This window comes from Scyliorhinus torazame, chromosome 9 (genome assembly GCF_047496885.1).
Source record: "Scyliorhinus torazame isolate Kashiwa2021f chromosome 9, sScyTor2.1, whole genome shotgun sequence".
Taxonomy (NCBI): Eukaryota; Metazoa; Chordata; class Chondrichthyes; order Carcharhiniformes; family Scyliorhinidae; genus Scyliorhinus; species Scyliorhinus torazame.
The window spans coordinates 1,760,477-2,759,986 of NC_092715.1; the positions used below are offsets into that span (position 1 = coordinate 1,760,477).

General features: G+C 49.6%; 2 protein-coding genes across 5 annotated transcripts; one reads left to right on the forward strand and one right to left on the reverse strand.

Annotated features, from left to right (window-relative positions):
- The first annotated feature begins 157,805 nt into the window (after positions 1-157,805).
- On the forward strand, positions 157,806-974,923 carry LOC140429045 (nipped-B-like protein). Of its 4 annotated transcripts, XM_072515574.1 has the most exons (49): positions 157,806-158,049; positions 246,872-247,017; positions 324,327-324,492; positions 363,635-363,765; positions 365,854-365,971; positions 374,004-374,158; positions 375,824-375,949; positions 386,127-386,284; positions 443,009-443,102; positions 476,800-477,414; positions 493,428-494,873; positions 523,210-523,389; positions 530,715-530,906; positions 537,744-537,815; positions 565,606-565,695; positions 572,726-572,829; positions 573,464-573,550; positions 579,742-579,976; positions 594,280-594,318; positions 605,143-605,291; positions 621,619-621,699; positions 630,011-630,111; positions 631,310-631,451; positions 668,758-668,840; positions 670,289-670,421; positions 696,593-696,736; positions 699,509-699,598; positions 701,093-701,313; positions 707,723-707,825; positions 722,163-722,261; positions 733,919-734,065; positions 749,709-749,843; positions 762,669-762,767; positions 771,574-771,627; positions 779,187-779,295; positions 783,652-783,788; positions 791,828-791,968; positions 826,551-826,644; positions 842,076-842,230; positions 885,495-885,585; positions 891,298-891,471; positions 900,284-900,474; positions 901,875-901,982; positions 914,190-914,390; positions 922,495-922,641; positions 931,580-931,857; positions 943,643-943,817; positions 950,869-951,054; positions 973,916-974,923. In XM_072515574.1, the coding sequence occupies exons 2-49, from the start codon at positions 246,954-246,956 to the stop codon at positions 974,279-974,281; spliced, it is 8,406 nt and encodes a 2,801-aa protein (XP_072371675.1). In that variant the 5' UTR covers positions 157,806-158,049; positions 246,872-246,953; the 3' UTR covers positions 974,282-974,923. The 4 variants fall into 4 exon arrangements, with proteins under 4 accessions (XP_072371675.1, XP_072371677.1, XP_072371676.1 ...); XM_072515576.1 differs by lacking the exon at positions 476,800-477,414 and having other exon boundaries at positions 157,807-158,049; XM_072515575.1 differs by lacking the exon at positions 375,824-375,949 and having other exon boundaries at positions 157,807-158,049.
- Positions 974,924-976,065: 1,142 nt separating this feature from the next.
- lmbrd2b (LMBR1 domain containing 2b) lies at positions 976,066-978,873 on the reverse strand. The gene is made up of 7 exons (XM_072515578.1): positions 978,761-978,873; positions 978,526-978,623; positions 977,476-977,579; positions 977,276-977,322; positions 977,027-977,123; positions 976,723-976,855; positions 976,066-976,591 (listed from the first exon to the last, which is right to left on the reverse strand). Exons 1-7 carry the CDS (start codon positions 978,809-978,811, stop codon positions 976,531-976,533), a joined length of 591 nt encoding a protein of 196 aa, XP_072371679.1. The 5' UTR covers positions 978,812-978,873; the 3' UTR covers positions 976,066-976,530.
- Positions 978,874-999,510: the final 20,637 nt, after the last annotated feature.

The window sequence follows — 999,510 nt, forward strand, 5'->3', positions numbered from 1 at the left end:
CTCACTTTCCATTTCTACGTGCTCCATCTCACTGCAACCTTTCCATCTCTGCGTGCTCCAGCTCACTGCAACCTTTCCATCTCTGCGTGCTCCATCTCACTGCAACCTTTCCATCTCTGCGTGCTCCATCTCACTGCAACCTTTCCATCTCTGCGTTCTCCATCTCACTGCATGCTTTCCATCTATGCGTGCTCCATCTCACTGCAACCGTTCCATCTCTGCGTGCTCCATCTCACTGCAACCTTTTCATCTCTGCGTGCTCCATCTCACTGCGATCCCACTTTCAACCTCTGCGAGCTCCATCTCACTGCAACCTTTCCACCTCTGCGTGCTCCATCTCACTGCGATCCCTCTTTCCACCTCTGCGAGCTCCATCTCACTGCAATGTTTCCATCTCTGCGTGCTCCATCTCACTGCAACCGTTCCATCTCTGCGTGCTCCATCTCACTGCAACCTTTCCCTCTCTGCGTGCTCCATCTCACTGCAACCTTTCCATCTCTGCGTGCTCCATCTCACTGCGATCCCACTTTCCACCTCTGCGAGCTCCATCTCACTGCAATGTTTCCATCTCTGCGTGCTCCATCTCACTGCAACCGTTCCATCTCTGCGTGCTCCATCTCACTGCGATCTCACTTTCCATCTCTGCGTGCTCCATCTCACTGCAACCGTTCTATCTCTGCGTCCTCCATCTCACTGCGATCTCACTTTCCATCTCTGCGTGCTCCATCTCACTGCGATCTCACTTTCCATCTCTGCGTGCTCCATCTCACTGCAACCTTTCCATCTCTGCGTGCATCTCATTGTGATCTCACTTTCCATCTCTGCGTGCTCCATCTCACTGCAACCTTTCCATCTCTGCGTGCTCCATCACACTGCATCCTTTCCATCTCTGCGAGCTCCATCTCACTGCGATCTCACTTTCCATCTCTGCGTGCTCCATCTCACTTCGATCTCACTTTCCATCTCTACGTGCTCCATTCATTCGATCTCACTTTCCATCTCTGTGTGCTCCATCTCACTGCAACATTTCCATCTCTGCGTGCTCCATCTCACTGCGATCTCACTTTCCATTTCTACGTGCTCCCTCTCACTGCAACCTTTCCATCTCTGCGTGCTCCCTCTCACTGCGATCTCACTTTCCATCTCTGCGTGCTCCATCTCAATTCGATCTCACTTTGCAACTCTGCGTGCTCCATCTCACTTCGTTCTCACTTTCCATCTCTCCGTGCTCCATCTCACTTCGATCTCACTTTCCATCTCTGCGTGCTCCATCTCACTGCAACCTTTCCACCTCTGTGTGCTCCATCTCACTGCGATCCCACGTTCCATCTCTGCATGCTCCATCTCCTGCAACATTTCCATCTCTGCGTGCTCCATCTCACTGCAACCTTTCCATCTCTGCGTCCTCCATCTCTGCGTGCTCCATCTCACTGCAACCTTTCCATCTCTGCGTGCTCCATCTCACTGCAACCTTTCCATCTCTGCGTCCTCCATCTCTGCATGCTCCATCTCACTGCAACCTTTCCATCTCTGTGTGCTCCATCTCACTGCGATCTCACTTTCCGTCTCTGCGTGCTGCATCTCACTGCAACCTTTCCATCTCTGTCTGTTCCATCTCACTGCAACCTTTCCATCTCTGCGTGCTCCATCTCACTGCAGCCTTTCAATCTCTGCGAGCTCCATCTCACTGCAACCTTTCCATCTCTGCGTGCTCCATCTCACTGCGATCTCACTTTCCATTTCTGCGTGCTCCATCTCACTGCAACCTTTCTATCTCTGTCTGTTCCATCTCACTGCAGCCTTTCCATCTCTGCGTGCTCCATCTCACTGCAACCTTTCCATCTCTGTCTGCTCCATCTCACTGCATCCTTTCCATTTCTGCATGCTCCATCTCACTGCAACCTTTCCATCTCTGCGTGCTCCATCTCACTGCAACCTTTCCATCTCTGCGTTCTCCATCTCACTGCAACCTTTCCATCTCTGTGTGCTCCATCTCACTGCAATCTCACTTTCCATCTCTGCGTGTTCCATCTCACTGCGATCTCACTTTCCATGTCTGCGTGCTCCATCTCACTGCAACCTTTCCATCTCTGTCTGCTCCATCTCACTGCAACCTTTCCATCTCTGCATGCTCCCTCTCACTGTGATCTCACTTTCCACCTCTGCATGCTCCATCTCACTGCAACCTTTCCATCTCTGCGTGCTCCATCTCACTGCGATCCCACTTTACATCTCTGCGTGCTCCATCTCACTGCAATGTTTCCATCTCTGCGTGCTCCATCTCACTGCAACCTTTCCATCTCTGCGTGCTCCATCTCACTGCGATCCCACGTTCCATCTCTGCATGCTCTATCTCCTGCAACCTTTCCATCTCTGCGTGCTCCATCTCACTGCAACCTTTCCATCTCTGCGTCCTCCATCTCTGCGTGCTCCATCTCACTGCGATCTCACATTCCATCTCTGTGTGCGCCATCTCACTGCGATCTCACTTTCCGTCTCTGCGTGCTCCATCTCACTGCAACCTTTCAATCTCTGCGTGCTCCATCTCATTGTGATCTCACTTTCCATCTCTGCGTGCACCATCTCTCTGCAACCTTTCCATCTCTGCGTGCTCCATCTCACTGCAACCTTTCCATCTCTGCGTGCTCCATCTCACTTCGTTCTCACTTTCCATCTCTCCGTGCTCCATCTCACTTCGATCTCACTTTCCATCTCTGCGTGCTCCATCTCACTGCAACCTTTCCACCTCTGTGTGCTCCATCTCACTGCGATCCCACGTTCCATCTCTGCATGCTCCATCTCCTGCAACCTTTCCATCTCTGCGTGCTCCATCTCACTGCAACCTTTCCATCTCTGCGTCCTCCATCTCTGCGTGCTCCATCTCACTGCAACCTTTCCATCTCTGTGTGCTCCATCTCACTGCGATCTCACTTTCCGTCTCTGCGTGCTCCATCTCACTGCAACCTTTCAATCTCTGCGAGCTCCATCTCACTGCAACCTTTCCATCTCTGCCTGCTCCATCTCACTGCAACCTTTCTATCTCTGTCTGTTCCATCTCACTGCAGCCTTTCCATCTCTGCGTGCTCCATCTCACTGCAACCTTTCCATCTCTATCTGCTCCATCTCACTGCAACCTTTCCATCTCTGTCTGCTCCATCTCACTGCATCCTTTCCATTTCTGCCTGCTCCATCTCACTGCGATATCACTTTCCCTCTCTGCGTGCTCCATCTCACTGCAACCGTTCCATCTCTGCCTGCTCCATCTCACTGCGATATCACTTTCCATCTCTGCGTGCTCCATCTCACTGCAACCTTTCCATCTCTGCGTTCTCCATCTCACTGCAACCTTTCCATCTCTGTGTGCTCCATCTCACTGCAATCTCACTTTCCATCTCTGCGTGTTCCATCTCACTGCGATCTCACTTTCAATGTCTGCGTGCTCCATCTCACTGCACACTTTCAATCTCTGCGTGCTCCCGCTCACTGCAACCTTTCCATCTCTGCGTTCTCCATCTCACTGCAACCTTTCCATCTCTGCATGCTCCCTCTCACTGTGATCTCACTTTCCACCTCTGCATGCTCCATCTCACTGCAACCTTTCCATCTCTGCGTGCTCCATCTCACTGCGATCCCACTTTACATCTCTGCGTACTCCATCTCACTGCAATGTTTCCATCTCTGCGTGCTCCATCTCACTGCAACCTTTCCATCTCTGCGTGCTCCATCTCACTGCGATCCCACGTTCCATCTCTGCATGCTCTATCTCCTGCAACCTTTCCATCTCTGCGTGCTCCATCTCACTGCAACCTTTCCATCTCTGCGTCCTCCATCTCTGCGTGCTGCATCTCACTGCGATCTCACATTCCATCTCTGTGTGCGCCATCTCACTGCGATCTCACTTTCCGTCTCTGCGTGCTCCATCTCACTGCAACCTTTCAATCTCTGCGTGCTCCATCTCATTGTGATCTCACTTTCCATCTCTGCGTGCACCATCTCTCTGCAACCTTTCCATCTCTGCGTCCTCCATCTCTGCGTGCTCCATCTCACTGCAACCTTTCCATCTCTGCGTGCTCCATCTCACTGCAACCTTTCCATCTCTGCGTGCTCCATCTCACTGCGATCTCACTTTCCATCTCTGCGTGCTCCATCTCACTGCAACCTTTCCATCTCTGCGTGCATCTCACTGCGATCTCACTTTCCATCTCTGCGTGCTCCATCTCACTGCGATCTCACTTTCCATCTCTGCGTGCTCCATCTCACTGCGATCTCACTTTCCATCTCTGCGTGCTCCATCTCACTTCGATCTCACTTTCCATCTCTACGTGCTCCATTCATTCGATCTCACTTTCCATCTCTGCGTGCTCCATCTCATTGCAACGTTTCCATCTCTGCGTGCTCCATCTCACTGCAACCTTTCCATCTCTGCGTGCTCCATCTCACTGCAACCTTTCCATCTCTGCGTGCTCCATCTCACTGCAACCTTTCCATCTCTGCGTGCTCCATCTCACTGCGATATCACTTTCCATCTCTGCGTGCTCCATCTCACTGCGATCTCACTTTCCATCTCTGCGTGCTCCATCTCACTGCAACCTTTCCATCTCTGCGTGCTCCATCTCACTGCAACCTTTCCATCTCTGTGTGCTCCATCTCACTGCGATCTCACTTTCCATCTCAGTGTGCTCCATCTCACTGCAACCTTTCCATCTCTGCGTGCTCCATCTCACTGCAACATTTCCATCTCTGCGTGCTCCATCTCACTGCGATCTCACTTTCCATCTCTGCGTGCTCCATCTCACTGCGATCTCACTTTCCATTTCTACGTGCTCCATCTCACTGCAACCTTTCCATCTCTGCGTGCTCCCTCTCACTGCAACATTTCCATCTCTGCGTGCTCCATCTCACTGCGATCTCACTTTCCATCTCTGCGTGCTCCATCTCACTGCAACATTTCCATCTCTGTGTGCTCCATCTCACTGTGATCTCACTTTCCATCTCTGTGTGCTCCATCTCACTGCAACCTTTCCATCTCTGCGTGCTCCATCTCACTGCAACATTTCCATCTCTGCGTGCTCCATCTCACTGCGATCTCACTTTCCATCTCTGCGTGCTCCATCTCACGGCGATCTCACTTTCCACCTCTGCGTGCTCCATCTCACTGCAACTTTTCAATCTCTGCGTGCTCCATCTCACTGCGATCTCACTTTCCATCTCTACGTGCTCCATCTCACTGCAACCTTTCCATCTCTGCGTGCTCCCTCTCACTGCAACATTTCCATCTCTGCGTGCTCCATCTCACTTCGTTCTCACTTTCCATCTCTGTGTGCGCAATCTCACTGCAACCTTTCCATCTCTGCGTGCATCTCACTGTGATCTCACTTTCCATCTCTGCGTCCTCCATCTCACTGCGATCTCACTTTCCATCTCTGCGTACGCAATCTCACTTCAGCCTTTCCATCTCTGCGTGCATCTCACTGTGATCTCACATTCCATCTCTGCGTCCTCCATCTCTCTGCAACCTTTCCATCTCTGCGTGCTCCATCTCACTGCAACCTTTCCATCTCTATCTGCTCCATCTCACTGCAACCTTTCCATCTCTGTCTGCTCCATCTCACTGCAACCTTTCCATCTCTGCGTGCTCCATCTCACTGCAACCTTTCCATCTCTGCGTGCTCCATCTCACTGCAACCTTTCCATCTCTGCCTGCTCCATCTCACTGCGATCTCACTTTCCATCTCTGCGTGCTCCATCTCACTGCAAACTTTCCATCTCTGCGTGCTCCATCTCACAGCGATCTCACTTTCCATCTCTGCGTGCTCAATCTCACTGCAACCTTTCCATCTCTGCGTGCTCCATCTCACTGCAACCTTTCCATCTCTGCATGCTCCATCTCACTGCACCCTTTCCATCTCTGCCTGCTCCATCTCACTGCAACCTTTCCATCTCTGCGTTCTCCATCTCACTGCATGCTTTCCATCTCTGCGTTCTCCATCTCACTGCAACCTTTCCATCTCTGCGTGCTCTATCTCACTGCAACCTTTCCATCTCTGCGTGCTCCCTCTCACTGTGATCTCACTTTCCATCTCTGCGTGCTCCATCTCACTGCAACCGTTCCATCTCTGCGTGCTCCATCTCACTGCAATGTTTCCATTTCTGCGTGCTCCATCTCACTGCAACCGTTCCATCTCTGCGTGCTCCATCTCACTGCAAACTTTCCATCTCTGCGTGCTCCATCTCACTGCGATCCCACTTTCCGCCTCTGCGAGCTCGATCTCACTGCAACCTTTCCATCTCTGCGTGCTCCATCTCACTGCGATCCCACTTTCCACCTCTGCGAGCTCCATCTCACTGCAATGTTTCCATCTCTGCGTGCTCCATCTCACTGCAACCTTTCCATCTCTGCGTGCTCCATTTCACTGCGATCTCACTTTCCATCTCTGCGTGCTCCATCTCACTGCAACCTTTCCATTTCTGCGTGCTCCATCTCACTGCAACCTTTCCATCTCTGCGTGCTCCCTATCACTGTGATCTCACTTTCCATCTCTGCGTGCTCCATCTCACTGCAACCTTTTCATCTCTGCATGCTCCATCTCACTGCGATCTCACTTTCCATCTCTGCATGCTCCATCTCACTGCATCCTTTCCATCCCTGCGTGCTCCATCTCACTGCGATCTCACTTTCCATCTCTGCGTGCTCCATCTCACTGCAACCTTTCCATCTCTGCGTGCATCTCACTGCGATCTCACTTTCCATCTCTGCGTGCTCCATCTCACTGCAACCTTTCCATCTCTGCGTGCATCTCACTGCGATCTCACTTTCCATCTCTGCGTGCTCCATCTCACTGCGATCTCACTTTCCATCTCTGCGTGCTCAATCTCACTGCGATCTCACTTTCCATCTCTGCGTGCTCCATCTCACTTCGATCTCACTTTCCATCTCTACGTGCTCCATTCATTCGATCTCACTTTCCATCTCTGCGTGCTCCATCTCATTGCAACGTTTCCATCTCTGCGTGCTCCATCTCACTGCAACCTTTCCATCTCTGCGTGCTCCATCTCACTGCAACCTTTCCATCTCTGCGTGCTCCATCTCACTGCAGCCTTTCCATCTCTGCGTGCATCTCACTGCGATATCACTTTCCATCTCCGCATGCTCCATCTCACTGCATCCTTTCCGTCTCTGTGTGCTCCATCTCACTGCGATCTCACTTTCCATCTCTGCATGCTCCATCTCACTGCGATTTCACTTTCCATCTCTGCGTGCTCCATCTCACTGCAACCTTTCCATCTCTGCGTGCTCCATCTCACTGCAACATTTCCATCTCTGTGTGCTCCATCTCACTGCGATCTCACTTTCCATCTCTGTGTGCTCCATCTCACTGCAACCTTTCCATCTCTGCGTGCTCCATCTCACTGCAACATTTCCATCACTGCGTGCTCCATCTCACTGCGATCTCACTTTCCATCTCTGCGTGCTCCATCTCACTGCGATCTCACTTTCCATTTCTACGTGCTCCATCTCACTGCAACCTTTCCATCTCTGCGTGCTCCCTCTCACTGCAACATTTCCATCTCTGCGTGCTCCATCTCACTGCAACATTTCCATCTCTGTGTGCTCCATCTCACTGTGATCTCACTTTCCATCTCTGTGTGCTCCATCTCACTGCAACCTTTCCATCTCTGCGTGCTCCATCTCACTGCAACATTTCCATCTCTGCGTGCTCCATCTCACTGCGATCTCACTTTCCATCTCTGCGTGCTCCATCTCACGGCGATCTCACTTTCCATCTCTGCGTGCTCCATCTCACTGCAACTTTTCAATCTCTGCGTGCTCCATCTCACTGCGATCTCACTTTCCATCTCTACGTGCTCCATCTCACTGCAACCTTTCCATCTCTGCGTGCTCCCTCTCACTGCAACATTTCCATCTCTGCGTGCTCCATCTCACTTCGTTCTCACTTTCCATCTCTGTGTGCGCAATCTCACTGCAACCTATCCATCTCTGCGTGCTCCATCTCACTGCAACCTTTCCATCTCTGCGTCCTCCATCTCACTGCGATCTCACTTTCCATCTCTGCGTGCTCCATCTCACTTCGATCTCACTTTCCATCTCTACGTGCTCCATTCATTCGATCTCACTTTCCATCTCTGTGTGCTCCATCTCACTGCAACATTTCCATCTCTGCGTGCTCCATCTCACTGCGATCTCACTTTCCATCTCTGCGTGCTCCATCTCACTGCGATCTCACTTTCCATTTCTACGTGCTCCCTCTCACTGCAACTTTTCCATCTCTGCGTGCTCCCTCTCACTGCGATCTCACTTTCCATCTCTGCGTGCTCCATCTCAATTCGATCTCACTTTGCAAATCTGTGTGCTCCATCTCACTTCGTTCTCACTTTCCATCTCTCCGTGCTCCATCTCACTTCGATCTCACTTTCCATCTCTGCGTGCTCCATCTCACTGCAACCTTTCCACCTCTGTGTGCTCCATCTCACTTCGATCTCACTTTCCATCTCTGCGTGCTCCATCTCCTGCAACCTTTCCATCTCTGCGTGCTCCATCTCACTGCAACCTTTCCATCTCTGCGTCCTCCATCTCTGCGTGCTCCATCTCACTGCAACCTTTCCATCTCTGTGTGCTCCATCTCACTGCGATCTCACTTTCCGTCTCTGCGTGCTGCATCTCACTGCAACCTTTCCATCTCTGCGTGCTCCATCTCACTGCAGCCTTTCAATCTCTGCGAGCTCCATCTCACTGCAGCCTTTCAATCTCTGCGAGCTCCATCTCACTGCAACCTTTCCATCTCTGCGTGCTCCATCTCACTGCGATCTCACTTTCCATCTCTGCGAGCTCCATCTCACTGCAGCCTTTCCATCTCTGCGTGCTCCATCTCACTGCAACCTTTCCATCTCTGTCTGTTCCATCTCACTGCAGCCTTTCCATCTCTGCGTGCTCCATCTCACTGCAACCTTTCCATCTCTGCGTGCTCCATCTCACTGCAGCCTTTCCATCTCTGCGTGCTCCATCTCACTGCAACCTTTCCATCTCTGTCTGTTCCATCTCACTGCAACCTTTCCATCTCTGCGTGCTCCATCTCACTGCAGCCTTTCAATCTCTGCGAGCTCCATCTCACTGCAACCTTTCCATCTCTGCGTGCTCCATCTCACTGCGATCTCACTTTCCATCTCTGCGAGCTCCATCTCACTGCAGCCTTTCCATCTCTGCGTGCTCCATCTCACTGCAACCTTTCCATCTCTGTCTGTTCCATCTCACTGCAGCCTTTCCATCTCTGCGTGCTCCATCTCACTGCAACCTTTCCATCTCTATCTGCTCCATCTCACTGCAACCTTTCCATCTCTGTCTGCTCCATCTCACTGCATCCTTTCCATTTCTGCCTGCTCCATCTCACTGCGATATCACTTTCCCTCTCTGCGTGCTCCATCTCACTGCAACCGTTCCATCTCTGCCTGCTCCATCTCACTGCGATATCACTTTCCATCTCTGCGTGCTCCATCTCACTGCAACCTTTCCATCTCTGCGTGCTCCATCTCACTGCAACCTTTCCATCTCTGCGTTCTCCATCTCACTGCAACCTTTCCATCTCTGTGTGCTCCATCTCACTGCAATCTCACTTTCCATCTCTGCGTGCTCCATCACACTGCGATCTCACTTTCCATGTCTGCGTGCTCCATCTCACTGCACACTTTCCATCTCTGCGTGCTCCATCTCACTGCAACCTTTCCATCTCTGCATGCTCCCTCTCACTGTGATCTCACTTTCCACCTCTGCATGCTCCATCTCACTGCAACCTTTCCATCTCTGCGTGCTCCATCTCACTGCGATCCCACTTTACATCTCTGCGTGCTCCATCTCACTGCAATGTTTCCATCTCTGCGTGCTCCATCTCACTGCAACCTTTCCATCTCTGCGTGCTCCATCTCACTGCAACCTTTCCATCTCTGCGTCCTCCATCTCTGCGTGCTCCATCTCACTGCGATCTCACTTTCCGTCTCTGCGTGCTCCATCTCACTGCAACCTTTCAATCTCTGCGTGCTCCATCTCATTGTGATCTCACTTTCCATCTCTGCGTGCACCATCTCTCTGCAACCTTTCCATCTCTGCGTCCACCATCTCTGCGTGCTCCATCTCACTGCAACCTTTCCATCTCTGCGTGCTCCATCTCACTGCAACCTTTCCATCTCTGCGTGCTCCATCTCACTGCAACCTTTGCATCTCTGCCTGCTCCATCTCACTGCGATCTCACTTTCCATCTCTGCGTGCACCATCTCTCTGCAACCTTTCCATCTCTGCGTGCTCCATCTCACTGCAACCTTTGCATCTCTGCCTGCTCCATCTCACTGTGATCTCACTTTCCATCTCTGCGTGCTCCATCTCACTGCAACCTTTCCATCTCTGTGTGCTCCATCTCATTGCGATCTCACTTTCCATTTCTGCGTGTTCCATCTCACTGCGATCTCACTTTCCATGTCTGCGTGCTCCATCTCACTGCAACCTTTCCATCTCTGTGTGCTCCATCTCAGTGCGATCTCACTTTCCATTTCTGCGTGTTCCATCTCACTGCGATCTCACTTTCCATGTCTGCGTGCTCCAGCTCACTGCAGCCTTTCCACCTCTGCGTGCTCCATCTCACTGCAACCTTTCAATCTCTGCGTGCTCCATCTCACTGCAACCTTTCCATCTCTGTGTGCTCCATCTCACTGCGATCTCACTTTCCATCTCTGCGTGCTCCATCTCACTGCGAACTCACTTTCCATCTCTGCGTGCTCCATCTCACTGCAACCTTTCCATCTCTGCATGCTCCATCTCACCGCAACCTTTCCATCACTGCATGCACCATTTCACTGCGATCCCACTTTCCTTCCCTGCGTGCTCCATCTCACTGAACCTTTCCATCTCTGCGTGCTCCATCTCACTGCAACCTTTCCATCTCTGTGTGCTCCATCTCACTGCAACCTTTCCTTCTCTGCGTGCTCCATCTCACTGAACCTTTCCATCTCTGCGTGCTCCATCTCACTGCAACCTTTCCATCTCTGCATGCTCCATCTCACTGAACCTTTCCATCTCTGTGTGCTCCATCTCACTGCGATCTCACTTTCCATCCCTGCGTTCTCCATCTCACTGCAGCCTTTCCATCTCTGCGTGCTCCATCTCACTGCGATCTCACTTTCCATCTCTGCGTGCTCCATCTCACTGCAACTTTTCCATCTCTGCGTGCTCCATCTCACTGCGATCTCACCTTCCATCTCTGCGTGCGTCATCTCACTGCAATCACACTTTCCATCTCTGCGTGCTCCATCTCACTGCGATCTCACTTTCCATCTCTGCGTGCTCCAACTCACTGCGAACTCACTCTCCATCTCTGCGTGCTCCATCTCACTGCAACCTTTCCATCTCTGCATGCTCCATCACACTGCAACCTTTCCATCTCTGCGTGCTCCATCTCACTGCGATCTCACTTTCCATCTCTGCGTGCTCCATCTCACTGCGATCTCACTTTCCATCTCTGTGTGCTCCATCTCACTGCGATCTCACTTTCCATCTCTGCGTGCTCTATCTCACTGCGATCTCACTTTCTATCTCTGCCTGCTCCATCTCATTGCAACCTTTCCATCTCTGCGTGCTCCATCTCACTGCAACCTTTCTATCTATGACCACCTCTGCCTCCCGAATGATCCGAAGTTCATCCAGCTCCAGCTCCAGTTCCCTAACGCGGTTTCTGAGGAGCTGGAGAATCCTAGGATAAATCCCATCCAGCCCGGGGGACTTATCTATTTTCACACTTTCCAGAATTGCTAACACCTCCTCCTTATGAACCTGAAGCCCTTCTAGTCTAGTAGCCTGAATCTCAGTATTCTCCTCGACAACATTGTCCTTTTTCCTGTGTTACTGACGAAAAATATTCATTTCGCACCTCTCCTATCTCCTCGGACTCCAAGCACAACTTCCCACTACTGTCCTTGACTGGCCCCACTCTTACCCTAGTCATTCATTTATTCCTGACATATCTATAGAAAGCTTTAGGGTTATCCTTGATCCTACCTGCCAAAGACTTCTCATGTCCCCTCCTGGCTCTTCTTAGCTCTCTCTTTAGGTCCTTCCTAGCTAACTTGTAACTCTTGAGCGCCCTAACTGAACCTTCATGTCTCATCTTTACATAAGCCTCCTTCTTCCTCTTGACAAGTGTTTCGACTGCCTTAGTAAACCACGGTTCCCTCGCTCGACCACTTCCTCCCTGCCTGACAGGTACATACTTATCAAGGACACGCAGTAGCTGTTCCTTGAACAAGCTCCACATTTCCATTGTGCCCATCCCCTGCAGTTTTCCTCTCCATCCGATACATTCTAAGTCTTGCCTCATCGCATCATAATTGTCTTTCCCCCAGACATAACTTTTGCCCTGCGGTATATACCTATCCCTTTCCATCACTAAAGTAAACGTAATCGAATCGTGGTCACTGTCACCAAAGTGTTCACCTACCTCCAAATCTAACACCAGTCCTGGTTCATTACCCAGTACCAAATCCAATATAGCCTTGCCTCTCGTTGGCCTATCTACATACTGTGTCAGGAAACCCTCCTGTACACATTGGACAAAATCGGACCCATCTAAAGTACTCGAACAATAGCGTTTCCAGTCAATATTTGGAAAGTTAAAGTCCCCCATAACAACTGCCCTGTTGCTTTCGCTCCTATCCAGAATCATCTTTGTAATCCTTTCCTCTACATCTCTGGAACTTTTCGGAGGCCTATAGAAAACCCCTAACAGGGTGATCTCTCCTTTCCTGTTTCTAACCTCAGCCCAAACTACCTCAGTAGACGAGTCCTCATCAAACGTCCTTTCTGCCACCGTAATACTGTCCTTGACTAACAGTGCCACCCCTCCCCCTCTTTTACCACCTACCCGATGCAAAGTACTCATTAATGATCTCACGATCTCACCCACTTCCTCTCACTCCACACAACTTCCCTCCTGTGTCCTTGAGTGGACCTCCTTGCTCCTTATATAAATGGCCATGGGATTTTCCTTGTCCCTGCTTGTCAATGACATTTCATGGCCGCTTTTCCCCTCGAAACTTCCCATTTGATTTGCTCCTACTTTCTCTATATTCTTCAAAAGCTTTGTCTGGTTTTAGTTGCCTTGGCCGTGTGTATGCTTCCTTTCTCTTTTTGACGAGTCTCAGAATTTCCCCTGTCATTCTGTAGCCCTAGTCCTGTATTTCTGTCCTTCATTTTCACAGGGACACGCCTGTCCTGCACTCTAATCAACTGGTCTTTAAAAGACTCCCACATATCAAATGTTGATTTACCCTCAAACAGCCGCTCCCAATCCACATTCCCCAGCTCGTGCTGAATTCTTTTGTAGCGAGCTTTGCCCCAATTTCGCATCCCTCACTCGAGGACCACTATTGTCCTTATCCATGAGAATTTGAAAACTTACAGAATTATGATCGCTATTCGTAAAATGTTCTCCTACTGAAACTTTGGTCATCTGGCCGGGCTCATTCTCCAATCCTAGGACCAGTTAGGCCCCTGGTTGGACTATCAACATACTGTTTCAAAGAACAAAGAAAAATACATCACAGCATCTCCTGTAAACTTTGCCCCATGGACCTTAAACCTGTGTCCCCTGGTGACTGACCCCTCCACCCTGGGAAAGAGTGCCTGCCCACCCACTCTATCCATGCTCCTCGTAATCTTGTCAACCTCTCTCAGGTCACCCCTCAACCTCCGTCTTTCTAATGAAAACAGTCCGAGTCTATTCAGCCTCTCCACATAGCTAACACTCTCCAGACCAGGCAACATCCTGGTAAACCTCCTCTGCACCCTCTCCAAAGCCTCCAAATCCTTCTGGTAGTGTGGCGACTATAATTGTGCGCAATATTCCAAGTGCGGCCTTACCAAGATTCTATACAACTGCAGCATGACTTGCCAGTTTTTATACTCGATGCCCCGTCCAATGAAGACAAGCATTCCGTATGCTTTCTTGACTACCTTGTCCACTTGTGTTGCCACCTTCAAAGATCTGTGGACCTGCACGCCCAGATCTCTCTGACTTTCTATATTCCGAAGAGTTTTGCCATTTACGGTATATTTCCTCTCTATGTTAGATCTACCAAAATGCATTCCCTCACATTTGTCCAGATTAAACTCCATTTGCCATTTCTTTGCCCAAGTCTCCAACCTATCTATCTCTGTATCTTCTGACAATCCTCAACACTGTCAGCCACGAACTTACTAATCTGACCAGCTACATTTCCTCCCAACCTTTTTTTGGTCACCAAGGGCAATTTATCATGGCCAATCCACCTAACCCCTTGGGAGGGGTTGTTGGGTTGCGGGGATAGGGTGGAAGTGAAGGTTTAAGTGGGCCGGTGCAGATTTGATGGGCCGAATGGCCTCCTTCTGCACTGTATGTTCTATGTAAGATGGATACAGAACTGGCTCGGTCACAGAAGGCACGTCTTTGGACTGTGGGAGGAAATTGGAGCACCCGGAGGAAACCCACGCAGACACGGGGAGAACATGCAGACTCTGCACAGACAGTGACCCAACGGGGAATCGAACCTGGGACCCTGGCACTGTGAAGCCACAGTGCTATTCACTTGTGCTACCGTGCTGCGTGTTACCTCTGATCCCATGTGACGAAGGTAAATATTGGTCCTTTAGAGGATGAGAAGGGAGATTTAATAATGGGAGATGAGGAAATGGCTGAGGAACTGAACAGGTTTTTTGGGTCGGACTTCACAGTGGAAGACACAAATAACATGCCAGTGACTGCAGGATGTTTGAGGTGAGGGATGCAGTTAGTGTCCCTGCTGATTTTACCTGCAGGAAGTGCTGCCATCTCCAGCTCCTCCAAGACCGAGTTAGGGAACTGGAATTGGAAGAACTTCGGATCATTCGGGAGGCAGAAGGGGTCATAGATAGCAGCTTCAGGGAATTAGTTACACCAAAGATTGGAGATAGGTGGGTAACTGTAAGAGGGACTGGGAAAAAGCAGTCAGTGCAGGGATCCCCTGCGGTCGTTCCCCTGAGAAACAAGTATACCGCTTTGGATACTTGTGGGGGGGGGACTTACCAGGGGTAAGCCATGGGGTACGGGCCTCTGGCACGGAGTCTGTCCCTGTTGCTCAGAAGGGAAGGGGGGAGAGGAGCAGAGCATTAGTAATTGGGGACTCTATAGTCAGGGGCACAGATAGGAGATTTTGTGGGAGCGTGACAGACTCACGTTTGGTATATTGCCTCCCAGGTGCAAGGGTACGTGATGTCTCGGATCGTGATTTCCGGGTCCTTAGGGGGGAGGGGGAGCAGCCCCAAGTCGTGGTCTACATTGGCACTAACGACATAGGTAGGAAAGGGGACAAGGATGTCAGGCAGGCTTTCAGGGAGCTAGGATGGAAGCTCAGAACTAGAACAAACAGAGTTGTTATCTCTGGGTTGTTGCCCGTGCCACGTGATAGTGAGATGAGGAATAGGGAGAGAGAGCATTTAAACACGTGGCTACAGGGATGGTGCAGGCGGGAGGGATTCAGATTTCTGGATAACTGGGGCTCTTTCTGGGGAAGGTGGGACCTCTACAGACAGGATGGTCTACATCTGAACCTGAGGGGCACAAATATCCTGGGGGGGGAGATTTGTTAGTGCTCTTTGGGGGGGTTTAAACTAATGCAGCAGGGGCTTGGGATCCTGGATTGTAGTTTTAGGGTAAGGGAGAATGAGAGTAAAGAGGTCAGGAGCACAGATTTGACGTCGTAGGAGGGGGCCAGTGTTCAGGTAGGTGGTTTGAAGTGTGTCTACTTCAATGCCAGGAGTATACGAAACAAGGTAGGGGAACTGGCAGCATGGGTTGGTACCTGGGACTTCGATGTTGTGGCCATTTCGGAGACATGGATAGAGCAGGGACAGGAATGGATGTTGCAGGTTCCGGGGTTTAGGTGTTTTAGTAAGCTCAGAGAAGGAGGCAAAAGAGGGGGAGGTGTGGCGCTGCTAGTCAAGAGCAGTATTACGGTGGCGGAGAGGATGCTAGATGGGGACTCTTCTTCCGAGGTAGTATGGGCTGAAGTTAGAAACAGGAAAGGAGAGGTCACCCTGTTGGGAGTTTTTTATAGGCCTCCTAATAGTTCTAGGGATGTAGAGGAAAGGATGGCGAAGATGATTCTGGATATGAGCGAAAGTAACAGGGTAGTTATTATGGGAGACTTTAACTTTCCAAATATGGACTGGAAAAGATATAGTTCGAGTACAATAGATGGGTCGTTTTTTGTACAGTGTGTGCAGGAGGGTTTCCTGAAACAATATGTTGACAGGCCAACAAGAGGCGAGGCCACGTTGGATTTGGTTTTGGGTAATGAACCAGGCCAGGTGTTGGATTTGGAGGTAGGAGAGCACTTTGGGGACAGTGACCACAATTCGGTGACGTTTACGTTAATGGTGGAAAGGGATAAGTATACACCGCAGGGCAAGAGTTATAGCTGGGGGAAGGGCAATTATGATGCCATTAGACGTGACTTGGGGGGGATAAGGTGGAGAAGTAGGCTGCAAGTGTTGGGCACACTGGATAAGTGGGGCTTGTTCAAGGATCAGCTACTGCGTGTTCTTGATAAGTATGTACCGGTCAGGCAGGGAGGAAGGCGTCGAGCGAGGGAACCGTGGTTTACCAAGGAAGTGGAATCTCTTGTTAAGAGGAAGAAGGAGGCCTATGTGAAGATGAAGTGTGAAGTTTCGGTTGGGGCGTTGGATAGTTACAAGGTAGCGAGGAAGGATCTAAAGAGAGAGCTAAGACGAGCAAGGAGGGGACATGAGAAGTATTTGGCAGGAAGGATCAAGGAAAACCCAAAAGCTTTCTATAGGTATGTCAGGAATAAGCGAATGACTAGGGAAAGAGTAGGACCAGTCAAGGATAGGGATGGGAAATTGTGTGTGGAGTCTGAAGAGATAGGTGAGATACTAAATGAATATTTTTCGTCAGTATTCACTCAGGAAAAAGATAATGTTGTGGAGGAGAATGCTGAGCCCCAGGCTAATAGAATAGATGGCATTGAGGTACGTAGGGAAGAGGTGTTGGCAATTCTGGACAGGCTGAAAATAGATAAGTCCCCGGGACCTGATGGGATTTATCCTAGGATTCTCTGGGAGGCCAGGGAAGAGATTGCTGGACCTTTGGCTTTGATTTTTATGTCATCATTGGCTACAGGAATAGTGCCAGAGGACTGGAGGACAGCAAATGTGGTCCCTTTGTTCAAAAAGGGGAGCAGAGACAACCCCGGCAACTATAGACCGGTGAGCCTCACGTCTGTAGTGGGTAAAGTCTTGGAGGGGATTATAAGAGACAAGATTTATAATCATCTAGATAGGAATAATATGATCAGGGATAGTCAGCATGGCTTTGTGAAGGGTAGGTCATGCCTCACAAACCTTATTGAGTTCTTTGAGAAGGTGACTGAACAGGTAGACGAGGGTAGAGCAGATGATGTGGTGTATATGGATTTCAGCAAAGCGTTTGATAAGGTTCCCCACGGTAGGCTATTGCAGAAAATACGGAGGCTGGGGATTGAGGGTGATTTAGAGATGTGGATCAGAAATTGGCTAGCTGAAAGAAGACAGAGGGTGGTGGTTGATGGGAAATGTTCAGAATGGAGTTCAGTCACAAGTGGAGTACCACAAGGATCTGTTCTGGGGCCGTTGCTGTTTGTCATTTTTATCAATGACCTAGAGGAAGGCGCAGAAGGGTGGGTGAGTAAATTTGCAGACGATACTAAAGTCGGTGGTGTTGTCGATAGTGTGGAAGGATGTAGCAGGTTACAGAGGGATATAGATAAGCTGCAGAGCTGGGCTGAGAGGTGGCAAATGGAGTTTAATGTAGAGAAGTGTGAGGTGATTCACTTTGGAAGGAATAACAGGAATGCGGAATATTTGGCTAATGGTAAAGTTCTTGAAAGTGTGGATGAGCAGAGGGATCTAGGTGTCCATGTACATAGATCCCTGAAAGTTGCCACCCAGGTTGATAGGGTTGTGAAGAAGGCCTATGGAGTGTTGGCCTTTATTGGTAGAGGGATAGAGCTCCGGAGTCGGGAGGTCATGTTGCAGCTGTACAGAACTCTGGTACGGCCGCATTTGGAGTATTGCGTACAGTTCTGGTCACCGCATTATAGGGAGGACGTGGAGGCTTTGGAGCGGGTGCAGAGGAGATTTACCAGGATGTTGCCTGGTATGGAGGGAAAATCTTATGAGGAAAGGCTGACGGACTTGAGGTTGTTTTCATTGGAGAGAAGAAGGTTAAGAGGAGACTTAATAGAGGCATACAAAATGATCAGGGGGTTGGATAGGGTGGACAGTGAGAGCCTTCTCCCGCGGATGGATATGGCTGGCACGAGGGGACATAACTTTAAACTGAGGGGTAATAGATATAGGACAGAGGTCAGAGGTAGGTTCTTTACGCAAAGAGTAGTGAGGCCGTGGAATGCCCTGCCTGCTACAGTAGTGAACTCGCCAACATTGAGGGCATTTAAAAGTTTATTGGATAAACATATGGATGATAATGGCATAGTGTAGGTTAGATGGCTTTTGTTTGGGTGCAACATCGTGGGCCGAAGGGCCTGTACTGCGCTGTATTGTTCTATGTTCTATGTTCTATGTTCTATGACTGATGGAAATGAGGCTATGACCTTGAGAGGATTGTTATCACCAAGGAGGTAGTGATGGGCAAGCTAATGGGGCTAAAGGTAGACAAGTCTCCTGGCCCTGATGGAATGCATCCCAGAGTGCTAAAAGAGATGACTAGGGAAATTGCAAATGCCCTAGTGATAATTTACCAAAATTCACTAGACTCTGGGGTGGTCCCGGTGGATTGGAAATTAGCAAACGTGACACCACTGTTTAAAAAAGGAGGTAGGCAGAAAGTGGGTAATTATAGGCCAGTGAGCTTAACTTCGGTAGTAGGGAAGATGCTGGAATCTATCATCAAGGAAGAAATAACGAGGCATCTGGATGGAAATTGTCCCATTGGGCAGGCGCAGCATGGGTTCATAAAGGGCAGGTCATGCCTAACTAATTTAGTGGAATTTTTTGAGGACATTTACAGTGCGGTAGATAACGGGGAGCCAATGGATGTGGTATACCTGGATTTCCAGAAAGCCTTTGACAAGGTGCCACACAAAAGGTTGTTGCATAAGATAAAGATGCATGGCATTAAGGGGAAAGTAGTAGCATGGATAGAGGATTGGTTAATTAATAGAAAGCAAAGAGTGGGGATTAATGGGTGTTTCTCTGGTTGGGAATCAGTAGCTAGTGGTGTCCCTCAGGGATCAGTGTTGGGCCCACAACTGTTCACAATTTACATAGATGATTTGGAGTTGGGGACCAAGGGCAATGTGTCCAAGTTTGCAGACGACACTAAGATAAGTCTGCCGCGAGACTGATGGGGTCCATTTTGGTGGTGGTGCAGAAATTGAGCCCTCTGCTGAGGACTTCGATTTCGTCTGGTTGAAGGGTGTAGTCTGACAAGTCGACAATAGATTTCCCTGTATTGTTTTCTACTGTGACACCGGGGGTGGCTTGGTTGCTGCCGGTGGTGATGCCAAGTTTCTCAAGCTTTCTGTTCTTGGTATGCATATAGGTGGCATAGTATTGTTGTCTCATCTGTTTGGCGGTGTTCCGCAGCTGGTCTGCTGCGCCCTGAGCGCAAGTTGAGAATATGGCCTCTATCTTGGTTTCCAGGTTGCGGCGTCTGCTGTAGAGCTGGTGTACGAGGTGGTTGAGGAGTGTGAGAGAGGTGCGACGGCAGAGTCTCTCAGCGAAGTCTGTGTTGTAGGTCGACTTGAGTGGGTTTGTGATCTGGAGCCCTTTCGGGATCTTGTCTGCTTTCTTGCATCTTTGTAGAAACTTAATGTCAGTGTCTATATGCGCGATCTTCCTGGAGATCCTCCCACTTTGAGCCGGCAGTTTGCGGTGTCGATGGTAGCCATGATGTGGAGATGCCGGCGTTGGCTTAATTTCTGCACCACCACCAAAATGGACCCCATTAGTCTCGCGGCAGACACGGAGGAATTCATCAGGCGAATGAGGCTCCGGGAATTCTTCCACAGACCCCAAGAGGCCAACAGCGAACCCAAGCAGACTATCAATGAACCGGAACAGCAGACCGAGAGATCTGCGGTGCGGCAACCGAAGAGGAAAGAGTCGAATTGGACCCCTCCAGAAGGCCGCTGCCTTAGACTCGACATGTATGCTCAAGCCGTCAGGAGTCGCGTCAATGCCAGATTCATCAGTCGCATTCACAAGACAGCCCCGAACGTCACCCAAGCACAACGCAATGCCATCCGCGCTCTCAAGACCAACCGCAGCATCGTCATCAAACCAGCAGACAAAGGGGGGGCCACTGTCGTACTGAACAGAACGGACTACTGCAAAGAAGTATACCGACAACTGAACAACCAAGAACACTACAGGCAGTTACCCGCTGATCCGACCAAGGAACACATCCGCCAACTTAACAGACTGATCAAGACCTTGGATCCAGATCTTCAGAGCACCCTACGTGCTCTCATCCCACGTACTCCCCGCATTGGAGATCTCTACTGCCTCCCGAAAATACATAAGGCCAACACACCAGGCCGCCCTATCGTTTCAGGCAATGGGACCCTGTGTGAGAACCTCTCTGGCTACATTGAGGGCATCTTGAAACCCATCGTACGAGGTACACCCAGCTTCTGTCGCGACACGACGGACTTCCTACAGAAACTCAGCACCCATGGACCAGTTGAACCAGGAACATTCCTCGTCACAATGGACGTCTCGGCACTCTACACCAGCATCCCCCATGACGACGGCATTGCTGCAACAGCCTCAGTACTCAACACCGACAACTGCCAATCTCCAGATGCAATTTTGCAACTCATCCGCTTCATTCTGGATCACAACGTCTTCACCTTCGACAACAAGTTCTTCATCCAGACGCACGGAACAGCCATGGGGACCAAATTCGCACCCCAATACGCCAACGTCTTCATGCACAAGTTTGAACAGGACCTACTCACCGCACAGGACCTTCAACCGACGTTATACACCAGATACATCGATGACATTTTTTTCCTTTGGACCCACTGCGAAGAATCACTGAAACGACTACACGATGACATTAATAAGTTCCATCCAACCATCAGACTCACCATGGACTACTCTCCAAAATCAGTTGCATTCTTGGACACACTCGTCTCCATCAAGGACGGTCACCTCAGCACTTCGCTTTACCGCAAACCCACGGATAACCTCATGATGCTCCACTTCTCCAGCTTCCACCCTAAACACATTAAAGAAGCCATCCCCTATGGACAAGCGCTCCGTATACACAGGATCTGCTCAGACGAGGAGGAGCGTAACAGACATCTACAGACGTTGAAAGATGCCCTCGTACGAACGGGATATGGCACTCGACTCATCGATCGACAGTTCCAACGCGTCACAGCGAAAAACCGGACCGACCTCCTCAGAAGACAAACATGGGACACAACCGACAGAATACCCTTCGTCGTCCAGTACTTCCCCGGAGCGGAGAAACTACGTCATCTTCTTCACCGCCTTCAACACGTCATTGATGACGATGAACATCTTGCCAAGGTCATCCCCACACCCCCACTACTTGCCTTCAAACAACCGCGCAACCTCAAACGAACCATTGTTTGCAGCAAACTACCCAGTCTTCAGAACAGTGACCACGACACCACACAACCCTGCCATGACAATCTCTGCAAGACGTGCCAGATCATCGACATGGATACCACTATTACACGTGAGAACACCACCCACCAGGTACGCGGTACATACTCGTGCGACTCGGCCAACGTTGTCTACCTCATACGCTGCAGGAAAGGATGTCCCGAAGCGTGGTACATTGGCGAGACCATGCAGACGCTGCGACAACGAATGAACGGACATCGCGCAACAATCACCAGGCAGGAATGTTCCCTTCCAGTCAGGGAACACTTCAGCAGTCAAGGGCATTCAGCCTCTGATCTCCGGGTAAGCGTTCTCCAAGGCGGCCTTCAGGACCCGCGACAACGCAGAATCGCCGAGCAGAAACTTATAGCCAAGTTCCGCACACATGAGTGCGGCCTCAACCGGGACCTGGGATTCATGTCGCATTACATTCATCCCCCACCATCTGGCCTGCGAAATCCTACCAACTGTCCTGGCTTGGTACAATTCACACCTCTTTAACCTGGGGTTACCCCATCTCTGGATCTGTAAAGATTTAATCACCTGCTAATGCTCGCATTCCAAGCATTGTTTGGCAGCTTTGAATTTGTCTATATATGTGTTTCTGGAACATACCTCTTCATTCACCTGAGGAAGGAGCAGCGCTCCGAAAGCTAGTGACATCGAAACAAACCTGTTGGACTTTAACCTGGTGTTGTAAGACTTCGTACTGTGCTCACCCCAGTCCAACGCCGGCATCTCCTCATTAAAGAAGATTGATTGTCAAGTTGGGCCTGAAGATCCCTTCAACCAACCAGAAGGATCCAGAAGCAAGATCTTTTTACTTTCTGTAAAGAAAGTATTTGCAGCTTTTAAACGAAAAATATAATAATAAAATAACTTATTTTAACCTGAAATAGTGGTTATTCCAAAGTCTACTTTACTTACTGAGCAACGCGGGACCCAGGATCGATGCTACTAAGTGGTAAGTAGATGAAATCTTCGGTGACGGTATGGGTTATACCGGGGGATAACTTGAAAACATAGTTTGACCTGAATAGCACCCACTGAAGCTTGCATCGGAGTCGGGGAGTGAGAATTCCTGATCACCATTTAGAATGTCAGCCCTTTTTGGTATAGGGGGCTTCTAAGAATAGTGGTGAGTTTTCAAAAACAGAGGGCGTCTGAGTGGGGTGAGTGGGGCAGCACGATCAGGAGAGTGGGGCAGTTGGGACACTTTACGCAAAGAGTAGTGAGGCCGTGGAATGCCCTACCTGCTACAGTAGTGAACTCGCCAACATTGAGGGCATTTAAAAGTTTATTGGATAAACATATGGATGATAATGGCATCGTGTAGGTTGGATGGCTTTTGTTTCGGTGCAACATCGTGGGCCGAAGGGCCTGTACTGCGCTGTATTGTTCTATGTTCTATGTTCTATGTTTTGTTTACCATTAAAGTCTTGTCCGGGATCTACAACATTAATCGGCGAATTTGGGCTACAGTGTAAAGTAGAGACACCGTGGGCAGGATTCTCCGAGCCCACGCTGGGCCAGAGAATCGTCGGGAACGGGGGAAATTCCCACCACGCCACTCCAACGTGATTCACTGACTCGGCCAGAACCGCGCCAACGCGGCGTGCGCCACGCGGGCCAGAGAATCGGCAGAAATAGAACATAGAACAATACAGCGCAGTACAGGCCCTTCGGCCCACGATGTTGCACCAAAACAAAAGCCATCTAACCTACACTATGCCATTATCATCCATATGTTTATTCAATAAACTTTTAAATGCCCTCAATGTTGACGAGTTCACTACTGTAGCAGGTAGATCATTCCATGGCCTCACCACTCTTTGCGTAAAGAACCTACCTCTGACCTCTGTCCTATATCTATTACCCCTCAGTTTAAAGCTATGTCCCCTCGTGCCAGCCATTTCCATCCGCGGGAGAAGGCTCTCACTGTCCACCCTATCCAGCCCCCTGATCATTTTGTATGCCTCTATTAAGTCTCCTCTTAACCTTCTTCTCTCCAACAAAAACAACCTCGAGTCCATCAGCCTTTCCTCATAAGATTTTCCCTCCATACCAGGCAACATCCTGGTAAATCTCCTCTGCACCCGCTCCAAAGCCTCCACATCCTTCCTATAATGCGGTGACCAGAACTGTACGCAATACTCCAAATGCAGCCGTACCAGAGTTCTGTACAGCTGCAACATGACCTCCTGACTCCGGAACTCAATCCCTCTACCAATAAAGGCCAACACTCCATAGGCCTTCTTCACCACCCTATCAACCTGGGTGGCAACTTTCAGGGATCTATGTACATGGACACCTAGATCCCTCTGCTCATCCACACTTTCAAGAACTTTTCCATTAGCCAAATATTCCACATTCCTGTTATTCCTTCCAAAGTGAATCACCTCACACTTCTCTACATTAAACTCCATCTGCCACCTCTCAGCCCAGCTCTGCAGCTTATCTATATCCCTCTGTAACCTGCTACATCCTTCCACACTATCGACAACCCCACCGACTTTAGTATCGTCTGCAAATTTACTCACCCACCCTTCTGCGCCTTCCTCTAGGTCATTGATAAAAATGACAAACAGCAACGGCCCCAGAACAGATCCTTGTGGTACTCCACTTGTGACTGAACTCCATTCTGAACATTTCCCATCAACCACCACCCTCTGTCTTCTTTCAGCTAGCCAATTTCTGATCCACATCTCTAAATCACCCTCAATCCCCAGCCTCCGTATTTTCTGCAATAGCCTACCGTGGGGAACCTTATCAAACGCTTTGCTGAAATCCATATACACCACATCAACTGCTCTACCCTCTAATGGTGCGGTACCCCAGGCCTGTTGTGAATCTCTGGGCCAGATGGGCCGAAGACCCGACGACGTCCACGCAGGTCACGCCAGCATGGATCAAACATCCTTTTGAACAGCGTCATCCAGTCGTGCTGGCTGACGGGGGGGAGTGAGGGGGTCAGGGGGGCAGTGGGGAGGTGTTGGGATAAGTGTCAGAGGGGCGGGTGGGGTAGGGGGAGTTGGGGGGCAGTGTCGGGCAGGGCGTGGGGAAGGGTGTCAGGGGGAGTGTCGGGGGGAGTGGGGGGAGTGTCTGGTGGGGGAGGGTGTGTGTCGGGGGGGCTGGGGGACGGGGTGTGTGTCGGGGGGCAGGGGAGTGTCGGGGGGGAGTGTCGTGCGGGGCGGGGGGAGGGTGTCAGGGGTGTGTCGGGAGGGGGGTCGGGGATCAGGAGTGGGGGAGGCGTCGGGGTAGGGGAGGAGATGAGGGTGATGGGAGGGGGTGGCGGTGGTGCAAGGGGGAGGGGGTGGGGGTGGTTCGAGTGGTAGGGGAAGGGGACGGGGCTGGTGGGAGGGGGTGGGGGAGGTGCGAGGGGGAATGGGACGAGATGAGGGTGATGGAAGGAGGTGGGGGTGGTGCGAGGGGGAGGGGAAGGCGGTGGGGTGGTTCGAGGGGGAGGGGGTGGGGCTGGTGGGAGGGGGTGGGGAGGTTCGCGGGGGAGGGGGTGGGGCTGGTGGGAGGGGGTGGGGGAGGTGCGAGGGGAGGGAGAGGGGGTGGGGGTGGTTCAAGGGGGAGGGGGAGGGGGTGGGACTGGTGGGAGGGGGTGGGGGAGGTGCGAGGGGGAGGGGGAGGAGAAAAGGGTGATGGAAGGAGGTGGGGGGGTGCGAGGGGGAGGGGAAGGGAGTGGGGCTGGTGGGGGGATTGGGGGGGTGGGAGGGAGTGGGGGGCGTCGGGGTAGGGGAGGAGATGAGGGTGATGGGAGGGGGTGGGACAGGTGTGAGGGGGAGGGGGTGTAGGAAGGGGTGGGGGGATGAGATGCAGGTGGGAGGGGGTGGGGGCCAGGCTGGGAGGGTCTCACTTGGTGGCGCGCCCCCGATCTCGGATTGGGCAAGCTCCCGGTTCTCAAGCCCACCTGCAATGTCCAGTGCCCTCTGCACGGTGAGGGGGCGCAATTCAGGTGGACCCCCTCCGATCCTGGCCCGCTCCCGGTTACGGGCGCACTTCTTCTGGGTGGGGCAGTGTTAGGCGGACAGATTCTTGCAGCCCAGTGGTTGGGTGTCTGTTGTCGATGGTTCACGGGCCGTGTTGCCGATGGTTCACAGGCCGTGATGCCGATGGTTCACAGGCCGAGTTGCCGATGGTTCACAGGCCGTGTTGCCGATGGTTCACAAGCCGTGTTGCCGATGGTTCACAAGCCGTGTTGCCGATGGTTCACAGGCCGTGTTGCCGATGGTTCACAGGCCGTGATGCCGATGGTTCACAGGCCGTGTTGCCGATGGTTCACAGGCCGTGTTGCCGATGGTTCACAGGCCGTGTTGCCGATGGTTCACAGGCCGTGATGCCGATGGTTCACAGGCCGTGTTGCCGATGGTTCACAGGCCGTGTTGCCGATGGTTCACAGGCCGTGATGCCGATGGTTCACAGGCCGTGTTGCCGATGGTTCACAGGCCGTGTTGCCGATGGTTCACAGGCCGTGTTGCCGATGGTTCACAGGCCGTGTTGCCGATGGTTCACAGGCCGTGTTGCCGATGGTTCACAAGCCGTGTTGCCGATGGTTCACAAGCCGTGTTGCCGATGGTTCACAAGCCGTGTTGCCGATGGTTCATAGGCCAGGTTGCCGATGGTTCACAGGCCGTGTTGCCGATGGTTCACAGGCCGTGATGCCGATGGTTCACAGGCCGTGTTGCCGATGGTTCACAGGCCGTGTTGCCGATGGTTCACAGGCCGTGTTGCCGATGGTTCACAGGCCGTGTTGCCGATGGTTCACAAGCCGTGTTGCCGATGGTTCACAAGCCGTGTTGCCGATGGTTCACAGGCCAGGTTGCCGATGGTTCACAGGCCGTGTTGCCGATGGTTCACAGGCCGTGATGCCGATGGTTCACAAGCCGTGTTGCCGATGGTTCACAAGCCGTGTTGCCGATGGTTCACAGGCCAGGTTGCCGATGGTTCGCTGGCCGTGTTGCCGATGGTTCACATGCCGTGTTGCCGATGGTTCACAGGCCGTGATGCCGATGGTTCACAGGCCAGGTTGCCGATGGTTCACAGGCCGTGTTGCCGACGGTTCACAGGCCGTGTTGCCGATGGTTCACAGGCCGTGATGCCGATGGTTCACAGGCCGTGCTGCCGATGGTTCACAGGCCGTGTTGCCGATGGTTCACAGGCCGTGTTGCCGATGGTTCACAGGCCGTGTTGCCGATGGTTCACAGGCCGTGTTGCCGATGGTTCACAGGCCAGGTTGCCGATGGTTCACAGGCCGTGATGCCGATGGTTCACAGGCCGTGTTGACGGTGGTTCACAGGCCGTGATGCCGATGGTTCACAGGCCGTGATGCCGATGGTTCACAGGCCGTGTTGCCGATGGTTCACAGGCCAGGTTGCCGATGGTTCACAGGCCGTGATGCCGATGGTTCACAGGCCGTGATGCCGATGGTTCACAGGCCGTGTTGCCGATGGTTCACAGGCCGTGTTGCCGATGGTTCACAGGCCGTGATGCCGATGGTTCACAGGCCGTGTTCCCGATGGTTCACAGGCCGTGTTGCCGATGGTTCACAGGCCGTGATGCCGTTGGTTCACAGGCCGTGTTGCCGACGGTTCACAAGCCGTGTTGCCGACGGTTCACAGGCCGTGTTGCCGATGGTTCACAGGCCGTGTTGCAGATGGTTCACAGGCCGTGTTGCCGATGGTTCACGGGCCGTGTTGCCGATGGTTCACAGGCCGTGATGCCGATGGTTCACAGGCCGTGATGCCGATGGTTCACAGGCCGTGTTGCCGATGGTTCACGGGCCGTGTTGCCGATGGTTCACGGGCCGTGTTGCCGATGGTTCACAGGCCGTGATGCCGATGGTTCACAGGCCGTGATGCCGATGGTTCACAGGCCGTGATGCCGATGGTTCACAGGCCGTGATGCCGATGGTTCACAGGCCGTGTTGCCGATGGTTCACAGGCCAGGTTGCCGATGGTTCTCAGGCCGTGTTGCCGATGGTTCACAGGCCGTGTTGCCGATGGTTCACAGGCCGTGTTGCCGATGGTTCACAGGCCGTGTTGCCGTTGGTTCACAGGCCAGGTTGCCGATGGTTCACAGGCCGTGATGCCGATGGTTCACAGGCCGTGATGCCGATGGTTCACAGGCCGTGTTGCCGATGGTTCACAGGCCGTGTTGCCGATGGTTCATAGGCCGTGATGCCGATGGTTCACAGGCCGTGTTCCCGATGGTTCACAGGCCGTGTTGCCGATGGTTCACAGGCCGTGTTGCCGATGGTTCACAGGCCGTGATGCCGATGGTTCACAGGCCGTGTTGCAGATGGTTCACAGTCCGTGATGCCGTTGGTTCACAGGCCGTGTTGCCGATGGTTCACAGGCCGTGTTGCCGATGGTTCACAGGCCGTGTTGCCGATGGTTCACAGGCCGTGATGCCGATGGTTCACAGGCCGTGTTGCCGATGGTTCACAGGCCGTGTTGCCGATGGTTCACAGGCCGTGTTGCAGATGGTTCACAGGCCGTGTTGCCGATGGTTCACAGGCCGTGTTGCCGATGGTTCACAGTCCGTGTTGCCGTTGGTTCACAGGCCGTGTTGCCGATGGTTCACAGGCCGTGTTGCCGATGGTTCACAGGCCGTGTTGCAGATGGTTCACAGGCCGTGTTGCCGATGGTTCACGGGCCGTGTTGCCGATGGTTCACAGGCCGTGATGCCGATGGTTCACAGGCCGTGATGCCGATGGTTCACAGGCCGTGTTGCCGATGGTTCACAGGCCGTGTTGCCGATGGTTCACAGGCCGTGATGCCGATGGTTCACATGCCGTGTTGCCGACGGTTCACAGGCCGTGTTGCCGATGGTTCACAAGCCGTGTTGCCGATGGTTCACAGGCCGTGATGCCGATGGTTCACAGGCCGTGATGCCGATGGTTCACAGGCCGTGATGCCGATGGTTCACAGGCCGTGATGCCGATGGTTCACAGGCCGTGATGCCGATGGTTCACAAGCCGTGTTGCCGATGGTTCACAGGCCGTGATGCCGATGGTTCACAGGCCGTGATGCCGATGGTTCACAGGCCGTGATGCCGATGGTTCACAGGCCGTGATGCCGATGGTTCACAGGCCGTGATGCCGATGGTTCACAGGCCGTGATGCGGATGGTTCACAGGCCAGGTTGCCGATGGTTCACGGGCCGTGTTGCCGATGGTTCACGGGCCGTGATCCCGATGGTTCACAGGCCGTGTTGCCGATGGTTCACAGGCCGTGTTGCCGATGGTTCACAGGCCGTGATCCCGATGGTTCACAGGCCGTGTTTCCGATGGTTCACAGACCGTGATGCCGATGGTTCACAGGCCGTGTTCCCGATGGTTCACGGGCCGTGTTGCCGATGGTTCACGGGCCGTGATCCCGATGGTTCACGGGCCGTGTTGCCGATGGTTCACAGGCCGTGTTGCCGATGGTTCACAGGCCGTGTTGCCGATGGTTCACAGGCCGTGTTGCCGATGGTTCACAAGCCGTGTTGCCGACGGTTCACAGGCGGTGTTGCCGATGGTTCACAGGCCGTGATGCCGATGGTTCACAGGCCGTGATGCCGATGGTTCACAGGCCGTGATGCCGATGGTTCACAGGCCGTGTTGCCGATGGTTCACAGGCCGTGATGCCGATGGTTCACAGGCCGTGTTGCCGATGGTTCACAGGCCGTGTTGCCGATGGTTCACAGGCCGTGATGCTGATGGTTCACAGGCCGTGTTGCTGATGGTTCACAGGCCGTGATGCCGATGGTTCACAGACCGTGTTGCCGAAGGTTCACAGGCGGTGTTGCCGATGGTTCACAAGCCGTGTTGCCGAAGGTTCACAGGCCGTGTTGCCGATGGTTCACAAGCCGTGTTGCCGATGGTTCACAGGCCGTGATGCCGATGGTTCACAAGCCGTGTTGCCGATGGTACACAGGCCGTGATGCCGATGGTTCACAAGCCGTGTTGCCGATGGTTCACAGGCCGTGATGCCGACGGTTCACAGGCCGTGTTGCTGATGGTTCACTGGCCGTGTTGCCGATGGTTCACAGGCCGTGTTGCCGATGGTTCACAGGCCGTGTTGCCGATGGTTCACAGGCCGTGATGCCGATGGTTCGCAGGCCGTGTTGCCGATGGTTCGCAAGCCGTGTTCCCGACGGTTCACAGGCCGTGATGCCGATGGTTCACAGGCCGTGTTGCCGATGGTTCACAAGCCGTGTTGCCGATGGTTCACAGGCAGTGATGCCGATGGTTCACAGGCCGTGATGCCGAAGGTTCACAGGCCGTGTTGCCGACGGTTCACAGGCCGTGTTGCCGATGGTTCACAGGCCGTGTTGCCGATGGTTCACAGGCCGTGTTGCCGATGGTTCACAGGCCGTGATGCCGATGGTTCGCAGGCCGTGTTGCCGATGGTTCAGAGGCCGTGTTGCCGATGGTTCACAGGCCGTGTTGCCGATGGTTCACAGGCCGTGTTGCCGATGGTTCACAGGCCGTGATGCCGATGGTTCGCAGGCCGTGTTGCCGATGGTTCGCAGGCCGTGTTGCCGATGGTTCACAGGCCGTGTTGCCGATGGTTCACAGGCCGTGATGCCGATGGTTCGCAGGCCGTGTTGCCGATGGTTCGCAGGCCGTGTTGCCGATGGTTCACAGGCCGTGTTGCCGATGGTTCACAGGCCAGGTTGCCGATGGTTCACAGGCCGTGTTGCTGATGGTTCACAGGCCGTGATGCCGATGGTTCACAGGCCGTGTTGCCGATGGTTCACAGGCCGTGTTGCCGATGGTTCACAGGCCGTGTTGCCGATGGTTCACAGGCCGTGTTGCCGATGGTTCACAGGCCGTGTTGCCGATGGTTCACAAGCCGTGATGCCGATGGTTCACAGGCCGTGATGCCGATGGTTCACAGGCCGTGTTGCCGATGGTTCACAAGCCGTGATGCCGATGGTTCACAGGCCGTGATGCCGATGGTTCACAGGCCGTGTTGCCGATGGTTCACAGGCCGTGTTGCCGATGGTTCACAAGCCGTGTTGCCGATGGTTCACAGGCCGTGTTGCCGATGGTTCACAGGCCGTGTTGCCGATGGTTCACAGGCCGTGATGCCGATGGTTCACAGGCCGTGATGCCGATGGTTCACAGGCCGTGATGCCGATGGTTCACAGGCCGTGATGCCGATGGTTCACAGGCCGTGTTGCCGAAGGTTCACAGGCCGTGTTGCCGATGGTTCACAGGCCGTGTTGCCGATGGTTCACAGGCCGTGTTGCCGATGGTTCACAGGCCGTGTTGCCGATGGTTCACAGGCCGTGTTGCCGATGGTTCACAAGCCGTGATGCCGATGGTTCACAGGCCGTGATGCCGATGGTTCACAGGCCGTGTTGCCGATGGTTCACAAGCCGTGATGCCGATGGTTCACAGGCCGTGATGCCGATGGTTCACAGGCCGTGTTGCCGATGGTTCACAGGCCGTGTTGCCGATGGTTCACAAGCCGTGTTGCCGATGGTTCACAGGCCGTGTTGCCGATGGTTCACAGGCCGTGTTGCCGATGGTTCACAGGCCGTGATGCCGATGGTTCACAGGCCGTGATGCCGATGGTTCACAGGCCGTGATGCCGATGGTTCACAGGCCGTGATGCCGATGGTTCACAGGCCGTGTTGCCGAAGGTTCACAGGCTGTGTTGCCGATGGTTCACAAGCCGTGATGCCGATGGTTCACAGGCCGTGATGCCGATGGTTCACAGGCCGTGTTGCCGATGGTTCACAGGCCGTGTTGCCGATGGTTCACAAGCCGTGTTGCCGATGGTTCACAGGCCGTGTTGCCGATGGTTCACAGGCCGTGATGCCGATGGTTCACAGGCCGTGATGCCGATGGTTCACAGGCCGTGATGCCGATGGTTCACAGGCCGTGTTGCCGATGGTTCACAGGCCGTGATGCCGATGGTTCACAGGCCGTGTTGCCGATGGTTCACAGGCCGTGTTGCCGATGGTTCACAGGCCGTGATGCTGATGGTTCACAGGCCGTGTTGTAGATGGTTCACAGGCCGTGATGCCGATGGTTCACAGACCGTGTTGCCGAAGGTTCACAGGCGGTGTTGCCGATGGTTCACAAGCCGTGTTGCCGAAGGTTCACAGGCCGTGTTGCCGATGGTTCACAAGCCGTGTTGCCGATGGTTCACAGGCCGTGATGCCGATGGTTCACAGGCCGTGTTGCCGATGGTTCACAGGCCAGGTTGCCGATGGTTCACAGGCCGTGTTGCTGATGGTTCACAGGCCGTGATGCCGATGGTTCACAGGCCGTGTTGCCGATGGTTCACAGGCCGTGTTGCCGATGGTTCACAGGCCGTGTTGCCGATGGTTCACAGGCCGTGTTGCCGATGGTTCACAGGCCGTGTTGCCGATGGTTCACAAGCCGTGATGCCGATGGTTCACAGGCCGTGATGCCGATGGTTCACAGGCCGTGTTGCCGATGGTTCACAAGCCGTGATGCCGATGGTTCACAGGCCGTGATGCCGATGGTTCACAGGCCGTGTTGCCGATGGTTCACAGGCCGTGTTGCCGATGGTTCACAAGCCGTGTTGCCGATGGTTCACAGGCCGTGTTGCCGATGGTTCACAGGCCGTGTTGCCGATGGTTCACAGGCCGTGATGCCGATGGTTCACAGGCCGTGATGCCGATGGTTCACAGGCCGTGATGCCGATGGTTCACAGGCCGTGATGCCGATGGTTCACAGGCCGTGTTGCCGAAGGTTCACAGGCCGTGTTGCCGATGGTTCACAAGCCGTGATGCCGATGGTTCACAGGCCGTGATGCCGATGGTTCACAGGCCGTGTTGCCGATGGTTCACAGGCCGTGTTGCCGATGGTTCACAAGCCGTGTTGCCGATGGTTCACAGGCCGTGTTGCCGATGGTTCACAGGCCGTGATGCCGATGGTTCACAGGCCGTGATGCCGATGGTTCACAGGCCGTGATGCCGATGGTTCACAGGCCGTGTTGCCGATGGTTCACAGGCCGTGATGCCGATGGTTCACAGGCCGTGTTGCCGATGGTTCACAGGCCGTGTTGCCGATGGTTCACAGGCCGTGATGCTGATGGTTCACAGGCCGTGTTGCTGATGGTTCACAGGCCGTGATGCCGATGGTTCACAGACCGTGTTGCCGAAGGTTCACAGGCGGTGTTGCCGATGGTTCACAAGCCGTGTTGCCGAAGGTTCACAGGCCGTGTTGCCGATGGTTCACAAGCCGTGTTGCCGATTGTTCACAGGCCGTGATGCCGATGGTTCACAAGCCGTGTTGCCGATGGTACACAGGCCGTGATGCCGATGGTTCACAAGCCGTGTTGCCGATGGTTCACAGGCCGTGATGCCGACGGTTCACAGGCCGTGTTGCCGATGGTTCACTGGCCGTGTTGCCGATGGTTCACAGGCCGTGTTGCCGATGGTTCACAGGCCGTGTTGCCGATGGTTCACAGGCCGTGATGCCGATGGTTCGCAGGCCGTGTTGCCGAAGGTTCGCAAGCCGTGTTCCCGACGGTTCACAGGCCGTGATGCCGATGGTTCACAGGCCGTGTTGCCGATGGTTCACAAGCCGTGTTGCCGATGGTTCACGGGCCGTGTTGCCGATGGTTCACAGGCCGTGATGCCGATGGTTCACAGGCCGGGATGCCGATGGTTCACAGGCCGTGTTGCCGACGGTTCACAGGCCGTGTTGCCGATGGTTCACAGGCCGTGTTGCCGATGGTTCACAGGCCGTGTTGCCGATGGTTCACAGGCCGTGTTGCCGATGGTTCACAGGCCGTGATGCCGATGGTTCACAGGCCGTGTTGCCGATGGTTCACAGGCCGTGTTGCCGATGGTTCACAAGCCGTGTTGCCGATGGTTCACAGGCCGTGTTGCCGATGGTTCACAGGCCGTGATGCCGATGGTTCACAGGCCGTGATGCCGATGGTTCACAGGCCGTGATGCCGATGGTTCACAGGCCGTGTTGCCGATGGTTCACAGGCCGTGATGCCGATGGTTCACAGGCCGTGTTGCCGATGGTTCACAGGCCGTGTTGCCGATGGTTCACAGGCCGTGATGCTGATGGTTCACAGGCCGTGTTGCTAATGGTTCACAGGCCGTGATGCCGATGGTTCACAGACCGTGTTGCCGAAGGTTCACAGGCGGTGTTGCCGATGGTTCACAAGCCGTGTTGCCGAAGGTTCACAGGCCGTGTTGCCGATGGTTCACAAGCCGTGTTGCCGATTGTTCACAGGCCGTGATGCCGATGGTTCACAAGCCGTGTTGCCGATGGTACACAGGCCGTGATGCCGATGGTTCACAAGCCGTGTTGCCGATGGTTCACAGGCCGTGATGCCGACGGTTCACAGGCCGTGTTGCCGATGGTTCACTGGCCGTGTTGCCGATGGTTCACAGGCCGTGTTGCCGATGGTTCACAGGCCGTGTTGCCGATGGTTCACAGGCCGTGATGCCGATGGTTCGCAGGCCGTGTTGCCGATGGTTCGCAAGCCGTGTTCCCGACGGTTCACAGGCCGTGATGCCGATGGTTCACAGGCCGTGTTGCCGATGGTTCACAAGCCGTGTTGCCGATGGTTCACGGGCCGTGTTGCCGATGGTTCACGGGCCGTGATGCCGATGGTTCACAGGCCGTGATGCCGATGGTTCACAGGCTGTGTTGCCGACGGTTCACAGGCCGTGTTGCCGATGGTTCACAGGCCGTGTTGCCGATGGTTCACAGGCCGTGTTGCCGATGGTTCACAGGCCGTGTTGCCGATGGTTCACAGGCCGTGATGCCGATGGTTCACAGGCCGTGTTGCCGATGGTTCACAGGCCGTGATGCCGATGGTTCACAGGCCGGGTTGCGGATGGTTCACAGGCCGTGTTGCCGATGGTTCACAGGCCGTGTTGCCGATGGTTCACAGGCCGTGTTGCCGATGGTTCACAGGCCAGGTTGCCGATGGTTCACAGGCCGTGTTGCCGATGGTTCACAGGCCGGGTTGCCGATGGTTCACAGGCCTGGTTGCCGATGGTTCACACGCCGTGATCCCGATGGTTCACAGGCCGTGATCCCGATGGTTCACAGGCCGTGATGCCGATGGTTCACAGGCCGTGTTGCCGATGGTTCACATGCCGTGTTGCCGATGGGTCACAGGCCAGGTTGCCGATGGTTCACATGCCGTGTTGCCGATGGTTCACAGGCCGTGTTGCCGATGGTTCACATGCCGTGTTGCCGATGGTTCACAGGCCAGGTTGCCGATGGTTCACATGCCGTGTTGCCGACGGTTCACAGGCCGTGTTGCCGATGGTTCACAGGCCGTGTTGCCGATGGTTCACAGGCCAGGTTGCCGATGGTTCACATGCTGTGTTGCCGATGGTTCACAGGCCAGGTTGCCGATGGTTCACAGGCCGTGTTGCTGATGGTTCACAGGCCGGGTTGCCGATGGTTCACAGGCTTGGTTGCCGATGGTTCACACGCCGTGATCCCGATGGTTCACAGGCCGTGTTGCCGATGGTTCACAGACCGTGATGCCGATGGTTCACAGGCCGTGTTCCCGATGGTTCACGGGCCGTGTTGCCGACGGTTCACAGGCCGTGTTGCCGATGGTTCACTGGCCGTGTTGCCGATGGTTCACTGGCCGTGTTGCCGATGGTTCACAGGCCGTGTTGCCGATGGTTCACAGGCCGTGTTGCCGATGGTTCACAGGCCGTGTTGCCGATGGTTCACAGGCCGTGTTGCCGATGGTTCACAGGCCGTGTTGCCGATGGTTCACAGGCCGTGTTGCCGATGGTTCACAGGCCGTGATGCCGATGGTTCACAGGCCGTGTTGCCGATGGTTCACAGGCCGTGTTGCCGATGGTTCACAGGCCGTGTTGCCGATGGTTCACAGGCCGTGTTGCAGATGGTTCACAGGCCGTGTTGCCGATGGTTCACAGGCCGTGTTGCCGATGGTTCACAGGCCATGATGCCGATGGTTCACAGGCCGTGTTGCCGATGGTTCACAGGCCGTGTTGCCGATGGTTCACAGGCCGTGTTGCCGATGGTTCACAGGCCGTGTTGCCGATGGTTCACAGGCCGTGTTGCCGATGGTTCACAGGCCGTGTTGCAGATGGTTCACAGGCCGTGTTGCTGATGGTTCACAGGCCAGGTTGCCGATGGTTCACAGGCCGTGTTGCTGATGGTTCACAGGCAGTGTTGCCGATGGTTCACAGGCCGTGTTGCCGATGGTTCACAGGCCGTGTTGCCGATGGTTCACAGGCCGTGTTGCCGATGGTTCACAGGCCGTGTTGCCGATGGTTCACAGGCCGTGATGCCGATGGTTCACAGGCCGTGTTGCCGATGGTTCACAGGCCGTGATGCCGATGGTTCAAACGCCGTGTTGCTGATGGTTCACAGGCCAGGTTGCCGATGGTTCACAGGCCGTGATGCCGATGGTTCAAACGCCGTGTTGCCGATGGTTCACAGGCCGTGATGCCGATGGTTCAAACGCCGTGTTGCCGATGGTTCACAGGCCGTGTTGCCGATGGTTCACAGGCCGTGATGCCGATGGTTCACAGGCCGTGTTGCCGATGGTTCACAGGCCGTGATCCCGATGGTTCACAGGCCGTGTTGCCGATGGTTCACAGGCCGTGTTGCCGATGGTTCACAGGCAGTGTTGCCGATGGTTCACAGGCCGTGTTGCCGATGGTTCACAGGCCGTGTTGCCGATGGTTCACAGGCCGTGATGCCGATGGTTCACAGGCCGTGTTGCCGATGGTTCACAGGCCGTGATGCCGATGGTTCACAGGCCGTGTTGCCGATGGTTCACAGGCCGTGTTGCCGATGGTTCACAGGCCGTGTTGCCGATGGTTCACAGGCCGTGTTGCCGATGGTTCACAGGCCGTGTTGCCGATGGTTCACAGGCCGTGTTGCCGATGGTTCACAGGCCGTGTTGCAGATGGTTCACAGGCCGTGTTGCCGATGGTTCACAGGCCGTGTTGCTGATGGTTCACAGGCCGTGTTGCCGATGGTTCACAGGCCAGGTTGCCGATGGTTCACAGGCCGTGTTGCTGATGGTTCACAGGCCGTGATGCCGATGGTTCACAGGCAGTGTTGCCGATGGTTCACAGGCCGTGTTGCCGATGGTTCACAGGCCGTGTTGCCGATGGTTCACAGGCCGTGTTGCCGATGGTTCACAGGCCGTGATGCCGATGGTTCACAGGCCGTGTTGCCGATGGTTCACAGGCCGTGATGCCGATGGTTCACAAGCCGTGTTGCCGATGGTACACAGGCCGTGATGCCGATGGTTCACAAGCCGTGTTGCCGATGGTTCACAGGCCGTGATGCCGACGGTTCACAGGCCGTGTTGCCGATGGTTCACTGGCCGTGTTGCCGATGGTTCACAGGCCGTGTTGCCGATGGTTCACAGGCCGTGTTGCCGATGGTTCACAGGCCGTGATGCCGATGGTTCGCAGGCCGTGTTGCCGATGGTTCGCAAGCCGTGTTCCCGACGGTTCACAGGCCGTGATGCCGATGGTTCACAGGCCGTGTTGCCAATGGTTCACAAGCCGTGTTGCCGATGGTTCACGGGCCGTGTTGCCGATGGTTCACAGGCCGTGATGCCGATGGTTCACAGGCCGTGATGCCGATGGTTCACAGGCTGTGTTGCCGACGGTTCACAGGCCGTGTTGCCGATGGTTCACAGGCCGTGTTGCCGATGGTTCACAGGCCGTGTTGCCGATGGTTCACAGGCCGTGTTGCCGATGGTTCACAGGCCGTGATGCCGATGGTTCACAGGCCGTGTTGCCGATGGTTCACAGGCCGTGATGCCGATGGTTCACAGGCCGGGTTGCGGATGGTTCACAGGCCGTGTTGCCGATGGTTCACAGGCCGTGTTGCCGATGGTTCACAGGCAGTTTTGCCGATGGTTCACAGGCCAGGTTGCCGATGGTTCACAGGCCGTGTTGCCGATGGTTCACAGGCCGGGTTGCCGATGGTTCACAGGCCTGGTTGCCGATGGTTCACACGCCGTGATCCCGATGGTTCACAGGCCGTGATCCCGATGGTTCACAGGCCGTGATGCCGATGGTTCACAGGCCGTGTTGCCGATGGTTCACATGCCGTGTTGCCGATGGGTCACAGGCCAGGTTGCCGATGGTTCACATGCCGTGTTGCCGATGGTTCACAGGCCGTGTTGCCGATGGTTCACATGCCGTGTTGCCGATGGTTCACAGGCCAGGTTGCCGATGGTTCACATGCCGTGTTGCCGACGGTTCACAGGCCGTGTTGCCGATGGTTCACAGGCCGTGTTGCCGATGGTTCACAGGCCAGGTTGCCGATGGTTCACATGCTGTGTTGCCGATGGTTCACAGGCCAGGTTGCCGATGGTTCACAGGCCGTGTTGCTGATGGTTCACAGGCCGGGTTGCCGATGGTTCACAGGCTTGGTTGCCGATGGTTCACACGCCGTGATCCCGATGGTTCACAGGCCGTGTTGCCGATGGTTCACAGACCGTGATGCCGATGGTTCACAGGCCGTGTTCCCGATGGTTCACGGGCCGTGTTGCCGACGGTTCACAGGCCGTGTTGCCGATGGTTCACTGGCCGTGTTGCCGATGGTTCACTGGCCGTGTTGCCGATGGTTCACAGGCCGTGTTGCCGATGGTTCACAGGCCGTGTTGCCGATGGTTCACAGGCCGTGTTGCCGATGGTTCACAGGCCGTGTTGCCGATGGTTCACAGGCCGTGTTGCCGATGGTTCACAGGCCGTGTTGCCGATGGTTCACAGGCCGTGATGCCGATGGTTCACAGGCCGTGTTGCCGATGGTTCACAGGCCGTGTTGCCGTTGGTTCACAGGCCGTGTTGCCGATGGTTCACAGGCCGTGTTGCAGATGGTTCACAGGCCGTGTTGCCGATGGTTCACAGGCCGTGTTGCCGATGGTTCACAGGCCATGATGCCGATGGTTCACAGGCCGTGTTGCCGATGGTTCACAGGCCGTGTTGCCGATGGTTCACAGGCCGTGTTGCCGATGGTTCACAGGCCGTGTTGCCGATGGTTCACAGGCCGTGTTGCCGATGGTTCACAGGCCGTGTTGCAGATGGTTCACAGGCCGTGTTGCTGATGGTTCACAGGCCAGGTTGCCGATGGTTCACAGGCCGTGTTGCTGATGGTTCACAGGCAGTGTTGCCGATGGTTCACAGGCCGTGTTGCCGATGGTTCACAGGCCGTGTTGCCGATGGTTCACAGGCCGTGTTGCCGATGGTTCACAGGCCGTGTTGCCGATGGTTCACAGGCCGTGATGCCGATGGTTCACAGGCCGTGTTGCCGATGGTTCACAGGCCGTGATGCCGATGGTTCAAACGCCGTGTTGCTGATGGTTCACAGGCCAGGTTGCCGATGGTTCACAGGCCGTGATGCCGATGGTTCAAACGCCGTGTTGCCGATGGTTCACAGGCCGTGATGCCGATGGTTCAAACGCCGTGTTGCCGATGGTTCACAGGCCGTGTTGCCGATGGTTCACAGGCCGTGATGCCGATGGTTCACAGGCCGTGTTGCCGATGGTTCACAGGCCGTGATCCCGATGGTTCACAGGCCGTGTTGCCGATGGTTCACAGGCCGTGTTGCCGATGGTTCACAGGCAGTGTTGCCGATGGTTCACAGGCCGTGTTGCCGATGGTTCACAGGCCGTGTTGCCGATGGTTCACAGGCCGTGATGCCGATGGTTCACAGGCCGTGTTGCCGATGGTTCACAGGCCGTGATGCCGATGGTTCACAGGCCGTGTTGCCGATGGTTCACAGGCCGTGTTGCCGATGGTTCACAGGCCGTGTTGCCGATGGTTCACAGGCCGTGTTGCCGATGGTTCACAGGCCGTGTTGCCGATGGTTCACAGGCCGTGTTGCCGATGGTTCACAGGCCGTGTTGCAGATGGTTCACAGGCCGTGTTGCCGATGGTTCACAGGCCGTGTTGCTGATGGTTCACAGGCCGTGTTGCCGATGGTTCACAGGCCAGGTTGCCGATGGTTCACAGGCCGTGTTGCTGATGGTTCACAGGCCGTGATGCCGATGGTTCACAGGCAGTGTTGCCGATGGTTCACAGGCCGTGTTGCCGATGGTTCACAGGCCGTGTTGCCGATGGTTCACAGGCCGTGTTGCCGATGGTTCACAGGCCGTGATGCCGATGGTTCACAGGCCGTGTTGCCGATGGTTCACAGGCCGTGATGCCGATGGTTCACAGGCCGTGATGCCGATGGTTCACAGGCCGTGTTGCCGATGGTTCACAAGCCGTGATGCCGATGGTTCACAGGCCGTGATGCCGATGGTTCACAGGCCGTGTTGCCGATGGTTCACAGGCCGTGATCCCGATGGTTCACAGGCCGTGTTGCCGATGGTTCACAGGCCGTGATGCCGATGGTTCACAGGCCGTGTTGCCGATGGTTCACAGGCCGTGTTGCCGATGGTTCACATGCCGTGTTGCCGACGGTTCACAGGCCGTGTTGCCGATGGTTCACAGGCTGTGTTGCCGATGGTTCACAGGCCAGGTTGCCGATGGTTCACATGCTGTGTTGCCGATGGTTCACAGGCCAGGTTGCCGATGGTTCACAGGCCGTGTTGCTGATGGTTCACAGGCCGGGTTGCCGATGGTTCACAGGCTTGGTTGCCGATGGTTCACACGCCGTGATCCCGATGGTTCACAGGCCGTGTTGCCGATGGTTCACAGACCGTGATGCCGATGGTTCACAGGCCGTGTTCCCGATGGTTCACGGGCCGTGTTGCCGACGGTTCACAGGCCGTGTTGCCGATGGTTCACTGGCCGTGTTGCCGATGGTTCACTGGCCGTGTTGCCGATGGTTCACAGGCCGTGTTGCCGATGGTTCACAGGCCGTGTTGCCGATGGTTCACAGGCCGTGTTGCCGATGGTTCACAGGCCGTGTTGCCGATGGTTCACAGGCCGTGTTGCCGATGGTTCACAGGCCGTGTTGCCGATGGTTCACAGGCCGTGATGCCGATGGTTCACAGGCCGTGTTGCCGATGGTTCACAGGCCGTGTTGCCGTTGGTTCACAGGCCGTGTTGCCGATGGTTCACAGGCCGTGTTGCAGATGGTTCACAGGCCGTGTTGCCGATGGTTCACAGGCCGTGTTGCCGATGGTTCACAGGCCATGATGCCGATGGTTCACAGGCCGTGTTGCCGATGGTTCACAGGCCGTGTTGCCGATGGTTCACAGGCCGTGTTGCCGATGGTTCACAGGCCGTGTTGCCGATGGTTCACAGGCCGTGTTGCCGATGGTTCACAGGCCGTGTTGCAGATGGTTCACAGGCCGTGTTGCTGATGGTTCACAGGCCAGGTTGCCGATGGTTCACAGGCCGTGTTGCTGATGGTTCACAGGCAGTGTTGCCGATGGTTCACAGGCCGTGTTGCCGATGGTTCACAGGCCGTGTTGCCGATGGTTCACAGGCCGTGTTGCCGATGGTTCACAGGCCGTGTTGCCGATGGTTCACAGGCCGTGATGCCGATGGTTCACAGGCCGTGTTGCCGATGGTTCACAGGCCGTGATGCCGATGGTTCAAACGCCGTGTTGCTGATGGTTCACAGGCCAGGTTGCCGATGGTTCACAGGCCGTGATGCCGATGGTTCAAACGCCGTGTTGCCGATGGTTCACAGGCCGTGATGCCGATGGTTCAAACGCCGTGTTGCCGATGGTTCACAGGCCGTGTTGCCGATGGTTCACAGGCCGTGATGCCGATGGTTCACAGGCCGTGTTGCCGATGGTTCACAGGCCGTGATCCCGATGGTTCACAGGCCGTGTTGCCGATGGTTCACAGGCCGTGTTGCCGATGGTTCACAGGCAGTGTTGCCGATGGTTCACAGGCCGTGTTGCCGATGGTTCACAGGCCGTGTTGCCGATGGTTCACAGGCCGTGATGCCGATGGTTCACAGGCCGTGTTGCCGATGGTTCACAGGCCGTGATGCCGATGGTTCACAGGCCGTGTTGCCGATGGTTCACAGGCCGTGTTGCCGATGGTTCACAGGCCGTGTTGCCGATGGTTCACAGGCCGTGTTGCCGATGGTTCACAGGCCGTGTTGCCGATGGTTCACAGGCCGTGTTGCCGATGGTTCACAGGCCATGTTGCAGATGGTTCACAGGCCGTGTTGCCGATGGTTCACAGGCCGTGTTGCTGATGGTTCACAGGCCGTGTTGCCGATGGTTCACAGGCCAGGTTGCCGATGGTTCACAGGCCGTGTTGCTGATGGTTCACAGGCCGTGATGCCGATGGTTCACAGGCAGTGTTGCCGATGGTTCACATGCCGTGTTGCCGACGGTTCACAGGCCGTGTTGCCGATGGTTCACAGGCCGTGTTGCCGATGGTTCACAGGCCAGGTTGCCGATGGTTCACATGCTGTGTTGCCGATGGTTCACAGGCCAGGTTGCCGATGGTTCACAGGCCGTGTTGCTGATGGTTCACAGGCCGGGTTGCCGATGGTTCACAGGCTTGGTTGCCGATGGTTCACACGCCGTGATCCCGATGGTTCACAGGCCGTGTTGCCGATGGTTCACAGACCGTGATGCCGATGGTTCACAGGCCGTGTTCCCGACGGTTCACGGGCCGTGTTGCCGACGGTTCACAGGCCGTGTTGCCGATGGTTCACTGGCCGTGTTGCCGATGGTTCACTGGCCGTGTTGCCGATGGTTCACAGGCCGTGTTGCCGATGGTTCACAGGCCGTGTTGCCGATGGTTCACAGGCCGTGTTGCCGATGGTTCACAGGCCGTGTTGCCGATGGTTCACAGGCCGTGTTGCCGATGGTTCACAGGCCGTGTTGCCGATGGTTCACAGGCCGTGATGCCGATGGTTCACAGGCCGTGTTGCCGATGGTTCACAGGCCGTGTTGCCGATGGTTCACAGGCCGTGTTGCCGATGGTTCACAGGCCGTGTTGCAGATGGTTCACAGGCCGTGTTGCCGATGGTTCACAGGCCGTGTTGCCGATGGTTCACAGGCCGTGATGCCGATGGTTCACAGGCCGTGTTGCCGATGGTTCACAGGCCGTGTTGCCGATGGTTCACAGGCCGTGTTGCCGATGGTTCACAGGCCGTGTTGCCGATGGTTCACAGGCCGTGTTGCCGATGGTTCACAGGCCGTGTTGCAGATGGTTCACAGGCCGTGTTGCTGATGGTTCACAGGCCAGGTTGCCGATGGTTCACAGGCCGTGTTGCTGATGGTTCACAGGCAGTGTTGCCGATGGTTCACAGGCCGTGTTGCCGATGGTTCACAGGCCGTGTTGCCGATGGTTCACAGGCCGTGTTGCCGATGGTTCACAGGCCGTGTTGCCGATGGTTCACAGGCCGTGATGCCGATGGTTCACAGGCCGTGTTGCCGATGGTTCACAGGCCGTGATGCCGATGGTTCAAACGCCGTGTTGCTGATGGTTCACAGGCCAGGTTGCCGATGGTTCACAGGCCGTGATGCCGATGGTTCAAACGCCGTGTTGCCGATGGTTCACAGGCCGTGATGCCGATGGTTCAAACGCCGTGTTGCCGATGGTTCACAGGCCGTGTTGCCGATGGTTCACAGGCCGTGATGCCGATGGTTCACAGGCCGTGTTGCCGATGGTTCACAGGCCGTGATCCCGATGGTTCACAGGCCGTGTTGCCGATGGTTCACAGGCCGTGTTGCCGATGGTTCACAGGCAGTGTTGCCGATGGTTCACAGGCCGTGTTGCCGATGGTTCACAGGCCGTGTTGCCGATGGTTCACAGGCCGTGATGCCGATGGTTCACAGGCCGTGTTGCCGATGGTTCACAGGCCGTGATGCCGATGGTTCACAGGCCGTGTTGCGGATGGTTCACAGGCCGTGTTGCCGATGGTTCACAGGCCGTGTTGCCGATGGTTCACAGGCCGTGTTGCCGATGGTTCACAGGCCAGGTTGCCGATGGTTCACAGGCCGTGTTGCCGATGGTTCACAGGCCGTGTTGCCGATGGTTCACAGGCCTGGTTGCCGATGGTTCACACGCCGTGATCCCGATGGTTCACAGGCCGTGATCCCGATGGTTCACAGGCCGTGATGCCGATGGTTCACAGGCCGTGTTGCCGATGGTTCACATGCCGTGTTGCCGATGGTTCACAGGCCAGGTTGCCGATGGTTCACATGCCGTGTTGCCGACGGTTCACAGGCCGTGTTGCCGATGGTTCACAGGCCAGGTTGCCGATGGTTCACAGGCCGGGTTGCCGATGGTTCACAGGCTTGGTTGCCGATGGTTCACACGCCGTGATCCCGATGGTTCACAGGCCGTGATGCCGATGGTTCACAGGCCGTGTTGCCGATGGTTCACAGGCCGTGATGCCGATGGTTCACAGGCCGTGTTCCCGATGGTTCACGGGCCGTGTTGCCGATGGTTCACGGGCCGTGATCCCGATGGTTCACGGGCCGTGTTGCCCATGGTTCACAGGCCGTGTTGCCGATGGTTCACAGGCCGTGATCCCGATGGTTCACAGGCCGTGATGCCGATGGTTCACAGGCCGTGATGCCGATGGTTCACAGGCCGTGATGCCGATGGTTCACAGGCCGTGATGCCGATGGTTCACAGGCCGTGTTGCCGATGGTTCACAGGCCGTGTTGCCGATGGTTCACAGGCCGTGTTGCCGATGGATCACAGGCCGTGATCCCGATGGTTCACAGGCCGTGTTGCCGATGGTTCACAAGCCGTGATGCCGATGGTTCACAGGCCGTGATGCCGATGATTCACAGGCCGTGATGCCGATGGTTCACAGGCCGTGTTGCCGATGGTTCACAGGCCGTGTTGCCGATGGTTCACAAGCCGTGTTGCCGATGGTTCACAGGCCGTGTTGCCGATGGTTCACAGGCCGTGTTGCCGATGGTTCACAGGCCGTGATGCCGATGGTTTACAGGCCGTGATGCCGATGGTTCACAGGCCGTGTTGCCGATGGTTCACAGGCCGTGATGCCGATGGTTCACAGGCCGTGTTGCCGAAGGTTCACAGGCCGTGTTGCCGATGGTTCACAGGCCGTGTTGCCGAAGGTTCACAGGCCGTGTTGCCGATGGTTCACAGGCCGTGTTGCAGATGGTTCACAGGCCGTGATGCCGATGGTTCACAGGCCGTGTTGCCGAAGGTTCACAGGCCGTGTTGCCGATGGTTCACAAGCCGTGTTGCCGATGGTTCACAGGCCGTGTTGCCGATGGTTCACAAGCCGTGTTGCCGATGGTTCACAGGCCGTGATGCCGATGGTTCACAAGCCGTGTTGCCGATGGTACACAGGCCGTGATGCCGATGGTTCACAAGCCGTGTTGCCGATGGTTCACAGGCCGTGATGCCGACGGTTCACAGGCCGTGTTGCTGATGGTTCACTGGCCGTGTTGCCGATGGTTCACAGGCCGTGTTGCCGATGGTTCACAGGCCGTGTTGCCGATGGTTCACAGGCCGTGATGCCGATGGTTCACAAGCCGTGTTGCCGATGGTTCACAGGCCGTGTTGCCGATGGTTCACAGGCCGTGTTGCCGATGGTTCACAGGCCGTGATGCCGATGGTTCACAGGCCGTGTTGCCGATGGTTCACAGGCCGTGATGCCGATGGTTCACAGGCCGTGTTGCCGATGGTTCAGAGGCCGTGATGCCGATGGTTCACAGGCCGTGTTGCCGACGGTTCACAGGCCGTGTTGCCGATGGTTCACAGGCCGTGATGCCGATGGTTCACAAGCCGTGATGCCGATGGTTCGCAGGCCGTTTTGCCGATGGTTCACAGGCCGTGTTGCCGATGGTTCACAGGCCGTGATGCCGATGGTTCGCAGGCCGTGTTGCCGATGGTTCACAGGCCGTGTTGCCGATGGTTCACAGGCCGTGATGCCGATGGTTCACAGGCCGTGATGCCGATAGTTCACAGGCCGTGATGCCTATGGTTCACAGGCCGTGTTGCCGATGGTTCACAGGCCGTGTTGCCGACGGTTCACAGGCCGTGTTGCCGATGGTTCACAGGCCGTGATGCCTATAGTTCACAGGCCGTGTTGCCGATGGTTCACAGGCTGTGTTGCCGACGATTCACAGGCCGTGTTGCTGATGGTTCACTGGCCGTGTTGCCGATGGTTCACAGGCCGTGATGCCGATGGTTCACAGGCCGTGTTGCTGATGGTTCACAGGCCGTGTTGCTGATGGTTCACAGGCCGTGTTGCCGATGGTTCACAGGCCGTGTTGCCGATGGTTCACAGGCCGTGTTGCCGATGGTTCACAGGCCGTGTTGCCGATGGTTCACAGGCCGTGATGCCGATGGTTCACAGGCCGTGTTGCCGATGGTTCACAGGTCGTGTTGCCGATGGTTCACAGGCCGTGTTGCCGATGGTTCACAGGCCGTGTTGCAGATGGTTCACAGGCCGTGTTGCCGATGGTTCACAGGCCGTGTTGCCGATGGTTCACAGGCCGTGATGCCGATGGTTCACAGGCCGTGTTGCCGATGGTTCACAGGCCGTGTTGCCGAAGGTTCACAGGCCGTGTTGCCGATGGTTCACAAGCCGTGTTGCCGATGGTTCACAGGCCGTGTTGCCGATGGTTCACAAGCCGTGTTGCCGATGGTTCACAGGCCGTGATGCCGATGGTTCACAAGCCGTGTTGCCGATGGTACACAGGCCGTGATGCCGATGGTTCACAAGCCGTGTTGCCGATGGTTCACAGGCCGTGATGCCGACGGTTCACAGGCCGTGTTGCTGATGGTTCACTGGCCGTGTTGCCGATGGTTCACAGGCCGTGTTGCCGATGGTTCACAGGCCGTGTTGCTGATGGTTCACAGGCCGTGATGCCGATGGTTCACAAGCCGTGTTGCCGATGGTTCACAGGCCGTGTTGCCGATGGTTCACAGGCCGTGTTGCCGATGGTTCACAGGCCGTGATGCCGATGGTTCACAGGCCGTGTTGCCGATGGTTCACAGGCCGTGATGCCGATGGTTCACAGGCTGTGTTGCCGATGGTTCAGAGGCCGTGATGCCGACGGTTCACAGGCCGTGTTGCCGACGGTTCACAGGCCGTGTTGCCGATGGTTCACAGGCCGTGATGCCGATGGTTCACAAGCCGTGATGCCGATGGTTCGCAGGCCGTGTTGCCGATGGTTCACAGGCCGTGTTGCCGATGGTTCACAGGCCGTGTTGCTGATGGTTCACAGGCCGTGATGCCGATGGTTCACAAGCCGTGATGCCGATAGTTCACAGGCCGTGATGCCGATGGTTCACAGGCCGTGATGCCGATAGTTCACAGGCCGTGATGCCGATGGTTCACAGGCCGTGATGCCGATGGTTCACAGGCCGTGATGCCGATGGTTCACAGGCCGTGATGCCGATAGTTCACAGGCCGTGATGCCTATGGTTCACAGGCCGTGTTGCCGATGGTTCACAGGCCGTGTTGCCGACGGTTCACAGGCCGTGTTGCCGATGGTTCACAGGCCGTGATGCCTATGGTTCACAGGCCGTGTTGCCGATGGTTCACAGGCTGTGTTGCCGACGATTCACAGGCCGTGTTGCTGATGGTTCACTGGCCGTGTTGCCGATGGTTCACAGGCCGTGATGCCGATGGTTCACAGGCCGTGTTGCTGATGGTTCACAGGCCGTGTTGCTGATGGTTCACAGGCCGTGTTGCCGATGGTTCACAGGCCGTGTTGCCGATGGTTCACAGGCCGTGTTGCCGATGGTTCACAGGCCGTGTTGCCGATGGTTCACAGGCCGTGATGCCGATGGTTCACAGGCCGTGTTGCCGATGGTTCACAGGCCGTGTTGCCGATGGTTCACAGGCCGTGTTGCCGATGGTTCACAGGCCGTGTTGCAGATGGTTCACAGGCCGTGTTGCCGATGGTTCACAGGCCGTGTTGCCGATGGTTCACAGGCCGTGATGCCGATGGTTCACAGGCCGTGTTGCCGATGGTTCACAGGCCGTGTTGCCGATGGTTCACAGGCCGTGTTGCCGATGGTTCACAGGCCGTGTTGCCGATGTTTCACAGGCCGTGTTGCCGATGGTTCACAGGCCGTGTTGCAGATGGTTCACAGGCCGTGTTGCCGATGGTTCACAGGCCGGGTTGCCGATGGTTCACAGGCCGTGTTGCTGATGGTTCACAGGCAGTGTTGACGATGGTTCACAGGCCGTGTTGCCGATGGTTCACAGGCCGTGTTGCCGATGGTTCACAGGCCGTGTTGCCGATGGTTCACAGGCCGTGTTGCCGATGGTTCACAGGCCGTGATGCCGATGGTTCACAGGCCGTGTTGCCGATGGTTCACAGGCCGTGATGCCGATGGTTCAAACGCCGTGTTGCTGATGGTTCACAGGCCAGGTTGCCGATGGTTCACAGGCCGTGATGCCGATGGTTCAAACGCCGTGTTGCCGATGGTTCACAGGCCGTGATGCCGATGGTTCAAACGCCGTGTTGCCGATGGTTCACAGGCCGTGTTGCCGATGGTTCACAGGCCGTGATGCCGATGGTTCACAGGCCGTGTTGCCGATGGTTCACAGGCCGTGTTGCCGATGGTTCACAGGCCGTGTTGCAGATGGTTCACAGGCCGTGTTGCCGATGGTTCACAGGCCGTGTTGCCGATGGTTCACAGGCCGTGATGCCGATGGTTCACAGGCCGTGTTGCCGATGGTTCACAGGCCGTGTTGCCGATGGTTCACAGGCCGTGTTGCCGATGGTTCACAGGCCGTGTTGCCGATGGTTCACAGGCCGTGTTGCCGATGGTTCACAGGCCGTGTTGCAGATGGTTCACAGGCCGTGTTGCCGATGGTTCACAGGCCAGGTTGCCGATGGTTCACAGGCCGTGTTGCTGATGGTTCACAGGCAGTGTTGCCGATGGTTCACAGGCCGTGTTGCCGATGGTTCACAGGCCGTGTTGCCGATGGTTCACAGGCCGTGTTGCCGATGGTTCACAGGCCGTGTTGCCGATGGTTCACAGGCCGTGATGCCGATGGTTCACAGGCCGTGTTGCCGATGGTTCACAGGCCGTGATGCCGATGGTTCAAACGCCGTGTTGCTGATGGTTCACAGGCCAGGTTGCCGATGGTTCACAGGCCGTGATGCCGATGGTTCAAACGCCGTGTTGCCGATGGTTCACAGGCCGTGATGCCGATGGTTCAAACGCCGTGTTGCCGATGGTTCACAGGCCGTGTTGCCGATGGTTCACAGGCCGTGATGCCGATGGTTCACAGGCCGTGTTGCCGATGGTTCACAGGCCGTGATCCCGATGGTTCACAGGCCGTGTTGCCGATGGTTCACAGGCCGTGTTGCCGATGGTTCACAGGCAGTGTTGCCGATGGTTCACAGGCCGTGTTGCCGATGGTTCACAGGCCGTGTTGCCGATGGTTCACAGGCCGTGATGCCGATGGTTCACAGGCCGTGTTGCCGATGGTTCACAGGCCGTGATGCCGATGGTTCACAGGCCGTGTTGCGGATGGTTCACAGGCCGTGTTGCCGATGGTTCACAGGCCGTGTTGCCGATGGTTCACAGGCCGTGTTGCCGATGGTTCACAGGCCAGGTTGCCGATGGTTCACAGGCCGTGTTGCCGATGGTTCACAGGCCGTGTTGCCGATGGTTCACAGGCCTGGTTGCCGATGGTTCACACGCCGTGATCCCGATGGTTCACAGGCCGTGATCCCGATGGTTCACAGGCCGTGATGCCGATGGTTCACAGGCCGTGTTGCCGATGGTTCACATGCCGTGTTGCCGATGGTTCACAGGCCAGGTTGCCGATGGTTCACATGCCGTGTTGCCGACGGTTCACAGGCCGTGTTGCCGATGGTTCACAGGCCAGGTTGCCGATGGTTCACAGGCCGGGTTGCCGATGGTTCACAGGCTTGGTTGCCGATGGTTCACACGCCGTGATCCCGATGGTTCACAGGCCGTGATGCCGATGGTTCACAGGCCGTGATGCCGATGGTTCACAGGCCGTGTTCCCGATGGTTCACGGGCCGTGTTGCCGATGGTTCACGGGCCGTGATCCCGATGGTTCACGGGCCGTGTTGCCGATGGTTCACAGGCCGTGTTGCCGATGGTTCACAGGCCGTGATCCCGATGGTTCACAGGCCGTGATGCCGATGGTTCACAGGCCGTGATGCCGATGGTTCACAGGCCGTGATGCCGATGGTTCACAGGCCGTGATGCCGATGGTTCACAGGCCGTGTTGCCGATGGTTCACAGGCCGTGTTGCCGATGGTTCACAGGCCGTGTTGCCGATGGTTCACAGGCCGTGATCCCGATGGTTCACAGGCCGTGTTGCCGATGGTTCACAAGCCGTGATGCCGATGGTTCACAGGCCGTGATGCCGATGATTCACAGGCCGTGATGCCGATGGTTCACAGGCCGTGTTGCCGATGGTTCACAGGCCGTGTTGCCGATGGTTCACAGGCCGTGTTGCCGATGGTTCACAGGCCGTGTTGCCGATGGTTCACAGGCCGTGTTGCCGATGGTTCACAGGCCGTGATGCCGATGGTTCACAGGCCGTGATGCCGATGGTTCACAGGCCGTGTTGCCGATGGTTCACAGGCCGTGATGCCGATGGTTCACAGGCCGTGTTGCCGAAGGTTCACAGGCCGTGTTGCCGATGGTTCACAGGCCGTGTTGCCGAAGGTTCACAGGCCGTGTTGCCGATGGTTCACAGGCCGTGTTGCTGATGGTTCACAGGCCGTGATGCCGATGGTTCACAGGCCGTGTTGCCGAAGGTTCACAGGCCGTGTTGCCGATGGTTCACAAGCCGTGTTGCCGATGGTTCACAGGCCGTGTTGCCGATGGTTCACAAGCCGTGTTGCCGATGGTTCACAGGCCGTGATGCCGATGGTTCACAAGCCGTGTTGCCGATGGTACACAGGCCGTGATGCCGATGGTTCACAAGCCGTGTTGCCGATGGTTCACAGGCCGTGATGCCGACGGTTCACAGGCCGTGTTGCTGATGGTTCACTGGCCGTGTTGCCGATGGTTCACAGGCCGTGTTGCCGATGGTTCACAGGCCGTGTTGCCGATGGTTCACAGGCCGTGATGCCGATGGTTCACAAGCCGTGTTGCCGATGGTTCACAGGCCGTGTTGCCGATGGTTCACAGGCCGTGTTGCCGATGGTTCACAGGCCGTGATGCCGATGGTTCACAGGCCGTGTTGCCGATGGTTCACAGGCCGTGATGCCGATGGTTCACAGGCCGTGTTGCCGATGGTTCACAGGCCGTGATGCCGACGGTTCACAGGCCGTGTTGCCGACGGTTCACAGGCCGTGTTGCCGACGGTTCACAGGCCGTGATGCCGATGGTTCACAAGCAGTGATGCCGATGGTTCGCAGGCCGTGTTGCCGATGGTTCACAGGCCGTGATGCCGATGGTTCGCAGGCCGTGTTGCCGATGGTTCACAGGCCGTGTTGCCGATGGTTCACAGGCCGTGATGCCGATGGTTCACAGGCCGTGATGCCGATGGTTCACAGGCCGTGATGCCGATAGTTCACAGGCCGTGATGCCTATGGTTCACAGGCCGTGTTGCCGATGGTTCACAGGCCGTGTTGCCGACGGTTCACAGGCCGTGTTGCCGATGGTTCACAGGCCGTGTTGCCGATGGTTCACAGGCCGTGATGCCGATGGTTCGCAGGCCGTGTTGCCGATGGTTCACAGGCCGTGTTGCCGATGGTTCACAGGCCAGGTTGCCGATGGTTCACAGGCCGTGTTGCTGATGGTTCACAGGCCGTGTTGCCGATGGTTCACAGGCAGTGTTGCCGATGGTTCACAGGCCGTGTTGCCGATGGTTCACAGGCCGTGTTGCCGATGGTTCACAGGCCGTGATGCCGATGGTTCACAGGCCGTGTTGCCGACGGTTCACAGGCCGTGATGCCGATGGTTCACAGGCCGTGTTGCCGATGGTTCACAGGCCGTGATGCCGATGGTTCGCAGGCCGTGTTGCCGATGGTTCACAGGCCGTGTTGCCGATGGTTCGCAGGCCGTGTTGCCGATGGTTCTCAGGCCAGGTTGCCGATGGTTCACAGGCCGTGATGCCGATGGTTCACAGGCCGTGTTGCCGATGGTTCACAGGCCGTGATGCCGATGGTTCACAGGCCGTGTTGCCGATGGTTCACAGGCCGTGATGCCGATGGTTCACAGGCCGTGTTGCCGACGGTTCACAGGCCGTGTTGCCGATGGTTCACAGGCCGTGATGCCGATGGTTCACAAGCCGTGATGCCGATGGTTCGCAGGCCGTGTTGCCGATGGTTCACAGGCCGTGTTGCCGATGGTTCACAGGCCGTGATGCCGATGGTTCGCAGGCCGTGTTGCCGATGGTTCACAGGCCGTGTTGCCGATGGTTCACAGGCCGTGATGCCGATGGTTCACAGGCCGTGATGCCGATAGTTCACAGGCCGTGATGCCTATGGTTCACAGGCCGTGTTGCCGACGGTTCACAGGCCGTGTTGCCGACGGTTCACAGGCCGTGTTGCCGATGGTTCACAGGCCGTGATGCCTATGGTTCACAGGCCGTGTTGCCGATGGTTCACAGGCTGTGTTGCCGACGATTCACAGGCCGTGTTGCTGATGGTTCACTGGCCGTGTTGCCGATGGTTCACAGGCCGTGATGCCGATGGTTCACAGGCCGTGTTGCTGATGGTTCACAGGCCGTGTTGCTGATGGTTCACAGGCCGTGTTGCCGATGGTTCACAGGCCGTGTTGCCGATGGTTCACAGGCCGTGTTGCCGATGGTTCACAGGCCGTGTTGCCGATGGTTCACAGGCCGTGTTGCCGATGGTTCACAGGCCGTGATGCCGATGGTTCACAGGCCGTGTTGCCGATGGTTCACAGGCCGTGTTGCCGATGGTTCACAGGCCGTGTTGCCGATGGTTCACAGGCCGTGATGCCGATGGTTCACAGGCCGTGATGCCGATGGTTCACAGGCCGTGATGCCGATGGTTCGCAGGCCGTGTTGCCGATGGTTCGCAGGCCGTGTTGCCGATGGTTCACAGGCCGTGATGCCGATGGTTCGCAGGCCGTGTTGCCGATGGTTCGCAGGCCGTGTTGCCGATGGTTCACAGGCCGTGATGCCGATGGTTCACAGGCCGTGTTGCCGATGGTTCACAGGCCGTGTTGCCGATGGTTCACAGGCCGTGATGCCGATGGTTCGCAGGCCGTGTTGCCGATGGTTCACAGGCCGTGTTGCCGATGGTTCACAGGACAGGTTGCCGATGGTTCACAGGCCGTGTTGCCGATGGTTCACAGGCCAGGTTGCCGATGGTTCACAGGCCAGGTTGCCGATGGTTCACAGGCCGTGTTGCCGATGGTTCACAGGCCGTGATCCCGATGGTTCACAGGCCGTGTTGCCGATGGTTCACAGGCCAGGTTGCCGATGGTTCACAGGCCAGGTTGCCGACGGTTCACATGCCGTGTTGCCGACGGTTCACAGGCTGTGTTGCCGACGGTTCACAGGCCGTGATGCCGATGGTTCACAGGCCGTGTTGCCGATGGTTCACAAGCCGTGTTGCCGATGGTTCACAGGCCGTGATGCCGATGGTTCACAGGCCATGTTGCCGATGGTTCACAGGCCGTGATGCCGATGGTTCACAAGCCGTGTTGCCGATGGTACACAGGCCGTGATGCCGATGGTTCACAAGCCAAGTTGCCGATGGTTCACAGGCCAGGTTGCCGATGGTTCACATGCCGTGTTGCCGACGGTTCACAGGCCGTGTTGCCGATGGTTCACAGGCCAGGTTGCCGATGGTTCACAGGCCAGGTTGCCGATGGTTCACAGGCCGTGTTGCCGATGGTTCACAGGCCGTGATCCCGATGGTTCACAGGCCGTGTTGCCGATGGTTCACAGGCCAGGTTGCCGATGGTTCACAGGCCAGGTTGCCGATGGTTCACATGCCGTGTTGCCGACGGTTCACAGGATGTGTTGCTGATGGTTCACAGGCCGTGATGCCGATGGTTCCCAGGCCGTGTTGCCGATGGTTCACAAGCCGTGTTGCCGATGGTTCACAGGCCGTGATGCCGATGGTTCACAGGCAGTGTTGCCGATGGTTCACAGGCCGTGTTGCCGCTGGTTCACAGGCCGTGTTGCCGATGGTTCACAGGCCGTTTTGCCGATGGTTCACAGGCCGTGATGCCGATGGTTCACAGGCCGTGTTGCCGATGGTTCACAGGCCGTGATGCCGATGGTTCACAGGCCGTGATGCCGATGGCTCACAGGCCGTGTTGCCGATGGTTCACAAGCCGTGATGCCGATGGTTCACAGGCCAGGTTGCCGATGGTTCACATGCCGTGTTGCCGACGGTTCACAGGCTGTGTTGCCGACGGTTCACAGGCCGTGATGCCGATGGTTCACAGGCCAGGTTGCCGATGGTTCACAGGCCGTGATGCCGATGGTTCACAGGCCAGGTTGCCGATGGTTCACAGGCCGTGATGCCGATGGTTCACAGGCCAGGTTGCCGATGGTTCACAGGCCGTGATGCCGATGGTTCACGGGCCGTGTTGCCGACGGTTCACTGGCCGTGTTGCTGATGGTTCACTGGCCGTGTTGCCGATGGTTCACAGGCCGTGATGCCGATGGTTCACGGGCCGTGTTGCCGACGGTTCACAGGCCGCGTTGCCGATGGTTCACAGGCCGTGTTGCTGACGGTTCACAGGCCGTGTTGCCGACGGTTCACTGGCCGTGTTGCTGATGGTTCACTGGCCGTGTTGCTGATGGTTCACAGGCCGTGTTGCCGATGGTTCACAGGCCGTGATGCCGATGGTTCACAGGCCGTGTTGCCGATCGTTCACAGGCCGTGATGCCGATGGTTCACAGGCCGTGTTGCCGACGGTTCACAGGCCGTGTTGCCGACGGTTCACAGGCCGTGTTGCTGATGGTTCACAGGCCGTGTTGCCGATGGTTCACAGGCCGTGTTGCCGACGGTTCACAGGCCGTGTTGCCGATGGTTCACAGGCCGTGTTGCCGATGGTTCACAAGCCGTGTTGCCGATGGTTCACAGGCCGTGATGCCGATGGTTCACAGGCCGTGATGCCGATGGTTCACAGGCCGTGTTGCCGATGGTTCACAGGCCGTGTTGCCGATGGTTCACAGGCCGTGTTGCCGACGGTTCACAGGCCGTGTTGCTGATGGTTCACTGGCCGTGTTGCCGACGGTTCACAGGCCGTGATGCCGATATTTCACAGGCCGTGATGCCGATGGTTCACAGGCCGTGATGCCGATATTTCACAGGCCGTGTTGCCGATGGTTCACAGGCCGTGATGCCGATATTTCACAGGCCGTGTTGCTGATGGTTCACAGGCCGTGTTGCCGATGGTTCACAGGCCGTGTTGCCGATGGTTCACAGGCCGTGATGCCGATGTTTCACAGGCCGTGATGCCGATGGTTCACAGGCCAGGTTGCTGATGGTTCACAGGCCGTGTTGCCGATGGTTCACAGGCCGTGATGCCGATGTTTCACAGGCCGTGATGCCGATGGTTCACAGGCCAGGTTGCTGATGGTTCACAGGCCGTGTTGCCGATGGTTCACAGGCCGTGATGCCGTTGGTTCACAGGCCGTGTTGCCGATGGTTCACAGGCCGTGATGCCGATATTTCACAGGCCGTGTTGCCGATGGTTCACAGGCTGTGTTGCTGATGGTTCACAGGCCGTGATGCCGTTGGTTCACAGGCTGTGTTGCTGATGGTTCACAGGCCGTGTTGCCGAAGGTTCACAGGCCGTGTTGCCGATGGTTCACAGGCCGTGTTGCTGATGGTTCACAGGCCGTGATGCCGATGGTTCACAGGCCGTGTTGCCGAAGGTTCACAGGCCGTGTTGCCGATGGTTCACAAGCCGTGTTGCCGATGGTTCACAGGCCGTGTTGCCGATGGTTCACAAGCCGTGTTGCCGATGGTTCACAGGCCGTGATGCCGATGGTTCACAAGCCGTGTTGCCGATGGTACACAGGCCGTGATGCCGATGGTTCACAAGCCGTGTTGCCGATGGTTCACAGGCCGTGATGCCGACGGTTCACAGGCCGTGTTGCTGATGGTTCACTGGCCGTGTTGCCGATGGTTCACAGGCCGTGTTGCCGATGGTTCACAGGCCGTGTTGCCGATGGTTCACAGGCCGTGATGCCGATGGTTCACAAGCCGTGTTGCCGATGGTTCACAGGCCGTGTTGCCGATGGTTCACAGGCCGTGTTGCCGATGGTTCACAGGCCGTGATGCCGATGGTTCACAGGCCGTGTTGCCGATGGTTCACAGGCCGTGATGCCGATGGTTCACAGGCCGTGTTGCCGATGGTTCACAGGCCGTGATGCCGACGGTTCACAGGCCGTGTTGCCGACGGTTCACAGGCCGTGTTGCCGACGGTTCACAGGCCGTGATGCCGATGGTTCACAAGCCGTGATGCCGATGGTTCGCAGGCCGTGTTGCCGATGGTTCACAGGCCGTGATGCCGATGGTTCGCAGGCCGTGTTGCCGATGGTTCACAGGCCGTGTTGCCGATGGTTCACAGGCCGTGATGCCGATGGTTCACAGGCCGTGATGCCTATGGTTCACAGGCCGTGTTGCCGATGGTTCACAGGCCGTGTTGCCGACGGTTCACAGGCCGTGTTGCCGATGGTTCACAGGCCGTGTTGCCGATGGTTCACAGGCCGTGATGCCGATGGTTCACAGGCCGTGTTGCCGATGGTTCACAGGCCAGGTTGCCGATGGTTCACAGGCCGTGTTGCCGACGGTTCACAGGCCAGGTTGCCGATGGTTCACAGGCCAGGTTGCCGATGGTTCACAGGCCGTGTTGCCGATGGTTCACAGGCCGTGATCCCGATGGTTCACAGGCCGTGTTGCCGATGGTTCACAGGCCAGGTTGCCGATGGTTCACAGGCCAGGTTGCCGACGGTTCACATGCCGTGTTGCCGACGGTTCACAGGCTGTGTTGCCGACGGTTCACAGGCCGTGATGCCGATGGTTCACAGGCCGTGTTGCCGATGGTTCACAAGCCGTGTTGCCGATGGTTCACAGGCCGTGATGCCGATGGTTCACAGGCCATGTTGCCGATGGTTCACAGGCCGTGATGCCGATGGTTCACAAGCCGTGTTGCCGATGGTACACAGGCCGTGATGCCGATGGTTCACAAGCCAAGTTGCCGATGGTTCACAGGCCAGGTTGCCGATGGTTCACATGCCGTGTTGCCGACGGTTCACAGGCCGTGTTGCCGATGGTTCACAGGCCAGGTTGCCGATGGTTCACAGGCCAGGTTGCCGATGGTTCACAGGCCGTGTTGCCGATGGTTCACAGGCCGTGATCCCGATGGTTCACAGGCCGTGTTGCCGATGGTTCACAGGCCAGGTTGCCGATGGTTCACAGGCCAGGTTGCCGATGGTTCACATGCCGTGTTGCCGACGGTTCACAGGCTGTGTTGCTGATGGTTCACAGGCCGTGATGCCGATGGTTCCCAGGCCGTGTTGCCGATGGTTCACAAGCCGTGTTGCCGATGGTTCACAGGCCGTGATGCCGATGGTTCACAGGCAGTGTTGCCGATGGTTCACAGGCCGTGTTGCCGCTGGTTCACAGGCCGTGTTGCCGATGGTTCACAGGCCGTTTTGCCGATGGTTCACAGGCCGTGATGCCGATGGTTCACAGGCCGTGTTGCCGATGGTTCACAGGCCGTGATGCCGATGGTTCACAGGCCGTGATGCCGATGGCTCACAGGCCGTGTTGCCGATGGTTCACAAGCCGTGATGCCGATGGTTCACAGGCCAGGTTGCCGATGGTTCACATGCCGTGTTGCCGACGGTTCACAGGCTGTGTTGCCGACGGTTCACAGGCCGTGATGCCGATGGTTCACAGGCCAGGTTGCCGATGGTTCACAGGCCGTGATGCCGATGGTTCACAGGCCAGGTTGCCGATGGTTCACAGGCCGTGATGCCGATGGTTCACAGGCCAGGTTGCCGATGGTTCACAGGCCGTGATGCCGATGGTTCACGGGCCGTGTTGCCGACGGTTCACTGGCCGTGTTGCTGATGGTTCACTGGCCGTGTTGCCGATGGTTCACAGGCCGTGTTGCTGATGGTTCACTGGCCGTGTTGACGGTGGTTCACAGTCCGTGTTGCTGACGGTTCACAGGCCGTGTTGCCGATGGTTCACAGGCCGTGTTGCTGACGGTTCACAGGCCGTGTTGCCGACGGTTCACTGGCCGTGTTGCTGATGGTTCACTGGCCGTGTTGCTGATGGTTCACAGGCCGTGTTGCCGATGGTTCACAGGCCGTGATGCCGATGGTTCACAGGCCGTGTTGCCGATGGTTCACAGGCCGTGATGCCGATGGTTCACAGGCCGTGTTGCCGACGGTTCACAGGCCGTGTTGCCGACGGTTCACAGGCCGTGTTGCTGATGGTTCACAGGCCGTGTTGCCGATGGTTCACAGGCCGTGTTGCCGACGGTTCACAGGCCGTGTTGCCGATGGTTCACAGGCCGTGTTGCCGATGGTTCACAAGCCGTGTTGCCGATGGTTCACAGGCCGTGATGCCGATGGTTCACAGGCCGTGATGCCGATGGTTCACAGGCCGTGTTGCCGATGGTTCACAGGCCGTGTTGCCGATGGTTCACAGGCCGTGTTGCCGATGGTTCACAGGCCGTGTTGCCGACGGTTCACAGGCCGTGTTGCTGATGGTTCACTGGCCGTGTTGCCGACGGTTCACAGGCCGTGATGCCGATATTTCACAGGCCGTGATGCCGATGGTTCACAGGCCGTGATGCCGATATTTCACAGGCCGTGTTGCCGATGGTTCACAGGCCGTGATGCCGATATTTCACAGGCCGTGTTGCTGATGGTTCACAGGCCGTGTTGCCGATGGTTCACAGGCCGTGTTGCCGATGGTTCACAGGCCGTGATGCCGATGTTTCACAGGCCGTGATGCCGATGGTTCACAGGCCAGGTTGCTGATGGTTCACAGGCCGTGTTGCCGATGGTTCACAGGCCGTGATGCCGATGTTTCACAGGCCGTGATGCCGATGGTTCACAGGCCAGGTTGCTGATGGTTCACAGGCCGTGTTGCCGATGGTTCACAGGCCGTGATGCCGTTGGTTCACAGGCCGTGTTGCCGATGGTTCACAGGCCGTGATGCCGATATTTCACAGGCCGTGTTGCCGATGGTTCACAGGCTGTGTTGCTGATGGTTCACAGGCCGTGATGCCGTTGGTTCACAGGCTGTGTTGCTGATGGTTCACAGGCCGTGATGCCGTTGGTTCACAGGCTGTGTTGCTGATGGTTCACAGGCCGTGTTGCTGATGGTTCACAGGCCGTGTTGCCGATGGTTCACAGGCCGTGATGCCGATGGTTCACAGGCCGTGATGCCGATATTTCACAGGCCGTGTTGCCGATGGTTCACAGGCCGTGATGCCGATATTTCACAGGCCGTGTTGCTGATGGTTCACAGGCCGTGATGCCGATGGTTCACAGGCCGTGATGCCGATGGTTCACAGGCCGTGATGCCGATGTTTCACAGGCCGTGTTGCTGATGGTTCACAGGCCGTGTTGCCGATGGTTCACAGGCCGTGTTGCCGATGGTTCACAGGCCATGATGCCGATGGTTCACAGGCCGTGTTGCCGATGGTTCACAGGCCGTGTTGCCGATGGTTCACAGGCAGTGTTGCCGATGGTTCACAAGCCGTGTTGCTGATGGTTCACTGGCCGTGTTGCCGATGGTTCACAGGCCGTGTTGCCGATGGTTCACAGGCCGTGTTGCCGATGGTTCACAGGCCGTGATGCCGATGGTTCACAGGCCGTGATGCCGATATTTCACAGGCCGTGTTGCTGATGGTTCACAGGCCGTGTTGCCGATGGTTCACAGGCCGTGTTGCCGATGGTTCACAGGCCGTGATGCCGATGGTTCACAGGCCGTGATGCCGATGGTTCGCAGGCCGTGTTGCCGATGGTTCACAGGCCGTGTTGCCGATGGTTCACAGGCCGTGATGCCGATGGTTCGCAGGCCGTGTTGCCGATGGTTCACAGGCCGTGTTGCCGATGGTTCACAGGCCGTGATGCCGATGGTTCACAGGCCGTGTTGCCGATGGTTCACAGGCCGTGTTGCCGATGGTTCACAGGCCGTGATGCCGATGGTTCGCAGGCCGTGTTGCCGATGGTTCACAGGCCGTGTTGCCGATGGTTCACAGGCCAGGTTGCCGATGGTTCACAGGCCGTGTTGCCGATGGTTCACAGGCCAGGTTGCCGATGGTTCACAGGCCAGGTTGCCGATGGTTCACAGGCCGTGTTGCCGATGGTTCACAGGCCGTGATCCCGATGGTTCACAGGCCGTGTTGCCGATGGTTCACAGGCCAGGTTGCCGATGGTTCACAGGCCAGGTTGCCGACGGTTCACATGCCGTGTTGCCGACGGTTCACAGGCTGTGTTGCCGACGGTTCACAGGCCGTGATGCCGATGGTTCACAGGCCGTGTTGCCGATGGTTCACAAGCCGTGTTGCCGATGGTTCACAGGCCGTGATGCCGATGGTTCACAGGCCATGTTGCCGATGGTTCACAGGCCGTGATGCCGATGGTTCACAAGCCGTGTTGCCGATGGTACACAGGCCGTGATGCCGATGGTTCACAAGCCGTGTTGCCGATGGTTCACAGGCCAGGTTGCCGATGGTTCACATGCCGTGTTGCCGACGGTTCACAGGCCGTGTTGCCGATGGTTCACAGGCCAGGTTGCCGATGGTTCACAGGCCAGGTTGCCGATGGTTCACAGGCCGTGTTGCCGATGGTTCACAGGCCGTGATCCCGATGGTTCACAGGCCGTGTTGCCGATGGTTCACAGGCCAGGTTGCCGATGGTTCACAGGCCAGGTTGCCGATGGTTCACATGCCGTGTTGCCGACGGTTCACAGGCTGTGTTGCAGATGGTTCACAGGCCGTGATGCCGATGGTTCCCAGGCCGTGTTGCCGATGGTTCACAAGCCGTGTTGCCGATGGTTCACAGGCCGTGATGCCGATGGTTCACAGGCAGTGTTGCCGATGGTTCACAGGCCGTGTTGCCGCTGGTTCACAGGCCGTGTTGCCGATGGTTCACAGGCCGTTTTGCCGATGGTTCACAGGCCGTGATGCCGATGGTTCACAGGCCGTGTTGCCGATGGTTCACAGGCCGTGATGCCGATGGTTCACAGGCCGTGATGCCGATGGCTCACAGGCCGTGTTGCCGATGGTTCACAAGCCGTGATGCCGATGGTTCACAGGCCAGGTTGCCGATGGTTCACATGCCGTGTTGCCGACGGTTCACAGGCTGTGTTGCCGACGGTTCACAGGCCGCGTTGCCGATGGTTCACAGGCCGTGTTGCTGACGGTTCACAGGCCGTGTTGCCGACGGTTCACTGGCCGTGTTGCTGATGGTTCACTGGCCGTGTCGCTGATGGTTCACAGGCCGTGTTGCCGATGGTTCACAGGCCGTGATGCCGATGGTTCACAGGCCGTGTTGCCGATGGTTCACAGGCCGTGATGCCGATGGTTCACAGGCCGTGTTGCCGACGGTTCACAGGCCGTGTTGCCGACGGTTCACAGGCCGTGTTGCTGATGGTTCACAGGCCGTGTTGCCGATGGTTCACAGGCCGTGTTGCCGACGGTTCACAGGCCGTGTTGCCGATGGTTCACAGGCCGTGTTGCCGATGGTTCACAAGCCGTGTTGCCGATGGTTCACAGGCCGTGATGCCGATGGTTCACAGGCCGTGATGCCGATGGTTCACAGGCCGTGTTGCCGATGGTTCACAGGCCGTGTTGCCGATGGTTCACAGGCCGTGTTGCCGATGGTTCACAGGCCGTGTTGCCGACGGTTCACAGGCCGTGTTGCTGATGGTTCACTGGCCGTGTTGCCGACGGTTCACAGGCCGTGATGCCGATATTTCACAGGCCGTGATGCCGATGGTTCACAGGCCGTGATGCCGATATTTCACAGGCCGTGTTGCCGATGGTTCACAGGCCGTGATGCCGATATTTCACAGGCCGTGTTGCTGATGGTTCACAGGCCGTGTTGCCGATGGTTCACAGGCCGTGTTGCCGATGGTTCACAGGCCGTGATGCCGATGTTTCACAGGCCGTGATGCCGATGGTTCACAGGCCAGGTTGCTGATGGTTCACAGGCCGTGTTGCCGATGGTTCACAGGCCGTGATGCCGATGTTTCACAGGCCGTGATGCCGATGGTTCACAGGCCAGGTTGCTGATGGTTCACAGGCCGTGTTGCCGATGGTTCACAGGCCGTGATGCCGTTGGTTCACAGGCCGTGTTGCCGATGGTTCACAGGCCGTGATGCCGATATTTCACAGGCCGTGTTGCCGATGGTTCACAGGCTGTGTTGCTCATGGTTCACAGGCCGTGATGCCGTTGGTTCACAGGCTGTGTTGCTGATGGTTCACAGGCCGTGATGCCGTTGGTTCACAGGCTGTGTTGCTGATGGTTCACAGGCCGTGTTGCTGATGGTTCACAGGCCGTGTTGCCGATGGTTCACAGGCCGTGATGCCGATGGTTCACAGGCCGTGATGCCGATATTTCACAGGCCGTGTTGCCGATGGTTCACAGGCCGTGATGCCGATATTTCACAGGCCGTGTTGCAGATGGTTCACAGGCCGTGATGCCGATGGTTCACAGGCCGTGATGCCGATGGTTCACAGGCCGTGATGCCGATGTTTCACAGGCCGTGTTGCTGATGGTTCACAGGCCGTGTTGCCGATGGTTCACAGGCCGTGTTGCCGATGGTTCACAGGCCAGGTTGCCGATGGTTCACAGGCCGTGTTGCTGATGGTTCACAGGCCGTGCTGCCGATGGTTCACAGGCCGTGTTGCCGATGGTTCACAGGCCAGGTTGCCGATGGTTGACAGGCCGTGTTGCCGATGGTTCACAGGCCGGGTTGCCGATGGTTCACAGGCCGTGTTGCTGATGGTTCACAGGCCAGGTTGCCGATGGTTCACAGGCCGTGTTGCCGATGGTTCACAGGCCACGTTGCCGATGGATCACAGGTCGTGTTGCCGATGGTTCACAGGCCGTGTTGCCGATGGTTCACAGGCCGTGTTGCCGATGGTTCACAGGCCAGATTGCCGATGGTTCACAGGCCGTGTTGCAGATGGTTCACAGGCCGTGTTGCCGATGGTTCACAGGCCGTGTTGCCGATGGTTCACAGGCCGTGATGCCGATGGTTTACATGCCGTGTTGCCGATGGTTCACAGGCCGTGATGCCGATGGTTCACAGGCCGTGTTGCCGATGGTTCACAGGCCGTGTTGCCGATGGTTCACAAGCCGTGATGCCGATGGTTCACAGGCCGTGATGCCGATGGTTCACAGTCCGTGATGCCGATGGCTCACAGGCCGTGATGCCGATGGTTCACAAGCCGTGATGCCGATGGTTCACAGGCCGTGATGCCGATGGTTCACAGTCCGTGATGCCGATGGTTCACAGGCCGTGTTGCCGATGGTTCACAGGCCGTGATGCCGATGGTTCACAGGCCGTGTTGCCGATGGTTCACAGGCAGTGTTGCCGATGGTTCACAGGCCGTGTTGCCGATGGTTCACAGGCCGTGTTGCCGATGGTTCACAGGCCGTGATGCCGATATTTCACAGGCCGTGATGCCGATGGTTCACAGGCCGTGTTGCCGATGGTTCACAAGCCGTGATACCGATGGTTCACAGGCCGTGATGCCGATGGTTCACAGGCCGTGTTGCCGATGGTTCACATGCCGTGTTGCCGATGGTTCACAGGCCAGGTTGCCGACGGTTCACATGCCGTGTTGCCGACGGTTCACAGGCCGTGTTGCCGATGGTTCACAGGCCAGGTTGCCGATGGTTCACAGGCCGTGTTGCCGATGGTTCACAGGCCAGGTTGCCGATGGTTCACAGGCCAGGTTGCCGATGGTTCACACGCCGTGTTGCCGATGGTTCACAGGCCAGGTTGCCGATGGTTCACAGGCCGTGTTGCCGATGGTTCACAGGCCAGGTTGCCGATGGTTCACAGGCCAGGTTGCCGATGGTTCACAGGCCCTGTTGCCGATGGTTCACAGGCCGTGATCCCGATGGTTCACAGGCCGTGTTGCCGATGGTTCACAGGCCAGGTTTCCGACGGTTCACAGGCCAGGGTGCCGACAGTTCACATGCCGTGTTGCCGACGGTTCACAGGCCGTGTTGCCGATGGTTCACAAGCCGTGTTGCCGATGGTTCACAGGCCGTGATGCCGATGGTTCACAAGCCGTGTTGCCGATGGTTCACAGGCCGTGATGCCGATGGTTCACAAGCCGTGTTGCCGATGGTTCACAGGCCGTGATGCCGATGGTTCACAGGCTGTGTTGCCGACGGTTCACAGGCCGTGTTGCTGATGGTTCACTGGCCGTGTTGCCGATGGTTCACAGGCCGTGTTGCCGATGGTTCACAGGCCGTGTTGCCGATGGTTCACAGGCCGTGTTGCCGATGGTTCACAGGCCAGGTTGCCGATGGTTCACAGGCCGTGTTGCCGATGGTTCACAGGCCGTGTTGCCGATGGTTCACAGGCCGTGTTGCTGATGGTTCACAGGCCGTGTTGCCGATGGTTCACAGGCCGTGTTGCCGATGGTTCACAGGCCGTGATGCCGATGGTTCACATGCCGTGTTGCCGATGGTTCACAGGCCGTGATGCCGATGGTTCACAGGCCGTGTTGCCGATGGTTCACAGGCCGTGTTGCCGATGGTTCACAAGCCGTGATGCCGATGGTTCACAGGCCGTGATGCCGATGGTTCACAGTCCGTGATGCCGATGGCTCACAGGCCGTGATGCCGATGGTTCACAAGCCGTGATGCCGATGGTTCACAGGCCGTGATGCCGATGGTTCACAGTCCGTGATGCCGATGGTTCACAGGCCGTGTTGCCGATGGTTCACAGGCCGTGATGCCGATGGTTCACAGGCCGTGTTGCCGATGGTTCACAGGCAGTGTTGCCGATGGTTCACAGGCCGTGTTGCCGATGGTTCACAGGCCGTGTTGCCGATGGTTCACAGGCCGTGATGCCGATATTTCACAGGCCGTGATGCCGATGGTTCACAGGCCGTGTTGCCGATGGTTCACAAGCCGTGATACCGATGGTTCACAGGCCGTGATGCCGATGGTTCACAGGCCGTGTTGCCGATGGTTCACAAGCCGTGTTGCCGATGGTTCACAGGCCGTGATGCCGATGGTTCACAAGCCGTGTTGCCGATGGTTCACAGGCCGTGATGCCGATGGTTCACAAGCCGTGTTGCCGATGGTTCACAGGCCGTGATGCCGATGGTTCACAGGCTGTGTTGCCGACGGTTCACAGGCCGTGTTGCTGATGGTTCACTGGCCGTGTTGCCGATGGTTCACAGGCCGTGTTGCCGATGGTTCACAGGCCGTGTTGCCGATGGTTCACAGGCCGTGTTGCCGATGGTTCACAGGCCAGGTTGCCGATGGTTCACAGGCCGTGTTGCCGATGGTTCACAGGCCGTGTTGCCGATGGTTCACAGGCCGTGTTGCCGATGGTTCACAGGCCGTGTTGCCGGTGGTTCACAGGCCGTGTTGCCGATGGTTCACAGGCCGTGTTGCCGATGGTTCACAGGCCGTGATGCCGATGGTTCGCAGGCCGTGTTGCCGATGGTTCACAGGCCGTGTTGCCGATGGTTCACAGGCCGTGTTGCCGATGGTTCACAGGCCGTGATGCTGATGGTTCACAGGCCGTGATGCCGATGGTTCACAAGCCGTGTTGCCGATGGTTCACAGGCCGTGTTGCCGATGGTTCACAGGCCGTGTTGCCGATGGTTCACTGGCCGTGTTGCCGATGGTTCACAGGCCGTGTTGGCGATGGTTCACAAGCCGTGATGCCGATGGTTCACAGGCCGTGATGCCGATGGTTCACAAGCCGTGTTGCCGATGGTACACAGGCCGTGATGCCGATGGTTCACAGGCCGTGATGCCGATGGTTCACAAGCCGTGTTGCCGATGGTTCACAGGCCAGGTTGCCGATGGTTCACATGCCGTGTTGCCGACGGTTCACAGGCCGTGTTGCCGATGGTTCACAGGCCAGGTTGCCGATGGTTCACAGGCCAGGTTGCCGATGGTTCACAGGCCGTGCTGCCGATGGTTCACAGGCCGTGATCCCGATGGTTCACAGGCCGTGTTGCCGATGGTTCACAGGCCAGGTTGCCGATGGTTCACAGGCCAGGTTGCCGATGGTTCACATGCCGTGTTGCCGACGGTTCACAGGCTGTGTTGCTGATGGTTCACAGGCCGTGATGCCGATGGTTCACAGGCCGTGTTGCCGATGGTTCACAAGCCGTGTTGCCGATGGTTCACAGGCCGTGATGCCGATGGTTCACAGGCAGTGTTGCCGATGGTTCACAGGCCGTGTTGCCGCTGGTTCACAGGCCGTGTTGCCGATGGTTCACAGGCCGTGTTGCCGATGGTTCACAGGCCGTGATGCCGATGGTTCACAGGCCGTGTTGCCGATGGTTCACAGGCCGTGATGCCGATGGTTCACAGGCCGTGATGCCGATGGTTCTCAGGCCGTGTTGCCGATGGTTCACAAGCCGTGATGCCGATGGTTCACAGGCCAGGTTGCCGATGGTTCACATGCCGTGTTGCCGACGGTTCACAGGCTGTGTTGCCGACGGTTCACAGGCCGTGATGCCGATGGTTCACAGGCCGTGTTGCCGATGGTTCACAAGCCGTGTTGCCGATGGTTCACAGGCCGTGATGCCGATGGTTCACAGGCCCTGTTGCCGATGGTTCACAGGCCGTGATGCCGATGGTTCACAAGCCCTGTTGCCGATGGTTCACAGGCCGTGATCCCGATGGTTCACAGGCCGTGTTGCCGATGGTTCACAGGCCGTGATCCCGATGGTTCACAGGCCGTGTTGCCGATGGTTCACAGGCCGTGATGCCGATGGTTCACAGGCCGTGTTGCCGATGGTTCACAGGCCGTTTTGCCGATGGTTCACAGGCCGTGTTGCCGATGGTTCACAGGCCGTGATGCCGATGGTTCACAGGCCGTGATGCCGATGGTTCACAGGCCGTGTTGCCGATGGTTCACATGCCGTGTTGCCGATGGTTCACATGCCGTGTTGCCGATGGTTCACAGGCCAGGTTGCCGATGGTTCACAGGCCGTGTTGCCGATGGTTCACAGGCCAGGTTGCCGATGGTTCACAGGCCAGGTTGCCGATGGTTCACACGCCGTGTTGCCGATGGTTCACAGGCCAGGTTGCCGATGGTTCACAGGCCGTGTTGCCGATGGTTCACAGGCCAGGTTGCCGATGGTTCACAGGCCAGGTTGCCGATGGTTCACAGGCCCTGTTGCCGATGGTTCACAGGCCGTGATCCCGATGGTTCGCAGGCCGTGATGCCGATGGTTCGCAGGCCGTGATGCCGATATTTCACAGGCCGTGTTGCTGATGGTTCACAGGCCGTGTTGCCGATGGTTCACAGGCCGTGTTGCCGCTGGTTCACAGGCCGTGTTGCCGATGGTTCACAGGCCGTGTTGCCGATGGTTCACAGGCCGTGATGCCGATGGTTCACAGGCCGTGTTGCCGATGGTTCACAGGCCGTGATGCCGATGGTTCACAGGCCGTGATGCCGATGGTTCTCAGGCCGTGTTGCCGATGGTTCACAAGCCGTGATGCCGATGGTTCACAGGCCAGGTTGCCGATGGTTCACATGCCGTGTTGCCGACGGTTCACAGGCTGTGTTGCCGACGGTTCACAGGCCGTGATGCCGATGGTTCACAGGCCGTGTTGCCGATGGTTCACAAGCCGTGTTGCCGATGGTTCACAGGCCGTGATGCCGATGGTTCACAGGCCCTGTTGCCGATGGTTCACAGGCCGTGATGCCGATGGTTCACAAGCCGTGTTGCCGATGGTACACAGGCCGTGATGCCGATGGTTCACAAGCCGTGTTGCCGATGGTTCACAGGCCGTGATGCCGATGGTTCACGGGCTGTGTTGCCGACGGTTCACAGGCCGTGATGCTGATGGTTCACAGGCCGTGTTGCCGATGGTTCACAGGCCGTGTTGCCGATGGTTCACAGGCCGTGATGCCGATGGTTCACAGGCCGTGTTGCCGATGGTTCACAGGCCGTGTTGCCGATGGTTCACAGGCCGTGTTGCCGATGGTTCACAGGCCGTGTTGCCGATGGTTCACAGGCCGTGTTGCCGATGGTTCACAGGCCGTGTTGCCGATGTTTCACAGGCCGTGATGCCGATGGTTCACAGGCCGTGTTGCCGATGGTTCACAGGCCGTGTTGCCGATGGTTCACAGGCCGTGTTGCCGATGGTTCACAGGCCGTGTTGCCGATGGTTCACAGGCCGTGTTGCCGATGGTTCACAGGCCGTGTTGCCGATGGTTCACAGGCCGTGATCCCGATGGTTCACAGACCGTGTTGCCGATGGTTCACAGGCCGTGTTGCCGATGGTTCACAGGCCGTGATCCCGATGGTTCACAGGCCGTGTTGCCGATGGTTCACAGGCCGTGATGCCGATGGTTCACAGGCCGTGTTGCCGATGGTTCACAGGCCGTTTTGCCGATGGTTCACAGGCCGTGTTGCCGATGGTTCACAGGCCGTGATGCCGATGGTTCACAGGCCGTGATGCCGATGGTTCACAGGCCGTGTTGCCGATGGTTCACATGCCGTGTTGCCGATGGTTCACAGGCCAGGTTGCCGATGGTTCACAGGCCGTGTTGCCGATGGTTCACAGGCCAGGTTGCCGATGGTTCACAGGCCAGGTTGCCGATGGTTCACACGCCGTGTTGCCGATGGTTCACAGGCCAGGTTGCCGATGGTTCACAGGCCGTGTTGCCGATGGTTCACAGGCCAGGTTGCCGATGGTTCACAGGCCAGGTTGCCGATGGTTCACAGGCCCTGTTGCCGATGGTTCACAGGCCGTGATCCCGATGGTTCACAGGCCGTGTTGCCGATGGTTCACAGGCCAGGTTTCCGACGGTTCACAGGCCAGGGTGCCGACAGTTCACATGCCGTGTTGCCGACGGTTCACAGGCCGTGTTGCCGATGGTTCACAAGCCGTGTTGCCGATGGTTCACAGGCCGTGATGCCGATGGTTCACAAGCCGTGTTGCCGATGGTTCACAGGCCGTGATGCCGATGGTTCACAAGCCGTGTTGCCGATGGTTCACAGGCCGTGATGCCGATGGTTCACAAGCCGTGTTGCCGATGGTTCACAGGCCGTGATGCCGATGGTTCACAAGCTGTGTTGCCGACGGTTCACAGGCCGTGTTGCTGATGGTTCACAGGCCGTGTTGCCGATGGTTCACAGGCCGTGTTGCCGATGGTTCGCAGGCCGTGATGCCGATGGTTCGCAGGCCGTGTTGCCGATGGTTCGCAAGCTGTGTTGCCGATGGTTCACAGGCCGTGATGCCGATGGTTCACAGGCCGTGTTGCCGATGGTTCACAGGCCGTGTTGCCGATGGTTCACAGGCAGTGTTGCCGATGGTTCACAGGCCGTGTTGCCGATGGTTCACAGGCCGTGATGCCGATGGTTCACAGGCAGTGTTGCCGATGGTTCACAGGCCGTGTTGCCGATGGTTCACAGGCCGTGTTGCCGATGGTTCACAGGCCGTGATGCCAATGGTTCACAGGCCGTGTTGCCGATGGTTCACAGGCCGTGTTGCCGATGGTTCACAGGCCGTGATGCCGATGGTTCACAGGCCGTGATGCCGATGGTTCACAGGCCGTGATGCCGATGGTTCACAGGCCGTGATGCCGATGGTTCACAGGCCGTGATGCCGATGGTTCACAAGCCGTTATGCCGATGGTTCACAGGCCGTGTTGCCGATGGTTCACAGGCCGTGTTGCCGATGGTTCACGGGCCGTGATCCCGATGGTTCACGGGCCGTGATCCCGATGGTTCACAGGCCGTGTTGCCGATGGTTCACAGGCCGTGATGCCTATGGTTCATAGGCCGTGTTGCCGATGGTTCACAGGCCGTGTTGCCGATGGTTCACAGGCCGTGATGCCGATGGTTCACAGGCCGTGTTGCCGATGGTTCACAGGCCGTGTTGCCGATGGTTCACAGGCCGTGTTGCCGATGGTTCACAGGCCGTGTTGCCGATGGTTCACAGGCCGTGTTGCCGATGGTTCACGGGCCGTGTTGCCGATGGTTCACAGGCCGTGTTGCCGACGGTTCACAGACCGTGTTGCCGATGGTTCACAGGCCGTGATGCTGATGGTTCACGGGCCGTGTTGCGGATGTTTCACTGGCCGTGATGCCGATGGTTCACGGGCCGTGTTGCGGATGTTTCACTGGCCGTGCTGCCGATGGTTCACAGGCCGTGTTGCCGATGGTTCACAAGCCGTGTTGCCGATGGTTCACAAGCCGTGTTGCCGATGGTTCACAAGCCATGATGCCGATGGTTCACAGGCCGTGATGCCGATGGTTCACAGGCCAGGTTGCCGATGGTTCACAGGCCGTGTTGCCGATGGTTCACAGGCCGTGTTGCCGATGGTTCACAGGCCGTGATGCCGATGGTTCACAGGCCGTGATCCCGGTGGTTCACAGGCCGTGTTGCCGATGGTTCACAGGCCGTGTTGCCGATGGTTCACAGGCCGTGATGCCGATGGTTCACAGGCCGTGATCCCGATGGTTCACAGGCCGTGTTGCCGATGGTTCACAGGCCGTGTTGCCGATGGTTCACAGGCCGTGATGCCGATGGTTCACAGGCCGTGATGCCGATGGATCACAGGCCGTGATGCCGATGGTTCACAGGCCGTGTTGCCGATGGTTCACATGCCGTGTTGCCGATGGTTCACAGGCCAGGTTGCCGATGGTTCACAGGCCGTGTTGCCGATGGTTCACAGGCCAGGTTGCCGATGGTTCACAGGCCAGGTTGCCGATGGTTCACACGCCGTGTTGCCGATGGTTCACAGGCCAGGTTGCCGATGGTTCACAGGCCGTGTTGCCGATGGTTCACAGGCCAGGTTGCCGATGGTTCACAGGCCAGGTTGCCGATGGTTCACAGGCCCTGTTGCCGATGGTTCACAGGCCGTGATCCCGATGGTTCACAGGCCGTGTTGCCGATGGTTCACAGGCCAGGTTTCCGACGGTTCACAGGCCAGGGTGCCGACAGTTCACATGCCGTGTTGCCGACGGTTCACAGGCCGTGTTGCCGATGGTTCACAAGCCGTGTTGCCGATGGTTCACAGGCCGTGATGCCGATGGTTCACAAGCCGTGTTGCCGATGGTTCACAGGCCGTGATGCCGATGGTTCACAAGCCGTGTTGCCGATGGTTCACAGGCCGTGATGCCGATGGTTCACAAGCCGTTTTGCCGATGGTTCACAGGCCGTGATGCCGATGGTTCACAAGCTGTGTTGCCGACGGTTCACAGGCCGTGTTGCTGACGGTTCACTGGCCGTGTTTCCGATGGTTCACAGGCCGTGTTGCCGATGGTTCACAGGCCGTGTTGCCGATGGTTCGCAGGCCGTGATGCCGATGGTTCGCAGGCCGTGTTGCCGATGGTTCGCAGGCCGTGTTGCCGATGGTTCACAGGCCGTGTTGCCGATGGTTCGCAGGCCGTGATGCCGATGGTTCGCAGGCCGTGTTGCCGATGGTTCACAAGCCGTGTTGCCGATGGTTCACAGGCCGTGATGCCGATGGTTCACAGGCCGTGTTGCCGATGGTTCACAGGCCGTGTTGCCGATGGTTCACAGGCAGTGTTGCCGATGGTTCACAGGCCGTGTTGCCGATGGTTCACAGGCCGTGATGCCGATGGTTCACAGGCAGTGTTGCCGATGGTTCACAGGCCGTGTTGCCGATGGTTCACAGGCCGTGTTGCCGATGGTTCACAGGCCGTGATGCCGATGGTTCACAGGCCGTGTTGCCGATGGTTCACAGGCCGTGATGCCGATGGTTCACAGGCCGTGATGCCGATGGTTCACAGGCCGTGATGCCGATGGTTCACAGGCCGTGATGCCGATGGTTCACAGGCCGTGATGCCGATGGTTCACAGGCCGTGATGCCGATGGTTCACAGGCCGTGATGCCGATGGTTCACAGGCCGTGATGCCGATGGTTCACAAGCCGTTATGCCGATGGTTCACAGGCCGTGTTGCCGATGGTTCACAGGCCGTGTTGCCGATGGTTCACGGGCCGTGATCCCGATGGTTCACAGGCCGTGTTGCCGATGGTTCACAGGCCGTGATGCCTATGGTTCACAGGCCGTGTTGCCGATGGTTCACAGGCCGTGTTGCCGATGGTTCACAGGCCGTGATGCCGATGGTTCACAGGCCGTGTTGCCGATGGTTCACAGGCCGTGTTGCCGATGGTTCACAGGCCGTGTTGCCGATGGTTCACAGGCCGTGTTGCCGATGGTTCACAGGCCGTGTTGCCGATGGTTCACGGGCCGTGTTGCCGATGGTTCACGGGCCGTGTTGCCGACGGTTCACAGGCCGTGTTGCCGATGGTTCACAGGCCGTGATGCTGATGGTTCACGGGCCGTGTTGCGGATGTTTCACTGGCCGTGATGCAGATGGTTCACGGGCCGTGTTGCGGATGTTTCACTGGCCGTGCTGCCGATGGTTCACAGGCCGTGTTGCCGATGGTTCACAAGCCGTGTTGCCGATGGTTCACAAGCCATGATGCCGATGGTTCACAGGCCGTGATGCCGATGGTTCACAGGCCAGGTTGCCGATGGTTCACAGGCCGTGTTGCCGATGGTTCACAGGCCGTGTTGCCGATGGTTCACAGGCCGTGATGCCGATGGTTCACAGGCCGTGATCCCGGTGGTTCACAGGCCGTGTTGCCGATGGTTCACAGGCCGTGTTGCCGATGGTTCACAGGCCGTGATGCCGATGGTTCACAGGCCGTGATCCCGATGGTTCACAGGCCGTGTTGCCGATGGTTCACAGGCCGTGATGCCGATGGTTCACAGGCCGTGATCCCGGTGGTTCACAGGCCGTGTTGCCGATGGTTCACAGGCCGTGATGCCGATGGTTCACAGGCCGTGTTGCCGATGGTTCACAGGCCGTGTTGCCGATGGTTCACAGGCCGTGTTGCCGATGGTTCACAGGCCGTGATGCCGATGGTTCACAGGCCGTGATGCCGATGGATCACAGGCCGTGATGCCGATGGTTCACAGGCCGTGTTGCCGATGGTTCACATGCCGTGTTGCCGATGGTTCACAGGCCAGGTTGCCGATGGTTCACAGGCCGTGTTGCCGATGGTTCACAGGCCAGGTTGCCGATGGTTCACAGGCCAGGTTGCCGATGGTTCACACGCCGTGTTGCCGATGGTTCACAGGCCAGGTTGCCGATGGTTCACAGGCCGTGTTGCCGATGGTTCACAGGCCAGGTTGCCGATGGTTCACAGGCCAGGTTGCCGATGGTTCACAGGCCCTGTTGCCGATGGTTCACAGGCCGTGATCCCGATGGTTCACAGGCCGTGTTGCCGATGGTTCACAGGCCAGGTTTCCGACGGTTCACAGGCCAGGGTGCCGACAGTTCACATGCCGTGTTGCTGACGGTTCACAGGCCGTGTTGCCGATGGTTCACAAGCCGTGTTGCCGATGGTTCACAGGCCGTGATGCCGATGGTTCACAAGCCGTGTTGCCGATGGTTCACAGGCCGTGATGCCGATGGTTCACAAGCCGTGTTGCCGATGGTTCACAGGCCGTGATGCCGATGGTTCACAAGCCGTTTTGCCGATGGTTCACAGGCCGTGATGCCGATGGTTCGCAGGCCGTGTTGCCGATGGTTCGCAGGCCGTGTTGCCGATGGTTCGCAGGCCGTGATGCCGATGGTTCGCAGGCCGTGTTGCCGATGGTTCACAAGCTGTGTTGCCGATGGTTCACAGCCCGTGATGCCGATGGTTCACAGGCCGTGTTGCCGATGGTTCACAGGCCGTGTTGCCGATGGTTCACAGGCAGTGCTGCCGATGGTTCACAGGCCGTGTTGCCGATGGTTCACAGGCCGTGATGCCGATGGTTCACAGGCAGTGTTGCCGATGGTTCACAGGCCGTGTTGCCGATGGTTCACAGGCCGTGTTGCCGATGGTTCACAGGCCGTGATGCCGATGGTTCACAGGCCGTGTTGCCGATGGTTCACAGGCCGTGATGCCGATGGTTCACAGGCCGTGATGCCGATGGTTCACAGGCCGTGATGCCGATGGTTCACAGGCCGTGATGCCGATGGTTCACAGGCCGTGATGCCGATGGTTCACAGGCCGTGATGCCGATGGTTCACAGGCCGTGATGCCGATGGTTCACAGGCCGTGATGCCGATGGTTCACAGGCCGTGATGCCGATGGTTCACAAGCCGTTATGCCGATGGTTCACAGGCCGTGTTGCCGATGGTTCACAGGCCGTGTTGCCGATGGTTCACGGGCCGTGATCCCGATGGTTCACAGGCCGTGTTGCCGATGGTTCACAGGCCGTGATGCCTATGGTTCACAGGCCGTGTTGCCGATGGTTCACAGGCCGTGTTGCCGATGGTTCACAGGCCGTGATGCCGATGGTTCACAGGCCGTGTTGCCGATGGTTCACAGGCCGTGTTGCCGATGGTTCACAGGCCGTGTTGCCGATGGTTCACAGGCCGTGTTGCCGATGGTTCACGGGCCGTGTTGCCGATGGTTCACTGGCCGTGTTGCCGACGGTTCACAGGCCGTGTTGCCGATGGTTCACAGGCCGTGATGCTGATGGTTCACGGGCCGTGTTGCGGATGTTTCACTGGCCGTGATGCCGATGGTTCACGGGCCGTGTTGCGGATGTTTCACTGGCCGTGCTGCCGATGGTTCACAGGCCGTGTTGCCGATGGTTCACAAGCCGTGTTGCCGATGGTTCACAAGCCGTGTTGCCGATGGTTCACAAGCCGTGATGCCGATGGTTCACAGGCCGTGATGCCGATGGTTCACAGGCCAGGTTGCCGATGGTTCACAGGCCGTGTTGCCGATGGTTCACAGGCCGTGTTGCCGATGGTTCACAGGCCGTGTTGCCGAAGGTTCACAGGCCGTGATGCCGATGGTTCACAGGCCGTGTTGCCGATGGTTCACAGGCCGTGTTGCCGATGGTTCACAGGCCGTGTTGCCGATGGTTCACAGGCCGTGATGCCGATGGTTCACAGGCCGTGATCCCGATGGTTCACAGGCCGTGTTGCCGATGGTTCACAGGCCGTGTTGCCGATGGTTCACAGGCCGTGATGCCGATGGTTCACAGGCCGTGATGCCGATGGTTCACAGGCCGTGTTGCCGATGGTTCACAGGCCGTGTTGCCGATGGTTCACAGGCCGTGTTGCCGATGGTTCACAGGCCGTGTTGCCGATGGTTCACAGGCCGTGATGCCGATGGTTCACAGGCCGTGTTGCCGATGGTTCACAGGCCGTGTTGCCGATGGTTCACAGGCCGTGTTGCTGATGGTTCACAGGCCGTGTTGCCGATGGTTCACAGGCCGTGTTGCCGATGGTTCACAGGCCGTGATGCCGATTGTTCACAGGCCGTGTTGCCGATGGTTCACAGGCCGTGTTGCCGATGGTTCACAGGCCGTGTTGCCGATGGTTCACAGGCCGTGTTGCCGATGGTTCACAGGCCGTGTTGCCGATGGTTCACAGGCCGTGATGCCGATGGTTCACAGGCCGTGTTGCCGATGGTTCACAGGCCGTGTTGCTGATGGTTCACAGGCCGTGTTGCCGATGGTTCACAGGCCGTGATGCCGATGGTTCACAGGCCGTGTTGCCGATGGTTCACAGGCCGTGTTGCCGATGGTTCACGGGCCGTGTTGCCGATGGTTCACAGGCCGTGATGCTGATGGTTCACAGGCCGTGATGCTGATGGTTCACGGGCTGCGTTGCGGATGTTTCACTGGCCGTGTTGTCGATGGTTCACAGGCCGTGATGCCGATGGTTCAAACGCCGTGTTGCCGATGGTTCACAGGCCGTGATGCTGATGGTTCACAGGCCGTGATCCCGATGGTTCACAGGCCGTGTTGCCGATGGTTCACAGGCCGTGTTGCCGATGGTTCACAGGCCGTGTTGCCGATGGTTCACTGGCCGTGTTGTCGATGGTTCACAGGCCGTGATCCCGATGGTTCACAGGCCGTGTTGCCGATGGTTCACAAGCCGTGTTGTCGATGGTTCACAGGCCGTGATGCTGATGGTTCACAGGCCGTGATCCCGATGGTTCACAGGCCGTGTTGTCGATGGTTCACAGGCCGTGTTGCCGATTGTTCACAGGCCGTGTTGCCGATTGTTCACAGGCCGTGTTGCCGATGGTTCACAAGCCGTGATGCCGATGGTTCACAGGCCGTGTTGTCGATGGTTCACAGGCCGTGTTGCCGATTGTTCACAGGCCGTGTTGCCGATTGTTCACAGGCCGTGTTGCCGATTGTTCACAGGCCGTGTTGCCGATGGTTCACAGGCCGTGATGCCGATGGTTCACAGGCCGTGTTGTCGATGGTTCACAGGCCGTGTTGCCGATGGTTCACACACCGTGATGCCGATGGTTCACAGGCCGTGTTGTCGATGGTTCACAGGCCGTGTTGCCGATGGTTCACAGGCCGTGTTGCCGATGGTTCACAAGCCGTGTTGCCGATGGTTCACAAGCCGTGTTGCCGATGGTTCACAAGCCGTGATGCCGATGGTTCACAGGCCGTGATGCCGATGGTTCACAGGCCAGGTTGCCGATGGTTCACAGGCCGTGTTGCCGATGGTTCACAGGCCGTGTTGCCGATGGTTCACAGGCCGTGATGCCGATGGTTCACAGGCCGTGATCCCGGTGGTTCACAGGCCGTGTTGCCGATGGTTCACAGGCCGTGTTGCCGATGGTTCACAGGCCGTGATGCCGATGGTTCACAGGCCGTGATCCCGATGGTTCACAGGCCGTGTTGCCGATGGTTCACAGGCCGTGTTGCCGATGGTTCACAGGCCGTGATGCCGATGGTTCACAGGCCGTGATGCCGATGGTTCACAGGCCGTGTTGCCGATGGTTCACAGGCCGTGTTGCCGATGGTTCACAGGCCGTGTTGCCGATGGTTCACAGGCCGTGTTGCCGATGGTTCACAGGCCGTGATGCCGATGGTTCACAGGCCGTGTTGCCGATGGTTCACAGGCCGTGTTGCCGATGGTTCACAGGCCGTGTTGCTGATGGTTCACAGGCCGTGTTGCCGATGGTTCACAGGCCGTGTTGCCGATGGTTCACAGGCCGTGATGCCGATTGTTCACAGGCCGTGTTGCCGATGGTTCACAGGCCGTGTTGCCGATGGTTCACAGGCCGTGTTGCCGATGGTTCACAGGCCGTGTTGCCGATGGTTCACAGGCCGTGTTGCCGATGGTTCACAGGCCGTGATGCCGATGGTTCACAGGCCGTGTTGCCGATGGTTCACAGGCCGTGTTGCTGATGGTTCACAGGCCGTGTTGCCGATGGTTCACAGGCCGTGATGCCGATGGTTCACAGGCCGTGTTGCCGATGGTTCACAGGCCGTGTTGCCGATGGTTCACGGGCCGTGTTGCCGATGGTTCACAGGCCGTGATGCTGATGGTTCACAGGCCGTGATGCTGATGGTTCACGGGCCGCGTTGCGGATGTTTCACTGGCCGTGTTGTCGATGGTTCACAGGCCGTGATCCCGATGGTTCACAGGCCGTGATGCTGATGGTTCACAGGCCGTGATCCCGATGGTTCACAGGCCGTGTTGCCGATGGTTCACAGGCCGTGTTGCCGATGGTTCACAGGCCGTGTTGCCGATGGTTCACTGGCCGTGTTGTCGATGGTTCACAGGCCGTGATCCCGATGGTTCACAGGCTGTGTTGCCGATGGTTCACAGGCCGTGTTGTCGATGGTTCACAGGCTGTGTTGCCGATGGTTCACAGGCCGTGTTGCCGATGGTTCACAGGCTGTGTTGCTGATGGTTCACAGGCCGTGTTGCCGATGGTTCACAGGCCGTGATGCCGATGGTTCACAGGCCGTGTTGTCGATGGTTCACAGGCCGTGTTGCTGATGGTTCACAGGCCGTGTTGCCGATGGTTCACAGGCCGTGTTGTCGATGGTTCACAGGCCGTGTTGCTGACGGTTCACAGGCCGTGTTGCCGATGGTTCACAGGCCGTGATGCCGATGGTTCACAGGCCGTGTTGTCGATGGTTCACAGGCCGTGTTGCCGATGGTTCACAGGCCGTGTTGCCGATGGTTCACAGGCCGTGATGCCGATGGTTCACAGGCCGTGTTGTCGATGGTTCACAGGCCGTGTTGCCGATGGTTCACAAGCCGTGATGCTGATGGTTCACAGGCCGTGTTGCCGATGGTTCACAGGCCGTGATGCTGATGGTTCACAGGCCGTGTTGTCGATGGTTCACAGGCCGTGATGCCGATGGTTCACAGGCCGTGTTGCCGATGGTTCACAAGCCGTGTTGCCGATGGTTCACGGGCCGTGATGCCGATGGTTCACAGGCCGTGTTGTCGATGGTTCACAGGCCGTGTTGCCGATTGTTCACAGGCCGTGTTGCCGATTGTTCACAGGCCGTGTTGCCGATGGTTCACAGGCCGTGTTGCCGATTGTTCACAGGCCGTGTTGCCGATTGTTCACAGGCCGTGTTGTCGATGGTTCACAGGCCGTGTTGCCGATGGTTCACAGGCCGTGTTGCCGATTGTTCACAGGCCGTGTTGCCGATGGTTCACAAGCCGTGTTGCCGATGGTTCACGGGCCGTGTTGCCGATGGTTCACGGGCCGTGATGCCGATGGTTCACAGGCCGTGTTGTCGATGGTTCACAGGCCGTGATGCTGATGGTTCACAGGCCGTGTTGCCGATGGTTCACAGGCCGTGATGCCGATGGTTCACGGGCCGTGATGCCGATGGTTCACAGGCCGTGTTGTCGATGGTTCACAGGCCGTGATGCCGATGGTTCACAGGCCGTGATGCCGATGGTTCACAAGCCGTGTTGCCGATGGTTCACGGGCCGTGTTGCCGATGGTTCACGGGCCGTGTTGCCGATGGTTCACAGGCCGTGATGCTGATGGTTCACAGGCCGTGTTGCCGATGGTTCACAGGCCGTGTTGTCGATGGTTCACAGGCCGTGTTGCCGATTGTTCACAGGCCGTGTTGCCGATGGTTCACAGGCCGTGTTGTCGATGGTTCACAGGCCGTGTTGCCGATGGTTCACAGGCCGTGTTGCCGATTGTTCACAGGCCGTGTTGCCGATGGTTCACAGGCCGTGTTGTCGATGGTTCACAGGCCGTGTTGCCGATGGTTCACAGGCCGTGTTGCCGATTGTTCACAGGCCGTGTTGCCGATGGTTCACAGGCCGTGTTGTCGATGGTTCACAGGCCGTGTTGCCGATTGTTCACAGGCCGTGTTGCCGATTGTTCACAGGCCGTGTTGTCGATGGTTCACAGGCCGTGTTGCCGATTGTTCACAGGCCGTGTTGCCGATGGTTCACAGGCCGTGTTGTCGATGGTTCACAGGCCGTGTTGTCGATGGTTCACAGGCCGTGTTGCCGATTGTTCACAGGCCGTGTTGCCGATTGTTCACAGGCCGTGTTGTCGATGGTTCACAGGCCGTGTTGCCGATTGTTCACAGGCCGTGTTGCCGATGGTTCACAGGCCGTGTTGTCGATGGTTCACAGGCCGTGTTGTCGATGGTTCACAAGCCGTGTTGCCGATGGTTCACAGGCCGTGTTGTCGATGGTTCACAGGCCGTGTTGCCGATGGTTCACAAGCCGTGTTGCCGATGGTTAACGGGCCGTGTTGCCGATGGTTCACAGGCCGTGTTGTCGATGGTTCACAGGCCGTGTTGCCGATGGTTCACAGGCCGTGTTGCCGATGGTTCACAAGCCGTGTTGCCGATGGTTAACGGGCCGTGTTGCCGATGGTTCACAGGCCGTGTTGTCGATGGTTCACAGGCCGTGTTGCCGATGGTTCACAGGCCGTGATGCCGATGGTTCACAGGCCGTGTTGCCGATGGTTCACAAGCCGTGTTGCCGATGGTTCACAGGCCGTGATGCCGATGGTTCACAGGCCGTGATGCCGATGGTTCACAGGCCGTGTTGCCGATGGTTCACAAGCCGTGTTGCCGATGGTTCACAGGCCGTGTTGCCGATGGTTCACAGGCCGTGATGCCGATGGTTCACAGGCCGTGTTGTCGATGGTTCACAAGCCGTGATGCCGATGTTTCACAGGCCGTGTTGCCGATGGTTCACAGGCCGTGATGCCGATGGTTCACAGGCCGTGTTGTCGATGGTTCACAGGCCGTGTTGTCGATGGTTCACAGGCCGTGTTGCCGATGGTTCACAGGCCATGTTGCCGATGGTTCACAGGCCGTGTTGTCGATGGTTCACAGGCCGTGTTGTCGATGGTTCACAGGCCGTGATGCCGATGGTTCACAGGCCGTGTTGCCGATGGTTCACAGGCCGTGTTGCCGATGGTTCACAGGCCGTGTTGCCGATGGTTCACAGGCCGTGATGCCGATGGTTCACAGGCCGTGATGCCGATGGTTCACAGGCCGTGTTGCCGATGGTTCACAGGCCGTGTTGCCGATGGTTCACAGGCCGTGTTGTCGATGGTTCACAGGCCGTGTTGTCGATGGTTCACAGGCCGTGATGTCGATGGTTCACAGGCCGTGATGCCGATGGTTCACAGGCCGTGATGCCGATGGTTCACAGGCCGTGTTGCCGAAGGTTCACAGGCCGTGTTGCCGACGGTTCACAGGCCGTGTTGCCGATTGTTCACAGGCCGTGTTGTCGATGGTTCACAGGCCGTGTTGCCGACGGTTCACAGGCCGTGTTGCCGATTGTTCACAGGCCGTGTTGCCGATTGTTCACAGGCCGTGTTGTCGATGGTTCACAGGCCGTGTTGCCGACGGTTCACAGGCCGTGTTGCCGACGATTCACAGGCCGTGTTGCCGACGGTTCACAGGCCGTGTTGCCGATTGTTCACAGGCCGTGTTGCCGATGGTTCACAGGCCGTGTTGCCGATGGTTCACAGGCCGTGATGCCGATGGTTCACAGGCCGTGTTGCCGATTGTTCACAGGCCGTGATGCCGATGGTTCACAGGCCGTGTTGCCGATGGTTCACAGGCCGTGTTGCCGATGGTTCACAGGCCGTGTTGCCGATGGTTCACAGGCCGTGATGCCGATGGTTCACAGGCCGTGTTGCCGAAGGTTCACAGGCCGTGTTGCCGACGGTTCACAGGCCGTGTTGCCGACGATTCACAGGCCGTGTTGCCGACGGTTCACAGGCCGTGTTGCCGATGGTTCACAGGCTGTGTTGCCGATGGTTCACAGGCCGTGTTGCCGATGGTTCACAGGCCGTGTTGCCGACGGTTCACAGGCCGTGTTGCCGATGGTTCACAGGCAGTGTTGCCGATGGTTCACAGGCCGTGTTGCCGATGGTTCACAGGCCGTGTTGCCGATGGTTCACAGGCCGTGATGCCGATGGTTCACAGGCCGTGTTGCCGATGGTTCACAGGCCGTGTTGCCGATGGTTCACAGGCCGTGTTGCCGATGGTTCACAGGCCGTGTTGCCGATGGTTCACAGGCCGTGTTGCCGATGGTTCACAGGCCGTGTTGCCGATGGTTCACAGGCCGTGTTGCCGACGGTTCACAGGCCGTGTTGCCGACGGTTCACAGGCCGTGTTGCCGATGGTTCACAGGCTGTGTTGCCGATGGTTCACAGACTGTGTTGCCGACGGTTCACAGGCCGTGTTGCCGATGGTTCACAGGCCGTGTTGCCGATGGTTCACAGGCCGTGTTGCAGATGGTTCACCAACCGTGTTGCTGATGGTTCACAGGCCAGGTTGCCGATGGTTCACAGGCCGTGTTGCCGATGGTTCAAAGGCCGTGATGCCGATGGTTCACAGGCCGTGATGCCGATGGTTCACAGGCCGTGATGCCGATGGTTCACAGGCCGTGATGCCGATGGTTCACAGGCCGTGATGCCGATGGTTCACAGGCCGTGATGCCGATGGTTCACAGGCCGTGATGCCGATGGTTCACAGGCCGTGATGCCGATGGTTCACAAGCCGTTATGCCAATGGTTCACAGGCCGTGTTGCCGATGGTTCACAGGCCGTGTTGCCGATGGTTCACGGGCCGTGATCCCGATGGTTCACAGGCCGTGTTGCCGATGGTTCACAGGCCGTGATGCCTATGGTTCACAGGCCGTGTTGCCGATGGTTCACAGGCCGTGTTGCCGATGGTTCACAGGCCGTGATGCCGATGGTTCACAGGCCGTGTTGCCGATGGTTCACAGGCCGTGTTGCCGATGGTTCACAGGCCGTGTTGCCGATGGTTCACAGGCCGTGATGCCGATGGTTCACAGGCCGTGATCCCGGTGGTTCACAGGCCGTGTTGCCGATGGTTCACAGGCCGTGTTGCCGATGGTTCACAGGCCGTGATGCCGATGGTTCACAGGCCGTGATCCCGATGGTTCACAGGCCGTGTTGCCGATGGTTCACAGGCCGTGTTGCCGATGGTTCACAGGCCGTGATGCCGATGGTTCACAGGCCGTGATGCCGATGGTTCACAGGCCGTGTTGCCGATGGTTCACAGGCCGTGTTGCCGATGGTTCACAGGCCGTGTTGCCGATGGTTCACAGGCCGTGTTGCCGATGGTTCACAGGCCGTGATGCCGATGGTTCACAGGCCGTGTTGCCGATGGTTCACAGGCCGTGTTGCCGATGGTTCACAGGCCGTGTTGCTGATGGTTCACAGGCCGTGTTGCCGATGGTTCACAGGCCGTGTTGCCGATGGTTCACAGGCCGTGATGCCGATTGTTCACAGGCCGTGTTGCCGATGGTTCACAGGCCGTGTTGCCGATGGTTCACAGGCCGTGTTGCCGATGGTTCACAGGCCGTGTTGCCGATGGTTCACAGGCCGTGTTGCCGATGGTTCACAGGCCGTGATGCCGATGGTTCACAGGCCGTGTTGCCGATGGTTCACAGGCCGTGTTGCTGATGGTTCACAGGCCGTGTTGCCGATGGTTCACAGGCCGTGATGCCGATGGTTCACAGGCCGTGTTGCCGATGGTTCACAGGCCGTGTTGCCGATGGTTCACGGGCCGTGTTGCCGATGGTTCACAGGCCGTGATGCTGATGGTTCACAGGCCGTGATGCTGATGGTTCACGGGCCGTGTTGCGGATGTTTCACTGGCCGTGTTGTCGATGGTTCACAGGCCGTGATCCCGATGGTTCACAGGCCGTGATGCTGATGGTTCACAGGCCGTGATGCTGATGGTTCACGGGCCGTGTTGCGGATGTTTCACAGGCCGTGTTGCCGATGGTTCACAGGCCGTGTTGCAGATGGTTCACGGGCCGTGTTGCGGATGTTTCACAGGCCGTGATGCCGATTGTTCACAGGCCGTGATGCCGATGGTTCACAGGCCGTGTTGCCGATTGTTCACAGGCCGTGTTGCCGATTGTTCACAGGCCGTGATGCCGATGGTTCACAGGCCGTGTTGTCGATGGTTCACAGGCCGTGTTGCCGATTGTTCACAGGCCGTGTTGCCGATTGTTCACAGGCCGTGTTGCCGATTGTTCACAGGCCGTGTTGCCGATTGTTCACAGGCCGTGTTGTCGATGGTTCACAGGCCGTGTTGCCGATGGTTCACAGGCCGTGTTGCCGATTGTTCACAGGCCGTGTTGTCGATGGTTCACAGGCCGTGTTGCCGATGGTTCACAGGCCGTGTTGCCGATGGTTCAGAGGCCGTGTTGTCGATGGTTCACAGGCCGTGTTGCCGATGGTTCACAGGCCGTGTTGCCGATTGTTCACAGGCCGTGTTGCCGATGGTTCACAGGCCGTGTTGCCGATGGTTCACAGGCCGTGTTGCCGATGGTTCACAGGCCGTGTTGCCGATGGTTCACAGGCCGTGTTGCCGATGGTTCACAGGCCGTGTTGCCGAAGGTTCACAGGCCGTGTTGCCGATGGTTCACAGGCCGTGTTGCCGATGGTTCACAGGCCGTGTTGCCGATGGTTCACAGGCCGTGTTGCCGATTGTTCACAGGCCGTGATGCCGATGGTTCACAGGCCGTGTTGCCGAAGGTTCACAGGCCGTGTTGCCGACGGTTCACAGGCCGTGTTGCCGACGGTTCACAGGCCGTGTTGCCGACGGTTCACAGGCCGTGTTGCCGATGGTTCACAGGCTGTGTTGCCGATGGTTCACAGGCCGTGTTGCCGATGGTTCACAGGCCGTGTTGCCGACGGTTCACAGGCCGTGTTGCCGATGGTTCACAGGCCGTGTTGCCGACGGTTCACAGGCCAGGTTGCCGATGGTTCACAGGCCGTGTTGCCGACGGTTCACAGGCCAGGTTGCCGATGGTTCACAGGCCGTGTTGCCGATGGTTCACAGGCTGTGTTGCCGATGGTTCACAGGCCGTGTTGCCGATGGTTCACAGGCAGTGTTGCCGATGGTTCACAGGCCGTGTTGCCGATGGTTCACAGGCCGTGTTGCCGATGGTTCACAGGCCGTGATGCCGATGGTTCACAGGCCGTGTTGCCGATGGTTCACAGGCCGTGTTGCCGATGGTTCACAGGCCGTGTTGCCGATGGTTCACAGGCCGTGTTGCCGATGGTTCACAGGCCGTGTTGCCGATGGTTCACAGGCCGTGTTGCCGATGGTTCACAGGCCGTGTTGCCGACGGTTCACAGGCCGTGTTGCCGACGGTTCACAGGCCGTGTTGCCGATGGTTCACAGGCTGTGTTGCCGATGGTTCACAGACTGTGTTGCCGACGGTTCACAGGCCGTGTTGCCGATGGTTCACAGGCCGTGTTGCCGATGGTTCACAGGCCGTGTTGCAGATGGTTCACCAACCGTGTTGCTGATGGTTCACAGGCCAGGTTGCCGATGGTTCACAGGCCGTGTTGCCGATGGTTCACAGGCCGTGATGCCGATGGTTCACAGGCCGTGATGCCGATGGTTCACAGGCCGTGATGCCGATGGTTCACAGGCCGTGATGCCGATGGTTCACAGGCCGTGATGCCGATGGTTCACAGGCCGTGATGCCGATGGTTCACAGGCCGTGATGCCGATGGTTCACAGGCCGTGATGCCGATGGTTCACAAGCCGTTATGCCGATGGTTCACAGGCCGTGTTGCCGATGGTTCACAGGCCGTGTTGCCGATGGTTCACGGGCCGTGATCCCGATGGTTCACAGGCCGTGTTGCCGATGGTTCACAGGCCGTGATGCCTATGGTTCACAGGCCGTGTTGCCGATGGTTCACAGGCCGTGTTGCCGATGGTTCACAGGCCGTGATGCCGATGGTTCACAGGCCGTGTTGCCGATGGTTCACAGGCCGTGTTGCCGATGGTTCACAGGCCGTGTTGCCGATGGTTCACAGGCCGTGTTGCCGATGGTTCACAGGCCGTGTTGCCGATGGTTCACGGGCCGTGTTGCCGATGGTTCACTGGCCGTGTTGCCGACGGTTCACAGGCCGTGTTGCCGATGGTTCACAGGCCGTGATGCTGATGGTTCACGGGCCGTGTTGCGGATGTTTCACTGGCCGTGATGCCGATGGTTCACGGGCCGTGTTGCGGATGTTTCACTGGCCGTGCTGCCGATGGTTCACAGGCCGTGTTGCCGATGGTTCACAAGCCGTGTTGCCGATGGTTCACAAGCCGTGTTGCCGATGGTTCACAAGCCGTGATGCCGATGGTTCACAGGCCGTGATGCCGATGGTTCACAGGCCAGGTTGCCGATGGTTCACAGGCCGTGTTGCCGATGGTTCACAGGCCGTGTTGCCGATGGTTCACAGGCCGTGATGCCGATGGTTCACAGGCCGTGATCCCGGTGGTTCACAGGCCGTGTTGCCGATGGTTCACAGGCCGTGTTGCCGATGGTTCACAGGCCGTGATGCCGATGGTTCACAGGCCGTGATCCCGATGGTTCACAGGCCGTGTTGCCGATGGTTCACAGGCCGTGTTGCCGATGGTTCACAGGCCGTGATGCCGATGGTTCACAGGCCGTGATGCCGATGGTTCACAGGCCGTGTTGCCGATGGTTCACAGGCCGTGTTGCCGATGGTTCACAGGCCGTGTTGCCGATGGTTCACAGGCCGTGTTGCCGATGGCTCACAGGCCGTGATGCCGATGGTTCACAGGCCGTGTTGCCGATGGTTCACAGGCCGTGTTGCCGATGGTTCACAGGCCGTGTTGCTGATGGTTCACAGGCCGTGTTGCCGATGGTTCACAGGCCGTGTTGCCGATGGTTCACAGGCCGTGATGCCGATTGTTCACAGGCCGTGTTGCCGATGGTTCACAGGCCGTGTTGCCGATGGTTCACAGGCCGTGTTGCCGATGGTTCACAGGCCGTGTTGCCGATGGTTCACAGGCCGTGTTGCCGATGGTTCACAGGCCGTGATGCCGATGGTTCACAGGCCGTGTTGCCGATGGTTCACAGGCCGTGTTGCTGATGGTTCACAGGCCGTGTTGCCGATGGTTCACAGGCCGTGATGCCGATGGTTCACAGGCCGTGTTGCCGATGGTTCACAGGCCGTGTTGCCGATGGTTCACGGGCCGTGTTGCCGATGGTTCACAGGCCGTGATGCTGATGGTTCACGGGCCGTGATGCTGATGGTTCACGGGCCGTGTTGCGGATGTTTCACTGGCCGTGTTGTCGATGGTTCACAGGCCGTGATCCCGATGGTTCACAGGCCGTGTTGCCGATGGTTCACAGGCCGTGATGCTGATGGTTCACGGGCCGTGTTGCGGATGTTTCACAGGCCGTGTTGCCGATGGTTCACAGGCCGTGTTGCAGATGGTTCACGGGCCGTGTTGCGGATGTTTCACAGGCCGTGATGCCGATGGTTCACAGGCCGTGTTGTCGATGGTTCACAGGCCGTGTTGCCGATTGTTCACAGGCCGTGTTGCCGATGGTTCACAAGCCGTGATGCCGATGGTTCACAGGCCGTGATGCCGATGGTTCACAGGCCAGGTTGCCGATGGTTCACAGGCCGTGTTGCCGATGGTTCACAGGCCGTGATGCCGATGGTTCACAGGCCGTGATCCCGGTGGTTCACAGGCCGTGTTGCCGATGGTTCACAGGCCGTGTTGCCGATGGTTCACAGGCCGTGATGCCGATGGTTCACAGGCCGTGTTGCCGATGGTTCACAGGCCGTGTTGCCGATGGTTCACAGGCCGTGTTGCCGATGGTTCACAGGCCGTGATGCCGATGGTTCACAGGCCGTGTTGCCGATGGTTCACAGGCCGTGTTGCTGATGGTTCACAGGCCGTGTTGCCGATGGTTCACAGGCCGTGATGCCGATGGTTCACAGGCCGTGTTGCCGATGGTTCACAGGCCGTGTTGCCGATGGTTCACGGGCCGTGTTGCCGATGGTTCACGGGCCGTGATGCTGATGGTTCACAGGCCGTGATGCTGATGGTTCACGGGCCGTGTTGCGGATGTTTCACTGGCTGTGATGCCGATGGTTCACAGGCCGTGTTGTCGATGGTTCACAGGCCGTGTTGCAGATGGTTCACAGGCCGTGTTGCAGATGGTTCACGGGCCGTGTTGCGGATGTTTCACAGGCCGTGATGCCGATGGTTCACAGGCCGTGTTGTCGATGGTTCACAGGCCGTGTTGCAGATGGTTCACAGGCCGTGTTGCCGATGGTTCACAGGCCGTGTTGCCGATGGTTCACAGGCCGTGTTGCCGATGGTTCACGGGCCGTGTTGCCGATGGTTCACGGGCCGTGTTGCTGATGTTTCACTGGCCGTGATGCCGATGGTTCACAGGCCGTGTTGTCGATGGTTCACGGGCCGTGATGGCGATGGTTCACAGGCCGTGTTGCCGATGGTTCACAGGCCGTGATGCTGATGGTTCACGGGCCGTGTTGCGGATGTTTCACAGGCCGTGATGCCGATGGTTCACAGGCCGTGTTGTCGATGGTTCACAGGCCGTGTTGCCGATGGTTCACAGGCCGTGTTGCCGATTGTTCACAGGCCGTGTTGCCGATGGTTCACAGGCCGTGTTGCTGATGGTTCACAGGCCGTGTTGCCGATGGTTCACAGGCCGTGATGCCGATGGTTCACAGGCCGTGTTGCCGATGGTTCACAGGCCGTGATGCCGATGGTTCACAGGCCGTGTTGCCGATTGTTCACAGGCCGTGTTGCCGATTGTTCACAGGCCGTGTTGCCGATGGTTCACAGGCCGTGTTGTCGATGGTTCACAGGCCGTGATCCCGATGGTTCACAGGCCGTGTTGTCGATGGTTCACAGGCCGTGTTGTCGATGGTTCACAGGCCGTGTTGCCGATGGTTCACAGGCCGTGTTGCCGATGGTTCACAGGCCGTGTTGCCGATGGTTCACAGGCCGTGTTGCCGATTGTTCACAGGCCGTGATGCCGATGGTTCACAGGCCGTGTTGCCGAAGGTTCACAGGCCGTGTTGCCGACGGTTCACAGGCCGTGTTGCCGACGGTTCACAGGCCGTGATGCCGATGGTTCACAGGCCGTGTTGCCGACGGTTCACAGGCCGTGTTGCCGACGGTTCACAGGCCGTGTTGCCGATGGTTCACAGGCTGTGTTGCCGATGGTTCACAGGCCGTGTTGCCGATGGTTCACAGGCAGTGTTGCCGATGGTTCACAGGCCGTGTTGCCGATGGTTCACAGGCCGTGTTGCCGATGGTTCACAGGCCGTGATGCCGATGGTTCACAGGCCGTGTTGCCGATGGTTCACAGGCCGTGTTGCCGATGGTTCACAGGCCGTGTTGCCGATGGTTCACAGGCCGTGTTGCCGATGGTTCACAGGCCGTGTTGCCGATGGTTCACAGGCCGTGTTGCCGACGGTTCACAGGCCGTGTTGCCGACGGTTCACAGGCCGTGTTGCCGATGGTTCACAGGCTGTGTTGCCGATGGTTCACAGGCTGTGTTGCCGACGGTTCACAGGCCGTGTTGCCGATGGTTCACAGGCCGTGTTGCCGATGGTTCACAGGCCGTGTTGCAGATGGTTCACCAACCGTGTTGCTGATGGTTCACAGGCCAGGTTGCCGATGGTTCACAGGCCGTGTTGCCGATGGTTCACAGGCCGTGTTGTGGATGGTTCACAGGCCGTGATGCCGATGGTTCACAGGCCGTGTTGCCGATGGTTCACAGGCCGTGATGCCGATGGTTCACAGGCTGTGTTGCCGATGGTTCACTGGCCGTTTTGCTGATGGTTCACAGGCCGTGATGCCGATGGTTCACAGGCCGTGTTGCCGATGGTTCACAAGCCGTTTTGCCGTTGGTTCACAGGCCGTGTTGCCGATGGTTCACAGGCCGTGATGCCGATGGTTCACAGGCCGTGTTGCCGATGGTTCACAGGCCGTGTTGCCGATGGTTCACAAGCCGTGTTGCCGATGGTTCACGGGCCGTGATGCCTATGGTTCACAGGCCGTGATGCCGATGGTTCACAGGCCGTGATGCCGATGGTTCACAGGCCGTGTTGCAGATGGTTCACGGGCCGTGTTGCGGATGTTTCACAGGCCGTGATGCCGATGGTTCACAGGCCGTGTTGTCGATGGTTCACAGGCCGTGTTGTCGATGGTTCACAGGCCGTGTTGCCGATTGTTCACAGGCCGTGTTGCCGATTGTTCACAGGCCGTGATGCCGATGGTTCACAGGCCGTGTTGTCGATGGTTCACAGGCCGTGTTGCCGATTGTTCACAGGCCGTGTTGCCGATGGTTCACAGGCCGTGTTGCCGACGGTTCACAGGCCGTGTTGCCGACGGTTCACAGGCCGTGTTGCCGACGGTTCACAGGCCGTGTTGCCGATGGTTCACATGCCGTGTTGCCGATGGTTCACAGGCCGTGATGCCGTTGGTTCGCAGGCCGTGTTGCCGATGGTTCGCAGGCCGTGTTGCCGATTGTTCACAGGCCGTGTTGCCGACGGTTCACAGGCCGTGTTGCCGATGGTTCACATGCCGTGTTGTCGATGGTTCACAGGCCGTGATGCCGATGGTTCACAGGCCGTGATGCCGATGGTTCACAGGCCGTGATGCCGATGGTTCACAGGCCGTGATGCCGATGGTTCACAGGCCGTGATGCCGATGGTTCACAGGCCGTGTTGCCGATTGTTCACAGGCCGTGATGCCGATGGTTCACAGGCCGTGTTGTCGATGGTTCACAGGCCGTGTTGCCGATTGTTCACAGGCCGTGTTGCCGATGGTTCACAGGCCGTGTTGTCGATGGTTCACAGGCCGTGTTGCCGATGGTTCACAGGCCGTGTTGCCGATGGTTCACTGGCCGTGTTGCCGATTGTTCACAGGCCGTGATGCCGATGGTTCACAGGCCGTGTTGCCGAAGGTTCACAGGCCGTGTTGCCGACGGTTCACAGGCCGTGTTGCCGACGGTTCACAGGCCGTGTTGCCGACGGTTCACAGGCCGTGTTGCCGATGGTTCACAGGCTGTGTTGCCGATGGTTCACAGGCCGTGTTGCCGATGGTTCACAGGCCGTGTTGCCGACGGTTCACAGGCCGTGTTGCCGATGGTTCACAGGCAGTGTTGCCGATGGTTCACAGGCCGTGTTGCCGATGGTTCACAGGCCGTGTTGCCGATGGTTCACAGGCCGTGATGCCGATGGTTCACAGGCCGTGTTGCCGATGGTTCACAGGCCGTGTTGCCGATGGTTCACAGGCCGTGTTGCCGATGGTTCACAGGCCGTGTTGCCGATGGTTCACAGGCCGTGTTGCCGATGGTTCACAGGCCGTGTTGCCGATGGTTCACAGGCCGTGTTGCCGATGGTTCACAGGCCGTGTTGCCGACGGTTCACAGGCCGTGTTGCCGATGGTTCACAGGCTGTGTTGCCGATGGTTCACAGGCTGTGTTGCCGACGGTTCACAGGCCGTGTTGCCGATGGTTCACAGGCCGTGTTGCCGATGGTTCACAGGCCGTGTTGCAGATGGTTCACCAACCGTGTTGCTGATGGTTCACAGGCCAGGTTGCCGATGGTTCACAGGCCGTGTTGCCGATGGTTCACAGGCCGTGTTGCGGATGGTTCACAGGCCGTGATGCCGATGGTTCACAGGCCGTGTTGCCGATGGTTCACAGGCCGTGATGCCGATGGTTCACAGGCTGTGTTGCCGATGGTTCACTGGCCGTTTTGCTGATGGTTCACAGGCCGTGATGCCGATGGTTCACAGGCCGTGTTGCCGATGGTTCACAAGCCGTTTTGCCGATGGTTCACAGGCCGTGTTGCCGATGGTTCACAGGCCGTGATGCCGATGGTTCACAGGCCGTGTTGCCGATGGTTCACAGGCCGTGTTGCCGATGGTTCACAAGCCGTGTTGCCGATGGTTCACGGGCCGTGATGCCTATGGTTCACAGGCCGTGATGCCGATGGTTCACAGGCCGTGATGCCGATGGTTCACAGGCCGTGATGCCGATGGTTCACAGGCCGTGATGCCGATGGTTCACAGGCCGTGATGCCGATGGTTCACAGGCCGTGATGCCGATGGTTCACAGGCCGTGTTGCCGATGGTTCACAAGCCGTTATGCCGATGGTTCACAGGCCGTGTTGCCGATGGTTCACAGGCCGTGTTGCCGATGGTTCACAGGCCGTGTTGCCGATGGTTCACGGGCCGTGATGCCTATGGTTCACAGGCCGTGTTGCCGATGGTTCACAGGCCGTGTTGCCGATGGTTCACAGGCCGTGATGCCGATGGTTCACAGGCCGTGTTGCCGATGGTTCACAGGCCGTGTTGCCGATGGTTCACAGGCCGTGTTGCCGATGGTTCACAGGCCGTGTTGCCGATGGTTCACAGGCCGTGTTGCCGATGGTTCACGGGCCGTGTTGCCGACGGTTCACTGGCCGTGTTGCCGACGGTTCACAGGCCGTGTTGCCGATGGTTCACAGGCCGTGATGCTGATGGTTCACAGGCCGTGATGCTGATGGTTCACGGGCCGTGTTGCGGATGTTTCACTGGCCGTGATGCCGATGGTTCACGGGCCGTGTTGCGGATGTTTCACAGGCCGTGTTGCCGATGGTTCACAGGCCCTGTTGCGGATGGTTCACAGGCCGTGTTGCCGATGGTTCACAGGCCGTGATGCCGATGGTTCACAGGCCGTGTTGCCGATGGTTCACAGGCCGTGTTGCCGATGGTTCACAGGCCGTGTTGCCGACGGTTCACAGGCCGTGATGCCGATGGTTCACAGGCCGTGTTGCCGATGGTTCACAGGCCGTGTTGCCGATGGTTCACAGGCCGTGATCCCGATGGTTCACAGGCCGTGTTGCCGATGGTTCACAAGCCAGGTTGCCGATGGTTCACAGGCCGTGTTGCTGATGGTTCACAGGCCGTGATCCCGATGGTTCACAGGCCGTGTTGCCGATGGTTCACAAGCCAGGTTGCCGATGGTTCACAGGCCGTGTTGCCGATGGTTCACAGGCCGTGATGCCGATGGTTCACAGGCCGTGTTGCCGATGGTTCACAGGCCGTGTTGCCGATGGTGCACAGGCCGTGTTGCCGATGGTTCACAGGCCGTGTTGCCGATGGTTCACAGGCCACGTTGCCGATGGTTCACAGGCCGTGTTGCCAATGGTTCACAGGCCGTGTTGCCGATGGTTCTTGTATACTGAAAATGGCCCTTCAGGGTGTTTATCGCTGAGAATTTTTGGGACTCTTCATCCAGCTTCAGCTAGAAACATGCGTGGCTCATATCCAGCTTTGAGAATAGGAGTCCTTCAGCCAGCTTTGCAGACAAATCCGGGGAATTGGCTATTTGTTCACTTGTGAGTAATGATTAATCGTTTGTTTGAAATCTCCACAAAGGCGGACCGAGCCGTCCAGCTTAAGGATAGGCACCACGGGTGCCGCCCACTCTGCAAACTGGACCAGTTGTATTATTCCCTCATGCTCCAATCATTTTATTTCCATGTCGACTTTCTGCCTTAATGCGAAGGGTCCTGGTCGAGCCTTGTAGAATTTTGGGACTGCCTCTGGACCTACATGCAATGTCGCCTTTGCTCCCTTTATTGTTCCGAGCCCTTCTCGGAAAACCTCTGGGTATTTGCACAGGAGTTCGCTCAGGCGGCCATTTTCCAGCTGGAAAATGTTTACCCAATCCAGCTGGATCGCTTTAGCCAGTTTTGTCCCAATAAGCTTGGCCCCACACCTTTCACGACCAGTAAAGACAGCCGAACCAGTTGCTCTCCATAAGCCACAGTTACATGCGTTGTGCCCAACACTCTCAGTGGTTCCCCTGTGTCTGTCCTCAGTGTTGCCGAGGTCCTGGTTAGGAATAAGGGTTGGAGTCCAGTGCGTATTTTATTGAATACTGTTTCCCCCATCACTGATACGGCTGCTCCAGTGTCGACTTCCATCAGTGTGGGACGTCCGTTCAACCGTGTGGATAATTTAATGGGTTTTGATTTCACCATCATTACACAATTCAGTTGTTCCTCAGCGGAGGCAGGTGGGACTTCTAGGGTATGCATTCTCCTGTACCCCGGCCTACGTGACCTTGTCCAAGATGATGGATTTGGGCTTCTATTTCTCTTCTCTGGCTCCGATCTCTGGCAACAACGACAATATTTTGCCGGGCGAAAGGCTGCAGGGGCTGCCGTCTGTCTGGACCTAAACCTCCCTTGCTTGGGAGGGCTTCTGCGAGTGGGCCTGGTTAACTTAGTATCCACGTCGTTCCTGAGGGTGGCTATGCAGTTGCCTATCCCCCAGCGGTAGTCCCTTAACTCAGTTTCACTGGTATGGGCGTCTACCTCCATCGGAGTGCCCTGTAACTCATGCGCTCCGCTTGCCGCTTTTTCTAAGGACAAAACCAGCTGCAATGCTCGTTTGAAATCCAGCTCGGCCTCTGCTAACAGACATTTCTGTTTTCCTAGATTATTTATTCCGCGTACCAAACTGTCTCTGAGCATCTCATTGAGCATCAGACCAAATTCACAAGCCTCTGCTAATCACCTTAATCTTGTTAAAAAGTTTGTAACAGACTCCCCAGTGTCTCGGAATGCCGAGTAAAACCGGTCCCATCGCAGGATCAGGGGCGGTTTAGGGCCATAGTGCTCTTTTACTAAGTCCGTCAATTCCTGGGAAGTTTTCGTGTCCGGTGCCTCAGGAAAAGTGAGACTGCGCAGAATGGCAAAGGCTGTGGGCCCCACGCGGTCAGCAGAATGACAAAGGCTGCGGGTCTCACGCGGTCAGCAGACTGGCAAAGGCTGCGGGCCCACGCGGTCAGCAGACTGGCAAAGGCTGCCGGCCCCACGCGGTCAGCAGAATGACAAAGGCTGCGGGTCCCACGCGGTCAGCAGACTGGCAAAGGCTGCCGGCCCCACGCGGTCAGCAGAATGACAAAGGCTGCGGGTCCCACGCGGTCAGAGACTGGCAAAGGCTGCCGGCCCCACGCGGTCAGCAGAATGACAAAGGCTGCGGCCCCACGCGGTCAGCAGAATGGCAAAGGCTGCGGCCCCACGCGGTCAGCAGACTGGCAAAGGCTGTGGGCCCCACGCGGTCAGCAGACTGGCAAAGGCTGTGGGCCCACGCGGTCAGCAGAATGGCAAAGGCTGCGGCCCCACGCGGTCAGCAGACTGGCAAAGGCTGTGGGCCCCACGCGGTCAGCAGACTGGCAAAGGCTGTGGGCCCACGCGGTCAGCAGACTGGCAAAGGCTGCGGGTCCCACGCGGTCAGCAGACTGGCAAAGGCTGTGGGCCCACGCGGTCAGCAGAATGGCAAAGGCTGCGGCCCCACGCGGTCAGCAGACTGGCAAAGGCTGCGGGTCCCACGCGGTCAGCAGAATGACAAAGGCTGCGGGTCCCACGCGGTCAGAGACTGGCAAAGGCTGCGGCCCCACGCGGTCAGCAGACTGGCAAAGGCTGCGGGTCCCACACGGTCAGCAGAATGACAAAGGCTGCCGGCCCCACGCGGTCAGCAGACTGGCAAAGGCTGCTGGTCCCACGCGGTCAGCAGACTGGCAAAGGCTGCGGGTCCCACGCGGTCAGAGACTGGCAAAGGCTGCGGCCCCACGCGGTCAGCAGAATGGCAAAGGCTGCGGGTCCCACGCGGTCAGCAGAATGGCAAAGGCTGCGGGTCCCACGCGGTCAGCAGAATGGCAAAGGCTGCGGCCCCACGCGGTCAGCAGAATGACAAAGGCTGCGGGTCCCACGCGGTCAGCAGAATGGCAAAGGCTGCGGCCCCACGCGGTCAGCAGACTGGCAAAGGCTGCGGGTCCCACGCGGTCAGCAGAATGACAAAGGCTGCGGGTCCCACGCGGTCAGCAGAATGGCAAAGGCTGCGTGCCCCACGCGGTCAGCAGAATGGCAAAGGCTGCGGGTCCCACGCGGTCAGCAGAATGACAAAGGCTGCGGGTCCCACGCGGTCAGAGACTGGCAAAGGCTGCGGCCCCACGCGGTCAGCAGAATGGCAAAGGCTGCGGCCCCACGCGGTCAGCAGAATGGCAAAGGCTGCCGGCCCCACGCGGTCAGCAGAATGACAAAGGCTGCGGGTCCCACGCGGTCAGCAGAATGGCAAAGGCTGCGGGTCCCACGCGGTCAGCAGATTGGCAAAGGCTGCGGGTCCCACGCGGTCAGCAGAATGACAAAGGCTGCGGGTCCACGCGGTCAGCAGAATGGCAAAGGCTGCGGGTCCCACGCGGTCAGCAGAATGACAAAGGCTGCGGGTCCCACGCGGTCAGCAGAATGGCAAAGGCTGCGGGTCCACGCGGTCAGCAGAATGGCAAAGGCTGCGGGTCCCACGCGGTCAGCAGACTGGCAAAGGCTGCGGGCCCCACGCGGTCAGTAGAATGGCAAAGGCTGCGGGTCCCACACGCGGTCAGCAGACTGACAAAGGCTGCCGGCCCCACGCGGTCAGCAGAATGGCAAAGGCTGCGGCCCCACGCGGTCAGCAGAATGGCAAAGGCTGCGGGTCCCACGCGGTCAGCAGACTGGCAAAGGCTGCGGCCCCACGCGGTCAGTAGAATGGCAAAGGCTGCGGGTCCCACACGCGGTCAGCAGACTGGCAAAGGCTGCGGCCCCACGCGGTCAGCAGAATGGCAAAGGCTGCCGGTCCCACGCGGTCAGCAGACTGGCAAAGGCTGCGGCCCCACGCGGTCAGCAGAATGGCAAAGGCTGCCGGTCCCACGCGGTCAGCAGAATGGCAAAGGCTGCCGGTCCCACGCGGTCAGCAGAATGGCAAAGGCTGCGGGTCCCACGCGGTCAGAGACTGGCAAAGGCTGCGGGTCCCACGCGGTCAGTAGACTGGCAAAGGCTGCCGGCCCCACGCGGTCAGCAGAATGACAAAGGCTGCGGCCCCACGCGGTCAGCAGATGGCAAAGGCTGCGGGTCCCACGCGGTCAGCAGAATGACAAAGGCTGCTGGTCCCACGCGGTCAGCAGAATGACAAAGGCTGCAGCCCCACGCGGTCAGCAGAATGGCAAAGGCTGCTGGTCCCACGCGGTCAGCAGAATGGCAAAGGCTGCTGGTCCCACGCGGTCAGCAGAATGACAAAGGCTGCGGCCCCACACGGTCAGCAGAATGACAAAGGCTGCGGCCCCACGCGGTCAGCAGAATGGCAAAGGCTGCTGGTCCCACGCGGTCAGCAGAATGGCAAAGGCTGCTGGTCCCACGCGGTCAGCAGAATGGCAAAGGCTGCGGGTCCCACGCGGTCAGCAGAATGACAAAGGCTGCGGCCCCACGCGGTCAGCAGAATGGCAAAGGCTGCGGCCCCATGCGGTCAGAGACTGGCAAAGGCTGCGGGCCCCACGCGGTCAGCAGAATGACAAAGGCTGCGGGTCCCACGCGGTCAGCAGAATGACAAAGGCTGCGGGCCCACGCGGTCAGAGACTGGCAAAGGCTGCGGGCCCCACGCGGTCAGCAGACTGGCAAAGGCTGTGGGCCCCACGCGGTCAGCAGAATGGCAAAGGCTGCGGGCCCCACGCGGTCAGAGACTGGCAAAGGCTGCGGGTCCCACGCGGTCAGCAGAATGACAAAGGCTGCGGGTCCCACGCGGTCAGCAGACTGGCAAAGGCTGCGGGCCCCACGCGGTCAGCAGAATGGCAAAGGCTGCTGGTCCCACGCGGTCAGCAGAATGGCAAAGGCTGCTGGTCCCACGCGGTCAGCAGAATGGCAAAGGCTGCGGGTCCCACGCGGTCAGCAGAATGACAAAGGCTGCGGCCCCACGCGGTCAGCAGAATGGCAAAGGCTGCGGCCCCATGCGGTCAGAGACTGGCAAAGGCTGCGGGCCCCACGCGGTCAGCAGAATGACAAAGGCTGCGGGTCCCACGCGGTCAGCAGAATGACAAAGGCTGCGGGCCCACGCGGTCAGAGACTGGCAAAGGCTGCGGGCCCCACGCGGTCAGCAGACTGGCAAAGGCTGTGGGCCCCACGCGGTCAGCAGAATGGCAAAGGCTGCGGGCCCCACGCGGTCAGAGACTGGCAAAGGCTGCGGGTCCCACGCGGTCAGCAGAATGGCAAAGGCTGCGGGTCCCACGCGGTCAGCAGAATGGCAAAGGCTGCGTCCCCACGCGGTCAGCAGAATGACAAAGGCTGCGGGTCCCACGCGGTCAGCAGAATGGCAAAGGCTGCGTCCCCACGCGGTCAGCAGAATGGCAAAGGCTGCGGGTCCCACGCGGTCAGCAGAATGACAAAGGCTGCGGTCCCACACGGTCAGCAGAATGGCAAAGGCTGCGGGTCCCACGCGGTCAGCAGAATGGCAAAGGCTGCGGGTCCCACGCGGTCAGCAGAATGGCAAAGGCTGCGTCCCCACGCGGTCAGCAGAATGGCAAAGGCTGCGGGTCCCACGCGGTCAGCAGAATGGCAAAGGCTGCGTCCCCACGCGGTCAGCAGAATGACAAAGGCTGCGGGCCACACGCGGTCAGGGACTGGCAAAGGCTGCGGGTCCCACGCGGTCAGCAGAATGGCAAAGGCTGCGGGCCCCACGCGGTCAGCACAATGACAAAGGCTGCGGCCCCACGCGGTCAGCAGAATGCAAAGGCTGCGGGCCCCACGCGGTCAGCAGAATGGCAAAGGCTACGGGCCCCACGCGGTCAGCAGAATGGCAAAGGCTGCGTCCCCACGCGGTCAGCAGAATGGCAAAGGCTGCGGGTCCCACGCGGTCAGCAGAATGGCAAAGGCTGCGGGTCCCACGCGGTCAGAGACTGGCAAAGGCTGCGGGTCTCACGCGGTCAGCAGACTGGCAAAGGCTGCCGGCCACACGCGGTCAGAGACTGGCAAAGGCTGCGGGTCTCACGCGGTCAGCAGAATGGCAAAGGCTGCCGGCCCCACGCGGTCAGCAGAATGGCAAAGGCTGCGGGTCCGACGCGGTCAGCAGAATGGCAAAGGCTGCGGGCCCCACGCGGTCAGCAGAATGGCAAAGGCTGCGGGTCCCACGCGGTCAGCAGAATGGCAAAGGCTGCGGCCCCACGCGGTCAGCAGAATGGCAAAGGCTGCCGGTCCCACGCGGTCAGCAGACTGGCAAAGGCTGCGTCCCCACGCGGTCAGCAGAATGGCAAAGGCTGCGTCCCCACGCGGTCAGCAGAATGACAAAGGCTGCGGGCCCACGCGGTCAGAGACTGGCAAAGGCTGCGGGCCCCACGCGGTCAGCAGAATGGCAAAGGCTGCCGGCCCCACGCGGTCAGAGACTGGCAAAGGCTGCGGGCCCCACGCGGTCAGCAGAATGGCAAAGGCTGCGGGTCCCACGCGGTCAGCAGAATGACAAAGGCTGCGGGTCCCACGCGGTCAGCAGAATGACAAAGGCTGCGGGCCCCACGCGGTCAGCAGACTGGCAAAGGCTGCGGCCCCACGCGGTCAGAGACTGGCAAAGGCTGCCGGTCCCACGCGGTCAGCAGAATGACAAAGGCTGCGGGTCCCACGCGGTCAGCAGAATGACAAAGGCTGCGGGCCCCACGCGGTCAGCAGAATGACAAAGGCTGCGGGTCCCACGCGGTCAGCAGAATGGCAAAGGCTGCGGCCCCACGCGGTCAGCAGAATGGCAAAGGCTGCGGGTCCCACGCGGTCAGCAGAATGACAAAGGCGGCCGGCCCCACGCGGTCAGCAGAATGGCAAAGGCTGCGGGTCCCACGCGGTCAGCAGAATGGCAAAGGCTGCGGGCCCCACGCGGTCAGCAGACTGGCAAAGGCTGCGGCCCCACGCGGTCAGCAGACTGGCAAAGGCTGCGGCCCCACGCGGTCAGCAGAATGGCAAAGGCTGCGGGCCCACGCGGTCAGCAGAATGGCAAAGGCTGCGGGCCCCACGCGGTCAGCAGACTGGCAAAGGCTGCGGGTCCCACGCGGTCAGCAGAATGGCAAAGGCTGCGGCCCCACGCGGTCAGCAGAATGGCAAAGGCTGCGGGTCCCACGCGGTCAGCAGAATGACAAAGGCTGCGGCCCCACGCGGTCAGCAGAATGACAAAGGCTGCGGGTCCTACGCGGTCAGAGACTGGCAAAGGCTGCGGGTCCCACGCGGTCAGCAGAGTGACAAAGGCTGCGGGTCCCACGCGGTCAGTAGACTGGCAAAGGCTGCGGGTCCCACGCGGTCAGCAGAATGGCAAAGGCTGCGGGTCCCACGCGGTCAGCAGAATGGCAAAGGCTGCGGGCCCCACGCGGTCAGTAGAATGGCAAAGGCTGCGGGTCCCACACGCGGTCAGCAGACTGACAAAGGCTGCGGGTCCCACGCGGTCAGCAGAATGGCAAAGGCTGCGGGTCCCACGCGGTCAGCAGACTGGCAAAGGCTGCGGGTCCCACGCGGTCAGTAGACTGGCAAAGGCTGCGGGTCCCACGCGGTCAGTAAACTGGCAAATGCTGCGGCCCCACGCGGTCAGTAGAATGGCAAAGGCTGCGGGTCCCACGCGGTCAGCAGACTGGCAAAGGCTGCGGGTCCCACGCGGTCAGTAGACTGGCAAAGGCTGCGGGTCCCACGCGGTCAGCAGACTGGCAAAGGCTGCGGGTCCCACGCGGTCAGTAGACTGGCAAAGGCTGCGGGTCCCACGCGGTCAGTAAACTGGCAAATGCTGCGGCCCCACGCGGTCAGTAGAATGGCAAAGGCTGCCGGTCCCACGCGGTCAGCAGACTGGCAAAGGCTGCGGCCCCACGCGGTCAGCAGAATGGCAAAGGCTGCCGGTCCCACGCGGTCAGCAGACTGGCAAAGGCTGCGGCCCCACGCGGTCAGCAGAATGGCAAAGGCTGCCGGTCCCACGCGGTCAGCAGAATGGCAAAGGCTGCGGGTCCCACGCGGTCAGCAGAATGGCAAAGGCTGCGGGTCCCACGCGGTCAGCAGAATGGCAAAGGCTGCGGGTCCCACGCGGTCAGAGACTGGCAAAGGCTGCGGGTCCCACGCGGTCAGTAGACTGGCAAAGGCTGCCGGCCCCACGCGGTCAGCAGAATGACAAAGGCTGCGGCCCCACGCGGTCAGCAGAATGACAAAGGCTGCGGCCCCATGCGGTCAGCAGACTGGCAAAGGCTGCGGCCCCACGCGGTCAGCAGAATGACAAAGGCTGCGGCCCCATGCGGTCAGCAGACTGGCAAAGGCTGCGGCCCCACGCGGTCAGCAGACTGGCAAAGGCTGCCGGCCCCACGCGGTCAGCAGTCTGGCAAAGGCTGCGGGTCCCACGCGGTCAGCAGAATGACAAAGGCTGCGGCCCCACGCGGTCAGCAGACTGGCAAAGGCTGCCGGCCCCACGCGGTCAGCAGAATGACAAAGGCTGCCGGCCCCACGCGGTCAGCAGAATGGCAAAGGCTGCGGGTCCCACGCGGTCAGCAGATTGGCAAAGGCTGCGGCCCCACGCGGTCAGCAGAGTGACAAAGGCTGCGGGTCCCACGCGGTCAGCAGAGTGACAAAGGCTGCGGGTCCCACGCGGTCAGAGACTGGCAAAGGCTGCGGGTCCCACGCGGTCAGCAGAGTGACAAAGGCTGCGGGTCCCACGCGGTCAGCAGAGTGACAAAGGCTGCGGCCCCACGCGGTCAGCAGAATGGCAAAGGCTGCGGGTCCCACGCGGTCAGCAGAGTGACAAAGGCTGCCGGCCCCACGCGGTCAGCAGAATGGCAAAGGCTGCGGCCCCACGCGGTCAGCAGAGTGACAAAGGCTGCGGGTCCCACGCGGTCAGCAGAGTGACAAAGGCTGCGGCCCCACGCGGTCAGCAGAATGACAAAGGCTGCGGCCCCACGCGGTCAGCAGAGTGACAAAGGCTGCGGGTCCCACGCGGTCAGCAGAATGACAAAGGCTGCGGCCCCACGCGGTCAGCAGAATGACAAAGGCTGCGGGCCCCACGCGGTCAGCAGAGTGACAAAGGCTGCGGGTCCCACGCGGTCAGCAGAATGACAAAGGCTGCGGCCCCACGCGGTCAGCAGAATGGCAAAGGCTGCGGGCCCCACGCGGTCAGCAGAATGACAAAGGCTGCGGGTCCCACGCGGTCAGCAGAATGGCAAAGGCTGCGGGTCCCACGCGGTCAGCAGAATGACAAAGGCTGCGGCCCCATGCGGTCAGCAGACTGGCAAAGGCTGCGGGTCCCACGCGGTCAGCAGAATGACAAAGGCTGCGGCCCCATGCGGTCAGCAGACTGGCAAAGGCTGCGGTCCCACTCGGTCAGCAGACTGGCAAAGGCTGCGGGCCCCACGCGGTCAGCAGAATGACAAAGGCTGCGGCCCCACGCGGTCAGCAGAATGGCAAAGGCTGCGGCCCCACGCGGTCAGCAGAATGGCAAAGGCTGCGGGCCCCACGCGGTCAGCAGAATGACAAAGGCTGCGGCCCCACGCGGTCAGCAGACTGGCAAAGGCAGCCGGCCCCACGCGGTCAGCAGAATGGCAAAGGCTGCGGGCCCCACGCGGTCAGCAGAATGACAAAGGCTACGGGCCCCACGCGGTCAGAGACTGGCAAAGGCTGCGGCCCCACGCGGTCAGCAGAATGACAAAGGCTGCGGCCCCACGCGGTCAGCGGAATGGCAAAGTCTGCGGGTCCCACGCGGTCAGCAGAATGACAAAGGCTGCCGGCCCCACGCGGTCAGCAGAATGGCAAAGGCTGCCGGTCCCACGCGGTCAGCAGAATGGCAAAGGCTGCCGGTCCCACGCGGTCAGCGGAATGGCAAAAGCTGCGGGCCCCACGCGGTCAGCAGACTGGCAAAGGCTGCGGCCCCACGCGGTCAGCAGAATGGCAAAGGCTGCGTCCCCACGCGGTCAGCAGAATGGCAAAGGCTGCGGGCCCCATGCGGTCAGCAGAATGGCAAAGGCTGCGGTCCCACGCGGTCAGAGACTGGCAAAGGCTGCGGGCCCCACGCGGTCAGCAGACTGGCAAAGGCTGCGGGCCCCACGCGGTCAGAGACTGGCAAAGGCTGCGGGCCCCACGCGGTCAGAGACTGGCAAAGGCTGCGGGCCCCACGCGGTCAGAGACTGGCAAAGGCTGCGGGCCCCACGCGGTCAGAGACTGGCAAAGGCTGCGGGCCCCACGCGGTCAGCAGAATGGCAAAGGCTGCGGGCCCCATGCGGTCAGCAGAATGGCAAAGGCTGCGGGTCCCACGCGGTCAGCAGACTGGCAAAGGCTGCCGGTCCCACGCGGTCAGCAGACTGGCAAAGGCTGCGGGCCCCACGCGGTCAGCAGACTGGCAAAGGCTGCCGGTCCCACGCGGTCAGCAGACTGGCAAAGGCTGCGTCCCCACGCGGTCAGCAGACTGGCAAAGGCTGCGGGCCCCACGCGGTCAGAGACTGGCAAAGGCTGCGGCCCCACGCGGTCAGCAGATTGGCAAAGGCTGCGGGTCCCACGCGGTCAGCAGAATGACAAAGGCGGCCGGCCCCACGCGGTCAGCAGACTGGCAAAGGCTGCCGGCCCCACGCGGTCAGAGACTGGCAAAGGCTGCGGCCCCACGCGGTCAGCAGATTGGCAAAGGCTGCGGGTCCCACGCGGTCAGCAGAATGACAAAGGCTGCGGGTCCCACGCGGTCAGCAGAATGACAAAGGCTGCGGGTCCCACGTGGTCAGCAGAATGGCAAAGGCTGCCGGCCCCACACGGTCAGCAGACTGGCAAAGGCTGCGGTCCCACGCGGTCAGAGACTGGCAAAGGCTGCGGGTCCCACGCGGTCAGCAGAATGGCAAAGGCTGCTGGTCCCACGCGGTCAGCAGACTGGCAAAGGCTGCGGCCCCACGCGGTCAGCAGAATGACAAAGGCTGCGGCCCCACGCGGTCAGCAGAATGGCAAAGGCTGCGGGTCCCACGCGGTCAGCAGAATGACAAAGGCTGCGGCCCCACGCGGTCAACAGAATGGCAAAGGCTGCTGGTCCCACGCGGTCAGCAGAATGGCAAAGGCTGCTGGTCCCACGCGGTCAGCAGAATGACAAAGGCTGCGGCCCCACGCGGTCAGCAGAATTGCAAAGGCTGCTGGTCCCACGCGGTCAGCAGAATGGCAAAGGCTGCGGGTCCCACGCGGTCAGCAGAATGGCAAAGGCTGCAGCCCCACGCGGTCAACAGACTGGCAAAGGCTGCTGGTCCCACGCGGTCAGCAGAATGGCAAAGGCTGCTGGTCCCACGCGGTCAGCAGAATGGCAAAGGCTGCTGGTCCCACGCGGTCAGCAGAATGACAAAGGCTGCGGCCCCACGCGGTCAGCAGAATTGCAAAGGCTGCTGGTCCCACGCGGTCAGCAGAATGGCAAAGGCTGCGGGTCCCACGCGGTCAGCAGAATGGCAAAGGCTGCGGGTCCCACGCGGTCAGCAGAATGGCAAAGGCTGCGGGTCCCACGCGGTCAGCAGAATGGCAAAGGCTGCGGGTCCCACGCGGTCAGAGACTGGCAAAGGCTGCGGGTCCCACGCGGTCAGCAGACTGGCAAAGGCTGCGGGCCCCACGCGGTCAGCAGAATGGCAAAGGCTGCGGTCCCACGCGGTCAGCAGAATGGCAAAGGCTGCCGGCCCCACGCGATCAGCAGAATGACAAAGGCTGCGGTCCCACGCGGTCAGCAGAATGACAAAGGCTGCGGCCCCACACGGTCAGCAGAATGGCAAAGGCTGCGGCCCCACGCGGTCAGCAGAATGGCAAAGGCTGCGGTCCCACGCGGTCAGCAGAATGACAAAGGCTGCGGCCCCACACGGTCAGCAGAATGGCAAAGGCTGCCGGCCCCACACGGTCAGCAGAATGACAAAGGCTGCCGGCCCCACACGGTCAGCAGAATGGCAAAGGCTGCGGCCCCACGCGATCAGCAGAATGACAAAGGCTGCGGTCCCACGCGGTCAGCAGAATGACAAAGGCTGCGGCCCCACACGGTCAGCAGAATGGCAAAGGCTGCCGGCCCCACACGGTCAGCAGAATGACAAAGGCTGCCGGTCCCACGCGGTCAGCAGAATGGCAAAGGCTGCGGCCCCACGCGGTCAGCAGAATGGCAAAGGCTGCGGCCCCATGCGGTCAGAGACTGGCAAAGGCTGCGGGCCCCACGCGGTCAGCAGAATGACAAAGGCTGCGGCCCCACGCGGTCAGCAGAATGGCAAAGGCTGCGGGTCCCACGCGGTCAGCAGAATGACAAAGGCTGCGGGCCCACGCGGTCAGAGACTGGCAAAGGCTGCGGGCCACACGCGGTCAGCAGACTGGCAAAGGCTGCGGGTCCCACGCGGTCAGCAGAATGGCAAAGGCTGTGGGCCCCACGCGGTCAGCAGAATGTCAAAGGCTGCGGGTCCCACGCGGTCAGCAGAATGGCAAAGGCTGCGTCCCCACGCGGTCAGCAGAATGACAAAGGCTGCGGGCCACACGCGGTCAGAGACTGGCAAAGGCTGCGGGTCCCACGCGGTCAGAGACTGGCAAAGGCTGCGGGTCCCACGCGGTCAGCAGAATGACAAAGGCTGCGGGCCACACGCGGTCAGAGACTGGCAAAGGCTGCGGGCCCCACGCGGTCAGCACAATGACAAAGGCTGCGGCCCCACGCGGTCAGCAGAATGACAAAGGCTGCGGCCCCACGCGGTCAGCAGAATGGCAAAGGCTGCGGGCCCCATGCGGTCAGCAGAATGGCAAAGGCTACGGGCCCCACGCGGTCAGCAGAATGGCAAAGGCTGCGTCCCCACGCGGTCAGCAGAATGGCAAAGGCTGCGGGTCCCACGCGGTCAGCAGAATGGCAAAGGCTGCGGGCCACACGCGGTCAGAGACTGGCAAAGGCTGCGGGTCTCACGCGGTCAGCAGAATGGCAAAGGCTGCCGGCCCCACGCGGTCAGCAGAATGGCAAAGGCTGCGGGTCCGACGCGGTCAGCAGAATGGCAAAGGCTGCGTCCCCACGCGGTCAGCAGAATGGCAAAGGCTGCGGGCCCCACGCGGTCAGCAGAATGACAAAGGCTGCGGGTCCCACGCGGTCAGCAGAATGGCAAAGGCTGCGGGCCCCACGCGGTCAGCAGAATGACAAAGGCTGCGGCCCCACGCGGTCAGCAGAATGGCAAAGGCTGCTGGTCCCACGCGGTCAGCAGAATGGCAAAGGCTGCGGGCCACACGCGGTCAGAGACTGGCAAAGGCTGCGGGTCTCACGCGGTCAGCAGAATGGCAAAGGCTGCCGGCCCCACGCGGTCAGCAGAATGGCAAAGGCTGCGGGTCCGACGCGGTCAGCAGAATGGCAAAGGCTGCGGGCCCCACGCGGTCAGCAGAATGACAAAGGCTGCGGGTCCCACGCGGTCAGCAGAATGGCAAAGGCTGCGGGCCCCACGCGGTCAGCAGAATGACAAAGGCTGCGGCCCCACGCGGTCAGAGACTGGCAAAGGCTGCGGCCCCACGCGGTCAGAGACTGGCAAAGGCTGCGGGCCCCACGCGGTCAGCAGAATGACAAAGGCTGCGGCCCCACGCGGTCAGAGACTGGCAAAGGCTGCGGGTCTCACGCGGTCAGCAGAATGACAAAGGCTGCGGCCCCACGCGGTCAGAGACTGGCAAAGGCTGCCGGCCCCACGCGGTCAGCAGACTGGCAAAGGCTGCCGGCCCCACGCGGTCAGCAGAATGGCAAAGGCTGCGGGTCCGACGCGGTCAGCAGAATGGCAAAGGCTGCGGGCCCCACGCGGTCAGCAGAATGACAAAGGCTGCGGGTCCCACGCGGTCAGCAGAATGGCAAAGGCTGCGGGCCCCACGCGGTCAGCAGAATGACAAAGGCTGCGGCCCCACGCGGTCAGCAGAATGGCAAAGGCTGCGGCCCCACGCGGTCAGCAGAATGACAAAGGCTGCGGGTCCCACGCGGTCAGCAGAATGGCAAAGGCTGCGGGTCCCACGCGGTCAGCAGATTGGCAAAGGCTGCGGGTCCCACGCGGTCAGCAGAATGACAAAGGCTGCGGGTCCCACGCGGTCAGCAGATTGGCAAAGGCTGCGGGTCCCACGCGGTCAGCAGATTGGCAAAGGCTGCGGGTCCCACGCGGTCAGCACAATGGCAAAGGCTGCGGGTCCCACGCGGTCAGCAGAATGGCAAAGGCTGCGGGTCCCACGCGGTCAGCAGAATGGCAAAGGCTGCGGCCCCACGCGGTCAGCAGAATGGCAAAGGCTGCGGGTCCCACGCGGTCAGCAGATTGGCAAAGGCTGCGGGTCCCACGCGGTCAGCAGAATGACAAAGGCTGCGGGTCCCACGCGGTCAGCACAATGGCAAAGGCTGCGGGTCCCACGCGGTCAGCAGAATGGCAAAGGCTGCGGGTCCCACGCGGTCAGCAGAATGGCAAAGGCTGCGGCCCCACGCGGTCAGCAGAATGGCAAAGGCTGCGGCCCCACGCGGTCAGCAGAATGGCAAAGGCTGCGGGTCCACGCGGTCAGCAGAATGGCAAAGGCTGCGGGTCCTACGCGGTCAGAGACTGGCAAAGGCTGCGGGTCCCACGCGGTCAGCAGAGTGACAAAGGCTGCGGGTCCCACGCGGTCAGTAGACTGGCAAAGGCTGCGGGCCCCACGCGGTCAGCAGAATGGCAAAGGCTGCGGGTCCCACGCGGTCAGCAGACTGGCAAAGGCTGCGGGTCCCACGCGGTCAGTAGACTGGCAAAGGCTGCGGGTCCCACGCGGTCAGTAGACTGGCAAATGCTGCGGCCCCACGCGGTCAGTAGAATGGCAAAGGCTGCCGGTCCCACGCGGTCAGCAGACTGGCAAAGGCTGCGGCCCCACGCGGTCAGCAGAATGGCAAAGGCTGCCGGTCCCACGCGGTCAGCAGACTGGCAAAGGCTGCGGGCCCACGCGGTCAGCAGAATGGCAAAGGCTGCCGATCCCACGCGGTCAGCAGAATGGCAAAGGCTGCGGGTCCCACGCGGTCAGCAGAATGGCAAAGGCTGCGGGTCCCACGCGGTCAGCAGACTGGCAAAGGCTGCGGGTCCCACGCGGTCAGCAGAATGGCAAAGGCTGCGGGCCCCACGCGGTCAGGGACTGGCAAAGGCTGCGGGTCCCACGCGGTCAGCAGAATGGCAAAGGCTGCGGGCCCCACGCGGTCAGCAGAATGACAAAGGCTGCGGGTCCCACGCGGTCAGCAGAATGGCAAAGGCTGCGGGCCCCACGCGGTCAGCAGAATGACAAAGGCTGCGGCCCCACACGGTCAGCAGAATGACAAAGGCTGCGGCCCCACGCGGTCAGCAGAATGACAAAGGCTGCGGGCCCCACGCGGTCAGCAGACTGGCAAAGGCTGCGGGTCCCACGCGGTCAGCAGAGTGACAAAGGCTGCGGGTCCCACGCGGTCAGCAGAATGACAAAGGCTGCGGCCCCACGCGGTCAGCAGACTGGCAAAGGCTGCGGCCCCACGCGGTCAGCAGACTGGCAAAGGCAGCCGGCCCCACGCGGTCAGCAGTCTGGCAAAGGCTGCGGGTCCCACGCGGTCAGCAGAATGACAAAGGCTGCGGCCCCACGCGGTCAGCAGAATGACAAAGGCTGCGTCCCCACGCGGTCAGCAGAATGACAAAGGCTGCGGCCCCATGCGGTCAGCAGACTGGCAAAGGCTGCGGCCCCACGCGGTCAGCAGACTGGCAAAGGCTGCGGCCCCACGCGGTCAGAGACTGGCAAAGGCTGCGGGTCCACGCGGTCAGCAGAATGACAAAGGCTGCGGGCCCCACGCGGTCAGCAGAATGACAAAGGCTGCGGCCCCACGCGGTCAGAGACTGGCAAAGGCTGCGGGTCCACGCGGTCAGCAGAATGACAAAGGCTGCGGGCCCCACGCGGTCAGCAGAATGACAAAGGCTGCGGGCCCATGCGGTCAGCAGACTGGCAAAGGCTGCGGCCCCACGCGGTCAGAGACTGGCAAAGGCTGCGGGTCCACGCGGTCAGCAGAATGACAAAGGCTGCGGGCCCCACGCGGTCAGCAGAATGACAAAGGCTGCGGCCCCACGCGGTCAGCAGAATGGCAAAGGCTGCGGGCCCCACGCGGTCAGAGACTGGCAAAGGCTGCGGGCCCCACGCGGTCAGCAGAATGGCAAAGGCTACGGGCCCCACGCGGTCAGCAGAATGACAAAGGCTGCGGCCCCACGCGGTCAGAGACTGGCAAAGGCTGCGGGTCCACGCGGTCAGCAGAATGACAAAGGCTGCGGGCCCCACGCGGTCAGCAGAATGACAAAGGCTGCGGGCCCATGCGGTCAGCAGACTGGCAAAGGCTGCGGCCCCACGCGGTCAGAGACTGGCAAAGGCTGCGGGCCCCACGCGGTCAGCAGAATGACAAAGGCTGCGGGTCCCACGCGGTCAGAGACTGGCAAAGGCTGCGGGTCCCACGCGGTCAGCAGAATGGCAAAGGCTGCGGCCCCACGCGGTCAGAGACTGGCAAAGGCTGCGGGCCCCACGCGGTCAGCAGACTGGCAAAGGCTGCGGGTCCACGCGGTCAGCAGAATGACAAAGGCTGCGGGCCCCACGCGGTCAGAGACTGGCAAAGGCTGCGGCCCCACGCGGTCAGCAGAATGGCAAAGGCTGCTGGTCCCACGCGGTCAGCAGAATGGCAAAGGCTGCGGCCCCACGCGGTCAGCAGAATGACAAAGGCTGCCGGCCCCACGCGGTCAGCAGAATGACAAAGGCTGCGGCCCCACGCGGTCAGCAGACTGACAAAGGCTGCCGGTCCCACGCGGTCAGAGACTGGCAAAGGCTGCGGGCCCCACGCGGTCAGCAGAATGGCAAAGGCTGCGGGTCCCACGCGGTCAGCAGAATGGCAAAGGCTGCCGGTCCCACGCGGTCAGCAGAATGGCAAAGGCTGCGGGCCCCACGCGGTCAGCAGACTGGCAAAGGCTGCGGGTCCCACGCGGTCAGCAGAATGGCAAAGGCTGCGGGCCTCACGCGGTCAGCAGAATGGCAAAGGCTGCGGGTCCAACGCGGTCAGCAGACTGGCAAAGGCTGCGGGTCCCACGCGGTCAGCAGAATGGCAAAGGCTGCGGGTCCCACGCGGTCAGCAGAATGACAAAGGCTACGGGCCCCACGCGGTCAGCAGACTGGCAAAGGCTGCGGCCACACGCGGTCAGAGACTGGCAAAGGCTGCGGGTCCCACGCGGTCAGAGACTGGCAAAGGCTGCGGCCCCACGCGGTCAGCAGAATGACAAAGGCTGCGGGCCACACGCGGTCAGAGACTGGCAAAGGCTGCGGGTCCCACGCGGTCAGAGACTGGCAAAGGCTGCGGGTCCCACGCGGTCAGCAGAATGGCAAAGGCTGCGGGCCCCACGCGGTCAGCAGAATGACAAAGGCTACGGGCCCCACGCGGTCAGCAGAATGACAAAGGCTGCGGGCCACACGCGGTCAGAGACTGGCAAAGGCTGCGGGTCCCACGCGGTCAGAGACTGGCAAAGGCTGCGGGTCCCACGCGGTCAGAGACTGGCAAAGGCTGCGGCCCCACGCGGTCAGCAGAATGACAAAGGTTGCGGCCCCCACGCGGTCAGCAGAATGGCAAAGTCTGCGGGTCCCACGCGGTCAGCAGAATGACAAAGGCTGCCGGCCCCACGCGGTCAGCAGAATGGCAAAGGCTGCCGGTCCCACGCGGTCAGCAGAATGGCAAAGGCTGCCGGTCCCACGCGGTCAGCGGAATGGCAAAAGCTGCGGGCCCCACGCGGTCAGCAGACTGGCAAAGGCTGCGGCCCCACGCGGTCAGCAGAATGGCAAAGGCTGCGTCCCCACGCGGTCAGCAGACTGGCAAAGGCTGCCGGCCCCACGCGGTCAGCAGACTGGCAAAGGCTGCGGGTCCCACGCGGTCAGCAGACTGGCAAAGGCTGCGGGCCCCATGCGGTCAGCAGAATGGCAAAGGCTGCGGGTCCCACGCGGTCAGAGACTGGCAAAGGCTGCGGGCCCCACGCGGTCAGCAGATTGGCAAAGGCTGCGGGTCCCACGCGGTCAGCAGAATGGCAAAGGCTGCCGGTCCCACGCGGTCAGCAGACTGGCAAAGGCTGCGTCCCCACGCGGTCAGCAGACTGGCAAAGGCTGCGGGCCCCACGCGGTCAGAGACTGGCAAAGGCTGCCGGTCCCACGCGGTCAGCAGACTGGCAAAGGCTGCGTCCCCACGCGGTCAGCAGACTGGCAAAGGCTGCGGGCCCCACGCGGTCAGAGACTGGCAAAGGCTGCGGCCCCACGCGGTCAGCAGATTGGCAAAGGCTGCGGGTCCCACGCGGTCAGCAGAATGACAAAGGCGGCCGGCCCCACGCGGTCAGCAGAATGGCAAAGGCTGCGGGCCCCACGCGGTCAGCAGAATGACAAAGGCTGCGGGTCCCACGTGGTCAGCAGAATGGCAAAGGCTGCGGCCCCACGCGGTCAGCAGAATGACAAAGGCTGCGGGTCCCACGCGGTCAGCAGACTGGCAAAGGCTGCGGGTCCCACACGGTCAGAGACTGGCAAAGGCTGCGGCCGCACGCGGTCAGCAGACTGGCAAAGGCTGCGGTCCCACGCGGTCAGCAGTCTGGCAAAGGCTGCGGGTCCCACGCGGTCAGCAGAATGACAAAGGCTGCGGGTCCCACGCGGTCAGCAGAATGACAAAGGCTGCGGCCCCATGCGGTCAGCAGATTGGCAAAGGCTGCGGGTCCCACGCGGTCAGCAGAATGACAAAGGCGGCCGGCCCCACGCGGTCAGCAGACTGGCAAAGGCTGCCGGCCCCACGCGGTCAGAGACTGGCAAAGGCTGCGGCCCCACGCGGTCAGCAGATTGGCAAAGGCTGCGGGTCCCACGCGGTCAGCAGAATGACAAAGGCTGCGGGTCCCACGCGGTCAGCAGAATGACAAAGGCTGCGGGTCCCACGTGGTCAGCAGAATGGCAAAGGCTGCCGGCCCCACACGGTCAGCAGACTGGCAAAGGCTGCGGTCCCACGCGGTCAGAGACTGGCAAAGGCTGCGGGTCCCACGCGGTCAGCAGAATGGCAAAGGCTGCTGGTCCCACGCGGTCAGCAGACTGGCAAAGGCTGCGACCCCACGCGGTCAGCAGAATGACAAAGGCTGCGGCCCCACGCGGTCAGCAGAATGGCAAAGGCTGCGGGTCCCACGCGGTCAGCAGAATGGCAAAGGCTGCGGGTCCCACGCGGTCAGCAGAATGACAAAGGCTGCGGGTCCCACGCGGTCAGCAGAATGGCAAAGGCTGCTGGTCCCACGCGGTCAGCAGAATGGCAAAGGCTGCTGGTCCCACGCGGTCAGCAGAATGACAAAGGCTGCGGCCGCACGCGGTCAGCAGACTGGCAAAGGCTGCGGCCCCACGCGGTCAGCAGAATGACAAAGGCTGCGTCCCCACGCGGTCAGCAGAATGACAAAGGCTGCGGCCCCATGCGGTCAGCAGACTGGCAAAGGCTGCGGCCCCACGCGGTCAGCAGACTGGCAAAGGCTGCGGCCCCACGCGGTCAGCAGACTGGCAAAGGCTGCGGTCCCACGCGGTCAGCAGTCTGGCAAAGGCTGCGGGTCCCACGCGGTCAGCAGAATGACAAAGGCTGCGGGTCCCACGCGGTCAGCAGAATGACAAAGGCTGCGGGTCCCACGCGGTCAGCAGAATGACAAAGGCTGCGGCCCCATGCGGTCAGCAGAATGACAAAGGCTGCGGCCCCACGCGGTCAGCAGAATGGCAAAGGCTGTGGCCCCACACGGTCAGCAGAATGGCAAAGGCTGCGGCCCCACGCGGTCAGCAGAATGACAAAGGCTGCGGCCCCACGCGGTCAGCAGAATGACAAAGGCTGCGGCCCCATGCGGTCAGCAGAATGACAAAGGCTGCGGCCCCATGCGGTCAGCAGAATGACAAAGGCTGCGGCCCCATGCGGTCAGCAGAATGACAAAGGCTGCGGGTCCTACGCGGTCAGAGACTGGCAAAGGCTGCGGGTCCACGCGGTCAGCAGAATGACAAAGGCTGCGGGCCCCACGCGGTCAGCAGAATGACAAAGGCTGCGGGTCCCACGCGGTCAGAGACTGGCAAAGGCTGCGGGCCTACGCGGTCAGAGACTGGCAAAGGCTGCCGGCCCCACGCGGTCAGAGACTGGCAAAGGCTGCGGGTCCCACGCGGTCAGCAGAATGGCAAAGGCTGCGGCCCCACGCGGTCAGAGACTGGCAAAGGCTGCGGGTCCCACGCGGTCAGCAGAATGGCAAAGGCTGCGGCCCCACGCGGTCAGCAGACTGGCAAAGGCTGCGGCCCCACGCGGTCAGCAGAATGGCAAAGGCTGCGGCCCCACGCGGTCAGCAGAATGACAAAGGCTGCGGGTCCCACGCGGTCAGCAGACTGGCAAAGGCTGCGGCCCCACGCGGTCAGCAGACTGACAAAGGCTGCCGGTCCCACGCGGTCAGAGACTGGCAAAGGCTGCGGGCCCCACGCGGTCAGCAGAATGGCAAAGGCTGCGGGTCCCACGCGGTCAGCAGAATGGCAAAGGCTGCCGGTCCCACGCGGTCAGCAGAATGGCAAAGGCTGCGGGCCCCACGCGGTCAGCAGACTGGCAAAGGCTGCGGGTCCCACGCGGTCAGCAGAATGGCAAAGGCTGCGGGCCTCACGCGGTCAGCAGAATGGCAAAGGCTGCGGGTCCCACGCGGTCAGCAGACTGGCAAAGGCTGCGGGTCCCACGCGGTCAGCAGAATGGCAAAGGCTGCGGGTCCCACGCGGTCAGCAGAATGACAAAGGCTACGGGCCCCACGCGGTCAGCAGACTGGCAAAGGCTGCGGCCACACGCGGTCAGAGACTGGCAAAGGCTGCGGGTCCCACGCGGTCAGAGACTGGCAAAGGCTGCGGCCCCACGCGGTCAGCAGAATGACAAAGGCTGCGGGCCACACGCGGTCAGAGACTGGCAAAGGCTGCGGGTCCCACGCGGTCAGAGACTGGCAAAGGCTGCGGGTCCCACGCGGTCAGCAGAATGGCAAAGGCTGCGGGCCCCACGCGGTCAGCAGAATGACAAAGGCTACGGGCCCCACGCGGTCAGAGACTGGCAAAGGCTGCGGCCCCACGCGGTCAGCAGAATGACAAAGGCTGCGGCCCCCACGCGGTCAGCAGAATGGCAAAGTCTGCGGGTCCCACGCGGTCAGCAGAATGACAAAGGCTGCCGGCCCCACGCGGTCAGCAGAATGGCAAAGGCTGCCGGTCCAACGCGGTCAGCAGAATGGCAAAGGCTGCCGGTCCCACGCGGTCAGCGGAATGGCAAAAGCTGCGGGCCCCACGCGGTCAGCAGACTGGCAAAGGCTGCGGCCCCACGCGGTCAGCAGAATGGCAAAGGCTGCGTCCCCACGCGGTCAGCAGAATGGCAAAGGCTGCGGGCCCCATGCGGTCAGCAGAATGGCAAAGGCTGCGGGTCCCACGCGGTCAGAGACTGGCAAAGGCTGCGGGCCCCACGCGGTCAGCAGATTGGCAAAGGCTGCGGGTCCCACGCGGTCAGCAGAATGGCAAAGGCTGCCGGTCCCACGCGGTCAGCAGACTGGCAAAGGCTGCGTCCCCACGCGGTCAGCAGACTGGCAAAGGCTGCGGGCCCCACGCGGTCAGCAGACTGGCAAAGGCTGCGTCCCCACGCGGTCAGCAGACTGGCAAAGGCTGCGGGCCCCACGCGGTCAGAGACTGGCAAAGGCTGCGGCCCCACGCGGTCAGCAGATTGGCAAAGGCTGCGGGTCCCACGCGGTCAGCAGAATGACAAAGGCGGCCGGCCCCACGCGGTCAGCAGACTGGCAAAGGCTGCCGGCCCCACGCGGTCAGAGACTGGCAAAGGCTGCGGCCCCACGCGGTCAGCAGATTGGCAAAGGCTGCGGGTCCCACGCGGTCAGCAGAATGACAAAGGCTGCGGGTCCCACGCGGTCAGCAGAATGACAAAGGCTGCGGGTCCCACGCGGTCAGCAGAATGACAAAGGCTGCGGGTCCCACGTGGTCAGCAGAATGGCAAAGGCTGCCGGCCCCACACGGTCAGCAGACTGGCAAAGGCTGCGGTCCCACGCGGTCAGAGACTGGCAAAGGCTGCGGGTCCCACGCGGTCAGCAGAATGGCAAAGGCTGCTGGTCCCACGCGGTCAGCAGACTGGCAAAGGCTGCGGCCCCACGCGGTCAGCAGAATGACAAAGGCTGCGGCCCCACGCGGTCAGCAGAATGGCAAAGGCTGCTGGTCCCACGCGGTCAGCAGAATGGCAAAGGCTGCTGGTCCCACGCGGTCAGCAGAATGGCAAAGGCTGCGGCCCCACGCGGTCAGCAGAATGGCAAAGGCTGCGGCCCCACGCGGTCAGCAGAATGGCAAAGGCTGTGGGCCCCACGCGGTCAGCAGAATGGCAAAGGCTGCGGCCCCATGCGGTCAGAGAATGGCAAAGGCTGTGGGCCCCACGCGGTCAGCAGAATGGCAAAGGCTGCGGGTCCCACGCGGTCAGCAGAATGGCAAAGGCTGCGGGTCCCACGCGGTCAGCAGACTGGCAAAGGCTGCGGGTCCCACGCGGTCAGCAGAATGGCAAAGGCTGCGGGTCCCACGCGGTCAGCAGAATGACAAAGGCTACGGGCCCCACGCGGTCAGCAGACTGGCAAAGGCTGCGGCCACACGCGGTCAGAGACTGGCAAAGGCTGCGGGTCCCACGCGGTCAGAGACTGGCAAAGGCTGCGGCCCCACGCGGTCAGCAGAATGACAAAGGCTGCGGGCCACACGCGGTCAGAGACTGGCAAAGGCTGCGGGTCCCACGCGGTCAGAGACTGGCAAAGGCTGCGGGTCCCACGCGGTCAGCAGAATGGCAAAGGCTGCGGGCCCCACGCGGTCAGCAGAATGACAAAGGCTACGGGCCCCACGCGGTCAGAGACTGGAAAAGGCTGCGGCCCCACGCGGTCAGCAGAATGACAAAGGCTGCGGCCCCCACGCGGTCAGCAGAATGGCAAAGTCTGCGGGTCCCACGCGGTCAGCAGAATGACAAAGGCTGCCGGCCCCACGCGGTCAGCAGAATGGCAAAGGCTGCCGGTCCAACGCGGTCAGCAGAATGGCAAAGGCTGCCGGTCCCACGCGGTCAGCGGAATGGCAAAAGCTGCGGGCCCCACGCGGTCAGCAGACTGGCAAAGGCTGCGGCCCCACGCGGTCAGCAGAATGGCAAAGGCTGCGTCCCCACGCGGTCAGCAGAATGGCAAAGGCTGCGGGCCCCATGCGGTCAGCAGAATGGCAAAGGCTGCGGGTCCCACGCGGTCAGAGACTGGCAAAGGCTGCGGGCCCCACGCGGTCAGCAGATTGGCAAAGGCTGCGGGTCCCACGCGGTCAGCAGAATGGCAAAGGCTGCCGGTCCCACGCGGTCAGCAGACTGGCAAAGGCTGCGTCCCCACGCGGTCAGCAGACTGGCAAAGGCTGCGGGCCCCACGCGGTCAGCAGACTGGCAAAGGCTGCGTCCCCACGCGGTCAGCAGACTGGCAAAGGCTGCGGGCCCCACGCGGTCAGAGACTGGCAAAGGCTGCGGCCCCACGCGGTCAGCAGATTGGCAAAGGCTGCGGGTCCCACGCGGTCAGCAGAATGACAAAGGCGGCCGGCCCCACGCGGTCAGCAGACTGGCAAAGGCTGCCGGCCCCACGCGGTCAGAGACTGGCAAAGGCTGCGGCCCCACGCGGTCAGCAGATTGGCAAAGGCTGCGGGTCCCACGCGGTCAGCAGAATGACAAAGGCTGCGGGTCCCACGCGGTCAGCAGAATGACAAAGGCTGCGGGTCCCACGCGGTCAGCAGAATGACAAAGGCTGCGGGTCCCACGTGGTCAGCAGAATGGCAAAGGCTGCCGGCCCCACACGGTCAGCAGACTGGCAAAGGCTGCGGTCCCACGCGGTCAGAGACTGGCAAAGGCTGCGGGTCCCACGCGGTCAGCAGAATGGCAAAGGCTGCTGGTCCCACGCGGTCAGCAGACTGGCAAAGGCTGCGGCCCCACGCGGTCAGCAGAATGACAAAGGCTGCGGCCCCACGCGGTCAGCAGAATGGCAAAGGCTGCTGGTCCCACGCGGTCAGCAGAATGGCAAAGGCTGCTGGTCCCACGCGGTCAGCAGAATGGCAAAGGCTGCGGCCCCACGCGGTCAGCAGAATGGCAAAGGCTGCGGCCCCACGCGGTCAGCAGAATGGCAAAGGCTGTGGGCCCCACGCGGTCAGCAGAATGGCAAAGGCTGCGGCCCCATGCGGTCAGAGAATGGCAAAGGCTGTGGGCCCCACGCGGTCAGCAGAATGGCAAAGGCTGCGGGTCCCACGCGGTCAGCAGAATGGCAAAGGCTGCGTCCCCACGCGGTCAGCAGAATGACAAAGGCTGCGGGCCACACGCGGTCAGAGAATGGCAAAGGCTGCGGGTCCCACGCGGTCAGCACAATGACAAAGGCTGCGGCCCCACGCGGTCAGCACAATGACAAAGGCTGCGGCCCCACGCGGTCAGCAGAATGGCAAAGGCTGCGGGCCCCACGCGGTCAGCACAATGACAAAGGCTGCGGCCCCACGCGGTCAGCACAATGACAAAGGCTGCGGCCCCACGCGGTCAGCAGAATGGCAAAGGCTGCGGGTCCCACGCGGTCAGCAGAATGACAAAGGCTGCGGGTCCCACGCGGTCAGCAGAATGGCAAAGGCTGCGGGCCACACGCGGTCAGAGACTGGCAAAGGCTGCGACCCCACGCGGTCAGCAGAATGACAAAGGCTGCGTCCCCACGCGGTCAGCAGAATGTTAAAGGCTGCGGGCCCACGCGGTCAGAGACTGGCAAAGGCTGCGGGTCCCACGCGGTCAGCAGAATGGCAAAGGCTGCCGGCCCCACGCGGTCAGCAGAATGGCAAAGGCTGCCGGTCCCACGCGGTCAGCGGAATGGCAAAGGCTGCGGGTCCCACGCGGTCAGCAGAATGGCAAAGGCTGCCGGTCCCACGCGGTCAGCAGAATGGCAAAGGCTGCGGGCCCCACGCGGTCAGCAGAATGGCAAAGGCTGCGGGCCCCACGCGGTCAGCGGAATGGCAAAGGCTGCGGGCCCCACGCGGTCAGCAGACTGGCAAAGGCTGCGTCCCCACGCGGTCAGCAGACTGGCAAAGGCTGCGGCCCCACGCGGTCAGCAGAATGGCAAAGGCTGCCGGTCCCACGCGGTCAGCAGAATGACAAAGGCTGCGGGCCCCACGCGGTCAGCAGAATGGCAAAGGCTGCGGGCCCCACGCGGTCAGCGGAATGGCAAAGGCTGCGGGCCCCACGCGGTCAGCAGACTGGCAAAGGCTGCGTCCCCACGCGGTCAGCAGACTGGCAAAGGCTGCGGCCCCACGCGGTCAGCAGAATGGCAAAGGCTGCGGGTCCCACGCGGTCAGCAGAATGGCAAAGGCTGCGGGCCCCACGCGGTCAGCAGAATGGCAAAGGCTGCGGTTCCCACGCGGTCAGAGACTGGCAAAGGCTGCGGGTCACACGCGGTCAGCAGAATGGCAAAGGCTGCGGGTCCCACGCGGTCAGCAGAATGGCAAAGGCTGTCGGTCCCACGCGGTCAGCAGACTGGCAAAGGCTGCGGGTCCCACGCGGTCAGCAGACTGGCAAAGGCTGCCGGTCCCACGCGGTCAGCAGAATGGCAAAGGCTGCCGGCCCCACGCGGTCAGCAGACTGGCAAAGGCTGCGTCCCCACGCGGTCAGCAGAATGGCAAAGGCTGCCGGTCCCACGCGGTCAGCAGACTGGCAAAGGCTGCGGGTCCCACGCGGTCAGCAGAATGGCAAAGGCTGCGGGTCCCACGCGGTCAGCAGAATGGCAAAGGCGGCCGGCCCCACGCGGTCAGCAGACTGGCAAAGGCTGCCGGCCCCACGCGGTCAGAGACTGGCAAAGGCTGCGGCCCCACGCGGTCAGCAGATTGGCAAAGGCTGCGGGTCCCACGCGGTCAGCAGAATGACAAAGGCGGCCGGCCCCACGCGGTCAGAGACTGGCAAAGGCTGCGGCCCCACGCGGTCAGCAGAATGACAAAGGCTGCGGGTCCCACGTGGTCAGCAGAATGGCAAAGGCTGCCGGCCCCACGCGGTCAGCAGACTGGCAAAGGCTGCGGTCCCACGCGGTCAGAGACTGGCAAAGGCTGCGGGTCCCACGCGGTCAGCAGAATGGCAAAGGCTGCGGCACCACGCGGTCAGCAGAATGGCAAAGGCTGCGGCCCCACGCGGTCAGCAGAATGGCAAAGGCTGCGGGTCCCACGCGGTCAGCAGAATGACAAAGGCTGCGGCCCCACGCGGTCAGCAGAATGACAAAGGCTGCGGGTCCCACGCGGTTAGCAGAATGGCAAAGGCTGCAGCCCCACGCGGTCAGCAGAATGGCAAAGGCTGCGGGTCCACGCGGTGAGCAGAATGGCAAAGGCTGCGGGTCCACGCGGTGAGCAGAATGGCAAAGGCTGCGGGCCCCACGCGGTCAGCAGAATGACAAAGGCTGCGGCCCCACGCGGTCAGCAGAGTGACAAAGGCTGCGGGTCCCACGCGGTCAGCAGAATGACAAAGGCTGCTGGTCCCACGCGGTCAGCAGAATGACAAAGGCTGCGGCCCCATGCGGTCAGCAGAATGACAAAGGCTGCGTCCCCACGCGGTCAGCAGAATGACAAAGGCTGCGGCCCCATGCGGTCAGCAGACTGGCAAAGGCTGCGGCCCCACGCGGTCAGCAGACTGGCAAAGGCTGCGGCCCCATGCGGTCAGAGACTGGCAAAGGCTGCGGGTCCTACGCGGTCAGCAGACTGGCAAAGGCTGCGGCCCCACGCGGTCAGCAGAATGACAAAGGCTGCGTCCGCACGCGGTCAGCAGGATGACAAAGGCTGCGGGCCCCACGCGGTCAGCAGAATGACAAAGGCTGCGGGCCCCACGCGGTCAGAGACTGGCAAAGGCTGCGGGCCCCACGCGGTCAGCAGACTGGCAAAGGCTGCGGCCCCACGCGGTCAGCAGAATGGCAAAGGCTGCAGCCCCACGCGGTCAGCAGAATGACAAAGGCTGTGGCCCCACGCGGTCAGCAGACTGGCAAAGGCTGCCGGTCCCACGCGGTCAGCAGAATGGCAAAGGCTGCAGCCCCACGCGGTCAGCAGAATGACAAAGGCTGTGGCCCCACGCGGTCAGCAGAATGGCAAAGGCTGCAGCCCCACGCGGTCAGCAGAATGACAAAGGCTGTGGCCCCACGCGGTCAGCAGACTGACAAAGGCTGCCGGTCCCACGCGGTCAGCAGAATGGCAAAGGCTGCCGGTCCCACGCGGTCAGAGACTGGCAAAGGCTGCGGGCCCCACGCGGTCAGCAGAATGGCAAAGGCTGCGGGTCCCAAGCGGTCAGCAGAATGACAAAGGCTGCGGGCCCCACGCGGTCAGCAGAATGGCAAAGGCTGCGGCCCCACGCGGTCAGCAGAATGACAAAGGCTGCGGGCCCCACGCGGTCAGCAGAATGGCAAAGGCTGCGGGCCCCACGCGGTCAGCAGAATGACAAAGGCTGCGGGCCCCACGCGGTCAGCAGAATGACAAAGGCTGCGGCCCCACGCGGTCAGCAGAATGACAAAGGCTGCGGGCCCCACGCGGTCAGAGACTGGCAAAGGCTGCGGGCCCCACGCGGTCAGCAGAATGGCAAAGGCTGCGGGTCCCACGCGGTCAGCAGAATGACAAAGGCTGCGGGTCCCACGCGGTCAGCAGAATGACAAAGGCTGCGGGTCCCACGCGGTCAGCAGAATGGCAAAGGCTGCGGGCCCCACGCGGTCAGCAGAATGGCAAAGGCTGCGGGTCCCACGCGGTCAGCAGAATGACAAAGGCTGCGGGCCCCACGCGGTCAGCAGACTGGCAAAGGCTGCGGGTCCCACGCGGTCAGCAGAATGGCAAAGGCTGCGGGTCCCACGCGGTCAGCAGAATGACAAAGGCTGCGGGTCCCACGCGGTCAGCAGACTGGCAAAGGCTGCGGGTCCCACGCGGTCAGCAGAATGGCAAAGGCTGCGGGTCCCACGCGGTCAGAGACTGGCAAAGGCTGCGGGCCCACGCGGTCAGCAGAATGACAAAGGCTACGGGCCCCACGCGGTCAGCAGACTGGCAAAGGCTGCGGGTCCCACGCGGTCAGCAGAATGGCAAAGGCTGCGGGCCCCACGCGGTCAGCAGAATGGCAAAGGCTGCGGGTCCCACGCGGTCAGCAGACTGGCAAAGGCTGCGGGTCCCACGCGGTCAGCAGAATGGCAAAGGCTGCGGGTCCCACGCGGTCAGAGACTGGCAAAGGCTGCGGGCCCACGCGGTCAGCAGAATGACAAAGGCTACGGGCCCCACGCGGTCAGCAGAATGGCAAAGGCTGCGGCCCCACGCGGTCAGAGACTGGCAAAGGCTGCGGGTCCCACGCGGTCAGCAGACTGGCAAAGGCTGCGGCCACACGCGGTCAGAGACTGGCAAAGGCTGCGGGTCCCACGCGGTCAGAGACTGGCAAAGGCTGCGGCCCCACGCGGTCAGCAGAATGACAAAGGCTGCGGGCCACACGCGGTCAGAGACTGGCAAAGGCTGCGGGTCCCACGCGGTCAGAGACTGGCAAAGGCTGCGGGTCCCACGCGGTCAGCAGAATGGCAAAGGCTACGGGCCACACGCGGTCAGAGACTGGCAAAGGCTGCGGGTCCCACGCGGTCAGAGACTGGCAAAGGCTGCGGGCCCCACGCGGTCAGCAGAATGACAAAGGCTACGGGCCCCACGCGGTCAGAGACTGGCAAAGGCTGCGGCCCCACGCGGTCAGCAGAATGACAAAGGCTGCGGCCCCCACGCGGTCAGCAGAATGGCAAAGTCTGCGGGTCCCACGCGGTCAGCAGAATGACAAAGGCTGCCGGCCCCACGCGGTCAGCAGAATGGCAAAGGCTGCCGGTCCCACGCGGTCAGCAGAATGGCAAAGGCTGCCGGTCCCACGCGGTCAGCGGAATGGCAAAAGCTGCGGGCCCCACGCGGTCAGCAGACTGGCAAAGGCTGCGGCCCCACGCGGTCAGCAGAATGGCAAAGGCTGCGTCCCCACGCGGTCAGCAGAATGGCAAAGGCTGCGGGCCCCATGCGGTCAGCAGAATGGCAAAGGCTGCGGGTCCCACGCGGTCAGCAGAATGACAAAGGCTGCGGCCCCACGCGGTCAGCAGACTGGCAAAGGCTGCGGGCCCCACGCGGTCAGCAGATTGGCAAAGGCTGCGGGTCCCACGCGGTCAGCAGAATGGCAAAGGCTGCCGGTCCCACGCGGTCAGCAGACTGGCAAAGGCTGCGTCCCCACGCGGTCAGCAGACTGGCAAAGGCTGCGGGCCCCACGCGGTCAGAGACTGGCAAAGGCTGCCGGTCCCACGCGGTCAGCAGACTGGCAAAGGCTGCGTCCCCACGCGGTCAGCAGACTGGCAAAGGCTGCGGGCCCCACGCGGTCAGAGACTGGCAAAGGCTGCGGCCCCACGCGGTCAGCAGATTGGCAAAGGCTGCGGGTCCCACGCGGTCAGCAGAATGACAAAGGCGGCCGGCCCCACGCGGTCAGAGACTGGCAAAGGCTGCGGCCCCACGCGGTCAGCAGATTGGCAAAGGCTGCGGGTCCCACGCGGTCAGCAGAATGACAAAGGCTGCGGGTCCCACGCTGTCAGCAGAATGACAAAGGCTGCGGGTCCCACGTGGTCAGCAGAATGGCAAAGGCTGCCGGCCCCACACGGTCAGCAGACTGGCAAAGGCTGCGGTCCCACGCGGTCAGAGACTGGCAAAGGCTGCGGGTCCCACGCGGTCAGCAGAATGGCAAAGGCTGCTGGTCCCACGCGGTCAGCAGACTGGCAAAGGCTGCGGCCCCACGCGGTCAGCAGAATGACAAAGGCTGCGGCCCCACGCGGTCAGCAGATTGGCAAAGGCTGCTGGTCCCACGCGGTCAGCAGAATGGCAAAGGCTGCGGGTCCCACGCGGTCAGCAGAATGACAAAGGCTGCGGCCCCACGCGGTCAGCAGAATGGCAAAGGCTGCGGGTCCCACACGGTCAGCAGAGTGACAAAGGCTGCGGGCCCCACGCGGTCAGAGACTGGCAAAGGCTGCGGGCCCCACGCGGTCAGCAGAATGGCAAAGGCTGCGGGTCCCACGCGGTTAGCAGAGTGACAAAGGCTGCGGTCCCACGCGGTCAGCAGAATGACAAAGGCTGCGGGCCCCACGCGGTCAGCAGACTGACAAAGGCTGCGGGCCCCACGCGGTCAGCAGAATGGCAAAGGCTGCGGGTCCCACGCGGTCAGCAGACTGGCAAAGGCGGCCGGCCCCACGCGGTCAGCAGAATGGCAAAGGCTGCGGGTCCCACGCGGTCAGCAGAATGGCAAAGGCTGCGGGCCCCACGCGGTCAGAGACTGGCAAAGGCTGCGGGCCCCACGCGGTCAGCAGAATGGCAAAGGCTGCGGGCCCCACGCGGTCAGCAGACTGGCAAAGGCTGCGGCCCCACACGGTCAGCAGACTGGCAAAGGCTGCGGTCCCCACGCGGTCAGCAGACTGGCAAAGGTTGCCGGCCCCACGCGGTCAGCAGACTGGCAAAGGCTGCGGGCCCCACGCGGTCAGCATACTGGCAAAGGCTGCGGCCACACACGGTCAGCAGAATGGCAAAGGCTGCGGCCCCACGCGGTCAGCAGAATGGCAAAGGCTGCCGGCCCCACGCGGTCAGCAGAATGACAAAGGCTGCCGGTCCCACGCGGTCAGCAGAATGGCAAAGGCTGCGGGTCCCACGCGGTCAGCAGAATGGCAAAGGCTGCGGGTCCCACGCGGTCAGCAGAATGGCAAAGGCTGCGGCCCCACGCGGTCAGCAGACTGGCAAAGGCTGCGGGTCCCACGCGGTCAGCAGAATGGCAAAGGCTGCGGGTCCCACGCGGTCAGCAGAATGGCAAAGGCTGCGGGTCCCACGCGGTCAGCAGAATGACAAAGGCTGCGGGTCCCACGCGGTCAGCAGAATGACAAAGGCTGCGGGTCCCACGCGGTCAGCAGAATGGCAAAGGCTGCGGGTCCCACGCGGTCAGCAGAATGGCAAAGGCTGCCGGTCCCACGCGGTCAGCAGAGTGACAAAGGCTGCGGGTCCCACGCGGTCAGCAGAATGGCAAAGGCTGCGGGCCCACACGCGGTCAGCAGAATGGCAAAGGCTGCTGGTCCCACGCGGTCAGCAGAATGGCAAAGGCTGCCGGCCCCACGCGGTCAGCAGAATGGCAAAGGCTGCTGGTCCCACGCGGTCAGCAGAATGGCAAAGGCTGCCGGCCCCACGCGATCAGCAGAATGGCAAAGGCTGCCGGCCCCACGCCGTCAGCAGAATGGCAAAGGCTGCCGGCCCCACGCCGTCAGCAGAATGGCAAAGGCTGCGGCCCCACGCGGTCAGCAGACTGGCAAAGGCTGCCGGCCCCACGCGGTCAGCAGAATGACAAAGGCTGCGGGTCCCACGCGGTCAGAGACTGGCAAAGGCTGCGGGCCCCACGCGGTCAGCAGAATGGCAAAGGCTGCGGCCCCACGCGGTCAGCAGACTGGCAAAGGCTGCGGCCTCACGCGGTCAGCAGAATGACAAAGGCTGCTGGTCCCACGCGGTCAGCAGAATGACAAAGGCTGCGGCCCCACGCGGTCAGTAGACTGGCAAAGGCTGCGGGTCCCACGCGGTCAGCAGAATAGCAAATGCTGCCGGTCCCACGCGGTCAGCAGAATGGCAAAGGCTGCGGGCCCCACGCGGTCAGCAGAATGGCAAAGGCTGCCGGCCCCACGCGGTCAGCAGAATGGCAAAGGCTGCGGTCCCACGCGGTCAGCAGAATGGCAAAGGCTGCCGGCCCCACGCGGTCAGCAGAATGGCAAAGGCTGCCGGCCCCACGCGGTCAGAGACTGGCAAAGGCTGCCGGCCCCACGCGGTCAGCAGACTGGCAAAGGCTGCGGTCAGCAGAATGACAAAGGCTGCGGCCCCACGCGGTCAGTAGAAAGGCAAAGGCTGCTGGACCCACGCGGTCAGCAGAATAGCAAATGCTGCCGGTCCCACGCGGTCAGCAGAATGGCAAAGGCTGCGGGCCCCACGCGGTCAGCAGAATGGCAAAGGCTGCGGGCCCCACGCGGTCAGCAGAATGACAAAGGCTGCGGCCCCACGCGGTCAGCAGAATGACAAAGGCTGCCGGCCCCACGCGGTCAGAGACTGGCAAAGGCTGCGGGTCCCACGCGGTCAGCAGAATGACAAAGGCTGCGGCCCCACGCGGTCAGCGGAATGGCAAAGGCTGCGGGCCCCACGCGGTCAGCAGAATGGCAAAGGCTGCAGCCCCACGCGGTCAGCAGAATGACAAAGGCTGCGGGCCCCACGCGGTCAGCGGAATGGCAAAGGCTGCCGGCCCCACGCGGTCAGCAGAATGACAAAGGCTGCGGGTCCCACGCGGTCAGCGGAATGGCAAAGGCTGCGGCCCCACGCGGTCAGCAGAATGACAAAGGCTGCAGCCCCACGCGGTCAGCAGAATGACAAAGGCTGCGGGCCCCACGCGGTCAGCGGAATGGCAAAGGCTGCCGGCCCCACGCGGTCAGCAGAATGACAAAGGCTGCGGGTCCCACGCGGTCAGCAGACTGGCAAAGGCTGCGGGTCCCACGCGGTCAGCAGACTGGCAAAGGCTGCGGGCCCCACGCGGTCAGCAGACTGGCAAAGGCTGCGGGTCCCACGCGGTCAGCAGAATGACAAAGGCTGCGGGTCCCACGCGGTCAGCAGAATGACAAAGGCTCCGGCCCCACGCGGTCAGCAGAATGGCACGCGGTCAGCAGACTGGCAAACGCTGCGGGTCCCACGCGGTCAGCAGAATGACAAAGGCTGCGGGTCCCACGCGGTCAGCAGCATGGCAAAGGCTGCCGGCCCCACGCGGTCAGCAGAATGGCAAAGGCTGCGGGTCCCACGTGGTCAGCAGAATGGCAAAGGCTGCGGCCCCACGCGGTCAGCAGAATGACAAAGGCTGCGGGTCCCACGCGGTCAGCAGACTGGCAAAGGCTGCTGGTCCCACGCGGTCAGAGACTGGCAAAGGCTGCTGGTCCCACGCGGTCAGAGACTGGCAAAGGCTGCCGGCCCCACGCGGTCAGAGACTGGCAAAGGCTGCTGGTCCCACGCGGTCAGCAGAATGACAAAGGCTGCCGGCCCCACGCGGTCAGAGACTGGCAAAGGCTGCTGGTCCCACGCGGTCAGCAGAATGACAAAGGCTGCGGGCCCCACGCGGTCAGCGGAATGGCAACGGCTGCGGGCCCCATGCGGTCAGCAGAATGGCAAAGGCTGCCGGCCCCACGCGGTCAGCAGAGTGGCAAAGGCTGCCGGCCCCACGCGGTCAGCGGAATGGCAACGGCTGCGGGCCCCATGCGGTCAGCAGACTGGCAAAGGCTGCGGTCCCACGCGGTCAGCGGAATGGCAACGGCTGCGGGCCCCATGCGGTCAGCAGAATGGCAAAGGCTGCCGGCCCCACGCGGTCAGCAGAGTGGCAAAGGCTGCCGGCCCCACGCGGTCAGCGGAATGGCAACGGCTGCGGGCCCCATGCGGTCAGCAGAATGGCAAAGGCTGCGGGTCCCACGCGGTCAGCAGAATGGCAAAGGCGGCCGGTCCCACGCGGTCAGCAGAATGGCAAAGGCTGCGGGCCACACGCGGTCAGCAGAATGGCAAAGGCTGCGGGCCACACGCGGTCAGCAGAATGGCAAAGGCTGCGGGTCCGACGCGGTCAGCAGAATGGCAAAGGCTGCTGGTCCCATGCGGTCAGCAGACTGGCAAAGGCTGCGGCCCCACGCGGTCAGCAGAATGGCAAAGGCTGCCGGCCCCACGCGGTCAGCAGAATGACAAAGGCTGCGGGTCCTACGCGGTCAGCAGAATGACAAAGGCTGCGGGTCCCACGCGGTCAGCAGAATGACAAAGGCTGCCGGCCCCACGCGGTCAGCAGAATGGCAAAGGCTGCCGGCCCCACGCGGTCAGCAGAATGACAAAGGCTGCGGGTCCTACGCGGTCAGCAGAATGACAAAGGCTGCGGCCCCACGCGGTCAGCAGAATGACAAAGGCTGCTGGTCCCACGCGGTCAGCAGACTGGCAAAGGCTGCGGCCCCACGCGGTCAGCAGAATGGCAAAGGCTGCCGGCCCCACGTGGTCAGCAGAATGGCAAAGGCTGCCGGCCCCACGCGGTCAGCAGAATGGCAAAGGCTGCCGGCCCCACGCGGTCAGCAGAATGGCAAAGGCTGCGGGTCCCACGCGGTCAGCAGACTGGCAAAGGCTGCGGGTCCCACGCGGTCAGCAGACTGGCAAAGGCTGCGGGCCCCACGCGGTCAGCAGAATGACAAAGGCTGCAGCCCCACGCGGTCAGCAGACTGGCAAAGGCTGCCGGCCCCACGCGGTCAGCAGAATGACAAAGGCTGCAGCCCCACGCGGTCAGCAGACTGGCAAAGGCTGCGGCCCCACGCGGTCAGCAGAATGGCAAAGGCTGCGGGTCCCACGCGGTCAGAGACTGGCAAAGGCTGCGGGTCCCACGCGGTCAGCAGAATGACAAAGGCTGCGGCCCCACGCGGTCAGCAGAATGGCAAAGGCTGCGGGTCCCACGCGGTCAGAGACTGGCAAAGGCTGCGGGTCCCACGCGGTCAGCAGAATGACAAAGGCTGCGGCCCCACGCGGTCAGCAGACTGGCAAAGGCTGCGGGTCGCACGCGGTCAGCAGAATGACAAAGGCTGCGGGTCCCACGCGGTCAGCAGACTGGCAAAGGCTGCGGTCCCCACGCGGTCAGCAGACTGGCAAAGGTTGCCGGCCCCACGCGGTCAGCAGACTGGCAAAGGCTGCGGGCCCCACGCGGTCAGCATACTGGCAAAGGCTGCGGCCACACACGGTCAGCAGAATGGCAAAGGCTGCGGCCCCACGCGGTCAGCAGAATGGCAAAGGCTGCCGGCCCCACGCGGTCAGCAGAATGACAAAGGCTGCGGGTCCCACGCGGTCAGCAGAATGACAAAGGCTGCGGGTCCCACGCGGTCAGCAGAATGGCAAAGGCTGCGGGTCCCACGCGGTCAGCAGAATGGCAAAGGCTGCCGGTCCCACGCGGTCAGCAGAGTGACAAAGGCTGCGGGTCCCACGCGGTCAGCAGAATGGCAAAGGCTGCGGGCCCACACGCGGTCAGCAGAATGGCAAAGGCTGCTGGTCCCACGCGGTCAGCAGAATGGCAAAGGCTGCCGGCCCCACGCGGTCAGCAGAATGGCAAAGGCTGCTGGTCCCACGCGGTCAGCAGAATGGCAAAGGCTGCCGGCCCCACGCGGTCAGCAGAATGGCAAAGGCTGCCGGCCTCACGCGGTCAGCAGAATGGCAAAGGCTGCCGGCCCCACGCGGTCAGCAGAATGGCAAAGGCTGCGGCCCCACGCGGTCAGCAGACTGGCAAAGGCTGCCGGCCCCACGTGGTCAGCAGAATGACAAAGGCTGCGGGTCCCACGCGGTCAGAGACTGGCAAAGGCTGCTGGTCCCACGCGGTCAGCAGAATGACAAAGGCTGCGGCCCCACGCGGTCAGTAGACTGGCAAAGGCTGCTGGTCCCACGCGGTCAGCAGAATAGCAAATGCTGCCGGTCCCACGCGGTCAGCAGAATGGCAAAGGCTGCGGGCCCCACGCGGTCAGCAGAATGGCAAAGGCTGCGGTCCCACGCGGTCAGCAGAATGGCAAAGGCTGCCGGCCCCACGCGGTCAGCAGAATGGCAAAGGCTGCCGGCCCCACGCGGTCAGAGACTGGCAAAGGCTGCGGGCCCCACGCGGTCAGGAGACTGGCAAAGGCTGCGGCCCCACGCGGTCAGCAGAATGACAAAGGCTGCGGGTCCCACGCGGTCAGCAGAATGACAAAGGCTGCGGCCCCACGCGGTCAGCAGAATGACAAAGGCTGCGGCCCCACGCGGTCAGCAGAATGACAAAGGCTGCGGCCCCACGCGGTCAGCAGAATGACAAAGGCTGCGGGCCCCACGCGGTCAGAGACTGGCAAAGGCTGCGGGTCCCACGCGGTCAGCGGAATGGCAAAGGCTGCGGGCCCCACGCGGTCAGCAGAATGACAAAGGCTGCGGGTCCCACGCGGTCAGCAGAATGACAAAGGCTGCGGCCCCACGCGGTCAGCAGAATGACAAAGGCTGCGGCCCCACGCGGTCAGCAGAATGACAAAGGCTGCGGGCCCCACGCGGTCAGCAGAATGGCAAAGGCTGCAGCCCCACGCGGTCAGCAGAATGACAAAGGCTGCGGCCCCACGCGGTCAGCAGAATGGCAAAGGCTGCGGCCCCACGCGGTCAGCAGAATGACAAAGGCTGCGGCCCCACGCGGTCAGCGGAATGGCAAAGGCTGCGGCCCCACGCGGTCAGCAGAATGACAAAGGCTGCGGCCCCACGCGGTCAGCAGAATGACAAAGGCTGCGGCCCCACGCGGTCAGCAGAATGACAAAGGCTGCGGCCCCACGCGGTCAGCGGAATGGCAAAGGCTGCGGGCCCCACGCGGTCAGCAGAATGGCAAAGGCTGCAGCCCCACGCGGTCAGCAGAATGACAAAGGCTGCAGCCCCACGCGGTCAGCGGAATGGCAAAGGCTGCCGGCCCCACGCGGTCAGCAGAATGACAAAGGCTGCGGGTCCCACGCGGTCAGCGGAATGGCAAAGGCTGCGGCCCCACGCGGTCAGCGGAATGGCAAAGGCTGCGGCCCCACGCGGTCAGCAGAATGACAAAGGCTGCAGCCCCACGCGGTCAGCAGAATGACAAAGGCTGCGGGCCCCACGCGGTCAGCGGAATGGCAAAGGCTGCCGGCCCCACGCGGTCAGCAGAATGACAAAGGCTGCGGGTCCCACGCGGTCAGCAGACTGGCAAAGGCTGCGGGTCCCACGCGGTCAGCAGACTGGCAAAGGCTGCGGGCCCCACGCGGTCAGCAGAATGGCAAAGGCTGCGGGCCCCACGCGGTCAGCAGACTGGCAAAGGCTGCGGGTCCCACGCGGTCAGCAGAATGACAAAGGCTGCGGGCCCCACGCGGTCAGCAGACTGGCAAAGGCTGCGGGCCCCACGCGGTCAGCAGAATGGCACGCGGTCAGCAGACTGGCAAACGCTGCGGGTCCCACGCGGTCAGCAGAATGACAAAGGCTGCCGGCCCCACGCGGTCAGCAGAATGGCACGCGGTCAGCAGACTGGCAAACGCTGCGGGTCCCACGCGGTCAGCAGAATGGCAAAGGCTGCCGGCCCCACGCGGTCAGCAGAATGACAAAGGCTGCCGGCCCCACGCGGTCAGCAGAATGACAAAGGCTGCCGGCCCCACGCGGTCAGAGACTGGCAAAGGCTGCTGGTCCCACGCGGTCAGCAGAATGACAAAGGCTGCCGGCCCCACGCGGTCAGAGACTGGCAAAGGCTGCGGCCCCACGCGGTCAGCAGAATGACAAAGGCTGCGGTCCCACGCGGTCAGCAGAATGGCAAAGGCTGCCGGCCCCACGCGGTCAGCGGAATGGCAACGGCTGCGGGCCCCATGCGGTCAGCAGAATGGCAAAGGCTGCGGGTCCCACGCGGTCAGCAGAATGGCAAAGGCGGCCGGTCCCACGCGGTCAGCAGAATGGCAAAGGCTGCGGGCCACACGCGGTCAGCAGAATGGCAAAGGCTGCGGGCCACACGCGGTCAGCAGAATGGCAAAGGCTGCGGGTCCGACGCGGTCAGCAGAATGGCAAAGGCTGCTGGTCCCATGTGGTCAGCAGACTGGCAAAGGCTGCGGCCCCACGCGGTCAGCAGAATGACAAAGGCTGCGGGTCCTACGCGGTCAGCAGAATGACAAAGGCTGCGGGTCCCACGCGGTCAGCAGAATGACAAAGGCTGCGGCCCCACGCGGTCAGCAGAATGACAAAGGCTGCTGGTCCCACGCGGTCAGCAGACTGGCAAAGGCTGCGGCCCCACGCGGTCAGCAGAATGGCAAAGGCTGCGGGTCCCACGCGGTCAGCAGAATGGCAAAGGCTGCCGGCCCCACGTGGTCAGCAGAATGGCAAAGGCTGCCGGCCCCACGCGGTCAGCAGAATGGCAAAGGCTGCCGGCCCCACGCGGTCAGCAGAATGGCAAAGGCTGCCGGCCCCACGCGGTCAGCAGAATGACAAAGGCTGCAGCCCCACGCGGTCAGCAGACTGGCAAAGGCTGCGGGTCCCACGCGGTCAGCAGAATGGCAAAGGCTGCGGGTCCCACGCGGTCAGAGACTGGCAAAGGCTGCGGGTCCCACGCGGTCAGCAGAATGGCAAAGGCTGCGGCCCCACGCGGTCAGCAGAATGGCAAAGGCTGCGGGTCCCACGCGGTCAGAGACTGGCAAAGGCTGCGGGTCCCACGCGGTCAGCAGAATGACAAAGGCTGCGGGTCCCACGCGGTCAGCAGAATGACAAAGGCTGCGGCCCCACGCGGTCAGCAGAATGGCAAAGGCTGCGGGTCCCACGCGGTCAGAGACTGGCAAAGGCTGCGGGTCCCACGCGGTCAGAGACTGGCAAAGGCTGCGGGTCCCACGCGGTCAGCAGAATGACAAAGGCTGCGGCCCCACGCGGTCAGCAGACTGGCAAAGGCTGCGGGTCCCACGCGGTCAGCAGAATGACAAAGGCTGCGGGTCCCACGCGGTCAGCAGACTGGCAAAGGCTGCGGGTCCCACGCGGTCAGTAGAATGACAAAGGCTGCGGCCCCACGCGGTCAGAGACTGGCAAAGGCTGCGGGTCCCACGCGGTCAGCAGAATGGCAAAGGCTGCCGGCCCCACGCGGTCAGCAGAATGGCAAAGGCTGCGGGTCCCACGCGGTCAGCAGAATGGCAAAGGCTGCCGGCCCCACGCGGTCAGCAGAATGGCAAAGGCTGCCGGCCCCACGCGGTCAGCAGAATGGCAAAGGCTGCGGGTTCCACGCGGTCAGCAGAATGGCAAAGGCTGCGGGCCCCACGCGGTCAGCAGAATGACAAAGGCTGCGGGCCCCACGCGGTCAGCAGAATGGCAAAGGCTGCGGCCCCACGCGGTCAGCAGAATGGCAAAGGCTGCGGCCCCACGCGGTGAGCAGAATGACAAAGGCTGCGGGCCCCACGCGGTCAGCAGAATGGCAAAGGCTGCAGGTCCCACGCGGTCAGCAGAATGGCAAAGGCTGCGGCCCCACGCGGTCAGCAGAATGGCAAAGGCTGCGGCCGCACGCGGTCAGCAGAATGGCAAAGGCTGCCGGTCCCACGCGGTCAGCAGAATGGCAAAGGCTGCGGCCCCACGCGGTCAGCAGAATGACAAAGGCTGCAGGTCCCACGCGGTCAGCAGAATGGCAAAGGCTGCGGGCCCCACGTGGTCAGCAGACTGGTAAAGGCTGCGGGTCCCACGCGGTCAGCAGAATGGCAAAGGCTGCAGCCCCATGCGGTCAGCAGACTGGCAAAGGCTGCGGGTCCCACGCGGTCAGCAGAATGGCAAAGGCTGCAGGTCCCACGCGGTCAGAGACTGGCAAAGGCTGCGGGTCCCACGCGGTCAGCAGAATGGCAAAGGCTGCAGCCCCACGCGGTCAGCAGACTGGCAAAGGCTGCGGGCCCCACGCGGTCAGCAGAATGGCAAAGGCTGCGGGTCCCACGCGGTCAGCAGAATGGCAAAGGCTGCCGGCCCCACGCGGTCAGCAGAATGGCAAAGGCTGCGGGTCCCACGCGGTCAGCAGAATGGCAAAGGCTGCGGGTCCCACGCGGTCAGCAGAATGGCAAAGGCTGCGGGCCCCACGCGGTCAGCAGAATGGCAAAGGCTGCGGGCCCCACGCGGTCAGAGACTGGCAAAGGCTGCGGGCCCCACGCGGTCAGCAGAATGGCAAAGGCTGCGGGTCCCACGCGGTCAGCAGAATGGCAAAGGCTGCGGGCCCCACGCGGTCAGCAGAATGGCAAAGGCTGCGGGTCCCACGCGGTCAGCAGAATGGCAAAGGCTGCGGCCGCACGCGGTCAGAGACTGGCAAAGGCTGCGGGTCCCACGCGGTCAGCAGAATGGCAAAGGCTGCGGGCCCCACGCGGTCAGAGACTGGCAAAGGCTGCGGGTCCCACGCGGTCAGCAGAATGGCAAAGGCTGCGGGCCCCACGCGGTCAGAGACTGGCAAAGGCTGCGGCCCCACGCGGTCAGCAGAATGGCAAAGGCTGCGGCCGCACGCGGTCAGAGACTGGCAAAGGCTGCGGGTCCCACGCGGTCAGCAGAATGGCAAAGGCTGCGGGCCCCACGCGGTCAGAGACTGGCAAAGGCTGCGGGTCCCACGCGGTCAGCAGAATGGCAAAGGCTGCCGGTCCCACGCGGTCAGCAGAATGGCAAAGGCTGCGGGTCCCACGCGGTCAGCAGAATGGCAAAGGCTGCCGGTCCCACGCGGTCAGCAGAATGGCAAAGGCTGCGGGTCCCACGCGGTCAGCAGAATGGCAAAGGCTGCGGCCGCACGCGGTCAGCAGAATGGCAAAGGCTGCGGGTCCCACGCGGTCAGCAGAATGGCAAAGGCTGCGGGCCCCACACGGTCAGCAGAATGGCAAAGGCTGCGGGCCCCACGCGGTCAGCAGAATGGCAAAGGCTGCGGGTCCCACGCGGTCAGCAGAATGGCAAAGGCTGCGGGCCCCACGCGGTCAGAGACTGGCAAAGGCTGCGGCCGCACGCGGTCAGCAGAATGGCAAAGGCTGCAGGTCCCACGCGGTCAGCAGACTGGCAAAGGCTGCGTCCCCACGCGGTCAGCAGACTGGCAAAGGCTGCGGGTTCCACGCGGTCAGCAGACTGGCAAAGGCTGCGGGTCCCACGCGGTCAGCAGAATGACAAAGGCTGCGTCCCCACGCGGTCAGCAGAATGGCAAAGGCTGCCGGCCCCACGCGGTCAGCAGAATGGCAAAGGCTGCGGGCCCCACACGGTCAGAGACTGGCAAAGGCTGCGGGTCCCACGCGGTCAGCAGAATGGCAAAGGCTGCGGGCCCCATGCGGTCAGCACAATGACAAAGGCTGCGGGCCCCACGCGGTCAGCACAATGACAAAGGCTGCGGCCCCACGCGGTCAGCAGAATAGCAAAGGCTGCGGGTCCCACACGCGGTCAGCAGAATAGCAAAGGCTGCGGGTCCCACACGCGGTCAGCAGAATGACAAAGGCTGCGGGTCCCACACGCGGTCAGCAGAATGACAAAGGCTGCGGGTCCCACACGCGGTCAGCAGAATGGCAAAGGCTGCGGGCCACACGCGGTCAGCAGACTGGCAAAGGCTGCGGGCCACACGCGGTCAGAAGAATGGCAAAGGCTGCGGGCCCCACGCGGTCAGAGACTGGCAAAGGCTGCGGGTCCCACGCGGTCAGCAGAATGACAAAGGCTGCGGGTCCCACGCGGTCAGCAGACTGGCAAAGGCTGCGGGCCCCACGCGGTCAGCAGAATGACAAAGGCTGCGGGTCCCACGCGGTCAGAGACTGGCAAAGGCTGCCGGTCCCACGCGGTCAGCAGAATGACAAAGGCTGCTGGTCCCACGCGGTCAGAGACTGGCAAAGGCTGCCGGCCCCACGCGGTCAGCAGACTGGCAAAGGCTGCGGCCCCACGCGGTCAGCAGAATGACAAAGGCTGCTGGTCCCACGCGGTCAGAGACTGGCAAAGGCTGCCGGCCCCCACGCGGTCAGAGACTGGCAAAGGCTGCGGGCCCACGCGGTCAGCAGAATGACAAAGGCTGCGGGCCCCACGCGGTCAGCAGAATGACAAAGGCTGCCGGCCCCACGCGGTCAGAGACTGGCAAAGGCTGCCGGTCCCACGCGGTCAGCAGAATGGCAAAGGCTGCGGGCCCCACGCGGTCAGCACAATGACAAAGGCTGCGGCCCCACGCGGTCAGCAGAATAGCAAAGGCTGCGGGTCCCACACGCGGTCAGCAGAATGACAAAGGCTGCGGGTCCCACACGCGGTCAGCAGAATGACAAAGGCTGCGGGTCCCACACGCGGTCAGCAGAATGGCAAAGGCTGCGGGCCACACGCGGTCAGCAGACTGGCAAAGGCTGCGGGCCACACGCGGTCAGAGACTGGCAAAGGCTGCGGGTCCCACGCGGTCAGCAGACTGACCCGTTGCTTTTCATCCGGAATTATATCGTTTGCTCGAAAGAAGTACTTCATCCGCTCGACATATTGGGCCCAGTCTTCCACTGCAGGATAAAAAGTGTCCAACTTTCCGAATAAAGGCATTTTGCCTGTCAGTGGCTGACCCTCAATATGCGGCAGCTGCTGACCAGCAGGTTTCTTCGGGTCGTTCCGTTTTCCTCGTCGCCACTGTAATAGGTCCACGGAGGCAGAAGTCCCGTCACCAGAATTCCTTTTATTTACAAACCCAACAGCTGAAAAACCATGACCATTCAGTCTGAAGAAATCTGCCGTCCTTCCCCGGTCTGGCCTACATGTGACTCCAGACCCACAACAATGTGGTTGACTCTTAACTGCCCTCTCAAGGGCAATTAGGGATGGGCAATAAATGCTGGCACAGCCGCCGACGCCCAAGTCCCATGAACGAATTAAAAAAAAGCTTCCCCACCACTGATGTCAGGCTCAGCGGCCTATAATTTGCTGGATTATTCCTGCTTCCTTTCTTAAACACGGGAACAACATTGGCTATTCTCCAGTCCTCTGGAACCTCGCCTGTGGTCAAAGAGGATGTGAAGATATCTGTTAAGGCCCCAGCTATTTCCCCCCTTGCCTCCCGCAACAACCTAGGTTAGATCCCATCCGGCCCTGGGGACTTGTCCACCGTAATGCAATTTAAGATACTCAACACTTCCTCCTTTGATATATTGACGTTCTCAAGAGCGTTCACACACCTATCCCTGACCTCAACACCCATCATGTCCTTCTCTGGTCAATACCAATACAAAGTTTTTAAAAATGTAACTGTTCTGAGGTATTTGTGAATGGGAATGGCAGAGGTTGTATCCCAGTTCCGGCTGTTTAGCACAGGGCTAAATCGCTGGCTTTGAAAGCAGACCAAGGCAGGCCAGCAGCACGGTTCGATTCCCGTAACAGCCTCCCCGAACAGGAGCCGGAATGTGGCGACTAGGGGCTTTTCACAGTAACTTCATTGAAGCCGACTTGTGACAATAAGTGATTTTCATTCATTTCATTTCATTTTCAGTTCCATTGTATAAAGTGCCGTTGGAGAGTGATTTGGTGTCAGGTACAGTAGTTGCTGGATGTGGTTAAGGAATTCCCAGTGGAACGAGTGGACTTAGTTTTGGGGAATGATTTAGCTGCAGTGACGGTTGTAGCTTCACCCAGGATTACAGTGAATCCAAAGGAAATACTGCAGTTTTGCACCTGAATTCAAAGAATTCCTATAGCGCAGAAGGAGACCATTCAGCCCATTGGGTTTGCACCAATCCTTCAAAGGAGCAGTCTACCCATCCACCCCGTCCTATCCCTGTAACCCCATGACCTAAACTGCATATCCGTGGACACTAAGGGGCAGTTTATCACGGCCAATCCACCTAACCCACGCAGACACGGAGACAACGTGCAGACTCCACACAGTCACCTGAGATCAGAATTGAACCCAGATCCCTGGTGCTGTGAGGCAGCAGTGCTAACCACTGTGCCACCGTGCTGCTCTGGAATTGCCAACATGAGGGCTTAGGGGAGTAGGTCTCCAGGGAGCAGTCTCGGAGGACGGACCATCGGTGCGGTGAGTAACTGACCTCGAGGATTCACGGCCTGGGCTCCAGGGAGCAGTCTCAGAGGATGGAGTATCGGTGCAGTGAGTAACTGACCTCGGGGATTCACGGCCTGGGCTCCAGGGAGTGTCGTGTTGGGTGCTCTGCTACATAGATGAACCAACACGGTGGCGAATGGTACAACTCAGTTTTATTACTAACTATATATACAATGGTTAACTGGTTACTGTGGTTCGTTCATTACCCTTGTATCTGTGGACCTAACCCTAACACTAACTAGGAGAAGCACTCAGCACATGGTGGATGTCTGAGTGGCTTGCTGTGAGCTCTGTGCCCTGAGCTGTCTCCTGCTGGAATGCCCAGGAAGTGTCGTGTTCCCCATTTTATAGTGTGTATGCTCTTGTCTGTGATTGGCTGTGGTGTTGTGTGTATTGATTGGTCCGTGGATCTGTCCGTCAGTATGTATGTGTGTATGTACCATGATGTTTACTTGAATATCATGACATCCTCCCTTTTTTACAAGAACATGTGCCTATGTCGCGATAAATAGAGATATGTACTGAGTGCAGCTGAATGTGTGTGTGCGCAATATGTACAGCATGTACATGAAGCTAAACTATATACATGGGGTGATCCCCCTGTTAATGAAAGCCAACACACCATACGCCTTCTGGCCTGGGCTCCTGGGAGCAGTCTCAGAGGACGGAGTATCGGTACGGTGAGGATAAAGTAACGTACCTCAAGGTGTGTTTGTCCGTAGATCTCTGAAGGCAGACGGGCAGGTTAATAGGGGGGTGAAAAAGGGCATGTGGGACACTCGCCTTTATCAATCGGGGCATAGATTACAAAAGCAGGGAGGTCCTGTTGGAGTTGTGTAGAACATTGGTGAGGCCACAGCTGGAGCACTGTGTGCAATTCTGGTCGCCACATTATAGGACATAGAACATAGAACAGTACAGCACAGTAAAGGCCCTTCAGCCCACAATGTTGTGCCGACCATTCACACTAATCTAAGATCAACCTCACCGACACCCCTTCAATTTACTGCTGTCCATGTGCCTGTCTAAGAGTCGCTTAAATGTCCCGAATGACTCTGACTCCACCACCTCTGCTGGCCGTGCGTTCCACACACCCACCACTCTCTGTGTAAAGAACCTCTGACATCTCCCCGATACCTTCCTCCAATCACCTTAAAATTATGTCCCCTCGTGACAGCCATTTCCACCCTGGGGAAAAGTCTCTGGCTATCCACTCTATCCATGCCTCTCATCACCTTGTACACCTCTATCAAGTCACCTCTCTGCCTTCTTCACCCCAGTGAGAAAAGCCCCAGCTCCCTCAACCTTTCTTCATAAGACATGCCCTCCAGTCCAGGCAGCATCCTGGTAAATCTCCTCTGTACCCTCTCCAAAGCATCCACATCCTTCCTATAAGGAGGCGACCAGAACTGGACACAATATTCCAAGTGTAGTCTAACCAGGGTTTTATAAAACTGCAGCAACACCTTGCGGCTCTTAAACTCAATCCCCCTGTTAATGAAAGCCAACACAACATACGCCTTCTTAACAACCCTATCAACCTGGGTGGCAACTTTGAGGGATCTATGTACGTGGACCCCAAGATCCCTCTGTTCCTCCACACTTCCAAGAATCCTGCCTTTAACCCTGTATTCGGCATTCAAATTCGACCTTCCAAAATGAATCACTTCAAATTTATCACGGTTGAACTCCATCTGCCACTTCTCAGCCCAGCTCTGCATCCTGTCAATGTCCTGTTGTAACCTGCAACAGCCCTCAACACTATCTACAACTCCACCAACCTTTGTGTCATCGGCAAACTTGCTAACCCACCCTTCCACTTCCTCATCCAAGTCATTTATAAAAACCACAAAGAGCAAAGGTCCCAGAACAGATCCCTGCGGGACACCACTGGTCACCGACCTCCAGGCGGAATACTTTCCATCCACTACCACTCGCTGTCTTCTTTCGGCCAGCCAATTCTGTATCCAGACAGCCAGATTTCCCTTTAACCCATGCCCCCTAACTTCTGAATGAGCCTACCATGGGGAACCTTATCAAATGCCTTACTGATATCCATATACACCACATCCACTGCCCGACCTTCATCAATATGTCTCGTCACATCCTCAAAGAATTCAATGAGGCTTGTGAGGCATGACCTGCCCCTCACAAAGCCATGCTGACTATCTTTAATCAAACTATGTTTTTCAAAATAATCATAAATCCTATCTCTCAGAACCCTTGACAATATTTTGCTCAGCACAGACGTAAGACTGATGGGTCTGTAATTCCCAGGGATTTCCCTATTCCCTTTCTTAAACAGGGGAACAACATTTGCCTCCCTCCAATCATCCGCTACTACTCCAGTGGAGTGTGAGGACGCAAAAATCATCGCCAACGGCGCAGCAATCTCCTCCCTCACTTCCCGTAGTAACCTTGGGTACATCCCGTCAGGCCCAGGGGACTTATCTATCCTGATGCTTTTCAAAATTTCCACCACATCCTCCTTCTTAATATCAACCTCTTCGAGTCTATTAACCTGGTTCAGGCTGTTCTCATGAGCAACAAGGTCCCTCTCTCGAGTGAATACTGAAGCAAAATATTCATTTAGGGCCTCCCCCATCTCCTCAGACTCCAGGCACAAGTGCCCTCCACTATCCCTGATCGGCCCGACTCTCACTCTGATCATCCTCTTATTTCTCACATAAGTGTAGAACGCTTTGGGGTTTTCCCTAATCCTTCCCGCCAGGGCTTTTTCATGCCCCCTTCTAGCTCTCCTTAGTCCATTTTTGAGTTCCTTCCTGGCTACCTTGTAACCCTCTAGAGCCGAGTCAGATCCTTGCTTCCTCAACCTTACGTAAGCTTCCTTCTTCCTCGACTAGAAGCTCCACTTCTCTTGTCATCCAAGGCTCCTTCACCTGACCATTCCTTCCTCATCTCAGTGGGACAAAACTATCCAGCACTCGCAGCAAGTGCTCCTTAAACAACCCCCACATTACTGTTGTGCATTTCCCCAAGAACAATTGTTCCCACTTTATGCTCCTCAGCTCCTGTCTAATAGCAGTATAATTTCCCCCTCCCCCCAATTAAATACCTTCCCATACTGTCTGTTCCTATCCCTCTCCATAACTATCATCATAGAACATACAGCGCAGAAGGAGGCCATTCGGCCCATCGAGCTGAATAAACCCTCACATCCACCCAACCCAATAACCCCTCCTAAACTTTTTGGTTTCGAAGGGCAATTTATCATGGCCAATCCACCTAACCTGCACGTCTTTTGACTGTGGAAGGAAACCGGAGCACCCGGAGGAAACCCACGCACACACGGGGAGAACGTGCAGACTCCGCACAGACTGACCCAAGCCGGGGATCGAACCTGGGACCCTGGCGCTGTGAAGCCACAGTGCTATCCACTTGTGCTACCGTGCTGCCCTACTATGGTAAAGGTCAAGGAGTTGTGGTCACTGTAACCGAAATGCTCTCCCACCGAGACATCTGACACCTGGCCTCGTTCGTTGCCGAGCACCAAGTCCAATATGGCCTACCCCGAGTCGGCCTATCTGCATATTGAGTCAGGAATCCTTCCTTAACGCACCTGACAAAATCTGCTCCATCCAAACCATTTGCACAAAGGAGGTTCCAGTCAATATTAGGGAAGTTGATGTCACCCATGACAGCAACTCTGTTACTGAAAAAGCCTTGGGGAAAATTGATGTACAGAGCGATCTGGGTGTTCAGGTCCATTGTACCCTGACGGTGGCTGCGCATGTCGATATAGGGGTCAAGAAGGCATACAGCATGCTTTCCTTCATCGGACGGGGTATTGAGTACAAGAGTCGGCAGGTCATGTTGCAGTTGTGTAGGACTTTGGTTCGGCCACATTTGGAATACTGCGTACAGTTCTGGTCGCCACATTACCAAAAGGGTGTGGATGCTTTGGAGAGGGTGCAGAGGAGGTTCACCAGGATGTTGCCTGGTATGGAGGGTGCTAGCTATGAAGAGAGGTTGAGTAGATTAGGATTATTTTCATTCGAAAGACAAAGGTTGAGGGGGGACCTCATTGAAGTTTACAGAATCATGAGAGGTATAGACAGGGTGGATAGCAAGAAGCTTTTTCCCAGAGTGGGGGACTCAATTACTAAGGGTCACGAGTTCAAGGTGAGAGGGGAAAGGTTTCAGGGAGATATGCGTGGAAAGATCTTTACGCAGAGGGTGCTGGGTGCCTGGAACGCATTGCTGGCGGAGGTGGTAGAGGCGGGCACAATAGCATCATTTAAGATGTATCTAGACAGATATATGAATGGGCGGGGAACAGAGGGATACCGATCCTTAGAAAATAGGCGACAGTTTTAGATAGAGGATCTGGATCGGCGCAGGCTGGGAGGGCCAAAGGGCCTGTTCCTGTGCTGTAATTTTTCTTTGTTTTTTTGTTTTTTGTTCTTTGGATCCTTCTCCCATTTCAGAATCAATGAAATCAAGGCCTGCATCATCGTTGGGGGGAGGACTCCCTCCTCTCTTGCTTCATTAAACTCCCTCACCAGCAGTGAGCTCAATAGCTCCGAAAATCTCTTATAGAATTCCGCCGGGTAGCCATCCGGCCCCGGGGCCTTGCCAGATTGCATGCCCTCCAGCCCCTCCATTGTTCCTTCAATTTCAATTAGGCCTCCCAGCCCTTCCACCAGTTCCTCTTCCACCCTCGGGAACCTCAACTGACCCAAGAACTGCCTCATCCCCTCCACCCCAGCCTGGGGTCCGACTAATGTAATTTACTGTAAAAGTCCTTAAACGCCTCATTCACTCCCACTGAGTCCAGGACCGTATTCCCACCTCTATCTTTTACTCTCCCTATCTCCCTGGCCACCTCCCTTTTTCTGAGCTGGTGCACTAACATTCTGCTTGCCTTTTCCCCGTACTCGTAGAAGGCTCCCCCTGCCTTGTTGGACGTTTTAGTTGCTGTGAAATGAAGAGTCTAAAGTTCTTGTTCCTTTTCACCAAACACCATTTATTTCACTTCCACAGCCTCTGCACAAAACTCTTAACAACACCACCTCACAGAGGCCACCTGAAGCCCCTTTACATATCAGTGTCAATTAATGGATACTTTACATAAATGAGACAACTAATTGCAATGTCTCTTAACCCATTACTTAACAGTCTCCCCTTCCTTGGAGAAAAAAAATAATTAGGTGAAAACAAAATTTCAAGAAACTCAAAAACACACACATGATTCCCCCCCCTTCTTTTTTTTTGTTTGGACGAGAAAGAAAAAAAAACAGTCACAGAAACAAACACCCTTCATTAACAATATTCAAACATTTCTGTGAACTCGCCCCTCTTTTCGTAAAACAGTCTGACAGTTGATAGCTCCTGTCGACCCATTTAATTTTTGTTATTTCCCCTCTGTCCAACATCTGCTTCAAACTTGCGATGTCTATCCGTAACCTCTTTTCATTGACACTTTTTGTAGAGCGCACATTTTCCCACAGGGATTTATTGTCAATGTGACAGTCAATAGGCATATTACCCAAAGACCCTAATCCCAAAATTTCTGTCAATATCATACTTATATAAAAAGCCATATCCACCGCCTCTACAAGGCTTAACGTCTCAGCAGCCAAAGTGCTTTTTACCACTCTCCTTATTTTCTTTGTTTCCCACACAAGTGGGCAACATTTACCATTGTTCCCCAAAAGAAAAATTATAAAACCTCCTGCGCTTGAAACCCCATCACATAAATTTGCGTAGGACGCATCACTATAAACTATATGTCCCGAAGAGTGGTACATTGGCGAGACCATGCAGACGCTGCAACAACGAATGAATGGACATCATGCGACAATCACCAGGCAGGAATGTTCCCTTCCAGTCGGGGAACACTTCAGCAGTCAAGGGCATTCTGCCTCTGATCTCCGGGTAAGCGTTCTCCAAGGCGGCCTTCAGGACGCGCGACAACGCAGAATCGCCGAGCAGAAGCTTATAGCCAGGTTCCGCACACGAGTGCGGCCTCAACCGGGACCTGGGATTCATGTCGCATTACATTCATCCCCCACCATCTGGCCTGCGAAATCCTACCAACTGTCCTGGCTTGACACAATTCACACCTCTTTAACCTGGGGTTACCCCATCTCTGGATCTGTAAAGATTTAATCACCTGCTAATGCTCGCATTCCAATCATTGTCTGGCATCTTTGAATCTGTCTATATATATGTTTCTGGAACATACCTCTTCATTCACCCGAGGAAAGAGCAGCGCTCCGAAAGCTAGTGACATCGAATCAAACCTGTTGGACTTTAACCTGGTGTTGTAAAACTTCTTACTGTGCTCACCCCAGTCCAACGCAGGCATCTCCACATCATATAAACTGTGAGTTTTAAGTGCTTAAGGTCACCTAAAACCGGGAACTTCAAAACACACTCCTGCATTTTTAGTTTGGCCAACGCTTTATTTGCTCTTATTATGTCTTCCACTTTGGGATCATTCATTTTTGTACTCAACTCTAAGACATCAAAACTCACATCCGGTCTAGTCTGTCTACCTAACCAGTTCAGTTGCCCAATTAAACTTCGCAGTTGCTCTTTTTCTATCTTTGAAACCATTGCGTCTTTTTGTGAAACTCGGCCACGACTAATTGCTATTGGGGTGTTGCTTTCCAAATAAGATTGCTGACGTAAAGTTGCCCCTAACTTAGTCTGTCCAATTTCCAGTCCAATATATTTAAATGCACCGGAAGCCTGACTTCCGACCCTGAATTCTTTCCTCAAACCAGAGATTACAATAGCTTCAAAATCACTAGTCCCTCCCCACAAAAAATCATCAACATGCATCATAAAAATGCCAGAAAGATTTCCTTTATAGTGCCAGTAAAACATTGCAGGATCTGCTTTCAACTGGCAACAGCCTAACTTTAACAAAACTGACCTTACCGAAAAATACCAGGCTCGAGATGCATCATTTAAGCCACATACACATTTGTTCAACTTCCAGAGTACCCCTTCTGTGTTAGCTGCTTCTTTAGGAGGACGGAGAAAAATGTCTCTCTGGAGCTGATGCCCCTGCAAAAAGGCAGCTTTTATATCTGTAGATTTGCATTCCCATGCCTTTGTGGCTAATAGAGCCAAGAAGATCTTTAAAATAAACTTTCCTGCCTTAGGTGAATCTACCCTTAAATCCTGATCTTCTAAGTTTTCTTCAAATCCCCTTGCCACGAGCCTGGCCTTTGCCTTATAAGTTCCACCCGGAAGAACCTTTTCCGTGCAAATCCATCAGTGGGATAGAGCTCTTTGTCTCCTAACCGGTACTTCCATGTATACCCCAAATTCACTCCAACTATGCAATCCTTGCTGTTTAGCTTCTTTAATAACTTTTTCATCTAATTTATTTGAAGCCACCAAAATCTCACGTGCATGTGGGCTTCTACTCCTATTAGTATTCGTAGTCTTACTCATCATCCGAGATCTTGACAAACTACGTCCCCTCTCCCGCCTGGTATCTCGTTCTGTACTGCTACTGCTTGATCTTTCCCTTCTGCTGTGGGATGTCCTTTCAATAGTTCTCGACCTTTTCCTGCGGACCTGTTCACTATCCAATGTACTATCTGAACTGGCACTGCGTTTCTGTGCCCTCCATTTTTGAACTTCGTTTTCCCAATCCATTGTCTTGACTCCTTCCCCTGAATGCTGTACATTCAACAAATGTTTATACTTTCCAGTGGCCTTCCCTGCTCTACTAATAACAGTTGCATCCTTCCATTGACTAGACCCTTCAGGCAAGTATGTCACTTTTCTACCAACTTTTGGCAGTTGCCCTTTCGGAAAAATGGCATGTTTTAATTCACCAGAAGTGTTGTGTTCCTCCACAGAAACCCTGTCTATATCAGTTAATTGGTCCTCATAGTTCTGTAACACATGCATACCAGATGACTCTGGTTCCTCGTCATGTCTGTCTGCTCTGTCTAAATTTGAAAATTTGTAATCTGTACCCATTATCCTTGATGAATGGACCCTAACAGTTTGATTACCATGTTGCAAAATAATTGTTTTGCCATCTATGCCTATGATCTTCCCTGGGCCTTTCCATTCATTAGAATTGTCTCTCTCATATTTTACCATGTCTCCTTGCTGAAAAACGGCATCTGACGGCCGTACGTTATGTCTGAAAGCTCTGCGAATTCTTTCAGAGACTTCTGCTTCCAAAAAATCTTTTCTACTGCTATGTAATTTAAATGTTCAGCAAAACCAGAGCTAATTGTAGTCCCCTCCCAAGCTGGAGGCTGGTCATCCAAAATGGACGGAATTTTACGATTTCTACCAAACACTAATTGATAAGGACTATAGCCCCCAACCATCTGCAATGAATTCTTTGCATGTATTGCCCATGCTAAAGCTGAATTTAGCCTGCAATTTGGTCGATCTGCCAAAATTTTCCTAAGCATGTCATCGATGACAGCATGATTTATTTCACAGACACCATTACTAAATGGGCTTTCTGCAGCCGTATTCATAACTCTGATAGTCATGTTTTCACACATATCCTTAAACTCGTCATTAGCAAATTTGCCCCCATTGCCCGTAAGGAATTTTGCCGGTGGACCCATTCCTGTCCCTATCCATTTTTCCACGATTTGATCCAGAATTACTCTCTTTTCTTTACTTCGTACAATCGTTGATTGACTAAATCTGGTTGCTAAATCTACAAAATGCAAAATAAATATATTATTTGCTTTATCCAAGATCTTAAGGTCCATGGTCACAATGTTGTTAAAATCCCTGGCCATAGGTAGGGTTACTATCGGTCGTGCTGGTGTCCTTCTGTACTTCTTACAAACTTCACAGCGGTCACTAACCTGTTCTATCAGTTTAGTATAGTCGTCATCCCTTACCCCTGCATCATTTAATAAATTTTTCAGCCTCCGAGGAGACGGATGTGCAAATTGCCTGTGCAGTTTTAATACCACAAGCTTTTTAATCAGCTAAAGTCCCATTTTCAACTGCCATTATCACATCCTTAACCACTCTACTTGAAATATTATTTGTCAGTAATGGAATATAATAGTGTCCCAACTGTGTAAATTGTAAGTCCACAGTCTTTCCAAAAACTGTTGCCTTATCCTGTTCCATATCCAGTTTCATGTGTGCTTTCTTCATCGACGGTCTGCTCAGAAGCAAAGGTATCTCACTTGATACAACATCCGTGCTAATGAAATGATTCACTCCGGCAATATTGCAAGGGATCACCACTCTTTTCAGCGACTTCAGAGTATTATCATCCCCAAACCTGAAACTTGTGGAACTTTCAAATTCCTTAACCTTGTTACGATTTTCAGCATTCAAAGAGTCCAGGTAACATTTTAACCAGTCAATTCCACACACAGTAGATGTGCAGCCACTGTCCAATACAGCACAGTTGAAGGATTCTGCAACCAACACCCTCATTACCGGCGTAAAACTACTTGTCAATAGGACAATGCCTTCTTTCTGGTCACTATCTTTTCCCCCTTCTGACTCTTCATTGTCATGTGTCGCTTAAAACACTGATAATAACAAGTTGGACAGTTGAAAGCATAATGGTATTGAGAGTCACATCGAAAACATTGATTTATCATGACCCGTGCATTTCTGGGGTTCATCTTCCTATTGTAGGTTCTAACTGGGTTTCTGTCTTCATAATTTCCTTGTCTCGGTCTCCGTCTATAGTCTTGAGTCCTGTTCGTAGCCATACGATTTTGCCATCCTGCTACTAGTGTATCTTCCATATTCTGTCTTATTGCAGGCTGACCTATTTGGGTCATCAGAGCCATCGGAATCGAATGTTCCCCAGAAACTTTTGTAAAGCTTTTGTCATCTGTTCGAATAAGGTATCCTTATCAGTAAACTGAACTCCTGTCAAAACCAGGAGCCTATCCATGTTGCTCACTCTAGCACAGTCAAGTAATTTAAAGGCCAACGCAGACTGTGGAAATTCCAGGTTGTGTTCCTGCAGCCTTTTATATAGTCTGCCACATTCCATTATATAGTCTTCCATGGAGATATCCTCCATTTTCCAGAACTTATCAAAATCCGACCATGCTTCATACGCACTTAACAAGTCACCTTTCTGATAAATCTTACCCATATAATGTAATAAAGTCTCCAGACCTTCTTCTGAGTCTAACTCTTCCAATTCCAGCTCAGAAAGCACTTTGTTTCGGATTTTACTGCCATATGGTAGAGAAAGAGCCAATGCCATACCTTGTTTTCTCTTTCCCAAAGCAGTTACCTTAGTCCACATAACTACTGCACTTCTCCATTGGTCGTACGATTCCCTTTCAGAAAATAAGGGAGGATAGTCATATCCAGCCACCTTTATCCTGGGTTCAGCCATGTATCTTTTTTTTTTTTCCGTCTCACTCATTCCTTGGTTTGATCAGGAAAAGTTGTATCTTTCAAACCTTCACATTTGCACAGCAACCATCCTCTGCTACCATTGTTAGACGTTTTAGTTGCTGTGATATGAAGAGTCTAAAGTTCTTGTTCCTTTTCACCAAACACCATTTATTTCACTTCCACAGCTCTGCACACAACCCTTAACAACACCACCTCACAGAGGCCACCTGAAGCCCCTTTACATATCAGTGTCAATTAATGGATACTTAACATAAAAGAGACAACTAATTGCAATGCCTCTTTCAGGAATGGGTTAAGAGACATTGCAATTAGTTGTCTCTTAACCCATTACTTAACATGCCTTCCTCAGTTGTTCCACTGCCTTCCCTGTGGACAACAGCCCAAACTCCACCTGTAACCTCCGCCGCTCTCTCAGTAGCCTCGCGTCCGGGGCCTCCGATTATCTCCTGTCCACCTGAAGTAACTCCCAAACTAACCCATCGTTCTCTGCTCATTCCCCCTTTTCTCTGTGGGCCCGTGTCGAGATTATTTCCCCTCTGACCACTGCCTTCAAAGCTTCCCAAACCGTTGCTGCAGAGACCTCCCCCGTATCATTTATTTCCAGGTAGTTCTGGGTGGACTTGTTCACCCGCCCACAGACCCCCTCGTCCGCTAACAACCCCACACCCAGCCTCCATAGCGGGCATTGTCCTCTCTCCAAACTAACCCGCAGATCCACCCAATGTGGGGCATAATCCGACACTGCGATTGCTGAGTACTCAGTATCCACCACCCCCGGTAGTAGAGCCCTGCTCAGAACAAAAAACTCGAACCGAGAGTATACCTTGTGGACAGGGGAGAAAAAAGAAAACTCCTTCGCTCTTGGCCGTCCAAACCTCCATGGGTCTACTCCCCCCATCTGCTCCATAAATACCTTCAATTCCCTTGCCACGGCCGGCCTCCGCCCTGTCCTGAATTTTGACCGGTCCAATTCTGGATCAATGACTGTGTTAAAATCTCCCCCCATGACCAAGTTGTGTGACTCTAAGTCTGGGATCTTACCTAACACCCACTTCATAAATTCCACATCATCCCAATTTGGAGCATATACGTTCACGAGTACCACCCGCATCTCCTCCAGCTTCTCACTCACCATTATGTACCAATCATGTGTCTAACATGATTCTCCCTGCCTCAAATGGCACCTGTTTGTTAATCAGGATCGCGACCCCATGGTCTTAGAATCCAGCCCTGAGTGGAATACCTGGCCAACACACCCCTTCCTCAATCTCGTCTGAACTGTAACCTGTGTCTCTTGTAACATTGCCACATCCGCCTTCAGTCGCCTCAAATACGCGAACATGCAAGCCCTCTTGACCGGCCCATTTAGTCCTCTAACGTTCCAAGTAATCAGCCTGGTCAGGGGACTTCACCCCCCTCCCCCCCCTGCCAACACCCTTTTTAGGCCAGCCTCCAGCTCGCGTCTCCCGCCTCCTTGAGCCCGCCCTCGGGCATCCGCCGTCCTCGACCTCCCATTTGTCCCTTAGCAACAGTTCCTCCCCTGTCAGCAAAGCAGCTCCCACCTCCCTCCCCCCTAGTAACAGCACCAAAAACCCAACCCCCCATATCAAGCTTATCACTTGCTAGCCCCCTATTGTGCTTCTGTGAGTCAGCTGACCTAGCTGACCTGCTAGCACCGCCCATGGCGCCAAACATACTATCTCCCCATTGTTCTCCCTCCTCTCCCCCGCTTGGACAAACATATTCAAAACATCACATCTCCCAGTAAACAAACAGTGGAACAAATTCCCTCCACCCAGCTCCCAAAAGAACAAAGTTAACTTTAGAAACAGAAACAGACCCTTATTATACATAACACTACTCATTCAAAACAGTGTAAAAGTGATTTTCATCAAATTGCCACTGCAATGCTCTCCCCGAAATTTCAGTGTCTTTAGTTCACATCATGTCCCAGGAGGGGACATGAGAAGTCTTTGGCAGGTAGGGTCAAGGATAACCCGAAAGCTTTCTATAGATATGTCAGGAATAAAGGAATGACTAGGGTAAGAGTAGGGCCCGTCAAGGACAGTAGTGGGAAGTTGTGCTTGGAGTCCGAGGAGATAGGAGAGGTGCTAAATGAATATTTTTTGTCAGTATTCACACAGGAAAAAGACAATGTTGTCGAGGAGAATACTGAGATTCAGGCTACTAGACTAGAAGGGCTTGAGGTTCATAAGGAGGAGGTGTTAGCAATTCTGGAAAGTGTGAAAATAGATAAGTCCCCTGGGCCAGATGGGATTTATCCTAGGATTCTCTGGGAAGCTAGGGAGGAGATTGCTGAGCCTTTGGCTTTGATCTTTAAGTCATCTTGGTCTACAGGGATAGTGCCAGAAGACTGGAGGATAGCAAATGTTGTCCCCTTGTTCAAGAAGGGGAGTAGAGACAACCCCGGTAACTATAGACCAGTGAGCCTTACTTCTGTGGTGGGAAAAATCTTGGAAAGGTGTATAAGAGATAGGATGTCTCATCACCTGGAAAGGAATAATTTGATTAGAGATAGTCAACACGGTTCTGTGGAGGGTAGGTCGAGCCTCACAAACCTTATTGAGTTCTTTGAGAAGGTGACCAAACAGGTGGATGAGGATAAAGCAGTTGATGTGGTGTATATAGAACAAAGAACAAAGAAATGTACAGCACAGGAACAGGCCCTTCGGCCCTCCAAGCCCGTGCCGACCATGCTGCCCGACTAAACTACAATCTTCTACACTTCCTGGGTCCGTATCCCTCTATTCCCATCCTATTCATGTATTTGTCAAGATGCCCCTTAAATGGCACTATCGTCCCTGCTTCCACCACCTCCTCCGGTAGCGAGTTCCAGGCACCCACTACCCTCTGTGTAAAAAACTTGCCTCGTACATCTACTCTACACCTTGCCCCTCCCACCTTAAACCTATGACCCCTAGTAATTGACCCCTCTACCCTGGAGAAAAGCCTCTGACTATCCACTCTGTCTATGCCCCTCATAATTATGTAGACCTCTATCAGGTCGCCCCTCAACCTCCGTGGTTCCAGTGAGAACAAACCAAGTTTATTCAACCGCTCCTCATAGCTAATGCCCTCCATACCCGGCAACATTCTGGTAAATCTCTTCTGCACCCTCTCTAAAGCCTCCACATCCTTCTGGTAGTGTGACGACCAGAATTGAACACTATACTCCAAGTGTGGCCTAACTAAGGTTCTATACAGCTGCAACATGACTTGCCAATCCTTATACTCAATGCCCCGGCCAATGAAGGCAAGCATGCCGTATGCCTTCTTGACTACCTTCTCCACCTGTGTTGTCCCTTTCAGTGACCTGTGGACCTGTACTCCTAGATCTCTCTGACTTTCAGTACTCTTGAGGGTTCTACCATTCACTATATATTCCCTACCTGCATTAGACCTTCCAAAATGCATTACCTCACATTTGTCCGGATTAAACTCCATCTGCCATCTCTCCGCCCAACTCTCCAAACAATCTAAATCCTGTTGTATCCTCTGACAGTCCTCATCGCTATCTGCAATTCCACCAACCTTTGTGTCGTCTGCAAACTTACTAATCAGACCAGTTACATTTTCCTCCAAATCATTTATATATACTACAAACAGCAAAGGTCCCAGCACTGATCCCTGTGGAACACCACTGGTCACAGCCCTCCAATTAGAAAAGCATCCTTCCATTGCTACTCTCTGCCTTCTATGACCTAGCCAGTTCTGTATCCACCTTGCCAGCTCACCCCTGATCCCGTGTGACTTCACCTTTTGTACTAGTCTACCATGAGGGACCTTGTCAAGGGCCTTACTGAAGTCCATATAGACAACATCCACTGCCCTACCTGTATCAATCATCTTTGTGACCTCCTCGAAAAACTCTATCAAGTTAGTGAGACATGACCTCCCCTTCACAAAACCATGCTGCCTCTCACTAATACGTCCATTTGCTTCCAAATGGGAGTAGATCCCATCTCAAAGAATTCTCTCCAGTAATTTCCCTACCACTGAAGTAAGGCTCACCGGCCTGTAGTTCCCGGGATTATCCTTGCTACCCTTCTTAAACAGAGGAACAACATTGGCTATTCTCCAGTCCTCCGGGACATCACCTGAAGACAGTGAGGATCCAAAGATTTCTGTCAAGGCCTCAACAATTTCCTCTCCAGCCTCCTTCAGTATTCTGGGGTAGATCCCATCAGGCCCTGGGGACTTATCTACATTAATATTGTTTAAGATGCCCAACACCTCGAGTTTTTGGATCTCAATGTGACCCAGGCTATCTACACACCCTTCTCCAGACTCAACATCTACCAATTCCTTCTCTTTGGTGAATACTGATGCAAAGTCTTCATTTAGTACCTCGCCCATTTCCTCTGGCTCCACACATAGATTCCCTTGCCTATCCTTCAGTGGGCCAACCCTTTCCCTGGCTACCCTCTTGCTTTTTATGTACGTGTAAAAAGCCTTGGGATTTTCCTTAACCCTAGTTGCCAATGACTTTTCGTGACCCCTTTTAGCCCTCCTGACTCCTTGCTTAAGTTCCTTCCTACTTTCCTTATATTCCACACAGGCTTCGTCTGTTCCCAGCCTTTTAGCCCTGACAAATGCCTCCTTTTTCTTTTTGACGAGGCCTACAATATCTCTCGCTATCCAAGGTACCCGAAAATTGCCGTATTTATCCTTCTTCCTCACAGGAACATGCCGGTCCTGAATTCCTTTCAACTGACACTTGAAAGCCTCCCACATGTCAGATGTTGATTTGCCCTCAAACATCCGCCCCCAATCTAGGTTCTTCAGTTCCTGCCTAATATTGTTATAATTAGCCTTCCCCCAATTTAGCACATTCATCCTAGGACCACTCTTATCTTTGTCCACCAGCACTTTAAAACTTACTGAATTGTGGTCACTTTTCCCGAAATGCTCTCCTACTGAAACTTCTACCACCTGGCCGGGCTCATTCCCCAATACCAGGTCCAGTACCGCCCCTTCCCTAGTTGGACTGTCTACATATTGTTTTAAGAAGCCCTCCTGGATGCTCCTTACAAACTCTGCCCGTCTAGGCCCCTGGCACTAAGTGAGTCCCAGTCAATATTGGGGAAGTTGAAGTCTCCCATCACCACAACCCTGTTGTTTTTACTCTTTTCCAAAATCTGTCTACCTATCTGCTCCTCTATCTCCCGCTGGCTGTTGGGAGGCCTGTAGTAAACCCCCAACATTGTGACTGCACCCTTCTTATTCATGATCTGTACCCATATAGCCTCACTGCCCTCTGAGGTGTCCTCCCGTAGTACAGCTGTGATATCCTCCCTAATCAGTAGCGCAACTCCGCCACCCCTTTTACATCCCCCTCTATTCCGCCTGAAACAGCTAAATCCTGGCACGTTTAGCTGCCAATCCTGCCCTTCCCTCAACCAGGTCTCTGTAATGGCAACAACATCATAGTTCCAAATACTAATCCAAGCTCTAAGTTCATCTGCCTTACCCGTAATACTTCTTGCATTAAAACATATGCACTTCAGGCCACCAGATCCGCTGTGTTCAGCAACTTCTCCCTGTCTGCTCTGCCTCAGAGCCACACTGTCCCTATTCCCTAGTTCTCCCTCAATGCTCTCACCTTCTGACCTATTGCTCCCATGTCCCCCCCTTGCCATACTAGTTTGAACCCTCCCGTGTGACACGAGCAAACCTCGCTGCCAGGATATTTATGCCTCTCCAGTTTAGATGCAGTCCGTCCTTCTTATATAGGTCACACCTGCCCCAGAAGAGCTCCCAGTGGTCCAGATAACAGAAACCCTCCCTCCTACACCAGCTGTTTAGCCACGTGTTTAGCTGCTCTATCTTCCTATTTCTAGCCTCACTGGCACGTGGCACAGGGAGTAATCCCAAGATTACAACTGTAGAGGTCCTGTCTTTTAACTTTCTGCCATCTCCCTGAACTCCTGCTGCAGGACCTCATGCCCCTTCCTGCCTATGTCTTTAGTACCAATATGTACAACAACCTCTGCCTGTTTTCCCTCCACCTTCAGGATGCCCTCTACCCGTTCGGAGACATCCTGGACCCTGGTTCCAGGGAGGCAACATACCATCCTGGAGTCTCTTTCACATCCACAGAAGCGCCTATCTGTGCCCCTGACTATAGAGTCCCCTATTACTATTGCTCTTCTGCGCTTTGACCCTCCCTTCTGAACATCAGAGCCAGCCGTGGTGCCACTGCTCTGGCTGCTGCTGTTTTCCCCTGATAGGCTATCCCCCCCGACAGTATCCAAAGGGGTATACCTGTTCGAGAGGGGGACAACTACAGGGGATTCCTGCACTGACTGCCTGCCCTTTCTGGTGGTCACCCATTTCTCTGTCTGCACCTTGGGTGTGATCACATTTATATAACTGCGATCTATGACGCTTTCCGCCACCTGCATGCTCCTAAGTGCATCCAATTGCTGCTCCAACCGAACCATGCGGTCTGTGAGGAGTTCCAGTTGGGTGCACTTTCTGCAGATGAAGCCACCCGGGACGCTGGAAGCCTCCTGGACCTGCCACATCTCACAGTCAGAGCACTGCACCCCTCTAACTGACATTGCGTCAATTAATTAGTAAATTAAAATTAAAAGTTAAAAATTAAAAAAAAAAATTACTGTTAACTATCTGTTTCCTAGCACTAGATTTCTACTATAAATGCGAAAGCTAAATATAGTACTCTCCGATCTCTGGCTTAGATACCCCTCTAAATTATAATTAAGTAATTATGTTTAATTAGTTACCAATGCTTAATTTTTTAAATTTAGTGTAGATTCCCAACCAGCCACTCAGGTCACAGCTTTTCTGTGATGTCACTTCAGACCCCCCCCCCCCCCCACCCCACACACACCATTTGAAAAGGTATAAAAGTAAAAATGAGTAAAAATCACTTACTTACCTTCTGAGGGTCTCAGATGTCCTCAGGTTCTCTCCCTGACAGAGACTGCTCCTCCTCCTCCGAACGGCTCCCGAAACTAGGCCGCGATCTTTTTAAATCTCCGCTCTGACTCTCAGCTCCCGCGCTATTTAAATCTCCGCTCCGACTCGCAGCTCCCGCTCTTTGTAAATCTCCGCTCCGACTCGCAGCTCCCGCTCTTTGTAAATCAAAATATAGATTTCAGTAAAGCGTTTGATAAGGTTCCCCACTGTAGGCTACTGCAGAAAATACGGAGGCATGGGATTTAGCAGTTTGGATCAGAAATTGGCTAGCTGGAAGAAGACAAAGGGTGGTGGTTGATGGGAAATGTTCAGACTGGAGTCCAGTTACTAGTGGTGTACCACTGTTTTGGGGCCACTGCAGTTTGTAATTTTTTCAATGACTTGGAGGAGGGTGTAGAAGGATGGGTGAGTAAATTTGCAGATGACACTAAAGTCGGTGGAGTTGTGGACAGTGCGGAAGGATGTTACAAGTTACAGAGGGACATAGATAAGCTGCAGCGCTGGGCTGAGAGGTGGCAAATGGAGTTTAATGCAGAAAAGTGTGAGGTGATTCATTTTGGAAGGAATAACAGGAAGACCAAGTACTGGGCTAATGGTAAGATTCTTGGCAGTGTAGATGAGCAGAGAGATCTCAGTGTCCATGTACATAGATCCCTGAAAGTTGCCACCCAGGTTGAGAGGGTTGTTAAGAAGGCGTACGGTGTTAGCTTTTATTGGTAGAGGGATTGAGTTTAGGAGCCATGAGGTCATGTTGCAGCTGTACTAAACTCTGGTGCGGCCGCATTTGGAGTATTGCGTGCAATTCTGGTCGCCGCATTATAGGAAGGATGTGGAAGCATTGGAAAGGGTGCAGAGGAGATTTACCAGGATGTTGCCTGGTATGGAGGGAAGATCTTATGAGGAAAGGCTGTGCGACTTGAGGCTGTTTTCATTAGAGAGAAGAAGGTTAAGAGGTGATTTAATTGAGTCATACAAGATGATCAGAGGATTGGATAGGGTGGACAGTGAGAGCCTTTTTCCTAGGATGGTGATGTCTAGCACGAGGGGACATAGCTTTAAATTGAGGGGAGATAGATATAGGGCAGATGTCAGAGGTAGGTTCTTTACTCAGAGTAGTAAGGGCTTGGAATGCTCTGCCTGCAACAGTAGTGGACTCGCCAACACTAAGGGCATTCAAATGGTCATTGGATAGACATATGGACAATAAGGGAATAGTGTAGATGGGCTTTAGAGTGGTTTCACAGGTCGGCGCAACATCGAGGGCCGAAGGGCCTGTTCTGCGCTGTAATGTTCTATGTTCTAGTCTTTTGTCCTTGATGAAAGCCAATGCATTGTCTGGTGTGTCAAAGGAAAATTCCAGGTTCTCGAACGTGACCCAAAGACGGGCCGGGTACAGCATCCCGAAGTTCATCGCCTTCTTAAACAGGGCCGATTTTGCCCGATTAAATCCGGCTCATCTCTTGGCCAAACTGCGCCCATCTCTTGATATATGCGCAATTCACAATTCTCCCACCTGCTGCTCCGTACTTTCCAGGCCCATCGCAGAATATGTTCCTTGTCCAGGCACCGGTGCATTCGCACCTCCATCGCCCTCGGCGGCTCGTTCGCTCTGGGCTTCTTCGCGAGGGCTCTATGTGCTCTATCCACTTCCAGGGGCCATGGAAACGCCCCAGCCCCCATCAACTTTTTCAACATACGTGCCACTATTAGGGAGGCCGACGATTCTCAAGTTCTGTTTCCTGGACCTGTTCTCCAAGTCCTCCAGCTTCTCCTGTATTCTTTTCTGGCGGCCACTCATCATCTCCACGTTGGCCTCCAGCACCTCGTGCTCGGACACCTTTTTCTCCACCTCCTAAATCACCCGCCCGTGGGTTTATTGAACCTGCACCACCTGATCAGTCGATGCCTTAATCGGGTCCAACGTGTCTTTCATAAGCTTGGCGAAACATTTCAGCCTCCGTTGCCCCTGGGACCGGGCGTTAAAACCCTAAAATTTCTATTCCCGAGCGGGAGCCCTCCAGTGTGCGGCTGCCTCCCGCCCGCCATCACCGGAAGTCGTACTTATATCTATTGAGCAGCTCACAGAAAAATACTTTTCACTGTACGTCGGCACACGTGAGAATAAACAAATCCAATCCAAACCCCACCATGTGCCCGTCTTGTGTGTGTCTGGGTGGAGGGTGGGATGGGGGTTGGGTAATAATTAGATTTGCAGACTGTTGGTTTATTATTACCAATACATGTTTATCTCTTCTCTTGTTAGAAATAATAATAATAATCTTTATTAGTGTCACAAGTAGGCTTACATTAACACTGCAATGAAGTTGCTGTGAAAAGCCCCTAGTCACCACATTCCGGCACCTGTTCGGGTACACAGAGGGAGAATTCAGAATGACCAATTCACCTAACAGCACGTCTTTCGGGACTTGTGGGAGGAAACCGGAGCACCCGGAGTAAACCCATGCAGACACGGGGAGAGCATGCAACTCCGCACAGACAGTGACCCAAGCCGGGAATCAAATCTAGGACCCTCACGCTAAAACAGCACACATGTTTCAAAGTTTTACTTACAAATCTGGTGCGTATAAGTCATTGGAGCAGTCAATGTGCAAGGATCTCAGGGAAATCATTGGTGAATTCCCTTGTGTTGGGGCTCCGGGGCCTGTGGGACTGGGATTGACCGTGTACTCACCCAGGGTGTCATAGCAATTGGAACAATGTTTTTCTTCCCACTTTAATAAACCCACTGGCTTATCTGGGTTTGCTGGGTCTGTCTTCCTAGAACCTTTCTTAAGCCACTAAAACTGTAACTTCATGTGTCCAATTTTATCTCTCTTATCTCTTCCACAATCTCTCTCCCACAATTGTCAGTTTCCTTTTTAACCTGAGGCAAACTCTCCTTAATGTCTCGAACTTGACCTCCTTTGCCTTGGCTACCTGTGAATTTCTCATTTCCTCAGTTTCTATCCTGCACAGACTGAGATTGATGTTGAAAACCAGACTTTGTTTGTGAACCAATTCAAAATCATTTGCCATTTCGGCTGCCTGTCTAGCAGTTTTAACTCTTTGCTCTTCCACATGAGTTCTGACGACCGCAGGAGGTGACTCTTTAAATTCCTGCAATGTGATTGTTTCCCTAAGGGCGTCATACATTTGGTCTATTTTCAATGCACTTTTCCACCTATCAAATGGCACGGTAGCACAGTGGTTAGCACTGTTGCTTCACAGCCCCAGCGGGTTCGATTCCCGGCTTGGGCCACTGTCTGTGCGGAGTCTGCACGTTCTTCCCGTGTCTGCGTGGGTTTCCTCCGGGTGCTCCGGTTTCCTCCCAGAAGACCCGAAAGACGTGCTGTTAGATAAATTGGACATTCTGAATTCTTCCTTTGTGTACCCGAACAGGTACCGGAATGTGGTGACTAGGATATTTTCACAATAACTTCATTGCAGTTAATGTAAGCCTACTTGTGACGCTAATAAAGATTATTATTATTTTAAATTCTATATTTATCTGACCTGGTTCTATCCTGACATTTCTGTAGGCTTCTGGCACTTGTTCATATGCGCGCAATATGGTTTTCTCATCATAATTGCCAGATACCTCCTCTGACAGTGATGTAAACACTTAGAGTCATAGAGGTTTACAGCATGGAAACGCCCTTTGGCCCAGCTTGCCCAGTTTTTAACCATTAACCTCGTCCCAATTGCCCACATTTGGCCCATATCCCTCTAGACCCATCTTTCCCATATAACTGTCTAAATGCTTTTCAAAAGACAAAATTGTAGCCACCTCTACTACTGCCTCTGGCAGCTCGTTCCAGACATGCAACATCCTCTGTGAAAAGATTGCTCCTTGACACTTTTGTATCTCTCCCTCCTCACCTTAAACCTATGCCCTCTAGTTTTTAACTCCCCTACGTTTGGGAAAAGGTTTTGAGTATCTACCTTATCTACGCCCCTCATTATTTAATAGACCTTCATTAACTCTACCTACCAACTCTGTTTGAACCAACACGACCCCATGATCTTTGGCCAATTCAATTGCTTAGCCACTTTCTCAAATGAGATTGAAAAAAGACTTCCCCATCTCTCCTGTCAAACCTTGTCAGTGCTTTGGACACTCCTGACCTCTGGGTCCTCTTAACTGCCTCAGCTGCAGTCACACCCTTCCTCTGACAGTGATGCAAACTATCAGAGACATAGATGTTTACAGCATGGTGCCCGGGCGGCGAGCCCTGGCGGCAAACCAAGTGGTGTCCAAGCGGCAAACCCAGGCGGTGCCCAGACAGTGCCCAGGTGGCGAGCCCAGGCGGTATCCAGGCGGCGCCCAGGCGGTGCTCAGGCAGTACCCAGCCGGTATCCAGGCGGCGCCCAGGCGGCGAGCCCAGGCGGTATCCAGGCGGCGCCCAGGCGGTGAGCTCAGGCAGTACCCAGCCAGTGCCCAGCCGGTGTCCAGGCGGCGCCCAGGCGGCGAGCCCAGGCGGTATCCAGGCGGCGCCCAGGCGGTGCTCAGGCAGTACCCAGCCGGTATCCAGGCGGCGCCCAGGTGGTGAGCTCAGGCAGTACCCAGCGGTGTCCAGGCGCTGCCCAGGCAGTCCCAAGGCGGTGCTCAGGCAGTGCCATGGCGGTGCCCGGACGGTGTCCAGGTGATGGGCAATGGGTGGGGCTATGGGCAGGAGGCGGGGCTCTGGGCAGGGTTATCAGCAAGGGACAGGTCAGTGGGTGGGGCTCTGGGCAAGGGCGGGGTTAGGTGCAGGGGGCAGGGCTATTGTCAGGGGGCGTGTCTGTGGGCATGGGCCCAGGCTCTGGGCTGGGGGTGGGGCTCTACAGGGGGCGGGGCTCTGGGAAGGGGGCGGGACTAAGGGCAGGGGGTGGGTCTGTGGACAGGGGGCGGTGTTATGGGCAGGCGGGGTCATGGACAGGGGGCAGGGCTATGGTCAGGGGGCGGGGTTACGGGCAGAGGGTGGGGCTGTGGGAAGGGGCGGGGTTATGGGCAGGGGGCGGGGCTCCAGGTAGCGGGCTGGGGGCGGGGCTCCGGGCCACACCCTGACACGGTGCTGGCCGCACGGCAGTTTGGCGGGAGTGCGCGTGCGCGGTGGGGCGAGCGCGAGGGGGCGCTGCAGCCGGAAGTGCCGCCGCTTTGGCGCCTTCTTCCTCCCTCCGCTCGCGCTGCTTTCGTTCACTTCCGGTCGGCATTTTGTCTGCGAGACGGGAGTCGCCTTCGAGGCTGAGCCGGAGTTTCCGCCGCCGAGGCCGCACCGCGCCCAGCCGCCCAGGCCAGCCGCCATCCCCAGCGCTCGGGCCGGCGGGCGGGAGGGAGGGTCCGAGCCGCCACCCGGCCGGCCGCTCGGTGTTGTTGTTGTTCCCGCCGGGGCCCCGGGCCTCTCCCGGCGGCAGCGTCGACAGCGGCTTCTCCCCTCAGGTAAAATCTCAGGCCCACACTACCCAGAGCGGCTGTGGGTTGCGGGCGGTTGCAGCAGGCGAGGCCGCGGATTGGGGCCTGCTCGCTGACTCTGCGCCTGCCTGTGAGTGGCCCGCTCCCCGAGCGGCGGCTCCCAGCCTGCGCCCATGGTCAGTGCGGGGGCCCCGGCGGGAGGGCGGCGGGAGCTGGGCCTCAGGCCTGAGGCCCAGGGGGAGCCCGGGTCTGGATTTGGGCGCGGGGCCGCCGGGCACCGAGCCTGTTCCGCCTCACAGGGCGGTCCCGGCCCGGTGCAGCCGGTACTCCAGCCCGCCCGCCCCGGCTAACAAAGGAGAGCGGGCGGCCCAGGGACAGGCTGTGGATCCCGCTGCGAGCCCGGCCCGCCCGCCGCCTCTTTGTGCTGCCGGAGCCTCAGTGAGTGCGGCCGGGCTGGGGGGGCCGGGCTGGGGGGGCCGCGGCCGGGCTGGGGGGGCCGCGGCCGGGCTGGGGGGGCTCTGGGCCGGGTGTTGGTTTGAAGCTGGGCTGTGCTCCGGCCGGAGCCCAATGCGGGGCTTTGAGTTGATGTTGAAGTTTCGTGTGTTTTCTGTCCATGAATATCCCAATAATACAGGCTGACTGGGGAAGGCAGCGGGTTGGAATAGGCTATCAGCGCTTACTAACTCTGGGCCGAGTGCTGTGCGTTAACCCGCTCTCACTAACTCTGGGTTAACCCGCTCTCACTAACTGTGCATTAACCCGCTCTCACTAACTGTGCGTTAACCCGCTCTCACTAACTGTGCGTTAACCCGCTCTCACTAACTGTGCGTTAACCCGCTCTCACTAACTGTGCGTTAACCCGCTCTCACTAACTCTGGGTTAACCCGCTCTCACTAACTCTGCGTTAACCCGCTCTCACTAACTGTGCGTTAACCCGCTCTCACTAACTCTGCGTTAACCCGCTCTCACTAACTGTGGGTTAACCCGCTCTCACTAACTGTGGGTTAACCCGCTCTCACTAACTCTGCGTTAACCCGCTCTCACTAACTCTGGGTTAGTTGACCCGCTCTCTCTAACTCTGGGTTAACCCGCTCTCTCTAACTCTGGGTTAACCCGCTCTCTCTAACTCTGGGTTAACCCGCTCTCACTAACTGTGGGTTAACCCGCTCTCACTAACTGTGGGTTAACCCGCTCTCACTAACTCTGCGTTAACCCGCTCTCACTAACTCTGCGTTAACCCGCTCTCACTAACTGTGGGTTAACCCGCTCTCACTAACTCTGGGTTAACCCGCTCTCTCTAACTCTGGGTTAACCCGCTCTCACTAACTCCGGGTTAACCCGCTCTCACTAACTCTGGGTTAACCCGTGCTCTCTAACTCTGGGTTAACCCGCTCTCACTAACTCTGGGTTAACCCGCTCTCACTAACTCTGGGTTAACCCGCGCGTAACCCGCTCTCTCTAACTCTGGGTTAGTTGACCCGCTCTCTCTAACTCTGGGTTAGTTGACCCGCTCTCTCTAACTCTGGGTTAGTTGACCCGCTCTCTCTAACTCTGGGTTAGTTGACCCGCTCTATCTAACTCTGGGTTAGTTGACCCGCTCTCGCTAACTCTGGGTTAACCCGCTCTCTCTAACTGCGCGTTGACCCGTTCTCTCTAACTCTGGGTTGACCCGCTCTCTCTAACTCTGCGTTAGTTAACCCGCTCTCTCTAACTGCATTAACCCGCTCTCTCTAACTGTGCGTTAGCCCACTCTCTCTAACTGTGCGTTAGTCCGCTCTCTCTAACTCTGGGTTAACCCGCGCTCTCTAACTCTGGGTTAACCCGCTCTCATCAACGCGCAGTTAGTGAGAGCGGGTTAACGCAGTTAGTGAGAGCGGGTTAACGCAGTTAGTGAGAGCGGGTTAACCCAGAGTTAGAGAGCGCGGGTTAACCCAGAGTTAGAGAGCGCGGGTTAACCCAGAGTTAGAGAGCGCGGGTTAACCCAGACTTAGTGAGAGCGGGTTAACCCGCGCGCTCTAACTCTGGGTTAACCCGCTCTCTCTAACTGCGTTAACCCGCTCTCCCTAACTGTGCGTTAACCCGCTCTCTCTAACTACGTTAACCGGCTTTCACTAACTGCGTTAACCCGCTCTCACTAACTCTGGGTTAACCCGTGCTCTCTAACTCTGGGTTAACCCGCGCTCTCTAACTCTGGGTTAACCCACGCTCTCTAACTCTGGGTTAACCCGCGCGTAACCGGCTCTCTCTAACTGTGCGTTAGCCCGCTCTCTCTAACTCTGTGTGTTAGTTGGCCCGCTCTCTCTAACTCTGTGTTAGTTGACCCGCTCTCACTAACTGTGCATTAACCCGCTCTTGCTAACTCTGGGTTAACCCGCTCTCTCTAACTCTGGGTTAACCCGCTCTCGCTAACTGTGCGTTAACCCGCTCTCACTAACTGTGCGTTAACCCGCTCTCTCTAACTCTGGGTTGACCCGCTCTCTCTAATTCTGCGTTAGTTAGCCCGCTCTCTCTAACTGTGCGTTAACCCGCTCTCTCTAACTCTGTGCGTTAGTTACCCCGCTCTCTCTAACTGCATTAACCCGCGCTCTCTAACTGTGCGTTAACCTGCGCTCTCTATTTCTGGGTTGACCCGCTCTAACTCTGCGTTAGGTAACCCGCTCTCTAACGTTGTGCGTTAACCCGCTCTCACTAACTGTGCGTTAACCTGCTCTCACTAACTGCGTTAACCTGCTCTCACTAACTGCGTTAACCCGCTCTCACTAACTCTGGGTTAAACCTCTCTCTCTAACTGTGCGTTAACCCGCTCTCTCTAACTGTGCGTTAACCCGCTCTCTCTAACTGTGCGTTAACCCGCTCTCTCTAACTGTGCGTTAACCCGCTCTCTCTAACTCTGCGTTAACCCCCTCTCTCTAACTCTGCGTTAACCCCCTCTCACTAACTCCCGGTTCCAGGATTCTTTCCCACTTATTCACATATAGGTCGGCCTGTATACTTTGAACGATGGTTTGTGCAATGTTCGCTCTTACAGCTGTTGAAGTTTATTTTAAAGACAAGATTTGATCATTCAAGTAAAAGTAACGTGCTCTTGTGAGCTGGTGATATTTTTGATAATTGTGTCTGTGGACGCGCTATTGTGCCGAGTGTGCTGATGGCTGGCTGTAACTTCACACACAGATGTGCAGAGCATTGGAGGAAAAAATAAACGCGTTTAAATAAATGTACATTCTCGAAATTTTGGAGTTGCAAATGTTCACATCTGTTGATGGGTGTGTAGCTGGTTCGTGTTCAATGGCCGGGCACTGGTGCGTCATTGCTTTACTTGTGTGGGCGAAACTTATTGTACCAACATCTGACTGACAGTGCACTGCAGTGTAAACAGATGCTGGGCCTCTTTGTTTGCAAACACTGAAGCCTTAGCTCGTTATGTTGTATCTATTCAGGATGGCGATTGTAGCTTCAAATGTATAGGACAATCTACATTTCAACACAACTTCACCGTAAGTGTGATTCAAATGTATAGGACAATCTACATTTCAACAGAACTTCACCGTGTCTCTTGTCCCAAAACTAATATGACCTCAAAATTCAGAGAATTAAAAAAAATTCTTGCCGTTCCTTCAGTAATTGTGGGATATATACGACAATTGAACTGACCACAAATTATTTGATCCCAATACATGTCACTGGTGTGTTTGGCACATGTCAGCATGTATTAAAGCAATATTTGCACAACTAACTCGTAAGGCTTGGTCTTGGAGAAAAGAATGCCTGCTTCCACTTGTAGCCACTACTGCTCACTAAACTACTTTGGGCTATGGTAATGTCGAATGAATGTGATTAAGGTTTTAAGATTAGGAAAAGCTTATGTTCTGGATGCTTAGAAAGCATTGACATTTTTAAGATGCGAATGTCTGGTATTTCAGTTTTTGACAAAGTTCAACTCGTGATTTAAAAGGCAAGATTGGGTCTCAAACAGAAATACATATGTTTGATTTCTTCATCGGCTACCTTAGTAGCTACTAGATTTTCAGGAGGACTTTTCTAATCTCCTTTACCAGACACAACTACTTTGCCCAATATTAGTAACTTGAGATTCTAGATATGTAGCATTTTCTCACTGCTGTCTCACATTGTGGCAGTTGAAAACTCCCAATCACCGTTTTTTAAAAAGTTATATTTGATCAGCCGTGATCACAATGAATGTCGGAGCAGGCTCGATGGGCCGAATAGTGGTGGTCTGCTTCTATTTTCTGTGTATATTTCCCTAGTGATTTTAAAATAAATACAATTGACCATGTGACTGTTTTGTTCAAAACACTGTTTAGAAAGAGGGCTGGTGTTACTTTTGACACATTTCAGCTGGCCTCAAACAAATTTCCAGCTTCAATTTCCATTCAAATGAACAAAAATGAAGGTGAGGCAATTTCTGAAGTTGTGCGTAAAATTAATAATTACACATACTTGTGATTCAATATGCAAATGGTGATGTAAAATTCAGAAAACTGGGCTGAAATGGGGAGGGTATCTCAGTTTATTTTGATATTTTTCTTTGTTGGTAGAATCCTGTACATTCAGTTTATAGAAAGTCAAATACGTGAAATGGAGGCTATCATTGGGGAAACATTTTTAATGTGTGGAAGAATAAACCATGCAATGTGCAATAGATTGCAGCAGCAATATATTGGTCAGGTACCAATGAAATCGGTAATTACGATAAGATCAAATGGTATGAGCATCTGTAGAACCCATGTATTGACTTGTTGCGCTGGCTGCCATGTTTTTGTTAATATAGAGCAATGTATTTGAATTTTCCATTGATAATCAATGGCTGAATGGTAGTTGTGTAATGTGGGGGTACATGGGGAACAAATACAGTAGTGTAAGAGTTGAAGGAGTTTACCATTGCATTTTGATGAATTGATTTTTATCCTTGTAGTGGACTGTGAGGAGATGTTTAACAGCAAAACTATTGTCAGATTATTATGAAATTAGTTAACTAATCTGTCATAGTTTCAAATTGCAATTCAGTCATGAAAAAACAGACTGTAGGAACATCGGACTTGGAAGCCGGAGTTGGCCATTCAGCTCCTTTAGAGCCTGCTCTGCAATTCAATAAGATCATGGCTAATCTGATTGTGGCCTCAACTCCACCTACCTGCTGTAATCCTTGGCCCCTTTGTCTAGCCATGAGTAAATTCAATGACCCAGTCTCTGCTCTTGCGAAGTCTGCAGACTTAACAACCCTTAGAGCTTTTTTCCTCATCTCCATCTTAAAAGGGAGACTTCATTTTTTTTTTTACATTTCGAGTACCAACCCATTTTTTCCAATAAGGGGCAATTTAGTGTGGCCGATCCAGCTACCCTGCACATCTTTTGGGTTGTGGGGGCGAAACCCACGCAAACACAGGGAGAATGTGCAAACTCAACACGGACAGTGACCCAGAGTCGGGATCGAACCTGGGACCTTGGCGCCGTGAGGCAGCAGTGCTATCTACTGCGCCACAATGCTGCCCTGGGAGACTTCTTTTTTTTTTTTTTAACTTTGTCCCCTTGTTCTAGTCTCCCACAAGAGAAAACATCCATAAGACATTGGAGCATAATTAGGCCACGCGGCCCATCGAGTCTGCTATGTCATTCAATCATGGCTGATATTTTTCTCCTCCCCCTGATCCCCTTATTAATAACCTATCTATCTCTGTCTTAATGACACTCTGATTTGGCCTCCACAGCCTTCTGCGGCAAAGAGTTCCACAGATTCACCATCCTCTGGCTGAAGAAATTCCTCTTCGTTCTGTTTTAAAGGATCGTCCCTTTAGTCTGCTTCTAGTTTTTCCGACAAGTGGAAATATCCTCTCCATGTCCGCTCTTTTTAGGCCTCGCAGTATCCTGTAAGTTTCAATAAGATCCCCCCCTCATCCTTCTAAACTCCCAACGAGTACAGACCCAGAGTCCTCAACCGTTCCTCATATGACATGCTGTTCATTCCAGGAATCATTATTGTGAACCTCCTCTGGATCCTTTCCAAGGCCGGCACATCCTTCTTTAGATCCGGGGCCCAAAACTGCTCACAATACTCCAAATGGGGTCTGACCAGAGCCTCAGGAGTACATCCCTGGTTTTGTATTCTAGCCCTTTCGACATGAATGCTAACATTACATTTGCCTTCCTTTTTTAAAATTTAGAGTACCCAATTCAATTTTTCCATTTAAGGGGCAATTTAGCATGGCCAATCCACCTAGCCTGCACATCATTTTGGGTTATGGGGGCGAAACCCACGCAAACACGGGGAGAATGTGCAAACTCCAATTGGACAGTGACCCAGAGCCGGGATTGAACCTAGAACCTCTGCGCCGTGAGGCTGCAGGGCTAACCCACTGCGCCACCGTGCTGCCCTTGCATTTGTCTTCCTAACTGCCGACTGAACCTGCACATTAACCTTAAGAGAATCGTGAACAAGGACTCCCAAGTCCCTTTGTGCTTCTGATGTCCTAAGCATCTCCCCATTTAGAAAATAGTCTTTGCCTAAATTTCTCCTTCCAAAGTGCATAACCTCACACTTTTCCATCTACCACTTCTTTGCCCACTCTCCTAGCCTGTCCAAGTCTTTCTGCAGCCCGCCCGACTGTCCATCTATAGATCGTTGTATCATCTGCAAACTTGGCAGCAGTGCCTTCAGCTCCTTCTTCCAGATCATTAATGTATATTGTGAAAAGGTGTGGTCCCAGACCCCTGAGGCACTCCACTAGTCACCAGCAACCATCCTGAAAAAGACCCCTTTATCCCCACTCTGTCTTCTGCCAGTCAGACAATCCTCTATTCATGCCAGGATCTTACCCTTAACACCATGGACTCTTAACTTATTTACCTTGTCAAAGGCCTTCTGGAAATCCACCCCAGTATCTACTGTCAAGTCTCATCAGACTTTTGTGTTTCAATAAAACCACCTCTCGTTTTTCATAACCCCCAAAGGGTATATTCCAAACCTGTTCAACATTTCCGCATCAGGTAAGCCACTCATCCCATAAGTGAGACCAGGGCCTTCTATCTGCTAATGTAATTCTATCCTTTTAATAATAATTAATCGTTTATTGTCACAAGTAGGCTTCAATGAAGTTACTGTGAAAAGCCCCTAGTCGCCACATACCGGCGCCTGTTCGGGAAGGCCGGTACGGGAATTGAACCCGCGCTGCTGACATTGTTCTGCTTTGCAAGCCAGCTATTTAACCCACTGTGCTAAACCAGCTCCAGACTTATAACTAAGGAGACCAAAACTGTAGACAGTGGATGTGGCCTTGCCAAGTGCAGTAAAACTTGCCTACTTTTATGGTCTATTTCTCTTGCAATAAATTGCAACATTTCATTTGCCTTCCTGATCACCTGCTATATCTGCATATTAACTTTTGTGATTCATGCACTTGGACACCCAGATTCCTCTATATCTAGGTTGTGTAATCTCTCTCCATTTAAATAATATAGAACTTTGTTCAAGTCCACCCACCCCACACATTATACACCACCTGCCAAATGTTTGACAACATACTTAATTTATCTATATCCTTTTGTAGACATACTTCCCCTCGACAGCCTACTATCCTACAGTGCCCAATTTTTTTTTTCCAATTAAGGGACAATTTAGCATGGTCAATCCACCTAACATGCACATATTTGGGTTGTGGGGGTGAAACCCACGGGGAGAATGTGCACTCCACACAGACGGGGCTGGGATCCCACCCGGGTCCTCAGAGCCATAGGCAGCAGTGCTAACCACTGCACCACCCTGTTGCCCCTGTCCCACCTATCTTAATATCATCGACAAATTTAGCCACCGGAGATTTGGTCCCTTCGTCCAAGTCAGTGATACGGATTGTAAATAGTCGTAGCCCAACACTGATCCCTGTAACACTACGTGTGACAGCTTGCAATTGCTGAAGACTCTGCTTCCTGTTAGCCAACCAATCCTTTATCCATGCTGATATGTTAAGTCCTACATCATGAGCTGTCATTTTATATTGCTTAAGTGTGGAGAAGAGGATTTGGTGTCAGCTTTTGTTCTGTTCATTCTGCTCATCTTTATTGAAAGTTTGTGTTCTCCAACCTGCTGCAAATACTTGCAAACATGTCCAAACAAGCACTTATTGTGCATTACTGAGGGGAGTGCTGCACTGTTACTATCATTTCGATGGGATTATCTAGTCATGTAATTTATTGCTGTTTGCTAATTTACTCTGTTCGATGCTGCAATAGTGACTGCACTCAAAGTACTGATTGGTTGTAAAATGCTCAGAACATAAGAAAGGGAAGAACTTGCATTTGTGTCTTTAATTATGCCCTGCCTACTCTGAGAAGGATGGACTTGTCTTGATGCTTACAGTCAGGGAAGAGAAGTTAGTTGCTTCTGATCATTATTCATTGAAATTTGCAAGCACATGGTAGGATTGATGTTATAGATGTTTACAGCATGGAAACAGGCCTTTTGGCCCAGCTTGTCCATGCTGCCCAGTTTCTATCACTATGCTAGTCCCACTTGCCTGCAATTGGCCCATATCCCTCTATACCCATCCTGCCCATGTAACTGTCTAACTTTTTTAAAGGGAAAAAATTTACCCGCCTCTACCACTGCCTCTGGCAGCTCGTTCCAGATGCTCACCACCCTCTGTGAAACAATTTCCCCTCTGGTCTCTTTTGTGTACCTCACCTGAAACCTTTGCCCTCTAGTTCTAGACTCCTCTACCTTTGGGAAAAGATGTCGACTATCTGCCTTATCTATGTTTCTCATTATTTTATAGACCTCTTTAAGATCACCCCTAAGCCTTCTACGCTCCAGGGAAGAAAGTACTATCTATCCAACCTCTCCTTACCAGACCATCAAGTCCTGGTAGCATCCTGGTAAATCTCTTCTGCACTCTTTCTAGTTTAACAATATCTTTCCTATAATAGGGTGACCAGAACGGAACACAGTATTCCATGTGTGATCTTACCAATAGAACAAAGAAATGTACAGCACAGGAACAGGCCCTTCGGCCCTCCAAGCCCGTGCCGACCATGCTGCCGACTAAACTACAATCTTCTACACTTCCTGGGTCCGTATCCCTCTATTCCCATCCTATTCATGTATTTGTCAAGATGCCCCTTAAATGTCACTATCGTAAATGTCTTGTGCAACTTCAACAAGGTGTCCCAACTCCTGTATTCAATATTCTGACCAATAAAACCTAGCATGCTGAATGCCCTCTTCACCACCCTATCCATCTGCGACTCCAGTTTCAAGGAGCTATGAGCCTGTACCCCATGATCTTTGTTCTGTAACTCTCCCCAACTCCCTACCATTAACTGAATCGGTCCTGCCCTGATTTGATGTACCAAAATGCATCATCTCACATTTATCCATCTGCCATTGATCGGCCCAATTGGTCAAGATCCTGTTGCAATCTTGTATAACCTTCTTCACTATCCACAATGCCACCAATCTTGGTGTCATCTGCAAACGTACTAACCATGCCTTCTACCTTCTCATCCAAATAATTAATATATATAACAAATAACAGTGGACCCAGCACCGATTCCTGAGGCACACCGCTGGTCACAGGCTTCCCCATCACAACCACCCTTTGGCTTCGGTCGCCAAGCCAATTTTGTATCCAATTGGCTACCTCTTCCTGGATTCCGAGAGATTTAACCTTTTGCAACAACCTTCCATGTGGTACCTTGTCAAAGGCCTTGCTAAATTCCATGTAGACAACGTCGACTGCACTGCCTTCATCTACCTTCTTGGTTACCCCTTCAAAACACTCCAATCAAATTGGTGAGACATGACTTTCCCCTTACAAGGCCATGCTGACTTTCCCTAATTAGCTCTTATCTGTCCAAATGTCTGTAGATTCTGTCCCTCAGAATATCTTCTGACAATTTACCCACCACAAAAGTAAGACTAACCGGTCTGTAGTTCCCAGGCTTATCCCTACAGCCCTTCATAAACAAGGGCGCAACATTTGCTGCCCTCCAATCTTCAGGCACCTCTCCTGTGGCTGTTGATGATTCAAATGTCTCAGCTAGGGGGCCAGCAATTTCCTCCCTCGCCTCCCACAACGTCCTGGGATACATTTCATCCGGTCCAGGGGATTTATCTATCTTGCCGCGCTTTAATACCTCCAGCATCTCCTCTGTAATATGTACACTCCTCAAGACATCACTTTCCATTTCCCTAACATTCGTGCCTTTCTCAACAGTGCATGCTGATGAGAAATATTCATTTGGGACCTCTCCCATCCCTTGTGGATCTGCACATAGATGACCGTCTTTATCCTTAAGAGGCCCTACCCTCTCCCTAGTCACCCTTTTATCCTTTATGTATCTGTAAAAGCTCTATAGATTTTCCATTGCCTTATCTGCCAAGACAATTTCATGTCCCCTTTTTGCCCTCCCGATTTCTCTCTTAACTCTCCTCTGACAAGCCCTATGCTCTTCAAGGGATCCACTTGATCCCAGCAGCTTATGCTTGTCATATGCCTCCTTCCTTTTGACCTTAGCCTCAATATCCCGAGTCATCCAGGGTTCCCTCCTTCAACCAGGCTTGCCCTTCATTAAAAAAAAAAATTGGAGTACCCAATTATTTTTTCCAAACTTTTTTCACTACCCTCTGAGTGAAGAAATTGCCCCTCTGGGCCCTTCTGAATCTCTCCCCTCTCACCTTAAACCTATGCCCTCTAGTTTTAGACTCCCCTACCTTTGGGAAAAGATGTTGACTATCTACCTTATCTATGCCCCTCATTATTTTATAGACCTCTATAAGATCACCCCTAAGCCTCCTACGCTCCAAGGAAAAAAGTCCCAGTCTATCCAGCCTCCCCTTATAACTCAAACCATCAAGTCCCGGTAACATCCTAGCAAATCTTTTCTGCACTCTTTCTAGTTTAATAATATCCTTTCTATAATAGGGTGACCAGAACTGCAGACAGTATTCCAAGTGTGGCCGTACCAATATCTTGTACAACTTCAACAAGACGTCCCAACTCCTGTTTCGGTAATAGCTGTAATATCCCAGTCCCATGCCCTGAGTTCATCTGCCTTGCCCGTTAGGCCTCTTGCATTGAAGTAAATGCAGTACAATCTGTTTCTCTGCCTTCCACGTTTCTCCTTACAGACTTTTGTTTTTATCCTCTCTTTACTACCCTCTGACTTCCTGCATTGGTTCCCATTCACCTGCCACATTAGTTTAAACCCTTCCCAACAGCGCTAGCAGACAATCCCCCACCCACCAGGTTACAAAGCCTGCTACCACAATCATACCTTGGATAAGTTACCAGGGACTGACATGTGGTTTGGCTGGTGCTGATGGCAATATGAATCTCAGAAATTTTGAGGGCAGAAAGTCTAGGTGATGTACTAAGCGAAATAATATTTCTCTCAGTAGTCATCTGGAATGCACTGTCTGAAGGGGTTATGGAAACAGATTCAATAATAACTTTGAAAAGAAGATTGGATACAGACTAGCAGTGGGGAATATTTGCTGGCCAATGGCTAAATAGTAATGGGTAATTGGTGGCTTTTCAAAGAGCTTATTCAGGTGTGATTGACCAAATTATCACCATGTATATTTCTAGCTTGTTGCACATATCTCGTGGGGAAAGTGTTTCCATGTATGCTTTTATTAATTGCCCTTTAAATTACAATTTTGCCTCAATAGATAATTTGTGGTAAAATATTAAAAATGGGAAAACAACTTTTCAAGCATGCCCCTTTGTTCCCTCACCTTTACTACTTTGATTCAGCAACTTGCAACAAAAAAACATTCAACAGAAAGAAAAGTTGAAATGGCAGCGAAAGGTCCTCATTTTATTCTTCTGAGAATTAGATTTTAAATGCAACCCTTCCATGGCTCTGATATTCCTATAGTGTGTGCCTGGAACTACTTGCAATGTTCTAATTGTGGCCAGACTTGTTGTGGCCTTTGCTACTTGCACTCTAGTTGTTTTTAACAAATCTATGCAGCTGCATTACAGGCATCCATTTTTTTCTAAGCTTAAGAATTGTGCCATTTAGAACATACCATTCCGCATTTCTGTCTACATCTACCTGCCTTTTCCACACAGGTTGTCATGCACTCTCATCTGGTATTCTCCGCAAACTTCAATATAATTATGCTCGTGCCAATGACAAAGTCATTTACATAATGGAAAATGAGAATTTTACGATTAAAAATGTAAAGTAAAAACTGCAAGGGAATTTTTAAAACCTGTTTCTTTAACCTGTTTTTAGCGTGTCTCTGGCAGCACTTTAAAAATATAGCTTGGGCAAAATTGTAATTAATATGAAAAAAAATCAAATGTAATAAACAATGGGGAGGGTAGCAGGCATTAATAAATTAAATGTGCAAAAGTGGCTAATGGGGTTCCACATTTAAGTAATTCACTTTGGATTTAAAACGGATAAGGACTCCAAGTTGAATTAGGAGGAGAGATCGATAACACCATCTAGGTTTGTATAATCTGGAATTTGGAAGGCTAAAGATTTGATAGTTTTAAGATATTAAGGGAAACAGATAGAGAGAAATGATTTCCACTGCTTGGTGACGGGACATAAATTAAAACTTTATAGAGTCAGGCCTTTCAGGAGAGGACGTCACACAATGGAGAGGGGGGGGGGGGGGGGGAAGTTTGGAACTCTTCTCCGCAAACCGGAAGGGCAAGGGCTGCGAATTCAGAGGTCAGTTGATGTACACAAAATCTTTGAAGGTGGTGGGAAAAGATGTGAAGACTTTTGAGGCAAGCAAAACCCTTGGGCTATTCAACGGAGGAATAGTGTAAAACACAAAGTTTTGCTAAACTTTAAAAATTACTTGTTAGGCCTAATCTGGAGTTTTGTATCCAAATCTTGGACCCACACTTTAAGAAGAATGTCATGGTGTTGCGAGCGGATGCAGAGAAGTTGTGTCCTTTGGAGAGGAGGTTAAGCAGGGATATGATGTGTTCAAAATCATTAATTGTTTTGATAGAGTAAATAAGGAGAATCTGCTTCTGGCAAAATGATAAATTACCAGACGATACAGACTTTAGGTTATTGGTAAAAGAGCCAGTGTGCGAGGAGGTGCATTTTTTTCATGATGGTTTGTTTTTTGGAATATGTTGCCCGAAAATGTTGTGAGATTCAGAAGGAAATTGGATAAGTATCTAAAATAAAACATTGCATGCCTATGATCTCGCTCTCATACCCCGTTCTCTCTCTCTTGTGCCCCATTCTCTCTCTCTCTCATATCCAGTTCTCTCTCATACCCCGTTCTATCTCACACCACGCTCTCTCTCACGCCCCATTCTCTCTTTCTCTCACCCCCGTTTTCTCTCTCTCTCTCCACCGCCTTGCCTCTCTACCACGCCCCTCTCTCTCTCTCTACCCAGCCTTCCCTCTCGCTCTCTCTACCTCGCCTCTCCCTCTACCCCGCCTGCCCCCTCTTTCTCTACCCTGCCTCCCCTCTCATTCTCTACCCAGCCTCTCCTCTCTCTACCCACCTCCCCTCTGTCCATCTCTCTCTACCCCCCCTCTCTTGCTCCCTTTCTCTCTCTCTCTCTCTCTCACCTCCTCTCTCTCACCCGCCTCTCTCTCTCTCTCTCTCTCTCTCCTCTCTCTCTCTCTCTCTCTCTCTCTCTCTCTCTCTCTCTCTCTCTCTCTCATTCTACCCAGCCTCCCTCTCTCTCTCCCTCTACCTGCCTCCCCTTTCTCTCTAATCTGCCTCCCCCCTCTCTCAACCCCACCTTCCCTCTCTCTCTCTCTTTCTCTCTACCCCACCTTTCCTCTATCTCTCTCTACCCCGCCTCCCCTCTATCTCTCTCTCGTACCCCATTCAAAGATGTGCAGGTTAGGTGGATTGGCCATGATAAATTGCCCTTAGTGTTGGGTGGGGTTACTGGGTTATGGGGATAGGGTGGAGGTGTTGACCTTTGGTAGGGTGCTCTTTCCAAGAGCCGGTGCAGACTCGATGGGCCGAATGGCCTCCTTCTGCACTGTAAATTCTATGATAATCTATGATGAGGAAATGTCAGGGGAGTGGGACTAATTGAGTAGCTCTTGATCCTTGTGTTGTACTGTTCTACAAATGTGTCCCCCTCCAATTTGTATATCCAGACCTGTTGATTCAAAGATTCCTTTCCCTAAATGTGTACATTTAGTTATAACATGTCCTAACAAACAGTACGCTTGGACAGAGGTAATTTTTGCCTCATCAAGCTGGTTGATTATTTTTTACGCATTTTTATGCATACACTGGTTAGGCCAGCATTATTGTCCTTGAGAAGGTGATGGCGAGCTGCCTGTTTTGAATCATTGCAGTCTTGGTGATGGCACACCTTTAGTGCTGTTACAGAAGGAGTTTCAGGATTTTGACCCAGTGATAGTGAAGAAACAGCAGATGGTGAAATTTGAATTCAGTAAAGAAAATTGTCAAACCATCTTCATTTGCAATGGTAGTTTATAAGATTGCAAATGTGGTTTTGATGGTTCTGTATAATCAGAATAATCAAAAGTAAGTTTGTAGCAGGAGAAAGCGAAAGTGGATCTTTGCTTTGTTTCTGTGTTTCTTCAGAAAGAGATGGTAGAGGTAATGGATGGGTTGAAAATTAATAGGCAGAATGTACTGGAATGGCTGTCATTTAAAGAAAAAAATAGTTTTATTGCAGTTTTTCCATTTGAACAAATAACACAGAACGACAGGAATGGTAGAACCCAGCAAATAAATGTCTCAACATACATATATACAGAGAGGAACAGGAAAACAGCATTGTGGCTGGCCCAACTTGGTGCCTCTATATACACACTACCAGAGAACAAGGAGAGGAGGATAAGGCCATGAATCACAGTAAAATAGTGCACACTTTCCCATGCAGCGATTGCTTGCAATGGCTACAAGAATTCAGGATAAGATCATAGAATCATAGAATTTACAGTGCAGAAGGAGGCCATTCAGCCCATCGAGTCTGCACCGGTCCTTGGAAACAGCACCCTACCTAAGCCCACACCTCCACCCTATCCCAGTAACCCCACCTAACCTTTTTGGACGCTAAAGACAATTTAGCATGGCCAATCCACCTAACCTACACATCTTTGGACTGTGGGAGGAAACCGGAGCACCTGGAGGAAACCCACGCAGACACTGAGAACGTGCCAACTCTACACAGACAGTAACCCAAGCTGGGAATTGAACCTAGGACCCTGGAGCTGTGAAGCAACTGTGCTGCCGTGCCCCCCGCTAAATCTTTGCGCTATGTTCGGGTGTGCATCAGAACATGTCTCCCCAACCCCAGCAACACCAGAGGCGGCAATAACAAACTGGACCAGCAATAGCACGCTGTTCACCCAGATAAAGTGAAGAAACTCCCTGAAGGGGGAATGTCCGAATTAGCCAAAGAACATCGGACACAGACTGGCACTGTACACCGTTGGAAAGAGGTCACTAGGGGACAGCGACAAAAACACAGCATCCCCATGGAAGATCCAACTACAAGGAAGAGAGCACTCGGGGAAACCATATTAGGCCACTTGGGAGAGCGAATAAATCCCACACCCAGCCTACCTCCAAACTGAACAAGGGCTCCAATACCGTTGACCCACAGGATGCTGACTGGCTTCAACAAATCGAGCAAGGATTAACCGACCACGTCCAGGTGCAAATCACCACTCATTTTCCCCTACCCAACAGCTCCAAAGTCGTCGACCACTGGGAAGAACCCAAGCGACCCAGTCCTCTCCAGGATACGTGATGTCTCTGGCCATTCGTAGGACGTGAACATGGATTCCTGCGATTCAAAGTAACAAATACAAATAGCTGTAACTGGGGGCTTTCTTCAATTTGAGTGAGGATTTCTCTAACCCTACCATCCACTGCCACACTAACCATCCACCCCGCCGTGGCTCTACTTATCCTCTCTATGCACTCTCTCCTCAAATGTAAGGATTACAGCACACAAAATAGGGCAAGACTATACACAAACCACAGATCACATTGCCGACTCAATATGGTTTATTGCCAAAATAAGATAACTGATGACCCTCTTCCTTGTGCTCATATATCATACGTCCTTATCAGGAGTAAAGGCAATAATATGAAATCAACAGCATAATCACATGGGAATAAAGTCCAGGATTATTGGAAGAGCTGCAGGATAATAACACCATCCTTGTCACTTGGTAAGGCCAAAGTCATGACGGGAGCAACCCCTCGGGTCCCTCAATTTAAGTGCCTTCACCTCTGCCGGGCTGTCATCCCAACACTCAGCGAGGAATGACTACACATCCAGCCCTTTAAGGCGAGCATAGAGGACAAGACCAATGGTCAAGGCTTGCGACTGTCTCTGGACATTGAAGACCCCCACCCCCCCTGCTCCTCACAGAGACTGGGCTCACAATCGCTCCTTCTCCAGCCCCTACTCTCCAAGTCAGTCAGGATAGACAACCTACCAAATAGCTGGATTTCCAAGGATTGAAGGCAAGCCTCGCTTGGGAAATTGCTCTGGCAAATTATTTTCTTCTGTGCTTTCACTATTCTTTCAAGGAAATGCTGTCTATGCTGAGAGAATAGGTTGTCTTGTCTAGATGGTGGCATTCTCGGTTGTTAAAGGAGGTGGGAGTGGTGATGGTGGAAGGGCTTCCCAACTCTGTCTCGCCCTCGTTTCCAACTCCCTCCCCTCGTACTCGCCCCCAACTCCCGCCTCCCCCTTGTGCTCGCCCCCAACTCCCGCCTCCCCCTTGTGCTCGCCCCCAACTCCTGCCTCCCCCTCGCGCTCGTGGCATTGCATAGGTGCCTGGACAGCTTCTGTATCTGAAGCGTCGTGGATGATACTGAACATTAACATCACGCAATCATCAGGGAACGCCCCCACATCTGACCTTATGTTGTCAAAAGGGTCATTCATGAAGCAGCCGAAAATGATTGGGTCTAGGACACTACCGTATGGAACTCCTACAGTGATGGCCTGGGACTAACAGGGTTGGCCTGCAGCAAGCCTGGAGTTAGTAGTGTGCTGGTATTATCACTGGACCAGTAATCCAGATACCCAGGTAATGCTCCAGAGGATCTAGGTTCGACTCACCACGACAGACGGTGAAATTTGAATTCAGTAAAAACCTGGAATGAAAAATGAAATGATGACCATTGTTGCTTGCCTTAAAGACCCATCTAGTTCAGTAATGTCTTTTGGGGAAGGAAATCTGCTGTACTTGTGTGGCCTTTGTGACTCCAGATCTATAGCACTGTGGTTGATACTTAAATAGACTCCTCATTCGAGGGTGATTAAAATAGGCAATAAATGCTAGCCCAGCCAACAATGCCCATATCCCGTGAATGACTAAAAGGTATGACTCCAATCAGAGTTTTTGCCCTTATTCCCACTGTCTCTGGTTATGCTAGGGCTCCTTGATGCCACACTCGGTCCAATGCTTCCAAGGGTGGCCACCCTTGCCTCTTTGTCCAAATTTGGACTAAGGCTGTAAAGCTTTCCAGAGCTGAGTGACCCTAGAAAGCTAACTGAACATACTGGAGAGGTTATTGTTGCAACAACAAGGATATATATGCATTGGAAGGAATTCGGGGAAGGATCACTAGATTGGTCCCTGGAGTAGGGGGCGCTGTCCTGTGAGAGATTGAGTAAATTTAATGTGTATTCTTTGTAGTTTAGAAGAATGAAAAGTGATCTCATTTGAAACATACAAGATTTTGAAGGGCCTTGACAGGTTAGACAGTTTCCCCAGGCTGGGAAGTCTAGAAAACCTGCACAGTATTACAATCCCAGATCAGACATCAAATTGCGTTTTTTAAATTTATAGAACATTGAGGAAAGGATACTTTGTTCCAGGAGTGATTCAACTCAAAAATAGGGATATGGTATATTAAAACAAACTTCATTAACGCAGTATTAACCTACCTTTAACAGCACAGAAATATATCTTTTAATTACCAGTTAATGTAAACGATGCTTAACAATAAAATGAAACACTAACTCCTAACTGCCATCTTCTTTATCTTCAGTCAAGCAAAGCCTACCACAGGTCAAAACCCACTTTTAAATAGAGTTAGCAAACACTGGATTACTTGCCAATCTTTGGATAGAGAAATTGTTTGAGATTGCTTGAAGAGAGCGAGATCCTGTCAGGAAACCACCTGCAGATTTTTTTCTGTATCAGACTATTGCTTAACCTCTTGACAGCCTTTGCAGAAGCTTCTGTTCAGCTCACTGCCAAAATTAGTTGACTGCTTCAGCACTGCTACAGACCTGCCTCCTCCCATTAATTACATAATTGCACTCAAATCCCATAACCTAATTACTTAAATTTAAACACACTGTTGACAATATTGAATTCTTTACCTGTCAGTCTGGCCTCAATAAAATTCGAGATGGATTTGTAGGTATAGTATTATTTATTTTTAACCAACTTGCAAGGCTGACTCGCTCCACAGAGATTCAGAACACCTAAGCGGTCTCCTAGAGCTCCAGAACCGAGTGAGATCGGAGACAAAGAAATCTTCACAAATCTCATTCAAATGGCATCAAGTTTCACATACAAGATTCTCATAGGTCATCCTATACACCTCCTGACCTGGCCATATATCCTGATTGGCTCATTTTAATACAGAGAACCAACACGTTTGCATTTGTATGGCATTTTTTGATAGAGTAACAGAAATTGATGGAGGGAAAGCAATGGAATTTTGTCTTGGGTAGCACATAAGGGTAACAAAATTGAGGCTCATGGAATAGGAGGGTTAGTGTCCAATTACGTACAAAATTGGCACAAGCACAGTAAGCAGCAAGTTAGGGCAGCACGGTAGTGCTGTGGTTAGCACTGCTGCCTACAACACTGTGGACTCTGGTTCGATCCTGGCCCCAGGTCGCTGTCCGTGTGGAGTTTGCATATTCTCCCTGTATCTGCGTGGGTCTCACCCCCACAACCCAAAGATGTGCAGGTTAGGTGGATTGGCCACATTAAATTGCCCCTTAATTGGAAAAAAATAATTGGGTATTCTAAATTTAGTAAAAAAAAGAAAGCAGCAAGTTCTGCTAAATGGTTCTTCAGGCTGGTAGATACCGGCCAGTTCCTCAAGTGCTTAGACTATTGCATTTCTGATGTAGATAAATGACTCGGATGTTGGCATATAGAATAAAATTTCAATTTGTTGATGATACCAAGCTTGAGGTATGGCAAACTGGGGATCAAACCATTTGGCTACAGCAGAGCATAGGTAGGCTGGCAGAATGGGCAGCTGGAGTTTGTGAATTGCTGCATTTTGGCAGAAGGCACATGGAGAGGTAATATAGTTTTCATGGTACAGTTCCAAAGATTAGCAGGGACGAAGTGATCTGAGTTCAAGTGCATAGATTTTCAAAAGTGACCGGTGTTGAGAGAGTTGTAAGCATATTGGATCTTGGCTTCATAGATAGAGATTGAGTACAAAATCAGGGAAGTTATGCTAGCCTTTGTAAAAGTTTGGTTAAATTGTAACTAAAGTAGTACTTTTGTTTTTGATTGCTATACGTCAGGCAGAAGGTGGTGGTCCTTGAGACGGTGCAGAGGAGACTTACTAAAATAGTTTTTGGATAAGGGATTTTAGCTTCAGGATTTGGCTGGAGTAGCTCAGTTTGTTGTCTTTGGAGCAAAGGAAATTGCGTGAGATTTGATGGAGGTGTTTGAGATTGACAGGTTTAGCTAGGTAGACAAGAAAGGTCTCTTATGAGCTAATGGTACCAGAATTAGGGATTTGGATTTAAAGTTTTGGGCAAGAGGCTGGTTAGGCTGTGTTATTTACCTTAGAATATAAAAGGCGGAAGGGGAACAGATTGAGCTGTACAAAATTTTGAGCGATTTATAGCAGGGGTGGTGGATAGGAAGAAACCTTTCCCCTGAGTGGAGGGGTCACAGTAACATTCCCGTAACAGCCTCCCCGAACAGGCGCCGGAATTTGGCGACGAGGGGCTTTCCACATTGAAGCCTACTTGTGACAATATTTTAATAACCGGGGGCACAAATTTAAGATAATGGGCAGCGTGTTTAGAGGGGATTTGAAGGATAACCTTTTCACCCAAGGGTGTTGGAAATCTGGTGGTAGAGGCGGGATCCCTCAACATTTCACAAGCATTTAGATGAGCACTGAAACACTAGCGTATGAGGCTACAGACCAAACCTGGAAAATAGATTTCGAATGAATAGGTACTTGCTGGCTGGCGCAGACCCAATGGGCTGAAGGGCTTTTCTTGTGCTTTGAAACTCTGGCTCTATTCAGGGAGCAAGTGTAAACAATGAGTGGTAACACCATGGAACTCAATTACAAGGGCAATGGTGACCATTAAACTATGTCGATGGTTGTACAAACCCATCTGCTTTCTGAATGCCCTTTAGGGAAGCAAATCTACTGTGCTTACCTTTTTATGTGCCTCCAGATCCACAGCAATGTTGTTGACTCTGCTCCCCTCCGAAATGGACTAGCAAACCACTCAGTTCAAGGGCAATTAGCGATAGGCAACAAATGCTGGCCTTGCAACATGCAGTGGAAAAAAATGTAGTTTACTGGGATTTGAAAATTAATGCCAAACTTGGAAAGCTTGCTGCTGTATGGCCCATGTCTGCAAACAACTGGCTTGAAACTGCCCAAACTAAATCTACTTATAACCAGCAGACAGAAGAGGCTTTCATCCCATTTATATTGCTTTCAATTTAATGCTTATGAAGCATGCAATTTAGGGAGTGACTGTAACGGACATTATTTCTCCATTTAGGCAGTGTTGGGATTGAGGATGACTTGCTGCCAACCCATCTCAGTAGGCTTATCTGTCAGTTGGCTGATTGATTGATTTATTGTCACATGTACCAAAGTACAGTGAAAAGTATTTTTCTGCAGACAAGGGAACATACACAGTAGACAAAAAGAATAGTCGACAAAGTGATTGGTTACAGTCCGGAACGAGGTCCAAACAAAGCAAATACATGAGCAAAAGCAGCATAGGGCGTTGTGAATAGTTTTAATAATAATAATCGCTTATTGTCACAAGTAGGCTTCAATGAAGTTACTTTGCAAAGCCCCTAGTCGCCACATTCCAGCACCTGTTCGGGGAGGCGTTCGGGAATTGAACGCTCGCTGCTGGTCTTGTTCTGCATTACACTCCAGCTGTTTAGCCCACTGCTAAACCAGCCCTTAAAATGTAAATAATCTTTATTGTCACAAGTGTTACATTAAGGGTTACATTACATGTTACATTAGGGGCTGGTTTAGCACACTGGGCTAAATTGCTGCCTTTTAAAGCAGACCAAGGCAGGCCAGCAGCACTGTTCAATTCCCGTACCAGCCTCCCCGAACAGGCGCCGGAATGTGGGAAATGTTCAGAATGGAGTACAGTCACAAGTGGAGTACCACAAGGATCTGTTCTGGGGCCGTTGCTGTTTGTCATTTTTATCAATGACCTAGAGGAAGGCGCAGAAGGGTGGGTGAGTAAATTTGCAGACGATACTAAAGTCGGTGGTGTTGTCGATAGTGTGGAAGGATGTAGCAGGTTACAGAGGGATATAGATAAGCTGCAGAGCTGGGCTGAGAGGTGGCAAATGGAGTTTAATGTAGAAAAGTGTGAGGTGATTCACTTTGGAAGGAATAACAGGAATGCGGAATATTTGGCTAATGGCAAAGTTCTTGAAAGTGTGGATGAGCAGAGGGATCTAGGTGTCCATGTACATAGATCCCTGAAAGTTGCCACCCAGGTTGATAGGGTTGTGAAGAAGGCCTATGGAGTGTTGGCCTTTATTGGTAGAGGGATTGAGTTCCGGAGTCGGGAGGTCATGTTGCAGCTGTACAGAACTCTGGTACGGCCGCATTTGGAGTATTGCGTACAGTTCTGGTCACCGCATTATAGGAAGGACGTGGAGGCTTTGGAGCGGGTGCAGAGGAGATTTACCAGGATGTTGCCTGGTATGGAGGGAAAATCTTATGAGGAAAGGCTGATGGACTTGAGGTTGTTTTCGTTCGAGAGAAGAAGGTTAAGAGGAGACTTAATAGAGGCATACAAAATGATCAGGGGGTTGGATAGGGTGGACAGTGAGAGCCTTCTCCTGCGGATGGATATGGCTGGCACGAGGGGACATAACTTTAAACTGAGGGGTAATAGATATAGGACGGAGGTCAGAGGTAGGTTCTTTACGCAAAGAGTAGTGAGGCCGTGGAATGCCCTACCTGCTACAGTAGTGAACTCGCCAACATTGAGGGCATTTAAAAGTTTATTGGATAAACATATGGATGATAATGGCATAGTGTAGGTTAGATGGCTTTGTTTCGGTGCAACATCGTGGGCCGAAGGGCCTGTACTGCGCTGTATTGTTCTATGTTCTATTAACACTGCAATGAAGTTACTGTGAAAAGCTAGTCGTCACATTCCGGCGCCTGTTCGGGTATACAGGGAGAATTCCGAATTCTCAGCTGGTACGGGAATTGAACCCACGCTGCTGGCCTTGTTCTGCATCACAAACCAGCTGTCTCGCCCATTGAGCTAAGTGAGGTTTGGAGAAGTGAGGTTTTTACAGGGAACTGATCAGTTCAAGGGATAGTTGTTGAGTTGAGTAGCTGTGGGGAAGGAGCTGTTTCCATGTCTGGATGTGCAGGTCATTAGACTTCTGTACCTTCTGCCTGATGGAATCGCCTGTAAGAGGGCAAAGTCTGGGTGGGAGCGATTTTTGACAATACTGTCTGCCTTCCTGAGGCAGCGGGAGGTGTGGACAGAATCAATGGGAGGGTGGCAAGCTTGTGTGATGCATTGGGCTGAGTTCACCATGCCCAATGGGGCTCTATAAAGGAGCTTAACCCAATTGATAACCCCTACCCCGAACCCAAACCTGCGCAGCACCTCCCAGAGGTACTCCCACTCTATCCACTCTGCCTATGCCCCTCATAATTTTGTAGACCTCTATCAGGTCTCCCCTCAACCTCCTTCGTTCCAGTGAGAACAAACCGAGTTTATTCAACCGCTCCTCATAGCTAATGCCCTCCATACCAGGCAACATTCCGGTAAATCTCTTCTGCACCCTCTCTAAAGCCTCCACATCCTTCTGGTAGTGTGGCGACCAGAATTGAACACTATACTCCAAGTGTGGCCTAACTAAGGTTCTATACAGCTGCAACATGACTTGCCAATTCTTATACTCAATGCCCCGGCCAATGAATGCAAGCATGCTGTATGCCTTCTTGACTACCTTCTCCACCTGTGTTGCCCCTTTCAATGACCTATGGACCTGTACTCCTAGATCTCTTTGACTTTCAATACACTGGAGGGTTCTACCATTCACTGTATATTCCCTACCTGCATTAGACCTTCCAAAATGCATTACCTCACATTTGTCCGGATTAAACTCCATCTGCCATCTCTCCGCCCAAGTCTCCAAACAATCTAAATCCTGCTGTATCCTCCGACAGTCCTCATCGCTATCCGCAATTCCACCAACCTTTGTGTCGTCTGCAAACTTACTAATCAGACCAGTTACATTGTCCTCCAAATCATTTATATATACTACAAACAGCAAAGGTCCCAGCACTGATCCCTGCGGAACACCACTGGTCACAGCCCTCCAATTAGAAAAGCATCCTTCCATTGCTACTCTCTGCCTTCTATGGCCTAGCCAGTTCTGTATCCACCTTGCCAGCTCACCCCTGATCCCGTGTGACTTCACCTTTTGTACTAGTCTACCATGAGGGACCTTGTCAAAGGCCTTGCTGAAGTCCATATAGACAACATCCACTGCCCTACCTGCATCAATCATCTTAGTGACCTCCTCGAAAAACTCTATCAAGTTAGTGAGACACGACCTCCCCTTCACAAAACCGTGCTGCCTCTCACTAATACGTCCATTTGCTTCCAAATGGGAGTAGATCCTGTCTTGAAGAATTCTCTCCAGTAATTTCCCTACCACTGAAGTAAGGCTCACCGGCCTGTCGTTCCCGGGATTATCCTTGCTACCCTTCTTAAACAGAGGAACAACATTGGCTATTCTCCAGTCCTCCGGGACATCCCCTGAAGACAGGGCGGATCCAAAGATTTCTGTCAAGGCCTCAGCAATTTCCACTCCAGCCTCCTTCAGTATTCTGGGGTAGATCCCATCAGGCCCTGGGGACTTATCTACCGTAATATTTTTTAAGACACCCTCGTCTTTTTGGATCTCAATGTGACCCAGGCTATCTACACACCCTTCTCCAGACTCAACATCTACCAATTTCTTCTCTTTGGTGAATACTGATGCAAAGTATTCATTTAGTACCTCGCCCATTTCCTCTGGCTCCACACATAGATTCCCTTGCCTATCCTTCAGTGGGCCAACCCTTTCCCTGGCTACCCTCTTGCTTTTTATGTACGTGTAAAAAGCCTTGGGATTTTCCTTAACCCTATTTGCCAATGACTTTTCGTGACCCCTTCTAGCCCTCCTGACTCCTTGCTTAAGTTCCTTCCTACTTTCCTTATATTCCACGCAGGCTTCGTCTGTTCCCAGCCTTTTAGCCCTGACAAATGCCTCCTTTTTCTTTTTGACGAGGCCTACAATATCTGTCGTCATCCAAGGTTCCCGAAAATTGCCGTATTTATCCTTCTTCCTCACAGGAACATGCCGGTCCTGAATTCCTTTCAACTGCCACTTGAAAGCCTCCCACATGTCAGATGTTGATTTGCCCTCAAACATCCGCCCCCAATCTATGTTCTTCAGTTCCCGCCTAATATTGTTATAATTAGCCTTCCTCAATTTAGCACATTCATCCTAGGACCACTCTTATCCTTGTCCACCAGTACTTTAAAACTTAGTGAATTGTGGTCACTGTTACCTAAATGCTCCCCTACTGAAACATCTACCACCTGGCCGGGCTCATTCCCCAATACCAGGTCCAGTACCGCCCCTTCCCTAGTTGGACTGTCTACATATTGTTTTAAGAAGCCCTCCTGGATGCTCCTTACAAACTCTGCCCCGTCTAAGCCCCTGGCACTAAGTGAGTCCCAGTCAATATTGGGGAAGTTGAAGTCTCCCATCACCACAACCCTGTTGTTTTTACTCTTTTCCAAAATTTGTCTACCTATCTGCTCCTCTATCTCCCGCTGGCTGTTGGGAGGCCTGTAGTAAACCCCCAACATTGTGACTGCACCCTTCTTATTCCTGATCTCTACCCATATAGCCTTACTGCCCTCTGAGGTGTCCTCCCGCAGTACAGCTGTGATATTCTCCCGAACAAGTAGCGCAACTCCGCCTCCCCTTTTACATCCCCCTCTATCCCGCCTGAAACATCTAAATCCTGGAACGTTTAGCTGCCAATCCTGCCCTTCCCTCAACCAGGTCTCTGTAATGGCAACAACATCATAGTTCCAAGTACTAATCCAAGCTCTAAGTTCATCTGCCTTACCCGTAATACTTCTTGCATTAAAACATATGCACTTCAGGCCACCAGACCCGCTGTGTTCAGCAACTTCTCCCTGTCTGCTCTGCCTCAACCACACTGTCCCTATTCCCTAGTTCTCCCTCAATGCTCTCACCTTCTGACCTATTGCTCCCGTGCCCACCCCCCTGCCATACTAGTTTAAACCCTCCCGTGTGACACTAGCAAACCTCGCGGCCAGGATATTTATGCCTCTCCGGTTTAGATGCAACCCGTCCTTCTTATACCGGTCACACCTGCCCCGGAAGAGCTCCCAGTGGTCCAGATAATGGAAACCCTCCCTCCTACACCAGCTGTTTAGCCACGTGTTTAGCTGCTCTATCTTCCTATTTCTAGCCTCACTGGCACGTGGCACAGGGAGTAATCCCGAGATTACAACCCTCGAGGTCCTGTCTTTTAACTTTCTGCCTAGCTCCCTGAACTCCTGCTGCAGGACCTCATGCCCCTTCCTGCCTATGTCGCTAGTACCAATATGTACAATGACCTCTGCCTGTTTGCCCTCCCCCTTCAGGATACCCTCTACCTGTTCGGAGACATCCTGGACCCTGGCACCAGGGAGGCAACATACCATCCTGGAGTCTCTTTCACGTCCACAGAAGCGCCTATCTGTGCCCCTGACTATAGAGTCCCCTATTACTATTACTCTTCTGCGCTTTGACCCTCCCTTCTGAACATCAGAGCCAGCCGTGGTGCCACTGCTCTGGCTGCTGCTGTTTTCCCCTGATAGGCTACCCCCCCCGACAGTATCCAAAGGGGTATATCTGTTCGAGAGGGGGACAACCACAAGGGATTCCTGCACTGACTGCCTGCCCTTTCTGGTGGTCACCCATTTCTCTGCCTGCACCTTGGGTGTGACCACATTTACATAACTGCGATCTATGACGCTTTCCGCCACCTGCATGCTCCTAAGTGCATCCAATTGCTGCTCCAACCGAACCATGCGGTCTGTGAGGAGCTCCAGTTGGGTGCACTTTCTGCAGATGAAGCCATCCGTGACGCTGGAAGCCTCCCGGATCTGCCACATCTCTCAGTCAGAGCACAGCACCCCTCTAACTGACATTGCGTCAATCAATTAAAATTAAAATTAAATTTTTATTTTATTTTTAAAAAATATTTTTTTTAAATTTAAAAGTTACCGTTAACTATCTGTTTCCTAGCACTAGATTTCTAATAGAAATGCCAAAGCTAAATATAGTACTCTCCGATCTCTGGCTTAGATATCCCTCTAAATTATAATTAAGTAATTATGTTTAATTAGTTACCAATGCTTAATTTTTTAATTTAGTGTAGAATCCCAACCAGCCACTCAGGCCACAGCTTTTCTGTGATGTCACTTCAGTTTCCCCCCGACACACACAATTTGAAAAAGGTACAAAAGTAAAAATGAGTAAAAATCACTTACTTACCTTCTTAGTGTTAATAATAAAATATGGTACTTACCTCACACCAATGGGTTTTATTATTAGGTTAGAGGAGGAGGGCGGGTGGGAGACACTACACGTGTAGTGTCTCTGGTTTCCTCTCCACCAGAATTTATTGGTGAGGGTCTTCCCAGAAGTCCGCGGGTCGAACTTCCTGTTCCCGCCTTAAATACTAAAATTTAAAAAAAAAACAGAAAAGAGGGTCCGAAAACGGGGCCAGGTAAGTGTTTTTAAAGGAGAGACTTACCTCCCAGCAATCACTTCCGCACTGCCCCCGCTGAAATTGACTAACCAGCTCTTCTCCCGCTGAAATCGACTGGCCTGCCCCTGCAAAGACAAGTGTTTTTAAAGGAGAGACTTACCTCCCAGCAATCACTTCCGCACTGCCCCCGCTGAAATTGACTAACCAGCTCTTCTCCCGCTGAAATCGCCTGAGTGCCATTACTTTCCAATCCAGCGCTTAAAAGCACAAAAACGTCAGGGGTAAAGGTCCAAAAGTCCGACTGGAGCGGGAGCCACCAAGTGTGTAACTTACTCCCTCATAGCCGCCACTGGAAACCTTCTAGAAACAATTATTTAGAATAGAATTATCAGTCACTGAGGGAAAATCTGGGTTGATTAGTGTTATGGACCAGGGTTTAGAAAACTCCAAAGTATATTCTGGTGTTCAGCTGACCTAAAACTGTTTATTGATTTTGGCTACAATGAGCACAAGAGCCTGTCTTTCAGGTGTTATTCAACAGACTTCTTAGGTGCTTTTCAAAAAAAAAACAAGCTGTATTCTAAGAACTTAGTTAAAATTTGTCTAAACGCACAGCAAAAACTTTTATCAATTACAAACACAGACCCCACAAAGCTACATTAATCTATGTATAACCCTTAATTAATTCCCCCTTAACTGCTCCAATTCAATAACAAGATCCCATCAACCAGCAGCCACTTTTTACCAAAACAGCAGGTAACTATAATCATTGAGTTTCTTCCTTCGAAAAACTCTTTAAAATTGAAAATATAGAGACAGGCCAAAATACCTCTGTCTGTCTGAATGTTAACTGTGACGAGGATAATGTAAAACTCCAAAAGGACATAGACAAGTTGGTGGAGTGGGCTGATAGCTGACAGGTGAAGTTCAGTGCGGAGAAGTGTGAAATGATTCATCTTGGTAGGAAGAACATGGAGACGCAATATAAAAAGGTAAAATTCTTAGAGGGCGAAGGAGCAGAGGGACCTGCATAAATCATTGAATGTGGCAGGACAGGTAGAGAGAGCAGTCAATGAAGTAAATACTATTCTGGCTTTATTCATAGGAGCATCAAGTACAAGAGCAGTGAGGATGTGCTGAATTTAGACAAGCCACTGGAATGTTGTGTACAGTTCAGAGTGCCACACTATAGGAAGGATGTGAATGCATTGGAGGTTTACAAGAATGGTTCCAGGGATAAGAAACTTCAGTTATGAGGGTAGATTGGAGAGGTTGGAACTGTTCTGCTTGGAGCGAGGAAGGCTAAGAGGAGATTTGATAGAGATCTTTAAAATGATGAGGGGCTGGACAGAGTAGATGGAGAGCAAGGAGCAAGCAAAAGACAAAATGGAAAAATAAATAATATGTAACTTGCATAAAGTTTATTTTCAAAGTTCAAAAATGGAAAAAGGAAGATAGGGAAGAAACGGTCTCCCCCTTGTAAAAGGATCAAGAATGAGGAGGTACAGATTAAAAGTGATTTGCAAAAGTGATGTGCGAAAAAACATTTTCATACGAGTTGTCTGGACCTGGAATGCACTGCATGAAAGTGTGGGGAAGCAGGTTCAATCAAGGCATTCAAGAGCATATTAGCTGAATACTTGAATAGAAACTATGTACAGGGCTACGGGGAAAAGGCAGTGGAATGGCACTTGTAATGCCCTTTTAATAATCTTTATTATTGTCACAAGTAGGCTTACATTAACACTGCAATGAAGTTACTGTTGAAGCTTCTAGTCGCCACACTCTGACGCCTGTACGGGTACACTGAGGGAGAATTCAGAATGTCCAATTCACTTAACAACACTTCTTTCAGGACTTGTGGGAGGAAACCAGAGCACCTGAAGGAAACCCACGGGGAGAACGTGCAGACTCCGCTGACCCAAGTGGAATCGAACCTGGGACCCTGGCGCCGTAAAGCAACAGTGCTAACCACTGTGCTACCGTGCTGCCCATTGGAGAGCTGGTGCAGATATGATGTGCTTCCTGCTTCCTGCGCTATAACAATTGAGATTGTTAATGGAACATTTTACTGGATTCAAAACCATTAACCATAACTTTAATAAGCATCACTCTTCATCTTTCAAGTTCTTTTTAGTTGTTGGATAAAGCTATACCTTGCAGGTGTAGTATGCTTCCCACTTGCATTCATAATGTGCTTACCATCAGTTTTATTACTTAAGCTTTCATCCAATTTATTGATTTTGTGATCTTTTTGAAATCTACTCTGGGCTTTTTGAACTTTGAAAGGAAACTTTGCAAGTTACATATTTGCTTTTCCAGTTTGTCTTTTGCTTGCTCCTGGTTCCTTTAGCTAAGTAAGTTTTTAATTTGTAAAGTTCGTGCATCTTTCTTTGCCTCTAGTTTGTCCACAAATTCTGAATGAAAAGGTGATGGAGCTGTTATTTTGTAATATGAACTTGACACCTGCAGTAGTGAGCTGCAGGGATGTTATTTTGCAGACTTCACTTTCCTTTCGAGGGAAAAGAGAAAGTTCCATGCACATCAAAGAATGTGGAGTGCAAAGTGCTGGACAAACTCTGGTCTGGCAGCATCTGTTTCGAGAGAAATGGTTAATGTTTTGAATGCTTTAATCCTATGTCCAATGCTAGCGACATTTTAATGGTAGCAAAGATCTGGCTCCTATTCTAGAACGGACTGTCACCACCTTGCAACTTTTAAAAGAAAATTTTACGGTTCTAAAATTTCAGTTTGCACCCGTTTTGCAATTGTCACTGATACTAAGCTGAAGCAGTGAGACCTCATCTCCTGGTAGTCTGTTATGTAGTGCCCAGACCTAAACTTGAGCTGTTTTGTCTTAGCGGTTCAGAGATGATGCAAAATGTACACTATAACTGACTAGTTGATTGTGCTCATGGTGCATGTGAACTGAAGTGCACTGAACATTTCTGTCAACATTGTAGACTTTACCCTTTTACCAATGGGTTTGAAGAGAGGTTTGGCAGGATCGGTGGAGAGCATGCGTTAACATAGAACATAGAACATAGAAAATACAGCACAGAACAGGCCTTCGGCCCACGATGTTGTGCCGAACCTTTGTCCTAGATTAATCATAGATTATCATTGAATTTACAGTGCAGAAGGAGGCCATTCAGCCCTTTGAGTCTGCACCAGCTCCTGGAAAGAGCACCCCACCCAAACTCAACACCTCCACCCAACACCAAGGGCAATTTTGGACATTAAGGGCAATTTATCATTGGCCAATTCACCTAACCTGCACATCTTTGGACGGTGGGAGGAAACCGGTGCACCCGGAGGAAACCCACGCAGACACGGGGAGGACGCGCAGACTCCGCACAGACAGCGACCCAAGCCGGAATCGAACCTGGGACCCTGGAGCTGTGAAGCATTGTGCTATCCACAATGCCACCGTGCTGCCCTAAAGAACAAATAAATCTACACTATATCATTCTACCGTAATCCATGTACCTATCCAATAGCTGCTTGAAGGTCCCTAATGTTTCCGACTCAACTACTTCCACAGGCAGTGCATTCCATGCCCCCACTACTCTCTGGGTAAAGAACCTACCTCTGATATCCCTCCTATATCTTCCACCTTAAATTTATGTCCCCTTGTAATGGTTTGTTCCACCCGGGGAAAAAGTCTCTGACTGTCTACTCTATCTATTCCCCTGATCATCTTATAAACCTCTATCAAGTCGCCCCTCATCCTTCTCCGTTCTAATGAGAAAAGGCCTAGCACCCTCAACCTTTCCTCGTAAGACCTACTCTCCATTCCAGGCAACATCCTGGTAAATCTTCTTTGCACCTTTTCCAAAGCTTCCACATCCTTCCTAAAATGAGGCGACCAGAACTGTACACAGTACTCCAAATGTGGCCTTACCAAAGTTTTGTACAGCTGCATCATCACCTCACGGCTCTTAAATTCAATCCCTCTGTTAATGAACGCGAGCACACCATAGGCCTTCTTCACAGCTCTATCCACTTGAGTGGCAACTTTCAAAGATGTATGAACATAGACCCCAAGATCTCTCTGCTCCTCCACATTGCCAAGAACTCTACCGTTAACCCTGTATTCCGCATTCATATTTGTCCTTCCAAAATGGACAACCTCACACTTTTCAGGGTTAAACTCCATCTGCCACTTCTCAGCCCAGCTCTGCATCCTATCTATGTCTCTTTGCAGCCGACAACAGCCCTCCTCACTATCCACAACTCCACCAATCTTCGTATCGTCTGCAAATTTACTGACCCACCCTTCAACTCCCTCATCCAAGTCATTAATGAAAATCACAAACAGCAAAGGGCCCAGAACTGATCCCTGCGGTACGCCACTGGTAACTGGGCTCCAGGCTGAATATTTGCCATCCACCACCACTCTGACTTCTATCGGTTAGCCAGTTCGTTATCCAACTGGTCAAATTTCCCACTATCCCATTCCTCCTTACTTTCTGCATAAGCCTACCATGGGGAACTTTATCAAATGCCTTACTAAAATCCATTTACACCACATCCACTGCTTTACCTTCATCCACGTGCTTGGTCACCTCCTCAAAGAATTCAATAAGATTTGTAAGGCAAGACCTACCCCTCACAAATCCGTGCTGACTATCGCTAATTAAGCAGTGTCTTTCCAGATGCTCAGAAATCCTATCCTTCAGTACCCTTTCCATTACTTTGCCTACCACCGAAGTAAGACTAACTGGCCTGTAATTCCCAGGGTTATCCCTAGTCCCTTTTTTGAACAGGGGCACGACATTCTCCACTCTCCAATCCCCTGGTACCACCCCTGTTGACAGTGAGGACGAAAAGATCATTGCCAACGGCTCTGCAATTTCATCTCTTGCTTCCCATAGAATCCTTGGATATATCCCGTCAGGCCCGGGGGACTTGTCTATCCTCAAGTTTTTCAAAATGCCCAACACATCTTCCTTCCTAACAAGTATTTCCTCGAGCTTACCAATCTGTTTCACACTGTCCTCTCCAACAATATCGCCCCTCTCATTTGTAAATACAGAAGAAAAGTACCCGTTCAAGACCTCTCCTATCTCTTCAGACTCAATACACAATCTCCCACTACTGTCCTTGATCGGACCTACCCTCGCTCTAGTCATTCTCATATTTCTCACATATGTGTAAAAGGCCTTGGGGTTTTCCTTGATCCTACCCGCCAAAGATTGTTCATGCCCTCTCTTAGCTCTCCTAATCCCTTTCTTCAGATCCCTCCTGGCTATCTTGTATCCCTCCAATGCCCTGTCTGAACCTTGTTTCCTCAGCCTTACATAAGTCTCCTTTTTCCTCTTAACAAGACATTCAACCTCTCTTGTCAACCATGGTTCCCTCACTCGACCATCTCTTCCCTGCCTGACAGGGACATACATATCAAGGACACGTAGTACCTGTTCCTTGAACAAGTTCCACATTTCACTTGTGTCCTTCTCTGACAGCCTATGTTCCCAACTTATGCACTTCAATTCTTGTCTGACAACATCGTATTTACCCTTCCCCCAATTGTAAATCTTGCCCTGTTGCACGCACCTATCCCTCTCCATTACTAAAGTGAAAGTCACAGAATTGTGGTCACTATCTCCAAAATGCTCCCCCACTAACAAATCTATCACTTGCCCTGGTTCATTACCCAGTACTAAATCCAATATTGCCCCTCCTCTGGTCGGACAATCTACATACTGTGTTAGAAAAGCTTCCTGGACACACTGCACAAACACCACCTCATCGAAACTATTTGATCTAAAGAGTTTCCACTCAATATTTGGGAAGTTAAAGTCGCCCATGACTACTACCCTATGACTTCGGCACCTTTCCAAAATCTGTTTCCCAATCTGTCCCTCCACATCTCTGCTACTATTGGGGGGCCTATAGAAAACTCCTAACAAGGTGACTGCTCCTTTCCTCATAACGTTTTATGAAGTGACCTTTTATCAGAAATTGGACTGCTTTCATAGATACATAGAATTTACAGTGCAGAAGGAGGCCATTTGGCCCATCGAGTCTGCACCGGCTCTTGGAAAGAGCACCCTACCTAAACCCACACCTCCACCCTATCCCCGTAACCCAGTTACCCCACCCAACACGAAGGGCAGTTTAGCATGGCCAATCCACCTAACCTGCACATTTTTGGACTGTGGGAGGAAACCCACGCGCACACTGGGAGAACGTGCAGACCTCCGCATAGACAGTGACCCAGCGGGGAATCGAACCTGGGACACTGGAGCTGTGAAGCAATTGTGCTAACCACAATGCTACCATGCTGCCCATTTCATTTTGGAGTTTCTAATATCTGCAATATTTTGCTTTTGTGCTATTTCCAAATCTTTAGTAGATAGGTGATAGTTGTTGGTTTATTTTGAAGTGATTAATTAAAAGTATTGTTGAAGAGGGATTGTTTAGCTATTTACAGCAATGTGATATATCTAGGGACCTTACTGAAGAGAATCCAAGCCCAGCATCTCAAATAGGGATGCATTAAAATGTGTAACCGGATGATTGAACTTGATTTAGTGAACTGATGAAAGTGTATTTAGTTTCTTCATTAAAATAGGCTATTTCAGGTTTCTGGGTGAGTGAGGCCACATGTCCAGACAAGTACATGTTTTATTTGTCCCTCAAATAAGTATGATGTATTGGATACGTTTGTTTCTACAGAGTGAATAAATTATTATATAATAAATGAGAACAAATGCAGAAAATTGGCTTGTCAAAGATGTGCAGGTCAGGTGGATTGGCCGTGCTAAATTGCCCCTTTGCGTCCAAAAGGGTTGGGTGGGGTTACTGGGACAGGGTGGAGGCATGGGCTAAAATAGGGTTGCTCTTTCCAACAGCCAGTGCAGACTCGATGGGCAGCATGGCCGCCTACTGCACTGTAACTTCAATGATTCTATGAATGCATTCCTTTTCTCGTGAGCTTTCCATGCATATGGAGCATTATGAACCCATTATGTCTAAAGTGTTTCCACAGAAATCCCAGTTCTCTCTCAGTCTCTCTCGCTGTCTCTCTCTCTCTCTCTCTCTCTCTCTCTCTCTCTCTCTCTCTCTCGCTGTCTCTCTCTCTCGCTGTCTCTCTCTCTCTCTCTCTCTCTCTCTCTCTCGCTGTCTCTCTCTCGCTGTCTCGCTCGCTCTCTCTCTCTCTCGCTGTCTCTCTCTCTCGCTGTCTCTCTCTCTCTCGCTCTCTCGCTGTCTCTCTCTCCCTCTCTCTCGCTGTCTCTCTCTCGCTGTCTCTCTCTCGCTGTCTCTCTCTCTCGCTGTCTCTCTCTCTCGCTGTCTCTCTCGCTGTTTCTCTCTCTCTCTCGCTGTCTCTCTCTCTCTCGCTGTCTCTCTTTCTCTCGCTGTCTCTCTCTCTCTCTCTCGCTGTCTCTCTCTCTCTCTGTCTCTCTCTCTGTCTCTCTCTCTGTCTCTCTCTCTGTCTCGCTCTCTGTCTCGCTCTCTGTCTCGCTCTCTGTCTCGCTCTCTGTCTCGCTCTCTGTCTCGCTCTCTGTCTCGCTCTCTGTCTCGCTCTCTGTCTCGCTCTCTGTCTCGCTCTCTGTCTCGCTCTCTGTCTCGCTCTCTGTCTCGCTCTCTGTCTCGCTCTCTGTCTCGCTCTCTGTCTCGCTCTCTGTCTCGCTCTCTGTCTCGCTCTCTGTCTCGCTCTCTGTCTCGCTCTCTGTCTCGCTCTCTGTCTCGCTCTCTGTCTCGCTCTCTGTCTCGCTCTCTGTCTCGCTCTCTGTCTCGCTCTCTGTCTCGCTCTCTGTCTCGCTCTCTGTCTCGCTCTCTGTCTCGCTCTCTGTCTCGCTCTCTGTCTCGCTCTCTGTCTCGCTCTCTGTCTCGCTCTCTGTCTCGCTCTCTGTCTCGCTCTCTGTCTCGCTCTCTGTCTCGCTCTCTGTCTCGCTCTCTGTCTCGCTCTCTGTCTCGCTCTCTGTCTCGCTCTCTGTCTCGCTCTCTGTCTCGCTCTCTGTCTCGCTCTCTGTCTCGCTCTCTGTCTCGCTCTCTGTCTCGCTCTCTGTCTCGCTCTCTGTCTCGCTCTCTGTCTCGCTCTCTGTCTCGCTCTCTGTCTCGCTCTCTGTCTCGCTCTCTGTCTCGCTCTCTGTCTCGCTCTCTGTCTCGCTCTCTGTCTCGCTCTCTGTCTCGCTCTCTGTCTCGCTCTCTGTCTCGCTCTCTGTCTCGCTCTCTGTCTCGCTCTCTGTCTCGCTCTCTGTCTCGCTCTCTGTCTCGCTCTCTGTCTCGCTCTCTGTCTCGCTCTCTGTCTCGCTCTCTGTCTCGCTCTCTGTCTCGCTCTCTGTCTCGCTCTCTGTCTCGCTCTCTGTCTCGCTCTCTGTCTCGCTCTCTGTCTCGCTCTCTGTCTCGCTCTCTGTCTCGCTCTCTGTCTCGCTCTCTGTCTCGCTCTCTGTCTCGCTCTCTGTCTCGCTCTCTGTCTCGCTCTCTGTCTCGCTCTCTGTCTCGCTCTCTTTCCCCCCCCACCCATACATACAGTCCATCTAGTAAAAACAGTGCCATGTGTCTCCAAAGATTAGATTTTCAGTCGGGGAGGACCTAAATGTTCACTTTTCACATGTCAGTGGTGAATGACACACCTGGAAATACCCGTGATCTAATTCCCTTGTTAGTACATAGGAACAGGAGTAGGCCATTTGGCCCCTCGAGCATGTCCTACCATTTAATGAGATCATGGCTGATCTGTGGCCTCACTCCATATCCCTGCCTTTGGCCCATATCTCTTAATATCTTCGCTTAACAAAAATATCTGTCTCCAATTTAAAATTAACTACTGATCTAGCTTCAACTGCTGTTTGTGGGAGAGTTACAATCCTTGATCACCCTTTGAGGGAATTGACACACTCACAGCTCTGCCTCTGAAAGGAGTTATAGAAGTTCCAAAAGTTGTGGGTATTGTAGAGAAAGATGTGAAGAAGTTCTTCCTAACATCTCTGCTGAACAGTCTGGCCCTAATTTTTAGATTCTGCCACCTAGTCTTCGCATCTCCAACCAGTGGTTTATCTTTATCTACCTGGTCTTTGCCTTTTAATATCTTGACTACTTCGATCAGTGCAGGCAGGGAAATGTTGCAAAACACAGCGGGACTGGTGGTCTGAAGTTCTATGGTAGCACAGTGGTTAGCACTGTTGCTTCACAGTGCCAGGGACCCCGATTCGATTCCCGGCTTGGGGCACTGTCTGTGCGGAGTCTGCACGCTCTCCCCGTGTCTGCGTGGGCTTCCTCCGAGGCTCCGGTTTCCTTCCACAAGTCAAGAAAGACGTGCTTGCTAGGTGAATTTGACATACTGAATTCCCCCTCCGTGTACCCGAGCAAGTGACGGAGTGTGGGGACTAGGGGATTTTCACAGTAACTTCATTGCAGTGTTATGTAAGCCTACGTGTGACAATAATAAAGATTATTATTATTATTTGTTTCAATGTGAGATGTCGAGCAGGTAAGGCAGATGAACTTAGAGCTTGGATTAGTACTTGGAACTATGATGTTGTTGCCATTACAGAGACTTGGTTGTGCGAGGGCCAGGATTGGCAGCTAAATGTTCCAGGATTTGGATGTTTCAAGTGGAATAGAGGAGGATGTAAAAGGAATGGAGAAGTTGCACTACCGGGTTAAGGAGACTATCACAGCTGTACTGCAGTGGACACCTCAAGGCTCATACAGCGAGACAATATGTGTAAGAGCTCAGGAATGGGAATGGTGCAGTCACAATGTTGGGGGTTTACTATCGGCCTCCCAACAGCCAGCGGGAGTTTAGAGGAGTAGATATGTAGGCAGATTTTGGAAAGATGCAAAAGCAACAGGTTGTTGTGGGTGATTTTAACTTCCCCTATATTGACTGGGACTCGTTTAGTGCTAGGGGCTTGGATGGGGCAGAGTTTGTTAGCATCCAGGAGGGCTTCTTGAACCAATATGTAGATAGTACAACTGGGGAAGGGCTGCTGGACCTGGTATTGGGGAATGAACCCAACCAGCTATCGCAGTTTCAGTAGGGGAGCATTTCGGGAACAGTGACCGTAATTCAGGAAGTTTTAAGGTACTGTTTGATAAAGATGTGTAGTCCTCAGATGAAGGTGCTGAATTGGGGGAAGGCTAATTATAAAGATATTTGGTAGAAACTGAAGAATCTAGATTGGGGGCAGATGTTTCAAGGTAAATCAACGTCTGGCATGTGGGAAGCTTTCAAATGTCAGCTGATAGGAATTCAGGACCAGCATGTTTCTGTGAGAATTGAAATGAAAATGAAAATCGCTTATTGTCACGAGGCTTCAAATGAAGTTACTGTGAAAAGCCCCTAGTCGCCACATTCCGGCGCCTGTTCGGGGAGGCTGGTATGGGAATTGAACCGTGCTGCTGGCCTGCCTTGGTCTGCTATAAAAGCCAGCGATTTAGCCCTGTGCTAAACCAGCCCCTGGTTAGTATGGCGAGTATGGATATGGTTAGTAAGGATAAGTATGGCAAGTTTTGGGAACCTTGAAGAACGAGGGATATTGAGTCTTGTCCAAAAGAAAAAGGAAGCAGTTGTAAGGGCTAGAAGGCTGGGAAGAGACAAAGCCCGTGAGGAACATAAGGAAAGTAGGAAGGAACTTGAGCAAAGAGTCGGGAGAGGTAAAAGGGGTCGCATGAAGTTATTGGCTAGGATTAAGGAAAATCCCAAGGCTTTTTAAATGTATTCAAAGACCAAGAGGGTAGTCGGGGTGAGCCCATTCCAGGACAGGGGAGGGAATCTATGTGTGGAACCAGAGGAAATGGGTGAGGTACTGAATGAGTACTTTGCATCAGTATTCACCAAAGAGAAGGACTTGGTGGATGATGAGTCTGGGGAAGGGTGTGTGGATAGTCTGGGTCACATTGAGGTAAAAAAAGGAGATGGTGTTGGGCGACTCAAACATTAAAGTAGACCTGTCCCCAGGGCCTGATGGGATATACCCCAGAATACAAAGGGAGGAATTGCTGGGGCCTTGACAGAAATTTTGTATCCGAACTGGCTACAGATAAGGTCCCAGAGGACTGGAGAATAGCTAATGTTCCTTTGTTTAAGAAGAGTAGCAAGGAGAACCCAGGAAATTACAGGCTGGTGAGCCCAATGTCAGTGATAGGGAAATTATTCTAGGGGATTCTTCGCAACATGATTTACTCCAATTTGAACATAGAACATAGAAAATACAGCACAGAACAGGCCCTTCCCTGACAGTCTATGTTCCCAACTTATGCTCTTCAGTTCTTGTCTGACAGCATCGTATCTACACTTCCCCCAATTATAAACCTTGCCCTGTTGCATGCACCTATCCCTCTCCATTAGAACAAAGAACAAAGACTAAAGTGAAAGTCACTCGGTCATAAGAACATAAGAACTAGGAGCAGGAGTAGGCCACCTGGCTCCTCGTGCCTGCTCCGCTATTCAATGAGACCATGGCTGATCTTGTGTGGACTTATCTCCAGTTTCTGGCCCGAATATCATAACCCTTAATTTTTCAAAAAACTACCTATCTATCTTAAAAACATTTAATGAAGGAGCCACTACTGCTTCACTGGGCAAGGAATTCCATAGATTCACAACCTTTTGGGTGAAGAAGTTTCTCCTAAACTCAGTCCTAAATCCACTTCCCCTTTTTTTTGAGGCTATGCCCCCTAGTTCTGCTTTCACCCGCCAGTGGAAACAACCTGCCCGCATCTATCCTATCTATTCCCTTCATAATTTTATATGTTTCTATAAGAGGGCAGCGCGGTAGCATTGTGGTACAATTGCTTCACAGCTCCAGGGTCCCAGGTTCAATTCCGGCTTGGGTCACTGTCTGTGCAGAGTCTGCACATCCTCCCTGTGTGTGCGTGGGTTTCTCCGGGTGCTCCGGTTTCCTCCCACAGTCCAAAGATGTGCAGGTTAGGTAGATTGACCATTATAAATTGCCCTTCGTGTCCAAAATTGCCCTTAGTGTTGGGTGGGGTTATGGGGATAGGGTGGAGGTTTTGACCTGGGTAGGGTGCTCTTTCCAAGAGCCGGTGCAGACTCGATGGGCTGAATGGCCTCCTTCTGCATTGTAAATTCTATGAAAGATCCCCCTCATCCTTCTAAATTCCAACGAGTACAGTCCCAGTCCACTCAACCTCTCGTAATCCAACCCATTCAGCTCTGGGATTAACCTAGTGAACCTCTGCACACCCTCCAGCACCAGTACATCCTTTCTCAGGCAAGGAGACCAAAACTGAATACAATACTCCAGGTGCGGCCTCACTAACAACGTATACAATTGCAGCATTACCTCCCTAGCCTTAAACTCCATCCCTCTAGCAATGAAGGACAAAATTCCATTTGTCTTCTTAATCACCTGTTGCACCTGTAAACCAACTTTTTGTGACTCATGCACTAGCACACCCAGGTCTCTCTGTACAGCAGCATGTTTTAATATTTTATCATTTAAATAATCTCCTTTGCTGTTATTCCTACCAAAATGGATAACCTTCGAGAGTGCTTCGAGAGGTTGATCATTAAGCGCATCACCTCCATACTCCCAGAACGCCTTGATCCACTGCAATTAGCATACCACTGCAACCGGTCCACATCAGGTGCCATTTCCCTGGTTCTACACTCCTCCCTAGAGCATCTCGAAAGCAAGGACTTCTACATCAGACTCCTATTTATTGACTACAGCTCCGCCTTCAACACCGTAATCCCAGCCAAGCTCATATCAAAGCTCCAAAACCTAGGACTTGGCTCCCCACTCTGCAACTCGATCCTCGATTTTCTGACCCACAGACCACAATCAGTAAGAATGAACAACAACACCTCCACAATAGTCCTCAACACCGGGGCCCTGCAAGGCTGCGTACTTAACTCCCTACTCTACTCCCTGTACACACACGACTGCGTGGCAAAACTTGGTCCCAACTCCATCTACAAGTTTGCTGACGATACGACCATAGTGGGCCGGATCTTGAATAACGATGAGTCCGAATACAGAAGGGAGATAGAGAACCTAGTGGAGTGGTGTAGCGACAACAATCTCTCCCTCAATGCCAGCAAAACTAAAGAGCTGGTCATTGACTTCAGGAAGCACCGTACTGTACACACCCCTGTCAGCATCAACGGGGCCGAGGTGGAGATGGTTAGCAGTTTCAAATTCCCAGGGGTGCACATCTCAAAATCTGTCCTGGTCCACCCATGTCGACGCTACCACCAAGAAAGCAAACAGCGCCTATACTTCCTCAGGAAACTAAGGAAATTCAGCATGTCCACATTAACCCGTACCAACTTTTACAGATGCACCATAGAAAGCATCCTATCGGGCTGCATCACAGCCTGGTATGGCAACTGCTCGGCCCAGGACCGCAAGAAACTTCAGAGTCGTGAACACCGCCCAGTCCATCACACAAACCTGCCTCCCATCCATTGACTCCATCTACACCTCCCGCTGCCTGGGGAAAGCGGGCAGCATAATCAAAGATCCCTCCCACCCGGCTTACTCACTCTTCCAACTTCTTCCATTGGGCAGGAGGTACAGAAGTCTGAGAACACGCACGAACAGACTCAAAAACAGCTTCTTCCCCACTGTCACCAGACTCCTAAATGACCCTCTTTATGGACTGACCTCATTAACACTACACCCTGTATGCTTCATCTGATGCCAGTGCTTATGTAGTTACATTGTATATGTTGTGTAGCCCTATCATGTATTTTCTTCCCATGTATTTAATAATCTGTTGAGCTGCTCGCAGAAAAATACTTTTCACTGTACCTCGGTACACATGACAATAAACAAATCCAATCCAACCTCACATTTGTCAATATTGTATTCCATCTGCCAGACCCTAGCCCATTCACTTAACCTATCCAATACCCTCTGCAGACTTCCGGTATCCTCTGCACTTTTTGCTTTACCACTCCTCTTAGTGTCGTCTGCAAACTTGGACACATTGCCCTTGGTCCCCAGCTCCAAATCATCTATGTAAATTGTGAAAAATGAAAATCGCTTATTGTCACAAGTAGGCTTCAAATGAAGTGACTGTGAAAAGCCCCTAGTCGCCACATTCCGGCGCCTGTTCGGGGAGGCGGTTATGGGAATTGAACCGTGCTACTGGCCTGCCTTGGTCTGCTTTAAAAGCCAGTGATTTAGCCCTGTGCTGAACAGCCCCTATTTGGCCAATTGTGGGCCAAACACTGATCCCTGAGGGACACCACTAGCTACTGATTGCCAACCAGCGATACACCCATTAATCTCCACTCTTTGCTTTCTATTAATTAACCAATCCTCTATCCATGCTACTACTGTCCCCTTAATGCCATGCATCTTTATCTTATGCAACAACCTTTTGTGTGGCACCTTGTCAAAGGCTTTCTGGAAATCCAGATATATCACATCCATTGGCTCCCCGTTATCTATCGCACTGGTAATGTCCTCACAAAATTCCACTAAATTAGTTAGGCACGACCTGCCCTTTATGAACTCTCGCTGCGTCTGCCCAATGGGACAATTTCCATCCAGATGCCTCGCTATTTCTTCCTTGGTGATAGATTCCAGCATCTTCCCTACTACCGAAGTTAAGCTCACTGGCCTATAATTACCCGCTTTCTGCCAACCTCTTTTTTTTTTTTTACACAGTGGTGTCACTTTTGCTAATTTCCAATCCGCCGGGACCACCCCTGAGTCTAGTGGATTTTAGTTATCACTAGTGCATTTGCAATTTCCCTAGCCATAGAAGACAAAGGGTAGGTGGAAAGGTGCTTTTCTGCATGGAAACTGGACTAGTGGTGGGGACTGTCAGAGGATACAGCAGGATATAGATTGGTTGGTGACTTGAACGGAGAGATGGCAGATGGAGTTTAATCCAGACATATGTGAGATAATGCATTTTGGATGGTCCAATACAGGTGGGAAATGTACAGTAAATGGCAGAACCTTCGAAGTATAGACCGGCGGAGGGATCTCGTGTACAGGTATACAGGTCACAAAGTGGCAATGCAGTTGGGGAAGGTAGTTGAGGCATATCGAATGCTTGCCTACATCGGCAGGGGCATAGAGTATAAAAATTGGCAAATCATGCTGATGTACAGAACGTTAGTTAGGCCACACTTGGAATAATGTTCAATTCTGGTTGCCACATTACCAGAAGGATCTGGAGGCTTTGGAGAGGGTACAGAAGAGGTTTACCAGGATGTTGCCTGGTATGGAGGGCATTAGCTATGAAGAGAGATTGGATAAACTGTTTGTTCCCACTGGAACGATGGAGGTTGGAGGACGACATGATAGAATTCTGAAGATTAAGGGGCATGGGCAGTCAGAGGCTATTTCCCAGGATGGAAGAGTCTATTACTCGGGGGCACAACTTTAAGGTGTGAGAGACAAAAGTTTAGGAGAGATGTGCGAGGGAAGTTTTTTTTTTTTTTTTACAGAGGGTAGTGGGTGCCTGGAACTTGGAGGTGGAAGCAGGTCTGATGGTGACGTTTAAGGGGCATCTTGACAAATACATGAAAGGGATGGGAATAAAGGGATATGGACCCCGGAAGTGTGGAAGGTTTTGGGTTAGACAGGCAGCATGGTCGGCACAGGCCTGGAGGGTCAAAGGGCTTGTTCCTGTGCTGTGCTACTTTGTTCAGACCACCCCTTAATCATCTAAATTCTAGTGAAAACGGGTCTAATTTGAGTAATCCCTTCCCGTAACTCAATCCCTGTAATCTAGGTATTATTTTTGTAAACCTACCTTGCACTCCCAAGGCCAAAACCACGGTGTGGTGCCCAGAACTGCTCACAGTGACTCCAAGTGGGGTCTGATCAGAGTTTTGTAAAGCTGCAGCATAACCCCAGCGTCTTTACATTCCAATCCTCCAGATATGAAGGCTAGCATTCCATTAGCCTTTTTGATTATTTTTTTGCACTTGTTCCTGGTATTTTAAGGATCGATGCAACTGAACCCCCAAGTCTCTTTCGACATCCACTGTACCTAGCCTCTTTCCATTTAGAAAGTACTCTGCTCTATCCTTTTTTTTTGGTCCAATATGGATAACCTCACACTTAAGGTGCAAGGGGCATGGTTTAGAGGAGATGTACGAGGCAAGTTTTTTACGCAGAGGGTAGTGGGTGCCAGGAACTCTCTGCCGGAGGAGGTGGTGGAAGCAGGGACGATAGTGATTTTTAAGGGGCATCTTGACAAATACATGAATAGGATGGGAATAGAGGGATACGGACCCAGGAAGTGTAGAAGATTTTAGTTTAGTCGGGCAGCATGGTCGGCGCAGGCTTGGAGGGCCGAAGGGCCTGTTCCTGTGCTGTACTTTTCTTTGTTCTATTTTTGTACTTACATTAAATTCCATCTGCCACAATTTTGCCCTTTCATCTAGTCTGTCGATATCTCCGTACAATTTCATGCTATCATCTAGATTGTCTACATGCCACCTAACCTAGTATCATCCGCAAATTTGGCTACATGATTTTCTATGTCCCCATTCATATCATTAATGGATAGTGTGACTAAATGAAGCCCCACCTGTGGTACACCACTAGTCACCACCTGCCGTCTAGAGTAATTACCTGATGCACGATCAATCACTACTGAAGCGAGATTGTAGTCCAATTGACGGCTTTAATGAACAAGTAGTTACCCAGCAGCTCCGCTACAGAATGACTGCTGTGGGTGAAACACACTCTTACGCTCCGCCTGCTGGGTGCAACCAGCAGGCAGGTTTCACCACTGATACTACAGTATAAGGTACATCCCACCTAGGCACCGCGATACCCCCTAATATAGCCTACCACATTACCCATTATCCCCACTCTGTCGCCTGCCACTCAACCAATTTCCTAACCATGTCAATTTTCCCTCATCTCCATGGGTCTCTGCTTTAGTTAACAGTCTCTTATGTGGGACTTGTCTTCTGGAAGTCCATATAAATGACATCCATAGACATTTCCCTGTCCACCCCTTAGTCACCTCTTCAAAAATTCAATAAGATTAGTCAGGCATGTCCTTTCCTTCACAAATCCATGCTGGCTCTCCCTGACTGACCAAAGTTTTTTAAGGTGTTATTTAGCTTTTAGCTTCTTACCCATCCACTGCCTGTATTAATGTTTCAGCTTGCGTACCTCAAATATAGTTTTGCAGTAATACTTCCTAGATAGGTGCTGGTTGCCCACAGACTTGAGGTGAGGGTGCTAGTTTTTCCCGTGGGAGGGCTAGCTAGCGGCACCTGCTGTTTGATTTTGTACATTGTATCAATTGTTACAATTTGCCTTGGGTCATGTGTAGGCAAAGGTGGGTGGAGGGGGTACAGGAAGCAATATCCTAGTAAAAACCTTTGTTATTTATGCTTGAGCCATTGGAAGTTTAAAACGGGCCAATTTAGACAGATGCACTGAGTTGAGAGTGCTCGTGCACATTTGGCTCGCAAGTCAGTGTCAGGAAATAAAATGAGAAACGATCATATTCCGAATTGTTTTCTGTTCACACACAGCTTCAAACAGATTATTGCTACAATGCAGTAATTACCCGGTTCCTTTTTCTATTTCCTGTAACAATCAAAAATTCATATCAAGTATTTCCACATCACCGGTGCTTTAACTATTTAGTGCTAACTTGAAGACATTGCTCTCAGCATATTTTTGTTTCATTTTAAAAATTTTTTTCTATTTTAACAAATAATGCAACAAAACCTCAGGATTGGTACAGCTCAGCAAATATGTCTGTATAGTTAGATGTAGAAGAACAACAATGCAATTGGTTTAGTGCAATCACTAAACTCAACTTGGTGCCTCTGTATCGCGAGAGAACGAGGGAGAGTAGGATAAGACCATGAAAACATGGCAAAATGGTGCACACTTCATGTGGCGATTGCTCGCAATGTGCATGAGAATTCAGGATAAGATCTTCGTGCTGTAAGGGCTCTTCCTGTTGATTCCCTTTTTATTTTTGTTATAGTTTCGATCCATGGATGCTTAATGGACATATACCTTTAAATCGAGCAGGGTAAGTGAGGAATTTGAAAGTTACAAAACAGAACTTTCGGACAGCATAACCCCTGACTTTTCGGCACCCAAGAGATCGGCAGGACTCTGTTTGATTGGTTGGCTGGTGGCCAATGAGTTGACCAGAAGGCCATTTTCTGCCCAGTAACAAGCAGTGATTGGGTCTTGCCAGAGTCAGATGATTTTCAGAGAGCATTGGGAAGCAGTTGGCGCCCTGGGCACTGAGGAAAGAAGCTTCTCTCCCTCATGTTTCGTGCAGAAAAACTGCCTAGCTGTTCACAGACTCTGAATGAATCTATAGTGTAAACCCCAAACTGAAAGCCTGAATTGAAGAAAGGTGTGCTATAAAACAACCATCTGAAACAAAAACTTTTAACCTTTTATGTATTATTTTACACCCTTCTTCTCCCTCGTGTGTTTCTGTCTTGTGTAGAGGGTGGGACGAGGGGGTTGGAGTTGGACAATAGTTAATCCGTTATATTTGCCTCAATTTAATTATAGTTAATAAACTTCATTGTGTTAAATTTGCAAACCTGACGACTGCAGTTATTGGGCAGCCAAGTGTCAAAGACGTTGGGTGTTTTTCTAAGAATTAATTTCAATTGTGTTGTGACTCTGGGACGAGAGGGGCTGGAATGGGCCGTGCACTTGCCCAGGGAATCATCATAGCAGCATGTTCAGGTGTGCACCAAAACTCATCTTCCTCAACTTCAGCTACATCATGATGTCCTCCTTTCCTAGATCAGACCTGTCTGTACCCTTGCAGGAGCCAGTCATGGGTTCTTTAACAATAACAGAAATCAAAAATTTACAGAAAAATCAAAAATCTTAGAGAGCACTAGTTCTAAAAGGATATTTTACATATAGCCACCCGGTGCAACAAAACCCCATACTCTGGAACAGTACCGAATGATCACTCCATATATTTATACCGAAGAACAGCAAATATTCACACAGTTGGTTTGGATTATGGTCTGGGGTTAGCACCTCTCAATGCACCAACTGAGACAGAATAATGGTACGTTTGGGTCACTGTATGGGCAGAGTCTGCATGTTCTCCCCGTGTCTGCATGGGTTTCCTCCCACAAGTCCTGAAAGACATGCTTGTTGGGTGAATTGGACATTCTGAATTCTCCCTCAGTGTACCCGAACAGGCGCCTGAATGTGGCAACAAGGGTATTTTCACAGTGACTTCATTGCAGTGTTAATGTAAGCCCACTTGTGACAATAATACAGATTATTATTAAAAGGAAAACTACCAGGAGCAGAGGGTCTCAGGATAAAAAGCACCAGGACACAGCGATGAGCCATAATTCACCGGTCTCCTTCACCACAAGACGAAGAAGGGAATAAGCGGCTCCTTCAAAACCTCACATAGCCTCTCCGGACATCTCTGCCATGAAGGACTGTGCCAAACATAAGGGGATAATCATATATTATCATAGAATTTACAGTGCAGAAGGAGGCCATTCGGCCCATCGAGTCTGCACTGGCTCTTGGAAAGAGCACCCTACCCAAGGTCAACACCTCCACCCTATCCCCATAACCCAGTAACCCCACCCGACACTAAGGGCAATTTTATCATGGCCAATCCACCTAACCCGCACATCTTTGGAATGTAGGAGGAAACCCACGCACACACTGGGAGGATGTGCAGACTCCGCACAGACAGTGACCCAAGCCGGAATCGAACCTGGGACCCTGGAGCTGTGAAGCAATTGTGCTATCCATAATGCTAGCGTGCTGCCCCTGATAACAGGATACCAACCACCGTACTGGACAGGCCCAGGCCTGTACACACTTGCACAAAGCGACCAAAGGCAGCTGAAACCCAGCAAGGCCCGTATCACCCTTCCAGCCTCACTCCTCCACGACCACCCACAAGGCAACACACCAGCCTTGCCGATTAGAAGAATACCGCCGCCCTCAAACGAGAAGACACTGCCACCAAACCTACAAGAGAGGAATGCCAGCCACAGACCAGCACCACACACCATTATAAAAAGGATACGAGGGAACCGAGCTGTGTAGCCTCATCAGAGACCAATTTCGAAGAGGAGGGCACTGAGGAAGCCACATATAAGATCACATGGAGGAGGGCACCTAACTCCCCATCTAACCAGCCCTCAAACTGAAGAAGGGCTCCAACAACACATCCACAGCATACAGACTCAGTCCAACAGATCAAGCAAAGATTAACAGACCACACCCAGGCTTGCACCATCACACAATTCCCCCTACTCCAACCGCAAAGAAGAATCACAAGGAACCCAATCCTCTCCGGGACACATGATCTGCACAGACTTTCGTAGGAGATGAGCATGTATTCTCTAAACCCAAAGCAACAAAATACAAAATAAAACCTGACACAGATGGCTCTAATTGGGGGGCTTTCCCCACTATAAGTGAGGACTTGCCTAAACTTACCATCCACCACCACGTCAACCCTTCACCCGGCCCTGGCTCTACTCATCCCAATAAATGAGGTGCGGCGGTGTCTAAAATGCGCTCGCTCTTTGTAAATGCAAGGGTTACAACACATGAAAAAAATGACAAGCCGCCTGGAGGCTGCAGCAAGTGGAGATCGGCGGGTGAAGATTCATACGGAAAGCTTGCTTGTGAGGTGAATTGGACATTCTGAATTCTCTCTGTGTACCCTAAGAGACGCTGGAATGTGGCGACTAGGGGATTTTCACAGTATCGTCATTGCAGTGTTAATGTAAACCTACTTGTGACACTAATACAGATTATTATTATGAGCATCAAGGACAAGACAAAAGACCAGTGGTCAGGGTCTCCGACCATCCCCAGGCCTCAAAGACTGTATGGTGTGCTCCCTCAAACCTGAAACGCCTCGCCTTCAAATTGGGATTTTGAAAGCATAGCAAACAATTTTCATTTGGCCGGGAATTGAAACCCCCCCCCCCCCCCCAAAACAAATAGACCGGGTTCACAAACACACTGTCCGGCTCCTACTCCCCGCGTCAGCCAGGATGAGTGCCACACCGTGCAACAGGATCTCCAAGGATTAAAGACGAGCCTTCACCAAGGCGATTCCTCTATCGAATAACCGGATTCTCTTCTCTGCTTCCACTATTCTCTCCAGGATAATTTCTCGGTTCAGTAAAATGAGTACCAAAAACCTGCCCGCAGAGCTGAGCTCATCGTCCAGAATGTAATTTGCAATGGTGACCATCATCTCGATGCTGTTTGCACTGCCGGGGGGGGGGGGGGGGGGGGGGGGACGACGACGACGACCCACTCACCAGCAAAACAGCCATGGCATGCCCACCCCAGCTGCTTCCCACTGCCTCAATCAAACAAATGTTTTTAATTTAACTATGCTCCTCATTGCTAACATCTAGCCAGGATCCTCCCAGGACACAGTACACGACATGCATCCTAAAAGTGAGTAATTAGGGATGTGCGTTAGGATAAAGTAAATTATTAAAAGACAAGCAGAGCCCGAGCTCGCGAAAATGCGGCTGCTCCCGTGCTCACATCACGTGACCCATGATATTTTGTTTTGGTAAAAAAAAGTCCCTGCCCCATGAGAACATGTCATTTAGGGCTCTTATAACCATCAAAATGTATCCTTTGTAGCTGTGATAATGGTAAGCTATTTTTCTCAACTCGTTTGCAGTCTCCTCTAAAGGCTCTCCTGTCATCCGGCTGTGTGTGACTGCCCAGGCCTGATTTCAGTCTTTATGATCCGTTTGTAGCCAGCGAATTGGCTCGACATCCTGTACCGCTACTTTGGGTGTTCTGCCAAGAGGCTATACTTTGGCCCCACCATTCTGTTTCACACCTACATGTGGCTCTTTGATGACAACATTTGAAACTTCAGTTCCATAGGCTGTTTCTTTGTGTCGCAACACTAGAGGGAGTATTTGTTGTACATGGGCAGTGTCAGCTGTTTGATTAAAATGAGCAGATTGTCCAGGCAGACTAACAACACTGTGCGGTCCTTAAACAATTGCAAGTTCATGTATCCACTTTACCCATCAAATGTCCCCTCTGTAAAATGCTTTTGATGATTCAGTGAAGAAATGTAATCATAACTGCCACTGATCTCGGACTTGATTCTTAATTTATTTTGGTAAAAATCAGTAATGATTTTTGAATAAAATACTCTAAAGAAGTTTATTATCTCGGGATTGAAAACAATGTCCCTGGGATTGAGAGTCTGATTGTCATTCCAACTGAACTACCTGGGTTGTGAGGGATTCCCTGAGCAAAGCCATAACAGGCTGGGGGGGGGGGGGGGGGGATAGTCTTTAAATAAATTCATTTATTTTGTTCATTTTCATGGTCTGTTTTTTTTTGTAGATTGCGGCAAGTTAATTGATGTTCTGTGTTTTGGTGCCCGGGGTAGAAGTACTTGCTGATTGATTCCTGTAGCTGCAGCAGTTTCTTTGGCAATTGCTTTGGTTTTAAAAACAAAATTTACAGGATAACAGCAGAATGGGGGATGTGGGTGTCACTAGCTAGATCCGCGTTTATTGCCCATCCTTGATTGCCCTGTAAAGTGGTACTGATTCACTGCCTTGAACCACTGCAGTTCATGTAGTGTAGGCACTCCCACAGTGTTGTTGTGGAGGGGGTTCCAGGATTTTGACCCAGGATGGCGATATATTTCCAAGTCAGGGTGGTGAGTAGCTTGGAGAGGAACTTGCAGGTTGTGTGTGTTCCCATGTGTCTGCTGCCCTTTCCTTCTAGATGGTAGTGGTCATTGGAAGGTGCTCCTAAGGAGCCTTGGTGAGTTTCTGTAGTGCACATTGTAGATGATGCACACGGCTCCCATTGTGTCGGTGCTGGAGAGATTGAAATTATTGAAAATCGCTTATTGTCACGAGTAGGCTTCAATGAAGTTACTGTGAAAAGCCCCTAGCCGTCACATTCCGGCGCCTGTTCGGGGAGGCTGGTACGGGAATTGAACCGTGCTGCTGGCCTGCCTTGGTCTGCTTTAAAAGCCAGCGATTTAGCCCAGTGAGCTAAACCAGCCCCTCGTGAATATTTTAGTTGGGGTGCCAATCAAGCTGGGCTGCTTTGTCCTGGATGGTGTTGAGCTTATTGAGTGTTGTTGGAGCTGCACTCATTCAGGCAAGTGGAGAGTATTCCATTACACTGCTTTAAAAAAAATTTAAAAAAAAAATTTTTTTTTTTTAGAGTACCCAATTATTTATTTCTTCCCAATTAAAGGCAATTTAGCGTGGCCAATCCACCTAACCTGCACATCTTTGGGTTGTGAAGTGTGAAACCCACATGGACATGGGGAGAATGTGCAAACTCCACACGGACAGTGACCCAGGCCCGGGATTTGAACCCGGGTCCTCAGCGCCGCAGTCCAAGTGCTAACCACTGCGCTACGTGCCGTCCTTTCCATCACACTCCTGACTTGTGCCTTGTAGATGGTGGACAGGCATTGCGGGGGGTCAGGAGCTGAGTTACTCACTGCGGGATTCCTAGCCTTTGATTGACCCTGATAGCCACAGTTTTAATATGGCTAGTCCAGTTCAGTTTCTGATCAGTGGTAACCCCCAGGATGTTATCAAAGGTCTACTAATTTCTACTGGTACCTTCCATTTACTTCCCTTCCACACACTTGGACACCTTATTGCTGGAACAATATTCCTCCTTGAATTATTTCATAATCTCTTCCCCCACACCCACCCTGTCTGATGCTAAATAAAAACTTTGCTTACAGTTTGTTCTCCTGTGTTATTTGGCTTCCTTCCAATTTGGTATCTAGCCAGCTATTACCTTGTGTGGAGTCCCCACAGAGGTTGCCACTTGCCAAGTAGTATGATTTCAAACATCCAAATGAACCTGACTGAATAGAAACTGTTATTTCACCTTAAACCCAAAGATCATTAATCATACTGAATCACTCCGGCCTTTTGCTGTATAGCTATATAGGAAAGCACCACAACAGATTGCAATGTATAAGCTGTAATGAGAACGAAATAGCAAAATATTGGTGATAGGCAGATAAGTTACTTTAAGGTGTTGCTCTGTTAGCTGGAGAATGGAACTCCATGGCTCCATTGGTGTAGATGCTGCGAGCTTGTTCTCTTGACTTCATAATGTTGAACCAAGAGTTATAAGAACATGGACCATAAGACATAGGATCAGCATTAGGCCACTCGGCCCATCGAGTCTGCTCCGCCATTCAATCATGGCTGATATTTTCTCATCCCCATTCTCCTGCCGTCTCCCCATAATCCCTAATCCCCTCATTAATCAAGAACCTATCTAACTGTCTTAAAGACACAATGATTTGGTCTCCACAGCCTTCTGTGGTAAAGAGTTCCACAGATTCACCACCCTCTGGCTGAAGAAATTCCCCCTCATCTCAGTTTTAAAGGATCGTTCCTTTAGTCTGAGATGGTGTCCTCTGGTTCCCGTTTTTCCTACAAGTGGAAACATCCTCTCCACGTCCACTCTATCCAGGCCTCGCAGTATCCTGTAAGTTTCAATAAGATCCCCTCTCATCCTTCTAAACTCCAACGAGTACAGGCCTAGAGTCCTGAACCGTTCCTCGTATGGCAAGTTCTTCATTCCAGGGATCATTCTTGTGAACCTCCTCTGGACCCTTTCCAAGGCCAGCATATCCTTCCTTAGATACGGGGCCCAAAACTGCTCACGATACTGCAATTGGGGTCTGACCAGAGCCTTATACAGCCTCCGAAGTACATCCCTGGTCTTGCATTCTAGCCCTCTTGAAATGAATGCTAACATTGCATTTTCCTTCTTAACTGCCAACTGAACCTGCACATCCGTAAGAGAATCGTGAACAAGAACTCCCAAGTCCCTTTGTGCTTCTGATTTCCTAAGCATTTCCCCATTCAGAAAAAAGTCTGCCTAAATTCCTCCTTCCAAAGTGCATAACCTCTCACTTTTCCACATTGTATTTGATTTGTCACTTCATTGCCCACTCTCCTAGCTTGTCCAAATCCTTCTGCAGCCTGCCTGCTTCCTCAATACTACCTGTCCCTCTACAGATCTTTGTATCATCTGCAAACTTAGCAACAGTGCCTTCAGTTCCTTCTTCCAGATCATTAATGTATATTGTGAAAAGTTGTGGTCCCAGCACAGACCCCTGAGGCACACCACTAGTCACCGGCTGCCATCCTGAAAAAGACCCCTTTATCCCCACTCTCTGCCATCTGCTAGTCAGCCAATCCTCTATCCATGCCAGGATCTTGCTCTTAACACCATGGGCTTTTAACTTATTTAACAGTCTCCTATGCGGCACCTTGTCAAAGGCCTTCTAGAAATCTAAATAAATCACGTCCACTGGTTCTCCTTTGTCTAACTTTCCATAGACCAGGGTTCGGCCCTTTTGGACTGAGATGAGGCTGTAAGGCAAAGTCAAGAGTGTGATGGCATACTGTTCACTTGCCTGGATGAGTGCAGCTCCAATAACATGTAAGCGTGATACTATCCAGGACAAAGCAGTTGAGTTTATTGGCACCTCATCCGCCACCTTAAACGTTCACTCCTTCCATCATCAACCTGCAGGGCAACGTGTACACCATCTACAAGATGCACTGCAGCAACTCGCCAAGGCTCCTTAGGCAGCACTTTTCAAATCCACGACCACTACTACCTTAAAAAAAGGTAATCTTTATTATTGTCACAAGTACGCTTACATTAACACTGCAATGAAGTTACTGTGAAAAGCCCCTAGTCTCTACATTCCGGCGCCAGTTCGGGTGCACAGAGGGAGAATTCAGAATGTCCAATTCATCTAACAGCATGTCTTTCGAGACTTGTGGGAGGAAACTGGAGAACCTGGAAGAAACCCACGCAGACATGAGGAGAACGTGTAGACTCCACACAGACAGTGACCCAAGCCGGGAATCGAACCTGGGACCCTGGCGCTGTGAAGCAACAGTGCTATCCACTGTGCTACTGTGCCATTTGAGTAAGAAGTCTTACAGCACCAGGTTAAAGTCCAACAGGAAGGAGCTGTGCTCCAAAAGTTAGTGACTCGAAACAAACCTGTCGGACTTTAACCTTGCGTTGTAAGACTGTGTCCACCCTAGTCCAACACCGGCATCTCCACATGAAAGAAAAATGGCAACCGATGCTTGGGAATGCCACCACCTTCAAATTCCCCTCCAAGCTGCACACCCATGCTGCCTTCAAACTATATTACTACCCTAGAACTCCCTCCCTAACAGCACTGTGGTGTACTTGCACCACATGGACTGCAACGGTTCATGAAGACTGACCACCACCTTCTCGGGCGCAATTAAAGTTCGGTAACAATTGCTGGCCTAGCCAGTGACGACCACATCCCATGAAAGAATAAATAATTTCTTGACTTTGGGTTATGAATCGTCAGAATTAATTATTCCCATGAACTGAATGTTGTGTATATTCAAATAGAGACCAATAGATTTTGAGATACTTGGGGAATCTTGAGGGATTTGGGAATAGGATAGTTAAGTAGAATTGAAGTAGATGATTAGCCATTGTCAGGAAATTTGAGATAGTTCTAAATCCATATTTGTAGGTATTAGAAAGAGGGCAAGTTTAATTTTGTGGCTCTGTATTTGGAGGGGTTAATGATTTTAATTTAAATGCATGTATGGCATTGAGGATTTACAATGCAAAAGTAAACGGTTTAAAAGAAAAACTAGGTGTTGCTTAGCAACTGAGGCCCACCCTAGGGTAGAACGTTTAAGTTAGTTTTATGCCAAACCCAGGAGAAGCTGGATAGGATAAGAGAGCTGCAGGGAGTAGACTTCCTAAAAGAACAAAAGTCCAGAAACCAGAGATATGGGACAAAAGTATAAGACTGCTAAGTTAAAACAACAAAGGACAAGAAGAAAGGTCCTGTTGGGTGAAATTAAAGTAAAAAGCAGAGAAAGTGCTCTGGGTTAAAGAGAGCTGCAATAAACAGATCTAAAGTCAGCTGGTTGAGATGCCAGACATCTGAGGTAAATCAGAAATTAGAGACATCATAATGCAGCACTTGAAGTAGTCCTGTCCCGTTTGTGTGGAAGCTTGAATGCATGTGGCAATCCAAAACAGAGGAACACTAAAAGGAGAGTTTGTAATTCTGGAAGTGGATTCTTGGTGAAGGCATCAGAGAGAAAATGTTTTGGAGAAGATTCCAAGCATGTTTTTTGAGAGTGGAGTGTTCTGAGTTTCAGGGAGAACAGTTGGCTCAGTGTGACCGGCATCTGATGAGAAATCCACAAGTTGCATTGGGTAGCATCTATCATTGCTTTCAGAGTGTGGTGTGTCTGACCACATTTTGCCTATTGACAGCGTACCCAGAGCATTAAAATACAAGATATATTTTGTAACTTGTGTAATCCGCACAAATCTGTGTACGTCGGTAAGGGATAGCTGGATAAATCTGCTTGGACAATCCCTGTACCGGCTGAGTTATTCACAAAGGCCCGCCTTCTCAACCTTGCCCCTGGCCTGTGGTGGTGATCCTTTGGTTAAATTGCTACCAGTCAGCTCTCTTCTCTCTCTCTCTCTGTCTCTCTCTCTCTGTCTCTCTCTCTCTGTCTCTCTCTCTCTGTCTCTCTCTCTCTGTCTCTCTCTCTGTCTCTCTCTCTCTGTCTCTCTCTCTCTCTGTCTCTCTCTCTGTCTCTCTCTCTGTCTCTCTCTCTGTCTGTCTCTCTGTCTCTCTCTCTGTCTGTCTCTCTCTCTCTCTCTCTCTCTCTCTCTCTCCCCCCCCCCCCCCCCCCCCCCCCCCCCGCCCCGCCCCAAGGGGAGCTATGGTCATCTGGGACAACGGCGACTTTATTTATTTTTTTAGAACGGAGGTGAACGAGTAGTGTATTATTCAATAATCTTGTTTAATAAAGGTTTGTTCTTTTGTTAAAGTTAATTGGCCGTCTTGCGACTGTCCATGTCTCTAAACAAAACACAAGTTGTAATTATTGAGGTGGAATTCCACTCTGGCACCTGACTGCCCAGTAGTAACATCAGCTGGGATTGTAACGCCATGTTCTTATTGAGTGCTGGAACCGTTTTGAGGTCTGCTGCTCTCATTCTTATGGTTCTTTGCTAAGAGCTGCTGAATTTTTATGAATGGGTTAAGAAGATCTTGTGAAGTAAAATGGATAGGTCATTCCATTCCCCACTGATTTTTGTTATGTTTATGTAAATTGTTTTCTGTTGAAAACCAAATGTCCACCTTGCTCTCTGCCACAGAGCCACTCACTCACCTACCCTTTTCCAACTGTATTAAATAGCAATTTTAATACTTTACCAAACTTTAGCAATTACTGATCAAGTAACACTAATCTTTGAGCAAACTGAAATGATGATCTAGACTGGAGAATGTCATTACATTAGCCCCTCAGGTTGCTGGTTCATGAAGAGCAAGTGTGCTGTAACCCGAGTCCAGTTCGAGTCACTGAAATTAATTGTTTGCAAAATATTGGGATGTTAATGACATGGTTAGGATTGTATTTTTCAACCGAAATAGGTAGGTGACTACAGTCTTTAAAACTTCTGTGTGGGAGAAGCAGGATTGGTGCAGCATAGTGTTAGATAGGAAGACAGATGTGAGACATCCTTTATGCGTTTTGCGCCTAAAGCTACTTTGACATTGATATTGGAGAGCTTGTGCTGCTGAATGCATGAGAGATTGGCAGGTTTGCGAGGACAGGATGTTGGAAAAACCACCTCTACTGACGGCCTAAAAGAGCAAGCAATTGGAGTGATGTTCGCTCCCGACTTCATGGATTTTGACTGAATGAGTTAGGATGAAGACTGTATTTGCCTTTGCAGGAAAGATATTAGCTTTCAATAAATTGAACTAAGTTGTGTACAGGAGTGGGCCTTCAGCCACTGGATTTCTTGACAAAAGTGAGTGCACAGGAGCACCCTGTTGCGGAATAGTAACTGATCACTTAAAAGTTAAATTGAGCCATGAATGGGGTGGGGGATTCGGCCGGAGTGAGGTGCTGTTTCAGAGGGTTGGTGCAGATTCAATGGGCCGAACGGCTGTCTTCTGCATTTTAGGAATTCTAAATCTGTCATGGCCATAATGTTTCAGTGGTTTAAAACCAATCAAAGACTTGTGAAGTTTAATTAGGGGTGGCAATAAATGCTGGCCCAGTCAGTGACCCCCACATACCATGAACGAATACAAAAAACTATGATGCCAAGCGACGCAGCAGCCAATTTGCGCACAGCAAAATGGCTGAACAGCAATGTGATAATGACCAGATAATCTATTTTTCTGGCAATTGATGGATAAATATTGGGCAGGACTTTGAGAAACTCACTGCAGAGAGTAGCAATAGAAGGCTGCTTTTCTGATTGGAGGGATGTGACTAGTGGTGTTTCGCAGGGATCAGTGCTGGGACCTTTGCTGTTCGTAGTATATATAAAATGATTTGGAGGAAAACCTAACTGGTCTGATTAGTAAGTTTGCAGACGACACAAAGGTTGGTGGAATTGCGGATAGCGATGAGGACTGTCAGAGGATACAGCAGGATTTAGATCGTTTGGAGACTTGGGCGGAGAGATGGCAGATGGAGTTTATTATAGAATAGGCACTGTGTATTATAGAATTTACAGTGCAGCAGGAGGCCATTCGGCCCATCGAGTCTGCACTGGCTCTTGGAAAGAGCACCCTACCCAAGCCCACACTTCCACCCTATCCCCATAACCCAGTAAACCCACCCAACTCTAAGGGCAATTTAGCATGGCCAATCCACCTAACCCGCACATCTTTGGACTGTGGGAGGAAACCGGAGCACCCGGAGGAAACCCACTCACACACTGGGAGAACGTGCAGACTTCGCACAGACAGTGACCCAAGCCGGAAATCGAACCTGGGACCTGGAGCTGTGAAGCAATTGTGCTAACCACTATGCTACCGTGCTGCCGAATCCGGACAAATGTGAGGTACTGCATTTTGGAAGGTCTAATGCAGGTAAGGAATATACAGTGAATGGTAGAACCCTCAAGAGTATTGAAAGTCAGAGAGATCTAGGTGTACAGGTTCACAGGTCACTGAAAGGGCCAACACGGGTGGAGAAGGTAGTCAAGAAGGCATACGGCATGCTTGCCTTCTTTGGCCGGGGCATTGAGTATAAGAATTGGCAAGTCATGTTGCAGCTGTATATAACCTTAGTTAGGCCACACTTGGAGTATAGTGTTCAATTCTGGTCGCCACACTACCAGAAGGATGTGGAGGCTTTAGAGAGGGTGCAGAAGAGATTTACCAGGATGTTGCCTGGTATGGAGGGCATTAGCTGTGAGGAGCGGTTGAATAAACTCGGTTTGTTCTCACTGGAACGACGGAGGTTGAGGGGCGACCTGATAGAGGTATACAAAATTATGAGGGGCATAGACAGAGTAGATAGTCAGAGGCTATTCCCCGGGGTAGAGGGGTCAATTACCCTTTTTCCCAGGGTAGAGGGGCAAGGTTTAGAAATGAAATGAAAATCACTTATTGTCACAAGTAGGCTTCAAATGAAGTTACTGTGAAAAGCCCCTAGTCGCCACATTCCGGCGCCTGTTCGGGGAGGAGATGTACGAGGCATGTTTTTTACACTAGGGTAGTGGGTGCCTGGAACCCGCTGCCGGAGGAGACGGTGAAAGCAGGGACGATAGTGACGTTTAAGGGGCATCTTGACAAATACATGAATAGGATGGGAATAGAGGGATATGGACCCCGGAATGCAGAAGATTTTAGTTTGTGCGGGCAGCATGGTCAGCACAGGCGTAGAGGGCCGAAGGGCCGAATCGAATCCAGATCCCTGGAGCTATGAGGCAGCAGTGTTAATTACTGTGCCACTGTGTCGCTATAAGAGTTCAATATGGGTTCACTGGACTATTCCTTGGCATGAGGTAATTGTCCATGAGGAGAGAATGAGTAGACTCTGCCTATACTCGGGTTTGGAAAAATGAGAGCTGATATCATTAGAACACAATATTCTTAATGAGATTAACAGCGTACATGCTAGGATGTTTCTGCTGAAAGTCTAGAAACCAAGGATCACAGTCAATAAAGGGTCGGCCTTTTAGGAAGTGTTGTGAATCTTTCGAATAGTTTACCTCGAGGCTGTGGGTGCTCAGTTGCTGACTCAACTCATTAGATTGATTTCTTGGATGTGAGGTTTGCCCTATGATAAGTTGAGTAGAATGGACCTATACTGTCTTGTTTACAGAAGAGTAAGAAGTCTTACAACACCAGGTTAAAGTCCAACAGGTCCAACAGACTTGATTAGGGAACTTAAGGTGAAGGAAGCCTTAGGGAGCAGTGACCACAATATGATAGAATTTACCCTGCAGTTTGAGGGAGAGAAGCTGCAATCTGATGTAATGGTATTACAATTAAATAAGGGTAACTACAAAGACATGAGGGAGGAGCTGGTCAGAGTTGATTGGAAAAGGAGTCTAGCAGTTATTGGGGGTTATTCGGGAGGCACAGCAGAAATTCATCCCAGGGAGGAGGAAACATGCGAAGGGGAGGACAAGGCATCCGTGGCTGACGAGGGAAGTCAAAGACAGCATAAACGCTAAAGAAAAAGCATACAAAGTGGCGAGCATTAGTGGGAAGCCAGAGGATTCGGAAGCTTTTAAAAGCGAGCAGTGGACAACTACAAAAGCAATTAGGGAGGAGACAATGAAGGATGAGTGTGAGCTAGCTAGCAATATAAAGGAAGTTAGGAAGAGTTTTAAAAAAAATGTATAAAAGGTAAGAGAGTAGCAAAAATAGACTGGACCACTGGAAAATGTGGCTGGAGAAGTAATAATAGGAAACAAAGAAATGGCAGAGGAACTGAATAGTTACTTTGCATCAGTCTTCACGGTGGAAGACATGTGGGATGCCAGAGCACCAGGAGAATCGGGGGCAGAGGTGAGTGTAGTGACCATCACGAAGGAGAAGGTTCTGGGGAAACTGAAAGGTCTGAAGGTGGATAAATCACCTGGATGGACTACACCCCAGGGTTCTAAAATAAATAGCTGTGGAGATTGTGGAGGCATTGGTGATCTTTCAGGAATCACTGGAAGCAGGAAGGGTCCCAGAGGACTGTAAAGTAGCTAATGTAAGACCCATGTTTAAGAAGAAAGGGAGGGAGGCAGAAGATGGGGAATTATAGGCCGATTAGAACAAACCAAGAACAAAGAAATGTACAGCACAGGAACAGGCCCTTCGGCCCTCCAAGCCCGTGCCGACCATGCTGCCCGACTAAACTACAATTTTCTACACTTCCTGGGTCCGTATACCTCTATTCCCATCCTATTCATGTATTTGTCAAGATGCCCCTTAAATGTCACTATCGTCCCTGCTTCCACCACCACCTCCGGTAGCAAGTTCCAGGCACCCACTACCCTCTGTGTAAAAAAATAAAAATAAAAAAATAAAAAAAAAATAACTTGCCTCGTACATCTACTCTAAACCTTGCCCCTCTCACCTTAAACACATGCCCCCTAGTAATTGACCCCTCTACCCCGGGGAAAAGCCTCTGACTATCCACTCTGTCTATGCCCCTCATAATTTTGTAGACCTCTATCAGGTCGCCCCTCAACCTCCTTCGATCCAGTGAGAACAGACTGAGTTTATTCAACCGCTCCTCATAGCTAATGCCCTCCATACCAGGCAACATTCTGGTAAATCTCTTCTGCACCCTCTCTAAAGCCTCCACATCCTTCTGGTAGTGTGGCGACCAGAATTGAACACTATACTCCAAGTGTGGCCTAACTAAGGTTCTATACAGCTGCAACATGACTTGCCAATTCTTATACTCAATGCCCCGGCCAATGAAGGCAAGCATGCCGTATGCCTTCTTGACTACCTTCTCCAACTGTGTTGCCCCTTTCAGTGACCTGTGGACCTGTACTCATAGATCTCTTTGACTTTCAATACTCTTGAGGGTTCTACCATTCACTGTATATTCCCTACCTGCATTAGACCTTCCAAAATGCATTACCTCACATTTGTCCGGATTAAACTCCATCTGCAATCTCTCCGCCCAAGCCTCCAAACAATCCAAATCCTGCTGTATCCTCTGACAGTCCTCATCGCTATCTGCAATTCCACCAACCTTTGTGTCGTCTGCAAACTTACTAATCAGACCAGTTACATTTTCCTCCAAATCATTTATATATACTACAAACAGCAAAGGTCCCAGCACTGATCCCTGTGGAACACCACTGGTCACAGCCCTCCAATTAGAAAAGCATCCCTCCATTGCTACCCTCTGCCTTCTATGGCCTAGCCAGTTCTGTATCCACCTTGCCAGTTCACCCCTGATCCCGTGTGACTTCACCTTTTGTACTAGTCTACCATGAGGGACCTTGTCAAGGGCCTTACTGAAGTCCATATAGAAGTCCAGTTAAGAAGGCAAATATAATGTTAGCATTCATGTCGAGAGGGCTAGAACACAAGACCCAGGGATGTACTTCTGAGGCTGTATAAGGCTCTGGTCAGACCCCATTCGGAGTATTGTGAGGAGTTCTGGGCCCCGTATCTAAGGAAGAATGTGCTGGCCATGGAAAGGATCCAGAGGAGGTTCACAAGAATGGTCCCTGGAATGAAGAGATTGTCGTATGAGGAACGGGTGAGGACTCTGGGTCTGCACTCGTCTGAGTTTAAATTTAAAATTTAAATCATCTTTATTGTCACAAGTAGGCTTAGATTAACACAGCAATGAAGTTACTGTGAAAAGCCCCGAGTCGCCACACGCCGGCGCCTCGGGTACACTGAGGGAGAATTCAGAATTCTCAGCTGGTACGGGAATTGAATCCACGCTGCTGCCCTTGTTCTGCATCACAAACTAGCTGTCTAGCCCACAGCTAGCTAACCAAGCAGTTTTGAAGGATGAGGGGGGATCTTATTGAAACTTACAGGACACTGTGAGTCCTGGATAGAGTTGATGTGGGGAGGATGTTTCCACTTGTCAGAGAAACTAGAAGCAGAGGACACAATCTCCGACTTGAGGGAAGATCCTCTAAAACAAGAGGTGAGGAGGAATTCCTTCAGCGAGAGTGGTGAATCTGTGTAAATCTTTGCCACAGAAGGCTGTGGAGGCCAAATCACAGAGTCTTTAAGACAGAGATAGATAGGTTCTTGATTAATAAGGGGGTCAAGGGTTAAGGCAGGAGAACGGAGATGAGAAAGATAATAACAATAATCGCTTATTATCACAAGTAGGCCTCAATGAAGTTACTGTGAAAAGCCCCTAGTCGCCACGTTCCGGCGCCTGTTCTGGGAGGCTGGTATGGGAATTGAACCCGCACTGCTGGTCTTGTTCTACATTACAAGCCAGCTGTTTAGCCCACTGTGCTAAACCAGCCCCACATCAGCCATAATTGAGTGGCAGAGCAGACTCGATGGGCTGAAGAGCCTATTTCTGCTCCTAAAACTAGGGTCTTATAAATCTAGTGGATTCTGTTTTTAAATTTAGAATTCCCAATTCATATTTTTCCCAATTATGGGGCAATTTAACGTGGCCAATCCACCTACGCTGCACATCTTTTGGGATGTGGGGGCGAAGCCCACGCAAACATGGGGAGAATGTGCAAACTCCACACAGACAGTGACCCAGAGCCGGGATCGAACCTGAGACATTGGCACCGTGAGGCAGCAGGGCTAACCCACTGCGCCATCGTGCTGCCCCAGTGGATCTTTAGTGTTGGCATAAAGAATAGTTTTTGAATATTTGTATCAAATAATTTGCCCCATCATTTTGCTACATTTAACTCCATTAGGGCAGCACGGTAGCACAATTGTTAGCACAGTTGCTTCACAGCATCAGGGTCCCAGGTTCAATTCCAGCTTGGGTCACTGTCTGTGCGGAGTCTGCATGTTCTCCCCGTGTCAGTGTGGGTTTCTTCCGGGTGCTCCGGTTTTCTCCCACAGTCCAAAGATGTGCAGGTTAGGTGGATTGCCTATAATAAATTGCCCTTCGTGTCCAAAAAGGTTTGGTGTGGTTACTCGGTTACGGGTATAGGGTGAAGGTGTGGGCTTAAGTGGGGTGAACTTTCCTAGGGCTGGTGCGGACACGATGGGCCGAATGGCCTCCTTCTGCATTGTAGATTCTGAGACTCTCTGGCTCTAACTGAACTACCCTTTCTCAGCAACCCCATAAAACCTATGCAACCCCACCCACTCCCTTTGGCATCCGTCGCCCGCCCCTCCCCAATCTCTCCAGCCAGGGTAACCTTGTTGATGTACTCCCCTCACATTATGCTGTCTCCCCCCCCCCCCCAATCAACTTTCTGCAAGTCACCGCTCCCAACTATCCGCCCAATGCAGATCCACCCACCAACTCCTGATCCCTCACATCAATTTAGGTTGTTTGTTGAGCTCCCCTGACAAAATCACCCACTAACTGATAAACACATGTTATAGATATAACAAGGCAATGTTGTAAATTCACTGCTGTAAGAAAAGTAGTGACATCCAATATCTTTCAGCATGTGGAACTTGCAATGCTTCACCATTTAAACAACCCGCAAGATCAGCAGGTCTGACAGCACCTGTAAGGAGAGAAAGCAGAGTTAACATTGAATCCTTTTGATTCTTTGTCAGAACTGAAGAGGGGGCCTGGGAAGGGGCCATACTGGACCTGGTATTGGGGAATGATCCCGGCCAGGTTGTTAAAGTTTAAGTCGGTGATTACTTTGGATAAGGAAAGGTTGATTAGAGTGCAGGACAGACTGTGAAAATGAGGGATATAAATGGCAAGATTAGGGAACCATGGATGATGGGTGGAATTGTGAGACTAGCTAAGATGAAAAAGGAAGCATGCACAAGATCTAGGCGATTTAAATCTGATGAAGCTTTAGAGGAATATCGGGAAAGTAGGACAAATCTCAAACGCGCAATAAAGAGGGCTAAAAGGGGTCATGAAATATCTTTGGCTAACAGGGTTAAGGAAAATCCCAAAGCTTTTATTCGTATGTAAGGAGCAAGAGGGTAACTGGAGAAAGGATTGGCCCACTCAAAGACAAAAGAGGGAATTTATGCGTGAAGTCAGAGGAAATGGGTGAGATTTGCATCGGTATTCACCAAGGAGAGGGACATGACGGATGTTGAGGCTAAGGATGGATGTTTAAATACTCTAGGTCAAGTCGGCATAAGGAAGGCGGAAGCTTTGGGTATTCTAAAAGGCATTAAGGTGGACAAGTCCCCAGGTCCGGATGGGATCTATCCCAGGTTACTGAGGGAAGCGAGGGAAGAAATAGCTGGGGCCTGAACAGATTTCTTTGCAGCATCCTTGAGCACGGGTGAAGTCCCGGAGGACTGGAGAATTGCTAATGTTGTCCCTTTGTTTAAGAAGGGTGGCAGGGATAATCCAGGGAATTGTATGAAATGAAATGAAAATCGCTTATTGTTACAAGTAGGCTTCAAATGAAGTTACTGTGAAAAGCCCCTAGTCGCCACATTATGGCCCCTGTTCAGGGAGGCTGTTACGGGAATTGAACCGTGCAGCAGGCCTGCCTTGGTCTGCTTTCAAAGCCAGCGATTTAGCCCTGTGCTAAACAGCCCCTTATAGACCTGTGAGCTTGACGTCAGTGGTAGGCAAACTGTTGGAGAAGATAGAGGGATAGGATCTATTCACATTTGGAAGAAAATAGACTTATCAGTGATTGGCAGCATGGTTTTGTGCAGGGAAGGTCATGTCTTACAAACCTAATAGAATTCTTTGAGGAAGTGATAACGTTAATTGATGAGGGAAGGGCTGTAGATGTCATATACATGGACTTCAGTAAGGCGTTTGATAAAGTTTCCCATGGCAGGTTGATGGAAAAAGTGAAGTCGTATGGGATTCAGGGTGTACTAGCTAGATGGATAAAGAACTGGCTGGGCAACAGGAGACGGAGTAGTGGTGGAAGGGAGTGTCTCAAAATGGAGAAAGGGGACTAGTGGTGTTCCACAGGGATCCGTGCTCGGACCACTGTTGTTTGTGATATACATAAATGATCTGGACGAAAGGTATAGGTGGTCTGATTAGCAAGTTTGCAGATGATACTAAAATTGGTGGAGTTGCAGATAGCGAGGAGGACTGTCAGAGAATACAGCAAAATATAAATAGATTGGAGAGTTGGACAGAGAAATGGCAGATGGAGTTCAATCCAGGCAAATGCGAGGTGATGCATTTTGGGAGATCTAATTCAAGAGCGAATTATACGGTCAATGGAAGAGTCCTGGGGAAAATTGATGTACAGAGAGATCTGGGAGTTCAGGTCCATTGTATCCTGAAGGTGGCAACGCAGGTCGATAGTGGTCAAGAAGGCATACAGCATGCTTGCCTTCATCGGACGGGGTATTGAGTACAAGAGTCGGCAGGTCATGTTACAGTTGTATAGGACTTTGGTTAGGCCACATTTGGAATACTGCGTGCAGTTCTGGTCGCCACGTTACCAGAAGGATGTGGATGCTTTAGAGAGGGTGCAGAGGAGGTTCACCAGGATGTTGCCTGGTATGGAGGGTGCTAGCTATGAAGAAAGGTTGAGTAGATTAGGATTGTTTTCGTTGGAAAGACGGAGGTTGAGGGGGGACCTGATTGAGGTCTACAAAATTGAGGTATGGACTGGGTGGATAGCAACAAGCTTTTTCCAAGAGTGGGGGTGTCACTTACAGGGGGTCACGATTTCAAGGTGAGAGGGGGAAAGTTTAAGGGAGATGTGCGTGGAAAGTTTTTTTTACGCAGAGGGTGATGGGTGCCTGGAACGCTTTGCCAACGGAGGTGGTAGAGGCGGGCACAATAGCATCATTTAAGATGCATCTAGACAGATATATGAACGGGCGGGGAACAGAGGGAAGTAGATCCTTGGAAAATAGGTGACAGGTTCGGCGCAGGCTGGGAGGGCCGAAGGGCCTGTTCCTGTGCTGTAATTTTCTTTGTTCTTTGTGTGTGCACAACGTGCCCAAATGGAAGTTGAGATGCTGCTCCTCCAGCTTGCCCCAGGTTTCACTGCAGCACTGCTCCCATGTCCACATGTCTGTCCTTGGCCTGCTGTGATGCGCCAGTGACGCCCAGGGCAAGGAGGAGTAGGATGTAAATTTCCTGTTGGGCATGTTGCAGCCCTGAGGACCCGATGAATTTGGCAGCTGTAGATTGTGACCTTTCTCCTCCATAGTAAACCCCTTTTTGAAAATACCCCATACATGTGTTACCTCAATGCAACACTGCCACTCCCACATCAGGCCATCTATCTTTTGCTCTGAACGTTGCTGCATTTTGTTGCAATCTCTCTCCGCTACACTTGAAAATCTAACACATTCTCACTCCCTTCAGTTCTGATGAAGAGCCAAAATGATTCGAAATGTTAACTCTGCTTTCTCTCCTTACACATGCCGAGTTCTGCCAGCATCCTCTGTTCTTATTCCTGATTCTAGCATCCACAGTATTTTGCTTCCTATGAAGAAGTTAGATTTATTCTATTTATCAATGTACTGTAATTTCTAAAAAATCAGCAACGGGTTATGTAGATTAAACATCGATCACCAAAAGTAGGTGCAGATTCCAGCAGTTTAAGTGTATCAAAAAGGCACGAGATCAATGGCGAGGTAATTTGCTTTAGTGGAGTTGATTGATAGAAAAATGTAGTCAGGACTGTGAATGCACATCCCTCCTCTTTGACTGATACTTTTGCATCCACCTGATCAGACAGAGCTTTCATTCATGAATTGGTCAGAATGTTGAGTGTACAGCACTCCCTCAGTGAAGAGTCAGCCTGAATCATGCTCAGTCTCTGGAGTGTTGTTGAACCTATTAATTTATGTCAGAGATACTTAATGCTGACAGTAACAATTACGAGGAATTTTCTGAAGCTGCAAAGAGAGCGAGAGAGATGGAGCCTGTATCTTCAGTGTGTAATGTCTTGGATTTTAGACGTTACATTTTTACTACATTGGCAATATAAAAAATCTAAACTAGATCCAAGTGCTTAGAGGCTACCACGTCAGGTAAAGCATTCAACAACAAAAGCAAAGATTCTTTATTGTAATCATCTTTATTATCACAAGTAGGCTTAAATTAATTGAGGGCAGCACGGTAGCATTGTGGATAGCACAATTGCTTCACAGCTCCAGGGTCCCAGGTTCGATTCCGGCTTGGGTCACTGTCTGTGCGGAGTCTGCAAATCCTCCCTGTGTGTGCGTGGGTTTCCTCCGGGTGCTCCGGTTTCCTCCCACAGTCCAAAGATGTGCAGGTTAGGTGGATTGGCCATGATAAATTGCCCTTAGTGTCCAAAATTGCCCTTAGTGTTGGGTGGGGTTACTGGGTTATGGGGATAGGGTGGAGGTGTTGACCTTGGGTAGGGTGCTCTTTCCAAGAGCCGGTGCAGACTCGATGGGCCGAATGGCCTCCTTCTGCACTGTAAATTCTATGATAATCTATGAACACTGCAATGCAGTTACTGTGAAAACCCCCTAGTCGCCACATTCCGGCGCCTGTTCGGGTACACAGAGGGAGAATTCAGAATGTCTAATTCACCTAACAGCATGTCTTTCGGGACTTGTGGGAGGAAACCGGAGCACCCAGAGGAAACCCACGCAGACGCGGGGAGAAAGTGCGACTCCTCATAGTGACCCAAGCCGAGAATCAAACCCGGGACCCTGCCGTTGAAGTAATTGACACCATTAAAGACGGTTGGGCCGAGGACACTACCTCGAGGAACTCCCCTGTGCGATCTCCTGGAACAAGATGACTGACCTCCAACAACCAAAACCGTCTTACCTGGATTCCTTTATGCAACAGTCAAAATTAAAATCAGCATTGCTCAATGGGCCAGAAAACTTGAAAGGGAAGTGATGTTTAATCAACTTATTGGAGTTATTTGAAGGATTCACATGTGCTGTGGATAAAGGGGGACAATGGGTGTACTTATCTTAAATTTCCAGAAGGCATTTGATAAGGTGCAACATCAAAGGTTATTGCAGAAAATAAAGGCTCATGGCGTAGAGGGTAACATATAGCCATGGATTGAAAATGGCTGGCTGAGAGGAAACCGTTGGCATAGATGGCAGGATGTGAAAGGCATGTGCCACAGGGATAAATGCTGAGGACTCAAATGACTTGGACAAAGGGACTCAAGGGTAGGGTTCCTAAATTTGCTTTCCCAAATAAGTCCCATATGAGAAAGGGGTAAATTCTAGGGTTCCTTCACCTTAAGTTCCCTAATCAAATCTGCCTCATACACATCACCAAATCCAGAATTGCCTGTTCCCTAGTAGGCTGTGTCACAAGCTGCTCCAAAAAACCTTCTCTTAGATATTCCATAAATTCCTTTTCTTGGGATCCACTACCAACTTGATTTTCCCAGTCCACCTGCATATTGAGGTCCCCCATGATTATTGTAATATTGCCATTTTACATGCCTTTTCTATTTCTGATTTATTTTCTGTCCCACATCCTGATTAATGCTAAGGGGCCTGTACATAACTCCCATCAGGGTCATTTTACCTTTGCGGTTCCTCAACTTTCCCACAGAAATTCTATGCTATCCGACCCTATATCGCTCGTTGCTATCGATTTAACTTAATTCCTTACTAACAATGCAACCCCGCCCCCTTTGCCCACTTGCCTGCCCTTTCGAAAGAACACCTATCCTTGGATATTTAGATGTCAGCCCTCATCCCCTTGCAGCCATGTCTCTGATTCCCACAACTTCGTACCAGCCAATTCAATGTGTGCAACAAACTCATTTATCTTGTTCCGTATACTGCGCACATTTAGATACAACCTTCGTTGACCACCCCTCCTACTCCTAGTTGCCCCCTTATCTGCTGTGCCAGAAGTTACATTCCTGCCGCTTTCTATTCTACTCTGTTCTATTAAGTGTTCTGGAAACTTTACTAATCTGAGCCCTCTGCCTCTTTAACTCATTAAAAGTCCTCATCATTAACTTGCACACTCACCTTCTTTAACTTTAGTTTTCTGATTTTCCGTACAACTGAACACCCCCCCCCCCCCCCCCCCCCAACCCACCTCTCTCTCTCTCTCTCTCTCTCACTTTAAAAAAAAAAAAAAAAAATTTTTAGAGTACCCAATTCATTTTTTTCCAATAAAGGGGCAATTTAGCGTGGCCAATCCACCTCCCCTGCACATCTTTGGGTTGTGGGGGGAAATCCATGCGAGCATGGGGAGAATGTGCAAACTCCGCACAGATTGTGACCCAGAGCCGGGATCGAACCTGAGACCTCAGCGCCGTGAGGCAGCAATGCTAACCACTGTGCCACCGTGCTGCCCAACACACACACACACACATGAAAAAGTTTCAGAAAAGAATTTGAAGAATGCATCGGACATTTCTTTAACAGGACAAGTCCATACCCTTGGGTATTGTTACAATGCTATAATTAATCCTAAACAAGGTTTTTTTGCATGAGACAAGATTAATAGTTGTGAAACTATTTGATAGATGCTGAAATTACATGCAGATGGGCAAGGACAGCAGACTTCCCTCCCTCAGATCTTACTGAACTAGTTGGAATATCATACTGATATCAGCTTTTTTTGTCCTGATTTTATTTCGTCAAATTAAATTGAAATTCTCAACTAGCATGTTGAGATTTGAACTCATTCTCTGGATTATTCATTCAGGACTCCTGAATCATTATGCAAGCTAGAAAAATGAAATTTAAAAACAAATTGCCAGAAAATCTCCGCAGAGGAGGCAGTGTTAGGAGATAGAGGAAGGGAAGGCAAACACTTCACATTGATATTGATGCTCGTTTGTTGACACCACAACTGCAGAGGGCGCACTCACTACACCTGCATTCACAGTGCCTGTGGCAACTCTGTCAGCAGGCATTTCCATTCTTAATATTGAGGAGTGTAAAAATATTTTAACAAGTTCAACATTGATGTTTCTCTGATTTGCTGTGATCACACCCTGACAAGCTTTATACTGAGGTATTAGCTTAAGGTAAGAGCACATAATTAAGCAAACTGGGTAAGCAAGAATGTGGGGTTCAAGTTGCAATCAGATCAGCCATGATCTAATTGAATGGGGAGCGGGGCCGAGTGGCCTACTCCTCCTAGTTAGTATGTACCATGGTTCAGGATTGTAAATTTTACGATGTTGATTCCAAAACATGGTCCCCAAGACCTTGGGATTGCATGTAATAAAATTTAAATTTGACCTCTGTACAGGACCTTAGTGAGACCTTATTTGGAATATTGTGTACATTTCTGGTTGCCACACCACCATAAGCACGTGCATGCTTTGGAGATGGTACAGCAATGGTTTACTAGGATGTTGCCTGGTATGGAGCGCATTAGCTACGAAGAGAGGTTAGATAAACTTGGTCTGTTCTCACTGGAACGACCGAGGTTGAGAGGTGACCTGATAGGTCTACAAGATTGAGTGGCATGGACAGAGTGGATAGTCAGATGCTCTTTCCTAGGGTAAGAGAGTCAAGTACTAGGGGACATAGGTTTAAAGTGCAGAAAAGTTTAGAACAGATGTGCGAGGAAGTTATTTTACACAGAGGGTGGTAAATATATGGAACGCACTGCCTGGGGAGGTGATGGGAGCAGGTACGATAGCGGCATTTAAGGGGCATCTAGACAAATATGAATAGGGTGGGAATGGAAGGAGACGAACTCCATAAGTGCGTACGTTTTTAGTTTAGGGAGGCACCATGGTCGGCACAGGCTTGGAGGGCCGAAGGGCCTGTTCCTGTGCAGTATTGTCCTTTGTTCTTTGAAGAAAATCTTGGGTTGTGCACAGGGAGTCTATCCAAAGGTATTGTGGGTACCAGACTGTTTCCTGGGATGGCGGGACTGACATCTCAGGAGAGATTGAATCAGTTCGGATTGCATTCGCTGCCGTTCAAAAGAATGAGGGGGGTATCTCCTAGAAACCTATAAAATTGTCCACATAGTGTACAACAACTCTTACCAATTTATTTTGATGTACCATAGAAAGCATCCTATTTGGCTGCATCACAGTCTGGTATAGCAACTGATCGGCCCAAGACCATAAGAAACTGCAGAGAGTCATGAACACAGCCCTGTGTTGGAAAAGCAGGTAGCATAATCAAAGACCCCTCCCAGCTGGGTTATTTTCTCATCCAACCTCTTCCATCAGGGATAAGACACAAAAGTCTGAGAACACGCACTAACAGATTCAAAAACCGCTTATTTTCTGCTGTTACCAGACTCCCGCCTCATAGGGTCTGAACTGATCTTATGGACTGAAGTAATCTTTCTACGCATCTTCTCTACAGTTGTAGCTGTCTATACCGTGTACTTCACTCTCTGTCTATACCGGGTACTTCACTCGCTGCCTATACCGTGTACGTCACGCGCTGCCTGTACCGTGTACATCACGCGCTGCCTGTACCGTGTACTTCACGCGCTGCCTGTGCCGTGTACTTCACGCGCTGCCTGTGCCGTGTACTTCACGCGCTGCCTGTGCCGTGTACTTCACGCGCTGCCTGTGCCGTGTACTTCACGCGCTGCCTGTGCCGTGTACTTCACGCGCTGCCTGTGCCGTGTACTTCACGCGCTGCCTGTGCCGTGTACTTCACGCGCTGCCTGTGCCGTGTACTTCACGCGCTGCCTGTGCCGTGTACTTCACGCGCTGCCTGTGCCGTGTACTTCACGCGCTGCCTGTGCCGTGTACTTCACGCGCTGCCTGTGCCGTGTACTTCACGCGCTGCCTGTGCCGTGTACTTCACGCGCTGCCTGTGCCGTGTACTTCACGCGCTGCCTGTGCCGTGTACTTCACGCGCTGCCTGTGCCGTGTACTTCACGCGCTGCCTGTGCCGTGTACTTCACGCGCTGCCTGTGCCGTGTACTTCACGCGCTGCCTGTGCCGTGTACTTCACGCGCTGCCTGTGCCGTGTACTTCACGCGCTGCCTGTGCCGTGTACTTCACGCGCTGCCTGTGCCGTGTACTTCACGCGCTGCCTGTGCCGTGTACTTCACGCGCTGCCTGTGCCGTGTACTTCACGCGCTGCCTGTGCCGTGTACTTCACGCGCTGCCTGTGCCGTGTACTTCACGCGCTGCCTGTGCCGTGTACTTCACGCGCTGCCTGTGCCGTGTACTTCACGCGCTGCCTGTGCCGTGTACTTCACGCGCTGCCTGTGCCGTGTACTTCACGCGCTGCCTGTGCCGTGTACTTCACGCGCTGCCTGTGCCGTGTACTTCACGCGCTGCCTGTGCCGTGTACTTCACGCGCTGCCTGCGCCGTGTACTTCACGCGCTGCCTGCGCCGTGTACTTCACGCGCTGCCTGTGCCGTGTACTTCACGCGCTGCCTGTGCCGTGTACTTCACGCGCTGCCTGTGCCGTGTACTTCACGCGCTGCCTGTGCCGTGTACTTCACGCGCTGCCTGTGCCGTGTACTTCACGCGCTGCCTGTGCCGTGTACTTCACGCGCTGCCTGTGCCGTGTACTTCACGCGCTGCCTGTGCCGTGTACTTCACGCGCTGCCTGTGCCGTGTACTTCACGCGCTGCCTGTGCCGTGTACTTCACGCGCTGCCTGTGCCGTGTACTTCACGCGCTGCCTGTGCCGTGTACTTCACGCGCTGCCTGTGCCGTGTACTTCACGCGCTGCCTGTGCCGTGTACTTCACGCGCTGCCTGTGCCGTGTACTTCACGCGCTGCCTGTGCCGTGTACTTCACGCGCTGCCTGTGCCGTGTACTTCACGCGCTGCCTGTGCCGTGTACTTCACGCGCTGCCTGTGCCGTGTACTTCACGCGCTGCCTGTGCCGTGTACTTCACGCGCTGCCTGTGCCGTGTACTTCACGCGCTGCCTGTGCCGTGTACTTCACGCGCTGCCTGTGCCGTGTACTTCACGCGCTGCCTGTGCCGTGTACTTCACGCGCTGCCTGTGCCGTGTACTTCACGCGCTGCCTGTGCCGTGTACTTCACGCGCTGCCTGTGCCGTGTACTTCACGCGCTGCCTGTGCCGTGTACTTCACGCGCTGCCTGTGCCGTGTACTTCACGCGCTGCCTGTGCCGTGTACTTCACGCGCTGCCTGTGCCGTGTACTTCACGCGCTGCCTGTGCCGTGTACTTCACGCGCTGCCTGTGCCGTGTACTTCACGCGCTGCCTGTGCCGTGTACTTCACGCGCTGCCTGTGCCGTGTACTTCACGCGCTGCCTGTGCCGTGTACTTCACGCGCTGCCTGTGCCGTGTACTTCACGCGCTGCCTGTGCCGTGTACTTCACGCGCTGCCTGTGCCGTGTACTTCACGCGCTGCCTGTGCCGTGTACTTCACGCGCTGCCTGTGCCGTGTACTTCACGCGCTGCCTGTGCCGTGTACTTCACGCGCTGCCTGTGCCGTGTACTTCACGCGCTGCCTGTGCCGTGTACTTCACGCGCTGCCTGTGCCGTGTACTTCACGCGCTGCCTGTGCCGTGTACTTCACGCGCTGCCTGTGCCGTGTACTTCACGCGCTGCCTGTGCCGTGTACTTCACGCGCTGCCTGTGCCGTGTACTTCACGCGCTGCCTGTGCCGTGTACTTCACGCGCTGCCTGTGCCGTGTACTTCACGCGCTGCCTGTGCCGTGTACTTCACGCGCTGCCTGTGCCGTGTACTTCACGCGCTGCCTGTGCCGTGTACTTCACGCGCTGCCTGTGCCGTGTACTTCACGCGCTGCCTGTGCCGTGTACTTCACGCGCTGCCTGTGCCGTGTACTTCACGCGCTGCCTGTGCCGTGTACTTCCATTCTGTATCCTCATGAATTTATTGTATGTTCTATGTTTTCATGTTTGGAGCGATCTGCCTGGACTGTATGCAGAATAATACGTTTCACTGTATCTCTGTATACGTGACAAATCTAAATCAATCTAATTCTAACAGGACTAAGCAGGGTAGATACAGGTAGAATGTTCCCAATGGTGGGTGTGTCCAGAACCAGGGGTCACAATCTGTGGATATGAGATAGACTATTTAGGACAGATGAGGAGAAATTCCGTCACTGAGTGGTCAGCCTGTGGAATTCATTACCACATGAAGGAGTTGAGGGCAAAACATTGTATGGTTTCAAGAAGCAGTTCGATATAGCACTTCGGGAGAAGGGGATCAAAGGATCTGGGGGAAAGCAGGATTAGGGTATGTTGCTAACTTTTGGTTGGCTCTTAAATGTTGCTCGTTGTGTCTTTACTTAATTTGCTCTGTTTTATAATCTTTGCTCTAGAGTCGCCAGGTATCTTTATGATACCACCACGAGGTTCAAGTTAAAGTGCTGATCAATAACTCTACACCAGTTAGTAAGATTCAAATCAAAACACATTTATTATACACAGTCAATCACTACTCATGCATAAAACTCTACTTACTAGACTATCTCTAACACTAAAAGGCCTATTCTTAGCTTTGGAACTGGCCCACCAGGTCAGGGGAACAAATGGCCTTTCGTTCGATTCTGAGTCTGCAGGCTTCAAAGCTGGTATCGACTGGTAGCTAGGAGCGCCTATCTCGTAGCATGCGTTGACTGGAGACTTACTTGGTTGGTGCAGCTACTAGGCGGGTCACGGTCAAGGGTTGTTTCGAGCTGCTGAGAGACCCTGCCAAGAAGGACAAATTGAACTTGGGGACTCTATTTTATAGTCCCCAGGGGCTTCACGCCCTTTTCGGCAGACCCCGTACCTGGTTCCAAGTGATTGGACTAAGTTCTGATCACTTGGATTGATTTCTCCAATACTGGAGCTGTTCCCTGATCGCTGGGCGGTTCCTAAGTGTCCGTTGGCCTTCCTTTGTCTTGGCTCCTGCTGGCGCTGAGGAGTCTGGCTTGGCCTTGTTTATCTTAACTGTTTCCAATTGTTCCTGGGGATCGCTCATTAATATGTAGATGGTTGTTAGTTTCAGTGCTGTCTGGGTTCCTGCAAGTTCTGATTACAGGAAACTTTGCACCTGCTTGTTTTTCCTGCGTTGGCTGAATTTCCCTGCATTCTCAGCGGATCTCCATTTTAAAGTCTGGAAGTGGCCAACCTAGGTGGCTACACACCCTCCTTGTGATCCCTAACGCGAAGCATGAAGGCTCACATTACTGCGTCGTCTTCACTCCCTGGCCCAGCGAGCACTCTTCCATGGCCTCTACACTGACCATAACTATGCATGAAAATTTTAACTGACAATTCTTAGTGGCGCTATGTCACAACAGGGACATGCAGTACAACATATAAAAAACGGTATCTCTAACTATCTTCCATAAACTACACTCACTTAAACATCCAATCATACTAACTTCCTAACAATACAAAAGTAATAGCAGCATTCACATTTTCCTCTGGCTTGGCGGTCAAGCACAGAGTTGTACAATCTTTCAGTTGCAAATGAGACATGTTTCTTTATTCACAAATGACGCAAAACGAATGTCCTATTGTAGATCAAGGGGTTCGGGGGCCTGGTGTAAACCGAAAATAGGGGATCTTCTCCTGTATACCTGGGTGCGAGAGCGGTGGGCTCTCCTTCGCCATTTTCTCATGCGGATAGTCTGCACGATGCTGCGGAATATCGCCAATGCTAAAAGGGATTCAATGACATATGAAAGGGAGAACCACGTTATAAACCTATCACACCATGGTGGTGTGTTGTTACTTGTCACTGGGCTCTGGGTGCTATGGGGAAGTGAATCATTGACGGCCGGGGGGTTGGGGTCAGGGGGTTCGCGTTCGCGCGTAACCGAATACAAAAATTATAATGATAACGAAAAACACGTATGATGTCTTCAATGTTCTGTTCGCTTCCTTTTCGTCTCTTCTCTCTTCCTGGAGCTTGAAATGAATGAAAAAAATTTTTTAAACCAAATATTTGGACTAGACATCTAAGGAAATACTGTCGTACTGTGAGCCGTCTCGCAGCCTGTGTGATTTACCACCCCAGTGTTTGAGGATGTAAATAGCATAGGGAATCAATCCTAAGGGTTGCTAAAACCAAACAAAAGAGTTTTTGAATCGAGCCAAAATGGGGTGCATCGCGGTGGGTAAGATTTGGATGGAATCCCCGGGTAGGACGGTGATCAATGCCGTATGTGCTCTACCCGAGCGTAGCTGACCAGAGGGGGGACCTCAGGCAGGGCGGAGACCAATGCCGTTTCTCCACTGCCTGAGCAACCGGCAAGAACGGGTACGAATGTGGTCGTCGTGGGGGCTGTCTCTCGTGATTACCTTCGAATCAGGAGAGTAGTTATGATTGTTGTCTGCCGACAGACTAGTTGCTCTGAACTATTGTCTGGGACAAACTAGATCCTCTAACAGCCATTGGCGTCAAAGGGGGTGGTGACGTGGGGCCGTGAAAAACTTTTGACTTTACACACAACACTTAACGATATCCTTAACGAACAAACATGGTGCAGGTTCCATCAGAATACAGGACATCGTAAATCACATTTGGACTGGGGTGTAACTAGCATATGGAGGCAGTGTAGTGTGACCGAAGAAGAGAGGAAGGAGGAGCGAAACAAAAATGAAGTGGCGTTGCTGAGATATCGCTGCCATGAGAAGTGGTGGGTAAGCGCTCACAGTTTGCATGGGGCAGCTGGGACCTTGTAGCTGCTGTGGGTGGAGTTCTCTTTCATATCTGGGTGCGAGTCTAGCTAGTGGTGGGGTCTCCTGCAATCTCGGGCGAAGTCCCCTGACTGCCGACAGTTGTAACATGACCCCTGGGGCATGTAAGGTGGAGCAGGCTCTCTGGGGTATTGCTCCCTTGGGTATGGTTCCCTGGGTGGGGGGTCGGGGCTGTTGGTGTCGTTGTTGGTTCGGGGGGCATTGGTGGGCTGATTCTGTTGCTGTTTCAGGGGGGCTTGACATTCTCGTGTGTAATGTCCTAACTGTCCACAATTGTAACATTCCTGTGGTTTCTGTGGGGGGCTGTTCATGCCTTCGTTCACCCATGCGGGGCTCTGGTGCGTTTTAACTGCTTGAATATCTGCCTCTGCCTGCTGTTCTTGGGGTTTTCTAATCACTGGTTTGTTGTGGACCGATTGCTCCCAGGAGCGGCACAACCTTTTAAAAACCCACTTTTCGTTGTGCGTTTCTTCCGAGGGGTCATAATTAGTACAAGCTTTTTGTCCTGCCTCTGTGGCATGGGAGATGAGGGTGCAGGTCCAGTTGGCCAAGTTGTCTGGGGACAAATGGGCGTGGTCTAAGTTTCCGAAAACGGCTGTAAAATGGATCCACACGCGTCCAACAAACGCTGTGGGGTGTTCTGTTTTCTTCTGCCTGCACTTATTCAGGCCTTCTACTGGGTCACCTCTGTTATAATCGGTCGTGCCTAGGATCGCCGTGTGCATCTCTGCAAGGGTGCCTCCTCCTACATTCTGTGGGTCGGGAAGGGCTGCTACAACAGAAGGGTCTAAGCTTAAAACTGTGAGCTTCACTTGCTCACGCTCATCCAGGCCGCACATGGTCGGCTGCTGCTTCACTCTAGCAAAGAAGAGGCGGGGGTCTGAGGTGGGGAAGAACGGTGTGATCTTTTCGCACGTGTCCCGTAATTGGGTCACGATTAAGGGGGTGGTGTAAAGGAATTCCGCGTCTCCGTCCGATGTGACTGTGCGGTGGGTAGTTACTGGATTCATGGGTGCCTGATCTATCTGCTCTGTGGGGGGTTGGGGTGCTTTTCTACTTTCGAGCTTTCCTTGCGCACATGTTCCCTGTACATATCTATGCGCGGTTTTGTTTAGTTCTTGCCAATCAGGGCCGCCGCCTTCATCTAATTGGGATCCAAAGGTGCTTTCAAACCCATTTTGCACTGAAAGCAAAGACTGCCGTTCTGCCATCTGCTTCTGGCATTTTGCATGATCCACTGAGCTTTGTCTGTGCTCTGTGGTGGCAGCATTGAGTGCTCTTAACGCTGCTTTTAGATCGCTGCAATGCCTCTACCTGTTTCTCTATCTCTTCTCTTACCAGGACTGCACGTTGTGTGTCCTGATAGGCCTTATCGTATTGGGTTTGGAAGCTGCTCAGATGCGCTAGACAAGACTGGTGTGCCATCTTGGCATCATTCACCTCTCCGTCCTTTGCTGCCAACTTCCTTCTCAATTCTATATTCTCTGTCACGATCTCACTAACATCGACCTTGCTCATTCGATGTCTCTCTTCTATCTCTTTGCGGAGAGTCCGAACGACCTCCTCTGTGCCTTGCAATTGTGCCAGACAGGACACAATTGCCATCGGCTTGTGAGCTTTCCCTAAGCTCTTATGGATGTCGCTCAGGTTCTCCCACCAAGTATGTCCTATACTCCCAGGACTTGTTTCCTCATTTGAACAAAAGTCACTCCAAAGGGGCCATCCCTTCCCTTTGAGGTACCTTCTAATCTCAACTTCCCAAACGGGACACTGACCTACTCTGCTGCTGGTCGCTGCAACCACAAATTCTTGAGGGTCCATGAGGCGTTCCATTGCCTTCATTGCCATTTTCCCTATCTGAATGCTATCTTTTAAAATTTGGAACGATGGGTACGAAGGCGGTGCTGTAAACATGGGTACGGCGTTCGCTATTTTCCGGAATACAAACTCCTGACAGTGTTTCGCAACAAAATCTATCAGTTTTACCTCATAGCCCTGTTAGTTACACATGCATTAACACACTTCCGAATTATGAGGATTGATCAGAACTGCTTGAACACTTGTGAATGTTTCTGTTCCCAATTGGACTCTCAATTCAAATTTTGGGTTCTCAAGAAGTGGTTAGGCCACTCCTAAGTCGGGTGCCGTCAGAGTTCGCCAGTAAATAGAATCATAGAATCATAGAAGTTTACAGCATGGAAACAGGCCCTTCGGCCCAACCAGTCCATGCCGCCCAGTTTTTTACCATTAAGCTAGTCCCAGTTGCCCGCACTTGGCCCATAACCCTCTTACCCATGTAACCATCTAAATGCTTTTTGAAAGACACAATTGTACCCGCTTCTACTACTACCTCTGGCAGCCCATTCCAGACACTCACTACCCTCTGAGTGAAGAAATTGCCCCTCTGGGCCCTTCTGAATCTCTCCCCTCTCACCTTAAACCTATGCCCTCTAGTTTCTGTTGCTAACTTTGGGTTGGCTCTTAAATGTTGCTCGTTGTGTCTTTACTTAATTTGCTCTGTTTTATATTCTTTGCTCTAGAGTCGCCAGGTATCTATGATACCACCACGAGGTTCAAGTTCAAGTGCTGATCAATAACTCAATACACCAGTTAGTACGTTTCAAATCAAAACACATTTATTATACACAATCAATCACTACTCGTGTATAAAACTCTACTTACTAGACTATCTCTAACACTAAAAGGCCTATACTTAGCTTTGGAACTGGCCCACCAGGTCAGGGGAACAAATGGCCTTTCGTTCGATTCTGAGTCTGCAGGCTTCAAAGCTGGTATCGACTGGTAGCTACGAGCGCCTATCTCGTAGCGTGCGTTGACTGGAGACTTGCTTGGTTGGTGCAGCTACTAGGCGGGTCACGGTCAACGGTTGTTTCGAGCTGCTGAGGGACCCTGCCAAGAAGGATGAATTGAACTTGGTGACTCTACTTTATATTCCCCAGGGGCTTCATGCCCTTTTGGGCGGACTCCGTACCTGGTTCCAAGTGATTGGTCTAAGTTCTGATCACTTGGATCGATTTCTCCAATACTGAAGCTGTTCCCTGATCGCTGGGCGGTTCCTAAGTGTCCGTTGGCCTTCCTTTGTCTTGGCTCCTGCTGGCGCCGAGGAGTCTGGCTTGGCCTTGTTTACCGTAACTGTTCCCAGTTGTTCCTGGGGATCGCTCATTAATATGTAGATGGTTGTTAGTTTCAGTGCTGTCTGGGTTCCTGCAAGTTCTGATTACAGGAAACTTTGCACCTGCTTGTTTTTCCTGCGTTGGCTGAATTTCCCTGCATTCTCAGCGGATCTCCATTTTAAAGTCTGGAAGTGGCCAACCCAGGTGGCTACAGGTATTGAGTTGGATGATCAGCCATGATCATAATGAATGGTGGAGCAGGCTTGAAGGGCCGAATGGTCACATCATCCTATTTTCTATGTTTCTATATAATCCATGCAATGCAGCAGGAGTTCAGGGAGCTAGGCAGAAAGTTAAAAGACAGGACCTCGAGGGTTGTAATCTCGGGATTACTCCCTGTGCCACGTGCCAGTGAGGCTAGAAATAGGAAGATAGAGCAGCTAAACACGTGGCTAAACAGCTGGTGTAGGAGGGAGGGTTTCCATTATCTGGACCACTGGGAGCTCTTCCGGGGCAGGTGTGACCTGTATAAGAAGGACGGGTTGCATCTAAACCGGAGAGGCATAAATATCCTGGCCGCGAGGTTTGCTAGTGTCACACGGGAGGGTTTAAACTAGTATGGCAGGGGGGTGGGCACGGGAGCAATAGGTCAGAAGGCGAGAGCATTGAGGGAGAACTAGGGAATAGGGACAGTGTGGCTCTGAGGCAGAGCAGACAGGGAGAAGTTGCTGAACACAGCGGGTCTGGTGGCCTGAAGTGCATATGTTTTAATGCAAGGAGCATTACGGGTAAGGCAGATGAACTTAGAGCTTGGATTACTACTTGGAACTATGATGTTGTTGCCATTAGAGACCTGGTTGAGGGAAGGGCAGGATTGGCAGCTAAACGTTCCAGGATTTAGATGTTTCAGGCGGGATAGAGGGGGATGTAAAAGGGGAGGTGGAGTTGCGCTACTTGTTCGGGAGAATATCACAGCTGTACTGCGAGAGGACACCTCAGAGGGCAGTGAGGCTATATGGGTAGAGATCAGGAATAAGAAGGGTGCAGTCACAATGTTGGGGGTATTACTACAGGCCTCCCAACAGCCAGCGGGAGATAGAGGAGCAGATAGGTAGACAGATTTTGGAAAAGAGTAAAAACAACAGGGTTGTGGTGATGGGAGACTTCAACTTCCCCAATATTGACTGGGACTCACTTAGTGCCAGGGGCTTAGACGGGGTGGAGTTTGTAAGGAGCATCCAGGAGGTCATCTTAAAACAATATGTAGACAGTCCAACTAGGGAAGGGGCGGTACTGGACCTGGTATTGGGGAATGAGCCCGGCCAGGTGGTAGATGTTTCAGTAGGGGAGCATTTCGGTAACAGTGACCACAATTCAGTAAGTTTTAAAGTACTGGTGGACAAGGATAAGAGTGGTCCGAGGATGAATGTGGTAAATTGGGGGAAGGCTAATTATAACAATATTAGGCGGGAACTGAAGAACATAGATTGGGGGCGGATGTTTGAGGGCAAATCAACATCTGACATGTGGGAGGCTTCAAGTGGCAGTTGAAAGGAATACTGGACCGGCATGTTCCTGTGAGGAAGAAAGATAAATACGGCAATTTTCGGGAACCTTGGATGACGAGTGATATTGTAGGCCTCGTCAAAAAGAAAAAGGAGGCATTTGTCAGGGCTAAAAGGCTGGGAACAGACGAAGCCTGCGTGGAATATAAGGAAAGTAGGAAGGAACTTAAGCAAGGACTCAGGAGGGCTAGAAGGGGTCACGAAAAGTCATTGGCAAATAGGGTTAAGGAAAATCCCAAGGCTTTTTACACGTACATAAAAAGCAAGAGGGTAGCCAGGGAAAGGGTTGGCCCACTGAAGGATAGGCAAGGGAATCTATGTGTGGAGCCAGAGGAAATGGGCGAGGTACTAAATGAATACTTTGCATCAGTATTCACCAAAGAGAAGGAATTGGTAGATGTTGAGTCTGGAGAAGGGGGTGTAGATAGCCTGGGTCACATTGTGATCCAAAAAGACGAGGTGTTGGGTGTCTTAAAAAATATTAAGGTAGATAAGTCCCCAGGGCCTGATGGGATCTACCCCAGAATACTGAAGGAGGCTGGAGAGGAAATTGCTGAGGCCTTGACAGAAATCTTTGGATCCTCGCTGTCTTCAGGGGATGTCCCGGAGGACTGGAGAATAGCCAATGTTGTTCCTCTGTTTAAGAAGGGTAGCAAGGATAATCCCGGGAACTACAGGCCGGTGAGCCTTACTTCAGTGGTAGGGAAATTACTGGAGAGAATTCTTCGAGACAGGATCTACTCCCATTTGGAAGCAAATGGACGTATTAGTGAGAGGCAGCACGGTTTTGTGAAGGGGAGGTCGTGTCTCACTAACTTGATAGAGTTTTTCGAGGAGGTCACTAAGATGATTGATGCAGGTAGGGCAGTAGATGTTGTCTATATGGACTTCAGTAAGGCCTTTGACAAGGTCCCTCATGGTAGACTAGTACAAAAGGTGAAGTCACACGGGATCAGGGGTGAGCTGGCAAGGTGGATACAGAACTGGCTAGGCCATAGAAGGCAGAGAGTAGCAATGGAGGGATGCTTTTCTAATTGGAGGGCTGTGACCAGTGGTGTTCCACAGGGATCAGTGCTGGGACCTTTGCTCTTTGTAGTATATATAAATGATTTGGAGGAAAATGTGGCTGGTCTGATTAGTAAGTTTGCAGACGACACAAAGGTTGGTGGAGTTGCGGATGGCGATGGGGACTGTCGGAGGATACAGCAGGATTTAGATTGTCTGGAGACTTGGGCGGAGAGATGGCAGATGGAGTTTAATCCGGACAAATGTGAGGTGATGCATTTTGGAAGGCCTAATGCAGGTAGGGAATATACAGTGAATGGTAGAACCCTCAAGAGTATTGAAAGTCAAAGAGATCTAGGAGTACAGGTCCACAGGTCATTGAAAGGGGCAACACAGGTGGAGAAGGTAGTCAAGAAGGCATACGGCATGCTTGCCTTCATTGGCCGGGGCATTGAGTATAAGAATTGGCAAGTCATGTTGCAGCTGTATAGAACCTTAGTTAGGCCACACTTGGAGTATAGTGTTCAATTCTGGTCGCCACACTACCAGAAGAATGTGGAGGCTTTAGAGAGGGTGCAGAAGAGATTTACCAGAATGTTGCCTGGTATGGAGGGCATTAGCTATGAGGAGCGGTTGAATAAACTCGGTTTGTTCTCACTGGAACGAAGGAGGTTGAGGGGAGACCTGATAGAGGTCTACAAAATTATGAGGGGCATAGACAGAGTGGATAGTCAGAGGCTTTTCCCCAGGGTAGAGGGGTCAATTACTAGGGGGCATAGGTTTAAGGTGAGAGGGGCAAGGTTTAGAGTAGATGTACGAGGCAAGTTTTTTACGCAGAGGGTAGTGGATGCCTGGAACTCGCTACCGGAGGAGGTAGTGGAAGCAGGGACGATAGGGACATTTAAGGGGCACCTTGACAAATATATGAATAGGATGGGAATAGAGGGATACGGACCCAGGAAGTGTAGAAGATTGTAGTTTAGTCGGGCAGCATGGTCGGCACGGGCTTGGAGGGCCGAAGGGCCTGTTCCTGTGCTGTACATTTCTTTGTTCTTTTGTTCTTTTGTTCTTTGATATTTGATCAGGTGGGTTGAATATAATCTAACTCAATTTGAAGCTGAAAGTACAACGTATATATGTGCAGGGTCCTGCCTTTCACATACTGCTTTCACATACTGATTTCAAACAAATGTCCAACTAGTAAGATGCCGCGAGCGTATCTTTAATTTAAAAAAAATAATTTTTATTAAAGTTTTCATAAAAAACCAATAACAAAATGAAAAAAGAACCAACAGGGTTAAGTACAAAACAGTCTAGAAAAGCAACCCTCCATACCCCCCTCCTCCCTGTACATAAATAATAAATTAACATTAACACCCTGACTTAACACAACAGGTATATATATATATATATATATACCCCCTCAGACCCTTCAGTGTAAATAACTAAAACAAAAATAAAGTAACCCCCCCCCCCCCCCCCCCCCCCCCCAGTTGCTGCTGCCATTGACCAATGTCTACCGTTCTGCCAGGAAGTCTTAAGAACGGTTGCCACCGCCTAAAGAACCCTTGTACCGACCCTCTCGAGGCGAATTACACCCTCTCCAATTTAATGAACCCTGCCATATCGCTGATCCAGGATTCCACGCTTTGGGGGGCCTCGCATCCTTCCACAGAAGAAGAATCCTTCACCGAGCTACCAGGGACGCAAAGGCCAGAATACCGGCCTCTTTCGCCTCCTGCACTCCCGGCTCCTCTGCCACCCCAAATATTGCGAGCCCCCAGCCTGGTTTGACCCTGGATCCTACCACCCTCGACACCGTCCTCGCTACGCCCTTCCAAAATTCCTCCAGCGCTGGGCATGCCCAGAACATATGGGTGTGATTTGCTGGGCTCCCTGAGCACCGAACACACCTGTCCTCACCCCAAAAAATCGGCTCATCCTTGTCCCGGTCATGTGTGCCCTGTGCAGCACCTTAAACTGTATGAGGCTGAGCCCCGTGCATGATGAGGAAGAGTTCGCCCTCCCTAGGGCATCTGTCCACGTCCCTTCCTCAATCTCCTCTCCCAACTCCTCCTCCCACTTACCTTTCACCTCCACCACCGAGGCCGCCTCCTCCTCCTGCATCACCTGGTAAGTTTCTGAGATCTTCCCCACTCCCACCCACCCCCCCGAGAGCACCCTGTCCTGTACTGTGTGGCAGTAGCCCCGGGAATTCCACCACCTGCCGTCTGGCAAACTCCCTTACCTGTAAGTACCTGAAGGTGTTCCCCGGGGGGAGCCCGTACTTCTCCAGCTCACCCAGGCTCGCGAACTTCCCGTCCACAAACAGGTCCCCCAACTTTCGTATCCCTGCCCTGTGTCACCCCGAAAACCCTCCACCTGTTCTCCCTGGGGCGAACCGGTGGTTCCCCCATATTGGGGTCCACGCCGAGGCCCCAACTTCCCCTCCCTATGCCGCCTCCACTGCCCTCACATTTTGAGGGCATCCGCCACCACCGGGCTCGTGGTATACCTCCTTGGAGGGAGCAGCAGCGGCGCCGTTGCCAGCGCCCCCAGACTCTTACCCACACAAGACGCCGTCTCCAGCCTCTTCCATGCAGCCCCCTCCCCCTCCATCACCCACTTGCGCACCATCGTCGCATTGGCGGCCCAGTAGTACCCACAGGTTGGCAGCGCCAGTTCCCCCCCCATATCTCTACTCCGCTCCAGGAACACCCTTCTCACCCTCGGAGTCCCTCGCGCCCACACAAACCCCATTATACTCCTGTTAACCCGCCTAATAAAAGCCGTCGGGATGAATACGGGGAGGCACTGGAACAGGAACAAAAACCTTGGGAGCACCGTCATTTTAATTGACAGGACCCTACCCTCCAAGGACAGCGGCAACGCATCCCACCTCTTGAACTCCTCCTCCATTTGCTCCTCCAGCCTTGTAAAATTAAGCCTATGCAGGGCCCCCCACCTCCTGGCCACCTGGACCCCCAAATACCTGAAGCTCCTCTCCGCCCTTTTTAGTGGGAGCTCGCCAATCCCCCTCTCCTGGTCCCCTGGGTGAACCACGAACAGCTCGCTCTTCCCCATGTTGAGCTTGTACCCCCAAAAGTCCCGGAATTCCCTAAGAATCCTCATTACATCCGGCATTCCCCCCACCGGGTCCGCCACATACAGCAGCAGGTCGTCTGCATAGAGCGACACCCTAGGCTCCTCCCCACACCGCACCATCCCCCTCCAGTTCCTTGCCTCCCTCAGTGCCATAGCCAGGGGTTCAATCGCCAGTGCGAAGAGCAGGGGGGACAGGGGACACTCCTGCCTCGTCCCTCGGTGCAACCGAAAGTATTCGGACCTCCTCCTGTTTGTGGCCACACTCTCCATCGGGACCTCATACAACAGCCTAACCCACCTGACAAACCCCTCCCCAAACCCGAACCTCTTCAGCACCTCCCACAGGTATCCCCACTCTACCCTATCGAAGGCTTTCTCAGCGTCCATCGCCACCACTATCTCCGCCAGCCCCTCCCTCGCCAGCATCATGATAACGTTCAAAAGCCTCCGCACATTCGCGCTAACTGCCTCCCCTTCACAAACCCCAACCTGGTCTTCATGGATGATCTGTGTCACACTACCCTCAATCCTCATGGCTAAAACCTTCGCCAGCACCTTGACATCTACATTTAGCAAGAAAATCGGTCTGTAAGACCCACACTGCAGGGGATCCTTGTCCCACTTCAGGATCAAGGAGATCAGTGCCCGGGACATTGTCGGGGGCAAAGCCCCCCCCCCCCCCCCTTGCCTCATTGAAGGTCCTGACTAGCCCAACAGGTCCATATATTTTTTTATAGAATTCGACCGGGACACCGTCCGGCCCCGGTGCCTTCCCCGCCTGCATGCTTCCTATCCCTTTGGTCAGCAGCTCCAGCCCAATCGGGGCCCCCAATCCCGCCACCAGTCCCTCATCCACCTTTGGAAGCCTCAATTGGTCCAGGAAGCGGCCCATCCCTCCCTCCCTCCCGTGGGAGCTCGGATCGGTACAATTCCTCGTAAAAGCCCCTGAAGACCCCATTGATGCCAACCACACTCCCTCCCCTGTCCTTGACTCCCCCGATCTCCCTAGCTGCGTCCCGCTTCCGAAGCTGATGCGCCAGCATCAGGCTTGCCTTTTCCCCACACTCCTAAATCGCCCCTGGGCCGTGCTCCACTGCACCTCCGCCTTCCTGGTGGTCACCAGGTCGAATTCGGCCTGGAGGCTGCGCCTCTTCCTCAACAATCCTTCCTTGGGTACCTCCGCATACCTCCGGTCTACCCTCACCATCTCCCCCACCAGCCTCTCCCTCTCCCCCCGCTCCCTCCGCTCCTTGTGGGCCCTAATGGAGATCAGCTCTCCCCTCACCACCGCCTTCAGCGTCTCCCATACCATCCCCACTCGGACCTCCCCGTTGTCGTTGGTCTCCAAGTACCTCTCTCTACTTCCTCGGACCCACTCGCTCACCTTGTCCGCCAACAGCCCCACCTCCAAGCGCCACAGCGGGCGCTGGTCCCTCTCCTCCCCCATCTCCCAAGTCCACCCAATGCGGGGCGTGGTCCGAAATGGCTATTGCCGAATACTCCGTATCCTCTGCTCTCACTATCAGCGCCCTAATCAAAATGAAAAAGTCGATTCGGGAATAAGCCTTATGGACATGTGAGAAGAATGAAAATTCCCTCGCCCCCAGCCTTGCAAATCTTCAATGGTCCACCCCTCCCATCTGGTCCATAAACCCCCTCAGCACTCTAGCCGCCTCCGGCTTCCTACCCGTCCTAGACCTGGAGCGATCCAGTGCCGGGTCCAGCACCGTATTAAAGTCTCCCCCCATTATCAGGCCCCCCACTTCCAGGTCTGGGATCCGACCCAACATATGCCGCATAAAGCCTGCATCGTCCCTATTCGGGGCATACACATTGACCAGTACCACCCTCTCGTCCTGCAACTTACCACTTAACATTACGCACCTACCGCCATTATCTGCCACAATACTCGACGCCTCGAATGACACCTTCTTTCCCACCAAGATCGCCACCCCTCGATTTTTGGCATCCAGCCCCGAGTGAAACACCTGACCTACCCACCGTTTCCTCAATCTTACCTGGTCTGCCACCTTCAGGTGTGTCTCCTGGAGCATAACCACATCCGCCTTGATCCCCTACAGATGCGCGAACACGCGGGCCCGCTTAACCGGCCCATTCAGTCCCCTTACATTCCAAGTTATCAGCCGGATCAGGGGACTACCTGCCCCCCTCCCCCGCCGACTAGTCATGACCCCTCCTCGGCCAGCCACGCGCCTGCACCCCACACCCGGCTCGTTCCCCACAGTGGCATACCCCTGTCTCGACCCCCCCCCCCCCCCCCCCCCCCACTCGCTCCAGCCCCCCCTTGACCACAGCAGCAACTGGATTCTCTCCTCCCTCCCTCCCTCTCCTCCCCCCCCCCCCCGGGCTAGGACCCATCCTAGCTGATTTGCTCCCCCCATTGCACTTCCGCAAGTCAGCTGACTCCTGCTGACCCAGGCCACTCCCGCCTCTCCTTTGACTCCTCCCATTGTGTGACACCCATTCTAAGCATGGGAAACAACCCTCGCTTCCCCGCCCCCTCCAGTCTTCAGCGTGGGAAAAAGCCTGGCTTTCCACCTACCCGGCCCCGCCACCTCTGACGCAGCTCCTTTTACAGGCCCAGTCCCCTCACCCTCGACTCGGGCCTCCCCCTCCCTCACGGGGCCCCATCTCACCGCCGTCCACCACCCCCGTTCCGTTTACCTACCCCCCTCCAAGAGCCCCCTAGACCAACCCAACCAAAACAGTGCCCAACCCGCCCCAACCACCCTCACCGACCCGAAAGAGAAAAACCGAGAAAAAGAAACCAGGAGCAAAGCAAAGGCCCCCCCCCCCCTCAAAAAAAATAAAAATAACATATCAACCGCAGTCCCCAATCGCCCATCCCGACCCTCGATCTGTGTCCAACTTCTCGGCCTGAACAAAGGCCCATGCCTCCTCCGGAGACTCAAAATAATGGTGCCGGTCCTTGTAGGTGACCCACAGTCGCGCCGGCTGCAACATGCCAAACTTCACCCCCTTCCTGTGCAACACTGCCTTCGCTCGATTATACCCGGCCCTTCTCTTGGCCACCTCCGCACTCCAGTCCTGGTATATTCGAACCTTTGCGTTCTCCCACCTGCTACTCCTCTCCTCCTTGGCCCACCTGAGCGCACACTCCCAATCGACGAACCGATGGAACCTCACCAGCACCGCCCACGGAGGCTCGTTAGCCTTGGACGTCCTCGCCAGCACTCTATGGGCCCCTTCCAGCTCCATGGGGACCCTGGAAGGACCCCGCTCCCATCAGCGAGTTCAACATGGTGACCACATAGGCCCCCACGTCCGGCCCCTCCGGGAGGCCCAGAATCCGCAGATTCTTCCGCCTCGACCGATTCTCCATCCCCTCGAACCGCTCTTGCCATTTCTTGTGGAGCGCCTCGTGCGCCTCCACCTTTACCGCCAGGCCTAAGATCTCGTCCTCGTTGTCGGAGATCTTTTGTCGAGCCTCGCGGATTGCCTGCCCTGGGCCGTCTGTGTCTCCAGCAGCTTACCAATAGAAGCCTTCATCGGCTCTAGCAGGTCCGCTTTAATCTCTGAAGCAGCGCTGGATACCCTCCACTGCATCCACACTGCCTGGTCTCCGCCCAGCGCCTTTTTGTTGTTCTTCCCTCGCACCTTCTTTGGGTCCACCACCACCATTTTAGTCGCCCCGCACCTAGTAGAAGCCATATACTATCGGGGAGCTGTTATCTCCTTCCCACACCGGGAAATGTCGAAAAAGTGCCGTTGGGGGCCCTGAACAGAGCCCAAAAGTCCGTTTTTGCGGTAGCCGCCGAATGTGCGACTTAGCTCCGCATAGCCGCAACCGGAAGTGAGCGTATCTTAAATAAAATTGTATATTTGATTGTTGAACAGTTTAGTGTTGCTTTCTGCGTGTTAGTAAACATTAAAATCATAAACACTTGATGCTCTGTTCTAAGTCTTTAAATTATTTTTTTACAGTATTGATTAGAATTGAAAGTTTGCTTGTAATATTTTGGTCATGATAAATTGTATTTCTAATTAAAATTATGGCTAGTTTTCATGTTGTAAATCTGATACTTTGAGAAATTATTTTGACATTCCAGTTATTTAACTTATTTGATTAGAGCAGAACTGCCCTTTGAAATGTACTCGTTAATCATTAAGTTTGCTTTCGCTTTTGGGTGCTGACTATGGAGTTTTCAGGACTTTGTTTTTCTTTTGCTTAGCATGATCTGGTGAACAGGGAAAATGTGGAATGATTGCTGGTTTAAAATTGCCTCTTGCGGGTGAGAGTTGGGAGAATTTTCTTTACCCCTGGCAGTTATATCATTGCATGCTTTTACTGCTAGTACCTTAAGATAGCACAGACATATCGGACATCAAACCTTGATTCATTCAACAGAAAAACTGATAAACATTTGAAACGGAAAGATGTATGGCAATGCAATTAGTTTTGGATTGCTTTAGAATATTGGTAGCATGAATATAATGGTCAAATAGTTTCCAAGTGAACTGGAATCAATGTAACGGCTGATGGTGATGGACTGACTTTGGTTTTTTTTTTTTGCAGGATCTGGGAGATGTGAAGTGAGGCTGACTGGGACCTAGACTGAAATATCTCTGCATTGACACGATTATTTCTAAACTTCAGGATGAATGGGGATATGCCTCATGTTCCCATCACCACACTTGCTGGGATTGCTAGCCTGACTGATTGTAAGTTTGAGTTTTATTCTTTCCCATTCTGTTACGGGCTTCTAAGTCTAATGTTTCTGTTGCGGTTCTATAGTTTGAATAGAATATATTTGAGGTATGATTGGAACTGAGATTGCATAGCAGTGTTCACTGTGGAAATGAGACTTTGGGACCTGCAAAGTTTGTTAAATGTGATTCAAATAGATTTTCATATGGAACCTTGCAATATGCAAATTATTACTCGGTAATAGATTTTTAACTTGAGTGGATCATTTTTTTTTTTTTTTTGCAGGAACCTTTTTATTCTTTTCCCTTTATTATACAAGTTATATAATGTATCAACATTCAGGGTCATCCAATATCCAAATTTGATATCCGGTTAAAGTCCAACAGATTTGTTTCGAATCACTAGCTTTCGGAGCACTGCTCCTTCCTCGGGTGAATGAACAGGTAGGTTCCAGAAACACACACACAGACAAAAGTCAAAGATGCAAGATGATACTTGGAATGTGAGTCTTTGCAGGTAATTAAGTCTTTACAGGTCCAAATGGAGCAACTGAAGAGAGGGATAATCACAGATTAAAGAGATGTGAATTGTCTCAAGCCAGGACAGTTGGTAGGATTTTGGTAGGAAAAAGCTAGTGATTTGAAACAAACCTGTTGGAGTCTAACCTGGTGTTGTAAGACTTCTTACTGTGTGTTCACCCCAGTCCAATGGCAGCATCTCCACATCAAATTTGATGTATCAGTCCATCAGTTGTGTACTTGTTTAATAGACAACAAATAATCTTTGGTACCTATATGTTGAAGTGACTTCTGTAGTACAGAAATATGGATACATAGAAAATAGGAGCAGGAGTAGGCCATTCGGCCCTTAGAGCCTGCTCTGCCATACATTATGATCATTCAGTAACCTGTTCTGCTTCTGCTCCCCAATATCCTTTGATACCATTAGTCTCAAATGTTACATGTGACTCCTTGTAAACATGTTTTGGCCTCAACTGCGGTAGTGAATTCCACAGGCTCACCACTTTCTGGTGCTGAAATGTCTCCTCATCTCAGTCCGAAATGGTTTGCCCTGTATCCTAAGACCGTGACCCCTGGTTCTGGACACACCCACCATCGGGATCGTCCTTTCTGCATCAACCCTGTCCAGTCCTGTTAGAATTTTATAGGTTTCAATGAGATCGCCTCTCATTCTTCTAAAGTCCAGTGAATCTAATCCTAACCGGCTCAATCTCTCCTCGTAGGCCAGTCCTCCCAGAAATCAGTTTGGTAAACATTGGCTGCATTCCCTCTATAGCAAGATGAGACCAAAACTGTGTACACTATTGCAGGTGTGGTCTCACCAAGGCCCTGTATAATTACAGCAAGACATCTCTTTCCCCCCCCCCCCCCCAAAAAAAAGAAATCTGTACTCCAATCCTCTCGTTATGAACAAGTTTTCTATCTATCTCCATACACAGCCTTAGTCCCATGTGCTTTAATTTTACAAACCTCTTATGTGGGACTTTGTCAAAAGCCTTCTGAAAGTTCAAATAAACTATATCCCCAGGCTCCCCTAATCAACTCTACTAGTTACATCCTTGGAGAATTCCAGTAGATTTGTCAAGCATGATTTCCCGTTTGTAAATCCATGCTAACTCTGTCCTATCTTGCTGCTGTTTTCCAAAGAGCAAAGAAAATTACCACACAGGAACAGGCCCTTCGGCCCTCCAAACCTGCACCGACCATGCTGCCTGTCTGAACTAAAACCCCTACCCTTCCGAGGACCATATCCCTCTATTCCCATCCTATTCATGTATTTGTCAAGACGCCCCTTAAAAATCATTATCGTATCTGCTTCCACTACCTCCCCAAGCAGCAAGTTCCAGGCTCCCACCACCCTCTGTATTAAAATTAAAAAAAAAAAATTGCCTCCTACATCTCCTTTAAACCTTGCCCCTCGCACCGTAAACCTATGTCCCCTAATAATTGACTCTTCCACTCTGGGCAAAAGCTTCTGACTATCCACTCTGTCCATACCACTCATAATTTTGTAGACTTCTATCCGGTTGCCCCTCAACCTCTGTCATTCCAGAAAAGCATAGTTTGATTAAAGATAGTCAGCATGGCTTTGTGAGGGGCAGGTCATGCCTCATAAGCCTCATTGAATTCTTTGAGGATGTGATGAGACACATTGATGAAGGTCGGACAGTGGATGTGGTGTATATGGATTTCGGTAAGGCATTTAATAAGGTTCCCCATGGTAGGCTCATTCAGAAAGTTAGGGGGCATTGAATACAGGGAAATTTGGCTGTCTGGATACAGAATTGGCTGGCCGAAAGAAGACAGCGAGTGGTAGTGAATGGAAAGTATTCTGCCTGGAGATCAGCGATAAGTGGTGTCCTGCAGGGATCTGTTCTGGGACCTCTGCTCTTTGTGGTTTTTATAAATGACTTAGATGAGGAAGTGGGGGTTAGTAAGTTTGCCGATGACACGAAGGTTGGTGGCTTGTAGATAGTGTCGAGGGATGTTGCAGGTTACAACAGGACATTGACAGGATGCAGAGCTGGGCTGAGAAATGGCAGATGGAGTTCAACCTAGGTAAATGTGAAATTATTCATTTTGGGAGGTCGAATTTGAATGCTGAATACAGGGTTAAAGGCAGGATTCTTGGAAGCATGGAGGAACAGAGGGATCTTGGGGTCCATGTACAGAGATCCACGTTGGATTTGGTTTTGGGTAATGAATCAGGCCAGGTGTTGGATTTGGAGGTAGGAGAGCACTTTGGGGACAGTGACCACAATTCGGTGACGTTTACGTTAATGATGGAAAGGGATAAGTATACACCGCAGGGCAAGAGTTATAGCTGGGGGAAGGGCAATTGTGAGGCGATTAGACGTGACTTGGGGGGGATAAGGTGGAGAAGTAGGCTGCAAGTGTTGGGCACACTGGATAAGTGGAGCTTGTTCAAGGATCAGCTACTGCGTGTTCTTGATAAGTATGTACCGGTCAGACAGGGAGGAAGGCGTCGAGCGAGGGAACCGTGGTTTACCAAAGAAGTTGAATCTCTTGTAAGAGGAAGAAGGAGGCCTATGTGAAGATGAGGTGTGAAGTTTCAGTTGGGGCGATGGATAGTTACAAGGTAGCGAGGAAGGATGTAAAGAGAGAGCTAAGACGAGCAAGGAGGGGACAGGAGAAGTATTTGGCAGGTAGGATCAAGGAAAACCCAAAAGCTTTCTATAGGTATGTCAGGAATAAGCGAATGACTAGGGAAAGAGTAGGACCAGTCAAGGACAGGGATGGGAAGTTGTGTGTGGAGTCTGAAGAGATAGGCGAGATACTAAATGAATATTTTTTGTCAGTATTCACTCAGGAAAAAGATAATGTTGTGGAGGAGAATGCTGAGACCCAGGCTAATAGAATAGATGGCATTGAAGTACGTAGGGAAGAGGTGTTGGCAATTCTGGACAGGCTGAAAATAGATAAGTCCCCGGGTCCTGATGGGATTTATCCTAGGGTTCTCTGGGAGGCCAGGGAAGAGATTGCTGGACCTTTGGCTTTGATTTTTATGTCATCATTGGCTACAGGAATAGTGCCAGAGGACTGGAGGATAGCAAATGTGGTCCCTTTGTTCAAAAAGGGGAGCAGAGACAACCCCGGCAACTATAGACCGGTGAGCCTCACGTCTGTAGTGGGTAAAGTCTTGGAGGTGATTATAAGAGACAAGATTTATAATCATCTAGATAGGAATAATATGATCAGGGATAGTCAGCATGGCTTTGTGAAGGGTAGGTCATGCCTCACAAACCTTATCGAGTTCTTTGAGAAGGTGACCGAACAGGTAGACGAGGGTAGAGCAGTTGATGTGGTGTATATGGATTTCAGCAAAGCGATTGATAAGGTTCCCCACGGTAGACTATTGCAGAAAATACGGAGGCTGGGGATTGAGGGTGATTTAGAGATGTGGATCAGAAATTGGCTAGCTGAAAGAAGACAGAGGGTGGTGGTTGATGGGAAATGGAGTTCAGGTACAAGTGGAGTACCACAAGGATCTGTTCTGGGGCCGTTGCTGTATGTCATTTTTATCAATGACCTAGAGGAAGGCGCAGAAGGGTGGGTGAGTAAATTTGCAGACGATACTAAAGTCGGTGGTGTTGTCGATAGTGTGGAAGGATGTAGCAGGTTACAGAGGGATATAGATAAGCTGCAGAGCTGGGCTGAGAGGTGGCAAATGGAGTTTAATGTAGAGAAGTGTGAGGTGATTCACTTTGGAAGGAATAACAGGAATGCGGAATATTTGGCTAATGGTAAAGTTCTTGGAAGTGTGGATGAGCAGAGGGATCTAGGTGTCCATGTATATAGATCCCTGAAAGTTGCCACCCAGGTTGATAGGGTTGTGAAGAAGGCCTATGGAGTGTTGGCCTTTATTGGTAGAGGGATTGAGTTCCGGAGTCAGGAGGTCATGTTGCAGCTGTACAGAACTCTGGTACGGCCGCATTTGGAGTATTGCGTACAGTTCTGGTCACCGCATTATAGGAAGGACGTGGAGGCTTTGGAGAGGGTGCAGAGGAGATTTACCAGGATGTTGCCTGGTATGGAGGGAAAATCTTATGAGGAAAGGCTGATGGACTTGAGGTTGTTTTCGTTAGAGAAGAAGAAGGTTAAGAGGAGACTTAATAGAGGCATACAAAATGATCAGGGGGTTAGATAGGGTGGACAGTGAGAGCCTTCTCCCGCGGATGGAAATGGCTGGCACGAGGGGACATAGCTTTAAACTGAGGGGTAATAGATATAGGACAGAGGTCAGAGGTAGGTTCTTTACGCAAAGAGTAGTGAGGCCGTGGAATGCCCTACTTGCTACAGTAATGAACTCGCCAACATTGAGGGCATTTAAAAGTTTACTGGATAAACATATGGATGATAATGGCATAGTGTAGGTTAGATGGCTTTTGTTTTGGTGCAACATCGTGGGCCGAAGGGCCTGTACTGCGCTGTATCGTTCTATGTTCTATCCCTCAAAGTTGCCACCCCAGGTTGAGAGGGTTGTTAAGAAGGCGTATGGTGTGTTGGCTTTCATTAACAAGTGGATTGAGTTTAAGAAGCACAAAGTTTTTACTGCAGCTTTATAAAACCCTAGTTAAACCACATTTGGAATAGCACAGGGCTAAATCGCTGGCTTTGAAAGCAGACAAAGGCAAGCCAGCAGCACGGTTCAATTCCCGTACCAGCCTCCCCGAACAGGCGCCGGAATGTGGCGACTAGGGGCTTATCACAGTAACTTCTTTTGAAGCCTACTTGTGACAATAAGCGATTTTCATTTCATTTCATTTGCGTTGCCACTTTCAGTGACCTGTGTACCTGTACACCCAGATACCTCTGCCTATCAATACTCTTAAGGGTTCTGGCATTTATTTTATAAACCATCTAAAATGCATTACCTCACATTTGTCCGGATTAAACTCCATCTGCCATCTCTCCGCCCAAGTTTTGAACTGATCTGTATCCTCTGACGGCCCTCATCGCTATCCGCAATTCCACCAACCTTTGTGGCGTCCACAAACTTGCTTATCAAACCGGCATGGTGAGACAGTGGTTAGCACTGCTGTCTCACAGCTCCAGGCGCCCGGGTTAAATTCCAGCCTCGGGTGATTGTCTGTGTGGAGTTTGCACTTTCTCCCTGTGTCTGTGTGGATTTCCTCCGGGTGCTCTGGTTTCTTTCCACAATCCAAAGGCATGCAGGTTGGGTGGATTGGCCAAGCTAAATTGCCCCTTAGTGTCCAAAATGTTAGAACTTGGAGCATAGAACTGTACAGCACAGTACAGGCCTTTCGGCCCACGATGTGCCGAACTAGTCTGAAACTAAGATCAAATCAACCTACTCCCAATCACTCTAGTGCACTCCGTATGCCTATCCAATAACCGCTTGAAAGTTCCTAAAGTGTCCGACACCACTACCATAGCTGGGAGTGCGTTCCACGTCCCAACCACTCTGAGTAAAGAACCTACCTCGGACATCCCTCCTATATCTTCCACCATGAACCTTATAGTTATGCCTCCTTGTAACAGCTACATCCACCCGAGGAAACGTCCACTCTATCTATCCCTGATGTGGAGATGCTGCCGTTGGACTGGGGTGAGCACAGTAAGAAGTCTTGCAACACCAGGTTAAAGTCCAACAGGTTTGTTTCAAACACTAGCTTTCGGAGCACTGCTCCTTCCTCAGAATAAGGGAAGTTAACACGTGGCTGAAAGAGTGGTGTGGGAAAGAGGGGTTCCTTTTCATGGGACACTGGCATCAGTTTTGGGATGGGGGGACCTATACCGTTGGGGATGGTCTCCACCTGAACCGAGCTGGGACCAGTGTTCTGACGAAAAGAGTAAATAGGGTGGTCAATAGGACTTTAAACTAGAGATTGGGGGGAAGGGAAAGTCAGGGAACCAAGAGGTGAAGTAATCAGTGGGAAGCGTAGCTGCTTAGGAATACAAAAAAGCACGAAAAGACAGAACTCAGGAGAGGTTACGATAGTCCCCATCTCACAAAATATGACAGTGTATGGAAAGGCTCAGTAAACCAAGGTCCACCACACTAAGAAAACAAAAAGGGTCGGTCAATAGAGAATTAAAGGTCCGATATTTAAATGTGTGCAGTATACGGAACAAGGTAGATGAGCTTGTGGCCCAGATTGTGACTGGCAGGTATGATGTGGTAGGCATCACCGAGACGTGGTTGCAGGGGGTTCTGGACTGGCATTTAAACATCCAGGGATTCACAACCTATCAAAAAGACAGAGGTGGGCAGAGGGGGCGGGGTTGCCTTGTTAATTAGGAATGAAATTAAATCAATAGAACTAAACGACATAGGGTCAGATGATGTGGAGTCTGTGTGGGTAGAGTTGAGGAACCACAAAGGCAAAAAAACCAGAATGGGAGTTATGTACAGGCCTCCTAACAGTGGTCAGGACCAGGGGCACAAAATGCACCACGAAATAGAAAGTGCATGTCAGAAAGGCAAGGTCACAGTGATCATGGGGGACTTCAATATGCAGGTGGACTGGGTAAATAATGCTGCCAGTGGACCCAAGGAAAGGGAATTCATTGAATGTTTACAGGAGGGCTTTTTGGAACAGCTTGTGATGGAGCCCACGAGGGAACAGGCCATTCTGGGACTTGTGTTATGTAATGAGCCAGACTTGATTAAAGATCTTAAAGTAAGGGAACACTTAGGAGGCAGTGATCATAATATGGTAGAATTCAGTCTGCAATTTGAAAGAAAGAAGGTAGAATCAGATGTAAAGGTGTTACAGTTAAATAAAGGTAGCTACAGGGGCATGAGGGAGGAACTGACGAAAATCGACTGGGATCAGAGCCTAGTGGGAAAGACAGAACAGCAATGGCAGGAGTTTCTGGGAGTAATTGAGGACACAGTACAGAGGTTCATCCCAAAGAAAAGAAAGGTTATCAGAGGAGGGGATTAGGCAGCCATGGCTGACGAAGGAAGTTAGGGAATGCATCAAAGCAAAAGAGAGCCTATAATGTGGCAAAGAGTAGTGGGAAGTCAGAAGATTGGGAAGGCTACAAAAACAAACAGAGGATAACAAAGAGAGAAATAAGGAAAGAGAGGATCAAATATGAAGGTAGGCTAGCCAGTAACATTAGGAATGATAGTAAAAGTTTATTTAAATACATTAAAAACAAACGGGAGGCAAAAGTAGACATTGGGCCGCTCCAAAATGACCCTGGTAATCTAGTGATGGGAGACCAGGAAATAGCTGAGGAACTAAAGAAGTACTTTGCGTCAGTCTTCACAGTAGCAGACATGAGTAATATCCCAACAATTCAGGAGAGTCAGGGGGCAGAGTTGAATATGGTAGCCATCACAAAGAAGAAAGTGCTAGAGAAACTAAGAGGTCTAAAAATTGATAAATCTCCGGGCCCAGGTGGGCTACAACCTAGAGTTCTAAAGGAGATAGCTGAAGAAATAGTGGAGGCGTTAGTTATGATCTTTCAAAAGTCACTGGAGTCAGGGAAAGTCCCAGAGGATTGGAAAATCGCTGATGTAACCCCCCTGTTCAAGAAGGGAACAAGAAAAAATATGGAAAATTATAGGCCAATTAGCCTAACCTCGGTTGTTGGCAAGATTCTAGAATCCATCGTTAAGGATGAGATTTCTAAATTCTTGGAAGTGCAGGGTCGGATTAGGACAAGTCAGCATGGATTTAGTAAGGGGAGGTCGTGCCTGACAAACCTGTTCGGGTTCTTTGAAGAGATAACAAATAGGTTAGACCAAGGAGAGCCAATGGATGTTATCTATCTTGACTTCCAAAAGGCCTTTGATAAGGTGCCTCACGGGAGACTGCTGAGTAAAATAAGGGCCCATGGTATTCGAGGCAAGGTATTAACATGGATTGACGATTGGCTGTCAGGCAGAAGGCAGAGAGTTGGGATAAAAGGTTCTTTTTCGGAATGGCAACCGGTGACCAGTGGTGTCCCGCAGGGTTCAGTGTTGGGGCCACAGCTGTTCTCTTTATATATTAACGAACTAGATGATGGGACTGGGGGCATTCTGGCTAAGTTTGCCGATGATACAAAGATAGGTGGAGGGGCAGGTAGTATGGAGGAGGTGGGAAGGCTGCAGAAAGATTTAGACAGTTTAGGAGAGTGGTCCAAGAAATGGCTGATGAAATTCAACGTGGGCAAGTGCGAGGTCTTGCACTTTGGAAATAAGAATAGAGGCATGGACTATTTTCTAAACGGTGACAAAATTCATAATGCTGAAGTGCAAAGGGACTTGGGAGTCCTAGTCCAGGATTCATTAAAGGTAAACTTGCAGGTTGAGTCCGTAGTTAAGAAAGCAAATGCAATGTTGTCATTTATCACGAGGCTTGGAATATAAAAGCAGGGATGTACTTCTGAAGCTTTATACTGCACTAGTTAGGCCCCATTTAGAATACTGTGAGCAATTTTGGGCCCCACACCTCAGGAAGGACATACTGGCACTGGAGCGGGTCCAGCGGAGATTCACACGGATGATCCCAGGAATGGTAGGCCTAACATACGATGAACGTCTGAGGATCCTGGGATTATATTCATTGGAGTTTAGGAGGTTGAGGGGAGATCTAATAGAAACTTACAAGATAATGAATGGCTTAGATAGGGTGGATGTAGGGAAGTTGTTTCCATTAGCAGGGGAGACTAGGACCCGGGGGCACAGCCTTTGAATAAAAGGGAGTCACTTTAGAACAGAGATGAGGAGAAAATTCTTCAGCCAGAGTGGTGGGTCTGTGGAATTCATTGCCACAGAGGCCGGGACGTTGAGTGTCTTTAAGACAGAAGTTGATAAATTCTTGATTGCTCGAGGAATTAAGGGCTATGGAGAGAGAGCGGGTAAATGGAGTTGAAATCAGCCATGATTGAATGGTGGAGTGGACTCGATGGGCCAAATGGCCTTACTTCCGCTCCTATGTCTTATGGTCTTTTGGTCTTCACACCCCTTACTTCAAAGATAACTCAGAAAATATTGCAACAGTAATTAACTCCTTAAAATGTTCCTTCAAAATTTCAAGAGACTTAACACTTTTAAACAGCATCACATCGGGTTAAAGGATATATATATTTTCTGTAGAATGGCAGAGACATATTAGCTTGGTTGACTTCAGCTCCCGCACCTTGCTTTCTTCCTGCAAACTGCAAAACTAAACTGCAAAATGGCTGACCTAACCTCCGCCCCACCCACTCTCTGACATCACTGTTTTCTTAAAGGTACATTGCTTAAACATCATGTCTTAAAGGTACCCTCACATGACAACCTTCATCTATGTACTTAGTTACCTTCTCAAAGAATACAATCAACTTGAGGCAAGACTTACCCCTCACAAATCCGTGCTGACTATCCTGGATTAAGCTGTGTATTTGCAAATGATCATAAATCCTATCCCTCAGGACCCTTTCCAATAATTTACCTATGACCGAAGTGAGACTAACCGGCCTATAATTCCCAGTGTTATACCTATTCCCTTTCTTGAACAAGGGGACAACATTCGTCTCTCTCCAGTCTTCTTGCACTATTCCTGTAGACAGTGAGGACATAAAGATCAAAGCCAAAGGCTCTGCAATCTCATCCCTCGCCTCCCAAAGAATCCTAGGATATATCCATCAGGCCCAGGGGACTTATCTATCCTCTGGCTTCTCAAAATTTCTAACACATCTTCCTTCCGAATATTTACCTCCTCCAGCCTACCAGTCTGGATCGCACTGTTCTCCTTAACAACATGGCCCCTCTCCTTTGTGAACACTGAAGAAAAGTATTCATTTAGGGTCTCTCCTATATCTTCAACTCCATGCACCCGTTCCCACTACTGTCCTTGACTGGCCCTAACTTCACCTTGGTCATTCTTTTATTCCTCAAGTGTAAAAAGCCTTGGGGATTTTCCTTGATCCTACCCGCTAAGGAACTCGCATGTCCCCTCCTAGCTCTCCTAAGGCCTTTCTTGAGCTCCTTCCTAGCTATCTATCCCTCAAGTGCCCTAACTGAACCTTGTTTTCTTATCCTTACATAAGCCCCCTTCTTCCTCTTGACACGACATTCAACCGCTTTTGTAAATCATGGTTCCCTCACTCGACCATTTCCTCCCTGCCTGACAGGCACATACATATCAAGGAAACGCAGTATTTGCTCCTTGAACAAGCTCCACATCTCAATTGTGCCTATCCCTGACCGTTCCTGTTTTCACCTTATGCTCCACAATTCTTGCCTAATCGCATCTTAATTATTCTTCCCCCTGTTATAAGAACTAGGAGCAGGAGTAGGCCATCTGGCCCCTCGAGCCTGCTCTGCCAATCAATGAGATCATGGCTGATCTTTTGTGGACTCAGCTCCACTTTCCGGCCCGAGCACCATAACCCTTAATCCCTTTATTCTTCAAAAAAGTATCTATCTCTATCTTAAAAACATTAAATGAAGGAACCTCAACTGCTTCACTGGGCAAGGGATTGCATAGGTTCACAACCCTTTGGGTGAAGAAGTTCCTCCTAAACTCAGTCCTAAATCTACTTCCCCTTATTCTGAGGCTATGCCCCGTAGTTCTGCTTTCACCCACCAGTGGAAACAACCTGCCCGCATCTATCCTATCTATTCCCTTCATAATTTTATATGTTTCTATAAGATCCTCCCACTCGTCTGTCTAAATTCCAATGAGTCCAGTCCCAGTCTACTCAACCTCCCCTCGTAATCCAACCCCTTCAGCTCTAGGATTAACCTATTGAATCTCCTCTGCACACCCTCCAGCTCCAGTACGTCCTTTCTCAGGTAAGGAGACCAAAACTGAACACAATACTCTAGGTGTGGCCTCACTAACACCGTATACAATTGCAGCATAACCTCCCTAGTCTTAAACTCCATCCCTCTAGCAATGAAGGACAAAATTCCATTTGCCTTCTGAATCACCTGTAAACCAACTTTTTGCACTAGCACACCCAGGTCTCTGCGCAGCTGCATGTTTTAATATTTTATCATTTAAATAATCCCTTTTGCTGTTGTTCCGACCAAAATGGATAACCTCACATTTGTCAACATTGTATTCCATCTGCCAGACCCTAGCCCACTTACTTAACCTATCCAAATGAAAAATGAAATGAAAAGAAAATCGCTTATTGTCACAAGTAGGCTTCAAAAGAAGTTACTGTGAAAAGCCCCTAGTCGCCACATTCCGGCGCCTGTTCGGGGAGGCTGTTACGGGAATCAAACCTTGCTGCTGGCCTGCTTTGGTCTGCTTTCAAAGCCAGCGATTTACCCCTGTGCTAAACAGCCCCTTTGCAGACTTCCGGTATCCTCTGCACTTTTTGCTTTACCACTCATCTTGGTGACGTCTGCAAACTTGGACACATTACCCTTGGTCCCCAACTCCAATTCATCTATGTAAATTGTGAACAATTGTGGGCCCAACAGTGATCCCTGAGGGACACCACTAGTTACTGATTGCCAACCAGAGAAACACCCATTAATCCCCACTCTTTGCTTTCTGTTCATTAACCAATCCTCTATCCATACTACTACTTTACCCTTAATGCCATGCATCTTTATCTTATGCAGCAACCTTTTGTGTGGCATCTTGTCAAAGGCTTTCTGGAAATCCAGATATACCACATCCATTGGCTCCCCGTTATCTACTGCACTGGTAATGTTCTCTCAAAATTCCACTAATTTGGTTAGGCACGACCTGCCCTTTATGAACCTATGCTGCGTCTGCCCAATGGGACAATTTCCATCCAGATGCCTCGCTATTTCTTCCTCAATGATAGATTCCAGCATCTTCCCTACTACCGAAGTTAAGCTCACTGGCCTATAATTACCCACTTTCTGCCTACCTCCTTTTTTAAACAGTGGTGTCACATTTGCTAATTTCCAATCCACCAGGACCACCCCAGAGTCTAGTCAATTTTGGTAAATTATCACTAGTGCATTTGCAATTTCCCTAGCCATCTCTTTTAGCACTCTGGGATGCATTCCATCAGGGCCAGGAGACTTGTCTACCTTTAGCCCCATTAGCTTGCCCATCACTTATCTCCTTTGTGATAACATTCATCTCAAGGTCCTCACCTGTCATAGCCTCAATTCTATCAGTCACAGGCATGTTATTTGTGTCTTCCACTGTGAAGACTGACCCAAAAAATCTGTTCAGTTCCTCAGCCATTTCCTCATCTCCCATTATTAAATCTCCCTTCTCATCCTCTAAAGGACCAATATTTACCTCAGCCACTCTTTTTTGTTTTATGTATTTGTAGAAACTTTTACTATCTGTTTTTATATTCTGAGCATGTTTACTCTCATAATCTATCTTACTCTTCTTTATAAGAACGTAGGAACATAAGAACTAGGAACAGGAGTAGGCCATCTGGCCCCTCGAGCCTGCTCCACCATTTAATGAGATCATGGCTGATCTTTGTGGACTCAGCTCCACTCTCCGGCCCGTATACCATATACCCGAATCCCTTTATTCTTTAGAAAGGTATCTATCTTTTTCTTAAAAACGTCTAAAGAAGGAGCCTCAACTGCTTCACTGGGCAAGGAATTCCAGAGATTCACAACCCTTTGGGTGAAGAAGTTCCTCCTACACTCCGTCCTAAATCTACTTCCCCTTATTTCGAGGCTATGCCCCCTAGTTCTGCTTTCCCCGACCAGTGGAAACAACCTGCCCGCATCTATCCTATCTATTCCCTTCATAATTTTATATGTTTCTATAAGATCCCCCTGCATCCTTCTAAACTCCAATGAGTACAGTCCCAGTCTACTCAACCTCTCTTCATAATCTAGTCCCCTCAACTCTGGGATCAACCTAGTGAATCTCCTCTGCGCTCCCTCCAGTGCCAATATGTCCTTTCTCAGGTAAGGAGACCAAAACTGAACACACTACTCCAGATGCGGCCTCACCAACACCCTATACAATTGTAGCATTACCTCCCTAGTCTTGAACTCCATCCCTCTAGCAGCGAAAGACAAAACTCGGATTAGCCGCCTTAATCACCTGTTGCACCTGCACACCAACTTTTTGCGACTCGTGCACCAGCACATCCAGGTCCCTCTGCACAGCAGCATGTTTTAACATCTTACCGTTTAAATAATAATCCATTCTGCTGTTATTCCACCCAAAATGGATAGCCTCACACTTGGCAACATTGAATTCCATCTGCCAGACCCTAGCCCATTCACCTAACCTATCCAAATCCTTCTGCAGACTTCCGGTATCCGCTGCACTTTTTGCTTTACCACTCATCTTAGTGTCGTCTGCAAACTTTGACACATTGCACTTGGTCCCCAACTCCAAATCGTCTATGTAAATTGTGAATAACTGCGGGCCCAACACTGATCCTTGAGGGACCCCACTAGTTACAGGTTGCCAACCAGAGAAACACCCATTTATCCCCACTCTCTGCTTTCTGTTAGTTACCCAATCCTCTACCCATGCTACCACTTTACCCTCAATGCCATGCATCTTTAGTTCATGAAGCAACCTTTTGTGTGGCGCCTTGTCAAAAGCTTTCTGGAAATCCAGATATACCACATCCATTGGCTCCCCGTTATCTACTGCACTGGTAACGTCCTCAAAAAATTCTACCAAATTAGTTAGGCACGACCTGCCCTTTATGAACCCATGCTGCGTCTGCCCAATGGGACAATTTCCATCCAGATGCCTCGCTATTTCTTCCTTAATGATAGATTCCACCATTTTCCCTACAACCGAAGTTAAGCTTACTGGCCTATAATTACCCGCTTTCTGCCGACCTCCTCTTTTAAACAGTGGTGTCACGTTTGCCAATATCCAATCCTCTGGGACCACCCCAGAGTCTAGTGAATTTTGGTAAATTATCACTAGTGCGTTTACAATTTCCCTAGCCATCTCTTTTAACACTCTGGGATGCATCCCATCAGGGCCAGGAGACTTGTCTACCTTTAGCCCCATTAGCTTGCCCAATACTGCCTCCTTAGTGATTACAATCATCTCAAGATCCTCACCTATCATATCTTTATTTCCATCAGTCACTGGCATGTTATTTGTGTCCTCCACTGTGAAGACTGACCCAAAAAACCTGTTCAGCTCCTCAGCCATTTCCCCGTCTCCTACTATTAAATCTCCCTTCTCATCTTCCAAAGGACCAATATTTACCTTAGCCACTCTTTTTTTTGTCTGATATATTTGTAGATGCTTTTACTATCTGCTTTTATGTTCTGAGCCAGTTTATTATCATAGTCTACCTTACTATTTATAGCTTTTTTAGTAGCTTTCTGTTGTCCCCTAAAGACTTCCCAGTCCTCTGGTCTCCCACTAATTTTTGCCACTTTGTATGTTTTTTCCTTCAATTTGATACTCTCCCTCACCTCCTTGGATATCCACGGTCGATTTTTCCCCTTTCTACCGTCTTTCTTTTTTGTCGGTATGAACCTTTTCTGAACACTGAAAGATCGCTCGGAAGGTTCTCCACTGCTCCTCAACTGCTTCACCATGAAGTCTTTGCTCCCAGTCTGCCGTAGCTAGTTCTTCTCTCATCCCATTGTAATTGCCTTTGTTTAAGCACAAAACACTAGTGTTTGATTTTACCTTATCCTCCAACTGTATTTTAAATTCCACCATATTGTGGTCGCTCCTTCCAAGAGGATCCCGAACTATGAAATCATTAATCAATCCTGCCTCATTCCACAGGACCAGATCTAGGTCCGCTTGTTCCCTTGTAGGTTCCATTACAAACTGTTCCAGGAAATTATCCCGGGCACATTCTATAAACTCCTCCTCAAGGCTGCCTTTACCAACCTGGTTAAACCAATCGATATGCAGATTAAAATCTCCCATGATAACCGCTGTACCATTTCTACATGCATCCGTTATTTCTTTGCTTATTGCCTGCCCTACCATCCTGTTACTATTTGGTGACCTATAGACTACTCATATCAGTGACCTTTTCGCCTTGCTATTCCTGATTTCCACCCAAATTGATTCAACCTTGTCCTCCATAGCACCAATATCATCCCTTACTATTGCCCGGATAGCTTTTTTAGTAGCTTTCTGTTGCCCCCTAAAGATTTCCCAGTCCTCTAGTCTCCCACTAATCTTTGCCACTTTGTATGCTTTTTCTTTCAATTTGATACTCTCCCTTATTTCCTTAGATATCCACGGTCGATTTTCCCTCTTTCTACCATCCTTTTTGTTGGTATAAACCTTTGCTGAGCACTGTGAAAAATTGCTTGGAAGGTTCTCCACTGTTCCTCAACTGTTTCACCATAAAGTTTTTGCTCCCGGTCTACCTTGGCTAGCTCTTCTCTCATCCCATTGTAATCTCCTTTGTTTAAACACAAAACACTAGTGTTTGATTTTCCTTCTCACGTACATCTGTATTTTAAATTTCACCATATTGTGATCGCTCCTTCCGAGAGGATCCCTAACTATGAGATCCTGAATCAATCCTGTCTCATTACACAGGACCAGATCTAGGACCGCTTGTTCCCTCGTAGGTTCCATTACATACTGTTCTAGGAAACTATCGCGGATACATTCTATAAACTCCTCCTCAAGGCTGCCTTCACCGACCTGGCTAAACCAATCGACATGTAGATTAAAATCCCCCATAACTGCTGTACCATTTCTACATGCATCAGTTATTTCTTTGTTTATTGCCTGCCCCACCATAATGTTACTATTTGGTGGCCTATAGACTACTTCTATCAGTGACTTTTTCACGTTACTATTCCTGATTTCCACCCAAATGGATTCAACCTTGTCCTCCAAAGCACCAATGTCATCCCTTACTATTGCCCGGATGTCATCCTTAAATAACAGAGCTACATCACCTCCCTTACCATCCACTCTGTCCTTCCGAATAGTTTGATACCCTCAGATATTTAACTCCCAGTCGTGGCCATCCTTTAACCATGTTTCAGTAATGGCCACTAAATCATAGTCATTCACGATGATTTGTGCCATCAACTCATTTACCTTATTCCGAATACTACGAGCATTCAGGTAAAGTACACTTATGCTGGCTTTTATACCTCTGTTTTGAATCTTAACACCTCGATCAGTAACCTCTCCTAAGTTATATTTCCTCTTAACTCTTCTAATTTTCCTTGTCGTTGAACCCATATCTTCATGTAGCAACCTGCCGTAACAACATTGCTTACCAATTATGTTTTCACTTCCCGTTTTATTCCTTTTAATATTACTGGGCCTATTCACTGAGCTCCCCTCAGTCACTGTACCTTGTACTGTTGCCCTTTTTGATTTTTTTTACTATGGCTTCTCTGCCTTACACTTTCCCCCTTACTGCCTTTTGTTTCTGTCCCTGTTTTACTACCTTCCGACTTCCTGCAATGGTTCCCATCCCCCTGCCACATTAGTCTAAACCCTCCCCAACAGTTCTAGCAACCCCCCGCCCCCAGGACATCGGTTCCTGTCCTGCCCTGGTGCAAACCATCCGGTTTGTACTGGTCCCACCTCTCCAGAACCGGTTCCAATGCCATATGTTCCTATCCCCCTCCATTGCTATAGTGAAAGTCACCGAATTGTGATCACTATCTCCAAAGTGCTCTCCCACAACCAAATCTAACACTTGGCCCGCTTCTTTACACAGTACCAAATCCAATGTGGCCCCGCCTCTTGTCGGTGTATTGACATATTGTGTGAGGAAACCCTCCTGCACACACAGGATAAAAACAGCCCCATCCAAACTATTCGAATTATACTGGTTCCAATCAATATTTGGATAGTTAAAGTCACCCATGACAACTACCCTGTGACTACCGCACCTATCCAAAATCTGCATTGCAATCTTTTCCTCCACATCTCTGTTACTGTTTGGGGGCCTATAGAAAACTCCTAACAAAGTGACCGCTCCTTTCCTATTTCGAACTTCAGCCCACACTACCTCAGTAGACAGATCCTCCTCAAACTGCCTTTCTGCTGCCATTATACCATCCTTGATTAACAGTGCTACTGCTCCACCTCTTTTACCACCTTCCCTAATCTTACTGAAACATCTAAACCCCGGAACTTCCAACTTGCATTCCTGCCCCCCCCCCCACAGCATCCAAAACGGTTTACCTGTTATTGAGGGGAACCCGCAGGGGATACCTGCACTGACTGCTTCTTCCCCCTCCTTTTAAACGTCACCCAGCTACCTTCATTCTTAGGAGTAACTACATCCCTGTAGCTTCTATCTATAACTGACCCTGCCTCCCGAATGATCCTCAGTTCCTCCAGCTCCAGTTCCCTAACGCGGTCTATGAGGAGCTGGAGATGGGTGCACTTTCCGCAGGTGAACTCAGCAGGGCCACTGACCGTGTCCCTCACCTCGAACATCCTGCAGGCCCCCTCTGCCATCCCTTCCTTAGGTGGGGTTACGGAGATAGGTTAGAGTAGGGTGCTCTTTGCAAGGGCCGGTGAAGACTTGATGCGTCGAATAGCCTCTTGCACTGTAAATTCTATGCAACCAGTTACATTTTTCTTATATAATATATCCTCCATTCAGAAATGCACCCTTTCTCTGCTACCCTTTGTCTTCTGACTGAGCTAGTTCTGTATCCATCATGCCAGCTCACCTCTGATCCCATGTGACTTCACCTTCTGTACCAGTCTGTCATGATGGACCCTGTCAAAGATTTTATTTAAGTCCATGTAGACAACATCTACTGCCCTACCCATATCAATCGTCGCCTTCACTTCCTCGAACAACTCGATCAAGTTAGTGAGACTTACTCCCCTTCACAAAACCATGTTGCATCTCACTAATACGTTCACTTATTTTCAAGTGGAAGTCAATCCTGTCTCGCAGAATCCTCTCCAATAATTTCCCCATCACTGACGTAAGGCTCACTGGCCTGTAAGTACCTGGATCACCTTGCTACCCTTAAACAAAGGACCAACATTGGTTATTCTCCAATCCTCTGGGATCTCCCCTGTACCCATTTGAGGATACAAAATTTCTCTCAAAGGCCTCAGCAATTTCCTCCCTTGCCTCTGTCAGTATTCTGGAGTATATCCCATTAGGCCCTGGGGACTTGTCTACCTTAATGTTTTTCAAGACCCCCAATACCTCCTATTTGATCCAACATGACCCAAACTATCTACACACCGTTCCCTAGACTCATCATTGGATTGGATTTGTTTATTGTCACGGGTACCGAGGTACAGTGAAAAGTATTTTTCTGCGAGCAGCTCAACAGATCATTAAGTACATGAGAAGAAAAGGGAATAAAAGAAAATACATAATAGGGCAACACAACATATACAATATAACTACATAAGCACCGGCATCGGATGACGCATACAGGGTTAATGAGGTCAGTCCATAAGAGGGTCATTTAGGAGTCTGGTGACAGTGGGGAAGAAGCTGTTTTTGAGTCTGTTTGTGCGTGTCCTCGGACTTCTGTATCTCCTGCCCGATGGAAGAAGTTGGAAGCGTGAGTAAGCCGGGTGGGAGGGATCTTTGATTATGCTGCCCGCTTTCCCTAGGCAGCGGGAGGTGTAGATGGAGTCAATGGATGGGAGGCAGGTTTGTGTGATGGACTGGGCGGTGTTCACGACTCTGAAGTTTCTTGCGGTCCTGGGCCGAGCAGTTGCCATAGCAGGCTGTGATGCAGCCCGATAGGATGCTTTCTATGGTGCATCTGTAAAAGTTGGTAAGGGTTAATGTGGACATGCCGAATTTCCTTCGTTTCCACCAAGTCCTTCTCTTTGGCGAATAAAAATGCGAAGTACTCATTCCGTACCTCACCCATTTACTCTGGCTCCATGCATAGATTCCCTCCCCTGTCCTTGAGGGGGCCAATGCTCTCCCTGGCTAATCTTTTGCTCTTTATATATGTATAAAAAGCCGTGGGAATTTTCTTAATCCTGCTGGCCAATGACTTTTCCTGACCCCTTTTCGCCCTCCTGCCCCCTTGCTTAAGTTTCTTTCTACTTTCCTTGTATTCCACACTTGCTTCGTGTGTTCCCAGCCTCCTGGCCATGACAAATGCTTCCCAGTGATTTGCTATTAAATGTTTTATTATGAACTCCAGAATTTTCCCCATTGCTGATGGTCACCCTTACTGGTCTATAATTCCCTGATTTCTCTCCACCTCCCTTTTTTAAATAGTGGAGTTCCATTAGCTACCATTCAATCTGTAGGAACTATTCCAGAGTCTAGAATCCTGGAAGGTGACCATCAATGCATCCACTATTTCAGGAGCCATTTCCTTAAGTATTCTGGGAGGTAGATCAACAGCTGCTGCCGATCTGTTACATTAGCTACCCCTCAATCTGTAGGAATTGATGGATCATAGTGTTTTGCAATCATCCATCAGGGAATATTTTGATAGTACAGATAGTAATTGGCAAGGTGATTAAGGGTCCTTACACCTAACACACTTTTGCAGAACTTTTATGTGCTTAATTTGGACATGTTTTTTGCAGGTTTCATTTGAACAGTTCCTGACTAATGTCCTTGAGGTAATTTGCTAATGCAAAGGAAGGACTTGGACTGTTGTGGTTGATGGGTAGTTAGAGGGGAACATTGGGCAGAACCTCAAGGTGGGCATTCATGGAAGAGAAGTCGGTGGATTAACCAATTCCAAAGCAGAATATTGCAGCTGCTCAATCTGAAATATAAAGTGTGGGAATAGCTCTGCAGGTCACAGCATCTGTGGAGTGAGAAAGAGTTAACTCTTCAAGTCTGGGATTTCTTTCATCAGGACCTATTCAGTAATTTTAGATCCTAACCTCCACCTCATTTTGTTTCCTTTTTTTCCCCTTTACTATGTTGTTTATTTTTGCTCTTTCTCTCATTTCCTTTTCTTTGGTTGGACAGCAGCTATTCATCCTGCCATTCATACCAGACCATAAGGAATAGGCCATTTGGCCCCTCAAGCCTGCTCCAACACTCTCTTATAGATGCATCTTTCTTGTTCTCTGGCCACTTTGGACTTGCACCATGAAACCGTTTGACTCTTAGCCTCTACTGCCCTATACCATATCAATACCATCCCTTTGTTCTTCGCATCCAGTTGCCTTTAACTTGCTTAAAACCTATTGCATTTCTAACTTTTTCCCAGTTCTTATTAAAGTTATATACCTGAAACGTTAATTCTGTTTCTCTGGCAACAGAGGCTGGCAAACCTGCTGAGCACATTTCCAGCATTTTCTGTTTTTATTTCAGATTTTCCGGCGTCTGTAGTATTTTCCTCCTTGGAAGGTGCAGACCGAATGCTCTTACTCTATGGTATACTCTATTGATTCTGCCCCATTCAGTTTCTCATTTTCCTAATTGTAGCTGATTCTAAGTTTTCCTACCAATGTGCATCAACCCTCATTTATTTGTCCAGTATTAATTTGCTGTGTAGCTGCCAAGATTGCAAGTTTTCTAATGTCTTGTTACATCATGGTTAGATGTTCCAGCCCCCCCCCCCCCCCCCCCCCCCCCCCCAATATGCCACCTAGTTTGCTATCATAGTTACTTGCAATTCTTCTCCCTTGCATGAAACCATGTTTGCTTTGTGTGATCACACCATGATTTTCTAAGTGTGTGGCTAAGATTTTGATAGTAACAGATTCCAGTATTTTTTCTGACAACAGATGTCTGGCTAACCAGCCTGTAATTCTGTTTTCTCTGTTCTCCCTTCCTGGTACCGGATTTATATTTACTAACTTTCAATTTCCTGAGACCTTCTAGAAACTATGGAGTTTTGGAAAATCATTCAGTGCATCCACCATCTCCACAGCTATCTCTTTTAGAACCCTGGACTATCTTCAATTTCTGAGGATTTGTCGGCTTTTGGTCCCATAAGTTTCTCCAGTACATTTTTTCTGATATTGATTACTCTGCGTTGCTCTGTTGTTTTTTTGGGCCATGGATTATTATTTATTTCTGGTGTGTAATTTGTGTCTTCTATTGTGAAGATGCACAAAATATTTCAATGCCTGCCCTTTCCTCGTGTCTCATTTCTATTGTCGTTTTCTCTAGGAGCCAAAGTTTACATTAGTTACACTCCTTTTTAACGAAAAAGAAAATGCTGGAAAACCTCAGCAAGTCTGGCAGCATCTGTAAGGAGAGAAAAGAGCTTGGGTTTGAGTCCGATGACTCTTTGTCAAAGCAATGACAAAGAGTCATCGGACTCGAAACGTTAGCTCTTTTCTCCCTACAGATGCTGCCAGACTTGCTGAGATTTTCCAGCATTTTCTCTTTTGTTTCAGATTTACTAACTTGATAGAGTTTTTCGAGGAGGTCACTAAGATGATTGATGCAGGTAGGGCAGTAGATGTTGTCTATATGGACTTCAGTAAGGCCTTTGACAAGGTCCCTCATGGTAGACTAGTACAAAAGGTGAAGTCACACGGGATCAGGGGTGAACTGGCAAGGTGGTACAGAACTGGCTAGGCCATAGAAGGCAGAGGGTAGCAATGGAGGGATGCTTTTCTAATTGGAGGGCTGTGACCAGTGGTGTTCCACAGGGATCAGTGCTGGGACCTTTGCTCTTTGTAGTATATATAAATGATTTGGAGGAAAATGTAGCTGGTCTGATTAGTAAGTTTGCAGACGACACAAAGGTTGGTGGAATTGCGGATAGCGATGAGGACTGTCTGAGGATACAGCAGGATTTAGATTGTCTGGAGACTTGGGCGGAGAGATGGCAGATGGAGTTTAATCCGGACAAATGTGAGGTAATGCATTTTGGAAGGGCTAATGCAGGTAGGGAATATACAGTGAATGGTAGAACCCTCAAGAGTATTGAAAGTCAAAGAGATCTAGGAGTACAGGTCCACAGGTCATTGAAAGGGGCAACACAGGTGGAGAAGGTAGTCAAGAAGGCATACGGCATGCTTGCCTTCATTGGCCGGGGCATTGAGTATAAGAATTGGCAAGTCATGTTGCAGCTGTATAGAACCTTAGTTAGGCCACACTTGGAGTATAGTGTTCAATTCTGGTCGCCACACTACCAGAAAGATGTGGAGGCTTTAGAGAGGGTGCAGAAGAGATTTACCAGAATGTTGCCTGGTATGGAGGGCATAAGCTATGAGGAGCGATTGAATAAACTTGGTTTGTTCTCACTGGAACGAAGGAGGTTGAGGGGAGACCTGATAGAGGTATACAAAATTATGAGGGGCATAGACAGAGTGGATAGTCAGAGGCTTTTCCCCAGGGTAGAGGGGTCAATTACTAGGGGGCATAGGTTTAAGGTGAGAGGGGCAAGGTTTAGAGTAGATGTACGAGGCAAGTTTTTTACGCAGAGGGTAGTGGGTGCCTGGAACTCACTACCGGAGGAGGTAGTGGAAGCAGGGACGATAGGGACATTTAAGGGGCATCTTGACAAATATATGAATAGGATGGGAATAGAAGGATACGGACCCAGGAAGTGTAGAAGATTGTAGTTTAGTCGGGCAGTATGGTCGGCACGGGCTTGGAGGGCCGAAGGGCCTGTTCCTGTGCTGTACATTTCTTTGTTCTTTGTTTGTTCTATTCCAGCATCCGCAGTAATTTGCTTTTACACTCCTTTTTATCTACTTAGTAAAGCTATTACATTTTTTTATATCCCTGTCTATTTTCCTACTATTCTACTTTTTCCTTTTATCAATTTTGTAGTGACCCATTGCTGGCTTCAAATATACTCCAGATCTTCAGAGTTGCTACTATTCCAGTCCACGCTAATGTGCCACACTTGATTCACTATCTTAAATTTGCCAGTTTGGGGGACATACGGCCTACATACCTAGCATCACACTGGCACTGAAATTCATACATCACATTACTCATTTGTATGATAGGTAGAAGGTCTTTTTGGCTTGACAGCTGTATCCTGTTAGTGGCAAATCATAGAATTTACAGTGCAGAAGGAGGCCATTCGGCCCATCGAGTCTGCACCGACTTTTGGAAAGAGCACCCTACCCAAGGTCAACACCGCCACCCTATCCCCATAACCCAGTAACCCCACCCAACACTAAGGGCAATTTTGGACACTAAGGGCAATTTATCATGGCCAATCCACCTAACCTGCACATCTTTAGACTGTGGGAGGAAACCGGAGCACCCGGAGGAAACCCACGCACACACTGGGAGGATGTGCAGACTCCGCACAGACAGTGACCCAAGCTGGAATCGAACCTGGGACCCTGGAGCTGTGAAGCAATTGTGCTATCCACAAGGCTACCGTGCTGCCCGAAATACCACTTGTGTTGCTACTGCATCGTAACAGTGTGAAACACTAGCTGTACCCGTTGCTTAGACTTTTGAAAAGCCTTGTCCTTGCAGGGTGTTACGATCCCAGTTGATGCTTTAACCGGACGGGAAGATCCCAGAATAAAAACCTTACTCAAAAGACTTTTACTTTTCTTTAAGAAAATGTGGAGGAAGAGTCGCAAGGCCGTTAATTAGGTTTAACAAGAAAAAAAGGGGCACACGGTAGCACAGTGGTGCTTCACAGCTCCAGGGTCCTAGGTTCGATTCCCGGCTTGGGTTACTGTCTGTGCGGAGTTTGGACGTTCTCCCCGTGTGTGCGTGGGTTTCCTCCGGGTGTCCCGGTTTCCTCCCACAGTCCAAAGATGTGCAGGTTTGGTGGATTGGCCATGATAAATTGCCTTTAGTGTCCAAAAAGGTTAGGTGGGCTGCAGTGTTAATGTAAGCCTGCTTGTGACAATAGTAAAGATTACTGGGTTACAGAGATGGGGTGGAGGCGTGAGTTTGAGTAGGGTGCTCTTTCCAAGGGCTGATGCAGACCCGATGGGCCGAATGGCTGCCTCCTGCCCTGTAAATTCTATGATTTATTGAACATAAGATGTTGGGTTATGCTACAATACAATATGCTGCAATGTGGGAGGAACTACGTCTCGCAGAGGTGGGCGAATTTATGTTACTCACTGCCCTTAAGGTGGTGGAATCAGAGTCATTAAATGGTTTCAAGAACGAGATAGATATATTTCTGATTTTTTAAAACCAGGTTAAAGGGATATGGGGAACAGGTGGGGAGATGGATTTGAGACCAGGAAGAGATCAGCCATGATCTGATTGAAATGCAGAGCAGGCTCAAAAGGCTGAATTGCCGACTTCAGCTCCTAATTCATATGTTCCCATTTACTCTCTTACTCCCCCACTTCCCCATTAGCTTAAAGCTTAAAAAATACGCACAGATTTTAAGGTTAATACGGATTACAAAGTACATCTTAAGCTACGATGGTTGCCGTAGCACAAAGTTCCTTTAAGTGGTATTGTCACTGGAGTAGTAAACCTGGGACCCAGAGTAATGCTGATGGTGAAATTTGAATTTAAAAAAAAAATCTGGAATTAAAAGTCTAACGATGACCATGAAACCATTGTCGATTGTCGTAAAAAAACATCTGGTTCACTAATGTCCTTTAGGGAAGGAAATTTGCCATCATTGCCTGGCCTACACTGACTCCAGATTCACAGCAATGTGGTTGACTTTTAACTACCCCGTCAAGGTGAATTTGGGTCGGGCAATAAATGCTGGCCCAGCCAGCGACACCCATGAACGAATACATTTTTTAAAGAAGCGCAATTGGCTGTGGTCAATTACACTCTCCACTCTGAACCCAAGTGAATGTCTGTGGATTTCTCCGACCAGATGATTGTCAGATGAGAGTTTCCAAACTCCACTCAAAAAAAATTGCTTCAAAATAGTCTTTCACAACAATGCTTTCCGTCAGTGGTTTGCATTCCGAAATACAATTCAGATTTTCCAAATATTTTAAACAAGGCTTCTACACCACTTTTAACAAAGAATCCAGTATCCCAGATTATCAGGATTGCTTTGTCTTGACTGTTGTACAAACTGCTCAAAGTTGCTTGAATTATCATTTCCCAGACTCTACGGAGGTTGAATCAAACTTTTGATTTACCTCTGAAGTTTGCTTTCCCACTAACTCTGGTTTCAATCACTTTTAATAATTATTGTCAGAAGTAGGCTTACATTAACACTGCAATGAAGTTACTGTGAAAATTCCCTAATCACCACACTCCGGCGCCCATTTGGGTACATGGAGGGAGAATTCAGAATGTCCAATCCACCTAACAGCATTTGGGAACTTTTTCACAGTCACTTTGTTGCAGTGTTAATGTGAGCCTACTTGTGATACTAATAAAGATTATTATTATTACTTTTGTCTGTTTTTCCTTTGAATTCTCTTGAACAATATCTTGGTCTCTGTTCTCTTAACTTCAGTATTCTTTAGACATTCCGTCCAAATGTCTTAATTATCTGGATTGTATCTGTACTTTGGGAAGCCTGCCGCTTTGCAGCTCCTTTGTCACGCCCAACTTCCCTGGCAGAGTCGAGAAATGTCCACTTCTTGGTGCCCTTCAACACAAACAAATTCAGCCAAAAAGTACATTCACACTCCTTTCTACTTTCAAAGACTCACAGTTACTAAGCAGACACTGCTAGTTTTTACATTAATTTTAAGGGACGTGAGCATCGCTGGTTCAGCCAGCATTTATTGCCTGTCCCTTACTGCCTTCCGTTCCAGAGAGCATTTGAGAGTCAACCACTTCTGCCAGCCTCTATTTAATCTTAATGCTGTAACCATCTCTAAGCACAGTCGAACTGAATCAACCCCCACACATGCAAACTTCTTTGTCCAGCATGAATCTAACTATAGGTTTTACCTTTCCTTACACAGAAACATTAAGTTTAAGCCACTCATAACTATACCTTATTTCTAATGTTTATCAAAACAAACATAAATCCCTTAAAACTACCATTGGTTTCCTAACTAGAGTAATCTGAGGTAGACCGGGCAGTTTTCAGGGTGAAAAGTGATGACCTTAGGCATATTCATGAGTTTGTGCAAAAAAACAATGGGCAAAGTGGAGACTGAACCCAACACGTCCATGCGTGCAAAGCTCCAATTGGAGCCAAACATTAGATGTGATTCTGCGATTGGACAACTTTCTCTAAATAATTTTCTGTATGCTAAGAATTACTTGGACAACCAATTTAAGATTGTCAATCGAGCTCGCAGTGTGGCACGTTTGTGTGCGCTGAAAGCCACGTATATGTGCAGGACCCTGCCCTTTTGCGGGCAAAAAGAACGTGCACTAAGTGATCGCCATTCGCTGGTTAATTTCTCAGGACAATGCTTTGATCAGTCAGTGGAGCTGCCTGGTTTAAATTTTCAAACAATGCTGGGCAGTTAACCATCAGGCCACCATTAACTGGATCATTCGTCATGCCAACCTCTCTGGCAATGAGTCCAGTTGCAAACCAGTCGGCACTCTCTTGCATAACATAAAGTTGCTGTTTTCCACTGACATTGGTATCTTGTGGTTTGTCCTGATGAGCTCAACATGGAAAGCTTTGGCAATATGTCTCTTTTTTTTTAACCAGTTCTCAAGTTCTATACCACCAAATGACTATCTGTCTTTTTTCAAACAAAACTTAAGTACAAGTTTCTTGTTTGGGACTGGATTGTGATGCTTTCAAACTTAATATGGAATTGAGTTGCTGTTTTTGCCCCAGTGGATCTTTTATGATGGGATTGCTAACTAAACTTAGCTTATTGCGCATTACTCGATCTAAACTGGCTTTATCACTAATTAGTTCCATGATGCATTGCTCCGGGAAACTGTCGCATAAGCATTTGACAAGCTCATCTTCCAGATTACCATTGCTGATTTGATTTGTCCATTTTATAAGATGATTAAAATCACCATGATTATTCCACAGCCTTGTTACAAGCTCCAATTAATTGCTCTGTCCAATAGTATTTTTATCATTAACTGAACAGGCCAAATCCTGACCCGTTGACTTTGGCCATGTGGAGCAAGACATCCCATGAGGTAGTGGGATCCGTAATGCAGTAGTTGCTTCCTTTTCTTTCCTCCTCTGCTGCTGCTCTGCCATGTTAATTAAAAAAAATAAAAAAATTAAGAGTACCCAATTCATTTTTCTTTTCCAATAAAGGGGCAATTTAGCATGATCAATCCACCTACTCTGCGCATCTTTGTGCTGTGTGGGTGAAACCCACGCGAACACTGGGAGAATCATTGATCACGTTAATTAATCAGTTAATTACAATTTTTAAAAAGTTGTTTTAAAGTGTACCCAATTATTTTTTTTGCTTACAATTAAGGGGCAATTTAGCGTGGCCAATCCACCTAATCTGCACATCTTTGGGTTGTGGAGGTGAGACCCACGCAGACACGGAGAATGTGCAAACTCCACACGGACAGTGACCCAGGGCCGGGATCGAACACGGGTCCTCTGTGCCGTAGGCAGCACTGCTAACCACTGCGCCACCGTGCCGCCAGTTAATTTTTTTCTTGTATAACATTTGCTTGTGCAAATTACTTTAAATTATGCCCCCTCAATCTTGATTCTTTTTTCTTTTTCTATCTGTCCAGCACCCTGTTTTGAACATTTCTATCAAAACTCCTCTTTGTCACCTCTCTTCAAGGAGAACAGTCTCAACCTCTCCGGTCTGTGCTCAACTGAAGTTTCTCATCCTAGAACCATTCTTGTAGATATCTTCTGCTCTACCTCCAGTGCATTCACATCCATCCTATAGTGTGGTGGTCAGAACTCTGCACAATATTCCAACTGAGGCCCAACATCTGTCTTGTCTAAATTCTGCACATCCTCATTGTTCTTGTACTCTCTGCCCCTATGAATAAAGCCAGAATATTATTTGCTTTAAACTGCTCTCTCCACCAGTCCTGCCCTCTTCAATGATCCTCTTCAGTGCAGAGGCTACTGGAAGTCTGCAGAGGGATTTGGATAGGCTAAGTGAATGGGCTAGGGTCTGGCAGATGGAATACAATGTTGACATGTGAGGTTATCCATCCATTTTGGTGGGAATAACAGCAAAAGGGATTATTATTTAAATGACAAAATATTAAAACATGCTGCTGTGCAGAGAGACCTGGGTGTGCTAGTGCATGAGTCGCAAAAAGTTGGTTTACAGGTGCAACAGGTGATTAAGAAGGCAAATGGAATTTTGTCCTTCATTGCTAGAGGGATGGAGTTTAAGACTAAGGAGGTTATGCTGCAGTTGTATAAGGTGTTAGTGAGGCCACACCTGAAGTATTGTGTTCAGTTTTGGTCTCCTTGAGAAAGGACGTGCTGGCACTGGAGGGTGCGCAGAGGAGATTCACTAGGTTAATCCCAGAGCTGAAGGAGTTGGATTACGAGGAGAGGTTGAGTAGACTGGGACTGTACTCGTTGGAATTTAGAAGGATGAGGGGGGGTCTTATAGAAACATATAAAATTATGAAGGGAATAGATAGGATAGATGCGGGCAGGTTGTTTCCACTGGCGGGTGAAAGCAGAACTAGGGGGCATAGCCTCAAAGTAAGGGGAAGTAGATTTAGGACTGAGTTTAGGAGGAACTTCTTCACCCAAAGGGTTGTGAATCTATGGAATTCTTTGCCCAGTGAAGCAGTAGAGGCTCCTTCATTAAATGTTTTTAAGATAAAGATAGATAGTTTTTTGAAGAATAAAGGGATTAAGGGTTACGGTGTTCGGGCCGGAAAGTGGAGCTGAGTCCACAAAAGATCAGCCATGATCTCATTGAATGGTGGAGCAGGCTCGAGGGGCCCGATGGCCTACTCCTGCTTCTAGTTCTTATGTTCTTATCTATATACAAATGCACCCAGGTCCCTCTGCTCCTGCGCCCCCTTTAAGAATTTTACCCGTTATTTTGCATTGTGTCTCCATGTACCAAAATGCATCATCTCGCACTTCTCAGCATTGAACTTCATCTGTCACATATCTGCCCACTCCTCCAACTTGTCTATGCCAATTGAGTTGGCAAAGATCCAACAAATTGAGTATAATGTGGCCAAATATGAAATTGTGCATTTTGACCCTTCATCACAGGGCTAAATCGCTGGCTTTGAAAGCAGACCAAGGCAGGCCAGCAGCATTGCTCAATTCCCGTATCAGCCTCCCCGAACAGGCGCCGGAATGTGGCGACTAGAGGCTTTTCACAGTAACTTCATTTGATGCCTACTTGTGACAATAAGCGATTTTGATTTGATTTCATTTCAAAATGAAACTTAATGGTGCGGGATTGCAGTGTTTTGAGGTGGAGTGATCTGGGTGTCCTGATGCATGAATCACAAAAGGCTAGCATATAGGTACAAGACAGGACCTCTAGGGTTGTAATCTCGGGATTACTCCCTGTGCCACGTGCCAGTGAGGCTAGAAATAGAAAGATAGAGCAGCTAAACATGTGGCTAAACAGCTGGTGTAGGAGGGAGGGTTTCCGTTATCTGGACCACTGGGAGCTCTTCCGGGGCAAATCAACATCTGACATGTGGGAGGCTTTCAAGTGTCAGTTGAAAGGAATTCAGGACCGGCATGTTCCTGTGAGGAAGAAGGATAAATCCGGCAATGTTCGGGAACCTTGGATAGCGAGAGATATTGTAGGCCTCGTCAAAAAGAAAAAGGAGGCATTTGCCAGGGCTAAAAGGCTGGGAACAGACGAAACCTGTGTGGAATATAAGGAAAGTAGGAAGGAACTTAAGCAAGGAGTCAGGAGGGCTAGAAGGGGTCACGAAAAGTCATTGGCAAATAGGGTTAAGGAAAATCCCAAGGCTTTTTACACGGACATAAAAAGCACGAGGGTAGCCAGGGAAAGGGTTGGCCCACTGAAGGACAGGCAAGGGAATCTCTGTGTGGAGCCAGAGGAAATGGGCGGGGTACTAAATGAATACTTTGCATCAGTATTCACCAAAGAGAAGGAATTGGTGGATGTTGAGTCTGGAGAAGGATGTGTAGATAGCCTGGGTCACATTGAGATCCAAAACGACGAGGTGTTGGGCGTCTTAAAAAATATTAAGGTCGATAAGTCCCCAGGGCCTGATGGGATCTACCCCAGAATACTGAAGGAGGCTGGAGAGGAAATTGCTGAGGCCTTGACAGAAATCTTTGGATCCTCACTGTCTTCAGGTGATGTCCCGGAGGACTGGAGAATAGCCAGTGTTGTTCCTCTGTTTAAGAAGGGTAGCACGGATAATCCAGGGAACTACAGGCCGGTGAGCCTTACTTCAGTGGTAGGGAAATTACTGGAGAGAATTCTTCGAGACAGGATCTACTCCCATTTGGAAGCAAATGGACGTATTAGTGAGAGGCAGCATGGTTTTGTGAAGGGGAGGTCGTGTCTCACTAACTTGATAGAGTTTTTCGAGGCGGTCACAAAGATGATTGATGCAGGTAGGGCAGTGGATGTTGTCTATATGGACTTCAGTAAGGCCTTTGACAAGGTCTCTCATGGTAGACTAGTACAAAAGGTGAAGTCACACGGGATCAGGGGTGAGCTGGCATGGTGGATACAGAAAAGTATAGGTCCTAGAAGGTAGAGAGTAGCAATTGTAGGATGCTTTTCTAATTGGAGGGCTGCGACCAGTGGTGTTCCGCAGGGATCAGTGCTGGGACCTTTGCAGTTTGTAGTATATATAAATGATTTGGAGGACAATGTAACTGGTCTGATTAGTAAGTTTGCAGACGACGTAAAGGTTAGTGGAATTGCGGATAGCGATGAGGACTGTCAGGATACAGCAGGATTTAGATTGTTTGGAGACTTGGGCGGAGAGATGGCAGATGGAGTTTAATCCGGACAAATGTGAGGTAATGCATTTTGGAAGGTCTAATGCAGGTAGGGAATATACAGTGAATGGTAGAACCCTCGAGTATTGAAAGTCAGAGAGATCTAGGTGTCCAGGTCCACAGGTCACTGAAAGGGGCAACACAGGTGGCGAAGGTAGTCAAGAAGGCATACGGCATGCTTGCCTTCATTGGCCAGGGCATTGAGTATAAGAATTGGCAAGTCATGTTGCAGCTGTATAGAACCTTAGTTAGGCCACACTTGGAGTATAGTGTTCAATTCTGGTCGCCACACTACCAGAAGGATGTGGAGGCTTTAGAGAGGGTGCAGAAGAGATTTACCATAATGTTGCCTGGTATGGAGGGCATTAGCTATGAGGAGCGGTTGAATAAACTCGGTTTGTTCTCACTGGAACGAAGGAGGTTGAGGGGAGACCTGATAGAGGTATACAAAATTATGAGGGGCATAGACAGAGTGGATAGTCAGAGGCTTTTCCCCAGGGTAGAGGGGTCAATTACTAGGGGGCATAGGTTTAAGGTGAGAGGGGCAAGGTTTAGAGTAGATGTACGAGGCAAGTTTTTTACGCAGAGGGTAGTGGGTGCCTGGAACTCGCTACCGGAGGTGGTGGTGGAAGCAGGGACGATAGTGACATTTAAGGGGCATCTTGACAAATACATGAATAGGATGGGAATAGAGGGATACGGACCCAGGAAGTGTAGTAGATTGTAGTTTAGTCGGGCAGCATGGTCGGCACAGGCTTGGAGGGCCGAAGGGCCTGTTCCTGTGCTGTACATTTCTTTGTTCTTTGTACAGCAGGTAATTAGGAAAACTAATAGAATGTTATAATTTTATTGTGAGGGAAGGTTATACTTCAGGTGTACAGGGCATCGGTACGACCACATCTCCATTTGGAAAAAGTACATTCATGGCCTAGAAACATTGAAAATAGGAGCAGGAGGAGACTCTGCTGCCCTTTGAGCCTGCTCCACCATTCATTATGATCATGGCTGATCATCCAACTCAATAGCCTAAAACGCTTTCCGCCCATATACTTTGATCCCCTTCGCCCCAAGTGCTATATCTAACTAGGTGAATTGGACATTCTGAATTCTCCCTTTGTGTACCCGAACAAGTGCTGGAGTATGGCAACTAGGGACTTTTAACAGTAACTTCATTGCAGTTTTAATGTAAGCCTACTTGTGGCAATAAAGATCATTAAATTATTAGGAGGCCATTCCACCTTTGGGCCTGCATCGACCCTCAAAGAGCATTCTCTAGAGATACACGCCCCTGTCCTATCCCAGTAACCCCACCTAACCTTTTGAACACTAAGGACCAATTTATCATGGCCAGTCGATCAAACCTGCACATCTTTGGAATCACAATCACAGAAAATTACAGTGCAGAAAAATCCTTCAAGTCTTCGCTGCATGAAAGGCACCTGATCTACCCACCTAATCCCATTTCATAGAATTTACAGTGCAGAAGGAGGCCATTCGTCCCATCAAGTCTGCACCGGCTCTTGGAAAGAGCACCCTACCCAAGGTCAACACCTCCATCCTATCCCCACAACCCAGTAACCCCACCCAACACTAAGGGCAATTTTGGACACTAAGGGCAATTTATCATGGCCAATCCACCTAACCTGCACATCTTTGGACTGTGGGAGGAAACCGGAGCACCCGGAGGAAACCCACGCACACACTGGGAGGATGTGCAGACTCCGCACAGACAGTGACCCAAGCTGGAATCGAACCTGGGACCCTGGAGCTGTGAAGCAATTGTGCTATCCACAATGCTACCCTGCTGCCAGCACTTGACCCATAACCTCGATTGTTGATGTGTTCCAAGTGCTCATCCAGGTACTTTTTAAATGATGTGAGGCACCCCTGCCTCTACCACCCTCCCAGGCCATGCGTTCCAGACCGTCACCACCCTCTGGGTAAAAAGATTTTTCCTCAAATCTCCCCTGAACCTCCCGCCCTTCACCTTGAGCTTGTCCCCTGGTAACCGACCCTTCAACTAAGGGCGAACCGCTGCTTACTATCAATCCTGTCCATGCCCCATATAATCGTTTACATCTCAATCAGGTCACCCCTCAGTCTTCCCAGTCTACGGGGCTGGTTTAGCACAGGGCTAAATAGTTGGCTTTTAAAGTAGACCAACGCAGGCCAGCAGTGCGGGTTCAATTCCTGTACCAGCTTCCCTGAACGGGTGCCGGAATGTGGCCACGAGGTGCTTTTCACAATAACTTCATTTGAAGCCTACTTGTGACAAACTATTTTCTTTTCATTTTCATTTCTCTGCTCCAGCGGAAAAAAAACAAGCCTATCCAACCTCTCTTCAATACTTTAATGTTCCACCCCAGGCACCCCACTAGTCACTGCCTGCCAAATTGAAAGCGACTAGTTAATTCCTTCTTTGTTTCCTGTCTGCCAACCAGTTTTCTATCCGTCTCCGTACACTACCTCCAATCCCATGCGCTTTAATTTTAGGAGCTATTTGTTAACCATTTAATGTTAAAGAATAGATTTTGCAATTGGCAGTGTTAACATAATGCAGACGAGTGACCCCAAACATAGTTATAAAAAGCCGGTTTCTATGGAGGCGGAAGATTGGGGGCATTGTAACTTTCTGCACTGTTAATACTGGGCTTTGATCGACCGTGTGCTGGCATTGTTACAGTAACGTTTATAGAGTCGAACATTCTCTGAGTCTTAAAGATTTAATTAAGAGCTAGCTAGTGGGCTTTGTTCCAAATCACGAAGTGTCAGCTCTTGTAAATTTTAATACATGTCTATAAACGCATGGTGTTGTCCAATTGTCCTTTTCCTGTGCGCCATATACTACTACACCTTGAAATTAGTTTGTGCTTTGAACTTCCAAAATATCCCACGACTTCATAATTGGCTGTCAAGCTCATAAAGATTAGAGTTCTTTGGGAGGTGAGGTGAAGTCAAACGAGCTAGAGTTGCAGGGAGTGGGGCACGTGGTCCAGTCCTATGTGTCTGATGGGGCTAATGGGAAACAAATCAAATGTTGCAGTCAGAGGCACAGCACATTCGAGTGGCTATGTTCCTGAAACATCTTGCCGGATAGACTCCAGTCTTGCTGTGGCATGATTCTCCCAGGTTTTAAATCTCTTACATTAGGGTTTAAAAAAAAAAAAATATTTTATTCAAGATTTTTGGCCAAACATAACAGTACGTAGTGTTTCTTTTACACAACAATAAAGCAATATAAATAACAGTGGCCAGTTTTAAACAAATAAATAATATATAAACAAAAACCAAAACAAAACTGAATGGCAACTGCCTTGTCCAAAATAAATACTCTCCAAAAATACAATCCAATATACAATTACCTATAACAAATACCTATACATATACAATAACATCCCTGAGAGTCCGTCCGATTTCTCCTTCCCCCCCCCCCCCCCCCCCTCCCTCCCCTCCCCCTCCCCTCCACCCTGGGTTGCTGCTGTTGTCTTCTTCTTTTCCATCCCCTCTATCTTTCTGTGAGGTAGTCGACGAACGGTTGCCACCGCCTGGTGAACCCCTGAGCCGAACCCCTTAACACGAACTTAATCCGTTCTAACTTTATAAACCCTGCCATGTCGTTTATCCAGTTCTCCACACCCGGGGGTTTGGCTTCCTTCCATATTAACAATATCCTGCGCCGGGCTACTAGGGACGCAAAGGCCAACACGTCAGCCTCTCTCTCCTCCTGCACTCCCGGCTCTTCTGCAACCCCAAGTATAGCCAACCCCCAGCTTGGTTCGACCTGGACCCCCACCACCTTCGAAAGCACCTTTGCCACCCCCACCCAGAACCCCTGTAGTGCCGGGCATGACCAGAACATGTGGGTGTCATTCGCTGGGCCTCTCGAGCATCTCGCACACCTATCCTCTACCCCAAAAAATTTACTAAGCCGTGCTCCAGTCATATGCGCCCTGTGTAACACCTTAAATTGTATCAGGCTTAACCTGGCACATGAGGACGATGAGTTTACCCTACGTAGGGCATCAGCCCACAGCCCCTCCTCAATCTCCTCCCCCAGCTCTTCTTCCCATTTCCCTTTCAGCTCATCTACCATAGTCTCCCCCTCGTCCCTCATTTCCCTATATATGTCCGACACCTTACCATCCCCCACCCATGTCTCTGTGATCACTCTATCCTGCACCTCCTGCATCGGGAGCTGTGGGAATTCCCTCACCTGTTGCCTCGCAAAAGCCCTCAATTGTATGTACCGAAATGCATTCCCTTGGGGCAACCCATATTTTTCCGTCAGCGCTCCGAGACTCTCAAACGTCCCATCTACAAACCGATCTCTCAGTTGTACTACCCCAGCTCTTTGCCATGCTCCAAATCCCCCATCCATTCTCCCCGGAACGAACCTATGATTGTTTCTTATCGGGGACCGCACCGAAGCTCCTGTCCTTCCCCTATGCCGTCTCCACTGCCCCCAAATTTTCAATGTGGCCACCACCACCGGGCTTGTGGTGTATTTCTTTGGTGAGAACGGCAACGGTGCCGTCACCATTGCTTGTAGGCTAGTCCCCCTGCAGGACGCCCTCTCCAATCTCTTCCACGCCGCTCCCTCCCCTTCTCCCATCCACTTACACACCATTGAAACATTGGCGGCCCAGTAGTACTCACTTAGTGGCAGCCCCCCCCCGTCCCTACTACGCTGCAAGAATCCCCTCCTCACTCTCGGGGTCTTCCCAGCCCACACACAACTCATAATACTCTTCTTGATTCTTTTGAAAAAAGCCTTCGTGATCACCACCGGGAGGCACTGAAACACAAAAAGGAATCTCGGGAGGACCACCATTTTAACCGCCTGCACCCTACCTGCCAATGACAGGGACACCATGTCCCATCTCTTAAAGTCATCCTCCATCTGCTCCACCAACCGCGTTAAATTAAGCCTGTATAATGTACCCCAATTCTTGGCTATCTGGATCCCAGAGTACCGGAAGTCCCTTGTTACCTTCCTCAACGGTAAATCCTCTATCTCTCTGCTCTGCTCCCCTGGATGCACCACAAACTACTCACTTTTCCCCATGTTCAGTTTATACCCTGAAAAATCCCCAAACTCCCCAAGTTATCCGCATTATCTCTGGCATCCCCTCCGCCGGGTCCGCCACATATAGCAACAAATCATCCGCATACAGAGATACCCGGTGTTCTTCTCCCCTTTCTCCCCCCCCCCCCCCCCCCCCCCCCCCCCCCCCCCCCGGCCTCCTTCCGGTCCTGGACCTCGATCTGTCCAGCCCTGGGTCCAGCACCGTATTAAAATCTCCACCCATTACCAACTTCCCCACTTGTAGGTCCGGGATTCGTCCTAACATACGCCTCATAAAGTTGGCATCATCCCAGTTCGGGGCATACACGTTCACTAATACCACCGCCTCCCCTTGCAATTTGCCACTCACCATCACGTATCTGCCCCCACTATCCGCCACTATAGTCTTTGCCTCAAACATTACCCGCTTCCCCACTAGTATGGCCACCCCCCTGTTTTTTGCGTCTAGCCCCGAATGAAACACCTGCCCCACCCATCCTTTGCGTAGTCTGACCTGGTCTATCAGCTTCAGATGCGTCTCCTGAAGCATAACCACATCTGCCTTAAGTTTCTTTAGGTGTGCGAGTACCCGTGCCCTCTTAATCGGCCCGTTCAGCCCTCTCACATTCCACGTGATCAACCGGGTTGGGGGGGCTCTTCTTCCTCTCTCCCCCCTCCCCCCCCCCCCCCCGACGACTAGCCATCTCCTTTTTCAATCCAGCTCCTCACCCGGTTCCCACGTAGCCGTATCTCCCACAAGCGGCGGTGCCCCCCCCCCCCCCGCCCCCCCATACCAGCTCCCCCTTCTCCCCAGCAGCAGCAACCCAGTCCCCCCGCCCCCGGCTAGATCCCAAACTAGCGTAATTGCACCCCCCATGTTGCTCCCAGAAGTCTGCAAACTCTGGCCGACCTCGGCTTCCCCCCGTGACCTCGGCTCACACTGTGCGTGCCCCCTCCTTCCTGCTTCCCCGTTCCCGCCGTAATTACCATAGCGCGGGAACAAAGCCCGCGCTTCCCTTTTGGCCCCGCCCCCAATGGCCGGCGCCCTCAGCTCCTCATCCTCCCCCCCCCCCCCTCCCCCACGACATGGGGAAGAGAGAAAAGTTACAGGGTCGCACGATTAACAACTTGGGAAGTCATCTCTTCCCTCTTTTCCCCCCCTCTTCATCCCACATATTCTCCCCCCCCCCCCCCCCCCCCCCCCCCCCCCACTTTGTCCCAAACGTTCTTTTTCTGGCCCGCTCACTCCAGTTTCTCCCTCGACAATAAATGTCCATGCCTCATCTGCAGTTTCGAAGTAGTGGGTGTTTCCCTTGATGTGTCACCCACAGTCTTGCCGGTTGCAGCATTCCAAATTTAATCTTCCGTTTGTGCAGCACCGCCTTGGCCCGATTAAAGCTTGCCCCTCCTTCTCGCCACCCTCCGCACTCCAATCTTGATATACGCGGATCACCGCGTTCTCCCACCTACTGCTCCCGAGTTTTCTTTGCCCATCTGAGGACCATCTCTCCTGTCCTTATATCGGAGAAATCTCACCACTATGGCTCGAGGAATTTCTCCAGCCCTCTGTCTTCGCGCCATAACTCGATAGGCTCCCTCCACCTCCAGCGGACCCGTCGGGGCCTCCGATCCCATTAACGAGTGCAGCATCGTGCTCACATATGCCCCGACGTCCGCCCCTTCTACATCTTCGGGAAGACCAAGAATCCTTAAATTCTTCCTCCTCGCATTATTCTCCAGCACCTCCAGCCTTTCCACACACCTTTTGTGTTGTGCCTCGTGCATCTCCGTTTTCACCACCAGGCCCTGTATGTCGTCCTCATTCTCAGCAGCCTTTGCCTTCACGACCCGAAGCTCCTGTTCCTGGGTCTTTTGCTCCTCCTTTAGCCCCTCAATCGTTTGTAATATCGGGGCCAACAGCTTCATCTCCTTTTTGAGTTCTTCCACGCAACGCCGCAGGAACTCTTGTTGGTCAGGGCCCCATATTAAACTGCCTCCTTCCGACGCCATCTTGCTTTGTGCCTGCCTTCCTGGCCGCTGCTCTAGAGGAGCCACCGCAATCCGGCCACTTTCCTCTCTTTTTTCCATCCGTGTCCAGGGGAGATTCCCTTCTGGATTACCGCACAGTATTTTTTGCCGTTAAAATTGCCGTTGGGGCTCCTTTTAAGAGCCCAAAAGTCCGTTCCACCGGGAGCTGCCGACACGTGCAACTTAGCTGGTCATCGCCGCACCCGGAAGTCTATGTTAGGGTTTTAAACACAGTTTATTAGCATTGAGCATTATGCCAGAATCTGGTGTAGTTCCTTCCTTCAGAGAGACATGAAAGTTGGGGAGGTAGAGTTTGTGCTGGGGCTGGAGGGAAGACAAAGGCAGTGGCTTTGAACATTTTGCTAATGAGCTGCAAGTTGTGACACATCCAGCATTTATCATCAGTCTTGTAGCACATAAGCAGTTGAGGGAATGGTGAAAAAGCACAGTTGGATGTTGTCAACCTTGTGTTAGCATTATTCTGCCTGCAGAATGCCACTGAGAGGCAGAATAATGAAGTACAAATGGATAAATGTGAGATGGCACAGTTTGGGAGGAAGAATAAGGGAGATCATCTTATTACTCTGAATACGCAAGTCGGGGGGGGGGGGGGGGGGGGGGAGAGAGAGAGAGGAAAGAAGGCTGTGGGGGTGACCTAAAATAAATGGTTTGTTTTATTTGTTCATGTGCTATGGGTTGTCACTGACGAGGCTAGTATTTATTGCCCATCCCTAATTGTCCTCCAAAGTGGTGGTGAGCTACCTCATTGAACTGCCTCAGTCCATGTGCTATATAGGTACACCCACAGGTCTGTTTGACTCAGCCACAGTAATGGAGTGATGATAGAGTTCCAGACAGAATTGCAGAGGTTTCAAACATTCACCGATTTCACACGCTGGTCCTTAAATTCCACCCGCTGGTTCCTTCTTGGATCTCAGTTTGAAGAACAAACACATAACAAAGAACAAAGAACAAAGAAATGTACAGCACAGGAACAGGCCCTTCGGCCCTCCAAGCCCGTGCCGACCATACTGCCCGACTAAACTACAATCTTCTACACTTCCTGGGTCCGTATCCTTCTATTCCCATCCTATTCATATATTTGTCAAGATGCCCCTTAAATGTCCCTATCGTCCCTGCCTCCACTACCTCCTCCGGTAGTGAGTTCCAGGCACCCACTACCCTCTGCGTAAAAAACTTGCCTCGTACATCTACTCTAAACTTTGCCCCTCTCACCTTAAACCTATGCCCCCTAGTAATTGACCCCTCTACCCTGGGGAAAAGCCTCTGACTATCCACTCTGTCTATGCCCCTCATAATTTTGTATACCTCTATCAGGTCGCCCCTCAACCTCCTTCGTTCCAGTGAGAACAAACCGAGTTTATTCAATCGCTCCTCATAGCTTATGCCCTCCATACCAGGCAACATTCTGGTAAATCTCTTCTGCACCCTCTCTAAAGCCTCCACATCCTTCTGGTAGTGTGGCGACCAGAATTGAACACTATACTCCAAGTGTGGCCTAACTAAGGTTCTATACAGCTGCAACATGACTTGCCAATTCTTATACTCAATGCCCCGGCCAATGAAGGCAAGCATGCCGTATGCCTTCTTGACTACCTTCTCCACCTGTGTAGCCCCTTTCAGTGATCTGTGGACCTGTACTCCTAGATCTCTTTGACTTTCAATACTCTTGAGGGTTCTACCATTCACTGTATATTCCCTACCTGCATTAGCCCTTCCAAAATGCATTACCTCACATTTGTCCAGGTTAAACTCCATCTGCCATCTCTCCGCCCAAGTCTCCAGACAATCTAAATCCTGCTGTATCCTCAGACAGTCCTCATCGCTATCCGCAATTCCACCAACCTTTGTGTCGTCTGCAAACTTACTAATCAGACCAGTTACATTTTCCTCCAAATCATTTATATATACTACAAAGAGCAAAGGTCCCAGCACTGATCCCTGTGGAACACCACTGGTCACAGCCCTCCAATTAGAAAAGCATCCCTCCATTGCTACCCTCTGCCTTCTATGGCCTAGCCAGTTCTGTATCCACCTTGCCAGTTCACCCCTGATCCCGTGTGACTTCACCTTTTGTACTAGTCTACCATGAGGGACCTTGTCAAAGGCCTTACTGAAGTCCATATAGACAACATCTACTGCCCTACCTGCATCAATCATCTTAGTGACCTCCTCGAAAAACTCTATCAAGTTAGTGAGACACGACCTCCCCTTCACAAAACCGTGCTGCCTCTCACTAATACGTCCATTTGCTTCCAAATGGGAGTAGATCCTGTCTCGAAGAATTCTCTCCAGTAATTTCCCTACCACTGAAGTAAGGCTCACCGGCCTGTAGTTCCCGGGATTATCCCTGCCACCCTTCTTAAACAGAGGAACAACATTGGCTATTCTCCAGTCCTCCGGGACATCCCCTGAAGACAGCGAGGATCCAAAGATTTCTGTCAAGGCCTCAGCAATTTCCTCTCCAGCCTCCTTCAGTATTCTGGGGTAGATCCCATCCGGCCCTGGGGACTTATCTACCTTAATATTTTTTAAGACACCCAACACCTCGTCTTTTTGGATCACAATGTGACCCAGGCTATCTACACCCCCTTCTCCAGACTCAACATCTACCAATTCCTTCTCTTTGGTGAATACTGATGCAAAGTATTCATTTAGTACCTCGCCCATTTCCTCTGGCTCCACACATAGATTCCCTTGCCTATCCTTCAGTGGGCCAACCCTTTCCCTGGCTACCCTCTTGCTTTTTATGTAAGTGTAAAAAGCCTTGGGATTTTCCTTAACCCTATTTGCCAATGACTTTTCATGACCCCTTCTTGCCCTCCTGACTCCTTGCTTAAGTTCCTTCCTACTTTCCTTATATGCCACACAGGCTTCGTCTGTTCCCAGCCTTTTAGCCCTGACAAATGCCTCCTTTTTCTTTTTGACGAGGCCTACAATATCACTCGTCATCCAAGGTTCCCGAAAATTGCCGTATTTATCTTTCTTCCTCACAGGAACATGCCTGTCCTGTATTCCTTTCAACTGACACTTGAAAGCCTCCCACATGTCAGATGTTGATTTGCCCTCAAACATCCGCCCCCAATCTATGTTCTTCAGTTCCCGCCTAATATTGTTATAATTAGCCTTCCCCCAATTTAGCACATTCATCCTCGGACCACTCTTATCCTTGTCCACCAGTACTTTAAAACTTACTGAATTGTGGTCACTGTTACCGAAATGCTCCCCTACTGAAACATCTACCACCTGGCCGGGCTCATTCCCCAATACCAGGTCCAGTACCGCCCCTTCCCTAGTTGGACTGTTTACATATTGTTTTAAGAAGCCCTCCTGGATGCTCCTTACAAACTCTGCCCCGTCTAAGCCCCTGGCACTAAGTGAGTCCCAGTCAATATTGGGGAAGTTGAAGTCTCCCATCACCACAACCCTGTTGTTTTTACTCTTTTCCAAAATCTGTCTACCTATCTGCTCCTCTATCTCCCGCTGGCTGTTGGGAGGCCTGTAGTATACCCCCAACATTGTGACTGCACCCTTCTTATTCCTGATCTCTACCCATATAGCCTCACTGCCCTCTGAGGTGTCCTCTCGCTGTATAGCTGTGATACTCTCCTGAACAAGTAGCGCAACTCCGCCTCCCCTTTTACATCCCCCTCTATCCCGCCTGAAACATCTAAATCCTGGAACGTTTAGCTGCCAATCCTGCCCTTCCCTCAACCAGGTCTCTGTAATGGCAACAACATCATAGTTCCAAGTAGTAATCCAAGCTCTAAGTTCATCTGCCTTACCCGTAATGCTCCTTGCATTAAAACGTATGCACTTCAGGCCACCAGACCCGCTGTGTTCAGCAACTTCTCCCCGTCTGCGCTGCCTCAGAGCCACACTGTCCCTATTCCCTAGTTCTCCCTCAATGCTCTCACCTTCTGACCTATTGCTCCCGTGCCCACCCCCCTGCCATACTAGTTTAAACCCTCCCGTGTGACACTAGCAAACCTCGCGGCCAGGATATTTATGCCTCTCCGGTTTAGATGCAACCCGTCCATCTTATACAGGTCACACCTGCCCCGGAAGAGCTCCCAGTGGTCCAGATAACAGAAACCCTCCCTCCTACACCAGCTGTTTAGCCACGTGTTTGTCTGCTCTATCTTCCTATTTCTAGCCTCACTGGCACGTGGCACAGGGAGTAATCCCGAGATTACAACCCTCGAGGTCCTGTCTTTTAACTTTCTGCCTAGCTCCCTGAACTCCTGCTGCAGGACCTCATGCCCCTTCCTGCCTATGTCGTTAGTACCAATATGTACAACGACCTCTGCCTGTTTGCCCTCCCCCTTCAGGATTCCCTCTACCCGTTCGGAGACATCCTGGACCCTGGCACCAGGGAGGCAACATACCATCCTGGAGTCTCTTTCACGTCCACAGAAGCGCCTATCTGTGCCCCTGACTATAGAGTCCCCTATAACTATTACTCTTCTGCGCTTTGACCCTCCCTTCTGAACATCAGAGCCAGCCGTGGTGCCACTGCTCTGGCTGCTGCTGTTTTCCCCTGATAGGCTATCCCCCCCGACAGTATCCAAAGGGGTATATCTGTTCGAGAGGGGGACAACCACAGGGGATTCCTGCACTGACTGCCTGCCCTTTCTGGTGGTCACCCATTTCTCTGCCTGCACCTTGGGTGTGACCACACTTACATAACTGCGATCTATGACGCTTTCCGCCACCTGCATGCTCCTAAGTGCATCCAATTGCTGCTCCAACCGAACCATGCGGTCTGTGAGGAGCTGCAGTTGGGTGCACTTTCTGCAGATGAAGCCATCCGGGACGCTGGAAGCCTCCCGGACCTGCCACATCTCACAGTCAGAGCACAGCACCCCTCTAACTGACATTGCGTCAATTAATTAAAATTAAAATTTGTCTTTTTTTTTTTTATAAATACCTTTTTAAAATTTCAAAGTTACTGTCAACTATCTTTGTCCTAGCACTAGATTTCTAATAGAAATGCGATAGCTAACTATAATATTCTCCGATCTCTGGCTTAGATATCCTCTAAATTATAATTAAGTTATTATGTTTAATTAGTTCCCAAATAGTCAAAAAAATTTAGGTTAGAATCCCAACCAGCCACTCAGGTCACAGCTTTTCTGTGATGTCACTTCAGTTTCCCCCCGACACACACAATTTGAAAAACAGGTATAAAAGTAAAAATCACTTGCTTACCTTCTGAGATGTTCTCAGGTTCTCTCGCTGACAGAGACTGCTCCTCCACCTCCAATCCTTGACCTGCACAATGCTAATAATATAATAATATAATATGGCACTTACCTTACACCAATGGGTCTTATTATTAGGTTAGAGGAGGAGGGCGGGTGGGAGACACTACACGTGTAGTGTCTCGGGTTTCCTCTCCACCAGAATTTATTGGTTGGGGGGGGACTTGCCAGAGGTCGAACTTCCGGTTCCCGCCGAAATCCAAAGGGCTGCTCCTGTAAAGGTAAGTGCTTTTAAACTAACTACTCACCTCCCAGAAGGCCCCTGCGCACCGCTGCCGCCGAAATCCAAAGGGCTGCTCCTGTAAAGGTAAGTGCTTTTAAACTAACTACTCACCTCCAAGAAGGCCCCTGCGCACCGCTGCCGCCGAAATCCAAAGGGCTGCTCCTGTAAAGGTAAGTGCTTTTAAACTAACTACTCACCTCCCAGAAGGCCCCTGCGCACCGCTGCCGCCGAAATCCAAAGGGCTGCTCCTGTAAAGGTAAGTGCTTTTAAACTAACTACTCACCTCCAAGAAGGCCCCTGCGCACCGCTGCCGCCGAAATCCAAAGGGCTGCTCCTGTAAAGGTAAGTGCTTTTAAACTAACTACTCACCTCCCAGAAGGCCCCTGCGCACCGCTGCCGCCGAAATCCAAAGGGCTGCTCCTGTAAAGGTAAGTGCTTTTAAACTAACTACTCACCTCCCAGAAGGCCCCTGCGCACCGCTGCCGCCGAAATCCAAAGGGCTGCTCCTGTAAAGGTAAGTGCTTTTAAACTAACTACTCACCTCCCAGAAGGCCCCTGCGCACCGCTGCCGCCGAAATCCAAAGGGCTGCTCCTGTAAAGGTAAGTGCTTTTAAACTAACTACTCACCTCCAAGAAGGCCCCTGCGCACCGCTGCCGCCGAAATCCAAAGGGCTGCTCCTGTAAAGGTAAGTGCTTTTAAATTCACTACTCACCTCCCAGAAGGCCCCTGCGCACCGCTGCCGCCGAAATCCAAAGGGCTGCTCCTGTAAAGGTAAGTGCTTTTAAACTAACTACTCACCTCCCAGAAGGCCCCTGCGCACCGCTGCCGCCGAAATCCAAAGGGCTGCTCCTGTAAAGGTAAGTGCTTTTAAATTCACTACTCACCTCCAAGAAGGCCCCTGCGCACCGCTGCCGCCGAAATCCAAAAAGCTGCAATCCCTGTATATGTAGCTTTCACATAATTCCTCCTCCCTGCGATGGTGTCGGCATTGAAGAACTGTTGCTGTCTGCCAGCATCGTGACCCGCCATTCTCACCCCTCACACAAACGTCACTCGGCCGCTGTCCGGCCCTTCACAGGCCCAACAGTACCACTGCCGGAGGTACCACCCCCACCACTATTGGTCAGGGGAACAGTGAGGCAGCACGGTAGCATAGTGTTTAGCACTGTGGCTTCACAGCGCCAGGGTCCCAGGTTCGATTCCCTGTTAGGTCACTGTCTGTGCGGAGTCTGCACGTTCTCTCCGTGTCTGCGTGGGTTTCCTCCGGGTGCTCGGGTTTCGTCTCAGTCAAAAGATGTGCAGGTTAGGTGGATTGGCTCTGCTAAATTGCCCTTAGTGTCAAAGAACAAAGAAATGTACAGCACAGGAACAGGCCCTTCGGCCCTCCAAGCCCGTGCCGACCATGCTGCCCGACTAAACTACAAGCTTCTACACTTCCTGGGTCCGTATCCCTCTATTCCCATCCTATTCATGTATTTGTCAAGATGCCCCTTAAATGTCACTATCGTCCCTGCTTCCACCACCTCCTCCGGTAGCGAGTTCCAGGCACCCACTACCCTCTGCGTAAAAAACTTGCCTCGTACATCTACTCTAAACCTTGCCCCTCTCACTTAAACCTATGCCCCCTAGTAATTGACCCCTCTACCCTGGGGAAAAGCCTCTGACTATCCACTCTGTCTATGCCCCTCATAATTTTGTATACCTCTGTCAGGTCTCCCCTCAACCTCCTTCGTTCCAGTGAGAACAAACCGAGTTTATTCAACCGCTCCTCATAGCTAATGCCCTCCATGCCAGGCAACATTCTGGTAAATCTCTTCTGCACCCTCTCTAAAGCCTCCACATCCTTCTGGTAGTGTGGCGACCAGAATTGAACACTATACTCCAAGTGTGGCCTAACTAAGGTTCTATACAGCTGCAACATGACTTGCCAATTCTTATACTCAATGCCCTGGCCAATGAAGGCAAGCATGCTGTATGCCTTCTTGACTACCTTCTCCACCTGTGTTGCCCCTTTCAATGACCTGTGGACCTGTACTCCTAGATCTCTTTGACTTTCAATACTCTTGAGGGTTCTACCATTCACTTTATATTCCCTACCTGCATTAGACCTTCCAAAATGCATTACCTCACATTTGCCCGGATTAAACTCCATCTGCCATCTCTCCGCCCAAGTCTCCAAACAATCTAAATCCTGCTGTATCCTCCGACAGTCCTCATCGCTATCCGCAATTCCACCAACCTTTGTGTCGTCTGCAAACTTACTAATCGGACCAGTTACATTTTCCTCCAAATCATTTATATATACTACAAAGAGCAAAGGTCCCAGCACTGATACCTGTGGAACACCACTGGTCACAGCCCTCCAATTAGAAAAGCATCCTTCCATTGCTACTCTCTGCCTTCTATGGCCTAGCCAGTTCTGTATCCACCTTGCCCGCTCACCCCTGATCCCGTGTGACTTCACCTTTTGTACTAGTGTACCATGAGGGACCTTGTCAAAGGCCTTACTGAAGTCCATATAGACAACATCCACTGCCCTACCTGCATCAATCATCTTTGTGACCTCCTCGAAAAACTCTTATCAAGTTAGTGAGACCTGACCTTCCCTTCACAAAACCGTGCTGCCTCTCACTAATACGTCCATTTGCTTCCAAATGGGAGTAGATCCTGTCTCGAAGAATTCTCTCCAGTAATTTCCCTACCACTGAAGTAAGGCTCACCGGCCTGTAGTTCCCGGGATTATCCTTGCTACCCTTCTTAAACAGAGGAACAACATTGGCTATTCTCCAGTCCTCTGGGACATCCCCTGAAGACAGCGAGGATCCAACAAGTTAGGAGGGGTTATTGGGTTAAGGGGGTAGGATTGAAGTGAGGGTTTAAGTGGGTCGGTGCAGACTTGATGGGCTGAGTGGCCTCCGTCTGCACTGTTATGTTCTATGTGCAGGATGTGACGTTAGGAAAGTTAATCACCTATTGGATAATCAGGGTGTAAATCGGATGGAGCCAGGCTAAATGCTGCGGCTGCTGGCAGTCAGAGTCGGCATTCTCGGCCTAAAAGCCGGTCGTGGCTGTTGGCACTTCTCCAGTGATCAGGGACGCCACGACCGATTGCTCCACGACTCTCCCAACATGTGGGTGGGTCACGGTCCTGAGTTTGAAAAAGCCTGGTATAGAATATAAAAGTAAGGATATAATGTTGGAATTATATAAAACACTGGTGAGGCCAGAACTGGAGTATTGTGTGCAGCTCTGGTCACCGCATTACAGGAAGGATGTTATTGCTCTGGAGAGAATGCAGAGGAGGGTTACAAGAAATTTGCCAGATTGAGAAAAGTGTAGCTCTGAGGAGAGATTGGATAGGTTGGGGTTATTTTCCTTGGAACAAAGAAGGCTGAGAGGTGACTTAATTGAGGTGTACAAAATTGAGGGGAAGAGTTAAGGTGGACAGGATAAAATTGTTTCAGTTCGTGGAGAATTCCAGAACCAGGTATCATGGGCGTGTCCCTTTAAGAAAGGTTTTTGTCTTGTCACATGGCTTCAGTGAAGTCATTGTGTGGGTGGAGCTGGGCTGTGTCTGTGAGGTTTTTTGGTTTATTTCAGTTTGATTGCTGTGGACTCGAGAAAGAAGTGTTCCCTGTCTTTCTCTATTTTCATTTTAAAAACGGTTTCAGAAGTAAACAGGTTGTGGCTACCTGCTTTGGTAACTTAAAAAATATAGTTTGCTTTCCAGAAGGAGTTTGAATCTGCTGGTTGAGACTGGTTCAGAATTTCAGGAAACCGACCAGTCCCATTCAAGTCCCATGCAGTGTGTTGGGCCACGCCATTGAATAGGGGGTTTTGGTTTGATTACAGCATCTAGGGATTCTGCTGAATCAAACCTCAGGTGAGGGCTTCTGTCCTCATCCTAGCCACATAAAGGTCGTCGGTCAGATGCACTCCATAATACACGTTGGAGTTTCTAAGCCCTGGCCCATAACACGGGACAGAGATTCAAGATAAGAGGCAAAGTGTAGAGGGGACATGACGAAGAACTTTATTATGCAGAAGATAGTGCGTCTGGAATTCGCTGCCCAAATTGGTGGTGGAGGCAGGGACACTAAACTCTTATTAAAAAATATCCAGATCTGCACCTTACGTGGTGTAAGACACGGGGCTATGGACTGGGTGCAGGAAGGGATTAGAAAGGACACCTGGGTGCCTCGGGCTGGTATGGACAAGATGGACTGAATCGCCTCCTGTGCTGTAACCTTACTATGATTCTGTTCTATTCTATTCTTTGCTTCCTGTCTGCCAACGAGTTTTCTATCCATCTCAATACACTACCCCTAATCCCATGCGCCTTAATTTTACACATTGATCTCTCTGCGTGAATTTGGCAAAAGCCTTCAAGTCCAAATAAGCCACACCCACTAGCTCTCCTTCAGCAACTCTACTAACAAAGAACAAAGAAATGTACAGCACAGGAACAGGCCCTTCGGCCCTCCAAGCCCGTGCCGACCATACTGCCCGACTAAACTACAATCTTCTACACTTCCTGGGTCCGTATCCTTCTATTCCCATCCTATTCATATATTTGTCAAGATGCCCCTTAAATGTCCCTATCGTCCCTGCTTCCACTACCTCCTCCGGTAGTGAGTTCCAGGCACCCACTACCCTCTGCGTAAAAAAAACTTGCCTCGTACATCTACTCTAAACTTTGCCCCTCTCACCTTAAACCTATGCCCCCTAGTAATTGACCCCTCTACCCTGGGGAAAAGCCTCTGACTATCCACTCTGTCTATGCCCCTCATAATTTTGTATACCTCTATCAGGTCGCCCCTCAACCTCCTTCGTTCCAGTGAGAACAAACCGAGTTTATTCAATCGCTCCTCATAGCTTATGCCCTCCATACCAGGCAACATTCTGGTAAATCTCTTCTGCACCCTCTCTAAAGCCTCCACATCCTTCTGGTAGTGTGGCGACCAGAATTGAACACTATACTCCAAGTGTGGCCTAACTAAGGTTCTATACAGCTGCAACATGACTTGCCAATTCTTATACTCAATGCCCCGGCCAATGAAGGCAAGCATGCCGTATGCCTTCTTGACTACCTTCTCCACCTGTGTAGCCCCTTTCAGTGATCTGTGGACCTGTACTCCTAGATCTCTTTGACTTTCAATACTCTTGAGGGTTCTACCATTCACTGTATATTCCCTACCTGCATTAGCCCTTCCAAAATGCATTACCTCACATTTGTCCAGGTTAAACTCCATCTGCCATCTCTCCGCCCAAGTCTCCAGACAATCTAAATCGTGCTGTATCCTCAGACAGTCCTCATCGCTATCCGCAATTCCACCAACCTTTGTGTCGTCTGCAAACTTACTAATCAGACCAGTTACATTTTCCTCCAAATCATTTATATATACTACAAAGAGCAAAGGTCCCAGCACTGATCCCTGTGGAACACCACTGGTCACAGCCCTCCAATTAGAAAAGCATCCCTCCATTGCTACCCTCTGCCTTCTATGGCCTAGCCAGTTCTGTATCCACCTTGCCAGTTCACCCCTGATCCCGTGTGACTTCACCTTTTGTACTAGTCTACCATGAGGGACCTTGTCAAAGGCCTTACTGAAGTCCATATAGACAACATCTACTGCCCTACCTGCATCAATCATCTTAGTGACCTCCTCGAAAAACTCTATCAAGTTAGTGAGACACGACCTCCCCTTCACAAAACCGTGCTGCCTCTCACTAATACGTCCATTTGCTTCCAAATGGGAGTAGATCCTGTCTCGAAGAATTCTCTCCAGTAATTTCCCTACCACTGAAGTAAGGCTCACCGGCCTGTAGTTCCCGGGATTATCCCTGCCACCCTTCTTAAACAGAGGAACAACATTGGCTATTCTCCAGTCCTCCGGGACATCCCCTGAAGACAGCGAGGATCCAAAGATTTCTGTCAAGGCCTCAGCAATTTCCTCTCCAGCCTCCTTCAGTATTCTGGGGTAGATCCCATCCGGCCCTGGGGACTTATCTACCTTAATATTTTTTAAAGACACCCAACACCTCGTCTTTTTGGATCACAATGTGACCCAGGCTATCTACACCCCCTTCTCCAGACTCAACATCTACCAATTCCTTCTCTTTGGTGAATACTGATGCAAAGTATTCATTTAGTACCTCGCCCATTTCCTCTGGCTCCACACATAGATTCCCTTGCCTATCCTTCAGTGGGCCAACCCTTTCCCTGGCTACCCTCTTGCTTTTTTTTTTTTTTTTTTTTTGCTTTTTACTAGTTACATCCTCTAAGAATTCCAGTAGATTTAATGATTCCCCCTTCATAAATCTATGCTGGCTGTCTTTCCGATCCTGCCATTATTTTTGAAGTGCTCTACTATAAAATCCTTGACAATGGATTCTAGCATTTTTCCCAACATCAGGCTCACTGGTCTATAATTCCCTGTTTTCTCTCTACGTCCCTTTTTAAACAGTGGAGTTACATTAGCCATCCTCCAATCTGCAGGGACTGCTCCAGAGTCTATAGAATCCTGGAACATGATCAATGCATCCACTATTTCTCAAGCCACTTCCTTAAGCACTCTGGGAGGTAGATTATCAGGCCTGAGGTGATATACATCACTGTGTACATAAAGGGTTAATGTACATACACTACACCTAGCTAAACACTAGGGGGAACACCAGAGACATGACACACAGACAGTCAACCAATAGGTCAGTAAGATGGGACACGACCAATGGGCATTCACGATACACACACAGGTGACAGTACCACAGGAGGGCATTACACCAACCCATATAAAAGGACACAGCAAACGTGTTCTTCCTCTTTCCAGTGGAGACACTCAGTGAGTACAGATACAGGGTTGATAAAACATCACACCCACCACGTGGATTGTAGCAGACTGGTTCGTCAGTCTGAGTAGCGAGAGCAGGATTAACAGGAGACTCGAATCCAAGTAGCAGAATTGCTAATAGTTTAATAAACGTGTTAAAGCTATCTCCAAGTCTGAACCTTCCTTTGTCAGAGTGCACATCAAGGGGCTGGTATAGCACAGGGCTAAATCACTGGCTTTGAAAGCGTTCCAGGCACCCATCACCCTCTGCATAAAAAAACTTTCCACGCACATCTCCCTTAAACTTTCCCCCTCTCACCTTGAAATCGTGACCCCCTGTAAGTGACACCCCCACTCTTGGAAAAAGCTTGTTGCTATCCACCCAGTCCATACCTCAATTTTGTAGACCTCAATCAGGTCCCCCCTCAACCTCCGTCTTTCCAACGAAAACAATCCTAATCTACTCAACCTTTCTTCATAGCTAGCACCCTCCATACCAGGCAACATCCTGGTGAACCTCCTCTGCACCCACTCTAAAGCATCCACATCCTTCTGGTAACGTGGCGACCAGAACTGCACGCAGTATTCCAAATGTGGCCTAACCAAAGTCCTATACAACTGTAACATGACCTGCCGACTCTTGTACTCAATACCCCGTCCGATGAAGGCAAGCATGCTGTATGCCTTCTTGACCACTATCGACCTGCGTTGCCACCTTCAGGATACAATGGACCTGAACTCCCAGATCTCTCTGTACATCAATTTTCCCCAGGACTCTTCCATTGACCGTATAATTCGCTCTTGAATTAGATCTCCCAAAATGCATCACCTCGCATTTGCCTGGATTGAACTCCATCTGCCATTTCTCTGTCCAACTCTCCAATCTATTTATATTTTGCTGTATTCTCTGACAGTCCTCCTCGCTATCTGCAACTCCACCAATTTTAGTATCATCTGCAAACTTGCTAATCAGACCACCTATACCTTTCGTCCAGATCATTTATCACAAACAACAGTGGTCCGAGCACGGATCCCTGTGGAACACCACTAGTCCCCTTTCTCCATTTTGAGACACTCCCTTCCACACTACTCTGTCTCCTGTTGCCCAGCCAGTTCTTTATCCATCTAGCTAGTACACCCTGAATCCCATACGACTTCACTTTTTCCATCAACCTGCCATGGGAAACTTTATCAAACGCCTTACTGAAGTCCATGTATATGACATCTACAGCCCTTCCCTCATCAATTAACGTTATCACTTCCTCAAAGAATTCTATTAGGTTTGTAAGACATGACCTTCCCTGCACAAAACCATGCTGCCAATCACTGATAAGTCTATTTTCTTCCAAATGTGAATAGATCCTATCCCTCTATCTTCTCCAACAGTTTGCCTACCACTGACGTCAAGCTCACAGGTCTATAAGGGGCTGTTTAGCACAGGGCTAAATCGCTGGCTTTGAAAGCAGACCAAGGCAGGCCAGCAGCATGGTTCAATTCCTGTGCCAGCCTCCCCGAACAGGCGCCGGAATGTGGCGACTAGGGGCTTTTCACAGTAACTTCATTGAAGCCTACTTGTGACAATAAGCGATTTTCATTTTTTTCATTTTCAAGGAAGCAGCTTATGCTACATCAAGAGCATAACAAAACATGGTACACAGGAGTGACTGTTAAATCCATACAGTTTCAACTCCGCGAACAGTGCCAACCAGCAACAACAGCCAGGCAAGATGATGTTCGGGATTCCGGTTCCACAGCAGCTCAGGTACCACGGCAATCTCAGTGAAAACTGGCGTTGGTTCAGGCAGAGATTTGAGATCTACCTGGTAGCGTCCGACTTCGATGGCGTGGCGGATGCAGAAAAAAATTAAGCTTCTACCTACCATCGCGGGTCCAGAAGCAGCTGAAATCTTCCAGACCTTCAAATACTCTCAAAGGGGCAAAACAAGAGTGATTTCCAGGCAGTCCTGAACAAATTCTAAGAATTCTGCAAGGAACATACAAGAAAAAAACAGTAAAAGAGGCGCCAAAACTCACCATGAGGCGAAGGTAGGATTTTCTTTGAAGAAAACGGCAGTTTTGGATTGCAGCCATCTTGGAAAAGATACTGCACATGCGCAGTTGCGCAAAGAGCGCACAGAAGGGGAAAGTCAGTTTGCGCATGTGCGAGAAGCCGCGCATGTGCAATTGCGACAAAGTCCCCAAGTAAAGGAACAGCGATTTGCGCATGCACAATCGCTTCCTACGCACTACGTCACACGCGTCGTGACGACAGAGGCCCTGGACCACGCCCACTTAAAGGGGAAATGTCTCAAAACACGGGGGGAAAATTAAACCCGTAAAACCCGATTCTTTCACCTGGAATGACAGCACAATGCCTGAAATTCGACCAGTAGCTGCAAGTAACCTCCGCAGAACCCTGCAACAAGCAGTTAGCACCGCCCAAAGAGATGATACAGTCCTTGAAGACTATGACTCAGACTTTGAATTCTTCTTTGGACATCACGAGCCCAATGCCAGCTCCGACACAGTGATGATATGGTCCTGGAAGACTACGACTCGGATGATTTCATCATTGGAGATGGCTACCCCAGTACCAAATCTGAACCACAACTAGACGTGTTGTACATTGACGACCCCGACGACGAGTTCTTCGGATTGGGGAATCTTCAGCCCAGCATATACATCCCGACTCGTGAGTGCAAGATTATGCTGCGGCCTGACACCAAGAGACAGAGCTGTACAACCCCACGGAGAGCGGCCTGCTGCCACAGAGTGGTCAACGCACCACAAAGGGTCCCAGTCTCCACAGCGAGACCAATGCACGATTCCACACAAGGAACGCTTCAAGACTCCACAGAGGGAGTGACACAAGCCTCCACAGCGAGCTCGTGGACGGACTCCACGATGAAAGGAACGCAAGATTCCAGGGCGCAGTCCTTGCATGAACAAGACCATGAGGGACCAGCAACCTCCTCTGAGCAACCAGCAGCAGACAATGCAAGTCTGCCACGCTCAAGTGAACAACAGAAAGACTGACAGTCTGCCATGCTCAAGTGCACAGCAAGAAGACTATGACAGTCTACCACGCTCCAGTGAACAAGAAGAAGACTCTGACAGTCTACCCAGCTCAAGTGAACGGCAAGAGGCTACTGAGGCTCTACCCACTGTGTGACAAGTGACGACGGCATCCCACTTCTCATACCAGTTGTGCAATGTGACAGACCTCAGCTAGAATATACAGAGTCACTCGACAATCACATTGGGACTACTGGTGACTCCGGTGACACCACGTTACTTCAAACCTCATTCGCTCGAGCCTCTCCACAAGCAAATGCATTCCTGAATGTTTTGACTCCGGATGGGGAGCCTCAAGAAATCTCAAGATTCAAGTGATCCTGCAATGACTCCGGACGGGGAGCGTCAAGAAACCAAAGCTGATTCAGAAGAACCAGAAAGGGCTCCAGACGGGGAGCATCGGCAAGCCAAAACTGACTCAGGTGAAACAGACCAGACTCCAGACAGGGAGAATCGACAAGCCAAAGCTGATTCACGTAAGCCGGACATGACTCCAGACGGGAGCGCCGCGAACTCCGTGACGGCACGCTCAAGGAAACAGCAGATGCCACAAAGGACGCTGACACGGGTAACCGTGTGAAGGACTCGTATTATCCACTGTGTGGTCCTTGAGCGCAGCAAACACAACATAATCATCCAACACAACAACATCAAAGACAATAGCCAGAAGCGTGCCAAAGGCAACAGTGTCAACAACCAGCATGACAAAAATAACACCCATGGAACATCGACTGGTACGACATGGTACAACTCTGCCCATGAGGGACACTGTTACTGCTCAGCTCAGTACACTGACATACCATGGCGGGACGACACATTGCATACATCGCTACCACAAGCATCGAAAGAAAGAAAGAGTCCACATCAGACAACAAAGTGATTTGACCACTTCTTGGTTCTTTACGCACAAGGACACTGACGGCGTTCACAAGAGAATGACAACGTCACCACTGACACTTCTATATCAGACCATATAAATTCATGAACTTTGGACTCATAACTTTTATTTTGTAAAGTCATCGCAACTATGATTTGGTCTTGCATATACAGAAAATATGTAACACTAAAAAAGGGGGATGTGGTGATATACATCACTGTGTACACAAACGGTTAATGTACATACACTACACCTAGCTAGACACTAGAGGGAGCACCAGAGACATGACATGACAGACAGTCAACCAATAGGTCAGTAAGATAGGACACGACCAATGGGCATTCACGATACACAGGTGACACTATCACAGGAGGGCATTACACCAACACGTATAAAAGGACACATCACACATGCTCCGTCTCTTTCCAGTGGAGACTCTGAGTACGCAGGGTTGATTTGAAACACATCACACCCACCACATGGATTGTAACAGACTGGCTGAAAATGGCTGCAAATCCAGAGAATCCCTACAGTGCAGAAGGTGGCCATTTGGCCTATCGTGTCTGTACCGACCCTCGGAGTATCAACCTAGGCCCACGCCCCTACCCTATCCCCATAACCCCGAGCATTTAAAAGTTTATTGGATAAACATATGGATAATAATGGCATAGTGTAGGTTAGATGGCTTTTGTTTCGGTGCAACATCGTGGGCCGAAGGGCCTGTACTGCGCTGTATTGTTCTATGTTCTATGTTCATTGATCATGGCCAATCCAACGAACCACGTCTTTGGACTATGGGAGAAACCCGTTGCACTCTGAGGAAACTCACACGGGTACAGGAAGAATGGGCGGGGTGAAGCGATAGAACTGGGAAGCTGCAGAACTGGGAAGCTGCAGGCCAGTGGGAAAGGATCAATTTTCCTTAGAGGCTGGTTGGGAGGGAACCGAAGGATGTCATGGCAAAGTTGGGACGCTAAGTTGCAAATAGCTGGACAGCAACAGGACCCTGAATGAGAGCTTCACTGGTCATGTTGAACAGCAGAGAGACTTGAAGCTGAGGAAAGGAAGCAATATAAAATACAAATTTTAACGTCGAGTTAAAATTGGCTCAGATGATGGGAATTTTTTTAAATTCTCTTTATTCTTGGGAAGTGAATGTCACTGGCAAGATCAGTTGTTTCCCATCTCTAATTACACTTGAAAGGTGCTAGTGAGCAACTGCCTTGAAATGCTGCCGTCTATATGGTGTAGTTACATCCACGTAGCTGTCGGGAAGGGAGTCCAGGGTTTTGACCAACTGACATTGAAGGAACATGGTATAGTTCCAAGTTAGGGTGGTAGGTCGCTTGGAGGGAACTTATAGGTGATATTCCGAGGTATCCACTGCCTTTATCGTTCATGGTGGTTTGCAAGCTGCCTTGGTGAATGACCATAAGTGCATCTTGTAGATAGTACATACAGCTGCCACTGTGTGCATAGAATCAAGCAGGCTGTTTTGTTCTAGATGGTGTTAAGCTTCAGTGTTGGAGCTGCACTCATCCAGGCAAGTGGAAAGTATTCCATAACACTCTTGACTTGTAGATGGTCGTCAGGCTTCGTGGAGTGGGAGGTGAGTTACTCCCTGCAGAATTCCCAGCCTCTGACCTGTTATTGTAGTCATAGTATTTATTTGGCTGGTCCAAAGAACAAAGAACAAAGAAATGTACAGCACAGGAACAGGCCCTTCGGCCCTCCAAGCCCGTGCCGACCATACTGCCCGACTAAACTACAATCTTCTACACTTCCTGGGTCCGTATCCTTCTATTCCCATCCTATTCATATATTTGTCAAGATGCCCCTTAAATGTCCCTATCGTCCCTGCTTCCACTACCTCCTCCGGTAGCGAGTTCCAGGTACCCACTACCCTCTGCGTAAAAAACTTGACTCGTACATCTACTCTAAACCTTGCCCCTCTCACCTTAAACCTATGCCCCCTAGTAATTGACCCCTCTACCCTGGGGAAAAGCCTCTGACTATCCACTCTGTCTATGCCCCTCATAATTTTGTATACCTCTATCAGGTCGCCCCTCAACCTCCTTCGTTCCAGTGAGAACAAACCGAGTTTATTCAACCGCTCCTCATAGCTTATGCCCTCCATACCAGGCAACATTCTGGTAAATCTCTTCTGCACCCTCTCTAAAGCCTCCACATCCTTCTGGTAGTGTGGCGACCAGAATTGAACACTATACTCCAAGTGTGGCCTAACTAAGGTTCTATACAGCTGCAACATGACTTGCCAATTCTTATACTCAATGCCCCGGCCAATGAAGGCCAGCATGCCGTATGCCTTCTTGACTACCTTCTCCTCCTGTGTTGCCCCTTTCAATGACCTGTGGACCGGTACTCCTAGATCTCTTTGACTTTCAATACTCTTGAGGGTTCTACCATTCACTGTATATTCCCTACCTGCATTAGACCTTCCAAAATGCATTACCTCACATTTGTCCGGATTAAACTCCATCTGCCATCTCTCCGCCCAAGTCTCCAGACAATCTAAATCCTGCTGTATCCTCAGACAGTCCTCATCGCTATCCGCAATTCCACCAACCTTTGTGTCGTCTGCAAACTTACTAATCAGACCAGTTACATTTTCCTCCAAATCATTTATATATACTACAAAGAACATAGGTCCCAGCACTGATCCCTGTGGAACGCCACTGGTCACAGCCCTCCAATTAGAAAAGCATCCCTCCATTGCTACCCTCTGCCTTCTAAGCCCTAGCCAGTTCTGTATCCACCTTGCCAGTTCACCCCTGATCCCGTGTGACTTCACCTTTTGTACTAGTCTACCATGAGGGACCTTGTCAAAGGCCTTACTGAAGTCCATATAGACAACATCTACTGCCCTACCTGCATCAATCATCCTAGTGACCTCCTCGAAAAACTCTATCAAGTTAGTGAGACACGACCTCCCCTTCACAAAACCGTGCTGCCTCTCACTAATACGTCCATTTGCTTCCAAATGGGAGTAGATCCTGTCTCTAAGAATTCTCTCCAGTAATTTCCCTACCACTGACGTAAGGCTCACCGGCCTGTAGTTCCCGGGATTATCCTTGCTACCCTTCTTAAACAGAGGAACAACATTGGCTATTCTCCAGTCCTCCGGGACATCCCCTGAAGACAGCGAGGATCCAAAGATTTCTGTCAAGGCCTCAGCAATTTCCTCTCCAGCCTCCTTCAGTATTCTGGGGTAGATCCCATCAGGCCCTGGGGACTTATCTACCTTAATATTTTTTAAGACACCCAACACCTCGTCTTTTTGGATCACAATGTGACCCAGGCTATCTACACCCCCTTCTCCAGACTCAACATCTACCAATTCCTTCTCTTTGGCGAATACTGATGCAAAGTATTCATTTAGTACCTCGCCCATTTCCTCTGGCTCCACACATCGATTCCCTTGCCTATCCTTCAGTGGGCCAACCCTTTCCCTGGCTACCCTCTTGCTTTTTATGTACGTGTAAAAAGTCTTGGGATTTTCCTTAACCCTATTTGCTAATGACTTTTCGTGACCCCTTCTAGCCCTCCTGACTCCTTGCTTAAGTTCCTTCCTACTTTCCTTATATGCCACACAGGCTTCGTCTGTTCCCAGCCTTTTAGCCCTGACAAATGCCTCCTTTTTCTTTTTGACGAGGCCTACAATATCACTCGTCATCCAAGGTTCCCGAAAATTGCCGTATTTATCTTTCTTCCTCACAGGAACATGCCGGTCCTGTATTCCTTTCAACTGACACTTGAAAGCCTCCCACATGTCAGATGTTGATTTGCCTTCAAACATCCGCCCCCAATCTATGTTCTTCAGTTCCCGCCTAATATTGTTATAATTAGCCTTCCCCCAATTTAGCACATTCATCCTCGGACCACTCTTATCCTTGTCCACCAGTACTGTAAAACTTACTGAATTGTGGTCACTGTTACCGAAATGCTCCCCTACTGAAACATCTACCACCTGGCCGGGCTCATTCCCCAATACCAGGTCCAGTACCGCCCCTTCCCTAGTTGGACTGTTTACATATTGTTTTAAGAAGCCCTCCTGGATGCTCCTTACAAACTCCGCCCCGTCTAAGCCCCTGGCACTAAGTGAGTCCCAGTCAATATTGGGGAAGTTGAAGTCTCCCATCACCACAACCCTGTTGTTTTTACTCTTTTCCAAAATCTGTCTACCTATCTGCTCCTCTATCTCCCGCTGGCTGTTGGGAGGCCTGTAGTATACCCCCAACATTGTGACTGCACCCTTCTTATTCCTGATCTCTACCCATATAGCCTCACTGCCCTCTGAGGTGTCCTCTCGCAGTATAGCTGTGATATTCTCCCGAACAAGTAGCGCAACTCCACCTCCCCTTTTACATCCCCCTCTATCCCGCCTGAAACATCTAAATCCTGGAACGTTTAGCTGCCAATCCTGCCCTTCCCTCAACCAGGTCTCTGTAATGGCAACAACATCATAGTTCCAAGTAGTAATCCAAGCTCTAAGTTCATCTGCCTTACCCGTAATGCTCCTTGCATTAAAACATATGCACTTCAGGCCACCAGACCCACTGTGTTCAGCAACTTCTCCCCGTCTGCTCTGCCTCAGAGCCACACTGTCCCTATTCCCTAGTTCTCCCTCAATGCTCTCACCTTCTGACCTATTGCTCCCGTGCCCACCCCCCTGCCATACTAGTTTAAACCCTCCCGTGTGACACTAGCAAACCTCGCGGCCAGGATATTTATGCCTCTCCGGTTTAGATGCAACCCGTCCTTCTTATACAGGTCACACCTGCCCCGGAAGAGCTCCCAGTGGTCCAGATAATGGAAACCCTCCCTCCTACACCAGCTGTTTAGCCACGTGTTTATCTGCTCTATCTTCCTATTTCTAGCCTCACTGGCACGTGGCACAGGGAGTAATCCCGAGATTACAACCCTCGAGGTCCTGTCTTTTAACTTTCTGCCTAGCTCCCTGAACTCCTGCTGCAGGACCTCATGCCCCTTCCTGCCTATGTCGTTAGTACCAATATGTACAACGACCTCTGCCTGTTTGCCCTCCCCCTTCAGGATTCCCTCTACCCGTTCGGAGACATCCTGGACCCTGGCACCAGGGAGGCACCATACCATCCTGGAGTCTCTTTCACGTCCACAGAAGCGCCTATCTGTGCCCCTGACTATAGAGTCCCCTATTACTATTACTCTTCTGCGCTTTGACCCTCCCTTCTGAACATCAGAGCCAGCCGTGATGCCACTGCTCTGGCTGCTGCTGTTTTCCCCTGATAGGCTATCCCCCCCGACAGTATCCAAAGGGGTATATCTGTTCGAGAGGGGGACAACCACAGGGGATTCCTGCACTGACTGCCTGCCCTTTCTGGTGGTCACCCATTTCTCTGCCTGCACCTTGGGTGTGACCACATTTACATAACTGCGATCTATGACGCTTTCCGCCACCTGCATGCTCCTAAGTGCATCCAATTGCTGCTCCAACCGAACCATGCGGTCTGTGAGGAGCTCCAGTTGGGTGCACTTTCTGCAGATGAAGCCATCCGGGACGCTGGAAGCCTCCCGGACCTGCCACATCTCACAGTCAGAGCACAGCACCCCTCTAACTGACATTGCGTCAATTAATTAAAATTAGTCTTTTTTTTTTTAAATACTTTTTTTTAAATTTCAAAGTTACTGTCAACTATCTGTTTCCTAGCACTAGATTTCTAATAGAAATGCGATAGCTAACTATAATGCTCTCTGATCTCTGGCTTAGATATCCTCTAAATTATAATTAAGTTATTATGTTTAATTAGTTCCCAAATACTCAAATTTTTTTAAAATTTAGGTTAGAATCCCAACCAGCCACTCTGGCCACAGCTTTTCTGTGATGTCACTATAGTTTCCCCCCAACACACACAATTTGAAAAAAGGTATAAAAGTAAAAATAACTTACTTACCTTCTGAGTGTCTGAGATGTTCTCAGGTTCTCTCGCTGACAGACTGCTCCTCCACCTCCGATCCTTGACCTGCACAATGCTAATAATATAATAATATAATATGGCACTTACCTTACACCAATGGGTCTTATTATTAGGTTAGAGGAGGAGGGCGGGTGGGAGACACTACACGTGTAGTGTCTCGGGTTTCCTCTCCACCAGAATTTCTTAGTTGGGGGGGGGGAACGGGGGGACGGGGGGGGACTTGCCAGAGGTCCGCGGGTCGAACTTCCGGTTCCCGCCTTATATAAAAACAAATAAAACAGAAAAGAACAGACAGGGGACCAGGTAAGGCTTTTTAAAGTCGCTACTCACCTCCAAGAAGGCCCCTGCGCACCGCTGCCGCCGAAATCCGAAGTGCTGCTCCTGTAAAGGCAAGGCTTTTTAAAGTAAGTACTCACCTCCCAGAAGGCCCCTGCGCACCGCTGCCGCCGAAATCCAAAGAGCTGCTCCTGTAAAGGTAAGGCTTTTAAATACACTACTCACCTCCAAGAAGGCCCCTGCGCACCGCTGCCGCCGAAATCCAAAGGGCTGCTCCTGTAAAGGTAAGGCTTTTAAATACACTACTCACCTCCAAGAAGGCCCCTGCGCACCGCTGCTGCCGAAATCCGAAGGGTGTTGGTCAATGGTGACCCCATAGGATATTGACAATAGGGAATTCAGCGATGGTGGTGCCATTAAATGTCAAGGGAGATGGTTGGATGCTCTTTCATTGCAGAGGGTCATTGCTTGGCCCTGGATTAGGCCAGTTTTCAGTGGTTAGATTCACAGTATAAAAGTGATCCCCTACAGTGCAGACTTTGTTTGCACTGAGTGCTGAATTTGGTGCATTTTGAGTGCTATAGTAAGAGTTTGGTGACCGAGGGAGTGCTGAATTTGGTGCATTTTGAGTACGATAGTAAGAGTTTGGTGACCGAGGGAGTTAGGTGAAGATGGAGTAAGGTGCTCCTTTCATTTTGTTTCCGACTTTTCCGCAAAGAGTGAGAAGAGAGCTAGTTTACAGAAAGTGTAGCTGACTGGGAGCAGAGTCGGAGGGCGGAGATCTAGTTAGTCCACAGGCCAGCTATATTCTGTCAGATAAGAGGGGATGGAGGCTAGGCCAGTTGCATGCTCCTCCTGTAGGATGTGGGTGGTGAGGGATACCACCAGTGTCCCCGCTGACTGTACCTGCGGGAAGTGCACCCAACTTCAGCTCCTCAAAGACCGTGTTAGGGAACTGGAGCTGAAGATGGATGAACTTCGGATCATCCGGGAGGCAGAGGGAGTGATTGAGAAGAGTTACAGGGAGGTAACCACACCCAAGGTACAGGACAAGAATAGCTGGGTTACAGTCAGGGGGAAAAAAACAAACAGGCAGACAGTGCAGGGATCCCTCGTGGCCGTTCCCCTTCAAAACAAGTATACCGTTTTGGATGCTGTTGGGGGGGATGCCATACCGGGGGAAGGCCCTAGCGGCCAGGTCTCTGGCACTGAGTCTGGCTCTGGGGCTCAGAAGGGAAGGGGGGAGAATAGAAAAGCAATAGTTGTAGGAGATTCAATGGTTAGGGGAATAGATAGGAGATTCTGTGGTCGCGAGCGAGACTCCCGGAAGGTATGTTGCCTCCCGGGTGCCAGGGTCGGGGATGTCTCGGATCGTGTCTTCAGGATCCTTAAGGGGGAGGGTGAGCAGCCAGAAGTCGTGGTGCACATTGGTACCAATGACATAGGTAGGAAAAGGGGTGTGGAGGTAATAAACAAGTTTATTATTATATTATTATTATTTTTTAGCCAGATCTTGGTAGAAAGTTAGAGGAATGGCAGGGAAGGGAGTGCAATGTTCCTCCTGCAGGATGTTTGAGGTGAGGGATGCAGTTAGTGTCCCTGCTGATTTTACCTGCAGGAAGTGCTGCCATCTCCAGCTCCTCCAAGACCGAGTTAGGGAACTGGAGCTGGAGTTGGAAGAACTTCGGATCATTCGGGAGGCAGAAGGGGTCATAGATAGCAGCTTCAGGGAATTAGTTACACCAAAGATTGGAGATAGGTGGGTAACTGTAAGAGGGACTGGGAAAAAACAGTCAGTGCAGGGATCCCCTGCGGTCGTACCCCTGAGAAACAAGTATACCGCTTTGGATACTTGTGGGGGGGACGACTTACCAGGGGTAAGCCATGGGGTACGGGCCTCTGGCACGGAGTCTGTCCCTGTTGCTCAGAAGGGAAGGGGGGAGAGGAGCAGAGCATTAGTAATTGGGGACTCTATAGTCAGGGGCACAGATAGGAGATTTTGTGGGAGCGTGAGAGACTCACGTTTGGTATGTTGCCTCCCAGGTGCAAGGGTACGTGATGTCTCGGATCGTGTTTTCCGGGTCCTTAGGGGGGAGGGGGAGCAGCCCCAAGTCGTGGTCCACATTGGCACCAACGACATAGGTAGGAAAGGGGACAAGGATGTCAGGCAGGCTTTCAGGGAGCTAGGATGGAAGCTCAGAACTAGAACAAACAGAGTTGTTATCTCTGGGTTGTTGCCCGTGCCACGTGATAGTGAGATGAGGAATAGGGAGAGAGAGCATTTAAACACGTGGCTACAGGGATGGTGCAGGCGGGAGGGATTCAGATTTTTGGATAACTGGGGCTCTTTCTGGGGAAGGTGGGACCTCTACAGACAGGATGGTCTACATCTGAACCTGAGGGGCACAAATATCCTGGGGGTGAGATTTGTTAGTGCTCTTTGGGGGGGTTTAAACTAATGCAGCAGGGGCATGGGAACCTGGATTGTAGTTTTAGGGTAAGGGAGAATGAGAGTATAGAGGTCAGGAGCACAGATTTGACATCGCAGGAGGGGGCCAGTGTTCAGGTAGGTGGTTTGAAGTGTGTCTACTTCAATGCCAGGAGTATACGAAACAAGGTAGGGGAACTGGCAGCGTGGGTTGGTACCTGGGACTTCGATATTGTGGCCATTTCGGAGACATGGATAGAGCAGGGACAGGAATGGATGTTGCAGGTTCCGGGGTTTAGGTGTTTTAGTAAGCTCAGAGAAGGAGGCAAAAGAGGGGGAGGTGTGGCGCTGCTAGTCAAGAGCAGTATTACGGTGGCGGAGAGGATGCTAGATGGGGACTCTTCTGCCGAGGTAGTATGGGCTGAAGTTAGAAACAGGAAAGGAGAGGTCACCCTGTTGGGAGTTTTTTATAGGCCTCCTAATAGTTCTAGGGATGTAGAGGAAAGGATGGCGAAGATGATTCTGGATATGAGCGAAAGTAACAGGGTAGTTATTATGGGAGATTTTAACTTTCCAAATATTGACTGGAAAAGATATAGTTCGAGTACAATAGATGGGTCGTTTTTTGTACAGTGTGTGCAGGAGGGTTTCCTGAAACAATATGTTGACAGGCCAACAAGAGGCGAGGCCACGTTGGATTTGGTTTTGGGTAATGAACCAGGCCAGGTGTTGGATTTGGAGGTAGGAGAGCACTTTGGGGACAGTGACCACAATTCGGTGACGTTTACGTTAATGATGGAAAGGGATAAGTATACACCGCAGGGCAAGAGTTATAGCTGGGGGAAGGGCAATTATGATGCCATTAGACGTGACTTGGGGGGGATAAGGTGGAGAAGTAGGCTGCAAGTGTTGGGCACACTGGATAAGTGGGGCTTGTTCAAGGATCAGCTACTGCGTGTTCTTGATAAGTATGTACCGATCAGACAGGGAGGAAGGCGTCGAGCGAGGGAACCGTGGTTTACCAAGGAAGTGGAATCTCTTGTTAAGAGGAAGAAGGAGGCCTATGTGAAGATGAAGTGCGAAGTTTCGGTTGGGGCGATGGATAGTTACAAGGTAGCGAGGAAGGATCTAAAGAGAGAGCTAAGACGAGCAAGGAGGGGACATGAGAAGTATTTGGCAGGAAGGATCAAGGAAAACCCAAAAGCTTTCTATAGGTATGTCAGGAATAAGCGAATGACTAGGGAAAGAGTAGGACCAGTCAAGGACAGGGATGGGAAATTGTGTGTGGAGTCTGAAGAGATAGGCGAGATACTAAATGAATATTTTTTGTCAGTATTCACTCAGGAAAAAGATAATGTTGTGGAGGAGAATGCTGAGCCCCAGGCTAATAGAATAGATGGCATTGAGGTACGTAGGGAAGAGGTGTTGGCAATTCTGGACAGGCTGAAAATAGATAAGTCCCCGGGACCTGATGGGATTTATCCTAGGATTCTATGGGAGGCCAGGGAAGAGATTGCTGGACCTTTGGCTTTGATTTTTATGTCATCATTGGCTACAGGAATAGTGCCAGAGGACTGGAGGACAGCAAATGTGGTCCCTTTGTTCAAAAAGGGGAGCAGAGACAACCCCGGCAACTATAGGCCGGTGAGCCTCACGTCTGTAGTGGGTAAAGTCTTGGAGGGGATTATAAGAGACAAGATTTATAATCATCTAGATAGGAATAATATGATCAGCGATAGTCAGCATGGCTTTGTGAAGGGTAGGTCATGCCTCACAAACCTTATTGAGTTCTTTGAGAAGGTGACTGAACAGGTAGACGAGGGTAGAGCTGTTGATGTGGTGTATATGGATTTCAGCAAAGCGTTTGATAAGGTTCCCCACGGTAGGCTATTGCAAAAAATACGGAGGCTGGGGATTGAGGGTGATTTAGAGATGTGGATCAGAAATTGGCTAGCTGAAAGAAGACAGAGGGTGGTGGTTGATGGGAAATGTTCAGAATGGAGTACAGTCACAAGTGGAGTACCACAAGGATCTGTTCTGGGGCCGTTGCTGTTTGTCATTTTTATCAATGACCTAGAGGAAGGCGCAGAAGGGTGGGTGAGTAAATTTGCAGACGATGCTAAAGTCAGTGGTGTTGTCGATAGTGTGGAAGGATGTAGCAGATTACAGAGGGATATAGATAAGCTGCAGAGCTGGGCCGAGAGGTGGCAAATGGAGTTTAATGTAGAGAAGTGTGAGGTGATTCACTTTGGAAGGAATAACAGGAATGCGGAATATTTGGCTAATGGTAAAGTTCTTGAAAGTGTGGCTGAGCAGAGGGATCTAGGTGTCCATGTACATAGATCCCTGAAAGTTGCCACCCAGGTTGATAGGGTTGTGAAGAAGGCCTATGGAGTGTTGGCCTTTATTGGTAGAGGGATTGAGTTCCGGAGTCGGGAGGTCATGTTGCAGCTGTACAGAACTCTGGTACGGCCGCATTTGGAGTATTGCGTACAGTTCTGGTCACCGCATTATAGGAAGGACGTGGAGGCTTTGGAGAGGGTGCAGAGGAGATTTACCAGGATGTTGCCTGGTATGGAGGGAAAATCTTATGAGGAAAGGCTGATGGACTTGAGGTTGTTTTCGTTGGAGAGAAGAAGGTTAAGAGGAGACTTAATAGAGGCATGCAAAATGATCAGGGGGTTGGATAGGGTGGACAGTGAGAGCCTTCTCCCGCGGATGGATATGGCTGGCACGAGGGGACATAACTTTAAACTGAGGGGTAATAGATATAGGACAGAGGTCAGAGGTAGGTTCTTTACGCAAAGAGTAGTGAGGCCGTGGAATGCCCTACCTGCTACAGTGGTGAACTCGCCAACATTGAGGGCATTTAAAAGTTTATTGGATAAACATATGGATGATAATGGCATAGTGTAGGTTGGATGGCTTTTGTTTCGGTGCAACATCGTGGGCCGAAGGGCCTGTACTGCGCTGTATTGTTCTATGTTCTATGTTCTATGTAGGGAGTTAGGCTGGAAGTTAAAAGCCAGGACAGACAGAGTTGTCATCTCTGGTTTGTTGCTGGTGCCACGTGATAGCGAGGCTAGGAATAGGGAGAGAGTGCAGTTGAACACGTGGCTGCAGGAATGGTGTAGGAGGGAGGGCTTCAGGTATTTGGATAATTGGAGTGCATTCTGGGGAAGGTGGGACCTGTACAAGCAGGACAGGTTGCATCTGAACCAGAGGGGCACCAATATCCTGGGAGGGAGGTTTTCTAGTACTCTTCGGGAGGGTTTAAACTAATTTGGCTGGGGAATGGGAACCGGATTTGTAGTCCAGCAACTAAGGTAGCCGATATTCAGGACGCCAAAGCGTGTAATGAGGCAGTGGGGAAGGGAACACTGACAAAGGAGAGTACTTGCAGGCACGGAGATGGGTTGAAGTGTGTATACTTCAACGCAAGAAGCATCAGGAATAAGGTGGGTGAACTTAAGGCATGGATCGGTACTTGGGACTACGATGTGGTGGCCATCACGGAAACTTGGATAGAAGAGGGGCAGAAATGGTTGTTGGAGCTCCCTGGTTATAGATGTTTTAATAAGATTAGGGAGGGTGGTAAAAGAGGTGTGGGGGGGGTGGCATTGTTAATTAGAGATAGTATAACAGCTGCAGAAAGGCAGTTCGAGGAGTATCACCCTAATGAGGTAGTATGGGTTGAAGTCTGAAATAGGAAAGGAGCAGTCACCTTGTTAGGAGTTTTCTATAGGCCTCCCAATAGTAGCAAAGATGTGGAGGAACAGATTGGGAAACAGATTTTGGAAAGGTGCAGAAGTCACAGGGTAGTAGTCATGGGTGACTTTAACTTCCCAAATATTGAGTGGAAACTCTTTAGATCAAATAGTTTGGATGGGGTGGTGTTTGTGCAGTGTGTCCAGGAAGCTTTTCTAACACAGTATGTAGATTGTCCGACCAGAGGAGGGGCAATATTGGATTTAGTACTTGGTAATGAACCAGGGCAAGTGATAGATTTGTTAGTGGGGGAGCATTTTGGAGATAGCGACCACAATTCTGTGACTTTCACTTCAGTAATGGAGAGGGATAGGTGCGTGCAACAGGGCAAGGTTTACAATTGGGGTAAGTGTAAATACGATGTTGTCAGACAAGAATTGAAGTGCATAAGTTGGGAACATAGGCTGTCAGGGAAGGACACAAGTGAAATGTGGAACTTGTTCAAGGAACAGGTACTACGTGTCCTTGATATGTATGTCCCTGTCAGGCAGGGAAGAGATGGCCGAGTGAGGGAACCATGGTTGACAAGAGAGGTTGAATGTCTTGTTAAGAGGAAAAAGGAGACTTGTGTAAGGCTGAGGAAACAAGGTTCAGACAGGGCATTGGAGGGATACAAGATAGCCAGGAGGGAACTGAAGAAAGGGATTAGGAGAGCTAAGAGAGGGCATGAACAATCTTTGGCGGGTAGGATCAAGGAAAACCCCAAGGCCTTTTACACATATGTGAGAAATATGAGAATGACTAGAGCGAGGGTAGGTCCGATCAAGGACAGTAGCGGGAGATTGTGTCTTGAACGAGTACTTTTCTTCTGTATTTACAAATGAGAGGGGCGATATTGTTGGAGAGGACAGTGTGAAACAGACTGGTAAGCTCGAGGAAATACTTGTTAGGAAGGAAGATGTGTTGGGCATTTTGAAAAACTTGAGGATAGACAAGTCCCCCGGGCCTGACGGGATATATCCAAGGATTCTATGGGAAGCAAGAGATGAAATTGCAGAGCCGTTGGCATGGATTTTAGTAAGGCATTTGATAAGGTTCCCCATGGTAGGCTTCTGCAGAAAGTAAGGAGGCATGGGATAGTGGGAAATTTGGCCAGTTGGATAATGAACTGGCTAACCGATAGAAGTCAGAGAGTGGTGGTGGATGGCAAATATTCAGCCTGGATCCCAGTTACCAGTGGCGTACCGCAGGGATCAGTTCTGGGTCCTCTGCTGTTTGTGATTTTCATTAATGACTTGGATGAGGGAGTTGACGGGTGGGTCAGTAAATTTGGAGACGATACGAAGATTGGTGGAGTTGTGGATAGTAAGGAGGGCTGTTGTCGGCTGCAAAGAGACATAGATAGGATGCAGAGCTGGGCTGAGAAGTGGCAGATGGAGTTTAACCCTGAAAAGTGTGAGGTTGTCCATTTTGGAAGGACAAATATGCATGCGGAATACAGGGTTAACGATAGAGTTCTTGGCAATGTGGAGGAGCAGAGAGATCTTGGGGTCTATGTTCATACATCTTTGAAAGTTGCCACTCAAGTGGATAGAGCTGTGAAGAAGGCCCATGGTGTGCTCGCGTTCACTAACAGAGGGATTGAATTTAAGAGCCGTGAGGTGATGATGCAGCTGTACAAAACTTTGGTAAGGCCTCATTTGGAGTACTGTGTACAGTTCTGGTCACCTCATTTTAGGAAGGATGTGGAAGCTTTGGAAAAGGTACAAAGAAGATTTACCAGGATGTTGCCTGGAATGGAGAGTAGGTCTTACGAGGAAAGGTTGAGGGTGCTAGGCCTTTTCTCATTAGAACGGAGAAGGATGAGGGGTGACTTGATAGAGGTTTATAAGATGATCAGGGGAATAGATACAGTCAGAGACTTTTTCCCCGGGTGGAACAAACCATTACAAGGGGACATAAATTTAAGGTGAATGGTGGAAGATATTGGAGGGATATCAGAGATAGGTTCTTTACCCAGAGAGTAGTGGGGGCATGGAATGCACTGCCTGTGGAAGTAGTTGAGTCGGAAACATTAGGGACCTTCAAGCAGCTATTGGATAGGTACATGGATTACGGTAAAATTATATAGTGTAGATTAATTTGTTCTTAAGGGCAGCACTGTAGCATTGCGGATAGCACAATTGCTTCACAGTTCCTGGGTCCCAGGTTCGATTCTGGCTTGGGTCACTGTCTGTGCGGAGTCTACACGTCCTCCCCGTGTCTGCGTGGGTTTCCTCCGGGTGCTCCAGTTTCCTCCCACAGTCCAAAGATGTGTAGGGTAGGTGGATTGGCCATGATAAATTGCCCTTAATGTCCAAAATTGCCCTTGGTGTTGGGTGGAGGTGTTGAGTTTGGGTAGGGTGCTCTTTCCAAGTGCCGGTGCAGACTCGGGGGGCCGAATGGCCTCCTGCACTGTAAATTCAATGATAATCTATGATTAATCTAGGACAAAGGTTCGGCACAACATCGTGGGCCGAAGGGCCTGTTCTGTGCTGTATTTTCTATGTTCTATGAAAACTTGTCACTTACCAGCAGCGAAGGGCAACACGGTGGTGCAGTGGTTAGCACTTCTGCCTCACGGTGATGAGGCCCCAGGTTGATCCCGGCTCTGCGTCACCGCCCGTGTGGAGTTTGCACATTCTCCCTTTGTTTGCGTCGGTTTCGCCCTGCAAAGATGTGCAGGCTAGGTGGATTGGCCTTGCTAAATTCCCCCATCAGCAGTGAAGTTGGCTGCTGCTCAAGCTCCGAAACCCTCAGCTGACTACACTTTCTGTACATATGATTATCCAACACAGAGAAGCGTCCCAGAGTTCCCTCAAGGAACAGGATGTAATGACCTGATTACTTAAAGTTCAGCAGCTACTCACCAATGTGATGTTTCTGTGCTGATGTCACTTTATTATATAGGGAGGTGAATGTAAATACTTTATCGAAGTGTTTTAGATAATTTACTGGAAGTTTTTTTTTCTTTAAAGTTCATCCTCTTGATGATTGGATTGATTAATTGAGTGAATTTAATTATTCAAGAAATTATTAAAGCTGCTTCATGGCTGTTCAGTTGTGCCACAACACTAGGGAGAGCAGTTCCTGCTTGGTTTTGGTATTGGGCTCGGTGTCAGTCTGTCAGCTTATGCATTTTTAGCACAGTGGGCTAAGTAGCTGGCTTGCAATGCAGAATAATGCCAGCAGCATGGGTTCAATTCCCATACCGGCCTCCCCAAACAGGCATGGGAATGTGGAGACTAGGAGCTATTCACAGTAACTTCATTGAAGCCTACTTGTGACAATCAGCGATTATTATCAAAATAATGAGTTTGCCTTGAAACGACACAGGCTAATTATTCTGTGCAGTCCTGAATCAATTGTCCTTAACAATAAGACCATAAGACACACGAGCAGAATTAGACCTCTCGGCCTATCGAGTTTGCTCTGTCATTCAATCATGGCTGATATTTTTCTCACCCTCATTCTCCTGCTTTTTCCCCATAACCCCTGATCCCCTTATTAATCATGAACCAATTTATCTCTGTCTTAAAGACACTAAAGAGTTCCACAGATTTCTCACCCTCTGGCAGAAAGATCCTCCTCATCTCTGTTTTATAGGATCATCCCTTTGGTCTGAGATTGTTCTCTGGTTCCAGTTTTTCCTACAAGTCGAAACATCCTCTCCATGTCTACTCGATCCAGGCCTCGCAGTATCCTGCAAGTTTCATCAAAGAACAAAGAAATGTACAGCACAGGAACAGGTCCTTCGGCCCTCCAAGCCCGTGCCGACCATGCTGCCCAACTAAACTATGATCTTCTACACTTCCTGGGTCCGTATCCCTCTATTCCCATCATATTCATGTATTTGTCAAGATGTCCCTTAAATGTCACTATCATCCCTGCTTCCACCACCTCCTCCGGTAGCGAGTTCCAGGCACCCACTACCCTCTGCGTAAAAAACTTGCCTCGTACATCTACTCTAAACCTTGCCCCTCTCACCTTAAACCTATGCCCCCTAGTAATTGACCCCTCTACCCTGGGGAAAAGCCTCTGACTATCCACTCTGTCTATGCCCCTCATAATTTTGTAGACCTCTATCAGGTCGCCCCTCAACCTCCGTCGTTCCAGTGTGAACAAACCGAGTTTAGTCAACCGTTCCTCATAGCTAATGCCCTCCATACCAGGCAGCATTCTGGTAAATCTCTTCTGCACCCTCAGTAAAGCCTCCACATCCTTCTGGTAGTGTGGCGACCAGAATTGAACACTACTCCAAGTGTGGCCTAACTAAGGTTCTATACAGCTGCAACATGACTTGCCAATTCTTATACTCAATGCCCCGGCCAATGAAGACAAGCATGCCGTATGCCTTCTTGACTACCTTCTCCACCTGTGTTGCCCCTTTCAGTGACCTGTGGACCTGTACACCTAGATCTCTTTGACTTTCAATACTCTTGAGGGTTCTACCATTCACTGTATATTCCCTACCTGCATTAGACCTTCCAAAATGCATTACCTCACATTTGTACAGATTAAACGCCATCTGCCATCTCTCCGCCCAAGTCTCCAAACAATCTAAATCCTGCTGTATCCTGACAGTCCTCATCGCTATCTGCAATTCCACCAACCTTTGTGTCGTCTGCAAACTTACTAATCAGACCAGTTACATTTTCCTCCAAGTCATTTATATATACTACGAACAGCAAAGGTCCCAGCACTGATCGCTGCGGAACACCACTGGTCACACCCCTCCAATTAGAAAAGCATCCTTCCATTGCTACTCTCTGCCTTCTATGACCTAGCCAGTTCTGTATCCACCTTGCCAGCTCACCCCGATCCCGTGTGACTTCACCTTTTGTACTAGTCTACCATGAGGGACCTTGTCAAAGGCCTTACTGAAGTCCATATAGACAACATCCACTGCCCTACCTGCATCAATCATCTTTGTGACCTCCTCGAAAAACTCTATCAAGTTAGTGAGACATGACCTCCCCTTCACAAAACCATGCTGCCTCTCACTAATACGTCCATTTGGTTCCAAATGGGAGTAGATCCTGTCTCGAAGAATAATTTCCCTACCACTGAAGTAAGGCTCACCGGCCTGTAGTTCCCTGGATTATCCTTGCTATCCTCCTTAAACAGAGGAACAAAATTGGCTATTCTCCAGTCCTCCGGGACATCACCTGAAGACAGTGAGGATCCAAAGATTTCTGTCAAGGCCTCAGCAATTTCCTCTCCAGCCTCCTTCAGTATTCTGGGGTAGATCCCATCAGGCCCTGGGAACTTATCTACCGTAATATTTTTTAAGACGCCCAACACCTCGTCTTTTTGGATCTCAATGTGACCCAGGCTATCTACACACCCTTCTCCAGACACAACATCTACCAATTCCTTCTCTTTGGTGAATACTGATGCAAAGTATTCATTTAGTACCTCGCCCATTTCCTCTGGCTCCACACATAGATTCCCTTGCCTATCCTTCAGTGGGCCAACCCTTTCCCTGGCTACCCTCTTGCTTTTTATGTACGTGTAAAAAGCCTTGGGATTTTCCTTAACCCTATTTGCCAATGACTTTTCGTGACCCCTTCTAGCCCTCCTGACTCCTTGCTTAAGTTCCTTCCTACTTTCCTTCTATTCCACACAGGCTTCGTCTGTTCCCAGCCTTTTAGCCCTGACAAATGCCTCCTTTTTCTTTTTGACGAGGCCTACAATATCTCTCGTTATCCAAGATTCCCGAAAATTGCCGTATTTATCCTTCTTCCTCACAGGAACATGCCGTTTCTGAATTCCTTTCAACTGACACTTGGAAACCTCCCACATGTCAGATGTTGATTTGCCCTCAAACATCCGCCCCCAACCTAGGTTCTTCAGTTCCTGCCTAATATTGTTATAATTAGCCTGCCCCCAATTTAGCACATTCATCCTAGGACCACTCTTATCCTTGTCCACCAGCACTTTAAAACTTACTGAATTGTGGTCACTGGTTTAGCACACTGGGCTAAATCGCTGGCTTTTAAAGCAGACCAAGGCCGGCCAGCAGCACGGTTCAATTCCCGTACCAGCCTCCCCGAACAGGCGCTGGAATGTGGCGACTCGGGGCTTACCACAGTAACTTCATTTGAAGCCTATTTGTGACGATAGGCGATTTTTACTGTTCCCGAAATGCTCCCCTACTGAAACTTCTACCACCTGGCCGGGATCATTCCTCAATACCAGATCCAGTACCGCCCTCCTTTTAAGATCCCCCCCCTCATCCTTCTGAACTCCAACGAGTACAGACCCAGAGTCTTCAACCGTTACGACAAGCGCTTAATTACAGGGATCATTCTTGTGAACCTCCTCTGGACCCTTTCCAAGGCCAGCACATTCTTCCTTGGATACGGGGCCCAAAACTGCTCACAATACTTCCAGGGGCTGACCAGTGCCTTATACAGCCTGAGAAGTACATCCCTGGTCTTGTATTCTCGCCCTCTTGACATGAATGCTAACATTTCATTTGTCTTCCTAACTGCCGACTGAACCTGCACGTTAACCTTAAGAGAATCGTGAACAAGACTCCCAAGTCCCTTTGTGCTTCTGATTTCCTAAGCATTTCCCCATTTAGAAAATAGTCTATTCCTCCATTTCTCCTTCCAAAGTGCATAACCTCACACTTTTCCACATTGTATTTCATCTGCCACTTCTTGACCCACTCTCCTAGCCTGTCTAAGTCCTTATGTAGCTCCCCTGCGTTCTCAATACGACCTGTCCCTCTACAGATCTTTGCATCATCTGCAAACTTAGCAACAGTGCCTTCAGTACCTTCTTCCAGATCCTTAATGTACATTGCGCAAAGTTGTGGTCCCAGCACGGACCCCTGAGGCACACCACTAGTCACCGGCTGTCATCCTGAAAAAGAACCCTTTTTCCCACTCTCTGCCTTCTGCCAGTCAACCAATCCTCTATCCATGCCAGGATCTTACCCTGAACACCATGAACTCTTAACTTATTTAACAGCCTCCTGTGTCAAAGGCACCTTGTCAAAGGCCTTCTGGAAATCTAAATAAATCACGCCCATTGGTTCTCCTTTGTCTACCTTCCTTGTTACCTCCTTCAGGAACTCTTAATAGATTTGTCAGACATCATCCGACATTACCTACGACGAAGCCGTGCTGACTCAGTTCTATTTTATCATACACTTCAAGTACTCCGCGATCTCATCTTTAATAATGGACAATTTTCTGACTTTTGCCTCCCTCCCTTCTTAAACAACGGTGTTACATTAGCCACTTTCCAGTCCTCTGGGACCCTTCCTGCCTTCAGTGATTGCTGAAAGATCATCACCAATGCCTCCACAATCTCCTCGGCTATTTCTTTTAGAAACCTGGGGTGTAGTCCATCCGGTCCAGGTGATTTATCCACCTTCAGACCTTTCACTTTCCTCAGAACCTTCTTGGTGATGTCCACTACACTCACCTCTGCTTCCATGATTCTCCTGGAGCTCTGGCATCCCACTGGTGTCTTCCACCATAAAGACTGATGCAAAATAACTATTCAGTTCCTCTGCAATTTTTTTGTTTCCTATTATTACTTCTCCAGCCACATTTTCCAGTGGTCCAATATCTATTTTTGCCTCTCTTACCTTTTATATATTGAAAAAAACTCTTCCTACCTTCTCTTGAACTCATATTTCATCTTCTCCCCCCTCGATGCTTTTTTAGTTCCCAATCCCCTGGCTTCCCACTAATGCTCGCCACTTTGTGTGCTTTTTCTTTAGCTTTCATGCTGTTCTTGACTTCCCTCGTCAGCCATGGATGTCTTGTCCTCCCCTCAGCATGTTCCCTCCTCCTTGGGATGAATTTCTGTTGTGCCTCCCGAATAACCCCCCCAAAACCTGTGCCATTGCTGTTCCACTGTCTTCCCTGCTAGGCTCCTTTTCCAATAAAATCTGGCCAGCTCCTCCCTCATGTCTTTGCAGTTACCCGTATCTAATTGCCGTTACATCTGATTGCAGCTTCTCCCTCTCAAACTGCAGGGTAAATTGTATCATATTGTGGTCACTGCTCCCTAAGGGTTCCTTCACCTTAAGCTCCCTAATCAAGTCTGCCTCATTACACATCACCAAATCCAGAATTGCCTGTTCCCTAGTTAGGCTCTGTCACAAGCTGCTCCAAAAAACCATCTCTTAGATATTCTACAAATTCCTTTTCTTGGGATCCACTACCAACCTGATTTTCCCAGTCCACCTGCATATTGATGTCCCCCATGATTATTGTAATATTGCCTTTTTTACATGCCTTTTCTATCCTGATTCATTTTCTGCCCCACATCCTGACTACTGCTAAGGGGCCTGTACCTAACTCCCATCAGGGTCTTTTTACCGTTGCGATTCCTCAACCCTACCCACAGAGATTTTATGCCTCCTGATCCTATATCGCTCCTTGCTATCGATTTAACTTCATTCCTAACATTGCAACCCAAACCCCTTTGCCCATCTGCCTGTCCTTTTGATAGGGCACATATCCTTGTATATTTAAATCCCAGCCCTGATCCCCTTACAGCCACACCTCTGATGCCCACAACATCGTACCAGCCAATTTCAATGTGCGCAACAAACTCATTTACCTTGTTCCGTGTACTGCGCGCATTTAGGTACAACACCCTCAGTCCTGCATTGACCACCTCCCTTCTCATACTTGTCACCTTTTTTGCTGTGCCTGAGGGTGGTGATGTTCTCTTATTTTTGTTCTCTATTTCTCCTTCAGTTTTTACACCGAATCAGCTGCTTCCTCTTGGCCCATGAACCCAGTGAAGGTTGTCTGTGGTGCTCTTTTTAAGCTGTCCCCGTCACTTGTGTTCAGCTGCCCCCCACTAGGGTTGCCTCCAGTGCTCTGATTTCCTGCTGAGATTTAGGGGGATTTATGGCAGTGACTTGCGCAACACAAATGTGCTGCAGCTCTTAATGGTTTTACTTTCCTAAGGTACACTTGTGTATGAATAATTTATTTTTAAAAGTTAATTTAGAGTATCCAATTCTTTTTCTCCCCCCTTTCGTAAATGATCTGTAACACCGTTGTTTAAGAAGGGAGGGAGGCAAAAGTCAGAAAATTGTCCATTATTAAATCATTTACGATTTAGGACTTGGCAACCTCCAGCGGTGCATCAATCATTACCTCACCTTGCCAGGATCAATGCATTGGAACTCCTTTGAATTTCTGACACGAAGTGGCTGCAATCTTGCCGATTACTGCAGACACTTTGAAACAACACTGAAATTGTTTGTGTCCAAAAGTAGGAAACTTAAAAAAAACCTCATTGTATTAGTGTCTGCGAAGTGGGGCACTTATCAGCATGTTGAAAACCATTCAAGAATGAGTGTGATAAAAAAATTTCTAACGAGTATTGGTACGGCCTGCTGGATATTGTAGCAATTGGCGGCACGGTAACACAGTCGTTAGCACTGTTGCTTCACAGCTCCAGGGTTCCAGGTTCGATTCCCGGCTTGGATCGCTGTCTGTGCGGAGTCTGCACGTTCTCCCCGTGTCTGCGTGGGTTTCCTCCGGGTGCTCCGGTTTCCTCCGACAAATCCGGAAAGACGTGCTGTTAGATAAATTGGACATTCTGAATTCTCCCCCTTGTGTACCCGAAAAGGCGCCGGAATGTGGTGACTGGGGGATTTTCACAGTAACTTCATTGTGAGCCTACTTGTGACAAAAAAGATTATTAAATTTAAAAAAAAAAACCAAGTCCCTTCATACAAATACGAACCATAGATTTTAAGAATGTAACAATAGATGGACTCTGCATTGAGGTTTCAGTCTGCCAAGTTGTGGTCATACATATGTACTTGTGCTCCCCTTAAGTGGGGAGACATCTCATTTATCATTGCTACATGAACTTCATGTATGTGAAAGTAGATGGTGAAATCTATATGTGCTTCAGTGCTTGTAATGTGGCCATGGTGTATTGTTTGCAATTTTAATACTATTTTAATTGTTTCTAGTTTAATATTCCATCCACTACTTTCCCATTATTTGCTGAATTTGTGTCTTTTTATCATTATATTGTCTTGTGTTTCCATGCTTTTAACTTTATTATTTAATGTATATCTATATATTTTTATGAATTTTACAGTTTAACTTGCATTTCAAACCTTTTAAACTGCAGATGTGTTTCTTGAATAAAATATCTCTTTTATGAAATGCCATTAAATATTGATCTCTATCTCGGGCCACCTTGCGAGGTGTAAATTTGCTGCCGAGCTATTTGGTTGGGGAGGGAGTGGTTCAGATGGATGATTTGGAAAATGGGTGGGGTGGGAAATGTGAAGGGACATTCCTCGGCACCAAATCTGAAATTAGTTGATATGTATTGAACTTTGTTAAATGACCCAAAATGTTCTTTAGAGTTCAGTTCTGGTCTTTAATTATGTTTTGATGCATTGCTTGTAGTTGTTAGATTTCTGAATGGATGTTTTTTTTTTCTCTAAACAGTACTGAATCAGCTTCCACTTCCCTCCCCACTGCCTGCTACCACCACCAAAAGCTTGCTGTTTGGAGGGAGAATTGCTGAAGATGTAAATTGCCTCATGGGTTGTAGGGACGAGAGTCTTGTCACACAGTTAGTACATAGCCTCAGCCAAGTCTCCACGGATCATATGTAAGTATGGTCTTATTCTCTGGTTAGCAAAGGTTGTTAAATATGCAACACTTCCATAACCCACAATGTCATGGCTATTGTAGCACAGAATCTACAATGACAAAAGAGCAGTTTACAGATCAACTTTTTATTTTGAAAATTCGTAATGATTTTGCTGCTATTTGTCAGATTGTCAAATTATATTAAGGCCTTTAATTACGCTTTGTGTAAAGTGCTTTCACATTTCTTTACCCAGCAAAGGCTATGGACCCTGACAACATCCTGGCTGTAATACTGAAGACTTGCTCCAGAACAAACCACACTCCTAGCCAAGAAGTTCCAATACAGTCACAATGCTAGTAACTGCCCAATAATGTGAAAAGTTGTCCTGCCTACAAAAACAGGACAAATCCAATCTGTCCAATTTTCACCCCATCAGCCTACACTTGATCTTCATCAGCAAAGTGATGGCAGTTGTTGAGGGCAGTACTTAGCAATACCTGTTCCACGATGCTCATCTTGGGTTTTGCAGGACCATTTAAGTCCTTACCTCATTATAGCCTTGGTCCAAACGTGGGCAAAAGTGCTGAATTTGAAACGTGAGTTGAGAGTTACTATCCTTGACATCAAGTCCGCTTTTGACCACGTGTGACATCCCAGAACCCTAGAAAAATTGAGTCAATGAAAATTGGCAGGGTGTCTCTCCACAGGGCAGACTTGCACCTAGCACACAGGAAAGTGGTGTGGGTGATGGAGATCAGTTACCTCAGACCCAGGATACTGCTGCAGGTGTTCCTTGGGATAGCGCTTATCCCCATCATTTTGCCTGTTTCACCAAAACTGGGGGAGATCAATATTAGTAGAGAAATGGTGCTGGGAAAATTGATGGGATTGAAGGCGGATGAATCCCCATAGCCTGATAATCTGCACCCCAGAGTGCTTAAGGAGGTGGCTCAGGAAATAGTGGATGCATCGGTGGTCATCCCGTATTCTATAGACTCTGGAACTGCCCCTGCAGATTGGAGGATAGCACATGTCACTCCAATATTCAAAAAGGGAGGTAGAGAGAAAGCAGGGAATTATAGAGCAGTAAGCCTAACATCGGTAGTGGGGAAAATGCTTGAATCAATTATCAAGGACATTATAGCTGAACATTTAGAAAGCAGTGGTAGGATCAGTCAGAGTCAGCATAGATTTATGAAGGGAAAATCATGCTTGACAAACCTGTTGGAATTCTTTACAAATGTAGCTAGTACAGTTGACAAGGGGGGGCCAGTCAATGTGGTATATTTGGACTTTCAGAAGGCGTTTGACAAAGTCCCGCATAAGAGATTATTGTGCACGTTTAAAGCGCATGGGATTGGGGGAAATGTATTGAGGTGGATAGAAAACTGGTTGGCAGAGAGGAAACAAAGGGTAGGAATTAATGGGTCCTTTTCAAATTGGCAGACAGTAACTAGTGGGGTACCACAGGGATCGGTGCTGGGACCCCAGCTATTTACAATATATATTAATGATTTGGATGTGGGAACAAAATGTAACATCTCAAAGTTTGCAGATGATGCCAAATTGGGAGCGAGGGTGAACTGTGACGAGGATGCAGAGATCCAACAGCATGATCTGGACAGGTTGGGTGAGTGGGCAAATCAACAACAGATGCTTTATAATTTGGATAAGTGTGAGGTTATTCATTTTGGAAGCAAAACCAGGAAGGCAGATTACTACCTGAATGGTTGTAAATTGGGAGAGGGGAGTGTGCAGCGGGACCTGGGTGTCCTTGTGCGCCAGTCGCTGAAGGTAAGCATGCAGGTACAGCAGGCGGTAAAGAAGGCTAATGGTATGTTGGCCTTCATTGCGAGAGGTTTCAAGTACAGAAGCAGGGATGTGTTGCAATTATACAGGGCCTTGGTGAGGCCACACCTAGAATATTGTGTGTTGTTTTGGTCACCTTTTCTGAGGAAGGATGTTCCTGCTCTTGAGAGGAAGATTCCAGGGACTGTCCTATGAGGAGAGATTGACTAGGTTAGGATTGTTCTTGCTGGAGTTCAGAAGAATGAGGGGGGATTTCGGAGATGTATAAAATTCTAACAGGGCTATACAGGGTAGATGCAGGGAAGATGTTCCCAATGGTTGGTGTGCCCAGAACCAGGGGTCACAGTCTGAGGATTCAGGGTAAACCATTTTGGACAGAGATGAGGAGACATTTCTTCACACAGAGTGGTGAGCCTGTGGAATTCATTACTACAGGAAGTAGTTGATGCTAAAATATTGAATATATTCAAGAGGCCGCTAGATGTAACACTTGGGGAGATAGGGATCAAAGGCTATGGGGAGAAAGCAGGATTAGGCTATTGAGTTGGATGACCAGCCATTATCGTGATGAATGGCAGAGCAGGCTCGAAGGGCTAAAAGGCCTGAAGACTGGGGTAAATTCTTCTATGCATCAATAATCTTCCCGCCTCCATAAGGTCAGAAGTGGTGATGTTCACTGATAACTCGGTGTTCAGTCGTGTTTGCGACTCCGATATTGAAGCTGTCCGTGTCCACATTACAGTTAGTCTTTGTCAAAATTCAGGCTTGTGGTGAGAAGTGCCGAATAACATTTGTGCCACAAGTGTTGGACCCCAAGACCATAAGAAATAGGAACAGGAGTAGGCCATTCGGCCCCTCGAGCCTGCTCAGCCATTCAATACGATCATGACTAACCTGGCATTCCTTGCATCCACTTCCCTGCCCTTTCCCCATAACCCTTCATTCCCTTACTGATCAGGAATCTATCTTTCTCAGCCTTAAATACATTTGGACTCTGCAACCACAGCTGTCTGTGGCAAGGAGTTCCAAAGGCTCTCAGGCCTCTTGAGAGAAGCAATTCCTTGTGATCTCGGTCTTAAATTGGTACCCCTTTATTCTGAGAATGTGCCCTCTTGTCTTAAACTCTCCGATGATGGGAAACACCCTCTCAGCATTTACCCTGTCAGCCCCTTAAGAATCCTCAATGTTTCAATGATCACCTCTCATTCTTCTGATTCCAATGAATTGAGCCTCAACCTGTTTAACCTTTTTCTTACAAGACAATCCCTCCATACTGGTGATCATCCGCTGAACCGCCTCCAATGAAATAATATCTTTCCTTAAGTATGGGCGGCATGTTAACACAGTGGTTAGCACTGTGCTTCACAGCCCTAGGGACCCAGGTTCGATTCCCAGTTTGGGTCACTGTCTGTTTGGAGTCTGCACGTTCTCCCCATGTCTGCATGGGTTTCCTCCGGGTGCTCCGGTTTCCTCCCACAAGTCCCGGCAGATGTGCTGTTAGGTGAATTGGATATTCTAAGGGATTTTCACAGTAACTTCATTGCAGTTTTAATGTAAGCCTATTTGTGACACTAATAAAGAAAATAAGGGGACCAAAACTGCTCTCAATACTCCAAATGTGATCTCACCAATACCTTGTACAGCTGCAACAAGACTTAGTCGCACACCATTACCCTTTTCATGAAGCCATGATGCCTCTGCTTGATTAGATGATTTTCCAAATGTGCTGCTATTACTTTATTAATAATTCCAACATTATTCCAACAATAGATGTTAGGCTAATCGGCCTACAGTTACCTGCTCTTTGCCCCCCCGCCCTTTTTTTTTTTGAAAATAGCACTTGTGGCACAGTGGTTAGCTCTGCTGCCTCACAGCGCACCGGCGTTGGGTGACCTGTGTGGAGTTTAGAACATAGAACATAGAACAATACAGCGCAGTACAGGCCCTTCGGCCCACGATGTTGCACCGAAACAAAAGCCATCTAACCTACACTATGCCATTATCATCCATATGTTTATCCAATAAACTTTTAAATGCCCTCAATGTTGGCGAGTTCACTACTGTAGCAGGTAGGGCATTCCACGGCCTCACTACTCTTTGCGTAAAGAACCTACCTCTGACCTCTGTCCTATATCTATTACCCCTCAGTTTAAAGTTATGTCCCCTCGTGCCAGCCATATCCATCCGCGGGAGAAGGCTCTCACTGTCCACCCTATCCAACCCCCTGATCATTTTGTATGCCTCTATTAAGTCTCCTCTTAACCTTCTTCTCTCCAACGAAAGCAACCTCAAGTCCATCAGCCTTTCCTCATAAGATTTTCCCTCCATACCAGGCAACATCCTGGTAAATCTCCTCTGCACCCGCTCCAAAGCCTCCACGTCCTTCCTATAATGTGGTGACCAGAACTGTACGCAATACTCCAAATGCGGCCGAACCAGAGTTCTGTACAGCTGCAACATGACCTTCCGACTCCGGAACTCAATCCCTCGACCAATAAAGGCCAACACTCCATAGGCCTTCTTCACAACCCTATCAACCTGGGTGGCAACTTTCAGGGATCTATGTACATGGACACCTAGATCCCTCTGCTCATCCACACTTTCAAGAACTTTACCATTAGCCAAATATTCCACATTCCTGCTATTCCTTCCAAAGTGAATCACCTCACACTTCTCTACATTAAACTCCATTTGCCACCTCTCAACCCAGCTCTGCAGCTTATCTATATCCCTCTGTAACCTGCTACATCCTTCCACACTATCGACAACACCACCGACTTTAGTATCGTCTGCAAATTTACTCACCCACCCTTCTGCGCCTTCCTCTAGGACATTGATAAAAATGACAAACAGCAACGGCCCCAGAACAGATCCTTGTGGTACTCCACTTGTGACTGTACTCCATTCTGAACATTTCCCATCAACCACCACCCTCTGTCTTCTTTCAGCTAGCCAATTTCTGATCCACATCTCTAAATCACCCTCAATCCCCAGCCTCCGTATTTTTTGCAATAGCCTACCGTGGGGAACCTTATCAAACGCTTTGCTGAAATCCATATACACCACATCAACTGCTCTACCCTCGTCTACCTGTTCAGTCACCTTCTCAAAGAACTCAATAAGGTTTGTGAAGCATGACCTACCCTTCACAAAGCCATGCTGACTATCCCTGATCATATTATTCCTATCCAGATGATTATAAATCTTGTCTCTTATAATCCCCTCCAAGACTTTACCCACTACCGACGTGAGGCTCACCGGTCTATAGTTGCCGGGGTTGTCTCTGCTCCCCTTTTTGAACAAAGGGACCACATTTGCTGTCCTCCTGGCACTATTCCTGTAGCCAATGATGACATAAAAATCAAAGCCAAAGGTCCAGCAATCTCTTCCCTGGCCTCCCAGAGAATCCTAGGATAAATCCCATCAGGTCCCGGGGACTTATCTATTTTCAGCCTGTCCAGAATTGCCAACACCTCTTCCCTACGTACCTCAATGCCATCTATTCTATTAGCCTGGGGCTCAGCATTCTCCTCCACAACATTATCTTTTTCCTGAGTGAATACTGATGAAAAATATTCATTTAGTATCTCGCCTATCTCTTCAGACTCCACACACAATTTCCCATCCCTGTCCTTGACTGGTCCTACTCTTTCCCTAGTCATTCGCTTATTCCTGACACACCTATAGAAAGCTTTTGGGTTTTCCTTGATCCTTCCTGCCAAATACTTCTCATGTCCCCTCCTTGCTCGTCTTAGCTCTCTCTTTAGATCCTTCCTCGCTACCTTGTAACTATCCATCGCCCCAACCGAAACTTCACACTTCATCTTCACATAGGCCTCCTTCTTCCTCTTAACAAGAGATTCCACTTCCTTGGTAAACCACGGTTCCCTCGCTCGACGCCTTCCTCCCTGTCTGACCGGTACATACTTATCAAGAACACGCAGTAGCTGATCCTTGAACAAGCCCCACTTATCCAGTGTGCCCAACACTTGCAGCCTACTTCTCCACCTTATCCCCCCCAAGTCACGTCTAATGGCATCATAATTGCCCTTCCCCCAGCTATAACTCTTGCCCTGCGGTGTATACTTATCCCTTTCCATCATTAACGTAAACGTCACCGAATTGTGGTCACTGTCCCCAAAGTGCTCTCCTACCTCCAAATCCAACACCTGGCCTGGTTCATTACCCAAAACCAAATCCAACGTGGCCTCGCCTCTTGTTGGCCTGTCAACATATTGTTTCAGGAAACCCTCCTGCACACACTGTACAAAAAACGACCCATCTATTGTACTCGAACTATATCTTTTCCAGTCAATATTTGGAAAGTTAAAGTCTCCCATAATAACTACCCTGTTACTTTCGCTCATATCCAGAATCATCTTCGCCATCCTTTCCTCTACATCCCTAGAACTATTAGGAGGCCTATAAAAAAACTCCCAACAGTGTGACCTCTCCTTTCCTGTTTCTAACTTCAGCCCATACTACCTCGGAAGAAGAGTCCCCATCTAGCATCCTCTCCGCCACCGTAATACTGCTCTTGACTAGCAGCGCCACACCTCCCCCTCTTTTGCCTCCTTCTCTGAGCTTACTAAAACACCTAAACCCCGGAACCTGCAACATCCATTCCTGTCCCTGCTCTATCCATGTCTCCGAAATGGCCACAACATCGAAGTCCCAGGTACCAACCCATGCTGCCAGTTCCCCTACCTTGTTTCGTATACTCCTGGCATTGAAGTAGACACACTTCAAACCACCTACCTGAACACTGGCCCCCTCCTGCGACGTCAAATCTGAGCTCCTGACCTCTATACTCTCATTCTCCCTTACCCTAAAACTACAATCCAGGTTCCCATGCCCCTGCTGCATTAGTTTAAACCCCCCCAAAGAGCACTAACAAATCTCCCCCCCCCCAGGATATTTGTGCCCCTCAGGTTCAGATGTAGACCATCCTGTCTGTAGAGGTCCCACCTTCCCCAGAAAGAGCCCCAGTTATCCAGAAATCTGAATCCCTCCCGCCTGCACCATCCCTGTAGCCACGTGTTTAAATGCTCTCTCTCCCTATTCCTCACCTCACTATCACGTGGCACGGGCAACAACCCAGAGATAACAACTCTGTTTGTTCTAGTTCTGAGCTTCCATCCTTGCTCCCTGAAAGCCTGCCTGACATCCTTGTCCCCTTTCCTACCTATGTCGTTAGTGCCAATGTGGACCAAGACTTGGGGCTGCTCCCCCTCCCCCCTAAGGACCCGGAAAACACGATCCGAGACATCACGTACCCTTGCACCTGGGAGGCAACATACCAAACGTGAGTCTCTCACGCTCCCACAAAATCTCCTATCTGTGCCCCTGACTATAGAGTCCCCAATTACTAATGCTCTGCTCCTCTCCCCCCTTCCCTTCTGAGCAACAGGGACAGACTCCGTGCCAGAGGCCCGTACCCCATGGCTTGCCCCTGGTAAGTCCTCCCCCCCCCCCCCCCCACAAGTATCCAAAGCGGTATACTTGTTTCTCAGGGGAACGACCGCAGGGGATCCCTGCACTGACTGCTTTTTCCCAGTCCCTCTTACAGTTACCCACCTATCTCCAATCTTTGTAACTAATTCCCTGAAGCTGCTATCTATGACCCCTTCTGCCTCCCGAATGATCCGAAGTTCTTCCAACTCCAGCTCCAGTTCCCTAACTCGGTCTTGGAGGAGCTGGAGATGGCAGCACTTCCTGCAGGTAAAATCAGCAGGGACACTAACTGCATCCCTCACCTCAAACATCCTGCAGGAGGTACATTGCACTCCCTTCCCTGCCATTCCTCTTACTTTCTACCAAGATCTGGCTAACAACTAAATTAAATTTTTATAAAAAATAATAATAATATAATAAAATATGGTACTTACCTCAGACCAATGGGTTTTATTATTAGGTTAGAGGAGGGCGGGTGGGAGACACTACACGTGTAGTGTCTCGGGTTTCCTCTCCACCAGAATTTATTGGTGAGAGTCTTCCCAGACGTCCGCGGGTCGACTTCCTGTTCCCGCCTAAAAAATTAATTTAAAAAAAGAAAAATTCTCAGCTCCTGCTGAAATTGACTAACCAGCCAGCTCCACTCCCGCCGAAATCGACTGGCCTGCCCCTGCAAAGACAAGTGCTTTTAAAGGTTGACTTACCTCCCAGCAGCCACTTCCGCAATGCTCCCGCTGAAACTGACTCACCAGCTGATTCTCCCGCCGAAATCGTGTCTACGTGGGTTTCCTCTGGGTACTCCGGTTCCTTCCATACATGTGCAGGTTGGGTGGATTGGCCATTCTAAATTTCCACTTGGGATGTGCAAGTTACAGAGATGCGGAGTGGGCCCTGGTAGAGTGCTGTTTCGGATGGTCGTTGCAGGCTCGATGGGCCCAATGGCCTCCTTCTGCACGGTAGGGATTCTATGGGTGTCACACTGGCTTTTTTCCATGTACTTCTCCAGAATACAAGGATTTTTGAGAAATTACAACCAATGCATCCACTATCTCTGTAGCTACTTCCTTTAGGATCCTAGGATTCAAGCTATCAGGGCCAGATTCATTTTCTAAGGGGCATGTGATCACTTCCCTGAATTCCTTTTCATATAATTAAAGAAGCTCTTTCTGACAGTGTTTATATTTCTCGCTAGTTTGCCCTCGGTAGTTTATTTTCTCCCTCTTTTATTATCTCTTTAGCCCTCCTTTGCTGAATTCTGAATTTACCCCTGTCTTCAGGACTATCATTGAGTTTTGCCTCCTTATATGCTGTTTTTTTCAACTTGGTGCTCTCCACTTCCTTGGGTAGCTGTGGTTGGTTTATCCCTTTCTTAGAATCTTTCCTCCTTACTGGGATATATTTTTGCTGCGAGTCCTGAATTACCTGAAAAATCTGTCAAGGCTTGTTTACTCTCTTTCCTGCTCATCTATCCGCCCAGTCCACTTTAACAAACTATTCTTGTTTCATTATATTTCTTTTCATTTAAGATAAACTCATTTAGTTTCCGACCCAAGAATCTCACTCTCAAACCAAATATTTATTATTCATGTTATCACTATTTTCTCGGGGGATTCAATTGTTAGTGCTGGGGGATTCAATGGAAGTGGTAGGGGGATTTAATTGTTGGGGGAACAGATAGGCGCTACTTTCTCCGCCAAGGTGACTCTAGAATGGCACATTGCCTCCCTGGTGCAAGGGTCCAGGATGTCACTGAACGGCTGTAGGGCATCCTGAAGGGGAAGGGTGAAAAGGCTGATGTCTTGGTACATGTTGGTACCAATGACATAGATAGAAAGAGGGATGAGATCTTGCATCAAGAATTCAGGGAGCTAGGCATTGGACTAAAAAGCAGGACCTCTCGGGTTATAATCTCTGGGTTACTCACAATGCTACACGCTAGCGAGTATAGAAATAGGAGAATAGCACAGATGAATTTGTGGCTCGAGTTGGTGCAGGAGGGAGGGTTTTAGATTCCTGGGTGACGGGGAGCGTTTCTGGGGAAGGTGGGACCTGTACAAGCGGGGTGGTCTACATCTGAACCAGAGCAAGACTAACATCCTTGCCGGTGGGTTTGCTCGTGCTGTTTAAAATTATTCGGCAGGGGGAGGGGATGCAGACTGTTACCAGAACAGGGACAGAGCATAACACAGAAAAGCAATCAGGTCAGTGGGAATACGGAGGTAGTAAGTTTCAGGAGTGTAAGCCTAGGCTGAATGGCCTCTACTTTAATGTCTGGAGTATTACAGGTAAAACAGATGAGGTTAGGGTATTATGATATAGTAGCCATCACGGAGACATGGTTGAGTGAGGGGCAGAATTGGCAGCTCAACATCCCGGAATACAGAATTTTCAGGAGGAAAAAAGAGGGGAAGGCATTGCACTATTAGTTAAGGAGTCAGTTACTGCAGTACGGAGAGATGATATCTTGGGGGTGGCATTAAATGAAGCTTTGTGGTTAGAGCTTGAAAATAAAAAAGGGACAGCTACGTTGCTCGATGTTTATTATAGACCCCCAGATAGTCGGTGGGAAATTAAGGAGCAATTTGTACAAGTGTGCAAAAACAATAATCTTTATTAGTGTCACAAGTAGGCTTACATTAACACTGCAATGGAGTTACTGTGAAAAGCCCCTAGTCGCTACACTCTGGCGCCTGTTCCAGAGAGAGAATTCAGAATGTCAAATTCACCGGACAAGCATTCCTTTCGGGATTTGTGGGAGGAAACCAGAGCACCTGGAGGAAACCCACGGGGAGAACGTGCAGACTGCACAGACGGTGACCCATGCTGGAAATCGAGCCCGCGTGCCTGGCGCTGTGAAGCAACCGTGCTAACCACTGCTACCGTTCCGCCAATAAAATCAAAATAATAATGCAAGTGACTCACTTTCTGGGGTTTGGAGGGAAGGTCTGTCTGGATAATGGCAGCTTTGTTTATTTCAACTGCAGATTACTTAACAGATTTTTAATATGTTATCTTGTGCTTTAATTACATTTTTTTGATGTCTTGAGATCCCATGCTGTTTATTGTAAGGCAGTCTGCTGAACTGCTGCTGCTCCTCTGTGGGATAAAGTAACCAAATTGCAGGCTTGCTTCAGGAGGTCACAGTGCAGTACTGAAGCTTTCTTATGTACTCTTCAGATTTGGCACCACGGTGGTAAAATGAATCTTACCTGGGTCTTACTGTGGCTGCCATTTGAGCTAAATTTATTGCTATTGCTGCCACTATTGTTTGAGCTAGCTAGGATCTGGAGCCTTTGTCTATTGAAATTGCTTTTAAAGCAGCTTCCTTTAAGGGTAATGTTCTCCTCTGTCAAATGAATTGCTAACATTAAATGGTCTACTTATCCCTCTTTACTTCCAACTACAAGTGATATTCTAGCTCAACTTAGCCTGTGATGAGTTAAGTGACCAAAGAGATTGTGAATGTGCTTACTCAAATAATTGTAATGTTTGGGTAAACTTATCTCTTGAACCTCCGGTTTTAAGTCTAGGTGCAGGAATTCTCTTTGACAAAGCCATCCAGATAACGTTAACTCAGTTTTTTCTCCACAGATGCTGTCAGACCTGCTGAGATTGTCCAGTATTTCTGTTTTTGTATAGGAACGGTCTTGCATTGTATAGTGTAGCATGTGATTGGCTTGGACTTCCTGATTGGAGATTGGTCCCATGTTTGACTGGTGATTGTTGGTGCCGTAATTTGTATTCTCTTTCTTGTCTAATAATCTTTATTATTATCACAAGCAGGCTTACATTAACACTGCAATGAAGTTACTGTGAAAAGCCCCTAGTCGCCGCTAGTGTTACTTGTGGTTTGTTGCACTTGGGTAACTAGGGGCTGGTTTAGCACAGTGGGCTAAACAGCTGGCTTGTAATGCTGAAAAAGACCAGCAGCCTGGGTTCAATTGCCGTACCGGCCTCCCCGAACAGGCGCCGGAATGTGGCGACTAGGGGCTTTTCACAGTAACTTAATTGAAGCCTATTTGTGACAATAAGCTATTATTATTATTATTGTTATTATGTTGCACACCAAGCTACTGTGTCTCTCTTTGATCAGGGGGGAAGCAGCAAACTGTTCATTTGGTATTTGGACTCTGGTATTTGGGAAGTTGCAGAGTTGCTTTACATTAAGTAGCATGGGGCCTTCGGATGCCAGACAAAAAACACTATGGTCAGAAAGCACCAAGAGAGCAGAGCTATCAAAATGACTACTCATCTGACATTACAGATAATGAAGTATTGTAGGTCACAGAAATAATTGTGTTTGGGTGGGCCATATTGGTCAAAATTACAAAACTATTAGAGAAGTATTTTCATTCACAGTATTGTTACACAAATAACCAATCGCTCAGCTCATTTGGAATTGCTTCCAGAAATTGATCCCTCCAGTAAGTGGCACAGCTGATTACAATCTTTTGTATGCCAAAATTTCCAAATATTTCTACTTGCCCGTTTCCCAGTTTCTTGTGATTTTTTTTTTACCTGTCTGATTCAGGTGCTCAGTTTTTGAAACCTTGAGAATGGCACATTTTAGTTTCATAGCTGACACTGACCACTAGATCAACATGAGGAAAAGTCTTGATTGCTCTCGAGGCTAACTAGAGGTGGACAATGAATGCTGGCCTTGCCAGCTACCCACAACACATGAATACATTTACAAACTTAAGTGAAGGTATAGAGTCACAGGCGTCTGCATTACACAGTGACTATGCCACCTAACTCTATTCTAAAACCAGTTTCTAGCTCTTCGCCCATAACCTTCTTAGCTATGGCATTGTAAGTGCACGTCTAAATACTTCTTAAATGTTATGAGGGTCTCTGCTTCCACCATCCTTTCAGACAGCGAGTTCCAGACTCCCACCGCCCTCTGGGTGAAAAGGTTTTTCCTCACATCCCCTCTAAACTTCCTGCCCCTCACCTTAAATCTCTGCCCCCTGGTCATTGATCCCTCCACCAAGGGGAAAAGTTTCTTCCTGTTTACTCTATCTGTGCCCCTCATAGTTTTATACATCTCAATCCTGTCCCCCTCAGCCTCCTCTGCTCCAAGGAAAACAATCCCAGTCTATCCAAACTCCCTTCATAGGGAAAACTCTGCAGCCCAGGCAACATCCTGGTAAATCTCCTCTGCCCCCTTTCCAGTGCTATCACATCCCTCCTATAATGTGGATTCCAGAACTGCACACAATACTCTAGCTGTGGCCTAACCAATGTTTCATACAGTTCCAGCATAACCTCCCTGCTCTTCAACTCTGTCCCTCGGCTAATAAAGGCAAGAATACCATATTCCCTTCTTAACCACTGTATCCACCTGCTCTGCTACCTTTAGGGACGGGTGTACATGCACACCAAAGTCCCTCTGATCCTTGGTGCTTCCCAGGGTTCTGCTGTTTATCTTGTACTCCCTTGCCTCGTTAGTCCTGCTTCAGTGCATCACCTCACACTTATCCGGATTGAATTCCATTTACCGCTGATCGGCCCATCTGATCATAGCATTACTACAGTGCAGAAGGAGGCCCATCAGGTTTGCACCGACCCTTTAAAAGACCACCCTACCTAGTCCCACCCTCTCACAACCCCTTAACCCACTGAACCTTTGGACACTTAAGGGGCAATTTAGCGTGGCCAATCCACTTATGCTGCACATCTTTGGACTATGAAAGAAAATCGGATCATCTGGAGGAAACCCACATGGACACGGGGAGAACGTGCAGACTCCACACAGACGGTCACCCGAGGCCGGAACTGAACCCTGGTCCGTGGCTGTAAAGCAGCAGTGCCAACCGTGCTGCCGACTATATCCTCCTGTAAGCTAAAGCTCTCCTTGCCATTTGGCACCCTGTCAATTTTCATATCGTCTTACTTCAGCCCTCCTACATTCATACCTAATCACTTATATGAACCACAAACAGCAATGGCCCCAACACTGATCCCTGCAGCACCCCACTGGACACAGGTTTCCAGTCAGAAAAACACCCCTCTACTACCACTCAGCCAATTCTCCCAAAGTTCTCATTGCCAAATTTCTGTGAACTCCATTACGTTCGCCATCAGTCTCCCATGTGGGACCTTATCAAAGGTCTTACTGAAGTCCAGATAGACTGCATCATATGCATTGCCCTTGTCTACACACCTGGTCACCTTTTCAAAGAATTCAATCAAGGGGAATGACATCCCCTTAACAAAATCATGCTGACTATTGTTGATTAATCCCTGCCTCTCCAAATGCAGATTAATTTGGTGTCGCATAATTGCTTCCAATAGTTTGCCCACCACTGATGTTATACTGACTGGCCTCTAGTTTCCTGGTTTATCCCTCCTTCCCTTTTTGATTAATGTTACCACATTGGCTATCCTCCAGTCCTCAGGCGCACCTCCTGTGGCCAAGAGAGGAATTGAAAATTATTTGGATTGGATTTGATTGGATTGCAGTTCATTTATTGTCAACTGTATTGAGGTATAGTGAAAAGTATTGTTCTGTACAGCCCAGACCGATGGTGAAAAAAACATAGGACATACGATAAATTTGACGGCGCGGTAGCATGGTGATTAGCACTGTTGCGACGCAGCGTCAGGGACCCAGGTTCGATTCCCAGCTGGGGTCACTTGTACGGAGTCTGCACGTTCTCCCCGTGACTGCGTGGGTTTCCTTCGAGTGCTGCGGTTTCCCCCCACAAGTCCCCAAAGACGTGCTTGTCAGGTGAATTGGGCATTCTGAATTTTTCCTCAGTGTACCCGAACATGTGCTGGATGTGGTGACTAGAGGCTTTTCGCAGTAACTTCATTGCAGTGTTAATGTAAACCTACTTGGGGGCAGCAAGGTAGCACAGTGGTTAGCACGGTTGCTTCATAGCTCCAGGGTCCCAGGTTCGATTCCCGGCTTGGGCCACTGTCTGTGCGGAGTCTGCACGGTCTGCACAGTCCAAAGATGTGCAGGTTAGGTGGATTGGCCATGATAAATTGTCCTTTGTGTTCAAAAAGGTTGGGTGGGGTTACTGGGTTACGGGGAAATGGTGGAGGCATGGGCTTGGGGGGGGGCTGCTCTTTCCATGGGCCTGTGCAGACTCGATGGGCTGAATGGCCTCCTGAAAAATGAAATGAAAATCGCTTATTGTCACAAGTAGGCTTCAAATGAAGTTACTGTGAAAAGCCCCTAGTTGCCACATTCCGGCGCCTGTTCGGGGAGGCTGGTACGGGAATTGAACTGTGCTGCTTGGTCTGCTTTCACAGCCAGCGATTTAGCCCAGTGCTAAACCAGCCCCAAATTCTGCACTGTAAATTCTATGATCTATGATTCTGCTTCATTTTGATTGGATTTATTGTCACATGTACCGAAGTACAGCGAAAAGTATTTTTCTGTGGCCGCGGGAACGTACACATTACGTACATAGGAGACAAAAAGAATAATCAACAGAGAACATTGGCAAATGGTACATCGACAAACAATGATTGGTTACAGTGCGGAACAAGGGGCCAAACAAAGCAAATACATGAGCCAGAGCAGCATAGGGCGTCGTGAATAGTGTTCTTACAGGGAATAGATCAGTCCGAGCGGGAGTGTTTGGGGAGTCTTGTAGCTGTGGGAAAGAAGCTGTTCCTATGTCTGGATGTGAGGGTCTTCAGACTTCCGTACCTTCTGCCTGATGGAAGGGTCTGGACGAAGGCAGTGCCTGGGTGGGAGGGGTCTCTGATAATGCTGTCTGCCTTCCTGAGGCAGTGGGAGGTGTAGACAGAATCAATGTGGGGGTGGCAAGCTTGTGACATTAATCAAGATTATTATTACACAATGTAAATACAAAGACGCAGACATCGGGTGAAGCGTAAGGAGTGTAGTACTACTTAGTAGAGGTGTGTGAAGAGATCAATTCAGTCCATAAGTGGCTCATTCAGGAGTCTAGTAACAGTGGGGAAGAAGCTGTTTTTGAATCTGTTAGTGCGTGTTCGCAGACTTCTGTATCTCCTGCCCGATGGAAGAAGTTGGAAGAGAGAATAACCTGGGTGGGAGGGTCTTTGATTATGCTACCCGCTTTCCCCAGGCAGTGGGAGGTGTAGTCAGTCAATAGATGGGAGGTGGGTTCGTGTGATGGACTGGGCTGTTTTCACGACTCTAGTTCCTTACGGGCTTGGGCCGAGCAGTTGTCATACCAGGCTGTGATGTAGCCAGATAGGGTGCTTTCTATGGTGCATCTGTAAAAGTTGGTACGGGTTAATGGGGACATGCCGAGTTTCCTGAAGAAGTAAAGGTGCTGTTGTGCTTTCTTGGTCGTAGTGCACACCTAAGAATTTGAAGCTTCAACCATCTCCACCTCAACGCCATTGATGCAGACAGGATGTGTACCATACTTTGCTTCCTGATGACCAGCTCTTTAGGTTTGCTGACATTGAGGGAGAGATTGTTGTCATTACACCACACAATCAGGTTCTCTATCTCCCTCTTGTACTCTGACTCAGCGTTGTTTGAGATCATAGAATTCTTACAGTGCAGGAGGAGGCCATTCAGCCCACAGATTCTGCACCGGCCGTTGGAAATTGCACCTTACTTAAGCCCACGTGCCCACCCCATCCCTGTAACCCCACCCAACCCAACCTTTTTGGATACTAAGGGGCAATTTACTATGGCCAATCCACCTAATCTGCACATCTTTGGACTGTGGGAGGAAACCCACGCAAACACTGGACGAAGTGCAAACTCCACAGTCATCTGACGCCAGAATTAAACTTGAGACCCAAAGCAGTTGATGTGATGTATATGGATTTCAGTAAAGCATTTGATAAGATTCCCCACGGTAGGCTACTGCAGAAAATACGGAGGCATGGGATTCAGGGTGATTTAGCAGTTTGGATCAGAAATTGGCTAGCAGGAAGAATACAAAGGATGGTGGTTGATGGGAAATGTTCAGACTAGAGTCCAGTTTCTAGTGGTGTACCACAAGGATCTGTTTTGGGGCCACTGCTGTTTGTCATTTTTATAAATGACCTGGAGGAGGGCGTAGAAGGATGGGTGAGTAAATTTGCAGATGACACAAGTCGGTGGAGTTGTGGACAGTGCGGAAGGATGTTACAAGTTACAGAGGGACATAGATAAGCTGCAGCGCTGGGCTGAGGTGGCAAATGGAGTTTAATGCAGAAAAGTGAGGTGATTCATTTTGGAAGGAATAACAGGAAGACTGAGTACTGGGCTGATGGTAAGATTCTTGGCAGTGTGGATGAGCAGAGAGATCTCGGTGTCCATGTACATAGATCCCTGAAAGTTGCCACCCAGGTTGATAGGGTTGTTAAGAAGGCATACGGTGTGTTAGCTTTTATTGGTCGAGGGATTGAGTTTCGGAGCCATGAGGTCATGTTGCAGCTGTACAAAACTCTGGTGCGGCCGCATTTGGAGTATTGCGTGCAGTTCTGGTCGCCGCATTATAGGAAGGATGTGGAAGCATTGGAAAGGGTGCAAAGGAGTTTTACCAGGAAGTTGCCAGGTGTGGAGGGAAGATCCTATGAGGGAAGGCTGAGGGACTTGAGGCTGTTTTCGTTAGAGAGACGGTTAAGAGGTGACTTAATTGAGGCATACAAGATGATCAGAGGATTAGATAGGCTGGACAGTGAGAGCCTTTTTCCTCGGATGGTGATGTCTAGCACGAGGGGACATAGAACATAGAACAATACAGCGCAGTACAGGCCCTACGGCCCATGATGTTGCACCGAAACAAAAGCCATCTAACCTACACTATACCATTATCATCCATATGTTTATCCAATAAACTTTTAAATGCCCTCAATGTTGGCGAGTTCACTACTGTAGCAGGTAGGGCATTCCACGGCCTCACTACTCTTTGCGTAAAGAACCTACCTCTGACCTCTGTCCTATATCTATTACCCCTCAGTTTAAAGCTATGTCCCCTCGTGCCAGCCATTTCCATCCGCGGGAGAAGGCTCTCACTGTCCACCCTAGCCAACCCCCTGATCATTTTGTATGCCTTTATTAAGTCTCCTCTTAACCTTCTTCTCTCGAACGAAAACAACCTCAAGTCCATCAGCCTTTCCTCATAAGATTTTCCCTCCATACCAGGCAACATCCTGGTAAATCTCCTCTGCACCCGCTCCAAAGCCTCCACGTCCTTCCTATAATGCGGTGACCAGAACTGTACGCAATACTCCAAATGCGGCCGTACCAGAGTTCTGTACAGCTGCAACATGACCTCCCGACTCCGGAACTCAATCCCTCTACCAATAAAGGCCAACACTCCATAGGCCTTCTTCACCACCCTATCAACCTGGGTGGCAACTTTCAGGGATCTATGTACATGGACACCTAGATCCCTCTGCTCATCCACACTTTCAAGAACTTTACCATTAGCCAAATATTCCACATTCCTGTTATTCCTTCCAAAGTGAATCACCTCACACTTCTCTACATTAAACTCCATTTGCCACCTCTCAGCCCAGCTCTGCAGCTTATCTATATCCCTCTGTAACCTGCTACTTCCTTCCACACTATCGACAACACCACCGACTTTAGTATCGTCTGCAAATTTACTCACCCACCCTTCTGCGCCTTCCTCTAGTTCATTGATAAAAATGACAAACAGCAACGGCCCCAGAACAGATCCTTGTGGTACTCCACTTGTGACTGAACTCCATTCTGAACATTTCCCATCAACCACCACCCTCTGTCTTCTTTCAGCTAGCCAATTTCTGATCCACATCTCTAAATCACCCTCAATCCCCAGCCTCCGTATTTTCTGCAATAGCCTACCGTGGGGAACCTTATCAAACGCTTTGCTGAAATCCATATACACCACATCAACTGCTCTACCCTCGTCTACCTGTTTGGTCACCTTCTCAAAGAACTTGATAAGGTTTGTGAGGCATGACCTACCCTTCACAAAGCCATGCTGACTATCCCTGATCATATTATTCCTATCTAGATGATTATAAATCTTGTCTCTTATAATCCCCTCCAAGACTTTACCCACTACAGACGTGAGGCTCACCGGTCTATAGTTGCCGGGGTTGTCTCTGCTCCCCTTTTTGAACAAAGGGACCACATTTGCTATCCTCCAGCCCTCTGGCACTATTCCTGTAGCCAATGATGACATAAAAATCAAAGCCAATGGTCCAGCAATCTCTTCCCTGGCCTCCCAGAGAATCCTAGGATAAATCCCATCAGGTCCCGGGGATTTATCTATTTTCAGCCTGTCCAGAATTGCCAACACCTCTTCCCTACGTACCTCAATGCCATCTAATCTATTTACCTGGAGCTCAGCATTCTCCTCCACAACATTATCTTTTTCCTGAGTGAATACTGACAAAAAATATTCATTTAGTATCTCGCCTATCTCTTCAGACACTACACACAATTTCCCATCCCTGTCCTTGACTGGTCCTACTCTTTCCCTAGTCATTCGCTTATTCCTGACATACCTATAGAAAGCTTTTGGGTTTTCCTTGATCCTTCCTGCCAAATACTTCTCATGTCCCCTCCTTGCTCGTCTTAGCTCTCTCTTTAGATCCTTCCTCGCTACCTTGTAACTATCCATCGCCCCAACTGAAACTTCACACCTCATCTTCACATAGGCCTCCTTCTTCCTCTTAACAAGAGATTCCACTTCTTTGGTAAACCATGGTTCCCTCGCTCGGCACCTTCCTCCCTGCCTGACCGGTACATACTTATCAAGAACACGCAGTAGCTGATCCTTGAACAAGCTCCACTTATCCAGTGTGTCCAACACTTGCAGCCTACTTCTCCACCTTATCCCCCCCAAGTCACGTCTAATGGCATCATAATTGCCCTTCCCCCAGCTATAACTCTTGCCCTGTGGTGTATACTTATCCCTTTCCATCCTTAACGTAAACGTCACCGAATTGTGGTCACTGTCCCCAAAGTGCTCACCTACCTCCAAATCCAACACCTGGCCTGGTTCATTACCCAAAACCAAATCCAATGTGGCCTCGCCTCTTGTTGGCCTGTCAACAAACTGTGTCAGGAAACCCTCCTGCACACACTGTACAAAAAACGACCCATCTAATGTACTCGAATTGAAGGGCGATAGATATAGGGCAGATGTCAGAGGTAGGTTCTTTACTCTGAGTAGTAAGGGTGTGGAATGCTCTGCCTGCAACAGTAGTGGACTCGCCAACACTAAGGCCATTCAAATGGTCATTGGATAGACATATGGACGATAAGGGAATAGTGTAGATGGGCTTTAGTGGTTTCACAGGTTGGCGCAACATCGAGGGCCGAAGGCCTGTACTGCGCTGTGTTCTATGTTCTATGAAGCTGTGAGGCAGCAATGCTAACCACTACTCCCCACAATGGTTGTGTCATCAAACTTGTAGATGAAGTTGGAGCCAGATTTTGCCACACAGTCGTGTGTATAGGGAGTTTAGGGGACGTCCGGGGCCCAGGTATTGAGGACTATTGAGGAGGAGGTGTCGTTTATCCTTACTGTTAAGTGAATTAGACATTCTGAATTCTTCCTCTGTGTACCCAAACAGGGGCTGGAGTGTGGCGACTAGGGGATTTTTACAGTAACTTCATTGCAGTGTTAATGTAAGTCTACTTGTGACAATAATAAAGATTATTATTTACGATACTGATTGTGGTCTGTGTCTGGAATCCAAAGATCTAGTTGCAGAAGGAGGAGCCAAGTCCTAGGTTTTGCTGTTTTGATGTGAGCTTGGCTGGGATTATGGTGATGAAGGAAGAGCTGTAGTCAGTGAATAGCGGTATAACGTTTTAGTCCTTGTTGTCAAGATGCTCCAAGGATGTGTGTGGGGCCAAGGAGATGGTGTCTGCTTGGACCGGTTGTGGCAGTATGCGACTTGCAATGGGTCAAGGCATCCTGGGAGTATGGGGTTGATGTGTCTCATGACCAACCTCTGCCAACGCCCCTGCTATTTCCTCCCTTGCCTCCCTCCGGGACCTTGGATAATGTGAGATATTGTGAGCCTAGTCTTAAAGAAAAAGGAACATTGGTAAAGTCTAGATCAGACAAAGCCCTTGAAGAATATCCAAACTGGTATATCTGTTAGAAAGGGGGATGGCCACAGGGGACTCCTGCACTACCTGCCTTCCTCTTCTCTGCTGGTGGTTACCCATGCCCTCTCTGCCTGTTCAACCCTCACCTGTGGTTTGTCCAGCTCACTGAATGTACTATCCACGACCTGCTCAGCATCGCAGATGTTCCACGGTGAATCCACTTTCAGCTCGAGGTTTGAAATGTGGTTGGCCAGTAGCTGCAGTTGGACACGTGTCCTGCTCACGTGGTCTCTAGGGACAACTGAAGCTTCCATGATTTGTCACATAGGAGGAACATATCACTGGTGCGAGCTCTCCTGTCATGACTATCCCAAGCTCCTTGTTTACAAACTTTATTCAACAAACAAATTATGCTTAAAAAAATACTATTAACATGTCTCCCTTTTGCTAACTTTTCTTCTCTTACTCTACATTGTTTGCCTACTTTATAATGACCCTGGCTTTCACTTATTTGTGTTGTTTTGCAGCTAATCCCTTCTTCCTAAACAAAGAAACACGTTTCTTTTCTGTGAAGTTGACTGCAAGGATGCTGTTCATAGACTGCTTCACTGCGGCACTGACTGTGAGGACACTGTTCCCAAACTGCTTCACAGTGACGCTGCCTGCGAGAACACCGTTCCCAGACTGCTTCACTGTGGCGCTGACTGTGAGAACACCGTTCACAGATTGCTTTACTGTGACACTGACTGTGAGGACACCGCTCACAGACTGAACTTCAGTATTGACTCCAGTCATGGACTTCAGTAAGGCCTTTGACAAGGTCCCTCATGCTGGGACCTTTGCTGTTCGTAGTATATATAAATGATTTGGAGGAAAATGTAACTGGTCTGATTAGTAAGTTTGCAGATGACACAAAGGTTGGTGGAATTGTGGATAGCGATGAACATGGAACATAGAACTGTACGGCACAGTACAGGCCCTTCGGCCCACGATGTTGTGCCGAACTAGTCTGAAACTATGAACAAATCAACCTACTCCCAATCATTCTAGTGCACTCGTATGCCTATCCAATCACCGCTTGAAAGTTCCTAAAGTGTCCCACTCCACTACCAAACCACGCCCCAACCACTCTCTGACTAAAGAACCTACCTCTGACATCCCTCCTATATCTTCCACCATGAACCTTATAGATATGCCTCCTTGTAACAGCTACACCCGCCCGAGGAAAAAGTCGCTGAACGCCCACTCTATCTATCCCTCTCATCATCTTCTACACCTCAATTAAGTCACCTCTCATCCTCCTTCGCTCCAGTGAGAAAAGCCCTAGCTCCCTCAACCTTTCCTCATAAGACCTACCCTCCAATCCAGGCAGCATTCTGGTAAATCTCCTTTGCACCCTTTCCAATGCTTCCACATCCTTCCTATAATGAGGTGACCAGAACTGCACACAATACTCCAAATGTGGTCTAACCAAGGTCTTGTACAGTTGCAGCATAACCTCGCGGCTCTTAAACTCAATCCCCCTGTTAATAAACGCTAACACATTATAGGCTTTCTTCACGGCTCTATCCACTTGGGTGGCAACTTTCAGAGATCTATGGACATGAACTCCGAGATCTCTCTGCTCCTCCACATTCTTCAGAACACTGCCGTTAACCCTGTAATCCGCATTCAAATTTGTCCTTTCAAAATGAATCAGCTCAACTTATCAGGGTTAGACTCCATCTGCCATTTTTCAGCCCAGCTCTGCATCCTATCAATGTCTCTTTGCAGCCTACAACAGCCCTCCATATTATCCACTACTCCTCCATTCTTGGTGTCATCAGCAAATTTACTAACCCAACCTTCAACTCAATCATCCAAGTCATTGATAAAAATCACATATAGCAGAGGACCCAGCACTGATCCCTGCGATACACCGCTGGTGACTGGGCTCCAGGATGAAAATTTACCATCAACCACCGCCCTCTGTCTTCTATGTGATAGCCAGTTACTGATCCAATGGGCCAAATTTTCCTCGATGCCACGCCTCCTTACTTCCTGCATGAGCTGACCATGGGGCACCTTATCAAACGCCTTACTAAAATCCATGTGTATGACATCAACTGCTCTACCTTCATCTATGTACTTAGTTACCTCCTCAAAGAATACAATCAAACTTGTGAGGCAAGACTTACCCCTCACAAATCCGTGCTGACTATCCTGGATTAAGCTGTATCTTTCCAAATGATCATAAATCCTATCCCTCAGGATCCTTTCCAATAATTTACTGATGACCGAAGTGAGACTAACTGGCCTATAATTCCCAGGGTTATACCTATTCCCTTTCTTGAACAAGGGGACAACACTCTCCTCTCTCCAGTCTTCTTGCACTATTCCTGTAGACAGTGAGGACATAAAGATCAAAGCCAAAGGCTCTGTAATCTCATCCCTCGCCCCCCAAAGAATCCTAGGATATATCCCATCAGGCCCAGGGGACGTATCTATCCTCCGGCTTCTCAAAATTTCTAACACATCTTCCTTCCGAATATCTACCTCCTCCAGCCTACCAGCCTGTATCGCACTATCCTCCTCAACAACATGGCCCCTCTCCTTTGTGAACACTGAAGAAACGTATTCATTTAGGGCCTCTCCTATATCTTCAGACTCCATGCACACGTTCCCACTACTGTCCTTGACCGGCCCTAACTTCACCTTGGTCATTCTTTTATTCCTCACATAAGTGTAAAAAGCCTTGGGGTTTTCCTTGATCCTACCCGCTAAGGACTTCTCATGCCCCCTCCTAGCTCTCCTAAGCCCTTTCTTGAGCTCCTTCCTAGCTTTCTTGTATCCCTCAAGTGCCCTAACTGAACCTTGTTTTCTCATCCTTACATAAGCCCCCTTCTTCCTCTTGACAAGACATTCAACCGCTTTTGTAAATCATGGTTCCCTCACTCGACCATTTCCTCCCTGCCTGACAGGCACATACATATCAAGGAAACGCAGTATTTGCTCTTTGAACAAGCTCCACATCTCAATTGTGCCTATCCCTGACAGTTCCTGTTTTCACCTTATACTCCCCAATTCTTGCCTAATCGCATCGTAATTACCCTTCCCCCAGTTATAAACCTTGCCCTGTCGTATGTTCCTATCCCTCTCCATTGCTATAGTGAAAGTCACCGAATTGTGGTCACTATCTCCAAAGTGCTCTCCCACAACCAAATCTAACACTTGGCCCGGTTCATTACCCAGTATCAAATCCAATGTGGCCCTGCCTCTTGTCTATCCAAAATCTGCATTGCAATCTTTTCCCTCACCTGTTACTGTTTGGGGGGCCTATAGAAAACTCCTAACAAAGTGACCGCTCCTTTCCTATTTCGAACTTCAGCCTACACTACCGCAGTAGACAGATCCTCCTCAATCTGCCTTTCTGCTGCCATTATACTATCCTTGATTAACAATGCTACTCCTCCACCTCTTTCACCACCTTCCCTAATCTTACTAAAACATTTAAACCCAGGAACCTCCAACAACCATTCCTGCCCCTGTTCTCCACATCTCAGTAATGGCCACAACATTGTAGTCCCAGGTGCCAATCCATGCTTCAAGCTCACCAACCTTATTCCTGATGCTCCTTGCATTGAAGTAGACACACTTCAAACCACCTTCCTGCCTGCAGGTCCACTCTTGTGACCTTGGTAGCTTCCTCCGTACTGCACTACCCTCAACTTCCTGAACTCCAGCAACGCTATCTCCTGGACTACAAATCAGCTTCCCATCCCCCTGCCAAATTAGTTTAAACCCCCCCCCCCCGCCCCCGAAGAGCTGTAGCAAATTTCCCTCCCAGGATATTGGTGCCCCTCTGGTTCAGGTGTAACCCGTCCTGTTTGTACAGATCCCACCGACCCCAGAATGTGCTCCAATTATCCAAGTAACTGAAACCCTCCCTCCTACATCATCCCTGTAGCCACGTGTTTAACTGCACTCTCCCTGTTCCTCACCTCGCTAACACGTGGCACTGGTAGCAAACCAGAGATGACGGTCTGTCCTGGCTCAGCTTCCACTCTAGCTCCCTGATTTCCTGTTTTACATCCCCGTCCCTTTTCCTACCTATGTCGTTGGTACCGATGTGTACCACAACTTGTGGCTGCTCCCCCTCCCCCTTAAGGATCCTGAAAACACGGTCAGAGACGACACTGACCTTGGCACCAGGGAGGCAACACACCAATCGTTAGCCTCTATAGTTGCCACAGAACCGCCTATCTGTACCTCTAACTATAGAGTCTCCAATAACTAATGCTCCCCCCCCCCCCCCCCCCCCCCCGAGCCACAGGGACAGACTCAGTGCCACAGACCTGGGCACCGTGGCTTACCTCTGGTAGGGTCGCCCATCCCCCCCCAACAGTATCCAAAATTAGGACTGTCAGAGGATACAGCAGGATTTAGATCGTTTGGAGACTTGGGTGGAGAGAAGGAAGTTGGAGTTTAATCTGGACAAATGTGAGGTAATGCATTTTAGAAGGTCTAATGCCAGTAGGGAATATACAGTCAAGAGTATTGACAGTCGGAGAGAACTAGCTGTGCAGATCCACCGGTCACTGAAAGGGGCAACACAGGTGGAGAAGGTAGTCAAGAAGGCATACGGCATGCTTGCCTTCATTGGCTGCGGCATTGAGTATAAAAATTGGAAAGTCATGTTGCAGCTGTATAGAACCTTGGTTAGGCCACACTTGGAGAATAGTGTTCAATTCTGGTCGCCAGACTACCAGAAGGATGTGGAGGCTTTAGAGAGGGTGCAGAAGAGATTTACCAGTATGTTGCCTGGCATGGAGGGCATTAGCTATGAGGAGCGGTTGAATAAACTCGGTTTGTTCTCACTGGAACGAAGGAGGTTGAGGGGCAACCTGATAGAGGTCTACAAAATTATGAGGGGCATAGACAGAGTGGATAGTCAGAGGCCTTTTCCCAGGGTAGAGGGGTCAATTACTAGGGGGCTTTGGTTTAAGGCAAGTTTTTTTACATAGAGGGTAGTGGGTGCCTGGAACTCGCTGCCGGAGGATGTGGTGGAAGCAGGGACGATAGTGACCTTTAAGGGGCATAGAACATAGAAAAATATAGCACAGAACAGGCCCTTCGCCCCACGATGTTGTGCGGAACCTTTGACCTAGATTAATCATAGATTATCATAGAATTTACAGTGCAGAAGGAGGCCCCCCGGCCCATCGAGTCTGCACCGGCTCTTGGAAAGAGCACTGTACCCAGGGTCAACACCTCCACCCTATCCCCACAACCCAGCAACCCCACCCAACACTAAGGGCAATTTTGGACACTAAGGGCACTTTATCACGGCCAATCCACCTAACCTGCACATCTTTGGACTGTGGGAGGAAACTGGAGCACTCGGAGGAAACCCACGCGCACACGGGGAGGACGTGCAGACTCCGCACAGACAGTGACCCAAGCCGGAATCGAACCTGGGATCCTGGAGCTGTGAAGCAATTGTGCTATCCACAATGCTACCGTGCTGCCCTTAAGAACAAATTAATCTACACTATATCATTCTACCGTCATCCATGTACCTATCCAATAGCTGCTTGAAGGTCCCTAATGTTTCAGATTCAGCTACTTCCACAGGCAGTGCATTCCATGCCCCCACTACTCTCTGGGTAAAGAACCTACCTCTGACATCCCCCTCTATATCTTCCACCATTCACCCTAAATTTATGTCCCCTTGTAATGGTTTGTTCCACCCGGGGAAACATCCTGGTAAATCTCCTTTGCACCTTTTCCAAAGCTTCCACATCCTTCCTAAAATGAGGCGACCAGAACTATACACAGTACTCCAAATGTGGCCTTACCAAAGTTTTGTACAGCTGCATCATCACCTCACGGCTCTTAGAACATAGAACATAGAACATAGAACAATACAGCGCAGTACAGGCCCTTCGGCCCACGATGTTGCACCAAAACAAAAGCCATCTAACCTACACTATGCCATTATCATCCATATGTTTATCCAATAAACTTTTAAATGCCCTCAATGTTGGCGAGTTCACTACTGTAGCAGGTAGGGCATTCCACGGCCTCACTACTCTTTGCGTAAAGAACCTACCTCTGACCTCTGTCCTATATCTATTACCCCTCAGTTTAAAGTTATGTCCCCTCGTGCCAGCCATATCCATCCGCGGGAGAAGGCTCTCACTGTCCACCCTATCCAACCCCCTGATCATTTTGTATGCCTCTATTAAGTCTCCTCTTAACCTTCTTCTCTCCAACGAAAACAACCTCAAGTCCGTCAGCCTTTCCTCATAAGATTTTCCCTCCATACCAGGCAACATCCTGGTAAATCTCCTCTGCACCCGCTCCAAAGCCTCCACGTCCTTCCTATAATGCGGTGACCAGAACTATACGCAATACTCCAAATGCGGCCGGACCAGAGTTCTGTACAGCTGCAACATGACCTCCCGACTCCGGAACTCAATCCCTCTACCAATAAAGGCCAACACTCCATAGGCCTTCTTCACAACCCTATCAACCTGGGTGGCAACTTTCAGGGATCTATGTACATGGACACCTAGATCCCTCTGCTCAGCCACACTTTCAAGAACATTACCATTAGCCAAATATTCCGCATTCCTGTTATTCCTTCCAAAGTGAATCACCTCACACTTCTCTACATTAAACTCCATTTGCCACCTCTCAGCCCAGCTCTGCAGCTTATCTATATCCCTCTGTAACCTGCTACATCCTTCCACACTATCGACAACACCACCGACTTTAGTATCATCTGCAAATTTACTCACCCACCCTTCTGTGCCTTCCTCTAGGTCATTGATAAAAATGACAAACAGCAACGGCCCCAGAACAGATCCTTGTGGTACTCCACTTGTGACTGTACTCCATTCTGAACATTTCCCATCAACCACCACCCTCTGTCTTCTTTCAGCTAGCCAATTTCTGATCCACATCTCTAAATCACCCTCAATCCCCAGCCTCCGTATTTTTTGCAATAGCCTACCGTGGGGAACCTTATCAAACGCTTTGCTGAAATCCATATACACCACATCAACTGCTCTACCCTCGTCTACCTGTTCAGTCACCTTCTCAAAGAACTCAATAAGGTTTGTGAGGCATGACCTACCCTTCACAAAGCCATGCTGACTATCCCTGATCATATCATTCCTATCTAGATGATTATACATCTTGTCCCTTATAATCCCCTCCAAGACTTTACCCACTACAGACGTGAGGCTCACCGGTCTATAGTTGCCGGGGTTGTCTCTGCTCCCCTTTTTGAACAAAGGGACGACATTTGCTGTCCTCCAGTCCTCTGGCACTATTCCTGTAGCCAATGATGACATAAAAATCAAAGCCAAAGGTCCAGCAATCTCTTCCCTGGCCTCCCATAGAATCCTAGGATAAATCCCATCAGGTCCCGGGGACTTATCTATTTTCAGCCTGTCCAGAATTGCCAACACCTCTTCCCTACGTACCTCAATGCCATCTATTCTATTAGCCTGGGGCTCAGCATTCTCCTCCACAACATTATCTTTTTCCTGAGTGAATACTGACGAAAAATATTCATTTAGTATCTCGCCTATCTCTTCAGACTCCACACACAATTTCCCATCCCTGTCCCTGACTGGTCCTACTCTTTCCCTAGTCATTCGCTTATTCCTGACATACCTATAGAAAGCTTTTGGGTTTTCCTTGATCCTTCCTGCCAAATACTTCTCATGTCCCCTCCTTGCTCGTCTTAGCTCTCTCTTTAGATCCTTCCTCGCTACCTTGTAACTATCCATCGCCCCAACTGAAACTTCACACTTCATCTTCACATAGGCCTCCTTCTTCCTCTTAACAAGAGATTCCACTTCCCTGGTAAACCACGGTTCCCTCGCTCGACGCCTTCCTCCCTGTCTGACCGGTACATACTTATCAAGAACACGCAGTAGCTGATCCTTGAACAAGCCCCACTTATCCAGTGTGCCCAACACTTGCAGCCTACTTCTCCACCTTATCCCCCCCAAGTCACGTCTAATGGCATCATAATTGCCCTTCCCCCAGCTATAACTCTTGCCCTGCGGTGTATACTTATCCCTTTCCATCATTAACGTAAACGTCACCGAATTGTGGTCACTGTCCCCAAAGTGCTCTCCTACCTCCAAATCCAACACCTGGCCTGGTTCATTACCCAAAACCAAATCCAACGTGGCCTCGCCTCTTGTTGTCCTGTCAACATATTGTTTCAGGAAACCCTCCTGCACACACTGTACAAAAAACGACCCATCTATTGTACTCGAACTATATCTTTTCCAGTCAATATTTGGAAAGTTAAAGTCTCCCATAATAACTACCCTGTTACGTTCGCTCATATCCAGAATCATCTTCGCCATCCTTTCCTCTACATCCCTAGAACTATTAGGAGGCCTATAAAAAAACTCCCAACAGGGTGACCTCTCCTTTCCTGTTTCTAACTTCAGCCAATACTACCTCGGAAGAAGAGTCCCCATCTAGCATCCTCTCCGCCACCGTAATACTGCTCTTGACTAGCAGCGCCACACCTCCCCCTCTTTTGCCTCCTTCTCTGAGCTTACTAAAACACCTAAACCCCGGAACCTGCAACATCCATTCCTGTCCCTGCTCTATCCATGTCTCCGAAATGGCCACAACATCGAAGTCCCAGGTACCAACCCACGCTGCCAGTTCCCCTACCTTGTTTCGTATACTCCTGGCATTGAAGTAGACACACTTCAAACCACCTACCTGAACGCTGGCCCCCTCCTGCGACGTCAAATCTGTGCTCCTGACCTCTATACTCTCATTCTCCCTTACCCTAAAACTACAATCCAGGTTCCCATGCCCCTGCTGCATTAGTTTAAACCCCCCCAAAGAGAACTAACAAATCTCCCCCCCAGGATATTTGTGCCCCTCAGGTTCAGATGTAGACCATCCTGTCTGTAGAGGTCCCACCTTCCCCAGAAAGAGCCCCAGTTATCCAAAAATCTGAAACCCTCCCGCCTGCACCATCCCTGTAGCCACGTGTTTAAATGCTCTCTCTCCCTATTCCTCATCTCACTATCACGTGGCACGGGCAACAACCCAGAGATAACAACTCTGTTTGTTCTAGTTCTGAGCTTCCATCCTAGCTCCCTGAAAGCCTGCCTGACATCCTTGTCCCCTTTCCTACCTATGTCGTTGGTGCCAATGTGGACCACGACTTGGGGCTGCTCCCCCTCCCCCCTAAGGACCCGGAAAACACGATCCGAGACATCACGTACCCTTGCACCTGGGAGGCAACATACCAAACGTGAGTCTCTCACGCTCCCACAAAATCTCCTATCTGTGCCCCTGACTATAGAGTCCCCAATTACTAATGCTCTGCTCCTCTCCCCCCTTCCCTTCTGAGCAACAGGGACAGACTCCGTGCCAGAGGCCCGTACCCCATGGCTTACCCCTGGTAAGTCGTCCCCCCCACAAGTATCCAAAGCGGTATACTTGTTTCTCAGGGGAACGACCGCAGGGGATCCCTGCACTGACTGTTTTTTCCCAGTCCCTCTTACAGTTACCCACCTATCTCCAATCTTTGGTGTAACTAATTCCCTGAAGCTGCTATCTATGACCCCTTCTGCCTCCCGAATGATCCGAAGTTCTTCCAACTCCAGCTCCAGTTCCCTAACTCGGTCTTGGAGGAGCTGGAGATGGCAGCACTTCCTGCAGGTAAAATCAGCAGGGACACTAACTGCATCCCTCACCTCAAACATCCTGCAGGAGGAACATTGCACTCCCTTCCCTGCCATTCCTCTAACTTTCTACCAAGATCTGGCTAACAACTAAATTAAATTTTTATAAAAAATAATAATAATATAATAAAAATATGGTACTTACCTCAGACCAATGGGTTTTATTATTAGGTTAGAGGAGGAGGGCGGGTGGGAGACACTACACGTGTAGTGTCTCGGGTTTCCTCTCCACCTGAATTTATTGGTGAGGGTCTTCCCAGACGTCCGCGGGTCGACTTCCTGATCCCGCCTAAAAAACTAATTTAAAGAAAAGAGAAAAAGTCTCAGCTCCTGCTGAAACTGACTAACCAGCTGCTCTCACGCCGCCGAAATCGACTGGTCTGCCCCTGCAAAGAGAAGTGCTTTTAAAGGTTGACTTACCTCCCAGCACCCTCCTTCCGCAATGCTCCCGCTGAAACTGACTAACCAGCTGCTCTCACGCCGCCGAAATCGACTGGCCTGCCCCTGCAAAGAGAAGTGCTTTTAAAGGTTGACTTACCTCCGAGCACCCTCCTTCCGCAATGCTCCCGCTGAAACTGACTAACCAGCTGCTCTCACGCCGCCGAAATCGACTGGCCTGCCCCTGCAAAGAGAAGTGCTTTTAAAGGTTGACTTACCTCCCAGCACCCTCCTTCCGCAATGCTCCCGCTGAAACTGACTAACCAGCTGCTCTCACGCCGCCGAAATCGACTGGCCTGCCCCTGCAAAGAGAAGTGCTTTTAAAGGTTGACTTACCTCCCAGCACCCTCCTTCCGCAATGCTCCCGCTGAAACTGACTAACCAGCTGCTCTCACGCCGCCGAAATCGACTGGCCTGCCCCTGCAAAGAGAAGTGCTTTTAAAGGTTGACTTACCTCCCAGCACCCTCCTTCCTCAATGCTCCCGCTGAAACTGACTAACCAGCTGCTCTCACGCCGCCGAAATCGACTGGCCTGCCCCTGCAAAGAGAAGTGCTTTTAAAGGTTGACTTACCTCCCAGCACCCTCCTTCCGCAATGCTCCCGCTGAAACTGACTAACCAGCTGCTCTCACGCCGCCGAAATCGACTGGCCTGCCCCTGCAAAGAGAAGTGCTTTTAAAGGTTGACTTACCTCCCAGCACCCTCCTTCCGCAATGCTCCCGCTGAAACTGACTAACCAGCTGCTCTCACGCCGCCGAAATCGACTGGCCTGCCCCTGCAAAGAGAAGTGCTTTTAAAGGTTGACTTACCTCCGAGCACCCTCCTTCCGCAATGCTCCCGCTGAAACTGACTAACCAGCTGCTCTCACGCCGCCGAAATCGACTGGCCTGCCCCTGCAAAGAGAAGTGCTTTTAAAGGTTGACTTACCTCCCAGCACCCTCCTTCCGCAATGCTCCCGCTGAAACTGACTAACCAGCTGTTCTCACGCCGCCGAAATCGACTGGCCTGCCCCTGCAAAGAGAAGTGCTTTTAAAGGTTGACTTACCTCCCAGCACCCTCCTTCCGCAATGCTCCCGCTGAAACTGACTAACCAGCTGCTCTCACGCCGCCGAAATCGACTGGCCTGCCCCTGCAAAGAGAAGTGCTTTTAAAGGTTGACTTACCTCCCAGCACCCTCCTTCCGCAATGCTCCCGCTGAAACTGACTAACCAGCTGCTCTCACGCCGCCGAAATCGACTCTTAAATTCAATCCCTCTGTTAATGAACGCTAGCACACCATAGGCCTTCTTCACAGCTCTATCCACTTGAGTGGCAACTTTCAAAGATGTATGAACATAGACCCCAAGATCTCTCTGCTCCTCCACATTGCCAAGAACTCTACCGTTAACCCTGTATTCCGCATTCATATTTGTCCTTCCAAAATGGACAACCTCACACTTTTCAGGGTTAAACTCCATCTGCCACTTCTCAGCCCAGCTCTGCATCCTATCTATGTCTCTTTGCAGCTGACAACAGCCCTCCTCACTATCCACAACTCCACCAATCTTCGTATTGTCTGCAAATTTACTGACCCACCCTTCAACTCCCTCATCCAAGTTATTAATGAAAATCACAAACAGCAGAGGACGCAGAACTGATCCCTGCGGTACGCCACTGGTAACTGGGCTCCAGGCTGAATATTTGCCATCCACCACCCCTCTCTGACTTCTATCGGTTAGCCAGTTCGTTATCCAACTGGCCAAATTTCCCACTATCCCATGCCTCCTTACTTTCTGCAGAAGCCTACCATGGGAACTTTATCAAATGCCTTACTAAAATCCATGTACACTACATCCACTGCTTTACCTTCATCCACATGCTTGGTCACCTCCTCAAGAATTCAATAAGACTTGTAAGGCAAGACCTACCCCTCACAAATCCGTGCTGACTATCCCTAATCGAGCAGTGTCTTTCCAGATGCTCAGAAATCTTATCCTTCAGTACCCTTTCCATTACTTTGCCTACCACCGAAGTAAGACTGACTGGTCTGTAATTCCCAGGGTTATCCCTAGTCCCTTTTTTGAACAGGGGCACAACGTTCGCCACACTCCAATCCCCTGGTACCACCCCTGTTGACACTGAGGACGAAAAGATCATTGCCAACGGCTCTGCAATTTCATCTCTTGCTTCCCATAGAATCCTTGGATATATCCCGTCAGGCCCGGGGGACTTGTCTATCCTCAAGCTTTTCAAAATGCCCAACACATCTTCCTTCCTAACAAGTATTTCCTCGAGCTTACCAGTCTGTTTCACACTGTCCTCTCCAACAATATGGCCCCTCTCATTTGTTAATACAGAAGAAAAGTACTCGTTCAAGACCTCTCCTATCTCTTCAGACTCTATACACAATCTCCTGCTACTGTCCTTGACCGGACCTACCCTCGCTCTAGTCATTCTCATATTTCTCACATGTGTAAAAGGCCTTGGGGTTTTCCTTGATCCTACCCGCCAAAGATTTTTCATGCCCTCTCTTTGCTCTCCTAATCCCTTTCTTCAGTTCCCTCCTGGCTATCTTGCATCCCTCCAGCGCCCTGTCTGAACCTTGTTTCCTCAGCCTTACATAAGTCCCCTCCTTCCTTTTAACAAGACATTCAACCTCTCTTGTCAACCATGGTTCCCTCACTCGACCATCTCTTCCCTGCCTGACAGGGACATACATATCAAGGACACGTAGTACCTGTTACTTGAACAAGTTCCACATTTCACTTGTGTCCTTCCCTGACAGCCTATGTTCCCAACTTATGCACTTCAATTCTTGTCTGACAACATCGTATTTACCCTTCCCCCAATTGTAAACCTTGCCCTGTTGCACGCACCTATCCCTCTCCATTACTAAAGTGAAAGTCACAGAATTGTGGTCACTATCTCCAAAATACTCCCCCACTAACAAATCTATCACTTGCCCTGGTTCGTTACCAAGTACCAAATCCAATATTGCCTCCCCTCTGGTCGGACAATCTACATACTGTGTTAGAAAAGCTTCCTGGACACACTGCACAAACACCACCCCATCCAAACTATTTGATCTAAAGAGTTTCCACTCAATTCATCTTGACAAATACATGAATTAGATGGGAAGAGAGGGATATGGACCCCGGAAGTGTAGAGGATTTTAGTTTAGACGGGCAGCATGGTCGGCACAGGCTTGGAGGGCGAAGGGCCTGTTCCTGTGCTGTACTTTTCTTATGATCTTTGACTGGTTCACTGTGACACGGAGGATGCCGTTCACACTGCTTCACTGTGACGCTGACTGCGAGGACACTGTTCCCAGACTGCTTCACTGTGACGCTGACTGCGAGGACACTGTTCCCAGACTGCTTCACTGTGACGCTGACTGCGAGGACGCTGTTCCCAGACTACTTCACTGTGATGCTGACTGCGGGGACACCATTCCCAGACTGTTTCGTTTTTGCACTGAGTGCTGAATTTGGGTGCATTTGAGTGCTATAGTGAGGGTTTGGTGACTTGAGGGATATTAAGGGTTCATTTTTATCTAAAGTCTAGTCTTTCTTTTATTTAGTTAATTAACTTAAGTTGCTGTTTGGTTTAGAAGAAGGTGACATTTCAATCAGCTTTAAACAAAGGTTCTACTTGTAGGTACATGCGGCTGGAGCTTGTTAATTAGTTAATTGGATTAGGTCAGTTTCTAGAGGCAAGAGTCACAGTATAAAGGTGAGCCAGCTACAGTGCAGACTTTGTTTGCACTGAGTACTGAATTTTGGCGCATTTGAGTGCTATAGTGAGAGTTTAGTGACTGAGGGAGTGCTGAATTTGAGTGCTATAGTTAGAGTTTGGTGACTGAGGGAGTTATGTGAAGAGGGAGTAAGGTGCTCCTTTCATTTCATTTCCTACATTTCCTCAAAGAGCGTGAATGGAGCCGGGAGTTTATAGAGTGCAGCTGACTGGGAGCAGAGTCGGAGGGCGAAGTTCCATTTGGTCCACAGGGCAGCTATATTCTGTAAGGTAAGAGGGGATGTAGGCTAGGGCAGTTGCATGCTCCTCCTGTAGGATGTGGGTGGTGAGGGATACCACCGGTGTCCCCGCTGACCTTACCTGCGGGAAGTGCACCCAACTCCAGCTCCTCAGAGACTGTGTTAGGGAACTGGAGCTGGATGAACTTCGGATCATCCGGGAGGCAGAGGGGGTAATAGGGAAGAGTTACAGGGAGGTAACCACACCCAGGTACAGGACAAGAGTAGCTGGGTTACAGTCAGAGGAAAGAAAACGAACAGGCAGACAGCGCAGGATCCCTCGTGGCCGTTCCCCTTCAAAACAAGTATACCGTTTTGGATGCTGTTGGGGGGGATGACCTACCGGGGGAAGGCCCTAGCTGCCAGGTCTCTGGCACTGAGTCTGGCTCTGGCGCTCAGAAGGGAAGGGGGGAAGAGTAGAAAAGCAATAGTGATAGGAGACTTCATGGTTCGTGGAATGGATAGGCGATTCTGTGGTCGTGAGCAAGACTCGCGGAAGGTATGTTGCCTCCCGGGTACCGGGGCCAGGGATGTCTCGGATCGAGTCTCCAAGATTCTTAAGGGGGAGGGGAGGCACCAACGACATAGCTAAGAAAAGGGGTGATGATCTAAAAAGTGATTTCAGTGAGTTAGGTTGGAAGCTGAAGAGCAGGACAAGCAGAGTAGTGATCTGAGGATTGCTACTGGTGCCACGTGCAAGTGAGGCAAGGAACAGCGAGCGAGTGCAGCTGAACATGTGGCTGTAGGGCTGGTGCAGGAGGGAGGGCTTCAGATGTGTGGATCATTGGGATATCTTCTGGGGAAGGTGGGACCTGGAGATGAAGGACGGATTGCACCTAAACTGGAGGGGCACCAATATCCTGGGTGGGAGGTTTGCTAGAGCTCTTCGGGAGGGTTTAAACTAGTTTGGCAGGGGGATGGGAACCAAAGTTATGGATCAGAGGATAGGGTAGCTGTTGAACAGGCAGAAATAGTACGCAGCAAGTCTGAGGAAGGATAGACAGTTGGAAGGGCAAAGTTGCACTCCGCGGAATGGGTTAAAGTGTGTCTGTTTCAATGCAAGGAGTGTCGGGAATAAGGGAGATGAACTTGGAGCGTGGATTAGTACTTGGAACTACGATGTTGTGGCCATTACAGAGACATGGATTTCACATGGGCAGGAATGGTTGTTAGATGTTCCGGGGTTTAGATGTTGTAAGAAGAATAGGGAGGGAGGTAAAAGTGGAGGGGGAGTGGCACTGTTAATTAGGGAGTGCACCACAGCTGCAGAAAAGGAGGTAGTTGAGGAGGGTTTGTCTACTGAGTCAGTATGGGTGGAAGTCAGAAACAAGAAAGGAGTTTTCTACAGACCCCCCAATAGCAGCAGAGATAGAGGAACAGATTGGGCTCCAGAACTTGGAAAAATGCAGAAGTAACAGAGTTGTTGTCATGGGTGACTTCAACTTCCCTAATATTGACTGGAACATCCTTAGTGCAAATGGTTTGGATGGAGCAGATTTTGTCAGGTGTGTACAGGAAAGATTCCTGACTCGATATGTAGATAGGCCGACGAGGGGGGAGGCCGTATTGGACTTGGTGCTCGGCAACGGACCAGGCCAGGTGTCAGATGTCTCGGTGGGAGAGCATTTCGGTGACAGTGACCATAACTCCTTGACCTTTAGCATAGTCATGGAGAGGGATAGGAACACACAGTATGGGAAAGTATTTAATTGGGGGAGGGGAAATTATACTGCTATTCGACAGGAGCTGAGGAGCATAAAGTGGGAACAATTGTTCTTGGGGAAATGCACAACAGTAATAGAACATAGAACAATACAGCGCAGTACAGGCCCTTCGGCCCACGATGTTGCACCGAAACAAAAGCCATCCAACCTACACTATGCCATTATCATCCATATGTTTATCCAATAAACTTTTAAATGCCCTCAATGTTGGCGAGTTCACCACTGTAGCAGGTAGGGCATTCCACGGCCTCACTACTCTTTGCGTAAAGAACCTACCTCAGACCTCTGTCCTATATCTATTACCCCTCAGTTTAAAGTTATGTCCCCTCGTGCCAGCCATTTCCATCCGCGGGAGAAGGCTCTCACTGTCCACCCTATCCAACCCCCTGATCATTTTGTATGCCTCTATTAAGTCTCCTCTTAACCTTCTTCTCTCCAACGAAAACAACCTCAAGTCCATCAGCCTTTCCTCATAAGATTTTCCCTCCAGACCAGGCAACATCCTGGTAAATCTCCTCTGCACCCGCTATAAAGGCTCCACGTCCTTCCTATAATGCGGTGACCAGAACTGTACGCAATACTCCAAATGCGGCCGTACCAGCGTTCTGTACAGCTGCAACATGACCTCCTGACTCCGGAACTCAATCCCTCTACCAATAAAGGCCAACACTCCATAGGCCTTCTTCACAACCCTATCAACCTGGGTGGCAACTTTCAGGGATCTATGTACATGGACACCTAGATCCCTCTGCTCATCCACACTTTCAAGAACTTTACCATTAGCCAAATATTCCGCATTCCTGTTATTCCTTCCAAAGTGAATCACCTCACACTTCTCTACATTAAACTCCATTTGCCACCTCTCGGCCCAGCTCTGCAGCTTATCTATATCCCTCTGTAATCTGCTACATCCTTCCACACTATCGACAACACCACCAACTTTAGTATCGTCTGCAAATTTACTCACCCACCCTTCTGCGCCTTCCTCTAGGTCATTGATAAAAATGACAAACAGCAACGGCCCCAGAACAGATCCTTGTGGTACTCCACTTGTGACTGTACTCCATTCTGAACATTTCCCATCAGCCACCACCCTCTGTCTTCTTTCAGCTAGCCAATTTCTGATCCACGTCTCTAAATCACCCTCAATCCCCAGCCTCCGTATTTTTTGCAATAGCCTACCGTGGGGAACCTTATCAAACGCTTTGCTGAAATCCATATACACCACATCAACTGCTCTGCCCTCGTCTACCTGTTCAGTCACCTTCTCAAAGAACTCAATAAGGTTTGTGAGGCATGACCTACCCTTCACAAAGCCATGCTGACTATCCCTGATCATATTATTCCTATCTAGATGATTATAAATCTTGTCTCTTATAATCCCCTCCAAGACTTTACCCACTACAAACGTGAGGCTCACCGGCCTATAGTTGCCGGGGTTGTCTCTGCTCCCCTTTTTGAACAAAGGGACCACATTTGCTGTCCTCCAGTCCTCTGGCACTATTCCTGTAGCCAATGATGACATAAAAATCAAAGCCAAAGGTCCAGCAATCTCTTCCCTGGCCTCCCATAGAATCCTAGGATAAATCCCATCAGGTCCCGGGGACTTATCTATTTTCAGCCTGTCCAGAATTGCCAACACCTCTTCCCTACGTACCTCAATGCCATCTATTCTATTAGCCTGGGGCTCAGCATTCTCCTCCACAACATTATCTTTTTCCTGAGTGAATACTGACGAAAAATATTCATTTAGTATCTCGCCTATCTCTTCAGACTCCACACACAATTTCCCATCCCTGTCCTTGACTGGTCCTACTCTTTCCCTAGTCATTCGCTTATTCCTGACATACCTATAGAAAGCTTTTGGGTTTTCCTTGATCCTTCCTGCCAAATACTTCTCATGTCCCCTCCTTGCTCGTCTTAGCTCTCTCTTTAGATCCTTCCTCGCTACCTTGTAACTATCCATCGCCCCAACCGAAACTTCACACTTCATCTTCACATAGGCCTCCTTCTTCCTCTTAACAAGAGATTCCACTTCCTTGGTAAACCACGGTTCCCTCGCTCGACGCCTTCCTCCCTGTCTGACCGGTACATACTTATCAAGAACACGCAGTAGCTGATCCTTGAACAAGCCCCACTTATCCAGTGTGCCCAACACTTGCAGCCTACTTCTCCACCTTATCCCCCCCAAGTCACGTCTAATGGCATCATAAATGTGGGGATTGTTTAAGGAGCACTTGCTGCGAGTGCTGGATAGTTTTGTCCCACTGAGACGAGGAAGGAATGGTAAGGTGAAGGAGCCTTGGATGACAAGAGAAGTGGAGCTTCGAGTCAAGAGGAAGAAGGAAGCTTGCGTAAGGTTCAGTAAGCAAGGATCTGGCATGGCTCTGGAGGGTTACAAGGTAGCCAGGAAGGACTGAGGAGAGCTAGAAGGGGGCATGAAAAAGCCCTGGCAGGAAGGATTCGGGAAAACCCAAAGGTGTTCTGCACTTGCGTGAGAAATAAGAGGATGACCAGAGTGAGAGTAGGGCCGATCAGGGATAGTGGAGGGAACTTGTGCCTAGAGTCTGAGGAGATGGGAGAGGCCCTAAATGAATACTTTGCTTCAGTATTCACTCGAGAGAACAGTGTGAACCAGGTTAATGGACTCGAACTTGAGGCATGACCTGTCCCTCACAAAGCCATGCTGACTATCTTTAATCAAACTATGTTTTTCTAAATAATCATAAATCCAATCTCTCAGAACCCTTTCCAATATTTCGCTTACCACAGACGTAAGACTGATGGGTCTGTAATTCCCAGGGATTTCCCAATCCCTTTCTTGAATAGGGGAACAACATTCGCCTCCCTCCAATCATCCGGTACTACTCCAGTGGAGAGTGAGGACGCAAAGATCATCGTCAATGATGGCATTGTAGTCAATATGATATTTAAAAGATTGTTTAATCACAGTAAAAACAATGTTGAAGTAAAACTGAAGGTAATTGTATTCCTTTTGCAGAGAACTGAAGGATAATCTTGGCAGTGATGACCCAGAGGGTGATATTCCAGTCCTCCTGCAAGCTGTCCTGGCTAGAAACCCCAATGTCTTCAGGGAGAAAAGCATGCAGAATCGATATGGGGTACAGAGTGGTGAGTAATACACCAAGCCTGGATCAGCTGATTTACAAAAACTGACAATTTGTTTCTGTTTTGAGATTTTTACTTTGGATTTGGGATTGATTGCATTCTGCAATTCCATCTCTTACATTTAAGGCCGAATAATTTTAAATCTTTATGACATTCTTGGGTTCTTGCTCATGTTTTGCGAATCACATTGCACAACATTGTACGCTGTACCATGGACCTGTGAATCGGTGGCTTTGCTCGTGTCAGACAGTTTGAAATGATTATTTTCTTCATAGAAAGATTGGGGAAGGGGAAGTTTGAATTCATTTTTCGTCTTCATTGACTGACAGCGGCTGGTTCACGAACTGAGACGTTGTTGACCATAGGTGTGGTAACTTGACCTGCAAAAGGTAGCCGAAATGTGTTAATCTTAAATTTAATCTGTCATATATAAAATAACAAAGTTTAAAATACAGGATGGCTCAAAAATGGAAACAGCTAGTTGAACATCAAATAACAGAATAGAATTCGAGGTACTGACAGTGAAATTCGAATATACACCGGGAACAACAACTAATGATGTCCCAGAACACTGATGACAGCAATTGATTTAAATAAGATGCATAATAATAACTAACAATCGGGAACATATGACATGCTGCAGCAATGAGGAAGACTGGCTGTCATTCTCCATCCCGATGGAAGGAAATACCTAGATTTGGCAGGCTATGCTCCTGGAGTTGAGAAATTACTATCAACATAAATCCATGTAGTGAAACTGTGTAAACATTTACTAAATTATACTAAACTTGCTAAAATTATGCTTGAGCCCTGATCAGATCAACTCTTTTTTAAAAGAAAAAAGTGATTCTGTAAAGGCTGAGACTGTACGCAAGAGCTTTCAGTTTTATAATTTGAAAGAATCACCACAGAAATATCTCCACAATTTAATTTTACATTTACAACTGAGGCCCTGTCTTCCCTCAGTTTGACCTAAAAGATTTCATTGCAAGAACAGGAAAATTCTCACTGTGTGCTTACCAATACACTAACCTTCCAGCCTGGAATGCTTGGGGCTCAGGCATTTCTGGATAGTAGAAAACCGTTGGAATGCCAAACCACCAGTGTGTAAACTGGATATAAATGTGTACCTGAGACATAAAATGGAGCCAAATGACGTTCTTTGCACAGGTTGTCCATACACATTTTTGCATGCTGGCAAGAGGACAAGGATGAAGGAAGCAGTTAGACAACATCAAAAACTGGTTTAACCAGAGATCCCAACAGCGGGATGACCTGGTTGTTGCTGTAATCAGAAACTTTGGAAGATCATGGTCACCTTCACCGCTGACTAGGGCAAGGACCATGAGACAAACGTGTTTAAACTAGTGCTAAGACATGATAGTGCAGGTTTTCTGATTCATTCATTTGAAAATATGGGCTGAAGCACTAATGCATAGAATTAATCGATAACAATATTGAACATTGCCAACAGCTAACCGATACACTGATTTATGAATGTTCTTTAAGGCTATTTGTTTGAGGACACTTGCAGTTATGTCAAGTCCTCAGCTAATTGTTACCCTCTCCACTGTATTTAATGTGACCCCATTGTAACACATGCAGACACTTCTGTACTGTAGTCAGCTCCTCTCTGCATACATGTATACACAAACTGTGGTCTAATCTGTTGGTGCCTGTGATTCAGAGTCTTCAGACCGCAGTAAGGAGCCTGTACAACAATCCTCTTCTTTGCTCAGCTGCATGGCAGTTTCCCTCATACTCCAGCCAGTGATTGAGTTACCTTTGCTGGCGAAAATGTTATCATGCCGCGAGTCTGAGAGTTGCGGGGTCATTCCTAATCCTACTAAGTGGTATTTCTGTATTTGAGTTCTGGACTGGAGAGGTTACAGTGCGTTTGTCTCAGCAACACCGCTAACAGACATTATCTGCTGCTGTCTGTGGGACCTTGCTGTGTACATATCGGTGCCCCATTTTCTTACACTAATAAAAGTAAACTCTTTGGGCCAACCTGAGGATGTGAAAGGTGCTTTATAATTGCAAGTTTGTTCTTTGAATTGGCTTCACTGTAATGAACTTGTCATGTTTCAGGTATTATGCAACAACAGATCATCCAACACCAACAGTACAAACTACCCCAGAATTCCATACATGGGAGCCCTGCATCCTCCACTTTTCAACAGTCCACAATCTCGCACAGCCCTTCCAGGTAATTTGCAGCATATCATCAAATTGGTAGAATCTCTGGGACTTACTTTAATAGTGACTTGTATTTAAATATCATGGTTAATAGTAGTGTGCAATTCTCATTTGTAATAGTTGGCAGATGAAAAATAAGGTAGTGCAGCTCTTCAGGTAGTTGTGTGCCAGCTGAAAAAGGTGCTGACCCCCAAAATCTTGTGTCCCATTGCTTGATCCAATATCATGTTCCAATATTGTTCGTTCTGGGTGGTAAAAAGGAGAGTTCTGTCATTCTGCTGATGACACAAAGGTAGGAGAGTAAGTTTGAAGAGAACATGAGATTACATTAGATGAGTGAGCAAAGATCTGGCAAATGGTGCACCATGTGGGAAGATGTTAAATTGTCCATTTTGGCAAGAAGAATTAAAAAAATAACATATCGATATAAGTGGTGAGAGATTGCAGACCTCTGAGGTGCAGAGGGATATGGGAGAATCTAGAACTAGGATTCATGGTTTCAAGACCAATGAGGAAATTTGTTTTGCAGGTTGAGTGTCTTTGGAAATGTTGAAAAGGCAGTGGAGGCAGTGTCTTTGAATATGTTTCAGGCAGGGGTATATAGGTTCTTGATAAGCATGGGGGTAAAAGATTCTCGGAGGGGGGGGGTGGGAGAAGGTGGTGCAGTGGTTAGCACTGCTGCTTCACGGCACCGAGGACCCTGGTCGCTGTCCGTGTGGAGTTTGCACATTCTCCCCGTGTCTGAGTGAGTCTCACCCCCACCCAACGATGTGCAGGGTAGGTGGATTGGCCACGCTGAATTGTCTCCTAATTGGGGAAAAAAAAGAATTGGGCACTTTAAACGGGCGGCAGGAATATGGAGTTCAGGTTAAAATCTGATCAGCCATGATCTTATTGAATTCCTGAGGCATTGAGTTGCCTACTCCTAATTGTATGTTTGTAGGCTCATATCTCTGCCATTCATTGGTTTAAATAGTGATTTCAGTGTTTGTTTCTGCTTCATTTGTTCAGCTTCCATGTACATGGTTAAGCAGCATCTTGGTTTTGAAATCCTCACATTTTAGATCTCCAACATCTGCAGTATTCTTTTATTTAAAATGCTGATCATTGTTTTCATATCCCTCTGTGCGTCACCTCTCCCCATCTCAGTCATCTTCCCCCCCCATGTGCCACAATTCTTCAAAATATCTGTTATAGCCTCGAATTATAGCCTCTTGAAAACACGCCAAGCCTAACCAGCCCCTCTCCATAGCTCAAATGCTCCATCCCAGGGAACATCTTGGGGAATCTCCTCTGCATCCTCTCTAGTGCATTACATCTTTCCTATAGTGAGGCGACTGGAAATAAACACACTACTCCAGTTGTGGCCTAACCAAGGTTTTGTCCAGCTCCAACATATTGTCCCTGCCTTTGTAATCTATGCTACACCTGAAAAGGCAAATGTCCAAGTCATATAAATAGCAGATGGAATTTAACCAGGGCAAATACGAGGTGATGCATTTTGGTAGATCCAATTCAGGTGGGAGCTATAAAATAAATGGCAGAACCATCAGGAGCATAGAGACACAGAGATCTGGACGTGTAGGTCCACAGATCCTTAAAAGTGGCAGCACAGGTGAAATGGTGGTAAAGAAAGCATATGGCATGCTTGCCTTCATAGGACATGGTATCAAGTATAAAAGCTCAAATTGTTAGTTATATAGAACGTTCGTTAGGCCACATTTGGAATACTGTGTCCAATTCTGCTCACCGCACTACCAGAAGGACATTGAGGCTTTGGAGAGAGTACAGAAAGGGTTTACCAGGATGTTGCCTGGTATGGAGGGCATTAACTATGAGGAGTGATTGTTCTCTCTAGAGAGACGGTGGCTGAGGGGCGACCTGATAGAAGTTTATAAAATTATTAGGGGTATAGATAGGGTGAACAGTTGGATGCTTTTCCCAGGGCGGAAATGACAATTACAAGGGGGCACAAGTTCAAAGTAAGGGGGGGACAGGTTCAGTGGAGATGTGCGGGGGAAGGTTTTTACACAGAGGGTGGTGGTGGCCTGGAATGCAGTGCCAAGTGAGGTGGTTGAGGCAGATACGTTAGCGACCTTTAAGACTTCTACTGCCCTACCTGCATCAATCATCTTAGTGACCTTTTTCGAGGAGGTCACTAAGATGATTGATGCAGGTTGGGCAGTAGATGTTGTCTATATGGACTTCAGTAAGGCCTTTGACAAGGTCCCTCATGGTAGACTAGTACAAAAGGTGAAGTCACACGGGATCAGGGGTGAACTGGCAAGGTGGATACAGAACTGGCTAGGCCATAGAAGGCAGAGGGTAGCAATGGAGGGATGCTTTTCTAATTGGAGGGCTGTGACCAGTGGTGTTCCACAGGGATCAGTGCTGGGACCTTTGCTCTTTGTAGTATACATAAATGATTTGGAGGAAAATGTAACCGGTCTGATTAGTAAGTTTGCAGACGACACAAAGGTTGGTGGAATTGCGGATAGCGATGAGGACTGTCTGAGGATACAGCAGGATTTAGATTGTCTGGAGACTTGGGCGGAGAGATGGCAGATGGAGTTTAACCTGGACAAATGTGAGGTAATGCATTTTGGAAGGGCTAATGCAGGTAGGGAATATACAGTGAATGGTAGAACCCTCAAGAGTATTGAAAGTCAAAGAGATCTAGGAGTACAGGTCCACAGATCACTGAAAGGGGCTACACAGGTGGAGAAGGTAGTCAAGAAGGCATACGGCATGCTTGCCTTCATTGGCCGGGGCATTGAGTATAAGAATTGGCAAGTCATGTTGCAGCTGTATAGAACCTTAGTTAGGCCACACTTGGAGTATAGTGTTCAATTCTGGTCGCCACACTACCAGAAGGATGTGGAGGCTTTAGAGAGGGTGCAGAAGAGATTTACCAGAATGTTGCCTGGTATGGAGGGCATTAGCTATGAGGAGCGATTGAATAAACTCGGTTTGTTCTCACTGGAACGAAGGAGGTTGAGGGGCGACCTGATAGAGGTATACAAAATTATGAGGGGCATAGACAGAGTGGATAGTCAGAGGCTTTTCCCCAGGGTAGAGGGGTCAATTACTAGGGGGCATAGGTTTAAGGTGAGAGGGGCAAAGTTTAGAGTAGATGTACGAGGCAAGTTTTTTACGCAGAGGGTAGTGGGTGCCTGGAACTCACTACCGGAGGAGGTAGTGGAGGCAGGGACGATAGGGACATTTAAGGGGCATCTTGACAAATATATGAATAGGATGGGAATAGAAGGATACGGACCCAGGAAGTGTAGAAGATTGTAGTTTAGTCGGGCAGTATGGTCGGCACGGGCTTGGAGGGCCGAAGGGCCTGTTCCTGTGCTGTACATTTCTTTGTTCTTTGTTTGTTCTTTGACTTGTCTGGATAGGCAAATGAACAGGCAGGGTATAGAAGGATACAGGCGGTTGGTCTAGATAGGACACGTGATCGGCGCAGGCTTGGAGAGCTGTTCCTGTGCTGTTTTGTTCTTTGTATATGCCTCCCTATTAACTTGTCCTGTCACCTTCAGGGATGTGTAGGCAATCATCCTAAGATTCCTCTGAGCTTCCTAGTGTATTCCCATTTATTGATTACTCCCTTGTCTTGTTGCTCTTTCCAAAGTGTATTGTCTTACATCTTTCAAGGTTAAATTCCATCTACCACTGATCTGTTCATCTGACCAACCTGTCTGCATAATTCCTGAAACTGAAGACCACCTTCCTCACTATTAACAGCCCTGACAGTCTTCGTGTCATTGGCAAACTTGTTATTTCCACTCCCCCACATTCTCATCTATATTATGAATAAAAGGGACCCAGTACGGATCTGTGTGGCAATTGTTGTTGCTGTTTTATATACACTTAAGATATGTTTCCATTTAAGGAACAATCAACTTAAAATACTGCCTCAGAGACTTCAGATCAGGCGTTCGCACGGCCCGACTCTGAACTGGATTTCATTTCATTTATCATCCATGGCTTCGTTGGGTAAAGTTTAATGGTCTTCAGTTCTATTCCGCATTTTCATCCTGACTCGAAACATTAGCTCCATTCTCTCTCCTCTGGGCAGCGCAGTAGCACACGTGGCTAGCGCTGTGGCTGCACAGCGCCAGGGTCCCAGGTTTGATTCCCTGCTGGGTCACTGTCTGTGCGGAGTCTGCATATTCTCCCCGTATCTGCGTGGGTTTCCTCCGGGTGCTCCAGTTTCCTTCCACAGTCCAAAGATGTGCAGGTTAGGTGGATTGGCCATGCTAAATTGCCCTTAGTGTCCAAAAAGGTTAGGTGGAGTTATTGGGTTATGGGGATCGGGTGGAAGTGAGGGTTAAGTGGGTCGGTGCAGACTCGAGGGCCGAATGGCCTCCTTCTGCTCTGTATGTTCTATGTTCTATGTAAATGCTGTCAGGCCTGCTAAGGTTGTCCAGCATTTTCTGTTTCGGTTTTTGTCGCCACATTTTCACTATTTGGTTATTGTAGTTATTTTTCATAGACCTGGTAAAATATCATAAACATTCAAGATTTCAGTTTTGAGTCATCAATAGCATTATCTCACCAGCTAGCCCACTTGAATCTGCAATCCCTCTTGAGCTCAGCGATTCATCTAATTTCTATAATTGTTCTGATGACAAGTGATGAAAGTATCAAAATCTCTAGCCATGTACAGGTGTTTTCATTAACTAGTTATGTACAGTGAAGATGTTTGAAGGTGGTTAATAGTTGAGGGATGTGCTCTTATCAGGACTGCCCAGTAACAATTCCTGCAAGCCCAAGTTCACTACCAAAGCATCTACCTCTATTTTGGAGGTTCCATCAGTTGCATGTTTTTCACTACATTGGGAATTATATTGCAGGGCTATGGATAATGGGCAGGATGGTGGATTAAGGTCAGGATGAGATCAGCCAGGATCGAATGGCGGAGCAGACTCGATAGGCAGAATGTCCTAATTCTGCTTCTATATCTTACAAATTTATACAGTAAAGAAGAGGCCCTTCGGCCCATCAAGTCTGCACCAACAAAAATCTACCCTAATCTACATTAATCCCACTGCCCAGCATTTGGCCCATAAGCCTTGAATGTTATGACATTTCAAGTGCTTTATCCATGTATTTTTTTTAAAGATTGAGGTTTCCTGCCTCAACTCCCCTCCCAGGCAGTACATTCCAGATTCCCACCACCCTCTGGGTGAGAATTATTTCCTCAAATCCCCTCTAAACCTCCTGCCTTTCACCTTAAAAAATTATGCACCCTTGTTATTGACTGTTCAGCAGCTGCTTTCTTTCATCCCTGACCATGCCACTCAGAATCTTATGCACCTCAATCAGGTCCTTCTCTGCTCCAAAGAAAACAACCTGAGCTTATCCCACCTCTTCGTAGAACAAGAGAAAGGACAGCAAGGAGAACAAGTAAAGTGATAGACCGGGAAATCAAGGGTCTGTATCAGATAATGACACTTGTATATAAAAAAATAATAATCTTTATTATTGTCACAAGTAGGCTTACATTAACACTGCAATGAAGTGTAGGGACGGAACAAGGCATGTTAAAAGGACTAGCCTTAAGGTTTTGTACCTGAACGCGCGGAGCATTAAAAATAAAATGGACGAATTAGTTGTGCAGATAGATGTAAAGAGATATGATATAGTTGGGATTACGAAGACATGGCTCCAAGGTGACCAAGGATGGGAACTAAACATTGAGGGCTATTTAGTTTTTAGGAAGGACAGATGGAAAGGAAAAGGTGGTGCAGTTGCATTGTTGATTAAAGAAGATATTGATACAATATTGAGGAAAGATACTAGTACAGATGATGTGGAATCTGTCTGGGTCGAGTTCAGAAACACGAAGGGTCAAAACTGCGGTGGTAATGTTGGGAATAGCATTAGACAGGAAATCAGAGATGCATGTGAAATGAAATGAATTAAAATTGCTTATTGTCACAAGTAGGCTTCAATGAAGTTACTGTGAAAAGCCCCTAGCAGCCACATTCCGGCACCTGTTTGGGGAGGCTGGTACGGGAATTGAACCGTGCTGCTGGCCTGCCCTCGTCTGCTTTAAAAGCCAGCTCTTTAGCCCAGTGTGCTAAACCAGCCCCTGGTGTGGTGAAGGAACATGTGTGATTATGGTACATAATGCACATTGCTTGTAACAGATGGCTGGGGAAATGATTTACTTTTATTCTTTCACGGGATTTGGGTGTCGATGGCTCAGCCAGCATTTTTATTGTCCTCGGAAAGGTAGCGGTGAGCTGCAGACTTGAACTGCTGCAGTTGGTGTGGTGTAGGTACATCCACTGTGCTGTTTGGCAGGGACAGGGAGTTCCTGGATTTTGACCCAGTGACACTGATATTGTTCCAAGTCTGGATGTGTGTGGTTTGGAATGGAACCTCCGGGAAGTGGTGTCCTCAGTCTGAGTGAAGTAAACTGTTTCCGCATTCTGGGGAGTCAGGGGTTCATACAGGACAGTCAGCATTGCTTTAAGGGGTGGTCATGTCTGACCAACTTAATTGAATTTTTCGAAGAGGTGACCAAATGTGTAGATGAGGACAATGTATTTGTCTTGGTCTACTTGGACTTCAGTAAGGCTTTTGATAAGGTCACACTTGGGAGACTGATAGCGTAGGCAAGAGCTCGTGGGTTCCAAGGAAATTTGGCAATTTGGATCCAGAATTGGCTGAGTGGCAGGAAGCAGAGGTGATGGTCGAGGGGTGTTTTTCTGACTGAAATCCTGTGTCCAGTGGGGTCCTGCAGGGATCAGTGTTGGGGCCCTTGCTGTTTGTGGTTTACATAAATGACTTAGACATGAATGTAGGAGGGCTGATCAGTAACTTAGTGGATGTTGGAGTGATAAACAGTGAGGTGATAGCTTTAGATTACAGGAGGCTTTAGTTGGGCTGGTCAGATGGGAAGGGATCAGGGGTCATGGGGAGATGGCAGGAGAATGGGGATGAGAAACATATCAGCCATGATTGAATGGCGGAGCAGACTGAGTGGCCTAATTCTGTTCTTATATCTTCTAGTCTTTTGTAAATGGAATTCAATATGGATATGTGTGAGACAAACAAGGCGGGGGAATACATGATAAATGGCAAGACCCTGGGAAGCACCGGGGATCAGAGGAACCTTGGTGTGCATGTACACCCGTCCCTTAAGGTAGCAGAGCAGGTGGATACAGTGGTTAAGAAGGCATATAGTATACTTGCCTTTATTAGCCGAGGCATAGAGTTTCAGAGCAGGGAGGTTATGCTGGAACTGTATAAAACATTGGTTAGGCCACAGCTAGAGTATTGTGTGCAGTTCTGGAATCCACATTATAGGAGGGATGTGAGTGCACAAAGAAAAGTACAGCACAGGAACAGGCCCTTCGGCCCTCCAAGCCTGCACCCACCATGCTGCCCCTCGAAACTAAAATCTTCTACACTTCCGTACCCCTCTATTCCCATCAGAGGAGATTCACCAGGATGATGCCTGGGCTGGAGCGAGATTGGATAGACTCGGATTGTTTTCCTAAGAGCAGAGTGTACTGAGAGAGGACATGATTGAGATATTTAAAATTGAGGGGCATAGATAGAGTAGACACGAAGAAACTTCCCCTTGGTGGAGGGATCAATGCCCAGGGGGCATAGTTTTAAGTTAAGGGGCAGGAGATTTAGAGGGGATGTGAGGGAAAACCTTTTCACCCAGAGGGTGGTGGGAGTCTGAAACTCGCTGCCTGAACGGGTGGCGGCAGAGGCCCTCATAACATTTAAGAAGGAATTATATGTACACTTGTGATGCAAAGGCCAAGTGCTGGAAAATAGGCTTGGAATAGTGAGCTGGTTGTTTTTGACTGGTGCAGGAATGGTGAGCTGAAGGTCCTTTTCTGTGTAGACCTCTATAATTTTGACTAATCAGTGGACTCCAAACTGGTCACTGCAGTTCTCCGTTTAGGAAAGCGGGCTTGCCTAGTCTTGGTTTCCACATTACCGCATACTATGAATGAACTGAATAAATGTGGGAACTTGGGTAAGCTTTGTTTCCTTATTGTTTGCAGTCGATTTGTACCACCTCAATCAAGTTCGACCAACAGATACATGACTCAACAGAACAGTCCTGTACCCAGTCCATATGCTCCACAGAGCCCTCCAGGTTACATGCAATATCCACAGCACCCTCCAAGCTACACACAGCATCAGCAGATACAACAAGGTAAGAGCTGATAATTGGTGACCTGTGGTCATGTACAAATGTTGAATCTTGGCTAGAAGCTAGATAGTTTAACCGATTTACTGGTTAGAGTCTTCGTGCAATTTGCCTGCCCAAATTGAACTTGTGAAGGATTAGCCATTCTTGACCAGGAATTATCCATTCTTGACCAGGATTCTACGTGGGGTTGGATATGCTTTGTCATAGTTTGACTTTGGAATAGAGTAATATATGTTCTTGAGTACAACTTCAGAGGTAAGGTAGTAAGTGCTCCACAATAGATGAGGCTCCTCTTCCCCACCCCTCAATTCCAGTGTTTCAGTGCACCACTGAGACAGAGCGAGGTATTCCAGTGCACCACTGAGACAGAGCGAGGTGTTCCAGTGCACCACTGAGACCGAGCGAAGCGATCCAGTGCACCATTGAGACAGAGCGAGGAGGTCCAGTGCACCACTGAGACAGTGAGGAGGTCCATTGTTCCAGTGCACCTCTGAGATAGAACGAGGAGGTCCAGTGCTCCAGTGCACCACTGAGACAGAGTGAGGAGATTCAGTGCAGCACGGAGATGGAGCGAGGAGGTCCAGTGTTCCAGTGCATCACTGAAATAGAGCGAGGAGGTCCAGTGCACCACGGAGACAGAGCAAGGAGCTCCAGTGCACCACTGAGACAGAGCGTGGAGGTCCAGTGTTCCAGTGCACCACTGAGATAGAGCGAGGAGATCCAGTGCACCACTGAGACTCAGCGAGGTGTTCCAGTGCACCACTGAGACAGAGCGAGGAGGTCCAGTGTTCCAGTGCATCACTGAAACAGCGAGGATGTCCAGTGCATCACTGAGACAGAACGAGGAGGTCCAGTGTTCCAGTGCATCACTGAAACAGCGAGGAGGTCCAGTGTCCCAGTGCATCACTGAAACAGCGAGGAGGTCCAGTGCTCCAGTGCATCACTGAAACAGCGAGGAGGTCCAGTGTTCCTGTGCATCACTGAGACAGAGCGAGGAGGTCCAGTGTTCCAGTGACCACAAACAGCGAGGAGGTCCAGTGCTCCAGTGCATCACTGAGACAGAGCGAGGAGGTCCAGTGTTCCAGTGCATCACTGAAACAGCGAGGAGGTCCAGTGTTCCAGTGCATCACTGAAACAGCGAGGATGTCCAGTGCATCACTGAGACAGAACGAGGAGGTCCAGTGTTCCAGTGCATCACTGAAACAGCGAGGAGGTCCAGTGTCCCAGTGCATCACTGAAACAGCGAGGAGGTCCAGTGCTCCAGTGCATCTCTGAAACAGCGAGGAGGTCCAGTGTTCCTGTGCATCACTGAGACAGAGCGAGGAGGTCCAGTGTTCCAGTGACCACAAACAGCGAGGAGGTCCAGTGCTCCAGTGCATCACTGAGACAGAGCGAGGAGGTCCAGTGTTCCAGTGACCACAAACAGCGAGGAGGTCCAGTGCTTCAGTGCATCACTGAGACAGAGCGAGGAGGTCCAGTGTTCCAGTGCATCACTGAGACAGAGCGAGGAGGCCTCGTTGGTGAGATTCATTTGGGGAAATCAAAAATGTTTCTTGCTACCATAATTTATTCTTAAGTGAAATTTAAGAATATATGAAGTTTTTGGGGTGGAAGTGAGGGTTCATAATTCTTGCTCGGAGTTCTGAATGCTTGTTTTTCCATCCTTAGAGTTGCATGGTTCCCCTCTGGTATCAGGTCCTACGTATTCTGGGAGCCCTCAGAGACCTGTGCAACCCTGTTTGATAGTCCAGACTCCGCCTTCTCCTCAGCAGCAACAGTCAACCCCCACGCTAGGTAAAGAACACACCATTTCAGCTGTTCTGCACGTTATAGCAGGGCATGAAATACGTGGAGATGTGTGGCAAATGCGTTTACATAGTTAGGATGGCACAGTTTAGGGGCAGAAAAGGCAAGTGTAACAAGCCATTTGCCCCTAGAAAGTTGGAGTTCTTAGTATTGTGCATTGCTGCTTGGTTTAAAAAGAGGCAGGAATTCCCAGTGGGTAAGACGTTCCTTTAATTACATTAACTGCTCTGTTTAATTACAGTCAGCACTTGGCAGCTGAAGAGTATCTTTGGGATGGCTTTTTTCTTTGATTAGAGTTTCTGTGATGTTATTTAGGTGGCTTGTATTTTCAAAAAACAAACTTGTTTCTGTACTGTCAGTTGGCACTGATTTACATTTGTCCTACATAAATGCACTGAAGCCAGTAACCTATAAAGTTGTTGCGCTTAATTAACAACTAGTAACGGGTCAGTATCAAGCAGCACTTTACCGTAGTGTTGTACAGCTGAAAGTACTCATTATTGGGAAGCACTAAATCTTAAAAATCTCCTAATATTTTACAATTCAATTAGACATAACAAAAACATCATAAACTTTTCATTCCTGATGAAATCATGTGACAGCACTAAGGATAAATTTATGCAAATTATTAGTTCCCATGAAAATAGTAATCAGTAAAAATGCTTCATAATATATGGCAGACACACTTTGCCCAGAGAGTTAAGAAATGTTGGTGAAGCGCTCATTATAAATGGAGAAGAGTGGGTAATGTAACTGCACAAGCTCCTTACAAAATATTAATCTATTTGATCACACATAGACTTTTTTGCATCTATTGGATGAGCTGTGAACCAGATGTTTTGAACTTTTGTCTTATTTGATCCAAGTTTCTTATCGACCAATCCTATTTCTTCTTGCTCGCAAAGACGGCCTATTTGTACCATAACCCACCTCAGCCCATCTCCTGCTGAACGCCTTTATCATTTCTGGATTTGTTTACTTCAGTGACACCCTCATCCCTTACACATCTTCAATTCTCATCCAAATGCTGCTTGGTGGCAATGCGTTCAGCCACTTGAGTTCTGCACTCTTCCCTCCTTGTATCCTCTGCCAGTTCTCCTTTTAGACCTTCCTGAAAACCCACAACGTTGACTAAACATTTGGATCTCCGTGCGTTGTTTTGTTACTATAAAGCGCGTTGATATTCTTTTCTACATTAAAGATCTATCTATTCCAAGTTTGTTGTAATTAACCTGGGCTGGTATCATTTTCCTGGCAGAGAAATGTGCATGATGGGGATAATCTGGAGAGTATTGCTAATATTTTGAGAGAAAAAGGTGGGTTTCTAATGGTGAAGGTTTAAGTACATATTTCAGCACATATTTCAGCACATATTTCAGTAAATGTTTCAGAAAATGTAAGTGTTTATCAAGTTGAAAAATAGATTCAATACAAGCTTATGTTAGCAACGTTATAGTGTGATTTTCCAGTTGGGACATTTCTTTTTTAAGGAGTGTTTGAGTTGCAAATTGGCTCTTGTAGCCTATAACAAATAAATTGCCATCAGTTTACTTCCTGGGGAAGAAGCGAGTCAAGATGGTGAATGACAGTCGACTGGAGGGAGAGTGTATTGGAGTCAGAGTGGTGAATGACAGTGGCTGGGGGTGAGAGGGGAGGAGAGCGTATTGGAGTCAGGGTGGTGAATGACTGGCTGGGGGTGAGGAGGGAGGGTGTGAGTCTTAGAGTCAGGGTGGTGAATGACTGGCTGGGGGTGAGAGGGGAGGAGAGCGTATTGGAGTCAGGGTGGTGAATGACTGGCTGGGGGTGAGGGGAGGAGAGCGTATTGGAGACAGGGTGGTGAATGACTGGCTTGGGGAGGAAAGGTGTGAGTATTGGAGTCAGGGTGGTGAATGATAGTGGCTGGGGGTGAGCGGGGAGGAGAGCGTATTGGAGTCAGGGTGGTGAATGACAGTGGGTGGGGGTGAGAGCGGAGGAGAGCGTATTGGAGTCGGGGTGGTGAATGACAGTGGGTGGGGGTGGGGAGGGAGGGTGAGAGTATTGGAGTCAGGTTGGTGAATGACAGTGGCTGGGGGTGAGCGGGGAGGAGAGCGTATTGGAGTCGGGGTGGTGAGTGACTGGCTGGGGGTGAGCGGGGAGGCGAGCGTATTGGAGTCGGGGTGGTGAATGACAGTGGCTGGGGGTGGGGAGGGAGGGTGTGAGTATTGGAGTCAGGTTGGTGAATGACTGGCTAGGGGTGAGAGGGTAGGGTGTGAGTATTGGAGTCAGGGTGGTGAATGACAGTGGCTGGGGGTGAGAGGGGAGGAGAGCGTATTGGAGTCAGGGTGGTGAATGACAGTGGCTGGGGGTGGGGAGGGAGGGTGTGAGTATTGGAGTCAGGGTGGTGAATGACTGGCTGGGGGTGAGAGGGTAAGAGAGCGTATTGGAATTAGGTTGGTGAATGACTGGCTGGGGGTGAGAGGGTAAGAGAGCGTATTGGAGTCAGGGTGGTGAATGACTGGCTGGGGGTGAGAGGGTAAGAGAGCGTATTGGAGTCAGGTTGGTGAATGACAGTGGCTGGGGGTGAGAGGGGAGGAGAACGTATTGGAGTCAGGGTGGTGAATGACTGGCTTGGGGTGGGGAGGGAGGGTGTGAGTATTGGAGTCAGGGTGGTGAATGACTGGCTTGGGGTGGGGAGGGAGGGTGTGAGTATTGGAGTCAGGTTGGTGAATGACTGGCTGGGGGTGAGCGGGGAGGCGAGCGTATTGGATTCAGGTTGGTGAGTGATAGTGGCTGGGGGTGAGTGTAGGAGAACGTATTGGAGTCAGGGTGGTGAATGACTGGGTGGGGAGGGAGGGTATGAGTATTGGAGTCCGGGTGGTGAATGACAGTGGCTGGGGGTGAGAGGGGAGGGTGTGAGTATTGGAGTCAGGGTGGTGAATGACTGGCTGGGGGTGCGAGGGAGGGTGTGAGTATTGGAGTCAGGGTGGTGAATGACTGGCTTGGGGTGGGGAGGGAGGGTGTGAGTATTGGAGACAGGGTGGTGAATGACTGGCTGGGGGTGAGAGGGGAGGGTGAGTATTGGAGTCAGGGTGGTGAATGACAGTGGCTGGGGGTGGGGAGGGAGGGTGTGAGTATTGGAGTCAGGGTGGTGAATGACTGGCTGGGGGTGAGAGGGTAAGAGAGCGTATTGGAGTCAGGGTGGTGAATGACTGGCTTGGTGTGGGAGGGAGGGTGTGAGTATTGGAGTCAGGGTGGTGAATGACTGGCTTGGGGTGGGGTGGGAGGGTGTGAGTATTGGAGTCAGGTTAGTGAATGACTGGCTGGGGGTGAGCGGGGAGGCGAGCGATTTGGAGTCAGGTTGGTGAATGATAGTGGCTGGGGGTGGGAGGGTAGGAGAGCGTATTGGAGTCAGGATGGTGAATGACTGGGTGGGGAGGGAGGGTATGAGTATTGGAGTCAGGGTGGTGAATGACTGGCTGTGTGAGAGAGGGGAGGAGAGCGTATTGGAGTCGGGGTGGTGAATGACAGTGGCTGGGGGTGGGGAGAGAGGGTGAGTATTGGAGTCAGGTTGGTGAATGACAGTGGCTGGGGGTGGGAGGGGAGGGTGTGAGTATTGGAGTCAGGTTGGTGAATGACTGGCTTGGGGTGGGGTGGGAGGGTGTGAGTATTGGAGTCAGGTTAGTGAATGACTGGCTGGGGGTGAGCGGGGAGGCGAGCGATTTGGAGTCAGGTTGGTGAATGATAGTGGCTGGGGGTGGGAGGGTAGGAGAGCGTATTGGAGTCAGGATGGTGAATGACTGGGTGGGGAGGGAGGGTATGAGTATTGGAGTCAGGGTGGTGAATGACTGGCTGTGTGAGAGAGGGGAGGAGAGCGTATTGGAGTCGGGGTGGTGAATGACAGTGGCTGGGGGTGGGGAGAGAGGGTGAGTATTGGAGTCAGGTTGGTGAATGACAGTGGCTGGGGGTGGGAGGGGAGGGTGTGAGTATTGGAGTCAGGTTGGTGAATGACTGGCTGGGGGTGGGGTGGGAGGGTGTGAGTATTGGAGTCAGGTTAGTGAATGACTGGCTGGGGGTGAGCGGGGAGGCGAGCGATTTGGAGTCAGGTTGGTGAATGATAGTGGCTGGGGGTGGGAGGGTAGGAGAGCGTATTGGAGTCAGGATGGTGAATGACTGGGTGGGGAGGGAGGGTATGAGTATTGGAGTCAGGGTGGTGAATGACTGGCTGTGTGAGAGAGGGGAGGAGAGCGTATTGGAGTCGGGGTGGTGAATGACAGTGGCTGGGGGTGGGGAGAGAGGGTGAGTATTGGAGTCAGGTTGGTGAATGACAGTGGCTGGGGGTGGGAGGGGAGGGTGTGAGTATTGGAGTCAGGTTGGTGAATGACTGGCTTGGGGTGGGGTGGGAGGGTGTGAGTATTGGAGTCAGGTTAGTGAATGACTGGCTGGGGGTGAGCGGGGAGGCGAGCGATTTGGAGTCAGGTTGGTGAATGATAGTGGCTGGGGGTGGGAGGGTAGGAGAGCGTATTGGAGTCAGGATGGTGAATGACTGGGTGGGGAGGGAGGGTATGAGTATTGGAGTCAGGGTGGTGAATGACTGGCTGTGTGAGAGAGGGGAGGAGAGCGTATTGGAGTCGGGGTGGTGAATGACAGTGGCTGGGGGTGGGGAGAGAGGGTGAGTATTGGAGTCAGGTTGGTGAATGACAGTGGCTGGGGGTGGGAGGGGAGGGTGTGAGTATTGGAGTCAGGTTGGTGAATGACTGGCTGGGGGTGAGAGGGAGGGTGTGAGTATTGGAGTCAGGTTGGTGAATGACTGGCTGGGGGTGGGGAGGGAGGAGTGTGTATTGGAGTCAGGGTGGTGACTGACAGTGGCTGGGGGTGGGGAGGGAGGAGTGTGTATTGGAGTCGGCGTGGTGAATGGCAGTGGGTGGGGAGGGAAGGAGGGCTTACCTGCCTACTACTGCCTCTGGCAGCTCGTTCCAGACATGCAACATCCTCTGTGAAAAGATTGCTCCTTGACACTTTTGTATCTCTCCCTCCTCACCTTAAACCTATGCCCTCTAGTTTTTAACTCCTCTACCTTTGGGAAAAGGTTTTGAGTATCTACCTTATCTACGCCCCTCATTATTTAATAGACCTTCATTAACTCTACCTACCAACTCTGTTTGAACCAACACGACCCCATGATCTTTGGCCAATTCAATTGCTTAGCCACTTTCTCAAATGAGATTGAAAAAAGACTTCCCCCATCTCTCCTGTCAAACCTTGTCAGTGCTTTGGACACTCCTGACCTCTGGGTCCTCTTACCTGCCTCAGCTGCAGTCACACTTTCTTGTCCCTCACCACTTTCTAAACTACAGTGCAGCAAGGTAGCATTGTGGATAGCACAATTGATTCACAGCTCCAGGGTCCCAGGTTCAATTCCGGCTTGGGTCACTGTCTGTGCGGAGTCTGCACATCCTCCCCGTGTGTGTGTGTTTCCTCTGGGTGCTCCGGTTTCCTCCCACAGTCCAAAGATGTGCAGGTTAGGTGGATTGGCTGTGATAAATTGCCTTTAGTGTCCAAAATTGCCCTCAGTGGTTTTTTGGGGGGGGGGGGGGGGGGGGGGGGGGGTTGACCTTGGGTAGGGTGCTCTTTCCAAGAGCCGGTGCAGACTCGATGAGCCGAATGGCCTCCTCCTGCACTGTAAATTCTATGAAACTAGAAGAACCTATCCTAAAGGATGTAACTGCCTCCTGAAACAGTGTCCAGGGAACTCCCTTCCTTCCTGGTATGTCCGTGTCTGCAGCTTAGCCTCCTGCTCAATACTCTGAGCCAAATACTCCACTTGTCAAGAGGAAGAAGGAGGCTTATGTAAAGATGAGACGTGAAGGTTCAGTTAGGGCGCTCGAGAGTTACAAGTTAGCTAGGAAGGACCTAAAGGGAGAGCTAAGAAGAGCCAGGAGGGGACATGAGACGTCTTTGGCAGGTGGAATCAAGGATAACCCTAAAGCTTTCTACAGATATGTCAGGAATAAACGAATGACTAGGGTAAGAGTAGGGCCAGTCAAAGACAGTAGTGGGAAGTTGTGCGTGGAGCCCGAGGGGATAGGAGAGGTGCTAAATGAATATTTTTCGTCAGTATTCACACAGGAAAAAGACAATGTTGTCGAGGAGAATACTGAGATACAGGCTACTAGACTAGAAGGGCTTGAGGTTCATAAGGAGGAGGTGTTAGCAATTCTGGAAAGTGTGAAAATAGATAAGTCCCCTGGGCCGGATGGGATTTATCCTAGGATTCTCCTGGGAAGCTAGGGAGGAGATTGCTGAGCCTTTGGCTTTGATCTTTAAGTCATCTTTGTCTACAGGACTAGTGCCAGAAGACTGGAGGATAGCAAATGTTGTCCCCTTGTTCAAGAAGGGGAGTAGAGACAACCCCGGTAACTATAGACCAGTGAGCCTTACTTCTGTTGTGGGCAAAGTCTTGGAAAGGTTTATAAGAGATGGGATTTATAATCATCTGGAAAGGAATAATTTGGTTGGAAATAGTCAACACGGTTTTGTGAAGGGTAGGTCGCACCTCACAAACCTTATTGAGTTCTTTGAGAAGGTGACCAGACAGGTGGACGAGGGTAAAGCAGTTGATGTGGTGTGTATGGATTTCAGTAAAGCATTTGATAAGGTTCCCCATGGTAGGCTATGGCAGAAAGGCATGGGATTGAGGGTGATTTAGCAGTTTGGATCAGAAATTGGTCAGCTGGAAGAAGACTGGTGGTGGTTGATAGGAAATGTTCAGCCTGGAGTTCAGTTAGTAGTGGTGTACCACAACGATCTGTTTTGGGGCCACTGCTGTTTGTCATTTTTAGAAATGACTTGGAGGAGGGAGTAGAAGGATGGGTGAGTAAATTTGCAGATGACACTAAAGTTGGTGGAGTTGTGAACAGTGCTGAAGGATGTTGCAGGTTACAGAGGGATGTAGATAAGCTGCAGAGCTGGGCTGAGGTGTGGCAAATGGAGTTTTATGCAGAAAAGTGTGAGGTGATTAATTTTGGAAGGAATAACAGGAAGACCGAGTACTGGGCTAAAGGTAAGATTCTTGGTTGTGTGGATGAGCAGAGAGATCTCGGTGTCCATGTATATAGATCCCTGAAAGTTGCCACCCAGGTTGTTAAGAAGGCGTACGGTGTGTTAGCTTTTATTGGTAGAGGGATTGAGTTTCGGAACCATGGGGTCATGTTGCAGCTGTACAAAACTCTGGTGCGGCCGCATTTGGAGTATTGCGTGCAATTCTGGTCGCCGCATTATAGGAAGGATGTGGAAGCATTGGAAAGGGTGCAGAAGGAGATTTACCAGAATGTTGCCTGGTATGGAGGGAAGATCTTATGAGGAAAGGCTGAGGGATTTGAAGCTGTTCTCATTAGAGAGAAGGTTAAGAGGTGACTTAATTGAGGCATACAAGATGATCAGAGGATTGGATAGGGTGGACAGTGGGAGCCTTTTTCCTCGGATGGTGATGCCTAGCATGAGGGGACATACCTTTAAATTGAGGCGAGATAGATATAGGACAGATGTCAGAGGTAGGTTCTTTACTCGGAGAGTAGTAAGGGCGTGGAATGCCCTGCCTGCTGCAGTAGTGAACTCGCCAACAGTAAGGGCATTCAAATGGTCATTGGATAGACATATGGACGATAAGGGAATCGTGTAGATGGGCTTTAGAGTGGTTTCACAGGTCGGCGCAACAGCGAGGGCCGAAGGGCCTGTACTGCGCTGTAATGTTCCATGTTCTAAAGTTCCTCAAGCCATAGACACATACAGCAGACCTGTTTGTGCTGGGCACAATGTTATCCAGGAGTCCCACATGTTGCAGCCTTAACACATCACTTGTCCTGCCATCCTTAATGTGTTCTAAGTAATTAATTAATTAAATTATCTACTTATTTATGGTGCTTTATATATATGTTTTTATAACCACCAGGTTGTGCACTGTTTTACACCCTTGGGAAAAGGTAGAACTTACCCATTTACCAGATTCTCACCAAACAGCGAACTCTTTGCCCTGTCATAGAATAAGAATCAATCCTAAGGGTGAGAAAGATAGCAAAGGGAAAGTGAAACAAGCATTTCCTACCCCCCACTTCCCTGAACTCCCCACTTACCTAATTGCAAATTGCACTCGTTTGCCTGGCATTGGGGCTCCAGCTCCAGCTTAAGTGCTCCTGGGAGGCGAGTGATAGGCCAACTCGGCTGAATACCTCATTAATACTCAGAATGAATATTGACATAAAGTATGTACCTAGAGCAAGGGGGAGGGAGTGGTGTTGTGTTCTTGCCACTGTACTAGTAATCCAGAGATCCGGGTCCTGCTCCAGATAAAAACTGCAATTAAAAGTTTTAACGAAGACCATGAAACCGTTGCCGATTGTTGTAAAAACCCATCTGAGCAAAGAACAATACAGCACAGAAACCGGCCCTTCGGCCCTCCAAGCCTATGCCGGTCATGATTCTAACCTTAGCCAAAACCCTCAGCACTTCCTTGTGCCATATCTGGTTCAGTGATGTCCTTTAGGGAAGGAAATCTGTCATCCTTACCTGGTCTGGCCATCATGTGACTCCAGATCCACAGCAATGTGGTTGACTCTTAAATACCCTGCAAAAATCAGCTACTTGAAAGGCAGTGAGGTGTGGATAGTAAATGAAGGCCCAGGGGCCGAGCCCAGGTGGTGGCCATGGGGATAGTATGTGTAGGCCCAGGCGGTGGCCAGGCGGCGATCCCAGGCGCTGGCCATGGGGACAGTATGTGTATGCCCAGGCGGTGATCCCAGGCGCTGACCATGGGGACAGTAAATGAAGGCCCAGGTGGTGGCCAGGTGGCGATCCCAGGCAGAGGCCATGGAGACAGTAAGTGTAGGCCCAGGCGGTGATCCCAGGCGCTGGCCATGGGGGCAGTAAGTGTAGGCCCAGGCGGCGATCCCAGGCGCTGGCCATGGGGGCAGTAAGTGTAGGCCCAGGCGGCGATCCCAGGCGCTGGCCATGGGGGCAGTAAGTGTAGGCCCAGGCGGTGATCCCAGGCGCTGGCCATGGGGGCAGTAAGTGTAGGCCCAGGCGGTGATCCCAGGCGCTGGCCATGGAGACAGTAAGTGTAGGCCCAGGCGGTGATCCCAGGCGCTGGCCATGGGGGCAGTAAGTGTAGGCCCAGGCGGTGATCCCAGGCGCTGGCCATGGAGACAGTAAGTGTAGTCCCAGGCTGTGATCCCAGGTGCTGGCTATGGAGACAGTAAGTGTAGTCCCATGGGGAGAGCCTGTATTACCTGATTGATGAGAATGAGCTGTCCATGCTGATTGTCCCCAATTTTTATTGTGAGGTAAATTCGTAATTCCTCAATTGTTGCTTGAACTAGGAGCTGACTAAATAGTGCCAAAATCTAACCTTGTATTTTCCGTTTAATACTACCTAAATTTTTCTGAAGTAATTATTGTATGGTGTCAGAGGTGGTGGTAGCAGGGAACTTGTGTCAACTTCAGGCCGGTGAATACTCTATACGCAATATTAATAAAGGGGCTGGTTTAGTGGGCTAAATAGCTGGCTTGCAAAGCAGAACAAGGCCAGCAGCGCGGGTTCAATTCCCGTACCGGCCTCCCCCAACAGGCGCGGATTGTGGCGATTAGGGGCTTTTCACAGTAACTTCATTGACGCCTGCTTGTGACAATAAGCAGTTATTATTATTATTAATAATAAAACCAGCTTTATTGAAATTCGTCTAGAAATAGTTCTGTGTTAACAAAATGTACCTGCCAGTTTTCTGGAGTGCGCGTGTGATTTTGTGAAGCCATGCCTGAGTTAACTTGAAGGAGCTGGCTTGTGCATAGCCTGCACGTGAATTTTATATTGCTACATACACAACTTGCAGAGAGCACTGGTTAACACCCATGTGTACTCACCTGCACTGTAACATGATGTGAGACGAGGGTCTTCTGAAAACTCTGCATTATAACTTGTACTTGGAGTAAAGTTTCAGTTTAAATAAGATTTGTTCTGAAGTGGAGCAGCTATTAAATAAAACAAACACTACTCCGTTTTGGTTGCCCTATTTAATGAGGTCTTCGCAGAAACTCTTTGTTTACCTTTGTTTAGCAGGAGTTTGTGTTTGAAACCTTTTCAGCACAAGTGAATCAGATAACCAGCTTCATTAACAGAACTTATTGTGCTTTTCAGCTGTATCAAGCCCAATGATTTCCAGTGGCATGCGAAATATTCACGATAGTAAAGTGACAAGTCAGATGTCGGGCTCCTCATCCAACCACCATACGGATAATTCGAGACATGGATCGAATGAGGACTACATACACATGGTGCATCGGCTTGGATCAGAGGTGAGAACACTCTGAATTGATTCAGAAAATGCTCCTTGTACACAAGATCTGAACTGATGCCTTTGGGATGCCCACTGGTCAGCACTGAGACTGCGGCGCTGAGGACCAGGGCTTGAATCTCGGTCCTGGGTCACGGTCCGTGTAGAGCTTGTACGTTCTCCCCTTGTCTGCGTGGGTTTCACCCCCACAACCCAAAGATGTGTAGGTTAGGTGGATTAGGATGTGCTGGCCTTGGAAAGGGTCCAGAGGAGGTTCACAAGAATGATCCCTGGAATGAAGAACTTGCCATATGAGGAACGGTTGAGGACTCTGGGCCTGTACTCGTTGGAGTTTAGAAGGATGAGGGGGGATCTTGTTGAAACTTACAGGATACTGCGAGGCCTGGATAGACTGGACGTGGAGAGGATGTTTCCACTTGTAAGAAAAACTTGAACCAGAGGACACCATCTCAGACTAAAGAGGCGATCCTTTAAAACTGAGATGAGGAGGAATTTCTTCAGCCAGAGGGTGGTGAATCTGTGGAACTCTTTGCCGCAGGAGGCTGTGGAGGCCAAATCTGAGTGTCTTTAAGACAGAGATAGATAGGTTCCTGATTAATAAGGGGATCAGGGGTTATGGGGAGAAGGCAGGAGAATGGGGATGAGAAAATACCAGCCATGATTGAATGGCGGAGCAGACTCGATGGGACGAGTGGCTTAATGCTGATCCAATGTCTTATGGGTGAGGCCAGGTGGTTTAAGACTGAATCCTAATATCGTGCTGCAATCAGAGTTGTAATTCCAGGTCAAAGTGAAGTTTAATTTGAAGCAAGATAATCAGACAGTGAGAATCCGTTCCATAAGTTCCAGAGCACAGTTGCTTGCTTGGTAAAGCCACCTATTGTATAGGATGGGGGAAAAGGGCTTGTTTACAGTCTTAAGAAATTTGGGTATTGTTGCCAAGTTCGATGCACTTTCTTTGCTCCTACACGATCAACCCCCTTGCTTGACCTTCTGTCTCATGTAGTTTTGCTAGTCTCATTGTATCAATCGCAATAAGGCCATCTCTGATCACTTCTTTGTAGCACTCTCCAACCATACATAGAAAATAGAAGCAGGAGAAGACCATTTGACCCTTCGAGCTTGCTTCGCCATTCATTATGATCATGGGTGATCATCCAAGTTCAATACCGTGATCCCGCCTTCTCTTCTCTCCACCCCCCCAAACCCACCCCAAATATCCCTTTAGCCCCAAGAGCTATATCTAATTCCTTCAAAAAATTGCACAACGTAGGACGGCACGTGGCGCAACGGTTAGCACTGGGACTGCGGCGCTGAGGACCCAGGTTCGAATCTCGGGTCACTGTCACTGTCCGTGTAGAGCTTGCACATTCTCCCCTTGTCTGCGTGGGCTTCACGCCCACAACCCAAAGATGTGTAGGTTAGGTGGATTGGCCATGCTAAATTGCCCCTGAATTGGGAAAAAAAAACCAAGTGGGTACCCTAAATTTATTTAAAAAAAAAAAAAAAATTGCACAATGTCACTGTCTGTGGCGTTTGAACATTCGCCACGTGTTTGCGTGGGTTTCACCCCACAACCCAAAGATGTGCAGGGTAGGTGGATTGGCCATGCTAAATTGCCCCTTAATTGGAACAAAAAAATTGGGTAGTGTAAATTTATTTAAATAAAAATAAATTACACAATATTTTGGCCTCAACTACTTTCTACGGGAGTAAATTCCACAGATTTACCACTCTGGGTGAAGACATTTCTCCTCACCCTCAGTCCTAAAAGGGACTGGGGCAGCACGGTAGCACAAGTGGATAGCACTATGGCTTCACAGCGCCAGGGTCCCAGGTTCGATTCCGTACTGTCTGTGCGGAGTCTGCACGTTCTCCCCGTGTGTGTGTGGGTTTCCTCCGGGTGCTCCGGTTTCCTCCCACAGTCCAAAGGCGTGCAGGTTCGGTGGATTGGCCATGATAAATTGCCCTTAGTGACCAAAAAGGTTTGCGAGGGGTTATTGGGTTGCGGGGATAGGGTGGAAGTGAGGGCTTAAGTGGGTCGGTGCAGACTTGATGGGCCGAATGGCCTCCTTCTGCACTATGTTCTTTGTTGACCCCTTATCCTCAAACTATGACCCCTAGTTCTGGACTCTCCACATCGGGAGCATTCTTTCTGAATCTACCCTGTGTAATCCTGTTAGAATTTTATGTGAGATCCCCTCGCTCTTCTAAACGCCAATGAATATAATCCTAACCAATTTAGTCTCTCCTTATAGGACGTACTGACATCCCAGGAATCAGCCTGGTAAATATTCGCTGCACTCCCTCCATAGCAAGAACATCCTTCCTCAGATAAGGACACCAAAGCTCCACACAATACTCCAGGTGGGGCCTCACCAATGCCCTTTACAATTGCAGTAAAACATCGCTATCCTTTTCTCAAATTCTTTTCTCTCGCTGTGAAGGCCAACATACCATTTGCCTTCTTTACTGCCTGCTGTACCTGCACGCTTACTTTCAGCAACTGAAGCACGAGGACACCTATGCCTCTCTGAGTATCCACCTCCCTCAATTTACACCCTATTTTTGCTAAGGTCCATTCAAAATAAGGGGAAGCCACTTCGGACCAAGATGTTGTTTTATTCAGAGTGTTGTGAATCTTTGAAATTCTCTACCCCCAGACGGCTGAGGAATCTCAGTGATCAAATACGTTTAAAGTAGAAATTGACAGATTTTTAAATGCCGATGGTTGATCAGCCATGATCCTATTGAATGGCAGAACAAGCTCGACTGGCTAAAAACTGAAATTAATGGAAATCAAGGGGCAAACTCATTGGTTGAAGTCATACCTGATGAAAAGGAAGATGATTGTGGTTGTTGGAGTCAATCGTTTCCATCCAAAGACGTCGCTGCAAGAGTTCCTCGGCGTAATACCCTCGACCCAACCATCTTCAGCTGGTTCATTGATGTTTTCTCCATCAGAAGGTCAGAATTGGGGATGTTCACTGATTGGATAATGTTCACCATTTACAACTCGGATATTGAAGTTGTCTGCGTCCTTATGCAGCAAGACAGGGATAAAATTCGGACTTGGGATAATGAATTACATGTAACACTCACGTCACACGAGTGCTAGGAAATGACCTTCTCCAGCAAGACAGAATCTAACCATCTCCATTTGATATTCAACGGCCTTGTCATCGCTGAATCCTCACTATTAATATCCTGAACGGTTACTATTGTCCAGAAACTGAACTGGACTCGCCATATTAATACTGTGGCTACGAGCAGTTCAGTGACTGGGAATTCTGGAGCATAACTCACCCCATGACTCCCCAAAACCAGTCCATAAAGCACAAATCAGGAGTGGGGTGGAATACTCTTTGCTTTCCTGGATGAGTGCAACTCTACAACAAGAAGCTCAACATCATCCAACAGCCTGCCAATTGCACTCTATCCGCCACTTTAAACATTCGCTGCCTCCACCACCAATGCACAGTGGCAGCAGTGCGTATCATTTACAAGATGCACTGCAGTAACTCAGCAAGGTTCATTTACGACTTGTTCCAAACCCGAGATCTCTACCACTTAGAAGGAGATGAGCAGCAGAGACATGAGAACACAACCACCTGAAAGTTCCCCTCCAAGCCACTCATCATCCTCACTTTGACATATATCACTGTTCCTGGGTAGACCTACACATCATGGATTGTAGCGGTTCAAGAAGGTGACTCACCACCACCTTGAGGGCAATAGGGGATGGGCAGTAAATGCTGGCCTAGCCACTAATGTCCACATTCTGTGAATGAGGAAGTAAAAAAAAAAAACACTCCATGAGAGAAACATCCCAACCCCGAAAGCAGTCTAGTGAACCTTCATTGCACTCCCCCATGACCAATCTTTCCTTAATTAAGTGGACACAAACTGCCCTAGCAATCCAGGTGTGACCTCACTAAACCCTATATAATTGGGCTAAAACGTCGTTATGCTTATTACAAAGGGATTGGAGTATAAAAGCGATCATACAATTTAGCTCCTTAATTACTTGCTGGATCTGTGTGTTAACTGTTATTTATGTACAGGGGCACCACGTCTCGCTCTACGCAAATGTTCCCAGTATTTTGCCATTTAAAAATAGTCCGCTTTCTTACTTTTCCTACCAAAGTAATAATCTTAATTATTGTCACAAGTAGGACACTGCAATGAAGTTACTGAGAAAATCCCCCAGTTGCCACATTCCGGTGCCTGTTCGGGTACGCAGAGGGAGAATTCCGAATGTTCAATTCACCTAACTACACATCTTTCGGGACTTGTGGGAGGAAACCGGAGGAAACCCACGCAGACACGGGGAGAACGTGCAGACTCAGCACAGACAGTGACCCATAAGACATAGCAGAATTAGGCCACTCGGCTCATCGAGTCTGCTCCGCCATTCAATCATGGCTGATATTTTCCCATCCCCATTCTCCTGCCTTCTTCCCATACCCCGATCCCCTTATTAATCAAGAACCTATCTATCTCTGTCTTAAAGGCACTCAATGATTTGGCCTCCACAGCCTTCTGCGGCATCGAGTTCCACAGATACATCACCCTCTAGCTGAAAAAAGTTGTCCTCATCTCTGTTTGAAAGGATCATCCCTTTAGTCTGAGATGGTGTCCTCTGGTTCTAGTTTTTCCTACAAGTGGAAACATCCTTTCCATGTCCACTCTATCCAGGCCTCGCAGTTTCCTGTAAGTTTCAATAAGATCCCCCCTCATCCTTCTAAACTCCAATGAGTACAGACCCAGAGTCCTCACCCGTTCCTCATACCACAAGCTCTTCATTCCAGGAATCATTCTTGTGAACCTCCTCTGGACCCTTTCCAAGGCCAGCACATCCTTCCTTAGATACTGGGCCCAAAACTGCTCACAATACTCCAAATGGGGTCTGACCAGAGCCTTATACAACCTCAGAAGTGCATCCCTGGTCTTGTATTCTAGCCCTTTTGACATGAAGGCTAACATTGCATTTGCCTTCTTACTTGCTAACTGAACCTGTATGTTAACCGTAAGAGAATCGTGAGCAAGGACTCCCAAGTCCCTTTGTGCTTCTGATTTCCTAAGCATTTCCCCATTTAGAAAATAGTTTATGCCTAAAATGGCAGGAGATCCCAGACCCGAGTTATGCTCCTCGTGCTCATAGAACATAGAAAAATACAGCACAGAACAGGCCCTTCGGCCCACTATGTTGTGCCGAACCGTTGTCCTAGATTAATCATAGATTATCATTGAATTTACAGTGCAGAAGGAAGCCATTCGGCCCATTGAGTCTGCACCAGCTCTTGGAAAGAGCACCCTACCCAAGGTCAACACCGCCACTCAACACTAAGGGCAATTTTGGACACTAAGGGCAATTTATCATGGCCAGTCCACCTAACCTGCACATCTTTGGACTGTGGGAGGAAACCGGAGCACCCGGAGCTAACCTACGCACCGACTGGGAGGATGTGCAGACTCCGCACAGACAGTGACCCAAGCCGGAATCGAACCTGGGACCCTGGAGCTGTGAAGCAATTGTGATATCCACAATGCTACCGTGCTGCCCTTAAGAACAAATTAATCTACACTATATCATTCTACCGTCATCCATGTACCTATCCAATAGCTGCTTGAAGGTCCCTAATGTTTCCGACTCAACTACTTCTACAGGCAGTGCATTCCATGCCCCCACTACTCTCTGGGTAAAGAACCTACCTCTGATATCCCTCCTATATCTTCCACCATTCACCTTAAATTTATGTCCCCTTGTAATGGTTTGTTCCACCCGGGAAAAAGTCTCTGACTGTCTACTCTATCTATTCCCCATATCATCTTATAAACCTCTATCAAGTCGCCCCTCATCCTTCTCCGTTCTAATGAGAAAAGGCCTAGCACCCTCAACCTTTCCTCGTAAGACCTACTCTCCATTCCAGGCAACATCCTGGTAAATCTCCTTTGCACCTTTTCCAAAGCTTCCACATCCTTCCTAAAATGAGGCGACCAGAACTGTACACAGTACTCCAAATGTGGCCTTACCAAAGTTTTGTACAGCTGCATCATCACCTCACGGCTCTTAAATTCAATCCCTCTGTTAATGAACGCTAGCACACCATAAGCCTTCTTCACAGCTCTATCCACTTGAGTGGCAACGTTCAAAGATGTATGAACATAGACCCCACGATCTCGCTGCTCCTCCATATTGCCAAGAACTCTACCGTTAACCCAGTATTCCGCATTCATATTTGTCCTTCCAAAATGGACAACCTCACACTTTTCAGGGTTAAACTCCATCTGCCACTTCTCAGCCCAGCTCTGCATCCTATCTATGTCTCTGCAGCCGACAACAGCCCTCCTCACTATCCACAACTCCACCAATCTTCGTACCGTCTGCAAATTTACTGACCCACCCTTCAACTCCCTCATCCAAGTCATTAATGAAAATCACAATGTGGGAGTTCAGGGATGCGGCCGATGCCCCTGACTCCTTCATGTGCGGGAAGTGTGTCAAGTTGCAGCTCCTGTTAGACCGCATGACGGCTCTGGAGTTGCGGATGGACTCACTTTGGAGCATCCGCGATGCTGAGGAGGTCGTGGATAACACGTTCAGTGAGTTGGTCACGCCGCAGATTGGGATTGGTGAGTGAGACAGGGAATGGGTGACCAAAAGGCAGAGAAAGAGCAGGAAGGCAGTGCAGGTGTCCCCTGCGGTCATCTCCCTCCAAAACAGGTATACCGTTTTGGATACTGTTGGGGGAGATGACTCACCAGGGGAAGGCAGTAGTAGCAGTGCTGGGACCGTTGCTGTTTGTAGTATATATAAATGATTTGGAGGAAAATGTAACTGGTCTGATTAGTAAGTTTGCAGACGACACAAAGGTTGGTGGAATTGTGGATAGCGATGAGGACTGTCAGAGGATACAGCAGGATTTAGATTGTTTGGAGACTTCGGTGGAGCGATGGCAGATGGAGTTTAATCCGGACAAATGTGAGGTAATGCATTTTGGAAGGTCTAATGCAGGTAGGGAATATACAGTGAATGGTAGAACCCTCAAGAGTATTGAAAGTCAAAGAGATCTAGGAGTACAGGTCCACAGGTCACTGAAAGGGGCAAGACCGGTGGAGAAGGTAGTCAAGAAGGCATACGGCATGCTTGCCTTCATTGGCCGGGGCATTGAGTATAAGAATTGGCAAGTCATGTTGCAGCTGTATAGAACCTTAGTTTGGCCACACTTGGAGTATAGTGTTCAATTCTGGTCGCCACACTACCAGAAGGATGTGGAGGCTTTAGAGAGGGTGCAGAAGAGATTTACCAGAATGTTGCCTGGTATGGAGGGCGTTAGCTATGAGGAGCGGTTGAATAAACTCGGTTTGTTCTCACTGGATCGAAGGAGGTTGAGGGGCGACCTGATAGAGGTCTACAAAATTATGAGGGGCATAGACAGAATGGATTATCAGAGGCTTTTCCCCAGGGTAGAGGGGTCAATTACTAGGGGGCATAGGTTTAAGGTGAGAGGGGCAAGGTTTAGAGGAGATGCACGAGGCAAGTTTTTTCACACAGAGGGTAGTGGGTGCCTGGAACTCGCTACCGGAGGAGGTGGTGGAAGCAGGGACGATAGTGACATTTAAGGAGCATCTTGACAAATACATGAAAAGGATGGGAATAGAGGGATACGGACCCAGGAAGTGTAGGAGATTGTAGTTTAGACGGGCAGCATGGTCGGCACGGGCTTGGAGGGCCGAAGGGCCTGTTCCTGTGCTGTACATTTCTTTGTTCTTTGTTCTAGCCAGGCTCATGGCACCGTGGCTGGCTCTGCTGCACAGAAGGGCGGGAAAAAGACTGGTAGGGCTATAGTCATAGGGGATTCAATCGTAAGGGGAGTAGACAGACGTTCCTGTGGTCGAAAATGAGATTCCCGAATGGTATGTTGCCTCCCGGGTGCACGGGTCAGGAATGTCTCAGATCGGCTGCAGGACATACTGAAGGGGAAGGGTGAACAGCCAGTTGTCATGGTGCATATAGGCACCAACGATATAGGTAAAAAATTAGATGAGGTCCGACAATCGGAATTTAGGGAGTTAGGAGATAAGTTTGAAAAGTAGGACCTCAAAGGTAGTAATCTCAGGATTGCTACCAGTGCCACGAGACAGTCAGAGTAGAAATTCAAGAATAGTCAGAATGAATACGTGGCTTGAGAGATGGTGGAGGAGGGAGGGGTTCAGATTTTTGGGACATTGGAACCGGTTCTGGGGGCGGTGGGACGATTACAAATTGGATGGTTTACACCTGGGCAGGACTGGAACCAATGTCCTCGGGGGTGCTTTTGCTAACACTGTTGGGGAGGTTTTAAACTAGTGTGGCAGGGGGATGGGAACCAGATTAGGAAGTTAGAGGTCAGTGAAGAGGCAGCAACTAAAGCCAGTAAGGTACTAAATAATAACTCAATGTGACTAAGGGGAAGAGTAGACAGGGAAGAGATGAAGAAAGCAAAGGGACAGGTGGTCTGAGGTGCATTTGTTTCAATGCGAGAAGTGTAGCAGGTAAGGCAGATGAATTTAGGGCTTGGATTAGTACCTGGGAATATGATGTCATTGGTATTACGGAGATTTGGTTGAGGGAAGGGCAAGACTGGCAACTAAATATCCCAGGGTATAGATGCTTCAGGAGGGATAGCGAGGGAGGTAAAAGGAGTGGAGGAGTTGGATTACTGGTCAGAGATGATATCACAGCTATGATGAAGGGGGGCACGATGGAGGATTTGAGCACTGAGGCAATATGGGTAGAGCTAAGAAATAGGAAGGGTGCAGTAACATTGTTGGGACTTTACTACAGGCCTCCCAAAAGCGAGTGAAGTACAAATATGTAGACAGATTATAGAAAAATGTAGGAGCAATAGGGTGGTCGTGATGGGAGATTTTAACTTCCCCAACTCATGGGACTCATGCAGTGCTGGAGGCGTAGATGGAGCAGAATTTGTCAGGAGCATCCAGGAGAGCTTTTTAGAGCAGTATGTAAATAGTCCAACTCAGGAAGGGGCCATACTGGTCCTGGTATTGGGGAATGATTCCGGCCAGGTGGTTGAAGTTTCAGTCGGTGATTACTTTGGGAATAGCGATCACAATTCCGTAAGTTTTGTAATACTCATGGACAAAGACGAGGGTGGTCCTAAAGAAAGAGTGCTAAATTGGGGAAAGGCCAAGTATAACAAAATTCGGCAGGAGCTAGGGTATGTGGATTGGGAGTAGCTCTTTAAGGATCAATCCACATTTGAAATGTGGGAGTCTTTTAAGGAAAGGTTGATTAGAGTGCAGGACAGACATGTCCCTGTGAAAATGAGGGATAGAAATGACAAGATTAGGGAACCATGGATGACGGGTGGAATTGTGAGACTAGCTAAGATGAAAAAGGAAGCATATATAAGATCTAGGCGACTTAAATCTGATGAAGCTTTGGAGCAATATCAGGAAAGTAGGACAAATCTCAAACGTGCAATAAAGAGGGCTAAAAGGGGTCGTGAAATATGTTTGGCTAACGGGGTTAAGGAATATCCCAAAGCCTTTTATTCGTATATAAGGAGCAAGAGGGTAACTAGAGAAAGGATTGGCCCACTCAAAGACAAAAGAGGGAATTTATGCATGGAGTCAGAGGAAATGGGTGAGATTCTGAATGAGAGAATTCTGGAGAGAATTCTTAGAGACAGGATCTACTCCCATACTGGAGAGAATTCTTAGAGACAGGATCTACTCCCATTTGGAAGCAAATGGACGTATTAGTGAGAGGCAGCACGGTTTTGTGAAGGGGAGGTCGTGTCTCACTAACTTGATAGAGTTTTTCGAGGAGGTCACTAAGATGATTGATGCAGGTAGGGCAGTAGATGTTGTCTATATGGACTTCAGTAAGGCCTTTGACAAGGTCCCTCATGGTAGACTAGTACAAAAGGTGAAGTCACACGGGATCAGGGGTGAACTGGCAAGGTGGATACAGAACTGGCTAGGCCATAGAAGGCAGAGGGTAGCAATGGAGGGATGCTTTTCTAATTGGAGGGCTGTGACCAGTGGTGTTCCACAGGGATCAGTGCTGGGACCTTTGCTCTTTGTAGTATATATAAATGATTTGGAGGAAAATGTAACTGGTCTGATTAGTAAGTTTGCAGACGACACAAAGGTTGGTGGAACTGCGGATAGCGATGAGGACTGTCTGAGGATACAGCAGGATTTAGATTGTCTGGAGACTTGGGCGGAGAGATGGCAGATGGAGTTTAATCCGGACAAATGTGAGGTAATGCATTTTGGAAGGTCTAATGCAGGTAGGGAATATACAGTGAATGGTAGAACCCTGAAGAGTATTGAAAGTCAAAGAGATCTAGGAGTACAGGTCCACAGGTCATTGAAAGGGGCAACACAGGTGGAGAAGGTAGTCAAGAAGGCATACGGCATGCTGGCCTTCATTGGCCGGGGCATTGAGTATAAGAATTGGCAAGTCATGTTGCAGCTGTATAGAACCTTAGTTAGGCCACACTTGGAGTATAGTGTTCAATTCTGGTCGCCACACTACCAGAAGGATGTGGAGGCTTTCGAGAGGGTGCAGAAGAGATTTACCAGAATGTTGCCTCGTATGGAGGGCATAAGCTATGAGGAGCGGTTGAATAAACTCGGTTTGTTCTCACTGGAACGAAGGAGGTTGAGGGGCGACCTGATAGAGGTATACAAAATTATGAGGGGCATAGACAGAGTGGATAGTCAGAGGCTTTTCCCCAGGGTAGAGGGGTCAATTACTAGGGGGCATAGGTTTAAGGTGAGAGGGGCAAGGTTTAGAGTGGATGTACGAGGCAAGTTTTTTACGCAGAGGGTAGTGGGTACCTGGAACTCGCTACCGGAGGAGGTAGTGGAAGCAGGGACGATAGGGACATTTAAGGGGCATCTTGACAAATATATGAATAGGATGGGAATAGAAGGATACGGACCCAGGAAGTGTAGAAGATTGTAGTTTAGTCGGGCAGTATGGTCGGCACAGGCTTGGAGGGCCGAAGGGCCTGTTCCTGTGCTGTACATTTCTTTGTTCTTTGAGTACTTTGCATCGGTATTCACCAAGGAAAGGGACATGCGTTGGGTATTCTAAAAGGCATTAAGGTGGACAAGTCCCCAGGTCCGGATGGGATCTATCCCTGGTTACTGAGGGAAGTGAGGGAAGAAATAGCTGGGGCCTGAACAGATTTCTTTGCAGCATCCTTGAGCACGGGTGAGGTCCCGGAGGACTGGAGAATTGCTAATGTTGTCCCTTTGTTTAAAAAGGGTAGCAGGGATAATCCAGGGAATTATATGAAATGAAATGCAAATCGCTTATTGTTACAAGTAGGCTTCAAATCAAGTTACTGTGAAAAGCCCCTAGTCGCCACATTCTGGTCCCTGTTCGGGGAGGCTGCTATGGGAATTGAACCGTGCAGCAGGCCTGCATGGTCTGCTTTCAAAGCCAGCGATTTAGCCCTGTGCTAAACAGCCCCTTATACAGCCCCTTATAGACCTGTGAGCTTGACGTCAGTGGTAGGCAAACTGTTGGAGAAGATACTGAGGGATAGGATCTATTCACATTTGGAAGAAAATAGACTTATCAGTGATAGGCAGCATGGTTTTGTGCAGGGGATGTCATGTCTTACAAACCTAATAGATTCAGGGTGTACTAGCTAGATGGATAAAGAACTGGCTGGGCAACAGGAGACAGAGTAGTGGTGGAAGGGAGTGTCTCAAAATGGAGAAAGGTGACTAGTGGTTTTGCACAGGGATCCGTGCTCGGACCACTGTTGTTTGTGATATACATAAATGATCTGGACGAAAGGTATAGGTGGTCTGATTAGCAAGTTTGCAGATGATACCAAGATTGGTGGAGTTGCAGATAGCGAGGAGGACTGTCAGAGAATACAGCAAAATATAAATAGATTGGAGAGTTGGACAGAGAAATGGCAGATGGAGTTCAATCCAGGCAAATGCGAGGTGATGCATTTTGGGAGATCTAATTCAAGAGCGAATTATACGGTCAATGGAAGAGTCCTGGGGAAAATTGATGTACAGAGACATCTGGGAGTTCAGGTCCATTGTACCCTGAAGGTGGCAACGCAGGTCGATAGAGTGGTCAAGAAGGCATACAGCATGCTTGCCTTCATCGGACGGGGTATTGAGTACAAGAGTCGGCAGGTCATGTTACAGTTGTATAGGACTTTGGTTAGGCCACATTTGGAATACTGCGTGCAGTTCTGGTCGCCACGTTACCAGAAGGATGTGGATGCTTTAGAGTGGGTGCAGAGGAGGTTCACCAGGATGTTGCCTGGTATGGAGGGTGCTAGCTATGAAGAAATGTTGAGTAGATTAGGATTGTTTTCGTTGGAAAGACAGAGGTTGAGGGGGGACCTGATTGAGGTCTACAAAATTGAGGTATGGACTGGGTGGATAGCAACAAGCTTTTTCCAAGAGTGGAGGTGTCACTTACAGGGGGTCACGATTTCAAGGTGAGAGGGGGAAAGTTTAAGGGAGATGTGCGTGGAAAGTTTTTTTACGCAGAGGGTGGTGGGTGCCTGGAACGCTTTGCCAGCAGAGGTGGTAGAGGCGGGCACAATAGCATCATTTAAGATGCATCTAGACAGATATATGAATGGGTGGGGAACAGAGGGAAGTAGATCCTTGGAAAATAGGTGACAGGTTTAGATAAAGGATCTGGATCGGCGCAGGCTGGGAGGGCCGAAGGGCCTCTTCCTGTGCTGTAATTTTCTTTGTTCTAAATAACTCCTTCCAAAGTGCATAACCTCACACTTTTCCACGTTGTATTTCATTTGCCACTTCATTGCCCACTCTCCTAGCTTGTCCAAATCCTTTTGCAGCCCCCTTGCTTCCTCAATATTATCTGTCCCTCTAGGGACCCAGCCGGGAATCGAACCCGGGACCTTGGAGCTGTAAAGCTACAGTGTTAACCACTGTGCTACCATGCTGGATGCCTTTGCACTCGGTCACACTATTCTATCTTCCATGTCCTTACCCATTCAATTATTCCGTCTATACATCTCTACAGCCTCTTTACAGCATCCTCATTGCCTAATTTCTCATTTAAATTCATGTTGTCAGCAAACCTGAATATGTTGCACCATCTAAGTAATATAGATTGTAATTATTTAAGTCTTACCTTTTAATCCCTGTGGAACCTTGCTAGTTATAGTCTGCCACCCTGAAAATGTCTAACTTATTCCTACTGTTTTCTGCCCACTAACCAATCCCCACTCCGTTATATTGCCCTTAGTCCCAGGAGTTTAATTTTATGAAAGCACGTCTTGCGTGGCACCTCATGATCGCTTTTTGAAAGTCCCACCCGCCTTATCCATCTTGCTAGTTACATCCTCAAAACACTTCTTTATTAAACTAGATTTCACTTTCATAAAACTGTATTGGCTCTGGTTCATCATATTATGATTTTCTAAATCATTAGGGTAGCACAAGTGGATAGCACTGTGGCTTTACAGTGCCAGGGTCCCAGGATCGATTCCCGGCTTGGGTCACTGTCTGTGCGGAGTCTGCACATTCCCCCGTGTCTGCGTGGGTTCCCTCTGGGTGCTCCGGTTTCCTCCCACAGTCCAATGACGTGCAGGTTAGGTGGATTGGCCATGATAAATTGCCCTTAGTGATCAAAAAGGTTAGGAGGGGTTATTGGGTTACAGGGATAGTGGAAGTGAGGGCTTAAGTGGGTCGGTGCAGACTCGATGGGCCGAATGGCCTCCTTATGCACTGCATGTTCGAAATGCCCTGAAACCATGTTCCTGATAATGGATCATTTCACTTTGTATATATTAAACTTTAAATTCTTTCATGGAAAGTGAGCATCGCTCGCAAGGCCAGCGTTTGTTGCCCATCACTAATGCCCTTGAGAAGGTGGTGAACTGCCTTTGAGCAGCTGCAGGCACACCCACAGTTTGCAGAGGCATTCCACAGTAACTCCAGTTGTTCCTCCAGCTGGGATTTCCTGAGTTTGAGCAGAAACAGCTGGAGATATCCACACATGGTTCTCCATAGGCGCATGAAGTGTCCTAAGAAACAGTAAGGGTCAGCAAGCTTTGGTAGAAGTTGTTTACAGGCCACCAAATAGTGTGGGGCACAATATAAATCAAGAAATTCGAGGTGCATGTAACAGCGACTTCAATCTACCTATAGACTGGATAAATGAATGAAATGAAAATCGCTTATTGTCACAGGTAGGCTTCAAATTAAGTTACTGTGAAAAGCCCATAGTCGCCACATTCCGGCACCTGTTCGGGGAGGCTGGTATGGGAATTGAACCCTGCTGCTGGCCTGCCTTGGTCTGCTTTAAAAGCCAGCGATTTAGCCCAGTGTGCTAAACCAGCCCCATGTTATTAGCACTAATAATTATATAATAATTAACACTGGTAATTAGCACTAATTAGCATTTAGGATAGTGAATTCCTGGAATGTATACATTATGGTTTTCTGAGACTGTATGTTGAGGAACCAATTAACGAACGGACTATTTCTGATCTAGTATTGTGCATTGAGAAAGGGATAGGATAATCTAATTGTAAAGGAGCCTTTAGGAAAGAGTGGCCATAATATTTTACATTAAGTGTTAAAGTTCATAAGATATAGGAGCAGAATTAGACCATTTGGCCTATTGAGTCTGCGCTGCTATTTGATCATGGCCGATCTCATCCTCCACCGTCCTGTCTGTTCTCAGTAACCCTTCAACCCATTTCCAATTAAAAATCTGTCATTCCTCAAATTTACTCTGTCCCAGCGTCCACCGCATTCTGGGGTAGTGAATTCCACAGATTCACAACCCGTTGGGAGAAGTAGCTTCTCCTCAACTCACTTTTAAATTTGCTATTCCTTATCCTAAATGATGTAGTTTAATCTGAAACTCTGGCCTTTTCACAAAAAAAAGAAAACTTGAGGTTAAGAGGAACAAGATGGCTGAGGGAGATGGGGGAGCTACGTTGAAACATATGCTGGGAGACAGGCAATGGCTAGCATTTAAGGAATTAATACTAGGTTTGTGACATTTACATTCCTTTAAAGTGCAAAAGGCAAAGACCAGCATGAAAAGTGATCCAATCATTGCTAACAAGAGAAGTTAATGATTGTATTAGATCAAAGGAAAAGGTTTATAAGGTCACAAAAAAGCAGTAAGCCTGAGGATTGGGAGCATTTTACAATTCAGCAAAGGAGAACAAAGAAATTGACAGAGAAAACAGCATATGAAAGTAAATGTAAGCGGACTGTAAAAGCTTCTATCGGTATTAAAAAGGTTAGTGACGGTAGGATTGTTTATAATGGAGCATAAGGAAATGGCAGAGAAACAGACTAAAATACTTTGTCTGTATCTTCAAGGGAGAAGATGTTGAAAAAAAAACCTCCCTGAAATATTGGGAATCCAAGGGACTTGAGATTGAGGATCTAAAAGAAATAGAATTAGTAAAAGGGAAGGGCTAGTGAAATGAATGGGACTGAGAGAACTCCAGTTGTTCCTGGACCTGATGATCCACATCCTAAAGAGACAACAGCATATGCATTTGTGACCATCTTTCAAAGTTCTTCAAATTCTGGAATCGTGCTTGCAGATTGGAAGGTGGCAAATGTAACCCTAATACTTAAGAAAGAAGGGGGAAGGGCAGCACGGTGGCGCAGTGGGTTAGCCCTGTTGCCTCACGGCACCGAGGTCCCAGGTGTGATCCTGGCTCTGGGTCACTGTCCGTGTGGAGTTTGCACATTCTCCCCGTGTCTGCGTGGGTCTCGCCCCCACAACCCAAAGATGTGCAGGGCCGGTGGATTGGCCACGCTAAATTGCCCCTTAATTGGAAAAAATGAATTGGTACAGGGATGGTGCAGGAGGGAGGGTTTCAGATTTCTGGATAATTGCGGCTCATTCTGGGGTCGGTGGGACCTCTACAAATGGGATGGTCTACACCTGGACCAGAGGGGGACCAATATCCTGGGGGGGAAATTTGCTAATGCTCTTCGGGAGGGTTTAAACTAGTTCAGCAGGGGCTTGGGAACCTGAATTGTAGCTCCAGTATACAGGAGGTTGAGAGTAATGAGGTCATGAGTAAGGTTTCAAAGTTGCAGGAGTGTACAGGCAGGAAGGTGGTTTAAAGTGTGCCTTCTTCAATGCCAGGAGCATCCGGAATAAGGTGGGTGAACTTGCAGCATGGGTTGGCACATGAGACTTCGATGTTGTGGCCATTTCGGTGACATGGATAGAGCAGGGACAGGAATGGTTGTTGCAGGTGCCGGGGTTTAGATATTTCAGTAAGCTCCGGGAAGGTGGTAAAAGTGGGGGAGGGGTGGCATTGTTAGTCAAGGACAGTATTACGGTGGCAGAAAGGACATTTGATGAGGACTCGTCTACTGAGGTAGTATGGGCTGAGGGTAGAAACAGGAAAGGAGAGGTCACCCTGTTAGGGGTTTTCTACAGGCCTCCGAAAAGTTCCAGAGATGTAGAGGAAAGGATTGCAAAGATGCTTCTGGATAGGAGCGAAAGCAACAGGGTAGTTGTTATGGGGGACTTTAACTTTCCAAATATTGACTGGAAACTCTATAGTTCGAGTACTTTAGATGGGTCCGTTTTTGTCCAATGTGTGCAGTAGGGTTTCCTGACACAGTATGTTGATAAGCCAATGAGAGGCAAGGCCATTTTGGATTTGGTACTGGGTAATGAACCAGGACAGGTGTTAGATTTGGAGGTAGGTGAGCACTTTGGTGTTAATGACCACAATTCGATTATGTTTACTTTAGTGATGGAAAGGGATAGGTATATACCGCAGGGCAAGAGTTCTATCTGGGGGAAAGGCAATTATGATGCGATGAGGCAAGACTTAGGATGCATCGGATGGAGAGGAAAACTGCAGGGGATGTGCACAATGGAAATGTGGAGCTTGTTCAAGGAACAGCTACTGTGTGTCCTTGATAAGTATGTACCTGTCAGGCAGGGAGGAAGTGGTCGAGCAAGGGAACCGTGGTTTACTAAAGCAGTCGAAACACTTGTCAAAAGGAAGAAGGAGGCTTATGTAAAGATGAGACATGAAGGTTCAGTTAGGGCACTCGAGAGTTGCAAGTTAGCTAGGAAGGACCTAAAGAGAGAGCTAAGAAGAGCCAGGAGGGGACATGAGAAGTCTTTGGCAGGTAGGATCAAGGATAACCCTAAAGCTTTCTATAGATATGTCAGGATTAAAAGAATGACTAGGGTAAGAGTAGGGCCAGTCAAGGACAGTAGCGGGAAGTTGTGCGTGGAGTCCGAGGAACAAAGAACAAAGAAATGTACAGCACAGGAACAGGCCCTTCGGCCCTCCAAGCCCGTGCCGACCATACTGCCCGACTAAACTACAATCTTCTACACTTCCTGGGTCCGTATCCTTCTATTCCCAATCCTATTCATATATTTGTCAAGATGCCCCTTAAATGTCCCTATCGTCCCTGCTTCCACTATCTCCTCCGGTAGCGAGTTCCAGGTACCCACTACCCTCTGCGTAAAAAACTTGCCTCGTACATCTACTCTAAACCTTGCCCCTCTCACCTTAAACCTATGCCCCCTAGTAATTGACCCCTCTACCCTGGGGAAAAGCCTCTGACTATCCACTCTGTCTATGCCCCTCATGATTTTGTATACCTCTATCAGGTCACCCCTCAACCTCCTTCGTTCCAGTGAGAACAAGCCGAGTTTATTCAACCGCTCCTCATAGCTTATGCCCTCCATACCAGGCAACATTCTGGTAAATCTCTTCTGCACCCTCTCAAAAGCCTCCACATCCTTCTGGTAGTGTGGCGACCAGAATTGAACACTATACTCCAAGTGTGGCCTAACTAAGGTTCTATACAGCTGCAACATGACTTGCCAATTCTTATACTCAATGCCCCGGCCAATGAAGGCAAGCATGCCGTATGCCTTCTTGACTACCTTCTCCACCTGTGTTACCCCTTTCAATGACCTGTGGACCTGTACTCCCAAATCTCTTTGACTTTCAATACTCTTGAGGGTTCTACCATTCACTGTATATTCCCTACCTGCATTAGACCTTCCAAAATGCAATACCTCACATTTGTCCGGATTAAACTCCATCTGCCATCTCTCCGCCCAAGTCTCCAGACAATCTAAATCCTGCTGTATCCTCAGACAGTCCTCATCGCTATCCGCAGTTCCACCAACCTTTGTGTCGTCTGCAAACTTACTAATCAGACCAGTTACATTTTCCTCCAAATCATTTATATATACTACAAAGAGCAAAGGTCCCAGCACTGATCCCTGTGGAACACCACTGGTCACAGCCCTCCAATTAGAAAAGCATCCCTCCATTGCTACCCTCTGCCTTCTATGGCCTAGCCAGTCCTGTATCCACCTTGCCAGTTCACCCCTGATCCCGTGTGACTTCACCTTTTGTACTAGTCTACCATGAGGGACCTTGTCAAAGGCCTTACTGAAGTCCATATAGACAACATCCACTGCCCTACCTGCATCAATCATCTTAGTGACCTCCTCGAAAAACTCTATCAAGTTAGTGAGACACGACCTCCCCTTCACAAAACCGTGCTGCCTCTCACTAATACGTCCATTTGCTTCCAAATGGGAGTAGATCCTGTCTCTAAGAATTCTCTCCAGTAATTTCCCTACCACTGACGTAAGGCTCACCGGCCTGTAGTTCCCGGGATTATCCTTGCTACCCTTCTTAAACAGAGGAACAACATTGGCTGTTCTCCAGTCCTCCGGGACATCCCCTGAAGACAGCGAGGATCCAAAGATTTCTGTCAAGGCCTCAGCAATTTCCTCTCCAGCCTCCTTCAGTATTCTGGGGTAGATCCCATCAGGCCCTGGGGACTTATCTACCTTAATATTTTTTAAGACACCCAACACCTCGTCTTTTTGGATCACAATGTGACCCAGGCTATCTACACCCCCTTCTCCAGACTCAACATCTACCAATTCCTTCTCTTTGGTGAATACTGATGCAAAGTATTCATTTAGTACCTCGCCCATTTCCTCTGGCTCCACACATAGATTCCCTTGCCTATCCTTCAGTGGGCCAACCCTTTCCCTGGCTACCCTCTTGCTTTTGATGTACGTGTAAAAAGCCTTGGGATTTTCCTTAACCCTATTTGCTAATGACTTTTTGTGACCCCTTCTAGCCCTCCTGACTCCTTGCTTAAGTTCCTTCCTACTTTCCTTATATGCCACACAGGCTTCGTCTGTTCCCAGCCTTTTAGCCCTGACAAATGCCTCCTTTTTCTTTTTGACGAGGCCTACAATATCACTCGTCATCCAAGGTTCCCGAAAATTGCCGTATTTATCTTTCTTCCTCACAGGAACATGCCGGTCCTGTATTCCTTTCAACTGACACTTGAAAGCCTCCCACATGTCAGATGTTGATTTGCCCTCAAACATCCGCCCCCAATCTATGTTCTTCAGTTCCCGCCTAATATTGTTATAATTAGCCTTCCCCCAATCTAGCACATTCATCCTCGGACCACTCTTATCCTTGTCCATCAGTACTTTAAAACTTACTGAATTGTGGTCACTGTTACCGAAATGCTCCCCTACTGAAACATCTACCACCTGGCCGGGCTCATTCCCCAATACCAGGTCCAGTACCGCCCCTTCCCTAGTTGGACTGTTTACATATTGTTTTAAGAAGCCCTCCTGGATGCTCCTTACAAACTCCGCCCCGTCTAAGCCCCTGGCACTAAGTGAGTCCCAGTCAATATTGGGGAAGTTGAAGTCTCCCATCACCACAACCCTGTTGTTTTTACTCTTTTCCAAAATCTCCAAAAGAGGAGATAGGAGAGGTGCTGAATGAATATTTTTCGTCAATATTCACACAGGAAAAAGACAATGTTGTCGAGGAGAATACTGAGATTCAGGCTACTAGAGTAGAAGGGCTTGAGGTTTATAAGGAGGAGGTGTTAGCAATTCTGGAAAGTGTGAAAATAGATAAGTTCCCTGGGCCGGATGGGATTTATCCTAGGATTCTCTGGGAAGCTAGGGAGGAGATTGCTGAGTCTTTGGCTTTGATCTTTAAGTCATCTTTGTCTACAGGAATAGTGCCAGAAGACTGGAGGATAGCAAATGTTGTCCCCTTGTTCAAGAAGGGAAGGAGCGACAACCCCGGTAACTATAGACCAGTGAGCCTTACTTCTGTTGTGGGCAAAATCTTGGAACAGTTTATAAGAGATAGGATGTATAATCATGTGGAAAGGAATAATTTGATTAGAGATAGTCGACATGGTTTTGTGAAGGGTAGGTCATGCCTCACAAACCTTATTGAGTTCTTTGAGAAGGTGACCAAACAGGTGGATTAGGGTAAAGCAGTTGATGTGGTGTATATGGATTTCAGTAAAGCTTTTGATAAGGTTCCCCACGGTAGGCTACTGCAGAAAATACAGAGGCATGGGATTCAGGGTGATTTAGCAGTTTGGATCCGAAATTGGCTAGCTGGAAGAAGACAAAGGGTGGTGGTTGATGGGAAATGTTCAGACTGGAGTCCAGTTCCTAGTGGTGTCCCACAAGGATCTGTTTTGGGGCCACTGCTGTTTGTCATTTTTATAAATGACCTGGCGGACGGCGTAGAAGGATGGGTGAGTAAATTTGCAGATGACACTGAAGTCGGTGGAGTTGTGGACGGTGCGCAAGGATGTTACAAGTTACAGAGGGACATAGATAAGCTGCAGCGTGGGCTGAGAGGTGGCAAATGGAGTTTAATGCAGAAAAGTGTGAGGTGATTTATTTTGGAAGGAATAGCAGGAAGACAGAGAACTGGGCTAATGGTAAGATTCGTGGCAGTGTGGATGAGCAGAGAGATCTCGGTGTCCATGTACATAGATCCCTGAAAGTTGCCACCCAGGTTGAGAGGGTTGTTAAGAAGGCGTACGGTGTGTTAGCTTTTATTGGTAGAGGGATTGAGTTTCGGAGCCATGAGGTCATGTTGCAGCTGTACAAAACTCTGGTGCGGCCGCATTTGGAGTATTGCGTGCAATTCTGGTCGCCGCATTATAGGAAGGATGTGGAAGCATTGGAAAGGATGCAGAGGAGATTTACCAGAATGTTGCCTGGTATGGAGGGAAGATCTTATGAGGAAAGGCTGCGGGACTTGAGGCTGTTTTTGTTAGAGAGAAGAAGGTTAAGAGGTGACTTATTTGAGGCATACAAGATGATCAGAGGATTGGATAGGGTGGACAGTGAGAGCCTTTTTCCTCGGATGGTGATGTCTAGCACGAGGGGACATACCTTTAAATTGAGGGGAGATAGATATAGGACAGATGTCAGAGGTAGGTTCTTTACTCAGAGAGTAGTAAGGGTGTGGAATGCCCTTCCTGCAACAGTAGTGGACTCGCCAACACTAAGGGCATTCAAATGGTCATTGGATAGACATATGGACGATAAGGGAATAGTGTAGATGGGCTTTAGAGTGGTTTCACAGGTCGACGCAACATCGAGGGCCGAAGGGCCTGTACTGCGCTGTAATGTTCTATGTTCTACTCTAAATTTATAAAAGAAGAAAGAAGGAGGAGAGAAAACTGGGAACAACAGATCCGTTGTCAACAGGAAGGAAAGTGCTAGAATCTATTCCAAAGGATGTTATGCTTCAGGTACACCGGGATTTGATGAGACAATAAATCCACAAGACATGGGAGCGGAAGGAAGTTGTTCAGCCCATTGAGTCGACTCTGCCATTCAATATATCATAGCTGATATATGATAATCCTCAACTTTACTTTCCTGCCTTATAACTCTCTATTCCCTTACTGATTAAAAATCTCTCTCAGCCTTGAGCATACTTAACAATCCAGCCTCTACATGTCTCTGGTAATGAGTGCCACAGATTTGCTATCCTCTGAGAGATAAAATTCCTCCTCATCTCTGTTAAATAAAGGACAAAGAACAATACAGCACAGGAACAGGCCCTACGGACCCACCCTTGGTCCAACCCTCAGCACTTCCTTGTGCCGTATCCCTCTAAACCCATCCTGTCCATGTGTTTGTCAAGATGCCTTTTGAATGCCGTTAATGTATCTGCTTCCACAACCTCCCCTGGCAACACGTTCCAGGCACTCACCACCCTCTGTGTAAAAAACCTGCCTCGCACATCTCCTCTAAACTTTGCCCCATGGACCTTCCCCCCGTGACTAACCCACCTGGGAATGAGTGCCTGTCCATCCAATCTATCCATGTCCCTCATAATTTTTTAAATTTAGAGCACCTAATTCATTTTTTTAAAATTAAGGGGCAATTTATCCAGGCCAATCCACCTACCCTAAACACCTTTGCGTTATGGCGAAACCCACGCAAACACAGGGAGAATGTGCAAACTCCACACGGACAGTGACCCAGAGCAAGGATCGAACCTGGGGCCTCGGTGCCGTGAGGCCGCAGTGCCACCGTCCTGCCTTTCCTCTCATAATCTTGTAGACCTCTTATCAGGTTGTCCCTCGACCTCCATCGTTCCAATGAAAACTATGAGTCTATTCAGCCGCTCCGCATAGCTAACACCCTCCAGACCAGGCAACATCCTGGTAAACCTCTGCACCCTCTCCCAAGCCTCCACATCCTTCTGGTGGTGTGGCGACCAGAATTGTGCGCAATATTCCAAGTGTGGCCGTACCAAGGTTCAATATAACTGTAGCATGACTGCCAGTTTTTATACTCTATGCCCCCATCCAATGAAGGCAAGCATTCCGTATGCTTTCTGGACTACCTTGTCCATTTGTGTTGCCACTTTCAAAGATCTGTAGACCTGCACGCCCAGATCTCTCTGACTTTCTATATTCCTCAAGAGTTTTGCCGTATACGGTATATTTCCTCTCTATGTTAGATCTACCAAAATGCATTCCCTCACATTTGTCCAGATTAAACTCCATTTGCCATTTTCCTGCCCAAGTCTCCAACCTATCTGTGTCCTGCTGCATCCTCTGACAATTCTCAACACTATCTGCCCTCCACCAACCTTGGTGTCATCCGTGAACTTACTAATCAGACCAGCTACACTTCAAATCGTTTATGTATACTACAAACAACAGAGGCCCCAGCACAGATCCCTGTGGAACACCACTAGTCACAACCTTCCATTCAGAAAAACACCCTTCTACTGCTACCCTTTACCTCTGTGACCGAGCCAGTTCTGTATCCATCTTACCACCTCACTTCGATCAGGTGTGACTTCACCTTTTGTACCAGTCTGTCATGAGGCACGTTGTCCAAGGCTTTACTGAAGTCCATGTAAAAGACATCCCCTCATCGATCATCTTTGTCACCTCCTCAAAAAACTTGATCAAGTTAGTGATGCACGACTGTTTTTTTGGGTGGCTGGGGTGGGGGGGGGGGGCACACACACACGCGGCAGGGAGCTATTGACTACTCTCACCGTGTCTCCCCATATGGATTCTACATCTACAATGGGTGGCACAGTGGTTGGCACTGCTGCCTCAGCAGCAGGTACCAGGTACCTTGGGTCACTGTGTGGAGTTTGCACATTCCCGCCAGTGTCTGAGGGTTTTACAAAGAACAAAAGAACAAAGAAATGTACAGCACAGGAACAGGCCCTTCGGCCCTCCAAGCCCGTGCCGACCATACTGCCCGACTAAACTACAATCTTCTACACTTCCTGGGTCCGTATCCTTCTATTCCCATCCTATTCATATATTTGTCAAGATGCCCCTTAAATGTCCCTATCGTCCCTGCCTCCACTACCTCCTCCGGTAGTGAGTTCCAGGCACCCACTACCCTCTGCGTAAAAAACTTGCCTCGTACATCTACTCTAAACTTTGCCCCTCTCACCTTAAACCTATGCCCCCTAGTAATTGACCCCTCTACCCTGGGGAAAAGCCTCTGACTATCCACTCTGTCTATGCCCCTCATAATTTTGTATACCTCTATCAGGTCGCCCCTCAACCTCCTTCGTTCCAGTGAGAACAAACCGAGTTTATTCAATCGCTCCTCATAGCTTATGCCCTCCATACCAGGCAACATTCTGGTAAATCTCTTCTGCACCCTCTCTAAAGCCTCCACATCCTTCTGGTAGTGTGGCGACCAGAATTGAACACTATACTCCAAGTGTGGCCTAACTAAGGTTCTATACAGCTGCAACATGACTTGCCAATTCTTATACTCAATGCCCCGGCCAATGAAGGCAAGCATGCCGTATGCCTTCTTGACTACCTTCTCCACCTGTGTAGCCCCTTTCAGTGATCTGTGGACCTGTACTCCTAGATCTCTTTGACTTTCAATACTCTTGAGGGTTCTACCATTCACTGTATATTCCCTACCTGCATTAGCCCTTCCAAAATGCATTACCTCACATTTGTCCAGGTTAAACTCCATCTGCCATCTCTCCGCCCAAGTCTCCAGACAATCTAAATCCTGCTGTATCCTCAGACAGTCCTCATCGCTATCCGCAATTCCACCAACCTTTGTGTCGTCTGCAAACTTACTAATCAGACCAGTTACATTTTCCTCCAAATCATTTATATATACTACAAAGAGCAAAGGTCCCAGCACTGATCCCTGTGGAACACCACTGGTCACAGCCCTCCAATTAGAAAAGCATCCCTCCATTGCTACCCTCTGCCTTCTATGGCCTAGCCAGTTCTGTATCCACCTTGCCAGTTCACCCCTGATCCCGTGTGACTTCACCTTTTGTACTAGTCTACCATGAGGGACCTTGTCAAAGGCCTTACTGAAGTCCATATAGACAACATCTACTGCCCTACCTGCATCAATCATCTTAGTGACCTCCTCGAAAAACTCTATCAAGTTAGTGAGACACGACCTCCCCTTCACAAAACCGTGCTGCCTCTCACTAATACGTCCATTTGCTTCCAAATGGGAGTAGATCCTGTCTCGAAGAATTCTCTCCAGTAATTTCCCTACCACTGAAGTAAGGCTCACCGGCCTGTAGTTCCCGGGATTATCCCTGCCACCCTTCTTAAACAGAGGAACAACATTGGCTATTCTCCAGTCCTCCGGGACATCCCCTGAAGACAGCGAGGATCCAAAGATTTCTGTCAAGGCCTCAGCAATTTCCTCTCCAGCCTCCTTCAGTATTCTGGGGTAGATCCCATCCGGCCCTGGGGACTTATCTACCTTAATATTTTTTAAGACACCCAACACCTCGTCTTTTTGGATCACAATGTGACCCAGGCTATCTACACCCCCTTCTCCAGACTCAACATCTACCAATTCCTTCTCTTTGGTGAATACTGATGCAAAGTATTCATTTAGTACCTCGCCCATTTCCTCTGGCTCCACACATAGATTCCCTTGCCTATCCTTCAGTGGGCCAACCCTTTCCCTGGCTACCCTCTTGCTTTTTATGTAAGTGTAAAAAGCCTTGGGATTTTCCTTAACCCTATTTGCCAATGACTTTTCATGACCCCTTCTAGCCCTCCTGACTCCCTGCTTAAGTTCCTTCCTACTTTCCTTATATGCCACACAGGCTTCGTCTGTTCCCAGCCTTTTAGCCCTGACAAATGCCTCCTTTTTCTTTTTGACGAGGCCTACAATATCATTCGTCATCCAAGGTTCCCGAAAATTGCCGTATTTGTCTTTCTTCCTCACAGGAACATGCCTGTCCTGTATTCCTATCAACTGACACTTGAAAGCCTCCCACATGTCAGATGTTGATTTGCCCTCAAACATCCGCCCCCAATCTATGCTCTTCAGTTCCCGCCTAATATTGTTATAATTAGCCTTCCCCCAATTTAGCACATTCATCCTCGGACCACTCTTATCCTTGTCCACCAGTACTTTAAAACTTACTGAATTGTGGTCACTGTTACCGAAATGCTCCCCTACTGAAACATCTACCACCTGGCCGGGCTCATTCCCCAATACCAGGTCCAGTACCGCCTCTTCCCTAGTTGGACTGTTTACATATTGTTTTAAGAAGCCCTCCTGGATGCTCCTTACAAACTCTGCCCCGTCTAAGCCCCTGGCACTAAGTGAGTCCCAGTCAATATTGGGGAAGTTGAAGTCTCCCATCACCACAACCCTGTTGTTTTTACTCTTTTCCAAAATCTGTCTACCTATCTGCTCCTCTATCTCCCGCTGGCTGTTGGGAGGCCTGTAGTATACCCCCAACATTGTGACTGCACCCTTCTTATTCCTGATCTCTACCCATATAGCCTCACTGCCCTCGGAGGTGTCCTCTCGCAGTATAGCTGTGATATTCTCCCGAACAAGTAGCGCAACTCCGCCTCCCCTTTTACCTCCCCCTCTATCCCGCCTGAAACATCTAAATCCTGGAACGTTTAGCTGCCAATCCTGCCCTTCCCTCAACCAGGTCTCTGTAATGGCAACAACATCATAGTTCCAAGTAGCAATCCAAGCTCTAAGTTCATCTGCCTTACCCGTAATGCTCCTTGCATTAAAACATATGCACTTCAGGCCACCAGACCCGCTGTGTTCAGCAACTTCTCCCAGTCTGCTCTGCCTCAGAGCCACACTGTCCATATTCCCTAGTTCTCCCTCAACGCTCTCACCTTCTGACCTATTGCTCCCGTGCCCACCCCCCTGCCATACTAGTTTAAACCCTCCCGTGTGACACTAGCAAATCTCGCGGCCAGGATATTTATGCCTCTCCGGTTTAGATGCAACCCGTCCATCTTATACAGGTCACACCTGCCCCGGAAGAGCTCCCAGTGGTCCAGATAACCGAAACCCTCCCTCCTACACCAGCTGTTTAGCCACGTGTTTGTCTGCTCTATCTTCCTATTTCTAGCCTCACTGGCACGTGGCACAGGGAGTAATCCCGAGATTACAACCCTCGAGGTCCTGTCTTTTAACTTTCTGCCTAGCTCCCTGAACTCCTGCTGCAGGACCTCATGCCTCTTCCTGCCTATGTCGTTAGTACCAATATGTACAACGACCTCTACCTGTTTGCCCTCCCCCTTCAGGATTCCCTCTACTCGTTCGGAGACATCCTGGACCCTGGCACCAGGGAGGCAACATACCATCCTGGAGTCTCTTTCACGTCCACAGAAGCGCCTATCTGTTCCCCTGACTATAGAGTCCCCTATAACTATTACTCTTCTGCGCTTTGACCCTCCCTTCTGAACATCAGAGCCAGCCGTGGTGCCACTGCTCTGGCTGCTGCTGTTTTCCCCTGATAGGCTATCCCCCCCGACAGTATCCAAAGGGGTATATCTGTTCGAGAGGGGGACAACCACAGGGGATTCCTGCACTGACTGCCTGCCCTTTCTGGTGGTCACCCATTTCTCTGCCTGCACCTTGGGTGTGACCACACTTACATAACTGCGATCTATGACGCTTTCCGCCACCTGCATGCTCCTAAGTGCATCCAATTGCTGCTCCAACCGAACCATGCGGTCTGTGAGGAGCTGCAGTTGGGTGCACTTTCTGCAGATGAAGCCATCCAGGACGCTGGAAGCCTCCCGGACCTGCCACATCTCACAGTCAGAGCACAGCACCCCTCTAACTGACATTGCGTCAATTAATTAAAATTAAAATTTGTCTTTTTTTTTTATAAATACTTTTTTTTTTTTTAAATTACAAAGTTACTGTCAACTATCTGTTTCCTAGCACTAGATTTCTAATAGAAATGCGATAGCTAACTATAATATCCTCCGATCTCTGGCTTAGATATCCTCTAAATTATAATTAAGTTATTATGTTTAATTAGTTCCCAAATAGTCAAAAAAATTTAGGTTAGAATCGCAACCAGCCACTCAGGTCACAGCTTTTCTGTCCCCCCCGACACACACAATTTGAAAAAAGGTATAAAAGTAAAAATCACTTGCTTACCTTCTGAGATGTTCTCAGGTTCTCTCGCTGACAGAGACTGCTCCTCCACCTCCAATCCTTGGCCTGCACAATGCTAATAATATATAATATAATATGGCACTTACCTTACACCAATGGGTCTTATTATTAGGTTAGAGGAGGAGGGTGGGTGGGAGACACTACACGTGTAGTGTCTCGGGTTTCCTCTCCACCAGAATTTATTGGGGGGGGGGGGGGGGGGGGGGGACTTGCCAGAGGTCGAACTTCCGGTTCCCGCCGAAATCCAATGGGCTGCTCCTGTAAAGGTAAGAGCTTTTAAACTAACTACTCACCTCCCAGAAGGCCCCTGCGCACCGCTGCCGCCGAAATCCAAAGGGCTGCTCCTGTAAAGGTAAGGTTTTTAAACTCACTACTCACCTCCAAGAAGGCCCCTGCGCACCGCTGCCGCCGAAATCCAATGGGCTGCTCCTGTAAAGGTAAGAGCTTTTAAACTAACTACTCACCTCCCAGAAGGCCCCTGCGCACCGCTGCCGCCGAAATCCAAAGGGCTGCTCCTGTAAAGGTAAGGTTTTTAAACTCACTACTCACCTCCAAGAAGGCCCCTGCGCACCGCTGCCGCCGAAATCCAATGGGCTGCTCCTGTAAAGGTAAGAGCTTTTAAACTAACTACTCACCTCCCAGAAGGCCCCTGCGCACCGCTGCCGCCGAAATCCAAAGGGCTGCTCCTGTAAAGGTAAGGTTTTTAAACTCACTACTCACCTCCAAGAAGGCCCCTGCGCACCGCTGCCGCCGAAATCCAATGGGCTGCTCCTGTAAAGGTAAGAGCTTTTAAACTAACTACTCACCTCCCAGAAGGCCCCTGCGCACCGCTGCCGCCGAAATCCAAAGGGCTGCTCCTGTAACGGTAAGGTTTTTAAACTCACTACTCACCTCCAAGAAGGCCCCTGCGCACCGCTGCCGCCGAAATCCAATGGACTGCTCCTGTAAAGGTAAGAGCTTTTAAACTAACTACTCACCTCCCAGATGGCCCCTGCGCACCGCTGCCGCCGAAATCCAAAGGGCTGCTCCTGTAAAGGTAAGGTTTTTAAACTCACTACTCACCTCCAAGAAGGCCCCTGCGCACCGCTGCCGCCGAAATCCAATGGGCTGCTCCTGTAAAGGTAAGAGCTTTTAAACTAACTACTCACCTCCCAGAAGGCCCCTGCGCACCGCTGCCGCCGAAATCCAAAGGGCTGCTCCTGTAAAGGTAAGGTTTTTAAACTCACTACTCACCTCCAAGAAGGCCCCTGCGCACCGCTGCCGCCGAAATCCAATGGGCTGCTCCTGTAAAGGTAAGAGCTTTTAAACTAACTACTCACCTCCCAGAAGGCCCCTGCGCACCGCTGCCGCCGAAATCCAATGGGCTGCTCCTGTAAAGGTAAGAGCTTTTAAACTAACTACTCACCTCCCAGAAGGCCCCTGCGCACCGCTGCCGCCGAAATCCAAAGGGCTGCTCCTGTAAAGGTAAGGTTTTTAAACTCACTACTCACCTCCAAGAAGGCCCCTGCGCACCGCTGCCGCCGAAATCCAATGGGCTGCTCCTGTAAAGGTAAGAGCTTTTAAACTAACTACTCACCTCCCAGAAGGCCCCTGCGCACCGCTGCCGCCGAAATCCAAAGGGCTGCTCCTGTAAAGGTAAGGTTTTTAAACTCACTACTCACCTCCAAGAAGGCCCCTGCGCACCGCTGCCGCCGAAATCCAATGGGCTGCTCCTGTAAAGGTAAGAGCTTTTAAACTAACTACTCACCTCCCAGAAGGCCCCTGCGCACCGCTGCCGCCGAAATCCAAAGGGCTGCTCCTGTAAAGGTAAGGTTTTTAAACTCACTACTCACCTCCAAGAAGGCCCCTGCGCACCGCTGCCGCCGAAATCCAATGGGCTGCTCCTGTAAAGGTAAGAGCTTTTAAACTAACTACTCACCTCCCAGAAGGCCCCTGCGCACCGCTGCCGCCGAAATCCAAAGGGCTGCTCCTGTAAAGGTAAGGTTTTTAAACTCACTACTCACCTCCAAGAAGGCCCCTGCGCACCGCTGCCGCCGAAATCCAATGGGCTGCTCCTGTAAAGGTAAGAGCTTTTAAACTAACTACTCACCTCCCAGAAGGCCCCTGCGCACCGCTGCCGCCGAAATCCAATGGGCTGCTCCTGTAAAGGTAAGAGCTTTTAAACTAACTACTCACCTCCCAGAAGGCCCCTGCGCACCGCTGCCGCCGAAATCCGGTTTTGTCCGGGTGCTCCGGTTTCCTCCTACCGTCCAAAGATCTATGATCTATTCTATGATCTATGATTTTTGTTTTCTATAAATTTAGAGTACCCAATTCATTTTTTCCAATTAAGAGCCAATTTAGCGTGCCCAACCCACCTAGCTTGCACATTTTTGGGTTGTGGGGGCGAAACCCACGCAAACACGGGGAGAAAGTGCAAACTCCAAACGGACAGTGACCCAGCGCCGGAATTGAACCTGGAACCTCAGTGCCGTGAGGCCGCAGTGCTAACCCACCGCCACCGTGCCGCCCTCCTATGATCTATGATAAGATGTGCAGGTTAGGTGGATTGACCATGATAAATTGCCCCTAAAGGTGGTGTTGCAGGAATAGGGTGGGGGGATTGGAGCTGGGTAGGGTGGTCTTTCGAATGGTCGGTGCAGACTCGATGGGCCAAATGGCCTCCTGCACTGTAGGGATTCTATGATCTTCTGTTCCAAGATCATTTCTTGCTGTGGTACGGATCCATCTCAAACTGCACAGTTTTGGTCTCCTTATTTAAAAAATATATATATTTATTACATTCTCAAATATAAACAGTAACACAATATTAACAAAGAAGTAAACATGTTATATAAATACAGAATCAAAAAGGCGATTAACAAATAGTGGTTTAAGCAACTCTGATATTTAAATTAACCCGTGATAACCTAACCCCTAACTCTTCACCGTGTCCAGTTCTTTAAAGAATAAGATGGCCACCATCTCTAATTAAAAACTCTCCTCCGAGTCCCTAATAGTATATTTACTCTTTTCTAGATGTATGACTGACATCTTATCTTCTATCCATGCGGCTGCTTTGGGTGGCGTGGGAGATTCCGATTATTTGCCTTCTGGATAACTGAGGCAAAGGCGAGAATGTCTGTCCCTATCCCTGAATGGGATTCTGGGGCGTCCCAGACTCCAAATATTGCTACCAGTGGGCAAGGTTCTAGGACCACCTGTAGAATCTTGGATATCGCATCAAAAAAGGAAACTCAGTATCCAGCAAGCTTTGGACAAGACCAAAACGAATGCGTGTGGTTAACCAGAGTAAGTGAGCAGTGGCCACACTTGCTCTCTGCATCCACTCATCTTGGTCTTTGTCAAATGTGTACTATGTAATACTTTGAACTGAATCAAACTCAGTCTGGCACAAGATGAAGTGGAATTCACCCTGAAGAGGGTTCCTCAGTAAGTACAAGGCCGACTGTCCCAACCCATTTCTTCTTTACTCCATCCAAAGGGGCAGGAGAAAAAATAAGGTTGTATAGGTTTGTGATAGAGCCTTAGTTCTTTTGTGCCAAGGGCAGGACATTCTCCACCCAGGAAGAGGGGGGGTCGGGGGAAGGAAGAAAATAATTTATATGAGAAATCCCAATTTTGAAAGAAATTAAAAAGGTTGGAGCCTGTCAGACTATATCTGTCCGCTGGCAAAACCTCCATCTAGAAATAAATCTCTGCAGTGCACAAGACCTCCTGCTCTCCAAGACCTGAATGATGGGTCCAAGCTCGAAATCACAAAGAGTTGATTGTTGCAAATTGAGGCAAGCGGGGGCAGTGAATGAAGGTTGAAGTGAGGGAGGAGATCACCGCGGCACTCTAGGAGACCCGCAGGGGAGAAGGCAGCGGTGCAGTAATTATGGCAGGAGGCTGTGCTCCAGAACCGTGCCTCCATTTTACTCCCAATTCGATCCAGGATCACGAAGCCATTGCAGGATTTTCTGCATGTTGGCAGCTCAGTAATAAAACGGGAGATTCGGGAGGGCTAAGCCTCCCGATCCTCTGACTCTGGGACTCTTACCTGCCCAGATAAAAGCTGAAATTAACCTTAACTGTAAGAAAAAATTATTTGGGCAAACAATGATGCACTGAAATAAAAATCGGAATCTTGAGAGCACATTCATCTTGAGCGATTGGATATTGCTTGCGAGAGGCAAAGGAAGATTACTCCCCCTCTAAGTCTGCTTTAACATTACCGATGAGGCTTGAACCGTTCAGGTTGTGGAGCAAAGCCCAGTTATGGGCTAGCAGATCCCCAGGTATCGGGAATTAGAGGGCGAGAGATGAAACGGCAGTGAAACTAAGTTGAACCTCTCTGGCTGATGGATTCACTGGAAAACATCCACTTTTACTCACATTTAATTTGTACCCTGAGAAGGTGCCGAATGTTGAGTATCCTCATTACGTTGTCTACTGAGGATGCCGGGGCCTGTAGTATGCGGGCTGGGGCCTGTAGTATACAGAGGTAGATCATCGGCATAGAGTGAGACCTGGTGCTCCGCTCCCTCCATACAGTGTATACCGTTCCATCCATCTGATGGCAGCGCTATCAAGAGGGGCTCAATGGGCAGCATAAAGAGCAACGGGGAAGTCCTGTTTCGTGCCTGTCTGACGGGAAATATTCTAAGGAAAATATTTTTGCACGGATGTTGGCTTTAGGGGCATTGTACATCAGACAAATACAAGAGGAAACTGGGTCCAAACCCAAATTACCCAAGATAAGATCTCAAAGGGTGGAAGGGGAAAGTACAATGTTCAAGAGGCGTTGGACATTGGCCGACAGCTGTCTGCCTTTAATAAAGCCTATCTGATCTTCCAATATTATAACTTGACGACGGGGCTGCATTCAGTGATCGGACTTTAACCACTATCTGAATTAAGGAGCTCAATGGGTCGATATGACCCACACTCTACCTGGTCCTTGCCCTCGAAGGAGCATTGAGAATGTGGCTTCGGGGAGGGTCAGAGGTAGTGACCCCTTAGACAGCAAATCATTAAAGTAGTAGAGGTGTGAGCTGCTCTGAGAACCTCTTATAAAATTCAGATAGGAAACCGTCAGGACCGGGGGCTTTGGAAAACCCACGAGGCGAGATATTCTGCCTTCGTTACCTGTTTTCGAGATCATTTAATTTGGCCGTCAAATTTTTATTTTACCCCATTACTGAGACAGGACATTCTCCAGCGCAGAAATCCGATTGCTATGATCGGAAAGGGTCTCCTCCATAATTTTCACCATGATTTTATTCATACCGTCTAATTTACTTGATACCTGGAACACTGCTTCATCCACCAAACTTTTCACCTCACCTGCCAGGCTTTGGTGGCATTTTCTCAATTCAGCCGCCACAATGCAGCTGGTGTCGGCTCCACGGCCTGGAGGGAGGGGAAGCTGGCTGCTCCCACTGAGCATTGTGACGCCTCTGAGTCCGAGGAACATGTCCGACCTGTTTCCTTTCTAACCTTTCTTTTACGAGGCATATTTTGTAGTCCTGGCGTTATGTAATGATTTGTTGATTTTAAAAACTTTGTGCTGCAGCGGTTGTGCTATAAAAGTCGGGATCAGCGCGGAGAGCCGCCTGGAGCATGTTTCCCCGCTACATCCGCCACCTCACGTCCTTGGTCTCCTTATTTAAGGAAGAATGTAGATGCTTTGGAGGCTGTTCAGAGGACGTTTACTAGATTAATGCCTGAAATGAACGGATTGGACAGGCTAGGCTTGTGTCCATTAGATTTTAAAAGATTGAGGGGTGACTTGATTGAAATTTATAAGACAGCAACATAGGAACAGGAGCCTGTCCTGCCATTCAGTGCAATCATGGGTGACATGTGACCTAACTCCATATCCCTGCCTTTGGCCCACATCCCTTAAAATGTTTGAACAAAAATCGATCTACCTCCAATTAAAATTAACAACTGATGTAGCTTCAACTGCTGTGTGTGGGAGCGAGTTCCAATCCTCTACTACCCTTTAAGTGAAGAAGTTCTTCCGAACATCTCTGCTGAACGATCTGGCCCTAATTTTTAGACTATGCCCCCCCTAGTTTTAGAATGTCCCAGTGGAAATAGTTTATTTTAAGATCCTTGAATGATCTTGACAAGGTGGATTCCTTTTGTGGGCGAGTCCAGAGCTAGGGGCACCGTTGTTAAAATTAGGGGTCAACTTTCCAGGTCAGAGATGAGAATTCTTTTGAGGGTTGTGAAACTTTGAAGCTCTCTGTCTGAGAAGGCAGAATTTCTATGCTGTAGCTATCTGCAGTCTTTCTCCATTTAGATAATATTCAGCTCCTTTATTCTTCCTACCAAGGTGCATAACTTCACATTTTCCTACACTATATTCCATCTAATAATAATCTTTATTGTCACAAGTAGGCTTACATTAACACTGCATGAAGTTACTGTGAAAAGTCCCTCGTCCCTACACTCCGGCGTCTGTTCGGGTATACTGAGGAAGAATTCAGAATGTCCATATGACCTAACAGCACATCTTTCGTGAGGAAACGGGAGAACCCGGAGAAAACCCACGCAGACACTGGTGAATGTGCAGACTTTGATTTGATTTGATATATTGTCACATGAACCGAAGTATAGTGAAAAATATTTCTTTGCGGCCGAGGAAAGTACACAGTACGTACATAGTAGACACAAGAATAACCAACAGAGAACATTGACAAATGGTACATTGACAAAACTGATTGGAACAAGGGGCCAAACAAAGCAAATCAAGCAAATACATGAGCAAGAGCAGCATAGGCTCGGCACAAACAGTGGCCCAAGCCGGGAATCGAACCTGGGTCCCTGGCGCTGTGAAGCAGTACTGCTACCGTGCCACCCATATCTTCAGACAGCAAACCAATTCGCTTTGGAATCCCTCGATTGAATCCGCTTCCACCATCCTCTCAGCAAGGCCGTTCCAGACTCCAACCACCCTCTGGATGAAACATTCTTTTCCTCATCACTTTACTCCGTTTACTTATTATTTTGAATCGGTGCCCTGTCGTTCTTGATGTGCTCTTGAGAGGGGGCAGTTTCTGACCATTTACCCTGCTCATGCAACTCAAGATCTTGAATACCTCTATCGAGTCTCCTCTCAGCCACCTTTTCTGCAAGGAAAACCGGGCCGACCTCTCTAATCTATCCTCATAGCTAAGGTTACTTACGCCTCGAATTATTCTTATGAAATTCCTTCGTACTCCCTCCAATGCCTTCACATCCTTCCTTAAACATGGCACCAGAATTGGACACTGTACTCTGGGTTAGACTGGTGCTGCCTGATACAAGTTCAACATGACTTTTTTACTCTTGTGTACTCAATGTCCCTGTTCATAAAACCTAAGATACTGTTGCTAACTTTTGGTTGGTTCAATTGGCTGTTTTATAACCGTTGCTCTCGAGTCGCCAGGTATCTTTATGATACCGCCACGAGGTTCAAGTTCAAGTAATGATCAATAACACAACACACCAATTAGTAAGATTCCAATCAAAGCACATTTATTATACACAGTAAATCGCTACTCATGCATAAATTCTACTTCTAAGCTACTTCTACAACTAACAGGCCTATACTTCGCTTCGGACTGGCCCACCAGGCCAGGGGAACAAATGGCCTTTCGTTCGGGTTCTGAGTCTGCGGGATTCAAAAGCTAGTATGGACTGGTAGCTAGGAGCGCCTATCTCGTAGCGAGCGTTGACTTAAGACTTACGGTCTTCTGGTGGCAGCTAAACCGGTCACTGTCAAGGGTTGGTTCGTGTTGCTGAGTGACCCGGTCAAGAAGGACGATTTGAACTTGGGGGCTTAACTTTATAGTCCCCAGGGGCTTCCCGCCTTTCGGGGCGGACCCTGTACCTGGTTCAAAGTGATTGGACTTCGTTCCAATCACTTGGTTCGATTTCTCCAATACTGGAGCGGTTCCCTGATCGATGGGTGGTCTTGAGGTGTCCGTTAACCTCTTTTGTGTTGGCTCCTGCTGGCGCTGAGGAGTCTGGCTTGGCCTTGTTTATCCCAAATGTTTTGATTGTTCCCGGGGATCGCTCATTAGTATGTAGATGGCTGCTACATTATTATGCAGATGGCCGCTTGTATCGATGCTGTCTGGGCTTTTGCAGAGTTTAATACACAGTAAACTTGCACCTGCTAGTTTCTGCCTCTGTTGGCTGAATTTCCCTTCAGCCTTTGCTGTTCTCCATTTTACGTGGAGTTGGCCAACCCAGGTGGCTACAATACCAAATGCTTTATTAACTATGCTCTCAACCTATCTACTTTCAATGAGTTATATACTTTTGTTCTTGCACCTCTTTTAGAGTTTCACCCTTTTTATATTGTCTTTATATTCTTCCACCAAAATGCATTACCTCACACTTCTCTGCATGAAATTTCATCAGCCACTTTCCTCCCAGTCCACCAACATGACTGTTGTATTGAAGTTCAAAACTGTCCTCATGACATTTGACAACACTTCCGATCTTCATTGGATCTGCAAATTTTAAAATCACGCCCTACACACCAGCGTCTAGGTTGTTGGTGTATATCAGGGAGAGCAAGGGTCCCAACACTGACCTGCTGGAGAACTCCACTGTAAAGTCATATCTGAAAAACAACTATTCATCACCACTTTCCTGTCACTCAGCCAATTTTTCATCCAAGCGCCTACTTTCCCTTTTATTCCATGAGCTAGAGTTATGCCCCAGTCGTATTCAGTGACTCTTTATCAAATGCCTTTTGAAAATCTGTATACACCATAGCAACAGTGTTGCCCTTACTAACCTTCTCTGTTAACCTCTTCAAAAAAAACTCCCAAGTTAAACATGTTTTTTCCCCGAATGAATGCATGAACAAAGAACAGCATAGGGACAGGCCCTTCAGCCCAACAAGGCTGCGCCGACCCAGATTCATTATTTAGATCTGCTCCTTATTGCCCAAACTATCTACATCCCTCTATTCCCCGCCCATTCATGTGTCTATCAAGATAAGTCTTAAATGTTGCTATCCTGCCTGCCTCCACCATCTTCACTGGCAACATGTTCTAGGCACACCCCACCCTCTGCGTGAAAAACTTTCCCTGCCCACCTCCCCAAACCTTTCCCCCTTGAGCCTGTGCCCCCTTGTAATTGAGTCTTCCACCCTGGGGAAAAAGTTGCTGACTATTCGCCCTGTCTAGCCCTCTCGCAATTTTATAGATCTCAATCCAACGAAAACAGTCCGAGTTTATTCAGCCTTTCCTTATAGCTAACACCCTCCAGACCAGGCAACATCCTAGTAAACCTTCTTTGCACTCTCTCCAAAGCATCCACGTCCTTCTGCTAGTGTGGCGACCAGAACTGCATGCAATATTCCAAATGTGGCCTAACTAAACTTTTATACGGTTGTAACATGGCCTGCCAGTTCTTGTACTCAATGCCCTGGCAGATGAAGACAACTATGCCGTATGCCGCCTTGACCACCTTATCCACCTGCATTGCCATTTTCATGGAACTATGAACCTGAATGCCCAGATCCCTCTGGATGTCAATGCTCCTAAGTGTTCTGCCATTTACTGTATAATTCACACCTGCATAGAAATACATTGGCATGAGGATAGATTTGGCCCCAGTGGACTGGGCAGGGAGACTTAAAAGTAGGACAGTTGATGAGCACTGGCAGTGTTGAAAGAGATATTCAATTCTTCCCAACTTGTATATACAGAGAAGAAGAAAGCTTGTAAGAGGGGGAAAACATCCATGGCTAAGCAAGGACGTTAAAGATAACATAAAGACAAAAACTATGGCATACCGAATTGCAAAGACCAGTTAGGATAGAAGATTTGGAAACTTTTGAAGATCAACAAAGGATTGCTAAAAAAGTAATAAAGAGCAAAGGAAAGTTATCAAAGAAAAATTAGCGTAAAATATAAGAGGATAGAGAAAGCTTCTATAAGTTCATAAAAGGGAAGAGAGTAGCTAAAGTTATTGTTGGAGGATGGGATCGGGGAGTTAGATGGGAACACAGAAATGGTGGGGAAGCTAAATCAATATCTGGCCTCTGTCTTCATGGTTTACTCCATTAGGGTAATGCAGAGGTAATAAAATGGGAGGAATTCCGAATAATCATCACATTGGTGCCAATTCTCTGGCACCACCCCTGTGTCTAAAGAAAGGAAGATTAGTGCTAGTGCCTCTGCAATTTCCACTCTCCCCTACCTTTGTATCCTTGGATGCATCTCGTCCGGTCCTGATGCCTTATCCACTTTAAGCACCAACAGTCGATTTAAGACTTCCTCAACAATTTTGATCCCTTCTGGGGACAATTCCTCATCTGTCACCATATCCTGGATAGCATCGACTTACATGGTAAAAACGCGTGCAAAGTATTCATTTAATATCTCAGCCATGCTCCCTACCTCCATGTGCCAGCCTCCTTTTCGGTCCCTAATCAATTGTTCTACTCCTTTTACCATCCCATTACTATGTAGATGCCTATAGAAGTTTTTACGATTCTCCTTTGTTATCTGCTTGTTTTTTCTCATAATCCCTGTTTGCTTCTCTCTTGTGCTTTTTAACCTTCTCTCTGAAACTTCTGTATTCCCCTTAATTCTCAACTGTACTTTCTACCTGACATATGCACATTTTCTCTTTATCTTAATTTCTGCCTCTTGCACCTCGCTGCAATGTCTTTGCAAGTTTATTTCTCTACATTCCCATCCACCAGTTGGTGGTCTATATAATACCCCCATCAATGTCATTGCAACTTTTTCATTCCTTACCTCCCTCCAGCCAAACTAATCTGTCCATGAACCCTCTGGGGCATTCTCTCTTTAGTAATGTGATGTTTATACCATGTTTAATCAATAATGCCACTCCTCGCTCCCAATCTCACATTCGCTCTCTCCCTCTACCCTCTATCAGTAAATGAAAATGAAATGAAAATCGCTTATTGTCACAAGTAGGCTTCAATGAAGTTACTGTGAAAAGCCCCTAGTCGCCACATTCCGTCGCCTGTTCGGGGAGGCTGGTACGGGAATTGAACCGTGCTGCTGATCTGCCTTGGTCTGCTTTAAAAGCCAGGTATTTAGCCCAGTGTGCTAAACCAGCCCCTATGCGTCTCTCCTTCCCACCCCCAGTTTCTCTAGTCTCCCCTCTGGCTTTCCCTTGGTTCTCATCCCCTGCCATTCTTGTTTAAACATTCCCCAACAGCTCGGGTAATTCTCCATACAAGGATGTTAGTCCCAGTCTGTTAAGGTGTAAATCATCCTTCTGCAGGTCCCACCTGCCCCAGAACCGGTCCCAATGCCTCAAATCTAAAGCCCTCTCTCTTACTCCATTTGTTCAGCCACATGTTGATCTGCTCAACCTTCTTTTCTCACTAGTGCACAGCACTGGGAGTAATCCTGTGATATTGCTCTTGTCCTCCTTTTGAATTCTCTTCCTATAACTTCTGCTTTCACGATCTCATGCCTTTTCCTCCCTGTGTCATTGCTCCCAACGTGGACCACTACCTCTAACCGTTTGCCCTGCCACAAAAGAATATCCTGTAGCCGCTCTGACTCCCTTGATAGCAGTGAGCCAGCATACCATCCTAGATTCACATCTATGGCTGTGTCACCTAGCTATGGAACCTCTACTGCTCTCACACTTCAGCTCTTCCTCCTCCTACCCTGTGCTGCTGAGCCACCTGTGGTGCTACAAACCTGCCTCTTGTACAGTTCTCTAAGGAACCAACTTGCTCACCAGTGTTGAAAATGGAAAAGCGGTTCAAGAGTGGGATAGCCGTGGGAGATTCCTGCATCACCTGCCTGTTTCTTTTAGCTACTCCGGTGGTCACCCATTCTGTCTCTGCCTGTGTACTTAGCTGCAGTGTGACCACCTCCCTAAGCGTGCTAGCTGTGTATTCCTCAGCCTTGCGGATGCACTGAAGTGACTCCATCCATTGCTCCCATTTGCAGCTGCAGCTGGTAACACTCCCTGCAGATGTCGTCATCGAAGGCACTCTTCCCACACCCTGGAGGGTGCGCATTTCACAGGGCCAATCTGTACTGATGTACCTTCTGTTTATATGAAGTATTTGCTCACCATTCACCCATTAATCATTTGTATGGAGTCCAGACCAATTTAATGAATCTCGGCCCTACGTTGGCAGTGTATCCTTTTTCAAATGTGGAGACCAAAACTTCACACAATACTCCAGACCCACTTTTGCCAACTTCCCAATAGAACTGCACTAAGACTTCTGTATTTTTGTACTCCAATCCTCTTGCAATAAAGGCCAACATGCCATTTGCCTTCCTAATTGCTTGCAGCACCTGCATGCTATCTTTCTGCGTTCCTTGTACCAGCGCACACGAATCATTTTGAATTTGAACAGTTACAAGGTTACCAAAGTGAATAACTTCCCTACATTATCCTCCATTTTCTATCTTCTTGTCCATTGACTTATCCTGTCTATCACTTGGCAGCCTGTGTCCTCCCCACAGCTTACCTTTCTACCTTGTTTTTCATACATTACTCTGTATTTTTATCTAAGTCATTAATATAGACTGTAAAATAGCTGAGGCCCTTGTGCTGATCCTTGTGGCACTCCACTGTTTGATGCCTGCTAATTTGAAAAAGGTGTTTATGCCCACGCCTTTTCCACCATTTGTTAATCAATCCTCTATCTGTGCTAATATATTACCGCCGAACTCTATGATCCCTCAGTTTGGCTATTAACTACTTGTTTTGCACCTTTCTACTAGTTCCCCTTTAGGTATCTGACTAGTTACATCCTCAAAGAACTGAATAAGTTTGTCCAACAGGATTTCTCTTTCGCGAAACCATGTTGACTTGTACTATTTTTTTTTTTCTCCGCTCAACATTCCATCCGGTCCTTGGAAATATTGCTCCCCACACAGCCGCCAACTGCTGAACACACTCAAGCTGGTCAAAAACACCAGGACGCACCTCACTTACCACTCCACAATTATATAACCTATCCACTGCATGCCCACTTTTTATCTCTGCGTCCCATGTGGAGTAATCACACTGAGCAAGGTCGACCAGCAGACATCCTTTGTATCAAGGAATGGGAACAATAGGAAGTCACTAGTACGCTATGTGTGACAAAAGACCATAAGATATAGGAGCAGAGTTAGGCCAATCGGCCCATTGAGTCTGCTCCGCCATTCAATCATGGCTGATACTGTCTCATCCCCATTCTCCTGCCTTCTCCCCATAGCCACATATCCCTTATTAATCAACAACCTATCTATCTCGGTCTTAAAGACACTCATATAATTGGCCTCCACAGCCTTCTGTGGCAAAGAGTTCCACAGATTCACCACCCTCTGGCTGAAGAAATCCCTCCTCATCTCGGTTTTAAAGGATCGTCCCTTTAGTCCGAGATGGTGCCTCTGGTTCTAGTTTTTCCTACTAGTGGAAACTGTTGCTAATTGGGTTGCTCTTTATTTGGCTCTGAATATGGCGGCCAATATGGTCACTGTCCTTAGTTTTAATTGCGTTTTGCTCTAGAGTCGCCAGGTATCTTTCGATACCGCCACAAGGTTCAAACCGAATACTGATGAAAGACTCGATACACCAGTTAGTTAATTCAAAGTCAAATGTTTATTTATTTACACACGCAGTTAAATCTACTCGTGCACAAATACTACAGACTAAACTATCACTACTGCTAAAGCCTATACTTAGCTTCGGGCACTCACTCAGTCAGAGGAACAATGGCCGTTGTTCGGTTCTGAGGCTACTGGGGTGGAACTGGCACAGGATAACAGCTAAGGTCGTCTGGTAGGGTGAGTTGACCTTGGATTTACTTGTTCTGGTGCAGCTTTTGGGCAGGTCTCGCCTCGGTGAGAGCCGGAGCAAAGAGAACGATTCTCTCTTGGGAGATCCTTCTTATACCCAAAAGGGGCTTCGTGCGCTTTTGGGCGGGCCTTGAACTTGGCCCCAATTAATTGGGCCGTTTCTCAATCGTTCCTATCGATTTCCTTCAATAAAGGGGTGGGTGCCCTGATGGCTGAACGTGGCCTAGGTGGCCGTTGGCCTGCTTTGTTCTGGTCTCCTCTGGCACCGGGGTGTCTGCCTTAGTATCGTTTACTTAAATGTTACTCTTTTGTCCCCAGAGATGGCCTATTAGTATGCTAATGATTTGCCGTTTTGGTCTTCCTCGATAAACTATCTTCACTCAAACAATCAACAATAATCTACAACACTTTAAACTGTACAAATAGCAGCAACACAAGTTTCTCTGGCTTGGTAGTCAAGCACAGAGGTTTACGTTTCTTTATTGAACAAAACACACATAAAGAGAAACGGATGCACTTTAATTCACTCAAGGAATTGGGGGGTTTGGTGAAGTCCGAAAATAGGGGATCTAAACGTGTATACCGGGGTGCGAGTGCGGTAGGCTCTCCTTCGCCATTTTCTGAGCCACGACACTGCAGAGTATCGCCAGTACTCAGAGTGATTCTACTATGTACGATAGTGAATACCAGGTTATAAACTTGTCACACCAGGTCGGGGTTTCGTTAACTGTCTCGGGGTTAACTATCTCGGGGTACAGTGTATGGTAGGGGTGGGAAACATTCACGGCCTGTGTGGTAGGGGTCAGGGGGTAGCGTCCGCGCGCAACAGAAGGGATCCCGCTAAGATCCAGGTGTGGACCATGAAAGTTGTCTTCACCTTTCCGTCTTTCTGTCTTTTTCTTCCTTTGGGGTTCCTGAGGTTCCAGAGTTATATGGACACAAGCATAATATCTGTTATTATCTTGCTTAAGATCTCGTATGTCTGTCTGTCCTTTGTTGCAAATTACCATTATGATTGGTCACCACCTGTGACTCCCTCATTTAAAAAACCCCCAAATATTTGGACAAGTCATCCGAGAAAAATACTGACAGTGCGAGCTGTCTCGCAGCCTGTGCGATCTACCATCCTAGTGTTTGAGGATGTAAATAGCATACGGAAGCAACCCAAGGGTTGCCAAAAACAAACAAAAGAATTTTGAACTGAAAGTGCCAAAATGGGGTCTGCATTTTCCGCGGCGGGTAATAAATGGGTGGAGTCCCTGGGTAGGACGATGATCAGTGCCGTATGTGCTCTACCCGAGCATAGCTGACCAGAGGGGGGGTCCTCAGGCAGGGCGGGGACCAGTGGCGTTTCTCCACTGCCTGAGCGACCAGCAAGAACGGGTAAGATTGTGGTCGTCGTGGGGGCTGCCTCGTGATTGAATCAGGAGAGTAGCTATGAGTGGTGTCTGCCGACAAACTAGTTCCTCTGAACGGTTGTCTGTCGACAAACTAGTTCCTCTAACGGCCATTGAGCGTCAAAGGGTGGTGGAGTGGGGCCATGAAAATCTTTCAAATTCACAAACAATAAACATGTATATTAAACAAACAAATATACAACAAACATGGTGCAGGTTCCACCAGAAAGGACACCGTATCTCTCCATCGGTTCCTTTTTTCCCATGATGTAGACACCTCATTGCTCAGTAGCGAACAGTGTCGCAAAGGGATTCGTTTGGTGGGAGTCTGTCATCTTCTCCCTGCTGCCGTACTCTTGACTGGAGTCGTTTGGCTAAAGCTGCTTGGGGTGAATTGGGGTCATTCCGGATGAGCCTGAACGAATTGTCTCGGTGCTGGAATCGTGTGTCGAGGTTGGAGCTACTAGGTTTTAATCCGTAATCGTCGGGCGGTGGGTCTGGGTCAGGGGCTTTGATGTATGTGATTTCGAAGGGGTCACTGGAATCATGCTCAGATTCGCTGGGAGTGGGGTCTGGTGCAGGGGTATAATCATAACGTGGTGTGCTGTGGCTGTCGTCATTGCTGTCGCTGCTGGTTGAAGGAAGGGCGAGGCGGAGTTGTGTCTCTGGGGGTGGAGTTGAAGATGTGCCTGAGGATGGGCTGGACTGGCTGGGGGGGAGGGTAGGAATACGTCATCTGTGGGCGGGGCGTGCTCCTCTGGTGCCACGAGCAAGATGTGTGCATGGTTGTTCTGCGAGCCATAAGCCTTAAGCTGGTTTATGTGAAACCACGCAGACTTGCCATTGGAATATGTGATCTTTTATACCGAGGGGCTTACTTTGTCCGAAATGGAGTACAGTCCGGAAAACTTTGGGGAAAGGATTGAATTGGGGTCGTATAGGGAAAGCATCACTTGCTGCCCTACTACAAAGTCGGTGGCGTGTACCTTTTTATCGAAACAAGCCTTGATTTGTTTCCTCCTGGTCCCAAGTCTCACAGCTGCTGCGAGCTATGTTCTCAATTAGCTGCTGTACAGCATTTTCATGCGTGAGGGGCTGCGGGGCTGGCCAAATCCAGTCCTAATAAATACTCTGTCCCGGTCATGAGGGTGTGGGGGGGTGCATCCTGTGGACGTGGATACTGTGTTTCTTAAGAACATTAAAGCAAATGGGAGAACTGAATCCCAGGTGCTGTTGTTCTGGTGCACCATTTTCCTGAGAGTGGCTTTTAGAGTTCTGTTCATCCTCTCTACAATGCCGCTTGATTGGGAATGGTAGGCTATGTGAAACTTCTGCCTAATTCCAAAAATTGTGAGGACGTTTTTCATTACTCGTCCTGTAAAATGGGAGCCTTGATCGGACTCTATACTGCGCGGGAGGCCCCATCTTGGAAAGATGTGCTGTGTTAGTATTTTAGCTGTTGTCTTGGCCGTATTCGTTCTCGATGGAAAAGCTTCCACTCGTTTTGTGAAGGTGTCGATGACCACCAACACACTTATAACCATTTCTGCAGGGGGGGGTAGGGGCCCTATGTAGTCTATCTGCAAATTCATCCAGGGGCCATTAACGGGGTGGGTGTGACTAAGCTGAGCCTTTCTTGCATATCTGTCCGGATTGTTCTAGCAATTTTCAATGTAGTGAGTAACATCGGCTTTTAAATCAGGCCACCAGCAGAGGGGTCTGAGGTGGGTTATGGGTTGGGTTCAATGCCTTGGTGTCCATGATTGTCATGGAACTGACAAATAATCTGGTTCCTGTCCTGGCTGGGAACTACATAAATGCCTTCTTTCAAAATCACATTGTCGTGTGTGGTGATTGTGTTTTTAAACTTGTCGTACGAGGCTGGGAAGGTTCCTTTTAAAACTTCCCTGAGTTTTTCATCTTCCATCTGAGCCTTTGCTAGGTCCTGAATGTTGGTCTGTGAGACCTGAACCGCGTGTACTGGGGTGCTCTCGGGGGGGGGGGGGGGTTCCAAAAGTAACCATGTCTGGAACCTGCCTTCGCTAGGGCGTCTGCTTTAACGTTACCAGGAGGGGGGAAAGAGTGGTAATGACTGCGAACCTTAATTATGTCGTATTTCCTATCTTCAGCTGTCTCTAGGATATGTCGGAGTAATGGGGCTGAGGGTAGGGGCTTTCCGTCTGCGGAAATGAGTCCTCTAGTTTCCCACAGAGGTAGGAATTCTGTTAAACTATTACAGACATCTAAGCAGTCCGAATAGATGTCTGCTGGGGTCGGAAACGCGTCAGGGTGGTCTATCATGTACGCTATGGCTGCCAGTTCTGCCTGCGAGCCTAGATGTCCTGGCAACTTTAGTGAAATCACCTCAAGGGCGCGTCCCTGCGCATCCTCTACATAAATGCCGCAACCGGTAATTCTCTTTCCGTTCAAAACTCTGGAGGAGCCATCCACATAAATTTTCAGGGGTGCGCACGTGTCTCTGGGGTGTAATGTTCCCTATTTGTATCGCTACAGGGGCTGTGATGTGTCTTTGTTGTAAATTACCTGTAAAGCCGCTGAGTGTGATGGTGTCTGTTGTGGGCCATGTGTCTTGCTGGAACATTGTGGAGGAATTGAGTGTGGTGCGGGACCCTTCTGTGTCCCAAAGAAATTCTACGGGGTGTCCCCAGACTTTGCCTGCTACGACTGGTCTACCGGACTTGTTCCAAAGGGTGTCGCAGACCCAAGTTGGGAGCCTGAACACCGTCAGTCGGTGCCGTTCATGTCTGCGTTCTCTGAACGGGCGCTAACGCTATGGATTGGCTTTGCCCTATTCTTATTTAGGGTGCCTGTCTGTTGGTTTCTCTGCTGCTTCTGGGGGGCTTGACACTCTCGTGCCAAGTGTCCGAACTGTCCACAGTTGTAACATTACTGGGGTTTTGGCTGTGGTGGGCTGTTCCTGCCCTCATTTACCCATGCGGGGTTCTGGTGCGCTTTAACTGGATTCATGTCTGCCTGCTCTTCCTCTGGGTTTGCAAATGCGGTTTTACCTTGGACGGATTGTTCCCAAGTGCGGATCAATCTCTTCAAAACCCATTTCTTGTTGTGGGCCTCGTCTGAGGGGTCGTAATTTGCGCAAGCTCTCTGTCCTGCCTCTGTCGCATGAGAGACTAGGATGCAAGTCCATTTGGCCATATTATCTGCAGACAAATGGGCACGGGCTAACTCTCCAAATACTGCTGTGAAATGTATCCACAAGCGTCCAGCAAATGCTGTGGGGTGCTCTGTTTTCTTTTGCCTACACTTGTTTAGGCCTTCTACGGGGTCACCTCTGTTATAGCCGATCGCATCTAGGATCGCTGTGTGCATCTCTTGGAGGGTGCCTCCTCCTACATTCTGTGGGTCGGGAAGGGCTGCCACGACTGAAGGGTCAAGGCTTAAAACTGTGAGCTTCACTTGCTCCTTTTCATCCAGGCCGTATATGGTAGCCTGCTGTTTAACTCTAGCGAAAAACTGGTCTGATGTGGGAAGGAACGGTGTAATCTTTCCCCACAGGTCCCGCAATTGGGTCACGGTTAACGGAGTTGTACACAGGAAATCTGCGTTTCCTTCTGCTGCGCCCCTGTGGTGTGTGGTTACAGGGTTCATGGGGGTGTGTTCTGCCTGTTCAGTCGGGGGTTGGGGTGCTTTTCTCTTTTGGGGTTTTTCTTGCGAACATGTCCCATGTACGTATCTGTGGGCAGTCTCATTTAACTCCTGCTAATCGGGGCCGTTTTCCTGGTCTAACTGGGGTCCAAACATACTTTGAAACCCATTCTGGACAGAAAGCAGAGATTGCAATTCTGCGATTTGCTTCCGGTACTTTGCGTGATCTACTGAGCTCTGCCTTTGTTCCGTCGTGGAAGTGTAGAGTGCTCGTAGGGCTGCTTTTAAATCATTGCACTGTTTCTGCAATTGCTCTACCTGTTGCTCGGTTTCTTGTCTTACCAAGACCGCACGCTGTGTGTTCTGATAGGCCTTATCATATTGGGTCTGAAAACTACTCAAATGGGCGAGACAGGACTGGTGTGCACACTTGGCATCATCCACCTCTCTGTCCCTCGCTGCTAACTGTTCTCTCAAATCTTTATTCTCCTTCTCAAACTCGCTCGCATCTCCCTCACTATTTTTGTCTCTCTCCTGTAACTCTCTATGGAGCGTCCTAACGACTCCTCTGTGCCTTGCAATTGTGCCACGCAGGACACGATTGCCATCGGCTTGCGAGCTTTCCCTAAGCTCTTTTTGTGTATCTCTGACAGGTTCTCCCACCAAGTATGTCCTATACTCCCGGGACCTGTTTCGTCATTCGTGCAGAATTTGCTCCAAAGGGGCCATCCTTTCCCTTTGAGGTATTTTCTGATTTCCCCTTCCCATACGGGACACTGTCCTACTCTACTGGTCGCTGCGACCTCAAATTCCTGGGGGTTCATAAGGCGCTCCATTGCCTTCATTGCCATTTTTTCTACTGAATTTGGAACAGAGGGTGATAAAGTGGTGATGTAAACACGGGTACGGCTTATGCTAATTTCTGGCCTACAAAAACACCCGACAGTTTTACGCAACAAAATCTCTCAGGTTTACCTTGCAACCCTGTTAGTACGCATGCATTAACACACTTCCGAAACTTGGAGGTTTGATCAGTATTGTTCTCACACTTGTGGTTTTTCTGTTTCCAATTGGATTCCAATTCAAAATTGGGTTCTCTCGGAGTGACTAGGCCACTTCTAAGTCGAGTTCCGTCAGAGGTCGCCAGTAAATGTTGCTAATTGCGTTTCTCTTTATTTGGCTCTGAATATGGCAGCCAATATGGTCGCCTTGGTTCTAATTACGTTTTGCTCTAGAGTCGCTAGGTATCTTTCGATACCGACACAAGGTTCAAACCGAATACTGATCAAAGACTCAACACCAGTTAGTTAGTTCAAAGTCAAATGCTTATTTATTTACACACACAGTTAAATATAATCATGCACAAATATTACAGACTAAACTATCACTGCTGCTAAAGCCTATACTTAGCTTCAGGCGCCCACTCAGTCAGAGGAACAATAGCCGTTGTTCGGTTCTGAGGCTGCTGGGGTGGAACTGGTACGGGATAACCACTAAGGTCGTCTGTCTGGTAGCGTGCGTTGACCTTGGATTTACTTGTTCTGGTGCAGCTTTTGGGCAGGTCTCTCCTCGGTGAGAGCCAAAGCCAAGAGAACGATTCGCTCTTTGGGGCTCCTTCTTTTACCCAAAAGGGGCTTTGTGCGCTTTTGGGCGGGCCTTGAACTTGGCCCCAATTAATTGGGCCGTTTCTCAATCGTTCCTATCGATTTCCTCCAATAAAGGGGTGGGTGCCCTGATGGCTGGGCGTGTCCTAGGTGGCCGTTGGCCTGCTTTGTTCTGGTCTCCTCTGGCGCCGGGGTGTCTGTCGTCTTATCGTTTACTTAAATGTTACTCTTTTGTCCCCGGAGATGGCCCATTAGTATGCTAATGGGTTTGCAGTTTTGGTCTTGTCTGGGAGCTGCGGCTCTAATCAACAGACAAACCCTGGACCTGCTTGTTTTCTCCGTATTGTCCATTTTCCCTGCAATCTTTGCAAAGTGTCCATTTTGTAATCGGGAAGTGGCCATCCCTCGCAGTATCTTGTAAGTTTTAATAAGATCCCCTCTCATCCTTCTAAACTCCCAATGAGTACAGACCCAGAGTCCTCAAACGTTCCTCATTCGACAAGTTCCTCATTCCAGATCTTTCTTGTGAACCTCCTGGACCTCTTCCAAGGCTAGCACATCCTTCGTTAGATATGAGGCCCAAAACTTAGAGGGATGGCAGGGAAGGGAGTGCAATGTTCCTCCTGCAGGATGTTTGAGGTGAGGGATGCCGTTAGTGCCCCTGCTGAATTTACCTGCAGGAAGTGCTGCCATCTCCAGCTCCTCCAAGACCGAGTTAGGGAACTGGAGCTGGAGTTGGAAGAACTTCGGATCATTCGGGAGGCAGAGGGGGTCATAGATAGCAGCTTCAGGGAACTAGTTACACCAAAGATTGGAGATAGATGGGTAACTGTAAGAGGGACTGGGAAAAAACAGTCAGTGCAGGGATCCCCTGCGGTCGTTCCCCTGAGAAACAAGTATACCGCTTTGGATACTTGTGGGGGGGACGACTTACCAGGGGTAAGCCATGGGGTACGGCCCTCTGGCACGGAGTCTGTCCCTGTTGCTCAGAAGGGAAGGGGGGAGAGGAGCAGAGCATTAGTAATTGGGGACTCGATAGTCAGGGGCACAGATAGGAGATTTTGTGGGAGCGTGAGAGACTCACGTTTGGTATGTTGCCTCCCAGGTGCAAGGGTACGTGATGTCTCGGATCGTGTTTTCCGGGTCCTTAAGGGGGAGGGGGAGCAGCCAAGTCGTGGTCCACATTGGCACTAACGACATAGGTAGGAAAGGGGATAAGGATGTCAGGCAGGTTTTCAGGGAGCTAGGATGGAAGCTCAGAACTAGATCAAACAGAGTTGTTATCTCTGGGTTGTTGCCCGTGCCACGTGATAGTGAGATGAGGAATAGGGAGAGAGAGCAATTAAACACGTGGCTACAGGGATGGTGCAGGCGGGAGGGATTCAGATTTCTGGATAACTGGGGCTCTTTCTGGGGAAGGTGGGACCTCTACAGACAGGATGATCTACATCTGAACCTGCGGGGCACAAATATCCTGGGGGGGAGATTTGTTAGTGCTTTGGGGGGGTTTAAACTAATGCAGCAGGGGCATGGGAACCTGGATTGTAGTTTTAGGGTAAGGGAGAATGAGAGTATAGAGGTCAGGAGCTCAGATTTGACGTCGCAGGAGGGGGCCAGTGCTCAGGTAGGTGGTTTGAAGTGTGTCTACTTCAATGCCAGGAGTATACGAAATAAGGTAGGGGAACTGGCAGCATGGGTTGGTACCTGGGACTTCGATGTTGTGGCCATTTCGGAGACATGGATAGAGCAGGGACAGGAATGGATGTTGCAGGTTCCGGGGTTTAGGTGTTTTAGTAAGCTCAGAGAAGGAGGCAAAAGAGGGGGAGGTGTGGCGCTGCTAGTCAAGAGCAGTATTACGGTGGCGGAGAGGATGCTAGATGGGGACTCATCTTCCGAGGTAGTATGGGCTGAGGTTAGAAACATGAAAGGAGAGGTCACACTGTTGGGAGTCTTCTATAGGCCTCCAAATAGTTCTAGGGATGTAGAGGAAAGGATGGCGAGGATGATCCTGGATAAGAGCGAAAGTAACAGGGTAGTTATTATGGGAGACTTTAACTTTCCAAATATTGACTGGAAAAGATATAGTTCGAGTACATTAGATGGGTCGTTTTTTGTACAGTGTGTGCAGGAGGGTTTCCTGACACAGTTTGTTGACAGGCCAACAAGAGGCGAGGCCACATTGGATTTGGTTTTGGGTAATGAACCAGGCCAGGTGTTGGATTTGGAGGTAGGTGAGCACTTTGGGGACAGTGACCACAATTCTGTGACGTTTACGTTAAGGATGGAAAGGGATAAGTATACACCACAGGGCAAGAGTTATAGCTGGGGGAAGGGCAATTATGATGCCATTAGACGTGACTTGGGGGGGATAAGGTGGAGAAGTAGGCTGCAAGTGTTGGACACACTGGATAAGTGGAGCTTGTTCAAGGATCAGCTACTGCGTGTTCTTGATAAGTATGTACCGGTCAGGCAGGGAGGAAGGTGCCGAGCGAGGGAACCATGGTTTACCAAAGAAGTGGAATCTCTTGTTAAGAGGAAGAAGGAGGCCTATGTGAAGATGAGGTGTGAAGTTTCAGTTGGGGCGATGGATAGTTACAAGGTAGCGAGGAAGGATCTAAAGAGAGAGCTAAGACGAGCAAGGAGGGGACATGAGAAGTATTTGGCAGGAAGGATCAAGGAAAACCCAAAAGCTTTCTATAGGTATGTCAGGAATAAGCGAATGACTAGGGAAAGAGTAGGACCAGTCAAGGACAGGGATGGGAAGTTGTGTGTAGTGTCTGAAGAGATAGGCGAGATACTAAATGAATATTTTTTGTCAGTATTCACTCAGGAAAAAGATAATGTTGTGGAGGAGAATGCTGAGCTCCAGGTAAATAGATTAGATGGCATTGAGGTACGTAGGGAAGAGGTGTTGGCAATTCTGGACAGGCTGAAAATAGATAAATCCCCGGGACCTGATGGGATTTATCCTAGGATTCTCTGGGAGGCCAGGGAAGAGATTGCTGGACCATTGGCTTTGATTTTTATGTCATCATTGGCTACAGGAATAGTGCCAGAGGACTGGAGGATAGCAAATGTGGTCCCTTTGTTCAAAAAGGGGAGCAGAGACAACCCCGGCAACTATAGACTGGTGAGCCTCACGTCTGTAGTGGGTAAAGTCTTGGAGGGGATTATAAGAGACAAGATTTATAATCATCTAGATAGGAATAATATGATCAGGGATAGTCAGCATGGCTTTGTGAAGGGTAGGTCATGCCTCACAAACCTTATCGAGTTCTTTGAGAAGGTGACCAAACAGGTAGACGAGGGTAGAGCAGTTGATGTGGTGTATATGGATTTCAGCAAAGCGTTTGATAAGGTTCCCCACGGTAGGCTATTGCAGAAAATACGGAGGCTGGGGATTGAGGGTGATTTAGAGATGTGGATCAGAAATTGGCTAGCTGAAAGAAGACAGAGGGTGGTGGTTGATGGGAAATGTTCAGAATGGAGTTCAGTCACAAGTGGAGTACCACAAGGATCTGTTCTGGGGCCGTTGCTGTTTGTCATTTTTATCAATGAACTAGAGGAAGGCGCAGAAGGGTGGGTGAGTAAATTTGCAGACGATACTAAAGTCGGTGGTGTTGTCGATAGTGTGGAAGGAAGTAGCAGGTTACAGAGGGATATAGATAAGCTGCAGAGCTGGGCTGAGAGGTGGCAAATGGAGTTTAATGTAGAGAAGTGTGAGGTGATTCACTTTGGAAGGAATAACAGGAATGTGGAATATTTGGCTAATGGAAAAGTTCTTGAAAGTGTGGATGAGCAGAGGGATCTAGGTGTCCATGTACATAGATCTCTGAAAGTTGCCACCCAGGTTGATAGGGTGGTGAAGAAGGCCTATGGAGTGTTGGCCTTTATTGGTAGAGGGATTGAGTTCCGGAGTCAGGAGGTCATGTTGCAGCTGTACAGAACTCTGGTACGGCCGCATTTGGAGTATTGCGTACAGTTCTGGTCACCGAATTATAGGAAGGACGTGGAGGCTTTGGACCGGGTGCAGAGGAGATTTACCAGGATGTTGCCTGGTATGGAGGGAAAATCTTATGAGGAAAGGCTGATGGACTCGAGGTTGTTTTCGTTGGAGAGAAGAAGGTTAAGAGGAGACTTAATAGAGGCATACAAAATGATTAGGGGGTTGGATAGGGTGGACAGTGAGAGCCTTCTCCCGCGGATGGAAATGGCTGGCACGAGGGGACATAACTTTAAACTGAGGGGTAATAGATATAGGACAGAGGTCAGAGGTAGGTTCTTTACGCAAAGAGTAGTGAGGCCGTGGAATGCCCTACCTGCTACAGTAGTGAACTCGCCAACATTGAGGGCATTTAAAAGTTTATTGGATAAGCATATGGATGATAATGGTATAGTGTAGGTTAGATGGCTTTTGTTTCGGTGCAACATCGTGGGCCGAAGGGCCTGTACTCCGCTGTATTGTTCTATGTCCTATGAGACCAAGGTCCATTTATAAAAAAAAAAACTGCTCACAATACTTCAAATGGGGTCTGACCAGAGCCTTACCCAGCCTCAGAAGTACATCCCTGGTCTTGTATTCTAGCCCTCTTGACATGAATGCTAACAAGGGGCAGTACGGTAGCATTGTGGATAGCACAATTGTTTCACAGCTCCAGGGTCCCAGGTTTGATTCCGGCTTGGGTCACTGTCTGTGCGGAGTCTGCACATCCTCCCCGTGTGAGCATTGGGTTTCCTCCGGGTGCTCCGGTTTCCTCCCACAGTCCAAAGATGTGCAGGTTAGGTGGATTGGCCATGACAAATTGCCCTCCGTGTTGGGTGGGGTTACTGGGTTATGGGGATAGGGTGGAGGTGTTGACCTTGGTAGGGTGCTCTTTCCCAGAGCCGGTGCAGACTCGATGGGCCGAATGGCCTTCTGCACTGTAAATTCTATGATTGCATTTGCCTTCTTAACTGCCGACTGAACCCGCACATTAACCTTAAGAGAATCGTGAACAAGGACTCCCAAGTCCCTTTGTGCTTCTGATTTCCGAAGCATTTCCCCATTTAGAAAATAGTCTATGCCTAAATTCCTCCTTCCAAAGTGCGTAACCCCTCACTTTTTCACATTGTATTTCATTTGCCACTTCATTGCCCACTCTCCTAGCTTGTCCAAGTCCTTCTGCAGCCCGCCTGCTTCCTCAATACTACCTGTCCCTCTACAGATCTTTGTATCATCTGCAAACTTAGCAGCAGTGCCTTCAGTACCTTCTTCCAGATCATTAATATACATTGTGAAAAGTTGTGGTCCCAGCACAGACCCCTGAGGCACACCACTAGTCACCGGCTGCCATCCTGAAAACGACCCCTTTATCCCCTCTCTCTGCCTTCTGCCAGTCAGCCAATCCTCTATCCATGCCAGGATCTTACCCTGAACACCATGAACTCTTAACTTATTTAACAGTCTCCTGTGCGGCACCTTGTCAAAGGCCTTCTGGAAATCTAAATAAATCACGTCCACTGGTTCTCCTTTGTCTAACTTGCTTGTTACCTCCTCAAAGAACTCTTAACAGATTTGTCAGACACGACCACCCTTTGACTAAAGCCGTTCTGACTCAGTCCTATTTTACCATGCAATGCCAAGTACACTGCAATCTCATCTTTAATAACAGACTCTAAAATCTTACCAATGACCGAAATCAGGCTAACCGGCCTATAATTTCCCGTCTTCTGCCTCCCTCCCTTCTTAAATACTGGTGTTACATTAGCCACCTTCCAGTCCTCTGGGACCCTTCCTGCCTCCAGTGATTCCTGAAAGATCATCACTAATGCCTCCACAATTTCCTCAGCTATCTCTTTTAGGACCTGAGGTGTAGTCCATCCGGTCCAGGTGACTTATTCACCTTCAGACCTTTCAGTTTCCCCAGAACCAACAACTCCTTAGTAATGGTCACTGCACTCACCTCTGCCCCCTGGTTCTCCTGGAGCTCTGGCATCCCACTGTTGTCTTCCACCGTGAAGACTGATGCAAAGTGACTATCCAGTTTGTCTGCCATTTCTTCGTTTCCTATTATTACTTCTCCAGCCATATTTTCTAGTGGTCCAATGTCTATTTTTGCCTCTCCTACCTTTATATATTGAAAAAAAACTCTTCCTATCTTCCTTTATATTACTCGCTAGCTTGCACTCATACTTCTATCTTCTCCCTCCTTATTGCTTTTTTAGTTGTCCTCTGGTCGCATTTAAAGGCTTCCCAATCCTCTGGTTTCCCACTAATACTCGCCACTTTGTATGCTTTTTCTTTAGCCTTTATGCTGTCCTTGACATCCCTCGTCAGCCATGGCTGCCTTGTCCTCCCCTTTGCATGTTTCCTCTTCCTTGGGATGAATTTCTGCTGTGCCTCCCTAATAACCCCCAAAAACTCCTGCCATTGCTGTTCCACTGTCTTCCCTGCTCGGTTCCTTTTCCAATCAACTCTGGGCAGCTTCTCCCTCATGTCTTTGTAGTTACCCTTATTTAATTGTAATACCGTTACATCTGATTGTATCCTCTCCCCCTCAAACTTCAGGGTAAATTCTATCATATTGTGGTCACTGCTCCCTAAGGGTCCCTTCACCTTAAGTTGTTTTTAACACCGTCGACATGACGTCCGCAACCCCCTAGGCTTTGGCCATGTCCAAAACATGTGGACATGGTTCGCTGGTCCTCCCGACCATTTTGCGCACCTGTCCTCCACCCCAAAGAATCTGCTCATCCGGGCCACTGTCATGTTGTTTAAATACTATCTTTAACTTCCTGATGGGTCCTTCTCGCTCAGTTTTTGTTCTTCAATGGAACGTATTTTTTTTGGACATTTTGAATTGTTTCTTTAAATGTTTCCCCTGTTCATTTACCTCCATTCCTTTTAGCCTGTTGACCTAATTAACTAACCAGTTCTCTCCTTATACCTATGCAATTAACTTTGCCTAATTTAAGATTTTTGTTTGAGATTGGAATATGTCATTTTCAAACGTAACACTGAATTGAATGCTATTATGTTCACCATTTCCTGGAAATTTCACCTGGCGTGCTTTAGTCTACAATAATACATCTGCGATAGCTTTATTCCTAGTTGGTTACACTACGTACTGCTCCATGAAACTGTCACAAAAATATTCTACAACTTCATCTTTCAGGCCATTTGTTAAAGTCTGTATGAAGATTAAATTTCCACAATGATTATATTTCCTTCAGCATAGGCTCCATTAATTTCTTTTTTAATGCTCTGCCCAATGGAATAACTTGGGGGTGGCACAGTAGCACAGTGGTTATCACTGTGGCTTCACCACTCCAGGGTCCCAGGTTTGATTCCCTGCTGGGTCACAGCCTGCGGAGTCTGCACATTCTCCCCGTGTCTGCGTGGGTTTCCTCCGGGTGCTCTGGTTTCCTCCCACAGTCCAAAGACGTGCAGGTTAGGTGGATTGGCCATGCTAAATTGCCCTTTGTGTCCAAAAAGATTAGGAGGGGTTATTGGGTTAAGGGGGTAGGGTTGAAGTGAGGGCCTAAGTTGGTCGGTGCAGACACGATGGGCCGAATGGACTCCCGCACTGTATGTTCTATGTTGGTTGCTGGTTTAGCACACTGGGCTAAATTGCTGGCTTGTAATGCAGAACAAGGCAGCAGCGCAGCTTCAATTCCCGTTCCGGCCTCCCCGAACAGGCGCCAGAATGTGGCGACTAGGGGCTTTTCACAGTAACTTCATTAAAGCTTACTTGTGACAATCAGCGATGATGATTATTATTATTATTCCAGTTCCTAGTTCTTGTGCTCTACTGAAACTGCACCTGAATCATCTCCTCTTTAAGGTCAGCCCATTGCTACATTAAATTTTAATCTGAGCAAGTCCATTTTCACTGCACTGAATTAACCCTCTGCCATTTAAGTATATTTACTTTGGGTGCTCCTTGTCCTCTTCCCACAGAAATGGATATTTCTTCGCATCTACCCTGTCGACCCTCCCTTAAAATTTTTTATATGTTTCAATTTTGCTGCAACTCCCCAGATCTTAGCGAGGAGGACTTTGTATGGTTGACTGGGATGCCTACACCTGATAGTTTCTGGTGACTTGGTCGATGCTGGTTAGTCTGTGATGTTTTATTCTTTAGATTTTCTGTAGCAGTTTGATTCAACTGATTGTCTTGCTATCAGAGGGCAGTTCAGAGTCCATCGCAATGCTGTGGTGGTTGTGCCAATCCAGGCAACAACGTGTTGATTTCCTGCACTGAAAAGCATTAGCGAACCAGAGGAGATTCTACAACAACCCAGGATGTTCTTAATCATTACTGAGAAGAGTATTATATTCTGGAATTATTATTTAATTGAATTTAAATTCTCCCAAGTGCCATGATTGAATTTGAACTTGTTCCTGGGCCTTGGCGACTACCTAGGTTTCTGATACGTAGCCCAGTAAGATTAGCACTATGGTACTGTCGCTTTCAACAACTTTGTCTTAAATTTCCAGGCTAATGTTTTTCTTGTTTTTAATTTTAGGATGGTGATTCTTCATTGAGGAATGCTGCTTCCTTCCCTTTAAGATCCCCACAGGCAGTGTGTTCTCCTGCGAGCAGTGATGGAACTCCAAAAGGTAAATTTATACATTGCATGTACTGAAACTATCCTTAATACTGCGTGTAATATTGTTGATAATTGAGACTGCTCGCAAAGAAGCAAGCTAAATGAAGAAATGGAGGATATGGCATCAAGGGTGATTGTTTCTTGGTTTATAAGCTATTTGGTTTCCACAATTGGATAATATTGAGATTATTTGAAAGGTTCGGTTTTACTTTTCGGCCCACAGCCACAGTCCCGATCTTTAATGCATGATGCTTATAATGCAGAACTAAAGATCTTCCTGGTTTAGGTACTTTACGTCCGACCATAAGACAAAAGAGCAGAATTAGGCAACTCGGCCCATCGAGTCTGCTCCGCCATTCAATCATGGCTGATATTTTTCTCATCCCCATTCTCCTGCCTTCTCCCCATAACCCCTGATCCCCTTATTGATCAAAAACCTATCTATCTCTGTCTTAAAGACACTCAATGATTTGGCCTCCACAGCCTTCTGCAGCAAAGAGTTCCACAGATTCACCACCCTCTGGCTGAAGAAATTCCTCCTCATCTCGGTTTTAAAGGATCGTCCCTTTAGTCTGAGATTGTGTCCTCTGCTTCTAGTATATCCTACTAGTGGAAACATCCTCTCCACGTCCACTCTATCCAGACCTCACAGTATCCTGTAAGTTTCAATAAGACCTCCCTCATCCTTCTAAACTCCAACGAGTACAGAACCAGAGTCCTCAACCGTTCCTCATATGACAAGCCCTTCATTCCAGGGATCATTCTTGTGAACCTCCTCTGGACCCTTTCCAAGGCCAGCACATCCTTCCTTAGATACTCCAAATGGGGTCTGAGCAGGACCTTATACAGCCTCAGAAGTAGATCCCTGCTCTTCTATTCTAGACCTCTCGACATGAATGCTAACATTTCATTCGTCTTCCTAACTGCCGACTGAACCTGTACGTTAATCTTAAGAGAATCGTGAACAAGGACTCCCAAGACCATAAGACATAGGAGCAGAGTTAGGCCACTCGGCCCATCGAGTCTGCTCCGCCATTCAATCATGGCTGATATTTTCTCATCCCCATTCTCCTGCCTTCTCCCCATAACCCCTGATCTCCTTATTAATCAAGTACCTATCTAGTTCTGTCTTAAAGACACTCAGTGATTTGGCCTCCACAGCCTTCTGCTGCAAAGAGTTCCACAGATTCACCACCCTCTGGCTGAAGAAATTCCTCCTCATCTCAGTTTTAAAGGTTTGTCCCTTTAGTCTGAGATTGTGTCCTCTGGTTCTAGTTTTTCCTACAAGTGGAAACATCCTCTCCACGTCCACTCTATCCAGGCCACGCAGTATCCTGTAAGTTTCAATAAGGTGCCCCCCCCCCCCCCATCCTTCTAAACTCCAACAAGTACAGACCCAGAGTCCTCAGAGCCCTGAGCTTTGACAAAGGGACATCTGGACTCGAAACGTTAGCTCTTTTCTCTCCCTTCAGATGCTACCAGACCTGCTGCGATTTTCCTGCATTTTCTTTTTGGCTTCAGAGTCCTCAACCGTTCGTCATACGACAAGTGCTTAATTACGGGGATCATTCTTGTGAATCTCCTCTGAACCCTTTCCAAGGCCAGCACATCCTTCCTTAGATACGGGGCCCACAACTGCTCACAATACTCCAAATGGGGTCTGACCAGAGCCTTATACACCCTCAGAAGTACATGCCTGGTCTTGTATTCTAGTCCTCTCGACATGAATGCTAACATTGCATTTGCCTTCCTAACTGCCGACTGAACCTGCACGTTAACCTTAAGAGAATCGTGAACAAGAACTCCCAAGTCCCTTTGTGCTTCTGATTTCTGAAGCATTTTCCCATTTAGAAAATAGTCTATGCCTCCATTTCTCCTTCCAAAGTGCATAACCTCTCACTTTTCCACATTTAGGGTAGTTTCAAGAACTAGCTCTCACTGAAGTAGGGTTTACTCTGCGGAAGGGATGAGCTAACTTGTGACAGGCCATGGAAGAAGCTAAAGTTTAATTGGAGCATTTTCCATAGGTGCTGATATGCCTTTCTGAAATTACACTAATTGTGAGGTGAACTATATTTTGCTAGAGTGAGGGTTGACTTGTACTGAAAGCATTCCTTCTTATTATTGCTCCATCATGGTTTGCTTATTATCTGGTTGACTCTAAATAAGGTTTGGATTTGTTTAATATGTTTTAAAATTTAAGACCACTAAATATGCAAACAATGTAGATCATGAAAAATGAAATGAGATCATAAGTTATTATTATAGTTGGGCAGCACAATGGATTAGCACTGCTGCCTCATGGCGCCGAGGTCCCAGGTTCGATCCCGGCTCTGGGTCACTGTCCGTGTGGAGTTTGCACATTCTCCCTGTGTCTGCATGGGTTTCGCCCCCACAACCCAAAGATGTGCAGGGTAGGTGGATTGGGCACGCTAAATTGCCCCTTAATTGGAAAAAATGAATTGGGTACTCTAAATTTAAAAAACAAATTGCCCCTTAATTGAAAAAAATGAATTGGCTTTTTAAAATTACTATAATTGATTTGACTTTAATTTGAGATGATTCTATCTCACTTAAATGTCAACAAATATGAAACTAAAATGAGCACTGTTTTTCATTGCAAACTTAATTGATTAAACTTATTTTGCTAACTCAATAATTGTGCCTTCCATCAGTCATGTTTGGAGACTCTGAATGAAACCATTGCACTGACCCCAAGAACAGTGTTTACTCTAAGGTGTATGGGTGCGCAGCTGTCCAGAACATGCTGTGCAGGGTATAGATAAACAGGCATCACGAGAACGTTCCCCTTACCACGTGTGTGTGTGTGTGTGTGTGGCCTCACTGAAATCTTAAAAGGACTGCGTGGTGTACCAAAGAGGCCATGCACGGTGAAAGGAAATTAGAGGAAAAATTGCCTCAGGATATGGTCTAAATACTTGTTTGTGATGGAATCGGAGAAACTGCTTGCATGTTCGAATTCAGATTAAATCATCAGTGCAGATATTTGTGGGTTTTATTTTTTCCTGTTTAGTTGACTGGAGGATTGGAATCTGATGCTTGATGGAATGACTGCAGCACAGGGGAAGGCCATTTGGCTCATTGTGTCTGTGCTGGTTCTCTGAAGGAGCCGTTCACCTAGTGTCTCCCCCTCTTGCCTTCTCTCTCGAGCTGTGCTTTCTTTATTTTCAGATATGAATCCAATTTCCCCTTGATTGTACCTGCCTCCACCACACACTGGCAGAGTATTCCAATTCTGAGCACCTGCTGCATGTCAAAAAATCATTTCCTCTGATCACTGCTGTCAGCATAAATCTGTGTTCGCTGCACCTCGGTCTTTTCAGCAAATGGCGCAGTTTCTGACCAGCTGCTCTGTTTAGACACCTGCCCCGCCCCCTCCTGCCCCGCCCCCCCCTGCCCCGCCCCCTCCTGCCCCGCCCCCTCCTGCCCCGCCCCCTCCTGCCCCGCCCCCTCCTGCCCCGCCCCCCTCCTGCCCCGCCCCCCTCCTGCCCCCGCCCCCCCTCCTGCCCCCGCCCCCCCTCCTGCCCCCGCCCCCCTCCTGCCCCCGCCCCCCTCCTGCCCCCGCCCCCCTCCTGCCCCCGCCCCCCTCCTGCCCCCGCCCCCCTCCTGCCCCCGCCCCCCTCCTGCCCCCGCCCCCCCTCCTGCCCCCGCCCCCCCTCCTGCCCCCGCCCCCCCCTCCTGCCCCCGCCCCCCCTCCTGCCCCCGCCCCCCCTCCTGCCCCCGCCCCCCCTCCTGCCCCCGCCCCCCCTCCTGCCCCCGCCCCCCCCTCCTGCCCCCGCCCCCCCCTCCTGCCCCCGCCCCCCCCTCCTGCCCCCGCCCCCCCCTCCTGCCCCCGCCCCCCCCTCCTGCCCCCGCCCCCCCCTCCTGCCCCCGCCCCCCCTCCTGCCCCCGCCCCCCCTCCTGCCCCCGCCCCCCCTCCTGCCCCCGCCCCCCCTCCTGCCCCCGCCCCCCCTCCTGCCCCCGCCCCCCCTCCTGCCCCCGCCCCCCCTCCTGCCCCCGCCCCCCCTCCTGCCCCCGCCCCCCCTCCTGCCCCCGCCCCCCCTCCTGCCCCCGCCCCCCCTCCTGCCCCCGCCCCCCCTCCTGCCCCCGCCCCCCCTCCTGCCCCCGCCCCCCCTCCTGCCCCCGCCCCCCCTCCTGCCCCCGCCCCCCCTCCTGCCCCCGCCCCCCCTCCTGCCCCCGCCCCCCCTCCTGCCCCCGCCCCCCCTCCTGCCCCCGCCCCCCCTCCTGCCCCCGCCCCCCCTCCTGCCCCCGCCCCCCCTCCTGCCCCCGCCCCCCCTCCTGCCCCCGCCCCCCCTCCTGCCCCCGCCCCCCCTCCTGCCCCCGCCCCCCCTCCTGCCCCCGCCCCCCCTCCTGCCCCCGCCCCCCCTCCTGCCCCCGCCCCCCCTCCTGCCCCCGCCCCCCCTCCTGCCCCCGCCCCCCCTCCTGCCCCCGCCCCCCCTCCTGCCCCCGCCCCCCCTCCTGCCCCCGCCCCCCCTCCTGCCCCCGCCCCCCCTCCTGCCCCCGCCCCCCCTCCTGCCCCCGCCCCCCCCTCCTGCCCCCGCCCCCCCTCCTGCCCCCGCCCCCCCTCCTGCCCCCGCCCCCCCTCCTGCCCCCGCCCCCCCTCCTGCCCCCGCCCCCCCTCCTGCCCCCGCCCCCCCTCCTGCCCCCGCCCCCCCTCCTGCCCCCGCCCCCCCTCCTGCCCCCGCCTCCCCTCCTGCCCCCGCCTCCCCTCCTGCCCCCGCCCCCCTCCTGCCCCCGCCCCCCCCTCCTGCCCCAGCCCCCCCTCCTGCCCCCGCCCCCCCTCCTGCCCCCGCCCCCCCTCCTGCCCCCGCCCCCCCTCCTGCCCCCGCCCCCCCTCCTGCCCCCGCCCCCCCTCCTGCCCCCTGCCCCCCCTCCTGCCCCCTGCCCCCCCTCCTGCCCCCTGCCCCCCCTCCTGCCCCCTGCCCCCCCTCCTGCCCCTGCCCCCCCCTCCTGCCCCCGCCCCCCCTCCTGCCCCCGCCCCCCCTCCTGCCCCCGCCCCCCCTCCTGCCCCCGCCCCCCCTCCTGCCCCCGCCCCCCCTCCTGCCCCCGCCCCCCCTCCTGCCCCCGCCCCCCCTCCTGCCCCCGCCCCCCCTCCTGCCCCCGCCCCCCCTCCTGCCCCCGCCCCCCCTCCTGCCCCCGCCCCCCCTCCTGCCCCCGCCCCCCCTCCTGCCCCCGCCCCCCCTCCTGCCCCCGCCCCCCCTCCTGCCCCCGCCCCCCCTCCTGCCCCCGCCCCCCCTCCTGCCCCCGCCCCCCCTCCTGCCCCCGCCCCCCCTCCTGCCCCCGCCCCCCCTCCTGCCCCCGCCCCCCCTCCTGCCCCCGCCCCCCCTCCTGCCCCCGCCCCCCCTCCTGCCCCCGCCCCCCCTCCTGCCCCCGCCCCCCCTCCTGCCCCCGCCCCCCCTCCTGCCCCCGCCCCCCCTCCTGCCCCCGCCCCCCCTCCTGCCCCCGCCCCCCCTCCTGCCCCCGCCCCCCCTCCTGCCCCCGCCCCCCCTCCTGCCCCCGCCCCCCCTCCTGCCCCCGCCCCCCCTCCTGCCCCCGCCCCCCCTCCTGCCCCCGCCCCCCCTCCTGCCCCCGCCCCCCCTCCTGCCCCCGCCCCCCCTCCTGCCCCCGCCCCCCCTCCTGCCCCCGCCCCCCCTCCTGCCCCCGCCCCCCCTCCTGCCCCCGCCCCCCCCTCCTGCCCCCGCCCCCCCCTCCTGCCCCCGCCCCCCCCTCCTGCCCCCGCCCCCCCCTCCTGCCCCCGCCCCCCCCTCCTGCCCCCGCCCCCCCCTCCTGCCCCCGCCCCCCCTCCTGCCCCCGCCCCCCCTCCTGCCCCCGCCCCCCCTCCTGCCCCCGCCCCCCCTCCTGCCCCCGCCCCCCCTCCTGCCCCCGCCCCCCCTCCTGCCCCCGCCCCCCCTCCTGCCCCCGCCCCCCCCTCCTGCCCCCGCCCCCCTCCTGCCCCCGCCCCCCCTCCTGCCCCCGCCCCCCCTCCTGCCCCCGCCCCCCCCTCCTGCCCCCGCCCCCCCTCCTGCCCCCGCCCCCCCTCCTGCCCCCGCCCCCCCCTCCTGCCCCCGCCCCCCCTCCTGCCCCCGCCCCCCCTCCTGCCCCCGCCCTGCTCGCTCTCTACTCGCTCTCTCTCCTCTGCTCGCTCTCTACTCCTCTGCTCGCTCTCTGCTCGCTCTCTTCTCCTCTGCTCGCCCTCTGCTCGCTCTCTCTCCTCTGCTCGCTCTCTCTCCTCTGCTCGCTCTCTCTCCTCTGCTCGCTCTCTCTCCTCTGCTCGCTCTCTCTCCTCTGCTCGCTCTCTCTCCTCTGCTCGCTCTCTCTCCTCTGCTCGCTCTCTCTCCTCTGCTCGCTCTCTCTCCTCTGCTCGCTCTCTCTCCTCTGCTCGCTCTCTCTCCTCTGCTCGCTCTCCTCTGCTCGCTCTCTCTCCTCTGCTCGCTCTCTCTCCTCCGCTCGCTCTCTCTCCTCTGCTCGCTCGCTCTCTCTCCTCTGCTCGCTCGCTCTCTCTCCTCTGCTCGCTCGCTCTCTCTCCTCTGCTCGCTCGCTCTCTCTCCTCTGCTCGCTCGCTCTCTCTCCTCTGCTCGCTCGCTCTCTCTCCTCTGCTCGCTCGCTCTCTCTCCTCTGCTCGCTCGCTCTCTCTCCTCTGCTCGCTCGCTCTCTCTCCTCTGCTCGCTCGCTCTCTCTCCTCTGCTCGCTCGCTCTCTCTCCTCTGCTCGCTCGCTCTCTCTCCTCTGCTCGCTCGCTCTCTCTCCTCTGCTCGCTCGCTCTCTCTCCTCTGCTCGCTCGCTCTCTCTCCTCTGCTCGCTCGCTCTCTCTCCTCTGCTCGCTCGCTCTCTCTCCTCTGCTCGCTCGCTCTCTCTCCTCTGCTCGCTCGCTCTCTCTCCTCTGCTCGCTCGCTCTCTCTCCTCTAGTCTCTTCTGCTCGCTCTCTCTCCTCTAGTCTCTTCTGCTCGCTCTCTCTCCTCTAGTCTCTTCTGCTCGCTCTCTCTCCTCTAGTCTCTTCTGCTCGCTCTCTCTCCTCTAGTCTCTTCTGCTCGCTCTCTCTCCTCTAGTCTCTTCTGCTCGCTCTCTCTCCTCTAGTCTCTTCTACTCGCTCTGTCTCTCTCTCCTCTACTCGCTCTGTCTCTCTCTCCTCTACTCGCTCTGTCTCTCTCTCCTCTACTCGCTCTGTCTCTCTCTCCTCTACTCGCTCTTCCCTATTCTCTCTCCTCTACTCGCTCTTCCCTATTCTCTCTCCTCTACGCTCTCTCTCTCCTCTACGCTCTCTCTCTCCTCTACGCTCTCTCTCTCCTCTACGCTCTCTCTCTCCTCTACGCTCTCTCTCTCCTCTACGCTCTCTCTCTCCTCTACGCTCTCTCTCTCCTCTACGCTCTCTCTCTCTACGCTCTCTCTCCTCTAATCTCTCTCTCCTCTAATCTCTCTCTCCTCTAATCTCTCTCTCCTCTAATCTCTCTCTCCTCTACGCTCTCTCTCCTCTAATCTCTCTCTCCTCTAATCTCTCTCTCCTCTAATCTCTCTCTCCTCTAATCTCTCTCTCCTCTAATCTCTCTCTCCTCTAATCTCTCTCTCCTCTAATCTCTCTCTCCTCTAATCTCTCTCTCCTCTAATCTCTCTCTCCTCTAATCTCTCTCTCCTCTAATCTCTCTCTCCTCTAATCTCTCGCTCCTCTAATCTCTCGCTCCTCTAATCTCTCGCTCCTCTAATCTCTCGCTCCTCTAATCTCTCGCTCCTCTAATCTCTCGCTCCTCTAATCTCTCGCTCCTCTAATCTCTCGCTCCTCTAATCTCTCGCTCCTCTAATCTCTCGCTCCTCTAATCTCTCGCTCCTCTAATCTCTCGCTCCTCTAATCTCTCGCTCCTCTAATCTCTCGCTCCTCTAATCTCTCGCTCCTCTAATCTCTCGCTCCTCTAATCTCTCGCTCCTCTAATCTCTCGCTCCTCTAATCTCTCGCTCCTCTAATCTCTCGCTCCTCTAATCTCTCGCTCCTCTAATCTCTCGCTCCTCTAATCTCTCGCTCCTCTAATCTCTCGCTCCTCTAATCTCTCGCTCCTCTAATCTCTCGCTCCTCTAATCTCTCGCTCCTCTAATCTCTCGCTCCTCTAATCTCTCGCTCCTCTAATCTCTCGCTCCTCTAATCTCTCTCGCTCCTCTAATCTCTCTCTCTCCTCTAATCTCTCTCTCTCCTCTAATCTCTCTCTCTCCTCTAATCTCTCTCTCTCTCCTCTAATCTCTCTCTCTCTCCTCTAATCTCTCTCTCTCTCCTCTAATCTCTCTCTCTCTCCTCTAATCTCTCTCTCTCTCCTCCACTCTCTCCTCTAATCTCTCTCTCTCTCCTCCACTCTCTCCTCTACTCTATCTTCTCTATTCTCTCTCTCCCTCCTCTACCCTCTCTCTCCTCTCGCTCTCTCGTCATTTCTTCTCTACTCCCTTTCCATAAGACGATAAGACCATAAGACATAGGAGCGGAAGTAAGGCCATTCGGCCCATTGAGTCCACTCCGCCATTCAATCATGGCTGATTTCAACTCCATTTACCCGCTCTCTCTCCATAGCCCTTAATTCCTCGAGAAATCAAGAATTTATCAACTTCTGTCTTAAAGACACTCAACGTCCCGGCCTCCACCGCCCTCTGTGGCAATGAATTCCACAGACCCACCACTCTCTGGCTGAAGAAATTTCTCCTCATCTCTGTTCTAAAGTGACTCCCTTTTATTCTAAGGCTGTGCCCCCGGGTCCTAGTCTCCCCTGCTAATGGAAACAACTTCCCTACATCCACCCTATCTAAGCCATTCATTATCTTGTAAGTTTCTATTAGATCTCCCCTCAACCTCCTAAACTCCAATGAATATAATCCCAGGATCCTCAGACGTTCATCGTATGTTAGGCCTACCATTCCTGGGATCATCCGTGTGAATCTCCGCTGGACCCGCTCCAGTGCCAGTATGTCCTTCCTGAGGTGTGGGGCCCAAAATTGCTCACAGTATTCTAAATGGGGCCGAACTAATGCTTTATAAAGCTTCAGAAGTACATCCCTGCTTTTATATTCCAAGCCTCTTGAGACGAATGACAACATTGCATTTGCTTTCTTAATTACGGACTCAACCTGCAAGTTTACCTTTAGAGAATCCTGGACTAGGACTCCCAAGTCCCTTTGCACTTCAGCATTATGAATTTTGTCACCGTTTAGAAAATAGTCCATGCCTCTATTCTTTTTTCCAAAGTGCAAGACCTCGCACTTGCCCACGTTGAATTTCATCAGCCATTTCTTGGACCACTCTCCGAAACTGTCTAAATCTTTCTGCAGCCTCCCCACCTCCTCCATACTACCTGCCCCTCCACCTATCTTTGTATCATCGGCAAACTTAGCCAGAATGCCCCCAGTCCCGTCATCTAGATCGTTAATATATAAAGAGAACAGCTGTGGCCCCAACACTGAACCCTGCGGGACACCACTCGTCACCGGTTGCCATTCCGAAAAAGAACCTTTTATCCCAACTTTCTGCCTGACAGCCAATCGTCAATCCATGTTAGTACCTTGCCTCGAATACCATGGGCCCTTATTTTACTCAGCAGTCTCCCGTGAGGCACCTTATTAAAGGCCTTTTGGAAGTCAAGATAGATAACATCCATTGGCTCTCCTTGGTCTAACCTATTTGTTATCTCTTCAAAGAACTCTAACAGGTTTGTCAGACACGACCTCCCCTTACTAAATCCATGCTGACTTGTCCTAATCTGACCCTGCACTTCCAAGAATTTAGAAATCTCATCCTTAACAATGGATTCTAGAATCTTGCCAACAACCGAGGTTAGGCTAATTGGCCTATAATTTTCCATCTTTTTCCTTGTTCCCTTCTTGAACAGGGGGGTTACAACAGCGATTTTCCAATCCTCTGGGACTTTCCCTGACTCCAGTGACTTTTGAAAGATCATAACTAACGCCTCCACTATTTCTTCAGCTATCTCCTTTAGAACTCTAGGATGTAGTCCATCTGGGCCCTGAGATTTATCAATTTTTAGACCTCTTCGTTTCTCTAGCACTTTCTCCTTTGTGATGGATACTATATTCAACTCTGCCCCCTGACTCTCCGGAATTGGTGGGATATTACTCATGTCTTCTACTGTGAAGACTGACGCAAAGTACTTCTTTAGTTCCTCAGCTATTTCCTTGTCTCCCATCACAAAATTACCATCGTCATTTTGGAGCGGCCCAATGTCAACTTTTGCCTCTCGTTTGTTTTTAATGTATTTAAAGAAACTTTTACTATCATTCCTAATGTTACTAGCTAGCCTACCTTCATATTTGATCCTCTCTTTCCTTATTTCTCTCTTTGTTATCCTCTGTTTGTTTTTGTAGCCTTCCCAATCTTCTGACTTCCCACTACTCTTTGCCACATTATAGGCTTTCTCTTTTGCTTTGATGCATTCCCTAACTTCCTTTGTCAGCCATGGCTGCCTAATCCCCCCCCTCTGATAACCTTTCTTTTCTTTGGGATGAACCTCTGCACTGTGTCCTCAATTACTCTCAGAAACTCCTGCCATTGCTGTTCTACTGTCTTTCCCACTAGGCTCTGCTCCCAGTCGATTTTCGTCAGTTCCTCCCTCATGCCCCTGTAGTTACCTTTATTTAACTGTAACACCTTTACATCTGATTCTACCTTCTTTCTTTCAAATTGGAGATTGAATTCTACCATATTATGATCACTGCCTCCTAAGTGCTCCCTTACTTTAAGATCTTTAATCAAGTCTGGCTCATTACATAACACAAGTCCCAGAATGGCCTGTTCCCTCATGGGCTCCATCACAAGCTGTTCCAAAAAGCCCTCCTGTAAACATTCAATGAATTCCCTTTCCTTGGGTCCACTGGCAGCATTATTTACCCAGTCCACCTGCATATTGAAGTCCCCCATGATCACTGTGACCTTGCCTTTCTGACATGCACTTTCTATTTCGTGGTGCATTTTGTGCCCCCGGTCCTGACCACTGTTAGGAGGCCTGTACATAACTCCCATTATGGGTTTTTGCCTTTGTGGTTCCTCAACTCTACCCACACAGACTCCACATCATCTGACCCTATGTCATTTAGTGCTATTGATTTAATTTCATTCCTAATTAACAAGGCAACCCCGCCCCCTCTGCCCACCTCCCTGTCTTTTCGATAGGTTGTGAATCCCTGGATGTTTAAATGCCAGTCCTGAACCCCCTGCAACCATGTCTCTGTGATGCCTACCACATCATACCTGCCAGTCACAATCTGGGCCACAAGCTCATCTACCTTGTTCCGTACACTGCGCGCATTTAAATATAGCACCTTTAATTCTCTATCGATCCTTTTTGTTTTCTTAGTGTGGTGGACCTTGGTTTACTGAGCCTTTCCATACACTGTGTCATATTTTGTGGGATGGGGACTATCGTAACCTCTCCTGAGTTTTGTCTTTTCGTGCTTTTTTGTATTCCTAAGCAGCTACGCTTCCCACTGATTACTTCACCTCTTGGTTCCCTGACTTTCCCTTCCCCCCCCAATCTTTAGTTTAAAGTCCTATTGACCACCCTATTTATTCTTTTCGCCAGAACACTGGTCCCAGCTCGGTTCAGGTGGAGACCATCCCAACGGTATAGGTCCCCCCTGTCCCAAAACTGATGCCAGTGTCCCATGAAAAGGAACCCCTCTTTCCCACACCACTCTTTCAGCCACGTGTTAACTTCCCTTATTCTTGCCTCCCTATGCCAATTTGTACGTGGCTCGGGCAGTAATCCGGAGATTATGACCCTTGAGGACCTGTTTTTTAATTTGAATCCTGGCTCTTTATAATCTCTAAACAGGTCCTCTTTCCTAGACTTGCCTATGTTGTTGGTACCGACATGGACCACAACAACTGGATCCTCCCCCTCCCTCTCCAGTATCCTTTCAAGCCGGTCAGAGATGTCCCGCACCCTAGCACCGGGCAGGCAACATACCATGTGGGACTCTTTATCCTGCTCACAAAGGATACTATCTATCCCCCTGATAATAGAATCCCCTTCAACTATAACTTGCCTATTTACTCCCTCCCCTTGAATGGCCTGCTGAACCATGGTGCCTTGGTCAGCTGACTCATCCTTCCTGCAGCCCTGTTCGCCATCCACACAGGGAGCAAGTGCCTCATACCTGTTGGACAGAGTCAAGGGCTGAGGCTCCTGAGTTCCTGACTGCTGGTTCCCTTTACCTGCCTGACTTGCAGTCACACCCTGCTGTCCCTGGCCACTGGCAGGATTTAAACTACTTACTCTGACAGGTGTGACTGCCTCCTGAAACAGTGTCCAGGTAAGTCTCCCCCTCCTGGATGTGCCTCAGTGTTTGAAGCTCCGACTCCAGCTCATCAACTCTGAGCCGGAGCTCTTCGAGCAGCCAACACTTACTGCAGATGTGGTCGCTGCAGCTTGCAATGGGATCTGCCAGCTCCCACATCAAGCAGCTCAAGCACATCACCTGACCAGCCATCACTAATTAATTAATTAGTTTAATTTAAGTTTATGAGTTTAGCTGTGTTTTTTTTAAAATTTGGGGCAGATTTGCTATCAACCACTCAGATCACAGCTTCCCTCTGACGTCATTTTTGGGGGAAAAAATGGAAAACAGGACGTTTCCGTTAGATTTTTATACTCACAGAGACTGCTCCTCCTCCTCCGAACGGCTCCCAAAATTAGGCCCGAAGAAAGAGAGAGAACAAAACAGGAGGGAAAAAGCACCTCCTCCCACTCTTCACCGAATTACCTCACTGCACCAAATTACCAAATTCTCACTCGGTCTGTATCTCTCTCACTCAGGCTGTGTGTCCTTGACCTGCGCAATGCTTACTAATGTGCGCTTTCTGTCTGTCTTTTATACAGACTTTAGGATGACTCACACTAAAACTTCAAAGAGAAGAAAACAATGTGTACCTTTGTGCCCCTTAACAGGCCTCAGGTGACTGCCAGATAACTGCCTCTCAGCAATTAGGGTGGGGGCAGCTTCAGCCAATCAGACACTAATCTACACTGCACTTTTAACTAAAAAACAGCAAAATTAGATGAACCACTTGCCTTTCCTGGTTTGCTTTTGTCTCTTTTCTCTCTTTTAGGAGAACAGTTCCAAATTCTCCAATCTATCCGCGTAATTGATGTTCCTCATCCATGTAACCATTCTCATGAAATGTTTTTGGCATCCTTTCCAATACTTCGTCTTATAATGTGGTGCCCAGAACTGAACACACTGAACACACTGCTCCAGTTGAGCCTGAGCTGGTGTTTTAGAACATTACAGTGCAGTCCAGGCCCTTCGGCCCTCGATGTTGCGCCGACCTGTGAAACCACTCTCTAAAGCCCATCTACACGATTCCCTTATTGTCCATATGTCTTTCCAATGACCATTTGAATGCCCTTAGTGTTGGCGAGTCCACTACTGTTGCAGGAAGGGCATTCCACGCCCTTACTACTCTGAGTAAAGAACCTACCTCTGACATCTGTCTTATATCTATCTCCCCTCAATTTAAAGCTATGTCCCCTCGTGCTAGACATCACCATCCGAGGAAAAAGGCTCTCACTGTCCACCCTATCCAATCCTCTGATCATCTTGTCAGAGATGTATCTCACAATTAAGTCACCTCTTAACCACCTTCTCTCTAACGAAAACAGCCTCAACTCCCTCAGCCTTTCCTCATAAGATCTTCCCTCCATACCAGGCAACATCCTAGTAAATCTCCTCTGCACCTTTTCCAATGCTTCCACATCCTTCCTATAATGCGGCGACCAGAACTGCACGCAATACTTCAAATGCGGCCGCACCTGAGTTTTGTAAGCTGCAACATGACCTCATGACTCCGAAACTCAATCCCTCTACCAATAAAAGCTAACACACCGTATGCCTTCTTAACAACCCTATCAACCTGGGTGGCAACTTTCAGGGATCTATGTACATTGACACCGAAATCTCTATGCTCATCCACACTACCAAGAATCTTACCATTAGCCCAGTACTCTGTATTCCTGTTACTCCTTCCAAAATGAATCACCCCTCACATTTCTGCATTAAACTCCATTTGCCACTTCTCAGCCCAGCTCTGCAGCTTATCTATGTCCCTCTGTAACCTGCAACATCCTTCCGCACTGTCCATAACTCCACCGACTTTAGTGTCATATGCAAATTTACTCACCCATCCTTCTACTCCCTCCTACAAGTCATTTCTCAAAATACCAAACAGCAGTGGCCCCAAAACAGATCCTTGTGGTACACCACTATTAACTGAACTCCAGGCTGAATATTTCCCATCAACCACCACCCTCTGTCTTCTTACAGCTAGCCAATTTCTGATCCAAACTGCTAAATCACCCTCAATCCATGGCTCCGTATTTTTCTGCAATAGCCTACCGTGGGGAACCTTATCAAACGCTTTACTGAAATCCATATACACCACATCAACTGCTTTACCCTCGTCCACCTGTTTGGTCACCTACTCGAAGAACTCAATAAGGTTTGTGAGGCATGACCTACCCTTCACAAAACCGTGTTGACTATCCCTAATCAAATTATTCCTTTCTAGATTAATTTAAATCCTATCTCTTATAATCATGTCCAAGACTTTGCCCACAACAGAAGTATCGCTCACTGGTCTATAGTTACTGGGGTTGTCTCTACTCCCCTTCTTGAGCAAGGGGACAACATTTGCTATCCTCCAGGCTTCTAGCACTATTCCTGTAGGCAATGATGACATAAAGATCAAAGCCAAAGGCTCTGCAATCTCCTCCCTAGCTTCCCAGAGAATCCTAGGATAAATCCCATCCGGCCCAGGGGACTGATCTATTTTCACACTTTTCAGAATTGCTTACAACATCTCCTTATGAACCTCAAGCCCGTCTAGTCTAGTAGCCTGTATCTCCGTATTCTCCTCGACAACATTGTCTTTTTCCTGTGTGAATACTGACGAAAAATATTCATTTAGCGCCTCTCCTAGCTCCTCGGACTCCAAGCACAACCTCCCACTGCTGTCCTTGACTGGTCCTACTCTTACCCTAGTCATTCTTTTATTCCTGACATATCTATTGAAAGCTTTAGGGTTTTCCTTGATCCTACCTGCCAGGACTTCTCATGTCCCCTCCTGGCTCTTTTAGCTCTCTCTTTAGGTTCTTCCTGCTAACTTTTAACTCAAGCGCCCTAACTGAACCATCATGTCTCATCTTTACATAAGCTGCCTCCTTCCTCTTGACAAGTGATTCAACTACTTTAGTAAACCACGGTTCCCTTGCTCAACCACTTCCTCCCTGCCTGACAGGTACATACTTATCAAGGACACGCAGTAGCTGTTCCTTGAACAAGCTCCACATTTCAATTATGCCCATCCCCTGCAGTTTCCTTCCCCATCCTATACATCCTAAGTCTTGCGTAATCGCATCATAATTGCCTTTTCCCCAGATATAACTCTTGCCCTGCGGTATATACCTATCCCTTTCCATCGCTAAAGTAAACTTAACCAAATTGTGGTCACTATCACCAAAGTGCTCACCTACCTCCAAATCTAACACCTGTCCTGGTTTATTAGCCAGTACAAAATCCAATGTGCCTCGCCTCTTGTTGGCCTATCTACGTACTGTGTCAGGAACCCCTCCTGCACACATTAGACAAAAACAGACCCATCTAAAGCACTCGAACTATTGCGTTTCCAGCCAATATTTGGAAAGTTAAAGTCCCCCATAACAGCTACCCTGTTACTTTCGCTCCTATCCAGAATCATCTTTGCAATCCTTTCCTCTACATCTCTGGAACTTTTCGGAGGCCTATAGAAAACCCCTAACACGGTGACCTCTCCTTTCCTGTTTCTAACCTCAGCCCATACTACCTCAGTAGACGAATCCTCATCAAACGTCCTTTCTGCCACCGTAATACTGTCCATGACTAACAATGCCACCCCTCCCCCTCTTTTACCACCTTCCCTGAGCTTACTGAAATATCTAAACCCCGGCACCTGCAACAACCATTCCTGTCCCTGCTCTATCCATATACAGGTTTAATATCACATTCTTGCTTTTGTACTCTTTGCTCCTATTGATTCTGCCATGATTCCATGCGCTTTAATAACCGTTCTCTTAATCTGCCCTGCCAGCTTCACTGGTTTATGCAGATGTACACCCTGGTTTTCTCTGCTCCTACCCCCCCCCCCCCCCCCTTAAGAATTGCACCGTTAATTTTAACTTGTGTCTGCACATTCTTTACAATTCTCTTCATCAAATTTCATTGGCCACTTGCCTGCCCATTTCAACAACCTGCCAGTGTACTTTTGAAGTTCTATAGTAGAATCAGAATTTGCAGTGCAGAAGGAGGTCATTCAGCCCATCGAGTCTCCACCGGCCCCTGGAAAGAGAACCCTACTTAAGCCCAGCCTCCCAGGAACCCCATCTTACCCGTTGGATATCAAGGAGAAATTTATCATGGCCAATCCACCTAACCTGCACATAGAATCAAAGAATTTACAATGCAGAAAGAGGCCATTTGACCCATCGAGTCTGCACCGGACCTTGGAAAGGGCATCCTACCAAAGCCCACTCCTCCACCCTATCCCTGTGACCCAGGAACCCCATCTAACCTTTTTGGAAACTTAAGGGTAATTTACCATGGCCAATCCACCTAACCTGCACATCTTTGGACTGTGGGAGGAAACTGGAGCCCCCGGAAGAAGCCCACGCAGACACGGGGAGAACATGCAGACGCCGCACAGACAGTGACCCAAGCTGGGAATCGAACCTGGGACCCTGGAGCTGTGAAGCAATTCTGCTAGCTAGGTAGTATGGGCTGAGGTTTGGTACCGTGCCGCCCCAAACCGGGGATCGAACTTGGGACTGTGAAGCAACTGTGCTAACCACTGTGCTACCGTGCTAACAAAGAACAAAGAAAAGTACAGCACAGGCTCAGGCCCTCCGAGCCTGCGCCGACCATGCTTCCTGTCTAAACTAAAATCTTCTAGACTTCCGGGGTCCGTTTCCCTCTATTCCCATCCCATTCATGTATTTGTCAAATGCCACTTAAACTTCCCTGCTTGCACCACCTCCTCTGGCAGCGAGTTCCAGGCACCCACTACCCTCTGTTTAAAAAAAAAACCCCCCCCCAAAAAAAACACTTGCCTTGTACATCTCTAAAACTTGCCCCTCGCACCTTAAACTTATGCCCCTAGTAATTGACCCCTCTACCTCTGACTATCCACTCTGTCTATGCCCCTCATAATTTTGTAGACATCTATCAGATCGCCCCTCAACCTCCGTCGTTCCAGTGAGAACAAACAGAGTTTATTCAACCGCTCCTCATAGCTAATGCCCACTATACCAGGCAACATCATGGTAAATCTCTTCTGCATCCTCTCTAAAGCCTCCACATCCTTCTGGTAGTGTGGCGACCAGAATTGAACACTATACTCCAAGTGTGGCCTGACTAAGGTTCTATACAGCTGCAACATGTCTTGCCAATTTTTATACTCAATGCCCCGGCCAATGAAGGCAAGCATGCCGTATGCCTTCTTGACTACCTTCTCCACCTGTGTTGCCCCTTCCAGTGACCTGTGAACCTGTACACCTAGATCTCTCTGACTGTCAATACTCTTGAGGGTTCTACCATTCACTGTATATTCCCTACCTGCATCAGACCTTCCAAAATGCATTACGTCACATTTGACCAGATTAAACTCCATCTTTAGACTTTGGGAGGAAACTGGAGCACCCAGAGGAAACCCACGTAGACACGGGGAGAAAGTGTAAACTTGGGCGGCACGGCAGCACAGTGGATAGCACAGTTGCTTCAGGCGCCAAGGCCCAGGTTCGATTCCTAGCTTGGGTCACTGTCTGTGTGGAGTTTGCACGTTCTTCCTGTTTCTGCGTGGGTTGACTCCGGGAGCTCCGGTTTCCCCTCAAGTCCCGAAAGACGTGCTGTTAGGTGAATTGGACATTCTGAATTCTCCCTCTGTGTACCCGAACAGGTGCCGGAATGTGGAGACTAGGGGATTTTCACAGTAACTTTACTGCAGTGAAAATGTAAGCCTACTTGTGACAATAAAGATTATTATTATTATACTCCACACCGACAGTCAGATGAGGCCGGAGTTGAAGCCGGGTCCCCGGAGCTGAGAGGCAGCAGTGCTAACCACTGTGCCGCCTAAGTCTCCTCATAAGACTTCCAACTTTGCTATAATTCCGTTTTGAAATTGTCCACTGTACACCAAGATCTAGCTGATTACTGTATGTAGGAGGAGCAAAGTCCTAACACCAATCCCTAGAGAACTCCACTGCAAATCTTCCTACTCATGGAAAACATCCACTTTTCTCTGTTTCCTGATACGCGGCCAATTTTCTATCCCAGTTGTTAATGATCCTCATTTCTTTATCACTCATTTTGCTCACCAGTCTGTTATGTATCACTTTATCAAATACCTTTCGGAAATCCATGTCACCCTCATCAACCCTCTGGTACCTCATTGAAAAACAAAAGTAAGTGCCCAGATGCATCTGTCCACGACAGGAATGGTAGGAGTGATCACCGCACGGTCCTTGTGTCTTGAATTAACTATTTCTAGAAGAGCTCCACCACTGAGGTGAAATGGACTGGCCTGGAGTTGCAGGACCAGTCTTCTCACCCTTTTTTGAGCGAGGGTGTGAACACTTGCAATTCTCCTGTACTCTGGCATCAACCCAGTGTCTAAAGAAGATGTGGACATTTCATACGCTCTCTGCCTCAGTATCCTTGGGCCCATTTCATCTGGTCCTAATCGGCTGAATACAGAGAGCCTTTTAAAAATTATTATTTCATGCCATGTGGGCATTGCTGGCTAGGCTAGCATTTATTGTCTCCTTGAGTAGGTGGTGGTGAGCTTCCTTCTTGAACCACTGCAGGCAAGTGGTGTAGGTATATCCACAGTGATGTTAGCAAGCCTATCCAATACCACCACTGTATCAATTTTAAACCTTTTGATTTGTCGGACCATTTTTTTTCATTTTGATTTTCACAATAACCAAGGTAGCATCTTGCTACTTGTTAAAGATAAATGCAAAGTGTGCCAGAGGACTAGAGAATTGCAAACATTTACACCATTGTTCAGGAAAGGGTGTTAAGATAAACCCCACAACTGCTTTTGCTAACACTGTTGGGGAGGTTTTAAACTAATGTGGCAGGGGGATGGGAACCAGATTAGGAAGTTAGAGGTCAGTAAAGAGGCAGCAACTAAAGCCAGTAAGGTACTAGATAATAAACTCAATGTGACTAAGGGGAAGAGTAGGCAGGGAAGAGATGATGAATGCAAAGGGACAGGTGGTCTGAGATGCATTTGTTTCAATGCGAGAAGTGTAGCAGGTAAGGCAAATGAATTTAGGGCTTGGATTAGTACCTGGGAATATGATATTGGTATTACGGAGACTTGGTTGAGGGAAGGGCAAGACTGGCAACTAAATATCCCAGGGTATAGATGCTTCAGGAGGGATAGAGAGGGAGGTAAAAGGGGTGGAGGAGTTGGATTACTGGTCAGAGATGATATCACAGCTATGATTAAGGAGGGCACGATGGAGGATTCGAGCACTAAGGCAATATGGGTAGAGCTAAGAAATAGGAAGGGTGCACTAACATTGTTGGGACTTTACTACAGGCCTCCCAAAAGCGAATGTGAAATAGACGTACAAATATGTAGACGGATTATAGAAAAATGTAGGAGCAATAGGGTGGTCGTGATGGGAGATTTTAAACTTCCCCAACATTGAATGTTGGAGGCGTAGATGGAGCAGAATTTGTAAGGAGCATCCAGAAGAGTTTTTTAGAGCAGTATGTAAATAGTCCAACTCGGGAAGGGGCCATACTGGACCTGGTATTGGGGAATGATCCCGGCCAGGTGGTTGAAGTTTCAGTCGATGATTACTTTGCGAATAGCGATCACAATTCCGTCAGTTTTTGAATACTCATGGACAAAGACGAGAGTGGTCCTAAAGGAAGAGTGCTAAATTGGGAAAGGCCAAGTATAACAAAATTTGATCGGAACTAGGGAATGTGGATGGGGAGCAGCTGTTTAAGGGTAAATCCACATTTGAAATGTGGGAGTCTTTTCAGGAAAGGTTGATTAGAGTGCAGGACAGACATGTCCCTGTGAAAATGAGGGATAGAAATGGCAAGAATTGGGAACCATGGATGATGGGTGGAATTGTGAGACTAGTTAAGATGAAAAAGGAAGCATACAGAAGATCTAGGCGACTTAAAACTGATGACGCTTTGGAGGAATATCGGGAAAGTAGGACAAATCTCAAACATGCAATATAGAGGGCTAAAAGGGGTCATGAAATATCTTTGGCTAACAGGGTTAAGGAAAATCCCAAAGCCTTTTATTCGTATATAAGGAGCAAGAGGGTAACTAGAGAAAGGATTGGCCCACTCAAAGACACGAGGGAATTTATGCGTGGAGTCAGAGGAAATGGGATTCTTAATGAGTACTTTGCATCGGTATTCACCAAGGAGAGGGACATGACGGATGTTGAGGCTCAGGATGGATGTTTAAATACTCTAGGTCAAGTCGGCATAAGGAAGGGGGAAGTTTTGAGTATTCTAAAAAGCATTAAGGTGGACAGGTCCCCAGGTCCGGATGGGATGTATCACAGGTTACTGAGGGAAGCGAGGGACGAAATAGCTGGGGCCTTAATAGATATCTTTGCAGCATCCTTGAGCACGGATGAGGTCCTGGCGGACTGGAGAATTTCTCATGTTGTCCCTTTATTTAAGAAGGGTAGCAGGGATAATCCAGGGAATTATAGACCTGTGACCTTGACGTCAGTGATAGGCAAACTGTTGGAGAAGATACTGAGGGATCAGATCTATTCACATTTGGAAGAAAATAGACTTATCAGTGATAGGCAACATGGTTTTGTGCAGGGAAGGTCATGTCTTACAAACCTAATAGAATTCTTTGAGGAAGTGGCAAAGTTAATTTATGAGGGAAGGGCTGTAGATGTCATATGCATGGACTTCAGTAAGGCGTTTGATAAAGTTTCCCATGGCAGGTTGATGGAAAAAGTGAAGTTGTATGGGGTACAGGGTGCACTAGCTAGATGGATAAAGAACTGGCTGGGCAACAGGAGACAGAGTAGTGGTGGAAGGGAGTGTCTCAAAATGGAGAAAGGTGACTAGTGGTGTTCCACAGGGATCCGTGCTCAGACCACTGTTGTTTGTGATATACATAAATGATCTGGACGAAGGTATAGGTGGTCTGATTAACAAGTTTGCAGATGATACTAAGATTGGTGGAGTTGCAGATAGCGAGGAGGACTGTCAGAGAATACAGCAAAATATAGATAGATTGGAGAGTTGAGCAGAGAAATGGCAGATGGAGTTCAATCCAGGCAAATGCGAGGTGATGCATTTTGGAAGATCTAATTCAAGAGCGGACTATACGGTCAATGGAAGAGTCCTGGGGAAAATTGATGTACAGAGATCTGGGAGTTCAAGTCCTTTGTACCCTGAAGGTGGCAACACAGGTCGATAGAGTGGTCAAGAAGGCATACAGCATGCTTGCCTTCATCGGATGGGGTATTGAGTACAAGAGTCGGCAGGTCATGTTACAGTTGTGTAGGACTTTGGTTAGGCCACATTTGGAATACTGCATGCAGTTCTGGTCGCCACGTTACCAGAAGGATGTGGATGCTTTAGAGAGGGTGCAGAGGAGGTTCACCAGGATGTTGCCTGGTATGGAGGGTGCTAGCTATGAAGAAAGGTTGAGTAGATTAGGATTGTTTTTGTTGGAAAGACGGAGGTTGAGGGGGCACCTGATTGAGGTCTATAAAATTGAGAGGTATGGACAGGGTGGATAGCAACAAGCTTTTTCCAAGAGTGGGGGTGTCACTTACAGGGGGTCACGATTTCAAGGTGAGATGGGAAAGTTTAAGCGAGATGTGCGTGGAAAGTTTTTTACGCAGAGGGTGGTGGGTGCCTGGAACGCTTTGCCAGCGGAGGTGGTAGAGGCGGGCACAATAGCATCATTTAAGATGCATCTAGATAGATATATGAACGGGCAGGGAACAGAGGGAAGTAGATCCTTGGAAAATAGAAGACCGGTTTAGATAAAGGATCTGGGTCGGCGCAGGCTTGGGGGGCCGAAGGGCCTGTTCCTGTGCTGTAATTTTCTTTGTTCTTTGTACAGGCTCGTCAGTTTAACCTCCGTGGTGGGGCCCTTCTAGAAATAATAATTGAAGCCAAAATGAATAATGCGATTGAGCAAATTGGAGTAGTGATGCCTGGCCCCTGTCTCTGTAAATTCCCATTGTGGTCCGAAAATACCCCACTCTCTTTTTCACCACCGTCTTACTGTTCTGTGCCAGCAGAAGACTTGGATTCCCTTTCAAGTTTCCTGTCAGTTTCTTCCTGTCGTCCCTCTGTGCTTTTATTTGCTTTTTCAATTCCCTTCTGAACCTTCGATATTCAGCCTGGTCCTCTGTTGTATTATTCACCTGACACTATCTCTCTCTCTCTCTCTCTCTCTCTCTCTCTCTCTCTCTCTCTCTCTCTCTCTCTCTCTCTCTCTCTCTCTCTCTCTCTCTCTCTCTCTCGAGATTCAGGGAGTTTGGGATTTGATTGCCCTACCTTTCCTCTTGGTGAAAATATGCCTTAAATCTGCCCGTACAATCTCTTCTTTGAAGGTAGCCCATTTTTCCGTTTGTATTGCCTGACAATCTGTGGATCTGACCCATTCTTGCCCCGTTAAAGTTTGCTTTCCCCCATTGATTATTCCTCTGGAATGTTCCTTGCCTTTTCCATAACCAACCTAAACCTTAAGATACAATGACACTGTTTCCTAAATGTTCTCCCACTGACACTTGGTCCACCTTATGCGTCGGGCTGGGTGTGAAGAAGCAAGTCAAAGTAACTATGGGAGCCGGTGGATTTGTAATAAATATTAGTTGAAAGCTTAAGCCCGGGAAGGGAGGAGTCCCAGAAAGACCAGGTGAAGCTGAGGGAAAGGTGGAAATTGGAAACAAAACTGGCATTTTCTAGTTTCATACACGAGGAAGAAAAGGCACCAATATGGTCATCAAATAGGAGCTGGGGAAGGGTGCCTGAGTAGGACTGGAACCAGAAATATTCCACATGCCCCACAAAACGACAGACCTAATAGGAGCCATGCGGGTAACTGTTATAACATCCTGAGTTTGGAGGAAGTGAAATAAATTAAAGGGGGAATTGTTCAGTTTTTAAATTCACTCTTTACAGGCTAGCAATGGAACAAGTACAATCAGGCAGAGGAGGGTGGTGGTCGTGGATGGGGGTTTGTTGGGTTCTGTTTAAGGAAGAAATAAAGAGCTCTCAGACCATCCTGGTGGGAGATGGAGGCCCAGAAACGTTGTTTCCAATTTCCACCCTTCTCTCCATCAAATGGCCTATCTCTAACGCTTCCCTTCCTTGACTTCTTCAATTTCCCTGCTTTTTGTTCCACTATATTTTGCCCACTAGTTGTTGACCTATAGACTATACCGAGCAGTGTAAACATACCTGTGTTTCTTAGGTGTAGCGTAATAAATTTTGCCCTTCACTCCAAGGGATCCTCATTGGCACCACAGCAATGCTCTTAATCAACAGTGCCAATCCTTCCCTTTTCTACCTTTCCTGAACACCGTGTCCAGGGATCTTTCATTCTCAGCCCTGTCATTTATTGAGGCAGCTCTGTTGTAGCCACAGCATATTTCTACATGGCTGTCTGTGCCTGCAGCATGCCGTGCATTCACATACATACAGAACCCTAATTTAGACTTCTCATCATAGAACATACAGTGCAGAACAAACAGGTTAGATAAAATGGGAACCAGCAGATGTAGTGTATTTGGATTTTCAGAAGGCACTTGATAAGGTGCCACATCAAGGGAAACTTCACTACGAGGCTTTAAAGGGTAATTGGATCATTTTCTGAAAATGGACAAGGCAGTGGAGTGGCACTAGTTGAATTGCTGCTTCCGTATGCTGGTGCAGACCTGTCCTACTGAAAGGCAGCCTCTTGTGCTGTAATTATACTATGATTATGGCACGAGCCTCTGGTGTAAGGGATAATATTATTAGCATCGATAAATGTTTTACTATCATACCGACAAAAGTTGGCATAAATAGTCCATTTTCAGGTTGGTAAACTAACTAGTGGGGTGCCATAGGCATCAGTGTCGGTGCTTCAAATATTTACAAGCTATGCAATGGGATAATTGGACTGATTGTATTGTCGCCAAATTTGCTGACGTTACAAGGCTAGGTGGAAAGTAAGTTATGAAGATGACATAGCATCAGCAAAAGGATATGTATATGGGGGCCACGGCGTGTGCATGGGGGCCACGGCGTGTGCATGGGGGCCACGGCGGTAACACAGTTGTTTCACAGCACCAGAATACCAGGCTCGATTCCCGGCTTGGGTCACTGTCTGTGCGGAGTCTGCACATTCTCCCCGTGTCTGCATGGGTTTCCTCCGGGTGCTCCAGTCCCACAAGTCCCGAAAGACGTGCTGTTAGGTGAATTGGACATTCTGAATTCTCCCTCGGTGTACTCGAACAGGTGCTGGATTGTGGGGACTAGGGGTTTTTCACAGTAACTTCATTGCAGTGTTAATGTAAGCCTACTTAATAATAATAATCGCTTATTGTCGCGAGTAGGCTTCCATGAAGTTTCTGTGAAAAGCCCCTAGTTGCCACATTCTGGCGCCTGTTCGGGGAGGCCGGTACTGAAATTGAACCTGCGCTGCTGGCCTTGTTCTGCATTACAAGCCAGCTGTTTAGCCCACTGTGCTGAACCAGCCCTTGTGACACTATTAACTATTATTATTAAATGTTTGACAGATGGAATATAATGTTGGAAAACGTGGCAGTACACTTCGGCAAGAAGAATAAAAAGGAAAGTAGATATTGAATGAAGAGGGACTGCAGAAGGCTGCAATGCGGAGGGACCTAGGTGTCCTTGTCCTTGAATCACAAAGTTAGCATGCAAGTTATTTGGAAGGCGAATGGGATGTTGTCCTTTATTGTAAGGGCGATGGAATTTAAAAGTAGGGAATAATAAACTTTTTGTCACAAGTGGGCTTGCATTAACACTGCAATGAAGTTACTGTGAAAAGCCCCTACAATCACTCCATTCGCCATTGGTACACGGTGACTGCAGAATATATCAACTACAGAAGGACTTGGGCAGGCTAGGCAACTGGGCAAAGAAGTGGCAGATGGAATATGTCGTGTTGGGTGTTCCGATGCACAAATGATCCAACACGGCTGTAGATGGTACAACTCTGTTTTATTGTCTTAACGACGACTACTAACTGCTGGCTTGGGTACGTGCTTCACCAGCTAACCTGTGGACCCAGCCCTATCACTATCCTAGTGAGGCACTCAGCACATGGTCTATGTCTTGAGTGGCGCGCTGTGAGCTCTGTGCTCTGAGCTATCTCCTGGTAGAAGAATGAGCGGGAACTGTGATGTTCCCTGTTTTATAGTGCATGATTGGCTGTGATTGTGTGCTGGTTGGTCCAACTACCTGTCCATCAGTGTGTGTGTGGTTGCACCATGATATGCTGATGTGGACATCATGACAGAATACAATGTGGAAAAGTGAGAGGTTCTACACTTTGGAAGGAGGAATTTAGGCATAGACTATTTTCTAAATGGGGAAATGCTTAGGAAATCAGAAACGCAAAGAGACTTGCGTCCCCTTGTTCACTATTCTCTTAAGGTTAACGTGCAGGTTCAGTCGGCAGTTAAGAAGGCAAATGCAATGTTAACATTCATGTCGAGCGGGCTAGAATACAAGACCAGGGATGCACTTCTGAGGTTGTATAAGGCTCTGGTCCGACCCCATTTGGAGTATTGTGAACAGTTTTGGGCCCCGTGAAATGAAATGAAAATCGCTTATTGTCACAAGTAGGCTTCAAATGAAGTTACTGTGAAAAGCCCCTAGTCGCCACATTCCGGCGCCTGTTCGGGGAGGCTGTTACGGGAATTGAACCGTGCTGCTGGCCTGCCTTGGTCTGCTTTCAAAGCCAGCGATTTAGCCCTGTGCTAAACAGCCCCGTATCTGAGGAAGGATGTGCTGGCCTTGGAAAGGGTGCAGAGGAGGTTCACAAGAATGATCCCTGGAATGAAGAGCTTGTCGTATGAGGAATGGTTGAGGACTCTGGGTCTATAATCGTTGGAGTTTAGAAGGATGAGGGGGGTCTTATTGAAACTTACAGGATACTGCGAGGTCTGGATAGAGTGGACGTGGAGAGGATGTTTCCACTAGTAGGAAAAACTAGAAGCAGAGGACACAATCTCAGACTAAAGGGACGATCCTTTAAAACTGAGATGAGGAGGAATTTCTTCAGCCAGAGGGTGGTGAATCTGTGGAACTCTGCGCAGAGGCCAAATCACTGAGTGTCTTTAAGACAGAGATAGATAGGTTCTTGATTAATAAGGAGATCTGGGGTTATGGGGAGAAGGCAGGAGAATGGGGATGAGAAAATATCAGCCGTGATTGAATGGTGGAGCAGACTCGATGGGCCGAGTGGCCTAATTCTGCTTCTATGTCTTATGGACTTGGGAGTCCTGTTCACGATTCTCTTAAGATTAAAGTACAAGTTCAGTCGGCAGTTAGGAAGACGAATTAAATGTTAGCATTCATGTCGAGAGGTCTAGAATAGAAGAGCAGGGATCTACTTCTGAGGCTGTATAAGGTCCTGCGCAGACCCCATTTGGAGTATCTAAGGAAGGATGTGCTGGCCTTGGAAAGGGTCCAGAGGCAGTTCACAAGAATGATCCCTGGAATGAAGAGCTTGTCATATGAGGAACGGTTGAGGACTCTGGGTCTATAATCGTTGGACTTTAGAAGGTTGAGGGGGGATCTTATTGAAACTTACAGGATACTGTGAGGCCTGGTTAGAGTGGACGTGGAGAGGATGTTTCCACTTGTAGGAAAAACTAGAACCAGAGGACACCATCTCAGACTAAAGGGACGATCCTTTACAACCGAGATGAGGAGGAATTTATTCTGCCAGAGGGTGGTGAATCTGTGGAACTCTTTGCTGCAGAAGGCTGTGGAGGCCAAATCACTGAGTGTCTTTAAGGCAGCGATAGATAGGCTCTTGATTAATAAGGGGATCAGGGGTTATGGGGAGAAGGCAGGAGAATGGGGATGACAAAATATCAGCCGTGATTGAATGGCGGAGCAGACTCGATGGGCCGAGTGGCCTAATTCTGCTTCTATGTCTTATGGCTCAGGTCGCAATTGGTGTGCTATCTACTCTCAATGTGTGGGGAGGCAGTGGCGTGGTGGCAATGTTGCTGGGCTAGTATTCCAGAGACTCTCACTCTTGCTTTGGGACGTGGGTTCAAATGTCACCACGGCAGCTGGTGGAATTTTAATTCAGTTAATAAATCTGGAATACAAAATTCATCATCAAAATTATCAACTGTTATAAAAACCCATCTGGTTCACTTTAGGGAAGATCCACAACAGTAAGGGCAATTAGGGTTGGACAACAAATGCTGGCCTCATCAGTGATGACCACGTCCTGCCACCTTCAAAGATCCTGAGTCTCACTGTCCCTGTACACTGCCATTTGGCCTTGTCTTGCCACTGCCTCACATGTCTGTATTAATTTTTGTCTGCTTATTGTGTCAGCCGATGTGTCCTGTTGCAGCCAATTGATATCACCCTTGCTGTCAGCCACGCCCTCCAAGATTGGAATTGTTGTCGAAATTTTACGTTGTACTCATTATATTTACCCCAATGAATTTTAAAATTTCCCAGGTCTAGTTTAAACTAATGCCCGGGTTTTGAGAGCAAAAAGAAGCAATACTCCTCAACCAATCATTTCTTTAATGAAAAATGAAAATCGCTTATTGTCACGAGTAGGCTTCAATGAAGTCACTGTGAAAAGTCCCTCGTCGCCACATTCCGGCGCCTGTTCGGGGAGGCTGGTACGGGAATTGAACCGTGCTGCTGGCCTGCCTTGGTCTGCTTTAAAAGCCAGTGATTTAGCCCAGTGAGCTAAACCAGCCCCTGTATTGTATCTTAGAGGCTATTGAAGTTGCCATAGTCCCAGATGAACATAGGTTGCTTTCCCCTTTGAAGGGGGGAGCTGACTGGTGGTGGTTTAACCTGAGGATCACCCCATAACTCTGGTGAGAGGCAAGCTTGACGAGGCGGGGCCTTAATGAATATCCTCAGCCGGTACGGGAATTTGACCCGTACTGCTGGCCTTGCTCTGCATCGCAAACCAGCTGTCTAAGGACGAGTGGTTACATGAGGGAAAATTTAGAAAGTTAACGAGAAAGGACAAGGCAATAGGGAGAGATGGTGGCATAGTGGTAATGTCTGGACTAGTAATCTAGAAGCGCAAGCTAATGCTCTGACAACATGGTGAACCTCAATTCAGTTAATAAATGTGGAATTGAAAACTAGTCTCAGTAATGGTGAACATTACAACTAATATCAACTGTTGTGGTTCACTAATGCCCTTCAGAGAAGGAAATCTGCCAATTGTACCTGGTCTGAACTATATGTGAATCTAGACACACAGCATTGCAGTTAACACCTAACTGCTCTCTGCAATTGCTGAGCAAGTTACTCCATTCAAGGGCAACAAATGCTGGCCTTTCCAGTTATGATGACATCCCACAAAAGAACAGAGAAAAAATAGCTCAGTGTGGCAAGGGCAGGTAATGACGACCAGAGTCTTGACAAGAAGGGACAGGATGTACGAACATAAGAGTACAACCACAAATAACATTAGAGTAGGTAAAAATGTTCAGACCGAATTAGAGGCTCTTTTTTAAATGTGCACAACACTCGTAACAAGATGGATGAACTGATAGCACAAATATAAATCTTTTTGAAGGATATTTAACATTTCAAAAAGACAAGAAGGTAGGAAAATGTGGTGGGGTAGCTCTGTTAATCAAAGATGACTTGGTACAGCCAGCATGGTGCCTCAGCACCAGGGACTCGGGTTCAATTTCAACCTTGCATGACTGTGTGGTGTTTGCACATTCTCCCCATGTCTGCGTGGGTTTCCTCCGGGTGCTCCGGTTTCCTCCCACAGTCCAAAGATGTGCAGGTTAGGTGGATTGGCCACGATAAATTGCCCCTTAGTGTCCAAAATGTTAGGTGGGGTTGTGGACGTGGGCCTAGGTAGGGTGCTCTTTCAGAGGGTTGGTGCAGACTCGATGGCCGAATGGCCTCCTGCACTGTAGTGATTTTATGATTCTGAACAGTGAGAGATTACCGTATGTTGAAAAAGCAAGATGTGGAATAGGTTTGGGTAGAGATAAGACTCCATTTCTGGGAGTAGCATATTTTTAGGCCCTCTAACAGTAGTTGCGTAGTAGGACATAATGTGAAAAATGCTGCCACAATGATCATGGGTGACCTCAATCCAAATGTCGATTAGATGAATCAGATTGGTAGCCTGGAAAATAAATTCATCAGAGTATTAGGCAGCACGTTCTACAGCCGATCAGGCTATACATGACCAGGATGAGACAGGATTGATCAATAAATCGATAATCTTATGGTAATTGAGACTAGGCAATGGAGATCATTACATTATAGAATTTCATGTTCAGTTTGAAGGGGGATCTAAGGCTCGCGTTTTAAATATGGATAAAAGTAATTGAAAGGATGTGAAGGCAGTGCTGAAATGAACTGGGAAACTAGCTAGGTTAAAAGTTAGGACACAGATGCAGGAGCAGACATTTAAGGACATATTTAATAACAATCAGCAAAGATTTATCTCAGTTAGAAAGAAGAGCTCGAAGAAAGATTATTTATGGCCTATAATAAGGAAGTTAAGGATATCGTCACATTGAAAGAAACCTCAAACAAATCTGGAATGGTTAACATAGGACAGTACAGCACAGAACAGGCCCTTCGACCCTCGATGTTGTGCCGAGCTTTGTCCGAAACCAAGATCAAGCTATTCCACTCCTTGTCATTCTGGTGTGCTCCATGTGCCTATCCAATAACCGCTTGAAAGTTCCTAAAGTGTCCGACTCCACTATCACAGCAGGCAGTCCATTCCACACACTAACCACTCTGAGTAAAGAACCTACCTCGGACATCCCTCCTATATCGCCCACCCTGAACCTTACAGTTATGCCCCCTTGTAACAGCTACATCCACCCGAGGAAATAGTCTCTGAACGTCCACTCTATCTATCCCCCTCATCATCTTATAAACCTCTATTAAGTCACCTCTCATCCTCCTCCGCTCGAAAGAGAAAAGCCCTAGCTCCCTCAACCTTTCCTCATAAGATCTATCCTGCGAACCAGGCAGCATCCTGGTAAATCTCCTTTGCACCCTTTCCAATGCTTCCACATCCTTCCTATAATGAGGTGACCAGAACTGCACACAATACTCCAAATGTGGTCTAACCAAGGTCTTGTACAGTTGCAGCATAACCTCACTGCTCTTAAACTCAATCCCCCTGTTAATAAATGCTAACACACTATAGGCTTTCTTCACAGCTCTATCCACTTGAGTGGCAACCTTCAGGGATCTGTGGACATGAACCCCAAGATCTCTCTGTTCCTCCACATTCCTCCGAACCCTGCCGTTAACCCTGTAATTCGCATTCAAATTTGTCCTACCAAAATGAATCACCTCGCGCTTATCAGGGTTAAACTCCATCTGCCATTTTTCAGCCCAGCTCTGCATCCTATCAATGTCTCTTTGCAGCCGACAACAGCCCTCCACCTCATCCACTACTCCACCAATCTTGGTGTCATCAGCAAATTTACTGACCCACCCTTCAGCCCCCTCCTCCAAGTCATTTATAAAAGTTAGTGGTAGGTCAGAAGATTGGTCAAATTTTAAGAATCAGCAAAATACTTTCTCCCTCATTTTCTATTATTAATTTGAGGGAGAAAATAGAGTATGAGAGGAAGCTAACAGATAGGGCAGCACATTAGCACAGTTGCTTCACAGCTCCAGGGTCCCAGGTTTGATTCCCAGCTTGGGTCATTCTCTGCGAAGTCTGCACATTTTCCCCGTGTCTGCATGGGTTTCCTCCAGGTGCTCCGGTTTCCTCCCACATTTAAAAGATGTGCAGGTTAGGTGGATTGGCCATGATAAATTGCCCTTGATGTCCAAAAAGGTTAGGTGGGGTACTGGGTTACGGGGATAGGGTGGAGGCGTGGGCTTAGGTAGAGTGCTCTTTCCACGGGTCTGTGCAGACTCGATGGGCTGAATGGCCTTCTGCACTGTAAATTCTAAGTTAAAATAAAAGCAGAGATTAAGCATTCCTACAAGTGGTTAAATAGGTAAAGAGTAACAAAAGCTTGTGTTGGTCCTCTAGGAAGTGTGTCTGGGCCACTGGTAATGAAAAACAAGGAAATGGCAGAGGTGTTAAAAGGTAATTTGTTTTTCACTCTGGAAGACTTAGAAAACTTCCCAAAGGTACTTGAAAATCAAGGGGTGAATGTGAGGGAGGAACTTAAAACAATCCCCATCACTGGGAACAAAGTTTGATGAAACTATTAGACCAGGTGACCTGCATCCTTATGAGTGGCTGCAGAGATAGTAGATGCATTGGTTATAATCTTCCAAAATGCTCCAAGTGGGAAAAAAATTGAATTTAACAACCTTTATTCAAGAAAGGACAAAGAGAAAGCAGGAAATTAAGGCCAGTTAGCCTAACACCTGGCATAGCCGAGTGGCCTAATTCTGCTCCTATGTCTTATGGAATGCTCTTTCCCAGGGAGAATTGAGGTTGGGTCATTTAAGACTGAGTTGGATAGAGTTTTGATCAAGGGAGTTGAGGGTTCTGGGAGAAAACTGAAAGGTGAAGTTGAGGCCACAATCCGATCAGCATTTTACAGAGCAGAGTCAAATGGCAAAATGGCCTACCCCTCTTTGTACTTATGATCTTATGTTTATTTCTTCCCAAGGTGTAAACTGCAGTTTGCCAGCCTGCATGCATGTTTATGGCACCTATTTGTGGGATGAACTAGTGCCCCATCCATATTTCTTATTGTATCTCGGAACTGGAGTAACGATCTGCTTTTGATGAGGTTTTTGTTGTTCAATCCCAGTTTGATTCAACCTGTAATGTCACTGCACCTGTAAAGCTGGGGTGATGATGCTCAGTCCTTGTTTCTTTTCTGATCATTCATCAACCATAGATATACTGGACAACTTTCTGCGAGATTTTACACCAGTATGTTTCCTGACGAGGCAAATGGACTAGCTTCCTTTGCTGAAGGGCAATTAAAGTGCTTCAACCAGGAGCAGACCATGTCCTTTTCAGGCGATAGCCTTAAATCCATTGAAGTTTTAAGAGTTTAAGTGTGTTGCCTACTTTTCAAAGGCAATTGCAACTTTTGTTGTCTTGATCCAGATCAGTCACTGATTTTCAGCATGATGAACAACCTTGTCCAAAGTGGACTCCTGCAGTCCATTTCCACTTAGCACTTGCCCATTATAACATCACCGTTGACTCATTTTTGGGTAATGGACTGCCATTGCCTCAGATCCTTGGGCACTGGGAATAGTAGTTCGCCTTTGTTTACAGGAATCTGGTTTCTCAGTAGCTGAACAGGAATAAATATTTCTATGCTTGGTGCTTTCAGCATCAAAACTGCATAAGTGCTTGATCTGAGATACAAGCACATTCAAAGTGATTTTCATGGGCTAAATGAAATGATTTGCTGGCACTTGTATCTATCTAAAGGATACACCTTTTTAAATCTCTACAAAATCATTGCCAAATCCTTTACTTCTAGTGAAATGTGCATTCAGCTGGAAGTACTTTCCTTGGACTTGGTAATCACCAACTTATACCAACATATTCCTGTTGGTTAATACTCTTTTGGTGTTCAAGAATACATGTTTGCCTTGTACTTAGATAATTGAGCTCTGCACACCTGAGAATTGAGAGAGAAGTATTATGGAATTAAACCTGTACTTGGGGGAAAAAAAATGGTAAACATTTTATTACGGAAATCTAATTCTGATCCCTATTCAGGATCTTGTCTTTAAAGCCTATTGTCGTTCCAGTTTGGGAATTCTATCTCTGCTACTGAGAAGGATGGCATTCAATGTAGCTCTTCATACTTTTGGTCTATTAGTCACAGCTACTTTCACGTCCCTTGATCATTTTCTTTGCGTGTCCTCTTCAGCTGTTTTCACTCATGTTACTGCTTCACAGGATCACTTTCACGTGGTGAATCTTGCCAGTGTTCTTGGTAAAGGTTTCCTTGAGGAGCAGGATGTTGCAAATGGATTATTCAGGCCAGCTAGTCAGAAATAGATGATCCTTGCTTACTTTTCAGAGTTCATATTCTAAAGTGCATTTGATGTGATTAATATTGGAATGGGGCATCCACTGACATGAGATCTTCAGACTCTGTCCTGCTTCAGCTGATCAGGCACAAATCCCATGTATGTTTGTATGGAAGGTGATTTTGAAGAACAACCTTTACTTTCCCCCATTTTATTTTCCATAGTTATAATCCTTGCCATGATTTTGGCAGTTAATAGGATAGATTTCAGATTGCCAGATTGAGCTGAGGTTTGTAACTGGGGTGAGCAATTTTTTATATCTTAGAATATTTATCACTGGGAGTTTGCAGAATTATACTTGTAAAGCTATTGGATGGTGCAGTGACAATATTTCATACAAGTTAAAATGCTGTTTAGAAGTTTTGTACCCTGCAGTCCATGCACTAGATTTGAACTCTACCTTTTTTGTGCTGACAGCATCCAGGCCGCCTCTGATCTTGCAGTCGCCGCCTCCTTACACCTCTCCCAGAGATGCCCCACCTGATATTCTGCTGGACTCCCCAGACAGGATGGGAAGCAAGAAGAAAAATAAAAAGCCTAAGCTCACCAAGGATGACACAGAACAGGCAGATAAGACTGCTATGTATGACATTGTCAGCTCTCCATCTAAAGACTGTACAAAGCTCACTTTGAGGCTATCTCGAGTTCGAGATCAGCAGGATGATATGCTCCCAAACATGGACAGCAGTACAGAAAATGAGGCAGAATTGAACAGTGTGCAGTTCCCAGAACAGACTGCAAAACAGCCAGGGACTCCTAATGATATCCATGGCTCAATGAATGTTTCTGCTCCGTGTGTGCCTCAACAGGAGCAGGCTTTCCTTCAAGCTCAGCAGGTCACTGTCTTGCAACAGAATAATGCAGTTGGAACAGTGAAAACAGCACAGTCACAGCCACTACAGCAACAATCACAACAACAGACTATGACACCATACGATGAGGTAGAATTGGATGCTTTAGCAGAGATTGAACGGATAGAACGAGAGTCTGCCATGGAGAGAGAGAGATGTTCCAAGGAGGTGCAGGACAAAGGTGAGATTTCGATATGTGAAAGAGAATCTTGTGAAATTTATACGGAAAAGTTAGTTTTAAAGTTCCTCTGCCCTCTCCTCTTCCATTTCTCACCTTTTCCAAACAAAGTTCCACTTACCAATTATGGAGGAGTCTGGCAAGGAAGTTATTGCTGCTACATAATCATCTGCTTGGAGGTTCTATTTCTGCTTTTGAGAGTGACTGTAGTTTCTGGTTGCTTTTGGAAACTTTCCATTGGCAGACTTGCGTTCGATCTTTTCAAATTGGACTGGCTATAGTTAAGGAATGCAGAATTTGAATTTAACTCTTAGAGATGCAGTGTTCTTACAAATCGCTGGAATTCTTTATCAAAGTCAAAAGTAGGAGATTTTCTTTGTTTCAAAGTAAAGTGTACAGTTTTGTGTAGACAGTTGAAATGTATACTAAACATTACCAAGCGCCTATTCCTCTGTTCAGTACAGACCTGCACACTCACTGTTGACTCATATTTTATAGTCATCTAGCATTAATTTTGAGAAGTTGGTCTGCTTGTTTCCAGTAAATTTTATGGCATAATTCAAAGATGTGATTGAAAGCAATGTGTCTTGGCCTGTTCTGTCACACAGCAAGCCCATCATGCTAAACAACAGAATCTATTAACATAGGAACTAGGAGCAGGAGTCGGCCATCTGGCCCCTCGAGCCTGCTCCGCCATTCAATGAGATCATGGCTGATTTTTTATGGACTCAGCTCCACTTTTCTGCCCGAACACCATAACCCTTTACTCCTTTATTCTTCAAAAAACTATCTATCTTTATCTTGAAAACATATACCTGTGCGATTTGGTGAAGGGTAATCGACCTTGTGACATGTGCAGCAGTGCCACATACAGGATTTGACGCATGCCAGCGACATTACTGGGGAAGATTGATGGTTGCAAATCCATTTAGAACTTGTCTGTTGGCTTTGTTCTTGGTTCTTGTCCATTCTCCAGAGTGATTGCTAAATTTCTGACGCTCCCACTTGCACAAAAAAGCTGCACAGATTTTGAATTAATTAATAAAACCTTTTGTGCAAATGTTGGTTGCCCATGGTTGAGCATTCTTCTGGTGTTCTGTGCTTTATTTGCCAACACCATTATTCTTGGATTTAATGGGGAATGAGCATTTCTGCTGTGCAGCCATGATTTTTTGAGTCAAGATAACCAAGCTTGTTTTGAACCCAGTCCTTTTGGTTAAGTGCAGACTTGTGCAGCTGTTAATGTTTTATTCTAGAATAGTATATGATTTCAGAATTTGAATTTCTAGTGTCCAAAACCATGTAATCATGATGTGTATATCTGGTGGAATGTACATTTTTATGACTTTGGATAAGTTGACAGCTATCTGAAAAGTGACTTCACTTTTCTTTGAACTGGTTTCACACCTCTGGTCTGGTAATGTCCAACTGACAGCGACTGGCTCATGTTCTAAACTCAGCTCTGATTTTCCTCAATCTGCACTTGGCATCGTGAAGCCAAAATAATGCTGATAGTTCAACTGGTTGATACCTTCGATTGGGCACAAGCCCTCTGTAGCTGCCTTCCGTAGCTGTCTATCCTATCAAAAGGGAGCAATTGTATTGATGAGGCTGAACATAGAGTTAAAGAGGTCTGTAGCACAGAAAAGGCCCTTTGGCCCCTCGTGCCTGCGCCAGTCAACAGAAACCACCTAACTGTTCTGATCCCATTCTCCAGCATTTGGCCCATAGCCTTGTCTGCCCTGGCATCGCAAGTGCACATCTAAATACTTCTTAAATGTTATGAGGGTCTCTGTCTCTACCATTCCTTTCAGACAGCGAGTTCCAGACTCCCACCACCCTCTGGGTGAAAAGGATTCCCCTCACACCCCCTCTAAACCTCCTGCCCCTTAGCGCAAGTCTATGCCCCCTGGTCATTGACCCCTCCTCCAAGAGGAAAAGTTTCTTCCTATCTACTCTATCTGTGCCCCATATAATTTTATACAGCTCAATCATGTGCCCCCTCAGTCTCCTCTGGTCCAAGGAAAACAACCCCAGTCTATCCAAACTCCCTTCATAGACATACGGTTTAATGAGTTGTTTAAAGGACATTACTGTTAATTTGAGGCTTTACTTGTTAGATCATGGATTACAGGCACAGGGATAATTGTATTAAGTGTGATCCCTATCATGAGAGGGTTGCCCTATGATGAAAGTCTGAGTGAATTCCGTGTATTTCCTGGGGTTTAGAAGGGTGAGAGGTGACCTTGCTGCAGAATGCAGGATTGTGAAGCAGGCTGACAGGGTCGACACTGACCGGGTGTTTCCCCTGGCTGGGCAATCAATAATACCGGGCACAGCGCTCGAATTAGGGGTCGATCAGACTGAATTGAGAAAACGTTTTACTCAAAAGGGTTGACTCTTTGGAATTCTCTGAGAGAATGAATGAGAGGGGCCATATTGTTGGAGAGGACAGTGTGAAACAGACTGGTAATCTCGAGGAAATACTTGTTAGGAAGGAAGATGTGTTGGGCATTTTGAAAAGCTTGAGGATAGACAAGTCCCCCGGGCCTGACGGGATATATCCAAGGATTCTATGGGAAGCAAGAGATGAAATTGCAGAGCCGTTGGCAATGATCTTTTCGTCCTCACTGTCATCAGGGGTTGTACCAGGAGATTGGAGAGTGGCAAATGTCGTGCCCCGTTCAAAAAAGGGAATAGGGATAACCCCGGGAATTACAGGCCAGTAGGCAAAGTAATGGAAAGGGTACGGAGGGATAGGATTTCTGAGCATCTGGAAAGACACTGCTTGATTAGGGATAGTCAGCACGGATTTGTGAGGGGTAGGTCTTGCCTTACAAATCTTATTGAATTCTTTGAGGAGGTGACCAAGCACGTGGATGAAGGTAAAGCGGTGGATGTGGTGTAAATGGATTTTAGTAATGCATTTGATAAAGTTCCCCATGGTAGGCTTATGCAGAAAGTAAGGAGGAATGGGATAGTGGGAAATTTGACCAGTTGGATAACGAACTGGCTAACCGATAGAAGTCAGAGTGGTGGTGGATGGCAAATATTCAGCCTGGAGCCCAGTTACCAGTGGCGTACCGCAGGGATCAGTTCTGGGCCCTTTGCTGTTTGTGATTTTCATTAATGACTTGGATGAGGGAGTTGAAGGGTGGGTCAGTAAATTTGTAGATGATATGAAGATTGGTGGAGTTGTGGATAGTGAGGAAGGCTGTTGTCGTCTGCAAAGAAACATAGATAGGATGCAGAGCTGAGCTGAGAAGTGGCAGATGGAGTTTAACCCTGAAAAGTGAGGTTGTCCACTTTGGAAGGACAAATATGAATGCGGAATACAGGGTTAACGGTAGGGTTCCTGGCAATGTGGAGGAGCAGAGAGATCTTGGGGTCTATGTTCATACATCTTTGAAAGTGGCCACTCAAGTGGATAGAGCTGTGAAGAAGGCCTATGGTGTGCTCGCGTTCATTAGCAGAGGGATTGAATTTCAGAGCCGTGAGGTGATGAGGCAGCTGTACAAAACTTTGGTAAGGCCACATTTGGAGTACTGTGTGCAGTTCTGGTCGCCTCATTTTAGGAAGGATGTGGAAGCTTTGGAAAAGGTGCAAAGGAGATTTACCAGGATGTTGCCTGGAATGGAGAATAGGTCTTACGGGGAAAGGTTGAGGGTGCTAGGCCTTTTCTCATTAGAACGGAGAAGGATGAGGGGAGACTTGATAGAGGTTTATAAGATGCCATGGGGAATAGATAGAGTAGACAGTAAGAGACATTTTCCCCAGGGAGAACAAACCATTACAAGGGGACATAAATTTAAGGTGAATGGTGGAAGATATGAAATGAATGAAATGAAAATCACTTATTGTCACGAGTAGGCTTCAAATGAAGTTACTGTGAAAAGCCCCTAGTCGCCACATTCTGGCGCCTGTTTGGTGAGGCTGTTAAGGGAATTGAACCGTGCTGCTGGCCTGCCCTGGTCTGCTTTCAAAGCCAGCCATTTAGCCCTGTGCTAAACAGCCCCAGATAGGGGGGATGTCAGAGATAGGTTCTTTACCCAGAGAGTAGCGGGGGCATGGAATGCACTGCCTGTGGAAGTAGTTGAGTCGGAAACATTAGGGACCTTCAAGCGGCTATTGGATAGGTACATGGATTACGGTAGAATGATGGGGTGTAGATTAATTTGTTCTTAATCTAGGACAAAAGTTCGGCACAACATCATGGGCCGAAGGGCCTGTTCTGTGCAGTATTTTCTATGTTATATCCCAGAAATTAGTGGATATTTCATCAGTGAGACTGATGGTTGATATCTCGGGGAATTGAGGGATACTGGGAGCGAGCAGGCAAGTGGAATTGGGGAAGAAGATCTGCCGTGACCATATTGACTGTTGGAGCAGGCTTGAGAGGCTGAATAATCCACTTAATTCGGGTGCTATTTGCACGAGCAATGCTTTGTTAAACATGTCAACCGTGGATCAATAGGTAGCACACTCACCCCTCAGTCAGTGTTTCAGGATCAAAAACTAATCATGTTGTTATTGTGTTTCTGTTTGTGGAGTTTACTGTCTGCAAATTGGCTGAACACATGTCATTAGACTAAAACCAGGAACAATCAACCAATGGACACGGTCGCTGTGAATTAATATCAATAAATTTCAGGAAATGTTGAATTTTAGTCGAGATATATTAATGTTGGTGAGCTTCACCTATTTATACTCCCGCACCAGTGACTGACATTAGCTTACATGTTGTTTATCTCAAAATAATGGCTCCCTGAGTTTACAGTGACTAAATACTGGCTCCCTGTGTTTACAGTGACTAGATTCTGGCTCCCTGTGTTTACAGTGACTAGATACTGGCTCCCTGAGTTTAGTGACTAGAAACTGGCTCCCTGAGTTTAGTGACTAGATACTGGCTCCCTGAGTTTACAGTGACTAGATGCTGGCTCCCTGAGTTTACGGTGACTTAATACTGGCTCCCTGAGTTTACGGTGACTAAATACTGGCTCCCTGAGTTTACAGTGACTAGATTCTGGCTCCCTGAGTTTACGGTGACTAGATACTGGCTCCCTGAGTTTACGGTGACTAGATGCTGGCTCCCTGAGTTTACGGTGACTTAATACTGGCTCCCTGAGTTTACGGTGACTAAATACTGGCTCCCTGAGTTTACAGTGACTAGATACTGGCTCCCTGAGTTTACAGTGACTAGATACTGGCTCCCTGAGTTTACAATGACTAGATGCTGGCTCCCTGAGTTTACAGTGACTAAATACTGGCTCTCTGAGTTTGCAGTGACTAGATGCCGGCTCCCTGAGTTTACGGTGACTTAATACTGGCTCTCTGAGTTTACGGTGACTAGATACTGGCTCCCTGAGTTTACAGTGACTAGATACTGGCTCCCTGAGTTTACAATGACTAGATGCTGGCTCCCTGAGTTTACAGTGACTAAATACTGGCTCTCTGAGTTTACAGTGACTAGATCCTCTGCCCAAAAAGGGCAGAGGATACCGGAAGTCTGCAGAAGGATTTGGATAGGTTAGGTGAATGGGCTAATGTCTGGCAGATGGAATTCAATGGTGCCAAGTGTGAGGCTATCCATTTTGGGAGGACTAACAGAAGAATGGATTATTATTTAAACGGTAAGATGTTAAAACATGCTGCTGTGCAGAGGGACCTGGGTGTGCTGGTGCACAAGTCGCAAAAAGTTGGTGTGCAGGTGCAACGGGTGATTAAGAAGGCTAATCGAGTTTCCTTTTTCATTGCTAGAGGGATGGAGTTCAAGACTAGTGAGGTTATGCTGCAATTGTATAGGGTGTTGGTGAGGCTGCATCTGGAGTATTGTGTTCAGTTTTGGTCTCCTTCCCTGAGAAAGGACATATTGGCACTGGAGGGAGTGCAGAGGAGATTCACTAGGTTGATCCCAGAAGGAGGGGATTAGATTATGACGAGAGGTTGAGTAGACTGGGACTGTACTCATTGGAGTTTAGAAGGATGCGGGGGGATCTTATTGAGACATATAAAATTATGAAGGGAATAGATAGGTTAGATGTGGGCAGGTTGTTTCCACTGGTCGGGGAAAGCAGAACTAGGGGGCATAGCCTCAAAATAAGGGGAGGTAGATTTAGGACGGCGTGTAGGAGGAACGCCTTCACCCGAAGGGTTGTGAATCTCTGGAATTCCTTGCCCAGTGAAGCAGTTGAGGCTCCTTCTTTAAACGTTTTTAAGAAAAAGATAGATGCCTTTCTAAAGAATAAAGGGATTCGGGGATATGGTGTACGAGCCGGAGAGTGGAGCTGAGTCCACAAAGATCAGCCGTGATCTCATTAAATGGCGGAGCAGGCTCGAGGGGCCAGATGGCCTTCTCCTGTTCCTAGTTCTTATGTTCTTATGATACTGGCTCCCTGAGTTTACAGTGACTAGATTCTGGCTTCCTTAGTTTACAGTGACTAGATACTGGCTACCTGAGTTTACAGTGACTAAATACTGGCTCCCTGAGTTTACAATGACTAGATACTGGCTCCCTGAGTTTACGGTGACTAGATACTGGCTCCCTGAGTTTACGGTGACTAGATACTGGCACCCTGAGTTTACAGTGACTAGATGCTGGCTCCCTGAGTTTACAGTGACTAGATGCTGGCTCCCTGAGTTTACAATGACTAGATGCTGGCTCCCTGAGTTTACAGTGACTAGATACTGGCTCCCTGAGTTTACAGTGACTAGACACTGGCTCCCTGAGTTTACAGTGACTAGATACTGGCTCCCTGAGTTTACAGTGACTAGATGCTGGCTCCCTGAGTTTACAGTGACTAGATGCTGGCTCCCTGAGTATACAGTGACTAGATAATGGCAACCTGAGTTTACAGTGACTAGATACTGGCTCCCTGAGTTTACAGGGACTAGATGCTGGCTCCCTGAGTTTACAGGGACTAGATGCTGGCTCCCTGAGTTTACAGTGACTAGATGCTGGCTCCCTGAGTTTACAATGACTAGATGCTGGCTCCCTGAGTTTACAGTGACTAGATACTGGCTCCCTGAGTTTACAGAGACTAGATACTGGCTCCCTGTGTTTACAATGACTAGATACTGGCTCCGAGTTTACAGTGACTAAATACTGGCTCCCTGAGTTTACAATGACTAGATACTGGCTCCGAGTTTACAGTGACTAAATACTGGCTCCCTGAGTTTACAATGACTAGATACTGGCTCCGAGTTTACAGTGACTAAATACTGGCTCCCGGAGTTTACAGTGACTAGAAACTGGCTCCCTGAGTTTACAGGGACTAGATGCTGGCTCCCTGAGTTTACAGTGACTAGATGCTGGCTCCCTGAGTTTACAATGACTAGATGCTGGCTCCCTGAGTTTACAGTGACTAGATACTGGCTCCCTGAGTTTACAATGACTAGATACTGGCTCCCTGAGTTTACAATGACTAGATACTGGCTCCCTGAGTTTACGGTGACTAAATACTGGCTCCCTGAGTTTACGGTGACTAAATATTGGCTCCCTGGGTTTACAGTGACTAAATGTGCATTTCTCTTGTTCTGCTTGGCTACTTTTACTCTGACCAGTGTTATGGGCGAGGTGTTTTCAGAACCCCATAATGTATCATAGAGTTCAACCAGCCTCCCCCTTTAATGTATTTGTTGCTTTTCCGAGCACACTGCTTGTTCCCTAGGTGTGGGATTACAATTATGGACACATGAGTTTTTAAACACAAAACAATGTTTATTCCATGAACTCAACTTAACATCTTAAATAAACATTGGATCTCTTAATACCCCTTACTTCAAAGATAACTCAGAAAATATTGCAACAGTAAATAATTCCTTAAAATGTTCCTTCAAACTTCCAAGAGACTTAAGCCCTTTAAACAAAATCAAATCAGGTTAAAGGCGTTACTGTAATGAGTTTAAATCACCCAAATGATCCAGAGATAGTCTTGCATGGCACAGATCCAGCTCACTGCAGACACAGACACTCCCAAGCTCTTTTCAAACTGCAAAACTAAAAATTGCAAAATGGCTGACCTGACCTCAGCTCCACCCACTCTGACATGGCTCTTTTCTTAAATGTACATTGCTTAAACATCCGGTTCTTAAAGGTACTCACATGACAACTCCCCCCAAGAAAAAAAAAAACCATCAACTTCAAGATGGTTTAATTTTTCACTATTGCACCATCCACTAAGAAATGTACACAGTAAATATACTTTTTCGTTTTTTAATAAGAACAACACATGCAAACAGGTATAATAATATAGTCCATTTTCTTTGTTCTTCTTCCTCCAACCGAAAACCTTCTCAATTGACAGTGTCATGTGAGAGTACTTTAAAGACATGGATGTTTCAGCATGTATCTTTAAGAAACAGTGATGTCAGAGAGTAGGTGGAGCTGAGGTCAGATCAGCCATTTTGCAGTTTAGTTTTGCAGATTTTGTTTGAAAAGCAGATTGTGTGTGTCTGTGTTTTGCAGTGAGCTGGATCTCTGCCATGTAAGACTATCTCTGGAGCATTTGGGTGATTTAAAATAAAGCCTTTAACCTGATGTGATTTTGTTTAAAGGTGTTAAGTCTCTTGGAAGTTTGAAGTAACGTTTTAAGGAATTATTTACAGTTGCAATATTTTCTGAGTTATCTTTGAAGTAAGGGGTGTTAAGAGATCCAATGTTTATTTAAGATGTTAAGTTGAGTTCATGGAATAAAGAGTGTTGTGTGTTTAAAAACCCACGTGTCCATAAATGTAATCCCACACCTAGGGAAAAAGCCGTGTGCTAGGAAAAGCAACAAATCCATTAAAGGGATAGGTTGGTTGAACTCCATGATACATTTTGGGGTTCTGAAAACGCCTCGCCCATAACAACAGTCTCTTTGAACAAAATCTCTGCACGATCCATCCATTCCTCTACTCCTCGGCATTTCTCTTGAGAATCAGATACTTTAGTTCAATCTGACCACAGAGTCCCTTGCAATTCTCCAATACAGGAACATTGGTGATCACAGCTTTCAGGCAGTCAAATGCCTGTTGAAAGTCCGCTGTCCATTGAAATTTTTGACGTTCCTTTAGCAAGTCCATCAGTGGAGTAATCACGCCACAAAACCTGTGCACAAAGGTTCGAACAAATTCATTCATGTTAAGAGATCGCATTGCCTCCCTTCGTCTTGAGGGTATCTGAAACTTCTCAAGGAAAGTGATTCGGGCTTCTCCAAATTCACTTTCGGCTAGGTTCATCACCAACCCGCCACCTGAAGTCGATCGAAGAACTCCATACGATGTTTTAAATGTTCTTTCCATGTCTGGAAGTTGGAAATAAAAGCAGATTGTCCCACTTTCTCCATGCAATCCTTCAAACGTGGGATAGGATAAGAGTCCGTTCTTGTAACTGCATTCACCTTTCTGTAGTCCACACACAACTGTTGGGTACTGTCTGGTTTAGGTACCATTACTATGGGTGAGCTCCATTGGCTGCAACCCACTTCAATTATGCCATTTTTAAGCATACTCTCAATCTCTTTGTTGACCTGTGCCAATTTTAAATGTTTAAGTCTATATGGATGTTTGATAGGAACAGCATTTCCCACATCTACATCATGTGTAGCCATTTTAGTACTTCCCAATTTATCTCTTCAAACTTGCCCATGTGATATCAATAACTCTTTCAGGTCAGCTCGTTTTCTCTCTGGAAGGTAACTTAACAATTCGTCCCAATTTTTAAGAACATCCTCATTTTCCAATTTAATTTGAGGTATGTCAAATTCACAGTCATCTGGATTTGGTTTGTCACTTTGAGTTAGAATCATTAAAACCTCCTTTTTCTCTCCTTCCCTTTCAAAGTACCTTTTAAGCATATTCACATGACACACTCGGTGAGTCTTCCTTCTATCTGGTGTTTTTATCACATAATTCACCTCACTTAATTTCCTTTCAATCTGATACGGTCCACAAAACCTAGCTTTTAAAGGCTCCCCTACCACTGGTAACAACACTAAATCTTTATCCCCACTGGCAAAACTACGAACTTTGGATTTCTTGTCCGCTACTCGTTTCATCACATTTTGTGAAACTTTCAAATGTTGCCTCACCAATTCACCTGCTCTATTTAATCATTCCCTAAAATTTGACACTTAATCCAATAGTGTAATTTCCGATTTCTCACCCACCAATTTTTCCTTGATCAATTTAAGTGGTCCTCTTACCTCATGACCAAAAATTAGTTCAAAAGGACTAAATTTGGTAGACTCATCAGGTGGATCCCTAATTGCAAACAATACGAATGGAATTCCTTTATCCCAATCCTCTGGATAATCTTGACAATACGCCCTCAACATTGTCTTTAATGTCTGATGCCAACTTTCTAACGCTCCCTGAGATTCTGGATGGTGCGCAGTTGATTTAAATTGTTTTATTCCTAAGCTGTCCATAACTTCTTTGAATAACTTTGAAGTAAAATTCGATCCTTGATCCGATTGAATTTCTGTGGGTAGTCCCTATCTCGTAAAGAATTTAAGTAACTCCTCCACAATCCTTTTAGCTGTAATATTACGTACTGGAATGGCCTCTGGAAACCTAGTAGACACATCCATTATAGTCAAAAGATATTGATTCCCACTTTTTGTTTTAGGAAGCGGTCCTACACAATCGATTAGGACCCTCGTAAAAGGTTCCTCAAATGCTGGAATGGGTATTAAGGGTGCTGGTTTTATCACTGGTTGAGCTTTCCCTATCACTTGACATGTGTGACATGATTGACAAAATGTAACTACATCTTTATGTAGTCCAGGCCAATAAAAATGTTTCTGGATTTTCGCTCGAGTTTTCCTTATCCCCAAATGACCTCCCACTGGTACCTCATGTGCAACTCGCAACACCTCCTTTCTATACCCTACTGGCAATACTACTTGATGAACTTCTGCCCACTTTTCATCCACCTGCATATGTACAGGTCTCCATTTTCTCATCAAGACATCGTTTTTACGGTAATAACACTCTGGTATACGCTCAGATTCCTCTTCCGTATATGCTTTCTGATCTATCCGTTTTATTTCTACATCTTTCTGTTGTAACTCCGCCAATTTTCCTGTGCTAAAAATATCCGCCTTATCTGCCACCTGTTCTTGTTCTTTTTCAACCATTTGATCAAAAATCGTTTCTGATAATTGCACTTCAACTTCAACTTCATCTTCACTCTTTGATTTCTCCTCTGTTCTTAACCTGTGACTTTGTGACCTTGTTACTACAGAATCCGGAAAAATCCCAGGATATTCGTCCTTCAACACTTCAATTGTCTGATTTTCCACTGGCTTATCAACCACAGTAGGCATCATTCCCACCTGCGATCCAGCTATATCATTACCCAAGATAAACTGTATTCCTGGACAAGATAGTTTATTGATTACTCATTACCGCTTCACCACTCTTCACTAGACTTTCCACCTTACCTTATATAATGGAACGCTACTCCTCTCGCCCTGAATTCCACATATCACCACCTTTTCTGGCAACATTCTTCCCAAACGACATAATTCCTCATCTCTTACCATCAAAGATTGACTAGCCCCTGTATCTCTTAAAATTGTGACTTCTTTACCTGCTCTTCCTGATACACATGAGTAAACTTTACCCACACAAGTAAATTCTTTAAATACATCTGGCACCTTCTTAACAATTACTTCTTGAACAGGCTGCACAATGGTTTGCACCTCCTTCGCTTCACTTGGGCTTTCCTTTACCACTTTAGCAAACCCCCACTGTCTTACCCTGTTTTACCACATCAGCCTTCCCAGTGCTTTTCTTCAACCACCAACACTGTTACTTTACATGGCCTAGTTTATTACAGTGAAAACATTTAAAACTTTTCATTTCTTTTCCACCCTCCTGGATTTCTTTTTTAATCAGAGGACACTCTCTTTATTGTCTCCCATCAGATCACCTTTACCGTTACCACTTGAGTATTTCTCATGTCCCCAGTTTCTATCCCTCACCGGCTGAAACTGATCTCAGAAACCAATCTTTGATTTATGAACTAATTCATAATCATCTGCCAGGATGTTGCCTGGTATGAAGGGAAGATCTTATGACGGAAGGCTGAGGGACTTGAGGTTATTTTCTTTAGAAAGAAGAAGGTTAAGAGGTGACTTAATTGAGACATACAAGATGATCAGAGGATTAGATAGGGTGGACAGTGAGAGCCTTTTACCTCGGATGGTCATGTCGAGCACGAGGGGACATAGCTTTAAATTGAGGGGAGATAGATATAAGAGAGATGTCAGAGGTAGGTTCTTTACTCAGAGAGTAGTAAGGGTGTGGAATGCCCTGCCAGCAACAGTAGTGGACTCGCCAACACTAAGGTTATTCAAATGGTCATTGGATAGACATATGGACGATAAGGGAATAGTGTAGATGGGCTTTAGAGTGGTTTCACAGGTCGGCGGAACATCGAGGATCGAAGGGCCTGTACTGCGCTGTAATATTCTATGTTCTATGTTCTAGATCTCTCTGTACATCTCTGTACGGTCTTCCATTGACCGTATTATCTATGTCAAAATTACTCCGTTTGAGTCTTTCAAACTCCATGTATGTTTGACCAAATTCTTACCTTAAATTTCTAAACCTTTGTCTGTAAGCTTCAGGCCCTAGCTCAGATGCACTTAAGATGGATTTCTTCACCTCCTCATACGTTCCAGATACCTCCTCCGGTAGTGATGCAAACACTTCACTAGCTCTACCTACCAGCTTTGTTTGAATCAGTAACACCCACATGTCCTGTGGCCATTTCATTTGTTTAGCTACCTTCTCAAATGAAATGAAAAAGGCTTCCACTTCCTTCTCGTCAAACGTTGGCAATATTTGGACATATTTAAATAGATCCACACCAAGCCTTCGTCTTTGACACTCTTTCTCACTATCCTCATCAGTATCATCCAACTGTATGTTTCCCTTTACGTCTGCCAATTTTAACTGACTGCCATGTTTCATGGCCATTTTCTGAAGTTCAAACTCCCTCTCTTTATCTTTTTCCCTCATCTGTATCTCCATTTCTTTTTCTTTTTGTTCTGCTAGGGCTATTCTTTCTTTTCTCCTTTCTTCTCCTTTTCTTTCTACTCTCTCTCACTCCCGTATTCAAGCCGCTTTAATTCTTTCTCATGTTCCATTTGTTTAATTTGCAACTGAATTTTTGCCATTTCCAATGAGTCAAACTCTATCTCAGGCAACTTTAAATGCCTAACCACCGCCATAATTACCTCATCTTTTCGCATTTTGTCAGGTAATGTTAACTGTAATGTTCTTGCCAAATCTAACAGTCTGCTTTTCGTTTCTGTCCGTCAAGTACTACGTGTGACATTCTCCACCCCCAAAAACTTCCGAGCCTTTGAAAGAGCCATTGTTCACAACACTCTCCCCACTTAAACTAAAATACCACACCGGAAAAGCAACAATCCTTCACTGTCTTTAAGTTCACAAAAGCCAATCCAATAGATAGACTTTTATCCCCCTCGAGCCCCCAATTGTTATGGGCGAGGCGTTTTCGGAACCCCAAAATGTATAATGGAGTTCACCCAACCTCTACCTTTGAAATGAAATGAAATAAATCGCTTATTGTCACATGTAGGCTTCAATGAAGTTACTGTGAAAAGCCCCTAGTCGCCACATTCCGGCGCCTGTTCGGGAGAGGCTGTTACGGGAATTGAACCGTGCTGCTGGCCTGTCTTGGTCTGCTTTCAAAGCCAGCAATTTAGCCCTGTGCTAAACAGCCCCCTTTAATGGATTTGTTGCTTTTCCTGGCACACGGCTTGTTGCCTAGGTGTGGGATTACAATTATGGACATGTGGGTTTTTAAACACAAAACACTGTTTATTCCATGAACTCAACTTAACATCTTAAATAAACATTGGATCTCTTAACACCCCTTACTTCAAAGATAACTCAGAAAATATTGCAAACAGTAAATAATTCCTTAAAATGTTCCTTCAAACTTCCAAGAGACTTAACACCTTTAAACAGAATCACATCAAGTTAAAGGCTTTACTATTATGAGTTTAAATCACCCAAATGATCCAGAGATAGTCTTACATGGCAGAGATCACAGCAGATCCAGCTCACTGCAAACACAGACACTCCGCAAGCTCTTTTCAAACTAAAAACTGCAAAATGGCTGACCTGACCTCGGCTCCACCGACTCTCTGACATTACTGTTTTCTTAAAGGTACATTGCTTAAACATCCGGTTCTTAAAGGTACTCTCGCATGACACCACAAATACACTTCAGTATTGCTGAAACCTACCAAAGGACTACAGGTATCCAGGCCCCATATCAGGGAAGCTTGGAACTGGACTTATGCTGATTTTGGGCCGGGGGCTGAGCATGTCTCCACAACATATAAACAATGTAAGGATTTTACTTAACTTGCTACCCAGGCGCTATCTTTGAATGTAACTGGTTTTCGGGTCCTTCTGGAATTTGGGACACCGGTTTAAGGGGTCCTGTACCTGTACCTGTATTTAATTACACTTTACCAGCCATTGTTACATGATTTCCAGCCCTAGAATGATGCTGCTGTGGATCAGCTGGCCCTGCAAAGTCCTTGGTGGCTGACACCCCACACTCGAGATGAAGTAAAGGAGTAGGTTATAGTTATATTTTTAAAATTAGAACATAAGAACTAGGAGCAGGAGTCGGCCATCTGGCCCCTCGAGCCTGCTCCGCCATTCAATGAGATCACGGCTGATCTTTTGTGGACTCAGCTCCACTTTCCGGCCCGAACACCATAACCCTTAATCCCTTTATTCTTCAAAAAACTATCTATCTTTATCTTAAAAACATTTAATGAAGGAGCCTCTACTGCTTCACTGGGCAAGGAATTCCATAGATTCACAACCCTTTGGTGAAGAAATTCCTCCTCATATTATATCATTTAAATAATAATCCCTTTTGCTGTTATTCCTACCAAACTGGATAACCTCATATTTATATAGTTGTAAAGTGTCTATTCTTGGTGTCTCATTTTGCAATCTTAATTTTAAGAGGAAGAGTATTTCAGAGGAAGATTGATGCACAGACTATCATTTTTACAGATTTATGTCCTGTTGTGCAACCATATGCCAAATTTTGTACTTGTACAAAATGTGTTTTCCTGGCTAGTGTAACCTGGGTGGATGCACGTTTACTTCCCCTAACATATGCATGCAATTCTGGTCGCCGCATTATTGGAAGGATATGGAAACATTGGAAAGGGTGCAGAGGAGATTTACCAGAATGTTGCCAGGTATGGAGGGAAGATCTTGAGGGAAGGCTGAGGGACTTGAGGCTGTTTTCTTTAGAGCGAAGAAGGTTAAGCGGTGACTTAATTGAGGCATACAAGATGATCAGAGGATTGGATAGGGTGAATAGTGAGAGCCTTTTTCCTCGGATGGTGATGTCTAGCATGAGGGGACATAGCTTTAAATTGAGGGGAGATAGATATAAGACAGATGTCAGAGGTAGGTTCTTTACTCAGAGAGTAGTAAGGGTGTGGAATGCCCTGCCTACAACAGTAGTGGACTCGCCAACACTAAGGGCATTCAAATGGTCATTGGATAGACATATGGACGATAAGAGAATAGTGTAGGTGGGCTTTAGAGTGGTTTCACAGGTCGGCACAACATCGAGGGCCGAAGGGCCTGTACTGCGCTGTAATGTTCTGTATGGATGAAAACACTTGGTCTACAACAAAGACTGGATTTGCCTGGTTAGCAGTGGTTAGAATATTATGGTTATAAGTTGTCACACCACCAAAGAATGACGAGTTGTAAATTGAGAAAAGATTGCTCTGTCCATCACAGCTAACCCTCCTAATACCTTTTCCAGCACCTCTTTGATTCTTTATAACATGGTGATTGGACTGGAAGGCAGTACTTCTAATGCTAGGTGACATTATGTCACACCTAGAATAAGTTAATTCTTCGTGTGACCAAACATTGCACTGCGTTGTGATATTGCATTATATTCTGCAAGTATATGATAGTAACCTTCAAATGTTTCTTTGTTTTAGACAAACCTTTAAAGAAACGGAAGCAAGACTCATTTCCACAGGAAACTGCTCCAGGAGGTGGTGGTCCTGCGAGTGGAGGCGGTGCAAACAGACCTGCATTGTTGGTCAGCATTGATCTACAACATGCAGGAAGAACTGATGGGCAAGCAGCCCCTCCTCCAGAGTCAGAAAACGTGAAGAAGCCTTTGGAACTGGTACGGCAGAATACAGATGTATCATTAACACGGCAAGAAGATACAACAGGAGTATTAAAACCCAAGCCAGAAAATCACCCAGAAGCCCCCAAGAGGAAATGTGAAAACGAGGGGCAAAAGGAAAAGGACAACAGTCGGCCTGATGTGATCAAACCTAGGCCCGAAACTCCAAAACAGAAGAGTGAGAGTCGACCAGAGACACCAAAGGGAAAGCATGACAACAGGCGAGATGTGGCTAAACTAACACCAGAGAAGAGACTTGAAGTATCTAAACACAAGCACGAGGGCAAAACGGAACATACGAAAATGAAAGAGAGTAGATCAGAAGCACCAAAGCCGCGCCATGAAGGACGGCAGAGTTCAGAGGCTTCCAAAGAGAAACGAGATCTGCACCAGGAAACCCAGAAACAGAAATCGGATGAGAAAAATGATTCTGAAAGAGGAAAAGTGGACGCATCGAAGGTCAGGAGACCCGATACCCCCAAATTAATCAAGAGTGAATCTGATTCTAAACTTACTCGAAATGAGACTCCTAAAAATAACCAGACAGACTGTCCAAAACCGGTGAAGGTGGAAAAGAAAGTGCGTTCTGATTCAGGTGACCGAGGAGATCGCGGTGACCGAGGAGATCGCGGTGACCGAGGAGATCGCCGTGACCGAGGCGAGCGCCGTGACCGAAGCGAGCGCGGTGACCGAAGCGAGCGCCGCTCACCAGAAGAACAACGGTTGCGATCAGAAAGTCCCAGAGTCAAACATGATAACAGAGAGCCTGGGAAGACGAAACCTGAAGTGAAAGATCGTGCTGCATTGAAGCAGAGTAGAAGATCAGACATTCCATCAGGATCACTGAGCAGTAAAGACAGGGACGACCGCCGATCGGAGGGGAGCAAAGTGAAAACAGAGACTCCCAATCCTCTTTCTGATAAAGACAAATTTCCCAGCTACCTACTGGGGGGTGGAAGGTCCAATGCACTAAAAAACTTTGTAATTCCAAAAATCAAGCGGGATAAGGATGGTAATGTTTGTAATGAGCAGAAGGAATTGAGGAAGTCGATTGATAAGAATGAATTAAGATTAAAAGTGGAAAAAATGGATCTTGTGGAGGATCTGAAGAAGGTGATCAAACCCGTTGTGGTTCTTCATAAGCTGCCCTTTGATGAAGTGCAGAAATTTATCAAGGAAGCCGAAGACAAAAATGCATCAAGGAGTTCCAGCAAATCTAAGAGCAGATTGCCCACCAAGTCAAGTAAAGGTACGAATGTTTTTATTTTTATGATTGCACGTATAACTTGCAAGAGTTACCAAGATCCTTTTCATGTATAACTTGTCGATTATTTCCTTGTTCTGTCTGCAGGGATATATTTGGTCTCCTGATGAATCATATCATTGAGTATTGCAGGAACACCCTCCAGTGGCAGAATATTAGTACAGCATATAGAACATAGAACATAGAATTTACAGTGCAGAAGGAGGCCTTTCGGCCCATAGAGTCTCCACCGGGTCTTGGAAAGAGCACCCTACCCAAGGTCCACACCTCCACCCTATCCCCAAACCCAGTAACCCCACCCAACATTAAGGGTAATTTAGCATGGCCAATCCACCTAACCTGCACAGCTTTGGACTGTGGGAGGAAACCGGAGCACCCGGAGGAAACCCACGCAGACACTGGGAGAACGTGCAGGCTCCGCACAGACAGTGACCCAAGCTGGGAATCGAACCTGGGACCCTGGAGCTGTGAAGCAACAGTGCTAACCACTGTGCTACCGTGCTGCCCTATAGACAAACTGAGCTTTACATTGTGCTTTACCGTGACCTTGGATAAATGTTCCTTGTTGGGTTGTCACCTCTCCAAGTCCACCCCAAAAACACAGGGTTTTTTCTGGCACCTAAGTCCCACCTCTTGCTTTTCCACAGATGCCGGTGATTTTTTTCCATCCAGCTATTGTTCAGTTTTCCCTTTGAAAGCTGTGTTGTACCTGTATCCACAGCCTGATCAGGCATCGCAACTGATGGTGTAAAAGAAATTCTCTTCCTGTTGGCTCTGGTTCTTCCAATCTCCTTAAATTTCTATCCTTTAGTTATTGACGTTACAGTTAATCCAAACGCTTAGTGAATTTGAACAGCTCAAATATCTTCCTGCGATATTTGATTTTGATGCGAGGATCACACCCAGGAAGGCATTGACGGAGTAAAACATTCTCAGGAGGGTTGATGTGAGCATGCAGCCCTGGTTAATTTAATGAGTGACTGGGAATGAGTTTGAAGACTCACTGCCATCCAGGACACTTCTGAACAAGCTGTCAGGGAAGTGCCAAATCGTTGTGATGAATTTCTCAGGACATTTGAATTTCTCCATTACCTTCCAATAGTTTTCATGACTGACTGTGTCAAAGGCCTTGATGAAGTCAATAAACGTGCTGATGTAGAGGTTCAAGATCGGTTCTTGGTATTTCTCCTGAAGCTGTCTAACTGTGAATAACGTATCATTGGTTCTTTGACCTTTTCTGCAACTGCACTGACTTCTCTGGCAGCAGATCCTGGTCGAGATGTTGCTCTAAGAAGGGTTTGGCAAAGATTTGGCAAAGAGAGAACTAAGATTCCTCTGATTGTTGCAAGAGTTCCTTGCCATTTGTACAGGTGGACTTCAGAGACATCCTTGTATTCATAGAATCATAAAACTCCAACAGTGCAGATAGAAGCCAATCAGTCCATCGAGTCTGCACTGACCATCCAAAAGAGCATCCTACCTAGGCGCACTTCCCCGCCCTATACCCGTACCCCCACCTAACCGTTGGACACTAAGGGGCAATTTAGCATTTCCAACCCACCTAACTTTCACATCTTTGGATTGTGGGAGAAAACCGGAGCACCCGGAGGAAACACTCGCAGACACGGGGAGAACATGCAAACTTCACACACAAAGTCACCCAACCGGAATCGAACCTGGATTTCCCGGTGCTGTGAGGCAGCAGTGTTAACCAATGTGCCATCGTGCTGCCCACATCCTTGCAGGATTGTTCCTTGCTTCCACATCGACTGAAAGAGTTCAGTAAGCATCTTACCAGGTTTTGACCTCCCTTCAGCCTTGAATGCATCAGCTGGGATTGCGTCAGCTCCTGGACCTTGGCAGCTAGATGGGAGTTTGATGGCGTTCATTTAGAACACATTGGGAGGGTCATCAAGAGGGCAGTAAACTGCCCGTTGATGGAAGCCCGTTGATTGCATCTTCTTTGGTGGGTGAAGGTTAATTAAGGATGTGGTTAAATTGCTGTGCTACTTTTTCTCTAGAATTTGGGCTTTTCCTGTGAGCAGCATTGACCTGTCGGCATTGAGATTAAATTAGTAGACTGAGGCCCATAGACGGATTTATCACAAGTAGGGCAGCACAGTGGTTAGCATTGCTGCCTACGGCGCTGAGGACCTGGGTGCGAATCCCGGCCTGGGTCACTGTCCGTGTGGAGTTTGCACATTCTCCCCGTGTCTGCGTGTGTTTCACCCCCACAACCCAAAGATGTGCAGGATAGGCGGAGTTGCCACGCTAAATTGCCCCTTAATTGGAAAAAATAATTGGGTACTCTAAATTTGGGGGGGGGGGGGGGGGGGAATTATTGTCACAAGTAGCCTTACATTAACACTGCAATGAAGTTACTGTGAAAAGCCCCTAGTCGCCACATTCCGGCGCCTGTCGGGTACACAGAGCTGGTACGGGAATTGAACCCGCGCTGCTGGCCTTGTTCTGCATTACAAACCAGTGGTCTAGCCCACTGAGCTAAACCAGTTGTGGCGGGTGCATCCAAAGCATTGTGCTGCGACTGGTTTGTTCATTGGTTTCATCACCTCCCCAGAAGGTTAACACCATGGATCTCCAACTTTGAACATGCTGTTCTAGTTGAGGTCTAACTGTCTTTATAAATTCAGCATAACTTCCTGGATCTCTATGTCCCTATTGATGAAGCCCAGAATGATATATGCTCTCAACTGCTCTCTCCACCCATCCTGCCACTTTCAATCATCCACGCACTTCTACATCCAGGTCCACTGCGCCCTCATAAGAATTTTACCCCTCATATAATATTGTTTCTCCATGTTCTTCCAACAAAATGCATCACTTCACACTTCTCTATGTTGAACTTTATCTGCCACAGTCCACCATCTTGTCTATGTCCTTTTGAAGTTCTACACTGTCCTCCTCACAATTTACAATATTTTCAAGTTTTGTATCACCTGCAAAATTTGAATCTGACTCTTGCATGCCAAGACCTAGATCATTAATGTATTACAAAAAACAAAGAAAATTGCAGCACAGGAACAGGCCCTTCGGCCCTCCCAGCCTGCGCCGATCCAGATCCTTTATCTAAACCTGTCGCCTATTTTCCAAGGATCTACTTCCCTCTGTTCCCCGCCCGTTCATATATCTGTCTGGATGCATCCTAAATGATGCTATCGTGCCCGCCTCTACCACCTCCGCTGGCAAAGCGTTCCAGGCACCCACCACCCTCTGCGTAAAAAAACTTTCCACGCACATCTCCCTTAAACATTCCCCCTCTCACCTTGAAATCGTGACCCCCTGTAAGTGACACCCCCACTCTTGGAAAAAGCTTGTTGCTATCCACCCTGTCCATACCTCTCATAATTTTGTAGACCTCAATCAGGTCCCCCCCCCCCTCAACCTCCGTCTTTCCAACGAAAACAATCCTAATCTACTCAACCTTTCTTCATAGCTAGCACCCTCCATACCAGGCAACATCCTGGTGAACCTCCTCTGCACCCTTTCTAAAGCATCCACATCCTTCTGGTAACATGGCGACCAGAACTGCACGCAGTATTCCAAATGTGGCCTAACCAAAGTCCTATGCAACTGTAACATGACCTGCCGACTCTTGTATTCAATACCCCGTCCGATGAAGGCAAGCATGCTGTATGTCTTCTTGACCACTCTATCGACCTGCGCTGCCATCTTCAGGGTACAATGGACCTGAACTCCCAGATTTGAAGCATACAAGATGATCAGAGGATTGGATAGGGTGGACAGTGAGAGCCTTTTTCCTCGGATGGTGATGTCTAGCACGAGGGGACATAGCTTTAAATTGAGGGGAGATAGATATAAGAGAGATGTCAGAGGTAGGTTCTTTACTCAGAGAGTAGTAAGGGTGTGGAATGCCCTGCCAGCAACAGTAGTGGACTCGCCAACACTAAGGTTATTCAAATGGTCATTGGATAGACATATGGACGATAAGGGAATAGTGTAGATGGGCTTTAGAGTGGTTTCACAGGTCGGCACAACATCGAGGGCCGAAGGGCCTGTACTGCGCTGTAATATTCTATGTTCTATGTTCTATATCTCTCTGTACATCTCTGTACGGTCTTCCATTGACCGTATTGTCCGCTCTTGAATTAGATCTTCTAAAATTGGGGCAGCACGGTAGCATTGTGGATAGCACAATTGCTTCACAGCTCCAGGGTCCCAGGTTCGATTCCGGCTTGGGTCACTGTCTGTGCGGAGTCTGCACATCCTCCCCGTGTGTGTGTGGGTTTCTACCGGGTGCTCCGGTTTCCTCCCACAGTCCAAAGATTTGCAGGTTAGGTGGATTGGCCATGATAAATTGCCCGTAGTGTCCAAAATTGCCCTTCGTGTTGGATGGGGTTACTGGTTTATGGGGATAGGGTGGGGGTGCTGACCTTGGGTAGGGTGCTCTTTCCAAGAGCCGGTGCAGACTCTATGGGCCGAATGGCCTCCTCCTGCACTGTAAATTCTATGATAATCTATGAAAATGCATCACCTCGCATTTGCCTGGATTGAACCCCATCTGCCATTTCTCTGCCCAACTCTCCAATCTATCTATATTTTGCTGTATTCTCTGACAGTCCTCCTCGCTATCTGCAACTCCACCAATCTTGGTATCATCTGCAAACTTGCTAATCAGACCACCTATACCTTCGTCCAGATCATTTATGTATATTTCAGGAAAAGCAAATAGCTTGCTCACCAGTAGTGTTAAACTGAATCGCTTGGAATTGCTTGGACTATCGTTACAACCTTTTTTAAACAAGGGTATGATATTTGCAATTATCCAGTCCTCTGGAACCTCCCCTTATTCTAGCGAAGATTGGAAGATTATGGCCAGCACCCCTAAAATTTCTATTCTCACTTCCTTCAATATCCTTGGAAGTATCAGTACCTTGTCAGTTTTCAGTACCCACAGTCTATTCAACATTTCCTCCTCAACAATTTTGAGTCCTTCCAGGGACAGAGCTTCCTCTCCAGTCACCATGCCCTGGGCAGCTTCTAGCTCCTTGGTAAATGTGGATGTAAAGTATTCATTTAATACCTCAGCCATGCCACCAGCCTCCATATATAACTTAACTTTTAAGTCCCTAAGCAACCCCACTCCTCTTTTTACCACCCTTTTATTATTGTGGAGACGTTTGCTTTTCCCTTTATGTTGGCTACCAGTCTTTTCTTATAGTCCCTCTTCGCTTCTCTAATGAGCTTTTTCACCTCCCCACTGAATCTTCTATATTCCTCTTGGTTCTCAACTGTTCTACCTGACATCTGTCTCCTCCCAATCCCACCCCTCCCCCACAGTTATTTTACCCTGTATTCCCCCATTAAAACTGCTCTATAATGTTTGCATCTCTCTAATTTCCCTGCAGATTTGTTCTTCTACATCCTTCTCACTAGTTGGTGGTCTATAGCCCACACCGAGCAATGTAGTTGCATCCTTTTTAATCCTTGAATCAACTAGGGCATCCTTTCTCCAGCACTGCAGTGTTCTCCCAAACCAACACTGCCTGCCACCCACCCCCTTTTCTTCCTTTCCTATCATTTCTGAACCAGTTGTATCCAGGAATATTTAACACTCAATCTTGCCCTTCCTTGTACCTGGCCTTTGTTATTGCCACAACATATTTTCACAACGTAATCTGCGCCTTTAACTCCCTAATCTTCTTTACTGCGTGCATTCACAAGCGCACAGTAACCCTAATTGAGACATCATTTCTTTCTCCCTTACTCCGACTTGACTTAAGACGTGCTGTTAGGTGAATTGGACATTCTGAATTCTCCCTCAGTGTACCAAACAGGTGCCGGAGTGTGGTGACTAGAGGTTTTCACAGTATTGCAGTGTTAATGTAAGCCTATTTGTGACACTAATAAATATTATTATTAACAGGCTATTTTCTATACTAGTGCTCTCATTCCCTCCCAGTTTTTTGTGGATCCTGGTATTCCACTCTGATATTTCCTCTTGGTTCCCACACCCCTGCTGAGTTCGTTAGCAGTACGGAGGCTCCACAAGGATCTCAGTCCCAGCTCTGTTCAGGTCCAGCCTTTCGAGCTTGTACAAGTGCCATCTCCCCCAGAGCCCGACCAAGGAATCTAATGCCATGCATTAATTTGCCATAAACAACTATTTCTTCACTAATTTTCACGTGGCACTGGGAGTAACCCAGGGATTACAGCATTTGAGGTCCTGCTTGCTAATATTCTGACTTGCTCCCTAAATCTGATTGCAGGATCTCATTCTCTTTCCTTTTTTAAAAATAAATTCAGAGTACCCCCATTCTCCTTCCTACCTAAGTCATTGATATCAGTGTGGATCACAACCTCTGTCTGTTCACTCTTCCCTGGAAGAATTTCCTGCAGCTGCTCCGTAACATCCTTGGGCCAGGGCACCAGGGAGGCAACATGCCATTCTGGAGTCGGGAGTCACGTCTACAGCCACATCCAAACTAAAGAATCCCCTGAAACTATTGCTCTCTCCCCTTCTTCCTCCTCGATGGTGCAGCTAAGCTGCTCATGGTGCCACCAAGCTGACTTAGACTGCACTCCTCTGAGGAACCAGCGGCCTCACCAGCTTCCAGAATGGAAAATTGATTTGTGCGATGGACCCCAGAGGCTCCTGCACTACCTGTCAAGTTCTCTTGGACTGTCTGGTGGTCACCCTTTCCCTCTCTGCCTCCAGGTCCTTAAGCTGCGGTGTGACCACTTCTCTGAATGTGCTATTAGCTGTCAGCCTCGCGGCGGATTCAGCGACTGCAGCCGATTCTTGAGCTCTTGAAACATGGAGCTCAGCTTTCTACCTCTGGTAGCACTTCCGTTGAGTAATTTCGAGAAGAAATTAGATATAGCTCTTGAGGCCAAAGGGATGAGGGGGGGATCAGGGTATTGAACTTGATGATCAGCCTTGATAATGAATGGCAGAGCAGGATTGCAGGGTCGAATAGCCGCCTCCTGCTTCTGTTTTTTATGTATGTTTCCTGCATACACCGGTAGTGTCCATGACCTGGCACATATTACAGGAAACACATTCCACTTGACTGAGCTGCCCTGCCATGTCTTCTCTCTCATTATCTGTGATCTATTTTGGATTACTTATTACAGTACTATATTGGTCCTACCTTTGCCTTACTGCAGAGTAGTTTTTCACACATTGTCCCTCACACTGAGCACTTACCTGCTTATCTGCTTACCAGTCTCTGGTCTTTTTTCCCCCCACTGCTTCCTCACAGCAGCTGAAATACTCCCCCAAATAGTTGGCCTCTACTCCTGCAGCTGGGCAAGACCACTTTTCGGACAATCTCTCACTCTGGTGATGTCACTCCCAGTGCTCGTACACCCACTTACTGACCAATTTTCTCCCTTTTCCAGCCATTTTCAGTACTTCCTGTTTGTAAAGGATTTGTGGAATATCTTCCTTTATGTCCACATCTCAAATGCATTCATCTTATAAATAAAGAATAATACTGCACAGGAACAGGCCCTATGGCCCTCCAAGCCTGCGCCGACCATGGTACCTGCCTAAATTAAAACCGCCTGCACTTACGGAGTCCGTATCCTTCCATTTCCACCCATTTCATATATTTGTCTAGATGCCCCTTAAATGCCGCTATCGTACCTGCTCCCACCCCCTCCCCAGGCAGCGCGGTCCATATATTTATCACCCTCTGTGTATTGTCTCACACATCTGTTCGAAACTTTTCCCCACGCACTTTAAACCTACGTCCCCTGGTACTTTCCTACCCTAGGAAAGAGCATCTGACTATCCACCCTGTCCATGCCACTCATAATCTCGTAGACTTTTATCGGGTCGCCTTTCAACCTCCGTCATTCCAGTGAGAACAGACCGAGTTTATCTAACCTCTCCTTACAGCTAATGCTCTCCATACCAGGCAACATCCTAGTAAACCACTTCTGTACCCTCTCCAAAGCCTCTTCTGGTAGTGTGACAACCAGAACTGTATATTCCAATATGCCAAAAGGTGAAGTCACACAGAATCAGGGGTGAGCTGGCAAGGTGGATACAGAACTGGCTAGGTCATAGAAGGCAGAGAGTAGCAATGGAAGGGTTCTTTTCTGATTGGAGGGCTGTGACCAGTGGTGTTCCGCAGGGATCAGTGCTGGGACCTTTGCTGTTTGTAGTATATATAAATAATTTGGAGGAAAATGTAATTGGTCTGATTAGTAAGTTTGCGGATGAAACAAAGGTTGGTGGAATTGCGGATAGCGATGAGGACTGTCAGAGGATACAGCAGGATTTAGATTGTTTGGAGATTTGGGCGGAGAGATGGCAGATGGAGTTTAATCCGGACAAATGTGAGGTAATGCATTTTGGAAGGTCTAATGCAGGTAGGGAATATACAGTGAATGGTAGAACCCTTGAGAGTATTGAAAGTCAGAGAGATCTAGGTGTACTGGTCCACAGGTCACTGAAAGGGGCAACACAGGTGGAGAAGGTAGTCAAGAAGGCATACGGCATGCTTGCCTTCATTGGCCGGGACATTGATTATAAGAATTGGCAAGTCATGTTGCAGCTGTATAGAACCTTAATGAAATGAAATGAAAATCGCTTATTGTCACAAATAGGCTTCAATGAAGTTACTGTGAAAAGCCCCTAGTCGCCACATTCTGGCGCCTGTTCGGGGAGGCTGGTACGGGAATCGAACAGTGCTGCTGGACTGCCCTGGTCTGCTTTAAAAGTCAGCGATTTAGCTGAGTGTGTTAAACCAGCCCCAGTTAGGCCACACTTGGAGTATAGTGTTCAATTCTGGTCGCCACACTACCAGAAGGATATGGCGGCTTTAGAGGGTTCAGAAGAGATTTACCAGGATGTTGCCTGGTATGGAGGGCATTAGCTATGAGGAGCGGTTGAATAAACTCGATTTGTTCTCACTGGAACGACGGAGGTTGAGGGGCGACCTGATAGAGGTCTACAAAATTATGAGGAGCATAGACAGAGTGGATAGTCAGAGGCTTTTTCCCAGGGTAGATGGGTCAATTACTAGGGGGCATAGGTTTAAGGTGCGAGGGGCAAGGCTTAGAGGAGATGTACGAGGGAAGTTTTTTTTACGCAGAGGGTAGTGGGTGCCTGGAACTCGCTGCCGGAGGAGGTGGTGGAAGCAGGGACGATAGTGACATTTAAGGGGCATCTTGACAAACACATGGATAGGAAGGGAATAGAGGGATACGGATCCAGGAAGTGTAGAGGATTTTAGTTTAGACGGGCAGCATGGTCGGCACAGGCTTGGAGGGCCGAAGGGCCTGTTCCTGTGCTGTACTTTACTTTGTTCTTTGTTCTTTAAATGAGGCCTAACTAAGATCCTGTACAGCTGCAACATGACTTGCCAATTTTTAGATTCAGTGACCCGACCGATGAAGGCCAGCATGCCGTATGCCTGCTTGACGACCTTATCCACGTGTGGTGCCACTTTCAGTGATCGGTGGACATGCACGTCCAGATCTCTCTGCCTGTCAGTATTCGCAAGAGTTCTACCATTTATTGTGTCATGAGAACATAAGAACTAGGAGCAGGAGTAGGCCACCTGGCCCTTCAAGCCTGTCCACCATTCAGTGAGATCATGGCTGATCTTTTGTGGACTCAGCTCCACTTTCCGGCCCGAATACCATAACCCTTAATCCCTTTATTCTTCAAAAAACTATCTATCTTTATCTTAAAAACATTTAATGAAGGAGCCTCTACTGCTTCACTGGGCAAGGAATTCCATAGATTCACAACCCTTTGGGTGAAGACGTTCTTCCTAAGCTCAGTCCTAAATCTACTTCCCCTTATTTTGAGGCTATGCCCCCTAGTTCTCCTTTCACCCGCCAGTGGAAACAACCTGCCCACATCTATCCTATCTATTCCCTTCATAATTTTATATGTTTCTATAAGATCCCCCCTCATCCTTCTAAATTCCAGCGAGTACTGTCCCAGTCTACTGAACCTCTCCTCGTAATCCAACCCCTTCAGCTCTGGGATTAGCCTGGTGAATCTCCTCTGCCCACCCTCCAGTGCCAGTACGTCCTTTCTCGGGTAAGGAGACCAAAGCTGAACACAATACTCCAGGTGTGGCCTCACTAACACGTTATACAATTGCAGCATAACCCCCCTAGTCTTAAACTCCATCCTCTAGCAATGAAGGACAAAACTCCATAAAACTTGCACCTGTAAACCAACTTTTTGCGACTCATGCACTAGCACACCCAAGTCTCTCTGCACAGCAGCATGTTTTAATATTTTATCATTTAAATAATAATCCCTTTTGCTGTTATTCCTACCAAAATGGATAACCTCACATTTGTCAACAATGTATTTCATCTGCCAGACCCTAGCCCATTCACTTAACCTATCCAAATCCCTCTGCAGACTTCCAGTATCCTCTGCACTTTTTGCTTTACCACTCATCTTAGTGTCGTCTGCAAACTTGGACACATTGCCCTTGATCCCCAACTCCAAATCATCTATGTAAATTGTGAACAATTGTGGGCCCAACACTGATCCCTGAGGGGCACCACTAGCTACTGATTGCCAACCAGAGAAACACCCATTAATCCCCACTCTTTGCTTTCTATTAATTAACCAATCCTCTATCCATGCTAGTACTTTAACCTTAATGCCATACATCTTTATCTTATGCAGCAACCTTTTGTGTGGCACCTTGTCAAAAGCTTTCTGGAAATTCAGATATACCACATCTATTGGCTACCTGTTATCTACCTCACTGGTAATGTCCTCCAAAATTCCACTAAATTAGTTGGGCACGACCTGCCCTTTATGAACCCATGCGTCCGCCCAATGGGACAATTTCCATCCAGATGCCTCACTATTTTTTCCTTGATGATAGATTCCAGCATCTTCCCTCCTACCGAAGTTAAGCTCACTGGCCTATAATTACCCGCTTTCTCCCTACTTTTTTAAACAGTGGTGTCACGTTTGCTAATTTCCAATCTGCCGGGACCACCCCAGAGTCTAGTGAATTTTGGTAAATTATCACTAGTGCATTTGCAATTTCCCTTTATCTACCTTTAGCCCCATTAGCTTGCCCATCACTACCTCCTTAGTGATTACAATCATCTCAAGGTCCTCACCTGTCATAGCCTCATTTCCATTAGTCACTGGCATATTATTTGTGTCTTCCACTGTGAAGACCGACCCAAAAAACCTGTTCAGTTCCTCCGCCATTTCCTCATCTCCCATTACTAAATCTCCCTTCTCATCCTCTAAAGGACAAATATTTACCTTAGCCACTCTTTTTTGTTTTATATGTATTGAATGTAATTCCTACATGCATTGGACCTTCCAAAGTGCATTACCGCACACTTGCCCGGATTAACCTCCATCTGCCATTTCTCCGCCCAAGCCGCCAACCAGTTTATATCTTGCTGTATCTTCTGACAATCCTCTTCACTGTCTGCAACTCCACCAATTTTTGTCGTCTGCGAACTTACTAATCAGACCAGCTACATTTTCTTCCAAATCATTTATATACACCACGAACAACAAAGGCTCCAGAACTGATCCCTGTGGAACGCCGCAAGTCTCACCCCTCCATTCAGAAAAGCACCCTTCTACTGCTACCCTCTGTCTTCTGTGCCCAAGCCAGTTCTGTATCCAACTTGCCAGCTCTCAAAGAACAAAGAAAAATTACAGCACAGGAACAGGCCCTTTGGCCCTCCAAGCCTGCGCCGATCCAGATCCTCTATCTAAAACTGTCGCCTATTTTCTAAGGATCTATATCTCTCTGCTCCCTGCCCATTCATGTATCTGTCTAGATACATCTTAAATGATGCTATTGTGCCCGCCTCTACCACCTCCGCCAGCAATGCGTTCCAGGCACCCAGCACCCTCTGCGTAAAGAACTTTCCACGCATATCTCCCTGAAACTTTTCCCCTCTCACCTTGAACTCGTGACCCCTAGTAATTGAGTCTCCCACTCTGGGAAAAAGCTTGTTGCTATCCACCCTGTCTATACCTCTCATGATTTTGTAGACCTCAATCAGGTCCCCCCCCTCAACCTCTGTCTTTCTAATGAAAATAATCCTAATCTACTCAAACCCCTCTTCATAGCTAGCGCCCTCCATACCAGGCAACATCCTGGTGAACCTCCTCTGCACCTCTCCTCTGATCCCATGTGACTTCACCATTTGTACCAGTCTACCATGAGGTACCCTGTCAAAGGCTTTACTGAAGTCCATGAATACAACATCTACTGCCTTTCCCTCATCTATCATCTTTGTCACTTTCTCTCAAAACGCGATCACATTAGTGAGGAACGACCTCCCGTTCACAAAACCATGCTGTCCATCACTAATAAGTCCATTTATTTCCAAATGTGAGTAAATCCCATCTCTAAGAATCTTTTCCAATAGTTTTCCTACCACTGACGTGGTATATATATCAAAGACAAAGTAAAAGATGCAAGGTGATACTTTGAATGTGAATCTTAGCAGGTAATTAAGTCTGTCCAGGCGGAGCAACTGGAGCGAGGGATAATCACAGGTTAGAGAGGTGTGAATTGTTTTATTAATATCAACATGACTCAGAATATCTACACACTCTACCATATACTCCTCATCCATCAAATCCTTCTCTTGGTGAATATTGAGGCAAAATATTCATTTAGTGTATCTCCCATTTTCTCTGGTTCCATACATAGATTATCTCCAATATCCTTGAATGGACCAACTCTTTCTTTAGCTACCTACTTGCTCTTTACATATGTCTAAAACGCCTTAGGATTTTCCTTAATCCTGTTTGCCAATGACATTTCATGACCCCTTTTAGCCTTCCTAACTCTGACCTTAAGTTCCTTCCTACTTGCTTTATATTCGTCAAGCGTTTCATCTGTCCTAAGCCTATTAGACCTCTTTGTTGTCCATGTCTCTGGGGCACACAAATCGCACAAATTGTTGGTAGAGGGATTGAGTTCCGGAGTCGGGAGGTCATGTTGCAGCTGTACAGAACTCTGGTTCGGCTGCATTTGGAGTATTGCGTACAGTTCTGGTCACCGCATTATAGGAAGGACGTGGAGGCTTTGGAGCGGGTGCAGAGGAGATTTACCAGGATGTTGCCTGGTATGGAGGGAAAATCTTATGAGGAAAGGCTGATGGACTTGAGGTTGTTTTCGTTGGAGAGAAGAAGGTTAAGAGGAGACTTTATAGAGGCATACAAAATGATCAGGGGGTTAGATAGGGTGGACAGTGAGAGCCTTCTCCCGCGGATGGAAATGGCTGGCACGAGGGGACATAGCTTTAAACTGAGGGGTAATAGATATAGGACAGAGGTCAGAGGTAGGTTCTTTACGCAAAGAGTAGTGAGGTCGTGGAATGCCCTACCTGCTACAGTAGTGAACTCGCCAACATTGAGGGCATTTAAAAGTTTATTGGATAAACATATGGATGATAATGGCATAGTGTAGGTTAGATGGCTTTTGTTTCGGTGCAACATCGTGGGCCGAAGGGCCTGTACTGCGCTGTATTGTTCTATGTTCTAAATGGCAGAATAAAGCAATTGAGCCATTCTTTTCCCAAGATTAGTTTCTTTGACAGTAACATGTCATTCATTCTAACGAAGCTGGGCTTGGCTATCTCTCCTTCAGATCTCACAACCTTGGATTCTGCCCAAGATGTTTGAACCTGTTTCAGGAGTTGTCCATTTGCTTCAATTTTCAATTCCAGAGTTGGGTCTTTACTTACCACATTATCTTGTTCATCTCCACGTTCATTCTTACTCCGTAATGTTCCTCACTCTTTGCTTTCACTTTATTTATAATTTCCTGGAGTGTCTCTTCTGACTGTGATCAGTGCATTGTCACCTGCTCAAATTGTCGACATTCAACTCCTCCTCAATGTTTCTATGTCTATGTCTTTGAAGATAACATCGGTGTACAGGTTCAACGGTTTTGGGGTGTTAAATCCTTGGCATTATCATTATACATTAATGTGTACAAAAGGCATCTTGACAAATACATGGTTAGGATGGGCATAGAGGGATACGCCACAAGGAAGTGCTGAGGGTTTTGGCAAAGGGCGGTGGTATGACCGGTACAGGCTTGGAGGGCCGAAGGACCTGTTCACGTGCTGTATTGTTCTTTGTTCTCTTTTGATTGGAAAGTTTTCTGATGAATTGCTGCCAAGTCTCCGCTGCTGGTTAATTCCAGTACAAATTCTGAAATATCCTTTCGTCAAGGGGAAGCAGTGGTACATTGGTATTATTGCTGGATTAATGATTCAGAGACGCAGGTTTGAATCTAGATGGTAAAATTTGAATTCAATAAAAATAAGTCTAATGAGATCACTAAACCATTGTCTATTGTTGTAAAAAGAAAATCTAGTTCATTCATGTCCTTTGAGGAAGGAAATCTGCCATCCTTGCCTGGTCTGGCCTACATATGCCTCCAGATCCACAGCGATGTGGTTGACTCTTAAATTCCCTCTGAGATGGGCAATAAATGCTGGAGCAGCCAACGACACCCACATCCCATGCATGAATAAAAACAAAATTTCTAATTTCTAGTAAAACTTGACTCTTATCAAATATCATCTTGTACTCTATAAAGCATACATACATACATAGGTTTTTGCACTTCCAGATACCTTTCAATGACGACTCCCAAGTTAAAGATGTCCTCTCTTGTTCCTTTCTTTGGTTTGACTCCAGACTGACTGTCATCTACCTCTGTTTTTATAGCCTGGTCATTACTTTCCAAAGTGATTATTATAATTATTTCATCACGTGGTTCACGAAGCTTATTGTCCTGTTCTCTGAACCTTTGGGACTTTTGGTTTCTTTGGGAGCTTAGTAAATCCAGACTGCATAACATCCTCAGGTACGATGTTCTGTAAATGTTGTTGCAGAAGTCTGCCAGTATCCCAATGTTAAAACGATTGGGACTTACATCATTTCCAGGTACTTCTCTTGCTTTGATCTTTTTGATTGTTGCACTGACTTGTGTCTCAATTATTTTATAATTAATATACCAAACTAAAGAAAATGTACTTTTGGCATTAACTTGCTAATACAATTGCGATGCTTCTTCTAACCCCTTTCACTGTGCACTGTACTTCTGGAAGATGTGTAAAAATTACAAGAACAAGTCCGGTATTATTCCTGGCCCTCCAGTAGCTCAATTCGCCCTGCTGATAGATTAAGAGTTTTACATCAGAAAAAGAGGCCCTTTGGTCCTTCCTGTTTGTACTGGACATCAAGCACCTATCCTAATCCCACTTTCCAGCACTTGGTCAAAAAGACAAACAATCCACAGGCTCCACTCAGCCTGTTTCAGCTCCATCTCAGGACACGGCATCGGGAAGCAGGAATTGAACCTGGGAGTTCAAGCCCTGCCTCTGACCAAGCAATAGTGTTGAGGCGGGTTGCAAAGTGCTGCTGCCGGGAGGCTTTCTCCCAGTTAGGTTCATGTGGGCTTGCAGCTGTTCGTAGTGCCAACGATGAGCTCCACAGCCCAGCCTCACACAGTCATTGATTGGAAACTGCCTCCGGGAGCCCAGCAACGCAGAAGCCTCTCACAGTCTTCATTACTGCTCCCCCAGTGGATCCCAGGGTCAGCTACTGTCTGCAATTAGTGAATGTTTCTCAATAATGTGCTGCTTAAAAATTCACCCCATACAGAAATATTGCAGTAATAATACCTACATGTGGGCTGCATGGTAGCACAGTTGCTTCAGAGCTCCAGGGTCGATTCCCGGCTTGGGTCGCTGTCTGTGCGGAGTCTGGACATCCTCCCCGTGTATGCGTGGGTTTCCTCCGGGTGCTCCGGTTTCCTCCCACAGTCCAAAGATGTGCAGGTTAGGTGGATTGGCCGTGCTAAATTGCCCTTGGTGTCCAAAAAGGTTAGGTAGGGTGACTGGGGTACGGGGGGGGCAGGGTGGAGGTGTGGTCTTATGTCGGGTGCTCTTTCTAAGGGCCGGTGCAGACCTCGATGGGCCGAATATCCTCCTTTTGCACTGTAAATGCTGTGGTTCTTTGATACAATATGTATGCTATGGTGTTTCAAGTGCTCATCTAAATGCTTCTTAAAAGTTGCGAAGGTTCCCGCCTCTACCACCCTTTCAGGCAGCGAGTTCTGGATTCCCACCCTATGTAATGCGGCAGCCAGAACTGCACACAGTGCTCTAGCTGTGGCCTAACGAGGGTCTCCTACAGCTCCATCATAACCTCCCTGCTTTTATATTCAATGCCTCGGCTGATAAAGGCAAGTATCCCATATGCTTTCTTAATACTTGTCCTGCTGCCTTCAGGGACCTATGGTCATGCACCCTCTGTACTTCCTAGCGTCCTACCATTCATTGTGTGTTCCCTTGACTTGTATGTCCTCCCAAAATGCATCACCTCATACTTTTCAGGGTTAAATTCCCTTTGCAACGTTCTGCCCATCTGACCAGCCTGTCTATATCGCCCTTTAATCAAAGGTTTTCCACCTCACTATTTACCACATTACCAATTTCTGTCATCTGCAAACACTGATCATACCACCCACATTTAAGAAGGGTAGCAAGGATAATCCAGGGAACTACAGGACGGTGAGCCTTACGTCAGTGGTAGGGAAATTACTGGACAGAATTCTTTGAGACAGGATCTGCTCCCATTTGGAAGCAAATGGACGTATTAGTGAGAGGCAGCATGGTTTTGTGAAGGGGAGGTCGTGTCTCACAAACTTGATAGAGTTTTTCGAGGAGGTCACTAAGATGATTGATGCAGGTAGGGCAGTGGATGTTGTCTATATGGACTTCAGTATGGCCTTTGACAAGTCCCTCATGGTAGACTAGTACAAAAGGTGAAGTCACATGGGATCAGGGGTGAGCTGGCAAGGTGGATACAGAACTGGCTAGGTCATAGAAGGCAGAGAGTAGCAATGGAAGGATACTTTTCTAATTGGAGGGCTGTGACTAGTGGTGTTCCGCAGGGATCAGTGCTGGGACCGTTGCTGTTTGTAGTATATATAAATGATTTGGAGGAAAATGTAACTGGTCTGATTAAGTTTGCAGATGACACAAAGGTTAGTGGAATTGCGGATAGCGATGAGGACTGTCAGAGGATAGGGCGGAGAGATGGCAGATGGAGTTTAATCCGGACAAATGTGAGGTAATGCATTTTGGAAGGTCTAATGCAGGTAGGGAATATACAGTGAATGGTAGAACCCTCGAGAGTATTGAAAGTCAGAGAGATCTAGGTGTACAGGTCCACAGGGGTCACTGAAAGGGGCAACACAGGTGGAGAAGGTAGTCAAGAAGGCATACGACATGCTTGCCTTCATTGGCCAGGGCATTGAGTATAAGAATTGGCAAGTCATGTTGCAGCTGTATAGAACCTTAGTTTGGCCACACTTGGAGTATAGTGTTCAATTCTAGTTGCCACTACCAGAAGGATGTGGAGGCTTTCGAGAGGGTGCAGAAGAGATTTACCAGAATGTTGCCTGGTATGGAGGGCATTAACTATGAGGAGCGGTTGAATAAACTCTGTTTGTTCTCACTGGAACGACGGAGGTTGAGGGGCGACCTGATAGAGGTCTACAAAATTATGAGGGGCATAGACAGAGTGGATAGTCAGAGGCTTTTCCCCAGGGTAGAGGGGTCAATTACTAGGAGGCGTAGATTTAAGGTGAGAGGGGCGAGGTTTAGAGTAGATGTACGGCAAGTTTTTTTACACAGGGTAGTGGATGCCTGGAACTCGCTACCGGAGGAGGTGGTTGAAGCAGGGACGATAGTGACATTTAAGGGGCATCTTGACAAATACATGAATAGGATGGGAATAGAGGGATACGGACCCAGGAAGCATGGTTGGCCTGTTCCTGTGCTGTACTTTTCTTTGTTCTTTGTTCTTATTCCTTACAAGATCATTAATGTATACTACAAACAGCAAGGGACCTGCATCAATCCCTGCAGTACACCACTGCCCACAGACATCCAGTCACAAAAACAGCATTCGCCAACACCCTCTCCTGCCACTAAACCTATTTTAGATCGAATTTGCCAAATTGCCCTGGATCACATGGGCATTTACTTTGTTAAGTCTCCCATGTGGGTCCTTGTCAAAATCCTTACTGAAGTCCATGTCGTGGAGATGCCAACGTTGGACTGGGGTGAGCACAGTAAGAAGTCTTACAACACCAGCTTAAAGTCTAACAGGTTTGTTTTGAATCACTAGCTTTCGGAGCACTGCTCCTTCACCTGAGGGAAGGAGCAGTGCTCCGAAAGCTAGTGATTCGAAGCAAACCTGTTGGACTTTAACCTGGTGTTGTAAGACTTCTTACCGAAGTCCATGTAGACTATATCAACTGCACTGCCCTCATCAAACACCTCGTAACCTCCTTAGAAAATTTGTTAGACAAAGCCATCATGATTATTCTTAATGAAATTCCGTCTTTCCAAATGGAGATTAATTATGTCCCTCATAATTTCTTCAAGATGAAGACTTCAGTAAAGCCTTTGACAAGGTGGCTCATGGCAGACAGGTACAAAAGGGGAACATAACATAAGAACTAGGAGCAGGAGTAGGACATCTGGCCCCTCGAGCCTGCTCCACCATTCAATGAGATCATGGCTGATCTTTTGTGGACTCAGCTCCACTCTCACCATAACCCTTAATCCCTTTATTCTTCAAAAAACTATCTATCTTTATCTTAAAAACATTTAATGAAGGAGCCTCAACTGCTTCACTGGGCAAGGAATTCCAGAGATTCACAACCCTTTGGGTGAGGAAGTTCCTCCTAAACTCAGTCCTAAATCTACTTCCCCTTATTTTGAGGCTATGCCCCTTAGTTCTGCTTTCACCCGCCAATGGAAACAACCTGCCCGCATCTATCCTATCTATTCCCTTCATTTTTTTAAAATTTTGTATATTTTATTGAAAATTTTTGGTCAACCATCACAGTACATTGTGTATCCTTTACACAATAATATAACAGTATAAATAACAATGACCTGTTTTATAAACAAAGAATAAATAATATATAACGAAAACTAAATGGCAACTGCCTTGTCTCAGATAAACACTCTCCAAAAATATGATTTAACAGTCCAATATACAATTATTTATAGCAACGACCTATACATATTATACATATATATTAACAACCCTGAGAGTCCTTCTGGTCCCCCCTCCCCCTGGGCTGCTGCTGCTGCTGCCTTCTTTTCCATTCCCTCTATCTTTCTGTGAGGTATTCGACGAACGGTTGCCACCACCTGGTGAACCCTTGAGCCGATCCCCTTAGGACGAACTTAATCCGTTCCAGCTTTATAAACCCTGCCATGTCATTTATCCAGGTCTCCACCCCCGGGGGCTTGGCTTCCTTCCACATCAACAGTATCCTGCGCCGGGCTACTAGGGACGCGAAGGCCAAAACATCGGCCTCTCTCGCCTCCTGCACTCCCGGCTCTTGTGCAACCCCAAATATAGCCAACCCCCAGCTTGGTTCGACCTGGACCCCCACTACTTTCGAAAGCACCTTTGTCACCCCCACCCAGAACCCCTGTAGTGCCGGACATGACCAGAACATGTGGGTATGATTCGCTGGGCTTCTCGAGCATCTCGCACACCTATCCTCGACCCCAAAAAATTTACTGAGCCGTGCTCCAGTCATGTGCGCCCTGTGTAATACCTTAAATTGAATCAGGCTTAGCCTGGCACACGAGGACGATGAGTTTACCCTACTTAGTGCATCCGCCCACAGCCCCTCCTCAATCTCCTCCCCCAGCTCTTCTTCCCATTTCCCATTTTGGTTGCATATAGGCACCAACAATATAGGTAAAAAACGGGATGAGGTCCTACAAGCTGAATTTAGGGAGTTAGGAGTTAAGCTAAAAAGTAGGACCTCAAAGGTAGTAATCTCAGGATTGCTACCAGTGCCACGTGATAGTCAGAGTAGGAATGACAGGATAGCTAGGATGAATATGTGGCTTGAGAGATGGTGCAAGAGGGAGGGTTTCAAATTCGTGGGACATTGGGACCGATTCTGGGGGAGGTGGGACCTGTACAAATCGGACGGTCTGCATCTGGGTGGGACCGGAACCAATGTTCTCGGGGGGGGGGGGGGGGGGGGTGTTTGCTAGTGCAGTTGGGGAGGGTTTAAACTAATGTGCCAGGGGGATGGGAACCGATGTAGGAAGTCAGTGGGGACAGAAACAAAAGGCAGGAAGGGAGAGTGTGTAAAGCATGACCAGAGAAAGCAGGGCAGAGAGCAAGGAAGGTCTACATTAAACTGCATTTATTTCAATGCAAGGGGCCTGACGGGCAAAGCGGATGAACTCCGGGCATGGACGGGCACATGGGACTGGGATATTATAGCTATGACTGAAACATGGCTAAGGGAGGGGCAGGACTGGCAGCTCAATGTTCCGGGGTACAGATGCTATAGAAAGGATAGAACAGGAGGTAAGAGAGGAGGGGGAGTGGCGTTTTTGATTAGGGAGAACATCACAGCAGTACTTAGAGGGGATATATCCGAGGGTTCGCCCACTGAGTCTATATGGGTGGAACTGAAAAATAAGAAGGGAGAGATCACCTTGGTAGGACTGTACTACAGGCCCCCAAATAGTCAGCGGGAAATTGAGGAGCAAATATGTAAGGAGATTACAGATAGCTGCAAGAATAATAGGGTGGTAGTAGTAGGGGACTTTAACTTTCCCAACATTGACTGGGACAGCCATAGCATTAGGGGCTTGGATGGAGGGAAATTTGTTGAGTGTATTCAGGAGGAATTTCTCATTCAGTATGTGGATGGACCGACTAGAGAGGGGGCAAAACTTGACCTCGTCTTGGGAAATAAGGAAGGGCAAGTGACAGAAGTGCTAGTGAGGGATCACTTTGGGACAAGTGACCATAATTCCATTAGTTTTAAGATAGCTATGGAGAATTAGGTCTGGCCCAAGAGTTAAAATTCTTAATTGGGGCAAGGCCAATTTTGATGGTATCAGACAGGAACTTGCAGAGGTAGATTGGGGGAGACTATTGGCAGACAAAGGGACGGCTGGTAAATGGGAGGCTTTTAAAAATGTGTTAACCAGGGTGCAGGGTAAGCACATTCCCTTTAGAGTGAAGGGCAAGGCTGGTAGAAGTAGGGAACCCTGGATGACTCGAGATATTGAGACTCTGGTCAAAAAGAAGAAGGAGGCATATGACGTACATAAGCAACTGGGATCAAGTAGATCCCTTGAAGAGTATAGAGATTGTCGAAATAGAGTTAAGAGGGAAATCAGGAGGGCAAAAAGGGGACATGAAATTGCTTTGGCAAATAATGCAAGGGAGAATCCAAAGAGATTCTACAGATACATAAAGGGGAAAAGAGTAACTAGGGACAGAGTAGGGCCTCTTAAGGATCAACAAGGGCATCTATGTGCAGAGCCACAAGAGTTGGGTGAGATCCTGAATGAATATTTCTCATCGGTATTCACGGTGGAGAAAGGCATGGATGTTAGGAAACTAAGGGAAATAAATAGTGATGTCTTGAGAAGTGTGCATATTACAGAGGAGGAGGTGCTGGAAGCCTTAAAGCGCATCAAGGTAGATAAATCCCCGGGACCTGATGAAATGTATCCCAGGGTGTTGTGGGAGGCTAGGGAGGAAATTGCGGGTCCCGTAACAGGGATATTTGAATCATCGGCAGCCACAGGTGAGGTGCCTGAAGATTGGAGAGTGGCGAATGTTGTGCCCTTGTTTAAGAAGGGCAGCAGGGAAAAGCCTGGGAACTACAGACCGGTGAGCCTAACGTCTGTAGTAGGTAAGTTGCTAGAAGGTATTCTGAGAGACAGGATCTACAAGCATTTAGAGAGGCAAGGACTGATTCGGGGCAGTCAGCATGGCTTTGTGCGTGGAAAATCATGTCTCACAAATTTGATTGAGTTTTTTGAGGGAGTGACCAAGAAGGTAGATGAGGGCAGTGCAGTAGACGTTGTCTACATGGACTTTAGCAAAGCCTTTGACAAGGTACCGCATGGTAGGTTGTTGCAGACGGTTAAAGCTCACGGGATCCAGGGTGAGGTTGCCAATTGGATTCAAAATTGGCTGGACGACAGAAGGCAGAGGGTGGTTGTAGAGGGTTGTTTTTCAAACTGGAGGCCTGTGACCAGTGGTGTGCCTCAGGGATCGGTGCTGGGTCCACTGTTATTTGTGATTTATATTAATGATTTGGATGAGAATTTAGGAGGCATGGTTAGTAAGTTTGCAGATGACACCAAGATTGGTGGCACAGTGGATAGTGAAGAAGGTTATCTAGGATTGCAACGGGATCTTGATCAATTAGGCCAGTGGGCCGACGAATGGCAGATGGAGTTTAATTTAGATAAATGTGAGGTGATGCATTTTGGCAGATCGAATCAGGCCAGGACCTACTCAGTTAATGGTATGGCGTTGGGGAGAGTTATAGAACAAAGAGATCTAGGAGTACAGGTTCATAGCTCCTTGAAGGTGGAGTCGCAGGTGGACAGGGTGGTGAAGAAGGCATTCGGCATGCTTGGTTTCATTGGTCAGAACATTGAATATAGGAGTTGGGACGTCTTGTTGAAGTTGTACAAGACATTGGTACGGCCACACTTGGAATACTGTGTGCAGTTCTGGTCACCCTATTATAGAAAGGATATTATTAAACTAGAAAGAGTGCAGAAAAGATTTACTAGGATGTTGCCGGGACTTGATGGTTTGAGTTATAAGGAGAGGCTGGATAGACTGGGACTTTTTTCCTTGGAGCGTAGGAGGCTTAGGGGTGATCTTATAGAGGTCTATAAAATAATGAGGGGCATAGATAAGGTAGATAGTCAACATCTTTTCCCAAAGGTAGGGGAGTCTAAAACTAGAGGGCATAGGTTTAAGGTGAGAGGGGAGAGATTCAGAAGGGCCCAGAGGGGCAATTTCTTCACTCAGAGGGTAGTGAGTGTCTGGAATGTGCTGCCAGAGGTAGTAGTAGAGGCGGGTACAATTGTGTCTTTCAAAAAGCATTTAGATGGTTACATGGGTAAGATGGGTATAGAGGGTTATGGGCCAAGTGCGGGCAACTGGGACTAGCTTAATGGTAAAAACTGGGCGGCATGGACTGGTTGGGCCGAAGGGCCTGTTTCCATGCTGTAAACTTCTATGATTCTATGATTTCCCTTTCAGCTCATCTACCATAATCTCCCCCTCGTCCCTCATTTCCCTATATATATCTGACACCTTACCGTCCCCCACCCATGTCTTTGAGATCACTCTGTCCTGCACCTCATGCGTCGGGAGCTGCGGGAATTCCCTCACCTGTTGCCTCGCAAAAGCCCTCAGTTGCATATACCGGAATGCATTCCCTTGGGGCAACCCATATTTCTCGGTCAGCGTTCCCAGACTTGCGAACTTCCCATCCACAAACAGATCTTTCACTTGCGTTACTCCTGCTCTTTGCCATATTCCAAATCCCCCATCCATTCTCCCCGGGGCAAACCTATGGTTATTTCTTATCGGGGACCCCACCAAGGCTCCCGTCTTTCCCCTATGCCGTCTCCACTGTCCCCAAATTTTCAAAGTCGCCACCACCACCGGGCTTGTGGTGTATTTCTTCGGTGAGAACGGCAATGGGGCCGTCACCATAGCTTGTAGACTAGTCCCCCAACAGGACGCCCTCTCCAATCTCTTCCACGCCGCTCCCTCCTCTTCTCCCATCCACTTACTCACCATTGAGATATTGGCGGCCCAGTAGTACTCATTTAGGCTCGGTAGTGCCAGCCCCCCCCCTATCCCTACTACGCTGTAAGAATCCCTTCCTCACTCTCGGGGTCTTCCCGGCCCACACAAAAGTCATGATACTCTTTTCGATCCTTTTGAAAAAAGCCTTCATGATCACCACCGGGAGGCACTGAAACACAAAGAGGAATCTCGGGAGGACCACCATTTTAACCGCCTGCACCCTCCCTGCCAGTGACAGGGATACCATGTCCCATCTCTTGAAGTCCTCCTCCATTTGTTCCACCAATCGCGTTAAATTTAACCTATGCAATGTACCCCAATTCTTGGCTATCTGGATCCCCAAGTAACGAAAGTCCCTTGTTACCTTCCTCAGCGGTAAGTCCTCTATTTCTCTGCTCTGCTCCCCTGGATGCACCACAAACAACTCACTTTTACCCATGTTCAGTTCATATCCTGAGAATTCTCCAAACTCCCGAAGTGTCCGCATTATCTCTGGCATCCCCTCCGCCGGGTCCGCTACATATAACAACAAATCATCCGCATACAGAGATACCCGGTGTTCTTCTCCTCCTCTAAGTACTCCCCTCCACTTCTTGGAACCCCTCAATGCTATTGCCAGGGGCTCAATCGCCAGTGCAAACAATAATGGGGACAGAGGGCATCCCTGCCTTGTCCCTCTATGGAGCCGAAAGTATGCAGATCCCCGTCCATTCGTGACCACATCTATTCCCTTCATAACCTTATGTTTCTATAAGACCCCCCCATATCCTTCTAAATTCCAACGAGTACAGTCCCAGTCTACTCAACCTCTCCTCGTAATCCAACCCCTTCAGCTCTGGGATTAACCTAGTGAATCTCCTCTGCACACCCTCCAGTGCCAGTACGTCCTTTCTCAAGTAAGGAGACCAAAACTGAACACAATACTCCAGGTGTGGCCTCACTAACACCTTATACAATTGCAGCAGAACCTCCCTAGTCTTAAACTCCATCCCTCTAGCAATGAAGGACAAAATTCCATTTGCGTTCTTAATCACCTTTTGCACCTGAAAACCAGCTTTTTGCGACTCATGCACTAGCACACCCAGGTCTCTCTGCACAGCAGCATGTTTTAATATTTTATCATTTAAATAATAATCCCTTTTGCTGTTATCCCTACCAAAATGGATAACCTCACATTCGTCAACATTGTATTCCATCTGCCAGACCCTAGCCCATTCACTTAGCCTATCCAAATCCCTCTGCAGACTTCCAGTATCCTCTGCACTTTTTGCTTTACCACTTATCTTAGTGTCGTCTGCAAACTTGGACACATTGCCCTTGGTCCCCAACTCCAAATCATCGATGTAAATTGTGAACAGTTGTGGGCCCAACACTGATCCCTGAGGGACACCACTAGCTACTGATTGCCAACCAGAGAACCACCCATTAATCCCCACTCTTTGCTTTCTATTAATTAACCAATCCTCTATCCATGCTACTACTTTCCCCTTAATGCCATGCATCTTTATCTTATGCAGGAACCTTTTGTGTGGCACCTTGTCAAAGGCTTTCTGGAAATCCAGATATACCACATCCATTGGCTCCCCGTTATCTACCGCACTGTTAATGTCCTCAAAAAATTCCACTAAATTAATTAGGCACGACCTGCCCTTTATGAACCCATGCTGCGCCTGCCCAATGGGACAATTTCCATCCAGATGCCTCGCTATTTCTTCCTTGATGATAGATTCCAGCATCTTCCCTACTACCGAAGTTAAGCTCACTGGCCTATAATTACCCGCTTTCTGCCTACCTCCTTTTTTAAACAGTGGTGTCACGTTTGCTAATTTCCAATCCGCCGGGACCACCCCAGAGTCTAGTGAATTTTGGTAAATTATCACTAGTGCATTTGCAATTTCCCTAGCCATCTCTTTTAGCACTCTGGGATGCATTCCATCAGGGCCAGGAGACTTGTCTACCTTTAGCCCCATTAGCTTGCCCATCACTACCTCCTTGGTGATAACAATCCTCTCAAGGTCCTCATCTGTCATAGCCTCATTTCCATCAGTCACTGGCATGTTATTTGTGTCTTCCACTGTGAAGTCCGACCCAAAAAACCTGTTCAGTTCCTCAGCCATTTCCTCATCTCCCATTATTAAATCTCCCTTCTCATCCTCTAAAGGACCAATATTTACCTTCGTCACATGGGATCAGAGGTAACACGCAGCACGGTAGCACAAGTGAATAGCACTGTGGCTTCACAGTGCCAGGGTCCCAGGTTCGATTCCCCGTTGGGTCACTGTCTGTGCAGAGTCTGCATGTTCTCCCCATGTCTGCGTGGGTTTCCTCCAGGTGCTCCAATTTCCTCCCACAGTCCAAAGACATGCAGGTTAGGTGGATTGGCCATGATAAATTGCCCTTGGTGACCAAAAAAAGGTTGGATGTGGTTGTTGGGTTGCGGGGATAGGGTGGAAGTGAAGGTTTAAGTGGGCCGGTGCAGATTTGATGGGCCGAATGGCCTCCTTCTGCACTGTATGTTCTATGTAAGATGGATACAGAACTGGCTCGGTCACAGAAGGCAAAGGGTAACAGTAGAAGGGTGTTTTTCTGACTGGAAGGTTGTGACTAGTGGTGTTCCACAGGGATCGGTGCTGGGGTCTCTGTTGTTTGTAGTGTACATAAACGATTTGGAGGAAATGTAGCTGGTCAGATTAGTAAGTTCGCGGCTGACACCAAGGTCGGTGGGGTGGCAGTCAGTGTTGAGGATTGTCAGTAGATACAGAGGAGATAGATAGGTTGGAGACTTGGGCAAAGAAATGGCAAATGGAGTTTAATCTGGACAAATGTGAGGGAATGCATTTTGGTAGATCTAACATAGAGAGGAAATATACCGTAAATGGCAAAACTCTTCGGAATATAGAAAGTCAGAGAGATCTGGGCGTTCAGGTCCACAGATCTTTGAAGGTGGTAACATAAGTGGACAAGGTAGTCAAGAAATCATACGGAATGCTTGCCTTCATTGGACGGGGCATCCCCAGGCCTTGGAGCGGGTGCGGAGGAAGCTTACCAGGATGTTGCCTGGCCTGGGGAGTGTTAACGTTGCGGAGCGGCTGAATAGACTCGGACTGTTTTCATTTGAAAGGCAGAGGTTGAGGAGTGACCTGATCGAAGTCTACAAGATTACGAGGGGCATGGATAGAGTGGATGGGCAGGCACTCTTTCCAAGGGTGGTGGGGTCAGTCACCAGGGGACATAGGTTTAAGGTCCATGGGGCAAAGTTTAGAGGAGATGTGCGAGGCTGGTTTTGTACACAGAGGGTGGAGAGTGCCTGGAACGCGTTGCCAGGGGAGGTTGTGGAAGCAGATACATTAACGGCGTTCAAAAGGCACCTTGACAAACACAAGGATAGGATGGGTATAGGGGGATACGGCACAAGGAAGTGCTGAGGGTTTTGTCCATGGTTGGTATCATGACTCGTACAGGCTTGGAGGGCCGAAGGGCCTGTTCCTGTGCTGTATTGTTCTTTGTTCTCACTAGTTGGTGGTCTATAGACTACACCGGGCAATGCCTTTTTGTTCCTCCAGTCTAGCCATTTTGATTCTGTCCTTGCACCCTCTGGGGCATTCTCTTTGACAAACCTGTAACACTCCCCCAAACCAATACTGCCACTTTTCCCTTTCCTATCTTTTTTGAACACCTTGTATCCAGGAACAGCCAGTCATGCCCTTCCTCGTGCCTGGTGTCTGTTATCGCCACATTTAATTTCCATAATGCAATCTGCGCCTGTGATTTCGCAGAATCCCTACAGTGCGGAAGGAGGCCATTTGGCCCATCAAGTCTGCACCACTCCACCCTATACCAGTAATCCCGCAGTTTAACCTGTACATCCCTGGACACTATGGGGCAATTTAGCATGACCAATCAACCTAACCATCTTTGGGCTGTGGGAGGAAACCGGAGCATCCGGGGAAACCCACGCAGACACGGGGAGAACGTACAAACTCCACACTGTGACCCAAGGCCGGAATTGAACCAGTGTCCCTGGTGCTGTGAGGCAGCAGTGCTAACCACTGTGCCGCCAATCTTATTTACAATACTTTGTGCTTTCACACACGCGCAGTCACCCGTTGATGTCATTACTTTCTCCCTTACTCCAACATAGATACAATTGAAGAAAATGTAAATCATGCCTCAAGGATTATGAAATATGCTGCTTTCTGGTTTACAATCCACAATTAAATGACAGTAAATGATTTCAATGGGGTTGGAGGCGGCTCATGTACACTATAAACTTGAGCATAGACAAGTGGGTTCAAATGATCTTCTGTGCTGTACTTCAGATATTTGCAGTTTATAAATTTAGAAAATAAAGGAGCAGAGTTAGGCCATTTGGACCATCGCGTCTGTTCCACCATTTGATCCTGGCCGATCTCATCCTGGACTTAACTCCACCGTCCTGCCCATTCTCCATAACCCTTCAACCCATTACCAATAAAATTTGTCTAACTCCTTAAATTTACTCACTGTCCCAGCATCCACCGCACTCTGGGGCAGCGAATTCCACAGATTCATAACCCTTTGGGAGAAGTAGTTTCTCCTCAACCCTGTTTTAAATTTGCTATCTCTTATCCTATTTTGATTTCTTATTCAATGCGCTCTTTTTGGTAGGTGGTATTGACCAATCTGTGCTGAAGGAGCTTCCCCCTGATCTCCTTGCTGAGATAGAATCGACAATGCCACTCTGCGAACGTGTCAAGATGAACAAACGGAAACGGAGCACAGTGAAGGAGAAGCCAAACTATGCAGAAATCAGCTCGGATGAGGGTGATAATGACAGCGACTTTGAATGTAAGTAACCCTGCTGTTATTGTTTGAGTAAGCTGAGAAAGTAGAACAAAGCACCGATGCATTGGAGTGAAAACATGGTCAAGGCAAAATACTGTTGGAAATCCAAAATAAAAACTGGAAAGCTGGGCAGGTCTGGTAGCATTTCTGTGGCAAAAAGAAAACAAAAGTGGTAACATTTTGAGTCCAATGTCACTTCTCTTTAAAACTTCCAAAGAAATTAATACTGGACTCCACACTAACTCGGCTTTCTCTCGCCACCGATGCTGTCAGACCTGCTGAGTTTCCCATTTTCCAAACTTTCACCAATACAAACACAAAATGTACGTTCTGAGCAGGTATCCAGGGTGCGCAGCGTGGAATGTATGTTCTGAGCAGGTATCCAGGATCTGCAGGATGGAAAAATACTTCTTATGAAACTGAAGAATTTTCTGAGCATACTTAACATTTGAGTGTTCAGGATTTGATCACATGGAGATAAAATCTTCAGGTTTAAGGGCTAATTCCCCTCTTCTCAAACTCCCTATTACGTAACTGCTCCAGCAATTCCTGTGAGATGCTTCTTGCCTTTGGGTTACCTGGTTCCAAACTGAAACTCCAGTGCTTCTGTTTTTCAGTGGAGGCCTCCGGTTGTTTAGCAACAGATTAGTCTTTTTAAAACTCTGTAATTGCTTTAACGTTGTGAAACCTCATTTACGGTGCAAGCATCAAAACCAGACATGTGGGAACATGTGTTTATCCTGAATTTAAACTGTAATTATTAACCCGTTCTTAGCACAAATAGAGACACACAAATTAAGCTTTTATCTTATTCCTAATGCACACTGTACAGATATAAATTATTTAAATGGTCTATATTTCCTAGCACCTCTATCTGAAAGAAAGCTTCCCAACTGATTTCTTTACAATGGCGTTGTCCACGTCACACAATGATGTATTACATCATACTACTAAACTTATCATTGTATTTCACAACTATACATGTCATATAGTGTCATTTAATAGAGAGAGTACAGGGCCAATATGTTTCCACGGCAGTGAAGGGTGGGAGCAATATATCGAGGGCTATCCAGGGTTGGATAAGGGAAAAAAAGGAGACTTAATGGCAGGTAGCGAGGGCTCCAAACAGCGGAAGCCTTGGAGGAATATAGAAAGGGTTACTTAACAAAGAAATTAGGGGAGCGAAGAGGGGGGGATGAGAAATGTACTGGCAAGTAAAATAAAGGAAAATCCCAAAGTGTTTTATGAATATATTAAGGGCAGAAGGTTCACCAGGTTAACAGAGCGGCCCGTTAGGGACCAACGTGGCAATTTGTGCGTGGAAGCGGAAGATATAGGTGAAGTTTTAAATGAGTACTTGCATTTGTGTTCACTAAGGAGAAGGATAATGTAGGTATAGAAATCAGGGAGGCACATTGTGATTCACTTGAGCGATTTAACATTGAGAGAAGGAGGTATTAACAGTTTTGTTTTTTTGCTTTTTTATAAATTTAGAGCACCCAATTCATTTTTTCCAGTTAAGGGGCAATTTAGCGTGGCCAATCCACCTCCCTGCACATCTTTGGGTTGTGGGGGCGAAACCCACGCAAACAGTGGGAGAATGTGCAAACTCCACACGGACAGTGACCAAGAGCCGGGATCAACCCTGGGACCTCGGCGCATTAACAGTTTTAACCGGCCTGAAAGTGGATAAATCCCCGGAGCAGATGCGATGCATCCCAGGTTGCTATGGGAGGCAAGGGAGGAGGTTGCAGCGAATCTGACAAACGTTTTTATAATCTTCTCTGGCCACTGGAGAGGTACCAGAGGACTGGAGGACAGATAACGTGGTGCTATTATTCAAGAAGGGAAGTAGGAATGAACCAGGAAAATACAATGAATCTAACTTGAGTAGTAGGGCAGCTACTAGAAAAACAATTCTGAGTGACAGAATTAATCTCCACTTGGAGAGGCAAGGGTTAATCAAGGATAGTCTGCATGGTTTTGTCAAATGGAGATCATGTATTTTCAATTTTGAGGAGGTGACTAGGTGTGTAGAGTATTGCGATCGATGTAGTCTTTATGGACTTTAATAAGGCTTTTGAAAGGGCCCCACACGGCAGACTGATGAAGGTGGTAGGAACCCATGGGATCCAGGGAAATTTGACAAACTGGACCCAAATCTGGCTTTGTGGTTGGAGATGGAGGGTGATGCTCGAAGGTTGTTTTTATGACTGGAAACTGATGTCCAATGGAGTTCTGCAGGCATCGGTGCTGGGTCCTTTGTTGTTTGTAGTAGATTTAGAAAGATGGAAAATAGCACAGGAGGAGGCTATTCAACTCCTTCACGCATGCTCCACCATTCACTTTGATCATGACTGATCATCCAACTCAATAGCCTCATCCTGCTTTTTACCCCTTATCCTTTGATCTCCATCGTCCTAAGTGCTACATCTAACTGCTCTTGATAACGTACAATATTTTGGCCTCAACTACTTCCTGTGGTAACGGAATTCCACAGGCCGACCGCACTCTGAGTGAAGAAATTTGTCCTCATCTCTGTTCTAAACGGTCCACCCCGTATCCTTAGACAGTGACCCCTTCCATTATTCTGAACTCTGGTGAATACAGTCCTAACTGATTCACCCCCCCCTGGTGAACTCAATGCATTTTATACTCTGTTGGAGCAGGAAGCCATCAATCTGCTGTGGACTGCCCCGGACGCACCCACACCCACCGTCACAGCTTCCGAAGTCAGATCGGCCTTCTTGAAAGTGAACCCCTTGAAGGCGACGGGCCTGGATGGGGTCCCTGGTCATGCACTCCGAGCCTGCACGGACCAGCTGGCAGATGTGTCCGCGGACATCTTCATCCTGCCCCTACTCTGCTCCGAGGTCTCCACATGCTTCAAGAAGACGGCCATTATACCAGTGCCAACGAAGATCCAGGCAACATGCCTCAATGACTATCGTCCGGTGGCCTTGACATCGGTCATTATGAAGTGCTTCGAGATGTTGGTCATGAGGCACATCAACTCCATACTCCCCGAATTCCTAGTTCCACTGCAATTCGCTTACCGCCACAACCAGTCCACAGCAGACACCATCTCCCTGGCCCTACACTCATCTCTGGAACCTCCTGTACAGCACCTGGTCAATTACCTTCTCCCTCTGAACAACAAAGAACAAAGAAATGTACAGCACAGGAACAGGCCCTTCGGCCCTCCAAGCCCGTGCCGACCATGCTGCCCGACTAAACTACAATCTTCTACACTTCCTGGGTCCGTATCCCTCTATTCCCATCCTATTCATGTATTTGTCAAGATGCCCCTTAAATGTCACTATCGTCCCTGCTTCCACCACCGCCTCCGGCAGCGAGTTCCAGGCACCCACTACCCTCTGTGTAAAAAAATTTGCCTCGTACATCTACTCTAAACCTTGCCCCTCTCACCTTAAACCTATGCCCCCTAGTAATTGACCCCTCTACCCTGGGGAAAAGCCTCTGACTATCCACTCTGTCTATGCCCCTCATAATTTTGTAGACCTCTATCAGGTCGCCCCTCAACCTCCGTCCTTCCAGTGAGAACAAACCGAGTTTATTCAACCGCTCCTCATAGCTAATGCCCTCCATACCAGGCAACATTCTGGTAAATCTCTTCTGCACCCTCTCTAAAGCCTCCACATCCTTCTGGTAGTGTGGCGACCAGAATTGAACACTATACTCCAAGTGTGGCCTAACTAAGGTTCTATACAGCTGCAACATGACTTGCCAATTCTTATACTCAATGCCCCTTTCAATGACCTGTGGACCTGTACACCTAGATCTCTCTGACGTTCAATACTCTTGAGGGTTGTACCATTTACTGTATATTCCCTACCTGCATTAGACCTTCCAAAATGCATTACCTCACATTTGTCCGGATTAAACTCCATCTGCCACCTCTCCGCCCAAGTCTCCAAACAATCTAAATCCTGCTGTATCCTCTGACAGTCCTCATCGCTGTCCGCAATTCCACTAACCTTTGTGTCGTCTGCAAACTTACTAATCAGACCAGTTACATTTTCCTCCAAATCATTTTTCTATACTACAAACAGCAAAGGTCCCAGCACTGATCCCTGTGGAACACCACTGGTCACAGCCCTCCAATTAGAAAAGCATCCTTCCATTGCTACTCTCTGCCTTCTATGACCTAGCCAGTTCTGTATCCACCTTGCCAGCTCACCCCTGATTCCGTGTGACTTCACCTTTTGTACTAGTCTACCATGAGGGACCTTGTCAAAGGCCTTACTGAAGTCCATATAGACAACATCCACTGCCCTACCTGCATCAATCATCTTTGTGACCTCCTCGAAAAACTCTATCAAGTTTGTGAGACACGACCTCCCCTTCACAAAACCATGCTGCCTCTCACTAATACGTCCATTTGCATCCAAATGGCAGTAGATCCTGTCTCGAAGAATTCTCTCCAGTAATTTCCCTACCACTGAAGTAAGGCTCACCGGCCTGTAGTTCCCTGGATTATCCTTGCTACCCTTCTTAAACAGAGGAACAACATTGGCTATTCTCCAGTCCTCCGGGACATCACCTGAAGACTGAGGATCCAAAGATTTCTGTCAAGGCCTCAGCAATTTCCTCTCCAGCCTCCTTCAGTATTAGGGGTAGATCCCATCAGGCCCTGGGGACTTATCTACCTTAATATTTTTTAAGATGCCCAACACCTCGTCTTTTTGGATCTCAATGTGACCCAGGCTATCTACACACCCTTCTCCAAACTCAACATCTACCAATTCCTTCTCTTTGGTGAATACTGATGCAAAGTATTCATTTAGTACCTCGCCCATTTCCTCTGGCTCCACACATCGACTCCCTTGCCTATCCGTCAGTGGGCCAACCCTTTCCCTGGCTACCCTCTTGCTTTTTATGTACGTGTACAAAACCTTGGGATTTTCCTTAACCCTATTTGCCAATGACTTTTCATGACCCCTTCTAGCCCTCCTGACTCCTTGCTTAAGTTCCTTTCTACTTTCCTTATATTCCACACAGGCTTCGTCTGTTCGCAGCCTTTTCGCCCTGACAATGCCTCCTTTTTCTTTTTGACGAGGCCTACAATATCTCTCGTTATCCAAGGTTCCCGAAAATTGACGTTTTTATCCTTCTTCCTCACAGGAACATGCCGGTCCTGAATTTCTTTCAACTGCCACTTGGAAACCTCCCACATGTCAGATGTTGATTTGCCCTCAAACATCCGCCCCCAATCTATGTTCTTCAGTTCCTGCCTAATATTGTTATAATTAGCCTTCCCCCAATTTAGCACATTCACCCTAGGACCACTCTTATCCTTGTCCACCAGCACTTTAAAACTTACTGAATTGTGGTCACTGTTCCCGAAATGCTCCCCTACTGAAACTTCTACCACCTGGCCGGGCTCATTCCCCAATACCAGGTCCAGTACCGCCCCTTCCCTAGTTGGACTGTCTACATATTGTTTTAAGAAGCCCTCCTGGATGCTCCTTACAAACTCTACCCCGTTTTATGGTTTGTTCTAGCCCTTTTTACGCAGAGGGTGGTGGGTGCTTGGAACGCTTTGCCAGAGGAGGTGGAAGAGGTGGCCACCATAGTATCATTTAAGATGCATCTAGACAGATATATGAACGGGCGGGGAACAGAGGGAAGTAGATCCTTGAAAAATAAAAGACCGGTTTAGATAAAGGATCTGGATCGGCGCAGGCTGGGAGGGCCGAAGGGCCTGATCCTGTGCTGTAATTTTCTTTGTTCTTTGTTCAGATCTTTTATATGATTAGGTTATCCATTTTGGTAGGAATAACAGCAAAAGGGATTATTATTTAAATGTTAAAATATTAAAACATGCTGCTGTGCAGAGAGACCTGGGTGTGCTAGTGCATGAGATGCAAAAAGTTGGTTTACAGGTGCAACAGGTGATTAAGAAGGCAAATGGAATTTTGTCCTTCATTGCTAGAGGGATGGAGTTTAAGACTAGGGAGGTTCTGCTGCAATTGTATAAGGTGTTAGTGAGGCCACACCTGGAGTATTGTGCTCAGTTTTGGTCTCCTTACTTGAGAAAGGACGTACTGGCACTGGAGGGTGTGCAGAGGAGATTCACTAGGTTCATCCCAGAGCTGAAGGGGATGGATTGCAAGGAGAGGTTGAGTAGACTGGGACTGTACTCGTTGGAATTTAGAAGGATGAGGGGGGATCTTATAGAAACATATAAGATTATGAAGGGAATAGATAGGATAGATGCGGGCAGGTTGTTTCCACTGGCGGGTGAAAGCAGAACCAGGGAACATAGCCTCAAAATAAGGGGAAGTAGATTTAGGACTGAGTTTAGGAGGAACCTCTTCACCCAAAGGGTTGTGAATCTATGGAATTCCTTGCCCAGTGAAGCAGTAGAGGCTCCTTCATCAAATATTTTTAAGATGATGATAGATAGTTTTATGAAGAATAAAGGGATCAAGGGTTATGGTGTTCGGGCCGGAAAGTGGAGCTGAGTCCACAAAAGATCAGCCATGATCTCATTGAATGGTGGAGCAGGCTCGAGGGGCCAGATGGCCGACTCCTGCTCCTAGTTCTTATGTTCTTATGATCATTGAACTACAATAGTCTATTCCTCAACAGGCTTTGAATAGTCTTTTGCAAACTGCCCATTTACCTGTATTCCGATCTTGTGTATAACCACTGGGAAATCCTGTACATCCGTGTCTCTGGCCAATCATCTGGAAAGATCATTTTGGCATTTCATTCATTCCGGAGTAAGATTACTTGGACCTGTTCTTTGCCTAACTACGTAACAATGCAGCAATGAGTTTCGAATTGTGGCACTCCATACCACCCACATTCTCTTGCACTTTCTCTTGTTTGGTTCGAAGTTCAAGAATCACATTGTTCTATCCACGACAAAGTTCCAGTAGTTGCTAGTTTTGGTTTTAATTCTGCGTACTAGCATTTTCTTTACTCATTCCAGACATTTTCCATGATACGTCATAGAAACTTCTGCTTGAAGTTCATCACGCTGACTGAAGATCAACAGTTGCCAAGTTTGCTTTTACAAGTTTAGCATTTAGACAGTTCAAATCCTCAGTGAAGTGTTCCACTTTTTATAATTGATTCTCAATTGCTCTCTTCAATTCTTTTTTCACCAGTCAAGTCCTATTTCAGACATGAGAGCTGGATTTCTCTGGTAATCCGATATTCCTTCAATTGCTTGTTATCCACAATGTACATCTATCTTTTCACTACAGTAGCTTTCAAAAGTTGGTTCGATAAACACTGCAAAATAATCTATGCAAAAAGATTCACTTCTATAATAAAAACACATTGTTTATTTGCAGCTTCCAGGAAGAGGCACAAGAAGGACCGAGGGGCAGATAAAGCCTGGGAGTGTGAAGAACGTGACCGCCGGATTCTAAATGAATTGAGAAAAAGCAGCTTTTCTATTGAAAGTAGACGGAGCTCAGGAAGCAGATATCGGGAACGGAGCCCAGGATCCGAGGAGGATTCACCCCCTCCCAGCCTCATTGATAGTAAGTATTACCTTAAGTATTAGTAAGTATATAATTCTTGGCAATAGAATAAATAATACATTTTCTGGAAATGGCCAGACTTTAACTTTGTTACATTGCAGTATATATGTCACCATGAAGTGCATTTGTTGTACTGGATGTTCAATTTGGGGCTATGCAGACCTTTAGCTGATTAGAATATGAAGTAGTTTTCTCACCTGTGGTGCATGGGGTATTTTAAAATTGTGCAGTGTTAGTATCATAGAAACTCTACACTGCAGAATGAGACCAGCTGGCCTATCGGGTCTGCACCGACCCTCTGAAAAAGCACATTCTCCTCGTGTCTGCTTGGGAAGAAAAAGCAATAGACCCGAGGATTGGTAACAGCTTAAAATTCAGCAAAGACAGACCAAGGGATTGATTAAGAAAGGGAAAATTCAATTAGAAAGTAAACTAGTGAGCAACGTAAAAACTGACTGTAAAAGTTTCTATAGGTATGTAAAGAGAAAAAGATTGATAAAAACTAATATAGGCCCCTTAGTCAGAAACCGGGGAATTCATAACTGGGAACAAAGAATTTGTAATTTGCCCTTGGTCCCCAACTCCAAATCATCGATGTAAATTGTGAACAGTTGTGGGCCCAACACTGATCCCTGAGGGACACCACTAGCTACTGATTGCCAACCAGAGAAACGCCCATTAATCCCCACTCTTTGCTTTCTATTAATTAACCAATCCTCTATCCACGCTACTACTTTCCCCTTAATGCCATGCATCTTTATCTTATGCAACAGCCTTTTGTGTGGCACCTTGTCAAAGGCTTTCTGGAAATCCAGATATACCACATCCATTGGCTCCCCGTTATCTACCGCACTGTTAATGTCCTCAAAAAATTCCACTAAATTAGTTAGGCACGACCTGCCCTTTATGAACCCATGCTGTGTCCAATGGGACAATTTCCATCCAGATGCCTCGCTATTTCTTCCTTGATGATAGATTCCAGCATCTTCCCTACTACCGAAGTTAAGCTCACTGGCCTATAATTACCCGCTTTCTGCCTACCTCCTTTTTTAAACAGTGGTGTCACGTTTGCTAATTTCCAATCCGCCGGGACCACCCCAGAGTCTAGTGAATTTTGGTAAATTATCACTAGTGCATTTGCAATTTCCCTAGCCATCTCTTTTAGCACTCTGGGATGCATTCCATCAGGTCCAGGAGACTTGTCTACCTTTAGCCCCATTAGCTTGCCCATCACTACCTCCTTGGTGATAACAATCCTCTCAAGGTCCTCACCTGTCATAGCCTCATTTCCATCAGTCACTTGGCATGTTATTTGTGTCTTCCACTGTGAAGACCGACCCAAAAAACCTGTTCAGTTCCTCAGCCACTTCCTCATCTCCCATTACTAAATCTCCCTTCGCATCCTTGGAGGGGATTATAAGAGACAAGATTTATAATCATCTAGATAGGAATAATATGATCAGGGATAGTCAGCATGGCTTTGTGAAGGGTAGGTCATGCCTCACAAACCTTATTGAGTTCTTTGAGAAGGTGACTGAACAGGTAGACGAGGGTAGAGCAGTTGATGTGGTGTATATGGATTTCAGCAAAGCGTTTGATAAGGTTCCCCACGGTAGGCTATTGCAAAAAATACGGAGGCTGGGGATTGAGGGTGATTTAGAGATGTGGATCAGAAATTGGCTAGCTGAAAGAAGACAGAGGGTGGTGGTTGATGGGAAATGTTCAGAATGGAGTACAGTCACAAGTGGAGTACCACAAGGATCTGTTCTGGGGCCGTTGCTGTTTGTCATTTTTATCAATGACCTAGAGGAAGGCGCAGAAGGGTGGGTGAGTAAATTTGCAGACGATACTAAAGTCGGTGGTGTTGTCGATAGTGTGGAAGGATGTAGCAGGTTACAGAGGGATATAGATAAGCTGCAGAGCTGGGCTGAGAGGTGGCAAATGGAGTTTAATGTAGAGAAGTGTGAGGTGATTCACTTTGGAAGGAATAACAGGAATGTGGAATATTTGGCTAATGGTAAAGTTCTTGAAAGTGTGGATGAGCAGAGGGATCTAGGTGTCCATGTACATAGATCCCTGAAAGTTGCCACCCAGGTTGATAGGGTTGTGAAGAAGGCCTATGGAGTGTTGGCCTTTATTGGTAGAGGGATTGAGTTCCGGAGTCGGGAGGTCATGTTGCAGCTGTACAGAACTCTGGTACGGCCGCATTTGGAGTATTGCGTACAGTTCTGGTCACCGCATTATAGGAAGGACGTGGAGGCTTTGGAGCGGGTGCAGAGGAGATTTACCAGGATGTTGCCTGGTATGGAGGGAAAATCTTATGAGGAAAGGCTGATGGACTTGAGATTGTTTTCGTTGGAGAGAAGAAGGTTAAGAGGAGACTTAATAGAGGCATACAAAATGATCAGGGGGTTGGATAGGGTGGACAGTGAGAGCCTTCTCCCGCGGATGGATATGGCTGGCACGAGGGGACATAACTTTAAACTGAGGGGTAATAGATATAGGACAGAGGTCAGAGGTAGGTTCTTTACGCAAAGAGTAGTGAGGCCGTGGAATGCCCTACCTGCTACAGTAGTGAACTCGCCAACATTGAGGGCATTTAAAAGTTTATTGGATAAACATATGGATGATAATGGCATAGTGTAGGTTAGATGGCTTTTGTTTCGGTGCAACATCGTGGGCCGAAGGGCCTGTACTGCGCTGTATTGTTCTATGTTCTATGTTCTATCCTCTAAAGGACCAATATTTACCGTAGCCACTCTTTTTTGTTTTATATATTTGTAGAAACTTTCACTATCTGTTTTTATATTCTGAGCAAGTTTACTCTCAATCTATCTTACTCTTCTTTATAGCTTTTTTAGTAGCTTTCTGTTGCCCCCTAAAGATTTCCCAGTCCTCTAGTCTCCCACTGATCTTTGCTACTTTGTATGTTTTTTCCTTCAATTTGATACTCTCCCTTATTTCCTTAGATATCCACGGTCGATTTTCCCTCTTTTTACCGCCCTTCCTTTTTGTTGGTATAAACCTTTGCTGAGCACTGTGAAAAATTACTTGGAAGGTTCTCCACTGTTTCTCAACTGTTTCACTATAAAGTCTTTGCTCCCAGTCTACCTTAGCTAGTTCTTCTCTCATCCCATTGTAATCTCCTTTGTTTAAGCACAAAACACTAGTGTTTGATTTTACCTTCTCACCCTCCATCTGTATTTTAAATTCCATCATATTGTGATCGCTCCTTCCGAGAGGATCCCTAACTATGAGATCCTGAATCAATCCTGTCTCATTGCACAGGACCAGATCTAGGACCGCTTGTTCCCTCGTAGGTTCCATTACATAAGAGATTATTGTGCAAAATTTAAGCGCATGGGATTGGGGAAATGTATTGAGGTGGATAGAAAACCGATTGGCAGAGAGGAAACAAAGAGTAGGGATTAATGGGTCCTTTTCAAATTGGCGGGCAGTAACTAGTGGGGTACCACAGGGATCGGTGCTGGGACCCCAGCTATTCACAATATATATTAATGATTTGGATGAGTGAACAAAATGTAACATATCAAAGTTTGCAGGTGATACCAAATTAGGTGGGAGGGTGAATTGTGACAAGGATGCAGGGATCCTACAGCATGATCTGGACAGGTTGGGTGAGTGGGCAAACCAATGGCAGATGCAGTATAACTTGGATAAGTGTGAGGTTATTCAGTTTGGAAGCAAAAAATGGGAAGGCAGATTACTACCTGAATGGTTGTAAATTGGGAGGGAGTGTGCAGCGGGACCTGGGTGTCCTTGTGCACCATTCACTGAAGCAGGCGGTAAAGAAGGCTAATGGTATGTTGGCCTTCATTGCAAGAGGTTTTGAGTATAGAGGCAGGGATGTGTTGCTGCAATTATACAGGGCCTTGGTGAGGCCACACCTGGAGAATTGTGTGCGTTTTTGGTCTCCTTCTCGGAGGAAGGATGTTCTTGCTCTCGAGGGAGTGCAGCAAAGGTTTACCAGACTGATTCCAGGGATGGCGGGACTGTCATGAGGAGAGATTGACGAAGTTGGGATTGTTCTCGCTGGAGTTCAGAAGAATGAGGGGGGATCTCATAGAGACTTATAAAATTCTGACGACTGGACAGGGAAGATGTTACCAATAATAGGTGTGTCCAGAACCAAAGAACAAAGAACAAAGAAATGTACAGCACAGGAACAGGCCCTTCGGCCCTCCAAGCCCGTGCCGACCATACTGCCCGACTAAACTACAATCTTCTACACTTCCTGGGTCCGTATCCTTCTATTCCCATCCTATTCATATATTTGTCAAGATGCCCCTTAAATGTCCCTATCGTCCCTGCTTCCACTACCTCCTCCGGTAGCGAGTTCCAGGCACCCACTACCCTCTGCGTAAAAAACTTGCCTCGTACATCTACTCTAAACCTTGCCCCTCTCACCTTAAACCTATGCCCCCTAGTAATTGACCCCTCTACCCTGGGGAAAAGCCTCTGACTATCCACTCTGTCTATGCCCCTCATAATTTTGTAGACCTCTATCAGGTCTCCCCTCAACCTCCTTCGTTCCAGTGAGAACAAACCGAGTTTATTCAACCGCTCCTCATAGCTAATGCCCTCCATACCAGGCAACATTCTGGTAAATCTCTTCTGCACCCTCTCTAAAGCCTCCACATCCTTCTGGTAGTGTGGCGACCAGAATTGAACACTATACTCCAAGTGTGGCCTAACTAAGGTTCTATACAGCTGCAACATGACTTGCCAATTCTTATACTCAATGCCCCGGCCAATGAAGGCAAGCATGCCGTATGCCTTCTTGACTACATTCTCCACCTGTGTTGCCCCTTTCAATGACCTGTGGACCTGTACTCCTAGATCTCTTTGACTTTCAATACCCTTGAGGGTTCTACCATTCACTGTATATTCCCTACCTGCATTAGCCCTTCCAAAATGCATTACCTCACATTTGTCCGGATTAAACTCCATCTGCCATCTCTCCGCCCAAGTCTCCAGACAATCTAAATCCTGCTGTATCCTCAGACAGTCCTCATCGCTATCCGCAATTCCACCAGGGGTCACAGTCTGAGGATTCGGGGTAAACCATTTCAGACAGAGATAAGGGGACATTTCTTCACCCAGAGAGTGGTGAGCCTGTGGAATTCATTACCACAGGAAGTAGTTGCTGCTTAAACTTTGAATATATTCAAGAGGCGGCTGGATATAGCACTTGGGGAGAATGGAATCAAAGGATGTGGGGAGAAAGCAGGATTAGGCTATTGAGTTGGATGATCAGCCATGATGGTGATGAATGGCGGAGCAGGCTTGAAGGGCCAAAAGGCCTCCTCCTGCTCCTATAACTATGTATCTTTGTATCTATATACTGTACCTGTGCGCTTACTTACGGTGACTGATGCACAGGGAAACCAAGGTCTCGCTGAGTATCCACCTCTCTCAATTTATACCCATTCAAATAATCTGCCTTCCTATTTTTGCTACCCAAGCGGATACCTCACATTGATCCACATTACATCTGCCATGCATGTACCCACTCACCCAGCCTGTCCAAATCCCGCTGAAGCATCTCTGCATCCTCCTCACAGCTCACCCTCCCACCCAACTTTGTAGCAACTGCAGATTTGGAAATAATACATTTAGTTCCCTCATCCAAAACAATAATATATGATGTGAAGTGTTGGGGTCCGAGCACAGATTCCTGCGTACCGCCACTAGTCACTGCCTGCCAATCAGAAAATGACCTACTTATTCGAACCTTTTGGTTCCTGTCTGCTAACCAGCTTTCTATCCGTCTCAAGACATTACCCAGAATCGCATGTGCTTTAACTTTACATTTTAATCTGCTTTGTGAGACCTTGTTGAAAGCCTTTTGAAATGTAAATAAACCCCATCCACTGGTTCTCCCCAGTCAACTCTACTAGTGACATCTTCAAAGAATTCTGTTGGATTTTTCAAGCAAAGGGCAGCACGGTGGCACAGTGGTTAGCACTGCTGTCTCTCGGCGCCGAGGTCCCAGGTTCGATCCTGGCTCTAGGTCACTGTCCGTGTGGAGTTTTCGCCCCCACAACCCAAAGATGTGCAGGGGAGGTAGATTGGCCACACTAAATTGCCCCTTAATTGGAAAATTGAATTGGGTACTCCAAATCTATACAACAAAAAGCTTTGTCAAGCTTGATTTTCCTTTTGTAAATCCATGCTGACTTTGTCTGATTATACCACTGCTTTTCAAATGTTGTGTTATGAAAATGGACTTTAGGAATTTCCCTACTGCCGACGTTAGGCTCACTGGCCTATAGTTCCTGTTTTCTCTATGCCTCCCTTTTTGAATAGCGGGGTTACATTAGCTACCCTCCAATCTGTAGCAACCATTCCAGAGTCCAAAGAATTTTTGGAAAATGAACTTTTCCATGGTGTGAATGGTTAGGGCCTGGAATGCTCTGCCTGTGAGTGTGGTGGAGGCAGCTTCAATTGAAGCATTCAAAAGGGAATTGGATTGTTATTTGAAAGGAGAGAATATTCACTATTACAGGGAGATGGCAGAAAAATTGTGCTTGATGGGTTGCTAATTCGGAGAGCCATTAACAGACGAGGTGGCCTCCTGCGCCACAGCATATGTGAGATTCGGGATACATTTATGTCCTGTTTGGTGGTTGTGTGCTTTGCTTCCAGTGTACTGTGCATTTCTGATCACTCAATACTGTCGTTTCACTCTGGATTGTATACTCAATGCGTCATTTTCATTAGATTTTGTATTTTATTCATTGTAACAACCTTGTTATTTGAACAAGCCAAAATTAATAATGCTAACTATTAAACTTTATTCAATCTGATTTACAGTTGCCAGAAAGATGAGGAAAAGAGAAAAACAAAAGAAAAGGAAAGCCTATGAACCTAAACTTACACCTGAAGGTAAATCCACCACCACAAATATTTTGGGCAATGGGTTTGAGTGTGATAGACGTTTAAAGGGCAATAGAAATGATGTTGAATATTTAATTGTTGGGTTCCTGGTTCAGGTTAAGCACCTATAATTGAAGGCCTGCTTCTTCCTCGCAGCTGGTCATCGAGGGTGGTTTCTGTTGGACATTTGGGGTAGATGGAAGCAGTGTGTTCAGTGCTGGACAATCTGGGTAGATGGAAGCAGAGCGTTCAGTGCTGGACACTATGGGTAGATGGAAGCAGTGCGTTCAGTGTTGGACACTCGTAGATGGAGGCCGTGTGTTCAGTGTTGGACAATCTGGGTAGATGGAAGCAGTGTGTTCAGTGTTGGACAATCGGGGTAGATGGAAGCAGTGTGTTCAGTGTTGGACAATTGGGGTAGATGGAGGCAGTGCGTTCAGTGTTGGACAATCTGGGTAGATAGAAGCAGTGCGTTCAGTGTTGGACACTCGTAGATGGAGGCCGTGTGTTCAGTGTTGGACAATCTGGGTAGATGGAGGCAGTGCGTTCCGTGTTGGACAATCTGGTTAGATGGAGGCAGTGTGTTCAGTGTTGGACAATCGGGGTAGATGGAGGCAGTGTGTTCAGTGTTGGACACTCTGGGTAGATGGAGGCAGTGCGTTCAGTGTTGGACAATCTGGGTAGATGGAGGCAGTGTGTTCAGTGTTGGACACTCTGGGTAGATGGAGGCAGTGCGTTTAGTGTTGGACAATCTGGGTAGATGGAGGCAGTGCGTTCCGTGTTGGACAATCTGGTTAGATGGAGGCAGTGTGTTCAGTGTTGGACAATCGGGGTAGATGGAAGCAGTGCGTTCAGTGTTGGACACTCGTAGACGGAGGCAGTGCGTTCAGTGTTGGACACTCGTAGATGGAGGCAGTGTGTTCAGTGTTGGACAATCTGGTTAGATGGAGGCAGTGTGTTCAGTGCTGGACACTCTGGGTAGATGGAGGCAGTGCGTTCAGTGTTGGACAATCTGGGTAGATGGAGGCAGTGCGTTCCGTGTTGGACAATCGGGGTAGATGGAAGCAGTGCGTTCAGTGTTGGACACTCGTAGACGGAGGCAGTGTGTTCAGTGTTGGACACTCGTAGATGGAGGCAGTGTGTTCAGTGTTGGACAATCTGGTTAGATGGAGGCAGTGTGTTCAGTGCTGGACACTCTGGGTAGATGGAGGCAGTGCGTTCAGTGTTGGACACTCGTAGATGGAGGCAGTGCGTTCAGTGTTGGACACTCGTAGATGGAGGCAGTGCGTTCAGTGTTGGACAATCTGGGTAGATGGAGGCAGTGTGTTCAGTGTTGGACAATCTGGGTAGATGGAGGCAGTGTGTTCAGTGTTGGACAATCTGGGTATATGGAGGCAGTGCGTTCAGTGTTGGACACTCTGGGGAGATGGAGGCAGTGCGTTCAGTGTTGGACTATCTGGGTAAATGGAGGCAGTGCGTTCAGTGTTGGACAATCGGGGTAGATGGAGGCAGTGCGTTCAGTGTTGGACAATCTGGGTAGATGGAGGCAGTGCGTTCAGTGTTGGACAATCTGGGTAGATGGAGGCAGTGTGTTCAGTGTTGGACAATCGGGGTAGATAGAGGCAGTGTGTTCAGTGTTGGACAATCTGGGTATATGGAGGCAGTGCGTTCAGTGTTGGACACTCTGGGGAGATGGAGGCAGTGCGTTCAGTGTTGGACTATCTGGGTAAATGGAGGCAGTGCGTTCAGTGTTGGACAATCGGGGGAGATGGAAGCAGTGCGTTCAGTGTTGGACAATCTGGGTAGATGGAGGCAGTGCGTTCCGTGTTGGACAATCTGGTTAGATGGAGGCAGTGTGTTCAGTGTTGGACAATCGGGGTAGATGGAAGCAGTGCGTTCAGTGTTGGACACTCGTAGATGGAGGCAGTGTGTTCAGTGTTGGACACTCGGGGTAGATGGAGGCAGTGCGTTCAGTGTTGGACAATCTGGGTAGATGGAGGCAGTGTGTTCAGTGTTGGACAATCTGGGTAGATGGAAGCAGTGCGTTCAGTGTTGGACACTCGTAGATGGAGGCAGTGCGTTCAGTGTTGGACACTCGTAGATGGAGGCAGTGTGTTCAGTGTTGGACAATCTGGTTAGATGGAGGCAGTGTGTTCAGTGTTGGACAATCTGGTTAGATGGAGGCAGTGTGTTCAGTGCTGGACACTCTGGGTAGATGGAGGCAGTGCATTCAGTGTTGGACAATCTGGTTAGATGGAGGCAGTGTGTTCAGTGCTGGACACTCTGGGTAGATGGAGGCAGTGTGTTCAGTGTTGGACAATCTGGGTAGATGGAGGCAGTGCGTTCAGTGTTGGACAATCTGGGTAGATGGAGGCAGTGCGTTCAGTGTTGGACAATCTGGGTAAATGGAGGCCGTGTGTTCAGTGTTGGACAATCTGGGTAAATGGAGGCAGTGTGTTCAGTGTTGGACAATCTGGGTAAATGGAGGCCGTGTGTTCAGTGTTGGACAATCGGGGTAGATGGAGGCAGTGCGTTCAGTGTTGGACAATCTGGGTAGATGGAGGCAGTGCGTTCAGTGTTGGACAATCTGGGTAGATGGAGGCAGTGCGTTCAGTGTTGGACAATCTGGGTATATGGAGGCAGTGTGTTCAGTGTTGGACAATCTGGGTATATGGAGGCAGTGCGTTCAGTGTTGGACACTCTGGGTAGATGGAGGCAGTGTGTTCAGTGTTGGTCAATCGGGGTAGATGGAGGCAGTGTGTTCAGTGTTGGTCAATCGGGGTAGATGGAGGCAGTGCGTTCAGTGTTGGACAATCGGGGTAGATGGAGGCAGTGCGTTCCGTGTTGGACAATCTGGGTAGATGGAGGCAGTGCGTTCAGTGTTGGTCAATCTGGGTAGATGGAGGCAGTGTGTTCAGTGTTGGACAATCTGGGTATATGGAGGCAGTGCGTTCAGTGTTGGACACTCTGGGTAGATGGAGGCAGTGTGTTCAGTGTTGGTCAATCGGGGTAGATGGAGGCAGTGCGTTCAGTGTTGGACACTCTGGGTAGATGGAGGCAGTGTGTTCAGTGTTGGTCAATCGGGGTAGATGGAGGCAGTGCGTTCAGTGTTGGACAATCGGGGTAGATGGAGGCAGTGCGTTCCGTGTTGGACAATCTGGGTAGATGGAGGCAGTGCGTTCAGTGTTGGTCAATCTGGGTAGATGGAGGCAGTGCGTTCAGTGTTGGACAATCTGGGTAAATGGAGGCAGTGTGTTCAGTGTTGGAGAATCTGGGTAGATGGAGGCAGTGCGTTCAGTGTTGGACAATCGGGATAGATGGAGGCAGTGCGTTCAGTGTTGGACAATCGGGGTAGATAGAGGCAGTGTGTTCAGTGTTGGACAATCTGGGTATATGGAGGCAGTGCGTTCAGTGTTGGACACTCTGGGTAGATGGAGGCAGTGTGTTCAGTGTTGGACAATCTGGGTAGATGGAGGCAGTGCGTTCAGTGTTGGACAATCTGGGTAGATGGAGGCAGTGTGTTCAGTGTTGGACAATCGGGGTAGATAGAGGCAGTGTGTTCAGTGTTGGACAATCTGGGTATATGGAGGCAGTGCGTTCAGTGTTGGACACTCTGGGTAGATGGAGGCAGTGCGTTCAGTGTTGGACAATCTGGGTAGATGGAGGCAGTGCGTTCAGTGTTGGACAATCTGGGTAGATGGAGGCAGTGCGTTCAGTGTTGGACAATCTGGGTAGATGGAGGCAGTGCGTTCAGTGTTGGACAATCTGGGTAGATGGAGGCAGTGCGTTCAGTGTTGGACAATCGGGGTAGATGGAGGCAGTGCGTTCAGTGTTGGACACTCTGGGTAGATGGAGGCAGTGCGTTCAGTGTTGGACAATCTGGGTAGATAGAGGCAGTGCGTTCAGTGTTCGACACTCTGGGTAGATGGAGGCAGTGTGTTCAGTGTTGGACAATCTGGGTAGATGGAGGCAGTGCGTTCAGTGTTGGACAATCTGGGTAGATGGAGGCAGTGCGTTCAGTGTTGGACAATCTGGGTAGATGGAGGCAGTGCGTTCAGTGTTGGACACTCTGGGTAGATGGAGGCAGTGCGTTCAGTGTTGGACAATCTGGGTAGATAGAGGCAGTGCGTTCAGTGTTGGACAATCTGGGTAGATAGAGGCAGTGCGTTCAGTGTTCGACACTCTGGGTAGATGGAGGCAGTGTGTTCAGTGTTGGACAATCTGGGTAGATGGAGGCAGTGCGTTCAGTGTTGGACAATCTGGGTAGATGGAGGCAGTGCGTTCAGTGTTGGACAATCTGGTTAGATGGAGGCAGTGTGTTCAGTGTTGGACACTCTGGGTAGATGGAGGCAGTGTGTTCAGTGTTGGACAATCGGGGTAGATGGAGGCAGTGCGTTCAGTGTTGGACAATCTGGGTAGATGGAGGCAGTGTGTTCAGTGTTGGACAATCTGGGTAGATGGAGGCAGTGCGTTCAGTGTTGGACAATCTGGGTAGATAGAGGCAGTGCGTTCAGTGTTGGACAATCGGGGTAGATAGAGGCAGTGCGTTCCGTGTTGGACAATCTGGGTAGATGGAGGCAGTGCGTTCAGTGTTGGACAATCTGGGTAGATAGAGGCAGTGCGTTCAGTGTTGGACAATCGGGGTAGATAGAGGCAGTGCGTTCCGTGTTGGACAATCTGGGTAGATGGAGGCAGTGCGTTCAGTGTTGGACAATCGGGGTAGATAGAGGCAGTGTGTTCAGTGTTGGACAATCTGGGTAGATGGAGGCAGTGCGTTCAGTGCTGGACAATCTGGGTAGATGGAGGCAGTGCGTTCAGTGTTGGACAATCTGGGTAGATGGAGGCAGTGTGTTCAGTGTTGGACAATCTGGGTAGATGGAGGCAGTGCGTTCAGTGTTGGACAATCTGGGTAGATGGAGGCAGTGCGTTCAGTGTTGGACAATCTGGGTAGATAGAGGCAGTGCGTTCAGTGTTGGACAATCGGGGTAGATAGAGGCAGTGCGTTCCGTGTTGGACAATCTGGGTAGATGGAGGCAGTGCGTTCAGTGTTGGACAATCGGGGTAGATAGAGGCAGTGTGTTCAGTGTTGGACAATCGGGGTAGATGGAAGCAGTACGTTCAGTGTTGGACAATCGGGGTATATGGAGGCAGCGCGTTCAGTGTTGGACAATCTGGGTAGATGGAGGCAGTGTGTTCAGTGTTGGACAATCTGGGTATATGGAGGCAGTGCGTTCAGTGCTGGACACTCTGGGTAGATGGAGGCAGTGTGTTCAGTGTTGGACAATCGGGGGAGATGGAAGCAGTGCGTTCAGTGTTGGACAATCTGGGTAGATGGAGGCAGTGCGTTCAGTGTTGGACAATCTATGTAGACGGAGGCAGTGCGTTCAGTGTTGGACAATCTGTAGACGGAGGCAGTGTGTTCAGTGTTGGACAATCTGTGTAGACGGAGGCAGTGTGTTCACTGTTGGACAATCGGGGTAGATGGAGGCAGTGCGTTCAGTGTTGGACAATCGGGGTAGATGGAGGCAGTGCGTTCAGTGTTGGACAATCTGGGTAGATGGAGGCAGTGCGTTCAGTGTTGGACAATCGGGGTAGATGGAGGCAGTGCGTTCAGTGTTGGACAATCTATGTAGACGGAGGCAGTGTGTTCAGTGTTGGACAATCGGGGTAGATGGAGGCAGTGCGTTCAGTGTTGGACAATCTGGGTAGATGGAAGCAGTGTGTTCAGTGTTGGACAATCGGGGGAGATGGAAGCAGTGTGTTCAGTGTTGGACATTCGGGGTAGATGGAGGCAGTATGTTCAGTGTTGGACAATCGGGGTAGATGGAGGCAGTGCGTTCAGTGTTGGACAATCTGCGTAGATGGAAGCAGTGTGTTCAGTGTTCGACAATCGGGGTAGATGGAAGCAGTGTGTTCAGTGTTGGACAATCGGGGTAGATGGAGGCAGTGCGTTCAGTGCTGGACACTCTGGGTAGATGGAGGCAGTGCGTTCAGTGTTGGACAATCGGGGTAGATGGAGGCAGTGCGTTCAGTGTTGGACAATCGGGGTAGATGGAGGCAGTGCGTTCAGTGTTGGACAATCTGGGTATATGGAGGCAGTGCGTTCAGTGCTGGACACTCTGGGTAGATGGAGGCAGTGTGTTCAGTGTTGGACAATCTGGGTATATGGAGGCAGTGCGTTCAGTGCTGGACACTCTGGGTAGATGGAGGCAGTGTGTTCAGTGCTGGACATTCAGGGTAGATGGAGGCAGTGCGTTCAGTGCTGGACATTCAAGGTAGATGGAGGCAGTGCGTTCAGTGCTGGACATTCAGGGTAGATGGAGGCAGTGCGTTCAGTGTTCGACAATCGGGGTAGATGGAAGCAGTGCGTTCAGTGTTGGACAATCGGGGTAGATGGAGGCAGTGCGTTCAGTGTTGGACAATCTGCGTAGATGGAAGCAGTGCGTTCAGTGTTGGACAATCGGGGTAGATGGAGGCAGTGCGTTCAGTGTTGGACAATCGGGGTAGATGGAGGCAGTGTGTTCAGTGTTGGACAATCTGGGTAGATGGAAGCAGTGCGTTCAGTGTTGGACAATCGGGGTAGATGGAGGCAGTGTGTTCAGTGTTGGACAATCTGGGTAGATGGAAGCAGTGCGTTCAGTGTTGGACAATCGGGGTAGATGGAGGCAGTGTGTTCAGTGTTGGACAATCTGGGTAGATGGAAGCAGTGCGTTCAGTGTTGGACAATCGGGGTAGATGGAGGCAGTGCGTTCAGTGTTGGACAATCGGGGTAGATGGAGGCAGTGTGTTCAGTGTTGGACAATCTGGGTAGATGGAAGCAGTGCGTTCAGTGTTGGACAATCGGGGTAGATGGAGGCAGTGTGTTCAGTGTTGGACAATCTGGGTAGATGGAAGCAGTGCGTTCAGTGTTGGACAATCTGGGTAGATGGAGGCAGTGTGTTCAGTGTTGGACAATCTGGGTAGATGGAAGCAGTGCGTTCAGTGTTGGACAATCGGGGTAGATGGAGGCAGTGCGTTCAGTGTTGGACAATCGGGGTAGATGGAGGCAGTGTGTTCAGTGTTGGACAATCTGGGTAGATGGAAGCAGTGCGTTCAGTGTTGGACAATCGGGGTAGATGGAGGCAGTGTGTTCAGTGTTGGACAATCTGGGTAGATGGAAGCAGTGCGTTCAGTGTTGGACAATCGGGGTAGATGGAGGCAGTGTGTTCAGTGTTGGACAATCTGGGTAGATGGAAGCAGTGCGTTCAGTGTTGGACATTCGGGGTAGATGGAGGCAGTGTGTTCAGTGCTGGACAATCTGGGTAGATGGAGGCAGTGCGTTCAGTGTTGGACAATCGGAATAGATGGAGGCAGTGCGTTCAGTGTTGGACAATCTGGGTATATGGAGGCATTTGGTTCAGTGCTGGGCACTCTGGGAGATGGAGGCAGTGTGTTCAGTGTTGGACAATCGGGGGAGATGGAAGCAGTGCGTTCAGTGTTGGACAATCTGGGTAGATGGAGGCAGTGCGTTCAGTGTTGGACAATCTGGGTAGATGGAGGCAGTGCGTTCAGTGTTGGACAATCGGGGTAGATGGAGGCAGTGCGTTCAGTGTTGGACAATCTGGGTATATGGAGGCAGTGCGTTCAGTGCTGGACACTCTGGGTAGATGGAGGCAGTGTGTTCAGTGTTGGACAATCGGGGGAGATGGAAGCAGTGCGTTCAGTGTTGGACAATCTGGGTATATGGAGGCAGTGCGTTCAGTGCTGGACACTCTGGGTAGATGGAGGCAGTGTGTTCAGTGCTGGACATTCGGGGTAGATGGAAGCAGTGCGTTCAGTGCTGGACACTCTGGGTAGATGGAGGCAGTGTGTTCAGTGTTGGACAATCGGGGTAGATGGAAGCAGTGCGTTCAGTGTTGGACAATCTGGGTAGATGGAGGCAGTGTGTTCAGTGTTGGACAATCTATGTAGACGGAGGCAGTGCGTTCAGTGTTGGACAATCTGTAGACGGAGGCAGTGTGTTCAGTGTTGGACAATCTGTGTAGACGGAGGCAGTGTGTTCACTGTTGGACAATCTGGGTAGATGGAAGCAGTGCGTTCAGTGTTGGACAATCGGGGTAGATGGAGGCAGTGCGTTCAGTGTTGGACACTCTGGGTAGATGGAGGCAGTGCGTTCAGTGTTGGACATTCGGGGTAGATGGAGGCAGTGCGTTCAGTGTTGGACACTCTGGGTAGATGGAGTCAGTGTGTTCAGTGTTGGACAATCGGGGTAAATGGAGGCAGTGCGTTCAGTGTTGGACAATCTGGGTAGATGGAAGCAGTGCGTTCAGTGTTGGACAATCTGGGTAGATGGAAGCAGTGCGTTCAGTGTTGGACAATCTGGGTAGATGGAGGCAGTGTGTTCACTGTTGGACAATCGGGGTAGATGGAGGCAGTGTGTTCAGTGTTGGACACTCTGGGTAGATGGAGGCAGTGCGTTCAGTGTTCGACAATCTGGGTAGATGGAGGCAGTGTGTTCACTGTTGGACAATCGGGGTAGATGGAGGCAGTGCGTTCAGTGTTGGACAATCTGGGTAGATGGAGGCAGTGCGTTCAGTGTTGGACAATCTGGGTAGATGGAGGCAGTGCGTTCAGTGTTGGACAATCTGGGTAGACGGAGGCAGTGTGTTCACTGTTGGACAATCGGGGTAGATGGAGGCAGTGTGTTCAGTGTTGGACAATCTGGGTAGATGGAGGCAGTGCGTTCAGTGTTGGACAATCGGGGTAGATGGAGGCAGTGCGTTCAGTGTTGGACAATCTGGGTAAATGGAGGCAGTGCGTTCAGTGTTGGACAATTGGGGTAGATGGAGGCAGTGCGTTCAGTGTTGGACAATCTGGGTAGATGGAGGCAGTGCGTTCAGTGTTGGACAATCTGGGTAGATGGAGGCAGTGCGTTCAGTGTTCGACAATCTGGGTAGATGGAGGCAGTGTGTTCAGTGTTGGACAATCTGGGTAGATGGAGGCAGTGCGTTCAGTGTTGGTCAATCGGGGTAGATGGAAGCAGAGCGTTCGGTGTTGGACAATTGGGGTAGATGGAGGCAGTGTGTTCAGTGTTGGACAATCTGGGTAGATGGAAGCAGTGCGTTCAGTGTTGGACAATCTGGGTAGATGGAGGCAGTGTGTTCAGTGTTGGACAATCTGGGTAGATGGAAGCAGTGCGTTCAGTGTTGGACAATCGGGGTAGATGGAGGCAGTGCGTTCAGTGTTGGACAATCGGGGTAGATGGAGGCAGTGTGTTCAGTGTTGGACAATCTGGGTAGATGGAAGCAGTGCGTTCAGTGTTGGACAATCGGGGTAGATGGAGGCAGTGTGTTCAGTGTTGGACAATCTGGGTAGATGGAAGCAGTGCGTTCAGTGTTGGACAATCGGGGTAGATGGAGGCAGTGTGTTCAGTGTTGGACAATCTGGGTAGATGGAAGCAGTGCGTTCAGTGTTGGACATTCGGGGTAGATGGAGGCAGTGTGTTCAGTGCTGGACAATCTGGGTAGATGGAGGCAGTGCGTTCAGTGTTGGACAATCGGGGTAGATGGAGGCAGTGCGTTCAGTGTTGGACAATCTGGGTATATGGAGGCATTTGGTTCAGTGCTGGGCACTCTGGGAGATGGAGGCAGTGTGTTCAGTGTTGGACAATCGGGGGAGATGGAAGCAGTGCGTTCAGTGTTGGACAATCTGGGTAGATGGAGGCAGTGCGTTCAGTGTTGGACAATCTGGGTAGATGGAGGCAGTGCGTTCAGTGTTGGACAATCGGGGTAGATGGAGGCAGTGCGTTCAGTGTTGGACAATCTGGGTATATGGAGGCAGTGCGTTCAGTGCTGGACACTCTGGGTAGATGGAGGCAGTGTGTTCAGTGTTGGACAATCGGGGGAGATGGAAGCAGTGCGTTCAGTGTTGGACAATCTGGGTATATGGAGGCAGTGCGTTCAGTGCTGGACACTCTGGGTAGATGGAGGCAGTGTGTTCAGTGCTGGACATTCGGGGTAGATGGAAGCAGTGCGTTCAGTGCTGGACACTCTGGGTAGATGGAGGCAGTGTGTTCAGTGTTGGACAATCGGGGTAGATGGAAGCAGTGCGTTCAGTGTTGGACAATCTGGGTAGATGGAGGCAGTGTGTTCAGTGTTGGACAATCTATGTAGACGGAGGCAGTGCGTTCAGTGTTGGACAATCTGTAGACGGAGGCAGTGTGTTCAGTGTTGGACAATCTGTGTAGACGGAGGCAGTGTGTTCACTGTTGGACAATCTGGGTAGATGGAAGCAGTGCGTTCAGTGTTGGACAATCGGGGTAGATGGAGGCAGTGCGTTCAGTGTTGGACACTCTGGGTAGATGGAGGCAGTGCGTTCAGTGTTGGACATTCGGGGTAGATGGAGGCAGTGCGTTCAGTGTTGGACACTCTGGGTAGATGGAGTCAGTGTGTTCAGTGTTGGACAATCGGGGTAAATGGAGGCAGTGCGTTCAGTGTTGGACAATCTGGGTAGATGGAAGCAGTGCGTTCAGTGTTGGACAATCTGGGTAGATGGAAGCAGTGCGTTCAGTGTTGGACAATCTGGGTAGATGGAGGCAGTGTGTTCACTGTTGGACAATCGGGGTAGATGGAGGCAGTGTGTTCAGTGTTGGACACTCTGGGTAGATGGAGGCAGTGCGTTCAGTGTTCGACAATCTGGGTAGATGGAGGCAGTGTGTTCACTGTTGGACAATCGGGGTAGATGGAGGCAGTGCGTTCAGTGTTGGACAATCTGGGTAGATGGAGGCAGTGCGTTCAGTGTTGGACAATCTGGGTAGATGGAGGCAGTGCGTTCAGTGTTGGACAATCTGGGTAGACGGAGGCAGTGTGTTCACTGTTGGACAATCGGGGTAGATGGAGGCAGTGTGTTCAGTGTTGGACAATCTGGGTAGATGGAGGCAGTGCGTTCAGTGTTGGACAATCGGGGTAGATGGAGGCAGTGCGTTCAGTGTTGGACAATCTGGGTAAATGGAGGCAGTGCGTTCAGTGTTGGACAATTGGGGTAGATGGAGGCAGTGCGTTCAGTGTTGGACAATCTGGGTAGATGGAGGCAGTGCGTTCAGTGTTGGACAATCTGGGTAGATGGAGGCAGTGCGTTCAGTGTTCGACAATCTGGGTAGATGGAGGCAGTGTGTTCAGTGTTGGACAATCTGGGTAGATGGAGGCAGTGCGTTCAGTGTTGGTCAATCGGGGTAGATGGAAGCAGAGCGTTCGGTGTTGGACAATTGGGGTAGATGGAGGCAGTGTGTTCAATGTTGGACAATCAGGGTAGATGGAAGCAGAGCGTTCGGTGTTGGTCACTCGGGGTAGATGGAGGCAGTGTGTTCAGTGTTGGACAATCTGGGTAGATGGAGCAGTGTGTTCAGTGTTGGACAATCGGGGTAGATGGAGGCAAAGTGTTCAGTGTTGGACACTCAGGGTATATGGAGGCAGTGCGTTCAGTGTTGGACAATCGGGGTAGATGGAGGCAATGTGTTCAGTGTTGGACACTCTGGGTAAATGGGGGCAGTGCCTTCAGTGTTGGACAATCTGGGTAGATGGAGGCAGTGCCTTCAGTGTTGGACAATCGGGGTAGATGGAAGCAGTGCCTTCAGTGTTGGACACTCTGGGTAAATGGAGGCACTGCATTCAGTGTTGGACAATCGGGTAGATGGAGGCAGTGCGTTCAGTGTTGGACAATCTGTGTAAATGGAGGCAGTGCGTTCAGTGTTGGACAATCGGGTAGATGGAGGCAGTGCCTTCAGTGCTGGACAATCTGGGTAAATGGAGGCAGTGCGTTCAGTGCTGGACAATCTGGGTAAATGGAGGCAGTGCCTTCAGTGTTGGACAATCGGGGTAAATGGAGGCAGTGCGTTCAGTGTTGGACAATCGGGGTATATGGAGGCAGTGCGTTCAGTGTTGGACAATCGGGGTAGATGGAGGCAGTGTGTTCAGTGTTGGTCACTCTGGGTAAATGGAGGCAGTGCATTCAGTGTTGGACATTCGGGGTAGATGGAAGCAGTGCGTTCAGTGTTGGTCAATCTGGGTAGATTGAGGCAGTGCATTCAGTGTTGGACAATCGGGGTAGATGGAGGCAGTGTGTTCAGTGTTGGACAATTGGGGTAGATGGAGGCAGTGCGTTCAGTGTCGGACACTCGGGGGAGATGGAGGCAGTGCCTTCAGTGTTGGTCAATCTGGGTAGATGGAGGCAGTGCGTTCAGTGCTCGACACTCGGGGTAAATAGAGGCAGTGCGTTCAGTGTTGGACAATCTGGGTAGATGGAGGCAGTGTGTTCAGTGTTGGACAATTGGGGTAGATGGAGGCAGTGCGTTCAGTGTTGGACAATCTGGGTAGATGGAGGCAGTGCGTTCAGTGTCGGACACTCGGGGGAGATGGAGGCAGTGCCTTCAGTGTTGGACAATCTGGGTAGATGGAGGCAGTGCGTTCAGTGCTGGACATTCGGTGTAAATAGAGGCAGTGCGTTCAGTGTTGGACAATCTGGGTAGATGGAGGCAGTGTGTTCAGTGTTGGACAATTGGGGTAGATGGAGGCAGTGCGTTCAGTGTTGGACATTCGGGGTAGATGGAGGCAGTGCGTTCAGTGCTGGACATTCGGGGTAGATGGAGGCAGTGCGTTCAGTGCTGGACACTCTGGGTAGATGGAGGCAGTGTGTTCAGTGTTGGACACTCTGGGTAGATGGAGGCAGTGTGTTCAGTGTTGGACACTCTGGGTAGATGGAGGCAGTGCGTTCAGTGTTGGACAATCTGGGTATATGGAGGCAGTGCGTTCACTGTTGGACAATCGGGTAGATGGAGGCAGTGTGTTCAGTGTTGGACACTCTGGGTAGATGGAGGCAGTGCGTTCAGTGTTGGACAATCTGGGTATATGGAGGCAGTGCGTTCAGTGTTGGACACTCGGTAGATGGAAGCAGTGTGTTCAGTGTTGGACAATCTGGGTAGATGGAGGCAGTGCGTTCAGTGTTGGACAATCTGGGTAGATTGAGGCAGTGCGTTCAGTGTTGGACACTCGGTAGATGGAAGCAGTGCGTTCAGTGTTGGACACTCTGGGTAGATGGAAGCAGTGTGTTCAGTGTTGGACAATCGGGGTAGATGGAGGCAGTGCCTTCAGTGTTGGACATTCGGGGTAGATGGAAGCAGTGCGTTCAGTGTTGGTCAATCGGGGTAGACGGAGGCAGTGCGTTCAGTGTTGGACAATCGGGGTAGACGGAGGCAGTGCGTTCAGTGTTGGACAATCGGGGTAGATGGAGGCAGTGCGTTCAGTGTTGGACAATCGGGGTAGATGGAGGCAGTGCCTTCAGTGTTGGACACTCTGGGTAAATGGAGGCAGTGTGTTCAGTGTTGGACACTCTGGGTAGATGGAAGCAGTGTGTTCAGTGTTGGACAATCTGGGTAGATGGAGGCAGTGCGTTCAGTGTTGGACACTCTGGGTAGATGGAAGCAGTGTGTTCAGTGTTGGACAATCGGGGTAGATGGAGGCAGTGCGTTCAGTGTTGGACACTCTGGGTAAATGGAGGCAGTGCCTTCAGTGTTGGACATTCGGGGTAGATGGAAGCAGTGCGTTCAGTGTTGGTCAATCGGGGTAGACGGAGGCAGTGCGTTCAGTGTTGGACAATCGGGGTAGACGGAGGCAGTGCGTTCAGTGTTGGACAATCGGGGTAGATGGAGGCAGTGCGTTCAGTGTTGGACAATCGGGGTAGATGGAGGCAGTGCCTTCAGTGTTGGACACTCTGGGTAAATGGAGGCAGTGTGTTCAGTGTTGGACACTCTGGGTAGATGGAAGCAGTGTGTTCAGTGTTGGACAATCTGGGTAGATGGAGGCAGTGCGTTCAGTGTTGGACACTCTGGGTAGATGGAAGCAGTGTGTTCAGTGTTGGACAATCGGGGTAGATGGAGGCAGTGCGTTCAGTGTTGGACACTCTGGGTAGATGGAGGCAGTGCGTTCAGTGTTGGACACTCTGGGTAGATGGAAGCAGTGCGTTCAGTGTTGGACAATCTGGGTATATGGAGGCAGTGCGTTCAGTGTTGGACAATCTGGGTATATGGAGGCAGTGCGTTCACTGTTGGACAATCGGGTAGATGGAGGCAGTGTGTTCAGTGTTGGACACTCTGGGTAGATGGAGGCAGTGCGTTCAGTGTTGGACAATCTGGGTATATGGAGGCAGTGCGTTCAGTGTTGGACACTCGGTAGATGGAAGCAGTGTGTTCAGTGTTGGACAATCTGGGTAGATGGAGGCAGTGCGTTCAGTGTTGGACAATCTGGGTAGATTGAGGCAGTGCGTTCAGTGTTGGACACTCGGTAGATGGAAGCAGTGCGTTCAGTGTTGGACACTCTGGGTAGATGGAAGCAGTGTGTTCAGTGTTGGACAATCGGGGTAGATGGAGGCAGTGCGTTCAGTGTTGGACAATCTGGGTAAATGGAGGCAGTGCCTTCAGTGTTGGACATTCGGGGTAGATGGAAGCAGTGCGTTCAGTGTTGGTCAATCGGGGTAGACGGAGGCAGTGCGTTCAGTGTTGGACAATCGGGGTAGACGGAGGCAGTGCGTTCAGTGTTGGACAATCGGGGTAGATGGAGGCAGTGCGTTCAGTGTTGGACAATCTGGGTAGATGGAAGCAGTGTGTTCAGTGTTGGACAATCGGGGTAGATGGAGGCAGTGCGTTCAGTGTTGGACAATCTGGGTAAATGGAGGCAGTGCCTTCAGTGTTGGACATTCGGGGGAGATGGAGGCAGTGCGTTCAGTGTTGGACAATCGGGGTAGATTGAGGCAGTGCATTCAGTGTCGGACACTCGGGGGAGATGGAGGCAGTGCCTTCAGTGTTGGACAATCTGGGTAGATGGAGGCAGTGCGTTCAGTGCTGGACATTCGGTGTAAATAGAGGCAGTGCGTTCAGTGTTGGACACTCGGGGGAGATGGAGGCAGTGCCTTCAGTGTTGGACAATCGGGGTAGATGGAGGCAGTGTGTTCAGTGTTGGACAATTGGGGTAGATGGAGGCAGTGTGTTCAGTGCTGGACATTCGGGGTAGATGGAGGCAGTGCGTTCAGTGTTGGACATTCGGGGTAGATGGAGGCAGTGTGTTCAGTGCTGGACATTCGGGGTAGATGGAGGCAGTGCGTTCAGTGTTGGACAAACTGTGCAGACGGAGGCAGTGTGTTCACTGTTGGACAATCGGGGTAGACGGAGGCAGTGTGTTCACTGTTGGACAATCGGGGTAGACGGAGGCAGTGTGTTCACTGTTGGACAATCGGGGTAGATGGAGGCAGTGTGTTCACTGTTGGTCAATCTGGGTAGATGGAGGCAGTGCGTTCAGTGCTGGACATTCGGGGTAGATGGAGGCAGTGCGTTCAGTGCTGGACATTCGGGGTAGATGGAGGCAGTGCGTTCAGTGTTGGACACTCTGGGTAGATGGAGGCAGTGTGTTCAGTGTTGGACAATCGGGGTAGATGGAGGCAGTGCGTTCAGTGTTGGACACTCTGGGTAGATGGAGGCAGTGCGTTCAGTGTTGGACAATCGGGGTAGATGGAGGCAGTGCGTTCAGTGTTGGACAATCGGGGTAGATGGAGGCAGTGCGTTCAGTGTTGGACACTCTGGGTAGATGGAGGCAGTGCGTTCAGTGTTGGACAATCGGGGTAGATGGAGGCAGTGCGTTCAGTGTTGGACAATCTGGGTAGATGGAGGCAGTGCGTTCAGTGTTGGACAATCTGGGTAGATGGAGGCAGTGCGTTCAGTGTTGGTCAATCGGGGTAGATGGAGGCAGTGCGTTCAGTGTCGGACACTCGGGGTAGATGGAGGCAGTGCGTTCAGTGTAGGACATTCGGGGTAGATGGAAGCAGTGCGTTCAGTGTCGGACACTCGGGGTAGATGGAGGCAGTGTGTTCAGTGTTGGTCAATCGGGGTAGATTGAGGCAGTGCATTCAGTGTTGGACAATCGGGGTAGATGGAGGCAGTGCGTTCAGTGTTGGACAATCTGGGTAGATGGAGGCAGTGTGTTCAGTGCTGGACATTCGGTGTAAATAGAGGCAGTGCGTTCAGTGTTGGACAATCGGGGTAGATGGAGGCAGTGTGTTCAGTGTTGGACAATTGGGGTAGATGGAGGCAGTGCGTTCAGTGTTGGACATTCGGGGTAGATGGAGGCAGTGTGTTCAGTGTTGGACAATCGGGGTAGATGGAGGCAGTGCATTCAGTGTTGGACAATCTGGGTATATGGGGGCAGTGTGTTCAGTGTTGGACATTCGGGTTAGATGGAGGCAGTGTGTTCAGTGTTGGACAATCGGGGTCGATAGAGGCCGTGCGTTCAGTGTTGGACACTCTGGGTATATGGGGGCAGTGCGTTCAGTGTTGGACAATCGGGGTCGATAGAGGCCGTGCGTTCAGTGTTAGACACTCTGGGTAGATGGAGGCAGTGTGTTCAGTGTTGGACAATCTGGGTAGATGGAGGCAGTGTGTTCAGTGTTGGACAATCTGGGTAGATGGAGGCAGTGCCTTCAGTGTTGGACAATCGGGGTAGATGGAAGCAGTACGTTCAGTGTTGGACAATCGGGGTAGGTGGAGGCGGTGTGTTCAGTGTTGGACAATCGGGGTAGCTGGAGGCAGTGCGTTCAGTGCTGGACACTCTGGGTAGATGGAGGCAGTGCGTTCAGTGTTGGACAATCGGGGTAGATGGAGGCAGTGCGTTCAGTGTTGGACAATCGGGGTAGATGGAGGCAGTGCGTTCAGTGTTGGACAATCTGGGTAGCTGGAGGCAGTGCATTCAGTGCTGGACACTCTGGGTAAATGGAGGCAGTGTGTTCAGTGTCGGACACTCGGGGGAGATGGAGGCAGTGCGTTCAGTGTTGGACAATCGGGGTAGCTGGAGGCAGTGCGTTCAGTGTTGGACAATCTGGGTAGATGGAGGCAGTGCGTTCAGTGTTGGACAATCGGGGTAGATGGAGGCAGTGCGTTCAGTGTCGGACACTCGGGGTAGATGGAGGCAGTGCGTTCCGTGTTGGACAATCTGGGTAGACGGAGGCAGTGCGTTCAGTGCTGGAGAATCTGGGTAGATGGAGGCAGTGTGTTCAGTGTTGGACAATCTGGGTAGATGGAGGCAATGTGTTCACTGTTGGACAATCGGGGTAGATGGAGGCAGTGCGTTCAGTGTTGGACAATCTGGGTAGATGGAGGCAGTGTGTTCAGTGTTGGACAATCTGGGTAGATTGAGGCAGTGTGTTCAGTGTTGGACAATCTGGGTAGATGGAGGCAGTGCGTTCAGTGCTGGAGAATCTGGGTAGATGGAGGCAGTGTGTTCAGTGTTGGACAATCTGGGTAGATTGAGGCAGTGCATTCAGTGTTGGACAATCGGGGTAGATGGAGGCAGTGCATTCAGTGTTGGTCAATCTGGGTAGATTGAGGCAGTGCGTTCAGTGTTGGACACTCTGGGTAAATGGAAGCAGAGCGTTCAGTGTTGGACACTCTGGGTAGATGGAGGCAGTGTGTTCAAAGAACAAAAGAACAAAGAAGTGGACAGCACAGGAACAGGCCCTTCGGCCCTCCAAGCCCGTGCCGACCATGCTGCCTGACTAAACTACAATCTTCTACACTTCCTGGGTCCGTATCCCTCTATTCCCATCCTATTCATGTATTTGTCAAGATGCCCCTTAAATGTCACTATCGTCCCTGCTTCCACCACCTCCTCCGGTTGCGAGTTCCAGGCACCCACTACCCTCTGCGTAAAAAACTTGCCTCGTACATCTACTCTAAACCTTGCCCCTCTCACCTTAAACCTATGCCCCCTAGTAATTGACCCCTCTACCCTGGGGAAAAGCCTCTGACTATCCACTCTGTCTATGCCCCTCAATTTTGTATACCTCTATCAGGTCTCCCCTCAACCTCCTTCGTTCCAGTGAGAACAAACCGAGTTTTTTCAACCGCTCCTCATAGCTAATGCCCTCCATACCAGGCAACATTCTGGTAAATCTCTTCTGCACCCTCTCAAAAGCCTCCACATCCTTCTGGTAGTGTGGCGACCAGAATTGAACACTATACTCCAAGTGTGGCCTAACTAAGGTTCTATACAGCTGCAACATGACTTGCCAATTCTTATACTCAATGCCCCGGCCAATGAAGGCAAGCATGCCGTATGCCTTCTTGACTACCTTCTCCACCTGTGTTGCCCCTTTCAATGACCTGTGGACCTGTACTCCTAGATCTCTGACTTTCAATACTCTTGAGGGTTCTACCATTCACCGTATATTCCCTACCTGCATTAGACCTTCCAAAATGCATTACCTCACATTTGTCCGGATTAAACTCCATCTGCCATCTCTCCGCCCAAGTCTCCAAACAATCTAAATCCTGCTGTATCCTCCGACAGTCCTCATCGCTATCCGCAATTCCACCAACCTTTGTGTCGTCTGCAAACTTGCTAATCAGACCAGTTACATTTTCCTCCAAATCATTTATATATACTACAAAGAGCAAAGGTCCCAGCACTGATCCCTGTGGAACACCACTGGTCACAGCCCTCCAATTAGAAAAGCATCCTTCCATTGCTACTCTCTGCCTTCTATGGCCAAGCCAGTTCTGTATCCACCTTGCCAGCTCACCCCTGATCCCGTGTGACTTCACCTTTTGTACTAGTCTACCATGAGGGACCTTGTCAAAGGCCTTACTGAAGTCCATATAGACAACATCCACTGCCCTACCTGCATCAATCATCTTAGTGACCTCCTCGAAAAACTCTATCAAGTTAGTGAGACACGACCTCCCCTTCACAAAACCGTGCTGCCTCTCACTAATACGTCCATTTGCTTCCAAATGGGAGTAGATCCTGTCTCGAAGAATTCTCTCCAGTAATTTCCCTACCACTGAAGTAAGGCTCACCGGCCTGTAGTTCCCGGGATTATCCTTGCTACCCTTCTTAAACAGAGGAACAATATTGGCTATTCTCCAGTCCTCCGGGACATCCCCTGAAGACAGCGAGGATCCAAAGATTTCTGTCAAGGCCTCAGCAATTTCCTCTCCAGCCTCCTTCAGTATTCTGGGGTAGATCCCATCAGGCCCTGGGGACTTATCTACCTTAATATTTTTTAAGACACCCAACACCTCTTTTTGGATCTCAATGTGACCCAGGCTATCTACACACCCTTCTTCAGACTCAACACCTACCAATTTCTTCTCTTTGGTGAATACTGATGCAAAGTATTCATTTAGTACCTCGCCCATTTCCTCTGGCTCCACACATAGATTCCCTTGCCTATCCTTCAGTGGGCCAACCCTTTCCCTGGCTACCCTTTTGCTTTTTATGTACGTGTAAAAAGCCTTGGGATTTTCCTTAACCCTATTTGCCAATGACTTTTCGTGACCCCTTCTAGCCCTCCTGACTCCTTGCTTAAGTTCCTTCCTACTTTCCTTATATTCCACGCAGGCTTCGTCTGTTCGCAGCCTTTTAGCCCTGACAAATGCCTCCTTTTTCTTTTTGACGAGGCCTACAATATCTGTCGTCATCCAAGGTTCCCGAAAATTGCCGTATTTATCCTTCTTCCTCACAGGAACATGCCGGTCCTGAATTCCTTTCAACTGCCACTTGAAAGCCTCCCACATGTCAGATGTTGATTTGCCCTCAAACATCCGCCCCCAATCTATGTTCTTCAGTTCCCGCCTAATATTGTTATAATTAGCCTTCCCCCAATTTAGCACATTCATCCTAGGACCACTCTTATCCTTGTCCACCAGTACTTTAAAACTTACTGAATTGTGGTCACTGTTACCGAAATGCTCCCCTACTGAAATATCTACCACTTGGCCGGGCTCATTCCCCAATACCAGGTCCAGTACCGCCCCTTCCCTAGTTGGACTGTCTACATATTGTTTTAAGAAGCCCTCCTGGATGCTCCTTACAAACACCGCCCCGTCTAAGCCCCTGGCACTAAGTGAGTCCCAGTCAATATTGGGGAAGTTGAAGTCTCACATCACCACAACCCTGTTGTTTTTACTCTTTTCCAAAATCTGTCTACCTATCTGCTCCTCTATCTCCCGATGGCTGTTGGGAGGCCTGTAGTAAACCCCCAACATTGTGACTGCACCCTTCTTATTCCTGATCTCTACCAATGTTGTCCAACTCCGTGTTGGACAATCGGGGTAGATGGAGGCAGTGTGTTCAGTGCTGGAGAATCTGGGTAGATGGAAGCAGAGCGTTCAGTGTCGGACACTCTGGGTAGATGGAGGCAGTGCGTTCAGTGTCGGACACTCTGGGTAGATGGAGGCAGTGCGTTCAGTGTTGGACACTCTGGGTAGATGGAGGCAGTGCGTTCAGTGTTGGACACTCTGGGTAGATGGAGGCAGTGTGTTCAGTGTTGGACACTCTGGGTAGATGGAGGCAGTGCGTTCAGTGCTGGACAATCTGGGTAGATGGAGGCAGTGTGTTCAGTGTTGGACACTCTGGGTAGATGGAGGCAGTGCGTTCAGTGCTGGACAATCTGGGTAGATGGAGGCAGTGTGTTCAGTGTTGGACACTCTGGGTAGATGGAGGCAGTGCGTTCAGTGTTGGTCAATCTGGGTAGATGGAGGCAGTGTGTTCAGTGTTGGACACTCTGGGTAGATGGAGGCAGTGCGTTCAGTGTTGGTCAATCTGGGTAGATGGAGGCAGTGCGTTCAGTGTTGGACAATCTGGGTAGATGGAGGCAGTGCGTTCAGTGCTGGACAATCTGGGTAGATGGAGGCAGTGTGTTCAGTGCTGGACAATCTGGGTCGATAGAGGCAGTGCGTTCAGTGTTGGACATTCGGGGTAGATGGAAGCAGTGCGTTCAGTGTTGGACAATCTGGGTAGATGGAGGCAGTGCGTTCAGTGCTGGTCACTCTGGGTAGATGGAGGCAGTGCGTTCAGTGTTGGACAAACCGTGCAGACGGAGGCAGTGTGTTCACTGTTGGACAATCGGGGTAGACGGAGGCAGTGCGTTCAGTGCTGGTCACTCTGGGTAGATGGAGGCAGTGCGTTCAGTGTTGGACAAACTGTGCAGACGGAGGCAGTGTGTTCACTGTTGGACAATCGGGGTAGACGGAGGCAGTGCGTTCAGTGCTGTCCATTCGGGGTAGATAGAGGCAGTGCGTTCAGTGTTGGACAATCGGGGTCGATGGAAACAGAGCATTCAGTGCTGGACAATCGGGGTAGATGGAGGCAGTGCGTTCAGTGTTGGACAATCGGGGTAGATGGAGGCAGTGCGTTCAGTGCTGGTCACTCTGGGTAGATGGAGGCAGTGCGTTCAGTGTTGGACAAACTGTGCAGACGGAGGCAGTGTGTTCACTGTTGGACAATCGGGGTAGACGGAGGCAGTGCGTTCAGTGCTGTCCATTCGGGGTAGATAGAGGCAGTGCGTTCAGTGTTGGACAATCGGGGTCGATGGAAACAGAGCATTCAGTGCTGGACAATCGGGGTAGATGGAGGCCGAGCGTTCAGTGTCGGACACTCGGGGTAGATGGAAGCAGTGCGTTCAGTGCTCGACACTCGGGGTAAATAGAGGCAGTGCGTTCAGTGTTGGACATTCGGGGTAGATGGAGGCAGTGCGTTCAGTGTTGGACACTCTGGGTAGATGGAGGCAGTGCGTTCAGTGCTGGACACTCTGGGTAGCTGGAGGCAGTGCGTTCAGTGTTGGACACTCGGGGTAGATGGAGGCAGTGCGTTCAGTGTTGGACACTCTGGGTAGATGGAGGCAGTGCGTTCAGTGCTGGACAATCGGGGTCGATAGAGGCAGTGCGTTCAGTGTTGGACACTCTGGGTATTTGGGGGCAGTGCGTTCAGTGTTGGACACTCTGGGTAGATGGAGGCAGTGCGTTCAGTGTTGGACACTCTGGGTATTTGGGGGCAGTGCGTTCAGTGTTGGACATTCGGGGTAGATGGAGGCAGTGCGTTCAGTGCTGGACATTCGGGGGAGATGGAAGCAGTGCGTTCACTGTTGGACATTCGGGGTAGATGGAGGCAGTGCGTTCACTGTTGGACATTCGGCGTAGATGGAGGCAGTGCGTTCAGTGTTGGACAATCTGGGTAGATGGAGGCAGTGCGTTCAGTGCTGGACAATCGGGGTAGATGGAGGCAGTGTGTTCAGTGTAGGACATTCGGGGTAGATGGAGGCAGTGTGTTCACTGTTGGACAATCGGGGTAGATGGAGGCAGTGCGTTCAGTGTCGGACACTCGGGGTAGATGGAGGCAGTGCGTTCAGTGCTGGACACTCGGGGTAGATGGAGGCAGTGCGTTCAGTGTTGGACACTCTGGGTATATGGAGGCAGTGCGTTCAGTGTTGGACAATCGGGGTAGATGGAGGCAGTGCGCCAGTGTTGGACAATCGGGGTAGATGGAGGCAGTGCGTTCAGTGCTGGACACTCTGGTTAGATGGAAGCAGTGCGTTCAGTGTTGGACAATCGGGGGAGATGGAGGCAGTGTGTTCAGTGTTGGACAATCTGGGTATATGGAGGCAGTGTGTTCAGTGTTGGACAATCTGGGTATATGGAAGCAGTGCGTTCAGTGTTGGACTCTCTGGGTAGATGGAAGCAGTGCGTTCAGTGTTGGACAATCTGGGTAGATGGAGGCAGTGCGTTCAGTGTTGGACATTCGGGGTAGATGGAAGCAGTGCGTTCAGTGTTGGACACTCTGGGTAGATGGAAGCAGTGCGTTCAGTGTTGGACAATCGGGGTAGATGGAAGCAGTGCGTTCAGTGTTGGACAATCGGGGTAGATGGAGGCAGTGCGCTCAGTGTTGGACAATCGGGGTAGATGGAGGCAGTGCGTTCAGTGCTGGACACTCTGGGTAGATGGAAGCAGTGCGTTCAGTGTTGGACAATCGGGGGAGATGGAGGCAGTGTGTTCAGTGTTGGACAATCTGGGTATATGGAGGCAGTGTGTTCAGTGTTGGACAATCTGGGTATATGGAAGCAGTGCGTTCAGTGTTGGACTCTCTGGGTAGATGGAAGCAGTGCGTTCAGTGTTGGACAATCTGGGTATATGGAGGCAGTGCGTTCAGTGTTGGACAATCGGGGTAGATGGAGGCAGTGCGTTCAGTGTTGGACACTCTGGGTATATGGAGGCAGTGCGTTCAGTGTTGGACAATCGGGGTAGATGGAGGCAGTGCGCTCAGTGTTGGACAATCGGGGTAGATGGAGGCAGTGCGTTCAGTGCTGGACACTCTGGGTAGATGGAAGCAGTGCGTTCAGTGTTGGACAATCGGGGGAGATGGAGGCAGTGTGTTCAGTGTTGGACAATCTGGGTATATGGAGGCAGTGTGTTCAGTGTTTGACAATCTGGGTATATGGAAGCAGTGCGTTCAGTGTTTTGGGCTCTCTGGGTAGATGGAAGCAGTGCGTTCAGTGTTGGACAATCGGGGTAGATGGAGGCAGTGCGTTCAGTGTTGGACTCTCTGGGTAGATGGAGGCAGTGCGCTCAGTGTTGGACAATCGGGGTAGATGGAGGCAGTGCGTTCAGTGCTGGACACTCTGGGTAGGTGGAAGCAGTGCGTTCAGTGTTGGACAATCGGGGTAGATGGAGGCAGTGCGTTCAGTGCTGGACAATCTGGGTAGATGGAAGCAGTGTGTTCAGTGTTGGACAATCTGGGTAGATGGAGGCAGTGCGTTCAGTGTTGGACAATCTGGGTAGATGGAGGCAGTGTGTTCAGTGTTGGACAATCTGGGTAGATGGAAGCAGTGTGTTCAGTGTTGGACAATCTGGGTAGATGGAGGCAGTGCGTTCAGTGTTGGACAATCTGGGTAGATGGAGGCAGTGTGTTCAGTGTTGGACAATCTGGGTAGATGGAGGCAGTGCGTTCAGTGTTGGACAATCTGTGTAGATGGAGGCAGTGCGTTCAGTGCTGGACACTCTGGGTAGATGGAAGCAGTGCGTTCAGTGTTGGACAATCGGGGTAGATGGAGGCAGTGTGTTCAGTGTTGGACAATCTGGGTAGATGGAGGCAGTGCGTTCAGTGTTGGACAATCTGGGTAGATGGAGGCAGTGTGTTCAGTGTTGGACAATCTGGGTAGATGGAGGCAGTGCGTTCAGTGTTGGACAATCTGTGTAGATGGAGGCAGTGCGTTCAGTGCTGGACAATCTGGGTAGATGGAAGCAGTGCGTTCAGTGTTGGACAATCGGGGTAGATGGAGGCAGTGCGTTCAGTGCTGGACAATCTGGGTAGATGGAAGCAGTGCGTTCAGTGTTGGACAATCGGGGTAGATGGAGGCAGTGCGTTCAGTGTTGGACAATCTGGGTAGATGGAGGCAGTGCGTTCAGTGTTGGACAATCTGTGTAGATGGAGGCAGTGCGTTCAGTGCTGGACAATCGGGGTAGATGGAGGCAGTGTGTTCAGTGTTGGACAATCGGGGTAGATGGAGGCAGTGCCTTCAGTGTTGGACAATCGGGGTAGATGGAAGCAGTGCGTTCAGTGTTGGACAATCTGGGTAGATGGAGGCAGTGCGTTCACTGTTGGACATTCGGGGTAGATGGAGGCAGTGCGTTCAGTGCTGGACATTCGGGGTAGATGGAGGCAGTGCGCTCAGTGTTGGACAATCGGGGTAGATGGAAGCAGTGCGTTCAGTGCTGGACACTCTGGGTAGATGGAAGCAGTGCGTTCAGTGTTGGACACTCTGGGTATATGGAGGCAGTGTTGGACACGCACTGCACAAGTTAAACGTCGCCCGGCTGGTAGAATAAATGGAAGGGGACTTTTAAGAGATGGGACATGCTCCCGCTGTCACTGGCTGGGAGGGTACAGACCGTCAAAATTACGGCCCTCCCCAGATTTCTGTTTGTCTTTCAGTGCCTCCCCATCTTCATCCCAAAGGCCTTTTTCAAGCAGGTGAATAAGGTTATTTCGCGCTTTGTGTTGGTGGGTAAAACCCTGCGAGTGAAGAAAGTGTTGCTGGAGCGCAGTCGGGGGGAGGGTGGGTTGGCGCTGCCGAACCTCTGCAATTACTATTGGGCGGCTAATATATAGACATGGTTAGGAAGTGGGTAGTGGGGGAGGGGTCGGTATGGGAGCGGATGGAGGCGGTGTCATGCACTGACACCAGTTTGGGAGGACTGATAACGGCACCTCTTCCGTTCTCGCCGGCCCGGTACTCCACAAGTCCGGTGGTGGTGGCGGTTCTGAGAATCTGGGTGCAGTGGAGGAGGTATCGGCGAGTGGAGGGAGCATCGGTTTGGACCCTGATTTATAATAACCATCGGTTTGTACCGTGTAGGCTGGACGGTGGGTCCCAGAGATGGGAAAGGGCAGGAATTGGAAGGATGGGGGTCTATTTATAGACGGGAGCTTCCCCAGCTTGAAAGCCTTGGGGGATAAATTTGAATTGCCAGCAGGGAATGGGTTTAGGTATTTGCAGGTGCGAAACTTCCTGAGAAAGCAGGTCTGGCCTTTCCGCTGCTGCCGCCACAGGTGATACAGGGTAGAGTAGTCTCCAGTGCCTGGGTGGGAGAGGGGAAGGTATCGGCTATTTACCAGGAACTGTCGGAGGCGGAGGAAACGCCGGTTGAGGAGCTTAAGGGCAAGTGGGAGGACGAGCTAGGAGGAGTGAAAGAACATAAGAACATAAGAACTAGGAGCAGGAGTAGGCCATCTGGCCCCTCAAGCCTGCTCCACCATTCAATGAGATCATGGCTGATCTTTTGTGGACTCAGCTCCATTTTCCGGCCCGAACACCATAACCCTTAATTCCTTTATTCTTCAAAAAACTATCTATCTTTATCTTAAAAACATTTCATGAAGGAGCCTCTACTGCTTCACTGGGCAAGTAATCCCATAGATTCACAACCCTTTGGGTGAAGAAGTTCCTCCTAAACTCAGTCCTAAATCTACTTCCCTTTATTTTGAGGCTATGTCCCCTAGTTCTGCTTTCACCCGCCAGTGGAAACAACCTGCCTGCATCTATCCTATCTATTCCCTTCATAGTCTTATGCTTCTATAAGATCCCCCCTCATCCTTAAATGCCAACGAGTACAGTCCCAGTCTAATCAACCTCTCCTTGTAATCCAACCCCTACAGCTCTGGGATTAACCTAGTGAATCTCCTCTGCACACCCTCCAGTGCCAGTATGTCCTTTCTCAAGTAAGGAAACCAAAACTGAACACACTACTCCAGGTGTGGCCTCACTAACACCTTGTCCAATTGCAGCATAACCTCCCTAGTCTTAAACTCCATCCCTCTAGCAATGAAGGACAAAATTCCATTTGCCTTCTTAATCACCTGTTGCACCTGTAAACCAACTTTTTGTGACTCATGCACTAGCACACCCAGGTCTCTCTGCACAGCAGCATGTTTTAATATTTTATCATTTAAATAATAATCCCTTTTGCTGTTGTTCAGACCAAAATGGATAATCTCACATTTATCAACATTGTATTCCATCTGCCAGACCCTAGCCCATTCACTTAGCCTATCCAAGTCCCTCTGCAGACTTCCAGTATCCTCTGCACTTTTTGCTTTACCACTTATCTTAGTGCCGTCTGCAAACTTGGAAACATTGCCCTTGGTCCCCAACTCCAAATCATCTATGTAAATTGTGAACAGTTGTGGGCCCAACACTGATCCCTGAGGGACACCACTATCTACTGATTGCCAACCAGAGAAACACCCATTAATCCCCACTCTTTGCTTTCTATTAATTAACCAATCCTCTATCCATGCTACTACTTTCCCCTTAATGCCATGCATCTTTATCTTATGCAGGAACCTTTTGTGTGGCACCTTGTCAAAGGCTTTCTGGAAATCCAGATATACCACATCCATTGGCTCCCCGTTATCTACCGCTCTGTTAATGTCCTCAAAAAAATCCACTCAAGTGGATAGAGGTGGGATTGTTGTTTTGTGGCTGGGGTGTGTAAAAATTGGGATGGGGAGGAAATGTTTATTGTCCCATGTTGTGTCATTGTTAATGTTATTATTATAAAAATGTTCAAAAATCTTTAAAAAAATATTTAATTAAAAAAAAAATGTTTTTTGATCAGTTCATCTCCTTGCTGTAATCGGTGATCTAAACCACTGGGGGTAACTGTTATTATGGCCAAGTAGTTAATGTCTTTGAGGGAGAGCAACACTAATGTAGGAATTTTATTGTTACTTGTAAAGGAAGGATTCAGAGCAATGGGGAAAAAGTAGGACTGATTGGAAATCCGAGTGTTAGCACAGATATAATAATAAAACTTGTTATCACAAGTAGGCTTCAATGAAGTTACTGTGAAAAGCCCCTAGTTGCCACATTCCTGTTCAGCGAGGCCAGTACGTGAATTGACCCCGTGCTGCTGGCATTGTTCTGCATTACAAGCTAGCTGTTTAGCCCACTGTGCGAAACCAGCCCCTATATGATGGCTTGGAAGCTACTCTTCTGTATGATTCCAGGAGGCATAGTGAATAATTGAAGTCGAAAGGAAGCTGCCGGAGAATCGTGATCCGACGGTAAACATAGGGTAAATAGTCAGTGAAGTGGAGGAAAAAATGGATACTTTGGGTTGGCAGAGTTATTGGGAGCTGTGGATTCACAAAATATTAAAAGCTCTCCGAATACTGAGTGACAACGTGTATAGAATCTAAAAGGCAAGATGTAACAATAAATTTGTACAATTTTTATACAGCACACCTTTGGTGCATTTCAAAGCACTTCATAACTACTAAACGTGTTGGAGATTTAGCCAACTGTTGTGGAAATGAGGCAGCCATGGTGCGTACAGCAAAGTCCAAAAATGTGATAATCAGATTATCTGTTTGAGGGATAAATGTTGACAAGGGTGTTGGAATATTTCCCTGGTCCTCTTCAAATACTGTCTTTTGCCGAATTACAGAAATGATGGACTCATCAACATTTAAACGATTTACAGCCACAGTGGAAAATATCCTAGAAAATCTGGAGGATATGGATTTTACTACATTAGGTAAGTGTCAACTTTCCTCATCAGGTCCTTTCCACTTGTTGGTGAGTTGATAACTGGGGGCATGAATTTTTACAGATGAATGATTGGAGAGGTTGGGCTTTAAAAAAAAAAATAAAATAAATAAATATATATATATATATTATATATATATATATATATATATATATATATATACAGTGTGTCCTACCAAATGTGATACAAGTGGAATGCCCAATAACTATTAGGAGCAGGAGTAGGTCACTCCACCCCCTCAGCCTGCTACGCCATTCATAAAGTCTTAGAATCATACAGCACAGAAAAGGCCCATCACATCTGTGCCGGTCAAAAACAACCCCCTAACCATTCTAATCCCATTTTCCAGCACTTGGACCATAGCCTTGTCTACCCTGGGATCGCAAGTGCACATCTAAATACTTCTTAAATGGTCTCTGCCCCCAGCACCCTTTTAGGCAGCGAGTTCCAAACACCCACCACCCTCTGGGTAAAAAAGGTTTTCCTCACATCCCCTCAACTTCCTGCCTCTCACCTTAAATCTGTGCCCCCTGGCAATTGATCCCTCCACCACGGGGAAAAGTTTGTTTCCTGTTTACGCTATCTATGCCCCTCATAATTTTATACATAAAATCATAGAATTTACAGTGCGTAAGGAGGCCATTCGACCCATCAAGTCTGTACCGTCCCTTAGAAAGAGCACCCTATTTAAGCCCACACCTCCACCCTATTCCCACAACCCAGTAATGCCACCTAACCGTTTTGGACACTAAGGGCAATTTAGCATGGCCAATCCACCTAACCTGCACATCTTTGGACTGTGGGAGGAAACCGGAGCACCCGGAGGAAATCGATTCACACACGGGGAGAACGTGCAGACTCCGCACAGATAGTGACCCAAGCCGGGAATCAAACCTGGAGCTGTGAAGCAATAGGGCTAACTGCTGTGCTACTGTGCCATGCTCAATCATGTCCCCCTCAGTCTCCTCTGCTCCAAGGAAAACAATCCCAGCCTATCCAATCTCTCTTCATAACTAAAACTCTCCAGCACAGGCAACATCCTAGTAAATCTCCTCTGCACCCTTTCCAGTGCTATCACATCCCTCTTATAATGTGGATTCCAGAACTGCACACAATACTCTAGCTGTGGCCTAATCAACGTTTTATACAGTTCCAGCATAACCTCCCTGCTCTGAAACTCTGCCTCGGCTAATGAAGGCAAGTATACCATCTTACTTCTTAACCACTGTAGGGCGGCACGGTCGCCCAGTGGTTAGCACGGTTGCTTCACAACGCCAGGGTCCCAGGTTTGATTCCCGGCTTGGGATACTGCAGAGTCTGGGTTTCCTTCGGGTGCTCCAGTTTCCTCCCACAAGTCCCGAAAGACCAACGCTAACCACATCCCTCTGCATCTCAGAGCTCTGCGATTTCTCACCATTTAGATATTATGCTTTTTTTATTCTTCCTGCCAAGGTGGACAATTTGACATTTTCGCCACATTTTCAGATCTTTCACTTAACCTATCTATATCCCTTTGTAGCCTCCTTATGTTGTCATCATGATTTACTTTTCTAGGGCAAGGTTTACAATTGGGGGAAGGGTAAATACGATGTTGTCCGACAAGAATTGAAGTGCATAAGTTGGGAACATAGGCTGTCAGGGAAGGACACAAGTGAAATGTGGAACTTGTTCAAGGAACAGGTACTACAGTGCAGTACTGAACCTTTCTTATGTGCTCTTCAGATTTGGCACCACGGTGGTAAAATGAATCTTACCTGGGTCTTACTGTGGCTGCCATTTGAGCTAAATTTATTGCTATTGTCGCCACTATTGTTTGAGCTAGCTAGGATCTGGAGCCTTTGCCTATTGAAATTGCTATTAAAGCAGCTTCCTTTAAGGATAATGTTCTCCTCTGTCAAATAAATTACTAACATTAAATGGTCTACTTCTCCCTCTTTACTTCCAACTACAAGTGATATTCTAGCTCAACTTAGCCTGTGATGAGTTAAGTGACCGAAGAGATTGTGAATGTGCTTACTCAAATAATTGTAATGTTTGGGTAAACTTATCAGACCAGAATTGAAGTGCATAAGTTGGGAACATAGGCTGTCAGGGAAGGACACAAGTGAAATGTGGAACTTGTTCAAGGAACAGGTACTACATGTCCTTGATATGTATGTCCCTGTCAGGCAGGGAAGAGATGGTCGAGTGAGGGAACCATGGTTGACAAGAGAGGTTGAATGTCTTGTTAAGAGGAAAAAGAAGACTTGTGTAAGGCTGAGGAAACAAGGTTAAGACAGGGTGTTGGAGGGATACAAGATCCCTCTGTAAATTCTATCTATCTAAGATCGCCAGGAGGGAACTGAAGAAAGGGATTAGGAGAGCTAAGAGAGGGCATGAACAATCTTTGGCGGGTAGGATCAAGGAAAACCCCAAGGCCTTTTACACATGTGAGAAATATGAGAATGATATTTCCCATGGTAGGCTTATGCAGAAACTAAGGAGGCAGGGGATAGTGGGAAATTTGGCCAGTTGCATAACGAACTGGCTAACCGATAGAAGTCAGAGAGTGGTGGTGGATGGCAAATATTCAGCCTGGATCCCAGTTACCAGTGGCGTACCGCAGGGATCAGTTCTGGGTCCTCTGCTGTTTGTGATTTTCATTAATGACTTGGATGAGGGAGTTGAAGGGTGGGTCAGTAAATTTGCAGACGATACGAAGATTGGTGGAGTGGTGGATAGTGAGGAGGGCTGTTGTCGGCTGCAAAGAGACATAGATAGGATGCAGAGCTGGGCTGAGAAGTGGCAGATGGAGTTTAACCCTAAAAGGTGTGAGGTTGTCCATTTTGGAAGGACAAATATGAATGTGGAATACAGGGTTAACGGTAGAGTTCTTGGCAATGTGGAGGAGCAGAGAGATCTTGGGGTCTATGTTCATACATCTTTGAAAGTTGCCACTCAAGTGGATAGAGCTGTGAAGAAGGCCTATGGTGTGCTAGCGTTCATTAACAGAGGGATTGAATTTAAGAGCCGTGAGGTGATGATGCAGCTGTACAAAACCTTGGTAAGGCCACATTTGGAGTACTGTGTACAGTTCTGATCCCCTCATTTTAGGAAGGATGTGGAAGCTTTGGAAAAGGTGCAAAGGAGATTTACCAGGATGTTGCCTGGAATGGAGAGTAGGTCTTACGAGGAAAGGTTGAGGGTGCTAGGCCTTTTCTCATTAGAACGGAGAAGGCTTAGGGGCTACTTGATAGAGGTTTATAAGATGATCAGGGGGAATAGATAGATAGACAGTCAGAGACTTTTCCCCCGGGTGGAACAAACCATTACAAGGGGACATAAATTTAATGTGAATGGTGGGAGATATAGGGGGGATGTCAGAGGTAGGTTCTTTATCCAGAGAGTAGTGGGGGCATGGAATGCACTGCCTGTGGAAGTAGTTGAGTCGGAAAAATTAGGGACCTTCAAGCAGCTATTGGATAGGTACATGGATTACGGTAAAATGATGTAGTGTAGATTTAGTTGTTCTGAAGGGCAGCACGGTAGCATTGTGGATAGCACAATTGCTTCACAGCTCCAGGGTCCCAGGTTCGATTCCGGCTTGGGTCGCTGTCTGTGCGGAGTCTGCACATCCTCCCCGTGTGTGCGTGGGTTTCCTCCGGGTTCCTCCCACAATCCAAAGATGTGCAGGTTAGGTGGATTGGTCATGATAAATTGCCCTTAGTGTTGGGTGGAGGTGTTGACTTTGGATAGGGTGCTCTTTCCAAGAGCCTGTGCAGACTCAATGGGCTGAATGGCCTCCTTCTGCACTGTAAATTCAATGATAATCTATGATTAATCTAGGACAAAGGTTCGGCACAACATCGTGGGCCAAAGGGCCTGTTCTGTGCTGTATTTTTCTATGTTCTATCTTTGTAGCATCAAAAAATTTAGCAACCATACCTTCGATCCCTTCATCCAAGTGATTTATGTAAATAGTAAAATGTTGAGTCTCCAGCCCTGATCCCTGTGACGCACGATTCATCACATCCTACCATCTAGAAAAAAACATTTCTGAAAACTGTTTCCCGTTAGCTCGCCAATCTTCAATCCGTGCCAATGTGTTGCCCGCTACTGATTAAAACTGGGATCAGATACCTGTGGGAGGCGCTGGGAAGGTTTGGGTTTGGTAAGGGCTTTATTAACTGGGTGCGATTACTCTATCAGGCACCAGTAGCGAGTGTCTGTACGAACTGGCTGAGGTCGGGGTACTTTAAACTACACCGAGGGACGAGGCAAGGGTGCCCCCTCTCCCTGTTACTGTTAGCTCTGGCCATAGAGCCATTGGCCATGACGTTAAGAACCTCTAGGAACTGGAAAGGGCTGGTTCGGGGCGGGGGGGGGGGGGAGGAGGGGGAGGCGGAGCACCGGGTCTCGCTCTACGCAGATGACCAGCTCGGACCCGTTGGAGGGGGTGGGGGAAGTAATGCGAATCTTGGGGGAATTTGGCACTTTTTCGGGGTCTAAATTGAACATGTGGAAAAGCGAGATGTTCGCGATCCAGTCAAGAGGACAGGAGAAGAAACTGGGAGAGCTGCCGCTTCGAATGTAGGGAAGAACTTTTGATATCTGGGAATCCAGGTGGCCTGGGAATGGGAGGCACTGCACAAGTTAAATCTATCCCAGTTGGTGGGACAAATGGAAGGAGACTGTAAGAGATGGGACGTGCTCCCGCTATCACTGGCGGGGAGGGTACTGACCGTGAAAATGATGGTCCTCCCCAGATTTCTGTTTGTCTTTCAGTGCCTCCCCATCTTCATCCCTAAGGCCTTTTTCAAGCGGGTGAATCAGATTATTTTGAGCTTTGTGTGGGTGGGCAAAACCCTGCGAGTGAAGAAAGTGTTGCTGGAGCGTTGTCAGGGAGAGGGTGGGTTGACGCTGTCGAACTTCTGTAATTACTACTGGGCGGCTAATATATAGACATGATTAGGAAGTGGGTAGTGGGGGGAAGGGTCGGAATGGGAGCGGATGGAGGCGGCCATGTAAAGACACCAGTTTGGGAGCACTGATAACGGCACCTCTTCCGTTCTCGCCGACCCGAGAAGTCCCACAAATCCCTCGTGGACCCACAAGTCCGGTGGTGGTGGCGGCTCTGAGAATCTGGGGGTACTGGAGGAGATATAAGAGTGGAGGGAGCATCGATTTGGACCCCGATTTATAATAACCATAGGTTTGTACCGGGTAGGCTAGATGGCGGGTTCTGGAGTTGACAAAGGGCAGGAATTAGGAGGATGGGGGATCTATTTATAGATGGGAGCTTTCCCAGCTTGAAAGCTTTGGAGGATAAATTTAAATTGCCAGCAGGGAATGGTTTTCGGTATTTGCAGGTGCGAGACTTCCTGAGAAAACAGGTTCCGGCCTTTCCGCTGCTGCCGCCACGGGGGATACAGGATAGAGTAGTTTCCAGTACCTGGGTGGGCGAGGGGAAGATATCGGATATTTACCAGGAGCTTTCGGAGGCGGAGGAAGCCCCGGTGGAGGAGCTTGAGGGCAAGTGGGAGGACGAGCTAGGAGGAGAGATAGAGGTGGGTCTATGGGCGGATGCCCTAAGCAGGGTTAATACATCCTCATGTGCCAGGCTTAGCCTGATACAATTTAAGGTAGTCCACTGGGCACACATGACTGCAGCTAGTATGAGCAGGTTTTTGGGGTTAGAGGATAGGTGTGCAAGGTGCGCGGGAAGCCCAGCAAATCATGGCCACATGTTTTGGGCATGCCCGAAGCTTAGAGGGTTTTGGCAGGGTTTTGTTAAGGCAATGTCCACGGTGCTTAAAACACGGGTGGTGCCAAGTCCGGAGGTAGCCATCTTTGGAGTGTCGGAAGATCTGGGAGTTCAGGGGGTGAAAGAGGCCGACGTCTTGGCCTTTGCCTTCCTGGTAGCCCGGAGACATCTTATTAATATGGAGGGACTCTGGGTTATTAAAGGGGCTGGTTTAGCACAGGGCTAAATCGCTGGCTTTGAAAGCAGGCCAACATCACGGTTTAATTCCAGTACCAGCCTCCCCGAACAGGCGCCGGAATGTGGCGACTAGGGGCTTTTCGCAAACTTCAATTGAAGCCTACTTGTGACAATAAGCGATTTTCATTTCATTTCATTTTTGACATTGCTGGGTTTCTCAGTCTCGAGAAAATAAAGTTTGCCTTTAGAGGGTCAATGTTACTTGATGGGCCAAGTGGCCTAATTCTGCTCCTATGTCTTATGGTCCTACACCATCAGCTTTTATTTTACACAATAACTGTTAATGTGGCAACTTATCAAATACCTTCTGGAAATCTTAAGTGCAGTACATCCAGTGATGTACCGCAGTGATCTAGATGTGAATGTGGTTCCTTCGTATAAAGTTACCCTTTAGAGGGGTCAATAACCAGGGGGTTATTTGATTGATTTAAGGGGCAAGAGATTCTGAGGTGATCTAAGGAAAAACCTTTTCACCCCGAGGCTGGTGGAATCTGGAACTCACTGCCTGGTAGTGATGTCAATCCTCACAACATTTAAGAAACGTTTAGATGAGCACTTGAAAGTTCATAACATACAAGCTACGGAACAAGTGCGAGAAAATGGGATTGGAATGGATAGGTGCTGGGTGGTTGCCGTGGACACGATGGGCCAAAAGGCCTCTTTCTGTGCTGTGAAACTCTGATTTTTTTGACTTGAGGTTAACTGGAAAGCACCAACACAGAACTGGCATAGATGTGATGGGCTGAATGACTCTTTTTTTGCATTGTATCATTCTAAAATGTTGAACTGGAGAACTTGTGTTATCCCAGACTGGATATTAGACGAGCAGTCCAAACGGGACAACTGAAGGCAGCAGGTGGTGATAGAATGGAGTCCTGGTGTAGATATTTGGGCAGGTTAGAAGCAGCCGCAAGCCTGTTATATAGAGAGTGAGAACCTGGAAAAGAATCCGAACAACATGTGTTGGCAAAGCCACTTGTGGAAATTGGTTCCAGTTTTTGCTTCACATCAACATGATGATTGCTATTTTCTTCACAGGTGAAGATGATGAGTTACCTCAGGAATTATTACTGGGCAAGCAACAGCTGAACGAATTGAGCAGTGAATCTGCCAAAATCAAAGCTATGGGCATCATGGACCGGGTATGCATTACACCATAAATTGCTTTAATTGGAAAGACAAGCTTAATAACGTCACTTCTGGAAATCAGACAGCAGATTGACTTCATCCACTTGCATTTTCAGATACTGCTATCAGCTAGAATGTAGAATGGGCGTGCTAGGTACCTGTTGGTAATTACATTTCAAAACTCTCTCCCTGTACTTGGACCATTGTTTGATCCTTCACAAAAGTGACAGTAGCAAAATCATGGCGCCCCAGGAATGTTTCCGTTTCATGGTCAACCAAGGAAAGTTGTAATTCTGACTGGCACGGAGGTATTGTTGTTTCAGGGGGCAGGTGGTTCACTTCAGAATCCTGTATATGGTGCCCACAGTAGACATGTAGACAATTAATCAAGCATTGGTTCTTTTGTTTTTAGTTCTAACTTTATGCTGTCATTCCTGATGTGAGAGATAGTGAGAGTAGGCAGATGTCTGTTTAAACAGGCAGTGCCCGCAGGTGTGCTGTATGCAGGTAAGTTTGTTAGTTGGGTGAGATTTGTACACCAGGTAATGCAAGTTTGCTCCTCTAACCCTCTGTTATTTACAACTGCTGGTGGCAGGTTTATTTCTTCCAGAATGTTGGTGAATTTTAAATTTTCTTCCTTGTTTACAGCTTCCAACAGACAAGACCGTGAAGGTGCTAAGTATCTTGGAAAAGAACATACAGGACGGATCCAAGCTTTCTACTTTGTTCAACCATGTGAGTTTTAAAGCATGTGTATGCATCTTGTTCAGTGGAAATGGTTCAATGTTTATAGAAACCGGTGTGGTAATTACTGTCCAAGGTGATGCTGGAAAAACTCTGCCAGTCTGCAGCATCTATGGGGAGAGATTCGAGTTAATGTTTCAAGTCCATCTGAGTCTTCAGAGTTAAAGAGAGGGAGAAGTGTGGTAGAGTGGAGCATCTGGAGTGGAGTAGCAGTTCATTGATAGGTGGGAGCTAAGAGAGATTGCAACAATGATGTATAGGTCAGGAGACAGAGGCAGCATTAATGACGACAGTGTGAAGGGCTAGAGAAGGTGCCAGTTGTGATATGAAGGTAAGATATCAGAATGTGTTAACGGGATAATAAAGATCAGTGCTTAGTGAAAACAAAACTAAAGAACAGGTTGCCCAGTGGGGAAGTGGGGCTCTTGCATTGGGACGAAAAATGTTTTGGATGTAAAATATAAGGGTCAAGATGGAGGAGAAAGGTCACAGTCTAAAGCTGCTGAACTCGATGTTGAGTCCCGAGGGCTGTAATGTGCCTAATGGCGCATGCAAAATGTCTGCCTTTTTCCTTAACTGAGGTTTCTCCTCTTCTGTAGTTGATTGCACAGCACTGCAGCCATGTCCCAGGAAGTCCAATAAGAGCAAAATACTGCAGATCCTGGAAAACTGAAATAAAAACAGAAAATGCTGGATAAATTCAGCATGTCTGGCAGCATCTGTGGAGAGAGAAACAGTTAATGCTTCAAGTCTGTGACTGCAGAAGGATAGACATTCTGTATAAGCATCAATGGATTAGGGTGGCACAGTGGTTAACACTGCTGCCTCACAGTGCTAGGAACCTGGGTTCGATTCTGACCTTGGGTGACTGCGTGGGTTTCCTCCAGGTGCTCCTGCTCAACGTGGACTGCAAAGGTTCAAGAAGACGGTGTATAACATGGTGCACGTTCTCAAGTGCAATTAGGGATAGATAATAAATGCTTGACTCACCACCACTGCCTGCATCTCTTGCGGTCACCCTCCAAAATGGAGTCCACCAGCCTTGGTCGTTCCACTCTCCATTTTCATGATGAGCTTTATATGAGATACAAAGTGGTGCCTAGTCTCCAGGGTGGACGCTGCAGGAAAGGATGTCCCGAAGCGTGGTACATTGGCGAGACCATGCAGACGCTGCGACAACGGATGAACGGACATCGCGCGACAATCTCCAGGCAGGAATATTCCCTTCCAGTCGGGGAACACTTCAGCAGTCAAGGGCATTCAGCCTCTGATCTCCGGGTAAGCGTTCTCCAAGGCGGCCTTCAGGACGCGCGACCATGCAGAATCGCCGAGCAGAAACTTATAGCCAAGTTCTGCACATGAGTACGGCCTTAACCGGGCCCTTGGATTCATGTCGCATTACATTCACCCCCCCTCATCTGGCCTGCGAAATCCTACCAACTGTCCTGGCTTGAGACAATTCACAGCTTTTTAACCTGTGATTATTCCTCTCTCTCCATTTGCTCCATCTGGACCTGTAAACACTTTAACCTGGTGTTGTAAGACTTCTTACTGTGCTCACCCCAGTTTAACGCCGGCATCTCCACATCATCACTGAAGGGAGGAGGGACTTGTCAACAATTTTTTTTTTTTTAAATCAATTCTGCAATGGGCATGGTGAACATGTGGGGAGAAAGGAAAATTCTTTACTGTTTAGATGCTGAATACGCAACTCTCCTCCTGTACCTCCAGCAAAACCCATCAGTGATGTTAAATCTCTACAGAACCTAAACCCCTCAAAACTACATTCTAAGCTCCTATTTGCAGGGTGTTTGAGACTAGGAGCTGCAGCACACCCAACCTTGTACTTCCCATCAGCGAACTTCATCTTAGCTGAGAGGCTCTCTCAACCATTTACTCAAAGAGACGAAAAACTTTGACATATGTAAAATTCATGATTCCACGATACAATGATAGCACAACCAGAAAGCTACGTACAACACTTGTAAAAATCCAACGATAATTTCATACCCTAAACTTTATACAAACGAGCAATGTAAAGACTTTTGAATTTCAAATCACATGGTGATTTCAATATGAAGGATAATTAGACCGAGTCACTTGAGCTTCTGGGCAAACAAGTTTGTCTCTTCAGGGAAGTCAAAAATGTCATCCTTCTCCTCGACTGACACAGGGAGGCGGGCTGGGTATATCAGACTGAACCGGAGACCCTTTTCATATAGAACGGATTTCACCCCGTTAAAAGCTGCTCTCTGCCAGATCAGCATGGAGGTCTTGATGCAACTAAATGGAGCGGTCTTCCCATTTAATCTCCCGGTGTTCCCTGGCCTACTGAAGGATCTCTTCCTCCTCCTTGAAATATTGGATCAGATTATAACTGCGCATGGAGGCTCCCCAGCACGAGATCTCTGTCACAATGTGGGATCAGCACCATCTAGCTGTGGGAGATGGGGCGGGACTGAAGACGCCTTCGTCCCCCCATTTTGGTTAACATGTTAGAAAAATATTCTGCAGGAGTGTTGCTCAATCCTCTCCGACAAATCCATGACCCGGGTGTTTTGCCTTGGCAACCTGTTTTCTTGGTCATTTAATTTGGCCATTAGAATTTTATTTGCCTCCAGCACCGAAGACAGGCCATTTTCTAGTGAGGAAATCCGATTGCTGTGATCAGAAAGGGCTGCCTCCATATTTTTCACAGTGGTCTGACATCTTCCATAGCTTTACTCATATTTTCTAATTTGTTTGATACCTGGGGCCAGGGCTTCATCTACAGATATTTTCACCTCTTCTGCCAGGCTCTGATTTTTTTTAAAATTCAACCGTCACGATGCGGCTGGTATCTGCCATCTGCAATGTGGTTGCATGGGAGGAGAGCGATCCTGCTGCGTCCATTTTGCACCCCAACGAGGCCTCGGAGTGCGAGGTGTAAGTGCATCCCATTTCTTTCTTGCTCCTGTCCTCCTGGGCAATATTTTGGGCAGATTAGATGTTTATTCTTCGGTTTAAACGCCTTTACTCCGGCCGTTGCGCTTTAAAAAGCGAGTTCAATGCACATAGCCTCCTGTTGCATCTTTCTCCATTGTATATGTCACCAGACGTCCTGCTGGTGTCTTTGCTAATGTCCATTAATCTACAGAAGAAATATCTCCTCATCTCAGTCCTAAATGGCGTCCCCTGAGACTGTGACCCTTCCAGCCAGAGAAAATAACATCCCTACATCAAGTCTGCCCAGCCAGGTCAGAATTTTATATTTTCAATTCGATTCCCTAACACTCTTCTAAATTCTAGTGAATACAGGCCCTGTTGACCCAATCTCTCCTCGTAAGACAATCCCAAGAATTAGTCTGGTGAACCTTCTCTGTGCTCCTCTATGGCAAGCATATTCTTTCTTCGATAGAGACCAAAACAGCACACAATACTCTTGGTGTGGCCTCACCAAGGCCGTGTACAGCTACAGTAAGTCATCCTTGCTCCTGTACTCTAATACTCTTGCAAAGAAGGCTAACATTTGCCTTCCTAACTGGCTTGTTTTCAGTGACTGGTGTGCAAGGACACCCGTGCCCCTTTACGTTGGTATTTTCCAATCTATCACCATTTAAATAATATTCTGCCATTCTGTTTTTTCACATTTATCCACGTTATACTGCATCTGCCATGTATTTCCCCACTCAACTTGTCTGAATTGCCTTGAGGCCTCTTAAAACCCTTCTCGCCACTCGCATTCTGACAAGTTTCATGTCATCTGCAAACTTGGGAATATTACTTTTGGTTCCCTCATTCATGTATTTTGGGAATTGTTGGAGCCCCATGCACTGATCCTGTTTTCAAATCACTATTTATCCTTTGTGGTGAATGATTGTTGCCTGTACTGTAAATCCAGCTTTGTCTTGCGGACGGTGATTCGCTGAAGGTGGGATTGTTTTGAAGCACCAGCTAGAACATCAGGCAGTGTAAGCTTCAGCTGTTCTGCCTCACCGGCCGGGCCTGGGTCCTATGAGATGTTGCTGCTGTCCTATGTCACATAGTCCTAGTGTAAACAACATCTCCCAGCAAAAATGATGGGCATCAAGCACAGCTTTTGAGCATGGATGGTTGTGTCAGACTCTGATCTCCAGCTGGGCAGTCCTAGAAATTAATACCATTTCGATATCTCTTCAATTTCTCTCTCCAAATTTCATTGAATCATATTGCACAGATGTGGGGACAACTTGCACTTTTCTTTTTGTTAGTACCACATTTTTAACATCCCTATCAATACCCACCTTGGCATCTCGCTTCACCTCTTACTGATGTAATTATTCCTGGTCAGAGATAAAGAATGAAACTGATAGTCGTTTAGTTAGCTTTTCAGGTTAGCTAGTCAACTTCTCCGAACTGAAGTTTTGGTTGTCAGGCTGCTGATTTGAATCTTGTGGCAAATGCTCCCTCTACTGTACATGTACAGTTCTGCAGGCATCGGTTCCTTTGCCTTTGGTGTCACTTACTGTCAGTTGCAGGAAGTGCACTTTATAGCTTATCGAAATTGCTTGTTCAAAGACTACGTTTACAAAAGCAATACACGGCAGAGACTGGAAATCTAAAATAAAAACAGCAAATGCTTGAAATACTCTGCGTCAGACAGCATCTGTGGAGAGAACCGAACAGTTAACATTGCAGGATATTAATCTTTCACCTCCGTTTTGATAAAAAGTCCAGAGCTGAGCCATTATCTATCTTTCTCTCTCCACGGATGCTGTCTCGACTAATTTTTACATTAATAAAAAAAACTCAACAAATAGGAGCAGGCGTAGACAATTCGTCCGTGATGCCTGTTCCACATTCAATAAGATTATGGCTAGGGCAGCACGGTGGCGCAGTGGTTAGCACTGCGGCCTCTCGCGCCGAGGTCCCAGGTTCGATCCCAGCTCTGGGTCACTGTCCGTGTGGAGTTTGCACATTCTCCCCGTGTTTGCGTGGGTTTCGCCCCCACAACCCAAAAGATGTGCAAGCTAGGTGGATTGGCCATGCTAAATTGCCCCTTAATTGGAAAAAATTAATCAATTGGGTACTCTAAATTTTTTTTTTTTTTATATATAAGATTATGGCTGATCTCTTTGTCGTCTGAAAGCCACTTTCTTGCCTGTCTGCCATAACTGTTAACTTTGAAATCAAAAATCTAACTGCCTTGAACATATTCAGTGATCCAGCTTCCACTGGTCTTTGTGAAATTCCAGAGATTAATGACCTTCCAGGAGAAGAGACACTTCCACGTCCGACTTAAATAGAAAATCCCTTCTTTAGAAACCATGGCCATCGTTCTAGCTTCTCCCATGAGGGGTAAAATCTTCTCAGTATTTACCCTGACAAGCCCCGTCAGTATCCTGGGTTTCAATAAGATCACCTCTCCTCCTGAACCCCAATGAGTGTAGGGCCAACATGAAAATGAAAATCGCCTATTTTCACGAGTAGGCTTCAATGAAGTTACTGTGAAAAGCCCCTGGTCGCCACATTCCGGCGCCTGTTCGGGGCTCCCACCTCTGAAAGGTTATCCACCTAAAACGTTAACTTTGTTTCTCTCCACAGACGCTGACTTTGACTTGTGTATTTCCGACGTTTTCTGTTTCTCCTTTCTAACCTTTCTCCAGTCTGTCTTCAAAATTCACATCTTTGACTTTCAGAATCAACCCTTTGGGCCTGTGATGCACTGCATTCATACTTGTGTCTCTGTGACCAGAGCTAAGAGTGCTGTCGGCCACCAGCCTTTATTTTGGACGTATCTAAACATTTTGTTTTGTTGCAGTGTTCAAGCTGCGGTCCTGCGAGAGCTGCAGAGTTCTCAGCCCATACCCCCTCTCCCAGTCTGGCGGTGTCCTGTTGCTACTTGCACCGAGTTAGTTGGACGCGTTAGGACTGTTTATTTTCACGTCATTTGTCACTCCTAGGAAGTGTGTCTATGTGGATATTAGATTAGGACAGGCTAATGCCTTTCAGTTGAATAATCTGCCAACATTATCCAGTCTTGCACATGAGCATGCACTTGTGGAATGGTGAAGGATAGTCTGTGTTTTTGGCTCGTGTCTCGCCCCCAATTGTGATGCTGCACGAGGGGCAATAGTTTAATGTAATCCCCAGGCTCAGCTATTATGTAAAATATTGAGGTAAATGGAAGAAACATCAGCATTGAAATCCTTGTTATTTTCTAGGACCATGAAACTGAAGATGAGGAGAAGCTATGGAGAGAGCTGATCTTGGAGAGAGTGACGAAATCAGCTGATGCTTGCCTGACTGCACTGAATATTATGACATCACCCAACATGTCTAAAGCTGTGTATATCGATGATGTGATCGAGAGGGTGATCCAGTTCACCAAATTCCACCTGCAAAACACACTGTACCCACAGTACGACCCCGTCTACAGAATCGACTCACACGGATCAGGTCAGCAGCCATCTTTAATATCTTTACCTCAACAGCAGCTCCCTCCCTGACCTACACCACATGGACTGCAGCGGTTCAAGAAGGCAGGTCACCACCATCTTCTCAAGGGCAACGAGGGGTAGGCAATGAATGCTGGCCTAACCAGCGGTGCCCATATCCCAAAGAACAAAGAAAAGTACAGCACAGGAACAGGCCCTTCGACCCTCCAAGCCTGTGCCGACCATGCTGCCCGACTAAACTAAAATCTTCTACACTTCCTGGGTCCGTATCCCTCTATTCCCATCCTATTCATGTATTTGTCAAGACGCCCTTTAAACGTCACTATCGTCTCTGCTTCCACCACCACCTCCGGTAGCGAGTTCCAGGCACCCACTACCCTCTGTGTATATAAAAAAAAACCTGCCTCGTACATCTACTCTAAACCTTGCCCCTTGCACCTAAAGCTATGGTCCCTAGTAATTGACCCCTCTACCTTGGTAAAAAGCCTCTGACTATCCACTCTGTCTATGCCCCTCATAATTTTGTAGACCTCTATCAGGTCGCCCCTCAACCTCCGTCGTTCCAGTGAGAACAAACCAAGTTTATTCAACCGCTCCTCATAGCTAATGCCCTCCATACCAGGCAACATCCTGGTAAATCTCTTCTGCACCCTCTCTAAAGCCTCCACATCCTTCTGGTAGTGTGGCGACCAGAATTGAACACTATACTCCAAGTGTGGCCTAACTAAGGTTCTATACAGCTGCAACATGACTTGCCAATTCTTATACTCCATGCCACGGCCAATGAAGGCAAGCATGCCGTATGCCTTCTTGACTACCTTCTTAAAGTGTAAAAATGGTAGGAGATCCCAGACCCGTGTTATGCTTCTCGTGCTCAATGTGGGAGTTCAGGGATGCGGCCGATGCCCCGACTCCTTCATGTGCGGGAAATGTGTCCAGCTGCAGCTCCTGTTAGACCGCATGATGGCTCTGGAGCTGCGGAAAGACCCACTTTGGAGCATCCGCGATGCTGAGGAGGTCGTGGATAGCACGTTCAGTGAGTTGGTCACACAGCAGATTAGGATTGGTGAGGGAGACCAGGAATGGGTGACCAAAAGGCAGAGAAAGAGCAGGAAGGCAGTGCAGGTGTCCCTTGCGGTCATCTCCCTTCAAAACAGGTATACCGTTTTGGATACTGTTGGGGGAGATGACTCACTTGGGGAAGGCAGTTAGAGCCAGGCTCATGGCACCGTGGCTGGCTCTGCTGCACAGAAGGGCGGGAAAAAGACTGGCAGGGCTATAGTAATAGGGGATTCAATCGTAAGGTGAGTAGACAGACGTTTCTGTGGTCGAAAACGAGACTCCCGAATCGTATGTTGCTTCCCGGGTGCACGGGTCAGGGATGTCTCAGATCGGCTGCAGGACATACTGAAAGGGAAGGGTGAACAGCCAGTTGTCGTGGTGCACATAGGCACCAACGATATAGGTAAAAAACGGGATGAGGTTCTACAATCGGACGTTAGGGAGTTAGGAGATAAGTTTAAAAAGTAGGAGCTCAAAGCTAGTAATCTTAGGATTCTACCAGTGCCATGAGACAGTCAGAGTAGAAATTTAAGAATAGTCAGAATGAATACGTGGCTTGAGAGATGGTGCAGGAGGGAGGGATTCAGATTTTTCGGACATTGGAACCGGTTCTGGGGGCGGTGGGACCATTACAAATCGGGTGGTCTACACCTGGGCAGGACTGGAACCAATGTCCATGGGGGTGCTTTTGCTAACACTGTTGGGGAAGTTTTAAACTAATGTGGCAGGGGGATGGGAACCAGATTAGGAAGTTAGTCAGTAAAGAGGCAGCAACTAAAGCCAGTAAGGTACTAGATAATAAACTCAATGTGACTAAGGGGAAGAGTAGACAGGGAAGAGATGATGAACGCAAAGGGACAGGTGGTCTGAGGTGCATTTGTTTCAATGCGAGAAGTGTAGCAGGTAAGGCAAATGAATTTAGGGCTTGGATTAGTACCTGGGAATATGATGTTATTGGTATTACGGAGACTTGGTTGAGGGAAGGGCAAGACTGGCAACTAAATATCCCAGGGTATAGATGCTTCAGGAGGGATAGAGAGGGAGGTAAAAGGGGTGGAGGAGTTGGATTACTGGTCAGAGATGATATCACAGCTGTGATGAAGGGGGGCACGATGGAGGATTTGAGCACTGAGGCAATATGGGTAAAGCTAAGAAATAGGAAGGGTGCAGTAACATTGTTGGGACTTTACTACAGGCCTCCCAAAAGCGAGTGTGAAGTAGAGGTACAAATATGTAGACTGATGATAGAAAATGTAGGAGCAATAGGGTGGTCGTGATGGGAGATTTTAACTTCCAACATTGAATGAGACTCGTGTAGTGTTGGAGGCGTAGATGGAGCAGAATTTGTAAGGAGCATCCAGGAGAGTTTTTTAGAGCAGCATGTAAATAGTCCAACTCTGGAAGGGGCCATACTGGACCTGGTATTGTGGAATTATCCCGGCTAGGTGGTTGATTACTTTGCGAATAGCGATCACAATTCCGTAAGTTTTAGAATACTCATGGACAAAGACGAGAGTGGTCCTAAAGGAAGAGTGCTAAATTGGGGAAAGGTCAAGTATAACAAAATTCGGCAGAGCTAGGGAATGTGGATTGGGAGCAGCTGTTTTAAGGGTAAATCCACATTTGAAATGTGGGAGTCTTTTAAGGAAAGGTTGATTAGAGTGCAGGACAGACATGTCCCTGTGAAAATGAGGGAGAGAAATGGCAAGATTAGGGAACCATGGATGACGGGTGGAATTGTGAGACTAGCTAAGATGAAAAAGGAAGCCTACATAAGATCTAGGTGACTTAAAACTGATGAAGCTTTGGAGGAGTATCGGGCAAGTAGGACAAATCTCAAATGCGCAATAAAGAGGGCTAAAAGGGGCCATGAAATATCTTTGGCTAACAGGGTTAAGGAAAATCCCAAAGCCTTTTATTCGTATATAAGGAGCAAGAGGGTAACTGGAGAAAGGATTGGCCCACTCAAAGATAAAAAGAGGGAATTTATGCGTGGAGTCGGAGGAAATGGGTGAGATTCTTAATGAGTACTTTGCATCGGTATTCACCAAGGAGAGGGACATCAACAACAAACAAAGAACAAAGAAATGTACAGCACAGGAACAGGCACTTCGGCCCTCCAAGCCCGTGCCGACCATACTGCCCGACTAAACTACAATCTTCTACACTTCCTGGGTCCGTATCCTTCTATTCCCATCCTATTCATATATTTGTCAAGATGCCCCTTAAATGTCCCTATCGTCCCTGCTTCCACTACCTCCTCCGGTAGTGAGTTCCAGGCACCCACTACCCTCTGCGTAAAAAACTTGCCTCGTACATCTACTCTAAACTTTGCCCCTCTCACCTTAAACCTATGCCCCCTAGTAATTGACCCCTCTACCCTGGGGAAAAGCCTCTGACTATCCACTCTGTCTATGCCCCTCATAATTTTGTATACCTCTATCAGGTCGCCCCTCAACCTCCTTCGTTCCAGTGAGAACAAACCAAGTTTATTCAATCGCTCCTCATAACTTATGCCCTCCATACCAGGCAACATTCTGGTAAATCTCTTCTGCACCCTCTCTAAAGCCTCCACATCCTTCTGGTAGTGTGGCGACCAGAATTGAACACTATACTCCAAGTGTGGCCTAACTAAGGTTCTATACAGCTGTAACATGACTTGCCAATTCTTATACTCAATGCCCCGGCCAATGAAGGCAAGCATGCCGTATGCCTTCTTGACTACCTTCTCCACCTGTGTTGCCCCTTTCAACGACCTGTGGACCTGTACTCCTAGATCTCTTTGACTTTCAATACTCTTGAGGGTTCTACCATTCACTGTATATTCCCTACCTGCATTAGCCCTTCCAAAATGCATTACCTCACATTTGTCCGGATTAAACTCCATCTGCCATCACTCCGCCCAAGTCTCCAGACAATCTAAATCCTGCTGTATCCTCAGACAGTCCTCATCGCTATCCGCAATTCCACCAACCTTTGTGTCGTCTGCAAACTTACTAATCAGACCAGTTACATTTTCCTCCAAATCATTTATATATACTACAAAGAGCAAAGGTCCCAGCACTGATCCCTGTGGAACACCACTGGTCACAGCCCTCCAAGTAGAAAAGCATCCCTCCATTGCTACCCTCTGCCTTCTATGGCCTAGCCAGTTCTGTATCCACCTTGCCAGTTCACCCCTGATCCCGTGTGACTTCACCTTTTGTACTAGTCTACCATGAGGGACCTTGTCAAAGGCCTTACTGAAGTCCATATAGACAACATCTACTGCCCTACCTGCATCAATCATCTTAGTGACCTCCTCGAAAAACTCTATCAAGTTAGTGAGACACAACCTCCCCTTCACAAAACCGTGCTGCCTCTCACTAATACGTCCATTTGCTTCCAAATGGGAGTAGATCCTGTCTCGAAGAATTCTCTCCAGTAATTTCCCTACCACTGAAGTAAGGCTCACCGGCCTGTAGTTCCCGGGATTATCCTTGCTACCCTTCTTAAACAGAGGAACAACATTGGCTATTCTCCAGTCCTCCGGGACATCCCCTGAAGACAGCGAGGATCCAAAGATTTCTGTCAAGGCCTCAGCAATTTCCTCTCCAGCCTCCTTCAGTATTCTGGGGTAGATCCCATCAGGCCCTGGGGACTTATCTACCTTAATATTTTTTAAGACACCCAACACCTCGTCTTTTTGGATCACAATGTGACCCAGGCTATCTACACCCCCTTCTCCAGACTCAACATCTACCAATTCCTTCTCTTTGGTGAATACTGATGCAAAGTATTCATTTAGTACCTCGCCCATTTCCTCTGGCTCCACACATAGATTCCCTTGCCTATCCTTCAGTGGGCCAACCCTTTCCCTGGCTACCCTCTTGCTTTTTATGTACGTGTAAAAAGCCTTGGGATTTTCCTTAACCCTATTTGCCAATGACTTTTCATGACCCCTTCTAGCCCTCCTGACTCCTTGCTTAAGTTCCTTCCTACTTTCCTTATATGCCACACAGGCTTCGTCTGTTCCCAGCCTTTTAGCCCTGACAAATGCCTCCTTTTTCTTTTTGACGAGGCCTACAATATCACTCGTCATCCAAGGTTCCCGAAAATTGCCGTATTTATCTTTCTTCCTCACAGGAACATGCCTGTCCTGTATTCCTTTCAACTGACACTTGAAAGCCTCCCACATGTCAGATGTTGATTTGCCCTCAAACATCCGCCCCCAATCTATGTTCTTCAGTTCCCGCCTAATATTGTTATAATTAGCCTTCCCCCAATTTAGCACATTCATCCTCGGACCACTCTTATCCTTGTCCACCAGTACTTTAAAACTTACTGAATTGTGGTCACTGTTACCGAAATGCTCCCCTACTGAAACATCTACCACCTGGCCGGGCTCATTCCCCAATACCAGGTCCAGTACCGCCCCTTCCCTAGTTGGACTGTTTACATATTGTTTTAAGAAGCCCTCCTGGATGCTCCTTACAAACTCCGCCCTGTCTAAGCCCCTGGCACTAAGTGAGTCCCAGTCAATATTGGGGAAGTTGAAGTCTCCCATCACCACAACCCTGTTGTTTTTACTCTTTTCCAAAATCTGTCTACCTATCTGCTCCTCTATCTCCCGCTGGCTGTTGGGAGGCCTGTAGTAAACCCCCAACATTGTGACTGCACCCTTCTTATTCCTGATCTCTACCCATATAGCCTCACTGCCCTCTGAGGTGTCCTCTCGCAGTACAGCTGTGATGTTCTCCCGAACAAGTAGCGCAACTCCGCCTCCCCTTTTACATCCCCCTCTATCCCGCCTGAAACATCTAAATCCTGGAACGTTTAGCTGTCAATCCTGCCCTTCCCTCAACCAGGTCTCTGTAATGGCAACAACATCATAGTTCCAAGTAGTAATCCAAGCTCTAAGTTCATCTGCCTTACCCGTAATGCTCCTTGCATTAAAACATATGCACTTCAGGCCACCAGACCCGCTGTGTTCAGCAACTTCTCCCCGTCTGCTCTGCCTCAGAGCCACACTGTCCCTATTCCCTAGTTCTCCCTCAATGCTCTCACCTTCTGACCTATTGCTCCCGTGCCCACCCCCCTGCCATACTAGTTTAAACCCTCCCGTGTGACACTAGCAAACCTCGCGGCCAGGATATTTATGCCTCTCCAGTTTAGATGCAACCCGTCCATCTTATACAGGTCACACCTGCCCCGGAAGAGCTCCCAGTGGTCCAGATAACGGAAACCCTCCCTCCTACACCAGCTGTTTAGCCACGTGTTTGTCTGCTCTATCTTCCTATTTCTAGCCTCACTGGCACGTGGATGTTGAGGCTAGGGATGGATGTTTAAATACTCTAGGTCAAGTCGGCATAAGGAAGGGGGAAGTTTTGGGTATTTTAAAAGGCATTAAGGTGGACAAGTCCCCAGGTCCAGGTGGGATCTATCCCAGGTGACTGAGGGAAGCGAGGGACAAAATAGCTGGGGCCTTGATAGATATCTTTGCAGCATCCTTGAGCGCGGGTGAGGTCCCAGAGGACTGGAGAATTGCTAATGTTGTCCCTTTGTTTAAAAAGGATAGAAGTGATAATCCAGGTATTATTGACCTGTGAGCTTGACGTCAGTGGTAGGCAAACTGTTGAAGAAGATACTGAGGAATAGGATCTATTCACATTTGGAAGAAAATAGACTTATCAGTGATAGGCAGCATGGTTTTGTGCAGGGAAGGTCATGTCTTACAAACCTAATAGAATTCTTTGAGGAAATGACAAAGTTAATTGATGAGGGAAGGGCTGTAGATGTCATATACATGGACTTCAGTAGGCGTTTGATAAAGTTTCCCATGGCAGGTTGATGGAAAAAGTGAAGTCTTATGGGGTTCAGGGTGTTCTAGCTAGATGGATAAAGAACTGGCTGGGCAACAGGAAATAGAGAGTAGTGGTGGAAGGGAGTGTCTCAAAATGGAGAAAGGTGACTAGTGGTGTTCCACAGGGATCCGTGCTCGGACCACTGTTGTTTGTGATATACATAAATGATCTGGACGACGGTATAGGTGGTCTGATTAGCAAGTTTGCAGATGATACTAAGATTGGTGGAGTTGCAGATAGCGAGGAGGACTGTCAGAGAATACAGCAAAATATAGATAGATTGGAGAGTTGGGCAGAGAAATGGCAGATGGAGTTCGATCCAGGCAAATGCGAGGTGATGCATTTTGGGAGATCTAATTCAAGAGCGAATTATACGGTCAATGGAAGAGTCCTGGGGAAAATTGATGTACAGAGAGATCTGGGAGTTCAGGTCCATTGTACCCTGAAGGTGGCAACGCAGGTCGATAGTGGTCAAGAAGGCATTCAGCATGCTTGCCTTAATCGGACGTGGTATTGAGTACAAGAGTCGGCAGGTCATGTTACAGTTGTATAGGACTTTGGTTAGGCCACATTTGGAATACTGCGTGCAGTTCTGGTCGCCACATTACCAGAAGGTTGTGGATGCTTTAGAAAGGGTGCAGAGGAGGTTCACCAGTATGTTGCCTGGTATGGAAGGTGCTAGCTGTGAAGAAAGGTTGAGTAGATTAGGATTGTTTTCATTGGAAAGACGGAGGTTATGGGGGGACCTGATTGAGGTCTACAAAATTATGAGAGGTATGGACAGGGTGGATAGCAACAAGCTTTTTCCAAGAGAGGGAGTGTCAATTACAAGGGATCACAATTTCAAGGTGAGAGGGGGAAAGTTTAAGGGAGATGTACGTGGAAAGTTTTTTACGCAGAGGGTGGTGGGTGCCTGGAACGCTTTGCCAGTGGAGGTGGTAGAGGCGGGCACAATAGCATCATTTTAGATGCGTCTAGACAGATATATGAACGGGTGGGGAACAGAGGGAAGTAGATCCTTGGAAAATAGGAGACAGATTTAGATAAAGGATCTGGATCTGCGCAAGCTGGGAGGGCCGAAGGGCCTGTTCCTGTGCTGTAATTTTCTTTGTTCTTTGTTCTTGTTCTCCACCTGTGTTGCCCCTTTCAGTGACCTGTGGACCTGTACTCCTAGATCTCTCTGACTTTCAATACTCTCGAGGGTTCTACCATTCACTGTATATTCCCTACCTGCATTAGACCTTCCAAAATGCATTACCTCAGATTTCTCCTGATTTTAGAGCGGAGAAGGATGAGGGGCGACTTGATAGAGGTTTATAAGATGATCAGGGGAATAGATAGAGTAGACAGTCAGAGACTTTTTCCCCGGTGGAACAAACCATTACAAGGGGACATTAATTTAAGGTGAAAGGTGGAAGATATAGGAGGGATATCAGAGGTAGGTTCTTTACCCAGAGAGTAGTGGGGGCATGGAATGCACTGCCTATGGAAGTAGTTGAGTCGGAAACATTAGGGACCTTCAAGCAGCTATTGGATAGGTACATGGATTACGGTAGAATGATATAGTGTAGATTAATTTGTTCTTCAGGGCAGCACGGTAGCATTGTGGATAGCACAATTGCTTCACAGCTCCAGGGTCCCAGGTTCGATTCCGGCTTGGGTCACTGTCTGTGTGGAGTCTGCACATCCTCCCCGTGTGTGCGTGGGTTTCCTCCGGGTGCTCCGGTTTCCTCCCACAGTTCAAAGATGTGCAGGTTAGGTGGATTGGCCATGATAAATTGCCCTTAGTGTCCAAAATTGCCCTTAGTGTTGGATGGAGGTGTTGACCTTGGGTAGGGTGCTCTTTCCAAGAGCCGGTGCAGACTCAATGGGCCGAATGGCCTCCTGCACTGTAAATTCTATGATAAATCTAGGACAAAGGTTCGGCACAACATCGTGGGCCGAAGGGCCTGTTCTATGCTGTATTTTTCTATGTTCTATGTAAATGAATATTTTTTGTCAGTATTCACACAGGAAAAAGATAATGTTGTTGAGGACGATACTGAGATACAGGCTACTGGACTAGAAGGGCTTGAGGTTCATAAGGAGGAGATGTTAGCAATTCTGGAAAGTGTCCTGGGCCGGATGGGATTTATCCTAGGATTCTCTGGGAAGCTAGGGAGGAGATTGCTGAGCCTTTGGCTTTGATCTTTAAGTCATCTTTGTCTACAGGAATAGTGGCAGAAGACTGGAGGATAGCAAATGTTGTCCCCTTGTTCAAGAAGGGAAGTCGAGCCAACCCCGGTAACTATAGACCAGTGAGCCTTACTTCTGTTGTGGGCAAAATCTTGGAAAGGTTTATAAGAGATAGGATGTATAATCATCTGGAAAGGAATAATTTGGTTAGAAATAGTCAACACGGTTTTGTGAAGGGTAGGTCGTGCCTCACAAACCTTATTGAGTTCTTTGAGAAGGTGACCAAGCAGGTGGATGAGGGTAAAGCAGTTGATGTGGTGTATATGGATTTCAGTAAAGTGTGTGATAAGGTTCCCCACGGTAGGCTATTGCAGGGTGATTTAGCAGTTTGGATCAGAAATTGGCTAGCTGGAAGAAGACCAAAGGGTGGTGGTTGATGGGAAATCTCCAGCCTGGAGTCCAGTTGCTAGTGGTGTACCACAAGGATCTGTTTTGGGCCACTGCTGTTTGTCATTTTTATAAATGACCTGGAGGAGGGCGCAGAAGGATAGGTTAGTAAATTTGCACATGACACTAAAGTCCGTGGCGTTGTGGACCGTGCGGAAGGATGTTACAAGTTACAGAGGGACGTAGATGAGCTGCAGAGCTGGGCTGAGAGGTGGCAAATGGAGTTTAATGCAGAAAAGTGTGAGGTGATTCATTTTAGAAGGAATAACAGGAAGACAGAGTACTGGGCTAATGGTAAGATTCTTGGTAATGTAGATGAGCAGAGAGATCTCGGTGTCCATGTACATAGATCCCTGAAAGTTGCCACCCAGGTTGAGAGGGTTGTTAAGAAGGCGTACGGTGTGTTAGCTTTTATTGGTAGAGGGATTGAGTTTCGGAGCCATGAGGTCATGTTGCAGCTGTATAAAACTCTGGTGCGGCCGCATTTGGAGTATTGCGTGCAATTCTGGTTGCCGCATTATAGGAAGGATGTGGAAGCATTGGAAAGGGTGCAGAGGAGATTTACCAGACTGTTGCCTGGTATGGAGGGAAGATCTTATGAGGAAAGGCTGAGGGACTTGAGTGAGGGAGCTGAAGGAAATTAGTATTAGTAAAGAAATAGTTTGGGGGAAATTAATAGGATTGAAGATGGACAAATCTCCAGGGCCTGATAATCTTCATCGCAGAGTAATGCAGGAAGTGGCTCTAGAAATAATAGATCCATTGGTGGTCATTTTCCAAAGTTTTTCGGACTTTGGAATGATTCCCCACTATTGAAAAAGGGAGGTAGAGAGAAAACTGGGAACTATAGACCAGTGAGCCTAACGTTGGTAGTAGGGAAGTTGCTGGAGTCCATTATCAAGGATTTCATAGCACAGCATACAGTGGTGTAATCAGACAAAGTCAGCATGGATTAACGAAAGGAAAACCATGCCTGAAAAATCTACGAGAATTCTTTGAAGATGTAACTAGTAGAGTTGACCCGGGAATACCAATGGATGTGGTTCGTTTAGACTTTCAGAAGACTTTTGAAAAGGTCTCACAAAGCAGATTAAAATGTAAAGTTAAAGCACATGGGATTCTGGGTAATGTCTTGAGATGGATAGAAAGCTGGTTAGCAGACAGGAAGCAAAAAGTTGGAATAAATGTATCTTTTTCTGATTGGCAGGCAGGAATTAGTGGGGTAACGCAGGGATCTGTGCTCGGACCCCAACACTTCACATCCTATATTAATGATTTGGACGATGGAACTAAATATATTATCTCCAAATTTGCAGATGATACAAAGTTGGGTGGAGGCTGAGCTGTGAGGAGGATGCAGAGATGCTTCCATGGGATTTGGACAGGCTTGAGTGAGTGGGCACACGCATGGCAGAGGCAGTATAATGTGGATAAATGTGAGGTTACTGCTTCGGTAGCAAAAATAGGAAGGCAGATTATTATTTGAATGGGTGTAAATTGAGAGAGGCGGATACTCCGCGAGACCTTGGTGACGTCGTGCATCAGTCACTGAAAAGTAAGTGCGCAGGTACAGCAGGCAGTAAAGAAGGCAAATGCTATGCTGGCCTGCATAACGAGAGGATTTGAGTATAGGAATAGAGATGTTTCACTGAAATTGTACAGGGCCTTGGTGAGGCCGCACCTGGAGTGTTGTGGGCAGTTTTGGTGACCTTATCTGAGGAAGGATGTACTTGCTATGGAGGGAGTGCAGTGAAGGTTTACCAGGCTGATTCCTGAGATGGCAGGACTGTCATATGAGGAGAGACTAAGTCGATTATGAGATTCATTGGAGTTTACAAGAGTTAGAGGGGATTTCACAGTCATCTATGAATTTTATAAGTTTCCACGTGGGGGAAGGATCAGTGACCAATGGGGGATACGGGAAGGCGTGGGCTTTAGTAGGGTGCTCTTTCCATGGCCCGGTGCAGACTCGATGGGCTGAATGGCCTCCTCCTGCACTGTAAATTCTATGGTTCTATGAGTAAGTTTGCGGATGACACAAAGCTTGGCCGGCTGGTTAACAGTGAGGCTGAGTGTCTTGGGTTACAGGAAGATATAGACGGGATGGTCAAGTGGACAGAAAAGTGGCAGGTGGAATTAAAAAAAAAAAAAAAATTAGAGTACCCAATTATTTTTTTCCAATTAAGGGCCAATTTTGTGTGGCCAATCCACCTCTCCTGCAAATGTTTGGGTTTTGGGGGTGAAACCCACGCAGACACTGGGAGAATGTGCAAACGCCACACGGACAGTGACCCAGGGCTGGGTTTCGAATCCGGATCCTCAGTGGTGTAGGCAGCAGTGCTAACCATAGAACATAGAACATAGAAAATACAGCACAGAACAGGCCCTTCGGCCCACGATGTTGTGCCGAACCTTTGTCCTAGATTTATCATAGATTATCATTGAATTTACAGTGCAGAAGGAGGCCATTCGGCCCTTTGAGTCTGCACCGGCTCTTGGAAAGAGCACCCTACCCAAACTCAACACCTCCACCCAACACCAAGGGCAATTTGGACATTAAGGGCAATTTATCATTGGCCAATTCACCTAACCCGCACATCTTTGGACTGTGGGAGGAAACCGGAGCACCCGGAGGAAACCCACGCAGACACGGGGAGGACGTGCAGACTCCGCACAGACAGTGACCCAAGCCGGAATCGAACCTGGGACCCTGGAGCTGTGAAGCAATTGTGCTATCCACAATGCTACCGTGCTGCCCTTGAGAACAAATAAATCTACACTATATCACTTTACCGTAATCCATGTACCTATCCAATAGCTGCTTGAAGGTCCCTAATGTTTCTGACTCAACTACTTCCACAGGCAGTGCATTCCATGCCCCCACTACTCTCTGGGTAAAGAACCTACCTCTGATATCCCTCCTATATCTTCCACCTTTCACCTTAAATTTATGTCCCCTTGTAATGGTTTGTTCCACCCGGGGAAAAAGTCTCTGACTGTCTACTCTATCTAACCACCGCGCCATCGTGCTGCCCTCGACAGATGGAATTTAATCCTGAAAAGTGTGAGATGATACACTTTGGAAGGAGCAATTTGACAAGGAAATATTCAATGAATGGCACCACACTGGGATGTCCTGAAGAACAAAGAGAACTTTGCGTGTTTGTAAATAAATCTCTGAAGGCAGAAGGGCAGGTTAATAGGGTGGTGAAAAAGGGCATGTGGGACACTCGCCTTTATCAATCGGGGCATAGATTACAAAAGCAGGGAGGTCATGTTGGAGTTGTGTAGAACATTGGTGAGGTCACAGCTGGAGCACTGTGTGCAATTCTGGTCGCCACATTATAGGAAGGATGTGATTGCACTGGAGGCGGTGCAGAGGAGATTCCCAAGGATGTTGCCTGGGATGGAACATTTATAATCTTTTTTTGTCACAAGTAGGCTTACATTAACATTGCAATGAAGTTACCGTGAAAAGCCCCTAGTTGCCACATTCCGGCACCTGTTCGGCTACACAGAGGGAGAATTCAGAATGTCCAAATGATCTAACAAGCAAGTCTTTGGGACTTGTGGGAGGAAACCGGAGCACCCGGAGGAAACCCACGCAGACACTGGGAGAACGTGCAGACTCCGCATCGACAGTGACCCAAGTCGGGAATTGAACCTAGAACACTGCAAAGCAACGGTGCTAACCACTATGCTACCGTGCCGCCCACAGTCATTTTAATTATGAAACGAGGTTGGATAGGCTTGGGTTGTTTTCTCGGGAGCAGAGATGACTGAGGGGCGACCTGATTGAGATGTATAAGATTATGAGGGTATTGGACAGGGTGGACAGGGAGCAGCTGTTCCCCTTAGTTGAAGGGTCAGTTACACGAGAACACAGGTTCAAGGTGAATGGTGGGAGGTTCAGGGGGGATTTGAGGGAAAGCCATTTTACCCAGAGGGTGGTGAGGGTCTGGAACGCACGGCCTGGGAGGGTGGTAGAGGTGGGTTGCCTCACATCCTTTAAAAAGTATCTAGATGAGAACTTGGTACGTCTGAACATTCCAGGCTATGGGCCAAGTGCTGGCAAATGGGATGAGGATTGGCAGCTCAGGTGCCTTCTCATGTGGCGGTGCAGACTGGATGGGCCGAAGGACCTTTTCTGCACTATTTTTCAGTGATTCTACCAGGATTAGACAGGGTAGATTCAGAAAGAATGTTCCCGATGGTGAGGGTGTCCCGAACTAGGGGTCACAGTTTGAGGATAAGGGGTAAACCTTTTAGGACTCCGGTGAGGAGAAATGTCTTCACCCGGAGAGCGGGGAATCTGTGGAATTCACTCCCACAGAAAGGAGTTGAGGCCATAATATTGTGTAATTTGAAGAACAAATTAGATAAAGCTCTTGGGACTAAAGGGATATGGGGGGGGGGGAGGCGGGTTCAGGGTATTGAACTTGCTGATCAGCCATGATAATGAATGGCGGAGCAGGCTCGAAGGGCCGAATGGTCTCCTATTTTCTGTGTTTCTATGATTCATAACCTAGGTTTGTTTTAGTGTGAATATGACGACCAAAGCTTTGCAATGTCGATGGCAGTGCGGGGGGAGTGTGAGGTGTGGACACTTGAGTGCATATTATCCGATTAACCCCGGAAAGTTGTGGTATCCTGTGTATAGATGAGCTACAATACTGTATCTCCGCAAATAATCTTATTTACATGTTGCCATTGTGTGCTATATTCCACCTGTGCCATAGAGTATATCATGAATAACCTGTATCTGCTTATCATACAGTGACGTCTAAACACCATGAGGAGAATCGCTTTCACTCAAGTAAGTGAACGTCAGTGTCTCTGACATGCTCCCTGAAGAGAGGGAAAAACACCTATTGTATCGTTTAAACAGTTCTGCCTTCAGGAGGAATGGTTGTGATGATATGTGATCTGGGGAAATGTACTTGTAAAAGGTTTGATGCATAAGACATAGGAGCAGAATTAGGCCACTCGGCCCATCGAGTCTGCTCCGCCATTCAGTCATGGCTGATATTTTCTCATCCCCATTCTCCTGCCTTCTCCCCATAACCCCTGATCCCCTTATTAATCAAGAACCTATCTATCGCTGCCTTAAAGACACTCAGTGAATTGGCCTCCACAGCCTTCTGCAGCAAAGAGTTCCACAGATTCACCACCCTCTGGCTGAAGAAATTCCTCTTCATCGCTGTTTTAAATGATCGTTCCTTTAGTCTGAGATTGTGTCCTCTGGTTCTAGTTTTCTTACAAGTGGAAACATCCTCTCCACGTCCACTCTATCCAGGCCTCGCAGTATCCTGTAAGTTTCAGTAAGATCCTCCCTCATCCTTAAACTCCCAACAAGTACAGACCCAGAGTTCTCCACCGTTCCTCATACAACAAGTTCGTAATTCCATGGATCATTCTTATGAACCTCCAGTTTGCACTGAGTGCTGAATTTGGTGCATTTGAGTGCTATAGTGAGAGTTTGGTGACTGAGGGAGTATAAGGCTTCATTTTTATCTAAAGTCTAGTCTTTTATTTAGTTAAGTAACTTAAAGGTTGCTGTTTGGTTTAGCAGAAGGTGAATTTTCAATCAGCTTTAAACAAAGGTTCTACTTGTAGGTACTTGCAGCTGGAGCGTGTTAATTAGTTAATTGGATTAGACCAGTTTTCAGAGGCTAGATTCAAAGTATAAAAGTGATCCCCCTACAGTGCAGACTTTGTTTGCACTGAGTGCTGAATTTGGTGCATTTGAGTGCTACAGTGAGAGTTTGGTGACTTGAGGGAGTGCTGAATTTGCTGCATTAAAGTGCTCTCGTGAGAGTTTGGTGACTGAGGGAGTTAGGTGAGGAGGGAGTAAGGTGCTCCTTTCATTTTGTTTCCTACATTTCCGCAAAGAGTGAGAAGAGAGCCAGGAGTTTACAGAGAGTGCAGCTGACTGGGAGCAGAGTCGGAGGGCGGAGGTCCAGTTGGTCCACAGGGCAGCTATATTCTGTAAGGTAAGAGGGAATGGAGGCTAGGCCAGTTGCATGCTCCTCCTGTAGGGTGTGGGTGGTGAGGGATACCACCGGTGTCCCCGCTGACTATACCTGCGGGAAGTGCACCCATCTCCAGCTCCTCAAAGACCATGTTAAGGAACTGGAGCTGAAGCTGGATGAACTTTGGATCATCCGGGAGGCAGAGGGGGTGATAGAGAAGAGTTACAGGGAGGTAGCCACACCTAAGGTACAGGACAAGAGTAAGCAGGGTTACAGTCAGGGGAAAGAAAACAAACAGGCAGACAGTGCAGGGATCCCTCGTGGCCGTTCCCCTTCAAAACAAGTATACCGTTTTGGTTGCTGTTGGGGGGATGACCTACCGGGGGGAAAGCCCTAGCGGCCATGTCTCTGGCACTGAGTCTGGCTCTGGGGCTCAGAAGGGAAAGGGGGAGAATAGAAAAGCAATAGTGATAGGAGATTCAATGGTTAGGGGACTAGATAGGAGATTCTGTGGTCGCGAGCAAGACTCCCGGAAGGTATGTTGCCTCCCGGGTGCCAGGGCCAAGGATGTCTCGGATCGTGTCTTCAGGATCCTTAAGGGGGAGCAGCCAGAAGTCGTGGTGCACATTGGTACCAACGACATAGGTAGGAAAAGGGGTGTGGAGGTAATAAACGAGTTTAGGGAGTTAGGCTGGAAGTTAAAAGTCAGGACAGACAGAGTTGTCATCTCTGGTTTGTTGTTGGTGCCACGTGATAGCGAGGCTAGGAATAGGGAGAGAGTGCAGTTGAACACGTGGCTGCAGGAATGGTGTAGGAGGGAGGGCTTCAGGTATTTGGATAATTGGAGCGCATTCTGGGGAAGGTGGGACCTGTGCAAGCAGGACGGGTTGCATCTGAACCAGAGGGACACCAATATCCTGGGAGGGAGGTTTTCTAGTACTCTTCGGGAGGGTTTAAACTAATTTGGCAGGAGAATGGGAACTGGATTTGTAGTCCAGCAACTAAGGTAGCTGATATTCGGGACACCAAAGCGTGTAATGAGGCAGTGGGGAAGGGAACACTGACAAAGGAGAGTACTTGCAGGCACGGAGATGGGTTGAAGTGTGTATACTTCAACGCAAGAAGCATCAGGAATAAGGTGGGTGAACTTCGGGCATGGATCGGTACTTGGGACTACGATGTGGTGGCCATCACGGAAACTTGGATAGAAGAGGGGCAGAAATGGTTGTTGGAGGGCCCTGGTTATAGATGTTTCAATAAGATTAAGGAGGGTGGGAAAACGACGAGAGGTTGAATGTCTTGTTAAGAGGAAAAAGGAGACTTATGTAAGGCTGAGGAAACCAGGTTCAGACAGGGCGCTGGAGGGATACAAGATATAAAGGAGGGAACTGAAGAAAGGGATTAGGAGAGCTAAGAGAGGGCATGAACAATCTTTGGTGGGTAGGATCAAGGAAAACCCCAAGGCCTTTTACACATGTGAGAAATATGAGAATGACTAGAGCGAGGGTAGGTCCGATCAAGGACAGTAGCGGGAGATTGTGTATTGAGTCTGAAGAGATAGGAGAGGTCTTGAACGAGTACTTTTCTTCTGTATTTACAAATTGGAGAGGACAGTGTGAAACAGACTGGTAAGCGCGAGGAAATACTTGTTAGGAAGGAAGATGTGTTGGGCATTTTGAAAAACTTGAGGATAGACAAGTCCCCCGGGCCTGACGGGATATATCCAAGGATTCTATGGGAAGCAAGAGATGAAATTGCAGAGCTGTTGGCAATGATCTTTTCGTCCTCACTGTCAACAGGGGTGGTACCAGGGGATTGGAGAGTGGCGAATGTCGTGCCCCTGTTCAAAAAAGGGACTAGGGATAACCCTGGGAATTACAGGCCAGTTAGTCTTACTTTGGTGGTAGGCAAAGTAATGGAAAGGGTACTGAAGGATAAGATTTCTGAGCATCTGGAAAGACACTGCTTGATTAGGGATAGTCAGCATGGATTTGTGAGGGGTAGGTTTTGCCTTACAAGTCTTATTGAATTCTTTGAGGAGGTGACCAAGCATGTGGATGAAGGTAAAGCAGTGGATGTAGTGTACATGGATTTTAGTAAGGCATTTTATAAGGTTCCTTATGGTAGGCTTATGCAGAAAGTAAGGAGGCATGGGATAGTGGGAAATTTGGCCAGTTGGATAACGAACTGGCGAACCGATAGAAGTCAGAGAGTGGTGGTGGATGGCAAATATTCAGCCTGGATCCCAGTTCCCAGTGCTGTACCGCAGGGATCAGTTCTGGGTCCTCTGCTGTTTTTGATTTTCATTAATGACTTGGATGAGGGAGTTGAAGGGTGGGTCAGTAAATTTGCAGACGATACGAAGATTGGTGGAGTTGTGGATAGTGAGGAGGGCTGGCTGCAAAGAGACATAGATAGGATGCAGAGCTGGGCTGAGAAGTGGCAGATGGAGTTTAACCCTGAAAAGTGTGAGGTTGTCCATTTTGGAAGGACAAATATGAATGCGGAATACAGGGTTAACGGTAGAGTTCTTGGCAATGTGGAGGAGCAGAGAGATCTTGGGGTCTATGTTCATACATCTTTGAAAGTTGCCACTCAAGTGGATAGAGCTGTGAAGAAGGCCTATGGTGTGCTAGCGTTCATAAACAGAGGGATTGAATTTAAGAGCCGTGAGGTGATGATGCAGCTGTACAAAACTTTGGGAAGGCCACATTTGGAGTACTGTGTACAGTTCTGGTCGCCTCATTTTAGGAAGGATGTGGAAGCTTTGGAAAAGGTGCAAAGGAGATTTACCAGGATGTTGCCTGGAATGGAGAGTAGGTCTTATGAGGAAAGGTTGAGGTTGCTAGGCCTTTTCTCATTAGAACGGAGAAGGATGAGGAGCGACTTGATAGAGGTTTATAAGATGATCAGGGGAATAGATAGACAGTCAGAGACTTTTTCCCCGGGTGGAACAAACCATTACAAGGGGACATAAATTTAAGGTGAATGGTGGAAGATATAGAGGGGGTGTCAGAGGTAGGTTCTTTACCCAGAGAGTAGTGGGGGCATGGAATGCACTGCCTGTGAAAGTAGTTGAGTCGGAAACATGAGGGACCTTCAAGCAGCTATTGGATAGGTACATGGATTACGGTAGAATGATATAGTGTAGATTAATTGAGGGCAGCACGGTAGCATTGTGGATAGCACAATTGCTTCAGAGCTCCAGGGCCCCAGGTTCGATTTGGCTTGGGTCACTGTGCGGAGTCTGCACATCCTCCCCGTGTGTGCGCGGGTTTCCTCCGGGTGCTCCGGTTTCCTCCCATGGAACAAAAGAACAAAGAAATGTACAGCACAGGAACAGGCCCGTCGGCCCTCCAAGCCCGTGCCGACCATGCTGCCCGACTAAACTACAATCTTCTACACTTCCTGGGCCCGTATCCCTCTATTCCCATCCTATTCATGTATTTGTCAAGATGCCCCTTAAATGTCACTATCGTCCCTGCTTCCACCACCACCTCCGGTAGCGAGTTCCAGGCACCCACTACCCTCTGCGTAAAAAACTTGCCTCGTACATCTCCTCTAAACCTTGCCCCTCTCACCTTAAGCCTATGCCCCCTAGTAATTGACCCTTCTACCCTGGGGAAAAGCCTCTGACTATCCACTCTGTCTATGCCCCTCAATTTTGTATACCTCTATCAGGTCTCCCCTCAACCTCCTTCGTTCCAGTGAGAACAAACCGAGTTTATTCAACCGCTCCTCATAGCTAATGCCCTCCATACCAGGCAACATTCTGGTAAATCTCTTCTGCACCCTCTCTAAAGCCTCCACATCCTTCTGGTAGTGTGGCGACCAGAATTGAACACTATACTCCAAGTGTGGCCTAACTAAGGTTCTATACAGCTGCAACATGACTTGCCAATTCTTATACTCAATGCCCCGGCCAATGAAGGCAAGCATGCCATATGCCTTCTTGACTACCTTCTCCACCTGTGTTGCCCCTTTCAAAGACCTGTGGACCTGTACTCCTATATCTCTTTGACTTTCAATACTCTTGAGGGTTCTACCATTCACTGTATATTCCCTACCTGCATTAGACCTTCCAAAATGCATTACCTCACATTTGTCCGGATTAAACTCCATCTGCCATCTCTCCGCCCAAGTCTCCAAACAATCTAAATCCTGCTGTATCCTCCGGCAGTCCTCATTGCTATCCGCAATTCCACCAACCTTTGTGTCGTCTGCAAACTTACTAATCAGACCAGTTACATTTTCCTCCAAATCATTTATATATACTACAAAGAGCAAAGGTCCCAGCACTGATCCCTGTGGAACACCACTGGTCACAGCCCTCCAATTTGAAAAGCATCCTTCAATTGCTACTCTCTGCCTTCTATGGACTAGCCAGTTCTGTATCCACCTTGCCAGCTCACCCCTGATCCCGTGTGACTTCACCTTTTGTACTAGTCTACCATGAGGGACCATGTCAAAGGCCTTACTGAAGTCCATATAGACAACATCCACTGCCCTACCTGCATCAATCATCTTAGTGACCTCCTCGAAAAACTCTTAACAAGTTAGTGAGACACGACCTTCCCTTCACAAAACCGTGCTGCCTCTCACTAATACGTCCATTTGCTTCCAAATGGGAGTAGATCCTGTCTCGAAGAATTCTCTCCAGTAATTTCCCTACCACTGAAGTAAGGCTCACCGACCTGTAGTTCCCAGGATTATCCTTGCTACCCTTATTAAACAGAGGAATAACATTGGCTATTCTCCAGTCCTCCGGGACATCCCCTGAAGACAGCGAGGATCCAAAGATTTCTGTCAAGGCCTCAGCAATTTCCTCTCCAGCCTCCTTCAGTATTCTGGGGTAGATCCCATCAGGCCCTGGGGACTTATCTACCTTAATATTTTTTAAGACACCCAACACCTCGTCTTTTTGGATCTCAATGTGACCCAGGCTATCTACGCACCCTTCTCCAGACTCAACATCTACCAATTTCTTCTCTTTGGTGAATACTGATGCAAAGTATTCATTTAGTACCTCGCCCATTTCCTCTGGCTCCACACATAGATTCCCTTGCCTATCCTTCAGTGGGCCAACCCTTTCCCTGGCTACCCTCTTGCTTTTTATGTACGTGTAAAAAGCCTTGGGATTTACCTTAACCCTATTTGCCAATGACTTTTCGTGACCCCTTCTAGCCCTCCTGACTCCTTGCTTAAGTTCCTTCCTACTTTCCTTATTCCACGCAGGCTTCGTCTGTCCCCAGCCTTTTAGTCCTGACAAATGCCTCCTTTTTCTTTTTGACGAGGCCTACAATATCTCTCGTCATCCAATGTTCCTGAAAATTGCCGTATTTATCCTTCTTCCTCACAGGAACATGCCGGTCCTGAATTCCTTTCAACTGCCACTTGAAAGCCTTCCACATGTCAGATGTTGATTTGCCCTCAAACATCCGCCCCCAATCTATGTTCTTCAGTTCCCGCCTAATATTGTTATAATAAGCCTTCCCCCAATTTAGCACATTCATCCTCGGACCACTCTTATCCTTGTCCACCAGTACTTTAAAACTTACTGAATTGTGGTCACTGTTACCGAAATGCTCCCCTACTGAAACATCTACCACCTGGCCGGGCTCATTCCCCAATACCAGGTCTAGTACCGCCCCTTCCCTAGTTGGACTGTCTACATATTGTTTTAAGAAGCCCTCCTGGATGTTCCTTACAAACTCCGCCCCGTCTAAGCCCCTGGCACTAAGTGAGTCCCAGTCAATATTGGGGAAGTTGAAGTCTCCCATCACCACAACACTGTTGTTTTTACTCTTTTCCAAAATCTGTCTACCTATCTGCTCCTCTATCTCCCGCTGGCTGTTGGGAGGCCTGTAGTAAACCCCCAACATTGTGACTGCACCCTTCTTATTCTTGATCTCTACCCATACAGCCTCACTGCCCTCTGAGGTGTCCTCCCGCAGTACAGCTGTGATATTCTCCCTAACCAGTAGCACAACTCTGCCTCCCCTTTTACATCCCCCTCTATCCCGCCTGAAACATCTAAATCCTGGAACGTTTAGCTGCCAATCCTGCCCTTCCCTCAACCAGGTCTCTGTAATGGCAACAACATCATAGTTCCAAGTACTAATCCAAGCTCTAAGTTCATCTGCCTTACCCGTAATACTTCTTGCATTAAAACATATGCACTTCAGGCCACCAGACCCGCTGTGTTCAGCAACTTCTCCCTGTCTGCTCTGCCTCAGAGCCACACTGTCCCTATTCCCTAGTTCTCCCTCAATGCTCTCACCTTCTGACCTATTGCTCCCGTGCCCACCCCCCTGCCATACTAGTTTAAACCCTCCCGTGTGACACTAGCAAACCTCGCGGCCAGGATATTTATGCCTCTCCGGTTTAGATGCAACCCGTCCTCCTTATACAGGTCACACCTGCCCCGGAAGAGCTCCCAGTGTTCCAGATAACGGAAACCCTCCCTCCTACACCAGCTGTTTAGCCACGTGTTTAGCTGCTCTATCTTCCTATTTCTAGCCTCACTGGCACGTGGCACAGGGAGTAATCCCGAGATTACAACCCTCGAGGTCCTGTCTTTTAACTTTCTGCCTAGCTCCCTGAACTCCTGCTGCAGGACCTCATGCCCCTTCCTGCCTATGTCGTTAGTACCAATATGTACAACGGCCTCTACCTGTTTGCCCTCCCCCTTCAGGATGCCCTCTAACCGTTCGGAGACATCCTGGACCCTGGCACCAGGGAGGCAACATACCATCCTGGAGTCTCTTTCACGTCCACCGAAGCGCCTATCTGTGCCCCTGACTATAGAGTCCCCTATTACTATTACTCTTCTGCGCTTTGACCCTCCCTTCTGAACATCAGAGCCAGCCGTGGTGCCACTGCTCTGGCTGCTGCTGTTTTCCCCTGATAGGCTATCCCCCCCGACAGTATCCAAAGGGGTATACCTGTTCGAGAGGGGGACAACCACAGGGGATTCCTGCACTGACTGCCTGCCCTTTCTGGTGGTCACCCATTTCTCTGCCTGCACCTTGGGTGTGACCACATTTACATAACTGCGATCTATGACGCTTTCCGCCACCTGCATGCTCCTAAGTGCATCCAATTGCTGCTCCAACCGAACCATGCGGTCTGTGAGGAGCTCCAGTTGGGTGCACTTTCTGCAGATGAAGCCATACGGGACGCTGGAAGCCTCCCGGACCTGCCACATCTCACAGTCAGAGCACTGCACCCCTCTAACTGACATTGCGTCAAATAATTAAAATTTAAATTAAAAAACATTTATAAAAAAAAAAAAATTCAAAGTTACTGTTAACTATCTGTTTCCTAGCTCTAGATTTCTACTATAAATGCGAAAGCTAAATATAGTACTCTCCGATCTCTGGCTTAGATACCCCTCTAAATTATAATTAAGTAATTATGTTTAATTAGTTACCAATGCTTAATTTTTTAAATTTAGTGTAGATTCCCAACCAGCCACTCAGGTCACAGCTTTTCTGTGATGTCACTTCAGTTTCCCCCCCCGACACACACAATTTGAAAAAGGTATAAAAGTAAAAATGAGTAAAAATCACTTACTTACCTTTTTACCCTCTGAGTGTCTGAGATGTTCTCAGGTTCTCTCCCTAACAGAGACTGCTCCTCCTCCTCCGAACGGCTCCAAAGATGTGCAGGTTAGGTGGATTGGCCATGACAAATTGCCCTTAGTGTCCAAAATTGCCCTTCGTGTTGGGTGGAGGTGTTGACTTTGGGTGGGGTGCTCTCTCCAAGAGCCGGTGCAGACTCATGGGCCGAATGGCCTCCTTCTGCACTGTAAATTCTATGATAATCTATGATTAATCTAGGACAAAGGTTCGGCACAACATCACGGGCCGAAGGGCCTGTTCTGTGCTGTATTTTCCCATGTTCTATGTTCCTCTGAACCCTTTCCAAGGCCAGCACATCCTTCCTTAGATGCGGGGCCCAAAACTGCTCACAGTACTCCAAATGGGGTCTGACCAGAGCCTTATACAGCCTCCGAAGTACATCCCTGAACTTCCCACTTGTCAATTCAACTCGATCTTGTTTCAGAGGTAGTGGTTTAATGAACAGTTTTGTGGAAATGTGATGCAGTTACTGAGTTATGGAGCACTCGTGCTGCATTCCTTTCTCTTGTGCTTCAGATTGCCTCGAATGATTTCAATGTGAAATCTGATTTCTGCCCCCCAACAAAGTGTTTTCATTGAAGATCAAAGACAGGTTGTGTAGTGGATCTATGTATCTCTCTACAAAGGGGTTAATCAGTAGTCAATACAGTTAATAGAGCACTAGAGGGCAGCACTAGCAAGGGGTATAAAAACAAACTCAATCTCTTTCCCGGCTCTTTGTGTGCATTGTGACAATAGAGCAGAGGTGTAGTGAGTTAGGTCAGAGTGCAAGTGTAGTTAATCATAGTTTATTCTTACTCTATCTTGTTTATTTCATAGGTAGTAAAAGTATTAAAGAATCAAACTCACAAGTTAATCATTTAGTTACTCAATTAATTATTTGCTTTCATTGGACGACTGAGTGTTTATCAACATCGAGTTTAGGCGCATCTTGATATAAAACAAATGAGTAACATATATTATTGCAAGTAATATAACAGGTTGTTGCTCTCACCTCAACCTGACAGACTCTTGTCCACTGTGCGGAGAGGAGAATGCAGGTTCCAGCCCTTAGAGATGTGCAGATATTCAGCAATTCCAGGAGTCATACTGACCACAGTTTACATTTTGAGCAGATCACATTGTTGCAGTACATTCATTGGCTCAGATTTCTGTGTGTGATATTGCTCCATACGTGGTCATTTTTTACGTGGTCTTTTGTGCCAGCTTGTTTTGATCAGTGTCCCTGTACGATGGTGGGTTTGCTATAATTTATTTTATTCATCCATGGGATGTGGGCATCACTGCATTTATTACCCATCCCTAAGAATCACATGTAGACCAGACCGGGTAAGGACGACAGATTTCCTTCCATAAAGAACATTGGTGAACCAGATGGGTTTCTCCGACAATTGACAATAGTCTCATGGTCACTTTTAGACTTTAAATTCAAATTTCACCATCGGCCATGGCGGGATTCGAACCCGGGTCCCCAGAGCATTACATTGGTCTCTGGATTGCTAGTCCAGCGACAATACCACTATGCCATCGCCTCACACAACTACCAACATGTTATCTTTAGAATCAAATACAGAAATGGGTGATCAATCATAGAATTTACAGTGCAGAAGGAGGCCATTTGGCCCATCGAGTCGTACCAGCCCTTTAGAGAGAGGACCCCACTTAAGCCCACGCCTCCACCCTATCGCGTAACCCAGGAACCCTACCTAAACTTTTTGACACTAAGGGCAATTTATCATCACCAATCCACCTAACCTGCACATCACCCGGAGGGAACCCACGCACACACGGGGAGAACATGCAGACTCCTCACAGGCAGTGACCCAAGCTGTGAAGCGAACCTGGGACCTTGGAGCTGTGAAGCAACAGTGCCTACCGTGCTACCTAGCAGCAGATGTTGGGAAGCAGTGCAAACATCCTCTGCCTAGTGGCTGGCAGTCTGCTTGGTAACCATATGTTTTGCTGTAAACCATCACCTGTGAAATAGTGTTGATAGTAAACCAGGTACCATTTTTCTCCTTCCAGGAGGTGGCAGTTCAAAAGCTAAGCGAGCAAAATACTCCAGCCATAAACAAAGAGTGATCGTCATGCTGTACAACAGAGTGTGCGACATTGTCTCCAACATAGCCGAACTGTTGGAGATACAGCTCCTCACTGACACGACAATCTTACAGGTATGTTGCAAAGAAGAACCAGCTTGGGTGGGGTCTGGCACCGATTGTTCACTAGCTGCTCTAAACTACAGGTGCTAATTTTCTTTGTGGCAGATATTATCTCCAGTTGTGAGAAAACAAAATATTTAACGATTTGTGTGCATGGTTTTCCCTCCAGTCGCTGCTCACTGTTCATGGAGATCATGAACTGGAAATTCTTGCATGCTCATTTAACTAAAACCTGCCCGCTGGCTCAAATGTTCAGTCGGTAAAGGCATCACGTCTGCATCATGCAGCACTGAGCTGTACAAAATCAGGTGGTTCCAGGCTTATCGTATTTCTTTTCTATGGTAGCTGTTCTTAATCTTGTTTTTTTTTTAAATTTCCAGCTCCCTTGCACATCTTTTTGGGTTGTGGGGGTGAGACCCACACAGGGAGAATGTGCAAACTCCACACAGACAGTGACCCGGGGCCGGGATGGAACCCGGGTCATTGGTGCCGTGAGGCAGCAGTGATAACCACTGCGCCACCCTGCTGCCCTTTAAATCCCTCAATTTGACATCCTCCACCAGTTCTGAAATTGTACTTCGATTAGAGTCCAAATTTTTTGTAAATGGTGAACAACAGTGGTCCCAACATCGATCTAGCGGATCACAACTTCCACAGTTACCAATCTGCATATGCCTTCAACATCAACTTATTCTGTGTTCTGTTTAGCAGCCAGCAAGCTGTATCCATATTTATTCCCAGACTCCACATTATGATCTTGGGCACGAGTTGACTATGGGTGACACCTTATTTTGAAGGCTTGTTATTTATGTTTTGCAGTTTTTCATGCTTTTGTTTCCTCAAATGATTCACTAAGGTTAGAATCATAGAATCCCTGCAGGGCAGCAGGAGGCCATTTGGCCCATCGGGTCTGCACTGACCTCCGAAAGAGCACCCCACCTAGGCCCACACCCCCACCCTATCCCCATGACCCCACCTACCCTTTTTGGACACTATGGGGCAATTTCCACACGGCCAATCCACTGAGCCTGCACATTTTTGGAATGTGGGAGAAAGGCTTGAGCACCCGGAGGAAACCCACGCAGACACGGGGAGAATGTGCAGACCTCCACACAGAGGGTGACCCAAAATTGCAATTGAATTCAGGTACCTGGCACTGAGGCAGCACTGCTAAACACTGTGCCGCCCTTGTGTTAGTCAAGCATAACCTTCCCTTTGGACTGCACACTGACTACATACATGGTTTCAGTTTCTAGATGGTTTTCTATTACATCTTTAAGGCAGGATGTCATTACCTTTCCTGCCACCAATATTAAGCTAATATTACTCCAGTATTTCTGGAAAAAAAAAACACTTTGACGCTGTTTGTCTCGCAAGAATACCAATGTCAGAGGAAACAAGAAGTTTATACGGTACGACCATAAGACGTAGAAGCAGAAGTAGGCCATTCGGCCCATCAGGTCCACTCCACCATTCAATGATAGCAAGGCTGACCTGATGTAAACCTCAAATCCACTTTCCTGCGGTATACCCATAACCCTTGATTCCCTCACTGATTAAATATCTGTCTGTCTCAGCCTTAAATATAATGACCCAACCTCTACAATCCTCTGTGGTAAAGAATTCCACAGAATTTAAGAACAGGGTGCTGACTTGGAAATATATCGCTGTTCCTTTGCTTGTCACTCCCTGTCAATTCCAGGTCCAAATCTTGGAACCCACTCCCTGACAGCGCACTGGGTGTACCTACACCACATGGACTGCAGCGGTTCAAGAAGGCAGCTCACCACCAACTCCGCGGCACCCATATCCCTTAAATGAATAAAAAAAACTCTTAATAGGTCAAGGCATAGCCCTGATGAATGAGCCGCCGAATGGCTATCACTTATTTTGTTCAGTTGAAATGGGTGCAAAAATATTGCCATGTGTCTTTAGAACATAAGAACTAGGAGCAGGAGTCGGCCATCTGGCCCCTCAAGCCTGCTCCACCATTCAATGAGATCATGGCTGATCTTTTGTGGACTCAGCTCCACTTTCCGGCCCGAACACCATAACCCTTAATCCCTTTATTCTTCAAAAAACTATCTATCTTTATCTTAAAAACAATTAATGAAGGAGCCTTTACTGCTTCACTGGGCAAGGAATTCCATAAATTCCACAACCCTTTGGGTGAAGAAGTTCCTCCTAAACTCAGTCCTAAATCTACTTCCCCTTATTTTGAGGCTATGTCCCCTAGTTCTGCTTTCACCCGCCAGTGGAAACAACCTGCCCGCATCTATCCTATCTATTCCCTTCATAATCTTATATGTTTCTATAAGATCCCCTCTCATCCTTCTAAATTCCAACGAGTACAGTCCCAGTCTACTCAACCTCTCCTCGTAATCCAACCCCTTCAACTCTGGGATTAACCTAGTGAATCTCCTCTGCACACCCTCCAGTGCCAGTACGTCCTTTCTCAAGTAAGGAGACCAAAACTGAACACAATACTCCAGGTGTGGCCTCACTAACACCTTATACAATTGCAGCATAACCTCCCTAGTCTTAAACTCCATCCCTCCAGCAATGAAGGACAAAATTCCATTTGCCTTCTTAATCAGCTGTAAACCAACTTTTTGCGACTCATGCACCAGCACACCCAGGTCTCTCTGCACAGCAGCATGTTTTAATATTTTATCATTTAAAAAATAATCCCTTTTGCTGTTATTCCTACCAAAATGGATAACCTCACATTTGTCAACATTATATTCCATCTGCTAGACCCTAGCCCATTCACTTAGCCTATCCAAATCCCTCTGCAGACTTCCAGTATCCTCTGCACTTTTTGCTTTACCACATATCTTAGTGTCGTCTGCAAACTTGGACACATTGCCCTTGGTCCCCAACTCCAAATCATCTATGTAAATTGTGAACAGTTGTGGGCCCAACACTGATCCCTGAGGGACACCACTAGCTACTGATTGCCAACCAGAGAAACACCCATTAATCCCCAGTCTTTGCTTTCTATTAATTAACCAATCCTCTTATCCATGCTACTACTTTCCCCTTAATGCCATGCATCTTTATCTTATGGAGCAACATTTTGTGTGGCACCTTGTCAAAGGCTTTCTGGAAATCCAGATATACCACATCCATTGGCTCTCGTTATCTACCGCACTGGTAATGTCCTCAAAATTCCACTAAATTAGTTAGGCACGACCTGCCCTTTATGAACCCATGCTGCGTCTGCCCAATGGGACAATTTCCATCCAGGTGCCTCTCTATTTCTTCCTTGATGATAGATTCCAGCATCTTCCCTACTACCGAAGTTAAGCTCACTGGCCTATAATTACCCGCTTTCTGCCTACCTCCTTTTTTTAAACAATGGTGTCACGTTTGCTAATTTCCAATTCGCCGGGACCACCCCAGAGTCTAGTGAATTTTGGTAAATTATCACTAGTGCATTTGCAATTTCCCTAGCCATCTCTTTTAGCACTCTGGGATGCATTCCATCAGGGCCAGGAGACTTGTCTACCTTTAACCCCATTAGCTTGCCCATCACTACCTCCTTGGTGATAACAATCCTCTAAAGGTCCTCACCTGTCATAGCCTCATTTCCATCAGTCACTGGCATGTTATTTGTGTCTTCCACTGTGAAGACCGACCCAAAAAACCTGTTCAGTTCCTCAGCCATTTCCTCATTTCCCATTATTAAATCTCACTTCTCATCCTCTAAAGGACCAATATTTACCTTAGCCACTCTTTTTTGTTTTATGTATTTGTAGAAACGTTTACTATCTGTTTTTATATTGTGAGCAAGTTTACTCATAATGTATCTCACTCTTCTTTATAGCTTTTTTAGTAACTTTCTGTTGCGCCCTAAAAATTTCCCAGTCCTCGAGTCTCCCACTAATCTTTGCTACTTTGTATGCTGTTTCCTTCAATTTGATACTCTCCCTTATTTCCTTAGATATCCACGGTCGATTTTCCCTCTTTCTACTGTCCTTCCTTTTTGTTGGTATAAACCTTTGCTGAGCACTATGAAAAATCGCTTGGAAGGTTCTCCACTGTTCCTCAACTGTTTCACCATAAAGTTTTTGCTCCCAGTTTACCTTAGCTAGTTATTCTCTCATCCCATTGTAATCTCCTTTGTTTAAGCACAAAACACTAGCGCTTGCTTTTACCTTCTCACCCTCCATCTGTATTTTAAATTCCACCATATTGTGATCGCTCCTTCCGAGAGGATCCCTAACTATGAGATCCTGAATCAATCCTGTCCCATTACACAGGACCAGATCTAGGACCGCTTGTTCCCTCGTAGGTTCCATTACATACTGTTCAAGGAAACTATCGCGGATACATTCTATAAACTCCTCCTCAAGGCTGCCTTGACCGACCTGGTTAAACCAATCGACATGTAGTTTAAAATCCCCCATGATAACTGCTGTACTATTTCTTTTTTTAAAAAAATATATTTTATTCAAATTTTTTGGCCAAACAAAACATACAAAGGTTTTCCTTTTTACAACAATAAAACAGTATAAATAACAGTGGCCGTTTTTAACAAATAAATAAATAATATATATATAAACTAAATGGCAACTGCCATATCAAAAATAATAACTCTCCAAAAATAAAATCAAACAATCCAATATACATAACCAGGTACAAATATCTATACAAAAACACCCCTGAGGACCCGCCTGGGCTCTCTTTCCCCCCCCCCCCCCCCCACTCCCTCCTGGGTTGCTGCTGTTACCTTCCCATTTCCTTTATCGTTCTGCGAGGTAGTCAATGAACAGTTGCCACCGCCTGGTGAACCCTTGAGCCGAACCCCTTAGTGCGAACTTTATCCGTTCTAGTTTTATAAATCCTGCCATGTCATTTATCCAGGTCTCCATGCACGGGGGTTTGGCTTCCTTCCACATAAGCAATATCCTTCGCCGGGCTACTAGGGACGCAAAGGCCAAGACATCAGCCTCTTTCGCCTCCTGCACTCCCGGCTCTTCTGCAACCCTGAATATAGCCAACCCCCAGCCTGGCTCGACCCGGACCCCCACCACCTTCGAAGGCACCTTTGCCCCCCCCCCAGAACCCCTGCAGTGCCGGACATGACCAAAACATGTGGGTGTGGTTTGCTGGGCTTCTCGAGCATCTCCCACACCTATCCTCTACCCTGAAAAATTTACTGAGCCTTGCTCCGGTCATATGTGCCCTGTGTAAAACCTTGAATTGTATCAGGCTTAGCCTGGCGCACGAGGACGACGAGTTTACCCTACGTAGGGCATCAGCCCACAGCCCCTCCTCAATCTCGTCCTCCAGCTCTTCTTCCCATTTCCCCTTCAGCTCATCCACCATGATCTCCCCCTCGTCCCTCATTTCCCTGTATATATCTGACACCCTACCATCCCCCACCCATGTCCCTGAGATCACTCTATCTTGAATCTCCTGCATCGGGAGCTGCGGGAATTCCCTCACCTGCTGCCTCGCAAAAGCCCTCAGTTGCATGTATCGAAATTCATTCCCTTGGGGCAACCCGTATTTTCCGTCAGCGCTCCCAGACTCGCAAACGTCCCGTCTACGAACAGATCTCTCAGTTGCACAACCCCAGCTCTCTGCCATGCTCCAAATCCCCCATCCATTCTCCCCGGGACAAACCTATGGTTATTTCTTATCGGGGACCGCACCGAGGCTCCCGTCCTTCCCCTATGTCGTCTCCACTGCCCCAAAATTTTTAGTGTTGCCACCACCACTGGACTTGTGGTGTATTTCTTCGGGGAGAACGGCAACGGCGCCGTCACCATTGCTTGTAGGCTGGTCCCCTTGCAGGACGCCATCTCCAATCTCTTCCACGCCGCTTCCTCCCCTTCTCCCATCCACTTACACACCATTGAGATATTGGCGGCCCAGTAGTATTCACTTAGACTCGGTAGTGCCAGCCCCCCCCCCTATCCCTGCTACGCTGCAAGAACCCCCTCCTCACTCTCGGGGTCTTCCCGGCCCCCACAAAACTCATGACACTTTTCTCAATTCTCTTGAAAAAAGCCTTCGTGACCATCACCGGAAGGCACTGAAACACAAAAAGGAATCTCGGGAGGACTACCATTTTGACCACCATGTCCCATCTCTTAATATCCTCCTCCATCTGTTCCACCAATCTTGTTAAATTAAGCCTATGTAAGGTTCCCCAACTCCTGGCTATCTGAATCCCTAAGTACCGGAAATCTCTTGTCACCTTCCTCAGCGGTAAGTCATCTATTCCCCTGCTCTGCTCCCCCAGATGCACCACAAACAACTCACTCTTCCCCATATTCAATTTGTACCCCGAAAATTCCCCAAACTCCCTAAGTGTCTGCATTATCTCAGGCATCCCCTCCACTGGGTCCGCAACATACAGCAATAAATCATCTGCATACAAAGATACCCGGTGTTCTTCTCCCCTGAGTACTCCCCTCCACATCCTGGAGCCCCTCAGTGCTATGGCCAGGGGCTCAATCGCCAATGCAAACAGTAATGGAGACAGGGGACACCCCTGCCTCGTCCCTCTATGAAGACGGAAGTAGTCAGACCTCTGTCTGTTCGTGACCACGCTTGCCACCGGGGCCCTATACAGCAGCTGTACCCATCCGATATACCATTCTCCAAAACCAAATCTCCTCAGCACCTCCCACAGATAATCCCACTCCACTCTGTCGAATGCTTTCTCGGCGTCCATCGCCACCACTATCTCCGCCTCCCCCTCTGGTGGGGGCATCATCATTACCCCTAGCAACCTCCGTATGTTCGTGTTCAGCTGTGTCCCCTTAACGTACCCAGTTTGATCCTCATGGACCACCCCCGGGACACAGTCCTCTATATCCTCGTCGCCATCACCTTAGCCAGGAGCTTAGCATCTACATTTAAAAGGGAAATGGGCCTGTAGGACCCACACTGCAGCGGGTCTTTTTCCTTCTTCAAAAGGAGCGATATCGTTGCCTCCGACATAGTCGGGGGCAGCTGCCCCCTTTCCCTGGCCTCATTAAAGGTTCTCGTCAAAAGCGGGGCCAGTAGGTCCATATACTTCCTATAAAATTCCACCGGGAATCCGTCCGGTCCCGGGGACTTCCCCGCCTGCATGCTCCCAATCTCTTTTACCACCTCCTCCATCTCGATCTGTGCTCCCAGTCCCGCCCTCTCCTGCTCCTCCACCGTAGGGAATTCCAGCTGATCCAGGAAATGCATCATTCCCTCCTTCCCTTCCGGGGGCTGAGCCTTATATAACCTCTCATAAAATGCCTTGAACACCCCGTTCACTCTCTCCGCTCCCCGTTCCATCTCTCCCTCCTCATCTCTCACCCCACCTATCTCCCTCGCTGCTCCCCTCTTCCTCAATTGGTGGGCCAGTAGCCGACTCGCCTTCTCTCCATACTCATACTGTACACCCTGTGCCCTCCTCCACAGTGCCTCTGCCTTACCCGTGGTCAGCAGGTCAAATTCCACATGTAGCCTTTGTCTTTCCCTGTACAGTCCCTCCTCCGGTGCCTCTGCATATTGCCTGTCCACCCTCAGAAGTTCTTTCAGCAATCGCTCCCTTTCTTTACCCTCTTGCTTCCCTTTATGTGCCCTTATGGATATCAGTTCCCTTCTAACCACTGCCTTCAACGCCTCCCAGACCACTCCCACCTGAACCTCTCCATTGTCATTAAGCTCCAAGTACCTTTCGATGCACCCCCTCACCCTTAAACATACCCCCTCATCCGCCAATAAGCCCATATCCATTCTCCAGAGTGGGTGCTGTTCTTTTTCCTCTCCTACCTCCAGGTGTACCCAATGTGGAGCGTGGTCCGAAATGGCTATGGCCGTATATTCCGTCCCTGTCACCTTCGGAATCAGTGCCCTTCCCAAGACAAAAAAGTCTATCCGTGAGTATACTTTATGAACATGGGAGAAAAATGAGAACTCCTTACTCCTAGGCCTACTAAATCTCCAGGGGTCTACCCCTCCCATCTGTTCCATGAAGTCCTTGAGTACCCTGGCCGCTGCCGGCCTCCTCCCGGTCCTGGACCTCGACCGGTCCAGCCCTGGATCAAGCACCGTATTGAAGTCTCCCCCCATTACCAACTTTCCCGCCTCCAGGTCCGGGATACGTCCCAACATACGCCTCATAAAATTTGCATCATCCCAGTTCGTGCATATACGTTCACCAGAACCACCGCCTCCCCTTGCAATCTGACACTCACCATCACATATCTACCCCCACTATCCGCCACTATGGTCTTTGTCTCAAATAGTACCCGTTTCCCCACTAAGATAGCCACCCCCCTGTTCTTCGCATCTAAACCCGAATGAAACACCTGCCCCACCCATCCTTTACGTAGCCTGACCTGGTCTATCAGTTTCAGATGTGTCTCCTGCAACATAACCACATCTGCCTTTAATTACTTTAGGTGTGTGAGTACCCGTGCCCTTTTAATCGGCCGATTCAGCCCTCTCACGTTCCACGTGATCAGCCGGGTTGGGGGGCTCTTTACCCCCCCTTGTCGACTAGCCATCCCCTTTTTTAACCCAGCTCCTCACCCGGTTCCCACGTACCCGTATATCCCCCCGACGGCGCCCTCCCGCCTCGACCACCCCATCCCATAACAGCTCCCCCTTCTCCTTAGCAGCAGCAACCCAGTTAACCCCCCCCCCTCCCCCGCTAGATCCCCCTCTAGCGTAGTTGCACCCCCCATGTTGCTCCCAGAAGTCAGCGAACTCTGGCTGACCTCGGCTTCCCCCCTTGTCCTCGGCCCCCACTGTGCGAGGCCCCCTCCTTCCTGCGCCCCTGTTCCCGCCATAATTACCATAGCGCGAACAAAGCCTGCGTTTCCCACTCGGCCCCGCCCCTAATGGCCGACGCCCCCAGTTCCTCATACCACCCCCCCCCCCCCAACATGGGGAAGAGGGAAAAGTTCCAGGATCGCAAAATTAACAAATTGAAAACACCATCCCCCCCCCCCTTTTCTTCTCGCCCCACATAATCACCCCACCACTTTGTCCCAAAAGTTCTTTCTCTAGCCCGACTATTCCAGCTTCTCGTCCACAATGAATGTCCACGCCTCTTCTGCCGTCTCAAAGTAGTGGTGCTTCCCTTGGTGTGTGACCCACAATCTCGCCGGTTGCAACATTCCAAACTGGATCTTTTTGTGAAGCACCGCCTTAGCCCGATTGAAAAGTTGCCGTCCTTCTCGCCACCTCCGCACTCCAATCCTGGTATACGCGGATCACCGTGTTCTCCCACCTTCAGCTCCGAGTTTTCTTCGCCCATCTGAGGACCGTCTGTCATTATAGCGGAGAAACCTCACCACTATAGCTTGGGGTATTTCTCTTCGCGCCAGAACTCGATAAGCTCCCTCAACCTCCAAAGGGCCCGTCGGGGCCTCCGATCCCATTAGCGAGTGAAGCATCGTGCTCACATATGTCCCGCCATCCGCCCCTTCTGCGCCTTCGGGAAGACCCAGAACTCTTAGATTCTTCCTCTTCGAGTTATTCTCCAGTACTTCCAACCTTTCCACACACCTTTTGTGCTGTGCCTCGTGCGTCTCTGTCTTCACCACCAGGCCCTGTATTTCATCTTCATTTTCAGCAGCCTTTGCCTTCACGACCCGAAGCTCCAGCTCTTGTGTCCTCTGCTCCTCCTTTAGCCCTTCAATCGCCTGTAATATCGGGGTGAACAGCTCCTTCTTCAACTCCTTTTTCAGCTCTTCCACACAGCGCCGCATGAATTCTTGTTGGTCCGGGCCCCATAACAAGCGGCCACCTTCCGACGCCATCTTGCTTTGAGCTTCCCTTCCTTGCCGCTGCTCCAGAGGATCCTCCGCAATCCGGCTGCTATCCTCTCCCTTATCCATGCGTGTCCGGGGTGGATTCCCTTCTGGTTTACCGCACAGTGTTTTTGGCCGTTTAAATTGCCGTTGGGGCTCCTATTAAGAGCCCAAAAGTCCGTTCCAACGGGAGCTGCCGAAACGTGCGACTTAGCTGATCATCGCCGCACCCGGAAGTCCCTGCTGTACGATTTCTACATGCATCAGTTATTTATTTGTTTATTGCCTGCCCCACCATAATGTTACTATTTGCTGGCCTATAGACTACTCCTATCAGTGACTTTTTCACCTTGCTATTCCTGATTTCCACCCAAATAGATTCAACCTTATCCTCCATAGCACCAATGTCATCCCTTACTGTTGCCCGGATGTCATCCTTAAATAACAGAGCTACACCACCTCCCTTACCATCCACTCTGTCCTTCCGAATAGTTTGATACCCTCGGATATTTAACTCCCAGTCGTGACCATCCTTTAACCATGTTTCAGTAATGGCCACTAAATCATAGTCATTCACAATGATTTGCGCCATCAACTCATTTACCTTATTCCGAATACTACGAGCATTCAGGTAAAGTACACTTATGTTGGCTTTTTTACCTCTGTTCTGAATCTTAACACCTCGATCAGTAACCTCTCCTAAGTTATATTTCCTCTTAACCTTTCTCCCAATTTTCCTTGTTGTTGAATCCATATCTTCATGTAATAACCTGCCGCGTCGCTTACCATTAATGTTTTCACTTCCCGTTTTATTCCTTTTAGTATTACTGGACTTATTCACTGAGCTCCCCTCAGTCACTGTACCTTGTACTGTCGCCCTTTTTGATTTTTGACTATGGTTTCTCTGCCTTACACTTTCCCCCTGACTGCCTTTTGTTTCTTTCCCTGTTTTACTACCTTCCAACTTCCTGCATCGGTTCCCATCCCCCTGCCACATTAGTTTAAACTCTCCCCAACAGCTCTAGCAAACACCCCCCCCCCCCCCCCCCCCCCCCAGGACATCGCTTCCAGTCCTGCCCAGGTGCAGACCGTCCGGTTTGTACTGGTCCCACCTCCCCCAGAACCGGTTCCAATGCCCCAGGAATTTGAATCCCTCCCTCTTGCACCATCTCTCGAGCCATGTATTCATCCTATCTATCCTGACATTCCTACTCTGACTAGCTCGTGGCACTGGTAGCAATCCTGAGATTATTACCTTTTGAGGTCCTACTTTTTAGTTTAACAATTGTATATGTAGCCCCCATTACACACAGTTGTGAACGCGACTATTATCTTACTTTGGTTGTCATCATAAGTTTCAGCACACGGGATTATTTAGCAAATGTTGTCAAACATTGAATTACATGTAATGTGGGACATTTTTTGTTTTATAAATTTAGAGTACCCAATTAATTTTTTCCAATTAATGGGCAATTTAGCATGGCCAATCCACCTACCCTGCACAGCTTTTGGGTTGTGGGGGCGAAACTCACGCAAACACAGGGAGAATGTGCAAACTCCACACAGTGACCCGCAGTCGGGATCGAACCTGGGACCTTGGCGCCGTGAGGCAACAGCGCTAACTACTGCGCCACCGTGCCGCCCTGGGACATTTTGTTTTGAGTTTTGCCAGCACGCGGCCGGTTCGGTATGGTCTGTACCATTGTAAACAGCGGAATTGACATGCTAATGAAATGAAAATCGCTTATTGTCACAAGTAGGCTTCAAAAGAAGTTACTGTGATAAGCCCCTAGTCGCCACATTCCGGCGCCTGTTTGGGGAGGCTGGTATGGGAATTGAACCGCGCTGCTGGCCTGCCTTGGTCTGCTATAAAAGCCAGCGATTTAGCCCTGTGCTAAACCAGCCCCATGACCTCTGATTATTAAACTGTATTCCCTGGTCCTAGTCTTTCCTGGTATTTTTCTTTAGTTTCAACTTTACAATGTTTCATTGTTCACCCATAGTGAGTAATATTTACTCAGTGCGACGACTGATCAGAATGATGTAGAATGGACATTTGTTATAAAGAAAGATGTGCGGGGTAGGTAGATTGGCCATGCTAAATTGCCCCTTAGTGTCTTTTGTGAGGGCCACGAAGAATCCAGCACGAGTTTTAAGGATACAAAGTAATAACATTTATTTACAATAACATATTCCCGTAATACAATTCCCGTAACAGCCTCCCCGAACAGGCGCCGGAATGTGGCGACTAGGGGCTTTTCACAGTAACTTCATTTGAAGCTTACTTGTGACAATAAGCGATTTTCATTTATAATTATATATATATATATATATATATATATATATTATAACAGCAGCAGCAACTTTCCTTGCTGCACACTCCTTCCTGCTGGTTCCAAACTGGCCAGCTTTATTTATACTTGGAGTTTACTAATGGTCCCCCCCCCCCCCCCCCTCTCCCTCATTGGGGAAGCTCATACTCCCACAGGATTGAGATTGTCATTAGTCCCCAGCCAATGGTAAGCAGGCAGGTTATAACATCCCTCCCCCCCCCCAAAGTCCAAGGAATCCACAGAAGACCCTGGCGAAGGAGGGGGTCGGACTCGTTTTGCCGCAGGCCGGACACCATTTGCACGCGGCGCTGCATCAGGCGGCGTGTAACGAGACTGAGACCGGCGCTTCCGTGATGAACGGCGTAACGGTTGTACATCCACGGCCCATGGACCAGCGGATTCCCCCTCTGATGCGTCCTGTGTCTCCATCTCGGAGTCAGAGTTTGCTGCCTCCGTCATGTCAGCGTCTCTATCTCCATTCGGTTCTGTAACGACCTGCGCAGGCTTTTAGTGAGGCACCAGTGGAAGATTGTGAGGACTACCTTCCCTTGTCTCTGGTCTCTGCGGCTGTAGAAATGAGCTCCGGGGGCAGGGAATCTTTGGAGGGGATAGTCTTCTGGACCGAACGTGGTCTACATGTTTGCGCTGGGGACGACCCTGGGCTTGCATCTGGTAAGATATAGGGCCCGTTTGGCAAAAGATTACACCAGGAACCCACTGGGCACCACCAGCAAAATTCCGAACGAACACTGGGTCACCGGGCGCAAACTGCCGAATCGGCCGATGCCGAGAAAATCCCTGTCCCTGCCGTTCTTGTGTGCGCCGTACTTTTGTGCCAATGTCTGGGAAAACCATACTAAGGCGGGTGCGAAGTCTCCGGCCCATTAGGAGTTCTGCGGGAGCTACCCCAGTCACCGCATGGGGGGTGGTCCTATACGTAAACAAAAAGCGAGCCAGTCTCGTGTCCATTGATCCGGAAGACTGCTTCTTTAGGCCTCTTTTGAATGTCTGCACTGCGCGCTCTGCCAACCCATTTGAAGCCGGGTGGTATGGGGCAGTGTGGATATGGCGTATGCCGTTCATCTTTATGAACCTCGCAAACTCCTCACTCGTGAATGGAGTGCCGTTATCCGTGACCAGCACCTCGGGGAGGCCATGCGTACTAAAAGACACACGCATTTTTTCAATTGTTGCGCAGGACATTGTCCACTTGGACATTGCCCAAGGCCGCCTTGGCCATTCCCAGTGATGTAGGGGCACGGCCGGCGGAAGCTTCTGATGCTCCTGGCAAATGGAGCAGTTTTGGGCCACCTTCTCAATGTCGGTGTCGAGGCCTGGCCACCAGACATAACTCCGGGCCAACATTTTCATTTTGGTCACACCTGGATGCCCATTGTGCAAGTCTCTTAGTATCAGCTCCTGGCCTTTTTCCGGGACAATCACACGCGTCCCCCACAAGAGGATGCCGTCTTCCACGCTGAATTCTGACAGCTTGGAGGAAAATGCCCGCAACTCGTCTGGGAGCTGTCTATGCTGCCCACCATACAGAACTATGTGCCGAACCTTTGACAGGACTGGCTCCGTCTGGGTTCACTCACGGATCTGTGATGCCGTGACAGGCAAGGTGTCCATAAAATTTAGGGTTGCAACCAGCTCACCCGTCGTGGGGGTCGACATGGGGCCGGTCGATAAAGGCAATCGGCTCAGTGCGTCGGCATTTGCTATCTGCGTTCCTGGTTTGTGTTCCAGAGAATACTCTTATGCAGCAAGCAACAAAGTCCAGCGCTGGATCCGTGCGGAAGCAATGGGCGGTATTGGCTTATCCTCTCTGAAAAGTCCCAGCAGAGGCTTATAATCAGTCACGATAGTGAAATGGCGGCCATACACCACAAAAACCACTGCCAGGCCCTACTTCTCGATCTGCGTGTACTTTTTCTCCGCTGCAGTCAATGTGCGGGAGGCGAAAGCTATCGGTCGCTCTGCCCCGTTCTCCATCTTGTGGGACAGGACGGCCCCAATACCATACGAGGATGCATCACATGTGACGAGCAAAGGCTTTCCAGGATCATAGTGGGTTAGTAATCCAGACGACGACAATTGTTGCTTTACCTGCCGGAAAGCGGTTTCTTGCGGCTGACCCCAAACCCAGGTGTGATTTTTCTTTTGCAGAAGGTGCTACGGGGCCAGTGTAGTTGCCAGATTGGGGAGGAACTTCCCGTAATAGTTTACGAGACCGAGAAAAGAACGAAGATGCGAAGTGTCAGTCGGGGCGTGGGCCTGTTGAATCGCACGCACCTTCTCTGCGACGGGGTGCAAACCTTCGCGGTCCACCCGATAACCTAGGTAGACTACTTCCTTTGCCTGAAATACGCACTTTGTGCGACGTAAACGGACTCCAGCCTCCGAAAAGCGTCTAAGGACAGCCTCCAGATTTTCCAAATGTTCCTGCTCCGACGTCCCTGTAATCAAAATGTCATCTAGGTAGACAGCCACACGTGGTAAACCTCTCAAAATGCCCTCCATATCACGTTGAAAAATAGCGCAGGCAGAGGATACTCGAAAGGGCAACCGTGTATATTCATACAGGCGGTGTGTATTAATCGTTACATATAGTCGGGAGGCAAGGTCCAGCTCCAACTCCATCTCAAGCGGGTGATCATTGACCCGTACTGTCACCTTAATGGGGGCCACACGGGGAGCTGCCACACAATGCAGCTGCAGGAAGTCGTCCTCCGTCTCCACGCCCTCAGGAGTAGGTGCTGCAGGTTCATCCACATGGAAGGTTCGGCCCCTGGGCTAGTCCCAGTTTCGGTTGGGACGACAGCGTCTCTGGTGCCCCCAGGACCGGCGTCCGCGACGGGGTCGGCGCCTACAAGCCTGACATGGACATGGCTCCTCATCCATTGGTTCTGGAGAAGGCTCCCTTTGGGGAGGAATGTCCGACGGCCACTAGCGTCGGTCCGGACGTCGCCTCGCCCAAGGTACCGCAGGAGTGCGGGGGGGACGTTTTTGGACGGAAGGGGTTGTGCCCGAAGGCATGCACCTCCATTCCCTGTAGCTCCTGCACTCCTCGTTCTGCGCTCTCTACGGACAATACAATTTGAATGGCCTGTTGAAAAGTCAATGTTGGCTCAGCTAACAACTTTCTCTGCGTGGCCGCATTGTTAATACCGCAAACCAAACGGTCGCGTAACATTTCTGACAAGGTCTCGCCATAGTCACAGTACTCCGCAATCCTGCGTAGCCTGGATAGAAAATCGGCAAGGGATTCTCCAGGGGTCCTCTCAGCGGTATTAAACCGGTAACGCTGGACTATCGTGGACGGGGTTGGGTTAAAATGTTGCCCCACTATATTCACAAGTTCATCAAACGTTTTGGTGTCCGGCGCAGCTGGGTACGTAAGGCTCCTAATCACCCCAAACGTATGCGGGCCGCAGGCGGTGAGCAATATGACCACCTGGCGCTCGTTTTCGGTGATATGATTTGCCCGGAAATAGTAACGCATTCGTTGTGCGTACTGGTTCCAGCTTTCCAGCGCAGCATCAAAAACATCCAAACGTCCGTACAGAGGCATGGGAGAAAAGAAAACAACTTCCAACCTGTATCCAACAAAAATCCAGGGAGGTGGCTTCAGCAGTGTAGACAGCTATTCACTTTAACCCTCGTCGCCAGTTTGTGAGGGCCACGAAGAATCCAGCACGAGTTTTAAGGATACAAAGTAATAACATTTATTTGCAATAACATATATACATAACAGTAGCAGTAACTTCCCTTGCTACACACTCCTTCCTGCTGGTTCCAAACTGGCCAGCTTTATTTATCCAGGGAGTTTACTAATGGTTTCTCCGCCCCCCCTCATTGGGGAAGCTCATACTCCCACAGGATTGTGGGATTGCCATTAGTCCCCAGCCAATGGTAAGCAGGCAGGTTATAACAGTGTCCAAAGATGTGCTGTGCAGGTTAGGTTACTTAATGATCTGTTGAGCTGGTCGCATAAAAATACTTTTCACTGTACCTCAGTACACGTGACAATAAACATAACAAAACGGTTGCGGGGAGTGGGCATCAGTGGAGTACTTTTTGGAGGGTGGGTGCAGACTGGATGGGCTGAATGGCCTCTTTCTGCACTGTACGGGTTCTATGATAAATATTAAATGGCAGGTTGTTTCCTTTGGCCATGTATACCCATCCCCGCCCTGCCCGTCTTCCTGGAATGATGTATTGACTGCCTTTTTTTCTGTTGTCTAGGTTTCTTCCATGGGAATTACACCCTTTTTTGTGGAAAACGTTAGTGAGTTGCAGCTGTGCGGCATCAAGCTAGTGACGGCTGTAAGTACAGTTATTTGAAATAATCAACCGTGGTTTGTGTTTAGTTTATCTGCAGATGAATAAATCTGTTGCAATTTGCAGTAATTTGGTTCTGCCATGTTTCACTTGGTTGCGCACTCGCTCAGGCAGAAGTTTCCTGGTTCAAGTCTCACTCCCAGGATTTGAGTTCCCAAATAAAGGAACTCCAGTGCAGCACTGAGGGAATGCTGTACTGTTGGGGCACTGTCTTTTGAGGCCCCTTCTGCTCTCTGGGCTGGGCGTAAAATATGCCAAGACACCGTTTCAAAGATGTCCTGGAATACATATCCTTCAATTCTGATGAACTGTTGGACGTACTCAAAATGTTAACTCTGCATTTTCTCCCTACAGATGCTGCCAGACCTGCTGTGTTTTTCCAGCATTCTCTGTTGTTGTTATCTTGCTGTGCACAAATTGGTTGCAACTTATCTACTGCCGGAAACAACAAACTCAGCCCTGTCGACTCAGTCCTCCTGATTATCATGGGGAGCAAATCAGCGGAGGCATTAGTGTAGTACAGAAAGTGCAGGATAGAGCTTAAGAAATAAATTGGGAGAGCAAAGAGGGGAGTGTTATGGGCCAGGGTTAGAAAACTCCAAAGTATATCATGGAGTTCACCTGACCTACAACTGTTTGTTGATTTTGGTTACGATGAGCACAAGGGCCTGTCTTTCAGGTGTTATTCAACACAGGCCTTAAGCACTTTTAATCAAACACAAGCTTTATTCTACGAATTTAGTTAACATTTTTATAAACACACACAGTAAGCATTTTTATCAACTATAAACATAACTAACCCACACAGCTACAGTAATCTATGTATAACCCTTCATAAATTTCCCCCTTTAACTGTTCCAATTTATAACAATGGATAGCACAAATGCTTCACAGCTCCAGGGTCCCAGGTTCGATTCCGGCTTGGGTCACTGTCTGTGCGGAGTCTGCACATCCTCCCCGTGTCTGCGTGGGTTTCCTCCGGGTGCTCCGGTTTCCTCCCACAGTCCAAAGATGTGCAGGTTAGGTGGATTGGCCGTGCTAAATTGCCCATAGTGTCCAAAATTGCCCTTAGTGTTGGGTGGGGTTACTGGGTTATGGGGATAGGGTGGACGTGTGGACCTTGGGTAGGGTGCTCTTTCCAAGAGCTGGTGCAGACTCGATGGGCCGAATGGCCTCCTTCTGCACTGTAAATTCTATGATTCTATGATAACACGATCCCATAAACCAGAAACCACATTTCAAAGGTGTGACCCAACACACTGCACTCTTACAGTCTTTAAGACTTGGTATGGATACACCTGTTTCTTTTCCAGAACAGCAGGTTTCAATTCCTTCCAGAAAACAGTTATCACTTTTAAGTTATCAAGTAATCTGGAAACAGCTTTCAAACTGAAGATAGAGAGATACTTCTTTCCAACCTGTGCGATACAAAACCAGGTGAAACTCAAAGTAAAACTCTGAGCCACAGCCAGCGCCCAACTCAAAAAACATTTCTTAAAGTGACACTCCCATGACAGGAGGGATATGAGAAAGCTCGGGCTGGTAAAAGTAGGGATAATCCCAAGATATTCCATAAGTCTTTCAATGGGAAGAGGATAGCCAAGAAAGAGTAGGGCCCATTAGGGACCAACAGGGAAATCTAGTGGAGCCAGATCACGTTGGGAGGGTTTTGAACAATTACTTCTCATCTGTCTTCACCAAGAGGATGAGGATGTAGATTTGGAACTCTGGGAGAGAGAGAGACTGAGGTTCTTGAGCAAATTGACAAAGGGAGTGACACGGTGTTGGCAGACTTAAACATACTTAGAAAATAGAAGCGGGGGAGGCCATTCGACCCTTCGAGCCTGCTCCACCATTCATTATGATCTTGGTTGATGATGAACTTCAATATATTGATCCCACCTTTCCCCCATACGCCTTTTCCTTTTATTTCCCAAGAGCTGTATCTGATTCCTCCTTGAAATTGCACAACGTTTTGGCCTCAACTACTTTCTGTGGTAGTGAATTCCACAGATTCTCCTTTCTCTGGGTGAAGAAATTTCTCCTCGCCTCCGTCCTAAAAGGTCCCTTATCTCAAACTATGACCTGGACTATGGGCAGCATGGTAGCATAGTGGTTAGCACTGTGGCTTCACAGCGCAAGGGTCCCAGGTTTGATTCCCTGTTGGGTCACTGTGCGGAGTCTGCACGTTCTCCCCGTGTCTGCGTGGGTTTCCTCCCACAGTCCAAAGACGTGCAGGTTAGGTGGCTTGGCCATGCTAAATTACCCTTCGTGCCCAAAAAGGATAGGTACGGTGACTGGGTTCGGGGGCTAGGGTGGAACTGAGGGCTCAAGTGGGTCGGTGCAGACTCGATGGGCCAAATGGCATCCTTCTGCACTGTATGTTCTATGTTTTATGGACTCCCCCACCATGGGGAACATTTATTCTGAATCTACCCTGTGTAATCCTGTTAGAGTTTTCTAAGTTTTTATGAGATCCCCTCTCACTCTTCTAAACTCCAATGAGTATAACCTAACTGGCTTGTCTCTCCGACAGCCCCACCAACCTAGGAATCAGCCTGATAAACCTTGGTTGCTCTCCCTCCATAGTAAGAACATCCTTCCTCAAATAAGGACACTAAAACTGAAGAAAGCTCCAGGTGTGGCCTCACCAATGCCCTATGCAATTTCAGTCAAACATCTCTATTCATATACTAAAATCCTCTCTCTATGAAGGCTAATCTACCGTTTGCCGCCTTTACTGCCTGCTGTCCCTGTGCGCTTATTTTCAGCGACTGATGCACGAGGACACCATGGTCTCGCTGTGTATCCACCTCTCTCAATTTGCACCCATTCAAGTAATAATCTGCCTTTCTATTTTTGCTATTGAAGCAGATAACCTCACATTTATCCACATTATACTGCATCTGCCATGCATGTGCCGACTCACTCAGCCTGTCCAAATCCCGCTGAAGCATCTCTGCATCCTCCTCACAGCTCACCCTCCACCCAACTTTGTATCATCTGCAAATTTGGAGATAATACATTTAGTTCCCTCGTCCAAATCATTAATATATAATGTGAACAGTTGGGGTCCTAGCACAGATCCCTGCAGTACCCCACTAGTCACTGACTGCCAATTGGGGGGAAAAAACACATTTTTTTCAACATTTTGCTTCCTGTCTGCTAAGCAGCTTTCTTTAAAGGTTGGCAAATCTCCAGGTTTGGCTGAATTGTGTCCCAGGCTGCTGAAGGTGGTAAGGGAAGAGATTCCAGGGCTCTAATGCAAATTTTTAATTCTCCCCTGTCCATGGGGGAGGTCCCTCAGGACTGGAGAACGGCAAATTTTGCAGAGATAAGCCAGCAAAAGAACCAGCTATGAAAAGTCCAAAGTTATTGAGCATCCAAAAGATTCAACTGCATGTAAGGAGCTAAATGAAAAACAAAATTGCAAAACTAATTGATCTTTTTAAATTATTAAATTATTTTAAAATGTACGATGCGATCAAACCAAATGGGAACTAAAAAACAAAGAACAAAGAAAATTACAGCACAGGAACAGGCCCTTCAGCCCTCCCAGCCTGCGCCGATCCAGATCCTTTATCTAAACCTGTCTTCTATTTTCCAAGGATCTACTTCCCTCTGTTCCCCGCCCGTTCATATATCTGTCTGGATGCATCTTAAATGATGCTATCGTGCCCACCTCTACCACCTCCGCTGGCAAAGCGTTTCAGGCACCCACCACCCTCTGCGTAAAAAAACTTTCCACGCACATCTCCCTTAAACTTTCCCCCTCTCACCTTGAAATCGTGACCCCTTGTAATTAACAGCCACACTCTTGGGAAAAGCTTGTTGCTATCCACCCTGTCCATACCTCTCATAATTTTGTAGACCAACTATGTCCCTTGTTCAAGATTCAGATGTGTAGATGAGAGTAGTGCAGTTGATGTACGTTATATGGATTTCAGAGAAGCCTTTGACAAGGTCCACATGGGAGACTTATAACAAGGCAAATGCCCATGGGATTCAGGGGAACTTGATGAGGTGGATTCCAAAATTGGTTTAGCTGTAGAAGCACAAAATGACTTGGGAGTCCATGTTCAAGATTCTCTTAAGGTGAACATGCAGGTTCAGTCGGCAGTTCGGAAGGCAAATGCAATGTTAGTATTCATGTCGAGAGGGCTGGAATACAAGAGCAGGGATGTACTTCTGAGGCTGTATAAGGCTCTGGTCAGACCCCATTTGTAGTATTGTGAGCAGTGTTTGGCCCCGTATCTAAGGAAGAATGGGCTGGCCTTGGAAAGGATCCAGTGGAGGATCACAAGAATGATCCCTGGAATGAAGCGCTTGTCATATGAGGAATGGTTGAGGAATCTGGGTCTGTTCTGGTTGGAGTTTAGAAGGGTGAGAGGGGATCTTATTGAAACACCTGGATAGAGTGGATGTGGAGAGGATGTTTCCACTTGTGGGAAAATCTAGAACCAGGGGACAACATCTCGAACTAAAGGGACAATGTTTAAAACAGAGATGAGGAGGAATTTCTTCAGCCAGAGGGTGGTGAATCTGTGGAACTTTTTGCCGCAGAAGGCTGTGGAGGCCAAATCATTGAGTGTCTTTAAGACCGAGATCGATAGGTTCTTGATTAATAAGGGGATCAGGAGTTATGGGGAGAAGGCAGGAGAATGGGGATGAGAAAAATATCAGCCATGATTGAATGGCGGAGCAGACTCGATGGGCTGAGTGGCCTAATTCTGCTCTTTTGGTCTTACGATAGACGGCTGATTCAGTGATTTGAAGCCAGTGTCCAGTGGCGTATCTCCGGGATCTGCGCTGGGTCTCCTATTATTCATCATTTACATAAACGACACAGATGATTATGTGGGGGGTGGATCAGTAGGTTTGCGGATGACACATAAGAACCTAAGAACTAGGAGCAGGAGTCGGCCATCTGGCCCCTCGAACCTGCTCCGCCATTCAATGAGATCATGGCTGATCTTTTGTGGACTCAGCTCCACTTTCCGGCCCGAACACCATAACCCTTAATCCCTTTATTCTTCAAAAAACTATCTATCTTTATCTTAAAAACAATTAATGAAGGAGCCTCTACTGCTTCACTGGGCAAGGAATTCCATAGATTCCACAACCCTTTGGGTGAAGAAGTTCCTCCTAAACTCAGTCCTAAATCTACTTCCCCTTATTTTGAGTCAATGCCCCCTAGTTCTGCTTTCACCCGCCAGTGGAAACAACCTGCCCGCATCTATCCTATCTATTCCTTTCATAATTTTATGTGTTTCTATAAGATCCCCCCCCTCATCCTTCTAAATTGCAATGAGTACAGTCCCAGTCTACTCAACCTCTCCTCGTAATCCAACCCCTTCAGCTCTGGAATTAACCTAGTGAATCACCTCTGCACACCCTCCAGCGCCAGTACGTCCTTTCTCAAGTAAAGAGACCAAAACTGAACACAATACTCCAGGTGTGGCCTCACTAACACCTTATACAATTGCTGCATAACCTCCCTCGTCTTAAACTCCATCCCTCTAGCAATGAAGGACAAAATTCCATTCGCCGCCTTAATCACCTGTTGCACCTGTAAACCAACTTTTTGCGACTCATGCACTAGCACACCCAGGTCCGTCTGCACAGCAGCATGTTTTAATATTTTATCATTTAAATAATACACACTTTTGCTGTTTTTCCTACCAAAATGGATAACCTCACGTTTGTCAACATTGTATTCCATCTGCCAGACCCTAGCCCATTCACTTAATCGATCCAAATCCCGGTGCAGACTTCCGGTGTCCTCTGCACTTTTTGCTTTACCATTCATCTTCGTGTCGTCTGCAAACTTGGACACATTGCCCTTGGTCCCCAACTCCAAATCTTCTATTTAAATTGTGAACAATTGTGGGCCCAACACTGATCCCTGAGGGACACCACTAGTTGCCAACCAGAGAAACACCCATTAATCCCCAGTCTTTGCTTTCTATTAATTAACCAATCCTCTATCCATACTTGACCTCATCCTCCCCAATCTGCCTGTTGAAGTGACCACCTTGTGGAGACAAAGTCCCGTCTTCACATTAAGGATACCCTCCATTGTGTTATGCGGCACTTCCACTGTGCTAAGTGGGATAAAACAAAGAACAATACATCACAGGAACAGGCCCTTCGGCCCTCCAAGCCTGCGCCGACTTCAAACAGATCTAGCTACTCGACTGGGCATTCATGAGGTGCTGTGGGCCATCAGCAGCAGCAGAATTGTATCAACCGCAACCTGCAACCTCCTGGCCCGGCATACCCCCCACTCTTCCATTACCACCAAGCCAGGGGATCAACCCTGGTTCAATGCAGAGTGCAGGAGAGCGTGCCAGGAGCAACATCAGGGAGACTGAAAAATCAGGTGTCAACCTGATGAAGCTACAACACTGGACTACTTGTGTGCCAAAGAGCATAAGCAGCAAGTGCTGGAGCGAAGTGATTCCACAAACACTGCCACATCCATCTGTGAATTTTGATGGACAATTAAACGACTCACTCAAGGAGAAGGCCCACAAATATCTCCATCCTCAATGACGGGGGAGGAATTTTGCTGGTTGGAGTCATACCTGCACAAAGGAAGCTGGTTGTGGTGATTGGAGGTCAATCGTCTCAGCTGCAGGACACCACTGCAGGAGTTCCTCAGGGTAGTGTTCTCGGCCTAACCATCTTCAGCTGCTTCATCAATGACCTTCCTTTCATCATAAGGTCAGAAATGGGGATGTTTGCGGATGGCTACACAATGTTCAGCACCATTCGTGACGACTCAGATAACGAAGCAGTCCGTGTCCAAATGCAGCAAAATCTGGACAGTATCCAGGCTTGGGCTGACAAGTGCCAAGTTACATTCGCGCCACACAAGTGCCAGGCAATGACCACCTCCTACAAGAGAGAATCTAACCATCGCCCCATGACATTCAATGGCATCACCATCGTGGAATCCCCCACAATCAACATCCTGGGGGTTACCATTGATCAGAAACTGAACTGGACCCAGCCACATTAATATTGTGGCTACCAGGGAAGTTAAAGGCTACCAAAGAGAAAATGCTGGAAAATCTCAGCAGGTCTGGCAGCATCTGTAGGGAGAGAAAAGAGCGAACGTTTCGAGTCCGATGACTCTTTGCCAAAGCAATGATGAACATTGACAAAGAGCCACCTGGACTCGAAACGTTAACTCTTTTCTCTAACTACAGATGCTGCCAGACCTGCTGAGATTTTCCAGCATTTCCTCTTTGGTTTCAGATTCCAGCATCCGCAGTAATTTGCTTTTATCCAGGTTAAAGCCTAGGAATCCTACAGAAAGTAACTCGTCTCCTGACCCGCCCAAAGCCTGTCCACCATCTACAAGGCACAAGTCAGGAGTGTGATGGAAAACTCTCCACTTGCCTGGATGAGTGCAGCTCCAACAACACTCAAGAAGCTCAACACTGTCCAGGACAAAGCAGCCCCGCTTGATTGGCTCCCCCTTCCACAAACATTAAAACCCTCCACCACCGATGAACAGTGGCAGCCGTGTGCACCATCTACAAGAGGCACTGCAGAAACTCATCAAGCCTCCTTAGGCAGCACCTTCCAAACCCACGACCACTACCACCTAGAAGAACAAGAGCAGCAGATACCTGGGAACCCCACCACCTGGAAGTTCCCCTCCAAGTCACTCACCACCCTGACTCAAATATATTGAAGTTCCTTCACTGTTGCTGGGTCATACTCCTGAAACTCCCTCCCTAACAGCACAGTGGGTGTGCCTACACCTTGGGCACTGCAGCCGTTCAAAAAGGCAACTCACCAACTGAAGGGCAATAAATGCTGGTGTAGCCAGCGATGGCCACATCCTTTGAATCAAGATAAATATCAGGAAAACACGGCAAAAGTACTTCAATTGTAAAGCAGTTGGAGAGACATCTGTTAGTTATGAAAGGTGCTCCGAAAATAAGTTTTCTTTCATGTTTTAATTTTAAATTAATTCACCGATGAAGGTGTTTAGTCCTAAAATGCACGTCTCGTTTGCTTCTCCAGCTGATTCTGCTACATTGCTGGCTGGTCTGCCCAGTAACAAGGTATGCAACAGCCTGATAGGCATGCCACAGTATGGGGGTTTTCTGAGTTTAATGCCACAGTATGGGGTTTTTCTGAGTTTAATGCCACAGTATGGGGTTTTTCTGAGTTTAATGCCGCAGTATGGGCTATTTCTGAGTTTCGTGCTGTAAGTTTTTGTGCTCCACTTGTAAAATTCATCATCCAGCTGAAGATTTTCTTTTGGACCATTTCACAGGTGTTCTCAAGGTATGAGAAGCACAGACAGTTGATATTAGAAGAGATGTTTGCCTCGCTTGCAAAACTCCCAACAAGTAAGAGGAGTCTAAGAAATTTCAGGTAACACGATTCACTCTTTGTGTAAGTGCTGTGTGTAAGTTAGCTTTATTGCAAGAGGATTTGTTTATAGGGATAGAGATGCCTTGCTGCAATTACTTTTGAGCTTTGGTGAGACTGCACTCGGATTATTGTTTGCAGTTTTAGTGCCTTTACCTAAAAGAGGATATACTTGCCAAAGTGGGAGTGCATCAAATGTTCACTAAATAATTTCTGGGATGGAGGGATTATCCTCTGAGGAACAATTAAATATACTGGGCCTATATTCTCCAGCATTTAAAAAGGATGAGGTGATCTTATTGAAACATACAAAATTCTGACAGGGCTCGACACGGTAGATGCAGGAAAGGTCCTTCCCCTGGCTGGGAAGTCTCGACCCAGAGGGCACAATCTCAGAATAAGGGCAAACCATTACCCAAGATGAGAAATAAGACCATGAGACATAGGAGCAGAATTAGGCCACTCGGCCCATCGAACCTGCTCCGCCATTCAATCATGGCTGATATTTTCTCATCCCCATTCTCCTGCCTTCTCCCCTTAACTCCTGATCCCCTTATTAATCAAGAACCTATCTATCTCTGTCTTAAAGACACTCAGTGAATTGGCCTCCACAGCCTTCTGCGGCAAAGAGTTCCACAGATCTCTTCACTCAGAGGCTGGTTAATCTTTGGAATTCTCTCCCTGTGGAGCTACAGTAATTGAGTATATTCAAGATTGAGATCGATAGATTTCTATATATTAAAAGCATCAAGGGATGTGGATAGTGCAGGAAAATGGTGTCGCAGTAGAAAATTTGCCAGGATCTTATAGAATGGCGGAGCAGGTTTGGCCTGCTCCTGCTTCTATTTCTTGTCATTTTGTGTTCTGATGTCAGATTTCCTTCCCTTCCCACGCCAGCCATGCTGTGGCTTCTTCTTTATGTTGCCCATTTAATTTTTATTCGGAGCACCTTTGTACTTTGGCCAATCAAGACGACCTACACATTTTATGTAGGATTTTTACAACCAGTAGATGTAGGCGATTTAAACTCAATTTCTAAAGTTGGAACGATGCTGTCTAATCTGTTATGCCACAGCGAAATGTAATTTTGAAGTGTTCCTGGACCCACATGTTGCAGTTTTAACTGAAGGAGAAGAGCCTTAAGTGAATTAGTGATGTCAGTGACATGAGCCCTGATGTTTGTTCATGTTTTATTAAACAGATTAAACAGCAGTGATATGGACGGAGAGCCACTCTTTATTCAGATGGTGACAGCCTTAGTGTTGCAGCTGATACAATGTGTTGTGCATCTCCCAGCTGCAGAGAAGGATTCCAACACTGTTGATGAGGATGGAAACAAGAAGGTAGGAAGCCCGCAGGCTGAATATTGATGAGTGGTTATTCCACTCCGATGGGGAATGCAGCCAGAGCCAAGTTCATGGCACCATGCGTGACTCAACAGAGAACAAGAAGATTGGAAAAATAAATGATGGGGTCCTATAGTTAAGAAAACGTCAGGCATTTCATTAGCGCCAGCAAGAATCCAAGTGATAAATTATCTTACTGGTGCTGACTAACCGAGCAGCGACCGAGCATTCTCATGGGCATGGGGAGTGGCTGTTCGTCAATAGCAGAGTTTGGTCAATACTCCTGACGAGTTGCCGAGACGATTGGTACCAGAATTAACATTAGAAGGGAAAAGCAAAATGAAAGATTGGGAGAGACATAGCATTAGAATGAGAAATTGCAAGGTAATAATGAGGGACTAGCTATCCTAGATTTGATATTATGCAGTGGGAAGGGGTTAATTAATCTTGTTTTGCAGGATCCTTTAGGGAACAGTGGCCATAACATGATAGAATTCTTAATTAGGATGGAAAGTGAAGAAATCTGATCTGAAATTAGGGTCCTAAATCTAAACCGAGGAAGCTGTGCGGCTCTAGTTGGCTACGATTGAGGAACATCATTCAAAGGCATGGCGGATAGGCAATGGCTCGTATTTAAGCAATAAATGCATGATTACAACAGTTATGCATTTCTTTCTAGCGCAAAAATACAAGAAAAGTGGCCCAGCCACAGCTTACAAAATAAATTATGCATATTATTCGATGCAAAGAGTAGTCATATAAAGTTGCTAGACAAGGTAGCAGGCCCGAAGATTGGGAGAAGTTCAGAATTCAGCAAAGGCGGACTGATTGATTCAGAGGGGGAAAAATAGACTGAGAATAAACTTGCAAGAAACATAAAAGCTGATGCTAAAAGCTTCTATAGGTAACTGAAAAGAAAAAGATTAGTGAAGATAAATGGTCCCTTACAAGCTGAAACAGGAGAATTGATAATGGAGAACAAGGAAATGGCAGAGCAATTAAACAACTACTTTGGTTCTGTCTTAATGGAGGAAGACACAAATAACTTCCCAAAGATTCTAAGGAATCAAGAGTCTAGTGAGAGGGAGGAATTGAAGGAAATTAGCACCACTAGAAAAATTGTGCCGGAGAAATTAATGGGACTGAAAGCTGATAAATTCCCAGGGGTTGCCATTGGTTGGCATCTTCCAAAATTCTGTAGATTCTGGAACAGTTCTGGCAAATTTGACCCCGCTATTTAACAAAGGAGGGAGGGAGAAAACCAGGATTTACAGACCAGTTAACCGAACATCAGTAGCAGGGGAAATGCTAGACTCTATTGTAAAGGATAGGATTGCAGAACATTTAGAAAATATCAACGGGGTTAGATACAGTCAACATGGAATAATGAAAGGGAAATAGTTTTCACAACCTACTGGAGTTTTTTGAGGACATAACTAGTAGGATAGATGAGGCTGAATCAGTGGGTGTGGCGTATTTGGATTTTCAGAAAGCTTTTGATCACTTATTGTCACAAGTCGGCTTCAATTAAGTTACTGTGAAAAGCCCCTGGTCACCACGTTCCGGCGCCTGTTCGGGGAGGCCGGTACGGGAATTGAACCTGCGTTGCTGGTCTTCTTCATTACAACCAAGCTGTTTAGCCCACTGTGCTAAACCAGTGCCGAACCGTTGTCCTACATTAATCATAGATTATCATTGAATTTACAGTGCAGAAGGAAGCCATTCGGCCCATTGAGTCTGCACCAGCTCTTGGAAAGAGCACCCTACCCAAGGTCAACACCGCCACCCAACACTAAGGGCAATTTTGGACACGAAGGGCAATTTGTCATGGCCAATCCACCTAACCTGCACATCTTTGGACTGTGGGAGGAAACCGGAGCAGCCGGAGGAACCCACGCGCACACGGGGAGAACGTGCAGACTCCGCACAGACAGTGACCCAAGCCGGGAATCTAACCTGGGACCCTGGAGCTGTGAAGCAATTGTGCTATCCACCATGCTACCGTGCTGCCCTCTCACTAGACTAGTAATCCCGAGGCTCATGCGAAGGGTCTGAGAACATGGGTTCAAATCCCACCACGGCAACTAGTGGAATTTGAATTCAACCAATAAATCTGGAGCCGAAAGCTGGTATCAGTAATGTTAACCGTAAAACTATTGGCAATTATTGTAAAAACCTAATGTCCTTCAGGGAAGGAAATCTGCCGTCTGCCCTTGAACTGGGTGGTTTGTGAGGCCACTTGAGGGGGCAATCAGGGACGGACAATAAACGCATGCCTTCCTGGCGGCATCCACATTCCATGAAAGAATAAATTACTGCAGCTCTACAGGGCCTTGGTGAGATCACACCTGAAATATTGTGAGCAGTTTTGGTTTCCTTTATGAAAGGATAGACTTACCAAGAAGGAGCGTGGTGAACGTCCACGATTGATTGATATTTATTGAGACTGATTCCTGGGGTGGCAGGGCATGTCATATGAAGAGAGATGGGGTTGACTGTGCCTGTATTCACTGGAACTTAAAATGAGAGGGGATGTCATTGAAATGTATAAAAATTCTGACTGGGCTGGACGTTGGATGCAGGTTTCTTTTTTTAAAATATATTTTATTAAAGTTTTCAAACACAATTGTTTCCCTTACAAATCAACAAAAATGGTAGCATGATACCTGCTATATAACATTGTTTAAATAATATAGTAAACTAACCAAATAACACTAAGTAATGCTCCCCCCACCCCCTCTCCCCATCTAGAACACAAACAATTTACCCCCCCCCCCCCCCGGGGCTGCTGCTGGCTATCTATCTTCCCCCTAACGTTCCGCTAGATAGTCGAGGAACGGTTGCCACCGCCTGGTGAACCCTTGAGCCGATCCTCTCAGCGCAAACTTCATCCGCTCCAGTTTTATGAACCCCGCCATATCGTTTATCCAGGTCTCCAGGCCGGGGGTTTCGCTTCCTTCCACATGAGTAAAATCCTACGCCGGGCTACTAGGGACGCAAAGACCACAACATCGGCCTCTTTCGCCTCCTGCACTCCCGGCTCATCCGCTACTCCAAATATAGCTAACCCCCAGCCTGGCTTGACCCGGACCTTCACCACCTTCGAGATCACTCCCGTCACTCCCCTCCAATACCCCACAGCCCACAAACCCACCTCAATCTCCTCCCCGAGCTCTTCTTCCCATTTTCCCTTCAGCTCGTCCACCAACTCCTCCCCCTCTTCTCTCATCTCCCGGTATATCTCGGACACTTTGCCCTCCCCAACCCACACCCCCGAAAGCACCCTGTCCTGGATCCCTTGTGTCGGGAGCAGCGGAAATTCCCTCACCAGTTGTCTCGTGAACGCTCTCACCTGCATAAAGCTAAAGGTATTTCCCAGGGGCAGCTCATACTTTTCCTCAAGCGCTCCCAAGCTTGCAAACGTCCCGTCTATAAATAAGTCTCCCACTCTCCTGATTCCTGCCCAATGCCAGCCCTGGAATCCTCTGTCCAGCCTCCCTGGGGCAAACAAAGAACAACAAAGAACAAAGAAATGTACAGCACAGGAACAGGCCCTTCGGCCCTCCAAGCCCGTGCCGACCATACTGCCCGACTAAACTACAATCTTCTACACTTCCTGGGTCCGTATCCTTCTATTCCCATCCTATTCATATATTTGTCAAGATGCCCCTTAAATGTCCCTATCGTCCCTGCCTCCACTACCTCCTCCGGTAGTGAGTTCCAGGCACCCACTACCCTCTGCGTAAAAAACTTGCCTCGTACATCTACTCTAAACTTTGCCCCTCTCACCTTAAACCTATGCCCCCTAGTAATTGACCCCTCTACCCTGGGGAAAAGCCTCTGACTATCCACTCTGTCTATGCCCCTCATAATTTTGTATACCTCTATCAGGTCGCCCCTCAACCTCCTTCGTTCCAGTGAGAACAAACCGAGTTTATTCAATCGCTCCTCATAGCTTATGCCCTCCATACCAGGCAACATTCTGGTAAATCTCTTCTGCACCCTCTCTAAAGCCTCCACATCCTTCTGGTAGTGTGGCGACCAGAATTGAACACTATACTCCAAGTGTGGCCTAACTAAGGTTCTATACAGCTGCAACATGACTTGCCAATTCTTATACTCAATGCCCCGGCCAATGAAGGCAAGCATGCCGTATGCCTTCTTGACTACCTTCTCCACCTGTGTAGCCCCTTTCAGTGATCTGTGGACCTGTACTCCTAGATCTCTTTGACTTTCAATACTCTTGAGGGTTCTACCATTCACTGTATATTCCCTACCTGCATTAGCCCTTCCAAAATGCATTACCTCACATTTGTCCAGGTTAAACTCCATCTGCCATCTCTCCGCCCAAGTCTCCAGACAATCTAAATCCTGCTGTATCCTCAGACAGTCCTCATCGCTATCCGCAATTCCACCAACCTTTGTGTCGTCTGCAAACTTACTAATCAGACCAGTTACATTTTCCTCCAAATCATTTATATATACTACAAAGAGCAAAGGTCCCAGCACTGATCCCTGTGGAACACCACTGGTCACAGCCCTCCAATTAGAAAAGCATCCCTCCATTGCTACCCTCTGCCTTCTATGGCCTAGCCAGTTCTGTATCCACCTTGCCAGTTCACCCCTGATCCCGTGTGACTTCACCTTTTGTACTAGTCTACCATGAGGGACCTTGTCAAAGGCCTTACTGAAGTCCATATAGACAACATCTACTGCCCTACCTGCATCAATCATCTTAGTGACCTCCTCGAAAAACTCTATCAAGTTAGTGAGACACGACCTCCCCTTCACAAAACCGTGCTGCCTCTCACTAATACGTCCATTTGCTTCCAAATGGGAGTAGATCCTGTCTCGAAGAATTCTCTCCAGTAATTTCCCTACCACTGAAGTAAGGCTCACCGGCCTGTAGTTCCCGGGATTATCCCTGCCACCCTTCTTAAACAGAGGAACAACATTGGCTATTCTCCAGTCCTCCGGGACATCCCCTGAAGACAGCGAGGATCCAAAGATTTCTGTCAAGGCCTCAGCAATTTCCTCTCCAGCCTCCTTCAGTATTCTGGGGTAGATCCCATCCGGCCCTGGGGACTTATCTACCTTAATATTTTTTAAGACACCCAACACCTCGTCTTTTTGGATCACAATGTGACCCAGGCTATCTACACCCCCTTCTCCAGACTCAACATCTACCAATTCCTTCTCTTTGGTGAATACTGATGCAAAGTATTCATTTAGTACCTCGCCCATTTCCTCTGGCTCCACACATAGATTCCCTTGCCTATCCTTCAGTGGGCCAACCCTTTCCCTGGCTACCCTCTTGCTTTTTATGTAAGTGTAAAAAGCCTTGGGATTTTCCTTAACCCTATTTGCCAATGACTTTTCATGACCCCTTCTAGCCCTCCTGACTCCCTGCTTAAGTTCCTTCCTACTTTCCTTATATGCCACACAGGCTTCGTCTGTTCCCAGCCTTTTAGCCCTGACAAATGCCTCCTTTTTCTTTTTGACGAGGCCTACAATATCATTCGTCATCCAAGGTTCCCGAAAATTGCCGTATTTGTCTTTCTTCCTCACAGGAACATGCCTGTCCTGTATTCCTATCAACTGACACTTGAAAGCCTCCCACATGTCAGATGTTGATTTGCCCTCAAACATCCGCCCCCAATCTATGCTCTTCAGTTCCCGCCTAATATTGTTATAATTAGCCTTCCCCCAATTTAGCACATTCATCCTCGGACCACTCTTATCCTTGTCCACCAGTACTTTAAAACTTACTGAATTGTGGTCACTGTTACCGAAATGCTCCCCTACTGAAACATCTACCACCTGGCCGGGCTCATTCCCCAAAACCTATGGTTGTTCCTGATCGGGGACCACACCGAGGCTCCCAGCACACCCCTCTGTCACCTCCATTGCCCCCAGATTCTTAATGTTGCTGCCACCACTGGGTTTGTGGTAAACCTTTTCGGGGAGAGCGGTAATGGCGCCGTCACCAGCGCCTTCAAGCTCGTCCCTTTGCAGGACTTCATCTCCAACCTTTTCCACGCCGCTCCCTCTCCCTCTATCATCCATTTACAAATCATCGCCACGTTGGCGGCCCAATAGTAGTCTCCCAAATTCAGCAACGCCAGTCCCCCTCTGTCTCTGCTACGTTGTAGGAACCCCCTCCTTACCCTCGGGGCCTTCCCTGCCCACACGAAGCCCGTGATGCTCCTATCTATTTTTTTAAAGAAGGCCTTAGTGATCAGTATAGAGAGACATTGGAACACAAATAGGAACCTCGGGAGGACCATCATCTTAATTGCCTGCACTCTGCCCGCCAGTGACAGCGGCTGCATGTCCCACCTTTTAAAATCCTCCCATTTGTTCCACCAGCCGTGTCAGATTGAGTCTGTGTAAGGTTCCCCAGCTCCTGGCTATCTGAATCCCCAGGTATCGGAAGTTTCTTTCCACTCTCCTTAGCGGTAGGCTATCTATCCCTCTACTCTGGTCCCCAGGGTGTATCACAAAAGCTCGCTCTTTCCCATGTTAAGCCTATATCCCGAGAAATCTCCAAACTCCCTCAATATCTGCATGACCTCTGTCATCCCCCCCACTGGATCCGTCACATACAGCAGTAGGGCATCCGCGTAGAGTGACACTCGGTGTTCCTCTCCCCCTCTAACCACCCCTCTCCATTTTCTGGAGTCTCTCAGCGCTATGGCCAGTAGTTCAATTGCCAGCGCGAACAGTAATGGGGACAGCGGGCATCCCTGTCTTGTTCCCCTGTGTAGTCGAAAATACTCCGACCTTTGCTGACCTGTGACCACACTTGCCGTTGGGGCCCCATAGAGGAGTTTAACCCAGCTGACAAACCCGTCCCCGAACCCGAACCTCCTCAGCACCTCCCATAGATACTCCCACTCCACCCTATCAAATGCCATCTCTGCATCCATTGCCGCCACTATCTCTGCCTCCCCCTCTGCTGGGGCATCATTATCACCCCTAATAGCCGTCGCACGTTGACATTCAATTGTCTCCCCTTTACGAACCCTGTCTGGTCTTCGTGCACCAGCCCCGGGACACAATCCTCCATCCTCGTTGCCAGCAACTTGGCGTCCACATTTAGCAATGAGATAGGCCTATAGGACCCGCACTGCAGCGGATCTTTATCTCGCTTCAAGATTAGTGATATCGTCGCCTCCGACGTTGTCGGAGGTAGGGTCCCCCCTTCTCTGGCCTCGTTAAAGGTTCTTACCAGCAGTGGGGCCAACAAGTCCACATATTTTCTGTAGAATTCCACCGGGAACTCATCTGGTCCCGGGGCCTTCCCTGCCTGCATGTTCCCCAGCCCTTTGGTCACCTCATCCACCCCAATTGGCGCCCACAGGCCTGCCACCTCCTGCTCCTCCACCTTCGGGAACCTTAGTTCGTCCAGAAACTGCTGCATCCCCTTTTCCCTCCCGGGGTTGGGACCTGTATAGCCTCTCGTAAAAGGTCTTAAACACCTTGTTTATCTTCCCTGCTCTCCGCACCGTGGCTCCCGTTTCATCCCTAACTCCCCCTATCTCCTTCGCCGCTGTCCTCTTTCGCAGCTGGTGGGCCAACAGGCGACTCTCCTTTTCCCCATATTCATATCTCATCCCCTGTGCCTTCCTCCACTGTGCCTCTGCCCTCCCTGTGGTGAGCAGATCGAACTCCGTCTGGAGTCGTCGCCTCTCCCTGTATAGTCCTTCATCCGGGGCCTCCGCATATTTTTTATCTACCCTCAAAATCTCCCCCAGTAGTCTTTCCCTTTCTTTGGCCTCTGTTTTCCCCTTGTGAGCCCTGATGGAGATCAACTCTCCCCTGACCACCGCTTTTAGTCCTCCCCCCCCCCCCCCCAATTTGGTCCATAAACCCCCTAAGCACCTTGGCCGCTGCCGGCCTTCTTCCGGTCCTAGATCTAGATCTATCTAACCCTGGGTCCAGCACGGTGTTGAAGTCCCCCACATTATCAGGTTTCCTACCTCCAGGTCCGGGATACGTCCCAGCATCCGCTTCATAAATCCCGCATCATCCCAATTCGGGGCATATACATTAACCAACACGACCTCCATTCCCTGCAGTCTGCCGCTCACCATCACATATCTGCCACCGCTGTCCGCTACAATGTTCCTAGCCTCGAATGACACCCGTTTCCCCACCAGTATGGCCACCCCCCTATTCTTTGCGTCCAGCCCCAAGTGGAACACCTGTCCCACCCATCCTTTTCTTAACCTAACCTGGTCCGCCACCTTCAGGTGCGTCTCTTGAAGCATGGCCACGTCTGCCTTCAGTCCTTTTAAGTGCGCGAAAACTCAGGCCCTCTTAATCGGCCCATTTAGGCCTCTCATGTTCCACGTGATCAGCCGGACTGGGGGGCTGCCCGTCCCCCTCCCCTGTCGACTAGCCATCACCCTCTCTGGGCCAATCCCACGTCCCGGTTCTGCGCACCCACCCGTTCCCCCAGGCGGCGCATTCCCGCCCCGACCACCTTTTCTTTTACCAGTTCCTTCTCTATCTCCGCAGCAGCAACCCAGTTGTCCCCCCCCCCCCCCCCCCCCCTGCTAGATCCCCAATTAACATGGTTACTCCCCCCATATTGCTTCCAAAAGTCAGCTGACTTCAACTGACCCCGGCTTCTCCCGCTCTCTCCTTGACCCCCCCGTGTGAGGAACTCCCATCCACCTTGCGCCTATCTTCCCGCCATCATCTTTCTGACGCGGGAACAAGAAAAAGAAACCTCGTGTTCTCTAGAGCCGTCCCGCCCCTCGTGGCGCAGCTCCCTCTGCCGCCCCACTCCCATTCCCCATCCCCCGCCTGAGTCTCCTCTTTCCCCCCCCCCCACCGGCGCCCACATTTCTCAATGTCCCCCCCCTCCCCATTTTACGTTTCTATATACATCAGCATTGTCGTTTCCCCTCCAACATCATCAGTCCCTCAGTTCTGATCCAGTTTCTCGTTTTTAATGAAGGTCCATGCTTCTTCCGCCGTTTCGAAGTAGTGATGCCTCTCCTGGTGCGTGACCCACAGTCGCGCCGGCTGCAACATCCCGAACTTCACTTTCTTCTTGTGCAGCACCTCCTTGGCTCGATTGAAGCTCGCCCTCCTTCTCGACACCTCCGCACTCCAATCCTGATACACTCGTACCACCGCATTCTCCCATCTACTACTCCGTACCGTCTTGGCCCATCTCAGAACCGCCTCTCTATCATTGAAGCGGTGAAATCGCACGATCATCGCCCTAGGTGGTTCTCCCGCCTTTGGTCTCCTCGCAGGGACCCGATGGGCCCCTTCCACTTCCAAGGGGCCCGAGGGAGCCTCAGCTCCCATTAGCGAGCGTAGCATCGTACTCACGTAAGCCCCGCCATCAGCTCCTTCCACTCCCTCGGGGAGACCCAGGATCCGGAGGTTCTTTCTCCGTGATCTATTTTCTAGGACTTCAATCCTTTCGATGCACTTCTTATGGAGCGCCTCGTGCGTCTGCATTTTGACCGCCAGGCCCAGGTTCTCGTCCTCGTTGTCAGTCACCTTCTGCTCCACCACACGGAGCTCTATCTCCTGGGTCTTTTGTGTTTCCTTGAGCCCCTCAATTGCTTGTAGCATCGGGGCCAGCACCTCCTTTTTTAGCAGCTCCACACACTGCCTTAAGAATTCATCCTGGTCCGGTCCCCATGTCGCCTGGGCTCCCTCCGCCGCCATCTTGCTCCTTTCTTCCTTCTGCCACTGCCCTCGAGGATTCTTCGAGATCTGGTCGCCGCCGCCAATATTTTTATTTTTCGCTGGGGGGGGGGGGGGGGGGGGGGGAACTCCCTGCTCTCTCACCCCACACCGGGTTTTGTCCCGAAAAAATTCCCCGTTGGGGCTCTTAAAAGAGCCCGAAGGTCCGTTCGAGCTGGAGCCGCCGAAACGTGCGGCTTAGCTGGTCATCGCCGCAACCGGAAGTCCGGATGCAGGTTTCTTCTGGCTGTGGGGTCTCGAACAAGGGATGACAGTCTCAGGATACGGGATAGGCCATTTAGGACTGAGATGAGGAAGAATCTCTTCACTGAGAGGGTGGTGACCCTGCAGCATTCTCTACCACAGAAGGCTGTGGTGGCCAAGTGACTGACTTTCTTTAAGAAGGCAATTGGTACTTTTCTACAATTACAATGATCTGCCATGATTATATTGAATAATGGTGCAGGCTAGAAGGGCCTATGTTTTATGAAGTCTGACCTGCAGTGTCTGTCACGAGAGTGATGCCTGGGGATGCGGTGGCGCAGTGGTATTGTCACTGGACTAATAATCCTGAGACCCAGGGTAATGCTCTCGGTACCCAGGTTCAAATCCCACCAGGGCAGAAGGTGGAATTTAAATTCAATAAAAATCTGGAATTAGAAATCTAATGGTAACCATGAAACCATTGTGGATTGTCATTTGAAAAAAAAAACCATCTGGCATCTGTCATCCTTACTTGTCTGGCTGACATGTGACTCCAGACCCACAGCAATGTGGTTGTCTCTTAAATGCCCTCCGAGATGGACAGTGAATGCTGGCCCAGTCAGCGATGCCCATATCCCATGAATGAATAAAGGAAGTGGGCAAGCTGGTGGGTGGTCCAGGTTGCCATGGGCTCGGTTTGCTGTGCGCTTGGCTTCAGCTTGCTCTTGGCAATGAGACCCAGTGCGTCAGCTCTGAACTGAGCTTTCTATGAAAAACGATGTCTCCTTTCTTCCTTTTCCTCAAACTTTGTTTTCAGCACAGCCGACTGCAGGTTTTTTATATAGCACTTTTAACTGAAATGTTCTTTTACAAAAGCATGAAATTTATACCCATTCCATCTGTGTATAAATCTGTCCTTGTCCACCCACGTCGACGCTACCACCAAGAAAGCACAACAGCGCCTATACTTCCTCAGGAAACTAAGGAAATTCGGCATGTCCACATTAACCCTTACCAACTTTTACAGATGCACCACAGAAAGCATCCTATCTGGCTGCATCACAGCCTGGTATGGCAACTGCTCGGCCCAGGGCCGCAAGAAACTTCAGAGAGTCGTGAACACCGCCCAGTCCATCACACGAACCTGCCTCCCTTCCATTGACTCCATCTACACCTCCCGCTGCCTGGGGAAAGCGGGCAGCATAATCAAAGATCCCTCCCACCCGGCTTACTCACTCTTCCAACTTCTTTCATCGGGCAGGAGATACAGAAGTCTGAGAACACGCACAAACAGACTCAAAAACAGCTTCTTCCCCACTGTCACCGGACTCCTAAATGACCCTCTTATGGACTGACTGCATTAACACTACACCCTGTATGCTTCATCCGATGCCAGTGCTTATGTAGTTACATTGCCCTATTATGTATTTTCTTTTATTCCCTTTTCTTCCCATGTACTTAATGATCTGTTGAGCTGCTCGCAGAAAAATACTTTTCACTGTACCTGAGTACACGTGACAATAAACAAATTCAATCCAATCCCCCCTTTTAACCAGAAACAAATCGATCAGACGGTTTGCAAATTTGCTTTGGTTTAGAGCTGGGTGTTGGTTTAGATATCCAGTTTGTTTGCTTGGAAATGGAAGGTCCTGCTGGTCAGCTTCAGCAGTTAGTGCTCCAGATTCGTCAGTTGAATCAAGTTGAGATTCACCAACTGGAGCAGATGTTTCTCAAATCTTTCCATGACGGAGAATCCCTGGAAATTTGGTTCTTTGGATTTGATTTCTCTAATCTGGCCAGTGTGTCTTTCCCAGATTTCCCAGGAACATTCAGCATCATAGGTTAGTGGTCCTTGTGCTTGATGATTCTTCCCGGAAGCCAGTTTGGTGTTCTGCAGTATTTCCTGACTCAAGCAGACTGATCCAGATTAAGCAAGAGTTCATATACTTGTGGCACATGATCTTTTCTTATCCGCTTGCTTTGAACCAATCTTTCCTTTCAAATCCGGACAAAGCAAATCCATTCTGATAAACAGCCACCTTCCACAAGCCCACTCTCTCGCCCTATCACCGTAACCCCACTTACATGTCCATCTTTGGACACTAAGGTCCAATTTCATGTACTAACAGGTTCAAAAACAGCTTCCCCACTGTTACCAGACTCTTGGAATGACCCACTTATGGACTGATCTGATCTCTTCACACATCTTCTCTACTGAGTGGCATTACACTCCTGTATGCTCAGAGGGCTAAATCGCTGGCTTTGAAAGCAGACCAAGGCAGACCAGCAGCACGGTTCAATTCCCGTACCAGCCTTCCCGAACAGGCGCCGGAATGTGGCGACTAAGGGCTTTTCACAGTAACTTCATTTGAAGCCTACTTGTGACAATAAGCGATTTTCATTTTCATTTCATTTCATTTCACCCAATGCCTGCGTCTATGCATTTACATTGTGTATTTAGCGAATGTTCTTTGTTTTTTCATGTATGGAATGATCTGTCTGGACTGTACGCAGAACAATGCTTTTCACTGTACCTTGGTACAAGTGACATTCAAATCCAATCATAGCGGGAGATTTAATCGAATCCCTACAGTGCAGAAGAGGCCATTTGGCCCATCGAGTCTACATCGACCCTTTGACCTATCTAGGCCCACTCTTCTGTCCTCTGCCTGTAACCCCACCTAACCTGTCTTATGGACACCAAGGAACAATTTAGAATGACTAATCCAGTTAACCTTACACGTCTTTGGACTGGGGGAGGAAACTGGAACACCCGGAGGAAACCCACATAGATACGGGAAGAACGTGCAAACTCCATACAGTCACCCAATGTCTGAATTGAACCTGGGTCCTTGGCATTGTGAAGCAACAGTGTTAACCACTGTGCCACCATGCGGCCCATTTTGAAGATTCGTATGTGACTGAGGTGAAATTTCTCACTCGTGTTTGAAGTTTTGGAGGAAGAACAACTTTTGATTCCCCATAACAGATAATCGCCTTGCAGAGTCGGCTGAAATCTAAGCTCAATAGTCATTTCTTGGACTGCACACCAACCTTTCGGTGTGTACAGCTGAACTTTGAAGAGCACAACATCCTTCTTCGTCTCAAGTCAAATTTGATCCAGGTAACATAATAATCATCGCTTATTGTCACAAGTAGGCTTCAATGAAGTTACTGTGAAAAGCCCCTAGTCACCACATTCCACCGCCTGTTCGGGGAGGTCGGTATGGGAATTGAACCCGCGCTGCTGGCCTTGTTCTGCATTACATGCCAGCTGTTTAGCCCACTGCTCAATCAGCCCCTCTATTTGGTTCACATCAAAAGCACTGACTTCATTTTGGGTTGTGGAGCCATGGTGTAACAGAAGTCTGGAAAGTGCGCCAGCATTTCTATGATTCTCAGTAGAGTGAAATGTAATACTGGTAAGCAGACCCGCCTTTGTAGGTGTGCAGCGGCAAGTGTCGGGGTTTGCAACTTCCAAGCGCTAAGCAACTAAATCAAGGGCTTGTGATCTAATTAAAGTGAATTTCATGCTGATGCAAATACTGTTGGAAGTTCTGCGAGGACACCCTGGGCTAGGGTGCGGTCAATTCCAGCCCCACTTGACCTGGAGTCGCAACACAAATAAATTAGCCAATAATTCTTTTAAAAATTCCCAAAGTCTTTGGCCCTTGGCTACCCAATAATCACAGTCACCGGGTTTGTAAGTATAAACACAATTACTGTTTATTTAAAACAGGAACCATTATGAAATAAGCAGCAAATAGAACTTGTTGCTATTATTGAATTCCTAATTCCCCACTTTAACTTGCCCCCCACCCCTTATGTTTATACACACGCACGAGACAGACGCACACACGGGTGAAAATCATAAGTAAAATGAGTCTTTGTTTCAGATGGCCTTTCTAGCACCTTTCTCCTCACCAAACCTTGTTTTAAATTTGGGTTTTTTACTGTAGATTCTTTCAGGTCTCTGTAGTTTCAGAAGTACAACACTCAAAGCCTTTCTGGAGAGAGAGAAAGCAGGTTGTTGTCTATGTCTGCAGCCTGCAATGGTTTCCCTGTAGATTCGTTCAGGTTCTCTGCAGCTTCAGAAATACAGCACTTGGCTTGTCTGGAGAGGGAGAGTGTAGCCCCTTGTCTGTGTGTCTAGGACTCGACTGCTGCCTGAGGTCTCGGAGAACAATTCCACTGGGGTAGAATCTAATCACCATCTGTTTCGGGCAGAGTGCGGCCTTTTGGCTAATTCATTGGCCACCAGCCAATCAAACCAAATCCCACCCCTTCCCTCTGGTGCCGAAAAGCTGAGGTCTCCTGTTCAAATTAGCAGTGTTCTCTCCCGTAACGTCTGAATCACTCTCTTCTCTGCTGCTTAACTTAAAGTCACATGTCCATTAATCATCCATGGATCAAAAATGATAACGGCAAAATAAAAGAAAGGGGGAATAAGGGAATGAACAGGAAGGACCCATAAGACAAATAGGCAGAATTAGGCCACTCGGCCCATTGCGTCTGCTCAGCTATTCAATCATGGCTAATATGTTTCTCATCCCCAATCTCCTGCCTTCTCCCCATAATCCTTACACTACTTTAATCCAGAAATTAGTCCAAGATCTTCCTTCTCAATTTGGACATAAATTTGTTCTGCCTTGGACAATGTGCATGAGGCAAATGCAATGGGCCATTAGTAAATGTTTGTGAGATGACAGCTCCAACAACATATCCATCATAGAATCATAGAATTTACAGTGCAGAAGGAGGCCATTTGGCCCATCGAGTCTGCACCGGCTCTTGGAAAGAGCACCCTACCCAAGCCCACACCTCCACCCTATCCCCGTAACCCCACCCAACGCTAAGGACAATTTTGGACACTAGGGGCAATTTAGCATGGCCAATCCACCTAACCTGCACATCTTTGGACTGTGGGAGGAAACCGGAGCACCCGGAGGAAACACACGCACACGCGGGGGGAACGTGCAGACTCAGCACAGACAGTGATCCAAGTCGGAATCGAACCTGGGACCCTGGAGCTGTGAAGCAACAGTGCTACCGTGCTGCCCCCATATGCATCACATGCCAGGGTGGCATTGAAATGTGCCAGGACTTTAGCAGCAGTGAGCTCCTTGAACTCCTTGAAACTTTCCTGACAGACTTGTGACTAATCACATTTTTCATTCTCCTGCCGCAGATTATTCAGTGGTGCTCCCTTAGTTGCCAAACTGTAAGTGAACTTACTGTAGTAATTCACCAAATCCCCAAAACGAATGAAGCTCCTTAATGTTTTTGGGCTGTGGTGCATTCACTCCTGCTACCAACTATCTGGGAGCGGTTCAGAGGTCAGCTTCACTGATCACATAGATCATAGAATTTACAGTGCAGAAGGAGGCCATTCAGCCCATCGAGTCTGCACCGGCTCTTGGAAAGAGCACCCTACCCAAGTTCAACACCGCCACCCTATCCCCATAACCCAGTAACCCCACCCAACGCTAAGGACAATTTTGGACACTAGGGGCAATTTAGCATGGCCAATCCACCTAACCTGCACATCTTTGGACTGTGGGAGGAAACCGGAGCACCCGGAGGAAACACACGCACACGCGGGGGGAACGTGCAGACTCAGCACAGACAGTGACCCAAGTCGGAATCGAACCTTGGACCCTGGAGCTGTGAAGCAATTGTGCTATCCACAAGGCTACCGTGCTGCCCAGGTACCATGTTCCAGGTTCCCCACTGAGTTCTTCAGGAATGAAGGTGCGGATTTCTGAGTGTAGGCATTGTACCTTTTGCAGTCTACGCAGGACCCTTCCTGGATTCTCTAAAAGAGTTGGGTGTTCTAGTGATGGCCATGTCATCTTGGAATCAGATCACACCGAGAGGCCCTGCAGTATTTTGTCCATGGCCTGCTGGAATAAGACTGGTGATCGTGCAGTTCTGAAAGGTGGTTTGTATTGACACACTCCTCTCTCTCCTGTGTGTTATCAAATAAAAACGGTCAAGCTTTGTCAATAATTCACTTCCATTCGGAGCAATTTCCAGTTACAGGTACTGATGCACTTCCAGGAAAGACTGGTGATTTTGCGGCCGCCACATTTTCCGATAGACCTATCACCTTCACTTCTGGGACTATGGGAGCTGCCCACTCTCCTATAATCAACTTTCACAATTATCTGAAAGTTTTCAAGTCATTCTGTTCCTGTTCAATTTTCTGTTGTATTGAGTAGGGAACGGAACATGGTTTGAAGAACCTTTGAGAAGCTTCAGCATTTCCAGTGAGTTTAGCTTCAATGTCTTTAATAACTCCAAGACCTTCTTTGAAGACATTGGAATGCCTGTCTAATAAGGACTGCAACATGGGGATGCAATGTATTTCCCTTTTTCTTTTACCCAGTTCTGCTCATAAGCGATGGGCGATTATTCCGTTCCACACTGCTAAGTAGCAATGTTGCTGCCTGATCTCCATATTTCGCTTGAACTGACATTTTTCCAAGTATGTTCACAGGCTGACCAGTGTAGGTGCTAAGCTGGAGGAGGTTTCTCTCCACTGGACATTTCTTGTAACATTTGTCCTCTGAAGCAATAAAAACAAATGCAGATGCTCCACTGTTAACCTTCATTTTAACCACTTTACCATTTAAGGCAATGTCAACCTACAGTCCTTCAGTTTCAGATCAGACCCAATATAATACAATTGCTCTTCTGCACTGGCACTGTCAGTTTCATTTTGTCTTGTCTAGACTCTCATCTTTTGTATTTTATAGAATGCGCCTTTTAAAATGCCTGTTTATTTTCATGTGCAATTTGTTTGTGTTCTCTTTGTGATGCCCTTTCCGTGGCGGTAATGCTTTATTTACTGTGATCATCTTATGATCTAAGTGCATGCTGTATGTTAGGATTTTTAAACTCTGTCGCGACTGTCATGATACTCAGATAAACATCATGGTGCAAACACACATACACATTGTTGGACAGATCAATGGACCAATCAACGCACACGCAACATCAGAGCCAATCACAAGCAAGGGCACACGCACTATAAAATGGGGAACACCACAGTTCCCACTCATTCCAGCAGGAGACAGCTCAGGGCACAGAGCTCAGAGCAAGCCACTCAAACATTCACCATGTGCTGAGTGCCTCTCCAAGATAGTGTTAGGGTTGGGTCCACAGGTTAAAGGTTAATGAACGAACCACAGTAACAAGTTTACAGATGTTGTTATTGATAGTAATAAAACTGAGTTGTACCATCAGCAACCGTGTTGGTTCGTCTGTGTAGCAGAGCACCCAACACGACACAGTACCAGGTTTGGAACCCAGCAACTGTGAGACCTACCTACACATCTTCAGGAATCCGCCATGGACACCATCAGCCCGCCGCAGCCGCTCCAAATCGCTGGAAACCTCGGCGTCAACTGGAAGCTGTTTAAACAGCGCTTCCAGTTCTTCCGAGAAGCCACAGAAAGGGAGAATGCTTCGGATACCAAATCGCCGCCCTCCTCTCCACGGCGGGGCAACACGCCATCCACATCTACAACTCCCTGGTGTTCGCGGAAGGTGAGGACAAGTCGAAGTACAAGACGGTCTTTCTTAAACTCGAGCAACACTTCAGCGTCGAGGTAAATGAGAGCTTCGAGAGGTACCTCTTCCAGCAGCGCCTGCAGGGTAACGATGAGCCTTTTCAACCTTTCCTAACACACCTCCGTATCCTCGCGCAGTCCTGCGGTTACGAGGCCACCTCCGATTCCATGATTCGGACCAGATAGTTTTTGGGGTCACCTCGGGCACCCTATGCCAGCAGCTCCTCAAAATTAAAAGCCTCACCCTAGCCATCGTCATCGAAGCCTGTGTCCTCCCATGAAAACACGACTAGCCGCTACTCCCAATTCCAGGCGGCCGAATCGGCGCGGCAGGGGTCCTACGCGGCCGGATCGGCAAGGCAGGGGTCCTATGAGGCCGAGCGGGCCCAGGCAATCGAATTCCTCCCGGCCCGCTGCCCGGACTAGGGCGGCCATTTCGCGCGCTTGTACGTGCCAAAAGAGACGTCGACGCAGAGGGACGTGACGCGCAGGCGCACTCTATGCAGGACCGAACTGCGCATGCGCGATGGCGTAACGAACGCCATGACGCGTGACGTGCGGCAACTGGATCCGCACATTTAAAGCGGCAATGTCCAGCAAAGAACCGACAATGCCTCCGCTGTGGCAAGATGGGCCACTACGCTGCCTGCTGTCGAGCAGCTCAACCTGCCAACGCTCCCCAATTCCGCCAGCCTCGCGGGGTCATGCGGGTCATTCAGCCTCCATACACCGAGTCATACCCTGACGATGTACAGACCGGTGATACAGACGACCGGGAAGCCTTCCGTGTTGCAGTCATTGACAGGAACCGGATGCCCCCAAGCAGGACCCACCAGCCGATGCCAGTGAACAGTGTCAATCCGGGTGATGAATGGTGTGCAACCCTAATGGTCAACCGATCACCAATCACATTCCTTTTAGACACTGGTGCCTCCGCCAACCGAGTAGCACGGTCAGCCTTCTACGCCTTGAAGGTCAGACCACCGATTCGGCCATCCTGTTGTAAGATGGTCGACTACAACGGAAGCGTTATCCCGGCCATGGGATCCTGCCAGTTCCAGGTGACACACAATGCATACACGGCCACACTGTCCTTTGAGACTGTTGGATCATCGAAGGACTCCCTGCTAGGCGCACAGGCGTGCAAGGTTCTCCACCTCGTTCAGCGGGTACACGCTCTCTCCAGAAGGCACGTCAGACTTCCCGGATGCAGAATTTAGGGCACAGCTCCACTCGCTCCTCGCCCACAACCAGGAGGCATTCGAGGGCATGGGCACACTGCCCTACGCTTACAGAATACGGCTCAAACCGGACGCCACCCTGGTCATTCACGCACCTCGTAGAGTCCCAGCACCACTCAAAGACCGCCTCAAGCAGCAGCTGCAGGATCTCCAGGACCAAGGAGTGCTTTCCCGGGTCACGGAGCCCACGCCATGGGTCAGCTCCATGGTGTGCGTTAAAAAGCCCTCTGGCGAACTCCATATCTGCATCGACCCGAAAGACCTGAACAATAACAACATGAGGGAACACGACCCCATACCCAAACGGGAAGAGATCACGAGCGAAATGGCCCGGGCTAAAATTTTTACAAAGCTTGATGCCTCGAAGGGTTTTTGGCAGATTCAACTGGATCAGTCCAGCAGGAAGCTGTGCACCTTCAACACTCCTTTCGGCAGGTACTGCTACAACAGATTGCCGGTTGGCATCATCTCGGCATCTGAGGTATTTCACAGAATCATGGAACAGATGATGGAGGTCATCGAAAGGGTGCGCGTCTATGTTGACGACGTCATCATCTGGTCCACCACACCACAGGAGCACATCAGTCGTCTCCAGCGTGTCTTTGCTCGGATACGAGAACACTGCCTGCGCCTCAACCGAGCCAAGTGTTCTTTTGTCCAAACTGAGCTAAAGTTTCTGGGGGACCACATATTCCGGTCAGGAGTGCGTCCGGATGCAGACAAAGTGAGCGCCATTACAGCCATGCCGCAGCCGGCAGACTAGAAAGCAGTGCTACGCTTTCTCGGGATGGTCAACTTCCTGGGAAAGTTCATTCCCAACCTTGCCTCCCACACAATAGCTCTTCGCCACCTAGTGAAGAAGACCCCGGAGTTCCAGTGGCTGCCCGCACACCAGAAGGAATGGAAAGAGCTCAAAATTAAGCTCACCACAGCCCCGGTATTGGCGTTCTTCGACACACCTCGAGATACGTAGATCTCGACTGATGCCAGCCAGTCCGGCATTGGGGCGGTACTCCTGCAACGGGATGACACTGCATCATGGGACCCAGTCGCCTATGCCTCGCGGGCCATGACCCCCACAGAACAGCGCTACGCACAAATCGAGAAGGAGTGCCTGGGTTTGTTAACCGGCGTAGATAAGTTCCACGACTATGTGTATGGTCTCCCTCAGTTCACCGTGGAAACTGACCATCGCCCCCTGGTTAGCATCATACAAAAGGACCTGAATGAGATGACCCCTCGCCTCCAGCGCATTCTGCTCAAGCTCCGGAGGTACGACTTCCAACTGATCTACACCCCGGGAAAGGACCTCATCATTGCGGATGCCCTATCCAGAGCAGTGAGCACACCGCCCGACTCGGAGGGCTTCGTCTGTCAGGTCGAGGCACAGGTGGCCTTCACATGGGCCAATCTGCCAGCTGATGATTCATGTCTGGCCCGTATTCGCCGGGAGACTGCGGCTGACCCCCCTTCTACAACGTGTGATGTGCCACATGACTGGAGGGTGGCTCAAAGGACAGTGCCCACAATTCTACAATGTCCGGGACGACTTGGCTGTCATTGACGGTGTCCTCCTAAAGCTGGACCGGATTGTGATTCCACACAGCATGCATAGACTGATCCTCGAACAACGACACGAAGGCCATCTCGGGGTTGAGAAGTGCAGGCGGAGGGCCCGAGAAGCTGTCTACTGGCCGGGCATCAGCGACGACATTGCCAACATGGTGCTCAACTGCCCCACCTGCCAAAGGTTTCAGCCGGCGCAACCCCCTGAGACGCTTCAGCCCCATGGGTTGGTGACATCCCCCTGGGCGAAGGTGGGTGTGGACCTTTTCCATGCACTCGGTAGGGACTATGTAATCATCATAGATTACTTTTCGAATTATCCAGCGGTCATACGCCTGCACGATTTGACATTGTCCGCTGTCATCAGGGCATGCAAAGAGACCTTCGCTCGCCATGGCATTCCGCTTACTGTCATGTCGGACAATGGGCCCTGTTTTGCAAGCCAAGAATGATCTTTTGCTGCTTCGTATGGCTTCACACACGTGACGTCCAGCCCACTGCATCCCCAGCCCAATGGCAAGGCGGAAAAGGGCGTTCATATCGTCAAGCGGCTCCTCTGCAAGGCTGCTGATGCCGGATCGGATTTCTGCTTAGCCCTGCTGGCCTATCGCTCGCCTGCACTGTCCACGGGCCTCTCGCCAGCCCAGCTGTTGATGGGTCGCGCCCTCAGGACCACTGTGCCATCCATTCTTGTTCCTACACCCGACTATGCTCCAGTACTGCAAAGGATGCGACAGCAACGTGCTCAGCAGAAGGTGGCACATGGCACTCGGGCAACTGATCTTCCTGCCTTGGCGCCTGGAGACAACGTCCGCATCCACCTACCAGAGGGTGGCTGGTCGGCAACTGTCGAAGTTCTCCGACGCGTGGCTCCCCGCTCGTTCCTGGTTCACATGCCTGATGGCTCCATTCACCGGCGTAATCGCCGGGCTCTTCGCCTGCTTCCGCGCTCACTACGTGATCATACACCGGTGCCATGCCCTCCTGATGTCGACTTCGTGGAGCTTCCTGCCACCATGCCCATTCCTCTGTGGCCAGGCCCATTCCTCAGCCGGTGGATCCTGACCCACCCTTGAGGCGGTCAACCCAAATTTGTCACTACTAGGCTGGACATATGAGCCTGTTTGAACATTGGACTCACTAAAGTTTTATGCCACAATGTTGATATGTTTCTCTTTTTGTCGTTACAGGAGTTTGTTTTGATGCTTGATGTTTACACTTGTTTTGTTTGTGGTACAGTCTCGTTGCTATGTTGCACCTGACACCTTCCTATGTATATAGTTTAGCCTCGTGTACATGTTGTCGATATTGCACACACACACATCTATGTTTATTAACACATAGGCACATATTTTTGTAAAAAAAGGGGGGATGTCATGATATTCAGAGAAACGTCATGGTGCAAACACACACACACACACACTCACTGATGGACAGATCAACGGACCAATCAACACACGCAACATCACAAGCAAGGGCACACGCACTATAAAACGGGGAACACCACCGTTCCCGCTCATTCTAGCAGGAGACAGCTCAGGGCACAGAGCTCACAGCAAGCCACTCAGACATACACCATGTGCTGAGTGCCTCTCCAAGATTGTGTTTGGGCTGGGTCCACAGGTTAAAGGGTAATGAACGAACCACAGTAACAAGTTATTGATAGTAATAAAACAGAGTTGTACCATCTGCAACCGTGTTGGTTCGTCTGTGTAGCAGAGCAGCCAACACGACAGCGACGTGTGGGAGAGTCGTGGAGCGATTGGTCGTGGCGTTCCTGATCACTGGAGAACTGCCCAACAGCCACGACCGGCTTTTAGGCCGAGAATGCCAACTCTGACTGCCAGCAGCCGCAGCATTTAACCTGGCTCCATCCGATTTACACCCTGATTATCCAATAGGTGATTAACTTTCCTAACGTCACATCCGGCACCTCACTGTTCCCCTGACCAATAGTGGTGGGTGCGGTACCTCCGGCAGTGGGACTGTTGGAGCTCAGGGCCTGTGAAGGACCAGACAGCGGCCGAGTGAAGTTTGTGTGAGGGGAGAGAATGGCGGGTCACGATTCTGGCAGACAGCAACAGTTCATTGGCTTCCACAAGTCCTTCAATGCCGACACCATCGCAGGGAGGAGGAATTATGTGATAGCTGCATATACAGGGATTGCAGCAATGTGTTTGTTCTTCAAACTGAGATCCAAGAAGAAGGAACCAGCAGAAATAACAGAAAATAAATTGTGTGGTTCTCCTCTGGGGCAGTGTCAGTGGAATTTATGGAGCAGCGTATGAAATTGGTGAATGAACAAAGAAATGTACAGCACAGGAACAGACCCTTCGGCCCTCCAAGCCCGTGCCGACCATGCTGCCCGACTAAACTACAATCTTCTACACTTCCGGGATCTATATCCCTTTATTCCCATCCTATTCATGTATTTGTCAAGTCGCCCCTTAAACGTCACTATCGTCCCTGCTTCCACCACCTCCTCCGGTAGCGAGTTCCAGGCACCCACTACCCTCTGTGTAGTAATAAAAAAAAATAAAAAAAATTTTTAAAAAATCTTGCCTCGTACATCTCCTCTAAACGTTACCCCTCGCACCTTAAACCTATGCCCCCTAGTAATTGACCCCTCTACCCTGGGAAAACGCCTCTGGCTATCCACTCTGTCTATGCCCCTCATAATTTTGTAGACCTCTATCAGGTCGCCCCTCAACCTCCTTCGTTCCAGTGAGAACAAACCGAGTTTATTCAACCGCTCCTCATAGCTAATGCCCTCCATACCAGGCAACATTCTGGTAAATCTCTTCTGCACCCTCTCTAAAGCCTCCACATCCTTCTGGTAGTGTGGCGACCAGAATTGAACACTATACTCCAAGTGTGGCCTAACTAAGGTTCTATACAGCTGCAACATGACTTGCCAATTCTTATACTCAATGCCCCGGCCAATGAAGGCAAGCAATGTTTGAAACCTCTGCAATCGTGTCACTGAAATGGTGAATTCTTCAGTCTTCACAAATAAAACTCATGGGAAGCCATGTGCTGTTATTAAAAAATTTTTAAAATAAGAATGCTGTCCACATGCATGTCCTCAGGCAGACCCGGCAGTGCACAGGCCCAGTGCCCAGCAGGGCAGACTGCCACTACCTAAAGTCAGCGTGCTGTCTCTGTACCATCTCCTCCTGACAGTGTGCTGTCCCAAGACCAAGTTTCTTTTTAAAAATGACAGTCTTCCCATCAGAAGTGGCAGCAGAGAGCAGGTCACACACCCGGCATGCACACTGACGTCACATGATTGTGCTTTGGCCACAAAATCACAGAGGAGAGATTCTTTCATTTTTTTCGCTGCCTGCAAGCGAGCACCAGGATTGTGTGAAGAACTTAAGATGGATCAATTTGTAATAAGGAAAAGAGAAACACAAACAGGCCAGGATCTCGCAACTGAATCTGCTGGAGAGAGCTTCTCGGGAGAGTCCACGGCAGGATAAAGCAGCACTGGTGTGAGCTCCAGGGTCTCTGATGACCAACCCATTAAGAATCAGTTGAAATCTGGAACAAAACAGTATAGAGTGATTTCTTGAGGAATGGCTTCATTAATTCTGCCAGTGCAAAGCCCATGTACTGGTAAATGAACAATTAAGACCCTCAAAATGTCAAAGGCATTTGACGACTAAGCATGGCGAGTTCGAGGACAAACCTCTATTTTTTTTCAAAGGATGCAGAGAGAACTTGAGTCACCAGCTTACATCCTTGACAGAACTTGAACGACAAAGCGAGTGCGATCGTGAGGACCAAACGGGCTCACCTGTCGCATTAAAGGTAAGCAAAAAAGTTGTTTGCGATGTTCGGATGGTGTGGTTTGCGAACGTTGGCTGGCTGTTGTGGGTCCCGAAGGATGGCCGGTTGGTAAACATGGGTCCTGGTTAAAAAAGTTTGAAAAACACAGCTATAAGTGTCCCTTTTTTCGACGATAGCGATAATCAGCGGATTTTCATTTACTGGCTTCTGCATTATGTCCGTGACTTTATTACTCCCAACTTCACCATTCGTATTGGTCGAATGCGCTTTCGAATGTCCAGCTTGTTTCTGTGCTGTTTCTATGCTTTGTGCAATCTCAAATACTTTCTTCAATGTTAGCCCTTGCTCTGATAACCATCTTTGCAGAATTCTTTCATTTCTTTGTCTGCAAACGAAGTGATCACGCAAAGCTTCTTCCAGGTAACCTTTCGCAACTCGAGCCAGGAACTGGGAAACTGACTCGCCCTCATGCTATTCTCTGGTGAAACTTAAATCTCTCAGCAATAAATGCGTGTCGGGCTCGAAGTGCTTTCTCAAATTTTCACAACCTCCTATCTGCTGGCTTGTCAGGGGCAGTGAGATTTTTAAATACAGTGAAGTTTTTCATTCTGATAACTAAGGAACACGAGACCTGTTTTTCCTCTTCAATCAAATTTTCAACAACAAACTGTTCAATTTGCTCAATATTAATTACAAAGTCAATAGTAACTGTGTCAAGAGCTTCGACTAATTCTAGTCACAGATACAAAGAACTGAGTTTTTCATGAAAAAGGAAGTCTTTATTCTTTTCCCTCATGGAAAGGATACATCCGGGACTTTGGTTTTAGCACACCCTACTGGAAGGTTTTTCATATAGCACTTTTTTAACTAAAATGGTATTTTACAAATGCAGAATCTTTATGCACAAGCTCCATCCTGGATGCATTCCCTCCTCTTTGGGTGGTCTTAGAACATAGTGCAGAAGGAGGCCATTCGGCCCATCGAGTCTGCACCGACCCACTTAAGCCCTCAAGTCTTGGGCCAGGAATTCCCAGCTGTCGGTTGTACTTTTTCAAGCAGGCTATAACGGCATCTTTGAAGCGTTCCCTCTGCCCTCCTGGGGCCCATTTGCCGCGCTGAAGCTGCAAATAAAAGGCTTGTTTAAGGACTCTGGTGTCAGACGTGTGGATGTGACATGGCCAGACTCGGGTCAATACTTCGATGCTGGAAATGTTGACCTGAGTGAGAATACCACTTATCTTGCCTATGGCTGCACCACTGGTGGTACTCCAGGGTTTTGAGGTACATTCTCTACATAGTCCATATCTCCATTCTTAACCAGCAGTAGATGGTCTTAACTGCACTAAAGGCACTTTGTACATCATGGTTGTCAGCCACCTGCTGGATCTCCTGCAATTCTCCACCAGGTTGCATGTTTTTCTTATATATTCATGGGATGTGGGTGCGTTTGGGCCACCATTAACTGTGCATCCCCTATTGCCCTGGAACTGAGTGACTTGCTAGCCCATTTCAGAGGCCAGTTAAGAGTCAATCGCATGCTGTGGACCTGGAGTTACATGTAGGCCTGACCAGGTAACGATGCAAATTTCCTTCCCTAAAGGATGAGGGAACAAGTTGTTTCTCTCCAACAATTAACAATGGCTTCATGGTCATCACGACACTTTTAATTCCAGAAATTGGTTGAATTCAAATTCAAATCTGCTGTGGTGGGATTTGAATTGAATTGAATAAAATTTGAATTTGATTTATTGTCACGTGTACTGAGGTACAGTGAAAAGTATTGTTCTGTGTATAGTCCAGACAGATCGTTCCATACATGAATAAACAGGACATTCATTAATACACAACATAAATACATAGACACAGTATCAGGTGAAGCACACGGAGTGTAGTACTACTCAGTATAGAAGATGTGTGGGGAGATCAGTTCGGTCCATAAGGGGGTCATTCAGGAGTCTGGTAAAGGCTGTTTTTGAGCCTGTTAGTGCGTGTTCTCAGACTATTGTATCCTGCCCAATGGAAGAAGTTGGAAGAGAGAATAGGGTAGGAAGGGCCCTTGATTCTGCTGCCCGCTTTCCCCAGGCAGCAAAAAACGTAGACCGGGTCAGTGGATGGGAGGCGGGTTCGTGTGATTGACTGGGCTGTGTTCACGACACTCTGTAGTTTCTTCCGGTCTTGGACCGAGCAGTTGCCATACCAGGCTGTGATGCAGCCCGATAGGATGCTTTCTATGGTGCATCTGTAAAAGTTGGTAAGAGTCAATGTGGACATGCCGAATTTCCTTAGTTTCCTGAGGAAGTATAGGTGCTGTTTCAATTAGAGACATTGAAACATAGAAAATAAGTGCAGGAGTAGGCTATTCGGCCTTCAATATGATCATGGCTGATCATGCAAATTCAGTATTCCCGCTTTCTCTCCATACCCCTTGATCAATTTAGCCGCAAGGGCCATGTCCAGCTCCCTCTTGAATATATCCAACAAACTGGCCCCAACAGCTTTCTGTGGGAGAGAATTCCACAAGCTCACACCTCTCTGAGAGAAGAAGTTCTTCCTCATCTCAGTCCTGAATGGCTGACCCCCTTATTCTTAGGCTGCGACCCCTAGTTCTGGGCGTCCCCAACATCGGGAACGTTCCATCAGGATTATATATGTTTCTATGAAATCCTCTCTCATTCTTCTAAACTCCAGTCAGTACTAGCCCAGTCGATCCAGTCTTTCTTCATCTGTCAGTCCTGCCACCCCGGGAATTAGTCTGGTGAACCTTCGCTGGACACCCTCAATAGCAAGAATGTCCTTTCTCAAACTAGGAGACCAAAACTGCCACAATACGCAAGGTGTGGCCTCACCAAGGCCCTGTATCACTGCAGCAACACATCCCTACTCCTATACTCAAATCCTCTCGCTATGAAGGCCAGCGTGCCATTAGCTTTCCTCACCGCCTGCTGTACCTGCACGCCAACCTTCAGCGACTGTTCCACCATCACACCCAGGTCTCGTTGCACGTCCCCTTTTCCTAAACTGCCACCATTCAGATAATCTGTCTTCCTGTTTTTATCACCAAAGTGGATAACCTCACATTTACCCACATTATATTGCATTTGCCCACTTAGCCAGCCTGTCCAAGTCACCCTGCAGCCTCTTTGCATCCTCCTCACAGTGCACAGTGACACCCATGAGACATAGGAGCAGAATTAGGCCACTAGGCCCATTGAGTCTGCTCCACCATTCAATCATGGCAGATATTAGTGTCGACTGCAAATCTGGAGATATTGTATATAATTTCTTCGTCCAAATCCTTAATGTATATTGTGTACAGCTGGGCCCCCAGCACTGAACCCTGCGGTACCCCACTGGTCACTGCCTGCCACTCTGAAAAGGACCCGCTTATTCCCACTCTCTGCTTCCTGTCTGCCAACCAGTTCTCTATCCACGTGAATTACCCTCAATACCATGAGCTTTAATTTTGCTCCCTAATCTCTTGTGTGGGACCTTGTCAAAAGCCTTTTGAAAGTCCAGATACACAACATCCACTGGTTCACCCTTGTCCACTCTACTGGTCACATCCTCAAAAAGTTCCAGAAGATTTGTAGAGCATGATTTCCCTTTAGTGAATCCATGCTGATTTGGACCGATCCTGTCCCCACTTTCCAAATGCTCAGTTATTTCATCTTTAATAATTGACTCCAGCGTTTTCCCCACCACCGATGTCAGGCTAACCGGTCCATTGTTCCCCGTTTTCCCTCTTTTAAAAAAGTGGGGTTACATTAGCTACCCTCCAATCCATTTGAACTCTACCAGAGTCTATAGAATGCTGGGAAATGATCACCAGTTCGTCCACTATTTCTAGGGCCACTTCCTTAAGTACCCTGGGATTACAGAGCATCAGGCCCTGGGGACTTATCTGGTTTTCATAGATTATCCTAGAATTTACAGTGCAGAAGGAGGCCATTCAGTCCATCGAGTCTGCACCGGCTCTTGGAAAGAGCACCCTACCCAAGGTCAACACCTCTACCCTATCCCCATAACCCAGCAACCCCACCCAACACTACGGGCAATTTTGGACACTAAGGGCAATTTATCATGGCCAATCCACCTAACCTGCACATCTTTGGACTGTGGGAGGAAACCGGAGCACCCGGAGGAAACCCACGCACACGCGGGGGGAACGTGCAGACTCAGCACAGACAGTGACCCAAGCCGGAATCGAACCTGGGACCCTGGAGCTGTGAAACAATTGTGCTAACCACTATGCTACCGTGCTGCCCTAATCCCATCATTTTCCCCAATATAATTTCCTGATGAATAAGGATTTCCTTCAGTTCCTCCTTCATGCTGACCCTCTGCCCCCTGGTATTTCCGGAAGGTTATTTGTGTCCTCCTCAGTGAAGACGGATCCAAAGTAATTTCTTGGTCGTAGTGTCGACATGGGTGACGAGGACAGATTGTTGGTGATGTGCACACCTAGGAATTTGAAGCTGTCAACCATCTCCGTCTCGGCCCTGTTGATGCTGACAGGGGTGTGGACGATACTTCACTTCCTGGCATTGAGGGAGAGATTTTTGTTGTTGCACCACTCCAATAGGTTCTCTATCACCCAGAGTATTTAAATCCCCAGGGCCTGATAATCTACATCCCAAAGTACGTGAGGAAGTGGCTGGAGAAATAGTGGATGCATTGGTGGTGAACTTCAGAATTCTGTAGACTCTGGAACAGTTCCTGCAGATTGGAGGGTAGTTAATGTAACTCCACTAATTAAAAAGAGAAGTTGAGTGAAAACCGGGAATTATAGTCCAGTAAGCCTGACATCAGTAGTGGAGAAAATTCTAGCAGAGCACTTAGAAAACTGGCATGATCGGACAGAGTCGGCATGGATTTATGAAGGGGAAATCCTGCTTGACAAATCTACTGAGGGTGCAACTAGTAGAGTTGACCAGGCAGAACCGATGGATGTGGTGTATTTGGACTTTCAGAAGGCTTTTGACAAAGCCCCACATAAGAACAAAGAAACGTACAGCACACGGGAACGGGCCCTCCAAGTCTCTGCCGATCATGATGCCCTAACTTTTTAAAAAACTTCTGCCCTTACTCGGTCCGTATCCCTCTGTTTCCTCCCTGTTCATGGACCCATCCAGATGCCTCTTAAATATTGCTAATGTGCTGCTTCCACCACATCCTCTGGCAACGCGTTCCAGGCACCCACCACTCTCTGTGTGAAAAACTTACCCCGCACATCTCCCTTAAACTTTCCCCCTCTCACCTTGAACCTGTGCCCCCTTGTAATTGACACTTCCACACTGGGGAAAAGCCTCTGACTATCCACCCTGTCTATGCCCCTCGTTTTGTAGACCTCTATCAGGTCTCCCCTCAGCCTCCGTCTTTATAGTGAAAACCTAGTTTATTTAACCTTTCCTCATAGCCAACACCCTCGAGACCAGGCAACATCCTGGTGAACCTTCTTTGCCCTCTCTCCAAAGCTTCCACGTCCTTCTGATAATGTGGTGACCAGAACTGCACGCAATACTCCAAATGCGGCCTAACCAAGGTTTTATACAGCTGCAACATGATTTCCCAACTCCTGTTTTCAATGTCCCAGCTGATGAAGGCAAACATGCCATCTGCCGCCTTAATCACCTTGGCCACCTGTGTTACTATTTTTAGGGAATGGTGTACCTGCACGCCCAGATCCGTCTATGTTAATGTTCCTAAGGGTCCTGCCATTTACAGTATAATTCATACCGAGATTTGATCCTCCAAAATGCATCACCTCGCATTTTTACGGATTAAAATCCATCTGCTATTTCTGTGCCCAAGTCTCCTATCTATCTATATTATGTTGTATCTTCAGCACTATCAGCAACTCAGCCAATCTTCACGTCACCCGCAAACTTACTAATCAGACCACCCACATTTTCCTCCAGATCATTTATATATACTACAAACAACAGAGGTCCCAGCACTGATCCCTGCGGAACACCACTAGCTACAGACCTCCATTCAGAAAAGCACCCTTCCACCGCTACTCCCTGTCTTCGATAACCAAACCAGTTCTGTATCCCATCTAGCCAGCTCTCCCCGAATCCCATGTGATTTGAACTGTCTGCCATGTGGGACCTTGTCAAACACCTTACTAAAGTCCATAGAAACTACATCAACAGCCCTTCCCTCATCAATTTTCTTTGTCACCTCTTTTTTTAAAAAAAACCTCAATCAAGTTGGTGAGACATGAGCTTCCCTGTACAACACCGTGCTGCCTGTCACTAACTAGTCCATTTTTCTCCAAATGTGCATATCCTGTCCCTCAGTATCTTTTCCAAAAGCTTCCCCACCATTGATGTCAGGCTCAGCAGCCTATAATTTGCTGGATTATCCCACTTCCTTTCTTAAACAAGGGAACAACATTGGCTATTCTCCAATCCTCTGGAACCTCGTCTGTGGTCAAAGAGGATGTGAAGATATCTGTTAAGGCCCCAGCTATTTCCCCCCGTGCCTCCCGCAGTAACCTGGGATAGATCCCATCCGGCCCTGGGGACTTGTCCACCATAATGCAATTTAGGATACTCAACACTTCCTCCTTTGATGTATTGACGTTCTCAAGAGCGTTCACACACCTATCCCTGACCTCAACATCCGTCATGTCCTTGGTTCCTCTGCCTGGTGAATACAGATACAAAGTACTCATTAAGGATTTCACCCACTTCCTGTGGTTCCACGCATAACTTCCCTCCATTGTCCTTGAGTGAACAAAGGAAAGTACAGCACAGGAACAGGCCCTTCGGCCCTCCAAGCCTGTGCCGACCATGCTGCCTGTCTAAACTAAAATCTTCTACACTTCCTAGGTCCGTATCCCTCTATTCCCATCCTATTCATGTATTTGTCAAGATGCCCCTTAAATGTCACGATCGTCCCTGCTTCCACCACCTCCTCCGGTAGCGAATTCCAGGCACCCACTACCCTCTGTGTAAAAACACTTGCCTTGCACATCTCCTCTAAACCTTGCCCCTCCAACCTTAAACCTGTGCCCCCAAGTAATTGACCCCTCTACCCTGGGAAAAAGCCTCTGACTATCCACTCTGTCTGTGCCCCTCATAATTTTGTAGACCTCTATCAGGTCGCCCTTCAACCTCCGTCGTTCCAGTGAGAACAAACAGAGTTTATTCAACCTCTCCTCATAGCTAATGCCCTCCATACCAGGCAACATTCTGGTAAATCTCTTCTGCACCCTCTCTAAAGCCTCCACATCCTTCTGGTAGTGTGGCGACCAGAATTGAACACTATACTCCAAGTGTGGCCTAACTAAGGTTCTATACAGCTGCAACATGACTTGCCAATTCTTATACTCAATGCCCCGGCCAATGAAGGCAAGCATGCCGTATGCCTTCTTGACTACCTTCTCCACCTGTGTTGCCCCTTTCAGTGACCTGTGGACCTGTACTCCTAGATCTCTTTGACTTTCAATACTCTTGAGAGTTCTACCATTCACTGTATATTCCCTACCTGCATTAGATCTTCCAAAATGCATTACCTCACATTTGTCCAGATTAAACTCCATAAAAGAGGGCCTCCTCTGTCTCTTGCGACCCTTTTGATCCTAATATTTGCATAAAAAGCTTTGGGATTCTCATTAACCGTGTTTGCTAAAGACATTTCATGGCCCCTTTTACCCTCCTAATTCCAAGTTTAAGTTCCTTCCTACACTGTACTCCTCAAGGGCTTTGCCAGTTTTTAGATGTCTAGACCTATTGTGTGCTTCCCTTTTCCTTTTGACTAAGCTTACAATTTCCCTCGTCACATGGTTCCTGAATTCTGCCATTTCTATCCTTTATTTTTGAGGGAATATGCCTGTCCCGCACTTCAATCAACTGGCCTTTAAAAGCCTCCCACATGTCAGACATAAAAGATAAGTGTATAAAATTAAAGCGCATGGGATTATGGGTAGTGTATTGAGAAGGATGGAAAACTGGCTGGCAGACCGGAAACAAACAGTAGGAATTAACGGGTCTTTTTCAAATTGACATGCAGTGACTAGTGGATCGGTGCTGAGACACCGGGGGCTGGTTTAGCACAGTGGGCTAAACAGCTGGCTTAATGCAGAACAATGCCAGCAGCGTGGGTTCAATTCCCGTACCAGCCTCCCCGAACAAGCGCCGGAATGTGGCAACTAGGGGCTTTTCACAGTAACTTCATTGAAGCCTACTTGTGACAATAAGCGATTATTATATTATTATTCACAATATATATAATTTTTAAAAATACAATAAATTTAGAGTACTCAATTCATTTTTCCAATTAAGGGGCAATTTGGCGTGGCCAATCCACCTACCCTGCACACCTTTGGGTTGTGGGGGCGAAACCCACACAAACACGGGGAGAATGTGCAAACTCCTCACGGACAGCGACCCTACAATATATATTAATGACCGATGGTAAGCGCGCAAGTACAGCAGGCAGTAAAGAAGGCAAATAGTATGCTGGCCTTCATTGCGAGAGGTTTCGCGTGGAGGTTTCGAGTACAGGAGCAGGGATATTTTGCTGTAATTATACAGGGCCTTGGTGAGACCACACCTGGAGTATTGTGTGCAGTTTTAGTCTCCTGGGGAAAGATGTTCTTGTTACAGCGGGAGTGCCTCAAAGGTTTGCCAGACTGATACCTGGGATGGCAGGACTGATGTATGTGGAGAGATTGACTAGGTTAGGATTGTTCTCGCTGGAGTTCAGAAGAATGGGGGGGGATCTCATAGAAACCATGAAATTCCCGTGTCAGCCTCGCCGAACAGGCGCCGGAATGTGGCGTCTAGGGGCTTTTCACAGTAACTTCATTTGAAGCCTATTTGTGACAATAAGCAATTTTCATTTCATTTTCAAATTCTAACTTGACTGGACAGGATAGATGCAGGAAGGATGTCCCCGATGGTGGATGTGTCCAGAACCAGGGATCACAGTCTGAGGATACGGGGTAGACTATTTAGGACAGATGAGACATTTCTTCACCCAGAGAGTGGTGAGCCTGTGGAATTCATTACCACAGGAAGTAGTTGAGGCCAAAGTATTGCATGTTGTCAGGAAGGAGCTAGATATAACATTGGGGCGAAGATGATCGAAGGATATGGGGTGAATTTGGGATCACGCTATTGAGTTGGATGATCGGCCATGAGCATAATGAATGGAGGAGTGGGCTCGAAGGGCCAAATGGCCTCCTCCTGCCCCTGTTGTCTGTTTCTGTCAGTTCAGCGCCAGAAACACTCAAGAAACTTGAAACCACCCAGGACCAAGCAGCCCTCTTGATTAATCCCCCTTCCACAAACGTTTAATCCCGCCGCCACCGATGAGGTAGCAGCCGTGTGTACCATCTACAAGATGCACTGCAGTAACTCACCAAGGTTCCTTAGACAGCACCTCCCAAACTCACGACCACTACCATCTAGAAGGACAAGAACAGCAGATACCTGGGAACCGCACCACCTGGAGGTTCCCCTCCAAGTCACTCACCATCCTGACTGGGGAATATATCGCTGCTCCTTCACTATCGCTGGGGCAACACCTTGGAACTCCCTCCCTAACAGCATAGTGGGTGTACCTACATCCCTGACTGCAGCAGCTCAAGGAGGCAGCTCATCGCCACGTTCTGAAGAGCAACTAGGGATGGGCAATAAATGCTGGTCTAACAAGCGACCCCCCTGTTCCTGCAAATGAATTTTTAAAATGTGGGAATCAGTTGAAAACTGTTTTCAGCACCTGATCGTTTGCTTCCTTTTCACTTTTCCAGCCAGATTAATTCTAATTCCTGAGCTGACCTTCATGGTGATGGTTATGCTGGAGATCCAGCCAAAGCTAGGTGGATCTTAGAGCCCAATTAAATCCTCTTGAACTGTGTCTCTACAACCTGAGTGAAGCTTCCACATGTGTTTTACATGGTGATCGACAACGAGCGTTTTCTGAGCTTACGGTGCTGCATCATGTCGTGGCACTGTGGTTAGCATTGCTGCCTCACGGTGCCAGGGACCCAGATCTGTACAGTGGTTAGCGCTGCTCCCTCACGGTGCCAGGGACCCAGGTCGGCACAGTGGTTAGCGCTGCTCCCTCACGGTGGCAGGGACCTAGGTCGGCACAGTGGTTAGCATTGCTGCCTCACGGTGCCAGGGACCCAGGTCTGTACAGTGGTTAGCGCTGCTCCCTCACGGTGCCAGGGACCCAGGTCGGCACAGTGGTTAGCGCTGCTCCCTCACGGTGCCAGGGACCCAGGTCGGCACAGTGGTTAGCATTGCTGCCTCACGGTGCCAGGGACCCAGGTCTGTACAGTGGTTAGCGCTGCTCCCTCACGGTGCCAGGGACCCAGGTCGGCACAGTGGTTATCGCTGTTACCTCACGGTGCCAGGGACCCAGGTCGGCACAGTGGTTAGCGCTGCTCCCTCACGGTGCCAGGGACCCAGGTCGGCACAGTGGTTATCGCTGTTACCTCACGGTGCCAGGGACCCAGGTCGGCACAGTGGTTAGCATTGCTCCCTCACGGTGCCAAGGACCCAGGTCGGCACAGTGGTTATCGCTGTTACCTCACGGTGCCAGGGACCCAGGTCGGCACAGTGGTTAGTGCTGCTCCCTCACGGTGCCAGGGACCCAGGTCGGCACAGTGGTTAGCGCTGCTCCCTCACGGTGCCAGGGACCCAGGTCGGCACAGTGGTTAGCGCTGCTCCCTCACGGTGCCAGGGACCCAGGTCGGCACAGTGGTTAGCGCTGCTCCCTCACGGTGCAAGGGACCCAGGTCTGTACAGTGGTTATCGCTGTTACCTCACGGTGCCAGGGACCCAAGTCTGTACAGTGGTTACTGCTGCTCCCTCACGGTGCCAGGGACCCAGGTCGGCACAGTGGTTAGCGCTGCTCCCTCACGGTGCCAGGGACCCAGGTTGGCACAGTGGTTAGCGCTGCTCCCTCACGGTGCCAGGGAACCAGATCTGTACAGTGGTTAGCGCAGCTCCCCCACGGTGCCAGGGACCCAGGTCGGCACAGTGGTTAGCGCTGCTCCCTCACGGTGCCAGGGACCCGGGTTTGATTCTGGCCTTGGGTGACACTCTGTGTGGAGTTTGTACGTTCTTCCAGTGTCTGCGTGGGTTTCCTCCAGGTGCTCAGTTTCCTGCCACAGTCCAAAGTTGCGCTGGGTAGGTGGATTGGTCATGTAATATTGCCCCTTAGTGTCCAAAGTTTAGGTGGGGTTATGGGTATAGTGCGAGGGATTGGGCCCAGGTAAGGTGCTATTTCAAAGGGTCAGCCGATGGGCTGAATGGCCTGTACTTGTGGGGATTCTATGATCTAGCCTCTATCTTTCCTCACTCACTCACTCACTCACTCTTCTTGCTCACTAACCTGCTCAATTTGGTGATATTATGTATGGAGTCATAAAGCTTTACCTTGGATATGTCCCCTCGTATTCTGCATTGTCCCACCAATGGGAACAGTTTTTCCCAATCTACTGTGTTCATATCCCTCATGATTTTGTATCAAATGTATTCCATTTTAACTTAAGTTAAACAGGCCATCCCAAAACATAAACCTTAGCTTCACATTTGTAACAATTGCTATTTATCAGCTCGAGCCTGAATGCCGTTCAAATCTTGTTGCACGGAGTTAAGAATGATTCTTGACAAACTCGAAAGATCCCACTCCTGATCTTATGTTGGATAGAAGGACATTGATGAAGCAGCTGATGGTTGGGTCAAGGATGCTGCACTGAGGAACTCCTGTAGCGATGTCCTAACGCTGTGATGTTTGACCTTCAGTAACTGCAACCATTTTCTTTGTGCTGTGTGTTTTTTGCTCCTACCAACGGAGCGTTCTCCCGATTTCCATTGACTTCAATTTTACCAGTCTGTCTCCCTGATGTTGCATTCAGCACACTGCTCTCAGATATCAAAAGCACTTATTCTGACCACACCTCTTGCATACAGCTCTTTTATCCATGTTGGGGAAAAAGCTGGAATGACGCCTGGAGCAGTGGCCCTGCCAGTACCCAAACTAAACATCACCTTCCAGTTATTTGGTGCACTGCAGCTGATACCTGCCATCACTTTGCTGATAATTGAGTGTGGACTGATGGGATAATAATTCACTGGATTGGATTTTTCCTGTTCTGTGGATAAGACATATTTGGGAAACATGTTTCATTTCCCACTTCTAGTCTCATTAATTTGCATCTGCCATTGTTCTGCCCACTCTCCTTCCCGTTCCTTCCTGTCACTGGGTCAGAATTCTTGAACTCCTGAACAACATTGTGGATATTCCTGCGGCAGCTGCCCGGCACAGTCAGGGACGTCTGAGCCAGCGTCACCCACACCAAATGAACAAATCTATATTTTTAAAACCCTGTCGACATCCTTGGGCCTTCCTTGCTGTTTGTCATAGTTGTGTAATCAGTAATTTCAAAATCTTGTTCAATAAATGTTCTGGACAAATCTCGGTCTTGGCAGAAAATGGCTGCAGGTTTGCAATCAAAATAGGATACTTAACCAATATCATCTTCTCATCCACCATTCCATTTCCTCCCCTTATGCTTTCCCCTCCCTCCTGTGCATCCTTCCCATGCCCCTTGTCATCCCCATCTCGTGGCATTCCATCATTTTGATACCACTATGCCATTTCCATGCTCTTGTCCAAGCAATATCCCCTGGTGTGCACCAATTTAGTCATACCCTTCACATTTACTCCTATATTTTCCTATTCTTGCTGCTGCGTTTCCTCTTGTCCCATGCACCTAATTTTATTCTAGCCAATCATCTTGAGAGATTACTGTTAATACTTTCTGAAAACCCATATCAGAACATTGACATTTACTGTGCCCAGTATTCAAAAAGATATCGTATTTGTCAGATTTTTGTTTGAGGCTAGTTGCTCTGAATAATCCATGCATTTCCGAATGCTCGAATTATGGATTGATGGGAATATCTCCCCAATTCACATTCTGAAACCGCAGCACAATGATCGATGTCTAGTTGTGCAGATGAATTGCGAATGACATGGAAATAATTTGTTAATATAATCATCCCTTCATGAAAGATACCGCATTAACAGCTAACCAGGTGTATCATTTAGATACTCTTTTAATATCGCACTGGGGATTGGATATGGTTTGGTATCGAAATGGTGAAGATTTCTGGATGCCTCATCTCTTTCTTTGCCCACTTCCAAATTGAAATATCTTTTAGTTTTTTGTGTTTCCCCTTTCAGGTTGATCAAGATGTTCTAATTACCAACTCGTATGAAACAGCAATGAGAACGGCCCAGAACTTCCTCTCGGTTTTCCTTAAAAAGTGAGTGCAAATGATCTAATTGGAAATATGAAATTGAGTCCCGGGGTGAGTGTTTTACTGTTGAAGCAATGGGACGTTTGTTGTTTCTCATTGCTTCACTGTTGCCTCGCAGTGTTCCGGATTCAATGTCTGAGTCTCTGTGACATCTGGTACAGAATTCCTCATGGTCTACCTTCCAGCTCCTATCCTGCCTTGTACCCCATCCCAAAAACGTGGTATTCACATCAAGATGGAAAGTGTCTGCACCATTTCTGCCATTTCTGGGTGGAAATCACCAGAGAGTTGAGGAATTTCCACGCTTGTCAGAGTGGAGCTCGCCTTTCTGACTGTAGAATGGGTAATTCATCATACAGGTGTATTCTGGTTGGAGTCATGCCTTGCACAAAGGAATTTGTATTTTGTTGTTGGAGGTCGATCATCTCAGTCCCGGGACATAACTGCAGGAGTTCCTCAGGGTAGAGTCCTAGGCCCAACCATCTTCAGCTGCTTCATCAACGACCTCCCTTCCATCAAAAGGTCAGAAGTGGGGATGTTTGCGGATGTCCACCATTCGCAACTCCTCAAATACAGAAGCAGTCTGTGTCCATGTGCAGCAAGACCTGGACAATATTCAGGCTTGGCTGATACGTGGCAAGTGATATTTGTGCCAGGCAATGACCATCTCCAACAAGAGAGAATCTATCCATCTCCCCATGACATTCAAAGCCATTATCATCGCTGAATCCCCCTGCCAACAACATCCTGAGAGTTATCACTGATGAGAAACTGAAATAGGCCAACCATATGAATACTGTGGCTACAAGAGTAGGTCAGGACTAGTAATTCTGTGGTGAGCAACTCCTCTCCTGGCTCTCAAGTCTGTCCACCATCTACAAGGCACATCAGGAGTGTGATGGCGTACTCTCCACTTGCCTGGATGAGTGTAATTCCAACAACGCTCAAGCTCAACACCATCCAAGGCACATCAGCCCCCTTGATTGGCACCCCATTCACCACCTTAAACAATCACTCACTCCATCACACAGTGGCATCAATGTGTACCTTCTACAAGATGCACTGTAGCAACTCACCAAGGCTCCTTCAATGGCACCTCCCAAACCCGTGACTTCTACTGCCAAGAAGGACAAGGGCAGAAGATGCCTAGGCACAACACCACCTGCAAGTTCGCCTTCAAACCATTCATTGTTGCTAGGTCAAAATCCTGGAACACTCTAACAGCAGGTGAATTGCAATGGTTCAAGAAGCAGCTCGACACTGCCACCTTGAGGCAATGTAGGGATGGGCAAAAAATGCTGGCAAAGCCAGGACCAGGAAGGTGTTCCTCTGTCAGTTCTGTATGGCAGTGTTTATAAACACAATGTCTGAGCGAGCTTTGTTACGTTAGTGTTTAAGTGTTTGTGCTAAGACTTTGGGCTGGTGATCAGTAATGAATTTCTCTGCTTCTGTAGGTGTGGCAGCAAACAAGGAGAAGAGGATTACAGACCACTCTTTGAAAACTTTGTTCAGGATCTCCTTTCCACTGTTAACAAACCAGAATGGCCGGCAGCTGAATTGTTGCTGAGCCTCTTGGGCAGGCTACTGGTAAGGGGCTGCTTCATAATGTACCTGTGTCGGTTTGAGGCTTCCTGTTTTGACTGTTGAAATTAGGAGTAAGAGGGGAATATATTCCCACTGAGACCTGCGATTTGGAAAGCAATTTAATTCATCAGATTCTAAGTGGATATGTGATTGTGTCAAATGTTTAATGAGAGGTAACCATATTGTGTAAGTGTCAATCAGTATAGTTATCATTCCCTGTGTGAGGAGGAGATGCCTTAAATTGTTGAAGCTGCCGTGGTGGCACGAAGTGTGGATTTCAAAGAGGGAATGTGCCGACTGGGCCTTGGATAAAGGATTGGAAAGAGGCGCAGCTTTGGGTGAAGGGTATGGGGCTGGTTTAGCACAGTGGGCTAAATGGCTAGCTTTTAAAGCAGACCAAGGCCAGCAGTGCAGGTTCAATTCCCATACCAGCCTGCCCGAACAGGTGCCGGAATGCGGCAACTAGGGGCTTTTCACAGTAACTTCATTTGAAGCCTACTTGTGACAATAAGCGATTTTCATTTCATTTCACAGTAGCAAAAGGAAAATGCGAAAAGCCTGTCTCATTTAGACAGTGGTCCAGCTGAGAATGTTGCTCGCTCATCTCCTAAACCCCACAGGGGCCATGAGCAGTGGCCACGTCGAGCAACCTCTATTCAATATCCTCAAGGCCATCAGACAAGTGCCAGGAGACTGCAGTCACAACAGACTTACAACTCATAGAATTTACAGTGTGGAAGGAGGCCATTCGGCCCATCGAGTCTCACCGGCCCTTGGTAAGAGAACCCTACTCAAGCCCATACCTCCAACCTATCCCAGTAACCCCACCTATCTTTTGGACACTAAGGAGTAATTTAACACTGCCGATCCACCTAACCGGCACATCTTTGAACTTCTCCGAGATAGTTGCAATGAAATGAAAATCGCTTATTCATAGAATTTACAGTGCAGAAGGAGGCCATTCGGCCCATCGAGTCTGCACCGGCTCTTGGAAAGAGCACCCTACCCAAGGTCAACACCTCCACCCATCCCCATAACCCAGTAACCCCACCCAACACTACGGGCAATTTTGGACACTAAGGGCAATTTATCATGGCCAATCCACCTAACCTGCACATCTTTGGACTGTGGGAGGAAACTGGAGCACCCGGAGGAAACCCACGCACACACGGGGAGGATGTGCAGACTCCGCACAGACAGTGACCCAAGCTGGTATCGAACCTGGAACCCTGGAGCTGTGAAGCAATTGTGCTAACCACAATGCTACCGTGCTGCCCTTATTGTCACGAGTAGGATTCAATGAAGTTACTGTGAAAAGCCCCTAGTCGCCACATTCCGGCGCCTGTTCGGGGAGGCTGTTACGGGTATCTTTAGGATTGTTTCTAGTGACTTTATTCTCCACATTTATTGGCTGTTGGTTCAAAGAACAGTGAACCCCACCACCTGGAGGAAAAGAGACACTTCCTGGCATCCAACTAACTTTTGGCCTGGAGACTTTACAGGTGTCTTCCCTCTGCTTAATATTTAGAATAGTCTGAACTGCACCCAATCCATTCTGCATTTTAAACCTCAGTCAAAAGGTAGGCCATGCTCAAAATAGAAATGTCACCTCCTCTTGGTGGAATGCATTCTAGGTTATTGAGGAACGTAATGATGGGGACACTGGCCACAATCTTCCAGGAACTCCTTCGTTAAGGGAAGGTGCCAAAGAACTGGCAGATTGTACATGTTACACCTCTGTTCAAACTTTGTGGCCAGCTGGTCTAGTGTTGGTAGTGGATAAAATTGTCCAAGTTAACGTTTGTTCTTACTTGATAGCCAGCATGGATTTATTAAAGGCAATTTGTGTTTGACAAACTTGGTAACTCTTTACAGCAATGGGGAGGGGTGCTGGGGATACTGCAGTTATTATTTCAAATTATTTACCGGATTTGGGCGTCACTGGCTAGGCCAGCATTTGTTGCCCTTGAGGTGGGGGTGAGCTGCCGTCTTGAACCACTGCAGTCCCTGAGGTGTAGATTCACCCACTGTGCTGTTAGGGAGGGAGTTCCAGGATGTTGCCCCAGTGACAGTGAAGGAACGGCGACATATTTCCAAGTCAGGATGGTGAGTGACTTGGATGGGGAACCTCCAGGTGGTGGATCCCCAGGTATCTGCTGCCCTTGTCCATTTTTTCCCGAGACCCACTTTTACCCTCCGGCCGGCCTTGGCGGCCCACGCCGGCAACAGATGAATCTGCTCACTATCTCACTTGCTATGTCATTCAATGTTACATTTCTGTTAAGGACTTCAGCTGATGATTTAGGTTCTCGCTGCATCCTTTGAAAAAAATCAAGATATTTATGGTTGAACTCACCATGCTTAGTCTTCAAATGCCTTTGAAATTTAGAGGGTTTTAAACTCTCATTTACCAGTATTTCTCTGCATATAACCTACATGGGCTTTGCATTGGCACAATTGGATCGTCCGAAGCCTTTCCCAGAGTGGAAGAGTCCGTTACAGGGGGCATAGGTTTAAGGAGCGAGGGGCAAGGTTTAAAGGAGATGTACGAGGCAAGTTTTTTTACACAGAGGGTGGTGGGAGTCTGGAACTCGCCGCTGGGGGAGGTAGTGGAAGCAGATACGATAGTGACGATTAAGGGGTGTCTTGACAAGTACATGAATAGGATTGGAATAGAGGGATATGGTCCCCGGAAGGGTAGGGGCTTTAGTTCAGACAGGCAGCATGCTCAGCGCAGGCTTGGAGTGCCGAAGTGCCTGTTCCTGTGCTGTAATTTTCTTTGTAATTAACAAAGCCATACCTCAAGAAATCATCTTTACATTGCTTTATTCACAATTTCAGTTCTTTCTTTGTTTATAATGATCCATCTTGAGTTCTTCGCAGTCTGTTGTGTTGCTTGCTCGCAGCTAGAAAATGGAGGAATCCCTCCTCTGATTTGGTGCCAAAAGCACGGATGTACAGGGCACTTGATGTCAGTGTAGGTGCCGGACGTGTAAGCTGCTCTCTGCTGCCGCTTCCAGCCGGAACCTGCATCGTTCTGTTTAAAAGCCGGTCATGGTCGTTGGGCACTTCTCCCGTGATCGGGAACACTGCGACCAATAGATCTGCGACTCTCCCAGCACCCTCCCGCGACACACATTGATGTGATGTGGCATTGCGTAAATAGCATGTTAATTGAATAAATTTGGAGTGATGTGTCAATGACAATTGACATCTGATAACGTACGGAATAGGAGCTGAAGTATTTAGCCCCTTAATCTGTTCTGACATTTAACTAGATCATGACTGATGATTTATTTCCCTGCATTATCTCCATACCCGATATCTTTAAGAACTAGAAATTTATCGATCTCTGTTTTGAACAAATCAATGATTGTTGCCCCTGAGCCCCCTCGGGTAGCGAATTCCAATGATTCACTATCTTTTCAGTTAAACAATTCCGCCTCCCCTCAGTCCAAAATGGCCTATTTCTGATTCAGAGACTTTGTCCCTGGTTCTAAACCCCCTCAGCCAGGGAAAATAGTCTTCCTACATCCACCTTGTTGAGTTTTGTAAGAATTTTGTATGTCTGAATTAGATCACCTCTCGATCCATTAAATTCCAGAGAATATAGAACCAGTCTCTCTCGATCTTCAACGTAGGATAATCCTGCCTACCCCGGAATCGAATCTGGTGAACTTTTGCGGAAATCCCTTTATGGCCAGTATATCCTTCCCTGGGTAAGGAGACCAAACCTCTACACACTATTCCATGTGCCATCTCACTATGGCTCTCTGCAACTGCACTTAGAATCCATAGAACCCCAACAGAAGGAGGCCTTTTGGCCCATCGAGTGTGCACCAACTCTCTCAAAGCCCACACTATCTAGCCCCACTGCCCTGCCCTATCCCCATAACCCCACCAAAACTGTAGATCTTTTGACTGTGGGCGGTAACTGGAGCACCCGGAGGAAACCCATGTAGACACGGGAGAACGTGCAGGCTCCACACAAACAATCACCCAAGACCAGAATTGAACCCAGGTCCAAGCCTTTGGTGCTGAGAGAAAGCAGGATGTCTGCGTGGGTTTCCTCCGGGTGCTCCGGTTCCTCCCACAAGTCCCGAAAGACGTGCTGTTCGGTGAATTGGATATTCTGAATTCTCCCTCTGTGTACCCGAACAGGCGCAGGAATGTGGCGACTAGGGGATTTTCACAGTAACTTCATTGCAGTGTTAATGTAAACCTACTTGTGACAATAATAAAGATTATTATTATTATAACCTCTGTGCCACCCGTTTCTTTACTCACTCTGTTGCAATGAAGACCAACATTATATTTGCCTTTATAATTTTTGCAACTGCATTTTATCTTTCAGTGACTTGTGAACCAGGGCCGCTCGGTCCCTTTGGACATGTTGCTAACTTTGGTTGGCTCTTAATTCGTTGCCCGTTGGGTCTTTTACTGAATTTGCTCTGTTCCTATAACCTTTGCTCTAGAGTCGCCAGGTATCTTTATGATACCGCCACGCGGTTCAAGTATTGATCAATAACTCAACACACCAATTAGTAAGATTCAAATCAAAACACATTTATTATACACAGTAAATCACTACGCATGCATAAACTCTACTTTCTAGACTATTCTCTATCACTAAAAGGCCTATACTTAGCTTTGGAATTGGCCCACCAGGTCAGGGGAACAAATGGCCTTTTGTTCGATTCTGAGTCTGCAGGATTCAAAAGCTGGTATGGACTGGTAGCTAGGAGCACCTATCTCGTAGCGAGCGTTGACTGGAGACTTACTTGGTTGATGCGGCAGCTTGGGCAGTTCACTCTCAAGGGTTGATTCGCTGTTGAGTGACCCTGTCAAGACGGAGGATTTGAACTTGGGGACTCTATTTTATAGTCCCCAGGGGCTTCAAGCCCCTTCGGGGCAGACCCCGTACCTGGTTCCAAGTGATTGGACTGCGTTTCGATCACTTGGATCGATTTCTCCAATACTGGAGTTGTTCCATGATCGCTGGGCGGTCCCTAAGTGTCCGTTGGCCTTCCTTTGTCTTGGCTCCTGCCGGCGCCGAGGAGTCTGGCTTGGCCTTATTCACCTTAAGTGTTTCAATTGTGCCCGGGAATTGCTCATTAATATGCAGATGGCTGCTGGTTTCAGTGCTGTCTGGGCTTTTGCAAGTTCTAATACACAGGATTTCTGCACTTGCTAGTTTTTGCCTGTGTTGGCTGAATTTCCCTGCAGCCTTTGTGGATCTCCATTTTAAGTCTGGAAGTGGCCAACCCAGGTGGCTACAGACATCAGCACTTTGCAATCTGTCCCCATTTGAGAAATACTCTGCACCTCAATTCCTCATTCCAAAGTGGATAACTGTCCACTTATGTATGTTCCATTTGCTATGTTGCCCATTGTGTTCCAGTTGCCCATTCACTTAGCCTGTCTAAATCCACCTTGCAACCTCCTCACCACTCGCATTCCCAACAAGTTTTGTGTCATCAGCAAACTTGGAATAATTATATTTGGACCCCGCATCCAAATCAGGCCCCAAGCATTGATCCTTGTGGTAGCCGGCTGATCACTGCCTGCCAACCTGAAAATTACCCGGTTATTCTCACTGCTTTTTGTCCTGTTAATTAATCCTCAATCCATGTCAGTATTTTTTTCTATTCTTCCATAGCATGTGTTGTTGGCTAGGCCAGCATTTCTTACTCTCCCAATTTCCCTTGAGCAGGTGGCAGTGAGACCCTGCCTTTACCACTGCAGTTGATGTGGTGCAGGTACAACCACAGTGCTGCAGGAAGGGAGATCCAGGATATTGACTCAGTGGCAGTGAAAAAATGGCCATGTTGTTGCAGGTCAGAATAGTGGGTGGCTTGAAGGAGAATTGCAGCTGGTGGTGTTTCCATGCGTCTGCTGCTCTTTTCCTTTGAGAGATTAAGGTAACCAGTTTGCAAGGTGCTGTCGAAGGAGCCTTAATGAGTTCCTCCAGTGCATCTTGTAGATGGTACATGCTGCTGCCACCGTGTCCTCGGTGGTGGAGGGGTGGAAGGGGAGTCAATCAAGTGTGTTGAATGGTGTTGAGCTTGAATATAGTTGCCAAGTGGAGATTATTACAAACAATTCCTGACTCGTGCTTTGTAGGTGGCCCAGGCTTTGAGGAGTCGGGGGGGTGAGTTATCACAGAAACTCCAGCCCCTGACCTGTTTTTATAACCACAGTATTTTTATGTCTCGTTCAGTTCAGTTTGTGGTAATTCCAGGATTTTGATAGTGGGGACTCCAGTGATGGTAATGCCATTGAATGTCAAGGGAGGCTCTTGTTGCAGATGATCATTGCCTGACTCGTGTGGCACAAATGTTTATTGCCACTTATCAACCCAAACCTGAATACTGTGATTCACCTGAGGAAGGAGCAGTGCTCCGAAAGCTAGTGTTTGAAACAAACCTGTTGGACTTTAACCTGGTGTTGTAAGACTTCTTACTGTGCTCACCCCAGTCCATCTCCACATCATGGCCTGTCCAGATCATGCTGCATATGAGAACTGACTGCTTCAGTATCTGAGGAGTCACTAATGATGCTGAAGGTTGTGCAATCATCGGTGAACATCTGTACCTCTCATCCAAGGTTGGATTGAAGTTCATTGATGAAGCAGCTGAAGATGGTTGGGCCTAGGAGAATACCATGAGAAATATTTTGCCATGATGGCCTGGGATTGAGATGACTGACCTCCAACAACTACAACTTTCTTTATTTGTGCTAGGTAACACTGCAGTTTTCTTCCCCTTTTCCCATTGATTTCAATTTTGCCAGATGCCACATTCAGTCAAATGCTGCCCTGCTGTCAAAGGCAGTCACTCTCGCTTCACCTCACCTCACCACTTGAGTTCAGCTCTTTTACCCATGTTTGTACCCAGCTGCAATGAGGTCAAGAGTCGAGCCTCAGTGGAGGAACCAAACTGAGCACCAGTGTGCAGATTATTGCTGTTTGCAAGCACTGTTGATGAGACTTTTCATCACTTAGATTTTTTTTTTTAAATAAAAATTTAGATTACCCAATTCTTTTTTTCCAATTTAGGGGCAATTTAGTGTTCACCTAGCCTGCACATCTTTTTTTGGGTTGTGGGGGCCAAACACGGGGAGAATGTGCAAACTCCACACAGACAGTGACCCAGAGCCGGGATCGAACCTGGGACCTCGGTGCCATGAGGCAGCAGTGCAAACCCGCTGCGCCACCGTGCTGCCCACTTTTCATCACTCTGATGATGATTGAGATTAGACTGATGGACAGTAATTTGAGTTGTGTTTTCCCTGTTTTTCTGAACAGGATTTACATGTGCTATTTTCCACATTGCCAGTATGTAATTGTACTGAAACAGCTTGGCTGGGGTGTAGCTCGTTCTGGAGCACAAGTCTTCAGTACGTTGCTGGAACGTTGCCTGAATATTGCCTCTGCAATGCCCAGTGCCTTCAGCCAGTTTGGAGGTCACATGGAGTGAATCGAGTTAGCTGAAAAGTGGCAGCTGTGATGCTGGGGACAGAGGGACGAGACCAAGATCGAACACCCATTTCTACATTTCCACGTTTCGATCTACTAATCCAAGATCATTTTTCACTGCTCATGTCATGCTTTATTGACAGAGCGGCCCCAGCACCTTTTTCATTTTTGTTTATCCTTTCAAAATGTCAGTGCTGTTGAATATTCAGTTCCCAGATTTGGCCACTTTCTAACTGGATGACTGTAATGGTTATAATATAAACATTGGCGAGGACTGGTTACCTCGAGTGGCAATTTCTTTGAGTGACTGCAGGATTCTAGCCTTTGACTTGCCCTTGTTGCCACAGTTTTTATATAGTTCAGTTTATGCCATGCATTTGATCAGATTTGAATAGTTGTGGAGCGTTGATATTAAAACGGCAGCATCCTGCCGTGAGTCCAGGACGTCTTTCTGAAACTCCTGGTTCTGTTGTGAAGTCGGGCAGTGAAGTTCAAATCCACAGACTGATTATCTCATTGTTTTGGTTCATTGGCAGTACTTTAAGGTTGGCATCCCATAATCTTATTTCACTCTGCATTTTGGACATTGCGTGTGTGTGTGTTTGTTATAAAGATCATGTGTTCCAGGGCATTAACTGCTGGAGGCACACACTGACTTGTTCTCCAGCGAGCTGAGCAAGCAAGGATGACACGGAGAAGTGTGAGAACTTGCATTTATTTCTATGCATTTTGAGATTGAGTTGTGAGTGAAGTGAGGCCATTGACTGAAGAACAATGTAATCAAATTGGATGTTGGGAGACCAACAAAGAAGGTATTTAATCAAAAAGAGCCAAATATGTGTGAAATCCGAACCGGCCCGTGCATTGTTAACATTATGCACACCAATGAGAATATATTGATAAGGATTCAGGAAAGCCACCATGCTGAATTTTGATTTGATTTATTATTGTCACATGTATTAGTTTACAGTGAAAAGTGTTGTTTCTTGCATGCTGTACAAACAATGCATATCGTACATAGGGAAGGAATGAGAGACTGCAGAATATAATGTTAGTTATAGCAAAGTGTGGAGAAAAGATCAACTTAATACGAGGTAGATCCAGTCAAACGTTTGATGTCAGCTGGGAAAATGCTGTTCTTGAGTCGGTTGGTACGTGACCTCAGACTTTGGTATCTTTTTCCTGATGGAAGAAGGTGGAAGAGAGTATGTCCGGGGTGCGTGGGGTCCTTAATTATGCTGGCTGCCTTTCCGAGGCAGCGGGAATTATAGACCGAGTCAATGGATCGGAGGCTGGTTTGCGTGATGGACTGGGCTACATTCACAACCTTTTGTAGTTCCCTGCTGTCTTGGGCAGAGCAGGATCCATACCCAGCTGTGATATAACCAGAGAGCTAACGAAGGATAAGTATGGGAAGTTTAAGAAACCTTGGATAACAAGGAATGTTGCGAACCACATCAAAAAGATAAAGGCTTTCGTATGATCTAGAACGGTGGGAACAGTCGAACCCTTGAGGAATATAAAGAAAGTATTAAGGTACTTAAGCGGGAAATTAGGAGGGCTAGGAGGGGTCATGAAAAGCCTTGGCAAGTAGGATTAAGGTGAATCCCAAAGCTTTTTATTCATATGTAAAATGCAGGAGGGTGGCCAGGGAAAGGATTGGACCACTTAAGGACAATGGGGGGAATCTATGTGTTGAACCAGAAGAAATGGGCAAGGTACTAAATGAGTACTTTGCATCAGTGTTCGAACAAACAAAGAACAAAGAAATGTACAGCACAGGAACAGGCCCTTCGGCCCTCCAAGCCCGTGCCGACCATGCTGCCCGACTAAACTACAATCTTCTACACTTCCTGGGTCCGTTTCCCTCTATTCCCATCCTATTCATGTATTTGTCAAGATGCCCCTTAAATGTCACTATCGTCCCTGCTTCCACCACCACCTCCGGTAGCAAGTTCCAGGCACCCACTACCCTCTGCGTAAAAAACTTGCCTCGTACATCTACTCTAACAGTTGCCCCTCACCTTAAACCTATGCCCCCTAGTAATTGACCCCTCTACCCTGGAGAAAAGCCTCTGACTATCCACTCTGTCTATACCCCTCATAATTTTGTAGACCTCTGTCAGGTCGCCCCTCAACCTCCGTCGTTCCAGTGAGAACAAACCAAGTTTATTCAACCGCTCCTCATAGCTAATGCCCTCCATACCAGGCAACATTCTGGTAAATCTCTTCTGCACCCTCTCTAAAGCCTCCACATCCTTCTGGTAGTGTGGCGACCAGAATTGAACACTATACTCCAAGTGTGGCCTAACTAAGGTTCTATACAGCTGCAACATGACTTGCCAATTCTTATACTCAATGCCCCGGCCAATGAAGGCAAGCATGCCGTATGCCTTCTTGACTACCTTCTCCGCCTGTGTTGCCCCTTTCAGTGACCTGTGGACCTGTACTCCTAGATCTCTCTGACTTTCAATACTCTTGAGGGTTCTACCATTCACTGTACATTCCCTACCTGCATTAGACATTCCAAAATGCATTACCTCACATTTGTCCGGATTAAACTCCATCTGCCATCTCTCCGCCCAAGTCTCCAAATAATCTAAATCCTGCTGTATCCTCTGACAGTCCTCATCGCTATCCGCAATTCCACTAACCTTTGTGTCGTCTGCAAACTTACTAATCAGACCAGTTACATTTTCCTCCAAATCATTTATATGTACTACAAACAGCAAAGGTCCCAGCACTGATCCCTGCAGAACACCACTGGTCACCGCCCTCCAATTAGAACAGCATCCTCCCATTGCTACTCTCTGCCTTCTATGACCTATTCAGTTCTGTATCCACCTTGCCAGCTCACCGCTGATCCCCTGTGACTTCACCTTTTGTACTAGTCTTACCATGAGGGACCTTGTCAAAGGCCTTACTGAAGTCCATATAGACAACATCCACTGCCCTACCTGCATCAATCATCTTTGTGACCTCCTCGAAAAACTCTATCAAGTTAGTGAGACACGACCTCCCCTTCACAAAACCATGCTGCCTCTCACTAATACTTCCATTTGCTTCCAAATGGGAGAGAAATTACTGAAATTCTCTCCAGTAATTTCCCTACCACTGAAGTAAGGCTCACCAGCCTGTAGTTCCCTGGATTATCCTTGCTACCCTTCTTAAACAGAGGAACAACATTGGCTATTCTTACCGGGACATCACCTGAAGCCAGTGAGGATCCAAAGATTTCTGTCAAGGCCTCAGCAATTTCCTCTCCAGCCTCCTTCAGTATTCTGGGGTAGATCCCATCAGGCCCTGGGGACTTATCTACCGTAATATTTTTTAAGACGCCCAACACCTCGTCTTTTTGGATCTCAATGTGACCCAGGCTATCTACACACCCTTCTCCAGACTCAACATCTGCCAATTCCTTCTCTTTGGTGAATACTGATGCAAAGTATTCATTTAGTACCTCGCCCATTTCCTCTGGCTCCACACTTCGATTCCCTTGCCTATCCTTCAGTGGGCCAACCCTTTCTCTGGCTACCCTCTTGCTTTTTATGTACGTGTAAAAAGCCTTGGGATTTTCCTTAACCCTATTTGCCAATGACTTTTAGTGACCCCTTCTAGCTCTCCTGACTCCATGCTTAAGTTCCTTCCTACTTTCCTTATATTCCACGCAGGCTTTGTCTGCTCCCAGCCTTTTAGCCCTGACAAATGCCTCGTTTTTCTTTTTGACGAGGCCTACAATATCTCTCGTTATCCAAGGTTCTTGAAAATTGCTGTATTTATCCTTCTTCCTCACAGGAACATGCCGGTCCTAAATTCCTTTCAACTGCCACTTGAAAGCCTCCCACATGTCAGATGTTGATTTGCCCTCAAACATCCGCCCCCAATCTAGGTTCTTCAGTTCCCGCCTAATATTGTTATAATTAGCCTTCCCCCAATTTAGCATTCATCCTAGGACCACTCTTATCCTTGTCCACCAGCACTTTAAAACTTACTGAATTGTGGTCACTGTTCCCGAAATGCTCCCCTACTGAAACTTCTACCACCTGGCCGGGCTCATTCCCCAATACCAGGTTCAGTACCGCCCCTTCCCTAGTTGGACTGTCTACATAGTGTTTTAAGAAGCCCTCCTGGATGCTCCTTACAAACTCTGCCCCATCTAAGCTCCTGGCACTAAGTGAGTCCCAGTCGATATTGGGGAAGTTGAAGTCTCCCATCGCCACAACCCTGTTGTTTTTACTCTTTCCAAAATCTGTCTACCTATCTGCTCCTCTATCTCCCGCTGGCTGTTGGGAGGCCAGTAGTAAACCCCCAACATTTTGACTGCACCATTCTTATTCCTGATCTCTACCCATATAGCCTCACTTCCCTCTGAGGTGTCCTCCCGTAGTACAGCTTGTGATATTCTCCCTAACCAGTAGTGCAACTCCGCCACCCCTTTTACATCCCCCTCTATCCCGCCTGAAACATCTAAATCCTGAAACGTTTAGCTGCCAATCCTGCCCTTCCCTCAACCAGATCTCTGTAATGGCAACAACATCATAATTCCAAGTACTAATCCAAGCTCTAAGTTCATCTGCCTTACCCGTAATACTTCTTGCATTAAAACATATGCACTTCAGGCCTCCAGACCCACTGTGTTCATCAACTTCTCCCTGTCTGCTCTGCCTCAGAGCCACACTGTCCCTATTCCCTAGTTCTCCCTCAATGCTCTCACCTTCTGACCTATTGCTCCCGTGTCCACCCCCCTGCCATACTAGTTTAAACCCTCCCGTGTGACACTAGCAAACCTCGCGGCCAGGATATTTATGCCTCTCCGGTTTAGATGCAACCCGTCCTTCTTATATAGGTCACATCTGCCCCGGAAGAGCTCCCAGTGGTCCAGATAACGGAAACCCTCCCTCCTGCACCAGCTGTTTAGCCACGTGTTTAGCTGCTCTATCTTCCTATTTCTAGTCTCACTGGCACGTGGCACAGGGAGTAATCCCGAGATTACAACCCTAGAGGTCCTGTCTTTTAACTTTCTGCCTAGCTCCCTGAACTCCTGCTGCAGGACCTCATGCCCCTTCCTGCCTATGTCGTTAGTACCAATATGTACCACGACCTCTGCCTGTTTGCCCTCCCCCTTCAGGATGCCCTCTACCCGTTCGGAGACATCCTGGAGGCAACCAGGGAGGCAACATACCATCCTGGAATCTCTTTCACGTCCACAGAAGCGCCTATCTGTGCCCCTGACTATAGAGTCCCCTATTACTATTGCTGTTCTGCGCTTTGACCCTCCCTTTTGAACATCAGAGCCAGCCGTGGTGCCACTACTCTGGCTGCTGCTGTTTTCCCCTGATAGGCTATCCCCCCCAACAGTATCCAAAGGGGTATACCTGTTCGAGAGGGGGACAACCACAGGGGATTCCTGCACTGACTGCCTGCCCTTTCTGGTGGTCACCCATTTCTCTGCCTGCACCTTGGGTATGACCACATTTATATAACTGCGATCTATGACGCTTTCCGCCACCTGCATGCTCCTAAGTGCATCCAATTGCTGCTCCAACCGAACCATGCGGTCTGTGAGGAGCTCCAGTTGGGTGCACTTTCTGCAGATGAAGCCATCCGGGACGCTGGAAGCCTCCCGGACCTGCCACATCTCACAGTCAGAGCACTGCACCCCTCTAACTGACATTGCGTCAATGAATTAGTAAATTAAAGTTAAAAGTTAAAATTTTAAAAATTAAAAAAAAAAATTGACTTAACTATCTGTTTCCTGGCACTAGATTTCTACTATAAATGTGAAAGCTAAATATAGTACTCTCCGATCTCTGGCTTAGATATCCCTCTAAATTATAATTAAGTAATTATGTTTAATTAGTTACCAATGCTTAATTTTTTATATTTAGTGTAGATTCCCAACCAGCCACTCAGGTCACAGCTTTTCTGTGATGTCACTTCAGACCCCCCCCCCCCCCCCCCCCCCCCCCACCCCACACACACCATTTGAAAAGGTATAAAAGTAAAAATGAGTAAAAATCACTTACTTACCTTCTGAGGGTCTCAGATGTCCTCAGGTTCTCTCCCTGACAGAGACTGCTCCTCCTCCTCCGAACGGCTCCCGAAACTAGGCCGCGATCTTTTTAAATCTCCGCTCTGACTCTCAGCTCCGGCGCTTTTTAAATCTCCGCTCCGACTCGCAGCTCCCGCGCTTTGTAAATCTCCGCTCCGACTCGCAGCTCCCTCTCTTTTTAAATCTCCGCTCCGACTCGCAGCTCCCGCGCTTTTTAAATCTCTGCTCCGACTCGCAGCTCCCGCGCTTTTTAAATCTCCGCTCCGACTCGCAGCACCCGCGCTATTTAAATCTCCGCTCCGACTCGCAGCTCCCGCGGTGTTTAAATCTCCGCTCCGACTATCAGCTCCCGCGCTTTTTAAATCTCCGCTCCGACTTGCAGCTCCCGCGCTTTTTAAATCTCCGCTCCGACTCGCAGCTCCCGCGCTTTTTAAATCTCCGCTCCGACTCGCAGCTCCCGCGCTTTTTAAATCTCTGCTCCAACTCAGCTCCCGCACTTTTTAAATCTCTGCTCCGACTCACAGCTCCCGCACTTTTTAAATCTCTGCTCCGACTCACAGCTCCCGCGCTTTTTAAATCTCCAAAGAAAGGGAGTTTGTGGAAAATGATTCCTGGGTAGGGTGTGTGGATAATCTGGGCCATGTTGACATCGAAAAGGAGGTGGTATTGGGTGTTTTAAAAGACATCAGGGCAGATAAGTCTCCTGGGCCGGATGGGATTTGCCCCAGAATACTGTGGAAAGCAAGGGAGGAAATTGCTGGCACCTTGACTGACATCTTTGTATCCTCATTGGCTACAGGTGAGATCCCAGAGGACTGGAGAATAGCTAATGTGGTAACCCTGTTTAAGAAATGTAGCAGGGATAATCCTGGAAACTATAGGCTGGTGAGCCTCACGTCAGTAGTAGGTAAATTATTGGAGAGTGTTCTTGGGGACAGGATTTATACCCATTTGGAAACCAATGCAGTCATTAGCGACAGACAGCATGGTTTTGTGAGGGGGAGGTCGTGCCTCACTAACTTGATCGTGTATTTTGAGGAGGTGAGGAAGATGACTGATTGAGGGGTGGGCGGTGGATGTTGTTTACATGGACTTCAGTAAAGCCTTTGACAAGGTGCCTCATGGCAGAATGGTACAAAGCGTGAAGTCACACAGGTGAAAGGTGAAAGATCAAAAATGAAAGATCAGAGGTGAGGTGGCAAGATAGATACAGAACTGGCTCGGTCACAGAAGGCAGAGGGTAGCAGTAGAAGGGTGTTTTTCTGACTGGAAGGTTGTGACTAGTGGTGTTACACAGGGATCGGTGCTGGGGCCTCTATTGTTTGTGGCGTACATAAACGTTTTGGAGGAAAATGTAATCGGTCTGATTAGTAAGTTTGCAGATGACACCAGGGTTGCTGGAGTGGCAGGTAGTGTTGAGGATTGTCAGGATACAGCAGGACCTGGATTGGAAACTTGGGCAGAGAAATGACAAATGGAGTTTAATCCGGACAAATGTGAGGTAATACATTTTGGTAGGTCTAACATAGAGGGGAAATATACCATAAATGGTAAAACTCTTAGGAATACGAAAAGTCAGAGCGATCCGGGCGTGCAGGGCCACAGATCTTTGAAAATGGCAACACAAGTGGACAAGGTAGTCAAGAAAGCATACTGAATGCTTGCCTTCATTGGACGGGGCATCGAGTATAAAAACTGGCAAGTCATGCTACAGTTGTACAGAATCCCAGTAAGGCCGCACTTGGAATATTGCGCACAATTCTGGTCTCCACATTACCAGAAGGATGTGGAGGCTTTGGAGAGGGTGCAGAGGATGTTTACCAGGATGTTGCCTGGTCTGGAGAGTGTTAGCTATGTTGAGAAGCTGAATAGACTCTGATTGTTTTCAATATCCGAGGGTATCAAACTATTCAGAAGGACAGAGTGGATGGTAAGGGAGGTGGTGTAGCTCTGTTATTTAAGGATGACATCCGGGCAATAGTAAGGGATGACATCGGTGCTATGGAGAATAAGGTTGAATCCATTTGGGTGGAAATCAGGAATAGTAAGGCGCAAAAGTCACTGATAGGAGTAGTCTATAGGCCACCAAATAGTAACATTATGGTGGGGCAGGCAATAAACAAAGAAATAACAGATGCATGTAGAAATGGTACAGCAGTTATCATGGGTGATTTTAATCTACATGTCGATTGGTTTAACCAGGTCGGTCAAGGCAGCCTTGAGGAGGAGTTTATAGAATGTATCCGCGATAGTTTTCTAGAACAGTATGTAATGGAACCTACGAGGGAACAAGCCGTCCTAGATATGGTCCTGTGTAATGAGACAAGATTGATTCAGGATCTCATAGTTAGGGATCCTCTCGGAAGGAGCGATCACAATATGGTGCAATTTAAAATACAGTTGGAGAGTGAGAAGGTAAAATCAAACACTAGTGTTTTGTGCTTAAACAAAGGAGATTACAATGGGATGAGAGAAGAACTAGCTAAGGTAGACTGGGAGCAAAGACTTTATGGTGAAACAGTTGAGGAACAGTGGAGAACCTTCCAAGCGATTTTTCACAGTGCTCAGCAAAGGTTTTTACCAACAAAAAGGAAGGACGGTAGAAAGAGGGAAAATCGACCGTGGATATCTAAGGAAATAAGGGAGAATATCAAATTGAAAGAAAAAGTAGCAAAGATTAGTGGGAGACTAGAGGACTGGGAAATCTTTAGGGGGCAACAGAAAGCTACTAAAAAAGCTATAAAGAAGAGTAAGATAGATTATGAGAGTAAACTTGCTCAGAATATAAGAACAGATAGTAAAAGTTTCTACAAATATACAAAACAAAAAAGTGGTTAAGGTAAATATTGGTCCTTTAGAGGATGAGACGGGAGATTTAATAATGGGAGATGAGGAAATGGCTGAGGAACTGAACAGGTTTTTTGGGTCGGTCTTCACAGTGGAAGACACAAATAACATGCCAGTGACTGATGGACATGAGGCTTTGAAAGGTGAGGACCTTGAGAGGATTGTTGTCACCTAATGTGGTAGAGATGGGCAAGCTAATGGGGTTAAAGGTAGACAAGTCTCCTGGCCCTGATGGAATGCATCCCAGAGTGCTAAAAGAGATGGCTAGGGAAATTGTAAATGCACTTGTGATAATTTACCAAAATTCACTAGACTCTGGGGTGGTCCCGGCGGATTGGAAATTAGCAAACGTGACACCACTGTTTAAAAAAGGAGGTAGGCAGAAAGCGGGTAATTATAGGCCAGTGAGCTTAACTTCGGTAGTAGGGAAGATGCTGGAATCTATCATCAAGGAAGAAATAGCGAGGCATCTGGATGGAAATTGTCCCATTGGACAGACACAGCATGGGTTCATAAAGGGCAGGTCGTGCCTAACTAATTTAGTGGAATTTTTTGAGGACATTACCAGTGCGATAGATAATGTGGAGCCAATGGATGTGGTATATCTGGATTTCCAGAAAGCCTTTGACAAGGTGCCACACAAAAGGTTGCTGCATAAGATAAAGATGCATGGCATTAAGGGGAAATGTTGTAGCATGGATAGAGGATTGGTTAATTAATAGAAAGCAAAGAGTGGGGATTAATGGGTGTTTCTCTGGTTGGCAATCAGTAGCTAGTGGTGTCCCTCAGGGATCAGTGTTGGGCCCACAATTGTTCACAATTTACATAGATGATTTGGAGCTGGGGACCAAGGGCAATGTGTCCAAGTTTGCAGACGACACTAAGATGAGTGGTAAAGCAAAAAGTGCAGATCATACTGGAAGTCTGCAGAGGGTTTTGGATAGGCTAAGTGAATGGGCTAGGGTCTGGCAGATGGAATACAATGTTGACAAATGTGAGGTTATCCATATTAAAACATGCTGCTGCGCAGAGAGACCTGGGTGTGCTAGTGCATGAGTCGCAGAAAGTTGGTTTACAGGTGCAACAGGTGATTAAGAAGGCAAATGGAATTTTGTCCTTCATTGCTAGAGGGATGGAGTTTAAGACTAGGGAGGTTATGCTGCAATTGTTTAAGGTGTTAGTGAGGCCACACAAACAAACAAAGAACAAAGAAATGTACAGCACAGGAACAGGCCCTTCGGCCCTCCAAGCCCGTGCCGACCATGCTGCCCGACTAAACTACAATCTTCTACACTTCCTGGGTCCGTATCCTTCTATTCCCATCCTATTCATATATTTGTCAAGATGCCCCTTAAATGTTCCAATCGTCCCTGCTTCCACTACCTCCTCCGGTAGCGAGTTCCAGGCACCCACTACCCTCTGTGTAAAAAACTTGCCTCGTACATCTACTCTAAACCGTGCCCCTCTCACCTTAAACCTATGCCCCCTAGTAATTGACCCCTCTACCCTGGGGAAAAGCCTCTGACTATCCACTCTGTCTATGCCCCTCATAATTTTATATACCTCTATCAGGTCTCTCCTCAACCTCCTCCTTTCCAGTGAGAAGAAACCAAGTTTATTCAATCGCTCCTCATAGCTAATGCCCTCCATACCAGGCAACATTCTGGTAAATCTCTTCTGCACCCTCTCTAAAGCCTCCACATCCTTCTGGTAGTGTGGCGACCAAAATTGAACACTATACTCCAAGTGTGGCCTAACTAAGATTCTATACAGCTGCAACATGACTTGCCAATTCTTATACTCAATGCCCCGGCCAATGAAGGCAAGCATGCCGTATGCCTTCTTGACTACCTTCTCCACCTGTGTTGCCCCTTTCAATAACCTGTGGACCTGTACTCCTAGATCTCTTTGACTTTCAATACTCTTGAGGGTTCTACCATTCACTGTATATTCCCTACCTGCATTAGCCCTTCCAAAATGCATTACCTCACATTTGTCCGGATTAAACTCCATCTGCCATCTCTCCGCCCAAGTCTCCAGACAATCTAAATCCTGCTGTATCCTCCGACAGTCCTCATCGCTATCCGCAATTCCACCAACCTTTGTGTCGTCTGCAAACTTACTAATCAGACCAGTTACATTTTCCTCCAAATCATTTATATATACTACAAACAGCAAAGGTCCCAGCACTGATCCCTGTGGAACATCACTGGTCACAGCCCTCCAATTAGAAACCTGGAGTATTGTGTTCAGTTTTGGTTTCCTTACTTGAGAAAGGACGTACTGGCACTGGAGGGTGTGCAGAGGAGATTCACTAGGTTGATCCCAGAGCTGAAGGGTTGGATTAAGAGGAGAGGTTGAGTAGACTGGGACTGTACTCGTTGGAATTTAGCAGGATGAGGGGGGATTTTATAGAAACATATAAAATTATGAAGGGAATAGACAGGATAGATGCGGGCAGGTTGTTTCCACTGGCGGGTAAAAGCAGAACTAGGGGGCATAGCCTCAAAATAAGGGGAAGTAGATTTAGGACTGAGTTTAGGAGGAACTTCTTCACCCAAAGGGTTGTGAATCTATGGAATTCCTTGCCCAGTGAAGCAGTAGAGGCTCCTTCATTAAATGTTTTTAAGATAAAGATAGATAGTTTTTTGAAGAATAATGGGATTAAGGGTTATGGTGTTCAGGCCGGAAAGTGGAGCTGAGTCCACAAAAGATCAGCCATGGTCTCATTGAATGGTGGAGCAGGCTCGAGGGGCCAGATGGCCGACTCCTGCTCCTACTTATGTTCTTATTAGATAGACGGAGGTTGAGGGGTGACCTGGTAGAGATCTACAAGATTATGAGGGGCATGGATAGAGTGGATGGGCAGGCACTCTTTCCCAGGGTGGAGGGGTCAGTCACCAGGGGGCATAGGTTTAAGGTCCATGGGGCAATGTTTAGAGGAGATGTGCGAGGCAGGTTTTTTACACAGAGGGTGGTGAGTGCCTGGAACGCGTTGCCAGGGGAGGTTGTGGAAGCAGATACATTAACGGCGTTCAAAAGGCATCTTGACAAATACATGGATAGGATGGGTATAGAAGGATACGGCACAAGGAAGTGCTGAGGGTTTTGACCAAGTGTGGTATTAGGCAGGTGCAGGCTAGGAGGGCCGAAGGGCCTGTTCCTGTGCTGTATTAGAACATAGAACATAGAAAATACAGCACAGAACAGGCCCTTCGGCCCACGATGTTGTGCCGAACCTTTGTCCTAGATTAATCATAGATTATCATTGAATTTACAGTGCAGAAGGAGGCCATTCGGCCCTTTGAGTCTGCACCGGCTCTTGGAAAGAGCACCATACCCAAACTCAACACCTCCACCCAACACCAAGGGCAATTTGGACATTAAGGGCAATTTATCATTGGCCAATTCACCTAACCCGCACATCTTTGGACTGTGGGAGGAAACCGGAGCACCCGGAGGAAACCCACGCAGACACGGGGAGGACGTGCAGACTCCGCACAGACAATGACCCAAGCCGGAATCGAACCTGGGACCATGGAGTTGTGAAGCAATTGCGCTATCCACAATGCTACCGTGCTGCCCTTAAGAACAAATAAATCTACACTATATCATTTTACCGTCATCCATGTACCTATCCAATAGCTGCTTGAAGGTCCCTAATGTTTCCGACTCAACTACTTCCACAGGCAGTGCATTCCATGCCCCCACTACTCTCTGGGTAAAGAACCTACCTCTGATATCCCTCCTATATCTTCCACCTTTCACCTTAAATTTATGTCCCCTTGTAATGGTGTGTTCCACCCGGGGAAAAAGTCTCTGACTGTCTACTCTATCTATTCCCCTGACCATCTTATAAACCTCTATCAAGTCGCCCCTCATCCTTCTCCGCTCTAATGAGAAAAGGCCTAGCACCCTCAACCTTTCCTCGTAAGACCTATTCTCCATTCCAGGCAACATCCTGGTAAATCTTCTTTGCACCTTTTCCAGAGCTTCCACATCCTTCCTAAAATGAGGCGACCAGAACTGTACACAGTACTCCAAATGTGGCCTTACCAAAGTTTTGTACAGCTGCATCATCACCTCACGGCTCTTAAATTCAATTCCTCTGTTAATGAACGCGAGCACACCATAGGCCTTCTTCACAGCTCTATCCACTTGAGTGGCAACTTTCAAAGATGTATGAACATAGACCCCAAGATCTCTCTGCTCCTCCACATTGCCAAGAACTCTACCGTTAACCCTATATTCCGCATTCATATTTGTCCTTCCAAAATGGACAACCTCACACTTTTCAGGGTTAAACTCCATCTGCCACTTCTCAGCCCAGCTCTGCATCCTATCTATGTCTCTTTGCAGCCGACAACAGCCCTCCTTACTATCCACAACTCCACCAATCTTCGTATCGTCTGCAAATTTACTGACCCACCCTTCAACTCCCTCATCCAAGTCATTAATGAAAATCACAAACAGCAGAGGACCCAGAACTGATCCCTGCGGTACGCCACTGGTAACTGGGATCCAGGCTGAATATTTGCCATCCACCACCACTCTCTGACTTCTATCGGTTAGCCAGTTCGTTATCCAACTGGCCAAATTTCCCACTATCCCATAGAACATAGAACAATACAGCGCAGTACAGGCCCTTCGGCCCACGATGTTGCACCGAAACAAAAGCCATCCAACCTACACTATGCCATTATCATCCATATGTTATCCAATAAACTTTTAAATGCCCTCAATGTTGGCGAGTTCACCACTGTAGCAGGTAGGGCATTCCACGGCCTCACTACTCTTTGCGTAAAGAACCTACCTCTGACCTCTGTCCTATATCTATTACCCCTCAGTTTAAAGTTATGTCCCCTCGTGCCAGCCATATCCATCCGTGGGAGAAGGCTCTCACTGTCCACCCTATCCAACCCCCTGATCATTTTGTATGCCTCTATTAAGTCTCCTCTTAACCTTCTTCTCTCCAACGAAAACAACCTCAAGTCCATCAGCCTTTCCTCATAAGATTTTCCCTCCATACCAGGCAACATCCTGGTAAATCTCCTCTGCACCCGCTCCAAAGCCTCCACGTCCTTCCTATAATGCGGTGACCAGAACTGTACGCAATACTCCAAATGCGGCCGTACCAGAGTTCTGTACAGCTGCAACATGACCTCCCGACTCCGGAACTCAATCCCTCTACCAATAAAGGCCAACACTCCATAGGCCTTCTTCACAACCCTATCAACCTGGGTGGCAACTTTCAGGGATCTATGTACATGGACACCTAGATCCCTCTGCTCATCCACACTTTCAAGAACTTTACCATTAGCCAAATATTCCGCATTCCTGTTATTCCTTCCAAAGTGAATCACCTCACACTTCTCTACATTAAACTCCATTTGCCACCTCTCGGCCCAGCTCTGCAGCTTATCTATATCCCTCTGTAATCTGCTACATCCTTCCACACTATCGACAACACCACCGACTTTAGTATCGTCTGCAAATTTACTCACCCACCCTTCTGCGCCTTCCTCTAGGTCATTGATAAAAATGACAAACAGCAACGGCCCCAGAACAGATCCTTGTGGTACTCCACTTGTGACTGTACTCCATTCTGAACATTTCCCATCAACCACCACCCTCTGTCTTTCAGCTAGCCAATTTCTGATCCACATCTCTAAATCACCCTCAATCCCCAGCCTCCGTATTTTTTGCAATAGCCAACCGTGGGGAACCGTATCAAACGCTTTGCTGAAATCCATATACACCACATCAACTGCTCTACCCTCGTCTACCTGTTCAGTCACCTTATCAAAGAACTCAATAAGGTTTGTGAGGCATGACCTACCCTTCACAAAGCCATGCTGACTATCCTTGATCATATTATTCCTATCTAGATGATTATAAATCTTGTCTCTTATAATCCCATCCAAGACTTTACCCACTACAGACGTGAGGCTCACCGGTCTATAGTTGCCGGGGTTGTCTCTGCTCCCCTTTTTGAACAAAGGGACCACATTTGCTGTCCTCCAGTCCTCTGGCACTATTCCTGTAGCCAATGATGACATAAAAATCAAAGCCAAAGGTCCAGCAATCTCTTCCCTGGCCTCCCATAGAATCCTAGGATAAATCCCATCAGGTCCTGGGGACTTATCTATTTTCAGCCTGTCCAGAATTGCCAACACCTCTTCCCTACGTACCTCAATGCCATCTATTCTATTAGCCTGGGGCTCAGCATTCTCCTCCACAACATTATCTTTTTCCTGAGTGAATACTGACGAAAAATATTCATTTAGTATCTCGCCTATCTCTTCAGACTCCACACACAATTTCCCATCCCTGTCCTTGACTGGTCCTACTCTTTCCCTAGTCATTCGCTTATTCCTGACATACCTATAGAAAGCTTTTGGGTTTTCCTTGATCCTTCCTGCCAAATACTTCTCATGTCCCCTCCTTGCTCGTCTTAGCTCTCTCTTTAGATCCTTCCTCGCTACCTTGTAACTATCCATCGCCCCAACCGAAACTTCACACTTCATCTTCACATAGGCCTCCTTCTTCCTCTTAACAAGAGATTCCACTTCCTTGGTAAACCACGGTTCCCTCGCTCAACGCCTTCCTCCCTGTCTGACCGGTACATACTTATCAAGAACACACAGTAGCTGATCCTTGAACAAGCCCCACTTATCCAGTGTGCCCAACACTTGCAGCCTACTTCTCCACCTTATCCCCCCCAAGTCACGTCTAATGGCATCATAATTGCCCTTCCCCCAGCTATAACTCTTGCCCTGCGGTGTATACTTATCCCTTTCCATCATTAACGTAAACGTCACCGAATTGTGGTCACTGTCCCCAAAGTGCTCTCCTACCTCCAAATCCAACACCTGGCCTGGTTCATTACCCAAAACCAAATCCAACGTGGCCTCGCCTCTTGTTGGCCTGTCAACATATTGTTTCAGGAAACCCTCCTGCACACACTGTACAAAAAACGACCCATCTATTGTACTCGAACTATATCTTTTCCAGTCAATATTTGGAAAGTTAAAATCTCCCATAATAACTACCCTGTTACTTTCGCTCATATCCAGAATCATCTTCGCCATCCTTTCCTCTACATCCCTAGAACTATTAGGAGGCCTATAAAAAACTCCCAACAGGGTGACCTCTCCTTTCCTGTTTCTAACTTCAGCCCATACTACCTCGGCAGAAGAGTCCCCATCTAGCATCCTCTCCGCCACCGTAATACTGCTCTTGACTAGCAGCGCCACACCTCCCCCTCTTTTGCCTCCTTCTCTGAGCTTACTAAAACACCTAAACCCCGGAACCTGCAACATCCATTCCTGTCCCTGCTCTATCCATGTCTCCGAAATGGCCACAACATCGAAGTCCCAGGTACCAACCCACGCTGCCAGTTCCCCTACCTTGTTTCGTATACTCCTGGCATTGAAGTAGACACACTTCAAACCACCTACCTGAACACTGGCCCCCTCCTGCGATGTCAAATCTGTGCTCCTGACCTCTATACTCTCATTCTCCCTTACCCTAAAACTGCAATCCAGGTTCCCATGCCCCTGCTGCATTAGTTTAAACCCCCCCAAAGAGCACTAACAAATCTCCCCCCCAGGATATTTGTGCCCCTCAGGTTCAGATGTAGACCATGCCTCCTTACTTTCTGCATAAGCCTACCATGGGGAACTTTATCAAATGCCTTACTAAAATCCATGTACACTACATCCACTGCTTTACCCTTTTTTGAACAGGGGCACAACATTCGCCACACTCCAATCCCCTGGTACCACCCCTGTTGACACTGAGGACGAAAAGATCATTGCCAACGGCTCTGCAATTTCATCTCTTGCTTCCCATAGAATCCTTGGATATATCCCGTCAGGCCCGGGGGACTTGTCTATCCTCAAGTTTTTCAAAATGCCCAACACATCTTCCTTCCTGACAAGTATTTCCTCGAGCTTACCAATCTGTTTCACACTGTCCTCTCCAACAATATCGCCCCTCTCATTTGTAAATACAGAAGAAAAATACTCATTCAAGACCTCTCCTATCTCTTCAGACTCAATACACAATCTCCCGCTACTGTCCTTGATCGGACCTACCCTCGCTCTAGTCATTCTCATATTTCTCACATGTGTAAAAGGCCTTGGGGTTTTCCTTGATCCTACCCGCCAAAGATTGTTCATGCCCTCTCTTAGCTCTCCTGATCCCTTTCTTCAGTTCCCTCCTGGCTATCTTGTATCCCTCCAATGCCCTGACTGAACCTTGTTTCCTCAGCCTTACATAAGTCACCTTTTTCCTCTTAACAAGACATTCAACCTCTCTTGTCAACCATGGTTCCCTCACTCGACCATCTCTTCCCTGCCATCACAGGGACATACATATCAAGGACACGTAGCACCTGTTCCTTGAACGAGTTCCACATTTCACTTGTGTCCTTCCCTGCCAGCCTATGTTCCCAACTTATGCACTTCAATTCTTGTCTGACAACATCGTATTTACCCTTCCCCCAATTGTAAACCTTGCCCTGTTGCACGTACCTATCCCTCTCCATTACTAAAGTGAAAGTCACAGAATTGTGGTCACTATCTCCAAAATGCTCCCCCACTAACAAATCTATCACTTGCCCTGGTTCATTACCCAGTACTAAATCCAATATTGCCCCTCCTCTGGTTGGACAATCTACATACTGTGTTAGAAAAGCTTCCTGGACACACTGCACAAACACCACCCCATCCAAACTATTTGATCTAAAGAGTTTCCACTCCATATTTGGGAAGTTAAAGTCGCCCATGACTACTACCCTATGACTTCTGCACCTTTCCAAAATCTGTTTCCCAATCTGTTCCTCCACATCTCTGCTACTATTGGGGGGCCTATAGAAAACTCCTAACAAGGTGACTGCTCCTTTCCTATTTCTGACTTCAACCCATACTACCTCAGTAGGCTGATACTCCTCGAACTGCCTTTCTGCAGCTGTTATACTATCTCTAATTAATAATGCCACCCCCCCCACCTCTTTTACCACCCTCCCTAATCTTATTGAAACATCTATAACCAGGGACCTCCAACAACCATTTCTGCCCCTCTTCTATCCAAGTTTCCGTGATGGCCACCACATCGTAGTCCCAAGTACCGATCCATGCCTTAAGTTCACCCACCTTATTCCTGATGCTTCTTGCGTTGAAGTATACACACTTCAACCCATCTCCGTGCCTGCAAATACTCTCCTTTGTCAGTGTCCCCTTCCCCACTGCCTCATTACATGCTTTGGCGTCCTGAATACCTTCATCCACATGCTTGGTCACCTCCTCAAAGAATTCAATAAGACTTGTAAGGCAAGACCTACCCCTCACAAATCCATGCTGACTATCCCTAATCAAGCAGTGTCTTTCCAGATGCTCAGAAATCCTATCCTTCAGTACCCTTTCCATTACTTTGCCTACCACCGAAGTAAGACTAACTGGCCTGTAATTCCCAGGGTTATCCCTAGTATTGTTCTTTGTGTGGTGAGCTTGTGCACCACCAGTCACGTTCATCCAAATGAGTTGCACCAACAGCTGTTACCAGACTTTTATAACTTGTTACTGATTCTCTACTATAGTATCTACTCACATTTCTGCGTTTCAATTATTCTGTTTGCAAATAAGTCTGGTGCACAATAATGAAAAGTTGTTGAGACTTGGAGTAGTTGAAATTAAATTGTCCATTTGCTTGAGAAAAGGTGTAGGAGAAAGCTTGAACATTGTGCAGTTTGGAGCCATTATTTCAATCACTTTATTCTTGTATTCCTGAATACAGGTTCACCAGTTCAGTAACAAGTCGACAGAGATGGCTCTACGGGTAGCTTCTCTTGATTACTTGGGAACTGTGGCCGCACGATTGAGGAAAGATGCTGTATCCTGCAAGATGGACAGGGAGTCAATTGATCGGATACTCAAACAGGTGGGGGAGAGGCTGACGGGTAGTTATTGCGGGCGAAGGTAATGTTCAGTTTTGTGGAGTTGGTGGGAGGGACACATTGCAGGTTTCGTAGAGTCTTTGTTATGTGGATGTAATATTCAGTCCTATGGAGAGAAGAATGTAAAGCCTGCGAGAGGTGGAAATGTGTGGGGAACATTGGGGTTATTGGAAGAGCATTTAATGATAACATATGAACATATAACTGACAGGAAAAGATGACCCTTTGGTTCATCCAGACTGTTCCCCACAAATCAAATACCTGACCAACACCTTAAAAAAAGGAGGGGGGGGGACGGGACAGTGGGCGAGAGAGAATTTGAGGCATTGCTCTCCGAACACTCAATTCATAGATAATCATAGAATTTACAGTACAGAAGGAGGCCATTTGGCCCATCGAGTCTGCACCGGCTCTTGGAAAGAGCACCCTACCCAAGGTCAACACCATCACCCTATCCCCATAACCCAGTAACCCCACCCAACACTAAGGGCAATTTTGGACACTAAAGGCAATTTATCATGGCCAGTCCACCTAACCTGCACATCTTTGGCCTGTGGGAGGAAACCGGAGCACCCGGAGGAAACCCACGCACACACTGGGAGGATGTGCAGACTCCGCACAGACAGTGACCCAAGCCGGAATCGAACCTGGGACCCTGGAGCTGTGAAGCAATTGTGCTATCCACAATGCTACCGTGCTGCCCCAAATTCATCCAGGTGATTGCTCTGAATTTGATGCTTTGCTCACCTCTTCAGAGGTGATGTGCACCCCAACTCTTAATGGAATTCAGCAAATTACTAATCAGTGTGTGAACAGGTAGCCTATTGCAGAGACCCATTATTCTCATGGATGAGTGTCTTTGGGGGGATGTTAAGGGGTGATCACTGGATGTGTCGGGGGGGTTAAGGGGTGATCACTGGATGTGTCGGGGAGGGGGGGTGTTTATGGGGTGATCACTGCATGTGACGGGGGGTCGTTAAGGGGTGATCACTGGATGTGTTGGGAGGGGGGGGGTTATGGAGTGATCACTGGATGAGTGACGGGGGTGGGGGGGGGGGTTAAGGGATGATCACTGGATGTGACGGGGGGCGTTAAGGGGTGATCAATGGATGGGGCAGCACGGTAGCCTTGTGGATAGCACAATTGCTTCACAGCTCCAGGGTCCCAGGTTCAATTCCGGCTTGGGTCACTGTCTGTGCGGAGTCTGCACATCCTCCCCGTGTGTGCGTGGGTTTCCTCCGAGTGCTCCGGTTTCCTCCCACAGTCCAAAGATGTGCAGGTTAGGTGGATTGGCCATGATAAATTGCCCTTAGTGTCCCAAATTGCCCTTAGTGCTGGGTGGGGTTACTGGGTTATGGGGATAGGGTGGCGGTGTTGACCTTGGGTAGGGTGCTCTTTCCAAGAGCCGGTGCAGACTCGATGGGCCGAATGGCCTCCTTCTGCACTGTAAATTCTATGATAATCTATGATGTGTCGGGTGTGGGGTTGTGAGGTGATCACTGGATGTGTCGGGGGATGGGGGGGGGGTGTTAAGGGTTGATCACTGGATGAGTGACTGGGGGGGGGTTAAGGGGTGATCACTGAATGTGTCGGGGAGGGGGGGTGTTTATGGGGTGATCACTGCATGTGTCGGGGGGGGTTAAGGGGTGATCACTGGATGTGACGGGGGGGGGGGGTTATTGGGTGATCACTGGATGTGACGGGGGGGGGTTAAGGGGTGATCACTGGATGTGTCGGGGGGGGGGGGGAAGGGTGGTTAAGGAGTGATCACTGGATGCGTCGGGGGGGTGGTTTAAGGGGTGATCACTGGATGTGTCGGGATGTTTAAGGGGTGATCACTGGATGTGTCGGGGGGGGGGTTAAGGGGTGATCACTGGATGTGTCGGTGGGGGGGGGATTACTGGATGTGTCGGGGGGTGGGGATCACGATGTGTCGGGGGGGTGGGTTAAGGGGTGATCACTGGTGTGTCGGGGGGGTTAATGGGTGATCACTGGATGTGTTGGGAGGGGGGGTTAAGGGTTGATCACTGGATGAGTGACTGAGGGGGGCTTATGGGGCGATCACTGGATTTGTCGGGGGGGTTATGGGGTGATCACTGGATGTGTCGGGGGGGTTTATGGGGTGATCACTGGATGTGTCGGGGGGGGTTATGGGGTGATCACTGGATGTGTCGGTGGGGGGGTTATGGGGTGATCACTGGATGTGTCGGTGGGGGGGGTTATGGGGTGATCACTGGATGTGTCGGGGGGGGTTATGGGGTGATCACTGGATGAGTGACGGGGGGTTAAGGGGTGATCACTGGATGTGTCGGGGGGGTTATGGGGTGATCACTGGATGTGTCGGGGGGGGTTTATGGGGTGATCGCTGGATGTGTCGGGGGGGTTATGGGGTGATCACTGGATGAGTGACGGGGGGGGTTAAGGGGTGATCACTGGATGTGTCGGGGGGGTTATGGGGTGATCACTGGATGTGTCGGGGGGGGGGGGGTTTATGGTGATTACTGGATGAGTGGGGGGGCTTAAGGGGTGATCACTGGATGTGTCGGGGGGGTTTATGGTGATTACTGGATGAGTGGGGGGGTTTAAGGGGTGATCACTGGATGTGTCGGGGGGGTTTATGGTGATTACTGGATGAGTGGGGGGGCTGGGATGTTTATGGGTGACTCTGTGAGGGTCAGTGGGAGGGTACTGGATAAGCTTCTGTTGGGATGTTGCAGCTCTAATTTTGGTGTTTGCTGATGATTATATTCCTCCAGGTTTCTGGAATTGAAGATGAAGTTCAGCAGCTACAGAAAGCACTGCTTGATTACCTGGATGAGAATACGGAGACCGATCCCTCACTAATGGTAAGTGAAATGTAGCCGCTCACTAAGGTTAGATCTTTATTTGGGGCATTCAAGTGACTGCTGAAAGTGTTTGTCTGATGAGATTAATGGATGGGTACTGGATAAACATCTGTTTGAATAAGATGTGTAAACATATGTTTTGGTAATTGAGTGGAGGGTGTTAGCCGGGAAGCCAGGCTCAGTGAACGTTGGCATTTTAATGGACGGATGGAACTTTGTTGGTCTTCCAACTCCATTTCTATGGTGAAGCTGAGAACAAGGAAACCTTTGGGTACGTGAGATGTGCCTCCCCAGATCTTGTATCACTTCAATTTAAAACTTGCACTAAAGTGAATTTGACTGAATCAACGTTCGTTTCATAATCTGAATACAATTATATTACCTCAAAGTTTCCTTTTTTCTCTCCGCAAAGAATACCTTTCTTTGTAACTTCCAATTTCTGTAGTGTGAATTTTTGAGCGAGATTCTCTGGCCTCACTGCAACATGTTTCTTGATGGCGAGAGGCGACCCACCATTGACCAGCACTGGCATCTTTTGGTCCCACTGCTGTCTATGGGATTTCCAATTGAATCCATCCCACGCCAGCGGAAGGGTAGACCAGAAGATCCCATCGGTGTGGACAGCTGGCACATCTCACCCTTTGTTTCATCTTCCTATTATTGAGGGTTGTGAAACGGGCTACAGTCCTGTGCAAAGAATTGTTACTGCAGCACCCACAGCAAAGAGCTGGTCTTGGAACTGGGACATTCGCAATTCTCAGTTGTAAACAGGATTCAGTAAATCCAGGTACATGTGTTGTGGGGCAGATTATTACACCGAATAATCTCAGGAGCCCCATGTATAGAACAATTGTAACAACGTGATTAGCACTGTTTCTTCACAGCACCAGGATCCCAGGTTTGATTCCCGCTTGGCTCCTCTCTAACCTTTTCCCTTGATGACCAGCTCGGCAGTATGAGCTACTTCAGGTCACAGAAAGCTAGTTGCAGACTGTAAAACAACAATTTACTGACGGGGCCTTGCAGGTGTCTGAGAACAAGTTGCAGACTGTTTTATTAAAACAAAAAAAAGTCTTTACTATGAGTGCAATTTTCCTAACCTTTCAAAAACATTATACGAGTTCAAAAAACTTCTAAGATCCCTTAATAGACTATAATTATTGTCTGCCCATATAAATCATTGTAATTAAACCACGTTCATTAGTTACCCTCTTATACATGTCTGAAGCACAGCCAGAATTCCGGCAGTAGTGGGTGCCTGGAACTCGCTGCCGGAGGAGGTGGTGGAAGCAGGGACGATAGTGACATTTAAGGGGCATCTTGACAAATACATGAATAGGATGGGAATAGAGGGATGCGGATCCCGGAAGTGTAGAAGATTGTAGTTTAGTCGGGCAGCATGGTCAGCACGGGCTTGGAGGGCCGAAGGGCCTGTTCCTGTGCTGTACATTACTTTCTTTCTTTGTTCTTAGTAAGCGTGTGTTTGTTTTTAAGTTTGCTAGGAAATTTTACATTGCGCAGTGGTTTCGTGACACGACGATGGAGACGGAAAAGGCAATGAAGTCACAGAACCAGAAGGATGACGACTCATCAGATGGGGCACAGCATGCTAAGGAGATAGAATCCACAGGCGAGATTATGCAACGAGCAGAAAAACGCAAGAGGTTTCTTCGCTCTGTGATCAAAACTGCCCCAGCTCAGTTTAGCACTCTGAGGTAAGCTGCATGGGTGCGAGGTTTATATTCCACAGTGCAGAATAGAGCCTGCAGGCTGGTTCAGTCATGAAATGTGAAAGCACTAACCCTGCACTAAAGGACATAAATGGATATTCCTACTCCTGCCCTTGTGAGGTGATAGATTCAGAAGAACGCAAGAGTGGCATGACAGCACAGTGATTAGCACTGCTTGCCTCACAGCGCCAGGGACCCGGGTTCAACCTTGAATGACTGGGGAGTTTGCACTTTCTCCCCGTGTCTGCGTGTGTTTCCTCCGGGTGCTCCGGTTTCCTCCCACAGTCCAAAGATGTGCAAGTTAGGTGGATTTGCCATGAACCCCTTCGTATCCAGGTTAGGTGTGATTGCGAGGGGTGGCACGTGGAGTAGTGGTTAGCCCTGCTGCCTCACGGTGCTGCGGACCTGGGTTCGAATCCCGGCCCTGGGTCACTGTCCCTGTGGAGTTTGCACATTCTTCCCGTGTCTCCGTGGGTTTCCCCCCCACAACCCAAAGATGTGCAGGTTAGGTGGATTGGCCACTCTAAATTGCCCCTTAATTGGAAAAAAAATAATTGTGTACTCTAAATTTTTTTTTTATAAATGTTGTGATTGTGGGAGAATTGGCTCAGGTCGGGTGCTCTTTCAGAGGGTCATGCTGACTCGATGGACCGAATGGCGTCCATTCTGCACTGTGGAGATTCTATGACACCATTCAGTGTGATCCTGATCTGGATGGCTTGCATCCCAGGTTGTTAAGGGAAGTGGGGATAGCAGAAGGACTTGCCATCATTTTCCAAACTACCGTAAATAAGGGGAAATACCAGAGGATTGGAGAGTGGCAGGTTTTGACACCCTTATTAAAGGAAGGGTGTAATGACATTCCTAGTAACTTACAGGACAGTCAGTTTAACATCAGTAGTGGATATAAGGCTTTGGAAACGATAAGGTGAGATGTGGGAATGTTCACTGCCCAATGTTCAGCACCATTTGGGCATTCTCAAACACTGAAGCAGTTCACGTGCAAATGCAGCAAGACAATATCCAGGCTGACAAGTGGCAAGTTACATTCACAACACTAGTGCCAGGCAATGACCATCTCCACTGAAAGAATTTTGACCAATTAAGGGTGGGCAACAGATGCTGACCTCACCAGCGAAGCACGCATCCCCTAAAATTTAATTTTTTAAAAACCCTGTATAACTGAAGCATAACGTCCATCCTTTTACATTCAATTCCGCTTGTAACGGATAGCATTCTGTGAGCCTCGTTGGTTAAATGCTGCATCTGGGGACTAAACTTTTCACAGAATCACACAATCCAGTGCAGAAGAGGCCTTTCGGCTCATCGAGTCTGCACCGACACATGAAAAACACCTGACCTGCCCACCTAATCCCATTGGCCAGCACTTGGCCCATTGCCTTCAATGTTAAGCTGTGCCAAGTGCTCATCCGGGTATTTTTTAAAGGATGTGAAGCAACCCGCCTCTACTATCTATTACCCTCCAACCGCTCCTCTTTGTCCACCCTGACCTTAAACAAAATCACCTCCTCCCTCACCACCGCCTTTAGAGCCTCCCAGACGACCGCCTTCGACACCTCACTCGTACAGTTGAAACCTACATATTCCTTAATTACCTTTTCAATTTTGTCACAGAATACCTAGTCCCCCAAAAGTCCCACACCTAATTTCCACCCCAACCTCTGCGCCACCCCCTTCTCCAGCGCCATATCCACCCAATGCGGAGCATGATCTGACACTGCAATTGCTGAATATTCTGACCCCTTAACCCCAGCCAGCAAAGCCTTCCCCACCACGAAAAAGTTGATCCGTGAATATGGACTGCTCTCTCTCTTTTCCCCCCCCCCCCTCTACTATCAGTTCGTGTGCCCAAGTCGGGGATGGCCCCAAACACCACCTTTGCGAATCCCACACCATCCCAATTGGGGCTGTATACACTTGCCAGCGCCACTAACCTCACCTCCAGCACCCCTGTCACAATCACATATCTACCACCACCTTCTCCATCTGGAAGCGTACTCTTTTGCTGACCATTACCGCTACCCCTCGAGCCCTTCCGTCAAGTCCAGAGTGAAACACCAGACTAACCCAGCCCTTTTTAAGTCTCACCTGGTCCTTCACCCTCAAGTGAGTCTCCTGCAGCATTGCTACATCGACTTTCAAACTTTTAAGATGCGCAAGCACCCTTGACCTCTTGACCGGACCTCCTAACCCCCTCACGTGACTATCCTAACTGGGGGTCTCTCACCCCCCCAACCCTTCTTATCCACCATCATCATACCGCCGGGCCCTGCCCCATGAGCCTGACCCACCCATATCCATTATTAGCATCAAACCCTTTCTCTCCCCCCCCCCCTCCCAAAAGCCCCCCCCCCCCCCCCCCCCCACACACATTTCCTCTCGAAAAAACATCTCCCCACATCAGTCCCTTCTCTTCCCCCCACCCCCCCTCTCGCTCGCCTCGTAGGCCCATCGAGACCTGCTAGCCAGGCTCCAATGTCCTCAGCCTTCCTCTCCTCTCACCTCACCTCCGTTCACTAGCTCACTTTAGTTAACTAGCGCGGGTGGCTCCCCCCGCCAAGATATACCGTCCCCTCCCACCCAGTCCCAGAGAAAGAAAAAGCAAAAACAACAATCCAACCCATACAATTCACTAAAATGAGATATAACCATCGCAACACAGAATGCCAATCAACCCAACCAATAACTTGGACTCTGTAACAATGTGAAGAGACGTAAATTACAATACACGTCAGTAAAAAGAAAGTTATGACATTTATACATTTTCCAGCTCCCCAATCACAGTCCACGATCTCTCTTCCAGCCCCACTCCTCACGTCTGTCCCAGGCCTTACGCCTTCATGAACGCCGCAACCGCCTCCACTGTCTTGAAATAAAAGTCTTTGGCATCATACGTCACCCTCAGCTACGCCGGGTATACCATACCAAATCGCACACCCTTTTAATACAGTGCCACCTTCACTCGCCCGAACTCCGTTCGTCTTTTTGCCAACGCCACCGTCAAGTCCTGATAAATCTGAACTCTAGCACCATCCCACTGCACCTCGCGCTTCTGCTTCGCCCAGCTTAACACCACTTCCTTCATGCAGTACTTATGGAAGCAGATAATTACTGCTCTTGGCGACTCATTCACCTTGGGCTTCGGCCTTAATGACCGATGAGCTCGGTCCAGCTCGTACCGGGAGGCATTCTCACCCTCCCCCATCAGCTCCGCCAACTTCTTTGCGAAGTACTCTGTTGGTCTTGGGCCCTCTGCCCCTTCGGCAAGCCCACAATTCTCAGATTATGCCGCCTCGAATAGTTCTCCAAGTCCTCGAGCTTTGCTCGGAGTCCTCTGTTGACATCCACCACCCTCCGCAGTTTGTCCCCCGTCGAGGTGAACTGGTCGCTGTGCTGTGACACGGCCTCCTCCACTTCCTTCATCATCTCGCCCTGCTCTCTCACCTCGGCCGATGTCTTTGCCACAGCTACCCTCACCGGGGCGATTGTCTCCTCCACCAATGATTTCAATGCGACCACCGTCTCCTTCCTCAAAGACTCCATGTGCCTCGCAAACTGCTTTTCCAGCTCCACCGCCATCACCTCGGTCATCTTTTCCACCGTAAGTAGTGCGGCCCCACCATAAGGTGTGGCATTCGCCATCTTGTCAGCGCTTTTGCTGGCCTTCTCATTCAACGGCGAACCCGGGTTTTCTTCCTTCTTCCTAGCTGCTTTTCGCATCCTCTAACGACTTATTATTTTTTCTTTCTTCGATCCGAAAATAAATAAATAATTATTTTCCAAAAAAAATTCCAAAAGTTCCAAAATCAAAAAATCTCTTCCCCTGAGGACCGGACTTCAAACTCCTCAAAAATCCATCTTCAGTGGGAACCACCCAATGTGTTCTAATCCCCCTCTACATCGCGTTCTGGACTCGGGCCTGCCACCTCGATTGCCTCGCCACGTGTCAAGCTCCGCCCACACATCCGACCTCTGGATCGATGCCCCCCGCTCCGGCCGCCGGACACTCCCGCAGGGCTCCTCACCGGCTCTAAACCGGACCGGCCCGACGCCCGTCCCTCGGGCCCCAAAGGCTGAAGAAACCCGGGAAGAAAGAACAACGGGGAAACTCCCGAAAAAAGTCCGAAATATCGCGGACCAGCGGGAACCTCTTCTTGACGCAGCCACTCTGCTCGCGAGCGCCACCGGATGTCCTATCATCAGCAAATCTAGCAACTATATCTTCGGTCCCTTCATTTAAGTCTTTTTTATATATATATTGTAAAGCACTGCTGCTTGTGACAAACCACTTGTTGCATCCTGCCTACTATCTGTTTCTTGTTAGTTAGCTAATCTTCAATCCATACCAATGTACTTTCCCCTCCACCATGAGCTTTTATTTTCTGCAATAACCTTTGAAGTGGCACTTTATCAAATGCCTTCTGAAAAACTATGTACAGTACATCCATCAGTTCCCCTTTATCCACAGTACATGTAACTCCTTCAAAGAACTCCAATAAATTGGCTAAACATGATTTTTCTTTCAGATATTCACTGTTATTTTAATTTGTTCATGGGTGGACGTTGCTGGCTGGGCTAGCCTGCATTGCCCACCACTGAGGGTATTTAAGAGTCAGCCACATTGCTGTGGGTCTGGAGTCACATGTAGGCCAGACCAGGTAAGGATGGCAGATTTCCTCCCCTTAAAGACATTAGTGAACCAGATGGGTTTTTACAACAATCGGCAATGGTTTCATGGTCGTCATTCAGGGGCAGCACGGTAGCATTGTGGATAGCACAATTGCTTTACAGCTCCAGGGTCCCAGGTTCGATTCCGGCTTGGGTCACTGTCTGTGTGGAGTCTGCACATCCTCCCCGTGTGTGCGTGGGTTTCCTCCGGGTGCTCCGGTTTCCTCCCACAGTCCAAAGATGTGCAGGTTAGGTGGATTGGCCGTGATAAATTGCCCTTAGTGTCCAAAATTGCTCTTAGTGTTGGGTGGGGTTACTGGGTTATGGGGATAGGGTGGAGGTGTTGACCTTGGGTAGGGTGCTCTTTCCCAGAGCCGGTGCAGACTCGATGGGCCGAATGGCCTCCTTCTGCACTGTAAATTCTATGAACTATTAGACTTTTAATTCCAGATTTTTTTGAATTCTAATTTTTTTTATCACCTATAGTGGGATTCAAACCCGTGCCCTCCGAGCATTACTCTGAGGTCTCTGGATTGCTAGTCCAGCAATAATAGCACTACCTCACTGCCTCCATTGATTCTGCCTGATTGCCTTGAATTTGCCAAGTGCCCTGCTCTAACATCTTTAATAATGAATTCTAACATTTTCCCAATGATAGGTGTTTGGCTAACTGGCCTGTAGTTTCATGTTTTCTATGTTAGAAGTGGGTTACACCTTGACATTCTCCAATCTGAAGAAGGCGCCTGACCTGCACGATTGTGTCTTTTCTTTCATTTTGATGCTGTCTTTAACTTTTTCAGTTAACCAGGGATGGTGGTTCTTCTCTGTCTGTCTGTCTCTCTCTCTCTCTCTCTCTCTCTCTCTCTCTCTCTCTCTCTCTCTCTCTCTCTCTCTTCTCCCCCCCCCCCCCCCCCCCCCCCCAGTCTTGTTGGAGAGAAAATCTGAAATTAAAAGTTTAATGATGACCATGAAACCATTGTAGATAGTCGTAAAGACCCATCTGGTTCACTAATACTCTTTAGGGGAGGAAATCTTCCTTGGGGCTGGTTTAGCACAGGGCTAAATAGGCCAGCAGCGCGGGTTCAATTCCCGTACCAGCCTCCCCGAACAGGTGCTGGAATGTGGCGACTAGGGGCTTTTCACAGTAACTTCATTTGAAGCCTACTCGTGACAAGCGATTTTCATTTAATTTCAAATCTGCTTCCCTTAGCTGGTCTGGCCTACTTTGACCTCTGAAATGCTCTAGTCAGGGATGGGCCGTAAATGCTGGCCCAGCCAGCAGCGCCCACACCCTGAACAAGTTAATCTCACTAAACAAATCATTTATTTTTTTTTAAAAAAATGTTTTTTTAAAGTTTTTAAATATATTTAGAGTACCCAATACATTTTTTCCAATAAAGGGGCAATTTAGCATGGCCAATCCACCTACCCTGCACATCTTTGGGATGTGAGGGCAAAACCCACGCAAACACGGGGAGAATGTGCAAACTCCACACAGATAGTGACCTCGAGACAGGATTGAAACTGCGACCTCCGCGCCGTGAGGCAGCAGTGCTAACCCACTGGGCCACCGTGCTACCGACAACAAATCATTAAAATAAACCAAATTATATAACTCCAGGCCATTAAACAAATCTTTACCAGTTTAGTCATATTGATCTGTATTCTTGTCTCGAGTCTGACTAGTTTCTTTTTCCGCCCACAGAATGAACTCTGCTAATGTGGATTATGAAGATGCCTGTCTGATTGTTCGATACTTGGCCTCCATGAGGCCGTTTGCACAGAGCTTTGATATTTATTTGACACAGGTGAGTGATGGAATTTAATCAATACCCCTGTAGAAAGGTGTGGAGATGCCGGCGTTGGACTGGGGTGAGCACAGTAAGAAGTGTTACAACACCAGGTTAAAGTTCAACAGCTTTGTTTGGAATCATTAGCTTTCGGAGCGCTGCTCCTTCATCTGATGAAGCTCTGAAAGCTAGTGATTCCAAACCAAGCTGTTGGACTTTAACCTGGTGTTGTAAGACTTCTTACTGTGTAGAAAGGGGTTGAGAGATGAGTGGATCCATTTAATTCGTATGGATTAATCAACCTTGGCTAGAGAAGGAAGTACGGGCAAGTCAAAATTGACGGCTATAAAAGGTGTTGATTGTTCGGTGACCTTTTCTTCCACACTCTGCATTGTGCTTTACAGGCTGGACGCGCTGGCCTAGTTTGTGTGCAGTAAGTTCCATTTCTAATCTGTTTAGTTTAAAATTCGAAGTACCTGTTTGGTTCAGTGATTTCAGATCTTTCAGATGAGGCATTGAGGTAAAGCTTAGCCAACTTCCCAAGTGCAAAAGACCCTAGACTAAGGAGGAGGTGGAAATTTCTGGCATGGGTATCCAATTCTGTACACCACTTTTAGGAAGGTTTGAAGGGATTACAGGGAGTTTTTAACAAATTGGAACCAGGGATGAAGGGCTTGTTTGGTCAAGAGGTGGTGGCGGAGTGGTATTATCACTGGACTGTAATCCAGATACCTGGGGTAATGTTCTGTGGGCTGGGATACGCATCCCACCGTGGCAGCTGGTGGAATTTGTGGGGGTCAGGAGGTAAGTCATAACGCCTTAGCTGATAAAGGCATATCCCATATTCCTTAACCACTTCAATCTACCTGTCCTGCTGCCTTCAGGGATCTATGAAAAATGAAATGACAGTCGCTTATTGTGACAGGTAGGCTTCAATGAAGTTACTGCGAAAAGCCCCTAGTCGCCTGGTTTGGGGAGGCTGGTATGGGAATTGAACCGTGCTGCTGGCCTGCCTTGGTTTGCTTTCAAAGCCAGCGATTTAGCCCTGTGCAAAACCAGCCCCTAAGATATGCACCCCAAGGTTCCTCTGTACTTCCTAGCATCCTACTGTTCATTGTTTATTCCCTTGTCTCGTTAGTTCTTCAAAATGTATCACCCCTCACTTTTCAGGGTTAAATTCCATTTGGCACTGTTCTGCCCTCTACCTAGCCTTTCCATATCGTCCTGTAATCTGAGACTTTCCTCCTCGCTATTTACCACACCACCAATTTTCATGTTTTCTGTGAATTTATTGATACCTCCCCCCAACGTTCACGTCCAGATCATTAATGTACATTACACTTTAAGAATTCTGCCCACTCTGACTATTCCAAATAATATTGGGGAAGTTGAAATCCACTACCATTATTACCCAATTATTTTTAAACTTCTCGGATTTGTCTACACTTTTGCTCTTCCTTCTCCCTGACTGTTTGCGTTTTGGGGCTACTCGCAGCAACGTGATTACCCCGTTCTGTTTTTAAGTTCCACCCCTATGACCTCAATTGAGGAGCCTGTTAAGATAATATCCTCCCTACTGCAGTCATTCACTCCTTGATCAATATCGCAACACCACCACCTCTTTTACAGCCCCCTACCCCCATCTCGCCTGAAGATTCAATACCCCAGGATATTGGCTATCTTTATGAAAGCAAAAATATCCCACTCCCATGTGTTAATAAACACCCACAGCTCATCAGCCTTACCTGTAAGACTCCTTGAATTAAAATAAATGGTGACCCACTGCCCTTCCATATTAGTTTAACCCCGCCCCCCAAACCTGCCGGACAAGGATGTTGTTCCGGTTAAGGTGCAACCCATCGGACTAGTACAGAACCAGTGATCCAAGAAACTAAAACCCTCTGCTCGATCCTCCTATTCCGATACTCGCACGTGGCACAATGCGGCTGGGTTAGCTCACTTGGCTAGACAGCTGGTTTGTGATGCAGAGCAAGGCCAGCGGAGGGGTTGAGGTTGTTCATGAAGGCCCCCCCCCCCCCCCCCCCCTCCCAGCCTTGCCCCTCAAAGAACAATGCAGCACAGGAACAGGCCCTTCGACCCTCCAAGCCTGCGCCGACCATGGTACCTGCCTAAACTAACATTGTCTGCACTTATGGAGTCCGTATCCTTCCATTCCTACCGTATTCATATATTTGTCGAGATGTCCCTTAAATGTCACCATCGTACCTGCTCCCACCACCTCCCTAGGCAGCGCGTTCCATATTACCCACCGTGTAAAAAAAAAACTGAGCTTGCACATCTGTTCTAACTTTTCCCCATGCCCTTTAAACCTATGTCCCCTAGTACTTGACTTTCCTACCCGAGGAAAGAGCGTCTGACTATCCATTCTTTCCATGCCACTCATAATCTTGTAGACATTATCAGGTCGCCTCTCAACCTCCGTTGTTCCAGTGAGAACAGATTGAGTTTATCTCACCTCTCCTCGTAGCTGATGCCCTCCATACCAGGCAACATCCTAGTAAACTGCTTCTGTACCCTCTCCAAAGCATCCACATCCTCCTGGTAGTGTGGCGACCAGAATTGTACACAATATTCCAAATGAAGCCTAACTAAGGTCCTGTACAGCTGCAACATGACTTGTCAAATTTTATATTCAGTGTCCCAACCGCTGTAGGCCAGCATGCCGTGTGCTTCCTTGACCACCTTATCCACATGCGTTGCCACTTTCAGTGATCGGTGGACATGCACGTCCAGATCTCTCTGCCTGTCAGTACTCGCAAGAGTTCTTCCATTTACTGTGTAATTCCTACATGCATTTTGTGTCGTCTGTGAACTTACTAATCAGACCAGATACATTTTCTTCCAAATCTTTATATACACCACGAACAACAAAGGTCCCAGAACTGAACCCTGTGGAACGCCGCAAGTCACAGCTTTCCATTCAGAAAAGCACCCTTCCACTGCTACCCTCTGTCTTCTGTGCCCAAGCCAGTGCTGTATCCAACTTGCCAGCTCTCCTCTGATCCCATGTGACTTCACCATTTGTACAAGTCTACCATGAGGTACCTTGTCAAAGGCTTTACTGAAGCCCATGAATACAACATCTACCGCCTTTCCCTCATCTATCATCTTTGTCACTTTCTCGCAAAACTCAATCACATTAGTGAGGTACGACCTGCGTTCACAAAACCATGCTGTCCATCACTAATAAGTCCATTTGTTTCCAAATGTGGGTAAATCCTGTCTCTAAAAATCTTTTCCAATAGTTTCCGTACCACTTAAGTAAGACTCACCGGCCAATATTTTCCTGGATTATCCCTGCTGCCCTTCTTAAACAATGGAACAACATTGGCTACTCTCCAGTCCTCTGGAACTTCACCTGTAGCCAATGAGGATACAAAGATCAGTGTCAAGGCCGCAGCAATTTGCTCCCTAGTCTCCCTCAGTATTCTGGGGTAGATCCCATCAGGCCCTGGGGACTTATCTACTTTAATGCTTTTTAAGATGCCCAACACCTCCTCTTTATTAATAACCTCGCCTGATGTCGGGCCACCACCAGTCAGATCTCCCCCTCAAAGGGAAAAGCAGCCTATGGTCATCTGGGACTATGGCGACTTTGCCTGCACTGGGAGTAATCCAGCGATTATCACCTTTTGAGATCCTGCTTTTCAACCTTCCACCTAGCTCCCGAACTTGTTGCAGGACCTCGTCCCTCTTTCTCCCCATGTAATTGGTACCAATGTGAACCACATCCTCTGACAGATCACACTCCATCTTCAGAATGCCCTGAAGCCGCTCAGTGACATCCTTGACCTTGGCACCAGTGAGGCAACACACCGTCCTAGAGTCACGCCTGCGTTACAGAAGTGGCTGTCTGCACACTCACTATTGAATCTCCTTCCATGATTAGTTTTCCATTCTTACTCCTCCCATTCTGTGCAACTGAGCCATTCGCAGGGCCGTACGCGTGGTTCTGGCTGCACTCCCCATCCGCAGGGCCGTACGCTGGGCCTGGCTGCACTCCCCATCCGCAGGGCCGTACGCCTTGCCCTGGCTGCACTCGCCATCCGCAGGGCCGTACGCGTGGTTCTGGCTGCACTCCCCATCCGCAGGGCCGTACACGTGACCCTGGCTGCACTCCCCATCCGCAGGGCCGTACACTGGCCCTGGCTGCACTCCCCATCCGCAGGGCCGTACACGTGGTTCTGGCTGCACTCCACATCCGCAGGGCCGTACACTGGCCCTGGCTGCACTCCCCATCCGCAGGGCCGTACACGTGGTTCTGGCTGCACTCCACATCCGCAGGGCCGTACGCCTTGCCCTGGCTGCACTCCCCATCCGCAGGGCCGTACACGTGACCCTGGCTGCACTCCCCATCCGCAGGGCCGTACACGTGACCCTGGCTGCACTGCCCATCCGCAGGGCCATACACTGGCCCTGGCTGCACTCCACATCCGCAGGGCCGTACACGTGGTTCTGGCTGCACTCCCCATCCGCAGGGCCGTACACTGGCCCTGGCTGCACTCCCCATCCGCAGGGCCGTACACGTGGTTCTGGCTGCACTCCACATCCGCAGGGCCGTACACTGGGCCTGGCTGCACTCCACATCCGCAGGGCCGTACACGTGACCCTGGCTGCACTCGCCATCCGCAGGGCCGTACACGTGACCCTGGCTGCACTCCCCATCCGCAGGGCCGTACACGTGACCCTGGCTGCACTCCCCATCCGCAGGGCCGTACACTGGCCCTGGCTGCACTCCCCATCCGCAGGGCCGTACACGTGGTTCTGGCTGCACTCCACATCCGCAGGGCCGTACACGTGACCCTGGCTGCACTCCCCATCCGCAGGGCCGTACACGTGACCCTGGCTGCACTCCCCATCCGCAGGGCCGTACACGTGACCCTGGCTGCACTCCCCATCCGCAGGGCTGTACACGTGACCCTGGCTGCACTCCCCATCCGCAGGGCCGTACACGTGACCCTGGCTGCACTCCCCATCCGCAGGGCCGTACACTGGCCCTGGCTGCACTCCCCATCCGCAGGGCCGTACACGTGGTTCTGGCTGCACTCCACATCCGCAGGGCCGTACGCCTTGCCCTGGCTGCACTCCCCATCCGCAGGGCCGTACACGTGACCCTGGCTGCACTCCCCATCCGCAGGGCCGTACACGTGACCCTGGCTGCACTCCCCATCCGCAGGGCCGTACACTGGCCCTGGCTGCACTCCACATCCGCAGGGCCGTACACGTGGTTCTGGCTGCACTCCCCATCCGCAGGGCCGTACACGTGGTTCTGGCTGCACTCCCCATCCGCAGGGCCATACACGTGGTTCTGGCTGCACTCCCCATCCGCAGGGCCGTACACTGGCCCTGGCTGCACTCCCCATCCGCAGGGCTGTACACGTGACCCTGGCTGCACTCCACATCCGCAGGGCTGTACACGTGACCCTGGCTGCACTCCACATCCGCAGGGCCGTACACGTGGTTCTGGCTGCACTCCCCATCCGCAGGGCCGTACACGTGACCCTGGCTGCACTCCCCATCCGCAGGGCTGTACACGTGACCCTGGCTGCACTCGCCATCCGCAGGGCCGTACACTGGGCCTGGCTACACTCCCCATCCGCAGGGCTGTACACGTGACCCTGGCTGCACTCCACATCCGCAGGGCCGTACACTGGGCCTGGCTGCACTCCACATCCGCAGGGCCGTACGCTGGGCCTGGCTGCACTCCCCATCCGCAGGGCTGTACACGTGACCCTGGCTGCACTCCCCATCCGCAGGGCCGTACACATGCCCCTGGCTGCACTCCCCATCCGCAGGGCCGTACACGTGACCCTGGCTGCACTCCCCATCCGCAGGGCCGTACACGTGACCCTGGCTGCACTCCCCATCCGCAGGGCTGTACACGTGACCCTGGCTGCACTCCACATCCGCAGGGCTGTACACGTGACCCTGGCTGCACTCCACATCCGCAGGGCCGTACACTGGGCCTGGCTGCACTCCCCATCCGCAGGGCCGTACACTGGGCCTGGCTGCACTCCCCATCCGCAGGGCTGTACACGTGACCCTGGCTGCACTCCCCATCCGCAGGGCCGTACACTGGGCCTGGCTGCACTCCCCATCCGCAGGGCCGTACACGTGACCCTGGCTGCACTCCCCATCCGCAGGGCCGTACACGTGACCCTGGCTGCACTCCCCATCCGCAGGGCCGTACACTGGCCCTGGCTGCACTCCCCATCCGCAGGGCCGTACACGTGGTTCTGGCTGCACTCCCCATCCGCAGGGCCGTACACGTGGTTCTGGCTGCACTCCCCATCCGCAGGGCCGTACACGTGGTTCTGGCTGCACTCCCCATCCGCAGGGCCGTACACTGGCCCTGGCTGCACTCCCCATCCGCAGGGCTGTACACGTGACCCTGGCTGCACTCCACATCCGCAGGGCTGTACACGTGACCCTGGCTGCACTCCACATCCGCAGGGCCGTACACGTGACCCTGGCTGCACTCCACATCCGCAGGGCTGTACACGTGACCCTGGCTGCACTCCACATCCGCAGGGCTGTACACGTGACCCTGGCTGCACTCCCCATCCGCAGGGCCGTACACTGGGCCTGGCTGCACTCCCCATCCGCAGGGCCGTACACTGGGCCTGGCTGCACTCCCCATCCGCAGGGCCGTACACTGGGCCTGGCTGCACTCCCCATCCGCAGGGCTGTACACGTGACCCTGGCTGCACTCCCCATCCGCAGGGCCGTACACTGGGCCTGGCTGCACTCCCCATCCGCAGGGCCGTACACGTGACCCTGGCTGCACTCCCCATCCGCAGGGCCGTACACTGGCCCTGGCTGCACTCCACATCCGCAGGGCCGTACACGTGGTTCTGGCTGCACTCCACATCCGCAGGGCCGTACACGTGGTTCTGGCTGCACTCCCCATCCGCAGGGCCGTACACGTGGTTCTGGCTGCACTCCCCATCCGCAGGGCCGTACACGTGGTTCTGGCTGCACTCCCCATCCGCAGGGCCGTACACTGGCCCTGGCTGCACTCCCCATCCGCAGGGCTGTACACGTGACCCTGGCTGCACTCCACATCCGCAGGGCTGTACACGTGACCCTGGCTGCACTCCACATCCGCAGGGCCGTACACGTGGTTCTGGCTGCACTCCCCATCCGCAGGGCTGTACACGTGACCCTGGCTGCACTCCCCATCAGCAGGGCCGTACACTGGGCCTGGCTGCACTCCCCATCCGCAGGGCCGTACACGTGACCCTGGCTGCACTCCCCATCCGCAGGGCCGTACACTGGGCCTGGCTGCACTCCCCATCCGCAGGGCCGTACACGTGACCCTGGCTGCACTCCCCATCCGCAGGGCCGTACACGTGACCCTGGCTGCACTCCACATCCGCAGGGCCGTACACGTGGTTCTGGCTGCACTCCCCATCCGCAGGGCCGTACACGTGGTTCTGGCTGCACTCCCCATCCGCAGGGCCGTACACGTGGTTCTGGCTGCACTCCCCATCCGCAGGGCCGTACACGTGGTTCTGGCTGCACTCCCCATCCGCAGGGCTGTACACTGGCCCTGGCTGCACTCCCCATCCGCAGGGCTGTACACGTGACCCTGGCTGCACTCCACATCCGCAGGGCTGTACACGTGACCCTGGCTGCACTCCACATCCGCAGGGCCGTACACGTGGTTCTGGCTGCACTCCCCATCCGCAGGGCCGTACACGTGACCCTGGCTGCACTCCCCATCCGCAGGGCTGTACACGTGACCCTGGCTGCACTCGCCATCCGCAGGGCCGTACACTGGGCCTGGCTACACTCCCCATCCGCAGGGCTGTACACGTGACCCTGGCTGCACTCCACATCCGCAGGGCTGTACACGTGACCCTGGCTGCACTCCACATCCGCAGGGCCGTACACTGGGCCTGGCTGCACTCCACATCCGCAGGGCCGTACGCTGGGCCTGGCTGCACTCCCCATCCGCAGGGCTGTACACGTGACCCTGGCTGCACTCCCCATCCGCAGGGCCGTACACATGCCCCTGGCTGCACTCCCCATCCGCAGGGCCGTACACGTGATCCTGGCTGCACTCCCCATCCGCAGGGCCGTACACGTGACCCTGGCTGCACTCCACATCCGCACGGCCGTACACGTGACCCTGGCTGCACTCCACATCCGCAGGGCTGTACACGTGACCCTGGCTGCACTCCCCATCCGCAGGGCCGTACACGTGACCCTGGCTGCACTCCACATCCGCAGGGCCGTACACTGGGCCTGGCTGCACTCCCCATCCGCAGGGCTGTACACGTGACCCTGGCTGCACTCCCCATCCGCAGGGCCGTACACGTGGCCCTGGCTGCACTCCCCATCCGCAGGGCCGTACACTGGGCCTGGCTGCACTCCACATCCGCAGGGCCGTACACTGGGCCTGGCTGCACTCCACATCCGCAGGGCCGTACACGTGACCCTGGCTGCACTCCCCATCCGCAGGGCCGTACACTGGGCCTGGCTGCACTCCACATCCGCAGGGCCGTACACGTGACCCTGGCTGCACTCCACATCCGCAGGGCCGTACACGTGACCCTGGCTGCACTCCACATCCGCAGGGCCGTACACTGGGCCTGGCTGCACTCCCCATCCGCAGGGCTGTACACGTGACCCTGGCTGCACTCCCCATCCGCAGGGCCGTACACTGGGCCTGGCTGCACTCCCCATCCGCAGGGCCGTACACGTGACCCTGGCTGCACTCCCCATCCGCAGGGCCGTACACGTGACCCTGGCTGCACTCCCCATCCGCAGGGCCGTACACTGGCCCTGGCTGCACTCCACATCCGCAGGGCCGTACACGTGGTTCTGGCTGCACTCCACATCCGCAGGGCCGTACACGTGACCCTGGCTGCACTCCCCATCCGCAGGGCCGTACACGTGACCCTAGCTGCACTCCCCATCCGCAGGGCTGTACACGTGACCCTGGCTGCACTCCACATCCGCAGGGCCGTACACGTGGTTCTGGCTGCACTCCCCATCCGCAGGGCCGTACACGTGACCCTGGCTGCACTCCCCATCCGCAGGGCCGTACACTGGGCCTGGCTACACTCGCCATCCGCAGGGCCGTACACTGGGCCTGGCTACACTCCCCATCCGCAGGGCTGTACACGTGACCCTGGCTGCACTCCACATCCGCAGGGCTGTACACGTGACCCTGGCTGCACTCCACATCCGCAGGGCCGTACACTGGGCCTGGCTGCACTCCACATCCGCAGGGCCGTACGCTGGGCCTGGCTGCACTCCCCATCCGCAGGGCTGTACACGTGACCCTGGCTGCACTCCCCATCCGCAGGGCCGTACACATGCCCCTGGCTGCACTCCCCATCCGCAGGGCCGTACACGTGACCCTGGCTGCACTCCCCATCCGCAGGGCCGTACACGTGACCCTGGCTGCACTCCACATCCGCAGGGCCGTACACGTGACCCTGGCTGCACTCCTCATCCGCAGGGCTGTACACGTGACCCTGGCTGCACTCCACATCCGCAGGGCTGTACACGTGACCCTGGCTGCACTCCCCATCCGCAGGGCCGTACACTGGGCCTGGCTGCACTCCCCATCCGCAGGGCCGTACACTGGGCCTGGCTGCACTCCCCATCCGCAGGGCTGTACACGTGACCCTGGCTGCACTCCCCATCCGCAGGGCCGTACACTGGGCCTGGCTGCACTCCCCATCCGCAGGGCCGTACACGTGACCCTGGCTGCACTCCACATCCGCAGGGCCGTACACTGGGCCTGGCTGCACTCCCCATCCGCAGGGCTGTACACGTGACCCTGGCTGCACTCCCCATCCGCAGGGCCGTACACGTGGCCCTGGCTGCACTCCCCATCCGCAGGGCCGTACACTGGGCCTGGCTGCACTCCACATCCGCAGGGCCGTACACTGGGCCTGGCTGCACTCCACATCCGCAGGGCTGTACACGTGACCCTGGCTGCACTCCACATCCGCAGGGCCGTACACTGGCCCTGGCTGCACTCCCCATCCGCAGGGCCGTACACTGGGCCTGGCTGCACTCCACATCCGCAGGGCTGTACACGTGACCCTGGCTGCACTCCCCATCCGCAGGGCTGTACACGTGACCCTGGCTGCACTCCACATCCGCAGGGCCGTACACGTGACCCTGGCTGCACTCCACATCCGCAGGGCTGTACACGTGACCCTGGCTGCACTCCACATCCGCAGGGCCGTACACGTGGCCCTGGCTGCACTCGCCATCCGCAGGGCCGTACACGTGACCCTGGCTGCACTCGCCATCCGCAGGGCTGTACACGTGACCCTGGCTGCACTCCCCATCCGCAGGGCCGTACACGTGACCCTGGCTGCACTCCCCATCCGCAGGGCCGTACACTGGGCCTGGCTGCACTCCCCATCCGCAGGGCTGTACACGTGACCCTGGCTGCACTCCCCATCCGCAGGGCCGTACACTGGGCCTGGCTGCACTCCCCATCCGCAGGGCTGTACACGTGACCCTGGCTGCACTCCACATCCGCAGGGCTGTACACGTGACCCTGGCTGCACTCCACATCCGCAGGGCTGTACACGTGACCCTGGCTGCACTCCCCATCCGCAGGGCCGTACACTGGGCCTGGCTGCACTCCCCATCCGCAGGGCTGTACACGTGACCCTGGCTGCACTCCACATCCGCAGGGCTGTACACGTGACCCTGGCTGCACTCCACATCCGCAGGGCTGTACACGTGACCCTGGCTGCACTCCCCATCCGCAGGGCCGTACACGTGACCCTGGCTGCACTCCCCATCCGCAGGGCCGTACACGTGACCCTGGCTGCACTCGCCATCCGCAGGGCCGTACGCTGGGCCTGGCTGCACTCCCCATCCGCAGGGCCGTACACGTGGCCCTGGCTGCACTCCCCATCCGCAGGGCCGTACACGTGACCCTGGCTGCACTCGCCATCCGCAGGGCCGTACACTGGGCCTGGCTGCACTCCCCATCCGCAGGGCTGTACACGTGACCCTGGCTGCACTCCCCATCCGCAGGGCCGTACACGTGACCCTGGCTGCACTCTCCATCCGCAGGGCCGTACACTGGGCCTGGCTGCACTCCCCATCCGCAGGGCTGTACACGTGACCCTGGCTGCACTCCACATCCGCAGGGCCGTACACTGGGCCTGGCTGCACTCCACATCCGCAGGGCCGTACACGTGACCCTGGCTGCACTCGCCATCCGCAGGGCTGTACACGTGACCCTGGCTGCACTCCACATCCGCAGGGCCGTACACTGGGCCTGGCTGCACTCCACATCCGCAGGGCCGTACACTGGGCCTGGCTGCACTCCACAGAGCAACTGTCACTCCCACCCTCTGCACACAAAACAGTTATTGGGTGAAATGTACTCTGGGGCTTTCCTGACCACCTGCCTGCCAACCCACCTGCTCCCCCTTCTGACTGGTTGTCACCTATTCCCTCTCTGACTGCACTTCCTTAAGCTGCGGGTTAACCACCTCTAAAATCATGCTATCCACGATCTCAGCCGCTGTGCTTTTCTCTGCCTCCAGCTCTGAAAACCGGCTCTCGAGCTGGTCAAACCGGTGGCATTTCCAGCACATTTGGTTGTCCAGGCTGCAAGGAGTGTCTCGGAATCCCCACATGCTGCAGGTCGACCAAAGCTCAGCACTGAGCTCCCCAGTCAAATCTTTAGCTTAAAAGCCTTAAATGTATGCCAAGTACAAACTTATTTCGTTCAAAAAAAGCTAAAACTCTTACCTTTCCTTCAAGTAGTTTTAAAGTGGACAAAGCAACTTGCTAATTAGCTTTTATTGTTCGCCGCTCAGTCTCTCTTTTTCTCGCTCCTTTGTCCTCCCGGCTCTGCTCTCAGTCTCGCCCTTTTATCCTCCCGGCTGCACTCTGTGTGTCTCTCTCTTTTTCTGTCGCTCTTTTATCTTCCCGGGAAGCCAGAGGATTGGGAATCCTTTAAAAGCGAGCAGAGGACAACTAAAAAAGCAATAAGGGAGAAGATGAAGTACGAGTGCGAGCTAGCGAGTAATATAAAGGAAGATGGGAAGAGATTTTTTCAATATATAAACGGTAAGAGAGAGGCAAAAATAGACATTGGACCACTGGAAAATGTGGCTGGAGAAGTAATAATAGGAAACAAAGAAATGACAGACGAACTGAATAGTTACTTTGCATCAGTCTTCACGGTGGAAGACACCAGTGGGATGCCAGAGCTCCAGGAGAACCAGGGGGCAGAGGTGAGTGCAGTGATCATTACTAAGGAGAAGGTTCTGGGGAAACTGAAAGGTGTGAAGGTGGATAAATCACCTGGATGGACTACACCCCAGGTTCTAAAAGCTATAGCGGAGGAGATTGTGGAGGCATTAGTGATGATCTTTCAGGAATCACTGGAGGCAGGAAGGGTCCCAGAGGACTGGAAAGTGGCTAATGCATTAAGAAGGGAGGGAGGCAAAAGAAGGTAAATTATAGGCTGGTTAGCCTGACTTCGGTCATTGGTAAGGTTTTAGAGTCCATTATTAAAGATGAGATCGCGGAGTACTTGGAAGTGCATAAAATAGGACTGAGTCAGCACGGCTTCGTCAAAGGGAGGTCGTGTCTGACAAATCTGTTGGAGATCTTTGAGGAAGTAATAAGGAAGTTAGACAAAGGAGAACCAGTGGACCTGATTTATTCAGATTTTCAGAAGGCCTTTGACAAGGTGCCGCATAGGAGACTGTTAAATAAGTTAAGAGCCCATGGTGTTCAGGGTAAGATCCTGGCATGGATAGAGGATTGGCTGACTGGCAGAAGGCAGAGAGTGGGGATAAAGGGGTCTTTTTCAGGATGGCAGCTGGTGACTAGTGGTGTGCCTCAGGGGTCTGTGCTGTGACCACAACTTCTCACAATGTATATTAATGATCTGGAAGAAGGTACTGAAGGCACTGTTGCTAAGTTTGCAGATGATACAAAGATCTGTAGAGGGACAGGTAGTATTGAGGAAGCAGGCGGGCTGCAGAAGGACATGGACAGGCTAGGAGAGTGGGCAATGAAGTGGCAGATGAAATACAATGTGGAAAAGTGTAAGGTTATGCACTTTGGAAGGAGCAATTTAGGCATAGACTATTTTCTAAATGGAAAATGCTTAGGAAAGCAGAAACACAAAGGGACTTGGGAGTCCTTGTTCATGATTCTCTTAAGGTTAACGTGCAGGTTCAGTCGGCAGTTAGGAAGGCAAATGCAATGTTAGCATTCATGTCGAGAGGGCTAGAATACAAGACCAAGGATGTACTTCTGAGGCTGTATAAGGCTCTGGTCAGACCCCATTTGGAATATTGTGAGCAGTTTTGGGCCCCGTATCTAAGAAAGGATGTGCTGGCCTTGGAAAGGGTCCAGAGGAGGTTCACAAGAATGATCCCTGGAATGAAGAGCTTGTCGTATGAGGAACGGTTGAGGACTCTGGGTCTGTACTCATTGGAGTTTAGAAGGATGAGGGATCCTATTGAAACTTACAGGATACTGCGTGGCCTGGATAGAGTGGACGTGGAGAGGATGTTTCCACTTGTAGGAAAAACTAGAACCAGAGGACACAATCTCAGACTAAAGGAACGATCCTTTAAAACAGAGATGAGGGGGAATTTCTTCAGCCAGAGGGTGGGGAATCTGTGGAACTCTTTGCTGCAGAAGGCTGTGGAGGCCAAATCATTGAGTGTCTTTAAGACCGAGATCGATAGGTTCTTGATTAATAAGGGGATCAGGGGTTATGGGGCGAAGGCAGGAGAATGGGGATGAGAAAAACATCAGCCATGATTGAATGGCGGAGCAGACTCGATGGGCCGAGTGGCCTAATTCTGCTCCTGTGTCTTATGGTCTCGCTCTCAGTCTCTCTTCCTCGCTCTTTTATCCTCCTGGCTCCGTTCTCATCTCTATTTAATCTCTCTCCTTATTCTATCTCTATACTCTTCTATCTCTCTCTTATCCTCCGGCTCCGCTCTATCTATCGCTATTTTATTCTCCGGCTCCACACTCAATCTCTCTCTCTTTCTCGTGTTCTTTTATCCTCCCGGCTCCACTCTCGGTCTCTTTCTCGCTGTTTTATCCTTCCGGCTCCCCCCTCAGTCTCACTCCTTCTGTCGCTCTTTTATCCTCCCAGCTCCACTCTGTCTCTCTCTCTTTACTTGCTCCTTTATCCTCCGGTTCCGCTCTAATTGGTTAGCTCTTACTGGTATGATAGGTGAATGTCTTGTGGGGTACATGGTGGGGCAGTACAGTTGTGATTCACCAAAAACGTGACAAATTGAAAGGAATGTTTCCGTGTTCCCAAAGTCACTGATGCTGTGTATTGGATATGATGATTTACAGATTCTACGTGTACTAGGAGAAAGTGCGATCGCTGTACGAACAAAGGCCATGAAGTGTCTGTCTGAGGTAGTTGCTGTGGATCCCAGCATTCTTGCAAGGGTAAAAGTTTATTTTCCTTGTACTAACATTCCACTGTCTTGTTATGTTTACTGAGAGCATCTTCCAGAAACTGGAATGATGTGTTTAAATCGCCAACGTAAATTCAAGCAAACTTTCCAGTGTGCTGACTAGGAAACCAGGAAACTGCTGCTGAAATTAAACATCAGCAACTTTCTACTTGTGTAGCAATGCTCCCAGGGCACATTATAAAGAAATATTTGATGCTAAGCCACATAAGGCAGTCAAAGAAGTGTTTTATACGGGGTGTTTTAAAATTGGTACCAGAGGAAATTCCAGAGCAACCATTGACCGAGCAATTCCAGTGGGAGATGGTCAAGGAGGCAGAATTAGATAAACACTGATACCTCTCGAAGATTGTGAGGCTGAAGGAGATTGCAGAGATGGGAGAAGGGGTTTCTAAAAACGAGTTTTACAATCAAGGAGATGCCTAACTAAGAGTGGGCATAGGTCGAGCGCCCTTTCGGAGGGTCGGTACAGATTTGATGGCCGAATGGCCGCCTCCTGCACTGTAGGGATTCTATGGAATGGGAGTTGATGCGGGTAAGGGCAGGGGGTAAAAGAACATAAACAGATGTGGACCATTTGACCATAACATATAGTAGCAGAATTAGGCCACTCGGCCCATCGAGTGCTCCGCCATTCAATCATGGCTGATATATCCCCATTTTCTCATCCCCATTCTCCTGCCTTCTCCCCATAACCCCTGATCCCCTTGTTAATCAAGAACCTATCTAACTCTGATTTAATGACACTCAGTGATTTGGCCTCCACAGCCTCCTGCGGCAAAGAGTTCCACAGATTCACCACCCTCTGGCTGTAGAAATTCCTCCTCATCTCTGTTTTAAAGGATTGTCCCTTTAGACTGCTTCTAGTTTTTCCTACAAGTTTTTCCTCTCCACGTCCACTCTATCCAGACCTCTCAGTATCCTGTAAGTTTCAAAAAGATCCCCCCTCATCCTTCGGGACTCATAACGAGTACAGACCCAGAGTCCTCAACTGCTCCTCATATCCCAAGTTCTTCATTCCAGGGATCATTCTTGTGAACCTCCTGTGGACCCTTTCCAAGGCCAACACATCCTTCCTTAGATAGGGAGCCCAAAACTGCTCACAATACTCCAAATGGGGTCTGACCAGAGCCTTGTACAGCCTCAGAAGTACATCCCTGGTCTTGTATTCAGGGGCTGGTTTAGCACACTGGGCTAAATCCCTGGCTTTTAAAGCAGACCAAGGCAGGCCAGCAGCACGGTTCAATTCCCGTACTAGCCTCCCCAAACAGGCGCCGGAATGTGGTGACTAGGGGCTTTTCACAGTAACTTTATTGAAGCCTACTTCTGACAAGCGATTTTCATTTCACATTCTAGTCCTCTTGACTAGAATGCTAACATTGCATTCACCTTCCCAACTGGCAACTGAACCTGCACATTAACCTTAAGAGAATTGTGAACAAGGACTCCCAAGTCCCTTTGTGTTTCTGATTTCCGAAGAATTTCCCCATTTAGAAAATAGTCTGTGCCTAAATTCCTCGTTCCAAAGTTCATAACCTCACTTTTCCACTTTGTATTCCATATGCCATTTGTTTGCCCTCCCCCCAACCTGTCCCAAGTCCTTCTGCAGCCCCCTTGCTTCCTCAATACTATCTGCCCCTCTGCACATCTTTGTGTCATCTGTAAACTTGGCAACAGTGCCTTCAGTTCCTCCTTCCAGATCATTAATTGTGAATAAGACCATAAGACATAGGAGCGGAAGTAAGGCCATTCGGCCCATCGAGTCCACTCCACCATTCAATCATGGCTGATTTCAACTCCATTTACCCGCTCTCTCTCCATAGCCCTTAATTCCTCGAGAAATCAGGAATTTATCAGCTTCTGTCTTAAAGACACTCAACGTCCCGGCCTCCACCGCCCTCTGTGGCAATGAATTCCACAGACCCACCACTCTCTGGCTGAAGAAATTTTTCCTCATCTCTGTTCTAAAGTGACTCCCTTTTATTCTAAGGCTGTGCCCCCGGGTCCTAGTCTCCCCTGCTAATGGAAACAACTTCCCTACATCCACCCTATCTAAGCCATTCATTATCTTGTAAGTTTCTATTAGACCTCCCCTCAACCTCCTAAACTCCAATGAATATAATCCCAGGATCCTCAGACGTTCATCGTATGTTAGGCCTACCATTCCTGGGATCATCCGTGTGAATCCCCGCTGGACCCGCTCCAGTGCCAGTATGTCCTTCCTGAGGTGTGGGGCCCAAAATTGCTCACAGTATTCTAAATGGGGCCTAACTAATGCTTTATAAAGCTTCAGAAGGATATCCCTGCTTTTATATTCCAAGCCTCTTGAGATAAATGACAACATTGCATTTGCTTTCTTAATTACGGACTCAACCTGCAAGTTTACCTTTAGAGAATCCTGGACTAGGACTCCCAAGTCCCTTTGCACTTCAGCATTATGAATTTTGTCACCGTTTAGAAAATTTGTTTGTTTTTGTAGCCTTCCCAATCTTCTGACTTCCCACTACTCTTTGCCACATTATAGGCTTTCTCTTTTGCTTTGATGCATTCCCTAACTTCCTTTGTCAGCCATGGCTGCCTAATCCCCCCCCCCCTCTGATAACCTTTCTTTTCTTTGGGATGAACCTCTGTACTGTGCCCTCAATTACTCCCAGAAACTCCTGCCATTGCTGTTCTCCTGTCTTTCCCACTAGGCTCTGCTCACAGTCAATTTTCGTCAGTTCCTCCCTCTTGCCCCTGTAGTTACCTTTATTTAACTGTAACACCTTTACATCTGATTCTACCTTCTTTCTTTCAAATTGGAGATTGAATTCTACCATATTATGATCACTGCCTCCTAAGTGTTCCCTTACTTTAAGATCTTTAATCAAGCCTGGCTCATTACATAACACAAGTCCCAGAATGGCCTGTCCCCTCGTGGGCTCCATCACAAGCTGTTCCAAAAAGCCCTCCTGTAAACATTCAATGAATTCCCTTTCCTTGGGTCCACTGGCAGCATTATTTACCCAGTCCACCTGCATATTGAAGTCCCCCATGATCACTGTGACCTTGCCTTTCTGACATGCACTTTCTATTTTGTGGTGCATTTTGTGCCCCTGGTCCTGACCACTGTTAGGAGGCCTGTACATGACTCCAATTATGGTTTTTTTGCCTTTGTGGTTCCTCAACTCTACCCACGCAGACTCCACATCATCTGACCCTATGTCATTTAGTGCTATTGATTTAATTTCATTCCTAATTAACAAGGCAACCCCACCCCCTCTGCCCACCTCTCTGTCACAATAGTTGTGGTCCCAACCCTGACCGCTGAGACACACCACTAGTCACCGGCTGCCATCCTGAAAAAGACCCCTTTATCCCCACTCTCTGCCTTCTGCCAGTCAGCCAATCCCCTATCCATGACAGTACCTTACCCCTAACTTCACAGCATCAGGGATCCGGGTTCAATGCCGGCTTGGGTCACTGTCTGTGTGGAGTCTGCACGTTTTTCCCGTGTCTGCGTGGATTTCCTCTGGGTGCTCCGGTTCCCTCCCACAAGTCCCGAAAGGCGTGCTTGTTGAGTGAATTGGACATTCAGAATGTCTGAAGTTGTTGAACTCGATGTTAACTCTGGAAGGTTTAACGAAAGATGAGGTGCTGTTCCTCCAGTTTGCGCTGGCTTCACTAGAACATTGCAGCAAGCCAAGGACAGACATGTAGACGGTGAGTTGAAATGGCAGCAACAGGAAGGTCTGTATCCTGCTTGCGGACGGACCAAAGGCGTTCCGCAAAGCGGTCACCCAGTCTGCTTTAGTCTCTTTAATGTAGAGTAGACCGCACTGGGAGCAGTGAATGCAATAGACCAGATTGAAGGAGGCACAGGTGAAGTGCTCCAAGTGCCCTGTATACTTTCACTTTTTTGAGTGATGAATTTCTCTTCACTCCCAGACAGTTTTTTGTAATTTGGGAAAGTCAAAGCTGGCTTTAGCTATTCTAATGGTGACTTTGTCATCAATGTGAACAACTCTGGAAAGGGAGCTGTCGACATGGGTAAATCTGTTGACTTCTTTCAGCCTTTCACCAAGGAAAGTTCTGGATCCTGCTTTTATTGGTAGATGACATCAGTCTTTTTGGTGCTAATACTGAGATAGAAGTTATTACGTGGATGAAAAGCAGTTCATACTATACAGCATTAGGGCACAATCATAGTGGGTGGGGAAAGCCACGAACCACAGCTTCATGCACTTTGGGTTGGATGCCACTTTTGCTTCAGAAATCATGACCGAGAACATGATGTTGAATAGGGGAGGAGACGCACACAGTCCTGTTTCACTCTATATGTGACTGGAAAGCTGTGACAGAGATTCACAGCAGGGAAAGAGGGCCGATGGCCCATCGTGTCCACACCCACCATGAGCACCGAACTATTCTAAACTGTCGAGAAACCTTCCACTCTCCAGGACGTCATCACAAAATTCTCATACCATAATGCTGAATTTTTTGGGAAAGCCAAATCTTGCTGTGACCTCTCTGCTCTCACAGCTAACTATTGAAGACTTTCGTCAGATCAACAAATGTTGAGTACAAGTTGCAGCCTGCTCTTGACATTTTACCTGAAGCTGATATGCAGAAAAAGTGTCAATTGTACCACATCCTTTCTCTGAAGACACTTTGACACTGTGGTACGGGTTCCTTTTTGAGATGCATTGTCAAGTGGTTTGGTTGGGCATTTTCCCAGCAATGCACAGGGGAAATTTCTTTAAATTTTTCCAATTAAAGACAATTTTAGCGTGGCCAATCGACCTACCCTGCACACCTTTGGGTTGTGGGGGTGAGACCCACACAGACACACGAAGAATATACAAATTACATAGTCCTTGATAAGTATGTACCTGTCAGGCAGGCAAGAAGTGGTCGAGTGAGGGAACCGTGGTTTACTAAAGCAGTCAAAACACTTGTCAAGAGGAAGAAGGAGGCTTATGTAAAGATGAGACATGAAGGTTCAGTTAGGGCGCTCGAGAGTTACAAGTTAGCTAGGAAGGACCTAAAGAGAGAGCTAAGAAGAGCCAGGAGGGGACATGAGAAGTCTTTGGCAGGTAGGATCAAGGAGAACCCTAAAGCTTTCTATAGATATGTCAGGAATATACAAATGACTAGGGTAAGAGTAGGGCCAGTCAAGGACAGAAGTGGGAAGTTGTGCTTGGACTCCGAGGAGATAGAAGAGGTGCTAAATGAATATTTTTTGTCAGTATTCACACAGGAAAAAGACAATGTTGTCGAGGAGAATACTGAGATTCAGGCTACTAGACTAGAAGGGCTTGAGGTTCATAAGGAGGAGGTGTTAGCAATTCTGGAAAGTGTGAAAATAGATAAGTCCCCTGGGCCGGATGGGATTTATCCTAGGATTCTCTGGAAGCTGGGGAGGGGATTGCTGAGCCTTTGGCTTTGATCTTTAAGTCATCTTTGTCTACAGAAATAGTGCCAGAAGACTGGAGGATAGCAAATGTTGTCCCCTTGTTCAAGAAGGGAAGTAGAGACAACCCTGGTAACTATAGACCAGTGAGCCTTACTTCTGTTGTGTGCAAAATCTTGGAAAGGTTTATAAGAGATAGGATGTATAATCATGTGGAAAGGAATAATTTGATTAGAGATAGTCAACACGGTTTTGTGAAGGGTAGGTCGTGCCTCACAAACCTTATAGAGTTCTTTGAGAAGGTGACCAAACAGGTGGATGAGGGTAAAGCAGTTGATGTGGTGTATATGGATTTCAGTAAAGCGTTTGATAAGGTTCCCCACGGTAGGCTACTGCAGAAAATACGGAGGCATGGGATTCATAGAACATAGAACATTACAGCGCAGTACAGGCCCTTCGGCCCTTGATGTTGCGCCGACCTGTGAAACCACTCTAAAGCCCATCTACACTATTCCCTTATTGTCCATATGTCTATCCAATGACCATTTGAATGCCCTTAGTGTTGGCGAGTCCACTACTGTTGCAGGCAGGGCATTCCACGCCCTTACTACTCTCTGAGTAAAGAACCTACCTCTGACATCTGTCTTATATCTATCTCCCCTCAATTTAAAGCTGTGTCCCCTCGTGCTAGACATCACCATCCAAGGAAAAAGGCTCTCACTATTCACCCTATCCAATCCTCTGATCATCTTGTATGCCTCAATTAAGTCACCTCTTAACCTTCTTCTCTCTAGCGAAAACAGCCTCAAGTCCTTCAGCCTTTCCTCATAAGATCTTCCCTCCATACCAGGCAACATTCTGGTAAATCTCCTCTGCACCCTTTCCAATGCTTCCACATCCTTCCTATAATGCGGCGACCAGAATTGCACGCAATACTCCAAATGCGGTCGCACCAAAGTGTTGATCTCCTTCATTCGCAGAAAACAGGCCAGAATGGTTGAAGCAGGTAATGTTAATGGCATCTTTTCTAGCCTCTCCATGCCCTGGAGGTAAGCAGTGCAATTCTGAAGATGGCCACTCAGTTGGAGGTCTCAATCCTGTGGATGCTGACCCTATAGCCTGAGCTGCTCTTCTGTACAGGGTTGTGATTACAGCTTCCAGTGCTGCCACATTATTGCTGCTCAATTGTCATGAGATTTGAAGGCTGTAAGATGATTAATTAATAGATGATGAGATGACTTGCATGTGAAATAGATTACTATGAGACTTGGTTGTGCTTTGTCAACCTCATTCTCATCTTGCCACACCTGAGCCCAGTGACAAGACAAAGTCAAAATGGCTGGAGATGGTGGGCGGGATTCTCCTCTCCCATGCCGAAGTGGGCGCGCCGGCGTGAACGCCGTCGAGATTCACGACGGCGTGGAACGGCCCCACGGAACGGCCCCGGTCCCGACCGATTCAGGCCGTGACAATGGGCCAGGATCGGGGCCGCGTCATCTACACGCGCCAGGCCTTGTCGCCCGCGTAAAAGCGGCGCCGCATAGATGACGCGGCCGGCGCCGCATAACGGGCATTACCCGCGCATGCGCGGTTGTCGTCCTCTCTAAATCCGCCCCGCAAGAAAATGGGGGACGGATCTTGCGGGGCCGCGGAAGGAAGGAGGTCCTCCTTCAGAGAGGACGGCCCGACGATCGGTGGGCACCGATCGCGGGCCACCCCACATTCCAGGTGAAGTCAGGTGCAGGATCTCCCCCCCCCCCCCCCCCCCCCCCCCCCCCCCCCCACAGGCCGCCCCCCCCACCAGCGTTCATGCACTGCCCACGACGGCAGCGACCGGGTGTGGACGGCGCCAGGGGGAACCCGCCGCTTTGGCCTGGCCGCTCGGCCCATCCGGGCTTCAGAATAGCGGGGGTGCCGGAGAATTGCCATTTTGGGTGTCTCCGGCGATTTTCCGGCCTGCGGCCCGTGAAACGCGACCGGGCCGTTCCCGCCGCTTAGGAGAATCGCGGGAGGGCGTCGGATCGGCGTCCCCGGAAATTTTGGCGGCCCAGGCGATTCTCCCAACCGGCGTGGGAGTGGAGAATCGCGCCCGGCAACTTTGGCACCTTGAGTGCCTGAGCAAACTCTTAAGTGCTCCACAATTGCTGCTTTACTTAATCACCCTTTGAGTTCTTGTTGAACTCTTCAGAACTTGCTGGATAAAGTTTCATGTGATGGGATAGGCAAATCCTAACTTACCAGTGTATATACTGGCTACCGTCCCTTGATCTGTCTCCTTTTCAAAATGGTTTGCTAAGTTGCGGCCGCTGTCACACTGGATTGGATTTGTTTATTGTCACGTGTACCGAGGTAGAGTGAAAAGTATTTTTCTGCGAGAAGTTCAACAGATCATTAAGTACATGAAAAGAAAAGAAAATACATAATAGGGAAACACAAGGTACACAATGTAACTACATAACACCGGCATCGGATGAAGCATACAGGGTGTAGTGTTAATGAAGTCAGTCCATAAGAGGGTCGTTTAGTATTCGGCTAGACGCTGCTTGAAGCCACAGCTGAGAACTATACCGGTGAGGACCAACAAAAGGTGAACAACCCAAAGAATGTGACGAGTTTCCCGATAATAAAGATGCTTTCCCTCCCAGGCACTTCCCATACACCCATGATGTAACTGAGGTATAAATAGGCAGCCTCAGAGTTCTAAGAACAAGCAAGTGCAGTTCCACCCAGCTGGAGGAGAATGGAGAAAATTTGGAGGACGATGGTGTGTCAACCATGTTAAAGGGTGCGTACCGGACAAGGAGGAAAGATTTCCATTAGTCACACTCCAATAGGGTGTCGTGCCTGACTTTGCTGAGAGCAATTCCAGTACAGTAACAGGAGTTGGAATCAGATTGGAAGATTGAAACATTAAATTTTGTAAAGTTGGGTACAAATTTGGGCGATGACAACATGTTCTAGGATTTTGGAGAAGAAAGGGATGCTGGAGGTGGAGCGATAATATCCAAAGATGGTGAGGCCAATGCTGGTCGATTTTCAGGAGAGGGGTGACTATGCCTAATTTTAAAGTGAGATGCACAGGACCTGATGAAAGACGAACATCAACAATATCAACTAACCTGGGGACCCGGAAGGGAAGCTGTGTGGTCAGTAGTTTAAGGAGAATGGGGTCAATGGAGAAGGAGTTGGGTCATATTCCCAAGAAGAGCTCAAGAGGGCCTAGAGTTTTATGGCACAAAAAGAGGCCCTTCAGCCCATCGTGTCCGCACCGGCCATTGAGCTGCTAACTATTCTAATCCCATTTTCCAGCATTTGGTCCGCAGCCTCGTCTGCTGTGGCATTTCAGGTGCTCATCTAAATGCTGAGGGTCTCTGCCTCCACCACCCTTTCAGGCAGCGAGTTCCAGACTCCCACCCCCCTCTGGGTGAAAACGCTTTTCCTCCAATCCCCTTAAAATCTCCTGCCCCTTACCTTATGCCCCCTGGTTATTTACCCCTTTACTGAGAGGAAAGGTTTCTTCCTATCTATGTCCCTCAATTTTGTACACTTCAATCAGGTCTTCCCTCAGTCTTTTCTGCTCTAAGAAAAACAAACCTAGTTCAACCAGCCTCTCTCCATAGATGGAATGCTCCAGCCAGGCAATATCCTGGTGAATCACCTCTGCACCCTATCTAGCACAATCGCATCCTTTCCTATAGTGTGGTGACTAGAACTGCACACAGTAATCCAGCTGGGGCTTAACAAGCATTCTAGACAGCTCCATCATAATAATAATGATCTTTATTAGTGTCACAAGTATGCTTACATTAACACTGCAATGAAGTTGCTGTGCAAATCACCTCTTTACCTTTATATTCTATGCCTTGGCTACTAAAGGCAAGTGTCTCATGTCTTCTGTCATACTGTTTTGGACATGTTACCCCAAGGTCCCTCTGGTCCTTTGTACTTCCTAGTTCAACCATTGGTTGTGTATTCCCTTGCCTTGTTAGTCATTTCACACTTTTCAGGGTTAAATTCCATTTGCCACTGGTCTGCCCATCTGACCAGCCCAGCGATATCCCCCTGTAATCTTACCCTGTAAGGTAGTCCTCCTTACTATTCACCACATCGATTTTTGACTAGTCTCCCATTGCAGGAACCTGCCAAAAACCATGTCGACTACATCAACTGCATGCTCTCATCAACACACTTACACCAAATCAAATTTGTTAGACATGATCTCTCCCTTACAGAGCCATGCCGACTATCCTTGATTAATCCTCGCCTCTCCAAGTGGAGATTAATTCTGTCCCTCAGAATATTTTCCAATAATTTCCCTAGCACTGATGTTAGACTCACTGGCTTGTGATCACCTGGTTTTTCATTTCTCCCTTCTTGAGTAAGGGTACCTCATTCGCTGTCCTCTGGGACCTCTCCTGTGGCCAGAAGAGATTTGAAAATTAGCATCAGAGCTGCTGCAAATTCCTCCCTTGCCTCGCACAGGAGCCGAGGCTACATCTCCTCTAGGGGATTCATCTAATTTTAAGCCCGCTAAAACCGCTGCCACCACCTCCCTCTCAATGCTAATCTGTTCAAATATATCCTTTCCCTCCCTGATTACTGTACCTACGTTGTCCTTTCCATTGTGAATGCAGGTGCAAGGTAGTCATTTAAAACTTCCCCCCCCCCCCCCTGGTTACCCTCTTGCATATTATATTCTTATGAAAGTACTTTGGGGTTTCCCTGCCAGTATTTGTTCATGCCCCCTCTCCCCATTTCTTTTAGTACCCCCACTGCACTTTCTATACTTCGCCACTGTTTTGAGCCCCCTGAATCACCCATGAACTTCCTGATTTTTTTTCCTCAACCAATCCTTTATATCCCTTAACATTCAGGGTTCTCTGGACTTTTTGGTCCCACCTTACGGAAACATTGGCTTTTTTATTCTATCTCTTTTAGAGTGACTTCCACTGCTCTGATGTGGGATTTCTTGCTGCCCTCAGTCCACTTTGGCCACATCCTGTCTTATATTAAAATCAGACTTGCCCCAATTCAAATCTTTTATTTGTGGTCTAGCTTTGTCCTTTTCAATACCCGACTTAAATTTTACTGAGTTGTGGCCATTGTCACTGAAATGCTCCCCCACTGACGGTTCTACCACTGACGGTTCTACCACCTGCCCGGCTTCATTCCCTAAAATTAGGTCATGCATTGGCCCCCCTCTTGCAAGACTTTCTACGCTTTCACGATTTGACGATCCCAATTAATATTGGGGAAGTTTAAATCCCCTGCTATTTTTACACTTCTCTGAGATTAGCCTGCATATCTGCTCTGCTGTCGCTACCTGGGAGCCAATTGTACACTCGCAGCAACATAATTACTCCTTGTTTTTAACTTCCACCCATTTGGCCAATTTGAGGAATCTGCTAAGATATCGTTCCCCCTTCACTGCAGTAATTGACTCCTTGATCAATAGTGTAATGCCAACTGTCTTTTGTGTATACACACTACACACTAAAAAGACATCAAAGGTGGAGGTGAGGTAGGTTTCAGCAAACAGGTAATGCAGCCATAAACAGAGGGTGAAGTTTGGCCTAGATCTTTGGGATTTTGAAAGTGCACACGTAAATCAATTGAAGGGAAAATCTTAAAAGGTGAATTGAAGGTGGGGTTAGGATGTGGGTGTAGAGTGGAGCAAGATCATGGATGGCGTTATCTGTGATTGATGCGATGTGAGTAGCGAGGTAATGAGTTGGAGAGAGGGTGGCCAAGACAGTTTCCGGGGAGTTTGGAGGAAGAGTTTAAGGGAACAGAACAATGAACGTATGAGAGCCTGATAAATTCTTAAAGAAGCTGAAGTTAACAAGGATGGGAAAGTTGGCTATTGAGAGATTAGAGCATGAGATGGGAGCTGAGATGGAAAGCAGTAAAGATATCTGAATGAGAAATGCTTCTGGTACTTGGGTGAGCAGTAACAATGAGGACTTTAAATGAGAGTTTAAATGAGGAGTGAGGCAAGGTGATCAAAGGAGACAACACCAGGGAAGTAGAGGGTTGATTAAGGATGTAAGTGAATGGATATTCTGGAAGGAGATGAGAAAAGGAAAGATCTTCTCTGGGTCCTTGGTGTATGGAATCAGAGAGCAGTTACTCACTACATGCTAGTTCTGGTTCTCTTGTCTCACTTCCATTGTATAACATTGAGGTTTTTTTATGCTGGTGCTGCTGAATCTCACAGTCATTGTGTGCTTTCCTCACAGCTGGACATGCAACGTGGGGTCCATGGGCGTCTGATGGACAATTCCACAAGTGTGCGCGAAGCGGCTGTGGAGTTACTGGGTCGCTTTGTGCTCAGCCGACCTCAGCTCACTGAGCAATATTACGACATGTTGATCGAGAGGATACTGGTATGTCTGCTTCCTAGCTGCTACAGAAAGCCCAGTTAGACACACAGGAATGCCGGCTGATATTGTGAGTTAGGCTGGAGGTAATTAAAATGTGGCACAGGTTTTGTAAACATAACCTTGGCAAAGCCAAAGGCACCAAGAGTCAGTTCAGAGTCTTCTTGTGGCTGAGAAACACTTGCCAGTGATTATGGTTATCAGGGAAGGATGTAAATTCACAACAGCCTGTCCGATACCGCCCTTGGCAAAATATTCTGGTTGCTGGAAATCTGAAATAAAACGAAGTGCTGGAAATATTCAGCAGGTCTGGAATTGACATTCCAGAACAGTGAAAAATTAAAAATGTAATATGTTTTGAATAAGTTCCTGTTAATATGTGACGATGAACCTATGTATTTCTAGCATTTGCAGAATTTTTCTTTGTAATGGTCACACCAATAATATTTGAAACTCCTGAGTCCATGTGTCCGCCCACAAGACAATAGTGCGTGAAACTGTCTCTTTGTGGGTTGATGCAGACTATTGAGCTATTTCCCTGATATACTGTACATAACCTTCAGTTGACTGGGTGCTGAAAGTGATGGTATTGGAACTGACTGCAGGAGCGCACTCGCTGTTCCTCGGTCCAAACTCCACGCTGCGTGAAACATTGCATTCTTTTGCACGTTGGCAATGCAGTATTTTATACGCGTAACCTTATCTGGGGAATATATGAAGATATGGGTTCAACGACAAGGAAAATTAGGAGAAATGTTAAGGGGAAATATAACTGAGGCGAGGCTTCTGATCGAGGTGTTAAGATTCAGAACAGAGGTTAAAAAAAAAAACGTAAGTGTACTTTACCTGAATACTCGTAGTATTCGGAATAAGGTAAATGAGTTGATGGCGCAAATCATCGTGAATGACTATGATTTAGTGGCCATTACTGAAACATGGTTAAAGGATGGTCACGACTGGGAGTTAAATATCCGAGGGTATCAAACTATTCGGAAGGACAGAGTGGATGGTAAGGGAGGTGGTGTAGCTCTGTTAATTAAGGATGACATACGGGCAATAGTAAGGGATGACATCGGTGCGAGGGAGGATAAGGTTGAATCCATTTGGGTGGAAATAAGGAATAGTAAGGCAAAAAAGTCACTGATAGGAGTAGTGTATAGACCACCAAATAGTAACATTATGGTGGGGCAGGCAATAAACAAAGAAATAACTGATGCATGTAGAAATGGTACAGCAGTTATCATGGGGGATTTTAATCTACATGTCGATTGGTTTAACCAGATCGGTCAAGGCAACTTTGAGAAGGAGTTTATAGAATGTATCCGCGATAGTTTCCTAGAACAGTATGTAATGGAACCTACGAGGGAACAAGCGGTCCTAGATCTGGTCCTGTGTAATGAGACAAGAATGATTCAGGATCTCATAGTTAGGGATCCTCTTGGAAGGAGCGATCACAATATGGTGGAATTTAAAATACAGATGGAGGGTGAGAAGGTAAAATCAAACACTAGTGTTTTGTGCTTAAACAAAGGAGATTACAATGGGATGAGAGAAGAACTAGCTAAGGTAGACTGGGAGCAAAGACTTTATGGTGAAACAGTTGAGGAACAGTGGAGAACCTTCCAAGCGATTTTTCACAGTGCTCAGCAAAGGTTTATACCAACAAAAAGGAAGGACGGTAGAAGTAGGGAAAATCGACCGTGGATATCTAACAAAATAAGAGAGAGTATTAAATTGAAGTAAAAAGCATACAAAGTAGCAAAGATGAGTGGGAGACTAGAGGACTGGGAAATTTTTAGGGCGCAACAGAAAGCTACTAAAAAAGCTATAAAGAAGAGTAAGATAGATTATGAGAGTAAACGTGCTCAGAATATAAAAACAGATAGTAAAAGTTTCTACAAATATATAAAACAAAAAAGAGTGGCTAAGGTAAATATTGGTCCTTTAGTGGATGAGAAGGGAGATTTAATAATGGGAGATGAGGAAATGGCTGAGGAACTGAACAGGTTTTTTGGGTCGGTCTTCACAGGAAGACACAAATAACATGCCAGTGACTGATGGAAATGGGGCTATGACAGGTGAGGACCTTGAGAGGATTGTTATCACTAAGGAGGTAGTGATGGGCAAGGTAATGGGGCTAAAGGTAGACCAGTCTGCTGGTCCTGATGGAATGCATCCCAGAGTGCTAAAAGTGATGGCTAGGGAAATTGCAAATGCACTAGTGATAATTTACCAAAATTCACTAGACTCTGGGGTGGTCCCGGCGGATTGGAAATTAGCAAACGTGACACCACTGTTTAAAAAAGGAGGTAGGCAGAAAGCGGGTAATTATAGGCCAGTGAGCTTAACTTCGGTAGTAGGGAAGATGCTGGAATCTATCATCAAGGAAGAAATAGCGAGGCATCTGGGTGGAAATTGTCCCATTGGGCAGGCACAGCGTTGGTTCGTAAAGGGCAGGTCGTGCCTAACTAATTTAGGGGAATTTTTTGAGGACATTACCAGTGCGGTAGATAACGGGGAGCCAATGGATGTGGTATATCTGGATTTCCAAAAAGCCTTTGACAAGGTGCCACACAAAAGGTTGCTGCATAAGATAAAGATGCATGGCATTAAGGGGAAAGTAGTAGCATGGATAGAGGATTGGTTAATTAATAGAAAGCAAAGAGTGGGGATTGATGGGCGTTTCTCTGGTTGACAGTCAGTAGCTAGTGGTGTCCCTCGGGGATCAGTGTTGGGCCCTCAATTGTTCACGATTTACATCGATGATTTGGAGTTTGGGACCAAGGGCAATGTGTCCAGGTTTTCAAACGACACTAAGATGAGTGGTAAAGCAAAAAGTGCAGAGGATACTGGAAGTCTGCAGAGGGATTTGGATATTTAAGTGAATGGGCTAGGGTCGGGCAGATGGAATACAATGTTGACAAATATGAGGTTATCCATTTTGGTAGGAATAACAGCAAAAGGGATTATTATTTAAATGATAAAATATTAAAACATGCTGCTGTGCAGAGAGACCTGGTGTGCGAGTGCATGAGTCACAAAAGGTTGGTTTACAGGTGCAACAGGTGATTAAGAAGGCAAATGGAATTTTGTCCTTCATTGCTAGAGGGATGGAGTTTAAGACTAGGGAGGTTCTGCTGCAATTGTATAAGGTGTTAGTGAGGCCACACCTGGAGTATTGTGTTCAGATTTGGTCTCCTTACTTGAGAAAGGACGTACTGGCACTGGAGGGTGGGCAGAGGAGATTCACTAGATTAATCCCAGAGCTGAAGGGGTTGGATCACGAGGGGAGGTTGAGTAGATTGGGACTGTACTCGTTGGAATTTAGAAGGATGAGGGGAGATCTTATAGAAACATATAAGATTATGAAGGGAATAGATAGGATAGATGCGGGCAGGTTGTTTCCACTGGCGGGTGAAAGCAGAACTAGGGGGCATAGCCTCAAAATAAGGGGAAGTAGATTTAGGACTGAGTTTAGGAGGAACTTCTTCACCCAAAGGGTTGTGAATCTATGGAATTCCTTGCCCAGTGAAGCAGTAGAGGCTCCTTCATTAATTGTTTTTAAGATAAAGATAGATAGTTTTTTGAAGAATAAAGGGATTAAGGGTTATGGTGTTCGGGCCGGAAAGTGGAGCTGAGTCCACAAAAGATCAGCCGTGATCTCATTGAATGGCGGAGCAGGCTCGAGGGGCCAGATGGCCGACTCCTGCTCCTAGTTCTTATGTTCTTATATGTACATAGGTCAAGTGTACGCTTGAGTTGCCGCAGGACTTTGCATGCAATCAGGCCTCTATCATTAGAACATAAAACATAGAACAATACAGCGCAGTACAGGCCCTTCGGCCCACGATGTTGCACCGAAACAAAAGCCATCTAACCTACACTATGCCATTATCATCCATTCCTGCAGGATGTTTGAGGTGAGGGATGCAGTTAGTGTCCCTGCTGATTTTACCTGCAGGAAGTGCTGCCATCTCCAGCTCCTCCAAGACCGAGTTAGGGAACTGGAGCTGGAGTTGGAAGAACTTCGGATCATTCGGGAGGCAGAAGGGGTCATAGATAGCAGCTTCAGGGAATTAGTTACACCAAAGATTGGAGATAGGTGGGTAACTGTAAGAGGGACTGGGAAAAAGCAGTCAGTGCAGGGATCCCCTGCGGCCGTTCCCCTGAGAAACAAGTATACCGCTTTGGATACTTGTGGGGGGGACGACTTACCAGGGGTAAGCCATGGGGTACGGGCCTCTGGCACGGAGCCTGTCCCTGTTGCTCAGAAGGGAAGGGGGGAGAGGAGCAGAGCATTAGTAATTGGGGACTCTATAGTCAGGGGCACAGATAGGAGATTTTGTGGGAGCGTGAGAGACTCACGTTTGGTATGTTGCCTCCCAGGTGCAAGGGTACGTGATGTCTCGGATCGTGTTTTCCGGGTCCTTAGGGGGGAGGGGGAGCAGCCCCAAGTCGTGGTCCACATTGGCACCAACGACATAGGTAGGAAAGGGGACAAGGATGTCAGGCAGGCTTTCAGGGAGCTAGGATGGAAGCTCAGAACTAGAACAAACAGAGTTGTTATCTCTGGGTTGTTGCCCGTGCCACGTGATAGTGAGATGAGGAATAGGGAGAGAGAGCATTTAAACACGTGGCTACAGGGATGGTGCAGGCGGGAGGGTTTCAGATTTTTGGATAACTGGGGCTCTTTCTGGGGAAGGTGGGACCTCTACAGACAGGATGGTCTACATCTGAACCTGAGGGGCACAAATATCCTGGGGGGGAGATTTGTTAGTGCTCTTTGGGGGGGTTTAAACTAATGCAGCAGGGGCATGGGAACCGGGATTGTAGTTTTAGAGTAAGGGAGAATGAGAGTATAGAGGTCAGGAGCACAGATTTGACGTCGCAGGAGGGGGCCAGCGTTCAGGTAGGTGGTTTGAAGTGTGTCTACTTCAATGCCAGGAGTATACGAAACAAGGTAGGGGAACTGGCAGCGTGGGTTGGTACCTGGGACTTCGATGTTGTGGCCATTTCGGAGACATGGATAGAGCAGGGACAGGAATGGATGTTGCAGGTTCCGAGGTTTAGGTGTTTTAGTAAGCTCAGAGAAGGAGGCAAAAGAGGGGGAGGTGTGGCGCTGCTAGTCAAGAGCAGTATTACGGTGGCGGAGAGGATGCTAGATGGGGACTCTTCCGAGGTAGTATTGGCTGAAGTTAGAAACAGGAAAGGAGAGGTCACCCTGTTGGGAGTTTTTTATAGGCCTCCTAATAGTTCTAGGGATGTAGAGGAAAGGATGGCGAAGATGATTCTGGATATGAGCGAAAGTAACAGGGTAGTTATTATGGGAGACTTTAACTTTCCAAATATTGACTGGAAAAGATATAGTTCAAGTACAATAGATGGGTCGTTTTTTGTACAGTGTGTGCAGGAGGGTTTCCTGAAACAATATGTTGACAGGCCAACAAGAGGCGAGGCCACGTTGGATTTGGTTTTGGGTAATGAACCAGGCCAGGTGTTGGATTTGGAGGTAGGAGAGCACTTTGGGGACAGTGACCACAATTCGGTGACGTTTACGTTAATGATGGAAAGGGATAAGTATACACCGCAGGGCAAGAGTTATAGCTGGGGGAAGGGCAATTATGATGCCATTAGACGTGACTTGGGGGGGATAAGGTGGAGAAGTAGGCTGCAAGTGTTGGGCACACTGGATAAGTGGGGCTTGTTCAAGGATCAGCTACTGTGTGTTCTTGATAAGTATGTACCGGTCAGACAGGGAGGAAGGTGTTGAGCGAGGGAACCGTGGTTTACCAAGGAAGTGGAATCTCTTGTTAAGAGCAAGAAGAAGGCCTATGTGAAGATGAAGTGTGAAGTTTCGGTTGGGGCGATGGATAGTTACAAGGTAGCGAGGAAGGATCTAAAGAGAGAGCTAAGACGAGCAAGGAGGGGACATGAGAAGTATTTGGCAGGAAGGATCAAGGAAAACCCAAAAGCTTTCTATAGGTATGTCAGGAATAAGCGAATGACTAGGGAAAGAGTAGGACCAGTCAAGGACAGGGATGGGAAATTGTGTGTGGAGTCTGAAGAGATAGGCGAGATACTAAATGAATATTTTTCGTCAGTATTCACTCAGGAAAAAGATAATGTTGCGGAGGAGAATGCTGAGCCCCAGGCTAATAGAATAGATGGCATTGAGGTACGTAGGGAAGAGGTGTTGGCAATTCTGGACAGGCTGAAAATAGATAAGTCCCCGGGACCTGATGGGATTTATCCTAGGATTCTATGGGAGGCCAGGGAAGAGATTGCTGGACCTTTGGCTTTGATTTTTATGTCATCATTGGCTACAGGAATAGTGCCAGAGGACTGGAGGACAGAAAATGTGGTCCCTTTGTTCAAAAAGGGGAGCAGAGACAACCCCGGCAACTATAGACCGGTGAGCCTCACGTCTGTAGTGGGTAAAGTCTTGGAGGGGATTATAAGGGACAAGATTTATAATCATCTGGATAGGAATAATATGATCAGGGATAGTCAGCATGGCTTTGTGAAGGGTAGGTCATGCCTCACAAACCTTATTGAGTTCTTTGAGAAGGTGACTGAACAGGTAGACGAGGGTAGAGCAGTTGATGTGGTGTATATGGATTTCAGCAAAGCGTTTGATAAGGTTCCCCATGGTAGGCTATTGCAAAAAATACGGAGGCTGGGGATTGAGGGTGATTTAGAGATGTGGATCAGAAATTGGCTAGCTGAAAGAAGACAGAGGGTGGTGGTTGATGGGAAATGTTCAGAATGGAGTACAGTCACAAGTGGAGTACCACAAGGATCTGTTCTGGGGCCGTTGCTGTTTGTCATTTTTATCAATGACCTAGAGGAAGGCGCAGAAGGGTGGGTGAGTAAATTTGCAGACGATACTAAAGTCGGTGGTGTTGTCGATAGTGTGGAAGGATGTAGCAGGTTACAGAGGGATATAGATAAGCTGCAGAGCTGGGCTGAGAGGTGGCAAATGGAGTTTAATGTAGAGAAGTGTGAGGTGATTCACTTTGGAAGGAATAACAGGAATGCGGAATATTTGGCTAATGGTAAAGTTCTTGAAAGTGTGGATGAGCAGAGGGATCTAGGTGTCCATGTACATAGATCCCTGAAAGTTACCACCCAGGTTGATAGGGTTGTGAAGAAGGCCTATGGAGTGTTGGCCTTTATTGGTAGAGGGATTGAGTTCCGGAGTCGGGAGGTCATGTTGCAGCTGTACAGAACTCTGGTACGGCCGCATTTGGAGTATTGCGTACAGTTCTGGTCACCGCATTATAGGAAGGACGTGGAGGCTTTGGAGCGGGTGCAGAGGAGATTTACCAGGATGTTGCCTGGTATGGAGGGAAAATCTTATGAGGAAAGGCTGACGGACTTGAGGTTGTTTTCGTTGGAGAGAAGAAGGTTAAGAGGAGACTTAATAGAGGCATACAAAATGATCAGGGGGTTGGATAGGGTGGACAGTGAGAGCCTTCTCCCGCGGATGGATATGGCTGGCACGAGGGGACATAACTTTAAACTGAGGGGTAATAGATATAGGACAGAGGTCAGAGGTAGGTTCTTTACGCAAAGAGTAGTGAGGCCGTGGAATGCCCTGCCTGCTACAGTAGTGAACTCGCCAACATTGAGGGCATTTAAAAGTTTATTGGATAAACATATGGATGATAATGGCATAGTGTAGGTTAGATGGCTTTTGTTTCGGTGCAACATCGTGGGCCGAAGGGCCTGTACTGCGCTGTATTGTTCTATGTTCTATATGTTTATCCAATAAACTTTTAAATGCCCTCAATGTTGGCGAGTTCACTACTGTAGCAGGTAGGGCATTCCACGGCCTCACTACTCTTTGCGTAAAGAACCTACCTCTGACCTCTGTCCTATATCTATTACCCCTCAGTTTAAAGTTATGTCCCCTCGTGCCAACCATATCCATCCCTGGGAGAAGGCTCTCACTGTCCACCCTATCTAACCCCCTGATCATTTTGTATGCCTCTCTTAAGTCTCCTCTTAACCTTCTTCTCTCCAACGAAAACAACCTCAAGTCCATCAGCCTTTCCTCATAAGATTTTCCCTCCATACCAGGCAACATCCTGGTAAATCTCCTCTGCACCCGCTCCAAAGCCTCCACGTCCTTCCTATAATGCGGTGACCAGAACTGTACGCAATACTCCAAATGCGGCCGTACCAGAGTTCTGTACAGCTGCAACATGACCTCCCGACTCCGGAACTCAATTCCTCTACCAATAAAGGCCAACACTCCATAGGCCTTCTTCACAACCCTATCAACCTGGGTGGCAACTTTCAGGGATCTATGTACATGGACACCTAGATCCCTCTGCTCATCCACACTTTCAAGAACTTTACCATTAGCCAAATATTCCGCATTCCTGTTATTCCTTCCAAAGTGAATCACCTCACACTTCTCTACATTAAACTCCATTTGCCACCTCTCAGCCCAGCTCTGCAGCTTATCTATATCCCTCTGTAACCTGCTACATCCTTCCACACTATCGACAACACCACCGACTTTAGTATCGTCTGCAAATTTACTCACCCACCCTTCTGCGCCTTCCTCTAGGTCATTGATAAAAATGACAAACAGCAACGGCCCCAGAACAGATCCTTGTGGTACGCCACTTGTAACTGAACTCCATTCTGAACATTTCCCATCAACCACCACCCTCTGTCTTCTTTCAGCTAGCCAATTTCTGATCCACATCTCTAAATCACCCTCAATCCCCAGCCTCCGTATTTTCTGCAATAGCCTACCGTGGGGAACCTTATCAAACGCTTTACTGAAATCCATGTACACCACATCAACTGCTCTACCCTCATCTACCTGTTCAGTCACCTTCTCAAAGAACTCAATAAGGTTTGTGAGGCATGACCTACCCTTCACAAAGCCATGCTGACTATCCCTGATCATATTATTCCTATCTAGATGATTATAAATCTTGTCTCTTATAATCCCCTCCAAGACTTTACCCACTACAGACGTGAGGCTCACCGGTCTATAGTTGCCGGGGTTGTGTCTGCTCCCCTTTTTGAACAAAGGGACCACATTTGCTGTCCTCCAGTCCTCTGGCACTATTCCTGTAGCCAATGATGACATAAAAATCAAAGCCAAAGGTCCAGCAATCTCTTCCCTGGCCTCCCAAAAAATCCTAGGATAAATCCCATCAGGTCCCGGGGATTTATCTATTTTCAGCCTGTCCAGAATTGCCAACACCTCTTCCCTACGTACCTCAATGCCATCTATTCTATTAGCCTGCGGCTCCGCATTCTCCTCCACAACATTATCTTTTTCCTGAGTGAATACTGACAAAAAATATTCATTTAGTATCTCGCCTATCTCTTCAGACTCCACACACAATTTCCCATCCCTGTCCTTGACTGGTCCTACTCTTTCCCTAGTCATTCGCTTATTCCTGACATACCTATAGAAAGCTTTTGGGTTTTCCTTGATCCTTCCTGCCAAATACTTCTCATGTCCCCTCCTTGCTCGTCTTAGCTCTCTCTTTAGATCCTTCCTCGCTACCTTGTAACTATCAAGCGCCCCAACTGAAACTTCACACCTCATCTTCACATAGGCCTCCTTTTTCCTCTTAACAAGAGATTCCACTTCCTTGGTAAACCACGGTTCCCTCGCTCGACGCCTTCCTCCCTGCCTGACCGGTACATACTTATCAAGAACACGCAGTAGCTGATCCTTGAACAAGCCAGCCCCATTTATCCAGTGTGCCCAACACTTGCAGCCTACTTCTCCACCTTATCCCCCCCAAGTCACGTCTAATGGCATCATAATTGCCCTTCCCCCAGCTATAACTCTTGCCCTACGGTGTATACTTATCCCTTTCCATCCTTAACGTAAACGTCACCGAATTGTGGTCACTGTCCCCAAAGTGCTCTCCTACCTCCAAATCCAACACCTGGCCTGGTTCATTACCCAAAACCAAATCCAACGTGGCCTCGCCTCTTGTTGGCCTGTCAACATATTGTTTCAGGAAGCCCTCCTGCGCACACTGTACAAAAAACGACCCATCTATTGTACTCGAACTATATCTTTTCCAGTCAATATTTGGAAAGTTAAAGTCTCCCATAATAACTACCCTGTTACTTTCGCTCTTATCCAGAATCATCTTCGCCATCCTTTCCTCTACATCCCTAGAACTATTAGGAGGCCTATAAAAAAACTCCCAACAGGGTGACCTCTCCTTTCCTGTTTCTAACTTCAGCCCATACTACCTCGGAAGAAGAGTCCCCATCTAGCATCCTCTCCGCCACCGTAATACTGCTCTTGACTAGCAGCGCCACACCTCCCCCTCTTTTGCCTCCTTCTCTGAGCTTACTAAAACACCTAAACCCCAGAACCTGCAACATCCATTCCTGTCCCTGCTCTATCCATGTCTCCGAAATGGCCACAACATCGAAGTCCCAGGTACCAACCCATGCTGCCAGTTACCCTACCTTGTTTTGTATACTCCTGGCATTGAAGTAGACACACTTCAAACCACCTACCTGAACACTGGCCCCCTCCTGCGACGTCAAATCTGTGCTCCTGACCTCTATACTATCATTCTCCCTTACCCTAAAACTACAATCCAGGTTCCCATGCCCCTGCTGCATTAGTTTAAACCCCCCCAAAGAGCACTAACAAATCTCCCCCCCCAGGATATTTGTGCCCCTCAGGTTCAGATGTAGACCATCCTGTCTGTAGAGGTCCCACCTTCCCCAGAAAGAGCCCCAGTTATCCAGAAATCTGAATCCCTCCCGCCTGCACCATCCCTGTAGTCACGTGTTTAAATGCTTTCTCTCCCTATTCCTCATCTCACTATCACGTGGCACGGGCAACAACCCAGAGATAACAACTGTGTTTATTCTAGTTCTGAGCTTCCATCCTAGCTCCCTGAAAGCCTGCCTGACATCCTTGTCCCCTTTCCTACCTATGTCGTTAGTGCCAATGTGGACCACGACTTGGGGCTGCTCCCCCTCCCCCCTAAGGTCCCGGAAAACACGATCCGAGACATCACGTACCCTTGCACCTGGGAGGCAACATACCAAACGTGAGTCTCTCACGCTCCCACAAAATCTCCTATCTGTGCCCCTGACTATAGAGTCCCCAATTACTAATGCTCTGCTCCTCTCCCCCCTTCCCTTCTGAGCAACAGGGACAGACTCCATGCCAGAGGCCCGTACCCCATGGCTTACCCCTGGTAAGTCCCCCCCCCCCCACAAGTATCCAAAGCGGTATACTTGTTTCTCAGGGGAACGGCCGCAGGGGATCCCTGCACTGACTGCTTTTTCCCAGTCCCTCTTACAGTTACCCACCTATCTCCAATCTTTGGTGTAACTAATTCCCTGAAGCTGCTATCTATGACCCCTTCTGCCTCCCGAATGATCCGAAGTTCTTCCAACTCCAGCTCCAGTTCCCTAACTCGGTCTTGGAGGAGCTGGAGATGGCAGCACTTCCTGCAGGTAAAATCAGCAGGTACACTAACTGCATCCCTCACCTCAAACATCCTGCAGGAGGAACATTGCACTCCCTTCCCTGCCATTCCTCTAACTTTCTACCAAGATCTGGCTAACAACTAAATTAAATTTTTTATAAAAAACAATAATAATATAATAAAATATGGTACTTACCTCAGACCAATGGGTTTCCTCTCCACCAGAATTTATTGGTGAGGGTCTTCCCAGACGTCTGCGGGTCGACTTCCTGTTCCCGCCTAAAACACTAATTTAAATAAAAAAAATAAAAATTTTCAGCTCCTGCTGAAATTGACTAACCAGCCAGCTCCACTCCCACCGAAATCGACTGGCCTGCCCCTGCAAAGACAAGTGCTTTTAAAGGACACACTTACCTCCCAGCAACCACTTCCGCACTGCTCCCGCTGAAACTGACTCACCAGCTGATTCTCCCGCCGAAATCGACTCCCGCCGAAATCGATTACTAATGGAATTATAGAATTTTACAGCACAGGAAACCATTCTGCCCATTGCCCCTGTGCAGGGGCTAAAGTGGCCTCCCCTTAGTCACATTGCTCTGCCCACCCCCAATTCTGCCTATTGTCTCTGTGCCAGTATTCTGAAATGTTAATTATCTAAATTGACCTGAAGACAGTTCAACTAACTGAGCTCTCAACTCTGAATTCTGGGCAGTCCATTCCTATTATCCGTCTGTACTGATGCTGAAACTGAAGCATCATGCTGCCCAGTGGGTTGGACGGTAACTATTTGTGTCGCAAATCATCTTTTTCCCTTCTTTCTGTGGGGGGTTGGTGATGAGACATAGTTTTAATTATAGTTGGATTCTGAAACCTTCAAACGAGGTGACCGAGAGGAAGTGCCGTAAATTTGTCCTGATGAGCCCGAGACAAAGCTCCAGCACCCTGTCTCTCTTTTCAGCAGTAATTAAATGTTTAAGATTGGAGAAAAATCGTTCTTCCTCATCAGATGAGCTAAGAGGGTGCCTCACATTGGGACTTACACTGGTTTCGTCAGTGTAGACTGCACAGGGCAACATGTATATTTCCATTGTTTGCTGACCTTTCGAGGGGGCGTAGGGACAGAACAACCTGAATGTACACAAACCTTTGAACGTGGCAGGACAAATTGAGACGGCAGTTTCTTTTTTTATAAATTTAGAGTACCCAATTATTTTTTTCCAATTAAGGGGCAATTTAGCATGGCCAATCCACCTATCCTGCACATCTTTGGGTTAGGTGAAATCCAAGCAGACACTGGGAGAATGTGCAAATTCCACCATGCTGCCCCGGCAGGTTTTTTTAAATTGGATCCTTTGCATTAATAATAGAAAAGTGGTACAGAAATGAAGTCATGCTAATAAAAACAAATCTATAGAAAGAAAAAGATTAGCTGTTATGCTAAACCTGGATCAATTACTGTTTAGGCCCAGGTGGAATATTTCGTTCAATTCTGGGATACCACACTAGGAAATATGTCAAGATCTTTGAGATCAAATGATACCACTAATGTGGAACTTCAGTTATGTGGACAGACTAGAGGAGCTGAACATAGGAACATAAGAATTAAGAACAGGAGAAGGCCATCTGGCCCCTCGAGCCTGCTCCGCCATTTAATGAGATCATGGCTGATCTTTGTGGACTCAGCTCCACTCTCCGGCCCGTACACCATATCCCCGAATCCCTTTATTCTTTAGAAAGGCATCTATCTTTTTCTTAAAAACGTTTAAAGAAGGAGCCTCAACTGCTTCACTGGGCAAGGAATTCCAGAGATTCACAACCCTTTGGGTGAAGACGTTCCTCCTACACTCCGTCCTAAATCTACCTCCCCTTATTTTGAGGCTATGCCCCCTAGTTCTTCTTTCCCCGACCAGTCGAAACAACCTGCCCGCATCTATCCTATCTATTCCCTTCATAATTTTATATGTCTCAATAAGATCCCCCCGCATCCTTCTAAACTCCAATGAGTACAGTCCCAGTCTACTCAACCTCTCGTCATAATCTAATCCCCTCAACTCTGGGATCAACCTAGTGAATCTCCTCTGCACTCCCTCCAGTGCCAATATGTCCTTTCTCAGGTAAGGAGACCAAAACTGAACACAATACTCCAGATGCGGCCTCACCAACGCCTTATACAATTGCAGCATAGCCTCACTAGTCTTGAACTCCATCCCCCTAGCAATGAAAGACAAAACTCGATTAGCCTTCTTAATCACCTGTTGCACCTGCACACCAACTTTTTGCGACTCGTGCACCAGCACACCCAGGTCCCTCTGCACAGCAGCATGTTTTAACATCTTGCCGTTTAAATAATAATCCATTCTGCTGTTATTCCTCCCAAAATGGATAGTCTCACACTTGGCAACATTGAATTCCATCTGCCAGACCCTAGCCCATTCACCTAACCTATCCAAATCCTTCTGCAGACTTCCGGTATCCTCTGCACTTTTTGCTTTACCGCTCATCTTAGTGTCGTCTGCAAACTTTGACACATTACACTTGGTCCCCAACTCCAAATCGTCTATGTAAATTGTGAACAACTGCGGGCCCAACACTGATCCTTGAGGGACCCCACTAGTTACAGGTTGCCAACCAGAGAAACACCCATTTATCCCCACTCTCTGAACAAAACAAAGAACAAAGAACAAAGAAATGTACAGCACAGGAACAGGCCCTTCGGCCCTCCAAGCCCGTGCCGACCATACTGCCCGACTAAACTACAATCTTCTACACTTCCTGGGTCCGTATCCTTCTATTCCCATCCTATTCATATATTTGTCAAGATGCCCCTTAAATGTCCCTATCGTCCCTGCCTCCACTACCTCCTCCGGTAGTGAGTTCCAGGCACCCACTACCCTCTGCGTAAAAAACTTGCCTCGTACATCTACTCTAAACTTTGCCCCTCTCACCTTAAACCTATGCCCCCTAGTAATTGACCCCTCTACCCTGGGGAAAAGCCTCTGACTATCCACTCTGTCTATGCCCCTCATAATTTTGTATACCTCATAATGCCCCTCATAATTTTGTATACCTCTATCAGGTCGCCCCTCAACCTCCTTCGTTCCAGTGAGAACAAACCGAGTTTATTCAATCGCTCCTCATAGCTTTCTGTTAGTTAACCAATCCTCTACCCATGCTACCACTTTACCCTCAATGCCATGCATCTTTAGTTTATGCAGCAACCTTTTGTGTGGCACCTTGTCAAAAGCTTTCTGGAAATCCAGATATACCACATCCATTGGCTCCCCGTTATCTACTGCACTGGTAACGGCCTCAAAAAATTCTACCAAATTAGTCAGACACGACCTACCCTTTGTGAACCCATGCTGCGTCTGCCCAATGGGACAATTTCCCTCCAGATGCCCCGCTATTTCCTCCTTCATGATAGATTCCAGCATTTTCCCTACAACCGAAGTTAAGCTTACCGTCCTATAATTACCCACTTTCTGCCGACCTCCTTTTTTAAACTGGTGTCACGCTTGCTACTTTCCAATCCTCTGGGACCACCCCAGAGTCTAGTGAATTTTGATAAATTATCACTAGTGTGTTTACAATTTCCCTAGCCATCTCTTTTAACACCCTGGGATGCATCCTATCAGGGATTGTTCCTGAGATTGTTCCTGGCTACAGGTTAAGAGGAATCTTGATTGGGGTGTTCAAAATGATGAAGGTTTTGATGGTCAATAAGAAGAAATAGTTTCAGTGACAGAAGCGTTCATAAACCATGGATTCAAGGTAGAGAACCAGAAGCCACATGAGAATTTTTACACAGTCTTGTGGCCTGGAATACACTGCTTGAAAGGCTGGTGGAAGCAGATTCAACAGCAACATTTCCAAAGGAATTGGATACGTTCTTGATGAGGGGTTCGTATTTGCAGAGCTATGGGGAAAAGGCAGGGCAGTGGGATTAATTGGGGAGGTGCAGGAACGATTTGGGACATGGGTATAATGGATCAAATGGTGGCCTCTTGTGAGGCATCAATCTAGGCTTCTAAAAGGTTGGTTACAGTACAGCAGTCGGTATGAGCTCTATTCTGGAACAGTTCCTATGGGCCCCATGTTATATTAGACATTAATGATCTTAGTAAGTCCTCACGATTTGGGAATCTATTCAGCTACTGCCTTTTTTAAAGTTGCCTTGTCCTTTAACAAGTAATCTCTTGCAGGACACCGGTATCAGTGTGAGAAAGAGGGTGATCAAGATTCTGCGTGACATCTGTATTGAGCAACCAACCTTCTCTAAAGTGACCGAGATGTGTGTGCGAATGATTCGCAGAGTCAATGATGAAGAGGGCATTAAGGTAAAGTTGCACAACTCTAACAAGAGAGAATCCAAACATCTCCACTTGACATTCCGTGGCATTGCCATTGCTGAATCCCCCCCTATATACATCCTGGGAGTTACCATTAACCAGAAACTGAACTGCACTAGCCAGATAAATACTGTGGCTATAGGTACACGTACTGTGTTCAGTATCTCACCTCCTGACTCCCCAAAGCCTGTCCACCATCTATAAGGCGCAAGTCAAGATGTTATGGAATACTCTCCACTTGCCTGGATGAGTGCAGCGCAACAACACTCGAGAAGCTTGACACCATCCAGGTCAAAGCAGCCCCGCTTGATTGGCACCCCATCCGTGACCTTCAACTTCCACTCTCTCCACCAATAATGCTCTGGCAGCCGTGTGTACCATCTACAAAATGTACTGCAGGAACTCACCAAGGCTCCTTCGGCAGCACCTTACAAACCCATGACCTCCAACACCTAGAAGGTCAAGGGTAGCCAATTTCCTGGAGCACCACCACCTGCAGGTTCCCGCCCAAGTCACGCACCATCCTCACTTGGAAATATATCACCATTACTTCGCTATCGGTAGGACAAGATCCTATAATTAAACATTAATTGTGTTTATACTTACAAATCTGGTGACTGTAATTATTGGGCAGCCAGAAGCCAAAGACTTTGGAAATTTTTATAAGAATTATTGGTTAATTGACTTGTGTTGTGACTCCGGGCCACGTGGGGCTGGAATTGACCGTGCGCTTGCCCAGGGTGTTGTAACAGTATTGAATGACACAGCCGGCTGGAGGGGCTGAATTGTCTACTCCTGCTCCTAGTTCTTGAAAACCTACACTGGGGAAGTGGTTCCTTTAAGGGGCTGCATTGATGTTGTAGTGCAATTAAATGGACAGGCAGCAGATATGTCCTTGCACATAGTCAAGGGAATTTATCCGGCACTAGTGGAAAGAACCTGGCTTGAAAAGGTTAGATTAAATTGGGCTGAGGTAAATCTCATAGGAACATAGGAATTAGGAGCAGAAGTCGGCAATTCAGCTCTGCGAGCCTGCCCTGCCATTCAATCAAATCTTGGCTGATCTCTTCCTGGTCTTGCCTTTTCCCATATCCCTTTAACCCGTTTTTTAATAAGAAATATATCTATCTCCTTCTTGAAACCATTTAATGATTCAGACTTCACCGTACTATGGGGCAGCAAGTTCCACAAATTGACCATCCTTTGCAAGAAGTAGTTCCTCCTTGTCTCAGTTTTGAACCTACCGCCTCTCAACCTATATCTGTGACCTCTCATTCTGGATTGACCCACAAAGGGGAGCATTTGGTCTTTATCTTTTACTTTACTTTATCAATCCCGTTTAGTATTTCATATACCTCGATCAGATCCCCCCTCATCCTTCTAAACTCCAGCGACTATAAACCCAAACTGTCTCCTCATAAATCAACCCTTGGACTGATTCCGGATCAGGCCTACCCAAAATCTTGAAGAAATGTATCACTGTCTTCACCGTGAGCTGGGAAGGGTGAAGGATATCTCAGTGAAACTGAAGGTCAAGGAAGAAAGTCAGGCAAGATGCTGAAAGGCTAGATTAGTGCCAGAAACAATTCGACCTAAAGTAGAGAGAGAATTGGAATGGCTGGTCAGAACAGAAACCCTTGAACTGGTTAACGCGAGTGATTGGACCACGCTGATCATACCCGTGATGAAAATAGATCTGTAAACGTTTCTGGAGATTTTAAAGTGACTGTTAATCCGGTACTGTGTGCTGCCCCGTACCCTGTATCCTTGATTGGTGACCTGTTTGCTGGGTTACTGGAGGCTAACTTCTCAGTAAAATTGAGCTCAGTGAAGCATATCTTCAAATGAACGTGGATCAGGATTCACAATAGTTCTGGATGATTGTGACATGCAAAGGGTTATTTCGATGCAGAAATTATAATTTGGCATCACTTCAGTGCCAGCATTATTCCAATGAGCTATAGACCAAACCTTAAGTGGACTAGATGGAGTCCACTGTTATCTGGATGGCTGTGAAGAAAGGAAGAACCTCTCTGCAACCTAGGTGCCACACTCCAGAGGTTAGAAGATTCTGGATTAAGAGTCCGAAAAGACAAATTGAATTTTTCCAATCTTCAATTGAATTTCTGGGTCATTCCATCGATACCAAGGGACTGCATAAGTTGCCTTCAAAATACAAAGATGTAAAAGTCATAATCCAAGATGGCTCCAGAGCATGGCGACTCTGTCCCTTTTCTTTTATCCCCCATCAATGTTCTGACCTACTAAAACTATTTTCCTCTTGTATAATTACTAACAATGTTCTTCTATGTTTTCTGACAGATCATGTATTTGCTTTGTTTGGCCCCTTGCTCCGCACTCTAACCAATCATTGTTTTGTCGATGTACCATTTGTCAATGTTCTCTGTTGGTTATTCTTGTGTCTACTGTGTACGTACTGTATTCGTTCCTATGCCACAGAAAAATACTTTTCACTGTACTTTGGTACATGTGACAATAAATTCAATCAATCAACAAAGGCATTACCAAGGCACCCGTACCTCATAATGTCAACCAACTTCAAACTTTAAGTTCACTAAAATACTACGGAAGTTAGTGCCTGATCTGGCGACTATTCTCAAACCATTGCACAATCTACTGTGTCAAAATAAAAGGTGGAATTGGTGGGACCGATGTGTGAGAGCATTAGTGCAAACCAAAGAGGCGCTACTCGATTCAGAAGTCCTGACACATTTTGATCCAAATTTACCCCTGGAACTGGCATGTGACGATTCACCTTATAATAATAATCGCTTATTGTCACAAGTAGGTTTCAATGAAGTTACTATGAAAAGCCCCTAGTCGCCACATTCCGGCGCCTGTTCGGGGAGGCCGGTACGGGAATTGAACTCGCGCTGCTGGCCTTGTTTTGCATTACAATCCAGTGGTTTGCACTGAGTGCTGAATTTGGTGCATTTGAGTGCTATAGTGAGAGTTTGGTGACTGAGGGAGTTAGGTGAGGAGGGAGTAAGGTCCTCCTTTCATTTTGTTTCCTACATTTCTGCAAACAGTGAGAAGAGAGTCAGGAGTTTACAGAGAGTGCAGCTGACTGGGAGCAGAGTCGGAGGGCGGGGGTCCAGTTGGTCCACAGGGCAGCTATATTCTGTAAGGTAAGAGGGGATGGAGGCTAGGCCAGTTGCATGCTCCTCCTGTAGGATGTGGGTGGTGAGGGATACCATCGGTGTCCCCGCTGACTATACCTGCGGGAAGTGCACCCAACTCCAGCTCCGCAAAGACCGTGTTAGGGAACTGGAGCTGAAGCTGGATGAACTTTGGATCATCCGGGAGGCAGAAGGGGTTATAGAGAAGAGATACAGGGAGGTAACCACACCCAAGGTACAGGACAAGAATAGCTGGGTTACAGTCGGGGGGGAAAAAAACAAACAGGCAGACAGTGCAGGGATCCCTCGTGGCCGTTCCCCTTCAAAACAAGTATACCGTTTTGGATGCTGTTGGGGGGGATTACCTACCGGGGGAAGGCCCTAGCGGCCAGGTCTCTGGCACTGAGTCTGGCTCTGGGGCTCAGAAGGGAAGGGGGGAGAATAGAAAAGCAATAGTTGTAGGAGATTCAATGGTTAGGGGAATAGATAGGAGATTGTGCGGTCGCGAGCGAGACTCCCGAAAGGTATGTTGCCTCCCGGGTGCCAGGGCCAGGCATGTCTCGGATCGTGTCTTCAGGATCCTTAAGGGGGAGGGGGAGCAGCCAGAAGTCGTGGTGCACATTGGTACCAACGACGTAGGTAGGAAAAGGGTGTGGAGGTAATAAAAGAGTTTAGGGAGTTAGGCTGGAAGTTAAAAGCCAGGACAGACAGAGTTGTCATCTCTGGTTTGTTGCCGGTGCCACGTGATAGCGAGGCTAGGAATAGGGATAGAGTGCAGCTGAACACGTGGCTGCAGGAATGGTGTAGGAGGGAGGGCTTCAGGTATTTGGATAATTGGAGCGCATTCTGGGGAAGGTGGGACCTGTACAAGCAGGACGGGTTGCATCTGAACCAGAGAGGCACCAGTATCCTGGGAGCGAGATTTTCTAGTACTCTTCGGGAGGGTTTAAACTAATTTGGCAGGGGCATGGGAACCGGATTTGTAGTCCAGCAACTAAGGTAGCTGATATTCGGGACACCAAAGCGTGTAATGAGGCAGTGGGGAAGGGAACACTGACAAAGGAGAGTACTTGCAGGCACGGAGATGGGTTGAAGTGTGTATACTTCAACGCAAGAAGCATCAGGAATAAGATGGGTGAACTTAAGGCATGGATCGGTACTTGGGGCTACGATGTGGTGGCCATCACGGAAACTTGGATAGAAGAGGGGCAGAAATGGTTGTTGGAGGTCCCTGGTTATAGATGTTTCAATAAGATTCGGGAGGGTGGTAAAAGAGGTGGGGGGGTGGCATTGTTAATTAGAGATAGTATAACAGCTGCAGAAAGGCAGTTCGAGGAGTATCAGCCTACTGAGGTAGTATGGGTTGAAGTCAGAAATAGGAAAGGAGCAGTCACCTTGTTAGGAGTTTTCTATAGGCCCCCAATAGTAACAGAGATGTGGAGGAACAGATTGGGAAACAGATTTTGGAAAGGTGCAGAAGTCACAGGGTAGTAGTCATGGGTGACTTTAACTTCCCAAACATTGAGTGGAAACTCTTTAGATCAAATAGTTTGGATGGGGTGGTCTTTGTGCAGTGTGTCCAGGAAGCTTTTCTAACACAGTGTGTAGATTGTCCGACCAGAGGAGGGGCAATATTGGATTTAGTACTTGGTAATGAACCAGGGCAAGTGATAGATTTGATAGTGGGGGAGCATTTTGGAGATAGTGACCACAATTCTGTGACTTTCACTTTAGTAATGGAGAGGGATAGGTACGTGCAACAGGGCAAGGTTTACAATTGGGGGAAGGGTAAATGCGATGTTGTCAGACGAGAATTGAAGTGCATAAGTTGGGAACATAGGCTGGCAGGGAAGGACACAAGTGAAATGTGGAACTTGTTCAAGGAACAGGTGCTACGTGTCCTTGATATGTATGTCCCTGTCAGGCAGGGAAGAGATGGTCGAGTGAGGGAACCATGGTTGACAAGAGAGGTTGAATGTCTTGTTAAGAGGAAAAAGGAGACTGAAGGCTGAGGAAACAAGGTTCAGACAGGGCATTGGAGGGATACAAGATAGCCAGGAGGGAACTGAAGAAAGGGATTAGGAGAGCTAACAGAGGGCATGAACAATCTTTGGTGGGTCGGATCAAGGAAAACCCCAAGGCCTTTTACACATATGTGAGAAATATGAGAATGACTAGAGCGAGGGTAGGTCCGATCAAGGACAGTAGCGGGAGATTGTGTATTGAGTCTGAAGAGATAGGAGAGGTCTTGAACGAGTACTTTTCTTCTGTATTTACAAATGAGAGGGGCCATATTGTTGGAGAGGACAGTGTGAAACAGACTGGTAAGCTCGTGGAAATACTTGTTAGGAAGGAAGATGTGTTAGGCATTTTGAAAAACTTGAGGATAGACAAGTCCCCTGGGCCTGACGGGATATCTCCAAGAATTCTATGGGAAGCAAGAGATGAAATTGCAGAGCCGTTGGCAATGATCTTTTCGTCCTCACTGTCAACAGGGATGGTACCAGGGGATTGGAGAGTGGCGAATGTTGTGCCCCTGTTCAAAAAAGGGAAAAGGGATAACCCTGGGAATTACAGGCCAGTTAGTCTTACTTCGGTGGTAGGCAAAGTCATGGAAAGGGTACTGAAGGATAGGATTTCTGAGCATCTGGAAAGACACTGCTTGATTGGGGATAGTCAGCACGGATTTGTGAGGGGTAGGTCTTGCCTTACAAGTCCTTTTGAATTATTTGAGGAGGTGACCAAGCATGTGGATGAAGGTAAAGCAGTGGATGTAGTGTACATGGGTTTTAGTAAGGCATTTGTTAAGGTTCCCCATGGTAGGCTTCTGCAGAAAGTAAGGAGGCATGGGATAGTGGGAAATTTGGCCAGTTGGATAACAAACTGGCTAACCGATAGAAGTCAGAGAGTGGTGGTGGATGGCAAATATTCAGCCTGGATCCCAGTTACCAGTGGCGTACTGCAGGGATCAGTTCTGGGTCCTCTGCTGTTTGTGATTTTCATTAATGACTTGGATGAGGGAGTTGAAGGGTGGGTCAGTAAATTTGCAGACGATACGAAGATTGGTGGAGTTGTGGATAGTAAGGAGGGCTGTTGTCGGCTGCAAAGAGACATAGATAGGATGCAGAGCTGGGCTGAGAAGTGGCAGATGGAGTTTAACCCTAAAAGGTGTGAGGTTGTCCATTTTGGAAGGACAAATATGAATGTGGAATACAGGGTTAACGGTAGAGTTCTTGGCAATGTGGAGGAGCAGAGAGATCTTGGGGTCTATGTTCATACATCTTTGAAAGTTGCCACTCAAGTGGATAGAGCTGTGAAGAAGGCCTATGGTGTGCTCGCGTTCATTAACAGAGGGATTGAATTTAAGAGCTGTGAGGTGATGATGCAGTTGTACAAAACCTTGGTAAGGCCACATTTGGAGTACTGTGTACAGTTCTGGTTGCCTCATTTTAGGAAGGATGTGGAAGCTTTGGAAAAGGTGCAAAGGAGATTTACCTGGATGTTGCCTGGAATGGAGAGTAGGTCTTATGAGGAAAGGTTGAGGTTGCTAGGCCTTTTCTCATTAGAACGGAGAAGGATGAGGGGCGACTTGATAGAGGTTTATAAGATGATTAGGGGAATAGATAGAGTAGACAGAGACTTTTTCCCCGGGTGGAACAAACCATTACAAGAGGACATAAATTTAAGGTGAATGGTGGAAGATATAGAGGGGGATGTCAGAGGTAGGTTCTTTACCCAGAGAGTAGTGGGGACATGGAATGCACTGCCTGTGGAAGTAGTTGAGTCGGAAACATTAGGGACCTTCAAGCAGCTATTGGATAGGTACATGGATTACGGTAAAATGATGTAGTGTAGATTTATTTATTCTTAAGGGCAGCACGGTAGCATTGTGGATAGCACAATTGCTTCACAGCTCCAGGGTCCCAGGTTCGATTGCGGCTGGGGTCACTGTCTGTGCGGAGTCTGCACATCCTCCCCGTGTCTGCGTGGGTTTCCTCCGGGTGCTCCGGTTTCCTCCCACTGTCATAAGATGTGCAGGTTAGGTGGATTGGCCATGATAAATTGCCCTTAGTGTCCAAAATTGCCCTTAGTGTTGGGTGGAGGTGTTGACTTTGGGTAGGGTGCTCTTTCCAAGAGCCGGTGTAGACTCAATGGTCTGAATGGCCTCCTTCTGCACTGTCAATTCAATGATAATCTATGATTAATCTAGGACAAAGGTTCGGCATAACATCGTGGGCTGAAGGGCCTGTTCTGTGCTCAATTTTTCTATGTTCTATTTAGCCCACTGTGCTAAACCAGCCTCTATGGCCTCCCTCCTAGTTGGCCTATCTACATATAGAGTCAGGAATCCTTCCTGTACACACCTGACAAAATCTGCACCATCCAAACCATTTGCACTAAGGAGGTTTGTACCCCCATCTTGGCACAGACAGGACTGGCCTGTACAGTACACACCCAGAGACCGGACTGTACTACACAGTCCAGACCCCGAGACAGGACTTTTCTACACAGTCCAGACTCCGAGACAGGACTGGTGTACACAGTCCAGACCCCGTGACCGGACTGTACTACACAGTCCCGACCCCGAGACAGGACTTTTCTACACAGTCCAGACCCCGAGACCGGACTGGTCTACACAGTCCCGACCCCGAGACCGGACTGGTCTACACAGTCCCGACCCCGAGACAGGACTGGTCTACACAGTCCAGACTCCGAGACCGGACTGGTCTACACTGTCCCGACCCCGAGACAGGACTGGTCTACACAGTCCAGACCCCGAGACAGGACTGGTCTACACAGTCCAGACCCCGAGACAGGACTGGTCTACACAGTCCAGACCCCGAGACAGGACTGGTCTACACAGTCCAGACTCCGAGACAGGACTGGTCTACACAGTCCCGACCCCGAGACAGGACTGGTCTACACAGTCCAGACTCCGAGACAGGACTGGTCTACACAGTCCAGACTCCGAGACAGGACTGGTCTACACAGTCCAGACCCCGAGACAGGACTGGTCTACACAGTCCAGACTCCGAGACCGCACTGGTCTACACAGTCCAGACTCCGAGACAGGACTAGTCTACACAGTCCAGACTCCGAGACAGGACTGGCCTACACAGTCCCGACCCCGAGACAGGACTGGTCTACACAGTCCCGACCCCGAGACAGGACTGGCCTGCACAGTCCAGACTCCGAGACCGCACTGGTCTACACAGTCCAGACTCCGAGACAGGACTGGCCTGCACAGTCCAGACTCCGAGACAGGACTGGTCTACACAGTCCAGACTCCAAGACAGGACTGGTCTACACAGTCCTGACTCCGAGACAGGACTGGTCTACACAGTCCAGACTCCGAGACAGGACTGGTCTACACCGTCCAGACTCCGAGACAGGACTGGTCTACACAGTCCAGACTCCGAGACCGGACTGGTCTACACAGTCCAGACTCCGAGACAGGACTGGTCTACACAGTCCAGACTCCGAGACAGGACTTTTCTACACAGTCCAGACCCCGAGACAGGACTGGTGTACACAGTCCAGACCCCGAGACAGGACTGGTCTACACAGTCCAGACTCCGAGACAGGACTTTTCTACACAGTCCAGATCCTGAGACAGGACTGGTCTACACAGTCCAGACCCCGAGACAGGACTGGTCTACACAGTCCAGACCCCGAGACAGGACTGGTCTACACAGTCCAGACTCCGAGACAGGACTGGTCTACACAGTCCAGACTCCGAGACAGGACTGGCCTGCACAGTCCAGACTCCGAGACAGGACTGGCCTGCACAGTCCAGACTCCGAGACAGGACTGGCCTGCACAGTGCAGACTCCGAGACAGGACTGGTCTACACAGTCCAGACTCCGAGACAGGACTGGTCTACACAGTCCAGACCCCGAGACAGGACTGGTCTACACAGTCCAGACTCCGAGACCGGACTGGTCTACACAGTCCAGACTCCGAGACAGGACTGGTCTACACAGTCCAGACTCCGAGACCGGACTGGTCTACACAGTCCAGACTCCGAGACCGGACTGGTCTACACAGTCCAGACCCCGAGACAGGACTGGTCTACACAGTCCAGACTCCGAGACCGGACTGGTCTACACAGAGGCAGGACCGATGAGTCCAAATCCGGCTGTGCCAGGAGACAACGCGGGCCTTCCTGATAACCTGACAGTAACCGAACCAATTGGGGAAACCAGCACCTTAGTTGCCAATCAAACACTGAGTCTACCTCAGATTACTGTCGACGCTCACACCAAGCCAAAGACACCAGAGGTTGCTGCAAATACTAAAATGCAGATGCCCGAGGTTCACCAACAATGACACAGAACGCTGGCCTCTAGAATGTCTGACGCATCGACTGTTCCTGTTGTTTTATGGTTAATGTTATACTGTTTATTGTGTCCGGAACCTTTGATTTAAAGGGGGAGGATATGTTGCGTTTCCTCACAGACAGCCTTGTAGCTGAAGGGGTACTCAGGCAAGTTGGGTGGGGGGGGTGGAGAAAGAGCGAAGAGAACCATTAATATTTCTGAGTATTTTAGAGTCTAGACAAAGTACACCTTAGAAAACATGCCTGTTATGGAATCATGGCATCGTGCAGTGCCGAAAGCGGCTGTTCGACCTATTGTACCTCTGCCAGCTATTTGAAAAACCCCTGCTTCCATCCCATAAACCTGCAAAGTAGTTGTCTTCAAGTAAGGGTTCACTTGCCTTTTGAAAGTTCCCATGCAACGTGTTTCTATTAGCCCTAAAGGAAATACATTTCAAATGTTAACAACTTTGTGAATTGCATTTCCCCTCTGGCTCTTCTACCAATTATTTTGAATTTATGACGTCCAGTTACCCACTTGCCAGTTTCTCGCTCAAAAGTCAGCATAATTTCAATTAATTCTTGTTAGATCTCCCTTGGATCCATCTGCCCTTGCACATCCTTCAAAATAATATAATTTAGATTGTACTGCCTCTCTGTGCTGTTTCTCCCATAGTGCACTCTAATATCTCTCTATATTAAATTGCATCTGCCATGTGTCTGCCCATTTCACCAGTCTGACCATATCATCCGGTATTAGACTAATATCCTCACCATTATGTTGCCAAAGTTTGTAATTATACTTCTTGTACCCAAGTCTTTTCCCCTGGGGTCTGGAAAAAACTTTTTTAAAATAAATTTCCGGGATGTGGGCGTCGCTGGTTAGGCTAGTATTTATTGTCCATCCCTAATTGTCCTTCAGAAGGTGGTGGTGAGTTGCCCTCTTGAACCGCTGCAGTCCTTGGTTTTCGTAGCACTGGAATACAACTGAGTGGCTTGCTGGACCATTTCAGCCGGCTTTTAATAGTCAACCACATTGCTGTGGGTCTGGAGTCACATGTAGGCCAGACCGGGTAAGGACGGCAGATTTCCTTCCCTAAAGGACATTAGTGAACCAGATGGTGATTTATAATAATCAACAATGGTTTCATGGTCATCATTAGACTTTTAATTCCAGATATTTTAAATGTCATCACCTGCCGTGGTGAGATTAGAACCTGGGTCCCCAGATCATTATCCTGGGTCTCTGGATTACTAGTCCAGCAACAATATCACTACATCACTGCCTCCCCTATTCTATTCTCCACTACTCCCAATGACCTATTCCTTAACCAATTTCACCTTGTTACTAGAATCCCTTTAATACAATGTGCTTCCATTTTCAAAAAAAACTTGTTATGGGGTACTTTATCAAATGTCTTCAGACAGTTCTTGTATATAAATACCACTGTACTATTTTTTAAATTCTTTCATGGGATCTGCGTGTTGCTGGCAAGGATAGTATTTGTTGCCCATTCTTAATTTCCATTGAACTAAATGGCTTGTGGGCTATTTCAGAGAGCATTTAAGAGTCAGCCACATTGAGACGGAGCAGATTTCCATCCCTAAAGGATTTTTATTACAATCGACACCATCACTACGACCAGCTTTCATTCTAATTGTTTTTATGAGGAGCATAGACAGAGTGGATAGTCAGAGACTTTTTCCCAGGATAGAGGGGTCAATTACTAGGGGGCATAGGTTTAAGGTGCGAGGGGCAAGGTTTAGAGTAGATGTACGAGGCACGTTCTTTTACACAGAGGGTAGTGGGTGCCCGGAACTCGCTGCCGGAGGGGGTGATGGAAGCAGGGACGATAGTGACGTTTAAGGGGCATCTTGACAAATACATGAATAGGATGGGAATAGAGGGATACGGACCCCGGAAGTGTAGAAGATTGTAGTTTAGTCGGGCAGCATGGTCGGCACGGGCTTGGAGGGCTGAAGGGCCTGTTCCTGTGCTGTACTTTTCTTTGTTCTTTATTAATCTGTTGAATTTATTAATTAACTTAATTGAAATTCTAGCAGCTGCTGGGGTGAGGTTTTAACCAGTGTACCCAGAATATTAACCTGGATCTCTATTATTATTATTATTATTATTATTATTCCCCAAACCCTCAACTCGTTGCATTACTTCATCATGATTTATCTTCAATAAATCAATGTTGCTTTCTCCAAGTGAGAATTTATTTTGTCCTTGCCAATGATCATAGTCACCCGACCCGACCCCCCCCCCCCCCCCCCCCCCCCCCCCCCCCCCCCCCCTCCAACACCGATGGGCTGTTTGACCTTCAATTGTTTGGTTTATCCCCATCTGCTTTTTAAAATAAATTTAGAGTAACCAATTATTTTTCTTTTCCAATTAAGGGGCAATTTAGCGTGGCCAATCCACCTAACCTGCACATCTTTGGGTTGTGGGGGCGAATCCCACGCAGACACAGGGAGAATGTGCAAACTCCACACGGACAGTGACCCAGAGCCAGGATTCGAACCCGGGTCCTCAGCCCCACCCTTCTGATTTTTTAATCTGATGTTATAACATTTGCAAATTGCCAATCCTCTGGAACCATCCCCATATTCAAATTCTCCTGCATTTCCATTTGATCCAGTGGGGTCAATAGAAGTTTATGAAACATAAACATATGGATGATAATGGCATAGTGTAGGTTAGATGGCTTTTGTTTCGGTGCAACATCGTGGGCCGAAGGGCCTGTACTGTGCTGTATAGTTCTATGTTCTATGTGCACTCAATGCCCCGGCCGATGAAGGCAAACATGCCATATGCTTCTTAACACTTTGGCCACCTGTGTTGCCATTTTTAGGGAACTGTGGACCTGCACGCCCAGATCCCTCTGTATGTTAATTCAAACCTAGATTTGATCCTCCAAAATACATAACCTCGCATTTGTCTGGATTAAACTCCATCTGCCATTTCTGTGCTCCAGTCTCCAATCTGTGTTCGATTCCCGCCTTGGGTGACTTTCTGTGCAGAGTCTGCACGGTCTCCCCGTGTTTGCGTGGGTTTCCTCCGGGTGCTCCTGTTTCCTTCCACTGTCCAAAGATGTGTGGGTTAGGTGGATTTGTCATGCTAAATTGCCTGTAATGTTCAACAGTTAGGCGGGTTGCTGGGTTACGGTGATAGGGTGGAGGCGTGGGTTTAAGTGTGGTGCTCTTTCCAAGGGCTGGTGCAGACTCGATGGTCCAAATGGCCGCCTCCTGCACTGTAATTCTATGATACTATGTGATCTGTTCTAATTCCAGTGTTCTTGTGTTTGCTTTGATTGGATGCTGATCTAATTTTAATTTATCCCTCTGCAGAAACTAGTAAATGAAACATTCCAGAAGCTCTGGTTCACTCCCACTCCTTCTCACGATGCTGAAGGGATGACGCGGAAAATCCTAAATGTCACAGACGTGGTGAGTAAAATCGTCCCACAATCCTATAAAATCTTCGCAACATTATGGCACACACCTGTGAAACTTGAGGCCTTTAAGTACAGATACAGATGGTCAAAGGGCTTACACAGGGCCATTGTGCCCCTTGAGCTTTCCTGCCATTCCATTGGATCATGACTGATCTATCTCTCAGCTACATTTACCTGCCATGGCTCCGTACCAACACCAACAAATATTCTAGCAATCTCAAGTCTTTAAAAACTCCAATTGTGCCCCAGTATCCACAGGTATTTAGAACAGGAAGTTCCACTTTACCACAACGATTTGTGTTCCCGGGGACAACGTAGTATTCCAAGTGCGGCCTTACTAAGGTTCTATACAACTTTAGCATGACTTGCCAGTTTTTATACTCAATATCCCGTCCAATGAAGGCAAGCATTCCGTATGCTTTCTTGACTACCTTGTCCACTTATGTTGCCACTTTCAAAGATCTGCGGACCTGCACGCCCAGATCTCTCTGACTTTCTATATTCCGAAGAGTTTTACCATTTATTGTATATTTCCCCTCTGTTAGACCTACCAAAATACATCATCTCTCATTTGTCCGCATTAAACTCCATTTGCCATTTCTGTGTCCGAGATTTCCAATCTATCGATATCCTGTTGTATCCTTCGACAGTCCTCGGCACTATCAGTAACTCCGCCGATCTTCGTGTCATCTGCAAACTTACTCATTAGAGCAGCTACATTTTCCTCCAGATCATTTATATATCCTACAAACAACAGAAGTCCCAGCACTGATCCCTGCGGAACACCACTAGCTACAGATCTCCATTCAGAAAAACACCCTTCCACCGCTACTCTCTGTCTTCTATAACCGAGCCAGTTCTGTATCCATCTAGCCAGCCCACCCCGAATCCCATGAGATTTTAGTTTTTGCACCAGTCTGCCATGTGGGACCTTGTCAAACGCCTTACCAAAGTCCAAATAAGCTACATCCACAGCCCTTCCCTCAACAATTTTCCTCGTCACCTCTTGAAAAAGCTCAAATCAAGTTGGTGAGATATGACCTTCCCTGTACAAAACCATGCTGCCTGTCAGTAACTAGACCATTTTGCTCAAAATGTGCATGCGTCCTGTCCCTCAATATCTTATCTAAAGCCCTGACAACATTCTTGTAAATCTCCTCCGCACTCTCTCCAGAGCAATTATGTCCTTCCTGTAATGTTACGGCCAGAACTGGACACAATGCTCCAGCTGCGGCCTCACCAGCGTTTTACACAGTCCAAGAACAATACAGCACAGGAACAGGCCCTTCGGCCCTCCAAGCCTGTACCGGTCACGATACCACCTTGGCCAAAACCCTCAGCACTTCCTTGTGCCGTAACCCTCTATACCCATCCTATCCATGTATTTGTCAAGATTCCAACCTTCCCTGGCAACGCATTCCAGGCACTCAGCGTACCGGCTGAGGTTATTCATGAAGGCCCGCCTTCCCAACCTTGCCCCTCGCCTGAGGTGTGGTGATCCTCCGGTTAAATCACCACCAATCAGCTCTTTCCCTCAAACGGGAAAGCAGCCAATGGTCATCTGGGACTATGGCGACTATTGCCTTCTTTATCGCCTGTTGCACCTATATGCTTACCTTCAATGACTGGTGTATGAGGATACCTAGGTCTCGTTGCTCATTCTCCCCATCTAATTTATGGCCATTCAGATAATAGTCTGCCTTGTCATTTTTGCTACCAAAGTGGATAACCTCGCATTTATCCAAATTACACTGCATCTGCCATTCATTAGCCCACTCACTCAACTTGTCCAATCACACTGAAGGGTCTCTGCATCCTCTTCACAGCTCACCCTCCCACACAACTTGGTGTCACCTGCAAATTTGGAGATATTAAATTTTGTTCCCTCATCTGAATCATTAATATATATTGTGAATAGCTGCATCGATCTTTGTGGTAGCCCACTGGTCACTGGCGGAGAATTTGAAAAAGAGAGATTGCGAGGTTCTTGAGTAAACTGTCACAGGGATGGCAAGGTATAAACTAGTATGGCAGGGGGGTGGGCACGGGAGCAATAGGTCAGAAGGTGAGAGCATTGAGGGAGAACTAGGGAATAGGGACAGTGGGGCTCTGAGGCAGAGCAGACAGGGAGAAGTTGCTGAACACAGCGGGTCTGGTGGCCTGAAGTGCATATGTTTTAATGCAAGAAGTATTACGGGTAAGGCAGATGAACTTAGAGCTTGGATTAGTACTTGGAACTATGATGTTGCCATTACAGAGACCTGGTTGAGGGAAGGGCAGGATTGGCAGCTAAACGTTCCAGGATTTAAATGTTTCAGGCGGGATAGAGGGGGATGTAAAATGGGAGGCGGAGTTGCGCTACTGGTTCGGGAGAATATCACAGCTGTACTGCGGGAGGTCACCTCAGAGGGCAGTGAGGCTATATGGGTAGAGATCAGGAATAAGAAGGGTGCAGTCACAATGTTGGGGGTTTACTACAGGCCTCCCAACAGCCAGCGGGAGATAGAGGAGATAGACAGATTTTGGAAAAGAGTAAAAACAACAGGGTTGTGGTGATGGGAGACTTCAACTTCCCCAATATTGACTGGGACTCACTTAGTGCCAGGGGCTTAGACGGGGCGGAGTTTGTAAGGAGCATCCAGGAGGGCTTCTTAAAACAATATGTAGACAGTCCAACTAGGGAAGGGGCGATACTGGACCTGGTATTGGGGAATGAGCCCGGCCAGGTGGTAGATGTTTCAGTAGGGGAGCATTTTGGGAACAGTGACCACAATTCAGTAAGTTTTAAAGTGCTGGTGGACAAGGATAAGAGTGGTCCTAGGATGAATGTGCTAAACTGGGGGAAGGCTAATTATAACAATATTAGGCGGGAACTGAAGAACCTAGATTGGGGGCGGATGTTTGAGGGCAAATCAACATCTGACATGTGGGAGGCTTTCAAGTGTCAGTTGAAAGGAATTTAGGACCGGCATGTTCCTGTGAGGAAGAAGGATAAATACGGCAATATTCGGGAACCTTGGATAACGAGAGATATTGTAGGCCTCGTCAAAAAGAAAAACGAGGCATTTGTCAGGGCTAAAAGGCTGGGAACAGACGAAGCCTGCGTGGAATATAAGGAAAGTAGAGGGAACTTAAGCAAGGAGTCAGGAGGGCTAGAAGGGGTCACGAAAAGTCATTGGCAAATAGGGTTAAGGAAAGTCCCAAGGCTTTTTACACGTACATAAAAAGCAAGAGGGTAGCCAGGGAAAGGGTTGGCCCACTGAAGGATAGGCAAGGGAATCTATGTGTGGAGCCAGAGGAAATGGGCGAGGTACTAAATGAATACTTTGCATCAGTATTCACCAAAGAGAAGAAATTGGTAGATGTTGAGTCTGGAGAAGGGTGTGTAGATAGCCTGGGTCACATTGAGATCCAAAAAGACGAGGTGTTGGGTGTCTTAAAAAATATTAAGGTAGATAAGTCCCCAGGGGCTGATGGGATCTACCCCAGAATACTGAAGGAGGCTGGAGAGGAAATTGCTGAGGCCTTGACAGAAATCTTTGGATCCTCACTGTCTTCAGGGGGTGTCCCGGAGGACTGGAGAATAGCCAATGTTGTTCCTCTGTTTAAGAAGGGTAGCAAGGATAATCCAGGGAACTACAGGCCGGTGAGCCTTACTTCAGTGGTAGGGAAATTACTGGAGAGAATTCTTCGAGACAGGATCTACTCCCATTTGGAAGCAAATGGACGTATTAGTGAGAGGCAGCATGGTTTTGTGAAGGGGAGGTCGTGTCTCACTAACTTGATAGAGTTTTTCGAGGAGGTCACTAAGATGATTGATGCAGGTAGGGCAGTGGATGTTGTCTATATAGACTTCAGTAAGGCCTTTGACAAGGTCCCTCATGGTAGACTAGTACAAAAGGTGAAGTCACACGGGATCAGGGGTGAGCTGGCAAGGTGGATACAGAACTGGCTAGGTCATAGAAGGCAGAGAGTAGCAATGGAAGGATGCTTTTCTAATTGGAGGGCTGTGACCAGTGGTGTTCCACAGGGATCAGTGCTGCGACCTTTGCTCTTTGTAGTATATATAAATGATTTGGAGGAAAATGTAACTGGTCTGATTAGTAAGTTTGCAGACGACACAAAGGTTGGTGGAATTGCGGATAGCGATGAGGACTGTCAGAGGATACAGCATGATTTAGATTGTTTGGAGACTTGGGCGGAGAGATGGCAGATGGAGTTTAATCCGGACAAATGTGAGGTAATGCATTTTGGAAGGTCTAATGCAGGTAGGGAATATACAGTGAATGGTAGAACCCTCAAGAGTATTGAAAGTCAAAGAGATCTAGGAGTACAGGTCCACAGGTCATTGAAAGGGGCAACACAGGTGGAGAAGTTAGTCAAGAAGGCATACGGCATGCTTGCCTTCATTGGCCAGGGCATTGAGTATAAGAATTGGCAAGTCATGTTGCAGCTGTATAGAATCTTAGTTAGGCCACACTTGGAGTATAGTGTTCAATTCTGGACGCCACACTACCAGAAGGATGTGGAGGCTTTAGAGAGGGTGCAGAAGAGATTTACCAGAATGTTGCCTGGTATGGAGAGCATTAGCTATGAGGAGTGGTTGAATAAACTCGGTTTGTTCTCACTGGAACAAAGGAGGTTGAGGGGAGACCTGATAGAGGTCTACAAAATTATGAGGGGCATAGACAGAGTGGATAGTCAGAGGTTTTTCCCCAGGGTAGAGGGGTCAATTACTAAGGGGCATAGGTTTAAGGTGAGAGGGGCAAGGTTTAGAGTAGATGTACGAGGCAAGTTTTTTACGCAGAGGGTAGTGGGTGCCTGGAACTCGCTACCGGAGGAGGTGGTGGAAGCAGGGACGATAGTAACATTTAAGGGGCATCTTGACAAATACATGAATAGGATGGGAATAGAGGGATACGGACCCAGGAAGTGTAGAAGATTGTAGTTTAGTCGGGCAGCATGGTCGGCACGGGCTTGGAGGGCCGAAGGGCCTGTTCCTGTGCTGTACATTTCTTTGTTCTTTGTATTGGAGATATTGGTGGGCCTAACAGTGGACAAATCTCCAGGGCCGGATGAACTATGTCCCAGGCTGCTGTGGTAGTCAGGGTTCGGACCCCAAATATTTAATTCCACTCTCGCCTCAAGGGAGCTGCCAGAGGACTAGAGAACAGCTAATGTGGTTCCCAGGGCAGAATTGAAAATTACAAGGGGCACAAGTTCAAGGTGAGGGGGGCTAGGTTCAATGGAGATGTGCGGGGACGTTTTTTTACACACAAGGTGATGGTGGCCTGAAATGCACTGCCAAGTGAGATGGTTAGCGACCTTTAAGACTTATCTGGATAGGCACATGAGCAGGGGTATGGAAGGATAGAGGCGGTTGGTCTAGATAGGCCACGTGATCAGCGCAGGCTTGGAGGGCCGAAGGGTCTGTTCCTGTGCTGTATTGTTCTTTGTTCTTTGATAGACGGCTGCGTTAGTGTCTGGAAGCCAGTGGCGTACCACAGGGATCCGTGCTGGGTTCCCTATTTGTCATTTATATACATGACACAGATAACTATGTGGGGGGTAGGATCAGTAAGTTTGCGATGACACAAAGATTGGCCGGGTGGTTAACAGTGAGGCTGAGAGTCCTGGGTTACAGAGGAAGATATAGGCGGGATGGTCAAATGGCAGATGGAATTTAACCCTGAAAAGTGTGAGGTGATACACTTTGGAAGGAGTAATGTAACTAGGAAGTATACTGTGAAAGGTCTGACACTGGGAAGTTCTGAAGAACAAAGGGACCTTGGCGTGTTTGCCCACAGATCACTAAAGGCAGAAGGGCAGGTTAATAGGGAGGTGAAAAAAGCATATGGAACACTTGCTTTTATCAATCGGGGCATAGATTACAAAAGCAGGGAGGTCATGTTGGAGTTGTATAGAACTTTGGTGAGGCCACAGCTGGAGAACTGTGTGCAATTCTGGTCACCACATTATAGGAAGGCTGTGATTGCACTGGAGGGGGTGCAGAGGAGATTCACCAGGATGTTGCCTGGGATGGAACATTTCAGTTATGAAGAGAGGTTGGACAGGCTTGGGTTGTTTTCACTGGAGCAGAGAAGACTGAGGGGTGACCTGATCGAGTGACTCTGGTGTTGATAGTTGTTAAGATGTTTACTGTGGGTTTATAAAGTGTTAACTGGTTTCATAACTAAACATTGTTTCAATTTAAAAGTACTGTGTAGATTTCTGTTTACATCACACCTGTAGAGTGGGCCGTGTGCTCCCCGTACTACAATCTATTGAAGGTTGTGGGTCAGGTGAACTCCATGATATACTTTGGGGTTCTCTCAACCCTGACCTATAACACAAGTGCTGGCAAATGGGATTAGGTGGGCAGTTCAGGGCCTTTCATGCATTGGTGCAGACTCGATGGGCCGAAGGGCCTCTTCTGCACTGTAGAATTCTGAGACCTATTAATTCCTGCTCATTGTTTCCTGTCTGCCAACCAAGGTTCTATCAATCACAATACACTACTCCTAATCCCATGTGCTTTAATTTCACGCACTAATCTCTTATGTAGAACATTGTCAAAAGTCTTTGCCTCTTGTTTCATGACATCTTTGGTATTTAACCTGTCCCCGCCTTCTAACCTATCCCTGACCGTTGCCTTTTGTTTCACCTGGAACCCCCATCTGCCCTCTGTCCTTTTTCAACATCAGAAACCAGCACATTTCTACCTTTCTTCAGTTCAAAGCAGCCATATTGAACTCAAAACATTGACTCCCTTCCTTTCTTTTACTAGTGATGCTGCCCCGGCCAGTTGTGTTTCCAGGGCTTGCTGTTTTTATTGCACAATTCCAACATCCACAATATTTTGCCTGCATTTTTAATTCTATTTTCTCTTGTTGGAAATTGACATTTCCTGGCACCTTTGTAGAGACTAGAGAGAGGATTCAGCTGAAGGGAAATTTAGAAAGTTAATGAGAGAGGACTGAAACGGAAAAGGACAGAGGGCATTGACATGAGTGCATTAGCCATCAGGGTCAGAATAGGGAAAGATTATGAGACAGAATTAATGGGCTGTTTGTCTGAAAGCATGCAGCGTTTGGAGCAATGTAGATGAATTGATGGCACAAATAGGAATATATTTGTATGGTATGATATATGATCATTTCAGAGATGTGCTTCCAAGGTGACCAAGGCTGGGATCTGAATATTTAAGGTCATTTTAGCATTTTGGAAGAATAAGAGGTAAGGAAAATGGGATGAAGCAGTTCTGTAAGAATGGTCTTGTCTTGGAAGATCAAAATAAGAACATAAGAACGAGGAGCAGGAGTCGGCCATCTGGCCCCTCGAGCCTGCTCCGCCATTCAATGAGATCGTGGCTGATCTTTTGTGGACTCGGCTCCACTTTCCGGCCCGAACACCATAACTCTTAATCCCTTTATTCTTCAAAAAACTATCTATCTTTATCTTAAAAATATTTAATGAAGGAGCCTCTACTGCTTTACTGGGCAAGGAATTCCATAGATTCACAACCCTTTGAGTGAAGAAGTTCGTCCTAAACTCAGTCCTAAATCTACTTCCCTTTATTTTGAGGCTATGCCCCCTAGTTCTGCTTTCACCCACCAGTGGAAGCAAGCTGCCCGCATCTATCCTATCTATTCCCTTCATAATCTTTTATGTTTCTATAAGATCCCCCCTCATCCTTCTAAATTCCAACGAGTACAGTCCCAGTCTACTGAACCTCTCCTCGTGATCCAACCCCTTCAGCTCTGGGATTAACCTAGTGAATCTCCTCTGCCCACCCTCCAGTGCCAGTATGTCCTTTCTCAAGTAAGGAGACCAAAACTGAACACAATACTCCAGGTGTGGCCTCACTAACACCTTATACAATTGCAGGCAGAACCTCCCTAGTCTTAAACTCCATCCCTCTAGCAATGAAGGACAAAACTCCATTTGTCTTCTTAATCACCTGTTGCACCTGTAAACCAACTTTTTGCGACTCATGCACTAGCACACCCAGGTCTCTCTGCACAGCAGCATGTTTTAATACTTTATGTAGAATGTGTGGAAATAAAAATAGCCAGGAAAGATGTAAAGAGTTGATAGACTCCCTAACAGTAGCTGCACTTTAGAACAGAGTTTAAAATGAAGAAATAATATTTTTTGTAAGAAAGGAACAGCACTAATCATGGGCGATTTGACTATCCTATTGATTAGACAAATTAAATTGGAAAACCTAACATTGAGGGGGAGATCATGGAATGTATTTAGGACAGTTTCTTAGAAATCAATTTCTTGACTCTAAAGGTGTCCAAGGTTATGGGGAGAGAGCTAGATTATGGTGTTGACATAGAGGATCAGCCATGATCGTACTGAACGGTGAAGCAGGCTCGGATGGGCCGAATGTCCTACTCCTATTTTCTATGTTTCTGTGTTTGCTTAGGTTCAGGGATGATGTCAGGAAGCACTGACGCACAGCAAGTGGAAATCTAGAACTCTTCCCCAAAAGGCTTTGGATGCTGGGAGTCCGAAACTTAATTGATACCATCTTGTTGGATAAAGATATCAAGTGTCATGGAAAATGTCAATGAATGTAAATGCAAAACAGTATTCATCTAATTGTTGAAACAATCTCTCCAAACAAAGTAGCCCACTCATGGACCTATGTTCCCAAATGTTTTTTCCCACTTGATGAAGGCTATTGAGGCTGTTGGTGTTGTGTAGCTGCTGATTGCTGCCACTGTGGAATAGTGGCCTGTTTCCCTAATAATGCTAATATTGACAGCTGGCTTTCACCTATTTTACAGGTTGCTGCATGCAGAGATACGGGGTACGATTGGTTTGAACAGCTTCTTCAGAATGTAAGTACAATGCAACTAAGGTTTTCATTGCTTGAGAGCTTAACTTTTCCATCTCTTAAGAGGGTGAGTTAGATGCAGACCAAGGAGTTATTTGTGTTCTGCCTGGGAGTTAAGTGTCAATCCCACATTGGGAGGCAACCTGAATCGGACTGAGAGTCTAGCTTTTTCTCATGAGCAGGAATAGGACAATCTCTGGGGAGGAAAGGTTGGGTGTGGAAAGGAAGGTGACTCTTAATTCCCGTACCAGCCTCCCCGAACAGGTGTCGGAATGTGGCGACTAGGGGCTTTTCACAGTAACTTCATTTGAAGCCTACTTGTGACAATAAGCGATTTTCATTCATTTCATTGTATATTAGTTGCATGTTTAATTTTGTCAGGTGGTGCATATCAATTTCTCTTGTGCTCTATTATATAGGAACAGAATAATACTGCTTGTTGGATTTAGAGGTACATGTTGGTAATATGTGTCACAAACGAAAAACTTACAAAGATATGGAAATTAGGATTCAGTGCTAGCCTTCACCACCTGCTCATCTGAATTAGAGCAAACATCTCGCCAAAGAAACCTCTTTTCATGCATTCTTCCACAAATCTTCACTCTCCCTATTGCATTACTCAAATATGGGTGTCCAAAGGTGAGCCTGATTGTTCAACTGTGATGGAGGAGAAGGGTGGGTGTGTTCGGGGGGGGGGGGGGGGGGTAGGTGTGGCTGTGCTGGGGGGGGGGGGGGGGGTAGGTGTGGCTGTGCTGGGGGGGGAATGAATCTGGGAGTGGGGGGGGGGGTGTGTCGTGGGTGCGGATGTGTTGGGGGGGGGGCGGTGTGGATGTGTCGGGGGGGGGGTGGATGTGTCGCGGGGGGGGGGGGGGGGGATGTGTCACGGGGGTTGGGGATGGATGTGCCGGGGGGCGCGGTGGATGTGTTTTTGGGGGGGGGGGGCAGATCGGTGTGGATGTGTCGGGGAGGGGTCGGTGTGGATGTGTTTGGGGGGGGGGCGTGGATGTGTCGGAGGGGGAGGTCGGTGTGGATGTGTCGCGGGGTGTGGGGGGGGGGTGGATGTGTCGGGGGGGGGGGGGAGGTTTCTACAGACGTTGAAAGATTCCCTTGTACGAACGTAATATGGCGCTCGTCTCATCGATCGACAGTTCCAACGCGCCACAGCAAAAAACCGCACCGACCTCCTCTGAAGACAAACATGGGATACAACCGACAGAATACCCTTCGTCGTCCAGTACTTTCCCGGAGCGGAGAAACTACGACATCTTCTTCACAGCCTTCAACACGTCATCGATGAAGATGAACATCTTGCCAAGGTCATCCCCACACCCCCACTACTTGCCTTCAAACAACCGCGCAACCTCAAACAAACCATTGTTTGCAGCAAACTACCCAGTCTTCAGAACAGTGACCACGACACCACACAACCCTGCCATGGCAATCTCTGCAAGACATGCCAGATCATCGACATGGATACCACCATTATACCTGAGAACATCACCCATCACGTACGCGGTACATACTCGTGCGACTCGGCCAGCGTTGTCTACCTCATACGCTGCAGGAAAGGATGTCCCGAAGCGTGGTACGTTGGCGAGACCATTCAGACACTGCGACAACGAATGAACGGACATCGCGCGACAATCACCAGGCAGGAATGTTCCCTTCCAGTCGGGGAACACTTCAGCAGTCAAGGGCATTCAGCCTCTGGTCTCCGGGTAAGCGTTCTCCAAGGCGGCCTTCAGGACGCGCAAGAACGCAGAATCGCCGAGCAGAAACTTATAGCCAAGTTCCGCACACATGAGTGCGGCCTCAACCGGGACCTGGGATTCATGTCGCATTACGTTCATCCCCCACCATCTGGCCTGCGAAATCCTACCAACTGTCCTGGCTTGACACAATTCACACCTCTTTAACCTGGGGTTACCCCATCTCTGGATCTGTAAAGATTTAATCACCTGCTAATGCTCGCATTCCAATCATTGTCTTGCATCTTTGAATCTGTCTATATTGTATATATATATGTTTCTGGAACATACCTCTTCAATCACCTGAGGAAGGAGCAGCGCTCCGAAAGCTAGTGACATCGAAACAAACCTGTTGGACTTTAACCTGGTGTTGTAAGACTTCTTGCTGTGCTCCTCATATGACCATCCTTCATTCCAGGGATCATTCTTGTGAACCTCCTCTGGACCCTTTCCAAGGCCAGCACATCCTTCCTTAGATACGGGGCCCAAAACTGCTCACAATACTCCAAATGGGGTCTGACTAGTGCCTTTTCCAGCCTGAGTAGTACATCCCTGCTCTTGTCACAGATTATCACAGAATTTACAGTGCAGAAGGAGGCCATTCGGCCCATCGAGTCTGCACCGGCTCTTGGAAAGAGCACCCTACCCAAGGTCAACACCTCCACCCTATCCCCAGAACCCAGTAACCCCACCCAACACTAAGGGCAATTTTGGACACTAAGGGCAATTTATCATGGCCAATTCACCTAACCTGCACATCTTTGGACTGTGGGAGGAAACCGGAGCACCCGGAGGAAACCCACGCACACACGGGGAGGATGTGCAGACTCCGCACAGACAGTGACCCAAGCCGGAATCGAACCTGGGACCCTGGAGCTGCGAAGCAATTGTGCTAACCACAATGCTACCGTGCTGCCCACGAATTGTATTCTAGCTCTCTCGACATGAATGCTAACATTGCATTTGTCTTCCTAACTGCCGACTGAACCTGCACGTTAACCTTAAGAGAATCGTGAACAAGGACTCCCAAGTCCCTTTGTGCTTATGATTTCCGAAGCATTTCCCCATTTAGAAAATACTCTACCTCTATTCTTCCCACCAAAATGCATAACCTCATGCTTTAAAGCATATTTCATCTGCCACTTCACTGCCATCTCTCTTAGCCTGTCCAAGTCCTTCTGCAGCCCCCTTTCTTCCTCAATACTACCTGTCCCTCTACAGATCTTTGTATCATCTGCAAAATTAGCAACAGTGCCTTCAGTTCCTTCTTCCAGATCATTGATATATATTGTGAATAGTTGTGGTCCCAGCACTGACCCCTGCGGAACACCAAGAGTCACTGGCTGCCATCCTGAAAATACCCCTTAATCTTCAACCCCTGCCTTCTGCCAGTCAGCCAATCCTCTATCCATGCCAGTACTTTGCCCCTAACACCATGGGCTCTTATCTTACTTAACAGCCTCCTGTACGGCACCTTGTCAAATTCCTTCTGGAAAATAGATCACGTCCACTGGTTCTCCTTTGTCTAACTTCCTTGTTACCTCCTCAAAAAATTCTAACAGTTTTGTCCGACATAACCTCCCTTGACGAAGCCGTGCTGACTCAGTCCTATTTTACCATGCACTTCCAGGTACTCCACAATTTCATCCTTAATAAGAAGGGGTGGTGAAGCATGGATGTGTATGTCGGGGAAGGGGGAGGGGAGGGTGTGTGTACACGTTGGGAGGGAGGAATGGTGTGTATGTATTGCAGAGAGGTTGTGCATGTATTGAGGGAGATCTAGGGAGTTGTGTGCATGTCGAGGGGGGGTGTATTCATGAGAACTTTGGTTAAAATGGGAATGTCAATAATAATTATTAGTATCACAAGTTCGTTGCAATGAAGTTACTGCGAAAATCCCCGGGTCGCCACATTCCGGCACCTATTCGGGTACACAGAGGGAGAATTCAGAATGTTCAAATTACCTAACAGCATATAGATATTTTCCTGACCATTTTTATCTGGGTGAAGTATTCGAGTATGTATTAGGAAGTAGAATCATAAAATGAGGTAGCACAAGAGAAAATTTAGCCCATTGTATCATTGCAAGCCCTTCAATACAGTTATCCATTCATTCAGTTAAACTGCTCTTTCCTTAGAGCCCTGAAAATTATTTTGGCTTTCCGGTATTTGCCCAATTCTCTTGATAGTTAGAATTGAGTCTACCACATAAAAGACTGTTTAACAAAATTGAGACTCCTGGAATAGTGTGCAATTGGATGAAAAAAATTAACAAGATTGTTGTTTTTCAGGAAACAGGGTGGTACACCATGTTGGTAAATTTAAACACCATTAACGTTTTTTTATTTACACTAACTGTAATTAAATGGGCAACAAATACCATGAGTTAACTACTATCCAATCTCTAACCCCCTTTTTAACTCTCCACAACCACTGCACACAAACAAACACACACGTGTAAAATAATGATGAAAGGAAAAGGAAAAGTTTCAGATGGATGTCTCCCAGTTCGTTGTTTGTTCGGTCTAGACTTTCAGATGGATGTCATCTTTTCTTTCAGCTTGTAGACTATCAGAAATAGACAGCCTGCGTCAGAGAGAGGCAGCTTCTTTCAGGGTCTAGAAGCGCTTACCGTCAGACAGTAGGCAGCAGAGAGAGGGCTGCTTCCACCTTGAGGGTCCAATGGCTTCTCTCGGGTTCTGTCCAAAAAATCCCACCTGACTGGCCAATCGCTTTGGCTGCTGGGCAGAACACTGTCCCTGGCCAATCCATTGGCCACCAGGCAACATATCAAAACTAACTCCTCCAATCTCTTGGGTGCCATGAAGTCTGCAATCATCTGCCCAAATACAAAACTTTATAACACAGTGTAAAAACTATAGGCCGGTGAGCCTCAAGTCAGTAGTAGGTAAATTATTGAAGAGAATTCTTGGGGACAGGATTTATACCCATTTGGAAACAAATAGACTCATAAGCGCTAGACAGCATGGTTTTGTGAAGGGGAGGTCGTGTCTCACTAACTTGATCAAGTTTTTTGAGGAGGCGACAAAGATGATTGAGGGGAGGGTGGTGGATGTTGTTTACATGGACTTCAGTAGGTCTCAGTAGATTTTGGTAGGTCTAACATAGAGGGGAAATATACTGGAAATGGCAAAACTCTTAGGAATATAGTAAGTCAAAGAGAACTGGGTGTACATGTCCACAGATCTTTGAAAGTGGCAACACAAGTGGTCAAGGTAGTCAAGAAAGCATACTGAATGCTTGCCTTCTTTGGACGGGGCACCGAGTATAAAAACTGGCAAGTCATGCTACAGTTGTATAGAATCTTGGTACGGCCGCACTTGGAATATTGCGCACAATTCTGGTCACCACACTACCAGAAGGATGTGGAGGCTTTGGAGAGGGTGCAGAGGATGTTTACCAGGATGTTGCCTGGTCTGGAGGGTGTTAGCTATGCAGAGAGGCTGAATAGACTCGGACTGTTTTCATTAGAAAGACGGAGGTTGAGGGGTGACCTGATAGAGGTCTACAAGAGTACGAGGGGCATGGATAGAGTGGATGGGCAGGCACTCTTTCCCTGGGTGGAGGGGTCAGTCACCAGGGGGCATAGGTTTAAGGTATGTGGGGCAAAGTTTAGAGGAGATGTGCGGGGCAGGTTTTTTTACACAGAGGGTGGTGAGTGCCTGGAACGCGTTGCCAGGGGAGGTTGTGGAAGCAGATACATTAACGGCGTTCAAAAGGCATCTTGACAAATACATGGATAGGACGGGTATAGAGGGTTACGGCACAAGGAAGTGCTGAGGGTTTTGGCAATGGTTTGTATCATGACCAGTACAGGCTTGGAGGGCCGAAAGGCCTGTTCCTGTGCTGTATTGTTCTTTGAATTATTTTGAGTTCCATACTTCCTTTGCTTGACTTAAAGATATGTCTCCATTGATGATCCATGGACCATAAACAATAAATACAAAATAAAATAAAGAGGAACGAAAGGAATCACCAGGAAGGGCCGTTACATCTGGTAGAATGGTCATGCAAGTGGCAAGTGGGAGATCACATGTATTGAGAGGTGATAGATACATTTTGACCGAAGGGATGGGAAGAGGCAACATGGACTAAATGGAAAAATTCCAAAAAGGATGCAGTACAAGAGGAATCTAAGGCTGTATGTCTTTGAAGATGGCAGGGTCTATTGAGCATGGTTAGCAAAACATGGAATCTTGGGCTTCATAAACAGACATTGAGTACAAAAGCAGAGACGTTCTGCTGAACCTGTATAAAGGTCTGGTTCGGCCCCATCCGTAGTGTTGTGTTCAATTCTGGTTACTGCTCTTTAGGAACAATGTGAATGTCCCAGAGAGGGTGCAGAGGAGATCAAGTGGCGATCTTAGGGGTATCAGAGTAGCCAGAGCTTCCATGGGGAGGGGGGCTGACTCCCTAGCCTTTGCCTCCCTCGCCCGCCGGAGGCTCCTGCTCACCACCACCACTCCTCTCTCTCAAACTGAATGTAAAATTCAATCATATGCTGCAACCTGGGGTGCCTTCTGTGAGATTAATCAAGAACCCACATTTCTCACTCAAACTGGTGTTGCCTACATGTGATCCACAGTAATATGGTTGCCTCGGAATTGTTCTCAGTAAAGGCCTAGCAAGCTATTCAGTTAGAGGAACACCAAATGCTGGCCTTTCCAGCCACTCTCCCATCCCATGAAAAGAATAAATTTAAAGATAAATATGTTGATGCTGTTTTTCACTTTATTTTCTACTGTGTTATGAACCTTTTCACGTAGTATAGAAAATAGGGCCGGGAGTTGGCCCTTCGAGCCTGCTCCACCATTCAACATGATCCTGGCTAATCCTCGATCTCAATGTCATACTCCCCATAAGTAGGCTGATGTTTGGATGGAAAATATGTAATTGGGTTGGGTTTGGATTCCAACGGTTGTACTCACACCGAGACTAATAATTGATGCCGGTGCCCCTACATCTTTAGCCCAGCAAAAGCCAGCAGTTGGTTATACTGACTGCTTTTGTTTCTGAGTGTTACAAACATTTGTGTTCAGTCAGTTCAAATGTCGGTGACCAGTCACATATATGGTATGCTCACAGAGGATCGAGAACCATAGAAGCATTACGGTGGAGAAAGAGGTCATTCAGCCCATCGTGTCTGTGCCAGTGGATAGGGGAGGCAGTGACACAGTGGTATTGTCACTGGGCTAGTAATCCAGAGACCCATGGTAATACTCTGGGGACCCGGGTTTGAATAATAAATAAATAATCTCTATCGTCAAAAGTAGGTTTACATTAACACTGCAATGAAGTTACTGTGAAAATCCCCTAATTGCCACATTCCGGCGCCTGTTCGGGTACACGGAGAATTCAGCTGGTACAGGAATTGAACACGCGCTGCTGGCCTTGTTCTGCATCACAAACCAGCTGTCTAGCCCACTGAGCTAAACCAGCCCTGCATCACCCCAGGGCAAATGGCGGAATTTGAATTCAGTAAAATCCTGGAATTAAAAGTCTAATGATGACCATTGTCGGTTGTTGTAAAATCCCATCTGGTTCACTAATGTCCACTGTGGAAGGAAATCTGCCGTCCTTACCCGGTCTAGCCTACATGTGACTCCAGACCCACAGCAATGTATTTGACTGTTAAATGCCCTCCGGGATGGACACCACATGCTGGCCCACATCCCATCAACAAATATCGGAAAACAAAATGTGTCAACTTCTTCTGGGAGCTGTGGTGGAGTGGATATTGTGGCTATCAGAGGACTATATAGAACATTAATTGAACTCTGCTGTATGCTTTCAGTTGTTGAAGACTGAGGAAGATGCCACCTACAAGCCAGTGAAGAAGGCCTGTGTGCAGATAGTGGATAATCTGGTGGAACACATTCTGAAATATGAGGAATCGTTAGCAGGTAAATGGAAAAAGAGATGAAATATAACTGTTTAGTCCCCATTAAAAGTAATTTTCATCTGTCCCTTTTCCTCCCTCCAACCTCTCCCTTTATCCCGAAGCCCAGAAAGTTCATTTCTCTCAAGTGCCCATCCAATTTAAATTTTAAATTATTCACCCCCTCAGCTTCCACCGCCCTCATAGGCAGCAAGTTCCAGGTCATTATCACTCGCCCAACTACCTCGCCAGTAAAGAACGGCTTTTCTTTGTCGACCTTTATCTAAACTCGTCATAATCTTGTGCCACTCTTAACTCTCATGTCAACCTCCTTTGCTTCAAGGAGAACAAGCCCAGTTTTTCCAACCTAACCTTGTAATAACTAAATCCTGTATCCCTAAAAAAATTCCAGTATGTTTCCTCTGCACACTATGCATCCTTTCTAAAGTGTGGAGATCAGAACTGGACGCAATACTCTCGCTCCGGCCTAACTGCAGTTTTATTCCGGTTTAACAGACCCTCTCTCCTCGTGTACTCAACGCCTCTATTTGTGGTTTCAGGATCCCGCATCCCACCAGATGTGGTGACATTTTCTTCACACTGACTGGCCATTGACTTGATCACGGTCTTTTCGATATTATTGGATGCCTAATCTGGGATTACTGGTTAATGAGTATGATTATCTACCGAAGAAACTCTGTGTCATGGATTCTGTGGATAACTGCTGGATGCGGTTTTCCAGCCAGGTTGGGGACAGAACAGAGTATTTTTGGGGCACCTTGTCTACACTCTCCCCATGCCGGGTGAGCAGAGAGGATCCTATAGAGGGTTGCTCAGTCGTGAAGAAAGCTGCTGAAAAACAATCTTGTTCCTAGTCAAAGAGTGAATCAAACTCCACCGCCTATGTGCCAGTCCGAAACTGGGGATTTCCAGATCTCTCGGTCCTGTCCTCATCACCTCCTGGTGATTGCCACAGGGCCTGGCTGTGTGGGGCTGTGATTGCCACAGGGCCTGGCTGTGTGGGGCCGTGCTGGTTTCCTCTAGGTAGAAGGCTGGTGCAGGACATCTTTTAATGTGGGTGTGCTGTCGCACATAGAACATAGAACATTACAGCGCAGTACAGGCCCTTCGGCCCTCGATGTTGCGTCGACCTGTGAAACCACCCTAAAGCCCATCTACACTATTCCCTTATCGTCCATATGTCTATCCAATGACCATTTGAATGCCCTTAGTGTTGGCGACTCCACTACTGTTGCAGGCAGGGCATTCCACGCCCTTACTACTCTCGGAGTAAAGAACCTACCTCTGACATCTGTCCTATATCTATCTCCCCTCAATTTAAAGCTGTGTCCCCTCGTGCTAGACATCACCATCCGAGGAAAAAGGCTCTCACTGTCCACCCTATCCAATCCTCTGATCATCTTGTATGCCTCAATTAAGTCACCTCTTAACCTTCTTCTCTCTAACGAAAACAGCCTCAAGTCCCTCAGCCTTTCCTCATAAGATCTTCCCTCCATACCAGGCAACATTCTGGTAAATCTCCTCTGCACCCTTTCCAATGCTTCCACATCCTTCCTACAATGCGGCGACCAGAATTGCACGCAATACTCCAAATGCGGCCGCACCAGAGTTTTGTACAACTGCAACATGACCTCATGGCTCCGAAACTCAATCCCTCTACCAATAAAAGCTAACACACCGTACGCCTTCTTAACAACCCTCTCAACCTGGGTGGCAACTTTCAGGGATCTATGTACATGGACACCGAGATCTCTCTGCTCATCCACACTACCAAGAATCTTACCATTAGCCCAGTACTCTGTCTTCCTGTTATTCCTTCCAAAATGAATCACCTCCCACTTTTCTGCATTAAACTCCATTTACCACCTCTCAGCCCAGCGCTGCAGCTTATCTATGTCCCTCTGTAACTTGTAACATCCTTCCGCACTGTCCACAACTCCACCGACTTTAGTGTCATCTGCAAATTTACTCACCCATCCTTCTACGCCCTCCTCCAGGTCATTTATAAAAATTACAAACAGCAGTGGCCCCAAAACAGACCCTTGTGGTACACCACTAGTAACTGGACTCCAGTCTGAACATTTCCCATCAACCACCACCCTTTGTCTTCTTCCAGCTAGCCAATTTCTGATACAAACTGCTAAACTGGGGGCAGCACGGTAGCATTGTGGATATCACAATTGCTTCACAGCTCCAGGGTCCCAGGTTCGATTCCGGCTTGGGTCACTGTCTGTGCGGAGTCTGCACATCCTCCCCGTGTGTGCGTGGGTTTCCTCCGGGTGCTCCGGTTTCCTCCCACAGTACAAAGATGTGCAGGTTAGGTGGATTGGCCATTATAAATTGCCCTTTGTGTCCAAAATTGCCCTTGATGTTGGGTGGGGTTACTGGGTTATGGGGATAGGGTGGCGGTGTGGACCTTGGGTAGGGTGCTCTTTCCAAGAGCCGGTGCAGACTCGATGGGCCGAATGGCCTCCTTCTGCACTGTAAATTCTATAAAATCACCCTGAATCCCATGCCTCCGTATTTTCTGCAGTAGCCTACCGTGCGGAACCTTATCATACGCTTTACTGAAATCCATATACACCACATCAACTGCTTTACCCTCATCCACCTGTTTGGTCACCTTCTCAAAGAACTCAATAAGGTTTGTGAGGCACGACCTACCCTTCACAAAACCGTGTTGACTATCTCTAATCAAATTATTCCTTTCCAGATTATTATACATCCTATCTCCTATAAACCTTTCCAAGATTTTGCCCACAACAGAAGTAAGGCTCACTGGTCTATAGTTACCGGGGTTGTCTCTACTTCCCTTCTTGAACAAGGAGACAACATTTGCTATCCTCCAGTCTTCTGGTACTATTCCTGTAGACAAAGATGACTTAAAGATCAAAGCCAAAGGCTCAGCAATCTCCTCCCTAGCTTCCCAGAGAATCCTAGGATAAATCCCATCCGGCCCAGGGGACTTATCTATTTTCACACTTTCCAGAATTGCTAACACCTCCTCCTTATGAACCTCAAGCCCTTCTAGTCTAGTAGCCCGAATCTCCGTATTCTCCTTGACAACATTATCTTTTTCCTGTGTAAATACTGACGAAAAATATTCATTTAGCACCTCTCCTATCTCCTCGGACTCCATGCACAGTAGACACACAGTCCTTACAGGGGATAGTTCCATTTCCAGTGACAAGGGAACGTCGACACTGGGGTCTCCCTACTGCTTCAGCCTTCCTCTGCCTGATCCGCCATTGAGGACTTGTTTTGGATTGAACTTTATCAGGTTCCTCCCCGACGTTACCATCATGGGTGACCCTGCCAGGAGCTTAAGCCTCCCGAGTTTTCTCTCGAGATCAACCGAACATTCAAACCTCTCCACCACGGCAAGGTGGCAATCGAAGGAAAGGAATGTGAATGTCGCCATGGTCCCAGAGGACTATAGGCTGCTCCCTTTGAGAGCTGACTGGTGGCGATTTAACCTGAGGGTCACCACACCTCAGATGAGTGGCAAAATTGGGAAGGTATGGCCTTCATGAATAACCTCAGCCAGTACAGGATTTGAACCCGCGCCGTTGACGTCGCTCTGCATCATGAACCAGCCAACTGAGCTAACCGACCACCCCTTGATGCCCAATACTTAACACTAAAATGTATTATTTTAGATTAAAACTACTTTGGTTTGAGATGTGGGAAGAAGGCAGCACAGAGGGAATGTCTCTGGGCACTAATCCAGAGGCTCAAGCTAATGCACGTGTTCAAATCCCACCGTGGCAGCTGTTGGTCTTGAATAAGTTCAATATATTCAATATGCATTTTTTCTGGCTTCACGAAATCGGAGCCTTTGAAATGATCTCCCTAAACCCACTTGTTAGCAGGACCCTTGACCATGTCATCTCCATTTTCCAGGAGGTTCCATTCTCTGTGTTATCCCTATTCACTCTTCTCCCACAATTACTTCCAGACACCTTCCTGTTCACTTATGGAGAATGCAACTCCTGTTCATTTATCCTCCACAGAAATGTGGGAGGCCCCCAGGGCACGTACGACACGGGATCAGATACAGAGTAAAACTCCATTTATACTGTCCCAGCAAACCAACCCACTGCCAAGCCCCTACTCGGAGTTAGGATGATATTCTTGAGTGTTGGCTCTATGTTTCATCAATGAAATCTTTCACCCACCTAATTCTCTGTTTCTCAAAGTGGTCCGCAAAACCTTCTGCGGCATAAAATTGTGCTGAAATAATCTTGCTGATGAAATGATCAGGCTCGGCACAGGTTGTTTATGGCCAATGTGCTGTTATTGGTTCAATGTGCATGAAGTGCTTTGACTGCTAGTGCTAACTCTTATTTTATCCCTTCAGATTCCGATAGCAAAGGCATGAATACCAACTGTCTGGTGGCCTGTTTAATCACCTTGTACTTGTTCAGCAAAATCCAACCTCATCTGATGGTGAAACATGCAATGACACTCCAGCCGTATCTTACCACAAAGTGCAATGTAAGTGTGGCTTCAGCCATCCACCTCCAGCTGATATTGCAGTTCAACAGTCCCTATTCCTTTCATATGCATTTTCACTTCAGCTAAATTAATGAATTTCAGATGTCTGCAAAATAACTGATATCAGTACTGAATTCAAGCATAAGACCTTCGTGCTTACATTGATTGCTGATGTATGCACTGCAGTTTGGATCCTGTCCTTTAGCAGCCTTGTTTCAGTACTTCATGAAGGTACAATGCTTCCATGTTGGCTGCTTTAGTAGCAAAACAAGTGAACTCAAAACCTTGGAGCTTCTAATTTAAAGGACTCCTGTAGTGAGGTGAATGTAACGATTGTCCTAGAGCTGTAGATTGGGATATAGGAATTACTTCAGCTCTCTGACAGACAAATGGTAAATTGATCATTGCTCCCCGATAATGCATTTTAGAAATCTGAGAGAAACAAAGTTGATGTTTTGCATTGAGTATGACCTTTAGTTCCAAAGAAGAGAGATATTTGACTCAAAATGTTAACTCTGTTTCTCTCTCCTCAGATGGTGCCGAACCTGCTGAGTTTTTCTAACATCCAAACATCCACGGTCTTTTGTTTTATTTTAATGGGAAATTCTTGCTAAATCGCTGGCTTTTAAATGAAATGAAAAATGAAAATCGCTTATTGTCACGAGTAGGCTTCAATGAAGTTACTGTGAAAAGCCCCTAGTCGCCACATTCCGGCGCCTGTTCGGGGAGGCTGGTACGGGAATCGAACCGTGCTGCTGGCCTGCCTTGGTCTGCTTTCAAAGCCAGCGATTTAGCCCAGTGAGCTAAACCAGCCCCTTAAAGCAGACCAAGGCAGGCCAGCAGCACGGTTTGATTCCCGTACCAGCCTTTCCGAACAGGTGCCGGAATGTGACGACTAGGGGCTTTTCACAGTAACTTCATCGAAGCCTACTCGTGACAATAAGCGATTTTAATTTCATTTCATTTCATTAGGACAGAGAATGTTAAACACTTCGAAGGAAGTGTTCTAAAATGAGATATTTTAATGAATCAGAACTTCCGGTTTCATTGGTTGGTGTGAAAATGAATTGAAGATATCAGTAACATAACCAAGGACCCAAATAGGAGAATTTCCTCCACCTGGTCAGGTCTACATGAAACTCCAGACCCACAGCAATGTGGTTGACTCTTAAATGGCCGAGCAAGACACTCCGTTGTATTAACCGCTGCAAAGAAAACAAATATGAATGAGACCAGGCCGACCACCCAGCAGCGACCACAGCACTGGACACGACAACAGCAAACCCAGCCCTGTCGACCCTGCAAAGTCCTCCTTACTAACACTTGGGGGCTTGTGCCAAAGTTGGGAGAGCTGTCTCATAGAAATGAAATGTAAATCGCTTATTGTCACAAGTAGGCTTCAAATGAAGTTACTGTGAAAAGCCCCTAGTCACCACATTCCGGCGCCTGTTTGGGGAGGCTGGTACGGGAATTGAACCGTGCTGCTGGCCTGCCATGGTCTGCTTTAAAAGCCAGCTAGACCTGACGAGCAACAGCCTGATGTCATACTCACGGGATCATACCTTACAGATAACGTCCCAGACATCATTCCGGGTTATGTCCTGTCCCAGGCCAGACCCAACAGAAGTGGCAGCACGTGGTATACAGTCAGCAGGCTATTACCCCAGGAGTCTTCATGTTTGTCTCTGGACCCAAGGTTACTTTGAAGCTCTGTGGGCCATCAGCTTGAAGCAGAATTATACTCGATCACAATCTGTAACCTCATGGCTGAAGCATTCAACAATCTTCAGCCAGAAGTGCTGGTTAGGTGATCCATCTTGGTCTCCTCCAGAGGTCCTCGGCATCACAGATGCCAGTCTTCAGCCAATTTGATTCACTCCACGTGATATTAATCCATAAAATTCCTACAGTGCATCGGTGGAGTTGTGGACAGTGCGAAAGGATGTTGCAGGTTACAGAGGGACATGGATAAGCTGCAGAGCTGGGCTGAGAAGTGGCAAATGGAGTTTAATGCAGAAAAGTGTGAGGTGATTCATTTTGGAAGCCTAATTTGGATTCACCTGAGGAAGGAGCAGCGCTCCGAAAGCTAGTGACATCGAAACAAACCTGTTGGACTTTAACCTGGTGTTGTAAGACTTCTTACGGTGCTCACCCCAGTCCAACGCCAGCATCTCCACATCATTTTGGAAGGAGTAACAGGAATACAGAGTACTGGGCTAATGGTAAGATTCTTGGCAGTGTGGATGAGCAGAGAGATCTCGGTGTCCATGTACATAGATCCCTGAAAGTTGCCACCCAGGTTGATAGGGTTGTTAAGAAGGCGTACGGTGTGTTAGCTTTTATTGGTAGAGGGATTGAGTTTCGGAGCCATGAGGTCATGTTGCAGCTGTACAAAACTCTGGTGCGGCCGCATTTGGAGTATTGCGTACAGTTCTGGTCGCCGCATTATAGGAAAGATGTGGAAGCATTGGAAAGGGTGCAGAGGAGATTTACCAGGATATTGCCTGGTATGGAGGGAAGATCTTATGAGGAAAGGCTGAGGGACTTGAGGCTGTTTTCGTTAGAGAGAAGAAGGTTAAGAGGTGACTTAATTGAGGCATACAAGATGATCAGAGGATTCGATAGGGTGGACAGTGAGAGCCTTTTTCCTCAGATGGTGATGTCTAGCACGAGGGGACATAGCTTTAAATTGAGGGGAGATAGATATAAGACAGATGTCAGAGGTAGGTTCTTTACTCAGAGAGTAGTAAGGGCGTGGGATGCCCTGCCTGCAACAGTAGTGGAGTCGCCAATACTAAGGGCATTCGAATGGTCATTGGATAGACATATGGACGATAAGGGAATAGTGTAGACAGGCTTTAGAGTGGTTTCACAGGTCGGCGCAACATCGAGGGACGAAGGGCCTGTACTGCGCTGTAATGTTCTATTCTATTGTTTAGGTGGTTGAGGTTTCAGTAGGGGAAAATTTGGGGAGCAGTGATCACAATTCTGTAAGTTTTAGGGTACCTTTGGATAGGGATGGAGGTAAAGGTAAAACTGGACATTCCAGACCAACAAGGTGACAGTTGGGCTACAGGGTTGAAGTCCTTCTTGGGATTGATTAACTATTGGGGTAGATTAAGAGAATCATAGAATTACAGAAAAGTTACAGCACAGACAGGCCATTTGGCCCAACTTGACCATGTCACCCTGAGGACAGCCAGCTTGATGGATGTAAAGGGATATGATGTAGTTGGGATTAAGGAGACATAGCTACAAGGTGACCACGGATGGGAACTAATTATTGAAAGATAGTCAGTTTTTTTGAAGGATAGAGAGAAAAGAAAGGGTGGTGGAGTTGCATTGTTGATTAAAGAAGATATTGATACAATATTGAAGAAAGATATTAGTGCAGATGATGTGGAATCCGTCTGGGTCGAGTTAAGAAACATCAGGGGGCAAAAAACATTGGTTGGGGTGGTATACAGACCAGCAAACTGCAGTGGTAATGTTGGGAACAGCATTAGACAGGAAATCAGAGATGCATGTGGTAAAGAAACATCTGTGATTATGGGTGACTTTAATCTGCATATAGATTGATGTGGAGATGCCTGCATTGGACTGGGGTGGGCACAATAAGAAGTCTTACCCCCAGGTTAAAGTCGAACAGGTTTGTTTCGAATCACAAGCTTTCGGAGCGCAGCTCCTTCTTCAGGTGAATGAAGAGGTGGGTTCCAGAAACACACACACAGACGAGGTCAATGATGCAAGACGACACTTTGAACGCAAGTCTTTGCAGGTAATTAAGTCTATACAGGTCCAGATTGAGCACCTGGAGAGGGGCATGATCACAGGTTAAAGAGATGTGAATTGTCTCAAGACAGGACAGTTGGTAGGATTTCGCAAGCCCAGGCCAGACGGTGGGGGGGTGAATGTAATGCGACATGAATCCAAGGTCCCGGTTGAGGCCGTACTCGTGTGTGGAACTTGGCTATAAGTTTCTGCTCGGCGATTCTTCGTTAGAACAAAGAACAAAGAAATGTACAGCACAGGAACAGGCCCTTCGGCCCTCCAAGCCCGTGCCGACCATACTGCCCGACTAAACTACAATCTTCTACACTTCCTGGGTCCGTATCCTTCTATTCCCATCCTATTCATATATTTGTCAAGATGCCCCTTAAATGTCCCTATCGTCCCTGCCTCCACTACCTCCTCCGGTAGTGAGTTCCAGGCACCCACTACCCTCTGCGTAAAAAACTTGCCTCGTACATCTACTCTAAACTTTGCCCCTCTCACCTTAAACCTATGCCCCCTAGTAATTGACCCCTCTACCCTGGGGAAAAGCCTCTGACTATCCACTCTGTCTATGCCCCTCATAATTTTGTATACCTCTATCAGGTCGCCCCTCAACCTCCTTCGTTCCAGTGAGAACAAACCGAGTTTATTCAATCGCTCCTTCAATCGCATCTTCGTTGTTGCGCGTCCTGAAGGCCGCCTTGGAGAACGCTTACCCAAAGATCAGAGGCTGAATGCCCTTGACTGCTGAAGTGTTCCCCGACTGGAAGGGAACATTCCTGCCTGGCGATTGTCGCGCGATGTCCGTTCATTCGTTGTCGCAGCGTCTGCATGGTCTCACTAATGTCCCACGCCTCGGAGCATCGTTTCCTACAGCGTATGAGGTAGACCACGTTGGCTGAGTCGCATGAGTATGTACCACATACTTGGTGGGTGGTGTTCTCATGTGTAATGGTGATATACATGTCGATGATCTGGCACGCCTTGCAGAGTTTGCCATGGCGGGGTTGTGTGGTGTCGTGTTTGCTGTTCTGAAGGTTGGGTAGTTTGCTGCAAACAATTGTCTCTTTAAGGTTGCGCGGTTGTTTGAAGGCAAGTTGTTGAGGTGCGGGGGTGGCCTTGGCAAGATGTTCATCTTCATCGATGACGTGTTCTCCGCTCCAGGGAAGTACTGGATGACAAAGGGTAATCTTGTTGGTTGTGTCCCGTGTTTGTCTTCTGAGGAGGTCGGTGTTTTTTTTTTTTTGCTGTGGCGCGTTGGAACTGTCGATTGATGAGTTGAGCGCCATATCCCGTTCGTATGAGGGCATCTTTCAGCATCTGTAGATGTCTGCTTCGCTCCTCCTCAACTGAGCAGATCCTGTGTATACGGAGAGCTTGTCCATAGGGAATGGCTTCTTTAATGTGTTACGGGTGGAAGCTGGAGAAGTGGAGCATCGTGAGGTTATCCATGGGCTTGTGGTAAAGCGAAGTGCTGAGGTGACCGTCCTTGATGGAGATGAGTTTGTCCAAGAATGCAACCGATTCTGGAGAGTAGTCCATGGTGAGTCTGGTGGGATGGAACTTATTGATGTCATCGTGTAGTCGTTTCAGTGATTCTTCGCCGTGGGTCCAAAGGAAAAAATGTCATCGATGTATCTGGTGTATAACATCGGTTCGAGGTCCTGTGCAGTGAGGAGATCTTGTTCAAACTTGTGCATGAAAATGTTGGGGTATTGAGGTGCAAATTTGGTCCCCATGGCTGTTCCGTGTGTCTGGAGGAAGAACTTGTTGACTTGTCGAAGGTGAAGACGTTGTGATCTACAACTCATCCGCTTCATCCTGGATTACAACGTTACCTCCTGGGGTTGGATCTGTCTAAAGCCGGGTCCTGCACGCACTTAAAGTCTCTCTTCTCTCTCTCTCTCTCTCTCTCTCTCTCTCTCTCTCTCTCTCTCTCTCTCTTCGCCCCCCCCCCCCCCCCCCCCCCTCCATGCTGAGTAGGTTGGTGTCCTGGGTGTCCTTTTGCACCAGTCACTGAAGGTAAGCATGCTGGTGCAGCAAGCTGTAAAGAAGGCTAATGGTATGTTGGCCGCCTTCATTGCAAGAGGTTTTGAGTACACGAGCAGGGATGTGTTGCTGCAATGATACAGGCCCTTGGTGAAGCCACACTTGGGAGTATCGTGTGCAGTTTTGGTCTCCTTCTCTGAGGAAGGATGTTCTTGCTCTCGAGGGAGTGCAGTGAAGGTTTACCAGACTGATTCCAGGGATGGAGGGACTGTCATATGAGGAGAGATTGACTAGGTTGGGATTGTTCTCGCTGGAGTTCAGAAGAATGAGGGGGGATCTCATAGAGACTTAAAAAACTCGAACTGAACTCAACAGGGTTGGTGCAGGGAAGATGTTACCAATGATGGATGTGTCCAGAACCAGGGGTCACAGTCTGAGGATTCAGGGTAAACCATTTTGTGGGTGAAGAAGTTCCTCCTAAACTCAGTCCTAAATCTACTTCCCCTTATTTTGAGGCTATGCCCCCTAGTTCTGCTTTCACCCGCCAGTGGAAACAACCTGCCCGCATCTATCCTATCTATTCCCTTCATAATCTTATATGTTTCTATAAGATCCCCCCGCATTCTTATAAATTCCAACGAGTACAGTCCCAGTCTTCTCAACCTCTCCTTGTTATCCAACCCCCTCAACTCTGGGATTAACCTAGTGAATCTCCTCTGCACACCCTCCAGCGCCAGTACATCCTTTCTCGGGTAAGGAGACCAAAACTGAACACAATACTCCAGGTGTGGCCTCACTAACACCTTATACAATTGCAGCATAACCTCCCTAGTCTTAAACTCCATCCCACTAGCAATGAAGGACAAAACTCCATTTGCCGCCTTAATCACCTGTAAACCAACTTTTTGCGACTCGTCTACTAGGACAAGCAGGTCCCTCTGTACAGCAGCATGTTTTAATATTTTATCATTTAAATAATGCCTTTTTCTGTTATTCCTACCAAAATGGATAACCTCACATTTGTCAACATTGTATTCCATCTGCCAGACCCTAGCCTATTCACGTAAATATCCAAATCCCTCTGCAGACTTCCAGTATCCTCTGCACTTTTTGCTTTACCACTCATCTTAGTGTCGTCTGCAAATTTGGACACATTGCCCTTGGTCCCCAACTCCAAATCATCTGTGTAAATTGTGAACAATTGTGGGCCCAACACTGATCCCTGAGGGACACCACTAGCTACTGATTGCCAACCAGAGAAACACCCATTAATCCTCACTCTGCTTTCCATTAATTAACCAATCCTCTATCCATGCTACTACTTTACCCTTAATGCCGTGCATCCTTATCTTATGCAGCAACCTTTTGTGTGGCACCTTGTCAAAGGCTTTCTGGAAATCCAGATATACCACATCCATTGGCTCCCCGTTGTCTACTGGACTGGTAATGTCCTCGACAAATTCCACTAAATTAGTTAGTCACGACCTGCCCTTTATGAACCCATGCTGCGTCTGCCCAATGGGACAATTTCCATCCAGATGCCTCGCTATTTCTTCCTTGATGATAGATTCCAGCATCTTCCTAACTACCGAAGTTAAGCTAACTAGCCTATAATTACCCGCTTTCTGCCTACCTCCTTTTTTAAACAGTGGTGTCACGTTTGCTAATTTCCAATCCTCTGGGACCACCCCAGAGTCTAGTGAATTTTGGTAAATTATCACTAGTGCATTTGCAATTTCCCTAGCCATCTCTTTTAGCACTCTGGGATACATTCCATCAGGTCCAGGAGACTTGTCTACCTTTAGCCCCATTACCTTGCCCATCACTACCTCCTTGGTGATAACAATCCTCTCAAGGTCCTCACCTGTCATAGCCCCATTTCCATCAGTCACTGGCGTGTTATTTGTGTCTTCCACTGTGAAGACCGACCCAAAAAACCTGTTCAGTTCCTCAGCCATTTCCTCATCTCCCATTATTAAATCCCATGATGGGCTGAATAGCATCTTGTGCTGTAAAGTTGAGTGATTGTGCTGTGGAATTCCAGGGTTCCAGGCTGAGCAGTAATGAAGGGAAATGGAAACAGGTTAAATGCTGCTGTTCACTCACTGATTTAGGCTGAATAACCTGTTTCATAAACTTTGTATTTGTGCAGAATGAAGGTGTAAGACCCCTCTAGCACAGGGTGTACCTCTGTGGGTTATGTGTCATATGGTCTCAGTCAATGCTGTAAAATTCATGATTCTATTCCCTTAAATTTCCCTTTTTTCCATTTCCAGACACAGAGTGATTTCCTCGTCATATGCAATGTGGCAAAGATTTTGGAGCTGGTGGTCCCGTTGATGGAGCATCCGAGTGAGACCTTCTTGGCCACGATAGAGGAAGACCTCATGAAACTCATCCTTAAACATGGAATGACGGTACGAATAAAGTGGGACTACACGGATTTAGAGTTCAGTTGAGAGTGGGAGATGGAGGGTTTTTTCTTCAGGATAGTGAGCCTGTTTTGCCGAGTCCAAAACATAGTTTTCAAGGTCAAATACCTTGGAGGAATACAGATCAATCTTCATCTCATTGACAATCAGGGCAGACTTGACAGACTGAATGACGTCCTTGTGTTCCCAAGATAATGGAATAGGCAGCACGGTGTGCAGTGGTTAGCACTGCAGCCTCACTGCGTTGAGGTCCCAGATTCAATCCCGGCTCTGGGTCACGGTGTGTGGAGTTTGCACATTCTCCCCGTGTTTGCGTGGGCCTCGCCCCCACAACCCAAAGATGTGCTGTTTAGTTGGATTGGCCACGCTTCATTGCCCCTTAATTGGAAAATAATGAATTGGATTCTCTAAATTTATAAAAAAAGAGATAATGGAATGGTTACAGTACAGAAGGCGCATCTTTGGCCTGTTGTGTCGGAGGTTGCCACTCTGCAAGAGTAATTTGGCTAGCAATGTTTTTACTCTATAGGTACTGATCCTGTACTTTTTGAATGTCATGTTTCAATTTGCCTCCCACCATCATCTCAGACAAAGCCGCTCGCCCTCTGTCGCTCGCCCTCTGTCGCTCGCCCTCTGTCGCTCGCCCTCTGTCGCTCGCCCTCTGTCGCTCGCCCTCTGTCGCTCGCCCTCTGTCGCTCGCCCTCTGTCGCTCGCCCTCTGTCGCTCGCCCTCTGTCGCTCGCCCTCTGTCGCTCGCCCTCTGTCGCTCGCCCTCTGTCGCTCGCCCTCTGTCGCTCGCCCTCTGTCGCTCGCCCTCTGTCGCTCGCCCTCTGTCGCTCGCCCTCTGCCGCTCGCCCTCTGCCGCTCGCCCTCTGCCGCTCGCCCTCTGCCGCTCGCCCTCTGCCGCTCGCCCTCTGCCGCTCGCCCTCTGCCGCTCGCCCTCTGCCGCTCGCCCTCTGCCGCTCGCCCTCTGCCGCTCGCCCTCTGCCGCTCGCCCTCTGCCGCTCGCCCTCTGCCGCTCGCCCTCTGCCGCTCGCCCTCTGCCGCTCGCCCTCTGCCGCTCGCCCTCTGCCGCTCGCCCTCTGCCGCTCGCCCTCTGCCGCTCGCCCTCTGCCGCTCGCCCTCTGCCGCTCGCCCTCTGCCGCTCGCCCTCTGCCGCTCGCCCTCTGCCGCTCGCCCTCTGCCCCTCGCCCTCTGCCCCTCGCCCTCTGCCCCTCGCCCTCTCTCGCTCGCCCCTCGCCCTCTCTCGCTCGCCCCTCGCCCTCTCTCGCTCGCCCCTCGCCCTCTCTCTCTCCCTCGCCCTCTCTCTCTCGCTCGCCCTCTCTCTCTCGCTCGCCCTCTCTCTCTCGCTCGCCCTCTCGCTCGCCCTCTCTCTCTCGCTCGCCCTCTCTCTCTCGCTCGCCCTCTCTCTCTCGCTCGCCCTCTCTCTCTCGCTCGCCCTCTCTCTCTCGCTCGCCCTCTCTCTCTCGCTCGCCCTCTCTCGCTCGCCCTCTCTCTCTCGCTCGCCCTCTCTCTCTCGCTCGCCCTCTCTCTCTCGCTCGCCCTCTCTCTCTCGCTCGCCCTCTCTCTCTCGCTCGCCCTCTCTCTCTCGCTCGCCCTCTCTCTCTCGCTCGCCCTCTCTCTCTCGCTCGCCCTCTCTCTCTCGCTCGCCCTCTCTCTCTCGCTCGCCCTCTCTCTCTCGCTCGCCCTCTCTCTCTCGCTCGCCCTCTCTCTCTCGCTCGCCCTCTCTCTCTCGCTCGCCCTCTCTCTCTCGCTCGCCCTCTCTCTCTCGCTCGCCCTCTCTCTCTCGCTCGCCCTCTCTCTCTCGCTCGCCCTCTCTCGCTCGCCCTCTGTCGCTCGCCCTCTGTCGCTCGCCCTCTGTCGCTCGCCCTCTGCCGCTCGCCCTCTGCCGCTCGCCCTCTGCCGCTCGCCCTCTGCCGCTCGCCCTCTGCCGCTCGCCCTCGCTCTCTCGCCCTCGCTCTCTCGCCCTCGCTCTCTCGCCCTCGCTCTCTCGCCCTCGCTCTCTCGCCCTCGCTCTCTCGCCCTCGCTCTCTCGCCCTCGCTCTCTCGCCCTCGCTCTCTCGCCCTCGCTCTCTCGCCCTCGCTCTCTCGCCCTCGCTCTCTCGCCCTCGCTCTCTCGCCCTCGCTCTCTCGCCCTCGCTCTCTCGCCCTCGCTCTCTCGCCCTCGCTCTCTCTCTCTCGCCCTCGCTCTCTCTCTCTCGCCCTCGCTCTCTCGCCCTCGCTCTCTCGCCCTCGCTCTCTCGCCCTCGCTCTTTCGCCCTCGCTCTCTCGCCCTCGCTCTCTCGCCCTCGCTCTCTCGCCCTCGCTCTCTCGCCCTCGCTCTCTCGCCCTCGCTCTCTCGCCCGCGCTCTCTCGCCCGCGCTCTCTCGCCCGCGCTCTCTTTCGCTCTCTCTCTCTCGCTCTCTCTCTCTCGCTCTCACACACACACACACACACACACACACACACACACACACACACCCTCTCCAACATGTCTAGACCAGTGTTTTGTACCAAACAGCCATCCTTTCGATCTTCATGACCAACCCTTTTTTACCAACCAGCCATCCTTTGGGACCCACACCAGCCGACCTTCATGTCCCACGCCGACCCCTTGCTCTTCATGATTTCTGGGTCGTTCATCAGAGACCCTGGAGCTCAAACCAGCGCTGCTTTATCCTGCCGTGGCTCTCCTGAGAAGCTCTCTCCAGCAGATTCAGTTGTGAGATCCTGGCCTCTGTGTGTCTCTGGCCCTCTTTTCCTTATTACAAACTGATCCATCTTCAGTTCTTCACACACTCCTGTTGTTTCTTAGCACAGTGGGCTAAACAGCTGGCTTAATGCAGAACAATGCCAGCAGCGCGGGTTCAATTCCCGTACCGACCTCCCCGAACAGGTGCCGGAATGTGTCGACTAGGGGCTTTTCATAGTAACTTTATTGAAGCCTACTTGTGACAATAAGCGATTATTATTATTATTCTGTTAGCTTGCTAGCAGCTGAAGAACGGAGGAACATCTCCTCCAGTTTACGCGACCAAAGCGTCAGTGTGCGTGCCGGGCGCATTCCCAGCTCCCTCTCACCTCTTTTGGCGCAAAAACTCTGTCGTTTGTCAAAATAAATTTGGTCCTTAGACAGAGCACTGAGGTACTGGGATCGCGCGTCGAAGGTGGCATTATGTCCCGCTGGGCACCGAGCTGGGCACTGCCAGATCTGCCTGAGGGAACATGCGTGCGGATGGCATTCTCTTTTCTTTTAAACAACACGTGACGTCCCATGAGTTTTATTTGTGTAGACCGATATGCACCATTATAGTGACACGATTGCAGAGGTTTCACAGATTTCACATGCTGGTACTTAAATTGCCTTGTCCTGCCCCAGAGGTGAACCATACATAATTTATTTTCTGTGATTGATGCTGGCATCGTCTTCTTGGATCCCAGTTTGAAGAACAAACACATTGCTGCAATCCCTGTATATGTAGCTTTCACATAATTCCTCCTCCCTGCGATGGTGTCGGCATTGAAGGACTTGTGGAAGCCAATGAACTGTTGCTGTCTGCCAGCATCGTGACCCGCCATTCTCACCCCTCACACAAATTTCACTCGGCCGCTGTCCGGTCCTTCACAGGCCCCAAGCTCCCTCTCGCAGTCCCACTGCCGGAGGAGGTACTTCATGGTTTCTGAAATTACCTTTTCTTTCTGGGAACAACCTCATCTCCAATTTATCCACGGAGCTGAAGTTCCACTCAAACTTTCTTCTTCTTTCCTAAAGTGTGCTGCCCACAATTGGACGCACTCCCATTGAAACCAAAAGTATTTTGTATCATGTTTTTTAAAGAAAGAATAGAAAGCCAGCTTATTTTATAAATGTGAGACATTGCCGAGCTCGAAGATTCAGAGATATGGTGTCCTAGTGCATAAACCACAAAAGGTTTGTATATAGGTACAGCAAGTAATTAGGAAAGGTAATGGAATATTATCTTTTTTTGTGAGAGGAATTGACTACAAAGGTAGGGAGGTTATGCTATATGTATACAGGGCATTGGTGAGACCACATCTGGAGTATTGTGCGCAGTACTGGGCACCTTATTTAAGGAAAGATGTAAATGCATTAGAAGCAGTTCAGAGATGGTTTATTAGATGAATTCTCCTCCTGAGAAAAGGTTGGACACGCTAGGCTTGTATCCACTAGAGTTCAGAAGAGTACGAGGTGTCTTGATTGAAACATAGAAGTTCCTGAGGGATCTTGACAGGGTGAATGTGGAAAGGATGCATCATCTTGTGAGAGAATCTAGAACTAGAAGTCACTGTTTAAAAATAAGGGGTCGCCCATTTAAGACCGATGAGGTAAAACATTTTCTCTGAGGGATCGTGAGTCTCTGGAACTCTTCCTCAAAAGGCAGTGGAAGCACAGCCTGTTGAGTATTAATGCTGAGCTGGATAGATTCTTCATTAACTGAGATGTGAAAGGTTATTGGTGGTAAGCAGGAATATTGCATTGAAGTTACAATCGTTTGGAGCAGGCTCAAAGAAGGTTCCCCATAGTTAAATTTAAATCGGTTACAGTATTAGCATCTTTTTTGGCAGTGGGTTTGGTGGGGTGGCCCCTACCGGGGGGGTTCCCCTGGGTCCTGTGTTTTCCGCAGGGCCAGGTGAGCCCTGCCTTGGGGTAGTGTTGGATGATGGGGTCATGGTGGAAAGTTCTTTCATAATGTTTTCATTATTGTGATGGCACTGGGCTAGGCCACGCACGGTGTCGCAGTCATTATCCTGTTTCTTTGATGGAGCTGGGCTAGGCCAGGCAGTGGCGAAGTGGTATTGTTGCTGGACTAGTAATGCAGACACCCTGGGGTCCCGGTTTGAATCCCGCCATGGCAAATGGTGAAATTTGAATTCAATAAAAATACACGCAATAAAAAGTCTAAAGATGACCACAAAGCCATTGTTGTAAAAACCCACCTGGTTCACTAATGTCGTTTAGGATTGGGCTTGTTTAGTGTCATGTGTACAGAGGTACAGTGAAAAGTATAGTTCTGCGTACATTCCAGACAGATCGTTCCGTACATGAAATGAAAATACATAATAGGGCAAATATAAATACATAATGTAAATACATAGACACAGGCATCGGGTGAAGCTTACGGAGTGTAGTACTACTCAGTAGAGAAGATGTGTGGGTAGATCAGATCAGTCCATAAAAGGGTCATTTAGGAGTCTGGTGACAGTGGGGAAGAAGCTGTTTTTGAGTCTGTTCGTGCGTGTTCTCAGACTTCTGTACCTCCTGCCCGATGGAAGAAGTTGGAAGAGTGAGTAAGCCGGGTGGGAGGGATCTTTGATTAAGCTGCCCGCTTTCCCCAGGCAGGGGGAGGTGTAGACAGTTAGTGGATGGGAGGCGGGTTCTTGTTCACGACTGTCGTTTCTTCTGGTCTTTAGGGAAGGAAATCTGTTGTCCTTACCTGGTCTGGCCTATATGTCACTCCAGAACCAAAGCAGACTCTTCAATGCCCTTGGGGATGGGCAGTAAACGCCGGCCCACCCACGCCCACATCCTATGAACGGCTTTTTTGTTTAAAAAGAAGATCAGTATCGCAATCTTTATCCTAGAGCCCGTCGGGCGATGGTGCAACTCTCGGGGGAGCCACAGCGGGACCTGGGGTGGTAGATCTGCACTAGAAGAGGCGTAGGGATGGGTTCCATCCAAGGACGTGGCTCAGTCCCTATTATTTCCATATCCTTGGTGAATTTTTCCTGAGGGTTAGACAGACCCATGTGGTGGTTGGTTGGCTGGTCTTTGTTTTGAGAGAGTAGATTTGAGGGATTCGTTCTCGCAGACCTTGTTCTTTACATTTTCTGCGGACCAGGCGAGGTGCTAAGAATAGCTCTCGTTTCCTCCTTGGCCTTGATGCCTTTGTGGGCTGCCTGCTCCGTGTGTGTCTGGAGGATGGAACGTGGAAGTGGCTGCCTGCTCCGTGTGTGTCTGGAGGATGGAACGTGGGAGTGGCTGCCTGCTCCGTGTGTGTCTGGAGGATGGAACGTGGGAGTGGCTGCCTGCTCCGTGTGTGTCTGGAGGATGGAACGTGGGAGTGGCTGCCTGCTCCGTGTGTGTCTGGAGGATGGAACGTGACAGTGGCTGCCTGCTCCGTGTGTGTCTGGAGGATGGAACGTGGGAGTGGCTGCCTGCTCCGTGTGTGTCTGGCGGATGGAACGTGACAGTGGCTGCCTGCTCCGTGTGTGTCTGGAGGATGGAACGTGACAGTGGCTGCCTGCTCCGTGTGTGTCTGGAGGATGGAACGTGGGAGTGGCTGCCTGCTCCGTGTGTGTCTGGCGGATGGAACGTGACAGTGGCTGCCTGCTCCGTGTGTGTCTGGAGGATGGAACGTGACAGTGGCTGCCTGCTCCGTGTGTGTCTGGCGGATGGAACGTGACAGTGGCTGCCTGCTCCGTGTGTGTGTCTGGAGGATGGAACGTGAGAGTGGCTGCCTGCTCCGTGTGTGTCTGTCGGATGGAACGTGACAGTGGCTGCCTGCTCCGTGTGTGTCTGGAGGATGGAACGTGACAGTGGCTGCCTGCTCCGTGTGTGTGTCTGGAGGATGGAACGTGGGAGTGGCTGCCTGCTCCGTGTGTGTCTGGAGGATGGAACGTGACAGTGGCTGCCTGCTCCGTGTGTGTCTGGAGGATGGAACGTGAGAGTGGCTGCCTGCACAGTGTGTGTCTGGAGGATGGAACGTGACAGTGGCTGCCTGATCCGTGTGTGTCTGGAGGATGGAACGTGGGAGTGGCTGCCTGCTCCGTGTGTGTGTCTGGAGGATGGAATGTGGGAGTGGCTGCCTGCTCCATGTGTGTCTTGAGGATGGAACGTGGGAGTGGCTGCCTGCTCCGTGTGTGTCTGGAGGATGGAACGTGACAGTGGCTGCCTGCTCAGTGTGTGTGTCTGGAGGATGGAATGTGACAGTGGCTGCCTGCTCCGTGTGTGTCTGGAGGATGGAACGTGGGAGTGGCTGCCTGCTCCGTGTGTGTCTGGAGGATGGAACGTGGGAGTGGCTGCCTGCACAGTGTGTGTCTGGAGGATGGAGCGTGACAGTGGCTGCCTCCTCAGTGTGTGTCTGGAGGATGGAACGTGACAGTGCCTGCCTGCTCCGTGTGTGTGTGTCTGGAGGATGGAACGTGGGAGAGGCTGCCTGCTCCGTGTGTGTCTGGAGGATGGAACGTGGGAGTGGCTGCCTGCTCCGTGTGTGTCTGGAGGATGGAACGTGACAGTGGCTGCCTGCTCCATGTGTGTGTCTGGAGGATGGAACGTGACAGTGGCTACCTGCTCCGTGTGTGTCTGGTGGATGGAACGTGACGGTGGCTGCCTGCTCCGTGTGTGTCTGGAGGATGGAACGTGACAGTGGCTGCCTGCTCCGTGTGTGTCTTGAAGATGGAACGTGACAGTGGCTGCCTGCTCCGTGTGTGTGTCTGGAGGATGGAATGTGACACTGGCTGCCTGCTCCATGTGTGTCTGGAGGATGCAACGTGACAGTGGCTGCCTGCTCCGTGTGTGTCTTGAGGATGGAACGTGACAGTGGCTGCCTGCTCCATGTGTGTGTCTGGAGGATGGAATGTGACAGTGGCTGCCTGCTCCGTGTGTGTTTTGAGGATGGAACGTGGGAGTGGCTGCCTGCTCCGTGTGTGCCTGGAGGATGGAACGTGGGAGTGGCTGCCTGCTCCGTGTGTGTCTGGAGGATGGAACGTGGGAGTGGCTGCCTGCTCCGTGTGTGTCTGGAGGATGGAACGTGTGAGTGGCTGCCTGCTCCGTGTGTGTCTGGAGGATGGAACGTGGGAGTGGCTGCCTGCTCCGTGTGTGTCTGGAGGATGGAACGTGACAGTGGCTGCCTGCTCCGTGTGTGTGTGTCTGGAGGATGGAACGTGGGAGTGGCTGCCTGCTCCGTGTGTGTCTGGAGGATGGAACGTGGGAGTGGCTGCCTGCTCCATGTGTGTGTCTGGAGGATGGAACGTGACAGTGGCTACCTGCTCCGTGTGTGTCTTGAGGATGGAACGTGGGAGTGGCTGCCTGCTCCGTGTGTGTCTGGAGAATGGAAGATGGGAGTGGCTGCCTGCTCCGTGTGTGTCTGGAGGATGGAACGTGGGAGTGGCTGCCTGCTCCGTGTGTGTCTGGAGGATGGAACGTGGGAGTGGCTGCCTGCTCCGTGTGTGTCTGGAGGATGGAACGTGACAGTGGCTGCCTGCTCCGTGTGTGTCTGGAGGATGGAACGTGGGAGTGGCTGCCTGCTCCGTGCGTGTGTCTGGAGGATGGAACGTGGGAGTTGCTGCCTGCTCCGTGTGTGTCTGGAGGATGGAATGTGACAGTGGCTGCCTGCTCCGTGTGTGTGTCTGGAGGATGGAATGTGGGAGTGGCTGCCTGCTCCGTGTGTGTCTGGAGGATGGAACGTGGGAGTGGCTGCCTGCTCCGTGTGTGTTTCTGGAGGATGGAACGTGACAGTGGCTGCCTGCTCCGTGTGTGTGTCTGGAGGATGGAACGTGGGAGCGGCTGCCTGCTCCGTGTGTGTCTGGAGGATGGAACGTGGGAGTGGCTGCCTGCTCCGTGTGTGTGTCTGGAGGATGGAACGTGGGAGTGGCTGCCTGCTCCGTGTGTGTGTCTGGAGGATGGAATGTGGGAGTGGCTGCCTGCTCCGTGTGTGTCTGGAGGATGGAACGTGACAGTGGCTGCCTGCTCCGTGTGTGTCTGGAGGATGGAACGTGACAGTGGCTGCCTGCTCAGTGTGTGTGTCTGGAGGATGGAATGTGGGAGTGGCTGCCTGCTCCGTGTGTGTGTCTGGAGGATGGAAGATGGGAGTAGCTGCCTGCTCCGTGTGTGTCTGGAGGATGGAACGTGGGAGCGGCTGCCTGCTCCGTGTGTGTTTCTGGAGGATGGAACGTGGGAGTGGCTGCCTGCTCAGTGTGTGTCTGGAGGATGGAATGTGACAGTGGCTGCCTGCTCCCTGTGTGTCTGGAGGATGGAATGTGACAGTGGCTGCCTGCTCCATGTGTGTCTGGAGGATGGAACGTGGGATTGACTGCCTGCTCCGTGTGTGTCTGGAGGATGGAACGTGACAGTGGCTGCCTGCTCCGTGTGTGTTTTGAGGATGGAACGTGGGAGTGGCTGCCTGCTCCGTGTGTGTGTCTGGAGGATGGAATGTGGGAGTGGCTGCCTGCTCCGTGTGTGTCTGGAGGATGGAACGTGGGAGTGGCTGCCTGCTCCGTGTGTGTCTGGAGGATGGAATGTGGGAGTGGCTGCCTGCTCCGTGTGTGTCTGGAGGATGGAACGTGGGAGTTGCTGCCTGCTCAGTGTGTGTCTGGAGGATGGAACGTGGGAGTTGCTGCCTGCTCAGTGTGTGTCTGGAGGATGGAACGTGACAGTGGCTGCCTGCTCAGTGTGTGTCTGGAGGATGGAACGTGGGAGTGGCTGCCTGCTCCGTGTGTGTCTGGAGGATGGAACGTGGGAGTTGCTGCCTGCTCCGTGTGTGTCTGGAGGTTGGAATGTGAGAGTGGCTGCCTGCTCCGTGTGTGTCTGGAGGATGGAACGTCGGAGTGGCTGCCTGCTCCGTGTGTGTCTGGAGGATGGAACGTGGGAGTGGCTGCCTGCTCCGTGTGTGTCTGGAGGATGGAACGTGGGAGTGGCTGCCTGCTCCGTGTGTGTCTGGAGGATGGAATGTGACAGTGGCTGCCTGCTCGTGTGTGTCTGGAGGATGGAACGTGACAGTGGCTGCCTGCTCCGTGTGTGTCTGGAGGATGGAATGTGGGAGTGGCTGCCTGCTCAGTGTGTGCCTGGAGGATGGAACGTGGGAGTGGCTGCCTGCTCCATGTGTGTGTCTGGAGGATGGAACGTGGGAGTGGCTGCCTGCTCCGTGTGTGTCTGGAGGATGGAACGTGGGAGTGGCTGCCTGCTCCGTGTGTGTCTGGAGGATGGAATGTGACAGTGGCTGCCTGCTCCGTGTGTGTGTCTGGAGGATGGAACGTGGGAGTGGCTGCCTGCTCCGTGTGTGTCTGGAGGATGGAACGTGGGAGTGGCTGCCTGCTCCGTGTGTGTCTGGAGGATGGAACGTGACAGTGGCTGCCTGATCCGTGTGTGTCTGGAGGATGGAACGTGGGAGTGGCTGCCTGCTCCGTGTGTGTGTCTGGAGGATGGAATGTGGGAGTGGCTGCCTGCTCCATGTGTGTCTTGAGGATGGAACGTGGGAGTGGCTGCCTACTCCGTGTGTGTCTGGAGGATGGAACGTGACAGTGGCTGCCTGCTCAGTGTGTGTGTCTGGAGGATGGAATGTGACAGTGGCTGCCTGCTCCGTGTGTGTCTGGAGGATGGAACGTGGGAGTGGCTGCCTGCTCCGTGTGTGTCTGGAGGATGGAACGTGGGAGTGGCTGCCTGCACAGTGTGTGTCTGGAGGATGGAGCGTGACAGTGGCTGCCTCCTCAGTGTGTGTCTGGAGGATGGAACGTGACAGTGCCTGCCTGCTCCGTGTGTGTGTGTCTGGAGGATGGAACGTGGGAGAGGCTGCCTGCTCCGTGTGTCTCTGGAGGATGGAACGTGGGAGTGGCTGCCTGCTCCGTGTGTGTCTGGAGGATGGAACGTGACAGTGGCTGCCTGCTCCATGTGTGTGTCTGGAGGATGGAACGTGACAGTGGCTACCTGCTCCGTGTGTGTCTGGTGGATGGAACGTGACGGTGGCTGCCTGCTCCGTGTGTGTCTGGAGGATGGAACGTGACAGTGGCTGCCTGCTCCGTGTGTGTCTTGAAGATGGAACGTGACAGTGGCTGCCTGCTCCGTGTGTGTGTCTGGAGGATGGAATGTGACACTGGCTGCCTGCTCCATGTGTGTCTGGAGGATGCAACGTGACAGTGGCTGCCTGCTCCGTGTGTGTCTTGAGGATGGAACGTGACAGTGGCTGCCTGCTCCATGTGTGTGTCTGGAGGATGGAATGTGACAGTGGCTGCCTGCTCCGTGTGTGTTTTGAGGATGGAACGTGGGAGTGGCTGCCTGCTCCGTGTGTGCCTGGAGGATGGAACGTGGGAGTGGCTGCCTGCTCCGTGTGTGTCTGGAGGATGGAACGTGGGAGTGGCTGCCTGCTCCGTGTGTGTCTGGAGGATGGAACGTGTGAGTGGCTGCCTGCTCCGTGTGTGTCTGGAGGATGGAACGTGGGAGTGGCTGCCTGCTCCGTGTGTGTCTGGAGGATGGAACGTGACAGTGGCTGCCTGCTCCGTGTGTGTGTGTCTGGAGGATGGAACGTGGGAGTGGCTGCCTGCTCCGTGTGTGTCTGGAGGATGGAACGTGGGAGTGGCTGCCTGCTCCATGTGTGTGTCTGGAGGATGGAACGTGACAGTGGCTACCTGCTCCGTGTGTGTCTTGAGGATGGAACGTGGGAGTGGCTGCCTGCTCCGTGTGTGTCTGGAGAATGGAAGATGGGAGTGGCTGCCTGCTCCGTGTGTGTCTGGAGGATGGAACGTGGGAGTGGCTGCCTGCTCCGTGTGTGTCTGGAGGATGGAACGTGGGAGTGGCTGCCTGCTCCGTGTGTGTCTGGAGGATGGAACGTGACAGTGGCTGCCTGCTCCGTGTGTGTCTGGAGGATGGAACGTGGGAGTGGCTGCCTGCTCCGTGCGTGTGTCTGGAGGATGGAACGTGGGAGTTGCTGCCTGCTCCGTGTGTGTCTGGAGGATGGAATGTGACAGTGGCTGCCTGCTCCGTGTGTGTGTCTGGAGGATGGAATGTGGGAGTGGCTGCCTGCTCCGTGTGTGTCTGGAGGATGGAACGTGGGAGTGGCTGCCTGCTCCGTGTGTGTTTCTGGAGGATGGAACGTGACAGTGGCTGCCTGCTCCGTGTGTGTGTCTGGAGGATGGAACGTGGGAGCGGCTGCCTGCTCCGTGTGTGTCTGGAGGATGGAACGTGGGAGTGGCTGCCTGCTCCGTGTGTGTGTCTGGAGGATGGAACGTGGGAGTGGCTGCCTGCTCCGTGTGTGTGTCTGGAGGATGGAATGTGGGAGTGGCTGCCTGCTCCGTGTGTGTCTGGAGGATGGAACGTGACAGTGGCTGCCTGCTCCGTGTGTGTCTGGAGGATGGAACGTGACAGTGGCTGCCTGCTCAGTGTGTGTGTCTGGAGGATGGAATGTGGGAGTGGCTGCCTGCTCCGTGTGTGCGTCTGGAGGATGGAACGTGGGAGTGGCTGCCTGCTCCGTGTGTGTGTCTGGAGGATGGAAGATGGGAGTAGCTGCCTGCTCCGTGTGTGTCTGGAGGATGGAACGTGGGAGCGGCTGCCTGCTCCGTGTGTGTTTCTGGAGGATGGAACGTGGGAGTGGCTGCCTGCTCAGTGTGTGTCTGGAGGATGGAATGTGACAGTGGCTGCCTGCTCCCTGTGTGTCTGGAGGATGGAATGTGACAGTGGCTGCCTGCTCCGTGTGTGTTTTGAGGATGGAACGTGGGAGTGGCTGCCTGCTCCGTGTGTGTGTCTGGAGGATGGAATGTGGGAGTGGCTGCCTGCTCCGTGTGTGTCTGGAGGATGGAACGTGGGAGTGGCTGCCTGCTCCGTGTGTGTCTGGAGGATGGAATGTGGGAGTGGCTGCCTGCTCCGTGTGTGTCTGGAGGATGGAACGTGGGAGTTGCTGCCTGCTCAGTGTGTGTCTGGAGGATGGAACGTGGGAGTTGCTGCCTGCTCAGTGTGTGTCTGGAGGATGGAACGTGACAGTGGCTGCCTGCTCAGTGTGTGTCTGGAGGATGGAACGTGGGAGTGGCTGCCTGCTCCGTGTGTGTCTGGAGGATGGAACGTGGGAGTTGCTGCCTGCTCCGTGTGTGTCTGGAGGTTGGAATGTGAGAGTGGCTGCCTGCTCCGTGTGTGTCTGGAGGATGGAACGTCGGAGTGGCTGCCTGCTCCGTGTGTGTCTGGAGGATGGAACGTGGGAGTGGCTGCCTGCTCCGTGTGTGTCTGGAGGATGGAACGTGGGAGTGGCTGCCTGCTCCGTGTGTGTCTGGAGGATGGAATGTGACAGTGGCTGCCTGCTCGTGTGTGTCTGGAGGATGGAACGTGACAGTGGCTGCCTGCTCCGTGTGTGTCTGGAGGATGGAATGTGGGAGTGGCTGCCTGCTCAGTGTGTGCCTGGAGGATGGAACGTGGGAGTGGCTGCCTGCTCCATGTGTGTGTCTGGAGGATGGAACGTGGGAGTGGCTGCCTGCTCCGTGTGTGTCTGGAGGATGGAACGTGGGAGTGGCTGCCTGCTCCGTGTGTGTCTGGAGGATGGAATGTGACAGTGGCTGCCTGCTCCGTGTGTGTGTCTGGAGGATGGAACGTGGGAGTGGCTGCCTGCTCCGTGTGTGTCTGGAGGATGGAACGTGGTAGTGGCTGCCTGCTCCGTGTGTGTCTGGAGGATGGAACGTGACAGTGGCTGCCTGCTCCATGTGTGTCTGGAGGATGGAACGTGGGATTGACTGCCTGCTCCGTGTGTGACTGGAGGATGGAATGTGACAGTGGCTGCCTGCTCCGTGTGTGTCTGGAGGATGGAACGTGGGAGTGGCTGTCTGCTCCATGTGTGTGTCTGGAGGATGGAACGTGACAGTGGCTGCCTGCTCCATGTGTGTCTGGAGGATGGAATGTGACAGTGGCTGCCTGCTCCGTGTGTGTCTGGAGGATGGAACGTGGGAGTGGCTGCCTGCTCCGTGTGTGTCTGGAGGATGGAACGTGACAGTGGCTGCCTGCTCCATGTGTGTCTGGAGGATGGAGCGTGACAGTGGCTGCCTGCTCCGTGTTTGTGTCCGGAGGATGGAATGTGGGAGTGGCTGCCTGCTCGTGTGTGTCTGGAGGATGGAACGTGGGAGTGGCTGCCTGCTCCATGTGTGTGTCTGGAGGATGGAACGTGACAGTGGCTGCCTGCTCCGTGTGTGTGTCTGGAGGATGGAATGTGGGAGTGGCTGCCTGCTCCGTGTGTGTCTGGAGGATGGAACGTCGGAGTGGCTGCCTGCTCCGTGTGTGTCTGGAGGATGGAACGTGACAGTGGCTGCCTGCTCCGTGTGTGTCTGGAGAATGGAAGATGGGAGTGGCTGCCTGCTCCGTGTGTGTTTCTGGAGGATGGAACGTGACAGTGGCTGCCTGTTCCGTGTGTGTCTGGAGAATGGAACATGGGAGTGGCTGCCTGCTCCGTGTGTGTGTCTGGAGGATGGAACGTGGGAGTGGCTGCCTGCTCCATGTGTGTGTCTGGAGGATGGAATGTGACAGTGGCTGCCTGCTCCGTGTGTGTCTGGAGGATGGAACGTGACAGTGGCTGCCTGCTCCGTGTGTGTCTGGAGGATGGAACGTGACAGTGGCTGCCTGCTCCGTGTGTGTCTGGAGGATGGAACGTGACAGTGGCTGCCTGCTCCGTGTGTGTCTGGAGGATGGAACGTGGGAGTGGCTGCCTGCTCCGTGTGTGTCTGGAGGATGGAACGTGGGAGTGGCTGCCTGCTCCGTGTGTGTCTGGAGGATGGAACGTAGGAGTGGCTGCCTCCTCCATGTGTGTGTCTGGAGGATGGAATGTGACAGTGGCTGCCTGCTCCGTGTGTGTCTGGAGGATGGAACGTGGGAGTGGCTGCCTGCTCCGTGTGTGTCTGGAGGATGGAACGTGGGAGTGGCTGCCTGCTCCGTGTGTGTGTCTGGAGGATGGAATGTGACAGTGGCTGCCTGCTCAGTGTGTGTCTGGAGGATGGAACGTGGGAGTGGCTGCCTGCTCCGTGTGTGTGTCTGGAGGATGGAATGTGGGAGTGGCTGCCTGCTCCGTGTGTGTCTGGAGGATGGAATGTGACAGTGGCTGCCTGCTCCGTGTGTGTCTGGAGGATGGAACGTGGGAGTGGCTGCCTGCTCCGTGTGTGTCTGGAGGATGGAGCGTGGGAGTGGCTGCCTGCTCCGTGTGTGTCTGGAGGATGGAACGTGGGAGTGGCTGCCTGCTCCATGTGTGTGTCTGGAGGATGGAACGTTGGAGTGGCTGCCTGCTCCGTGTGTGTCTGGAGGATGGAACGTGGGAGTGGCTGCCTGCTCCGTGTGTGTTTGGAGGATGGAACGTGACAGTGGCTGCCTGCTCCGTGTGTGTCTGGAGGATGAAATGTGACAGTGGCTGCCTGCTCCGTGTGTGTCTGGAGGAGAGTGTAAATTGTGCTGTAAGAGTTAACCAAATTCCCCTTAACTGGGGTTCTTGGGTATTGTTGTTTTCTTCCATCATTATGTTTTAAGCTATCGGTGTGAGGCAGGGCTGGACTGTTGCCTGTATCCTGTTTGTGAACAGATGAATCTTTGATCCTAAAGTTGTCTCGTTGTAATGACTGCTGTTAACAGTTCAGAAAGAGGCCATTCGACCCATTGAGTCTGCACCGACCCTCTGGAAGAGCATACTACCTGTTAGGCAGCAGTGCTAGCCACTGTGTCACCGTGCTGCCGTGTTCAGAGCTGTATTTGTTATGAATTGACACCTGTAGTTATCTTTATGCTTTTGCCGCCGGCCAAGGAAGCGAGGGAAATGCGGTGGTCTGCAGGTTAGACTGAAGCCTGGTATCGAGGGCATTAGCTACGAGGAGCGGTTGAATAAACTCGGTTTGTTCTCACTGGAACGAAGGAGGTTGAGGGGCGACCTGATAGAGGTCTGCAAAATTATGAGGGGCATAGACAGAGTGGATAGTCAGAGGCTTTTCCCCGGGGTAGAGGGATCAATTACTAGGGGGCATAGGTTTAAGGTGAGAGGGGCAAGGTTTCGAGGAGATGGACGAGACAGGTTTTTTACACCGAGGGTAGTGGGTGCCTGGAACTCGCTGCCGGAGGAGGTGGTGGAAGCAGGGACAATAGTGACATTTAAGGGGCATCTTGACAAATACATGAATAGGATGGGAATAGAGGGATACGGACCCCGGAAGATTTTAGTTTAGACGGGCAGCATGGTCGACACGGGCTTGGAGGGCCGAAGGGCCTGTTCCTGTGCTGTACTTTTCTTTGTTCTTTGAAGCAACACGGTTTCAAGACCCCTCTCCCCAGCATACTCCTGGCAAACGTCCAAGTGATCGAAAACAAGCTGGATGAACTTCATGCCAGACTTACCTCTCAGTGGGAAGTAAGAGACTGCTGTGTGCTCTGTTTCGCAGAGACATGGCTCACCCCCGCCTCACCAGACTGTGCCATACAACCTGAAGGCTTCTCAATTCACCGGGCGGAGCGCACCACGCCATCAGACAAAGCGAAGGGTGGAAGAAGGTTGTGCAGTGCTGGTCCGAGGAAACTGAAGAGCTCTTACGTGATTGCTTAGAGACAGTGGACAGGTCCATATTTAAGAACTCAGCGACCAACTTAAATGAGTATGCCATCACCGTCACAGACTTCATCAGAAAATGTGTGGACGACTGCGTGTCAAAGAAAGCAGTACGTATGTTCCCCAACCGGAAACCATGCCTCAATCGCGAGATTGGCTCCCTACTGAAGGACAGATCTGAGGCGTTCAAGTCAGACGACCCTGACCTATACAAGAAATCCAGGTACGACCTCCGCAAAGCCATCCGAGACGCCAAGAGAGAATATCAAACCAAGCTAGACTCACAGACAGACTCTCGGCGGTTGTGGCAAGGACTAAATAACATAACGGGTTACAAAGCGAAGCCGAGCAGTATTTCCGGCAGCAGCGCACCCCTCCCCGATGAACTCAATGCATCCACTGCTCGGTTCGAGCAGGTAACCAACAATCCGCTGTCGAGTGCCCCAGCAGCCCATAACTCACCCATACCCACCATCACAGCTTCCAAAGTCAGATCGGCCTTCCTGAAAGTGAACCCTTGGAAGGCGACGGGCCCGGTATGGGATCCCTATCGTGCACTCAGAACCTGCGCGGACCAGCTGGCAGAAGTATTCACGGACATCTTTAACCTGTCCCGACTCCACTCCGAGGTCCCCACCTGCTTCAAGAAGACGACCATCATAGAACATAGAACGATACAGCGCAGTACAGGCCCTTCGGCCCACGATGTTGCACCGAAACAAAAGCCATCTAACCTACACTATGCCATTCTCATCCATATGCTTATCCAATAAACTTTTAAATGGCCTAAATGTTGGCGAGTTCACTACTGTTGCAGGTAGGGCATTCCACGGCCTCACCACTCTTTGCGTAAAGAACCTACCTCTGACCTCTGTCCTATATCTATTACCCCTCAGTTTAAAGCTATGTCCCCTCGTGGTAGCCATTTCCATCCGCGGGAGAAGGCTCTCACTGTCCACCCTATCTAACCCCCTGATCATTTTGTATGCCTCTATTAAGTCTCCTCTTAACCTTCTTCTCTCCAACGAAAACAACCTCAAGTCCATCAGCCTTTCCTCATAAGATTTTCCCTCCATACCAGGCAACATCCTGGTAAATCTCCTCTGCACCCGCTCCAAAGCTTCCACGTCCTTCCTATAATGCGGTGACCAGAACTGTACGCAATACTCCAAATGCGGCCGTACCAGAGTTTTGTACAGCTGCAACATGACCTCATGACTCCGGAACTCAATCCCTCTACTTATAAAGGCCAACACTCCATAGGCCTTCTTCACAACCCTATCAACCTGGGTGGCAACTTTCAGGGATCTATGTACATGGACACCTAGATCCCTCTGCTCATCCACACTTCCAAGAACTTTACCATTGGCCAAATATTCCGCATTCCTGTTATTCCTTCCAAAGTGAATCACTTCACACTTCTCTACATTAAACTCCATTTGCCACCTCTCAGCCCAGCTCTGCAGCTTATCTATGTCCCTCTGTAACCTGCTACATCCTTCCGCACTGTCGACAACACCACCGACTTTAGTGTCGTCTGCAAATTTACTCACCCACCCTTCTGCGCCCTCCTCTAGGTCATTGATAAAAATGACAAACAGCAACGGCCCCAGAACAGATCCTTGTGTTACGCCACTTGTAACTGAATTCCATTCTGAACATTTCCCATCAACCACCACCCTCTGTCTTCTTTCAGCTAGCCAATTTCTGATCCACATCTCTAAATCACCCTCAATCCCCAGCCTCCGTATTTTCTGCAATAGCCTACTGTGGGGAACCTTATCAAATGCTTTACTGAAATCCATATACACCACATCAACTGCTCTACCCTCGTCTACCTGTTCAGTCACCTTCTCAAAGAACTCTATAAGGTTTGTGAGGCATGACCTACCCTTCACAAAGCCACGCTGACTATCCCTGATCATATTATTCCTATCTAGATGATTATAAATCTTGTCTCTTATAATCCCCTCCAAGACTTTACCCACAACAGACGTGAGGCTCACCGGTCTATAGTTGCCGGGGTTATCTCTACTCTCCTTTTTGAACAAAGGGACCACATTTGCTATCCTCCAGTCCTCTGGCACTCTTCCTGTAGCCAATGATGACATAAAAATCAAAGCCAAAGGCCCAGCAATCTCTTCCCTGGCTTCCCAGAGAATCCTAGGATAAATCCCATCAGGCCCCGGGGACTTATCTATTTTCAGCCTGTCCAGAATTGCCAACACCTCTTCCCTACGTACCTCAATGCCATCTATTCTAATAGCCTGGGTCTCCGCATTCTCCTCCACAACATTATCTTTTTCCTGAGTGAATACTGACGAAAAATATTCATTTAGTATCTCGCCTATCTCTTCAGACTCCACACACAACTTCCCATCCCTGTCCTTGACTGGCCCTACTCTTACCCGAGTCATTCTTTTATCCCTGACATACCTATAGAAAGCTTTTGTGTTTTCCTTGATCCTACCTGCCAAATACTTCTCATGTCCCCTCCTTGCTCGTCTTAGCTCTCTCTTTAGATCCTTCCTCGCTACCTTGTAACTATCCCTCGCCCCAACTGAAACTTCACACCTCATCTTCACATAGGCCGCCTCCTTCCTCTTAACAGAGATTCCACTTCTTTGTAAACCACGGTTCCCTCGCTCGACGCCTTCCTCCCTACCTGACCGGTATGTACTTATCAAGAACACGCAGTAGCTGTTCCTTGAACAAGCTCCACTTATCCAGTGTGCCCAACACTTGCAGCCTACTTCTCCAACCTACCCCCCCCCCCCCAAGTCGTGTCTAATGGCATCATAATTGCCCTTCCCCCAGCTATAACTCTTGCGCTGCGGTGTATACTTATCCCTTTACATCACTAACGTAAACGTCACCGAATTGTGGTCACTGTCCCCAAAGTGCTCTCCTACCTCCAAATCCAACACCTGGCCTGGTTCATTACCCAAAACCAAATCCAAAGTGGCCTCGCCTCTTGTTGGCCTGTCAACATATTGCGTCAGGAAACCCTCCTGCACACACTGTACAAAAAACGACCCATCTATTGTACTCGAACTATATCTTTTCCAGTCAATGTTTGGAAAGTTCAAGTCTCCCATAATAACTACCCTGTTACTTTCGCTCTTATCCAGAATCATCTTCGCCATCCTTTCCTCTACATCCCTAGAACTATTTGGAGGCCTATAGAAAACTCCCAACAGGGTGACCTCTCCTTTCCTGTTTCTAACTTCAGCCCATACTACAGCCCAACTACAGCCCATACTGGTGCCAAAGAAGAACCAGGCAACGTGCTTCAATGACTACCGTCCGGTGGCCCTGACTTCAGTCGTAATGAAGTGCTTTGAGAGGTTGATCATGAAGCGCATCACCTCCATACTCCCAGAACTCCTTGATCCACTGCAGTTCGCATACCATCGCAACTGGTCCACATCAGACACCATTTCTCTGGCCCTACACTCATCCCTGGATCATCTCGACAACAAGGACTCCTACATCAGACTCCTATTTATTGACTACAGCTCCGCCTTCAACACCATAATCCCAGCCAAGCTCATTTCAAAGCTCCAAAACCTAGGACTTGGCTCCCCACTCTGCAACTGGATCCTCGATTTTCTGACTAACTGACCACAATCAGTAAAAATGAACAACACCTCCTCCTCCACAATAGTCCTCAACACCGGCGCCCCGCAAGGCTGTGTACTTCGCCCCCTACCCTACTCTACACACACGACGGCGTGGCAAAATCTGGTTCCAACTCCATCTACAAGTTTGCTGACGATACGACCATAGTGGGCCGGATCTCTAATAACGCTGAGTCAGAATACAGGAGGGAGATAGAGAACCTTGTGGAGTGGTGTAGCGACAACAATCTCTCCCTCAATGCCAGCAAAACTAAAGAGCTGGTCATTGACTTCATGAAACAACGTACTGTACACACCCCTGTCAGCATCAACGGGACCGAGGTGGAGATGGTTAGTGTGGTGAACCACTGTTGCTGTAGTTCCACTGTTACTTACAGAGCAGTATATATTCTCTGTTACTGTTTGTTCCATTGTTACTCTGTGTTATATATTGTTGTCCTTCCGTAGCTCCGCCCCACTATTGTATACAGTTGACTGATCTGCAGCCCTGCCTCCAGTCTGGGTTCAGCAGCAGACAGGCTACATCTTAGAGTATTGAAATCATTACTTTGTTTTCTACAACTTGCCTCGTGTGTAATTGATGGTGCATCAGTTAGCACTATCAAATTCCGAGGAGTGCACATCTCCAAAAATCTGTCCTGGTCCACCCACGTCGACACTACCACCAAGAATGCACAACAGCGCCTATACTTCCTCAGGAAACTAAGGAAATTCGGCATGTCCACATTAACCCGTACCAACTTTTACAGATGTACCATAGCAAGCATCCTATCGGGCTGCATCACAGCCTGGTATGGCAACTGCTCGGCCCAGGACCGCAAGAAACTTCAGAGTCGTGAACACCGCCCAGTCCATCACGCAAACCTGCCTCCCATCCATTGACTCCATCTACACCTCCCGCTGCCTGGGGAAAGCGGGCAGCATAATCAAAGATCCCTCCCACCCAGCTTACTCACTCTTCCAACTTCTTCCATCGGGCAGGAGATACAGAAGTCTGAGAACACGCACGAACAGACTCAAAAACAGTTTCTTCCCCACTGTCACCAGACTCCTAAACGACTCTCTTATGGACTGACCTCATTAACACTACACCCTGTATGCTTCATCCGATGCCGGTGTTTATGTAGTTACATTGTATATGTTGTGTTGCCCTATTATGTATTTTCTTTTATTCCCTTTTCTACCCATGTACTGAATGATCTGTTGAGCTGCTCGCAGAAAAATACTTTTCACTGTACCTCGGTACACGTGACAATAAATAAATCCAATCCAATTGTTTGTTTTTTTGCATGTGTATGTGTGTGAATTAAAATTTGAAAAACCTCAATAAATAAATGAGTATGGGCAATTTCATCGAAACCGCTACGATCCAGAGAGGATGTTTCCTCTTGTGGGAGAATCTAGAACTATGGGTCACTGTTTAAAAATAAGGGGTCACTCATTTAAGATGGAGATGAGAGATTTTATTGCTCTTGAGTGTGGTGAGTCTCTGGAACTGACTTCCTCAAAAGGAAGTGGAGGCAGAGTCTCTGAATATTTTTAAGGCAGAGGTGGATAGATTCTTGATGCACAAGGGGGTGGAAGGTTATTGGGGGTAGAGAGGAATGTGGCGTTGATGTTACAAGCAGATAAGCTGTAATCGTATTGAATGGCAGAGTAGGCTCGAGGGGCCAAATGGCCTACTCCTAACTCACATCCATATTTTATAAAGGTATGACATAATTTCCTTACTTTTGTACTCTGTGCCTCTTCATATAAAGCATTATTAACCACTTTCTCAACCTGCCTGCCAGCTTCAACAGTTTAGACCATAAGACATAGGAGTGGAAGTAAGGCCATTCGGCCCATCGAGTCCACTCCACCATTCAATCATGGCTGATTTCAACTCCATTTACCCGCTCTCTCTCCATAGCCCTTAACTCCTCGAGAAATCAAGAATTTATCAACTTCTGCCTAAAAGACACTCAACGTCCCGGCCTCCACCGCCCTCTGTGGCAATGAATTCCACAGACCCACCACTCTCTGGCTGAAGAAATTTCTCCTCATCTCTGTTCTAAAGTGACTCCCTTTTATTCTAAGGCTGTGCCCCCGGGTCCGAGTCTCCCCTGTTAATGGAAACAACTTCCCTACATCCACCCTATCTAAGCCATTCATTATCTTGTAAGTTTCTATTAGATCTCCCCTCAACCTCCTAAACTCCAATGAATATAATCCCAGGATCCTCAGACGTTCATCGTATGTTAGGCCTACCATTCCTGGGATCATCCTTGTGAATCTCCGCTGGACCCACTCCAGTGCCAGTATGTCCTTCCTGAGGTGTGGGGCCCAAAATTGCTCACAGTATTCTAAATGGGGCCTAACTAATGCTTTATAAAGCTTCAGAAGTACATCCCTGCTTTTATATTCCAAGCCTCTTGAGATGAATGACAACATTGCATTTGCTTTCTTAATTACAGACTCAACCTTTTCATAGAATTTACAGTGCAGAAGGAGGCCATTCGGCCCATCGAGTCTGCACCGGCTCTTGGAAAGAGCACCCTACTAAAGGTCAACACCGCCACCCTATCCTCATAACCCAGTAGCCCCACCCAACACTAAGGGCAATTTTGGACACTAAGGGCAATTTATCATGGCCAATCCACCTAACCCGCACATCTTTGGACTGTGGGAGGAAACCGGAGCACCCGGAGGAAACCCACGCACACACAGGGAGGATGTGCAGACTCCGCACAGACAGTGACCCAAGCCGGAATCGAACCTGGGACCCTGGAGCTGTGAAGCAATTGTGCTATCCACAAGGCTACCGTGCTGCCCTTTACCTGCAAGTTTACCTTTAGAGAATCCTGGACTAGGACTCCCAAGTCCCTTTGCACTTCAGCATTATGAATTTTGTCACCGTTTAGAAAATAGTCCACGCCTCTATTCTTTTTTCCAAAGTGCAAGACCTCGCATTTGCCCACGTTGAATTTCATCAGCCATTTCTTGGACCACTCTCCTAAACTGTCTAAATCTTTCTGCAGCCCCCCCACCTCCTCAATACTACCTGCCCCTCCACCTATCTTTGTATCATCGGCAAACTTAGCCAGAATGCCCCCAGTCCCGTCATCTAGATCGTTAATATATAAAGAGAACAGCTGTGGCCCCAACACTGAGCCCTGCGGGACACCACTCGTCACCGGTTGCCATTCCAAAAAAGAACCTTTTATCCCAACTCTCTGCCTTCTGCCTGACAGCCAATCGTCAATCCATGTTAGTACCTTGCCTCGAATACCATGGGCCCTTATTTTACTCAGTCTCCCGTGAGACACATAGAACATAGAACAATACAGCGCAGTACAGGCCCTTCGGCCCACGATGTTGCACCGAAACAAAAGCCATCTAACCTACACTATGCCATTATCATCCATATGTTTATCCAATAAACTTTTAAATGCCCTCAATGTTGGCGAGTTCACTACTGTAGCAGGTAGGGCATTCCACGGCCTCACTACTCTTTGCGTAAAGAACCTACCTCTGACCTCTGTCCTATATCTATTACCCCTCAGTTTAAAGTTATGTCCCCTCGTGCCAGCCATATCCATCCGCGGGAGAAGGCTCTCACTGTCCACCCTATCCAACCCCCTGATCATTTTGTATGCCTCTATTAAGTCTCCTCTTAACCTTCTTCTCTCCAATGAAAACAACCTCAAGTCCGTCAGCCTTTCCTCATAAGATTTTCCCTCCATACCAGGCAACATCCTGGTAAATCTCCTCTGCACCCGCTCCAAAGCCTCCACGTCCTTCCTATAATGCGGTGACCAGAACTGTATGCAATACTCCAAATGCGGCCGGACCAGAGTTCTGTACAGCTGCAACATGACCTCCCGACTCCGGAACTCAATCCCTCTACCAATAAAGGCCAACACTCCATAGGCCTTCTTCATAACCCTATCAACCTGGGTGGCAACTTTCAGGGATCTATGTACATGGACACCTAGATCCCTCTGCTCAGCCACACTTTCAAGAACTTTACCATTAGCCAAATATTCCGCATTCCTGTTATTCCTTCCAAAGTGAATCACCTCACACTTCTCTACATTAAACTCCATTTGCCACCTCTCAGCCCAGCTCTGCAGCTTATCTATATCCCTCTGTAACCTGCTACATCCTTCCACACTATCGACAACACCACCGACTTTAGTATCGTCTGCAAATTTACTCACCCACCCTTCTGCGCCTTCCTCTAGGTCATTGATAAAAATGACAAACAGCAACGGCCCCAGAACAGATCCTTGTGGTACTCCACTTGTGACTGTACTCCATTCTGAACATTTCCCATCAACCACCACCCTCTGTCTTCTTTCAGCTAGCCAATTTCTGATCCACATCTCTAAATCACCCTCAATCCCCAGCCTCCGTATTTTTTGCAATAGCCTACCGTGGGGAACCTTATCAAACGCTTTGCTGAAATCCATATACACCACATCAACTGCTCTACCCTCGTCTACCTGTTCAGTCACCTTCTCAAAGAACTCAATAAGGTTTGTGAGGCATGACCTACCCTTCACAAAGCCATGCTGACTATCCCTGATCATATTATTCCTATCTAGATGATTATAAATCTTGTTCCTTATAATCCCCTCCAAGACTTTACCCACTACAGACGTGAGGCTCACCGGTCTATAGTTGCCGGGGTTGTCTCTGCTCCCCTTTTTGAACAAAGGGACCACATTTGCTGTCCTCCAGTCCTCTGGCACTATTCCTGTAGCCAATGATGACATAAAAATCAAAGCCAAAGGTCCAGCAATCTCTTCCCTGGCCTCCCATAGAATCCTAGGATAAATCCCATCAGGTCCCGGGGACTTATCTATTTTCAGCCTGTCCAGAATTGCCAACACCTCTTCCCTACGTACCTCAATGCCATCTATTCTATTAGCCTGGGGCTCAGCATTCTCCTCCACAACAATATCTTTTTCCTGAGTGAATACTGACGAAAAATATTCATTTAGTATCTCGCCTATCTCTTCAGACTCCACACACAATTTCCCATCCCTGTCCTTGACTGGCCCTACTCTTTCCCTAGTCATTCGCTTATTCCTGACATACCTATAGAAAGCTTTTGGGTTTTCCTTGATCCTTCCTGCCAAATACTTCTCATGTCCCCTCAAAGGCCTTTTGGAAGTCAAGATAGATAACATCCATTGGCTCTCCTTGGTCTAACCTATTTGTTATCTCTTCAAAGAACTCTAACAGGTTTGTCAGGCACGACCTCCCCTTACTAAATCCATGCTGACTTGTCCTAATCCGACCCTGCACTTCCAAGAATTTAGAAATCTCATCCTTAACAATGGGATTCTAGAATCTTGCCAACAACCGAGGTTAGGCTAATTGGCCTATAATTTTCCATCTTTTTCCTTGTTCCCTTCTTGAACAGGGGGGTTACAACAGCGATTTTCCAATCCTCTGGGACTTTCCCTGACTCCAGTGACTTTTGAAAGATCATAACTAACGCCTCCACTATTTCTTCAGCTATCTCCTTTAGAACTCTAGGATGTAGCCCATCTGGGCCCGGAGATTTATCAATGTTTAGACCTCTTAGTTTCTCTAGCACTTTCTCCTTTGTGATGGCTACCATATTCAACTCTGTCCCCTGACTCTCCGGAATTGTTGGGATATTACTCATGTCTTCTACTGTGAAGACTGAGGCAAAGTACTTATTCAGTTCCTCGGCTATTTCCTTGTCTCCCATCACAAAATTACCAGCGTCATTTTGGAGCGGCCCAATGTCAACTTTTGCCTCCCGTTTGTTTTTAATGTATTTAAAGAAACTTTTACTATCATTCCTAATGATACTGGCTAGCCTACCTTCAAATTTGATCCTCTCTTTCCTTATCTCTCTCTTTGTTATCCTCTGTTTGTTTTTGTAGCCTTCCCAATCTTCTGACTTCCCACTACTCTTTGCCACATTATAGGCTTTCTCTTTTGCTTTGATGCATTCCCTAACTTCCTTTGTCAGCCATGGCTGCCTAATCCCCCCCCCCCCCCCCTCTGATAACCTTTCTTTTCTTTGGGATGAACCTCTGTACTGTGCCCTCAATTACTCCCAGAAACTCCTGCCATTGCTGTTCTACTGTCTTTCCCACTAGGCTCTGCTCCCAGTCAATTTTCGTCAGTTCCTCCCTCTTGCCCCTGTAGTTACCTTTATTTAAATGTAACACCTTTATATCTGATTCTACCTTCTTTCTTTCAAATTGGAGATTGAATTCGACCATATTATGATCACTGCCTCCTAAGTGCTCCCTTACTTTAAGATCTTTAATCAAGTCTGGCTCATTACATAACGTGAAAGAGACTCCAGGATGGTATGTTGCCTCCCTGGTGCCAGGGTCCAGGATGTCTCCGAACGGGTAGAGGGAATCCTGAAGGGGGAGGGCAAACAGGTAGAGGTCGTTGTACATATTGGTACTAACGACATAGGCAGGAAGAGGCATGAGGTCCTGCAGCAGGAGTTCAGGGAGCTAGGCAGAAAGTTAAAAGACAGGACCTCGAGGGTTGTAATCTCGGGATTACTCCCTGTGCCACGTGCCAGTGAGGCTAGAAATAGGAAGATAGAGCAGACAAACACGTGGCTAAACAGCTGGTGTAGGAGGGAGGGTTTCGGTTATCTGGACCACTGGGAGCTCTTCCGGGGCAGGTGTGACCTGTATAAGATGGACGGGTTGCATCTAAACCGGAGAGGCATAAATATCCTGGCCGCGAGATTTGCTAGTGTCACACGGGAGGGTTTAAACTAGTATGGCAGGGGGGTGGGCACGGGAGCAATAGGTCAGAAGGTGAGAGCGTTGAGGGAGAACTAGGGAATATGGACAGTGTGGCTCTGAGGCAGAGCAGACGGGGAGAAGTTGCTGAACACAGCGGGTCTGGTGGCCTGAAGTGCATATGTTTTAATGCAAGGAGCATTACGGGTAAGGCAGATGAACTTAGAGCTTGGATTACTACTTGGAACTATGATGTTGTTGCCATTACAGAGACCTGGTTGAGGGAAGGGCAGGATTGGCAGCTAAACGTTCCAGGTTTTAGATGTTTCAGGCGGGATAGAGGGGGATGTAAAAGGGGAGGCGGAGTTGCGCTACTTGTTCAGGAGAGTATCACAGCTATACAGCGAGAGGACACCTCAGAGGGCAGTGAGGCTATATGGGTAGAGATCAGGAATAAGAAGGGTGCAGTCACAATGTTGGGGGTATACTACAGGCCTCCCAACAGCCAGCGGGAGATAGAGGAGCAGATAGGTAGACAGATTTTGGAAAAGAGTAAAAACAACAGGGTTGTGGTGATGGGAGACTTCAACTTCCCCAATATTGACTGGGACTCACTTAGTGCCAGGGGCTTAGACGGGGCAGAGTTTGTAAGGAGCATCCAGGAGGGCTTCTTAAAACAATATGTAAACAGTCCAACTAGGGAAGAGGCGGTACTGGACCTGGTATTGGGGAATGAGCCCGGCCAGGTGGTAGATGTTTCAGTAGGGGAGCATTTCGGTAACAGTGACCACAATTCAGTAAGTTTTAAAGTACTGGTGGACAAGGATAAGAGTGGTCCGAGGATGAATGTGCTAAATTGGGGGAAGGCTAATTATAACAATATTAGGCGGGAACTGAAGAGCATAGATTGGGGGCGGATGTTTGAGGGCAAATCAACATCTGACATGTGGGAGGCTTTCAAGTGTCAGTTGATAGGAATACAGGACAGGCATGTTCCTGTGAGGAAGAAAGACAAATACGGCAATTTTCGGGAACCTTGGATGACGAATGATATTGTAGGCCTCGTCAAAAAGAAAAAGGAGGCATTTGTCAGGGCTAAAAGGCTGGGAACAGACGAAGCCTGTGTGGCATATAAGGAAAGTAGGAAGGAACTTAAGCAGGGAGTCAGGAGGGCTAGAAGGGGTCATGAAAAGTCATTGGCAAATAGGGTTAAGGAAAATCCCAAGGCTTTTTACACTTACATAAAAAGCAAGAGGGTAGCCAGGGAAAGGGTTGGCCCACTGAAGGATAGGCAAGGGAATCTATGTGTGGAGCCAGAGGAAATGGGCGAGGTACTAAATGAATACTTTGCATCAGTATTCACCAAAGAGAAGGAATTGGTAGATGTTGAGTCTGGAGAAGGGGGTGTAGATAGCCTGGGTCACATTGTGATCCAAAAAGACGAGGTGTTGGGTGTCTTAAAAAATATTAAGGTAGATAAGTCCCCAGGGCCGGATGGGATCTACCCCAGAATACTGAAGGAGGCTGGAGAGGAAATTGCTGAGGCCTTGACAGAAATCTTTGGATCCTCGCTGTCTTCAGGGGATGTCCCGGAGGACTGGAGAATAGCCAATGTTGTTCCTCTGTTTAAGAAGGGTGGCAGGGATAATCCCGGGAACTACAGGCCGGTGAGCCTTACTTCAGTGGTAGGGAAATTACTGGAGAGAATTCTTCGAGACAGGATCTACTCCCATTTGGAAGCAAATGGACGTATTAGTGAGAGGCAGCACGGTTTTGTGAAGGGGAGGTCGTGTCTCACTAACTTGATAGAGTTTTTCGAGGAGGTCACTAAGATGATTGATGCAGGTAGGGCAGTAGATGTTGTCTATATGGACTTCAGTAAGGCCTTTGACAAGGTCCCTCATGGTAGACTAGTACAAAAGGTGAAGTCACACGGGATCAGGGGTGAACTGGCAAGGTGGATACAGAACTGGCTAGGCCATAGAAGGCAGAGGGTAGCAATGGAGGGATGCTTTTCTAATTGGAGGGCTGTGACCAGTGGTGTTCCACAGGGATCAGTGCTGGGACCTTTGCTCTTTGTAGTATATATAAATGATTTGGAGGAAAATGTAACTGGTCTGATTAGTAAGTTTGCAGACGACACAAAGGTTGGTGGAATTGCGGATAGCGATGAGGACTGTCTGAGGATACAGCAGGATTTAGATTGTCTGGAGACTTGGGCGGAGAGATGGCAGATGGAGTTTAACCTGGACAAATGTGAGGTAATGCATTTTGGAAGGGCTAATGCAGGTAGGGAATATACAGTGAATGGTAGAACCCTCAAGAGTATTGAAAGTCAAAGAGATCTAGGAGTACAGGTCCACAGATCACTGAAAGGGGCTACACAGGTGGAGAAGGTAGTCAAGAAGGCATACGGCATGCTTGCCTTCATTGGCCGGGGCATTGAGTATAAGAATTGGCAAGTCATGTTGCAGCTGTATAGAACCTTAGTTAGGCCACACTTGGAGTATAGTGTTCAATTCTGGTCGCCACACTACCAGAAGGATGTGGAGGCTTTAGAGAGGGTGCAGAAGAGATTTACCAGAATGTTGCCTGGTATGGAGGGCATAAGCTATGAGGAGCGATTGAATAAACTCGGTTTGTTCTCACTGGAACGAAGGAGGTTGAGGGGCGACCTGATAGAGGTATACAAAATTATGAGTGGCATAGACAGAGTGGATAGTCAGAGGCTTTTCCCCAGGGTAGAGGGGTCAATTACTAGGGGGCATAGGTTTAAGGTGAGAGGGGCAAAGTTTAGAGTAGATGTACGAGGCAAGTTTTTTACGCAGAGGGTAGTGGGTGCCTGGAACTCACTACCGGAGGAGGTAGTGGAGGCAGGGACGATAGGGACATTTAAGGGGCATCTTGACAAATATATGAATAGGATGGGAATAGAAGGATACGGACCCAGGAAGTGTAGAAGATTGTAGTTTAGTCGGGCAGTATGGTCGGCACGGGCTTGGAGGGCCGAAGGGCCTGTTCCTGTGCTGTACATTTCTTTGTTCTTTGTTCTTTGTTCTATAACACTAAGTCCAGAATGGCCTGTCCCCTCGTGGGTTCCATCACAAGCTGTTCCAAAAATCCCTCCTGTAAACATTCATAGAACATAGAAAATACAGCACAGAACAGGCCCTTCGGCCCACGATGTTGTGCCGAACCTTTGTCCTAGATTAATCATAGATTATCATTGAATTTACAGTGCAGAAGGAGGCCATTCGGCCCTTTGAGTCTGCACCAGCTCTTGGAAAGAGCACCCTACCCAAACTCAACACCTCCACCCAACACCAAGGGCAATTTGGACATTAAGGGCAATTTATCATTGGCCAATTCACCTAACCCGCACATCTTTGGATTGTGGGAGGAAACCGGAGCACCCGGAGGAAACCCACGCAGACACGGGGAGGATGTGCAGACTCCGCACAGACAGTGACCCAAGCCGGAATCGAACCTGTGACCCTGGAGCTGTGAAGCAATTGTGCTATCCACAATGCTACCGTGCTGCCCTTGAGAACAAATAAATCTACACTATATCATTTAACCGTAATCCATGTACCTATCCAATAGCTGCTTGAAGGTCCCTAATGTTTCCGACTCAACTACTTCCACAGGCAGTGCATTCCATGCCCCCACTACTCTCTGGGTAAAGAACCTACCTCTGATATCCCTCCTATATCTTCCACCTTTCACCTTAAATTCATGTCCCCTTGTAATGGTTTGTTCCACCCGGGGAAAAAGTCTCTGACTGTCTACTCTATCTATTCCCCTGATCATCTTATAAACCTCTATCAAGTCGCCCCTCATCCTTCTCCGTTCTAATGAGAAAAGGCCTAGCACCCTCAACCTTTCCTCGTAAGACCTACTCTCCATTCCAGGCAACATCCTGGTAAATCTTTTTTGCACCTTTTCCAAAGCTTCCACATCCTTCCTAAAATGAGGCGACCAGAACTGTACACAGTACTCCAAATGTGGCCTTACCAAAGTTTTGTACAGCTGCATCATCACCTCACGGCTCTTAAATTCAATCCCTCTGTTAATGAACGCGAGCACACCATAGGCCTTCTTCACAGCTCTATCCACTTGAGTGGCAACTTTCAAAGATGTATGAACATAGACCCCAAGATCTCTCTGCTCCTCCACATTGCCAAGAACTCTACCGTTAACCCTGTATTCCGCATTCATATTTGTCCTTCCAAAATGGACAACCTCACACTTTTCAGGGTTAAACTCCATCTGCCACTTCTCAGCCCAGCTCTGCATCCGATCTATGTCTCTTTGCAGCCGACAACAGCCCTCCTTACTATCCACAACTCCACCAATCTTCGTATCGTCTGCAATTTTACTGACACACCCTTCAACTCCCTCATCCAAGTCATTAATGAAAATCACAAACAGCAGAGGACCCAGAACTGATCCCTGCGGTACACCACTGGTAACTAGGATCCAGGCTGAATATTTGCCATCCACCACCACTCTCTGACTTCTATCGGTTAGCCAGTTCGTTATCCAACTGGCCAAATTTCCCACTATCCCATGCCTCCTTACTTTCTGCATAAGCCTACCATGGGGAACTTTATCAAATGCCTTACTAAAATCCATGTACACTACATCCACTGCTTTACCTTCATCCACATGCTTGGTCACCTCCTCAAAGAATTCAATAAGATTTGTAAGGCAAGACCTACCCCTCACAAATCCGTGCTGACTATCCCTAATCAAGCAGTGTCTTTCCAGATGCTCAGAAATCCTATCCTTCAGTACCCTTTCCATTACTTTGCCTATCACCGAAGTAAGACTAACTGGCCTGTAATTCCCAGGGTTATCCCTAGTCCCTTTTTTGAACAGGGGCACGACATTCGCCACTCTCCAATCCCCTGGTACCACCCCTGTTGACAGTGAGGACGAAAAGATCATTGCCAACGGCTCTGCAATTTCATCTCTTGCTTCCCATATAATCCTTGGATATATCACGTCAGGCCCGGGGGACTTGTCTATCCTCAAGTTTTTCAAAATGCCCAACACATCTTCCTTCCTAACAAGTATTTCCTCGAGCTTACCAATCTGTTTCACACTGTCCTCTCCAACAATATCGCCCCTCTCATTTGTAAATACAGAAGAAAAGTACTCGTTCAAGACCTCTCCTATCTCTTCAGACTCAATACACAATCTCCCGCTACTGTCCTTGATCGGACCTACCCTCGCTCTAGTCATTCTCATATTTCTCTCATGTGTAAAAGGCCTTGGGGTTTTCCTTGATCCTACCCGCCAAAGATTGTTCATGCCCTCTCTTAGCTCTCCTAATCCCTTTCTTCAGTTCCCTCCTGGCTATCCTGTATCCCTCCAATGCCCTGTCTGAACCTTGTTTCCTCAGCCTTACATAAGTCTCCTTTTTCCTCTTAACAAGACATTCAACCTCTCTTGTCAACCATGGTTCCCTCACTCGACCATCTCTTCCCTGCCTGACAGGGACATACATATCAAGGACACGTAGCACCTGTTCCTTGTACAAGTTCCACGTTTCACTTGTGTCCTTCCCTGCCAGCCTATGTTCCCAACTTATGCACTTCAATTCTTGTCTGACAACATCGTATTTACCCTTCCCCCAATTGTAAACCTTGCCCTGTTGCACGTACCTATCCCTCTCCATTACTAAAGTGAAAGTCACAGAATTGTGGTCACTATCTCCAAAATGCTCCCCCACTAACAAATCTATCACTTGCCCTGGCTCATTACCCAGTACTAAATCCAATATTGCCCCTCCTCTGGTCGGACAATCTACATACTGCGTTAGAAAAGCTTCCTGGACACACTGCACAAACACCACCCCATCCAAACTATTTGATCTAAAGAGTTTCCACTCAATATTTGGGAAGTTAAAGTCGCCCATGACTACTACCCTATGACTTCTGCACCTTTCCAAAATCTGTTTCCCAATCTGTTCCTCCACATCTCTGCTACTATTGGGGGGCCTATAGAAAACTCCTAACAAGGTGACTGCTCCTTTCCTATTTCTAACTTCAACCCATACTACCTCAGTAGGCTGATACTCCTCGAACTGCCTTTCTGCAGCTGTTATACTATCTCTAATTAATAATGCCACCCCCCCACCTCTTTTACCACCCTCCCTAATCTTATTGAAACATCTATAACCAGGGACCTCCAACAACCATTTCTGCCCCTCTTCTATCCAAGTTTCCGTGATGGCCACCACATCGTAGTCCCAAGTACCGATCCATGCCTTAAGTTCACCCACCTTATTCCTGATGCTTCTAATGAATTCCCTTTTCCTTGGGTCCACTGGCAGTATTATTTACCCAGTCCACCTGCATATTAAAGTCCCCCATGATCACTGTGACCTTGCCTTTCTGACATGCACTTTCTATTTCGTGGTGCATTTTGTGCCCCCGGTCCTGACCACTGTTAGGAGGCCTGTACATAACTCCCATTATGGTTTTTTTTGCCTTTGTGGTTCCTCAACTCTACCCACACAGACTTCACATCATCCGACCCCATGTCGTTTAGTGCTATTGATTTAATTTCATTCCTAATTAACAAGGCAACCCCGCCCCCTCTGCCCACCTCTCTTTCTTTTCGGTAGGTTGTGAATCCCTGGGTGTTTAAATGCCAGTCCTGAACCCCCTGCAACCATGTCTCTGTGATGCCTACCACATCATACCTGCCAGTCACAATCTGGGCCACAAGCTCATCTACCTTGGTCCGTACACTGCGCGCATTTAAATATAGCACCTTTAATTCTCTATTGACCGTCCCTTTTTGTTTTCTTAGTGTGGTGGACCTTGGTTTACTGAGCCTTTCCATACACTGTGTCATATTTTGTGGGATGGGGACTATTGTAACCTCTCCTGAGTTCTGTCTTTTCGTGCTTTTTTGTATTCCTAAGCAGCTACGCTTCCCACTGATTACTTCACCTCTTGGTTCCCTCACTTCGCCCCCCCCCCCCAATCTTTAGTTTAAAGTCCTATTGACCACCCTATTTACTCTTTTCGCCAGAACACTGGTCCCAGCTCGGTTCAGGTGGAGACCATCCCAACGGTATAGGTCCCCCCTGTCCCAAAACTGATGCCAGTTTGCGTGCATATACCTCCAGGTCCCTTTGACCCTGCACCCGTTTTAGAATTCTACCCTTTGTTTTATATTGGCTTTCCTCATTCTCCCTCTCTCAATGTATCACTACGTACCGTGCTGTGTAATTTGATGGTTCTCTCATTCCCTCATTTTCATTTTAAGGGTAGAGTTGGACAGGCAGTATGGCTAGACACTGGAATGGGTTAGAATTGGAAACAGAAGCAGGAGAAATCCTTTCCACCCCACAGGATTCCCTTCGGTCAGTTGTGGCTAAACGTCTTGAATCTGCCTTTGCTGCATATCCCTAGAGTCTTATCTATCTCTAATTTAAAGATGCAATTGACCTACAACATTTTTAGGGAGGGGTAGGGGGAACAGTTCCAGATACTACCCTACCCTTCATTGGAAAAGTGCTTCATGATTTCTCACCTGGCTGCTCAGACATTGAATTATTAATGTTTTCACTGCATTCCCTGTTTCCCGTCGTGCTCACTGCCTCTAATATACCTCCACCTGAACTGAGATGTAAAATCAGGAAAAAATCTTATTCGGTGCAGCACAGCACAAATACTTGCCTACTTTGTGTTGGTTATTTCCTTTCCTTCATTCCTTCCCTCCAGTTTGAGGTGACCACCCTATTTATTTGTGTGACTATGGCTGACTATAAATCCTTCAGTGGGTGCTAATCATTTTGTGTTGTTAAAGAAAGTCCATATGACTAGCTGTTTGCTGTCATAGATTTGATGAATGTTGAGATTGGGTCTGTTTAGCATCACTGGCTAATGGACTTTTATCTTATTTTTTGGCAGGTTGTTCAACACTGTGTGAGCTGTCTGGGTGCTGTAGTGAACAGAGTAACTCACAACTACAAGTTTGTGTGGGCCTGTTTCAATAGATATTATGGTAAGTAGCCCATATTTATCTTTTGGGTTAGGAGCAGGGGTGGACCACTCCAGTCTGCCCCACGATTCAATACGATCATGACTGATCTGATTGTAACTTCAACCCCACATTCCTGCTTACCCCAGATAATCTTTCATCTCCTTGTTAATCAAGAATCTCTCTTGCTCTACCTTTAAAATATTCAAAAACTCTGTGGAAGAGAGTTCCAGAAACTCCGCTCTCAGAGAGAGTGACCCCTTAACATTTAATATGGGCGTCACGGTAGCACAGTTGCTTCACAACAACAGGTTCGATTCATTGCGGAGTCTGCGCGTTCTCCCCATGTCTGCGTGAGTTTCCTCCGGGTGCTCCGGTTTCCTCCCACAAGTCCCAAAACACATGTTGTTAGGTGAATTGGACATTCTGAATTCTCCCTCTGTGTACCCGAATAGGTGCCGGAATGAAATGAAATGACCATGAAAATGTGGCAAAAATGGAATGTGGCAACAAGGGGATTTTCACAGTAACTTCATTGCAGTGTTAATGTAAGCCTACTTCTGACAAAGGTTATTATTATTTAAACAGTGACCCTTAGTTCCCGATTCCCTGACAAAATGAAACATCCGCCAAATTTCCCCTCGGCCCCCCTCAATCAAAGAAAAAGAACAAAGAAAAGTACAGCACAGGAACAGGCCCTTCGGCCCTCCAAGTCTGTGCCGACCATCATGCCCTAACTTAAAACATAGTCCTTACTCGGTCCGTATCCCTCTATTTCCTCCCTATTCATGGACCCATCCAGATGCCTCTTAAATGTTGCTGATGTTCCTGCTTGCACCACATCCTCTGGCAGCGCGTTCCAGGCACCCACCACTCTACGTGAAAAACTTACCCACACATCTCCCTTAAACTTCCCCCTCTTACTGAACCTGTGCCCCCTTGTAATTGTCACTTCCACCCTTGGAATAAGCCTCTCACCATCCACCCTGTCTGTGCCTCTCATAATTTTGCAGACCTCTATCAGGTCTCCCCTCAGCCTCCGTCATTCCAGTGAAACCAATCTTAGTTTATTCAACCTCTCCTCATAGCCAACACCCTCGAGACCAGGCAACATCCTGGTGAAAGTTCTTTGCACTCTCTTCAATGCTTCCACATCCTTCTGATAATGTGGTGACCAGAACTGCACGCAAAACTCCAAATGTGGCCTAACCAAGGTTTTATACAGCTGCAACAAGATTTTCCAACTCTTGTACTCAGTGTCCCGGCTGATGAAGGCAAGCATGCCAGATGCCTTCTTAATCACCTTGGCCACCTGTGTTGCCACCTTTAGGGAACTATGGACCTGCCCACCCAGATCCCTCTGTATGTTAATGTTCCTCAGGGTTCTGTCATTTACAGTGTAATTCATACCTAGATTTGATCCTCCAAAATGCATCACCTCTCATTTGTCCGGATTAAACTCCATCTGCCATTTCTGTGCCCAAGTCTCCAATCTGTCTATTTTCTGTTGTATCCTCTGGAAACTCAGCACTATCGGCAACTCCACCAATCTTCGTGTCACCCGCAAACGTACTGATCAGACCACCCACATTTCCTCCAGATCATTTATATGAACGACAAACGGGCGGCACGGTGGCTCAGTGGTTAGCACTGCTGCCTCACGGCGCTGAGGATCTGGATTCGATCCCGGCCCTGGGTCACTGTCCGTGTGGAGTTTGCACGTTCTCCCCGTGTCTGCGTGGGTTTCACCCCCACAACCCAAAGATGTGCAGTGTAGGTGGATTGGCCACATTAAATTGCTCCTTAATTGGAAAATAAAATAATTGGGTGCTCTTAATTTTAAAAAAATATATATGTACGACAAACAACAGAGGTCCCAGCACTGATCCTGCGGAACACCACCAGCTACAGATTTCCATTCTGGAAAACACCCTTCCACCACTGCTTTCTGTCTTCTATTACCCCCAGCTCTCTATACATATTGCAATAAAATGTTTAAAACACCAATTGTGATCTATGGTTATTTGTTTGGGGGGTGGGGATTAAATTTGGGACGAGGAAATATTTGGGCGAGGGGGAATGATTGTAAGACTTCTTCACGGCTCTGTCCACTTGAGTGGCAACCTTCAGAGATCTGTGGACATGAACCCCAAGATCTCTCTGTTCCTCCACATTCCTCAGAACCCTGCCGTTGACCCTGTAATCCGCATTCAAATTTGTCCGTCCAAAATGAATCACCTCGCACTTATCAGGGTTAAACTCCTTCTGCCATTTTTCAGCCCAGCTCTGCATCCTATCAATGTCTCTTTGCAGCCTACAACAGAACTCCACTTCGTCCACTACTCCACCAATCTTGGTGTCATCAGCAAATTTACTGACCCACCCTTCAGCCCCCTCCTCCAAGTCATTGATAAAAATCACAAATAGCAGAGGACCCAGCACTGATCCCTGTGGTACACCGCTGATAACTGGTCTCCAGTCTGAAAATGTTCCATCCACCACCACCCTCTGTCTTCTATGTGATAGCCAGTTACTTATCCAATTGGCCAAATTTACCACCTTCCCTACTCTTACTGAAACATCTATACCCCGGAACTGCCAACAACCATTCCTGTCCCTGTTCTAACCATGTCTCCGTAATGGCCACAACATCGTAGTCCCAGGTACCAATCCACGCTCCAAGTTCACCTACCTTATTCTGGATGCTCCTTGCATTAAAGTAGACACACTTCAACCCACCTTCCTGTCTGCCGGTACATGCCTGTGACCTTGATACCCTCCTCAGTATCTCACTACACTCAACACTGGCCTCTGGACTACAGCTCATTTTCCTATCCCCCTGACAAATTAGTTTAACCCCCCCCCCCCCCCCGAAGAGCCGTGGTAAATTTCCCTCCCATGATATTGGTGCCCCTCTGGTTCAGGTGCAAACCGTCCTGTTTGTGCAGATCCCACCTTCCCCAGAATGTGCTCCAATTATCCACATAACTGAAACCTCCCTCCTGCACCATCCCTGCAGCCACATGTTTATCTGTACTCTCTTCCTGTTCCTCAACTCGCTAGCACGTGGCACCGGCAACAAACCAGAGATGACAACATGGTTTGTCCTGGCTCTCAGCTTCCACCCTAGCCCCCTAAATTCCTGTTTTAAATCACCGTCCCTTCTCTCACCTATGTCGTTGGTACCGATGTGTACCACGACTTGTGACTGTTCCCCCTCCTCCTTAAGGATTCTGAGAGGGGCTGGTTTAGCACACTGGGCTAAATTGCTGGCTTTTAAAGCAGACCAAGGCAAGCCAGCAGCACGGTTCAATTCCTGTACCAGCCTCCCCCCGAACAGGCGCCGGAATGTGGCGACTAGGGGCTTTTCACAGTAACTTCATTGAAGCCTACTCGTGACAATAAGCGATTTTCATTTCATTTCATTTTCAAAACACGGTCTGAGATGTCACGGACCCTGGCACCCGGGAGGCAACGTACCATCCGTGAGTCTCTTTCGTTGCCACAGAACCGTCTATCTGTCCCTCTAACTATCGAGTCCCCAATAACTATTTCTCTCCCTCCTTCCCTTCAGAGCCACAGGGACGGACTCAGTGCTGGAGATCCGGTCACTGTGGCTTACCCCTGGTAAGTTTCTCCCCCCCCCCCCCCCCCCCACCACCACCACCACCACCAGTATCCAAAGCGGTATACTTGTTACTCAGGGGAACGACCGCAGGGGATCCCTGTAGTGACTGCTTCCTCCCAGCCTCTCTCACCGTCACCCATCTATCTTCATTCTTCGGAGTAACTACATCCCTGAAGCTACTATCTATGACCATCTCTGCCTCCTGAATGATCCCAAGTTCATCCAGTTCCGTAACGTGGTTTCTGAGGAGCTGGAGATGGGTGCACTTCCCACAGGTGAAATCAGCAGAGTCTTATGAGGAAAGGTTGAGGGAACTAGGGCTTGTCTCATTGGAGCGAAGGAGGATGAGAGGTGACTTAATTGAGGTGTATAAGATGATGAGGGGGATAGATAGAGTGGACGTTCAGCGGCTTTTTCCTCAGGTGGGTGTAGCTGTTACAAGGGGACATAACTATAAGGTTCATGGTGGAAGATATAGGAGGGATGTCAGAGGTAGGTTCTTAGAGAGTGGTTGGGGCGTGGAACGCACTCCCAGCTATGGTAGTGGTGTCAGACACTTTAGGAACTTTCAAGCGGTTATTGGATCGGCATATGGAGCACACCAGAATGATTGGGAGTAGGTTGATTTGATCTTAGTTTCAGACTAGTTTGGCACAACATCGTGGGCCGAAGGGCCTGTACTATGCTGCACTGTTCTATGTTCTATCTAGCCAGCCCACCCCGAATCCCACGTAATTTTAGTTTTTGTACCATTCTGCCATGTGGGACCTTGTCAACGCCTTACTAAAGTCCATAGAAACTACATACACTGCCCTTCACTCATCTATTTTCTTTGTTACCTCTTCAAAAAACTCAATCAAGTTGGTGAGACGTGACCTTCCCCGTACAAAACCATGCTGCCTGTCACTAACTAGTCTATTTTCCTCCGAATATGCATATATCCTGTCCCTCAGTAACTTTCCCAAAAGCTTCCCCACCGTGAGGCTCAGCGGCCTATAATTTTCTGGATTGTCCCTGCTGCCTTTCTCAAATACCCCTCGGGACCTTAACATTTTTCAATAAGTCGCCTCTTAACTTTCTAATCTCCAGTGGATACAGAACTCTTCAACTTTTCCTCATAACACAACACGCCCATTCCTCGTTTTAGTCTTGTAGACCTTCACCAGGCTGTTTCTAATATAATTGCATCTTTCTTTAACCAAGGAGACTAGTACTGTGCACAATACTCCCGATGTGGTCTCACCAATACCCTGTGCAATAATCATCTTTATTATTGTCACAATCAGGCTTACATTAACACTGCAGTGAAGTTACTGTGAAAATCCCCAAGTCGCTACACCCCAGCGTCTGTTTGTGTACACAGACGGAGAATTCAGCATGTCCAAGCACGTCTTGACCCTCACAAATAATAACAAAGAAATGTACAGCACATGAACAGGCCCTTCGGCCCTCCAAGCTTGTGCCGACCATGCTGCCCGTCTCAACTAAAATCTTCTACACTTCCTGGGTCCGTATCCCTCTATTCCCATCCTATTCATGTATTTGTCAAGATGCCCCTTAAACGTCACTATCGTCCCTGCTTCCACCACCACCTCCGGCAGCGAGTTCCAGACACCCACTACCCTCTGTGTAAAAAAAAAAAAAAAAACTTGCCTCGTACATCTCCTCTAAACCTTGTCCCTTGCACCTGAAACCTATGTCCCCTAGTAATTGACCCCTCTACCATGGGAAAAAGCCTCTGACTATCCACTCTGTCTATGCCCCTCATAATTTTGTAGACCTCTATCAGGTCGCCCCTCAACCTCTGTCGTTCCAGTGAGAACAAACCGAGTTTATTCAACAGCTCATCATAGCTAATGCCCTCCATACCAGGCAACATCCTGGTAAATCTCTTCTGCACCCTCTCTAAAGCCTCCACATCCTTCCGGTAGTGTGGCGACCAGAATTGAACACTATACTCCAAGTGTGGCCTAACTAAGGTTCTATACAGCTGTAACATGACTTGCCAATTCTTATACTCAATGCCACGGCCAATGAAGGTAAGCATGCCGAATGCCTTTTTGACTACCTTCTCCACCTGTGTTGCCCCTTTCAGTGACCTGTGGACCTGTGCACCTAGATCTCTCTGACTGACGATACTCTTGAGGGTTCTACCATTCACTGTATATTCCCTACCTGCATTAGACCTTCCAAAATGCATTACCTCACATTTGTCCATATTAAACTCCATCTGCCATCTCTCCGCCCAAGTCTCCAAACAATCTAAATCCTGCTGTATCCTCTGACAGTCCTCATCGCTATCTGCAATTCCACCAACCTTTGTGTCGTCTGCAAACTTACTAATCAGACCAGTTACATTTTCCTCCAAATCGTTTATATGTACTCAATGTTTGGGGAAAAAAAGGGTAGAGCTCAGCAACAGGGACGGGGCAGCCACTATGATGGGGTGTACTATAGGCCTCCCAACAGCCCACGGGAATTTGAGGAACAGATATGTAAGCAAATTCTGGATAGATGTAGAAATAATAAGGTTGTTGTAGTGGGAGACTTTAATTTTCGTCATATTGACTGGAAATCTCTTAGGGCTAGGGGTCTGGACGGTGAGGAATTTGTTAAGTGTGTCCAAGAAAGTTTTTTGGAACAATATGTGGATAGTCCGACTAGAGAGGGGGTATATTGGACCTAGTGCTCGGGAACGAGCCTGGCCAGTTCATCAATGTTGTAGTGGGAGAACATGTGGCGAACAGTGACCACAATTCCCTAGGTTTTCGGATACTCATGGAAAAGGACGAGTGTTGTCCTGGGGTCAAGGTGCTAAATTGGGGGAAGGCTAACTACAACCAGATTAGGCCGGATTTGGAGGCTGGTGTTTGGGAGAGGCTGTTTGAGGGTCAATCCACATTTGGCATGTGGGAGTTTTAAGGAGCAGTTGATGGGAGTGCAGGACAGGCATGTGCTGGTAAAAAGGCAGGATACGGGAACCATGGATGACCAGGGAACTTGAAAATATTGTCAAAAAGAAAAAAAGATGCATAAGTGAGGTACAGGCAACTAAAAACAGATAAAGCACTTGAGGAAGACAAGGAAAGTAGAAAAGAGCTCAAGCAGGGAGGGCAAAAAGGGTCACACAATGTCCTTGGCAGACAGGATTAAGGAGAATCCCAAGGCATTTTATATTAGGAACAAGAAGGTAGCTAGAGAAAGAATTGGCCCACTCAAGGACAAAGGAGGGAAATTATGTATTGAACCAGAGGAAGCAGGTGAGGTCCTTAATGAGTATTTTGCATCAGTATTCACAAAGGAGAGGGACATGTTGATTGGTGGTGTCTCAGAGGGATGTGTAAACACTTTAGAACAAGTCATTATGAGGAGGGGGGTAGTGTTCGGTGTGTTAAAAAGCATTAAGGTAGACAAATCCCCAGGCCAGATGGCATCTATCCCAGATTACTGAGGGAGGCAAGAGATGAAGTCGCTGGGCCTCTGTCAGAATCTTTGAGTTCTCATTGGCCACAGGTGAGATCCCAGAGGATTGGAGGAAGATTCACCAAAGAGAAGGAATTGGTAGATGTTGAGTCTGGAGAAGGGGGTGTAGATAGCCTGGGTCACATTGTGATCCAAAAAGACGAGGTGTTGGGTGTCTTAAAAAATATTAAGGTAGATAAGTCCCCAGGGCCGGATGGGATCTACCCCAGAATACTGAAGGAGGCTGGAGAGGAAATTGCTGAGGCCTTGACAGAAATCTTTGGATCCTCGCTGTCTTCAGGGGATGTCCCGGAGGACTGGAGAATAGCCAATGTTGTTCCTCTGTTTAAGAAGGGTGGCAGGGATAATCCCGGGAACTACAGGCCGGTAAGCCTTACTTCAGTGGTAGGGAAATTACTGGAGAGAATTCTTCGAGACAGGATCTACTCCCATTTGGAAGCAAATGGACGTATTAGTGAGAGGCAGCACGGTTTTGTGAAGGGGAGGTCGTGTCTCACTAACTTGATAGAGTTTTTCGAGGAGGTCACTAGGATGATTGATGCAGGTAGGGCAGTAGATGTTGTCTATATGGACTTCAGTAAGGCCTTTGACAAGGTCCCTCATGGTAGACTAGTACAAAAGGTGAAGTCACACGGGATCAGGGGTGAACTGGCAAGGTGGATACAGAACTGGCTAGGCCATAGAAGGCAGAGGGTAGCAATGGAGGGATGCTTTTCTAATTGGAGGGCTGTGACCAGTGGTGTTCCACAGGGATCAGTGCTGGGACCTTTGCTCTTTGTAGTATATATAAATGATTTGGAGGAAAATGTAACTGGTCTGATTAGTAAGTTTGCAGACGACACAAAGGTTGGTGGAATTGCGGATAGCGATGAGGACTGTCTGAGGATACAGCAGGATTTAGATTGTCTGGAGACTTGGGCGGAGAGATGGCAGATGGAGTTTAACCTGGACAAATGTGAGGTAATGCATTTTGGAAGGGCTAATGCAGGTAGGGAATATACAGTGAATGGTAGAACCCTCAAGAGTATTGAAAGTCAAAGAGATCTAGGAGTACAGGTCCACAGGTCATTGAAAGGGGCTACACAGGTGTGCAGGACAGGCATGTGCTGGTAAAAAGGCAGGATACGGGAACCATGGATGACCAGGGAACTTGAAAATATTGTCAAAAAGAAAAAAAGATGCACAAGAAGGCATACGGCATGCTTTCCTTCATTGGCCGGGGCATTGAGTATAAGAATTGGCAAGTCATGTTGCAGCTGTATAGAACCTTAGTTAGGCCACACTTGGAGTATAGTGTTCAATTCTGGTCGCCACACTACCAGAAGGATGTGGAGGCTTTAGAGAGGGTGCAGAAGAGATTTACCAGAATGTTGCCTGGTATGGAGGGCATTAGCTATGAGGAGCGATTGAATAAACTCGGTTTGTTCTCACTGGAACGAAGGAGGTTGAGGGGCGACCTGATAGAGGTATACAAAATTATGAGGGGCATAGACAGAGTGGATAGTCAGAGGCTTTTCCCCAGGGTAGAGGGGTCAATTACTAGGGGGCATAGGTTTAAGGTGAGAGGGGCAAAGTTTAGAGTAGATGTACGAGGCAAGTTTTTTACGCAGAGGGTAGTGGGTGCCTGGAACTCACTACCGGAGGAGGTAGTGGAGGCAGGGACGATAGGGACATTTAAGGGGCATCTTGACAAATATATGAATAGGATGGGAATAGAAGGATACGGACCCAGGAAGTGTAGAAGATTGTAGTTTAGTCGGGCAGTATGGTCGGCACGGGCTTGGAGGGCCGAAGGGCCTGTTCCTGTGCTGTACATTTCTTTGTTCTTTGTTCTTTGTTCTTTGAAGGGTTGCAAGGATAATCTGGGTAATTATAGGCCAGTGAGCTTGACACCAGAGATAGTGAAATTGTTGGGAAAGATTCTCCGAGATAGGATCTATGCACATTTGGAAGTGAATGGTCTTATTAGCGACAGACAGCACGGTTTTGTATGAGGGAGGTCATGTCTCACTAGTTTGATTGAATTTTTTGAGGAGGTGACAAAAATGATTGACGAGGGAAGGGATGGGGATGTTGTCTACATGGACTTTAGTTAAGCATTTAATAAGGTCCCTCATGGCAGGCTGGTGCAAAAGATTTTTTGTTTGCTGAAATGTCTGTGCACGATTGTGCAGGCATCAGTTGAGTAACAGACTTGGACTACTGACTCCCGCTGTCTGAGCTTGCACACAAACTTCAAGCAGAAAGAGTTGACTAGCCTCCTGTACTGTAACCATTCCAGGCTTCTATAACCTCTATTTGAATAATTGTAGTAAACTATTATTGCCATACTATAGTTGCTTATCCTTCTATATTTTCTTTGAATAAATACTATGTTTTGCACTGTTAGATAACCTGTACAATACACTTATGGGGAGGCAATGGTGTAGTGGCATTGTCAAAGGACTACCAATCCAGAGATCCTGGGTAATGCTCTGGGGACCCAGGTTCAAATCCCACAGCAGCAGATATTGAAATTTGAATTCAATAAAAATCTGGAATTAAAGTTTAATCACAGAAAAATATAGTGCTGAAAAGGCCCTTCGGCCCACCGAGTCTGCACCTAATCTGCCAATCCTAATCCCATTTGCCAGCACTTGGAATGTTCAGACGTGCCAAGTGCTTTTTAAAGGATGTGAAGCAACCCTCCCCTACCCCCCCCCTCCCAGGCCGTGCGTTCCAGACCATCACCACCCTCTGGGTAAAATGGTTTTTCCTCAAATCCCCCCTGAACCTCTCACCCCTCACTTGAGTTTTTGTCCCCTTGTAACAGACCCTTCAACTTGGGGGAACAGCTGCTCCCTATCCACTCTGTCCATGCCCCTCATAATCTTGTCCACCTCGGTCAGGTCGCCCCTCAGTCTTCTCTGCTCCAGAGAAAACAACCCAAGCCTATCCAACCTCTCTTCATAACTGAAATGTTCCATCCCAGGCAACATCCTGGTGAATCTCCTCTGCACCCCCTCCAGTGCAATCACATCCTTCCTATAATGTGGCGACCAGAACTGCACACAGTGCTCCAGCTGTGGCCTCACCAATGTTCTACATAACTCCAACATGGCTTCCTTGTTTTTGTAATCTATGCCTCGTTCGATAAAGGCAAATGTACCATATGCCCTTTTTCACCACCCTATTACCCTGTCCCTCTGCCTCTAGAGATCTGTTTAGAAACACGCCAAGGTGCCTTTGTTCCACATGACTTCACAGTGTGTGCCATGGTAGCACAGTGGATAGCACTGTTGCTTCACAGTGCCAGGGTCCCAGGTTTGATTCCCGGTTTGGGTCACTGTCTGTGTGGAGTCTGCACGTTCTCCCCGTGTCTGCGTGGATTTCCTCCGGGTGCTCAGGTTTCCTCCCACAAGTCCCGAACGACGTGTTTGTTAGGTGGATTTGACATTCTGAAGTCTCCCTCTGTGTACCCGAACAAGTGCCGCAATGTGGCGACTAGGGGATTTTCACAGTCACTTCATTGCATGCTAATGTAAGCCTACTTGTGACAATGATAAATATTATTATTATTCATTGACTATTTCCTTGTCAAATTGTTCCTTCCAAAGTGTATCACCTCACTTTTCAGGGTTAAATTCCATCTCCCACTTTTCTGCCCATTTGACCGTCCCGTCTATATCCTCCTGTAACCCAGGACTCTCAGCCTCACTGTTACCACCCAGCCAATCTTTGTGTCAGCCGCAAACTTACTGATCCTACCCTCCACAGTCATCATATAAATATCGAATAATAGGGGACACATAACAGAACCCTGGTCACTGGCTTCCAGTTACTAAAGCAGCCGTCTGTCATCACCCTCTGTCTCCTACAGCTCAGCCAGCTTTGAATCCACCTCATCAGGTTCCCCTGTATCCCATGTACATTTGCCTTTTTAATAAGTCTCCCATGTGGGACCTTGTCAAAGGCTTTGCTGAAATCCATGTAAACTACATCAACTACGCTACCCTCATCTACACACTTAGTCACGTGCTCAAAGAATTGAATCAAATTTGTTAGACATGACCTCCCTCTTAGCCATGCTGACTATTCCTGATCTAACCTTGCCTCTTCAAGTGGAGATAGATTCTCTCTTTCAGAATTTTCTCCATCAGTTTCCCCACCACTGACGTGAGACTCACTGGTTTGTAGTTCTCTGGCTTATCCCAACAGCTTTTCTGTAGTGGATTGGATTTGTTTATTGTCATATGTACAGTGAAAAGTATTTTTCTGCGCGCAGCTCAAACAGATCATTTAGTACATGGAAAGAAAATACTTAATAGGACAAGACAAGGTCCACAATGTAAATACCTAGACACCAGCGTCGGGTGGAGCTTTCAGGAGTGTAGTATTAATCAGGTCACTGGGACCACATTCCCAATTCTCCAGTCCTCTGGCACCTCCTCCGTGGCCAGGGAAGAATTAATAATTTGGATCAGGGCCCCTGCAAACTCCTCTCACTTCCCACAGCAACCTGGGACACAATTTGTCCGGACCCGGTGATTTGTCCACTTTTAAGCCTGTCATCACTGCCAATACTTTCCTTCCTATGACAACTTGCTCGATAACCTCTCAGTCGCTCTCCCGGAGTTCCATATCTGCCTCATTCTCTTGGGTGAAGACAGATTTGAAATACCAATGTCCTCTGGCTCCACCCACAGATTCCCTCTTGGCCCACAATGGGCCCTCCTCTTTCCCTAGTTATCCTCTTCCCATTGATACACTTATAGAATATATTGGGATTTTCCCTACTTTTAACAAGAGATTTCTGATACCCCTCTTTCCTCTCTTAATTGCTTTCTTAAGCTCCATCCTGCATTTTCTGTACTCCACGAATACCTCTGTTGATTTACTTCCCTTGTACTTATTAAAAGCCTCTCCCTTCTTTCTCATTCTATCCTGAATATCTCTGGCCATCCATGGTTCTCTGGACTTGTTACTCCTTCCTATTACCCTCGAGGAAACATGTTGGGCCTGCACCCTCCCCATTTCCTCTTTGACCCAACCCCCTCCCTCCCGCTCTTCTGTAGATCTCCCACCAGTAATTTTTCCAAACTACCTTGGCCAGATCCTGCCTTATTTTACTAAAGTCTGCTCTCCCCCAATCCAAGATCTTTTTCTGCAATTTATCTATTTCCTTGTCTATAACAAACTTAAATTGCACCATGTTGTGATCGCTATCACCAAAATGCTCCCCCACCATCACATTGGATTGGATTTGTTTATTGTCACGTGTACCGAGGTACAGTGAAAAGTATTTTTCTGTGAGCAGCTCAACAGATCTTTAAGTACATGGGAAGAAAAGGGAATAAAAGAAAATACATAGGGCAACACAACATATACAATATAACTACATAAGCACTGGCATCGGATGAAGCAAACAGGGTGTAGTGTTCATGAGGTCAGTCCATAAGAGGGTCATTTAGGATTCTGGTAACAGTGGGGAAGAAGCTGTTTTTGAGTCTGTTCTTGCGTGTTCTCAGACTTCTGTATCTCCTGCCCGATGGAAGAAGTTGGAAGAGTGAGTAAGCCGGGTGGGAGGGATCTTTGATTATGCTGCCCGCTTTCCCCAGGCAGCGGGAGGTGTAGATGGAGCCAATGGATGGGAGGCAGGTTTGCGTGATGGACTGGGCGGTGTTCACGACTCTGAAGTTTCTTGCGGTCCTGGGCCGAGCAGTTGCCATACCAGGCTTTGATGCAGCCCGATAGGATGCTTTCTATGGTGCATCTGTAAAAGTTGGTAAGGGTTAATGTGGACATGCTGAATTTCCTTAGTTTCCTGAGGAAGTATAGGCGCTGTTGTGCATTCTTGGTGGTAGCGTCGACATGGGTGGACCAGGACAGATTTTTGGAGATGTGCACCCCTAGGATTTTGACACTGCTAACCATCTCCACCTCGGCCCCGTTGATGCTGACAGGGGTGTGTACAGTACTTGCTTCCTGAAGTCAATGACCAGCTCTTTAGTTTTGCTGGCATTGAGGGAGAGATTGTTGTCGCTACACCACTCCACTAGGTTCTCTATCTCCCGCCTGTATTCGGACTCATCAACCACCGGTCTGGCTTCATTCCCCAGAATTGGGTCCAGCACTGCACCATCCCTTCTTGGACCCTCCGCATGTTGAACTACAAAGTTCTCCTGTATACATTTTACGAAATCTGCTCCATCTAAGCCCTGAACACAATGACTATCCCAATTAATACATAGATACAGAGACGATAGGAGCAGGAGGAGGCCTTTTGGCCCTTCGAGCCTGCTCCACCATTTATCACCATCATGGCTGATCATAGAAAATACAACACAGAACAGGCCCTTAGGCCCACGATGTTGTGCCGAACCTTTGTCCTAGATTAATCATAGATTATCATTGAATTTACAGTGCAGAAGGAGGCCATTCGGCCCTTTGAGTCTGCACCGGCTCTTGGAAAGAGCACCATACCCAAACTCAACACCTCCACCCAACACCAAGGGCAATTTGGACATTAAGGGCAATTTATCATTGGCCAATTCACCTAACCCGCACATCTTTGGACTGTGGGAGGAAACCGGAGCACCCGGAGGAAACCCACGCAGACACGGGGAGGACGTGCAGACTCCGCACAGACAATGACCCAAGCCGGAATCGAACCTGGGACCATGGAGCTGTGAAGCAATTGCGTTATCCACAATGCTACCGTGCTGCCCTTAAGAACAAATAAATCTACACTATATCATTTTACCGTCATCCATGTACCTATCCAATAGCTGCTTGAAGGTCCCTAATGTTTCCGACTCAACTACTTCCACAGGCAGTGCATTCCATGCCCCCACTACTCTCTGGGTAAAGAACCTACCTCTGATATCCCTCCTATATCTTCCACCTTTCACCTTAAATTTATGTCCCCTTGTAATGGTGTGTTCCACCCGGGGAAAAAGTCTCTGACTGTCTATCTATTCCCCTGATCATCTTATAAACCTCTATCAAGTCGCCCCTCATCCTTCTCCGCTCTAATGAGAAAAGGCCTAGCACCCTCAACCTTTCCTCGTAAGACCTACTCTCCATTCCAGGCAACATCCTGGTAAATCTTCTTTGCACCTTTTCCAGAGCTTCCACATCCTTCCTAAAATGAGGCGACCAGAACTGTACACAGTACTCCAAATGTGGCCTTACCAAAGTTTTGTACAGCTGCATCATCACCTCACGGCTCTTAAATTCAATCCCTCTGCTAATGAACGCGAGCACACCATAGGCCTTCTTCACAGCTCCATCCACCTGAGCGGCAACTTTTAAAGATGTATGAACATAGACCCCAAGATCTCTCTGCTCCTCCACATTGCCAAGAACTCTACCGTTAACCCTGTATTCCGCATTCATATTTGTCCTTCCAAAATGGACAACCTCACACTTTTCAGGGTTAAACTCCATCTGCCACTTCTCAGCCCAGCTCTGCATCCGATCTATGTCTCTTTGCAGCCGACAACAGCCCTCCTTACTATCCACAACTCCACCAATCTTCGTATCGTCTGCAAATTTACTGACCCACCCTTCAACTCCCTCATCCAAGTCATTAATGAAAATCACAAACAGCAGAGGACCCAGAACTGATCCCTGCAGTACGCCACTGGTAACTGGGCTCCAGGCTGAATATTTGCCATCCACCACCACTCTCTGACTTCTATCGGTTAGCCAGTTCGTTATCCAACTGGCCAAATTTCCCACTATCCCATGCCTCCTTACTTTCTGCAGAAGCCTACCATGGGGAACCTTATCAAATGCAAACTCAATAGCCTAATCCTGCTTTCTCCCCATAGCCTTTGACCCCATTCACCCCAAGTGCTATATCTAGCTGCCTCTTGAATATATTCAATGATTTAGCATCAACTACTTCCTGTGGTAATGAATTCCACAGGCTCGCCACTCTTTGTGCGAAGAAATGTCTCCTCATCTCTGTCCGAAATGGTTTACCCTGAATCCTCAGACTGTGACCCCTGGTTCTGGACACACCCATCATTGGTAACATCTTCCCTGCATCTACCCTGTCCAGTCCTGTTAGAATTTTATACGTCTCTATGAGATCCCCCCTCATTCTTCTGAACTTCAGTGAGAACAATCCCAACCTCGTCAATCTCTCCTCATGACAGTCCCGCCATCCCTGGAATCAGTCTGGTAAACCTTCGTTGCACTCCCTCGAGAGCAAGAACATCCTTCCTCAGAATCCGTTCGATTTATCAATTCTCATTCAGACCCACATTGTATTCTGTGCAAATGTTGAACTTTGAAACATGAAGACTGTAAACAAACTCATTACTCTTAAATAAAATTGTGTTTTTACTCGTGGCAGGTGCTCTAACAAAACTGAAGGGACAGCACCAGGAGGATTCCAGCAACACTGCTCTAGTTGGCAATAAACCGGCCCTCCTTCGCTCCCTTTTCACTGTTGGTGCACTGTGCCGTCACTTTGACTTTGATCAGGAGGAGTTTAAAGGCAACACTAAGGTAATAATTAAACGTTGAACTTGTTCATCCTCTTAAATACACCTTTAGATATGATATCAGTATATAAATAACTGTAAAGATTCTGTACTAAGAGGAATAAATCATCACCAGAGCCAGGCAGATCGTGCAGGAGTCTACTGCGATGACCTTGCTTGCAAATCGGTTTTCATTTTTGATGCTGGTGATGGTTCCTCAGAATAGTGCAGTCAGTGACAAATTCAGGGCACCATGGCTGTGGCCGAGCCTCACAGGAGGGGAGAAACCATAGAACATAGAACCTCTACAGTGCAGAAGGAGACCATTTGGCCGCACCGGCCCTCAGAAAGAGCATCCTAACCTGGCTCCCAATCTATCCCTGCATCCCCATAGCCCCACCTCACCCGCACATCCCTGGACACTAAGGGGCATTTAGCATGGCCAATCCACCTAACCTGCACATCTTTGGACTGTGGGACGAAACCGGAGCACCCGGAGGAAACCAACGCAGACACAGGAAGAAGGTGCTAACTCCACAGAGTCACCCAGAGCCAGGAATCGAGCCTCGGACACTGGCGCTGTGAGGCAGCAGTGCTAACCACTGCCACCATGCCGCCTCCTTATGGAAGAAGAGTGGAAGAGTAATAGTGATAAAGGGATTCGTTAGTTAGGGGAACAGATGGGTGTTTCTGTGGCTGTGGACGTGACTCCAGAATGGTATGTTGCCTTCAGGTAGGAAGGGAATGGAGTCCTGAAAGCAAATTTTAGGGAGCTAGGAAGGTGATTAAAGAGCAGGACCTCAAAAGGAGGAACCTCCGGATTATTCCCAGTGCCTCGTGCGAGTGAGCACAGGAAAAGGAGGATTGAAAGATTTGAATATGTGGCTGGAGAATTGGTGTTGGAGGGAGATATCGGAATCTGAGGCACTGAGAGCAATTCTGGGGAAGGTGGGGCCTGTGCAACATGATAGATGGATTGCTCCTTAGCCTAGCCGGCGATCTGCTGCTGCTTCTGTTGGAATGGTGTAAATTAGATTGACAAGGGGATAGAACCCTCCGAGGGAGCTCAGATCGGAGGCAAACAAAACTGGTACCCGAACTAGAAAAGTAGTAAGCAAAATTAGAAGATAGACTAAGCAGAGGCATTCATCAAATTGGATCAGAAAGCCAAATAACGTTAAAAGGACAGGGTTAGGGATGGCACGGTGTCTCAGTGGTTAGTACTGCTGCCTCACGGTACTGAGGACCCCGGTTCGATCCCGACCCCAGGACACTGTCCGTGTGGAGTTTGCACATTTTCCCCGTGTCTGTGTGGGTCTCGCCCTTACAACCCAAAGATGTACAGGGTAGGCGGATTGGCCATGCTAAATTGCCCCTAAATTGGAATTTGTTTCAAAAAAAGATGCAGGATTAAGGCAATCATTGTGAATGCTGCCTGCATTCAGATAAAAATGGGTGATTTGATGGCTCCAATTGAGGTAAGTGGGTGTGATTTAAATGTCATGATTTAAATGAGAAGCGGCTAATGCGTGACCAGGATGGGGAACTGAATACCGAAGGATACACATCAGTTTGGAAAGATAGGTAATAACGAATAAGATCTTGGATCGAAGGAACAGATGTAAAATCAGTTTGGATGGAGCGAAGAAACCGCAGGGGGCATCAAATATAGGCCACCAAATTGTAGTGGTAATGTTGGACACGGTATGAATCAGGAAATTAGAGATACATGTAACATGGGTAATCCAGTAATAATGGGCTTCAGTTTCATACAGACTGGGTAAACCTAATAAACACTAATGCAGTAGAGGTTATGCTGGAAGGGATAAAACATGCGTTAGGCATGTTTGGATTTGGGTTTATTGCCACGTGTACCATGGTACAGTGAAAAGTATTGTTCTGCATAGAGTCCAGACAGATCGTTCTATACATGAAAAAGAAACATACAGAAATACACAATGTAAATACATAGACACAGGCATTGGGTGAAGCATACAGGAGTGTAGTACTGCTCAATAAAGAAGATGTGCAAAAAGATCAGTTCAGACCCTAAGGGGTCATTCAGGAGTGGGGAAGAAGGTGTTTTCAAATCTATTAGTGCATGTTCTCAGACTTTTGTATCTCCTGCCCGATGGAAGAAGTTGGAAGCAAGAATAACCCGGCTAGGAGGGCAGGGGTCTTTGATTATGCTGCCCGCTTTCCCAAGGCAGCAGAAGGTGTAGACAGAATCAGTGGATGGGAGGTGGGTTTGTGTGATGGACTGGGACTCTTTGTAACTTCTTGCGGTTTTGGGCCGAGCAGATTCCATACCAGGCTGTGATGCAACCAGATAGGATGCTTTCTGTGGTACATCTGTGAAAGTTGGTAAGAGTCAATGTGGACATGTCAAATTAGCTTAGTTTCCAAAGAAGTATAGGCGCTATTGTGCTTTCTTGGTCGTAACGTGACATGGGTGGGCCAGGACACCTAGGAATTTGAAGCTGTCAACCATCTCCACCTCGGCCAAGTTGATGCAGACAGGGAATGTGTACGATACTTTGCTTTCTGAAGTCAATGACCAGCTCTTTACTTTTGCTGATATTGAGGGAGAGATTATTGTCATTACACCACTCCACTAGGTTCTCTATCTCCCTCCTGTACTCTGACTCTTCATTGTTTGAGATCCGACCCACTATGGTCGTGTCATCAGCAAACCTGTAGGTGGAGCTGGAGCCAAATTTTGCCCCACAATTGTGTGTGAATTGGGAATATAGTAGGGGACTAAGTACACAGCCTTGCGTGGTCCCGGTATTGAGGACTATCGTGGAGGAGGTGTTGTTGTTTATCCTTCCTGATTGTGATCTATGGATCAGGAAGTCGAGGATCCAGTTGCAGAGGGAGGAGCCAAGTCCTAGGTTTTGGAGTTTTGATATGAGCTTGGCTGGGATTATAGTGTTGAAGGCGGAGCTATAGTCAATGAATGGGAGTCTGATGTAGGAGTCCTTGTTGTCAAGATGCTCCTGGGATGAGTGTTGGGCCAGGGAGATGGCGTCTGCTGTGGACCGGTTGTGGCAGTATGCAAATTGTAGTGTGGTGCCAATTTCTCTTTACTATGCTCTTTATTCTGGCTCTGTCCCAATTAGGGCAATCAGTAAATTTGCCTTTCTTTCTATATTGTCTGTGTCCGAATGCTTAGAGTCGCCAGGTATCGAATGATACCACCACAAGTTTCATCTGGCTATCGATCAAAGAGCCAAATACCAGTTAGTTAGTTCAAGGCCAAGGGTACTTTATTTACATACAATCAATCATGCAGCATAAACACTACTAGGTAACTACACCTATTACTAAGACAACCTGTACTTAACTTCGGGCACCCGGCTTAGGTCAGGAAACAGTGGCCGCTGTTCAATTCTGGATCTCTTGGGTTCGAAGGGGTAACTGCTGCTCAGCTGGGCTCATCCGTCTGGTAGCGGGCGTTGAACTCGAACTTGCTTCTGGTGTTGCTGCAGTTGGCGATGACCGTGACCGGGGTACCAAGGCCAAAAGAGAGCGAGCATATGGCAAACTCTTCCATTATACTTGGGGGTTTTTCGCACTCTTTTAGGCGGTCCTTCGATTTGGGCCTTACTAATTGGGTGATCCCTGAACACTCCGTCCGATTCCTTAGCCAATAAGTGGTCGGGGATCTGGATGACTGGGCGTGTCTCAAGCGGTCATTGACCCCGTTGTTTGTGTTTCCCATGGACAGGGAGTGGCGCCGAAATGTCTGGGACTGTCCCGGTTGCTGGAGTACCAGTCCTTTGTGTTGGGGGAGATGGGCCATCACATGCTAATCGGCCTGATTAACATGCTAATGGGACGGAGTTTCAATACCGTCTGGACTTTGCTGACAAATATGCATTTCAGGCTCTGAGCCTGCCCGACTCTTGGCTTGTCCATTTTACCCATCAGTCTTTGCGAGTTGCTCTGTGCTTAGTTGGAAGTGGCCATCCCAGATGGCTATACTCCATCCTCTTGATCCTCAACGCGAAGCGTGAAGGATCACAATACTGGGTCTTCTTTGTTCTCTTGGGATGCCGGGTACCCTTAACCAAGGACAGGTTCTACTCTACTCTGTCCTATGGGTCCAAAAACATTTATCTAATTTCCCTAAACAACACATGTCTAAGAATCTCTAGGGGGCCACTTAACATTCAGTAAAAGGGGAACCTCTAACTGTCTCTAACTAGACTACACTCATGCTGCTATTTACAATCCAAAAACTTTTGTTACAATACAAAAACAATATTCAATAGCATCGCATTTCTTCCGATCACTGACACTTACACAGAAAAATAAACTTTATTAACAAAACAACAACCGCGGAATTTATTAAGGAAAAGGTTCAGAAAGAGTGTGAGGTCTGCTGGAGTCCGAGGAAAGGGGCTCTGAATGTATATACTGGGGGGCGGGGGCTCTCCGTCTCCATTTCCGCAATCTAATTGTCTGGATGACGCTGTACAATATGGTTATTATTAGTAAGGCCCCCACTGTGTAAGACAGTGAATACCACTTGATGAGGTTCCATGTGAGGGTATCGGTGGCTGGGTGTGTGTGTGCGGTGTAGTGCCTGGGCCGGGGGTGTTGTGTTGGGTGGTCGTGTTCGGGGCCTATGTAGTGAGGGAGGTGGAGGTAGGTAACGCGCGCAACTGGACTGTTCCAGCGACGAACATGATGCCGATCATCAGGGTCGTCTTCATCTTGTTCGGGTTTTCTTTCGCCGTCGAGTGTCTTCGTATCTCTCTAAGGGAACAAGCATAGTGTCTGTTATCATCATGTTGTTTAACATCTCGTATTTCTGTCTGTGTCTCCTTAACGTCAATTCTCCCATTATAATCGTCACCCTATGTGACTCCCTCTTTTTTTTTTTTTCAACAACCATTTGCGGAGACGAGACATCCCCAAAAAATTCTGTGTCACAGTGCGAGCACTCTCGCAGACTGTGGTTGATGAGCTGAGTGGGCGGACAATTTCTCCGTCCTCTGCAAACTTGTTTTTTTCTAACCTAAGTGTTTCTTTCATGTAAATAGTATGTGGGGGAATAGCAACCGAAGCGTTGCCAGGAAGGACAAAAGTAGTGGCAAAGAGCATTCTTTAAACCACAGGACTGGGGGGGGGGGGGAAATAAAAACAGAAAAAGAGTTTCTAAACCAAGTAGTTGAATGGGGTGGTGCGTATGATCCGTGGCAGGGCAAGAATGGGTGGGATCCCCGGGTAGGGCCGTTGCTCTACTACCCGAGCTTGGCTGACCAAATGAGTAGGGGGTCCCCAGGCAGGGCGGGGATCAGTGCCGTTACTCCACTGCCTGAGTGACCTTCCAAGAGCGGAACGAATTTGTAACAATATGGGTTGCCGGCAAACTTGTTTCACTGACTGCCATGTGGCGTCAGACGAGTAATTATGGCTGCATCAAGAACATTGGTGTGAGACCGAAAGAAGAAACTGTATCAAGAAATTCAGTGAGATTGACACGAGTAGTCGCACAAATAAACAAACATTCAACATTTTAAAATAACAAAGTAAAGGAAAAAAATGGGCAGGCTCCATCAGGGAGATACCATAAATCTCCATCGGTTTCTGACTCTCATCATCTGGACACCTCAATTCCATTTCAAATTGATTTGCAAAGGGGTTACCATGGTGGGAGTCAGACCCGTAGCTGTCTCCATCTCCCGGGTGCCAAACTCTTTCATGGAGTTTGCGTGCTAACGCGGCGTGTGCTGACGTGGGTTCCATTTCGTCATTTCTCGTCAAGCGACAGGAATTGTCACGATGCCAGTGCTTCATGTCTGTAGGGAGGTTGTCAGGGGGGTGTCGCTATCTTCGGGTGGCAGGTCAGGTTCTGGAGTGGGCAGATAAATTGTTTCAAAGGGGCTGAGTGTATCGTCTGAGTGGGCCTGTAGTGACTGGGGCCTGGTTCGTGGGATCTCTGTTCGGGTCTTTCAGGGGCTTCAGTGGTGCTGTCGCAAGCAGCCGAATCAAGCGTCAGGGTAAAATTTGATGCTGGGGGCGTGGTCAAGGTCGTGTCTGTGGACATGCTTCTGGGGAGGGGGAACTCGGGTTGTCAGTGGACAGGTCCTCATTGTCTGCCATCGCAATGAGAGATGGTGCGAGTGGCTGCACTGCGTTCTATAAACCTTAAGCTGATTTACATGGAACCATCCTGATTTTCCGTTTGGAAACGTGATTTTGTAAACCGAGGGGCTTGCCTTGTCTGAAATTGAATATGGTCCTGCAAATTTAGGGGAGAGGAACGAACTAGGGTTGTACAAGGTGATCATTACCTGCTGTCCGACTATACTCTGTCGGGTGTACTGTTTTGTCAAAGCAGGCCTTACTCTGTTTTCGTTTAGCGCCTAGTCGAACAGCTTCAGTGAGCTGTGCTGCTTTAATATTGTCTACCATGTGCTGGACTGCTTTCTCATCGGTCAGGGCGGTGAGTGCGGGGCTGGCCAAATCCAGTCCGAATACGTATTCGGTACCCTTCATTGATCGTCTGGTCATGAGGGTATGGGGGGTATATCCTGTAGAGCTCGATAAACATCAGTGCGAATGGGAGCACTGTGTCCCATGTTGTATTGTGCTGCTGCACCATTTTCCTAAGGGTGGCTTTTAGCGTACGATTCATGCGCTCCACTGGATGCCGCTGGACTGCGGGTGATAGGCAATGTGGAACTTTTGTTTAATTACAAATATTGTCATAACATTTTTCATGACTCTTCCCGTAAAGTGGGAACCTTGGTCCGACTCAATACTACGGGGGAGTCCCCATCTTGTAAAAATCTGTTCTGTTAAGACCTTTGCGGTGGCCTTGGCTGTGTTTGTTCTCAATGGGAATGCTTCGACCCATTTCGTAAATGTGTCTATCACCACTAGCACATACTTGTATCCATTTCTGCAGGGGTGAGGGGACCAATATAATCTAATTGGAGCTTTGTCCACGGGCCATTTTCAGGGTGGGTATGGCGTAGCTGGGCTTATTTCGTATACCAGTCGGGGTTATTTTGAGCACAAATTAAACCATTTTTGACGTAATGGGTGTCCGTCATGGAACTTTCAAATGATCTCATTCCTGTCCTGGTTGGGGACTACATAACTTCCATCCTTTAAAACGATTCCCTCATGGACCGTCAAAGAATTCCTAAATTCTTCATAGGGAGTTGGGAAGTTTTCTTTTAAATTTCCCTCAATGTCTCGTTTTCCTTTTGTGCCTGGGCTAAGTCTTGGATGTTGGTCTGTGAGACCTGAACTGCGTATACTGGGGCACTCTCGGGGGTTGCCAAAAGTGGCCATGTCGTGAGCCTGCCTTCGCTAGGGCGTCAACGTTCACATTACCGGGTGGGGAGGAACAATGGTGGCTTCTTACTTTGACGATGCCGTATTGTCTGCCTTTCGCTGTCTGGAGGAGATGTTGGAGCAGTGGGGCTGAGGGGAGAGGTTTTCAGTCGGCGGAAATAAACCCCCTCGATTCCCACAGGGGTAGGAATTCCGTAATGCTGTTGCAGACGTACAAACTGTCCGAATATATGTCTGCAGGGGTCGGGAATGAATTGGGGTGCTGGACAATGTAAGCAATGGCTGCTAACTCGGCTGCCTGCGAACCTAAGTGTCCAAGCAACTTTAAAGCTATCTCACGGTAGCATTGTGGATAGCACAAATGCTTCACAGCTCCAGGGTCCCAGGTTCGATTCCGGCTTGGGTCACTGTCTGTGCGGAGTCTGCACATCCTCCCCGTGTGTGCGTGGGTTTCCTCCGGGTGCTCCGGTTTCCTCCCACAGTCCAAAGATGTGCAGGTTAAGTGGATTGGCCATGATAAATTGCCCATAGTGTCCAAAATTGCCCTTAGTGTAGGGTTGGGTTCTGGGGATAGGGTGGAGGTGTGGACCTTGGGTAGGGTGCTCTTTCCAAGAGCCGGTGCAGACTCGACGGGCCGAATGGCCTCCTTCTGCACTGTAAATTCTATGATCTTCTAAAGCGCATCCTTGCGCGTCCTCTACATAAATATCACAGCCTGTTATCCTTTTTCCTTCGAGGGCTGTGGAGGAGCCATCTACAAAATTCTCAGGGCTTTGTCTGTGGGCTAGGGTCCGATACCTGTCTTTCTTGGTACCGACTTCGGGGCCTGTGCTGTTCTTGGGGGCTATGATCTTGCACTCAATGGGTTCCTGCACAGTGAAAATGTTGGCCAGAAACATGTGCGTTTTTGTCCATTTCACGGTAATGTTGCGTCCCTGTAGGAGTAGGGTCCATCGCACTGCTCGAATTTGGCTTACTGTGCCGTCCTTTAATCTGCCGTCCAATAAAAGCTGTGTCGGGGTGTGCTCGGTCAAAATAGTTACTGGGTTGAGTCTGATTATGTACAAGAAGTACTGTACTGCCCAGAAAACTGCCAACAGGTGCCTCTCGCAGGCTGAAAATCCTTGCTCGGCTGGATCTAAGACTCGTGAGGCGTAGGCTACGGGTCCTAGACGATCGTGCCTTTCCTGCAGGAGGAGGGCCGAAAAGGTTCGGTCGGTGGTCGCTATCTCTATCGTGTACGGGGAGTGTGGATCTGGGGCTTGCAAAGCAGGGGCTGTGCTCCGGGCGCTTTCAATGCAACCAAGGCATCTTTGTGCTGTGGAATCCATTTCCATGGGGCCTGTTTCTTTAGTAACTCGGAGAGTGGGGCTGCTTTTGTGGCAAATCCGTCGATATGGTTCCGACAATAGCCAACGAGTCCTAAAAATGACTGGAAGGCTGTAACGTTCTGGGGCAAGGGCAAATTTACGATGGAATCAATCCGTTTTGAGTTCTATTTCGTGCTTCCATGCGTGATGACTGTACCTAAATAAGTGACCTTTTCCTGAAGGATTTGGGCTTTCTTGGGGTTAATTTTGCATCCAATCGTTGTAAGGAGTTCTAATAATTCAGAAAGAAGCGAGATGTGCTTTTCCTTGGTGTCAGTCTGTAGGAGCAAGTTGTCCACATACTGAACAAGGCATTCAGGGCGGGAAAATTTAGATAATCCGTTTGCCAATCGTATGTGAAAAATGGAGGGGGAGTTGTGGAAGCTTTGTGGAAGGCACGTTCACGTGTACTGCTGTCCCTGGAAAGTGAACGCAATTTTATACTGGCATGCTTTGTCCAGTGGTATGGACCAAAAGCCATTACTGATATCTAATACGAAAAAATATTTTGACTGGAGTCCCTGTCTCAACATGGTCTCGGGACTTATGGGCAACGGTGGGGGCTGCTGGGGGAGTTAGTTTGTTCAATTCCCGGTAGTCGATGGTCCGTCGCCATGATCCATCGGGTTTCCTTACTGGCCAAATCGGGGCATTATTCGTCGATGCGACGGGTCGAATCACTGCTTGATTCAATAAGCTTTGAATTACCTTGGCTATCTCTCCCTCGGCTTGCTGGGGGAAGCCATACTGTTTCTGGGGCTTGGGATCGGGACCTGTAATGTTTACAACACCTGGGATTTTGCCGCAGTCGTGCTTGTGCTGAGCAAATGCTGTCTTATGTCTTTTCAAGACCTCTCTAACTGCTTTGTCTGTGGTAATGGTTTGTGGATCAAACCAGTACTCTCCTACTGAGCTGATTCTATGGGCATAATCTCCTACTGTGATTGTGGCGGGGGCTCGCGCTGCTCGAGCCATTTTCCAGATGCATCGGTTTACTGGGTCGAATGAGAGGTTGTGTGTACTCATGAAATCGATACCTAGAATGTGTTCTGCTGCCTGGGGCAAGTCTACTAAACCAACCAAATGTTTTGTCCTAATATTACGGAGCTGTACGTCCACAGGGGCTGTGATGTGTCCCTGCTGGAGGTGACCTGTAAAGCCACTAAGGGTAATGGTGTCCGTAGTGGAGCCAAATCTCTTTCTGGTACATGGTGGAGTTTAACGTCGTTCAGGACCCTCCTGTGTCCCAAAGGAACTCTACGGGGTGTCCCCGGACTGTGCCTGCAACGACCGGTCTTCCGGACTTAAGTTGGGGAGCCCAAACACTGTCAGTCGGTGCCATTCATGGCTGAATTATCTGGTCGGGCGCTAACGCTGTGAATGGGTCGGGTATTGTTTCTGTGCGGGGGGGGGGGGGGGGGGGTGCATTTGAGTGCTGATTCCTTTGCTGCTTTGGGGGGGCATTGCATTCTCGGACGTAATGCCCCTCGTGTCCACAATTGTAGCATTCCTGTGTCTTGGAGTGTGGCGCTGTACCTCTGCCTTCACTTACCCACGCGGGGTCTTGGTGTTCCCTTACTGGATTCATGGTCGCGTCTACTCTCTCATGCTCTGTCTTTTTCTGTACCGACTGTTCCCAAGTTCTGGACAATCGTTTCAGGACCCACGCTTCATTGTGCGTTGGGTCTGAGGGGTCGTAACTGGTGCAAGCCTTCTGTCCTGCCTCTGTGGCATGGGATACTAACGTACAGGTCCATTTGGCCGTATTGTCTGCTGATAAATGGGTGCAGGCTAACTCACCGAATACTGCAGTAAAATGGATCCAAAGGCGTCCAGCAAACGCTGTTGGATGCTCTCCCCTGTTCTGCCTGTACCGGTTGAGTCCGTCAACCAGATCTCCTCTGTTATATCCTATGGCGTCTAAAATGGCCGTTTTCATTTCTTGGAGGCTACCTCCTCCTACATTTTGTGGGTCGGGAAGGGCTGAACTAACTGAGGGGTCTAAGCACACAACTATGAGCTTAACCTGCTCCGGCTCGTCTAAACCATACTCCAAAAAGTGATGTGGGTCCGATGTGGGGTGGAAAGTTTCTATCTTCTCGCAGGCATCTCGTAACTGGGTGATCGATAATGGGGCGGTGTACACAAAATCGGGTTGGCCTTCCGTGGTAACCCTGCGCTGCGTGGTGATGGGGTTCATTGTGTTGGGTGCTGCCTGTGCAGTCGGGGGTGCGGGTGCTTTTCTTTTCGGGGCCTGGGCGGCTCTATTTTGATTCTTGCTCTCACATACGTACCGTTGGGCATTTTGCTGAGTTCCTGCCAATCGGGGCCGTCTAGCTGTGGGCCAAAGGTGTCTCTAAACCCATTTTGAACTGATAGCACGGATTGCGACCATAAGACCATAAGACATAGGAGCGGAAGTAAGGCCATTCGGCCCATCGTGTCCACTCCACCATTCAATCATGGCTGATTTCAACTCCATTTACCCGCTCTCTCTCCATAGCCCTTAATTCCTCGAGCAATCAAGAATTTATCAACTTCTGTCTTAAAGACACTCAACGTCCCGGCCTCCACCGCCCTCTGTGGCAATGAATTCCACAGACCCACCACTCTCTGGCTGAAGAAATTTCTCCTCATCTCTGTTCTAAAGTGACTCCCTTTTATTCTAAGGCTGTGCCCCCGGGTCCGAGTCTCCCCTGTTAATGGAAACAACTTCCCTACGTCCACCCTATCTAAGCCATTCATTATCTTGTAAGTTTCTATTAGATCTCCCCTCAACCTCCTAAACTTCAATGAATATAATCCCAGGATCCTCAGACGTTCATCGTATGTTAGGCCTACCATTCCTGGGATCATCCGTGTGAATCTCCGCTGGACCCGCTCCTGTGCCAGCAGAGGGCAGTAGAGCGGAGCTGCTGATTGGCTGTTGCCGGGGAAATTTGCATACATCCGTGTGCTCACCCTAACTTGAAGGTGTACCTCAGCAAGAGACCCTAGCTGTCCAAGTGAGGACAAGCATCCAGCATAGGGCAGTAGAGCGAAGCTGCTGATTGGCAGTTGCTGGGGAAATTTGCATACGTCCGTGTGCTGACCCTAACTTGAAGGTGGTTTGTGGAGGAGCTGTTGTCAAGTGACACTTAAACCCAAAACACTTCTTCAGTGTTTTCCTCCCTACCCCCTCCTCTAACCAAAAAAAACCCAGCAGCTGTAAAGATCAAGAAGATGGCTCGAGGGCAGGTAGAAGTCGAAAGAAGTTGAACTGTGACGTCACAGCCTGCAGGTAAGGGACTGGCTGGTGACTGGTAAGTAGTTTTTCTTTTATTTTCCCTCAGGTGTTATCGTGCGGGGCGCAGAGGTTGCTCAGTAAGTGCTTGCTGAGAAGGGGAGTGAATAACAGGTAAGCTCTTTCTTTTTCTTGTTTTATCTAGAGGGGATGGCAGGGAAGGCAGTGCAATGTTACTCCTGCAGAATGTCTGAGGTGAGGGATGCCGTCCGTGTCCCTGCTGATTTCATCTGTGGGAAGTGCACCCATCTCTAGCTCCTCAGAAACCGCGTGCTGGAGCTGGATGAACTTCGGATCATTTGGGAGGCAGAGGTGGTCATAGATAGAAGCTTCAGGGATGTCGTTGAAATGAAAATCACTTATTGTCACAAGTAGGCTTCAAATGAAGTTACTGTGAAAAGCCCCTAGTCGCCACATTCCAGCGCCTGATCGGGGAGGCTGTTACGGGAATCGAACCATGCTGCTGGCCTGCCCTGGTCTGCTTTCAAAGCCAGCGATTTAACCCTGTGCTCAACAGTTACTCTGAAGAATAAAGGTAGATGGGTGACGGTGAGAGGGGCTGGTTTGGAAGCAGTCAGTACAGGGATCCCCTGTGGCCGTTCCCCTGAGTAACAAGTATACCGCTTTGGATACTGTTGGGGGGTGGGGGACGGCGACCTACCAGGGGTAAGCCATGGGGTACAGGTCTCTGGCACAGAGTCTGTCCCTGTTGCTCAGAAGGGAAGGGGGATAGGAATATTTTGGATAAACATATGGATGATGAATAAACATATGGATGATAATGGCATAGTGTAGGTTAGATGGCTTTTGTTTCGGTGCAACATCGTGGGCCGAAGGGCCTGTACTGCGCTGTATTCTATGTTCTATGAATAGAGCATTATTCATTGGAGACTCCATAGTTAGGGGGATAGATAGAAGATTCTGTGGGAACGAGAGAGACTCGCGGTTGGTGTGTTGCCTCCTAGGTGCCAGGTTCCGTTATGTCTCGGACCGTGTTTTCGGGATCCTTGAGGGGGAGGGGGAGCAGCCCCAAGTCGTGGTCCACTTAGGTACCAACGACATAGGTAGGAAAAGGGATACGGATGTAAGGCAGGAATTCAGGGAGCTAGGGTGGAAACTTAGATCGAGGACAAACAGAGTTATTATCTCTGGGTTGTTACCCGTGCCACATGATAGCGATACGAGGAATAGGGAAAGAGAGGAGTTGAACACGTGGCTACAGGGATGGTGCAGGAGGGAGGGTTTCAGATTTCTGGATAATTGGGGCTAAATGAGAAAAGGCCTAGCACCCTCAACCTTTCCTCATAAGACCTACTCTCCATTCCAGGTAACATCCTGGTAAATCTTCTTTGCACCTTTTCCAAAGCTTCCACATCCTTCCTAAAATGAGGTGACCAGAACTGTACACAGTACTCCAAATGTGGCCTTACCAAAGTTTTGTACAGCTGCATCATCACCTCAGGGCTCTTAAATTCAATCCCTCTGTTAATGAATGCGAGCACACCATAGGCCTTCTTCACAGCTCTATCCACTTGAGTGGCAACTTTCAAAGATGTATGAACATAGACCCCAAGATCTCTCTGCTCCTCCACATTGCCAAGAACTCTACCGTTAGCCCTGTATTCCGTATTCATATTTGTCCTTCCAAAATGGACAACCTCACACTTTTCAGGGTTAAACTCCATCTGCCACTTCTCAGCCCAGCTCTGCATCCGATCTATGTCTCTTTGCAGCCGACAACAGCCCTCCTTACTATCCACAACTCCACCAATCTTCATATCGTCTGCAAATGTACTGACCCACCCTTCAACTCCCTCATCCACGTCATTAATGAAAATCACAAACAGCAGAGGACCCAGAACTGATCCCTGCGGTACGCCACTGGTAACTGGGATCCAGGCTGAATATTTGCCATCCACCACCCCTCTCTGACTTCTATCGGTTAGCCAGTTTGTTATCCAACTGGCCAAATTTCCCACTATCCCATGCCTCCTTACCTTCTGCAGAAGCCTACCATGGGGAACCTTATCAAATGCCTTACTAAAATCCATGTACACTACATCCACTGCTTTACCTTCATCCACATGCTTGGTCACCTCCTCAAAGAATTCAATAAGATTTGTAAGGCAAGACCTACCCCTCACAAATCCGTGCTGACTATCGCTGATCAAGCAGTGTCTTTCCAGATGCTCAGAAATCCTATCCTTCAGTACCCTTTCCATTACTTTGCCTACCACCGAAGTAAGACTAACTGGCCTGTAATTCCCAGGGTTATCCCTAGTCCCTTTTTTGAACAGGGGCATGACATTCGCCACTCTCCAATCCCCTGGTACCACCCCTGTTGACAGTGAGGACGAAAAGATCATTGCCAACGGCTCTGCAATTTCATCTCTTGCTTCCCATAGAACCCTTGGATATATCCCGTCAGGCCCGGGGGACTTGTCTATCCTCAAGTTTTTCAAAATGCCCAACACATCTTCCTTCCTAACAAGTATTTCCTTGAGCTTACCAGTCTGTATCACACTGTCCTCTCCAACAATATCGCCCCTCTCATTTGTAAATACAGAAGAAAAGTACTCGTTCAAGACCTCTCCTATCTCTTCAGACTCAATACACAATCTCCCGCTACTGTCCTTGATCGGACCTACCCTCGCTCTAGTCATTCTCATATTTCTCACATGTGTAAAAGGCCTTGGAGTTTTCCTTGATCCTACCCGCCAAAGATTGTTCGTGCCCTCTCTTAGCTCTCCTAATCCCTTTCTTCAGTTCCCTCCTGGCTATCTTGTATCCCTCCAATGCCCTGTCTGAACCTTGTTTCCTCAGCCTTACATAAGTCTCCATTTTCCTCTTAACAAGACATTCAACCTCTCTTGTCAACCATGGTTCCCTCACTCGACCATCTCTTCCCTGCCTGACAGGGACATACATATCAAGGACACGTAGTACCTGTTACTTGAACAAGTTCCACATTTCACTTGTGTCCTTCCCTGACAGCCTATGTTCCCAACTTATGCACTTCAATTCTTGTCTGACAACATCGTATTTACCCTTCCCCCAATTGTAAACCTTGCCCTGTTGCACGCACCTATCCCTCTCCATTACTAAAGATAGATCCCTGAAAGTTGCCACCCAGGTTGAGAGGGTTATAGAATCAAAAGAAGTTTACAGCATGGAAACAGGCCCTTCGGCCCAACCAGTCCATGCGGCCCAGTTGTTAACCATTAAGCTAGTCCCAGTTGCCCGCACTTGGCCCATAACCCTCTATACCCATCTTACCCATGTAAATAGAAATGTAATAGAATAGAATGTAAATAGGTTGTTAAGAAGGCGTACGGTGTGTTAGCTTTTATTGGTAGAGGGATTGAGTTTTGGAGCCATGAGGTCATGTTGCAGCTGTACAAAACTCTGGTGCGGTCGCATTTTTCATTTCATTTCATTTTTTCATTTCATTTCATTTGGAGTATTGCGTGCAATTCTGGTCGCCGCATTATAGGAAGGATGTGGAAGCATTGGAAAGGGTGCAGAGGAGGTTTACCAGAATGTTGCCTGGTATGGAGGGAAGATCTTATGAGGAAAGGCTGAGGTCTTGAGGCTGTTTTCGTTAGCGAGAAGAAGGTTAAGAGGTGACTTAATTGAGGCATACAAGATGATCAGAGGATTGGATAGGGTGGACAGTGAGAGCCTTTTTCCTCGGATGGAGATGTCTAGCACGAGGGGACATAGCTTTAAATTGAGGGGAGATAGATATAGGACAGATGTGGGTTCTCTTGGAGTGACACGGTCACTTCTGGGTCGAGTCCGATCAGAGTCACCAATAACTGTTGCCGATTTCTCTTTACTATGCTCTTTAGGGCAGCACGGTAGCATTGTGGATAGCACAATTGCTTCACAGCTCCAGGGTCCCAGGTTCGATTCCGGCTTGGGTCACTGTGCGGAGTCTGCACATCCTCCCCGTGTGTGCGTGGGTTTCCTCCGGGTGCTACGGTTTCCTCCCACAGTCCAAAGATGTGCAGGTTAGGTGGATTGGCCATGATAAATTGCCCTTAGTGTCCAAAATTGCTCTTAGTGTTGGGTGGGGTTACTGGGTTATGGGGATAGGGTGGAGGTGTTGACCTTGGGTATTGTGCTCTTTCCAAGAGCCGGTGCAGTCTCGATGGGCCGAATGGCCTCCTTCTGCACTGTAAATTCCATGTCTCTGTTACTCTGGCTCTGTCCCAATTAGGGCAATCAGTAAATTTGCCTTTCTTTCTATATTGTCTGTGTCCGAATGCTTAGAGTCGCCAGGTATCGAATGATACCACCACAAGCTTCATCTGGCTATCGATCAAAGAGCCAAATACCAGTTAGTTAGTTCAAGGCCAAGGGTACTTTATTTACATACAATCAATCATGCAACATAAACACTACTAGGTACCTACACCTATTACTAAGACAACCTGTACTTAACTTCGGGCACCCAGCTTAGGTCAGGAAACAGTGGCCGCTGTTCAATTCTGAATCTCTTGAGTTCGAAGGGGTAACTGCTGCTCAGTTGGGCTCATCTGTCTGGTAGCGGGCGTTGAACTCGAACTTGCTTCTGGTGTTGCTGCGATTGGAGATGACCGTGACCGGGGTACCAAGGCCAAAGGAGAGCGAGCATATGGCGAACTCTTCCTTTATACTTGGGGGGTTTTCACGCTCTTTTGGGTGGGCCTTCGATTTGGGCCTTACTAATTGATCCCTGAACACTCCATTCGATTCCTTAGCCAATAAGTGGTCGGGGATCTGGATGGCTGGGCGTGTCTCAAGCGAACATTGACCCCGTTGTTTGTGTTTCCCTTGGACAGGGAGTGGCGCCGAAATGTCTGGCACTGTCCCGGTAGCTGGGGTACCAGTCCTTTGTGTTGGGGGAGATGGGCCACCACCTGCTAATCGGCCTGATTAACATGCTAATGGGACAGGGTTTCAATACCGTCTGGACTTTGCTGACAGATATACATTTCATGCTCAGAACCTGCCCGACTCTTGGCTTGTCCATTTTACCCATCAGTCTTTGCAAGTTGCTCTGTGCTTAGTTGGAAGTGGCCATCCCAGATGGCTACAAGTGGATCAAGGCATTCTGTTGATGTGTCTCATGATCAACCTTGCGAAGCTCTTCATACTGATAGATGTCAAGGCAGTAGTTGTTGAGGCACTTTGGTTGGTGGTTCTTTGGCACCAGTATGATGGTGGTCGTCTTGAAGCAGGTGGGAACTTCGGAACTGGGATTGTTTATCGTGGAGCAGAGGAGATTGAGGGGTGACATGATTGAGACATATAAAGCTATGAGGGGCATAGAGTAGACAGGAAGTAACATTTCCCCTTGGTGAAGGGGTCAATGCCCAGGGGGCATAGATTTAAGGGAAGGGGCAGAAGGTTTAGCGGGGATGTGAGGAAAAGCTTTTTTACCCAGAGGGTGGTGGGAGTTTGGAACTCGCTGCCTGAAAGGGTGGTGGAGGCAGAGACCCTCATAACATTTAAGAAGTGTTCAGATGCCAAGGCTTTGGACCAAATGCTGGAAAATGGGATTAGAATAGGTAGGCGGTCGTTTTTGACACGATGGGCCCATGTTAAGTCATGGGTTAAGAAACATTGCAATTAGTTGTCTCATTTATGTTAAGTATCCATTAATTGACACTGATATGTAAAGGGGCTTCAGGTGGCCTCTGTCGGGTGATGTACAGTTCGAGTTTTGTGCAAAGGCTGTTGGAATGAAATAAATGTGTGTTTGTGAAAAAGGAACAGAACTTTAGACTCTTCATATCACAGCAACTAAAACGTCTAACAATTGGTAGCAGAGGATGGTTGCTGTGTAAATGTGAAGGGTTGAAAGATACAACTTTTCCAGATCAAACCAAGGAGTGAGTGAGAAAAGAAAAAAAAAGATATATGGCTGAACCGAGGATAAAGATGGCTGGATATGACTATCCTCCCTTATTTTCTGAAAGGGAATCGTACGACCAAAGGAGAAGTGCAGTAGTTATGTGGACTAAAGTAACTGCTTTGGGAAAGAGAAAACAAGGTATGGCATTGGCTCTTTCTCTACCATATGGCAGTAAAATCCGAAACAAAGTGCTTTCTGAGCTGGAATTGGAAGAGTTAGACTCAGAAGAAGGTCTGGAGACTTTATTACATTATATGGATAAGATTTATAAGAAAGATGACTTGTTAAGTGCGTATGAAGCATGGTCGGATTTTGATAAGTTCCGGAAAATGGAGGATATCTCCATGGAAGACTATATAATGGAATTTGGCAGACTATATAAAAGGCTGCAGGAACACAATCTGGAATATCCACAGTCTGTGTTGGCCTTTAAATTACTTGACTGTGCGAGAGTGAGCAACATGGATAGGTTCCTGGTTTTGACAGGAGTTCAGTTTACTGATGAGGATACCTTATTCGAACAGATGACAAAAGCTTTACAAAAGTTTCTGGGGAAACATTCGATTCCGATGACCCAAACAGGTCAGCCTGCAATAAGGCAGAATATGGAAGATACACTACTAACAGGATGGCGAAATCGTATGGCTACGAACAGGGCTCAAGACTATAGAAGGAGACCGAGACGAGGAAATTATGAACACAGAAACCCAGTTAGAACCTACAATAGGAAGATGAACCCCAGAAATGCATGGGGCATAATAAATCGATGTTTTCGATGTGACTCTCAATACCATTATGCTTTCAACTGTCCAACTCGTTATTATCAGTGTTTTAAGCGACACATGACACGCAAGAGTCAGAAGAGGAAAAAGGTAGTGAGCAGAAAGAAGGCATTGTCCTATTGACAAGTAGTTTTACACCGGTAATGAGGGTGTTGTTTGCAGAATCCTTCAACTGTGCTGTATTGGACAGTGGCTGCACATCTACTTTGTGTGGAATTGACTGGTTAAAATGTTATCTGGACTCCTTGAATGCTAAAAATCATAACAAGGTTAAAGAATTTGAAAGTTCCACAAGTTTCAGGTTTGGGGATGATAATACTCTGAAGTCGCTGAAAAGAGTGGTGATCCCTTGCAATATTGCCGGAGTGAATCATTTCATTAGCACGGATGTTGTATCAAGTGAGATACCTTTGCTTCTGAGCAGACCGTCGATGAAGAAAGCACAAATGAAACTGGATATGGAACAGGATAAGGCAACAGTTTTTGGAAAGACGGTGGACTTACAATTTACATAGTCGGGACACTATTGTATTCCATTACTGACAAATAATATTTCAAGTAGAGTGGTTAAGAATGTATTAATGGCAGTTGAAAATGGGACTTTAGCTGATAAAAAGCTTGTGGTATTAAAACTGCATAGGCAATTTGCACATCCGTCTCCTCGGAGGCTGAAAAATGTATTAAAGGATGCTGGGGTAAGGGATGACGACTATACTAAACTGATAGAACAGGTTAGTGACCGGTTTGTAGGAAGTACAGAAGGACACCAGCATGACCGATCGTAACCCTACCTTTGGCCAGGGATTTTAACAACATTGTGGCCATGGACCTTAAGATCTGGGATAAAGCAAATAATATATTTATTTTGCATTTTGTAGATTTAGCAACCAGATTTAGTCAATCAACGATTGTACGAAGTAAAGAAAAGAGAGTAATTCTGGATCAATTCGTGGAAAAATGGATAGGGACAGGAATGGGTCCACCGGCAAAATTCCTTACGGACAATGGGGAGAATTTGCTAATGATGAGTTTAGGGATATGTGTGAAAACATGAATATCAGAGTTATGAATATGGCTGCAGAAAGCCCATTTAGTAATGGTGTCTGAAAGAAATCATGCTGTCATCGATGACATGCTTCTGAAAATTTTGGCAGATCGACCAAATTGCAGGCTAAATTCAGCTTTAGCATGGGTGGTACATGCAAAGAATTCATTACAGGTGGTTGGGGGCTTTGGTCCTTATCAATTAGTGTTTGGTAGAAATCCTAAAATTCCGTCCATTTTGGATGACCAGCCTCCAGCTTGGGAGGGGACTACAATTTAGCTCTGGTTTTGCTGAACATTTAAATTACATAGTAGTAGGAAAGCTTTTTTGGAAGCAGAAGTCTCTGAAAGAATTCGCAGAGCTTTAAGACATAATGTACGGCCATCAGATGCCGTTTTTCAACAAGGAGGCATGGTAAAATATGAGAGAGACAATTCTAATGAATGGAAAGGCCCAGGGAAGATCATAGGCATAGATGGCAAAACAATTATTTTGCAACATGGTAATCAAACTGTTAGGGTCCATTCATCAAGGATAATGGGTACAGATTACAAATTTTCAAATTTAGAGCAGACAGACATGACGAGGAACCAGAGTCATCTGGTACGCATGTGTTGCAGAACTGTGAGGACCAGTTAACTGATATAGACAGGGTTTCTGTAGAGGAACACAACACTTCTGATGATTTAGAACAGGCCATTTTTCTGAAAGGGCAACTGCCAAAAGTTGGTAGAAAAGTGACATACTTGCCTGAAGGGTCTAGTCAATGGAAGGATGCAACTGTTATTAGTAGAGCAGGGAAGGCCAATGGAAAGTATAAACATTGGTTGAATGTACAGCATTCAGGGGAAGGAGTCAAGACAATGGATTGGGAAAACGGAGTTCAAAAATGGAGGGCACAGAAACACAGTGCCAGTTCAGATAATACATCGGATAGTGAACAGATCCGCAGGAAAAGGTCGTGAACTATTGAAAGGACATCCCACAGCAGAAGGGAAAGATCAAGCAGTAGCAGTACAGAACGAGATACCAGGCGGGAGAGGGGACGTAGTTTGTCAAGATCTCGGATGATGAGTAAGACTACGAATACTAATAGGAGTAGAAGCCCACATACACGAGAGATTTTGGTGGCTTCAAATAAATTAGATGAAAAAGTTATCAAAGATGCTAAACAGCAAGGATTGCATAGTTGGAGTGAATTTGGGGTATACACGGAAATACCGGATAGGGGACAAAGAGCTCTATCCCACAGATGGATTTGCACGGAAAAGGTTCTTCCGGATGGAACTTATAAGGCAACGGCCAGGCTTGTGGCAAGGGGATTTGAAGAAAACTTAGAAGATCAGGATTTGAGGGTAGATTCACCTACAGCAGGAAAGATTATTTTAAAGATATTCTTGGCTCTATTAGCCACAAAGGCATGGGAATGCAAATCTATAGATATAAAAGCTGCAATTTTGCAGGGGCATCAGCTCCAGAGAGACATTTTTCTCCGTCCTCCTAAAGAAGCAGCTAACACAGAAGGGGTACTCTGGAAGTCGAACAAATGTGTATATGGATTAAATGATGCATCTCGAGTCTGGTACTTTTCGGTAAGGTCAGTTTTGTTAAAGTTAGGCTGTTGCCAGTTGAAAGCAGATCCTGCAATGTTTTACTGGCACTATAAAGGAGCTCTTTCTGGCATCTTTATGATGCATGTCGATGATTTTTTGTGGGGTAGGACGAGTGATTTTGAAGCTATTGTAATCTCTGGTTTGAGGAAAGAATTCAGGGTCGGAAGTCAGGCTTCTGGTGCATTTAAATATATTGGACTGGAAATTGGACAGACTAAGTTAGGGGCAACTTTACGTCAGCAATCTTATTTGGAAAGCATCAGCCCAATAGCAATTAATCGTGGCCGAGTTTCACAAAAAGACGCAATGGCTTCAAAGATAGAAAAAGAGCAACTGCGAAGTTTAATTGGGCAACTGAACTGGTTAGGTAGACAGACTAGACCGGATGTGAGTTTTGATGTCTTAGAGTTGAGTACAAAAATGAATGATCCCAAAGTGGAAGACATAATGAGAGCAAATAAAGCGTTGGCCAAACTAAAAATGCAGGAGTGTGTTTTGAAGTTTGAAGTCACCGGTTTAGGATATAGCCTTTTATATAAGTATGATATTGACAGAAATTTTGGGATATGGGGATTTGGGTAATATACCTATTGACTGTCACATTGACAATAAATCCCTGTGGGAAAATGTGCACTCTACAAAAAGTGTCGATGAAAAGAGGTTACGGATAGACATCGCAAGTTTGAAGCAGATGTTGGACAGAGGGGAGATAGCAAAAATTAAATGGGTCGACAGTAGCTATCAACTGTCAGACTGTTTTACGAAAAGAGGGGCGAGTTCACAGAAACTTTTGGATATTGTTAATGAAGGGTGTTTGTTTCTGTGACTGTTTTTTCTTCTTCTTTCTTGTCCAAACAAAAAAAACAGGAAAAAAACTGAAAACAAAAGGGGGGGAAATCATGTGTGTGTTTGAGTTTCTTGAAATTTTGTTTTCACCTAATTATTTTTTTTTCTCCAAGGAAGGGGAGACTGTTAAGTAATGGGTTAAGAGACATTGCAATTAGTTGTCTCATTTATGTTAAGTATCCAAAGGGGCTTCAGGTGTCCTCTGTCAGGTGATGTGTAGTTACAGTTTTGTGCAAAGTCTGTTGGAATTAAATAAATGTGTGTTGGTGAAAAAGGAACGGCATTTTAGACTCTTCATATCACAGCAACTAAAACGTCTAACAGCCTTTTGCTGCGCTGTAGACCGCTATGACTTTCTGAAGCATGTATAAGATGGGTTTATGGAGTATACATGGAAGAACCAACTGGGGATCGGGCTATTTTTTAGTATTATGTATGAAAGGGTTCATTAGAAACCTTGTAATGGAGACTTTGGGAAATAGTGACCATAATATGATAGATATTGACCTTGAATGTGACATGCTTCATTCTGAAACTAGGGTCTTGAATCTGAACAAGGGAAACTCTGACCGTACGAGGAGCACGTTGGCTATGGTGGATTGGGGAAATATAAAATATTTGACAGTAGACAGGCAATGGTTTGTATTTAAAGAATACAAACTCCATGGTCTACTCCAGATTCGCAGCACTGTGTTTGGCTCTTAAGTGCCTTCTGAAATGGCCGAGCGAGTCACTCCGTTCAAGGGCGATTAGGGATGAGCAATAAATGATGGCCAAGCCAGTGATGCCCACATCCCATGGATGAATTTTAAAAATTTACATGAATGAAATTAAATGGAAATGAAATGAAATGAAAATCCTCTTAATGTACAAATACGCAATGGGAAATTAACAGTGGTTAATAAAATAAGTGAAAGATTGAATTAGATCAAAAAACATGGCTTACAAGGATGTCAGAGTCTTTGAATATCTTTAAGTTGGAGGCAGGTAGATTCTTGACAAGCAAGGGGGTTATTGGGAGTAAGCAGAATTGTGGAGTTGAGGTTAAAATGAGATCAACCATGATCTTATTGAGTGGCAGAGCAGGCTTCAGAGGCCAAGTGGCCTACTTCTCCTAATTGGTATATTCGAACGGTAAGTCTGAGAGATCCAAAAAAGGAGGACCACCTCTCTACTAAGATTAATTTCTTTCAGTGCCTCAGTTTCACAAGAGGACCAGGAAACTGATAAAGAAATGGACAAGAGAATATCAATGCAAGGTAGCGAGAACAACATAGAACAGGACAGCACAGAACAGGCCCTTCGGCCCTCGATGTTGCGTCGAGCATTGTCCGAAACCCAGATCAAGCTATCCCACTCCCTGTCATCCTGGTGTGCTCCATGTGTCTATCCAATAACCGCTTGAAAGTTCCTAAAGTGTCCGACTCCACTATCACAGCAGGCAGTCCATTCCACACCCTAACCACTCTGAGTAAAGAACCTACCTCGGACATCCCTCCTATATCGCCCACCCTGAACCTTACAGTTATGCCCCCTTGTACAGCTACATCCACCCGAGGAAATAGTCACTGAACGTCCTCTCTATCCCCCTCATCATCTTATAACCTCTATTACGTTGCCTCTCCTCCTCTGCTCCAAAGAGAAAAGCCCTAGCTCCCTCAACCTTTCCTCATAAGACCTATCCTGCAAACCAGGCAGCATCCTGGTAAATCTCCTTTGCACCCTTTCCAGTGCTCCCACATCCTTCCTATAGTGAGGTGACCAGAACTGCACACACTACTCCAAATGTGGTCTCACCAGGGTCATGTACAGTTGCAGCATAACCCCGCGGCTCTTAAACTCAAGCCCCCTGTTAATAAACGCTAACAGCCTTCTTCACGGCTCTATCCACTTGAGTGGCAACCTTCAGAGATCTGTGGACATGAACCCCAAGATCTCTCTGTTCCTCCACATTCCTCAGAACCCTGCCGTTGACCCTGTAATCCGCATTCAAATTTTTTCTACAAAAATGAATCACCTCGCACTTATCAGGGTTAAACTCCTTCTGCCATTTTTCGGCCCAGCTCTGCATCCTATCAATGTCTCTTTGCAGCCTACAACAGCCCTCCAACTCATCCACTACTCCACCAATCTTGGTGTCATCAGCAAATTTACTGACCCACCCTTCAGCCCACTCCTCCAAGTCATTGATAAAAATCACAAATAGCAGAGGACCCAGCACTGATCCCTGTGGTACACCACTGGTAACTGGTCTCCAGTCTGAAAATTTTCCATCCACCACCACCCCCTGTCTTCTATGTGATAGCCAGTTCCTTATCCAATTGGCCAAATTTCCCTCTATCCCACACCTCCTTACTTTCTTCATGAGCCGACCATGGGGAACCGTATCAAACGCCTTACTAAAATCCATGTATACGACATCAACTGCTCTACCTTCATCTACACACTTAGTTACCTCTTCAAAGAATTCAATCTAATTTGTGAGGCAAGACTTACCCTTTACGAATCCGTGTTGACTATCCCGGATTAAGCTGCATCTTTCCAAATGGTCATAAATCCTATCCATCGGGACCTTTTCCATTAACTTACCGACCACCGAAGTAAGACTAACTGGCCTATAATTACCAGGATCATTCCGATTCCCTTTCTTGAACAGAGGAACAACATTCGCCACTCTCCAGTCCTCTGGCACTATCCCCGTGGACAGTGAGGACCCAAAGAACAAAGCCAAAGGATCTGCAATATCATCCCTTGTCTCCCAAAGAATCCTTGGATATATATCCCATCTGGCCCAGGGGACTTTTCGGCCCTAAGGGTTTTCAAAATTGCTAATACATCCTTCCTCAGAACATCTACTTCCTCCAGCCTACCCGCCTGTATCACTCTCTCATCCTTAAAAACATGGCCCCTCTCCTTGGTGAACACTGAAGAAAAGTCTTCATTCAACGCCTCTCCTATTTCTTCTGACTCCATGCACAAGTTCCCACTACTGTCCTTGACCGGCCCTAACCTCACCCTCGTCATTCTTTTATTTCTCACAAGAGTAAAAAGCCTTGGGGTTTTCCTTGATCCGACCCGCCAAGGACTTCTCATGGCCCCTCCTAGCTCTCCGAACCCCTTTTTTTAGCTCATTCCTTGCTACCTTGTAACCCTCAAGCGACCCAACTGAACCTTGTTTTCTCATCCTTACATACGCTTCCTTTTTCCTCTTGACAAGACATTCAACCTCTTTTGTGAACCATGGTTCCCTCACACGGCCATTTCCTCCCTGCCTGACCGGGACATACCTATCAAGGACACGCAGTATTTGTTCCCTGAACAAGCTCTACTTTTCATTTGTGCCTTTCCCTGACAGTTTCTGTTCCCATCTTATGCTCCCTAATTCTTGCCTAATTGCATCATAATTACCCCTCCCCCAATTATAAACCTTGGCCTGCCGTATGGCCCTATCCCTCTCCATAGTGAAAGACACCGAATTGTGGTCACTATCTCCAAAGTGCTCTCCCACAAACAAATCTAACACTTAGCCCGGTTCATTACCCAGTATCAAATCCCATGTGGCCCCCCCTCTTGTCGGCCTATCCACATATTGTGTCAGGAAACCCTCCTGCACACATTGTACAAAAACTGCCCCATCTGAACTGTTCGACCTATAGAGGTTCCAATCAATATTTGGAAAGCTAAAGTCACCCATGACAACTACCCTGAGACCTCCACACCTATCCATAATCTGTTTTGCAATTTCTTTCTCCACATTATATTTGGGGGGGCCTATAGAAAACTCCTAACAACGTGACCGCTCCTTTCCTATTTCTAACTTCAGCCCATATTACCTCAGTAGGCAGATCCCCTTCGAATTGCCCTTCTGAAGCCATTAAACTATCCTTGATTAACAATGCTACTCCTCCATCACTTTTACCACCTTCCCTGCTCTTACTGAAACATCTATACCCCGGAACTTCCAACAACCATCCCTGTCCCTGTTCTAACCATGTCTCCGTAATGGCCACAACATCGTAGTCCCAAGTACCAATCCACGCTCCAAGTTCACCTACCTTATTCCGGATGCCCCTTGCATTAAAGTAGACACACTTCAACCCACCTTTCTGTCTGCCGGTACACTCCTGCGACCTTGATACCCTCCTCAGTACCTCACTACTCTCAACACTGGCTTCTGGACTACAGCTCGTTTTCCCAGCCCCCTGACAAATTAGTTTAAACCCCCCCCCCCGAAGAGCCGTAGCAAATTTCCCTCCCAGGATATTGGTACCCCTCTGGTTCAGGTGCAAACCGTCCTGTCTGTACAGGTCCCACCTTCCCCAGAATGTGCTCCAATTATCCACGTACCTGAAACCCTCCCTCCTACACCATCCCTGCAGCCACGTGTTTATCTGCACTCTCTCCCTGTTCCTCACCTTGCTAACACGTGCCACCGGCAACAAACCAGAGATGACAACATGGTTTGTCCTGGCTCTCGGCTTCCATCCTAGCCCCCTAAATTCCTGTTTTAAATCCCCGTCCCTTCTCTTACCTATGTCGTTGGTACCGATGTGTACCACGACTTGTGACTGTTCCCCCTCCCCCTTAAAGATTCTGAAAACACGGTCCGAGACGTCACGGACCCTGGCACCCGGGAGGCAACATACCATCCGTGAGTCTCTTTCGTTGCCACAGAACCGTCTATCTGTCCCTCTAACTATTGAATCCCCAATAACTATTGCTCTCCTGCTCTCCCTCCTGCCCTTCTGAGCCACAGGGACGGACTCAGTGCTGGAGATCCGGTCACCGTGGCTTACACTTGGTAGGTCGTCCCCCTCAACAGTATCCAAAGCGGTATACTTGTTACTGAGGGGAACGACCACAGAGGATCCCTGCACTGACTGCTTCCTCCCTGCCCCTCTCACCGTCACCCATCTACCTTGATTCTTCGGAGTAACTACATCCCTGAAGCTACTATCTATGACCACTTCTACCTACCGAATGATCTGAAGTTCATCCAGCTCCAGTTCCCTAGCGTGGTTTCTGAGGAGCTGGAGATGGGTGCACTTCCCACAGATGAAATCAGCAGGGACACTGACGGCGTCCCTCACCTCAAACATTCTGCAGGAGGAACATTGCACTGCCTTCCCTGCCATCCCCTCTAGATAAAACAAGAAAAAGAAAGAAAGAGCTTACCTATTATTCACTCGGGTTAAAGGAGGTGGAAGGGTGGGAGACACTACAAGTGTAGTGTCTAGGGTTTAGGAACCGCCCAACTTAAATACAGGTAAAAATAAAACACTTAACCAGCAACCACTGCACCCCGCACGAGCACAGCAATCAGCTGTTATGGACCCGCGCAAACAATTTAAATCTTTACGACTTACCCAACAGTCACTCTGTCCTCACTCCGACCGGATTCAGCTGGAAACTCCCTACAGTAAGTTTTTTTTAAATTTACTCCCTTTCTCAGCAAGCACTCACTGAGCAACCACTGCGCCCCGCACGAGAACACCTCAGGGAAAAGAAAAACTACTTACCAGTCACCAGCCAATCATTTACCTGCAGGCTGTGACATCATGGTCCAACTTCTTTCTACTTCTACCTGCCCTCGAGTCTCCCTCTTGATCTTAACTCGGCTGGGATCCTTACAGAGATTTATTATTTTTTTGGTTAGAGGAGGAGGTAGGGAGGGAAACACTGAAAAAGTGTTTGGGGTTTAACTGTCACTTGACAACAGTTCCTCCACAAACCACCTTCTGGATACAGTGACCGCAATGCACTGATGCAAATTTTCTCCGCAACAGCTAATCCGCTCTGCTGCCCTCTGCTGGATGCTTGCCTTCAGTTGAACACAGAGGGTGCCTTGCTCAGGTACACCTTCTGGATACAGTGACCGCAATGCACTGATGTAAAGTTTCCCCGCAGCAGCCAATCAGCAGCTCCGCTCTGCTGCCTTCTGCTGGAGAAATATAATGGCAGACTGTAAAAACTTGATGTGGAGATGCCGGCGTTGGACTGGGGTGAGCACAGTTAACCTGGTGTTGTAAGACTTCTTACTGTAAAAACTTTGTTCGTTATGTGAAAAGGAAAATATTATCTAGGTCACTGTTTCCCAAAGGCTCCATTATAGGTGGGCACAGGAGAATGTATAATAGAGAACAGGAAACAGCGGAGGAACAAAGCAATGACTTTGCATCTGCCTGCATGGAAGAAGATACAGCAATACTGGGTGACCAAGAGACTTGTGAAAGTGAGGCACTGAAAGAAATTAATATTAGTAGAGAGGTAGTATTGGAGAGGTTAACGGAATTGAAGGATAATCAATCCCTAAACCAGATTTGTTTTACAAATTCCTTCCCTGGTTTTGGGCGTCACTGGCTAGACCAGTATTTATTGCCCATCCCTCGTTGCTCTTCAAAAGGTGAGTTGCCTTCTTGAATCGCTGCAGTCATTGAAGTGTAGGTACATCCGCTGTGCTGTTAGGGAGGGGGTTCCAAGATTTTGTCCAGCGGCAGTGAAGGAACGGCCGATATATTTCCAAGTCAGGGTGGTGAGTGACTTGGAGGGGAACCTCCAGGTGGTGGGGTCCTAGGTGTCTGCTGCTCTTGTTCTTCTAGGTGGTAGTGGTCGTGGGTTTGGAAGATGTTGGAACTGACTTGTGCCTTGTAGATGGTGATGGGACCCGGTTTTGCTCCGTTGGCTAGACAGCTGGTTCATGATACAGAGCGAGTCCAACAGGACTGGTTCAATCCCTGTACTGGCTGAGGTTATTCATGAAGGGACCCGCCTTCTCAACCTTGCCCCTTGCCTGAGGCTTCAATGAAGTTACTGTGAAAGCCCCTAGTCGTCACATTCCAGCACCTGTTTGAGGAGGCCGGTACGGGAATTGAACCCGCGCTGCTAGCATTGTTCTGCATTACAAGCCAGCTGTTTAGCCTACTGTGCTAAACCAGCCCCTGCATTTAGACATGGACTGGTCCAATCGCGCATTGTGCAGTCATCAGTGAATTTTTGTGCAAGACAGAAATCGATATATTTCTGGAGACCAATGACAAAGGGCAATGGGAAAGTGACTTTGAGATCGATCGTCAACAGTTGAATGGCAGAACAGGCTTGATGGGCTGAATGGTCTACTCCTGTTCCTGATCTCTTTGAAACCTTCAAAATTTTGAGGTAGACACTGAGAAATTCTTTCTGTTGGTCGTGGATCGGAAACAAGGAGGCACTCAGAATAAGGGTCGATTATTGGGGACTGAGATGAGGAGAAATTAATTATCTCAAAAGATTGTGAATCTTTGGAATTCATTAGCCCAGAGGATTAAAGATGTGCTATCATTGAACACAGTTAAGGCTGTGATAGACAGATTTTTGGGAACTCTGAATTAAGGCTGTTCATCAAGCCTGTTCTGCCATTCAGCTGTTGACCATCGATCTCAAAGTCAGTTTCCCATTGCCCTTTGTCATTGGTCTCCAGAAATATATGTGCACAGTATTCTAGGTGTAGTCTCACCAATGCCCCTGTGCAGTATGTAAAGACATCTCTACTTTTAAACTCCACTCTTCTTCCCAATAATCCATAGAATCCTTAGTGCAGAAGGAGGCCATTCGCCCATCAGGTCTGCACCGACCCTTTGAAAGAGCACCCTATCCAGACCCACTTGTTCACCCTATTCCCGTAACCCCATCTAACCTGTAAACCTTTGGACACCAAGGACAATTTATCATGGTCAATCCACCTAACCCCCACATCTTTGGACTGTGGGAGGAAACTGGAGCACAGAAGGAAACCCACGCAGACACGGGGAGAAAGTGCAGACTCCACAGACAGTGACTGAGGCCGGAATTAAACCCGGGACCCTGGCATTGAGGCAGCAGTGCTAACCACTATATTATGGTCACTAATTGCCCTTAGAGTAGTAGCTTTCCTAGGCCATCTCAGATTGCTGTTGGGAGTCAACCACATTGTTGTGGGTCTGGACTCGCATGGAGCCAGACCAGGTAAGGGCAGCAGATTTCCTTCCCTAAATTGCTGCCCACTGCTGCTTTATCCACTTGTCCAGCTTTATTTACTAAGCCTTGTTAGGCTTGTTTGTGCAGTCTAAAAAAAAGTTCTCTTGAATGCAGTTAAAGATTTTAGTGCAGCCTGTGCCCTTCACACTGTTCATATCCCAGCTGATATTCGGGTAGTTAAAGTCCCCAACTTTACTGCCCGGTTGTTTTTGCACTCCGAAATCCATCTGTATATTTGCTCTTCTGTCTTCCACTATTTCAAGGTCCTTTGTACGGTCCAAGCTGTGTGGCTTTTTAAATTCTGAGCTCAAGCCATAAGGCAACATTTGATGTTTCATTTTGCATATCATCCCTCCTCAACCAATAATGCTACACCCCCACCTTTAACCGTACATCATTTTTGGAACAAAGCTGTTAAATCTGCAGTTGTCCAATCCTCTGGCGCCATTCCCATATACAAGGATATTGGAGGATATGGGAATCTCCGCCTCCGGTAGCAGAGTTCCTGATGCGGTGGAGAATCCAGCATCTGCCAAAAAACAGGATTGATGCCTGATGCTCCATCGTGCCCCGTGCCTGCGGGAAGATGCAAATGGGCCAATTTGACCCACTTATATCATATTAATGGACCGGGCACCGGATTCTTCAAGACTGTGTGAATCTCCGATCCTCCGGGCCTGGATTCACATGGGAGAGAATTTCCCAGCATGGCCCTGACACTGTGGACCTCACAGTGAGCCAAGGGGCGAACTCTTTTACCAGCGTTGCCTATGGAATAAAAGGGAAAGCAGAAGCATGGAGGCATAATTTGCTGAGTGAAAGGAAACGGAGTGTGGTGGTGAATGGTTGCTTTTCAAACACGGGTAGGCGGCTGGGTCCGCCAGGGGGTAGGCGGCTGGGTCCGCCAGGGGTAGGCGGCTGGGCCCCCCAGGGGTAGGCGGCTGGGTCCTCCAGGGGTCTGCGGCTGGGCCCCCCCCCCGGGGTCTGCGGCTGGGCCCCCCCAGGGGTATTGCTGGGTTCCCCAGGTATAGACGGCTGGGTCATAGATTATCATAGAATTTACAGTGCAGAAGGAGGCCATTCGGCCCATCGAGTCTGCACCGGCTCTTGAAAAGAGCACCCTACCCAAGGTCAACAACTCCATTCTATCCCCATAACCCAGTAACCTCGCCCAACACTAAGGGCAATTTTGGACACTAAGGGCAATTTATCATGGCCAATCCACCTAACTTGCACATCTTTGGACTGTGGGAGGAAACCGGAGCACCCGGAGGAAACCCACGCACACACTGGGAGGATGTGCAGACTCCACACAGACAGTGACCCAAGCTGAAATCGAACCTGGGACCTTGGAGCTGTGAAGCAATTATGCTATCCACAATGCTACCGTGCTCCAGGGGTATGCGGCTGGGTCCGCCAGGGGTAGGCGGCTGGGTCCGCCAGGGGTAGGCGGCTGGGTTCCCCAGGGGTAGGCGGCTGGGTTCCCCAGGGGTCTGCGGCTGGGCCCCCTCAGGGGTATGCAGCTGGGCCCCCTCAGGGGTATGCGGCTGGGCCCCCTCAGGGGTAGGCGGCTGGGCCCGCCAGGGGTATGTGGCTGGGTTCCCCAGGGGTATGCGGCTGGTTCCCCCAGGGGTAGGCGGCTGGTTCCCCCAGGGGTAGGCGGCTGGGTTCCCCAGGGGTAGGCGGCTGGGTTCCCCAGGGGTAGGCGGCTGGGTTCCCCAGGGGTAGGCGGCTGGGTTCCCCAGGGGTAGGCGGCTGGGTTCCCCAGGGGTAGGCGGCTGGGTTCCCCAGGGGTAGGCGGCTGGGTCCCCCATGGGTATGCGGCTGGGTTCCCCAGGGGTATTCAGCTGGGTCCGCCAGGGGTATGCAGCTGGTTTCCCCAGGGGTAGGCGGCTGGGTCCGCCAGGGGTAGGCGGCTGGGTCCGCCAGGGGTATGTGGCTGGGTCCGCCAGGGGTATGTGGCTGGGTCCGCCAGGGGTATGTGGCTGGGTCCGCCAGGGGTATGTGGCTGGGTCCGCCAGGGGTAGGCGGCTGGGTTCCCCAGGGGTCTGCGGCTGGGCCCCCTCAGGGGTCTGCGGCTGGGCCCCCTCAGGGGTCTGCGGCTGGGCCCCCTCAGGGGTCTGCGGCTGGGCCCCCTCAGGGGTCTGCGGCTGGGCCCCCTCAGGGGTCTGCGGCTGGGCCCCCTCAGGGGTATGCGGCTGGGCCCCCTCAGGGGTATGCGGCTGGGCCCCCTCAGGGGTATGCAGCTGGTTTCCCCAGGGTTAGGCGGCTGGGTCCGCCAGGAGTAGGCGGCTGGGTCCCCCATGGGTATGTGGCTGGGTTCCCCAGGGGTAGGCGGCTGGGTCCGCCAGGGGTAGGCGGCTGGGTCCGCCAGGGGTAGGCGGCTGGGTCCGCCAGGGGTAGGCGGCTGGGTCCGCCAGGGGTAGGCGGCTGGGTCCGCCAGGGGTAGGCGGCTGGGTCCGCCAGGGGTAGGCGGCTGGGTCCGCCAGGGGTAGGCGGCTGGGTCCGCCAGGGGTAGGCGGCTGGGTCCGCCAGGGGTAGGCGGCTGGGTCCGCCAGGGGTAGGCGGCTGGGTCCGCCAGGGGTAGGCGGCTGGGTCCGCCAGGGGTAGGCGGCTGGGTCCGCCAGGGGTAGGCGGCTGGGTCCGCCAGGGGTAGGCGGCTGGGTCCGCCAGGGGTAGGCGGCTGGGTCCGCCAGGGGTAGGCGGCTGGGTCCGCCAGGGGTAGGCGGCTGGGTCCGCCAGGGGTAGGCGGCTGGGTCCGCCAGGGGTAGGCGGCTGGGTCCGCCAGGGGTAGGCGGCTGGATTCCCCAGGGGTATTCGGCTGGGTTCCCCAGGGGTAGGCGGCTGGGTCCGCCAGGGGTAGGCGGCTGGGTCCGCCAGGGGTAGGCGGCTGGGTCCCCCGGGGTAGGCGGCTGGGTCCGCCAGGGGTAGGCGGCTGGGTCCTCCAGGGGTAGGGGGCTGGGTCCCCCAGGGGTAGGCGGCTGTGTCCGCCAGGCGCCAGCATTAACAGCTTTCCTTGATATGTTGGATTTGCCAAGAACAAAGAAAAGTACAGCACAGGAACAGGCCCTTCGGCACTCCAAGCCCGTGCCAACCATGCTGCCCGACTAAACTACAATGTTCTACACTTCCTGGGTCCGTATCCCTCTATTCCCATCCGATTCATGTATTTGTCAAGATGCCCCTTAAACATCACTATCGTCCCTGCTTCCACCACCTCCTCCGGCAGCGAGTTCCAGGCACCCACTACCCTCTGAGACTAAATCTGAAGCTTTTGTGAACTGTGAAGATGATAGTGATGTACTTCAGGACGACATAATGGGCAGACGTGTGAGAGAGGAAGTTCAATGCAGAGATATGTAAGCTCTTGTGAGAACATTACAGCGCAGTACAGGCCCTTCGGCCCTCGATGTTGCGCCGACCTGTGAAACCACTCTAAAGCCCATCTACACTATTCCCTTATCGTCCATATGTCTATCCAATGACCATTTGAATGCCCTTAGTATTGGCGAGTCCATTACTGTTGCAGGCAGGGCATTCCACGCCCTTACTACTCTGAGTAAAGAACATACCTCTGACATCTGTCATATCTATCTCCCCTCAATTTAAAGCTATGTCCCCTTGTGCTGGACATCACCATCCGAGGCAAAAGGCTCTCACTGTCCACTCTATCCAATCCTCTGATCATCTTGTATGCCTCAATTAAGTCACCTCTTAACCTTCTCTCTAACGAAAACAGCCTCAAGTCCCTCAGCCTATCCTCATAAGATCTTCCCTCCATACCAGGCAACATTCTGGTAAATCTCCTCTGCACCCTTTCCAATGCTTCCACATCCTTCCTATAATGCGGCGACCAGAATTGCACGCAATACTCCAAATGCGGCCGCACCAGAGTCTTGTGCAGCTGCAACATGACCCCATGGCTCCGAAACTCAATCCCTCTACCAATAAAAGCTAACACACCGTATGCCTTCTTAACAACCCTCTCAACCTGGGTGGCAACTTTCAGGGATCTATGTACATGGATACTGAGATCTCTCTGCTCATCCACACTGCCAAGAATCTTACCATTAGCCCAGTGCGCACTCTTCCTGTTATTCCTTCCAAAATGAATCACCTCACACTTTTCTGCATTAAACTCCATTTGCCACCTCTCAGCCCAGCGCTGCAGCTTATCTATGTCCCTCTGTAACTTGTAACATCCTTCCACACTGTCCACAACTCCACCGACTTTAGTGTCATCTGCAAAGGTACTCACCCATCCTTCTACGCCCTCCTCCAGGTCATTTATAAAAATGACAAACAGCAGTGGCCCCAAAACAGATCCTTGTGGTACACCACTAGTAACTGGACTCCAGTCTGAACATTTCCCATCAACCTTTGTCTTCGTCCAGCTAGCCAATTTCTGATCCAAACCGCTAAATCACCCTGAATCCCATGCCTCCGTATTTTCTGCAGTAGCCTACCATGGGGAACCTTATCAAACGCTTTACTGAAATCCATATACACCACATCAACTGCTTTACCCTCATCCACCTGTTTGGTCACCTTCTCAAAGAACTCAATAAGGTTTGTGAGGCACGACCTACCCTTCACAAAACCGTGTTGACTATTTCTAACCAAATTATTCCTTTCCAGATGATTATACATCCTATCTCTTATAAACCTTTCCAAGATTTTGCCCACAACCGAAGTAAGGCTCACTGGTCTATAGTTACCGGGGTTGGCTCTACTTCCCTTCTTGAACAAGGGGACAACATTTGCTATCCTCCAGTCTTCTGCCACTATTCCTGTAGACAAAGATGACTTAAAGATCAAAGCCAAAGGCTCAGCAATCTCCTCCCTAGCTTCCCAGAGAATCCTAGGATAAATCTCATCCAGCCCAGAGGACTTATCTATTTTCACACTTTCCAGAATTGCTAACACCTCCTCCTTATGAACCTCAAGCCCTTCTAGTCTAGTAGCCTGAATCTCAGTATTCTCCTTGACAACATTGTCTTTTTCCTGTGTGAATACTGACTAAAAATATTCATTTAGCACCTCTCCTATATCCTCGGACTCCAAGCACAACTTCCCACTACTGTCCTTGACTGGCTCTACTCTTACCCTAGTCATTCTTTTATTCCTGACATATCTATAGAAAGCTTTAGGGTTATCCTTGATCCTACCTGCCAAAGACTTCTCATGTCCCCTCCTGGCTCTTCTTAGCTCTCTCTTTAGGTCCTTCCTAGCTAACTTGTAACTCTCGAGCGCCCTAACTGAACCTTCATATCTCATCTTTACATAGGCCTCCTTCTTCCTCTTGACAAGTGTTTCGACTGCTTTAGTAAACCACGGTTCCCTTGCTCGACCACTTCCTCCCTGCCTGACAGGTACATACTTATCAAGGACACGCAGTAGCTGCTCCTTGAACAAGATCCACATTTCCATTGTGCCCATCCCTTCCAGTTTTCCTCTCCATCCGATGCATCCTAAGTCTTGCCTCATCGCATCATAATTGCCTTTCCCCCAAATATAACTCTTGCCCTGCGGTATATACCTATCCCTTTCCATCACTGTAGCGCACAATGACTTACGCGAGACGAGAAGCGACTAAGTCGATCTAGGCTTTATTAAGCGAGACTTGTCCCCAGCAGCTCAGCAACAGAATAAGGCTGCGGGGTGAAGCTCGGGCTCTTATACTCCGCCTTCAGGGCGGAGCCAGAAGTCGGCAGATCCAACCAGGACTCGGGCCTGACAGCCAATAGCCTCTCGGCTTCACAGGTACCACATTACCCCTAATACATACCACCACATTCACCCCTTGTTAAAAAAGAACCCGGCGGGGTGGTGGTTCGCATGGTGGTAAGGGTTTACAAGGCTGGCCCTAAAACAAATTTCGGACTGTTAATACAGCTTTAGCCCTACACTGGGCTATGTACAAGTTTGTGAGAACTATTTACAATACGAGCAAAACAAATTTTGTTACAACAACATTCTTGCTTTTCTTGGTGTCATGCGGATTCCACGAGTCGAGCGGGCGGTCTGGTCTTTCTCGTCGATCGCCTCAGCCCCGGTAGTGGTGCAGGTGCTTGCTCGGGCGTTGTCGCCTCCGGGAGCGTTTCGCTGTTTGTTCCTGTTTTACTCCTGGACGGGCACGGGAGTAGGACCGATCCCCCCGGGAAGGGGGCGGTCGCGGGGTGCGCCGGTGGCAGGGAGGGGGTGATCGGTGTCGGGGGTATGTGTGTGTTGCCGGCGGGCGCCAGGTCCCGCAGGGAGACCGTGTCCTGTCGGCCGTCGGGGTACGCCACATAGGCGTACTGCGGGTTCGCGTGGAGAAGGTGGACCCTCTCGACCAACGGGTCCGATTTGTGCGCCCGCACATGTTTCCGGAGCAAGATGGGTTCTGGGGCCGCCAGCCAGGTCGGCAGCGACGTTCCGGAGGAGGACTTCCTGGGGAAGACAAGGAGGCGCTCATGAGGCATTTGGTTCGTGGTGGTACACAGCAGCGACCGGATGGAGTGGAGAGCATCCGGGAGGACTTCCTGCCACCGGGAAACTGGGAGATCCCTGGACCGTAGGGCCAGTAAGACGGTCTTCCAGACCGTGCCGTTCTCCCTCTCTACTTGCCCGTTCCCCCGGGGGTTGTAGCTGGTCGTCCTGCTCGAGGCTATGCCCTTGCTGAGCAGGAACTGGCGCAGCTCGTCACTCATGAAGGAGGACCCCCTGTCGGTATGGATATACGCGGGGAAACCGAACAGTGTGAATATGGTGCCAAGAGCTTTAATGACTGTGGCCGCTGTCATGTCGGGGCAGAGGATGGCGAAGGGGAAACGGGAGTACCCGTCCACCACGTTCAGGAAGTACGCGTTGCGGTCGGTGGAGGGGAGGGGCCCTTTGAAATCCAAACTGAGGCGTTCAAAGGGGCGGGAAGCCTTGATCAGATGCGCTCTATCCAGCCTGAAAAAGTGCGGTTTGCACTCTGCGCAGATGTGGCAGTTCCTGGTGACTGTACGGACCTCCTCCACAGAGTTGGGGAGGTTGCGGGACTTTACGAAATGGTAGAATCGAGTGACCCCCAGGAGGCAGAGGTCCTCGTGGAGGGCTTGGAGGCGGTCTATTTGTGCGTTGACACATGTGCCGCGGGATACGGCATCGGACGGCTCGTTCAGCTTTCCTGGACGGTACAAAATCTCATAGTTAAAGGTGGAGAGCTCGATCCTCCACCTTAAGATCTTGTCATTCTTAATTTTGCCCCGCTGTGCATTATCGAACATAAAGGCTACCGACCGTTGGTCGGTGAGGAGAGTGAATCTCCTGCCGGCCAGGTAATGCCTCCAATGTCGCACAGCTTCCACTATGGCTTGAGCTTCCTTTTCCACTGAGGAGTGGCGGATTTCTGAGGCGTGGAGGGACCAGGAGAAAAAGGCCACGGGTCTGCCCACTTGGTTAAGGGTAGCCGCCAGAGCTACATCGGATGCGTCGCTCTCGATCTGGAAGGGGAGGGACTCGTCGATGGCGCACGTCGTGGCCTTTGCGATATCCGCTTTGATGCGGCTGAAGGCCTGGCGAGCCTCTGTCGACAGGGGGAAGGTAGTGGACTGTATTAGCGGGCGGGCCTTGTCTGCGTACTGGGGGACCCACTGGGCGTAATATGAAAAGAAGCCCAGGCAACGTTTCAGGGCTTTGGAGCAGTGGGGGAGGGGAAATTCCATAAGGGGGCGCATGCATTCGGGGTCGGGGCCTATTACTCCATTGCACACTACGTATCCCAGGATGGTCAAACGGTTTGTGCTAAAAACGCATTTCTCCTCGTTATATGTGAGGTTCAGGGCGTTAGCGGTCTGGAGGAACTTTGAGGTTGGCGTCGTGGTCCTGCTGATCGTGGCCGCAGATGGTTACTTTGTCGAGATACGGGAACGTGGCCTGCAGCCCGTACTGGTCAACCATTCGGTCCATCTCCCGCTGGAAGACCGAGACCCCGTTCGTGACGCCAAATTGGACCCTTAGGAAGTGGTATAGCCGCCCGTCTGCCTCAAAGGTGTGTACTTGCGGTCACCTGGGCGGATGGGGAGCTGGTGGTAGGCGGACTTGAGGTCCACGGTGGAAAAGACCTTATACTGAGCAATCCGATTGACCATGTCGGATATGCGGGGGAGAGGGTACGCATCTAGCTGTGTGTACCTGTTGATGGTCTGACTATAGTCTACGACCATCCTTTGCTTCTCCCTGGTCTTTACGACTACCATGTGGGCTCTCCAGGGACTATTGCTGACCTGGATTATGCTTTCCTTCAGCAACCGCTGGACTTCAGACCGGATAAATGTCCGGTCCTGGGCGCTGTACCGTCTGCTCCTAGTGGCGACGGGTTTGCAATCCGGGATGAGGTTTGCAAACGAGGACGGCGGTTCAACCTTGAGGGTTGCGAGGCAGCAGATAGTGAGTGGGGGTATTGGGCCGCCGAATTGGAATGTTAGGCTCTGAAGGTTACATTGGAAGTCTAATCCCAGTAATGTGGGCGCGCAGAGTTGGGGCAGGACGTAGAGCCTGTAGTTCTTAAACTCCCTCCCTTGCACCGTTAGGATGCAGATGCAGAACACTTTGATCTCCACTGAGTGGGATCCTGCAGCTAGGGAAATCTTTTGCGTGCTTGGATGGATGGTCAGAAAACAGTGTCTTACCGTGTCTGGGTGAGTAAAACTTTCAGTGCTCCCGGAGTCGATCAGGCATGGCGTCTCGTATCCGTTGACCAGCACCTTTGTTGTCGTCGTCTGGAGCGTCCGGGGCCGCGATTGATCCAATGTCAACGAAGCCAGTCGTGGTAGTAGTGTTGCGGCGTCTTCGTCGGACCCCGTGGAGCCGTCGATGCTGGGGTCCTTTGTTGTCAACCAAGATGGTGGCGTCCATGAATCGCACGCGGCCGGGGGTGGACAAAATGGCCGCCCCCATGGGTCGCACGTGGTCGGGGGGTGGACAAAATGGCCGACCCCATGAATCGCATGTGGCTGGGGGGTCACAAGGTGGCGGCGCCCATCCTACCCTCGTGGTGCCCGGGACCCAAAATGGCGGCGACCGTGGGTCGCACACGGGGCGCTGGGGGGGTTGGGGGGTGTTCGGAATCTGTTGTCCTCGTTCTTCTCCGGGGATTGCGGCGACCCTTCGGGACCGGCACACTGCCGCGAAATGGCCCTTTTTGCCGCAGCTCTTGCAAGTAGCTGCGCGGGCCGGGCAGCGCTGCCAGGGGTGTTTCACTTGTCCGCAAAAATAGCAGCGTGCCCCCCACCCCCCCGGGATGGTCTGGCGCTTTAACCGCGCAAGCTTGCGGGGGGGGGGGGGGTGCCGGGGAGTTGGTCGCGACGAGGGTCCACGGAGCCCAAGGGGCTGCCGCGCGGTCGGGGCCGTAGGCGCGGGCGTTTTGGGAGGCCACATCAAGGGAGGCTGCGAGGGCCCGTGCCTCTGAGAATCCAACGACTCTTTCTAAAAGTCTCTGACGGATTTGGGGAGAGTTCATACCTGCCACGAATGCATCACGAATTAGCAGGTCCGTGTGTTCGATCGCGTTCACCGGCGGGCAGTTGCAGCCTCGTCCCAAAATTAGCAGCGCGCCGTAGAATTACTCGAGCGATTCTCCGGGAATTTGCGGTCTCGTCGCGAGTTGGTGGCGCGCGTAGACCTGGTTTACGGGCCGAACATAGATGCCCTTCAGCAATGAGAGCGCAGTCGGGAAATCCTCTGCATCTTCTATAAGCGAGTAAATCTCCGGGCTTACCCTCGAATGCAGGACCTGCATTTTCTGCTCTTCTGTGATCGGGCTGGGGGCCGTTCGGAGGTAGCCTTCAAACCATGCTTGCCAGTGTTTGAATACGGCCGCCGAGTTCGCTGCGTGGGGGCTGACCCGCAGGCACTCCGGGGCGATCCGAAGCTCCATAGTCTTTTAAGCTCGCTTAATAAATTGTAGCGCATAATGACTTGCGCGAGACGAGAAGCGATGAAGTCGATCCAGGCTTTATTATGCGAGACTTGTCCCCTGCAGCTCAGCAACAGAATAAGGCTGCGGAGAGAAGCTCGGGCTCTTATACTCCGCCTTCAGGGCGGAGCCAGAAGTCGGCAGATCCAACCAGGACCCGGGACCTGACAGCCAATAGCCTCTCGGTACAGGTACCACATTACCCCTAATACATACCACCACAATCACTAAAGTAAACTTAATCGAATTGTGGTCACTATCATCAAAGTGCTCACCTACCTCCAAATCTAACACCTGTCCTGGTTCATTACCCAGTACCAAATCCAATATGGCCTCGCCTCTCGTTGGCCTATCTACATACTGTGTCAGGAAACCCTCCTGCACACATTGGACAAAAACAGACCCATCTAAAGTACTCGAACTATAGTGTTTCCAGTCAATATTTGGAAAGTTAAAGTCCCCCATAACAACTGCCTTGTTGCTTTCGCTCCTATCCAGAATCATCTTTGCAATCCTTTCCTCTACATCTCTGGAACTTTTCAGAGGCCTTTTGAAAACCCCTAACAGGATGACCTCTCCCTTTCCTGTTTCTAACCTCAGCCCATACTACCTCAGTAGACGAGTCCTCATCAAACGTCCTTTCTGCCACCGTAATACTGTCCTTTACTAACAATGCCACCCCTCCCCCTCTTTTACCACCTTTCCTGAGCTTACTGAAATATCTAAACTCCGGCACCTGCGACAACCATTCCTGTCCCTGCTCTATCCATGTCTCCGAAATGGCCACAACATCGAAGTCCCAGGTACCAACTCATGCCGCAAGTTCATCCACCTTATTCCAGATGCTCCTGGCATTGAAGAAGACGTACTTTAAACCACCTTCCTGCTTGCTGGTACACTCCTGCATTATCATAGATATAATTATCATAGAATTTACAGTGCAGAAGGAGGCCATTTGGCCCATCGAGTCTGCACCGGCTCTTGGAAAGAGCACCCTACCCAAGGTCAACACCTCCACCCTATCCCCCTAACCCAGTAACCCCACCCAACACTAAGAGCAATTTTGGACACTAAGGGCAATTTATCATGGCCAACCCACCTAACCTGCACATCTTTGGACTGTGGGAGGAAACCGGAGCACCCGGAGGAAACCCACGCAAACACGGGGAGGATGTGCAGACTCCGGACAGACAGTGACCCAAGCCGGAATCGAACCTAGGACCCTGGAGCTGTGAAGCAATTGTGCTATCCACAATGCTACCGTGCTGCCCCGTGCAACTTTGAAACCTTACTCATGACCTCACTACTCTCAACCTCCTGTATACTGGAGCTACAATTCAGGTTCCCAAGCCCCTGCTGAACTAGTTTAAACCCTCCCGGAGAGCATTAGCAAATTTCCCCCCCAGGATATTGGTACCCCTCTGGTCCAGGTGTAGACCATCCCATTTGTAGAGGTCCCACCGACCCCAGAATGAGCCGCAATTATCCAGAAATCTGAAACCCTCCATCCTGCACCATCCCTGTAGCCACGTGTTCAACTCCTCTCTCTCTCTCTCCCTATTCCTCGTCTCGCTATCACGTGGCACGGGTAACAACCCAGAGATAATAACTCTGTTTGTCCTAGATCTACATTTCCACCCTAGCTCCCTGAATTCCTGCCTTCCATCCCTATCCCTTTTCCTACCTATGTCGTTGGTACCTATGTGGACCACGACTTGGGGCTGCTCCCACTCCCCCTTAAGGATCCCGAAAACACGATCCGAGACATCACGCACCCTGGCACCTGGCAGGCAACACACCAACGCGAGTCTCTCTCGTTCCCACAAAAATCTCCTATCCTCCTAACTATGGAGTCTCCAATGACTAATGCTCTACTCCTCTTCCCCCCCTTCCCTTCTGAGCAACAGGGGCAGACTCTGTGCCAGAATCTGTACCCCATGGCTTACCCCTGGTAAGTCCCCCCCCCCCCCCCAACAGTATCCAAAGCGGTATACTTATTACTAAGGGGAATGACCACAGGGGATCCCTGTACTGACTGCTTCCTCCCAGCCCCTCTCACCGTCACCCGTCTATCTTTATTCTTCGGAGTAACTACATCCCTGAAGCTTCTGTCTATGGCCACCTCTGCCTCCCGAATGATCCGGAGTTCATCCTGCTCCAGCTCCAGTTCCCTAACGCGGTTTCTGAGGAGCTGGAGATGGGTGCACTTCCCACAGATGAAATCAGCAGGGACACTGACGGCGTCCCTCACCTCAAACATTCTGCAGGAGGAATATTGCACTACCTTTCCTGCCATCCCCTCTAGATAAAAAAAGAAAAAGAAAGAGCTTACCTGTTATTCACTCCCCTACTCCGTAAGCACTCACTCAGCAACCTCTGCGCCCCGCACGATAACAGCTGAGGGAAAATAAAAGAAAAACTACTTACCAGTCACCAGCCAGTCCCTTACCTGCAGGCTGTGATGTCACGGTTCAACTTATTTTGACTTCTACTTGCCCTCGAGCCTTCCTCTTGATCTTTACAGCGGTTGGGATTTTTTTGGTTAGAGGAGGGGGTAGGGAGGGAAACACTTAAGAAATGTTTCGGGTTTAAGTGTCACTTGACAACAGCTCCTCCACAAACCACCTTCAAGTTAGGGTGAGCACACGGACGTATGCAAATTTCCACCGCAACAGCCAATCAGCAGCTCTGCTCCACTGCGCTCTGCTGGATGCTTCTCTTCACTTGAACAGCTAGGGTCTCTTGCTGAGGTACACCTTCAAGTTAGGGTGAGCACACGGACGTATTGAAATTTCCCCCACAACAGCCAATCATCAGCTCTGCTCTACTGCCCTCTGCTGGATGAAGGATGAGTAGAGAAAATTCAAAGAGGGTAGAAATCTGAAAAGGGTACAGGAGTGGAGTAACAAGGGGGTCTATCGTTGAGGGTGGCATAACAGATTGAGAAAGTGGTCAAATAGATAGAGACACAAGTGCAAAAGAAAATAAGTTATTTTGTACCTTTTATAAAAGACTGGTTCATCCCCAACTGGATGATGGGCCAAATGGCTTCCTCCTCTGATCGTAACCATTCTCTGAAAGCAGGCTGGAAGGGCTCATGGTTGGTTCCATTCCAATGTTTCTATGAATTATATTTCTGTTCTTGCTTTTTAGTTATTTACTGAGCTCGCTTTTCTGTCCTCTTCACATTTAGGTGGTTATTAAAGAGAAGGTGCTCGAACTTCTGCTCCACTTCACAAAGAACGAAGATGAGGAAGTTCAGACCAAAGCAATCATAGGGTTGGGTAAGTGCTGTAAACTGTTGCTGTACTGATAATAGGTTGGGTGTGATTGAAAGATGTGCTGCAACTTTGTGACAGTAATTTTGCAATACTAATTAATAAAACATCAAACTAAATTCAAAATAAATTAAAACACAGTTTTGGAGCAGCAATCGGCCTCAACAGAATCTGTTGACAGGACAGACAAGTCGATGCTTTGGGCCACCATCTTCATTCAGATTTCTGGGTCATGCCACTCCTTCATTTACAGAGATTTACTGATGCTAGGAATACAGTGAAGGCTAGTGTGTGTCTGAAGGGGAAAATGTTCAATTTGCCTTCGACTAACGGATTGTGATGTATGCAGAACCTTGTTGTCTCATAGAACATAGAAAATACAGCACAGAGGGTTTAAACTAATGTGGCAGGGGGGTGGGAACCGATGTAGGAAGTCGGTGGGGACGGAAACAAAAGGCAGGAAGGGAGAGTGTGTAAAGCATGACCAGAGAAAGCAGGGCAGAGAGCAAGGAAAGTCTACATTAAACTGCTTTTATTTCAATGCAAGGGGCCTGACGGGCAAAGCGGATGAACTCAGGGCATGGATGAGCACATGGGACTGGGATATTATAGCTATGACTGAAACATGGCTAAAGGAGGGGCAGGACTGGCAGCTCAATGTTCCGGGGTACAGATGCTATAGAAAGGATAGAACAGGAGGTAAGAGAGGAGGGGGAGTGGCGTTTTTGATTAGGGAGAACATCACGGCAGTACTTAGAGGGGATATATCCGAGGGTTTGCCCACTGAGTCTATATGGGTGGAACTGAAAAATAAGAAGGGAGAGATCACCTTGATAGGACTGTACTACAGGCCCCCAAATAGTCAGCGGGAAATTGAGGAGCAAATATGTAAGGAGATTACAGATAGCTGCAAGAATGATAGGGTGGTAATAGTAGGGGACTTTAACTTTCCCAACATTGACTGGGACAGCCATAGCATTAGGGGCTTGGATGGAGGGAAATTTGTTGAGTGTATTCAGGTGGAATTTCTCATTCAGTATGTGGATGGACCGACTAGAGAGGGGGCAAAACTTGACCTCGTCTTGGGAAATAAGGAAGGGCAAGTGACAAGTGTTAGTGAGGGATCACTTTGGGACAAGTGACCATAACTCCATTAGTTTTAAGATAGCTATGGAGAATGATAGGTCTGGCCCAAGAGTTAAAATTCTTAATTGGGGCAAGGCCAATTTTGATGGTATCAGACAGGAACTTTCAGAGGTAGATTGGGGGAGACTGTTGGCAGGCAAAGGGATGGCTGGTAAATGGGAGGCTTTTAAAAATGTGTTAACCAGGGTTCAGGGTAAGCACATTCCCTTTAGAGTGAAGGGCAAGGCTGGTAGAAGTAGGGAACCCTGGATGACTCGAGATATTGAGACTCTGGTCAAAAAGAAGAAGGAGGCATATGACGTACATAAACAACTGGGATCAAGTGGATCCCTTGAAGAGAATAGAGATTGTCGAAATAGAGTTAAGAGGGAAATCAGGAGGGCAAAAAGGGGACATGAAATTGCTTTGGCAAATAATGCAAAGGAGAATCCAAAGAGCTTCTACAGATACATAAAGGGAAAAAGAGTAACTAGGGACAGAGCAGGGCCTCTTAAGGATCAACAAGGACATCTATGTGCAGAACCACAAGAGTTGGGTGAGATCCTGAATGAATATTTCTCATCGGTATTCACGGTGGAGAAAGGCATGGATGTTAGGAAACTAAATAGTGATGTCTTGAGAAGTGTGCATATTACAGAGGAGGAGGTGCTGGAAGTCTTAAAGCGCATCAAGGTAGATAAATCCCCGGGACCTGATGAAATGTATCCCAGGATGTTGTGGGAGGCTAGGGAGGAAATTGCGGGTCCCCTAACAGAGATATTTGAATCATCGGCAGCCACAGGTGAGGTGCCTGAAGATTGGAGAGTGGCGAATGTTGTGCCCTTGTTTAAGAAGGGCAGCAGGGAAAAGCCTGGGAACTACAGACCGGTGAGCCTAACGTCTGTAGTAGGTAAGTTGCTAGAAGGTATTCTGAGAGACAGGATCTACAAGCATTTAGAGAGGCAAGGACTGATTCGGGGCAGTCAGCATGGCTTTGTGCGTGGAAAATCATGTCTCACAAATTTGATTGAGTTTTTTGAGTGGGTGACCAAGAGGGTAGATGAGGGCAGTGCAGTAGACGTTATCTACATGGACTTTAGCAAAGCCTTTGACAAGGTACCGCATGGTAGGTTGTTGCAGAGGGTTAAAGCTCACAGGATCCAGGGTGAGGTTGCCAATTGGATTCAAAATTGGCTGGACGACAGAAGGCAGAGGGTGGTTGTAGAGGGTTGTTTTTCAAACTGGAGGCCTGTGACCAGTGGTGTGCCTCAGGGATCGGCGCTGGGTCCACTGTTATTTGTGATTTATATTAATGATTTGGATGAGAATTTAGGAGGCATGGTTAGTAAGTTTGCAGATGACACCAAGATTGGTGGCACAGTGGATAGTGAAGAAGGTTATCTAGGATTGCAACGGGATCTTGATCAATTAGGCCAGTGGGCCGACGAATGGCAGATGGAGTTTAATTTAGATAAATGTGAGGTGATGCATTTTGGCAGATCGAATCAGGCCAGGACCTACTCAATTAATGGTATGGCGTTGGGGAGAGTTATAGAACAAAGAGATCTAGGAGTACAGGTTCATAGCTTCTTGAAGGTGGAGTCGCAGGTGGACAGGGTGGTGAAGAAGGCATTCGGCGTGCTTGGTTTCATTGGTCAGAACATTGAATACAGGAGTTGGGACGTCTTGTTGAAGTTGTACAAGACATTGGTACGGCCACACTTGGAATACTGTGTGCAGTTCTGGTCACCCTATTATAGAAAGGATATTATTAAACTAGAAAGAGTGCAGAAAAGATTTACTAGGATGTTACCGGGACTTGACGGTTCGAGTTATAAGGAGAGGCTGGATAGACTTGGACTTTTTTCCCTGGAGCGTAGGAGGCTTAGGGGTGATCTTATAGAGGTCTATAAAATAATGAGGGGCATAGATAAGGTAGATAGTCAACATCTTTTCCCAAAGGTAGGGGAGTCTAAAACTAGAGGGCATAGGTTTAAGGTGAGAGGGGAGAGATTCAGAAGGGCCCAGAGGGGCAATTTCTTCACTCAGAGGGTAGTGAGTGTCTGGAATGTGCTGCCAGAGGTAGTAGTAGAGGCGGGTACAGTTGTGTCTTTTAAAAAGCATTTAGATAGTTACATGGGTAAGATGGGTATCGAGGGTTATGGGCCACGTGCGGGCAACTGGGACTAGCTTAATGGTAAAAACTGGGCGGCATGGACTGGTTGGGCCAAAGGGCCTGTTTCCATGCTGTAAACTTCTATGATTCTAAGAACAGGCCCTTCGGCCCACGATGTTGTGCTGAACCTTTGTCCTAGATTAATCATAGATTATCATTGAATTTACAGTGCAGAAGGAGGCCATTCGGCCCATTGAGTCTGCACCGGCTCTTGGAAAGAGCACCCTATCCAAATTCAACACCTCCACCCAACACTAAGGGCAATTTTGGACACTAAGGGCAATTTATCATGGCCAATCCACCTAACCTGCACATCTTTGGACTGTGGGAGGAAACCGGAGCATCCGGAGGAAACCCACGCACACACGGGGATGATGTGCAGACTCCGCACAGACAGTGACCCAAGCCGGAATCGAACCTGGGACCCTGGAGCTGTGAAGCAATTGTGCTATCCACAATGCTACCGTGCTGCCCTTAAGAACAAATTAATCTACACTATATCATTTTACCGTCATCCATGTACCTACCCAATAGCTGCTTGAAGGTCCCTAATGTTTCCGACTCAACTACTTCCACAGGCAGTGCATTCCATGCCCCCACTACTCTCTGGGTAAAGAACCTATCTCTGATATCCCTCCTATATCTTCCACCATTCACCTTAAATTTATGTCCCCTTGTAATGGTTTGTTCCACCCGGGGAAAAAGTCTCATGTGGAGACGATTACTCTGAAGGTTTATAAAAGCAATGTGAATTGAAGATTAGTTGTGGGTTCGCAGTATTTTTGAGTCTTATTTCTATCGGAGGGCAGTCAATGGTCAAACTCGTGATTCATTAAGATTCAATATTCTTGAGGGGTTTTCTCCGTGATTTTCATGGAGCATGGATGTCACTGGCTGTGGCAGCCTTTAGTGCCCATCTCTAATTGCCCTTAAACGGAGTGGCTTGCTAGGCCATTTCAGAAGGCGTTTTACAGTCAACCGCATTGTTGTGGGTCTGGAGTCACCAGTAGGCCAGACCGGGTAAGGACGGCAGATTTCCTTCCCTAAAGGACATTAGTGAACCAGATGGGTTTTTACAACAATCGGCAATGGTTTCATATCATTAGACTTTTAATTTCAGATTTTAATTGAGTTTAAATTTCACCATCTGCAGTGGTGGGATTTGTCCCCGGAGCGTTACCCCGGGTCCCCGGGGCGTTACCCCGGGTCCCCGGAGCGTTTCCCCGGGGAACTAGTCCAGTGACAGTACCACTGTCAATATTCAGAAATTATCAGACGATTACTTGATGACCTCTATGCAATTTTTTAAATCGGAAAGTGAATGGAATGAATTATTTCTTGATGGTTATAATCCTGGTTAATATTTTAATAGCCTGGCCATCGAGCAGAATCTGATCTTCAAATGGACTGGCTTCCACGTCAACGTCCACAGAAATGAATAATTGTTGGCCTGCAGCCCAGCCGTGTTTTTGTTCTGCAGAAAGTTTATGTTTGTGGACATGTTCACTACCAGGTTACATAGAATTCACAGCACAGAAACAGGCTACTCACTCCATTGGTCAAAGCTGGCATTTATGCTCTACATAAGCCTCCTTTGCCTAACCCGAAGAACGTACTGCTCCCTTCTCTTTCACCTTTTTGCCTCGCTTCCCCTTGAATGCATCTATTCTATTCGTCTCAATTCTTTGTGGGAGCAAGTTCCACATTTTACTCACTCTCGGGTAAAAACAAAAGTTTCTCCTGATTCCTGATGTGATTTTTTTCTGTGCTTCTGAAGGGGGGCTGAAGCCCAAGGTGGTGTTGTTGTATGTTCCCTCCACAGAAACTGACTGACCCATTCTAGTCATTTCTGGGTGTGTTTCCGATTTCTGTTGGTAGCTTTTTTGTACCTTTTTATGAATGATGTAGCATATTGTAAAATATTTGGGGGCTGGAGCTCCCAGTTACTCTCTGGGGTTTTCCCCCACCTACTCCTATCATGTCATGCTCATACAAATCCTTTCAATCATCACACCCATACCATTATGGAAGCAGCCTATTTTCTGTTTAAAAAAGCTGGTGTGGGCACATTGGCTGGGTTGCATCATAGTGTTAACAGCTGATATGGTCATTTTAACCTCTTTAGTTGCAGCATTTTCTGTTTTTTGTTTATACTCGGTGACGCTTGATGTTGTATCCTGGATTGTTATGATCTGTTTCTGTCTGTGCTATTCTGGCTTTCTCTGAGCGAATGCAGATTATGTTGCACACTAACACCAACTTCATTCCGGTCTGTCGTGAGGAATTCTCCACACAACTGGGGTTTTATTACTCTGTTGTGGCCACAGCTTATGTTGTAAAGTTAGGGAAACCAGCAGGAGTCCCAATATTTAAATAGTCTGTCAGAAAATTGAATGCCAACTGTGACTGTTTTGCAGGTTTTGTATTCATACAGCATCCAGATCTGATGTTTGAACAAGAAGTAAAGAATTTGTACAACAATATTCTTCGAGACAAAGAAGCCTCAATTGGACTGAAAATCCAGGTGCTGAAGAATCTTCAGACGTATCTGCAGGAGGAGGACTGCCGGATGCAGCAAGCTGATAAAGATTGTGAGTACTGCAGCTTTTCTATTTAATTTGAGATGTGGGCCACACTGGCAACGCCAGCGTTTATTCCCATTCCTAGTTGGCCACTCAGCTGGTGCTGAGTCACTGCCTTGAATTGCTACAGCAGATCTGGCGTAAACACACCCGCATTGCTGTTCGGGAGAGTTTTCCAAGATTTGGGCGCAGTGATGGTGAAGGAACAAAAGTTTATTTCCAAGTTAGGTCGGTTGTGACGTTTTATAGGGGCACCTGTTCTTCCTTTATTATATTTACTGCTTTGCCAACCAGTGACTCCACCAACGTCAGGAGTGCAGGCATCCTGTAACCCAAATACAACACAAACCTGCTCTCAGACCGCAAGATTGTTGAATTGACCTTTTGAGTTCCAGTTGGCAGAATTGCGGACCTACAGGTTGGTTGCTTTATATTCCATATCACTAAGAAATCAAAGTTGTCAGACTATCCTTCAACTTTAGGAAATGCACAAATTGGTCAAATGTGGGCCATGTTTGTTGCTGTAATAAAATAGAGGCTAAAGGTTTATTGGATAAACATATGGATGATAATGGTATAGTGTAGGTTAGATGGCTTTTGTTTCGGTGCAACGTCGTGGGCCGAAGGGCCTGTACTGCGCTGTATTGTTCTATGTTCTATAACTGAACAGCTACATGGTAGCGTCAGACAGAGTCCACTACGTACACAATCGGCGTCACCTTCTGCAAGGAGCAGAACCAGCACCATCAGATAACAGATCACTTCAATCACTTGGCCGATTGCACCAGCCCACCCCAGCAGACTTGCAGACTCCTAAAGAGGCCAACGCAGCTACTCCTGCACCTGACCAACACAGATGAAATGTCCAGTGTTGCTACCAGTGAGGACATTGGTGGCAGAAATTCCACAGCACCACCAATGGGTACAATTACACATTCAGAGTGCCTGAGCACTCTGGTTCCAGGACTTTATGACAGCTTGGCTATTAACTCCACAGAGAGGGGTGTGTGGTGTGTGTGTGGGGGGGGGGGGGGGGGTGGCGGCAAGAGAAAGAGATACACACACATACACAATCTTTATTAGTAGTGTCACAAGTAGGCTTACATTAACACTGTAATGAAGTTACTGTGAAAAGCCCCTAGTCGCCACATTCCGGCGCCTGTTCGGGTACATAAAGGGAGAATTCAGAATGTCCAAATTACCTAACAGCACGTCTTTCGGGACTTGTGGGAGGAAACCGGAGCACCCGGAGGAAACCCACGCAGACACGGGGAGAACGTGCAGACTCCACACTGACAGTGACCCAAGCCGGGAATCAAACCTGGATCCCTGGTGCGGTGAAGCAACAGTGCTACCCGCTGTGCTACCGTGCTGTGTTCTATCGAGTGTCACACAATTGTCTGTACATAGTTTCCTATGGTGCCCACTATTACATCTCACACCACCGAGTGTCACATTCAACAGGTAAGTGTAGACCAAGTGGTCAGGTGAGAACGTGATGACGAGGCTATAAAAGAGGCAAGAATGGACTTGGACTATTGGGAAATGAGGCTGGAAATGTAGTAATAGGGAACAAAGAAATGGCAGAGATACTGAATAGGTACTTTGCATCAGTCTTCACAGTGGAAGACATCAGTGGCATCCCAGGACTTTGAGAGTCAGGGGGCAGAGGTGAGTGTAGTGGCCATCACTAAAGTTCTGGGGAAACTGAAAGGTCTGAAGGTGGATAAGTCATCTGGACCAGATGGACTACACCCCAGGGTTCTAAAAGAGATAGCTGAGGAAATTGTGGAGGCATTGGTGATGATCTTTCAGGAATCAATGGAGGCAGGAAGGGTCCCAGAGGACTGGAAAATGACTAATGTAACACTGCTGTTTAAGAAGGGAGGGAGGCAGAAGATGGGAGATTATAGGCCAGTTAGCCTGACTTCGGTCATTGGTAAGATTTTAGAGTCTATTATTAAAGATGAGATTGTGGAGTACTTCGAAGTACATGATAAAATAGGACTGAGTCAGCACGGCTTTGTCAAGGGGAAGTTGTGTCTGACAATTCTGTTCGAGTTCTTTGAGGAGGTACCAAGGAAGTTAAACAAAGGAAAACCAGTGGACGTGATCTATCTGGATTTGGATTGGTTTATTGTTACATGTACCGAGGTACAGTGAAAAGTATTATTCTGCGTGCAGCTCAAACAGATCATTCTCTACATGAAATGAAAATACATAATAGGGCAAACAAAGTACACAATGTAAATACATAGACACAGGCATCGGGTGAAGCACACGGAGTGTAGTGCTGCTCAGTAGAGAAGATGTGTGAAGAGATCAGATCAGTCCATTAGAGGGTCATTTAGGAGACTGGTTTGATCGGGGAAGCAGCTGTTTTTGAATCGGTTAATGCGTGTTCTCAGACTTTTGTATCTCCTGTCTGATGGAAGAAGTTGGAAGAGTGAGTAAGCCGGGTGGGGGAGAGGTCTTTGATTATGCTGCCCGCTTTCCCCAGGCAGCGGGAGGTGTAGAGAGAGTCAATGGATGTGAGGCAGGTTTGTGTGATGGACTGGGCGGTGCTCACGACTGTCGTTTCTTGCGGGCTTGGGTAGAGCAGTCGCCACACCAGGCTGTGATGCAGCCCGATAGGATGCTTTCTATGGTACACCTGTAAAAATTGGCAAGAGTCAATGTGGACATGCCAAATTTTCTTAGTTTCCTGAGGAAGTATAGGTGCTGTTGTGCTTTCTTGGTCGTAGCGTCGATGTGGGTGGACCAGGACAGATTTTTGGTGATGTGCACACCCAGGAATTTGAAGCTGTCAAAAGGGGCTGGTTTAGCACACTGGGCTAAATCGCTGGCTTTGAAAGCAGACCAAGGCAGGCCAGCAGCACGGTTCAATTCCCGTAACAGCCTCCCCGAACAGGCGCCGGAATGTGGTGACTAGGGGATTTTCACAGTAACTTCATTTAAAGCCTACTTGTGACAATAAGCTATTTTCATTTCATCTCCACTTCGGCCCTGTTGATGCTGACAGGGGTGTGTACAGTACTTTGCTTCATGAGGTCAATGACCAGCTCTTTAGTTTTGCTGACATGGAGGGATAGATTGTTGCTGTTGCACCACTCCACTAGGTTCTCTATAGAACATAGAACGATACAGCGAAGTACAGGCCCTTCGGCCCACGATGTTGCACCGAAACAAAAGCCATCTAACCTACACTATGCCATTATCATCCATATGTTAATCCAATAAACTTTTAAATGCCCTCAATGTTGGCGAGTTCACTACTGTTGCAGGTAGGGCATTCCACGGCCTCACTACTCTTTGAAGGCTCTCACTGTCCACCCTATCTAACCCCCTGATCATTTTGTATGCCTCTATTAAGTCTCCTCTTAACCTTCTTCTCTAACGAAAACAACCTCAAGTCCATCAGCTTTTCCTCATAAGATTTTCCCTCCATACCAGGCAACATCCTGGTAAATCTCCTCTGCACCCGCTCCAAAGCCTCCATGTCCTTCCTATAATGCGGTGACCAGAACTGTACGCAATACTCCAAATGCGGCCGTACCAGAGTTCTGTACAGCTGCAACATGACCTCCCGACTCCGGAACTCAATCCCTCTACCAATAAAGGCCAACACTCCATAGGCCTTCTTCACAACCCTATCAACCTGGGTGGCAACTTTCAGGGATCTATGTACATGGACACCTAGATCCCTCTGCTCATCCACACTTCCAAGAACTTTACCATTAGCCAAATATTCCGCATTCCTGTTATACCTTCCAAAGTGAATCACCTCACACTTCTCTACATTAAACTCCATTTGCCACCTCTCAGCCCAGCTCTGCAGCTTATCTATATCCCTCTGTAACCTGCTACATCCTTCCACACTGTCGACAACACCACCGACTTTAGTATCGTCTGCAAATTTACTCACCCACCCTTCTGCGCCTTCCTCTAGGTCATTGATAAAAATGACAAACAGCAACGGCCCTAGAACAGATCCTTGTGGTACTCCACTTGGAACTGAACTCCATTCTGAACATTTTCCATCAACCACCACCCTCTGTCTTCTTTCAGCTAGCCAATTTCTGATCCACATCTCTAAATCACCCTCAATCCCCAGCCTCCGTATTTTTTGCAATAGCCTACCGTGGGGAACCTTATCAAATGCTTTGCTGAAATCCATATACACCACATCAACTGCTCTACCCTCGTCTACCTGTTCAGTCACCTTCTCAAAGAACTCGATAAGGTTTGTGAGGCATGACCTACCCTTCACAAAGCCATGCTGACTATCCCTGATCATATTATTCCTATCTAGATGATTATAAATCTTGTCTCTTATAATCCCCTCCAAGACTTTACCCACTACAGACGTGAGGCTCACCGGTCTATAGTTGCCGGGGTTGTCGCTGCTCCCCTTTTTGAACAAAGGGACCACATTTGCTATCCTCCAGTCCTCTGGCACTATTCCTGTAGCCAATGATGACATAAAAATCAAAGCCAAAGGTCCAGCAATCTCTTCCCTGGCCTCCCAGAGAATCCTAGGATAAATCCCATCAGGTCCCGGGGACTTATCTATTTTCAGCCTGTCCAGAATTGCCAACACCTCTTCCCTACGTACCTCAATGCCATCTAATCTATTTACCTGGAGCTCAGCATTCTCCTCCACAACATTATCTTTTTCCTGAGTGAATACTGACGAAAAATATTCATTTAGTATCTCGCCTATCTCTTCAGACTCCACACAACTTCCCATCCCTGTCCTTGACTGGTCCTACTCTTTCCCTAGTCATTCGCTTATTCCTGACATACCTATAGAAAGCTTTTGGGTTTTCCTTGATCCTTCCTGCCAAATACTTCTCATGTCCCCTCCTTGCTCGTCTTAGCTCTCTCTTTAGATCCTTCCTCGCTACCTTGTAACTATCCAGCGCCCCAACTGAAACTTCACACCTCCTCTTCACATAGGCCTCCTTCTTCCTCTTAACAAGAGATTCCACTTCTTTGGTAAACCATGGTTCCCTCGCTCGGCACCTTCCTCCCTGCCTGACTGGTACATACTTATCAAGAACACGCAGTAGCTGATCCTTGAACAAGCTCCACTTATCCAGTGTGTCCAACACTTGCAGCCTACTTCTCCACCTTATCCCCCCCCAAGTCACGTCTAATGGCATCATAATTGCCCTTCCCCCAGCTATAACTCTTGCCCTGTGGTGTATACTTATCCCTTTCCATCCTTAACGTAAACGTCACCGAATTGTGGTCACTGTCCCCAAAGTGCTCACCTACCTCCAAATCCAACACCTGGCCTGGTTCATTACCCAAAACCAAATCCAATGTGGCCTCGCCTCTTGTTGGCCTGTCAACAAACTGTGTCAGGAAACCCTCCTGCACACACTGTACAAAAAACGACCCATCTAATGTACTCGAACTATATCTTTTCCAGTCAATATTTGGAAAGTTAAAGTCTCCCATAATAACTACCCTGTTACTTTCGCTCTTATCCAGGATCATCCTCGCCATCCTTTCCTCTACATCCCTAGAACTATTTGGAGGCCTATAGAAGACTCCCAACAGTGTGACCTCTCCTTTCCTGTTTCTAACCTCAGCCCATACTACCTCGGAAGATGAGTCCCCATCTAGCATCCTCTCCGCCACCGTAATACTGCTCTTGACTAGCAGCGCCACACCTCCCCCTCTTTTGCCTCCTTCTCTGAGCTTACTAAAACACCTAAACCCCGGAACCTGCAACATCCATTCCTGTCCCTGCTCTATCCATGTCTCCGAAATGACCACAACATCGAAGTCCCAGGTACCAACCCACGCTGCCAGTTCCCCTACCTTATTTCGTATACTCCTGGCATTGAAGTAGACACACTTCAAACCACCTACCTGAACACTGGCCCCCTCCTGTGACGTCAAATCTGAGCTCCTGACCTCTATACTCTCATTCTCCCTTACCCTAAAACTACAATCCAGGTTCCCATGCCCCTGCTGCATTAGTTTAAACCCCCCCCAAAGAGCACTAACAAATCTCCCCCCCAGGATATTTGTGCCCCGCAGGTTCAGATGTAGACCATCCTGTCTGTAGAGGTCCCACCTTCCCCAGAAAGAGCCCCAGTTATCCAGAAATCTGAATCCCTCCCGCCTGCACCATCCCACATAGTTGTGGGACTATGTGCCACTGCCAACCTATCATGGCCACATGCAGTCTGAATCCTGACCATTTGACCTGGCGTTAGAGGGCCACGTCTATGGGCATTTCAATCAGTGCTTTTGTTTTTCAATCTGCATTACAGGAGGGCCTCCTTCCTGTTGGTTTCAAATTTGGGCTACAACAGATCCTTGGCAGGAGGATTCGTGGTCCTGGTGCACCTGGAAAGAAATTGTTGTGCTGACGAGGGAAGGCCCTATCATTGTAGATTTCACAGACTAAGGAATACAGCATAGTAGCTTGTGCGATCCCGTACACATTTCTTGAAGATGTTTGGTTGAGCGATGCACCTGTTTCGCCAAACCGTTTAACTGTGGATATCGGGGCTTTTTAAAAATTAATTTGCAGGATGTGGATGTCGCTGGCAAGGCCAGCATTTATTGCCCATCTGTAGATCCCCTTCAGAAGGTGGTGGTGGTGAGCTGCCTTCTTGAACCGCTACAGTCCATGAGGTGTAGGCACATCCACTCTGCTGTTGGGGAGGGGGAGTTCCAGGATGTTGTCCCAGTGACGGGGAAGGAATGGCGAGAGACTTCCAAATCCGGGTGGTGAGTGACTTGGAGGGGAAACTCCAGGTGGGGGTGTGCCCAGGTATCTGCTGTCCTTGTCTCTTTTTTATTCATTCATGGGGTGTGGGTGGCGCTGGCTGGGCCAGCATTTGTTACCCAGCCCTGAGGGCATTTAAGAGTGAACCACATTGCTGTGGATCTGGAGTCACGTGTAGGCCAGACCAGGTAAAGATGATAGATTTCCTTCCCTAAAGGACATTAAGGAACCACATTGTGTTCTGTGACCTTGCTGTTGTAATGATGCACACAGATCATCTGATGACTTGGCTAGAATGATAATTTATTAATGAACACGTGGAAAGATAACACACCGAATGCTATACTGACTTGGTTACTATTTGAGTTCTATGAACTCTACTGGAACTACCCTAAATGCGACTGTCCTGTTGTACGCCTTACTACCAACTGGCGAGTGTCCCACGTCATGTGCATCTATGACAGGATCAACCCGCTGATCTCCTGGGCTCTTGTCAGCTTTCCAACATCGCTTCTGGAACACTGGTCTTTGTGCCTTAGCCTTTTGACGCTGTGCATCCTGAAGACTGGTATCCTTGTTGGCCATGCCTGTGTCACCAGCTTCTGCGTCACCAGCTCCTTTTGTGTCTTTACGCAATGCTTTTAGAACATATAAGAACATAAGAACTAGGAGCAGGAGTAGGCCATCTGGCCCTTCGAGCCTGCTCCGCCATTCAATGAGAAAATGGCTGATCTTTTGTGTCCACTTTGCCGGCCAAACACCATAACCCTTTATTCCTTTATTCTTCAAAAACCATCTTTACCTTGAAAACATTTAATGAAGGAGCCTCTACTGCTTCACTGGGCAGGGAATTCCATCGATTCACAACCCTTTGGGTGAAGAAATTCCTCTTAAACTCAGTCCTAAGTTTGCTGCTGCCTTGTCATGCACTCTGGCCTCTCGGTAACATTGCTGATGTCGTCTTGTTTGGTGTCATCAGTGGGGTTTTCTTATGGACAGTTGAGGATATTGGTGTAACCAGTACCTCTCGCGTCCCTTGGACAAACTTTAAATAAAAAGAGATTTTATTGATTAGTATCAAGGATGAACAGAGAACACAGCTTTACGGTGATTGGAGAAAGAATCAGAGGGGCGTAAGTCTTTGGAGCCACTGAGTTGTTGTGACCTGGAATGCCCTACCTGGAAGAGTGGTGGAAGCATCTGGAGGAGCAACATTTAAACGAGAATTGCATATATACTGGAGGGAAAATATGCATTGCTATGAGGAGAGAGCAAAGGCGTATGAATAATTTGACAACCCTACCAAGGAGCCAGCACCGCATGATGTGCGGAATGGCGTCCTGTACTGTCGCTTTCTGTTTATTTCTCCCTCATATTACCGAGCTTCCCCATAAATGCATCGTTGCTCGTCGCTTCAACTATTCCATGGTAATACATTGCATCTTGTATGTTCTCCCCTCATTATATGTTTCAGAGCGAAAGGAGCACCATCCTGTTCAATAACCACTCCATATCGGTGTCATGATATAAAAGCAAAAGACTGTGGACGTTAAAAACCCGAAATATAAACCAGGTGCTGCCCATATTCAGCAGACCTGGCAGTACCTGTGTGGAGAGGAATAGTGTTTTTGTTTCAAGTCAGATTTGACTCTTCTGAAGTGTCATGGAGTTCTGAAGAGTTGTGGCGTTGCTACTTTTAATGATTTGTACCTTGTACCCCACCTCCCAGATTGCTTCTCTCCCCACCCCCCACCACCGCTCTAATCTTTCGGGGGTTAGATGATCTCCATATTCCTCTACCAAAGTGCATCACCTCACATTTATTAATTTAAACAAGGTTGATGTTTTGCTTACTATAGTTGTGAGACAACTGACCTCCAAACTGGCAAATTTCAAACCGATATTAACCTGGTGTCTTACTGATGTGGAATACAACCACCTTTTCTTAATGAATGCATTGATTTCTTTATTAGAATTGAGGAAATATGATCACGGCCAATATGATTCTATCTTGGTGTGAAGGAGGAGTATAACAAATATTATGTACAATGAATTATTTGTTTCTAACAGGGAAGAAAGTGGCAAAACAGGAAGATCTCAAGGAGATGGGCGATATTTCCTCAGGGATGAGCAGTTCCATCATGCAGCTCTACCTCAAACAGGTTCTCGAAGCATTTTTCCACACGCACTCTCCTGTGCGCCACTTTGCACTTAATGTCATCGCTCTGACGCTAAACCAGGGCCTGGTCCACCCTGTCCAAGTAAGCGTTTGCATGTTGGCTTCAGTGATTAAATGGTGAAGCAAAATGCAGTGATGTATCAAAATTGTTTAGAGCGTTTTTAAATGTTTCAATCATTACAAACAACCCAGTACATTCTATTTCACAACTGAAATGAAAAAATGAAAATCGCTTATTGTCACAAGTAGGCTTCAAATGAAGTTACTGTGAAAAGCTCCTAGTCGCCACATTCCGGCGCCTTTTCGGGGAGGCTGGTACGGGAACTATTTTTGGGCTGATTGTTTTTGCTGTTTGCTGTGACTTCTCTGCCCTGAGAAGGTGGTTGACCTTATTCAGCTACTGCCACCTTTGTGTCAATGGTTTTTTAACAATGGTGCTACATAGCGGATTCCAAAACAGCGGCCAAACAAAGATGGTGGAATGGCAGCGACACGTATCCAATTCAGTATGTCGAGGCGCAAATTACTGTAGACACCTAACATTGCTGCTTGTTTTTGGTAGAGGTGGCAGGAAAGGGGATTGCTATTAAAATAATGTTGACGAGTGGCTGCAGTGCAGTCTTTAAATTATAGACACAGAGCTACACTGGGATGATCATTTGAGTCCAGTGGCCAAGGATGCTGATTAAACAAACTACTGGGACCTGGATGATGATTTGTTTCATCGGGGTTGTTGGATCTTCTCCGATTGTGGCAGGTGCTGAGGGTTCCATCGCTGATTTCTTACAGCAGTGCTGTTGATAGGGCTCGTTGTCAAACCTTTCAGTCATTTTTAAAAATAAATTTAGAGTACCTAATTATTTTTTAAGGGGCAATTCACGGTGGTCAATCCACTTAACTTGCACATCTTTGGGTTATGGGGGTGAAGCTCATGCAGACACCAGTGGGGGGGGGGGGGGGGGGGGGGCGATGGGGGTGCAAATTCCACCCACGTCCTCAGCGCCGTAGGCAGCAGTGATAACCACTGCCCCACCGTGGTGCCCCTTAAACTTTCAGTAATTGTTCAAATAGTGTATGGATACTAATGGACCAAAGGTGAAGATACTGGTGGACTAAAGGGACAGGAGTTCAAGGCGAGGGGGGGGGGGGGGGGGCGGTTGAGGAAAAACCTTTTTACCCAGAGGGCGATGAGGGTCTGGAACGCACGGCCTGGGAGGGTGGTAGAGGCGGGTTGCCTCACATCCTTTTAAAAAGTACCTGGGTGAACACTTGGCACGTCTGAACATTCGAGGCTATGGACCAAGTGCGGCAAATAGGGTTAGGTAGGCAGGTGTTTTTCACATTTTGGTGCAGACTCGATCAACCAAAGATCACTGAAAGATTCTGTGAAAGGTCTTCACTTTTAGTAACATGAAGACTGCCCAGTATTTGTATGATATATGATTACTTCCTTCTCATGTCCTATGTTTGTTTCCTTTACAGTGTGTGCCATATCTGATTGCAATCGGAACAGACCCAGAATCTACAATGCGCAACAAATCAGATCAACAGCTGGTGGAAATAGACAAAAAGTACACTGGATTTGTACATGTAAGTGGTGACTCCCTCCATCTGTCAAGCTGCTGTTAACTCCTTACTGAGCAGCCATTCAAAAATGTGGTGCTTAAAAGATTGGCAATGTAAAGCTCTGCACCAAGTGGGGTACATCCTCAGTTAATGAGGGAGATAAGGCACTGCTGTCTCGGCGGCGATGGTCTGGGTTCGATTCCAACCCCGGGTCACTGTCTGTGTGGAGTTTGCACATTCTCCCCGTGTCTGTGTGAGTCTCACCCCCACAATCCAAAGGGATGTACAGAGTAGGTGGATTGGCCACGCCAAATTGCCCCTTAATTGGAAAAAAAGAATTGGAAATTGGGTACTCTTTTTATAAAAATTAAAATAAAAAAGTTTTAAAACCGAAATAACAGAAGCTGCAGCCACAATCTTCCTTGGGTATGGAAGTGGTGTTGGAGGCCATGCAGACCAAATTCACTCTCGTACGGAAAATCAGGGGCTAATGAATGTCAGCCTGCATAAATTGGTTCAAATGTCTATATATTAATGATCAGGACTTAGATATGCAGAGCATAATTTTCAATGTTTGCAGGTGAGACAAAACTTGGAATTGTGTAAATTGAGGGTAGCAATATTTTTCAGGGGGGACAAAGACACAGGCTTGTGAAATGTCACGGGTGCAATTTAATGCAGAAATGTACGGTGCGGTGTATTTTGAGAGAGAATGAGAAGGGACAATATAAATTAAATGGTAAAATTTCAACGGGTGTGCACAAACCAAAATATCTGGGGGCTCACATCAATGTGTCTTCTAATTTCCCTTAGCTGCTTGTTATATTTTGTGATCTCTTTAATGTTGCTGCACGTGCCCAAAGCTCAAAAGGACACACTTGTGCAATCCTGTTTCCTGCACATGTCTGATTGTTCCTGTGTGCCCTGCACATTCCTGATTGCTCCTATGTGTGCCCTTCTTAACAACCCTCTCAACCTGGTTGGCAACTTTCAGGGACTATTCCTGTTGACAAAGATGACTTAAAGATCAAAGCCAATGGCTCAGCAATCTCCTTCCTAGCTTCCCAGAGAATCCTAGGATAAATCCCATTCATCCCAGGGGACTTATCTATTTTCACACTTTCCAGAATTGTTAACACCTCCTCCTTATGAACCTGAAGCCCTTCTAATCTAGTAGCCTGAATCTCAGTATTCTCCTCGACAAAATTGTCTTTTTCCTGTGTTACTGACGAAAAATATTCATTTAGCACCTCTCCTATCTCCTCGGACTCCAAGCACAACTTCCCACTACTGACCTTGACTGGCCCTACTCTTACCCTAGTCATTTGTTTATTCCTGACATAACTATAGAAAGCTTTAGGGTTATCCTTGATCCTACCTGCCAAAGACTTCTCATGTCCCCTCCTAGATCGTCTTAGCTCTCTCTTTAGGTCCTTCCTAGCTAACTTGTAACTCTCGAGCGCCCTAACTGAACCTTCATGTCTCATCTTTACATAAGCCTCCTTCCTCTTGACAAGTGTTTTGACTGCTTTAGTAAACCACGGTTCCCTTGCTCGACCACTTCCTCCCTGCCTGACAGGTACATACTTATCAAGGACACGCAGTAGCTGTTCCTTGAACAAGCTCCACATTTCCATTGTGCCCATCCCCTGCAGTTTTCCTCTCCATCCGATGCATCCGGGATGCCCGGGGCTGTTTAGCACAGGGCTAAATCGCTGGCTTTGAAAGCAGACCAAGGCAGGCCAGCAGCACGGTTCAATTCCCATAACAGCCTTCCCGAACAGGCGCCGGAATGTGGCGACTAGGGGCTTTTCACAGTAACTTCATTTGAAGCCTACTTGTGACAAGCGATTTTCATTTCCTAAGTCTTACCTCATCGCATCATAATTGCCTTTTCCCCAGATATAACTCTTGCCCTGCGGTATATACCTATCCCTTTCCATCACTAAAGTAACCGTAATCGAATTGTGGTCACTATCACCAAAGTGCTCACCTACCTCCAAATCTAACACCTGTACTGGTTCATTACCCAGTACCAAATCCAATATGGCCTCGCCTCTCGTTGGCCTATCTACATACTGTGTCAGGAAACCCTCCTGCACACATTGGACAAAAACTGACCCATCTAAAGTTCTCGAACTATAGCGTTTCCAGTCAATATTTGGAAAGTTAAACTCCCCCATAACAACTACCATGTTGCTTTCGCTCCTATCCAGAATCATCTTTGCAATCCTTTCCTCTACATCTCTGGAAATTTACGGAGGCCTATAGAAAACCCCTAACAGGGTGGCCTCTCCTTTCCTGTTTCTAACCTCTACCCATACTACCTCAGTAGACGAGTCCTCATCAAATGTCCTTTCTGCCACTGTAATACTGTCCTTGACTAACAATGTCACCCCTCCCCCTCTTTTACCACCTTCCCTGAGCTTACTGAAATATCTAAACTCCGACACCTGCAACAACCATTCCTGTCCCTGCTCTATCCATGTCTCCGAAATGGCCACAACATCGAAGTCCCAGGTACCAACCCATGCTGCAAGTTCGCTCACATTAGTCCGGATGCTCCTGGCATTGAAGAAGACACACTTTAAACCACCTTCCTGCCTGCCGGTACACTCCTGCAACTTTGAAACCATACTCATTACCTCACTACTCTCAACCTCCTGTATACTGGAGCTACAATTCAGGTTCCCAAGCCCCTGCTGAACTAGTTTAACCCCTCCCGAAGAGCATTAACAAATTTCCCCCCCCAGGATATTGGTACCCCTCTGGTCCAGGTGCAGACCATCCCGTTTGTAGAGGTCCCACTGACCCCAGAATGAGCCCCAATTATCCAGAAATCTGAAACCCTCCATCCTGCACCATCCCTGTAGCCACGTGTTCAACTCCTCTCTCTCTCTCTCCCTATTCCTCGTCTCGCTATCACGTGGCACGGGTAACAACCCAGAGATAATAACTCTGTTTGTCCTAGATCTAAATTTCCACCCTAGCTCCCTGAATTCCTGCCTTCCATCCCTATCCCTTTTCCTACCTATGTCATTGGTACCTATGTGGACCACGACTTGGGGCTGCTCCCCCTCCCCCTTAAGGATCCCGAAAACACGGTCCGAGACATAACAGACCCTGGCACCTGAGAGGCAACACACCAACCACGAGTCTCTCTCGTTCCCACAGAATCTCCTATCTATCCCCCTAACTATGGAGTCTCCAATGACTAATGCTCTAATCCTCTCGCCCCCCTTCCCTTCTGAGCAACAGGGACAGACTCTGCCAGAGACCTGTACCCCATGGCTTACCCCTGGTAAGTCGCCCCCCCCCCCAACAGTATCCAAAGCGGAATACTTGTTACTAAGGGGAACGACCACAGGGGATCACTGTACTGACTGCTTCCTCCCAGCCCCTCTCACCGTCACCCATCTATCTTTATTCTTTGGAGTCACTACATCCCCGAAGCTTCTATCTATCACCACCTCTGCCTCCCGAATGATCCGAAGTCCATCCAGCTCCAGTTCCAGTTCCCTAACACGGTTTCTGAGGAGCTGGATGTGGGTGCACTTCCCACAGATGAAATCAGCAGGGACACTGACGGCGTCCCTCACCTCAAACATTCTGCAGGAGGAACATTGCACTATTATGAGCAGCACGGTAGCACACGTGGCTAGCACTGTGGCTTCACAGCGCCAGGGTCCCAGGTTCGATTCCCCGCTGGGTCACTGTCTGTGCGGAGTTTGCACATTCTCCCCGTCTCTGCGTGGGTTTCCTCCGGGTGCTCCGGTTTCCTCCCACAGTCCAAAGATGTGCAGGTTAGCTGGATTGGCCGTGATAAATTGCCCTTAGTGACTAAAAAGGTTAGATGGGGTTATTGAGTTATGGGGATAGGGTGGAAGTGAGGGCTTAAGTGGGTCGGTGCAGACTCGATGGGCCAAATGGCCTCCTCCTGCACTGTATGTTCTATGTGTCTATCTTCCCTGCCATCCCCTCTAGATAAAAAGAAGAAAGAGCTTACCTGTTATTCACTCCCCTTCTCAGCAAGCACTCACTCAGCAACCTCTGCGCCCCGCACGATAACACCTGAGGGAAAATAAAAGAGAAACTACTTACCAGTCACCAGCCAATCCCTTACCTGCAGGCTGTGACATCACGGTTCAACTTCTTCCTCCTCCAACCTGCCCTCGAGCCTTCCTCTTGATCTTTACAGCGGTTGGTCTTTTTGGGTTAGAGGAGGGGGTAGGGAGGGAAACACTGAAGAAGCGTTTCGTGTTTAAGTGTCACTTGACAACAGCTCCTCCACAAACCGCCTTCAAGTTAGGGTGAGCACAACGGACGTATGCAAATTTTCCCCGCAACAGCTGGATGCTTGTCTTCACTTGACCAGCTAGGGTCTCTTGCTCAGGTACACCGTCATGTTAGGGTGAGCTCAACGGACGTGACTTGCCAATTCTTATACTCAATGCCCCGGCCAGTGAAGGCAAGCATGCCGTATGCCTTCTTGACTACCTTCTCCACCTGTGTTGCCCCTTTCAGTGACCTGTGGACCTGTACATCTAGATCTCTCTGACTGTCAATACTCTTGAGGGCTGGACTTCCGGGTGCGGCGATGACCAGCTAAGTCGCACGTTTCGGCAGCTCCCAGTGGAACGGACTTTTGGGCTCTTGATAGGAGCCCCAACGGCAATTTTAACGGCTAAAAGCACTGTGCGGTAAACCAGAAGGGAATCCCCCCTGGATACGGATGGAAAAAGGAGACGAAAGTGGCCGGATTGCGGTGGATCCTTTAGAGCAGCGGCAAGGAAGGCAAGCAAAAACCAAGATGGCGTCGGAAGGTGGCAGTTTAATATGGGGCCCTGAACAACATGAGTTTTTGAAACGCTGCGTGGAAGAGCTTAAAAAGGAGATGAAGAAGGAGTTGTTGGCCCCGATATTACAGGCGATCGAAGGGCTAAAGGATGAGCAAAAGACCCAGGAGCGGGAGCTTCGGGTCGTGAAGGCAAAGGCTGCCGAGAACGAGGACGATATACAGGGCCTGGTGGTGAAGACGGAGATGCACGAGGCACACCATAAACGATGTGTGGAAAGATTGGAGGTGCTGGAGAATAACGCGAGGAGGAATAATTTAAGGATTCTTGGTCTTCCTGAAGGTGTAGAAGGAGCAGACGTCGGGGCATATGTGAGCACGATGCTGCACTCGTTAATGGGAGCGGAGGCCCCGGTGGGTCCGTTGGAGGTGGAGGGAGCATACCGAGTGATGGCGCGAGGATCGAGAGCAGGAGAAATTCCCAGAGCCATAGTGGTGAGATTCCTCCGTTTTAAGGACAAAGAGATGGTCCTTAGATGGGCAAAGAAAACTCGGAGCAGTAAATGGGAGAACGCGGTGATCCGCGTATACCAAGACTGGAGTGCGGAGGTGGCGAGAAGGAGGGCGAGCTTTAATCGGGCCACGGCGGTACTTCACAAAAAGAAGATAAAATTTGGAATGCTACAACCGGCAAGACTGTGGGTCACATATCGAGGGAGGCACCACTACTTTGAGACGGCGGATGAAGCGTGGACTTTTATTGTGGAAGAAAAACTGGAATAAGCGGGTTACTTAAAAAGAACGTTTGAAACAAAGTGGTGGGGCGAATGTGGGGGGCAAAGAGGGGGGTTAAAAAGGGGGGAAAGAGGAGTTTTATGTACTAATCCTGCGATGTGGTAACTTTTCTCTCTCCCACAGGTGGTGATGGGGGGAGGAGGGGAGGTGGAGGAGATGGGGCATTGGCCATTGGGGGCGGGGCCAAGGGAGAAGCGCGGGCTTTGTTCCCACGCTATGATAATCATGGCGGGAATAGGGAAGCAGGAAGGAGGGGGCGTCGCACAGTGTGAGCCGAGGTCACGGGGGGGAAGCCGAGGTCGGCCAGAGTTTGCTGACTTCTGGGAGCAACATGGGGGGTGTAACTACGCTAGTGGGGGATCTAGCGGGGAGGGGGGAGTTACTGGGTTGCTGCTGCTGGGGAGAGGGGGGAGCCGGAATGGGGTGGGGTGGGCGGGGGGGGGGCGCCGCCTGGGGGGACACAGCTGCGTGGGAACCTGGTGAGGAGCTGGAAAAAGGGGATGGCTAATCGACAAGGGGGGGGGGGGTAAAAAGCCCCCCAACCCGGTTGATCACGTGGAATGTGAGAGGGCTGAACGGGCCGATAAAGAAGGCACGAGTACTCGCACACCTTAAGAAGCTTAAGGCAGACGTGGTTATGTTACAAGAGACGCACTTGAAACTTATAGACCAGGTTAGACTACGCAAAGGATGGGTGGGGCAGGTGTTTCATTCGGGGCTAGATGCGAAAAACAGGGGGGTAGCAATACCAGTGGGGAAGCGGGTTATGTTTGAGGCAAAGACCATAGTGGCGGATAGCGGGGGCAGATACGTGATGGTGAGTGGCAAATTACAGGGGGAGGCGGTGGTCTTGGTAAACGTATATGTCCCGAACTGGGATGATGCCAATTTTATGAGGCGCATGTTAGGACGTATCCCGGACCTAGAGGTGGGAAAGTTGGTAATGGGGGGAGATTTTAATACGGTGCTGGAGCCAGGGCTGGACAGGTCGAGATCCAGGACTGGAAGGAGGCCAGCTGTAGCCAAGGTGCTTAAAGATTTTATGGAGCAGATGGGAGGAGTAGACCCGTGGAGATTTAGCAGACCTAGGAGTAAGGAGTTCTCGGTTTTTCTCCTATGTCCACAAAGTTTATTCGCGAATAGACTTTTTTGTCTTGGGAAGAGCGTTGATCCCGAAGGTGAGGGGGACGGAGTATACGGCTATAGCCATTTCGGATCACGCTCCACATTGGGTAGACTTGGAGATAGGGGAGGAAACAGAAGGGCGTCCACCCTGGAGAATGGACATGGGACTAATGGCAGATGAAGGGGTGTGTCTAAGGGTGAGGGGGTGCATTGAAAAATACTTGGAACTCAATGATAACGGGGAGGTCCAGGTGGGAGTGGTCTGGGAGGCGCTGAAGGCAGTGGTTAGAGGGGAGCTGATATCAATAAGGGCACATAAAGGAAAGCAGGAGAGTAGGGAGCGGTTGCTGCAAGAACTTCTGAGGGTGGACAGGCAATATGCGGCGGCACCGGAGGAGGGACTGTACAGGGAAAGGCAAAGGTTACACGTAGAATTTGACTTGCTGACAACGGGTACTGCAGAAGCACAGTGGAGGAAGGCACAGGGTGTACAGTATGAGTATGGGGAGAAGGCGAGCAGGTTGCTGGCCCATCAATTGAAGAAAAGGGGAGCAGCGAGGGAAATAGGGGGAGTGAGGGATGAGGAAGGAGAGATAGAGCGGGGAGCGGAGAGAGTGAATGGAGTGTTCAAGGCATTCTATAAAAGATTATACGAAGCTCGGCCCCCGGATGGGAAGGCGAGAATGATGTGCTTCCTGGACCGGCTGGAATTTCCTAAGGTGGAGGAGCAGGAGAGGGTGGGACTGGGAGCACAGATCGAGATAGAGGAAGTAGTGAAAGGAATTAGGAATATGCAGGCGGGGAAGGCTCCGGGACCGGGTGGATTTCCAGTCGAATTTTATAGGAAATATGTGGACTTGCTTGCCCCGATACTGATGAGAACCTTTAATGAGGCGAAGGAAGGGGGACAGCTGCCCCCGACTATGTCGGAGGCAACGATATCGCTTCTCCTAAAGAAGGAAAAAGACCCGCTGCAATGCGGGTCCTATAGACCTATTTCCCTCCTAAATGTAGACGCCAAGATTCTGGCCAAGGTAATGGCAATGAGGATAGAGGATTGTGTCCCGGGGGTAGTCCATGAGGACCAAACTGGGTTTGTGAAGGGGAGACAGCTGAATACGAATATACGGAGGCTGCTAGGGGTAATGATGATGCCCCCACCAGAGGGGGAAGCGGAGATAGTGGTGGCGATGGATGCCGAGAAAGCATTTGATAGAGTGGAGTGGGATTATTTGTGGGAGGTGTTGAGGAGATTTGGCTTTGGAGATGAGTATATTAGATGGGTACAGCTGCTGTATAGGGCCCCGATGGCGAGCGTGGTCACGAATGGACGGGGGTCTGCGTATTTTCGGCTCCATAGAGGGACGAAGCAGGGATGTCCTCTGTCCCCATTATTGTTTGCACTGGCGATTGAGCTCCTGGCAATAGCGTGGAGGGGAGTACTCGGGGGAGGAGAGGAACACCGGGTATCTCTTTACGTGGACGATTTATTGGTGTATGTGGCGGACCCGGCGGAGGGGATGCCAGAGATAATGCGGATACTTGGGGAGTTTGGAGAATTTTCAGGATATAAGCTGAACATGGGGAAAAGTGAGCTGTTTGTGGTACATCCAGGGGAGCAGAGCAGAGAAATAGAGGACTTACCGCTGAGGAAGGTAACAAGGGACTTTCGCTACTTGGGGATCCAGATAGCCAAGAATTGAGGTACATTGCATAGGTTAAACTTAACGCGGTTGGTGGAACAGATGGAGGAGGACTTCAAGAGATGGGACATGGTATCCCTGTCACTGGCAGGGAGGGTGCAGGCGGTTAAAATGGTGGTCCTCCCGAGATTCCTCTTTGTGTTTCAGTGCCTCCCGGTGGTGATCACGAAGGCTTTTTTCAAAAGGATTGAGAAGAGTATCATGAGTTTTGTGTGGGCCGGGACGACCCCGAGAGTGAGGAAGGGATTTTTGCAGCGTAGTAGGGATAGGGGGGGGCTGGCACTACCGAGCCTAAGTGAGTACTACTGGGCCGCCAATATCTCAATGGTATGTAAGTGGATGGGAGAAGAGGAGGGAGCGGCGTGGAAGAGATTGGAGAGGGCGTCCTGCAGGGGGACTAGCCTACAAGCTATGGTGACGGCGCCGTTGCCGTTCTCACCGAAGAAATACACCACAAGCCCGGTGGTGGTGGCAACACTAAACATTTGGGGGCAGTGGAGACGGCATAGGGGAAAGACGGGAGCCTCGGTGTGGTCCCCGATAAGAAATAACCATAGGTTTGCTCCGGGGAGAATGGATGGGGGATTTGGAACATGGCAAAGAGCAGGAGTAACACAATTGAGAGATCTGTTTGTAGATGGGACGTTTGCAAGTCTGGGAGCGCTGACCGAAAAATATGGGTTGCCCCAAGGGAATGCATTTCGGTATATGCAACTGAGGGCTTTTGCGAGGCAACAGGTGAGGGAATTCCCGCAGATCCCGACGCAGGAGGTGCAGGACAGAGTGATCTCAAAGACATAGGTGGGGGACGGTAAGGTATCAGACATATATAGGGAAATGAGGGACGAGGGGGAGATTATGGTAGATGAGCTGAAAGGGAAATGGGAAGAAGAGCTGGGGGAGGAGATTGAGGAGGGGCTGTGGGCTGATGCCCTAAGTAGGGTAAACTCATCGTCCTCGTGTGCCAGGCTAAGCCTGATACAATTTAAGGCGTTACACAGGGCGCATATGACTGGAGCACGGCTCAGTAAATTTTTTGGAGTAGAGGATAGGTATGCAAGATGCTCGAGAAGCCCAGCGAATCACACCCACATGTTCTGGTCATGTCCGGCACTACAGGGGTTTTGGGTGGGGGTGACAAAGGTGCTTTCGAAGGTGGTGGGGGTCCAGGTCGAACCAAGCTGGGGGTTGGCTATATTCGGGGTTGCAGAAGAGCCGGGAGTGCAGGAGGCGAAAGAGGCTGATGTTTTGGCCTTTGCGTCCCTAGTAGCCCGGCGCAGGATACTGTTGATGTGGAAGGAAGCCAAGCCCCCGGGTGTGGAGACCTGGATAAATGACATGGCAGGGTTTATAAAGCTGGAACGGATTAAGTTCGTCCTAAGGGGATCGGCTCAAGGGTTCACCAGGCGGTGGCAACCGTTCGTCGAATACCTCACAGAAAGATAGAGGGAATGGAAAAGAAGAAGACAGCAGCAGCAACCGGGGGGGGGGGGGGGGACCAGAGGGATTCTCAGGGATGTCAATATATAAGTATAATATGTATAGGTTGTTGTTATAGATAATTGTATATTGGACGGTTAAAACATTTTTGGAGAATATTTATCTGGGACAAGGCAGTTGCCATTTAGTTTTTTTTTTGTTTATATATTATTTATTTCTTGTTTATAAAACTGGCCATTGTTATTTATATTGTGATATTACTGTGTAAAGGATACACAATGTACTGTGATGGTTGGCCAAAAATTTTCAATAAAATATTTATTTTTAAAAAAATACTCTTGAGGGTTCTACCATTCACTGTATATTCCCTACCTGCATTAGACTTTCCTAAATGCATTACCTCACATTTGTCCGGATTTAACTCCCATCTGCAATCTCTCTTTTAGAAGGATGAGGGAGGATCTTATAGAAACATATAAGATTATGAAGGGAATAGATAGGATAGATGCGGGCAGGTTGTTTCCACTGGCGGGTGAAAGCAGAACTAGAAGGCATAGCCTCAAAATAAGGGGAAGTAGATTTAGGACTGAGTTTAGGAGGAACTTCTTCACCCAAAGGGTTGTGAATCTATGGAATTCCTTGCCCAGTGAAGCAGTAGAGGCTCCTTCATTAAATGTTTTTAAGATAAAGATAGATAGTTTTTTGAAGAATAAAGGGATTAAGGGTTATGGTGTTCGGGCCGGAAAGTGGAGCTGAGTCCACAAAAGATCAGCCATGATCTCATTGAATGGCGGAGCAGGCTCGAGGGGGCAGATGGCCTACTCCTGCTCCTAGTTCTTATGTTCTTATGACCTATTGTTCTGGTACCCGCCAATTCCTGATTACTGTGAGGATGTGCATCCACACAACTTTAGAGGTTACATTCATTCACACTCAAATCTTTAAAGGTGGCAGAGAAAGCTGATAAATCTGTTAATTTTAATAAAAAGTATATCACGTCCTTGATATTTATGGAGGAATAGAACATAGAACAATACAGCGCAGTACAGGCCCTTCGGCCCACGATGTTGCACCGAAACAAAAGCCATCTAACCTACACTATACCATTATCATCCATATGTTTATCCAATAAACTTTTAAATGCCCTCAATGTTGGCGAGTTCACTACTGTAGCAGGTAGGGCATTCCACGGCCTCACTACTCTTTGCGTAAAGAACCTACCCCTGACCTCTGTCCTATATCTATTACCCCTCAGTTTAAGGCCCCTCATGCTAGCCATTTCCATCCGCGGGAGAAGGCTCTCACTGTCCACCCTATCTATCCCTCTGATCATTTTGTATGAAGAATAGAATGTAAAAAGCAAGGACGTTATGCCTAACAGTGGCATATTGTTTACAGTTCTAGGCATCACACCTTAAGAAGGATGTAAAGGCTTTGGGGACAGGACAGAGATCGAGGACGACCACAGGAAGTAGTTCAGGCCAAAACATTGTATTTTCAAGAAGCGGTTAGATATAATACTTGGGGTGAAGGGGATCAAAGGATACGGGGAAAATCGGGATTAGGCTAATCAATTGGATGATCAGCCAGGATCATGATGAATGGCGGTGTGGGTGGCGCAGTGGTTAGCGCTGCTGCCTCACGGCACTGAGGACCTGGGTTCAATCCCAGCTCCGGGCTACTATCCATTTGTAGTTGGCACATTCTCCCCGTGTCTGCGTAGGTTTCGCCCCCACAACCAAAAGATGTGCGGGGTAAGTGGATTGGCCACACTAAATTGCCCCTTAATTAGGGGGAAAAAAATTGGGTACTTTAAATTTATCTTAAAAAATAATGAATGTTGGAGCAGGCTCGAAGGGCTGAATGGACCTTGCGCCTATTCTCTCTGTTTCTGTGTTCAGTTATGGGGAGACAAGTGAATCTGGGACTGTTTTACTTGGAGCAGAGATGGTTAAGGGGAAATTCATCTCAATAGTGACATCCAAAATGTTGGGCTCTAATGTGGTTTCTACTGGCTAAAAGGACACAGATTTTAAAATGGTAAAATAATTCATGGGGGTGGGGAATTAAAATAAATCATTTTAGGCAACAAGTTCTTGGGATGTGGAATGTACTGCCTGAAAGGTACTGGAAGCAGATTCCATAATCTCTTTCAAAAGAGAATTGGATAAACACTTGGAGAGAAGCTATGCAATACCACATGGAAAGGGCACCAAAGGGGACTAATTGGGTAGCCGAATGGTTTACAAAGTTCTTTTAAGAAACGCCATAAATTTAAACATTTTCCAGCCCTGTGCAGTGTATAGAAATGTGGCTATTTTAATTAGTGGAAGTGGTACGAGTGATGCTGATCGTTGGATACTCTTTTTCCAGATGAAAGCAGTGGCAGGAATGAAGATGTCATACCAGCTTCAACAGTCCATCCACTCTGAAATCACGGAGTTAATCCGTGGCTTCAGGCAGGAGGAGAATGTGACAGCTTTGTGTTCACACCTCTACACCATGATCCGGGGAAACAGGCAACATCGACGCGCCTTCCTCATTGCCTTACTCAACCTATTCGATGACAGTGCGGTGAGTCAATAATACCAAAGATCCCTGGCAAACCAGCCTCATTATCAACTGATGGCTAGGATTGACCAGGCTAATGTGGGGTCAGTATCGGTCTGTTACTGTACTGCAAGGAAGTAGAACCAATGGATGGAAATTAGTGAACAAATATTCGGGAAATGTGCTATCAAAGTAACAAGGGCCACAATCAGTGTGTTATTGAAATTAGAATTGAGTAACGTGATGCTGGAGAGGATAATAAAGAAATAGACTTTAATGCGAGAGTGAAAGTACGAGAGAGATGGGCTTGAATGGGAGAATGAAGACTCTGAGATTTGTGATTGGATTTGTTTATTGTCACGTGTACCGAGGGACAGTGAAAAGTATTTTTCTGCGAGCAGCTCAACAGATCATTAAGTACATGAAAAGAGAAGAAAATACATAATAGGGCAACACAAGGTACACAATGTAACTACATAAAGACTGGCATCGGGTGAAGCATACAGGGTGTAGTGTTAATGAGGTCAGTCCATAAGAGGATCATTTAGGAGTCTGGTGACAGCGGGGAACAAGCTGGTTTTGAGTCTGTTCGTGCGTGTTCTCAGACTTCTGTATCTCCTGCCCGATGGAAGAAGTTGGAAGAGTGAGTAAGCCGGGTGGGAGGGATCTTTGATTATACTGCCCACTCTCCCCAGGCAGCGGGAGGTGTAGATGGAGTCAATGGATGGGAGGCAGGTTTGTGAGATGGACTGGGCGGTGTTCACGACTCTCTGAAGTTTCTTGCGGTCCTGGGCTGAGCAGTTGCCATACCAGGCTGTGATGCAGTTTCCTGAGGAAGTATAGGCGCTGTTGTGCTTTCTTGGTAGTAGCGTCGACGTGGGTGGACCAGGACAGATTTTTGGAGACGTGCACCCCGAGGAATTTGAAACTGCTAACCATCTCCACCTCTGCCCCGTTGATGATCTATAGTTTTGCTGGCATTGGGGGAGAGATTGTTGTCGCTGCACCACTCCGCTAAGTTCTCAATCTCCCTCCTGTATTGTGACTCGTCGTTATTCGAGATTCAGCCCACTATGGTTGTATCGTCAGCAAACCTGTAGCTGGAGTTGGAACCAAATTTTGCCACGCAGTCGTGTGTGTACAGGGAGTAGAGTAGGGGGCTAAGTACGCAGCCTTGCGGGGCCCATTATCGTGGAGGAGGTGTTGTTGGTTATTCTTACTGATTGTGGTCTGTGGGTCAGAAAGTCGAGGATCCAGTTGCAGAGTGAGGAGCCAAGTCCTAGGTTTTGGAGCTTAGATTGGATCTGGCATCTGTCCTGGGGCCCCAGCTTTTCACCATATTGTTCAGTAACTTGGATGAAGGGGTAAACAGTTTGTACTTCAATAAATTAGGAGTTTGGAGTAAGTAGAGTAAATGGGAAAAGATGGGAGGAAGTGAAGCCTTGGTGTATAGTATCTAGAATTGAGTCCGGCTGGAATACTTGATTAAGTTGTGGGCACATCCTCTCCGGAAAAATGTTTTCGCTTTAGAAGAGTTGCAGGTTCACCAGAATGATATAACGGGTAAACTATGAGGAGCTGTTGCATGGAAAGGATCACAAGAGTGATCCCTGGAATGAAGAGCTTGTCGTATGAGGAACGGTTGAGGACTTTGTGTCTGTACTTGTTGGAGTTTAGAAGGATGAGGGGGGATCTTATTGAAACTTACAGGATACTGCAAGGTCTGGATAGAGTGGTCGTGGAGAGGATGTTTCCACTTGTAGGATAAACTAGAAGCAGAGGACACCATCTCAGACTAAAGGGACGATCCTTTAAAACTGAGATGAGGAGGAATTTCTTCAGCCAGAGGGTGGTGAATCTGTGGAACTCTTTGCCGCAGAAGGCTGTGGAGGCCAAATCACTGAGTGTCTTTAAGACAGAGACAGATTGATTAATAAGGGGATCACGGGCTATGGGGAGAAGGCCTAATTCTGCTCCTATGTCTTATGACCACAACGTTTGTTCCCTGAATATGAAATGAATATTCCCTGAATATTGAAGATTAGGGAGACCTGACCATAATATTTAAATGTTAACGGGCTTCAATTGGGGAGAAACTATTCCCTTGGGTGGGGAGAACATGGGGCACGTCCTTAAAATTAGAGGTAAGCTATTCGGGAAAGAGATCAGGAAGCATTTAACACACCAGGATAGTGGATCTCTGAAATACATGCCCTGAAAAAACAGCTGTGGAGGCTGGGAGCTAATTGAAAGTTTGAGGGCTAATACCAGTGGGTTTTTGTTAGTTAAGGGTTGCAGAATCAAAACAAGTAAATGATCTGATGATTGTCTAAAGGGGCTTCAGGGTCTGAATGATCACCCTGTTCTTATGGCCTTAGTCCCAGAAAATCCTACTCTGTATTTATGTGGACAACACAAAGGTGGTTAACAGTGAGGTTGAGAGTCTTGGGTTACAGGAAGCTATAGACGGGATGGTCAAATGGGCAGAAAAGTGGCAGGTGGCATTTAATCCTGAAAAGTGTGAGGAGTTACACTTTGGAAGGAGCAATTTGACACGGGAATATTCAATAAATGGCCTGACACTGGGAAGTTCCGAAGAACAAGGGGACCGTGGCGTGTTTGCCCATAGATCTCTGAAGGCAGACGGGCAGGTTAATAGGGGGGTGAAAAAGGGCATGTGGGACACTCGCCTTTATCAATCGGGGCATAGATTACAAAAGCAGGGAGGTCCTGTTGGAGTTGTGTAGAACATTGGTGAGGCCACAGCTGGAGCACTGTGTGCAATTCTGGTCGCCACATTATAGGAAAGATGTGATTGCACTGGAGGGGGTGCAGAGGAGATTCCCAAGGATGTTGCCTGGGATGGAACATTTTAGTTATGAAGAGAGGTTGGATATGCTTGGGTTGTTTTCTCTGGAGCAGAGAAGGCTGAGGGGTGACCTAATCGAGGTGTACATGATTTTAAGAGGCATGACCGGGTGGATAGGGAGCATCTGTTCCCCTTAGTTGAAGGGTCAGTCACAAGGGGGGACACGTTCAGGGTGAGGGGCAGGAGGTTGAGGGGGGATTTTAGGAAAAACCTTTTTTACCCAGAGGATGGGGAGGGTCTGGAATGCACTGCCTGGGAGGGGGTAGAGGCGGGTTGCCTCACACCCTTTAAAAAGTACCCCGATGAGCACTCTGCACGTCTGAACATTCAAGGCTATGGGCCAAGTGCTGGCCAGTGGGATTAGGTAGGCAGATCAGGGCCTTTCTTGCTTCAATACAGAATCGATGGGCTGAAGGTTCTCTTCTGCACTATTATTCTGTATTGTGAAATGGAAAAGTACCTTATAGTGACGTTTAAAGGGTATCTTGAGAAATACATGAATAGGATGGGAATAGAGGGATAAGGACCCCAGAAGTGCAGAAGATTGTAGTTTAGACGGGCAGCATGGTCGGCACGGGCTTGGAGGGCCGAAGGGCTTGTTCCTATGCTGTACTTTTCTTTGTTCTTTGTTATAACCCGTGAAGTGTGAGGGTAGCGGCCGAATGGGAGCACCACCAACTGCAAGTTCCCCTCCGAGCCACCAATCATCCTAACTTGGAAATATATCAGCGGTATTCCTTCACTGTCACTGGGTCAAAATATGGAACTTTTTCCACCCCCACCCCCAACCAAATTCTCAACGAAGCTTGGCTGAGCATCTGCTATGCGCTTCTTAGAAGAAGCCGGCAGCCGAAGACTCACAAGGAAGGAAGAATGAGGAAGAATATATGGGAAAGTCACACTCTGGATGCCAAGGAAAGTTTTCCCTTTCTTGCAACATAACTGATTGATCAGCATGTGTGACAGGAGCACTGAACACTATAACATTCTGGCAGCCGATCCAGCGACAAGAGTTAGTACTGTCTGTTCACTGTGCTAATCACAACATCTCACAGATTGTGACAGAGGGAAGAAAGGAAGTGGAGGATCCAGCTCAAAAACAAGAGAAACTGAGTCAGAAACTGAGATCGGAATAAACATTGGATCCTAGCGAGTTAGTATCAAAGTTGGCAACAGGATTGCTGGACATGGGTGGTCCAGAACACAGAAATATGCTAAACGGGGGCAATACCAGGTGTATTCCTGGGGGTGGGGCAGGGGGTGGAGGTCATTGATCATCTTCAGGTACTAGACGGTTCTCGTGGTGACGCTCCCCGAGCTGACTGCCGCTGTCACTTCCATGAGATTAAGTACAGTGCTCTTTTCAAGGGCCGGTGCAGACTTGATGGGCTGAATGGCCTCCATCTGCACTGTAAAATTCTATTCTATTCTATTCCAGCAGGTTTCCAGGTGGTTTGTTTGACCCATGGAGCGAAGAAGGCAGAGAGGTGACTTGATAGAGGTGACAAGGTGATGAGAGGCATGGATAGAGTGGATAGCCAGAGACTTTTGCCCAGGGCGGAAATAGCTGTCACACGGGGACATAATTTCAAGGTGATTGGAGGAAGGTATCGGGGAGATGTCAGAGGTTCTTTACACCGAGAGTGGTGGGTGTGTGGAATGCACTGCCAGCAGAGGTGGTGGAGTCAGAGTCATTGGGGACATTTAGCGACTCTTAGACAGACACATGGACAGCAGTAAATTGAAGGGGTGTAGGATAGGTTAATCTTAGATTAGGGTAAATGGTCGGCACAACATCGTGGGCTGAAGGGCCTGTACTGTGCTGTACTGTTCCATGTTCCATCCTATTTTCCATTGTAGCAACTTCCCAATCAGAGACATTGTGCTATGTTGACAGAATGTGGAAGCCCGCTCTGACAAACACGTGGCTAAACAGCTGGTGTAGGAGGGAGGGTTTCCGTTATCTGGACCACTGGGAGCTCTTCCGGGGCAGGTGTGACCTGTATAAGATGGACGGGTTGCATCTAAACCGGAGAGGCATAAATATCCTGGCCGCGAGGTTTGCTCGTGTCACACGGGAGGGTTTAAACTAGTATGGCAGGGGGGTGGGCACGGGAGCAATAGGTCAGAAGGTGAGAACATTGAGGGAGAACTAGGGAATAGGGACAGTGTGGCTCTGAGGCAGAGCAGACGGGGAGAAGTTGCTGAACACAGCGGGTCTGGTGGCCTGAAGTGCATATGTTTTAATGCAAGGAGCATTACGGGTAAGGCAGATGAACTTAGAGCTTGGATTACTACTTGGAACTATGATGTTGTTGCCATTACAGAGACCTGGTTGAGGGAAGGGCAGGATTGGCAGCTAAACGTTCCAGGATTTAGATGTTGCAGGCGGGATAGAGGGGGATGTAAAAGGGGAGGCGGAGTTGCGCTACTTGTTCGGGAGAATATCACAGCTATACTGCGAGAGGACACCTCAGAGGGCAGTGAGGCTATATGGGTAGAGATCAGGAATAAGAAGGGTGCAGTCACAATGTTGGGGGTATACTACAGGCCTCCCAACAGCCAGCGGGAGATAGAGGAGCAGATAGGTAGACAGATTTTGGAAAAGAGTAAAAACAACAGGGTTGTGGTGATGGGAGACTTCAACTTCCCCAATATTGACTGGGACTCACTTAGTGCCAGGAGCTTAGACGGGGCGGAGTTTGTAAGGAGCATCCAGGAGGGCTTCTTAAAACAATATGTAAACAGTCCAACTAGGGAAGGGACGGTACTGGACCTGGTATTGGGGAATGAGCCCGGCCAGGTGGTAGATGTTTCAGTAGGGGAGCATTTCGGTAACAGTGACCACAATTCAGTAAGTTTTAAAGTACTGGTGGACAAGGATAAGAGTGGTCCGAGGATGAATGTGCTAAATTGGGGGAAGGCTGATTATAACAATATTAGGCGGGAACTGAAGAACATAGATTGGGGGCGGATGTTTGAGGGCAAATCAACATCTGACATGTGGGAGGCTTTCAAGTGTCAGTTGAAAGGAATACAGGACAGGCATGTTCCTGTGAGGAAGAAAGATAAATACGGCAATTTTCGGGAACCTTGGATGACGAGTGATATTGTAGGCCTCGTCAAAAAGAAAAAGGAGGCATTTGTCAGGGCTAAAAGGCTGGGAACAGACGAAGCCTGCGTGGAATATAAGGAAAGTAGGAAGGAACTTAAGCAAGGAGTCAGGAGGGCTAGAAGGGGTCATGAAAAGTCATTGGCAAATAGGGTTAAGGAAAATCCCAAGGCTTTTTACACGTACATAAAAAGCAAGAGGGTAGCCAGGGAAAGGGTTGGCTCACTGAAGGATAGGCAAGGGAATCTATGTGTGGAGCCAGAGGAAATGGGCGAGGTACTAAATGAATACTTTGCATCAGTATTCACCAAAGAGAAGGAATTGGTAGATGTTGAGTTTGGAGAAGGGTGTGTAGATAGCCTGGGTCACATTGAGATCCAAAAAGACGAGGTGTTGGGCATCTTAAAAAATATTAAGGTAGATAAGTCCCCAGGGCCTGATGGGATCTACCCCAGAATACTGAAGGAGGCTGGAGAGGAAATTGCTGAGGCCTTGACAGAAATCTTTGGATCCTCGCTGTCTTCAGGGGATGTCCCGGAGGACTGGAGAATAGCCAATGTTGTTCCTCTATTTAAGAAGGGTAGCAAGGATAATCCCGGGAACTACAGGCCGGTGAGCCTTACTTCAGTGGTAGGGAAATTACTGGAGAGAATTCTTCGAGACAGGATCTACTCCCATTTGGAAGCAAATGGACGTATTAGTGAGAGGCAGCACGGTTTTGTGAAGGGGAGGTCGTGTCTCACTAACTTGATAGAGTTTTTCGAGGAGGTCACTAAGATGATTGATGCAGGTAGGGCAGTAGATGTTGTCTATATGGACTTCAGTAAGGCCTTTGACAAGGTCCCTCATGGTAGACTAGTACAAAAGGTGAAGTCACACGGGATCAGGGGTGAACTGGCAAGGTGGATACAGAACTGGCTAGGCTATAGAAGGCAGAGGGTAGCAATGGAGGGATGCTTTTCTAATTGGAGGGCTGTGACCAGTGGTGTTCCACAGGGATCAGTGTTGGGACCTTTGCTGTTTGTAGTATATATAAATGATTTGGAGGAAAATGTAACTGGTCTGATTAGTAAGTTTGCAGACGACACAAAGGTTGGTGGAATTGCGGATAGCGATGAGGACTGTCTGAGGATACAGCAGGATTTAGATTGTCTGGAGACTTGGGCGGAGAGATGGCAGATGGAGTTTAATCCGGACAAATGTGAGGTAATGCATTTTGGAAGGGCTAATGCAGGTAGGGAATATACAGTGAATGGTAGAACCCTCAAGAGTATTGAAAGTCAAAGAGATCTAGGAGTACAGGTCCACAGGTCATTGAAAGGGGCAACACAGGTGGAGAAGGTAGTCAAGAAGGCATACGGCATGCTTGCCTTCATTGGCCGGGGCATTGAGTATAAGAATTGGCAAGTCATGTTGCAGCTGTATAGAACCTTAGTTAGGCCACACTTGGAGTATAGTGTTCAATTCTGGTCGCCACACTACCAGAAGGATGTGGAGGCTTTAGAGAGGGTGCAGAAGAGACTTACCAGAATGTTGCCTGGTATGGAGGGCATAAGCTATGAGGAGCGATTGAATAAACTCGGTTTGTTCTCACTGGAACAAAGGAGGTTGAGGGGCGACCTGATAGAGGTATACAAAATTATGAGGGGCATAGACAGAGTGGATAGTCAGAGGCTTTTCCCCAGGGTAGAGGGGTCAATTACTAGGGGGCATAGGTTTAAGGTGAGAGGGGCAAGGTTTAGAGTAGATGTACGAGGCAAGTTTTTTACGCAGAGGGTAGTGGGTGCCTGGAACTCGCTACCGGAGGAGGTGGTGGAAGCAGGGACGATAGGGACATTTAAGGGGCATCTTGACAAATATATGAATAGGATGGGAATAGAAGGATACGGACCCAGGAAGTGTAGAAGATTGTCGTTTAGTCGGGCAGTATGGTCGGCACGGGCTTGGAGGGCCGAAGGGCCTGTTCCTGTGCTGTACATTTCTTTGTTCTTTGTTCTTTGACATTGTATAATCTCATACTCTACCAATTATTTCAATGAAAGATTACTGATCCTGGAGACGAGACTGTGAATGGGGTTACCTAAGGATGACCTAAAAGCTGAAATGGGCCTTTGAACCTGCTCACACTTTGTTTTTCTTCTGTGTAGAAAACGGAGGTGAACCTGCTGCTGTACATAGCAGACAACCTGGGCAGTTTCCCTTTCCAGACGCAGGAGGAGCCTCTCTTTATTATGCACCACATTGACATCACGCTGTCAGTTTCTGGCAGTAACCTGCTGCAGTCGTTCAGGGAGGTAAGTAACTTGTGGTCGGTGTCATCAAATCAAAACCAAAACTTAAATTGGCATTTAGGTTGGATACATGTGATTATAGATCATAGAATTTACATGCAGAAGGAGGCCATTCAGCCCAACGGGTCTGCACCGGTCCTTGGAAAGAGCCCCTACTTAAGCCCCACGCCTCCACCCTATCCCCTTTATCCCAGTAACCCCACTTAACCTTTTTGGACACGAAGGGCAATTTATAATGGCCAATCCTAACCTGCACATCTTTGGACTGTGGGAGGAAACCGGAGCATCCGGAGGAAACCCACGCAGACACGGGAAGAACGTGCAGACTCCGCACAGAACTGGTGGTACATTCTGCAGGCCTTTTTTAAACCTCCAGTTGGGGATACTTGATTATGAGAAACTGCCCCTTGTTCATTTCACACTGTTCTCTATACTTCATAATAGATTGACAGTGTTCCCCGCAGACTGACCGTGTCCCTCCCCCCCGCAGACTGACCGTGTCCCTCCCCCCCGCAGACTGACCGTGTCCCTCCCCCCCGCAGACTGACCGTGTCCCCCCCCGCAGACTGACCGTGTCCCCCCCCGCAGACTGACCGTGTCTCCCCCCGCAGACTGACCGTGTCCCCCCCCCGCAGACTGACCGTGTCCCCCCCCGCAGACTGACCGTGTCCCCCCCCGCAGACTGACCGTGTGTCCCCCCCCGCAGACTGACCGTGTCCCCCCCGCAGACTGACCGTGTCCCCCCCGCAGACTGACCGTGTCCCCCCCGCAGACTGACCGTGTCCCCCCCGCAGACTGACCGTGTCCCCCCCGCAGACTGACCGTGTCCCCCCCGCAGACTGACCGTGTCCCCCCCGCAGACTGACCGTGTCCCCCCCGCAGACTGACCGTGTCCCCCCCGCAGACTGACCGTGTCCCCCCCGCAGACTGACCGTGTCCCCCCCGCAGACTGACCGTGTCCCCCCCGCAGACTGACCGTGTCCCCCCCGCAGACTGACCGTGTGTGTCCCCCCCGCAGACTGACCGTGTGTGTCCCCCCCCCCCCCCCGCAGACTGACCGTGTGTCCCCCCCGCAGACTGACCGTGTCCCCCCCCCCCTGCAGACTGACCGTGTCCCCCACGCCCGCAGACTGACCGTGTCCCCCCCCCGCAGACTGACCGTGTCCCCCCCCCGCAGACTGACCGTGTGTCCCCCGCAGACTGACCGTGTCCCCCCCGCAGACTGACCGTGTCCCCCCCGCAGACTGACCGTGTCCCCCCCCCCCCCCCCCGCAGACTGACCGTGTCCCCCCCCGCAGACTGACCGTGTCCCCCCCCCGCAGACTGACCGTGTCCCCCCCCCGCAGACTGACCGTGTCCCCCCCCCGCAGACTGACCGTGTGTCCCCCCCCGCAGACTGACCGTGTCCCCCCCGCAGACTGACCGTGTCCCCCCCGCAGACTGACCGTGCCCCCCCCCCCCCGCAGACTGACCGTGTGTGTCCCCCCCCCCCCCCCGCAGACTGACCGTGTGTCCCCCCCGCAGACTGACCATGTCCCCCCCGCAGACTGACCGTGTCCCGTCCCCCCGCAGACTGACCGTGTCCCCCCCGCAGACTGACCGTGTCCCCCGCAGACTGACCGTGTCCCCCCCGCAGACTGACCGTGTCCCCCCCGCAGACTGACCGTGTCCCCCCGCAGACTGACCGTGTCCCCCCCGCAGACTGACCGTGTCCCCCCCGCAGACTGACCGTGTCCCCCCCGCAGACTGACCGTGTCCCCCCCGCAGACTGACCGTGTCCCCCCCCGCAGACTGACCGTGTCCCCCCCCGCAGACTGACCGTGTCCCCCCCGCAGACTGACCGTGTCCCCCCCGCAGACTGACCGTGTCCCCCCCGCAGACTGACCGTGTCCCCCCAGCAGACTGACCGTGTCCCCCCTGCAGACTGACCGTGTCCCCCCCGCAGACTGACCGTGTCCCCCCCGCAGACTGACCGTGTCCCCCCCCGCAGACTGACCGTGTCCCCCCCCGCAGACTGACCGTGTCCCCCCCGCAGACTGACCGTGTCCCCCCCGCAGACTGACCGTGTCCCCCCCGCAGACTGACCGTGTCCCCCCCGCAGACTGACCGTGTGTCCCCCGCAGACTGACCGTGTGTCCCCCGCAGACTGACCGTGTGTCCCCCGCAGACTGACCGTGTGTCCCCCGCAGACTGACCGTGTGTCCCCCGCAGACTGACCGTGTCCCCCCCGCAGACTGACCGTGTCCCCCCCGCAGACTGACCGTGTCCCCCCCGCAGACTGACCGTGTCTCCCCGCAATAGATTGGCGATATTCCACATCGTATCATGGAGTCTCTATAACTTTAGAGATGCTGCGTGGTACACTGTGCTGTAGTAGACAGTGTCTCGTTAGTGTTATGTGTCAGGGTTTGTTTATATTACAGTGGATCAAGGTGAGTTTACACCGCACTCGGTGATACTGCCCTGTCAGTGAGCTGTGTCAGGGTTTATATTACAGTGGGTCATGGTGAGTTTACACCGCACTCGGTGATACTGCCCTTTCAGTGAGCTGTGTCAGGGTTTATATTACAGTGGATCAGGGTGAGTTTACACTGCGCTCGGTGATACTGCCCTGTCAGTGAGCTGTGTCAGGGTTTATATTACAGTGGGTCAGGGTGAGTTTACACCGCACTCGGTGATACTGCCCTGTCAATGAGCTGTGTCAGGGTTTATATTACAGTGGGTCAGGGTGAGTTTACACTGCACTCGGTGATACTGCCCTGTCAGTGAGCTGTGTCAGGGTTTATATTACAGTGGGTCAGGGTGAGTTTACACTGCACTCGGTGATACTGCCTTGTCAGTGAGCTGTGTCAGGGTTTATATTACAGTGGGTCAGGGTGAGTTTACACTGCACTCGGTGATACTGCCCTGTCAATGAGCTGTGTCAGGGTTTATATTACAGTGGATCAGGGTGAGTTTACACTGCGCTCGGTGATACTGCCTTGTCAGTGAGCTGTGTCAGGGTTTATATTACAGTGGGTCAGGGTGAGTTTACACTGCACTCGGTGATACTGCCTTGTCAGTGAGCTGTGTCAGGGTTTATATTACAGTGGATCAGGGTGAGTTTACACTGCGCTCGGTGATACTGCCTTGTCAGTGAGCTGTGTCAGGGTTTATATTACAGTGGGTCAGGGTGAGTTTACACTGCACTCGGTGATACTGCCTTGTCAGTGAGCTGTGTCAGGGTTTATATTACAGTGGATCAGGGTGAGTTTACACTGCACTCGGTGATACTGCCTTGTCAGTGAGCTGTGTCAGGGTTTATATTACAGTGGGTCAGGGTGAGTTTACACTGCGCTCGGTGATACTGCCTTGTCAGTGAGCTGTGTCAGGGTTTATATTACAGTGGGTCAGGGTGAGTTTACACTGCACTCGGTGATACTGCCCTGTCAGTGAGCTGTGTCAGGGTTTATATTACAGTGGATCAGAGTGAGTTTACACTGCGCTCGGTGATACTGCCTTGTCAGTGAGCTGTGTCAGGGTTTATATTACAGTGCGTCAGGGTGAGTTTACACCGCACTCGGTGATACTGCCCTGTCAGTGAGCTGTGTCAGGGTTTATATTACAGTGGATCAGAGTGAGTTTACACTGCGCTCGGTGATACTGCCTTGTCAGTGAGCTGTGTCAGGGTTTATATTACAGTGGATCAGGGTGAGTTTACACTGCACTCGGGGATACAGCCCTGTCAGTGAGCTGTCTCAGGGTTTATATTACAGTGCGTCAGGGTGAGTTTACACCGCACTCGGTGATACTGCCCTGTCAGTGAGCTGTGTCAGGGTTTATATTACAGTGGGTCAGAGTGAGTTTACACTGCGCTCGGTGATATTGCCCTGTCAATGAGCTGTGTCAGGGTTTATATTACAGTGGATCAGGGTGAGTTTACACTGCGCTCGGTGATACTGTCCTGTCAGTGAGCTGTGTCAGGGTTTATATTACAGTGGGTCAGGGTGAGTTTACACTGCGCTCGGTGATACTGCCTTGTCAGTGAGCTGTGTCAGGGTTTATATTACAGTGGATCAGGGTGAGTTTACACTGCGCTCGGTGATACTGCCCTGTCAGTGAGCTGTTTCAGGGTTTATATTACAGTGGGTCAGGGTGAGTTTACACTGCACTCGGTGATACTGCCCTGTCAATGAGCTGTGTCAGGGTTTATATTACAGTGGATCAGGGTGAGTTTACACTGCACTCGGTGATACTGCCCTGTCAGTGAGCTGTGTCAGGGTTTATATTACAGTGGATCAGGGTGAGTTTACACTGCACTCGGTGATACTGCCTTGTCAGTGAGCTGTGTCAGGGTTTATATTACAGTGGATCAGGGTGAGTTTACACTGCACTCTGTGATACTGCCCTGTCAGTGAGCTGTGTCAGGGTTTATATTACAGTGGATCAGGGTGAGTTTACACTGCACTCGGTGATACTGCCCTGTCAGTGAGCTGTGTCAGGGTTTGTTTATATTACAGTGGGTCAGGGTGAGTTTACACTGCACTCGGTGATACTGCCCTGTCAGTGAGCTGTGTCAGGGTTTATATTACAGTGGATCAGGGTGAGTTTACACTGCACTCGGTGATACTGCCCTGTCAGTGAGCTGTGTCAGGGTTTGTTTATATTACAGTGGGTCAGCGTGAGTTTACACTGCACTCGGGGATACTGCCCTGTCAGTGAGCTGTGTCAGGGTTTATATTACAGTGGATCAGGGTGAGTTTACACTGCACTTGGTGATACTGCCCTGTCAGTGAGCTGTGTCAGGGTTTATATTACAGTGGATCAGGGTGAGTTTACACTGCACTCGGTGATACTGCCTTGTCAGTGAGCTGTGTCAGGGTTTGTTTATATTGCATTCAAGAACATAACCCCAGAAGTAGGACCAGGAATCAGCCATTTGGCTCCCTGAGCCTGCTCGTCTGTTCCACAAAATCAGGGCTGCTATCTGATTGTGTCTCAACTCCACTTTTCTGGTACCCCCCTCCCCTCATTACCCTCGACTCTTACACCAGACTCCCTTGTTGTTTAAATATCCATATACTTCTGCCTTGAATATATTCAGTGGGCGAGCCTCCGCTACTCTCTGGGAAAGAGAATTCCACAGACTAACAGTTATCTGAGAGAGCGACTTTCCCTTAATAGACCCCGAATGTCCCCTAGTTCTAGACTCCCCCACAATGGGGAATCATCCACTGGGTATCCACCCTGACCACCCCCGCCCCCTCAGGATCTTGCACGTTTAAATAAGATCACCTCTGATTCTCCTAAGCTGCAATGCGTATAGAACATAGAACATAGAAAATACAGCACAGAACAGGCCCTTCGGCCCACGATGTTGTGCCGAACCTTTGTCCTAGATTAATCATAGATTATCATTGAATTTACAGTGCAGGTGGCCATTCGGCCCTTTGAGTCTGCACCAGCTCTTGGAAAGAGCACCCTACCCAAACTCAACACCTCCACCCAACACCAAGGGCAATTTGGACATTAAGGGCAATTTATCATTGGCCAATTCACCTAACCCGCACATCTTTGGACTGTGGGAGGAAACCGGAGCACCCGGAGGAAACCCACGCAGACACGGGGAGGACGTGCAGACCAAACCTGCTCAACCTTCCCTCATGAGACAGCCCCATAATCCGGGAATTAGAACAAAGAACAAAGAAAAGTACAGCACAGGAACAGGCCCTTCGGCCGTCCAAGCCTGTGCCGACCATGCTGCCCGTCTAAACTACAATCTTCTACACTTCCTGGGTCCGTATCCCTCTATTCCCATCCTATTCATGTATTTGTCAAGATGCCCCTTAAATGTCACTATCGTCCCTGCTTCCACCACCACCTCCTGTAGCGAGTTCCAGGCACCCACTACCCTCTGTGTAAAGAACTTGCCTCGTACATCTACTCTAAACCTTGCCCCTCGCACCTTAAACCTATGCCCCCTAGTAATTGACCCCTCTACCCTGGGGAAAAGCCTCTGACTGTCCACTCTGTCTATGCCCCTCATAATTTTGTAGACCTCTATCAGGTCGCCCCTCAACCTCCGTCGTTCCAGTGAGAACAAACCGAGTTTATTCAACCGCTCCTTGAGTGAACCTTCTCTCAACTGCTTCTATTGCAATTAGATCATTTCTTAAAGATATCAAAACTGTACACAATGCTGTGGATGCGGCCTCACTAATTACTACCAGCGTCTCTCTCCATTCACATTCTATTCTATTCTTCCTGCCAAAATGGACAATTTCACTTTTTCGCACATTAGAGTCCATTTGCCACATTTTTGCCCATTCACTTCATGTATCTTTATCCCTTTCCAGACTCCTTATGACCTCTTCACAGCGTATTCTCCTGCCTAACTTTGTGTCATCAGCAAATTTAGCAACCGTACATCGATGCCTTCAGCCAAGTCATTGATAAAGATTAGAAATTATTTCAGTGATAGTTCCTGAGACATAGTAACAGGAGGAAGTTGTTTAACTCCTTGAACCGGGTCTGCCATTCAATCAGATCATGGGTGACCTGTGACCTAACGCCATATAATGGCCTTTTCCCCAAATCTCTTAATACCTTTGGCTATCAACAATCTAGCAATCAATCTCGATCTTAAAATTAACAATTGATCACTCTTATTTGCCTTTTGTATAGAGTTTTAAACTTTTATTGTCTTTGATGGAAATCTTTTTTTATTTCACTTCTGAAGGATTTAGTTCTAATTTTTAGACTGTGCCCCCAGTCCTAGACTTTTCAACTGGCGGGAATAGTTTCTCCAAACCTAGTCTATCTGTTCCCCTTGATGTAGAAGTCATTAAAACTTTGATCAAATATCCTCTTATTCTTCTAAATTCCAGGGTCGACCGTGCTTGTTTGTGTAATCTCTCCTTGTAATTTAACCTTTGGAGACCATTTTGAGAAAAATGTATTGTATTCCAAACATATTCAAAAAACATAAATAATCTGGGGAACATTGTCCCCAAATCACAATTTTACAGTCTGTGCAAGTTCTCTCTCCCCCCCCCCCCCCCCCCTAATCGCGACGAACAATTCCTCAAATATGGTCATGAGCAATCCCCACCGTACCTCAAAGTCCTCCGCTGAACCTCTCAATTAAAACTCTATCTTCTCCAACCGGAGGAGGTTGTACTGGTCCCCTAACCAGGCCGTCACCATTGTCGACCAGCAGAATTCTTCACTGGGGAACCAGAGAGGTGAAGGCCACGACATCGGCCTTCCTTCCCTCCATCAGTTCCGGCATTTCCGATACCCCAAATATCGCCACCATAGGGTCTGGTCGGCCTCTACCCCGACAATCTTTGCTAGCGCCCAGAACACTCCCACCCAGTATCTCTCTAACTTCCCAACCCCCCAAAACATATGTTCATGGTTCACTGGTCCTCGCCCACACTTCTCATCTGCCAACCCCTGGAAGAACCCACTCATCCTTGCCAGAGTCATATGCACACAAGTGTACCACCTTAAATTGTACCCTTTATTTTATATTGTCTGTGTTCCTCCTACCAAAATAAATCACTTCACACTTTGCTGCGTTATATTTCATTTGCTACTTGTCAACCCACTCCACCAACCTGTCTGCATCCTTTTAAAGTTCACACTGTCCTCAGTTCATAATCCCCTCTAATAATAATAATCTTTATTGTCATAAGTAGGCTTACATTAACACTGCAATGAAGTGGCTGTGAAAATCTCCTAATCGTCACATTCCGGCGCCTGTTCGGGTACACAGGGAGAATTCAGAATGTCTAATTCACCTAACATCATGTCTTTCGGGACTTGTGGGAGGAAACCGGAGAACCCGGAGGAAACCCATGCGACACGGGGAGAACATGCAGACTCCACACAGACAGTGACCCAAGCCGGGAATCAAACCTGGGACCCTGGCTGTGTGAAGCACAGACTCCTTCTCCCCCTGAAATGGGCTCCATGTCTCCGGGATCTAAAGCCCCCTTCCTACACCATCTCTCCAGCCTATTCATCTCTCCTCCTATTTTTATGCTCATTAGTTTGTGGCACACAGGGGCTTATCCTTTATTTCATAGCTCCCTTAAAATCTGCCGATACAGTTTTCTCCGCCTTCTTCCTTTCGCAGCGAAAAGACTGCCAACCTGTTCCTCCGATCATCAAATTCCCTATTGCTTTCCCAATCTTTCTCCTGCTTCCCTGTACTGTTGAGCCAGTGCTGGACTTGGCTTTGGCTGCAGTCACTAGAGAAACAGTTACACTCACCATATTCAGTGAATACTGGTTGGACAGTGAGATGGACTCTGGGGACTCCTGGTGCGACTTGATGGTCACTCATTGTCTACATTCCCTCCTTGACCTGAATATTCTTAACAACTGAGCGCAACTTCTCTCTGGAGTGGAGAATCCAGAGATTTTGATTTTTTGATTTTAGTGGCATCAAGGGGTATGGGGAGAAAGCAGGAATCTGGCATTGAGATTGTGGATCAGCCATGATCACATTGAAAAGTGGAGCAGGCTCGAAGGACCAAATGGCCTCTTCCTGCTCCTAGTTTCTATGTTCACAATGTTGGTGAAGAGATTTATCCTCGTATCAGCCCTAAATGGCTACGCCCTTATCCTGACACTGTTATCACTAATCCTTAACACCCAGCCAGGGAAGCATGCTCCTAAAAGGCGGGCGGCATGAGGTTGTGTCTACCCTGCATTTAGCCATTCTGCCTAAAGCATGAGTTATGACGGGGTGTGTCTATACTGTCTTCAGTGATACTTGTGGGAATAGTATCGATATATCAAGGAGTATTCCGTGACATTGCCTGGCAGTGAGCTGTAATAGGGCATGGCTAAACTGCCTTTAATACTGAGTTGTGTCAGGGTTGGTTGGGCTCCATTTTTAAAGGAAACATTCGATAGCTGACTTTTTTAACTGCCTGCTTGTCATTTTCAGTCTCTGTTGAAAGACGCACCACCGAAGGAAAGGAAAGCGGCAAGCTCTGGAGACAGTGAGAGTGAAAGTGAGGATGAGGTACAGCGACCCCGTAGGTCCAGAAGACGTGTCAACTCTGACTCCAGTGATGACGAGGATGATGATGATCTGGAAGATGTGCTCTCTCGGTTACCTGCAGACTCGACCCCTCTCGTGGAGTTTGTGAATGCTTCTCAGGGAATCCTGTTGCTATTGGTCCTAAAACAACACCTAAAGAACCTGTACGGCTTCTCAGACAGGTATGAAATGAAGCTTCTGTTGAACTAAAAACAAAAAAATGTTGGGAATACTCAGCCAGTCAGGCAGCATTTGCAGGAAGACAAACATTGTTTTTTTGTTTTTTGGAACTCTTTTTATTGGCTGTTCTCATATTTGAGAAATATACATTACATTTTTCTGCCAGCACTAATTTACTTTATTTTACAGAGGTTTGTTTTGTCCTTCATTTAACTAACTCTATGTACATTTTATTGCCCTCTGGATCGGTCTATGAATTCCTTCCCCGCCCCCTTACTCCCTTTCTTTCTCCCCCCCCCCCATCCTCCCCCACCCTCCATTGGCTCCAGCACCCTTCCTCTTTTGTGGTTTCCCCACCTTCCTTCCATCCACCCCCCACCCCTCCCCACCCCCTCGGATTGCGCAGTCCTTTGGTTCCCCATCTATCTTTTTTTTCCCCCCTTAGCTTACTCCTCGCTGCCGGCCTCGAACAGGTTTTGGAACAGGCCGACGAGCTGCCCCCAAGTGTTCAGGAAGCTTTCCTCTGACCCTCGGATGGCGTAGTTAATCTTCTCCAGAAGGAGAAATTCCGATCGGTCAGCGAGCCAGTCTGCAGCTGTGGGTGGTGCTGCTGATCGCCAGCCGAGCAGGATTCTCCGGCGTGCGATTAGGGAAGCGAAAGCAAGGGTGTTGGGCCCCTTCCCCATGTGTAACTCTGGCTGCTCCGATATCCTGAAGTTTGCTACTATTGGGCATGGCTTCACCCTCACCCCCACAACCTTGGATATTGCCTCGGAGAAGGCTGCCCAGAACCCAGCAAGCGTGGGGCAAGCCCAAAACATGTGTATGTGGTTGGCAGGGCCCCTCTGGCACCGTTCACATTTGTCCTCCACCTCCGGGAAGAACCTGCTCATTCGGGTTCTGGTCAGGTGCGCTCTGTGCAGCACTTTGAGCTGCATTAGGCTCAGCCTTGCGCAGGAGGAGGTGGAGCTCACCCTGCTCAGTGCTTCGCTCCAGAGTCCCCACCCTACCTCTGTCCCCAGTTCGTCCTCCCATTTTTGTCTTGTCTCGTCCAGTGGAGTTCGGGCTCTGTCCAGTAGCTGTCCGTATATTTTCACACACAGCCCCCCCTTCTCGCTGCTTGTGCCTATCAGGTCCTCTAGTAGTGTGCTTTCTGGGGCCCGGGGTACCCTACTGTCTCTTTGCGGAGGACGTATTTGAGAAAAACACAGTTAGCCTTTTGAGGTCTATTACCTTTCCTCAGAAATTAATGTTGAATCCTTCACAGTTCTCGAAATCAAATCCTTCCCCTATCTTTCTATGTCTGTTCACTCCGCCTACTCTCGTGTTAATGTATGTATAACCGAGAGCACTGATAATTTGATTTTTCACACCGGTAACATTGAATCCATCATTCTATAAAATATCTCCCAGGATCTTGCTCCAATAAATTCCAGGAGTTTTGGAAGAGTGGAGTTCTCTTCCTCAGAAAGTAGTGGAGGCAGTGTCATTCACCAGGTTTATGGCTGAGTTAGATTTTTGATTGACGAGGTTTGAGAGGGACCGTGTTGTGACCACAATATGATAGAATTTACCCTGCAGTTTCAGAGGGAAAAGCTGCAAACAGATGTAACGGTATTACAATAAATAAGTGTAACTACAAAGACATGAGGGAGGAGCTGGCCAGAGTTGATTGGAAAAGGAGTCTAGCAGGGAAGACAGTGGAACAGCAATGGCAGGAGTTTTTGGCGGTTATTCAGGAGGCACAACAGAAATTCATCCCAAGGAGGAGGAAACATGTTAAGGGGAGGACAAGGCATCCATAACTGACGAGGAAGTCAAGGACAGCGTAAAAGCAAAAGAAAAAGCATACAAAGTGGCGAGGATTAGTGGGAAGCCTTTAAAAATGAGCAGAAGACAACTAAAAAAGCAATAAGGGGGGGAGAAGATGAAGTACGAGTGCAAGCTAACTAGTAATATAAAGGAAGATAGGAAGAGTTTTTTTCAATATATAAAAGGTAAGAGAGGGGCAGAAATAGACATTGGACCACTGGAAAATATGGCTGGAGAAGTAAAAAATAGGAAACAAAGAAATGGCAGACGAACTGAATCGTTACTTTGCATCAGTCTTCATGGTGGAAGACACCAGTGGGATGCCAGAGCTCCAGGAGAACCAGGGGCAGAGGTGAATGCAGTGACCATCACTAAGGAGAAGGTTCGGGAGGCTTCCAGCGTCCCGGATGGCTTCATCTCCAGAAAGTGCACCCAACTGGAGCTCCTCACAGACCGCATGGTTCGGTTGGAGCAGCAGTTGGATGCACTTAGGAGCATGCAGGTGGCGGAAAGCGTCATAGATTGCAGTTATATAAATGTGGTCACACCCAAGGTGCAGGCAGAGAAATGTGTGACCACCAGAAAGGGCAGGCAGTCAGTGCAGGAATCCCCTGTGGTTGTCCCCCTTTCGAACAGGTATACCCCTTTGGATACTGTCGGGGGGGATAGCCTATCAGGGGAAAACAGCAGCAGCCAGAGCAGTGGCACCACGGCTGGCTCTGATGTTCAGAAGGGAGGGTCAAAGCGCAGAAGAGCACTAGTCGTAGGGGACTCTATAGTTAGGGGCACAGATAGGCTCTTCTGTGGACGTGAAAGAGACTCCAGGATGGTATGTAGCCTCCCTGGTGCCAGGGTCCAGGATATCTCCGAACGGGTAGAGGACATCCTAAAAGGGGAGGGCAAACAGGCAGAGGTCGTTGTACATATTGGTACTAGCGACATAGGCAGGAAGGGGCATGAGGTCCTGCAGCAGGAGTTCATGGAGCTAGGCAGAAAGTTAAAAGACAGGACCTCTAGGGTTGTAATCTCGGGATTACTCCCTGTGCCACGTGCCAGTGAGGCTAGAAATAGGAAGATAGAGCAGCTAAACACGTGGCTAAACAGCCGGTGTAGGAGGGAGGGTTTCCATTATCTGGACCACTGGGAGCTCTTCCGGGGCAGGTGTGACCTGTATAAGAAGGACGGGTTGCATCTAAACTGGAGAGGCATAAATATCCTGGCCGCGAGGTTTGCTAGTGTCACACGGGAGGGTTTAAACTAGTATGGCAGGGGGGTGGGCACGGGAGCAATAGGTCAGAAGGTGAGAGCATTGAGGGAGAACTAGGGAATAGGGCCAGTATGGCTCTGAGGCAGAGCAGACAGGGTGAAGTTGCTGAACACAGCGGGTCTGGTGGCCTGAAGTGCATATGTTTATTACGGGTAAGGCAGATGAACTTAGAGCTTGGATTAGTACTTGGAACTATGATGTTGTTGCCATTACAGAGACCTGGTTGAGGGAAGGGCAGGATTGGCAGCTAAACGTTCCAGGATTTAGATGTTTCAGGCGGAATAGAGGGGGATGTAAAAGTGGTGGCGGAGTTGCGCTACTGGTTAGGGAGAATATCACAGCTGTACTACGGGAGGACACCTCAGAGGGCAGTGAGGCTATATGGGTAGAGATCAGGAATAAGAAGGGTGCAGTCACAATGTTGGGGGTTTACTACAGGCCTCCCAACAGCCAGCGGGAGATAGAGGAGCAGATAGGTAGACAGATTTTGGAAAAGAGTAAAAACAACAGGGTTGGAATTCATCAGGCAAATGAGGCTCCGGGAATTCTTCCACAGACCCCAAGAGGCCAACAGCGAACTCAAGCAGACTATCAATGAACCGGAACAGCAGACCGAGAGATCTGCGGTGCGGCAACCGAAGAGGAAAGAGTCGAATTGGACCCCTCCGGAAGGCCGCTGCCTTAGACTCGACATGTATGCTCAAGCCGTCAGGAGTCGCGTCAATGCCAGATTCATCACTCGCATTCACAAGACAGCCCCGAACGTCACCCAAGCACAACGCAATGCCATCCGCGCTCTCAAGACCAACCACAGCATCGTCATCAAACCAGCAGACAAAGGGGGGGGCCACTGTTGTACTGAACAGAACGGACTACTGCGAAGAAGTATACCGACAACTGAACAACCAAGAACACTACAGACAGTTACCCGCAGATCCGACCAAGGAACACATCCGCCAACTTAACAGACTGATCAAGACCTTGGATCCAGATCTTCAGAGCACCCTACGCGCTCTCATCCCACGTACTCCCCGCATTGGAGATCTCTACTGCCTCCCGAAAATACATAAGGCCAACACACCAGGCCGCCCTATCGTTTCAGGCAATGGGACCCTGTGTGAGAACCTCTCTGGCTACATTGAGGGCATCTTGAAACCCATCGTACAAGGTACACCCAGCTTCTGTCGCGACACGACGGACTTCCTACAGAAACTCAGCACCCATGGACCAGTTGAACCAGGAACATTCCTCGTCACAATGGACGTCTCGGCACTCTACACCAGCATCCCCCATGACGACGGCATTGCTGCAACAGCCTCAGTACTCAACACCGACAACTGCCAATCTCCAGACGCAATTCTGCAACTCATCCGCTTCATTCTGGATCACAACGTCTTCACCTTCGACAACAAGTTCTTCATCCAGACGCACGGAACAGCCATGGGGACCAAATTCGCACCCCAATACGCCAACGTCTTCATGCACAAGTTTGAACAAGACCTCCTCACTGCACAGGACCTTCAACCGACGTTATACACCAGATACATCGATGACATTTTTTTCCTTTGGACCCACGGCGAAGAATCACTGAAACGACTACACGATGACATTAATAAGTTCCATCCAACCATCAGACTCACCATGGACTACTCTCCAAAATCAGTTGCATTCTTGGACACACTCGTCTCCATCAAGGACGGTCACCTCAGCACTTCGCTTTACCACAAACCCACGGATAACCTCATGATGCTCCACTTCTCCAGCTTCCACCCTAAACACATTAAAGAAGCCATTCCCTATGGACAAGCGCTCCGTATACACAGGATCTGCTCAGACGAGGAGGAGCGTAACAGACATCTACAGACGTTGAAAGATGCCCTCGTACGAACGGGATATGGCACTCGACTCATCGAGCGACAGTTCCAACGCGCCACAGCGAAAAACCGCACCGACCTCCTCAGAAGACAAACATGGGACACAACCGACAGAATACCCTTCGTCGTCCAGTACTTCCCCGGAGCGGAGAAACTACGTCATCTTCTTCACCGCCTTCAACACGTCATTGATGACGATGAACATCTTGCCAAGGTCATCCCCACACCCCCACTACTTGCCTTCAAACAACCGCGCAACCTCAAACGAACCATTGTTTGCAGCAAACTACCCAGTCTTCAGAACAGTGACCACGACACCACACAACCCTGCCATGGCAATCTCTGCAAGACGTGCCAGATCATCGACATGGATACCACTATTACACGTGAGAACACCACCCACCAGGTACGCGGTACATACTCGTGCGACTCTGCCAATGTTGTCTACCTCATACGCTGCAGGAAAGGATGTCCCGAAGCGTGGTACATTGGCGAGACCATGCAGACGCTGCGACAACGAATGAACGGCCACCACGCAACAATCACCAGGCAGGAATGTTCCCTTCCAGTCGGGGAACACTTCAGCAGTCAAGGGCATTCAGCCTCTGATCTCGGGGTAAGCGTTCTCCAAGGCGGCCTTCAGGACGCGCGACAACGCAGAATCGCCGAGCAGAAACTTATAGCCAAGTTCCGCACACATGAGTGCGGCTTCAACCGGGACCTGGGATTCATGTTGCATTACATTCATCCCCCACCATCTGGCCTGCGAAATCCTACCAACTGTCCTGGCTTGACACAATTCACACCTCTTTAACCTGGGGTTACCCCATCTCTGGATCTGTAAAGATTTAATCACCTGCTAATGGTCGCATTCCTAGCATTGTTTGGCATCTTTGAATTTGTCTATATATGTGTTTCTGGAACATACCTCTTCATTCACCTGAGGAAGGAGCAGCGCTCTGAAAGCTAGTGACATCGAAACAAACCTGTTGGACTTTAACCTGGTGTTGTAAGACTTCGTACTGTAACAGGGTTGTTGTGATAGGAGACTTCAACTTCCCCAATATTGACTGGGACTCACTTAGTGCCAGGGGCTTAGACGGGGCAGAGTTTGTAAGGAGCATCCAGGAGGGCTTCTTAAAACAATATGTAGACAGTCCAACTAGGGAAGGGCCTGTACTGGACCTGGTATTGGGGAATGAGCCCGGCCAGGTGGTAGAAGTTTCAGTAGGGGAGCATTTCGGGAACAGTGGCCACAATTCAGTAACTTTTAAAGTGCTGGTGGGCAAGGAAACGAGTGGTCCTAGGGTGAATGTGCTAAATTGGGGGAAGGCTAATTATAACAATATTAGGCGGGAACTGACGAACCTAGATTGGGGGAGGATGTTTGAGGGTAAATCAACATCTGACATGTGGGAGGCTTTCAAGTGTCAGTTGAAAGAAATTCAGGACCAGCATGTTCCTGTGAGGAAGAAGGATAAATACGGCAATTTTCAGGAACCTTGGATAACGAGAGATATTGTAGGCCTCGTCAAAAAGAAAAAGGAGGCATTTGTCAGTGCTAAAAGGCTGGGAACAGACGAAGCCTGTGTGGAATATAAGGAAAGTAGGAAGGAGTCAGGAGGGCTAGAAGGGGTCACGAAAAATCATTGGCAAATAGGGTTAAGGAAAATCCCAAGGCTTTTTACACGTACATAAAAAGTAAGAGGGTAGCCAGGGAAAGGGTTGGCCCGCTGAAGGATAGGCAAGGGAATCTGTGTGTGGAGCCAGAGGAAATGGGCGAGGTACTAAATGAATACTTTGCATCAGTATTCACCAAAGAGAAGGAATTGGTAGATGTTGAGTCTGGAGAAGGGTGTGTAGATAGCCTGGGTCACATTGAGATCCAAAAAGACGAGGTGTTGGGTGTCTTGAAAAATATCACGGTAGATAAGTCCCCAGGGCCTGATGGGATCTACCCCAGAATACTGAAGGAGGCTAGAGAGGAAATTGCTGAGGCCTTGACAAAAATCTTTGGATCCTCACTGTCTTCAGGTGATATCCTGGAGGACTGGAGTTGGAGGCCAATGTTGTTCCTCTGTTTAAGAAGGGTAGCAAGGATAGTCCAGGGAACTACAGGCCGGTGAGCCTTACGCCAGTGGTAGGGAAATTACTGGAGAGAATTCTTCGAGACAGGATCTACTCCCATTTGGAAGCAAATGGACGTATTAGTGAGAGGCAGCATGGTTTTGTGAAGGGGAGGTCGTGTCTCCCTAACTTGAGAGAGTTTTTAGAAGAGGTCACAAAGATGATTGATGCAGGTAGGGCAGTGGATGTTGTCTATATGGACTTCAGTAAGGCCTTTGACAAGGTCCCTCATGGTAGACTAATACAAAAGGTGAAGTCACACGGGATCAGGGGTGAGCTGGCAAGGTGGATACAGAACTGGCTAGGTCATAGAAGGCAGAGAGTAGCAATGGAAGGATGCTTTTCTAATTGGAGGGCTGTGACTAGTGGTGTTCTGCAGGGATCAGTGCTGGGACCTTTGCTGTTTGTAGTATATATAAATGATTTGGAGGAAAATGTAACTGGTCTGATTAGTAAGTTTGCAGACGACACAAAGGTTGGTGGAATTGCGGATAGCGATGAGGACTGTCCGAGGATACAGCAGGATTTAGATTGTTTGGAGACTTGGGCGGAGAGATGGCAGATGGAGTTTAATCCGGACAAATGTGAGGTAATGCATTTTGGAAGGTCTAATGCAGGTAGGGAATATACAGTGAATGGTAGAACCCTCAAGAGTATTGAAAGTCAGAGAGATCTAGGTGTACAGGTCCACAGCTCACTGAAAGGGGCAACGCAGGTGGAGAAGGTAGTCAAGAAGGCATACGGCATGCTTGCCTTCATTGGCCGGGGCATTGTGTATAAGAATTGACAAGTCATGTTGCAGCTGTATAGAACCTTAGTTAGGCCACACTTGGAGTATAGTGTTCAATTCTGGTCGCCACACTACCAGAAGGATGTGGAGGCTTTAGAGGATGCAGAAGAGATTTACCAGAATGTTGCCTGGTATGGAGGGCATTAGCTATGAGGAGCGGTTGAATAAACTCTGTTTGTTCTCACTGGAACGAAGGAGGTTGAGGGGCGACCTGATAGAGGTATACAAAATTATGAGGGGCATAGACAGAGTGGAGGCTCTTTCCCAGGGTAGAGAATTACTAGGGGGCATAGGTTTAAGGTGCGAGGGGCAAGGTTTAGAGTAGATGTACGAGGCAAGTTTTTTTACACAGAGGGTAGTGGGTACCTGGAACTCGCTGCCGGAGGAGGTGGTGGAAGCAGGAACGATAGTGACATTTAAGGGGCACCTTGACAAATATTTGAATAGAATGGGAATAGAGGGATACGGACCCAGGAAGTGTAGAAGATTGTAGTTTAGTCGGGCAGCATGGTCGGCACGGGCTTGGAGGGCCGAAGGGCCTGTTCCTGTGCTGTACATTTCTTTGTTCTGGGGAAACTGAAAGGTCTAAAGATGGATAAATAACCTGGACCAGATGGCCTACACCCCAGGGGTTCTAAAGGACATAGCTGAGGAGATTGTGGAAGAATTGGTGGTGATATTTCAGGAATCACTGGAGGCATGATGACGCAGTGGTTAGCACTGCTGCCTCGTAGCGCCGAGGAACCGGGTTCGATCCAGGCCACGGCCCGGGTCACTATCCGTGTTGAGTTTGCACATTCTCCCCGTGTCTGAGTAGGTCGTACCCCCACAACCCAAAGATGTGCAGGGTAGGTGGATTAGCATGGTCAAACTACCTAGTCTGCACATCTTTGGGTTGTGGGAACGAACCCACGCAAGCCCGGGGAGAATGAGCAAACTCCACACGGCCAGAGCCGGGATCAAACCTGGGACCTCAACACCGCGAGGCAGCAGTGCTAACCGCTGGTACTTTCTGCCATTTAACAACTGATATGTAACTAACTCACTTACATTTTGTACCCAACTCTCCCTTTCCTTTTGTCGTCTAGTGAGTGTGCTGAAGATACTCTGTTAATAAATTCTTAGATGTTCCCTATTATCCACATATGTTTTATGATTGTTTTCCACTGTGTGCATTAGCATAGCTTTCCATTACTACTGAGCTGATCCAGTTAATGAGTCAAAAAATCCACTTGCTCTAGATTAATTTTTCAAAGCATGCCTCAGGGGACCCAGGTTCCGTTCCGGCCTTGTGTGACTGTCTGTGTGGAGTTTACACATTCTCCCCGTTTCTGCGTGGGTTTCCACCGGGTGCTCCGGTGATGTGGAGGTTGGGTGGATTGGCCGTGCTAAATTGATTCATAGTGTCCAGGGATGTGCAGGTTAGGTTGGGTTACGAGAATTTTGTCCCGAAAGACGTGCTGTTATTGGACATTCTGAATTCTCCCTCAGTGTACCCGAACAGGTGCCGTAGTGTGGCAACTAGGGGATTTTCACAGTAACTTCGCTACAGTGTTAATGCAAGTCTACTTGTGACATGTATAAAGATTTTTATTTTAAAAAGTGCAAACTCCACACAGTCACCAAGGTCGGATTTGAACCTGGGTCCCTGGCGCCCTGAGGCAGCAGTGCTAACCGCCGTATCAGGTGCCCAGGTTTCCTTCTCTGAGGAGGATGTTTTTGCTCGAGAGGGACTGCAGTGAAGGTTTACCAGACTGATTCCTGGGATGGCGGGACTGTCGTATGAGGAGAGGTTGAATCGGCTAGGATTATATTCGCTGGAGTTCAGAAAAATTAAGGGGAACTTGGGCAGCACGGTAGCATTGTGGATAGCACAATTGCTTCACAGCTCCAGGGTCCTGGGTTCGATTCCGGCTTGGGTCACTGTCTGTGCGGAGTCTGCACATCCTCCCCGTGTGCGCGTGGGTTTCCTCCGGGTGCTCCGGTTTCCTCCCACAGTCCAAAGATGTGCAGGTTAGGTGGATTGGCCATGATAAAGTGCCCTTAGTGTCCAAAATTGCCCTTAGTGTTGGGTGGGGTTACTGGGTTATGGGGATAGGGTGGAGGTGTTGACCTTGGGTAGGGTGCTCTTTCCAAGAGCCGGTGCAGACCCGATGGGCCGAATTACCTCCTTCTGCACTGTAAATTCTATGATAAATTCTATGATCTCTGGGCAGCACGGTAACCCACTGGTTAACACAGTTGCTTCACAGCTCCAGGGTCCCAGGTTCAATTCCTGGCTCGGGTCACTGTGTGTGCGGAGTCTGCACGTTTTCCCACAGTCCAAAGATGTGCAGGTTAGGTGGATTGGCCATGATAAATTGCCCTTAGTGTCCAAAAGGTGATGTGGGGTTTCTGGGTTACGGGGATAGGGTGGAGGCGTGAGCTTAAGTAGGGTGCTCTTTCCAAGAGCCGGTGCAGACTTAATGGGCCAAATGGCCTCCTTGTGCACTGTAAATTCTATGATCCCACAGATACCTATAAAATTCTAACAGGACTGGACAGGGTAGATGCAGGAAGGATGTTCCCGATGGTGGGAATGTCCAACACCAGGGGTCACAGACTGAGGATACGGGGGAGACCATTTAGGACAGCGATGAGAAATTTCTTCACCCAGAGAGTGGTCGGCCTGTGGAATTTGTTACCACAGAAACATTGAGGCCAAAACATTGTACGTTTTCAAGAAGCAGTTAGATATCGCACTTGGGGTGAAGGGGATCACAGGATATGGGATGGAAAGCGAGATTAGGCTATTGAGTTGGATGATCAGTCATGATCATAATGAATGGCGGAAGGCCTCTAAGGGTGTTCTGCAGCTCCAATTTTCTTTGCTTCTCTGTCCTGTGAGGAGAGACACATTCGACTGGACCTGTATTCACCAGACTTTAGAAGGATGAGGGGAGATCTGATTTAAACATATAAAATTCCAACAGGCCTGGACAGACTAGATAAAAGCAAATTATTGCAGGTGCTGGAATCTGAAACTAAAACAGAAAATACTGGACAATCTCAGCAGGTCTGACAGCATGTGTGGAGAGAGAAGGGAGCGAATGTTTCGAGTCTGGGTCACTCTTTGTCAAAGCTGGAGAGAACTGGAAATGGGGTCAGATTTATGCTGTTGCCAGGAGGAGGGGCATCAAGGGGTATGGGGGGGAAAGCAGGAATATGCCATTGAGATGGTGGTTAAACCATGATCATATTAATAATAATCTTTTATTGTCACAAGTATGAAGTTACTGTGAAAAGCCTCTAGTCGCCACATTCCGCCCGCCGCCTGTTCAGGGATGCTGGTATGGGAATTGAATCCGCGTTGCTGGCCTTGTTATGCATCACAAACCAGCTGTCTAGCCCACTGAGCTAAACCACCCCTATTGAATGGCGGAGCAGGCTTGAGGGGCTGAATGGCCTCCTTCTATTCCTAGTTTCTATGTTCAAAGTTTGTTTTTCTAATTTGCTGATGTAAGATCCTAAGAATGCCTTTTGAATAGGTAAGGAAAGACAATACCATCATAAAAGCTTTTAAAGTTCATTTGAAAATGACTCCAAAGCTTTTTCTTATCTTTGCTTAGTATGAACAGAATTTGAAAGGCTCTGGTGTTACTTTGTGTGGCACAGACAAGATCTGTTTAAAGCTGACAGCAAGAGCTGCCCGTGGACAAACTTTAATGCTTCTGGGTAAAAATGGCTTCACTTGAATGTGTGTCCACTTTCTCAATTCTAAAATGCAATATCCTAAATACAGATCAATGTACCTATTTATTGAGACATTTCTTTCAAAACGCCACCTTTCCTTGTCTTTTCAGGAATGTTTCCACTTTAGACTTTGAGTCAACAGCTGCTAGTCTGTGTTTAATAATCATGCCTCTCTTTCTCTCCAGTAAAATCCAGAAATATTCTCCTTCTGAATCTGCCAAAGTGTACGACAAAGCGGTCAACAGAAAATCGGGAGTGCACTTTAACCCCAGGCAAACACTGGATTTCCTGAGAAATGGAGTAGGACATGCGGAAATAACGGAAATGGTGAAGAGGAATATCGTCAAACAGTACTTAGATGTAAGGCTCAGATCTTTGGGGGAATTTGTGTGGAGCTTCTACATTTACTTAAAGAAATTGTAGCAGCCACCTTGTCCTTGTGCTGGGGGGATTTGGCTGCTGTACCTGGTGTTCGATACTCTGTGAGGGTCAGGTGCAGGAATAACATTGTGCACTATGAAGTTAAGGATGGTCTCAGTGACTGTGTGTCGATAGCAGGTGGTCAGGCCAACCATCGGTTTGCATCTAAATGCATAAACTGGACAAGAAAGGAAGGCGACGTAAAGCAGGAACTATAGGCCAGTTACTGACCATCTGTTATTGGAAAAATGCTGAAATCCATTATTCAGGAAGCAGCAACGGGCAAGAAAATGACAAAATATCAGCAAGAGTCAACTGAGAGGGAAATTGTGTTTGACAAATGTATTTGAGTTCTTTGAAGATGTGATGTGCAAGGTGGATGAAGGAGAACCATCGATGTGATGTGTTTGAATTTTTATAAGAGATTTGATACGGTGCCGTGTAAAAGTTGCAACACAAGATGGCTCATGGTGCTGGGGTGTTGTCACCCGGATTGTCTAACAGGAAACACAGTCAGGGTAAATGGGTCATTTTCAGGTTGACAAACTAACACATGGAGTGCCACAGGAATCAATGGTTTACAATCCAGATTAATGATGAAGTGATAAGAGTGTATTGCAAGGAAATTTGCTGATGATAAAAGATAGGTACGAAAACAAGATGTGAGGAGGACACCGAGAGAGGTTAAGTCAGAGGGCAAAAATTTGGCAGATGTTGGAAAATCGGAGGTTGTCCATCCAAACATGCAAATTAGGAGCAGGAGTAGGCCACTCGGCCCCTCGAGTGTGTTCTGCCATTCATTAAGATTGCAGCCTATCCCCAATAACTTTCACCCTCTTGTTAATCAAGAATCTATCTAGCATATAGACTTCCGGTTGCGGTGATGCACTGCTAAGCCGCACGTTTCAGCAGCTCCCGTTCTAGTGGACTTTTGGGCTCTTATCGGGAGCCCCAACGGAATTTTTTTCCGACCTAACCCAATGTGGGGTGACAAAGGAAGGAGTCCCCTCGGGTGTGTATGGAAAGGAGCGGCGGTAGTGGCCAGATTGCGAAGGATCCTTTGGAGCAGCGGCAGAGAACAGAAGGGAGAAGCAAGATGGCAGCGGATGGAGCCCAGATGGTATGGGGCCCGGACCAGCAGGAGTTTCTCCGACGATGTGTGAAGGAGCTTAAGAAAGAGGTGCTGGCGCCGATGCTACTGGCAATCGAGGGACTGAAGGAAACACAAAAGGTCCAGGCGATGGAGCTCCGTGGAGTGAAGGCAAAGGCAGCCGAGAATGAAGATGAGATACAGGGCCTGGTGGTAAAAACGGAGACACACGAGGCACTACACAAGAGGTGCATAGAACGGCTGGAAGCCCTGGAGAACAGCTCGAGGAGGAAAAACATACGGATTCTAGGTCTCCCCGAAGGAGCAGAGGGAGCTGATGTTGGGGCTTATGTGAGCACGATGCTCCACACGCTAATGGGAGCCGAGGCCCCAACGGGCCCCCTGGAAGTGGAGGGAGCGTACCAGGTCCTCGTGAGAAGACCAAAGGCAGGTGAAACACCAAGAGCAATAGTGGTGGAGTTCCATCGCTACATGGACAGAGAGATGGTCCTGAGCTGGGCCAAGAAGGCACGGAGTAGCAAATGGGAGAATGCGGTGATACGTGCGTATCAGGACTGGAGTGCGGAGGTGGCGAGAAGGAGGGCGAGCTTTAACCGGGCCAAGGCGGTGCTCCATAGGAAGAAAATAAAATTTGGGATGCTGCAGCCGGCGCGATTGTGGGTCACTCATCAGGGCAAGCACCACTACTCCGAGACGGCGGATGAGGCATGGACATTAATCCAAGAAGAGAAACTGGACTAGATTTGAGAGTTTGATGTTTGGAGAGAACCAGCGAGGTGGTGGTACAGGAATGTAAAGTGGGGAAAGGGGAGGGCTATTGTACAGCAATGTTGGACGGGGAATTTCTCTCCCCCCGATGGGGGGGACACGAAGAAATGTGGGCGCCGGTGGAAAAAGGGACAGGGAAGGGGAATGAGGGAACTCCGCCATAGGGGGCGGGGCCGAGAGGAAAGCGCGGGTATTTTCCCGCGTTATGGAAATTATAGCGGGAAAACGGGCGCAGGAAGGAAGGGAGCCCCACACGCAGGGAGGTCAAAGAGTGAACGGGGGAAGCCGAGGTCAGCCAGAGTTAGCTGACTTCCGGAAGCAATATGGGGGGAGTAACCAAGCTAGAGGGGGATCTAGGGGGTGGGGGGGGGTGGTGGGGGGGGGGGGGGGGGGGGGGGGGATTAACTGGGTTGCTGCTGCTGAGTGCAAGGGGGAGCTGGTAAGAGATGAGGTGACCGGGGCGAGAAGGCGCCGCCTGGGGGACAGGCGGGTGCGCGGGACCTGGATGGGGAGATGGCCTAAAAAAGGGGATGGCTAGTCGACGAGGGGGGGGGGGGGGGTGAATGGCCCCCCCAATCTGGCTGATCACGTGGAATGTGAGAGGCTTAAATGCGCCGATTAAGAGGGCACGGGTGTTTGCGCACTTAAAGAGACTGAAGGCGGACATAGTCATGCTCCAGGAGACGCACCTGAAGGTGGCGGATCAGGTTAGATTAAGAAAAGGATGGGTGGGACAGGTATTCCACTCCGGGTTGGACGCGAAAAATAAAGGGGTGGCAATATTGGTGGGGAAACGTGTATCATTCAAGGCTAAGAATATAGTGGTGGACAGTGGGGTCAGATATGTGATGGCGAGTGGCAGACTGCAGGGAGAGGCGGTTGTGCTGGTGAATGTATACGCCCCGAACTGGGATGACACGGGATTCATGAAGCGAATGCTGGGGCGTATCCCGGACCTGGAGGTGGGAAGCTTGGTAATGGGGGGGGATTTTAACACAGTGCTGGATCCAGGGCTAGACCGGTCCAGATCCAGGACCGGGAGAAGACCGGCAGCGGCCAAGGTGCTTAAGGGATTTATGGAACAAATGGGGGGAGTGGATCTGTGGAGATTCGCCAGGCCGAGAGCTAAAGAGTTCTCTTTCTTCTCCCACGTCCCGAAAGTGGCAGGAACGGAGTACTCGGCCATAGCCGTTTCAGACCACGCCCCGCATTGGGTGGATTTGGAACTAGGAGAGGAAAGGGAGCAGCGCCCACTCTGGCAATTAGATATGGGACTACTGGCTGACGAGGGGGTCTGCGGAAGGGTGAGGGGGTGTATTGAGCGATACCTGGAGGTCAACGACGATGGGGAGGTTCAGGTGGGGGTAGTATGGGAAGCGCTGAAGGCGGTGGTTAGAGGAGAGCTGATCTCCATCAGAGCCCACAAGGGGAAACAAGAGGGCAAAGAAAGAGAGAGATTAGTGGGGGAGATTTTGAGGGTGGATAAAAAATATGCAGAGGCCCCAGACGAAGGACTATATAGAGAAAGGCGAAGACTTCAGACGGAGTTAGACCTGCTGACCACGGGAAAGGCAGAGGCACAGTGGAGGAAGGCACAGGGGATGCAATCTGAGTATGGGGAAAAGGCGAGCCGGCAGTTGGCCCACCAACTTCGGAAGAGGATGGCGGCGAGAGAGATCGGGGGAGTTCGGGACGAAACGGGAAATACGGAGCAGAGAGCAGGGAAAGTGAACGAGGTGTTCAAGACCTTTTAGGAGAGGCTATATAAGTCCCAACCCCAGGGGGGGAAAAGAAGGAATGTTACACTTTCTGGACCAGCTAAGGTTCCCGAAGGTGAAGGGGCTGGAGGTGGCAGGTCTGGGGGCGCCAATCGAGGTGGATGAGGTGATTAAAGGACTGGGGAACATGCAGGCAGGGAAGGCCCCGGGACCAGATGGGTTTCCGGTGGAATTCTACAGGAAGTATATGGATCTGTTGGCCCCGCTCTTGGCGAGAACCTTTAATGAGGCTAGGGAAAAGGGGGATGCTACCCCCGACAATGTCGGAGGCGACGATATCGCTAATCCTGAAACGAGATAAAGACCCGCTGCAATGCGGGTCATACAGGCCTATCTCACTCCTAAATGTAGATGCCAAACTGCTGGCAAAAGTGATGGCGACAAGGATAGAGGATTGCGTCCCAGGGGTGGTGCATGACGATCAGACAGGGTTTGTAAAGGGGAGACAACTGAATGTTAATGTACGAAGGTTGCTGGGGGTGATGATGACGCCCCCACCGGAGGGGGAGGCAGAGATAGTGGCGGCGATGGATGCAGAGAAGGCATTCGATAGGGTGGAGTGGGACTATCTGTGGGAGGTGCGTTTATTAGATGGGTCAGACTCTTATATGGGGCCCCGGTGGCAAGCGTAGTCACAAACCGGCAAAGATCGGGGTATTTTCGACTACATAGAGGTACAAGACAAGGGTGTCCCCTGTCCCCGTTACTGTTCGTGTTGGCAATCGAACCACTGGCCATAGTGCTGAGGGATTCTAAAAAGTGGAGGGGGGTGCTTAGAGGGGGAGAGGAGCACCGAGTGTCGCTCTACGCAGATGATCATCTGCTATACGTTGCAGACCCGGTAGAGGGGATGCCAGAAGTAATGCAGATACTTAGGGAGTTTGGAGAGTTCTCGGGATACAAACTAAATATGGGGAAGAGCGAGCTTTTTGTAATGCACCCCGGGGAACAGGGAAGGGGGATAGATGCTCTGCCGCTGAGGAGAGTGGAAAGGAACTTCCGATACCTGGGGATCCAGGTGGCCAGGAACTGGGGAACCCTGCATAGACTTAACCTGACGCGACTGGCGGAGCAGATGGAGGAGGACTTTAAGAGGTGGGATATGGTGCCGCTATTGCTGGCGGGCAGAGTGCAGGCAGTTAAAATGGTGGTCCTCCCGAGGTTTCTTTTCGTGTTTCAGTGCCTCCCCATTCTGATCACAAAGGCCTTTTTTTAAAAAATAGACAGGAGCATTACGAGCTTTGTGTGGGCAGGAAAGACCTCGAGAGTAAAGAGGGGGTTCCTGCAGCGCAGTAGGGACAGAGGGGGACTGGCGCTGCTGAGTTTGAGCGACTACTACTGGGCCGCCAATGTGTCGATGGTCTGTAAGTGGATGAGGGAGGAAGAGGGAGCAGCGTGGAAGAAGCTGGAGATGGCGTCCTGTAAGGGAACGAGCCTAAAAGCGCTGGTGACGGCGCCGCTGCCGTTCTCCCCGAAAAGGTACACCACAAACCCAGTGGTGGTGGCAACCTTGAGGATCTGGGGGCAGTGGAGGCGACACAGGGGAGTGACGGGTGCCTCGGTGTGGTCCCCGATAAGGAATAACCACAGGTTTGTCCCAGGGAGGATGGATGGGGGGGTTCCAGTGTTGGCAGCGAGCAGGAATTAGGAAGCTGAGAGACCTGTTTATAGACAGGGCGTTTGCAAGTCTGGGAGCGCTAGAAGAAAAATATAAGTTGCCCCCGGGGACGCCTTCCGGTATATGCAAGTGAGGGCATTTGCGAGGCAACAGGTGAGGGAATTTCCGCAGCTCCCGACGCAGGGGATCCAAGACAGAGTGATTTCTGGGGTATGGGTCGGAGAGGGCAAAGTGCCGAAATATACCGGGAGATGAGGGACGAGGGGGAGGCGATGATAGAGGAGGAAGAGATTGAGGAGGGGCTATGGGCTGATGCCCTAAGTAGGGTAAATTCCTCGTCCTCGTGTGCCAGGCTTAGCCCGATTCAATTTAAGGTTCTACATAGAGCACATATGACGGGAGCAAGACTGAGCAGGTTTTTCGGGGTGGAGGACAGGTGTGGGAGGTGCTCGGGAAGCTCGGCGAACCACACACACATGTTCTGGTCGTGTCCGGCACTGCATGAGTTCTGGGGGGGCGTGGCAAGGGTAATTTCAACGGTGGTGAAGGTCCGGGTCAAGCCAGGCTGGGGGTTAGCTTTATTTGGGGTTGCGGAAGAGCCGGGAGTACAGGAGGCAAAAGAGGCCGATATTTTGGCCTTTGCATCCCTAGTAGCCCGGCGTAGGATTCTACTCGTGTGGAAGGAAGCGAAACCCCCGGGCGTGGAGGCCTGGATAAACGACATGGCAGGGTTCATAAGATTGGAACGAATAAAATTTGCGTTGAGAGGATCGGCTCAGGGGTTCTCCAGGTGGTGGCAACCGTTCCTTGACTATCTCGCGGAACGATAATGAAAAGATAGAAATGACAGCAGCAGCAACCCAGGGGGGAGGGGGGGAGCACTATTTTGTGTTTTTGCTATGTTTTTTTTTTAGTTGTTGTTAGTTCACTATATTATTTAAATAATGTTATTTACCAGTTAATGTATAGTCCCTTGTTGAGTTGTAAAAACAGAAAAATTTTTGTTTGAAAAATTTTAATAAAATATTTTTTTTAAAAAAGAATCTATCTAGCTCTGCCTCCATTCACAGACTCTGCTTCCACTGCCTTTTGTCCCAGAGTTGCAGGAACATGACCCTCCGAGAAGAAATTTCTCCTCAGCTGAAATGAGTGACCCTTATTTTTAAACTGTGATCCCTAATTCTACATTCTCCCACTAAAGGAAACATCCCCTCCACACCCACTCTGTCAACACCTCTCAGGATCTTAAAGGTTTTGGCCAAGCCGCCTCTTTACTCTAATAATGAAAGATGATCTTATTGAAACATAAAATATCCTGAGGGGGCCTGTGAGGGTAGATGCTGAAAGATTGCTTCTCCTCTGGGTGGCATAGTTTCAGAATACGCGATGAGGAGGAATTCCTTATTTATGGAATTCTCAGTGGGGGATGAGTCATTGGATATATTTAAGGCAAAGTGTGACAGATTTGTCATCTGGAGGAAGTCGAGGGTTATGGGGACATACGGGAAGTGGAGGCTGGTTTACGCGCAGAACAACCTGGATCTCTCCAAATACCAAGTCCCGCTCCTATTGTGTGTTAACTTTATGATCATTCGCAAAAGTAACTGCAGGAAGCTGCGGACCAAATTGTTTACTGTATTAATATTAAAATGATGCCCTATTCGGACAATTTAGACATGTGTACATACTTATATATTCCTGTTACTTTTCTTGCAGTTCAAAACGTTGATGGAACACTTGGACCCAGATGAAGAAGATGAAGATGGGGAAGTGTCAGCCAGCACTGCAGCCCGAAACAAAGCAATCAACGCACTTCTTGGAGGGAGTAGCCCAAAAAACAATGCAGAGACAGATGATGAGGAGAGTGATGGGGAGGAGCGAGCAGGCACAGGCATTGCAGGGGTAAGGAATCAGACAGGAGTCACTGTTATACTTATGGCCCATATAATGAGAAACATAGGACTTAGGAGCAGGAGTCAGTTATTCTGCCCTTCAAGCCTGTTCCACAGTTTAATAAGATCACAGCTCATCTGGTTGTGGTCTCAACCCCACTTTTTACAGCATAGAAAGAGGCCGTTCGGCCTCTGTGTCTGTGCTGCCCATCCAGCACCTATCTATTCTAATCCCATGTTCCAGCACTTGGTGGAACTTGTATACTGTGGCGTTTCTAAATACTTCTTAGATGTTGTGAGGATTCCCACCTCCGCCACCCTTTCAGTCAGCAAGTTCCAGATTCCCACTACCCTCTGCGTGAAAAACATTTACCTCAAAACCCCTCTTAATCTCCTGCCCCTTACCTCAAATATACCCCTGGTTATTGACCCCTCTGCTGAGGGGAAAGGTTTCTTCCCATCCCCCCCTATCTATGTCCCTCATAATTTTTATTACCTCGAGCAGGTCCCCCTGAATTGCTCCATCCCAGGCAACATCCTGGTGAATCTCCTCTGCACCCCCTCCAGTGCAATCACATCCTTCCTATAATGTGGTGACCAGAATTGCACACTACTCCAGCTGTGGCCTCACAAGCGTTTTATACAGCTCCATCACAACCTCCCTTCTTTTACATTCTAGGCCTCAACTAATGAAGCCAAATATCCCATAGATCATAGAATCATAGAAGTTTACAGCATGGAAACAGGCCCTTCGGCCCAACCAGTCCATGCCGCCCAGTTTTTACCATTAAGCTAGTCCCAGTTGCCCGCACTTGGCCCATAACCCTCTATACCCATCTTACCCATGTAACTATCTAAATGTTTTTTAAAAGACAAAATTGTACCCGCCTCTACTACTACCTCTGGCAGCACATTCCAGACACTCACTACCCTCTGAGTGAAGAAATTGCCCCTCTGGGCCCTTCTGAATCTCTCCCCTCTCACCTTAAACCTATGCCCTCTAGTTTTAGACTCCCCTACCTTTGGGAAAAGATGTTGACTATCTACCTTATCTATGCCCCTCATTATTTTATAGACCTCTATAAGATCACCCCTAAGCCTCCTACGCTCCAAGGAAAAAAGTCCCAGTCTATCCAGCCTCTCCTTATAACTCGAACCATCAAGTCCCGGCAACATCCTAGTAAATCTTTTCTGCTCTCTTTCCAGTTTAATAATATCCTTCCTATAATAGGGTGACCAGAACTGCACACAGTATTCCAAGTGTGGCCGTACCAATGTCTTGTACAACTTCAACAAGACGTCCCAACTCCTGTATTCAATGTTCTGACCAATGAAACCAAGCATGCCGAATGCCGCCTTCACCACCCTGTCCACCTGCGACTCCACCTTCAAGGAGCTATGAACCTGTACTCCTAGATCTCTTTGTTCTATAACTCTCCCCAACGCCATACCATTAACTGAGTAGGTCCTGGCCTGATTCGATCTGCCAAAATGCATCGCCTCACATTTATCTAAATTAAACTCCATCTGCCATTCGTCGGCCCACTGGCCTAATTGATCAAGATCCCGTTGCAATCCTAGATAACCTTCTTCACTATCCACTGTGCCACCAATCTTGGTGTCATCTGCAAACTTACTAACCATGCCTCCTAAATTCTCATCCAAATCATTAATATAAATCACAAATAACAGTGGACCCAGCACCGATCCCTGAGGCACACCACTGGTCACAGGCCTCCAGTTTGAAAAACAACCCTCTACAACCACCCTCTGCCTTCTGTCGTCCAGCCAATTTTGAATCCAATTGGCAACCTCACCCTGGATCCCGTGAGCTTTAACCTTCTGCAACAACCTACCATGCGGTACCTTGTCAAAGGCTTTGCTAAAGTCCATGTAGACAACGTCTACTGCACTGCCCTCATCTACCTTCTTGGTCACCCCCTCAAAAAACTCAATCAAATTCAAAACCATATGCCTCCTTTTTTACAAAATATTTTTATTGAGGCATTTATAAATAAACATCAATCACAACTAAGATCAAAAAGATACCCAAAAGATAACAAACAGAAGATCACATCATAACTCAATAACCAACAACGGCAGCCTGCCCACCCTACCCCATATCCTCCCTACCCCATACCCTCACTGCCTCCCCCTTTTTCTTGTTAACCTCTTTCCTCCCCCCCCCCCCCCGCCCCACCGCTGATTTAACTGTCCTGCTAGAAGTTAATGGATGGCATTCATCTCCGGACGAACCCTTCCATCGACCCCCCTCAAAGCAAACTTAATTTTTTTTCCAACCTGAGAAAATCTGCGAGGTCGCTCACCCACTGCCCCTGGTTTCGGTGGCCCCAACAGGATCCGTCTCCGGGCTACCAGAGAGGCAAAGGCCAGAGCCCATATGCCGCCTTATCCACCTGTCCTACTACCTTCAGGGATCAATGGATATGTGCTCCAAGATCCCTCTGGTGCTCTGTACGTCCGAGTGTCCGACCATTCATTGTATATTCCCTTTACCTTGTTAATCCTCACAATGATGGCACTCCATCTTGCCTGCCCAGCAAGTGGCGAACTTCCATTTGTGTAATCTAAGGCTTTCCTCCTCACTATTTACCACAACACCAATTTTCATGTCATCTCTGAACTTACTGAACATACACCCCACATTCAAGTCTTGGTCATTAATGTACATTACTAACAGCAAGGGACCCAGCACTGTTCAATGCAGTACACCACTAGAATACAGGCTTCCAGTCACAAAAACAACCATCAACCAACTGCTTCCTGCCACAAAGCCAACTTTTATTTTCAAGTTCCACCCATATTGAGGAGCCGGGTCAGATATCACCCCCCCCCCCCCCTCACTGCAGTAACCGGATACCACCCCACCCTCACTGCAGTAACCGGGTCAGATATCATCCCCCCCCCCCCCCCCCTCACTGCAGTAGCCGGGTAAGATATCATCTTCTCTCTCCCCCCCCCCCCCCCCCCCCCCCTCACTTCAGTAACCGGGTAAGATGATATCCCCCTCCTCACTGCAGTAACTGGGTAAGATATCATCCCCCTCCTCACTGCAGTAACCAGGTCAGATATCATCCCCCCCCCCCCCCCTCACTGCAGTAACCGGGTAAGATATCATCCCCCTCCTCACTGCAGTAACCAGGTCAGATATCAAAGAACAAAGAAAATTTACAGCACAGGAACAGGCCCTCCCAGCCTGCGCCGATCCAGATCCATTATCTCAACCTGTAGCCTATTTTTCAAGGATCTACTTCCCTCTGTTCCCCACCCATTCATATATCTGTCTAGATGCATCTTAAATGATGCTATCGTGCCCGCCTCTACCACCTCCACTGGCAAAGCGTTCCAGGCACCCACCACCCTCTGCGTAAAAAAACTTTCCACGCACATCTCCCTTAAACTTTCCCCCTCTCACCTTGGAATCGTGACCCCTTGTAATTGACAACCCCACTCTTGGAAAAAGCTTGGTGCTATCCACCCTGTCCATACCTCATAATTTTGCAGACCTCAATTAGGTCCCCCCTCAACCTCCGTCTTTCCAACGATCCTAATCTACTCAACCTTTCTTCATAGCTAGCACCCTCCATACCAGGCAACGTCCTGGTGAACCTCCTCTGCACCCTCTCTAAAGCATCCACATCCTTCTGATACTGTGGCGACCAGAACTGCACGCAGTATTCCAAATGTGGCCTAACCAAAGTACGATACAACCGTAACATGACCTGCCGACTCTTGTACTCAATACCCCGTCCGATGAAGGCAAGCATGCTGTATGCCTTCTTGACCACTCTATCAACCTGCGTTGCCACCTTCAGGGTACAATGGGCCTGAACTCCCAGATCTCTCTGTACATCAATTTTCCCCAGGACTCTTCCATTGACCATTTAGTCCACTCTTGAATTAGATCTTCCAAAATGCATCACCTCGCATTTGCCTGGATTGAACTCCATCTGCCATTTCTCTGCCCAACTCTCCAATCTATTTCTATTTTGCTGTATTCTCTGACAGTCCTCCTCGCTATCTGCAACTCCACCAATCTTAGTATCATCTACAAACTTGCTAATTAGACTCCCTATACCTTCGTCCAGATCATTTATGTATATCACAAACAACAGTGGTCCCAGCACGGATCCCTGTGCAACACCACTAATCACCTTTCTCCATTTTGAGACACTTCCTTCCACCACTACTCTCTGTCTCCTGTTGCCCAGCCAGTTCTTTATCCATCTAGCTAGTACACCCTGAACCCCATACGACTTCACTTTTTTGATCAACCTGCCATTGGAAACTTTATCAAACGCCTTACTGAAGTCCATGTATATGACATCTACAGCCCTACCCTCATCAATTAACCTTGTCACTTCCTCAAAGAATTCTATTAGGTTTGTAAGACATGACCTTCCCTGCACAAAACCATGCTGCCTATTACTGATAAGTCTATTTTCTTCTAAATGTGAATAGATCCTGTCCCTCAGTATCTCCTCCAACAGTTTGCCTACCACTGACGTCAAGCTCACAGATCTATAATTCCCTGGATTATCCCTGCTACCCTTCTTAAACAGAGGGACAACATTAGCAATTCTCCAGTCCTCTGGGACCTCATCCGTGCTCAAGGATGCTGCAAAGATATCTGTTAAGGCTCCAGCTATTTCGTCCCTCGCTTCCCTCAGTAACCTGGGATAGATCCCATCCAGACCTGGGGACTTGTCCACCTTAATGCCTTTTAGAATACCCAAAACGCCCCCCCTTCCTTATGCCGACTTGACCTAGTGTATTTAAACACCCATCCCTAGCCTCAACATCCTTCATATTCCTCTCCTTGGTGAATACTGATGCAAAGTACTCATTAAGAATCTCACCCATTTCCTCTGACTCCACGCAAAAATTCCCTCTTTTGTCTTTGAGTGGGCCAATCCTTTCTCTAGTTACCCTCTTGCTCCTTAGATACGAATAAAAGGCTTTGGGATTTTCCTTAACCCTGTTAGCCAAAGATATTTCATGACCCCTTTTAGCCCTCTTTATTGCACGTTTGAGATTTGTCCTACTTGCCCGATACTCCTCCAAAACTTCATCAGTTTTAAGTCACCTAGATCTTATGTATGCTTCCTTTTTCATTTTAGCTAGTCTCACAATTCCACCTGTCATCCATGGTTCCCTAATCTTGCCATTTCTGTCCCTCATTTTCACAGGGACATGTATGTCCTGCACTCTAATCAACCTTTCCTTAAAAGACTCCCACATTTCAAATGTGGATTTACCCTTAAACAGCTGCTCCCAATCCACATTCCCTAGCTCCTGCCAAATTTTGTTATACTTGGCCTTTCCCCAATTTACCACTCTTTCTTTAGGACCACTCTCGTCTTTGTCCATGAGTATTCTAAAACATACAAAATTGTGATCGCTATTCCCAAAGTAATCACCGACTGAAACTTCAACCACCTGGCCGGGATCATTCCCCAATACCAGGTCCAGTATGGCCCCTTCCCGAATTGGACTATTTACATACTGCTCTAAAAATCTCCCCTGGATGCTCCTTACAAATTCTGCTCCATCTACGCCGCCAACACTACATGAGTCTCATTCAATGTTGGGGAAGTTAAAATCTCCCATCACGACCACCCTATTGCTCCTACATTTTTCTATAATCTGTCTACATATTTGTACCTCTACTTCACGCTCGCTTTTGGGAGGCCTGTAGTAAAGTCCCAACAATGTTACTGCACCCTTCCTATTTCTTAGCTCTACCCATATTGCCTCAGTGCTCGAATCCTCCATCGTGCCCTCCTTAATCACAGCTGTGATAGCATCTCTGACCAGTAATGCAACTCGTCCACCCCTTTTACCTCCCTCTCTATCCCTCCTGAAGCATCTATACCCTGGGATATGTAGTTGCCAGCCTTGCCCTTCCCTCAACCAAGTCTCAGTAATACCAATAACATCATATTCCTAGATACTAATCCAAGCCCTAAATTCATTTGCCTTACCTGCTACACTTCTCGCATTGAAACAAATGTACCTCAGACCACCTGTCCCTTTGCGTTCATCATCTCTTCCCTGTCTACTCTTCCCGTTAGTCACATTGAGTTTATTATCTAGTACCTTACTGGCTTTAGTTGCTGCCTCTTTAATGACTAACTTCCTAATCTGGTTCCCATCCCCCTGCCACATTAGTTTAAAACCTCCCCAACAGTGTTAGCAAAAGCACCCCCGAGGACATTGGTTCCAGTCCTGCCCAGGTGTAGACCATCCGATTTGTAATGGTCCCACCGCCCCCAGAACCGGTTCCAATGTCCCAAAAATCTGAACCCCTCCCTCCTGCACCATCTCTCAAGCCACGTATTCATTCTGACTATTCTTGAATTTCTACTCTGACTGTCTCGTGGCACTGGTAGCAACCCTGAGATTACTACCTTTTGAGGCAGTAACCGGGTCAGATATCACCCCTGCTCACCGCAGTGACCGCAGATAGCATTCCCCCCCCTCACTGCAGTAACCGGGTCAGATATCACCCCTGCTCACTGCAGTGACCGCAGATAGCATTCCCCCCCCTCACTGCAGTAACCGGGTCAGATATCATTTCTCCCCCCCCCCCCCCCCGGTATTTAAAATTACAATGCGATTCCCCAGGTTCACTGAAACTTTGGGGTGGATAATGGCAGCTGCTGTAATGACAGCTGCTGTGTAACCCCAGTGTTTTGTGTCTGATCTGCATTGGCCCCATATTCTCCAGGAGAATAGTTTCTCTCCTGGCAAAATCTAGGACTAGGGAACAGTTTCAGAATCGGGGATTGCTGCTGGAGGCTGGTTCATTGAATAGATTCAAGACGGAGTTGGACAGATTTTTGATCTACAAGTAGTCCAGGATTATGGGGCCACGCAGGAAAGTGGAGTTAAGGCCACATTTGGATGTTATTTACTGGCAGCGCAGGATAAAGGGGCTGAATGGCCTACTTATATTTTTATGTTTGGAACAACAGGACATAGTGAAGAATGATTTATATTTTGCTCAATGGGAACTGAGGTAATTTATATTCTGCAGGTTTCCATTTGTCCCAATCCCCTGCAGTTATTCAGGCACTGTTGCCTATACCTCTCTTGGGATCAAGTGCTGAGATTACATAGGGGCAGGTGTAGAACATCACGTCCCTCGAGCTCACTCTGCCCTCAGGAGTCACCCAGCCCCTTGAGCTCACTCTGCCTCGGGGGAGACGCAGTCCCTCGAGCTCACTCTGCCCTCGGGGGAGACCCAGTCCCTTGAGCTCACTCTGCCCTCAGAGGAGACCCAGCCCCTCGAGCTCACTCTGCTGTCAGGGGGAGACCCAGTCCCTCGAGCTCACTCTGCCCTCAGAGGAGACCCAGTCCCTCGAGCTCACTCTGCCCTCAGAGGAGACCCAGTCCCTCGAGCTCACTCTGCCCTCGGGGGAGACCCAGTCCCTCGAGCTCACTCTGCCCTCAGAGGAGACCCAGTCCCTCGAGCTCACTCTGCCCTCAGAGGAGACCCAGTCCCTCGAGCTCACTCTGCCCTCGGGGGAGACCCAGCCCCTCGAGCTCACTCTGCTGTCAGGGGGAGACCCAGCCCCTCGAGCTCACTCTGCCCTCGGGGGAGACCCAGCCCCTCGAGCTCACTCTGCTGTCAGGGGAGACCCAGCCCCTCGAGCTCACTCTGCCCTCGGGGGAGACCCAGCCTCTCGAGCTCACTCTGCTGTCAGGGGAGACCCAGCCCCTCGAGCTCACTCTGCCCTCAGAGGAGACCCAACCCCTCGAGCTCACTCTGCCCTCGGGGGAGACCCAGCCCCTCGAGCTCACTCTGCCCTCAGAGGAGACCCAGTCCCTCGAGCTCACTCTGCTGTCAGGGGAGACCCAGTCCCTCGAGCTCACTCTGCTGTCAGGGGGAGACCCGGTCCCTCGAGCTCACTCTGTCCTCGGAGGAGACCCAGCCCCTCGAGCTCACTCTGCCCTCGGGGGAGACCCAGTCCCTCGAGCTCACTCTGTCCTCGGGGGAGACCCAGCCCCTCGAGCTCAGTCTGCCCCCAGGAGTCACCCAGTCCCTCGAGCTCACTCTGCCCTCGGGGGAGACCCAGCCCCTCGAGCTCACTCTGCCCCCAGGAGTCACCCAGTCCCTCGAGCTCACTCTGTCCTCGGAGGAGACCCAGCCCCTCGAGCTCACTCTGCCCTCGGAGGAGACTCAGCCCCTCGAGCTCACTCTGCCCTCAGGAGTCACCCAGCCCTCGAGCTCACTCTGCCCTCGGGGGAGACCCAGCCCCTCGAGCTCACTCTGCCCTCGGAGGAGACCCAGCCCCTCGAGCTCACTCTGCCCTCAGGAGTCACCCAGTCCCTCGAGCTCACTCTGCCCTCGGGGGAGACCCAGTCCCTCGAGCTCACTCTGCCCTCGGGGGAGACCCAGTCCCTCGAGCTCACTCTGCCCTCGGGGGAGACCCAGTCCCTCGAGCTCACTCTGCCCTCGGGGGAGACCCAGTCCCTCGAGCTCACTCACCATCATCCAGCTCGATTGTAGTTAATCAACTTTCATTTTCCTGTGTTACCCCCATATCCCTCAACATTATTAGTATCAACAAATGTGCCTATTTCAGCCTTGAAAATACTTGGTGACTATCGATTGAGATTCCATAGCCTCTGGGAGAGAGAATTCCAAAGATTCACCATCCTCAGTGGAGTAATTCCTCCTCATCTCATCTCATTCTGACACTTCCCAGCGATGGGAAACATTCTATCTGTACTTTTTTTTTACCCAGAGGGTGGTGAGGGTCTGGAACGCACGGCCTGGGAGTGGGGTAGAGGCGGGTTGCCTCACATCCTTTAAAAAACACCTGGAGGAGCACTTGGCACGTCTGAACATTCGAGGCTGTAGGCCGAGTGCTGGCAAATGGGATTAGGTGGGCAGGAGAGGTGTTTTTCATGTGTCTGTGCAGACACGATGGGCTGAGGGGACTCTTCTGCACTGTTACTCTGTGATTCTGCATCTACCCTGTCTAGCCGCTTTGGAGGTTTCAATGTGCCCCTCCCCCCATTCCTCTGAATTGCACAGAATAAATATCGCCTCACAGGAAAATCCTGCTGTCTCTGGATTATTCTGGTTAACCTCCATTCCACTCCCTCGATGACAATTGAATCCTTCCTGTGAGGGACGAATTTATTGTGAGGCAAATTGATTACAAAAATAGGGATGTCATGTTTCAGTTGTACTGGGCGTTGGTGAGACCACACCTGGAGTATTGTAAACAGTATTGGTCGGACCACACCTGGAGTATTGTGAACAGTGTTGGTGAGACCACACCTGGAGTAATGTAGACAGGGTTGGTGAGACCACACCTGGAGTATTGTAGACCATGTTGGTGAGACCACACCTGGAGTATTGTAGACCGTGTTGGTGAGACCACACCTGGAGTATTGTAGACAGTGTTGGTGAGACCACACCTGGAGTATTGGAGACAGTGTTGGTCAGACCACACCTGGAGTATTGTGAACAGTGTTGGTGAGACCACACCTGGAGTATTGTAGACAGTGTTGGTGAGACCACACCTGGAGTATTGGAGACAGTGTTGGTGAGACCACACCTGGAGTATTGTAGACCGTGTTGGTGAGACCACACCTAGAGTATTGTAGACAGTGTTGGTCAGACCACACCTGGAGTATTGTAGACCGTGTTGGTGAGACCACACCTGGAGTATTGTAGACAGTGTTGGTGAGACCACACCTGGAGTATTGTGAACAGTGTTGGTGAGACCACACCTGGAGTATTGTGAACAGTGTTGGTGAGACCACACCTGGAGTATTGTGAACAGTGTTGGTGAGACCACACCTGGAGTATTGTGAACAGTGTTGTGAGACAACACCTGGAGTATTGTGAACAGTGTTGGTGAGACCACACCTGGAGTCTTGTGGACAGTGTTGGTGAGACCACACCTGGAGTATTGTGAACAGTGTTGGTCAGACTACACCTGGAGTAATGTAGACAGTGTTGGTCAGACCACACCTGGAGTATTGTAGACCGTGTTGGTGAGACCACCCTGGAGTATTGTGGACAGTGTTGGTGAGACCACACCTGGAGTATTGTGGACAGTGTTGGTGAGACCACACCTGGAGTAATGTACACAGTGTTGGTGAGACCACACCTGGAGTATCGTGAACAGTGTTGGTGAGACCACACCTGGAGTATTGTAGACAGTGTTGGTGAGACCACACCTGGAGTATTGTAGACAGTGTTGGTGAGACCACACCTGGAGTATTGTGAACAGTGTAGGTGAGACCACACCTGGAGTATTGTAGACCGTGTTGGTGAGGCCACACCTGGAGTATTGTGAACAGTGTTGGTGAGACCACACCTGGAGTATTGTAGACCGTGTTGGTGAGACCACACCTGGAGTATTGTGAACAGTGTTGGTGAGACCACACCTGGAGTATTGTGAACAGTGTTGGTCAGACCACGCCTGGAGTAATGTAGACAGTGTTGGTGAGACCACACCTGGAGTATTGTAGACCGTGTTGGTGAGACCACACCTGGAGTATTGTGAACAGTGTTGGTGAGACCACACCTGGAGTATTGTGAACAGTGTTGGTCAGACCACACCTGGAGTAATGTAGACAGTGTTGGTCAGACCACACCTGGAGTATTGTAGACCGTGTTGGTGAGACCACACCTGGAGTCTTGTGGACAGTGTTGGTGAGACCACACCTGGAGTAATGTAGACCGTGTTGGTGAGACCACACCTGGAGTATTGTGAACAGTGTTGGTGAGACCACACCTGGAGTATTGTGGACAGTGTTGGTGAGACCACACCTGGAGTCTTGTGGACAGTGTTGGTGAGACCACACCTGGAGTATTGTAGACAGTGTTGGTGAGACCACACCTGGAGTATTGTGAACAGTGTTGGTCAGACCACACCTGGAGTAATGTAGACCGTGTTGGTCAGACCACACCTGGAGTATTGTGAAGTGTTGGTGAGACCACACCTGGGGTATTGTGGACAGTGTTGGTGAGACCACACCTGGAGTATTGTGAACAGTGTTGGTGAGACCACACCTGGAGTATTGTGGACAGTATTGGTCAGACCACACCTGGAGTAATGTAGACCGTGTTGGTCAGACCACACCTGGAGTATTGTGAAGTGTTGGTGAGACCACACCTGGGGTATTGTGGACAGTGTTGGTGAGACCACACCTGGAGTATTGTGAACAGTGTTGGTGAGACCACACCTGGAGTTTTGTGAACCGTGTTGGTGAGGCCACACCTGGAGTAATGTAGACCGTGTTGGTCAGACCACACCTGGAGTATTGTGAAGTGTTGGTGAGACCACACCTGGAGTATTGTGGACAGTGTTGGTGAGACCACACCTGGAGTATTGTGAACAGTGTTGGTGAGACCACACCTGGAGTATTGTGAAAAGTGTTGGTGAGACCACACCTGGAGTATTGTGAACAGTGTTAGTGAGACCACACCTGGAGTAATGTAGACCGTGTTGGTCAGACCACACCTGGAGTATTGTGAACAGTGTTGGTGAGACCACACCTGGAGTATTGTGAACAGTGTTGGTGAGACCACACCTGGAGTATTGTAGACAGTGTTGGTGAGACCACACCTGGAGTATTGTGAACAGTGTTGGTGAGACCACACCTGGAGTATTGTGAACAGTGTTGGTCAGACCACACCTGGAGTATTGTAGACCGTGTTGGTGAGACCACACCTGGAGTATTGTGAACAGTGTTGGTGAGACCACACCTGGAGTATTGTGGACAGTGTTGGTGAGACCACACCTGGAGTATTGTGAACAGTGTTGGTGAGACCACACCTGGAGTATTGTGAACAGTGTTGGTCAGACCACACCTGGAGTAATGTAGACAGTGTTGGTCAGACCACACCTGGAGTATTGTAGACCGTGTTGGTGAGACCACACCTGGAGTCTTCTGGACAGTGTTGGTGAGACCACACCTGGAGTAATGTAGACAGTGTTGGTGAGACCACACCTGGAGTATTGTAGACAGTGTTGGTGAGACCACACCTGGAGTATTGTAGACAGTATTGGTGAGACCACACCTGGAGTATTGTGAACAGTGTTGGTGAGACCACACCTGGAGTATTGTGAACAGTGTTGGTGAGACCACACCTGGAGTATTGTAGACAGTGTTGGTGAGACCACACCTGGAGTATTGTGAACAGTGTTGGTGAGACCACACCTGGAGTATTGTGAAGTGTTGGTGAGACCACACCTGGGGTATTGTGGACAGTGTTGGTGAGACCACACCTGGAGTATTGTAGACCGTGTTGGTGAGGCCACACCTGGAGTATTGTGGACAGTGTTGGTGAGATCACACCTGGAGTAATGTAGACAGTCTTGGTCAGACCACACCTGGAGTATTGTAGACAGTATTGGTGAGACCACACCTGGAGTATTGTGAAGTGTTGGTGAGATCACACCTGGGGTATTGTGGACAGTGTTGGTGAGACCACACCTGGAGTAGTGTAGACAGTGTTGGTCAGACCACACCTGGAGGATTGTGAACAGTGTTGGTGAGACCACACCTGGAGTATTGTAGACCGTGTTGGTGAGACCACACCTGGAGTATTGTGAAGTGTTGGTGAGACCACACCTGGGGTATTGTGGACAGTGTTGGTTAGACCACACCTGGAGTATTGTAGACAGTGTTGGTGAGACCACACCTGGAGTATTGTGAAGTGTTGGTGAGACCAAACCTGGGGTATTGTGGACAGTGTTGGTGAGATCACACCTGGAGTAATGTAGACCGTGTTGGTCAGACCACACCTGGAGTATTGTAGACCGTGTTGGTGAGACCACACCTGGAGTATTGTGAAGTGTTGGTGAGACCAAACCTGGGGTATTGTGGACAGTGTTGGTGAGACCACACCTGGAGTATTGTAGACAGTGTTGGTGAGACCACACCTGGAGTATTGTAGACAGTGTTGGTGAGACCACACCTGGAGTATTGTGAACAGTGTTGGTGAGACCACACCTGGAGTATTGTAGACCGTGTTGGTGAGACCACACCTGGAGTATTGTGAAGTGTTGGTGAGACCACACCTGGAGTATTGTGGACAGTGTTGGTGAGACCACACCTGGAGTATTGTAGACCGTGTTGGTGAGACCACACCTGGAGTCTTCTGGACAGTGTTGGTGAGACCACACCTGGAGTAATGTAGACAGTGTTGGTGAGACCACACCTGGAGTATTGTAGACAGTGTTGGTGAGACCACACCTGGAGTATTGTAGACAGTATTGGTGAGACCACACCTGGAGTATTGTAGACAGTGTTGGTGAGACCACACCTGGAGTATTGTGAACAGTGTTGGTGAGACCACACCTGGAGTATTGTGAAGTGTTGGTGAGACCACACCTGGGGTATTGTGGACAGTGTTGGTGAGACCACACCTGGAGTATTGTAGACCGTGTTGGTGAGGCCACACCTGGAGTATTGTGGACAGTGTTGGTGAGATCACACCTGGAGTAATGTAGACAGTCTTGGTCAGACCACACCTGGAGTATTGTAGACAGTATTGGTGAGACCACACCTGGAGTATTGTGAAGTGTTGGTGAGATCACACCTGGGGTATTGTGGACAGTGTTGGTGAGACCACACCTGGAGTAGTGTAGACAGTGTTGGTCAGACCACACCTGGAGGATTGTGAACAGTGTTGGTGAGACCACACCTGGAGTATTGTAGACCGTGTTGGTGAGACCACACCTGGAGTATTGTGAAGTGTTGGTGAGACCACACCTGGGGTATTGTGGACAGTGTTGGTTAGACCACACCTGGAGTATTGTAGACAGTGTTGGTGAGACCACACCTGGAGTATTGTGAAGTGTTGGTGAGACCAAACCTGGGGTATTGTGGACAGTGTTGGTGAGATCACACCTGGAGTAATGTAGACCGTGTTGGTCAGACCACACCTGGAGTATTGTAGACCGTGTTGGTGAGACCACACCTGGAGTATTGTGAAGTGTTGGTGAGACCAAACCTGGGGTATTGTGGACAGTGTTGGTGAGACCACACCTGGAGTATTGTAGACAGTGTTGGTGAGACCACACCTGGAGTATTGTAGACAGTGTTGGTGAGACCACACCTGGAGTATTGTGAACAGTGTTGGTGAGACCACACCTGGAGTATTGTAGACCGTGTTGGTGAGACCACACCTGGAGTATTGTGAAGTGTTGGTGAGACCACACCTGGAGTATTGTGGACAGTGTTGGTGAGACCACACCTGGAGTATTGTGAAGTGTTGGTGAGACCACACCTGGAGTATTGTGAACAGTGTTGGTGAGACCACACCTGGAGTATTGTAGACCGTGTTGGTGAGACCACACCTGGAGTATTGTAGACCGTGTTGGTGAGGCCACACCTGGAGTATTGTGAACAGTGTTGGTGAGACCACACCTGGAGTATTGTAGACCGTGTTGGTGAGACCACACCTGGAGTATTGTGAAGTGTTGGTGAGACCAAACCTGGGGTATTGTGAAGTGTTGGTGAGACCACACCTGGAGTATTGTGGACCGTGTTGGTGAGGCCACACCTTGAGTATTGTGGACAGTGTTGGTGAGATCACACCTGGAGTAATGTAGACAGTCTTGGTCAGACCACACCTGGAGTATTGTGAAGTGTTGGTGAGATCACACCTGGGGTATTGTGGACAGTGTTGGTGAGACCACACCTGGAGTATTGTGAAGTGTTGGTGAGATCACACCTGGAGTATTGTGAACAGTGTTGGTGAGACCACACCTGGAGTATTGTAGACAGTGTTGGTGAGACCACACCTGGAGTATTGTGAACAGTGTTGGTGAGACCACACCTGGAGTATTGTAGACCGTGTTGGTCAGACCACACCTGGAGTATTGTGAAGTGTTGGTGAGACCACACCTGGGGTATTGTGGACAGTGTTGGTGAGACCACACCTGGAGTATTGTAGACCGTGTTGGTGAGACCACACCTGGAGTATTGTGAAGTGTTGGTGAGACCACACCTGGGGTATTGTGGACAGTGTTTGTGAGACCACACCTGGAGTATTGTGAAGTGTTGGTGAGATCACACCTGGGGTATTGTGGACAGTGTTGGTGAGACCACACCTGGAGTATTGTGAACAGTGTTGGTGAGACCACACCTGGGGTATTGTGGACAGTGTTGGTGAGACCACACCTGGAGTATTGTGAACAGTGTTGGTGAGACCACACCTGGAGTATTGTAGACCGTGTTGGTGAGACCACACCTGGAGTATTGTAGACCGTATTGGTGAGACCACACCTGGAGTATTGTGAAGTGTTGGTGAGACCAAACCTGGAGTATTGTAGACAGTCTTGGTCAGACCACACCTGGAGTATTGTAGACCGTGTTGGTGAGGCCACACCTGGAGTATTGTGGACAGTGTTGGTCAGACCACACCTGGAGTATTGTGAAGTGTTGGTGAGACCAAACCTGGAGTATTGTAGACAGTCTTGGTCAGACCACACCTGGAGTATTGTAGACCGTGTTGGTGAGGCCACACCTGGAGTATTGTGAACAGTGTTGGTGAGATCACACCTGGAGTAATGTAGACAGTCTTGGTCAGACCACACCTGGAGTATTGTAGACAGTATTGGTGAGACCACACCTGGAGTATTGTGAAGTGTTGGTGAGATCACACCTGGGGTATTGTAGACAGTCTTGGTCAGACCACACCTGGAGTATTGTGAAGTGTTGGTGAGACCACACCTGGAGTATTGTAGACAGTATTGGTGAGACCACACCTGGAGTATTGTGAAGTGTTGGTGAGACCACACCTGGAGTATTGTAGACAGTATTGGTGAGACCACACCTGGAGTATTGTGAAGTGTTGGTGAGATCACACCTGGAGTATTGTGAACAGTGTTGGTGAGACCACACCTGGAGTATTGTGAACAGTGTTGGTGAGACCACACCTGGAGTATTGTAGACCGTGTTGGTGAGACCACACCTGGAGTATTGTGAAGTGTTGGTGAGACCACACCTGGGGTATTGTGGACAGTGTTGGTGAGACCACACCTGGAGTATTGTAGACCGTGTTGGTGAGACCACACCTGGAGTATTGTAGACCGTGTTGGTGAGGCCACACCTGGAGTATTGTGGACAGTGTTGGTGAGATCACACCTGGAGTAATGTAGACAGTCTTGGTCAGACCACACCTGGAGTATTGTAGACAGTATTGGTGAGACCACACCTGGAGTATTGTGAAGTGTTGGTGAGATCACACCTGGGGTATTGTAGACAGTCTTGGTCAGACCACACCTGGAGTATTATGAACAGTATTGGTGAGACCACACCTGGAGTATTGTAGACAGTATTGGTGAGACCACACCTGGAGTATTGTGAAGTGTTGGTGAGACCACACCTGGAGTATTGTGGACAGTGTTGGTGAGATCACACCTGGAGTAATGTAGACAGTCTTGGTCAGACCACACCTGGAGTATTGTAGACAGTATTGGTGAGACCACACCTGGAGTATTGTGAAGTGTTGGTGAGATCACACCTGGGGTATTGTGGACAGTGTTGGTGAGACCACACCTGGAGTAGTGTAGACAGTGTTGGTCAGACCACACCTGGAGGATTGTGAACAGTGTTGGTGAGACCACACCTGGAGTATTGTAGACCGTGTTGGTGAGACCACACCTGGAGTATTGTGAAGTGTTGGTGAGACCACACCTGGGGTATTGTGGACAGTGTTGGTTTGACCACACCTGGAGTATTGTAGACAGTGTTGGTGAGACCACACCTGGAGTATTGTGAAGTGTTGGTGAGACCAAACCTGGGGTATTGTGGACAGTGTTGGTGAGATCACACCTGGAGTAATGTAGACCGTGTTGGTCAGACCACACCTGGAGTATTGTAGACCGTGTTGGTGAGACCACACCTGGAGTATTGTGAAGTGTTGGTGAGACCAAACCTGGGGTATTGTGGACAGTGTTGGTGAGACCACACCTGGAGTATTGTAGACAGTGTTGGTGAGACCACACCTGGAGTATTGTAGACAGTGTTGGTGAGACCACACCTGGAGTATTGTGAACAGTGTTGGTGAGACCACACCTGGAGTATTGTAGACCGTGTTGGTGAGACCACACCTGGAGTATTGTGAAGTGTTGGTGAGACCACACCTGGAGTATTGTGGACAGTGTTGGTGAGACCACACCTGGAGTATTGTGAAGTGTTGGTGAGACCACACCTGGAGTATTGTGAACAGTGTTGGTGAGACCACACCTGGAGTATTGTAGACCGTGTTGGTGAGACCACACCTGGAGTATTGTAGACCGTGTTGGTGAGGCCACACCTGGAGTATTGTGAACAGTGTTGGTGATACCACACCTGGAGTATTGTCGACTGTGTTGGTGAGACCACACCTGGAGTATTGTGAACAGTGTTGGTGAGACCACACCTGGAGTATTGTAGACCGTGTTGGTGAGACCACACCTGGAGTATTGTGAAGTGTTGGTGAGACCAAACCTGGGGTATTGTGAAGTGTTGGTGAGACCACACCTGGAGTATTGTGGACCGTGTTGGTGAGGCCACACCTTGAGTATTGTGGACAGTGTTGGTGAGATCACACCTGGAGTAATGTAGACAGTCTTGGTCAGACCACACCTGGAGTATTGTGAAGTGTTGGTGAGATCACACCTGGGGTATTGTGGACAGTGTTGGTGAGACCACACCTGGAGTATTGTGAAGTGTTGGTGAGATCACACCTGGAGTATTGTGAACAGTGTTGGTGAGACCACACCTGGAGTATTGTAGACAGTGTTGGTGAGACCACACCTGGAGTATTGTGAACAGTGTTGGTGAGACCACACCTGGATTATTGTAGACCGTGTTGGTCAGACCACACCTGGAGTATTGTGAAGTGTTGGTGAGACCACACCTGGGGTATTGTGGACAGTGTTGGTGAGACCACACCTGGAGTATTGTAGACCGTGTTGGTGAGACCACACCTGGAGTATTGTGAAGTGTTGGTGAGACCACACCTGGGGTATTGTGGACAGTGTTGGTGAGACCACACCTGGAGTATTGTGAAGTGTTGGTGAGATCACACCTGGGGTATTGTGGACAGTGTTGGTGAGACCACACCTGGAGTATTGTGAACAGTGTTGGTGAGACCACACCTGGGGTATTGTGGACAGTGTTGGTGAGACCACACCTGGAGTATTGTGAACAGTGTTGGTGAGACCACACCTGGAGTATTGTAGACCGTGTTGGTGAGACCACACCTGGAGTATTGTAGACCGTATTGGTGAGACCACACCTGGAGTATTGTGAAGTGTTGGTGAGACCAAACCTGGAGTATTGTAGACAGTCTTGGTCAGACCACACCTGGAGTATTGTAGACCGTGTTGGTGAGGCCACACCTGGAGTATTGTGGACAGTGTTGGTCAGACCACACCTGGAGTATTGTGAAGTGTTGGTGAGACCAAACCTGGAGTATTGTAGACAGTCTTGGTCAGACCACACCTGGAGTATTGTAGACCGTGTTGGTGAGGCCACACCTGGAGTATTGTGAACAGTGTTGGTGAGATCACACCTGGAGTAATGTAGACAGTCTTGGTCAGACCACACCTGGAGTATTGTAGACAGTATTGGTGAGACCACACCTGGAGTATTGTGAAGTGTTGGTGAGATCACACCTGGGGTATTGTAGACAGTCTTGGTCAGACCACACCTGGAGTATTGTGAAGTGTTGGTGAGACCACACCTGGAGTATTGTAGACAGTATTGGTGAGACCACACCTGGAGTATTGTGAAGTGTTGGTGAGACCACACCTGGAGTATTGTAGACAGTATTGGTGAGACCACACCTGGAGTATTGTGAAGTGTTGGTGAGATCACACCTGGAGTATTGTGAACAGTGTTGGTGAGACCACACCTGGAGTATTGTGAACAGTGTTGGTGAGACCACACCTGGAGTATTGTAGACCGTGTTGGTGAGACCACACCTGGAGTATTGTGAAGTGTTGGTGAGACCACACCTGGGGTATTGTGGACAGTGTTGGTGAGACCACACCTGGAGTATTGTAGACCGTGTTGGTGAGACCACACCTGGAGTATTGTAGACCGTGTTGGTGAGGCCACACCTGGAGTATTGTGGACAGTGTTGGTGAGATCACACCTGGAGTAATGTAGACAGTCTTGGTCAGACCACACCTGGAGTATTGTAGACAGTATTGGTGAGACCACACCTGGAGTATTGTGAAGTGTTGGTGAGATCACACCTGGGGTATTGCAGACAGTCTTGGTCAGACCACACCTGGAGTATTATGAACAGTATTGGTGAGACCACACCTGGAGTATTGTAGACAGTATTGGTGAGACCACACCTGGAGTATTGTGAAGTGTTGGTGAGACCACACCTGGAGTATTGTGGACAGTGTTGGTGAGATCACACCTGGAGTAATGCAGACAGTCTTGGTCAGACCACACCTGGAGTATTGTGAACAGTGTTGGTGAGACCACACCTGGGGTATTGTGGACAGTGTTGGTGAGACCACACCTGGAGTATTGTGAACAGTGTTGGTGAGACCACACCTGGAGTATTGTAGACCGTGTTGGTGAGACCACACCTGGAGTATTGTAGACCGTATTGGTGAGACCACACCTGGAGTATTGTGAAGTGTTGGTGAGACCAAACCTGGAGTATTGTAGACAGTCTTGGTCAGACCACACCTGGAGTATTGTAGACCGTGTTGGTGAGGCCACACCTGGAGTATTGTGGACAGTGTTGGTCAGACCACACCTGGAGTATTGTGAAGTGTTGGTGAGACCAAACCTGGAGTATTGTAGACAGTCTTGGTCAGACCACACCTGGAGTATTGTAGACCGTGTTGGTGAGGCCACACCTGGAGTATTGTGAACAGTGTTGGTGAGATCACACCTGGAGTAATGTAGACAGTCTTGGTCAGACCACACCTGGAGTATTGTAGACAGTATTGGTGAGACCACACCTGGAGTTTTGTGAAGTGTTGGTGAGATCACACCTGGGGTATTGTAGACAGTCTTGGTCAGACCACACCTGGAGTATTGTGAAGTGTTGGTGAGACCACACCTGGAGTATTGTGAAGTGTTGGTGAGACCACACCTGGAGTATTGTAGACAGTATTGGTGAGACCACACCTGGAGTATTGTGAAGTGTTGGTGAGATCACACCTGGAGTATTGTGAACAGTGTTGGTGAGACCACACCTGGAGTATTGTGAACAGTGTTGGTGAGACCACACCTGGAGTATTGTAGACCGTGTTGGTGAGACCACACCTGGAGTATTGTGAAGTGTTGGTGAGACCACACCTGGGGTATTGTGGACAGTGTTGGTGAGACCACACCTGGAGTATTGTAGACCGTGTTGGTGAGACCACACCTGGAGTATTGTAGACCGTGTTGGTGAGGCCACACCTGGAGTATTGTGGACAGTGTTGGTGAGATCACACCTGGAGTAATGTAGACAGTCTTGGTCAGACCACACCTGGAGTATTGTAGACAGTATTGGTGAGACCACACCTGGAGTATTGTGAAGTGTTGGTGAGATCACACCTGGGGTATTGTAGACAGTCTTGGTCAGACCACACCTGGAGTATTATGAACAGTATTGGTGAGACCACACCTGGAGTATTGTAGACAGTATTGGTGAGACCACACCTGGAGTATTGTGAAGTGTTGGTGAGATCACACCTGGAGTATTGTGAACAGTGTTGGTGAGACCACACCTGGAGTATTGTGAACAGTGTTGGTGAGACCACACCTGGAGTATTGTAGACCGTGTTGGTGAGACCACACCTGGAGTATTGTGAAGTGTTGGTGAGACCACACCTGGGGTATTGTGGACAGTGTTGGTGAGACCACACCTGGAGTATTGTAGACAGTGTTGGTGAGACCACACCTGGAGTATTGTAGACCGTGTTGGTGAGGCCACACCTGGAGTATTGTGGACAGTGTTGGTGAGATCACACCTGGAGTAATGTAGACAGTCTTGGTGAGACCACACCTGGAGTATTGTGAAGTGTTGGTGAGACCACACCTGGAGTATTGTGAAGTGTTGGTGAGATCACACCTGGGGTATTGTAGACAGTCTTGGTCAGACCACACCTGGAGTATTATGAACAGTATTGGTGAGACCACACCTGGAGTATTGTAGACAGTATTGGTGAGACCACACCTGGAGTATTGTGAAGTGTTGGTGAGACCACACCTGGAGTATTGTGGACAGTGTTGGTGAGATCACACCTGGAGTAATGCAGACAGTCTTGGTCAGACCACACCTGGAGTATTGTGAAGTGTTGGTGAGATCACACCTGGGGTATTGTAGACAGTCTTGGTCAGACCACACCTGGAGTATTATGAACAGTATTGGTGAGACCACACCTGGAGTATTGTAGACAGTATTGGTGAGACCACACCTGGAGTATTGTGAAGTGTTGGTGAGACCACACCTGGAGTATTGTGAACAGTGTTGGTGAGACCACACCTGGAGTATTGTAGACCGTGTTGGTGAGACCACACCTGGGGTATTGTGGACAGTGTTGGTGAGACCACACCTGGAGTATTGTAGACAGTGTTGGTGAGACCACACCTGGAGTATTGTAGACCGTGTTGGTGAGGCCACACCTGGAGTATTGTGGACAGTGTTGGTGAGATCACACCTGGAGTAATGTAGACAGTCTTGGTGAGACCACACCTGGAGTATTGTAGACAGTATTGGTGAGACCACACCTGGAGTATTGTGAAGTGTTGGTGAGATCACACCTGGAGTATTGTGAACAGTGTTGGTGAGACCACACCTGGAGTATTGTGAACAGTGTTGGTGAGACCACACCTGGAGTATTGTAGACCGTGTTGGTGAGACCACACCTGGAGTATTGTGAAGTGTTGGTGAGACCACACCTGGGGTATTGTGGACAGTGTTGGTGAGACCACACCTGGAGTATTGTAGACAGTGTTGGTGAGACCACACCTGGAGTATTGTAGACCGTGTTGGTGAGGCCACACCTGGAGTATTGTGGACAGTGTTGGTGAGATCACACCTGGAGTATTGTAGACAGTATTGGTGAGACCACACCTGGAGTATTGTGAAGTGTTGGTGAGACCACACCTGGAGTATTGTGGACAGTGTTGGTGAGACCACACCTGGAGTATTGTGAAGTGTTGGTGAGATCACACCTGGGGTATTGTAGACAGTCTTGGTCAGACCACACCTGGAGTATTATGAACAGTATTGGTGAGACCACACCTGGAGTATTGTAGACAGTATTGGTGAGACCACACCTGGAGTATTGTGGACAGTGTTGGTCTCTTTATTTAAGGGAAGATGTAAATGTGTTGGAAACAGTTCAGAGAACGTGTACCAGGACTGGGCAGGTTGTCTTTTGAGGAAAGGTTGGGTTTGCATCGATTGGAGTTCAGAAGAATGAGAGACGACTTGATTGAAACATTTTAGATCCTGAGAGGGTGGCTGTGGAGTGGATGTATCCTCTTGTGGGAGAATCTGGACCATGGGGTCACAGTTTAAAAATAGGGGTCACTCCTTTAAGACCAAGACGAGTAGAATATTTTTCTCTTCCCCACAAGGCAGTGGAGGCAGTCTTTGAATATTTTTAAGGCTGAGTGAGAGATTCTTGATTAACGAGGAGGTGGGCCAGCGGCTACATAGTTCAGAGCAGGCTCGAGGGACCGACTCCAGTCCTAATATGTTCCTCAGATAAGGAGGTGCAAACTGTACAGTTCTGCGGTGTCACCAAGATTCAGACATGTTCACCTTTACTGTCCAGTCACCTGTATCTCTTGGAGTCTAGTACTGTCCAATGTCCATCAACTAATTGCTTCTCTTTCCAATCCTCTCCAAGGCAACCAGAAGATCTAAACGACTGTCTGATGCAGGGGATCTGGGAGCTCAAATGCACGAAGCTGTGGAAGTGATGGATGTGATTGCCATTTGTTGCCCTAAGTACAAAGACAGACCACAGATTGCCAGAGTTGTGGAAAAGACCAGCAGTGGTTTCAGCGTACATTGGATGGCCGGTTCATATAGTGGCTCTTGGACAGAGGCTAAACGCAGAGAGGGCCGCAAGCTGGTGCCTTGGGTTGACAGTATCAAAGAGTCGGACATCATTTACAAGAAAATTGCTCTGACGAGTGCAAATAAGCTGACTAACAAAGTTGTTCAGACTTTACGATCACTGTATGCAGCAAAGGAAGGATCTTCCTGCTAACACAACTAAAACTGCAGCCAAATTCACAGCAGTGAGAGGAGAATAAACTTGGGACTAAAAGACCACATTCTGACAACACTGATAAAAAGAATGGTTTCACAGTCTGCAAAACTCTACTGGGATCCAGACACAGAGACAGACGAGAAGGGGCGATTGTCAGACACCATTTTCCCGTGGGAGCTTCCTTCGCTGTTGTACAGCCAAATCTTCTCGATTGATTTTAACTCCCACTGTATTATAGTTTAACAAAACAAAAAATTGTTTATATCTTGGAAAAAGAATTCTGTTTAAAAATAAAAGTTAAGTGAATGTTGGAATTTAGTCTGTTAATGTTCTTAATAAAGTGTTCTTGGAGTTTAACCTAGCAGCGATGGCTTTCTTTAGTGTAGCAGAGGTTCCAGAGAGAAGTTATTTTACAGGATGTACAATGCCAGACTGTGCTGGATATAATTTATTCTAATGAAAGCATGCAGTATCTGTGACCAACACAGGAAATTTTATTTGATTTTTTTTTGGTTTTGTGTTTTGTAAATGTAGATTTTAAATGTATTAGGGTCACTCTGGTAAAACACAAAAGGGATCCCCAGCAAACACAAACTGGCGGAACAAATACTGCAATAAATTTTTTACCTCTCTTTGTTACCTGTCTGTTTCCAGTTGGTCGTGTTTTTCATGTCGAGTGTGGATGTGCAAAGGTTCACGTTTCCTCCGTGCTGCCCATGTTCTTTCAACAGAACCAACCTGTTGTTGCTTTCTTCAGAATCTGATTGATAGAACATTTTACCTTTGGGTCCACCTGTTGAAAATGAGGATCCAGACAAGGGAACTGGAACCGTTGCACATCTTATTTTATGATCACTGTGGATACCGACCTCTTATACGGTCATGAAGATGCTCAGTGAACCGGTACAACATGAGCGAGGCAGGAGCAGCCCCACCTAACATTCACTTTATTAAGGAATGGCGGTGAAGTTTGGTATTGAGCAGGAAAGGCCTGCATTCCTGCCCAGCTGCACCAACTCATTTGGGAAGTACATTGACAAAGATTCCTTTCAGGAACTCATTTTTGGATAGTTTGAATGCCCAGGATATCGAACCTCCCAACTCTGCATTAGTCTATCAGAATAAATCATAGCTTATTTTTGTGTAGTGGTTTGCTGAATGTATTTTGTACACCAATCTTATTGGCTTAATTACTCACCAACTTAATCTGTAACGCTGATACGAGTTTAGTATAAAGATTAAAAAATTTGGGTTAAACTCAATCTCTTTCACTAATAGAAAAATAAAATACTGGGGGGGGGGGGTGGCAGGGAGAGGGGATGGGACACACGAGCAGGACGCAGTGACGGGAAATCCTGAGCTGAAACATAAAACTCAAACTAGGACCAGTGGACAACTTGTTTTAAGATTAAAAATTGCTTTGCGAGGATGCAGTGTACTGACCAATGTTTGGACTTGGATTTATTCTGGCCTCGGCAGGCTTGTCTTTACTGTGTCCAATCAGATTGTGCGAGGTGCAGTGGCTACAAAAAGGAAGTTATTTTTTTAAAAAATCTTTGTCACAAGTCGGCTTAACACTGCAATGACGTTACTGTGAAAAGCCCCTAATCGCCACATTCTGGCGCCTGTTTGGGTACGCAGAGAATTCAGAGTGTCCATTTCACCTAACAGTCTTTTGGGAGGAAACCTCCGCACCGACAGGGACCCAAGCTGGGAATTGAACCTGGAGCTGTGAAGTCAGCGTGCTGCCCATACACACACTACCAGGTTATAGACAAGAATGCAGCAAGGGAGGTTCACTCCATTTATTAAATACATCAATAAATTACAGTGATTCTTTACACCAATCAATAGGAATACACAAATCTGATTGTTAGCCCCAAATGCATCCTTCATTCCAAGGGACAGGAAAGTGCAAAAGCAAAATGAGGAGGGGGGGGGGGTCACATGCTGTTGTAGCCTCACAATGCCCCAAAAACATTTTACAATCTTTTGAAGTCCAGAAATTATTTTATACACCACAGGATCCCAAAAGCTGCACTGAGATAATTGAGTGTTTGGACTTTTTCGATGCTGGTGGGGATTGTAATCCGGAACAGACTGAAATATACAGTAGTGAAGTGGGGGAGGAGAGAAGCAGACAGGGTCTGGCATTGACCCAGTCCCCCAGATGTTTAGTGTGGTGGGGATAATGGGTTATACCCAATGAGCAGATGCAGATCTACGGAACGGACCCAAATGACCACTCAGATATCATCAAAGATCCGGCTGCGAGACATGGAGAGATACCGTCCACTTGGCTGGTACCTAAAGGAAGAGAGAACAGGGTCAAGCTCAGCAAAAACAACTCCAGCCGCAACTCCGGGTTTCGCTCCCATGTATATGCCAGTAACCCCACCCCCACCATGGGGTCCCCGTGTTGCCCCTGCGCTCTGTACCTCCCCAGCTCAGAGTTGTGATCAGGGCCATCGTCACTGAAGGAGTCTGCATTGAAATCCATTGGCTCCGGATCCTGCAATAGTTCCAGACAATCTCTTTCTGTTCTGCTGCTCGAACGGCAGTATTTGGAAGCTGAGAAAAAGATGCATTTGAAATGAGTACAAATCAGTTAACAGACAGGATTGCTCACTGAAAACTGAAACTTAGATATCAACAGGGATTGGGGAGAACGAGAAAGAAAAGAACGTACTCTCCAGAGAGAGCAACAGAACGAGTAAGAGAGGGGTGGACATTCGCACTCACCGCGTTTTGTGGCCTGTAGGGAATCGGCAATTTCAGAGTGAGAACCTCTATTTCGTGTGAATTCCTCTTTCTGATTTCCGTAACGTTCCTTCCATTCCTGCCAAAATAATACAACTTTTTACACAGGAGCTCTATAAAAGTGTAAATGTCACCAGAGGACCCCAGGCTGCTCTGACTGGTGGAGTTAAAGGGAATGAAAGATGGAACCAAACAAGAGGCAGGTTGAGTATTGAAGGACCTTCAGCTTACCCTCCGCCGACTCTCCCCATCCTCCAGACGCTGGCGTTTCCGCTTCTCTGCAAAATAATTACAAACATTCGTCAGGGAACTGGAGTCAACCACACTGACTGATACAAAGCCGCCTCCCACACAATCCCCATCACATCCACACGTCAGTACCCCAAATTCTCCCTCAGCTGAGAATTAGGATTCTGATAAGTGTACTTCACCTCTTTTAATCAGCTCCTTCCCTTCATCCACAAGGTCAGATGTCATTTCATTGTCTCCCATAAATTGCTGGAAACCGAGAACGTTTAGGCAGCGTGTCCCCAGGCTAATGAGAAAATTGTTCAAAGTCAGGAGCATAACTTTGAGAATCGCACAAATATCCTCCCTACACTGTCCCCATCAAACATTCCCAGGACAGGTACAGCACGGGGTTAGATACAGAGTAAAGCTCCCTCTACACTGTCCCCATCAAACACTCCCAGGACAGGTACAGCACAGGGTTAGATACGGAGTAAAGCTCCCTCTACACTGTCCCCATCAAAAACTCCCAGGACAGGTACAGCACGGGGTTAGATACAGAGTAAAGCTCCCTCTACACTGTCCCATCAAACACTCCCAGGACAGGTACAGCACGGGGTTAGATACAGAGTAAAGCTCCCTCTACACTCCCCATCAAACACTCCCAGGACAGGTACAGCACAAGGTTAGATACGGCGTAAAGCTCCCTCTACACTGTCCCTATCAAACACTCCCAGGAGACGAACAGTACGGGGTTAGATACAGAGTAATGCTCCCTCTACACTGTCTGCATCAAACACTCCCAGGACAGGTACAGCACGGGGTTAGATACAGAGTAAAGCTCCCTCGACACTGTCCCCATCAAACACTCCCAGGACAAGTACAGCACGGGGTTAGATGCAGAGCAAAGCTCCCTCTACACTGTCCCCATCAAACACTCCCAGGACAGGTACAGCACGGGGTTAGATACAGAGTAAAGCTCCCTCTACACTGTCCCCATCAAACACTCCCAGGACAGGTACAGCACGGGGTTAGATACAGAGTAAAGCTCCCTCTACACTGTCCCCATCAAACACTCCCAGGACAGGTACAGCACAGGGTTAGATACGGAGTAAAGCTCCCTCTACACTGTCCCCATCAAACTCTCCCAGGACAGGTACAGCACGGGGTTAGATACAGAGTAAAGCTCCCTCTACACTGTCCCCATCAAACACTCCCAGGACAGGTACAGCATGGGGTTAGATACAGGTTACCTGAAGTATGTAGCAATACAGAGGATGACAACCAGTGTGGGGTAATATATGTAGAACCCGTCAGCAATGAAGGAGATGACCCGCATTGAGCCCATAATCTGGGGAGAGAGGGGACAAGTTAATAAACGAAGCAGTCACCATCACGCCAACATCCATCCCATCATCACCACAACCTTTCCCAATGTCACCCATCACTCTGACACCTGTGTCAGTCCATGTCGGCGCTGTGTCTCACCGAGGTATACGCTGTCTGCTCTCTGGTCTGGTGTGAAATTGCAGAATCCATGTGGATCAGTCCCAGGAAATTCAGACAAAGTGGCGGTGTCAGTCTGCAGAATAACCTGCAAGAGGAAACACACTTAAATCTGACCCACTGGGTACGCACTGTACCCCCTCCACCCCACTCACAGGGTCCGCACTGTACCCCCTTCACCCCACTCACAGGGTCCGCACTGTACCCCCGCAACCCCGCTCACAGGGTCCGCAATGTACCCCCTCCACCCCGCTCACAGGGTCCGCACTGTACCCCCTCCACCCCGCTCACAGGGTCCGCACTGTACCCCCTCCACCCCGCTCACAGGGTCCGCACTGTACCCCCTCCACCCCGCTCACAGGGTCCGCACTGTACCCCCTCCACCCCACCCACAAGGTCCGCACTGTACCCCCTCCACCCCACCCACAAGGTCCGCACTGTACCCCCTCCACCCCACTCACAGGGTCCGCACTGTACCCCCTCCACCCCACTCACAGGGTCCGCACTGTACCCCCTCCACCCCACCCACAGGGTCCGCACTGTACCCCCTCCACCCCACTCACAGGGTCCGCACTGTACCCCCTCCACCCCACTCACAGGGTCAGCACTGTACCCCCTCCACCCCACTCACAGGGTCCGCACTGTACCCCCTCCACCCCACTCACAGGGTCCGCACTGTACCCCCTCCACCCCACCCACAGGGTCCGCACTGTACCCCCTCCACCCCACTCACAGGGTCCGCACTGTACCCCCTCCACCCCACTCACAGGGTCCGCACTGGACCCCCTCCACCCCACTCACAGGGTCCGCACTGTACCCCCTCCACCCCACCCACAGGGTCCGCACAGTACCCCCTCCACCCCACCCACAGGGTCCGCACTGTACCCCCTCCACCCCGCTCACAGGGTCCGCACTGCAGCCCCTCCACCCCACTCACAGGGTCCGCACTGTACCCCCTCCACCCCACCCACAAGGTCCGCACTGTACCCCCTCCACCCCACTCACAGGGTCCGCACTGTACCCCCTCCACCCCGCTCACAGGGTCCGCACTGTACCCCCTCCACCCCGCTCACAGGGTCCGCACTGCAGCCCCTCCACCCCACTCACAGGGTCCGCACTGTACCCCCTCCACCCCACCCACAAGGTCCGCACTGTACCCCCTCCACCCCACTCACAGGGTCCGCACTGTACCCCCTCCACCCCACTCACAGGGTCCGCACTGTACCCCCTCCACCCCACCCACAGGGTCCGCACTGTACCCCCTCCACCCCACCCACAAGGTCCGCACTGTACCCCCTCCACCCCACTCACAAGGTCCGCACTGTACCCCCTCCACCCCATTCACAGGGTCCGCACTGTCTCCCCTCCACCCCACTCACAGGGTCCGCACTGTACCCCCTCCACCCCACTCACAGGGTCCGCACTGTAACCCCTCCACCCCACCCACAAGGTCCGCACTGTACCCCCTCCACCCCACTCACAGGGTCCGCACTGCAGCCCCTCCACCCCGCTCACAGGGTCCGCACTGTACCCCCTCCACCCCGCTCACAGGGTCCGCACTGTACCCCCTCCACCCCGCTCACAGGGTTCGCACTGTACCCCCTCCACCCCACTCACAGGGTCCGCACTGTACCCCCTCCACCCCACCCACAGGGTCCGCACTGTACCCCCTCCACCCCACTCACAGGGTCCGCACAGTACCCCCTCCACCCCACTCACAGGGTCCGCACTGTACCCCCTCCACCCCACTCACAGGGTCCGCACTGTACCCCCTCCACCCCACCCACAGGGTCCGCACTGTACCCCCTCCACCCCACTCACAGGGTCCGCACAGTACCCCCTCCACCCCACTCACAGGGTCCGCACTGTACCCCCTCCACCCCACTCACAGGGTCCGCACTGTACCCCCTCCACCCCACCCACAGGGTCCGCACTGTACCCCCTCCAACCCACTCACAGGGTCCGCACTGTACCCCCTCCACCCCAGTCACAGGGTCCGCACTGTACCCCCTCCACCCCACCCACAGGGTCCGCACTGTACCCCCTCCACCCCGCTCACAGGGTCCGCACTGCAGCCCCTCCACCCCACTCACAGGGTCCGCACTGTACCCCCTCCACCCCACCCACAAGGTCCGCACTGTACCCCCTCCACCCCACTCACAGGGTCCGCACTGTACCCCCTCCACCCCACTCACAGGGTCCGCACTGTATCCCCTACACCCCACCCACAGGGTCCGCACTGTACCCCCTCCACCCCACTCACAGGGTCCGCACTGTACCCCCTCCACCCCACTCACAGGGTCCGCACTGTATCCCCTACACCCCACCCACAGGGTCCGCACTGTACCCCCTCCACCCCACTCACAGGGTCCGCACTGTACCCCCTCCAACCCACTCACAGGGTCCGCACTGTACCCCCTCCACCCCACTCACAGGGTCCGCACTGTATCCCCTCCACCCCACCCACAGGGTCCGCACTGTACCCCCTCCGCCCCACCCACAGGGTCCGCACTGTACCCCCTCCTCCCCACCCACAGGGTCCGCACTGTACCCCCTCCACTCCACCCACAGGGTCCGCACTGTACCCCCTCGACCCCACCCACAGGGTCCGCACTGTACACCCTCCACCCCACTCACAGGGTCCGCACTGTACACCCTCCACCCCACTCACAGGGTCCGCACTGTACCCCCTCCACCCCACTCACAGGGCACGCACTGCACCCCCTCCACCCCACTCACAGGGTCTGCACTGTACCCCCTCCACCCCACTCACAGGGTCCGCACTGTATCCCCTCCACCCCACCCACAGGGTCCGCACTGTACCCCCTCCACCCCACTCACAGGGTCCGCACTGTACCCCCTCCACCCCACTCACAGGGTCCGCACTGTATCCCCTCCACCCCACCCACAGGGTCCGCACTGTACCCACTCCACCCCACTCACAGGGTCCGCACTGTACCCCCTCCACCCCACCCACAGGGTCTGCACTGTACCCCCTCCATCCCACTCACAGGGTCCGCACTGTACCCCCTCCTCCCCACCCACAGGGTCCGCACTGTACCCCCTCCACCCCACTCACAGGGTCCGCACTGTATCCCCTCCACCCCACCCACAGGGTCCGCACTGTACCCACTCCACCCCACTCACAGGGTCCGCACTGTACCCACTCCACCCCACCGACAGGGTCCGCACTGTACCCCCTCCATCCCACTCACAGGGTCCGCACTGTACCCCCTCCACCCCACCCACAGGGTCCGCACTGTACCCCCTCCACCCCACCCACACGGTCCGCACTGTACCCCCTCCACCCCACTCACAGGGTCCGCACTGTACCCACTCCACCCCACCCACAGGGTCCGCACTGTATCCCCTCCACCCCACCCACAGGGTCCCCACTGTACCCCCTCCACCCCACTCACAGGGTCCGCACTGTACCCCCTCCACCCCACTCACAGGGTCCGCACTGTACCCACTCCACCCCACCCACAGGGTCCGCACTGTATCCCCTCCACCCCACCCACAGGGTCCGCACTGTACCCCCTCCACCCCACCCACAGGGTCCGCACTGTACCCCCTCCACCCCACTCACAGGGTCCGCACTGTACCCCCTCCACCCCACTCACAGGGTCCGCACTGTCCCCCCTCCACCCCAGTCACAGGGTCCGCACTGTACCCCCTCCACCCCACTCACAGGGTCCGCACTGTCCCCCCTCCACCCCACCCACAGGGTCCGCACTGTACCCCCTCCACCCCAGTCACAGGGTCCGCACTGTACCCCCTCCACCCCACTCACAGGGTCCGCACTGTACCCCCTCCACACCACTCACAGGGTCCGCACTGTACCCCCTCCACCCCACTGACAGGGTCCGCACTGTACCCCCTCCACCCCACTCACAGGGTCCGCACTGTACCCCCTCCACCCCGCTCACAGGGTCCGCACTATACCCCCTCCACCCCACCCACAGGGTCCGCACTGTACCCCCTCCACCCCACTCACAGGGTCCGCACTGTACCCCCTCCACCCCACCCACAGGGTCCGCACTGTACCCCCTCCACCCCACTCACAGGGTCCGCACTGTACCCCCTCCACCCCACTCACAGGGTCCGCACTGTCCCCCCTCCACCCCAGTCACAGGGTCCGCACTGTACCCCCTCCACCCCACTCACAGGGTCCGCACTGTCCCCCCTCCACCCCACCCACAGGGTCCGCACTGTACCCCCTCCACCCCAGTCACAGGGTCCGCACTGTACCCCCTCCACCCCACTCACAGGGTCCGCACTGTACCCCCTCCACACCACTCACAGGGTCCGCACTGTACCCCCTCCACCCCACTGACAGGGTCCGCACTGTACCCCCTCCACCCCACTCACAGGGTCCGCACTGTACCCCCTCCACCCCGCTCACAGGGTCCGCACTATACCCCCTCCACCCCACCCACAGGGTCCGCACTGTACCCCCTCCACCCCACTCACAGGGTCCGCACTGTACCCCCTCCACCCCGCTCACAGGGTCCGCACTATACCCCCTCCACCCCACCCACAGGGTCCGCACTGTACCCCCTCCACCCCACTCACAGGGTCCGCACTATACCCCCTCCACCCCACCCACAGGGTCCGCACTGTACCCCCTCCACCCCACTCACAGGGTCCGCACTGTACCCCCTCCACCCCAGTCACAGGGTCCGCACTGTACTGTTTGATGGAGCGAAGAGTGCACCCCAGACTCGTATTTTCAACTTGAATAAGGGCAAATTACGAGGGCACAGAAACAGGGAGAGGAGGTGATCTGGCACAGTCGCTGCAGCCTCAAAAGGCAGAGGAAGCAGAGTCTTCGAATACTTTTGAAGGCTGAGTGAGGAAGCGGTGGGGTAGTGGTATTGTCACTGGACTAGTTCCCCAGGGACGCGGGGTAACGCTCCGGGGATCCGAGTTCGAATCCCACCACTGCAGATGGTGAAATTTGATTCAATAAAAATCTGGAATCAAAAGTCTAAAGATATGAAACCATTGCCGATTGTTGTAAAAACTCATCTGGGTCACTAATGTCCTTTTGGGAAGGAAATCTGCCGTCCTTACCCGGTCTGGCCTACACGTGGCTCCAGACCCACAGCAACGTGGGTGACTCTTAAATACCCTCCGGGGCAATTAGGGATGGGCAATAATAAACGCTGGCCCAGCGACACCCACATCCCATAATAAACGCTGGCCCAGCGACACCCACATCCCATAATAAACACTGGCCCAGCGACACCCACATCCCATTATAAACACTGGCCCAGCGACGCCCACATCCCATAATAAACACTGGCCCAGCGACACCCACATCCCATAATAAACACTGGCCCAGCGACACCCACATCCCATAATAAACGCTGGCCCAGCGACACCCACATCCCATAATAAACGCTGGCCCAGCGACACCCACATCCCATAATAAACGCTGTCCCAGCGACACCCACATCCCATAATAAACGCTGGCCCAGCGACACCCACATCCCATAATAAACACTGGCCCAGCGACACCCACATCCCATAATAAACACTGGCCCAGCGACACCCACATCCCATAATAAACACTGGCCCAGCGACACCCACATCCCATAATAAACACTGGCCCAGCGACACCCACATCCCATAATAAACGCTGGCCCAGCGACACCCACACCCCATAATAAACGCTGGCCCAGCGACACCCACACCCCATAATAAACACTGGCCCAGCGACACCCACATCCCATAATAAACACTGGCCCAGCGACACCCACACCCCATAATAAACGCTGGCACAGCGACACCCACATCCCATAATAAACGCTCGCCCAGCGACACCCACATCCCATAATAAACACTGGCCCAGCGACACCCACATCCCATAATAAACACTGGCCCAGCGACACCCACATCCCATAATAAACACTGGCCCAGCGACACCCACATCCCATAATAAACGCTGGCCCAGCGACACCCACATCCCATAATAAACACTGGCCCAGCGACACCCACATCCCATAATAAACGCTGGCCCAGCGACACCCACATCCCATAATAAACGCTGGCTCAGCGACACCCACATCCCATGATAAACGCTGGCCCAGCGACACCCACATCCCATGATAAACGCTGGCCCAGCGACACCCACATCCCATGATAAACGCTGGCCCAGCGACACCCACATCCCATAATAAACGCTGGCCCAGCAACACCCACATCCCATAATAAACGCTGGCCCAGCGACGTCCACATCCCATAATAAACACTGGCCCAGCGACACCCACATCCCATAATAAACACTGGCCCAGCGACACCCACATCCCATAATAAACACTGGCCCAGCGACACCCACATCCCATAATAAACGCTGGCCCAGCGACACCCACATCCCATAATAAACGCTGGCCCAGCGACACCCACATCCCTTAATAAACGCTGGCCCAGCGACACCCACATCCCATAATAAACGCTGGCCCAGTGACACCCACCTCCCATAATAAAGACTGGCCCAGCGACACCCACATCCCATAATAAACGGTGGCCCAGCGACACCCACATCCCATAATAAACGCTGGCCCAGCGACACCCAGATCCCATAATAAACGCTGGCCCAGCGACACCCACATCCCATGATAAACACTGGCCCAGCGACACCCACATCCCATGATAAACGCTGGCCCAGCGACGTCCACATCCCATGATAAACGCTGGCCCCGCGACACCCACATCCCATAATAAACACTGGCCCAGCGACACCCACATCCCATAATAAACGCTGGCCCAGCGACACCCACATCCCATAATAAACGCTGGCCCAGCGACACCCACATCCCATAATAAACGCTGGCCCAGCGACACCCACATCCCATAATAAACGCTGGCCCAGCGACACCCACATCCCATAATAAACGCTGGCCCAGCGACACCCACATCCCATAATAAACACTGGCCCAGCGACGCCCACATCCCATAATAAACACTGGCCCAGCGACACCCACATCCCATAATAAACACTGGCCCAGCGACACCCACATCCACATCCCATAATAAACGCTGGCCCAGCGACAATAACATCCCATAATAAACACTGGCCCAGCGACACCCACATCCCACAATAAACACTGGCCCAGCGACACCCACATCCCATAATAAACACTGGCCCAGCGACACCCACATCCCATAATAAACGCTGGCCCAGCGACGCCCACATCCCATAATAAACACTGGCCCAGCGACGCCCACATCCCATAATAAACGCTGGCCCAGCGACACCCACATCCCATAATAAACACTGGCCCAGCGACACCCACATCCCATAATAAACGCTGGCCCAGCGACACCCACATCCCATAATAAACACTGGCCCAGCGACGCCCACTTCCCATAATAAACACTGGCCCAGCGACACCCACATCCCATAATAAACACTGGCCCAGCGACACCCACATCCCATAATAAACACTGGCCCAGCGACACCCACATCCCATAATAAACACTGGCCCAGCGACGTCCACATCCCATAATAAACACTGGCCCAGCGACACCCACATCCCATAATAAACGCTGGCCCAGCGACACCCACATCCCATAATAAACGCTGGCCCAGCGACACCCACATCCCATAATAAACGCTGGCCCAGCGACACCCACATCCCATAATAAACGCTGGCCCAGCGACACCCACATCCCATAATAAACGCTGGCCCAGCGACACCCACATCCCATAATAAACGCTGGCCCAGCGACACCCACATCCCATAATAAACGCTGGCCCAGCGACACCCACATCCCATAATAAACGCTGGCCCAGCGACACCCACATCCCATAATAAACGCTGGCCCAGCGACACCCACATCCCATAATAAACGCTGGCCCAGCGACACCCACATCCCATAATAAACGCTGTCCCAGCGACACCCACATCCCATAATAAACGCTGGCCCAGCGACACCCACATCCCATAATAAACACTGGCCCAGCGACACCCACATCCCATAATAAACACTGGCCCAGCGACACCCACATCCCATAATAAACACTGGCCCAGCGACACCCACACCCCATAATAAACACTGGCCCAGCGACACCCACATCCCATAATAAACGCTGGCCCAGCGACACCCACACCCCATAATAAACGCTGGCCCAGCGACACCCACACCCCATAATAAACACTGGCCCAGCGACACCCACATCCCATAATAAACACTGGCCCAGCGACACCCACATCCCATAATAAACGCTGGCCCAGCGACACCCACATCCCATAATAAACACTGGCCCAGCGACACCCACATGCCAGAATAAACACTGGCCCAGCGACACCCACATCCCATAATAAACACTGGCCCAGCGACACCCACATCCCATAATAAACGCTGGCCCAGCGACACCCACATCCCATAATAAACACTGGCCCAGCGACACCCACATCCCATAATAAACACTGGCCCAGCGACAACCACATCCCATAATAAACACTGGCCCAGCGACGTCCACATCCCATAATAAACGCTGGCCCAGCGACACCCACATCCCATAATAAACGCTGGCCCAGCGACACCCACATCCCATAATAAACGCTGGCCCAGCGACACCCACATCCCATAATAAACGCAGGCCCAGCGACACCCACATCCCATAATAAACGCTGGCCCAGCGACACCCACATCCCATAATAAACGCTGGCCCAGCGACACCCACATCCCATAATAAACGCTGGCCCAGCGACACCCACATCCCATAATAAACGCTGGCCCAGCGACACCCACATCCCATAATAAACACTGGCCCAGCGACACCCACATCCCATAATAAACACTGACCCAGCGACACCCACATCCCATAATAAACACTGGCCCAGCGACACCCACATCCCATAATAAACGCTGGCCCAGCGACACCCACATCCCATAATAAACGCTGGCCCAGCGACACCCACATCCCATAATAAACACTGGCCCAGCAACATCCACATCCCATAATAAACACTGGCCCAGCGACGTCCACATCCCATAATAAACGCTGGCCCAGTGACACCCACACCCCATAATAAACACTGGCCCAGCGACGTCCACATCCCATAATAAACGCTGGCCCAGCGACACCCACATCCCATAATAAACGCTGGCCCAGCGACACCCACATCCCATAATAAACGCTGGCCCAGCGACACCCACATCCCATAATAAACGCTGGCCCAGCGACACCCACATCCCATAATAAACACTGGCCCAGAGACACCCACATCCCATAATAAACGCTGGCCCAGCGACACCCACATCCCATAATAAACGCTGGCCCAGCGACACCCACATCCCATAATAAACGCTGGCCCAGCGACACCCACATCCCATAATAAACACTGGCCCAGCGACACCCACATCCCATAATAAACGCTGGCCCAGCGACACCCACATCCCATAATAAACACTGGCCCAGCGACACCCACACCCCATAATAAACGCTGGCCCAGCGACACCCACATCCCATAATAAACGCTGGCCCAGCGACACCCACATCCCATAATAAACACTGGCCCAGCGACACCCACATGCCAGAATAAACACTGGCCCAGCGACACCCACATCCCATAATAAACTCTGGCCCAGCGACACCCACATCCCATAATAAACGCTGGCCCAGCGACACCCACATCCCATAATAAACGCTGGCCCAGCGACACCCACATCCCATAATAAACGCTGGCCCAGCGACACCCACATCCCATAATAAACGCTGGCCCAGCGACACCCACATCCCATAATAAACACTGGCCCAGCGACGCCCACATCCCATAATAAACACTGGCCCAGCGACACCCACATCCCATAATAAACACTGGCCCAGCGACACCCACATCCCATAATAAACGCTGGCCCAGCGACAATAACATCCCATAATAAACACTGGCCCAGCGACGCACACATCCCATAATAAACACTGGCCCAGCGACACCCACATCCCATAATAAACACTGGCCCAGCGACACCCACATCCAATAATAAACACTGGCCCAGCGACAACCACATCCCATAATAAACACTGGCCCAGCGACACCCACATCCCATAATAAACACTGGCCCAGTGACGTCCACATCCCATAATAAACGCTGGCCCAGCGACACCCACATCCCATAATAAACGCTGGCCCAGCGACACCCACATCCCATAATAAACTCTGGCCCAGCGACACCCACATCCCATAATAAACGCTGGCCCAGCGACACCCACATCCCATAATAAACGCTGGCCCAGCGACACCCACATCCCATAATAAACGCAGGCCCAGCGACACCCACATCCCATAATAAACGCTGGCCCAGCGACACCCACATCCCATAATAAACGCTGGCCCAGCGACACCCACATCCCATAATAAACGCTGGCCCAGCGACACCCACATCCCATAATAAACGCTGGCCCAGCGACACCCACATCCCATAATAAACACTGGCCCAGCGACACCCACATCCCATAATAAACACTGGCCCAGCGACACCCACATCCCATAATAAACACTGGCCCAGCGCCACCCACATCCCATTATAAACACTGGCCCAGCGACACCCACATCCCATAATAAACACTGGCCCAGCGACACCCACATCCCATAATAAACACTGGCCCAGCGACACCCACATCCCATAATAAACACTGGCCCAGCGACACCCACATCCCATAATAAACACTGGCCTAGCGACACCCACATCCCATAATAAACGCTGGCCCAGCGACACCCACATCCCATAATAAACGCTGGCCCAGCGACACCCACATCCCATAATAAACGCTGGCCCAGCGACACCCACATCCCATAATAAACGCTGGCCCAGCGACACCCACATCCCATAATAAACGCTGGCCCAGCGACACCCACATCCCATAATAAACGCAGGCCCAGCGACACCCACATCCCATAATAAACGCTGGCCCAGCGACACCCACATCCCATAATAAACGCTGGCCCAGCGACACCCACATCCCATAATAAACGCTGGCCCAGCGACACCCACATCCCATAATAAACGCTGGCCCAGCGACACCCACATCCCATAATAAACACTGGCCCAGCGACACCCACATCCCATAATAAACACTGACCCAGCGACACCCACATCCCATAATAAACACTGGCCCAGCGACACCCACATCCCATAATAAACGCTGGCCGAGCGACACCCACATCCCATAATAAACGCTGGCCCAGCGACACCCACATCCCATAATAAACGCTGGCCCAGCGACACCCACATCCCATAATAAACGCTGGCCCAGCGACACCCACATCCCATAATAAACGCTGGCCCAGCGACGCCCACATCCCATAATAAACGCTGGCCCAGCGACACCCACATCCCATAATAAACACTGGCCCAGCGCCACCCACATCCCATAATAAACACTGGCCCAGCGCCACCCACATCCCATTATAAACACTGGCCCAGCGACACCCACATCCCATAATAAACACTGGCCCAGCGACACCCACATCCCATAATAAACACTGGCCCAGCGACACCCACATCCCATAATAAACACTGGCCCAGCGACGCCCACATCCCATAATAAACGCTGGCCCAGCGACACCCACATCCCATAATAAACACTGGCCCAGCGACGCCCACATCCCATAATAAACGCTGGCCCAGCGACACCCACATCCCATAATAAACACTGGCCCAGCGCCACCCACATCCCATAATAAACACTGGCCCAGCGACACCCACATCCCATAATAAACACTGGCCCAGCGACATCCACATCCCATAATAAACACTGGCCCAGCGACACCCACATCCCATAATAAACACTGGCCCAGCGACACCCACATCCCATAATAAACACTGGCCCAGCGACACCCACATCCCATAATAAACACTGGCCCAGCGACACCCACATCCCATAATAAACACTGGCCCAGCGACACCCACATCCCATAATAAACACTGGCCCAGCGACACCCACATCCCATAATAAACGCTGGCCCAGCGACACCCACATCCCATAATAAACGCTGGCCCAGCGACGCCCACATCCCATAATAAACACTGGCCCAGCGACGCCCACATGCCATAATAAACACTGGCCCAGCGACACCCACATCCCATAATAAACACTGGCCCAGCGACGCCCACATCCCATAATAAACGCTGGCCCAGCGACACCCACATCCCATAATAAACGCTGGCCCAGCGACACCCACATCCCATAATAAACACTGGCCCAGCGACACCCACATCCCATAATAAACACTGGCCTAGCGACACCCACATCTCATAATAAACGCTGGCCCAGCGACACCCACATCCCATAATAAACGCTGGCCCAGCGACACCCACATCCCATAATAAACACGGGCCCAGCGACACCCACATCCCATAATAAACACTGGCCCAGCGACACCCACATCCCATAATAAACGCTGGCCCAGCGACACCCACATCCCATAATAAACACTGGCCCAGCGACACCCACATCCCATAATAAACACTGGCCCAGCGACACCCACATCCCATAATAAACGCTGGCCCAGCGACGTCCACATCCCATAATAAACACTGGCTCAGCGACACCCACATCCCATAATAAACACTGGCCCAGCGACACCCACATCCCATAATAAACGCTGGCCCAGCGACACCCACATCCCATAATAAACGCTGGCCCAGCGACACCCACATCCCATAATAAACACTGGCCCAGCGACACCCACATCCCATAATAAACACTGGCCCAGCGACACCCACATCCCATAATAAACACTGGCCCAGCGACACCCACATCCCATAATAAACACTGGCCCAGCGACACCCACATCCCATAATAAACACTGGCCCAGCGACACCCACATCCCATAATAAACACTGGCCCAGCGACACCCACATCCCATAATAAACACTGGCCCAGCGACACCCACATCCCATAATAAACGCTGGCCCAGCGACACCCACATCCCATAATAAACGCTGGCCCAGCGACGCCCACATCCCATAATAAACACTGGCCCAGCGACACCCACATCCCATAATAAACGCTGGCCCAGCGACACCCACATCCCATAATAAACGCTGGCCCAGCGACACCCACATCCCATAATAAACGCTGGCCCAGCGACACCCACATCCCATAATAAACACTGGCCCAGCGACGCCCACATCCCATAATAAACGCTGGCCCAGCGACACCCACATCCCATAATAAACGCTGGCCCAGCGACGCCCACATCCCATAATAAACGCTGGCCCAGCGACACCCACATCCCATAATAAACACTGGCCCAGCGCCACCCACATCCCATAATAAACACTGGCCCAGCGACACCCACATCCCATAATAAACACTGGCCCAGCGACATCCACATCCCATAATAAACACTGGCCCAGCGACACCCACATCCCATAATAAACACTGGCCCAGCGACACCCACATCCCATAATAAACACTGGCCCAGCGACGTCCACATCCCATAATAAACACTGGCTCAGCGACACCCACATCCCATAATAAACACTGGCCCAGCGACACCCACATCCCATAATAAACGCTGGCCCAGCGACACCCACATCCCATAATAAACGCTGGCCCAGCGACACCCACATCCCAGAATAAACACTGGCCCAGCGACACCCACATCCCATAATAAACACTGGCCCAGCGACACCCACATCCCATAATAAACACTGGCCCAGCGACACCCACATCCCATAATAAACACTGGCCCAGCGACACCCACATCCCATAATAAACACTGGCCCAGCGACACCCACATCCCATAATAAACACTGGCCCAGCGACACCCACATCCCATAATAAACACTGGCCCAGCGACACCCACATCCCATAATAAACACTGGCCCAGCGACACCCACATCCCATAATAAACGCTGGCCCAGCGACACCCACATCCCATAATAAACACTGGCCCAGCGACACCCACATCCCATAATAAACGCTGGCCCAGCGACACCCACATCCCATAATAAACGCTGGCCCAGCGACACCCACATCCCATAATAAACACTGGCCCAGCGACACCCACATCCCATAATAAACACTGACCCAGCGACACCCACATCCCATAATAAACACTGGCCCAGCGACACCCACATCCCATAATAAACGCTGGCCCAGCGACACCCACATCCCATAATAAACGCTGGCCCAGCGACACCCACATCCCATAATAAACACTGGCCCAGCAACATCCACATCCCATAATAAACACTGGCCCAGCGACGTCCACATCCCATAATAAACGCTGGCCCAGTGACACCCACACCCCATAATAAACACTGGCCCAGCGACGTCCACATCCCATAATAAACGCTGGCCCAGCGACACCCACATCCCATAATAAACGCTGGCCCAGCGACACCCACATCCCATAATAAACACTGGCCCAGCGACACCCACATCCCATAATAAACGCTGGCCCAGCGACACCCACATCCCATAATAAACACTGGCCCAGAGACACCCACATCCCATAATAAACGCTGGCCCAGCGACACCCACATCCCATAATAAACGCTGGCCCAGCGACACCCACATCCCATAATAAACGCTGGCCCAGCGACACCCACATCCCATAATAAACACTGGCCCAGCGACACCCACATCCCATAATAAACGCTGGCCCAGCGACACCCACATCCCATAATAAACACTGGCCCAGCGACACCCACATCCCATAATAAACACTGGCCCAGCGACACCCACACCCCATAATAAACGCTGGCCCAGCGACACCCACATCCCATAATAAACGCTGGCCCAGCGACACCCACATCCCATAATAAACACTGGCCCAGCGACACCCACATGCCAGAATAAACACTGGCCCAGCGACACCCACATCCCATAATAAACTCTGGCCCAGCGACACCCACATCCCATAATAAACGCTGGCCCAGCGACACCCACATCCCATAATAAACGCTGGCCCAGCGACACCCACATCCCATAATAAACGCTGGCCCAGCGACACCCACATCCCATAATAAACGCTGGCCCAGCGACACCCACATCCCATAATAAACACTGGCCCAGCGACGCCCACATCCCATAATAAACACTGGCCCAGCGACACCCACATCCCATAATAAACACTGGCCCAGCGACACCCACATCCCATAATAAACGCTGGCCCAGCGACAATAACATCCCATAATAAACACTGGCCCAGCGACGCACACATCCCATAATAAACACTGGCCCAGCGACACCCACATCCCATAATAAACACTGGCCCAGCGACACCCACATCCAATAATAAACACTGGCCCAGCGACAACCACATCCCATAATAAACACTGGCCCAGCGACACCCACATCCCATAATAAACACTGGCCCAGTGACGTCCACATCCCATAATAAACGCTGGCCCAGCGACACCCACATCCCATAATAAACGCTGGCCCAGCGACACCCACATCCCATAATAAACGCTGGCCCAGCGACACCCACATCCCATAATAAACGCTGGCCCAGCGACACCCACATCCCATAATAAACGCTGGCCCAGCGACACCCACATCCCATAATAAACGCAGGCCCAGCGACACCCACATCCCATAATAAACGCTGGCCCAGCGACACCCACATCCCATAATAAACGCTGGCCCAGCGACACCCACATCCCATAATAAACGCTGGCCCAGCGACACCCACATCCCATAATAAACGCTGGCCCAGCGACACCCACATCCCATAATAAACACTGGCCCAGCGACACCCACATCCCATAATAAACACTGGCCCAGCGACACCCACATCCCATAATAAACACTGGCCCAGCGCCACCCACATCCCATTATAAACACTGGCCCAGCGACACCCACATCCCATAATAAACACTGGCCCAGCGACACCCACATCCCATAATAAACACTGGCCCAGCGACACCCACATCCCATAATAAACACTGGCCCAGCGACACCCACATCCCATAATAAACACTGGCCTAGCGACACCCACATCCCATAATAAACGCTGGCCCAGCGACACCCACATCCCATAATAAACGCTGGCCCAGCGACACCCACATCCCATAATAAACGCTGGCCCAGCGACACCCACATCCCATAATAAACGCTGGCCCAGCGACACCCACATCCCATAATAAACGCTGGCCCAGCGACACCCACATCCCATAATAAACGCAGGCCCAGCGACACCCACATCCCATAATAAACGCTGGCCCAGCGACACCCACATCCCATAATAAACGCTGGCCCAGCGACACCCACATCCCATAATAAACGCTGGCCCAGCGACACCCACATCCCATAATAAACGCTGGCCCAGCGACACCCACATCCCATAATAAACACTGGCCCAGCGACACCCACATCCCATAATAAACACTGACCCAGCGACACCCACATCCCATAATAAACACTGGCCCAGCGACACCCACATCCCATAATAAACGCTGGCCGAGCGACACCCACATCCCATAATAAACGCTGGCCCAGCGACACCCACATCCCATAATAAACGCTGGCCCAGCGACACCCACATCCCATAATAAACGCTGGCCCAGCGACACCCACATCCCATAATAAACGCTGGCCCAGCGACGCCCACATCCCATAATAAACGCTGGCCCAGCGACACCCACATCCCATAATAAACACTGGCCCAGCGCCACCCACATCCCATAATAAACACTGGCCCAGCGCCACCCACATCCCATTATAAACACTGGCCCAGCGACACCCACATCCCATAATAAACACTGGCCCAGCGACACCCACATCCCATAATAAACACTGGCCCAGCGACACCCACATCCCATAATAAACACTGGCCCAGCGACGCCCACATCCCATAATAAACGCTGGCCCAGCGACACCCACATCCCATAATAAACACTGGCCCAGCGACGCCCACATCCCATAATAAACGCTGGCCCAGCGACACCCACATCCCATAATAAACACTGGCCCAGCGCCACCCACATCCCATAATAAACACTGGCCCAGCGACACCCACATCCCATAATAAACACTGGCCCAGCGACATCCACATCCCATAATAAACACTGGCCCAGCGACACCCACATCCCATAATAAACACTGGCCCAGCGACACCCACATCCCATAATAAACACTGGCCCAGCGACACCCACATCCCATAATAAACACTGGCCCAGCGACACCCACATCCCATAATAAACACTGGCCCAGCGACACCCACATCCCATAATAAACACTGGCCCAGCGACACCCACATCCCATAATAAACGCTGGCCCAGCGACACCCACATCCCATAATAAACACTGGCCCAGCGACGCCCACATGCCATAATAAACACTGGCCCAGCGACACCCACATCCCATAATAAACACTGGCCCAGCGACGCCCACATCCCATAATAAACGCTGGCCCAGCGACACCCACATCCCATAATAAACGCTGGCCCAGCGACACCCACATCCCATAATAAACACTGGCCCAGCGACACCCACATCCCATAATAAACACTGGCCTAGCGACACCCACATCCCATAATAAACGCTGGCCCAGCGACACCCACATCCCATAATAAACGCTGGCCCAGCGACACCCACATCCCATAATAAACACGGGCCCAGCGACACCCACATCCCATAATAAACACTGGCCCAGCGACACCCACATCCCATAATAAACGCTGGCCCAGCGACACCCACATCCCATAATAAACACTGGCCCAGCGACACCCACATCCCATAATAAACACTGGCCCAGCGACACCCACATCCCATAATAAACACTGGCCCAGCGACACCCACATCCCATAATAAACGCTGGCCTAGCGACACCCACATCCCATAATAAACGCTGGCCCAGCGACACCCACATCCCATAATAAACACGGGCCCAGCGACACCCACATCCCATAATAAACACGGGCCCAGCGACACCCACATCCCATAATAAACACTGGCCCAGCGACACCCACATCCCATAATAAACGCTGGCCCAGCGACACCCACATCCCATAATAAACACTGGCCCAGCGACACCCACATCCCATAATAAACACTGGCCCAGCGACACCCACATCCCATAATAAACGCTGGCCCAGCGACGTCCACATCCCATAATAAACACTGGCTCAGCGACACCCACATCCCATAATAAACACTGGCCCAGCGACACCCACATCCCATAATAAACGCTGGCCCAGCGACACCCACATCCCATAATAAACGCTGGCCCAGCGACACCCACATCCCATAATAAACACTGGCCCAGCGACACCCACATCCCATAATAAACACTGGCCCAGCGACACCCACATCCCATAATAAACACTGGCCCAGCGACACCCACATCCCATAATAAACACTGGCCCAGCGACACCCACATCCCATAATAAACACTGGCCCAGCGACACCCACATCCCATAATAAACACTGGCCCAGCGACACCCACATCCCATAATAAACACTGGCCCAGCGACACCCACATCCCATAATAAACACTGGCCCAGCGACACCCACATCCCATAATAAACGCTGGCCCAGCGACACCCACATCCCATAATAAACACTGGCCCAGCGACACCTACATCCCATAATAAACGCTGGCCCAGCGACACCCACATCCCATAATAAACACTGGCCCAGCGACGCCCACATCCCATAATAAACACTGGCCCAGCGACACCCACATCCCATAATAAACGCTGGCCCAGCGACACCCACATCCCATAATAAACGCTGGCCCAGCGACGCCCACATCCCATAATAAACACTGGCCCAGCGACACCCACATCCCATAATAAACGCTGGCCCAGCGACACCCACATCCCATAATAAACGCTGGCCCAGCGACACCCACATCCCATAATAAACGCTGGCCCAGCGACACCCACATCCCATAATAAACACTGGCCCAGCGACGCCCACATCCCATAATAAACGCTGGCCCAGCGACACCCACATCCCATAATAAACGCTGGCCCAGCGACGCCCACATCCCATAATAAACGCTGGCCCAGCGACACCCACATCCCATAATAAACACTGGCCCAGCGCCACCCACATCCCATAATAAACACTGGCCCAGCGACACCCACATCCCATAATAAACACTGGCCCAGCGACATCCACATCCCATAATAAACACTGGCCCAGCGACACCCACATCCCATAATAAACACTGGCCCAGCGACACCCACATCCCATAATAAACACTGGCCCAGCGACACCCACATCCCATAATAAACACTGGCCCAGCGACACCCACATCCCATAATAAACACTGGCCCAGCGACACCCACATCCCATAATAAACACTGGCCCAGCGACACCCACATCCCATAATAAACGCTGGCCCAGCGACACCCACATCCCATAATAAACACTGGCCCAGCGACGCCCACATGCCATAATAAACACTGGCCCAGCGACACCCACATCCCATAATAAACACTGGCCCAGCGACGCCCACATCCCATAATAAACGCTGGCCCAGCGACACCCACATCCCATAATAAACGCTGGCCCAGCGACACCCACATCCCATAATAAACACTGGCCCAGCGACACCCACATCCCATAATAAACACTGGCCTAGCGACACCCACATCCCATAATAAACGCTGGCCCAGCGACACCCACATCCCATAATAAACGCTGGCCCAGCGACACCCACATCCCATAATAAACACGGGCCCAGCGACACCCACATCCCATAATAAACACTGGCCCAGCGACACCCACATCCCATAATAAACGCTGGCCCAGCGACACCCACATCCCATAATAAACACTGGCCCAGCGACACCCACATCCCATAATAAACACTGGCCCAGCGACACCCACATCCCATAATAAACGCTGGCCCAGCGACGTCCACATCCCATAATAAACACTGGCTCAGCGACACCCACATCCCATAATAAACACTGGCCCAGCGACACCCACATCCCATAATAAACGCTGGCCCAGCGACACCCACATCCCATAATAAACGCTGGCCCAGCGACACCCACATCCCATAATAAACACTGGCCCAGCGACACCCACATCCCATAATAAACACTGGCCCAGCGACACCCACATCCCATAATAAACACTGGCCCAGCGACACCCACATCCCATAATAAACACTGGCCCAGCGACACCCACATCCCATAATAAACACTGGCCCAGCGACACCCACATCCCATAATAAACACTGGCCCAGCGACACCCACATCCCATAATAAACACTGGCCCAGCGACACCCACATCCCATAATAAACACTGGCCCAGCGACACCCACATCCCATAATAAACGCTGGCCCAGCGACACCCACATCCCATAATAAACACTGGCCCAGCGACACCTACATCCCATAATAAACGCTGGCCCAGCGACACCCACATCCCATAATAAACACTGGCCCAGCGACGCCCACATCCCATAATAAACACTGGCCCAGCGACACCCACATCCCATAACAAACACTGGCCCAGCGACACCCACATCCCATAATAAACGCTGGCCCAGCGACACCCACATCCCATAATAAACGCTGGCCCAGCGACACCCACATCCCATAATAAACGCTGGCCCAGCGACACCCACGTTCCTGGAACACATTTTTTATTCAGTCTATTTTGTGGATGCAACGGAACAGGGCAGGACGGAGGTGGGCAGGGTGGGGCGGGGCAGGGCTAAGGTGGGGCGGGGCAGGGCTAAGGTGGGGCGCGGGCGGGGCAGGGCGAGGGTGGGCGGGGCAGGGTAGGGGCGGGGCGC

Bases quoted from the DNA above. Each gene is read 5' to 3' on its own strand.
- LOC140429045 (XM_072515574.1), top strand. From the start codon at position 246,954: ATGAATGGGGATATGCCTCATGTTCCCATCACCACACTTGCTGGGATT. The intron at 701,314-707,722 runs GTAAGCTGCATG...TTCCGCCCACAG, and splicing joins GCTCAGTTTAGCACTCTGAG to AATGAACTCTGCTAATGTGG. The intron at 826,645-842,075 runs GTAAGTAGCCCA...TACTCGTGGCAG, and splicing joins CTGTTTCAATAGATATTATG to GTGCTCTAACAAAACTGAAG.
- lmbrd2b (XM_072515578.1), bottom strand. From the start codon at position 978,811: ATGGATTCTGCAATTTCACACCAGACCAGAGAGCAGACAGCGTATACC. The intron at 977,323-977,475 runs GTGAAGTACACT...ATTATTTTGCAG, and splicing joins GAAGGAGCTGATTAAAAGAG to AGAAGCGGAAACGCCAGCGT. The intron at 976,856-977,026 runs GTGAGTGCGAAT...TCTTTTTCTCAG, and splicing joins CCTACAGGCCACAAAACGCG to CTTCCAAATACTGCCGTTCG.